The sequence below is a fragment of the Pelophylax lessonae genome (genome assembly GCF_965119305.1).
Source record: "Pelophylax lessonae genome assembly, chromosome: 4".
In the NCBI taxonomy this organism is placed as follows: domain Eukaryota; kingdom Metazoa; phylum Chordata; class Amphibia; order Anura; family Ranidae; genus Pelophylax; species Pelophylax lessonae.
This window is the reverse complement of record NC_138771.1, coordinates 516,988,850-518,142,282: the sequence shown is the minus strand read 5'-3', so window position 1 is coordinate 518,142,282 and position 1,153,433 is coordinate 516,988,850. Positions and strand designations below refer to the sequence as shown.

General features: G+C 43.1%; 7 protein-coding genes across 11 annotated transcripts in view; 3 read left to right on the top strand and 4 right to left on the bottom strand.

Moving 5' to 3' along the window:
* Positions 1 to 107,324, bottom strand: part of BRAF (B-Raf proto-oncogene, serine/threonine kinase) — a 172,100-nt gene extending 64,776 nt beyond the window's left edge. For all 4 annotated transcript variants that reach the window (XM_082254636.1, XM_082254638.1, XM_082254635.1 and 1 more), the window contains exons 1-6: positions 107,132 to 107,324; positions 28,519 to 28,620; positions 18,661 to 18,918; positions 16,090 to 16,193; positions 7,677 to 7,779; positions 6,982 to 7,130 (exon numbers count right to left, since the gene is read on the bottom strand). In XM_082254636.1, coding sequence (XP_082110762.1) covers positions 6,982 to 7,130; positions 7,677 to 7,779; positions 16,090 to 16,193; positions 18,661 to 18,918; positions 28,519 to 28,620; positions 107,132 to 107,254 — 839 coding nt within the window. In that variant the 5' untranslated portion in view covers positions 107,255 to 107,324. The remainder of the gene's footprint in view (positions 1 to 6,981; positions 7,131 to 7,676; positions 7,780 to 16,089; positions 16,194 to 18,660; positions 18,919 to 28,518; positions 28,621 to 107,131) is intronic.
* A 12,695-nt stretch (positions 107,325 to 120,019) lies between these two features.
* Positions 120,020 to 144,728, bottom strand: MRPS33 (mitochondrial ribosomal protein S33). Its single transcript, XM_082254641.1, has 3 exons — positions 144,629 to 144,728; positions 123,004 to 123,241; positions 120,020 to 120,135 (listed from the first exon to the last, which is right to left on the bottom strand). Exons 2-3 carry the CDS (start codon positions 123,216 to 123,218, stop codon positions 120,030 to 120,032), a joined length of 321 nt encoding a protein of 106 aa, XP_082110767.1. The 5' UTR covers positions 123,219 to 123,241; positions 144,629 to 144,728; the 3' UTR covers positions 120,020 to 120,029.
* A 96,368-nt stretch (positions 144,729 to 241,096) lies between these two features.
* TMEM178B (transmembrane protein 178B) lies at positions 241,097 to 720,340 on the bottom strand. The gene is made up of 5 exons (XM_082254639.1): positions 720,251 to 720,340; positions 718,474 to 719,640; positions 518,399 to 518,512; positions 253,037 to 253,174; positions 241,097 to 243,010 (listed from the first exon to the last, which is right to left on the bottom strand). Exons 2-5 carry the CDS (start codon positions 718,853 to 718,855, stop codon positions 242,760 to 242,762), a joined length of 885 nt encoding a protein of 294 aa, XP_082110765.1. The 5' UTR covers positions 718,856 to 719,640; positions 720,251 to 720,340; the 3' UTR covers positions 241,097 to 242,759.
* A 126,888-nt stretch (positions 720,341 to 847,228) lies between these two features.
* Positions 847,229 to 1,007,432, top strand: AGK (acylglycerol kinase). Its single transcript, XM_082256998.1, has 16 exons — positions 847,229 to 847,369; positions 861,588 to 861,710; positions 867,016 to 867,055; positions 872,415 to 872,494; positions 886,213 to 886,288; positions 909,161 to 909,253; positions 929,028 to 929,060; positions 937,799 to 937,893; positions 964,585 to 964,654; positions 972,796 to 972,875; positions 974,884 to 974,941; positions 992,969 to 993,116; positions 998,706 to 998,803; positions 1,002,612 to 1,002,682; positions 1,002,767 to 1,002,851; positions 1,007,280 to 1,007,432. Exons 2-16 carry the CDS (start codon positions 861,601 to 861,603, stop codon positions 1,007,418 to 1,007,420), a joined length of 1,278 nt encoding a protein of 425 aa, XP_082113124.1. The 5' UTR covers positions 847,229 to 847,369; positions 861,588 to 861,600; the 3' UTR covers positions 1,007,421 to 1,007,432.
* An 11,557-nt stretch (positions 1,007,433 to 1,018,989) lies between these two features.
* DENND11 (DENN domain containing 11) lies at positions 1,018,990 to 1,068,427 on the bottom strand. The gene is made up of 9 exons (XM_082252814.1): positions 1,068,143 to 1,068,427; positions 1,040,590 to 1,040,689; positions 1,040,275 to 1,040,433; positions 1,039,346 to 1,039,499; positions 1,037,167 to 1,037,305; positions 1,036,347 to 1,036,478; positions 1,027,493 to 1,027,643; positions 1,024,701 to 1,024,769; positions 1,018,990 to 1,019,510 (listed from the first exon to the last, which is right to left on the bottom strand). The coding sequence occupies exons 1-9, from the start codon at positions 1,068,351 to 1,068,353 to the stop codon at positions 1,019,315 to 1,019,317; spliced, it is 1,311 nt and encodes a 436-aa protein (XP_082108940.1). The 5' UTR covers positions 1,068,354 to 1,068,427; the 3' UTR covers positions 1,018,990 to 1,019,314.
* Positions 1,068,428 to 1,078,046: 9,619 nt separating this feature from the next.
* Positions 1,078,047 to 1,103,747, top strand: WEE2 (WEE2 oocyte meiosis inhibiting kinase; the record flags this gene model as incomplete). The annotated part of the gene is made up of 11 exons (XM_082252784.1): positions 1,078,047 to 1,078,385; positions 1,080,748 to 1,080,938; positions 1,085,346 to 1,085,403; positions 1,085,501 to 1,085,673; positions 1,089,276 to 1,089,397; positions 1,091,468 to 1,091,614; positions 1,092,023 to 1,092,118; positions 1,092,416 to 1,092,501; positions 1,101,371 to 1,101,541; positions 1,102,822 to 1,102,964; positions 1,103,462 to 1,103,747. The coding sequence occupies 11 exons, from the start codon at positions 1,078,047 to 1,078,049 to the stop codon at positions 1,103,610 to 1,103,612; spliced, it is 1,677 nt and encodes a 558-aa protein (XP_082108910.1). The 3' UTR covers positions 1,103,613 to 1,103,747.
* Positions 1,103,748 to 1,120,090: 16,343 nt separating this feature from the next.
* On the top strand, positions 1,120,091 to 1,152,392 carry SSBP1 (single stranded DNA binding protein 1). 2 transcript variants are annotated; one of them, XM_082256999.1, is made up of 7 exons: positions 1,120,091 to 1,120,178; positions 1,124,287 to 1,124,355; positions 1,125,196 to 1,125,250; positions 1,127,488 to 1,127,628; positions 1,130,010 to 1,130,100; positions 1,130,547 to 1,130,635; positions 1,152,233 to 1,152,392. In XM_082256999.1, the coding sequence occupies exons 2-7, from the start codon at positions 1,124,332 to 1,124,334 to the stop codon at positions 1,152,271 to 1,152,273; spliced, it is 441 nt and encodes a 146-aa protein (XP_082113125.1). In that variant the 5' UTR covers positions 1,120,091 to 1,120,178; positions 1,124,287 to 1,124,331; the 3' UTR covers positions 1,152,274 to 1,152,392. The 2 variants fall into 2 exon arrangements, with proteins under 2 accessions (XP_082113125.1, XP_082113126.1); XM_082257000.1 differs by having other exon boundaries at positions 1,120,108 to 1,120,188.
* Positions 1,152,393 to 1,153,433: the final 1,041 nt, after the last annotated feature.

Genomic DNA, 1,153,433 nt, shown 5'->3' with positions numbered 1-1,153,433 from the left:
GCCAGGTGCCGCACCCCCTGGATGAAATTACGCACCAAGGATTTGGTAGCTAAAGGCTTCTGAAAGAAGATTGCTAATGCTGAAACTTGACCCTTGATGGTGCTCAAGGCTAGCTTCTGCTCAACCCCTTGTTGCAAAAAGGCCAATATTCGAGTCACCGAATAGGTACGTGGAGGAAATCCTAAAGATTCGCACCACGCAATATAAGTCTTCCATGTGTGATAATAGACTTTGCTGGAAGTCGCTTTCCTTGCTTTAATAAGGGTAGGAATGACTGAAGTAGACAAACCTCTGTCCTTCAGTACTTGGGTCTCAATGGCCAGGCCATTAAACCCAGCGACTGTAAAGCACAATGGTAAATTGGTCCTTGAGACCACAGACACTCCCTGAGACGAAGTTCCCACAGAACGTCTGCGACTAGCATGTCCAAGTCGGCCAGGCCGGCTTGAGGAGGCCAGCCTAGAATTTCTAGGACCACTGGCGCTGATAGAATCTGAACCAGGCGTCCCTAGAGGTATCTGGCCCCGACCATCCGAGAAAGTCTGGTCGTTTTCTGTTCCCACACATTTATCAGATACCTGATAGTTATCAGGAAAGGTGATCTTTTCTGGTTGAACCTCAGGGACCGAAGTCACCCGACTAGAGGCTACTTGGCCTATCTGGTCAACCAGATCCGATTCCTGTGAGGTATCGGGACTAATCTTAGGAAAAGGTAAAGGAAAAGATCTATTCAGGGAACAGTAACTACCGCTTCCTGTAGTACTTAAATGTTGGAAGGGAAGAATCGCACCGGTAGTAGTGGTTGATGCTCGATCTAATGTCCTGAATACCGGTGAAAACGTCCCCCCACCCTGAAACCGGGTGGGGGCGCACCTTCAGGCTGTGTACTCCTTTGCTTCGGGTTTGGCTGGGTTGGTCCTTTGCTTGTCCGACCAGCCCTTCTTGAACCCTCCTGGAGGAGTCTTGCCTTTCCCGCTAGTACCAGCCGGGCGCCCTTTATGGGCGGTAAAGAAAGGTCCTCGCTTGTTGCGAGGTCCCTTAGCTTTAGCAGCCTGTGGCAAAAAGTGCTCTTGCCCCCAGTGGCATCCTTAATGATTTCATCTAGGTTGGCCCCAAATAGACGATTCCCCTGAAAGGGGAGATTTGTCAAGGTCTTTTTGGAACCTAGGTCAGCTGACCAGCATTTTAACCACAGCACACGTCTGAGGATCACCGCTGACTTAGATGCATGCCCTAATAAGGGAGTAGTGTCCAAGGCTGCGTCACAGATAAACTGTAGCCCTTGTATAATCTGTTCCATCAAATCAGATGTCTCCTGGGGAATATCTTTTCCCCTAAGGTCTTGGCGTACCATTTTCGCCCATTCCGTAAGTGTCTGGGAAACTAGACCAATAACAATTACTGGTCTAAATGCTGACCCTATCAGAGAGAAGATGGTGCGGGACTCTGCTTCCATCTTTCGATCCACCGGATCCTTAAAGGACGAAGTGTCCTCCACTGGAATAACCGTGGCTTTATTCAGCCTGGAAATAGGTGGATCCACCACTGGTGGTACCGTCCATTTCTTAATGATGGATTCCTCAAACGGATAGCGTCTAGCAATACGCTTGGAAATAGTAAAGGTACGTTTAGAATGCTCCCATTCTCCTTTAATCTGATTACCGAAACATTTAGGTACAGGAAAAACCTTCACCGTTTTGATGGGCTTATTAGTACCAAAAGGAATCTCTGTTTCAGTTGCCTCTGCCGGTAAAGCCTCAAGTTTTAAGGTTTCCTGGACTGCCACAACTAGTGCGTCCACCAATGCTTCTTCCTGAATTATAGCAGGAGAAGAAGCGTCCTCCTCACTGTCTGAGGGGGCTTTACCTGGGATAACCGCCCTTGCAGAGGAACCTGCAACTGCAGTGACCATCTCTGAATCAGAGTCAGAGGTGTCAGATAGTATAGGGGTAGGCGGGGGTCGCTTCCTTGACCCCCGTCCCTGACAGGCCGCCTCCACCTGAGCCACCATAGACTCCAAAATTGCTGTAAATGACTCTATACTCTGTGCACCGGCGGGTCCCGTGGCCCCCTCAAGGGAAACAGGTGGGGGAATATGTGTGGCAGGGTCCATGATAAATTCCAGTCACTTCCTGGATAATATAATTCAAAAATAAAAAACTTTTTTTTTTTTTTTTTTTCAGACCCCCAGCGCCACAAAAGCCCCTTAGTGTTACCTGCTAGGGATCCCTATCGATCGAGAGAGAGAGAGAGATAGACCCCCAGGCTCACCACTTGATGCTCAGAGTTTAACTGCAACAGGTTACAGCGCTGTCTTGACAAACAGGAAGTCTTTTGGCTGGCTGCCCAGGAAGAAAGGAGGCGGCTCCGCCCCTCTGCACGCCTTCCGGCGCCTCCCCCAAGCTCCACGAGGTGTTTGGATCACCTCAAACATGGCCGCCCCCATGCTGGAGACACGAGGCTACGCCAAAATGGCGGCTCGTGCGATCCAGCAAAAAAAATGGCGGCGGCCTGTACTGAATAGCGGTGTGCTGCAGGGCACACAACACTCTCTCTGCATGGGGATATGGCGTGGTTGGCGGTACCGGCCCTGGCGGACCGCATGGCCATTCGGGAGGCCTGCTAATAGCTGGAGATCTGATTAGGAAGGCAGTCTACATGTCCGTGGCTTCTGACTGGTAGGTAGCTTATTCTTAACACCGTAAGATTCCCAGAATGCCACAGATTACATCTTTTTAACATGTATACAATTAGATTGTTAGCTCCCAAACCAAGCCTCCTGGCTTTTTGCACATAAAATCACACTCAAAGTAGGAGGATCTGTGTCATGTTATAGGATAGAGGGGGACTCTATCTTACCATACAGAGAGGGGCCCGCGTTCACCACAAGACCCGTCAGGGGAAAAGGGGGAACATACTACTCACCATACCGGAACCAGGCGGGCACCAACTCCTGACAGTACCCCTCTCCACCGTGGCGGGAGGGCTGTCGACCGATACGGACGCCGTGACTCATGGTCTTTGGCGTTTCAGCGAGACGTTTAACTCGCGTGGACAGTCCTTTAATGGGACTTTGTCGCGGCCGACCCAGCGCGGAGCTATGGCCTGCACGCGCTCGTAGGCTGAACTGGGGTGACCACCGGATCTCAACATCCAGCCCGTCGCCCAGTTCAGCTTTCTTGCTTGAAGATCTCACAGGAACACTGGAGAAAAAAAGCTGTCTAAAAAATCCTTTAAGAAAAAATTCTTGCCAGGACCTAAGATCCCAGCAAGGTATCTAGGTCCTTACTCCTAACTAGACAGAAAATAACTGATTTGCTGAGGCAGAGAGAGAGAGGATATACCCTCTGGGACTGCCCCTAGGGTGTGGTCAGAGCTTTTTAATTTCCTGTCTAGTCCTGCTCCTGTGGAGGCAACATAACCCGAAGGTGGTGTATCACCGAGGACTACGTCTGTCAATGAGCGCTAGAGAAAATAATATTTTTAACATTTTGTTATATGAAATCCCCCCCCCCAAAAAAATGTAAAAATCTCATTTTTTAAAATTTTTTGGCCAATTTGTTTTCTGCTACCTATGTTTGGTAAAAAAAATCACGATAAGCGTATTTTGATTGGTTTGCGCAAAAGTTATTGCGTTTACTAACTACGGGAAAGATTTCTGTCATTTTTGGTGTTTTTTTTTTAACGCGTAATGGCGGCGATCTGCGATTTTTTTTTTGCGGGACTGCGACATTGCGGCGGACAGATCGGACCCTTGACTGACATTTTTGGGGGTACCAGTGACATTACTGCAGTAATCAGTGCTATAAATATGCAATGTTACTGTAAATGACACTGGCAGTGAAGGGGTTAATTTTATTGGAGAGGGAGGGGTTAATGTATGCCTGGTGCTTACTGACGTGTGGTGGGGGGGGGGGGGGGGGGTGACTATGTGACAGAAGGACAGATCGGATGTTCAGCTATGCTAAACACTCCGATCTGTCACTCCCTGTCACTTAGGAGATCCGCCCGCTCTGTTTACACAGGCGGGCGGATCTCCTCACTCGATTCCCCGACGATCGGGGAAGAGCGGCGGCGATCGCCGCTGCTCCTCCCCTGGCCCGACTCCCGCTGTGACTGAAAACAGCGGGAGCGAGCCTCCGGCGGCGCGCGAGCGCCGCCTACAGGGGGAGGAGTCCAGTCCTGGACGGGAACGAGCCACATTGCTGCAGTAGCAGCAATGTGAGCAGAGGTAAAGTGGTTAAGCTTCTTCATGTTCAGATACTGTCTAACATATCCCACTCACTTTCAGATGCCATTGTAACAAGATAATCAGTTATTCTCTTCACCTGTCAGGGGTGATAATATTGGGGCTGATCAGTGTATATTAGACAGATATCCCAGGGCCCAGGCAAATTTGGCTGCAAGCCAAAAAGGGAGCACTATATACAGGTCACATTGGACACTTCTGTTTTGCTTGTTGAACAAGCCAAGTAAGATTGTTTACACAGCTTATTGCTGCCCTGCTCAAATGGGCCTCCATAAAATTTAATATTTTGATTTTAACACTTGATAGAAATGTCTATGCAAAGGTCACCTGTCTTGCTGGGAAAATACATAAATTGTAATAGAACAGCTAACATATCTGCCTTTGTTGAAAATGTACCTTCTGTATTTATCGCAAGAATAGCTCAGCACCTAGATACAAGTTTTTTTTCCTGCCATTTAAAGTGAATGTGGAGTCAAAACTTTTTATAGTTTAGGATAGAGAGAGGAAGGGTAAGGACTTCCGACAGGTTTTTATTGGTATCAGAGTCCTCACTGAGATTATTCATCTCCACTACTGGTCCTGGTGACCACTGGTAGAGATAGTGATGGAAGTAAAAACATTTTTTAAAGTGATACTAAAGTCTCTCTTTTTTTGTTAAAAATAACAAACATGTTCTACTTCCCTGCCCTGTGCAGTGGTTTTTGCACAGAGCAGCCCCGGATCCTTCCCTTCTCGAGTCCCTCTTCGGCTGTCCTGGCCCCTTCCTCCTGTTGATTGCCCGCAAGACAAACAGCTTACTATGGGGGCACCTAACCTGGGCCACACCTCCCTGTGTCCATTCAGACATGGAGTTATGGCCTTGACCCGCCCCCTTGGTCTCCCCATTGGCTGACTGACAACAGCAGGAGCCAATGGGGCCGTGCTGCTGTCTCAGCCAATAAGTAGGGGAGTCCCCAAGCAGCTGAGACACTCCTGCAACATCGCTGGATCTAGATAAACCACAGGTAAGTATTAGGGGGGCTGAGGGGAGCTGTTGCACACAGAAGGTTTTTTTTATCTTAATGCATAGAATGCCATAAGAAAAAACCTTCTGCCTTTACAACCACTTTAAGCTGTCAATAAGCCGGAGAAGAGGGTAAATCTTCCAATGGGGGCACCTGTTCTAGTGACAACTGTTTTAGGATGGGATTTCCCCTCACTCTTTAGAAATTACCTCTCACTTCTTCCTGTTTGTCTGAGAAATTAGGTGAAAGTAATCCCCAACAGGATACAGACCGCAAAATATGTATTGACCGGAGATTTACCCTTCCCTACTATATTCAAAATTAAACAAAATTAGAAGTACAGTGCTCACTATACATAAAATATCAAACACTCACCCCTCCTGCCAGTTGGACACTATCAATCTTTGCTTCAGTGAAGAGAAACAGACAGCTGAAGATCCCCCTGCACTCAGTGGTTTAGTCTGTCAGCCCCTATGTCACTATGATGTTCTGTAGTAACATAAGGGCTGGCAGGAGGAACCTGAATCCACAGTAGAAGACCAGGCAACTGATACTCCATAAAGCATTGGATTCTGCAGAACATTTGGGCTGTATTTACTCGTCACTACGGCAGTCAGCATCCGCAGCAGGAGAGGGGTGTAAACCAAGAAAGATTTGATGAGGTCAGTGTTTTTCGAACATTAGTTTCTAGTGAATCCGTTCAAATGTTGGTGGTGAAGCCGACAAGACCAAACTGAATGCACACAAACCCAGAAGTATAAGGCCTGTTTCACATGGACTGCAGCTTGTATAAGAGCAGTGTGAACAGCAAGCTTTTATGTAACTTTCAGCAAGCTTTAGGTAGCTTTCTCTGAGCCTTTAAAGTGCCCTTCAGCTTCTGTTTGGAAATGTTATACACAGATCTCAATGGGAGTGCTGATTGCCAATCTAACTTATTGGCGCCTTGGCATGCAAGTATGTGGCCTCTCTGCAGGTGGGCCTTGGCACCAAATGGCCGCATATTTGCATGCAACATTGCAAAACCAGCTGTGCTCAAAGTGCGCCCTGCGCGCTCTCGGTACAGTTACCAGCAGCTAAACGGACAGCCAATCACAGCAGTCACATTATCATAAACCCTGCTCCGCCTCTGAAGCCCCTTAAAGGGCCAAGAAGCTCCAGTGCCAAGGGGTTAACTACTTCCAGTCCGGGCCTTCTCTGCCACTTTTTGTTCACATGTAACAAACCAGAAGTGATGTCATGTCATCGCTCTGGGTTACTATTACAAACAGCCGATCAAAGCTGATCTTGGCTTTGCTTGGCTGTTTGGCCACCTGGCAGACATGCCGGCTGGCCGCTTGGGTCTCACGGTGGGGCGGGAGAGCCCGAGAGAGCCGTGGAGGTGGCGACATATCCCCTCCCATTACTTGTAATAGCAACCGAGAGGCTGGGTAGTCGCTCTGATTGCTATTACAAGAGAGATGACCGCCCGCTCTTAAAAAAAAAAAAAGTTACCGGGGCATCATCCCAGTATAACCACCGAAAGTCCAGTGACGTACTAGTACGCCGCTGGAAGGGAAGTGGTTAAACAAGCTTCTGGCAGGCTTTCAACAAGCTTTGATTAGTGCTGAAGCCTGTTAACAGCTTGTTTAAAGTAGCAATGTGAAACAGACCTAAAAGTTGGTTTTGGATAGCAATGACATTTAAAACGAGTTACTGACAGAACACAATCATATGCAAATGGGTGCTTACTCAAGTCTGTCGTAGTTGACGCACATAAGGGGCACCTCTGTGCTGCACCGCTGGTGGAATTTATAGCCACAAGTTTGGCAGCGAAAACCCTGGAATAGCAGCTTCCGGCAAAAGTCACAGAACGCCAAAGTAAAGAACGTTTTCCGTACCTGGAAAGGAAAAAAAAAAATTAAAAAATAATCAGGAGCACACAAGTCAGATTTCCCTCACATTAAAAAGGACTACTTTACAGGACAGGCATCAAGACAAAAAGATGCCTTGCTGATGTATAGCATGCCTGTATCCCCCCCCATAGTCCATTTAACCAAAAGGACCCCTTTGACCAACCAGGTTGCTCCTGCTGGGAGCTACTGTGTGCGACATTGATATACTACCCACCTACTTACTATACATTCACTCTGTTATGAGGAAGAAGGATGTTAAGAGAGGCTGTGCGATCACGTGACCGACAAATCCACAGTTAAAAAAAAAAAAAAATGTACTAAAAAAAAAATACTATTTTCTGCATTACAGGCAGCTTTTATAGTAGCGTGTTCAATTATACTTTTAAGCTACACTTATTGATAATGTGCAGCAGTATTTTAAAACATGTTCACTAAGGTTTTTATTTCTACAGTAAGCAAATAAACTAATGCACAGTATGAAATTAAAAAGGTAGAAGAATTCCCACTTCTGCAGTTTACTGTAATACATACAAAATTATGTGTTGTGAGGGGCACGTTTTCCAGAACCTCTACGTGTAGCTCTTCCCCCGTAAGCCAGCTGATATCTGTGTCCCAGCCTATTGGCTTCTTCTCCCTGTCAAAGAACAATCCTTGAATTACAAAACACTGAATAACAAGAAAAGTAAAAAAAGAAATAAATACATATTGTAAAAAATTGGATTTTTGTCTTACCGTAAAATTATTTTTTCTGATGTTCATTGACCGACACTGCTCCAGATCTTCTTGACCATTGAGTTATGCTGCCCCCTACAGGAGTAGAACACTAGGCAGGGGGAAAAAAAAAAAAAAAAAAAAAACTTTACCACTCCTATGGGGCAGTCCCAGGGGGTATACTCCTATTCCTGCTATAGGCAATCAGTTTTGTTGCAAGCAGTGTCAGAAGAATATGTAACCCAACTCAATAGAGGGGTGGGTGCTGTGTCCGTCAATGAACATCAAAGAAAAGGATTTTACGGTAAGACAAAAACCCAATATTCACTTTAGTGCATTGAAGGACACAGCTCCAGATCTTCTTGACCATTGGGACGTCCCAAAGCGGTGTCAAATATGAGGGGTAAACATGAGGGGTGGGAAAAACACAGCAGAAAAAAAATTCCCAAAAGGCTAACCTAGCCAACCAGGAAACAAGAGCTCAACCAAGAACTAGAGCTCACCTGAAAATTACACCTTCAAAGAGGACTAGTCCTCTCAAAAAGCAGCCTGCAAATCCTTGCTGCCAAATGTAGCATTCGCAGATGCCAACACATCTACCTTAAAAAATGTTGTGAAAGTGTGCACAGACGACCAGGTGGCCGCATTGCAAACCTGCACCACGGACGTCTGAAGATGAGAGGACCAAGAGGACCTTGTAGAATGTGCCTTACAGGGAAAGGAGGATCCTGACCCTTAATAGAATAGGCCTGATCCATCTGGAAATGGTCACAGCAGACGCAGCCAGCGCTTTACGAGGTCCAACCGTAAGGACAAATAGTGAGTCTGATTTCCTAAACCACTCAGTTACCGCCAGATACACCCTGATTGCCCGAACCACAACCAGGGAATCTGACACAATCTCTTTAGGGTGTTTAGGCTTGGGACACAAGGAAGGCAATACAATGTCTTAATTTAAATGGAAACCAGAAAGACCTTAGGAAGGAACGACTGACAGGGACGAAGTACTACTTTGTCTCTATGGACTACCATATAAGGGGAATGGCAAGACAACACAGCCAACTCCGACACCCTGCGTGCAGAAGTAATAGCCACCAAGAACTACCTTTCTGTGTCAAAGTGAGCTGAGGAAACTCACAAATATTTTCAAAAGGCGGTTTCTGAAGAACCGACAGCACCAAACTGAGGTCCCGCGGGGGGCAACATAGACCTCACCAGGGGAGCCAAGTGGCGGACCCCCTGAATAAAAGTATGAATCAAGGAGTGGGTAGCCAACGGGCGTTGAAAGAAAAATCGCCAAGGCTGAAACTTGGCCCTTGGTGGTTCCCAAGGCCAAGTGTTGATCTACCCCTTTTTGGAGAAACTCCAAAATTCTAGCCACCAAAAAGGAATGGGGGGAACCCCCGGAGTCTCAGTCTCACATTACACAATATACGCCTTCCAGACGCGATGATAAATCTTCCTAGAAGTACATTTTCTAGCTTTTAACAGCGTGGGAATCACTGATTCCAACACCCCCCTATCCTTCAGCATCTGGCTTTAAAAACCCATGCCGTTAAAACCAGCGACTGTAAAGCAGGATGGAAGATCGGCCCCTTGAGAGGGAGTCTCCAAGGGACGTTGGTGACCAGCTGTACCAGATCTGAGTACAAAGACTGGCAAGGCCAGTTTGAGGCCACTAGGATGACCGGAATCCCTTCTGCCTCTATTCTTTGTAGAAGTCTTGGCAGAGGTTTCAGAAGAGAAAAAAAGAGTGTATGCCCCAAGGGGCAACCAGAGTCTGTGGCGTCAGCACACACCTCCGAATGAGGAGACCATTCTCCCTGGTCCAAGCCTGCCGACTGAGGTAGCCCCCCTGCCAATTTTCCACCCCTGGATAATGTACAGCAGAGAGGGCTGGTACAAAGCGTTCTGCCCACTGTAGAATGCTGGCAACTTCCCGGGCCGCTAGGACACTTTTTGTGTCCCCCTGGTGATGGACATATGATAGGCCGTGACTTTGTCCGGGTGCCCCTGCAGACAATGCAGACAATGGGTCAGGCAAAGCCTGATCGCCCGAAGTTCCAGGATATTGATCGGCAGTCTGGACTCCTCCAGGTTCCAAACCCCCTAAGCACAATCCGTGCCCCATGACGCCTCCCCACCTGGACAGGATGGCATGCGTGGTGACCATTGTTCAGTACAGGGGGAAGAAAGGATTTTCCCTGTCAGAGAGAAGCCACCAAATCAGGGACCCTCTCGTACCCCACTCAACAGAATCACATTGTCTAGAAACTGTGGATTCTTGTCCCACTTGGCAAGAACCTCCCTTTGCAGAGGTCTCATATGGAACTTTGCAAACAGAACTGTTTAGAAGATGGAAAACATCAGGCCCAGCGCTTGTATACAAGTCCCGAGAGATGAACTCCTGTTGGACAACAGGAGCTGAATCACATCCTGCTTCTTCTAGAGTTTTTCCCCTGGAAAAAACACCAGGGCTGAGGCCGAGTCCAAGGTCAGGCCCAGGTAGTCTAGCTTGGTGGATGGAACCAGAGCAGATTTTTGGAAGTTCAGTTTCCATCCAAACTCTCACAGGGTTCTCACAGTGATGTCCAGGTTGTCCTTCAAAGCAGTAGATCGTCCAGGTACCCCAGTACCGCAATCCCCCGCTGACGTAACAATGCTAACACCGGGGCCAACACTTTTGTGAACACCTGAGGAGTTGAGGCTAGACCAAAGGGTAATGCCACAAAATGATAATGCTCCTTGCCCACGGAAAAGCGAAGAAAACGTTGATGCCCGGACATAGGGATAGGAAGGTAAGCGTCCCTGATATCTATGGAGGCCCGAAAATCCCCTTGATGAAGGGATGCCACTACCGTGCTAATGGACTCCATCTGGAATTTTTATACCTGCGGTTCAAGGCCTTGAGTTCCAAGATCGGACAAACCTTTCCCTCCTTCCTGGGAACAGTAAACATATTTGAGTAAAACCCCTGAAAATGTTCCGAATCGGGAACTGGTACAATGACCTCTTGTAGAAGTAAATCTTGCGCCACCCTGAGGACACCGTGCAGGTGATCTAAGCACAAACGCAGGTTGGAAGGGAAGAACCTTGCCGGAGGAGACGACCGAAACTCGATTTTGTAACTGGACCGAATCAGCTTGTGAACCCACCTGTCATGAATCAAGGAGGTCCACGGGTCCGGAAAAAAACGTCGATGGGCCTCCCCCCCCCCCCCAAATAAGATACGGGTGAGGGCACCCCTTCAGGTAGAATAGGGCTTGTCTGCGGTTCCGAAGGGACCCGCTCTCAGCTTACCAGACCAGGGCCTCTTGGAACCTCCAGAGGGGGTTCGAGGGGATTTCGATCCCTTGTCCTGAGGAACGAAAGGGAAGACTGTGAGCTGAGAAGAAAGGGCCACGTTTGCGACGAGCCTCCTTGCTCCTGGTAGCCTGTGGGAGAAGAGTCATCCCCCCCCCCCTGTAAGACCCTTAATGATCTCATCCATGGAAGCTTCAAACAGACGATCTCCTACAAAGGGGAGATCAGACAGGACGTTCTTGGAAGCCTGGTCCACAGACCAATGTTGGAGCCATATCATGCGCTTCAGGGTCACTGCTGTTACAGATACCCTGCAGACTATAAGGAACCGCATCCAGAGAGGCATCACAGATGAATTGCAACCCCTGGACCAACTGGCCTGCCGGCTCTGAGGTTAGGGGAAATCTGTTCCCCTTCCAAATCCTGGCGCAAAAGTTTTGCCCATTCTGTTAAGGTCTGGGAGACCAAAGTTATGGTAAACACCGGTTTAAGGATGGAACCCAGACGTCGGATCTGAGACTCAGCTCTCTTGTCAAAAGGGTCTTTAAAAGACGTAAAGTCCTCCATGGGAGAAGGGTGCCTTCCGGTCTGTTATTTTTGTCAAATCATGACATCTCCCCGGGACTCCCAGGGGATGCTGGCAATTTACCTGTAATCAGGCTTTCCTCCCCAACTTCTGGGGGGGGGGGGGAAGATTTATGCACCTCTATTTTTTTTTTGGGGGGGGGGGGCAACTTTCCTGTCACCCTTATTGACAACATATTTTAATGGAATGACCGTTGGGATACTGCAGACCCTCGTTGGGTCATTTGCAAAAATCCATATTGCTGTAATATTTATATACATCTGTGCTTCTCCTAATGGAGCACATTTAACATTATGCGAAACGTGTTGAGATGCACGCAGCACAGACTGTTGCTTCTATATGAAATTGTGTACAACAGGATCTGTACAATACAAATTGATATCCATATATGAAATTGTATAGGTTATGAATTTGTATTTCATTATTTATGTTTTTTTCTATTGATGAATTCACCATGTAATTATTGATTTAAATGTACATTATGATGTGCAATAAACTTGTATATTTTTAATATTTGGTATGTGTCTCTTTAAAAGTCCCACGGGCCACTCCTTGTGTTTTCATGTTCAAATTTGGGACAGAGTCACCTACACATTCCACACATATCAGCGTCTTTTTACTGAATCATGGTAAAAGGATGTCGGACCAGAGACTCAGCTCTCTTGTCAAAAGGGTCTTTAAAAGACGAAGAGTCCTCCACCGGGAGAAGGGTGGCTTTATTTAACAAGGAAACCTGAGAGTCCACTACAGGTGGGACTGTCAGCTTTTTTAACAGGGACTCTTCAAAAGGGTACTGATAATGGGGTACTTTGACGCAGTAGTGGGCTTGAGCACGATATGGCCATATGGTGGGACCAAACCCCCATTTTTATTTATGGACTCTCTTCAGATTTGGTAGTAATTTCTTTTGCATTTGCGCGCTATTCTTTTTTAATATACATGTCTTTTGGTTCATAGCTGCAGCAGCTTTGGAAATACATGGGTATGCTCCCCCAAATTTTTTGCCTGTTTCTTATGTATTCGGTCTGACCAGACTATCGAGGTTGAGCAGCCCTCCCCACCCCCCACACACACCTGTACTCAATCAGTGTCCACCATCAAGTGGATATAGGAGGAGTCCCCTGTAGTGCATTTGCACATCTTCCCCAGCAAGGAGTGTTATCTCCAAGGGTTAGAATGGCTGGATTCATCTCTTTTTCATGGATAGTGTAGGACCCACTGATAATGGGGTACTTTGACGCAGTAGTGGGCTTGAGCACGATATGGCCATATGGTGGGACCAAACCCCCATTTTTATTTATGGACTCTCTTCAGATTTGGTAGTAATTTCTTTTGCATTTGCGCGCTATTCTTTTTTAATATACTCTTCAAAAGGGTACCTTCTAGCAAACCCTTTGGCACCCCAACGTTGTCTTTAGGTGAACCCCACTTACTCATAAGAATTTTGTCAAAAATAGGCAGGAAAGGGAAACACCCTTGTCACCTTAGAGGATCTGCAGGTACCGAAACGTACCGACTCCTCCAACGCCGCCGCAGCAGCAGCGTCCTCCAGTTTTAAAGTTTACCGCACTGCTACAATTAGTGCACCCACTAGCGCCTTTTCCTGTGTGGCTGTATTGGAAGAGAAATCATCCTCCCTATCAGTGCACTCAGGGTGCGTGGACGCAGACCCAGTAGGGAGACTCGCATCCGCGGCAGCCAAATCAACCTAAGAAACTGAGGGGACAGGATGCAGGCGAAGGCGGGGGGCGCCTTTTGCCCATCCTGTTTTGCAGGAACATATCCACCTCGGACACTAGTGACTCCAGGACAGCCGTCATAGCAGACAAAGCGGACAGGGCCCCGCAGCTTCAGAGAGGGTCAGGTGGTGAAACATGCTCAAGGGGCTCCATGGTAAACCCAGGGACTACCTTAGCAGATAGCGAAAAAAAAACGCTGATAAAAAATTCCCCATCGCTGCACAAGCGGCACCACAGGTCCCAGCCCACCAAGGTGCTGCTATAGCAAAGAAGAGCGAGAGCCGTCTATCCCCACAGGGACTCACCACATGACCTAGGTACAGAGCAAAGCATTAAGCTGCACGCCGTGAAGTGATCAGAGAGAAGGAGGAGGCTCTGGAGTTAACACTAGAGGTCCACCGTCGAATCACCGCACCGTAGGCTCAAAAAACAAGGCCGCCGCTTTATTCAATGGAAAACTTCAAGAAATTGGCTGTCGATAGATACACCAGCCATCCACGGCAAAATATCGGCTCCACTCAGCACCAACGTGCCTCCCCTACCAGGACCCCCCCCCCCCCCCACAAAACCGAGTTTATAGCAGCCTGCGGCACTCTGTGGGAAGGAGGGGAACTCGGGGGGGGGGGGGGGGACAAACCATCCTAGGGAGGGGCCCACGTCCATCCCAACAGGCCACCAGCGAAAAGGGGGACACTACTTACCACACCATGGAAACCAGGTGGGCACCACTTCAGGCAGACCACCGCACCACCATCTTGAAATGAGGGTGCTGTGGGCCAGAGGTACCCTGCGACTCAGGCTGTAACCATGCCTGAGCGTCCTCGTGAGACGTTTAACTTGCCGGCCAGCCCCTGTCCAGTGGGACTAGGTCGTGGCTGACATAGCGCAGAGCTGAGATCGGATTGCATTTTCTGGCTGGACTAGGGAGATCGTAAGGATCTAGGGTATCCAGTGCGTCGCCCAGTCTGGCAGTTGCTTGTAGTTCTCACTGGAACAGAAAATAAAAAAAAAGGAGGAAAAAAAAAAGATGCTAGGACCAGAGATCCCAGCAAGGAAATTGGTCCTTACTCCTGACTAGGCAGAAAAAAATGAGTAATTATAGCAGGAAGTGGGAGTATAGCCCCTGGGACTGCGCGATAGGCGTGGTGAAAAAAATTCCTGCCTAGTGTCCTACTCCTGTAGGGGGCAGCATAACCTAATGGTCAAGAAGATCTGGAGCTGTGTCTGTCAATGAACGAAAGAGAAAAATGAATTTAAATCCATGAACAGCACAAATATTGGGAGACCACTTCATTGACCCCCCCCTCCCCCCTTTGTGGTTAATCTGGTTTGCTGAAGGAAAGAATGGGATTGGCCACCCAGCTGGGAGGAATGTCTGCCTGGGCTAGGGAGCTGGTGACAATGTCCCATGCATTAGTGTCCCCAAGTACTTGCAGGGTAATCCTGCGCTGCTGTTGTCATTGTGCCTGTGTCACTACGGGGTGGAGTAGAGAGCTCCCAGCCAAGTACTCTGGGCGCTAAAGGATCAAAAAAAAAAAGTGGCCACGCATGCGCAGATGTGTAAAATGACACTGTTGCGCACACACAGAGAAGCCGGACCCGCCCCTACTAAACACCGCCACTGTCCAAGTGAAAGCTACATCATCCACCAAAGCACACTAAAGGCACAGCGAAGGAAACACTAAAAAGGGAAGGTTTCCAGGTATCTTGGAAAGTGCTGCGTGCAGGATCCAGTCCCGCCTAGTAACATTAAAGCCTGCCCCCAGTCTTCCAAGACAAGGGCAGGTACGGTTCCTCTGGGCCATAGGAGGTCGATCCAGATAAAGCCATTTCCTACCCCTTCAGGGGTGTAAAAAATAAGCAGAAAAAACCATAGGCAAACTGATAGTCTTTAAAGAAATTCAACAGACGCATCCATCACCTAAGGACACTAGCACAAAACTGGGGCTTTGCAGTGCTGGGAGGGGTTTTCCCTGAGTGGGGAAGCCTGGGCCTTTCACCTGAAAATAATAATAGAAACTGGAGCGCCACACCACTGCTAAGTGCTCCATATACAACTTTATTCGCAGTGGGCTACTCTTTGGATTGTCCCCCTGACTTTTATTGGAATAAGGTTGTATCTAGGCCACTTAGGGGTGTGGTGCTTCAATTTGCATCTTTGTTACGTTGCACTACAAAACAAGGAGATCCTCTGGGGTGAAGAAATCCTAAAAGGAAGGTCCTTATTATATGCTGCGTAGGCCTTTATTACTACCAGCACTGAAGCCCAAATTCTTCAGCATTCAAGCATTCAATTCTCCCCCTGGGAGTGATGGATCCCTGCATCCCCTGCTGCACTCTGTGGTTCTTTACTCTCATCCCCTAAGTCACTACAGGACTCCGCGGGGGGAGGGGTCGCTGGCGACGACACTGGTACACAACACTAAAAGAATGGTTGAAGCCTGAAGAGTCTAAATGAATTTGCAGTGCTGTAAGGAAGATAGAAGACACTGGCTAGCCAGAGAGGCGTGTACAATACCTCTTTTGCTGCAAGATCCTTCCTTTATGATTTTCGTTTAGTTTGACAGATAAGACTTTGGAAAAATACTAGCAATAATATTCTTACCCATCCTGGACCCTGTAGACTGCACAGCATTCTGGGATCAAACCTCGCATCATTAGTGCTTTCTTTAAGCTATCCCGCACTGTCACACCACACCTAGCTGGTACCTGGGGGGACAAAGATACAACTGGTGTTTTTGTAGAGGACCATTATACAGAATATTTATTGAGAAGTTTATATGGCAATGGTTGTTAACCTTTTTTTAAAAGCGTTTGTAAAAGGTAGGGGGCATATGTCCTGCATACAATGACTTGATAATATTAATATGAATATTGCAAAACGCTTATGCTTTTTCCTGGTAACAAAAATTAAGCAAGCATTTTTGGTCTGACAGGAAGGACGATAGAGAAGGAGACAGAAACAACTTTTATTTCTCCAGACTACCTGCTTAGAGCCATAAATGTCTTTCAAAGCCATACTTCAGGCAGGTGTAAAAAGGAATGATTATTTTTTACTACAATCAGTACAATATTTTTAAATTTGACTGGATTTTAGCCTATTGTAATCCCAAATACAGCAGCACTTGGAAAGGGAGAAGGAGGAGCAGCCAAACAGGCATGCTGCCTTCATATGTGCCAAAATGAGAAGAGAGCAGAGAGAAAACATAATTGTGTTGCAGCTTCTTCCCTGTCCAATCTCTGGTCAGGGATCAGGTGGTGACCTTACTGCAGTTAGGCAACACAGTTAAGAAAACTCAAGTCTTCAGGCTGGTTGTGCCACATGGTAGGGTAGTAAATCTCAGGACTAGAATGACAAAAAAAAAGAAACCACACACCTTTTGTGGTTAAGCCAGTTGCCATAAATGGTTTCTTGGAAAATATCATCACATGCTTAGAGGGAGCAGAAGACAACACAGGGTAAATTAAAGGCTAAGTTCACTTTTGAAACAGGTTACATGTAGCAGGTTCCAGCATCTGCAACTCTCCTCCCCTTCCACCCCCATGACAGCGGCCCGCCAGGGATCTCCTCCCCGCACCCGCTGTCACAATTTGAAAACATCACAGCTGTGTGGAAAAAAAGTTTCCTGTGAATGAATGAATACAAGTACAGCCATTGTGGCTGACGGCTTGTTATTTTCAATGAGCTGCGACAGCGCTGGTGAGCAACCTTGTAGTTCACTGATACTCCTACTCTCAGGTAACGTTTGCCTTGTAAGAGTTACAGGCAGACAGCTATGCTAAAAGTCTGCAGGAGCTGGACACTGCAACCTTGATCTGCTGGTGATAGGTGCAATGCACTGCAGGCTCCTTAAAGAAAAATAGATGTACATTTTTGTACCTGCAGAAAGTGCCATTTATATATATATATATATATATATATATATAATTTTTTTTTAAAAAGGTGAACTTAATCTTTAGGTCACACTACAGGGAACTTGTAAAAATGATGGTCCTATAGATCAGTGGACCTCAACTCCGGTCCTCAGGGCCCACTAACAGGCCAGATTTTAAGTATTACCTTGGGGAGATGCAGACTAGATGCAATCACTGAGCAGCAAATTATATCACCTGGGATGAATTGCAGTTATCTTGCAAACCTGGCCTGTTGGTGGGCCCTGAGGACCAGGGTTGAGGACCACTGCTATAGATGGTCCCAACTAAACTACGCTTCTAAAATACAGCTTCTCCTATGAAAAGTATGGGTGGATCAAAATACCTCACTCATGGAAGTGGAGACAGCCTAAAGTTTACAACTTAATAGTTCTGAGGCGTCATGGGAAGTGGACTATTGACCAAATTATTACCCATATCAAATATATTTAGAGATAGACTGCCATTCACGCTGCCTGGTGGTTCTTGCTTGTTCAAGGAATCAAGTATTAAAACAAGAAACTAAATTAAAACGAGAACTCCAGCATGTGTTAGTCAGGTCAGTAACTCAAAGTACTGAAGACACTGGATCAGTACAATAGGCTGTCATGACTTATACTCCTGTTGAAAGTGTTAGTTGACTGCCTATGTATTTTTTCAGCAGAGAACCCCCATAAGGTAGAATTCCAGTCAAATATTAACCATACCTAAACCTGCTCCCAATCCCATTTTAAACGGGAAAAAAAGAGGTCTATACTTCCCTATTCTGAAGGAGCTCCAGTCTGGCCACATGATCGTTACAGTGGCCGAGGAGAGAAGAGATCGCTGACAACGGTTGCAGGTCCTGGGTGATGATGTCACCTATAAGTTCACTATGGGGAAATCAGCTGTCAGCAGTCCTTCCTTCTACACTGAAGCCACCACTGGAAGCCAATCGTGACTAGACCAGAGCGCCCTCAGAATAGGTAAATATAGCAATCTTTCCTTTACAGGATAATTAGAATAGGCTTAGAATGGTGGTGGGAGCAGGTTTAAGTATAGTTATTATTTCACTGGAACTCGATTTAAGAGCCAACTTCTCTTCTTGACTATAAATGTGAAAAGCGGTCAGAAAATGTAAAATCCGGTTTATGAACTGGGCATATTTGCCTGAAAACACCACAGTAATAAATTTTAGCACCTCCCAAACAAAGTGAAATGTCAGTTGCGGGTTAATTTTTTTTCCCTCTCATCTAGCAACCTCTGACAAACTGGACATACTCACCACAGTGCGCTGTTTGTTAGGAAGGAAGACTCTTACAATAGGTTTCTGTGGAGATTTGGGGTTAATACGGGAGAGGTCAGAGGGGTTCTGCAGGACGGACAAGGATGAGGGTACTAAAGACAGGGAGGAGGGTACAGAAGATAGTGTCATTTCTGAGGACAGGGATGAAGACGAGTCTGTTCCATTCCCCATTGACTCCAGTAACTGCTGTTCCCTCTGCTGGAGGGCATCAAGTTTACTTGTGTATTCCTCGTAGGCCTGTGGGAAGAATACCACAAACAAATCAATAATGCCACTGTACATTTGTAAGGAAGTAAAAGGGCGACATAGAGAGACAGACACACCGAACAGAGAGGCTTGCATATAATAAAACAGCACACAATGTTTTTTTTTTTTTAATTTAATATATTTTATTATTTAATTGTTTTTAAACCTAAACCTGTTTATTTATTTTTACATTATTGCTATCACAAGGGGGTAATAAACCTCTATGTGATAGAATTGGGCAGGTGACAGGTACTCTTTATGGAGACATTAGGGGGCCTTTCACACCATCTTACCAAGCACAGATTGGCTTGGTTAGATCTGTGCCCTGGTTGTACTGGCCAGGAAAGGCTGCATCTGAAACAGGAAGTGACATCACTTCGTGTTTCATTGTTTGCATGGTAGATCTAGGCATGGATTTGCCTTGGCCTCACTGCAATCTCTCCCCCCTGTCGGTTATGTTCCCGGGCACCGGTAATAGCGGGAGAACCCGGGAACCACGGGAGGAGGGGAGGCACCATGCTGCTGGCTCTGTGAAAATGATCAGCAGCAATGGAGCTGCTACATCCCACTTTGAAGCAGGTCACATGCTGAACAAAACACACAAAAGCTGATGGTTGCTGCTACATAGTATGTCCAAAGAGCTGAACTGTTTAAAGCATCAGGTGTGTGTAGCACAGTTTGCGCAGCACTTTACAAAATAAAGGGAGGCCGCACAATTCAATACAAGAGGTAAGAGATTACAATCGGAAAAAAGGAGGGGCGAAGAATACAAAAAGGTAATAACTGAGATGATGAGGAGCTGCCCAGGGCCATTACACTGAAAGGGCATACATTCCAGCACATTGCACTTTCCATCAAGGAGAGGATTTGCCACGTTGTGTGTTCTAACTAACAAGGGAGACAGTTTGGAGGAACTCTTTGACCACAAGCGTTTCTGACCCCTGATAAGGGTCCATCCATTCTGGTGAGTGGGGTCTCTGAAGGGGATCAAGTCACCTGGCACCAGTGATTATCTTTGGAGCACTTCAGCACTTACACAGGAGCACCATTATTATTATATTTTGCACAATAATCCAGCACTATCAGCACCTTATTTTAAAGTTGCACTTAAGGCTATACCTTGCATGTTTTGCACATGAAATTTGGACTTTCTTAATTCCTTGGACTTTTATTATGAATTTGGATATTATAGACACCTTATAATATATTTTCAAGTTCTGTGTTTTTTCTGTTTTACTAACTGAGGTGATGACTTGAGTTGATGGAGAAAGTAACATTTCAGCCGTTAGGTAAAAGGTGAGAAAGACTTCCTGAAAGAGGCATTTTTAAGGATCGACTAGAGGTGGACAAAGTAGGAAAGAGTCAGGGAGATTGAGGTAGGGAGTTTCAGAGGATGGGAGAGGCTCTGGAGAAAAGTGTTGTAGATGGCTGTGTATGTTGCTAGTATTCTGAATTGTATTTGTTGGGTAAGAGGAAGCCAGTGGATGGATTGGCAGAGAGGGGCAGTGGATACTAAATGGTTTGTAAGATTGAGGAGTCTGGAAGACAAATTCATGAAAGATTGAAGGGGATAGATTAATAAAAGGGGAGGGGGGAGAGTTGAAGTAGTCAGGCAGGAGATAACAGGGGAGTGAATTAGTAATTCAGTCAATGGTTAAAAAGGAGTAAAGTTTGGAGATGTTGCAGAGGTCAAGCAACATAACTAGGACAGTGATTGGATGTGGGGTCAAAATCCAGGATTACACCGACCCCCCTGGCATGAGGGGAGGGGCTGAGGATTGTGTTATGGACCTCAATGGAAAAATCGGGGGGGGGGGGGCTGTAGGGGGAGAAAACATTGAGTGCTTATTTTGGAAAGATTACATTTGAGGAATTGGTGTGACATCTATATGGATAGGTCAGTTAGTAAGTTAGTGATATGTGAGAAGTCTATAGGGGTGAGGGGTAAGAGGGTAGAACCTCAAGGCCAAGGGAGTGGAATTATTTTAAGCAGGAGTGGGTGGCCAATGGTGTCAAAAGCAGAAGAAAAGTCAAAAAGTCTTAAACACATGGGTGGAATGTCAGCCAGTTCAATAAAACCGGCCAATATATGGCCCATGTGTATGGCAGCCGGTTGAAGGCGCAAAACCGGAAAAGGTCTGCTTCTACTCAGCGCTCTCAGCCAATGGTTGAGAGCGAGTGAGTGTTTTGACGGGGGGGGGGGGGGGGGTGAATGGGGGAATACCTGCCACCACCAGCTGGGACATTGTATTCTGACAGCGGCACCAAGTAGCTCAAATAAAATTTTACAACAGGTCACCTTGAGAGAACCCGAACAATCAACTTCTGTTGAGCAGAATGGCCACACACTGATCGAAATGTATCTGGTCCCAGCTAAACTGGCCATTAGTAGTGGCCATTAGTTTTAGCAATTATAAAGTCATTCGTAGGTCTGAGGAGAGCAGTTCATGTGGATTGTTGCTGGCAAAAGCCAGGCTGAAAGGGCGTCAAGAAGAATGTTTTTGGGGTAAGGTAGCGGTTCAGATGGCGGTCGTTCATTTGAAAAGTCTGGAAGAAAGCAGGAGCAAAAAAAAAATAGGTCTTTGGTTTTTCAGACTGGTGGGGGTTTAGTAAGGGATTTAAGTACAGGGGTGACCAGTGCATAGTTTAGAGGGGTGTATAATCTGTAAACAGGGCATAAAGGAAACTGCCTGCATTCATTTTTTCTTTTTATTATTAAACAATTTAAATTATGGAAAAAAAATATTACAATTATTGCAACTACAATTATTAGTAAAAAAAAAAAAAAAGAAAATTATATAAAAAACAAGAGAAAGATAACACTATTCAAAAGCAATTTTAGTTTTGCATTAAAGGGGAAATTCCACTATTGCTAAAGAATTAAGCACAGAAATTTTCTACAGAATCCATTTTGGAATTTAAGGTTATTAACTGTAATTTATTTTTCACAAAAATGTATGAAAATCAGTATTTCTGGCTATAAAATTACTTAAAACCCCAAGAATATAATTTTCTGAAAGCAGAGGCCCTTTATAATAAAAGGATGATAGTTGCATAATATTTGCACAACAGTTAAGGAGATTAATTTTTTGGCACAAAATTTAATCCCCAAATATTTTGTACAAAATAAAAAAACTTGAGGTAGCATCAATTAGACACCAAACTATGTCATGCCTCAAAACTGCGTGCACCTGCAAAAATGACAAAACATTGGACTACTCAGAATTATCAATAGATGGGGCTTTAAATGCTTTTACAGCTCATCAGTTTAAAAGTAAACTGTAAATCAGGAACCTGGAACTATCTATTGCTCCCACATTTGCAGCAATATATAAAACATTAGGCGCAATTGCCCTTTACATACTAATGCGTGGACATGGTGCCATCTACATACAAGTGAGTGGACATACAAGTGAAAGGATGTTGTGAAACAAACAGCTATTTCTTTATAAAAGAAAAAATAGAATAAAAAAAAATTAATAAATTAAGAAAAAAAAAAAAAAAAAAGTAGAAATTTGCTACAAAGTTTGTTAAAATACTTGCAATGTACACAATAATTGTACTAATGTCATTAGAAGATGCTCTCTTTTTAGGTCAGCTAGACTGAAGACCCCATTGGTTGTGTGAACTGGCACCCAGGAATTACCTACCAAATCTGTAGTACAACATATTTGTGTAAAATGAGCCCACAATCTCTTGTGCTGGACATTCAAAGGGCAATGCTTATGATGAAGAGAACCCACAGCAATGCCAACGTGTCCATTGTTCTGACATGTCAAGGTCTTGTCCTGCACTCTGCAATTACTAAAGGCCCAAAGTAGCATTTGTGGTTTGTGGTTCCAGGCCAACAGTCAAAATGGGGCAATCACTCATTTCCTGGTGTGTAACAACGTAAAGAGACTGCTCTCCAAACAAGGCTAAAAAGGCAGTGCAACTACAGCAAGTCATTCACGTACATTTAAAAATGGGTGATCCTCCATATTATTTAAAGCCTAAATGAAAAAAAAAAACTCACTTCTTTGCATTCCAAGACCATCAAAACAAAAAAGACATGCAAACTCTTGTATTGTTTTAGAAAGCAGCCATAGCTCAGTCCCTTTTTCATTTAACCAGCAGGTTAAACAAAAAAAAAACAAAAAAAAAAAAAACTGACCCAAATCCCCCATCCACACATTCGAGGTGGATAGAGGAATCTTCCCCACTGTGTCATTGTATTCTGACAGCAGGAACTTACCCGCCGTCACAATACACAGATAAGCGCTGCAGTCCATTGCCTGCAGTGTTCATTGAGTGGAATTTTCCAACAGGGCGGCTGAACAGAAGAAGTCAATTGGTAGATTGATTTCTCTTTAACCACAGTGGCCATACATGGATCAAAATTTGGCCAGTTCAGCAGGAACCAGTCAAATTTCGATCCATGTATGGCCAGCTTTAGTAGAAAAGCCTGTTCCTTGCCAGCATGCTCTACAGAAGGACTCTTGTTCTCTGCAAGCAGTGGTCTTTATGCAGGAGGTCCAACACACCCCCATCCTGGTTTAAAGTAGAGGGCAAGTACTGATAAAGTCCAAAGCACACAATGTCTGGCCACCCTAACTGTACAAATTGCCTAAAATGATATGACTAAGGGGACCATTCTGATGGTGGAAAGATATTGATTCTTGCTTGAACATTGGGAAAATGTGCCTACAACCTGGCAATACTTAGACCAAATAATTGCTATAATTATAATTGTATCCTTTTGATACCTGTTCTCTGCCTATCTCATAAAAGAGCTTTTTCTCAAACAGGATCCTGCGTTATATTTATAAGGGCTCATTCATGTGCATCCACCCTGGAGCTGCGTGCAAGCAGCCCATAGAAGTGGATGAACACTCTGCATTTGGATCCGAGCACCCATCCCTGCCCGCATGTCAAACTTTGACATGCCAGTCAGTGCCGACCCTACATGTGCATCCATTTTTATGGACTGCCCGCATGCAACTCCGTGGTGGATACGCATGCATCTGCCAACAGCACCGCACAGAGGACGGCACTAATCTGCCGTCTGAATGAGAGCCCTTAGCTGGACTGGAATTTATTCCACAAATGGTGGTGCTCTGTAAACTATGTGACTACATCTGTGCGTCCCATTTCGCTTCCTACAATTGCATTTATTACCTCTGCATGAGCATTCATAAACCAGACAATTACAACAATGTAAAGCTAAACAATGGCTTGTAATGCAAAAACACAGACCGGAGTGAAAACCCTCCATTACTATATCCAGAATTAAAAAAAGTTTTGCCTATAGTTCTACTTTAATTTCAAATTACACCTCGAATAGGGAGATGATTACGGTCACACACACCTACACAGGTTGAACTGGATGGACTATTGTCTTTATTCAACCTCAACTACTATGTAACTATGGAAGAGATTGGGTAGAGTAAACATGTAGACAAATGAGGTGCCCAAGAGGGGACACACACATTAAAGATCAAGCCGCAAGGGGTTGCCCTAGGAAATTTGAGAAGGTCTGACACTTGTGCACAGATTCGGATTGTACAACAGTTGATCTGGAGTCCACAGACTGAAATCATTCCCCCCTGATGAGGTTTAGTTTATGATATGAACAAATGTATTCCTCTGCAGGGACTCACATTACATTTGTTCAGGTAGGATTCTAAACACGAGTTGATATTCTTCCGATACATTATCCTGATGGTTGAGAGGGAACAGGAATCTTCTTATAATTCATCAACCCTTGAAGTGATTTTATAAGAGAATGACAGAGCGAGGTGTATGGATGGTGTGTTTCTCCCCCCCCCCCTTTTTTTTTGGGGTTCTATAATAGGAGGTGTTATTAGTAGTTTAGTAGTTCTAGGTTTTATGTATTAGCTGGGGAATGCCCAAAGGCTATGTTTTGTACCTATACATCTCAATTTTTCACAAGAAAAAAAAAAAAAAGATCAAGCCGCAAGTTCAGAAGCACATTATGTTTATGAAAAGGGTCTGATTCAGTTTACACAACACAGGGCGGTAGGACGTATTCATTCTGGACTGGTGCCAACTTTTAAGACTGGTTATGAGTAAACACATCTGGAGGCAAGGAAACGAGGGAAAACAAGTTTACAAATCTAAGTCTTAGTAGAAAGGAACTCTTATTTTCAGTCTGAGTTTCATGCTAGATACAAGCAAGTCTTTAACCACTTAAGCACCGGAAGATTTTACCCCCTTCCTGTCCAGGGTTTTTTTTTTTGCGATTCGGCACTGCGTGACTTTAACGGACAATTGCGCGGTCGTGCAACGCTGTACCTAAATGAATTTGACGTCCTTTTTTTCCCACAAACAGAGCTTTCTTTTGGTGGTATTTGATCACCTGTGCAATTTTTTGATCATGCGCTATAATCAAAAAAAGAGCGACGATTTTGCAAAAATAACAATATTTTTCACATTTTTTTTATATGAAATTCCCCCCCCCCAAAAAAAAAGAAAAAATCTAAATTTAACATTTTTGGCCAATTTGTTTTCAGATACATATGCTTGGTAAAAAAAAAAAAAATCACAATAAGCGTATTTTGATTGGATTGCGCAAAAGTTATTGCGTTTACTAAGGGAAAGATTTTTGTCATTTTTTTTTTTTTTTTTTTTTTAACGAGTAATGGCGGCGATCTGCGTTTTTTTTGCAGGACTGCGACATTACGGCGGACAGATCGGACCCTTGACGGACATTTTTGACACTTTTGGGGGTACCAAAGACATTACTACAGTAATCCGTGCTATAAATATGCACTGTTACTGTAAAAATAACACTGGCAGGGAAGGGGTTAACTTTATTGGCGAAGGAGGGGTTAAGTATGTCCCTAGGGGCGTGTTTCTAACTGTGATTGGACATGGCTACTGGTGTAAGAACAGAGATCAACGGTCCTACATAGTAGAACCGTGTGATCTCCATTTTTACACAGGGGAGAATGACAGGCGGCTTTGTTTACATTAGCCGCCTGCCTTTCTCCCTTCACGGCGAACGAACGCGAGTGACCGGCGGACATCGGGTTCGCCGGTCACACGCACCGACTTGTTAGGGAACGAGCCGGGGTGGGCGCACGCTCGCCCGCTATTGGCTCACAAGCAAGTGACAGGCTAGTGACGTACTCATACGTCACTTTGCCTGGCCGGGGCTGACCGCCGCAGTATATGTACTTGCGGCGGTCGGTAACCGGTTAAGTAAAAAATACCTAATATTTTTACTTATTTTAACTCCCTTGCGTATTGTTCTTCCTGTTTAAAGGACCCCTGCCTGCTGGTAAGTACCAGACAGTCCATATTGTACTAGCATTTACTGTTATCGACTTACACTGTGGGCTGCAGAGGCCGAGCTCTGATGCCACACCCAAATACACCTAGACTTTCTCCTCTCGATGAAGAGGGATGACTAGCTCAGCTTCTCTGAGCGAAATCAAGGCTACGGATTTTACTTCAGCTCGCAATTTGCTTCCTTTGTTATGAACCTCAGGTGGCTTAATTAGTTCTAAGAGCACATTGGATTAATGGTTTCACCATAGTCCTGAAGTTATAGTGTGGGAAATGAGCAAATAACCTCCCCTTCATTCCGTTATACTTCCACTGGCTGCCTGCAGAGAAAAGATATACGTTATATAACCAAAAGTATTGGGACGCCTGCCTTTACACGCACATGAACTTTAATAACATCCCAGTCTTAGTCTGTAGGGTTCAATATTGAGTTTGCACACCCTTTGCAGCTATAACAGCTTCAACTCTTCTGGGAAGGCTGTCCACAAGATACAGGAGTGAGTCTATGGGAATGTTTGACCTGCCTCGCAGTTTCCGCTCTAATTCATCCCTAAGGTTTTCTATTGTTTTGGAGGTCAGGACTGTGCAGGCCAGTCAAGTTCCTCCACCCCAAAACTCGCTCATCTATGTCTTTATGGACCTTGCTTTGTGAACTGGTGCGCAGTCATGGAAGAGTTGGGAGCATGAAATTGTCCAAAATGTCTTGGTAAGCTGACGCCTTAAAAGTTCCCTTCATTGGAACTAAGGGGCCAAGCCCAACCCCTGAAAAACAACTCCCCCACCATAATCCCCCCTCCACCAAATAATTTCGACAAGTGCACAAAGCAAGGTCCATAAATACATGAATGAGTGAGTTTGGGGTGGAGGAACTTGACTGGACTGCACAGAGTCCTGACCTCAACCCGATAGAACACCTTTGGGGTGAATTTAAGCAGAGACTGTGAGCCAGGGCTTCTCGCCAACATCAGTGCCTAACCTCACAAATGCGCTTCTCAAAGAATGGTCAAACATTCCCATAGACACACTCCTAAACCTTGTGGACAGCCTTCCCAGAAGAGTTGAAGTGGTTATAACTGCAAAGTGTGGGCCAACGCAATGTTGAACCCTACAGACTAAGACTGGGATGCTATTAAAGTTAATGTGTATGTAAAGGCACGCGTCCCAATAGTTTTGGAAGTATAGTGTATCCGGCACTGCCAGGTATGAGGAGCATGTGATTTTCTTCCCTTACTCCACACATGTGTCAAAACACACGAAAAGTGGTTCGAACCCAGCCCTATAGGGAATTTCATGTGGCTCCGAAGAAGAGGCTAAGCCTTGAAATGCTTTAGCCATCATCCATCGAGGACTTTGCTTCTGTCAACACGATAAAGATTGTTCCAGCTCTTTGGATTTGATGTGCCGTTTTTAAACAAGTGTTTGTGAGTACAACTATTTTTATTCAATAAAGCCTACTATTGAGGATAATACGCTAGACCGATGTACCCTCTGTTTTTTGATTTTAGTGCTTACAGACACCCTCGGTCTTAAAGGGCAGCAAGGCCATGGCCATCCGGGAAGCCAAGTGTGAGTTCTGTAGAACAACACCTTTTGAATAGGCTGATTGGGGGGCCCCACCTCTGGGCGCAGGAGAGAGGTGCGTAGCATCTATGTTTGTTTTGGAGTAATTTCATGTGGCCCTCGCACCTCTCCTGCAGCTGTGAACCCCCCCTCATCTCCGCCACCACCATGCAGCCAGAAACGCAGAACTCCTCTGCCAGATCCTGCACCACTATGTGCAGCTGAGGCACCCCCCTCGACTCCACCTCCCCTGGTCTCAGCATTCAAAAGACTCCGAAAGCTCTACCTGCCCTCCTCTGGCCCTTCTCCTGACCCTGAACTTTCTGCTTCCCAGATCCGCCCCCAGCTTCTTACTGCCAGTGGCACATGGTAAGGGGGGTGCGCTGTAATGTAAGGGAGGGTGGGGGCTCCACATTTGATGTGGGGGGGCTCATCTAGCCTTGCCCCGGCCTTACTCCTACAATGCTGGGCTTAGAGCTAATCATCACATGGCGGCAGGGAAAGTCAAACCAATGCTTAGACTGACCTCCCTGCACTGGAAAGAACTATGGGATTATGGGAGTTTCCATTAACAAAGAAGGCTGGCATTAGTGATATTAGTCACATAAATAACATTGTCACTTAAACTGGTTCTAAAGTCAGATTTTTTTTTTTCGGGGGGGGGGTTGTACACAGCGAGATTCCATGAATTTTGTTAATCGAACAAATGTTGACCACAAAAAGAAATTCACAAGAACCTACCTCCACATATATTGAGGGGGGATTGTGCTCGCCTCCGAATTTATCTAAGAGGGCTTCAATGTGCTCTTGCGTTAACTTTATCATCTGCTTGATGTTCCAGATCTGGAAGAATGAAAGAAAAAGAATACAAGCATGGTAAAGATCAAATGCTAATACAAATACTAGTGTGCTCATAAATAGGAACAGTAACCCCACAGCAAAACTTATTTCATGACTGCACGAATAAGGCCTCTTGCACACGATAATCCTGCTTGAACATCTCCTTTTGGCCTCTTGCACGCAATACTCTTATTTTAGCATCTACTCTTTCCAGACGTTTTTTTTTTTGTATGTATTCGCGTGCATTGAGGCTTAAATTACTGACCAAAAATGCAGATTTTTCTATTTTGTTCTTACTGAAGAATGCACAGCTCTTGTTTACGCGCCTGTGTGCATAGGCACATTGCAATTAATGGGCTGTATTTTAGCTCAGAAAAAAATAAAATAAAAGCTGTACTGAGCCTTTTCAAGCTGCGAGATGCTCAAACAGGAGTATCGTGTGCAAGAGGCCTAAAAGGACATAAAAAGAAAAGATGTACAAACGGTTTGTAGAAATAACACTATAATCATCTGCTTTCAAAGCTTGCTCTCTGGTTGGCTCCTGAATGCCAGGTGCCAGGGTTGAAACTGAGCCCTCCACAATCCAAACACTGAAAACAAAGGACAGTGGCACAATGACGACATCACAATTGTCGCTGATTCCACAGTTCACCTCCTCTAGCGCGTTTTACCCAAATAGGGCTTAGTTATAGAGACTAAGCCCTGTTGGGTGAAATGCATGAGAGATGGCGATTTCTCAGTCAGGACTACGGTTGTAGTTGTCTGTAGAGTAAACTAGCAAAAATTGTGATGTCATCTATTTGCTACCGTCCTTTATTTCTTCACATCAAAAGGAACAGAAAATTTATGAATTTATTAAAAAAATAAAAATAAAAAAATAGTCAGGATTTGTTAACCCTAGGGAACATCTAGAAATGTTAAATGCGTGTAATTGTGTCTAAAAAAAACAAAAAAATAAATAAATAAATAAAAATACCTATTTTTTTAAAATAGCAGTGCATATCGTGTGCCTTGAGCCTCACAGGTGTATATCTGTAGTGTAGGAACATCTAAAGCAGTCCATAGATGGATCGAAGTTCGGCTGAGATTCGATCGAGTTTCGATCCATGTATGGGCAGGCTGATTGGATCGTCTTTAGTACATCGATCGATTGCAGTACAACCATTGTCAGATTTTTGGCATGGAATTACCGTCAGTGGCTATAGCCGCCAACAGTAATCATTTTGTTCTGCCAGTAGGGAAGGCACCCCACCGCCAGAACACAATAGTGCCGCGGGTGGCATTCCCACATCAACACAATGTGATGGGGGGAATCGAGCGATTCTTACCTTCCCCCTGTGGTTGCAGGAAAAAAAAAAATCATATCTATGGCCTGGCTTAGGCACTGCTGCCTCTGACTGCTCTTCTGGGGAGGAATATGTAGCTATGAACTTGCAGTGCAAGGATCTCACTGTTTCTGTTTTATCCATTTTTAGATGCGCGCTTCCACCTCCTCTTCCGCTGCTGCTTAATTTTTTCACCATAAATCATTTTAATACTATTAGCGGATCCGCTCTACCTGAGAAAGTCAAAACTTCACCTACCAAGACGAGTGCCCATACACAAAGAAATGGTGCAAAACAAGGTAAAAAAAAAAAAAGTTGCCACTTTTAGTCCGCAGATAAAGATAAAATGAGCACTAGTCCTCTGGATTCCTCCCGGTTTAAATCAATCAGAGCAGGGACACACCTCTCCTCTCCCATGCAGGCTTATCTTAAAGGAGACGTTCACTTTTATAAAAAAAATACACACTTTTTTTGCAGGTAAAAAATATGCATTTACTATATTTTGTAGTGGACCTGTAAAGCATTGCACCCACAGTCGGCAGATCGTGGGTGTAATGCCACGGTCCTACAGACTTATCTGTGTATGGCCAGGCAGTTACACTGACAGGAAGACTCAATGAACAACAACAGCGCTCAGGCTGTCGGACCTTGTAGGTTTTCCCATTCACAGAAAAATGTGATGATGCAGATTGTGACGGGGGAGAGAATCCCCCACTAGCTGTCAGAACGGGGGGAGTGGGGTCTGGTGCATCTGTAACATGTTACACCATAAATATGAATGTAACATCTTACTAAAGATGAACTTATCTTTTAAGTCAATTGTACATAGGCTGCCAACAAGCATGCACCATTGGGCTTTCTCCAAACCAAGATTTACGGATGAATTCTGGGGAAAAAAAATAAAAAAATTGTATCCTGTAAAATAAAGGTTATAAAAAAATTGGATAGATAGATACACATACAGTGGCTCACAAAAGTGAGTACACCCCTCACATTTGTGTAAAAATGTTATATCTTTTCAATGTGACAACACTGAAGAAATGACACTTTGCTATAATGTAAAGTAGTGAGTGTACAGCTTGTATAACAGTGTAAATTTGCTGTCCCCTCAAAATAACTCAACACACAGCCTTAATGTCTAAACCGCCGGCAACAAAAGTGAGTACACCCCTATGTTAAAATGTTTTTTTAACCTAATTGCATTCCCTACATTAGGGAAACAAATTCCCCACTACTTGTTCTACCCACCCCTTTCCCTAAAAATGTACCTAACTTCTGTCGGCACCCCAGTGTTTGCTCAGCTGCATAACCACTACTCTAACTTCCTGATCTCACAGGACACATTATGAGCAGTGGGACCCATAGATTGCTGCTCTCACAGGACACACTATGAGCAGTGGGACCCATAGGTTGCTGCTCTCACAGGACACACTATGAGCAGTGGGACCCATAGGTTGCTGCTCTCACAGGACACACTATGAGCAGTGGGACCCATAGATTGCTGCTCTCACAAGACACTATGAGCAGTGAGACCCATAGATTGCTGCTCTCACAGGACGCACTATGAGCAGTGGGACCCATAGATTGCCGCTCTCACAGGACGCACTATGAGCAGTGGGACCCATAGATTGCTGCTCTCACAGGACACACTATGAGCAGTGGGACCCATAGATTGCTGCTCTCACAGGACACACTATGATCAGTGGGACCCATAGATTGCTGCTCTCACAGGACACACTATGAGCAGTGGGACCCATAGATTGCTGCTCTCACAGGACACACTATGAGCAGTGGGACCCATAGATTGCCGCTCTCACAGGACACACTATGAGCATTGGGACCCATAGATTGCTGCTCTCACAGGACACACTATGATCAGTGGGACCCATAGATTGCTGCTCTCACAGGACACACTATGAGCAGTGGGACCCATAGATTGCTGCTCTCACAGGACACACTATGAGCAGTGGGACCCATAGATTGCCGCTCTCACAGGACACACTATGGGCAGTGGGACCCATAGATTGCCGCTCTCACAGGACTCACTATGAGCAGTGGGACCCATAGATTGCTGCTCTCACAGGACACACTATGAGCAGTGGGACCCATAGATTGCTGCTCTCACAGGACACACTATGAGCAGTGGGACCCATAGATTGCTGCTCTCACAGGACACACTATGAGCAGTGGGACCCATAGATTGCCGCTCTCACAGGACACACTATGAGCATTGGGACCCATAGATTGCTGCTCTCACAGGACACACTATGATCAGTGGGACCCATAGATTGCTGCTCTCACAGGACACACTATGAGCAGTGGGACCCATAGATTGCTGCTCTCACAGGACTCACTATGAGCAGTGGGACCCATAGATTGCTGCTCTCACAGGACTCACTATGAGCAGTGGGACCCATAGATTGCTGCTCTCACAGGACACACTATTAGCAGTGGGACCCATAGATTGCTGCTCTCACAGGACACACTATGAGCAGTGGGACCCATAGATTGCTGCTCTCACAGGACACACTATGATCAGTGGGACCCATAGGTTGCTGCTCTCACAGGACACACTATGAGCAGTGGGACCCATAGATTGCTGCTCTCACAAGACACTATGAGCAGTGGGACCCATAGATTGCTGCTCTCACAGGACACACTATGAGCAGTGGGACCCATAGATTGCTGCTCTCACAAGACACTATGAGCAGTGGGACCCATAGGTTGCTGCTCTCACAGGACTCACTATGAGCAGTGGGACCCATAGATTGCTGCTCTCACAGGACACACTATGAGCAGTGGGACCCATAGGTTGCTGCTCTCACAGGACACACTATGAGCAGTGGGACCCATAGATTGCTGCTCTCACAGGACGCACTATGAGCAGTGGGACCCATAGATTGCTGCTCTCACAGGACACACTATGAGCAGTGGGACCCATAGGTTGCTGCTCTCACAGGACACACTATGAGCAGTGGGACCCATAGATTGCTGCTCTCACAGGACACACTATGGAGCAGTGGGACCCATAGATTGCTGCTCTCACAGGACACACTATGGAGCAGTGGGACCCATAGATTGCTGCTCTCACAGGACACACTATGAGCAGTGGGACCCATAGGTTGCTGCTCTCACAGGACACACTATGAGCAGTGGGACCCATAGATTGCTGCTCTCACAAGACACTATGAGCAGTGGGACCCATAGATTGCTGCTCTCACAGGACACACTATGAGCAGTGGGACCCATAGGTTGCTGCTCTCACAGGACACACTATGAGCAGTGGGACCCATAGATTGCTGCTCTCACAAGACACTATGAGCAGTGGGACCCATAGATTGCTGCTCTCACAGGACACACTATGAGCAGTGGGACCCATAGGTTGCTGCTCTCACAGGACACACTATGAGCAGTGGGACCCATAGATTGCTGCTCTCACAAGACACTATGAGCAGTGGGACCCATAGATTGCTGCTCTCACAGGACACACTATTAGCAGTGGGACCCATAGATTGCCGCTCTCACAGGACACACTATGAGCAGTGGGACCCATAGATTGCTGCTCTCACAGGACACACTATGATCAGTGGGACCCATAGATTGCTGCTCTCACAGGACACACTATGAGCAGTGGGACCCATAGATTGCTGCTCTCACAGGACACCATGAGCATTGGGACCCATAGATTGCTGCTCTCACAGGACACACTATGAGCATTGGGACCCAAAGATTGCTGCTCTCACAGGACACACTATGAGCAGTGGGACCCATAGATTGCTGCTCTCACAGGACACACTATGAGCAGTGGGACCCATAGATTGCCGCTCTCACAGGACACACTATGGGCAGTGGGACCCATAGGTTTCTGCTCTCACAGGACACACTATGAGCAGTGGGACCCATAGATTGCTGCTCTCACAGGACACACTATGAGCAGTGGGACCCATAGGTTGCTGCTCTCACAGGACACACTATGATCAGTGGGACCCATAGGTTGCCGCTCTCATAGGACACACTATGATCAGTGGGACCCATAGATTGCTGCTCTCACAAGACACTATGAGCAGTGGGACCCATAGGTTGCTGCTCTCACAGGACACACTATGATCAGTGGGACCCATAGATTGCCGCTCTCATAGGACACACTATGATCAGTGGGACCCATAGATTGCTGCTCTCACAAGACACTATGAGCAGTGGGACCCATAGATTGCTGCTCTCACAGGACACACTATGGAGCAGTGGGACCCATAGATTCCTGCTCTCACAGGACACACTATGAGCATTGGGACCCATAGATTGCTGCTCTCACAAGACACTATGAGCAGTGGGACCCATAGGTTGCTGCTCTCACAGCACACACTATGGAGCAGTGGGACCCATAGATTGCTGCTCTCACAGGACACACTATGAGCAGTGGGACCCATAGATTGCTGCTCTCACAGGACACACTATGAGCAGTGGGACCCATAGGTTGCTGCTCTCAAAGGACGCACTATGAGCAGTGGGACCCATAGATTGCTGCTCTCACAGGGCACACTATGAGCAGTGGGACCCATAGATTGCTGCTCTCACAGGACGCACTATGAGCAGTGGGACCCATAGATTGCTGCTCTCACAGGACGCACTATGAGCAGTGGGACCCATAGATTGCTGCTCTCACAGGACGCACTATGAGCAGTGGGACCCATAGGTTGCTGCTCTCACAGGACACACTATGAGCAGTGGGACCCATAGATTGCTGCTCTCAAAGGACGCACTATGAGCAGTGGGACCCATAGATGGCTGCGAGTCAAGAGCACAGACTGCAATAAATGCTTCTCACCTTCACCCTCGCATGCACAGTTATGTGTATACTCATCACATCTCAGTGCTAGGAGGCAATGCATGGCAATGATGTCAGCCCAGCCAATTCAACGTAGATGAAGCATGGAAGGAGCCAGATAGAAGATGGTGCTGGCAAGGGAGTTTGTGGCCCTTGCATTGCTGAAGTGGAGGGGAGTGCTAAAGGGTTACATTCCGCTTCAATTCGAAGCGCACCATAAGCACTTCTTCTCAAAGCAACCCCTTAAACAAACTAAAGGCAAGTTAAAGCAACTGAAAAAGTTAAAGCAACCAAGAAGCACCTAGAAGCAAAACTGCATTTTTAAAAAAATGTTTTACTGAGGCGTGCAACTGATAACAATACAACAAACGGAATTTGACTTGCTTCTGAGTGACCCAGAGATGCATTTAATGAACGTTTTACCCAGACATTATCAGAAGAAAATTTATTTTCTGGTGCCAGGGCACAGCACACTTTTGTGGCCTTGATGATAAAGTCGTCCTTTTAAAATATTCAAAGCTTCGGATGTTCAAATTATTAAGAAAAACAGTCAGTCAACGAAGTGATGTCAGTAGAATATTATTTGTACAGATGTTAGTGGACACACACAGAAATACCCTTGATCTTTGTTTTGCATGACAGGAATCGCTTAACGTTTAAAGGTCGGTATAAATAAAACTGGAGCCAAAAGAACAGCTTTGTCATGTTTAGATCTGCAAAGCAAGGGTAACGCGAAATGAAAAACACAGCCGCTCTACAGAAGGAAAGTCAAAAACAAAATAGTCATATAGAAAGGTCATTACATCCCAAAGATATATTTCAGTTAAAGGTGGAATATTGTGGTAGAAGTCTTGGATCCTTACATTTTGGCAAACTAGTGAAATTTCTGAATTTGTTACAAGTTTTTGGCTCGGTTTCTGCTAAACAAAAAAAAAAAAAAAAAAAAAAAGGAAGATCACTTCTGATATAAAATGGATATTTCCAAATACAGGCAGTCCCCGGGTTACAAATGTGATAGCGTCTGTAGGTTTGTTCTTAAGTTGAATTTATACCCAAGTTGGAACAGGTAAATTTTTTAAGTGTAGCTCCAGCCAAAAGACTGGATTTTTGACTTACCGCAAAATCCTTTTCTCTTAGGTTCATTGACAGACGCAGTCCTCTGATGCATATCTGTAGGGTAATACCGCCCCCTACAGGAGTAGGACACTAGGCAGAAAGAATTTCTGTCTATGCCCATGGGCAGTCCCTGGGGGTATACCCTCTCCTCCTGCAGAGGATGTCAGTTTTGTATCAAAGCAGTGTCAGAGAAAAAGTACACCAACCCATTCAAAAAAGTTAGAGGGGCGGGTACTGCGTCCGTCAATGAACCTAAGAGAAAATTTTTATGATAAGTCAAAAATCCAGTTTTCTCGATCGTTCATTGACGGACGCAGTCCTCTGATGCATATCAGTAGGGACGTCCCAAAGCAGTACCCAAATGAGGGGTGGGAACAGCAGAAGAAAGAAAACAAACAGTCCCCAAGGCCAACATGGCCAACCAGGCAACACAGGACTCATCAGAACAGCCAGGAGAGGTCCACCTGAAAAAAAAAAAAAAAACAGAAAAAATATCCTCAAGGAAGCCAAAGGGTCCCCTAAACCGCAGCCTGCAAAACCTTGTGGCCAAAAGAGGCATCCGCAGATGCCATAACATCCACCTTATAACATTTGGTAGAGGTGTGAACGGGCGACCAGGTTTCCGCCTTGCACACCTGAAGCACAGACGCCTGATGGTGAAAGGCCCAGGAAGCACTAATCGCCCGAGTAGAGTGTGCCTCGACAGGGAAAGGTGGAACCTGACCCTTAATGGAATAAGCCAGCACCACTGTCTGCCTGATCCATCTGGAAATAGTCGCAGCAGACGCAGGCAGCCCTTTCTTCGGGCCATCCGTGAGCACAAAGAGCGAGCCAGACTTGGGAAAAAACTCAGTAGACGCCAAATACACCCTTAAAACGCCCAAACAACATCCAGGGTATGCAGAGTAAATTCCTTAGGATGTTTAGGCTTAGAGCACAAGGAAGGTAACTATGTCCTTATGCAAGTGAAAACTGGAAACCACCTTCGGCAGGAAGGAGAGATCCGGCGGAAGTACTTTTCCTTGTGAATCACCAGATAGGGAGAACAACAGGACAGCGCCGCCAGCTCCAACACCCTGCACGCAGAAGTAATAGCCGCCAAGAAAGCCACCTTCTGAGACAAGGTAAGCAGGGGAACCTCCCGATTATTCTCAAAGGGAGGCCTCTGGAGCACCGACAGCACAAAATTAAGGTCCCATGGCGGTAGCGGAGGTCGCACCGGAGGTACCAAGTGTCACACCCCCTGGATAAAGCTATGCACCAGGGAATGGGCGGCCAATTGCGTCTGGAAGAAAATAGCCAGGGCCGAGACCTGACCCTTGATAGTACTCAAGGCCAACTTTTGATCAACTCCCCATTGAAGGAAAGCCAAGATCCGAGCCACCAAATAGGAGCGAGGGTAGGTCCCAAGGGACTCACACCACACAATGTACGACTTCCACGTACAATGATAAATCTTCCTGGAAGTCGCCTTCCTTGCTTTTAGTAGGAATCACTGAAGCAGACCAAACCCCTGTCCTTAAGCACCTGGCTTTCAACAGCCAAGCCATCAAAGCCAGCGACTGTAAAGCAGGATGGAAGAGAGGCCTCTGAGAGAGCAGATCCTCCCTGAGAGGAAGTCTTCATGACTAGGCCAGTCCAGAGCCACAAGAATGACCGGAATCCCTTCCGCCCCTACCCTGCGAAGAAGTTTTGGCAGATTAAAACGGACATCCTATGCAGGAAGAGAGGGTATAACCCCAGGGACTGCCCATAGGCGTAACCAGAAATTCTTTCTGCCTAGTGTCCTACTCCTGTAGGGAGCGGTATTACCCTACGGATATGCATCAGAGGACTGCGTCCATCAAAGAACGATAGAGAAATGTTATTACGTTTTTTTGGATAGCATAGGGAAGGGTTAACACCCCTGTACCATAGGTTTTGCGGTCTGTGCCCATGTTCAGAAGATGTCACCTCACTTTTAGTCCCTGTGACAATTCGATTTTGAAAATTTTTTGGAGACACCTTTTTCCCATGATAACTCTTCCAGGAGTGAATTTCCCTTTCTAGGGGTAGATTTCCACACACTTCCTGTTGTCTTCCTCGGTTTGTAAGTAGGAGTTGTTTGTTAAGCCCCGTACACACGTACCGATCGTCGGCCGAACGATTGGCCGTCTTTTGTCCGAGGGCTGTCTTGTCTGTTGAAAAGTGCAAAAGACTGCACACGAATTTTGTCGGCCAACAACAGCCGACTGCAGAAGTGATGTCATGTGATGGTTAACTTTCCTTGTCTTTTTTCTTTTCTGAGCATGCCCAGTCTTGCAAATCTGCTGTCTGTCGGCCAAAATCTGTACTGACTGGCGAACAAACGGCCGTTCTGGTGTTGGCCAACAAAAATTTTAATGCTTGCACGACAGATTCTGTTCGGCCGAAAGTGCGCTGTCGGCTGTCGGAAGCATCATACTACCAAGCCGAAAATCAGCCGATCGTTCGGCGGCCAAACATTTTCGGCCGACAATCTGTACGTGTGTACGGGCCTTAAGTCGGGGGTTTGTAACCCGGGGACTGCCTGTATGTTGCATTCCCAAAATATAAGTAAAAAACTGAGAGGGTTTACGAGAGCAACAGGAAACAGATGATCTAGAACTAAGCTCGAGGCAAACCGCTAAATGCATGTACTGTATATAGGAACTGTGTTTTACATTCACTTCAACCAGTCCTGCAATCTGGCCAGCGCTACAGGGTTGTGACCATACTTTTATCTACTGCAATTAAGCAACATAGTTTAGTCACAGACCTACCCACAATCTGCTGAATAGTGTCAATGGAGGAACATTTTTGATTTAAATACAATTTTTAGACCCGATTATTAGTGAAAACCCCCCAAAAACAATATATACTTCCCTGAATACCTACTTCCAAAAAAAACAGGGACCCTGCAGAATAAAATTGTGGTAGCTGAATTTTTTGGTGTCACATGATATTCGCACATACCGTATACAAAAGATGGGGTCGTGTTCGGTAAATAGATACCTAAACATATCTCGTCTTTATACAGCAAAAAAACTTTGGAACCCGCAATTTTCCATAGGTGACGATTTAAAAGCCTTTACATGCTGTCAGTTTAGAGTAAACCACAAATGCTAGAATTATTAATTTCACTCTGACGTGCTCAGGGATACGCAATAAGTGTAAGGCCCCTTTCACACAGGGAGCTCGTTCAGATCCACCTGTCAGTTTTTTTGGCGGACACCCCATGCATCTCTATGGGGCATCGGATGTCAGCAGAGACATGTCCGCTGACATCCGATCCAATCCGTCAAAACCGGACGGATGGAAAACCTATTTTACATCTGTATGGCGGATAGGATCGGATGAGAACGGACAGGCGGTCCGTTCCCATCCGATTCCCCCGTAGCGATGCATGGGGACCTGACAGCTGTGTCTCCGCACACAGCGCGGAGACACAGCTGTCATCCGCCTGCTCATCGGGGGATCAGCGAATTGATCACCCGCTGAGAAAAATGGAGTCCGCCTGACGGACTCTGTGTGTGAAAGGGGCCTAATTCAATTGCCATTTTCAAATGTGGGTGCACCCCGACAAATGCATTTACATTATGTGATTTTTTATTTTTATTTTAAAGTGCCATAAACACACATTAAAAATGTATCATGTTCCATGTCTGGTGGCAATGTCCCAAGGTACGTCGCTTTTGGATAAGGGTATACAATTTTATTTATACCCTCACACAAATTAACCTGACCAAGTTCCCTCGACAGGCCTTGCTAGGCCAACAGGTGGAGATGGCCACGAGAGCCCAGAGACGGCTTATTACTTTTACATTTACGGCAGCCGAAATAACGATTGCGAGGTCTTGGAGGTCTCCTGTTTTGCCATTTGAGCAACTTTGGCACAAACTTCCCTGGATAATGCTACATGAACGCATGTCAGCCATGCTGGACCATAAAATGCATAAGTTTGACAAAGTGTGGGAACCATGGCTTCGTTTTCTTACGGGCAACTCTGGAGGAGGCTTCTAGCCATCTGGGGTCTGGGGGTGGGGAGGGGCGCGGGGTCGGGTCCACTTTTTCTTATTTTTTTTCTTCCTTCTTCTCTACTACTCCTCTTTTCTTCCTTCGTTCTTCTATCTACCCTTGAGGTAGTTAGCAGCACGTAGTGCTCCTGATTGTCACAATCCTGTGCGCAAGTTTTTGTTTAGGCGCAGGACGCCCATGAGAGGCGGTTTGGCGGTTCTTCTGACATCTACTACAGTGCCTTACTCAACCCTGTCTACTTTTTATCTCCTCCTCCCATGCTCGTCTCCAGGATTTCTCCAGGGCCTCTCCCATCCTCTGGAACGCTCTACCCCAACCTGTACGGCCATCTCCTACTCTAGCTGCTTTTAGGCGATCCCTGAAAAACTCATCATTTCAGGGAAGCCTATCACTAATCTTCCATCAGCTCATTCACCACTGTTACAACCGCTTAGAACACCTGCCCCACCCCATTAGAGTGTAAGCTCTTCTGAGCAGGGCCCTCTTAATCCCCTTGTATTTTATGGTATTGTAACTGTACTGTCTCCCTTTTATATTGTAAAGCGCTGTGTAAACTGCTGGCGCTATATAAATCCTGAATAATAATAATTGCTTTAACACACTATGCTTTGTTTTTTTTTTTATTTAGAATACTGGACTTCATTTGTTGCTACGGGCTTACCCGTTCTCACATTATCTCACAGCATATATCCCCAGCAATTTTTGGATGATTTTCACTGTACCTGTCTAGTGATTTTTTTGCATTCTGTAATCATTGACAGTTGGGACTGTCGTGCCACACTTTGTTGTATTTTGTATGCTTCTTTGCTCTTTGAAAAACCTCAAACATTATTGAAAGTAAAAACTGATCATAAACACCTATCAATAAATGGAGTATTACATGCTTTTCATACTCCGTTACTATGGGATTACTTTTCCACATTTTGCAGAAAACATGGTTGATCCTGCATTTCTCTCTGTCTCCCCCTTCTGTCCGTGTCCCCACTGCAGTTGGGCATTTTGCAAAGCAGTGTTGGCAGCTCTGCACATGCTCAGTTTTCAGCATATTCCTACCCGGAGCAGCCCTACAAGACTATAAAGTCTCACACATGTGGGCATATACAAAGTGGTAAATCACAGCCCTCTCCCTCCTCTTTGCCCAATAACCAGCTAAACACAATGGGGGTGGGATATTACATCTTGATTGATGGACACAGGCTGGAGGGGTGTGACAGCTGGTTATTGGAAGAAATCTGCCCACACTGGGTTATTGCCAAAAATTAAGATTGGATTTCAAATATATATTAGTATGATGATATAAAACAGTTTATAGATATCATTTATTTTTACTCTGTATCCCAAAGGCTTTTTTTTTTTTTAACATGTGACCAGCAGCTCCTCCTGACCCCGTTTCCCTGCAGACAGTCTGGAAAAGAGCTGGGTCATGTCACAGCTGTATATCAAATAGGAAAGAAGGTATTTGTTTTTTAAAATAATTATAGTGCCATCATCCACATAAAGAGGGGGGGAGAATGTAAATTAAATAGTGTGCTTAGGATCACTCCCCCCCCCCCCCCCACATAACTTGATTGCCATTACTTAGCAGACTGGTAATCTGTGTGATAGCATAGCAGAAAATGACAGGTCTTTTTCAAAGCGGAGCTCCACCCAAAAGGAGGAGCACCGCTTGTCTGCCTTCTTCCCCTCCCCCCCTCCAACCCATCTGGCACCTTTTGGAGGGAGGGTAATTGGTTTTGACAGGTCCCCCCCGCATTCAGGCCATTTACAGAGCAATTAGCGCATGTGCACTAAGAGGAGATGGCAGCGCCAATGCCAGAATGTCAATTCAAGAATCAGCTTGGGTGAAGACACCGCTGGATGCCTGGACAGGCAAGCTCACCAAGTGTAAGAGTCAGCAGCTACAGTATTTGTAGCTGTGGACCTAATTTTTGGAGGACGGGGAGGGGGGGGGGGGTCAAACTCCTCTTTAAAAAGGGAGACATCAGGTGTCTCTCAGACCCCTAAAGTCACCTATGGATCTCATTAAAGCTGCTCAGCCTCTGCTATTTGTAGCTGCTGACCTATTTTTTGGAGGGGGGGGGGGGTGGGATTGAACTCCTCTTTAAAAGGGACACATTAGGTGTCCCCTAAAGTCCCCTATGGATCTCAGTGAAGCTGCTCAGCTTCTGCCCCAGCAGCTGGGAACTGACTGCCCTGAATCCAAAAAAAATGAAATGCAATTTGTTTTCAGGATCATTGTCCACTGTTCCATCCACTTAGTGGGGGGGGGGGGGAGGGTGGGGGTAGGGTTTAGGAGAACTCCTGCTCGGATCTACTGTCAAAAACTAGGTACCTGCACATTCTGCCCCCCCCAAATATAGCAGAGGAGAGGGAAGAGTGGAATGTCCCTTTTTTGGGTGAAGATCCACTTTAACAGTAGTAAACAGTCCAGGTTGCTATCCCTTGCTACTTGTCGCCATTTCCAAACGTCGCTGGTATATATGAGGTCAGAGCCAAGTTTCAGGATAAGAAAAAAAAAAAAAAACCCTATTTCTCCATCCTTTTCCACAGTAAACAGTTGCATAGTTTTGTTTTTTTTTTTATAAATCACCTTTTAAATTCCCATGAAGTTATCACCAGATTCAGGGAAAAGCACCATGAAGAGGGATCAAGAAGTTGCAATGTAACTTTCTTTTGCTGTTCATTGTGGCTAGATAGAAGTACAATTCCCATCATTCAATGGGAAAGTATCTATGATTGGGCGGGGGCAGGATAGACTACGAGTCTGGGGAGATTTAGGAGTCTGACTCCCAGGTCCCCTCACTAAAGTCACAGAAAATGGCGGTACATGACCCAGTAAAAAGGGCAGGGGGGGGGGGGGGAGGGGAGGTCAGTGTTGAATGAAGTTCCTCTTTAAGAAATGATTGAAAAAAACCTAAACATAATGCTCATCTCTGCATTCCTCATGTGGACAAGATCAAAAAAAAAAAGATGGTTCTTGCACAGAACTGCAGTCTTCATCACAGACAGATCCAAATAAAAAGCCTACCTCCCTTCTACTTTTACAAAATGAATTGCTAAATTATAGGTGCACATTTGAATTACTCCTTTATTACAAGGACAATATGAATCTTTAAAATTTAAGGGTGGCTACGCACACACCAAACCGGTCAGGTCTTGCATTGCTGGGATAGCATTGATCATATGCAAGGGTGATGACACTAACCAGCTATACTAGTTGTGAACTGTAAGGATAAGGAGTAGCCCAATGCCTTGGGCCCTTCCACACTATAGGAGTAACACAAAATTATCTATACAAAAAGACAGCATTAAAAAAAATAAAAATAAAAAGAAGAAGATGGAGCCTTGTGCTTAGTACAATGTTTGTGCTAGCAGGTTTGTTCAAAAAGAAACCTATAATGCAAAAAAATATAATGGCTACAAATCCCAACTGCCTTCTAAAAATACTACTCTCCTGGCCATCATGCAGATCCATTAGTTTCAATACTTCCGAGTCACTGACCAAAAAACATTCAGCAGGAATTAGAGCCATAGCTTCTTATCTGCATATTGGAGTGAATCAAAGTCCAGAGGAATAATATGTCAGGAAAATAGTATTTTCAGAAGTTAATCATTCTCCATGGCCAATACGGATGCATAGGCAGCAGCGCACACACCACCAGCTACAAAGGCGCAAACACTGCTCGCCTCTGCTCAGACCAGGGTACTGAAACTGAAAATGGAGAGGAGATCTAGAGATTTCTACAGGCATAAAAATGATGAAGACCCGACATTAAATTCTGAAAACCTATTTGTGCATAACAGCTGTGAGTCACAATCATTACAACTCATCATAACTAGAACCGAGATGAATCACAAATTTTGGTATGTTTTATGAACTCGTAAACACACAACTCCGCAACCTTTAAAAGTGTCCACCCAAAAATCGACATTTATGTTTTTGGCAGATGCTGCATGGGTAAAGTGACCCTGTGGTCACCAAAAAATGAACATGTGCTTTTGCGTTTCCTAGAGCTAATGTCATAATGTGCCAGTATGCATTGTATACTAAATAATAACCAAAAAGAGTGTTGCGCCAGAAAAAAAAAAAAAAATTCTCACAGTATAAAAATGAATGTGCTAAAAACTATTATATATATATATATATATATATATATATATATATATATATATATATATATATATATATATATATATATATATCTCAACTTCAACATATATAAAAGGTTCCACATATATAAAACAATCCCATAAAAGGTGCTAAAGATAATCAAAGTCCAAGTGAAAAAGTGATGCTGGAATCCAAATCAAATCGATAACCACCACCTCCGTGAAAGTGCTGCAATCCACCACCACCACAAAATCAAAGCTTCTCACCTTAATTTCTGACCTAGAGTGCAGGTTCAAATGCAGCAGTCCCCCTCAGGGGTTAAAGGATGGTCAGCAAACAATAACCAAGGGGACATCCAGGATCCAATAACATTCACCCATGCATAGTATATCCAGGTAGAGAGAGAAGAATAAAGAATCTAATGCTCTCCGTTTACATAAATGTATTAAAGCCGATTGACCGATCAATTCAATGCCGCAAATCCAAAATATGACCCTTGCCAGAGATTTTGCATGGAAACGGATCACTGTATCTGAATTTAAAACCTTTATGGGCTGATCCTTCCTCATGGGCATTACTAAAAAAAAAAAAAAAAGTGTGAGTTGCGGTCATATTGGTCCACTGATGGTTCCTGCACTTCAGTGACAATGAACTGTCGTCCCCAGGGTGACCCTGGATATGACCATCTCCACAAAACTCAGCCCCTCGTAAACCAGTTCAACCAAAAGTTTGCAGCCTTGTATACGCCCCAACATGCTATCTGCGTTGGAGTCCCTGATTAAACTTTCTGGCTGCCTTGCTTTTAAACATTTTCTCCCCAGCAAGCGTGCCAGATATGGGGGTCAAGATGTATAAGCTCTGTGACAGAGCAACAGGCTATACATGTAGTTTCCGGATTAACGAGGGAAAAGATAGCAACGTGGAGCCCCAACTGCCCAGACTACATGGGGAGCAGTGGAAAGATGCTTTGGGACTTGGTGTCACCCTTAGTCGGAAAGCGGTACCATTTATATGTAGACATTATTTTTTAGTCACCTTTTTGATTTTGGAATTGGCGCATGTGGCACCGTGCAACCTAATCGCCGGGGTTCCCCCAACAGCGTAGATTTCCAACTTAGACAGGGGGAAAGAGCCTGCTTGAATTGTAATGAATTGCTTGCAGTGAAGTGGAGAGACACAGAATGTTTGCATTCTGTCCTCCATTCACGCAGATACGACAGTCCAAATTGCAAAGGCGACTGGTGTTGTGGAGAACCCCTTCTGTGTCCACGAATACAACTTTAACCGGTTGCTGACTGCGCACAGTATATTTACTGCGGCAGTCAGCCCCGGCCAGGCAGAGTGACGTAGATCTACGTCGCTAGCCTGTCACCGGGTTTTGAGCCAATAGCGGGCGAGCGCGCGCCTGCTTAGGCTCGTTCACAGAGGAGTCCGGGCGTGTGACCGGCGGACCAGATGTCCGCCGGTCACACTACGATCGTCGGTAGAGCGGGAGAAAGGCGGATGGCTTATGTAAACAAGCCGCCTGTCATTCTCCCCTGTGTAAAAATGGAGAACCGTTGATCTCTGTTTTTACAATAGGAGACATGTCCCATCACAGTTAGAATCACGCCCCTAGGACACACTTAACCCCTCCCTCTCCAATACAGTTAACCCCTTCCCTGCCAGTGTCATTTTTACAGTAACAGTGCATATGTATAGCGCTGATTACTGCAGTAATGTCACTGGTACCCCCAAAAGTGTCAAAAATGTCAGTCAAGGGTCCGATCTGTCCGCCGCAATGTCGCAGTACCGCACAAAAAAAAAAAAAAAAAAAACACCAAAAATGACAAAAATCTTTCCCTTTATTAGTAAACGCGATAACTTTTGCGCAAACCAATCAAAATACGCTTTTTGCAATTTTTTTTACCAAACATAAGTAGCATAAAACAAATTGGCCGAAAATGTTAAAAAATTTCGATTTTTACATTTTTTTTGGGGGGGGGGGGGGAATTTCATATAAAAAAAAAAGTGAAAAATATTGTTATTTTTGCAAAATTTATGCTCTTTTTTTGTTTATAGCGCATGATCACAAAAATCGCACAGGTGATCAAATACCACCAAAAGAAAGTTCTGTTTGTGGCAAAAAAAGGACGTGAAATTCGTTTAGGTACAGCGTCGCACGACCGCGCAATTGTCCGTTAAAAGTCACGCAGTAAAAAAAAAAAAAAATCGGAAGGGGGTAAAATCTTCCGGGGCTTAAGTGGTTAACATGGTAGGTAGGAGTGGACTTCAACGACCAGATGATGGCACCGTACTTAATTGCCCGTAAGGCCAGACGCTGATACAAAAGTGTCTGTATACTTATCCCAATTGGCTCTGCTAAAGGCTTATGCGCTATAAAAAGCGTCAGGAAGAAGTGGATCCTTCCTAAAATTCCAGGAAGAGATCGTCACAGCCCTTCTGTATCCAAAAGGTGTTGTGGCCAAAATTCACAATCCAGATGCAGTGAGGCGGCTGCATGAGAGGCATTTTCCGGATGTCCTACCTGGTACCCAAAGAACACCCCAAAGAAGATGTCGTGTCTGTAGAAAACGCGTGGAAGGTATTCATGGAAGGTATTATGCACATTTAGGTTACCTGTGTATAGGAGACTGCCCGTCTCCATGTTGATGGCTCTCTCTATAACCACACGCCTACCCATTGAGCCTATGTACTGTTATATTTCCCTATTTGTTCTCCATTATGTTTCTTGCTTATATGTTCAATTTTCATTGTATTCATTCGTATGGACTTGTTGTACACTTATGTTTGCTATACAATAAAAACTTTTGTAAAAGAAAAAAAAAAAAAAAAAAAAAAAAATCGATTGAGTTTTTTTATAGCAGAATGTAAAAAAAAAATAAAATAAATGATAATAATAAAATATAATGTATATATTTTTTTCCCCCAAAAATTAGGGGTTGTTTATAGCGCAAGAAATTAAAACTGCAAAAGGTGATCAAATACCACCAAAAGAAAGCTCTATTTGTGGGGGAAAAAGAAATGCATCAGTTTTATTTGGTTACAGCATCGTACGACTGTGCAATTGTCAGTTAAAGCAATGGCAGAGCCGTATCGCAAAAAATGGCCTGGTCATTAAGGGGGTAAAATCTTCTAGAGCTTAAGTGGTTGTTAACCTCAGACATGAAATATGAGCAAAGCATGTCTCTCTATAGTGTGTACTTGTCTCAATTAAGAGTACTAAGTGTAATTTCTGACTGCTGCTTAGTTCATCTGCTATAAGCATGAGTCACTGCTGACAAGTTTTCCTGACACCAAGAGAAAAAAGGTGACAGGGACAAACTCCTAAATCTTGTGGACAGACTTCCCAGAAGAGTTGAAGCCGTTATAGCTGCAAAGGGTGGGCCAACTCAATATTGAACCCTACGGACTAAGACTGGGATGACATTAAAGTTCATGTGCGTGTAAAGGCAGGTGTCCCAATAATTTTGGTAATATAGTGTATGTTTCACTTATGCATTTAGTTATTTAGGTTTTCTAGGAGCTTGAGTTTAGGTTGGTTTCATGCTTAATCTCTGCATCAATGTATTCATTTAGCAAAGCTGTAAAGTTTCATGGGCACATTCTGCAGCTCCCGGATGGATTTCATTTCCCGTCTGAAGTGGTCCTTTAAGACGCTCACAAAAAAATATACAATCTGCAAAAGCCTACACAGTAAATATTTACTCTTCCAAATTCTACCTGTAAATAAATTCTGGGATGTAATTCAGCATAAATTATCTGGAACTGGCTGCTCCCCTGAGGTGGAAGAGTCTGATGGCAGACGATGCTGCATTAAGCATCTTCTCGTTTGCATCCATCCATGCTCTCACACGATCGGTGGCAGATGTGCCGCCTCTCAAGGCCCGTTTACTGTTTGTTTTCAATCTTCACTTCACAACATGTAATGCTAAACAAATTAATCTTCGATTGCTGAACTGCTGTCAACTTCAAGAAAGACCTGTTAGTGGCTGAATGTGTATTTGTTAAAAAAAAAAAAGGGGGGGGGGGGTTAAGAAGAAGAAATAGTGGACTCAGCCAGTGGGCTGCAGATAATCTCCCCAATTTCAGACGGAGCTATCTTTGTCCAGGAATGATCATCTAATCCAAGGGTCTTAAAAACTACGGCCCTCCAGTTGTTCAGGAACTATAATTCCCATCATGCCTAGTCATGTCTGTAAATGTCAGAGTTTTACAATGCCTCATGGGACGTGTAGTTCCGCAGCAGGCGGAGGGCCATAGTTTGAGGATCCCTGATCTAAAGTCTACATCTACTTTCTGGACAAATTTCAGTTCAGTGATGACACAACCATGTAAACCCTGTTACCTGTGCAGTTTCTGGCTGTGTTCACAAATGTCTGACACAGATCAGTTGCAGCCTCCCACCTTGTGACTTGTTACAAAGTTAAAAGGATACATTTTGATTCCTGGGGATGAGGAAACCCCAAACAAACTTGTAGTAAATCTCTAATCATCTAAGGTGAATGAAATTTCTTTTAAGGCCCCCCCCCCCCCCCCATCACACGGGCCAGACTCGTTTTTTTTCAGTAGGGGTCAGTCCGCTGATTTCCTGCTGAGCTGAGTGGGTGGATGACAGGTCTGTGTCCACTCCGCTTATGCAGCGTTGACACGGACACAGCCTCCTCCGCTCTATGGGCAGCTGGATGTAAAAAGGTAAGGCTGTCCATTTACACCCTGGTGCCCTCTTAATGGGGCTTTTCCACTGCATGAAAAAGAACGGTTAGGCTCGCTTTTGTGCTTTTCCACTGCTGGTACCGCATGGTACGGTGTAGGAACGGTTCGGTACGGTGGCGCTTTTCCACTGCATGGAACCGAACGGTACGGCTCGCTTTTGTGCTTTTCCACTGCTGGTACCGCATGGTAAGGTGTAGGAACGGTTCGGTAGCGCTTTTCCACTGCATGGAACCGAACGGTTCAGCTCGCTTTTGTGCTTTTCCACTGCTGGTACCGCATGGTACGGTGTAGGAACGGTTCGGTACGGTGGCGCTTTTCCACTGCATGGAACCGAACGGTTCGGCTCGCTTTTGTGCTTTTCCACTGCTGGTACCGCATGGTACGGTGTAGGAACGGTTCGGTACGGTACGGCGGCGCTTTTCCACTGCATAGAACCGAACGGTACGGCTCTCAAAAAACAGTACCACCTCGATTGTGGTTCCAAGAGGTACCATACCCGGTACCATATCCCCCAATCCTTTGCATCATATCCCCCAATCCTTTGCATGCAGTAACTACTAGCCACTGATTGGTCAGAGAATCGTTGTTATCCCACCCACTTAACTTTAGTACTACTTTAGTGGAAAAGCAAACCATACCGTACCGATCCAACACCGTACCATGCGGTACCAGCAGTGGAAAAGCAAATCGGGCCAAGTAGAGCTGAGCCGGTACTTGCAGTGGAAAAGTGCCATAAGCTGGCCAGCCAGAGGGGAACGGTCAGATCAGACCCAGAGGTAGCCAGGAGTAAACAAACAAGTTTGTTTACATCTGGTGCTCCATATAGGAGAATAGAGAGTCCAATTGGCCCTAGCTAAGAAAAACAAACAGCCCGACCCAACCTGATCTCTTGTGTGAAAGGGACCGAAGGCCAAAAAAAAGAAAAGAAAATGGCTAGTTTAGATCTGTGTGGCAGCTCTGTAGATCGACATGTGTACAAACTCCCTGCCCATACATGGATCCAAACTCAGCTGAAGCAGGTGAATTTCAATCCATGCATAGTCGTTTTAAAATGTACAGACAAGTTCCAGCATCGGTAGCTGTAGTTTGATCAAACCCATGTGCACAAGACTTTGTCTTTAAGAAAAAAAAACGAAAAAACAAAGTGCAGACACTTTAGATGAGTGGATCTTTCAGGCTGGTTTATGACCAGGAAGGGATAAGCAGAAAGGATCATGCACATCTAAAAGAAATGCTGGAGGATATTCTTTCACATACTAGAACACAAACTTCTTTCTGCACATGATCGTAGACATAAAGAGAATTTTCAGTTTCTCAGACTAACAAAAGATGAAAATCCACCTCTAAATAAAAAAGACCAACAATAAGTTAAACCCTCGCAGAATCGTCTCAATAACCTGCACCCTCTTCAAGAGTTACCCCATGTGTGAACAAGTCCACATTAGCTTTTGCTAGTATGCATATAGAACCTAAATTTAGCAAAATAATAAGACACAGCTAAGGTTTAAAAATAACCATTTGCTTTCCCCTAAGGACAGTGATAAAGAAGTTTATTCAAGCAGACGAAAAGGACCAGTTTAACAACAATCACGTTCCTGAACTGGGGCAATAACCTAAAGATAGCGAGAACTGCTGACTATATCACCCTGACTTACTGGTTGTCTGTCAGTTTCTAAATTATTGGTTGGACTTACTTATTGACTAAAATATAGACATGGTCGAATCCTTGTGATCAAGCAGCCATGAATAAAAAAAAAAAAAAAAAAAAAACACACACCACAGAATCTTGCCAGTTCCATTTAAAAACACAGAATCTTGCCAGTGGCTATGCTGCTTTCTCAGTGAGAGAAACCAGAAAGAACCACACAAGCCACCAGGACCCAAAAACCACAGACAGCTACAATACCCCATCATATGGTGGGATCCGAGACTTTATTTGTTGTCATAAAAGGCGCATGGTCGCTTTGCTTATTCAAGCCAACCAGACAGGTTCTCTTTTAGCCAGCTCACATACTGAGGGGGAGAAAATTTGAAGCCGTAAGTTGTACAGGTTAAATTCACCTGAACCCTTTTGCTGCGGAAGCCTTTATTCCTTTCTTTTTTTGTTCACATTATAATGCAGATTTTAGGCATGATAATTACATATCTATTTTATGAAATCAGAGGCCCTGTAGAATAAAATGCTGGCAGTGGCAATTTTTGTCAGGCAATATTACTGCTACTCTTTTATTGCAGCCATGATAACCCTATATTGATGTATCTCATTTTGGCATGCAAGCCAATAGCAAACACGCATAGGGGTGGAGGGGGTGGAGCTATGGGCTTTCATTTTCTTTATTCCTTCTAAACTTTTTTTTTGGCTGTGATAGCATTTGGAGTTGTAGGTACTACTCTGCACTCTGACAACTCTGATCAAGGAACAGCATCCTCGATCTACTGCTGAACTGACTGCTTTTCACACTTTACAGAAGAGATAGGAGGTATGAATGCTACTCGTCTCTCCCAGCTCACCAACCTGATGTGTCTTCTTTCGATCCTGGGCTCCCAGGAAATATAGGGGGCCGAGGTGAGGACCACAAAAAAAAAAAATACTGTAGAAGCTAAAAATCAAGTGGCTGTATAGCTGTCAGATTGTAGTCTGGGGAAAAAAAAAAGGAAGGGGAGGTAAAAAAAAACATACGAATGGCATCCAGATGGCCGGATGCCGCGATCCCGGGAAGACGGGCGACTGAACATGTCGCCCGTCAAAGAGGTAAGCGGGCAGCACGGCGGGGGTTCGTTCTAAGGTAAGTATTTCATAATGAGCTAGTATGTGATGCATACTAGCTCATTATGTGTTTCTCTTTCAGGTTAAAAAAAAAAAAAGTTTGAGTTTACAATCTCTTAAAGCTGTCATTACCAACAAAGGATTTTGTACGAAGTATTAAATACAATTTAGTTAGCTTGTTCAATACTTTCTCCTTGTGACATGCCATTTTTTTTTTTTTTTTATATAACACATAACCGACTTTCTGAACTTATTTGCTTTGTTTCTTTGTATGTATGTATGTATGTATGTATGTATGTATGTATGTATGTATGTATGTATGTATGTGTGTATGTATGTATGTATGTATGTATGTATGAATGAATGAATGAATGAATTGCATGGGTTGTTACTGACATATGGTGAAAATTTCATGTCAATAGCGCCGTTAGAAATATATTTACCGAGAAAAAAGGCGACGTGTTCAATACTTATTTAACCCTCTGTATATTAAAAATACCACCCCCTCCCTCCAAAAGTTATAAAGAAAAGTTAACAGCTACATAGCTGTTATTTCTGATAAAGGATACGTAAATACTAACAATTTATAATTAGTTCCCTTTCCTCTTTTGGTCTGATGAAAATACTATTAAAAAAGTGTTTTATTTGATCGGTTTGATAAACGCAAAAAAAAACTTGTTGATGCTGACAGAAATCTTGTGGATTGGTAATTTCCTGTGCTGATTGTTATCAGTTACATTGGTCTGAAATAACTGAGAACATCAGAACGATGTTTCCCTATACTATGGAGGAGGAGGAGGAGACGGGGAGAATTCTGTAGTCCTATCCTTTTTTGGTTGTCTCAATACAGAAGGGGAAGTGCGCACTGTCACCTTAAAGCAAGAAGTGTTTTCTTGGTAGAATTGGCAGGTAAAAATAAGGAAAAAAGAATTAAAAAACAAGAAAAAAAAAACAAAGACACCAAATCTAAAAGGCTGGTAAACCGAAATGTATTACATTTTTTGGTTTTGGTTTTAGATAGGCTTTAAAGGCCGATTAGAAGCACTCAAACTACCGCTAAATTGCCTCCTTCATATTACAGAACATAGTTAGTTATGTGCATGTTGCACATTTTTCGCCACTGTTACTTTGATTTACACAGAAAGTAGGTGTGACCAGGGTGGTAGGCGCAGGACTACCATATCCTGGAAAATGGGGATTTAATTGTGCCTATATATATATATATATATATATTAATCAATCAGCCATAAATTGACAAAGAAATAGCATTTATTAAAATACAGACAAAATAATATATACAAAGTTTTTTTCAAGGAATATAATAGTATATCTGAAATCCACAAATAAAATCTGCTGATGGGCTGTCGCGTTTCGCTGCATTAGCTTCCTCAGGGTCCACGCAGTATATATATATGACAGATTTGCAAAACATAAAATCTAGAACAAACATCAATATAAATCAATATACAATACAAATTGTATTTCAAATAAGCATAAGAGCCCATTCACACTAGCACAACTTGTGAGGCGACTTGTGTTGCCCCAGGTCGCTTGACATAACAAAAGCAATGTTAATCAATCAGTGCCGTCTTAATTGGCACTACTGAAGTCGCCCTGACTTCAGAAAAGGGTCCTGTACTACTTTGATCCGACCTGTCCCATATACTTCAATGGGAGTCGCCTCCTTATCTTAATTGAAGCGGCTTGTTATCAGATTTTCCAGGAAGAAAGAAAGATTAGCCAGGCATTCCCCACAGACAAAGTCTCCTGTCTCTTCAAAGTAGTGCACAAGTCTCTTCCAAATCTCTAAACAAGTCTCTTCAAAGTCACGGGGCCACTTTCTGGTCGTGGTAGTGTGAACCGGCTCAAAGTGTTAGCAAGTATAAATATATCAGTACATCATAAAAGACAGGAGAAGGGAAAAACCGATAAAATAAAAAGAATAAAGAAATAATAATGAAAAATATATAGAGAGAAAAAAAAAAAAAAAAAAAAAAAAAAAAAGGGGGGGGGGGGGAGGAAAGAGAAAACAATAAAAAAAAAAAAAAAAAAAAAAAAAAAAAAAGGGAGGGGGGGGATTTGTGGGGCATCAACCAAAGGGGGGGGGGAGGACTTCAAACAAGTTGAAGGACGGGGAAGGGAAGGAGAAGGACCAGCAAATAATAGACAGAGAAGGTGTTGTGAAAAATGGTGGTGATCCGGGTGAACAGTCATAAAATCAGGTGTGCAATCATGCCAAAGAAGTGAAGCATACCAAAAGAGATGGGGAGAGCAAAATTACCATTTGTCAGCAGGAAAGTCCATAAATAAGTAGACGGGCTCAAAAAATGGGGATAGAGTATATCGCATGCAAGACCCAGATGTAAACAACATAAAATAGAGAATCTCCATTCGATCAGTGAATCAGAGATGTCCTGAATTATCCTCGAAGCAAAACACTTGTCTTTCATAGGCTGCCAGAAATCAGAAAAATACGCAGGGAAGACTATTAAATATACGCGTACTCAGAAGCAGAAACCAAGTAAAACTTCCTAATAAATAAGCTATATAGTGGAACTCACCATAGCCCCAAACTAGTGACTTATTTAATCTCATCCAACGCCATTGAGAATCAAATGCTGCCATAAATGCCAAATTCAGACAAATACTAGGGTTTATATAAAGGCAGGAAACTCCTCCCCTGCCACTCGTCTCCCGCCCCCGCATCCTCCCGCCAAGTAACGCGGCGTGCATACATGTGGGAGGATGTTCCTATTCTCTCCCACGCCACTTCCGGTCATAGCATAGCCGGAAATGACGTGTCTGGCGGGCCGTAGTAGGAACCGGATGAGAAACATCCGGCACCCACGGCAGATGTAAACAAAAGAGGAAACCGAAGGGAGGAGAGGGGGGGGGGGGAGCAGAGCACTTACTCATTGTGAATGCAGTAAATTATATTTCTTGTCTGGCTGAACCCTGCCCTCCTTCACTTCTACAAATTGCCTGAGCCATATGCCTAGACCAAGTACCTATATCATCAAAACCACGTTTGCCCTTGCTCACTTCTACTTTCAGTCTACCTAGATCCCATTACTTTCGTTATGTGCAGCTTAAAGCGGAGTTCCGGGCACAAAAAAGATTTTTTTTTTTTGTGCCCCTCCGCTAGGTATGCCGCACCTGAAAAGGAATTGGATAGTTATTTTTTTTTTTTTTGTTTACTCACCTTTTTATTGACGATCGTAAATACTCACCTATGACAGCTTCCTCCTCCAGCGCCGCGGCTCACCCCGTCACTTCCTGCCTCGCGATGATTCCTGGGAGCTAAACGTCATAGCTCCCAGGAATCAATGCGCCGCACCGGCCCCACTCGTCATTTCCGGGCGACGCCGCATTCCCCTGCTAAACAGCTTCTGGGCATGCCCAGAAGCTGTTTAGGAATGCGGCGCCGCGCCGGAAGTGACGAGAGGGGCCGGTGCAGTGCATTCTGGGACACGAAGACGCGGAAGAAGAAAGAGAAGAGGACCGCGCCGGCTTCAGCTGCCCACAACCGAGATGGAAACGCTGTGGAAGAAAATTTCTAAGTAAGTATTTCTTCTAAAAGGTAAGTGCGAACCGGGACAGATCAGAGGCTAGCCATTGTGGAATGTGCTAGCCCTGACTGTCCCGGGGGTATGTTCAACAAAAAAACGTTTCTCTGCCCGGAACTCCGCTTTAACAGTTAATCCCTCTGATCGATCAGATTCTGGAAACAGTACTCCGGTCTGAATGCGCTGAAAAGCCCACCTCTTGTTTATACTCCCATCTTATTTTTGTTTCTCTGCTAGTGCAAGAGGGGCTGAAAGACAGATGGCTGCAAAATAAACCGGATCTTTATAGCGATGACTGAGACGATTTGTGGGACTTCCCCTTTAGATCTCTGGTCTCACTAAGGGATCACCTAATTCAATTGAAACTGGTACATAGAACCTATTTTACTCCATCCAAGTTACATAAGATGAACTCTACTAGCCCCCCCAACACCACCCCCAAATGGTGGCGGTGTGGAGTGATCCCAGGGGACTTCCCACACATGTTCTGGACCTGTCTGCTTATTGTCACATTCTGGGAGGAAGCAGTTACTCTACTAAACTCTCATCTCTACCCCTCTGGCACCTTTGATGTCCATCTGTCTACTTGGACTTGTGGAATATCTCTTATTCACAGTAGCAGAACGGAACTTAGTTAAGGTAGCGCTCTTTTATGCTAGAAAAGCCACTGCCCTACACTGGAAAAAACCCGAAACCCCTACACTTTCATTCTGGAAGAAACGAGTAAATAATAGCCTGCCACTTTATAAGGATACCTACACCAACAGAGGTCGCCCTCATAAATATGATAAAGTTTGGTCCAAATGGGTGGCAGAGCCCTCCACGGCTTCAGACATGTCCATAGGTTCTTTAGGCCCTGTTTTATAGTGCCAAGTTTCACTTTTTTCCCCCTTTCCTTTTACCTTGTTTTGTGTATGATACCATGTTGCTATATTTCTGCTCTTTAATGGCTTAATATATTCACGGCAATGCTGGTTGGTGTAAGGAGATGTACCATTTGTTAAGTTGATGTCACCCTCACTTGCTCCTGTTGAATTGCTTAGGTAATGACCTTAAAGCGGAGTTCCGGGCACAAAAACGATTTTTTTTTTTTTTGTGCCCCTCCGCTAGGTAGAGCTCACCTGAAAAGGAATTGGATAATTATTTTTATTTTTTTTGTTTACTCACCTTTTTATTGAAGATCGTAAATACTCACCTCTGACTGCTTCCTCCCTCGGAGCCGCGGCTCACCCCGTCACTTCCTGCCTCGCGATGATTCCTGGGAGCTAAATGTCATAGCTCCCAGGAATCAATGCGACGGCACCGGCCCCGCTCGTCATTTCCGGGCGACGCCGCATTCCCCTGCTAAACAGCTTCTGGGCATGCCCAGAAGCTGTTTAGGAATGCGGCGCCACACCGGAAGTGACGAGAGGGGCCGGTGCAGTGCATTCTGGGACACGAAGACGCGGAAGAAGACAGAGAAGAGGACCGCGCCGGCTTCAGCTGCCCACAACAGAGATGGAAACGCTGTGGAAGAAATTTTCTAAGTAAGTATTTCTTCTAAAAGGTAAGTGCGAACCGGGACAGATCAGAGGCTAGCCATTGTGGAATGTGCTAGCCCTGACTGTCCCGGGGGTATGTTCAGCAAAAAATCATTTCTGTGCCCGGAACTCCGCTTTAAGAATATGGCCCCTGGCCCCTGGAGGGATGCAGAGACCTCTACAGGCTAGAAAATGTCACCCTGACTGCCATTCGGTATTAAATCCTTGGACCCATTGTCAGACCCTACACTGGTGCAGTGGGTCCTAGGTTCCTCCTGGTGCATGAGGATGCCCGGCCTCATGCAGGGAGAGTATGCAGCCAGTTCTGGAGCATGACCGAATTGATACCATTGAATGACCCCCACGCTCGCCTGACCTAAAACCAATAGAACGCCTCTCTGCACCTCAGTCTGTTCAGCTCAGTGATGCCATGGTACATCTGGGAGGAAATACCTTAGGACACCATCCATAATCTCATTAGGAGCATGCCCCAACGTTGTCAGGCATGCACACAAGCATGTGGGTGCCATACAAACCACTGAGTACCATTTTGAAATGCTCCAATAAAATTTCAAGAAAATAGACTAGCCTGCTGCACAATTTTTTCACTTTGATTTTCAGGGTGTCTTTGAATTCTGCCCTCTGTAGGTTGATAATTTTCATCAAACGATGTGGCATCCTTTCGTTTCTAACACATTACCCAGTCCATATCAGTATAGACATCCAGCATATTTTTCCCCATCAGGATCTGATGGGTTTTCAAAGTGTTCCATTAATTTTCTTTTGAGCAGTGTGTGTGTGTGTGTGTGTGTGTGTGTGTGTGTGTGTGTGTGTGTGTGTGTGTGTGTGTGTGTGTGTGTGTATGTGTATGTAAAAATAATTTTTATTTTTTTTTAAGTGCCGGTTCACACATATGCGATGTCAGACATCGCATGTGATCCCCAGTGCACTGCTCTGCAAATCACATGTGGTGTGTGTGCGATGCGAATTCAGCCATACAGATTGTATGGCTAAATTTGCATCGCATTCAGACCAAAGTCTCGCAGGACACTTTTTTGGTCTACACCAGAATCGGATCGCATGAGTGTTCACAATTATGCGATCCGATTCATGTCCGAACTGACAATTCGCACTGCAATATTCAAACTGATCTGGGGGTGTCGTTAACTTTGAATTGACACCCCCAGCGATTCACATGGTAGTGTGAACTGCCTGTGAGTCGAGTGTGATGCAGGAACCCGCAGTGGATTTGCAGGGTTCCCGCATTGCATAGGTGTGAACCAATACTAATTCTCAACTGTATCTATGGAGGCAGCCATGGTTGTCACACAAGCTAGACTTCAAACGTTACCTTTGCCTATTTACATGGTGGATTGATAGGATTAGTAGTTTACACAAGAAAGAAAAAAAAAAACAAACACACACACAGTACAGCAATATTAACACAATGCTTCTATATAGTCTTAATGGGAAAAAGTTCCAGCAGTGTGCGTATAGAAGCTATGGCCAATTCCCCAGTGGATGTATCCGTGGAAGCTACATGGATACAAAAGGAGTACAGACTCATTATAGTACAACACAAGCTACCTGCAGAACACCACTGCTCGCTGGTTTGGCTTTTGCAATTAAGCAGCTATAATGGACAAGCAAAGTATGGTAAACCACAGTGTGACATTGCTTTACCGACTAGGCTGGCTAGCAGAGATCCTGAAAACTATTGCAGCCTCTGTAAATACACATGGAAATTTAAATGCTGCCAACAGGCCTGCCCCAATTGGTCCATCTAGTTTATCCAGTTCTTTTATTAATAGTTTATTCTCACGACAGGTCTGCACTTGTATACAGCAGGTTTAAATTCCTTAAAGGTTTTTAATATGTACTGTACATAGGATTAGAGGATGATGGTGGTGCTTTTTCTCATGCCTCCTAGATGTATCCCTGTCTTCATTCAAATGACAGTCAGAGACCACCTTAGGAAGGAATGACAGACAAGAAGGCAGGATAATGTCGCCTGTTCCAACACCCTGCGCGCAGAGGTGATAGCCACCAAAAAAACTGAATTTTTGTAAAATCTTACCTGTAAAATTCCTTTCTCTGAGACCTCCGACAGTCGCCGCCTCCTCTAAGTCATCACTGTTGGGTATTGACTTCCACTCCGCAGGAGTAGCTAGGCACAAAGACTTAGTCAAAAGAACAAAGGCATTTGCATATACACACCCATGGGGGCTGTCCCATCTGGTCAATACCCCCCTGCAGTGACCACTCCCAACTCAGTTTGGTAGCATAGCAGTAGGTAATAAGAACCCCAAAAGAGGGGCGGGGGCGGCGACTGTCAGAGGACTCAGAGAAAGGAATTTTACAAAAATTCAGTTTTCTCTTACGTCCGACAGTCGCCGCCTCCTCTAAGTCATCACTGTTGGGATGTCCCAAAGCAGTATATACATGAGGGGTGGGAGACGCAACCGTAGAAAAGGCAACGCAGTACCCACATCAGAGAAAGGAACCTTACATGCACAGTAAGAGAACCTCTGGGCAACAGAAAAACAATGCTCAACAGGAGCAACAGCCCAGGAAAGCAAATACCAACAGCCAGGGACCCAGAAAACAAGGGTCCTTCATGGCACTGCCGCACTAAGAACCTTGCGACCAAAGGAGGCATCAGCTGATGCCAGAACATCTACCTTGTAGAATTTGGAAAAAGTGTGCACCGACGACCAAGTCGCAGCCTTGCACACCTGGGCCACCGAGGCCCGATGCCAATAGGCCCGGGACGCACTCACCGATCTGGTAGAGTGCGCCTTAACAGGGAAGGGTGGAACCCGTTCCTTCAAAAGCAGAAGCCTGTTCAATGGTCTGTCTGATCCATTTGGCAATAGTCGCTGCGGATGCAGCCATGCCCTTCCGAGGTCCCTCGGGAAGGACAAAGAGGGAATCCGTTTTTCGAAAAGATTCCGTAGACGACAGGTAAACCCTGATCGCCCTGACATCCAAGGAATGCAGAGCAACCTCCTTAGGATGCTTAGGCTTCGTACAAAGCGAAGGCAGTACAATGTCCTCATTAATGTGGAACTCAGAGACCACCTTAGGAAGAAAGGAGGGATGTGGACGTAAAACCACCTTATCCCGGTGAATCACCAAGTACGGAGAACGGCAAGATAACACTGCCAGTTCTGACACCCTGCGAGCCGAAGTGATCGCCACCAAAAAGGCAACCTTCTTAGACAGCAGAGGCAACGATATTTCCCGAATGTTTTCAAAGGGAGCACGCTATAACACGGACAGAACCAAGTTCAAGTCCCATGGAGGTAAGGGCTCCTTCCTGGGAGGAGCCAAATGTCGCACACCTTGAATGAAGGTGCGAACCAGGGAATGAGACGCCACAGGGCATTGGGAAAAAATAGCCAGTGCAGACACCTGGCCCTTGGTCGTGGCAAGCGCCAGGCGCTGGTCCACACCAGACTGGAGGAAGGCCAACACTCGACACAGAGTATGAGCGAGGGGAGAACCCCTTGGACTCACACCAGGCGAAATAAGCCTTCCAGGTACGGTAATAGATTTTACCAGAGGAGGTTTTCCTAGCCTTGACAAGGGTAGGGATGACCTCAGAGGAGAGACCCCTGTCCTTCAGGACCTGGGTCTCAACAGCCAGGCCGTTAAAGCCAGAGACTGTAAAGCAGGATGGAAGATAGGACCCTGAGACAGGAGATCTTCCCGCAGAGGCAGATGCCACTGCCAGGTGAACAACGTTGGCGTACCAGGACCGGCGCGGCCAGTTCGGAGCCACCAGAATCACCAGGTGAGGTTCCGAGGTTAACCTGCGGAGGAACCTGGATAGCAACTGAATCGGGGGAAAGGCATACATCAGACGATACTGATGCCAAGGGGCTACCAACGCATCCGAGGTGTCCGCCAGCGGACCACGCGTTCTTGCCACGGAACTTTCCACCTTTCGATTTAGCCGGGATGCGAACAGATCCACGTCCGGGGATCCCCACCTCGCACACAGCATTTGGAAGACCTCCGGGTGCAGGGACCATTCCCCCTGGTCCAGGGTCTGGTGGCTCAGATAGTCGGCCTGCCAATTCTCCACACCCGGAATGTGAACTGCCGAGATCGCCGGGACAGGAGTCTCGGCCCAAGACAGAATGTCGGTCACCTCCCGAGCACTCCTGGTGCCCCCTTGGTGGTTGATGTAAGCCACCGCGGTAGCATTGTCCATCTGTACCCGGACAGGGCGGCCCCGAAGACGGTCCGACCACCGGAAGAGACAGTTTTATCGCTCGCAATTCCAGCACATTTATCGGGAGGGAGGACTCCTCCTCCGACCAAGTGCCCTGGGCAGACAGGTTGCCCAGGACTCCACCCCAGCCCAACAGGCTGGCATCCGTGGTAATCACCGTCCACACCAACGGACGGATGGACTTGCCTTCCGCCACCGACGGGGACTGGAGTCACCACAGAAGAGCAAATCTGGTCTGACGACTCAAGGAGACACACAGATCAAGGGACTGAGGCAGTCTGTCCCACCTGTCCAGGATCTCCGCTTGGAGAGCCCGCGTGTGAAACTGAGCAAAAGATATCACCTCGAAGGCCGAAACCATCAGCCCCAGGCCCCGCATACAGGCCCTGAGTGACGAGGACGGGCTGTCCCTGAGGGACCTGATCTCGTCCCGCAAAGTCTAGAGCTTGTCATCCGGCAAGAACACCTTTGCCTGAGCAGAGTCCAGAATCATTCCTAGGTAGGGAAGACGAAGCGATGGAGACAACGTAGATTTCTGAACGTTGATGGTCCATCCGAACTCCTGGAGCGTCTGTACCGTGGTGGACAGATCGCACACTAGGTCCTGGTTGGCACGCGATCTCAGAAGTAGATCGTCCAGGTAACCCAAGACCGCAATGCCCTGAGCCCTCAGCAGGCCCAGAACCGGCGCCAACACCTTGGTAAACACCCTTGGTGCCGAAGCGAGACCGAAAGGTAATGCCACAAACTGGTAGTGGTCCTCTGCGATAGCAAAACGAAGGTACCGCTGATGAGCCTCGAAAATGGGGATGTGCAGGTACGCATCTTTCAGATCTATCGAGGCCAGGAATTCTCCTGGACTCAAGGAGGCCACCACCTAACGGAGAGACTCCATATGGAACTTCCGAACACGCACAAAGCGATTCAGTGATTTCAGGTCCAGAATAGGACGCACTTTGCCCTCCTTTCTGGGCACAGTGAACAGATTTGAATAAAACCCCGAAACCTGTCCCGATGAGGCACCGGGACAATCACCCCCTGGGCAAGAAGGTCCTGCACCGCTTGATGCAGGTCCAGCAGACTCCCCGGAGGCAAATGAAGCATACAAAAGTGGCCGTGTGATTTCGGCCTTTACCCCTATGAGGAGACTAACAAACAAATAGAAAGAAAAAGATGGGGCTTTACAGGCCAGTGGGAGTAGAAGGATCAGACGCAAAACCAGTTTATAAAACCAAATAACATTTTATTGGTATATAGGATAAAAAGCATGGACCACCATGCATATTGGGTGCAATTAGATTAACATATAAATAATAAAATCAAGCAGGATGAGTCATTTACAACATAGAAATACGTCCCATAAGGGAAACAAAACCAAAGAGCCTGTGTAGGATGGAGAGTAGGTCTCACGATGGAATCGGTCAATGTAGGTCCCCAGCAAGCCGACGCGTTTCGCTCAAGGCTTCCTCAGGGCCTGAGAGACCAAAACAGGCCGGTATTTCCGGATTGATAATGACTCAGAGTAGATGACATGGTTGTGACGACACAGATACTGACTGGGAATTACTGCTTCCGTATTCAAAACATAAGCTTCATGTTGGCGTATATATGCATTCTACTTGTGCTGGATTCAAAATTTTGGACCCTTACAGTCACCACAGGTGATAATCTCCTGGCAGTTTTGACTACCCGCACCCTCTCCCTGATATATTCGGATTTATGGGTACTCAACATTTAGGTGTGAGAAATCTATCGTGGCATGGGGATAGCCTCAAGCGAACAAAAACAGGCACATTCTAAATAGTCATAGGAGGCATCATAATCCAGAACCAAAGATCCCGGGGGTTAGCGGTGAAAACCTATTTTTGGTACAGGAGTGGCTCCAGGCAGGAAAGGATATGTATATACGTGTCAATATTTTTGATAGGAGGGACAATAGGTCCCGAGCTCCATAGGCCCTTAGTGACTATAGTGTGTCAGCAACCAGCAGCTGACACACTATAGTTGCTGACACACTATTTTATCATGTTTTGTTAATGTCTGTATACAATTATTATGCATGTCCATGCTGTTATTTCATACATTTTTACCTTATATGTATTGGATGTATTTGATGCCACTGAGCAGTCCATCATGCCCCTTTTGAATGTACTTATCATTCCTATGTATATCTAATAAAACATTTTTATATGGTACAATATATTGATTCTTTATGAGTGCGTAGCCTCATCTAAAGTCCCCTGGTCAAATCTCTCTCCTTTTTGTTTGAGGTCAAGAATTAGACGTACCTTGCCTTCCTGGGAACTGTAAAGAGGTTTGTGTAAAAACCCTGAAAACATTCTGAAAATCGGAACAAATCACCCCTTGAAGGAACAAGTTTTGCACTACCCCAAAGAGACCCGTTAGTGATCAGGGGACAAGTGCAGGTTGGAAGGGAAGAACCTTTCCAAAGGATAAGACCGAACTCGATCTCGTAGCCTGACCGAATAACTTTGTGGACCCCCATTGTCCTAAACAACGGAGGTCCATGGATCCAAAAACCAGCGAAGACATCCCCCCACCCCTTTATTCAGAGGCAGCCTTGTCTGCAGGTCTGGAAAAGCCCGCTCATGGCTTGCCAGACCAGGTCTTCTTGGAGCCTCCGGCGGAGGCCCTGACTTTTGATCCCTTGTCATGAGACCCTGAGGGACGAAAAACCTCTTCTGCACAGAGGAGAATGGCTCATGTCCACTCCTTGCCCTTGATAGCCTGTGGAATAAGAGGTAATCCCCTACAAAGGGGGGGGGGGGGGTAAAATCAGCTAAGGCCTTCTTAGAAGTCTGGTCCGCAGACCAGTATTCGGCCAGATAATACACCGAAGGACCACTGCTGATACAGACAGTGCTGTATCTTGGCCTAGGCCGACAAGGCCCAGGCCTAGGGCGGCACTGCAGGGGGGGGGGCAGCAAAAAATCTGCACCCCGCACGAAGCTCCTCCTGGCTCCTGTATGAAAAGGGCCCCCGTCAGCTTGAGCTACACATTTAGTATAGTGCCAGTTTTATGGGGAGAATTAGGCCGGAGGGCAGGGTCCAGGAGGCAAATCAGTCTGACACCCTCATAAAGCGGTCACACTGCTACCTGCCAGTATTAGAATACTGGCGGGTGAGGAAATTTGGACAGACCGCAGGCTGCCAACCACACCTAATACAACTGGCTCGATGGCCCCCAATGCTAATAAGTGTGGCACTGCAGCCTAATGCTCCGCCTACTCTCCTCCGCCCCCCCCCCCCCCCGGGTATGGCAGGCATCAATATAATTTCATTTCTTTAAACATTCTTGTCCTTGAGCGAGCATATCGATTCATATAAAATCATATAATCATTGAATCATATAAAATTAAGACTTTTAATTGTATATGATGGCAATAATATTTTGGACCTGCTCACCTCATATGAGCTATCGCAATATGTCACTGGGTTAGTAAGATTACTCCAATCTTATAAGATATTTGGACTTTGCTGCCACTGATTATTTCACTTATTTGTATAATGACTCTGGACTTCCTAATCATTATGCAAATAAGTGAAATATTTCTATAATTACAATCAGTGGCATAAGTCCAAATATCTTAGGCTGCACTAGTGGGCACTGTTAGGCTGCACCGATGGCCACTGATGGGGCTGGACTGATGGCCACTGATGAGGCTACACTGATATGCTGCACTGATAGGCAGTAATGAGACAGCAATGATAAGGCTGCACTAATAAGGCTGAACTTATGGAAACTGATGACGCTACGCTGATGGGCACTGATAGTCTGTGGTTTTGGTCTTTGGTTTTACAGATGACAGGGCGGGTCATAAACAGGAAGGGGTGTGGCCTTTACAGGAAGGGGTGGTTCATATTTAAAATTAGGGGGTGCACAAGTTTAGTCAGGGCAGCACAAACCCTAAATACACCACTGGATACAGACAGCTTAGAAATCAAAGGAGCCGCATCCGAGAGGCATCACAGATGAACTGTAGCCCCTGGACCAACTGATCCGCCAGCTCCGCAAGACAGGAGGAAGCAGTTTCCATTCTAGGTCCTGGCGTAAAAGTTTAGCACACTCGATCAGAGCTTGCGACACCAGGGCAATAGAATGAATACCAGCCTAAGTGCCGAACCAGCCACAGCGAACATATGGCAGGCTAGAGCCTCAGCTGGATATTTAAAGGCTGGGGACTCCTCAACCTGAATAAAGGTAGCTTATTTAACCTGGAAACTGGCGAGTCCACTACAGGTGAGGCCGTCCACCTTTAAAAAACGCAGTTAATCCTCATAAGGACACCGCAAGCAAAAAGCGCTTTAGGAACCACTGCGTTTGGGATAACCCCAATGTTGACAAAGTGGAAGAAGGGAACATGCTCGCTGTTTTGGAGGGCCTATGGGTGTCGGTATCTTCGATGCAGCATCAGCCGCAACCTCCTTTTTTAAAGTGTCACGCACTGACACAAAGCGTGCATCCACCAGCACCTTTTTATGTGTGGATAGAGGATCAGAGGAATCATTCTCACTATCTGAGCACTCAGGGTGCGTGGACCCAGACCCAGTAAGATGGCTATATACTAAAGCTCACTCGGAAAAACATAATCAGGGGAGGTCACCAACTGCGATCCCACAAAGTGGACGCCGACCAAGGGCCCACTAATGGACCACCAACAGGACCCCACAAAAACCCCCCCAAAAAAAAAAACACAATGGGGGGGGTCCACACAATGGCGGCAAGGCTGTCATTGGAAACGCCAAGCTGACCACATGGCCTAGCAGGTCGTAAGCAGCGGCCTAAATTTTTGTGGGGGGCCCAGCAACAAGTGCACGGATCCCAGCCTGGCAGATGCCCAAATGAAGAGTGGGGGCTTCAGCTAAACCCACTGGGGCTGCCTGACTCAGCCACATTGCCTAGTAGGCCACTGCCTAAATTTCTGTGGGCGTCAAGCTGCTTTGACACGAGCCTCTGTGAAGCAGACCACCCAGGGGCAGCAGAGGGGAGGGCAGATGCCCAAAAAGGAAAAAAGTGGCTTCAGCTTTCACATCAGAGTTCAATGGAGAAATATATCATGATGGGTATCTACAGTGCCTTGCAAAAGTATTCAGCTCCCTTGAACTTTGCGACCTTTTGCCACATTTCAGGCTTCAAACATAAAGATATAAAACTAATTTTTTGTGAAGAATCAACAACAAGTGGGACACAATCATGAAGTGGAATGAAATTTATTGGATATTTCAAACTTTAACAAATAAACTGAAAAATTGGGCGTGCAAAATTATTCAGCCCCCTTAAGTTAATATTTTGTAGCGCCACCTTTTGCTGCGATTACAGCTGTAAGCCGCTTGGGGTAGGTCTCTTATCAGTTTTGCACATCGAGAGACTGAAATTTTTGCCCATTCCTCCTTGCAAAACAGCTCGAGCTCAGTGAGGTTGGATGGAGAGCGTTTGTGAACAGCAGTTTTCAGTTCTTTCCACAGATTCTCGATTGGATTAAGGTCTGGACTTTAACTTGGCCATTCTAACACCTGGATATGTTTATTTGTGAACCATTCCATTGTAGATTTTGCTTTATGTTTGGGATCATTGTCTTGTTGGAAGACAAAGCTCCGTCCCAGTCTCAGGTCTTTTGCAGACTCCTCAGGTTTTCTTCCAGAATGGTCCTGTATTTGGCTCCATCCATCTTCCCATCAATTTTAACCATCTTCCCTGTCCCTGCTGAAGAAAAGCAGGCCCAAACCATGATGCCCCCACCACCATGTTTGACAGTCGGGATGGTGTGTTCAGGGTGATGAGCTGTGTTGCTTTTACGCCAAAACAGAACGTTCTGCATTGTTGTCAAAAAGTTTGATTTTGGTTTCATCTGACCAGAGCACCTTCTTCCACATGTTTGGTGTGTCTCCCAGGTGGCTTGGGGCAAACTTTAAACAACACTTTTTATGGCCATCTTTAAGAAATGGCTTTCTTCTTGCCACTCTTCCATAAAGGCCAGATTTGTGCAGTATTCGACTGATTGTTGTCATATGGACAGAGTCTCCCACCTCAGCTGTAGATCTCTGCAGTTCTTCCAGAGTGATCATGGGCCTCTTGGCTGCATCTCTGATCAGTCTTCTCCTTGTATGAGCTGAAAGTTTAGAGGGACGGCCAGGTCTTCGTAGGTTTGCAGTGGTCTGATACTCCTTCCATTTCAATATTATTCCATTTCAATATTATCTCTTGCACAGTGCTCCTTGGGATGTTTAAAGCTTGGGAAATCTTTTTGTATCCAAATCCGGCTTTAAACTTTTCCACAACAGTATCTCGGACCTGCCTGGTGTGTTCCTTGTTCTTCATGATGCTCTCTGCGCTTTAAAACGGACCTCTGAGACTAACACAGTGCAGGTGCATTTATACGGAGACTTGATTACACACAGGTGGATTCTATTTATCATCATTAGTCATTTAGGTCAACATTGGATCATTCAGAGATCCTCAATGAACTTTTGAGGAGAGAGTTTGCTGCACTGAATGTAAAGGGGCTGAATAATTTTGGACGCCAAATTTTTTTAGTTTTTTTATGTTAAAAAGTTTGAAATATCCAATAAATTTCGTTACACTTCATGATTGTGTCCCACTTGTTGTTGATTCTTCACAAAAAATTACAGTTTTATATCTTTATGTTTGAAGCCTGAAATGTGGCAAAAGGTCACAAAGTTCAAGGGGGTCGAATACTTTCGCAAGGCACTGTATACTGATATGGACTGGGTAATGTGTTTGGAACAAAAGGATGCCACATCGTTTGATGGAAATGAAAATCATCAACCTACAGAGGGCTGAATTCAAAGACACTACCAAAATTTAAGTGAAAAAATAATGCAGCACGCTAGTCCATTTTACTGAAATTTTATTACAGCAACTCAAAAATGGTACTCCGTAGTTTGTATGGTCCCCCACGTGCTTGTATGCATGCCTGACAACGTTGGGGCATTAACTCCCAGATCTGGATGAGGGCATCACTGAGCTCCTGAACCTTCTGAGTGTAATGTTCTGGTACCTTTGGGTACCCTAATTACTCTTTCATAAGTGTATGCACCCCACCATTCTCTTTTGGTAAGGTGCGCATACACCTTTAAGACTGATGCTGTCATCACTGAGCGCCGGACTGGATGGCTATTTAGATCGCCGGCTCTCACTCACATGTGTTCGTTCAAACTGCTTTGTGCCTTGAAGCTCTCATGCTTGCAAGCATACCTCGCTGTCGGAACCACGCTGCGCTGATCCCTGTATCCCGCTACCGGATCATCCGCTCTTGCCGAACCTCTCCTCTGCTACATTGCTATTAGTGATAATTACCCCACAGGGGAAACCTCTATAACCTTTATACTAAAGCTTACACTATCTAGCTCTGCATACTAAGGACTATTACTACATCTGCATTATCTAAGATTGCTAGCTCTTGAGCCTACTACCACCTGTTCTTGCACTGGGTTGATCTATCTTGTATGTCCACCTGCTACTCTGTCATCTACTACCATACATGATTGCTAAACCTATCTGCATCCCATCTGCTACTATCTTACTTTCAAGAACATTTCCTTTCAAGTGTCTGTCATCTACCATCTCTACCCAACCTGTCTCTTCAGCCTATCATCACTGTGTTACTATATACATAAGTCACTCTAGGAAACATCTTATTGAGTGTGTGTATTTACTTGCTGAATTGAGATCATCCACACATGATGAGTCATTGAGAGTTGGGATTGGTGTCTCAGCGTTTCTCTACATGACTACTGAAGTGGAATATTTCTGCAGCTGAAAATCCACATCATACGTAAAACGCAGGAGCGTTACACTGAGGTGCAACCTGGTAGCGCCTGATAAGCCAAACCATAATTCCTTCATAGTCCAGGAATGCTGATGGGTTAAAGACCTTCTATGGCCCTTTCCAGCTCTCCTAGAGTAACTGCCTGTCGCCTGGAATCTCCATGCTCTTGAGACTGCTGAGAGACACAGCAAACCTTCTGGCAATGGCACGTATTGATGTGCCATCCTGGAGGATTTGGACTGCCTGTGTAAACTCTATAGGGTCCAGGTATCACCTCATGCTACCAGTAGTGACACTGACCCTAGCCAAATTCAAAACTTCTGAGAAACAGTCAGAAAAGGGGAGTGGGAAAACAAATGTCAGTTCACCTGTAAAACCATTCCTGTTTTGTAGGTTCTCATGGTTGCCCATCTACTGCACCTGTTAAATTCATTAACACCAAAAGCAGCTGAAACGGATTAACCCCCCACTGCTACTTAACTGACCAGATCAATATTACAGGAGTTTATTGGAAATGCCTTAATTCTTCCTGGCATAGATTCAACAAGGTGTTGGGAACATTCCTCAGAGATTTTGGTCCATTTTGACATGATAGCATCACAAAGTTGCTGCAGATTGTCGGCTTCACAACCATGATGCGAATCTCCCGTTCCACCACATTCCAAAGGTGCTCTATTGGATTGAGATCTGGCGACTGCAGAGGCCACTGGAGTACAGTTACCTCATTGTCCTGCTCCAGAAAACAGTGGCGAGATGATCTGAGCTTTGTGACATGGAGCATTATCTTGCTCGAGATAGCAATCTGAAGATGGGTACACTGTAGTCATAAAGGGATGGACATGGTCAGAAACAATACTCAGGTAGGCCGTGCTGTTTAAACGATGCTCAATTGGTACTAATGGCCCCAAAGTGTGGCAAGAAAATATCCAACACACCATTACACCACCACCATCAACCTGAACTGTTGATACAAGGGAGAATGGATCCATACTTTCATGTTGTTCACGCCAAATTCTGACCCTATCATCTAAAAGCAGCTGAAAAGCGAGACACAGACTGTTGTCCAATTTTGGTGAATCTGTGCAAATTGTAGCTTCAGTTTCATGTTCTTAGCTGACAGGAGTGGCACCCGATGTGGTCTTCTGCTGCTGTACCCATCTGCTTCAAGGTTGGATCTGTTGCACATTCAGAGAAAGGATTCTGCATGCTTTGGCTGTAATAAGTGGTTATTTGAGTTACTGCTGCCTTTCTATAATCTCAAACCAGTCTGCCCATTCTCCTCTTTCTTCCCCATTTGGATGCTTGATTTTAACTTCAGCAAGTCGTCTTCACCACGTCCAGATGCCTACACGCAGCGAGTTGCTGCCATGTGATTGGCTGATTATCAAATTTGTGTTACTAAGCAATTGAACAGATGTACCTAATAAAAGTGGCCAGGGAATGTGTGTGTACACACCCATTTACAAACATTATATATATAGCAGTGATTCTCAACTCCGGTCCTAACAACACTAACAGGCCAGATTTTAAGTACTACCTTGGGGAGATGCAGACTAGAATACTGCAATCACTGAGCAGCAAATGAGATCACCTGTGATGGAATTTAGTTATCTTGCAAACCTGGCCTGTTAGTGGGTCCCGAGGACCGGAGTTGAGAACCACTGATATATAGGGATAATGCATCCTAGGATATCTCCGAGGCCATCACTCATATGTAGAAAACAGAGAAGGATCCAAATAGTGTAATACGTTCTTTTATTGATATGTATAAAAAAATTGCACGTACAACGTAGCAGATACAGTGGGTACGGAAAGTATTCAGACCCCGTTAAATTTTTCACTCTTTGTTATATTGCAGCCATTTGCTAAAATCATTTAAGTTCATTCTTCTTCCTCATGAATGTACACATAGCACCCCATACTGACAGAAAAACACAGAATTGTTGACATTGTTGCAGATTTATTAAAAAAGAAAAACTGAAATATCACATGGTCCTAAGTATTCAGACCCTTTGCTGTGACACTCATATATTTAACTCAGGTGCTTTCCATTTCTTCTGATCATCCTTGAGATGGTTCTACACCTTCATTTGAGTCCAGCTGTGTTTGATTATACTGATTGGACTTGATTAGGAAAGCCACACACCTGTCTATATAAGACCTTCCAGATCACAATGCATGTCAGAGACATACTGACAGAAAAACACAGAATTGTTGACATTGTTGCAGATTAAAAAAGAAAATCTGAAATATCACATGGTCCTAAGTATTCAGACCCTTTACTCGGTATTTAGTAGAAGCCCCCTTTTGATCTAATACAGCCAGGAGTCTTTTTGGGAAAGATGCAACAAGTCTTTCACACCTGGATTTGGGGATCCTCTGCCATTCCTCCTTGCAGATCCTCTCCAGTTCTGTCAGGTTGGATGGTAAACATTGGTGGACAGCCATTTTTAGGTCTCTCCAGAGATGCTCAATTGGGTTTAAGTCAGGGCTCTGGCTGGGCCATTCAAGAACAGTCACGGAGTTGTTGTGAAGCCACTCCTTCGTTATTTTAGCTGCATGCTTAGGGTCATTGTCTTGTTGGAAGGTAAACCTTCGGCCCAGTCTGAGGTCCAGAGCACTCTGGAAAAGGTTTTTGTCCAGGATATCCCTGTACTTGGCCGCATTCATCTTTCCCTCGATTGCAACCAGTCGTCCTGTCCCTGCAGCTGAAAAACACCCCCACAGCATGATGCTGCCACCACCATGCTTCACTGTTGGGACTGTATTGGACAGGTGATGAGCAGTGCCTGGTTTTCTCCACACTTACCGCTTAGAATTAAGGCCAAAAAGTTCTATTTTGGTCTCATCAGACCAGAGAATCTTATTTCTCACCATCTTTGAGTCCTTCAGGTGTTTTTTAGCAAACTCCATGCGGGCTTTCATGTGTCTTACACTGAGGAGAGGCTTCCGTCGGGCCACTCTGCCATAAAGCCCCGACTGGTGGAGGGCTGCAGTGATGGTTGACTTTCTACAACTTTCTCCCATCTCCTGACTGCATCTCTGGAGCTCAGCCACAGTGATCTTTGGGTTCTTCTTTACCTCTCTCACCAAGGCTCTTCTCCCCCGATAGCTCAGTTTGGCCGGACGGCCAGCTCTAGGAAGGGTTCTGGTCGTCCCAAACGTCTTCCATTTGAGGATTATGGAGGCCACTGTGCTCTTTAGGAACCTTAAGTGCAGCAGAAATCTTTTTGTAACCTTGGCCAGATCTGTGCCTTGCCACAATTCTGTCTCTGAGCTCTTCAGGCAGTTCCTTTGACCTCATGATTCTCATTTGCTCTGACATGCATTGTGATCTGGAAGGTCTTATATAGACAGGTGTGTGGCTTTCCTAATCAAGTCCAATCAGTATAATCAAACACAGCTGGACTCAAATGAAGGTGTAGAACCATCTCAAGGATGATCAGAAGAAATGGAAAGCACCTGAGTTAAATATATGAGTGTCACAGCAAAGGGTCTGAATACTTAGGACCATGTGATATTTCAGTTTTTCTTTTTTAATAAATCTGCAACAATGTCAACAATTCTGTGTTTTTCTGTCAGTATGGGGTGCTATGTGTACATTCATGAGGAAGAAGAATGAACTTAAATGATTTTAGTAAATGGCTGCAATATAACAAAGAGTGAAAAATTTAAGGGGGTCTGAATACTTTCCGTACCCACTGTATGTATGTATGTATGTATGTATGTATGTATGTATGTACGGAGCTGACCAAGGAGATGTCACTTCTACAATCCTACTGCCTGTTTCTGTAAGTGTGATTTTATTCATAAAGTACTGATGCTTATTATTTTATATATATATATATATATATATATATATATATATATATATATATATATATATATATATATATATATATATATATATATATATATATATATATATATATATATAGGTGTGTGTATATTTATTTTAATGGTTCAAATGTCAGGCAAAATGGTCAGCCCTCACGCATGTTCACTTCATCAAATCTGGCCCTCTTTGAAAAAAAAGTTTGGACACCACTGAGATATGATCGCATTTCATGGCAAACACTAGGGATAGAGTCACCCCTGAGATGTTCAGTCTCCTATAAGTGGATAGCACCACAGAGTGCACACCTCCGTGTGCGTTCCACTGAAACCAGAATAGGACGTCACTGAAAGGCCAGAATCTGCGTCAACACCTTTCTCCCCTCCCAGTGGGCGTTATCAAAGACGTCTTTGATAATGCCCACTGTTTTCTACATATGAGAGATGGCCATTGAGATACCCCAGGAAGCATTTTTCCCTACACTTGCCAGATAAAGTCTGACAGACCCATATGCAGTATTGCTAAGGGGTCCACGTCTTCTGGTAAGTTTACTCAAATTGGGGTGTGGAGCACAGTTTTACTGCATGCGAGTCACAGATTGGCATGGATTTTCAGGTTAAGAAGCAAATCCAATTTCCCGGACTTTCACTGGACACATGATTTTTTTTTTTTTTTTTTACTTTTACTTTGATTCATGGACTTATGTGCTAACACTTTATTATAATTTTGTCTTTGTATTGAAAATCTTTTTGGCGTTGATGTCTTTGGGGTGCACATATTCATTACACCAGAAACATAATTTCAATTTATTTCCATGTATTTTTAAATTGATATTTGTTCACAATTTGAGCACTATTTAATTTACTCACTATTGGTGCAGTTAGGTGTATTTTATTGTGTTTGCGCTGTGGTATATGGTTTGCTTGAACATTGAAGAAATTACACTTTGCTACAATGTAAAGTAGTGAGTGTACAGCTTGTGTAACTGTATAAATGTGCTGTCCCCTGAAAATAACTCAACACACAGCCATTAATGTCTAAACTGCTGGCAACAAAAGTGAGTACACCCTTAAGTGAAAACGTTCAAGTTGGGCCCAAAAAGTGTCAATATTGTGTGTGGCCACCATTATTTTCCAGCACTGCCTTAACCCTCTTGGGCATGGAGTTCACCAGAGCTTCACAGGTTGCCATTGGAGTCAAGCATGGTGGTGGGAGTGTCATGGTCTGGGGCTGTATGAGTGCTGCCGGCACTGGGGAGCTACAGTTCATTGAGGGAACCATGAATGCCAACATGTACTGTGACATACTGAAGCAGAGCATCATCCCCTCCCTTGGAGACTGGGCCGCAGGGCAGTATTCCAACATGATAACGACCCCAAACACACCTCTAAGACGACCACTACCTTGCTAAAGATGACGACATCAGGTACCTGGTGGATGTTAGAGACCTTGCGCTCAACCACCTTCCGTTTGAGGATGCCCCAGAGATGCCAAATAGGGTTTAGGTCTGGAGACATGCTTGGCCAGTCCATCACCTTTACCCTCAGCTTCTTTAGCAAGGCAGTGGTCGTCTTAGAGGTGTGTTTGGGGTCGGTATCATGTTGGGATACTGCCCTGCGGCCCAGTCTCCAAGGGAGGGGATGATGCTCTGCTTCAGTATGTCACAGTACATGTTGGCATTCATGGTTCCCTCAATGAACTGTAGCTCCCCAGTGCCGGCAGCACTCATACAGCCCCAGACCATGACACTCCCACCACCATGCTTGACTGTAGGTAAGACACACTTGTCTTTGTACTCCTCACCTGGTGGCCGCCACACACACTTGACACCATCTGAACCAAATAAGTTTATCTTGGTCTCATCAGACCACAGGACATGGTTCCAGTAATCCGTGTGCTTAGTCTGCTTGTCTTCAGCAATCTGTTTGCGGCTTTTCCTGTGCATTATCTTTAGAAGAGGCTTCCTTCTGGGATGACAGCCATGCAGACCAATTTGATGCAGTGTACGTATGGTCTGAGCACTGACAGACTGACCCCCCCCCCCCCCCATCCCTTCAATCTCTGCAGCAATGCTGGCAGCACTTGTATGTCTATTTCCCAAAGACAACCTATGGATATGACGCTGGGCACATGCACTCAACTTCTTTGGTTGGCCATGGCGAGGCCTGTTCTGAATGGAACCTGACCTGTTAAACCGCTGTATGGTCTTCTCCACCCTGCTGCAGCTCAGTTTCAGGGTCTTGGCAATCTTCCTGTAGCCTAGGCTATCTTTCTGTAGAGCAACCATTTTTTTTTTTTTTTTTTTTTTAGATCCTCCGAAAGTTCTTTGCCATGAGGTGCCATGTTGAACTTCCAGTGACCAGTATGAGAGAGTGAGAGCGATACCAAATTTAACACACCTGCTCCCCATTCACACCTGAGACCTTGTAAAAACTAACCAGTCACATGACACCAGGGAGTGAAAACGGCTAAATGGGCCCAATTTGAAAATTTTCACTTAGGGGTGTACTCACTTTTGTTGCTAGCCGTTTAGACATTAATAGGCGTGTTGAGTTATTTTGAGGGGACAGCAAATTTACACTGTTATACAAGCTGTACACTCACTACTTTACATTGTAGCAAAGTGTCATTTATTCACTGTTGTCACATGAAAAGATGTAATAAAATATTTACAAAAATGGGAGGGTGTGTACTCACTTTTGTGAGATAGTGTGTGTGTGTATATATATATATATATATATACATACATACTTATTTTTTTGAGAGAGGGTTTTTTGTTTTTTAATGTTACACACATACATATGGATGAATGAGCAACAGGCACCTTTGGACAGAAGCATTGTCAGTCTGGGGGGAGAGGAATGTTGAATGAACTAGCAGAGTCAACATTGACTATTTTTAAAGGGTTACTAAACCCACAACAGTAAAATCAGTCTGTGTATGCAGTAAAGCATGCTTGTTATACTTACTGTGGAACCTAAGGGGTTAATGCTCTGCATTGTGTAAAAGGCTGTTTGATCCTGTCTTCTCTGATCATTTCCTTATTCCACTGTCCCCAATATATCTCCTGATGTTTACAGAGCAAGGGGACAGGCTGCACATTCTCAATTTGATGTGTATTACTAGAGAGTGTATTTGTTTTTTTTCTTTCTTGGGAGCGTGCAGGCGATCAGCACGGGGCCAATCAGAACTGTCCTGTCAGAAGGTCAGGGGTCCTGCATTCTCATAAGACGATAGTAGGAGAACGTAACCTCCTCCTACAAGCTTTAACCAGTGCTCTGCTGGACACTGGAAGTCACAGACTGCTCTTACTGCTGGAAAAAAAAACACACATTTAAGCAGTTTATAATTTACTAAAATATTTGTATTTCCATGTTCTGTGTACTGTGGTAGACCAGATATAGTGAATTCAGGGTCCTGGGTTTATTAACACTATTTTTTCTGCTGCTAAGATAGGAAAGTATATTCCATTTACTTTTTTTTTCCTTCCACATTTCTTCAGTTACTTCCTGGTTTCCAGGCCTAGGCAAATGCGGTCATACATCTCAGGAGTCTTCAGGAGAGACTCTCAGCTAAGCACACCCTACTTGCCTGTATGCCTGAGCTAGGGGGCGATGGCTTCCAGAAGTAAAATTCATCTGCCCTTACTTAAAGCAGAGTTCCGGCCTCGGAAAGTACAGTCAGGGCTAGTACATTCCATAATGGATAGCCTCTGAACTGTCCCAGGTCGCACTTACCTTTTAGAAGAAATACTTACCTTGAAAATTTCGTCCAGCGCTGCCATCACAGGTGTGGGCAGCTGAAGCCATGGTGTCCTCTTCCGTGTCTTCTTCATCTCAGAATGCCCTGCACCGGCCCCGCTCATCACTTCTGGGGCAGGCGGGTCACCCCTGCACAGCCGGGAATGACGCGCCTGCACTGTAACTGATGAGCAGGGCCGGTGCAGGCTCATTGACTCCTGGGAGCGATGACGTTCAGCTCCCAGGAGTCATCGCAAGCAGGAAGTGACGGCGCGGGCCGCGACCACAGAGGGAGGAAGTAGAAGGAAGGTAAGTATACTTTCTTCAAAAACAAGGTATGTAAACAAAAAAAAAAATCTGACTTTCCATTTATTTTTCAGGTTACTGTCAGCAAGTGGATGGCCCAGTCATTTTTGAGGCCGGAACTCCGCTTTAAGATAGCTGCGGCCAAGAATGCTAGAGAGGTGTTTTTGAAAGTGATAAAAAGCATGGAGACATGGATGGATAGCTGAGTTTGAATTGAATATTTAAATATTGTTTTTGGTTTGTGCCGCTCAGTTGTACCATAGTTCCGCTTTAAGCTAACACTTTATAAGCAATTACAGCAACCAGTTATGTTCCTTCTGGGATAAAGAATTTATAAAAACAAATGCTGATCATGCTGTCCGTATTAACCACTTCCCGACCACCCGCTGCCTTTTTACTGCGGCAGAGGTGGCTCTCCTTCGCAAACCGACGTAGGCCTACGTCGGTCGTGCGCGGGAAGCTAGGGGGCGAGCGCGCGCCGCTGGCGGCGTGCTTCCGCCCCCACTCGGCAGCAGGGAAGCCGATGCACAGGTCAGGCGGCTTCGATTGCTGCCTGACACCCGCGATTGCTCCCTGCAGAGAGAGGAGGGCGGTCAGCTGTTGTAAACACAGCTGACCGTTCTTCTCCCATGCAATTTATAGGGCAAAAAATAAATCGCACAGGTGATTAAATACCACCAAAAGAAAGCTCTATTTGTGGGGGGGAAAAAAAAAAAAAAAAAGGATGTCAATTTTATTTATTTAGGTACAGCGTCGCATGACCGCACAATCGTCCATTAACCACTTAAGCCCCGGAGGATTTGGCTGCTGAAAGACCAGGGGGTATTTTGCAATTCGGCACTGCGTGACTTTAATGGACAATTGCGCGGTCGTGCGACGCTGTACCTAAACAAATTTAACGTCCTTTTTTCCCCACAAACAGAGCTTTCTTTTGGTGGTATTTGATCACCTGTGCGCTTTTTTGATCATGCGCTATAAACAAAAAAAAGAGCATCAATTTTGCAAAAATAACAATATTTTTCACATTTTTTTATATGAAATTCCCCAAAAAAAAAAAAAAAAAAAATGTAAAAAAATCAAAATTTTTTAACATTTTCGGCCAATTTGTTTTATGCTACATATGTTTGGTAAAAAAAAAAAATTGCAAAAAGCGTTTCGCACAAAAGTTATCACGTTTACTAACAAAAGGGAAAGATTGTCATTTTTGTTGTTTTTGTTTTTTAATGCGTAATGGCGGCGATCTGCAATTTTTTTTGCGGTACTGCGACATTGGGGCAGAGAGATCGGACCCTTGACTGACATTTTTGACACTTTTGGGGTTACCAGTGCTATATATATGCACTGTTACTGTAAAATTACACTGGCAGTTTAGGGGTTAACTTTATTTGAGAGGGAGGGGCTGTGTGTGTCCCTAGGGGCGTGATTCTAACTGTGATTGGCTGTGGCTTGAGCTGTAGGAACAATGATCAACGGTCCTACATAGTAGAACCGTATCATCATTGTTTCTACACAGGGGAGAATGACAGGCGGCTTGTTTACACAAGCCGCCTGCCTTTCTCCCTCTCCCCCGACGATCGCTGAGTGACCGGTGGACATCGGGTCCGCCGGTCCCACGCGCGGGGGGGGGGGGGGGGTCCGTGACCGCGCGCTCGCTCCCCAGAGCCTCACAGGCTAGTTACGTACCGATACGTCACTCTGCCTGTGAGGGGCTGACCCGCCGCAGCATATGTACTTGCGGCAGTCGGCAAGTGGTTAAATTAACGCAGTGCTGAATCGCAAAATAGGGTCTGATCATTAAGGGGGCAAATCCTTCTGGTCTTAAGTGGTTAAATGGCTTGTCTCATCCCTCTAATTGGTTTATCAGTAGCACAGCTTGTTCTATTGAAAAAACAATGGGTCACTATGAAAAAATGAAAGTAAGAAAGAAAGCCTTAAAAAAAAAAAAAAAAAAAAAAAGAAAATCCATCACATCTAAAAAAAAAAACTGCAATATGACAACGGTTTGCTTTTGGGTTAAATACGGCTTTATCATCTCTATAAACTATATATGGTTTTCATTATATCCCTTAACCATCGGATTAATATTTATACTTTTCCATTTTGTACATTTCCGAGTGCTAGATAGTAGATAACATTTGTATTATTTATATCAAGTTGTACTTGAATAATAATTTTAGCAGCTACTGTACATTTGTTAGGGAGGATTAGGAGAGCGGAGCTTGTATTGCTCCATTTCTGACATACTAGTTGTCTAGCTGCCTGATCAGCATTTTTTCCATATTCAGGTCAGTGACTAAAGTTGGTGTAACAACCAGGAAAGCAGCATTTTCCAATTTAGTGATCAGAAATGACAATCTTAATACTGAGTCTAGATTTCTTTTAAACTGAACATAATAAAAATGCTTAACACTCTCTTTCAGTGAAAAGCTGAACTCTAGCTGGTCACTAAGTGTCGGTTCACACTATGGCGATCCGACTTCGGGGGCGACTAGTGAAGTCGCCGTGCACCGTGACTTCGGCGCGACTTGCATGGACTTCACATAATGGAAGTCAATGCAAGTCGCTCCGACTTCGGTCAAACGTAGTGCAGGAACTATTATCCAAGTCGGAGTGACTTGAGTCGCTCCTATTAGAACGGTTCCCATAGCACTGAATGGACCGCGACTTGTCAGGCGGCCAAGTCGCCTGACAAGTCGCAGTAGTGTGAGCCGGGACTTAGAGTTACAACAACTTCACCATGAAAACAAAGGATATAATTTATAAAAAGTTACAAAAACATTTAGGTCACCACAATCCTGAATCAACAGTAAGCCTCCGTTCACATTAGGTCGCTCCGACTTATGGGGGCGACCTGTGAAGTCGCGTGCAGCGCAACTTGCATGGACTTCACATAATGGAAGTCAATGCAAGTCGGCTCCAGGTCGCCCCAAAGTAGTACAGGACCCTTTTTCTAAGTCGGAGCGACTTGTGTCGCTCCTATTAGAATGGCTCCTGTACTATACAATGGGAGCGTGAGGACCGCGACTTATCAAGTCGCGGTCCAAGTCGTACCAGTGTGAATGCGGTCTAAATAACCGATAAATACACAGACTTGGGAGCATATGGGCAGGAAAACTAAAATTAACCAATCAGAAATTTTTAATTTATCAGACTACCCTAAAATTAAACATCTGAATTGGCTGCTAGAGGTCACTGGACACTTCAGTTCACAGAATAAGCTCCACTACCACTTACTGCTGATTCTGGTTTACCCAAAAAATGCTAAAACCCTCTCCCAGCGAAAGGGTGAAGAATACACCACTTACAGCGGAGGCATACAGCCATGTCCAAGAGTTTTGAGAATGACACAGATATTGATTTTCACAAAGTCTGCTGCCTCAGTTTTTATGATGGCAATTTGCATATACTCCAGAATATTATAAAGAGTGATCAAATTAATTGCTAATAATTGCAAAGTCCCTCTTTGCCATGAAAATGAACTTAATCTCATTAAAAAAAAAAACAAAAAACATTTCCACTGCATTTGTGAAGAAGGCTTCAGGGCACCCAATATAGTCCAGCAAGCACCAGGATCGTCTCCTACAGTGGATTCAGCTGTGGGATCGGGACACCACCACTGGAGAGCTTGCTCAGGAATGGCAGCAGGCAGGTGTGAGTGCATTTGCACACACAGTGAGGCAAAGACTTTTGGAGGATGGTCTGGTGTCAAGAAGAGCAGCAAAGAAGCCACTTCTCTCCAGGAAAAACATCAGGGACAGACTGATATTCTGCAAATGGTACAGGGATTGGACTGCTGGGGACTGGGGTAAAGTCATTTTCTCTGATGAATCCCCTTTCCGATTGTTTCGGGCATCCAGAAAAAAACCTTGTTTGGAGAAGAAAAAGTGAGCGCTTCCGCCACACGCAGATTTCCCACTTTCTCCACTCAATTTGGCTTACTAAGCCTGACCCTCCCCAGGTCACCTCCTACGAGCGGTGGTGTTCGGAGGCTGGTGACCCTAAAGGGGGTATGTCCCTGATTTATAGTGCCCTCTCTGACACTACTGATAAACCGAAATACATGTTGGATTGGGAGAGGGACCTTGGTGTGGAGCTGGACGACTGGAGTACCCGATTCCGATGCGCCTTTAAATGTATTGTTAATGTTTCCTTGATTGAAGCCAATGTAAAGTTGCTCTCCCGCTGGTATTTGGTTCCTGCACGTTTATCTTGTATGTACCCCAATTCCTCTGCTCTATGTTTTCGGGGATGTGATATGTCAGGAGATTTCCTTCATACTTGGTGGTCGTGTCCGAGGCTCCGCACCTTCTGGTCATCCATTTTTCGTATGGCCCGGAAGGTTCTGGATCATCCGATAGTCCAGTCTCCCCTCATAGCCCTACTTAATGGTAGAGTTTCGGGCATCCCTAAATTTTCCCAAAAACTCCTTCACTTTATCCTGTTGGGGGCTAAACTTACCATAGCCAGGGCGTGGAAGAAACCACACGTATCGGTTAGAGAGGCCAAACTGAAGATATCCTGGATCATGTCCCAAGAGAAACTCTCTGGTATTCTCTCTGACCGAGTGGCCCAGTTTGAATCCACTTGGGAGTCCTGGGCTAAATATGTTCATATTGATCTCTGATGCTAGATATTTCGTGTCTGACCTAGGACCCTCTAGCTATCTTCCTTACTCCTCTTCCTTCCTTCTTTCTCTCCTTCTCCTCTCTACTTTGATATGGTATCAACCCTATACTCTGGGCAGGGGCTCCACCTCTGGCTTCCCGCTCAGGGGGCGAATGTGTCGCCACCTCATAGGGGCTTGTCCTCTGGTGCGGGGGGTTGGCTGGGGGGGGGGGGTTCTGTCTAGATGGGTCAACTTCCCCTTCACTTGGCTTGTACACTCTTTTTGCGACGAATTGCCGCCTCTAGAGCTCACCTTCCCCTTTACTCCCTTTTTGACGTATGCTGGTACTCGCAAGGACAGATCTTGTTGATTTTCGCTCGTGATTTTCACGGCAGTCTATATGGTTTAAATGTGTTCTGCTCCTGTTTTACAAGACTGTACTTTTGCACTGTTTTGGATGTCTTTTTGTTACTGTATTTCTTTATTTCAGAAAATTCAATAAAAACTATTGAAAGTAAGAAAAAGTGAGCGCTACCATCAGTCCTGTGTCATGCCAACAGTAAAGCATCCTGAGATCATTCATGTGTGGGGTTGCGCCACAGCCAAGGGAATGGGCTCACAATTTTGCCTAACACAGCCATGAATAAAGAATGGTAAAAAACATCCTTCGAGAGCAACTTCTCCCAACCATTCAAGAACAGTTGGATAATGAACAATGCCTTTTCCAGCATGATGGAGCACCTTAGCATAAGACAAAAGTGATAACCAAGTAGCTTGGGGAACAAAAATCTTGAAATTTTGGGTCCATGGCCAGGAAACTCCCCAAATCTTAATCCCATTGAGCACTTGTGGTCAATCCTCAAGAGGTGGGTGGAACCCCCCCCCCCCAAATTCTAATAAACTTCCAGCATTGATTATGCAAGAATGGGCTGCCATTAGTCAGGATGTGGCCCAGAAGTTGATTGAAAGCATGCCAGGGTGAATTGCAGAGGTCTTGAAAAAGAAGGGTCAACCACTGCAAATATTAGGCACAATGCACTAAGCGATCAGAGTATGCAGTAAAACAACGTACAATGTTTTGAAAAAAAATAAATAAAAAGATTGTGTAATTCACAAAGAAACTCTCCTTAAAAATTTGCATGCGTTATCTTTTCAAAGTATGCCTTCCATACCACATGAAACCATGCGGTAAGTTATCCCAAGCTTCTGTGTGTTGAGGGCTCAATGTACCCTTTGAGTTGGGAACAGAGCTCCATGATAAGTAGCTTGAATAACCGGACCTTCTATAGGGTATCAGCATCCGAGAACTGATCCTGCAGTGCGCACTCCTTAAACGTTCTTTCCTTTAAAAAGACGAATTGAGATCTCCTACCCCTCCTTCTGCATTGCTTTAATTTCCAGAAGACTGGATATGAAGGGCTCCCTCCTCTGCTATGCCGTCTGCCAGCCTCCACAACCACAAACAACTCGCACAGCTTGCACTTTCCCGCTAATTTTTGAACCAATCATGGAGGGAGTCTGACCATTGCCTTAGTTACCGCAAGCTTTGACCAGTACTTAATTACCGCATGCATTTATTTCCTTTTGTGAAATTACTTTTATTGTCTCTTAATGCGGTATTTAACAAACTTTTTGGGTGTTTGCGCTAAAGACCGCATATGAGCAATAGTGTATTTACATTTTCATTATCGCACGCGTTAAGTGGTCACGCGACCGTCATAAAGCATGCGATAACCTTTAGTGAATTGTGCCCACTGACTCTTTGCACTAATGTTTTGTCAATAAAAGCCTTTGACACTTATGAAATACTTGTAATTATACTTCAGTATACCATAGTAACATCTGACAAAAAGGATCTAAAAACCCTGAAGCAGCAGACTTTGTGAAAATGTAGATTTGTGTGAAAACTTTTGGCCATGGCTGTACTAGCGTTCAGTATAGACGTGTCCCCAGATTACTCGACATTAAACATTTCCACCCCGCTTATGTGTGACAGCTCTGAGTCACCTATCACGACCATAGCTGAAACTAATAACAATTTTGTTGCGTTTTATGGACATACGAGTCAGCAAGGATTAAAGCAGGACAGGATTTTATTATTTTAACCTATTTTGTACACAAGGAAGTTACCACTAATAAAGGTTTATCCTAGATTTGGACTAAAATTTGGTTTATCCAAATACCATAATTTGTTCATCCTAGACTTGGACCAGAAAGTAGGTTATACTTTCAGCGTGCTTGGTTAAGAATCCATCTCCAGCATGCCAATTAGGGAGCAGCAGCATCATGAGATCATATCTGGGCTACCCTCACCTGAAGGAATGTCCACACTGTTAGACTGACAGCACTGTGCCAAGTGATCGATCCCCTTCGGGTCCTGTCACACGAGCTTTCCGCCTGGCAGACTCAGTTTTGCTCAGCGGGGATCGACCTGCCGATCCCCACTGAGCAGGCGGATGACAGGTCTATCTCCACTCACTGTGCTGAGACAGACATGTCAGAGCCCCGCTCTCCTCCATGGGAGATCGAATGAAAAAAAAGGATCGCCTGTCCGATTTCATCCAATCTGATCCTCCAGACCGATGGTTTCCATTCGTCTGGATTTCACAGACAGGATCGAATCGGGTGTCTGCGGTCACAACTGACATCCACTGCCCCATAAAGGTGCATAGAGCATCCAATCAGGTCCACCTGAAAAAACTGACAGGCGGACCTGATCGGAAAGCCCGTGTGAAAGGGGCCTTAGAATTTTAAAAATCGAACAAAACCTTTCTTAAAATGGGCGTCAAGCATACAGCCTTAAAATGTTAGAACGTAGTGTAGACCAGCCTGTTTAGTAGTGTATTCCTTGTGCCAGGTTGCATTTTCCTAGACACAGCCTGCCCTACTCAGTTTTACTGCATTCTCTTTATTTCTTCTATTGTTGTCAATGGTAATGCTCCACAAAAGAATGGCACACATGAAATATACTGTAAATTTACCATTTTAAATGTGTTTTCAGTTGAAAGTGTATGTCTTGGCAAAATAATTCAGCACATCTCTACAATATATGCAGATTTCTCTCTGTATTGCATTTTTTTAAAAAAAACTACAGAACAGCTCCCCCTCATGCGATGGTGTTTTATATCAGGGCAGTGCTGAAAACAATGCTTGGGATTTTATTGCCACAAAAAGGCAGGATTGTCAGCTCACTACAAGACAAAAAAGTGAACTGGATTTCTGAGTGGATCAATGGGTATTTCCCCCCACCCCCAGTACAGTGCAAACATTTTAGACAGGTGTGAAAAAAAATGCAGTAAATGAAGAATGCTTACAGAAATAGTAGTGTTAATAGTTTATTTTTTTTTATCAATGAACAACATGGAAAGTAAATAAACAGAAGCTATTTCCAAATCAAATCAATACTGGGTATGACCAACATTTGCCTTCAAAACAGCATAATTTCTTCTAGGTACACTTGCACACGGTTTTTGAAGGAATTCGGCAGGTAGGTTGTTCCAAACATCTTTGAGAACTAAACACAGATCAAATCCTTCTGTCTTTTAATGTAATCCCAGAAAGACTCAATGTTGAGATCAGGGCTCTGTGGGGGCCAAACCATCACTTCCAGGACACCTTGTTCTTTACACTAAAGATAATTCTTAAAGGACATTGGTTGTATGTTTGGGGTCGTTGTCCTGCTGGAGAATACATCTGGGGCCAATCACATGCCTCCCTGATGATATGGCATGATGGATAAGTATCTGCCTGAATTTCTGAGCATTGAGGACACCACTGATCCTGACCAAATCTACAACTCCATTCGCAGAAATGCAGCCCCCCCTGATGACGCAGTTGCCTGCGAAACATGTAGGCGGAGCTTCAGCACGGATCGATGTCACAAGCTGGAAGTGCTTTACTGCTACAGTGGTTTTATTGATTCAAGGCTGTTTTATGAGGATGTATCTGGTGAGTGCATTTTATTTTCAATAAACATACACCTGTGAAAACGTACTTCACCATGGTCTTCCCCCTGTTTTTTAACTTTTGGGAGTGACTGTGCCTGGCTACTTCTACTTTGGGATCCGACATTTGAATTGGGAGCACCTATTGGAAGGCTTTCAGGGTCGATTATCAAGCTTTATAACAACAAGCGTTGTGTGACCATTGTGAGAGCGGTAAGATCTGGTAAGAGGCCAGCAGGCTACTTTGTGTGTGGTGGTCTTCACTGTCCCTGTGATTTCATAGACGGATTGTCACACGTTAAGGGTGTTGTCGGTGGACTATACAACTCATTTCGACAGCTTAAAGTGGACTTTCATATATTCATTTACACCATATGTTATTCTATGAGCGCTGCATTTTTTGTCTATAGCCCCCCCCTCCCCCTGACTTACAAGGAACCTCCACTATGCTTCCATGTTGCCTGTAGCCACTCATTGTACCTCTCTTCAGCCCTTCGGCAACAAATTGCCTCTTGCTACAGCCAAATATTTCACATTTTGACTCATCAGCCCAGAGCACCTGCTGCCATTTTTCTGCACCCCAAGTCCTAGGTTTTCATGCACAGGACATGGAAAAAAGGCCAAGAGACTCAACTATGCACAAAAACATACAAACTCGGGTGCAGAAAAATGGCAGCAGGTGCTAGGCACTGTCCCTGCACGAGTATAAGAAGCGGCGACACAGGGTTCACATTTTGTGTCAGAGCGGAGAAGAATGGGTTTTAGTTTTTGCCCTTTGTAATTGGGGCACAAGGTCCAGAGTCTTTGTCCTCCATCAAAACACGTCCGATTTTCGTGCAGTCAGTACAGATTTCGACAGGGAAAAATCTTATGAGCAAGACTAGGCATGCTCAGAGAAGAAAGAACATAAAGAAAGTAGGGATGCACCGAAATGAAATTCTTGGCCGAAGCCGAATAATAATGAAATGCTTGGCCGAAGGCCGAAGGCCGAATACCGAACGCGGTGTTTCGCATTTTTTCCATTTATTTTGCCAATTTTTAGGGGGCACGCTGATGGGCACATTTTATGTTAGGGGGCACTCTGATGGGCAAAACAAAACATTTAAATCAGCGTTGCTCTTAACATAAAATATGCCCATTAGCGTGCCCGTTAAAATAAAATATGCCCATCAGAGTGACCCTTAACATAAAATATGCTCATCAGCATGTCCCTTAGCATAAAATAAGGGGCACGCTGATGGCCACATTTTATGTCAAGGGAGCACTCTGTTGGGCACATTTTTTTTCTTTTTTTTTTTTTTTTAAGGGGCACTCTAATGTAATGAGCATGGCAATTGGCAACAAAATATGGCAGTCTGCACACTAATGCTTGTGCAGCTGCCAGCTACCGTATTCTCCCCCAAATGTGCTCAGCTCCACATCACATACCTGAACTGCAGCCAGAGCCAAAAAGCCGCGAACAGGGGGGCGGGGCGTGGACCTAGTGTGAAGGAGCCGCAGTCAGGAGGAGGGGGCGGGACGCGCGCGTGACGTCACACCCCCTACTCGCGGCCGGACAGGACACCGTCGGCGTGTGAGAAGGGAGCCGCGAGCCGCAATGAGGAAGGTGAGCGGTCAGGGCAGAAGCTGACATTGTTCGGCTCAAAATTATTCGGCCTTTTGACTTATTCGGCCGAACGCCGAAAGTGCTATTTTTTCTATTTTCGGCCGAATAATGTTCGGCCGCCGAATATTCGGTGCATCCCTAAAAGAAAGCAAACCAACACATGACATCACTTCTGAAGTAGAATTTTGTCTTGCGGGAAAATTCGTGTGCAGTCTAGGCACATTCCAACCAACAAAACACCACTCTGGACAAAAGACGGACGACCAGTCGGCGGAAATTCGTTGCGTTTGTACTAGGCTTGAGTTAGGCTGGCCATACATGGGTCGAATTTCAAAAGAATATGCTTTTGAAAATCAGAAATTTCATGCGTTTTGTGATTCCATGGTGCCACCATTGATTTAGAAAGTCGACCAAGCCTTCAATTTCACCCCATATTGCCAACGAAGAGAATTTATGGCTGGGAATCTTCTTTTCTTTCCGGGATATTTCTTTTCCTGCACTAATTTACGTTTTCTTTTCAATTATATTTCTCACATGATTCTCCCATCATTGATTAGAAAATAGTTTGTTTTCCAAAGAATTTTCAACATGTCAGATCACTCAAATTTGATGACTGCATGAAAATCGTCTGGTGCTGCGGCCCACTAACAGTATGAAATTTGAACGAAAATTTTTAGACGAGATTTTCAAAAGAAAATGCTTTTGTAATATGACCCATGTATTGCCAGTCTTAGCCAGGAAGAGCCAAGTGAGACAGTCAGAGGGACCAGTGATAAGAGCAGTGGTGTTGCTGGAGACACAGGTGGCTTGGTATTTTCATTATCTGCTTTGTTGGAGAAAATCCCCTGCCTGGGCAACTAGTCTGTGTGGAACTTCGTGTACTGGCAAGCCTTAAAACCACAGCAGTTTGGACTACCATTGAGCTGAATTCCACACAATATATACACTATATTGTCAAAAGTATTGGGACGCCTGCCTTTACACACACACACACACACACACACACACACACACACACACACACACACACACACACACACACACACACACACACACACACGAACTTTAATGGCATCCCAGTCTTAGTACGTAGGGTTCAATATTGAGTTGGCCCACCCTTTGCAGCTATAACAGCTTCAACTCTTCTGGGAAGGCTGTGCACAAGGTTTAGGAGTGTCTATGGGAATGTTTGACAATTCTTCCAGAAGCGCATTTGGGAAGTCAGGCACTGATGTGGACGAGAAGGCCTGGCTCGCAGTTACCGCTCCAATTCATCCCAAAAGGTGTTTTATCGGGTTGTGCAGGCCAGTCAAGTTCCTCAACCTCAAAATCGCTTATCCATGTCTTTATGGACCTTGCTTTGTGCACTGGTCCAAAATCATTTGGTGGAGGGGGGATTATGGCGCGGGGTTGTTTTTCAGGGGTTGGACTTGGCCCCTTCATTCCAGTGAAGGGAACTCTTAAGGCATCAGCAAACCAAGACATATTTTACACTTTCTTGCTCCCAACTTTGTGGGAACAGTTTGGGGATAGCCCTTCCTATCCCAACACGACTGCCCACCAATGCGCAAAGCAAGGTCCATAAAGACATAAATGAGTATTGGTATAAGTCAGGGTTTGACAATCCCCGGCGCCAGGTCGCATTTGCGACTGAATTAGCGACCTGGAGCCTGGGATGCACTGCTGGAGATGTCCTGTCGCTTTGCTCCCCCCCCCCCCCCCCCCGAGCGCTTGAACTACCAAATCATCCAAAAATTGAGGCCCCGGCTTTTGCTCCTTCTTCACCGAGATGCTGGCTGCCAATGGGGAACTTGTGGTGGCCGGGAGTATGACAACAAGCAGTAACTAGGAATGCAAGGAATTTCCACTGCTTGTTCTCAATGCCCGCCCTTCTCCTTCCCAAGAGTTTTTGCAGTCTTCATCTGGCGCCCTTTGCTTAAAGGTAAGTGTGCAGGGAGTGTGGTTATTATTTGATTTTATTTTTATTTTTAAATCCCATTTTACACCGCTCTCTCCTGACTTAAACATCTCTGGAGAGATCTGAAAAAGGCTGTCCATCCATGGTCCCATCCAACCTGACTGAGAAAATCCCCCAATCCAGGTGAGCATACTTGTTGTATCATACCCAAAAAGACTCGAGGCTGTAATTGTTGCCAAAGGTACTTCAACAAAATACTGAGTAGAGGTCTACATGTGATATTTCAGTTTTTTTATTTTTAATAAAATCAGACATTTCTGAACTGAGGGTAGATTAAGAAAAAAAATGTAAATAATTTAAAACCACTGTAGTATCAGGCTGCAAAATAACAAAAATTTAAAAAAGTAAAGGGGGGGGGGGGACTAAATACTTTAGGAATGAGATTATACATATACCACACACATATCTATACATATACACATACATACACACAGTATCTCACAAATGTGAGCACACCCCTAAGTCAAAATGTCCAAAATTGGGACCAATCAGCCATTCTCCCTCCCCGGTGTCATGTGACTTGTTGAGTATTACAAGGTGTGAATGGGGAGCAGGTGTGTTAAATTTGGTGTTATCGCTCTCATTCTCTCATACTGGTAACTGGAAGTTCAACATGGCACCTCATGGCAAAGAACTCGGAGGATATGAAAAAAAAAAAAAAAAAAAAAAAGAATTGTTCCTCTACATAAAGATGGCCTAGGCCAGTGATGGCGAACCTTGGCACCCCAGATGGGTTTGAACTACATGTCCCATGATGCTTAAATACACTGCAGAGTGCATGAGCATCATGGGAAATGTAGTTCCAAAACATCTGGGGTGTCAAGGTTTGCCATCACTGGCCTAGGCTATAAGAAGATTGCCAAGACACTGAAATTTAGCTGCAGCATGGTGGCCAAGACCATACAGCGGTTTAACAGGACAGGTTCCACTCAGAACAGGTCTCGACATGGTCGACCAAAGAAGTTGAGTGCACGTGCTCAGCGTCCTATCCAGAGGTTGTCTTTGGGAAATAGATGTATGAGTGCTGTCAGCATTACTGCAGAGGTTGAAGGGGTGGGGGGTCAGCTTGCTGAGGATAAGGAGACTAAGGACATGGATTACTGGAACCATGTCCTGTTGTCTGCTGAGACCAAGATAAACTTATTTGGCTCAGATGGCCTAAAATGCCTATATTTTTTGTGGCCACCATTATTTTCCAGCACTGCCTTAACTTTCTTGGGCATGGAGTTCACCAGAGGTTCACAGGTTGCCACTGGAGTCCTCTTCCACTCCTCCATGATGACATCACGGAGCTGGTGGATGTTAGAGACCTTGTTCTTCTCCACCTTCTGATGCTCAATAGGGTTTAGGTCTGGAGACATGCTTGGCCAGTCCATCACCTTTAGCTTCTTTAGTAAGGCAGTGGTCATCTTGGAGGGGTGTTTGGGGTCATTATGTTGGAATACTGTATATTAAAAAATTTAATATGTTGGAATACTGCCCTGCGGCCCAGACTCTGAAGGGTGGGGATAATGCTCTGCTTCAGTATGTCACAGTACATGTTGGCATTCATGGTTCCCTCAATGAGCTGTAGCTCCTCATTGACGGCAGCACTCATGCAGCCCCAGACCAGGGCTTGACAAATTTGCCTGAAATCTAGGAGCAAGCTTTTTTTTTTTTAAACAACCAAGCTATATTTAATAAAACGGATACTAAATTTACACATAAATACGACTAGAACCCCACTCTCCTCTATAGCGCAATTGGATGAAAACAGACTGTCTGTCTCTTTCCATCCGATGCCATCTGATCCGATCCACCATCTTTCTGTTTTTGGCGGAACAGGATCAGATGGGGCAGATTACTGCTCGATAGAGGAGAATGAAGACTCCGATCAGGTCTGCCTGAAAAACTGACAGGCGGACCTGATCAGACAGCCCGTGTGAAAGGGGCCTTCGGCTGTGGCACGGCGATGAGAAAAAAAAAAAAATATATATATATATATATATATATATATATATATTTTTTTTTTTTTTCTCATCTATCTATCTATCTATCTATCTATCTATCTATCTATCTATCTATCTATATATATATATATATATATATATCTCTCTATCATATATATTTTTTTTTTTTTTTATATATAAAATTTTTTAATAAAAAAATATTTTTTTTAATAATTAAAAAAAAAAAAAATTTTTAAATGCAAAAAATAAATTAATAATAACCACACTCCCTGTCCACTCTCCTTTAAGCAAAGTTAAGTGGACAGGGAGATAAAGCCTACAAAAACTTCCCTCTCATTTCCTCTTGGGAAGGAGATGAGAATGCATTGAGAACAGGCAGTGGAAAGTCATTACTCCCGGCCACCACAAGAGGGCGCCAGTTCCCCATTGGAAGCCTCTCTCATCTCACAGAAGGCGGCCGAAAAGCCGGGGCCTCAATTTTCGGAGGGCGCGGAAGTCTGTGCACTCGGGGAGGAGGTGGGGGCGCAAAAGGGACAGGACACCTCCTGCAGGGCACCCCAGGCGCCAGGTCGCTAATTCTAGACGCAAATGCGACCTGGCGCCCTGGGTTTTATCGAGCCCTGCCCCAGACCATGACACTCCCACCACCATGCTTGACAAATTTGCTTTGAATCTAGGAGCCAGCTATTTTTTTTTTTTTTTTTAAACAAAGCTTTATTTTCAATGACAAAAATTACCGATCCTAAATTTACACATAAAGACGACTAGAACCAATCATCATAGGCATTTACCTTGTGTAGATAATAAATATATTCTGATGTGACACACTTGGTGTTTAATGCAATGTCATTTTTTTTTTTCGCTTTTTGTGGCCATGAATATGCCTTGTACTTTTGCGTGTGATGGGCAGCGGCTCACTAGGGAAGGACAGTGCAGCAAGGTGGGGGTGATAGGAGATCAAATGACGAAGAGTAACATATGCCACCGTAGGACCCTTTAACACAGCCACCTCCGCTCAGCAGAATCCGCTCAGCAGATCTCTCTGCTGATCCCTGCTGAGCAGGCGGATCCGGTCAACTCTCTGTAGACACAGCCCATTCTCCTCTATGGGGCAATCGGATGGAAACGGACCGTCTGACCGTTTCCATCCGATGCCATCCAATCCGATTCACCGGACAGATGGAAAATAGAACCACTATCCGTCTGTTTTTAGCGAACAGGATCGGATGGCGGCGGGTTTCCACTCCATAGAGGAGACTGAAGGGTCTGATCAGGTACGCCTGAAAAACTGACAGACAGACCTGAGCAGACAGCCTGTATGAAAGGGGCCTTCGCCTGTGTGACTGTGGCATGGCAGGGCAGGGCGATGATGAGAAATAATGAATTTTTTTTTTTTTTTTTAAATAATGTTAAAAAAAAAAAAAACACTCCCTTTCCACTTGCCTTTTAAGCAAAGGAAAGGGCGGCAGATGAAGCCTGCAAAAACTTCCGTCTCTTCTCCTCTTGGAAAGGAGATGGGCGGGCATTGAAAACAGGCAGGGAAAACAGTCTTGTTAGTGACTGCTTGTCATACTCCCGGCCACCACAAGAGGGTGCTAGTTCCCCATTGGAAGCGTCTCACTCAAGAAGGCCAAAAACCCGCGGCCTAAATTATCGGACGGCACGGTAGTCCGCGCAATCACGGGGGGGGGGGGCGCAAAGGGACAGAACACCTCCTGTACTGCACTCCAGGCGCCAGGTAGCTAATTCTAGTCGCCAATGCGACCTGGCGGTTTGTCGAGCCCTGGGCAAGACACACTTGTCTTTATACTCCTCACCTGGGTGCCATCACACAAGCTTGACACCATCTGAACCAAATAAGTTTATCTTGGTCTCAGCAGACCACAGGACATGGTTCCAGTAATCCATTAGTCTGCTTGTCTTCAGCAAACTGTTTGCCGGCTTTCTTGTGCATCATCTTTAGAAGAGGCTTCCTTCTGGGACAACAGCCATGCCAATTTGATGCAGTGTGTGGTACATGGTCTGAGCACTGACCTTTCACCCCTTCAACCTCTGCAGCAATGCTGGCAGCACTCATACATCTATTTCCCAAAGACAACCTCTGGATATGACGTTGAGAACGTGCATTGAAGCATTGGACGACCATGGCGAGGTCTGTTCCGAGTTGAACCTGTCCTGTTAAACCGATGTATGGTCTTGGCCACCGTGCTGCACTTCAGTTTCAGGGTCTTGGCAATCTTCTTATAGCATAGGATTTCTTTACGTAGAGCAACAATTCTTTTTTTCAGATCCTCAGAGAGTTCTTTGCCATGAGGTGCCATGTTGAACTTCCAGTGACCAGTATGAGAGAGAGCAATAGCACCAAATTTACCCCTGCTCCCCATTCACACCTGAGACCTTGCAACACTAACGAGTCACATGGCACCAGGGAGGGAAAATGGCTAATTGGGCCCAACATGGACATTTTCACACTGTTATACAAGCTGTACACACTACTTTACATTGTAGCAAAGTGTCATGTCTTCAGAAAATATTTACAAAAATGTGAGGAGGGGGTGTACTGTATACATTATACACACACACACTTTATATAAATACATACATATACACACACGTAGTCTGCAGTACATCACAAGAATACACCTATATTTAGAAAGCTACTTCCCCCCAGACAATAAGAGCATGTCCTTCACACTTTAAAAAGATATTTGGCCCTGTTACATGGCCCAGAAATTAAACTGTCAGACAGAACAGAGAGATCATCAACTCTGCATAAGACAGTACACCTTAAAAAAGGAACTGCAGTCCGCTCACATAATTTGTAATAAAAACATCTTTGCCGTTCTGAAGCTTCCCTCCAACCACTTTGCATATTATTTTATATGTGCTATGATTTTATACTTGCCGAATATACTGCAGAAATCACCCTCCATCAAGTCTGGCTGCAGACATTTTAACTGTGGGCAGCTGAAGCTGCTGCCTGTTCACTTCCTGGATTTACACAGACACACACAAAACTGCTTGCCTGCACATTTATCCTCTCTGGATGATTACTCATGGATCTCTACAGTCTATGGTTATCTCCGCCCTCATCCAGCCCCTTCAAGCTCACCTATGACTCACCCCCTCCTCCCTTGCTGACAAACTCTCACAAGAGAGTGAGAGAGAGAGAGAGCTGTGCATGAGGTCATTAGCCTAGGGCCTAGGCTAATGACTGGACAAGAAAGAGTAAGTGGGCTGTGTAAGGTATTTACTGGCAGAAAAAAAAAAAAGTTTTACTCTATAAAGTTAAAACAAGGGCAGAGGATTTATTAGATGGAAAGATGTAAAAAATAACTGAAGAGCTCCTTTAATGTGGTCCTCGTGAAGAATTCTGCACCCGTCTGAAGGGCTGGGGTACCTCCTGGTAAAGTTACGTTCAATGCTTTTGTTGGGTTTCCCATATTTTGTTGTGTGGCTTTTGCATAAGGTTGCTAGCCTAAGAAAAAAAAAAAGACCCCTTGATGTTTTAGAAGATGGTTATTAATTATGTTCCTTTGCCTTAAAGCACTATTAAACCCAAAACCAAAAATATAATATATTGGAACTTACCAATCACTAGCTGTACGGGCTAGACTGCTTCTGATTGATCAGCACCGCCCGCCCATGTGACAGTGCTGACCAATCTGAAGAAGTCTAGCCTGTACTGTCAGAGCTGGAAGGAGAGAAAACAAGGGATTTTAAATCCCCCCAACTGTGAAGCATCTTTTAGTTGTTTGACAGCGGGGGGATCTGCAATCTGATACAGCGGGACCAGGGGGGATGGGAAGGGGGTCTATTGGATGGCTGGAACCACTAGAGGCTGGGAGAAGAGAGCAGTTGGAGAGGCAGGAGGGGCCCAAGCTGCAGCTACTGATGTCCACAGTGGTACTGGGAGCCAGAGATCGCGGAACACGTCACGCAGGGAGGTTTCCCAAACTTATACTGTGTGAACTCAAAGTTACTATGACAAGCCTGGGTTCACACAGGCGCTGTACGGGAAACCGCATGCCATTCGGAAAGGAATCATACTGCATTCCTGTTCAAATCGCATGCAATTCTTTGCAGTGTGATTTGAGCCCATTCATTGTATGGGCCCATATTGCACTGCAAAAGCATCGGTGAGTACTTAACCGAAATCTGTTATAAATTAAATAAATATCGGTGCATTCCTAGGGATAAGCCTGTAGAAGAATTTAGCACATTTGGAGTGGTGTTTTGCCTATTTCCACCCTTAGCACACTAACACTGATAGAGAGAACAAAATTGACACCCACAGACTCCCAATACCAACAAAGTAAATCTAAAAATCACATCTATTCTTTACTGTACTTAATAGGATTAAAAACAATGACCTGGCCAACCCTGGCTTTACTGTACTTACCTACCTTCCAAAGCCAGTATTAAACCCAAACTGCCAGGCATGGGTCAATGGAGCACAGTCTCAACCCCATCCGCCATTCTTGTATTAAAAATAGCATGGACCACCAGGAGGGAGAAATATTGCTTTGCCCATGTACAAACAATTATAGAGACCTCATCTGGAATATGCAGTTCAGTTTTGGGCACCAGTTCATAAAAAGAATATGGGGAACTGGAGAAAGTGCAGAGAAGAGCAACCAAACAGATAAGAGGCATGGAGGAGCTCCGCTAGAAGGAACTGAATGTATTCTCTTTTTAGAAGAGGAGATTAAAGGGGGAGGGAGGATATGAACAACATGTATTAATACATAAGGTGTCCATAAAGTGAACTTGGTGTTTGAGCCTAGAATACATGGACCAAATTTTGGGCGACAGCAGCCAGTTCAATAAAAAATGGGCCGACGTTTAGGCAATAGCTGAGAGCACTGACCAGAGTGTCTTGGCAGGGGGCCGTCCCCCTGTCAGAACACAACAGCTTAGCAGGGGGGGGGGGATTGCTGTACGAACATCAGATTGTTAGTACAGCAGCTCTGACCGGAGCGGTCAGACCATGGTGTGTACGAGGCTTAATTCACTTGACAAGTGCCCTCTTTACATCTAGGAAGAAAAGAGAGACTTATGTTCCAAATAAGGAAAGGCTTCTTCACAGTAAGAGCTGTGAAAACTCCCTCAAGAGCTGGTTCTGTCCAGCTCAGTGGATGGTTTAAAAAAAAAAAAAAAAAAAGGCCTGGATTCTTTCCTAAATGCTATGTGCTATATAACTGGATACTGAAATGTATAGGTAAAGTTCATCCAGTGAATATCAGATTGCTTTTTTTTTTTTTTGGGGGGGGGGGGGGGATCAGGAAGGATTGTTTTCCCCTGCTTGAGCAAATTGGATCAATGCACCAGGAGAGCAAATTGTGTGCATGGCCCTATGCAAATACCGACTTTTAGAAAGCCTCCGACTATGCAGTGGCATGGCGGTGTGCCTGGTGAACTGCTACAGCATTACCTTGCTTTGTTGTTCACAGGTACACTTCGTACAATGCAGTAGACTGGCATATAGTCCAGAGTTTGTGTCAGATAAACATACAACAATAATGTAATAGATATGACATATGCATAACATGAAATAAGATGCTGCCACACAGGTTCTAGCTGATGGACAGCATTGATAGATAAAAAAGTTTATATAAATATGTAATTTTACGCTACTACCCTTCCAAAGAAGAAAACTAAATGCAGCCTTGAGTAAATGTGCACAAAACACGCTCTAAATCTAGAAAAGGCACCTAAAGTACAAACAGTGTATATTGAAAATATGCATTTAATAACACAAAATAACCCTTGTAAAAAAAAGTACAATTATAAAGTTACAGAGTAACTATAACAGATACAGAGGTGCAACTTTTCATAAGGGCCTTTTTACATTGGCTTAAAGCGGAGTTCCGGGCAGAGAATCGTTTTTTTTTTTGAACATACCCCCGGGACAGTCAGGGCTAGCACATTCCACAATGGCTAGCCTCTGATCTGTCCCGGTTCGCACTTACCTTTTAGAAGAAATACTTACTTAGAAGTTTTCTTCCACAGCGTTTCCATCTCGGTTGTGGGCAGCTGAAGCCGGCGCGGTCCTCTTCTCCGTCTTCTTCCGCGTCTTCGTGTCCCAGAATGCGCTGCACCGGCCCCTCTCGTCACTTCCGGTGCGTCGCCCGGAAATGACGAGCGGGGCCGGTGCAGCGCATTGATTCCTGGGAGCTATGACGTTCAGCTCCCAGGAATCATAGCGAGACAGGAAGTGACGGGGTGAGCCGCGGCTCCGAGGGAGGAAGCTGTCATAGGTGAGTATTTACGATCGTCAATTACAAGGTGAGTTTTTAAAAAAAAAAAATCTAACTATCCAATTCCTTTTCAGGTTAGGCTGAACTAGCGGACGGGCACAAAAAAAAAATATCGTTTTTGTGCCCGGAACTCCGCTTTAAGGCCCCTTTCACACATGCGGTCCGCTCAGTTCATCAGTTCAGTCACATCAAAATGTAGCAGTTTTTTTTTTTTTTTTTTACATCCACTACCAATGCAAAAACGGATGAAAAAGGGACCGTTTGTCCATTTTTCGTCTGATCCGTTTTTTTGATGGATGAAAAATAGGGAATTCATCCGTTCCAAAAAACAGACATTGATGGAAGCGGATGATGTTAACGGATGATCATCCGTTGTCATCCGTTTTTACATAGAAATGCATTGAAGTCCGTTTTTCATCCATCAATAGATGGATGGAAACCGGACAAACGGACCGTATGTGTGAAAGGGGCCTTACCATCAGGTCCACCTCAGCTTTTCATGGGAACCGGATCGAAAAAAAAAAACATTGCAGCTCTATGGGCAGGCTGATGTAAACGAACTTCTGTCTGGATTCCTCCCAACGCATTTCATGCACTGGATGGTCTAGTTCCACTTTATTATGCTCAACTCTTTCCCTCCACAAAAAATACAAAATTCAACAACATAGCAGGGCACCTCAGCCCCGATGCAAGAAGAGGGATGGCACTTAGAAGGAATTCTGCAAATATCAGTCTGGGACAGGCCGTATTTGCATGCAGACCACCCTAGTTAAGCATACATGTGATGCTGAATCTCTACATTTGAAAGAATGTAAACCCAATGAATGAAAGAGGTGGGTCAAGGGGAAACACTAGATCAGCGAAATGCAAACTGTGGCCCTCCAGCTGTTGCAAAACTACAAGTCCCATCATGCCTCTTGACTTTGGGTGTCATGCTTGTAGCTGTCAGAGTCTTGTTATACTTCATGGGACTTCTAGTTCTGAAACATCTGGAGGGCCACAGTTTGCACATCCCTGCACTAGATGAGGCGGCGGTCAGCCCCTCCAAGGCAAAGTGACGTACCGGTATGTCACTAGCCTGGGAGCCAATAGGGGTGAGCGCGCGCTACCGGAGGCGCGCTCCCGCCCCCCGCTCGTTCCCTAAGCAGCCCGCGCGTGTGACCGGCGGACCCGATGTCCGCCGGTCACTCGTGATCATCGGGTGGAGAGGGAGAAAGGCAGGCGGCTAATGTAAACACAGCCACCTGTCATTCTCCCCTGTGTAAAAGCACAGATCACTCGGTCCTGCTATGTAGGACCGTTGATCTCTGCTGTTACACACACAGCCACATCCAATCACAGTTAGAAGCACGCCCCTAGGGACACACAACCCCTCCCTCTCCAATAAAGTTAACCCCCTTCCCTCCCAGTGTCATTTTTACAGTAACAGTGCATATGTATAGCACTGATTACTGTAGTAATGTCACTGGTACCCCCAAAAGTGTCAAAAATGTCCGTCAAGGGTCCAATCTGTCCGCCGCAATGTCGCAGTCCCGCAAAAAAAAAAAAAAAAAAACAAATAAAAAATGACAAAAATCTTTCCCAGTAAACGCAATAACTTTTGTGCAAACCAATCAAAATACGCTTTTTGCGATTTTTTTTTACCAAACATATGTAGCGGAAAACAAAAATTGGCCTAAAAGGTTAAAAAAATTTGATTTTTTTACTTTTTTTTTTTTTTTTTGGGGATTTCATATATAAAAAAAAAATGTGAAAAATATTGTTATTTTTGCAAAATTTACACTCTTTTTTTGTTTATAGCGCATGATAAAAGAAAAAAAAAAAAAACGCACAGGTGATCAAATCCCACCATAAGAAAGCTCTGTTTGTGGGAAAAAAAAGGATGTCAAATTCGTTTAGGTACAGCGTCGCACGACCGCGCAATTACACGTTAAAGTCACGCAGTGCCGAATTGCAAAATAGGCCCTGGTCAGGACGGGGGTAAAATCTTTTGGGGCTTAAGTGGTTAAGGGTGCTGAATGATAAGTTAAAAAACAGTTTTTTTTTTTTCAAAAAGTATTAACAGGAATAAAGTTACAAAACACAAACAATATTTTTTTTACCAAAGTGGCTTGACCATTTGTACATTCTGGCTTTGTCCGGGACATCCCTGTGTACTGAAATGCCGTACTTCCACCTTTATCTTCCCCTGGTTCCAGTTATAAAAGTTAGCAGTTAGTGACATTCTGCACCCCCCCCCCCCCCCCAATCCCAGCACATTTATGGAAGCGTTCTCCAAAAACCAAATGCTGCTTCTTCTTAGGTGACACCTGCTCAGGAATGAAGCCAGTCCACCCAATGTGACACACAATGTCTGGTCATCATCATACTGCAGACATCAGCACAACATAGGACCCGGATTATGGACATGTCTCTGTAGGTGAAGGTATGGTGACCTATCATACTGCATGATGGCCTGTCATGGCAGGTCACAAAGAGAACTGGTCATTAGAATGCAAACAAACAATGAAAAGCCTCTCATGCCTCAATTCTCCGATGGCATAATGAGGACCTGTCATGACACTCAAGGTTATTAAAATCACTTATATACAGACCCAGATCAGTAACATTTTAGGCTAAGTTCACATCTATGCAGGTTGTGGTTGATCTATTTACTGGCGCGTTTTGCATTTTTGAACATGCATTTTTTTATGCTTTTTTGGGGGGTTAATAGGAAAGTATGACTTTGATGCTACTTGAGTGCCAGATAGTGTAAAGACACATCAGAATCGCAGACTGTCAGAGCCCGTTGACACTGGGGCGACCTGTCAGGCGACCTGGTCGCCTGCCATAGAGAAGCTGCGGACCCGTTCTAATAGGAGCGACACAAATCGCTCCGACTTAGAAAAAGGGTCCGGAGCTTCTTTGGGGCGACCCGGAGCGACCTGCATTGACTTCAATGTTATAAAGTCCATGCCGGGCGCTCCGAGGTCGCTGTGCGAGCTGCGCACCGCGACCTGTGAGGTCGCCCTGGCAAGTAGCGTCGCCCCAGTGTGAACGGGGTATCATACTTTCCTATTAGCCAAAAAACACCCGGCAAACCAGAGATGTATAGTAACTAAGTAGAACTACTTCACTACTGTACTTAAGTACCGAAAGGCAGTATCTGTACTTTCCTGGAGTATCATTTTTTTCTTCTACTTCCACTTTTACTTCACTACATTTTTTTCAATAATTTCAATACTTCTACTCCAATATTTTTTTTTTTGTGCTGCATAGTTACTCGTTACTATTATAAAAATTACCACTGCCAGAACAGTAGATGGCAGGTTTCATGAAGCTCAAAACATGTGTATTATCAGCGCATACGAAAATAAATGCTACTGTATGTATAAATAAAAGCTGCATTTGAAATAATAAAAAACAATATGATGTTCAAACTTTTGACTTCTTTCTTTAATAACTACACAACACAGTACTTGTACTTTTACTTTCAGTACTTGAGTAGCAAAATTAAAAAAAAAAAAAAACTACTTGCAAAGTACAAAGAATGTTGAATACTTTAGTACTTCTACTCAAGTCACTTTTTGATCGAGCACTTGTACTTTTACTCAAGTATGGGTTTCGAGTACTTTACACAACTCTGCGGCAAACACATCAAAAACGCAACACTTGCATTTTTGGTGCAGGTCCATTGAAGTCTTTTACACACAAAACGCAATCTGCTGCAAGAAAAAAAAAAAAAGTCCCTGAACCTTTCCAAAAAAAACGTACCCGCTCAAAACACACAGATGTGAACTAGATCCATAGGAAACCAAGTTAAATGGACTGTAGTGCATTTCTGCAAAACACAAAAATGCACTAAGAAAAATATTAGTGTGAACCAAGGGTTAAAGTGGAGGTACAAAGGCTTGGTTACATAAAAAGGTCCTTTCATATACAATATTGGATACAATGAGCAGACTTATTCATATTCAATAACCTATAGCAACCAGAGTTCATCTTTTCGCTCATTGGTCACCGTGGTTTTCCTAATTCAAAAAAGACCCAAGAGAGTGACTAAGAACGTTGGCATATCAGGGCCTAATAATGAGGACCTGTCATGTCCTGAAATAACTTGCTGTGCAACATACGGGTATGATGCCACAAAGGGGAAACACCCGTAGCAAACATCCGAAAAACGAAAAGGTCTGTAACACATTAGGAGAGACAATACAACATCACCCTCAGGCTCCTTTTACACCAACGGACCGATCAGGGTCCATCTATCAGTATTTCAGATGGACCCGATCCAACCCCCTTTGTCCTCTCTGGGGCAGCGAATGTCCGCAGGCATTCGATTTGACAAAATTAGCTGAAAACAGACGTATGGCGATACATTTGCCATCTGTCTGCCCCATAGAGTAGAGAGAGGGCTGTGTCTGTGTCCGCTCTGGTATTGGGCTACTGCCTGCTATCAGCTAAAAGAGCGGAACCGCTCCAGGTTCAAAAAATATCCTACAATATTGACGAGATGCACCCCACTGGAGAGGACCAAGCCGCTGGGCAGCCAATAGGAAAGGCCCACGTCATGCAGGCACTGACACCCCAAGAAGGACCTGGCAGAAAGTAAACAATAAGGGGGAAAAAGGCTTGGGCATTTACACAGGTTTCCCTTCACTACAGAAATCACATGGAGGGTGGAAGGTCAGCAATCAGAGGACCAAATAAAAAGGGAGGAAAAGAAACAAAAGATCAGACGATGCAACAAACAATGGAAGGCTTAGCCATCAGCCTCTGAAATGGTTGTCAAATAGGATTATACAAAGAGGACCTGTCATAACACAAAAAAAGGCTTGCCACAAACATAGGGATCTCTTATGACACACAGATGACTGCTCAAAAAAAAAAATGAAAGGAACACTTTGAAAACACATCAGATCTCAATGGGGAAAAATATCATGCTGGATATCTATACTGATATGGACTGGGTAATGTGTAAGGAAGGAAAGAATGCTACATTGTTTGATGGAAAGTAAAATGGAAATGATCAACCTACAGAGGGCTGAATTCAAAGACACCCCGAAAATCAAAGTGAAAAAATGATGCAGAAGGCTAGCACATTTTGCTGAAATTTCATTGCAGCAACTCAGAATGGTACTCAGTAGTTTGTATGGCCCCACGTTCTTGTATACATGCCTGACAATGTTGGTGCATTCTCCTAATGAGACGATGGATGGTGTCCTGGGGTATTTCCTCTCAGATCTGGACCAGGGCATCACTGAGCTCCGGAACAGACTGAGGTGAAATCTGGCAGCGTCGGATGGACTAAGACATAAATTCCCAGAGGTGTTCTGTTGGATTTAGGTCAGGCGAGCATGGGGGGTCATTCAATGGTGTCAATTCCTTCATTCTCCAGGAACTGGTTGCATACTCTCCCCACATAAGAATGGGCATTGTCATGCACCAGGAGGAACCCAGGGGCCACTGCACCAGCGTAGGCTCCGACAATGGGTCCAAGGATTTTATCCCGATACCTAATGGCAGTCAGGGTGCCATTGTCTAGCCTGTAGAGGTCTGTGCCACCTCCATGGATATGCCTCCCCAGACCATCACTGATCCACCACTAAACTGGTCATGCTGAACGATGTTACAGGCAGCATAACGTTCTCCATGCTTTCTCCAGACCCTTTGAATTCTGCCACATGTGCTCAGAGTGAACCTGCTCTCATCTGTGAAAAGCACAGGGTGCCAGTGGCAGACCTGCCAATCCTGGTGATTAATGGCAAATGCCAATCGAGCTCCACAGTGCTGGGCAGTGAGCACAGGGCCCACTATAGGACGTTGGACCCTTAGACCACCCTCAAAGTCTATTTCTGATTATTTGGTCAGCGAAATTCACACCAGTGGCCTGCTGGAGGTCATTTTGTAGGGCCCTGGCAGTGCTCATCTTGTTCCTCCTTGCACAAAGGAACAGATACCGGTCCTGCTGATGGGTTAAGGACTTAAGGCCCTGTCCAGCTCTCCCAGAGTAACTGCCTGTCTCCTGCAATCTCCTCCATGCTCTTGAGACTGTACTGGGAGACACAGCAAACCTTCTGGCAATAAAACTTATTGATGTGCCAGCTTGAAGGAGCTGGACTGACTGTGCAACTTCTATAGGGTCCAGGTATCGCCTCATGCTACCAGTAGTGACACTGACCCTCGCCAAATGCAAAACGAGTGAAAAACAGTCAGAAAAGATGAGAAGGGAAAAGAATTTCAGTGGCCTCCACCAATAAAATCATTCCTGTTTTGTAGGTCGTCTCATTGTTGCCCATCTAGTGCACCTGTTAATTTAATTAACACCAAAAGCAGCTGAAACTGATTACCAACCCCCTCTGCTACTTAACTTACCAGATCAATATCCCAGGAGTGTAACTGACTTGGTGCTATACTCCGAATAAAAAGTGTTCCTTTCATTTTTTTGAGCAGTATATTACACATTTATAACACTAACTAGTTACATTCAGCAGATACAAAGACAGGGTACTAACAGGACCTGCCGTGACACAAATGACGTGAGGCCACACCAACATCATGCATGTGTGCTCAGACAGATTTGGGATGCAACTGCGAGGACGATGCCTGGATGGACTCAACGTGGAAATCGTAGTCAACAAACTCTGTGGGCATTTCTCATCGATCCCCAATGCAGCACCTTGACACCAACATGACCACTTCATAACAAGGGATTGTGACAGCTACAGACATTTCCCCTGTAATGTCATCTGACTAGCAGAGCAGCGCCCACAACAATAACAACGTGCCCTGCCAAGACCGGGATCACTGAGATGGCATGGCAGGTGCACCCTTATAAAATGTACTTGTCATGACACCACCTCACTGATTACCCAACAGAAAAACACATCACAATAAGACCCAGAATAGGAGGATAGAAAGTGGCCCTAGTGGCCCTGTGATAGTACACATAAGACCCAGAATATGATGCTATAAAGTGGACCTGTCATAGTACACATCACAATAGGACCGAAAATAGATTAGAAGGTGGCCCTGTCATAGTACACATCAAATTAGATCCAGAAGATGATGCTATAAAGTGGACCTGTCCCGACTCATAAAAAGAAGACCCAGAGTAAAATGTGAGGAGGATCTATTCTAGAACACATCACTACAAGACCCAGAATAGAATGATATAAAGTGAACCTGTCAGAGCACATAAAACAATATGATCAAGAAAATAATAAAAACAAAATTGGACACATCATAATACTAATACAATAATAATAATAAAACATGATAAGAACACCAAGAATAGAATATAATAAAGAGGACCTGTCATAGCACACACCACAATAAGAACCAGAATAGAATATAATGCAGCCCTGTCATTGCACACATAACAAGACGACCCAGAATATGTTATAAATCCAACCTGTCATCAGACTCATAAAAAGAAGACCCAGATATAAGGAGGAACTATCACAGAATACATCACAATAAGTCCCAAAAGAGAATGATATAAAGTGAATCTGTCATAGCACATAAAACAATAAGACCAGGAAAATACGAATAATAAAGTAGACCTATCATAGTACACATAACACCAAGAATAGAATAATAGTGGACCTGTAGTAGTACACCCCACAGTAAGATCCAGTATATATTGATATAAGGTGTAACTGCCACAGTCCCCATCACATAAGACCCAGAATACAATGATATAAAGTGGACCAGTCATAGAGCAATGATGACACAGCAATGCACAGATCATTAGAACATAGGAAAAAGTGTCCATTATGGATAAAGGTCCTGACATGGCATGGCATGTCCGTCTTGTATTAGAACCTTAGTGCTACTGTCCTTGTGACATAACAGGCCCGCTTTAGATCATTATATTTTAGGTCTTATTAATACACTTTTATTTTAGGCAAGGTAGTGAAGGTGTCACTGTTTGTTATGCAAGGGGTACATTATATCACCCAAAATATGAAAGTACAAAGTGCACCTGTCATTACACACAATGACACCACTTTATTAGATATCCCATAACAACAACATGCTGCAAATACAGGTCATAGCACAAGGACAACACATTAGCACCCAGGATATGACAATGCCGACATGTCAAAAAGACCCGGATCAGTGATTTGGGACTTGGCATCTTTGTATGTTCTGTGCATTTCGGGGTGTCCAGGTGACATGACAAGTTTTTATTGTGCTGTGACAGGTTCTCTTTATATTCTGAGTCTCACTGTGATGTGTTCTTACTTTGAGTAACAAAGTGAAAAGGTCACAAATGCACTTTGTATCACTGAACAATAGGGCCCAAAATTAAATGATTTGTGCCTAATGCCCCGTACACACGTGCAGATTATCTGCAGACTTTTGTCTGCAGACTTACCTTTTCTATGTAGTGCAAGGGCCTGCCGGATTGCATACAAATTGAAAGTGTTTAGGTTTGACCTCATATTATATGGTTTTGGCAAGTCTGCAGACAAAAGTCTGCAGATAATCTGCACGTGTGTATGGGGCATTATTAGGCAATAACAGGTACACTTTGTGTTGTCATATTTTAGGTCTTATTGTGCAGTGATACAAAGTATACCTGCCATGATAAATTATGACACCTTCACTGAAAATAAGAAAACAATGGGACACAAAATATGAGAATATAAAGGGGACCTGTCATGCCACAAGGGTACCACAACAGTGCACACAATAATATGAGTACACCATACTGAGACTAGGGGACAGATATGTCATAGAAGGTTCTAAAGTGCATCTGTCATGAAGAATAAATGAGGACACATCATGGTATTAAACAGAATAACAGACTGTCATCAGAAGACTCAGAAACATGGCATGTCAGGCGAGCATGAGCCAAAGGAGACCCAATGTGCTGCAAAGGGGACCTGACCAGTCACAAGGAGGACCCAATGTGCTGCAAAGGGGACCACTTCTGATCTGTCATGAAAGGGACCTGTCCTGTCACAAGGGGGGGGGGGGGTGAAGGGGAACCCATCCTGACCTGTCACAGGGGGGGGGGGGACCCAATGTGCTGCAAAGGGGACCCCTTCTGATCTGTCACAAAAGGGACCTGACCTGTCACAAGGGGGGGGGGGGTGGAGGGGAACCCATCCTGACCTGTCACAAGGGGGGGACCCAATGTGCTGCAAAGGGGACCCCTTCTGATCTGTCACAAAAGGGACCTGACCTGTCACAAGGGGGGGGGGGGGGGGGAGGTAACCCATCCTGACCTGTCAGTAGGGGGGGGGGGGGACCCATCCTGACCCATCACAAGAGGGGGAACCTACCTGACCTATCACAAAGAAGACACAATGTGCTGCAAAGGGGACCCCTTCTGATCTGTCACAAAAGGGACCTGACCTGTCACGGGGGGGGGGGGGGGGGGATCCATCCTGATCCATCACAAGAGGGGGAACCTACCTGACCTATCACAAAGAAGACACAATGTGCTGCAAAGGGGACCCCTTCTGATCTGTCACAAAAGGGACCTGACACAAGGGGGGATCCATCTTGACCTGTCACAAGGGGGAGGGGTGGCGCCATCCTGACCTGTCACAAGGGGGAGGACCCAATATGCTGCAAAGGGGACCCTTTTGATCTGTCACAAAAGGGACCTGACATGTCACAACTGGGGGACCCATCCTGACCCATCACAAGGGGGGGGGAGGACCCAATGTGCTGCAAAGGGGATCTCACCTGTCACAAAAGGGATCCAATGCTTTACAAAGGGGAATCCGACTCAGCACAAAGGAGACCCAGTATGTCACCTAGTTACAGATCACTGCTGTATTACAAAGAACAATGATCTGTCATCCCAAGAACCAAAACAATAGCAGACTGTCATAATAGGACTCAGAAACATGGCATGCCAGGCAAGCATGAGCCAAAGGGGACCTGACCTGTCACAAAGAAGACACAACATGTAACATAGTTACAGATCACCATTGTATTACAAAGATGACAAGCAGTCATCCCAAGACCCAAAACAAGAACAGGTGAGGGCATAGTATGACAAAGAGGACCAGTGATGGCACACAGTGACAGCTCATCATTGTATTACAGAGTGACAAGCTGTCATTAGAAGCACCCACACTGTGACATGTCAGTGGAGGCACACACAGCCATGGCGACACAAAGAGGACCTGTCCTGTCCCCAGGAGGACCTGTCATGTCACATACACAGCAGCCCCAGGGATGTCAGGCCAGGCAGGGTGACAATGGCAGCTGGCAGTCTGCAGTCCTCAGTCCATTGTGTGTGGGCTCCTCTCACCTCCTCCTGGTAGCCCCCAGCCGCTGACATCTCCCCGGCTCCGCTCAGGCCCCCGGCCTCGGACTCCAGGTCCCCGTTGAGCAGTGAGGGCCCCTCGGCCGATCCCCCGCTTAGCGCCGCCATCTTGAAGTGATCCGGAGGCGCGGGAGCGAGCACGAGAGACAGGCGCGCTCGCCCCCGTGAAACCGACCCAGCGGCTTGTCCAGAGGGTCACGTGACGAGAGGCGGAGCTGAGGAGGGGAAAAATAGAGAGGAGGGGTGCGTGCGCGCTCCGGGAGACGCGGTCAGGCCAATCAGAGCGCGGAGGGAGCGGGGGCGGGGCTGACCCGCCTGGCAGGCGTTGACGTCAGAGAGGGGAACCCTCGCTCGCCGTGCCCGCCCCCTCTTGCTCAGGTGCAGTGAGCGCGTGCCCGCCGTGGCCCCTGACGTCATTGGAGTCTGCGGCCGTGACGTCACAGTTTTTCTCCCTTTTACACTCCTGAGATGGTCAGGAGGCAGGTGGCCTGGCTGTAGGAATCCTGAGCCTTCTGTAGGATTTTCCTTTGGGGAAGCCCCAGTTGGCTGAAGAAAGTCTCTCCTTCTGTAGTTATGAGCTTCTGATTCTTTCCCAATATTGGGACCTACTGTAGACCTTTCAACTGCTAGTCTGCAACAGTTGGAATAATCAGGAAAGCAAGGCATGGAACTGGTCATGTGACAGCCAATCAGAATGGATCACATGATCTGTCAGCAGGAGGCATTATGAAGTGGTCACATGATTTCAAGTGAACTGCCACTTAGAATAAAAAAATGTATGAACTTGTAGGAAGGGAAGAGGCTGTGATAGCAACACACATTCACACCAACCTTCATTTAGTGAAAGCGAAGTCCCCCCACTACCTTGGTGAGCGATGAGGGTGACATTGTTTATCTCTTAGGGCCCCCAACAGGGACAACGAGGGGCCACACTGCCCTGCTTCCCTCCACATGTTGCACCACACTCCTGCATTGGATTCTCAGCACCACAAAGGTCCATTTATTATAGAGAAAATCCTTCACAGGAGCCTGGAGGGAGGAAAAATCTTCTCATCGGAGAGACGCCTAAAGTGAGTTATTGTGCCACAAGCATAGGACAGCCCATTCAATTGTAAGGAGTTCAATAAACGTGACAAACGCAGAAAAATAATTTCATGTACCTTTTTGATCTTTGAGCGACTGTTGTGCTGTGTTTAAGGTGCATTGCACGAGAAATTCACACTTTTCATAAATGCACATAAAATCACGTGTTCACAAAATGCTATAGTATGACTGCAGCCCCAAACTGTCATCGTCTGGGGAATAAGGGCCCTCCGATTGGAGATTTGCAGCTAAGGATTGGTGAATTTTTCCCCCAGTTTGGTTTGCAAATTGTGCTCAGACTTTGCAAATCCCATTAAAGTCTATGGGGGGGGGGGGGGTCTTCTTATTCAAATCTGGCCCTTTGTAGGGATAATAAGCAAACTATTGTCAAATTATCAGCTCTTCGAAACAGTTCCAATACACACCAAAAATATGGAGTTGATTTACTAAAACTGGAGAGTTCGAAATCTGGTGCAGCTATGTATAAAAACCAGATTCATTTTTTTCTGTCAAACCTAAGGCGGTTGTATACTCAAAAAGAAAAAAAACCCTGCAGGAGGGTGTGATGCATACTAGCTCATTATGAAATACTTACTGTGATGAACGCCCATTTGCTGGTTACTGGAGGAGTGTGGAGGCCAGCCTCCTGCCCACAGACTACGGCCCTGGCTTGTAGGGGAGCGCGGCTCTGGCTGGGGGTGTATGGTGGGGGACCCTTGGAGTACTGTTACTTTGAATTCAAGTCCCTGTCACCCCAAGCGACACAGACTTTGGGCCTAAGCTGCATATTACAGCAGATGACTTCTCCACACATTGAGAGACTAAAGAGATGCTAATGACATCTACTGTTGGGATGTGTATTGACAGTTATAATGAGGTGTGTAGGAAATGGAGAGGTGCAGTCTGAGAGCCTATGTCTTCTGCTTTCATCTGTTTAGAGGTGGAGTGTGTTCACACTTCTAGGAATGTGTATTCGGCTATGTTTGGGTGTGTTGTTTGTTGAATTAATTATGATAATGTTGCAGTCTCGTTCACCTATTGTCTCTTTCCAGATGGCCAGGTATGTTAATTATGTTCTGTATACCATACATTTGCATGATGTAATCAAGCTCCTAAAACTATATATTGCAAGTGAGTTGGTGAATAAAGTGTCATTTGTTTTACCCTTCATCAAGCTTCGGTTGATGTTTGGGGGGGGGGGAATTGAGGGGCCAGGTCCCTGCATCACATGAGATTCTGGAGACCCAAGACAGAAATACTTGGTCCAAGTATTGGGGATCTGTTACACTTACCTTAGGGCTCTTTCACACAGGCGCACTGTTCAGAGGCACCTGTCAGTTTTTTTTGGCAGATCTGAACAGTCCCCCCATGCATCCCTATGGGGCATCGGATGTCAGCGGAGACATGTCCGCTGACATCCAATCCCATCCGTCAAATCTGGACGGATGGAAACTCTATTTTCCATCCATCCAGCGGATGGGATCGGATAAGAACGGACCGACGGTCCGTTCCCATCTGATTTCCCCCATAGAGATATATGGGGAACTGACAGCTGTGTCCCCGCATCCGCACCTGCTCAGCAGGGGATCGGCAGATCAATCTCCCGCTGAGAAAAACAGACTCCATCCGACGGTCGGAGTGTGTGAAAGGGGCTTTAGAACAAAGCCCCGGTGTTCCGTGAAAAAACCATACCCGTGAGAAAACCATACCCTCGTCACTTCCGGAGGGTATGGATTTCTCACGGCAGTGCGTTTAACGTTATACTTGCCGCCGTTACATTAAAACAGCTCCTCTGCACTATGAGTGATCTCCGCTCCTCTCCCTGTCACTTCCCTGATCTGGGGTAATAAATATAAAAGCGGATCACGGAGCCGACATTTACATCTCATACACCCGCCGCCGCTTTCATATTTATTAGCCCACATCAGGAAAGTTACAAGGATAGGAGCGGAGATGTCTCATAGTGCAGCCGCGCTGTTTTATGTAACCGCCGCAAGTTTAACATTACTTTCACTACCGTAATTATTTCATACCTTCTGAGCATGCGCACTTGTCATCTTCTCTGCTCTTCCATGATGTTTCCGGCTCTCTGAGCATGCGCACTCCTTCGCTGCTCAGCTGTTTCTCACAGGAAGTGACGAGGGTATGGTTTCTTCACGGGGTATGGTTTTTTAACGTTACACCGGCATGGTCGTCTGGAAAACGCTGAGGGAGCTGACATGCTCCCTCAGCGTCTCTTCCTGGTTCGGCGGCTCCGGCGCTGTGAGTGGCCAAAGCGGCGATGACGCAGGAGTTTCACTTTTCGGCAAGATTCTGCCGGACCTTCAGAGCGCATGCACCGCAGACGCCAGCGGCTGCATACAGGTTGAATATCTCCTAAACCATGCAGGTTTAGGAGATGTTAATTGTACCTACAGGTAAGCCTTATTATAGGCTTACCTGTAAGGTAAAAGTCATATAGCAGAGTATACTACAGCTTTAAACCTCAGACATGAAATATGAACAAAGAATATCCCTCCATAGTGTGTACTTGTTTCAATTAAGAGCACTAAAGCCCCGTACACACGTAGCTATTGTCGGCCGAACGATCGGCCATCTTTTGTCCGGTGCTGTCCTGTCTGTTGAAAAGTGCTAAAGACTGCACACGAATTTTGTCGGCCAACAACAGCCAACTGCAGAAGTGATGTCATGTGATGGTTAACTTTCCGTGTGTTTTTTCTTCTCTGAGCATGCCCAGTCTTGCTCATCTGCTGTTAGTCGGCCAAATTCTGTACTGACTGGCGGACAATCGGCCGTTCTGGTGACGGCCAACAAAAATTTTCTAGCCTGCACACCCGATTCTGTTCGGCTGAAAAGTCGATGTCGGTTGTCGGAAGCATCATACTAACAAGCCGACAATCGGCCGATCGGTCGGTGGCCAAATATTTACGGCCTACAATCGCTACGTGTGTACGGATTCGTATGCATTCCTCTGCTATCGTCATGAATCACTTCTAACAAGTTTTCCTGACACCAAAAGAAAACTGGTGACAGTAGAGGGACCTCCACCTGATTGACAGTCTCAGTTCTGTTCCTATGCGCTATGCAGGGGTGTGTCCCTTTCCTCCAATCAGCTCTCAGAACTCTCCTTGTTGAGCACAGCAAAGTAACTTTAGCTCTCCACCCCCTTTTTTTCGGAACTTTTAGAGAAGCTTTAAAATTGTGCACTTTTAATGGCTGTAGAGAAGAGAAGACTACCAGATTTTGCACTCTCCAGCTTTAGTAAATCAACCCATATAGCTGCTGTGAGCCCACCCAATTATAAAGGGGGAAGGGTTATACATTCCATAAGCAGCTGACTACATCTATGCGTTGCAGCAACACGTACATAAAAGCAAGTATGTTACCTGTTGTGATGCAAATCTTGACATGTCTGATTTCTGGGCCGTTTTGGTGTGTCAGAAGTCCTTGGATTTTAATGGACTGCCATAACACAATGCATGTTTGTTAGTGATTAAATTGAAAGCCTGCCACACTACAGCACCATTGCATGCATTAGACACAGTTGCAGCACAGACCCATTCAGTTGAATGGATGGTGCTTAGTGACAGGAGTCCCCGTTGAATAAAATGCAAGATTAATTTTTTTGAGGAGCGTAAAGCTCAACCTCCTACTGTTACCACTATCGCGCCACGAGCGTAAACAAGGCCAAAGTATTGCACTCACATATTCTAACCCTATGCACTAAGCATATAGGCAGCAAAAGCTGACTGTGAATGTCACGGCTTGTGGCCACTGGCATTAGAATCAAGCTGGGTTGGACTATCAGACCAAGCACCTGCGTGCCTCTTACCGAGGTAGTGTCCATCAGATAGCTCCACCCATTTCAAAGGCAGCCAATTTTACAGCGTCACATGACCACGCAATTGTCAGTTAAAGTAACACAGTGCCGAATTGCAAAAAATGGCCTGGTCATTAAGGGGGAAAACCTTCCAGTCCAGAAATGGGTAAACTACATTGCGTCATTCTGACTAATTCCAGGTCGCTTCTTCTGCCATGTGTTCTGGGCAGGACACCATACCCACTAGGTCCAACATGCAGGCCCAATTTTATGGACACCCCCAAGTGGCACTCTGTATAGCATGTTTTTTTTCCTTTAAACTTCCATTTCACCTGACCTGTGAGGGTGTTGGCTCCCTCACGGGGAGGGGGGGGGCCCTTGTTTAGACCATCTATTCTGACTCCCTATGGGATTGGGGGCCAGGTTGTTTCTAGGCATGGGACTCTTGCAGGACCGCACAGCAGGGACACTTTGCACATAAGTTGCTACATAAATACACTTTCGCCTCATAACCCTTGAGAAAGGTTATATACAACTGAAACTGGTTGAAACAAGGAAATCAGTGATTGAATTATCATGTATCCAGCAATCAATGTGCATTTATATGATGTTCTCCCCCGGTGTTGGAGGGTGGGAGATTGGTAATTTTATCACTATAGAGACAGTTGCAGACGTGCATCTTTTTGCTTTGTTTTACAATGTACAGCAAGGCAACACAAAATGATGTGCAATTTTAGCAACTGTAGATTTTAACATGGGTGAAGGTTTTCTCATTTTTGCATAATTAGTCCCACAGGAGAGATTTGTTTCTGTTTCTTCTATTAAAGCCAATAATGGGGCACTATCCCTCAAACTGACACCGATATAATACCAAAGATGAATTGTTTACTCCCACTGACACCAGGACCGTTTCTATTCTCACAGTCCAGCACCCCTAAAGTCTGGAGGACAGTAAACTGGCCCTTTCTTTGGAGAACGTTTGGAGACCTCTGTAATAGAGGTATTACTTACATTGTGAGAAATGTAAGAAAGATATAGTGTGGACTGAGGTGCCATATCATGTTCTTATTGTCATCAATTGTGTGGATTTGGTTTATTCTCTGTGAGATTGAAACTACATTGTATCATTCTAGCTAATTTCAGGTCTCTATGTAAATTGTTACAAATGTTGCCAATACTGTGCATATCAGGTCCAGCTGATATTCTGTTTCAGGTTTTAACTAGAATAAAAAGGCACCATTCACATTAGTCGTTTTGGAAATGTAGGCAGAATTGTCGTGCTTCTGCACACGATTAATCGCGGCAAAATGCGCCATGTACTCTTGGGTGTCATTATTTCTATTAGCACCTCAAACACGTTGCGGTTTTGCAAGGACTAGCTGGCATTCTGCCTGCAATTCTAAATCGCAGAGAAATGCACTATGCACATTAGGGTGCCATTATTCTTTATGGTACCCAAAACTTGGTGCAATTTTGATTGTTGCAAAGCATGTCATCCAAAAAGGAGCAGGGGGGGGGGATTTGGGTCTTACAAGCTTACAAATGCATGAAAAAACACAAAAATGCTCAATACATATTCAGGAGAGCTACAAAATGCTCAGGTGTGAATGGTGCCTAACTCCAAATTCAACAATCATGCAAAGTATGTATTTACGCAAATTTTCATTGGAATGGACAACCAAATGAACATAAATCACGCAAAGTGCATGCCCCCAACACCCCCCTTCCTCCTTTTTTTTCTTTTTTACACATTGCACCAACATTCTGGTCCAGAAGGAAAAAAGAACCAAAATCTATCTTTGAAGGGTAGACAAAATAATTACTTAACCACACATGACCAATTCCCAGACTGCAATATTTTTGTACTATCCTTGAATTCCCTCCTTCACCCTCAAAACAAAAAAAAATCTGTAGGAATTCTCCTGCAATAGAGGAAATCAAATACCTCTCAAGCAGGTGGTAAGCCTAAATTCCACATTCTTCAAGCACTACAGCCTTTTGCAGTGTTCAGAATTGACACTTCCAGGAGCGTAATACACCTGGGTCCCCCACGGTGTGCTGTGGTTCCTCCTCCTATATCCTACATACAGGACACAGTAGTGACAGAGGCCAATGAGTGGAACCATGAAACTCAATGGAAGATTGGCCTCAATTACACCCTGTGTGGCAGTGAATGAGGGGAATTTAGCAAAACTGGAGCAAACAGAATCTGGAGCATTTGTGCATGGCATCCAAGCAGATTCTGTCTTTAGCTTGTTCAGGTAAGCTTTGAAAAATGAAAAATAGAAGCGGATTGGTTGCCATGCACAACTACTCCAGATTCTTGCTTCTCCAGTTTTGATAAATTCCCTTCAATGCTGTCAGATTCTTTAGCAATTGAAGACAGCAGATTTTGGGCTCCCCACCTGCTAACGAGGGACGCATTTAGTGCCTATATTTATATTACCCTGTTGCCAAATGCATAAAACATATGGGGTTTCAAAAGGTTGGACTTTAATGCCCACGTCATACTTGTGTGTCACTGGATGGCCAATGTTTCTGTGCTGAGGGCATGCTCACTGCACACTCCCAGTATACAGAGGGAGCTGTTAAAGCCAGTTGTTGATCCCCACTAAGGATCGGTAGCTGGCGGGACTGACTCCTAATTGCTTGACCATCATGACAGCTAATCACAGTGGTCACATGCTCACTGATCTTTCCCGCCCTCAGGCATTAGGAATCATTCAGTGGGAAGGGTTTAACCACTTCTGGACCGGATGGTTTTACCTCTTTAATGACCAGACCATTTTTTGCGATACAGCACTGCATTACTTTAACAAAAAATGACGCGGTCGTGCAAAGCTGTACTTAAATAAAATTGAAATCCTTTTTTCCCACAACTAGAGCCTTCTTTTGGTGGTATTTGATCACCTCTGCCATTTTTATTTTTTGCGCTATAAACAAAAAAAAAAGAGCGACAATTTTGAAAGAAAAAAAATAAATATTTTTTAACTTTCTGCTTTAAAAACACATCAAATAAAATTTTATTAAAAAAAAACAATCAATTTAGACCAATATGTATTCTGTTACATAGGTTTGGTAAAAAAAATCCCAATAAGTGTATATTGATTGGTTTGTGCAAAAGTTATAGCGCCTACAATCGATGCAATATCTTTATGGAATTTTTATTTATTTTTTTACTAGTAATGGCAGCGATCAGCAATTTTTAGCGGGACTGCGACATTACGGTGGACAAAGTGGACATCTAACTGACCTTTTTGGGGACTAGTGACACTAATACGGTAATCAGTGCTTAAAAAAAATTCACTGTTACTGTACTAATGACACTGGCAGGGAAGGTGTTACCATCAGGGGCGATCAAAGGGTTAAGTGTGTCCCTAGGGGGTGTTTGCTATCTGTGGGGAAGTTGCACTGATTGGTTGAAGACATAGATCCAGGTTCCTGCTTAGCAGGAACACAAGATCTCCATCTTGTCCCCTTGCAGTACAGAGATCTGCCTTGTTTACATAGGCAGATCGTCGTTCTGTCTCTCCCTTGGATGATCGCAGGTGACCCGTTGATTGACATCCCCCACTAGCAAATCACGGCACAATTACGCCATCTAGTGGCTACTGAACAGGAAAATCTATGATTTTACGCTATAGCGCCACTTTGCCACAGTAAATACATGGTGGCTGGTGGGCAAGGGGTTAAAGTATGGTGAAGGGAAAGGAATTCTTTACACAACTAGTTTTTATGTGCAAAACAATATTGGGAAATGTTTCAGAAAACATAACATAATTTTCCTTATTTCCTCACATAAGTAGTTGAGCCTTATGAAACCCTTGACAAGTTTGTTGTCCTGATACCGCACAGTGAGGGTGCAATGTCCCCCTAAGAAATAAAGTGGGTTACTGGCAGCATCACTAGATACGATAAAGAAAAAAAATTCTGTGCATCTATAGACATACAATACGGCTCAGGCTATGTGCATCCATAGACACAGTGTGGCTCGGCCCCACTCTCTGTTCACAGGATTTGATTGGCAGCAGCAGTGCTAAATGAAGTAAGGACTCCGGTAAGTATTTAGGAAGGGGGGGGGGGGGGATACAAATACTGTACAGGGAAGGCATTAAAGTGGTTGTAAGCCTCAGACATCGATTGTGGGCAGGCGACAGGTAGATCACGTCCCCTGGTTGCCCACCCCAGAACCTGGAGAGGAGGGCAGTGAGGGAGGCGTTTAGTGGAAACAATAGGCTGTATTTATCTCCCTGCAGCAGCTGAATGCCCACTTCTCTTCCTCTCCCTCCTGCTGGCATCCAGCTGTTGCAGGGAGAAAAATACAGCCACTAAATCGCGTCCCTGCTGCCTGTCCTCTCCAGGTTCCTTTTTCTTCTCCCCCCTCACCCCCCTGGAAAGCTTCCCACCTCTCCTGCCAACTGCTGTGGGGGATCTTTTCCAGGATTGGGAGCGGGGGGGGAGGGGCTATTCAGTATATCATTTCCTGACCCCTACCTTTTCTGAATTAACAGAGCCAGTGATCAGTACCAATCATTCATTGTATTAATAATTAAACCGTGTTTACTATGCTTCAGTTTGTAAATGAACAGGAAGCCGCTAAGCGCAGGACACTTCCCATTCATTCACTCACTCACTGTCCAGTGCAGCTGAGGCTGCAGAGAAAGGGACTGGGGAATCTGTCCTCAGTCTCTCCCTCTGTCCCAAATGTTTAGACCCATTATATAGTGCCCAGAGGCTCCTAATAATTTGAAAAGATTATAATATTGTAAAAAAATTATAAAAAAAAAAATATATATATACTGACACCGTCCACTGCTCTACTGACTGACACAATCCACTTTTAAAATAGGCTAAGATTATAGGAAGGAGCACATGGAAGGGAAACTCATGCAAAACAGAACCAAAGAAAATTCCCAGCTCAAATCACCAGCAAGCCTGTTACTGATGTAATATTTCTGAGGGGACACACTGGACACCTATGCTGCCATTGGCTGTGCAGTGTGCCCCATGCCCTTAAGGAGGGGTGGGCTCACCTGCTCTCTATCAATCCATTAGAATGCATGTGCTTCTACTATGGAGGCTCTGATAAATTTACAAGCCTTACAACTGCAAGTAATAATAGGATGCCTTGGAGTGGCTCTGCAGCTTAAGCATGTGTGTGCAAACTAAACCCCAATTTTTAAAGGCAAACTGTTAGACAGGTAATTCCATTGGTTGCAGACTGGCTGGGGAGTCGAGCTCGGAATGTTGTTCGGTTTTATTTTTTTAAGTCTAAGATTATATTTTATACGATTTTACGTTATAAGTTTGACTTAGACCTTGCTAGTTAATTTCTTAAAAAAAAAAAAAGGGGGGCACTAAACCCTAGTGATCTTTGAACTCTCATATTGTTCATGTAGATTTCCACCTCTGAAAGGTTGCCTACCCCTGCCTATAGTGTGTACTTGTCTTAATCCAGAGCACAATGTCATTTCTGTCTGCTGTCTCATTCCTCTGCTATCTGCATGAGTCACTTCTAACAAGTCTTTTTGACACCAAGAGGTAAAAAAGGTGATGGGGAGTGAGCTCAAGCACACAGCTTGTGATTGACAGCCTTAGTTCTGTTCATGTGTAGTGTGTAGAGAGGTGTGTCCCTTCCCTCTAATAAGCGCTTCTCACTGAGCTCTGTATAGTGTAAGTTCAGCTACTTAGCTCCTGCTTTCTGAAAGTCCAGACAAGCTGTATAAATTCTAGGCTTTGAGCCTGTAGAGAGAAAGCTACATATAAAGGGTACACCTGTATTTTTCTGTAAATGTATTACCATTACAACCACTTTAACAACTGTTACAGCATGAAGCAATATCTAGGATGTCCAATTCTTGGGCACTGACACTTTTTGTATATGAATGAACTTATCACCCATTTTAAATGTTACTAGAAAGATACTATAGCACACTTTAATTTAATCTTTTTATGTATACTGAGGCATTATACATAAAAAGATTATTTGTGAGTGCTGCTCTCCAGTTTGTTTTTTTGATTTATTGATTTTTTTTTTTTTTTAAGAAATCTGTTCAGTTTTCATGAAATATGTAGCACCTAGCGCAGTTTTTTCATATAATTATTATCTAGGATGTGGCGTCAAATGATTAGGCTACTTACTGTTTATTTTAAAGGCTGTAATAGCTTTATAACTTTCTGTATGTCGGTCTTAAACTGTTTTCATCTGTGTCTAACAGTATTTAAAAAACAAAAATGAGGTGGATTGAGTTGGTAAGTGCAAGATCTTTTCCTCTTCTTCAATTTCCGAATCTTTAGTTGCTAGTTGAACCCAGGACCTGATGAAGACATGTGGTCCCTTGTGTCGTCACGCGTAGGGGAGGGGCAAGGACGGACAGAGCGCTTCACTGAGCTACTGGCGAGACTGTCGGACTGTTCAAGCATAGAAGGAAGTACACAGCTGCGGCGTCTCACACTACACCACCATGGTATTTCTATGGTTGTCAGCTATATTTACATGGCGTTTTAAAAGGTACATGGATGCACCGTCAGATGCGAGTGCAACATTCTACTTTTTTACATAAATAAAAGTTTTTAAAAGTTATAAGCACTATTGCAAGCCTTTTTTATCTACATGTTACGTGGGCTACTGGGCTGAGACGTACTGACCTGATCTGAGGTATTGGAGTGGAACCACCCAGATGAGTCATCTATGAGATCCCCTGCATTTGTGCATGATTGAGTCTGTTTTAAAGGGAGCACCCACTCACAAGGGGGTGCACGGCTATTATTGATCTGTGACACTCTGGTCCCTCACTCCTCTTGGGAAGCACCAGCCACATCCAGGTGGCTTGAGCACCTATAGAAGATCGTTTGCCACTTTGCACTTTTCACCACTAAAGACTTTATATTGATTTGGATGATTGATTACCAGTCTATTTGCACTTATATTTTGCATTTATGATCACTGGGACTATTATTATTTTATATTTGAATATGTTTTGCACTTTCTTGCTTTTATGGACTGATTTCCACGGATAGTTTGTGTCATATATTTTTGCACATAATTTTTATTCGTCTATTGATATATTTTTACACCAATATACACTTTTTATTAATATATTTACAATTGTTCTTATCTCTATTTTCATATATTTATTCACAGAGTACTATTTGCGCAGCACCATTATATTATCAATTTATTATTTACACTTGTATGGGAAGTGAGGTGTTTGCAGCAAATAATATCTGATATAGGGAGGTTGCTCGTGGGAATTGTTGTTTGGTCTCCGCAGATAATAATGAAGAGTTTTTTAATAATAATAATGTAGAGTTTGCTACTATATATATATATATATATATATATATATATATATATATATATATATACACACACACACACACACACACACCTTACATTTCAGAATGTATCACAAATTTTATTTAAACTATTACCATTCTTTCCTTACCCTGTAGAGCAGTGCGAAAAATAATAAGGATGTGCAAAGCGCATCAGCCAGTCAGTATCCATTCCTCACCAATCCAACTAGCATAACCTGAAAAAGGATTGGCTACTATGTTTTAATGCACTCTACCCATCATCACTGGTCTTTGGCACTGCCTCAATGAATAGGCTTGTTAATGTTCATACAGCAATGATATGGCAGCCTTTGGAGAAAAAAATAAGTGACAAGTCCCAGTCCTCTGTGTAACTACCCAGGCATTGGTGGGATGAGACGTCTGCAGGAGGCTTGCAGTGCCATTCTTTCCTGGCTGGGGATATCCATCAAACTTTAGATGTAAGAGCTAGACCACCAAACCTGATAATATAGGTCCAAAAAGCTGAGCCAAATCACAAACCTCACGTCTTTCAGAATCCAATAATGAGATTTCTATAATTTCATCCCACCCCACTATATCCCAAGAAGGTGGGGATTTAACCCATGGGTATCTAACAAATACTGACCAATCATTTTTGGATGGATAATTTTTAAAAGGAAGCTATTTCTTCTTCATTGCTCTCTTGCCTTCACCCTTTTTGGGTGTTCCTTTACCACGTAGTTGGCGGAGTCGTTTCATTTCTTCCTTGAAATCCTCATGTTCATCTCTACAAGAAGATAAAAGTTAGATGAGCTAGTCAATACATTTTTACCAAGGGGTCTCTAGGATGTACATCAATTCATAGAACTTTCAACAATCTCCACATGAAAATTAGGTGTAAGAACACACACTGAGTGATCTACATTCTTAGCCAGATGAATGTGTACTTATCACTTGGCCTCAGGAAGAGTTAGGATCCTTTTGTACCTGCAGCCTTGATACTGTTCCCAAGCATTGAATACCCAAATAGCTTCCCACATGGACCTACTGTAGATCGCTTCCCATATGGGTGAATCTTGTGATTAAGAGGTCAGTCTATGAGCTGTAGACAAATCATCATATTTATACATCTGAGCATCCATATCTAAAAAGAGCAATCAGATTAAAACTTATTTAATCACAACAATAAAAGGTTACTGCCTGGTCATGAAGGATCACTGCAGTTAAGGGTTATATAAACTATGGCTAAATATATGTAAATACCCATCAAAAATATGGAGTTCAGGTGTTAGTGAAGGGCAAGGGTAATGCTACAACACCGGGTTTTGTTCCAGTAGGACTATTTCAGTAACCCTGTGCACAAAGCCAGCTCCATAAAGGCATGGTTTAACCACTTTGGTGTAAATGAACTTGAATGGCTGGCGCAGAGACCTTACGCCAACCCTTCTGATTCACCTTAGATTAACTGATTGTGAGCCAAGTCTCCTGATCAAACATCAGTTATCTGTCCCCACACATTCTATTTGGCTAAATGGGAACAATATCTCCCAGACATACACCAAAATCTTATGAAACACCTTCCCAGAAAAGTGGAGGCTGTAATAGTCACACAAATGGGAGGGCAAATCCAAATTAATATCTATGCTTTTGGAGTGGGATGTCAACAAGTTCATAGAGCCATTATAATGTGATGTCCACAAGTTTTGGCCATTTGTTTATGACTATAGAAGTCATGGCAAGTGCAGTTTGAAGTAGCTCATAAGGGAGTGAGAAGCAACTCAAACGTATCACAAAGCCAAGCCTGAAAGAGTGATACACAAGCCCTTTACAATCTTCAGATGTAGCAATACTATGAAAAAAAAGCTCCAGCAACCAGAGAGTTTATGGTGCACTTCGGAAAAACATATATCACCAGAAGATACATCACAAGTACGAAAATCACTTATCTTTGCCAACATTAGAAAGCAAGCCACACAATGATTTACAGCGCGTGGTCTGACATCAAGTTATGCATAATATAAACACTCCAGGTAGCCAAATGTTTTATTTATTCATATACCAGACTTTTTAATCTAGATCTGAAGAAGCAGCTAGTAGTTTTACAAGCAGTGGCATATTTTAAACAGGCAAACATTTGATTTGCCACTTTTGCTGCTGTCAAAAACAGCCAAGGATTGTTCAGTATGAAATTTAAGTCTCTAACATTCAATGTTACATTTACGGTTTTGAAAAAGTGAATCACTGAACCTGCCTCATCATCTAAGGCCACTGAACTAGAAATAAGGAATTTATATGACCATATAGAACTTTATTCAATATATATATATATATATATATATATATATATATATATATATATATATATATATATATATATATATATATATATATATATATATATATATATATATATATATATATATATATATATATATATATATATACACACCCACACACACCCACGTGTGTGTGAATTCAAGAGAGGGTCAGTTGGAAGCTATGCATGTATACCAAGGCCAATCAGCCATAACATTCTGATCACTGACAGGAAGTGTGAACAACATTATGTTGTTACAATGGCATCTGAAAGTGGGTAGGATATAAAATGGTGCATCTCATAAAATTAGATCATCAAAAAGTGAATTCATTTCCGTAATTCAATTCAAAAAGCTTCTTTTGCATGAAGAACTACTGCATCAATACATCATGGCATGGAGGCGATCAGCCTGCGGTATGGCTGAGGTGTTATGGAAGCACAGGTTGCTTTTATAGCAGCCTTTAGCTCGTCTGCATTGTTGGGTCTGGTGTCTCATCTTCCTCTTAAATACCCCACAGGGGTTTAGGTCAGGCGAGTTTGCTGACCAATCAAGCACAGTAATACCATGATCATGGTGCCAAGTCCTTCTGGAAACTGAAGTCAGCATCTCCATAAAGCTGGTCAGCAAAGGGAAGCATGAAATGCTCTAGAATTTCCTGGTAGAGGGCTGCCCTGACTTTGGACTTGATAAAAACCCAGTGGACCAACACCAGCAGATGACATAGCTCCCTAAACCACTGCGTAGAGCAGGCAAGTATAACTTTATTTTTTATTTTTTATAACAAACATGACTTTAGGATCATTTTAAAGTGTTCCTAACCTGACGAATGGGGAGACTACAGTGTCTGAGCATTATATACCATACTTCTATATGTTGGAGGTGAGAGTTCTCAGAGCTTGAAAGCAGCATGTAGTTTTACTATTATGGACATCATTATTCATTACGTATTGGTGAGGGGAACATACTATCATGGGAATTTGGAACACTATATGAAGTCTTTTCAACTTAATGAATTTTTTTTTAAAGGACTATACAGTAGATTTATGGACAATCTTTAGGATTGAAGTACAGTATTATATTCAAGCAGGGGGGACTGTTAAGTGTTTTTTTTTTTTTTTTTTTTTTTTACTCATCACTGTAGTTCACAGCATAGGTTTCATATTTTGATATGATTGAGTAGTTCAGGACACCATCAATCATTTATTCAGTATGTTGCCTCTTATTTTACAAGCTGCTTGTGCTTTGAAGTGAAACAATGGTGACTGGGTGTTTTTAAAATGGAAACCAAATTAATAAAAAATAAAAATAAAAAACAGACATGATGTATAGTAAATTACCTAAAGAGACCCAGAAGTCTCAAATTGCGCATCAGCGGGTTATAGATATGGTGTGGTGGGTACCAGTCGTAGACCTCTTTCCTTTTGGCCAATGGCTGCACGCTGAAGAGCTTCACTACTTTCATAGACTTGCTATCCGTTGGCCGCACAACCTCTCCGAATATCCTGGCACTCAGACAAGTCATGCGAAAAGCATAGTTCGACAAGTTGGACATGGCTGGACTGCTGTGATCTCTCCCTACAGGAAACATAAGACATGAAGAATAGATACTGTATGACTATTTATATAAAGTTACAATCCACATAGATTGAAATAGGCTCAGGGGACACAAACTGCCAGATGTACATCTAGAATTTTAATTCCAGGATTTATCAAGTGCAGCAGACTGCATGCTAATGTAATTCCTGTGGTTGCCAGTACCCTTATCTTCTAAACTGCCCGGAATTGGAGCATGGGAAGATATAAAGCTAAACTCTGGGCACAAAATATATATTTGAATATATTCCTAAATAGACATAAAGCATAGAAATGTGCACTAAAAGCCTTTTGCGAACTCATATCGTAACATCGCCACTAGGCGGTATACGAGAGAGCAGATTTGTGAGAGGGGCCCAGCAGGTCTCACCCACTACAACAGGGGTGGGGAACCTTTTTTCTGCCAAGGGCCGTATAAAATAATCAACTTAAAAATTAGCCTGTTATATTTGACCACAGCGTGCCCCCTTTCAATGCAGAGAGACCACAGCGTGCCCCCTTTCAATGCAGAGAGACCACAGCGTGCCCCCTTTCAATGCAGAGGGACCACATCGTGCCCCCTTACAATGCAGAGAGACCAGCGTGCCCCCTTACAATGCAGAGTGAACAGCGTGCCCCCTTACAATGCAGAGTGAACAGCGTGCCCCCTTACAATGCAGAGTGAACAGCGTGCCCCCTTACAATGCAGAGTGAACAGCGTGCCCCTTTACAATGCAGAGTGAACAGCGTGCCAAGCCCCCCAGACCAGTGCACTTGATTTACCTGTTGTAGCGGCGGCTTCCTCTCTTCAGTCCCTGCGTCTCTTCGAGTCTCCCGCGTCCTGCCTCCTCCTCGGCCAATGGCATTGGCCGAGGAGGAGGATCCATGAGACAATAGCGAATTTTAATTCGCTATTGTCACACAAATGGGCAGCCTCGGGTGCCCCCTTTTCGGAGACTCAGTGTCAGGACGGAGCCATCGGCTCCTTCCGACAGCGGCACGGGGAGGGGGGGCGGACGTCATGATCGTGCGGGCCGGACGTCACGATCGTGGGGGCCGCATGCGGCCCGCAGGTTCCCCACCCCTGCACTACAAGCTGCCTGCAGGAAACTACAGAAAGGATACAAGACCAGTCACCCTACACAAGGAGAGAAAACAGCAGTGACTGGTCTTTATTAGAGGAAGCCCGTGCACAGAGGTAAAGTTTCACACTGGATTACTGCACAGATCAGGAAGAAATACACAAAGCACACCAAGATTCAAGTAAGAATGCCTACGTATTCCTCTATGTAGACATGTTCAGCCTTATGCTACAGTGGGATAGAAAAGAATCATCCCCTTTAAAATAATCAAATTTTATTGCTTTTTCAGTCTGAAATTAAGATACACAGTTTTTGTTTTATCCAGCTGTATTTTACTAGTGCAACTTATAACATCCAAGTGAAAGCATATGACACCAACATATCAGAAAAAAAATAAAATTAAAAAACAGAATCACTGAATGGTAAAAAGGATAACCCTCTTGTGACAATATTATGTTGAACCACCTTTTGCTTTAATTACTGCCTTTAGTCTGTTAGGATATGGCTCTACTAACTTTGCAATATTTGCCCGCTGTTCTTTGCAGAAATGCTCAAGTTCAGTTCAATTTGATGGTGACTGTTTTTGGACTGCAGTCTTCAAGTCATTCCACAGATTTTCTCCTTCAACCACTGTACGGACATTTTTGCTGTGCGCTTTGGGTCACTGTCAAGTCAGAAGGTACAGTTGTGCTCATAAGTTTACATACCCTGGCAGAGCTTATGATTTCTTGGCCATTTTTCGGAGAATAAAGTGAAGGTTCTGGAGTGGCCATCTCAGTCTCCTGACCTCAATATCATTGATCCACTCTGGGGAGATCTCAAACCTGCAGTTCATGCAAGACAGCCCAAGAATTTACAGGAACTGGAGGCTTTTTGCCAGGAAGAATGGGTAGCTTTACCATCTGAGAAGATAAAGAGCCTCATCCACAAATACCACAAAAGACTTCAAGCTGTCATTGATGTTAACGTATTAAGAACTGGGGTATGTGAACTTTTTTGATCAGGGTCATTTGGGTAGTTTCTGTTGTCATTATGATTTAAAAAGAGTAAACACAGTTGATTGATAATAAATGGCTTCAGCCAAACACTAACCATGAGTGAAAGAAAAGTTTTTTTTTGGTGTTCTCATTCATATTCTGCTGTAGCCAATGACAGGTCGACTTGGCCTTGTGTTTAGGATCATTGTCATCTTGGAATGTCCAAGTACGTCCCATGCGCAGCTTCCGGGCTGATGAATGCAAATTTCCTCCAGTATTTTTAACATACTGCATTCATCTTGCCATCAGTTCTGACCAAATTTCCTGTGCCTTTGTAGCTCACACATCCCCAAAACATCAGCGTTCCCCCTCGTGTTTCACATCACTCCTCTCTAGATGTAGTGTTTATGGTTGTTGCCAAAAAGCTCAGTTTTGGTCTTATCACTCCAAATGACTTTGTGGCAGAAGGTTTGAGGCTTGTCTCTGTGCTGTTTGACGTACTGTAAGCGGGATACTTTGTGGCATTTGCATAGTAATGGCTTTCTTCTGGCGACTCGACCATGAGGCCCATCTTTCTTTAAGTGTCTCCTTATTGTGCATCTTGAAACAGTCACACCACATGTTTTCAGAGAGTCCTGTATTTCACCTGAAGTTATTTGTGGGTTTTTCTTTGCATCCCCAACAATTTTTTCCTGGCAGTTGTGGCTGAAATTTTAGTTGGTCTACCTGACCGTAGTTTGGTTTCAACAGAACCCCTCATTTTCCACTTCTTGATTAGTTTGAACACAGCTGATTGGCATTCTCAATTCCTTGGATATCTTTTTATATCCCTTTCCTGTTTTATACAGTTCAACTTTTTTCCTGCAGATCCTTTGACAATTCTTTTGCTTTCCCCATGACTCAGAACCCAGAGATGTCAGTGCAGCACTGGATGAAAGATGCAAGGGTCTGTCAGGAGTCCAAAAACTCATTGACCTTTTATACACACACTCTAATTACAAACAAACAGGTCATAGATGAGGATGGTTACCTTTAATAGCCATTCAAGCCACTTGTGTCAACTTGTGCGCATGTTATCAGGCCAAAATCACCAGGGTATGTAAACTTTTGTTCAGGGTCATGTGGGTAGTTTCTGTTGTCATTATGATTTAAAAAAAGAGTAAACACAGTTAATTGATAATAAATGGCTTCAGCCAAACACTAACCATGAGTGAAAGAAACGTTTTTGTGTTATTCATATTCTCAGAAAAATGGCCAAGAAATCAAATTTTGCCAGGGTATGTAAACTTATGAGCACAACTGTAAACCTTCTTCCCCTTGACAACTTTTTGGCAGTGGGCTGCAGATTTTCCTCAAGAATTTGATGGAATGTTACCACATCTATTTTTCCTTCTATCCTGACAAGTGCTTCAGTCCCTGCTGCAGAGAAACACCCCCATAACAGGATATTACCACCTCCATGCTTTACTGTAGGAATGGTGTATTTGGATGGTGACCTGTATTGGATTTTGGCCAGACATATAGTTTAGTACTGAGGCTCATCTGATCATAACACCTTTTTCCATGTGGCCTTAGCCCCCGTTCACACTGGAGCGACCTGTCAGGCGACCTGGTCGCCTGACAGGTCACCTGGCATAGAGAAGCTGTGGACCCGTTCTAATAGGAGCGACACAAGTCGCTCCGACTTAGAAAAAAGGTCCGGAGCTTCTTTGGGGTGACCTGGAGCGACCTGCATTGACTTCAATGTTATGAAGTCTGTGTCGGCCGCTCCGAGCTCAGTCGTGACTGCATATGGCCTTTCTAGAGGAGTGGCTTTGTTCTAGCAACCCTCCCATACAAGCCATATTCGTGGAGAATTTGTGATATTTTTGTCACATGCACACAATGACCAATCTGTCATAAATTCCTGCAAATGCTTCAAAGTTGCTGTAGACTTCTTGGTAGCCTCTATGACCAGTTTCCTCTTGGCTGTTTCATCCAGTATGTAGTAATGTCCTGATTAAAGGAGGGTCTGTGTTTTACCAAATACCAAACCCATGTATTTTCCTTTTTTATCCCATGAAAATTATGCTTAGATATAATAGAGGGGCTGGCAGGGAATTACATCACTTAAAATTACAGTAATTGGAATTGTAGCCGACTCAACGTAATATAGGTGGGGTTTCCAAAGCCAAACAAATAGTGTACAAAAAGTAAATGACCCAGGAGCAAGCCTAGTGTCAAGGTAGAGGCTCCATACAGAAACACACAGGGGCTGTGTGAATGAAATCAATACAAAACCATCATCAAACCATGGATAAAACTATTCATGACAACGTGGTCAAGAAAAACAACATTAAAAACAACCCAGGCTCTCAGGCATCCATCAATTCACACCAGGGAGCAAAAAGAAAAATAATGTGTCAGCACCAAGATGAAAAATGGTGTAAGTAGGCTTGTAAATATATGGGACAATGTCCACTATCAACTGATGGGCCAACACCAAATATATCCAGTCCACAGAAGCACAAGCACCTTGGATGCAAAAAAGTGGTAGTTGCTGTGAAAGGAGAATCAACTAGCGCACATCAAAGCATGGATAGATGCAAGCTCTAAGCATGGGAGGCAAGCCAGTGCAGACAGTCATGCAACAGGAACAGGCAGGGGGAGAGGGAGCAATTACTCAGGATGTCAACTTTCAATGCGCTGCACTGGCTTGCCCCCCCACCGTTGGTCACATCTCAGAGTGCGCATGCGCCGTGTATGTGCTCCATCTCCCTCCGCCCCGTCCTCTTCCTCCTGTGCTGGGGAAGTGTGGCTCTGTTCTCCGCCTCAGGCTGTGTCAGGAGAGGGAGGGGGGGAGCTCCTCTCACCGGTGCCGGGTATATCGGGATTGGACGTGCCAGGAGAAACCTCCCATCATTCCAGTTCAGGAAGACAAGGGTCATTTTGATATGCTCTTCAACTCTTTACATCTGGTGAGGAGCTGTCTGAAATTTTGGTGAAGGGATATTGATTCACCCTAAGTTGTTTGGGAGGTGTTATCAGAAGTTTCTAGGTAGCGATCACTTATATATGCCCTTTATTATCTTCATCTGGTAAGAAGCACATCTAGAAGGTGGTGGGAAACTGTCACCAATTCGGTACATCACTTCATCACCAGTTTAATTTTCGTTTTCCCATCACCACTTGTTGGAGACTGAGTTTGTTCAGCAGAAACAGTGAACAGTCGGTGTCATCGGGCTGTAGACTCAGCACATTTATTTTCATTGTATATGTGGCATTGCACTTGGTGGACAATATATTTGAGTTTTGGACTATTTTTTTGGATTTTTGTATATCGAATATAATTTCCACCTTCACTCATCATTGTTATCACGTGGTGTATACACATTGCATTTGTTTATGTTTATATGAACTCCTAACACATTGTAGACACCAATTTTTCACAAACATTTATTTCCACACTTTGGATCTTGGTAGCAGCACAATTCTACTATCAGCGCACTTTTTTTCATTTACATTTTGCTTTTTGCCCCCTGGTGTGAATGGATGGATGACTAAGAGCACGAGTGGTTTTCAATGGTATTTTCTTGCCAGCGTTGTCACGAATAGTTCAGTCCTTGGTTTGGTGAAGGTTTTGTACGGATTTAAAGTTTTGCCAATGAAACACTTGCATTTTCTATAAGCCGCTGTGTGTTTCTATATGAAGCCTCTACTTTGACACTAGGTTTCATCTTGCACCTGGGGCCTTTTTTTTGTACACTATATCTAGGCATAACACAGGACAGGGTTAGTGTTTTAATAAAATAAAGCTTGTAAATACCTTTAGGCCGTTCACATAACACCTGGCTGGTCTCCTACTCTGATCCAGGGCTACAGCAGGAGAGGCTAAGCAGGCCACGTGACCTCATCAGCAGATAGAGGGAGATCTCGGCCCCTCCCGCTGCAGCTTTGGATCAGAGTAAGGGCTCTTTCACACGGGCGCTCCGTGTGTCCGCAAATCATCCTATTTTTTTGCGGATGATTTGCGGACATAGTGTAAGTGAATGGCACTGCGGATGTCAGCGGAATACCATCCGCTGACATCCGATTTTCTTCCTTTCAGTTCGGTTCCGTTTTTTGGAACAGAACAGAACCCTATTTTTTCATCCGTTCAAAAAACGTAAAGGAAGGAAAATAGGATGTCAGCGGGGGCATCCGCTGACATCCGCAATGCCATAGACTTACATTATGTCCGCATATCATCCACAAACGGATGGGATGATATGCGGACATACGGAGCGGATGACACAAATGTCATCCGCTCCGTGAAAAAAAAAAAAAAGTGCCGCAGCGGACAAAAGCAGCGGAGCGGCCGTCTGAAAGAGCCCTAAGAAAACCGGCCCGGGAATCACATGATCGGCCTGAAGATAGCTCTAAAAATGTTTTCACAAAGCTTATTAATAAAAAAAACTAACCATGTGTGTAATGCCTAGATATAATAGAGGGGCTTGCAGGGAAAATTTCTAACATATTATTTCATCTAATAGCGACAGGAGGAGGGGGGGGGGGGCGCGTGGTGGCGGAGACAGATTATCGTGGTCAGGACACAGAGGGGGGGGGGCGGAGGAGACAGGAAGTGGCAGGATCAGCCTTTTTTTTTACAGTTTAGAGAGGGGCAGATTGGACAGCACAAGCGCTGTGCTGTTTAATCTGCTATAGGAATAGGATCTCTTTTTCTTTTTAAGGTTAAAAACACTTAATAGACCTCACTGTGCTTTCAGGCATTGAAAAAGCCTTTGTTTTTTTTTCCCCGATCCATCTTCTGACTTGTGCCTGTCCACAACTTTATCCTAGAGATGATTTGACAATACCTTGCCACCCATAGTTGATTGTTTGCTTTAGTTGCACTACCAGGGACTGAAATGGTGCAGGAAAGCTCTTTTTCATGCTGAGCTAATCAAAATGACCACAGCTGATCACAGATGAAAGTCAAATGGTTTTGTGTGCCATTGAGAAGTTGATACGCTGCAACTGACTGAGTTTACAAGTCATTCATCACTTCAACTCAAAGATTCCGTTCTTGATTCTTCTTTTTTTTTTTTTAAATAATGACATGTTGGTGTTATATATTTCACTTGAATGTTATAAGTTGCATTGAATAAATACAGCTGGACAAAACAATAACCGTGTGTCTTCATTTCAGGGTGCAAAGCAAGAAAATGTGATTATTTTAAAGGGAAGCAATTCTTTTCTATACCCACTGTAAGTGTGTGCTCCCAGGTTCTAGGACCATCCCCTTTCTGTAGCTTAGCACTCATGGAAAGGATAAGACTAATGTGGGGGACGAAACACAATATTCCGTTTCAATATTTTTATTGAAACTTCAAGAAATCATGGTTTGCCAACGCAGGAGCAACATTGAACAGGCATGTAAAGAAAGAGCATGTGTACGCATAATCAGTAACATAACAGTTACCAGGACCCTAGAGGACCAGGTTAAAAAAAATAGGTAAATATCACAGGCTATACTATGTTGTTCCCTTAGGGCAGTGGTCCTCAACTCCGGTCCTCAGGGCCCACTAACAGGCCAGATTTTAGGTATTACCTTGGGGAGATGCAGACTAGAGTACTGCAATTTTCTGAGCAGCAAATGAGATCACCTGTGATGTATTTCAGTTATCTTGCAAACCTGACCTGTTAGTGGGCCCTGAGGACCAGGGTTGAGGACCACTGCCCTAGGGGACAGTAATCTTAATAGCCTTCAAATCATGAATGAATAGGAAAGGGATGAAAAAGAGAAATAAAACGGAGAGACAGAGGAAAGAAGGGTAGGGGGGCCCCAAGAGGGAACGAGTACCATGGATGCGGGACCTGTACAAAAGAGATTTAAAGTCAACCATAGCTAATCGAGGCCAGGAACGGTAAGGAGTAACTTAATCCACGGTTCCCAGACTTTCAAAAATATTGCATGCGAATCCCTCAATATACTGGGCATCTGCTCTTTACCCATCAGAACAGTCATCCTGCTTTTCACCCCCTGGAAGGCAACAGAGAATCTTCCAAGCATGGGCATAGGTTCGCTTGGCAGAAATAAAAAAAAAGATATGAGGCCATTTTCTGCAGGGGTGCAACATAAGACAGTCAGCTAGGCATCCTTTCGTACCTTCACATGAAATAATTTATTGACCGAAAGCCGATCAAAGGTAGGCAAGACCATCATATATGTAGTACATCCCCAAGCTGACCACAATTCCGAAAACATCTGTCACTGCTGCCAGGGTAAGTGTGGGCAAGCCTAGCCAGGACACAGTACCAACACAGAAGCACTTTGTAAACGGCCTCGATGGTGGTACTGTTGAATGAGCATTGCACTATCATTGCCCAGGCCTTACTCTAGTCCTCCCCAATAATAGATTCAAGATTTCTCTCCCATTGTGTCACATGGGGAAGGGTCAATAAATATAGCCTACCATTAAGAGAGACGTAAAGCGACTTGAATAAGACCAGGGGACCCCAGGGAGTGTAGACAAGTATGCTTAAAAGGCATCATGCAAAATTGAAAGGTGGAAGTATGATTTAAAAAAAAAGCAAAAACCAATTTCAAATAATGGAAATGTTCCTTCCTGTGGATCTCGTGCTTCTCCTGGAGGGCCTCCCATGACAGAGCGCAAGGTTAAAAAAAGTGATAAAAAGCCATGAGAGATCTACCAGGAGAAGGAACGAAGCTGTTCCAACTCCGGGATGCTAAAACACATTTTTTTAAAGGCAGTAGATCCACTAAAGAAATGAGCAACCTAGTTATTTTAAACCTCCAGTGACAGTTCCTCCAGAATCCTCCTGATGGCTCATACAGAAAAATAGATGTGCAACATAAATCCTAATTAAATGCAGTCACCTCTCACATGATGTCCTGTACAAACTGCCTTTAATTTAATGCATGAGCACTTAAGTTCCAGGACCTGCCATCAAGCTTGCAGACTATTAATCGAGTCACTTCCAAATAATGCTGACCAGTGTTTTCTTCATCAGTCTGTCACTAATCTGTCAACTTTTGAGCAGAGCAGCAGCCCCGACTGAAAAATGATGAGAACGCAGGTGGGGCCTCTAAAAGGCATTTAGGGAGATTCCGGTCACGTCAAAAAAATGCAGAAAACTGACAAGCATTAAACTAAATTTTCTTTCAGTATGCACTCACGGCATATTTTAATCCCTTGCGTCAGACAGGCAGGGCAGGATAGAGAGCTAAATGAACATTCCATATAAAACTGAAGGATTATCCCAAAACAGCCCAAATCAGGAACCAAAAACACACCTTTCTTGCATCATACTGTGCCAAAATTAAAAGGGACCTTCGCCAATAAAAAAGTGCATGTGAGTTATATTGAATGAGGCATTGGGGTTGCTTTACTGAAGGCAAACAGACTGTGCACTTTGCAAGTGCCATTGCACTAAATTGAATTTGGTGAAGCTTCATTATATAAAGAAAACCCAATCAGGTGCAAGGGAAAAAAAACATAATAAAATTTTATATTATATTATACACACACACACACACACACACACACACACACACACACACTTATTTAATTTGTTTGCTTACACATTATGGAAACCAGAAGAGCTCTGCCACACTCCCTATGCTTTGGGGAAAAGGAGTGCAACTGCACTTGCAAAGTGTACAGTCTATATATAGCTTTAATGAATAAGGCTCATTTCAGAAGGGCGATTTATCCTTTTTTGGTATAGTTTTTTTTTTTCTATGGAATCGCTAACTGGCTAATTTCTCAGCAATTTGTGGATCAGTTACTCAGAGATTGAGATACAGCAGAGTTTCATGTTTGAAACAATCACTCTAATGCCTCGTACACACGCAACGATTATCTGCCGACCGATCGTCCGACTTTTGTCCAGAGTGGTGTTTTGTTGGTTGGAATGTGCCTAGACTGCGCACGATTTTTCTCGACAGAATTCTACTTCAGAAGTGATGTCATGTGATGGTTTACTTTCCGTGTGTTTTTTCTTCTCTGAGCATGCCCAGTCTTGCTCATCAGAATTTTGTCTGCCGAAATCTGTACTGACTGACGGAAAATCGGCCGTTGTGTTGACGGCCAACAAAAATTTTATAGCCTGCACACCAGATTTTTTTTAGCCGAAAAGTCGGAGTCGGTTGTTGAAAGCATCATACTAACAAGCCGAAAATCGGCCGATCGGACATTGGCCAAAAATTCCCGGCCAATAATCGATGCGTGTGTACAAGGCATTAGTCTCCATTCACACTAGTACGACTTGTCAGTCGACTTGGTCAGCCTGACAAGTCACGCACCATTGCGGTCCATTGACTGCTACAGGAACCGTTCTAATAGGAGCGACACAAGTCGCTCCGACTTAGAAAAAGGGTCCTGTACTACTTCGGGGCGACCTGGAGCGACTTGCATAGACATTCATTTTATGAAGTCCGTGCAAGTCATGCCGAAGTCGCGGTGCACGCGACTTCACGGGTCGCCCCCGAAGTCGTGCCGCTTCAGTGTGAACCTGACTTAATTCACCTCCATGGACTTCGCTACAAATCGCCGAACGAGAACAGATTGTAGTAGAGCACACCAAGCCAATGCTGAAGCATTAGTTTGGCTTGAAGCAGCAACCAGGGCTGCCATTAGAAATCATCGGGCTTACCTGACAGGGAGGAGACATGCAGGCTGAAGTCTATCTTGATACTTTGGCGGCTAGTTGGGAGTGCGGCATCTTCTTCATTTGATGTATCGTTCTGGATAGGCATTTTGGCCTGCACTCCTCTTCCGGTGGATCTTGAAAATGTAATTCACGGCTTGGAATGTCATTCAAAGTTTAGTACCCTGTTCGGGAACTCTGATAAAATATCAGGGGTCTTAACAGACCCCCCAATGTCTCACATTTATGACAGAGAAAGGGACTGAGGACACAGATTCATCACCCCCTTTTTCTGGAGATTTAGCTGCACAGATGAATGAATAGGAAGCTCTCTATGGCTTCATGTTCATTCACAAACTTAAGCATAATAAACACAGTTTACTATGCTTTAGTGATGAATAGACACAGAAGCAATCAGTAAAGATCGCTCACTGTGTTCATTCAGGAAAGGAAGAGCTGGTAAATATGACACATATTTACCAGTCCCTTTCCCCGCTCCCCATCCTGAAACATCCCCCCCATGTACCCGCAGCAGGAGAGAAGAGAAGGGAAGCCGAAAGCGCTGCGGGGGAGGGAGGCACACAGGGAGGAGTGAACAGCAGGTGGAAGGGGGTGCAGATACTAAAACTGATCCCCCTGCAGCACAGCCTAAGGGAGAAAGCCAGCAGGTGCTGCAGGTTGAGGCACAAGAGTCGCAAAGCAGTACAGCCGGCCCCTCCTCCTTGGGCCCCCCTTTTGAATTGATGGGGCCCGGGCCCAGTACACAAGGGCCAGTTGTACTGCCTTATCAGCAGCCCTGGCAGCAACAAATCGCTTCTAATGGACAAGTTGCCAACTACAAAATCAATTAAATCACTAGATTTACCTAACTACAGTTAGCGTTTTGCAGTAGCGAATAATCTCTTCTACAAAACTGTCTGTCATCAGTCAGACAGCTGGACAGAGTTATAATCATGATTAAAATGCAAGCATACAAATTCAAGCCATCTTCTGATTGTCACACCCATGCCACACTGCAGAGCAAGTGATCTTACTTTTTCTGTTACAGGTAAGCAATACGGCCTGGCCACTGATCCTTCCTCAGCTTGCTGACTAAATTATGACAGTGCAGGAGCATTATAATGAGGTCTGAAGGCGGGTCACATTACCGACGCTGTGCAATGCAACCCAGCAGCACTGGTTCACAATGGTGTGCAAAAGATTATGGTAGGATAAAAAGTCCTTAAATTTCCCTTTAAATAGAAGAACATTTTTTCTACATTGCTGTGGGCAGATGTTGTATCTGGTACAGAGTGTTCTGAGTAAAATAATTTAGATAATCAGAAAAATGTTGTAATGAGTAAGGTCATATAAAGGCCTTCAGGATCCAGGAATCAAGCCTGCTGCCAGCACTCTATGCTTCTCCAAAGGCCTTGAGAAAAATCTGTTAGCTTAAAAGTGGACTTCTAAAAGTCACACTTCATGTGAATCAGCAAAAAATGTGTCCGCATTACCCCAATCATTTTACTTTGGGTTAAAAAAAAAAAAAAAAAAAAAAAAGAACCTTCTTGCTGTTCACTATGACAAAAGAACCGCATTTCCAAGCTCCCTCGTGTCTCATGGTTTCTCAATATCAGTTGCATTGTGGGTTTTCACATCATTAGAGGCTGAAGAACAGTAATTTATGATCACAGACACCTATCCTGATAGACTTGATGTGAGAAAAAAGGAACAGCAAGACCTAGCTTTGTGCTGGCAGCAGCAGGGAAGCTTTCTGGGATATTCCATTTTCTATGTACCAGGTAATCAATACCTCTGGGTCAGAATCTGATAAGCCAATCAGAACTTCTACCTGCACCTAGCTCTCACCACCTCTCTGGAAGTGGAGATCATTTAACAAGAAGAAGAAAGTAAAAGTTCCTGAAAGGGAAGTACACTCTATGCCCAAAAGTATTTGGACAGTTCTCCAATCAAGTAGCTTGACCTCAGCCCTATAGAACAGTGGTCCTCAACTCCGTTCCTCGGGGCACACTAACAGTCCAGGTTTGCAAGATAACTAAATTACATCACAGGTGATCTCATTTGCTGCTCAGTGATTGCAGTATTCTAGTCTGCATCTCCCCAAGGTAATATTTAAAATCAGGCCTGTTAGTGGGCCCCGAGGACCGGAGTTGAGGACCACTGCTATAGAACAACTTTGGCAGTAACTGGAACATGAACAAGTCTTCTCATCAAACATCACAAACAGACTTCCCTGTCTTCTGGCTGAATGGGCACAAATAATCTTATCAAAAGCCTTCTCAGAAGAGGGGAGGCTGTTATAGCCACAAAAGAGGGAAGGGGAAGCCTGTGCCCAGTTTCCTAACCCTCCGAGTCTTACTATGGACCCCATTGAGGAACTCCTTGCTCAGAAATCTTTGCCTAAACCCTTGTCAGCTCTTTACCTGGATTTACTTAGGGTAGACTCCCCTAAGATGGAACGGCTGTGGGAAATGTGGAAGGCAGACCTTCAGAAACTTGACAAGTTAAACTGGGAGGACTGTTTTGAGGATAGTACCAAATTGCTGATTTCCTCACCGGACAAACTGAGTCAGACAAAATTCTTGCACAGGGTTGAGTATAACCCCCAGAGTGCACAGAATCTACCCTCATAGGTCACAGGAATGCCCTTGTTATAGCGATGGTATAGGTACATATTTACATATGTTCTGGAGCTGTCCGGGGGTGACCCGGTTTTGGATAGTGGTGGTTGAACTCATTAACTTTCGCCTCCGGCTGGCCCTCCTGGTCTCCCACAAACTGGCACTGCCTGGTACTTAGGATGATCAACAAAGGCCTAGATTGTACTAAAATATTGATCTCATATTTTTTATTATGCTAAAAGAGAAATTGTACTTAAGTAGAATGCATATTCCCCCTCCCTCTGTGGGTTCCTGGGAAAAATCTATTAATGCTGCCCTTCCTATGTACAAAATAACATAGATTAGAAGAAATTGCCCCAGAATTTGACAGGGTGTGGTAGCCATGGACAGCTTAGGCGGGGTGCTTGCCCCTTCTGTTCATTTCAGTTGGATGCTGGGGTGGCTGTGATACCCCCCTTTTGGTATTATTGTTTGATCTGCAGGTAGGGCTTTAATACAACTGTAGGTGTTTATGGGTAGCTGTATGAATCTTTGTTTTCTCTCATGAGGACATTGTATTATTGCCAATGTCAGTGTGAGATATTTATGCTTTGATTATTACTATACCACATGTTGAACCATGCCTTTGTTTACAATAAAGGAACATTCTGTTTGTTAAGGTGGGAATGGGAGGCCCATCTTCATGTAAGTGTCTAAAGCAGGCATGTCCAACCTGCGGCCCAGAACCACAGGCAATGCGGCCCACTGCCCCCTGACAATTATTTTTTTTTGCTGAGGAAGAAGGAATTTGAGTCAGGGCACGGCCACAGCGGCTTCCAACTAACTGTAGGCAGAGGCTGCCTCAGAGCCTCTGTCAATGATAGACAGCACATTGGTGATGTATATCATAGGAGCCGGTCCAAGAGGCAGGACTTTGTATGACAACGGTCGCCAGGTAAGTGGGAGATCCCTGCTCTGTGTAATCCAGCGGCTCTCCTCTCTCTTCATTGCAGACTGCATTGGATGGGCACTCACTGGTGAGGCTACATTGGATGGGCACTGATCAGACTGCATTGGATGGGCATGCACTTGTGAGGCTGCATTGGATGGGCACGCACTGGTGAGGCTGCATTGGATGGGCATGCACTGGTGAGGCTGCATTGGATGGGCACTGATCAGGCTGCATTGGATGGGCATGCACTGGTAAAGCTGCATCGGATGGGCATGCACTGGTAAAGCTGCATCGGATGGGCACTGTGTAGGCTGCATTGGATGGGCATGCACTAGGCTGCAAGTGCTGTGCGATCTCCCATCTGCCGCGGGAGACTTAAAGCGGAGTTCCACCCAAAAGTGGAACTTCCGCTTTAGGGAGTCCTGACCCCCCGACATGCCACATTTGGCATGTCATTTTTTGGGGGGGGAGCGGGTACCTAGTTTTGACAGGTACCCGCTCCCACTTCCGCTCGGAGCGCCGCGGCGCCCTGAGCGGAAGTTCTCCTCTCCCCCTCCCTCCCTGCAATCTTCTGGGACACGTCAGAGGTCCCAGAAGATTGCCGGCCAATCACGGCGCGCAGCGCGACTCGCGCATGCGCAGTGGGTACCCGGCTGTGAAGCCGCAAACTGTAACAGCCGGGTGCCCACAGCAGTGATGCCGGCGCCGAGGGAGAGGATCGAGGCTTCCGGCGGCCGCATCGCTGGACCATTGGACAGGTGAGTAAATGGCTGGAACTCCGCTTTAAGGTGTCTGCAGTCAGTGACAGAGCCGCTGCTTCCTGTATAGTTCCAGCTCTGTCACAGGCGGAGTGATATGAAATGCACTCCTCCTGTGCATTAGCGTGTGTAAATTGTTGCAATATGTTTTTTAATAAGTAGTTGTGTTTTGTCATAATAGGTAATGTCCTTGTTCATATATGTATGAATAAGGACATGACAATTCCTGGCTGCCTAAGTCATATGTGCTAGGGGTGCAACCAGCCCCCAGCACATAACTGTAAATATCCCAGCATGTGCAGTGTGACTCCTATCACCACGACCACTTCAAATCACTGAAGTGGTCATGGTGGTTAGAGTGTTCCTTTAATATCTCTAAGAAGTAAACCTCTGTATACTGATTCAATTTCATTTGATCATCCTCTAGTTGTGTTAAATTAGTGGGTAGGGGGGCGGCGCGGGAAGGGAACGGCGGCATTTTATTATTTATATACCTAAACTATAGTATATATTTTATATGCGGCCCGAGAAAATTTCTCTACACAAAATGTGGCCCAGAGAAGCCAAAAGGTTGGACACCCATGGTCTAAAGGTTTTGGAATAGGATGTCCAACAATCTCAGAAGTCCAATGGTCAGGTGTCCATTAACTTCCTAAGTATTTCTGCAGGTTATGGTGGTGCTTGGCTTGACAAATTTGCTTTAAACCTAGGAGCCAGCTAAAGTTAGTTTTTTAAACTAACAAATCTTAAGAGTGGAAAATGTAACATGTTCCCGAAGGTGAACTTATCCTTTAACCCTTTCACAGACAGAGCTGTTTTTGCATTTTTTGCACACGATTAAAAAATAATTTTAGACCTGAAGATTACATAAAACCCCCAAACATTTTATATTTTCTGAAAGCAGACACCCTAGAGAATAATATAGTGATAGTTTCAATTTTTTATGTCAGACGATATTACTGCAAAGGTAAACTATAACGCGATTGTAAAGTCTTCCTTTTAAAAAGAAAAACAAACATGTTATACTGACCTGCTCTGTGCAGTGGTTTTGCAGAGCAGCACAGATCCTCCTCTTCTAGGGTCCCCTGTTGGCACTCCTGACTCCTCCCTCCTGCCTGCACTCGCTATGCCGGTTCCGGGCCTGCAGATGGGCAAGCAGAGCCCAGGATACAAAGCGGGGGGGGGGGGGGGTGTGCACAAGGTGTGGGGAGCATTTGGAGAGCAGCCCAGGCACCACGACAAACTTCTTGTCACCATAGCGACCTTGCACCTGGGATTTGTCGAGTCCTGTCTTAGTGCAAGCTAGTGCCATTTCATTGAATGAAGTCTACATCCATACGGTTGTTGTACATTTGTCATAAAATAAAAAAAAAGATGTTCTACTTATCTGTTCTGTGCAACGATTTTGCACCTCGTTTTTGACAATCCCACCCTATCAGCTCCGCCTTCCTCTGGGTTTGTCCTTAGCAAACCGGGCACCAAGTACACATCCATGAGCGTGCGCTCCTCGAACCAGGCTGTGTGCGTCCATAGACACACAGAGCCTGTAAAGCCCCGTACACACACGCAGATCGTCGTCATACAAATGTTTGTCTTTTCTCCCCGGGATGTCGGTGTCTGTTGAAAAGTGCAAAGACAGCACAAGGACAGCACAAGAATTTTGTCCGCAGACTTCAGCTGACTGCAGAAGTGACGTCATGTAATGGTTAACTTTCCCTGTGTTTTTTATTTTCTGAGCATGCCCAGTCTTGCAAATCTGCGGTCTGTCGGCTGATTTCTGTACTGACAGGCGAACAATCGTCCGTTCTGGTGTCTGCAGACAAAAATTTTCATGTTTGCAAGAAAGACTCTTGTCCGCGGATTGTGTGCAGACATCTGTCGGAGGCACCATACTAACACGCATACAATCGGCAGATCTTTCGTCCGCCGACGTTTGTATGACGACGATCTGCGTGTGTGTACGGGGCTTAAGCCATATCCCTACATCCTCCACACATGAGTTTGATCTGAAGTTTAATCTATTTATATTTTGCCTTCCCTGGTTTCTGTCTTCCCCCCTCATCTACATGCTAATGAATTTATTAAATAGAACCTTTCCATTTTCATTACATATTGTGTTTTACACACAGTGACATAACTGGGTCTCTGTGCTTCTCTATGTAATGCAAGCAAATCATGACTGGTGGGTCGAGCCAGCAGGGAGCTGTACACAGTTTCCTGAAAACAGGATACTATGGCAACACCCATGTATGATGTGGAACTGCCATGACTGAAAGAACTGATATCCAAATAATGAAATGGGCAGGCCAGCGAAAGAGAGGAACAGGTTAAAAGATACTGAACAGTGGGCTCTATATGACTTGCTGCAGCTTCTAATGCACATTGTGAGACCCTTGCAGTGTGCAGTGAAATCAGAGCAAGCAATTTCCATACCAGAGAGGAACCTGTACAACTGTGCAAGACTGAAGGGAAGGCTGGAGTTTCACTTTATCACATACTTCTGAGATTATTTAAAGCGGTAGTAAACTCAGCAATCCAACTTGTTAAAAGCAATATAGGTATTACAATATAGCTTTAAATATCATTCCGCCTTATTAATAACTACCCTTCGTGTTTTCATGCTTTTTTGGCAGCTTATTTTTGTTCCTCCGCCTCCCATCCAAATCCATCTTCTGCATCTAGGCTGTATTTTACTTCCCCCTTCCTGCCTGTGCTGGGCGAAATCTCACACATGTGCACTGAGTATTAGCCAAGCCTCATTTTCGTTCCCATGATTGGCACCGATGTTTAACACCTCCTTGTGACTTGCTATGTCACATGGGGTTGTATAAGGAAGGTGTAAATGGGAATGTACTCTCGTGGGAATGCTGCTAAGAGTGGATGACACGGGCACAGCACCCTACAGAAAGGACTAACGGCACACAGAGCATGCCGTGAATCGTGGTAACGATGAGCATGCGCCTAATGAAGTAATTGAATGTAAGAGCACGCGATTTCAGCGGAATCCAACAGGTTAGCCAGAAACCAGCACCACGTACAATGTTTAATATTGATTTCAATGGAGGAAAGTATACAAATAGAGTTTGCTACCTCTTAAACATATCTACATTTTTTAAAAAAACTACTGCTCTCTGTGAAACACTTGGCTAATATAAACATCTATTTTGTATCTCCGTCATGCATCATGAGAAGTCTATTGCTCTTTACACATTTCTAGTTGCTAAGGTATTCCCATAGCCAGAATGACCCCCAACCTCCCCCACCATTCCCACAGAAGAATGTAGGTGCTCAGGAAAGGTATTAGGCCTCTTTCACACGGGCGCACCACCCGACGGAGTCCGCTCTGCTCAGTGGGGGAATCGAACCACCGATCCCCGCTGAGCAGGCGGATGACAGCTCCATATCCGCTCTGTGTGCGGAGACGAAGCTGTCAGATCCCCACTGTCCACTATGGGGATAGCGGATGAGAACAGACCGCTGCTGCCTCTTTTGAGAGCAGGAAAAGAGGAAAGCGCCAAGACAGACAGCGCCGACTCATTGCAAACGGACTCAGCTTTAAACATTTATATAGAATTTCAGAGCAGCCAGGACTCTTAACTAACACTGGAGAAGACAGAATCTGGAGTTAGAGGAACTCCAGGCTCCCCCCAAAAAATTAAGTCAGCAGCTACAAATACTGTAGCTGCTGACTTAGTATAAGGACACTTACCTGTCCAGGGATTCCGTGATGTCCTCATCCAGGCCAATTGTTCAATCAGCTGGCATCTGAAGTAAGGGAAACAGGAAGTGAAACCTTGCGGCTTCACAGACCGTTTCATGTTGCATCATGCGAGTCACCCTGCGCCTTGTGAATTGTGTCCCAGAAGACTGCGGGGGGAAGGAGGGGGGTGAACTGCTGCAATCTGAGCCAGAAGTAGGAGCAGGTACATGTCAAAACCAGGTTCCCGCTCCCCCACAAAAAGTACGAGGATTTATTTCATCTCTGTGTATCAGCTGATGCTAGACACTTCACTGGGTACATTTTAGGGTTTACAACCACTTTAAGAGCCGGTTCACATTTGTGCGGCTGCGGCGTTCGCATGTCGGAGCGCACTGCTCCTTCATTACATGCGATCGGCTGTGCGGTGCGAGTTTAGCCATACACTTTGTATGGCTAAATTCGCACCGCACCCGCAGCAAACACGCACAGGACCCTTTTTGGCAGCCGCATCAGGATCGGATCGCACAGCGGTTCACACTTGTGCGATCCGATCCTGTGCGAACTGCAAGATCGCACTGCGATATGCGATCAAACTGGGGGTGTCGTTAAGATTACATTGACACCCCCAGCGCATCGCATATGGCAGTGTGAACTGCCGGGGGTGCGTGTGCGATGCGGGAACAGGCTGCGGATTCGCAGCCTTCCCGCATCGCATAAGTGTGAACCGGGGCTAAAGCTTCCATGCAGAAAATAAAATATAGCATCACATCTCAATCTTTTTTTTAAGTCCCATTTTTCTACACACTATAATAAGCATTTACAATTGCAGTTCAAGTCATAGTCCTGGTTCACATCTATGCAGGTCGAGGTTGATGCATTATCTAGGTGCAGTTTGTGTTTTTATCACAAACGCTTTTAATGTGTTTTTAATGCATTTTCGGGAAGTGTGCTGTCTGATCAAAACTGCAGCAAGATTTTTAACACCACAACGGAAGCGCAACGGACCAGTGTGAAGACATACATAGCATTTAAAGGGATGACTTTTTCTGGAGCGTTTTGTCACGCTAAAGGTGCGGATAATGGCCGACAATAAATTCATAGTCATTTCAATTCATAATATTATTAAAAAGTTGAAAATACAACTATATATAAAATTATATATATATATTTATTTTTAAAACAGCCATTTTCGGTTATAGCCTAGTGCATCCTGAATTTTCGGTTTCATTTAACGGTTTAACTAAAAAAATTGCATTTTTTGTGTTATGTGTACTGTGAGAGACTAGATATAGTGCATACAGGGTCCTGGGTTTAGTAATACTTTAAGAATTAATAGCACCACAAGCGTGACCATTGTAGCGTCTTCCCAGAACACACAGGCGTGGTTGGGGCCCAAAGGCTGGTGCACATCTATGTGGTGCATTTTTGACGTGTTGCATTTTACATGTGCCTTAGGCATGCTACTTTTTGAACACATCTTACCTAAATGCACAGGTGTGCTCGCTCCCTGGCTGCAATTTAGGGTGCAGCAGAGAGGATCTGTTCAGCACGGCGGTGTGGTACATACAGTGGTGCGATCCGCTGTCAATCCGAATATCATACCAACACACCTTCCTAGTGCACTTGTTTTGTAGTACAGTAAACCCCCATTATACCGCGGTTCCGTTTTCACGGTCCCGGTATTTTGCGTTTTTTTTCTGTAAGACCTATTAACATTATTTTATTGATTAAATCATTGTTAATTAAATATTTTTGTGTTTTCCATTGCTCTGTCTCTCAGTATCTTTTATGTGTTTAAATGAGTTTCTATTGTTTTAAAAGTCTGTTTAAAGACCTTAAAATGCTTTAAAAAAGTACAGTGAAAGTTATAAAAACATGCCTAGAGTGTATTTAAATAGGGTATTTCTATTTCGCGGATTTTCACTTATTGCGGGTGGGTCTGGAACGTAACCCCCGCGATGGAGGGGGGGGTCTGGAACATAACCCCCGCGATGGAGGGGGGGGGTCTGGAACGTAACCCCCGCGATGGAGGGGGGGGTCTGGAACGTAACCCCCGCGATGGGGGGGGGGGGTCTGGAATGTAACCCCCGCGATGGGGGGGGGTCTGGAACGTAACCCCAGCGATGGAGGGGGGGGGGTCTGGAACGTAACCCCCGCGATGGAGGGGGGGGGGTCTGGAACGTAACCCCCGCGATGGAGGGGGGGGGTCTGGAACGTAACCCCCGCGATGGAGGGGGGGGGTCTGGAACGTAACCCCCGCGATGGAGGGGGGGGTCTGGAACGTAACCCCCGCGATGGAGGGGGGGGTCTGGAACGTAACCCCCGCGATGGAGGGGGGGTCTGGAACGTAACCCCCGCGATGGAGGGGGGTTTACTGTATACATTTTAAGAATTTCTGCCCGCACACTTCACTCTGTAGCGGCGCATTTGGTTAATGCAACATGCCTCCATTGAACACCTCATCTGTGCTGATGTGAAGGGAACTTTTATCTCTCCTTGCAGAGCAAGCTAAGACTTTCTCTTCCACAGCAGATAAAGATCCATGATTAATAAATATGGATCATTTAATGACATAAACCCTTTCTACAAACTCAAAAACAAGGTAGGTGTCACGCCTGCCCTTGTAAAGGTGAATACATCCCCAGGGGCGACAACAGGAGATACAGAACAGGAAAGAGTCGCTTTCTTACCTGTGTGACCTCTCTACAGCTCCATGCAGCCTGTCCAACCCGGAAGCAGTCGCTGGATGTCCGGGGTCATGGCAGTGCACGTGGCGCATGCGCAGTGAGCTCCGGCTGTCAATCAGTGGCCCGCCCACTGCAAAGCGTGCCTGCAGAGCGGCGGAGGTTGCCAGGCGATGGAGTTCCCGCCCACACTGCGTTTCGTGACGTCAGGGTGCGAGAAAAACCATTGGAGATGGAGGGTTGTGCTGTGAAATTGTGTGTATAATGGGTAGAGGGAGAATCTGGACGTCTGTATCATATAGCGATGTGGGATATATATGTGGAATACATTGCTCCTTCATAAAACATTCTGTATGTAGCAATCTAATAAACAGATACATGTTTGACACATGACTCTGATTTGTAATATGATCTCTGACCTGCAACAAGTTGGGTATACACCATACAATCTAATTGTACAATCTCTGTACAGTCTTCTTTAGCATTACCAAAACTATATTCTATGAGGACAAGCATAATGAAGCTATTCAATTTGTATGAAGGCAGGCCAATCCCTGGTGCTACATAGTTTATGGTAGATCTACAGGAGATCGTTTAGAGAGGGGTTCGGCAAACTGTCCATCCCAGTCTATGGATGCCTGTCGATCGCAGGCCGGTGACAGGTAGACTATAAACAGGTCCCTGCACCGTCAATCCCCGCCTTCTAGTTGGCAATCCTTCTTTCTCCCCCCCAGTCTCCTCCGCTGTGCTGTCCAAGTGCTAGTTCTCTCTCCCTTCCCCACCAGCCTCCTCTGTCACTGTCATCAACGAACAGCAGAGAGCGGGAGGTGGCAGAGCTCAGGAAGGAGGGCAGGAGATGGAGCTGACTAAATTAACTTTTCAAGTTAACCACCCGGAAATTAATTGCTAGGTCACAGGGCGAGGGCGGTCCCAAGCAACCAATCTCCAGCTTGTTAATATGAAAAGTTATCTTCCAGCTCCTGCTCCCAGCCTCCATCCAGAACTGTGCTGTGTACACAGGTAGGGCACTGCATTCTAAGCCCAACGCATTCCTGAACCCTGAATTCTTAGCACAACGCACTCCTGAACCCTGAATTCTTAGCACAACGCACTCCTGAACCCTGGATTCTTAGCACAACGCACTCCTGAACCTTGCATTCTGAGCGTAACTCACTCCTGAACCCTGCATTCTGAGCGTATCAGACTCCTGAACTCTGCAATCTGAGCGTAACATAACAGACACCTGAACCCTGCATTCTGCGCATAACAGACTCCTGAACCCTGCATTCTGAGCGTAATGGACTATTGAACCCTGCATTCTGAGAGCAATGTACTCCTGAATCCTGCATTCTGAGTGAGACACAATCCTGAACCCTGCATTCTGAGCATAACTCACTCCTGAACCCTGCATTGTGAGCGAAACGTACTCCTGAAGCCTGTATTCTGAGAGCAACACACTCCTGAACCCTGCATTCTGAGCGTAACTCACTCCCGACCCTGCATTCTGAGCATAACTCATTCCTGGACCCTGCAATCTGAGCGTAACACATTCCTGGACCCTGCATTCTGAGCGCATCATACTCCTGAACCCTGCATTTTGAGCATAACTTCCATCTGAACCCTGCATTCTGAGCGAAATTGACTCCTGAACTCTGCATTCTGAGCGTAACTCACTCCTGAACCCTGTATTCTAAGCGTAACTCACTCCTTAACCCTGCATTCTGAGCATAACTCACTCCTGAACCCTGCATTATCTGGGCACATTAGGCATGCTCCCTGGTGGGGGATCACAACAGAGGACAGCAGGGCCAGTCAAGAGAAATCCACCGTGCTCCAACAATACGGCCCGATCTGGGCGCCCATTGCCAGCAGCACACTGGACCTCCTCTCCCAAGATGGCGTCGGGTCACAAAGGGTAAAGACACGTGGCTCAGCCATCTCACAGCCCAGCCTCCCCTCACTCTGCTGAAGCCTCCCCGAGAGCCTCAGCCACTCAAAAGGTGAGTCCATTTCCTGACCTATTCTCCGACCAGTCTCAGGATGAGATGACTCTGCTGCATAGAGGTGAGCTCCATCAGTTTTCTCCTGCCTCTGCTTATCAAGGTGAGGGTCCAGACTTTGCAGGATCCCCTGCCTCATCCATGGACAGACAAAGGGCAGACTTAGCAGGACTAGCTTTGAGCCAGTCCAGTTCAGTGCAGGAACAACTGCAACCCCCTCCATCTGCTCCTTATCCTGGAGATGCAGCAATATTGGCTCGTTTCTCAGCATTACTCCAGCAAGAGTTATCCAAAGCTTGCACATTCATAACAGCAGAGATGAAGGGTAATTTTCACATTATTGAGGCAAGACTAGACATCATTGAATCCAAGATGGATGGAACGGTGAAAAGGGTTAACCAGAATTCCACAATTATTACTTCCTTACAAGAGTACTTGACCAAGCTAATGCAAAAATAGAAGTTTTGGAGAACAGATCCAGATGTCACCATTTTAGGACATGTGAACTGCCAGAATCAGTTACTAATCTGGAGGACACAGTTCATGCCCTGATGCAGGACTTGATTCCAGAAATCTCCCCTCATCACTTAGAAATCGGCAGAGTACATTTCGCCTTAACAGCACCTAGACCGCATGGCCTCCCTAGAGATGTGATTGTAAAAATGCACTTTTATAGGATCAAGGAAAAAATCATGTATGAGGTCAGGATCAAAGGAGATATCACCTTACTGGGCCACACTATCCAAATATTTGCATATATCTCTCAACTGACCATCCAAAAGAGACAATCACTGAAACCACTTTTGGCGCAGCTAAACAATCGGTATATAAAATAATTTTGGTCTTTTCCCTTTTGCTTATCCTTCACCCACAAGGGCAAGGCACACTCCTTCACCAACTTCTGCGATTGAGAAGAACTCCTGCTTAACCTGGGACTGATCTCCAGAGATGCTTCATCCCCCCCCCTCCTTTCAACAAGCTGGGGATTGGTTGATCTCTCCTATATGGTCTCAACAAGGTTGTTCTTCATCCAAAAGGCCCTGTCCAGTCACAGGAGCATACAGATGATCCTGCTTCGGTCCCGTGATTTTTTTTTTTTAACCAAAGTTAGCGTCCAGCTAGACGCAAGCCAGACTTGATGGTCAGCTACAATACTTCCTTACTGTTGTTAAGGGCTTGGGCTCTTTTTCTCTCTTTTTTTTTCTTTTTTACTATGATGCATAAAGTTCGTGAAATTGACACCTTTATCCTCTCCTTGAGTGGGGGGCGTGTCTTTTCTATACACTTTTACTGTGTTATGAGTGAGAGTCACTTTGGTTGGGTTGTTGATATCTGATCTATCCCCTAAGCCCCCGTTCACATGCAAGCGACGCTACTTCGCACCGCGACCTCCGAGGTCGCGGTGCGAGCAGCGCGCCGCGACCTCAGAGCGGCCGCCACAGACTTCATAACATTGAAGTCTATGGCGGTCGCCTCCTGGTCGCCCCAAAGAAGCTCCGGACCCTTTTTCTAAGTCGGAGCGACTTGTGTCGCTCCTATTAGAACGGGTCCGCAGCTTCCCTATGGGAGGCGACCTACGGCGACCAGGTCGCCTCACAGGTCGCCTTAGTGTGAACGGGGGCTAAGTCAACAGGGATGTACAACCTGTTTATTTTGAATACAGGTTACTCCTCTCCTTTTCCTGCTATATAGTAGGAAAGGTACCGGGGGCGTAAATGCATGCCCCTTTTCCGTGAGCTTGTCCCTTCTCGTCAGAGGGCGACAACCCCACGATGTACTATGGGAACGTTGATTTCCTCCTTGACCTATATTATGTTATGTGAAATTCTACTCTTTACTTGTTATATGTTCATCGACACACGATTGCTCAGTGTGTTGAACTACAAATCTAATTATCTTCTCTCTCTTTTTATCTTTCTGTCTTTTAACTTAAGTGCAATCTTCCCCTTAGATCCAAAGGTTTCCCCTTGGTGTGCCAGAATCTTAAATGAATGGATGAAATACGACAACCGGCGAGTACAGTCTATTGAATCGTTATGCTCATTAAGTACCCAGTCAGCCAAATTTACAGTTTTAACACATAATGTACAGGGCTTTAATCCCCCAATGAAACGGGTAATGGCTTTCCAACAATATCATAAATGGGGAGCGAATATTGTACTGGTACAGGAAACACGCTTTTCCCACACCTCGGCACCTAAATATTTGCATGCCCTCTTCTCCACCTGCTATTTATCCAATGGTCCATAGATAAAAGGGGGAGTGTCGATTTGTATTGCCAAATGCGTCCCCTTCACCCCAAACATGGTAATTAAAGGTAAAGAAGGGAGTTTCATCATGGTGGTCGGGAAAACTAATGAACAACCCATCACTTTAGTCTCCTATTACATCCCTAATGTGGGGCAAGTTAAAATGTATGAGTCTTTGCTAGCGACATTGATCCCACATGTAAAGGGTCAGGTTATAATCAGTGGAGACAGTAATGTACCCTTGGTTCAGACCCTAGACAGGTCTAACCCAAATAAACCGGTATTGAAACATATCCCTAAACAGGGCTGTAAATTGGCCTGGTTATTACACTCCTATGACCTTATTGACATCTGGAGATTCCCATCCAGCTACTAGAGACTACACATATTATTCTCAGATACATAAAACCTATTCTCGAATAGACCATGTGTTTACTCTGTCATCACAGCTACCTTCAATCAAATTGACCGCTTTGTGGTCTGACCACTCACCGTGCAAATTTTTTTATCAGATTTAGGGACCAAACTGAAACCCACCACGTGGCGTCTCAATGCCTCCTTGCTCAACAACCCTACTATTTATACCAAGGTAGAAATGGCCAAATGCCAATATTTTACAGATAATCGAGCTGCAGACACTTCTCTAAGCATCAATTGGTCAGCGTACAAAGCCATAATTCATATCAAGTTGATTCAACTTGCTTCTAGGACCAAACATATACACACACAAGCAATCCAACAACAAGAACATGACCTGCAGACAATACTGCAAGAACAAAAGAATAACCCCCAGAGAGACCTAAGACATAAAATCGACCCAGCACACACAGCACTGAACCTTAGCCTCACCACCAGTACCTTCACTGGTCTAGACACTGATTCTACACAATGGGAGACAAACAAACCACCTTGTTAGCTAGAAAACGTACCCCTTGCCTTACAACCCAGCTTTCCCAAAGCTACGCCTACGGGATGACAAAATGACCCAAAACCCACACTTGATAGTCCAATAATTTTGTGACTTCTTTTCTAAATTATATGCATCACCGAAGGCTATCCTTACAGCTTTAGCTGATAAATTCTTTAAGGATACCCCACTGCCTAAGGTAGCACAGAATCCCATAGAGCTCATGGAAGGAGACGTCAGAGCAGTTATAAAGGGTACACATCCTTCAAAGGCACCTGGTCCTGATGGATTTTTGGGTCATTATTATAGAAATTATGCTGAATTGCTAGTGCCTCATCTGTGCTCCTTTTTTAATGATTTAAAAAAAGACTCCGCTTTGGCTGCACATGAAAATGAGGCCTTTATCCACGTCATCCCTAAACCTGGGAAGGACCGTGGGCACTGCGTTAATTACCATCCGATCTCACGTTAATTACCATCCGATCTTAGCGAACAGTATAAATACGTTTCTATCCGGATATATACATCCATACCAAAAAGTAGTGCATTCACTACTTTCAAAAGTGCACTGTGCCAAATTGCATTATTCTGCAATACCATGTGATCTTGTGTCCACTAGCACACTGCGTTTGCAATCTATGTTTGGGGTTAACGATGTATTATCATCCACAGTAGATCACAAAGGCAGTTCATTTTGAACACGATGCAGGAAACACACATGGAACATGTCTTCTGCCACAACGTTCTTGTCATGTACCTGGTCATTGAGCCTGACATGTAGAGGAAGGCCTCTCGTACAGCTCTGGCTCAGGGGCCACTGGTAGTGAGACAGCAGCCACAGGAGTACAGGGAGGTATGAGCGCCTATGATCATTCCAGTAGTCTGCTTGGCAGCAGTCAGCAGGTGGATGTGGCAGCAGGCAGGCTGGTAGTAGATGAGCTGGCACAGAACTTGGCAGACTGTAGTAAGCAGCTGGAAGCAGGAGCCAAATAAGAGCTTGCTGGACTGAAGAGCTGTAGCAGTATGAATGAGCAAGATGCAGGGTCAGACGAGCCGAGTCGGTAATGGTCAGGCAGATCAGGCATAGACAGCAGATAGTCAGATCACAAGCCAAGTTGGCAATGGGAGATCAATAAAGCAGAAATAGGAGGCAGAAGCAGAATCCAAGACAAGCCAAGATTGGGGTAGGTAGCAAACAAACGCAGGTCAGAAGTAAGCCGGCTCAGGATCAGAAGTCAACACAGGAATCTAGAACGCACACAGAAGCTGCAGACCAAACAGCAATGAGTCCATACATAAGCCTGCTTAAATAGCCCGCTTGGCACCAGCATTGGTGACAGGTGTGCGCATTGATGCGTGAGTGCTCATGCACAAAAGTGGGAGTGCTCGTGCGCATGTGCCTTTGCACGCTCCTAAGCCCACTACTATGCACATCTGCTCAGCCAGTTGCTGGTCTGTGCATACATATATGTGTGTGCTGTGAAACTTCTTTTGTACCATAGATATGTGTTCGCTGACAGTTCTGGTGTGAACAGGCCCTAAGAACAGGACACTGTACACTGTGATCTTTGACTTTATCAGTGTTGTTCAAGTAGATCTTCATCTCTCCAAGGTTGCCATTAGAGAGATTTCCCTCCCTTCCTGCTCCTGTGACACCTGGACACAGAATGAGGAGTCTCTGGGACAGGGCTCATGCCCAGAATGAGCTTTTTGCATGCTCTGAAGCGCGTTGTGTTTCCAGCATCCCGGTGACATCACACATCATCCTTGGCACTGCACTACATGCTGCTTTCTATTCCATTGGGACACTTACCTCCATAGATGAGCCTTATTTTCACCTCCATCTTGTGAGTTTTTAATAGTCTTTGCTGCTACCCCTTGCTTAATACTGTAAATATTACACTTAGAGCCGGTTCACACTACTCCGACTTGTCAGGCGCTCCGACTTAGAAAAAGGTTCCTGCACTACTTTTGGGCAAAGTTGGACCGACTTGCATTGACTTTCTTTTATGAGAAGTCGTTTGCAAGCCGCGATGAAGTCGTGCTGCACGGGTGACTTCAAAGTCGGGGCGACTTTGAGTCGCCACGGTGTGAACCGACTCTTAGAGGCACTTTTCTGTCTTCCTATTTAAAAACATAACACAGGTGCATTATTGATGCATTGTTGCTGTGTTTTCAATGCATTTCAATGGGGAGATGCATTTTGGTGCAGTTTTTTAAACTGACCAAAAATGCAGAAAGTACGATTTTCAACACCACAATGGAAGCGCAATGAAGCAGTGTGAAGACATACATACATAGAATTTAAAGGAAAGCATTTTTCTTGCGCTTTCTTGTGCTAAAGGTGCCGATAATGGTCCCCAATAATTTCATATTTATTTAAATTCATGATAATAATGAAAAAGTTGAATATAATACAATTATATATAAAAATATATATTTTTTAAAAGACTGTCTTTTTCGGTTTCGGTTTCCGGCAAAATTCATCCTGCATTTTCGGTTTGCGCACCAACATTTCTATTCGTTGCCCCTCTAATAGAAAAAAATATATATTTTTTAAATCTGTCATTTTCGGCTTTGGGTTTCAGTAAATCCTGCATTTTCGGTTTCAGCACTAAAATTTCCATTTGGTGCACTTCTAGTAAGCTGAAATATATTACATTTTTGATTTTGGGTTTGTTAACATTTTAAGTCCCCCCGAGAGCCAGCTCACTGCTTGCATCAGGGCTCTTGAGAGGAGTACCGAGGCAGGGTGCTGTAATGTTTTTGGGAAGCTATGTACAGCACCCTGCCAGCCCCTTCCAGCAGCCATGATCTGCCTGCATTGTATAGAAAAGCACAGACACCCAGTGAAGATGTCACTAGATTTTAAGTAAAGTATGTAATTAAAACGGAAGGGTTTTATTTAAAAATGTTGGTGAAGCAGGGGAGGGGGAACAATCAGGTAAAGGAAAATATAAGCAGATTAAACTTCAGCTTTAACATTCTGATTATGATTAAATCTCACTTGTTTAACCTTGTTGCAATACCTCCTCCTATCATGTTCAGTTGTCCTTGGGCCAAAAGGTGGTAATCATTGGGGCTGGTTGAAAGTCATTATTTCTATACCCTGCAAACGCCCGGGCCACTGTACCTGCAAATGTGTAAGCTCCGCTCCCTCTCAGCTTGATGGAGGCATCTTTGCCGTAGGTGTCAGAGGTCTTTGTCCTGGCACTGAGCATACCTGTCTGGCCCAGGGCAGTTATAGTTAAGAAGACTTAAAAAGGGTGACAAACCTAGAACATGCTCCACCAACTATTCCATTTTTCTTGCTCTGACAAGTTCCATTCAAAGCCTCCTTTAAAAGCTTGCTTGTTCTTCAAACCTTTTCATGTCTTTATGTGAAAGACCCGAGTGTCAGTTATCAACCCCTGTGGCAGGAATTCCTTTTATTCCCGTTAATTGAACAGCTTTGATCCTAATTTATATTGGTATCTACGTAAATAAGAACATTTTCTTTCTTTAAAAAAAATAAATAAAATGGAATCGAAGTTAATTGAAATCTCTTGTTTTGTACGTCTTTTGTTATGTTAATGCACAGTCTTGAATCATGACAGTGGAATTAACATCTTTTAATAAAAGAAAAAGACAAAAAAAAAAAAAAAGGATGAAACGCCAGGGGTGGGCCCCCTGGCGTTTCATCCTTTTTTTTTTTTTTTGTCTTTTTCTTTTATTAAAAGATGTTGGAATTTGACCGGTTTGGGCAACAAAAGCTTAGTTTATTTAATTTAAAAATCCATATAAGGCTCTAAAAAAAGCATATTGATAGACTGGGCGTCTATCAATATGCTTTTTTTAGAGCCTTATATGGATTTTTAAATTAAATAAACTAAGCTTTTGTTGCCCAAACCGGTCAAATTCCAACTTTCATTTTATCTTATGACCGAATTGACTTTAAAAGCTGCAACAGTCAGATCCCAAAGCACTAATATTTCAGTTACAGTTGCATGTTCTCAGGTGTCAAACCACCAATGGAAATCTATAGTGCAGTTGGTTATTGCTATCTCTGCAGCACAGGGGTATGAGATGCCATTTGTGGTCCATGTCGCTCCATCACTGCAATGTTCAGAGGGTGTATTATGGTCATAGCAGAGAAACAGTCCTTCTTCACTCTCTGACATTTGGCCAGATAAGTGCAATTAAGCAGCACCTGGTTATCACTATCTTACGATCACAGTAGCATAGGATGTTATTTGTGGTCCATGCTAGTGATCGACTGATATCTGTTTTTCGTTGCCGATACCGATATTTTGGCCAATGCATATGGGTATCGGCCGATATTGGCCGATATTTTTGTACATTTAAAACATTTTTTTTTTGGAGGTACTTTTGTGGAGGGATCTGGGTGTCTAAAAGACCCCAAACCACTCCTCTGCACTTAAAAGCATTCAAAACGCCAAGTTTGGCTGTTTTGAATGCTGTCATTTTTTTAATCTGGTGCCAGACAGTACCCGGAAGTGATGTAACTCATGACATCATTTCCAGGTTTTTACATGGAGAGCCGAATGCGGCTTTGATCGGGTCTTCGGCGGCTGTGCAGGCTGGTTGCCCTGGTCTCCCAGTGGGACAGGAGACCCCCCCCCGCCACAGAAGGTGGCGGGGGGGGCATCCCTTCCCGCTCCTTGTAATGACAGCAGAGCGACTTCTCAGCTGCATCGGTTGTCATTACAGACAGCCGACCGTCGGCTATGGACGCTGGTACCGAGGTGATGCCTCTAGCTGCAGGCATCACTACGGTACAAGCACTTTCCAAAATATTGGCAATATCGGTAACCTCCGAGGCCGATTCCGATATATCGGGAAAAGTGCATATCGGCCCCCGATATATCAGCTTTGCCGTTAATCGGTCGACCCCTACTATTTATGGTCTCATTTGCCCATGTAGCCTCCTATATGTGGGGCGCCCGACACACCCACTTAGGGAACATGAATGTAGCATTATTAGTAAGTGTGTCAAAAAATAGCCTTAAGAGTATAGACTATCTACAGCGCTTGCTAAAAAAAATAGGTGCTGTGCACAGTATTAGTACATTGGTAAATTAATGTGAAAACAAAACATACATATCACAGCTGAGTGAGTTAATACATATGTAATTCATATTCCAACAAGAAAATTCCTTAAAACGTGCCGCAACTGGTGAATACTCCAATATGAACCGAAAAATAGTGCAAATAGACGATATAATATTTCAAATATAAATAGTGAATAATTAAATCATTAATAAATCAATAGAGTGCAGTAAATTAATAGTCCATAATGAATAAATAGTAAGGTGACTGTAGTTAGCAAAGTCCAAACAGTTTCCTTGTGCAAAAATAAATCTTGGAGTCTTTAATCAAAGTGCAGGTGCTCAGTTTTAAATTTTATCCGATGCAGCTTTGTGACTATAGTTGGCATAGGTTCCTTTTTCCACAGTAATATTATAAGGATGGGTGACTTACCAGATGTAATGGGTCTTATGTACCTTACAGCACTAAGACCAATCACGCTTGTAGGCCCTCAGGGCCAAGGTAGGTTCCCTCATGCCTGCTCCTGTGATGAGGTAGGGGGTGGGTTCCTCCTCACCTTTTCCTTACATCCAGTATGAATTAATTTATTTCCCATCCGTGGGTAAAATTGGGTTAAAAGCAGAGTTTACAGTAACCGTGACAAAAGCTCAGCTATGCTGCAGAGTGGCGAGTGGAGTGTTCCGGCTTGCGCTCCAAGGCAGCGTGCTGGCGTCACGCCGTGTGTTCCAGACCTAAAAGACCCCATACCCCTCCTCTGCACTTAAAAGCATTCAAAATGGCAAGTTTGGCTGTTTTGAATGCTGTAATTTTTTTGAATCTGGTGCCAGACATCACTTCCGGGTTTTTGCATGGAGACCCGATCAGAGCCGAATGCGTTTTTGATCAGGTCTTCGGCGGCCGTGCCGGCTGGTTGCCCAAGTCTCCCGGTGGGATGGGAGACCCGGGCGAGCCACGGAAGGCAATCAGAGCCTAATGCGGCTTTAATCAGGTCTTCGGCGGCCGTGCAGGCTGGTTGCCTGGGTCACCCGGTGGGACGGGCGAGCCACGGAAGGGGGTGGGAGGGGGGGGGGCATCCCTTCCCGCTCCTTGTAATGACAGCCGAGAGGCTTCTCAGCCGCATTGGTTGTCATTACAAGACAGCCGACCGTCAGCTATGGACGTCGGTACCGGGGTGATGCCTCTAGCTGCAGGCATCACTCTGGTACAAGCACTTTCCCGAAATATCAGCAATATCGGTAACCTCCTGGGCCAATTCCAGAATATCAGGAAAAGTGCATATCGGCCCCCGATATATCAGCTTTGACGATAATCAGTCGATTCCTATTAGATATGGTCTCATTTACCATGTAGCCTCCTATATGTGGGGCGCACAACACACCCACTGAGGAAACATGAATGTAGCATTTTGAGTAAGAATGATAAAGAAAAAGCTAAGAAGAGAAATAAATATTCTGTTCCCTGGCATTTCAGGCAACATCATAATGGGGACCCGTTGTGTATAAGGGTTTTTGAAATTGAGGCTATAGATGGAGACCAAGACAACGGTAGAAGATTCCAAAGGCTGTATGAGAGGGAGACCTCCTGGATCTTCATGTAGGCATCTTTGACTCCCGGGGGGACTCAACGAGAACCTCCAGATTCATGGGGTCATCCAGTACAAACCCTCGTACTGGGGTTCCCTTTTCCAGCATTTCAGCGCCCATTTTCTACTCCTGAGTATAGGGCCTATCAGATCTGTGTCTAGTTTGTGTGTATATGCACATATACAGTATCTCACAAAAATGAGTACACCCCTCACAAGACAGCTACTGCGTTTTAGTGTAATATCAGGTCTTGAGCGGAGCCAGACATAATGGGGTTCACACCAGAGGATATCTCCTCTAATACTCAGGCACAGCAGGTGTAAATCAACACACATAGGAGAGAACAAATCTTCCCATAGTGTAGTATTTATTTAAAACAAAGGCATTAAAAGCAACTTTAAAAACTTGGTAAAAACATCTGATAATGACCCAAATAGAGGAAACATCTGAAGAACACTTAGAGTACATGAAAAACCACCAGACTCACAATAGAACTGGTGGCTATGGACCTCTGTCATGGAGCACTGCTCTACGGCCGAGGAAGCGTTCTAAAGCGAAACAGCCGTAGAGCAGTGCTACATGACAGAGGTCCATAGCCACCAGTTCTATTTTGAGTCTGGTAGCAAAGTGTAATTTCTTTAGTGTTGTCACATGAAAAGATATAATAAAATATCTACAAAAATGTGAGGGGTATACTCACTTTTGTGAGATAATTTATACACATGTGCGCATGTTTATGTGGACACCCCCAATTTTCATCTAGGTTTCAACATATACCTTAGTAATTAGGTCCATCTGAACCCCCTTTTTCTGTTTTCTGTCCTTTCTTGCTAAACAGTCACTGTGACTTTTCATCCATCCTTCTCTACAACACTCCCTATGGAACCCATGGGACCAACAGCATCTACTCGCAGATGGGGTAGGTTAAAAACACTGGGTTTCACATGTGGGGGCACACACACATGCAAGGGCTCTATGGTCATCAATTTTGTATAATTTTGGTTTGGTATTTTAAAGTTATTGTATCGGATCCACATACTCTTGTACTTCTTATAAGCATAAGCCCAATAAAATTGGCAGGCTAGGGCCTACTACGTTAGGACTGAGTAACCATGGTACCATATTCATTTTCCCTACAGACAAATTAATGAGCTAGTAGTGGGTATACAAACAGCATTTACCTACTGAGGGTAGGAATGATACAGCAATTTTGAGGGGTATACCGATAGACTGTAGACTGTACCTTTTAGGATGGACCATACATTGCACGCAATATACGCTTATTTGTAAATCTTTTTTTATGTGTGGATGTTGAGGGATCCATCGTGGATGCACGGTTTTTGTAGGATGCATCCACCACAGTTATCTGTATTTTTATTTATATTTTTATCTTTATTTGTGTTTGCACTTACATTTTGTGCATTTTAACCTATATATAGATGTATATTGTTTATATTTAGCGTGGTTCCAATTTTACGGGCAACTGTGGCCCATAAGTTTATGAATGCAATTCTGCGTTCAAGGTTCTTTTTCCACTCATATATCTTGTTTATATACATATATATATATTTTTTTTTTACATATATACTGTATATTTTATATATTAAAATGTATGTGGACGTCTATGCACCCTTTTCATGGTTGGTCAGGTTGGAATGACCCCTTCAGATCAACATTGACCTCTCGCAATAAAAAAAAAAAAACAAACACCATTAATCGGATTGAACTGGCCGCGGCCTTTTATTATTGGCAATAAAATATTAACCAGAAGGTAGGTAACATACACCGATAATATGTAATAAAAAACTTAAAGTAGATACCATCTTATGCCAAAATAACAAATTAACTCAGCCATTACAGCTCAAGTTAAGAAAGACCATCCCCTTTCCATAGAAAGGGACATTAATGCCACATAAAAGGACCATGACACGGGTGGGAGGGCGGGACTATCTTCTTTCCTTGCTTTCCCCCCTGTCTGTCAGGCTGATGACGCAGATTACAGCCTTTTATACCCTGTAACTCATGCTAAAAAAGCATTAAGACTTGCATATATATAATTAACCAATTGCAACACATATGAAAACTAGCTCATTTAATATTTAAAACATCTCCCCCAGGTCTGTCACAGTCCCATAGGTGTGGGTAGTGCAAATGCTTGCCCCCCCCCCCCCCCCACCTTATATTTGGCCAGTAACACACCTCCTGTATTAGTGAGACATAACTCTGGATTAAGGAGCGCAGGACCCACAGCAGATGACAGCATTGTCAGTCTGGAGGGGGGGAGGAACCTTAAACGTATTAGCAGATTTAAATACAGTAACAAATTGAAGCCAAACTCCAGCTTTTTACTTAGTACTTTATAATTAGTTACAGCAAACTGTTTTTTTTTCCTTTTGGGATAAAGGTTTTGCAGGAATAACTAAAAGCTGATGAGTTTATTCCCCTTGCCAGCGTTAAATGGTTTGTCTCATCCATGTAAACTGATACATTCTGGTGAAGAGTTTGTGCTGTGAAAAACAACAGATTTGCTGGCTGAACCACCAGATTAAAATAGAAGAAAGAAACCCTAAAAAAATAAAAATAAATAATGAATGCAGCCATCGCTTTAAAGAATTGTTAAGCTGCAATATAATAAATGTTTGCTTTTGGGTACTGCTTTAAGTATCCAGGGGTACCCCAGGTCTTTCTCAATACTAGTAACGCTCTTGGTGGTGACAGGGTCTCCTTAAATCTGCTGAGCAGGAAAAATGCCCAAAGTGACACAGATCAAAATTCAGGGTGTGAAGACTTGACCGTGACAACAGTGGTTGCACCGCATAATAAAATTGTGAATAATGAAGCAGAGAGAACCACATTTAATGCAATCATGATGACACTTAAAACACAATCACAGGCTGATTCTGCCTCTCTGCAAGATGCATAAGTCATTTAGGGGCTGGTAACATTTCACAGAGAGGTTCTGCTGCTCTTTTGAATACTAAATATTTTACAGAGATTTGTTTAAAGGATGGACATAGTGCAGCTAAATCAATGCATGTGTTGTGTTGTGAGATCAGTAATGAAAACTTATTTAAAGGATAAGTTCACCTTTTGGGAAAAATAATAAATGCACATATTTTTGCAGGAAAACAAATGGTCATTTATTATTCCTTTACCTAAGGAGCCTGGAAAGCATTGCACCCATGAACAGTGCAATGGCAGACTCCTGCAAACAAGCCCTGCAGCTTTCAGCCCATACCTGCATACAGGCTGACTGTTTACAAGCTAGCAGCGGCGGCCGGTCCATGAGGGGTGCAGGGGTGTCACCCCCCTAATTTCTATGCATCAGCCCCTAATCTCCATGTGTGGTGCCGCATTTTTTTTTTTGAAGCACATGATTAGAGCCGGAGGCTCTAATTGGCTTAAAAAATGTTGGGCTCAGGGCACAGAGCACTGAACCCCAAGCAGTGATGGGAATAACGGCATTAATAGTAAACGGCTTTACTAACGCTGTTACTTTTGCGGGTAACTAGAAACCAAATTGATTACTTTTCCCCTGCGGTTACGTAAGCGGCGTTACCGCAATTACATCTACCGCCACTAGATGGCAGTAGTGTAACTCCCCTCTCCTCACTCCTCTATGACCCTGCCGCTGTCCACTCTCACCGTACTGGCCTGTGGAGAGATGGAGAGAGACTAGAGTCTGGAGTCTCAGCGTGCCAGCCAGCGCCCAGCAGGTACCCCGGCAATATATAAATATATATATATATAAATACCACCACCACCACCATCCAGTCGTCCACAGCACAGCCAGATATTGCGATCCTGTATAGCAGGATCACATAGCCTCTGTGATCATCCAAGGGAGAAGAGTCTTTGCTAAAAAATATATATATATATAATGTTTGGGGGTTCTACGTAATTTTCTAGCTAAAAATATTAATTTAAACGTATAAACAACAAGTGTCAGAAATGGGCTTGGTCTGGAAGTGGTTAAAAGAGAATATTTGCTATATTTACCTATAGGGGCCTGTCAGGGTAAGCTGTATGGGGTACAAAGATTAATAAAAGCAGCCTGCATGCTAAACTCAGTTCAAACATGCAATCAGATAAATACCATGCAGTGACATTTCTAAACACACGCAGAATGATTGCTAAACTTACTTTTGTCATCTTTCACATTTGCATCAAAAGCATTCCAGTTGGTGAAAACCTGCTGGCCAATATTGTCCCAGGCCCTCCTCTTCTTGGCCCTGCTTTTGTAATTTGAGTCCTTCTTGTTGTATACACAAGGGTGCTCCTTGACCATGCGTATGAATGACTCCGGATCAAACAGGGTTAAATCCTCCATTTTTCCAGGTGTGATATGGCTGCTTTGGGACTTCCTGCTAAAAATGTTGTCATTTCCTTTTGGGAGGTAACTTTGCATTTTTGCAAAAAAAAGCACCAAGTCGTGCGACAAAACACGCAAATACACGTGAATCACGTGTTTCAATGTTCTTCTATGGAAGTAAAAATGCTCCAAATGTGCCCAAATCTGCCCGATTTGAGCTACAAGAAAAGCTCCAGAACTTTTTTGAGCTTCATGCTTCAGGCTTCAAGCGACCTGGAGTGGAGATGTGATTTATCTCCATAGAGAATCATTAAATATTTCTCCTCCAGCGTTTTGTAGCTTCGAGCTTTACCACTTAGGCCCCGGAAGATTTTACCCCCTTCCTGACCAGGGCCTATTTTGCGGTTCGGCACTGCGTAACTTTAACGGACAATTGCGCGGTCATGCGACGCTGTACCTAAACAATTTTTTTTCCCCACAAACAGAGCTTTCTTTTGGTGGTATTTGATCACCAATGATTTTTACTTTTTGCGCTATAAACAAAAAAAGAGCGTCAATTTTGCAAAAATAACAATATTTTTCACATTTTTTTATATGAAATTCCCCCCCCCCCCCCCCCCAAAAAATGAAAAAATCTAAATTTGTTAACATTTTAGGCCAATTTGTTTTCTGCTACATATGTTTGGTAAAAAAAAAATCACAAAAGCGTATTTTGATTGGTTTGCGCAAAGTTATTGCGTTTACTAACTAGGGGAAAGATTTTTGTTGTTTTTAACGCATAATGGCGGCGATCTGCGATTTTTTTTGCGGTACTACGACATTGCGGCAGACAGATCGGACCCTTGACTGACATTTTTGACACTTTTAGGGGTACCAGTGACATTACTGCAGTAATCAGTGCTATACATATGCACTGTTACTGTAAAATGACACTGGTAGTGAAGGGGTTAACTTTTTTTGAGAGGGAGGGGATATGTGTGTCCCTAGGGGCGTGATTCTAACTGTGATTGGCTGTGGCTTGAGGTGTATGAACAGTGATCAACGGTCCTACATAGTAGAACCGTATGATCACCATTCATACACAGGGGAGAATGACAGGCGGCTTGTTTACATCAGCCGCCTGCCTTTCTCCCTCTCCACCCTCGACGATCGCGAGTGACCGGCGGACATCGGGTCCGCCGGTCACACGCGGGGGGGGTCCGTGACCGCTCGGGAGCGGGAGAGCGCCTCCGGCGGTGCGCGCTCGCTCCCTAGACCCTCACAGGCTAGCAACGTAGACCTACGTCACTCTGCCTGTGAGGGGCTGACTGCTGACGTAAATAGTCGTGCGGCAGTCGGCAAGTGGTTAAGCTACAAAACGCTCAGGTGTGAATGGGGCCTTATGTGGCATAAGTGGAGTTAAAGGGGTTGTAGTGCTCACAATCACTGCCAGCCTCTCTGCTAGGATAAAATGTACTATACAGTGTATGTTGTTTCTTAAAATTCTTCTAAATACCTTATTTCTCCTCGCCGATCAACAGTCACATGATCGCCTGCCGGTCTCTTTCTCCGATGTATGCACTACAGAGGGAGGAGCCTAGGTCTCCCTCTGATGTCTGCCGGGTTGGCACGTGACTACTGATCGGCGAGGCGAAATAAGGTATTTAGAAGAAGGATTTTAAAAAACGACATACTCTGTATAGTACATTTTATCCTAGTAGAGGGGCTGGCCGGGATTGTGAGCAGTAATTTTACTACTGTTCGGAATGGTGCTAGAAGGGAGGGGTGGCTCACACACAGGAGCGGACAGGGAGAGAGAAAGGGCGAGAGGGGGAGAGAGCAGAGATGTGGGAGGCACAAAACCAGGGTGTCAGGGCTCAGCAGCCTTGATTACCGTGGTCAGGACACACGGGGGGACACAGGAACTGGCAGAATCAGCCAGGTTTTTTAACCACTTGCCGACCAGTCACGTTGACTGTACTGCGGCAAAGTGGTTCGTTATCGCCTGGCGACGTAGACCTATGTTACCAGACATTCCACTCTCTCGGCGGTGCGCGCGCGCCGCTGGAGGCTCGCTCCCGCTGTATTCAGTTACAGCGGGAGTCGGGCCAGGGGAGGAGCGGCGGTGATCACCGCTGCTCTTCCCCGATCATCGGGGATCTAGTGTGGAAATCCACCAGCTTGTGTAAACAAAGCGGGCCGATCTCCTAAGTGACAGACAGGGTCAGATTGCAGGGTTCAGCATAGCTGAACCTGCGATCTGTCCCTGTGTCATTCAGTTACCTCTGCCCACACACGTTAGTAAGCACCAGGCATACATTAACCCCTTGATCACCAATAAAAATTAACCCCTTCCCTGTCAGTGTCATTTTTACAGTAACAGTGCATATGTATAGCACTGATTGCTGTGGTAATGTCACTGGTACCCCCAAAAGTGTCAAAAATGTCAGTCAAGGGTCCGATCTGTCTGCCGCAATGTCGCAGTCCCGCAAAAAAAAATCGCAGATCGCTGCCATTAATTGTTAAAAAAAAACACCAAAAATGACAGAAATCTTTCCCTTAGTTAGTAAACGCAATAACTTTTGCGCAAACCAATCAAAATACGCTTATTGCGATTTTTTTACCAAAAATATGTAGCAGAAAACAAATTGGCCTAAAAGGATAAAACATTTTGATTTTTACATTTTTTGGGGGGGGGGGGGGGGATTTCATATAAAAAATTGAGAAAATATTGTTATTTTTTCAAAATTGTCGCTCTTTTTTTGTTTATAGCGCAAAAAGTAAAAATCACACAGGTGATCAAATACCACCAAAAGAAAGCTCTATTTGTGGGGAAAATTTTAATTTGGGTACAGCGTTGCATGACTGCGCAATTGTCCGTTAAAGTAACGCAGTGCCGAGTCGCAAAATATGGCCTGGTCAGGAATGGGGTAAAACCTTCCGGTCATAAAGCGGTTAAAAATACGCTCATTGAGAATTTTGTTTCAAAGACATGTAGCTAAATACATTTTGGCCTAAATATATGACAAAAATTGAATATATTGGATATTTTTTAACTGTCAAAGTAGAAAAATATTGTTATTTTTTCAAAATTGTCGCTTTTTTAAATTAATATTGCAAAAAATGAAAATCGCACAGGTGATCAAATACCACCAAAAGAAAGCTCTGTTTGTGGGAAAAAAAGGACGTGAATTTCGTTTGGGTACGGCGTTGCATGACCGCGCAATTGTCAGTTAAATTCGCACAGTGCCGAATCGCAAAAAGTGGCCTGGACGTAAGACAGCAAAATCTTCCGGTGGTAAAGTGGTTAACAGTTTAGAAAAGGAAAAAATAACACCGCACAAGCACTATTTCGTTTACCATGCTTTAAAAGAATAGGACCTTTTTTTTTTTTTTTTAGGGTAAAATACACTTTAATTGTCAGGTTCAATAGTCAGGGGCAGTATGTTTTAGGTAAGATTAAAAAAAGTAAAAATGTATTTAGTGTCTACAGGGGGAAACTACTAAAACTGGTGTACAGAGAATCTGGTAAAGCTGTGCATATAACCAACATCTTCTAGGTTTCTTTGTCAAAGCCTAAAGCCCCGTACATACGTACCGATTGTCGGCCGTAAATATTCGGCCGACGACCGATCGGCCGATTGTAGGCTTGTTAGTATGATGCTTCCGACAGCCGACATCGCATTTTCGGCCGAAAAGAATCTGTCGTGCAAGCATTAAAATTTTTGTTGGCCAACACCAGAACGGCCGATTGTTCGCCAGTCAGTATAGAATTCGGCCGACAATCAGCAGATTTGCAAGACTGGGCATGCTCAGAGAAGAAAAAACACAGGGAAAGTTAACCATCACATGACATCACTTCTGCAGTCGGCGGACAAAATTCGTGTGCAGTCTTTTGCACTTTTCAGCGGACAGGACAGCCCTGGACAAAAGACGGCCGATCGGTCGGCCGACAATCGGTACATGTGTACGGGGCATTATTGAACAAGCTGAAGTTAGAAGCTGATTGGTTACTATGCACAGCTGCATCATATTCTGTGTGCTTCAGTTTTAGTAATCCCCCCATTTTAAGAAGGATAAAAAAGGCCCAAAACACGCGCCATTGGCCCTACTAGGAGTACAAACAAATTATTTACACATACAGGTATATAATACTTATGTGAATGTCAGTTTGAGGATTATGAAAATACAGCTAAAATTAAAAAAAAACATCTTTTACCTATTTTGGGCCAATTTTTCTTTGATAATGGGAAAAAATAATACAGGGGTAGATATTACCATTAACAAGCTAATGAAGACCCAATTTATCATGAAAAAAAAAAATAATATATATTTCATCTGGATAGACTTAGAAGTTGTGTATAGATTTACTAACTTGCAAAACTGAATTTAGGCATTATGATTTTTTTTTTTGCTTTCTGGCATTATGGCATTAACCCACTTAAGGAGCAGGCCTATTTCTGGCACTTGTTGTTTACAAGTTGAAATCAGTATTTTTTGCTAGAAAATTACTTAGAACCCCCAAACATTTTATATATATATATATATATTTTTTTTTTTCCAGCAGAGACCCTAAAGAATAAAAGAGATTGTTACAATACTTTATGTTACATCATATTTGCGCAGCGGTCTTACAACTGTAATTCTTTAGGAGAAAATACACTTTTTTCAATTCAAAAATAAGGAAACAGTAAAGTTAGCCCAATTTGTTTCTATAATGTGAAAGATAATGTTACGCCGAGTAAATCAATACCTAACATGTCATGCTTCAAATTTGCGCACACTTGTGGAATGGCGACAAACTCTGGTACTTATAAATGTACATAGGTGACACTTTATACATTTCCACAGGTTTAGTGTTACAGAGGAGGGCTAGAATTATTTCTCTCGCTCTAACAATCATTGCGATACCTCACAATGTGGTTTGAACACCCTTTACATTTGTGGGCGCAACTTGCATTCACTTCTGCGCGCGAGCTCGGAGGTACGGGGCACTTTTTTCTTATTTATTTTATTTTTTATTTTTTTCACTGTCCCTTTAAAATATATATATTTTTTTGATCATTTTTATTACTATTTCAAGGAATGTAAACATCCCTTGTAATTGAAATAAGCAGGACAGATTCTCTTTAATGTGAGATCTGGGGTCAAAAAGACCTCAGATCTCACAACGACACTTAAAAGTAATAAAAAACAAAACAAAAAAAGTCTTAAAAAAAAACAATTTGTCCATTTAAAGCCGTTGGGCGGAAGTGACGTTTGACGTCGCTCCGGTCCTCCAAGGGCATGGAGTCGAGTGGGGGCCATCTTGCCCTCACTCGACTTCCTGCCCAGCAACACAGGGAATTGGATAGTTTTCCCCGCTACCAACGGTTCCGGTAAACGGGGGCAAACGACTGGGAAGCGGCGGGAGGGGGGGCACCTCTCCCGCATAAAAGTGATCCTGTGACGAATCCGCCGCTGGGACCACTTTTATGCTTAACGTCCACCGTGTAAGAAAATAGATAGCTGCCATAACCCCGGTACTTACCGTCAAAGTAGCGACGTAAATACACAGTGGGCAGTCCGGAACTGCATTGAACCAACCTGTGCTAGGTGCTTAAGTGCACTTTAGAAGTTTTAAGAAATATGTTTAAAGATCATGAAATACTTTGTAAATGCTTGCTGAAGCTTAATCTGCTTAGCCTGGCATTTACAAGCAAAGATCAAACGATGCAGACGTGTTAGGGACCCATCCGCTAGGTGAAAGGACCCCATGGTTCTGACACTGTATGGTCCCAACAGAAAGTCCTGATATAATAATTGGACCTGTATTCGCTGTTGCATGCTGCATATCATTTCTCTTTGTATGTTATTGACCTTTTCACCATGTCATTAGATAAGTCCACATGTGTTTTTTCCCCTTTTCTATAGGAATTTATAATTGTGTCTAAATGACAAGCTTCAGTGTCGCCAAGTCACGGATGGGTCACGTTTCGCTGAGACACATAATATATTTGAGACGCATTAAGCTGCAGGCACAGCACTTAATAAATAGGTCAGAAATGAAATGTCAATATTAAAGCCGTTTTATTACAGCATTTACATCTCATTACCACTGACATCCATTAAAATTAGCTGCGTGATCCTTCAGGACGTGGATTTTAAGGCACATGCCTTCAGTAATAGTTTGTGAAGTTTAGATCAATCAACAAATTGCTGGAGCTGTGCAGGAAACCCTGCAGCTGTGCTAAAGTCATATTTCATCTGAAATCCAAATTACAGCTTCCTCTAGGACCACAATCTATTATATTCCCGTTTCCGGTTGGCCAAGCCTTCTACCACCCCTCTGCTTTCGATCTGCTGCCTACATCATTGTGTTCAGCATTTAACACTTTTGGAGGTATTGGATGCCCCCACCATGCTGTTTTTCTTCTGACCCCTACATCACTAAAGGACTCAGCACTGATGTAGAGGTCAGAAAATGGAGCCACAGAGTGCATCTTGTGTAAATATCCTTATTCTCCAAATATAATTCATACACATCCACTACTTAATGAGTCTGTAATCTATTTTTCATTAAAGTGTTACTAAACTCAGGAGCCTGCATTCACTATATCTGGTCTCCCACATTACACAGAACATGGAAATTCAATTATTTTAGCAAATATAAACTGACAAATACCTCTCATCAGCAGTTAGAACAGTCTTGTGACTTCTATTAGGGTTCAGCCAAGCAATGGTTTAATCTTGTAGGATGAGCTTTCTGACTGTCCTATGAGGCTGCATGACCCCTGACCCTCTGTCTGGACAGTGCTGATTGGCCCTGTGCTGATCACATGCACTCTCCCAAGAAAAAAAGGACCTCCCTAGCAATACACACCAAACTGAGCATGTGCAGCCTGACTCCATAGACCAGGGATCCTCAAACTATGGCCCTCCAGCTGTTGCAGAACTCTACATCCCATGAGGCATTGTAAAACTCTGACAATCACAGACATGACTAGGCATGATGGGAATTGTAGTTCCTGAACAAATGGAGGGCCATAGTTTGAAAACCCCTGCCATAGACTTTATGTTATCAAGAAATTGTCAGGGAACAGTGGAAGAAGGGGAGGATCAGAAAAACCAGGATCAAACAGCCTTTTTACACAATGCGGAGGATTAACACCTTAGGTTCCACAGTGGGTAAAACAAGCATGCTTTACTGGATATACAGACTGATTTTACTGATGTGGGTTTATAAACACTCTAAATTGTTACTGTGTTTTTCTGCCTCCTTGCAATGTCTTGCAAACTTCTCCTTTTCCCCTCACTTTTATTCATATAGAATAAGCAGTGCATGTTATTGTGCACTGGTCTCCATACACTACAAATACCATAGTTCATAGTCCATTTCAGGAGCAAGCAAGAGATGGGTGGAGAACGAAGTAGCCCCCCTCTAACAGCAAATTGGACAACAGTTGCAAAAAAATGAAAAGAATTTGGAGATGTGGAGGAGGCTAAGGACGTATTTGAGTTAAGAATACATACATGTAGCACTGCCCCCATAAGGACCGCTTGATATCCACTCTGTGAGTTCCCCCTGGTTATGAGCACACGGCCATAAGCAAAGACAATTCCTTAATTCTCCTTGGCTCACACTCCAATAATCAGTCCAGGGGTATTTGGTTGTTTTTGGTTGTTTTTTTTTTGTAGAATGGGGATAGGAGAAGGAAATAGTGGGATACTCCAATTTTAACTATTCACAGTGTTTGAGGATTCCTATCTTCTCTACTTTGCAATAGGTAGGGAACAGCCAGACTGTAGAATCATCCTGCCACTTTGGAGGAATATGGATTACGTCTTTTATTTTTAAGACGACTTGATGAACAATTAGTTATCTTAAGGACACTCTACTAAGTATCCTCTCTCTTCCTCTGCTGACACCCATCAACTGACTGTCCTACGAGCCAGGGTGGCCCCCCCCTTAGGTCAGGCCCCTTGACACTAGTCTCTGTACTCACAATACTGCAGTCCCAGGGTCTCCAGTGTCTCCCCTCTTAGTCAACTTCCCTGGACCTCGGGGTTCAACTCCTCTCAATCTCTCCTTTGGCTCTCAGGATGATCTCCGGCACCTCTACAGAGGAGGAGGCAGCCACCCTCTCCCTCTGGAACTCCGGACTCCAGCCAAAGACCCCGCAGCACATGTGCTCCTGGCTTTTATACAGTATCCCAGAATGCACAGAGGCGACCTTCCCTCTCCCAACCAAGCCTATGCACCTACTCGTCAGGTTTCCGCCCACTGTTCAACATGCCTCCATATTGGACCAGTGTGAAACACTCTCCAGACTGAATGAATTGCATGCTAAGCACAATAAGCAGACTTCACTAACAGATCCTGCTCTCTGGTAGGCAGAGAACAATATAGATTTACCTGCAGGTAAAGCCAAGACATTTTACCTTAATACATTCCCTACATTAAGGTAAAAAATGTCCCATGTCCTACTACTTGTATTGCCCCCTCACCTCCTTAAATACTTGCCTGAGTACCATCTAAATCCAGCTCTGTGCCCATCTACAGCAGCGCTACTCTTTCTTCCCCTCCTCACAGGACACAGAGGCAGCAGTGGGAGTCATTGGCTCCTGCTGCTGTCAATCAAATCCTGTGAGGAGAGAGCAGAGCCGTACTATGTGTGTCTTTGAAAGCACACAGCCGAGCTTGGGAGCATGCCTGAACGTGTGCCCCCCCCCCCCCATAGCAAGCTGCTTGCTATGGGGGGCACACACAGAAGATGAGGAACGAAGAGTGCCAGCAGAGAACTTCAGAAAAGGAGGTTCGGGGCCACTCTGTGCAATACCATTGCGCGGAGTAGGTACGTTTAACATGTTTTTTATTTTAATTCTTTTTAAATTAACCTTTACAACCGCTCTAAGCTGTGTATGTCCAACTCTAGCCAACTTTTTTTTTTGGGGGGGGGGGGGGTAGGGAAGAGTTAAATACTTTCCCAGCATTTTTAATTCTAAACAAATAATAATTCTAAACTGCTCTGTTCTTATACAATAATAAAATGTGAATCATTCCATCTCATGATAAAGGCATTAAAAGTGCATTAAATGCATAATCAGCTCATATCCTATTAAAAAAATGTATAAAGTATAACCACTTCGGCTCCAGAAGATTTGCCCCCCCTTCATGACCAGGCCATTTTTTGCGATACGTCACTGTGTTATTTTAACTGACGATTGCGCGGTAATGTTTTTGCGATTCGACACTGTGTTACTCTGACATTTGCCCGTCGTGCGACGCTGTACCCAAATAAAATGTATATCCTTTTTTCCCCCACAAATAGTGCTTTCTTTTAGTGGTATTTCATCACCTCTGCATTTTTTTTTTTTTGCGCTATAAACAAAAAAAAGATCGACAATTAAAAAAAAAGAAAAACAAATTTTTTTTTTACTTTCTGCTATAAAACATATCCAATAAAAAAATTTAAAACATCTTATTTCTGCAACAATTTAGGTCAATATGTATTATGCTACATATTTTTGGTACAAAAAAAAATCCCAATAAGGGTACATTGATTGGTTTGCGCAAAAGTTATGGGCGTCTACAGACTATGGAAAATATTTATAGAATTTTTATTTATTAATTTTTTTTAACTAGTAATGGTGGCGATCAGCGACTTATAACGGGGCTGCGATATTGCAGAGGACAAATTGGACACCTAACTGACACTTTTGACATCTTTTTGGGAACCAGTGACACTAATACAGTGATTGCACTGTCTCTGTACTAATGACACTGGCTGGGAAAGAGGTTAAACATCAGGGGTGATTAAAGGATCTGCCTAGCCAGTGTTTTCTAACTGTGTGGGACGTGCTTTTACTAGGGGCAGGCATTGATCCATGTTCCTGCTTTTCAGGAACACAGGATCAATGCCTTTCATACTGACAGAACGGCGATCTGCCCTGTTTACATAGGCGAGCGCCATTCTGCCTGTGTACCGAAGGATCAGCAGGTGCCAGCGGACATTGGGTAGAATCACAGCGGGAGCGGGAGCGAGCCGCCGGCGGTGTGCACTCACACTCGCACCCCATACCTGGAAGTGCAGGATCATGTATATACACATGATGCTGCAAAGCGCAGCAATGTATGTGGTAGTAAAACTGCTATAGGGCGGTCGGCAAGTGGTTATACAATTATTAAAAAGTGAATCAATATATCTCATGATAAACAAAATAAAAGTGGATTAAACGGACAATCAGCTCAATTCATGATCAAAAAATGTATACAGTATAAAGTCCATATGTAATGTGCAAAAAAAAAATGTGCAAAAGATACTGTGCAAAGAATCATTAATAAATAGCAAAAAGTGCTCAGTTCTAGAACATTAACATTTCTTCTCTCTTGCAGCGAAAGATAATAATGTGCACCACCATGAAAAGTGCTCCCCAAAGGATATCACCACAAACGGTTAAATGAGCTCCTTACCAGATGCTCTGATCCCACAAGGAGATCACTAAACGCCTTGCTGCACAGCAGCCACATATACCACGATCCGGAGTACAAAAGCTCCCCGAACTCCTAAGCCAAAATAGACTCCAAGGAAGGAATTCAAGTACAAAGAGAGGTCCCCACAGTGTAGTATTTCACCAAATAAATGTAATAAACAATGCAAATACACTTATAATCTGCATGGTATTATCCAGTGTGTGATACAAATGGCCAGCAGGTCTGAGCATTCAATCCAACTTGCAGAATGACGTCACGTGTGAGGCCCCTCCCAACGATTTTCTCCATAACAAGCATTGTCTTGGGATCAGGAGCCTCAGTCTCTTATGTTCAATCATTTTCTTTATTTTTAAGTATAATTGAGTTTGTCACTTAGCTTATTCACTAAGTGGATAAGATGATTTATACATTTTTTTTCAGCAAGCGCACAAATATATTTTGGTTATAAGTATTTTAGTTTTGTATATGTGACGGAATGGAGAAATTATCAGTGCAGGTATCACCAGGACGGGAAGCACAGACAGCAATAGAAACATTGTAAAACGTTTTCATTCTTCTAAAAATGGGTTTTTGTCTGTGTCCCCATTGGAGAGATTTTCCATCACTTCCTGACAGGTAATGAGATGAAACTTCCTAAGCTGAAATAGACTCAAAGGAAGAAATTAAAGTACAAAGAGAGGTCCACACAGTGTAGTATTTCACCGAATAAATGTAATGTCAAATATTTTCATTCTTATAAAAATGGGTTTTTGTTTGTGTCCCCATTGGAGAGATTTTCCATTACTTCCTGACAGGTAATGAGACAAAATCTCCCCTAAAAAGACACTGAGGGCAATTAAAATCTGACAGAGGTCCCAACTCTTCCCTCCCAACTAAATAAACAGTTTTGTCTGGAGTCCAGGTGCTAAAATACTCTTGTGAATGTCTAATAATCCACATTTCAGCACCTTGGTCAGCACCATAGGAACGGCTGGAGCAACTACTGAGGAAATGGTAACTGAGCATTCATTATCACATTTTCAAATGTATTTCCACTTTTGCTGAGAAGAAAACAATTGTCTTTATGCTGGTTTCAAAACAAACAAAATAATTGGAGCAAAAAGAGTTCACAATAGTCACTTCGTATAAGGTTATGTTTCCAATCTAGGCTTCTCTGCCTCCTAATTTCTTCTTTTTTAGAATAGATGGAGGACGAACAAATACTCCCTTGATGGGATCAAGTAGAGAGGAATGCCATATATTTTCTTAAAGCCGTTCTTCCTGATTGTGGATACTAGGATACTAGGTGAGCCTTTAAATCCACATAGCCCTGCTCTGTCCCTCCCCCTTCCCCAGATAATTTTGTTCTGCTCCATGTTCCCTTTCTCCCTCCCTTTCCTCCATATTCAGGAGGAGGGCTTGAAGGGGATCACACTTGTATAAAGTACTCGAAACCCATACTTGAGTAAAAGTACAAGTGCTCGATCAAAAAGTGACTTGAGTAGAAGTGGAAGTGCTCTATCAAAAAGTGACTTGAGTAGAAGTACTAAAGTATTCAACATTTTTTGTACTTAAGTATTGCAAGTAGTTTTTTTTAAATGTCGCTACTCAAGTACCGAAAGTAAAAGTACAAGTACTGTGTTATGTAGTTATTAAAGAAAGAAGTCAAAAGTTTGAACATCATATTGTTTTTTATTATTTCAAATGATTAACCTAAAGGACAATCACAATTCCTTTGGCTGTAACTTTTTGTAAACAAAAACCGATAAAGTATGTCCCTCCCTTCCCCCTTTAAAGCATCCCTCCTTCTCTTCCCTGCATGTTTTTTTTATCATATATAAACCTATGTGATATTCAATAATATATTTCAATAATGAAATAAAGGAAGAGTGTATGAAATCAAAGTCAATAAAAAGTCCATATATATAATGCCATAATACCATATATATGTGACAAAACAAGATGAATATATTTTCAAAGGTGCAGAAATCAAACAGGTGCTATTCCAAATAATAGGTGCAGACTCCCCCCACCTTGTGGATTTCCCCCTTACCCGGCGGATGAAGGTAAGTGCAAAATAATATCCAAATAGACTCTTCCAGTGAAACAAAACTGCAAAACCTGTGCTCTCAACTTCCAGTGAAAAAAGCAAAATCAGCCTCTTACCAGAAATAAGGTCTATGTACGCTTGTGACTCTCCTTGGTTGGGGGAGGTTCTCTTTCCCCTTAACAGCAGATATGAAGACCATTTTATTTATACATACAGTAGCATTTATTTTCATATGCGCTGATTTACACATGACATTATACACATTTTTTTTTTTTTTTTTTGGTGGAGGATGCGGGCATTGACATTATACACATTTTTTGAGCTTCATGAAACCTGCCATCTACTGTTCTGGCAGTGGTAATTTTTATAATTGTAACGAGTAACTATGCAGCACAAAAGAAAAAAATATTGGAGTAGAAGTATTGAAATCATCGAAAAAAATGTAGTGAAGTAAAAGTGGAAGTAGGAGAAAAAAATTTGACTCCAGGAAAGTACAGATACCGCCTTTCGGTACTTAAGTACAGTAGTGAAGTAGTTCTACTTAGTTATTATACATCTCTGAAGGGGATCAATACCATTGGAGCTCAATTCATTGATATGTTTATTGTCCTAGGAATAGGAAGCAGGAATCATTTATACTTGGCTCTAGCTTCAATCTGAGAACACAGGATGCACATTGAAGGAGGAACATAGCGGGGTGCTAGGGCGCCAGGTATGTTGTGGGACTTGTGGGTTGGAGCTGTGGGGTTGGGGGGTGATTGGTGGGTGTGTGGTAGATTGTGGGGGGAATTTTGGAACAATAGCGGGCGCATAATGATATCTGTTTGAATTTTTTTCCAAGTTGTATAAAATTCACTCTATGTTGTACTTTTTCAGGAGTGGAATCAAAATCCCTGATGAAGATCTGTATATCATTAATTGTACATTTATCGAAACGCGTTGGATTGTCAACCACTCCTATAAGTAGCACTATATATGTTTTTATATTTATGTAATGTATTTCATGAGCCAGTATGTTTCTGGCCATATGTATTGTATTCAAATGTTCAATATTGAGGAATTGACATTGGTTGAGAGCTATTGCAATCAACTTTTCAATAAAGCATTTTAGAACATTATATCATACTACTTGCTATATGGTTAATAAGTTTGTTACCTTTAAAGTCCCATTCACACAAAGGGGGTTTTTCTTCTAACACAATAGTCACTTCAACAGGCTGTGGATAAAGAGGGACAACTGAATAGGAGAATACAGCATGGAAAAGTCAGGGTAGATGCTGCTCACTGTAGTGGCTGCTAGTGTCTGGAGGTAGAAGTGATTCTGGAAGAACAAGGAGAGGGAGAACACAGCACCATCTAAGTGCAGCAAATTAGTAATTTATTGGAGGTATATTAAAAAACGTACTCACAAAGGTAAGCTTAATAAAAGCATGTATTAAAATTAGGGTCATCACACATCGCAATCCTGGGGTCCAAGGTGGCGGTGTCCCCACTGGCTCTCACGGTGGAGGATTCCTCGGTTACTGCCGTAGATTCCCCGGTCCGTGGAACGCACAGGGAGTCAGCTCCAGGAGACCGTGACGTCACTTCCTGGTCACGATGTGAAGGCGACGGGCTGAAGAAGGAGCACATGCTCCGCAACGCGTCGCTGTTACGTCTCCACATCGCGACCAGGAAGTGACGTCACGGTCTCCTGGAGCTGACTCCCTGTGTGTTCCACGGACCAAGGAATCTACGGCAGTAACCAAGGAATCCTCCACCAAGGGGAGGGGACAGCGCCACCTTGGACCCCCCAGGTGTGATGACCCCAATTTTACTACATGCTTTTATTAAGCTTACCCTTGTGAGTACGTTTTTTTATATGCTGGTTTCATACATTGCAAGGACTTAAGCAAACTTTTTTTCAGATTCTTGCATACTTACGTCCTGTAGATAAAGGCAGACCATTTAAGTGACTTCCTCTTTTCTATGAGAAAACTGGCAAAGCAGACTAAATTGCACTTCATGTGGATCATATCGCTAACTGAACAGGTAAAATGATTCCTAGACCTGCATTATCACAGGTTGAAGTGGAGATGTCCTGAACTTACCGGTTTCCTGGCAGCCAGAAGATTTTACATAGCAGGGTGACCTAATGGACCCAAACTGTGGCTACCTTGATATTCAACAGTGCTGGGATGGAGTAGACTGTCCACTGTATGTATTTCTATTCCTAAAGTTTTATTTGGTGATAAACTTTTAATTAGATCTGAACCAGATCACTAAAACCTCATATAAACTTTAACATATAAAAAATTTTCAATCTTTCTACATCTGCAGCTACCAGTAAAGTAATACCTGGAGATCCAGCCATGAAGGTCTTTGTGAGACTTCCTGTTATGGGGTGGTAACTGTCTCTGAATTGTGCTTCTGCGGTATCACCCTGACACATACCTTTGGTGGAAACTACAAGTATCTGTGCAGATACACGCTGGGCAGGCATGGTCCACCATTGTCATGATCAGGAAACTGGTCCAGAGCAATGATGTGCATTTTGCTGCTGGAGTGCATGTGGATAGAAAATGGCCGGAGGAAACCAGCAGCACCAAAAAGTCAAAAATGATGAAAAAAGGTAAAAACAGTAATCTATAAGGAAAAACGCAACTGTTTATGACACACGGTGCCTTAAAGATTTGTCATCTCATTTATGTTTGGATCTACCTGAGCCTTTACCCTGTTCCACCCAAATTCCTAATTGCATAACAAGCTACATACTGTTTGTAAGTTCTGATCTTGGGGTCCAATTATTACAGCTCTTTAACCAAAGCAGGTTGGTCATGCTGTCTCTCACTTTGTCTAATACAGTCATTCTCAACCAGGGCTCCTTCAGAGGATGCTAGGGGTTCCGTGAGCTATGGCTAGTTTACCTCCCATCTGACAGTGCTTTCATAGACCCAGGTCCATCACCACTTGGCAAAGCCAGTAGCACTAATGACCTTTAAAGCTGTCTGTAAGGGTGGCATTCTTTCTAACCACTGCTGTAAGGCAGGGCATTACTCCCGCTGACCACCACCAATGTAATGGGCATTTTCCCAATGACCCTCACAATGGACTAATCTTAGCAGGGGTTCCCTGTGAAAATGTGAAAATTATTTTAAGGGTTCCTCTAGGGTAGAAAGGTTGAGAAAGGCTGGTCTAATACATGTGTATTTTACTGTATGAAAGGCTGCAACACTACAGTGTGTACAGTATATACATAAGAGGGGTATCTTCTAACGAAAGAAGAAATAAACAAATATATAAATCCATCATTCACTCCTATGGCGGAGATTACTATACTGTTTGGTCTACAGCAAGAGGGAGATCTGCTACAGTTGGTGATCCCAGTGTGACCACAAGAGGTCAGTAAGTAAATGCACAGAATACAATTCACACCTAATTGAGCTTTCAGTACAAGAAAAAAAAAATACTCATGCTGATATATGCAACAGTTTTTTGTACTATCTGTATAGAATTGTATTTCATGAATTTCTATCCCTAACATTATCATAAATTAAAGAGAAAACTCTGCCACCCTACTGATACTTACCTTCACTGTGCTTTCCTTTTACTACATTTGTCTGTTCGAACCCTGAGAATATAGTATAGGATTGTATTAGTCCTTCACCCCTTCTTCCCTTGATGCAAGACTTGGGCTTCAGCGACCAAAACTGTCACATGGGGGAGGGTAGCGGGTAATTAACCTTGTTTAAAGAGTAACTCTACTTTTGTTGAGAAAAAAGCATTCCCCTCTGGGGGATCTCTGTACATTGCAAGGATTATTACAAATTTTGTTGCAGATTCCTATCTTTTGTTATTCTGAGGAAATTCCAGTGTGTTTGTCTGTATCCATATTCTGAGTGAGTCTAATGGGAGTGGTTTCATAATTATCAATCAGCTGTGCACCTGCACATGTGGAAAATTGTAGGGCCTGCATCTGTTTAGATGGAATTTCCTATTGGGAGTATCTTACCAAAAAAAATGACATTTTTGTTGCAGGGGATGCCGAAATCTGATTTGTATTTTAGTGTAGACTTCCAATCAGTGAGCCAACCACATAAAGCGGAGTTCCGGGCACAGATGTCATTTTTTAATAAACATACCCCCGGGACAGTCAGGGCTAGCACATTCCACAATGGCTAGCCTCTGATCTGTCCCGGTTCACACTTACCTTTTAGAAGAAATACTTACTTATAAAATTTCTTCCACAGCGTTTCCATCTCTCTTGTGGGCAGCTGAAGCCGGCGCGGTCCTCTTCTGTGTCTTCTCCCGCGTCTTCTTGTCCCAGAATGCGCCTGCACCGGCCCCTTTCGTCACTTCCGGTGCGGCACCGCATTCCTCCACAGCTTCTGGGCATGTTTAGCAGCGTCGCCCGGAAGTGACGAGCGGGGCCGGTGCCGTCGCAATGATTCCTGGTAGCGATGACGTTCAGCTCCCAGGAATCATCGCGAGACAGGAAGTGACGGGGTGAGCCGCGGCTCTGAGGGAGGAAGTACTCTGAGGTGAGTATTTACGATCTTCAATTACAAGGTAAGTAAACAAAAAAAATAAAATATATAATAAAAAATAATAACTATCCAATTCCTTTTCAGGTAATGTCTAACTAGCGGAGGGGCACAAAAAAAAAATATCGTTTTTGTGCCCGGAACTCCGCTTAAGCAGGAAATTATGTTTCTGGGGGGCGCTCTGTTCATAATCTGTACACATTCTGTCTACAGAACACCTCCAGGTAGCTATAATGCATCACATTTTACAGAAAATTACAGAACTGCAGATTGAAAAGGAAAGGCCATTTTTAAAAACATTCAATTAGAATATGACTTGTGTCACAATTGTATATGCTATATTATTATTTTTTTATTTGCTATTTTTTCCCCCATGAAAGTGGAGTTACCCTTTAAGCTTTGACAACGCAGACTGAAGCACAGCTTACATAGGCTGCCCCCTCTCCCTTCCCCCACTGATACCCCCTGCACATAAACCCTATCAGTTCAACAGGTAACTTTCCCCTAAATGTGTAAAGTGATTCATTCTCTTTAAGGTTCATGTGACAAAGTGTTGTACCTGTTCAGTTCCTAGCTAGGCTCTAAAGCACACTCCAATATGGAAATTCTGCCAGGTCTGCAAATTGGCCGTTGAGGCTGCTGTCCCATTAATGGACCAATCATGAACCATAGAGTTCAGGAGGAAGTATAGACAAGCACCAGCTTCCTAGTGGAATAGGTACCTAGCGTACTGATAGCACCCACCCAATTGATAGCACCGGAGCTGGGGATTGGCCACTGGTGGAAGAGTGATGATAAAGATAATAGCAGGACTGAAAATTCTGAACTGACCCATTGCACACTGCAATACACTCATTATTTCTAGAAAAGTTTTGCATAAAAAAAGGGATTCTTAGCTCACATATTTTGCAATAAATGTTGCTGGCCAACATGATACCCATTTAGCCAGTCCCTACTCTACTGTGCAAAATGCCAAACCCTTACTTGCTTACAGAATACTTTAATAAACATATAGGGGTTGATTTACTAAAACTTAAAGGGGTAGTATACTCTGATTTTTAACTTTTACCTACAGGTAAGTGTATAATAAGGCTTACCTGTAGGTAAAATTAATATCTCCTAAACCTGCACGGTTTAGGAGATATTCGCCCTGCATGCAGCCGCTGAAAACAGCGGCGCATGCGCTCTGAAGGTCCGGCTCCTTGCCGGAAAGTGAACTCCCACGCATGATGTCATCGCGGCTCCGTCCACTCACAGCGCCCGGAGCCGCCGAACACGGGAAGAGACGCCGAGGGAAGATGTCAGCTGCTTCAGCGGTGTCCGGGCAACCGTGTCTGGGCTTCGTTCTAAGGTAAGTATTTCATAATGAGCTAGTATGCGATGCATTCTAGCTCATTATGCCTTTGTCCTGCAGGGTTTTTTTTTTCTGTTTTTTTCTTTTTGAGGATACAACCGCTTTAAGAGTGCAAACTCTGGTGCAGCTCTGCATAGAACCTTCCAGTTTTTTTTTTTTGTCAAAGCTTGACTGAAAAGGCTGTAGAAGCTGATTGGCTACCATGCACAGCTGCACCAGATTTTGCACGCTCCAGTTTTAGTAAATCAACACTATAGTGCCAGACAAACACAGTTGAAGGAGAGCTACAGGCCCAGGTCTGGTCACTGATCTACACTGTGTAATAGAAATGGAGAGATCTCTAGATACCGTAAGTATAGGACCCTGTGAAGGCCTAGGACATGGCGAGGGAGTAGGTTGAGTTTTTGTTTTATTTTGACCGGGTTGCTTTAACCGGTTGCCGACTGCTCACAGTATATTTACTGCGGCAGTCAGCCCCGGCCAGGCAGAGTGACGTAGGTCTACGTTGCTCGCCTGTCACTCCTTTTAGAGCCAATAGCGGGCGAGCGCGCGCCCGCTGAGGCGCGCGCCCGCTGAGGCTCGTTCACAGAGGAGTGCGGGCGTGTGACTACGATCGCCGGTACAGCGGGAGAAAGACAGAGCGGCTTATGTAAACAAGCCGCCTGTCATTCTCCCCTGTGTAAAAATGAAGATCAGACGGTTCTACTATGTAGAACCGTTGATCTTTGTTTTTACACTAGGAGACCTGTCCCCCTACAGTTAGAATCACGCCCCTAGGACACACTTAACCCCTCCCTGTCCAATACAGTTAACCCCTTGTTAGCCCCTGAGTCCTGCCCTGGGACTCAGACAACAATACAGAGAGATACAAACTGGATTTGGTGAGAAAGGGTTGCATTCATTTGTTTTGTGAGGTGGTTGGGAGAAGCCCACCACCTGTTAGATAGGAAAATCTGCGTGTGTAGTTAGAGCCAGACGGCAAGGGTTTTTATTTTCATTGTGTTTTGTATTTTTTATTGCAACCTTTTACAAATAAAGAGCTAAACAGCCTAAAATAACTTTTTCCTGCCAGACTTACCTTTTTCTCAGGACAGGTGACCCCCCTCATTTGAATGAAGTCTTTCACTGCAGAACAACGCTGAGCAGTTCCCTATGCTAGCTGAGCCTTACCTATAAGGACATCCTAAGGATAGCTTGGAGGCATTTGTGGATCATTTATGCTGTTTGAGACCCCCTATAATCAAGGGGTCCACCAGTTCCGGTAAGGAGTATTTACCCTGAGCACTGGGTGGAGAGAGTTTTTTTATGGGGGAGGTCCCTCACATGAAGATAAAGTGTATTCAGTCTTTGCTGAGAGATCCGTGTTGCACTGGGCACTTTAAGGACTTTTATCACTATATTTATTCACCTAAGGACTATTTATTTGTATTTATCTTTTATATTTACTGTATTTATGCACACAAGCACCTTCTTGTGTTTTGAGTAGGGTTGAGCGGACACCTAGATGTCCGTGTTCGACGGGTTCGGCCGAACTTTAAAAAAAAGTCCGGGTCCGTGTCCCGGACTTTTACCGAACTTTTCCCGGACACCGAACCCCATTGAAGTCAATGGGGACCCGAACTTTAAGGCACTAAAATGGCTCTAAAACACCAAAGGAAAGGGCTAGAGTGCTGCAAATGGCAGCAAAACGTAATTAAGAGCATGGCAAGTGCTCTGCAAACAAATGTGGATAGGGAAATAACTTAAAACAACAAAAAAAAACAGAAACATAAAACAATGTTCTTCTTCATCTCTGAAGGACGAGGCCCATATGGAGTAGGAGGGAGGTTGAGGTGGTGGTGGATGTGGCGGTGACATAGGCGTGCGCACAGGGTGTGCTGGGTGTGCCTGGGCACACCCTAATCACCTAGGGCACATAGCATTGCCAGTGAGGAGATGGGAAAGATCTCCCTGGGACCTGCTCTGCTCTATTTCTCCTTGCCTACAGGTACATGGCCCCGATACATTACTCTCCCTGCTGGCAAACACATGCATGTGTATTTCAACTTTGGGGTGCACACCTTAATGCAATAGGCTGCGCACACCTATGGGCGGTGTAGGTGGAAGCGGCGGTGGAGGAGGACCAGGGCCGGATTAACAGCATCATGGGCTTGGTGCTGAGGATTTTGAAGGGCCTTAAGGGCCGTGCCTTGCCATGCACCCAGAGGAGGAAGGGTGCAGCCATGCATGCCTAATTCAACATGGGATGCTGTCTCTGAAGCCCATAAACACATCCATGCATCGCCAACTGTCCCTCCTTGTCCGGCCTTCACGCTGTGTGGGGAGGTTCTGAGGGTGCTGCCTGGGGAAGCGAGCATAGAAGCCAGACTTCTGTGTTTACAAGTGACAGAAGAGCGGTAACAGTGAATATGGCCAACCCGGGGCCTATATAAAAGGTAGGGGCCTGGAGCTGCAGCTCCAATAGCCCCTACATTAATCTGGCCCTGAGGAGGAGGACGAGGTAGCCAACACTGCTTCTTTTCAAAAATTTTAAATGAGGGTACACCCCAAAAGAGTGAGAAAGAGCAAAAATGGAACAATGGGTGGGTAAGGTCGGTATCCATTGCTATTCTGCATAAGGTACGGAAAAGTCCCGTGGGATCCATGCCTGGTTCATTTTAATGAACGTGAGCTTGTCCACATTGTCTCTGGACAGGCGGCTGCGCTTGTCTGTTATAACGCCCCCAGCCGTGCTAAATACCCGTTCAGATAATACACTGGCTGCAGGGCACGCCAGCACCTCCAAGGCGTAAAGGGCAAGCTCAGGCCATGTGCCCAATTTGGAGACCCAGAAGTTGAAGGGGGCAGACCCGTCATTCACTACATGTAGGCGTGTGCACACATACTGCTCCACCATGTTGGTAAAATGCTGCCTCCTGCTAAGACGTTCCATCTGAGCTGCTGGTGCTGCTGTTTGTTGTGGCGTGCTGACAAAGCTTTTCCACATTTCGGCCATGCTAACCCTGCCTTCTGAGGTGCTGGCGGTGCCCTGGTTGCGTTGGCGACCTCCTCCTCTGCCTTGTGCTTCCACTGTGGCCCCGCTGTCAGATGGGAATGCCAGCAGCATGGCGTCTACCAGCGTGCGCTTGTACTCGCGCATCTTGCGATCGCGCTCCAGTGAGTGAATTAAGGACGGTACGTTGTCCTTGTAACGGGGATCCAGCAGCGTGGCCACCCAGTAATCAGCACAAGTTAGAATGTGGGCAACTCGGCGGTCGTTGTGGAGACACTGCAGCATGTAATCGCTCATGTGTGCCAGGCTGCCCAGAGGCAACGAAAGGCTGTCCTCTGTGGGAGGTGTATCGTCCGTGTCCTCTGTATCCCCCCAGCCACGCACCAGTGATGGCCATGAGCTGGCCTGGGTGCCACCCTGCTGTGAACATGGTTCCATCTCCTCCTCCAGCTCCTCCTCCTCCTCATCCTCCTCATCCTCCAGAACTGTGCCCCTGCTGGACAATTGCGTCCCTGGCGTTTGCGTGTGCAGGAACCCACCCTCGGAGCCCCTTGCGCATGACTGCCCTGAAAGCCTTGGAAATGTTACCTCTTCATCCTCCTCCTCCTCCTCATCCTGTGCCACATCCTCTTCCATCATCGCCCGAATTGTTTTTTCAAGGAGGCATAGAAGTGGGATAGTTAAGCTGAGAACGGCGTCATTGCCACTGGCCATGTTGGTGGAGTACTCAAAACAGCGCAACAAGGCACACAGGTCTCGCATGGAGGCCCAGTTAAATTAAATAGCGGAATAGAAAATATGATCCAAAAAAAGTGTATGTATATCACACGTACACAACCACACTGGGCCCCAATTACTATTGTTTGTACCCCTAAAAGGCTAGATGAGGAGTAGGGGGAGTATGGAACAGGCAGCACCCTCAAACCTTCAGAAGTATGAGATGAACCCCAACAACTTGGAAAGGTGGATCTCTCTCACACGTACCAACACAGACTATCCCCCAATTTAACTGATCCCCAAAGGTTTTTGATTAAATAGCGGAATAGAAAATATGATCCAAAAAAAGTGTATGTATATCACACGTACACAACCACACTAGGCCCCAATTACTATTGTTTGTACCCCTAAAAGGCTAGGAGTAGGGGGAGTATGGAACAGGCAGCACCCTCAAACCTTCAGAAGTATGAGATGAACCCCAACAACTTGGAAAGGTGGATCTCTCTCACACGTACCAACACAGACTATCCCCCAATTTAACTGATCCCCAAAGGTTTTTGATTAAATAGCGGAATAGAAAATATGATCCAAAAAAAGTGTATGTATATCACACGTACACAACCACACTAGGCCCCAATTACTATTGTTTGTACCCCTAAAAGGCTAGATGAGGAGTAGGGGGAGTATGGAACAGGCAGCACCCTCAAACCTTCAGAAGTATGAGATGAACCCCAACAACTTGGAAAGGTGGATCTCTCTCACACGTACCAACACAGACTATCCCCCAATTTAACTGATCCCCAAAGGTTTTTGATTAAATAGCGGAATAGAAAATATGATCCAAAAAAAGTGTATGTATATCACACGTACACAACCACACTAGGCCCCAATTACTATTGTTTGTACCCCTAAAAGGCTAGATGAGGAGTAGGGGGGGTATGGAACAGGCAGCACCCTCAAATCTTCAGAAGTATGAGATGAACCCCAAAAACTTGGAAAGGTGGATCTCTCTCACACGTACCAACACAGACTATCCCCCAATTTAACTGATCCCCAAAGGTTTTTGATTAAATAGCGGAATAGAAAATATGATCCAAAAAAAGTGTATGTATATCACACGTACACAACCACACTAGGCCCCAATTACTATTGTTTGTACCCCTAAAAGGCTAGGAGTAGGGGGAGTATGGAACAGGCAGCACCCTCAAACCTTCAGAAGTATGAGATGAACCCCAACAACTTGGAAAGGTGGATCTCTCTCACACGTACCAACACAGACTATCCCCCAATTTAACTGATCCCCAAAGGTTTTTGATTAAATAGCGGAATAGAAAATATGATCCAAAAAAAGTGTATGTATATCACACGTACACAACCACACTAGGCCCCAATTACTATTGTTTGTACCCCTAAAAGGCTAGGAGTAGGGGGAGTATGGAACAGGCAGCACCCTCAAACCTTCAGAAGTATGAGATGAACCCCAACAACTTGGAAAGGTGGATCTCTCTCACACGTACCAACACAGACTATCCCCCAATTTAACTGATCCCCAAAGGTTTTTGATTAAATAGCGGAATAGAAAATATGATCCAAAAAAAGTGTATGTATATCACACGTACACAACCACACTAGGCCCCAATTACTATTGTTTGTACCCCTAAAAGGCTAGGAGTAGGGGGAGTATGGAACAGGCAGCACCCTCAAACCTTCAGAAGTATGAGATGAACCCCAACAACTTGGAAAGGTGGATCTCTCTCACACGTACCAACACAGACTATCCCCCAATTTAACTGATCCCCAAAGGTTTTTGATTAAATAGCGGAATAGAAAATATGATCCAAAAAAAGTGTATGTATATCACACGTACACAACCACACTAGGCCCCAATTACTATTGTTTGTACCCCTAAAAGGCTAGATGAGGAGTAGGGGGGGTATGGAACAGGCAGCACCCTCAAATCTTCAGAAGTATGAGATGAACCCCAAAAACTTGGAAAGGTGGATCTCTCTCACACGTACCAACACAGACTATCCCCCAATTTAACTGATCCCCAAAGGTTTTTGATTAAATAGCGGAATAGAAAATATGATCCAAAAAAAGTGTATGTATATCACACGTACACAACCACACTAGGCCCCAATTACTATTGTTTGTACCCCTAAAAGGCTAGGAGTAGGGGGAGTATGGAACAGGCAGCACCCTCAAACCTTCAGAAGTATGAGATGAACCCCAACAACTTGGAAAGGTGGATCTCTCTCACACGTACCAACACAGACTATCCCCCAATTTAACTGATCCCCAAAGGTTTTTGATTAAATAGCGGAATAGAAAATATGATCCAAAAAAAGTGTATGTATATCACACGTACACAACCACACTAGGCCCCAATTACTATTGTTTGTACCCCTAAAAGGCTAGGAGTAGGGGGAGTATGGAACAGGCAGCACCCTCAAACCTTCAGAAGTATGAGATGAACCCCAACAACTTGGAAAGGTGGATCTCTCTCACACGTACCAACACAGACTATCCCCCAATTTAACTGATCCCCAAAGGTTTTTGATTAAATAGCGGAATAGAAAATATGATCCAAAAAAAGTGTATGTATATCACACGTACACAACCACACTAGGCCCCAATTACTATTGTTTGTACCCCTAAAAGGCTAGGAGTAGGGGGAGTATGGAACAGGCAGCACCCTCAAACCTTCAGAAGTATGAGATGAACCCCAACAACTTGGAAAGGTGGATCTCTCTCACACGTACCAACACAGACTATCCCCCAATTTAACTGATCCCCAAAGGTTTTTGATTAAATAGTGGAATAGAAAATATGATCCAAAAAAAGTGTATGTATATCACACGTACACAACCACACTAGGCCCCAATTACTATTGTTTGTACCCCTAAAAGGCTAGATGAGGAGTAGGGGGGGTATGGAACAGGCAGCACCCTCAAATCTTCAGAAGTATGAGATGAACCCCAAAAACTTGGAAAGGTGGATCTCTCTCACACGTACCAACACAGACTATCCCCCAATTTAACTGATCCCCAAAGGTTTTTGATTAAATAGCGGAATAGAAAATATGATCCAAAAAAAGTGTATGTATATCACACGTACACAACCACACTAGGCCCCAATTACTATTGTTTGTACCCCTAAAAGGCTAGATGAGGAGTAGGGGGGGTATGGAACAGGCAGCACCCTCAAACCTTCAGAAGTATGAGATGAACCCCAACAACTTGGAAAGGTGGATCTCTCTCACACGTACCAACACAGACTATCCCCCAATTTAACTGATCCCCAAAGGTTTTTGATTAAATAGCGGAATAGAAAATATGATCCAAAAAAAGTGTATGTATATCACACGTACACAACCACACTAGGCCCCAATTACTATTGTTTGTACCCCTAAAAGGCTAGATGAGGAGTAGGGGGGGTATGGAACAGGCAGCACCCTCAAACCTTCAGAAGTATGAGATAAACCCCAACAACTTGGAAAGGTGGATCTCTCTCACACGTACCAACACAGACTATCCCCCAATTTAACTGATCCCCAAAGGTTTTTGATTAAATAGCGGAATAGAAAATATGATCCAAAAAAAGTGTATGTATATCACACGTACACAACCACACTAGGCCCCAATTACTATTGTTTGTACCCCTAAAAGGCTAGATGAGGAGTAGGGGGGGTATGGAACAGGCAGCACCCTCAAACCTTCAGAAGTATGAGATGAACCCCAACAACTTGGAAAGGTGGATCTCTCTCACACGTACCAACACAGACTATCCCCCAATTTAACTGATCCCCAAAGGTTTTTGATTAAATAGCGGAATAGAAAATATGATCCAAAAAAAGTGTATGTATATCACACGTACACAACCACACTAGGCCCCAATTACTATTGTTTGTACCCCTAAAAGGCTAGATGAGGAGTAGGGGGGGTATGGAACAGGCAGCACCCTCAAACCTTCAGAAGTATGAGATGAACCCCAACAACTTGGAAAGGTGGATCTCTCTCACACGTACCAACACAGACTATCCCCCAATTTAACTGATCCCCAAAGGTTTTTGATTAAATAGCGGAATAGAAAATATGATCCAAAAAAAGTGTATGTATATCACACGTACACAACCACACTAGGCCCCAATTACTATTGTTTGTACCCCTAAAAGGCTAGATGAGGAGTAGGGGGAGTATGGAACAGGCAGCACCCTCAAATCTTCAGAAGTATGAGATTGTGTTCACTGTACCCCACAAAGATTGAGTTCACTGCACCCCACAATGATTGTGTTCACTGCACCCCACAAAGATTGTGTTCACTGCACCTCACAAAGATTGTGTTCACTGTACCCCCCAAAGATTGTGTTCACTGCACCCCACAAAGATTCTGTTCACTGTACCCCACAAAGATTGTGTTCACTGCACCCTAAAAGGATGTTGTTCACTGCACCCCACAAAGATTGTGTTCACTGCACCCTAAAAGGATGTTGTTCACTGCACCCCAAAAAGATTGTGTTCACTGTACCCCCCCAAAGATTGTGTTCACTGCACCCCACAAAGATTGTGTTCACTGCACCCCAAAAAGATTGTGTTCACTGTACCCCCCAAAGATTGTGTTCACTGCACCCCAAAAAGATTGTGTTCACTGTACCCCCCAAAGATTGTGTTCACTGCACCCCACAAAGATTCTGTTCACTGTACCCCACAAAGATTGTGTTCACTGCACCCCAAAAAGATTGTGTTCACTGTACCCCCCCAAAGATTGTGTTCACTGCACCCCACAAAGATTCTGTTCACTGCACCCCACAAAGGATTTTGTTCACTGCACCCCAAAAAGATTGTGTTCACTGCACCCCAAAAAGGATTTTGATCACTGCACCCCAAAAAGGATGTTGTTCACTGCACCCCAAAAATGATTTTGTTCACTCCACCCCAAAAAGATTGTGTTCACTGCACCCCACAAAGATTGTGTTCACTGCACCCCAAAAAGATTGTGTTCACTGTACCCCCCAAAGATTGTGTTCACTGCACCCCACAAAGATTCTGTTCACTGTACCCCACAAAGATTGTGTTCACTGCACCCCAAAAAGATTGTGTTCACTGCACCCCAAAAAGGATGTTGTTCACTGCACCCCAAAAAGGATGTTGTTCACTCCACCCCAAAAAGATTGTGTTCACTGCACCCCACAAAGATTGTGTTCACTGCACCCCAAAAAGATTGTGTTCACTGCACCCCAAAAATGATTTTGTTCACTGCACCCCAAAAAGGATTTTGTTCACTGCACCCCAAAAAGGATGTTGTTCACTCCACCCCAAAAAGATTGTGTTCACTGCACCCCAAAAAGATTGTGTTCACTGCACCCCACAAAGGATTTTGTTCACTGCACCCCAAAAAGATTGTGTTCACTGCACCCCAAAAAGGATGTTGTTCACTGCACCCCAAAAAGGATTTTGTTCACTGCACCCCAAAAAGATTGTGTTCACTGCACCCCACAAAGGATTTTGTTCACTGCACCCCACAAAGATTGTGTTCACTGCACACCAAAAAGGATTGTGTTCACTGCACCCCAAAAAGATTTTGTTCACTGCACCCCAAAAAGATTGTGTTCACTGCAGCCCAAAAAGATTGTGTTCACTGCAGCCCAAAAAGATTGTGTTCACTGCAGCCCAAAAAGATTGTGTTCACTGCAGCCCAAAAAGATTGTGTTCACTGCAGCCCAAAAAGATTGTGTTCACTGCAGCTCACACACAGAAAAATGGATGTGGATCACTGACACCTGCCTATCTCCAATCCCACACCACACAGCAATATCGATTGTAGTTTGTAGAACACAGTTTCCCTAAAATTCAGCAGACTCTGTCCCTAACAGGATTGAGAAGAGATCGTAGATCAGGATTGAGTGCAGATTCACCCCACCCCCCACACAGCAATATCGATTGTAGTTTGTAGAAGACACTGACCCTATAATTCAGCAGACTCTATCCCTAAAATGCCTACAACTCGCCCTGCCTAAACACTCCGACCTGTCCCTCAATTCTATCCGGACACAAATGGTTTTTTCCTGCCTATCTTTCCCTAATCAGCAGCCAGCACATTGATGTGTGCTCTGTCCCTTAGCTAAGCAGCAGAATGACGCTGCTGCGGCGGCTGCCTCGAACTTATAAAGACTTGGTCACATGCTTCAGACGGCCAATCACAGCTACTAAGACATTTGCAGGCATGGCTGGGATGGCTTAAGGCACACCAGTTAAACGATTGTTGATTGGCTGTTGAAAGCCCGCCATGAAAAGAGCGCCAAAGCATGCAAAACCCGGAAATAAAACGACCGAACACGGATTTTTACCCGAACATACAGTAAAGTGTCCGTGTCCGTGTTCGGGTACAAAAAATCCAATTATTCGGTACGAACACGAATAATACAGTCCGTGTTCGCTCAACACTAGTTTTGAGTGTTGAGCGCAATTTAACCAATTTATTTCACAGTGCATATGTATAGCACTGATTACTGCAGTAATGTCACTGGTACCCCCAAAAGTCAAAAATGTCAGTCAAGGGTCCGATCTGTCCGCCGCAATGTCGCAATACCGCAAAAAAATGCAGATCGCCGCCATTACTCGTTAAAAAAAAAAAAAACACCAAAAATGACAAAAATCTTTCCCTTTATTAGTAAACGCGATAACTTTTGCGCAAACCAATCAAAATACGCTTTTTGCGATTTTTTTACCAAACATATGTAGCGTAAAACAATTTGGGCGAAAATGTTAAAAAACTTTAGATTTTTACATTTTTTGGGGGGGGAATTTCATATAAAAAAAAGTGAAAAATATTGTTATTTTTGCAAAAATTACGCTAATTTTTTGTTTATAGCGCATGATCAAAAAATCACACGGGTGATCAAATACCACCAAAAGAAAGCTCTGTTTGTGGGAAAAAAAGGACGTGAAATTCGTTTAGGTACAGCGTCGCACGACCGTGCAATTGTCCGTCAAATTCACGCAGTAAAAAATCGCAAAAAAACCCCTGGTCAGGAAGGGGGTAAAATCTTCCGGGGCTTAAGTGGTTAAGGAAGAGTGAACAATTTTCTGAATTTAGCTCTCTTTGAACATTTCCTAGATAATTGATTACAGTTGAAGACTCCAAAAATTGCTATGATCCTTTATATTGCCTCCACGGCTGGCATTACCTTTGTGTTTGCGTTGAGAGCGCACAGCGGTATACGGCAGATGCTGTCCTGGGCAGTCACCCAGACACAACAGCGTTCTAAAAATAGCTGCATCTGAGACTTGGTTGTGTAACTCCTTCCTGCATTCTGCAGACCTGCCCGACGCAGTCCTCACACATGCAGGAATGCGAGGTCTAAGGGCTATTAGGAAAAGAGAGGATAGATTAAAAGAATGGACATCTACACCTGATGTATACATCAGTCAGGTACATATATACTGTATAAATATATATATATATACTGTATGTGTGTGTATTCATTGTACTCATCCAGAACCAGGATTCTTCTAGCAGGCTCAAAGGTTCTTCAGCAGATGAAAGCAAAATGCAGTCTCCCCACATACTTAATGTCTTTGCTTCCCCGCCAATCTGTTTGGATTTGGAAACAAAGAGAAGTAGCCAGGGCTTCCAGGTATAGAGAGCATGTGCCTCACCATCTCTACTCCCATGTAACAGTGCTGGTGCTTAGCAATTGGCTGCTCTGGTGATCAGACCTGTCCCATAGGACAAGGAGAGAGTCAATAGAAATGTAGGAGATATGTCTGCACTCAAACCCAAATAGCTTACCTACATATAATACATCAGGTGCTAAGGGCGGTGTGACCACATGGTAATACTGAAAATGAACCTTTTGCATACTGCTATACTCTCTTACATATTAGTAGCAAATGTTTGCATACAAACAGATGTAGCACCCTCCTAGGTAGGTGGTAGGTAAAAGCATCTTATGCTCCTTCTGCCTATCAGGGGAGCCTGATCTATTAGGTTGCCTGTTGCATGTTCCCAGGTGTGATTCACTGGGTCTAAGGGAGTGTCCCCGCTGCATCCAATAGGGGAGCCTGTTGGACAGTGGAGGAAACCTGGTCAGTGACACATTGGCTTTGTGAGAGTCCCAATGGGAGGGCATTCTTGCAGTGCATCCTGGGAATGCTCATAAAGGGCGGGGGGGACATGTGACAGGGCTTCTTTGGCAGGAAGCAGAGTCCCAGGAGGAGGCTGACAGCTGGTCTCTCCTCCTGCTGTATGACGAAAGTGGTCTTAGGTAGTCGACCTAGTGAATAGGGATGATCGAACGGTTCGGGTCCACCATCGGTTCGGCCCGAACATTGGGTGTTCGAGGTTCGGCCGAATTTAGAACTTTTTGCCCAAAAAGTTCGGAATTCGGCAACCAGAACCGCCCAAAATGCAATGCTTCAGGAAATGGGCTTTAAAAGCCCGTGATTGGACCAGAACCATTAGCAAAAGCCAATTGAGGGGGCAGAAGAATGCTAGGAATGTGATTGGAGTGACTAGGGGGTCCCTAGACCAATCATTAGTGAATACGCCCCCCAGTATATAAGATCGCCCCCGCCATATTCCCAGCATTGTTATACTGGACATGGAAGAGAGTGGAAGCAGTTCTGTTAATTTTACTTTAAAAGTGTCATTTAGCTATTTTTAGTGTGAGGAAAGGGATATCTAGTGTAGTTAGAGTGCTCCTTTACACTTAAGTTAGCTTCAAAAATTTAGTTTCTGTAGGGAAAGTGTTAAGTGTCAGGGGACCGTAGTGTAGTGTAGGGTTAACTGACAGTGACTGCTATGGCAGGGTGACAAAACCCTTCCATAGCAGGGTGACCGCTATAGAGAAATGATCATTTCTCTGCTTCGGGACAGGAATGTGGCTTCTCACCAGCAAGCATTTTTTAATGCTGCAGGGGCTGCCACTGCCAGTGCTTTTTTGAGGACATGTTTGATGTCAGACATGACATCTGAACATGTGTATAGGGGGTATATATAGACATATATGTCTGAATATATACCCCTAGACATATATAGGTGTGATAGTAGCAGAAATATATGCTTGCGCTAATGAAATCATTTACAGTAATATATTTCTGCTACTATCACACCTATATATGTCTAGGGGTATATATTCAGACATATATGCCTATATATACCCCCTATACACATGTTCAGATGTTTTGCCTGCCTCAAAAGAACCCCAAAAAATGCCAAAAAAACGCTAGTGTCAAAAAAAAAATGCCCAGGTGTGTTTTTGCTGGCATTTTTTGGGGGGTTTTGGAGGCAGGCAAAACATCAGAACTTGTGCACAGTACCACTATACACAAGTTCAGATGTTTTTCCTGACTGCAAAGAACCCAAAAAAATGCCTGCTATTAAACCGGCAAGGTGTTACAGCAGAGAAGCCATATTCCTGTGCTTAAAGTTTTCTAATACAAACGATCTTTTTTTTTTATGGTTCTGGACATGCTACAGAGCTGAAACTTCACAGGTACACCTTTTAGACCCCCCAGACACAAAATCACACAAAAAAAAGTTCTTAAAAATTGTCATTTTTGATAAAAAAGCCAATTATTGAAAAATTTAAAAATTTAAAAAAAAAAAAAAAAAAAAAAAAAAAAAAGAGATTTTTTGATTTTTACTTTGGATTTAGTATCTGGGGGGTCTAAAAAGTGTACATGTGAAGTTTCAGCTCTGTAGCATGTCCAGAACCAGAAAAAAAGATCATATAGGTGTTAAAGTTAAAGGAGGCTCCCGAACCACATCCCTGTTCTACTGAAAAATTATCTTTTTTTTTTTCATGGTTCTGGACATGCTACAGAGCTGAAACTTCACATGCACACCTTTTAGACCCCCCAGATACTAAATCCAAAGTAAAAATCAAAAAAATCTCTTTTTTTTTTTTTTTTAATTTTTCAATAATTGGCTTTTTTATCAAAAATGACAATTTTTAAGAACTTTTTTTTGTGTGATTTTGTGTCTGGGGGTCTAAAAGGTGTACCTGTGAAGTTTCAGCTCTGTAGCATGTCCAGAACCAGAAAAAAAGATCATATAGGTGTTAAAGTTAAAGGAGGCTCCCGAACCACATCCCTGTTCTACTGAAAAATTATCTTTTATTTTTTCATGGTTCTGGACATGCTACAGAGCTGAAACTTCACATGCACACCTTTTAGACCCCCCAGATACTAAATCCAAAGTAAAAATCAAAAAAAATCTCTTTTTTTTTTTTTTTTAATTTTTCAATAATTGGCTTTTTTATCAAAAATGACAATTTTTAAGAACTTTTTTTGTGTGATTTTGTGTCTGGGGGGTCTAAAAGGTGTACCTGTGAAGTTTCAGCTCTGTAGCATGTCCAGAACCAGAAAAAAAGATCATATAGGTGTTAAAGTTAAAGGAGGCTCCCGAACCACATCCCTGTTCTACTGAAAAATTATCTTTTTTTTTTTCATGGTTCTGGACATGCTACAGAGCTGAAACTTCACATGCACACCTTTTAGACCCCCCAGATACTAAATCCAAAGTAAAAATCAAAAAAATCTCTTTTTTTTTTTTTAATTTTTCAATAATTGGCTTTTTTATCAAAAATGACAATTTTTAAGAACTTTTTTTTGTGTGATTAATAGTTAATGGGGCATGACCCAGAACCCTAGGCACTTTTTAGGGGCATTTATTGGGTTTTAGGGCTTAAAAATTGTGTTTTTTGATTACAGAAGTTCGGGTCCCATTGATTTCAATGGGGTTCTGAAATCCGGGCCGAACTTTCGTGAAGTTCGGGTGTTCTGGTCGAACCGAACTTTTCAAAAGTTCGATCATCCCTACTAGTGAACCAGGTGTGGAGCTGAGCTACAGAGGATCCAGTAGAGCTGAAGGTGGAGCTGCTGGCAGAGTCTTCCAGGAAAAACAGTATCTGTGAGTACCAGGGGATTTGCCAAAGGGTTTGCCCAGGAAGAGGGACCACTCCAGGGAAGTCAGAGGATCAAGGGGTCAGCTCACACAGTGTGTCAGAGTAAAAGGGGGTGCAGTTTATAAACCTGAAGAGTGGGGACAAAGGGGGTGCCGAGTAGGACCCTGAAGAGTGATTCACAGTGCAGTACAGTTCAGTTAATTTTTCTTCACTAAAGTGGCAAGGTAAAGCAGTGGCCTTGCCACACTCAGCATTACATAGAAGTCCCAGCAATTGTGCATAGTTTATTCAGCTGGAGTATCCCACTTATCCCATCTCCTATCCCAGTTCTCAAATAAATTAACAAAAACCAAAACCCCTGGACTGTTTTCTGACTGAGCCGAGCACTTAGAATATGCTATTTTGTCAAGTTGTTGCTATGGGTAACCCAGGGGAATCCATAACCAGCAGCTCCCAGGGGAGTGGTGCTACACAGGAAATCTTTGTTTGCGTATAATGCAATACATGTCCAAGCAGACCAACTGCGCTAAAGTGATCCAGCTTTGGCCAGTCCCAACTCTACTGTGCAATATACTTACTTGTCACAGTATTTTTGAATAGACATATAGGTGTTGATTTACTAAAGGCAAATAGACTGTGCAATTGCCCTCTGCAAGTGCAGTTGCTCCAGAGCTTAGTAAACAAGGTAAGGCTTCACTTTGCAAAGAGTACCTAATCATGTGCAGCCAGAGAAAATAAAGAAAACAACATTTTTGCTTGCACATGATTGGATGATGGAAGTCAGCAAATCTTCTGCTCATTTATTAAGCTCTGGAACAACAGGCTCTGGCAAAGTGCACAGTCAATTTGCCTTTAGTTAATTCACCCCATAGTGCCAATATGGGGCAAATGGACAAAGTTGGAGGACAGCTATCAACTCAGGTCTGGTCACTGCCTCGCATTATTCAAAAGAAATGGAAGAGATATAGTAGGGTTGATTTACTAAAACTGGAGAGTGCAAAATCTGGTGCAGTTGTGCATAGTAGCCAATCAGCTTCTAATTGTAACTTGTTCAATTAGGCTTTGGCAAAAAAAAAAAAAAGCTTATCGGATACCAGATTTTGCACTCACCAGTTTTAGTAAATCAACCCCTGTATGTGTGTGCTCAAATCCAAATATTGGACATGGAGATCAGTGACCAGACACCAGACCTGAGTCTGTAACTCTTCCCAAAAGGTGTCTCCATAGACATTCAATTCTCCATAGAATCACAGAACAGCCTTTGATTATTTCTCCTCCCTTCGTGCCAACATAGTGTGTTTGCAGACTGGGGGAATGCCCCAAAAGTGTTTGACATTTGCCACAGTAGAGTATGGACTGGCCAGACAGGGATCACTTTGAGAGAAGCAACATACTGATGTGCACTTCAATCTGTCATTCTGCTTGCTCCTCCTATGAGCATGCTCCTTGCACTGCAGCACAACAGATTGGACCGTAGTGCTGCTTTTCCCTCCCCCTCTTTGAGGTCTGCTATACAGGGCTGCAAGACACTGAAACCAATTCAAATTCAGATAATTGCATTGTTTGCATGTTAAAACATACATTTATTAAATTATAACTAAAGGTAAAACTTTCTTTTTTTTTTTTTTAGTTTTAGATAGAGTGGAGATGGATTAGAACACCTGTCAGTTATTATTGCTGTCAGGGAGATTCATCCTCTCTATTTGTCCTGTTTACTATTATTATTGAAAGTGAAAGTAAAAGAACATTCAAAATGTTGGGTTGTCCCCAGAAAAGTAATAGAGGGGAAATCTTCCATAGGAAACACTAGTTCTGGTGACCTGGGGGTCCCCAAAAAGTGTCTGATAGGGATTAACTTGAAAGGGATTATAACCCTCCCTTTCTCTATCCAAAAAGAAAAAAAATGTCTATAGTTCTACTTTAACCTCCCTGGCAGTATGATTCTTTTGGATTTTAGGTGCTGAAAGCGGTACCATTATTTTGCATGTAATTCTTGTGAATGAGCAGCCCAAAACCATCTGTATACATTTATGATATATATATATATATATATGTATACATATATATATATATATATATAATATATGTATACACACACACATATATATATATATATATATATATATATATATATATATATATATATTATGGGGATTTAGCTCGGTGGCGGGTATGGATGACCCCTTGGGGAGGTTCGTTACACAGGGAGATAGCCGAGAGGTGGTTGCAAACAACAGTTTGGTTTATTCTTGCAATTTACTTCACACAAGTGCAAGCCTCAAAAACATCCAAAATAAAATAAAACACAAAATAAATCCTTGCCACTGTGGGCGGCTACCTTCTCACATACAGGAACCTACCTACTGGGTCTGTCTCCAACCTACTGTTGGACAAACTTTGCTGATCCTACAGCAGACACTCAATAGTCCATTTATTTTCTCTTCACATAACAAATGTCCATTGAACATGTCCCTTTTCCTCTTCACATTGAACATGTCCCTTTGTTTGTCTCTTCACATAGCAACCATTCCTTTGCTTGTCTCTTCGCATAGCAAACAGTTCATTTATTTCTTCCACATAGAAACAATCCCAGACCTCACCTTGAGTAGTCTTCACACTTTTACCCTCCTCAGCGCACATTGCTTCAGGAGGTCTTCTCCATGCTCACACAGCTTCAGGGGGCATTCCTTCTCCCATGCCCACACAGCGTCGGGAGGCACACATCTGACTGTCCTCCTCTCCCCAGCTTCACACAGCGTCAGGAGGCAGCAATCAATAGACTTCCTTTGGACAAATTATAGAGGCCTTAACTTCCTCATTCCGAACAGCTGAAGGCCTTTCAACTTCCTTAAGCCGTCCTGGCTACCTTTTCTGCTGCCTTTGCAGCCGACACCCTAAAGTAATTGGTGAATTTTCTAAACCAGGTGGAAATGTATCTCCTGTCTGTGACTACATCCACAGATTTACCTGACTTCCTGTCACATACCCGCCCACTTGTTTCAACCCTAGGGTTGGGACACAGATTTCCAGGCATGCATGTGTCAGGCACTGCTCTTGACTCTCACTGATAAGCCTCCTAGTATATTCCCTCCCCAGTTCATTAACAACTGCTACCCTTTGTTGAAATGCTTGTAGGGGTGGCTCTTTCTTTAAGTCCGTTAGCTTGTCTATATACACTTGTTTTGGCTGATCCTCTCCATCTTCATATAGCCAATTCTCTGTATCTTCAAGCTTCAGGATGAAACTGTTTCTGTCATCTTCATTGACAGATTTCTCATATACACATTCTTCAACTGCATTTTTGGCATCATTTCGCTCCTTCTCAAGTTTGTCCTGCATAACCGTCTGTTCTATCCGCCATGGAGGACTGTGATCCATAGGCAACTCAATTGTGCTAGTCTTAATGTCTTCAACATTCTTAAGACGCCTCTCTCTGCAATCAACAAATTACTTCCACAACACTTTGAGAACCTCTGCTTCACTTGGCTTTGTTCCAAGAAATGTCTGTACTTTATCAACTTTCCTTCCACCATCATATGGGTCAAAGGCAGTAGCTTCATTAATTAGCCGTAGACAGTTGAACCCAGCGATCTGGGTGGTATCCATTACAGACCTCCTCTCTGCATCAATGAAGGAGCATGGAACTGCAACACAGTCTATTACAGGTTTCTTCAATGCACTCTCTGCTATTGCATTACTTTTCCCTTGTAGCTCCTTTTCATTATCTGAACTCCACATGGAATGTATCTCAAGATCACGCTCAAACTTCTGCCACCTGTCTTTCACCAGTTCCATTTTGGAAATATTCCTTGAAAGGCACTTATTAATTTGCTTCACGTTTTCACCAACAGCCTTAGTTTTCTCCACTAGGTGGCGTTTTTGAAGGAAATGTTTATTCCAGAGGGGTGATTCAAGCAACATGTCATCAAATTTCTGATGCTCACTCAGGACAGACCCCAAAACACTGATCCTTTTATAAACTGCATCAGGCACACTATCCCCTCTTTGGGACAGATCCTCTGTTGCCTGTAATTTCTCTTCAAGTTCCTGCAACGGAATCTTCATCTCTTCTACTTGCTGTTCTAAGGCTCGCTTAGACTTTTCTAGCTCCTGAACGCTTTTCACAACATCATCCTTGGAGCTGACCAAATCTTCCATTTCTGTACACAGCTGTTTGTTAACTCTTTCTAGTTCAACCTTACACTCTAGAGCTTCCTCCAAGGAGCGAGCCAAGAACAGGGCTTTGCTCTCTTTATCGCGCGCCTCCGTTTCTGCATGGTCGCGTTCTTCTGCATATTTTGCAGACACAGACTTCTCCTCACCAAGCATCTGATCAAACTTCTTTTTCACATTTTCAACATTTTCTAATGAACCAACACTTTCTTCCATGCGTTTTTTCATATCCGCTATCTGAGCTTGCAATGTTGCGACTTGCTCTGATAGGTTTTTCTTTGCTTCCTCCTCCTCTTTTAATTGTTCCAGGACACCATTTTTCTCATCTTCCATTTGTTTGAGCTTTGTGCTAAAACTCAGCCTTTGACACCTCTCTTCCTGTAAGAGTTCCTGCGTGTCTTGCAGCTGTGATTCCAAGATAGAGAAATCTTTGGCAATTTCTCTAGATTTGCTGTCTGCTTGAGAAAGCTGATTTGTGACTTTGTCCAACTCAACCTGCAGTCGGTTCGCCTTCTCTGATAGCTTAGCACACAATCGGTCACCTTCTGATACCTTGACTTGCGATTCCTGCAGCTGTGCCTCTACTTTTTTTCTCTTGTGTTCAGAATCTTCTTTTCCCTGCATAAGAGCCTTCACCTCATTGGCTAGTTTCTGGGAATGAGAATGTAATTCTGCCACACAGGCTTCTTTCGTCTTTAGCTGCTGCTGGACACTTTGGACTTCATCTTTCCAACTTTCACAGTCCGTACGCAATTCATCTACCACATTGCTCAAAGTGGTGAGCTCATACACAGTACTCAGTAATTTAGCCTCTCTCTCACTTTTCTCCTTGTCGCTGAGAGACAATGTCGTTTTCAGAGCGACATTCTGTTCCTGCGCCTCCTGCAGGTCTATTTTTGTAGCTTCCAAAGACTGAAGACTTTTTTCCAGCTGATTACGCAACTCCAACATATCACACATACTTTGCTTCTGCAAAGTCTGAATTTCAATTTCCTTTTCCATGAGGATGGTATCTTTCTCCATTATAGTCTCTCCACGTTTTTGTAACTCAGAAAAAAGAAGAGCAGTGGATTCTTCCCACTGTAACACCTGAGCCTGCAAGTTTCTATGCTCCATCCTAAGCAACTCCAGGGCGTGTTCCTTTTCTTCCATTTTCCGTTGCAAGGCATTAAACTCAGCCCTGCACACATACTCGGTTTCCTCAAAACCGATTGCCTCCATTGGCTGCTGGCGTCTCTCTTTCCAGCCTGCCATGCTCTCTTGGTGAGCCTTTTGTTGAGCTGCAAAGCTCCGCTGATAATCCACATTTGCCCCAGTGTTGCTAGGGACAACAACCTCTCTTTTTAGCAGAATCCAGTTCAGACATGGATGGGGCTCGTTCAGACGGTAACATCCCCTCTATCCAAAGAATCCGGTCTCTCATTTCAGCTATCTTTGCATCTTTCAGGCGTTTTGATTGCCCCATCTTCAATAACTCCACAAACAAATTTTTCACAGTCCAGCAAAAAATTTTGAGACCACTGTCTCTTTAAAGCCAGTAGCTTTTCTCTCTCTTGCAGGATCTCCTTTCCTGCAGACACAGTTTGTTCAGTCTCATGCACCAGACAAAGTTCATCAAAAAATTTGAGACCACTGTCTCTTTAAAACAAGTATTTTTTCCTCTCTTTCAGGATCTTCTCTCCTGCACACACAGAGTGTGCAATCTCATGCACCAGACAAAGTTCATTGAACATATGCACTTCTTTGCAGGGATCTCTGCTTCTGCCCAATGCATACCTCCACCATATGTGGGGATTTAGCTCGGTGGCGGGTATGGATAACCCCTTGGGGAGGTTCGTTACACAGGGAGATAGCCGAGAAGTGGTTGCAAACAACAGTTTGGTTTATTCTTGCAATTTACTTCACACAAGTGCAAGCCTCAAAAACATCCAAAATAAAATAAAACACAAAATAAATCCTTGCCACTGTGGGCGGCTACCTTCTCACAATCAGGAACCTACCTACGGAGTCTGTCTCCAACCTACTGTTGGACAAACTTTGCTGATCCTACAGCAGACACTCAATAGTCCATTTATTTTCTCTTCACATAACAAATGTCCATTGAACATGTCCCTTTTCCTCTTCACATTGAACATGTCCCTTTGTTTGTCTCTTCACATAGCAACCATTCCTTTGCTTGTCTCTTCACATAGCAAACAGTTCATTTATTTCTTCCACATAGAAACAATCCCAGAACTCACCTTGAGTAGTCTTCACACTTTTTACCCTCCTCAGCGAACATCGCTTCAGGAGGTCTTCTCCATGCTCACACAGCCTCAGGGGGCATTCCTTCTCCCATGCCCACACAGCGTCGGGAGGCACACATCTGACTGTCCTCCTCTCCCCAGCTTCACACAGCATCAGGAGGCAGCAATCAATAGACTTCCTTTGGACAAATTATAGAGGCCTTAACTTCTTCATTCCGAACACCTGAAGGCCTTTCAACTTCCTTAAGCCGTCCTGGCTAACTTTTCTGCTGCCTTTGCAGCCGACACCCTATAGTAATTGGTGAATTTTCTAAACCAGGTGGAAATGTATCTCCTGTCTGTGACTACATCCACAGATTTACCTGACTTCCTGTCACAATATATATATATATATATATATATATATATATATATATATATATATATATATATATATATATATATATATATACATATATACGTATATATATATATATATATATATATATATATATATATATATATATATACGAATATATATATATATATATATATATATATATATATACAGTATGTATGCGTGTGTGTATATATATACTGCAGAAAAGGGCACTGGGGGGGGCAAACTAATGTGATTTTTTTTTATTTTGAATTGTATCAGTGTGTTTAGTGTGTTTTACATTTGAATTTGCCACCGGTTCCACCCCCCTGCGAACGTCACGTCGCAGGAGATGGAAGTCGGGGCACTGAGAGGATCGGGAGGAAGATCGGCCGCGAGACACCGCCGGGACACATCGCTGGATCCCGGTGACAAGGTAAGTAACCCTGCGCACAGGATCCAGCGATGCTTCTGGCAGGACCCCGAGTGTGGCTCGGGGTTACCGCTTTTGGCTCTGAAATTTAACCCCGAGCCACGCTCGGGAATACCGCTAAGAAGGTTAATGTATTAATCTCCCTGGCGGTATGATTCTTTCCGATTTTAGGTGCTGAAAGCGGTACAATTGTTTTGCGTGTAATTCTTAAGAATGAGCAGCCCAAACCAACTATTTACATAAACAATTTTTTTTTACTGTGCGTTCTTCTTTATAACATCTCGGGTATGATAAAGTTTGAAACACAAAATCAAAAAATTATAATATAATAAATAACTATAAATAAGTTAAAGTATGTATGTATGTATATACTGTATATATATTTATATACATATATATATATATATATATATACACGTATACATATATATATATATCTATATATATGCATACATATATTATATATAGATATATATATAAGTGTGTGTATACATATATATATATATATAGATATACCTGTATATATATATATATATATATATACAGTGGGTACGGAAAGTATTCCGACCCCCTTAAATTTTTCACTCTTTGTTATATTGCAGCCATTTGCTAAAATCATTTAAGTTCATTCTTCTTCCTCATGAATGTACACATAGCACCCCATACTGACAGAAAAACACAGAATTGTTGACATTGTTGCAGATTTATTAAAAAAGAAAAACTGAAATATCACATGGTCCTAAGTATTCAGACCCTTTGCTCAGTATTTAGTAGAAGCCCCCTTTTGATCTAATACAGCCAGGAGTCTTTTTGGGAAAGATGCAACAAGTCTTTCACACCTGGATTTGGGGATCCTCTGCCATTCCTCCTTGCAGATCCTCTCCAGTTCTATCAGGTTGGATGGTAAACGTTGGTGGACAGCCATTTTTAGGTCTCTCCAGAGATGCTCAATTGGGTTTAAGTCAGGGCTCTGGCTGGGCCATTCAAGAACAGTCACGGAGTTGTTGTGAAGCCACTCCTTCGTTATTTTAGCTGTGTGCTTAGGGTCATTGTCTTGTTGGAAGGTAAACCTTCGGCCCAGTCTGAGGTCCAGAGCACTCTGGAGAAGGTTTTTGTCCAGGATATCCCTGTACTTGGCCGCATTCATCTTTCCCTCGATTGCAACCAGTCGTCCTGTCCCTGCAGCTGAAAAACACCCCCACCACCATGCTTCACTGTTGGGACTGTATTGGACAGGTGATGAGCAGTGCCTGGTTTTCTCCACACATACCGCTTAGAATTAAGGCCAAAAAGTTCTATTTTGGTCTCATCAGGTCTTATTTCTCACCATCTTGGAGTCCTTCAGGTGTTTTTTAGCAAACTCCATGCGGGCTTTCATGTGTCTTACACTGAGGAGAGGCTTCCGTCAGGCCACTCTGCCATAAAGCCCCGACTGGTGGAGGGCTGCAGTGATGGTTGACTTTCTACAACTTTCTCCCATCTCCTGACTGCATCTCTGGAGCTCAGCCACAGTGATCTTTGGGTTCTTCTTTACCTCTCTTACCAAGGCTCTTCTCCCCGATAGCTCAGTTTGACCGGACGGCCAGCTCTAGGAAGAGTTCTGGTCGTCCCAAACGTCTTCCATTTGAGGATTATGGAGGCCACTGTGCTCTTAGGAACCTTAAGTGCAGCAGAAATCTTTTTGTAACCTTGGCCAGATCTGTGCCTTGCCACAATTCTGTCTCTGAGCTCTTCAGGCAGTTCCTTTGACCTCATGATTATCATTTGCTCTGACATGCATTGTGATCTGGATGTTCTTATATAGACAGGTGTATGGCTTTCCTAATCAAGTCCAATCAGTATAATCAAACACAGCTGGACTCAAATGAAGGTGTAGAACCATCTCAAGGATGATCAGAAGAAATGGAAAGCACCTGAGTTAAATATATGAGTGTCACAGCAAAGGGTCTGAATACTTAGGACCATGTGATATTTCAGTTTTTCTTTTTTAATAAATCTGCAACAATGTCAACAATTCTGTGTTTTTCTGTCAGTATGGGGTGCTATGTGTACATTCATGAGGAAGAAGAATGAACTTAAATGATTTTAGCAAATGGCTGCAATATAACAAAGAGTGAAAAATTTAAGGGGGTCTGAATACTTTCCGTACCCACTGTATATATATATATATATATATATATATACATGAAAAGTATAGTAAAATTGCAGGAAAGGGCACTGGGGGGCAAACTAATGTGAATTTATTTTATTTTGCAATGTATCAGTGTGTTTGGTGTGTTTTACTATTTGAATTTGCCGCCGGTTCCACCCCCCCTGCGAGCGACACGTCGCAGGAGACAGAAGCCGGGGCACAGAGCATCGGGAGGAAGATCCGCCGCCGCACACCGCCGGGATACATTGCTGCATCCCGGGGACAAGGTGAGTACCTTCTCTTCCAGGATCCAGCGATCTTCCTAGCGGTACCCTGAGTGTTCTGGCTCGGGGTTACCGATTTTGGCACTGAAATTTAACCCCCGAGCCACACTTGGGAATACCGCTAGGAAGGTTAAAGTGGTTCTAAAAGCTCAAGGTTTTTTTTCCCATTTTACCTTCTCTGTGCAGCAGCCCTCCTAATACTTACCTGAGCCCCATTGAGATCCAGCATTGTGCAAGAGAGCCTCCACTTTCCGGGGACTCTTACTCCTCGTTGGCTGACGCAGCAGTGGGAGCCATTGGCTCCCGCTGCTGTCAGTCACAGCCAGTGAGCCAATGAGGAGAAAGAAGGGGCCGGGTCAAGCTGTGGCTCTGTGTGTGAATGGACACGCAGAGCAGCGGCTTGGGAGCGAGCTTGATTGGGTGCCCGCATAGCAAGCTGATTGCTCTAGGGGCACTTAGCAGGAGGGAGGGGCCAAGAGAGCTAGCGGGGGACCAGAGAATCTGAGGATCCGGCTGCTCTGTGCAAAACTACTGCACAGAGCAAGTGAGTATGACATGTTTGTTATTTAAAAAAAAAAAAAAACAAGCCTTTAATATCACTTTATTGAATAAGATTCTGCACTCATTTGTATCATTTATATCTGCTTATTAGAGCTTACTTACATGCAGCTCCCTGCACTCCTAGCAGCTGAGCAAAGTAAGCCTAGGCAAGACCAGCTACTTGCGCCCCCCCCCCCCCCAAAAAAAGGGAAGGGGTTAAAAACTCCTCCATGTCATACCCAGTGACCCTGATCCGATGGTTTCTCCATGTTATGCTTTCATACCCAGTGACCCCCCCATATTCCTCCATGTCACATCCGGGGACCCTAATGTCTCTCCGTGTCCCACCCAGGGACTTTGATGTTTTTCCATGTCACACCCTTGGACCCCAATATTCCTCCATGTCATGCTGTCATACCCACTAACCCTGATGTTCCTCCATGTCACACCCAGGGACCCCCGTGTTCCTCCTTGTCATGCTGTCATACTCAGTGACCCCAATGTTCCTCAATGTCAGACCCTGATGTTTTTCCATGTCACAGTTGGGGACCCTGATGTTCCTCCATGTCACACTTGGGGACCCCAATCCCCCATGGCACACCCAGGGACCCCAATTCCTCATGGCACACCTGGTGACCCCGAACTCCTGTTACACCCGGTGACCCCTATCCTCCATGTCACACCTGGTGACTCTGATTCCCCATGGCACACCTGGTGACCCCGATTCCCTTTCATACCAGGGATGCTCCATGTAACACCCAGGGACCCCGATCCCCTGTTCTGGGGACACTAGCTGGGCGGTATGAAGACAGGGGACCCCACTCTGCCCTCCTTCACAATGATCCTGCTTATTCCTTCTCCCAGGACGCTCCTCTCCTGGATCACAGTGCTCACCACAGCTCCAACTGGCTCCTGGTGGAGGGAAAAGCAGCAGTCAGAGAGCTCCGCATGTCCTTCATCACCAACCTCCTCAGACCATTTCGGTGCCTCGTCGCTTCTGCCCCAGTAAAGGTTCCGCCCTCCAGTGCCGAGCTCCGGCTCAGGTTCAGCTCTCCTCTTCTTCCTGCTTAATACCAACCCAGGGAAATGAACGGCTGCCTACCAGCTCAGTGCAGAGAGTCACTTCCTGCCTGGGGTTAAGGCCGTTCAGCTCCAGCTGAAGAGGATCATCATGCAGGCAGCACTCTGGTGGGCTCCATTCCTGCCTCTTGGGGCCCCTCCAACAGTGTTGGAAAGCCAGGGCCTGATAGTTCCGCCATTGCCCAAGACACCTGGCATCTTTCTCTGTCCCTTCTTCCTCCCCTACCGCCACCTCTCCCCTCAGCTCACAATAATCATTCATGATGGAGAGAGAGTGCTGAGCCCCTAGGTGGCAATACGCCCTAGGCGGCTGCCTAGTTTGCCTAGTGGAAGCACCGGCCCTGTCCACCATGGATTCACTGCAGGTGCAGCAGGGATCCTCTGTTCCCTGTAAACCATTCAACAAAATATTCAGACCACACCACCGCTGAAACCTTTTTTTCTTTTCCAGTACAGCAAACTTTATTGTTCATTGTTCATAGAGTGTCCCATTAGGATATACCCTTCCTCTGTTGTGTTTCTCCCCATCCAGGACCTAAAGGCCAAGTGTAGTAGCGAGAGAGCATTAAAAAAGTGATAAGCGTGTGTAAAGGCCAGGTCCACCTTATGGATAAAGTTAGTGTAAGTTTAACAAGCAGATTAGTTGTATCAGAATTGGGTTAAGCTTAATTTTTTTACTTTTTTTGAAAATGCTGGTTGCCTGGCAGTTATACTGATCCTCTGTCTATATTACTTTCTCAGTCACTGAGGTCTTGTACAGGTCAGTGACTCAAAGTACTGAAGTGAGAAGGGCAGCATTTTCAGAGTAAAGCCCCGTACACACGCATCGAAAATTGGCAGGGAATTTTCGGCCAACGTCCGATCTGCCGATTTTCGGCTTGTTAGTATGATGCTTCCGACAACCAACTCCGACTTTTCGGCCGAAAAAAATCTGGTGTGCAGACTATAAAATTTTTGTTGGCCGTCAACACAATGGCCGATTTTCGTGCAGTCAGTACAGATTTCGACAGGGAAAAATCTAATGAGCAAGTCTGGGCATGCTCAGAGAAGAAAAAACACAAAGAAAACAAACCAGCACATGACATCACTTCTGAAGTAGATTTTTGTTGGCCGAGAAAATTTGTGTGCAGTATAGGCACATTCCAACCAACACAACACAACTTGGACAAAAGTCGGGCGATCGGTCGGCCGATAATCGTTGCGTGTGTACGAGGCTTTAAGATCAGCAATGACAACCTCCACACTTCTTTCATGACGGGTTTACTCTACCTTTTAGGTCAGTGTCAGAGTGGCAATTTTGATGCTCTGATAAATGTATATGTAATTCATCCTATGGAGTCTGTTCCATGCTGGCCAAACCAGCAATATAACGGTAAGTTTCTGCTTCCTCCATTGATTGATTCAACAGCATCTCAGGATCCACTAGTAATAATGGAAGGTAGCTTTCAGTGATCCTCTGACAAAACATGTAGAAAGTGGCGTAAGCACTAGTGTGCGTTTTGGGGCTAATACAATCCGTGATAAAGTCCTTGGAGAAAATGGCTCAGTTCTATGATGAGGTGTGCACAGTGTTGGAACTCAGGGCCAACCTGGAGAGGAGCAGAAGCAAACTCCAAACATGCAAAAGACAGAAGAGAGACAGGCGCCTCTGAGTGCAGACTGCTATGCTTTAATGATAAAACAATGGGATAAAACTCACATGGTATATGAGATTGGTGAGCAAATAAGTAAAGTCTGTGATCCAGAGCTGTGCCATCCGTCCTGGGAACAAATTCCACAATGTGCAGGGCTGTCCTGGCCAGGAGGAAGTAGTAGCAATGATGGTGTGTAGGAACGAGGGCTGGACAACAGGCTGGACCGCCAGTGACATCACCACAGACAAAACTACTGTCCAGCCCGCATTCCAGCTTGTGGTCCAGCCCTCGTTCCTACACACCACCATTGCTGCTACTTGCTGCTGGAAGCGATGTGCAGCAGTGCCTCGACTCTCCAGGGACTCTCCCTCCTCATTGGCTAAGCCATTGGCCATTGAGCCAATGAGGAGAGAGAGGGGGTGGGGTTGAGGTGCAGCTCTCTGTGTGAATGCACAGGCAGAGCTGTGACTCAGGAGCGAGCCTTTTCAGGTGCCCCCATTGCAAGCTGCTTGCTCTGAGGGCACTCGGCAGGAGGGAGGAACCAGGAGCATCAGTGGGGCACCCGAGAAGAGGAGGATCTGGGCTGCTCTGTGCAAAACTGCTACACAGAGCAGGTAAGTATAACATGCTTGCAGGTAAGAATAACATGCTTGCTATTTTTAAAATACAAATAAAAAAGCTTTTAATATCACTTTAATATTGGAGCAGACAGAATCCCGAGTAGCTGTACATAGTAACCAATCAGCCTATACTTCATTTTTAAAGCTTAAAGTGTTACTAAAGTCATATTTATTTAAATAAAATAAAAAACATGTTATACTTACCTGCTCTGTGCAGTGGTATTGCACAGAGTGGTCCCAAGCCTCCTCTTCTGGGGCCCTTGGCAGTGAACTTGGCTCCTCCTCTTCTTCTTAAGTCCACCATAGCCAGTCGCTTGCTATGTGGAGAAGCGTGGTCTGTGTGCGCCCCACCTGTGTGTCTATGGAGCCGCGCGCGCCCTATCTTACACAGCAGGACTTAGGCCTGCTCCCCCACTTCCTCTTTACTGCATTTGATTGACAGCAGCAAGAGCCAATGACTCCTGCTGCTTCTTGAATGCTGTGTACCAAGGAAGAGAGGGGAGAAAAGATACAGCCGTGCACAGTGCTAATTTCTCCCCTCTCATAGGCTTCTTTCACACGGGCGGTGCGCCCGGTGGACTCCGTTTTGCTCAGCGGGGATCGATCTGCCGATCCCCGCTGAGCAGGTGGATGACAACTCCGTCTCCGCTCTGTGCTGAGACAGACCTGTCAGGTCAGAGCCCCGCTCTCCTCTATGGGAGATCGGATGAAAATGGACCGCCTGTCTGTTTTCATCCGATCTTATTCGATCCGATCCGATCCTCCAGACGGATGGAAAGTAGGTTTTCCATCCGTCCAGATTTCACGGACAGGATCAGATAGCAGTGGGGGTCAACGGACATGTCACCGCTGACATACGCTCCTCCATAGGGCTGCATGGAGCGTCCGATCATGTCCACCTGAAAAACTGACAGGCGGACCGGATCGGAAAGCCCGTGTGAAAGGGGCCTTACTCTTCACACGGGGGAAGAGGGGCACAGGGAAACTGAAAATGTTTTTTACCTTAATGCAAACAATGCATTAAGGTAAAAAAAAAAACGCTTTTGGGTTTAGTAACACTTTAACCACTTCTGAACTGGAAGGTTTTACCCATTTCCTGACCAGGCCAATTTTTGCTCTAACTGACAATTGCGCAGTCATGCGACGCTGTACCAAAATAAAATTGATATCCTTTTTTTCCCACAAATAGAGTTTTCTGTTGTTGGTATTTGATAACCTCTGCGGTTTTTATTTTTGCACTATAACAAAAAAAGACCGACAATTTAAAAAAACAAACAATATTTTTTACTTTCTGCGTTAAAACATTTCCTCATCAATTTAGGCCAATTTATATTCTGCTATATATTTTTGGTAAAAAAAAATTCCAAAAAGCGTATATTGATTGGTTTGCGCAAAAATTATAGCGTCTACAAACTGTGGGGTAGATTTATGGACTTTTTTATTTTTTGTATTGTTTTTCCTAGTAATGGCAGCGATCAGCGATTTTTTGCAGGACTGTGACATTGCAGCGGACAAATCTGATACTAAGTGACGCTTTTTGGGGACCAATGACACCAATACAGTGATCAGAGCTAAAAAAAAAAAATGCAATTTCACTGTATAAATGACACTGGCAGGGAAGGGTTAATATCAGGGGCGATCAAAGGGTTAAATGTGTTCCCTGGGTGTGCTTACTTACTGTGTGGGGAATGAACTGACTGGAGGAAGAGAGACATCTGTGTTCCTGATCAGCAGAAACACAAGATCACTCTCTCCATCAGTGACATAACAGAGGTCTGCCTTGTTAACATAGGCAAACCGCCGTTCCGTCTTTCCTATGAGCAATCAGCAAGTCCTGGTGGCCATAGCGGCCACCTGACCCGCTGATTGGCTCCTGCTGTGTCCAATCACTGTTGCATGCCCTAGAGCTGACAACAAGAATCAAGTTCGCCCTGCTGCAGTATATGTACGTGGGGCGTTCCTTAAAGCGGAGTTCCACCCAAAAGTGGAACTTCCGCTCTTTTGTTCCCCCCCCCTTCCGGTGCCACATTTGGCACCTTTCAGGGGGGAGGGGGGAACAGGTACCTGTTTTTGACAGGTACCCTTCCCCACTTCCAGGATACGGCGCCACGGCACTGTCCATCGGAAATATTGGCCCCCTCCTCCTTCCCCCGCCTCCGAGCCAATAGGAATGCACAGCGCGCTTCGCGCATGCACAGTAGGGACCCACCTGTGAAGCCACAAGGCTTCACTGCCGGGTTCCCTTACCGGCAATGGTGGCGGCAGCACCCGATAGCCGATGGTAACATCGGCTACGGTACCGACATCGCTGGTCGCCAGGAAGGTAAGTGTCCTAATATTAAAAGTCAGCAGCTACAGTATGTTAACTGCTGACTTTTAATTTTTGGAGGGGGTGGAGGGGAAGGTGGAACTCCGCTTTAAGTGGTTAACTGAACAAACTAAAGATAGAAGCTGATTGGTTGCCTTGCACAGTTGCTCCAGATTCTGTCTGCTTCAGTTTTGATCAATTCTCCCCAATTATATGTCCTAGCTGTGACCTTCCTCCTCCAAAATGTGCACCATGAGAAGGATGCAAGCCATTACGATGTCATCACTTTGAAGTTTCAAAGCTCATCCTTGCAAAAGTTGACTGGGAAGTCTGTGTGTCCTTATTCACCCCTTTGTTTCATATAATACCTTTTTTCCCCTCAAAATGAAATTGAACCATGAACAGAAACAGTTTCTGGGAAGAATAAACTGATAATTTCAACCGAAAAAGCTCCCGGTCCCCAATATAGGCGTAAAGATTGCTGAGAATATTTTATTGTTATTATTTTTTGCCCATTATGGAGCACGAGGTAATTATTTGGGGCTGGTTTGTCAGGCTTCACAAAGTCAGGCAATGACAGAGGGAGCAATGGTGTGTTTTATGGGCCTCTTGCATGAATTAGTTCTGATTTATAGCGCGTTGGTTCCCGCTCCATATTCCTGCAAATAATAACATTAAATGTTGCCATAGGAACACAGCCAGGTGTATATTGCATTACCGATTACCTGCAACAAAAGGGAAATTGCCATCAAAGCGGCATGAAACAGAATGCGGAATTCAAAGACAGTTTTGTTAGCTGCTTCAATAAAATAATTACATTGTATGACAAGCCAAAAACTTTTTCTTGCATTGAGTGGAGAAGAATTAATACACATAATGTGTTTTTTTCCTGCGATTCAGGGCATACAAAGATTTCCTTTCACTTCCTGTTCTAGTGGCAACAGATCTACCAGACAGGAAGTAAGGAAAGAATATTTCCTGGTGCCTCCATGGCAGCATACAGGTGATAGAGCTCCGCCTCGACTCCTCCCTCAGGACCAGTGAATAGCATAAAAGAAGACCTGGCCCCCTATCCCATCATTCTCCTTTTTTTCCTCATACCTTCTTGACTGGTGAAAAGTAGCAGCATGTCCATACCTCTGCCGTTGGCAGCTTCCGCTGGGTTGAGCCTCTCCCGTGCGCAGTCCCTGTTCTCGGGTCGCTCAAAGCACTAAATAGACTGGGAGCCCCCTTCTGTGGACCTTTGGGGCATTATTTGCAGGGTTTCCTCATAGGAACACCATCCTGCCTTTCCTTTTTGATGTCTGGCAGCGTGGGATCGCTGGAGGATCAGCTTTATCATTGTCCTTCCCTTTCCTTTCTTACAGGGGGTTTCGGTCCTCCCTCCCACCTCCCTCCTTTCTGGATCATTTCCTAGGCTTTACATGAGTTAAAGTTATTGAATTCATGTATGTATACCTCTATAATGCCGCAGCAGCACGTATAGATGCCCCCTCTGCCGGCTCGCAGCTCCACTCTCCAACACTTCCTGATCCGAGGCACCGCCTCCTCCTTGCTCAGTCCTGGGAGGCTCCGGCGGCCATCTTGGATGAGGGAAAAAGGGCGATTTTTGCCCTTTTTCCTTTTTAAAAGCTACTAATTAAAATTAAGTGGTTCCTGGACCTCCTCCCCCACCCCTAATTAGTATCCTTAGTATATTTAAGCAACCTCAGGGAGCAGTTCAGGGCCTCTTCTATTTAGGTGGCGCCTTGCTTCTCCTAAATCTGAAAGCCCTGCTGGTAAATATATGAATATATATGGGGAAATGGAAGGGAGGAAATAGTTCTTCCTTTCAACCAGTAATATCAGGACAAATTCTTACTTGTTCCTTCTCGCTCTCTTTTCTTATCCTTTAAGCTGACCCTCCGGCTGTCCTACCATGAGCCATTCATCCCGCAATCAAGATCCTCCCTACAATAGGTATGTGACCAACTATCGGTAAGTAAAAAAAAAAAAAAGAGAGCACGGCTGATGGAGATATTCGTTCTGTTCTTTCTCCAGTCCTGCACACTCCAAGAGATCTGGGAAATCCTCCAGACAGCGTGAGGACTACAGCCCGGATCAAAGGTCCCGATCATCTCGGCACAGATCCCATGACAGGTCAAGGTCATGGCACCGATACCGTTCTCCTTCACCTCCTTCCCGCTCCTCAGGGAAGAAGTGCTGGGCCTGCGGAGGTACCCCGCTTCCGGACAAACTAGTCTGCAGGAGTTGCCTTAGGGAATACGCGGCTGACCGAGAGTCAGAGAGCCAACAAGTTGCTGACCTTCTGAAACAGACAATGAGGGACTCCCTCTCGGAGCTGGCCCCCTTGTTTCCCGCTCAGACACTCACGCCGGGCACCCAGACTCAGCAGGCAGTTTCCGAAGCACCAGGCCTGTCATCAGCCAGCCCTCTCCTACCTCCTCAACCCCGTCAAGCCAGAGAGACCTCCCCAGAGGAACACTCAGAGGAGTCGGAAGAAGAATCTGAACCTTCAGGGTTCAGCTATACGATGATTCCTTCCTTCATTCAAGCGGTTAAAACGGCAATTGATCGGGAAGACGCAGAGGAACCTCCTCAAACATCTAAGAGATATTTTCCTTTTCTCAAAAGGAAACAAATTTCTTATCGTTGATGGGAGAAATCAGGGAGGTAATCCAGGAGACACTACCATATCGATCCAGGTGCTCTCACAATGGTGGAGTTTTGAAAGAGAGCAATCCAAGCGACAATGTCTATAACCAATTAAAATACTTTAAGTTCAGCATTATCCCACCCGTCTGAGCTAGTTATTTATCACCTGTATGCTGCCATGGAGGCACCAGGAAAACGGAAAATTGTATCATATTTACCGTAATTTTCCTTTCCTGGTGCCTATCCATGGCAGCATACGCTCCCACCCTGGTATTCTATATTACTGAGAATGATGGGATAGGGGGCCAGGTCTTCTTTTATGCTATTCATTGATCCTGAGGGAGGAGTCGAGGCGGAGCTCTATCACCTGTATGCTGCCATGGATAGGCACCAGGAAAGGAAAATTACGGTAAATATGATACAATTTTCTGTTTTTACAAGGACAAAAATAAATAAATGTACGGTTCGTTTAGTTCCGCATAAATATTCGGATACATTTTTCATTATTCGGAGAGATATCTGAATACCAGAATTACAATATAAACAAAATGTACCCTTTCCCCCCTTAATAACGAAACCAAATTCATGCGAATTTCGGAAATTCTTATTGAAATTCGAATCAAATTTTACATCGAACTCCAGTCTGTAAACATGTTTCTGATATTAAAGACTGTGTGTGTTTATTAGCGTACCATTTCAAAATAATGCTATTTTTGTTAAGCCAAAGGTGATTTAACCACTTAAGGACCAGGCCTATTTCAGACACTTGTTGTTTACAAGTTGAAATCAGTATTTTTTGGTAGGAAATGACTTAGAACCCCCAAACATTATATATATTTTTTTAGCAAAGATTAAAATGGCAGTCATTGCAATATTTTTTGTCACGTGGTATTTGCGCACTGGTCTTTCAAACACAATTTTTTGGGAAAAAATAAACTTCACTGCATTTAATGAAAACTAAACAGAAAAGTTAGCCCAATTTTTTTCTATAATGTGATCAGGATGGTCAGTAAACACAGCCGACCGTCCTTCTCCCTGAAATGATCACAGAGCTCCTGTGATCTTTCTATATAGGATCACATGTCTCTATGGTCATCTCAGAAGCCACGCCCCCCCACAGTTAAAATCACTCCCCTAGGGTCACATTTAACCCCTTGATCACCCATACTGTTAACCCCTTCCCTGCCAGTGTCATCATTACAGTAACAGTGCATATTTTTAGGTACCCCCAAAAGTGCCAAAAATGCCAGTTAGGGGTCCGATCTGTCCTCCGCAATGTCGCAGTCCCGCGAAAAATCGCAGATCGCCGCCATTACTGGTAAAAAAAAAAAACCAATAAAAATGACTTAAATCTTTCTCGTAGTTAGTAGACGCGATAACTTTTGCGCAAACCAATCAAAATACGCTTATTGCGATTTTTTTTTACCAAAAATATGTAGCAGAAAACAAATTGGCCTAAAATGTTAAAACATTTTGATTTTTACATTTTTTTTTGAGAATGTCTTATATGGTAGCAGAAAGTGAAAAATATTGTTTTTTTATTTTTTCAAATTTTTTGCTATTTTTGTTTATAGCGCATAAAATAAAAATCGCACTAGATTAACGAATCTAAACGAAACAAAACACTTTTTTTTGTCATACACAGGAGTTCTATCATTCCCCTGCTCTGCTAAAGAAAAACATTTTTATTGTTCAGTTTGTTGCTGTTGGAGAGTTCCAATCTCATCTCTCCATCACTCTCTCCTCCTATCAGCAAACGTCTTGTCACCAAATGAACTGATTTGCTCTTTGTGCTGTTTCTTTTTCTGAGACTTCAGCCCTGTTGTACAGGGGCCCCAAGAGATTGATACCAGGTCAAATATAAGAGCTTACACTTAAAGTGTAACTCCACTTTTGTTGAGAAAAAAACATTCCCCTCTGGGTGATCTCTGTACATTACAAGGATTTTACCAAACTTTATTGCGGATTCCTACCTTTTGTTATTCTGAAGAAATCATTGTTTGTTCCTCTGTGCTTCTTTGCTGAGTGGGTCCAATCGGAGTGGTTTCATAATTATCTATCAGCTGTGGCAGCTGCAGTGCTCTAATGAGGAAATCTGCTGGGTCTGCATCCCTTTAGACGTGTTCCTATTGGGAATATCTCACCAAAAATGTAATTTGTGTTGCAGGGGATGCCAGAAATCTGACTTGTATGTTAGCCAGACTTCTGGGAGATTGGTGAGCCAATCACACAAGCAAGAAATGATGTTTCTGGGGTGTGGTAGGTACACATTCTGTGTACAGAACAGCTCCAGGTAGCCATATTGTATTGCATTTTCAGAAAATTATAACAGCTGCAGATTGAAAAGGAAAGGTCATTTTTAACCACTTTACAATCAGAGGATTTTCCTGCTTTACGTCCAGGCCATTTTTTGCGATTCGGCACTGTGCGAATTTAACTGACAATTGCGCGGTCATGCAACGCCATACCCAAATGAAATTTACGTCCTTTTTTTCCCACAAACAGAGCTTTCTTTTGGTGGTATTTGATCAACTGTGCGATTTTCATTTTTTGCGATATTAATAAAAAAAAGCGATAATTTTGAAAAAATAACAATATTTTTCTACTTTAACAGTTAAAAAATATCCAATATATTCAATTTTTGTCATATATTTATTTATATTTATATTTATATTTATATTTGTCATATATACATTCAAAATGTATTTAGCTACATGTCTTTGACAAAAAAATTCTCAATGAGCGTATTTTTAACTGCTTTAAGACCGGAAGATTTTACCCCATTCCTGACCAGGTCATATTTTGCGATTCGGCACTGCGTTATTTTAACGGACAATTGCGATGTGCGATGCTGTACCCAAATTAAATTTATGTTCTTTTTTCCCCACAAATAGAGCTTTCTTTTGGTGGTATTTGATCACCTGTGCAATTTTAACTTTTTGCGCTATAAACAAAAAAAGAGCGACAATTTTGAAAAATAACAATATTTTTCACATTTTTTTATATGAAATTCCCCAAAAAAATGTAAAAATCAAAATGTTTTAACATTTTAGGCCAATTTGTTTTCTGCTACATATTTTTGGTAAAAAAAATCGCAATAAGCGTATTTTGATTGGTTTGCGCAAAAGTTATCGCAGCTACTAACTAAGGGAAATTTATGTCATTTTTATTGTTTTTTTTTTTTAACTAGTAATGGCGGTGATCTGGCGGCGATCTGCGATTTTTTTTGCGGGACTGCGACATTGCGGCGGACAGATCGGACCCTTGACTGACATTTTTGACACTTTTGGGGGTACCAGTGACATTACTACAGTAATCAGTGCTATAAATATGCACTGTTACTGTAAAAATGACACTAGCAGGGAAGGGGTTAACTTTTATTGGTGATCAAGGGGTTAATCAGGGATCCTCAAACTGCGGCCCTCCAGCTGTTGCAGAACTACACATCCCATAAGGCATTGTAAAACTCTGACATTTACAGACATGACTAGGCATGATGGGAATTGTAGTTGTTAAACAACTGGAGGGCCATAGTTTGAAGACCCTTGGGTTAATGTATGCCTGGTGCTTACTAACCTGTGTGGGGGGAGGGGACTGTGGGACACAGGCACAGATCGCAGGTTCAGCTATGCTGAGTCCCGCAATCTGTCCCTGCCTGTCACTTAGGAGATCCGCCCGCTTTGTTTACACAAGCGGGCGGATCTCCACACTCGATCTCCGACGATCGGGGGAGAGCGGCGATGATCCCCGCCTCTCTTCCCCTGGCCCGACTCCCGCTGTGACTGAATACAGCGGGAGCGAGCCTCCGGCGGCACGCGCGCCGCCCACAAGGGGAGGAGTCCAGCGACGTAGACCTAACAAAGCACTTTGCCGCAGTAGGGTCAACGTGAGCGGTCAGCAAGTGGTTAATAACATTAAATTACAATATGACTTGTTTCGCAATAGTTTTTTTCTTTATTTGTTTTTTTTTCCCCACAAAAGTGGAGTTACCCTTTAAAATACGTTTAATGATGTAGTAAAAGAATGAAAAGCTGCATTAGTTTGTGTCTTTATATATGCCTGGAGTTCAGATTTATATAATCTCAACCATGTTGCTGAGGTACTCCTGGGCTTTCATCTTTCTATAAGCCCAAATAAAGTAATTTCTCTCTTGCATCCGGTGCTAGCAGCAGTGCTACTACTTTTCTAATACTTGCTTAGAGTTCTTACTTAAGTACTTCTGGACCAGAAGGTTTTAACCCCTTAATGACCAGGCCATTTTTTGCGATTCAGCACTGCGTTACTTTGAGAACTGCGCGGTCGTGCGACGCTGTACCCATATAAAATTGATGTCCTTTTTCCCCCACAAATAGAGCTTTCTTTTGGTGGAATTTGATCACCTCTGCAGTTTATTATTTTTTTATGCTAGAAACAAAAAAAGACAAACAGTTTTGAAAAAACAAACAATATTTTTTACTTTCTGCTTTAAAACATATCCAATAAAAAAATGTAAAAAATCGAATTGCTTGATCAATTTAGGCCAATTTGTATTCTGCTACATATTTTTGGTAAAAAAGATCCCGATAAGTGCATATTGATTGGTTTGTACAAAAGTTATTGCGTCTACAGACTAGGGGATAGAGTTATGGCATTTTTATTTTTTCCTAGTAATGGCGGGAATAAGCAATTTTTAGCAGGACTACATTGGGCCCCTAACTGACACTTTAGACACTTTTGAGGGGACCAGTGACATTACTACAGTAGACCAGTGGTAAAAATATGCACTGTTACTGTACTAATGACACTGGCAGGAAAGAGGTTAACACCAGGGGCAATTAAAGGGTTAAGTGTGTCTCTAGGGGATGCTTTCTAACTGTGTGGGGGATGGGCTCAGTAGATGAACATAGAGATCTGTGTTCCTAAAAGCAGGAATACAAGATTACTGTGTTCATCTCTGACAGAACGGCGGTCTGCCTTGTATACATCGGCAGACCGCCGTTCTGCCTTTCTGGGGAGAAATCGCAGGTGGCTGGCGGACATTGCATCAGCTGGACCCACTGATTGGCGCCCCTCCCGCTGGCTATTGCACGAAATGACATACAGGTGCACCATTTTGCGCAATAGAGCCGACCTGCCGCATTATATGTACTGCTGGCAGTCGCCAAGTGCTTAAAGCCCAACCCCAACCATTTTGTTCAGTTTTGGATAGAGTGGAGAAGAATTTAAAAATTTTGGTCAGGTTTTTATTTCTGCATATTGACCCCATTGTGTAAAATTTCCCTCACTTCCTGTCCCTGTGACACCAGTACGAGAAATGGGAGGAGTGTCTTTCAATAGAAAGGAAGAAACAGAAAGCAATACCTACATTAAACTAAATTATCAGATGTTTGAACCATTCCCTGATTTACTAAAAAGTGTATTTTTTTGTTTGTGTTGGATAAATATCCTTCAGCTTTCTGGCCTGACTTCCTGTCAGCTTGTTGCCTGTCAGTTCATGTGCTCATGGAAAGGCTCTAAGGCTCCATTCACACCTGAGTGTAGCGATTTACTAGGGTTTTTTGAGCATTTTTTTAAGTGTTTTTTCAGCTTTATATGAGCATTTTTAAAGCATTTTAGTAATGTATTACAAGCGTTTTTACAGCTTCAGGTATTTTTGTTTAGCCAATAGAAAGCACTGGGGGCAGGGGCGTAACTACAGGGGTTGCAGGGGTTGCAATTGCTACCGGGCCCCATGCTCCAGGGGGCCCGGTAGCAAACCAGTGGGTGAACTTCTAGGATCTCAAAGGTCACACTTGCGACCGGGCCCTTGCATTGCTCCACTGTGGGGAGGCCCCAAGATTGCAGGAAGGGGGCCCACTGCAGAACTTGTGAAAGGATCCTGCTGCGGGACCAAAATAAAAGGCCATGCAACGAGTGTAAAGAGCCCCAGGATCAGTGGGAAGAGCCCCGAGCTTGAAGGGAAGGGCCCCGGCCAGGGGTCTGGGGGGCCCTTCATGGTTTCTTGCATCGGGGCCCTGAAGGTTCTAGTTACGCCTCTGACTGGGGGGAAGAGAGGGAGAGGAAATTAGGGGTGGAGAGCTGCTATTTGAGCAAAAAACGCTCATAAAATGTTCAAGTCAGGCATTTCTATTAAAGTCTATGGGGCCAAAAATGCTTGTTATGCTCCATTCACACCTGAGCGTATCGATTTACTGGCATTTTTTCAGGCATTTTTTTCTGCTTTTTTGCTGTTTTTACAAACGTTTTAGAAGGATATTATAAGTGTTTTACCGCTTCGGGCGTTTTTGTTTAGCCAATAGAATGCACTAGGGGGAGGAGAGGGAGAGGAAATTAGGGGTGGAGAGCTGCTGTTTGAGCAGAAAACTAGTGACAAAATGCTCAAGTCAGGCATTTCTATTGAAGTCTATGAGGCCAGAAACACTTGTAATCTGCCAAAACTAAGCTTGTGTGCTTTTTTGAGCTTCAGGCATTTTGCTTCAGGTGACAGAACACTCAGATGTGAACAGGGGCCATTGATATGAATGGAGTTTGGCTTGTTGAGCATTTTAGAGCTGCAAGCAGAAAATCACTCGGTTGTGAACGTGGCCTAACTGCACTCTATGTAAAAATATATTTTTTTGGCTTTGAAAGCTGAATTTCAGGGAAATACAAGAGTCATGTGTATTCTTCTTGAATCTTGGTGTGCTTTGTATTTCTTCCGGTTCTGTGCAGTAATCCAGTGTGAGACTGTGCCTCTGTGCAGGAGCTTCCTGTTACAAGGACTAGTCAGTGCCGCTATCTCTTCATGTGCAGGGTGATTGGTCATGTCTCCTCCCCCTCCTTTAGTTTTCCACAGGCAGCCTATAGTGAGTGGAGCCTGATGGGGCCCTCCAACAGCTCTGCTCTCTACAGTCTTAGTCTGTGGGGTTCCATATTGAGTTGGCCCACCCTTTCCAGCTATAACAGTTTCAACTCTTCTGGGAAGGCTGTCCACAAGGTTTAGGAGAGTGTCTATGGGAATGTTTGACCATTCATCGAGGAGTGCATTTGTGAGGTCAGGCATTTGGAGGAGAAGGCCTGGCTTGCAGTCTTCGCTCGAATTCATCCCAAAACTGTTCTATCAGATTGAGGTCAGGACAGTCCTCCACCCCAAACTCGCTCATTCATGTCTTTATGGACCTTGCTTTTTGCACTGGTCCGCAGTCATGTTGGAACAGGAAGGAGCCATCCCCAAACTTTTCCCACAAAGTTGGGAGCATGAAATTGTCTAAAATAACTTGGTATCCTGACGCCTTAAGAGTTCCCTTCACTGGAACTAAGGGGCCAATCCCTGAAAAACAACCCCACACAATGCAGGCCAGTCAAGTTCCTCCACCCCAAACTCGCTCATCCATGTCTTTATGGACCTTGCTTTGTGCAATGGTCCAAATCATTTGGTGGAGGGGGGATTATGGATAAATGATTGGAGCAGTGCACAAAGCAAGGTCCATAAAGACATGAGTGAGTTTGGGGTGGAGGAACTTGACTGGCCTGCATGGTGTAGGGTTGTTTTTCAGGGGTTGGGCTTGGCTCCTTAGTTCCAGTGAAGGAACTCTTAAGGCATCAGAATACCAAGACATTTTGGACAATTTCATGCTCCCAAACTCTTAAGGCATCAGAATACCAAGACATTTTGGACAATCTGATGCTCCCAACTTTGTGGGAACAGTTTGGGAATGGCCCTTCCTGTTCCAACATGACTGCGCACCAGTGCCCAAACAAGGTCTATAAAGACGTAGATGAGCGAGTTTGTGGTGGAGGAACTTGACTGGCCTGCACAGAGTCCTGACCTCAACCCGATGAACAACTTTGGGATGAATTAGAGCGGAGACTGTGAGCCAGGCCTTTTCTCCAACATCAGTGCCTGACCTCACATATGCGCTTCTGGAAGAATGGTCAAACATTCCCATAGACACACTCCTAAACCTTGTGGACAGCCTTCCCAGAAGGGTTGAAGCTGTTATAGCTGCAAAGGGTGGGCCAACTCAATATTGAACCCTACGGACTAAGACTTGGATGCCATTAAAGCTCATGAGGGTGTAAAGGCAGGCGTCCCAATACCTTTGACAATATAGTGTATATTCCTCAGTTTAGGAGTTTGGCTTTAAATAAAATGGCAATCAAATATAATAAATGTATTGAAAGTAATAAAATAGACTCCACCTTTCTACACCAAAAAAAGAGAACAAGAGACACACAACATCGTTTATTGAGATTTTTTTTTTTCTTGTTTAATCAGTTTACATTCCACAACTGACATTTTAATAATTTGTATTTGTCATGAACAAATTGTTTAATTATCTATCAGACAGATTTCCAGCTGGGAGTGATGCAGTCCAGCCTCCACTTCTATAAAGATGCAGCCATGTCATCCCTTCCCCACATCACTCTGTCCCAGTAATTGTACCTAAATGGGGGGAAAAAAGTAGGCTCTAAATAGTTTCTTTATCCTTTTTCCCTGTTATAGCTAGTTATACCTCATCTGCTTTAATCTTTCAATATAAAATTCCAAATCCCACTCAAAGTGAATTCTGCTGACTCTCTGCTCCTTTCTGGCTATAAAGTATTTGTAGAAATTCAACGACCTTAGCATAGAGTCAGCAAGAATTCAGCTATGTGGGACCATAGAAGGTCAGAGGAAAAGATAGTTTTCGAAATTGTGTTGCTAATTTTGTTTCAACCAAAAAGCAAATTTAAACTTGATAAAAGTTTCATACAAGCTTTAACATGTTAATGTAAATTCAAAAGTTACGTTTAATTGTAATTTTTTTAAATCTGCATTAAAATAATTTCTGGAGATCTTGCCATGAGGGTCCATGTTCAGGCATTTCCTATTTTGGAGGGACAACTCTCACCCAATTGTGCTCCTACGTTGCCACCCTGTCCCACGCACTGCTGGTGGAGAGTACAATGGGTTGTGCCGATATACATTGCGCAAGCATTTTCACCATTATGACTATCAATAGGGTGATCCAGAGCGATGATATGCAGCCAATGCTGAAGTGCTTGCATGTAGACAAAAAGTGGCTGAAAGAAGCTGCAGGAGATCAGCAGCTCTAAGATGAAAAAAAGGTGAAAGCAGTAATTTACAAACAGGGGGAGATTGTTTTTGGTGCAGAGTGCTTTATTAAACTAAATGTTGTTAAGGTCCCTTTCACACTTGTGCGACATGTCCTGCGACTTGGGACATGATAAGTCGTACCCCATGATTTCCAATGAGTACCATTCATATTTGTACAACTTCAAAGTAGTCCCTGCACTACTTTGGTCCGACCTCAAGATTACAAAGGCATTGCTTCAAGTCGCGTCAAAGTCGTGTCAGATTTGCATGGCAAAGTTACGTCAAAGTCAAGTTAGGCCTCAGTTAGGGGTTTACAGTTACGGTACTTTAATATTGAGTGGTGTAAATTAAAATTAAATTAAAGGAGTCCTAAGTTTAAAGCATTTTTTTTTTTTTACTTTAAAGTGTTACTAAATCCAGGACCCCGCATTCACTATATCTGGTCTCCCATAATACACAGAACATGGAAATGCAATCTTTTAGTAAATATAAACTGCTCAATACCTTTTCTTATCAGCAGTATATAGCAGTCTTGTGGCTTCTATCAGTGTCTAGTTAAATCTTGTAGGAGGAGTTTTCATTCTCCCCTCTTTCTAGACAGTGCTGATTGGCCCTGTGCTGATCACATGCACCCTCCCAAGAGAAAAAAACTATTTAGTAATACACACCAAACTGAGCATGTGCAGCCTGACTCCTAATGCTCTGTTCTATCAAGAGATGGGTTGGAGTCAGTTAAAGAAGAGGGGGATCAGAGAGACAGGATCAAACAGCCTTTATACACAATGCAGAAGATTAACCCATTAGTATCCACAGTGAGTATAACCAGCATGCTTTACTGCATATACACACTGATTTTACTGTTATGAGTTTAGTAACACTTTAATGCATTCCCTGCATTAAGGTAAAAAAAATGCCCCTCTACCTGTTCTATCCTGTGACGAGAGAGCGGTGGCGAGGCTTACTGGCACAGTGTGTGTCTATAGATGCGCACAGCCCAGCTTGGAAGCACACACACACACAGGTGCCCCTTAGCACAGGGCATGCTAAGGAGCGCCTAGAGGAGGGAGGACCGGACAGCACTGGCGGAGGACTACCAGAAAATTAGGCAAGAGACCACTCTATGCAACATCATTGCACAGAACAGGTATGTATAACATGTTTTAATGGAAACACTGTCCTCTATGCTTCTGATATCACTGCCAGTCAGCCCATTGAGGTCTTATATCTTACATATATTACAACCACATGTCATTTCAGGAGCACCTTGTCAGTCTTATGTTCCCATGTATAACAGATCTTAGCAAGGTCTCAGCAGGGTTCATTCGCTCTCCATAAACCATCTGCCAATACATTCAGACCCCACAACTTGATTTTGTTTCTTTCCAAGTCAATCAAGCTTTATTGTTCATTGAGCATCGCACATACTGCCAGACTATTCTCCTCCTTTGCTATGTTTCTCCCTATCTAGGGCTTAGTTAGATAAAAAATCATTATATGTTATACTAATGGTTAAATGAAAATATTAAGTGCTTATATGCTAATGTTGGGTCCTTTATATAACAGGTTCACCTGCTAGAATGATTTTACAGAATTATTATCAGAATAGTCCTTTAAATGTGTTTTTATAATATCTTGTTATGCAGTCTATGGAGAGGCAGTCTCCTAACACACTGCTCACAGTCAAGTTGGTAAGGTGTTCCAAAAAAACAGCTATATGTGTTATGTTATATGTGTTACTTATGCAAACTCTTAATGCTGAACACTGGGCAAATGTTTTTTTCCAATGCAGTGGGCTGTGCCCGCACTGTATAGGGTAACTGCTCATTTTTGTCTGGCAGTTTGGAGAGCTGTCCATAGCAGTCTAGCAGTCTTGTGCAGTGGACTGTTCCTGATGTCATGACGCCCCTAGAGTGGCTCTGGATGTAAAGACGTCAGGAACAGTCCTCTGCTGGACATGGAGGAGTGCCATTTTTGAAGTTTTGGGTGAGTATATGCTCTTAGGCTCTGTGTTTATCCCTAGACAAAACGAGCAGATAACCCATGCAGTGTGGGCACAGCCCCACTTCATGGGAAAAAACATGTGGGCTTAAAGTGATAGTGTTAAAGTGAATTATTTATTTTGATGGTCCTACATGGCAGCTGTCCAGGACTGGAGTTTAAAAATCTGCATTTCTGTGAACATACTAGGTTTTGGCACAACCGCCAAGGCCATGTTATTCTCTCTACTTTGCAGTCTTTACTTTTGATTTGTAATTCTTCTTTTCTAAATAAACTTTTAAATCATAGTGAGCAAAGGTTTTTAATCTTAGTTTTTTAGGTTATAGAGGCCAGGTTTTCCACTGTCCACTCCACATAACCCTACTCCATTGCTGACAAATGGCCCCTTGAAGTCTGCTGAGAAACCAACATTTCTGGGAGTGTCGATCTCCTGGATCTCCCACAACTCTCTTTGGTACCTCTCTTTATTTTCTACATTTTCCATCATTCAGTAATGGTGTGGATGTCAGCTGAAGGAACCAGTGAGAACTGTGGGGTACCCAGGAGTGTTGGTGTATCTGTGGATTGCAGAGAAGGATCTCTACTGAATGGAGCTGTGTTTGGTGGTGAGCATAGTGGGAAAGGTGAAATATCCTCTCTTCTTTTTAATTAGTTATATTTTGTAACAGGTTTACTTTAAAGGGATATACAAATACAAATATGTGAAAATTCATGTAGTAACTTGTATTATACACTTAACAGCATGTACCTTGGTGCTAGAGAGTCCTCAGGGTTTCTTTCAGTCAATTCACATGGAAAATGAAAGTCTATAAGTCTAAACGTAGCGTATAGATTGGATGTACTCAAAAAGCTTACCGTACCTTTTTTAATACTTTTTGATTAAAGGGAAAAAAAATAAATTTAATTTATATTCAACACCTGCTTTACTTATGATAACAGATGGGAAATGGGGTCAGGCTTCTAAGTCTGGAAGCACTTTGAAGTTCTCTCATAAAATGTTTTTACTTTTAGTGGGACAGAAGCAAAGTGTGGCCAATGTGGTACAGTCAAAACACTGCAATGAAAGCTGCATTTATTTTCCCTATTGAAGACATGATATATATTGTAATATATATATATATATATATATATATATCTATATATATATATATATATATATATATATATATCTATATATATATATATAGATATCTATATATCTATCGATAGCTATATAGATATCTATATATATATATCTCTCTCTCTCTCTCTCTCTATATATATATATATATATATATATATATATACACCGCTTCAAATAGTGAAATCGGTGCAAATCCTTTCAATTTAAGATCATTTCAAATGCCAAGGGGGCAGTCTTTTTACCTGGAGGAAAAGAAGTTTGGCCTCTGCATACGGAAAGGCTTATTTGTAGTAAGAGCTTTGATGTGGGATAGACTTTCACAAGGTGCTAGTTCTATCTAATAAGGTAGATTGCTTTAAAAAATTTCTGGATGTTTACCTAAATCAGTCTTTCTCAACCCTCTTACCCTGAAAGAACCCTTGAAACAATTTTAGGTCCCAGGAACACCTGCTAAAAATGGATATATCTACAGCTTGTGATCCTTGAGCTATGAGCATGATCAGTAAGTTGTAGAAAGAAATTAAGAGACTGGGTCATTATACAACAGTCACCTGGTATATTAAAATATAATGACCATTAAAGAAATATAATATACAGAAAGGAGCACCAGAACAAAATCAGATAAAAAAGTCCAAGATAATTGTAATCATTGAAAAAAGTAATAAAAAAAAACATCCAACATGTTATGGGGGCAACATGTTGGATGTTTCTATATGACTTTTTTTTTTATCAAAAACTAAAATGATCCTGGATTCTTTTATCTGATTTGGACTGGTGCTCCTTACTGTATTTCTCCGGTTTGAGCTACTGCTGGGTGACCATCGATGGAAGCCTTGCTGTGTGGGAGCCGCCTCACTAGAGCAAAGTTCCTAGTGCCCATTTAAGTATGTTGTTCTGGTATAAAAGAAAATTGTAGTTACCATTTACATGGTGGTTAGTTTAGAAATGTCCTCTTACACTGACAGACAGCAAAGAAGTGACCCCTTACATTTTCGGTTAATTAAGAAATGACCCATACCTTGTATGGCATTGAAAGATCACCCTCTTCAATTAGTGGTGATTGTAGCTGGGAGACAAATCTGCAACTGCCCAAGGAACCCCTAGCAACCTCTCCACAGTACCCTGGTTGAGGGTTGAGAAAGACTGGTCTACATTCACAAAATATAATCGGCTATTAAATAACACTGTAAGTGGTAGATTGGGGGGGGGGGGGACAATTGCCTTTGGGGAAGAGAGGATTTTTTTCCCTGTTAGAGCAAATTAGATAACACTTTCTAAATGTTTTGGTCTGTTCTGGATCCTTTTTGATGTCCCCCCTTGATTCTAGGGATGCAAAGTTTTTATTATTTTGTTTTGCTTTTTGGTTGAATTTAATAGAGATGTGCCTTATTTTTTCAACCTGACTATGTAACTGTGTAACTATAATATTTTATACACACAAAAGGCCAAACAAAACTTAAGAGATGAAAAATTAGCTGGGTCTGTTTATCAATGTTTTCAACCAAGATTTCAAGTTTCAGCCACAATTCTAATATTTGTAATTGAATTTTGGGTGAAAAATATGTGGATCTTGGCTGAAAGCTGGGTGAATCTTGGGTGAAAACATACATAAATAGATCCCATTGTGTAAATACAAATATTTTTATTCAATAGATAACAATGGCTGCATCTTCATATTCCGATGACCCCATAACATCCCCTACCTTAATAATTAATCAGCACCGCCAAAGAACCCAAAAAAAAAAAAAAATACACATTCAGGCACCTTAGGAGTTGGGTCTTCAGTCCATACATAAGGCGCCAGACTGCTGCAGGGATAAGATTCCCACTTAATTCTCTATCCCTCCCCCCCCCCCCTTGCCTTATATTAAGTTTATATATTTTATTTTTTTACATTTGTACAGACATTTGTATACAAAAAAACACACTCACAGCAGGACCCACGTGGAAATAATGGTGAAAAGATGGTAAACAGATTAAGGTTACAGAGTTTCATAATAAGGTGGAAAATAGTGATATAGATATATATGTAACAAATTTTTCTCTCCGAGGGGGTCAGATTAAATGATTTAATTCCTCCACCACAAATTCATCTTTGATTAGCTGCCAGTGAAATTGTGTATCTTTAATATTACATATGCTATATTGAAATAAAAAGGTATTCCAGTAGATACCAACTAGAGGCAAGAAACATTTTGAAAATTTGTAATTAAGCTCCTGATTCCTTAGGATCCAGTTGGACCCCCTCCTTTCTACCTACTAGCTAAAACAGGGCAAACTACTGAATTTCTCCACCTACCAAATTTTAATCATGGGACGGTCCCTAAACTTGATTCAGTCTCAAATGTTAGCAGTTGATAAAAGCATAGCTCACCCAGTTGTAATTATTTTTCTTCTTTCAGGCTAAGTTGACCCTTGAAACATAAGTCTCAATTGATAGTATCCCATGATGCAAATGACAAACCTCATCTACTATCTTGATTTATTACAAGGTTTACTGTAAAACTGTAAAATAATTAAATAAATAAATAAAAACAGGCATCTGGCTAACTGCATTCTAGGTATAGTTATAAAGACATAACTTGGACCATTTTTTTAAGATAAGACTTAAAATACATGGAAAAACATTTTTACTGATCACGCTACCAAATAAGCGACAAACTCCCATTGACTCTTTGTTAAGTTTCCATTCCCTTTGTCTCAAAGCATTTTGGAACCTTAGATCTCATTTTACAATCAGTTTGGTACATGTAGCACCTGACTATATTAGAGGCACTGTTTTGACCCAGGGTTGACAAGGTTTAACCGTCTGCAGCTGTTCTCTGCAGCTATGCCGAATAAGCAAGAAAAATAAAAAAATAAAAAACAGGCTACGAAGCCCTGTCTAAAGCTTATTTTATTTAGTGATCATTTCTTTCCGTTGTGCCTGGTGGTTGCCAGAAAGGTAGCGGATAAGTGGATACACCAAGGTGACTAGGGTGCTTAATTAAAACCATGTGGTCGAGCAGATAAAATGCTTGCCCGCAGCTTTGTGCCACTTCTCACCAGGCTTAAAAAAATGCAGATGAAGTAAAAACTTGGGAAAGGATGGTTCCGTAGGAAGCAATAAATTACTAAGGACCACTGAAGGACATCATTATTTTATACCACATTTTTATTACTGCTACAAGCGAACAAAATTTCTTGTTAATTTGATATATACTGTGTATATATATATATATATATATATATATAGTTATATATATATTTATATATATATATATATATATATCTCAAATTTGGCCTACCCAAATTTTGTACAAATGTACTTGTCATTTATTTAGGAATAGTTGCCAGCATGTTGACCTAAATTATTTTCATGTAAAAAATGGTTGCTTTAATGGCTAGCATGAAAAAACAATTACATCATTGAATTTGGTCAATAAGGTCTTCTTTAATGGATAAAAATATGTTAGCACCATAATCAAATCTGAATTGTCTTTGTTCAGTTGGGCTAATTGTTGCATGATAATATTGATAATCAATTTAACAGTTTTCTTTTCTTGTGAAGCAACTGACTCATTTATTAAAGTAGAACCCTATCCAAAACTCTTATCTCAACAGTATGCCCTGCATATATGTCCTTCCCTTTGTTTGCAACAGCAAGCATCCTCTGATCACTCTTGCCGCTGCACTCCTACACGGTCTGCTGATTGAACATAGATAGAGCAGCAGCAGACTGATGAGGCTATCCCTGTGCTCTCCCCTCCTGTACTCATGTTCACAGTAGTTAACAGCACTGCACAAATCACTATTTTATTGGACTTGCCTCCCCTAGTCGGAGTGCTGCTGCACAAGCAGATACTACAAAGCCAGATCAGGAATTTATATGTTCTGTATTTAAAACTGCAGTTTTACGGCCCTGTGTCAGTGGGCTTTTGCTGGTCTTAGAATGGCTTCTTTCTCCGTACAAGTCAAATAGGATGCAATAGAAGCTTGATGCAGGTTGATACAGCTTGAATCAGGTCAAATGCAGGTCGGAAGAAGGTTGGCAGCTGGTCGAATGCACCTGAATTACCACTAAATGATCTCAGAAGCCCTTCAAACTGATAACAAATGCACCTTAAATGAAGCTGCATTTGCCCAGGCGCAGGCTCTCATGAGCGTATTCAAGTAGTAAAGCAAATCTCCTGCGCTCAAGTAGAATCTGACGGAGTAGAGAGAGGTGCACTTCAAACTCAAGTGTTAAAAAAGCTACTGGTCTTGCTGCCCCCTCAGGATCAAGGGTATCCAAAGCCAACCGGGAGAAAAGACAAAAAAAAAGAAAAGAGGGCGCACCGACCTAGTGCATCACCACTAAAACCATTTATTTAAAATATTAAAAGGTGTACAGAATACTCACAAGACTAGTGTGATAATACACACATCAACATTGCATGTACAATCTCCAAGGTAGCCAAGGTCCCAAATGTAGCAAATAAGCATGCAGATGGTCGCATGGGGCTGCTGTGGCTGGGCTGACGCGTTTCAGGGGCGAACCCCCTTCCTCAGAGCCAGAGAAATTGCTGCCCTTTCTCTTTCTATTTTAAATAAATGGTTTTAGTGGTGATGCACTAGGTCGGTGCGCCTTCTTTTCTTTTTTTGTCTCCTCTCATGAGCGTTTAACTGGTTTAAAGTGGTTGTAAACCCTCACATATACCCACTGTAGTAACCAGCCTCAGGCAATACACAGGGATTAAACAAATCCTCATACATAGGTTGTTCCTGTTTATCTGCATCCCTCTCTTCTTTACAGGCTTTTAAAACACACATTTTACACAACATTTCTGAGCTCCAGAAGGCAGGGGGCAGGCATCTGACATCACATACTCATAACATATTGCAGGGAGCTGAGGATAATCTGAGACCTGAGTGGAGGAAAAGGACACACCCTCTCTACACAGTCTCACTGGAAAACAGGCACAGATGAGGCTTTCAATCACATAGTATGTGAGGTTGAAAAAAGACATCAGTCCATGCAGTCTAATCACGTGCTGTGTGCTGGAGGGAGGTCCGTCCCCCCAGATTGTCTGGTGTTGGCATATACTGTCCGAAGTGGCTACTATGCAGATTGCATTGGAATAGGGGGGTAGACAGAAATCACACTAAATGCTTTGGATTGGTCAAATGACACCCTATAAAAGGATATGCTTTGTTGATTTTTCATTTAAGAGGCTTACAACCACTTAAAAGGGCATTTTTTTTTTTTTTTTTATATTTACCCACAGTTCCTCTTTGTATATACAAAAGAAGTACAAAAAAGGAATAGGCCCAAAAATCTTTGACATCTGTGTCCTCTTCCTGAAACACTAAACTGCGGGATGTGCACAGAAACCCTTAATTTAAATTGCAATGCTCCCCAAACTATAATGCTGTACATGATTTTATGGGCTTGAGGCCTAGGTTTGGCAACGCGAGTTTGGGAAGTTTAAAGGGCTTATATATGTCAGTGAGAGTCTCCTGGACATAATACTATGATAAAAATAATAGGTCCCCCAGGGTCTGTTCTCAGTATGTTCTTTAAGCTTCATTCTCCTCCTCCAGGAAGATTTAGTATGTATGGTTTATCTTCCCAGCAGGATTCGATGGCAGCCAAGTAGACCTGTGTGCCTCATTCTGAAGGTGCTTGAAATGTTACTCGGTTTATTAGTCAACTTTATTACATTTAGAGATAATTAGTCAAGCATCCATTTAGGCTATTGACATCTTGGTAAAAGTACATTCAAAGAATGCCTGACAAACACACATACTCTTCATTTAAGCCTTTTTTTTCCAAGGTCTGCCAACTTGCAAAGTCTATCTTATGAGAGAGGATTTTCAGAATCGCTGTTTGAATGGAAATGAATCGCCATGTATACACAGTAGTTTTTCTGTGTTGTTCTGTGTCAAATCTCTCGATTTCTGAAGAGCAGTATTAAAAAATGTTTGTTGCCAAATTAATTTGCCTGTGGATTCACAAAAGACATCCTCAGCCTCTGTTTCTGCTACATGGAGGAGTTTGGCTCCATTCACACTTGTGCGACTCCAAAGTTGCGCCGACTTTGGAGTGCAACTTTGGTGCAACTTTGATCCAACTTTGATGCAATTTTGGATGGGTGTGACTTGGATACAAATTTGGCTTTGACCAGTGATTATGGACAACTGTTGCACTGTATAACATTCAGGTACGACTTTCATGCAACTTTTGAGGGTTAACATTGAAGTCATTGGCCCTCAGGTTGCATGAAAGTCAGACCAAACTAGTGCATGAACTACTTTGAAGTTGCTGCAACTTTAAGTCATGCATATATGAATGGGTAACATCGAAAAACATGAAGAACCACTTGTCATGAAACTTTGATGTCCAAAGTTGCATGGCAAGTCGCACAAGTGTGAATGAAGCCTAAAGAGGCAGATAAAAGGCAGGTGAGTGGTCTGCTAATCTCATTGACAAACCTAGCACTGCAAGATGTAAGAACGGAGTGAGAAAAAAGCTGTTGGTGACTATTAAAACTCATCCCATTCCCTAATAAAACTCGAATTTGGCTTTCATTTTAAAAAAATGACAGCAGCCTGTATTATAAACTTTTTTTTCAAAATATTCAGAACAAATACAGGGGAAACCCATGAACATTTTTTGTCATTTAGTTTACTTTCCATATATTTTGCGATGAAAGTCAGGATTTCACTTAAAATACAGTGGGTACGGAAAGTATTCAGACCCCCTTACATTTTTCACTCTTTGTTATATTGCAGCCATTTGCTAAAATCATTTAGGTTCATTCTTCTTCCTCATGAATATACACATAGCACCCCATACTGACAGAAAAACACAGAATTGTTGACATTGTTGCAGATTTATTAAAAAAGAAAAACTGAAATATCACATGATCCTAAGTATTCAGACCCTTTGCTCAGTATTTAGTAGAAGCCCCCTTTTGATCTAATACAGCCAGGAGTCTTTTTGGGAAAGATGCAACAAGTCTTTCACACCTGGATTTGGGGATCCTCTGCCATTCCTCCTTGCAGATCCTCTCCAGTTCTGTCAGGTTGGATGGTAAACATTGGTGGACAGCCACTTTTAGGTCTCTCCAGAGATGCTCAATTGCGTTTAAGTCAGGGCTCTGGCTGGGCCATTCAAGAACAGTCACGGAGTTGTTGTGAAGCCACTCCTTCGTTATTTTAGCTGTGTGCTTAGGGTCATTGTCTTGTTGGAAGGTAAACCTTCAGCCCAGTCTGAGGTCCAGAGCACTCTGGAGAAAGTTTTTGTCCAGGATATCCCTGTACTTGGCCGCATTCATCTTTCCCTCGATTGCAACCAGTCGTCCTGTCCCTGCAGCTGAAAAACACCCCCACAGCATGATGCTGCCACCACCATGCTTCACTGTTGGGACTGTATTGGACAGGTGATGAGCAGTGCCTGGTTTTCTCCACACATACCGCTTAGAATTAAGGCCAAAAAGTTCTATTTTGGTCTCATCAGACCAGAGAATCTTATTTCTCACCATCTTGGAGTCCTTCAGGTGTTTTTTAGCAAACTCCATGCGGGCTTTCATGTGTCTTACACTGAGGAGAGGCTTCCGTCGGGCCACTCTGCCATAAAGCCCCGACTGGTGGAGGGCTGCAGTGATGGTTGACTTTCTACAACTTTCTCCCATCTCCTGACTGCATCTCTGGAGCTCAGCCACGGTGATCTTTGGGTTCTTCTTTACCTCTCTCACCAAGGCTCTTCTCCCCCGATAGCTCAGTTTGGCCGGACGGCCAGCTCTAGGAAGGGTTCTGGTCGTCCCAAACGTCTTCCATTTGAGGATTATGGAGGCCACTGTGCTCTTAGGAACCTTAAGTGCAGCAGAAATCTTTTTGTAACCTTGGCCAGATCTGTGCCTTGCCACAATTCTGTCTCTGAGCTCTTCAGGCAGTTCCTTTGACCTCATGATTCTCATTTGCTCTGACATGCATTGTGATCTGGAAGGTCTTATATAGACAGGTGTGTGGCTTTCCTAATCAAGTCCAATCAGTATAATCAAACACAGCTGGACTCAAATGAAGGTGTAGAACCATCTCAAGGATGATCAGAAGAAATGGAAAGCATCTGGGTTAAATATATGAGTGTCACAGCAAAGGGTCTGAATACTTAGGACCATGTGATATTTCAGTTTTTCTTTTTTAATAAATCTGCAACAATGTCAACAATTCTGTGTTTTTCTGTCAGTATGGGGTGCTATGAGTACATTCATGAGGAAGAAGAATGAACTTAAATGATTTTAGCAAATGGCTGCAATATAACAAAGAGTGAAAACTTTAAGGGGGTCTGAATACTTTCCGTACCCACTGTATATCTTAACTAAAGAATAAAAATGCAATATGAGACTTAAGAAAGAAAGTGGTATAAGGGAATTGATATCTCTTTTGTTCTTTAGCTTTTTATTGCAGTTTCAGGTTTGGGAATTTATTACTAGACTACTGAATATTAATAAATAAATCATTTTCATTGGAGTGAAGTGTGGGAATTTTATTTTGTTTTTGCTAAAAATGTAATATATTGCAGCTTAGTCCTTAGGTGAAAACATTAATTTTCTTTTTTTCAGGCTAAATACATTTTCTGCAAGTACAGAAAAATACCAGTTGATTCTGCAAAAAAATCCAGCATCCTTGGAGCTTCCTGAGGACTGAACAGAAATCTCAAACAATATTAGACCTGGTTTACACATATGGGATGCGGGAACCCTGCGAATCCACTGCGTCGCACTCAACTTGCAGGCAGTTCACCCTTCCATATGCGAATCGCTGGGGGGTGTCAAAGTTAACGACACCCCCAGATCAGTTTTCATATCACAGTGCGAACTGTCATTTCGGACGTGAATCGGAACACCCATGCAATCTAATTCCGGTGCGGACCCAAAAAAGGGTTCTGTGCGAGTTTGGTTTGAATGCGATGTGAATTCAGTCATACAATCTGTATGGCTGAATTTGCATCGCACAGACATCGCATGTGATTTGCAGAGCAGTGCGCTGCGAATCAAATGTGATGTCTGTCACCGCATATGTGTTAACCGGCTCTTATGGGCCATACACACTATAAGATTTTCTTTCCTTTGGACTTACCAAAACCAGATAATATGAGGTCAAACCTAAATACTTTCAATTTGTATGCAATCTGGCAGGCCCTTGCACTACATAGAAAAGGTAAATCTGAAGGAAAAAGTCTTCGGAAAATCTTATAGTGTGTATGGCCCTTAAGCTTTCTCTTTTATGTAATTGAGAAAAAAACAGGGGAAGATGTTTGTAGTCCAAATCAGGAAAACAGCCTAGGGTGACATCACTGCTCACCCTTACATACAATATGGGGTGAGCCTTGTCTCCCTAGGTAGGAAAGTCTTAAGCTGGATACACACTATACAACTTTTGTTGGTAGATTTCCTTTAGATTTACCTTTCACTTTGTAGTGCAAGGGCCTGCCTGATTGCATACAAATTGAAAATGTTTCAGGTCTGATATTATATGGTTTTAGTAAATCTAAAGGAAAAAATCGAAGGGGAATTGTAGAGTTTGTATCCAGCTTTAGGCTGGGTTCACACAGGTCAGGCTGCGGTTTGCAGTCTGGAGTACTGTGCGTTTGTGTTCACAGGTGCAAATTTTGAAATCACACCTGAACTGGACCCAAAAACGCACGGGACCCTTTTCAAATTTGCACCGCAGCAACCCCGGACATGTGTGAACGGGCTCCATTGAAAGCCGGTCACACTCACATGTTATGCGAATTGGATGTGGTTTAAAACACATATATGTGAACCCGGCCTCAGAATAATGAGATGAAAATAAAGGAGAAAACAGAAAATTAATGAATTCAGCACATCTAATGACTACAAGCTGCAATATTTTACATCTTTTGCTTTTGGGATTAGACACAGCTAAATATTTTTAGCTTTAAACAAAGTCCTTCTCCTCATCATTCTAAATGACAAAAGTTACAAAGTCTGCCTCAACCTTAAAGTGTTACTAAACCCAGGACCCTGCATTCACTATATCTGGTCTCCCACAGTACACAGAATATGGTAATGCAATCATTTTAGTAAATATAAACTGATAAATACCTTTTCTCATCAGCAGTATATAGCAGTCTTGTGACTTCCTGTGTCTGGTTAAAGCTTGTAGAAGGAATTTTCATTCTACTCTGACTGTCTTATGAGGCTGCAGGACCCCTGACCCTCTGTCTGGTCAGTGCTGATTGGCCCTGTGCTGATCACATGCACTCTCCTAAGAAAAAAAAACTCTCTAGCAATACACACCAAACATAGCATGTGTAGAGTGACTCAAAATGCTCTGTGTTATCAGGAGATGATTTTGGGACTCTGGACGAAGGGGAGGATTAGAGAAGACAACATCAAACAGCTTCTATACAATGCAGAGAATTAACCCCTTAGGTTCCACAGTGAGTATAACAAGCATGCTTTACTGCATATAAAGACTGATTTTACTGTTGTAAGTTTAGTAACACTTTAAGTGCCTGTTCACAAATAGTCCAGTTATTGGCGTTTTCCGCACCGGAAAAAACCCTAGTCACTGCAGGGACAAACAGAAAATTATTTTTTCCAATTATTTTCTATATGCCCTGTTCGCATAGTGAGCTGTGATAAAACGCAGACATGCTGCATTTTATCGCTGCGCACAGGAAGGCGCTGTGTGTCATTGTACAGCAGCGCAACGCACAAAGCTGCTGTACGGTGACATGAATGAAATGTGGTGTCACTTTGTGAACTTCACATAAAGTTCACACAAAAAAAATAGAGAGCAATGTAAGACGATAAAATACACATCACACCGACCCCTACCACAAGCTCACTGCAGCTGGAATGGAGAGCTGCCTGCCTGCTAGCGCAGCGGTGTAGTGTGTGGGCAGTGTGAACTGGGCCCTAAAGCCCCGTACACACGTACCGATTGTCGGCCGTAAATATTCGGCCGCCGACCGATCGGCCGATTGTAGGCTTGTTAGTATGATGCTTCCGACAGCCGACAGCGCATTTTAGGCCGAGCAGAATCTGTCGTGCAGACTTTAAAATATTTGTTGGCCGTCACCAGAAAGGCCGATTGTTCCTCAGTCAGTACAGATTTCGGCCGACAGACAGCAGATTAGCAAGACTGGGCATGCTCAGAGAAGAAAAAACACACGGAAAGTTAACCATCACATGACATCACTTCTGCAGTCGGCTGTTGTTGGCCGACAAAATTCGTGTGCAGTCTTTTGCAGTTTTCAACAGACAGGACAGCCCTGGAAAAAAGATGGCCGATCCTTCAGCCGATGATCAGTACGTGTGTACGGGGCTTAAGAATGGATGATCCTCCGGCTATAAAAATGTGCAGAAAAAATAGCAAAAAAAAAAATGAATTTTGATATCTGGGTTGCTGAGAACTGAGAATGGTCGTTACTGCAGCCTTGTTCACAAAAAAGTTCAGTTTTTCCTGCAGTCTACAGGGCATTGTTTCGTTCAGTTACTTAAAAATAAATGCATTCCAATTGCCATTAAATTTAATGTGATTAACGTTAAGCTTTTACATTATTAAAAGAACACCCCACAAACATATGGCACGCTGTATTGTTTTATGCACTTAGCAGCCAATGCAGGGAGGGCTTGTTACCTTCGTATCGCACAGAGACTGATAGAACATTCAACTTCAGCTGCTGAAAGTAAAATAGGTTTTAAAAAGTGATTAATATACACATATAATTTTAACGGCCGTGTCATTTTTTTCTTTTTTTCTTTTCTGCAATGAACAGCCTCATCTGAAATCTGCAGTCACAAAAAAACATTACTCCTTGTAACTGTGTTTAATTACCTTTCCAATAAACTTAAGATGCCAATTAAGTGCTGGTTATATGGTGACAATAATGAGTCTATAAGTAAAATGACTTCATTTCTAGGCATACGTCAGCAGAAGGCTATGAAATTTCAGTGTTTACTTTAATCAGAGATATAGAAGGCAGAAACCATTAGTAGCCAAGATCAGGTTATTGTAAATTTCTCCAGACTTGCTAAAAATGGAGATTGAGGGTCAGTTTACACCATAGAAACGCAGTCCGGATGCGTTCCGTATCCTTTTTTGCATACGCGTTTTCAATGCGCTCCAGTGCGTTTTGATGCATTTATGATGCATTCCAGTGCATTTTCTCTCCTCTTTTTTCTTTACCGTAAAGTGTAAGTCCACCCTAACACTAAAATCCCTGTATTTATAGACATCTACGATCTAAGACTAACCTATCTAACCCTGAAAAGAAGAAACCGGTATTCTCCAGTGGCGGAAGCTCTGCAGAGGACACACCCGACAACGGCTGTGAAATGAATGTGAAGCGACATCATCCATAGACTTACTATGGGGCTTCCGTTGTCAGCTGCGAAGCCGCGGCTAACAGCTCGGCATGGGAACGGGGCAGATCGGCTTCAAAAAAGATAAGTATACTGATTTCTTCTATACAGGGCTAGATAGGTTAGTGTTAGATCGTGGATCTCTGCAGATGCTGGGATTTAGTGTTAGGGTGTACTTCTACTTTAAATTAGGACTTAATGTGTTCCAGTGCGTTTTTGGTGCATTTAGGTGTGTTTTTGTTGTGTTTTACCGCATTCCAGTACAGTTCAGTGCGGAAAAAATGCAGCATGTTCCAGTTTTTTTTTTCTTGAACTGGAAAGCCCTGGTCCTAACTGCACTGGTGTGAATTATGCCTAACTATGAAAAACATATAACCTACTATCCATCAGAGATGTATAGTAACTAAGTAGAACTACTTCACTACTGTACTTAAGTACCGAAAGGCGGTATCTGTACTTTCCTAGAGTATCATTTTTTTCTCCTACTTCCACTTTTACTTCACTACATTTTTTCAATGATTTCAATACTTCTACTCCGATATTTTTTTTTTGTGCTGCATAGTTACTCTTACAATTATAGAAATTACCACTGCCAGAACAGTAGATGGCAGGTTTCATGAAGCTCAAAACATGTGTATTATCAGCGCATATGAAAATAAATGCTACTGTATGTATAAATAAAAGCTGCATTTGAAATAATAAAAAACAATATGATGTTCAAACTTTTGACTTCTTTCTTTAATAACTACATAACACAGTACTTTTACTTTCAGTACTTGAGTAGCAATTTGTTTTTTTCAAAACTACTGGTACTTTTACTTTCAGTAACTGAGTAGCAAATTTAAAAAAAGAACTACTTGCAATACTTAAGTACAAAAAATGTTGAATACTTTAGTACTTCTACTCAAGTCACTTTTGGATCAAGCACTTCCACTTCTACTCAAGTCACTTTTTGATCGAGCACTTGCACTTTTACTCAAATATGGGTTTCGAGTACTTTATACAACTCTGCTATCCATGCATTTCCATGCAGAACAAAAATGCACTGGACTGCATGTGGTGTGAACTGGCCCTGTATATGTATGATTGCCAACCAAGACACTTTTTAAACTTTTTTTTTGTTGGATAGAGCAGGGAAGGGTAACGGCCCTATCAGGTTTTATTGTGGTCTGTTTCCCTTCTAGAGTGATTTCCCCTCACTTCCTGTCTTGAAATGTGAAATCTCTTCAATTAGAAGACAGACAAATACGAAAACACACTTTTTAGTAGAGCGAGGAAGGTCTAGAACTTATGACAACGTTTTATTCCGTTCTGTTCCAGGAAACTCTCACCTTTGTAAGGAAGTCACAAGTGACAGGAAAGAGAAAATCTCCCCAGTGAGGTCACAGACAAGAATAGATGACTTTCAGAAATTGTAACTACTGCCAAGGCTATGCAAAACGTACAACAATATATTTTGCTATTAGGCTTTTAATGTATTACAATTATTAATTTTGCTTTTAATCTGTAGTGGACCTCCTGGTTGTAGGTCAAGCATGATTCTCATTGGTCAAAATTCACCTATTTACCACTAAAGGAAAAGAACAGGCAGCAATAATTTGTCCCTTAATCCATATGTATACATAAGGAAACAATGCAGATACACAGGGCAGGAACACGGGTCTTTAATCAGTAGCTACCTTACATTTTCTGCAACTGCCAAATTCACATTTAAATGTCTCCTTATTGGGCCTTGACAGCAGAGCACACGTTATAGTGAGTATTTTCCAGGATCATTATCCCCCTGCTCTCACAGCACTAGCTGAAAAGCCTGAGATTCAATTCTATTTAATTATGGCTTCCCTGTCCCTTTTCTACAGAACCTGTTATGGTTGAAATATAGGAGCTCCCACAGTTTTTTATTTACCAGTGCAGTGTCTTGGGCTGTCATAGCAATCCAAGCTTCACTACCTAACTAGGTAGGGCCCAGAAATATGTAAGAAGAATAGTGGATCAGACTACTTAAAGTGTTATTAAACCCAGGACCCTGCATTCACTATATCTGGCTTCCCACGGTAAACAGAACATGGAAATGCAATTGTTTTAGTAAATATAAACTAAATTCCTTTTCTTATCAGCAGTTAGAGCAGGCTTGTGACGTCTATCAGTATGACAACAAATGAAAGGGAAGATTAGTGCTCCCCAAACAAGGACAACTGAGCAGAGAAATTAAAGATAAAATATCTCAGTTTATGGAAAAGTTTTGGCAGAAAACTCCGGTCATTAGTTGGCAAGGTAACTCACACAGATGGATAAGATGTGTTGCAGTACCTGAGGTGGGAGCCAAAGCTGCGGGGAGAAGATGTCCCCTTGGTCTCAGATGGTGAGAAGGGCTGGGTGGGATGAAGATCACCCAAGGGAAGTCCTCACAAGGTGGGAGGGGAAGAGAGTATCCGCAGCTTGGGAGGTGTGGGGAGGTGGAATAACCGCTGTTCGGGTGGCTGCAGTGTCTCAGCACACCGGCGTCTCCTCCACTCGTCGGTCTCGCTCCGCGCCGAAGGATGACGTCACAGGAAGTCAGCAGCAAGCCCAGAGAGAGCCACGCCAAATGGCCGGACAAAATGAGAAGCAACACCACTCACACACAGGGATCCTAGAGTGTTGAGCCAAGTGGGGGAAGAAGCTAAACGCCAGGATAAGATGTGAGATTGTGACGTCTATCAGTGCCTGGTTAAAGCTTATAGGAGGGGTTTTCATCCTCCTCTCACTGTCCTTTGAGGCTGCAGGATCCTTGACCCTCTGTCTGGACAGTGTTGATTGGCCCTGTGCTGATCACATGCACTCTCCAAGAAAAAAAAAAAACTCTCTAGCAATAAACACCACACTGAGCATGTGCAGCTTACCCTCAAGGCTTTGTTCTATCAGGAGATGGATTGGGGACAGTGGAACAAGGGGAGGATCAGGGGAGGATCAGGGGAGGATCAGAGAAGACAGGATCAAACACAATTTTTACACAATGCTGAGGATACTCACCGTTATACACAGTGAGTATAACAAGCATGCTTTACTGCATATACAGACTGATTTTACTGTTGTGGGTTTAGTAACACTTCAGATATAGGTGCCTGCCTATTTTTTCAGGTGATTGACTTAGACAGGGTTTGTTCTGTAGAATCTGCACACAAAAAGGCAAATGGACAGCAAAGTACTAGTCACCAGTTTTGCGCCTGCAGCAAATCTTTTGCCCATTAATGATTTATGCCTTGTTTTTCATTGTGTCTCTGTCCATCCTGATAGAGACACAGGGATTTGCTTTTCAAGTCATAGTTACTCCTCTGATGGATGGTGATTTGATAACTAGTGGGCAATATTCAAGTAGCAGCAGTAGAGGGGGATGAAGTAGGGAGATTCTTGCACTGCGAGTTCTCAGCAACAGCTTCCTCTGCAGTATGGAAAACAGTGAGCAGCACAGTAGTGACATCACCAAATTTCCAGGTGAACAAGAACCGAGCTGGCAATTAAGGCAGGGAGATCTTGTTGGAATAGCTAAACCATTTAAGAAGCCAGATCAGCTCAAAATGCTCTACCTATAACTAAAATTAAATTTTTGCTTGGATAAACCCTTTAACCACTTTACGAAGGCTGAGTTCACTAGAAAGGCTGGTTGCTTCGGGAATTTTATGTTTAAACTGTAAAGAGACACTTGTACGGAACTAAGACTTAAAACTCGCAGCCAACGTTCACTGACCCACTGTATACTACAGATTTGTGAACTTCTAAGATCCTGCTCCTCTCCTGGTTCACAGCATACAAATTGGAATGACCCACATTGAACCATGGCTTGCAAATTGCTTCCAATTATACCATATAGGTTTGGACAAGTGAGCATACAAATTTAGCTGCAACTTCAAGCGGGAGGGATCCGTTTCAAGGTGCTCTGAGCTGAATTTTGGTCTCTAAAAAATCAGCTAGAGTAGGTCTGGTTTAGGAAAAAGTGATAAACCCGAAGCTGAAAATCTTGCGTGGCGTACGGCTAGTTAAAGAATAACTCCAGTAAAATTTTCAGTGAACTACCATGTGGGAAATCCAACAACTGAGAAGTCAGAAAGTCTGCCTTAAAGGTTTTTCAAACATGTTTTCTTTCTGATGTAGCCAGGGACAGCAAGCCAACCTCTGTTTCTTTTTCTGTGCTTTCTTTCACCAGAGCCCCAGGCCAGTACAAACATTACTTTGTTTGTATTTAGCCAGTCTGCACTCTACAGTGTAGATAGCAGGACATTTCAGACCAGGACTGGAAACAAGAATTGGTTTCCATAATTGGTTCACTAGAACCATATGGTTTTAGGCAATGTAGGCAAGACTTAGCTAGACTTGTGCAAGCCTCTATTTTTGAAGTTTTTTATTTATTCTTCAATGCAGTTCCGCCATGTAAATTATTGTTCCCTTGATGCTGCAAGACTCATGCCGCTGGGTAATTTCACCTTCTCATCACATCTGCAATATCCTTTCTCTCTCTCTTTCTATCTATGAGATAAATCAAGTCGTGTGCAGTGGGTGGTAAGAACACCTAGCCTACGTATTATAGCTGAGCAGCTGTCGTTTCCAGAACATATTACTGGAAAGCAATTTCAAGTATTGGGGCAGCTTTGCATGCCTTTGGAGCATATAATTAAATGAAATAACGTGAGAATCCACATTTTTATTTAAGCACCTTCTTTTTAAAGCATGATTATGAGTACAGTGACATCTACATATTTGATGTAAACAACTATGCTCCACCCCGCAATATATTTTTAGGTTTAGTGGATTTATTTTTGATGAAAAATGTTTTCATTTTGCCTTTGGAATTTTAACCTGCCCTGCTTCTAGACTGTTTTTCTATAGAAATACTGTAAATTTGCATCAGAGTAAACATTTTATGAGTGAATTATTTCAAGTAGCGAATTCTAAACAGGAAAAGTTTGGGACAAACAACTTAGTTTTGTGATCCCCATAAGAAGCCGTTAACATTATGATACTACATAAATCATCAAAGTCAGCTTTCCGTTAGATGAATTTTACATACAGATCATTAATTTAATGTTGATATTTTGACAAATTTGGGTACCATTTGACACTATCAGACATATTAATACAACCCTCCCTTGACATCCACCATTGTTAAATCCCATGAATGTAACCTTGTATTTCATTTATAAAAATCTATCACCTTTCCAGTGAGTCCAAGTAGCTTGTACATTTCGTGTATTAACAAACCAACATTATGAAGAAGCTGGAGGTTTTTTTTTTTTTTTTTGCAATTCCTAAAAACCAGAGTTCCAGTAATGTGAACAGAACTGGCACACACACAGACAGCAGTCAATTTTGTTAGGCCTTGTGCTTTTGCCATTGGTTTTTTGTCCGGCCTAGACACTAAGCAGCAGCTAAGGCAGCTGAGGTTCGAGTGAAAATTGGCTTCTGGTTTCTCACCTTGTTCACAGACGTCTCTGTCAGCTTTAATGGAGCACACAAAATTTTAATGTCGTTTGTCAATTTTACTTGTTGACAATATTTGGGATAAAACAGTGGGGCAAAATTTGGGTTTGTCAAATTCAAAAATATATGAAATATATATCCTTCCTTTTCCTTCTCAAATCTCTTCCACCAAGTGACTAAGGTAACTTCTTTTGAAATTATTTCCACGTTAGATCTCCAAAGTGGTGTACATGTTAGGTCTTCCGCTTCTAGGTAAGGTTGGTTAGAACATAGAGGTTTAAAATTAACAATTGTGACAGATGGGAATGTAATGATAGAGGTTCATGGTCAAAGGACACCGGCGCAGGAACCATCTGGCATCCTGATCAAGAAAAAAAAAAGCAATTAATTAATGATGGATTATTTACACAGTCCATGATGTGGTCTTTGATCTACCATCACTATGAGTTGAAGTCATTGACTCTCCTATGCCGACATCACTCCTTCTGTGGCCTCCAAACAAGGCATGAACAGGAATGGTGACAAGGAAATATCTGTAGTCCACACGTGAGTTTAAAGGTTAGAGTGGCCTGCCTTTCTCTTTTTGTGCTCTAGAGAGATATGTTTTTAGCACACTGTTCCATTCTCAGGGCGGGATTTAGGGCAGTTGGTCCTCAGGACAGGCTGTACTGAGGGCGCTAAGGTGCAGAAGAAACCCGAGATTAAAGTTAGGCCCAAGCCCCCCCAGGCACAGAACATGGACCATCCATAGCCATGGCTGATGTCATCAGGTAGACCATACAGGAACCGAGGGTAGCGGGACAGCTCAAAGTTGATACCTGCTACGCAGGTGCACAGTGAAATGATACAGAAGGTGCCTGTGGGTGGAGAGAGCAAAGTATTAGGAGGTCAGTGTTAGTATTTACTTTTAAAACTCACACGCTATAGGACAAATAGAGAACACATATTAGTCATTGAACGATCAGGCCAACAAAACAGAGTATTATGAGGAATCTCTCAAGAATTCCAGTGGTGAGATCTTAACCATTACACAGGATGCAGCAATAAAATTATATTTTGACTGTGACCGGTAAAGTAAGATTCCACAGTGGAGATGACTTATTCAGGAATCCTGGCTAAGTCACCTTCAAGAGATTTAAAAATTAGCTGAACAATTAAATACATATGCATGCTTATTAGGGCCAGTTTTAGGAGGAAGCCAAATAATATACCAGTAAGTTTTTAAAATATGTGAGTAAACTCATACAATCAGAAAATTTACAAATTCAGTGCAGATAATGTCCTTAGTATGAACCCAGTGTTCTGTGGTAAGTTGTGGAAATGACAATACATATTACAATCTGACTGTAAAATCTCCTTTACAATCTCATTTAGCTTTACCAACAGCTATAAAATGTGATGACCTGCCTAGACAATCCATTCGATTTTTATCTGGTTGAACTTGCCCTCTCCGTGGAAATGTTGGTCTAAAGATCTTAAGCAGTGGTCTACAAACTGTAGCCAGTGGGCCAAATCCAGTTTGTAGCAAGATTTTACATGGCTCTCTAAAGTAATAGGGGGGCTCTGATGCGCACATTGATGTAAGAAGGTGCTAATTTATTTGCTTTGTTTTACTGACATTTTTTTTCTGTTGTTCTAAATAATATGCTGATTACAGAAAAAAGGGAATTTATTCATTTAAAGCTGAACTCCAGGCAGAAACATAGTTGAAAGGTGATTCCTTACCTTTAAACATTTTTTATGCCTTCTAATGAAGACTTCCACTAACTGAGTAATCACATTTTTACTCCTGCATAGTAAATGGTCATTCCCCTTTACTTCTTATTTTTTATAAGACGGGTGGCGGCTACCCCCATTTGTCCCCTGGCCACCGCTCTTTATAACAACCCTGTGTAGCTCATTTGTGGTTCAGTTGGAGGACCAGGGTCCAGTCTTACCTGCTAACTTTCCAGTTAATTTATAGTGTAGTAGGTGGAACCCATGTCCCTGTCTGACCCACCCACTGTGGAGTTTATGCAATGTAGTGAGAGCACCAAGGTGTTAGGCGCCTAACTGTTCCCTCTTCCCAACATCTATGCAGAGCGTCAGGACTAGAAGAGACCACGACATCATCCATTTAAAACTAACACTGATTTCTCAGAATGGAAGTAAGTAGCAGAGAAACAATCTGCTTTTTTTTTACTTTGCATAAGGAAGGGAAGCTCGGGAGAAAAAAATGAGTGCATCAGGGAAAAAATGAGAAGATATAAATTTGATTAGTTAATTTATAAAAACTAATTTTTTTCAGCTCGCAAATATTTGTAAAACATACAATGTTTGGAATATTACATACAAATTTGGAGACCCCTGATGTAAAGGACTTAATAGAACTGGATTTTAATATGTATGGCTGTATGTAGTCCTGTTCCATGCCCTGCCACTGTTTCACAATTAGTGTCTGCTTGACAGCCTGCCATGTGTGCTCCTTCTATTAGATCAGTGGACTCCAAATTTTTCAAACAAAGGGCCAGTTTACTGTCCTTCAGAGCTTAGGGGGGCTGGACTGTGGGTATTGGGAGTAGATCCCAACATCCATGAGAAAAAATATTGCCCCATCGTTTGTTTCAGTGGGAATAATTGTGCCCCATCATTGGTGTAATTGGGATAAAATGTGCCCCATCGTTGGTGTCATTTGGAGGATTTGTGCCTCATCATTGGTGTTTTTGGGAAGAATTGTGCCCCATCGTTGGTGTCCTTTAGAGGAATTGTCCTAACATCTGTGGGAAAAAGTAATGCCCCATCGTTTGTTTTAGTGGAAGTAATTGTGCCCTATCATTGGTGTAATTGGCATAAAATGTGCCCCATCGTTGGTGTCATTTGGAGGAATTGTGCCCCATCGTTGGTGTCATTTGGAGGAATTGTGCCCCATCGTTGGTGTCATTTGGAGGAATTGTGCCCCATTGTTGGTGACATTGGGATGAAATTGTGCCCCATTGTTGGTATCAGTGGATGTGTCGGGCCTGTTGGGGGTTATTAAAATAATAATAGGTAAAAAGAAAAATGATTTTAAAAGCCATGTATATTTCGTATTATGCATAAGAGATTCTGAACAGGCTGGCGTCCATCTTGTTTTCAGGGTGAAACAAAGTTCATATATACTTGTTAAACAAAATGTCTCTCACAGGCTTACAAAGGGTCTATGGTTTCAAAAGAGATCTTTGTATTTCTATGTAATCGTAAATAAGATTTCTTTTGACATCTCGATCAGATAAAACTTAGTCAGTCTGACGCTATGTTAAGGGGGGATATCTCAGTCTGTCTATAAGTATATAACAATAGACAATGGCTCAGTGTTTTTCAGCATACATTTAAAGATGAACCATATAAGTTTTTATAGATACATTATCATATGTGAGAAGATATTAGCCATAATTATGTCATTATATTATGTAAGGCATATACATATATATTTAGGAATGTTATATCACATTTTGGGTTTATATTCTCAGTAATAATCTTACTTAGAATTCTTTTTCTAATAAGTGTAAGGACATATGTATCTCGTCACTAGTTACCTCATTTCAGAGAAGTTTCTGTGTAGGTCTGGTGTAAGTTTTTATGACACTATAGATCTTCCTATCCTAGTCTGGATGTCTGACAGTTGTGTCACAAGTCAAATAAGTAATTGCTTTTCACTAGCCGACAGGTCAATAGGTCATCAGATAACAAATTGTTTTAATTATATTAAATACAAAATCTAATGAACGGTACAATACTGCCCTCTGGAGACGAAATACCAGGTGCAGTCTTGAGATAATTTGAGATATTCCAATATAAAAATATTATATTGTGTTAAATAATATAATTATTGAAATGGCATTACTTGCCAAGATGAATAATGGAAATACAGGTGGACATTTATGTATGTACTGGGAGTCTGGAGAAAGTTTTATGTTGTGTTATATGATTAATCTCACATATAGAGAAATCATCCTTAATTTTATTAGACCAAATATGGGGTTAATTATAAAAAGGGGTGTGTCTCTGACCTCATCAGTTTAGGTATAGAATATCCCGACCAATAGGGATAATGTTTCATCCCTCTGGGTTTTACTTATGGTAATTTTTATAGCTCTTTGTTCTTACCATATAAAAGACCAACCCAGATATGAGATAGGGAGACATTACACTACTGACAACACACCTCACACTTACACCACACACGCTATTACATTTTTCGAAAGACTCATCCAGACATACTCCCTGGTCCAATCATTCATCTGAAACTTGAAGGGAAGCCACCATCTTAAGAAAGGCATCCATCTTAGGACTCTGGTAACGATTTGAAGCTAGCAGCCATAAGTGTGGTAAATATGCCTTGCTATGTTATTTGATTTTATTCAACAATTGTTTATTCCTTCCTTATATGTTTTATATTGCATATTTAAGGGTAATGAGATTACAATCCCAGCCGTATAAGCCATGGTATATTTTTCTCTAAAAAGCTGATTTTTGTTTTTATACATTTTTATTAATATCAGATTAAGTGCATTATTTGCAATTTTAAGTCTTCCGTTTTGCATGGCTTATTCTCATTCCTTCTGCAGTGGAATGACTTTGGGCCCTGTGATTCGCAGACCATTGTAGTCTGTTTATATAGAACATTAATTTATGGCTTATACTATACCTGGGAAGAAATGGTAATCTTGCTTTTACTTTGGTTTCACTTTCACTTTGTTTTAGTTTCACTTTGTTTTACTTTCACTTTCATTATTGAGCTAAACATCACATTGCATTGATTGTTTGAAGTTAGTATTTTTTCTGTAGAGTTATCTTTTTGTGTCACTTCCTGTTTGATCATATATTGTGTTTACATGTCTGGCGAATAAATATTTTTATATATATTCCACACTGTAGACTGTACTCACTAAGATTGGTATATGCTTTTAAAAAGAAATTAATCAATTAAAAAGAATTCTCGACATTGATTTATGGCAATAGGTGAAGACTCTCCTTTTTCATAGATCTTTGCTTATTAACCATAAATACACTGCTATATTCAGAGCAGTATAAATATTCTGACATAAGTACGAGCGCAAGATATTTATTATTAAATATTCTTACATATAATGGAGGCCCCAGCGAGATAATTATTGATTTCTTACATATGCCAATCATAAATATTGATCAGGTGACATAATCAATAACTTAAAAAAAAAAAAAAAATTTTTTGGAAATTTTTTTTTTATTAATTGTGAATGTTGATAGAAATGCCTTAAAAATGTCTACAGCAGGTAATGTTCATGCTGCCAACTCTGGCAAGGTGTGAATCCCTAGTGGTAATGCCACAACTCCAGTAGATTTGGCACAGATCATAAATGTGTGGAAACACCTCTCTGAGTCTGAAATGGTGGAATATGTAAATGCTGGTTAGAGTCATATATCAAAATCCTCAGACGTCAGGCCAATAAAGGGCATCTGACATGGGTAGAGGACAACCTGTATGTATGAACTCACCAATAAGCTTATCTAACACCAAAAGACATCGGGAAGTGTGATCACATACTTTTTGGTCATGGCCAATCTTACTGTATCTTTATGAGGAACTGCACCAGAAGGCTCAGCAAAAAGGAGTTTAGTAAAGTTTCAATCTCAACTCCAAATAAATGAGAGAATGAGATTAGGAACCTCCTTGAGCAGGTGAAAGTAACCTCTATTGGGACACATAAGTTAAGAGAATGTAGCGTGAAACTGCAAAATAAAGTAGAATTGTGGCAAAAGTCTTATCAAGTAACTGTAATGAAAGTAATCATGTGAAAGTGAAATGTAAATGATTAATGCAATAATTAGGAAGTTTTGAGCAAGGAAAAATGTTTTTCTAGCAAAAAGTTGCCAAGTAACCAGCAGTGGAAAAGTTTGAAAAAAAAAAATAATAATAAAAATGTAACTGTTCAAGTCATGACAGGAACTCATCAGTAAATACATAGGAGAGTTCCAAAGGTCGTGGTGTCCATGTAAAAGGGTAAATGCTTAATTAGTCTTGCATTATAAAAATATGAAATAATTATTCATAGACCCAGATATGATTCCCAGTCTGTTGGTTAAGACCCAGACAAGGGGGGGGACCAGGCAAAGAGTCCCTGTCCCACCCCAGCCATATTCCTAAAATAGGAGGGCAGAAATTGGGCAGCCATGCATAAATAGGTATGAGTCGTATCAGGTCATTGCAAAAAGACTAGCACCCCTAAAAAGACACCATGCACCTCCAGTTTTTTTTTTAACAAAGTTTTAAAAAGAGTACTGTCCTGATTTTGTTATGAAAGTGGTCCTTAAACATTATTGATCATCTTGAGGCCTATGAAAACAACTGTCTGTGTTGTGCCTGCAGGATGTCAATTAAAATGCAGCCCACATAAAAACCTTACTACTGCTAGAGCTGTTATCTACAATTTAAAATGTACACAGCACCAAGGCCCCACTGAATTCATTTTTTTTTTTTTTTGCTGTACTCAAAAGTGCTTAACACCCTTCAATGAAGGAGCTGAGTACAACCATCAGGAATTTAAATCCCTGTGCTTTGAGGCATTGCCCATGTACATAAAAGTAATAAGTTTGGCAAAGGAGCAAGATATGCCACCTAGGCCCCAAGGGGACACCGGATACCTTAAGGAGGACACCGGACATCCCATTAACAGGGGGGGGGGGGCACCCACAAATAAATAGGGATTTGCCCCATCCTAGGGCTCCCCAAAATCCTCGGGAAGATCGAGTGACATTAAGGCCCAGACCTCACGCCAGAACTGAGTAAATGGTTCTGATGGGGATCTGTCCCCTCTGTCTGAACCCGAGAGATATAGGCACCGCAGGAGGCGGAGCCAATCATTTAACTCTGTAGAAGTTTTCAGCTGAGTAGATGCCAAATTGATCAGCTGATCACTTGGTTCATTCTGGGCACTGCCGCCCAGAACTAAAACAAGCCCTCTTTAGGAACAAATCCTGTGGCCAGCCAAAGGCCACAAAATCCTTAAATGCCCAAGTGGTAAGGAATCAGAAGGGATACACTGAATAGAGGTATAGGATGCAGAGGTTCTAACACCCTTTTATCCCAGGTCACAGCATTGAGGATCCTGAAATCCCTGTCAGGGGGGGATCTTGGTTGTGAGATACTAACTACCCTCCTATTTTTCAGTGGTCACTTCATCCCTCTGACTCAAACAGGTCGCTCAAAGCGGGCACATTTTGAAAAATCGCCAATGACGGTGATACCAAGGAGGATCAAACCCTAATGACATAATGAAGTCAAGAGGTTAAAGGTTGTATACGGTAACCAAGAAGGAATCCTCAATGCAAGGTAGTTTGTTGCCTACAATAAATTGCATTGATGCCCCATAGGGGGAGATATATATATATTTTTTTTTTCCTAAGTAGTAGGTAAATTTTAACAAAATATTGTATCAATGTACAATTGTCCAATGTGTAGTATCCATGGCGATGAATACATCACCAGGTTAATAAGCCCCAGAAGTCAGTCGCCCTAGGAAAGGTCGCATATATAGTCTCACCTTCCCTGGTGGTCATATAAAGACTGATCACACGGTGGTCTAAAGGAGAACTCTGAGTAAGCTTAGGGTACCAACATCGCATTGAAATATCAATTGAGGGGAATATATATATTCATACTGTATGTTTCATTCAATAGGAAGAGATTAACCTTCCATGCCAGGTCGTTGATTGGTACAGACGATGATGTTTGCCAAAGACACAGCGATCGGATGGGTCATCTCTCCCTAGAGCACAGCTCAGGACGGAACCCCTCATTGAATCGGATCCCTCTTCAGGAATCAAGCTGCGAGACGCCCCGGATTCTTGTTGACGGAGAGGAAGATTTGTTTCGACAGATCTTTGTGCATTTGATCCGAGGAAATCCATTGAGAGGAATCGCACTACCTCCTGTTTTCAATTGAAGGAGATGTGAGAATGGTGCATTGCACATATGAGCAAACCTCAGTCTGGGTGTATGACACTCTAGACCATGCTGAAACCATTCATTATCCAACCAACATCCAAGGTTGAATGTCCAAACAGATTTCTCGGATTCCTGATTGCCAACATTGTTTTACTGCGCTTTGAATGGTAGTTGCCAATGCCATTGCAGCAGTTAATTTCTGTCTCCATTAACACTTTGCAAGCTGGAGATGCAGATTTCAAGGAACATTTGAGTTTCTTTACTAGGAGATCAGAATTTAAAGAGACTAACAAGGAACAGTTTGTGACATAGCTAACACCAGCAAAGTCGCTACGAACTGACATTTTGAACTGATTTTTTTTTTTTCTCAATTTCATTTTTACCGCTTTACTTAAAAGTTATGAACAATTCCCAATATGAACTATTCTCTTACAAAAAGAGAACAAGACATTTTTTTTTCCACTACTCCTTAAAAAGCTTTCTTTCCAGATAGGCCTAAGTTGCTCACTTGTCTACTGGGAAGAAAGGGGGGGGATATGTCGGGCCTGTTGGGGGTTATTAAAATAATAATAGGTAAAAAGAAAAATGATTTTAAAAGCCATGTATATTTCGTATTATGCATAAGAGATTCTGAACAGGCTGGCGTCCATCTTGTTTTCAGGGTGAAACAAAGTTCATATATACTTGTTAAACAAAATGTCTCTCACAGGCTTACAAAGGGTCTATGGTTTCAAAAGAGATCTTTGTATTTCTATGTAATCGTAAATAAGATTTCTTTTGACATCTCGATCAGATAAAACTTAGTCAGTCTGACGCTATGTTAAGGGGGGATATCTCAGTCTGTCTATAAGTATATAACAATAGACAATGGCTCAGTGTTTTTCAGCATACATTTAAAGATGAACCATATAAGTTTTTATAGATACATTATCATATGTGAGAAGATATTAGCCATAATTATGTCATTATATTATGTAAGGCATATACATATATATTTAGGAATGTTATATCACATTTTGGGTTTATATTCTCAGTAATAATCTTACTTAGAATTCTTTTTCTAATAAGTGTAAGGACATATGTATCTCGTCACTAGTTACCTCATTTCAGAGAAGTTTCTGTGTAGGTCTGGTGTAAGTTTTTATGACACTATAGATCTTCCTATCCTAGTCTGGATGTCTGACAGTTGTGTCACAAGTCAAATAAGTAATTGCTTTTCACTAGCCGACAGGTCAATAGGTCATCAGATAACAAATTGTTTTAATTATATTAAATACAAAATCTAATGAACGGTACAATACTGCCCTCTGGAGACGAAATACCAGGTGCAGTCTTGAGATAATTTGAGATATTCCAATATAAAAATATTATATTGTGTTAAATAATATAATTATTGAAATGGCATTACTTGCCAAGATGAATAATGGAAATACAGGTGGACATTTATGTATGTACTGGGAGTCTGGAGAAAGTTTTATGTTGTGTTATATGATTAATCTCACATATAGAGAAATCATCCTTAATTTTATTAGACCAAATATGGGGTTAATTATAAAAAGGGGTGTGTCTCTGACCTCATCAGTTTAGGTATAGAATATCCCGACCAATAGGGATAATGTTTCATCCCTCTGGGTTTTACTTATGGTAATTTTTATAGCTCTTTGTTCTTACCATATAAAAGACCAACCCAGATATGAGATAGGGAGACATTACACTACTGACAACACACCTCACACTTACACCACACACGCTATTACATTTTTCGAAAGACTCATCCAGACATACTCCCTGGTCCAATCATTCATCTGAAACTTGAAGGGAAGCCACCATCTTAAGAAAGGCATCCATCTTAGGACTCTGGTAACGATTTGAAGCTAGCAGCCATAAGTGTGGTAAATATGCCTTGCTATGTTATTTGATTTTATTCAACAATTGTTTATTCCTTCCTTATATGTTTTATATTGCATATTTAAGGGTAATGAGATTACAATCCCAGCCGTAAAAGCCATGGTATATTTTTCTCTAAAAAGCTGATTTTTGTTTTTATACATTTTTATTAATATCAGATTAAGTGCATTATTTGCAATTTTAAGTCTTCCGTTTTGCATGGCTTATTCTCATTCCTTCTGCAGTGGAATGACTTTGGGCCCTGTGATTCGCAGACCATTGTAGTCTGTTTATATAGAACATTAATTTATGGCTTATACTATACCTGGGAAGAAATGGTAATCTTGCTTTTACTTTGGTTTCACTTTCACTTTGTTTTAGTTTCACTTTGTTTTACTTTCACTTTCATTATTGAGCTAAACATCACATTGCATTGATTGTTTGAAGTTAGTATTTTTTCTGTAGAGTTATCTTTTTGTGTCACTTCCTGTTTGATCATATATTGTGTTTACATGTCTGGCGAATAAATATTTTTATATATATTCCACACTGTAGACTGTACTCACTAAGATTGGTATATGCTTTTAAAAAGAAATTAATCAATTAAAAAGAATTCTCGACATTGATTTATGGCAATAGGTGAAGACTCTCCTTTTTCATAGATCTTTGCTTATTAACCATAAATACACTGCTATATTCAGAGCAGTATAAATATTCTGACATAAGTACGAGCGCAAGATATTTATTATTAAATATTCTTACAGATGAAATAGTGCCCCAAGGCCTGGATAAAAGCAAGCAAAAGGCAGCATCTGACCCCTCCCCCCCATCGCAGTTTGGACCACAGGAAATGCTGTTACTGGCAGGATCCCCAGGTAAGAAATGAAACAGATTCACTAAAAAGTATTTGATTAAGAAAACTGTACACAGTAAGACATGTTTCTAAACATAATTTAAAAATTAATTCTGGATCTACATAAACTTCAAGAGCTCTTTTAAATTATGCGTACAGTGCAGTTTTTTGTCTTGGATAAAAGCCATTGTGTCTTACCTCCCATGAGGAAGAGTAGACCTGCAACATACTGCATGAGCCCTCTGTCCCAGCAGCACCCCAGCACGCCAATGATCCATCCAAACAGGATGATGGCTACCGCCATGCCCATAAAGCCAGCTGTCATTCTGCGTAAATCTGTGGAAACAATAATGAGAACATTTAAAATGTGTAGCTCAATCTTTTTGGCAAAAAAACATACTTAGAATCAACTGACTCGCAAACACCCATCACATGTATTTATTTATCCTTTGTGAAGTGCTTTTGTGCTTCTCTATGTCAACCTGTGGCTGAATAGCAGCGGTAAAAAGCAAAATGCATTGGGAAGTGTTTGCTATAACAACTCCTGGAAATTCATTAAAGACTTTGCTTCTCCCAACCCATGCTAAAATGGCTGTCAGCTTGGCAACCTGTATTCTCTCTAATCTTTAGCTTATGTCTTTTTCTCTGTAGTATACCTATATAACCACACAAGCCCTTGAAACCTGTTGGCTATATCTTCAGGCCCGTTGTCAAGATAAGTAAACTTTTGCTGGACCTGATACAAACCTGCGGTGCTCTCATACTTTCATATACTCTTCTGACCTTTTCTGTTTTAGACTGATGAGGTGTAGGTGTAGTTTGATACATTAATTGACAAATTCTTCATGGCCTCTTTGACCTTCTTTTTAAAAATATCTTAAAGCTCATAGAAAATCAAAGTTTACATTATGTAGTAAAGCTACAAAGCTGGTATTTTACTTCCACAGCAATTAGATATTAAATTGTCCCTAGCATCATATATATTTTTTTCATAGTAAGTGCATTGGGGCTAACTAATTTGAAACGCTGCTCCACTATGCTTTAGCTAATGCAACATTTTTTGTGCGGGTTAGCTGCGCTTTCCCATAGATTTCAATTATGTCCCGGGTTTTGGTACGCTTTCTGAAAGTGCACCAAAACCGCAGGACATAATGGAATTCTATGGGAAAGTGCAGCTAACATGGCCAAAAACCGGGGGCATAACAGTGGGGCAGTGTGAAGCTGCCCTAAATGTAACGCTCTCAAATATTTACAGTAATCCCTTGTAAGAGATCACATTCCACCACCCCTGACAATTTCCTAATTTGCTTTTCTTTTCAGAAGGGTAAAGCCATCTTTTATGTTCAGGCATCATCCAGGGACACTATCTACTTTCTGCATTAAGATTCTGATCACTGGGGAAGAGAAGACTGGGGAAATGCTTCCTCCTGCCTGCAGCAGACTAAAGACATCATCTCATCCAAAGCAGTGGAAGAAGTACTTTTCAAATAAAAAAGGTAAAGCCTTATGGAAATGTAGACACCTCAACACCATGGCTACCACAATACCAAATTCAAGGCAGGTAATGTCTGTGTATGTGCACCATTTCCCAGTAAATGTAGCCGTGGGAAGGACCTTTCCATGTTCTTAAAATAAAACCTATGCTTTGTCTGTGTAATGCAGGTAAACAGGTTCTCCTCAAGTAGAGCTATGGGTAAAACTTTTTTTTTTTCATTTTGGATAGAGTAAGGGAGGGTTATAACCCCTGTCAGATTTCGTTTTTCACCGTCTGTGTCCCATTGCAGTGATTTTCATCCACTTCCTGCCCCATAGCCAAACAGGAAATGAGAGGAAATCCCTGCAAATTAAGGGAATTTCTTGGGGACCCCCAGGTCACCAGAACTAGTGTCCCCATTAAAAGAGTTCCCTTCTATTACTTTTCTGGGGACAACCCAACATTTGGGATTTTCTTTTACTTTGACTTTCAATGATAATAGTAAACAGAACAAATAGAGAAGGTAAATCTCCTTAACGGGGGTACAGACAGCAATAAAAACTGACAGGGGTTCCTGTCCATCTCTTCTCCACTCTATCCAAAACCGAACAATATTTTTGCCTTTAGTTATACTTTAATTGTTTCCATTTCATCCAAACTCAGGCATCCAATTCTGCATTGTGCTAGGAAATGGAGAGAGTCACAGGCTCCCCTTACCCGCATTTACTGAGTGAATGGAGTAAATGTGTGTAAGCAGGCAGGGTTAAGGTGACCGGGTAGACAACCCTGTTGGAGGGCAAAGCATAAATTTAGTTGAAAGTGGTCCTCTCCTTTATCCATGCAGGGGTCACTTAGCTCCCTTCATTCCCAGCAGCAAATGCTTACCTGTTCTTACTCATGCACCTGTAGCATCTTCTAACATTGCTAAAGTGCTAGTATAGGTAAATTGTCAGGCTCGGCTGGCAGCCAGGCCTGTGTGTTTTTCTGGGTAAGGGTGTGAGTGACTCAGGTAGGCTGGATGACTCAGCAGAAGCTTCTCTGGTGACTCCCCCTGCTAGCTAGAAACTTGGAGAAGATTCCAGAAGCAGTCTGGGAGGGGACTAGGAGGAGCTAGCTGGAGTGTCTTGAGGGCCCTGACCAATCCCCAACAGATGGGTTGGCAGGGGGCTGGCCTCCTCAAATATTAAGGGTCAGCCCAGCTGGGGCAGTGTGAGTTTGGGTGGAAGATGGAGATGGAGTGTTAGGCTGTTGGAGGCCTTTCAGGGTAGTCCCCTAGTCTGGGAAGTGGGGTGACTCAGGCATAGGCTCGGGTGTGGAAGGGATCCCTTTTTATGACACACAGAGGGATCCTGATCAGGAGACACAGGAGGAAGGAGAGGACAGCAGGAGAAAACTGCTGGGCAAATCTTCAGCCAGGAGGGCTGGTGAGTGTTGCAGTCAGAGGACTGAGAGGCATGCCTGAAGGGACTGGCTGCAAGCAGTCTGGGATGGATGCAGAGTCAGTCTGGGAGGACTGTGAAGAATTAGCCAGGAGGGCTAGTGAAATCGGCAGCTGCAGCCAGGTAGGCTGGTAGTGCCTGAAGAGGTGGTACTGGGGGCAGTAGCCACAGGAAAGGACAGCTAGCATCAAAGACTTCTATTTTTGCTGCACCACTAAAGGGACCTGTGGTCCTTGCCTGCAAAGGGCATTCACCTGGATCTAACCAGAGAGTGTGTTGGGTCAAACAGCCAGTGCTAGTTGGTCCTGGGAGTTGTAGTTCTACAAGCAAGTCTGTGCTGGAGGTAGAAGAGGAGAAGTGTGTAAATACCAGATGCATATAGTTTGTATTCCTGAAGAGTTTCTTACTGATCGAGTGGGCATCCCATAAGAACCCCTACCCCATCCAAGTTTAATCTCCTAAATAAAAACAAAAGACAAAACAAAGCTGCCTCACTGTTTGTCTACAGAGTGAATGGAAAATTCATGTTCCTGGCTGTGCCAAGTGGGAGATACCCATATTCACCAGCAGTTTCTACGGGGGTTAGCGCTACACACTATTAGGCTGCTGTGACCCAGGTAAGAAAACCCTGTATAAGCTCCAAACCGACTTGTCAGAGCTTACACAGAGACATCAACTCCTCCTCTTGTCCCATATGACAGTTGTGGACCAGTCATAAGGCACCTAAGCTTTGTGACATGGAAATAGGTGAGTGTGTCACATGCTTACAGGTAATCAAAAGTATTTTACTTTGCTTCCAAACATAGTGGCGTGTGAGTGAGGAAAAGATAAGTACATGTTGCAGGGGAGGGGAGGAGGTAAATACCCCATTTTCCTTTGCCCATGAGGGTCACTTTATACCAGAAATCTCAGTCATTTTGGTGGTATTGTCTTTTCATAAGCATCAATTTTTTATTTTTTATCCTCTTTTTTTTTTTGAAAATTCTGTTTATTGAAGTTTTATAAACAACATACAAAACAGAGCCATGTGGGCATACCCAGGCTCAACAACAGAGAACCACAGACAACAACCAAAAAGGACAAAAAGAAAAATAAAACAAACCCCACTAACCCCCGAAACGGTGGCTGCAGCTCAAAGGTGGCCAAGAACATCACAGGTCACATTACCGAAACATCTAGTCACTGACATTCCAGGGACCTCGGTCCGGTGCGGTTAGTAGGACAGAAAAATAACACACCATCAGACATAAACAGGAGCAACCTACGAAGCATGCAAAGACCCATCAACGGCCGGAGCCGAAGGATCGTCCGCAGTATCCGTAGCTTCCAACCACAGGTCCCAGACCTTGTGGAATTTGTTGGGGCACCCCTGTACGTGTACACTGCTTTATATAAAGGTATCATGGAATTCACCAGAGTCTTCCATTGTGATAACGTCGGAGCCCCGGGATCCCTCCAGCGCATCACCACCAGCTTCCTGGCATAAAAGAGCAAAAGCCCCAAAAGGGTACGGGTAGCAACAGTATGGGCCAACGCATTCACAAGCCCCAGGATACAGGTCTCAATCCCAGCCGGGACAGTAATGGTAGTTAAGCTAGCAATGAAGCCCAAGACCCCAGACCAAAAGCTTTGCAAGGACGGACAGTGCCAGATCATATGAGCATAGGACGGGGCGCCAGAGCCACAGCGCCCGCAGGCATCCGGGATGTCAGAAGACACCCTGTGCAATCTGGAGGGCGTAAGGTGGAACTTGTGAATGATCTTGAATTGGACTAACCGGTCCCTCGAGGAGACCAAATACTTGAACGGATAGTCCCAGACATCCTCCCAGTCCTCCGAGTCCAGCTCCCACACCTCCGCCTTTTTTATCCTCTTTAAATCCATTTTGTACAATACCTGCCACTTGTCTCTTGCTCATTATGCTATATTGCAATACAATCAATTAACATTCAGCTGTCTATACCATTCCTCCGGAAGACTGTAAAAAAAAAGCAGCAAACAGATGTGCCCTGAGCGCTGCAGGAATTGGGGGGTGGAATTTTGTGTTTAGAAAAACTCAGCAGAATCTCCGGCATTTTTCCGAGTGTGCACCTGACCTGATCAACCACCTCTTCAAATTAAAAACAGCGGGGAGCTGACGTTTCCTGACACACATCTGCATATTTCAGAGGGAAGAAGCGGGGAGGGGTCAAGTGTGTACGTAGAGCGCAGCACGACAAGGCAGATCAGCAATTGCAGACAGGAAGGTGCTCTCCCCTGGTGCCGTTCATGAAGGCCTGACAGCAAATGGGCCATCCTCATCCCATGGCACATAGACTATTTATAGACTTTTTGCATTAACCAGAGTAAAGGACAATGAGAATGTGTGAATCAACTCAAAGCAGCCAATCAAAATTCATTTAACTTGAGTCACTCTAATTCAAGGGGAGCTATAGCTTCTTTTGATGATTTTTTGTTTTATATGAAAAAAAGATCATCTTTTAGGCTCGATTCACACTGGGGCGACCTGTCAGGTGACTTAGTCCCCTGACAAGTCACGCCCCAATTAGTGCAATGTAAACCGTTCTAATCTGAGCGACTCAAATCGCTCCAACTTAGTAAAAGGGTTTTGCACTACCTGGGAGCAAATTCAGAGCGACTTGCATTGACTTCTGTTAAAGAAGTAATTTGAAAGTCACAATGAAGTTGCGCTGTGCGGCGCAGCGTCAAAGTACGGCGACTAGTGTGAACCAGAGACTAGGGCTGGCCATACATGTTTTCTATTACAATTTTCTGTTAGATTTACCACAAACCACATAATATGAGGTCAAAGCTAATCAACACTTTCACAGGTAGGCCTTTGTACTACATAGTTGAAGGTAAATTTCAAGAAAATTGTACAGAAAATTGTAAGACAATTGTATAATGTATGGCTAGCCTTAGAGACCCTGTAGCCAGACCATTATTGTCAACAAAAATCTTACAAAAGCATTTATGTGCATTTAATGTATTTTATGTACAATATTTACCTATAAAAGCCTCCCTTATGTACAGTAGATACCCAAAAGCCTTGAGACTGCTGCTGGGCTCCACCATCTTGGATGTGATGTCAGCAGATCCAGCAGACTCAGAACCGTCACTCAAATGACACTTTATAGTTTCTACATCATATTACTTTAATCCTTTCCTCGCAGCTACATAAAATATTATGTAAGGGCAGGAGCAGAGGAGGAGGACCAGGAAAGACAGTAATTAGAGACTCCCAGAAGAGGAGAGGGCAAGGTGGGACGGGGCTGGGTTAGTGATTTGACTCCCCTGGATTAGCCAAATTTTCTAACATGCCAAGTTAAAAGGTACATTGTAAGTTAAAGAAATAATTGTATTTGTAATTGTTTATAGTTGGTGACAGGGTAACTTTAATGCCCAATTAAACTTTCCGTTTAAATAAGCTGCACACAAAAGGGTGTACAATGTCTTACACTTCATTGCCTTTAAAAAGCAGCCACAGCCCTAGTTGAAATGTCTCCAAACTTTCTAAACAAGGGGCCAGTTTACTGCGTTTCAGGCATTAGGGGGCCAGGCTGTGGCCAGTAGGAGTAGAAAATGTTCTGGTGTCAGAGGGAGTAGACAATGCCCCATCATTGGTGGGAGGAATTGTGGCTCATTGTTGGTATGAGTGGGAGGAATAATGCCCCTTTAATGGTGTCAGTAGGAGGAATAGTGCCCCATCATTGGTGTCAGGTGGAGGAAAAGTGTCCCAAGGGCCAAATAAAGGCAAGTAAAGGGCTGCATCTGGCCCCCAGGCCAGAGTTTGAAGACCAGTGGTCTATACCCTGCTGGCATGCTTCAAAGAAGGACAGTTGTTCTTTTTTTGTAGAAGCAGTGGTCTCTCTGCAGAGGTTCAACATGTTCCCTGATTCAGAGCTAGAGCAGAAGCTTTACTGATTGCGATGCTATAGGTCTGACTCGATGGGACGTGCCTTCAGGCTGATCACATGAAGCACAGGATACTCCTCCTCTTCACCTATTCTTTTAAGCTCTAAATGATGCAGACAGCAGTTCTTACCCGATGATATCAGCACCGTGTGGTAATGCCTCTACAGGTCCATGAAGCCTTGGAATCACATGATTTCCCATGTTTTCTGAGTTGAATGACACTGGGTACCTAGAGTATATCTAGGTGTGGAAAGGAATTACTGTGGGGGACGACACTAGAAAAGAGGGGAATATTGAAGCCAGAATTGTTGTTTTTTTTTTTTGGTTTGTTTTTTAGAGCCCTATTATTTATTTATTTATTTAAGATTTTAAAGTAAATGCATCATAAAATGATATAGAGCCTGCCATTGCTGACCTCCTTCTGAAAATGCAGTTACAGTATGGTGACCCTGTTTAATACTTTTTGAGTCATTAACCTAGAACAAGCATGAACATTAGTAGTCCTATTCTGCATACTTATTATGTGTTTATGTTGCACAGTAAGAGGGTCAACCTAATAGCCAGGCACATAGCATTTGCAGAATGAGAATCCACCAGGGACAAACTCCATGTTCTTTTTTTTTTATCAAAGGTTTCCTTTAAAATATAGCTGGCAATGAACCAGATTTGGAGACCGAAAAATCCATCAAACATTTTGTTCTAATTAAACAAAGCAAACTGATGTTCTCTAATTCTTTATGTTATCACGTACTTTGGTGCTTTCCACACTTACAGTAGCTGCCAGGCCTTCAATAAATCAATGTTCACATGCATAATATCACAGAGATGAACTGATGTTCAAGTGAGCTGCTGGCTGACTTTGGCTGTCTTTTCCTGTACGCGTGAAACTCCCTCTCGGGCTCGGTGTCGCAGCTAATTATGCTCCCTGCGCATCACCTGACCACACAGGACTTCCCGCTGCTTCTGTGCCTGGCACTGCTCGGCTTCTCACAGGTAGAGAACAGAAGTTTGCAGACCCCCCACTGCAGACAGACAGACGCGCAAGGTCATGACACGCCATCGGGCTCTCAATGGACAGATGGATGTTTCCTGCTCAATGCACAAGGAAGGCCAAAGCACGAACAGAACGTAGGGTTAAACTTTGTATTAGAGAGTAATATGCACATTTGGCATTAGATTTTACCCTCATACCTCCCAACTTTCCGAGATGGAAAGCTGACACCTTCTAGCACCAATTTTTTTGTTAAGCAAAGGACATCTTTCACCAGTCAAACTTCCAGTATTTCGTGTAGGAAAATTCCAGAAAGATTTTTATCTGCAAAAGCCATGCTTCATGCATATCCAGCAATTCCCAGAGTGTGGCCCAACCTTTCAGTAAGCCAAAGGGGTCTGCCAGCTGGTGAGTAAGGAAATACCTCATAGCTAGCAGCAGGTAGCATTGGCCAGTATAGGTTTTAGCCGATCCTGCCAGGAGACATGCTGTTATATGGCATTGTATAATATGGTATATAGGGCGCATACCAAGTAATACAATAATACCCAGCTAATCAGCATCTACTGAATTAAAATCGAATATCTTAACAAAAAGTGGACCTCTACCAAAGTGCAAACAAAGTTCATACAAAAATAGTTCTTTTATTCAAACTTCTGGAAGAACCGTCTTAAAAAAACAGCAGTGATCCAAAAAATTGCAATATTTTGAGCAAAACACTGGTAGGCAGGTACAGTCTACTTTCTCCACTGCAGATGGCGCTCAACCCTAGGGGCAATGCAGGGGGAGAGGAAGTCAAGAACATGGTTCTTCTGTGGTTTCTGGCGTCGTTGGGGAAGCTATCTGGTTGAATGCTGCTGCCCCATGTGACTCTGGAGTAGAGATCGACCGATTATCGGCAAAGCCGATATATCGAGGGCCGATATGGACTTTCCCCGATATATCTTAATCAGATTATTTTTTACCGATCTTGCCGATATTTTCGTGACGTCATTCCATATGTTGCGCACATATGTTCTGCCTTCTAACACCGCCTCCCACGCCTGCGCGGCCCATACGTGACGCCATTTCACCGGGCGCACTGCACTTTAGACCGTCTCCCACAGCCTCGTGTTACAGCCAGCTGCAGTCTGGTCCGGTCATGCTGCCAGCCATCCATCCACCCACAGGCCCTGGCCTCAGCCACCCACCACATCAGGATGCCAGCCCAGCGAGCACGCAACAAGCCACCCAGATGACACCAAGCCAGCCACCCGCAGCCACCCGCCACCGTGACCAGTGTTCCAGCAAGCCAGCAGCAGCTACCCGCCACAACAGGCCAGGGGGTGAGTGAGTGAGTAAGTGAGTGAGTGAGTGACACCAAGCCAGCCACCCACACAACAACAGGGTTACCCCAAGCCAGCCCACCAGCACAGTGTTCCTGAAAGCCAGCCACCCACCCACCACAGTGTTCCTGCAAGCCAGCCACCCACCACAGTGTTCCTGCAAGCCAGCCGCCCACCCACCCACCCACCACAGTGTTCCTGCAAGCCAGCCACCACAGTGTTCATGCAAGCCAGCCACCCATAACAGGCTGACACCAAGCAAGCCAGCCACCACATTGTTCCTGCAAGCCACCCACCCATAACAGGCTGACACCAAGCAAGCCAGCCAGGCACCACAGAGACTGTTATCGCAAGCCAGCCACCCACCACAGTGTTCCTGCAAGCCAGCCACCCATAAGAGGGTGACACCAATCCAGCCAGCCACCACAGTGTTCCTGCAAGCCAGCCACCCATAACAGGCTGACATCAATCCAGCCAGCCACCACAGTGTTCCTGCAAGCCAGCCACCCATAACAGGCTGACACCAAGCAAGCCACCCATAAGAGGGTGACACCAATCCAGCCAGCCACCACAGTGTTCCTGCAAGCCAGCCACCCATAAGAGGGTGACATCAATCCAGCCAGCCACCCATATCAGGCTGACACCAATCCAGTCAGCCACCACAGTGTTCCTGCAAGCCAGCCACCAAAAACAGGCTGACACCAAGCAAGCCAACCAGGCAAAGGCACCACAGAGACTGTTCCTGCAAGCCAGGCAGCCACCCATAACAGGCTGACACCAGGCAAGCCAACCAGGCACCACAGAGACTGTTCCTGCAAGCCAGCCAGCCACCACAGTGTTCCTGCAAGCCAGCCACCCATAACAGGCTGACACCAAGCAAGCCACCCATAAGAGGGTGACACCAATCCAGCCAGCCACCACAGTGTTCCTGCAAGCCATCCACCCATAAGAGGGTGACACCAATCCAGCCAGCCACCACAGTGTTCCTGCAAGCCAGCCACCCATAACAGGCTGACACCAATCCAGTCAGCCTCCACAGTGTTCCTGCAAGCCGGCCACCCATAACAGGCTGACACCAAGCAAGCCAACCAGGCACAGGCACCACAGAGACTTTTCCTGCAAGCCAGGCAGCCACCCATAACAGGCTGGCACCAAGCAAGCCAACCAGGCACCACAGAGACTGTTCCTGCAAGCCAGCCAGCCACCACAGTGTTCCTGCAAGCCAGCCACCCATAACAGGCTGACACCAAGCAAGCCACCCATAAGAGGGTGACACCAATCCAGCCAGCCACCACAGTGTTCCTGCAAGCCAGCCACCCATAAGAGGGTGACACCAATCCAGCCAGCCACCACAGTGTTCCAGCAAGCCAGCCACCCATAACAGGCTGACACCAATCCAGTCAGCCACCACAGTGTTCCTGCAAGCCAGCCACCAAAAACAGGCTGACACCAAGCAAGCCAACCAGGCACCACAGAGACTGTTCCTGCAAGCCAGGCAGCCACCCATAACAGGCTGACACCAAGCAAGCCAACCAGGCACCACAGAGACTGTTCCTGCAAGCCAGCCAGCCACCACAGTGTTCCTGCAAGCCAGCCACCCATAACAGGCTGACACCAAGCAAGCCATCCATAAGAGGGTGACACCAATCCAGCCAGCCACCACAGAACGGTAAAGCTGGGTCCATGGATGGATCAACATTTTGCTGGTTTACCTTGCTTCTGGTGCTACCCCCCACAGAAACTCTGCTCACTGCTGGCCCACTTATAGGCTGAATGATTGTTATTCAACCCACCTCATGTGTGCCCAACCGAGCTTCATAGACACACCTCGCAAGGGTGCCGTGCCACATCAGCCCAGGCTGACAGAAAAATATTGCACAGAGGGGCTCTGAAGTCATAACATCAGCCCTTCTCTGACCGCAAAACCAGAAGAGGAGGGTGTGATATGTGGGAGATGACATGGGTTATTTTTAATTTATTATTTGATTAAGTAATTCTGTGTGTGTGTTTTTTTTTATAGTTTTTTTGTATTATGTAAGCTTAATAGTTTAAAAAAATGATTAGATGGGCACCTTGAAGACCACAACCTAAGGGGGTATACAATGTACGGTTAACAGCAAACACACACACACATCAGAGGTTGAACTGGATGGACTGATGTCTTTTTTCAACCTCACGAACTATGTAATCAGGCCTGAAATCAGCGCACACTAAGCTCAAATAATCATGACTCAAAATAAGGAGTCAGGACACACCAACAGCAGCTACTGTAGACCAGTAATGCCAATTGGTTTACTATAAAGCCCCGTACACACGTGCCGATGGTCGGCTTACAAATGTTCCTCTTTTCTCCCCGGGATGTCGGTGTCTGCTGAAAAGTGCAAAGATAGCACAAGGACAGCACAAGAATTTTGTCCGCCGACTGCAGAAGTGATGTCATGTAATGGTTAACTTTCCCTGTGTTTTCTATTTTCTGAGCATGCCCAGTCTTGCAAATCTGCGGTCTGTCGGCCGAATTGTGTACTGACAGGCGAACAATCGTCCGTTCTGGTGTCGGCATACAAATATTTTCATGTTTGCACGAAAGACTTTTGTCCGCGGATTGTGCGCAGACATCTGTCGGAGGCACCATACTAACACGCGTACAATCGGCAGATCCTTCGTCCACCGACGTTTGTATGCCGACGATCGGTACGTGTGTACGGGCCTTAAGTAGAGATGTTTAAATGTCATAGTTGATATTGGTGGCTACATGTTAATAAACATCAGCACAGACTGAGAACTTCTTTATTCCCACGGGTTCAGATAAAGTTTACTTTTTGATCTAGGAATGCATATCAAGTAAAATTACAAATATGACTTTTATTTTCTGTCTCCTGCTGAGCTGCAACTTCAGCCAGTTCAAATTCCCCGTCTGATATCTTCAAAGAGACCTACAGAGATGTTCAAACACAGGAAGAGCTATATCAAAGAACACATCCCCAGCATCCCATGTATGTTTCCAGCACCCAGCCTCCCGCAGGGATAAGCAATGAACAGGCACATATAGAGAATTTCTGGGGTTGCCTCCCTTCATATCATCACACAATGATTTGCTACCTTTTCCACCCCTTCCGCATCTCATTGCCGTTTCTAGGTGAAAACAAAACAAAAGAAGAAGTCGTTTTGGGCCTGCTAGCTGCAGAGAATGGCTAGATCAGATATGAGGAGCAGCAGAACAGTTAATTTTTATTATATCACAATGCTGCCCTTATCCTTTAACTGTAACCTATACAAATCAATGTAATGGTTCCCATAAAACATAGCCGTGTGCTACAGCATAGCAGCTACTCTGTAATCTTATCACAGGCGTACACATGTACAGCTGTTGGGGTGTCCATTAAACCATCTTTGTGTCTTTTGTTACCTTGTACAGCGCCCACGTCGGAAAAAAAAACATCTGCAAAACAAATGACTGAAGATAAGCTGACATTACATCTGATACATGGGCCGCTACCGGTTAAATGTTTTCACTTTACTGCAAGTTCAATATTTGTGGCATGTTCAGCTAATGACTGTTGTCTGATGTTACTTACAATGCTGATCCTGCAGCTGGGTTAAGGCGGACAACTACTAACCCTTTAAAGCTGAAGTGTAGGTATGGCTTTTTTTTTTGGATCAATGTAAGTATACATGTGCCATACCTGGTCAATTCTTGTAGCAGCAGAGAATCACTGTAGTAGACACCACCGATGGCGACCCTAGTATATCCAGCACCTAGGGACAATTATTTTTCAACACCCCCCACAAAACACATATACAGGTCCCTCTCAAAAAATTAGCATATTGTGATAAAGTTCATTATTTTCTGTAATGTACTGATAAACATTAGACTTTCATATATTTTAGATTCATTGCACACAACTGAAGTAGTGCAAGCCTTTTATTGTTTTAAAATTGATGATTTTGGCATACAGCTCATGAAAAACCAAAATTCCTATCTCAAAAAATTAGCATATTTCATCCGACCAATAAAAAAAAAGTGTTTTTAATACAAAAAAAGTCAACCTTCAAATAATTATGTTCAGTTATGCACTCAATACTTGGTCAGGAATCCTTTTGCAGAAATGACTGCTTCAATGCGGCGTGGCATGGAGGCAATCAGCCTGTGGCACTGCTGAGGTGTTATGGAGGCCCAGGATGCTTCGATAGCGGCCTTGAGCTCATCCAGAGTGTTGGGTCTTGCGTCTCTTAACTTTCTCTTCACAACATGCCACAGATTCTCTATGGGGTTCAGGTCAGGAGAGTTGGCAGGCCAATTGAGCACAGTAATACCATGGTCAGTAAACCATTTACCAGTGTTTTTTTTTTTGGCACTGTGAGCAGGTGCCAGGTCGTGCTGAAAAATGAAATCTTCATCTCCATAAAGCTTTTCAGCAGATGGAAGCATGAAGTGCTCCAAAATCTCCTGATAGCTAGCTGCATTGACCCTGCCCTTGATAAAACACAGTGGACCAACACCAGCAGCTGACATGGCACCCCAGACCATCACTGACTGTGGGTACTTGACACTGGAATTCAGGCATTTTGGCATTTCCCTCTCCCCAGTCTTCCTCCAGACTCTGGCACCTTGATTTCCGAATGACATGCAAAATTTGCTTTCATCCGAAAAAAGTACTTTGGACCACTGAGCAACAGTCCAGTGCTGCTTCTCTGTAGCCTCGGTCAGGCGCTTCTGCCGCTGTTTCTGGTTCAAAAGTGGCTTGACCTGGGGAATGCGGCACCTGTAGCCCATTTCCTGCACACGCCTGTACACGGTGGCTCTAGATGTTTCTACTCCAGACTCAGTCCACTGCTTCCGCAGGTCCCCCAAGGTCTGGAATCGGTCCTTCTCCACAATCTTCCTCAGGGTCCAGTCACCTCTTCTCGTTGTGCAGCGTTTTCTGCAACACTTTTTCCTTCCCACAGACTTCCCACTGAGGTGCCTTGATACAGCACTCTGGGAACAGCCTATTCGTTCAGGAATGTCTTTCTGTGTCTTACCCTCTTGCTTGAGGGTGTCAATGATGGCCTTCTGGACAGCAGTCAGGTCGGCAATCTTACCCATGATTGCGGTTTTGAGTAATGAACCAGGCTGGGAGTTTTTAAAAGCCTCAGGAATCTTTTGCAGGTGTTTATAGAGTTAATTAGTTGATTCAGATGATTAGGTTAATAGCTTGTTTAGAGAACCTTTTCATGATATGCTAATTTTTTGAGATAGGAATTTTGGTTTTTCATGAGCTGTATGCCAAAATCATCAATATTAAAACAATAAAAGGCTTGCACTACTTCAGTTGTGTGTAATGAATCTAAAATATATGAAAGTCTAATGTTTATCAGTACATTACAGAAAATAATGAACTTTATCACAATATGCTAATTTTTTGAGAGGGACCTGTATATGCACGCACAATAAAAAATAATCAAATTAATAAAGTGGGATGCAGCTCCAAGTTGTGGGTGTGGTCAATTCGCGCTAACATTAGGAGGAGCTTAAAGGTCCACAGTTAAATAAAAGCTGAGCCTAATCACTGTATACACAGCACACATATCCCGCAGTATTTGTACCTACACACTCAGGAGTGGTAACACACAGGCCACTGCACAGAATACAACCAAAAAAAACCATCTGCCAGCACATAAACACTATAAGCCCATATCCCACATCATAAAGATTTCAACCAACAGCCCCAATCTCACCCCCAGTAGAGACCTTCCCCCCACAGCCCCGAATTCCCCCTCCCAGCCCATCAGATCAGTAAAGATCCCCTTTTCAGTCTAATGTATTAGTACAAACACCCCTCATCAGTATAGACACCCCTCAGTACAGATCCCCTTTATCAGTATAGACCCCCTCATCAGTACAGACTTCCCTCATCACCTTAAACCCCTTCAGTACAGACTCCCCCCACCATTTAACTTAAACCCCCCCCCCCATTATCAGTACAGATCCCCCCTCATCAGTACAGACACCCCAGATACAGAAACTCCACAGAACAGACCCCCTCCAGTACAGACCTTTCCCACAATACATTTCTCTCAGTATAGACCTACCCAGTACAGACTTCCTCAGTACAGACATCCTTTAGCATAGGCTCCCACAGTACAGACCTTTCCCATAGTACATTTCCCTCAGTACAGACCTACCCAGTATGGACTCCCTGAGTACAGACACCCCAGATACAAAAACTCCACAGAACAGATCCCCTCCAGTACAGACCTTCCCCACAGTACATTTCCCTCAGTACAGACTTACCCAGTATGGACTCCTTGAGTACAGACACCCCAGATACAGAAACTCCACAGAACAGACCCCCCCCCCTCCAGTACAGACCTTTCCCACAAACATTTCTCTCAGTACAGACCTACCCAGTACGGACTTCCTCAGTACAGACACCCCTTAGCATAGGCCCCCACAGTACAGACTCCTATCAGTAGGGATACCTCTAATAACAGAACCCCGTTAAGTACAGATCCCACCCCCCCCCGGTACAAACACCCCTCAGTCCAGGCCTCCTCAGTATAAACACCCCTCAATACAGACCCACTTAGTTCAGACCCACACATCAGTACATGCCCTCCAGGACAGACCCCTCTCAGTACAGCCCCCCCCCCCAGTAAAGAGCCCCTCCCATACAATCCCTCTCCCTTCCTCAGTATAGACACTTCTTCCGTGCATACTTACCAGATGCCAGCAGTTCAGGGTGAGTTAAGTATCCCCCCCAAGTGTCATGTGACTATAGTCAAGGATGAAGAGCCTCTGCTAGCTCTGAACTGCTGATGGGAGGTTGGCAGAAACATGGCCTCAGTGCAATGCTGTGCTATTAGTATCATAAGTAGTGCACTAACTTAGATTCAACACAGGGGAAGGGGGTGCAGTCGTAGGTAAGGCCTCCAATGGCCTACAACTGAGAGACCAATGCTTCTGCAGCATGCTGGAAGGGTTAAGGCTTTACTACTCAGGCTGTGGCTGCTTTCTAAAAAAAAATAATCTGTAAGACTTTTCACACCTCTTGTTTTGATGCACTTGAAATGTATTTAGCGGATTTAAACTGTAAGTTCAATTGGGCTTTAAGGGCTCATATTGATTTTATGTGGTGCGACACGCATAAACATGCATTGTGTTAAAGCAGCCCAATCAATTGGATGGGTTGCCAAAGCACCCAAACATGCCAAAAATCAGACATGACCCCATTTCTTGTTGGCATATGATGCGGGGCACTGTAACACTGGTGGATTGCCTTAGTGCATTGGGTTTCCTTTCAAAATGAAGGGCACTGCAGAACAGTATCACATGTTCCAAAATGTTAGCATGCATATCACAATACATCAGCTATGACACATTCGTGTATATGGACCCTAAATAATGTAACAACAAATGTCAGTTAAATCAGTTAGTTACAAAACCAAGGCTTTTGAAATGAATAAAATAAATAAAAAAAATAAAAAATACGAAAAATGAATGATACAATGATAAAATGCAGGAATATTACTATGTTGACCTTTAAAAACATTTTAAAAAATTCAAGAGGTTTTCAGTCAGAATTAATTAAACTAAAAAAAAAAAACCCGCGCTAGATTAAACTCCTAACACATAACCACCATTGCTGCTGTTCAAGGGTAACAAGTAATCAATCAAAAATCACAGCGCAAAACAGTGTAAACATACTACAAATACTATAGGTGACAAATAATGTAAATAATAATTGCAAGTCCAAAGTAAAAAAATCCAACATTGATCCAGATACAATGTGAAGCACTTCAGCACTGTATCTGGATCAATGCAGTATTTTTTTACTTTGGATTTTCACTGAGCAATTGCTTGCAATTTTTATTTGCATTATTTGTCACATATGGTATTTGTAGTATATTTACACTGTTTTGCGTTGTGATTTATGTTTGATTTTTCATTCAGAATTGAGGGTTTTGATAGCAAAATTCCATTTTCTCTTTGTAATGTTATGGAACATAGTTATTACACATTGCGATGTAAAGATCTCCTGGATTACAGTGTCATCTAATTTTCTCGGGTCTGTCCTTCCTCCCTGCATCAGACCCATGTCTAGGTGTGTTTGGACAGTTCTGTCAAAGCCACTACAGAATGGTTTTGCATATCTGCTGCGTCCATTGATTCCACATAAAAGCAGTCTATCTCCAGTCGTTTGCAGCGGCCTTATATAAAACCTTGGATTGTCAGCAAGGTGTGCTTTGATTACTCAAAGTGCTGTTTAATAGAAGGTAAAGGGAATTAAAAAAAAAAGATATTAAACAGTGGCAGTCCGGCTTTCCCTGCAACCCTTGCCAAAGGCTCCATTTTGAAGTTTTGTCCCGTATTAACATTTAAATTGAAGTTGTCTTTTCCAGTGGCCTGTGCAGGAGAAGGAGAGAAAGAAAAAGAGGCAGGCCATCTGCATATAAATGGAATTGAGTTAAAAAGAAAAGGGAAACAAAGCATCCACATAGGGAGAACCTTTTTATTAACTCCTTAACCACTTGCCGACCGCCGCACGACTATTTACTGCGGCAGTCTGGCTCTCCTGGGCAAACCGACGTAGGGCTACGTCGCTCACCCAGGAGCCTCTAGGGGGCGAGCGCGCGCAGCGGGAGGTGCGCTCCCACCCCCGCTCGTTCCCTGGCATCCCCGCACGAGTGACTGGCAGCTCCGATGTCTGCTGGCCACTTTCGATCTCCCGCTGGAGAGGGAGAAAGGCAGACGGCTGATGTAAACACAGCCGCCTGTCATTCTCCCTGATGTAACTTCAGAGACTACACGATCCTGCTATGTAGGATCGTATGTCTCTGTGGTTACATCACAAGCCACGCCCCCCCACAGTTAGAATTACGCCCCTAGGGATACATTTAACCCACTGATCACCAATAAAGTTAACCCCTTCCCTGCCAGTGTCATTTTTACAGTAACAGTGCATATGTATAGCACTGATTACTGTAGTAATGTCACTGGTACCCCCAAAAGTGTAAAAAATGTCAGTCAAGGGTCTGATCTGTCCACCGCAATGTCGCAGTCCCGCAAAAAAAAAAAAAATCGCAGATCACCGCCATTACTAGTTAAAAAAAAACAATAAAAATTACATAAATCTTTTCCTTAGTTATTAAACACAATAACTTTTGCGCAAAATACGCTTATTGCGATTTTTTTTTACCAAAAATATGTAGCAGAAAACAAATCAGCCTAAAATGTTAAAAAATTTTGATTTTTACATTTTGTTTTTGGGGAATTTCATATAAAAAAATGTGAAAAATATTGTTATTTTTTCAAAATTGTAGCTCTTTTTTTGTTTATAGCGCAAAAAGTAAAAATCACACAGGTGATCAAATACCACCAAAAGAAAGCTCTGTTTGTGGGGAAAAAAAGACGTCAATTTCATTTTGGTACAGCGTTGCATGACCGCGCAATTGTCAGTTAAAATCACGCAGTGCCGAATCGCAAAATAGGCCCTGGTCTTTGAGCAGCCATATCCTCCGGGGCTTAAGTGGTTAAAGGACAACTCTACATGAACAGTTGTAGCCTATGTACAGGAACGGCTTCATCTGAAAGAAGGTCTGTAAAATAGCATGTGGGCTCTTCCGATCCTCTTGTGTCTGATTTTCTGTATGCCTGTGTAGCACCCTCCTAGTTAGGTGCTAGATGTAAAAGCATTGTTATGCTCCATCTGCATATCAGAGGAGCCTGATCGGTTAGTTTTGCCTATTGCATGTTCCCAGGTGGGATTCACTGGGTCTGAGGGAGTGTCCTCACTGTATCCACTGGGGGGCATGTTGGGAAGTGGAGGAAACCTAGCCAGTGACACATTGGCTTTTGTGAGCGTCCCAGTGGGAGGGCACTCTTGCAATGCATCCTGGGATGGCTCATAAGGGCCAAGGGGACATGTGACAGGGCGTCTTTGGCGGAAAGCAGAGTCCCAGGAGGAGGCTGACAGCTGGTCTCTCCTCCTGTTATATGGGGAAAGTGGTCATAGGCAGTCGGCCTAGTGAACCAGGTGTGGAGCTGAGCTACAGAGAATCCAGTAGAGCTGACAGTGGAGCTGCTGGCAGAGTCTTCCTTGAGTACCAGGGGACTTGCCAAAGGGTCTGACCAGGAAGGGAGACCACAACAATAAAGTCAGAGGATAAAGGGTCAACTCACACAGTATGTTACAGTAAAGGGGGTGCCAAGTATAGCCCTGAAGACTAGGGGTAAAGGGGGTGCCGTGTAGGGGCCTGAAGAGAGATTCACTGAATAGTTCACTTACTACCTACTTCACTACAGTGGCAAGTTGAAGCAGCGGCCTTGCCGCATTCAATGCAGTTAGAAGTCCTGACATTGTGCATAGTTCATACGGTTGGAGTATCCCATTCATCCCTTCTCCCATCCCAAGTTCTAATAAAATACAAAAACCAAATCCCCTGGACTGATTTCTGAATGAGCCATCCACTTGAAATATTCTGCATTATCAAGTTGTTGCTATGGGTAACCCAGGGGAATCCAAAACCAGCAGCTCCCACGGGAGTAGTGCTACACCTGCGTAGTATAAGAATTGGGACACCACTTTCTACACTCTGTGCGTGTGCCTGTTATGTGTCACTGCTCCACCTCCTATCTACAATTCCCATCCCAGGATGCCCACCCAGGGATCTCTCCACCTTGTAATTCCTTCTAAGCAAGCTCCATCCCACTAAAACACATAATTTTATCCTGTTTCCTACCCTCAATCTATAGATTAAAGCCTATTGTAATCCAAGAACAAAATGTAACATGCTGCAGATTACCAGTGCTTAAAGTGGAGCTAAACTCTCTCAATCAACATTACATGGATTATAAACTCCATAGGCATGCACAGGGGGTGTGCTGGGTGTGCCTGGGCATACCCTAATCACTATGAGCAGTGCCGATACCCAAACTTCCCCTGTGTTGTCCCCCCCCCCCCCACACACACACACACAGTATGGCTGGATTCCTTCCTCTCCCCCCAGCTGCTGTGGGGAATGTTTAAGGATGGAGAGTGGGGAAGGAGCTAGTCAATATGTTATTTGCCAGCACCTTCCTTTTCTAAATGTACACAGAGAACACACTCACTATGTTCATTATTAATGAAAACAAAGTAAATTGTGTTTACTATGCTTCACTTTGTTAATGAACAGGAAGCCGCTCAGCACAGAGCACTTCTCATTCATTCACTGTCCTATGCAGCTAAGGCTGCAGAGAAAGGCATGTGTTTAAGGCTGCATTCACATGTCAGCTTATAATCGCAGGCAGAACCGCCGCGGTTCCGCCCGCGATTCGGAGATTTATTGCAAATCGCGGGACGCCTAGCGTTGCCCGTTGATTTGCAATAGCCCCCCAAACGCCGAGCGATGTTGCCGCGATTTACGCCCGCCGAATCGCAGCAACATCGCGCAAACAAAATCGCAAACAAAATCGCGGGACGCAATACGCTCCAAAAAAGAGCTTCTTTGGAGCGTATTGCGTCCCGCGATTTTGTTTGCGCGATGTTGCCGCGATTCGGCGGGCGTAAATCGCGGCAACATCGCTCGGCGTTTGGGGGGCTATTGCAAATCAACGGGCAACGCTAGGCGTCCCGCGATTTGCAATAAATCTCCGAATCGCGGGCGGAACCGCGGCGGTTCTGCCCGCGATTATAAGCTGACATGTGAATGCAGCCTAAGCTTTGGGGTGCACACCGTAATGCAATAGGCTGCACACACCTATGATAAACACCGTATTTTATTTTAAATAACAAACAGGTTTATACTTACCTGCTCTGTGTAAAAGAATTACACAGGGCGGTTCCGCACCTTCGCCGCTAGGGTCCCCCGCCGGAGCACCTGGCTCCTCCTCTTCTAGGTGTGCCATCATAGAAAGCCACCTCTTATTGTAGCACACCTGCGGGCTTGCGCTTATGTGTCTATAGACACAGAGAGTGTGGCTCGGCCCTGCCCCCTGCCCCCTGCCCCCTCGTTACAGTATTTGACTGTCAGCAGCAGAAGCCAATGGCTCCTGCTGCTCTCAGCAAAGCCTGTGAGAGTAGGAAGAAGCTAGAAAAAGAAGAGTAGGAAGAAGGGAGAAAACCACTACACTTAAAGAGATTGTAGGTAAAAAAACATGTTTTTTAATTGTAGATTGTACGTAAAAAGTATTTTTAAAATAAAAATAACAAACATCTCTATATTTGCCTGCTCTGTGCAATGGAATTGCACATAGCGCCCTTGAACCTCCTCTTCCCAGGTCCCCCGGCAGGGCTCCTGGCCCCTCCTCTCTGTCCAGTGCCCCCACAGGAAGCCAACCCCTATGGAGGCACCCATGCTGGCTCACTCCATTGGCACAGACAGCGGGACTCTGCCCTGCCCCCCATTTTTTTTTACCAAGAATATGTAGCAGAATACACATTGGCCTAAATTGATGAAGAAATCAGATTTTTTTTATTATTGGATATGTTTTATAGCAGAAATATATTTTTCTTTTTCAAAATACCACCAAAAGAAAGCTCTATTTGTAGGAAAAAAAAGGACATAGATTTTATTTGGGTACAGCGTTGCACGACTGCGCAATTCTCAGTAACGCAGTGCCGTATTGCAAAAGAATGGCCTGGTCAGGAAGGGGAGGTAAATCTTCCAGAGGTCAAGTGGTTAAGGAAGGGAGGGTGAGGGGGCATACTGCTACCTATACATTTTTTTACCTTAATGCATTCCTTGCAAAAAAATGTTTTAAAGTTTCGGCTTTGAAATCACTTTAACTATTTTTAATACATTTTTATGCTGCTAGCATTAGTAAATAAATCAGAAGGTATATTATATTTACTTTTTTAAAGTTCTTTCTTTTTTTTACATTCCTTTAGTTGCTTCCTGGTTTCTGGCCTAGGCCAAAATAAGGTCTTTCATCCCAGGAGTCTTTATGGGAATTTTTCTTCTTTTATCTGGGGAAGGGATTGAAGGGTTTCTCTGCTAAGCATGCCCTCCTGCCTGAAAGCCTAAGGGCAGATGGATTCCAGGAAGTAATTGCTACATGAATCATCTCCATTACTCAATATGGCTATGATGAGAAACGCTAACGGGTGTGTTTCAAACTATTTTCTCAAAAAAATAAAGCATGGAGACATCAGTGAATGGGGATGTTTGTTTTGAATATTAAAAATTAATGAAATAGCGTTTTACGTTTGTGGTGCACAGATATAGTTACCTTCTGCTTTAATGTGGTTACCAGGTGATCCTGCCAATAACAAACTTCCTGTCCTAGGGTGACACTGCTCACTCACTGTCCTGTATCTATATAACCGCAGAGCTGTTACCCAAGGATGGGACTGCAGAACACCTCCCCCTCTCCTCTTCGTCATAACACAGACAAGAGGCGGTTTGCAGTACGCATAGATAGTTGGTACGGGCAGAGAGGACTGCAGGTTATAAGCTCAGTGGATTTCTTGCAGGATCGGCAGGTATTTTTTTAACACCTATTGAACTCATATAACACTTTCAATGATGTATTTAACCGAGCAAAAAAGGAGCAGAAAAAAAAAAAGGATGTTTATTGGTAGGGCTTGCATACACTTTAATAACACTTGTAGTCTACTGCAAGATCCATTTTCACTGCTACGAATTGATGATTTAATTAGGCTTATCACTCTACAAATTAGCTACCCATGAAGAAGGTTTACTTGTCATTTGTCACTTCCAGGTATTTGTTGAGTTTTTCAAGTGTGATTATTGTTTTTTTTTCTTACAGCAGTAACCGTTCACAGTTCCTTGATTAGGTAATGTTCCTTTTTCTGTCCATCAAGGCCCAGGATCCAATGAAATCAAGCAATGATTTAAGGAGGGAATCCACATTCTATTCTGAGTAAGTATACATTTTGCCCTATTATTGTAACATTTAGCGGAAAGGATTTTTTTAAATGTAACTTTTATTTGTTTTTCAATATTATTTTTATATAGAGATTTTTAAATCCTTATAGTGGTCATCTGAATGTCAAGGAATGTGATTAGCATCCCTACTTAATGCCTACTGAGATATTCTCAGTTCCTTTTTTAGAAAGGGTGCAATGTTTGCTAAGGTCAGACTTGACCCATAGGCTTGCACTGAAGTCTTTTCCCAAAAAAGCTAGGGAAGGTAGGTACCAAAGATGCGGCTACATTTTTTGTGGACCCCTGGCCATCTAACCTATATGATCTTTTTGGACATCCCTTTCCAAAACCATGGACATTTACGTAGACTTGGACCACCCTTTGCACTTATAACAGCCTCCACTATTCTGGGAAGGCTTTCCAAAGGAAATTGTATTGTGTCCGTGGGAATTTGAGTACATTTTGCCAAATAAACATTTATTGGATGCCTGGCTCACAATTGGTGTTCAAAATCATCCCAATAGTGTTTAAGTTTTCAAAGTAAAAATTCTAGCCCCTTCTATAACTATTATTCATCCATTCTGTATGCCTGTTAACATTACGGCAGGGAGTACAGCAGGTCTGTCCCCCCTTACATCCTCCTCTGCTGTACTAAGGGGCACGCCGAAGGATGAAAGGGGGAACTCTGGAGGAAGTAAAGGGCCACTCTGGAGGCACTAAAGGGGCACCCTGGAGGATGTAAGGGGGCACTCTAGAGGATGTAGGGGGCACTCGGAAAGGTGGAAGGGGGAACTCTGGAGGAAGTAAAGGGCCACTCTGGAGGCAATAAGGGGCACCCTGGAGGATGTAAGGGGGCACTCTAGAGGATGTAGGGGGCACTCGGAAAGGTGGAAGGGGGAACTCTGGAGGATGTAAGGGGGCACTCTGGTGGTACTAACTTAGTACCTCCAGAGTGTCCTCTTACATCCATCAGAGTGCCCCTTACAACCTCCTTCAGAGTGCCCCCTTCACATCTTCCGGAGTGCCCTTTACATTCTCTTCCAGAGTGCCTTTTTAGTACCTTCATAGTGCCCCTTTACTTCCTCCAGCGTGCCCCCTTACATCCTCCGGAGTGCAACTTAGGTACCCCCCCCATCCTGCCGGCAGTGGCCCCCATGGGTCTCGGGCTCTCTTGCCATTATCAGGAGCCCAAGACCGTAACCGCCAGCCTCAGGATGGAAAGCGGTGTATCCATGCCTCCATCTCACATGTAAACAAAGAACTCGGAAGTGACAATGATTTTGTCACTTCTGGTTTTACATCAACCATTTCCTGGCTAGTACAGCCAGGGGACACATCTAACATCTAAAAAATATGGTAACCCCTGTATCCCGGAACACATGCACAAATGCAAATGCATGCCCAGGATGCGTACGTGTACGTAAACCGTGGCTGCACCACATGTGACATGTCACTGCGAACGTCAGAATGAGAGCAATAATTCTAGCTCAAGAGCTCCTGGTAAAATCCAAACTAATGAGCTGTAAAGGCTTTTGAAGTGTCATAGATGGATATTTTTGGGGTATCGTCGTTTTTTGCTATATCATGTGCGCATGCAATTTTAGGACTTGTCATGTTTGGTATCTATTTACTCAACATAACCTCATCTTTTATGTTTTACCAAAAATGGGTATTATATTGTGTGTGTTTACACTAAAATTCATTTGATTATATATTTTCCTGAAAATTTTCGTAAATATCATGTGAAATAAAAACTTGCAACTATCATCTTTTTATTCTACAGGGACTTTGCTTTTAGAAAATATATACTGTTTAGGAGGGTTAGGTAATTTTATTGCCAAAAGTGAAGATTATTACATGTGTGCAAAGTTAAAAAATTTGCTGTAGAGCCGAACTGGTTGATATGGATTTGGCCACCCCTTTACGGCTTTAACAGCCTCGACTCTTCTGGGAAGATTTTTCACAATATAGTGGTGGGTCTCTGTGGGAATATGTGACAAATTAGTCAGAAAAGTATTTGTGAGGTCAGGTACTGGTGTTAGATGAGAAGACTTGGCTCCTAATTGGTATTTCAATTCATCCCAATGGTATTCAATGGGGTTGAGGTCAGGGCTCTGTGCAGGACACTTGGGTTCCTCCACACAAAACTCATCAATCCCTATCTTTATGGTGCCAGCTTTGTACACAGGGGCACAATCCTCATGGAACAGAGAAGGGTCTTCCCCAAACCACACGGTTGGAAGCACACAACTGTCTTGAATGTATTTGTATGCTGTAGTATTAACAGTACCCTTCACTGAAAACACCTGAACTCAGTCATTTGGAGGGGTGACCACATTGCTTTGGCCATATAATGTGATCATTAAACTATTATTCGTTCAGCATGCCGGGCAGCCAGACCACTGCTCAGCACTGAGCAGAGCCATCAGGGTTTCCAGTGGCCTAACAATCTCCCTGCAATGTGCTTCAATCAACAGAGCTGCTCAGAGAGCAAAATAACTGATGACTGGAGCACTATGCGAGGGGCATGTCAGACCGATACAAACCCAGACCACTGTGTATTGTAATTGCTCAAAAAATGATGTGGGGGCCAAGTGTAGTGTGAGTAAATCTGCCAACATCCAATTCTCAATGGATAAAGGTATGCACAACGTGCAGTACAAGAAACCCCTCATGGACTTTAAAGGCAGAACGGCATATAGAGTATATTTGAAAGGCAAAAGCCAATCTTATTGTTAGAAACATCCAGTAAAAGGACATAAAGTCCTAATAAAATAACATTACAGCAAGTAAACATTTTCTGCATTACAAAACAATCTGTAACAGTACCCTGGTGACCCCCTTTGCAGGTGCTGTTCGTTCTTTGGGAGGCTACCTCAGTCAGAGAAGACTACAGGGAGCAGTGTACAGGACTTTTGAGCTGGGAGGAAGCATCAGAAGTCAAGTTTCAGTTCACAGACAGCAAGTCAGGTTTACAAGTGCCAGTAAGCATTGGTCGGCATTCAGCCAGCGCCAAGACAGCGCTAAGCGGCATTTTTTTCTCAAGTGTCCCAAATCTGTAACTAGTTGAGCCAGAGGAATATCCCACTCATTCCCTTCTCCCATCCAAGTTCCTACAATAAAACTGAAAACCAAAGATGCCGGACTGTTCATTGTCTCAGATCTCACACTTGGGCAACAAGCTTAAATGTGCTGTTGGTGGTAACGGTAACCATGGCAGACCCACATCAGGCCCAATGCCTGGCAAAATTGCTACACTGTATTTTAGGGATGGGCAAAAGGTTCGGCCCAAGCATGAGTTCGGGCCGAACATTTGTTTGTTTAGCCGTTCGCGGAACACCCGAATTTGCAGGGTGTTTGCCCCGACGAACACCCTGCAATCCACTGAGCGCTGCACAGTGCATTCTGCCCCCTGATTGGGCATAGCTTTGCCCAATCAGGGCGCAGCGTATGCTGGTTCTTAGGGCTGGGTCTTTAGCTGTGATTGGACAGCTAAAAAAAAAAAAAAAAAGAAAAAAATGGCATGGGGTCCCCCCTCAGTCAATACTAGGCCCTTTGGGGAATCCTACGCCAAATTAAAAAGAAAAACGGTGTGGGGTCCCCCTCTAAATCCATAGCAGACCATTATCCGAACATGCATCCCAGCAGGTCAGGAAAGGGGAGGGGACAAGCGAGTGCTTTGGATCCCCAAATCCAGGTGTGAAAGACTTGTTGCATCTTTCCCAAAAAGACTCCTGGCTGTATTAGATCAAAAGGGGGCTTCTACTAAATACTGAGCAAAGGGTCTGAATACTTAGAACCATGTGATATTTCAGTTTTTCTTTTTTAATAAATCTGCAACAATGTCAACAATTCTGTGTTTTTCTGTCAGTATGGGGTGCTATGTGTACATTCATGAGGAGGAAGAATGAACTTAAATGATTTTAGCAAATGGCTGCAATATAACAAAGAGTGAAAAATTTAAGGGGGTCTGAATACTTTCCGTACCGACTGTACACCTTCAAAATGGTCACTTTTGATTTTTCCTGTTCGACTCCCATAGCCTTCAATGGGGTTCGCCTTTCGGGTTAGAACATTTCTCCTGTTCGGGAGCTCTGCTGTGAACCCAACAGGGGGGTGTTCGGACCATCCGTAATGTCTTTATGAACATACATATATGAACAATGATTATTGATGTAGTGAATTGCACTGATTGTTATATATTTACATTTTAGAAATACAAATAACCATTGTCTCCTCTGAGGTAGGAATACATTTTCGAAACATATCGGGATCCATTAAAGGAACTCAATTGGGCTGACCAGACCACTACCCCTGACAATCCTTTGGATGCAATTGATGGCACCAGGGTATTTATAGTATTGTTCCAGATTGTTTTGCTAATGCAGAAATGTTTACTTGTTGTAATGTTATTTTCTTTAAGGACTTTATGTCCTTTTTACTGGATGTTTCTAACAATAAAATTGGCTTTCGCTTTTTTAATATGCTTTATATGCGGTTCTGTCTTTAAATTCCATGAGGGGTTTCTGGTTCTGCACGTTGTGCATACCTTTATCCATTGCTCAAAAATTGCTAGCTGGAATTGATCCATGTTTGTGGCTCACTTAAAGTCTACCTAAAACGATATGTCAATTTTAGACAACTCAAATACATACATACAGGGTGACAACACCGTTCTTACTGCAGTAAAAAGCTGCAGCATTGTCACCCTGTGGACACCCTATCACAGGAAGTTGAAACTCAATGTATATACTGGGAGGATCAATAAGTAATAAAATTATGTTACTGAGGAAATTTAGAAAAACAAAATCTGCTGTTTTAATGGTATTGAAAGACTGCATTATATGTAATTTCTGCTTTTGTCCATAGTTCCATTTTAAAATAAAAGTGACAAAGCCGCTGATTATCCCACATTTTTTTTTTTTTTTATTTCCTAACAGCCGCTCATGTCTAAAACTTTAAAGCAATCTTAATATTGCTTCCTAGTGTTCTACATTACTGTGATTTTACATGTAACAGAACAGCTTGAAAGCATCAGCCATGTATAGTGATTCCGGCCCAATTGCAGCCAATCAGTGTGATCTCCGCACCCCAGTTAGAGGTCAGAATAAAAGCAGAATTTCAGGGTACAAATTGCACAGAACTTCCCAGCAATTTTTCTTCTTTTTTCTGGTGCAGATTTGGCTAACAGGGGTCTAGAGCAGTGAAATGAATAGGACTCAGCTTGATTCTATTTAGTGATAAACAGACACGCTGTGTTAATTAAGAGAATTGCATTTTGCCAGCAAAAAGGAGCCCAGCAGGACGCTTGTCCCGCTGATCAAAGACCAAACTTCCTGATGGAATCTTAAAATGCATTAGGCATGAAATTGCATTTTTTTTTTTCCTTTTGTGAGAAGGGGAATGAGGCCAATGGCAAGAAAGTATGAAGGGGAGAGATAGGGAACAGGCAGAGGTGGAAAAAGACAAGGACAACTAGAGTTACCGGAAAGACCGATAACCCAGTGAAGGATAAATGTAGAGTTTATGCTGAGAATAAAACGAAATCTGGGAAACAGAAAAATGCCACCACTATGTGCTAATACTAACCTCTGCCTGACTTCCACTAATCACTTAAAGTAGAACTATAGGAAAAACATTTTTTTATTTTTTACTTTGGATAGAGTAAGGGAGGGTTATAACCCCTGTAAGGTTTATTTTTGCCATCTTTGTTCCATTACTTCACTTACTGTCCCATAGCCAAAACAGGGAGTGAGAGGTAATCCCTGCAAATTAAGGGAATCTTGAGGCCAGGGCCGTCTTTTCCAATAGGCATGCCCGGCGGTTGCCCGGGGGCCCCACTTACCAAGGGGCCCCACACACAGGGTGGCAATTACACTGTCCCCCCAGGCCAGATTAGTTTACCTGGTTGTCTAGGGCCCCCCTTGTCCGCCGGGCCCCCCCCCCCCCCGTTGTCCGCCGCTGGCTCTGTCTCCACTGCACACTGGTTGCTAGGAAGGCCAGCCAATTGGCATCTAGCAACCAGTGACGTTCTGAGAGCAGACCCATCATGCACAGCGGAGGAGGATCCTCCTCGTCGGCTCGTCCTCCTCTCCGCGCCTAGAAGAATGGCTCCACCCACGGACCCACCTCCTCCCTTCATGTGCTGTGCAGACGGAGTCCCTGGGACGGAGATGATGGGGAGCAGCGCTGCATGTGAGTCCGGGGACTGGGGGTGACACTGGCTGGTGGGAGGGGGAGCACAGCGATCACTGTTCTATATTTAGAAAGGAGCGGAAACGTCTTTGTATTGTGACAGCTGAGAGGATACAATGTGTCCGATCAGAGTAAAAACACAGATCTCCATACATCACCTGTGCCTGGGCTAATTATAGTACATGGAGAGGGTTTTGCAGTTGGAACTGAAAGCAAAAAAAAAAAAAAAAAAATACATGTGTATATATATATATATATATATATATATATATATATATATATATATATATATATATAATATATATATATATGTTTTTTTTTTTTTTTATATATCGCCTTATCCATAATTTGCATTTTTATTCTCGTGGGTGATTGTGTAGGCGGGGCCCCAGTGCACTGCATTGCCCGGGGGCCTATAATGCTCTTAAGATGGCACTGCTTGAGGCTCCCCCAGGTCACCAGAACTGGGCTGGGGGGCAATTGACCCGTAAAAAGGTCGCCCCGCTTTAGCTGCAGACATGCCTAAAGGCTTCCTGGTGAAGATGAGTAAAAAGTCTCTGCTGGTGTCCTAACAAGTGCGGGATGAGGACGAGGACAGAGTGCAGGCAGCCCCCCCCGGGCATGGATGGTGCATGCCGTGTTCGAGCAGACACAACTCCGTGCCCCGCCGGGAGCTCTTCTCCCTGACCAACCCCGTCCAAAGCACCCGGCTCCCCCCTGCCGCCTCCAGCTGGCCAGTTTGGCGACCTGGATTTGGTGTAGCAGGCACTGTCCAGCCCAACCCGCCCAGTGAGCAGAGAGTATCTGGACCGGAGCTTCAGTCTGGGATGGGGTCAGGAGGAGGAGGGATTTACAAAAACTGGAGCATGTACAATCTGGTGCAGCTCTGCATAGAAACCAATCAGCTTCCAGGTTTTATTGTCAAAGCTTAATTGAACAAGCTGAAGTTAGAAGTTGATTAGCTATCATGCACAGCTGCACCAGATCCTGAGTGCTGCGGTTTTAGTAAATCTCCCCCATGTGGTAATAATAACTTCTGCTTGACCTCCACAATATTCAGTTAATGCAAAATTCCAGCCAAAGTAAAAAATAAAAATGAATAGCCCATTGCATAATAAAACAACAAAACCAGAGATTTCGCCTGCAGTACTTTTTGCTGACATTAAATGTCCTCAGTCTTGGTTCTCAGTATGGCCAGCTTCATTTAATGACTTCCTCTGAGCCCAGGTCATACTGGACCCACCATCAGCCTGTGACTGGGCAATGAAAGAAGAAGGAGCACAGTGATGAGCACATCTCTCTGTCTCTCAGCTCTCTCCTCCTATTACCATGCACCTTTAACTGACTGACTCCTTGTGCTGATTTTCCCACTGCCCGTGCCAATCTGAAATCTGCTATACAGGGTCTAAAATAGGTTGATACATGGTCATATTTAGGTGCCTATACTACTTGCAATTAAAAAATACAAAGCTGCATTAATTTGTTTCTTTCAAGCTTATAAGAGATTTAAGTGATTGGGTTTTCATATAATGTATATTTCTAGATGAGTTTAGGGAGGATTGGTGGAAAATAGGAAAGCTGGACAGGAGAATGTGATCCAACTAATGAACAGTCCCTCAAAAAAGAGGGTTAGAAGCTATGCAATTTATTTTTTGAAAAATAATTGTTTTTTTTTTTAACAAGTGTAACACTAGGCATTATTACTGAGAATGCAGAATTGTATTCATCCACAAGATGGCAGCATTCAGCACATATACTTGTCATACCGTGATACAAGTATTCAGAGACTTCTGTGAATTGTAGGCTGAAAGCAGAACTTTCTTTGCAGTTAAGCTGAAATTAAACTACAGAGCCCATAAGCAATCACCAAGGGGCACGAGGATATAAAAGAAAAAGCCTGGGAAGCCAGAAAGCACAGAGTAGCTGGAGAAGCTTAGGAAAAGACTGTTAAGCCGAACACAGTATGTTTAGAGCTGCTCCGGGGAGACCTTTTAGCTGCAGGATTGCGTGAGTCACATGCATCACTGTTACATCTTCAGTTAAAGGGGGCCCCCCCATTGCAGAACAGCCATCACTCCTCTAGATTTTAGAAATACTGGTGAGATGCTATCATGTCAATATGGACCAAAATCTCGGAGAAATTTTTCCAACACCTTGTTGAATCTATGCCACGAAGAATGAAGGCAGTTCTGAAGGCAAAAGGGGGTCCCCCCCGGTACTAGCAAGGTGTACCTAATAAAGTGGCCGGTGAATGCATATGATTTCTCAGATAATAAAAGTGTATCATCTGCAGTCTGTAAGTTCCTGCTGCTTTAACTAGATACAGAGTGGAGCGCCAGAGAGACCAGAGGCCACCGCTGCACAAACTGTGAAGTCGCTTGTGAATATTTTACATCCATCTATATTGCATGAAGCGCAGGGGGAAGAACAGTTACCTAATGTACTGAACATAGGCTGGGCTTTCAAAGAAAGCTTCTTCTGTACACCGATGTGTGGTGAGCCTGCAAGTGTTATCACGCCTCACCAACCTTAAAGCCAAACTGTCAGCTCTTATGCATATTCTTTCAAAAACCCTGCCTAGGAGCATACGCCACAAGGTGCCCTCTGTTACATTTTTCTACCAGAAAATTCCTTGTGTTTTTCCCTACCTTCTGGTTTCATTTCCTTACTACAGGATCAACTTTTTAAACTTCAGGCCTACTCCTGAGAAGAGGAACGGTCACACAGGTCCTAGTTACCTAAAATTCTTCCATATTTATTTGATGGTTAGAAGCATGAAACCTAATAACCAGAAGTGTTTTAATAGCCATGAAACCTAACAGAACTTTGCATAATATGTCACACATATAAACCTTCAGTTATTTAAAAATCCATCCTTGAGTTCCAGTCCAGTAAGGCCCCTTTCACATTTGTTAAGACCTGACAGTCACGCGACTTTGATGCACCTGAAGCAATGCCTGTGAAATATTGAGGCAATGCCTGTGAAATATTGAAACTTTGTAGCAATTGAAAGGATGGGGAGGCTACAGCAGGAGTGATCTGTGTCAGACATTTGTGAAAACACCCAAGAACTGCACAGGCACCTGGACCTACACCACTGTCTTATGAGCCCCCATCCTGGTCCAAGACGTAGATGGTGACTCTGGATGATGCCTGAACAAAGGTGGCTCCCTCCTTCTAGAGAGGTGTGCCTTGTACTGATTCCTCTTTCCGCAGAGTTGCTCCATTCATAAAATCAGTAGTACAGCTTCTCCGAGTAAAAAACAGGATCTAAGAATGAAGGATAATAGATCCTCCCCCTCCGTTCATAGATACTTTTTCATTCATGTAAGCTGTAGTACGGCCTCTATGAATGAAGCAGCTGGGAAGCATAGTTCTCTTGATGAGAGCCTGTGACAGCCAATTAGTTGTATTACCCCCCCCCCCCCTCCTCGAAGATTTCTACTAAGAGAAGAGGAATTATTTTAGCCACACTTAGGCTTTAACATGCATGCATTTAACATGAATAAATATTTCTGATGATAGGTCGAGGTTGAATTCCACTTGCATCCAGCAGGTGATGTTTTCCAAAAAACACTTGTTTTATGTATCCAAAAAAAAAAAAAAAAATGCTATCCTGTGAAAGAGCAGAAGGGACCAGATTATAAAAACAGCTGAATGAGTCAGGGGGGTCATATTCAACTACCTTTCCCCTACTACAGAACAGGCTATTTTTTTATTTTTATAAAATAAAGATAGTATTATTATAATCTAAATGATTTAAAAGCTTAAAAATTGAAAAAAGAAAAATAAGTTGACTAAATCCCATTATACTTCCTCAACAAAATGAATATATTAAATAATATGTACATAGCATGTCTCGCTATGAAATTTCCATTATGGAAAGAAATACAATAGCCTCGGAAATATAATGACTAGGCTTTAAATGGCCATTTATGTCTGAAAATGTATTATAGGAATCTTGTAGAAACTCTGCGGGAGAAAGCAATCAATGGTTCCAAACATGAATGCTATATTGATATTAAATATTACAGGACATGCATTGAAAGTGCTGCGTGATCGTAAAATTTAGCACTGCCAATTTGGAATATGTAGAGATCTCGACTGACCATCTTTGCATAACTATAGTACTAGACTGATATATAATAGACCAATAAGACACACAGCAGATTTTAACAAACTCAGTGAATATCATTCTAATTCCTCATGGACAAATATTGCCATAGTGTGCACTGTCAGTGCTTTGCATCCAGATCTTAATCTCAGTGAATATCATTCTAATTCCTCGTGGACAAATATTGCCATAGTGTGCAGTGTCAGTGCTTTGCATCCAGATCTTAATCTCAGTGAATATCATTCTATTTCCTCATGGACAAATACTGCCATGGTTTGCACTGTCAGTCCTTTGCATCCACATTTATCAAAAGATTTCTATAGGTATGACCCAAATTGTAACCTAAAACCTCCATGTCTCCCTCTAGATCAGTGGTCAGCAACCCTTCAATTACAATCTACCGGTCAACCATAGGCAACTGAAGTGCTCCTCCACCAAATGCAGAGAGCGCTAGAAAGCAACATAACTTTGAGTCCTATGCCGATCTAGGTTGGTCCCCCTCTCTGTACATTCCAGGCACTTGTTTGTGATATCACATGCGATGAATGAGAGAAAAAGGCTGTCCGGCAGCATGCCAGAAAACTGCTGGTTCCCTGTGCCACTCTGCATATGTGGGGACATTGAAAAGTACTGACCCCTATACCCTGCCAACTACTCACTACTGAGTACACTGCCCAGCAAACTACTGTCCCCTATTCTCTGCTCTGCAAACTACTGAACACTGCACACTGCCTAGCAAACTACTGCCCCATATACTCTGCCCTGCAAACTACTGACCCCTGTACACTGCCCTGCAAACTACTGTCCCCCATTCTCTGTTCTGCAAACTACTGAACACTGCACACTGCCTAGCGAACTACTGCCCCATATACTCTGCCCTGCAAACTACTGTCCCCCATTCTCTGCTCTGCAAACTACTGACCACTGCACACTGCCTAGCAAACTACTGCCCCATATACTCTGCTCTGCAAACTACTGACTACTGAACACTGCCCTGCAAACTACTGCCCCCCCCCATTCTCTGTTCTGCAAACTACTGACCACTGTACTCCAACTACTGACCACTGTACTCTGCCCTGGAAACTACTGACCACTGCACACTGCCTAGCAAACTACTGCCCCATAAACTCTGTTCTGCAAACTACTGACCACTACACACTGCCTAGCAAACTACTGCCTCCTATACTCTTCCCTGCAAAATACTGACCACTGCACACTGCCTAGCAAACTATTGCCCCATATACTCTGCATACTACTGACTACTGTACACTACCCTGCAAACGATTGCCCCCCACCCTTCTCTGTTCTGCAAACTACTGACCACTGTACCCCAACTACTGACCACTGTACTCTGCCCTGCAAACTACTGACCACTGCACACTGCCTAGCAAACTACTGCCCCATATATTCTGATCTGCAAACTACTGACCACTGTACACTGCCCTGCAAACTACTGTCCCCCATTCTCTGCTCTGCAAACTACTGACCATTGTACTCTCCAAACTACTGACCACTGCACACTACCTAGCAAACCACTGCCCCATATACTCTGTTCTGCAAACTACTGACCACTGCGTACTGCCTAGCAAACTACTGCCTCCTATACTCTTCCCTGCAAACAACTGAGTACTGCACACTGGTTAGCAAACTACTGCCCCCCTATACTTTGTTCTGCAAAATACTGACCACTGCACACTGCCTAGCAAACTACTGCCCCATATACTCTGCAAACTACTGACTACTGTACACTGCCCTGCAAACTACTGCCCCCTCCCCATTCTCTGTTCTGCAAACTACTGACCACTGTACTCCAACTACTGACCACTGTACTCTGCCCTGCAATCTACTGACCACTGCACCCTGCGTAGCAAACTACTGCCCCATATACTCTGTTCTGCAAACTACTGACCCCTGCATACTGCCTAGCAAACTACTGCCTCCTATACTCTTCCCTGCAAACTACTGAGTACTGCACACTGCCTGGCAAGCTACTGCCCCCTATACTCTGTTCTGCAAAATACTGAACACCGCACACTGCCTAGCAAACTACTGCCCCCTATACTCTGCCCTGCAAACTACTGACCACTGCACACTGCCCAGCAAACTACTGATCCTAATAGTTTGCTCTAGAAACTATTGATCTTTGTGCTACTGTTTGACGTAATTTCTTTGCTAGTGTGACCACATTTTTGCAAGAAAATCTGATGTACTACCACTGCTTACCGTGCTCTTCCTGTACGATGGCTTTTTAATTAACTATTATGATGGTTCTATCATTATTTTCTTTCTGTTTTATTACTCTTTGTAATGCAAAAAGTTTAGTAAAAATTGTTATTCATAAAAAAAAAGAAAACATTTTGACCCTTGTAATCTGCCCTAAAATATACCTACCCTTGTACACTGCCCTACATATTACTAATCTCAGAACTCAGTCCAGCCAGGAAGGATTCAGCCCAGTCAGCCAGGAAGAATCTCAGCCTAGTCAGGAAGGGCAGAACTCATCCCATTCAGACAGTCAAGAAGACAAACCAGTCAACCAGGCCAGATCTTAGACCAGTCAGCCAGGCCAAATCTCAGACCAGTCAGCCAGGCCAGATTTCAGACCAGTCAGCCAGACCAGGTCTCAGACCAGTCAGCCAGGCCAGGTCTCAGACCAGTCAGCCAGGCCAGGTCTCAGACCAGTCAGCCGGGCCAAATCTCAGACCAGTCAGCCAGGCCAGATTTCAGACCAGTCAGCCAGACCAGGTCTCAGACCAGTCAGCCAGGCCAGGTCTCAGACCAGTCAGCCAGGCTAGCTCACAGCTAGGCCAGGTCTCAGACTAGTCAGCCAGGCCAAATCTCTAACCAGTCAGCCAGACCAGAACTCAAACCAGTCAACCAGGCCAGATCACAGACCAGTCAACCAGGCCAGATCTCAGACCAGTCAGCCAGGCCAGATTTCAGACCAGTCAACCAGGCCAGATCTCAGACCAGTCAACCAGACCAGATCTCAGACCAGTCAACCAGGCCAGATCACAGACCAGTCAGCCAGGCCAGATCTCAGACCAGTCAGCCAGGCCAGATCTCAGACCAGTCAACCAGACCAGATCTCAGACCAGTCAACCAGGCCAGATCTCAGACCAGTCAGTCAAGCCAGCCCAGATTTCAGACCGGTCAGCCAGGCAAGAACTCAAAGCAGTCAGCCAGACCCGAACTCAAACCAGTCAGTCAGCCCAGAACTCACACCAAAACCAAATAGGAAATTCTGCGCTCAGTTTCAAGACAGAAAAAGCTGCACACTAATCATCCAAATAGGGTGCCAGATAAGTTCAAAGAAAAATAGGTGCTCTCTTCCTTTAAATTTTAAGTGACCCAAATAATGCTTCAATAATAAAGGCCTAATAGTGAGAAAAAGAAATTAAGTAATTAAACCATATAATTAATCAAACACAAAAGTTGCAAAAAATACAAGTGTCCATATTTTAGTAACACAATACTGGTCCAAGTCCCCATTAAACCAGTGCTTGAGTGCTTGAGAGAAAGACAATGCACAAGTGTCCACTACAAGGTGCCCCCCTCCTCCGTGAGAAAGCCTCCTTACCAGATGAACAGGATTGCTAGGTTTTAAGAGATCTCTAGCATCTGGCTGCCACACAGCCTTCATACAAGTAGATTGTCCAGCAGTACACTAACTTTGTTCATAATCTTATAAACATGAAAGGAAAAAAACAACAACCCATAGTGTAGAATGTAAGAGAACACAGGGTTTATTGCAAGTAATAGACTCACATAAGACAGCAGAAAGACCAGCTTATAGGTGAGTACAGCACTGCCACAAGTTTGCAGGTTGGCATGATAATGTCACAAACTATACCCTGTCCTATGTGTTTTCACTTCATGGACATTGTCAGGGGAAGAGGGCTTATCTCAGACCCATCTGCCAGGCCACAACTTAGACCAGTGAGCCAGGCCACAACTCATTCAACAGGGTGGGTACACCAAAATTGAAGCAAGCCTAGACAGAACTCAGACCAGCCAGGCCTGAACTAGCTGACCAAGCCGGTCAGTTCTGCTTTCATGAATAACTCCTGTATCAGACTTTGGGTAACCAATCACTCTCCAGAGATTGTGAATTAATGAATGTGAATGCCAAGTTTCTCAATGAAGCTAATTTTTAAGGTTATATTTTTACAGTAAAATATGTTTTATTATATTTCTCTATGTTTTCTTCATACATCCTTACTTTTTACTGGCGCCTTGCTTTTCTTAGAAAATGAAATGGTTGTGATCTTTGATCTCTTCAATGTTGCTCAGGTTGATCTCTACCTCTCAAAGATTGCCTACTCCTGCTCTAGATCACATTCCAGCATTATTTTTCTGTTACCTTGCTCCTGTAGTGAGAAACAGCTTTTATTGGTCCCTTTAATGTCATTAGAAGGCTTGTAAAATTCTTGCAAAGGCAGCTGCTGGGAGCACAGTTCCTAATGATATAGGCACTCCCACATAACTACATCTCCCAAGTGCATTTTCCCTACACACAGTGTGCTGGCAGGCTTTGGGGTCAAGAGAGCAGCACTGTTTTTCTAAGAAGAGAATCAATGTATCATACATACCAACTGTCCTGGATTTCCTGGGACAGTCCAGCATCTTGGACCTCAATCCTAATGATGCTATGTCTCAGGATTAGAGATGTGCAATAACTCAATAAGGCATTAATTCCAATAAACAAGAGCCGCAAGTGAGTGGTTCCTGCATAAAGGCAAGGTTTGGGTGGGACTGCCTGATCACTGGGTGGACTTAAGGTATGTTGTGGACGAGCTGTTTCTCAGGGACCAGGACTGAAACGTTATTAAGTATATGAGTGCAATGATTTGTGCATGTGGAGAGGAGTAAGAATAGGTAGAGTTTTGTAGTCCACCAGGCAGGCTGACAACATTGTTTGGGATTCAGATTCAAAATTCTTTATTAATCACAATGGGGAAATTATTAAAATACAATTATATTCAACGAAGACTACACAAAATCCCAAAATGAACGGAAACAAGACACCATATCAATAAAAAAATTACCAACAGCAGCAATTAAGACCAAAGAAAACTAAATGAATACTATACTGTAATAAACCATACCATCCTATTAAAATGTTACATATAATAAATAACACATACTGAAAAATAACAGGAAAACAAACTACTGAAATGCAAATATGACACCACTTTCTCTAACATTACCTAAAAGTCATTACACATAGTTAACCTAACACCTATGTAGCACCCTTGTCCTAAACAGGGCTGCTAATAAATTTAGCTGTGCTAGGCGGTAGCTAGCCTGGCTAATTTGTAGTCTTTGTGATCACTGGATTTCCTCCTAAGCCTGATTTAGCTGTGGCTTAACCCTATTGTCAATAGGTGGCACTGTTACCCTTGGCATTAGTGTGATGAATCACAATGAGTCTAGGATGAATATGTATATATCTCCCAGCCGATCATACTGGTCGCTGAGCATGCTAGGAGAAGGTATTTATTTGGGGGAAGTCAGATCATCTTGTCCTTTTTTTGCACCCAGAATGGGTGTGTGAGGAACAGCTGCTGCTGGGTAGGCCTGAAGCCTGATGCCTAGCCATGTGCTCAGGGCTCTGTAAGGGAGAGCCTGAGATGAAGCACCAGAAGTTACTCTGCCATGAACCGGGGATCCATGGAGAGCCTGGGAAAGCCTCAAGATGGAATCATCCAGAGAGTTCTTGCACCTTGTGTGAGTTGAATATTGTTGCTACAGGAGACAGCTTATGCTACAAAAAACAGATTGCTGGTTCCAGCTTAAAGGCTCTTTTCCTGTACTGCTGTCTACCTTTTCTATATGTTTGTCCAAGGAGTCTGCCAATCTGCTTTTTTTTTTTTTACTAAGGATGTCCTGTGCCCTACCCCTCTCTCCCACATTTTTCCTGTTGTGAGAAGTAAACTTCTCTTTGTTCAAGCATAAAAGTGATTGGTGCCCATCTTTCTACCTTGTACACCACCCACCATGCCTAGTAATCTACACCCTGAGGAGGAATGTCGGCCCTCCCTATCTCTGGGGGTCACCACCAGGCCTCTGGAGGTTGGGGGGGGGGGCTACACCAATATAATATAAAAACTACATTACAATCTGGATTGTAAACCAATATAAATCCTCCTATCCAGCACTCACAGAAAATAATTATATCGTTTGATGGCCACAGGCAAAAATAATTTCCTGTGTGGCTCTGTGGTGCAACGTGGTTATAAAAAGGTGCTCCTCAGAATGACCAGTGTATTTCATTGGTATTTTTCTGTGCTTGCAGCATGTTTAAAGGTACAGTATAAAACATAGGAAAGGGTACATGTAATACAGAGATGATAAATGTTTTTATTCATCTTTTTGCAATTTTGTCATACATACACTTTAACGGATTAATTCACCTTCACATTTGCCCAAAAAAATCCTATACATTGCAGTTTTTTCCAGTACATGAATATGCAGTCCTCACTTTTGTAAAAGAATGCTTACTTTTCAAGATGCTTATTCCATTGCCCTTCCCTCTCTGTCCTACTAATGGCAGGACATACCGAGCTTTGGATGCGTGGCCCAGGAAACTCACAATGAGTCCCGGCAACTCACTTTGCTTTGTTTCCTATCCATCCATGCACATCTTGCCTTCTCCTACAGTTTAGCATTCTGTAAGAATGGAAGAGAGCGGACTGCATCTGCATGGGTAGAAAACAAAGCTGTATTAAACCCAAAAGCAAATTTATTATATTTTGCAGCTTACCAATTCTTAGATGTGATGGCTGCATTGGTCTTCTTTTTTAAGGCTTTCTTTCTTTTATATTCATCTTGTAATCCAGCCAGCAAGCCTGTTGTTTTTAACAAGACAAACTCTCTAGCAGAGTGTATCAGTTTACATGGATGAGACAAATCACTTAATACAGGCAGAGTTGCCTAAAATGATTAACTTTTATTTATTCATTATTTATTTATTCATTTATTTTATTTATTTATTATTATTTATTCATCCCATAGGGGAAAAAACTGTTTTAACTGTTTATAGAGTATTACTTTAAGAACAGCTTCAGTTTGTTACTGTATTTAAATCTGCTAGTACTTCTAACTCCCCCCCCCCCCCCAGACTTATAATGCTGCTGTCCAAACCTGCCCTCTGTGCTCATACATCCAGGGTGGTGTCTGTATAATACAGAAGGTGTGTTACTGGCCTGATCACCAGGAGAAAACAGAGGATTAAAAAACCTAAAAAAAGAAAACTAATATATTTAATGATTAGTAGGCTGGAATACATTACATTTTCGGTTTTGGGTTTAATAATGATTTAAAGTGAATAGAAATTCACATTAGGAAATGTATAGCATTCTGCACACACACACGTATATATATATATATATATATATATATATACAGTGGGTACGGAAAGTATTCAGATCCCCTTACATTTTTCATTCTTTGTTATATTGCAGCCATTTGCTAAAATCATTTAGGTTCATTCTTCTTCCTCATGAATGTACACATAGCACCCCATACTGACAGAAAAACACAGAATTGTTGACATTGTTGCAGATTTATTAAAAAAGAAAAACTGAAATATCACATGGTCCTAAGTATTCAGACCCTTTGCTCAGTATTTAGTAGAAGCCCCCTTTTGATCTAATACAGCCAGGAGTCTTTTTGGGAAAGATGCAACAAGTCTTTCACACCTGGATTTGGGGATCCTCTGCCATTCCTCCTTGCAGATCCTCTCCAGTTCTGTCAGGTTGGATGGTAAACGTTGGTGGACAGCCATTTTGAGGTCTCTCCAGAGATGCTCAATTGGGTTTAAGTCAGGGCTCTGGCTGGGCCATTCAAGAACAGTCACGGAGTTGTTGTGAAGCCACTACTTCGTTATTTTAGCTGTGTGCTTAGGGTCATTGTCTTGTTGGAAGGTAAACCTTCGGCCCAGTCTGAGGTCCAGAGCACTCTGGAGAAGGTTTTTGTCCAGGATATCCCTGTGTTTGGCCGCATTCATCTTTCCCTCGATTGCAACCAGTCGTCCTGTCCCTGCAGCTGAAAAACACCCCCACAGCATGATGCTGCCACCACCATGCTTCACTGTTGGGACTGTATTGGACAGGTGATGAGCAGTGCCTGGTTTTCTCCACACATACACACATACCGCTTAGAATTAAGGCCAAAAAGTTATATTTTGGTCTCATCAGACCAGAGAATCTTATTTCTCACCATCTAGGAGTCCTTCAGGTGTTTTTTAGCAAACTCCATGCGGGCTTTCATGTGTCTTACACTGAGGAGAGGCTTCCGTCGGGCCACTCTGCCATAAAGCCCCGACTGGTGGAGGGCTGCAGTGATGGTTGACTTTCTACAACTTTCTCCCATCTCCTGACTGCATCTCTGGAGCTCAGCCACAGTGAACTTTGGGTTCTTCTTTACCTCTCTCACCAAGGCTCTTCTCCCCCGATAGCTCAGTTTGGCCGGACGGCCAGCTCTAGGAAGGGTTCTGGTCATCCCAAACGTCTTCCATTTGAGAATTATGGAGGCCACTGTGCTCTTAGGAACCTTAAGTGCAGCAGAAATCTTTTTGTAACCTTGGCCAGATCTGTGCCTTGCCACAATTCTGTCACAATGCACCTGAGTTAAATATATGAGTGTCACAGCAAAGGGTCTGAATACTTAGGACCATGTGATATTTCAATTTTTCTTTTTTAATAAATCTGCAACAATGTCAACAATTCTGTGTTTTTCTGTCAGTATAGGGTGCTATGTGTACATTCATGAGGAAGAAGAATGAACCTAAATGATTTTAGCAAATGGCTGCAATATAACAAAGAGTGAAAAAATTAAGGGGGTCTGAATACTTTCCGTACCCACTGTATATATATATTTACAGTATATATAATTTTTTTTATTATGATCAGCAATAAATAATAAAATTATAAAAAATATATTTTTATGGGGGCGGGGGGGGGGGGGGGGCTTGGTAAATATAATATATGAAATATTGTAGATTAATATATTGCATTCCTATTTCCACCATCATCTGGTGCTTTAGGTTCCTGTTCAAATTGTCCTGTTTCTCTTTACTCAATGTTTTAAAAAGGTTTTTTTTTTTTTTTAACTGAGTACAGTAGTTCAAGGTGAAATTTACACACATACTCCATACAACTCCGCCCGAGATTTAAATTCAAGACAGCCTTCCTAAAAAGAGATAACTTGTGCATAGCCCTCGCTTTGGAAAAATTTACAATTTTTTTTTCTGTAAAACAATGTTTTTTTACATGGTTCTTAAAAAGTGGGTTTTGTATTTACTGGGTGGATGCACTTACTATGGAAGAAATAGTTAAAAGTGCTATTTGAGGATTGTACAGGAGAGACACATATTTCATTTTACGGATACTGTCTTTTACTGCCTTCCTATGATGTAGGCTCGGGATCTGCATAAATAATATAATTAAATAAAAATAAAGGTTTGTAAAACATTATTATTCCATAAACAGCACTAAACTCTGATTAGCATATGTTTATGGGACACAAAGGGGTACTTTTTGACACTGCAGTCAAAAAAGAAAGATTTAGTGGCCCCATTTTGCAAGCTGATGTAAGCTTAACAGTTGCAGCACAAAGAAAGGACACCTAACATCTTTTTATAAAAATGTTTTTGTTTTTAACTTTATTACTTCTTATTAGCAGTAATTTAAATCAATGTAGCAAAATAATAAAGTATCCAAAATATAGTAGATACAGTAAGAGCCAGTTCACACTGAGGCGATCCGACTTGCCGGGGCGACCTGTGCACCACGACCTCGGAGCGACATGCACGGACTTCATATCATTGAAGTCAATGCAGGTCGCTCCAGGTCGCCCCAAAGTAGTACAGGACTCTTTTTCCAAGTCGGAGCGACTTGTGTCGCTCCTATTAGAACGGGTCCTGTGCTTATCTATGGCAGGCGACTTGTCAGGCGACCAAGTCGCCTGACAAGTCGCCCCAGTGTGAACCGGCTCTTAACCTAACATCTTTTGAATGAACTGCAGTCAGTACCCATATGTTTTACCCTTTACATGCTATTTTGCAAGTTAGAAATAATAACCTACAACAGTATATGGTCCAAAGTTTTTTAGACACCTTTTTAGCACTCTGAAAAGTGCACCCTTTGGCTTCTTTCACACGGGTGCTCCGTATGTCCGTATATCATCCCATCCGTTTGCGGATGATATACGGACATAATGCATGTCAATGGGATTGCGGATGTCAGCGGATGACCATCCGCTGACATCCGATTTGTGTCCTTTCTGTTCTGTTCCGTTTTTTGGAACAGAACCCTATGTTTTCTTCCGTTTAAAAAACGGAAAGGACGCAAAATCGGATGTCAGTGTCATCCGCTAACATCCGCAATCCCCATAGACATACATTATGTCCGTATATCATCCGCAAACGGATGGGATGATATGCGGACATACGGACCGGATGACACAAGTGTCATCCGTGTCTGTAAAATTGTCTCCTGTGATTGATTGATGTCACTCTGGGTTGTCTGCTGGTTCCCCAGACTTCACACAGAACAGCTCCTCTCCTCCCCATCCATCCTCCTCTCACACAGCACAAAGCTCATATCGATTCTCTTACAGACAGCCTCTATCTGCACACTGTGTAGCTGGATTCTATGCGACACAGCCATTTTTGTCTGGTAACTTCAGAGATCAGAACTGCAGCTTAGAAGGCAGCTACACAGTGTGCAGACAGAGGCTGTCTGTAAGGGCTTATTCACATAGGAAAACCCCACACATGCAGAGCAGACACAGACACAGCCTGCTTTCCTCTATGGGCGGTCGAATGTAAACGGGCCGCCTGTCTGTTTACATCTGACTGTCATCCGTTCTGCCAGATGGATGGGAAATGTATCCCCATCCATCTGTTTTTAGGGGATATGATCAGATATCAGTGGGTGTAAACTGGCACATGTCTGTTTACATCCACTGCTCCATACAATGCAATGGACGATCCGATTGGATCTGCCAAACTAACTGACAGGTGGACCAGATCGGTCCGCCTGTGTGAAAGGGGCCTAAGAGAAAAATCTGAACTGTGTGCCCAGTGAAGCAGAGGGAGGGGAAGCGGAGGAGGAGAGCTGTTTTTCCTGTGCCCAGACTGTGTGCACTGTGGGTATGTGAGAAGGAGCTCAATGGGCACAGCATCCATGGAGGACTGGAGGCACAACTGAAATTTCGGGAGCCGGGGGGGGGGGGGTGGATTGCACAGCCCTCCCCAACACCTCCCCTACATCCAGCCATGCCACTTATATATTTTCCACTTTTATGCACATGAATTACACAGTGCCTGAAATTGTTTACTACTGAGGTGTGTGCCTGTTCAGTAAATGAGGCCACCTCTCCCAGTGGAAGAGGGACAGAATGGGGGGTGAATTGCTGAAGTTGTAACTGCCGCCCTCTAAACTGGACCGTTATTGGGACCTACAGTGGGTACGGAAAGTATTCAGACCCCCTTAAATTTTTCACTCTTTGTTATATTGCAGCCATTTGCTAAAATCATTTAGGTTCATTCTTCTTCCTCATGAATGTACACATAGCACCCCATACTGACAGAAAAACACAGAATTGTTGACATTGTTGCAGATTTATTAAAAAAGAAAAACTGAAATATCACATGGTCCTAAGTATTCAGACCCTTTGCTGTGACACTCATATATTTAACTCAGGTGCTTTTCATTTCTTCTGATCATCCTTGAGATGGTTCTACACCTTCATTTGAGTCCAGCTGTGTTTGATTATACTGATTGGACTTGATTAGGAAAGCCACACACCTGTCTATATAAGACCTTCCAGATCACAATGCATGTCAGAGCAAATGAGAATCATGAGGTCAAAGGAACTGCCTGAAGAGCTCAGAGACAGAATTGTGGCAAGGCACAGATCTGGCCAAGGTTACAAAAAGATTTCTGCTGCACTTAAGGTTCCTAAGAGCACAGTGGCCTCCATAATCCTCAAATGGAAGACGTTTGGGACAACCAGAACCCTTCCTAGAGCTGGCCGTCCGGCCAAACTGAGCTATCGGGGGAGAAGAGCCTTGGTGAGAGAGGTAAAGAAGAACCAAAAGATCACTGTGGCTGAGCTCCAGAGATGCAGTCAGGAAATGGGAGAAAGTTGTAGAAAGTCAACCATCACTGCAGCCCTCCACCAGTCGGGGCTTTATGGCAGAGTGGCCCGACGGAAGCCTCTCCTCAGTGTAAGACACATGAAAGCCCGCATGGAGTTTGCTAAAAAAACACCTGAAGGACTCCAAGATGGTGAGAAATAAGATTCTCTGGTCTGATGAGACCAAAATAGAACTTTTTGGCCTTAATTCTAAGCGGTATGTGTGGAGAAAACCAGGCACTGCTCATCACCTGTCCAATACAGTCCCAACAGTGAAGCATGGAGGTGGCAGCATCATGCCGTGGGGGTGTTTTTCAGCTGCAGGGACAGGACGACTGGTTGCAATCGAGGGAAAGATGAATGCGGCCAAGTACAGGGATATCCTGGACAAAAACCTTCTCCAGAGTGCTCTGGACCTCAGACTGGGCCGAAGGTTTACCTTCCAACAAGACAATGACCCTAAGCACACAGCTAAAATAACGAAGGAGTGGCTTCACAACAACTCCGTGACTGTTCTTGAATGGCCCAGCCAGAGCCCTGACTTAAACCCAATTGAGCATCTCTGGAGAGACCTAAAAATGGCTGTCCACCAACGTTTACCATCCAACCTGACAGAACTGGAGAGGATCTGCAAGGAGGAATGGCAGAGGATCCCCAAATCCAGGTGTGAAAGACTTGTTGCATCTTTCCCAAAAAGACTCCTGGCTGTATTAGATCAAAAGGGGGCTTCTACTAAATACTGAGCAAAGGGTCTGAATACTTAGGACCATGTGATATTTTAGTTTTTCTTTTTTAATAAATCTGCAACAATGTAAAAAATTCTGTGTTTTTCTGTCAGTATGGGGTGCTATGTGTACATTCATGAGGAAGAAGAATGAACCTAAATGATTTTAGCAAATGGCTGCAATATAACAAAGAGTAAAAAATGTAAGGGGGTCTGAATACTTTCCGTACCCACTGTACATAACAGATGAAGTGTCCCTGCTGGAAAAAGAAAAGGGGGAGAGAAAAGAAATGGGAGGAAAGAAGTAGCAGCTGATTCATGATTATAGTAAAATGTGTTAATTCTTTACTCTATCCTATTCTTCTTTAATTATACCATTTACAAAAACACCTTACACAACCTAGTGGTAATGTTTTGGGGAAGACCCTTTTCCGTTCCAGCAAGACTGTGCTCCTGTGAAGACAGCCAGTTCCAGAAAGACATGGGATGATCAGTTTGTTGTGGAGGAACAAGTGTCCTGCACAGAGCACTAAACTCCATTGGTAGGAGTTGAAATGCTGATTGCGAGCCAGGTCTTCTCATCCAACATCTGTAACTGACCTCACAAATGATCTTTGGCTGAATGGGCACAAATCCCCACAGACACATTCTAAAATCTTGTGTAAGAGTGGAGGCTGTTATAAACACTAAAGCAAGAGACAACTTCATAACAATGGCCAGAGTTTTGGAATGGGATATCCACAAGCTCATATATAGGTGTCCACAAGCATTTGTCGACAAAGATCATACATGTTTGATATACATATACATTCCTGCCACTTCTACTAGCTCTGACATCAATACATCAGACTCAGAAAAAGTCATTAAAGTGGATGTAAACCCTTACATATACTCAGTGAAGTGAACAGCCTCAGATGATACATAGAGATAGGACAAATCTCCCTACATAAGTTTTACAAGGATATCTGCTGTCTTCAGCTTTCTAGACTATAGAAAGTGCACATCGTGTAAGAAACGTTTCCTCCTGTTTCAGAAGTGGGAGCGGAGTCTAGGCATACACTGTGTGTGAGCTGATTGGAGGAAAGATACACCCCCCTCCACATAGGGAGGGGGGGGTGAAGAACCTCATGAAGCTGTGCTGTGAATAGATAAGCTTTCTGCTTATCTGTCTCTAAGTCTTTTATCTCGTGTGTAGGAGAGCTTTTTAGGGGTTATCATAACAGAGGAACAGAGCAGCAGAAAGACACGGGACTTAGGGCTTTGGAGAGAGATAGGTAAACATTACAAATATATGTGCATAGGTCAGATTTCATGAATGGGGTTTACATCCATTTTAATTAAAGGCAGAGTAAAATCATATTTTCTTTTCTTCTTACTTGTTCTGGCTCAATGACAGCAGATGATCAACATAGCAGCCAGGCAACTTGCATTTGGATAATTAGGTCAGCACAGTGCAGATTGCAAAAAAAAAAAAAAAAACAAGAGCTGTATCCAACTTTCCTACTGTATCCAAAATGTAAAAGTTTGGGCTTTAGATATACTTTAATAATATATGGAAAAAAAACCCTATAAAAAAGTCAGACAGCCGACTTTCATCAGTTTATCTCTAATTTCTGATTGGCTGCTGAAATGCTGTTTGTTGACTGACTGTAGCTTTACCTCTAGCGGTAATTTGATGTGACAAGTGTGCTATATCTGTAGCATACAAGTGCCCTCGGTCTGTGGGGCTAATGACAATATTACAGCTGAGCTTTACTGACACAACAGGCTTTACCAACAGCAGAATTAACAGGTGTTGTTAGGCGCCTGCGTATGAATCTATAGAACGAGTCCTTCTATCACAAGCTTGCTGGGGAAGATGAATACAACAGTGAGCACACAGTAAATGAGACACATAATTAAACGGGAGACGCTTGGGGAAATATCGTCTAAAAAAAGAAAAGACCGAGGCAGCAATGAGAGGACCGGAAGCGACATGCAGCTATTTGGAAGAGGTTTGAGTGGCAGCATAATCGCTTACCCTAGAGGATGAGAAATCCAACGCAATTTCCTCCTATTTATAGAGAGAGAGGCTTGCGGTGGTGGCTCAATAATACAATTAGGGAGGAGACGCGAGTTTTCTTGCCGCAATGAAGACTCAAGCCACACCAAGCAGTTTATTAAAGCACAACTCCGGGCCAAGTAGAAAGTTACATTGGTGTGTTGCTGCTGCACCCATCAACTGAGTTTTTTTTTTTCTACTTCTCTGGTTCTGTTTTGGGTGACAGCAGGAAAACATTGGTTTATTTTCTGTGTCATTGCCCCACCCCCTCGGTTCCCCAGATACTCCTACAGTGGACCTCTCTATTCTCCATAGAGCTACTATCATAATCTGCTCCATGAGCTGTTTCCAACACCTCCCTTCTACCTCCAAAGCTAATGGCTTACACAGACTGAACACTGCTGTCACTGATTTGCAAATGTTTACTTTTTAACAGCTAACGTTTGGACAGTGAAGTAACAGGAAAAGATATTTAAGGTCATCTCTTTGCTCTCTCCTCCTGTCAGCATGTTCCTTGTCAGCACCTAGTGCTGCTGTATGGTAAAATATAAAGGAGTTATATCACACATTCAGGTACATTTAGAAATGCATTATAAAAAGTAAATCTGCATTTTTTTTTTTTTTATATCTGCCTCCAGCATCCGCCGAACAATGAAGGGCCTGCTGACCCTTTCAATTAAGGTCCAATAGAATTTTTAGTTTAAATTTTTTTCTTTGCGGGTACATCAAAACAAAATTGTTCAAAGTCTTGACTTGCCCCCTTCTGAGTCAGAGCTGGAGCTCCCAAATTAATAGGGAGTACAAGTTTTGTTGATTTGATAGCTAGTAAGCCACGCCCCCTGCTCCCTCCTCATAAAAGTTTGACTGACAGCAGCAGTAGCCTATGTGCGGACCCACTCAGCACGGGGGCACAGGGGATCAGGCAGTGATTTCTTCAGAATAACAAAAGCTATGAGAGGAGGAGTGCTTGCAGTGGCCGACATTACCGGGAGGAAGTTGGTTTATCTATGCTCTCTCTGCCTATTCCATGAGAGTGGTTAGGCATGGCTTTCCGGTGAGTGCTTTTTTGGCCATATTCCCAGCACTGGTGGTGATATCTTGTGGTGGTCCTTATATCAGCACAAACAAGACTCTCTTCAGATTTTGGTGTACAAAAGACTTATGAAATATTATATTCTACTACCAATCAATGGACATTTTAACACTCCATGCACTTTATAATAGGAAGGTTCCACCATCCTTGCGCTACTGAAGTTCTATAGAAATTACTTTTGGATGAATTTCTGTGTTGAATTTTGCCTGCCTATGGCTCCTGCTGCTTTTAGTGTCTCCTGAGAAATCAGGAAACGTGGAAGCGGAGCTGCAGTCAAGACAGCTCGGAAGCGGTAACAGGAGTCAGGTAAGTGTTTAGGGATGTGAGATGGGGGGCTAGGAAAGATAGTGGAGCGTTTTTTTTACCCTAATGCAGAGAATGCAGTAGTGAAAAATACTTTTAGATTTTAGAACCACTTTAAAGCTGTACTACAGGTTAAGCAGATATTGTTTAAATACAAGTCATGTGTATTTTTACTTGGTGTGCTCTGTGTGTGTTCTTATCTTGGTGTGCTTTGTGTATTTCCTCCAGATCTGTGCAGTAATCCAGTGTGTATTTACTGTATATCCTTTGTGGTTATTGAGGAGTTTGATCAAATCAAAGTTTTTCATGTCTGGAATTCAGCTTTAAAGTGGTTGTAAAGCCACTGTATGATATTGTTACAATAAATGATGTGCCCTGTGTATGAGTTTTTTAAAAAATATATGCCGCTGTATAGCTTTTTTCATAGTGCTGCTCAGCGCTCACGTGACTGCTCACAGCTCTCCTCTCCCAATCTGATAACCACAGTGGGGGAGGCTGAGAATCCCCAGCTGACATCAGCCAAAAGGAGGGGAGGGGAAGATAGCGGCGGGCTGGCTGTCACGTGAGCGCCGAGAGGTGCTATGAAAGGTATACAGCGGCATATGTTTTAAAAAAAAAACACATACACTGGGCACATAATTTAATGTAACACATGGTATTATAGCAATAACACACAGTTATGATAGCAGCAGGAGGGGAGGGGCGGGGAGAAAATCTGCACTGTCCCTACCTGACAGGCAGGGAGGGAGAGGGAGAGAAGGAGTAAGGTGAAACAGTGGGATGGAGGAGGCACGTAAACTGACCACAGTATCATGGATCAACAGCCCTGATAAACATGGTCAGTTTACAGAGGGGAGGGCAGCACCAGGCAGGATCAACCAGGTATTTTAGATGATACAAAGGGCCAAATTATACAGAACACGCACTGTGCTGATCAGGCTTTAAAAGAACAGTATCATTTTTTTTTTTTTTTTTAGGGTTTCAACCACTTTAAGCTTTGGGAACAAAAAGATAGAAGCTAATTTGTTGCAAATAAAAGCTGTTCCAGGTTTTCTCACACCAGTTTTGATAAACTGCCCTCCATTTGTTTTTATGCACCTGGAATATATTAAACCAATACAAATTTAAAGTCCGGATTAACATTTTGTTTTTTAAGGCAAACAAAAAGTTTGTTTAACTTATTTCGCCTATTTATAATTTTTGAATCCCAGAAATACAGCTCCGACAGCAACAGCTATTATGTATTTTTTGGCACAGGGACACTGAGGATTCTGAATTTCAGAAAACCCACCAGGCTTCCCTGCTACCAATCAGGCTTCCTAGAGCTGCCACCAAACATTTGGACACATGGACAGAGCAGAACTGATGCTAAATCCGACATGGTGTCAGGAGCCACAGAACTGATTATTTGCATATTATCAGCTCTTCCAGAGCCAGGAAACCAAAAAGAATTGACACTTAATTATATTTAGATTTATCTGCTTCTTCATGGCAGCCTGTTTACAGATCATCCCTCAGACAGAAGATCTTCTTCCAGCTATATATAACTCTTACTTCTAATCTTATTTGTGATTTGAATGTCATTTTGATAGGAATATTTATTTTCCCTCTCAGACAGAAATGTCACCCTGGAAATGGCTGTCACACTCTGTTAGCCATGACCTGCCATCGTACAGTCTGGAACTCGGGGCTGAGATCCATCTCGATTCACGATTTACCTTACAGACATGAGTCTGGAGAAGTGACAGATTAATAGAAACTAACCAATTTTGTGATTAGAGATTGAGGCGCATTTATGAAAAACAGTTCCATCCGCATTGCCACGCCTGGATTGATCAGCCATATGGCCGTATTCACGCTAGGTGTAGGTGTTCACGCTCTATGTGCGGTGTGATCCATTGTAAATGGCACTCCAATACACTGTGACCCCATCCCCCTGATTGAGGTGCCATTTACAATGGATCACACCGCACATAGAGCAGGTTTTGGCAATGCACAGTAACAGCTTTTTCATCACTTTATGTCACTATATTGTCCATACAGAAAAAATAAAAAGGCACTGGGAAGAATGAACAGAAATAAAAAACCTTGTCAGATGCTATAACACTTTCCTATTCTGCTACTGTGTTTTGCTGTCATCTGCGTCTCCATTGGAGAAATTTCCCCTCAATCCCTGCCTGAGAAATGTTGGTCGTTATGTTCCCTATTTCGCATTACATCTTTACAAGCCATTTCCAGGGTGACTGAAAAATAAAGAAATACCCCTATCAAAATGATATTTAGATTTCAAACAAGGTTAAAAAAAAGAGTTTTATAGGGCTGGAGGAAGATGATCTTCATTTAGGGTGATCTGTAAACCAGCAGCTATGAAGGAGTGAATAACTTCGTTCCTTTTTTTGAGCCCGTGATGCAGCCCGCGAACTAAACACCAAAAGGGAACAAAAAAGTGCATGTGAACACACAAAAAGTGCACTTATGATGTGTCTATTAGTCCTATCCCATAGAGAAAAGACCCTTCCCTGACCCCCTACCCCAGAGCGCAAGACTCCTGACAGGAAGGTCCGGTGGGTCCCACTCTTCATAGTTACATAGTAGGTGAGGTTGAATAAAGACAATAGTCCATCTAGTTCAACTTGTATAGGTGTGTGTGGCCGTAATTATCTCTCATACCCCAGAATGTTCTGATCCTTGAGATGTACGTCGTAGAGTCTTTTGAAAGCCACCATACATTTATTGCCCTGCCCAATTTTGTGTCACCTGCAAAAACTGATATAGAACTAGTGATCCCGTCCTCAATGCTGTTTATGAATAAATTGAACAAGGTTGGTCACAGGACTGAGCCTTGGGGGACCCCACTTACCCCCTCAGACCAGTCTGTGTATGCGCTATTTATTACCACCCTTTGGACACGCCCTTTTAGCCAGTTCCGTATCCAAGAGCAAACCTTGCGGTCGATGCATGCAGACCTTATTTTATTAAGCGCTTGTGGAGAACTGTATCAAACGCCTTAGCGAAATCCAGGTACACCACATCCACTGGTCTCCCCCTATCTAGCTCACAGCTCACCTCCTCGTAGAATGTTAAGAGATTGGTTTGACAAGAACGCCCATTTGTAAACCTGTGCTGATTACTGCTGATGATGTTGTTGTCTTTAGCAAACTCTACGATATAGTCCCTTATCATCCCCTCCAGAAGTTTACATACTATTGATGTCAGACGGACAGGCCTATAATTTCCCGGGACATACCTCTGCCCTTTTTTGAATATCGGTATCACGTTAGCTTTCCTCCAATCCCCTGGTACATTTCCTGTTATAATACTGTCAGCAAAGATAAGGAACAGTGGTCTAGATATAGTCTTACTAAGTTCTTTGAGTACTCTCGGATGTACGCCACCTGGGCCTGGTGATTTATTTGTGTTAATGTTATCCAGCCTTTCCCCGATTTCACCCTCTGTTAGCCATAGTGGCAAGTCCTGTGTATTACTACTAACCATATAGTCGTGGTCAGTGTACCTCTCCTTTTCCTGTGTAAAGACTGACGAGAAAAAAGCATTCAGCATGGTTGCTTTTTCAGTGTCCTCTGTAACCATCCTCCAATCATCGTTAATTATGTGTGCAATATTCTCTGCCCTAGTTTTTTTGCTGTTGATATAGTTGATTTTAGCCATTTTGATTTTGTATTTACTTTTCTTATTTGCCTCCTTGCATTGCTTGAAAGCCGATACTGTGCCCTCTGATTTATATTTCTTGAAGGCCATTTTTTTTCCCCTAATAAGTTTTTTAACATTACAGTTTAGCGAGCCAGGTTTGGCTTTGTCTCTTCTAAATTTGTTGGTCAACTGAAACCAACCAATAAGTCCCAAAGAAAGACTACCCCCCAAGGCATTGGGAGGAAGGAACCAGATGGCTACACATCCTCCCCCTAGACTTCAGGATAGGCCCGAACACCCACACCTTTCATCCTGGAGCAGATAACAATAACTCTAAATATAATTATGCATCAAGTTAGCCTTACTAATCAACACAAAGGCAAGCATTTCGAGAGGGAGTCAATTCAACAACTTCAGAGCTGGAAGCTGATATTTGAATAGTGAGATGCATGTTTATCCATGCAGCAGCTTTGCTATAAGTAGTGAACAGACATGAACTATAGGTGCAGAAGCGGTTCCAGCACTCAATCATCTGCTGTCAACTCTTTGTAATGCACTGCCAGCTCTCCCGAGTGGTATTTGCACACCTAGTAAATCTACCAGACTTATGTTAAGCTACAAAGGCGTTATATGCCTAAGCGCTTCTTACTTTATCACAAATCCAATAGCCATGTCTTAGCAGGGCAGGTAGATTGGAAACAGTTTAAATGGTCTGACCTTTAAGAGTAATAAATGGAAGGCAAACACGGGTGCAGGGGGAGAGTCGAAACCCACTCCTCACGGGCTTATTAGGCTTTGGGACGGTTCTGCGGATAGCTGAGCAATCAGGCGTAGAGAGATAAGCCGTTCCTTGTGGGAAATCAATCTCTCTGCATTTTGATAGCTGCACCCTCTGCAATAATTATAGCACTCATCAATAATCCTTCCTGAGGCTTCCTGCATTCCTCTGCAGCTGGAGATTAGGGAACGTCAAACATAGGCCTCTCTGATTTTTTACATATTGGTGGCGTGGCAAAGAAAGTAATGGTGTATCAACTACCACGGGCCCGTTGAGAGGTGGAGAAAGATTATTCTTATTCAAGAATGTACCTCTTTTCTCCCATTGCACTAAAAAGAACATCTTCACACCATCCAAATCAAGCCACAAATGTAATGTCATTTCAGAGTTTTTAAAAATGTTTTTAATCTGCAGCTTTACCTGATCTTGATCCTGTGATGAAGGACAGCTGTCTCCCAATTGTGCTACTGTGATGTCACCCTGTCACATGTTCCATGGTGGAGACTACAAGTGGCTGTGTTGATGCTTATTGGCCTGGAATGGTCCATCGCCACTTTTAGAAAGCTGCTAATGAGCACTGATATTCAGTCAATGCTGGAGCAAGGGCATCTCTATATGCCCGTCCAACCGTATATGCCCATCTCTATATGCCCGTCCAGGCAGGATAACGGTTGGACGGGCATATAGAAATGGTCCCTTAGAAGGAAACCTATAATCAGGATCTGGAGTATCCTGTGAGTCCTCTCCTCTCCCCACTATAATTAAGAGGCTTGTTGCCTACTTGGGAGCACTACTTACATATTTGCCTGCCTGCACACCATACAATCCCCATGATAAGGGTCAAATATATTGTGTATTAATAGCAGTAGATGGCTTAATCTAAGTTTATGCTAATAACAATATATTGGGGCATGATATATATTAAAGCGTGTGCATTATATGTAGACGCACTGGTACCCCAGTCTCTTATGCATATATAGATCTTATTAAGATATGCACACATCATTATACCATCACTCCTAATTGATACACTCCCCGTACCTGCTATACTACTTGAGCCTATAGAGGGAATTCTGCCCGCTCTATGGTCCTGCACTTAGTGGAACACTTGCTGGTTCTTTGGTCTCTTAAGCCCTGAAGCAGCAAAACCAAGCGAAACGCGTTGGCTGCACAGGGACCAACTCCATCTTTTCTTGTTGAGACCCACCACTTGGTTATCCAATTTGTGTTCTTAATTTTATGTGATGTTGTTTGTTATGTGTATGTATGTCTTTGGAGCATGTTGGTACATGCTTTTTTATGTGAACAAATAAATATGCATTTTAACTAAATTACTGTGTTGCATCATATTTTGATCATCTCATCAAGGCCCTAAAAACCCCATCTTTTTCTTCCTCCATTTTTTTGTATAGTAAAAAAATGTTTTTAAAAAAATGCGGATCTCCCTACAATCCATATCTTGTCCTCCGAGTCTGGTATGGATTTTATTGGTGACTCCACGCCAAGATAAAAAAAACAAAAAAATGCCCCCAAAATCCATACCAGACTCTTATCCAAGCATGTAGCAAGGCAGACCAGGAAAAGTGGGGGGTGAATATGTGCTCTGCGCCCTTCCGCAACCATACCATGCCACATGCCCTTAAAATTGGGGTGGTACTTTACTAGAGGGGCATTTCCCCCAGGGAAAGCACCTTATCCCCATGTTGATGAGGAGAAGGGCCTCTTGTCCACAACTCTGGCCCGGTGTCTGGGGGCTTATCGGTATCAAAACGCCCCCTTTAACAATAACGGGGACCCCAGATACTGGCTCCCCATGTGACTGAGTAAGTGGCACAAGGGTAGAGGCCCTTATCCTCAACAAACAAGGTGCTTTGCCGGGGGAAAGTTGGGCAAGCTTTTTGCTTGCTTTTGCTTTAGCAAATAAATGTCATTCAGATAGGGTTTAAATGTACCTTAAAATATATCTAAACCCAAAAACAAAAAAGCCATATACAGTATACTGCAGCCGTTCAGTCCTTGGATTTGGTGGCTGCATTGTTTTCCTTTTTTCAGATTTTTTCCCCTTTATTTTCATCTGGTGGCTAAACCAATAACACATTTCTGGTCTTTCCTGTGTTGTCATCCTAGGTTTCTCTTCTAATTTGAACTACAAACAGAATCGCTTTAACCCAGGGGTCTTCAAACTATGGCCCTCCAGTTGTTCAGTAACTACAATTCCCATCATGCCTAGTCATGTCTGTGAATGTCAGAGTTTTACAATGCCTCATGGGAGGTGTAGTTCTGCTAACAGCTGGAGGGCCGTAGTTTGAGGATCCCTGCTTTAACCTTTCGATGAGAGAATTGTCATGTGAAAACAGCTTAGTGAATTGGCCCTAGAGCACTGGTGACCAACCTGAGGCCTTGGGGCTGCATACAGCCTGTTGATACTTTCTGTGTGGCCCTTGCAGAAACAAATCTGTGTTTTCCTATTGCTTTGTTATATCAGTGATTTCTAGTAGTCTCATGCAATATGTCTCCAGTCTATGACTGTCTTCTGTTGCAACCCTGCAGTCGCTGACCATCTCTTGTATCATGTCTGCAGTCTCTAAACCATCTCTTGTATCGTGTCTGCAGTCTCTGACCATCTCTTGTATCATGTCTACAGTCTCTGACCATCTCTTGTATCAAGTTCGCAGTCTCTGACCATCTCTTGTATCATGTCTGCAGTCTCTGACCATCTCTTGTATCATGTCTGCAGTCTCTGACAATCTCTTGTATCATGTCTGCAGTCTCTGACAATCTCTTGCATCATGTCTGCAGTCTCTGACCATCACTTGTATCAGGTCTGCAGTCTCTGACCATCTCCTGTATCACGTCTGCAGTCTCTGACAATCTCTTGTATCATGTCTGCAGTCTCTGACCATCTCTTGTATTGTTCTGTCTCAGCATCGATTGTACCTGTGACCTTCTTGTAGATACCCAGTCTCTAAGTGTGTGCAGCAGGTTGAATGATGGCTTTAACAGATAGTTTACTCAATGAATAAAGACTCCAGAGGTGTTCTCCAATGCTTCTTTATGCTTCAAGTTAGCAAAGACATAAACATAGAGGCTTTTCCATAGGTAAATTTACAATGAAGTTACACAGCTTCCACACTCTGCAGTCTCCTCAAAACAACTAAACAAAATGGCAGTTACAGCAGGAAAATGGAGATGGGAGAAACCATCTAGCCAGAAACAGCAGGGGTGCTAGGAAGATACCAATAACATAGCATAACATAACATGTAATAACAACTGCTAGACAGTAAAAGCTGCGTGGCAGCACACTCCCCGCCTGGTATCGTGAGATACCACTACACAATTATTTTCCATAAACATACAATTAACATTGCATACAGTAGAATGCTATGTAGCCCTCTCCTCTAAGCTAACTATGCTAGAGATCTAAGTGACTCCTTCACATAACACTGAATCAGAATTTTTGGAAGCAGGCATAATTAGGACTGTCTCAGTGACTGGTCTCAGGAAGGTTTTTGGGCTCCTGTCCTTTACAATCCTGACTTCCACACTTCGGACCTTTCCATCATCACTAGCAATGGCCTTTGAAATAACTCCAACTGGCCACTGGATCCGACTGGTTTGCTTTTCTTTTAGAAGAACCAGGTCCCCTTCCTTTAAGTTAGGCTTCTGGGTTTGCCACTTTTTACGTGGTTGAAGAAGTGTGAGGTATTCCCTCCTCCATCTGTCCCAGAAACAATCTGCAAGGTATTGAGCGTATCTCCATTGACGTTTGTATATGTCCTTTTCATCAAAAATGCTCTTTAGCGCTGGGATCTGTCCAATTTTCCGACTCAATAATGCAGCTGGAGTTAAAACAGTTGGACATTCTGGGTCTGTGGATACAGCTGTCAGCGGTCTTGAGTTGATTATTGCTGCGACCTCAGCAAGGAATGTAGTAAGTACTTCATGGGTAAGACGTGAAGAACTCACATCAAGCAACATAGAATCCAGTATGCGCCTTGCCATCCCAATCATACGTTCCCATGCTCCGCCCATGTGTGAAGCGTGTGGTGGGTTGAATTTCCACAGGTTTGCAGTGGCGGAGAAGGTGGCCCTTGGAGGTGGCTCTGTCTGAGAAGCTCGCTCCCGCAGGGGTTTGTTAATGCTCTGGGACGCTCTCTCGCTATAATTGAACTGGTTGGTCAGTTTTCTCTCCTTGTTCCTGGATGATATTTCCTCACCTTCTGTCCATTCTTCACTAGCCTGAGCGTCAGACTTCCCATCTGTATCTTTGTCTCTTGGCTCTGTGGAGTCGTTTGTCTGAGTCTCTTCAATGACTCCCAACTTCGCCATCTGTCGCCGCGCTTCATCAGAGTCTTCGCGTGGCATGTTTCCTTCCAGGGAGAAGTGTACGGCCAGCTGGTCCACAATGCTAATGGGTTTGTAGGCCCGTTCCTTAAAACTGTACCTCACAATGTTCTGGGGGGCATGAGGGTTGTTTGCAGTCAGGATAAGAGTGAATTCCTCCTTAAGTTCAGCGTCGCTGAGTTCCAGCTGGTCCGGAGGCTTAACCAGAGTCTTGGCCTGCATCCATTCATCAGCTCCATTCCCCATATCTGTGGAGTCATCTTCATCCTCCAAATTTCTTCTTGAGCAGATGTTGGAATTCAATGCTACAACTTCAGGCCGGATTTCCAGATCAGTATCTGGATCCTCCAGGTGGAAATCGATATCTTCTTCTGAGTTTGTAGAAGACTGGTCCATTAAAAACTTGGGTCCTGAAAACCAAAAGGTTTGTGTGAGGACAACTGCTGGCACTAAAATCTTCTGCATAAATGCTAGAAAGTGCTCTCGCTTCTCAGGTTTGTTACGGAGAGTTTTCTTCAGTGCAGCAAATCTGGTTAAAGCTTGTTCTCGATTGTTAGGGAGAGTAAGCCTTGGTACTCGGAAGGGTACTGGAGCTACCCAACTGTTGGAATTGTCCTTGAAGAACTCTTCATCCATAATCTTGATGAACTCCTTGTCTTCGACTGAAGGAGCAATCTTGTTGTCATCACAAGTAGTCTGGTACACTGAATCACCAAAGTCCTTTTGAGAAGTGAGCTTACAGTTAATACTTTGAAGTGCTTGATATGGAACTTCGTTTTTGAAATCAAGTCTTTCCTTCACATAATAATGCGATGGACATTTCATCAATTGACAGGTAACATTCGTTTTGTAGGAAGCTACATCCAAGAGCTTGTGAGATTGGTCTAAACAGACTTCTCCTATTATCACCCATCCAAGATCGAGTTTCTGGGCTTGAGGAGCATCATCTGGACCGTTACATAACTCTCTTATTTTATGAACTCTAGGAATGTCTCTCCCTAGTAGAATCAAAATCTTAACATCCTTGTTAAGTGGTGGAATGTAGTTCGCAATGTGGCTCAAATGAGGGTGATGACGTGCAACCTCTGGTGTGGGGATTTCTTCTCTGTTGTTCGGTAGCTGATCACATTCGATTAGCGTTGGAAGAGAAAACTCTGTGTCCTCATATTCTGATGCGACTATGAAGCCATGGGCTCTTCTTCCAGAAGTATTGACCTTTCCTGCACATGTCTGCAAGGTATAGGACCAGGCCTCTCCTTGAATGTTGAATAGGTCAAAGAATTCTGTACTGGCCAATGAGCGATTGCTCTGATCATCGAGTATGGCGTACATTTTTATGGATTTTTGTGGACATCCTTCAGGAAACACTCTTACAAGACATATCTTGCTACAAGACTTGCTATGAAGCCCTTCTCCACATACCTCTGTACACCTTGTGGTTACGGGGTCGGCATATTGCTCAGTTCTCTCCCCGCCATCATCTGATGTAGTCTTGGGGTTGCTGCCGGGTGAAGGTTTCCTTTTGAACAGGTCTGAATGAAGAGCGTCCACATGTTTGGCACTGTTGCAGAGAGAACATCTGATGGCGATCTTACAGTCTCTAGCTAAATGATCGGAGGATGCACAACACTTAAAACAGATATTATGCTCTTTGAGAAATGACTTGCGTTCTTCAATAGGCTTGTCCTTAAATGCACGACATTTGGAGAGAGAGTGTGGCGCATTATGAATAGGACACTGTTGATTAAGATTGCTTGCTTTGATGTCTGTAGCCAAGACGTTGGATGCTATTGCAGTCTTCCTCAAGGCAATAGGATGCCTTAAATCCTTGAATTTACTGTTGGTGGCAATACCCCTTGAAGTACTTAAAGGAATGGTGGTAGTATCTGGATAGAAGAAGCTTGGGTCATTCTTGGATCTTGCAACCTTCCGCACGAACTCTGAAAAATAAGAAAAGGGAGGGAAGGAAACACGATGCTCATACTTATACTTTGATCCTACACTAGTCCACTTTCCCTGAAGATAACTAGGCAACTTTGCTACAATAGGATTTACACCCTGAGCAGTGTCTAAATAGCTAAGACCTGGTAAACTAGGATCTAACTTAGCAATTTCAAGTTCTTGAAGGAGGTCACCTAACTCTCTAAGCTTATGATTGTCCTTAACAGAGATTTTAGGAAAGTCGTTTAGTCTCTGGAATAAGGCAGATTCAATGACTTCGGGGCTCCCATAGTCTTGTTCTAGACGTTCCCAGGCAGCATCAAGGCCTGCTTTAAAGTTATAAATGTAGACAGATTTAAGTCTCTTTACTTGTTCTGAAGATTGACGCCCCAACCACTTTATTAGTAAGTCAAGTTCTGCTTGAGGATCAATGTCCAAGTTCTTGGTTACCGCCTTAAATGTAGATCTCCAACTCCTGTAGTTCCCTGGGCGGTCATCAAATCTAGACAGTCCAGTTGTAATCAACTCTCGTCGAATCATATATTTGCTGAACTCTGCAATGTCAGTGCTTTCAGTTTTTATAGCCACAGGGTCTACTGATGGTGCGCCGTCTTGGACCATGGTTGGTATCTGATGTTGGCTGGTAGGTAGAGAGAAAGGTGTTGCAGATGGGTTTAATTTAGGTAAGGGTCTGTCGTCTGAAGGTCTCTGAGCATTTGAAGTCAAAGAGAGCTGTATCAAAGGGGGTATAGAGTTCATTCTGTAGTCTTCTGCTGTGCCCTTGTAATCTCTATGCACATAGGGTTGTGGTGGCACATGAGCTGCGTAGGTTGATTCACTTGATTTTGTGACGTGCGGTAGTTGTGGAGGGTCTCTGTTAGTAGGTGTGTCTAGTTGACCAGCTTGCTTTGGCGACACATTGCCTTCTGATCCACTTGCTTGATGATTATGAGAAGAATCTCCAACTGTAGGTGGGACTGTATTGTCGTGGTTCTGAGTTAAGACAAACTGTAGGGTCCTTTCCACAGGGTCTTGAAAAGCAGCCAAGCTGGTACAAGCTGCTCCTTCTTCTTCCAATAGGGCTTGTTCCAAGACAGATAACTCTGCTAAAGCTACTTCCTTTTCTCTATTCTTCTGAAGAATTTCTAGCTGAGCCTCTGTTTCTGCTTGTATTCTTTCCTGAATGCGTTTAGCTTCTGCTTCCTTGCATTTAGCTTCTGCTTCCTTGCATTTAGCTTCTTCTTCCTTGCATTTAGCTTCTGCCTTGATGGCTGCTTCTTTTTCAGAGCAGGCGGCTTGAACCTGGGCTACTGCAACCTTTTGGCGAGCTTTGAGTATTTGGTCGCTCAGTATTGACCTTATAGAGCAGGACCGCAATGACTTAGAAGAAGATTTATGATATGAGCGGGCAGACCTAGAAGATTTTCCTGAGTGTCTTGAAGAAGCAGAGTTACAGGATATAGTCTCATATAGCTGTGCCAATCTCCCTTCTATCTGTGCCTTTGCTTCAAGATATGTGCTATGCCTCTGCTGGTCATTAGAAGTAAAGTCCTTTAATTCCAATGCAGCTTCCTCTATGTTGGAATGTGACAATAGGGAATAGTACTTCTCAGAAAGTCTTTTATAATTCTCAAATGCCTTCTTAACCCTTGAGAGAGCAGTGTTCAATTGCTCAGAGTTGTTGCTAGTTACATTAGTGGCTGTTATACAACTTAAAGTCTTTTCCCATAATGCAGTCAGGTTACTAGAGGTTTCTTCCTTACTTGCTTCATAAACCTCCCTTGCCTTCAAGGATGGGTGAGGGGCTCTGACAGGACGAGCAGAATGAAGTAAGGAGTCTGCTTTATCTTGACTAAATGCAGGTAACTCTGTGAGATCTCTGTCAGACATAATAAGTACTGTATTTCTGGTGTCTTGTTAGAAATCTGCCAGAGCTCAGCTCTGTAAGTAGTGACTTCTGTTAGTAAGCAGGCTGGCTGAGGTATTTTTTGTTACAATAGTGGCTAGTGCTGGAACTAGTTCAAACTGGATCACCTCAGAAGGCTGTAACAGTAGTGAAGCAGTAATAGGTGGCTGGTTTCATATGCAGAGTAATGCTTCTGGTGACTCACAGACAAGTTTGGTACTTACAGTTCTGAAGCTGTATATTACCATGGACATTTACTTCAAGTACTTTTTGGAACTGTACTCTCTGAAGCTGTGTATTCCTGGAAATTTACTCTCTGAAGCTGTGTACTCCTGTAAATTTACTGTTCTGTCTCAGCATCGATTGTACCTGTGACCTTCTTGTAGATACCCAGTCTCTAAGTGTGTGCAGCAGGTTGAATGATGGCTTTAACAGATAGTTTACTCAATGAATAAAGACTCCAGAGGTGTTCTCCAATGCTTCTTTATGCTTCAAGTTAGCAAAGGCATAAACATAGAGGCTTTTCCATAGGTAAATTTACAATGAAGTTACACAGCTTCCACACTCTGCAGTCTCCTCAAAACAACTAAACAAAATGGCAGTTACAGCAGGAAAATGGAGATGGGAGAAACCATCTAGCCAGAAACAGCAGGGGTGCTAGGAAGATACCAATAACATAGCATAACATAACATGTAATAACAACTGCTAGACAGTAAAAGCTGCGTGGCAGCACATGTATCATGAATGCAGCAGGGACGTGCGGTGAGTTCAGTGGCTGGTGAGGCACTGGCTAGTGGAGCCAGATACAACCCCCACATTATTTAGTGAATAAACCCCACATCACCATTTAGTGAACAAACCCCCACAGTGTAGCCGAGCACTGTGAGATGAAAAATGTCATCTTCAGGCAATTGGCTTATGCTTAAAAACCTGCGCGTCGGGATGCAGGCAGTCAATCAGATTCCCCCAGACAAGTAAGCGCCTGGTGATAGGAATCTATTGGACAGGAGATTTTTATTTTTTATTTCTGCATTCTGTAACAGACCTGTAAATGCTGAAATTTCACTGGTCAAGTACAAGGCTGTTACAGAATGGAGAAATAAAAAAGAAAAAGTATACTGTGCTCTATATAGCTACCAAAAGTCCTGATTTTATTAAAACAAATTCTTATGTTGGTTAAATTAGTAAACTGTGAGAACTAATGAAAGTGACATATATAATCTATATAATAAATAGAACCTGAACCATTCTCTGATTATATAGATTATATATGGCACCTTTATTAGTCCTCATAGTTTACTAATTTAACCAGCATAAGGACTTGTTTTAGCATATGTAAACAGTGTTCAAACCACACATGTGAGGTATCACCGCGAACGTAGAGCGAGAGCAATAATTCTAGCACTGGACCTCCTCTGTAACTCTAAAAATTTTTTAAAACAGTTTTTAAAAAATGCATTTGAAAAATTGCTGCACAAATACCGTGACATAAAAAGTTGCAACAACCACCATTTTATTCCCTAGGGTATATGCTAAAAAACATATATAATGTTTGGGGGTTCTGAGTAATTTTCTTGCAAATAAATGATGATTTTTACATGTAGGAAAGAAGTGTCAGAATTGGCCTGGGTGGCAAGTGATTAAATACCATAAGTAAGTAATATACAAATAATTATTATATATAGTTTTTAAGGTAATTTACTATATTTTCAAAAACTGTACTCAAACAGGTGGCTTAACGGACAAATTACTGAAGTTTGAAGTTATAACTTCAAACCAGTAACTTCACAGTAAATAGATAAATAATAAATTATCATATAACATTCAGCTTAATAATATATTATTTTGCGTGATTAAAAAAGTACCTTTTCAGCAGCAGCAGATTCTCCCTCTTCACTATGTGAGAAAAACATGGGATTATGTGTAAACCTTATTCCCATAAACCCATGTTTTTTCCTTGTAGTTAAGAGGGCTGGAATGGAGTATTTGTCTTTTAGACACATGCAGTGAGAGGAGAGCCTCCACTGCAGCATTTGTATTGGACAGCTTGGACCAATTGTGCTTTACCATTGGTCCAAGGCTCCAGGTTGTCCATTGAGTTCAGTGCCTCTGAAAAAAAGTCAGAGACACTCTGAGCTTATCCTTTCAGTCTGCTGCAAAAAGCTTCTGACAGGCTGCGCAAGGAGCCCCGTATCTCCAGAACCATAGGTGTTAGGAGCCCCCCATGACCAGTCGTGGGGTAGGACTTCAGGTACCTAACCCCCAAATATGGGGTCTCTGTGACCCCAGGTTGCCAACCTATGACCCTCAAACCTCAATCATTTTTTTTAATGTTTATGGCAGATGAGGCTCTGCCTCCCCTGCCTGCACGTTCCTGGTCTGCAGTCTCTGACCATCTTCTGTACCATGTCTGCAGTCTCTTACCATCACTTGTATCATGTCTGAAGTCTCTCAACATCTCCTGTACCATGTCTGCCATTTCTGACCATCTCTTGTATCATGTTCTCAGCCTCTAAACATCACCTGTACCATGGAAGCAGTCTCTGACCATCTCTTGTATCATGTTCTCAGTCTCTAAACATCACCTGTACCATGGAAGCAGTCTCTGACCATCTCTTGTATCATGTTCTCAGCCTCTAAACATCACCTGTACCATGGAAGCAGTCTCTGACCATCTCTTGTATCATGTTCTCAGTCTCTAAACATCACCTGTACCATGGAAGCAGTCTCTGACCATCTCTTGTATCATGTTCTCAGCCTCTAAACATCACCTGTACCATGGAAGCAGTCTCTGACCATCTCTTGTATCATGTTCTCAGTCTCTAAACATCACCTGTACCATGGAAGCAGTCTCTGACCATCTCTTGTATCATGTTCTCAGTCTCTAAACATCACCTGTACCATGGAAGCAGTCTCTGACTGTATCCTATTGTTTTTCTGCTGTCTCTGACACTGAATATTCACTGAATTTTATGTGTGGCTCTCTGGTGAAGTCGAGGGCCCAACTTGAGCCCCCCCCCCATATTAAGAAAGTTGTCTGGTGAAGTGGAGGGCCTAACCTAAGCCCCCCCCCCCATATCAAGAAAGTTGACCACCACTGCCCTAAAGACTGCAATTTTTAAATGTTGTTGTGGGCGGTCACAATTGTTCATTCCATTTTCTGATGAGGTGCAGCATGGGGACTGTGCTTTACTGTCCTTTTATAGCAAAACTTTGACATCAGGCTCTGACTCAAAACAATAGTGACGCATATTTTCTCACAGCACATCACAATAAATTACAATAAAAAAATATTCTCTCAATTCAGAGCTGAATCGATCCTCTCTGCTTCTGGGACTGTTTTTAATTTTCTTTTCTTTTTTTTTTTTTTTGTTGCTTCTGTTCAATATCATTGTGAGGAGGTTTAGAAGGCATTTCTAGGTTAAATCAATAAATATTGGTCTGAGATGTAATGTGGGGGGGTTCGTAGGCTACCCAGACAGCTTGGCATGGCCTACTTTAATGTCTGGCTTCCTGATCTCTCTGGAGACCTCACGCTATAGCTCAGGCTTGCAGCAGTAAGACGGTTTAAATAAAACATGAGACATAATATAGCACACAGAGGAGGCTGCTGTAATTGGCGGAGTCAACAAAGAGATGCGCGACTCAATCACAGAAAAAAAAGACGTATATGCAGTGCTATAAGCACAGGGCTAGGCACCAAGATATGAAAGTTTTATGTGACACCTGTGGGGAAAACAAGTCACAGCACGGTAGCAGAATTTCAACAGCAATTTTGTAAACAAGTGAAGAATAAAAGAAAGATTGGTTCACTGTCCATCACAAGAAGCCAAGGATGCATTGCAAAATGTTAACATGAAATAATGTACACATAAGACAATATTCATTACCCTTAAGAGTGCACAATCTTTAGCTTATATTTTATCTCTGACATAGTGATGATGTCAGCCCTGGTCTCTGCATTATTACATTGTGTGAGCAGTGCACCGTGGTGTCACCTCCTTAGGAGATGGGTTCATGATGCCCTGCACTCACAGTATGTCCTCAGTTGTAAAACTTCAGTTATGTTGGGAATCATTCAACCTAGAAGACTGAGGACATCTAGTGGCAAAAAAAATTACTGCGGTGGACAGTGATGGAGAGGAAGGGAGTAATAGGCCTGGTTCCCACCTATGCATTTTTTAGTGCGTTTTCAGTTTTGCAGAAACATACAGTACTACAGTCCATTTAGCATAGTTTCCTATGGGCACCCTTTAGTGTGTGCTACTAGAAGTGAGAGTAGGCAAATATAGTCTGTCACTAAATCTGGGTCAGGGTCAGCTCTCTGGTGCCTCCCCCTGTTTCTAGAATGTTGGAGAATGTTCTGGAAGATAGTAAGAGGAGGTTAGGAGGAGCTGCTCTGCATATTTGGAGGCCTTTAGCTGAACCCCCAGGAGTGGGCCTGGTAGGGGACTAAATGGGGCATTAAACATTGAATGAGCATGCCAGCAGGAGATTCGGTGTAAGATGGAGAGAGAAGCAATGCAGAGGGAGGCTGTCAGTGGCCCTTGAGAGACTCCTTACCGGGGGGGGTTACTTTGGGCTGGAACTCGGGTGGCTGGCCTGGAAGGGTCCTACAAAAAGAAGGCAGTTGAGTGGCAGCAGAGTGAGCAATGAGGGACATTGGGGTTTATTTACTAAAGGCAAATCCACTGTGCACTGCAAGTGCACTTAGAAGTGCAGTCACTGTAGATCTGAGGGGGACATGCAAGTAAAATTAAAAAAAACAGCATTTTTGCTTGCACATGATGATTGGATGATAGAAATCAGCAGAGCTTCCCCTCATTTTAGATCTTCCCCTCAGATCTACAGTGACTGCACTTCAAAATGCACTTGTAATGTACTTGTAGTGCACAGTGGATTTTCCTTTAGTAAATCCTTTAGTAAATAAACCCCACTGGGTAGAACAGCTTGGTGCAGGGACAGACAAGGGAAGAGACTGCCAGCTGTTAAGACCCGTACACACGATCAGATTATCGAACGATCTGTCGTCCGTTTTTTGTGGCATGCTAGTCTGATGTGGAAAGTGAAGAGGTTATTTTCATACAAATGTTTCCGTACGACAGAATTCTACTTCAGAAGTGATGTCATGTGTTGGATTGCTTTGTATGTGTTCTTTCGTCTCTGAGCATGCCTAGTTTTGCTCTTAAGATTTTTTCCGTCGAAATCTGTACTAATGAGACGAAAATCGGACGTTGTGTTGACGGACGATAAAAAATTTATAGCCTGCACATCAGGATTTTTTTCGGCCGAAAAGTCGGAGTCGGCTGTTGAAAGCACCATACTAACAATCCGAAAATCGGCAGATCAGTCGTCGGATGAAATTTCCCTTCATATTTTCTTATCTGTGTACAGGCCTTAACAGGTCTCTCGTTAAGATAGCGGTGTGCCGCAGGAAGCAGCCAAGTGGGCTGGCATTTTCTGAAAGCAGTAGGACTGGTATCAGTGTCTACAGGAATGCAGGTGATACAAGATGCTGCTCACCCATATGTGCTGCTTCTCTAAGGGACTGAGAGTTCCTACCCTGTAACGGGCTGTTGCTGAGCTAACAGAAATACTGTTAGTTCCCCAGGTGTGAGCCAGCAGAAGCTGTACAAAGGGAACCAGGTTTGTGCAGAAGAGATGAAGAAGAGGAATCTGTGAATATGGACTTTTTCAAGTTGGGCATCCCATAATCTCTTACCCCATCCAAGTTATCATCCCCTAATAAAACGACAAAAACAAGCCAAAGGACTGATTTCTATGTCTGATGCAGGAAGGAAATGCTGCGTGACTGGCTGTGCAGCAATGGGGAACCCTGTATTCAGCAACTCCTAGGGGGGTTAGTGCTACAATAAAATAACAAATTTGGCTTTTGCTGTAATATTCACCTTCAGGTAAGAGATTTCCCCTGTAGCGCTTTTTTTTCTGCCACTAGATGTCCTAAGTCTGATGGCCAGCATCTTTTAACCCATTTCCTCTGAGCCCAGTTCATCCTGGAGCCATACCAACTTGTGACTGGTTAGTGAAAGGAGAAGCAGCACAGTGATGAACTCATCTCTTTGATCCTCTGCTCTCTCCTATTATCAGCATACTTCTTGCCAGAACATGATCTGATTGGCTCTTAGTGCTGTTTCTTCCTATTGCACTCCAGCCCTGCTGTACAGGAATTGTAAGAGGCTGAGGCCAGCACAGAGTCCGATACGTACACTGCTTACATTAAAAAAAAAAACAAATACATAAAGAATGATTCCAGGCATGGCATATTTTTTACATGGTTACATTGCTCCAGTGATCTCCACTTGGTTCTGGGGTCCAGTGCTGAGCGGCTAACCTGATGCCTCGTGAACACAGGAGGTTGGCGGCTCTGCATGGGTGCTATTCAGAAAATGCTTTGCATTTTTTTCAATGAATGCAAAGCATTCTCTGATTGGATGAGGTGGAGAGTGTGATGTTGGGACACACCTCTCTATGGTATCTAATTAGAGAATGCTCTGAATGGCGCCCGTGCTGAGTGGCCAACCTCCCATGTACAGAATGCATCAGGCAGGCCGCTCAGCTAGGGGCCCAAAAGAGATCACAAGAGTAGTGGTGTCAACTTCAGTGATTTCCAGCTTCCAGGAGCATTGGCTAGATATGGTACATAGTTACATTGGTTCAAGCTGGAACAATGTAACTAGGTATAAAATATCCATACTGGAATTATTATTTAATGATATATTAAAAAAACAGGAAAAGAAGAGGGGTTTCGGGACTTTAAATGAGGTGCAGGTACCCTGCACCTCCATCCCTGTACTCAAAAACAATGAGAGAAGGGTTTGGGACTTTATATGAGGCAACTGAGAAGATTCTGACTCGGGAGTATGTATCAAAGGTTTAATGTCATAAAAGAGCACAATTGCAATATATACATGTTAATGGTCAAACATAACATGTGACATTGGATAAATAATTCAAATTCCTATATATACACACAAATAAAATAGCAGCATGAAACATCAAACAATAAGTAAACCAACACTGGTAGTACTCCATATGTAGAGAAGTTGTATTATATGATGGTAAAATCATTTAGACGTAGATAGATAGGTAGATAGATACTAAGGCTGGCCATACACTATACAATTTTCTTGTGCAACTTTCCTTTAGATTTACCAAAACCATGTAATATAGGGTCAAACCTACAAACTTTCAATTTGTATGCAATCAGGCAGGCCCTTGCACTACATAGTTTAAGGTAAATCTAAAGGAAATTGAATAAGAAAATTGTATAGTGTATGGCCAGCCTTAGATAGATAAGATGAATGTATGTGACTGCGTCTAAATAGGATATGGCTGCATCGTGTATAGCTCAACGCGTTTCGTGATCAAAGTCACTTTCTCAAGAGCTGATGCTGCTCTATATCTAAAGAAAGATGAACATATCAATGAATCTAATAATGAAATCAGGTATCAAAAAAGTATAAAGTAAATGGAAAAGGAGAAAAAAATAATCCATTAACTAGCTTACATGGAGCTACTGTGCCACCAATAAACGGTCATACTGAAACAGGGTAGCTGTTTCAGTACTGCGTTTATTTGTGTCTTTTATATCTGCCCAGAGTTCAGCTTTAAACATTATCATATATAGCTAAAATATTGCTCGGGTGAGTTCACAAAGTCATCAGAGATAGCAACCCTCCCTCCCCCTGGACTAGCGCAGGATGAACACACGGAGGATATCAAAGCATAGAAGGTAATGCAGCATGTCTTGTTCTCGCTCACTTGGAACGAATCTTGCCTGTCTTTAGCTTCTGAAGCTCCACAGATCAACATAAAACTGCCAATTTATCACATCTTCAGAACAAAGATGAAAATATGTGAGTATCAGAGAAGGGCTTCGGAATACCATCTAGAAATGTGCCTTGTGTATGTCTCCTGCAATTACTTGAAAGTTCTGGAGTCACAATTTTGAAACAATAAAGCCAATAAAGTGGTATTCATTTCTATTTTTTTTATTATTAAATGTTCTCCCTTCAGATTTATGCCCTAATGTGCTAGTATGCACCACATAGCACATTATGGCAAATGAACGTGGCATAATGTACGTTTCGGAATGGTTTGGTACATCAGCGCTTTTCCACTACATGGTACGGCTCGCTTAAACAGCACCACCTTGGTTGTGGTTCCAAGCGCTCCGTACCTATACCATATCCCACAATCCTTTGCATGCAGCCTTGATTGTTTGTCACTACTAGCCACTGATTGGTCAGAGAATCGTTGTAATCCCACCCACTTACTTTAGTGGAAAAGCAAACCGAGCCGAGTAGAGCGTATACAGTGCCGAAAGGTGCCGACTCGTACCATGCAGTGGAAAAGCAAACTAAGCTGAGCTGGGCCAAGCAGTGCCGATACTTGCAGTGGAAAAGTGCCATTAATGGATGATTGATACTTGGTGTCTCCAAAGATCGGTATCTCAGGTTTCTTGTTACTGTGTTATTATTTTGTTTCCCTATTTTAAGGAATGTTTTTTTATATATTTTGTTTGGTTTTAATAAATGGCCATTACAGCCAAAATTTTACTCCAACAAATGTGTTTGGCATTTTTGATATAGATAGCTGGGGTAAAAAGGGGTTGGGTTGGTTGTAAGTCACAGAAGTTTAAGATTACATCTGAAGTGCCTTAGTCATGCGCATGAGTACGGGAGTTACATCACCACAGTACAGATGACTGTCATAAATTATGCTGAGCTGCGCATGCACAGCTCGGTGTACATGACAGCTGACATTTATGGAGAAGCATTGCTGACAGACAAGGCTGATATTGTCTCTTCTGTTACAAAGACCCTGCCTGTTAGCAGATTTTAAATATAAGAGATGAACACCATTTTTATTACTAAAGCAGGGCTATTCAAGAAGACTAGAGCTAAAGGCAGTAAATAAATTGCAGCCAATCAGCAGCCGTCTTTCAGTTAGGTAAAAATTGCTCGCTGTGAGTTTAGGGCCGATTTTGACTGTTGTGTTACCACAAATACAATAAAATAAGGGGTATATGTACAGTATGTATGTTTACACTATATTGTCAAAAGTATTGGGACACCTGCCTGTACACACACATGAACTTTAATGGCATCCCAGTCTTAGTCCGTAGGGTTCAATATTGAGTTGGCCCACCCTTTGCAGATATAACAGCTTCAACTCTTCTGGGAAGGCTGTCCACAAGGTATAGTGGACGTGGAAACCTTACAAGCGGACCTGAACAAAATAATGGGGTGGGCAACTACATGGCAGATGAGGTTTAATGTTGAAAAATGTAAAGTAATGCACTTGGGGGCCAGAAACCAGAAAGCAAGCTACTCACTAGGGGGGGGGGGGCAGGGCCGGACTGAGCATCGGGCACAGCGGGCATATGCCCGGTGGGCCGCCGAGGGTATTGTAATTTCTAATGGAAGAGACAAGAGACAGTGACACTAGAGTCCGGCCGTTGCTTGCCTCTCCGCGGCCGATTCCGCGGAGTCTGATTGCCGCGGCCGCCGCATTACCGCAATCTGGCCGCCCGCCACTGCCCCCGACCCCGCATTATGGCAATCTGGCCGCCCGCTATCCCCGACTCCAGTCCCCACTCCTTGCTCAGCTCAGCTGGCCTGGCAGCCGGCTCCACAGCGGCATCCAGGCTCCAGCGTAGCTCAGGAGGAGGTGGAGTCGGTGGGTGGACCGTGTGACGGTGTGACCGACCGTCATGTGACTAAGGCCGGGGGTGGAGCTAGAGGCCGGCGGGGACCCCATGCTGCCTTTTCACAGGAAGAAGCGGGAAGTGACCGGCGCCGCACAGACAGACACTGACAGTGTGTCTGAGTGAGTGAGTCTGTCTCAGTCTGAGAGTGAGAGACAGTGAGTCAGAGACGAGTGTGGAGTCCTGTGGAGGAGTCGTCAAATTTCAAGTCTAGTGCCTGCCTGCCCTGGAGGAGCTGCATTAACACCACCAGCACTGCACCACCCACGACCAGGACAGGAGCCAAGGCCTCAACAGGTAAGGAAAGAATGGCAGCAGGCCAGCAGCACAATTTACAACACCACAGACCACACACCACTGTCACACTCACCGCTGGGATTTGTGGTTCTGGGTGGCCTCCGGCAGAGCAGGGTTCTGGTCTGGAACTTCTGGCTTAGCAGCAGGCAGGCCACAGGTGTAAAAAACAGATCACTGCACTGCTAGAAAACATGTGCCATGCCAGTTTGCTTGTTACATGTGATGTGACAGCCAGGTGCACATTTTCAAGTTGAAAATGTGCACCTGGCTGTCACATCACATGTAACAAGCAAACTGGCATGGCACATGTTTTCTAGCAGTCACAGTGTTGTAGCTGACTGTTATCTGTTTTTTACACTTGCGGCCTGCCTGCTGCTAAGCCAGAAGTGAACCATGCTCTGCCGGATGCTAGAACCACAAATCCCAGCGGTGTTGTCGTGTTTGTTTTTGTGCCCTTTCCTTACATGGCACATGTTCTAGCAGTGACCGTGTGTAGCGGTTTTCAAAACCGCTACACACACACTGTCACTGGCTGCTGCTAGAAAACATGTGCCATGCCAGTTTGCTTGTTACATGTGATGTGACAGCCAGGTGCATATTTTCAACTTGAAAATGTGCACCTGGCTGTCACATCACATGTAACAAGCAAACTGGCATGCCGCATGGCACATGTTTTCTAGCAGCAGCCAGTGACAGTGTGTGTTTAGCTGTTTTCAAAACCGCTACACACGGTCACTGCTAGAACATGTGCCATGTAAGTAGAGATGCACCGAAATTTTGGCAACCAATATTTTCGGCCAAAAATGAGCCTATCCCATTTCTGCCGATAAGAAGTTAAAGATGCCAAAAATGTATGACCGCTACTATGTGTAAAAACTGAGCCCTTCACTTCCCTGTCATCTCCAGGTATCTTTGCTGACCGATCTGATCTGATCCTCTGCCGGTGTAACGTTAAAAAACCATACCCCGTGAAGAAACCATACCCTCGTCACTTCCTGTATGAAACATCTGAGCAGCGCAGCGGTGCGCATGCTCAGAGCCCCGGATACCTAATTGAACATCAAAGAATTTGACAAGTGCGCATGCTCGGAGGGCATGAAATAATCATGGCACGGTGTGAAATGTTATACTTGCGGCGGGTACATTAAAACAGGTGTGAAGGTGCAGGAATTGGGGTGATCTGAGGTGTGAAGGTGCAGGAATTGGGGTGATCTGAGGTGTGATAGTGCAGGAATTGGGGTGATCTGAGGTGTGAAGGTGCAGGAATTGGGGTGATCTGAGGTGTGATAGTGCAGGAATTGGGGTGATCTGAGGTGTGATAGTGCAGGAATTGGGGTGATCTGAGGTGGAAGGTGCAGGAATTGGGGTGATCTGAGGTGTGAAGGTGCAGGAATTGGGGTGATCTGAGGTGGAAGGTGCAGGAATTGGGGTGATCTGAGGTGTGATAGTGCAGGAATTGGGGTGATCTGAGGTGGAAGGTGCAGGAATTGGGGTGATCTGAGGTGTGAAGGTGCAGGAATTGGGGCTGATCTGAGGTGTGAAGGTGCAGGAATTGGGGTGATCTGAGGTGTGAAGGTGCAGGAATTGGGGTGATCTGAGGTGTGATAGTGCAGGAATTGGGGTGATCTGAGGTGGAAGGTGCAGGAATTGGGGTGATCTGAGGTGTGAAGGTGCAGGAATTGGGGTGATCTGAGGTGGAAGGTGCAGGAATTGGGGTGATCTGATTTGTGAAGGTGCAGGAATTGGGGTGATCTGAGGTGTGAAGGTGCAGGAATTGGGGTGATCTGAGGTGTGAAGGTGCAGGAATTGGGGTGATCTGAGGTGTGAAGTTTCAGGAATTGGGGTGATCTGATGTGTGAAGGTGCAGGAATTGGGGTGATCTGAGGTGTGAAGGTGCAAAGCTCACTTGATTTCTTACTATTATTCAAGCGGTTTACAGCAGTTACTTTATATGACGTTGACAGTTGTTTTTTATGTATCTGGCACTCCTAATTTCTTTGATAACATTTTTCGGCACACTGTGCCCAAAAAGGTTGTCTACCCCTTGATTAGAGTAACCCTCATCTTGCGCTGCTTCATAATATTTTTAGGACTCAACCATCAAAACAGGATTTAAAGTAAGACAAAAAAAACAGCATCATATGGCAGCTCTGATCTAAATTGGACCCAATCTATCAGATTAGACTAAAAAAAAGGTACCGTAATCGAATCCACACATCCTGGAACATTAAATCCTGTCATCAACCATCCCGACGAACGTCACGCCCCCAGCCACGCCCCCGTCACGCCCCCGCCACGCCCCCTCCTGGGCTGCTCAGTCCAAAATGCCCGGGCCTATTTTTTGTCCCAGTCCGGGCCTGGGGGGGGGGACCTCTGGGTGAGTCTAGGATGGAAAAAGACTTGGGGGTACTGGTAGACAACAGGCTTGGCAGTGGCATGCAAAGCCAACAGAATACTGGGATGTATAAAAAAGGGGATTCACTCCAGAAATAAAGAGATTATTCTCCCTCTCTACAAGACTCTGGTCCGGCCACATCTGGAGTATGCTGTCCAGTTCTGGGCACCGGTCCTCAGGAAGGATGTGCTGGAATTGGAAAGAGTCCAGAGAAGGGCAACAAAAATAATTAGGGGAATGGAGGACATCGGCTATGAGGAAAGACTACAAGCATTGAACTTATTCTCTCTGGAGAAGAGACGATTGAGGGGGGATATGATATCAATGTACAAATACTGTACTGGCGACCCTAGCATAAGGAACAAACTATTCAGAGTAAGGGAATACAATAAGACACGTGGCAACTCACTAAAACTTGAGGAAAGGCGGTTTAACCTTAAAATGCGTAAGGGGTTCTTCACTGTAAGAGCGGTAAGGATGTGGAATTCTCTTCCACAAGCAGTCGTATCAGCAGGAAGCATTGATCGTTTCAAAAAACTATTAGATGGGCACCTTAGAGACCACAACATACAGGGGTATACAATGTACGGTTAACAGCAAACACACGCACACATCATAGGTTGAACTAGATGGACTGATGTCTTTTTTCAACCTCACAAACTATGTAACTATGTATAGGAGGAGTGTGTCTATGGGAATGTCTGACTATTCTTCTAGAAGCACATTTGTGAGGTCAGGCACTGATGTTGGATGAGAAGGCCTGGCTCGTAGTCTATGCTCTAATCCATCCCAAAGGTGTTCTATCAGGTTGAGGTCAGGACTCTGTGTAGACTAGTCAAGTTCCTCCACCCCAAACTTGCTCATCCACTGTAGACCAGTGAGGTAAACAGTTACATAAGTAGGTTGAAAAAAAAAAAGAAACAAATCTATCTAGTTCAATCTATTGAAAAAAAAGAAAAAAAAATCATTTACAGAACCATTTACCCACAGCTGTTCCAGAGGAAGGCAAAATTCCTTAAAGTGTTATTAAAGGCAGATTTTTAAAAAAATAACAAATATGTTGGTTTTGCAGCGAGCAGCCCCGAGCTTCCTCTTGTTGGGTCCCCCGCTAGTGCTCCTGGCCCCTCTCTCCTCCAGAGTGTCCCATAGCAAGCAGCTGCTGCTCTGTGTGCCCATTCACACAAGGAGTATGGCTCAGCCCCACCCCTGCTCTCTCCTCATTGGCTCGGTGGCTGTGATTGACAGTAGCAGGAGCCAATGGCTGCTGTCTCAGCCAATAAGGAGTAGGGACCCAGGAGAGCTAAATCGAGATGGGGCTCAGGTAAGTATTGGGGGGCTGCTGCACACACTGGGTTTTTACCTTTATGAATAGAATGCATGAAGTCTTTACAACCACTTTAATGCATGGTCAGTTTGCTGTAATAGTGAGGTCAATCCATTTAAGGGTCTATGTAGAAAATGTTTGTTGTGCAAATGTGACAAAAATTACCGTCCTTCCTCTATTATGTGTGGGTCCACATTGTCAGCACCATTTAAAGGCCACCATATGTTTTTTTTTTTCCCTGGCAGAGGTACTTTTGGAAAAAAATGCATTATGGCCACTAGGTGGCACTGACAGTAAAGGAATTACACATATTAGAGAAAATACTTAAATTTTTGTTCTAATCTTGCCAATTATTTGTCATATCTGCACAGTGAACACCTTATACATTGACTCCATAGTATCAATGTACAACATTGATAAAGTAGGGGGAGGAGGAAATTGAGCAGGCCAGGGGGGTTAATGGATGGGGGGGGGGGAATATCAGCTGTATAGGGTGGGTGAAGGGGGGGGTTAGGGGCAGGAAGAGGAAGAGAAGGAAAAAAGGGGGTGGAGGAAGTGAAAGGTGGGGAGGTTTGGAAGGGAAGTATAGAGAAGGGTGTTAGGAATATGGGGGGGTGGGGAGGAGAGGGGTGGGTGAGGGAGGGAGGGAGGGAGGGAGGGAGGGAGGGAGAATAAAAAAGGAGGAAAAACATTGGGCTAATCAAGTAATTTCAAGCATAAATGAGATTTCTCCAGGAGATTGTGGTCCATTGGTTGACATGTTAGGTATTACTAATGTAATCTGCAGATTTAAAAAATATATTGCAGGCAACTTATGAACTGACATCTACACGTCAAAGCTTTCATGAGATTTTACTGGTTGGGTTTACACATCCTTTAATGAGCGCATGCTGTTTGTGTGGAGATATTTAATAGGATATGCGCAGTTCTCAGGCTCCTTTGATTCATCTCTGTCTCTGCGGTTGCTCTCTTCTGCTCTGCGGCGCACAGCGCGGGGAGCTTGTGAGAGAGAGAGGGCCGCGCACTTGAAAAAGCTGTGAAGTTTTGGTGCGGCACTCAAGGGACAACTATTGGGGAGGTGGCATTAATCTGTGTATTACGTTCGCCTGACAGTCTGTCAAGTTAAATGAGCAATTTCCCTTATCATTCTATACCTCCTGGACAAAATTAATTCAGTGTGTTTACCCGTCTGTCTCTATCTGTATCTTCTATCCGCTTTCCCAGGGCCCGTCTGCCTCGCCGTTTTGTATTGGTGGCGTTTGGATATTGCAGGAAGCATGTGTACTCTTGATCTTGTCTTTGTAATTGAGCTTGTATACACTCAGATATTACTGCATTAAATGGTCAATGAAAAGATTGCCTCCTCGCCGTCTGCAAGGCCTTCCATGGCTGGTGAGAATGGCGTATCGATCCTCTAGGATTTTAGTGGTGGGGATAGTCTGTGTTACAGTTCAATTAGGATGTGCGGTTGGTGGCTGGACTTGCCAGAGTGGTTTATTAATTCCACTAAGTTTCCATCTAAAATTATTATATACTATAAAAACATCCTTTCTAACCATAACACTTACTGCCAAAATTCACTTATTTTAAAGTGGAACTCCAGTCAAAACCTTTTTTTTTTTTTTACACAAAGTGTGGAAGGATTAGATAGAACCTCTGAGTCATTCGGTGGTTTGTTTTTTTGCAACTTCTGTTTTCTGGTGCTGAGAGCTGGAAGTTAAAAGTATTTCCGATTTCTGGGTATATAAAGCGTGTTTGCCGTCACTAAACCATTCCCCTGACAACGTCTTATGACGACGAAACGCGTAGGATGGAACTTTGCCATTTGATGTCATCATGTACCAGAACGAAGCAGAGTGCAGCCATCTTTTCAGTTGGAAACTTTTGTATTCCTGTTACAATGCTATTTTATACCTGGATCCATTTAAGTATATTTTAATCTTTAATACAACTTAAATTACGAGCTACTACACTATGGGAGGGCTCTATTTCTTCCCCTGAGATTAACCCATTGGGCGTTCACTGCTGTGTGCCATTTAACCACCCCAGAGGTGGGGTTATAAGCTTAATAGCTGGTGGATCAAATCCTTTTTGTGAACCATTGCTGGAGCATAACTGCCTGTTAAACTACCTGTAATAGGTGGTCAACTCCATTTGGTAAGAGGCTGTTTGTGGTTCAGTTGGAGGTGGTGGATTTCTTTCTGGGTCACACATGTACTTTTTATCAAATGTTGATATGAACTTCACAAAGTCACATTGGTGTAATTTTATCAAGGAAGGCTATACTGCTCTGTTAATCCTTAGTGATAAAAACCCAACTTAAAGCAGAGTTCCACCCACATATTGCACTCTTCCCCATGCAGCACTACTATGCATCCTTAAAACAAATTGGCATTTTTTTTGGTTCACTTACCTTATTCAGGCATGTATCTAATTACACTTCCTCCTTTAGTGGCCGTGGCGCCATACGTCATTTCCAGCTTTGCATTGGCTCCTGGGAGATGTCATCAATCCAAGGAAGCAATGGGCATTGCCGACTCATAGCATCGCGTTATTTCCAAACCAGAAATTATGTTATGGAAGGTGGCGCTCGGCGCAATTTTTGAATAGGGTAACCAGGCTGTTGTGAGTGCAGAGTGATTGGCGGTGGCTGGAGCTGAGCAGAGCAGCATTACCTTTTACAAATTGTGGGCGGTAAGCATCTCAGCTCTGTTTACAGAGCATGGGGGACAGCACATCATGCACAAATGATTGTTCTGTACATTCAATTCCTATTATTGGCACTGCTTTTTTGGCACTGCTTTTTTGGCACTGTGATGGGGGCAATGTGATGAGCACAGTGTGATTGGGGCACTGTGATGGGCACAATGTGATGGGGGGACTGTGATGGGGACATTGTGATGGGAGCACTGTGATGGGCGCAATGTGATTGGGGCACTGTGATGGGCACTGTGGTAGACAGGTGCAGTTTGGCCTCCCTGCACAGGTGGTGCTGTTTGACAGCCGCCATGCAGAGAATGGAGAAAAAGGGGAACTTGTGTTCCTCTGAAGCCTCCAGGGGTGACATCAGATTGGACACTGCCGCCCTGGATGACCTCAGCAGCCATATTTAGAGTGGGCAGTGCCAATAAATAGCACTGTCCCCCTCCGGTTGGAGCATACATGCGAAGAGGCTAGGTCAGGGACAGGAATCCACTGGACAGGGACAGTGTGGTAACACAGGGAAAGGTTCCTGGGGGACAGAGTAGGGACTCCTCACCTTTGTCGCAGATAGGAGCCGTTCCACATTCAGGTGACTCGTTGCCAGACTGCCTTCCAGCCACCTCCTCTGTCACATGTTGTTGGCCATGGGTGTGCGCAGCCTATTGCAATAGGGTGTGCACCCCGAAGCTCAAACATGTTTTTCCACTGACATTTCCGGACAGGAGAAAAGGACCACATTTTTCCAAACCACCTGTAAATTTATGGATGGTTGGCTGCAGCTGTGATAAATTGTTACGTGACCGTGAATTCAGGAATTATAACCTCTGTTGTAACCAGACCTGCTCAAGTGATTGTGGCTGCTCTGCAAGCACCCCCACAACAGTGTGCAATGCAGGTGGTTGTGGTATGCTAGTGCAGGGTTCTAGGCCAAAGCAAATGTGAACAAGTCTCTAAAGGGATGTTGGTGCTGGGCAGGAAGGGGTTATAACAGAAGCAGTAAAAACCCCATCAGTTTATCCTACTAGCAGATTGTCAGCCATACCCCAATTGTACTAAGTGGGTGATTAAGATGTGCCCAGGCGCACACCTATGTTGTCAGTGTAGCACTGCCCCCTAGAGGACTGCTGAGAATTGCACTTTCTGGATTCCCCTGGGTTACCCGTAGCAACAGTCTGTGTAAACGTATCACTTTAAATGCTTGGCTCAGACAATGAACAGTCCAGGGGATTTGTTTTTTGTGTTTTATTTAGAACTGGGATAGGCGAAGGGACAAATGGGATACTCCAACTATGAACTATGCACAATTCAGAGGACAACTGACTGCAGTGTGTGCGGCAAGGCCGCTGCTTCACCTTGCCACTGAAATTAAGATAGAAAGTATGATCCATTTTAAGTTACTCTTCAGGGTCTAACTTGGCACACCCTTTCTCACTTGCTGTGTGTGCTGAACTCCTGTCCACTGACCCTTCACTGGAGCAGTCCACTTTCCTGGGCAGACCCCTGGCAAGCTTCCCGGTACTCACGGACACTGTTTTTCCCAAGGTTGCTCTACCTCCAACTCCACTTGTCAGCTTTCCTGGACCTCCTGGCTCAACTCCACACTCCTGGTTCACTAGGCTGACCGCCTGTGACCACCTTCCACAGCAAAAAGGAGGAGAGACAGCAATCACCCTCCTGCTGAGACCTGGCTTCCCGCCCAAAGACACCCTGTCACATGTGCCCTTGGCTTTTATAACATATCCCAGGATGCACCACTGTTTGTGCCAACCCACTGGGATAGTTACAAAGCCTGTGTGTCACTGTCTGGGTTTCCTCCAACTGTCCCTCAGCCCAGATGAATCACACATGGACACATGCAACTACCGATTAGGCTCCCCTGATAAGCAGATGGAGCAGGCTATGTTTTACCTGCTACTCCCCTGTTAAGCAGGAAGAGCAAACTACTCTCTCTTCCTAGCACCTATCTAGGAGGGTGCTACATCAGGATCATAAGTTGTTTCTGGATATCCTCTGCAAGCTCCCTGTAAGCGCTACTGGGACAGCTGGGCCGTGTTACATGAACTCTGTTACCACCTTGTCGGAACTTTGATACTAACCTGTGGTCTCAGAGTTCTTTCCTTTCTGGATACCAAACACTTGGCTCCGCTCACACACTTTTCAGCTGTCATTCTCATAGATTACCTATTGTTCCATAACACCATTTTTTTTTTATTCGGGAACCAGCTAAGCCCCCCAATGACGCAACTTGACATCTCAGAAATGTGCGGTCTCTTCTCTCTCATTCTCAGCTGTATGATAGAGATACGATAGAGATATTACCTGAGTTTGTGAATCTGTTCCTTCCTGGGATATGCAACATGGGTATCCCAAGAGGCTGCAGGAGGAATCACAAACGTCATTATCGCCTAGGCAAGAAATGAAGAAGGGGGCAGGTACAAACAAAAGAAAATGAAAAATTCTAAACACAAGCATAGAAAGAAAAATACATTTTGATATTGTGCGGGGAGAAAGATTTGAAAGGATCATAATGTGTGTTTAGGGCGAAGGTCTGCTTTAAGGATATATCCTCTAAACAGGCAGCTAAACCAGCTAGTGCATGCAAAGCTGGCCGCTAGCCAGGAAGGGGAACGGAGATGATTTTACCAGTTGCACGGCTGAGGATAATAACCTGGCAGAAGGCAGCATAGATGAAATCACCGGACCCCCTTCCCGCGCCAATTACAGCCCGCAAGAAATGTATTCTGCACAGAGAACAGGTCCAGGAAAAATGCGAAGACAAATAGACAGCGAATTAATGACGGGAGTCGAGGAAGGATTGCTTGGAAGGAGAGGGAAGAGAGAGGCTTAGCAGTAGAAGGAAGAAAAAAAAAAAAAAAAAAAAGACTGATCCGGATATATGTGGAAGCAGAGCATGTCTTTTAAACTGTTTTACTGTGTATTCCTGGGTGATTAGCGGATTAATGCAGAAAGGAGGCAGCCAATGTGACACTTCCTAATTCTCTGTTCACTTAGTAAACCCATCATGTGTCGAAAGTATTCAAGCTGACATAAGAGATTAAAAGCAAGCACTTGGGAACCCCCCAGACCCAGGAGTTGAAAATTAGAAAGGCGGAGCTCTGAACCTCACTCTGCATTGTGGTTATTTTTTAGGGCTTAAACATCACTAAAATCTGCCTATTGGGTTCCCAGAATTAAGAAAAGCCAAGAGTGCAAGAATCCCTGAACTTTGTTAGACTGTGATTAGTCCAGTTTATTGACCCCCCCCCCCGACCCCTCATCCCCCCCCCCCCCCCACCACCACCACCACCACCACCCTTATTCCTGCCTGAGCTCTAATACCTACACTCTGTGGAAGGTTTCCAGTTTTTCTGAGAAAGAATACCCTAGCCTTTTGATTTCTTTAACAATAATAAAGAGAACAATAGGCTCCATGGCCTGGTGGAAAACCTAGCCCTGGGCCATAACTAATCCCTGAAACATGTCACTGTCTGATCCCTCTCACTTGTAGGAAGATCATTGGTTGGAATCTATGCAACCGGGCATAGATGGGGATCACAGCTTACCATGTGATGCTCCATCCCACAGTGCACCTGCCATCTTGTACGTTTTCTGCTAGTGTTTGCTGTGTTCTTCACCTTCCATCCCTGGACCCAAGGAGAGAGAGAGACTATCGCAGCTGTATCAAAATCTCATTGAATACGCATTAGAATCGCATCCAAACCTCATCAACTCGCACTGGATCTGCTCCTTCAAATCGCACTTGAAAACAGCTTCAAATTGCACTGGAGCAGTGTGAACCTGGGCTTACAGGGTAATAACATATTTGTTATAAGACATTTGGCGCACACATATATATTTCGATTAAAATTTGCCTGGAGTTCAGCCTTATGAGACTGCAGAACTGTGAAAGTTGACATGTACTAATAAGGAAAGAACCACAAGGGCTGGCGTGAGTGAGACTTTGGAGTTCCCCTATAGAGGCGCACCACAGGAGCAGGAGCAGGGATTGAGCGCCTTCAAGCTGCAGTGCAGGGCCGGGACAAGGGGTGGGCAGGAGGGACGGTTGCCCTGGGCGCCCTGGTTTATTGCAGGGATAGGGGGCCGCTTTAACCCTAACTCTAAGGGAAGGGGGGGTTGCAGTTTGGCAATTGGCATCCTTGCCCTGGGCGCTGGATGGCCTTGTCCTGCCACTGCTGCAGTGTACCTGAGCCGGTAAATCAGTGTTCTCCTGAATGTACCAGGTTTCCTCCTCCTACCACAGAAGAACCGTAAAACTGTAGTTAGATCAGATATAATTGCATAGTCAGAAACTTTTATGAAAAGCAGAATCTGCCTTTGAATAATCATATCCCCAATAGGGGCCCTGCAGTTTCAGTTTGTGGGCACCAAGCAGCCAAGCTGTCATAGCTAAACTTTGCTAACTTGCCAAGTGTATGTAAACTGCACAGCTTCCCTCACTCTGTTAGCCTGAGGGCGATCAATGCAATACATCTTTTGCTACTGTCAAGTCTTATTTTTTTTTGGCTGTGTAGTTCCTGGTAAACATGGCATTAATAGTTCCAGTCAGTTTGTGGGGGACATTAATGTAGAATTGAGTCCTAGCCAACACACCTATATGATCTTTGTGGACATCCTATTCCAAAACTATGGACATTAACCACTTCAGCTCCGGAAGGTTTTACCCCCTTAATGACCAGACCATTATTTGCGATTCGGCACTGCGTTACTTTATCGAAAAATTGCACGGTCGTGCGACACTGTACTCAAATACCATGGATGTCCTTTTTTTCTCACAAATAGAGCTTTCTTTTGGTGGTATTTGATCACCTCTGCGGTTTTTAGATTTTGCACTATAAACAAAAAAAGAGTGACAATTTTGAAAAAAAACACAATGTTTTTTACTTTCTGCTATAAAACATTCCCAATATAAAAATTTTAAAAAATCAAATGATTTTAAATCAGTTTAGGCCAATTTGTTTTCTGCTACATATTTTTGGTAAAAAAAAAATCACAAAAAGCGTATTTTAATTGGTTTGCGCAAAAGTTACTGCGTTTACAAACTACAGAATAGATTTTTAGACTTTTTATTTATTTATTTATTTTATTAGTAATGGCGGCGATCAGCGATTTTTAGCGGGACTGAGACATTGTGGCAGACAGATCGGACCCCTTTCTGACATTTTTGACACTTTTTGGGGACCAGTGACATTAATACAGTAATCAGTGCTAAATAATATGCACTGTTACTGTATAAATGACACTGGCAGGGAAGAGGTTAACACGGGGTGATCAAAGGGTTAAATGTATGCTTTTTTGTGCTTACTGGCTGTGGGGAGGGGGGGGGGGGGGGGCTCTGTGACAGGCACAGAGAGATCGGGGTTTCTGCTTAGCTGAAACTCATAATCTCTCTCTGCCTGTGTGACAGAAGACTCGCCTGCTTTGTTTACGTAAGCAGGTGGGTCTTATGCCAGTTTCTGTGAAGATTGTGGGAGGCCAGCGGCCTGTGTCTAATCACAGCAGGAGCGCGGCTCCAGTGGCACACGTGCCACCAAGACAACGTGCACATAATCACGCAGAACTACGTGATTATGCGCAGCCGAGCCGCACTGCCACAATAAATCTGCGTGGGGCGGTCGGCAAGTGGTTAACCACTTAAGCCCCGGAGGATTTGGCTGCTAAAGGACCAGGGGTTTTTTTGCGATTTTTTACTGCGTGACTTTAACGGACAATTGCGCGGTCGTGCGACGCTGTACCTAAACGAATTTGACGTCCTTTTTTTCCCACAAACAGAGCTTTCTTTTGGTGGTATTTGATCACCTGTGCGATTTTTTGATCACGCGCTATAAACAAAAAAAGAGCGTAAATTTTGCAAAAATAACAATATTTTTCAAATTTTTTTATATGAAATTCCCCAAAAAAAAAAGTAAAAATCAAAATTTTGTAACATTTTTCGGCCAATTTGTTTTATGCTACATATGTTTGGTAAAAAAAATCGCAAAAAGCGTATTTTGATTGGTTTGCGCAAAAGTTATCGCGTTTACTAACAAAGGGAAAGATTTTTGTCATTTTTGGTGTTTTTTTTTTTAACGCGTAATGGCGGTGATCTGCGATTTTTTTTTCGGTACTGCGACATTGCGGCGGACAGATCGGACCCTTGACTGACATTTTTGACACTTTTGGGGGTACCAGTGACATTACTGCAGTAATCAGTGCTATACATATGCACTGTTACTGCAAAAATGACACTGGCAGGGAAGGGGTTAACTTTATTGGACAGGGAGGGGTTAAGTGTGTCCTAGGGGCGTGCTTTCTACTGTGTAGGGACATTCCTATTGGTGTAAAAGCAAAGATCAACCGTTCTACATAGTAGAACGGACAGATCTTCACTTTTACACAGGGAGAACTGACAGGCAGCTTGTTTACACAAGCTGCTCTGTCTTTCTCCCTTCACAGGAGCGATCGCAGTGTGACTGGCGGACATCGAGTCCGCCGGTCACACGCACTGACTTGCCTGTGAACGAGCCGCGGCGGGCGCGCGCCCGCCCGCGATAGGCTCGCAAGTCAGTGACAGGCGAGTGACGTACCGATACGTCACTCTGCCTGGCCGGGGCTGACCGCCGCAGTATATAGTCGTGCGGCGGTCGGCAACCGGTTAATATGGCCATCATACCTATGTCATTTTATTGGACATCCCATTCCAAAACCATGCGCATTAAAATAAGGCTAATTCCTAAGCTGCACACTACTACTGCCACCCCTTTCCCCTTCTTTTGAGGCTGGCATAGCCTCATCCGTTCTGGGAAGAGTTTCCATAAGATGTGGTTGTGGGAACGAGTGCTCATTTAGCCTAAAAAGCATTTGTGAGATCAGGTACTGATGTTGGACAAGAAGACTGCATTCCAGTTCATCAAAATGTGTTTAGTAGGGTTAGGGCTCTATGCAGGCCACTCAAGCACTTTTACACCAAACTCAACAAACCACGTCCTTATGGAGCTGACTTTGTGTGCCCCTAAACTCAATCATTTGGAACACTCTACACAACTTCTATAAACTATTCAAATAAAGAGACATCCTTTTAGGGTTTTGGTACAACAAAGTAGACACACAATCTCCCAATCAATTATTAGAAAGTTGCTCTCAGCTTCAGCCAATTGTTTTATAACCCTCAGAGTGCAGAGAACATTAATGTCCTGGACTAAATTCTATTTATTGGCAAATATCTGTCAATTCTATTACAGTGGGGCTTCTGGTGCTGCTTTAAGTCCAAAATTTGTGCAGAAAGCTGAGCAGAACATTATGAAAATGCTTGCAGATCCATAAATATAAGCTTCCACATAATGTTACTTCCTTTCCTGGGCTGTCTGGAGTTCTCTTTTATTATAACAAAATGGAAAAGTAATAGGCATTCAATATCGTAACCCGATGGAAATTTACTAGCAACTTTTTTTCTTAAATTCTTCTTTAGAGTTTTGATGACATAACTGTCCAATGCTGAGCTGTGTGAACAGGGGGATCCGCTGATTTCATGAATTCATTTTCATAATCTCCACCCAGGGTGAACACACGTGGCTGACAAGGCAGCTCCCCTGCTGCGGCTTCAGTGAGCCGAGATTTACTGGCTGGGTATTCTCTGCACACTGGCTGTGCCTACTGATTATCAATTCTGCAAATTACAAATACTTCCTTGCTATTAAGGGGAGCCTTCAGTTTAAGATGCTTAAAGAGACCCTGCCATCAACCTAAAACTTTGCAGGTAAGGCTACATTCACACCTAAGCGTAGCGTTTTCGCGCATTTTTTACTGTGATTTTATTGCGATTTTTACCTCGATTTACTGGCGTTTTTACAGGCGTTTTTTGTGCAGGCGTTTTTAGATTGAATAGAGACCAATGGAAAACGCCTGTAATCTGCCCAAAAAGAAGCTCATGTACTTTTTTGAGCGTTGGGCGTTTTGCTCACAGCGTCAAATGTGAACAGGGGCCATTGAAATGAATAGGATTTGTCTTGTTGGGCGTTTTGAGAGCTGATCCTAGAGCAGAAAAACTCCCCAAAAACGCCCCAAAACACCTACATGTGAACGGAGCCTTAAAGAACAGAAATATAAAATGTAAATGTAATGTGCCTCTAAACTTGATAGCAAATGCAGCTGCTTTAGAGGAGTCAATTCCCTAGCACAGGGATCCTCAAACTACGGCCCTCCAGCTGTTGCGGGAACTGCACATCCCATGAGGCACTGTAAAACTCTGACATTCACAGACATGACTAGGCATGATGGGAATTGTAGTTCCTAAGCAACTGGCAGGCCATAGTTTGAAGACCCCTGCCCTAGCACAACTCTCCCCCTCCTTGTATATCATAGCCCTTTCCTCTTCTGGGTGTTTCTAATTTATGTTTTTGCTGGCCCAGCTGCTTTACCCCTGCCTAAATAAGTTTTTATGTAACATCCAGAGGAGGGGTGAAGTTGAATACTATAGAGCAGGGTTTCTCAACCAGGGTTCCATGGATCCATAGGGTTCCTCCGAAGGTTGCTAGGGGTTTCTTTAGCAATAAGCAATTTTTGCCTCTCAGATTAGCCATGGTCAAGAATTATATTTTTAGCTATTTATAAGGGGAAAATGCTTCTGATGACCACAGCAGTAAGGAGCATACTGCCCAGTGACAATCACACTAATGTATGGGAGCTGTGGATATAGTACCTTGAGACCAGAAAGTTATTTCAAGGGTTCCTTCACCTTAAAAAGGTTGAGAAAGGCTTCTATAGAATATCGCTTGAGTGACAGTTCTAAATCTACTGGGGTTGCAGAAATCACATCTAAGATGGCAGCACTGAAGAGCAGTCTGGGCTTTTGGATGTCTACACAAGGGAGGATTTTACAGGTAAATGATACGTCTAAAATTAATTAAATGTACATATAATCTTATGGGTAGATTTTTGTTGAAATGAATGGTCTGGTGCCAGGATCTTACAAAGGAATCCTGGAAGTAGGACGCTAACTGGAACATCCAATATTCAGCAGCATAGCTACTCAAATAAAGTCCTCCCTTGAGGGGTGCCATCCATCGCACTTTTTGGTCACTTGTTGCGCAGCCTCCCACCTTACGGATCCCCAGAAACAGTTTTTTATGCATTCACTGTGCTTAGCTATGTCATCTGTGACATGCATTATGTTAGGTTTGGGGGAATAAAGGCAGCTCAGGAACTAGTTTGTATCCTCCAAGAGCAGGACCCCAGTCACAACTGCCACCATGGTTCAAAATCAGTTCACAACAGGAATATTTAGATCTGCAGTCAGCTACATCTTGAAATGTAGGATGGGCCAGGACTGGATTGAACTGCATTCTGTTGAGTGGTTCATTGTACCCACAACAGCCTTAAAAAAGATGGTGCGGACTGGATGGACCATTTGGTCTTTTTATCCCATTACTCTTCTAAGTTATTTAAGGTGTCACAAAGAGACTTTTTTTTACTGGCCCTAATATTTTTGACCATTATTTCACTTTTGCATTTTACAAACCACTACTATTCACATGAAATAGAACTACATTTTCTCTTCTGTCTGTCATAAGACAATAATGAACCCATCAGGATACAAAATATGAGAGGTGCCATTTGTGATCCAATTATCAGACTAGGTGTAACTTTAATTGTGTGCAGATATAAAATACTACCATTTATCTCAGCTATATTGTCAAAACTGTTTCAAATCTATTCTTAAATAGTAGCTCATTCTGTTGTTATATTAACCTCCTGAATTTTATACACAGCAAGATTCAGGAGAGGAATAAGCAGTACTGTAAGCCAATAGGGCTTTACTATACTGCACAGTGCAAGGGAAACGGCTGATAGGATGGGGGAGCACAAGATTGACCCCAATAGTATGTTGCTGCTCCACACTATCCAATCACATGCCAGGAGGGTCCTTGTCCAAGCTATCTTGCTTTAATTGTAGTAGAGAAAAACGTGATCAGAGCCTGGCAGTGGTGTCTGGTTTAGGAAATCGTACACAAATCCATCCAGCACCTGACCCTAAATGTCATTGTATCGGGGTGCCTAGCTAACGGCAATACAGTATTATAACTCATGAAACAGAAAAGGCCAGCACACCATTGTGGAACCCAAAAATTTATTGAGGTCAAAGAAAAATGCATAACAAAAAATATTGGAAAATTCATCCTCCACCAACATTTCAGCACCTTGTTGGACCCCTTCCTCAAGGTGACAGGCATACACGTCTGCCATCCTAACAAATGGATCCAGCCAGCCTTCGAAATGTCAGTGAAAGTAGTTTTTTGCATTATTTTTGTCATGCATTTTGATATAACCTTAATAATTCCTGGAGGTCATTGATTGTGTACTGGCCTTTTTTCTTCCATGGTTTGGAAATAAAGTTTGAACAAAGTTACAGAATAAGACTGTTCCCACTTATATATTTCAGCTTTGAATTTAGCTGTCCGCCTTCACATCTACTTTAAGGTGATTGTTGGAAGTTACTGTATTGTTATTCAATGTTTGCTTTTTGAATGACGCCCAACATATTATCCTGCAAAGCCAAGGTGAACCCTTATAACAAATGTGATACTTTTGTCTCCTATTAATGAACGCAATCTCCCAGATTGCATCAAGGTAAACTATGCGCTTATTATCCTAATATGCTGACATTATGCTAGGAATTGAAATAAAATCTTTATGGTCATTTTAATTGCAAAATCATTGTGTTCAATTATGCTGTGTGTTACCCAAACAGCTTAGTGAATCATTATCACCCTTTTTTTTAAATCCAGCTCCATATTCGTATCATCATCTTTACAGGTTTCTTAATGAAGTCATTCCAATAAAATTATTGTATTACCGGCTGGTAGACAGAAAAACTCTGGGGCAATATATGCTGAGATGAAGACATAAGGGATTTTGTGCCCCCAAGGCACAAAAGGTTCAGCTTCACAAAGAAATATAAAGAGATGAAAGCATTAGAAAATATGAGAGGAAAAAATTAAAAATGATATTTTGGAATGAATGGTGCACCTGGGATACCAAATTATACCTCTTAAAGGACCAATAAACTTAAAATATGTGATGATAACTTATACAGCCAAGCATTGAAAAACATTTAGTGGTGTTCAAAAAAGTTTCCAGAGTTTTACAGAGCTGGTGACATTTAGAGCCCTGTGTTTGACTTCTACTTTAAGTTTATTTTCAACCAATGTCCTATTTGGTGAAATCATTGTTACCAAAACAGGTGGGAGGAAATCCCTCCAATGGAGTTCCAAATAGCAGTAAAACCTGGCAGGGGTTCCATTCTTTCCCCAATCTATCCAATACTAAATAATAGTTTTGGCTTGAGATACACCTTAAGCCTTCATTAACAATGTTGCTGGGTGATGCCCTGAAGGAGGCGGCACTACGTCATCCTGCAATCACAGCATAACGATGCAGACTGCAGTGGTACGTAGCAGAGAAAATTCTCAAATTGAAGGGGAGACTGGTTACATGATTGGACAAGTCATGTGCCCAGGAAAGAAAATTGGAAAGATGGTGTACCTAATGATTAGCCTTATGGTATAGGGATTATAGTTGCATTTGACTAGGATGTCTGGATTCTTAGGGTGGGCAGCTTCTCCATGCCAAAGGACTTCCACAGTCTCCTTGGTTTGTAACTAAGCGTATCTGAGAATGAATCACCACACCGAAAGTTAATTTTCCAGACACAAATTCATTTCAAAGTAAGATGAGATAAACCTTGTCACAAAGCCAATGCATTCCAGGGGTTCAACAATCTCCCTTCATCGGGGCTTAAAGCGATACTAAACATATACTGTTTAATTCACATTATCCCTGCTACTTGTGCATATAGATGATGGCACTGTAATTTTTTTAATTAAAAAAAACAAAACATCTAAGTACCTTTTTTTCCTAATCGATATACAGCTGTTGCATGACTCAGCTCCTTCCCAGCCTGTCTGCAAGGAAACATAAGTGGGGGGAGCTTCTAGTCCTTTGCTACTGGTCATGTGGTCAAAATAAAAAAAAAACGAAATTTTTATAGAGTAAAAATTAATTAATATCAATAAACTGTTTTAAATCATCATACACATATATATTTGAAATCAAATATTTTATTATTTTTGACAATAACATGGTTTTCTGACAGTCACAGGCTGTCACACCCCTCCAGCCTGTGTTTTAGAAAAGCAGGGAGCAGAAGCCTCCATCAATCAAGATGTAATATCCCACACCAGTTGTGTTTAGCTGGTTAGTGAGCATAGAGGGGGAGGGAGGGAGTGGGCTGTCATTTACTAATGTGTAAACGCCCACACTGTATAGTCACATGGGCTGCTCAGATGTGATAGGAAGGAAATGCTCAGCATAAAACTCACTGAAAACTGAGCATGTGCAGAGTTGCCACCACAGCTGCAAAATCCCTAGCTGCATAGGGGACATGAACAGAAGGTGGAGATAGAGAATAGCCGGATCAACCAGGTTTTTTGCAGAATACAAAAAACTAATCCCATAGTGACTGAGTAAGTATAAACAGCATTTATTGATATGGTTATTATATATGATGTGGGATTAGTGACACTAATCCAATGCAACAAGGATTTTAAACCAACGTGTTAATAATAGGGTGTCTGTCAGCAGCTGGTTCAAGCAGCTTTTTTTTTTTTTTTTTTAAGCCCTGATGATGGAGGAGGGTTAAGCCCTTGAAACCTGTTGGTTTTGTGACAAAGACTATCCCATGTTACCTTTTACTAAATTTGTGTCTGAACAATTAAAGTTTCTTGTGGCACTTCAATCTCAGATTCCCTGCAGGTCATCTGACCAGACATTCCTCCCAGCTCTTTTTTTTTCTCATATACCTTAAAAATGCTCCACTAGGTTTAAAGTCTTAAAGCCAGTGCTATATAAATGTGGCCATACTGCTTATTTTTAAATGGACCCTTTAGCCTTAGCAGGAATAGAAAAGGCCACAGGAAGGAATGTTGTACTTCACCAGTCCACAAAGCAAAAGGACAATGCCCTGTACAGAGGATAATGATCAAGGTCCTCCTGGAACCTGCGTGCAGACCACTGGTTGGTCAAAATAATCCAAATTTGATCCAGGGGAGACTTTCCCTACAATACATTTTTTTTTTCTAAAACACTTGTTGTCAAAGCCTGCCTTATTAATAGTAGGCCATCACCGCTCTGTTCAGTCTTCAGCTGCATTCACCCCAGAGATCTGGCGGAGTGCTGGAATTAGGGTCTATCTCTGCCAGCCGCGGGACATGCTAATCACAATTACCGTTGATGTCAGCAAACTACAATTTTCATTAGTCTCTGGCACAGACGGTCATCCCGTCACACTCCCAGATGTTCTCTCACTGCTCTGTTTATCTCCATTTCTGCATATTTCATTTCCCCACTGGCTTCCCACTCTGTGATCTAATACATCCACAGGAAATGTGCCACCACACTGACACTGGGGGACTGTGCCGACCACTGTCACAGCTGGCAAGGCAGATACAACATGAGATATCAGTGCCCTGTGCACTACTTACTCTGCTCATTTTGCAGTCGTTTAACAAAGATAGTCAATGTATTGCAACAGTCGGTTAATTAACTCAGAAAGGGATAAAAGAGTGAGAAAAAACAAATCATCCAACAGGAAAAAAAGATTTAAAAAAACTGGTTAGTAGGGTTCCTGTTGTACTAATACAAACATGGAAAACACCACATGGGGATGTCATCGCCATGTACTCCACTCCTCTACTCCTTCCAAGGGCCATGGAATACAGCACAGTCTTTTTGGCTGAACGTGCTGCCCCTCCCCAACCCTTTAAAGCAGGAGGTTACATAAAGCTAATATAAATACATATTCAGGTTCCTTCTCAAGCTGTAATAAAATGTATTTAAAATATAAATATGGTATTAAATGGAAAAGATATGTGCTTCAAAGTCCCACAAATACTTGTTGATCCTGCCAGTAAAGTCCACCTAATGCATCTTCTTGTAATGGCATGGTAATGATGCTTCACTGCTCCTGAATTCAGAGCAGAGTTGCCACCCTCATGTAGGCTGTGCCTGCTTGCACTACAGTGGGATGAGAAGATGTTGCAGGGCAGGTGTGGCCAGGGATGTATTTACCATGAGGCAAACAAGGCGTTTGCCTTGGGCGGTAAATATGAGGGGGTGGCGCCGTCCTCAGGCTCCCTCTTTCTGCCCTTCACCCCCCCTTTACAAACCTGATGCCCTAAAGCTGTTGGTTTCCCTCCTCTGCCGTCCCTCAGACTAAGGGAGCTGCAGGACAGTCACAGAGGGATCTGTTTGGCCAAATAGATCCCCCTTCCACTTCTCCGACTCCCCTTTAGTGCCCCCCATCTCCCTGATTGCCGGGTGACCCCCCCCCCCCATTCAGCTGCTGGCTCTCCCACTTCCCCCTCCTACCGGCTGCAGTGCTGCTAGTGTGAGAGATCACTGGATGGATGGAGAGCGGGGCAGGGGGGGCTGCTCCATGCTCCATCAGGATCAGATCAGATGACAGTGGGTGTAAATGGACAGTAAGGGGTGGGACAAATTTGAATGGGGGCGCACAATTTTAGTCTTCCCTAGGGCAGCACAAAATCAAAATAGACCCACTGGGTGGGTCTATTACAATTGTCATTAGAATTCATACTAAGTATATTTATAAATTTAAATACTATACGGTGGATTTAATTTTTTTTTAAAATAACATTGTTATTTGCCAGAACTTCTGCTTTTAAACAACTGGTCTCCTGGATAATTAGAGCATTACGGACTGAGATACGAACTTCTACATGGCCCTTCATCCAGACTTTATATCCAGTCTCATGGTGGGTCCCTGTTCTGGTCAGCCTGGTGGGTCCCTGTCCTGGTTGGTCTGGGGCAGATGCCCTTTATTAAAATTGCTGTTACCAAGCAGAGCATTTTTCTCTACAGTGGATCTGTCAATCTTAAGACTAGGTTCACACTTTTCCACTGGGGTATATTGTGGTAATGCAAGCACTACTACAACATCACCCACTGTAATAAGGCAACGCAGCTCCCAACGCATGAGGGTTGCAGCGCACCACAACACAAACGTTAAGGCACTAACATGCATTGTGCTGCGCTGTGTTGTCAATAATGCTGCATGTCTGTTTTCTTAATGTTTTGGCACGTTGCATGAGCTACCCTAATGGAACACACATTAACATGGAAAAAAAAAAGTGCAAAGCACTCCAGTGGAAAAGTGTAAACCCAGACTTTTTTTGTGGTTCTCACTGCAGTGTGGAGTGCCTGTGGAGAAATCTGTTAGAGAATGATGTTTTCCTTTACAGGCATTATCATGGTGCTTGCAATTGTTATTTTAAGAAGATATAGTTGGCAATGGCATAATTCCTGGGTGCTTGCTGACAGAGGAAGCACCCCGATAAAAAAAGGGACAGTACCCCCTGAGGACTTTACACACTTTACACACTTCATTATAGCACTCTACCATAGCAACAGAAAATTCAACAACTAGTTGCAGCAAGGTCCTACGGATCACCATAGAGTCCAAAAATAATTTGCATTAATACGCATTGTGTTCGTGTGCGTTGGGTTGTGCTAAAAAAAGTACTGCATTCGCTACTTTTTTTTTCTTTCAGTGCACAAAATCCCAGCCTAATGCAGAGCACATCACTCTGCTCTAACTACTGTAGGGAGAGGTTCCTGATGCTGCTGAGGGAGAGATAGGAGATTATTGTAGGGGCAGGCTGGAGATTGCTTTCAGGGAAAGAATAGGAAGAATCTTCTTTAATCAGACAGCGATCTACATCGATTTTATTGTGTGGGGCTGCAGTGCACAATATTTTTGCCCTGACCTGAGCCCAGTGAGGAGGAGGGAGAAAAAAAATAACTTTTATCAGTTTGTTAGGTGGGCGGCGTGCGGTGTGTAGCAGCCATGTAATGCAAACTCAGTGCATATGTGTCTGCTTAATATGGATTTAAAAAAAAATAACTTTTTTCCTTCATATTTTACAGTGACATACAGTGTTTAGACACTGCTGTTCTAATCTGCTATTCAAAAATCAACAATTTAAGCGAAAAATAAAAATGTTTCATTCATACGTTACTGTGAGATACACCCTTTGGATACTGTTGTTCTATTCCGCTATTCAATAAACACCCATTTAGGGGAAAAAATTTAATTGCGGCCTAGTCTGCATATTTTACTGTGACATACACCCATTGCATACTGTTCTATTCCGCTTTTCAATAAAAACCTATTTAGGGAAAAAAAAAAATTGCGGCCTAGTCTGCATATTTTACTGTGAGATACACCCGTTGGATACTGTTCTATTCCGCTTTTCAATAAAAATCCATTTAGGGAAAAAAAAATTTGCGGTCTAGTCTGCATATTTTACTGTGAGATACACCCGTTGGATACTGTTGTTCTATTCCGCTATTCAATAAAAACCCATTTAGGGGAAAAAAAATTGCGGCCTAGTCTGTATATTTTACTGTGAGATACACCCATTGGATACTGTTGTTCTATTCTGCTTTTCAATAAAAACCCATTTTGGAAAAAATATTAAATTGCAGCCTAGTCTGTATCTGTACGTGTGAGATACACACTTTGGATACTGTTGTTCTATTCTGCTATTCAATAAACACCCATTTAGGGGAAAGAAAGATATTAAATTGCGGCCTAGTCTGTATCTGTACGTGTGAGATACACCCTTTGGATACTGTTGTTCTATTCTGCTATTCAATAAACACCCATTTAGGCGAAAGAAAGATATTAAATTGCGGCCTAGTCTGTGTCTGTACGTGTGAGATACACCCTTTGGATACTGTTGTTCTATTCTGCTATTCAATAAACACCCATTTAGGGGAAAGAAAGATATTAAATTGCGGCCTAGACTGTATCTGTACATGTGAGATACACCCTTTGGATACTGTTGTTCTATTATGCTAGTCAATAAACACCCATTTAGGGGAAAATTAACAATTTTGCAGCGTTTGCTGATTATGTTACAGTTAGATACATCCTTTAAATTTGTTTGGCGCATCTCCTTCCACCACCGAGGATTGCAGGGCGCTTCAGTTTGACTCCTGTTGCTAACTCCTCCTACTCCGCTTCCACATCCTCATCCACTACCGCCTACGCATCCAGAGCAGTGATCATTTCCAAGGCTTTCAGGGTAGTCATTCACAAGTGGCTCTGAGGGTGGGTTCCTGAACCCACAAACTCCAGGTACACAAATGTCCAGCAAGGGCACAGTTCTGGAGGATGACGAGGTGGAGGATGATGAGGAGGAACCATGTTCACAGCAGGGTGGCACCCAGATAACTGATAACAACAGATACTACACTTGATCTTAGCCAAAAGGTCGAGAAGCGATGCTGGTGGCATTCCCACCTGACAGCGGGGGCACCGTGGAAGCACAAGGCGAAGGCAGAGGAGGAGGAGGTCGCCAACACAGCCAGGGCACCGCCAGCACCTCAGAAGGCAGGGTTAGCATGTATGAAATGTGGAAAAGCTTTGTCGGCACGCCACAACAACCAGGACCACCAGCTGTTTTTTTTTTTTAAGCCCGTGGTGTGTGAACACATTCAGACTATCACCCGGTGGGTGCATTAAAAAGTGCACACAAAAAAAGTGAAACACAAAAAGTGCACAGGGTGTACACATGATTACTGACCCTGATTCCCCGGGGCGCAAGGCTCCTGACAGGGCCTGGGGTACTTACACTGGTTAACCTGGCTGAAACCAGGCAGCCCCGTTCTTTAGGAGGTCTGCTGAAACAGACCACCCCAAGTACTAGGTGGGGCTCTCCCGAAGAGAGACCCCATGAGAGAGGGCGAACCAAGCCAGAAGGCCATATCCACTCCCTCCTAAGACTTTCAGGGACAGGCCCATGGACCTACATCCTACTAATCACGCTGTGCAAAATCGCAAAATAAAGTGTACCGCCACAGTAAAAAACACAAAACGTGAGACACACAACACATAAAATTGGGGAAAGGGATAGTGAAGAAGAAGTGCAAGGTTAGTGCCACGTTGCAATACTATGGCAGGCCCTTCGGCCAAGAATAAAAAATTCCTCTGGTCCTGACTCCTGACCAAAAGGCCCGGCCCTAGAGGCAGGTGTGAAAAACGTGTGTAGGAAGTGCAGTGTCCTTGGTGCCATACTCATAGTGTTGCCATCCACCGTGAATTATTGCACCCCTGGACTGCCACTCCAGGGGCACATACACCACAGGCTTTTCAGAATCCCGGTCCCTGGCAAGACCAGTGCAGCCCCGTCCCTACCAGAAGGCCTCAGAACTTAGACAGCTTTGGGAGAGCCCGGCCCACAACCAGGGACACATACCTTTTCCAAGGCCAGACTCAACCCAGAAGGGGGAAAAAAGCCCCCCCCGCCATCACCGTTCCTTACCATATACCATATACAGTTCCTTACCGTTCCTTACGTACTATACATGTGATGAATGACGGGTCTGCCCCCTTCAACTTCTGGGTCTCCAAATTGGGCACATGGACTGAGCTTGCCCTTTACGCCTTGGAGGTGCTGGCCTGCAGCCAGTGTATTACCTGAACGTGTATTTAGCACGGCTGGGGGCGTTATCACAGACAAGCGCAGCCGCCTGTCCAGAGCAAATGTGGACAAGCTCACGTTCATTAAAATGAACCAGGCATGGATCCCACAGGACTTGTCCGTACCTTGTGCAGAATAGACATGTATTCCGGCCTTACCCAGTCATTGCTGTATTTTTGATCTTTCTCACTCTTTTAGGGTGTACCCTAATTTAAAAAGAAATTTAAAATTAAAAACAAAAACCAGTGTTGACTACCTCGTCCTCCTCCACCGCCGCTTCCACCTACACCACCACATCCACCGCCACCTCAACCTCCTACTCCATATGGGCCTCGTCCTCCTAGATCAAGATGATTATTTTTTATTTTTATGTTTTTTTATGTTATTGTAAGTTATTTCCCTATCCAAATTTGTTTGCAGAGCACTTGCCATGCTCTTACGAATATTTTGCTGCCATTTGCAGCCCTCTAGCCTTTTCCATGTTTTTTTTAGAGCAATTTTAGTGCTCAAAAGTTTGGGTCCCCATTGACTTCAATGGGGTTCGGGATCGGGGTAAAGTTTGGGTTAAGTTTGGGTCACGAACCCAGACTTTTTTTTTTAAGTTTGGCCGAACCCGCCAAACCCTGACATCCAAGTGTTCGCTCAACTCTAATTATCATGTTTCTGCTTTAGATATACTTTAAGGTGCCCCCACAGGTTATAATCCAACTATTCAGTTGTTTTTAAATGTTGTATATTTTTAAATATTTTAGGAAAATTGCAGCATGCACAGATCCTTTTTTGGACAGGCTGTAAAGTTTTTAATTTTTAATAGTTTCCCATAAGGTCATAGCAATGTATAACTTCACATATTTTCTGATTTGAGTTTTATTAGAAGAAAAAAAAATAGCGAATGAAAGGTCAAAATAGAATTTTGTGATCACTGATTGAATCTGAGAGGGTTTTTAAACTGAAATTTAAAGCAAAACAAGGGAGCCAAAAATAATATTTAAATAAATAGACCATTAAAGTGGTAAAAACTAGCATTGCACACTAGCACATTGTAAATATAGAATATATCTCTATATTTTAATCTCTTAAGGCGTTTCTGGACGATTAGCATTGATAGCCAGACTGACTTTAAAAACAAAGTGTGAGTTTATTCAAACACACTTGGCATCAACAATACAATGTAAAAGGTATAACAGTTCAGTTCAGTGTAGGTCAAAATATGAAGAATAAAAACAATATTTCATGGAAAAAATGTGTTCAGCATGAATTCATGGCAATATAGCCATGTGTGTTCCTTTGTGTGAGTCCTTCTTCCGTGTTAATCTTTTCTTGTCTGGCAAGAAGCAGGAAATGACGTTTGCTAGGTTTCAGAGAGCAAAACACCTGCTTGGGTTGTAAAAAAGGACTATCAATAGATTTGTGTAGAGCAGAAGTAATGTGTGTGATCTTCCTTGGTCTGAGTGTCTGTGTGCTCTAGTCTTGTGTCTTGAGTGTCCGCCTCGCATGGCAATTTATCTTACATGTATACGTCATGAACTTCCAATACTCCAAGCCTTGTATGGCATCATAACTTCTGCTAACGTCAGGTATCCTATACAAGAGGAGGTACTAAGCCCATAAAGTCATAATTCCTAATATGTATATGACCAAAAAACTGATTAGTCTTGAACTACTTTGATTGACAAGCCCACATGTAACACTCTATTCTTGTAACGTCTAGTGTGGCTGATGTCATGTTAAATAACCTTCATTTATCTTACACAATAAGTAACATATATAACCAACTTATATGACTTGTATAACTTTAAGTAAATACATACTAATATGATTAATTATGACTGGGATAACTTTAGTCCTTAACTAACATTATTTAAACTAATATATGTCATTCCTAGTGTAACACATGAATCCTATTCTTACTTCCATGACATACTATCCCGGCAGATACCTTATATGTCATCTTCCAACTAGCTACATACTCCAGAATTATCTGACATTTTACTGTCTCAGCTCAGATGAAGAACTCCATTGTTAATCACTGGATCAAGGTCATTCACACATAATTAATACTATGATTAATCATAAAATCACATATATTTTGCAAGCTTGCTGTGAATATAATATAATTCCAATGAGTGCCGAATTATGAATTTGGGATAAATATTTAACAATTCCCCCTGAATTATGATTAATCATACTAAAATAATAAATCCACACAAAACATTCGTATCTCATTTACACAACCTTGTATCAAATGATCAAACACAATATTCTTCAGAACTGAACCAGCCAGAAATAACTCTCCTTCTAAACTCTTCTTCTTCCTCTTGGATCTAACTATTCAAATTTCTAAAATAATTATATAGATTTTTAAATATGTATAACATAATAATTGATATCAATAATGAATAATAATGGTAATAATAATAATTAAATTATGTAATAATATATTTCCATATTTGTGCTTAAATAATATTTTAGCTCTTTGGAAATATACTTGTCATAACTTCCTAATTTTCTTCTTTCTTTTTTTTTTAAGAGTGATATATTTTCTTAACTTATTAACAAAGGATGTTCTATTTACTAGAATGATAGTGAAGTTTTAACCTAAAAATATTCAATATATGAATAAGGAAAAATAAAATAAAAATAATAATAATGATACTCTTAACTTAATATGAACATTAGTTTCAAAATAATTGGATAATCAAAAAATGTATATGTGAAAAAAAATAATGTTTCAGTCCTTATTTTTATCTGTAATAGATAAAGTTTCTTCTGATGAATCCTTTCTTCATGTAATGTTTATGAAATATGTTCTTCTTTAAGTTCTGTTAGGAAAACCTTGTGTTTAAGATAAAACAGTCATAAATATGAAGTATAAATCGTTCGTCCAATCTTCTTCTCGAAAAGATCTCATCTTCAACTTTGGATTTTTTGATATTATCTTTGCGCTTCTCAGGAGCTTATTATCCTCCATATTTATTTGGTTTTAAACACCATTCTGTAAAAGAAATGCAGTATCATTGCTTTGGCATAAACAATTTACATTATTCTTTTACCCTTTTTTTTCTTTTTTTCAACAAATGTTAAAACAGTATGGGACAAAAGTTTCATGAATTTGTAAAACTATATGTGAAAAAAAATACTTTATATGTTTCTTCAAGAAAAACTTCTGTATGTAATGTACTGTACTCATTCTGTCTAAGATTTCCTAAACTATAATACAAATATACTATGAAGTTTTCAGGTGTGACAGAACGCAACATCTCCTTTTGGTCATGACACAAAATCTTGTTTTCACAAACAAAGAAAGGTTTTGTATCACCCCAGAGATGACAATGGACTATGCCTTTGTTCTCATCTCTATAAATTTAGAAATATGCGTAACTGTTTTCTGTGTTGAAGCACTTATGCTAGTGTTAGACTGTTCTGCAGTAACAAGTACTGGCTCAATACCTTTCTCAGCTCTCATGCTGGAAACACGAGGTACAGACTTCTCAGATACAGCTGTGTAAACATGTGCTTGTGTGCTTACCTTAAAATGTCTTGTTACACCTATCTGAATGTTTTTAGATGAAAACGTTCTAATCCACTGAGGATATATTTTTCGATATACTCCATCTTTCTCAAAAATATCTTTTAGTGAGCAATCAGATGTCTCTAAAATTATCTTGTTTGATTTCACTATGCTCTCTGTAGCTTTAATTGCATAGTAAACACTTAGCAGTTGCTTTACATCTGACTCAAAAGTTTTTTCCAAAAATGATAAAACTCTGGAGAAATAGGCAATTATTTTCTCCTTACCATCTTTTAGTTGAGACAACTTTACTGAAATTGCATTCTCAGATACATGAGTTTTCAAAACAAAAGGTACTTCAGAACAAACCTCAATTGTACTTAACATTGGAGCATTTTGCAAATATTTTTTCAACACGTCAAAAGCGTATTTCTCATTTGGACCCCATTGGTCAACTACATTACCTTTATTCCTCAAAAGATTATATAGTGGATTAGCTTTCTCTGCGAAACTGTTTACAAATTCTCTACAATTATTTATTTTATTCAAAAACTGATGCAATGCCTTTTGAGTTGTTGGAGTTGAGATAGAAGTAATATCTCTAATTGTTTCTTGCAACAACTGTCTCTTTCCTTGACTAATTTGCATGTGAAGGTATTTCACCTGACTTTTCATGAGCTGTACTTTTGCCGTGTCTAATTTTAGACCTGCAAGTTGTAACAACGTAAACAACTCAGACAAAAGAGCAATATGTTCATCAATTTTTTCAGTACTCAGCAGAATCGTATCCACATGCTGAAAAATACATTCTGGCCTTGAAAATTTTGACAATATTTTTGCTATAGTTTCGTGAACTACACCATCACCAATACCTAGGCCAGGTATTAATCGAGTGAACGTATAACTCTCTTTGTTGAATGTGAACGCAAGTTTGTATTGACAACTTTTAGTTAAAGGGATTGAAAAATGACTGTTAGAGATTTCTAATACCGAAAACACTTTAGCGTTGGTATCCAAATTTAACTTTATGTTAGATTTATCAGGAATGACCGTGTTATTTGTGACATGTTTGTTCAATGTCGTTAGGTCAACTGATAAAGAATATGAATTATCAGCTTTTTTGATAGGCCAAATACTATTATTTACCACTGATTGTGCTTTCTTTACAATTCCTAGTTGTTCAAACTCTTGAATAATGGCAGAAAGTGGACCAATAGATTCTAGTGGTAACTCATACTGATTATGAGGCTCTGGATCTTTTCCTTCTATATTAAGTTCAGTATTTTTCAAAGTTCCTATGTCATTTTTGAACTTTGACCACAAACATGGAAAACTTTGTACCACTTCCGTTAAAGCACAATTGCCATCAGTATTAGGCCATTTTTGTTCTGTGGACATATTAGTAATGGAACCAACATTACTGTACACAGAAGGATCAATTAGCACTGATTTGGGCCTAGATGGATCTTTCCAAATACTTTTATTAGCCAAATCAATCACCCACTTTTGTTTGTTGATTACATCACTGCCAAGTATATTCTCTGCACCGTGACAAAACCAAATGTCAATGTTAGTTTTAACTTGTCCGGGCACTTCAAATGTTACATTAGACATTTGTCTAGCAGTGGAATTACTTGTATTTTTAAAACCCATAATATGACATATAGGGGTATTTGGTTTCACAGGTATGTTTTCTCTTGTTAGGCTAATTTCAGCTCCGCTATCAATGAGAAAATTCATTTTTTTACCATTCAGAAAAGCTTGTATATGTGGTCTACCATTCTCATCCAATATAATTGGTGCAACATATTCTAATGGTAGAGAAATTGAAGGTCGATGTGATTCTAATTTTGGCAATGGCAATAAACCATTTTTGTCAGTGACAGCTCCTTTTGCCATGTTGTCTGAACTGCTGTGAACAGTTAAATTACTGATCTGTTTGACTTCGGTGGCATAAGGCAATTCAGTCAAAAATATATCTTGACATAATAAAGCAGGCTGTTCAAAAGCTGCTTTTTCATTCTCCGTGTCTTGTGAGTCTCTCTTAAGTTTACAACAATGTTTTTTCATATGGCCAACTTTATGACAATAAAAACATGTGATAGACTCTCCTTGTCTCACTTGCCTACAGCTGTCGTCGTCATTCTCGCTGAGATCTGTAGTATCTGACATGTCTCCAGTCAGACTATTGTCGTCACATTGAATCATAGCTACCTCATTTGTGTGATTGCTCTGTTTCAATTGTCTCCTAACTTTATCAATGAAGCTTACTATATCGTTCAAATTTTGTCGTTCCTGTGCTATGGCTAATGAAGTTGGGTCAAGGTAATTGAACTTTTTCACAAATGAATGTATCAATCCAGTGTCACTCTCATCGTCTACACCCAAAATCATTTTATATGCTTTGCAAAATTTAATCTTAAATTCAAACGGGTCTTCGTCTACAGTAGTTTGTAATAATTCTAACATTTCTATGGACGGTACTTCTTCACCAGTCGTGCATAGTAACAATTGTTGCAATCTGTCCATTGCGTCACTATGTCTCTCCTGACCTTGGTCATCAGTAACAGGAGACTTTGTTAATCGTATACATTCTATTTGTTTTTCAAGATCCTCTATGCAATTACAAAGAATTTCACAGTTTGGACAGTTAAAAGAGTCTTGGGACAAATTGTCATGTATTCCTGTGTTCTGTACATTGTGAGTCTCTGTCTGATTTAATGTGCAAACATTTTTGGCAGGTATAGTAATAACCATCTTATTAAATACTCTTACTAACTGTAACACATTATTTATCTTTTTTCGTAATTTGTGCATAATAAACCTGGATTTGTCAATCTTTGCATTGGCCTGTAAACATTCATTGTACATATATTCCCATAAGTGACTGTCATTTGGATAAAAAGACACATCTTTAAATGCTAGCTTGCTTTCTCTAGCTAAGTCATCAATAAATTCCATAATTTTTTACTCACCGTGATCAGAAGATTTCCTTGTCTTCAGTCGGCTCAATCACTGGACATCATCTGATGAATCAAACGCCTCAAATCTAGGTCCTTTGATCGTTGTTGTTTTTTTTTTCTCGACTTGATGAATCATGAAATTGCGTCAATCTCCCCTCTTAGCAAGTGAGAAAAAAAAAAATGGACGACTATGGCTGGCGCTCGCCAAATGTAAATATAGAATATATCTCTATATTTTAATCTCTTAAGGCGTTTCTGGACGATTAGCATTGATAGCCAGACTGACTTTAAAAACAAAGTGTGAGTTTATTCAAACACACTTGGCATCAACAATACAATGTAAAAGGTATAACAGTTCAGTTCAGTGTAGGTCAAAATATGAAGAATAAAAACAATATTTCATGGAAAAAATGTGTTCAGCATGAATTCATGGCAATATAGCCATGTGTGTTCCTTTGTGTGAGTCCTTCTTCCGTGTTAATCTTTTCTTGTCTGGCAAGAAGCAGGAAATGACGTTTGCTAGGTTTCAGAGAGCAAAACACCTGCTTGGGTTGTAAAAAAGGACTATCAATAGATTTGTGTAGAGCAGAAGTAATGTGTGTGATCTTCCTTGGTCTGAGTGTCTGTGTGCTCTAGTCTTGTGTCTTGAGTGTCCGCCTCGCATGGCAATTTATCTTACATGTATACGTCATGAACTTCCAATACTCCAAGCCTTGTATGGCATCATAACTTCTGCTAACGTCAGGTATCCTATACAAGAGGAGGTACTAAGCCCATAAAGTCATAATTCCTAATATGTATATGACCAAAAAACTGATTAGTCTTGAACTACTTTGATTGACAAGCCCACATGTAACACTCTATTCTTGTAACGTCTAGTGTGGCTGATGTCATGTTAAATAACCTTCATTTATCTTACACAATAAGTAACATATATAACCAACTTATATGACTTGTATAACTTTAAGTAAATACATACTAATACGATTAATTATGACTGGGATAACTTTAGTCCTTAACTAACATTATTTAAACTAATATATGTCATTCCTAGTGTAACACATGAATCCTATTCTTACTTCCATGACATACTATCCCGGCAGATACCTTATATGTCATCTTCCAACTAGCTACATACTCCAGAATTATCTGACATTTTACTGTCTCAGCTCAGATGAAGAACTCCATTGTTAATCACTGGATCAAGGTCATTCACACATAATTAATACTATGATTAATCATAAAATCACATATATTTTGCAAGCTTGCTGTGAATATAATATAATTCCAATGAGTGCCGAATTATGAATTTGGGATAAATATTTAACACACATTATGAAAGACTTACCTTGAAATAATGCCCTCCGGCAGCGCACTGTCAAGCTGCAGATGCTTCCATCTTCTCCTGGTCTTCCTTCCAGGTTTGGGGGCAGCGGTCGATTGAATAACCAAAATAACCAAGATGCAATGACGTCACTCTCACGCATGGGTAAGCCGTTCCTTCAAAGTACATGCGGCGGTGACGTCACCAGCTGCTGCCCGCTAGAATATCTCCCAAACAGTGCAGGTTTAGGCGATATTAATTTAACCTACAGGTAAGCTTTATTATAAGCTTACCTGAAGGTAAAAAGAAAAAAAAAAACAGTAGATGTCTTCAATCTCATGTCCAGCATAATTTAATCCACTTCCTTTGAGCCTAGGTTGTCTTGGACCCACCCCCAGCCTTTAACTGGACAGTGAAAGAAGAAACAGCACAGTGGTGAGCTCATCGCTTTGTCACTCTGGGCAGCTCTTCAGCCACGTTTCTTCAAAAGACCCAGAATTCCCTGGGGAAGGTATTCTTAACTGAGCTCAGGCCCAACCCCATATCCAAGACTGCGTCCATTCTTCTTTTCCCATATAGCCTCCTGTTTGATCCAAGCTCCTAGCCATGCTCCCATCAGTCAAGGCTCTCTTTCCATAAAGGGATCAAAAAGCATTCATTAAGGAGGCTGTGCGATACTCCAGAACATTGAACAGGAATGTGAGGTCACTCTTCCCTTTGCAGCTACTTCCTAGAAGAGTCCCTTTTGCAGTAGAACTTGAAGTGGACAGCACAGTTACACCATAAGCAATGTTTCAGGCCAGCCAAAGGCTTAATATTAGTGCACCAGGGGTTAACAGTAAAAACAGTCACTAGGACAGTTTTTGAGTTATACTTCAGTCACTTTTCTGTAATGTTTTGATCAATCTTTTTAAATTGACCTGTAGGTGTCGCTGTTGCGTTGTCCATTGGATGTTAATCATAATAATAATAACAACAATATAAAAACAATATATATATATATATATATATATATATATATATACACACAGTCACAATGTCTTTCAGGCTCTACTATACTTATATACTGTATAGATATCTATATCTATATATATATATATATATATATATATATATATATATATATATATGCAGTGCCTTACGAAAGTATTCGGCCCCCTTGAACTTTTCAACCTTTTACCACATTTCAGGCTTCAAACATAAAGATATAAAACTGTAATTTTTTTGAAGAATCAACAACAAGTGGGACACATTAATGAAGTGGAAAGAAATTTATTGGATATTTCAAACTTTGTTAACAAATAAAAAACTGAAAAATTGGGCGTGCAAAATTATTCAGCCCCTTTACTGTCAGTGCAGCAAACTCTCTCCAGAAGTTCAGTGAGGATCTCTGAATGATCCAATGTTGACCTAAATGACTAATGATGATAAATAGAGTCCACCTGTGTGTTATCAAGTCTCCATATCAATGCACCTGCACTGTGATAGTCTCAGAGGTCCGTTTAAAGCGCAGAGAGCATCATGAAGAACAAGGAACACACCAGGCAGGTCCGAGATACTGTTGTGGAGAAGTTTAAAGCCGGATTTGGATACAAAAAGATTTCCCAAGCTTTAAACATCCCAAGGAGCACTGTGCAAGCAATAATATTGAAATGGAAGGAGTATCAGACCACTGCAAATCTACGAAGACCTGGCCGTCCCTCTAAACTTTCAGCTCATACAAGGAGAAGACTGATCAGAGATGCAAAAGGTCGCAAAGTTCAAAGGGGCCAAATACTTTCGCAGGGCACTGTATATATACAGTGGGTTCGGAAAGTATTCAGACCCCCTTAAAATTTTCACTCTTTGTTATATTGCAGCCATTTGCTAAAATCATTTAGGTTCATTCTTCTTCCTCATGAATGTACACATAGCACCCCATACTGACAGAAAAACACAGAATTGTTGACATTGTTGCAGATTTATTAAAAAAGAAAAACTGAAATATCACATGGTCCTAAGTATTCAGACCCTTTGCTGTGACACTCATATATTTAACTCAGGTGCTTTCCATTTCTTCTGATCATCCTTGAGATGGTTCTACACCTTCATTTGAGTCCAGCTGTGTTTGATTATACTGATTGGACTTGATTAGGAAAGCCACACACCTGTCTATATAAGACCTTCCAGATCACAATGCATGTCAGAGCAAATGAGAATCATGAGGTCAAAGGAACTGCCTGAAGAGCTCAGAGACAGAATTGTGGCAAGGCACAGATCTGGCCAAGGTTACAAAAAGATTTCTGCTGCACTTAAGGTTCCTAAGAGCACAGTGGCCTCCCTAATCCTCAAATGGAAGACGTTTGGGACGACCAGAACCCTTCCTAGAGCTGGCCGTCCGGCCAAACTGAGCTATCGGGGGAGAAGAGCCTTGGTGAGAGAGGTAAAGAAGAACCCAAAGATCACTGTGGCTGAGCTCCAGAGATGCAGTCAGGAGATGGGAGAAAGTTGTAGAAAGTCAACCATCACTGCAGCCCTCCACCTGTCGGGGCTTTATGGCAGAGTGGCCCGACGGAAGCCTCTCCTCAGTGTAAGACACATGAAAGCCCGCATGGAGTTTGCTAAAAAAACACCTGAAGGACTCCAAGATGGTGAGAAATAAGATTCTCTGGTCTGATGAGACCAAAATAGAACTTTTTGGCCTTAATTCTAAGCGGTATGTGTGGAGAAAACCAGGCACTGCTCATCACCTGTCCAATACAGTCCCAACAGTGAAGCATGGTGGTGGCAGCATCATGCTGTGGGAGTGTTTTTCAGCTGCAGGGACAGGACGACTGGTTGCAATCGAGGGAAAGATGAATGCGACCAAGTACAGGGATATCCTGGACAAAAACCTTCTCCAGAGTGCTCTGGACCTCAGACTGGGCCGAAGGTTTACCTTCCAACAAGACAATGACCCTAAGCACAAAGCTAAAATAACGAAGGAGTGGCTTCACAACAACTCCGTGACTGTTCTTGAATGGCCCAGCCAGAGCCCTGACTTAAACCCAATTGAGCATCTCTGGAGAGACCTAAAAATGCCTGTCCACCAACGTTTACCATCCAACCTGACAGAACTGGAGAGGATCTGCAAGGAGGAATGGCAGAGGATCCCCAAATCCAGGTGTGAAAGACTTGTTGCATCTTTCCCAAAAAGACTCCTGGCTGTATTAGATCAAAAGGGGGTTTCTACTAAATACTGAGCAAAGGGTCTGAATACTTAGGACCATGTGATATTTCAGTTTTTCTTTTTTAATAAATCTGCAACAATGTCAACAATTCTGTGTTTTTCTGTCAGTATGGGGTGCTATGTGTACATTCATGAGGAAGAAGAATGAACCTAAATGATTTTAGCAAATGGCTGCAATATAACAAAGAGTGAAAAATTTAAGGGGGTCTGAATACTTTCCGTACCCACTGTATATATATATATATATATATATATATATATATATATATATATAGTCACAACGTCTTTCAGGCTCTAATGACAAATTTAATAAATGTACATTTTTTTTCAACATGGGTGCATTTATTAATGTTTACAAATGGTTGAATATGTCTTTAAAATCTAGTGTAGAATTTCTCACCTAGTGGTAAAAAGGACTCAATATGCAAGTTTGGAAGTTCTATCAATACAACATACTATACATAAGAGATTGGTTTTACATAGTTTAAAACAATAAGACCTCCAATTACCAATTACATTGGTGGCCAAGGGGTTGTAGAAACAGATGGTGGACCTGCGGTTTTACTGCCCCAACCTCTGAGCCGCAAGTTTAACACAACCAGCAGCCATGTTATTACACATTGCCACAACTGTGGTGCAGTAAAATTATTATACAAACTGAGACATTTGGCAGGGATAATTGCCACCAATAATGACCTATTCAGCTGCACAGGGCTGTGCAGCAACCTCTCTGCAACAGCATGCAATGCACACAGTTGTGGTGCAGTGCTGCAGGCTCTCACTACTTAAAATAGGCAATCAGGAGGTGATATATCGCTTCTGAGCCACCTGTCAAATGCCTCTGAAAAACGATCCACCACAGATTGCTTTTTAGAGTGATGGTAAACACCACCACACATGAGAACTAGGCCTAAGGGCAATGTATCCTCTCATTTTTGTTGCTAGGAAAAACAAAATTGCATTTGACGAAACATTGCAGGAATTCCAAGCTCTGTTGCTGAGCAATTGATTTTTTGAGGCATTCAGAGTTACAGAGTTGCCAGCTTTAGTTAGTTACTCATTGCATTCAGTGCAGCTGCTGATGACCATGGTGCACTTGCAATTTATAGCTGCATAGATACACCTTGTAGTCAGCAACAGTAACTTTGTATTCGGCTACAAATCATCAGGGGAAAGAAGCAGAGAGATCTGAAGCTGCTACAAATCTCTGTTACAATGTTGCTAGTGTGACATGGCCCTTAGGGATTGATTGGAAAAAACAATAATGGTATTGGCAATAAATGTACAAACTTTAGATGGTACTGGAAACCACCGAAAACACTCCAGAGGGTCAAAGTATTATTTGTTGTAATAAAAGGGTACATAAAGGTTGAGAAATAAGGCTCTAGAGGAGAGTTTTATGGCACTTTTCCACTGCAAGTACCGGCTAGTACCGGCTCGGCTCTACTCGGCCCTGCTTGGCCCGGTTTGCTTTTCCACTGCGGTACCGCATGGTATAGTGTCGGAATGGTTCGGTACGGTACGGTATAGGTTTGCTTTTCCACTAAAGTAGTACTAAAGTTAAGTGGGTGGGATAACAACGGGGTGGGTGTGATTCTCTGACCAATCAGTGGCTAGTAGTGACTGCATGCAAAGGATTGTGGGATATGGTACCAGTTTGGTACCTGTTGGAACCACAATCGAGTAGGTACTGTTTTTTCAGAGCCGTACCGTACCGTACCGTTCGGTTCCATGCAGTGGAAAAGCAAACCTATACCGTACCGTACCGAACCGTTCCGACCCTATACCATGCGGTACCGCAGTGGAAAAGCACAAAAGCGTGCCGAACCGGTACGGTTCCATGCAGTGGAAAAGCGCCATTAGATGCTTGAAGACATTTGCCGACGCCGACTGTACAATACTAAGGAAAGTTCACAAGCCTTGATGTAAGTACAGGTTTTCTTCAATAGGGGGCGCTCCGTATAAAAAAAATGGTCTTGCACACAGACATAATCATTACTGATGTTTATTTTCAGGATATTGCTGGCAGAAAGATCCTGAGTAAAATGTTCTGTAAAAACCTTGCATAAACATGCGGAATATTCTTCTTCTTCCTCTTCTAGTTGCCAGTGTTGCAATATAGACATGTATACAAGCGTACGTGCATTAACTACTGCACTCAAACGTAACATTTTCTATTTTTATTTTACAGCTTTGTACTCATCCCTGTGTTAGGCCTCGTTCACAAGGGGCAATTTGATCCATGCCCTGTGCAGGGCCGTGTTTTGCTGGTATTGGGATGCACAGGTGTTTGCATTCTCATGCTGGCAGTCCCACAGCTGTCCATCGGGACACAGCGGTTGCATGGACACAGACAATATGACATTCCTGTGGGTGTGTCCCCAAACTAACCCTGGGTGCTTTTGAGGCTGTGCCCCTGCACAGATGGGGAGTAGTGTGTCCATGCAGCCTCTGCATCCCAATAGACAGCTATAGGACTGCCAACAGAGGGATGCATGCAGCACCTGTGCATCCCTGTGTCTGTAAAACATGGCCCTGCCTGGGGCACAGATCAAGTTATTATTTTTAATCCCAAATAATGCCGCGCAATAATTATAAATATAAATATAGGCTATATTTCAACTGTGCAATAAAGTGCTTGAAATATACGTAAACCTCCAACGTATGAATATGTGCTAAATTACAAATGTAGGATCATACATCTATATTACATAAAAAAATGCTTAAACAACTATAATGAAAAAAGTCCATATAAAATAGTGTAGAAAAAAAAGTCCATATAAATATAAAGTGCTGTCACGAACAATCCTTTCTCCAAAAAGTGCCAGTAGTGCTATAGATGTGCCAATATCAAGCTCGAAAAGAAATACAAAGTGACAATGGGCTTCAAACAGTGTCCCAGTGAAAGTACACCTAGAACCGTGCACCTCGTGGCTGGGTCCTCACCTCAATATATATCCGACCTTGCGATTAAGTTTGTTCAGAAAACGCTTAGTGCCTTCCTAGTCTAGGAACAATCTTCCAATCCCCCCAAGTGGGGATCCTCCTTCAGGGATCACTCTTTGTAGCAAACAGTGATATCATACATAGGGGAAAAGAAACTCAATAGTGCTGAAACCCTTTTTTTTTTCATTAGGTAAAAGCAATAAATTTACTCACATACTGTTGGTGCTGTGAGTGCACCATTCTATCAATAGAAATCCAGTATCAGAAACTTTCGTAGTGGTGTAGTAGAATCACTGGTCAGCCTCTAGCCACCTGCATCCACCTGCTGCCTGTCGGTGTGTGCAGTGCTCAATCCGTGCCCCTCCCCTACGCGTGATGACACAGGGACCTCGCGTCTTCCTCCTCTTCCTTATTTTTACTCAGGATTTATATAGCGCTAACAGCACTTTACAATGTAAAGGGAGACAGTAGAGTTTCAATACAATAAAATACAAGAGTAACTCTCTTGTGTATTATTTTATTTTAATTGTACTGTCTCCTTTTACATTGTAAAGTGCTGTTAGCGCTATATAAATCCTGAATAGAGAGCACTGCTCATAGGAGCTTATAATCTAACAGGGTGGAGCAAGTGGCGCAGTTAATAACGGTGAGGGATGAGCTGATGGAAGAATTTAAAGTTTAGTTGGGTGGAGGTGGGATAGGCTTCTCTTTGAAGAGGTGACCTTTAGGGATAGCCTAAAGGTGACCAGAGTAGAAGGTAGCTGGACAGATTGATTAAATTGCCCCGGGTGAACAAGGCCTTAGACTTCTTGTACATGGGAGTAAAAAAACGCCACATTTCTTACTGAGCTGAGCACAGGTTCATTGTTGTCTATGGAACAATGTACAGAGCTGCGTAAAGATCAGTAATACAGCGATGAACTAAATTTACAGGTGCCGCTTAAGGCTCCACCGGGTCCTTTTATGTAGCAACCGCTTGGAGTGCAGACAAGGACAGAGTTCGTCCCAGTCTAAACATCTAATGGAAAAGAAAAAAAGTCCTGGAAGTTGCACATCTCTGCAAATCTTTGTAAGAAAGTGTATGACAGCTTCAGCCAGGGCTCCAACCAGGCCACGCCCCCAACGTGTTTCACTCCACCCACAACATGACCATGGATGATAAAGAAGAAGAGGATGATATATGTACGGTTATATATAACTATTAAAAAACAGTGTAGAAAAATCCTCCCTAGGTAAGTAAAACTCAAAAAGCAGCTTGCTAAAAAATTATGATACCAATTCTCGTAATATATGTGTCAAACAAGCACTATAGATCAAACAAATAATGTGAAAATAATTGCAATATCAAACAGCAAATAAAGTGCAAAAAGTGCAATATGGAAGAGCAAACTATAAGTGCAATATGAGACACCAAATATTTAAACATGCATGTTCCAATAAGAAACAGTGGATAAAGTGCCAGAGAGTGAAATATGGAGCAGCATTCAATAAATTGCAGATACACATATAACACTTAACTGTGCATAAAAGTAACAACAAATGTGCCAACAAACACGGTGCATATATAAATGTCCTTTTGTCATAATAAAAAAAGGAAATTGTGAAGTCCATAGTGAGAAAAAAACCATTAGCATGTTTTCTTCCAACTTCCAAGGTGTAAAGAGATCCACCTCCAGCTGGAAATAATCAACACGCCTCTTACCAGAAAAGATAGGCCAAAGGTTTTATTAGCCAAAAGCGCATAAGATGTTAACACAGGCTGGCGGTCAGCAAGGAAAACGATGGCCATCACTCCACAGTCAATCTCAATGGAATGCCAGGAAAGAAATACAAATCACCATTGTGAAGCCCATAATAAACATCAAAGTTTATGTTTATTATGGGCTTCATGCTGGAGATTTGTTTTTCTTTCCTGGCATTCCATTGGGATTGACTGTGGAGTGATGGGCATCATTTTCCTTGCTGACTGCCCAGCCTGTGTTAACATCTTATGCGCTTTTGGCCATTATAACCTTTGGCCCATCTTTTCTGGTAAGAGGTGTGATGATAATTCCTAGCCAGTAGTCTCTTTACACCTGATTTGGTACAGCACATACTAATGGTCTTTGTTCTCACTATGGACTTCACAATTTCCTTTTTATTATGACATAAGGACATTTATATATGCACCATATTTAACTCTTGACCAGCTCTCTGGGCAACATGTCTGATACACCCAATAGCCTTTCTCCATAGAAATTTGGTGGCAATTATTTTTTTGCAAGGTAGGTTGTCAGGTCTTTACATGGGGCTTGGGACCAGCATAGGGATTGTACTAGCACATGTGTATAGCCAATGTATGCAAACATGCAGAGGCCAATTTAGACAAGAGACTATTAACCTACCAGCATGTCTTGGGAGTGTGGAAGGAGACCCACACAAGCCCAGGGGACCATACAAACTCAAACCAAGGACAAGAGTACTGCAAGACAGAGGTGCTAACCACTAAACCACTGAGCTGCCCATAATGCCTACAGCTTGGTGAACTTAGCCTAACATCATAGAAATCCTTCATATGTCAACCCAAACAGTTGTAGTAATTGAAGTAGATATAAACTCCAATGGTGGCCATGCACGCTTCAATAAATGATCAATATATATTAAAATTAATCTCTTCTGATAGAAATAATCAATCTATAGTTGACGTCCCATGTGATCGATAGGCCACACACAAGGAAGTGAATTTCGATCAATAGTTAAGATACATGTGTAACTTGCCATTGTAAATTATTGATCGCATCTTTGTTTCCACCAAGTAATCTCATAATCTGATCAATCAAAATACGATCGTAATCATGAACTAAGCATTTAAAAATGGTTGATAATATTCCATCTTGGCCGATTGACTTAGTTTCAATGAATCTGAAGTTATGTCTGTTCAACTGTGTGCAGATTTGATTATCTTGATCTAAATGCACCATGATTGGAGAAAACAATCGAAGTGCATATGGCCACCATTACACTCCCTTCACACCTGTGTGTTTTAGATGTGATGCATAAAAAATAAATAAATAAATAAATAAATCCTGCTTGATGCATCTTTGATGCGCTTTCTTCAAAATGCACAGAGTATAGAGTTCAATAGTAATGCACCTAAAGCCAATGTAAAACGATTCTAAACTGTACCGCACAGGTGTTAACCAGCAGTGTTGGGGTAGTTACTCAAAAAATGTAACTAGTTACTTCTGTAAATTGTAATGAGATTACTTTACTAGTTACTGCATTTGAAAAGTAACTTCACTACTTATTACTTTACTCTCCTCTTTCTTAATTGACCGTGTAGAAGAAGATACATGACACTCTTTCTGCATAGAGTTTATTGTATAAACACAGGCTTTGGGAAACATGAGAACAAAACCTGAAAAAAACAGAATAAAACATAAAGTGCAACAAAAAGTCATAAACTTCATCCCTCTCTATTCTTCGAAATAACGATTGTATCGCACGGCTTGGGTAACGCAGGAAAGCGCGTTCCTATAGCCTAGTAAAGTAGTGTAGTTACTTCCTATAGCCTAGTAAAGTAGTGTAGTTACCAATATTAGTATTGTAACTAGTTACTTTACTTAGTTACCAAAAAAAGTAATGTAGTTACTGTAATCCGTTACTTTGTAACTAGTTACCCCCAACACTGTTAACCAGCCCTTACTGAATTACTTTTTTCACTAAAGTGTTGTGCATCATAAACATTTTTATAATAAAATATTTGTTTTGATCTTGTTTCACCATTTGTCGCATCTTAATACTGCTGATCTCTTGCAGCCTACATGCAGCCATTTAATGACTATATGCAATCCAGTGATGGCTGCACGGCATTTCTCAGGGCAGGTTACCTGATCATGACAACAGCAGAGAGACCATGCCAGCAAATTGTGTGTTGAAACAACCTTCATTGGATGCCTTTATAACAGGAGGACAACAAAGGAACACATTTGGGTGACAATGACAGGGACTGAGCGTTGTCACCCTAAACCAGGAAGTGCCTGAACCTTCATTGGGGGATCACCAGGTATTATTCTAATACAAACTGCAGATTTAAAAAGATTGAAAAATTTTTTTTGAAGGATATTACCATGTTAAAGCTTATATGAAACATTAGTAATTTGTTGCTGAATATTCTGATCTTCTAGATTGTAAGCTCTGCAGCAGGGCCCTCTAATTCCTCCTGTATTGAATTGTATTGTAACTGTATTGTCTTCCCTCATATTTTAAAGCACTGCGCAAACTGTTGGCGCTATATAAATCCTGTATAATAATAATAATAATCCCTATGTACCCTCAGTCCTGAGAGGTTCTCTTTTAAATGGATAAGCTGGCAACCCTGCAGAGAATGACAGCTTCCATCAGAGGTTTCTCTTACAGGCATCTTGTTTTGCGACTTGTTCCATTTAGCGCTACAGATGACTTAACATCCTCTCTACGTCTCACAGTGTTGCTGGCTGCCGAACAAGACCGCTGATTGGATCTTTTATAAATACAGCTCGGCAGAGTCAGAAATGTGAAAAAAAAAAGACAGTGAATGAAAAAAGGGGGGAAAAAAATCCTCCTCTGCGCTGTGTGGTGCGTTGTGTGTATTTAAAGCCCATAAATTATGCAGTTACCGACAGATAAAAATAACACAGAAGTGCATGATGGGTAACAGCAGGCAGACTGCGAGAGAGAGGGAGAGCTGTTAGAAATGTGCTCACTCAGTACTGTGTCGATGTATATGTATGATTCATCGAGCCAAGCGGCAGAACTGTCATAAAAACACAAAGCCCGTGCAAAATTCTCACAGTGATAGAAAGGTGCGTACGCCAATATTTAGGCAGATTTGCAGTGACCTGCCAAAAAATTTCTCATTACTGGCAACAAGTAAAATCAAGGGGAGAAAATGCTAATGCCCTTTGGGAAACATGACGGCAGTGTTAAGATCTCTCGTGTGCAGCAGAGCTCAGACTGTAAAAGGGAGAAGCGGCACAAGTAACTAATCAGTTGAGCTGCAGTACAAGGAGCATGCTAATAAAGGGAGAGATCAGAGTGGCAGAGAGATGAGTTCATCAGTGTGCTGCTTCTCCTTTCACTGTCCAGCAGTGGTGGCCGGTGCGTTGGGGGCGAAGGGGCGCTGCCCTCCCTATCAATGTGTCCAGCCCCCTAATCTGCATGCGGGGCGCCGGACTCATGGAGCTCAATGGGTTTTTTTCTCTGAGTCACCTGATTAGAGCCAGAGGCTCTAATAGGCTTCAGAAAAGGGTGGACCCGGGGTGCAGAGCAGTGCGCCCCGAGCCCACCCATTGTGTGAAAATTTGCTATTGTCACACGGATCCTCCTCCTGGCCAATCAGGAAGCGGGTCCGAGACCCACTTCCTGATTGACCGAAAGGCAAAACCATGCCATTGGCTGAGGAGGAGGCGGGAGGACTTGAGGAGACGCCGGAGGACTGAGGAGAAGCTGCAAGTAAGTGCACTGGTCTCGGGGGGGGGGGGGGGACACGGCACGCTACGCTGGCCACTCTGCATTGAATGGGGGCACATTGATCTCTCTGCATTGAATGGGGGCACGCTGATCTCTCTGCATTGAAAGGGGGCACGCTGATCTCTCTGCATTGAAAGGGGGCACACTGATCTCTCTGCATTGAAAGGGGGCACACTGATCTCTCTGCATTGAAGGGGGGCACAATGATCTCTCTGCATTGAAGGGGGCACACTGATCTCTCTGCATTGAAGGGAGCACACTGATCTCTCAGCACTGAAGGGGGCACACTGATCTCTCTGCATTGAAGGGGGGCACACTGATCTCTCTGCATTGAAAGGGGGCACACTGATCTCTCTGCATTGAAAGGGGGCACACTGATCTCTCTGCATTGAAAGGGGGCACACTGATCTCTCTGTATTGAAAGGGGGCACACTGATCTCTCTGCATTTAAAGGGGGCACATTAATCTCTCTGCATTGAAGGGGGGCACACTGATCTCTCTGCATTGTAAGGGGCCCACTGATCTCTCTGCATTGAAGGAGGCACACTGATCTCTCTGCATTGAAGGGGGCACACTGATTTCTCTGCATTGAATGGGGGCACACCGATCTCTGCATTGAATGGGGGTACACTGATCTCTCTGCATTTAAGGGGGCACACTGATCTCTCTGAATTGAAGGGGGCGCACTGATCTCTCTGCATTGAAGAGGGCATGATGATCTCTCTGCATTGAAAGGGGGCATGCTGGTCACTCTGCATTGAAAGGGGGCACGCTGGTCACTCTGCATTGAAAGGCGGCACGCTGGTCACTTTGCATTTAAAAGGGGCACACTGGTCATTCTGCATTGAAAGGGGGCACACTGGTCATTCTGCATTGAAAGGGGGCACGCTGGTCATTCTGCATTGAAAGGGGGCCCGCTGGTCATTCTGCATTGAAAGGGGGCACGCTGGTCATTCTGCATTGAATGGGGGCACACTGGTCTCTCTGCATTGAAAGGGGGCACTCTGGTCATTCTGCATTGAAGGGGGCACACTATACCTTGATTACGGAAGGCCCATTTCACACTTTTGTGACCTCAAAGTCACGCAATTTTTTACAGCGTTTTAGCCGCAAAGCAATGCATATTACATTTTTTTGTTTGCGCCCCCCCCAAAAAAAACTACCAATGCAAAAACAGATGAATAACAGACTGTTTATCAGTTTACATCCAGTTTTCATCCGATCCATTTTTTTAACAGAAGAAATATAGGGCTTTTATCTGTTCAAAACAAAACGGATATTGACGGAAGCGGATGTAAACGGATGATCATCCGTTTTTCCATAGGAATGCATTGATGTCCGTTTTTCATCTGTAAACGGATGGATGAAAAACGGACAAACGGTCCGTATGTGTGCAAGGGGCCTAAATAAAAAGAGGAACAAATCCTTGGGCAGGTTAAACTGCTCTCGTGTATGTATTGCATTTCTGCATTTACAGTAGCTGTTTGAATAGAGTTCAGTTTGCTAATGCACTATTTATCATAACCTTTAAATAGGTTATCCCCCTTAAGTCCATCATGAATGCTGCTGCCAGACTCATCCACTTTACAAACCGCTCAGTGTCTGCCACCCCTCTCTGCCAATCCCTCCATTGGCTGCCACTCGCCCAACAAATTCAATTAAAAATACTAAGAATAACTGACAAAGCAATCAACAACTCTGCCCCCAGCTACATCACTAACCTAGTCTCAAAATACCAACCTAATCATTCTCTTCGTTCCCCCCAATACCTCCTGTTCTCTAGATCCCTTGTCTTCTCCTCCCATATTCGCCTCCAGGACTTCTCCTGAGCTTCTCCCATCCTTTAGAATACCCTACCCCAATTTGTCCGACTATCTCCAACTCTATCTACTTTTAAGTGATCCCTGAAAACTTTTCTCTTCAGAGAAGCCTATCCTGCCTCCACCTAACAATCGTACTTTCATTTTCTTCATCAGCCCATCCTCCACAATATTCACCTTTTGTATCACTTAACCCTCCCTTTTAGATTGTAACGAGCAGGGCCCTGTGATTCCTCCCGTATTGAATCGTATGGTAACTGTACTGCTTAACTTAACGTTGTAAAGCGCTGCACAAACGGTTGGAGCTACATAAATCCTGTATAATATTAATATTAAAATCATTAATAACCAATTACCACTTTTTTTTTTTTTTTTTTTAGTAAAATACCTTTCACCTTTTTTTATCCTCTGCCGCTACGCAATGGCTGCGTGGTCTTTTTCAGGATGGGTTTCCTGATGGTGGGCCGTGCCTATGTAATATGTGTGAGTCTGGCCACTCATAGTCTTCATTGGAAGAGTGTATGACAGGGTGACAACACAGGAGACAATTTGAGGTCAACGAAAGAGCATTGTCACTGTATAACAAGAAGTACCCAAATAAGAACCTTCATAGCAGGATAACCAGGTATTACATGCTAAAGCCTAACTCTGGGCAGTAATAAATGTAAAAATAATTACATTTATTCCTTCCCTTCCTGATCTGACAAAGAATATAAAGCTCATTTTAATAGGAGAAGGGATAAAAAAAGCAATACTTACCCTAATCTCGATTGTCCTCCTCAGTTCTGGGTGTGGAAACTGGTTACCCGAAGCAATTCTTCTTGCTGGACTCCCACTGGTCTTCTCGCCCTCTCTCTTCACGCACAATCCATGACCAGCCATGAGATTTTTGTAATTTTGTATAGCAAATATTATACCAGCATACAGTTTTTTTTACCACAATATATTTCATCATAGTCACTCTACTAGTTCAGGCTGAGGGGGCAGATATCCCGAAGCTGCTCTTCTTGTTGGTCTCCCTTCTTGCTGGTCTCCCATTGGTCTTATTGCCTCTCCTCTAGCACAATGCACAGCACAGAGCAGGGAGCTGAGTGTAATCTGAGATCTGAGTGGAGGGAAAGGACACACCCCCTCTACACAATCTCATAGGGAAACATGCATAGCTGAGGCTGTCAATCACCTTCTGTGTGCTGGAGGGGGGCTGGGGTCGTTTTCTAAGAGTGTGTGGTGATGGGATAACCTGTCAGAAGTGTCTAATGCAGACAGCAGATGAATGAAGTAAGAGAGAAAAATCACACATAGTGCATTGATTGAGGCTAGCACACAAGATAGTGGGATACGCTTTGTTCATTTTTAATTTCAGAGGTTTAAGACCAGCATACAGTTTTCTGACTTTTATATTATTTATGATAATTGCTCTTTAAATTGATCGAGTATGACTACGGCTTATATTCAAATATGAGACAGCAAAGGTGCTGCGCTTGACACTGTCAGAAGTTCTTTTCCTGATTTTTTATTGTTAATGGTTATTTGTAAACATTAGAATGATCAAAGAAATGAACAATTGGGTCTATTAATGTTGTATAGACAAGTTTTCTAGCTTGAAAAATGCGTAAATGATACAGGGCAGGGTAATACTGTGGCAGCTGGTCATAAAAGGGTTATATCCTAGATGGCACATTCACATGTTCCTGCATTCATGGGTAGCGATGCCATCTGATTAATCAGCACCAACCCCTGAGAACAACCCAGTGGAAGCAGTGCCAACAAGTTGCAGATGGCGCCTCTGGCAGTCTGCCCCCCTGGCATCTCCAGAACGGCTGGGGGATGAGGCAGCAGCAGTGGAGACTTTGAAAGAGAGAATAGCATACCAGAAAAGAAATACTATAATTACACAGTTAGTCAGGTTGAAAAAAGACATGTCCATCAAATACAAACAAAAGACAAACAATCAGAGCCCTAAGCCGTTTATTTAGAGCAAAGCAAAGATCTTTTTAAACATGGTCCAATTTGCTGTAACAGGGAAAAATCCTTCCTGGTCCCTAAAGGCAATCGAATGCTTCCTGAATCAACAACCTGCAGTGTTACCTTTAAATATTTAATTCCAGCTATTTAGAAACACATTCACTTCTTTTTTGAAAAATCTGAGTCGTCTAGGACGAGATTCAGTAGAAGAGTATTCCACATTTTCACAGCACTTACTGTAAAGAAGCCTTTCCATATGTGGAAATTAAACCTCTTTTCCTCCAGGTGCAAAAAGTGCCCCTTGTCTTTTGCAATGACCTGGAAGTAAACCCACCTATTGTTTTCAGCCAAGGAAGCTGCCATCTTGGCCTCTGTTTAATCTACAACTGCCATGATGCTGCACATGTCATCAGTTATGACACCAGACATTAGATGGTTTGACAGTTTGGTTGAGAGCACATGCTGGAAATGTACCTGTTTCTTGAAACTGTTAAATGGATGGGTTTACTTCTGCTTTAAAGTTAACAACTTTGCATCAAATTTACTATATGAACTATTATTAGATTTATACATGGTGATCATATCCCCCCTTAGAATCACCTCTTATCAAGAAAAAATACATTTAGTTCAGTTATAGGTTATGTAAACCATGACAATCAACCTCTTCTTTTTGCTCCCTTTTGGTCTGTTAAAAATACAACTGAAAACATTTTGTCATGTCAATAAAAATAGTAGTAAAAAAATAATATTAATAATAATAATTATGTGGCACCCTCCTAGGTAGGTGCTGGAGAGAAAGTATAGTTTTGAGTCCTGTCTGCTTACCAGAAGGACTGCAGGTAAATCTATATTGTTCTCTGCTTACCAGAGAGCAGGATCTGCTAGTGAGGTCTGCTCATTGTGCTCAGGTGCCACTCACTCTGTCTGCAGAGTGTTTCACACTGGGCCAATAGGGAGGCATTATGGACAGTGGGAGGAAACCTGAAAAAGTAGTGCACAGGCGTTTGATACAGCCCCGGTGATTTGGCAGAGGAAAGGTGCCTCAGTGCATGCTGGGATACTGTATAAAAGCCAGGAGCACATGTGCTCAGTTTCTTTCAGCTGGATAGCGGAGTCCCAGAGGGAAGGAGCTGCTGCCTTCTCCTCCGTAGAGGTGCCATGTGGCCTCTGGTAGTCGATCTGAGGGCCTGGAGAGTGCTAGAGGACCCAGAGGTCCAGTGAAGCTGACTGAAAGGGGAGACTTTGGAGGATCTGATTCTGCAATATAGTGGGTACGGATCTGTGTCAAGGGGTCTGACCTAAGGGGGGCCACCCCTGCAGCTAGAAGAGTCAGTGAACGGGTGTCAGTAAAGGGGATGCTAGTGAGTGTCCCGAAGATAATGTAGATTCACCAAGTCTATTGCTGGAGAGAAAAGAGCAAGGAGACATAACCCTTTCCATTCATGTGGCAGTATGGATTAAGCAGTGAGAATGCTTCCACAAGCAATATGGTGAGGCCAAGTGAGAGTTGTCCTCATCCATTGTGAATAGTTCCATTTGGAGTATCCCACTATTCCCTTCTCCCAACCAAGTTCCAAAAAAAAACACTAACCCTGGACTGGAGCCATTGGGAGTAAGGAGGGATGTGTCAACTGTACCCTAAGTGACTGTGCAGGTAATCAGAGGAGGCCCAAAAAGTCATCATACAGCAAGCCCTATGGGGACAGTGCTACAAATAATAGTGATATTAGAAGATATTTAGGAATATTCTTGTTATACATATGCTCTTTCAGTTGGTCTGGCAACTGATGTCAGTCTGTTCGTTCATGTTTTATACTTGTTTCCCCATGCAAGTTTGTTTGACCTGCAAGCAGAATTGCCTGTACATGAGACCTTTCTTGAACTGTGCAAATAAATAAAGATATATATATATATATATATATATAATGATAATAGAATGAGGAGGTGTTCCGTACTTCTAAGGCTGGCCTTAGACGGATGCCGAATTGGCCAAATTTCAATCCATCTATTGGCAGGCTGGTTGTAATGAAGTCGATCTATCAGCAATCAATGTTAGTTACATAGTTAGTCAGGTTGAAAAGTCCATCTGGCTCAACCAATTAAAAAAAAAAAAAAAAAACAGTAAAGAAAACCCAACCATAGAATCCCATATACATAATCCTATACCAGCAGTTGATCCAGAGGAAGGCAAAAAAAACCCCAGCAAAGCATGATCCAATTTACTACAGCAGGGGGAAAAGTTCCTTCCTGATCCCCCGAGAGGCAATCGGATATTCCCTGGATCAACTTTACCTATAAATATTAGTACCCATTTATATTATGTACATCCAGGAAAGAATCCAGGCCTCTAGTACAGGAGAGTTGCCTTTTCAACTGTGCAAGACTGAAGATAAGACTTGAGCTCAGCTTTATTATTTATTAATCTTATTTATTTATAGTTTTTTCTATAGCGCCGTCATTTTACGCAGCGCTTTAAATATATAAATTACATATTCACATCAGTTCCTGCCCTCAAGGAGCTTACAATCTAAGGTCCCTAACTCACATTTATACATACGCATCCTAACATTTCTAAACATTCTCTATAACATAGCAAATCTTCACATTTTGAGTTCAGTTCCACTTAAAAAACCAATTACATTTTTCTTCCCTATTGACTCAAATGCATTCAGCGAAGCGAAAACTCTCAATTTCGCTCATCCCTAGTTGTCACATGGTCACACCATCTAGAAATCCTTTATGTTATAAATAGAGTGTGTAGTGTAGTTGTAGTAATACATTAGTTCCGCATTTGGTATTATATCTCCATTTAAAGTACAACTCCCGTCAAAATTATTATTATTTTTTTTCTTTTAATTGAACTCTTGCCAAACTTTTTTTGTGTAGAATGCAGAGGGTTTAGATCCTTTTTTGAGTTTTTAGTTCGTTCTGTCCCCTTGCTGGGAATGTCTCCAGAACATGTAGTCCCAATGATAGATTTTTCCTCCTGTTTCAGTGAAAACTGTAAAATTGAAAATATTCCTGTTTGTTTTGTCTGAACGTTTGGTGAAGCAAAAACTCTGTTTCACTTTACCATAGCATTGCAGGACTCTAATCCACTTTTTTGTCTTTTATCTGATGATCTGGGAACCCTTTTCGCTGACCTATTTGTAATGCAAGAAAGGTGTTCCCAAACACACTTACTGCACAACTTCTGCCTCTCACATACAGAGAGCTTTATGTCAATGTCAATATTACCAATAAACTAGATTCCCTGTCTGAGAACTACATCGGACTCTAAATAAAAAATATAATACCAATTAGAAATCAAAAATACACAGAGTATTGTCCCCTTGAAGAAATGTGAATGTGCAACAAATACCTTCTAAAAAAAATATTATGGTACATATTCCCCATTAAAAAAACCCCCTCCTATCACCCTACCAAGTACCTTGAATGTAAACTTAGGAATCCACGCAATTTATTGTAAACATTGTGAAATGGTCTTCTTGTCCTAAATAGGAATTTAAATTCATAAAAAAGCGTGCACTGGATAAAAAAAAAAATGGAGAGTTATCAAGATACACAATTTAGTTATCATAAAAGGGAGAAAGCAAAGTACACAATGAACATTAGTATGCAAACCATTTAGATAACAGAAGGTCTTGATACACAGCTGTGATAACAAAACTCCAAAAAGGAATAGCATGTTTTCTTAGCAACACGATAGAAGTAAATATTAGGCAAAGGGGTAAGAATAGAATAGAACAGAGTTAAGAAAAAAAAGGAAAGGTGAAAAGAAAAAGAGGAAGAGGAGTCCCAGGGGGGTTAACGATCCTTCTTAACTACATGAAAAACATGGAGTCATCAAAATGCAAATGTTGGGAATAAGATACCTAAGGTTGCCATGTAGGCAGGTTGTAGGCAGGCTATGAGCAGTTGCCTACAAAAGGAACGTACCATTAATAAACTAGCTAGTCTGTCCAGGTTAGGGGAGGGAAATGCTAGTTCTGCAGTTCCTGCTCTTTCTGGGCTCTTCCTCTTTCCATGTGCTCTTATAAAAGGGGAGAGGGCTCAGCTCACACAGAATCTGCATGTGAAGAAGAAGACAGAGACAAGCCATAAAGATGTAATTACCAGCTGCTTTATAGAGAGGGTTCTGCTCCAGCTCCAGCCACATTGCAACAGAAGCAAGAGGCTCAGGGAGGAAGATGAAACCCTTTAAAGCCAGCAGCCACTCAGGTGGGCTCTCAGCATGGACTTGTACCAAGTAATGGACTCTCACCTTTGCAAGGTATGCCTGAGCAGTCACACTCTATAGTAGTTAGTTAGATATGGATGCATTGAACTGTATGAACAGAAGTGAAAAGGGGAAAACAAATGTAAATCCCCAAAAGAAGGGTTGGGACTTTATAGGCATCCACTAATAGATCTCACAGAAAACGTACAATCTTTGGTGGTATAAATAAAAACAAAATATATTAATAAAAAAAGTTTTCCATAAAAACCATAATGGTAGATACGCACAAAAGTGCAGCAATATGCTCCTAAACCCAAAAGGGACCCAGATGGTCCGACAAATGACGAGGTCTGGATTAGGAGACTAAAAGTAATGGTCGACCTCCTGTGCCTGGACCAGCACGGGTTTGGGTAAGCAACGATGGCCAAGGAATCACTACGCATTTCACTATACAGCTTCTTCAGGTGATTCCATTGGGGTAGTAGCCAGGAACAAGAGGGCACCAAAAAGTATTCCTAAAAGTGGGGCGCTGCAAACTTGCATAGGCCGTAGAATTGTTCCAACCGGAACGGATAGTATATGTAACTCCTGTTGATCATAGAGTCATTACTCAAAAGGGTCCCAGTCCTGGTCACTGTGAATTGATGCATTGAACTGTGTTTGCACTTAACCTGTTATGCTGCTGAACTACCAGTTTTTTAAACATTTCCTGAGCCTGGTCTGAAGTCACTAAAGGGGTACATGAATGTCCTATGGCAGATATACTACACTACTTTGGGTCAGTAAAGCACTAAGTGGTGTGAAGTAAAATCATTCCAAAAAGGGTTAACCCAGCAAGGGAAGGAAGAGTAAAGCCATTGCTAAGAGTAACCGAGTAAAGGAACAAGCTACAAGCAACCAGTCATTAGTGGTGGTACCTGGTAAGCTGACAGGTCCTCCGGTAATGACGGGGTCGATGTTCTGGCTCCCTCCATAGTGGTCAGTATCCCATAGCAATTGGATTCGAACCCCCGTTATGGAGACTTATAGCCTGTTCACAAGGTACGTGAAGTAGAAGAGTGCATGCACGAGGCCCGCACTTTGTACATGGTAGGAACCCCATTGTATTACTGGGAGTGAGGTAACAGAGGTAGGCTGGAATAGTGGAGTGGGGCGCAGGCCCAACAAGTCCCTTCTAAAACAAATATACAAGTTACAGTGTGTAGTGACATGGGATAATTCCTTTTTTAGAGGTACTATGTACTTTATTTAAAGTTGGGGGGAGTACCGCGCTTTAAAAGTGCTTAAATAACATAAATAAAATATATAAATATATAAATAAGTGAAAAAGTGCCAAAGTGCTTCTTAAATAATATTAAAATTGATGTGTCTTAATGTATACAATAATACAATCCAATATAATTTATACAATAAATATAATAGGTGATGAAATATTCATTAAAATAAATCTTATTGAAACCAACTATATCAATCCATTATACAGTGAAAAATTTATATAAAATTAAAATCGGTGACTTATTTAAATATAAAAGGTGCTCTAAATAAGTGATAACCAATAAAGTGCTGAAGTGTCCTTTTAAAATTATTTTTATAAATATATAATGTGATGAACACAATCTTCTTAATCCAAATTCCACATGCAGGTGCTTCGTGCGGTGCCCACTAGGTGTCCTAAGCGCTCACCTCACTGCTCCTTTAAAAGAGCCTTAGGTTGTATTCCCCAGTATGCTGTTCCTTCCTCCTTATTGGCATATATGTACCATTATAAATCCTTGGTTATATCTCCCTTGTAAATGCAGCTATCTTCCAGGGGATATAAGCGGTTCTTTGTATCTCCAAAAAAATCAAATTGGGCCCAACATAGTGAAGTACGTCCCATAAATTTTATTTAAAAAAAGATAGAGTAACACTCACATTGCTTTTCGTCTTGTTACAAGCATAACATACGATCCTTTGCCGATACGTCACTTCCGGTATAGCTATCCTACGCGTTACGCTGCGTCATCGCGGTACTCCCCCCAACTTTATTTATCTTTATTGTGTAGGTTACCAATTTTAGTACCTGCAGCATTAAAGGTGCCTATTTTGTAGACAATAATTAGAGAAGACAGCGCGAGAATTTCACCAACCCTCTATATGTACTTTATTTGCTGCACACAGTGAAGGCTCATCTCAAGGAACCGCCTTAATGTTAGATTCTTTACATGACCGCAGTCTCCGCCTTGTCCATGGCCTTGATGAGTGTGCTACGCACATAAAGGTACCCCCATGTGCGGGTTGAGTGACCCCGCCCACACTGCCTGGCGTAGCCCAAGAACCCTGTGGACTTACAACTTGGAGAAGTTGGCAAAGATGCGCCCACTCCGCACCACCCAAGCTGTAAACTTTTCAATGAACATAGCATCTGTTAGGTTGTTTTCAACTGCCTAATAACCTAGGGTAGGGGTTTTCCAAGCCTTGGCTATTGTTAGCCTAGTAGCCACAAATATGTGAACAATTAGCGCTCATTCTGAGCGAAAAATATCAAGGATTGGTTTGTTCAATACATTTCTGTAGGGGTTCTTGCAAATGTGTATGTGAAGCAGGGATCGAATAAGATTGCAAACCCTTATCCAAAGTCTGTTCACCACTGGGAATGTCCACAAAATGTGAATCATAAGGCCTTCTTGATCACAGCCTTGAAAGCAAGTGGAGGGGTAGGCAGGGACAAGACAGGCTTTTTGGGCTGGAGTATAATAACATGTACAATATATAAACCCTTGTACGAATTTCCCAAAATTAACACATTTCTAGAGCTTTTAGCCACAGATTGCCATATAATTGGCCTGTCTTCTGGCTCCAGGGGCATATCCAAATAAGTTTCCTATTGGTTTGATATGATCTGGTGGACACCCACTTAGCTGAGTCTATAGAGGAACAGATCATTGAAATTAAGCCTTAAAAGAATGGGTCAGAGTGGCAGAGTGCAGAAAGTGTCGGAGCTTTATATATCAAAAGGGTTCTCTCAGTGGAATGTTATGATTGGTACAAAGCTGCTGAATGGATGAGATATCAGTTAGAGTGAGAAGAAAATATGTATAGTGGAAACCATGATCTGACCACCAACAAAATAGTGGGGAATTTTTCAGACCAAAGGGGAATAATGGACAATAAATGTATATCAGTAAAGGTAGAAATGGAGAAGTTAGCCTGGAGGGCTAGGAAAGGGGCAGCTGCAGACAGGTGGGTTGACAATGCCTGAAAAGGTGGTGCCGAGATCAGTAGCCACACAAGTATTGCAAGCTGGGCACTGAAATTCTGTGACTGTGGGATCTTAACACAGTAATCCAGCTGGGTTCTACAAGCGAGTGCTGGAGGAATAAGTGAAGCTGTATATAGAGACTGTATATAGAGACGATATATAGAAGAATGTCCCTAAAGTTTTGCCAAAATTAAGAGGGCATCCAATAACCTCCCATTCATGTCCAAGTTAATAACCCTAAAAAAAAAACAAAAAAAACAAAGTCATTGACTGTTCCCTGTTTCAAGAGTGCCTGTAAAAATTCAATGTGCCTGGCTGTGCAGAGTGGGGGATCCCAGTTCATCTGCATCTACTTAGGGGGTGCACTACAGATATATATAACTAATAAGACACTGTGTATATAAGAGACTGTCAAATCGCAGTGTCCCTTTGCAGTAGATGTACAGGTATAATCGGAAATTAAATATTTCACTGCACACATTGTACAGATATGAAAAATGACAAAACATATAATCAATATAACAAGTAAAGCCAAATTACTTTCAACAGGTACACTACTGTATATACAGCTCCACTAAGGATGGACAGATGTATATCCCCAATATTATAACATAGCATAGCAAAGTCCTTAATAATCCCAGAGGGGCACTATAGGAACTTACAAAGTTTATTTTCATGTAGTTCTACACAATCACAATATATGCATAATACACTGAAATCGAATGGAGAAGATCCATCCTACTGATCATTAGATATCACAATCCACTGTGTAAGAATCATAGAAGAGCCTCATACAGAGTAGCACAGGATATGTATCTACCTCTTATGGGGTAGTGCCAATGTCAATATTAACACATTTTTTGCAGCTTCCAATCACAGTCCAACATGCCTTAGATGTCTGAAGCTAATAGTTGATATACCAAGCAGCAAGTTACACAGGATCAGGAAGCTGGCCTACTCACTTAACATGTCAGGAGCACTGTAAAATCTGTCTGCAGTGGATCACATAGCATTCAGTTAGAGATAAACTGAGTGGTGCTTTAAAATTCCTTATTGAGTCAACTACTGTATACACCTCAGTGGCTGAAAATATGAACCCTCGCCTTTCTTCTACATGTTGATGATGCAGTCATCATGAGGAGAATTTCAACGCGTTATGGAGTGATCATCACTCCCTCTTCTGGGGTACTCTGGAAGAGGAAGCAATATGCATTCTAAAATGTGTCAAACTGGTTCAATAAAGTTGGAGTTTTTTAAAACATATTCACATTAGTCACTCTCCATATAGCCTTTACTTGTAAGCACTATCTGAGAAGCACTGTTACCACGCAGTTTGTTACCCATGGCCACTGGTTGACGTGAGCCTTTCCCTTGTGTGTTTAATACTATATTTTAATACAGTTACATTTGGATTCTATACAATCCTTCAACAGTATACTTCAGAAAAGATTTCTGGATAGGAGATCTCTACAGAGACAAACACATCAGCTGCATCAGATATGAAAAATGTAGGTATAATCCGCGCTATGGATAATCTAACAATCTGAAACAGTGTGAGCTGCTGCCCCCAATTTGATTGCTACCTAGGTAGTGCCTATTGAAGAAATTTATATGTAAGGGTTTGGTTGTGGCGCTGCTTTGTATGCACTATAAAGATCAATCTGCTAGTACAATGACATCAAAAAACCCCAATGTCCACTAATTATACCAGACGTGCTACATATGCAAAATTTGAGCAAAATCTGCTCCTGTTGTGTACACATAACGTATTGCAAATTATTGTGCAATCATAGCAAAGGGTTAATTCAAAAGGTTGTGCAAAAATACATTTACATGCAAAAACCCCCAAAAGTGCAAGTGCTACAATCAGTGAAGCCTCCTTGAAGTGAGCTTCTAATTACACTCAAATTATCAATAATTCCCACATATAACATAAAATGGTCTGTGGTAAATAAACCTTCTTACCTAATAGACACACAGAAAGCACAGTATTTTGTGCTTGATAAACAGTTAATAAGTAATGTGCAGTGTCCTTTAAATTATTTTACCAAATAAAAGTGCACTACTATTTTATCAATAAATATACCTATACGGTTTTACACTATAGGGGCTGTTTCTTCCATGTACCACTCAGAACGCCAGGGAATTCAAGGAGAAGCCATGGATGCGGTATAAAGCCAGATATACCAGTAATCGCTAAAGCGGGATACCCCTGTTGTAAGGGGAAAGACATCTGAACGCAGAGGCCGTGGATGCGGTATACAAGCCAGACATAATTGCTAAAGCAGGATACCCCTGTAGCAAGGGGAAAGGCATCTGGTGAGTGTGATATCAGGAGGGGGGCATGAGTGGAAGTAATGGGCACACTTCATGTCGTGGCACCACCCTGATTGTAACAGCACCACTTAACGTCCCTTTACTGATGGCACCATAAGGATCAGCAAGGTCACAGGAGAGTGAAATTTAAAGGACACTGCACATCACTAATGAACTGTTTATTAAGCACATAATACTGTGCTTTATGTATGTCTATTAGTTAAGAAGGTTTATTTACCACAGACCATTTTATGTTATATGTGGGAATTATTTATAATTTGAGTGTAATTGGAAGCTTACTTCAAGGAGGCTTCACTGATTGCAGCACTTGCACTTTTGTCGGTTTTTGCCCATAAATTTAATTTTGCACAACCCTTTGAATTAACCCTTTGCTATGATTGCACAATAATTTACAATACGTTATTTTTACACATCAGGAGCAGATCACAACAGGAGCAGATTTTGCACAAATTTTACATATGTTGCACATGCTTGATATACTGTAATTAGTGGATATTAGGATTTTTGATGTCATTGTACTAGCCCACTGATCTCTATAGTTCATACAGAGCAGCGCCACAACCCAACCGTTACATATCATTTCTGCATCAGATAGTTTCTAATCTGCCGTGGTTACTCATAAGTGTTTTCCCAGCTACACCTTAAGGTGGGAAACATCTATTTTGGCTGCTAGAAGCAACTGCTGTTCTTAGAGGTGCCCCTGTCTATCTTTGTGTGTTGCAGTGGTTTGGACTCAAGAGCATATATTATGGACCCATCGACTTCACCTCTGATATGGCCCCATGATGTGCCTCCTAGGGTTGATGGAAGACTTGGCTCCAATGAGCACAGAAAAATCCCTGGTGGGTCTCCTACTGCATTAAGCTAGAAAAGTCATTACTAGGTCCTGCAAAATCAGAACCCCCTACCATGTTGTTTTGGGAAATTAAAGCTAATTTATTTTGACTTCCCTCTTTACCAGGAAACAAAGCTAGAAGTTGGAGTTGGCCAGCCAAATTCTGAAATGTCTGATTGATTGATTGATTGATTGATTGATTGATTCAAGGTCACCTTTAATGGATACCTTGTCTTCTGCAACCACCTTACAGTGACTTTCTTTCTTGGATGTCTACTCAACATTGCAGGTGTCTTACCTTGTAGGGGATTCATACACCTGGATACCAAATATTTGCTTCATTATTTTGAACCTACATCGTTACTGTAATATTCTGGATAGTTCTCTCTAACACCTGATGCCTCTGGTGTCTCTTGTCATATCCTACTCCAATGTTCCCTTATAGTGTATCCATTGTTAATATATAAAATCATGTATTTTATTTCCACATATTTTGGTAATTTCTAGCCTCTGCATATTAATCTAAATTATCTTGAAGTCTGTAAATTTGACTTTGTGAGGAATCTCACACTTTCACTTTCTTGAATTCTGCTGGGGTCTGTTAAAGCGTATCTATGCGTATCTAAGCATATCTAGTCTGCAAGCTATTGGAGGAGATGATAAGAGACTATATACAAGATTTTAGTAATGAAAACGGTATCATTAATAGTAATCAGCATACATTTACGAAGAATCATTCTTGCCAGACCAATCTATTAGCCTTCTATGAAGAAGTGAGCTGCCATTTAGATAAAGGAAGGCCTGTGAATATGGTGTACAAAAGATATATGACTCCTGCACTTGAGGGGTTATCTTAAAACGGGTATCCTGAGAATGCGATTCAGGTTGAATGGACGTAGTCCCGACTGTGCTGCCACTCTCAACAGGTCGTGGTAACCCAAACAGACTCTAAAAAAGGAAAGGACATAGGGCGCACCAGCCTACCGCATTATCTTTAAAACAATTTATTAAAATAAAATAGCATACACATTGTACTCACAAAACAAGTTGGAACACGGCCAAACATGTGCAATCAAATACCACCAAGACTCTCCACTGGCCTTCCTTTGCTGATGCAGGCTTTGGTGGGATGTGGACCTCCAAAGAACCACTTACGCGTTTCAGGGTGTCCCCCCTTTGTCAGAGCTATCTGTGGATGTGGTGTATCTGAATTTTGCAAAGGCATTTGATACAGTTTCCCACAAACATTTACTGTACAAACTAAGATATGTAGGCATGGACCATAGGGTGAGTACCTGGATTGAAAACTGGCTACAGGGGTGGGTCCAAAGGGTGGTGATAAATGGCGAGTACTCAGAATGGTCTGGTGTGGAAAGTGGGATCTCCCAAGGATCTGTCCTGGGACCAATTCTGTTTAATTTATTCATAAACTATCTAGAGGATGGGATAAACAGCTCAATCTCAGTATTTGCGGACGATACAAAGCTAAGCAAGGCAATAACTTCCACACAGGATGAAGAAACCTTACAAGAAGACCTGAACAAAATAATGGGGTGGGCAACTACATGGCAAATGAGGTTTAATGTTGGAAAATGTAAAGTTAATGCATTTGGATGCCAAAAATACAAACACAAGTTATTCGCTAGGCGGCGATCCTCAGGGGGAATCTAGGATGGAAAAGGACCTAATAGATGACAAGCTCAGCAATGGCATGCCATGCCAGGCTTCTGAAAGCAAAACCAACAGAATATTAGCATGCATTAAAAAAGGGATTCACTCCAGATATAAAACAATAATTCTCTCACTCTACAAGACTATGATCTGGCCGCAGCTTGAGTATGCCGCCCATTTCTGGGCACCAGCCCTCAGGAGGGATGTACTGAAACTAGAGGGAGTCCAAAGAAGGGCAACAAGGCTAATAAAGGGACTAGAGGATCTCAGCTATGGGGAAAAACTACAAGCATTGAACTTATTCTCTCTAGAGAGTAGACGCTTGAGGGGGGATATGATAATAATGTACAAATACCGTACTGGTGACCCTAGCTTAGGGAAAAACCCTTTAGTGAAAGCAAGTTTAAAAAGACACACGGCCATTCACTAAAATTAAAAGAGAAGCGGTTTATCCTTAAAATGCGTAGAGAGTTCTTTACTATCAGAGCAGTAAGGATGTTGATATCTCTACCACAAGCAGTGGTGTCAGCAGGAAACATCGATAGTTTTAAAAAACGATTAGAAGGGCACCTTAACGACCACAACATACAGGGATATACAATATACTATTGACATAAAACACACACACATCATAGGTTGAACTGGATGGACTGCTGTCTTTTTTCAACCTTACCAACTATGTAATTATGGTCAAAATGTTAAATCATTATAATTATCATTTCCACAGTAAATTTTAATTATTTGCAGCCTACTCTTATTAATATAAAAAATCTTTGTAATTTTACTTTGTGAAGATCCCCACACATTTACTGCCTTGAATTATGTCATACATTTTCACTTTGACATGTGAGCTGGCACTGCTATGGCACACATTTCACAGAGCCTGCCTTCTAAGGTGCTGATAGGAGGAAATTCAGGAGGCAGAATCAGTACAGGAATCACAGTTTTCAGGCAGCCAGGTACAATAGAATATGTAGTACTATTTAGAAATCAAAAGTTAAAAAAATGCAATGAGCAGAGGAGAATCATGAAAGGCAATTTTTCAAGTAAGCATATATTGGATTATCAAATATAACTATTGTTTGTATTGTTATCACAATGCTGATGCTATAAAATAAAAGTGTATGCTATGACCATAGAACTCCTTTAATCTCTCTGCCTCTTTTCTCTTCTGAGACAAGACGTATTTTGAATCAGTTGTTATATCTGTCATCGTGCAATTTAGTACTTTTTATATTTTGTCTTAACTTGTTTGCTGTTTTTTCCCCAGGGGTCTTTCCTGCCAAGCTTGGTCCCCTAAGGCTTTTCCATGTTAACATTTACCTTAAATACAAAAAAAAAAAAAAAGATTTATGAAACGAAAAAAAGAAAAATGACCATTCTGCCAAAAACAGTTCAATGACCAATTTCACTTGTTGCCTGAAATTGCTCTTTAAGAATCTATTGAAGTTAGTGACACAAAACAGAGGAGAATATTCCATTATTAAACCATTTTTCCCCCATCAAACCCCGCCGTAGCCATTTCCAGATGCGTCAGGACGAAATTAGTCCGCAAGAATATTTCCTTATTACTTTGTTGTACTTAAGCAACGACAATCGAATGTGACAAACCTAAACTGTCTACTGGGGAATCAGAGTATAGCGTGGACCCGGAGATAATTGTAGTGTCAAATTTGATATCTCTGTTCAGATTCAGCTGGCGTCCGGCTTGTAAGGAGAATCCAAGGATACTGCAATCATTTTATATCCCTTTTAATTTCTTTATGGCTCCTTAGGTGTACCTACCCATCATGAAAAAAAGACGCTGTTTCCGACAGAGCGCCTCAGACCCGCCGCTAAAGAGGCCGAACAGATGGAGGTTTCTCGCTGGGGCCCTCCTGGGAATTGTACATAACTTCAGCTGAACACCAAATATGGAGGAATTCGTTTTACCTCCAGTTGTTTCTCTGAGGCTTACATAATATTCAGGCGGAGGATTTGTTAAACAGAAACTGCAAACAACAGGCAAATATCAGCCAGCGATCTGTTAAAGTTTATGTGAGGGTCAACCTTTTTTTTTGTTTTTTAATTTTAGTAAAAAAATGGTTAGGCCCCCATTAGGATTTTGTTTTCTTTGTTGTATGTGTCCAGTTGAGGAGATCTACCTTCACTTCCAGTACCAGAGACACAGCAGGAAGTAAGAGAAGATCTCCCTGTAGTCAGTGGATATCATTTTTTAGAGTTTTTATTTGAACAGGTTTCCATAGCTTCCAACTGTCCCTGATTTTGAGAGACTGTCCCTCATTTGGAACAAAGTCCCTCTGTCCCTCTTTCCTCCTCATTTGTCCCTCACTTTGGTCTGATCTATATAGTTGTATATAAAATGCACTTTTTATCTTTCAAAAAGTGTTTCCCAGTGCTAAACCTTTCATCCAATTTCATTCATTCTAAATTGCTTCATTTGTAAATTTCAATAGCTAATATAAAGGAATAGTAGTGGGGGAAAAAAAGCTACTTGTGGGTTTAACTAATAATTTTTTTTGTATAATTCTCATTTAAAGGGGTGCGGCAGTGGGTGTGCCCTATGCCTACATACTCTTGCTAATAGGTGTCCCTCGTTCCCATCTCAAAAATTGGGAGGTATGGGTTTCCCATTTATAAGATTTCCCCTTCCTTTCTGTTCATGTGAAAACTCAAAAATTTTGGATTTCTCATTACTTTCTCTACTGGAGATAATAGTCACTATGACCTATAAAGAGGGTGAATATCCCCAGCAGGGGCAGAGGCAAAAAAAAAAAACACAGCAAACTTTAATTCCAAGTCTCTAGTCAAAATAGCAAGATAAAAATGAATACCCCATGATATGATTTGATAAAAAAATAAATAAATATATATATATATATATATATATATATATATATATATATATATATATATATATATATATATAAAACCATCTATTGCATCAATATTCACCTTCAATCCAAAGATTTTCCCTGCAGTACTTTTGTTCAGCCACAAGATGTCCTCAATCTAATGGTCATTGGCCAACACCAGTCAACACACTTTCATATGTTACTGTTATTTACAGTCTTAACAACCAACCCTGTTTGAGTTTGATATGCACTTCCTCTCTGACCTCATGATGCATTCTGAAGCCAGAAGAGCCGGTCACAGCTTGCACATTGAATGATGACTGGTTTGCAAAAGATTGCAACAAAGCTGCATGGTTAGCAGCATTTCTCTGCTGTAACTGTCGATGCACCATCATGCAGATAAAATGCAAACAAAAAAGGCAAGGTTGTTTAGGGTAAATGGTATTGTCAAAGCCTCAATCCTGCAGGAATTTCATTTTTTTTATCTTTTAACCATTAAGAGAGATTTTGCATATTAAATCATTCATACACAGGTCTAATGGTCATCTAACTTCTATCGGTTGGTCAATGTGTGTAATCTGTTAAATAGTTGAATCTTGAATAGTATCTCATTCAAGGGGTGATAGGAGGACATCACACGGTAGATGGTGAAGGCATATTGTTGCTGATAAGACATCAGGCAATCAGGGAATAGAGCGTCTTCAGATGATTACGAAGATGCGGACACATCTCAGGGACACGGCGGTGGTCGCCATGGCAACCCCCGCAGTTCAAGTTGTTCATTAAGAAGAAGCTGTTGACGGTGATAAGGCAAAAGACAGGAAGCCGTCCAATATTAGAGGCTGGCAAAGGCTTTGAGTGGAATGATAAGTTGCTGCTAAACTTCATACATCCGCAACTTCTATTTTTAAGTCATTAAAGTAGAGCTAAACCAGGGGTCTCTAAACTTTTCAGTACATGGGCAACGTTGTATATTTTACATAAATTGGTGGAGCTAAAAAAAAAACAGGTTTAGAGATCCATAAACAGTAAATGAATAAATGAACGTTGATATGATTCAAAACAAAATAAAAAAAAACTTTGGGAAAACTAAGCAAAGTCCCTCTTATATCAAGGTCCTCATCAAATCCCTCCCTGCATTAGGATACCTATTAGAGCCACGCTCCCAACAGGGTCCCCTTTAGAGCCCCAATAACATCAGAGACAGCCTTAGGAGTCCCCCTTTACATAAAGGTCCTCATCAGAGTCCTCCTTACATCAGGGTCCCCATCAGAATCCCCCTTACATCAATGTTCCCTTTACATCAGAGTTTCTAACAAAGTGCCCCCTACATCAGACTTTAGCAGTCCCCCCTTTCATCAGAGTCCCCATCTGGGTGGCCTCTTACATCAGTGTCCCCATCAGAGTCTTTTTACATCAACGTTCTTATCAGAATCCCCCCTTACTTCAATGTCCCCCTTACATCAGAATCCCATCAGAATGCCCCCTTACATCAGGCTCCCCTTCAGAGTTCCCCTTACATCAGGCTCCCCATCAGAGTTCCCCTTACATCAGGCTCCCCATCAGAGTTCCCCTTACATCAGGGTCCCCATCAGTGCCCCCCCCCTTACATCATTGACCCCTTGAGAGTCCCTTCTTACATCAAGGTCCCTATAAGAGGTTCCCTTACATCAGGGTCCTCATTAGAGTCCCCCCTTACATCATGCCCCCCCCCCCCCCCGCCTTACAACAGAGTCCCTATCAGAGCATGTCTGGTGGCTTGAGCAACCAATGACAAAGTGCAGTGGGGGGAAGGAGGAGTGTAGTTGACCTGCACCAGAGACCAAATTATCTGAAACCTCAATCTGTGCAAAACAGCTGCAGGCCAGCTACAATTTGCAGTGGGCTTGATGTGGACCACAGACCATAGTTTGAAGACCCCTGATCTAAACACTAAGTTTATAATCTTTTGTTGAATAAAGCACAGAAAATAATAAGCAATTAGCATGCATTTTTCCTTCTTTGTACATCTCAGCAATTATGATCTACTCCAGCTTCTTCCAGCCACCTCCTGTCTCTATGTACTTTCTCCAGCATTGGATAAACCAGCCTTTTTCAACCAGGGTGCCCAGGGGGGCCTTGAGGCTGTACACAAGCCAGCGGGTCTATGAAGCCTGCCTTTTATTTACACAAAGCCATGGGTTTTCATTATGCACCATTACCACTTTCTAGACACTGGCATCCTAACAACCAATGATGTCATTAATTGATAAGGAGGATGTCTGTTACCTCCACAGCATCCTGGTTTGGCTCTCCTCGTCCTCTCCCTCAGTATTGGGGGCACATTAGCAGACTGATAGAGAAAAATGAAGGGAGAAGAGAAACATTGGAATACTAGTCAGTACCAGTGTGCAAAAGTCTATTTGCCTTGGAAGAAAAAAAAAATCACCTCTAACGTTGGGTGTCTTACATGTGTGGATGTTGCTGCAATATGTAAAACTATTAGTATATAATTTTATGTAGCACTACTCCCATGGGAGCTGCTGGTTATGGATTCCCCTGGGTTACCCATAGCAACAACTTGACAATAAGTGCTTGGCTCAGTCAGAAAACAGTCCAGGGGTTTGGGTTTTTGTTGTTTTATTGGGGAACTGGGATAGGAGAAGGGATGAGTGGGATACTCCAACTGAATAAACTATGCACAATTGCTGGGAATTCTGAATAAAGCTGAGTGCGGCAAGGCCGCTGCTTCGCCTTGCCACTAAGTGAAGAAGAATTTGATGAACTGTACTGCACTGTGAATCAGTCTTCAGGGTCCTACTCTGCACCCCCTTTTGTCCCTATTCTTCAGGGTTCTATACGGCACCCCCTTTAATCTGACACTGTGTGAGCTGACCCCTTGATCCTCTGACTTCACTGGAGTGGTCCCCCTTCCTGGGCAGACCCTTTGGCAAGTCCCTTGGTACTGTTTTTCCCGGAAGACTCTGCCAGCAGCTCCACTGGATCCTCTGCAGCTCAGCTCCACACCTGGTTCACTAGGCCAACTGCCTAAGACCACCTTCCTCATGCAACAGGAGGAGATACCAACCGTCAGCCTCCTCCTGGGACTCTGCTTCCCTCCAAAGATGCCCTGTCACATACCCCCCCCCCCCCGGTTTTTATGAGCAATTCCAGGATGCACAGCAAGAGTGCCCTCCCACTGGGACTCTCACAAAAGCCAATGTGTCACTGGCTAGGTTTCCTCCACTGTCCAACATGCTCCCCTAGTGGACACAGTGGGGACACTCCCTCAGACCCAGTGAATCACACCTAGGAACATGCAACAGGCAACCTAATAGATCAAGCTCCCCTGATAAGCAGAAGGAGCATAAGATGCTTTTACCTAGCACCTAACTAGGAGGGTGCTACATTTTCATTTTAGAATGGGGTGAATCGAGACTATCCATACCTTTAAATGGTGCCTTGACTGAAAAAAGTTTGAGAAACACTGGGCTAAACATCATGATGATCTGTACAGGCTTCCCGATAGTGGCAGCGGTTCAGCATGTCTGCACAATGCGTGTCAGCGCATCTACTTAAAGTCTCCACCAGAGGTAAATGTGACAGGGTGACAACCCTGGAGAAAGTTGTCACACAGTGATGATGTTTTCTGGTGTCACCCAGCAGGTGGAAAGAGACCTAAACCCTATTTTGCCCCTGGGCAATCTTAACCATTTATGTGGCCAGGGGAGGACTGGGCCAGGGGGCCAATTGCCCTCTGGGCCGCTCTGATGCCCCGTAAAAAGGTTGCACCCCTTTTGCCACAGACATGCCTTAAGGGATTCCTGATGAAGAGAAGTAAAAAGTCCCTGCCGCTGACCTACTAAGTGCAGGTTGAAGACAAGGACAGAGTGCAGCCCCCCCCCCCCCCCCCCAGCATGGCTGGTATAAACTGTGTCTCGGCAGAGGCCACTTCTATGCCCCACTGGAGACTCTTCTACCCCGACCAGCCCCAATTGAGCTGTCCCAGCTCCCCCCAACCGCCCCCTACTGGCCAGGTTGGGAACCCGGATTTAGCCAATGAGTAGAAAGTACCTGGAGTGGCGCTTCAGCCTGGAATGGGGGTCAGTAGGAGGCGGGAAGATGTAGAGTGGGAGGGGGGCCGAGTTTTCTGCACCATGGGCCTCTGGTTTGTATTTGCCCCCTAGGCCGAAAGTTGCCAGTCAGCCCCTGTATGTGGCCAAAATAATTCACTCACAAGACTCCCGATAGCAGCGTTGCTGTGTATATAATACACAGAACTTTGATCTAGAACGAAAGAATGTTTATCCAAAGAATATTATTCCAAGGGACATTTCTTTTCTAGTTTGATGGCACACGTGTGCTTTGTGATAATTCCTATCTGAATGCATTGCAAGGAAGGAAATATAAATGAATCATTTAAAAGTAGATTTTTAATGTCCCTCTGTGGTTATTAAGGAAGATGGAAAATATTTTACCAGCTCCAGTAACATTAAAGATATATGCAAAATGTTTAAGAAAGATGAAAAGAAGTTTTGGATAAACCTTTTTCTCACAATTCTTTTTGTTGGGTGTTTCATAGACTATAACGCATTTGTTTATGAAGCAGGAGTCTTCTAAAGGTCTATATCTGCTTTCCAACAAGTCATCTCTTACCAGACTAACAGAGTTCTGTTTTTTTAGTCCGCAGCAGTCTGGTTATCCTAATAAAATTCTGGAAATAAAGCCTAAAGGGGAACATTACAGTATAAAAGCACCAGTGTGACCACGCGTTTAAGTCCAATTGAACTTTTCGTTTAAATCAACTAAATGCATTGCGGGTGCATAAAAAACAAAAGATGTGCAAAGTCATACAGTTCAATTTTTTTGGAAAGCAGCCACAGCCTCCTTAGAAAAGCCTGTTCCCTGCCAGCATGCTGCAGAAAAGGACCCTTGCACTCTTTGAGGAAGCAGTGGTCTCTCTGCAGGGTTCTGACTCACCAAAGCTCATGGTTCCTGCTGATTGGAGAGCTTAATGAGTAGCTCCACTTTCGTGGGGGAAAAATTCAGCAAATAAAGAAAAACAATATAGCATACAGTAATCCCCCGCTACATCGCGGTTCAGTTTTTGCGGTCCCGGTAATTCGCGTTTTTTTTTGTAATGTTATTTTACTATATAAATCATTAAAAATGAAAGATTTTTGTGTTTTTCATAGCTCTTGCTCTGTCTCTAAGTATCTTTTATGTGTTTAAATGAGTTTCTATTGTTTTAAAAGTGTGTTTAAAGACCTTAAAATGCTTCTACACGTACAGTGACAGTAAAAAAAACACGCCTACAATGCATTTTAATAGGGTTTTTCTATTTCGCGGAATTTCACTTTTTGCGGCTGGGTCCGGAACGTAACCCCCGCAATGGAGGGGGGTTTACTGTATACAATTGCGACAGAAATCATATTGTAATTAAATGTTATTAAAAATTACTTTTCTTTTTCAATCTGCAGCTGTTGTAATGTTCTGAAAATGCAATACAATATGGCTACCTGGAGCTGTTCTGTACACAGAATGTGTACTGACCACACCCCAGAAACATCATTTCCTGCTTGTGTGATTGGCTCACCAATTTTCCCAGAAGTCTACCTAAGATACAAGTCAGATTTCTGGCATCCCATGCAACAAAGATGTCATTTTTGGTGAGACACTCCCAATAGGAACATGTCTAAAGGGATACAGGCCCAGCAGCTTCCCTCATTAAAGCCCTGCAGCTGCCACAGCTGATAGATAATTATGAAACCACTCCCATTTGACCCACTTAGCACAGAGGCACAGAGGAACAAACAATGATTTCTTCAGAATACCAAAGGGTCGGAATCTGCAACAAAGTTTGTTAAAATCCTTGTAAAGTACAGAGATCACCCAGAGGGGAATGTTTTTTCTCAACAAAATTAGAGTTACGCTTTAAGGAGGAGGGCGCAAAGTGACAGAGATGAGCTCAGCAGTCTGCTGCTTCTGTCCAGTAAAAGCCCTGCATTGGATGTGAGGACACCGAGGGACAGTCCACTGATGGTACATAGGGGGGTAGAGGAGAGCAATGGCTGCTGGGAAAGCAGAGGATCAGGTAGGTAAAACTGCTGTTCCTGGTCCTCTAGTCCTACAGTAAATGAGCATATAACCTTTACAGTGTGGGGGCAGTCGCATTACAAGGGAACATTTTTCTTTTCCCCAGAGATGGGATTTAAATATCATTTCAGTTGGATAAATCAAGACCTAAATGTATTATTGATCACAGCATCTTATTGGAATCTTCTTTTCTTCTGATTCAGATTGTAAAAATTGCAATCGGAACCTGATTGGCTCATATGAACAACCAGAAATGTTTTCTCACAAAACTCTTTATATGTATAAGCCCCAAACTGCCTTTTTGCTTTTACAGAAAGGATTATAGCTTTTCTAATACTGCATTGCAGATATGTTACACGGTAAGTTTAGATACAAATGGCGTTCTCCCTTAAACATTGTTGTTTCTCTTTTCCAAGCGGTTAAATGACATGTATTAACTTTTCCTTCTCTTGTATGAGCAGATGGTTGTCTGAGAAAGAGAAATAATAATGCAATAATGAGTAGACGGAATGCCCCTTTCACATTCTGTCCATCATTGCTCTAGACATGCGTCTGTCACCTACAGTGGAATGGAGATTTCAGATTCACCCTTCTACTTCCTTATCCTCCACCAATCACACCATGTAACCTACCAACTATATTATAGGGTATGTCTGCCGCTGACAGATCTGGGTAATAATGACCTTCCCTTAATGACAGCTCAGGTCAAAGGGAAAATTGGGTTTCTCCGCAAAAGGTCACTCGGTCGATACGTCAGGAGGTTCTATCAAAGGGTCACAAGTGGACAGTCCTAGGCTTAATTGCTTTACTAATGTGAAAAACTGGTAAAAGGAAGGTGAATAATATTTCCATGCTTGCTTTTCTCCTAGAATACTGTCACTCCATGTATAGTCTACATTGAATGTTTTTCAGTCCTTGTTACAACGTGATTTCTTTTCTGTTCCAAGTGGGTGACACAAGGCAAGAATTTGCTTTAGTCTTTTTTCCTTAAAGCGGCAAAGTAAACCCATCGATTTACCAGTTTCAAAAAACGGTTGCATTTCCAGCACATGCGGAGAATGTAACTGTCACATTGGTTGTGCTTTCAACCAAACTGTCAAACCATCCACTGGCTGGTGTGATAACTGATGACATGTGCAGTACAATGGTAGTTGAAGATTAACAGAGGCCAAGATGATAGCTGACTTGGCTGAAAATGATAGGAGGGTTTACTTCCACTGTAAAGTGTAAGTTACCCTAAATTTTTATTTTTTCTATGTGTGGGTTCACATATGTGCATTTTATAAATCATATTTTTGTATAATTTTTTTATGTACTTCCTTTAATTTGAAGTGCCCACCCATAAATGCCAACATGTACTGTGACATACTGAAGCAGAGCATGATCCCCTTCCTTCAGAGACTGGGCTGCAGGACAGTATTTCAACATAATAGCGACCCCAAACACACCTCCAAGGTGACCACTCCCTTGCTAAAGAAGCTGAGGGTAAAGGTGATGGACTGGCCAAGCATGTCACCAGACCTAAACCTATTGAGCATCAGTGGGGCATCCTCAAATGGTAGGTGGAGGAGCGCAAGGTTTCTAACATCCACCAGCTCCGTGATGTCGTCATGGAGGAGTGGAAGAGGACTCCAGTGGAAATCTGGTGAACTCCATACCCAAGAGGGTTAAGGCAGTGCTGGAAAATAATGGTGGCCACACAAAATATTGACAATTTGGGCCCAATGTGGACATTTTCCTTTAGGGGTGTACTCACTTTTGTTATCAGCAGTTTAAACATTATTGACTGTGTGTTGAGGTATTTTTGAGGGGACAGCAAATGTACACTGTTATTTAAGCTGTACACTCACTACTTTACATTGTAGTAAAGTGTAATTTCTTCAGTCGTGTCACGTGAAAAGATATAATAAAATATTTACAAAAATGTGAGGGGTGTACTCACTTTTGTGAGATACTGTACCTATGGAGTAAAACTTTAGTTCTAAATGTTGTCTCTAAAGCAGACTAAAAGTCAAAGAAATATTCATCTTCTTATTTCAGCCATGTGGCAGTTAAATCTTTCGCCAATCACTGTCATCTTCTGTCTGGCTACTTTTGGGTGCCAGATTTTCGGGCTTTTGATTCGCTAGTAGTGCAATCCTCACCCTGCACATGCATGGGAGTTCCTCATTCCGGTGTAGCCAGAATGTGCAGGGAATGCACACAGAATGTGCATGCGCAGCTCAATGTACTTTCGATAGAAGTCTGAGAGCAAGCACGTAAGTATTTGTAAATGCAGAAGAGACATATTTTGTCTCTTCTGCAATAAAGAGCTGGCTGTTTTTTTTATTAGTTTCCACTTTAAAGCAGAGTTCCACGCAAAAGTGGAACTCTGATTCCCCCCCCCCCCCTCCGGTGCCACCTTTGGCTACATTTGGCACCTTAGGGGGGGGGGGGGTACCTGTTTTTGACAGGTACCCTGTCCCCACTTCCGTCGGACCTTGCCGCGGCAAGGTACGTCACCAGATTAGCCCTCTCCTCCTCTCCTGCTTCCCCCGCTGCTGGGCCAGTAAGAGAATGTAGCACCCTTTGCGAATGTGCGTTGGGAACCGGCTGTGAAGCCCCAAGGTTTCACTGCCAGGTTCCTATACCAGCAATGGCAGTGGAAGCACCTGGCAGCCGATAGAAACATTGGCTTGGGTGCCGACGTCGCTGGATTCCAGGACAGGTAAGTGTCCTAATATTAAAAGTCAGCAGCTACAGTATGTGTAGCTGCTAAGTTTTAATTTTTTTTGGAGGGCGGTAGAACTCTACTTTAAGTTCCCCCTGCAGAAGCTGTCTTATCTGACGCAGGGCTTTAGTTTTAATTTTCTGCAATTCTGACAACACGTATCCTTTTTGACCATTTTATGAATGTTCTTGAGCACAAGCACTGTGAAAAACCTCCTGAAACTGGATTAGGCTCATAATAAAAAAAACGTCTTTTGAGTATTAAAAACGAACTTTAGCACAGCAGAAATGTTTCCTGGATAGCACTTGCTGATTGCTTTTAACTGCTGTGGTCTTTTCATTAATAACTGGACCATTAATATCCCACCATTTGGTGGACTTTTATACATTAGTTGTAGAAATGTTACTGTGCGCTAATAATGAAGCCGAGAATGTTTTGCACGTACACCAACCTGCAAAAGGAGGTTTTTGTATTTCCGTTCTTCGCTGAAGGCGACGGCCTGTCTCCCGCATTACAGAACAATAAAGAAAAAGAATTTAACATGTGCGGCTAAGAGCCGGGAAAATGAAGAAGTGGGAGACGGGGTGTAGCAGAATTTTTAATGTGGATGTTTAAGAATTGAATACAAGAGCAGAGAGAAGAAATTACCCAAGAAAGGGGTGCACGCGGGGTCACACTGATCTGGTGGGTGGAAGGAGAGCAGCATTGGAAAAACTTCAAGTGATACAAAGTCTGAGGTTGGTAAGAAAGTAGAAGAAAAGTTTGAGATAAAGTGCTTGAGTAGACAGAACTATCCGCTCGTAACGTTCCAATACAGAGATTTTGTAGCTCTTCCAATGTGACCTGACATTCCGTCTACCAGTTAGGTTAGTTGTAACACACACCTTACTATAAAACAAAAGCCCTTCACGTAATAGCATAAACAAATAAAAAAAAAATAGGATATATAAATGGCTTGTAAAGTTGCTATCCTCAGGGGTTTCAGAGAAACGTTTAATTAGTTTAATTTGAAGTTTTTGCCATGAGCCTTATTTCTACTGAAATTGAATTTCCTATTTATCTGCTGCTCCTCTTGCCCCATCCTAAGGCTCATTACGGCTCATTTTATCTACGTTCAAGCTATGAAGCTGTCTTTTTTTTTCTCAGCTGGTGCTCTGTTTCAAACTTTCTTTAGAACTTTTTAAGGTTTTATCAAGCAAAATGGTGTGATTGACATGGAAATGTTTTTCCCTAAAGCAACCAATCAGGTGTTAAAGTATAACTGAAGACAAAACTTTTTTTTTTTTTTCGTTTTTGAGGAGAGGGATTGGAAGACCTGCCATGTTTTATTGCTGTCTGTGTCCCTGGTAGGTAGATTGAACCTCTCCGTTTCTCCTGGTGACCATCATCACTGAAAGTGAAAGAAAACCCCAATTTTTAAGTTGACAACAAAACAGAATTAGAGCCCTGACAAAATCTGCGCAACGTAACGCGTAGGGTGGAGATAATTGTTGATGACATAGAAATTGGAAGTGATGCCCTGGTCCAGAACACCTGTTTTGCCTGGGAGAATAGATTCTGGTCAGTATAGCAGTGGTGACCGGTGAAGGTTGCTACATTGAGCAATATATTGGTACATGACTTTACTGTACCTTACTTGAAATTGAGATTTTTATTTTATTATGTTTTAATATGCATTTATATTTTAATAAATGCGATGGTTTTATGTTATGTGCTTCTCTGTCTCATTTTTTTTTTAGCCCTTGAGGAATGTGTCCTGGAGGCAGTGCCGGGACAAGGTCACCCAGAGCCTAGGGCGCACATGCCAAATTACGCCCCCCAAAGATGTATGCGCATTATGTGTCAGCAAAAATCCCCCTCCCCGCAACAAAATTGAATACTAATCTGCATGCTTACCCCCAAGCATAAATTCCCTCTCTTGCCAGTACAAATTCACCCCCTGCTGAAATCCCCTTCCCTGAATCTTTGCACCCCCAAGTCCCCCCCAACTCAAATCATTCCCCATATGCCCCCAGCACAAATCCACCCCCCACTGAAAAAAAATAGAATAATTCCCCTCCTAGTACATATCCTCTACCTCTAAAATTTCCCCTCTGAGCACAAATCCTCTCCCCCACTCCAAATCCCCCCCCCCTCCCAGCACACATTCTCCCCAATCTCCAATCTTAGTACAAATACCCTCCCCCCCCCCAAATTGTCCCTCCTAGCACAAATCCCATAAGTCTTCCCTGCTAGCACAACCCACCCCCCAAAAAAAAAAAAAATTCCGCTCCTAGCACAAATCCCCTCCCCCCATATTACCTTTTCTAGCACAAACTCACCACAATTTCCCCTTCTAGCACAAATCTTCTTGCCAGACCCCCTCTCAACACCACTCCTAGCATACCTCTCCAATTTTCCCCTCCCAAAGACACAAGTTCCATCCCCCCCAACCTCCTTGTGGTGCCCCCCCCCCCATTTCACATGATACCACAGTGCCCCGTGCAGTCGTCCCTCCTGTCCACCCCTTGTCACAGCCCTGCCTAGAGGGTTTAAGGCAGTAAAGATGTTGCAACAATCTCCCCTGTTTGATCTATTTAATATATATTAGTTTAGATCTTGCTGTACTGCTGGTCTTGTGGAGTGGAATTATACAAGGGTGTGCTGACAGTGTGATGGAGTTTGTGCATGGACAGCAGTGATTGTGAAGATTAAGGCCTCATTTACAAAAGCGTACTTATGCATACATCCATGCGAAGGGAGGGCAGTACCTGCATGGCTGTCAGATTTTGTCTGTCAGGGAATTTCTGTGAGATGTCTGGCATGCAGCCAAGCGTCTCAGACCTGCAGCACAAGTGGTGTGCCCCTTTAACTGAGCACAACTATTGTTCCTGTCCTGATGGTCCACCAGTCTCCTTGGGACCGTATCTCCTGCTGCAAGTTCTCCTATCAACATCTGTTGGCACTCATGTTCCTCCTGTCTCTTGGTACCCTTTATTTCACTCTCAGCCTGGGTTGGAGATACAAGAGAGGCTAACCTCGTCATTTCAGTCTTCCATAAGGTACATGACATTGTCTGTGCAGCTGGTGGGTCACAATAAAAAACCATCAATTGGACTGCCTGCACGTGGATGTACAAATCACCTGTGCATAGTATGTGGGCAAAGATGGCTTTGGAGGGATTTCCTCTGACTTTCTGTTGTGGCTATGGGACAGTAGACACATTCACTGTGCTTCACACTTTCTGTTTAGAAAGTACAGTTGCACCAAATATTCTAGCAAATTAACCTCCCCACATCTACCACTTCTAGAAGACCCACTAATTCCACCCTGTTTCGAATCTCCTGGAGCATTAAAATTGTGGATATGCAATAAATCCCACTATTTATATTCATTCAATAAAAACTCCATCTACATTTGGGAGGAAATCGGAAATAAATATCAAGTCTCCCACCCAGAAATTTTCAGATATACGCAAATTAAACATTGGGCTTCCTCAATAACAACAAACAAAGACCAAATTTCTCAATTATCACTTCTTGAGGACACCTGCCACCACACACCTCTCTTACATACGTGTAGCACCCTTCCACAGTATGTAGGTGCTAGAGAGAGAGTAAAGTTTTGGATCCTGTCTGCTTACCAGAGAGATTGCCAGAGCAGGATCTGCTAGTGAGGTCTGCTCATGGTGCTCAGGTGCAGCTCAGTTTTTTTGTCTGAAGTGTTTCACGCTGGTCCAATAGGGAGGCATTTTGGACAGTGGGGGGGGGGGGGGACATGACAAATGAGTGTATAGGCATTTAGTACAGGCCTGGTTATTGGCAGAGTAAAGTGCCTCGGTGCATGCTGTGATACTGTATAAATGTCAAGGGCACATGTGCTCTGGGACTTTCTGCTGGAAAGAAGAGTCCCGGAGGGAGTGGGCGTCTGCCCCTTCTCTGTTCAAGTTGCCATGCGGCCTCAGGTGGTTGACCTGAGGGCCTGAGAGTCAGAGAGGAGCTGAACCCAGATGTCCTGCAGAGCTGACTGGAAGGAAGACACTGGAAAGGATTTGATTCTGCATATAGTGAGTACAGATCTGTGTCATGGGGCCTGTCCTGAGAGGGCAATCCCTTCAGCTATAAGAGTTATTGGATGGGTATCAGTCAAGGGTATGCTGGAGAGTGTCCTGAAGATAATGTAGTTGCATCAGGTCTGCTGCTGGAGAGAGAAAGAAGACTTAACCCTTCCATAGAAGTGGCAGTATAGTTAAAGCAGTGTGACTGCTTCCACAAATAGCCTGGTGAGGCCAAGTGAGAGTTGTCCTTATCAACTGTAGATAGTTCCAGTTGAAGTATCCCACTATTCCCTTTTCCCATCCAAGTTCCCACAATAAATATAAAACCAAAACCTCTGAACTGTTTATTGAGTAACAAGCCATTGGGAGTATGGATGGATGTGTGAACTGTCCCTATGTGACTGTCTGCAGGTAATCAGAGGAGGCCCAACAAGTCATCACACAGCAAGCCCTACGGGGACAGTGCTACGTACGCAAATCACTGTTATCTACTCCCAATTCAATTGCCTACCCACACATACATCACACTCTTAGGTTTCTAAGTCAGAAAATGATCCTGGAGCTACCAGATCCAAAGAGGACCATAAACAATACTACCCCAAGATCACTACTTAATCCATTAATGTAACATCTATTCAATCTGATAATCTCACTCGATGGTACATGTTGCCAACTGGACTAACACACCTCTACCCCTCACACTCCCCTTTCTGGCTATAATAGCAGAATAGTAATTAAGATGTCATTCATGTTGTGTTGACCTGTCCTTTGCCAAATAGATTCTGGACCAAATTGTTCAACTCATTGACCTTTTCCCTTTCCAGGGTACCTTGGTTGGCACTGCTCCATTTAACATCCTCCCTCACTAAATCCCAATTTAAATATGCTACCTTTAGAATATTGGCAAAAAATAAACTACAGCCAAAGTCTGGATGAAACAGTTTGAACAATTCAAAGAGGTTAAACAGTGCATCAATTTTTACTTCTTCAATGAAAAACACGCTAGCATATTCAGTAACGCTCACAAAAAAAATTCCTCAATGTGTTGAAGCCATGGATCCAATTCGCCCACGTATTTCTTTTGCCAGACAGCCTAACTTCTTTATAGCAAACTTATCTGGAAGGGAACAACCAGGGGATTTCGAAGTCCTCCTTCCCCACTACTGCCTTTTTTCAACTCTACAGTCTCATTTTACTTTTTTTTTCCCACCCCAACTTAGTTGATAGTCTTTTCAAAGACTATCCACACCTTCACCTACTGGACAAACCTAAGACCAGGGCCATCTTTATTATTGATTGGACCCTGGGCAAACATTTTCTTTGACCCTCCCAAATGCACTTATCAACTATTTGCAGGCAGTGTGGGCTTAAGGGGCAGCTGCTTTGGGCCCCACAACAATAACTGGGCCCGGGGCAGCTGCCCCTTTTGCCCTGTGTTAAAGACAGCCCTGCCTAAGACAAGGCTTTGTTAATTGACAATGTAACAGCTAGGCTTCCTCATCCCAAAGGCCTCCCGTTCACAGACTAGCTATCTTCAGAACATGTGAGGAACAGCGCATGGTCTCAATTCAATCTTATGATATTGTAAAGAAGACATTGGTAACACAATTACATGTTTTTATTGTACTTATGTTGAAAGTCCAATAAAACATTTATTGGAAGTGAAAGTACAGTTAAGCTTTAATAGCCCAGACTTGTTTTAGTGTACACACACAGTTCACCAGAGTCAACATGCTAAGTTATTAAACTGTGCCTGTCTCCTGCCATAGATAAAGGGATGGAAACAAGCCATAGATGTAATCAATCTCTCCAGCATATTTTCATTCCTATGAAAACTTTATTTTTAGGTATAGATTCATCATATTTCTTGGAATCCCCCAGATTAATCTCTGTATGTGTCAGTGGAAAAATGACAGTATGACAGAACCATCAGCTGTTATCAGGCATCAAGCTGTTTCCAAATTCTACAGATATCGACTGCTAATTTCCTGTGTGTCTGTATGGTTTCCATTTTTATATATTTATTTATTTTGTAACAGTTGCCTGGATTTACAAATGCAATAATGTCTTTGTTCCCTTATTTCCTAGCGTTTTTCTGTCTTTGGCCCTGCTTCATCAAGCTGCAGCAGCACTTAACCTCCGGAAGATTCCCCCCCCCCCCCCCCCAGGGCCATTTTTTGCAATACGGCACTGCGTTACTTTAACTAAAAATCGTGCGGTCATGTGACACTGTACCCAAATACAATTCTTTGCCATTTGTTTACTACAAAAATTGGTGGTATTAGATCATTGTTGTTTTTTTTTTTTTTTTGAGCTATAAACAAATATTTTTTTACTTTCTGCTATATATATATATATATATATATACACATCCAATAAAAGATGTAAAAAATCTAATTTCTTCATACATTTAAACCGATATGTATTCTGATATATATTTTTGGCAAAAAATTCCCAATAGGCGTATATTGATTGGTTTATGTGAAAGTTATAGTGTCTACAACCTACGGTATATATTTATAGATTTTTTTATTTCTTTTTTTTTATACTAGTAGTGCATATTGCGGCGGGAAATTGGACACTAACCAACACTTCTGACACTTTGCGGGAACCAGTGATCAGTTAAAAAAATATACACTGTCACTATACTAATAACACTGTCTGGGAAGGGGTAAACATCTAGGGCAATCAAAGGGTTAACTGTTTTCCACGCCAGTGTTTTTGTGTACTGTGTACAGATATACTGCGGCAGGCTGGCTCAGCTGCTTAAACCTCTGTACCTGTACAGCGGTTCGCAGGAGTGCTCTTGGGGGTGCGCGCCCCCATTTGCCAGCGGGGAAGCTGATTCATGGGGCCGGCGGCCGTAATTGCCCCTGGGCACCCAGGATCACTCCCCATGGAGAGAGAACAGTGGTTTGCTGTTGTAAACACAGCAGACCGTTGTTCTCTCAGGAATCAGCACAGAGAGCCTGTGATTCTCTTATTTAGAAACACAGGTCTCTGTGTTGATTCCACAAGCCTATCTCCCTCACAGATAGAAAACAACCCCTAGGCATACAATTAACTCTTTGATAGCCCCTGAGTTAACCCCTTTCCTGCCAGTGCCATTAGTACAGTAACAGTGCATATTTTTTTGCACTGATTACTGTAGTAATGTCACTGGTACCCCCAAAAATGTCAAAAATGTCAGTTAGGGGTCCGATCTGTCGGCCGCAATGTCGCAGTCCCGCTAAAAATTGCCGCCATTACGAGAAATAAATAAATCTTTCCCCTAGTTTGTAGATGCAAACCAATCAATCATTTTACACAGAGTGCTGGACACAGGACTGCATAATACACAAAGCGCTGGGCACAGGAGTACATAATACACAAAGCTCTGGGCACAGAACTGCATAATACCCAGAGCACTGGGTACAAGACTACATAATACATAGAGGACTGGGCACAGGACTGTATAATACACAGAGCACTGGGCACAGGACTACATAACATACAGGAGGGCGTTAGGCATAGAGTACAGGGTTCAGAGGTTTGCTATGCACAGAGGACACTTCTACCCCCACATCCATAGCTCACCTCTGCACCCTTCTCTCACAGATTATCTCTGCAGTCACCTCTTTGCCCTTCCCCCACAACAGCTAAACTCTCTATCTCTCCATGCTCCCTGCTCCCCCACTGCCCTCACCTGTGTACAATCAGACCCCCCCCCCAATCTACACACCTCCTGTTCTCCGCCCTCCACACAGTCAATTTTTGGCTCTGCCTCTCCTCCAATGAACAGCAGCAGGAGATCGTCCAGCAGGGGGCATCTGCATCTGAGCCACAAGGCTGTTTCTCAGCCAGCATGGGATACCCTGTCTACATTAATCCGTCCCTGAATCCGGGGACCAAACCGAGGACAGACTTGGACCGGGGGCAGTGTCCTCAATTCAGGGACTGTCCCTAGAAACGGGGTCACCCTATCCTAAAGGTCCATTTATCAGCAGCATTATACATGAGGCCTTATGCAGCCACCACATCTAATGACTGGTAAGCTGCAATATATTACATTTTTGTTTTTTGGGTTTAATACCACTTTAAGCCCTCCAGCTTGACCCAAAAAAAACAATTTTACTTTAGCTGGCCTATTCTTTTATGTACCTGGAACGTGATCCCAGTTGCGCTAATATCAGGTTGGAAAAACTGAAATTGATTCAAGAGGTGCACATGCAATATGAAACTACTACACTGCAACTGTCATTTTCAACTAAAATAAAGATCTTACACTAGAAATGTGATTATTTCACTTCCAAAAGCTCCTGCGTACTCTGCAATCACACTTCTGCTTGATGTGAATAGATGACAGTGCCAGTCTTTGGCCAGAATTGCAGGGGATTGTGGGTAAGCGGTAGCAAGGCTTTTCATGTGAGCATAATATCACTCTGCAGCAGACCTCTTACCGTTCATTAACATGCACCTCACACAATTAGGGCAATTAAAATCCGTACACAGCACGCACTGATTAGGAGAACAGTCAGCAGATACAGACAGCCATTATAAGGTGCTTTACAATATATTATTCTTCATTATTTTGCCATGTGCCTGGATGGCTCTTAGCATGAAGAGAGATTATTTATACAGAATTTCCCAATTTTCTGCACAGAAATATTTCACTCAGCCATATAAAGTGCCAATTTCCATCTAACATACCCCAAAGGAAGGTTCTTGATGAATTTTATTTTATTGAAGCATATTTATTCCCAATAAAAAATGTACTATTACCATACTTGGCAGATATGGCGCCACTCAAAGCCTCCTGCATACAGTCCCACCGGCTCTCTCTCTCTTTGCTCTAGGTGCTTGTTTCTTAAAGCAGATTTTCAGTCTGTATTAAAAAAAAATAAATAAAAGTCAGCAGCTACAAATACTGTAACTGCTGACTTTAAGGCCTCATCCACACTTTACGTTATCAAAAGGCCAGTAGAAAGCTGTAGCCATAGAGGGGGTTTTTCAGCTTTTTTGCAGTAGCCTTTCTTTAGCATTTTTTCAGCTGTAACCTTTTTTTTAGCAAAACTATACTCTCAGAAAAGCTTATGGCTCAAAAACCTTGATAAACGACGAATAGTGGCGTTTTTCAACTTTTTTTTTTTGGCCTTTTTCAGCATGTTTAAGCTTTTATCAGAGTTAGAGAGTTTTTACAGCTGTAAAAATCCTCTCAAGACCCACTAGTTCTGGGGTTTTTTTCCAGCCAGAAAACGCCCCTGCCAAAAACTGCCCATAACAGACTATGTGTGCATGGACACATAGGATAACATGCTAGGGAGTTTACTGGCTGCAGAAAAAAAAACGTCTGACGCCATAAAACAGCAGCTGTAAAAATGTCCAGTGTGCATGAGGCTTTAATACTGACACTTACCTGTCCAGGGCTCCTGCGATGTCGGCACCTGAAGCCGACCCGTCCATTGACTCCGGGTGCAGGCACCGGTATCCTTACTAAGAGAAACAGGAAGTGAAGCCTTCACAGCCTGTTTCCTACTGCACATGCCTTCTGTCTTCTGGGACCTGTGTTTGTCTCCCAGAAGGCAGCGAGGGGAAGGAGGAGGGGCTGCAAATGAGGTAGGTTGCCCTTACACAAACATGGGAGTGGGTACCTGTTTTTGACAGATATCTGCTCTCCCCCCCCCCCCCAAAGGTGCCAAGTGTGGTACCGGAGAGGGGAAGGAAGCAGATAAGTGGAACTTCCACTTTTGGGTGGAACTCCGCTTTAAGGAGCACGTCCTGCTCCGTTTATCCACAGCAATAAAAAGCCCTGGGCCACTCTCCGTGTGTATCATCAACCACATCTTAAGGTGTAAGTAAAAGCTTCTGCTACTGTCTCTGCTTGTTGGACATGCTCCTCTGATGCATTGCACTCTGATTGGGCTTAATTGCAGAAGTAGACCTCTAAGATTTTGCCCAATCAGGGCAAAACGCATCAGAGGGGTGTGGTCAACCGGGGGGGACTGTAGCTAAAGCTTTTTCTTTCACTTTGAGATGTGGTTAATACACAAAGACTGCAGCCCAGTGCTTAGTAATGACCAAAAAAATTACTATATTACAATTTACCAATCCTTAGAAGTGGTGCCGACATTGTTTTTTTGCCATTGTGTCTTTGGAGGAAACCTTGGTTGTTACACGGGCTGTACTAAAAACATGATAATATGCAGGGTGACTCAATTAATGTAAAATATAACATATAAAATAGGAAAAAAAATTCATGTGCATATGTAAGTGAAAAAAAAGTCCAGATGAGGTCTTCCAAAACACTGCAGTGCTACTTTGCAGAAAGGGAATGTTCAATTCACTTTGACTATCACCACGTGAGCCTTCACTAACTACAAGCAATGGACTCTTCCCAGAACATGAGGACTCCACTACAGTGTCAAATCAGCATAAATATGACAATCCCATCAATCAGGAATCTGGTTCATATTGTTTGGCTGGAGTTCAGCAGTGTATCTCACAAATCCAATCAATGGCAACATCAAGGGCGATCATAAATGCACAAAATTCCACATAAAATCAAAATTGAAGAATCCACATAGTGTAAAACGGTCTCTTTTATTCCATTTCAGAGTATGAATACTACTCACATGGATAAAAACAATCCACAATGATGTCACATTTGACAAAACACATTGGGATTAGCTAACGCACGTGATGTCACCACGCCTATCTGGGGCGGTAATTTTTGTGAAGCATTGTTTGGAACCCCTATCATGCATTTGGGAACATTATGCATACAAAGAGCATATTGTTTTTATCCATGTGGGTAGCATTCATACTTTGAAGTGCAATAAAACCTTTTAGACAATTATACTATATGAAAAGTGAAAATGAATACAGCCACCACATGTAAGGACTGGTAAGATGCAACATATTACATTTTTGTTCTTGGGTTTTGTCAGGGGTAGGGAACTTCAGCAGTGATGAAACTACAAATTCCATATGGCATTACAGGATTCCCACATCCACCGACACGACTCACAGAAGCAGAATTATTTAATTTGTAGTTTCGCTGCAGCAAAGATGCCTATCATTGCTTTAGGCTTCTCCCTGGCAGCTGCTGTCACTTTTGAAATTGGCATAGCTATGTCGCCGGATCTTACCATAGCAAATGGACTTGTAGTTCTCAATGGAACACAAGTAAAGTGATTATTACACTTATAGTTCTTTAGCATTTCCTCCAGCTCTGTAGCTGAAAGTCTGTACCTCGGTACAGAGAAGAAGCTGGAGGAGAAAAGAGTCTGCAGGAGCCTGACATCGCACCCGTGATCCACTGATTGTGAGTGCAATGCATGCAGGCTTTTATGGAAAAAAATAATATATTAACATTTGTTTCCCGCAATTTTGGCCATAATAAGTAAATGATACATACAAAATTCTATACAATTCTTTAAAGGCAATCTGGCATAACATTTGAGATTTCTTTAATGTGCGATTGTTCAGTAACAGTATAAAATAACATTACCACCTCCAATATCACTGCCATGACACATTTTATAACTTGATAGTATATTAAGCATGGATCATTCAATTTGACTAATTGTCTGCAGCAACCAGGCACACAACAAAGATTTTCAGACCTCATGAATTGTTTTTCTATCGTAAACTAAAGATTAGTGATTAAACTCTCCAGCACCTACCATATACTTGTAGGCAGGTGCAATCTAGTTTCTCCACTAAAGGTGGCGCAATCCGCACGACACTGCAGTTGGATAGAAAATCAGGAGGAACATGGTTCCTCTATGGTTTCCTGGGTCACTGGGGAAGTGATCCGATTGGATGCTGCCACCCTATGTGACTTTGATAACTATCTTGGGTCATGAAAAGCCTTTTTAAGACCCTGGCTCCCAGGTTTGGCGAGTTGGTAGAGTAGGGAGAGGTTCCCTTGCCTGTGAGGAATAGTATTACTTCTAGGGAAAAGTTCCTGACAAGGAAGGAACGCATGGGGGCGTATCTCTTCTAGATACTTTCCTGAGGGCATGAGAGGGCCAGGCCACATTTTGCCCCCTCTCAACAGATTCTGACAGTCTGGCTAGAGTCTGCTCCTTCACGTTGTTGGAAACTATGAGTGCACCCAGCTGGGTAGCCTTCCCACCTGGTTAGTTGTGAACTGTTGCTACATTACTTCAATACAATTTTTACATTGCACCTGACTGTGGGAATTACTGCCACCACATATGCTGCATCTCACCTACTGTACATACTGAAATATCAATTTTGTGTAGACTAACCCTTAGTTACATAGTAGTTAATGTTGAATAAAGACAACAGTCCATCCAGTTCCACCTGTGTAGGTGTGTGTGTGTGTGAGTGTGTCAGCGTCTATAATCATTTCTCATATCCTAGTATATTGTGTTCTTTAAGATGCACATCCAAGAGTCTTTTAAGAATATCAATACTCCCTGCTGACACTACCAATTGTGGAAGAGAGTTCCACATTCTTAATGCCGTGACAGTGAAAACCCCCACTTCAATCTCATTGTGTGGCCACGTGTCCTCTTACACTCCCTGAGACTGAATAGCTTTTTTTATATGCTGGGATCACCATTGAGGTATTTGTAGATCGCAATCATGTCCCCTCTCAAGCGTCTCTTCTCCAGCGAAAATAAATTTAGTAGTCGCTCCTCGGAATTGAGGTCCTCCAATCCCCTTATTCGTTTCGTTGCCCTTCTTTGGACTCTCTCCAGCTCCAACACATCCCTTCTGGGGACTGGTGACCAGAACTGGATGGAATACTCCAGATGTGGCTGGACCAGAGCTTTAAATTTCTAAAGCCTAAATATAAATACTTAAATGTGTGCATTATGCCTGGTTCACACTGTAATATGACCTTAGGATGGTACAGCAGGCAGCTTTGAGTGCCCACATGCATGTACCAGCCTGCAGGTTTGCCAAATGGCTTTTGCAATGGGCATTTGGTTATTTTCTTCCCTATAAAAATCAATGTGAATAAAGGAGCAACTCAGAAACAAGGGAACTTAAAGGAACTCCAAAGCAACTCAGAGGAAAATTAGAGGGAGTTCAATAACAACACAGAAGGAACTCCAAAGCAATTTAAATGCGAATTCCATTTACGAAACCAATGCATCTTCCTTTTACAACCGATCCCTAATACTGCTTGCAAAAAAGCATTAAATCTATAATAGAATTATGTAGCAAAGCTTTTGAGGAACCGCAATGGCAAGGATGGGGTTTATTTGTTGTTTATGTATCCTTCTCTTTATGCCATGTGTTCTCACAGGCACTTGTACTGGTGGGATCCATTCTGTCCAGTCTTCTCCTCTCTGCCACTGAGCAGAGACGGGGCACAGAAAGTTGTATACCAATGACCATTCTGTACTGGAAAAGTAGTCAATAGCTTTACAGGTATTGGTTGCTCTCTGTAAAGCTCGTCAATAAACAGGATGTTTTTATACATACACCATTCATTAATATCCCCTATGCACATCTACGGCTATGAAGCCATCTCCCCTGTATTGGAGCTGATCAATTATTGGCAAATCTTGAATACATTTCTGCACTCTGACTACAACTGTCTGCTTTAGCTTTCCTCTCCTCCGTCCCTTCGAGCAAGATAATCATTCTCCCCCATATTGGCAGTCTGGCTCGTAAGGCAGCCAGCAGGCCTGGTCTCCATGGCAACAGATCCCTCGTCATGCTTCCTCAAAGCCTCCTTTGATTTCATATCCTGCAATTTGCTGCCGTCCTGCAAAACCCGTAAAAAAGGTGGGAAAAATAGAAAATAAAGCCACAGAGAATCAGCAATCAAGGAATGCGAAAACTAATTCTGCTGAAGATCAAACAAGGGATGATTAAGCGCTTAACTGTTTGGTGTCTAGAGAAGGCAGCAGCAACACTACGCTAATTGTGAACATGCCAAAAACAGTACACAAAGGATAATATTAGATAAGACCTATGAGTATGAATGTTTACACACTACATTGGGTTGATTTAAACCCAAATTCATGTTTGTTGCAATGGATAATCTTTGTTAGAGCTAGTTCACATGGACATTTGGTATCAGAGCTGGTATTAAAGCTTACCAAACAACCCATGTAAGTATATAAAGATGGTAGCCTAGCCTGTATAAGGGTTGATGGGAGAAGCATCACATCTCTGCAGAGGCTGTCATACCTAATATTAGCTAATAATTGCTGTGAGCACAGCTCTCTTTTTTTTCTAACCCTTTCTCTTTATTCCCTTCTTTATGAGATCGGCAATTTTCTGGACATATTTGCATTCACGGCACTCCTGTATGTACACATATACAGTGTATATACACTATAAGTATTGGGACGCCTGCCTTTACACACACATGAACTTTAATGGCATCCCAGTCTTAGTCCGTAGGGTTCAATAATAAGTTGGCCCACCCTTTTCAACTCTCCTGGGAAGGCTGTTCACAAGGTTTAGGAGTGTGTCTATGGGAATGTTTGACCATTCTTCCAGAAATGCATTTGTGAGGTCAGGCACTGATGTTGGACCCATCCCAAAGGTGTTCTGTTGGGTTGAGGTCAGATCCTCCTTCCTTCTTTAGTTTTAAAACAGTTTCTCTGTCCTATGAGGAAGGAACAAGAGTTTCACTTTTCTTTTTTCTCTCCTGGTGTTAAATATGGCATCTGTTGATCTGACAAATATTCTGTTTGGCTGTTCTGTCTGTCTGAATTCTGATTCTGCAATACTCAGATGCGGGCACAACTTTGGCTGCGTCTGTACTGGCTGTGGGTAAGGTACACAGGAAAGGTCTAAAGTTTACTGCTGTCCTGAATGTATAGCTGAGTTTCTGGACCATCCAGAAAAGCAAAGAAACGTATTTGAGAATTTGCAATTTACTCAGCATCCAGGAGAAGTGATAATTTTCTGCGCTTATTGCGTATACCTGCTGTTAAGCCCCGGTTCACACTTATGCGATGCGGGAAGGCTGCGAATCCGCAGCCTGTTCCCGCATCGCAAACGCACCCCCGGCAGTTCACACTGCCATATGCGATACGCTGGGGGTGTCAATGTAATCTTAACGACACCCCCAGTTTGATCGCATATCGCAGTGCGATCTTGCAGTTCGCACAGGATCGGATCGCACAAGTGTGAACCGCTGTGCGATCCGATCCTGATGCGGCTGCAAAAAAGGGTCCTGTGCGTGTTTGCTGCGGGTGCGGTGCGAATTTAGCCATACAAAGTGTATGGCTAAACTCGCACCGCACAGCCGATCGCATGTAATGAAGGAGCAGTGCGCTCCGACATTACATGCGAACGCCGCAGCAGCACAAATGTGAACCGGCTCTTAATCCTAATTGCTATGTGAAGTTTTTCTGTGTGATAAACTCCTGAGTGTCCACAGTAAGGAACCGGAAGAATAGGTCTTAACTGAACTCACCACCACCCTGGGGATCAGGAATTGTTCCATTCATAAGGAACTCCTAAGCATTCTTGCACTGTGGAAGTTGTGTATCTGTGTGTCCTACAGCTTGGATTAATGGCAACAGGGGAAACAGGTGGAGATGATGGATAAGCAGTGGCAAGACAAAAATCAGCCCCCCCCCCCATCTAAATATATGTCCCACCTCAGTCACATTAAAATTGCGCATGCCTGTTCAAAGGCGACTAATGATGTCAATTTTGCTTTCCATAGGTGATGCTTTAAAAGCCTTTACAGGTTACCACTTCAGATTTACACAGGAGGTCTGGTATTAGAATTACTGGCCATGATCTGATGTTCTCTGTGATACCTCACATGTCTGGGGCAATCGCTGTTTGCATGCATGCGGGACTGACACGCGAGTTCCCCTTTGTGTGCGAGCACGGGGGCACTTACATTTATTTTATTTTTTTTAATTATTAATTAATTAATTTATTTATTTATTTTTACACTGTTGCTTACATTTTTTTTTTTTTATAATTTTTATTGCTGTCACAAAGAATGTAAACATCATTGTGACACCAATAGGCATGTGACAGGTACTCTTTATGGAGAGATCTCGGGTCTCTAAGACCCAAATCCCTCCCGTGCACTGAAAAGCATTCAAAACACCAAGATCTGTGTTTTTGAAAGTTTTAGATTTTTTTAACCACTTAAGCCCCGGAGGATTTGGCTGCTAAAGGACCAGGGGTTTTTTTGCGATTTTTTACTGCGTGACTTTAACGGACAATTGCGCGGTCGTGCGACGCTGTACCTAAACGAATTTGACGTCCTTTTTTTCCCACAAACAGAGCTTTCTTTTGGTGGTATTTGATCACCTGTGCGATTTTTTGATCACGCGCTATAAACAAAAAAAGAGCGTAAATTTTGCAAAAATAACAATATTTTTCACATTTTTTTATATGAAATTCCCCAAAAAAAAAAGTAAAAATCAAAATTTTTTAACATTTTTCGGCCAATTTGTTTTATGCTACCTATGTTTGGTAAAAAAAATCGCAAAAAGCGTATTTTGATTGGTTTGCGCAAAAGTTATCGCGTTTACTAACAAAGAGAAAGATTTTTGTCATTTTTGGTGTTTTTTTTTTTAACGCATAATGGCGGCGATCTGCGATTTTTTTTTCGGTACTGCGACATTGCGGCGGACAGATCGGACCCTTGACTGACATTTTTGACACTTTTGGGGTTACCAGTGACATTACTGCAGTAATCAGTGCTATACATATGCACTGTTACTGCAAAAATGACACTGGCAGGGAAGGGGTTAACTTTATTGGACAGGGAGGGGTTAAGTGTGTCCTAGGGGCGTGCTTTCTACTGTGTAGGGACATGGCTATTGGTGTAAAAGCAAAGATCAACCGTTCTACATAGTAGAACGGTCAGATCTTCACTTTTACACAGGGAGAACTGACAGGCAGCTTGTTTACACAAGCTGCTCTGTCTTTCTCCCTTCACAGGAGCGATCGTAGTGTGGCCGGCGGACATCGAGTCCGCCGGTCACACGCACTGACTTGCCTGTGAACGAGCCGCGGCGGGCGCGCGCCTCGGCGGGCGCGCGCCCGCCCGCTATAGGCTCGCAAGTCAGTGACAGGCGAGTGACGTACCGATACGTCACTCTGCCTGGCCGGGGCTGACCGCCGCAGTATATAGTCGTGCGGCGGTCGGCAACCGGTTAAAAAGGCGCCAACAATTTCCAAGTAAACCGGTAGTGATATCACGTCATCGCTTCTGGTTTACGGTTACAAACAGTTGATCAAAGCCGATCCAGGCTTGTTTGGCTGTCTGGCCAGCCAGCGAACGCACCAGCTGGTCACTCGGGTCTCTTGGTGGGACAATAGAGCCTGAGAGATCAGCGGAAGGCAGTGGGAGGGGGGGGGGGGACATTCCCTCCCGCTGCTTGTAATAGCAATCGGGCAGGTAGTAAGCGAGAGCCAACCGCCAGCTCTAAAAAACGATACCTGGGGGTTGGCATCATCCCGGTACAGGCGCCGTCCCCCTAAAAAATGCTGCCCAAGACAAATGCCTTGTTTGCCTCACGGCAGATACTCCCCTGTGGATAAGGCCCATCAAAACAAAAAAAGAAGCTGAGAAGTGTTTGCAGGAAGCCAAGAAAGGGATTGGAGACTGAGAAGAAGAAAAGTAAAAGAATCAGCAGCTGGTAAAGTAGATAGAGTCAGCGTCCTGTTTGTAGACATAGAGAGACAACTGGAGGAACTGAAGGATGAGGATCCTGAATGAGATCTCCAGGCAGGAAGAGAATACTTTACTCTCCATCTCTGATCTAATTCAGCAGCTGGAAATAAAGAAGGATGGGCTGTCGAAAAAAGATTTGTTGCTGTGTAACATGACTGATCTGCTGACTGTCTTACAGGGATCTGATACAGGGTACTTGTGTGATACTGAGGCGGATAATGATGAGAAGAGAAAGAGACAAGAAAAACAGCTCCACGATTGAGGCAATCTGGATATGACTGTGATTTCATAGACATTACACATATTATAACATTATTTTAAAAGTTAAAATAGGGATATGTATACCATAAGCTGCAGACAAAGTATTGGATTTAAACACAGCTTGCAATAAGCTTTGCCTTTTAGAAGATATGAAAACTGCACCTTGGTCAGATATAAACCAGAATTGTCCAGAGAGATATTAGTACAGACAGATGTTAAAATGGAACTAAACTCTCTCACTCAATCAATCAACATGAACTATTTTAATCCTTATGCTGTTGGAATTATAAAATAGATAGGATTGTATATTATATGTACTTGTTTTAACCTATTTTTTTTTTTTATAACACTGCCAGCTCCCAATAGAAAACACACCACATTGTTTTATCAAATGATACAAATATATTGTACGTATCAGCGCTAGTTTATTACTACATGCAAGTACAAATGGTAAATCATTTTGAAATTCAGTGATAAATCAAAACATATACATGTGAATTAAATATAATCCGTGATAAATCAAAAGTCCATAGTAATAAACCGAAAGTCCATAAAAGTAAACTAAATATCTGTGCTGTACAATCCAATAAATTCCTCCACCACGTGCCCAGTACTTAACTCGAAAAGGCTTACCAGAATACATTGACCTCTTATGGAATGTAGATCATATGTTGCTTTCCCCAAAGAGGGGTCAATCTCATCAGATGTGTCACCTCTTTCAGGTTAGGAACTCCTACTACTTCACTCCTTCACCACTCTCCTTAGTCAGTGGCTCAGGAACAACATTTAAAAAGAAAGGAACATCTCCATTGTGTAGTATCTCTCAAAATATTTCACTTACATTTTATTATCAAAAAGGATCACCATATATTCAAAACGTTATACAATATTATAATCAAAGGCTCACCAGATATAAAATACTAATGGAGCCAGATGTGCATTTCCCAAAATATTAACCACCTACTGTACTCCCTGTTATTCAGTCAAGTTTCGTATTATGTACTGTATACCAGGACCTCCACATTCATCCAGTGCTCATCCATCTCCAAAGGTTCTCCACACCGGTATATAAAAAAAAAAATAAAATCTCCCATGGTGAAGTATTTTTTATACCTCAATATCAAACAACAAAATTTGCACTCATCCAATATACAATACACGACTCTTATGATATTACTGCAGCTCACCAGATATAAATGACCCACTTAACAATCTCATGAGTCACTAAAGTCATCCACATAAAGGTACCATCACCTCCAATATAAAGTGGATAAAAGAGAGGCTTAACAAAAAGAATTGACCCTTTTTCTCAAAGAGAGTCATATACAATCTCCAATATCCCTTCAGTTCTCCTCTGCTCAGTAACACGACAGGAACCAAGCTCTGAACAAGAACCCAACTCAGGACATGAACCCAGCTCACGACAGGAACCAAGCTCTGAACAAGAACCCAACTCAGGACATGAACCCAGCTCACGACAGGAACCCAGGTTGGCATATAGAAATCCAATACCCCCTCAGTTATCCTTTGCTTAAAACAAGAACCAACTCAGAACGGTACCCAGCTCAGCTAAAAAAAAAAAAATAATACATTTTCTTTTCATAGAATTAAGGGTCCTTTCACACTGATGCATTTTTGCTGTGTTTTTACCTTGCAATGGGACTCTTCACACCACTGCGCTGTGGTGCATTTTGAAAAGTCCTGCTTGCAGCATCTTTAGTGCAGTTTTCAAGAACGCACCAAAAATATAGATTCCTATTGAAATAAATAGAAAACATGCCACAATTGCATCAAAAACGTACATGTGTTGTGTTTTTGAGTCACACGTCCAAATTTCACAGGTGCACGCTGGTTAATAGGTAACCAAATATGTATTGGATACGTGGCAAAAAAGTATATGCATTTTTTTTTAGTAGAGCAGTGTGCAAGCAGCCTAAAACTAAAGCGCTTTATTGTATAAATAATACTCACACAATGTTAAAAACACTGCTCCTTGAAAACAATCAGAACTTCTGGGTGGGTTCAATAATGACATCACTTTCAAATAGAGCTGCACAATTAATCGTTAAAAAGATTGCGATCTCGATTAAACCCCCCTTACGATCCTAACCCAGCATTTTCACGATTGAGTACAGAGCTGTTGTCTGCTCACATCTGTAAAAAAAAAAAATAGCAGCCGGAAAATGTTTATCAACATTGCTCAGCACAGAGAGATAATTAGAAACATTGTATCATTTGGTTCTTTTAGATCAAAGGGATGAACTACAGTCTGTAAAGTAGGTCAGTTTAACCACTAAAAGACTAAGCCTTTTCCTGACACTTGTTGCCTACAAGTTAAAAACAGTATTTTTGCTAAAAAAAAAAAAATTACTTAGAGCCCCCAAACATTATACACTGCTCAAAAAAACTAAAGGAACACTTTGAAAACACATCAGATCTCAATGAGGAAAAATATAATGCTGGATATCTATACTGATATGGACTGGGTAATGTGTTAGGAATGAAAAGATGCCACATTGTTTGATAGAAAAGAAAATGATCAACCTACAGAGAGCTAAACGCCCCCAAAAATTAAAGTTAAAAAAATATGCACCAGACCAGTCTATTTTGCTAAAATTTCATTGTTACTCAGTAGTTTGTATGGCCCCCAAGTGCTTGTATGCATGCCTGACAACATCAGGGCATGCTCCTAATGATAAGACGGGTGGTGTGCTGGGGTATTTTCTCCCAGATCTGGAACAGGGCATCACTGAGCTCCTAAACAGACTGAGGTGCAACCTGGCAGCGTCAGATGGACCGAAACATAATGTCCCAGAGGTGTTCTATTGGATTTAGGTCAGGTGAGCATGGGGGCCATTCAATGGTAACAATTCCTCCATTCTCCAGGAACTGGCTGCATACTCTCACCATATGAGGCCGGGCATTGTCGTGCACCAAGAGGAACCCAGGACCCACTGCACCAGCGTAGGGTTTGACAATAGGTCCAAGGATTTCCTCCTAATGGCAGTCAGGGTGCCATTGTCTAGCCTGTAGAGGTCTGTTCATCCTTCTAACAGCTGGAGGGCCGCCAGTTTGACACCTGTGCTCTATAGGGTCTAGATATCACCTCATGCTACCATTAGTGACACTGACCCTAGCCAAATGCATAACTAGGGAATAACAGTCAGATAAATGAGTAGGGGAAAAGAATCTCAGTGGCCTCCACCTGTAAAACCATTCCTGTTTTGGAGCTCATCTCATTGTTGGCCATCTAGTACACCTGTTGTTAATTTCATGAACACCAATGAAGCTGAAACTGATTAACAACCTCCTCTGCTACTTAACTGACCAGATCAATATCCCAGGACTTTAATTGACTTGAAGTTGTACTCTGATTAAAAAGTGTTCCTTTATTTTTTTTTTGAGCATTGTATATATTTTTTTAACAGAGACCCTAGAGAATAAAATGGCGGCCATTGCAATATTTTTTGGCACACTGTAATTGCACAACAGTCTTTAAAATTTTTTGAGGGAAAAATACACTTCAATAGATTAAAAAAAACTAAACAGTAAAGTTAGCCCAATTTTTTTGTATAATATGAAAAATGATGTTACGCCAAGAATCGTGATGTTTATTCTAAGTTGAAAAATTGTGATTCTCATTTTATCCAGAATTGCGCAGCTCTACTGTCAGGGAAATAGCCAGAGAATAGTTGCTCATAGACCTGGCCCATTAACCAATTCTCAATATGGCCACGCCTGCATGAATACACGCGTATGTATTGCGAACGTACATTCGCCATGGCGAAGACGTGTGCATGCTGGCACAGGCAATGGACATTAGATTGAGGCACCCTCAGGTCTTAAAAAGGATGACTGTGGCTCATAGACATTGCTGACTGGTCTCCAGCTTCCTGCTTCCTGCTTCCTGTTCCTGTGTTTGCTGCTGCTTCTGATTACCTGTTGTCAACCCGGCTTGCTCTTGGATTTCTCTTGTCTCGCTCCCAGCTCTGACCTCGGATTGTTCATTGATCTTCTCTTGTCATCTGCCCTGTGTATGACCCCGGCTTGCCTAACCACGACTCTGCTATCCGATCTGCTGACCACTGGCTTACTGACCTCTGCTTCTGTCCCAGACTATGCCTTCTGCTGTGCCTTGTCTGCTGTGATCCGCCTTGGTGCCCATCTGCTATACCCAGCCCTCAGTATCCACCTTCAGTACTTACCTGTTGATCCTGCCTGCTGCACCCTCCATTACACCTTCCAGCCGTGTGCAGTCTGCACCATCCTCAGCACTCCTGGGTCCTAGCGCTCACCTCTCTGATGTACACCTGCACAGAGCGCTCCCTACCACTAACCCTCATCTGGGGCACAGCTGGCAATCCCTGCTACTTTGGGCTTCGTGCTTCCTGTTACCACCTTCAGGGCCCCCGAGCACTCAGCCGCAAGGAGAGCCCTCTCAGCATTTCGGCTTCAGGGCCAGGTACGTGACATCTACTTTCAATTGACGCGTTTCTTCATGTGACATATTTAGGATATTGACTGTTCGCATAGTTTATACCTTCCAAAAAATATTTCTTGGTTAAAATCTTGTTCGTTTAAGAAATAGTTTTCACCCTGCTCCTTCAATTGTTTTCATCACTACAAAAATGAATGTCAATTTGACACCATTGACCATTAGAAAAAGTTAGCAAATTTCCTGAAAATTCTAATTTTCATATAAAATTCTACTAGTGGTTGGTCAGCTAAATTGCTAACACTAAACAATCCCCTGAAAGTATGTACGTACACGATTGGACACAATCCCACCAATCTAACAATACCAATATCTTTCTCGCTGAAAGAAACTCATTATCTTTAAAGTGATATTTTTGACTGAATACATATCAAGATCCTACTGTTTACCTATTTGTATTTTAATTTCCCATTAGAATGAAAAGTCAATTTTATGTATTCTAATTCCATCATAAAATGAAAAATGCATTCTCTGTTTTTAAATTTCACTAGAAAAATTAGGAAATGTCACATTTATGAATTAAATAAAGGGGTTTGCTGTGGGCTATTGTACTTGGCTACACTGAGAGATAGCATATCATGAGTGTAAAATGCAACAGCCTTGATTGGGTCCAAGCTATGCAACAAAGGTGTTTCCGTGCAATGGAAATGCTGTCCTTGCTTTGTGCCAAGCCAAGCCCATATCAACCCCAGCCCGTGTTGTGTTTAACCTCCCTGGCGGTATGATTATGTCAGGAATTATGTACCAAAAGCGGTACCATTTTTTGCATGGAAATTTGGTGTTATGTATTATAGGCCTACAATTCTTAGTAATTACTGACTTAAACCTGACCAAAACAAGACTCTAGTAGACATCCCAGATGTGATAAATTTGAAACACAAACGCATGAATTATAATCTAATCAATAATATAATTCATGCATTATATATTTTATATATATATGTGTATATATATATATATATATATATATATGTATATGTATATATATATATATATATATATATATATATATATATATATGTGTGTGTGTATATATATATATATATATATGTGTATATGTGTATATATATATATATATATATATATATTATATATAATATAAATGTAAATGTATGTGTGTTTGTGTTTTGTGCAACGTTTGAATTTCCCTCCCAGTTCCGCTCCCATGCAGCATTGCTGCTGCAGGGAATGGAGCCAGGAAGTCATCAGACCGATGGACGAGCGGCGGGGATCTCGGCTGGCAATCACAGCAATGGGAGATCATCGCTGGATCGCCAGGAGAAGGTAAGGGACAGTGCTGCACGCTCTGCACATCTACCCCGAGCGTGACTCGGGGATACCGATCCTAGCATAGAAAATCACACTCAGGGATACCGCTAAGGGGGGTATCCCATACTAGTGGTAATATATTGACATAGCTCTCAACTGTCCCTGATTTCGAGGGACTGTCCCTGACTTGGAACACAGTCCTTCTGTCCCTCTTTCCTCCTCATTTGTCCCTCATTTTGGTCTGATCTATATAGTTGTATATAAAATGCACTTTTTATCTTTCAAAAAAGATGTTTCCCAGTGCTAAACCTTTCATCCAATTTCTAAATTGCTGCATTTGTAAATTTCAAAAGCCATTGTAAAGGAATTGTAGCGGTAAATAAAAAGAACTTGTTGGTTTACTTAATCATTTTTTATATAATCCTTCTTTAAGGGGACGTGGCAGGGGAGTGTGTCTTATGCTAACATACTTTTGCTAATAGGTTTCCCTGGTTCCATTCTCAAAAAGTTGGGAAGTATGTATTAGAGTTGTGATTTTTTGTTAAAGAGTGGACACTGTTATTTTGATTGTTGACTAAGCCAAGTTTGCTCCTCTTATTTGTCTGCTAAAGACATTAAGATACAGAACTTTTGCTACCCGCGTTGGTGTCTGTTTTTATACTGGTCTTATTTATCAGTATTTTTATATGGGTAAAGGACATGTTTCTATAGCTGGTGAACCCCTTCAATGGATCTCCTGTGCAGTTCATTCTGTCCAGGGGGGAGAATGATTTACTAAAACTGGAGAGTGTAAAATCTGGTGCAACGGTGCATGGTAGCCAATGAGCTTCTAACTTCAGCTTGTTCAATTAAGCTTTGACAAAAAAACCTGGAAGCTTTGTATGTAGTGCTGCACCAGGTTTTGCACTCTTCAGTTTTTGTAAAACTACCCCATATTGTCTTCTCCCAGGCAGGATGGAGCAATTTGTAAATCACGGGGTCACCCTTCATCTCCTTCATGTATGCTGCAGCTTGGGCACTGCTGATAATTTTATCAGGGCATGCAAGACTGTGGGGCTTGCTGACAAAGAACTGCCAAGGAAAGACTTTGCAAGATCAGAGTGTTATGGACAGGAGACATGAAGCTGCTTGCTTAATTTAAAGGGGACCACCCTAAGCAGAACAGAAAATACTACTACATTTTTGATTCAATCCTGGATAAGCAATCGAGTTGTCAGGAAAAATTGCAAGTAATTATAGGAAATAGATCCTAAGCCTATATTTTGCAGAAAAGTCAGTCATTGCTGATATTCGCAAAGTAGGCACACCAGCATTTTTTTTTTTACAAAATAAAATTACAAAATATACATTTTTAACATTACTGGTATGTTGTCATTATTCCTTAGGCCAACATGTAGGTTGCTTATGCATTTTAGAACCTTTTCAGGGTCATGTTAAGGGAGGATCTACTTTAATCTGTTTTGCAATGTTCACAATTGAAGTCTTCTTGCCCAAGCATATTCTATATTTTGTTTATTTTTTGGTAGGGAAGAGGTTAAAACCATTCTTAGATTTGTATTAGATTTGTATTGATGTCTGTCCATGTGGACAAGACCTTAGAGGGTATCTAAATCCAACATTTTTGGCCAGAGTATTGAGGAATTAGAATAACTATAAACTTCTTATTGTTGCCCAAATGCCCTTTAGGGAGATTCACCCTCTGGATTTGTCCTGGTGAAAATCTAACATTTTACATTACTTCTGAACTGAAACATAGGATACACCAATGGTACACTTTTTCTGGTGACAACTGTCTGAAGATTTCTCTTAGAGATAACTCCCCTCACTTCCTGTTCTGTTTCAATACAGGTAGTGAAGGAAATATCTCACCATTTATCCTGATGGCTGCTACCAATGGGACTGAAAGTGATGGAAAATCCAAAATGGTATGGTTGACACCCAAAAAGGAAGTGAGGGTAAGTCTTCCATATTGGTACCTGTTCTTGGTTAGACTTTAGAGAGCTTTTCTCTGATTTAATGTTGTGTTGTTGGAAAAATATATGAAAGCAAATATTCTCATTGGGACACATAAAATAACAAAATAGACAGGGGTTTCAATGAATCCTTATCAAACACTACCCAAAACAAAAAACTGGCTAACTGTACACTCTAAGCATATAAGCTTACATAGGCTACTTAATGAAATTTGCATGGACAGGGAACACCAAGCAGATAAAGATATCCAGTAAGAAGGCAGTAGAAGCTACTATTGTAGGAGCATGGTTTGTTCCTGTGCCATTGCTATCAGGACATACATTGGGTGCCTTGTGGTCCCCTTTTCCATCCGGTACTGAGCTGTACAATGTATTGTACGTCAATGTCCAGGAGAATGGATGGGTGAGCACCACTATAAGGCCTTTCTATACAGAAGAAACTCATAGAAATATATGTGCTGGGTCAGCTTTGATCTAAAATATTCCAAACGAGATAAGAGTACAGATTAACATGAAAAGGCTGATTTTGTCAAAATTAACCTATAATTGATCCCCAGCTGCTATAGGTTCTTTGCAAATTTTCCAGCACATGGAATTTTATCTTCCAGCTGGTGAATGCAATTGACACAGCAAAAAAAAAATAGGCTAAATTCACTAGCTGTAATAATCGTTATTTGTCATAACGACCGTTATTTTGAGCACTGAGGACCAAGGAGAGCTTAAAATAATAGTCACAGGGCTAAAAAAAAAAAAAACAATTGTAATGGCAAATAACACATGCATTATAACTTAGTGAATTGAGCGTAATATTAGCTATTCAGTTTTTGAAGTAATGATACAAGCAAAGAACAATGGTGATGTGCATGGAGCCCAATTCATCAATTAAATGTGGTTGTGTCTAACTTTTCAGTTAGATGGAAATTCTTCCGTTAACAGGGTTCTCTGATTTGCCAAATAAACATATTTATTCTCTTGCTGACCCTCTTGATATTCAGCATATCATAATAAATACTCAAGTCAAATGATCCCCCTTTTGTGTTTGCATTCTTCCTGCATGTGAGCTGATGGGCAGCTCCAGCAGAGCAGTGTCTCTTCTGCCTTAAATTAATTGTGTTACCTCAACATTTCATATTTCTGCTATGTGTCTGTGTTACCATGTACTTGTATTAAAAAGTATCCTGATTTCTTTGCATTACTTCCTTTGTGTTGTGTGAAATACCTGGTGATTCTGCCTGTCCCATTGCTTTTCTAATTCAAACTGACCATGTCAGGACATTGAAACACATCCATCCCAGTGTAGTCAGTTTTCTTCTTTGCATTCTACTTGAGAGTGCAGCCTGCCTGTACTCCAGTGGTCAGATGTGTTGACACGCCCCCTGCACAGATAATCACTGGGAAGATCAGTGTACTGCTGTTTTTCTGCCTCCCGCTGACACGCTCCCTACAGTCTCCCCCCAGGTCTCTAAGCCTCTTTTGCAGCTGAGAACAGAGGTCATGTAATCACTTATAAACTGATAAATATATACAAAAGTATATTCCTCGCGCCAATGGGGTTAAAAAGGTAATTAATATAGATTCAAATATTAATTAAATTTAAATTTTAAGAACTCTTACAGTGCTTGCTAAAATCAATGGATGCCAGTATCTATGTTGCTTTTTGAAATGAAGTGAAATAAGAGTGTAAAAAATGTTTCAACAAATAAACATAAAAAAAAACATCAAAAGAAACTCCATCTATTAATTTTTTTTTTTTTTTTTTTGTGCAAATTAGTGCAAAATAAGCATATAAATATAAAACCAGATCCAAATTGTGAGTGGAAAAATATAAAATCACTGCAAAATATATATATGCATATATAACCAAAAAAAAGTCCAAAATGTATAAGGTGACTTCAGTGCTTAAAATTGGTGATAATGTTCTTGGTAACAAATAAATCTTCAAATTCAAAAGTGCAAGTGCTCTGGCGTGGTTGGCCGTGACATCAAATCCCTTGTGAATAGGTAAAATGGATCACTTACCAAATCAGGTGGGCTCTATATGCCGTATGGCACTAGAACCAATCTCGCTTGAAAAGCCCCCTGGGCTCAATAGATTTCCCCTTTGTTTGATCCTCCGAACTGCTGAAAGTTCCTCTAAGCTCCGGGGTGCTCGGTCAATGGTGTTATATAAAAGAGATAAAAAGGCTCCAAATAGTGTAGTATGGCTAAGAAAGGCCTTTATTTCCCATTCGATCGGGTAAAACAAGTTTAAAAAGCTTAAAACATCACTGGTGGTCTAGCGGTGCGAGTTGCTCGTCCTCCTCACGGAGCGACGGGCTCACTTTCGGCTTGCGCTCCACCTCAACGTGACATAATGACGCTGTGCGGTCCAAACTGATGCGTTTCGTCACTTCCGGTGACGTCCTCAGAGTGACGAAGGAAGTGACGGCCAACCACGCCAGAGCACTTGCACTTTTGAATTTGAAGATTTATTTGTTACCAAGGACATTATCACCAATTTTGAGCACTGAAGTCACCTTATACATTTTGGACTTTTTTTGGTTATATATGCATATATATATATTTTGCAGTGATTTTATATTTTTCCACTCACAATTTGGATCTGGTTTTGTATTTATATGCTTATTTTGCACTAATTTGCACACAAAAAAAATAAATAAATACATTTTAATAGATGGAATCACTTATAAAAACTGAAAAAAAAGGTGTTTAGAATGTTTTAATATATATTTATATATATTAAATCCTGACAAAATCTTCAACTTCATTTGCAGACTTGCAAGGAACCTCCACAATGCTTCACTGTTTCCTGCAGACACTGGTTATTGTACCGCTCTCCAACCCTTTACGAACAGGCTTTTGATACAGCCAAATATTAGGGTTCGTATATACTTTAGCTCTGCAAGGTTAGCAAAACATACCTCATTAATCATGATGTTATGTCACCAATAAGTACACTATATGGACAAATGTTTGTGCACACCTGGCAATCTCACCATGAGCTTATTGGACTTCCCATTCCAAAACAATGGCCATTAATATGGAGTGGCCCCCTTCTTTTCCTTTTGTGGCTATAACGACCTCCACTGTTCTAGGTAGCCTTTCCAGAAGATTTTGGTGTGTGTCTGTGGGAATTTGTGCCCATTCAACCAAAGGAGCATTTATGCATTCAGGTACTGAAACTGGATAGCAATTGCATCCCAAAGGTGTTCAATGGGGTTGAGGTCAGATTTCTGTGCAAGACACTCAGGTCCTTTCAAATAATTAATAATTTGAGGGGGGGGGGAGACACTTTTGGGCAAATAATGTACAGTAAATGCGGTTTTACTACTAAAAGACTTCTATAGGTTCTCAATAAGGAATTAAATCAATGGCCTAAAGGCAGAAACAAGCTGGGTCCCTAGTGTGAAATTCATCTTCTGTCTCCTTACAGCTTTCTCTATCGAATATTATACATATTACATAGTTCTGTCATTTAAAAAAAGAACAATACGGTCTGGAATCCTACTTACAGCAGGGTAATAAATAAGAATATTTGGTAATTGTTGTCATTAGGGTGTGGTAAAAGATTTCCTCCTCTTTCCTTCCTCTTTTTTTTCTTCTTGTCCAGATTTGCAAATATTTAGCTTTGCTCCAGCTCAGCTAAGTCTCCAGGGGAGGGAGCTGGGATCCAGCTGCTCGGGGCTATCACAAGGCTTACAACAAATGTTCCTCGTGTTTTTGCTTCATTTCAAGCTAATGGGCTCCACTTAGCAGAAGCAGCTGGGGGGGAGGCGAGGAGGAGCAAGGGTACATGCGGGGAGCTTGAGGAAAAACGGAGGTGTCTTGCATGGAGACCAGAAGGCTGGGAAATTAATTGGGGAACGACGCAGAGCAGCAGGGGTATCACAGGGGTGAAAGCGAAGGGTGGGGAGCTAAATTCATCATGGGGAACCTCTGGCAACAAACCTCCTGAAGCTGTGAGCTATCAAATCCATTCTGCTATACTTGCTCTGTGACAGTATATGACCCATACACATTGGCTCTAAAAGCAAAACTGTCAAAATAACAAAAATTCAGAACTGTGTGGATGGGAGTCAAATGATATATGAAAATACAGATGCAATATTTTTATAGGATACATAGATTGTCATAGGCTGTTGCCATCAAACCTCTGTGTGTACCATGATACACAGTATCTCACAACAGTGAGTACACCCTTCAAATTTTTGTAAATATTTTATTATATCTTTTCATGTGACAACACTGAAGAAATTACTCTTTGCTACAATGTAAAGTAGTGGGTGTACAGCTTGCATAACTGTATAAATTTGCTGCCCCTTCAAAATAACTCAACACACAGCCATTAATGAGAAAAACTGCTGGTAACAATAGTGAGTACAACCCTAAGTGAAAATGTCCAAATTGGGCCCAATTAGCCATTTTCCCTGAGAATAGGGAGCAGGTGTGTTAAATTTCAACATGGCACCTCATGGCAAAGAACTCTCTGAGGATCTGAAAAAAAAGAATTGTTGTTCTACATAAAGATGGGCTATGCTATAAGAAGATTGCCAAGATCCTGAAACTGAGCTGCAGCACGGTGGCCAAGACCATACAGTAGTTTAACAGGACAGGTTCCACTCAGAACAGGCCTCGCCATGGTCGACCAAAGAAGTTGAGTGCACATGCTCAGCGTCAAATCCAGAGGTTGTCTTTGGGAAATTGACGTATGAGTGCTGCCAGCATTGCTGCAGAATTTGAAGAGATGGGGGGTCAGCCTGTCAGTGCTTAGACCATACACCGCACACTCCATCAAATTGGTCTGCATGGCTGTCATCCCAGAAGGAAGCCTCTTCTTAAGATGATGCACAAGAAAGGCCGCAAACAGTTTGCCGAAGACAAGCAGACTATGGACATGGATTACTGGAACCATGTCCTGTGGTCTGATGAGACCAAGATAAACTTATTTGGTTTAGATGGTGTCAAGCGTGTGTGGCAGCAACCAGGTGAGGAGTACAAAGACAAGTGTGTATACAGTCAAGCATGGTGGTGGGAGTGTCATGGTCTGGAGCTGCATGATTGCTGCCGGCACTGGGGAGCTACAGTTTATTGAGGGAACCATGAATGCCAACATCTACTGTGACATACTGAAACAAAGCATGAGCCCCTCCCTTCTGAGATTGGGCTGCAGGGCAGTATTCCAAAACGATAATGACCCCAAACACACCTCCAAGACGACCACTGCCTTGCTAAAGAAGTTGAGGGTAAAGGTGATGAACTGGCCAAGCATGTCTCCAGACCTTATTGAGCATCTGTGGGGTATCTTCAAACGGAAGGTGGAGGAGCGCAAGGTCTCTAACATCCACCAGCTCTGTGATGTCGTTATGGAGGAGTGGAAGAGGACTCCAGTGGCAACCTGTGAAGCTCTGGTGAACTCCATGCCCAAGAGGGTTAAGGCAGTGCTGGAAAATAATGGTGGCCACACAAAATATTGACCCTTTGGGCCCAATTTAGACATTATCACTTAGGGGGTGCACTCACCTTTGTTTGTGTGTTGAGTTATTTTGAGGGGACAGCAAATGTACACTGTTATACAAGCTGTACACTCACTACTTGTAGTACAGTGTAATTTCTTCAAAAATTTGAGGAGTGTGCTCATTTTTGTTAGATACTGTAAATTGATTGGCAGCTGCAGGAGAGAAACAATGAATGGTACAGTGCAGCCTTTCTCAACCAGGGTTCCTTCAGAGGTTACTAGGGGTTCCTTGAGCAATGAGATATATCTGCGTCTCAGACAAATTCCCACTGATTCCATTGATCTTTTTAGTTATCTGTAAGGGGGTAATTCTTCCCAATGACCACAAGTGTAAGGGACATTCTTTCTACTGACTATCCCACTATTGTATCACGCGTTGTAGATGTAGTAATTTATAGCAGGGTTTCCCTAAGATCAGAAAGTTATTTCAAGGGTTCCTCCAATGAAAAGGAAGACTGGTATAGTGTATGTATATGTAAGGTCTCATCAGCTACTACTTGGAATAGATCATGCAAGACCTGAAAAAGTCTGGCATACCTCTGTAGAACCATGGTCATAGTAATGACACTGAGGCCACCTTAGCACTTGTGGATTCCGCAAACCTGGGCACTGTGGGGGAGATTTATGAAAACTGGAGAATGCAAAATCTGGGAAGCTCTGCATAGAAACCATCCCACCTATATGAGCTTGTTAGATATTCTTTCCCATACTCTTTAAAGCATTATGGATCTAGGGGCACAGTCCTGCTGGAACATGCTGGAACATGCTGGAACAGAAAAAGGGTCTACCCCCAAACTGTTACCACAAGGTTACTAGAGCATACATTTCTAAAATGTATGTCTTTGTATGGTTTAGCATTAAAGCATCATCAAATCCAAAACCAAAAAAGTAATATATTGCATCTTACCAATCATTAGATGTGGTGGCTGCATTTGTTTTCTTTTTTTTTTTTTTTTTTGGTGTTTTCCCTGTTTTCACCTGGTAATCTGGTCAGTATTGCACCTCCTGTAGTGCCTTTATTGTGGAGGAATGAGCAGAGGGGCACTTTTGGACAGCAGCATTGTTAATCTGGGTGGAAGGGAGTGTTAGATGTACAAGCAGATTTAGATACACTAATAAATTTAAGTTGAACCCCAGATAACACTTTGTAAGCAGTTACAGCAAACATTTTTTTCCCTTTGGGATTAAAGTTTTACATAAGTTTTTATTAGGTAAAAGATGATCATTGTAAGCACCCCTGTCAATGGTAAATGGTTTGCCTCAAACATCTAACTGGTATATTTGCAGGGCAGCTTGTTCTGTTGAAAAACAGGCTTACTTGCCAGATCACAAGGTGAAAAAACAAGAGAGAAAGAAAGACCAAAAAAAGAGAACGAATGCATTCATCACATCCAAGAATTAGTAAGCTGCAATACAATAAATATTTGCTTTAGGGCTTAATACTGCCTTAACAATACCCTTCACTGGAAACACTGAACCAGGGATAGGCAACTTCAGCACTCCAGCTGTAGTTAAATACAAATCCACTGAGACATTGCAAGACTCTGACTGCCACAGGTGTGACTGCCAGAGGCCAAGGCATGATGGGATTTGTAGTTATACAATAGCTGGAGTAGCAAGGTTGCCTACCCCTGACCTATACTCAATAATTTGGAGGGGTGTCTACATAGTTTTGGCCATATAGTGCAGTATTGATGGACAGGTGTCCCCAACTTTTGTCAGTATGATATGGGTTAAGTTCACACGGATGTTAGGGCCCCATATGTCTGACAGTAAAGGGTGTATACACTACATTTTTCATGTCTTGCATTGCACTTTACCAGTCTGAATGCTGTATGCAGCATTTGAGCCAAGCCCTGGTCAACCTAACTCAAGATCTTGACGCTCTTCGGACTTATCAGAGTGAATGTCTAGAGTTCTACTTCAACATTTTTTGTCTGATCAAAAGGGCAGCGGAAAGCCTACACAAGGGTAGCATGATAGCCAATGCATAAATTAGCCAAATGTACTATTTTTCATAGATTGTTATGCTTCCCTGTGGTGAAATATCAAATTTAGTGGAATTTCAATTTTTGCCCTCGTGTAGAATGTGACTTTTAATACTAGTTAAAGTAGGAAAATAACATTATGTTCTCTGCAACTTGAATGAGCAATGGCGGCAAAGTTTTTCCTTCAATTAAACATCTTTTCAGAAGGAATTAAATTTCAGGCCTTTGGAATATCAAATTACTTTGGTAAAATTAGGAAAAAAAAAAATCAGAAGCCTTAGGAGATATATCAGATGATATCTTTATAACGATTAATTTCCCAGCTGTGGGAACTTTAATCAGTAAGACATGCTCCTTTACATATTAATATTTATTATTAATGTCTTTGGAGTTTATTGTGAAACAAGAAAGTCTGCGTGTATAGGCTCTCACGCAGCAGGGGTGCTCTAACCATGCTGTCCACGTTTTCTTCACCATAACTTCAAGAAACTTCAGAGATTGATATTTATAAAATTCATCTCTTGCTCAAGATACAGTAAAGCTTCCAAGACCTAAGAAACACAAAGGCTGGGTTGACATATATGCGAGTTGGATGCATATTCAATCGTATCCAATTCGCATAACATGTGAATGTGACCGGCTCTCAAGGGAGCTGGTTCACACGCATCCGGGGCGGTCGCAATGCGGTTTTGAAAAGGGTCCCATGCTTTTTTTGGGTCTGGTTCAGGTGCGAATTCAGGAAAAAATTTGCACCTGAACCAGGGAACAGAAACGCACCAGACTCCGCACTGCAAACTGCAGCCGGACATGTGTGAACTGGAACCCAGCCTTGCAGTGCCTTCTGTTTTCATGCAGTAAGCCACTTTCATTGCTGCTGCCTGGCGGTGACGATCTTGGTAAGCCTGGTTACTGCAAGGTCATGTTTTCGGGAAATCTGTGGCCCCACCATGTAGTACCTGTAGTGCAGAAGGGGACTCATCTCAAGATTACCTTTTTCTCTAGCCAGGACTTCAGCTTTAAAATGCCTACACCAATCTTTACACCTCCCAAACTTGCCCATACCCCAGTATTTTTTAAACATATTTTTTATATTTTCTTTAGAATTCTTCAGGCTGGTCATGTGACACTCAGGGTCATCTTCCTCCTCACTTCTATAGCACTCACTGGGTGTTCCTCAATGATACAGAAAGGGTCACTGACATAATAATGTCATACCTGTTTTCTGGATCACAGTACTGTAAGTATAGGGCAATGTGGTGATGCCCCTAGGGAGTGGTCCCATGACACCCTGCGCTCACAAGAATTTGGTTGAATTAGGAAGGGGAATCCTTCAACCCAGAAAAAAATAGAAAGAGAGAAAGCAGAGGGGAAATGGAGAACGTTGATGCAATAGGGTCAATGTCCTGAAACTGGAGAGTGCAAAGTTTGGTGCAGCTCTGCATAAAACACAAGCTACTATTTTTTTTACCCCTGAAGAAGCGGTCTGTATAACCGCGAAACATGTCGGGTCAATTTCAGGTTTAATATCGCAAGTTCTTTGGAATATGTAACTCCTATGATACTCTGTATAATTCTGTGATATTATGTCATGTTTTTTCTATGCTGGTTTTAATTAATTTTTTGTTGTATTAATAAATTTTGATAGATATTTTTACTTATGTCTATGTGTTGATCTACTATTTATGGTACGGTACCAATTCAAAAATCCCAACTAGCCCTCAATCTAAGTCTTATTCTAATCTTTTCTTTCTCTTCTCTGTCTGAGATATCTCTCTTGCCCTCTCTTTCTCATTTCCTCCTTTAGGCTATGGGCCCTGACACCTAGAGCCCATACCCCCCCTTTAGTTATTCTGGGTATTTCCCAATTTAAACTAATCAACAGGGATGTCAGTATCATTCAAGTTACTATTTATACCACGAACACTGTATACTTTTGCTTAATTGAACAAGCTGAAGTTAGAAGCTTAATGGCTACCATGCACAGCTGCCCCTGATTTTGCACTTTTAGTAAATCAATCCCTATTTCTTTCTGACTGCATATCTATTTCTGTGACTTCATTTGGGCTGTTAAGCCCAATTCTGGTTCTAATGTTGAGTCTTTGGGAAATATCATAAGAAGGGAGGTAAGTATTACAGCAATAGCTATTTTTAATTATCTTCCTTGCTCGGCTCCTTATTTTAAAAAAAAAAAATATATAATTAGAATTGGGCTTTATAGTCTAAAGGAAAAATAGATAAGCAGTCAGAAAGACATTGTACTAACATTCTACATTCCCATAGTCTCCTTACTCTCCTTTCTCTCTCTACTTTCCCCTTGCAGCAATTGTGCAGGGTCTTTAACTACAGTATGAGTGCAAAGTCTAATATGCAACAGCGGTAGGCTCGGTGCTCTCAGCAATCAGCACTTAGTAACAGAACTGATCAGACACACCCCTCCCCTTCTCTCTAACACTGGGTTTCTCAACCAGGGTTCAATGGAACCCTAGGGTTTCTCCAAAGGTTGCTAGGTGTTCCTTGATCAATGAGCAATTTCTGCCCCTCAGATAGGTCTCCACTGACACCACTGATCTTTTTGGCCATCTGTAGGGGGTAATTCTTCCCAATGACCACAAGTGTAAGTAACATTCTTCCCACAGACCATCACACTAATGTTTAATAAGTTGTAGATACGGTCATTTTTAGCAGGGGTTCTCTCAGACCGTAAAGTTTTCTCAAGCGTTCCTCTGTGCTGAAAAGGTTGACAAAGGCTGCTCTAACACAAGTTTGTTCTGAGATCACTTCTGCTGAAGGGAGTGGCTGTTACTCAGCTATGCAAGCATAGAGCACTGGAGAGAAGGTATTGAATAAAGTAGGAAACTGGCTCTAACCTCTGTCAGAATTCAATGGGGAGATTTCCTCTCACCACACATCCAGGTGACCATTATCATTGCATCAGGGGAACACAACCAACCCAGAGGAAAGAAAGGACAGAAAAAAAAATGCATTGATTCTCACAGTTTAGTAATTGGTTTTAGATTCACTTTCATTTTTTGTTGCAGGAAATCATAATCTGAATTTCTCATCTACAATGCAATATTTTGGGGGCAGGGTTCTGCTCTAATTAATGCATACACTTTCAGTTCACTTCTGCCTGACTGGGGTTTAAAAGTTTACAGTCAAAATGTAAGTTAGAACAGAAATTCAACATGCAGCCAATTTCCTGTGAAAAGCAGCGTGACGCAAATTCTGTGTTAAAAGAATATCGCTTCCCCGTCCATGTATCAAATGAACAATCACACCGCAGAAATATCACCGTGGAAAACAAGCTCCAATTGTCCCAATCCCACACACAGCGTTTAATAGCTGAATGTTACAATATAGATCAGTAGCACCGAACACACAAAAGGGGGGGAAAAAAAAGTCTTTGGTGCTGAAATCTATTTGCAGGTGACTGCTGGGCAAAATTATACATGTCAAAGAACAGCAAGTATAGAGGAAAGATCCTTCAATATTGCTATTTAGCTTGTTCTAGAAATCACACTTCGATTATTATTAAGACGACATTCTTTCCTTTAGTTATCTTTCAGGGTTGCTTAGGAGGTTGAAGATATGAAACTGAAAAAATATGAAAATAGATTTCATTTTTGATTGCAGTAGTAAAGTCTTGTACCATGTTAGCCATTGATTAATGTACGGAGTTTGGAGCAGAAGTAAACCCTAAATGAATTCTATTTATTTTGCTAAAGCACTGTGTATCATAAGTGCAATTTAAAAAAAAAAAATAATAATAATACTGTTTTCTCCTTTTTAATCCTTTGTTGCCTCTCAGTACTGCTGATCTCTCGTGGGCTCAAATAGCCTCTTCCTGACTACAGGCACTCCAGTGAAGGCTGCCTGGCATTTTTCAGGGCGGGTTTCTTGATTGTGACAACAGTGGACAATGCCTGTGTTGAAACAGCCACTTGTAATCTCCATCAGAGGCTAATGGGACAGGCTGATAATACAAGAAACAATTGGGAGAGAGGGATAGAGCATTGTCATGGACAAACCAGGCACCCAACCAGCTGGCGTCTGGTCAACATGATGTCAACGTGTTTCGCTTAGAAAACAGCTTCTTCAGGATTGCTTGGATCATGTATGGAGTGTTAAACCTAATGTATATCACTATGCCATGTACCTGAACCCATTGACCTGCATGGTCACCCTGCAGACTCTTCCACTCCATACCTACCATTGCTGAACCTTGTTGCATCTATTCATTTGCCGACATTACTATATGCTTGATTTCTAAATACCGCTTGCCTGCTACTTCTGCTACCGCTGCTCCGAGAGGCTAACACTGTCTGCCTGCTACCCCTGCTGCTATTACTTGTGATGAACATTTACTGTCTTCTTCATGGCTAGCGCTGTTCTCCACAACTAACATCACATTACCTCATGCTGTACAACTCACTGCCGCTTACCTGCTATTTCATGTGATTACTGCTGTGACCATTTGCAAATGCTCCACACATAGAAGTCATTTGTTGCATCTACAGCTCAGAACCTTTTTAGTTATTTTTCACCCCTGGACATATCTGTTGATTCCTTTACTGGTTACAATTTAGCATATTTCAGGGCAATATCAACTCTATTCATGTGTTGCACTCCTAGTGATTCAGTAATTTGCTGCAGCATTTTAGGGTTACTATTTGCCTAATTTAGCTTTGAGTCCATTATCACAGGCTGATTTACCCTTTATTTGCTGCAGCGTTTGACGAGTCTCAAGAGGTGAAGAGGTGTATCTAAATGCTCTGTAGCAAAATTACATAATTTATTTTGAGTGTTTTGTATGTGGACTTTTGGTGTCCAGTAATGTGTATGGTGTTTCTTTTTTTATTTAAATTTTTAAGAAAACAATGTCTTTTTTACGGGAGATAGTGGGAAGGTTTGTTTTGTGATTTACTGTGTAAATTGACTATTTTGCAGCTTTAAGAAATTACTTTGTTATATATTTGTGGTTCTTTATCACATTCTTTACTTTGTAACCATTCCCCGGTGGCTCATTCAGTATGGCCCTTTAGGCTACTCTATCTGGTAGCCTGGTTTGTCCATATATATGCTTTTTTGCTGCCATAGAGCCCCACCCTTTATTTGAGGTTTCTCTAACGGTGAGTGGGTAGGTTACCATTGGGTATCCATTACATCCTCATACATTGTTATTTCTATGTTTTCCTACTGTTTTCAATGAGCAGTGTCACCCTATAACAGGGGAAGTGACTAAACAAGGACCTTCATGGCAAGATCATTATTATTAGTCTTATTATAAAGAAAACTGCAGATTTAGAAATACTGAAAATTGCTTTTGAAATTACTGTACATTACCTTAAGAAAGCCTATACGAGATTTTAGGACCTTGGTCTGCTTCTAATTTAGGTGATAACTTAAGTTATTAATGATGCATATTAATGATGCAAATTTTCAGGGACTTCCTTAGGTTCTTTCCCTAGGCATTATACAAATCAGAGAAACAAAGTTAACCAATAAAGGGTATCATTTTAACTGTCTGGTAAAAACCTGAGCGTTACAAACAGGTATACAGTCTTAGCTTGTGTACCTTAGCTACAGTACCAAACTTTGTTCCCCCCCCCCCCACGCAGCCCCATAACCCCCCCCCCCCTCCCATCCACCCACATTCCTTGTACCATCTTGGGATTTTAGAGGAGCGCCATGACACCCCCCACTTTCATGTCTTAGCTTGTGGACTTGAGTGCTGCTCTGCATATGAAATAGCAGGATGGCAGATAAAGGGCATATGCACAGTAAGCAACAAACTGTGCAACATAGTCCAGTATCCTTGCTGACTAATAATTAAATTGTGAGAACGAGCAGAATTCTTCTCCAATTTTCTCCCTTTTGGTCTGGTAAATACTGTATATAATTTAAAATGCTTTGCTATATCTGTTTGATAAGTGCTGGTTGATTAGTGATGGGCCAAACACCCCCCAGTTCGGTTCGCACCAGAAACCCTGAACATGGAAAAAGTTTGGGGTATGCGGGCCCGGTTACTGCCCGGGGGGACATGTATCAATGTAAAAAAAATATATATATATATATATATATATTGTTACAGGAGCAGTGATTTAATGATGCTTAAAGTGAAACAAATAAAATTCCTTTAAAATTAGTGTCTGGGGGGGGGGGTCCCCTTAGTCTGCCTATAAAGTGGCACATTAGTGCCGTGTATAGTACCTGCTGCAGAAAAACGGACATATATAAAGCAAAAAAAATTAAATTTAAATTGATTTTTCTGGCTGCAACCCATTACCGGGAATACAAAAATGTAAAAAAAAAAAAAAACAGCGTGGGCCCCCCCCCGAAATCCATACCAGACCCCTATCTGAGCATGCAGCCTGGCAGACCAGGAAAGGGGGGACAAGCGAGCGCCCCAACTCCTGAACTATACCAGGCCACATGCCCTCAACATGGGGGGTTGCTTTGGGGTGGGGGGCTCTGACAGGTCAGAAATAAAGTTGTGAAGAAGTTTAAAGCAGGGGTAGGTTATAAAAAAATATCCCAAGCTTTGAACATCTCACAGAGCAATTGTTCAATTCATCATCTGAAAATGGAAAAGGCACAACAGCAAACCTACCAAGACATGGCCGTCCACCTAAACTGATAGGCCTGTGAAGGAGAGCATTACTCAGAGAAGCAGCCAAAAAGCCCACGGTAACTCTGGAGGAGCTGCAGAGATCCACAGCTCAGATGAGAGAATCTGTCCACAGGACAACTGTTAGTCATGCGCTCCACAAATCTTGCCTTTATGGACGAGTGGCAAGAAGAAAGCCATTGTTGAAAAAAATAGAGTTTGCGGTTTGCGAGAAGCCATGTGGGGGACACAGCGAACATGTGGCCTAAAAGCAAAATGCTATGTGTGGCTGAAAACTAACACTGCACATCACCATGAACACATTATCCCCACCGTGAAACATGGTGTTGGGAGCATCATGCTGTGGGGATGCTTTTCTTCAGCAGGGACAGGGAAGCTGGTCAGAGTTGATGGGACGATGGATGGAGCCAAATACAGAGAAATCTTAGAAGAAAATCTGTTAGAGTCTGCAAAAGACTTGCGACTGGGGCAGAGGTTCACTTTCCAGCAGGACAACGACCCTAAACATACAGTCAGAGCTACAATGGAATGGTTTAGATCAAAGCATATTAATATGTTAGAATGGCCCAGTCAAAGTCCAGACCTAAATACAATTAAGAATGTGTGGCAAGAGTTAAATATTACTGTTCACAGACGCTCTCCCTCTAATCTGACAGAGCTTGAGCTATTTTGCAAAGAAGAATGGGCAATAATGTCATCTCTAGATGTTGCATAGCTGGTAGAGACATCCCCAAAAAGACTTGCAGCTGTAATTGCAGCGAAAGGTGGTTCTACAAAGAATTGACGCGGGGGCTGAATACAAATGCATGCCACACCTTTCAGATATATATATTTGTAAAAAAATTTCAAAACAATTTATCATTTTTCTTAACTTCACAATTATGTGCCATTTTGTGTTGGTCTATCACATAAAATCCCAATAAGATACATTTACATATTTGGTTGTAACATGACAAAATTTGGAAAATTTAAAGGGGTATGAATACTTTTTCAAGGCACTGTACGAAACAAAATTAAACAAATGAAAAAAAAAAACTAATTTCTAATTATTTTAGAGATTCAAAAGTATGGTATGTATTGTAACCATAAATTCATCCGAATTTATATTCAAACCGGAACGAACTGCACATGTCTAAAGCCGTGGCCAAAAGTTTTGAGAATGACACAAATATTAATTTTCACAAAATCTGCTAATTCAGTGTTTTTAGATCTTTTTTTTTTCAGATGTTACTATGGAATACTGAAGTACAATTACAAGCATTTCATAAGTGTCAAAGACTTTTAATGACAATTACATTAAGTTTATGCGGAGTCAATATTTGCTATGTTGACCCTTCTTTATCAAGACCTTTGCAATTCGCCCTGGCATGCTGTCAATCAACTTCTAGGCCATATCCTGACTGATGGCAGCCCATTTGTGCATAATCAATGCTTGGAGTTTGTTAGAATTTGTGGGGCTTTTTTTGTTCACCTGCCTCTTGAGGATTGGCCACAAGTTCCTAATGGAATTAAGGTATGGGGAGTTTCCTGGCCATGGACCCAAAATTTAGATGTTTTGTTCCTCAAGCCTCTTAATTATCACTTTTGCCTTATGGCATGCTGGAAAAGGCCTTGTTCATCACCAAACTGTTCTTGGATGGTTTCTGAGAAGGCACTCCTTATGGATCAGCCACCACTGGAGCATGACCTAGTGTCAAGAAAGGGTAGCAAAGAAACAACTTCTCTCCAGGAACTGATATTCTGCAAATGGTACAGGGATTGGACTGGTGAGGACTGGGGTAAAGTAATTTTCTCTGATGAATCCCCTTTCCAATTGTTTGGGGCATCCGGAAAAAACCTTGTCCAGAGAAGAAAAGGTGAGCGCTACCATCAGTCCTGTGTTATGCCAACAGTAAAGCATCCTGAGATCATTCATGTGTGGGGTTGCTTCTCAGCCAAGGGAGTGGACTCACTCACAATTATGCCTAAGAACACAGCTATAAATAAAGAATGTTTGCAGGTAAGTTTGCGCCCCCCAAAAAATTAATTTCACCAGCCGCCACTGCCATCCTCCAAAAGTCTTCGCCTCACTGTGCGTGCAGATGCCCGCACACCTGCCTGCTGCTATTCCTGAGCAAGCTCTGCACTGGTGGTTCCCTGATCCCGCAGCTGAAAAAAAATGTAGGAGATGGTCCTGGCTGGACTTTCTTGGGCACCCTGAAGCCTTCTTCACAAATGCAGTGGAAATGCTTTTTCTGGGATTAAGTTCATATTCATGGCAAAGAGGGACTTTGCGATTAATTGCAATTCATCTGATCACTCTTCATAACATTCTGGAGTATATGCAAATTGCCATCATAAAAACTGGAGCTGCAGACTTTCTGAAAATAATATATGTGTCATTCTCAAAACTTTTGGGCATGGCTGTACTTGTGAGCTGATAACTTCCTGTGCTCTCTACCTGTGCTGATTATTATCAGTTAGCATTGCTCCCATTTATCTCTGATGACTTCAGAACAACTCCCCCCATGTTATGGAGATGAGGAGAGTGGACAGAGTAACCTAGTCCTAACAAACTTCCTTTCCTAGGGTGCTCCTTCTTAGATACAGTACAGTAGGTGAGCGTTTGCCACCCCCCCGGATAGGAAGTGTGTTACTGGCAGGATCACAGGTGAAGATAAAGGGAAAACAAGCCTGAAAAATACAAAATAATGAACCTATCACCTCTGAGCATTAGTTAGCTGCAATTTTTACATTTTTTGTTTTTGGATTTACATAGACTTTAAGCCCTCTCACATGCTTCTCCCATTTTCTGGGGCTTCTTCCACATGCCATTATTTCAACCATTACTAAACTGCTATATACAGCACAATTGTTCCTATAAAGCTCCCTTCCCTTTTTTCATTTTACATTTTACTCTGCAAACTTTAACAACCTTCTGGCAGTGTTGTCATACCTTACATTCTATGTACAGTATTTGTGCTTGTTTTAATGTTACTGATATACCCGCTGTACATCTTAGAGTGCACCGGTGACTGGACCGTGTTTGCATTGTGCTTGCCTTGCATTTTGTGTGGATGCACTTGCTATGGGTCACCTTAGAGATAATTCATCTCCATTATGAAGTACTCTAAAACCTAACTCCGAGCAGCAGTAAAAATTACCCTTGCAGGAAAAAAGAAAGAATAAGCTAAGTATTGATGCATATTTTTCTACCCCTTGAATAAACAAGCATTTAACACTTGCAGTGTGGGGGCAGATTTTTACATTGGCTACATTCTACTTTAACTTTAAAGAGTTATCCCACCCAATACATATATTTCTGTGTTTGGTAGATGCAGTTTGATGATGTTTCTCTCTTTGCTCAAGGACTCTATTGGTGAGATCGCTGTGGTGATTTGCTGGATCCGCTCACCTGCTGTGCCCATTATGAAGCGTTCCAACCATCTTCATGATGAGTTCACAGATCTGCACATCTGCTGTACTCATTATGAGAGGTTTCCACCATCACTGCTGAATTGCTGTGAATACAGCAAGGGAAACTGGGATGCGTTTTAGTTATGTACACCATCTAAGTATGGAACACCTCCATATTGTCATATTGCACCTACTGAAAATTACAGTGCTGCAGATTGAGAAGGAGAGCTCATTTTTAATAACATTCAGTTACAATATGGCTTGTGTAGCAATTGTATATGATATATTATTTTTTTTAGTTGCTCTTATTTCCCACAAAAATGGAGCTACCCTTTTAATTAAAACAAAGTAATTAATATCTATTGAAGTCATAATAGGACTGGTGATGATGATAATTTCGACAGTCTGCTGAAGAGGGTATGGGCACATAATGGGCAATTTAATAGGGTCTGAAAATGGGTTAAGAACTCATGCTTTTCGCTCATTAAAAAACATCAATTCATGTGTATAAATATAACAGAACAGTGGCAGATGCTGATGCATGCCTGAGTATTTATAGGGGATGGTTAAGATACATTCACTCCAATACGATGAGCATTTTCAGCCAGTACTTACAGCAGTTCTTGCCAACCCTCCAAAACTGCCTACTAGAGGAATAGTAGATTACCCTCTGGAAAACCTAGGATGTTTGACACTAAACGCCTTCATCCCCATTGATACTCTTGTCCCTTTGAGCTTGTTGGACATTCTGTTAGAAAACCATAGGCATTAATACAGTATAGATTTTTTTTCTCTTTTACAGCTATAACAGATTCTGATCCTCTAAGAAGGCTTTCCACGAGATATAGGAGCATATTTGAGGGAAAGTGTGCCCATACAGATCAAAGAGCATTTGTGAGGATAGGTACTGATGAGAGAACCTGGCCCACAATTGGTGTTGACATTCATCCCATAGGGTTGAGGTCAAGAGTCTGATTTCCAAACTCATGAAATTATGTTTTTACGGAGTTGGTGTTGTACACAGGGGCACAGTCAACCTGGAACAGAGAAGAGCCCTCCCCAAACTGGTACTACAAGGTGGGAAGTGCACAAGTATCTAAAATGTATTTGGTAGTGTCGTTTTATAGTACCCTTTGCTGGAAACACCTGAACTCAATCATTTAGAGTAGGAGTCTCCAAATGTTTTTTTTAAAAAAGGGCCAGTTTACTTTCCTTCAGACTTTAGGGGGGCTGGACTGTGTCTAGTGTGAGTAGAAATTGTCCCGGCATCAGTGCTAATAAACCCTGCCCCATCATTGTTTGTAACAAGAGGAATAGTGCCCCATTGTTGGTTTTACCAAGAGGAATAGTGCCCCATTGTTGGTTTTAACAGGAGGAATAGTGCCTCATGGCTGGTATCAGTGGGAGGAATAGTGCCTCATGGTTGGTATCAGTGGAAGGAATAGTGCCTCATGGTTGGTATCAGCAGAAGGAATAGTGCCTTGTGGTTGGTATTAGTGGGAGGAATAGTGCCTCATGGCTGGTATCAGTTGGAGGAATAGTGACTCATGGCTGGTATCAGTGGGAGGAATAGTGCCTCATGGTTGGTATCAGTGGGAGGAATAGTGCCTCATGGCTGGTATCAGTGGGAGTAATAGTGCCTCAAGGTTGGTATCAGTGGGAGGAATAGGGCCTCATGGCTGGTATCAGTGGGAGGAATAGTGCCTCATGGCTGGTATCAGTGGGAGGAATAGTGCCTCATGGCTGGTATCAGTGGGAGGAATAGTGCCTCATGGTTGGTATCAGTGGGAGTAATAGTGCCTCATGGTTGGTATCAGTGGGAGTAATAGTGCCTCATGGTTGGTATCAGTGGGAGTAATAGTGCCTCATGGTTGGTATCAGTGGGAGTAATAGTGCCTCATGGTTGGTATCAGTGGGAGTAATAGTGCCTCATGGTTGGTATCAGTGGGAGTAATAGTGCCTCATGGCTGGTATCAGTGGAAGGAATAGTGCCTCATGGCTGGTATCAGTGGGAGTAATAGTGCCTCATGGTTGGTATCAGTGGGAGTAATAGTGCTTCATGGTTGGTATCAGTAGGAGGAATAGTGCCGCATTGGCAGTGTCAGATGGAGGAATAGTGCCCCATCATTAGTCTTAGCAGGAGGAATAGTACTACATTGATGGTGTCAGTGGGAGGAATGATGCCTCATAATTGGTGTCAGTTGGAGGAATAGTGTCCCTATTCCCTATAGGCAAGCAGAGGGCCACACCTTGCCCTTGGGCTACAGTTTGGAGGCCAGTGAGTATAGTTTAGATATGATGGTCAGGTGTCCACCATAGTTTAGCTGTGTATGCTACAACTGCTTTCCAAACAAAGGTGACTTATCTCTAAACTGTCCAAATCTAAAAACAAGGGAAACCTAAACAGTGTAAAGACAATGCAAATGTTGTCCAGTTGCCAATACACATGCTCCTCCTTTGCGCAGCTATGTGAATAATGACTTTGCCATATGAATCAATAATAATAATTGCAACAAACACTGTCAAGCATTTAAGGTGCCTTATGTGCAATTAGATTTTTTTTTCTTTTAAAAACAACCCTCGCCCTGCTTCTGACAGGTCTCTCAGTCTGGGAAATTACTCTTGTAAATGTATGTGTTTGTGCACTGTCAAGAGGCAGGAATCTTCACAGCCTGTTCAGAGTATCAGGTCATTAATGGCGAGGAGGAGAGATTAGGTGCTCCCCTTGCTGGAAATTTCACATCTACGCTTTCCTAATTACACAGGAGGGGAATGGGCAGTGGCGACCGAGGGAGTCAACATGAGAAATAGCTAATAACTTCCCACGTCTTGTGGCTGGAGAACAATAATCAAATCATAACACACAGAAGAAAAGACATAATAGAGAAATCACACTCTGCTGTGGTTAACAATGGGGAATATTTTATGAGGACTAGAGAAAAAGGAAGTGTAGGTGTCACATATAATAAAACTATCAGATTGCAGCAATAATTTCTGGGTATGTTTTACAAAAAAATTATACATATATATATATATATATATATATATATATATATATATATAATATCTATATATATATATATATATTGCAGAAGATATGCAGAATTGATTCAGACCAGGTTGGAAAAAAAACAGCAGTAGAGCTATTATCCATCCCCACATCTTTTTCAGTTGACATACTTGACAAATATTGTATATACTATTATTAATGTTAATATTATTATATATTATTGTATAAAAATATTGTATATATATATTGTTATAGCATAGAACAAGGATATCATATTTTTTAATTGACTCTTGGAGGTTTACAGAAAAAAAGCTGCTTAGATTGCAATGCCCATCTTCATCTGAAGTTGTCCCCCCACAGTACCTCTTCTTTGCCACAAGATGTCCTCAGTCCTCCAGGTTAAATGACACCCAGTGTCACCCAACCTGGAAGATTTAGTAAATACTGTGGGTGCAGGATGTCATGCATCTGCCTCCTAAGCAGACAGCAGCACTGATGTCATCATTAAGGCTGGGCATACATTATACAATTTTATTGTACAATTTTACTTAAGATCTACCAAAGCCATATAATGTGAGGTCAAACCGAAACACTTTCAATTTTTATGCAATCAGGCAGGCCCTTGCACTACATAGTTGAAGGTAAATGTAAAGGAAATTTAACATGAAAATTGTATAATGTATCGCCAGCTTAAGGGCTGTCAACCATGAAGACCTTCTGACTCACGATTATCATCTATGCCATTAACCACCTAACCACCGCCAACCGCAGATTTACTGGGGCAGGCAGCCGCTCCTGGGCAAACTGACGTAGTACTATGTCGCTCGCTCAGGAGACTCTAGGGGGCGCACGCGCGCTCCCACCCCCGCTCGTCAGCCGGGGAACCAGTGCGTGTGACCGGCGGCTCCGATGGCTGCCGGCCACTCGCGATCTCCCGCATGCTGAGAGAGAAGGACAGACGGCTGATGTAAACACAGCCGCCTGTCATTCTCCCTGAAGTGATCACAGAGGCTATGTGATCCTGCTATATAGGATCGCATGTCTCTGTGATGACTTCACAAGCCACGCCCCCTGACAGTTAGAAAAACGCCCCTAGGGACACATTTAACCCCTTCATCACCCATTCTGTTAACCCCTTCCCTGCTAGTGTAATTTTTACAGTAACAGTGCATATTTTTAGCACTGATTACTGTAGTAATGACACTGGTACCCCCAAAAGTGTCAAAAATGTCAGTCAGGGGTCCGATCTGTCGGCTGCAATGTCGCAATCCCGCATAAAATCTCAGATCACCGCCATTACTAGTAAAAAAAAAAAAAACAATAAAAATTACATAAATCTTTTCCGTAGTTAGTAAACGCAATAACTTTTGTGCAAACCAATCAAAATACGCTTATTGCAATTTTAACAAAAATATGTAGCAGAAAACAAATTGCCCTAAAATGTTAAAAAATTTTGATTTTTACATTTTTTTTTTATTGAGAATTTCATATAAAAGAATGTGAAAAATATTATTTTTTCAAAATTGTCGCTCTTTTTTTGTTTATAGCGCAAACAATAAAAATTGCACAGGTAATCAAATACCACCAAAAGAAAGCTCTATTTGTGGGAAAAAAAGGACGTAAATTTTGTTTGGGTACAGTGTCGCACGACTGCGCAATGGTCCGTTAAAGTCACGCAGTGCCGAATTGCAAAATAGGGCCTGGTCATTGAGCAGCCAAATCCTCCGGGGCTAAAGTGGTTAAACAGTCCTTCTCTTTAGGTGCTTCGTCCAACAAGAGGCGAGTCCAGGGGAGAATGTAATCTGTGCCTTGCCATAGCATTAAATTCAAACATAAGTAAAGCTGGTCATACAGTGAATTCTCAGCATAGTGAATGAGGTGAAGTACTGCCAACTTTTCATCCAATCATGTGCAAGCAAAAATCTTGTTTTTAATTTTGCTTGCACACGATTGGGTATTATTAAAGATGTGACTTCTGGTAAGTGGAGGAGCCCACAAACTGATGAAATTTGCCAGCTGACTGAAAATAAAAAAAAACTATGTAAGTCCAGCTTAAAAAAAAAAGCTGCTGACATTCCACCAAATACCAACCAATCAACAGGGGATTAGAATGCTATGGCCCTGATTTATTAAACTGTATTCCATGAATTTTCACTTATCCAAGTAAACTAGATGAAACAAAGCAAAGATTCACTTTGCAAAGACTACCCAATCATGTACAAGGGAAAAAAATAGGATTTTTGGTTATACACTAAATCAGGCATGTCCAACCTGTGGCCCGGGGGCCGCATGCGGCCCAGAACCGCAGGCAATGCGGCCTACTGCCCCCTGACAATTTATTTATTTTTTGCTGGGGAGGAAGGAAGTCGGGTCGGGGGCAGGGCCACAGCGGCTTCGAAAAAACTGTAGGCAGAGGCTGCCTCAGAAGGGATCATCCTCTAGTTGTGTTAAATTAGTGCTGGGGGGGCAGCGGCATTTTATTACTTATATACTTTAACTATAGTATATATTTTATATGCGGCCCGAGAAAATTTCTCTACACTCAATGTGGCCCAGAGAAGCCAAAAGGTTGGACACCCATGCACTAAACAGTACCTCATTCACTAATCTCAGAATTCACTTTTCAAAGGGAAAATTCACTTAGCTTAGTTTATTAACGGTGTAAGCAAAAATCTTGTTTTTTACATTTTGCACATGATTCCTAATTCTTTGCAAAGTGAATTTTCACCTTGTTTCACCTCATTCACTAAGATAAGTGAAAATTGACTTTGAAAGTGAAAAAGGGTCCCAATCCTTTAGTAAAACAAGCTCACTGAACTGTCTAGTGATGAATAGAATAGAAACGGAGTTGTTTCTTAGGCAATGCCGTGTTCATGGGCAGAAGTGACTACACTGAAATTTGAAATAATCAAGCTGACCATTACATATCCGGCCCCAAATATGTCATATTATTCATATGAAGCACTTCCAGCATTTCAGACATTTATTTATTCAGGATTTATTTTATGTGAGAATGCCCATAGTTCCTTTTTCCAAAGATTTTGCATGTGTATTTACGTCTCTTGACAATGATAAGTGATGCCTTCAATTTGCTCTGAGTTTAATAACTTATTAATACATATCGGAGAGTTTCCCTTTCAAACACAGATGGCAGTCAGACAATGGTGCAGCCAACTCCTGAAAGCTTGGATGCCGCTAGCTAAACATATGTTTATGATGTCTTGAAATGCCGGCCAACCCCACTAATTGTCAGTGTATTGTGACTGGCAGCTGGACTGGCATGTCTTCTTCACAGATTACAGCATGAAATGTGGCATCCAAATAAGGGAAAGTGTAAATGTGTGTAGCGCCCACCTAGTTAGGTGCAGCAGGGGCAGACTGGCAACTTTTGGCCCAGGGGGCGAGTACAAACCAGACGCCCATGGTGCAGCGACTCGGCCCCCCTCCCATTCTCCCTGTTCCCGGCCTCCTCCTGACCCCCATTCCTGCGCTCTGTTCTTGTCTTCATCCCGCACTCAGTAGGTCAGCAGTGGGGACTTTTTACTTCTCTCCACCAGGAATCCTTTAGGCATGTCTGTGGCAGAAGCTGTGCAGCCTTTTTATGGGGCATCAGAGTAGCCTGGGGGGCTATTGCCCCCCTGCCCCCTGGCCAAGTCCTCCCCTGGGTGCTAGTAAGAGATAAATGTAGTCGTTGGGCTCTGCTGTAGCCCCCATTTGCTTCTCTGCTGCTCTCTTTGCTCCCAGGATTGAAGATAAGTACCCAGTACTTCCGGGTATGGAGCAACATGTGACTGACTCCCCGTCCTTTCATGTGATAGTGCTGGAGATTGGTGAGTGGCTGCTGAGGCACCCAATGTCATCACATAGGGGCGGGGAGTCTACCGTACTGTGTAGGATCAATATAGAGTACATAAAGCTTACATGGAGCTCGGTGATGGAACAAAGCAAAGGTAGGCATGTGCTGTTGTGGGGCCTGTTGCTTTATTTGAATTAGTATTTGTATAAAATTTTTGTTATGCCTGTACTCACTGTACAATTGATAGCTATACCAATATTGTATAGACATATTTACCATCAACAAGATGTATGTTTTCTTGATACTTTAATTAATTAAAAAAAATGTTATTGTTAAAAAAAAAAAAAAAACATTCATACATGACATTGTGTTTGCAAAGCACGCTAGAGGTTTTAGTAACAACTTTACATAAGCCTAACACAGGTTCACTTTAAATGTACTTGTAATCTAAAAATTAAAGATGAACTCTAGTCGGTTTGTATAAAATTGCCCTTTGGTAGCTCTCCCCTTCTCTAGTAAAGACCTGGAAAGTTACATAGTTACATAGTTAGTGAGGTTGAAAAAAGACATCAGTCCATCCAGTTCAACCTATGATGTGTGTGTGTGTTTGCTGTTAACCTCAGGTGACCAGATTTTTTAAATTAAGTCCGGGGAACATTTTTTTATTGGCAAATGGAACAGGACTGCATAATACACAGAGCTCTGGGCACAGGACTACATAATACACAGAGCTCTGGGCACATGACTACATAATACACAGAGCTCTGGGCACAGGACTACATAATACACAGAGCTCTGGGCACAGGACTACATAATACACAGAGCTCTGGGCACATGATTACATAATACACAGAGCTCTGGGCACAGGGCTACATAATACACAGAGCTCTGGGCACAGGACTACATAATACACAGAGCTCTGGGCACAGGGCTACATAATACACAGAGTGCTGGGCACAGGGCTACATAATACACAGAGCTCTGGGCACAGGACTACATAATACACAGAGCTCTGGGCACAGGGCTACATAATACACAGAGCTCTGGGCACAGGACTACATAATACACAGAGCTCTGGGCACAGGGCTACATAATACACAGAGCTCTGGGCACAGGGCTACATAATACACAGAGTGCTGGGCACAGGACTACATAATACACAGAACGCTGGTCACAGGACTACATAATACACAGAGCGCTGGGCACATGACTATATAATATACAGGAGGGTGTTAGGCATAGAGTACAGGGTTCAGAGGTTTGCTATGCACAGAGGACACTTCTACCCCCACATCCATAGCTCACCTCTGCACCCTTCTCTGACACATTATTTCTGCAGCCACCTCTTAGCCCTTCCCCCACACCAGCTAAACTCTCCATCTTTCCATGCAGCTGCATCAGCTATGACCCCTGCTCCCCCACTGCCCTCACCTGTGTACAAACAGACCCCCCCCCCATCTACTCATCTCCCGTTCTCAGCCCTCCACACAATTTTTGGCTCTGCCTCTCCTCCACTGAACAGCAGCAGGAGATCGTCCAGCAGGGGGCGTCTGCATCTGAGCCAACAGGCTGTTTCTCAGCCAGCATGGGATACCCTGTCTACATTAATCCAGCCCTGAATCCGGTGACCAAACCGGGGACAGACTTGGACCGGGGACAGTGTTCTCAATTCGAGGACTGTCCCCAGAAACCAGGGACGTCTGGTCACCCTACCTTTGAGTGGAGCTTTACAACATTGATTATTTCTAAACCTCATACTGCTAGCATTAGTAAACAAATAGGAAGGTCTTTTATATTTACATGTTTTAAACTTTGTTTTTTTATTTCTCAGTTACTTCCTGGGTTCTTGCCTAGGCAAATGATATTATACACCCCAGGAGTCTGGCGAGGATAAGGGATTTTCTCAGCTAAGCACACTCTCCTGCATGCATGCTTGAGCTAAGGGCAGATGGACTACAGGAAGTAAATGCTACATGACTCCTTTTACACCTAATGCACTCAGTCAAGAGCTCTCAGTAACAGACCTGCTCAGACACACCTCCTTCCCTTGGCAATACAAGTTTGTATAAGAACACTTGTACCGTGGGGCAGAGATGTATAAAGTACTAGAGACCCAGACTTGAGTAAAAGTACAAGTGCTCTATCAAAAAAGCGACTTGAGTAGAAGTTGAAGTGCTCTTTGAGCACCACACTTAAGTAGAAGTACTAAAGTATTCAAAATTTTTTGTACTTAAGTATTGCAAGTAGTTTATTTTAAAATGTACTACTCAAGTACTGAAAGTAAAAGTACAAGTATTGTTTTATGTAGTTATGAAAGAAAGTAGTCAAAAGGTCAGGGCCCCCCATTTTAGATCTCCCTTAGAGCTGGCCAGGGTCCCCCTCCTATTGTAGATCCCCTTAGAGCAGGCCAGGGTCCCCCTCCAATTACAGATTCCCCTTAGAGTAGGCCAGGGTCCCCCTCCCATTATAGACCCCCCTTAGAGCAGGCCAGGGTCCCTCTCCCATTATAGATCCCCCTTAGAGCAGGCCAGGGCCCCCCTCCCATTATAGATCCCACTTAGAGCAGGTCAGGGTCCCCCTCCTATTATAGATCCCACTTAGAGCAGGCCAGAGTCCCCCTCCCATTATAGATCCCCCTTAGAGTAGGGCAGGCCAGGGCAGGTCCCTCCCCCCATTGAATAGATCCGATCCCCTTAGTGAGTGACTTGACTTCAAGACAGTTCTTACTTCTCCTGCCTTAGGCTGTCTCGAGTCCTCCAGCCTCTCTCTCCACAGTCCCCAGTCCAGTCCCCCCCCTGCTGAAAAAAAGAATATATTCCTACCTTCATCCAGTTCTCCCGTGCTGGGCGGCCACGCTGCACAGTGCCCAGAGACAGTCTAGTAGTCTAGACTCTAGTAACTCACAGTCCCTCCCCCAGCCAGGGCCCAGAGAGATCACTCCGCAGGCAGGGAGGCAGGACTCGGGCCGAGCCGAGGGAGGGCAGAGGCGGCGAGGCTCTGCTCCTCAGCCATCGCATCAGGTCGGGGATTGGTCGTGACTTGTGAGTCTCAGAGACAGTGAGACTCGAGTAAAAAAAGTCAGTGGCGGTGCGGGTTTGGAATGGAATGATTCGTAACATTTTTATAATTGTAACGAGTAACGATGCAGCACATAAAAAAATATCGGAGTAAAAGTATTAAACTCATCGAAAATATGTACTGAAGTAAAAGTGAAAGTAGGAGAAAGAAATTATACTCTAGTATAGTACAGATACTGCCTTTTAGTACTTAAGTACAGTAGTGAAGTAGTTCTACTTCGTTACTATACATCTCTGGCGAGGGGTGTGGCTGTTACTCAGCTCTGAACATACAGAGTACTGCAGTCTGATGGCTGTGAGTAGCATTTGCACTGGGAGAAAAAGGTACTTTAAGAAATTTCGAAGTAAAAATATATGTCAAATTACAACATGCAGGGGGTACAGGACTATAAAGAAATAAAAAAGGTGTGAAACTTTAATTGAGCTTTAAGTAAAGCAAAGCATTTTTCTAGTACATGCAAATTTCAGATTCACTTTAACTGTATGTTACTTATTTACCCAAATCTGGTTGCCATATACTAAAGCAATTGCTGCCTAGATAAATCATTATGCAGCCATAAAGTACTTGACCTTCCCGCCTTTACCCACACTGCCCTCAAAGCGATGACGTGGTCAGCCATAGTGTTGCCCTTGATCAGAGTTGTCCAGTGCGAAATGTGACATTGAAATAAATTAGAGACAGGACAAAACTGGCAGGTCACGCTGTGAGATCTCAGGAAAAGACATTTAGGAAGGTGACAGGGGACAGGCACAGTGCACATAGTGGCTATTATCGCATCAGCCTCAATCACAGGCTATTTCATAGTGGACATTGACAGTTATAATTTTCTCTAGACGCCTGTAGATGATTTTTTTTTTTGCAGAGCGGAGCGCATGAATATTCATAGGTCTAAATTATTCTTTCATCAGAAATTCTGCTTTGTTTACCCTTTGCTTCAATCGCGCTATAATTGGGTGTCTAGTCAAATGGAAAATGCAAACATTTGCTGTGGCACATCATCTGAAAGCCCCACAGTTCCGTTATATAACTCTCTTTGCAGGAGTGAGCACTTGGAAGTTAAGCCAATGGATTAGTGAGGCGTGGGGGCAGAGCCAGTCGAATTGCACAGGTGAAATGTGTTTTGCATACCTTCCGGAAGAATCTTTTTGGGCCCTTAGAAGCTCAATGGAAGGTTTAGGGGTCTAGTTATCAATGTTTTTCAGCAGCATTTCTTGGCTCTGAGGAAGGGGGCTAGCCCTTGAAACGCGTCAGCTTAGCCACAACAGTTTCATGTGGTACATTGCATACCATTCAGCATCGCACAGAACCCTGGCTACCTTGGAGATCATATGTCTATCATGTTGATGTGTGTACATTCACACCTGTTTTGTGAGTATAATATATACTTTTTAATATTTTAATAAATGTTTTTCGTGGTAATGCACTAGGTCGGTGCGTCCCCTTTCTTTTTGTTCTTGTTTCCCAGTTGGTTTCGGATACCCTTGATCCTGAGGGGGCAGCAAGACCACAAGTCATACCCATTCAAGTCTGAAGTATCCCTCTTCCCTCCATTACATTTCACTCGAGCGCAGGAGAATTGTTCTACACTATCAATGTTTTTACCCAGGAGTCACACAACCATTTAACTAAGGCCCCTTTCACACTTATGTGACCTAAATGTCGCAAGATTTTACCGCAATTTTATTGCCGTGATTTTACTGCAATTTTGCTGCAATTTTGACTGGACTTGAAGCAATGTCTATGTCTATGGAACTCAAAATGCATTAAAATCGACCCAAAGTAGTGCAGGGACTACTTTTAAGTCGATATAATAAATTGGCGTTAGTCGCCAATAATACCTGCGCAAATGGTAAAAAGTGTGAATGATAATCAAATATATGTGTTAAACGAATCCATATAGTGCAATATAAAGGTGTATATGTGGCACAAATTTATATGTTTAAATGTATAAACCAAAGAAAGGGGGCTGCAACAGAATCGTGAAAACGTAAGAGTGGTAAAAAATACACCTAAAGTGTACAGAGCTGCGCTCACCTAAAGTGCACTAAATGATTAGTACAATATAATATAAATCCATAAAATCTTAAATACAAAGTGCATTAACAAATATAAAGTGCATCAACAATTAATAAATGAGTGAATCATAGGTAAAGTCCGATACACCAACAGGAAATTAAAATGGTGCAGTCTCTAAAGGATGATTCTTCAGCATGAAAAAAATCTTCACTCCCTTCACCACATGGACACCCAGTGTGTGGGAATGCTTACCAGAAGGCACCGACCCCTTGGTTATAGGGGGTCAATGCAAGCAGAATTGTAACACAATAATCAGAATCCAGAGTGTGTCTGAGCCCTCCTGAAGGATCCACCTTACAATCGCCTGTTTAGCAGGTATACTCTGCACTCCTCTGCCAACCTCACGCTCCTCAGCGGTGAATAAATAAAGGAATGGCCAAAATGGTGAAGTACGTTCAAGCTGTTTAAAAAAATAAGGTAGATACACTTACATTTAAAACAATATAGCGGGCATTCAGTCAGACAGGGTTCCGGAGATGACATAAGCAAGTGCCGCTTAGGTGTATTTTTTACCACTACTTTTAAGTCGTTGCGACTTGAAGTCGCACAGATACTAAACGGCACTCATTGGAAATCATGGAAATACGACTTGTCATGCAACTTTGCAGTCCCATGTCGCAGGATAAGTCGCACAAGTGTGAAAGAGTCCTAAATAAGGTTTGTATAGCTATGCAGTGACTGTACATTTAATTGAGGTACTCAGACAGCGGGAGAGTGGTACCGGCAGGGGTGATGGGTCTCATGTATAGTGTTGGGAGCGGTTCATAGCCTAACTCTCCAGCAGTCTGTGCCCTAGTAACCGGGACCAGACCTGCGTGACAGAGACCCTAGGGACCTAGTTGTATGGTATGGAGGAGTTATTTATGCGCGTGCATGAGGTCTTCGCTGGTTCCTGGGGGAATCCGCTCTGTCACTAGGAGGCGGAGTTTAGCTGGACTGGTGGAGCGGAACATTACAATGTGGTGTCTCCTTCAAATTGTCGCATCCTGAGCAGGTGTAAATAACATGGGACTGTGAGGCAACTGTGCACAACAGCGAAAGGCCCAAGAGAGCGAAAGGCCCCGTGTACACTGGGCGAGTCGGCCCCACCCACAGGCGCTACAAATGCAATGCCTCTTCTGTAATAAAAATACATTTACCTGCCTGTTTGCAGAATCCACGAGCATGTAAACTGAACTGCTCATGTAAAACTCAGCTAACAACGGCCAGCCCAATCACTGCTTACTGTAATGATAGTCTCCTGCACATGGGCAGGAGTGACATCATCCTACACCAGCCACTGAAGATGGACAAAAACCAGCACAAAGGCGAAAATGCCGGTACCAGTGAGGAACAGAAACGTTGGAGGAAAGGTGAGTATAAACTCACCTATATTTGCGTTTTAAATAATCTAATAATGAATAATGTAGAACTGCAGTCATTGGAGTGTCTTACAATATCTCCCAAAAGTGAGTACACCCCTCACATGTTTGTAAACAATTTATTATACCTTTTCATGTGACAACACTGAATAAATGACACTTTGCTACAATGTAAAGTAGTGAGTGTACAGCTTGTATAACAGTGTACATTTGCTGCCCCCTCAAAATAACTCAACACACAGCCAATAATGTCTAAACCGCTGGCAACAAAAGTGAGTGCACCCCTAAGTGAAAATGTTTAAATTGGGCCCAAAGTTTTAATATTTTGTGTGGCCACCATTATTTTCCAGCACTGCCTTAACCCTCTTGGGCATGGAGTTCACCAGAGCTTCACAGGTTTCCACTGGAGTCCTCTTCCACTCCTCCATGATGACATCACGGAGCTGGTGGATGTTAGAGACCTTGCGCTCCTCCACCTTCCATTTGAGGATGCCCCACAGATGTTTAATGGGGTTTAGGTCTGGAGACATGCTTGGCCAGTCCATCACCTTCACCCTCAGCTTCTTTAGCAAGGCATGTTGGAAAACTGCCCTGCGGCCCAGTCTCCATAAAAAGATATAATAAAATATTTACAAAAATGTGACGGGTGTCCTCACTTTTGTGAGATACTGTGTATCTGCCTGGAGTTTAGCTTCAAGGCAGCTAACAGTAATTGGGGTTTACTGAAGAGCTACCACAGTTCCCCTCTGAAAACGATTTAATCTGATACAAAAGACTCCAGTTTGCGATGTTTGCATTTACAACACTGATAAAAAGAGAGTTGGCTTTAAAAATGATATTTGCAGTGTCTTGCATGAATGACAAGGTCTGTTCTTGTCAACAACTATCCTTCTGTAATTAGGACTTTTCATCTAGGCAGCTGCTATTTAAATATCAATTCCATTTCTCCTGCAAGGAAATTTTGCGGTAATATGGGGCTATAGCACTTCACACCGACATAGAGAAGGGCAAGCTAGAAATGATTTGGAGGTCGTTGAAGCTCAAAAGCAAAAGTGGCTCTAATCCTCGTCCTCACCCCCACCCCTAACACATTTGAGTGTTTTTTTCCCAGATGAGAATGTTGTTGCTTATCCTACTCCTCGCCCACAGCTTCCTTGGACACGTCACACATTCCATGAGGCTATAGAATTAGTCTCACTACACCACGCAATCTTGCGCATGTGCAGTGGGGAGTCATGTGTGACTCATAGCCGGCTCCCAAATCCATGGTGGCAGTGCCGCTAACAGCAGTAAGAAGAATTGGCTATGGGAAAACAGAAAATACAGGCGCCTCTGAGTGTAGACCAGTGGTTCTCAACCAGGGTTCCTCCAGAGGTTCCTAGGGGTTCCTTGAGCAATGGGCAATTTATTCCTCTCAGATAAATCCCCCCTGACTCCATTGATCTTTTTAGCTATCTGGAAGAAGGGAATTCTTCCCAGTGTCCACACGTGTAAGGAGCATTCATCCCACTGACCATCACACTAATGTATCATGAGTTGCAAATATAGTAATTTTTAGCAGGGGTTTCCTGAAACCTGAAAATTATTTCAAGGGTTCCTCTGTGCTGAAAAGGTTGAGAAAGGTTGGTGTAGACTGTTAAACATTTATTCCAAGTGTAAAGAGTAAGTGCCGATTCACACATATACAATGTCAGACATCGCAGTGCAACTTACATGCGATGTCTGCGCGTTGAGAATTCAGCCATACAGATTGTATGACAGAATTTGCATCGCATTCGGACCAAAGTTGCACAGGACTCTTTTTTTGCTCTGCACCAGAATTAGATTGCATGGGTGTTCACACCTATGCGATCCGATTCCTGTCCGAATTGACAGTTCGCACTGGGGGGTCGTTAACTTTGTTTTGACACCTCCAGCAATTCGCATATGGCAGTGTGAACTGCCTGCGAGTCGAGTGCAATGCGGGAACCTGCAGTGGGTTCGCAGGGTTCCCGCATCGCATATGTGTGAACCGGCACTAAAACTCACATAGTACAGGATTTTGAGTTTTCATGTGTTACTAAAACTAAAAACATTTTTTAACTTAATGCATTGTTTACATTAAGGAAAAAAACATTTTAAATTTCCCTGTGCCCCTCTTCCCCTGTGTGAAGAGTAAGAGAGGGAAGAGATTAGCACTCCATCTATTCTCCCCTTACTTCCTCTCCACACAGCATTCAAGTCATTGGCTCTTGTTGCTGTCAATCAAATCCAGTAACAGGAAGTGGGGGGCAGGCCTAAAAGGAAGTGGGGGGCCCATTGGCTCTTGCTGCTGTCAATCAAATAAAGTGAAGAGGAAGTGGGGGGTCCCGCTGTGTAAGTCTATGGAGTGCGCACAAGTCGGATGCGCAGACCATGCTTCTCCTCATAGCAAGTGCCTGGCTATGGTGGATGTAAGAAGAAGAGAAGAAGAGGAGGAGCCAGGATTGTCACCGGGGACACCAGAAGAGGAGGATCGGGGCCACTTAAAATAACAAACATGTTACACTTACCTGCTCTGTGCAATACCACTGCACAGAGCAGGTAGCTATAACAGGTTTGTTATTTTAATAAAAGAAAAAAAATATGACTTTAGTAACACTTTAGGCCTCACACACACGATCAGATTATCAGACGAATTTTCGTAAGATTTTTGTTGCATGCTAGTCTCATATGGAAAGTGAAAAGGTTACTTTTATATGAAAATTCTCGTACAACAGAATTTAACTTCAGAAGGGATGTAATGTGTTGAATTGTATGTATTTTTTCGTTTCTAAGCATGCTTAGTCTTGCTCTTACCATTTTTTTTCGGACGAAAACTATACTAGTTAAACGAAAATCGGACGTTGTGTTCACGTGTGATAGATTTTTTGTATAGCTTGCACATTCAATTTTTGTCTATCAAAAATTTGTAATCAGCTGTCGAAAGCACCATACTAATAATCCGAAAATCGGCAGATCGTTTATCGGACAAAATTTTACTTCCCATTTTCTTTTTGTGTGTACGGGCCTTAAGTGCGGGTTCACATTGGTGCGAATCCTGCAAATTCCTGCATTGCACCCGACTCGCAGGCAGTTCACACTGCCATATGCGAACTGCTGGGAGTGTCAATACAAAGTTAACAACACCCCCCAGATTAGTTCGCATATCGCAGTGCGAACTGTCAGTTCGGACAGGAATCGGATGGCATAGGCGTGAACACCCATGTGATCCGATTCTGGTGTGGACCAAAAAAAGGATCCTGTGCGACTTTGGTCTGAATGCGATGCAGTCTGTATGGCTGAATTTGCATGGCACAGACATTGCATGTGATTTGCAGAGCAGTGCAATGTCTCACGTCGCATTTGTGTGAACCGGTGTTCCGTGAGAATAACCTACCCCGTGAGAAATGCCTACCCTCGTCACTTCCTGTGAGGAACAGCTGAGCAGCGTAGCAGTGCGCATGCTCACAGCCCCGGATACGTAATGAAACAGCTGAGGAGCTGACTAGTGCGCATGCACGGAGGGTATGAAATGATCACGGCAGTGTGTGTAACGCGGCGGTTACATTAAAACAGCTGTGCTGCAATATGAGTCATCTCTGCTCCTGTCCCTGTCACTACCCTGATCTTGGCTAGTAAATATAAAAGTGTCTCTCGGCTCCGTGATTTATCTTTTCATACACCCGCCGCCGCTTTTATATTTACTAGCCCAGATCAGGGAAGTGACAGGGATAGGAGTGGAGATGACTCATATTTCAGCCGAGCTGTTTTAATGTAACCGCCGCGTTACACACACTGCCGTGCACCGGAAGTGACGAGGGTAGGCATTTCTCACGGGTAGGTTTTTTTCACGGAACACCGGCACTAACTCTTTACACTTGGAATAAATGGCTAACAGTCTACACTCAGAGGCGCCTGTATTTTCTGTTTTCTCTCTGCATGTTTGGAGATTGCTTCCACTCCCACACAAGGCTGGTCCTGTCTTAGTGGACTTTTCTTCCTGAATTCCTTGTATTAGAGCTTGGAGCTTTCAAACAACTGATTGATGGACATTGCGTTATTTCAGTAACATTTCTGCTTGCGCCACTCTCCATATGATTGGCTACAGGAAGAAGTGCTGGGCGCCATGTACTAGTGAGTACTTGATTTTACAGTTTACAGCAATTGTAGCTGCTGACTTTACATTTTTTTTTTAAAAAGGGTGAAGTTCCTTTTTTAAAGAGCTAATTCACCTTTACCAAAAACTGCCTTTGTAGATAAGGGGCATATGTAGATAAAAACAAGCTGTGCCGCTTTGACCAAAGTGCAATAATGCTTTTGCTATACTGTAGGTGTGGGGCCTGTGGGCTAATTACATATACAGTATACAGTGCCTTGCGAAAGTATTAATTCGAGAAGCACATTTCAGGCTTCAAACATAAAGATATAAAACTGTAATTTTTTGTGAAGAATCAACAACAAGTGGGACACCATAATGAAGTGGAATGAAATTTATTGGATATTTCAAACTTTGTTAACAAACAAAAAATTGAAAAATTGGGCGTGCAAAATTATTCAGCCCCTTTACTTTCAGTGCAGCGAACTCTCTCCAGAAGTTCAGTGAGGATCTCTGAATGATCCAATGTTGACCTAAATGACTAATTATGATAAATAGAATCCACCTGGGTGTAATCAAGTCTCTGTATAAATGCACCTGCACTGTGATAGTCTCAGAGGTCCGTTTAAAGCGCAGAGAGCATCATGAAGAACAAGGAACACACCAGGCAGGTCCGAGATACTGTTGTAGAGAAGTTTAAAGCCGGATTTGGATACAAAAAGATTTCCCAAGCTTTAAACATCCCAAGGAGCACTGTGCAAGCGATAATATTGAAATGGAAGGAGTATCAGACCACTGCAAATCTACGAAGACCTGGCCATCCCTCTAAACTTTCAGCTCATACAAGGAGAAGACTGATCAGAGATGCAGCCAAGAGGCCCATGATCACTCTGGATGAACTGCAGAGATCTACAGCTGAGGTGGGAGACTCTGTCCATAGGACAACAATCAGTCGTATACTGCACAAATTTGGCCTTTATGGAAGAGTGGCAAGAAGAAAGACATTTCTTAAAGATATCCATAAAAAGTGTCATTTAAAGTTTGCCACAAGCCACCTGGGAGACACACCAAACATGTGGCAGAAGGTGCTCTGGTCAGATGAAACCAAAATCAAACTTTTTGGCAACAATGCAAAACATTATGTTTGGCGTAAAAGCAACACAGCTCATCACCCTGAACACACCATCCCCATTGTCAAACATGGTGGTGGCAGCATCATGGTTTGGGCCTGCTTTTCTTCAGCAGGGACAGGGAAGATGGTTAAAATTGATGGGAAGATGGATGGAGCTAAATACAGGACCATTCTGGAAGAAAACCTGATGGAATCTGCAAAAGACCTGAGACTGGGAGGGAGATTTGTCTTCCAACAAGACAATGATCCAAAACATAAAGCAAAATCTACAATGGAATGGTTCACAAATAAACATATCCAGGTGTTAGAATGGCCAAGTCAAAGTCCAGACCTGAATCCAATTGAGAATCTGTGGAAAGAACTGAAAACTGCTGTTTACAAACGCTCTCCATCCAACCTCACTGAGCTCGAGCTGTTTTGCAAGGAAGAATGGGCAAAAATTTCAGTCTCTCGATGTGCAAAACCGATAGAGACATACCCCAAGCAACTTACAGCTGTAATCACAGCAAAAGGTGGCGCTACAAAGTATTAACTTAAGGGGGCTGAATAACTTTTCACGCCTAATTTTTCAGTTTTTTGTTTGTTAAAAAAGTTTGAAATATCCAATACATTTCGTTCCACTTCATGATTGTGTCCCACTTGTTGTTGATTCTTCACAAAAAATTACAGTTTTATATCTTTATGTTTGAAGCCTGAAATGTGGCAAAAGGTCGTAAAGTTCAAGGGGGCCAAATACTTCCGCAAGGCACTGTATATATATATATATATATATATATATACACATCATGAAGCCTGACTAGAAAACCTCTAGGACGTCGCTAAGGATGTTGCTAAGAGAAGCCTACTGTTCACCTTCCCCATCACAGAAGAGAGCTCTTAAACAGTGAGCTCAGAGATACTGCCTCAGAGGAGAGAAAGAGCCTGTGAGGAGGTTTGAATCAGAGAAAGAGCTCTGAGATTGAGCAGCAGATTGTCAATTCTCTATTCTCCTATATTCTTCTATTGGTCTTCAGCACTGTCAAACATGGGCGGTACTGTTGCCATGGATATTGTCTTTTCATCTGAATCCTTGTAGGCACGCTGGGCATCAGCACAGCACCCTGTAAAGAGTCCAACGGTCGCAGGTTCACAAGGGTGACGATAGCATCCCTGCATTTAAAGGCAGTGTATGAGTATTGTCACCCTGGATAAGGAAGAGGCTATCAAATAGGTAAGGAATAGGTACGACTTTTAAGGTAGCCACTAATAATCCCATAAGGAAACATGAGTACTGAAAAAGTAAAAATAAAAATTTTTGATTGTAACAACATGATAAAAGATACTAAAACTATATCAAAAAGATTGTTGTGTATAGAAAACTATACCAACATCTCCTCATACAAGGTAGGTGTGTATATGTAAAAGAACCTGTTACATGTCCATATATAGCCAAGATTGGGTATGTGTTTAATGCAGAATCTGCGGTGATCTGTAATGTCCGGGCCAAACAGGGATCTTAAGCTTGGTAAACCAACGGATCTCTGCACATTTTGATTACAGCTTCCTTAGGGAATCCTATTGGTACTGGGGGGATACAGTATATATACAGTAAAAGAAGGGGAGGATCAGAGAAGACATGATCAATCAGCCTTTTTACACAATGCAGAGGATTAACCCCTTAGGTTCCACAGTCAGTGTAACTAGCATGCTTTACTGCATATACTGACTGATTTTACTATTGTAACACTTTAAGCTCCATCCCAGTTATTCTGTCTACTGCAATTCTGGCATTTGTCAGCTGAATAACAGGAGATTAACCCCAGGAGGGGGCGGCAATTTTCACCACTTTGAGAGAAGTCAAGGCCCTGTGAAGGGTCTGGTCTAAGATTCAAAGGGGCCTCCACAGACATCTGAAGGCTTAAATGTTGTAACCGTATGCACTGCTCAGACCCTGGCAGGTTGACTTTAAGGAAAGTACATCCCGCTATAAGAGAAAAAGAGAGAATGGATTCTTACGTTACACTAAAGAAATGGCGGGAGAAAAAGAAATACAGCGGTAGTGTGATTGGAGACAACGCTGAACGAGATCATTTTTGCACGGCCATTTACTTTAATGGGAGTTATTTTGGGATGAGGGTGAGATGATCTGCATTGGACCACAGCAAATCCCCTCCTGCGATACATAACTAGCTGGCTGAGAAGCGAGGCTTTTTCCCTTACGCCTGCAGTGCAACAGCTGCTCTCCGCTTTGACCTTAATTATACCTTGTCAGAGTAACGAGTACTAATGTATATGTATGAGGGGCCTGCTTCATGCTTTTGACAACATTTTAGAAACACAGGAAGCTGCTGTCCATGAGAAATTACCCTAGAAGAATGAAGAGAAGGAGACAGGCTTGTGTATTATTCCTCGTAATTGTTCTGTGACATAAAAGACCATACATAAAGTTATATGACATCAACATGTGTCCTACAATTCTATTTCTGCAAGACAGACAAGGTGCCATCCAACTGAACATACATTATAAATATACCTGCTTGGCCTGTACAGGGTTGGTAGATCCTCATATCATCACTAGGTAGAGGGCAGCATACACCCAGAAGACGGTGACAATGGGGATTATGTCATGGTGGCTCACAGTGAATAACCCAATGCAGAACTTGCTTCCTCATCTTCTTTTAGATACATCTCCACAACGTGACCCCCCCAAGTGACAATATCAGGATGGCAAAGTAGAATCTGCTATTACAGACATCCCAACCTGCAAAAACTCATTTCAGGGAGGTGGCAAAGTCATTTCAGGGAGGTGAGCCCCCCCCCCCCACATGCCGCCCCCCCCCCCACGCACGCCTGCGCCGCACCCCCCTTTCCAACTAGGGAATGGGGGGAGGGTACAGATGTAGAATTAGACAGTGGAAAGCAAGTTTCAGAGGGCAGAAATGGGGGCATTAGCGGTAGGGTGTTCGGAGCTCCTATACCCAGGGTGGGTATGGGGAAAAATCAAGAAAGCAGCCTAAAAACATCAAATGAGGATAAATGTAACCGATCAAAATTAAGAGGTTTGTATACCAATGCCAGAAGCCTGGCCAACAAGATGGGAGAACTGGAGCTGCTGATGTTTGAGGAAGACTTAGATTTTGTGGGGATAACTGAGACTTGGTTTGACAGCTCTCATGATTGGATGGCGACCATTCAGGGGTATTCCCTTTATCGCAGAGATAGAGAAGGTAAAAAAGGGGGAGGGGTATGTCTGTATATTAAGAACAGCATACAGGTAAATATGAGGGATGATATTAATAATGGAGCTATGGATGAGGCAGAATCCCTATGGGTAGAGCTTCAAAGGGATGGCACAGCCGGGAAGGTAATATTGGGCGTATGCTATAGGCCCCCCAACCAGAGGGAGGAGGGTGAGGCGGACCTCCTTTTACAGATAGGATTGGCAGCAAGGATGGGAAATGTCATTATAATGGGGGACTTTAATTATCCAGATATAGACTGGGCAGAAGGAACCGCGCACTCAGCCAAGGCTAGGCAGTTCCTAAATGTTTTGCAGGACAATTTTATGGGTCAGATGGTGAATGCACCGACAAGAAACAATGCGGTACTTGACCTACTGATTACCAACGATACAGACCTGATCGCGGATTTAGAAATACGGGACAACTTAGGAAACAGTGACCATAGGTCAATAAGTTTCAGTATTAATTACAGTAATAGGAAGCAGAGGGGTAATATAAGAACACTGAATTTCAAAAGAGCCAATTTCCCTAAACTGCGCTTGCTGCTAGAAAATATCAATTGGGATAGAACCCTGGGAACAAAGAACACGGAGGAAAAATGGGAGCGCTTCAAGAGCATACTAAACAGGGGGATTGGCCAGTGCATTCCAAAGGGAAATAAATTTAAAAGAGCAAAAATAAACCCTGGATGGCTAAACTCCAACATAAAAATGTATATTAGTGCTAAAGAAAAGGCCTTCAAAAAATACAAGACTGAGGGGTCATTGGCAGCATTTAAGCATTACAAAGAGTGTAATAAGAAATGTAAAGATGAAATCAGGGCGGCTAAAATAGAACACGAGAGACATATAGCGGAGGAGAGTAAAAAGAACCCCAAGAAGTTCTTTAAGTATATAAACAGTAAGAAAGCGAGGCCAGAACACATTGGCCCCATAAAAGATGATAAAGGAAATATGGCCACTGAGGACAAAGAAAAGGCGGAAGTGTTAAATAATTTCTTCTCTTCAGTCTTCACAAAAGAATCGGGGGGCTACACGAACCCAGCTTGTAAGGCCGAACTAAATGATACACCTCAGGAAGTGCCGCCATGGCTAACAGAGGATAGACTTAGAGCTAAACTAGAGAAACTTAACATAAATAAATCCCCGGGACCGGATGGCTTGCACCCGAGGGTTCTTAATGAGCTCAGCCAGGTGATTGCCAGACCATTATTCTTGATCTTTAAGGATAGTTTACAGACGGGTATGGTGCCAGCTGATTGGAAAAAAGCCAACGTGGTACCAATATTTAAGAAGGGGCCGAGATATATCGCGGGTAACTATAGGCCGGTCAGCCTAACATCTGTAGTCTGCAAAATTTTGGAGGGCATGTTAAGGGACCACATACAAGACTTTAGTAATGAAAACGGTATTATAAGTAGTAATCAGCATGGATTTATGAAAAATCGTTCTTGCCAAACCAATCTATTAACCTTCTACGATGAAGTGAGCAGCCACCTAGATAAAGGTAAGCCTGTGGTGTATCTGGACTTTGCAAAGGCCTTTGACACCGTTCCCCACAAACGATTACTGTACAAACTAAGGAAGGTAGGTATGGATCATAAGGTGAGTACCTGGATAGAGAACTGGCTCCAGGGGAGAGTACAGAGGGTGGTGATTAATGGGGAGTACTCGGATTGGGCGGGTGTGGAAAGTGGGGTCCCCCAGGGTTCTGTCCTGGGACCAATCCTGTTTAATTTGTTCATAAATGATCTAGAGGAGGGGATATCTAGTACAATCTCAGTATTTGCAGATGATACTAAACTAGGCATGCCAATATCTTCTATGCAGGATGTGGAAACCTTGCAAGCAGACCTGAACAAAATAACGGGGTGGGCAACTACATGGCAGATGAGGTTTAATGTTGATAAATGTAAAGTAATGCACTTGGGGGCCAGAAACCAGAAAGCAAGCTACTCACTAGGGGGGGAACCTCTGGGCGAGTCTAGGATGGAAAAGGACTTGGGGGTACTGGTAGACAACAAGCTTGGCAGTGGCATGCAATGCCAAGCCGCTGCAAGCAAAGCCAACAGAATACTGGGATGTATAAAAAAGGGGATTCACTCCAGAAATAAAGAGATTATTCTCCCACTCTACAAGACTCTGGTCCGGCCACATCTGGAGTATGCTGTCCAGTTCTGGGCACCGGTCCTCAGGAAGGATGTGCTGGAATTGGAGAAAGTCCAGAGAAGGGCAACAAAAATAATTAGGGGAATGGAGGACATCAGCTATGAGGAAAGACTACAGGCACTGAACCTTTTCTCTCTGGAGAAAAGACGATTGAGGGGGGATATGATATCAATGTACAAATACTGTACTGGTGACCCGAGCATAAGGAACAAACTATTCAGAGAAAGGAGATACAATAAGACACGTGGCCACTCACTAAAACTAGAGGAAAGGCGGTTTAACCTTAAAGTGCGTAAGGGGTTCTTCACTGTAAGAACGGTAAGGATGTGGAATTCTCTTCCACAAGCAGTCGTATCAGCAGGGAGCATTGATAGTTTCAAAAAACTATTAGATGGACACCTTAAAGACCACAACATACAGGGGTATACAATGTACGGTTAAAAGCAAACACACACACACGCATCATAGGTTGAACTGGATGGACTGATGTCTTTTTTCAACCTCACTAACTATGTAACTATGTAATTTAACACTACCAGAGAATAATGAAATGAAATGTAATCAGTATACCTGGTCACTGGTGCTGGTCACTGATGCTGGTACTGGTCACTGATGCTGGTACTGTTCACTGGTGCTGGTACTGTACTGGTCTGGTAACTGGTGCGGGTACTGGTCACTGGTGCTCGTACTGGTCCACTGGTGCTGGTACCGGTCACTGGTGCTGGTACTGGCCTGGTCACTGGTGTTCGTACTGGTCTCTGGTACTGGCCTGGTCACTGGTGCTGGTATTGGCCTGGTTACTGGTGCTGGTACTGGCCTGGTCACTGGTGCTGGTCACTGGTGCTGGTACTGACCTGGTCACTGGTGCTGGTCACTGGTGCTGGTACTGGCCTGGTCACTGGTGCTGGTCACTGGTGCTGGTCACTGGTGCTGGTGCTGGCCTGGTCACTGGTGCTGGTGCTGGTACTGGCCTGGTCACTGGTGCTGGTACTGGTCACTGGTGCTGGTACTGGTCACTGGTGCTGGTACCTGTACTGGTCACTGGTGCTGGTACTGGCCTGGTCACTGGTGCTGGTACTGGCCTGGTCACTGGTGCTGGTACTGGCCTGGTCACTGGTGCTGGTCACTGGTGCTGGTACTGCCTGGTCACTGGTGCTGGTACTGGTGCTGGTCACTGGTGCTGGTACTGGCCTGGTCACTGGTGCTGGTACTGGCCTGGTCACTGGTGCTGGTACTGGTGCTGGTCACTGGTGCTGGTACTGGCCTGGTCACTGGCGCTAGTCACTGGTGCTGGTACTGGTGCTGGTCACTGGCCTGATCACTGGTGCTGGTACTGGTGCTGGTCACTGGTGCTGGTACTGGCCTGGTCACTGGTGCTGGTACTGGCCTGGTCACTGGTGCTGGTACTGGCCTGGTCACTGGTGCTGGTACTGGTGCTGGTCACTGGTGCTGGTACTGGTGCTGGTGCTGGTCACTGGTGCTGGTACTGGCCTGGTCACTGGTGCTGGTACTGGCCTGGTCACTGGTGCTGGTCACTGGTGCTGGTACTGGCCTGGTCACTGGTGCTGGTACTGGCCTGGTCACTGGTGCTGGTACTGGTGCTGGTCACTGGTGCTGGTACTGGCCTGGTCACTGGTGCTGGTCACTTGCTGGTAATGGCCTGGTCACTGGTGCTGGTACTGGCCTGGTCACTGGTGCTGGTACTGGCCTGGTCACTGGTGCTGGTACTGGTGCTGGTACTGGCCTGGTCACTGGTGCTGGTACTGGCCTGGTCACTGGTGCTGGCCTGGTCACTGGTGCTGGTCACTGGTGCTGGTACTGGTGCTGGTCACTGGTGCTGGTACTGGCCTGGTCACTGGTGCTGGTACTGGCCTGGTCACTGGTGCTGGTACTGGCCTGGTCACTGGTGCTGGTCACTGGTGCTGGTACTGGTGCTGGTCACTGGTGCTGGTACTGGTGCTGGTCACTGGTGCTGGTCACTGGTGCTGGTACTGGTGCTGGTCACTGGTGCTGGTACTGGCCTGGTCACTGGTGCTGGTACTGGCCTGGTCACTGGTGCTGGCCTGGTCACTGGTGCTGGTACTGGCCTGGTCACTGGTGCTGGTACTGGTGCTGGTCACTGGTGCTGGTACTGGCCTGGTCACTGGTGCTGGTCACTGGTGCTGGTACTGGCCTGGTCACTGGTGCTGGTACTGGCCTGGTCACTGGTGCTGGTACTGGTGCTGGTCACTGGTGCTGGTACTGGCCTGGTCACTTGCTGGTACTGGCCTGGTCACTGGTGCTGGTACTGGCCTGGTCACTGGTGCTGGTACTGGCCTGGTCACTGGTGCTGGTACTGGCCTGGTCACTGGTGCTGGTACTGGCCTGGTCACTGGTGCTGGTCACTGGTGCTGGTACTGGCCTGGTCACTGGTGCTGGTACTGGTGCTGGTCACTGGTGCTGGCCTGGTCACTGGTGCTGGTCACTTGCTGGTACTGGCCTGGTCACTGGTGCTGGTCACTTGCTGGTACTGGCCTGGTCACTTGCTGGTACTGTCACAGAGTGGGGTGTCACAGTGTCACGGTCCCGCGCGCGCCAAAATGCCTCCTGGAGTAGAATGTGGCTGTAGTAGAGAGCAAAGCCGCTTCTTGCTCTTTGCAGCTCCTCCCACAGGCGGAGTGCATGACTCATATCACTCTGCCTGTGAGCCGGATCTACTTCGGCTCCAACGTGATGTCTGTGCAGGCTCAGCTTGCTGACAGCTGTCACACTCCTGCCTGCATCGATCGATGAGTCATCTCATCTGACTCACTCACTCAGACTGACTCACACACAGAGCCGGGATATTGCCCTGAGCTCGTGGGTGTCCGTGAGCTCAGGGCGGATAGCGGGAGTCTCCCGCGACTTGCGGGAGACTTGAGATGTCTGCTATTATGGTGCTGGTATCATTTGGTGTGGCAAGTGGCTTTCGGCACTGAGGAACTCAGCAAAGTAGGGGGAGTAAGCAAACAGGGGGTTAGGTTTACTGTAGGGAGCATTAGGGTTGAGTTAGAAGGAAGGTTAGTGTAAATGGGGTCACAGGGTTTTTTTTTTTTTTTTAAAGGTATTTTTATTGAACAAACAAAACACAATACACCACACGAAAAAAAAGGCAGTACAGTATAAAAGAGAGGAGACTCATGAACACATAGGGCCCCCTCTCAAATCAAATGGCATAACAGAAGCAGTACATACAACATACAGTAGTCATGTCAAAAGGAACATAATAAAGATCCCCCGGAGGGGAACACAGTAGTATAGGTAGCATATCACCGTAATTACAACAAAAGAAGATGCAGCAGACATCACCTAGGTAGGGTCAGATATTGAGGAGGCAGTAAGGTCAGAGTCTACCCAAAAAGACCAGATCTTCCGGAACTTCTTCGGACAGCCTCTAGCCTCATACGTCAGTTTATACAAAGGCAGAGCCTGGTTAACAATAGAGATCCAAAATGGAACGTCAGGGGGTGTGGAGGATTTCCAACGGAGAGCAATAGCTTTCCTAGCATAAAAGAAGGTCAAGCGTAAAAATAGTTTTGTGCGAGCGGGGGCATCCTCATCATCCACATACCCCAGCAAACAACGAAGGGGGTTACAAACATTAGATAACTGAGAGATATTAGTTATAAAAGCCGTCACCCCCGACCAAAAGGCACGGATAGGGGGACAATCCCAAAACATATGAAAAAAGGATCCCTCATCGACAGAACACTTGGAGCAGAAGAGGGGGGAGGATAATTTACCGATTTTATGAAGGAACTGGGGAGTGTAGTATGCTCTATAGAGGAATTTCAACTGTATAACCCTATCCCTGGAGGAAATCACAACCGGGATTTGTTCAGGAAGGACGTCATGCCACACCTCCTCCGTCAAGTCCGGGACGTTCTCCCTCCGGGGTCACAGAGTTTTAAATGTGTTAAGAGCAGTTTAAAAAATAAATACAATTCTATTCAAGTATGTATTCTTAACTCAGAAAAGTATCTTCTGTTGCTCTCAGCCTCCTCCAAATTCAATTAGAGGGTGGCTACGTTCATTTCCCATGGTCCCACTGTATATAGGAATGTAGCCACTATCCCTTGTTTGCTCCTAAGATGGACTAGGGCCTATGGACTATGGGATTTACAGTGTGCATATAGTGGTGCTCATGACCACAACTAACATGCACTGCTTGTTCCAAACATACAGAAGTGAGATGTTTAGGAGCTCATGGAGGATGTTACAAGGAAGCAGACATATAACTTTCATGAACTACGTAACACAGAGCCATTAATAAGTGGATGCATATAGAATATTTTTGGAAAATAAGAATATAGTTTAGTCTTACTTTAAGGCTGGGATTAAAGAGACAGTTAGTGTCAGGGGAAATTAGTGTTGGAGCTGGGGTTACAGGAATGGCTAGCATGAGGGTTGAGGTCATCCAGAGGGTTACTGTTAGCCTTACTGTTATGGTGAGCACTAGTTTTAGGGTTTAGGCTATAGGGATGGTTAGTGTTAGGGCTGAATTATAGTAGAATGTTCATGTTAAGGCTGGTGTTAAAGTGGCAGTTAGTGTTAAGGCTTGTTAACGCCATTTGCATCGAGCTACACTGGACAGCCTTGCCTAGCACAGTCCCATCATAAAGAAAATGTAACGTTGCAGTGTTGTGTGCTGAAAAAAAAGTACTGCATGCAGTACTTTTTCACAGCAGCAGGTTGTTATGCAAAAAAAAGAAAAAAACATAACCAGTGTGATGCGCTGGGAATGGTGCATCAGCACTGTTTTCTCCCAGCACACAAGCCCTTATAATTGGCAAGGGCTCTTTGGGTTAGTAATACAGGGAGGGCTGGTGTTAGGCTGGTGTTAGGCTTGGAGCTACAGGAAAGGTTAAGCTAACCATAGATGGATTGCATTTCGGCAGATTCAGCAGAGTTTGATCCATGAGTGGCCACTCCTGCTCAACAAAAGCCAATCTAACCATTGACTTCCATTGAATGGGCTTATTGGAAAACTTTTCATAATCAGCGGCTGCAGCAACTGACCAGTGTATTCTGACAGCGGAGAGTCCTTGCTGTCAAAATACAATGTCTCAGTGGAGAGAATTCCTCAATCCTCATGTTGCATGTGTGGGTGGAGAAATCCATTATTTTTTTTTTTTTCCATTCAGCCAGCGGTCTGAACAAACAAAAATGATCCCTTTAAGGCTAGTCTTGGTGTCAGGGTTGGTGATATAAGAGGGTTTGTTTTGGGGATGTGATTACAGGGAGAGTTAATGTTAATGTTGGGGTTATAGAGAACGTAAGTGTTGCCTTTTCAGGGATGGTTAGTGTTAGGGTAAGGTTTACAGGGAGGGTTGGTCGGAGGGAACACTTTGGTCAGGGTATTACTCTCTGTGCCAGGATCGCTGCACTAAAAACTGGCAATAGCAATCTTCCAGTGCTGAAAACGAATGTATTAGTATCAGCAGCAACAAAAGTGTTCACGGTGTGCAGTGAAATCAGAGTAAGCAATGTTAATACAGAAGAAAAGCCTGTACAACTGTCCAACATTAAAAGGATGGCTGGAATTCAGCTTTTAAGCAGTTGTAAACCTCAGAAGTGTAAAATGAACAAAGGATATCCTTCTGTAGCATGGGGTATTGAATTAACATTCATGGATATCCAGCCAGTAAAATACTCTTCCAGCAGAGGTCCGAATCGTTTGTAAAAAGACTTAGATACTTCACATCACCGCCCTCTTCTTAGGCTAGGTTCACATCTCTGTGGATGGGGAACATGTGCAAACTTGCATATGTTCCCGTCCACCAGAGAAACGTGCTGCACTTTAGCAGATATGCGGGGGTGCCAGTATTTCTTAATGATACCTTCATACATCGGCACCTATGACACACTTTCAAGCGTGCCAAACCACATGGTGCTGGAGCACCATGCGGCTTGGTGTGGTACAAAAAAAAAAAAGTTGGGACTTCTTTCCTTGGGTAGGGAAGCCCAATAAAATTAATGGTTTCATTACACGCGATGTGCGCATGCAAACACGCATGAACAGATCTGAACCAAGCCTCATATCACTGTCCTGTTCTTACATCAGCATCCTCAGTCCCTCCTTCATATCACAGTCACTCCCCTTCCCATGAAAGTTATCTCTTCACATTACTGTCAAAAGCCCCCCACCCCCTCACATTACTGTTCTCAGCTCCCACCCAATACTGTCCTCAGCCCCCCATTACTTTCCTCAGCCTCCCCTTTACTGTCCTCACTTACCCCACCATTACTGTCCTCAGCCTCCCCCCATTACTGTCCTAAGCCCCTCCATTACTGTTCTCAGCTCCTCCCATTACTGTCCTCAGCTCCCCCATTACTGTCCTCAGCTCCCCCATTACTGTCCTCAGCTCCCCCCATTACTGTCCTTAGCTCCCCCATTACTGTCCTTACTGTTCCAGCAGAGGCGGTAATGGCTGCGGGGCAGAACGTCTCCTAAATGGTGGAACCTCGGCAGTCCGGATAAGACATTAACTCAGTCCTGATTCGAACTGTGGTCCTCCATTTAGTGATGCCTGTTCTATAGTGTGTATTTGCCTCAAATCAAAGCACTTAGTGTGTTTTCTGTCTGTTGGCTATATCCTATGGTATCTGCCTGAGTCACTTGACACTGTCACTGACAGATTATGCAGACTCCAAGTGATCCAGAGGAAAGCAGAGGGGAGCTCCAGCACAGCAGCCTGTGACGGGAAGTCTCAGCTGTGTATGTTTTCCTATGAGACTGTGTGGGTGTGTGTCCTTTCCTTCCACTCGGGTCTCAGATTACACTCAGCTCCCTGATCTATGCTGTACAGTGTGTGAAATCAGATCCTTGCCCCCTGTCTCCTGACAATTAGAGATGCTGTGTAAACTGTTCACTTCGAACAGCTGTAGAGAGGATATGGCTGCAGACATACAGGTGCAACTAATGTAGAAGGATTTGTTTAATCTCTGTGTATCACCTGAGTCTAGTCACTTCACTGGGTATATTTAAGGGTTTTCAACCACTTTAAACAATAAATATGTAGCATGGAAAGTTATTCAGTACACACCTATGACAGGCCATTAAAAAAGATCCTGCGTATACCTTGCTGAAAATGGACCTGCACACCTACAAAAAACCTTTCTTTTGCCCTCAAATACAAAGCAGATAAGATATACTTTTGTGTAATTTACAGATCTGTATCCTGTAAAGGTGTTAACTTGACAGATCAGTAGCTCACAAGTGCCACCGCTGCAGGTGCTGTCCCGCCACGTAAATAATTTCATTTGGAAAGTGCCAACCGAGTAAGCAATTTACAGCAAGATTTGTGCTATTTCAATAAATGGAAAATAAAGTATGGCAGCGGATAATAGCTGAGCAAATCTGATACATAATAGATTGCGGTAAAAAAAAAAGATACCAGCATATACTGTTGACACATTGAATTCCACCATGGTGACTGCAGTATATGGGCTCTATATGGAAGAACGTTCACACAAAGAAGTGATATCATCACCCCCACAATCCTCACTGTACGAAAGCTGTGTAACAGAGTCTGTTTAAAGGGAAATTATATTTTTATTCTGTACATCAGGAATGTCAACCTAAAGCTGAACTCCAGGTCAACACCTAAATACACAGATGAAATGCATATATAGGAGCTGGTCAGGGCCGTCTTTTCCATTGGGCACACCCGGCGGTTACCCGGGGGCCCCACTTGCCAAGGGGCCCCACACACAGGGTGGCAATTACACTGTTCCCCCCAGGCCAGTCTCCAGATTAGTTTACCTGGTGGTCTAGGCCCCCCCCCCCCTGTTGTCCGCCGGGCCCCCCGCTGTCTGCCGGTGGCTCTGAGTCTCCCTGCACACTGGTTGCTAGGAAGGCCAGCCGATTGGCATCTAGCAACCAGTGACGTTCTGAGAGGACCCATCATGCACAGCGGAGGAGACCCCTCCTCGTTGGCTCGTCCTCCTCTCTCCGCGCCTAGAAGATGGGCTCCACCCACCTCCTCCCTTCATGTGCTGTGCAGCCGTTGTGGAAGGTAAGCAGACTGCTGCAGCTGCTTGATTTCTTTTTTCTCACTCTCTCTCTATCGACTGTCTGTGCCATCCTTTTCCTGCTCTATATATCCTCTGTGTGTGCCATCCTATTCTCTCTCTCTCTCCCCCTCTCTCCCCCCTCCCTCTCTCTCTCTCTCTCCCTCTCCCTCTCTCTCTCTTTCCCTCTCTCTCTCCCTCTCTTTCTCTCTCCCTCTCTATCTCCCTCTCTCTCTCTCTCTTTTTCCCCCCCTCTCTCTCTCCCTCTCTCTCTCTCTCTCTCTCTCTCGGGGCCCCAGTGCACTGCATAGCCCGGGGGCCTATAAGGCTCTTAAGATGGCACTGGAGCTGGTTTATCTGCCGATATATTTGTATCTCTGAGATTTACATACTTCCTGCAAACAGCTCAGTCCTGTCTGGCAGGGAAGGAGACCTAACTTTTTTTTGCTGCAGTTATGTACTTCTTACAGGTTTTGTCTCTCCCCCAGCCTGTGACTGGACAGTGAAGAAGCAGCAGGCTGATGACTGAGTTCATCTGCTCTCCCCTCCTATCAGCAGGCTCTTCAGTAGCACATGAGTACTGTAGCGCAACGCAAAGAGCGTGACATCACCACCCCGCCTCTCCATTTTGTCCAATGAGGGAACATTTTCTGAATGGTGCCTGTACCAAGCAGCTGACTTCCTGTGTTGCTCTGCAGTGTGGCAACAAATAGGATTTAAAACGTATTGCGTTAAGGCCGCCACTGAAAATCAACCCACCCCAATGTACAAAAAATTGGACATGGTCAATTTTGTGTAAGGCACAACAGCACGTTCGGGAAAACCATCAGAGCATAGTTTTGCATGTTTCTATTGGCTTGTACTGGTCAAATAATATTGAGCAACATAGGAGAACCGGCCTGGGAGATCTTGCCTTGAGACTGGTCAGTGAGTAAGCATCTTCATAAGAAGAACAGAGCCCTATAGACGTGCAATTGTCTCCTTTATTTACTAAAATGGGACAGCCCATGGAATAGTCATCGTATAATTCTGGGCACCTTTAAATGGAAAATGTTGTTCCAGAGGTGCACAAATCTATTTCTCATTTTTGTATTTTTTATTTAACAGATGTATGTCCAGTGCGATGTACAGATAAATTACATGGGTTTCAGGCGCTTAATAGGAAATCTTCTCACGTTGCCTTGGTAGCAAAAGCTGAAAAACATTTTCAAGGTCTCCAAGCTAAAATGTTAAATACAAGTGGTTGTGTAATGATGGCCACTCATTGGCAAAACAGCCATCGCTGGCCAAATCTCCTGCAAAGCTTTCTGACACTGTATGACTTCATTGTCACAGCTGCAACACACAAGGCCTAATCTTCTCCTGTAGGAGAGAACAAGTCCTACGTGGTCCCAACCTACGCACACTTCCTCAGAGTGCCTGGAGAGGGCTCTGGGGGGTAAATATAGGCCAGGGTAGTGTAAAAAAACACAAACCCAATACAGTACTCACAATATTTTTTGCTTCCCTCCTCCTCACCCTTTTCCTTCCTTCCATCATTTCTTGCTTCCTTTTTTCCTGTCCCTGTCTTTTACTTACTCCCATCATCCCTTTATTTCTTAATTTCCTTCCTTCAAATTTCTTCCTTCCTTTTCTCCCTTCCTTACCTCTTTACTTACTTCCCTTTATTGCTTACTTCCTCTTTTCCTTACTTCCTTTTATTGTTCCTTCCTCCTTTCCTCCCTTCATCACCTCTTTGTATCCTTCCATCATCAATTTACTCCTTCCTTTCTTCCTCTGTCCTTTTGTTCTTCCATTCTCCCTTTAATTGTTTCATTCTTCCTTCCTTCCTCCCTTCCCTCCTTCCTTTGTTTCTTTCCCTCTCCTTCTTTCCATTTACTTGTTCCTTACTCCTTTTCTCCCTGCCTTTTTTCCCCTTTCCTCCCTTCCTTCCTGCCACCCTTTTTCTTTTTTCCCTTTTCTACCTCTATTCTGACTTCAATCATCCCTGTATTTCTTAGTTCTTCTTTTCCTTCCCTCCTTCCTTGCTTTCTTCCTTCTTTTCTTCCTCCTTTCCTTCCTTCCTTACCTCTTTCCTTCTTTGCATCACCCCTTTACTCATTCTTTCCTTTACTTCTTCCGTCTTCTTTTCATGTCTACTAGTTGCAGCAGGAATCCGCTTAGCAGGGTTCCTAACCTACACAAAGTGATCATTAGTGGTCATGATGTCATTGAACTACGAGGTGAATAGAGGTGAAGCTACAATGTACAGAGCCTCTCAGCAGTGCAGAAGTCAGAACACCAAGCAGAGCCATGACTGTCTTCCTTCCTTTTCTTCCCTCCCTACTCCTTTACTTACTTCCATAACACCTTTATTTCTTACTTCCTACTTCCTCTTTACCTTTCATCCTTCCTTCCTTCCTTCCTTCCTTCCTTCCTTCCTTCCTTCCTTCCTTCCTTCCTTTCAACCTTCCTTTCTCCTTTCCTCTCTTCCTTTCATCATCCCTTTTTTTTTTCTTTTCTTTTGTAGGGATCTGCTGCCTTCTACTGTTAGCTGCTAATATCACAGTGTTATGTATATTCATGTATTAACACTTCCTGTCTTTGAGAGGGGCTTTGAAAAACCAAAAAAAGAAGGAAGTGGAGAGAGAGAACTGACACACAGGGGCTGCTACTGCTGCTGAATTTTCACCCAGATCAGAAGCAGAGACTATTGTGCAAGTTTTCCTATGGTATAATAATTTAACTGCATTTGCCCATAACTTCTTAATCTGAATCCTAGTGACAGACAAGTATCTGTTATTATCTCAAATGCACAGTGCCAAATAGCTAGGTCTGTGCTACTGTATGTATGTAGTAGTCACCTTCCAGTATATTAGTAGGTGAACCTGTTTATTGCAAAAACAGCTCCTGTTATTTTAGTTATATGCGCCTCCTGTTATTTTACTTAACCCTGTCCCTTCTGGTCTGGAATACTATAGCTAGTTTTATTGTATACAACTAACTGCATGCTAGGCTCACAAAAATTGACAGCAGCATACACTAGTTTTCATAGACTGTGTATATACACTAATTATGCCCTCACATGATAAAGGATTAACATATGAGTTCCTCTGGCAGCAGCAAACACCAATACCCATAAATTAGTATACTTCACTGTGTTCCATGGTTTATCTAATGTACCCTTCTCCTGACTGATACCTTTTAACAACGAGATCCCTCTGATGCTTTGGAAGCTCTCTGCAGACCATGGCTTTTGCTGTAGGATGTGACTAAGAAAATGTCAGGAAAGACCTACTAGAACAGCTGAACTTTATTTGGGGTTAATCAGAGGCACTTTGAATGATGGCAGGTGTGTACTGACTCCTATTTAACGAGTTTGAATGTGATTGCTTCATTCTGAACATAGCTACAGTATTTGATTTGTGATTCACTATCACATTATATCCAATGATTAATTTTATGGTTTATATGATTTATTGAGACAGTATTTGTTACTTTTTTAAATTCAGTATATGTTTTACAAGATTTAAAGGGCTCATGCAACACTATTGATTTTACTTTGATATAGCTAGTTTTAACTTAGGGCTCGATAACTAGCACAGGCTAGAGCCAGGTTAGGCGTCTGACAGCCACTTCTAGTAGTTAGAGGTCTGGCTGCATGTCAGATTAGAAAGTACTACGAAGTGACTAAAGCACAGGCTGATTCTGAGTTTTAGAGTAACACCCTCGGTCTCTGCATGTGAGAAGCTGCGTTCCAGCCTTGTTGGACAACATTTGGAAGATCTCCCCATGACAGCAGATCTTGTCTTCAGGTCTCTGACACCAAGACCAACACCACAACACATTAAAACTATATATAGCCAGGTATATGTGCACAATTCCACTAGTACTCCTATTAGCTCCTTTTCTTAAAATACCTGTTTGCACATTTGTATGTATTATTAAGAATCTTTTCTTACATGAAGCTTGTATTATTTCCATACTTGCGTGCATCTGCATGCTTATGGTTAATGTTAAAAGCTGGTTGCAGTAATTCCTCTACTCCCAATTACTTTGATTAGTTTACAGGTTAATTTCCCAGGAAGGGAATCCCCTCTGTTTACAGAGGCCCTGTCCTGGTTGTGGTTGGAGGCACTGCCAACTTTACTATCAAACCCACTCTTCCACTTAGTAAAGGTTTCCGGTTTCCTTATTAACCTACAGGTTTAGCGCAATATACTGTTTGGGTAGGGTCATTTCTCATAACCCACCCCCTCCCCCGAAAAAAAGGAGCTACACTAGGAAGACTGTCATCCTTTTACTTGTTCCTTGCTTCCTTCCTTCCTTCCCCCTTTTATTCTTCCATCCTCCCTTTACATGTTCCATTCTTCCTTCCTCCTATCCATCATTGTTTTTTTTTCTTCCCCCTTCCATCATTCCATCCTTCCTTTACTTGTTCCTTACTCCTTTCCTTTCCTCCTTCTTCCCCTTTTACCTTCCTTCCTTCCTTCCTTCCTTCTCTACCCCTTTAAATACTTCTGTCATCCCCTAATTTCTTACTTCTACTTTTTCTTCCTTCATCCCATCCTCCCTTTACTTGTTACCTCCTCCTTTCCTTTTCTCCTTCTTTACCTTCCCTCTTTCCTTCTATCATCCCTTTATTTTTTACTTTTCCTTCTTCCTTTCTTCTTTCTTTCCTTTTCTCCTCCTTTCCCTTCCCTCCTCCTTTTCTTTCCTCCACCTTTCCCTCCCCTCCTACCTTCTATAATCCCTTTAATTTCTACTTTTCCTTTTTTTTTCTTCTTCCTTTCTTCCTCCTTTCCTTTCCTCCTCCTTTCCTCCACCTTTCCCTCCCCTCCTTCCTTCTATCATCCCTTTTTTTCTTACTTTTCCTTTTTTTTCTTCTTCCTTCCTTCCCTATCCCTTTACATACTTCGGTCATCCCTTTATTTCTTACTTTTCCTTCTTATTTTCTTCCTTCCTTACCCCTTTCCTTTTTTGCATCATTCTTTATTCCTTCCTTTACTTCTTCCATCCTTGCATCCCTTCCTTCATTCTTCCTTCCATGTTTACTCGTTGTGGCAGGATTTCACACAGCAGGGTTCCTAACCTACATCAGATGACACATGCGGTCATTGAACCATAAAGTGAACAGAGCTGAAGCTACAATGTACAGAGTCTTTCAGCAGCGCAGTGGTCAGAACACCAAGCAGAATCCTGATTTATGTGGAACGCAGTTTCAGAATTTTAATCACAATGTACGGAGTCATAGAGTATACATTTGCGTTGATGGCTGTTTTGCTATATATCATGTTGCTTTGCTTTTATTCCCCCATTGTGAAGGGATCTTATAAACATCATAAACTGATCTCATAATTGAGAATTCCTGACTTTAGCATAGTTGCAGTACTTCCTGAACAGTTGAACAGTTCACTAGTTGAACATGCTTGTTGACTGGACTTTTCTTGCAAACTGTTTCCATATCTCTGATGTAAAATGTCGTCTTTTGTGCAAGGCTAAAACTTAAGTCATTATTGTGAGCACAAAACAGTGCCGTGCAGTCAGTCCGCAGCTGCAATCAAGCGGACAGATGGCAAATTCTTAAAAGTTCCCGAGATCATAGCAGGAAATGGCTGCAGAGCCGTCTCCACTTTTCTGCTAACTCAGGCTGTAAGAGGAGGTCAGTGGTGGCTCATACATACATTCATACGGTTACCCAAACAAAACACACAGATGCAGTGACAGTTAATCTGCTCCGAGGCATCCGGAGAGCAGAGCTCTGCCAGCCGACCAGCACATAACATAATGGGCTTTCTTCAGCTGTCACTCAGAGGAAATTATTCCGCAGAAAGTGTTGGAATGTGTCAGAATTTTTATGCAAATATTCTATGCAGAGATTTACATATTTAAAGGGAAACTCCAGCCAGATCATATTAAAGTACATGTAAACCAAACGAAATAACTTTAGCATTGTATATGATAGACAATCGCCTTTAAAAAAATAAACTATTTCATATTTTCACATTTTTTAAAATTATTTTTTGCATCTCAGTGCTGCTGATCGATGCCATTTCTTTGCAGCAACTTCCTGTCTACAAGCACTCCAGCGAAAGCTGCAGGGAATTTCTCAGGATTGGTGTGTGATATTGGTAGACCATGTCTGTGCAATGTGAGTTCAAAACAGCCACCTGTAGTCTCCAGGAAAGGAGGCTACCCGCAGTTACAGTCACCCCCAATTGCCAATTTTCAGTAAATTTACAAACAGTTTGTAAAATCCATAATTTTTGGATCTGTCGGTGAATGGGCATTCAACTGCTTGTAAATTTACTGAAAGTTGGCAACCCTGGTCACTCCTTTGGCTAAATGAACAGTTTAGGGGTTTGCTTTTCTGAAGCTTTATTGCAGAACTTGAACTTAGATGGGAGTTGGGTAACTGTGGGATACTCTAATAAATCTAGTAGCTTGAGGACACCAATCTTCCTCCTATTATTGTGAGCAGAGTCCTTGCACAAGCAGTTATGGCACTTTTCCACTGAAAGTACCGGCTCGGCTCCACTCGGCCCTGCTTGGCTCGGTTTGGTTTTCTACTGCATGGTACTGCATGGTACGGTGTTGGAACGGTTGGGTACGGTTTGGTACGGTTTGCTTTTCCACTAAAGTAGTAAGTGGGTGGGATAGCAACGATTCTCTGACCAATCAGTGGCTAGTAGTGACAAACAGTCAAGGCTGCATGCAAAGAATTGTGGGATATGGCATTGGTACGGCCCTCTTGGAACCACAAACGAGGTGGTACTGTTTAACCACTCTGCAACCGCTCACAGTAATACTACTGCGGCAGAGTGGTTCGTTATCGTCCAGCCACGTAGTATTAACGTGACTGGACACTCCCCCTTCTGGGCGGCGCTTGCGCGCCGCCGGAGGCTCGCTCCCGCTGTTTTCATTCACAGCGGGAGTCGGGCCAGGGGAGGAGCAGCGGCGATCGCCGCTGCTCTTACCCGATCGTCAGGGATCGAGTCTGGAGATCCGCCCGCTGTGTGTAAACACAGCGGGCGGATCTCCATAGTGACAGGGAGTGACAGATCGGACTGTTCAGCATAGCTGGACATCCGATCTGTCCATGAATCACACAGTCACCTCCCCCCCTACACGTCAGTAAGCACCAGGCATACATTAACCCCTCCCTCTCCAATAAAATTAACCCCTTCCCTGCCAGTGTCATTTTTACAGTAACAGTGCATATTTATAGCACTGATTACTGCAGTAATGTCACTGGTACCCCCAAAAGTGTCAAAAATGTCAGTCAGGGGTCCGGTCTGTCCGCCGCAATGTCGTAGTCCCGCAAAAAAAATCGCAGATCGCCGCCATTACGCGTTAAAAAAAAAACACCAAAAATGACAGAAATCTTTCCCTTTGTTAGTAAACGCAATAACTTTTGCGCAAACCAATCAAAATACGCTTATTGCGATTTTTTTTACCAAACATATGTAGCATAAAACAAATTGGCCAAAAATTTTTAAAAAAATTGGTTTTTACATCTTTTTTGGGGGGAATTTCATATAAAAAAATGTTAAAAATATTGTTATTTTTTCAAAATAAACGCTCTTTTTTTGTTTATAGCGCAAAAAGTAAAAATCGCACAGGTGATCAAATACCACCAAAAGAAAGCTCTGTTTGTGGGAAAAAAAGGACGTAAATTTCGTTTGGGTACGGCGTCGCACGACCGCGCAATTGTCAGTTGAAGTCGCACAGCGCCGAATCGCAAAAAGTGGCCTGGACGGAAGACAGCAAAATCCTCCGGTAGTAAAGTGGTTAAGCGAGCCGTACCGTTCGGTTCCATGTAGTGGAAAAGCGCCGCCATACCGTACCGTACCGAACCGTTCCAACACCGTACCATGTGGTACAATGCAGTGGAAAAGTGAAAAAGCGAGCCAAACCATTCAGTTCCATGCAGTACTAAGCTATACCAGGACACCAGGCACAATTTCCCCTTTTGAGAAATGTTGACCATAGCCCTATGAGGGATAGCAGCAGCATACAGTCTCAGGGATCTCTCTCACAAGTCTGTGCTCACTAATGTTCTTAGATAGTTGAATGCCAATATCTTCAGGACACCTTTTCCAGTGATACCAGACCAGAACCCCAGATGAAAGTCCCTCAGTCAGCTCCAGCAACTTTCTGCAGAAAAGGCCCCACAGCTAACCTAGCTGAAACCCCATTTAACAGCAGACACGTGTCAGCCTGCCTTGGAAGTTAGTAGCCCTCCAGGCTGGGACCTGGGACCCCTCTGCTCCAGGTCTCAGATTATTTTTGCTCCTTCCCAGCCACCATCTGGGCACTTCTCCCTAGGGATTGGCCAGGGCTACAAAAAATACTCAGCTGCATGATTTGACACTCCCAGCCCACTTTCTTTAAGAACCTTTCAAGACAGACAGGGGGAAGCAGTAAACCTTGCATCCAGTGAAACACAGAACAGACCAAAAAAATCGCATGCATCTTAAAGTGTTACTAAACCCACAACAGTAAAATCAGTGTGTATATGCAGTAAAGAATGCTTTTTATACTCACTGTGGAACCTAAGGGGTTAAACATCAGCAGGCTGTTTGATCCTGTCTTCTCTGATCCTCCCCTTCTTCCACTGTCCCCAATCCATCTCCTGATAAGACAGAGCCTTTGCACATGCTCAGTTCCGTGTGTATTGCTAGAGAGTTTTTTTCTTTTTTCTTTTGACGGTGCATGTGATCAGCACAGGGCCAATCAGCACTGTCCAGACAGAGGGTCAGGGGTTATGCACCCTCATCGGACAGTCAGAGCAGAATGAAAACTCCTCTATTCAGCTTTAACCAGATACTGATAAGAGTCACAAGACTGCTATATTCTACTGATGAGAAAAGGTATTTAGCAGTTTATATTTACTAAAACAATTGCATTTCCATTTTTCCGAGAGAGAAAGAAAGAAAGAAAGAAAGAAAGAAAGAAAGAAAGAAAGAAGATAAAAGGGAAGAATAAGATAAGATAAAAGGGAAAGGGGAGAGAGGAAGGAAGGAATGAAGGTAAAAGGAAGGAAAGGAGGGATTGAGGTAGGGAATAGGAGAAAAAAAAAGGAAGGAAGGAAGGAAGAATAAAAAAAAAGAGGAACTAAATAAGGTAAGAGGGAAAGGAAAGAAGGAAGAAGGAAAGGAATGAAGAGAGAAAGGAAAGAAGGAAGAAGGAAAGGAATGAAGAGAGAGAATAAAGAAGGAAGAAGGAAAGGAATGAAGAGAGAAAGGAAAGGAGGAAGGAAAGGAATGAAGAGAGAAAAGAAAAAAGAAAGAAGGAAAGAAAGAAATGAAGAAAGAAAGAAAGAAAGGAAAGAAAGAAAGAAAGAAAAAAAGAAAGAAAGAAAGAAAGAAAGAAAGAAAGAAAGAAAAAAAGAAAGAAAGAAAGAAAGAAACAGAGATTGTTGTCACTCTATAACGGGAAGTGATTAATTATGGATCTTCATGGAAAGATGTCAGCTGTTGCTGCATGTATGGAGGTTTGGGGTATCTTGCAGCTGCAACATGCGTGTTGCTTGTAGGATGATGAGCCTTGGAACAACAGTGCTTTTTCTGTATTGTCTGTATTGAGGGGCTCAATCACACCACAACGTCATAAAAACGCTGAGAAAATGCATGCCTGTTAATGTGCATTCATGTGTGTTATTTTATACATTGACGTGAGCTTTTTTTCTGTAAGGACACATCAAGGGTCAATATTATGCACATGAAAGGAGTGAACAGGACATACACTGTTTTCTATGTGTCCTTAGGCTTAATCTGCGTTGACCAGTGCAGCTCACCAGACACAGTGTGAATGAGCCCTTCTTGCTTTTGTCTCCTACAAAGATATTGCTGCGCTGATCCTTCATGCTGGTAAATTCTTGTGCTTTGTTTCAAACTATTGCAAAATTTTACTTGCCCTTTAAGTAACCTTTAACTGTCTCCAGTGACTGTGACTACAGTGAAACCCTTGTTAAAGTATGCGCTGTCCCAAGGACTTACGGCTTGTTAACTGCTATTAAAAGCACAAAATTAACATTCTTGCCGATTACCTATATGTTCCAGCAAGGAGGTTGTTCTTTCAGCACGCTGGAGCACAGCTGACTCCAGGTTACGAGCTAAATACCCGGGAGGGAGCTCACTGTTAAGGTCCCCTGTAAAACATTAATGACCTCAAGCTTGCACCATGGATTACAATTACTGGACCCGTCCTGAATTATTCACAGGCTGGGCTCAGCATGCGCAGCGTGCGGTGCAGCATCTGTCAGTATGTGATATCTTACTATTGATTTGCCTTTCTCAGACCCCTCTAGCCATGAACAGCTAGACCACGGGGAATGCAGGAAAGGACAGCAGGCGGGGGGGTTAGAAATAAGTTTTGGAGGAGCTCATGACATGTGAAATTTAATGATCTGGCTCAGTGAAAAGCAATGAGACTCTTTTTTACATTAGAGACAGATATTGAGACTCTTTTTTACCTTAGAGACAGATATTGAGACTCTTTTTTACCTTAGAGACAGATATTGTACTAACAGTCTCTGTTTTCATAGTCTTGCCTCCACTACTCTGTTCCAGCAGTTGCATGGGGTGTCTAACCATGACTGTGTAGTCCATAAGGATGCAGAGTCTGACCACACTGGTCAGTGCTCCAAATTATGAAACAGAACTGGTCAGATAGGCCCCCTAAATAGTTCTTAGTATTGGCCGGGGTGAAGGGTGTGACTATTATGCAGATATTCCAGCACAGAGCACTGGAATGGGAGAACAAGGAATATCAAAAATTGTACAGCTAAACTCCAGGTACAAATAAAAGACACACAATAACACAGCTCTGTAATTATTACTACATCATTCAATGTAGCTTTAAAAAACAAGCAGTGTAAGTACCTGCATGTGGCCAGGTATCAGCCTCCTGCAGTCCCTGTACAGCAGGGTTGGAGTTTGAGAGGAAGAAGCAGTACAAGAAGCCTATCAGTTCATGTGCTGACAAGAAGCAGTGACTCAGAGATGAGCCAATTGCTGCATTGGTTCTCATTTCACAGTCCAGTCACAAGATGGGGCTGGTCCAGGATGACCTGGGCTCAGAGGGAGTGGGTTGAATGATACCGATTATCAGAATGAGGACATCTAGAGGCAGGAAAAAAAAATGCGGGGGATATCTTTCACTTAAGGATGAAAATTGCAGCAAAAGCTGGTTTTGTTATTTTATCTTTTAATGAGCTATTCATTTTTATCTTTTTCGGGTTGAGTTTTGCTTCTGGACATTTTAAAGCAAATTGTCATAAATCATAAAATGTGGTCATCATAAAGAATTAAAAGGTGTGGTCTTTGGCTTATTAGTGTTTTAAAAGGAAGGTTGCATGGTGTCCCCTTCAATTTAATTTAAAAAAAGCACATAGAGCACAGCATTAATGTACAGTGCAGAAGCCAATCACAAATGACTGAACTGGACCAGTACAATATGGCAGTGTCATCTTAAGAGCATTAAAGGGCCCCAGGCAATGCAATGCACTGGGGCTCAGCCTACACAATCACACATGAGAATAAAAATACAAATTGTCGTTAGGGCGATATTTATTGGTACAGCAGTGCCAGGCTAATGACAGCTTCCAAGTTGGGTGGCTGGGTCCGGTGAACACACACAGACGGGAGTCAGACTCAAATCAGACTGTGCCTGTTCCCGTGGAGGCGGACAGGCATTCCTGCAGTTGTGGGCTCCCCCTCCACGGCCCAAGTGGCCTGACAGCAGTGCAGAGCTGACAGATGCTTGCCACCTGCTAAGTTCGGCTGCGGGATGCACATGGGAATCGGGACTAATGCTTGGCTGGGGCTGGGTCACTGAGCAGGTGGGGCCACCCCGGGCAACTGCCCAGCATGCTCATTGAGTAAGATGGCCCTGCAATATGGGTTCTAATTGGATTGTCTTGCTGTTGTGCTTTTCACTTGGGGTTTTACTCACAGCAGCATTTTATTGGCTGGCTACATGTGTTTGGAAGACACTGAGCACTAAAAAGTGACTGGGTGCTACATTTGGCACAATTCAGCACCTTATTGTTACACTGACTGATGGGGGTCTACAACTTTCAAAGATCAGCAGGTCTTTAAAGTAGAACTATAGGCAAAACTTTTTTATTTTTTTTTATTTTGGATAGAACAAGGGAGGGTTAAAACCCTTGTAAGATTTTTTTTTTTCGCTATCTGCGTCCTATTGCGGAGATTTCCCTTCACTTGAGGGAAGGGAATTCCTTGAGGGACCACAGGTTACCAGAACCAGTGTCCCCATTGGAAGATTTCCCATCTATTACTTTTCTGGGTAAAACCCAAAATTTGGGATTTTCTTCTTTCACTTTCAATGATAATGGTAAACAGGACAAACAGAGAGGGCGAATCCCCCTAATGGGAGCACAGGCAGCAATAAAAACTGACAGGGGTTCTAATCCATCTCCACTATATCCAAAACTATTCAACAAAAAAAAAATAAATATTGGCTTTAGTTATACTTTAACCTCAATGTAATGCATAATGCTAAACCTAAATGCTCACTATAGCAAAAGATATTGTATTCCAGTAACTGTATGGAGTTAATACCCATAATGATATTATTCAGTATATGAATTCCTTTTCAATTTCGCAAGGCTTTATTGATAGCTTTCTCCACATTTCCATGCAGATCAATCTGTCCAGACAAAGTGGCAGTTACAGGTGCTGGCACATGTAATATTGTTGGCGTGCTTACACAATAAACTTATATTTATACGGTTTGAACCTTTTTTCCCCAAAAAATCCCAACAACAGGTATTGTAACTGCCTAAGAATGTTAAGGAGCCAGACTTTAATTTGTTTCTTACTTACTTAAAGTGATTCTAAAGGTAAAACATGTTTTACCTTAATACATTCCCTGCATTATACCCATCTGCTGGTCTTCTCCCCTCTTTTCTGATCTCACAAGCTTGGCTAAGAGCACGGGGTACCATTGGCTCCTGCTGCTCTCAGTCAAGTCCTGTGAGCTGAGCCGCGCTGTGTGTTAATGGATGCACACAGCCCGGCTCAGGATTGAGTACGTATTTCTGCTCCCATAGCAAGCGCTTTCTATGGGGGAGACACAAAAGAGGAGGAGTCAACTTCACCTGCAAGAGGACCCCAGGTAAGGAGGAGGTTCGGGGCTGCTTTGCACAAAGCAGATAAGTATAACATAACATGTTTATTACTTTAATGAAAAAAAAAAATGCCTTTAAAACCACTTTAAAGTGTAGCTAAAACTATGGGTACACCCAAGACTACCCTCATTTAATGGGACTTTAATGGTACCAAAGCAATCACACTGAACCTGTTAAAAATATATATTTACCTGTTACTTTAAAGGCCATAAAACACAATTGCTTGAAACTTCTTTTTGGTGAACCTCACAAAAAAAAAAGACAGAACAAATTGTCTCCCATACAATAGTTAACATCACACTATACAGATATTTTGATATATCAGCAACAGTTTATTTTGGTACATAGATGGTGGGAGGAGCACAGTCTCTCAATGCGTTGCGTAGACCTTGTGTCCACTTCCTTTAGAAGAGATGAAGTATTGGTACTCTATATATACAAAAAACAAAATGCTAAAGCCTTTACTGCCCAAAGTTGCATACAATAAGCCAGAAACAGTTCCTAGACATCAAAGTCCAAGTAGTTGCTGTGTCTTAGCTTCAGGGCAAGCACCTCTAGTTGTTCATGGTAATCCCATGAATAAGTCAGGACCAACCTTCTCATATGCAGAGAGCCAAAAAGTTTCCCCTTTCCCCCCTCCCCAGCCTAAAAGCGCGAAATCCCATGAGAATGCATACTTGCACTGGGCTGGAGTGCATTCTCGTGGGATTTCAAGCTCCCAGAGAAGAAAACAGGCAGGTGACATAGGAGGTTAGATAGCTGTAGCAATGATTAGTTATGTCATGCGGTATGGCAGAGGTTTCTGAGCCCATTCTAGCACATGGAACAGTTTGAATTTACACTACCGGTATATTATTTAATGGAATCCCAGTCTTAGTCCGTAGGGTTCAATATTGAGTCGGCCCACCCTTTGCAGCAATAACAGCTTCAACTCTTCTTGGAAAGACTCTCCATATGGTTTAGGAGTGTGACTATGGGCCCTGACTTGCAGTCTTCACTCTAATTTATCCCAAAGGTGTTCTATCGCGTTGAGGTCAGGCTCCTCCACCCCAAACTCATTCATCCATGTCTTTATGGACCTTGTATGTGCACTGGTGCACACTGCACAGTCATGTTGGAACAGAAAGGAGCCATCCCCAAACTGTTCCCACAAGGTTGGGAGCATGAAATTGTCCCAAATGTCTTGGTACCCTGAAGCCTTAAAATTTCCCTTCACTGGAACTAAGGGGCCAACCCCAACCCCTAAAAAAACAACCCCACACCATAATCCCCCCTCCACCAAATGATTTGAACCAGTGCACAAAGCAAGGTCCATTATGACATTGATGAGCGAGTTTGAGGTGGAGAAACTTGACTGGCCTGAACAGAGTTCAGACCTCCACCCAATAGAACACCTTTGGGATGAAGTAGAGCGGAGACTGTGAGCCAGGCCTTCTCATACAACATCAGTGCCTGACCTCACAAATGCACTTCTGGAAAAATGGTCAAACATTCCCATAGACACACTCCTAAAACATGTGGACAGCCTTCCCAGAAGAGTTGAAGCTGTTATACTCGCAAAGGGTGGGCCAACTCAATATTGAACCCTACGGACTAAGACTGGGATGCCATTAAAGCTCATGTACGTGTAAAGGCAGGCGTCTCAATACTTTTGGTAATTTAGTGTTTGTATCTCTGGTGTGTAATTGGCTTTTTGGTTGTTGTTCTGCTTTATTAATGTGAAGATGCACAAAAGAGAGAAGAAAATGTAACTAGATAAAAAAGCTAAAAAGGAATAAAGCTCAGAAAGCAACTTACAGGTGGAAAAAATAGAAAAAGGTGAAACTGGGCTTTGGAATTAGCTGAGCACAAACTTTACAAATTATTCCACTTTGCGTTATCTGGGTGCACAAGGAGCCACGTTCTAATAGGATAAATTCTGCTATCTTTGTAGTGCATTCATTCGGCAAAGGCAACTTTTCGGAATAGTCAGAAGGACAAAACTTTCTGCATTCTTCATCGTTTCCCTTCGGACTCTCTTCCCTTATCGCTCAGCTTACAAACATTAAAAGCATAACTGAGTTTGCCCTGTCCAGCCGGTTTGCCGCTACCAAGAGGGGCTACAGTCAGCAGCTTAGGGAAATCTTCACAAGCTTTTTTAATTATAATTTTTGTCTGGATAAAAGAGATGGTAACAGGAGGCCCAGTAAATGGATTAAAGGCTTAGGAACAAGTAAAGACACTTCTCACAATTTTTTTTCTGAATAACTATGTAGCCTGTGGCAGAGGCGTAACTAGAACCTTCAGGGCCCCGATGCAAGAAACCCTGAAGGGCCCCCCAGACCCCTGGCCGGGGCCCTTCCCTTCAAGCCCGGGGCTCTTCCCACTAATCCTGGGGCTCTTTAATCTCATTGCATGGCCTTTTATTATGGTCCCGCATCAGGATCCTTTCACAAGTTCTGCAGTGGGCCCCCTTCCTGCAATCTTGGGGCCTCCCCACAGTGGTGAAATGCCAGGGCCCGGTCGCAAGTGTGACCTTTGAGATCCTAGAAGTTCACCCACTGGTTTGCTACCGGGCCCCCTGGAGCATGGGGCCCGGTAGCGATTGCAACCCCTGCAACCCCTGTAGTTACGCCCCTGGCCTGTGGTGTAAATCTGTGCCTAGCTAAATTAGTCTTCCGAAGTCAGGCATTAATTGTCTATTTGGTGTCAAGAGGGCCAAATTACTGACATGGCAACTCACTTGACCAATTGATATGGACCTGCGAAGCAGTTAAGGCAAATGTATAGCATTGTTAATATATTTTTATTTATTTTTTGCTTGTATGTGGACATCTTACAAATGCGTTAATGTTACAAAAAATAAAAAACGTTTTTTCTGTTTAAAGTGTTTGTTACCCCAGGATTTCATATTCCTCATATGTGCCTGCTGCACAATGTACTTTTTTGAAAAAGTATCCTGTTCCCTTTGTTTTGCTTCTTTTATGTGAAATCCGTGATGTTCCTGTCAGCCCCTCTGCTTTCCTATTAAAAACTGAACACACTAAGCAGGAGAGCACACCATGGTCAGTTATCTAGCTGTGCTATGAACTCAGTGTACCCTCCTCCAATCATCAGACTTGTCCTGAAAGCCCCCCTCCTTGCACAGCCATTTACTGGAAAGCTCAGTGTGCTGCAGCTCCCCCCCCCCATCTCTTCTGCAGCTGATAGCAGAGGGGGACAGAGGAAATGTGATCACTTATAAAAAAAAAAAAAAAGGGGGAAAATGTATTTTTAATGGGTTTTTTTCATATCTATACACAAATGTTTTGCCTTTCATTTCAATTTTAAACTGAATAAGTTGTTTTACAAGCTGATTGTTTACAATCACTTCTGTTAAACATTTTGAAAAATAAATAATCTTTCTTCATAAATTCACGCCAAAATCTATTCTGCTACATTTCTTTGGTAAAAATGACCCAAATCAGTGTATATTATGTAGCCTGTAGTAAAGTTATAGAGTCTACAAACTGTGGTATATATTCTAAAATTCATCAGTCCTGATGTACTGACTGCCTATCTCATTTCTTGAGGCCCTAAATGCCAGAACAGTACAAATATCCCCAAAATAACCCCTTTTTAGAAAATAGACACCCCTAGGTATTTAGTAGGAGTCATGGTGAGTTTTTTCAAGTTTTAATTTTTTGTCACAATTTTTTGGAAAATCAAGAAATAAAATAAATCTTGTTTTATTTTTTTATTTTACCAGAGAAGTACAGTGTCTTATATGACTAGTGTGGCAGTGATCAGGGAAACTCACGGGTGACAGTATGTGAAAAAAATAAAAATAATAATATTTCTATTTGTTTTACTTTTTTCTTTTTTACATACTGTGACCAGAGCAGTACAGTGATCATTTTTTCACTATGATTGCTTATTACAGTGATGATATGATCACTATTATAAGCATTTTATATATGTATGGTCTTGACCACCGTGCTGCAGCTCAGTTTCAGGGTCTTGGCAATCTTCTTATAGTCCAGGCCATCTTTATGTAGAGCAACAAAGATCCTCAGAGAGTTCTTTTCCATGAGGTGCCACGTTGAACTTCCAGTGACCAGTATAAGAGAGTGAGAGCAATAACACCAAATTTAACACACCTGCTCCCCATTCACACCTGAGACCTTGTAACACTAACGAGTCACATGACACCAGGTAGGGAAAATGGCTAAATGGGCCCAATTTGGACATTTTCACTTAGGGGTGTACTCACTTTTGTTGCCAGCGGTTTAGACATTAATGGCTGTGTGTTGAGTTATTTTGAGGGGACAGCAAATTTACACTGTTATACAAGCTGTACACTCACTATTTTACATTGTAGCAAAGTGTCATTTCTTCAGTGTTGTCACATGAAAAGATATAATAAAATATTTACAAAAATGTGAGGAGTGTACTCACTTTTGTGAGATAGTGTATTTCCGGCTGGGTTCACATATATGGGGATTTATTGCAGAGTCCGGTGCGGTTTCTATTTTCAGCGGTTCAGATGCAATTCAGGTGCAAATTTGACACTAAAATTGCACCTGAACTGGACTGAAAAACACACAGGAGCCTTTTTTTAATTTGCACTCCAACTGGCCCGCATTTATACTATATTATCAAAAGTATTGGGACACCGGCCTTTACACGCACATGAACTTTAAAGGCACCCCAGTCTTAGTCCTTAGGGTTCAATATCCACTTGAGCTCTGGAAGGTTTACCCCCTTCATGACCAGGCCATTTTTTGCGATACGGCACTGCGTCATTTTAACTGACAATTGCTTGGCCATGCAAGGCTGTACCCAAATAAAATTGTTGTCCTTTTTTTCCCCCACAAATAGAGCTTTCTTTTGGTGGTATTTGATCGCCTTTGCAGTTTTTTTTTTCTTTTGTGCTATAAACAAATAATGACCAACAATTTTGAGAAATAAAACAATGTTTTTTCCTTTCTGCTATAAAACATACCCAATAAAAAAAATTAAAAAAACGTAATTTCATCAATTTACACAAATATGTATTCTGCTACATGTTTTTGGTAAAAAAAATCCCAATAAGCGAATATTGATTGGCTTGCATAAAAGTTATAGCGTCTACAAACTATGGGATAAATTTATGGAATTATTATTATTTTTTTACTAGTAATGGCGGCAATCTGAGATTTTAAACAGGACTGCAACATTTTGGTGAACAAATCTGACACGAAAGTGACACTTTTTAGGGACCAGTGACACCAATACTGTGATCAGTGCTAATAAAATGCACTGTCAATATACTAATGACACTGGCAGGGAATGGGTTAACATCAGGGGCGCTCAAAGGGTTAAACGTGTTTCTTGAGAGTACTTTCTAACTGTGTGGGGGATGATTTAAATGTGGGAAGACAGAGATCCGTGTTCCTGCTTAGCAGAAATACAGGATCTCTATCTTCCTTTCTGACAGAACGGCAATCTGCCTTATTTTCTTAGGCAGACCTCTGTTCTGCCTCTCTTAGGAATGATTGCCGGGGGCTGGCAGACATCAGGTCCGCCGTACCTACTGATTGGCTTCCACTGTTTCCGATCACAGCGGGAGCGGGTCTCCGGCGGCGTGCTTGCAAGCGCCCCTAGACCTGGAAACAAAAAAGACGTACAGGTACGTGATTTTGCGCTGAAGGGCCGCCCTGCCACAGTATACGTTCGTGGGGCGGTCCAGAAGCAGATATTGAGTTGGCCCCCCCTTTGCAGCTATAACAGCTTCAACTCTGCTGGGAAGGCTGTCCACAAGGTTTAAGAGTGTGTCTATGGGAATGTTTGACCATTCTTCCAGAAGCGCATTTGTGAGGTCAGGCACTGATGTGGACGAGAAGCCCTGGCTCACAGTCTCTGTTCTAATTCATCCCAAAGGTGCTCTATCGGGTTGAGGTCAGGACTCTGTGCAGGCCACTCAAGTTCTTCCACCCCCAAACTTGCTCATCTATGTCTTTACGGATCTTGCTTTGTGCACTGGTCCAAATCATTTGGTGGAGGGTGGTTTATGGTGTGGGGTTGTTTTTCAGGGGTTGGGCTTGGCCCCTTACTTCCAGTGAAGGGAACTCTTAAGGCGTCAGCATACCAAGACATTTTGGACAATTTCATGCTCCCAACTTTGTGGGAACAGTGTGGGGATGGCCCCCTTCCTGTTCCAACATGAATGTGCATCAGTGCACAAAGCAAGGTCCATAAAGACATGGATGAGCGAGTTTAGGGTGGAGGAACTTGACTCAACCCCGCAGAACACCTTTGGGATGAATTTGAGCAGAGACTGTAAGCCAGGCCTTCTTGTCCAACATCAGTGTCTGACCTCACAAATACACTCCTAAACCTTGTGGACAGCCTTCCCAGAAGAGTTAGAGCTGCAAAGGGTGGGCCAACTCAATATTGAACCCTACGGACTAAGACTGAGATGTCATTAATGTTCCAATGTGTGTGTAAAGGCAGGCGTCCCAATACTTTTGATAATATAGTGTATGTGAACCGACTCCATTGAAAGCCGATCTGGTTCACATGTAATGCAAAACGGATGTGGTTCAAAACGCATCCAATTTGCATATATGTGAACCAATCAATTGGGCTCTATATTTATTTTTTTATTTATAATAGATTTGTTTATTATTAATTGAAAGCTGATCTATGTTCTGATAATAGCATCCTGTCTCATATTTCATAATGCTCTTAATTTTTTTTTTTTTTGTAAAATTCATATTCTTATGGCAGGAAAACACCTGAACAATACAAGGACATTGCTCAGATGGTCTCTGCTGAAAGGGAGGAAAATGTTTAGGCAGAGCCGCTGATTGCAAGAACATCAACACGTGCAATCTTCCTCAGCGTGATGACATCTTCCATCTAGAGGCCCATTATAAAAGAAGGTATGTTGTCAAGTTCAAATATTAGTTCATTAGAAATATCCACAGTGTTGTTTTTATTTTCTGAGGTGGACAGAATATAACATTCAGTAAGGTACTTCTGAATGGCAGCCACAAAGTACAAAATGTTCATAACCATGTGTCATTAGATTGTAACTCCGTATTGTATTGTCTCCCTTTATATTGTAAAGTGCTGCACAGGCGGTTGGTGCTATATAAACCCTGTATAATAATAATAATGTAAACTTCCTGTGGACATTTGTTTTGACTGCAGCACTCTGTAAAGCATTACATGTCGTACACTGTGCATAATTTCTGCAAACACAAATAGAAAAAACTTTTGAACAAATGTATTAAGCCAGTGCGATAGATGAGCTCCGCATCTCCCGCGTTCTGCTACCGTTTCTCTAAAATAATAACGACAAACGCCGACAGTTCCAGTACACAGACACCTGGAAGATTGCCCATAAAAACATTTTACAAGACTCCAGTTTGCATACAAAGGAAAGTAGCTTAAGGCTTAACCACAAAACAAACATGCCAAAGCAGATTGCCGACTGGAATCCGTATATATACTTTGCAGTTTTACGTGGTTTACCAGGGTTCTGGCTGAAGCTATCAGCCATAACCTCGATATTTTTTTTCCAGCCAGCATCTGGCTTTCTCATGAAAATGATCCAAGCGGCTTGGAAGCTGTTGGATTGCTTTCAGAAGATTACCGTTTTCACCAGCGCACCTAAGACATGATCCAAAGGTGTAGCCGGCTGGTCACAGAGGCGGACAGAGACCAGATAGTCTTTGATCGCCTCAATGGCCTTGGAGGTAACGAATTCAAAATCGGATAAGTCAAAATATGATCGACCAATCCGAATTCTGTGTGAAGAATAGCTGGTTGTTAAGGAGCGGATCGGGAAGGCGGCCGCCACATCCTTAACAACCGAAAAAAGGAAACTTACCGAATTTGAAGAAAATTTGTTACTATTGTCATCTGGAGATTCGGATACATCGAATCTCTGATTAATCAAAAATTTGTACCAAACGAATTGCACGTCTATTTTACAGTGCTAAACATTTCATCCAATTTCTAAATAGATGCATTTGTAAATTCCAAGAGCCAGTATAAAGTAATAGTAGTGGTACAAAAGCACTTGTGGGTTTAACCAATCATTTATTTTGCACAATTCTACTTTAACCACTTAAGGACCAAGCCTATTTCTGACACATGTTTAAAATCAGTATTTTTTGCTAGAAGAACACCCAAACATTATATATATATATATATATATATATATATATATATTTTAGCGAGGACTATGGAGAATAAAATGGTGGTCGTTGCAATGTAAGGGGAATCTCACCACCGACCAGTGACCACCAATGTAGGGTGCACTTCACAGCTGACCACCAATAAAAGGGGAATCTCTCCTTTGACACAGTTTGACACAGTCCCCACACATGGCTAATGTGGAAGGTAAAGTCTACAGGCTTGGAAAGATCAGTTTGTAAATGGATAGAAAATTGGCTAAAAGACAGAATTCAGAGAGTAGTGGTTAATTATTCTTACTCTAAATGGTCTAAGGTTATCAGTGGTGTACCCCAAGGTTCAGTGTTGGGACCCTTACTTATTAATATATTTATAAATAATATATGGTCTGGAATTAAAAGTACTATTTCAGTCTTTGCAAATGGCAACAATCTATGCAGTGGAATAACTTCCTTACAGGATGTCTCCAATTTACAAGCCGACCTCAATGCACTGTTTCATTGGGCAAATGAGGTTTAATGATGATAAATGTAAAGTCATGCACTTGGGGGCTAAGAATATGCATGCATCATACATACTAGGGGGAGTACAACTGGGGGAATCAATGGTGGAGAATGATCTGGGTGTTCTGGTAGAGCAAAGGCTTACTAATTGCATGCAATGCCAAGCTGCATTTTCCAAAGCAAGCAAAGTCCTTTCTTGTAAGAGAGGCATGGACTCCAGAGAGAGAGAGATAATTTTGCACCTGTACAAATCATTAGTAAGACCTCATCTGAAATATGCAGTTCAGTTTTGGGCACCAGTTCTCAAAAAGGATATTGAGGAACTTGAGTGCGTGCAGAAAGAGCAACCAAACTGATAAGAGGCATGGAGGAGCTCAGCTATGAGGAAAGATTGGAGGAACTGAATTTATTCTCTCTTGAGAAGAGGAGATTAAGGGGGGATATGATCAACATGTACAAATACATAAGGGGTCCATATAGTCAACTTGGTGTTGAGTTATTCACATTAAAGTGAAAGTCTCGTTTTTTTTTTAGGTAAAAATAACAAATATGTCATACTTACCTGCCCTGTGCAGTGGATTTGCACAGCGCAGCCCAGATCCTCCTTTTCTCAGGTCCCTCTTCTGCGGTCCTGGTCCCTGCCCCTTGCTCCCTATTTTTTGCCCCCACAGCAAGCAGCTGGCTATGGGGGCACCCGAGCCGAGCCACAGCTCCCTGTGTCCAGGCAGACATGGAGCTGCAGCTCAGCCCCACCCCCTTTCTCTTCTCATTGGCTGACTGACTTTGACCGGCGCAGGAGCCATTTGCAGCCGAGACATTCCTTCAACATCGCTGGATCTAGAGGGGGCTCATGTAAGTATTAGGGGGCTGAAGGGGGGCTCCTGCACATAAAGGCTTTTTATCTTAATGCATAAAATGCATTAAGATGAAAAACCTTCTGCCTTTACAACTCAAAGAGAACAAGGGGACACTCTTTATATCTAGAGGAAAAGATATTTAATCTCCAAATATTGAAAGGTTTCTTCACTTTAAGAGCTGTGAAAATGTGGAATAGATTCACTCCAGAGGCGGTTCTGGCCAGATCAGTGGATTGCTTTAAAAAAGGCCTGAATTCTTTCCTAAATAAACATAATATAACTGGGTACTCACATTTATAGATAAAATTGATCCACGGAATATCTGATTGCCTCTCAGGGGATCAGGAAGGATTTTTTTCCTCTGCTGGAGCAAACTGCATCATTTTGGCATCATATTTTACTGGGGTTTTTCGCCTTCCTCTTGTGGTTTTTTTTTTTGTTTTATTGGTTGAACTAGATGGACTTGTGTCTTTTTTCAACCTGACTAACTATGTAACTATGAATCTCACTACTGATCACTATTGTAAGGAGATCCTACACTGGCCAGTGGCCACACGTGTAAGAAGAACCTTACCACAGATTACCAATACAAGGAGACTTTACACTGACTCCAAATGTAAAAGGAAAGAATACCACTGACTGACCACAAATGTAAGGGGACATTTCTCCACTTTCTACCATTATAGAGGAACTTCTTCACTGACCTCCAATGTGAGGGGACCCTTTTTAACTGTCCAACAATATAAGGGAAATTTCTTTTGCTGACAAGCGGTGCAAGAGACACTTCAATTTCCAATGTCTTTTCTTTCCAATGTTATAGCTAGTTCCATTTTATGATTACTAATTATAATGTTTTTTAGAGTGGATCCAGTTTTCAAATATTCTCTTCTTTTATTTCGACTTCTTATACTTTTACGATTTTGCTTATATACCATGAGCAGTAGATATAATACAGTTTAGCAGGTTATTGAGCCCTGAAAGTTATGTCATGGGTTCCTCAGGGGCAAAAGGTTGGGAAAGACTACTCTAGACATATAGCAGCTAAATATTTTGAGTCATTCGAGGACAAAGCCCTAAAGCAGCCTTTCTCAACCTTTTCAACACAGAGGAACCCTTAAAATAACTTTCAGGTTTCAGGGAACCCCTGATAAAAATCATTATACCTACAACTCATGATACATTAGTGTGATGATCAGTGGAAAAATGCTACTTACACTGGTGGTCACTGTGAAGAATTACTTCCTTCCAGATAGCTAAAAAGATCAATGGTGTCAGTGGGAACTTATCTGAGAGGCAGAAATTACTCATTGCCAAAGGAACCGGTGGCAACGTCTGGAGGAACCCTGGTTGAGAAACCCTGCCCTAAAGGATGAACACTTTTTCCACAAAGAAATGATCACATATAGATAATCAAAATGACAAAATAACCCGACAAGTTACCTATTTTTTTTCTTTTTTTTGGTGTGATTTTATTTCTGAAAACATGAAAAAGGTGCCAACCTTTTATTTAAGGTAAGACCTGTTTTCTATGTCTGCCAGGTGCATTACAGGATCAGCATGAACAGTTGTGCGGCATCTTTGACTATCACCCCAGGCAAAGTACATCACAGCGTAGGAAGCCCCAAAAGACTCAATAAATCACATACGCAAAACGGTAAACAAGTGTCTAGACAGGAATTCACTTTTGCAGACTTAAAGAGCCTCAGAAACATTCAGGCTTCGTACACCAGCACAGCTATTCTGAATGCATCTGCACAAGCGCTGCGTAGGTACCCAGCTGCCAATCAGTCTCCGCTCCTTCAGGAAAAACAGTTTTGCGATTTTTCAGGATCAGCGGCGCAGTCTGCAGGGTCGGGGAGGTCGTTTAATACATTCCGCAGGCAGCTGCAGTTTAGCACTGGCAAACTCATCTTTGAAGGCTTTCTGCTTGAAAGATGAAGTAAAGCCAAGCAAATATTTATGTAAGTTACAGCGCGAGGGGAAATGCGTTTTATTTTTTCTGACTCTCAGAGCAGCTGTTTGCTCCGGTAATCGCACACTGATTTACAAAAGGAGTCATTTTCAGCCAGGCTGTGTTAACTTCAAACACTTGGGTTGGCATATATAAAAAGCACAGAATTTTCCCACGTACCTGATTATGTATTCAAAGCAGCGGCAAAACAGTTAAAGTTAAAACATAAAAATATGAACTATTCTAATACCAAAAGATTTGTGGTTTTGTTCAGACAGTTTTGAGATTGCTGAACCTCACAAACAAGTCCCTGCCTTTTCTCCACTGCAGTTAAGGTGGTTGTAAATCCTTACATATACCCAGTGAAGTGACTGGCCTCAGGTGATACACAGAGATGAAACAAATCCTCCTACATAAGTTGTACCTGTTTATTTACAGCTGTCTTTCCCTACATCCATTCAAAGTGCAGAATTTACACAGGGTCTCTCAGCTCTGAAAAGAAGGGGGCGGAGAGCTAAAGTTACATCACTGAGGGCTCTGAGAGCTGATTGGAGGGAAGGGACATACCCCTTCCACACAGCACTCAGGAACAGAGCTGAGGCTGTCAATCAGCTGGAGATCCCTCCCAGTCACCACTTTTCTCTTGGTGTCAGGAGAATTCATCAGAAGTGACTCGTGCTTATAGTAGAGGAACAAGACAGTGGACAAAATTGACATTTAGTGCTCTGGATAGAGAGAAGTACACACTTTAGAGGGTTATGCTTTGTTTAAATTTCATATCTGAGGTTTACAACCACTTTAAAGCAAAATAGCTTGGTCAAAGTCATGTTGTATAATTAGATAGTAAAGGAGCCATAGCTCATTCCTGGGGTCACCACTCTGCTCTCTTTCCCAATCAGTAATCTTTTTGCTCATATCGACTTGTTGAGATTCTATTTAAAAATAGGTCATATGGGGGGTCTTTTTTTTATAAACAAATTAAATGAATCACCCAACGCATACACGCTATTGTATGCTCCCACATATTAAAGTGAAATTGTCCTTTTTTACCCCCCTTTTTTCTTTTCTTTTAACCTGGAAATCCTGCCATTAATTCACTTCACTGTCCTAGAGTGATAACTGTACTGAGCAACATTGTCACCCTAGAACAGGGAGTGTATTAAGACTACATATCACTGCTTTAGGACTACATAACACCTACCCCTCATCTCCTTTTGCAGTCCATGAAGATAGCATGGAACAATGCTAACAGTCCAGGATCAGAAAATACAGGAAGTTATCAGCTCATAAGATTTCTTCTGGATGAACAGCTATTTTTTTTGCACTTGTCACACAGATATAATTAAACACTTTTATTGATATGTAGCACCCTCAGTGTAAAGAGTAGGTATATTTAGCTTGGCTCCTCTGTAGGCAGAGGAGCTGGGGTTCATTTGTTTGTGTTTAGCTATGCAGAGCTTCAATGGCTGGGACTTTTTTTTACCTCCCCCTGGCTTCTAGAACTTGCTGGGTAGCTCTGAAACTTAGAGGGTGGAGGAACAGAGGCTTGAATAGTTATAGAGTCTCCACCAATCCCTGGGTAGGCAAGGTCCAGAAGGTAGGGTGATAGGCTCTAAAGGTTAAGGAGCCTGGCAGTGAGGAGAGGAGAGTCCAGGGTCCAGTTGCCTGCATGGGGCTCCTGTGCTGAACGGCAGAAGGAAGAACAGGAGAAGATGAGAATGGGTGGAAGAGAGAAGGAGCAGCTGAAGTCTCAGACCCTTTCTAGTCTCAGCTAGGCCTAGGTAGAGCTATCCTCAAGGTCAAGATCCCTCTACTCCAGGGATCCTCAAACTACCGCCCTCCAGCTGTTGCGGAACTACACATCCCATGAGGCATTGTAAAACTCTGACATTCACAGACATGACTAGGCATGATGGGAATTGCAGTTCCCGAACAACTGGAGGGCCGTAGTTTGAAGACCCCTGCTCTACTCCATCCCCTCCTTTTCCCTGTGTTTTTACTTTTCCCATCCTTTTTCCTTGGATTTTTTGATGTAGGTATAAATTCAATTTTGTGTGCATATCATTATTTTTGTTTTCTGTTTCTTTTTCAGCTTGGTTGTCTATTTATTTTTAAATGTTGGCCTCATTTATTTCAGATGATTCTGGAATTTGTATTTGTATACTATGTATATTGTTTTCCTGCATGGGTTGGGCTGTTGTGTGCCATTCCCCTTGTGTGGTGGATGAGGCACCTGTGTTGCGGTCATTTTGTGCATCACCCGACATGCAGGATCCTCCCGGTTCACCTGGACCAGGTTGGGATCCAATTCTTGGTCGGGGGGGAGTAGGCAGCTGGCGTATCCTTACATCTATTGGTGCTTGTGCTGCACTTCCACCTAGCTTGGGTTGGGCCATGAGCACGTTGGGTGCCTTAGTTTTATTATTCACTTTTTTAGGTACATGAGATATTTTTTGAATACTTGGAGATTAAATCTTCATGCACCATATGTGTTCTAATTATATATAAAAAAAACCCTAGCCCCATGGAGCCTCTGATCTTCGGACTAATATATCCCTAATATTATCATTATTTTTTATCCACAGAAAATTGCTTTTGGGCTGGAATTACGGGGGCTACACTGCCCCTTTGGGGTCCTTGTGAATGCATGCCTAGCCGCATGTGGAGTTCCCTCTACCCATTGGGGTGGCACCATGCAGCTTGCCTATTGAGCTGGAATATATGTGGTTTCTTGACCTTTTGTGTATATATGGTTTACAGTATCAGTACAGTACAGTATAAGTATCATATAAATGTATATATACTGTATATTTACATGCACATGAAATATGTTATTCTATGCATTAATTTTTGTTATATGTCTATGTTTTAGAAATGCGAATTACCCACTATCTCCTCTGAGGAAAGACTAATGGTCCGAAACATGTCGGGTGTCATCAATATTATTCATTTGGACTGACCTTGCATTCCTCTATTGGCAGCCCTCTGGATGTAGCTGATGTCTGCAGGGTATTTTTGAGTACTAAATTATGATGTAATGTCAACATATGCATGGTCACTTTGCTGTAATGTTGTTTTCTTAGAACAAAATGTCCTCTTTTCATTTAATATTTTATAAATAAAATTCATTATATTTTTAATACATGTTGATATGTGATTCTGCCTTTAAGGGGTTCTGGTGCTTGATAGTTAAAATCTGGGTCTGTATAGCAGGAAGCCTGTACTTCAGCCTCTTAGACTTCAGGGTTCACCAAAAAGAGACTGTGAGAGTAACTTCCCTTCATCATACCCCAAGCCTGGATAGGGGGAACAGCAAGGTGCAATACTTTGCTTGTCCATAACCAAGTGACGGCCTAGTGCTAGTACAAAGCTATAAGTAGCCATCCTACACCTTTAGCTTGGGTCAGAAGCAGCCCGGTGCGATATTTTTTCTCTAAGGAGGAGCACTTGCATTCTTCATTTGGAATTTTTTGTTGTCAGTTTGGCTGGACCATCAATCCTACGGGAGGACAGCATGTTTGACATTAATACCTAGCAGCCAGAGAGATTAGCAGGTTCTCAAGAATTCATTCAAGTTCTACAGTTCTGGCTGGGCATCCCATTATGTTCCCTTTTCCCGATCCCCTAAATTAACAAAAACAAAAATCTCCTGGACTGATTCTTGAGTCTGTAGGAACATTCCTGTTGCCTGGCTGTATATAAAGCGAAGGCCCAAAAATCCAGTGGCTCCTATGGGCGTAAGCGCTACAGATATATTTAACAGACCAAAGGGAAGCAAAAACGATGATATTGTTTGAGTTAACACTGAACAAGCATGCAGCTGAATATGTAGCTGATATGTTTTTAATGTGAACTATCTTACCTACTCAAAAGTTTGTAATTTAGTTTAGTCAGTTTTTTGATCCAATTACCCCTTTCAGACAGCTCAAACAGTTTCTGGATCTCTACCGCCGTAGCAGCAAAAAATCTTGATTTAGAACACACACGAAACCAAACTGATTGGACAGTAAAGAAGGAAGCATGAGCCTTCATGCTGCTCAGTCTACTCTCAACTCTGTCTGCATGTTTTGCATTTTTTGGCGGCCAAAATTTAAATAGCCATTGCGCAGATCTCTGGACAGGCATTGCTCGTTCCCCTTCTTTTCCTTTTCTTCTTTTTGCTCTTTTTAACTTTCTTTCAAAATTTTTTTTGATAATAATGCTAAGTCTTGTACACCAACTTCTGGTCCTATCAGAGGTTTATTACAGTATGGAACCTGTTATATTTTCTAATTTATATTGTTGAAATTTTTGATTGCTTCAATTTGGATTTCTACCCTTGGGCTAGTCCGTTGAGTTTTGTAGCCTAACGGTTGTGAATACTACCAGACTGAGACATAGGACTATTCCGGTATTCCTTGATTTCGATATTACAGTATGCCCCCTACTGTTCTTGATAGCCTCAGCATTGTAAAAATGTCTACTACATTGTATTGAAATTAAAAAAACAGTGCAGCGTAATAAATAATGGGTCTGCCACACATCAAATTCAAATAGCAGTGAGGCCCAAAAGTCTCTTGGTAAACAGGTATAGTCCAGTATTAAGTGATAGAGAGGGTGTGCAAGAAATTCGACCAGTTCAGGTCACAATCTCTTCACCCATAAGCAATACAATGCGCTCACCTCACTGTAAAACCCCTATCTTACCAGCAGGTCATACACACTTTATTTCCCCAGAGAGAAAGTAGAAGATTATCCGCTGCATTTCACCAGCATACAGCCTTGTGAATGGTAATTCCCTGAGTGTGAGGACTAATCGTGCCTCCCGTTTCTCCAGCGGAATGGTGTATCAACCAACCATCTAAAAACTTTCCCAATATTCCTGCAACTTGCACATGTTGCCGCAACGCACTCGTGTGTAGCCAAGCTGGAACTCATGGAGGACGGATCGGCCTGAGAGGTGCCAGAGGGCACAGTTGGTGATGGAGGCCTGAGTGTGTGGCCTGGAGAGAACGGAGCCTATCCTTAGCGGTGCGGATGCTGGTAGTCATAGGGAGGCGACAGATCCAGTTGAGCTGAGTACAGAGCAGGTGAAACTGAACTGATTGACCGGAACAGTAGAGCCGAACATCCCCAGTGACACAACATCGTGAGGAGATATTCTGCCTGGGTGACCGGATAGTCACATGTGGACACTGCTGTATGAAAGAGTGCATGGTGACATCTGAAATCGCAAGTATAAACCTGCATCCACCATACACTGACTGCAGATTAGGATTTCATATACATCACTACATTGGGATTACAAATATCACACTGAAGAGTGAAAAAAGAGCTCCAACTGCCGGCGAAGATTCTGCAAGGCCTTACTAGAGCAGGAACTTCATTGCTCACAATTCTTATAGGGAACCCATTGAAATAGTGCTAGATTCTTTTTAGGAACACATGAGGTAGTGTCAGTTCTGATTTTAGAAGAAGTTAAGCAGTGTTTATGGTTAATACATTTAGCAATAGCCTTGACAGTTAAAGCTGGTAGTTCTTTCAGTCACTCTAATTCATTCAATATAACGCTTTGTTGATTAAGCATTTATTCCTGCAGTGTCTGTCTTTTTGAGCTCCTTTGTAATAGGTGGGGTTTTAATGGAATGACACTGCCATATCTGATATTACAGACTCCTTTCTGTTTTATTAAGTTGTTAGATTTACCTTTTATCTCAGTAAACAGTCAGACTTGTATCTCTATTGTGTCAGTGTATTTTTGGAGATCACCTCTAAAATGTCTGAACCCAAGTAGAGGGTTGGGTACTTCTCAGGGTCAGGTGAGTACAGAGGAACTTCCACTAACCAGCAGCCCTCAAGGTAGTCGTGCTACACGTGCAATTGTGTGAACCCAGCCTTATTGCAGTTATTTTTAAATGCAAACATCTGAATTTGATTTGGTATCAGCCTCTTGCAGTCCCTGTAGAGCAGATCAGACTAGGAAAGGAAGAAGCTGCACAAGGAGCCAATCAGCTGTGCACAAGAATCCCCAGCTATTCTGTTTACATTACTGCAGCAGCAGGGAACTGTCATTTAGTGACAGGGTAGCCTCATCATGTTGGCGAGTCAACGGCAGTGTTAGGAGCATGTAGAGAGAGCAGAGAGTGACAGAGAGCTAAGTATGTAAATACTAGGATTGGATAGACAGAAATACTAATCCTGTGAAATACCTCTTTGCCTGGAGTTCAGCTTTAAGTAAATATGAAACAGTTGCTGTTTTTTTCAGGTTCTGTATCTTATAGGTACAACAAGAGGCACAGTGCTAAAAGAGTCTGGTGGATGCTAATTAAAGGGAATGTGCTTTGAGGGTGAAAATACACTTTAATATAAGAATATTTTTAGTTCTGAGTACTAGGGGTGTTTTAAGTCCATCTTTAAAAAAAAAACAAAAAACAAACCCCCGCTCCAACTCCCACGTCACACATCGTTGTGTGTTATTTGGAATGCTTCCTTTGATCTATTTTAAGTTGGAACCATTCAATGGCTTATTATTAAATTCAGTAATTAAACTTACAGTGAACTAAGAAATCTGCAAAGCTTAAATGATATTAAATATCACAGACTCCTGGTGGAATACAACGTAGGGAGGACATTGTTCCCCACGTCTCAGATGCCAGATTTAAAATGCGTATTAAGCGTGAGAAGGTCGGAGACCCGGGGGGACATGAGAGCGTGTTTATTTGTAGGAGCTGTGCTCATTAAACAGGTGGATTATAACAGTACAAATTTGCCAGAGGAAAACAGATCTAAATTGAGACAGTAGAGAAGGGGGGAAGAGACCAAGAAAGAGGGGGTAAGCCATAGGAACAAACATCAATTTATATACAAATCCCTAACAGTATACAGTATACACTGGTATAGTAAAAGCATAAGTAACTTATACTAAATAGAAAGCAACACGTGTTGCCTTGTTCCCGAAATGACTTGATAACACAACGTATGTAACTAGTAGATATCTCTGCAGTGCGGAATGTAGCAAGACCCAATATCAATAAAAATATATGTACCCATTTCTTAAAAATAAATATAGACTAGACCAGTAATTGCAAACCTTTTTGAGCCTGAGTGCCCAAACTGCAACAGGTGTACAGAGCAGTGTGTCAGAGGTCATGTGACCTGTGACTGTGTTCAGAGGGGGGAGACAGAACTCCGCTCCCCCCACTATATGTCCGATCACTAGGAGGAGATCACATATGGTCCACTACATTAATTGCCTCTCTAGGAGCCCCCCTCTTCTCTCACCTGTACACCTCGCCCTGAGCTCCCAGTAATCCCCATCCTCCAGGGGCAGCAGTGAGCACTCTGTACTGCACTCTCCAATCTCTGAGCACTTTGTACTGCACTCTCTTGTAGGACTGTAAATAAGCACTTTATACTGCACTCTCCAGTCTCTGAGCACTCTCTTGCTATATTGCACTCTTCAATAGAACTCTATTCTGCTCTCCCCAGCAGGGAATAACTCAGTCCTTTCTCATCTCTCCTAGCACTCTGTCCATCTCTAGTGCAGCTCTGACAGTACATATTTCAGTTGTCATGGTCTGACTCCCCAGGCACATGTCTCCCTGTCCCCCTCTTGGTAAAGAACTTCCTATTGGTCCCTGTGCTCACCCCTGACAGTTCATCTTTCAACACCTGTCATGTCCAGTCAGTGTCTCCCTCACTCCCTTCCTACCGCTCTCTTTCCCTTCTCCGTTAGTTTCCAGTCCCCCCCCCGCGGCCCCTTCTTGGCTCTCTTTCCCCCGCAGAGGATCAGCCATTCCTCCCCAGTGCCCTCAGCACTCTCAACGGCTGCCCCGGGCAATGAAGGGTTCCATGCTACAGTCTGTGCTCCGCTCTCCGGTGCTCCTCTCCACGCTGTACATACTTGGAATATTTCTGACTCGGCGCATGCGCACTCCACGGCCATGGACTTGGCGCATGCGCACTCCCCCCTCCTCTACTCCGCGAGGCGGGCTCTGGCTTACCAACCTTATGTGACCCGGGTAGCGGTTTGGCGACTTAGCTCGCGTGCCCACAAAGAGGGCTCTGCGTGCCAGCTGTGGCAGGCGTGCCATAGGTCCGACATTGCTGTACTATACTATACTTAGAAGAGAACTCCTGGCAGAGCACAAAGGCATGCTCCTAGTTCCACAATAGAAAATAGATTAAAGTGCATCTCTCAGTAACTTTACAATATAAAAAGAAAATTATTGGTTGTGTTTGGTGTAAAAAAAAATGCCAGAAAATCTATTGACATCAATTAAGATAGTGACAGCAGCACTTACTGAGCTTCCACAAACAGATAAAGTAAATGAACAAAAAAGATATTCCTACACCCTTGGATGACGTCTTATCGGATGAAACGTGTTGGGTGAAACTACAGCGGTGAAGGAATTACGACCGTCAGGGTGATGACTGTGCTGATTTGTTCATACTGTATGCCTGATTTTACCTGCCTTGTGTGTGTAGTATTCTTTTTTTTTTTTAAATGAATGACATTTTACAATACTACACTAAGAATTTCTCCTTTATCTCTACATCCCCTTGAGCGTTTTCTGCTGAGTCTTTCAGGAGCTCTGAATCTGTGTCCTGCAGTGTGCCATCCATCACAACAGGGATTTCTCCCCAAAAGTGCAGCCAGGCCTCCAGATCTGAAGTCCTACTTACTGGTAAGCAGTTTGTGAGTTGGGTGTGCACCTGGGTGTGGAGTGATACACATCTACACATGAAGATTGGGGCGATATATACATCTACCTCAAGAACTGTCTTGCACTGGTCACTATTTACTTTGGACTGACTTTGCACTGTGCACTTTATCAAAAAATATTTTTGGATTCGCTTTTGATGAATTGATTGTTTTAGATGATGTGTTGATACACATTATTTTTGAGTTGTATCATTTATACATTTACACTTTGGTCTGAGCATATTGCACTTTATTATTACTAGCAAATTATCCTGCATGAGATGTTTTTTATGTACTAAATGTATGCAACTATATTGGATTATTGCTGTATTTGCTCCTTATTTTGCTAGCACAACATTACAATATAATTTTAAACGATAACATTATAATTTTTCAGAGAAAATCTTTTCAATCCTTGAGTTTCATTCCAATGACTGTGCATTTTTACTCATGTTCTCATGTTAGTAATGTGAGTGTAAAAATTAATATACAATCTGCCATTTGGTCTCAGCTCTGAAAGCAGGGGGCATAAAGTTAAAGTTATATCGGTGAGGAGAGCTCTAAAAAGATTGGAGGGAAGGGACACACCACCTTTACACAGCACACAGGAACAGAGCTGAGGCTATCAATCAGCTGGTCCCTCCCCTGTCGCCATTTTTCTCTTGGCGTCAAGAAAAATTGTCAGAAGTAATTGCTGCTGATAGTAGAGGACGGGGCATGAAACAGAAATGACACTTAGGGCTCTGAATGGAGACAAGTACACAATATAGCAGGATACGCTTTGTTCATATTTCATGTCTGAGGTTTACAAGAACTTTAAGTTAGTGCTACTTTAGCAGACCATATCCCATGTAGATATTTGGATACTTCTCATGTGAGTTATATACCTTTTATTTATTCCACGGATGCCTGTAATTTTTTTTTTTTTTTAAACTATGTGATCCCCCTGATTGACAGTGGCCTTTGTTTGCCAGGATACTATACCTAGCTGACAGGTGGGACCAACAGAACTAGATTGAGACACTATTATAACCGTTTTCCCATATAATATTGCAGAAATCTCCTTCTTTCTCTCTCCTTATTTCCCCCCCCCCCCAGTTTGATGGTCCAGTGAATATATATGGATGTACATATCGATGACTGACTCAATTGGATTGTTGCAGTGATAAACACTGACCAGCCATAACTTTATGACCACTGACAGATTAAGTGAATAACATTGGTTATCTATTACAATGGCATCTGAGAGATGGTGGGATATAGTAGGCAGTAAATAAACATGTTATCCATGAAGTTATGTTGAAAGCTGAAAAAAGGAGCATCACAATTTGTTCTGTATGGGGCTGCGTAGCCGCAGACCGGTCAGGGTCAGGAATAGGCACGGGCCAAGGGTGTGGCGGACATTTTCCAAAGTACAGACCTTAGTGAAGGACACCAAGGTACATTTCAAATGAAAACCATTAAAAAAAACTCTGTCTACTCTCTGGCCTAGTTCCACAAGTACAAATACGTTTAAAATAACATTTATATAAAGACTGCTTGTGGTATACTGTTATAAAATGTTTAAAAGGTTTCAGATCCCCTTTAGAGCAGTGTCCCAGTAGATCGCCCTTTAGAGCAGGGTCCCCCGTAGATCCCCCTTTAAAGCAGGCCAGGGTCTTTATAGATCCCACTTTAGAGAAGGGTGCCCTTAGATCCCCCTTTAGAGCAGGGTCCCCCACATACTTGCCAACTGTCCCATTTTTCCTGGGACAGTCCCTGGAAATAGAAGCCTGTCCCAGGTCATTTATATTGTCCCTGGAAGTGCTTGTTAATCAGGCTGCCCATAAATGTTACGCAGAAGTAGTGCAGCTGAATGGGAGACTTACTCCAACTCTGCTACTGTGGCCTTAAGTTTGAAATTCCCTTTTTAATTTCCTATAATTCTCTCTATATTGAGTAGACCCTATAATCTGATAAGTAGGCGAGATTAATTATGCATAGTGGGCGGAGCTTCAGGGAAGTGGGTGTGGTAATTGATAGCTGTGCTGCAAAGTGTCCCTGGAAATTTGTTTTAAATGTTGGGAACTATGCCCCCATAGATCCCCTTTTAGAGCAGGCCAGAGTTCCCATAGAACCCTGCTCTAAAGGGTTATTCCTATGGTTGTCGGAAGTACAACAGCATGTACTGTGACATATATATACATATATATATATATATATATATATATATATATATATATATATATATATATAAGCATTCTACATATCTATACCAGCAGGTGGCACTGCAGTGTTATAGTGTAATGTACATGTGTATTCTATGATATGATGTAATCAGAGGATGTACCTTCTCTGTGTTTAGTGTACTTGTTTGTGTTCTCTTCCTGTTTCCTGTAAGACATGTAAATTGTGTTCTGTTTATCCTCCATGAAAATAATTGTATTCTCTGCATGCAAGAAGCTTCAAGCGCATCATTTTAATACTCTCCCACTGATGGGGACCCTGCTCTAAAGAGGGATCTATGAAGACCCTGTTCTAAAGCAGGATCTTTAGTGAAGATCTCCCTTTAGAGCTGGGTCCCCATAGATCCACCTTTAAAGCAGTTCCCCCCAAAGATCCCCCTTTAGAGCAGGTAAGGGTCCCCCATAGATCTCTGTTATGATCAGATTTCTGAAGCTTATGAATAATTATACAGATGAGTCGACTCACATCACGACATGGAAGCTGGGGCCTGGGCACACACACTGAGACCGTTGGGCATTGGCAGGTTGGAGGGGGAAGTTTGTTTCATTCTCCTCCTCTGCCTGAAGGTTAGAGCCTGGAGGGGGGGGGGTGAGCAGTGAGCAGTGCCAGTGCCCTGTTTGTTTAGTTTAGGTGGTCCTACCAATCACTGGACAGAGGCGGGGAGGTGGATGCTGCCTGTGACTGCACCACTACTGACCCTGCAAGGCCACTCACGGACACCTTGCCAACCCCTGGTCAGGGTGCCCATGCTGACCCGTGTCCACAACCAGAAGTGCCCACAATGGGCATATGAGCATTAGAATTGGATCACGTAGCAATGGAAGGTGGCCTGATCTAAAGAATCACATTTTCTTTTACATCATGTAAATGGATGGGTGGGTGTTGCTTACCTGGGGAAGAGATGGCACCAGGATGCAGTATAGTAAGAAGACAAGCAGGGACAGTGAGATGCTTTGGGCAATGTTCTGCTGGGAAAACTTGGTCCTGCCATTCATGTAGGTGTTACTTTGACACGTACTACCTACCTAACTATTGTTGCTAACCAAGTACACCCCAAGTAAACCAGAATGGTTTGAGGGACACAACAACAAGTTTGAGGTGTTAATTTGGCCTCTAAATTATCCAGATCTCAATCCAATCGAGCATCTGTGGGATGTGCTGGAAAAAAAAGTTTGATCCATGGAAGCCCCCACCTCCCACCTTACAGGACTTAAAGGATCTGCTACTGAAAGCTTTGTGCCAGATACCACAGCACACCTTCAGAGGTATAGGGGCATTTATGCCTTGATAGGTTGGGGCTGTTTTGGTGACAAATGGGAGTGTTTTAGCAGCAAAAAGGGGACCTACTTAGTATTAGGTGGGTGGTCATAGAGTCTTCTCTTCTCCTGAAGAAGTGAACTTAGTTCACAAAACGCATTCATTCGTCAAGGTCTCCCCACCTGTAAGTTGATTTTTTTGTGAAATGTTATGTTATATATTTGCAAATGTGTATAGGCAGGTGCAGTCTACTTTCTCCGCTGAAGGTGGCACTCGACCACAGCGGCATTGCAGTTGGATGGAGATTGAAGAGGAACATGATTCCTTGGGTCACTGGGGAAGCTATCTCTGACCGGATGCTTTGTTGGACTTTAACTTCAATACAGTTCTGTCTCTGCAACTGAACTCTGTATGTTCACTGCCACACCATGCAGCACCTCCCCACACTGTGATGTAAAAAACAAAAGTGGGCTGTAATTGTCATTGTAAGATGTTGAGAGTATCACATATCCAGAAAATATACAATTTTAGTGTTGTCCTTTTGATCAGTATTAGTGAATAAAGTGAAAAATGATTTTAAAAATGGTGATTGATTTAATGACTTCTGTACTTTAAATCTCCAGGAGGGTAAACCTCTGTTTGTATATACTGTATGTAATTCAAGTTATCAGGGATGTGGTACAAATAACAGTCTGGGCACTCTACTTTTCACATATTTCATTAACATAAAAAATACATTTAAAGCCAAAAGCATTTTTTTTATTTTGAATAGAGTGTTGGGAGGTTAAAACCTCATCAGTTTTATTTCTGTGTGTCTCATTAGAGAAACTTTCCTACACTAAATGAATATTGTAAAAGTAATCACCCAAATCCAGAACAGAGAGCTCAAATTTGACCTAGCTGTACTAAGCAACATTTACCAAAATCAAAGGAAGGAAAAGAAAAAATATACAGGTAAAATGGGGTAGTCTGTCTGTTAGTCTGTTAGTTAGTTAGACTGCTATTTGACCTCTTTCTGTTCATGGCCTGAATTACTCCTATAATTGTTTGGACTATGCTTCTACTCATTTTGTCTGTTCCTATCCTGATCAACGGCCTGGCACCTCCACTATTGTCAGTCATTTATCCACCTGTTTGGAACCTGTACTGTTTAAAATGATTGTAAAATCTCCTTTTTTTTTTAAATAACAAACATGTAATACTTACCTCCCCTGTGCAGTTGGTTTTGCACAGAGCAGCCCAGATCCTCCTCTTTTGGGGTCCCTCGTTCCTGCTCCTGTCTCTTCCCTCCTATCGAGTGCCCCCACAGCAAGAAGCTTGCTTAGGGGCACCCAAGCCGAGCTGCATCTCCGTGTGTCCAATCAGATTCACTCTCCTGATTGGCTCACTGACTTTGACTGACAGCCGCAGGTGCCAATGACGCCGTGGCTGTATCTCAGCCAATCAGGAAGGAGAGTCCCAGGATGGCCAAGGGACTCGTGGACATCGCTGGACAGAGAGGGGGATAAGGTAAGGTTAGGGGGTGCTGGGAGGGCTACTAGACACAGAAGGCTTTTTAGCTTATTGCATAGAATGACTTCCTGACTTTACAACTCATTGAAGATTGGTTTATGTGATGCAGAACTGACTGTCAGTTTCCTGACTTTGCTACTGTCAGCTTTTTGCTCTGACTATCTTTCTGAGGACTTACTCCACTCTAGCATCTGTCCTGCATATTAGTCAGCTGTCAACCTTGGTGACATAGTGGTCCACAAATCAGGGGTGTGCAGTCAAGGGAGGCAGAAGAGGCAGAGCCATTAACATAAAAAATAAAAAAAAATCAAGTTTCGAGGGTTATAGCGCCGCGACCTGGGGTCACAGAGAACCCAAATTTGGGGGGTGTGTAGCTAAAGTCCTACCCCACCACTGGTCAAAATTTATGGCTCCTATGGTTCTGGAGATACAGGGCTTCTTGTGCAGTCTGTCAGAAGCTACATACAGTGCAGCCAGTTTAAATACAAGCTGGCACATGCTGTCTGCAGAAGACGAAGAGGATGAGCTCACAGAGGCACTGAGCTCAATGGACAGCTTGGAGCCTTGGACCAATGGTAGAGCACCATTGGTCCAAGTTGTCCAATAAAAATGCTGCAGTGGAGGCTCTCCTCTCACTGCAGTGTTATAGAAGGGGGCATGTGTCTAAAAGACAAATACTCTATTCCAGCCCAGCCCTCAAAAAACTTCCGCTGACATCCGCAATGCCATTGACATACATTATGTCCGTATATCATCTGCAAAAAAATAGGATGATATACGGACATACGGAACCCCCGTGTGAAAGAGCCCTAAAGGGACAGCGTTTGCAAGTATTTTTGTTAAATGAGTAGAACTAGTAGAACTGCAATGGCCTACATAATGAGAATCGAATACATACAGTACCTTGTGTATATGTAAGCCTATGTATCTGGCTCTGATACCAGCCAGTGCCTCACCAGCCACTGATCTCACCGCACGTCCCTGCCACAAATCCTGTGACATGGCCACTTTGGCACAGGGCTTTACCAAGGTGCAGTTGGCAGCATGGAATAGGTTTGGCTGAGCGCCCCAGAATGTAACACAGGTAATGTTTTTGCATCTAATTTAGATTTATCACGGTGAGTGATAAAGATTATTCTGTTCAAAATATCGTATTCTAACTTAGAGATGTGTGCTTTTTTACAAAGGGATCAGCAGTGTACAAATCAATGAAATATGTACTGTACAAATCAAGCAGATTTGTAGTAAAGCATTCATGTTACTGTGAACGAATTTTAATTGAAACTTCCTCAATAGCGAGTCAGCAAGTGACGGGGAAAATTGGATGTGTCTTGTACAGGGATGAATGTGATGTTATGTACTGATTAAAATATTGTTCTGAGAAATTGTCTTCTCTCTGTTGGTATTTTACAATCAAATCTCAATGACATCATGATTCGGTGAACCATGCCTTCCAGCTAGAAATGAGTTATTAGCACAGTGTATCACCAGTTTGGCAAATTTGCTACAAGGGTTACTGATTTCATCAATACGCCAGTTATCAGATGACTGAATATGCATAGAGTTCAGGCAGATACTGAGTGCCAGACATTCGGATTCACTGCTCTACCCACAAGTGGGAAAGCTACATATCATATGTCTATCACTAATCAAAACTATTTATTTTTTCTATTATTGGTTACAAGCAGTAGAACTTAGGGTCCTTCCACATGGGCTTTCCACCCGATGGACTCTGAGCAGGCGGGTGACAGGTCCGTCTTCGCTTACTTTGCCGAGACAGACCTGTCAGATCCCCCCTCTCCTCTATGAAAGATCGGATCCTATCTGATCCGATCCCCCAGACGGATGGAAAATAGGATTTCCATCTGTCTGGATTTCACGGACAGGTTCGGATCGGATAGCAGCGGGTGTCAGTGGACATGTCACCGCTGACATCCTCTGCTCCATAGGGGTGCATGGAGCATCCGATCAGGTCCACCTGAAACACTGACAGGCGGACCTGATTGGAAAGACCGTGTGAAAGGGGACTTTAAAGGCAAAACTTTTTTTTCTTTTTAACTCTAGATAGAGGGGAGATAGACTAGAACACCTGTCAGTTTTTATCGCTGTCTCACAATAGGGAGATTCACCCTCACTATTTGTCATGTTCACCATTATCATTAGAAGTGAAAGTAGAAGAAAATCACAATATTTGGGTTGTCCCTAGAAAAGTAATAGAGAGGAAATCGCCCAATGGGGATACTAGTTCTGCTGCCCTGGGGTTCCCCAAGAGATTGCCTTAATTTTCAGGAATTTCCTTTCATTTCCTGTATTGGTTTTGGGACAGGAAGTGAAGTAAAATCTTCCAAATGGAACAAAGATGGCAAAAATAAACCTTACAATGGGTTATAACCCTCCATTACTCTATCCAAAAAAAAAAGAAAGAAAATAAAAGCTTTGCCTATAGTTCTTTAATTTTAATGCCTATGCCTTAAAAATTATTGAAATTATATGTTATAGTTTATTTCAACATGGGTTTCCAGATCCTTACCTAGGATACCAGGTCATTGTCTAGGATGACTCAATTTAATTTTGCGTCCCGAATCACCACAATTCTTCCGGCGATTATGAGTCACGGCAAATCGCGGGATGCTTATGCGATCCCTGTTACTTCCAATGGTGATTTTGCCACGATTGTCACCCGACAATCGTGGGATGCCTGTCTCCCAAAAGAAGTTCTTTTACTTTTTTTAGGTGACAGGCTCCCCCGATTCAGGGGTGCAATGCGCTGCATTTGGGGTGGCGTTGGAAGTGACTGGGATTGCACGGCATCCCTCGATTTGCCGTGATTCAGGATTGCGGGCAGAATCGGGGCGATTCTGCCTGCGATCTGAGATGCCAAGATGTGAATGGAGCCTCATCGAATTGTCCCATTTGGCACCAAAATTGGCTAAGCAAAAACTCCCAACTTCATTCTTCCCTAAATGCCACCATTATTCAAGCTGCTTGTGGCTGACCCGTGCATGTTGCCCTATATACAGTATGAGTGGAGCAAAAACAATTAGATCCAAATTCTAACTAGATATCCAGGAACTCAATGCAGGACACTGGATATACAACCAAATAATATCATTCTATCATTCTATGTATACTGGTTGATAGCCAAAACTGCTTGAGCTAACTTATATCAAAACAGCTTCAGGCTCTTCCTGTTGCGAAGATTCCTTTAGGCTACAGAAGGCAAGGAAGAACAACAACAAGCTTGCTTAAAGATTCATATTTATATAGAATGAAGGTTAGAAATCACATTGTGCAGTCAATAGACTTTCTGTATGTACTGTACCTCTCATGTCTAAGAACCAGGATCACAATTTACTGACAGTTATCTCGGAAAGGGAATCAAACATATCTTTAAATAGGGTGACATTGTTACAATGAGAAATCAAGTTAAAACATATTTCAACTTAGCAAACACAGTGTGACCATGGAAATCAGAAACCTGTAAATGATATTTACAAGCTAACTTGTTCATTTATGACTTTAAAGATGTTTGATGTATCCATTGTGCCTAGATGCTCCAATGTGTTCGATGCCAAGGGCAAACTATAGACACAGCTATTTACACTTTTCTAGAGTTTTTAACAGTATGCTTTCATAAACACAGAATATTATTGTTGTTGTTGTTGTTTACACTGGTTCAGTTACCCGCCAGTAAAGATGAATGATGACTTCGGAGAAAATTATTTTGCTCCAAAATTAATGATTTAGCCTTTGGGGAAATCTAGCTGATTTAGAAACTTTAAATGTTGTTAATCCCTCTGCTAAGGCAAAAATTATATATATATATATATATATATATATATATATATATATATATATATACATATATATACAGTATCTCAAAAAAGTGAGTACACCCCTCACATTTTTGTAAATATTTTATTACATCTTTTCATGTGACTACGCTGAAGAAATGACACTTTGCTACAATGTAAAGTAGTGAATGTACAGTTTGTATAACAGTGTAAATTTGCTGTCCCCTCAAAATAACTCAACACACAGCCATTAATGTCTAAACTGCTGCCAACAAAAGTGAATACACCCTTAAGTGAAAATGTCCAAATTGGGCCCAATTAGCCATTTTCTTTCCCCAGTGTTATGTGACTCATTAGTGTTACAAGGTCTCAGATGTGAATGGGGAGCAGGTGTGTTAAATTTGGTGTTATCGCTCTCAATCTCTCATACTGGTCACTGGAAGTCCAAGATGGTATCTCATGGCAAAGAACTCTCTGAGGATCTGAAAAAAAGAATCATTGCTCTACATAAAGATGGCCTAGGCTATAAGAAGATTGCCAAGACCCTGAAACTGAGCTACAGTACAGTTGCCAAGATTATACAGCGGTTTAATAGGACTGGTTCCACTCACAACAGGCCTTGCCATGGTCGACCAAAGGAGTTAATTGTACGTGCTCGGCATCATATCCAGAGGTCGTCTTTGGGAAATAGACATATGAGTGCTGCCAGCATTGCTGCAGAGGTTGAAGGGATGGGGGGGGGGTCAGCCTGTCAGTGCTCAGACCATACACCGCACATTGCATCAAATTGGTCTACATGGCTGTCGTCCCAGAAGGAAGCCTCTGCTAAAGATGATGCACAAGAAAGCTCACAAACAGTTTGCTGAAGACAAGCAGACTCTTCAGCCAGCTCTGTGATGTTGTCATGGAGGAGTGGAAGAGGACTCCAGTGGCAACCTGTGAAGCACTGGTGAACTCCATGCCCAAGAAGGTTAAGGCAGTGCTGGAAAAAAATGGTGGCCACACAAAATATTGACACTTTGAGGCCAATTAGGACATTTCCACTTAGGGGTGTACTCACTTTTGTTGCCAGCGGTTTAGACATCAATGGCTGTGTATTGAGTTATTTTGAGTGGACAGCAAATTTACACTGTTATACAAGCTGTACACTCACTACTTTACAATGTGGCAAAGTGTGATTTCTTCAGTGCTGTCATATGAAAAGATATAATCAAATATTTAAATATTTACATAAATGTGAGGGGTGTACTCATTTTTGTGAGATACTGTGTGTGTGTGTGTATATATATATATATATATAAAACAAAATAATAAAGTGAATGAGGGCCACTTTTTTTTAGCAAAAGAACAGGTCTATAAAAACCATCGAAGCCACATTTTTTTTAATTAGCAAAATGTTGCAAAACTCTCTCAATTTTTTACTTACATTTTAGGAAAATAAAAACTCCCTTTATCTCTTAAGAACTTGAACAGCAATATCATTCACACCTTAATTCCCAGCTCTGCCCACCACCTAAAGTAAACCCATTAAAATAGGTAAAATGAACCTGTCCTTGTTGACCACCTTCTAAAAGAGCTGGTCCTTGTGCTGACCCTATGGATTTAATGCTTTCTCAGACACTGACCTGTAACAAGTACACAGATCAATAAAGTCATATAATGTTCAGATGTTCTGCTGTTCTGGGCCAGTGAGTCAAGGTTATAAAGCCAGAGACGATCAGCTAAGAGCCAAGTAACTAGCATTTGCAGAATGAGAGATCAGTAAGGGCAGCCTGACAGTTATACTTTAAAGCAGGACTACACTGCATCTAAGCCCTAGAAAACAAAAACACTATTTAATTCATTTTGAACTACTTGAGGTCCAGAAGGTTTTACCCCCTGGGGGGGAACTGACTAACTGCCACTGATATCACCAGTGACTCTAATACAGTAATCAGTGCTAATACTATACACTGTCACTGTACTAATGACACTGGTGGGAAGAGGTTAAAGAGGTTAACATCTAGGGTGATCAAAGGGTTAAATGTATGCCTAACAATGTGTAATGTGTGCTGCTTTTACTAACAGATCACTTTGTTTCTTATCTCCACTTTGCAGGGATAAGAAACAGAGAGATCAGTACCTCTGTACAGAGCCCTGTGTTGATTGTCAGCATAGGGCTCTGGGCTGTAATTGGACACAGCCGATCAGCAGGTCCCAGCCTTGAATCATTGCCCAGGACTTGCTAAAAAGACTCCCGCTGTGTGCGCAACCTACACCCAGAGGCAGCCAGTGACATACAAGTACGCCACTTTTATTGCACGAGCCACCCTTCTGCAGTACATTGCAAGTAGGCAGTCGGCAAGTGGTTAATATTCAAAGAAAACTCATCCATTCATCCATATTTTCATGCTTTATTTTGCAGAGAAATAATATTCAAAAACACCCCATAGCATGTCTGGCCACCTTGAACAAATGTAACATTTACTTTCTGGAATCCATCTGCCCTTAGCTCAGGTATGTCGATGCGATATATGACATCATATGCCTAGGCCTGGAAACCAGGATGTTACTGAAGAAATGTAAAAAAAAAAAAGTTTAAAACAAGTAAATATGAGCATAAGGATTAACAATGGTCAGTGTTGATTGAGAGTGAAGTTCTGCTTTAAGGTTCTTTCACTCCTCTGTTAGGATTGTTCACTGCCTTTCATTATGATAAAACAACAGGTGCAAGGATTCATTATGGGGAGGAGAGTGCCAGGAACTCACAGGATGAGTCTTGCTTTATTGCCTAAGACAGGGGTCTCCAAACATTATAAGCAAAAGGCCGGAATATAATTCTGTTGGCTGTTTTAATTCTGTTGGCTGTTTTTTTTATTATGTAACTGCTGTCCAACTTATTGAATGTGTCTTTCCAAATATTTCAATAAAGGAACCGTTTGAATTGTAAAAAAGGCCGGAATATTGTCCTTCAGACTTTAGGAGGCCAGACTTTGGCCAGCGGGAGTGGAAATTTTCCTGGCATCAGTAGGAGGGAAAACATCTGCTATTGGGGGGGAGGAACAGTGCCCCATCGTTGGTATCATAGGGAGAAAAGGTGCCCCATTAGTAATGTCAGTGGGAGAAATGATGCTCGGTGTCACATGGCAGAACAGTGTCTCGTATCAGTGGGAGGGGATAGTCTCCCAAGGGCCAGAAAAGGTTCGGAGACCACTGGCCTAAGACATATAAGATGTTGGTGATGATCAAGCCCAAAGGGCTCCTTCGCAAGCTAGGATGAAATATAAAAAAAACGAAGCACCTGCCATGGCTGGTCCTACTGATAGGTAGCAAGGCTCCTGCATCAGCAGGAAGGAGATGGTAAAGCAAGCTTTCACCTACCTGTGCTTTTAAACTATACACTGTAGGATACTCCACATTCCTAATTATCCTGGGAACTACTTATTCAAAGATCAGATCTATAACATATAGTGCCGCTGCCTATCCTTGCAGTAGTTCTGACCCCAGCTGTCCTGTCCTGCCTGTTGAAAGTATACACATGTGTCTTGCATTGCCAAAAGAATACGTACAGAATTTGGTTTTCTTGTGTGAAGATACCTAATAATGTAATATAGGTTCAGAGTAATCAGCAGAGTGGGGGAGTACCCAGGGGAATTTTAGCATAAAGTATATTTATCCTTTCATCTATGCCATCCTCATGCCAGGACAGGCAGAGGAGTACCACTTTTCTCCCTGCCTCCATAAAATAATTGCACAGAATCCAGAGGACCTTGTCCAGGATTTAAATTCAGACAGAACTATTCAACAAGAGAAAGTATAGTAAACCAAAGCAACCAATCACATTACTTCTTTCCCTGAAAAAAACTTCTCCAAACTGAAATCTGAATGGAAAATTCAACAAGTGGTGTAAGTATAAAGTTTCAGGGTAAAGTCCCAGGTACTTACGGAGGGCATGCCATTCATCTTGCCGGATGGTCTTGGTGATGTTATATGTGAGGTTCTTGGGTATAGTGGCCGAGGAATAGTGATACTTAATAAACGAGCATCGCTCAATCTCCCCTGGAAGTGCAAAATAAAATATACATTATTTTCTCAAATTATTTCTAAGACATCAATAAATACATCCCAAAAAGCAAATGTGCTAATATAAAGAGGCCCATGGCCATATACAGTGATCACAATTTTATTTCAATAAATCTAAAATACGTGACCAACAATCCCACACATTCTCCACAACATAAAAAAGAAAAATGCATATATCTCCCAAAGTAAGACATGCTTTTTGGCTACACGACCTGGTAGATGTGAGGGTCTTAAAGGGATCCTGTTGTTTTACAAATCTCCACTCTTCTGAGAAAGCTTTCTAATAGGTTTTGGAGTGTGTATAAAAAAGAAAAAAAACCTAAGGCAGATTCTAACCATCCTCTACTTTATCCAACACTTAAAGTGGTAGTATACTCATTTTTTTTACTTTTACCTACAGGTAAGCCTATAATAAGGCTTACCTGTAGGTACAATTATTATCTCCTTAACCTGCACGGTTTAGGAGATATTTGCCCTGCATGCAGCCGCTGACGCTAGGTCCGGCGGACCTTCAGAGTTTCTTGCCAGGCGCTTGCCGGAAAGGGACTCCCGCGCACATGTGCGCGGGAGTGGCGTCATCGCGGCTCCAGCCACTCACAGCGCCGGAGCCGCCGAACCCGGAAGAGACGCCTAGGGAGCATGTCAGCTCCCTCAGCGGTGTCCGAGGGTCCGTGTCGGGGCTTCGTTTTGAGGTCAGTATTTCATAATGAGCTAGTATGCGATGCATACAAGCTCATTATGCCTTTGTCTTGCAGGGTTTGTTTTTTTTTTTTTCCGGCAGTATACAACCGCTTTAAAAAGGAAAACTAGTTGTGGCTAGAAATGTACTTTACTCTGTTGCTTCTCCAAAAACATCTACCTAATTGTTCCCTGCAATAGACAACACTGAATACTTACCTTTCTATCTGGTGGGGAAACCAAAATTCACTGTCTTTTAGGCCCCATTCACACCTTAGCATTGTGTAGCTTGAAGCTCCAAAATGTTGGAGGAGAAAAAAAAAAAGCAATTAGGCAATTTGGAGTGGAGATGTGAACCAACTCCACAGAGAATAAGGCCAATTGCCTGATGCTCAAAAATGTTCTGGAGCTTTTTTTTTAGCTCACATTGTGCAGATTTGTGAGTTTTTGGCATGTTTGTATACCCAAAGAAATGAATGGAAACACTCCACTTGTACAATGTTCTGCTTAAATTAAATAATGTAAAAAAAAACAAAAAAAAAGTAATTATATATATATATATATATATATATATATATATATATATATATATATATATATATATATATAAATACATAAATAACTAAAAAATAATTATAAATAAATAAATACCTAAAATAAATAATATGTAAACAGAAATAAATAATAATTACACCCTAACTTAAAAAAATCAATACATTATTATTAATTTTAATAATAATGATAATAATAATAATAATAACAACAGTAAATAAACACATAAACCTGAAAAAAAAATATTATTATTATTAAATAATAATTATTATTACTAATAAAAAAAATAATAATAATATTTAATATATATTTTAAAGCTCTGTATTTTCTAAGTATTGTTAATAATATTATTCATAATAAAAATAATAATGATGAGAATGATATAGTAATAATAATAATAATGTATTTTATTTTGTGTTAGGGTGTTTAGTTGTTTATTAATATTTTATTTTTTTATTATGTTTATTATTGTGATTTATTTATTCTAAGGGTTAGAGGTTAATGTTAGGGGTTAATTATTTAATTATTTATTTATTTGTGTATTTGTTTTACATTTATTTAATATTTTTTATTATTATTATAATTATTATTACTATTAACAGTAGTAGTAGTAGTATGAACACCCTAACAAAAAAAATAAGAAATGAATAATAAATAACCCTAACCCTGATGGCAAAGCTGAAAAACCTAGCAACAAATAATTCAACAAAGCTCAAAAACACTGTATAAAACCGTGCAAATCGTGCATAAAAATTTGCCAAAGTAGCGCATAAAAACAGGGAAAAAAACGCTCAAAGACGCTACAATCAGGTGTGAATGTAGCCTAAGCACTAAAGCATCTGGCAAAGTCTTTAGCATTTGACACTTCTGGAAGTGTTGAATGTTTGCATCCTCTGGCACACAGTTTGTTTCCTCCCACCATCACCTACATCCCTACAAGATACAGTAGTGACGTGGAGGTTAATAGAAGAAACAATTGAGCACAGGAGGGATTTAAGGCATTCCCAGAAATATACTTCCCCAGACGATTTAGCACTTTAAAGCCTGCCATAAATGGTTCAAATTTCTTTCTTGCAATCACGGATTGCAGGAAAGAATATCGCTTGATTCCCCCATCAATACAGCCAGTGTTGGTAGGGGGAATACCTCTCGTGGAGCTATTGTGTTCTTCTGGTAGGGGGGTGCATTAATCACATGAAATCTGACTTTGAAATCTGATTTTACGCATATATATAAATCAACAAAATACCCCAAAAAATTACACCTGATGAGCAAAATCTTGCACACAGTAAATTCAGTCATTTTTTGCTGAAATCAATAATTCTGCTCATCCCTAATCAGCATGAGCAGTCAACAAATGGTGTGGTATAGAAGCACAATGTATGACGTAACATGGTCCTATTAGATGCATTTCTTGTCACTTCCTGTCTTGTTTACAATTTTTTCGTAGACAGGAAGTGAGAGAAAATCCCGAACACAACACAAACAGAAATAAAAATAAAATTTGTATTTTTGTCTATGTCCCTGTTGCAGATTTTCTCCAAATTGCTGTCTGATAAAACTCTTGTAAGCAGGACAGGAAATGAGGATAAAACGTCATTTCCTACTCTATCCAAAACAAAAAATGTGTGATTTGATGTGCACTTTACCACAAGCAGGGTTCCTATTCCTACCTTTGTGCTTTTTTTCTGCTCCAGTTTTTTTTATTTAGCAAATCTGCCTTACTGTATTTTTATTGCTGATGTTTAGGACCATCATCACGATTTCCCAGCTATCTCTTGCACTCTGGTAATAAATGAATCATTGGCAGTTGAATTATTTACACCCTTGGGTTTTGTGTATTTATTGATTATACGTAGGGTTATGAGTTCACAATTATCTATTATTGAATGCATTTTATATTTATTTAAATGATAGATTAATAATTTGTTGTGTTATACTCATAAGGGATGGTTTGTACTGATTATAAATTTCCAGGGTTCTGTTTTTTATGGTGTCTTGCAGCTCAGCTGATTATTGTTTATTAAATATTATTAAATATTATGATTTTATTAATTATCAAAAAGCATTCACTGTGTCTAGGTTGGTAGATAAGAGCACCTAATAAATCCCATAAAAGCAGATGTGATTTTTAGTTGTATCTCCCTAAACTAACATTAAAGTAGAACTATAGACCTATTTTTTTTTCATTTTGGATAGAGTAAGAATGGCAAGTGGACACAGTTAAGGGCTCACTACATGGGATTGTGGCGGCCACGTTCTGCTTAAATTATAAAAATAAAAATAAAAAAATATGTCTTTGGGTTACTGTGGCTTTAAGCCTTTACGGGCTTGTCACATGAATTGAGGTGGAAAAAACGTGTATCTAAGTCAGGCGGGAAACACGTGCCTTTTCTAGAAGGTTCTCGTCACTTGGAAGAAGGGCTATATAAAGCGTTGTGTGAAGGCCCCCGTCGCAGTTGACCTGACTGAAGCTGCTTGGCGAGCTCCCCTTCCCCCCACCCTATCACAGCACCTGTTATGTGGTTATGTCACCCTTGAATCAAGGGGGGGCTCTTATGAATTTATTTTTTTGAGGATATTCGCTTGAGTTCTATGACTGAGCGAGAGATATGTATATTTGAATTTTAAGTTTTAATATCTGTTTATTTAATGAATTTTAATAAAGATTTTATTGATGAATTATTTATATACCAATAAAGGTGGCGAGGCCATTTTATTACAATTTCTTGTGTTGATATTTTCTTTTTTTTCTTCATGGTTTATATTAAAAGGGGTTAAGTGTGCAGCCTACATTTCCAAGGGCTATAACCTCTGTCAGATTTTGTTTCGCCATCTGTGTCCCTTTGCTGAGGTTTCCCATAACCAAACAGGAAGTGAGAGGAAATACCTCAAAATTAAGGAAATTCCTTGGGGAACCTCAGGTCACCAGAACTAGTGTCCCCATTGGAAGAGTTGCCTTCTATTACTTTTCTGGGGAAAACCTAAAATTTGGGATTTTCTTATGCTTTCACTTTCAATGATAATAGCAAACAGAACAAATAGAGAGGATGAATCTCCGTAACAGGGGCACAGACAGCAATAAAAACTGACAAGTATTCTAATCCCTCTGCACTCTATCCAAAACAAAAAAAAAAAGAAAAGTTGTGCCTTTAGTTATACTTTAACCACTTGCCGACCAGCCACCGTACATATACTGCGGCAAGTTACCGTGAAACCACGTACCCGTACGCCACTTTGCGGGAGCGCTCGTGGGGGCGCACACCCATTCACCAGAGGGCTTTGATCTGAAAAAAAACTGTCAGCTCCAGTCTGAGCCGCTGTACTTACTATGCAAAGTTAGGTCATCAATCTCCCCCACTGAGCTATTGTGTTCTGACAGTGGGTCGCGCCCCCCCCCCAAAACAATTGAATCCGCGCTTTCTGCTATTGGCTGAGAGTGCTGATCGGGAGTTGGTCCGATGCTGGTTTGGCTGGCCTCTGTCGGACAGACCGACCTACATGCGGGCCGAATGTCATATGTTTTTTTTTTTTAACCAGCTGTTGTCCCCCGACCTTCAGCACGTGTGTACCTGGCTTTATGGTGTGTATTAGGAGAGGCGGAGGACATGTCTCTTCCTTTGGGTCATGCAGCTGTGCATGTAACCTGACATTCAAGTATTCACAACATGCTAGTAAACATGAAGCACTAGAAATCTTGACTGATACCTGCCACCTACTGGCTGAAAATGGTAAAAAATACATATATATATATATATATATATATATATATATATATATATATATATATATATATATATATATATATATATATATATATATATATATATATATATATATATATATATATATATATATTTATATATATATATACATATGTAATAGTTTATGTTTACCCAAACTATAAATTAATTAATAAAATAATACATTCTTGATTCCTGAACATACAAAAGTAAAAATAATTATGGACAGACAATATACACGCTTTAAGAGTAATCTGATCACTTTGATATTTATATCTAAAATATTGTAGGGAATCTGACACAAACGCCATCAGTTTATCTAACCAGCACTTACAGTATAAATGGAAGAAGAATTTGGTTATCAAATAAAAAAGACTGTTGTATTTTTCAGACGTATCCCTATATCAACTGAGCAACGTAAACAAGCTTCTTGTCCTGTAAGGCACGATTCCACAGCCAAAATATAGGAAATGGCTGCCTTCCGACCAATCGGGGGAATTATGGGACATTTTACAACGATGAAATATAAGACAGCAATCCATGGAGAATCCAATTCACAGAGTAAGCAACTACTGCAATCTCTATAAACATTTATTATTTACAAGCCAGTCTGGTGACATATGCTATTGACTTTGATGCATCATGAAAACACACAAGTTATGGATTATCTATATTTTGCTGGTTATTTTTTTTCCTAATACCAAGCAGTTTTAGTATATTACCATTGATCACCTGTGTCTAGAGAGGCTGCAGGGTGTCATGAAGAGCTGAATAAGTTAAATAATGTCTTCAGGCATTACAGGATGCATGGAAACATAAATACATAGAGAATTTGTTCTGCAGTTGTGACTTCTGTTAGACAATTCTTCAGCTTAACAATGTTAAGGATCTGTATCTATAGATATTAGATAATTGTCACACAGTATGGCTCAGGTTGGACTGTGTCAGCTGGCCAATGTCTTCTCAGATACTTCCTACTGCTACAAATCACCTTTCACCTAAATTTATCTATACAAGTGTACCACCCTCTAGAAGTGTCCTAAAGTTAATTTAGGTTTGTTAGTGTAGGTCTGTTAGGGCAGGCAAAACATAGTTAGCTCAGGGCTAAGCCTGAGCTGTGTAATCTAGGTCAGGGTTAGTTCAGTTTAGGGCTGGGTGACTCATCCTACCAGCTTCTCTGGTACTTCCCCTGTTAACTGGGACATTGGAGAATGTTCTAGACATAGTGGGTGGAGGTTAGGAGAGGCTGCTCAGAATATTTATGAGGGCCTCAGCCAATCCCCAGTAAAGGGCTGGCAGGGAGCAGGCCACCACATAAATAGGCATAAGTCATGCCAGGGTGGGGCAGTCGGGTGGAAGTTGGAGATGGAGTGCTAAGCAGGCTGTAGGTGGCCTTTGAGGGAGCCCCCTATTCTGGGGGGTGGCCTAGGGACTGAGGCTCGTGTGCTAGCAGATTCCTTCCAAAACACACGGAAGAAACCCTTCCAGGAGGCACGAGAGCAAGAAGAGAGGACAGCAGGAGCAGGTCAGCATGTTTGGGAGATCTCCTGTGAGTCAGCAGGGTGGGTTGGTGAGTGTCAGTCTGGAGGAATGCGGGAAGAAGTTAGCCGGGAGGGCTAGTGAAAGGGGCAGCTACAGCCAGGTGGGTTGGCAGTGCCTGAAGATACGGTGCTGGAATCAGTAGCCACAGGAGAGCTGGACACTGACACTCTGCTACACAACTAAGGGGCCTTAGGTTCCTGCCTGTAATGGGCCATTGCTTCCTTTGACTGCGTAACTGTCAGGTATTCACATAGTTCCAGCTAGGTTCCTCAAGCAAGTGTGTGCTGGAGTGAAGAAGAGGAGCTGTATATAGAGACTGTATCTAGGAAAAGTTGTCCCTGAAGTTGTTGTTGAAATCAAATGGGCATCCCATAACCTTCCATCTCTATCCAAGTTATTACCCTCAATAAAACAAAAAACAAAGTCACAGACTGTTCTCTGACTCAAGAGTGCCTGTGAAAATTTGGTGTGCCTGGCTGTGCAGAGTGGGGAATCCCAGTTTACCTGCGAGTAAGTGGGGTGTGCTACACAACTAAGGTGCCCCTATAGGAAAAAAATCGTTCAACTTTTAAAAATATTGATTAATGTAAATTTGTATCTCTGTAGGTCATTTTTAGCACCCCAAAGCCTGTCTGAAAACCCCAATATTATTTACATTCCCTATCCTGCTTCATTGCTAGGATTCAACATATGTTGGTTGCTTACCCCCAGGGCCTGGTGATTTCTAACAGTAGCCCTGACTCTACCTCTTTCAAAAGTCGAACTTTACTCCTTTATAGCAGTCATGCTGAGCTCATCTTGATATAGGGAGCCTCAAGTGTGGCACCTGACAACCCTAAAGAAGGGCACATAATATTCAATAAATGTAATGCTACAGAAAGCTGTCAAAGATGGCAAATTTGGAACAGGAAATGGTCAGAGGCTAAGGAATGGCAACAAAAGACGGTCATAGATTACAAACGTTCTACAGGACTTTCTGGAGAATGGGGACATGCTTCAGGAGACAAAGACTGTAGACACATTACATCAGACTGCTAGAGATTACTATTATTATTACAGGGCAACGGGAAAAAACACAGAAAACTGTGGGCAGCAAAAAAAGTGCCATAGGTTCACATACAGCCCCTGGGCCAAGGGTTGGGAACTTTGGATAAATGTAAAATGTACATTAGTTTTTGCCTTCTGGTATGCTTCACACAAGTGACATATAGTTATTTTCCCTGTCTATTTTCTGCTTATACAATTTGTACACTGTTTAAAACACTTTGTTGCTGCAGATTATAATTGCCTATTTGCCTACACGTCTCTCATAAAATGTGCATATTAAAATCATGTTTAATGATTCCAGAAATGGGTCTCTGGGTTCCCATTAAAACGATGGCAAAATATCCCGAACAGTGTTAGTGTGGGTGTCTGCAGCCTTTTGATACAGACAAGCACTTTCTGCAACCTACACAGCAAAAAAGGCTCTCGTTTCAAAAGCTCCAACACAAAGTTTTGTCCAAAGCAATCTATTGTTGCAAATAACAGTATGAAATTAATTTGGCATATAAGCACAGGCAATACCCACCCTAAATATTTATGCCATAACTGTATCCCTAAATGTCAGGGCATAGGCACACCCATTAATCCATGGGTAAAAATGATATACTGCACTCAATTCAATGGAGGTCAACAAGATAAACTAATGCTCAGACGACTGCCCCTGTAGGCATGGTTCAAACAGTGAAAGTCCAGCGAGTCAACACAACCAGGATCAAAATAAAAGCATGAAGGCTTTTTTAGAACATGTACGCAGGTCTGAGTCTTTGGATTTTACCCTATGTTCTTATTCTTTTATTTTTTCTGCCTTTCACTTTAGGCATGCTTTGTACTTGCATTGTATTTATTACTGATTTATAAGAAAGGTTGCTTGGCTTTGACTAGTTTACATGATGACTGCATTACAACATAATAACTTTCAATTCTGCTTTGATGGAACAGCTTCTGAATACACACTTACATGGGCTCGCGTTTCTCTGAATTTCTTGTGCTCTTCAAAGTCATGTACACATACAGTATAAATATGATTGGAAAGTCCCTGGAGTAGGGTTTCTTAACCACTTAAGCCCCGGAAGATTTTACCCCTTTCCTGACCAGGGCCTATTTTGCGATTCGGCACTGCGTGACTTTAACGGACAATTGCGTGGTCGTGCGACGCTGTACCTAAACTAATTTGACGTCCTTTTTTCCCCACAAACAGAGCTTTCTTTTGGTGGTATTTGATCACCTGTGCGATTTTTTGATCATGCGCTATAAACAAAAAAGAGCGTCAATTTTGCAAAAATAACAATATTTTTCACATTTATTTATATGAAATTCCCCCCAAAAAAATGTAAAAATCAAAATTTTTTAAAATTTTCGGCCAATTTGTTTTATGCTACGTATGTTTGGTAAAAAAAATCTCAAAAAGCGTATTTTGATTGGTTTGCGCAAAAGTTATCCCGTTTACTAACAAAGGGAAAGATTTTTGTCATTTTTGTTGTTTTTTTTTTAACGCGTAATGGTGCGATCTGCGATTTTTTTTGCGGTACTGCGACATTGCGGCGGACAGATCGGATCCTTGACTGACATTTTTGACACTTTTGGGGTTACCAGTGACATTACTACAGTAATCAGTGCTATAAATATGCACTGTTACTGCAAAAATTACACTGGCAGTGAAGGGGTTAACTTTTTTTGAGAGGGAGGGGTTATGTGTGTCCCTAGGGGCGTGATTCTAACTGTGATTGGCTGTGGCTTGGGGTGTAGGAACAGTGATCAACGGTCCTACATAGTAGAACCGTATGATCACTATTCCTACACAGGGGAGAATGACAGGCGGCTTGTTTACATCAGCCGCCTGCCTTTCTCCCTCTCCACCGACGATCGCTCCCGAGACCCTCACAGGCTAGCGACGTAGTACTACGTCGCTTTGCCTGTGAGGGGCTGACCGCCGCAGTAAAAAGTTGTGCGGCGGTCGGCAAGTGGTTAAAATGCTTCTTCACCCCCGAAACAAAAAAATGAAAAGTCAGCAAATACTGTAGCTCCTGACTTTTAATACTAGGACACTTAGAGAATAGTAAATATTGCAGCGCTAGTATTAGTGAAATAGTGATAGATGATATAAATATGTGCAAAATTTGACACAAATAGTATGAACTCTATATGCAAAATCAAGCAAAAATGATTGCAAACATATAATAAAGTGCATCAGTGATATGACACGGGTAAGTAATCATAAAAATGCATTTATACTATAAATAAATAAATATTGGAAGTTCATAGTCCATCAAGTTCATAAATATATATAATGTCTGTGTGATATCCACCAAAAATGCAACGTTCAAATGGATCTCCTCATATATATAACAACGGTGATGCCAAGGGAGTAACCGCCACCGGTGAACAAAGTAGGTAGGAGGCTTACCAGATGGATTGGACACAATAGAGTATATACTCTTTAGGTCTGTCTCACATGAAAAGAATGGTGGTTGTCACTGTATTGCTGATATCAAAATGCCTTCAGTACAGGTGACCACAGCAAGGATGTCCACCACAGGAGCTCAATGGAATAAAAAGATCACATAGTGTGTACCAGTATAAAAACATTTATTGTAAAAAGGTAAGGACACTCACAGAAATGGTGATAAAAAGCGCTTGTAATTGGTAGAGATAGTCGCAACACTTGTAGCTGGCCCTTGGACATCCTGGCTGTGGTCACCTGAGGTTATTTATTGATTATACCATACGGATGACGTGCTGTGTGTGAAGTCGTTTTTTTTTTTTGTGTACTGAAGGCATTTTGACATCAGCAATACAGTGACAACCACCATTCTTTTTCATGTGAGACAGACCAAAAAGTATACAGTGGGGATCGAAAGTTTGGGCACCCCAGGTAAAAATTCATGAGCAAAGGTACGTTTGGAGAAGGGGCACAGAATTTAATGAAAAGAACCTCTGTACAACTGTTAAGCATGGGGGTGGATCAATCATGCTTTGGGGTTGTATTTCAGCCAGTGGCACAGGGAACATCTTACGAGTAGAAGGAAAAATGGATTCAATAAAATTTCAGCAAATTTTGGATGGTAACTTGATGCCATCTATGAAAAAGCTGAAGTTAAGAGAGGATGGCTTCTACAAATGGATAAGGATCCTAAACACACCTCGAAATCCACGGGGGATTACATCAAGAGGCGTAAACTGAAGGTTTTGCCATGGCCTTCACAATCTCCTGACCTCAACATAATTGAAAATCTATGGATAGACCTTAAAAGAGCAGTGCGTGACAGACAGCCCAGAAATCTCAAAGAACTGGAAGACTTTTGTAAGGAAGAATGGGCAAAGATACCTCAAACAAGAATTGAAAGACTCTTGGCTGGCTACAAAAAGCATTTACAAGCTGTGATACTTGCCAAAGAGGGCAGTACATGATATTAACTCTGCAGGGTGCACAAACTTTTGCAGACGCCATTTTTTTGTTTTCTGTCATTTTGAAAGTGTCAATGATGGAAATAAAATCTAACTTTTGTTGACATACTATAAGAATGTCTAATCTGTAATTTGATGCCTTTTGGAGATTTTTCCATCTTTCCTTGGCTTCTTTATGCACATTAATACAAATTTTTACCTGGGGTGCCCAAACTTTCGATATTGGGTCCAATCCATCTGGTAAGCCTCCTACCTACTTTGTTCACCAGTAGTGGTTACTCGCTTGGCATCACCGTTGTTATATATATGAGGAGATCCAGAGGCGTAACTAGAACCTTCAGGGCCCTGATGCAAGAAACCATGAAGGGCCCCCCAGACCCCTGGCCGGGGCCCTTACCTTCAAGCCCAGGGCTCTTCCCACTAATCCTGGGGCTCTTTACACTCGTTGCATGGCCTTTTATTTCAGTCCCGCAGCAGGATTCTTTCACAAGTTCTGCAGTGGGCCCCCTTCCTACAATCTTGGGGCCTCCCCACAGTGGTGCAATGCCAGGGTCCGGTCGCAAGTGTGACCTTTGCGATCCTGAAAGTTCACCCACTGGTTTGCTACCGGGCCCCCTGGAGCATGGGGCCCGGTAGCGATTGCAACCCCTGCAACCCCTGTAGTTACGCCCCTGAGGAGATCCATTTGCACATTGCACTTTTGGGTGGATACCACACAGACAACTTTATATATATTTATGAACTTGATGGACTATGAATTTCCAATTTTTATTTATTTATAGCATATATGCACCTTTATGATTACTTACCCGTGTCATATCACTGATGCACTTTATTATATGTTTGCAATCATTTTTGCTTGATTTTGCATATACTGTAGATGTTTATGAGTTCACACTATTTGTGTCAAATTTTGCACATATTTACCTAGATCAAGCCCTGATATAACTATTTTTCTTTTTTTATTTATTAATAGAGTTTTAAAACTAGCGATCACTATGACTGTCTATCACTGTGATTATGTGATCAGGAGCCAGTCCTCCTGGTTCCCAATCACTTGTCTGAGACCAAGAGCTGTCAATGGCTGCTTGGTCTCAGTGTCGGGGGGGCTATGATCAAGTATGATCCCACCTCAAAAATGTGGATCATATATGTAGCACCACAGAAAGAAGACAAATTCTGTGAAACCCCATATATGTGTTGCCTTGGCGAAAGGGATTAAGATTGTCATGGAAATATAAACTAAAATGAGACACAGGGTTTCTGACAGAATGAGCAGCATGCATCTAATGCTCTGCTCTTCTGATATTGCCTAGTCCAGATTTCAGACCTTTTTTTGCCCTGCTCTAGTAATCCCCAAAGTTACAATTTTTATTATGTCATATTAATTTCTCCTAAATTCTACCTTTGTTCCTCCAGCTGCTTTCAGAAGTTGCTGGGGAAATTTCCAGCCATCAGAGGATTTCAATTTTTTAGCTATAACTCATGTACTATTCAATGAAACATGTCTAAAAATAGATCTTTTCTACATTCCTCATCCTACTTCTTATCAAACTACCTGCAAGTGATTTAAAGTCTTTGTCAATAATAGGAGAAAGTCCTACTTAAGTTGGGTCCCTCATTGATCGGTTCTGCTGAACTGAAAGGGTGACACTGCAATTATGTACAACATCATTTGTTATCGATCAGGTAACACCAATGTCAATTCACATTGAAAACACTGCACAGTGATTGATAGCCTGGAAACTAAAGGGCAATTAAATGTCAATAAGATAATGAATAATGATTATAATAAGTATTTTTTATGAAGAAAATTTTGTTAATGGGGACCTTTAGTCAGAAAGGGACTCTCCAGGCAATATCAACCTAGTCCTATAAAAGCGAGAGAGGTATTTTACAAAATTGCCATATAATTCAGCTACATGCCTGTTATTGTAATTTTCAGATCCTAGTGGGCCAGAAAACCCTTAAAGATACTCCAAGCAGTGAGAGAGATCCAGAGCTGACTCCTGGAGGTTCAGGATCCAATCGAAGCTTTGCAGATTCTGCACATTCCACTGGACATTGGCTGACAAGGGGAGTCACCTGTGTACAAAGCAGAGCCAGAACCTGGGACAGCACTTTGGTGAAAACTTGGGATGCCTTACACAGGCCAAAGAGTAGGGCTTGCCATTTGCCCACCACAAACTACAGATAGCACTGGTGAGACTGAAGTATAGAAATGGGCAGATAGTTGCCTATGGTGTCCACCAAGGTCAGAAAATCCCCCGGACAAAGACAGGCAGTCTCTGACCTGACAGACATTATATGGAACTGCACTGGAAGGAACTTGTTGACAACTTTCAGGTACAAAATGGCTTGGGCAGGGTGAACACGTTAGAGTAAAAGCCTTTCTCCTTCTGGAACAGAGTAATGACCCCCCTGACAGAAAAGCTGTTCCAGGGCAGCCTGAGGATCTGCTTTCCTGTGAGGAGTAGAGTTGAGCGGACACCTGGATGTCCGTGTTCGGTGGGTTCGGCCGAACTTTAAAAAAAAGTCCGGGTCCGTGTCCCGGACATTTGCCGAACTTTTCCCGGACACTGAACCCCATTGAAGTCAATGGGGACCCGAACTTTCAGGCACTAAAATGGCTCTAAAACACCAAAGGAAAGGGCTAGAGTGCTGCAAATGGCAGCAAAATGTATTTAAGAGCATGGCAAGTGCTCTGCAAACAAATGTGGATAGGGAAATAACTTAAAACAACAAAAAAAAACAGAAAAATAAAACAATGTTCTTCATCTCTGAAGGACGAGGCCCATATGGAGTAGGAGGGAGGTTGAGGTGGTGGTGGATGTGGCGGTGTCATAGGCGTGCGCACAGGGTGTGCCGGGTGTGCCTGGGCACACCCTAATCACCTAGGGCACATTAGCATTATCGCTCTGTTTGCCAGTGAGGAGATGGGAAAGATCTCTCTCGGACCTGCTCTGCTCTATTTCACTTTGCCAGCAGGGAGAGTAATGTATCGGGGCCATGTACATGTAGGCAAACACATGCATGTGTATTTAAACTTTGGGGTGCACACCCTAATGCAATAGGCTGCACACACCTATGGGCGGTGTAGGTGGAAGCGGCGGTGGAGGAGGACCAGGGCCGGATTAAGAGCATCATGGGCTTGGTGCTGAGGATTTTGAAGGGCCTTAAGGGCCGTGCCTTGGCATGCACCCAGAGGAGGAAGGGTGCAGCCATGCATGCCTAATTCAACATGGGATGCTGTCTCTGAAGCCCATAAACACATCCATGCATCGGCAACTGTCCCTCCTTGTCCGGCCTTCGTGCTGTGTGGGGAGGTTCTGAGGGAGCTGCCTGGGGAAGCGAGCATAGAAGCCAGACTTCTGTGTTTACAAGTGACAGAAGAGCGGTAACAGTGAATATGGCCAACCCGGGGCCTATATAAAAGGTAGGGGCCTGGAGCTGCAGCTCCAATAGCCCCTACGTTAATCTGGCCCTGAGGAGGACGAGGTAGCCAACACTGCTTCTTTTCACAAATTTTAAATGAGGGTACACCCCAAAAGAGTGAGAAAGAGCAAAAATGGAACAATGGGTGGGTAAGGTCGGTATCCATCGCTATTCTGCACAAGGTATGGAAAAGTCCCGTGGGATCCATGCCTGGTTCATTTTAATGAACGTGAGCTTGTGTAACGCTCCTGTGTTTTTATTATAGGCTGGATTTGCAGCTGCAAAATCTCCACTCAGTAGTCATGTAGAGATGTGTTGAATACCAGATCCAACTCTCCAGGACTCATCACCGTGGGCCTGTCAGCTTCAACATACAGATATATACACACTCAATGAGATGTTCCTGGAGTGATAGGATGTATATGATAGTATGAAGGTGATGTGCTGAAGGGACAGGTGTGAACAGTGACAAGAATGGTAATCACTTGATAGGTTTTGTATAGTAGAGTTCAAGATGGTATTTAGGAATGCAGATAGGTTAGTATCGAGTATGCTAACAGGTGGTGAGGACAGCAGATGACAAATACAGGATAGACTAACCCAGTGCAAGGATAGATAGTAGTAGACAGGAGAGCTAGCAATCTATGCAGCAGTGCAGATGATAGATGGTAGTAGGCTCAAGAGCTAGCAATCTATGTAACAGTGCAGATGATAGGATAGTATGGATAGGTAGTAACAGTCCTTAATGTGCATAGGTAGATAGTGCAATAAGGTTATGGAGGGTTCCCCTGCGGGGTACTTATCACTTGTAATGTTAGTAGTTTAGAGAGGTCCAGTAGATAAGGAATGATTCGGTAGCGAGATACAGGGATCAGTAGCGAGGTTCCGGTCTGCTCCAGGTAAAGGGAATAGCTGGAGGTTTCCGATCGAGAGACAGGCTTGAAAGCATGTGGATAACAAGGCAGGTTGAACGAACAATGTGAGTGAGACCGCCGGCGGTTGAAATAGCCGCTCTGCGGCGCTCAGCAGTGACATCATCGTTCTTAAAGATATATGCGTACCACCTGAAGAGAAAGGTGGGACGCATTACAGAGAAAGTGGTGATTAAGGGTACCGGAGGTACCAGAATCTTACAGCTTGTCCACATTGTCTCTGGACAGGCGGCTGCGCTTGTCTGTTATAACGCCCCCAGCCGTGCTAAATACCCGTTCAGATAATACACTGGCTGCAGGGCACGCCAGCACCTCCAAGGCGTAAAGGGCAAGCTCAGGCCATGTGCCCAATTTGGAGACCCAGAAGTTAAAGGGGGCTGACCCGTCATTCACTACATGTAGGCGAGTGCACACATACTGCTCCACCATGTTGGTAAAATGCTGCCTCCTGCTAAGATGTTCCATATGAGCTGCTGGTGCTGCTGTTTGTTGTGGCGTGCTGACAAAGCTTTTCCACATTTCGGCCATGCTAACCCTGCCTTCTGAGGTGCTGGCGGTGCCCTGGTTGCATTGGCGACCTCTTCCTCCTCCTCCTCCTCCTCTGCCTTGTGCTTCCACTGTGGCCCCGCTGTCAGGTGGGAATGCCAGCAGCATCGCGTCTACCAGCGTGCGCTTGTACTCGCGCATCTTGCGATCGCGCTCCAGTGAGTGAATTAAGGACGGTACGTTGTCCTTGTAACGGGGATCCAGCAGCGTGGCCACCCAGTAATCAGCACAAGTTAGAATGTGGGCAACTCGGCGGTCGTTGTGGAGACACTGCAGCATGTAATCGCTCATGTGTGCCAGGCTGCCCAGAGGCAATGAAAGGCTGTCCTCTGTGGGAGATGTATCGTCCGTGTCCTCTGTATCCCCCCAGCCATGCACCAGTGATGGCCATGAGCTGGCCTGGGTGCCACCCTGCTGTGAACATGGTTCCATCTCCTCCTCCAGCTCCTCCTCCTCATCCTCCTCATCATCCAGAACTGTGCCCCTGCTGGACAATTGTGTCCCTGGCGTTTGTGTGTGCAGGAACCCACCCTCGGAGCCCCTTGCGAATGACTGCTCTGAAAGCCTTGGAAATGTTACCTCTTCATCCTCCTCCTCCTCCTCATCCTGTGCCACATCCTCTTCCATCATCGCCCGAACTGTTTTTTCAAGGAGGCATAGAAGTGGGATAGTTAAGCTGAGAACGGCGTCATCGGCACTGGCCATGTTGGTGGAGTACTCAAAACAGCGCAACAAGGCACACAGGTCTCGCATGGAGGCCCAGTTATTGGTGGTGAAGTGGTGCTGTTCCGCAGAGCGACTCACGCGTGCGTGCTGCAGCTGAAACTCCACTATGGCCTGCTGCTGCTCGCACAGTCTTTGCAGCATGTGCAAGGTGGAGTTCCACCTTGTGGGCACATCACATATGAGGTGGTGAGCGGGAAGACCGAAGTTACGCTGCAGCGCTGACAGGCGAGCAGCAGCAGGGTGAGAATGCCGAAAGTGCGCACAGACGGCCCGCACTTTCTGCAGCAGCTCTGACATATCGGGGTAGTTTTTAAGGAACCTCTGCACCACCAAATTCAGCACATGCGCCAGGCAAGGGATGTGCGTCAAACCGGCTAGGCCCAGAGCTGCTATGAGATTTCGCCCGTTATCGCACACCACCAGGCCGGGCTTGAGGCTCGCTGGCAGCAACCACTCATTTGTCTGCTGTTCCATGCTCCTCCACAACTCCTGCGCAGTGTGTGGTTTGTCCCCCAAACAGGCAAGTTGTAAAACTGCCTGCTGTCGTTTACCCCTGGCCGTGCTGAAGTTGGTGGTGAAGGTGTTACGCTGTCCGGATGAGGAGGCGGTAGAGGATGAGGAAGCGGAGTAGGAGGAGTTAGGAACAGGAGGCAAACTGAAGCGCCCTGCAATCCTCGGTGGTGGAAGGACATGCGCCAAATTGCTATCCGCCTCAGGCCCATCCGCCACTGCATTTACCCAGTGTGCCGTTAGGGAGATATAACGCCCCTGACCGTGCTTACTGGTCCACGTATCAGTAGTTAGGTGGACCTTGGCACAGATGGCGTTGCGCAGTGCACACCTGATTTTTTCCCCCACTTGGTTGTGCAGGGAAGGGATGGCTTGCCTGGAAAAGTAGTGGCGGCTGGGCACGACGTACTTCGGGACAGCCACCGACATAAGGTTTTTAAAACTGTGCGTCTCCACCAGACGGAATGACAGCATTTCAAAGGCCAAGAATTTTGAAATGTTGGCATTCAGGGCCAGGGATCGCGGGTGGGTAGGGGGGTACTTCCTCTTCCTCTCAAGTGTTTGGGAGATGGAAAGCTGAACGCTTCCAGGGGACATTGTGGAGATGGTTGGTGACCCAGGTGGTGGTGTTGCTGACAGATCCTCTGTTTGCGGGGTGGCAGGTGCCGGTATCACTACAGATGTGGCTGGAGCGGCCGAGACTGCAGCAGAAGAGGAAGCAGGATGAGCCAGAGACGTTTCTTGGTTTTGAAGGTGTCTACTCCACTGCAGCTCATGCTTTGCACTTAGATGCCTGATCATGCAGGTTGTGCTCAGGTTGAGAAGGTTTATGCCTCGCTTCAGGTTTATGCCTCGTCATCAGCACATTTTCTAATGAACTTCCACGCTAGAGAACTCCTTTGAGCTGACTTTGGTGCGCTCGTTCCCTTGCTGCATTGGGCAGTAGCAGGCGTAGTGTCTAGGGCACGGCCGCTCCGCTTCTGCACCCTCTTCTGCTGTGCTGGTGGCTCTGTGCGAACACCGCCTCTTCCTCCAAACTACTCAGGTCACCTGCATGACGTTCATTCCATGTGGGGTCGAGGACCTCATCGTCCTCCACATCATCTTCCACCTAGTCTTCACCCCTGCCCTCCTTGTTGGTCTCCACAATGCTGAACGCCGCAGCAGTTGGCACCTGCGTTTCGTCATCATCGGAGACGTGCTGCGATGGTCCTTGCATGTACTCATCTTGAGAAATAAGTGGTTGGGCATCGCTGCACTCAATCTCTTCCACTTCTGGGGCAGGGCTAGGTGGATGGCCCTGGGAAACCCTGCTGACAGAGTCATCAAAAAGAAGAAGAGACTGCTGTATGGCTTGGGGCTCAGACTGCTTGCCTGATTTGCAAGGGGGTGAGGTGAAAGACGGTTGGACATCGGCTGCAGGTGCCAACTCTGACCTTTCTGCAGTAGACTGGGTGGGAGACAATGTGAAGGAACTGGAGGCACTGTCAGCAGCAAACCAATCTACTATCGCCTCCACTTGTTCTGGCCTCATCACTTCTAGAGGCGTATGATGCCCTACCAAATACTGATGCAGGTTCTGTCGCCTACTCACACTTGAGGAAGGTGTTTCACTTGTGTGTGTAGCTGGCACAGATCGACCACGTCCTCTCCTTGCAACAGGAGCTCTACCAGCAGCACCACGACCCAGGCCACGGCCCCTATTTGACGGTCTCCTCATATTTCTGTAATTTAAGATCTTACCCTAGAAAGGTGTTTATTGAATAGCGGAACAAAACAACAACAGTATCGCACGGGTGTATCTCACAGTCAAATATGCAAACTATGCCGCAATTTAATGTTTTTTACCCCAAGAGGGTGTATATTGAATAGCGGAATAGGATAAAAAACGGTGTATCTCACACGTACAAACACAGACTAGGCCCGATTAAATTTTTTTGTACCCTAAAGGGAGGATGAGGAAGAGGAGTAGGAGGAGTTGGGAACAGGAGGCAAACTGAAGCGCCCTGCAATCCTTGGCAGGGGAAAGAGATGCGCCAAACTAATTTAAAAGGTGTATCTCACACGTACCGATACAGACTATGCCGTAATTTAATTTTTTACACTCCAAAAGGGTGTATATTGAATAGCGGAATAGGAAAACTTTTATAATACGGTGTATCTCACACGTACAAACACAGACTAGGCCCCGATTACAATTTTTTGTACCCTAAAGGCAGGATGAGGAAGAGGATTAGGAGGAGTTGGGAACAGGAGGCAAACTGAAGCGCCCTGCAATCCTTGGCGGGGGAAGGAGATGTGCCAAACCAATTTAAAAGGTGTATCTCACACGTACCGATACAGACTATGCCGTAATTTATTTTTTTACACTCCAAAAGGGTGTATATTGAATAGCGGAATAGGAAAAAATTTATAATACGGTGTATCTCACACGTACAAACACAGACTAGGCCCCGCCGATTACAATTTTTTGTACCCTAAAGGCAGGATGAGGAAGAGGAGTAGGAGGAGTTGGGAACAGGAGGCAAACTGAAGCGCCCTGCAATCCTCGGCGGTAGAAGGAGATGCGCCAAACAAATTTAAAAAGGTGTATCTCACATGTACCGATACAGACTATCCCGCAATTTAATTTTTTACACTCAAAGAGGGTGTATATTGAATAGCGGAATAGGACAAATTTTACAAAACGTATCTCACACGTACAAACACAAACTAGGCCCCGATTACAATTTTTTCTACCCTAAAGGCAGGATGAGGAGTAGGAGGAGTTCGGAACAGGCAGGAGGCAGACTGAAGCACCCTCAAATCCTCGGCAGTATGAGATGCGCCCAAAAAATTGGAAAGGTGTATCTCGCACGTACCGACACAGACTATCCCGCAATTTAACTGATCCCCAAAGGTAATTAAATTAAATAGCAGAATAGAAAATATGATCAAAAAAAGTGTATGTATATCACACGTACACAACCACACTAGGCCCCAATTACTATTGTTTGTACCCCTAAAAGGCTGGATGAGGAGTAGGAGTATGGAACAGGCAGCACCCTCAAATCTTCAGAAGTATGAGATGAACCCCAAAAACTTGGAAAGGTGGATCTCACACGTACTGACACAGACTATCCCCCAATTTAACTGATCCCCAAAGGCTTTTGATTAAATAGCGGAATAGAAAATATGATCAAAAAAAGTGTATGTATTTCACACGTACACAACCACACTAGGCCCCAATTACTATTGTTTGTACCCCTAAAAGGCTGGATGAGGAGTAGGAGGAGTATGGAACAGGCAGCACCCTCAAATCTTCAGAAGTATGAGATGAACCCCAAAAACTTGGAAAGGTGGATCTCACACGTACCGACACAGACTATTCCCCAATTTAACTGATCCCCAAAGGTTTTTGATTAAATAGCGGAATAGAAAATATGATCAAAAAAGTGTATGTATATCACACGTACACAACCACACTAGGCCCCAATTACTATTGTTTGTACCCCTAAAAGGCTGGATGAGGAGTAGGAGGAGTATGGAACAGGCAGCACCCTCAAATCTTCAGAAGTATGAGATGAACCCCAAAAACCCCAAATATCATTCAGCTCTGCTGCAGGCCACAATTTAATTTTTTTTAACCCAAGGCTGTATATTGAATAGTGGAATAGAAAAAAAGTGTATGATTTTGGAAACCACTCAATATTAGCACATGTGAACTGAACACAGCAGTGTATGATCAGTCACTCAGCACAGCACAGCTGAAGGAAAAAGGCTGCACACGGTGCCTGATAGAAAAATACTTTTCTCCCTCCTCCTCAGTGGGCAAAAAAGATTGTGTTCACTGCACCCCAAAAAGATTGTGTTCACTGTACCCCAAAAAGATTGTGTTCACTGCACCCCAAAAAGATTGTGTTCACTGTACCCCAAAAAGATTGTGTTCACTGCACCCCAAAAAGATTGTGTTCACTGTACCCCAAAAAGATTGCGTTCACTGCACCCCAAAAAGATTGTGTTCACTGCACCCCAAAAAGATTGTGTTCACTGCAGCCCACACACAGCAAAATGGATGTGGACCACTGACACCTGCCTATCTCCTATCCCACACCACACAGCAATATCGATTGTAGTTTGTAGAACACACTGTCCCTAAAAATCAGCAGACTCTGTCCCTAACAGGATTGATAAGATCGTAGATCGGGACTGCAAAACCCACCCCACACAGCAATATCGATTGTAGTTTGTAGAACACACTTTCCCTAAAAATCAGCAGACTCTCTCCCTAACAGGATTGATAAGATCGTAGATCAGGACTGCAAACCCCACCCCACACAGCAATATCGATTGTAGTTTGTAGAACACACTTTCCCTAAAAATCAGCAGACTCTCTCCCTAACAGGATTGATAAGATCGTAGATCGGGTGACTGCAAACCCCACCCCACACAGCAATATCGATTGTAGTTTGTAGAACACACTTTCCCTAAAAATCAGCAGACTCTCTCCCTAACAGGATTGATAAGATCGTAGATCGGGTGACTGCAAACCCCACCCCACACAGCAATGTCGATTGTAGTTTGTAGAACGCACTGTCCCTAAAAAATCAGCAGACTCTCTCCCTAAAATGCCTACAACTCGCCCTGCCTAACACACTCCGACCTGTCCCTCAATTCTATCCGGACACAAATGTTTTTTTTTTCCTGTCTGTCCCTAATCAGCAGCCAGCACGTTGATGTGTGCTCTCTCCCTGATCTAAACAGCAGAATGACGCCGCAGCGGCGCTGCCTCGAACTTATAAAGACTTGGTCACATGCTTCAGACGGCCAATCACAGCTACTGATACATTTGTAGGCATGGCTGGGATGGCTTAGGCACACCGGTTAAACGCTTGTTGATTGGCTGTTGAAAGCCCGCCATGAAAAGCACGCCAAAGCATGCAAAACCCGGAAATAAAACGACCGAACACGGATTTTTACCCGAATATACAGTAAAGTGTTCGTGTCCGTGTTCGGGTAACAAAAATCCAATTATTCGGTACGAACACGAATAATAAAGTCCGTGTTCGCTCAACCCTAGTGAGGAGCAAACAACACATTGCAGGGTATAAAATGAGTTTGAGGCATGGAAACCCTAGCTTGTAGACCCCGGTCATGAAGTACCTAAATCAATTGATCTGTAATGTTCTGGGTCTAGATGGCCATAAGGATGAAAAATATGCCCCTACATAAATAACTGAGGGCGCCATTTCACTGGGATGAAGACTTGTATTCTGCTTTTGAAGATTTGTGAGTCTAATTCTTCTTCTGGAACTGGGGGGGGGGGGGAGGGGAAGGGACGAAAGGAACTTTTTTTAGCCCCTAATGAAAAAGATTTTGATCTGCCATAATTGTTTTAATTCAGAGGCAATGGGGTAATCTTGCCCCGAGTAATTTTGTGGATAAAAGTATCTAAAGCATTATTGAACAAACTTTCACCCTCAAAGGGCAACCATCCTCGTTGTTTCTTGCAGGGGACTGCCACAAACCAACACTTACACTCTAGAACACATCTTATATGCACTGACATGAAGTCCAGCCATAAAAGCCGCCTGAGAGATCCTCTCAGTTCATCCGGGCAAAAGTGAAGGGCATTTGGAAAGTTCTCTAGGTCCTAAAGAGGGGGGATCCAGTCCTAAGGACCCTAGGCCTCTTAGTTATGCACCTGTCCCAGACCAACAGGTCTTTCAAAACCCCACCACTGCAAAAAAAGGCTACATGGCTGCACCCACCAAGGAAAAAGGTGCCTTAAAGATGGCTTCAAAGCTCTTGTCTTTAAACCCCGGAACCTCATTAACAGGGCGCAGCCAGGGTCTTATTCTGATATGAAACAGTTTATCTACAGCTGGAAACACCCATTTTTTTGTAGAAGTTCTTCTCCATAGGATACTGCTGGAAAAATCATATCAGAGGAGCACAAACCTTCTCTAGATGTATCCAACCTCCGTAAAGACCACCTACATATCAGAATGAGGCCAAAACAGCTTAGGAGGTTTGAGATCTTTCCAAAATCCAAAACCAGAGACCTTAGGCAATGTTGACTCAGGATGCTGCATCTTTTCGTTCTTTTTATCAATTTTTGTTAATGAGTGCCTCAATATAGATTTGAGGGAAAAATGCAAGGTAGAATATTGGGCATCCTCTTGTGAGGATTTGTACGAAGAGGACAAAGCCATCTCACCCATTCCTCTTCTTCTTCTGAGGCCTGCAAGGCAGATAGAAGAAATGAAAAATCTGTCAGAGAGGGTGATTGGTATTGCTTGCGGTTGTTGAGTAGGTGGAGTTGCAGTGCTGGATTTTGAGCTTTGTTTTTTCCAGTGTCCAATTATCAAGAAAATGTAAAAGGAAAAAAAAAAACAAACAAATGCAGCCACCACTTCTAAGGCTTCATGTACACATAGCCTACTTTGACCGCGTTTTTCAGCCGGTGGTCAAAACGTTCCTATCCTGACGTGATTTTTCCACGCTCAGGAGAGGGAGGTTGAAGTTCCCCTAACCCAACAGCTCATAAACTCTGGTAAAAGCCTATGTGTACATTGACATTTTATGAAGTTGAGTTTAGGAGCCTTCGTAAAAAATAGGCCAAAAGCTCCTAAACTCAAGTTTAGGAGCTGGAGTATACTTAAAGCCTTAGGGCTGTTAAACTGCTTTAGTTCCTACTAAACTAATAACTTGATACAAGAGATGAACCCTTTACAAAAGGACATTTTAATTACTAATTTCTGCCCTGGCAGCCAGTGTAGACATTCCACCACAGACCAGGTACCAAAGAGGGTCTCCTTGTGTTTTGGGTGAATGAAGTCCAACAATTTTTGGAAACAAGTTTTTAGCATTTTTTCAACCCTCACATCTGACCAGACAAATGTTCTCTATTATGGAATCATTCCAAAAGTTTAGGAATCTCTCATGGGTTGGTCCCAGTAAAGCTAAACAAACAACCGTTTTTACATTACTATTGCCATTTTTACAGGTAGTGAAAATTAATTTGTTATAAACCAATAACAAAGGAATGGACTCTGGCATACAAAATTGTGGTATCACTGCTATAAAAAAAGTTTTGTTTGGCCAACTGTACTAGAACAGTAATTCACAGGTGCCGGTTCACACTGAAGCGGCACGACTTTCGGGGCAACCTGTGAAGTCGCGTGCACCGCGACTTCGGCACGACTTGCACGGACTTCATAAAATGAATGTCTATGCAAGTCGCTCCAGGTCGCCCCAAAGTAGTACAGGACCCTTTTTCTAAGTCGGAGCGACTTGTGTCGCTCCTATTAGAACCGTTCCTGCACTACACTATGGGACGCGATGATGCGGGACTTGTCAGGCTGACCAAGTCGTCTGACAACTCGTACTAGTGTGAATGGACACTTAGTTTTGTTTTTTGTTTTTTTTTGCAACACTTTGGATTTAACATACAATAAAAAATAAACACTTTTTTCGGTCTTTTTCTTTATTAAACGATAAAGGGCGTAATATTTAGGTATTTAATTTCAATGGAAGGTTACTATCAACATGTTTCATTAACAGTGTTTGCTTTATCAGGACAAATAGGTGTTTTGTATAAATTGTGGACATTGTCCCTGTCCCCCTACACCCCACCATTTAAAAGACTCTCCATTATCCTGGGACAATTCAGGGGATGGTATCTGAGGGTTTCCCAAAATAATTTTGCCAATTATATGGGCAGCAGGAGAAAATAGCTGCCAGACCACTGCTATAAAAAAAAAAAAGAAAAAGATTTTATTTGGAACAGCTATGTGACAACATTTAAGCTTGCTGGACAAAAAAAAAACAAACGCAGCATATAAATCAAGTTTCTCTTTTGTGTGAGACTATCTGCTCCTCCTTGTCAGTATGTGACAGTGTAAACCCTTTGCTTTGTTTGAAGGACCTGATGATAAATTATTGCTAATTGCAATGAAGACATCATTAATTTCACCAGCTTGAAATGAGGAAACAGAGAATGTGCAGAGCATACTAAGGCTCTGCAAATTACAGGAAGAGATTAGACCGTGCATGCATTTAAATCGCTTATTATGGCGATAAGTTAACAATTTTAAAAAATATGCAAAAAAAAATGAATCCAAATATTGAGAAAAGGGGGAAACCACGCGACGTAGACTTTATTTGGTTTTATGTGTTGATATTGATTTTTTGGAGGAATAAATTATCTTACTTATTGATCATCATTCGTATTTTGAATAATGCCTTTAGTTTATGATTATCTTTATTGCTTGTTGTTTTGCAGTAAGCTTTAATATCAACAAACATTGTGTGGGTATAATTAATTTCATATGAAAATTAAATTTGCACATTTTAATATATAACTCCAAAGGCCAATAATAGCTTTACGCATTCCTTTTTATTAAAGCAAAATTCCAGGCAAGAAAACACCCTTAAGTTCAATTACTTATTTAAGAAGATGAAATGTATTATAAAATGCTGCTAATAAAGCTGCCAGAGTTTGTTGCCTATTTTTTTTCTTCCCACAATCCCTTGCATAGCAGAATTCAGACTGAAAGTGGGAGGTGATGTACTGTGAGCCAATCAGGGTCTAATGCACTGTAAAATACTGCCAGGCTTTTTTAAGGTTTTTAGGCACAGGGAGCTGTAGGAGTTATAGGCAGGTAGGAGAAGCAGCACACACAGCTCAGATCATCTGTCCAAAAAGCTGTTTTGTAAGCCAATGAGTCAGCAGGTAATAAAAGAAACTCAAAAACTGAACCAGTACTTGGACTTATCTCCTGCATTGCAATGCTGTCTGGCAGGGATAAATTAATTTTAGGACTCTCTGAACATTATTGCAAATATTTTGTCATATTATAGCCCAATTCTACTTTTTCTTTTTTTAAATAAAATATAAATTGCCCAGCAGCAACAAAGTATGGCCCCTTTGGGCTCTTTCACAGGGTCCGCCTCCGTAGGTGGATCCGTGCTGCTCAGCAGGGGATCGTAAACGTAAACACAGATCCCTGCTGAGCAGGAAGGTGACAGCTCCCTCTCTGCCCCATGCATCTCTATGGGGGAATCGGATGAGAGTGGACCGCCTCTCCGTTCTCATCCGATCCCATCCGATTCCGATCCCCGGGACGGATGGAAAATAGGGTTTCCATCCGTCTGGATTTCACGGACAGGATCAGATGCGGATGGCAGCGGGTGTCAGCGGGCATGTCACCGCTGACACCCGCTGCCCCATAGGGATGCATGGAGTATTCGATCAGACTGACAGGCGGATCTGATCGGATCCCTCGTGTGAAAGGAGCCTTTCACACATACGGTCCGTTCAGTTCATCAGTTCAGTCACGTCAAAATGTATCCGTGTGTCATCCATTTTTCATCCATTTTTCATCAATTTTTCATCCGTTTTTCATCCGTTTTCATCCATTTTTCATCCGTTTTTTACCAATGCAAAAATGAATAAAAAAGGAACCGTTTGTCCATTTACATCCGTTTTTCGTCCGATCTGTTTTTTTGACGGATGAAAAATAGGGCATTCATCCGTTCCAAAAAACGGACATTGACGGAAGCAGATGAAAACGGATGTTAACTGATGATCATCTGATGTTATCTGTTTTTACATAGAGATGCATTGATGTCCGTTTTTCATCTGTCAACAGATGGATGAAAAACGGACCGTATGTGGGGCCTAAAAGAGACCAGAGGTGAGAGAAAATCTTACAACAGTGATACCTGTTCTGGTGACACCTGTCTAATGGTTTGATTTTGGAGATTTTCTCTTACTTAATATTGTCTGTATGAAAAGGGAAATCACCCCAATGAGATAAAGAAAAAAAGAAACAACAGAACTGACAAAACAATTGATGAATCATTCCAAATAGCTTTAGGCTGAGTTCACACGCCCCTCAAACGCCTATGTACAAGATACAATAGACAGCACATTGTGCTGTTTACATCAAAACATGAAGCGTTAGCGTTGCTTCGCTTCAAAATTAAAGCCTCATGTCAAGTTAGGAGGCGTTTGAAGCCTTTCAACGCCTCCCATTCAAGTCTATGGTAACGCTTCGCAAACACTCTGGCAGTCATTCACGGCACGGTTTCAGTGCAGTTGCAGCATATTAAATTAGTTTATTTCTGTCACTTTCCATTGTGCAGCAGTTTTAACGCTCATCAGACGCGCCAAAACCGCGCATAGGGCTTTTATGGAGCATTTTTAACGCTTGTAAAATGCCCCATACTAAAGCTCACTGACGCATGTCTGACACCCATACTAACGCCATACAAATGCTATAGAAGCGTTTGTTAAGCATTAGAGATTAAGTCAAGTGTGAACAAGCACTTAATGGTTCTAACCGGAAAAACAGAATCACATAAAACATCCAATGCATTTCAGTGACCGAACCTCTCCCAATAGTGGAAAATTGCAGTGCACATCTGTATTAGATCTAGCATGTTTGTGAAAACAAAGTCAAGTGATAAGCCAATGTTTGCAGCAACTACATGATGTGCATTTGATTTCTGACATGTTTTTTTTTCATAATTTTTATTGTTTTCTGGATAATTTGTATAAGCAAAACGTTATACAGAATAAAGAATTTAATGTAATATTTAAACCAATAAAGTCCTGCGGCCAATTCTTATGCCAATAAAAAGCTGGTGTCGTGTTTTATTTATTTAGATTGATCCTTTACTAAAAAATACAAATGCATCCTCCTGTCCCATGTGTTAAACAGCCCTTATATTGGAAGAATGGTAAATACAGTCTGTGCGGTTCATCTGATATTAATTTGTATTAAGAGTTATTGATAAGCATGGATGAACAATTGGACCATTTTACAGTTTAACATTTTAATAATTCTATATTCCTTGTCAAAAACCCAAAAACCCATGGGATTGTAGGCTGCATTTCCCATAAAAAGTATAATAACCCTTGTTTATCTATACTTACAAAATAACAAACACAACAACTTTTGGTATTAAAATGGCCGCGGCACCTTTATTGGTATAATCCATTTAATGAATAATTATTTACGGACAATTGCGCGGTCATGCGAAGCTGTACCTAAACGAATTTGACGTCCTTTTTTCCCCACAAACAGAGCTTTATTTTGGTGGTATTTGATCACCTGTGCGATTTTTTGATCATGCGCTATAAACAAAAAAAGAGCGTCAATTTTGCAAAAATAACAATATTTTTCACATTTTTTTATATGAAATTCCCAAAAAAATGTAAAAATCAAAATTTTTTAACATTTTCGGCCAATTTGTTTTATGCTACATATGTTTGGTAAAAAAAAATCGCAAAAAGCGTATTTTGATTGGTTTGCTCAAAAGTCATCGCGTTTGCTAACAAAGGGAAAGATTTTTGGTGTTTTTTTTTAACAAGTAACGGCGGCGATCTGCGATTTTTTTTGCGGGACTGCGACATTGCGGTGGACAGATCGGACTCTTGACTGACATTTTTGACACTTTTGGGGTTACCAGTGACATTACTGCAGTAATCAGTGCTATACATATGCACTGTTACTGTAAAAATGACACTGGCAGGGAAAGGGTTAACTGTATTGGAGAGGGAGGGGTTAAGTGTGTCCTAGGGGCGTGTTTCTAACTGTGATTGGACATGGCTACTAGTGTAAAAACAGAGATCAACGGTCATACATAGTAGAACCCTCTGATCTACATTTTTACACAGGGGAGAATGACAGGCGGCTTGTTTACATTAGCCACCTGCCTTTCTCCCTTCCCGGCGAGCGATCGCGAGTGACCGGCGGACATTGGGTCCGCCGGTCACACGCACTGACTTGTTAGGGAACGAGCCGGGGCGGGCGCGCGCTCGCACGCTATTGGCTCACAAGCCAGTGACAGGCTAGTGACGTACCGGTACGTCACTTTGCCTGGCCGGGGCTGACCGCTGCATTATATGTACTTGCGGCGGTCTGCAAGTGGTTAAAGGCAGGGGACTGATGTGAGTGCACAATATGTGTAAAGTGCTGCATAAATTGATGGTGCTGTAATAGTAGCAATAATATATATATATATATATATATATATATATATTTTTTTTTTTAAAAGCTAACAAGACAAAGGACATGAATAAAAGAGTAAGTAGAGGCAAGAACAATAAGAATATACTGTATATATATATATATATATATATATATATATATATACATACGTATATATACATACATATATATATATATATATATATACACATTTATATATATATATATATATACATATATATATATATATATATATATATATATATATATATATATATATATATATATATATATATATATATATATATATGAATGTATATACAGTGGGTACGGAAAGTATTCAGACCCCCTTAAATTTTTCACTCTTTGTTATATTGCAGCCATTTGCTAAAATCATTTAGGTTCATTCTTCTTCCTCATGAATGTACACATGGCACCCCATACTGACAGAAAAACACAGAATTGTTGACATTGTTGCAGATTTATTAAAAAAGAAAAACTGAAATATCACATGGTCCTAAGTATTCAGACCCTTTGCTCAGTATTTAGTAGAAGCCCCCTTTTGATCTAATACAGCCAGGAGTCTTTTTGGGAAAGATGCAACAAGTCTTTCACACCTGGATTTGGGGATCCTCTGCCATTCCTCCTTGCAGATCCTCTCCAGTTCTGTCAGGTTGGATGGTAAACGTTGGTGGACAGCCATTTTTAGGTCTCTCCAGAGATGCTCAATTGGGTTTAAGTCAGGGCTCTGGCTGGGCCATTCAAGAACAGTCACGGAGTTGTTGTGAAGCCACTCCTTCGTTATTTTAGCTGTGTGCTTAGGGTCATTGTCTTGTTGGAAGGTAAACCTTCGGCCCAGTCTGAGGTCCAGAGCACTCTGAGAAGGTTTTTGTCCAGGATATCCCTGTACTTGGCCGCATTCATCTTTCCCTCAATTGCAACCAGTCGTCCTGTCCCTGCAGCTAAAAAACACCCCCACAGCATGATGCTGCCACCACCATGCTTCACTGTTGGGACTGTATTGGACAGGTGATGAGCAGTGCCTGGTTTTCTCCACACATACCGCTTAGAATTAAGGCCAAAAAGTTCTATTTTGGTCTCATCAGACCAGAGAATCGTATTTCTCACCATCTAGGAGTCCTTCAGGTGTTTTTTAGCAAACTCCATGCGGGCTTTCATGTGTCTTACACTGAGGAGAGGCTTCCGTCGGGCCACTCTGCCATAAAGCCCCGACTGGCGAAGGGCTGCAGTGATGGTTGACTTTCTACAACTTTCTCCCATCTCCTGACTGCATCTCTGAAGCTCAGCCACAGTGATCTTTGGGTTCTTCTTTACCTCTCTCACCAAGGCTCTTCTCCCCCGATAGCTCAGTTTGGCCGGACGGCCAGCTCTAGGAAGGGTTCTGGTCGTCCCAAACGTCTTCCATTTGAGGATTATGGAGGCCACTGTGCTCTTAAGAACCTTAAGTGCAGCAGAAATCTTTTTGTAACCTTGGCCAGATCTGTGCCTTGCCACAATTCTGTCTCTGAGCTCTTCAGGCAGTTCCTTTGACCTCATGATTCTCATTTGCTCTGACATGCATTGTGATCTGGAAGGTCTTATATAGACAGGTGTGTGGCTTTCCTAATCAAGTCCAATCAGTATAATCAAACACAGCTGGACTCAAATGAAGGTGTAGAACCATCTCAAGGATGATCAGAAGAAATGGAAAGCACCTGAAGGGTCTGAATACTTAGGACCATGTGATATTTCAGTTTTTCTTTTTTAATAAATCTGCAACAATGTCAACAATTCTGTGTTTTTCTGTCAGTATGGGGTGCTATGTGTACATTCATGAGGAAGAAGAATGAACTTAAATGATTTTAGCAAATGGCTGCAATATAACAAAGAAAAATTTAAGGGGGTCTGAATACTTTCCGTACCCACTGTATGTATGTATATATACATATGCATGTATATATATATATATATATATATATATATATAGGTATCTTACAAGGCGAAGGACAGGAGCAAAAATAACATAGCCAAAAAAAGCATAATTAGATCAAAAACAAAAAGTAGTGGGTCAAACACCTAAACAAAACAACAAAAGTAATAGGAGCTTATGTAAGTGCTACTTCTTTCCAATAAAATAGTATCCAACCTGTAAAGTATAACCTGGTTGAAGGGACACCAGAATACATCTTGTCCTACTGTGACTTTAGCAGAGTGAAGAATACAACTCTTTATTGGATAAGGTCTTTTTACAACAAAAGGTGTTCACATGTCTCGTTTCGTCACATATTCCAAAAATAGGAAGAGGGTCATTCCCAGCGCTTCACTTTTTCCACACTTTATGTTACAGCCTTATTCCAAAATTGATTAAATTCATTATTTTCCTCAAAATTCTACAAACAATACCCCATAATGACAACATTAAATAAGTTTGTTTGAAATCTTTGCAAATTCTTTCAAAAATAAAAATAAAAAAAATCACATATACATAAGTATTCACAGCCTTTGCATGACACACAAAATTCAGCTCAGGTGCATCCTGTTTCCACCAATCATCCTTGAGATGTTTCTACAACTTGGAGTCCACCTGTGGTAAATTCAATTGATTGGACATGGAAAGGCACACACCTGTCTATATAAGGTTCCACAGTTACAAGTGCATTTCAGAGCACAAACCAAGCCATGAAGTCCTAGGAATTGTCTGTAGACCTCAGAGACAGGATTGTATCGAGGCACAGATCTGGGGAAGGGTACAGAAACATTTCTGCAGCATTGAAGGTCCTGATGAGCACAGTGGCCTCCATTGTCTGTGAATGTAAGAAGTTTGGATCCAGCAGGACTCCTCCTAGAGCGGCCTGCCCGGCCAAACTGGGCAATCGGGGGAGAAGGCCCTTAGTGAGGTGACCAAGAACCCAATGGTTACTTTGTCAGAGCTCCAGAATTTCTCAGTGGAGAGAGGAGAACCTTCCAGAAGAACAACCATGTCTGCAGCACTCCACCAATCAGGCCTGTATGTTAGAGCAGTCAGATGGAAGCCACTCCTCAGTAAAAGGCACATGACAGCCCATCTGAGGTTTTCCAAAAGGCACCTGAAGGACTCTCAGACCATGAAAAACAAAATTCTCTGGTCTGATGAAACAAAGATTGAAATCTTTGGGCTGAATGGCAATTATCATGTCTGGAGGAAACCAGGCACCTGGCCAATACCATGCCTACAGTGAAGCATGGTGGTGGCAGCATCATGCTGTGGGAATGTTTTTCCAGGTCAGGGACTGGGAGACTAGTCAGGATTGAGGGAAAGATGAATGCATCAATGTACAGAGACATCCTTGATGAAAACCTGCTCCAGAGTGCTCTGGACCTCAGACTGGGGTGAAGGTTCATCTTCCAACAGGATAATTACCCTAAGCACACAGCCAAGATAACAAAGGAGTGGCTATGGGACAACTTTGTGAATTTCCTTGAGTGGCCCAGCCAGAGCCCAGACTTGAACCCGATTGAACATTTCTGGAGCGATCTGAAAATGGCTGTGCACCATTTTGGAATAAGGCTGTAACATACCAAAATGTGGAAAAAGTGAAGCGCTGTGAATACTTTCCAGATGCACTGTACATGGTTACATTGTCTTGTAGGATAAGGCTCAAACTCGTTTTATACTAGTCTTGTTAGAGAACATATTACCCTTTAGATGTAAATTAACATTGTAAAGGAGACAATATAGATCCACTACAATTCCATCTGCACTCTAAAAGGAAAAATCTCAGACTGCTGTGCAGACTGTGGAAATCTCTATGCTCATTCCTCAGAAAGCAGAGTGCAGCTCTCCTGAGAAAGAATTTGGGAGCTGCTTCCCGGAATCACACTAAATGGCCAGGCTATTTGCGGTCTCCTCTCCCTACTGCAGAGTTATTAGGTGCTTCTCTTCTCTTTATGACTTTCAAATAGGCAGAAATTGTGAAGCAGGAATGTCCAGCTCACAACATCTTCCAAGCAAGTCTCAGACATAATTACTTGCAAAAGGCCTAGGAATCAATGTAAGCTGAAGGTTCCCTTCACTGGTATATCTGGCTGTCATTGAGGAAAGATCACCTTGGCAAGCTGCTTAATGATCTATTTGGGTAGGTATCAAAATGTGTGGCCATTGTTCTTCCTGACTACTACTGAATGGATAAGAAAGGCTGCATAATATAATGCTTAGTGTAAATGAGGGAGGAAGAAAAAGAGATTGAAAGGAACAATGGGGAGAGAAAATAAATGAATGGAGAGAGGGTTGGAATGGAGGTAAAAGGAAGGAAAGGAGGGATTGAGGTAGGGAATAGGAGAAAAAATGAAGGAAGGAAGGATCAGGCAAACAGAACAGAAAAAGAAAAGAGGAAGGAAATGAGGTAAGAGAGAAAGGAAAGAAGGAAGAAGGAAAGGAATGAAGAGAGAAGGGAAATAATGAGGAAAGGAATGAAGAGAGAAAGGAAAGAAAGAAAGAAAGAAAGAAAGAAAGAAAGAAAGAAAGAAAGAAAGAAAGAAAGAAAGAAAGAAAGAAAGAAAGAAAGAAAGAAAGAAAGAAAGAAAGAAAGAAAGAAAGAAGATAAAAGGGAGGAAGAAGATAAAAGGGAAGGGGAGAAATGAAGGAAGGAAGTAATGTAAGTAAAAAGGAAGGAAAGGAAAGATTGAGGTATGGAAGAGGAGAAAATAAATGAAGCAAGTAAGGAAGGAGCAGGAAGAAAGAAGAGGAAAAAAAAAGAGGAAGGAAATGAGGTAAGAGAGAAAGGAAAGAGAGAAAGAAAGAAAGAAAGAAAGAAAGAAAGAAAGAAAGAAAGAAAGAAAGAAAGAAAGAAAGAAAGAAAGAAAGAAAGAAAGAAAACAAAGGAAGGAAGGTAAAAGGAAGGAAAGGAGGGATTGAGGTAGGGAATAGGAGAAAAAAGGAAGGAAGGAAGGATCAGGCAGACAGGACAGAAAAAGAAAAGAGGAAGGAAATGAGAGAGAAAGGAAAGAAGGAAGAAGGAAAGGAATGAAGAGAGAAAGGAAAGATGGAAGGAAGGAGGAAAGAAAGGAAGGAGGAAAGAAAGGTAAGAAGGAAGGAAGGAAGGAGGAAAGAAAGAAAGAAGATAAAAGGGAGGAAGAAGATAAAAGGGAAGGGGAGAGATGAAGGAAGGAAGTAATGGAAGTAAAAAGGAAGGAAAGGAAAGATTGAGGTAGGGAAGGGTAAAGAAAAGAGGGAGAGAGAAAAAAGTGAGACAGGGATGGTGAGAAGGATACAGAAAGGGAAATACTAGGAGAGAGTGGAGAGAAAAAAGCAAAATAGAACAAGATGAGGATGTAAGATGATAAAATGTGGAATAGGAATAGACAGAAAGAAAAGAGAGAGAGAAAGAAAATATAAAAGAAGAGAGAGGGAATATACAGAAGAGGAGAGGAAGAAACAAAGGGAGGACAAGGAAGGGTTGAAGGAGTGAAAGAGAAAGGAGGGAGTGGAGAGAAATTGAAAGAGAGAGAGAGTGAGAGAAGAGGAGGGAAAGATCAACTGTGCAGATTGTGTCAGTCTTGCTGCATGGACCGTGTTGGGGATTTAAAGCACTGCGGCGTACTGGACTGCAATCTGACAAATTCTAAATAAACTGCTTGCAGGAATAAGTAATCACAAGCAGGGTCTTTTATATCACTAAGTCCTAAATAAACTGAACGCATTAAATGCTTATTGACGTACCAATAATGCATTCCAGACAGGGGCGCTGCAGTCTACTGAATGCAAAATGCAGACAAGCACAGTCAACCTACAGATTTATATCCGCTGATGAACTACAAGGCCCAGCATAACCTGTCAGCCTCTTCTTGTTCTCCAAATCACTCTTCAAACAGCAATAAACCAGCAGACTCCTGAGGTCTTCCACTAGGTTCCTTCATGTGATTTTCTGGGTGGTTACATTTTGATCTAAGCTGCTTTTTGAAACTATAAAATTATTTCACATGAAGAGGATAATGTCTATGATGGTCATTTTACACATTATTTTATTCCCGAATGACAACATTTCCACATGGTCGATGGATGAATGACACTCAAATCTTGGTTCCAGTTTTAACCACTAGAATAATATATAAAATATAACATAACATAAGGCTGATTGCAATCATTTACACCTACACAGCTCATTTCATGTGTAATAATCACATTTAAAGTGAGCTCATCGTAAAGGTCACACTTTACATGAATCAGCAGGGCACATCTCAGTGTTAACAAATCACATATTTTTTTAAAGAAAATAACCTCTTGTAGGGCCAATAAGAAAACAGATGTCTTTGAACCCTCTCGCGTGACCAAAAGCCTAGGCAAGCTAGATCACATGACCTTGGGGTTAAAGCACTCTGGGCATTTTAAACCATTCGGGACTGTGTAAAACTTTTTGCTACTTCTAAATGTTTTTTGGTTTCAACGTTGTCCTCTCTGCGAGCCCACTGCCATCTCATCCACAAAATTCAGAGCAGGGGAAGGCACAGCACAGAATCACTTGAGGATACACTATATTGCCAAAAGAATTGGGATGCCTGCCTTTACACGCACATGAACTTTAACCACTTGCCGACCGAGTACGGTAATAGTACTGCGGCAAAGTGGTTCGTTATCGTCTGACGACGTAGTATTAACATCGTCAGACACTCCCCCTTCTGGGCGGCGCTTGCGCGCCGCCGGAGGCTCGCTCCCGCTGTTTTCATTCACAGCGGGAGTCGGGCCAGGGGAGGAGCAGCGGCGATCGCCGCTGCTCTGCCCCGATCGCCGGGGATCTAGTGTGGAGATCCGCTCGCTGTGTGTAAACACAAGCGGGCGGATCTCCCAAGTGACAGGGAGTGACAGATCGGACTGTTCAGCATAGCTGGACACTCCGATCTGTCCATGACTCACTCAGTCACCTCCCCCCCTACACGTCAGTAAGCACCAGGCATACATTAAACCCTCCCTCTCCAATAAAATTAACCCCTTCCCTGCCAGTGTCATTTTTACAGTAACAGTGCATATATATAGCACTGATTACTGCAGTAATGTCACTGGTAACCCCAAAAGTGTCAAAAATGTCAGTCAAGGGTCCGATCTGTCGCAGTCCCACAAAAAAAATCGCAGATCGCCGCCATTACGCGTTAAAAAAAAAACACCAAAAATGACAGAAATCTTTCCCTTTGTTAGTAAACGCAATAACTTTTGCGCAAACCAATCAAAATACGCTTATTGTGATTTTTTTTTACCAAACATAGGTAGCAGAAAACAAATTGGCCAAAAATTTTTTAAAAAATTGTTTTTTACATCTTTTTTGGGGGGAATTTCATATAAAAAAATGTTAAAAATATTGTTATTTTTTCAAAATAAACGCTCTTTTTTTGTTTATAGCGCAAAAAGTAAAAATCGCACAGGTGATCAAATACCACCAAAAGAAAGCTCTGTTTGTGGGAAAAAAAGGACGTAAATTTCGTTTGGGTACGGCATCGCACGACCGCGCAATTGTCAGTTGAAGTCGCACAGCGCCGAATCGCAAAAAGTGGCCTGGACGGAAGACAGCAAAATCCTCCGGTGGTAAAGTGGTTAATAGCATCCCAGTGTTAAGCCTCGTACACACGCAAACAAATTTCCGCCGACCGGTCGTCCGTCTTTTGTCCAGAGTGGTGTCTGTTGGTTGGAATGTGCTCTAGACTGCACACGACCGCAAGACAGAATTTTACTTCAGAAGTGATGTCATGTGTTGGATTGCTTTCTATGTGTTCTTTCATCTCTGAGCATGCCTAGTCTTGCTCATAAGATTTTTTCCCCATCGAAATCTGTACTAATGAGACGTGTTTTGACGGTCTACAAAAATGATATAGCCTGCACACCAGGATTTTTTTGGGCGAAAAGTCGGAGTCGGTTGTCGGAAGCACCATACTAACAAGCCGAAAATCGGCAGATCGGTAGTCAGACGAAATTTCCCGGCCGAATTTCTATTCGTGTGTACGGGGCTTTAGTCTGTAGGGTTCAATATTGAGCTGGCCCGCTCTTTGCAGCTCTAACAGCTTTAGCTCTTGCTGTCCACAAGGTTTAGGTGTGTTTATGGAAATGTTTGACCATTCGTCCAACTTTGTGGGAACAGTTTGGGGATGGCTCCTTCCTGTTTCAACATGACTGCGCACCAGTGCTCAAATCAAGATCCATAAAGACAAGAATGAGCAAGTCTGGGGTGGAGGAACTTGACTGGCCTGCACAGAGCCCTGACATCAACCCGATAGAACATCTTTGGGATAAATTAGAGTGGAGACTGTGAGCCAGGCCTTCTTGTCCACATCAGTACCTGACCTCACAAATGCGCTTCTGGAAGAATAATCAAACCATCCTCATAGACACACTACTAAACCTTGTTGACAGCCTTGCCAGAATAACTGAAGCTGTTATAGCTGCAAAGGGTGGGCCAACTCAATTTTGAACCCTACAGACAAAGACTGGGAAGCCATTTAGGTTCATGTGCGTGTAAAGGCAGGTGTCTGAAAATGTTTAGTAATATAGTATACATTTCACCAAGCACTATGAATGTAAAAATCAGAGTAGATTGTTTTTTACTTAACCACAACTGCAGATTTTCCTGCATAGCATTAGGCCTTCACTGACTGCTGACCGACTCGCCTGCTTTTGCATATTACATTGCAAGTGAGAAGAAATCCATAATTTTAGTTTTTTTACTCAAAAAGAAGTAGAGGGGACATCTTCCAATGGGAAAACATTTTCTAGTGATAACTATCCGAGATGGGATTGCCCCTTATTTTAGGGAGATATCCACTTGTTAGTAGACTGCCCAGCTTTAACTGGCATGACAAATGCATGCAGTTAGGGTTCCACTTACAAACAGGGCTTCCAGGGCTACTTCCAAGCCAATGCAGACATACTTTTCTGCACCACATGCACAGATGCTGACCTGAGACCATCTTACCATATCCCTCTGATCAAAGTCCATACCACCCCAAATGCACAGAATACTTCTTCTTATGGAGGGCCCTGCGATATACTGTGGTCCAGATTAGCTCCTTGGGAGTCCAACCAAACACCTGAGGCACATGTTATGTGGGAGCTCTGATCACCTGCTGTATGTTCCACGAGGAGGTCACTCTCACGACCAGGAGGCCAGGAGTGTAGTTCCTTTCCCCAATCACCAGCTGCTCCTGAGCCAGTCTGGTTTGCTCAAGTAATCACATTTACTCTTCTTCCCACATAAGGCTAAAGCAACTGTATAACACTTATTATTCTCCCAGACTTAGGCATAGAAAAAGCATTAAGTAACTTTCTTTGAACTTTACTTAAATTGTAAAACAATTACAAATTTGTCAATACAGTGATGTTGAATTACATTACATATGGCAAAGACAGTGTCAAAACATTGGAATAGCAATGCATAGCACAGATTTGCCCACACTCTGGGTGTATTAATAAACAAACCTACTTACGACACAGGAAGGGGTGCTATGGTGAAGGTGCTACTCACTAAACAGAGTTTCCATAGTGTTCTTTCCAGGCCCAATGTCATGGACTTGCAATAGGGTTTGGCAAACTTACCTGTCCCTCCATGTCTGTATTAGAGGTCAGACTGCACTTCTGGTTCCTTTTTATCACCTCTACTTCCTGTTCCTGCCCCCCACAGGTCATCACAGGAAGTCTATATTAACCAGTGCACTGCAGGTCTGCTTTGCTGTTCATCAGTGTTTGTTCCTGTTTCCTGTTTGCCGTGTGCTTGATATACTTTTCTGTGTACCGACTTTGGCTTGTCTCTGTCTATTCCTGTCTGCCTGTTACCCTGACCTTTGGCCTGTCCCTTGGTTACCCTTGTCTGCCTGTTACCCCGACCTCGGCTTACCCATCACCATTCCGTGTGTCCTGAGTGGCTGCTTCCCTTCTCTCCCTACGGAGCGTGACCTGGGGGACCCCAGGGGCCGCGACCTGGGCCCAGCTGCAGCCAAGTCCATCCTCACCACTAGAGGCTCTGGTGAACACCTGCTGGGTCTTAGACTCCGTGCCCTGGGGAATCTTGGGCTCACGTTCCGGTCCATCCGCAGCAGTCTGCTATCGGGTTCACTACCTTGCGCTGCGCCCCTGCCTCCAACAGGGTGCAGTTGTCACCTGGCCACAGGTGACCTGACACCCAAGGCCTCATGGCTTTCCTCTCCCAGGCCCACAGAGGAAGTGCTTCCTCTTTTTGCTGCATCCTGTTATCCTGCTGCAGACCAAAGACTTCTATTAGCTCATTCTATCACTATATAATGGGACAGAGCTAGGCTAGTACATGCAACATACCTCCTAAGGAGAATGGCCACACTTTAGGGGACATACCTGCCTATACACCTACTTTCTGTCGTGTCTCTGGGCACAGGAAGTGCAGAGAAATCTCCCTGTTGGTAAGCATGTAAGACCATGCCACTTTGCGCAAAAACAACAAAAATAAGTTCTGGCTGGAGGTAGTCTAAAGTTGGCCTTCAGTCAGCTACAAAAAATCTCTCCTCCCCATATAAAAAGTTTATGTAGGGTGTACTCACACTAGGCACAGCTCAACTGAACCATGCCCAAGTTTTATTGTCCCTCCTCCCCACTCCCCTGCTGGTCTGAGAAAATGATTACAAAAATTCTCAGAACATTCGTTTTTTGTTCAAAACATTTCATTTGCTTTTAACATTTGATTTTGGAATGAATGGACTTCACCAAATGAAAACCACATACACTGTTAGAAATGCAGTTAATCAAGAAAAATGTTTCAACCTTTGAAATTCCTCATCACTGTGGTTGAAAACGAACGTTGATTTGACTCACTAGTGATTAGAAAAATGAACAAACTTTTGTAGCACTTTCTTTTCCTATGAATTTTCATTGGAAAGTCTACATACCTATGGCCAGCTTTGCATCATAATTTCTGCCAACCATATCACACTGAGTACTGATTTAGTCATCTATGGAAAGTTCTGTACTCAGTTATCTCTCTTCCAAGTGGTCCCGGGCATAGTAGACCTAATTGTTCCTGGGCATGGTTCAAAGCACTCATGCTACACAAATTAACCAGACCAAGGGGGTGAACCACCAGAATAAGTGATCCTAATTCTAGAGGACATGAAATAGAGGAAGTCACAAAAAGGTACTCATGCAGGCTTCCTCTCCACTGAAAAAACAGCCCCCCAAAGCCACTTCTCTTAGCCAATCATGTGGCTGCCTCTTCACCAACATCATCACCTACAATGCAGAACCAGCTGTTCTGCATTGTATGTGAACATGCAGAGGGCTTGACCTCAATGCAGGAGCGAAAGAGGGTGCTAGCTGCTGGGGGAGCAAGAAAGAAGGTATCTATCCTTGTTATATCCTCCTAGACAAAACCAGTATTAGCAGCTTACCCCTTGAGGATGATACCAAAGGGGGGGTTTAAAAATCTGACTGCAAATCAGAATAACTAAACACAAGACTTCTAATGTAACATATTGCAGTTTGCCAGTGCTTAGATGTAGTGGCCAAGAACATTTTCAGCCGATACAAAAAATACCTTTTGATCGTCTTAGGATCGTCTTAGGAACTGGATGCACAAAAAAAAATTGTGCTTCCTTCTATAAACTACTAAGCCCATCAACCCCTATCCAATGGGGATAAACAAAGACAGACATGTTTGAAGCTCAGCCAGAGTGGTAATGTTGGCTCCTCCATGGATACAGTGGAAGAGTGAGTGTAGCCATCCACAGACAGGAAGTGTGTCAAGCACAGGATTACTAGGTAAAAATTAATAGAATGAAGCCTTAAAAAAGAAAACCAATGCAGCGAACAAATCTAAGGCCTGCTAAACTGCAATATATTAAATTATTTATTTTTTGTATTTAAATATGGGCAGCCTTCTCCCATTCTCAGGGAGATATCTGCCAGTCCCCACGAATTGTGTGTTGGGTGTTTGCCCTTTAAATGTAAATGAAAGAAAAAATATTTTCTCTGTGATAAAACTGTACTAAAGTTTTTAAAGAAAGTAATTCCATTCTAACCAGGAGAAAAAAAGAAGCTTTCAGATACCATAAACTTTAGAAGTGCCATTTAGTCCATCCTTTAACGTTGTTATCATCTCGGGTTTGAAGTAAATGTCTCCCTCTGTAAATCTCTTTTACTAGGTGACTAAAACCTGAGCGGAGGCATTCCCAAGTCTGCACAGAAGCCAACCTGACATTTACGGTCTCGCGCAGGCTGTTGATGCCCATAAACCCAGTACTGCCAGGGGGTGTATACCGAACGACAGATGTTTATTACCAGAGAGAGAAGGTAGGCACCGTGGGCAGTGTTGTGACGTGACGTTCTTCCAAAACTCAGATGTGCTGTGGTCTCAGCTTGCATCCTGTATTCACTACAGCTGCACTCCAGGCAGATACAAAAACACCAATTAATTTAGTTATGTGTTCATTAAAAAATCATGCACCTATTATGTACCTGAATTTGTCCTTTTACCAGCTTCCTGCAATGCCCTGTACAGTAACACTGGGCTGGGAGAAGAAGGATTAGTACTCAGCCAATCAGGCTTATCAGTAGTGCACATGTGCTATCTGGAGGAGCAGAGTGATGACTCGTGAAGGTGTTGCTCTTCCCTTATTGTCCAGTCAGCAGGCTGGGATATTGTTTTTGACTAAGCCCACGACTACTGTAGTGGAGGTCAAGAACCTGGCATGTCTGGATCACAAAACTAGCGCCACAAATACTTAAATATATATATATATATATACAGTGGTGATCAAAAGTTTGGGCACCCCAGGTAAAAATTTGCATTAGTGTGCCTAAAGAAGCCAAGGAAAGATGGAAAAATCTCCAAAAGGCATCAAATTACAGATTAGACAATCTTATAATATGTCAACAAAAGTTAGATTTTATTTCCATCGTTTACACTTTCAAAATAACAGAAAACAAAAAAATGGCGTCTGCAAAAGTTTGGGCACCCTGCAGAGTTAATATCTTGTACTGCCCCCTTTGGCAAGTATCACTTGTAAACGCTTTTTGTAGCCAGCCAAGAGTCTTTCAATTCTTGTTTGAGGTATCTTTACCCATTCTTCCTTACAAAAGTCTTCCAGTTCTTTGAGATTTCTGGGCTGTCTGTCACGCACTGCTCTTTTAAGGTCTATCCATAGATTTTCAATTATGTTGAGGCCAGGAGATTGTGGAGGCCATGGCAAAACCTTCAGTTTACGCCTCTTGATGTAATCCCCTGTGGATTTTGAGGTGTGTTTAGGATCATTATCCATTTTTAGAAGCCATCCTCTCTTTAACTTCAGCTTTTTCACAGATGGCATCAAGTTACCATCCAAAATGTGCTGAAATTTTATTGAATCCATTTTGCCTTCTACTTGTGAGATGTTCCCTGTGCCACTGGCTGCAATACAACCCCAAAGCATGATTGATCCACCCCCATGCTTAACAGTTGGACAGAAGTTCTTTTCATTAAATTCTGTGCCCCTTCTTCTCCAAACGGACCATATTTGTACAAGTATCTCTTTATAGTGGAATAGTGTGCCATAACTCCAGTGTCTGCCATGTCTTTCTGGAGGGATCGTGCAGTCAAACGTGGGTTTTGAATTGTTTTTCTCAAAATCCTGCGAGCTGCTCTGTCTGATATTTTTCTTGGTCTTCCATATCTTGCTTTAACTTCCACTGTTCCTGATGACTGCCATTTCTTAATTACATTCCGAACAGAGGATATTGACATCTGAAAATGCTTTGCCATCTTCTTATAGCCTTCTCCATCTTTGTGAGCGTCAACTATTTTCAGTTTTCTAGACAACTGCTTAGAAGATCCCATGGTGCTGATTGTTGGGGCAAGGTCAGATGAGTCTGGGCATTTAAAACCTTTGAGATTGACATCACCTGGTCTTCCCAGACGATGATTGAGAACAATCCATGACACTGGCAGGTCTCAGCCTTGCAAAGGGGGCAGTGCATGCTATAAAATTCTGCAGGGTGCCCAAATTTTTGCAGACCCCATTTTTTTGTTTTCTGTAATTTTGAAAGTGTCAATGATGGAAATAAAATCTAACTTTTGTTGACATATTATAAGAATGTCTAATCTGTAATTTGATGCCTTTTGGAGATTTTTCCATCTTTCCTTGGCTTCTTAATGCATATTAATACAAAATTTTACCTGGGGTGCCCAAACTTTCAATCACCACTGTATATATATATATATATATATATATATATATATATACACACACACACATATATATATATATATATATATATATACTGCTCAAAAATACATAAAGGAACACTTTTTAATCAGAGTACAGCATCAAGTCAGGTAAACTCCTGGGATATTGATCTGGTCAGTTAAGTAGCGGAGGGGGTTGTTGCTAGCGCGATGATAGCTAGCTAGGGTGATAGCGTGAGGCGATACCTTGTCCCTATAGAGGTTGCCCAGGCGGTGCAACTCCTCCAGGATGGCACATCAATATGTGTCATTGCCAGAAGGATTGCTGTGTCTCCCAGCACAGTCTCAAGAGCATGGAGGAAATTACAGGAGACAGGCAGTTACTCAAGGAGAGCTGTATGGGGTCGTAGAAGGTCCTTAACCTACCAGCAGGACTGTATCTGCTGCTTTGTGCAAGGAGGAACAGGATGAGCACTGCCAGAGCCCTCCAAAATGACCTTCAGCAGACCACTGGTGTGAATGTCTCTGACCAAACAGAGTTAATGAGGGTGGCCTGAGGGCCCAACATTCTCTAGTGGGCCCTGTGCTCACTGCCCAGCATTGTGGAGCTTGATTAGCATTTGCCATTGAACACCAGAATTGGCAGGTGCGCTACTGCTGCCCCGTGCTTTTCACAGATGAGAGCAGGTTCACCCTGAGCACACGTGAAAGACATGATAATGCTCAAGGGAACATTATGCTGCCTGTAACATTGTTCAACACGACCGGTTTGGTGGTGGGTCAGTAATAATCTGGGGAGCCATATCCATGGAGAGATGCACAGACCTCTACAGGCTAGACAATGGCACCCTGACTACCATTAGGTATTAGGATGAGATCCTTGGACCCATTGTCAAACCCTACGCTGGTGCAGTGGGTCCTGGGTTCCTCCTGGTGCATGACAATACCCGGCCTTATGTGGCGAGTGTATGCAACCAGTTCCTGGAGAATGAAGGAATTGATGAAACCATAGAATAGCCCCAATCCTTGCCTGACCTAAATGCAATAGAACACCTCTGGGACATTATATCTTGGTCCATACAACACCGCCAGGTTGCACCTCAGTCTGTTTAGGTCTCAGTGATGCCCTGGTCCAGATCTGGGAGGAAATATCCCAGGACACCATCCATTTTCTCATTAGGAGCATGCTCCAATGTTGTCAAGCATGCATACAAGCACGTGGGGGCCATATAAACTACTGAGTACCATTTTGAGTTGAAAAAGGAAAACCCCAAGATAATTGGGATTTATTATAGCGCTTGCTAGTACTAGCCAGGGATGTACAATTGCTTGTCAATAACCTGGGTAGAGATGTTTGGGCAAAATAAAATGGTAAATAATAAATTAATGAACTCAATGTATGTGTGTAACATGTGGCTAGATAATAATAAATCACAATATATATCACAATAAAAATTAATAAATATGTCACAATAAAATTAGGTCACAGTAAAATCGCATATGTGCCATAAAGTGCAAATTAGTGTCAAATAAGTCCAAATAAAAAGTTCATAAGTGACTTTGGTGCATGAGAAAAAACTTCAGTGCCAGGTTAGGGAAAGTGCAGGTGCTTTGTGCTGGGTCCTCCAGTATTCCAACTGCTGGTACGTGTGGTATTGGCCTTGTGGAATAATGGGGGGTACGCACTCACCAGAAGTTGTGGGTCTTATTACCGTACAGTAGAAAGACCTTTAGAGCCTTGTGGCCTCCTGGGCGAGGAAGGTGACTGCTGGGCTTTGTAGTCCCCTACGGTCCGGGGTCCCTCTCCTGGATAATCTGGATCCTCAGGGTCCAGTTAGGGTAAAGAATAAAATGCTCCAGATAGTGCAGTACCGTTAAAAATATCCTTTAATAAGTATTTGCTGAATGCACAGTACAAAAAAATTTAAAACCTTGGGATCACGTCTGCTGAGAATGGTGCCTGTGAGTGGAGAGCGGTAACTACCGGCTTGCGCTCCACCAGGCTCCCAGAAAGTGCAGCGTGCGTTCCACCTGACGCGCTTTTCGTCAGAGCGTATGACGTCTTCAGAGGTGAAGCCACACGCTCGCTCGGGACCTTAAATATGGTAGTCGCCGCCCCTCACTCCTCCCGACTTACTTACCTTACTTCCTTCTTCCTCCGGCCCGTTGTCACTTCCTGGCTTTGCAATGATTCCTGGGAGCTGAACGTCATCGCTCCCAGGAATTATTGCGCCTGCACCGGCCCCGACGTCAGTTCCGGGGCACGCGCGTCATTCCCTTCTAAACAGCTTCTGGGCATGCCCAGAAGCTGTGGAGGGATGACGCGCGCGCACCGGAAGTGACGGCGGGGCCGGTGCAGTGCATCGTGGGACCAAAGAAGACGGAAGAGGACGCAGAAGAGGATCGCGCTGGCTTCAAGCTGCCCACACCTGAGATGGCAGCGCTGGATAATACTTTTTCAAGGTAAGTATTTGTCCTAAAAGGTAAGTGCAACCAGGGACAGATCAGAGGCTAGCCATTGTGGAATGTACTAGCCCTGACTGTCCCGGGGGTATTTTTATTAAAAAAAAATATTCCAGGGTGGAACTCCGCTTTAATTCAAAAGGGTAAGCGGTCTTGCAAGAGCCCTCTTCACCAAGTAGGAATCACCAGTGTGTATCGGGGTCACCAAACAACAAATCCTCCACCGTTGTGACATATAGGGGGGATGGCAACTCACCAGAAATTATGGCCCACCTATTCTCATAGGAAAGGCTCACAAGCATATGCACACACGTCTCCCTCCTGGATCAGCTGTAGGTCTAGGCAATCATCACTTGGCGATCCTTAAGCTGTATGATATGTCCCTTTTCCTCACGGCCATTCGCCAATCCAACAGGTTTAGGGAAACAAAAAGGAGTCGCACTAGTGTAATATTGCCTCCACAACTTCACAATTTATTAGCCATAAACCCAAATAAAATGCACTCACAAACGCAGTATAAAATCAAGCCATCAAAGCAATATGTAGTAATAGCACCACGGATGCACTTGCAGGCGATATCGGTCAAGCTCACCCTCTCCACGTTGGTGTCCAAGACCTCCAAAGCCTCCGTCTGTGTCACCCGGGTACTTCCGGTCGCCGTAAGGTTCACGCACTGACGCGTTTCATCATTTCTTCAAAGGGCGTTTTTACATATTGCAGCAACATTCACACATGTAGGACAACCAACATTAGAGGTGATTTATTCTTCCAAAGCAAAACACACCAACAGGTACTGACTAGTATGCCAATTTGTTTCTCTTCCTTGCTCAGCTAATGTGACCCCCAGTGCTGACAGAGAGGTGCAGGCGAAGAGCAAACAAGGATGCTGTGCAGGTGCCTGACATCCTCCTTATCATGACTATGTCTTTGGTTGTTAGGAGGCCAACGAATAGAACGTTGTAATGTTGCACAAACCTGTGGCTTTCTGCTACTAAAAGGCAGACTTGATCCACCCTCTGGTTTGTATACAATTTCTGGGCAATTTTTAGGAGTTTTGCCAAGGCACCCCTAAAGAAACCTTAAGGCACCCCAGGGTGCCTTGGAACCCCGATTGAAAAAGGCTGCCTTAGCCACTCTCCCTGATGACAACACACCTGCACTGTAATTAGTTTAGTACTCATGGCCAAGTCATCAGGACAATATATGGCCACTAGTTGGAGTGCCCACATTCCAGTACTAGTGGTGAGCAGAGTACTAAACTTCTGGCTGTCACTAGACCTTGGAGTAAGGTGAGTAATAATGAGAGCTAGCTCATCTGCTAGAAATAAGTAAGGATCTATCATTAATAGCAGAGTGGGCAGGTTAAAAAAACAAAACCAGTAGTGCTAAATTCCCCTTCAAACCAGAGATTTCCCCTGCAGCCTTCAGCCCAGGAGCAGCAGCATGATGAGGAGCTCATCTCTCGGTCACTCTGCTCTCTTTGTCTCTCAGCAAGCTTCTTGTCAGTACTAATGCCAATGAAATAATTGGCACCTTTTTCTGCTTCTTCCTGTAACACTCCAGCTCTACTGTACAGGGACTTCAAGAAGCTAATACTGTAGCAGTTTAGATTCAGGTATTCTGCTTGCATTGAAAAATACATTTAATGATGTATTAATTATATTAATGTTACAGAACTGCATTATTTGTCCTATCTGGAGTTTAACTTTAATTATAAGAAAAGCTAAAGTTTTGCTTTTATAAATAAAATCAAAAATGAAAACCATAGTGATTTTCCTTCTGCAGGTCAGGCATTAGAGAACAGCCCTTTGCAGATACTCATTAGAGAGACAGCGGCGTATGGTGAACAGGGCCCAAGCCTAGGCCCGGCTGTCACTAGCACAGAGGTGATGCTCCCTGATCTGGGATGACTCGTGGGAGCAGGACGCAGATTGCCGGCCGGCAGTAGCTGATGTTTCACTTCAGTCAGATGAGCATCTGGAGATGAAAGTGATGCTGTGATTGTGACAGTCCCTATAGCGCCTGCGGCAGCGCCGTCACTCGGCCATTTTTTGCTGACTGACAGCATGTGGCGGAGAATTTGACCAAATGCGAGGGGATCTCACAGAGAGGGGCTAATGTATGCAATTCTGCTCAGTTCCAACTCTGCCAGGGGGCGATTACAGACCATTACATACACAACGAAGGGGAAAGAAAGGACAGCTTTTAACCCCTACAGGGCCCAATCTTTATGTAACGGGAATTTTTTATTTGTGGTAGCAAATACAGTAATAAACATGCTTGTACAACGTAAAGTCCACTCCAATGGGAAAATTCTGTACATTGGGGCTGCACAATAGCTGAGTGGTTATCACTGCTGCTTTGCAGTACTGGGGTGCTGGGTTTAACACCCAACAAGAACATAATATACATGTTCTTTAGTGTTTGCTCTGGCTTACCCCCCTCTATGCTTATTATGAGAGGTTCGCAAGGACAGAGGTGAATGGTGGAACATTAAAATATATAAAGTGCATGTAAATTTAATTAATTTGACCTGACTCGGGATATAGCCTACTCGCACAGTGGCTACGTGTTATGGCATTCATGCTGTGTCCCTAGTTTATTTGCTGTAGTAGCCTGTGTTCTTATCTTCTGTGCAGCCCTGACTCAAGGCCTAGGGAAAAAAAGCAGGCATGCCAGTGCACTGATTCAGGCTCCACCCTCCCACCTGAGTCCACTGCAGCCTCGTGTATATATGCTGAAGGACGTGAGAGAGGGTACAAAATACAGAATCAAGTGACAAATTGCTGCAAACCAGCCCAGAAATGTTGGAACACCAATGGTGGCCACCAGTACAAAGATTCCAGTTTCCACTACTAGCCCATTGCACACATATATGCAGAAGTTGGCCTTAAAGTGTTACTAGACCCACAACAGTAAAATCAGTCTGTATGTGCAGTAAACCATGCTTGTTGTACTCATTGTGAATCCTAAGGGGTTGATCCTACACATTGTGTAAAATGGCTGTTTGATCCTGTCTTCTTTGAACCTCCTCTTCTTCCACAGTCCCCAATCTATCTCCTGATAGTACAGGGCCTTGGGGGCACTATGCACATGCTCAGTTTGGTGTGTATTGCAATCAGCATTTTCCAAACAAAGGGTCAGGGGTCATGCAGCCTCATAGGATAGTCAGAGGTGAATGAAAACTCCTCCTACAAACTTTAACCAGTGCTTGGCCGGACACTGAGAGAAGTCCCAAGGCTGCTATATGCTACTGATGAGAAAAGGTATTTAGCAGTTTATATTTACTAAAATAATTGCATTACCATGTACTGTGTGCATCACTACCCCCATAGGGGCTGCTGAGTATGGATTTATCTTGGGTCTCCCTCTGATTATCCTGTTGCTAGATACCGGGTATTCTCACACACTGCCAGGTGCACACACACTCTTTCGCTCGTTGTCTCCAATGACCAGTCTAGGGGATTTGTTTTTGGTGTTTTATTTGGAGAACTTGGATTGGAGAAGGGATTAGTGGGATACTCCAAATTCAACTTTGTACAGGTGAGAACAACTCTCACTTGGCCTCACTTAGTGGAACGGAATAGGAGATCTTCTGCTTAACCATACAGCAATTGCATGGAAGAATAAGTCTTTTGCTTGTGTTAGCAGCAGACTCAATGAACTCTGTATCTTCAGGACACTAGTCAGTATCCCCTTTAGCTCACACCAGCCGGCTGACTTTCTAGCACCAAGAGGGGGATTTTAACAGCAACAGTCCCTTCCCTGTCTTCCCTGTGGGACGTCTGTATTCACAAGGCCCTGTCCACAGGTTACCTTCTTCTGTGATACCAGATGAGATACTTAGACATCCTCCCTCAGTTAGCCCTCAAAAGAGTCCTTGGGTCTCAGCATCTCTGTTTCTGGCCCTCAGGTCGACCACCTGATGCCGCATGGCAGACTGTGCTGGGACGAGGCGACAGCCCCCTCCCCGCCCGGACCCTGACCTGGAACCACATGTGCACCTTAGATATAAGTACAGTCACCCAGCAAGCAACAGGGCACCTCCCATGCCTATTGGCCAGGGCTGTAGAGATATCCCCTTCTCTCATCTGCATGGTTTCCTCCCACTTTTATTTTTACTTTCTGCTATAAGACATATTCCATAAAAAAAAAAAAAAAAAATGTAAAGAATCTAATTTCTTCATCAGTTTAGGCTAATATGTATTCTGCTACATATTTTTAGTTACAAAATCCCAAAATAAGCGTATATTGATTGGTTGGCACAAAAGTTATAGCGTCTACAAAAATATGTAATATGTTTGTGGATATTTTATTTTTTTTTTATTTTTTTTTACTAGTGACGGCGAACAGTGACTTATAGTGGGACTGCGATATTGTGGCGGACAAATTGGACACCTAACTGACATTTTTGGCAACCAATGACACTAATACAGTGATCAGTGCTAAAAAAAATATGCTGGGAAAGGGTTAACATCAGGGGCAATCAAAGGGTTAACTGTATGCCTAGCCAGTGCTTGTGTACTGTGTGGGAGGTGCTTTTACTGGGCAAGGAATCGATTTATGTTCCTGCTTTGCAGGAACACAGAATCAATGCCTTCCCTACGAACAGAACACCGATCTGCCTTGTTTACATAGGCAGATAGATGTTTTGGCTCTCTGCCTAATGATTGAGGGTGCCTGTAGACATTGAGTCAATCAGCTCCCGCTGTGTATAATCACAGCGGGGGATGCAAGCACAGGACACGTCTGGATATGGCGGATGAAGATTTTGCAGCAAGTTTTGTAAAATACCTTGACACCAATTTAAAAAAAAATTGCTGCTAAACGCATAAAAAAAAGCAACTGTTTGATCTGCTTATTTGTAGTGTTTCAGACTTCAGGAAGAGTTGATCCCTAGCAAAGATCCTCTTTGCTTATTATAGCCCTCTCCTCTTCTGGAAGTGTTGACTTACACTTTGTGCTGGCCCAGCTTCTTTTCCCATCTCCTCACTACCCTACATAACCTTTTATGTAGCTGCGTGGAAGGGGTGAAGCTGGATGGAGTATAACTTTAGGGGCAGCCCTGAATCCACTGTGACTGTTGACATCACATCCAATATGGCAGCACCCACAGGCAGTCTTGGGACCACAAGGGATGTTTTTACATACACTGCTCAAAAAAATGAAAGGAACACTTTGCAAACACATCAGATTTCAATGGGGAAAAATATAATGTGGATATCTATACTGATATGGACTGGGTAATGTGTTAGGAAGGAAAGGATGCCACATTGTTTGATGGAAATGAAAATTATCAACCTACAGAGGGCTGAATTAAAAGACACCCGAAAATCAAAGTGAAAAAATGATGCAGCAAGCTAGTCCATTTTGCTGAAATTTCATTGCAGCAAGTCAAAATGAAACTCAGTAGTTTGTATGGCCCCCGCGTGCTTGTATGCATGCCTGACAATGTCGGGGGATGCTTCTAATGAGACGATGGATGGTGTCCTGGGGTATTTCCTCCCAGATCTGGACCAGGGCATCTCTGAGCTTCTAAACAGACTTAGGTGCAACCCAGTGGAGTTGGATGAACCGAAACATAATTTCCCAGAGATGTTCTATTGGATTTAGGTCAGGCGAGCGTGGGGGCCATTCAATGGTTTCAATTCCTTTCCTTTTCCATGAACTGGCTGCATAGTCTCGCCACATGAGGCTGGGCATTGTCATGCACCAGGAGGAACCCAGGACCCACTTCACCAGTGTAGGGATTGACAATGAGTCCAAGGATTTCATCCCAATTCCCAATGGCAGTCAGGGTGCCATTGTCTAGCCTGTAAAGGTCTCGGCGTCCCTCCATGGATATGCCTCCCCAGACCATCAGTGACCCACCATCAAACCGGTCATGCTGAACAATGTTACAGACAGGGTGAACCTGCTCTCATCTGCGAAAAGCACAGGGCGCAAAGGGCGGACCTGCCAATTCTGGCGTGCAATGGCAAATGCCAATCGAGCTCCACGGTGCGGTATAGTGAGCAAAGGGCCCACTAGAGTATGTCGGGCCCTCAGGCCACCCTCAAGAAGTCTGTTTCTGAATGTTTGGTCAGAGACATTCACACCAGTGGCCTGCTGGAGGTCATTTTGTAGGGCTCTGGCAGTGCTCATCCTGGTCCTCCTTGCACAAAGGAACAGATACCAGTCCTGCTGATGGGTTTAGGACCTTCTACGGCCCTGTCCAGCTCTCCTTGAGTAACTGCCTGTCTCATGGAATCCCCACCATGCTCTTGAGACTATGCTGCGAGACACAGCAAACCTTCTGGCAATTTCACGTATTGATGTGTCATCCTGGAGGAGTTGGACTGCCTGTGCAACCTCTAGAGCAGTGCTCCCCAACCTTTTTATTGCCGCGGAACGGTCAACGTTTGATCATTTTTCCATGGCCCGCTGAGGGGGGGGGGACGTCAATGCAGAGTGACCAGCGTGCCCCCATCAATGCAGAGTTCCACAGCATGCCCCCATCAATGCAGAGTGCCACAGCGTGCCTCCATCAATGCAGAGTGCCACAGAGTGCCTCCATCAATGCAGAGTGCCACAGCGTGCCCCCAATCAATGCAGAGTGCCACAGCATGCCCCCAATCAATGCAGAGTGCCACAGCATGCCCCCAATCAATGCAGAGTGCCAAAGCGTACCCCCAATCAATGCAGAGTGCCACAGTGTGCCCCCAATCAATGCAGAGTGACCAGTGCACTTACCTGATTTGCAGCGGCGGCTTCTCCTCAGTCCCCCGCGTCTCCCTGCATCTCCTCGAGTCCTCCCTCCTCCTCCTGCTCCTTGGCCAATGGCATGGGTTCGGACCTGCCTCCTGATAGGCCAGGAGGAGGATCCGTGTGACAATAGCGAATATTCATTCGCTATTGTCACACAAATGGGTGGGCTCAGGGCGCACTGCTCTGCGCCCCGGGTCCACCCTTTTCTGAAAAATGTTTTTTTTCTAAAATGGAAATGTAATGTTCTTTTGGGCGGACCGGTACCATTTGATCCACGGGCCGGTACCGGTCCGCGGCCCGGGGGTTGGGTTGGGGGTTACTGCTCTAGAGGGTCCAGGTATCGCCTCATGCTATCAGTAGTGACACTGACCCTAGCCAAATGCAAAACATTTATTGAAAAACAGTCAGAAAAAATTAGTAGGGAACAAAAGATTCAGTGGCCTCCACCTGTAAAACCATTCCTGTTTTGCATCCAGTGCACCTGTTGTCAATTTAATTAACACCAAAGCAGCTGAAACTGATTAACAACCCCCTCCCCTACTTAACTGACCAGATGAATATCCCCGGAGTCTAATTGACTTGACGCTGTACTCTGATTAAAAAATGTTCCTTTCATTTTTTTGAGCAGCGTATAAATAATGTGCAGCAGTAGTGAAGGACATGTATTCGAGCTTTTCTTTGTAGATTCGGCTTATGTTCATTTCAAATATTGCATCCAAATTTTTAAATAGTAACTTTTAATGAGTGCTCATTGAAAATGCAACATCGTCTTCCCCTGAAAGCGCCATTGTCAGGGATGACTCTCCAAAATGTTGCAGCTGTGCCTGGAAATGAGATCTTCCAGCGAGCAGCATGCAGCAATTACTGAGTCTGTCTTCAGCTTTGGAATAAATTTGTCCTGCGAGCCAGAGGAAAAGATGAAGATTAAGAAGGCGATGACAGAGGCGAGGCAGAACCCAATAAACGACATAAGTAAATGCTTCCAAGAGTAATCACGTGTTAGGTAAATTAATAAATTGTTTATTGAGTGGCAGGGCCATAATTTAATCTTCAGGGACATGAACAAAAGGCAGACTCCCCCATCCCTGCAGTGTACACATTGCTTATGAAATCTTCTGCTATGTAATTAACCTTTCTCTGGTTTTTTTTTTCCAGACTGAAGAATACGCAGCGAATGTCACAGGCGGTGCCTACAGGACTGCGCCGATAAAGGACAGGGTTTAACTTTAATTTTAGGAAGACTTACTCAAGACAATTGTTTTATTTGTTTTAAAAAGAGTAGAACATTTGTGATTTTCCTTCAGGAATTTATAATCTGTCACTGGTGACATTTTCCTTTACTTTTCAGCCCTTTGACACCTGTATAAAAAATGGGATGTAGGATTGTCAGCATGGCAGGTATCAGAAATTCAAAAATTCTATCATGCCGAAATTCAGGGGACTAAACCTTTTAGGGGACAAGATATGTTTACTGAGCGTTTACAAAAATAGTAACAATTGCCATTTAACATATTTAATCCTGATTAAATGGGCCAAAAAACATTTCATTACAAAATTATGCACGAAAATATAATTTATCAGCTGGAGAACACCTGGGGACTTATTTTTTTCCCAATCTTCAAATCATTAGGGGCTGCAGAAAGAAGTAAGGCCTCGTACACACGCAACGATTATCGGCCGACCGATCGGCCATCTTTTGTCCAGTGTTGTTGTGATGGTTAAAAGGTGCTCTAGACTACACACGAATTTTCTCGGCCAACAAAAACCAACTTCAGAAGTGATGTCATGTGCTGGTTTACTTTCCGTGTGTTTTTTCTTCTCTGAGCATGCCCAGTCTTGCTCATCAGATTTTTGTCTGCCGAAATCTGTACTGACTGACGGAAAATCGGCCGTTGTGTTGATGGCCAACAAAAATTTTATAGCCTGCACACCAGATTTTGTTCGGCCGAAAAGTCGGTGTCGGTTGTCGAAAGCATCATACTAACAAGCCGAAAATCGGCCGACTATCAATGCGTGTGTACGAGGCATAAGAGGGCCTCATGATTCCCAAAAACATTAGTCTGATGGGCCTGTTCTAACCATTTCCTATGCTACTATAAGGCTGGATACACACTTATGCGAATTGGATGTGGGTTTTCCCGCATCCAATTCGCATGACAGGAGAGTGTGACCGCCTCTCAATGGAGCCTGTTCCCACACCTCCGGGGCGGCCGCGGTTCGCACTGGAAGAGGGCCCTGTGTGTCTTCGGGTCCATTTCAGGTGCAAATTCATCCAGCGGCCACAGCTAGTGCGAACCCAGCCTAAGGGCTTGCACAAACCAGCCCAATGCATAAACAAGGCAATATGCGCTGAAAAAAAAGTTCTAATTCTGTGCAGTGAAACGTGTTCCAATGCATGTTGTAATGTGCTGCCAAACAAAGAGTGTAAAGTCAGTGTAAACTTTACAGTTTAAAAGGGGGAAAAGCAAGTATTGGATATGCTTTACCAATGCATCGCAGCACACACTAGTAAGTGCATTATGCACACCCTAATGCATGCCCACTGGTGTAAATGATCCCCAAATGTGGTTTTGTTTTTGCCTGTGCCCCCCTGACAGTAAGTGAAGGTAAATGTCCCCAATAGGGGCATAGAGAGTAATAAAGACCACACAGAGGCTGAATCCTTTCCCAGCCCTAAACAATACAAAAAAAGTTTGGATGGATTTGCTATTTAAAGTGTTTTTTACGCCAACATCACCTATTCCTAATGTGTGTCTGCTGTACCATGTATTGTATGAAAAACTATCCTGTTCCTATCCTGTATTCTTTCCTAATAAAAACTGGCCACATTAAGCAGACACCATGGTCAGTTCTCTAGCTGTGCTGGGAACTCAACCTGCTCTCCTCTAATGATGGGGACTCGCAGTCACGGCTGGTGTATATGGGGCACAGGGGCGCTGCCCCCCCTATCCATGCATCTGGCCCCCTTATCTACATGCGGGACGCCGGACGCATGGAGTTCAATGGGGATTTTTTTTTTTAATCATGTGATTAGAGCCAGAGGCTCTCACAGGCTAAAAAAAGGGTGAACTCGGGGGGCGCAGTTAGCCCACCCAGTTGTGTGACAATAGCTATTGTCACACGGATCCTCCTCCTGGTCAATCAGGAAGCGGGTCATGAGACCCGTTTCCCGATTGGCCAAAAGGAGAGGCCATGTTATTGGCCAAGGAGGAGGAGGAGGGAGTGGAAGCCAGGGAAGCTGCCGACGTCGCTGCCAGGGGAAGCAGCCGCCAGAGATGAAGCTGATGGGAGGCTTCTAATGGGGCCAGGCAGGAGTGTTCCAGGGCATCTTTAGTGCTTTAATGTAAGTGAGCCGGCGATGGGGGGGTGGTGTGCGACCTGGCGAGCTGGTGTGGTCCGGGGGGGTATGGTGTGGTCCGCCTGCCACCCCCCTGGCCCATGGAGCACCAGCCGCCACTGGGAACTCATCTTGACAGGCCCAACCCCCCCTCCCCCTCCCCCCACACACAGCCATTTACTAGGAAGTTCAGTGTACTGCTGTTTTGCCTCCCCCAGCTCTTATGCAGCTGAGAACAGAGGGAGCAGAGAGAATGTGATCACTTATAAAAGAAAAGGGGGGAGGTATATGTAATGTTTTTTTTTTTTTCTTTATATTGATACACAAATGTTTTGCCTTTTGTTTCACTTTTAAAAGGTGAAGGTTTGCAATAACTTTAACCCCTCCCTGCTCACAAGCTGTAAGTAAACATCCCATCTGCAGGAAGCCTGCCAGAACCAGGAATAAGGTATTACTCCACACTCCTGTACTTCGTAGACCTAACAAGCACTTAATCCTTGCATTGTGAGGGCCCCCATTGCAAAGGTATTTTTTTCCCAGCTAGGAGCTTAGTTTTAAGCAATGCCAGCATAAAATTATCAAATAAAAAAGTACCAAAGTATAAAAGTAATTTAAAGTAATAAACCCAATCCCTACAATCTCATATAAGAACTTCAAGCACTTCCTGTTATAGGGTGATCACGCTCTGTCCCAGTCTTCCAATTGTGCTCTTGCATTGTTACCCTGTCACACAGGCTTCTGATGGAGACTGAAATGGTCCACTATTGTCATCAGCAGGAAACTCGCAATGAGAAATGCCAGAAATGTCATGCGTTCATCACTAGAGTGCATATAGACAGGATGTGACTGTAAAAAGGCTTCAGAAGATGGGCAACACTGAGATGCAATAAAGGAAGAAAAAAAGATAAAGGATTTATTTAAATGGCAATCATTTTATGATAAAAGGTGTTTAAAACTAAAACGCCATTCATTAAAGCTGAAAAGAAAAAAAAAATGTTCCCGTGCACTGGGGCTGTGCCTACACTGCATGGTTTAACTGCTCATTTTATTTTAGGGAGAGGACAGTGGAGATATACTCACCTGATCTGCCAATTCTCCACACAAGACCGGTCTAGCACCCCCTCGCTCCAGCGGTCTTGAAAATGGACTGTTCCTGACGTCAGCCTGCTCCATAGGCAGAAAGGGTTCACCATTGGATCGCGGGGAGCACCATTTTCTGGAGGATCGGTGGATCGGGTAAGTATAAACTTCTTGCAGTTGACCCATGCCTTGCAGGCACAGCCCCCCTGCATGGTAAAAATGTTTTCCCAGAGTTGGGCTTTAAGGTTTTACATCTATTTAAAAAAAAAAAGGAAAAAAAATAGACATATTAAATAATAAACATGTCTAAATTAAATGAATTGGCTGGTCTGTATTTTTTTTTTCTCATTTTCTTGAAACAATCGTACACTTACTGTGAAGTACCTGTAAGTCATTATCAGGTCAGACAAGGGAGTCCTGATTTGTAGTCAAGTTACAACCAAGAACTCATAGTTTGCTCTGAAGTAGTCTGGGTAGTGAGACGCAGTCATTTATCCATGATGAAAACAAACCCCGTATTAAGTGTCCCGATGCCTCAATGTGACCCCTGCACAGAACTCTGAGTACAGGAAAGCAATGATACAAAACTGAACTATGTAATGATTTCTGACACTCTCCCAAGCTCATTTATCAACTTCTTGTTACAATGCAAGTTGTCCACAAAAAAAAATTGCTTTTCTGTCAGAGGAAAATACAGTCCTGTCTGTATTTTTACCACTTCCATAAACTCACGTTTAATTCCAAACGTTTCAAAATTAAAAGAGGAACAAATTTTAAAGCAGAGTTCCAGGCACAAATAGCACAGATACAATGTAAGTGAACTGTCACCTCTGTAAAAAGGATCTTTCATTCTACTCACTCGTTTTTACTCACTTTGCTGACTGCACTTTCTCCATCACAGTTATCCAATAAGATATGGTCACCGAGTAGCCAGACAGAAAATAAGTGTAGCACCCTCTACTGTGTGCTTGAAATGAGAGTAGGAAAATTATAGTTAAGCTCAGGGCTTACTAAAGGACAGGGCTGGGTGACTCATCCTGGCAGCTCTCTGATGCCTCCCCTTGGTCTAGAAGGTTGGAGAATCTTCTAGAATTAGTGGGTGGAGGTTAGGAGAAGCTGCCTTGAATATTTATGGAGCCTTAGCTAATCCCCAGCAGTGGGCCGGCAGGGGGCTGAGACCACTCCATAAATAGACATGGGCCATGCAAGCAGGGGCAGTCAGGTGGGAGATGGAGATACAGTTTGAGGAGGCTGTAAGTGACACTTGAGGTGAACCCCCTAGTCTGGGGGGGGGGGCTGTCTCGGAGGAGGCTTTCCTGCAGGCACAGGAGCAAGAAAGGAGATCAACACTGTGTTGGTGTGGAGAGTTAGCCTGTAGAGCTAGTGAAAGGGGCAGCTGCAGCCAGGTGGGTTGGTAGTGCCTGAAGAAGAAGAAGAAGCTGTTTCACTACAACTGTGCTACACAAAAATGGGCTGTGAGTTCCTGCCTGTGCCATTGCTAATCTGACTGGGAGCCTGTCAGATAAATCTGACATTGGGTGATTCAGCTGGAGCAAGCAAGTGAATGTGCTGGAGGAGAGTGAAGGAGACTGTACATAGACTGTGTATAGGAAAAAGTCCCTGAAGTTTGTGGAAGTCAAGTGGGCATCCCATAACCTCCCATCCCTATCCAAGTTATTAACCCTCTAATAAAAAACAAAACAAAGTCACGGACTGTTCTCTGACTCTGAGTGCTTGTGCAGATTCGGTGTGTGTGGCTGTGCAGGAGTGGGGGATCCAAGTTCATTAGCAGTCCCTACGGGGGTGTTCTATATCAGCATCAAGGTCATTACCCTGATCCCCCCCTTCAGCATGCTCCTAGTATTAGACTGACTGCAATGTGCAATGTATATATGCTACCATAGCAGCTTTCTTTAAAATTTGTTGGCGTAATTTGCAAGGCAAATTTGCATATTATGGTGTATGTACCCCTGGATGTGATCTCTTGAATTGATGTGAAGTCCTAGCTCCCCACAACCACCAGATCTCTGTTGGTGCCCTGTTTCCTACTCCTCTTCTGGGTCCACCATCTTCTTGCATCCACTGGACAGGCACTGATGATGTAACTTTCGCACATGTACACTGGAGTTTCATTATCTTGGCACCTGACTGAACACTGTAATATTCTGGGACTACGCTGTACACCACAGTACAGCGAACATATTTAAAAAAATTGTTAGCAGGTAAGTAAAAGAGTGTTCTTTTTTTTTTTAATATACATGTGTAATTTTAATTCATGGATCAATAAAATGTTTTTTTTTTTTTTTTTTTTTTTGTGCTTTATAAATAGACATCCCTTTCTTCCTTTTTTGGCCTGTTTGAAAGTCTTGCTTTCTCTCTTTCAATTTTTGTTTTGTACTTTTTTTTAGCAGTCTCTTCTATAAAGTCTATTTTAAGACTGTACCAGAAGAGTTACCAAAAAGTTGGGCTATACATTTTTTAGAGGATGGGGTTATATTATGGGGGGGGGGGGTTTATATTATTTCATTTGAAGTGTTACTATACTCAGTAATATAAAAAATGTTCCCCACCCCCCCCCCCCGCACTGCCCACAGCTTATAAATAATATTATTACATTAAAATACTGCAGCTATATACATCAGCTGATCTGTATACGGCGGTCACATGATACTCTGCAGGGTTCTCCCAAGTCCAGAGTGTCCATGTAGGAGGAGATTTCACTGCCTCTTGAAATCCTTTATGGCCTGTGTCCTCATGCTTTTATGGGAGGCTGATCATCCATCAATCAAGGTGTGACATCCCACCCACTGTGTTCTTTTTTAGTTACTGGACATGGAGGAGGGAGGGACTGGGCTGTCATTTAGGATCTTTATGAGTGTGTGTGGTTATACCATGTGACCTGAATAGCTCAGCTAAAACCAGGAAACTTTCTCTCCAGCAATAGAGACCAAACTGAGCATGTGCAGCTGAACTACACTAACTGTGTCTTATCTGAACTATCCCAGAGTGAACCTGCAGGAGGGGGAGGATCTGTGCATACATGATCACACAGCCTTTTTACACAATGTAGAGCAGGGGTCTTCAAACTACGGCCCTCCAGTTGTTCAGGAACTACAATTCCCATCATGCCTAGTCCTGTCTGTGAATGCCAGAGTTTTACAATGCCTCATGGGATGTGTAGTTCCGCAACCGCTGGAGGGCCGTAGTTTGAGGATCTCTGATGTAGAGGATTAATCACTTAACTTACACAGTGAGTATAACAAGCATCCTATTCTGCATCTATAGACAGATTTTACTGTTGTGGGTTTAGTAACACTTTAATGATAATTGTATTTGTATTTCATTATGTTTTACTCGGTGTGTATTTGTTTCTTATTTGTGTACTATCACTTTACATTTTTGATTTTACTTTTAATTTCTCTGTTAAAAAAAAACATACAATAATGAGGCTAATGAGGGGTCATTTTTGGCACAAGAACGGGCACAAGATAGTTACCTGTTGATTCCAATTAATTTTACAAAAATGGCAATATTTTGTGGAAATCTGCCAATTTTTATTTACAATTCAGGTAAAAGAAAACTCCTAAAATTTCACTCATTTCCATGTCAGATGTGTTGTCAGCAGCAGAAATGCAGAGGTGGCCTTCATTTATGCTAATGTTGATGCTTTGTCGCTAGCCTGGAGCACTGCCAGGGAGCGCCTCCATAGGTAAGTGGTCTGTGAGTGATCTGTTAGTGATCTTGATGCTAGCAACTGAATCACTTGGGTTAAAGAGGCCCAATTGTAAGCTGGATATCTAAACCCCTTAGTATTTACATAAATGACATTCTGCAGTTGTCAGTCCCACCTGCCTCCGGCGTGCTGGAAAACAGGGAGACAGCTCTGTGTTGATGTACCCGCACAGATACCACCTCCCCATCATAAAAAAATATGATGATAAAAGTACTACATTAAAAGACAGTAAAAAGTAAATTAAAAACACTATTAATAATTTCATGTTAAATCCAAATGTAGTATTAGTAGTCACTGAAAATACTGAAAATATTATTTTCCTTTAAGCTGTTGTCATTATTAATAATGTACAAGTCATTATATCGCAGTCATCTGATTTCTCCTGTTGGCAGGGGATTTACTGGGATCTGTAGACAATCTATTTTATTGTGTAATTAGTTTTGTGTTTCATTGAAATGCAGACTCGTCAAATAGGCGACAGCGTCACATCCCCCGGACACAAAAGGGAAAAAAAACAGACAGAAAATGGTTATCTGCGGTCTGCAAATGTGGCTGTCTATTGGAGCAGGGATATGCAATTTTCAAGACAACGCAAGGCAGGAAGGTGGAAGATGAGGATTTTGCTACAAACCCTGCATTAGTGCAAACACACTAAATTCCCAAAGCAGGCCTGTTAGTCAGATGATTATTAGATTAAGTCATTGTGTTTATACTCGAGCTCTCTGAATTAGACCGTTTTTCTTCAGACTCCGGGAGATGTTTGTAGCTCACAGTTTTATTTCCATTGAGATGGAGGCAGCAGTTGTCTGATATCAATTCTAACTTGTCAGGCATCTTGGCTTTTTCCCTCCCACTTGTAAGCTAGATCCAACCGATGTTAGCTATTGTGGATTAAAAGTGATATTAAAGGTTCACATTTTTAAAAAATAACAAACATCCTATACTTACCTGCTCTGTGCAATGGTTTTGAACAGAGTAGCCCCGATCCTCCTCTTCTCGGGTCTCCAGCGGGCGCTCCTGGTTATTCCTCTTCTCCAAGTGCCCCTAGAGAAAGCAACTTGTTATGGGGGCACTTGCATGCTCGCCGCCAAGCCCCACTCTGTGTGTCCATAAGACACAGAGAAAGGGGCTCGGCTCTGGCCGGCTCCCTCCTCACTAGTTGTGATTGACAGCAGCGGGAGCCAATAGTGGGAACCGGCCGAGATTCGAACCATGTATGGGCAGGCTGAATGTACCAAATTGGTTGATCGATCATCTTGGGTACAGCCAGCATCCTGGGTATTACTTTCAATTATGGCTAGCAGCTACTATAGCCACAAGCAATAATCACTGTCTTCTCCCGGCGGGGACTTCCCCCACCCTCCCTTCTGGCCCTGCAGGAGGGATTCCCGATTTGACATTGTAGCAAGATATGTATCAGTGCTGCTCTTCCTAAGTCACTAATTAAGAATAGCCTAATAGTCTTTACATAGGCTGCTGCTGATATAGGTAATGTGAACCTTGATTGAAAAATGGTGAAAAATGAATCGACATTGTCTGTGTTGATGGAGGAATCAAACTAATTTCTTTCCTGCAACCCATATTTGCAGGAAATACATTTGATCTGTGTATGGCCGCCCTTAATGATGGCAATCCAATAGCAATTTAATTTAGGGCAAACCCAAAGTAATATATGTGTAAAAAGTAACACACTGCTTTTTTGCATTTCCAGCACTGTGAACATGTATTTCCAAACATGGTCTGCAATATCTGTTAGGTATAATACCACCGCAACAGGATCTTTCAGTTGGATCCTCCACTTCTGTAATTGGAAGTTTCATCAGAGCTCAACCACTTATATACAGTATATTAAAAATAAACCTTTTTACCAGTTTATCTTTTGTACATAAATCTTCAAAAGGAGTAAGGGACAGAGTAGATTTAGCCTATTAGAAATACTTGCAATAAAGTTTTACATTGTGTATATTCTTGATTGTCTAAAACTATTGAAGGATTTCTATTTTGAAACTCAGACAGAGAAATGCAGTCTATGTGATCACAAGTAGACGTGCTTGTATATAATTTTATAATATAATATGTCTGCGCCACTTAGTATTTAATTAAACCCAGCAGCTGTATTTAAATATCCCCTGATATTCAGTGTAATATATACTGTATATTTTATATGCATACTAAATTAAATCCAAGTCTTATGTAACTAACTTCTATATATTATAGAGAGGTGCTTTTAAATTTCCCTCCATGTACCCCTGACTTAACACCCCTCAATGTCTATCTACGGGGAACACTGAAGGATGTTGTGTACCATAGGAAACCACCTACACTGACTGCACTACGGGAAGAAATTGAAACATCATGCAGAGCCATTCCTGTGGGCCATCTAGGCAATGTTGTTCTTGCAGTAGTTTGTCAAAATCAAAAGTGTCTGGATGCTAATGGTTACCACTTTGAGCACCTAATGTGATTGCCCTCTGTGCCTCATTAAGGAGATTTACCTTCACTTCCTGTCCCATAGCAAAAATGGGAAGTGAGAAAAAAACCCTGCAAATTAAGGGAACCCTTTAAGGCACCCCAGGTCACCAGAACTAGTGTCCCCATTGAAAGATTTTCCATTTATTACTTTTCTGGGGAAAACCCAAAATGTGGGGTTTTTTTTTACTTTCACTTTCAACTAATAGGTGTCCTAATCCATCTCCACTTTATACAAAAGTAAAAAAAAAAAAACTTAACATGTGCAAAGATAAAAATCTAAAAAGCATTGCAAAAAATAGCATACCAAAGTGCAATGGCAAAATGACCCACTTCCATGCCATATATCATCCAGCAACATGTGGTTTCTTATTGATAAATGATATAGTACAGTCCAATATTGTATTCACTCTCCTGCAAATTTCAATTCACTTGGCTACTCCTCCACTCGGTTGTTCAAAAGCCTCACCAGAAATTAGGACCCTTAATAAAAATGGGTTATATACATTCTGTTATATAACTCAAGAAAATACAGCCCCCAAACATCAGAGTTACATGCTGTGATTTAAACCTCTTCCAATATTTTAGTCCTACTGGGGAATAACCAGAAGGAAAGGTTGGAATTTCTAAAATTGGAAGAGGTGAAGGCCATGGAGATATACAATCCTTGGCATGAATTCTCGTCTAAAGACACAATGTTAACTCAAGGGTTGAGAACAAAGGATAAGTAGCACTGAGCTTACTAAGACCCTTAGCAATTTATGGAAGAATTTCTAATATTACAGAAGAGTTTTTCTGCTCCACCATAGCCCATTGCTTAGTATCTTTAAGACATGCCCAATCTATTGCCTCCTATAGAACAGCCTCTTCCTAATATATGTAAAGATCTGGTATCGCCTGCCCTCCTTCCTTTTTCGGTCCATACAATAATTTCTCACTGTTTCTAGGGGTTTTTCTCCACCTAATAAAGCTCTTTATCATTGATGACCATTCTTTTATCATAGGAGAAAGCTTTCTGAACATAAAATGGTAACATTTTAAACAAATTAAAAAAATCTAGGTAGCATAACCATTTTTATCCTGTTTAACCTCCCAAACCAAGAACACATGATTTTTTACACCTCCTTAGCTCCTCTTTAACCACAAGTCAACAGCCTATAATTGAAGACAAAAAATTGATTCTGTGTCTGCAGAGATTTTTATCCCCAGGTAAATGATTCCCCATGTGAGCATTTAAATGGGATTGAAGGGAACAACAAGAAAACCTTTGTACCTGGAAGATATACAGTGGGGGAAATAAGTATTTAATCACTTGCAGATTTTGTAAGTTTGCCCACTTATAAAGAATTGAAGGGTCTATCATTTGTATCATAGGTGTATTTTAAATGATAGAGATAGAATATCAACCAAAAATCCAGAAACAACACATGATACAAATATTAAAAAATGAAGTTGCAGTTCAGTGAGTGAAATAAGTATTTGATCCCCAAGCAAAACATGACTTAGTACTTGGTGGAGAAACCCTTGTTGGCAAGCACAGAGGTAAGATGTTTCTTGTAGTTAGTGACCAAGTTTGCACACATCTAAGGAGGGATTTTGGTCCACTCTTTTTTGCAAAAATCTTTGGTTCACTCTTTTTTCTCTAAATCCTTAAGGTTTCTTAGGTGTTGCTTGGCAACTCGAAGTTTCATCTCCCTCCATAAATGTTCAATAGAATTAAGGTCTGGAGACTGGCTAGGCCACTCTATGACCTTAATGTGCTTCTGCTTGAGCCATACTTTGTTGCCTGGGGGGTATTTTTTGGGTCATTATCATGCTGGAAGACCCATCCACTACCAATCTTCAGTGTTTTGGCTGAGGGAAGGTTTTCATTCAATATTTTACAATACATGGCCCATCCATTGGCCCCTCAATGTGGCAGGGTCAGTCTGTACCTTTAGCAGAGAAACAGCCCTAAAGCATAATGTTTCCACGACCCAAAATATACCGCAACAACAGGGGCGGACTGACAACTCATGGGGCCCCCGGGCAATAAGAGATCATGGGCCCCCTGTGTCCCCGCCCACAAGCAAGCCACACCCACACAAAGGAACATTACTTTCATTGACCGCCAATGTAAGAGTCAGAGTCATTCTTCCCCCTGACCCCCAATGTAAGAGACATTCTTCCCACTGATCACCAATGTAAGGAGCATTCTTCCCACTGACCACCAATGTAAGGAACATTCTTCCCACTGACCACCAATGGAAGGGACAGTCTTCCCACTGACCACCAATGTAAGGAACATTCTTCCCACTGACCACCAATGGAAGGGACAGTCTTCCCACTGACCACCAATGGAAGGGACATTCTTCCCACTGACCACTAATGTAAGGAGTATTCTTCCCACTGACCACCAATGTAAGGGATATTCTTCCCACTGACCACCAATGTAAGGAGCATTCTTCCCAATTTTGTTTATTAAAAGTCTTGCAATCAATAAGCATAAAATCAATATACATAAATAAATATATACATATTTACATGAAAAGGGGGGAAAAAAAAATACATAGCAAATTCTGCTCTCAAATAAAGACTGCCTTTACAGCAAAAACAAAACTCACATCATGAAACACATCATTACCGGAAAAAATTATCTTAAGACTCACACCACCACACCAGACATCAAACCTGCGAGGTCAAGAAACAAAACCACTCCCATTATGCATGCAGCCCTTCTTCAAAAATTAAGATATTAACTAACAAAAGCTAAGGGCGTGAAAGAAATAGCATAGGAAAAAAGCTTTTCACCCAGAGATGGACAGTTCACCAAAAGCAGGTCTGATATTCCTCCACGCCCTTATCCAGACCGCTCGAGGCTCCCTGCCCTTCTCAAGACCCCGAATCTTCCCAACCTCACCCAGAATATCGTACACCACCACCTCGACAGGGAGGACTTTCTTCCGCAGGGTAATCTGGCACCGTGCATTCCACGTGAAGTAACGGACAACTATACTAACTAGAAAAAGTGTATCCAAATCAAAATCCCAGCGAGTCGGGAATGCCCCGTACACCCACTCCGCATAACTCATGCGATAGAGAAAGGGGATGCCTAGAGCCCTCCCCACCCTTTTATACACCTCTATGTTAAAGGGACACTGGAGCAAAAAGTGGTCCATAGACTCCACTTTACCAACACACTCCGCTCTAGGACAATCCCGATCATCCACAGGGCGATGCTTCAGGTTCCCTCTCACATAGAGCCTTCCATGGAAAGCGAGCCAGGCTTGATCCCTAAACTTCAAAGGGATTCTTCCTAAGTTAATTAAACGCAACCCCTCCCTCATTACGGGGCCTGGGCAATCCCTTAAGGTCAGTGACACACTGAAAGCAGAGCCCAAAATCCTCTTCTCCAGAAGCTTTCTGGGGAGGGACTTGATATCCCCCACTGTCACCTGCCACTGCCTAAGTATTTTCAGACACGGGGCAACATAAGCCGGAAGCTTGCCATGTCGGACTCTCAGACTTTTCACTGGCCCGCCATCTTCCCAGCATCGCAGAAAAGGCCTAAACCAAGATTGAAAAATACCCACCCATCCCGGCGGGGTCTCTGCTAACATATTACCAAGATTATACTTTAAAAAAAGCAGAGAAAAGAAAACTATAGGGTTGACCATTCCTAGACCACCCTCCCGCCTGGACAGGTAAGTTACATTGCGTTTGATCAGGTTCAGCCTATTTCCCCATAACAGTTGGAAAAAGCAGCTGTACACCCTTGCATAGAGAGATTCTGGCAAGATACAGACAAAGCTGACATATAAAAAGATTGGGATCAGGTAAGTTTTAATCAAGTCAACCCTTTCCCTCAAGGAAAGTTTCCATTTCTTCCAGCTTGCCACCTTGGCATTGGCATTCAACAACCTGCTTTCCCAATTTCGATGACCATAGTCACCAGGACCAAATTTGATGCCCAACACTTTAATTTCCTGCTGGGGCTCTGGGAAGGCATCCGGAAGTTCGAAGCTTTCACCCTCCTCACCCATCCAGAAAACTTCACTCTTTTCATGATTGATTTTAGAGCCAGAAGCCTCAGTGTACTGCTCTATCACAGAGACCACCTCCTGCGCCTCCTCCATCCCAGAGATAATAACAGACACATCATCGGCATAGGCCACGACCTTCAAAGGTGGCACACCAGCAATGCCCAAAGGCACCCCACACAACGATCCACTCTCTAACCTTCTTATGAAGGGGTCGATTGCGAATACATATAGCAGGGGGCTCAAAGGACACCCCTGGCGCACACCAGAGCCAACCTCAAAAGGCCGTCCAACCCAACCATTAACAAGTGGGAAGCTCTCAGCCCCTTTATATAATGTTTTCAGCCAATCAATAAACCTCCCCTGCAGGCCGTATCTACCAAGTAGCAAATACAGGTACTCATGATTGACTCGATCAAAAGCCTTCGCCTGATCCAATGCCAGCAAGTACTTTCTCCATTCAGCAGCCCTGCATCGCTCCAAAGCCTCCCGGACAGCTAAAATTGCTGAAAAGGTACTTCTGCCCTGGACCGAGCAGTGCTGATGATTGGACAACAAATCGCCTGCTACTGACGACAAGCGCCAAAAAAGAATCTTCGCCAAGATCTTTCTATCAACATTGAGAAGACTGATGGGGCGCCAGTTCTCAATTATTGAGGGGTCTTTACCTTTTGACAGAAGAATCACAGCGGATTGCCTCATGGAGGGAGGGAGAGAACCCTCTTCTAAACAGCTGTTATAAACCTCCGCTAAAAAGGGAGCCAGAATGGACTTAAAACACTTGTAAAATTCAGCTGTCAACCCATCTGGCCCAGGCGACTTTTTGGTAGCCAGCTTCTCTATAGCACGAACTACCTCATCCGCTGAAATTGGTTCTGTCAAATCCATCAAAGGCAATGTATCATTTCCCAATCCTGGAGTAGAATCCAGAAAGCTTTCCATCCTGTCCCGACTAAGGTCCTTTCTTCCCAGAAGGTCTGCGTAATATGACCTGAAGATCTCCAGGATCCCTGATCTGGACTTCACCAGGGAACCCGTACTATCCCTCAGACCTATGACCGTCTTAACTGCTATGCCTTGCTTACAGTTCTGGTAAGGATCAGGCGAGTGATATTTCCCATAATCTCTCTCCAGAACCAAGGAGGCATGCCGGTCGTATTGACACTTCCTAAGAAGAAGCTTTACCTCCGAGATCTCCCCTGGATCTCCTCCATACGAGACAAGACGATCAAGCTTCCTCCGCAAATGCTGGTAGGCAATATACATACCAAGCTGCTTCTTCTTACTTATGGCCTTGAAAAGTCCAATCGCCCTTTGTTTCACAAGCTCCCACCACTCTGACTTACTGCTGCAAAAGTCCAGAATAGAAACCTGTGCCTGAAAAAAATCCTCAAAGGATTGTCTTACCTCTACATCTTCCAGGAGAGCCGAATTCAGTTTCCAGGTACCCCTTCCCCTGGGTGGAGTGTCCGAGGCATTCAGAGTCACAGACAGCATACAGTGGTCAGAGAACTCCACCGCCCTCAACTCAGGAGCCGAGAAAGCAGAGTTCTCCTTTAAAAAAAACCTATCTATCCTACTCTGACTATTCCCTCTCTGAAAAGTGAATCCCGTGCTGCCAGGGCAGTGCTTAATGTGCACATCTACCAGGCCTGCTTGTCTAACCATATCTCTAAGAAAAACGCTATCATAACCCAGCCTGTCTATGGAGACCCTCCTGTCTTCAGGCCTAATTATGGTGTTAAAGTCACCTCCAAAGACAACCTGCTGGGATGTAAAAAGGAAGGGCTTGATCTTTGTGAGGAGGCATTTCCTGTCCCATTTTGACTGCGGTCCATAGATATTGATCAGGCGCAGGTCCTGCCCCCTAACAGAGACGTCTAAGACCATGCATCTCCCCATTTCTACCTCAATTATCCGCCGGCACGTTACCATATCGGTTTTAAAAAGAACCGCAACTCCGCTGCAAGGCTCAGCCGCAAGAGACCAAAAGGAGGGACCGCATCTCCACTCCCTTTTTGCTAGATGGACATCGGCCAAAGTATTGAGCCAGGTCTCTTGCAAAAATAAAATCTCAGCATCAAACTCACTGAGCAAAAATAAGGCAATATCACGAGCTCTTGCAGATTTCACGCTGGCGACATTAATGGTCGCCACCTTTATCAGAGCGGGCACTGCCATCAGGATGATTGGGGTAGTCGTTTCTTAACCTCCACCACACTCTCATCACCCGAGACAGCTCTCTTTACACTATGTGACTCCCCCTCATCCATAGATGATAAACAAATAGATAAATCCGACACCAACTCCTCCCCTGATAAAACCGAAAATGTGTTGCCAAGAGGAACCCCTCCTGGCTCTAACTGTAAGGAAGAAACGACCACTTTACTAGTCTTCCTCTTCTTCTTTTTCTTCCTCTTTGTCCTCTCCCACCCCTCCTCATCCGAATCCTCCACAACAGAGGGTGAGACATGGGACATGGACACCCCTCCCTCAACCCCATCGACCCCACCACCATCCAGCACCCCTGCACCCTCTTGGCCGCGTTTGCGGTGTCGAGAGACAGGGACTGGAGGTGGAGTAGGCCGAGGGGGAAGATCCACTATACCCGCCCCCCCAGCAGCTTCCGCTAGTCTGGAGGATCTACGCACAGTAGATGTAGGAACAACCACAGGAGGGACAGACTCAGGGACCACATCACCAGGGGAAACAAAATCTGACACAACAGACACAGGAAGGACAGACTCAGGGACCACATCACCAGGGGAAACAGAATCTGACACAACAGACACAGGAGGGGCAGCAACAATTTCCTCTCTAACTTCAGCTGCTTCATCTTCTTTATCAAGCCTCTGCAGCTCAGTCTCCAATCCTGGCAAGTTATGCAGTGCCTCTGGGCACTGGCTATATGGATGACCCAGCTGCTGGCACAAATTGCACCGAATCTGGGTGCATTCTCTGGCCAAATGGCCTAAATCCTGGCACAGTGAGCACTTCTTGTGGGTGCAGGACGATGCAAAGTGGCCTTTATCACCACATTTATTGCACACCTTAGGCTGACCTTGGTAGAAAATGGTCAGCCTATCCCTACCCAGAAAGGCTGAGCAGGGAAGGTGCTGAACTACATCGCCCAGCACCCCCAATTTTAGTGACACTGTCCAGGCCCCTGTCCATATCCCATGCTCATCAAGGACCTTCCGCAGTGGAGTGAGGACCTCGCCATATCGGCGTAGCCATACTAATAAATCAGCCTCTGGTATGGATTCGTTACGCACCAAAATGGTCACTGATTTTATCAGAGGCTGTCTTGAAATCACTTTTGGCACCAAACCACTCCACTGCTGAAGGCCCTTGCACCTCCTAAATCTCTCCCAGAAGAGATCCAAACTTTCAGGTTTTACAAACGACAAATCAAATTCATAACTCCCCACCGGGCAAATTAAAGCAAAAATATCACAGACTTTAAACCCCATTTCCAAAATCAACTCAGCCACCCTCCCCCTTACTGGTGGAGTTCCATCCCCCACCCACCTCAACTGTACCACATTCCTCCTCCTATACCCACCAAACCTCCCTGAATTTTGACCAATAACAGAATTCCCACCACCCACCCTGGTGTGACTCCCCAAAGCTGAAGCATAGCTTCCAACATTCCTCCCAGCAGAAAATCCATCAGTTTTTTTTAAATTATCTGACACACACTTAGCAGATAACGATTGCACAGATTCGGGATTGATCTGTGCAATCGAATCTTTCCTCTGCTGAGCAGGAGGAGAAATGTCATTTTTATTTTTCCCAGCATTACTAACCCCTTCACCACCACCCACCACATTCATTGCTTTAACATTAATGTCATTTTTTATACTTGCTGGGATATTTATTATTGCTGTTGTCTTCACAGCAGAATCCATAGTTGCTGCTGCACTGGTAAAAACTCCAGCTGTCATCTTCTCTTCCACTAGGACAGGGTTTTCAGCTGTGGAAATAGCATTCTGTTTTAACACAGCAGCAGGTAAAGCATTGCAGGATACTTCCATTCCACTTCCAGAAACATGTTGATCCCCTCCCCCATCAGCACTCAGCTGGTCAATCAGCACTGGAAGACTGGGAGGCTCAGGTGAACATGAAGCAGGCTCTTTGGAGCTGGCAGCCATTTTTCTTGCCGTGGGACTACTGGTCTCAGCCAGACCAGCAAAATCCATGCCTGGGGTGTTTAATGCAGGTCCATCCACATTCATCTGATGGTCCGGGGATTCCACGGTCAGGGATATTCCTTGCATGTCTGTCGGTTTCTCCACAGCGGTAACTCCCATAGGTAGCTGTATGCAGAGCTCCTTCTCACCTGGGACACCATCCACTACAGCAGATGGGGCAGACATGTTGGATGGCAGCATGGTGTACTGGGATTTCTCCACCATTACTGGCTTTGCTGGCTTGTATCTCCTCTGCCCATCCTCAGGGATTTCTGATGGATCATCAGAAAAGACAAACTTGTCTGCTTTCAGGGGTGACTCCATCTGCTGGATGAATGTCAGGGATCCATGTCCACTCTCAACCCCCTGGCTGGTTGCCGCTGGTGATTCCCAGTTCTGGCATGGGGGGAGAGGTGCAGAGGCAGATGGAGCCTGGTCATCAATTAACTGAGCCTGCTGATCCACAGAACTTGCTGATGCTTGGCTGGTAAAACGCCTCTCATTGTCAAACTTTTCTTTAAATGCTCCACTTCTATCTTTCAGCCTTTCCAATAATAAAGATTGTTCCTTTACCTTTTCTTCCAATTCCTGTAACTCAGGCTTCATGGCTGTGCGATTTTTACTCCAGGCCTGGAAATACTTGGTTTTGAAGGATTTGTGTTCAGCCTTCAAAACTTTAAGTTTTTCTTCCGCTCTCCCAATCGCCCTAAAACGATTGATAACCTTCTGGCTAAAGACATCCGCATTCTCACCAGGGCCTGGACCCACAGACAGGTCCTCCACCTCCTCCTCACTAGGCCCTGTGTCATCAGGGGGATCCCTCCCAGGGCCTCCCCCAGGATCAGGCATTGTTCCTGGGCCAAGCTAGCAAGCAAGGCCCAGGCTTGAAAAAAAGGCTGGTTCTCAGAGAGCTCCTTGGGTGTGTCCTCCTCCTTCTTCCCACTGACCACCAATGTAAGGGACATTCTTCCCACGGACCGCCAATGTAAGGAACATTCTTCCCACTGACCACCAATGGAAGGGACATTCTTTCCACTGACCACAAATTGAACGGACATTCTTCCCACTGACCCCCAATGTAAGGAGCATTCTTCCCACTGACCACCAATGTAAGGGACATTCTTCCCACTGACCGCCAATGTAAGGGGCATTCTTCCCACTGACCACCAATGTAAGGGACATTCTTCCCACTGACCGCCAATGTAAGGGGCATTCTTCCCACTGACCACCAATGTAAGGGACATTCTTCCCACTGACCACCAATGTAAGGAGCATTCTTCCCACTGACCACCAATGTAAGGGACATTCTTCCCACTGACCACCAATGTAAGGAGCATTCTTCCCACTGACCACCAATGTAAGGGACATTCTTCCCACTGACCGCCAATGTAAGGGGCATTCTTCCCACTGACCACCAATGTAAGGGACATTCTTCCCACTGACCACCAATGTAAGGGACATTCTTCCCACTGACCACCAATGTACGGAACATTCTTCTCATTAATCACCAATGTAAGGAACATTCTTCCCACTGACCACCAATGTAAGGGACATTCTTCCCACTGACCACTAATGTAAGGAGTATTCTTCCCACCAAAGTGTACAGATGTCAGTATTATGGGAAAAACACTCAGTGTACAGATATAAGTGTTATATATAGGGAATAGAACTCACTAAGTGCTATTCCCTATGTATAACACTGATTTCTGTAAACTGAGTGCTAGTACCTATAACACTGATATATGTACTACAATGAGTACTATTCCTTATACACTGCTCAAAATATTTAAAGGAACACTGAAAACACAACAGATCTAAAAAATATCATGCTGGATATCTATACTGATATGGACTGGGTAATGTGTTAGGATCTATACTGGTATGGACTGGGTAATGCGTTAGGATCTATACTGGTATGGACTGGGTAATGTGTTAGGATCTATACTGATATGGACTGGGTAATGTGTTAGGATCTATACTGATATGGACTGGGTAATGTGTTAGGATCTAAACTGGTTTGGACTGGGTAATGTGTTAGGATCTATACTGATATGGACTGAGTAATGTGATAGGATCTATACTGGTATGGACTGGGTAATGCATTAGGATCTATATTGATATGGACTGGGTAATGTGTTAGGATATATACTGGTATGGACTGGGTAATGTGTTAGGATCTATACTGATATGGACTGGGTAATGTGTTAGGATTTTTACAGGTATGGACTGGGTAATGTGTTAGGATCTATACCGGTATGGACTGGGTAATGTGTTAGGATCTATACCGGTATGGACTGGGTAATGTGTTAGGATCTATACCGGTATGGACTGGGTAATGTGTTAGGACCTATACCGGTATGGACTGGATAATGTGTTAGGATCTATACTGGTCTGGACTGGGTAATGTGTTAGGATCTATACTGGTATGGACTGGGTAATGTGTTACCAGCGTGACCAGTGTGCCCCCTTCAATGCAGAGTAACCAGTGGGCCGTGCCCTCTTTCAATGCAGAAAGACCAGCGTGTCCCATTCAATGCAGAGTAACCAGTGTGCCGTGCCCTCTTTCAATGCAGAAAGACCAGTGTGCCCCCTTTCAATGCAGAGTAACCAGTGTGCCGTGCCCTCTTTCAATGCAGAAAGACCAGTGTGCCCCCTTTCAATGCAGAGTAACCAGTGTGCCGTGCCCTCTTTCAATGCAGAGAGACCAGCGTGCCCCCTTCAATGCAGAGTAACCAGTGTGCCGTGCCCTCTTTCAATGCAGAAAGACCAGTGTGCCCCCTTTCAATGCAGAGTAACCAGTGTGCCGTACCCTCTTTTAATGCAGAGAGACCAGCGCGTCCCCTTCAATGCAGAGTAACCAGTGTGCTGTGCCCTCTTTCAATGCAGAGTAACCAGTGGGCTGTGCCCTCTTTCAATGCAGAAAGACCAGCGCGTCGCCTTCAATGCAGAGTAACCAGTGTGCTGTGCCCTCTTTCAATGCAGAGTAACCAGTGGGCTGTGCCCTCTTTCAGTGCAGAAAGACCAGCGCGTCCCCTTCAATGCAGAGTAACCCGTGTGCCGTGCCCTCTTTCAATGCAGAAAGACCAGTGTGCCCCCTTTCAATGCAGAGTAACCAGTGTGCCGTGCCCTCTTTCAATGCAGAGAGACCAGCGTGCCCCCTTCAATGCAGAGTAACCAGTGTGCCGTGCCCTCTTTCAATGCAGAAAGACCAGTATGCCCCCTTTCAATGCAGAGTAACCAGTGTGCCGTGCCCTCTTTCAATGCAGAAAGACCAGTGTGCCCCCTTTCAATGCAGAGTAACCAGTGTGCCGTGCCCTCTTTCAATGCAGAGAGACCAGCGCGTCCCCTTCAATGCAGAGTAACCAGTGTGCCGTGCCCTCTTTCAATGCAAAAAGACCAATGTGTCCCCTTCATTGCAGAGAAACCAGCGCACTTACCTGCAGCAGCGCCTTCTCCTCAGTCCCCCGCGTCTCCTTAAGTCCTCCCACCTCCTCATTGGCCAATAGATACGGAATGGATAGAGGGGCAGTGTACTGCATCACCCAACGCCCCAGCCGCCACTGGTGGTGATGCTGTCCTATGCAAAAAAAAATTTCTGCCAGGCTTTTTATCCAAAAAAAGCAAGTGGGCTTTTATTCAGGAGGGTGGTATTATTAGGTTTTCATTTCTTTTGGGGGTTTATTGGTATTTATCTTATGTCAATAGGGTTTTCTTTATACTTTATGAAAGGGCAGAGAGAGAGAGGGGTGGGAGAGAGAGAGAGAGGGGAGAGAGAGAGAGGGGAGAGAGAGAGAGGGGAGAGAGAGAGGGGGGAGAGAGAGGGGGGGAGAGAGAGGGGGGAGAGGGGGAGAGGAGAGATGAAGGGGGGAGAGGAGAGAGGAAGGGGGGAGAGGAGAGAAGGGGAGAGGAGAGAGAGAGAGGGGGGAGAGAGAGAGGGGGGGAGAGAGAGGGGGGGAGAGAGAGGGGGGAGAGAGGGGAGGGGGGAGAGGAGAGAGAGAGGGGGAGAGAGAGGAAGGGGGGAGAGGAGGAGGGGGGAGAGGGAGGGGGGAGAGAGAGAGGAAGGGGGAGAGGAGAGAGGAGGGGGGGGGAGAGGAGGGGAGAGAGAGAGGGGGGGGAGAGAGAGGGGGGAGGAGGGGGGGAGGAAGGGGGGAGAGGGTGGAGAGAGAGGGAGGGAAGAGAGAGAGAGAATATCTGACCTGAAGCAGCAGTTTGTCTGTGCTTGGTCCTGCTGCCTCAGTCACTCCGCAGAGGCCACACAGTGAGGATGAATGGAGGAGCGGAGGTGGGTGGAGTCGGAGACTCTAATAGGCACGGAGGAGGACGATTTGCATGCTGGGTCCCTTACCTATCAACTCGTGGGTGGCTGGCTTGCTCCGAGGACCGAGTCAGAGATATGTCTCTGCAGTTTACCTCTGCAGCATGCGACGATCTCCTGACTGCCCCCCGCAGCGGGAACGTGTGGCCCCGCCCCTCAGCTGAATTCTGAGGTGGCCCGAGCGCCTGTTGCTTTATCATCCCCAAAGCTCCATTTAAATAATTCTGATCCCGGCCAGCTCTCCTATAGCCGCATGCCCGCATCCACCGCCAGCAAGGGATGCATCTTCACTGCCTCACTGGAGCCTCCATTCCTCAATTCTGCAGTACAAGAGTGTGTAGGCACCTCCCGGGACAGACTGCTGAGCCTCTCATGGGGCCCCCCCTCGACCACGGGCCCTCGGGCAGTGCCCGACTGCCCGAATGATCAGTCCGCCCCTGCGCAACAATATACAGCAACAAAAGATGGCTCAAGTAGAAGCATATTAAGATCATGGAGTGGCCTAGTCAGTCTCCAGACCTTAATTCTATTGAAAATTGATGGAGGGAGCTAAAACTTAGAATTGCCAAGCGACAGCCAAGAAACCTTAAGGATGTAGCAAAGATTTGTAAAAAAAAGAGTGGACTAAAATCCCTCCTGAGATGTGTGCAAACTTGGTCACTAACTACAAGAAACGTCTTACCTCTGTGCTTGCCAGCAAGGGTTTCTCCATCAAGTACTAAGTCATGTTTTGCTTGAGGATTAAATACTTATTTCACTCACTGAACTGCAACCTAATTTATATTACTTGTTTTATGTGTTTATTCTGGATTTTTGGTTGCTATTCTCTCTATCATTTAAAATATACCTTTGATAAAAATTACAGACCCTTCATTTCTTTAAAAGTGGGCAAACTTACAAAATCTGCAGGGGATCTAATACTTATTTCCACCACTGTATATAAAGTACTTCTAATTTGAAAAAAAATGTTTTCCTTTACTGAAATTTATTGAAGTTTTACTGAGACAGTACACAATCAATGCAGATGCAAAAGATTTGAATACATAGTGTACAGATTTTCCTCTCTAATTGTAGAGCAGGAAAGGCAATGGCAATATCATATGGTATAACATAAATAAAGCAAACTTTATGAAGTACCTAGTTGTAAGAACAGACAAAGTGTCTAAAGTATAGAGATTGTGCATTCTCAATTAACGCAAAAAGGATATCAATAAGTCAATTGAGTCAATATCATACTATTCATTCCATTGCCGCCCGAACAGCTCTGGAGCACAAATAAAAGATTTAAATGTGAAGCCTGGGGGGTTATGTAGGAGGGAAGGGGGATCAAAAAAGAAATAACTGGCCACAGCCTATATAGCCCGTAGAGAGCTTTAAAAGCCCAGAAAAAATGGGAGGGCAGAGAGGAAAAACAAGAGCAGAAAAGAAGAAGAGGGTAGGGAAAAAGAAAGAGAAAGAGCCAAGGGAGGGGAATAGGGTACTCCAGGGGTTCTCAGCGGTTCAATACAGAACCATCACAGTTCTAAAAAACAGGAAGTAATTTGAGAAGAAGGAAATCGGACGAGCCAGGGTTGTCAAATCCGTTGAAATTTGTCGTACATGTCCCCAAAGATCGCCATCAACCTCTCATTAATCAGCATGCCATGGACCCGATTTTTAACCTGTTCAAAACTGAGGAGGGGAGTTTTCCAAGACCGTGCTATGGTTTGCCTCGTTGCCATAAAAATGTGAGCGATTCGGTACGTACCCGATGGGTAACATCCACGATAGGTTTATGTAGGAGTACTTCCTTTGGATCTTTTCGTAAGTTTACATGGAGAACCATATCAACCAACATGTATACCCTAATACAGGGGTCTCCAAACTATGGCCCTCCAGTTGCTTGGGAACTTCAATTCCCATCATGCCTAGTCATGTCTGTAAATGTCAAATTTTACAATGTCTCGTGGGACATATAGTTCCACAACAGCTGGAGGGCCGTATTTTGGAGATCTCTGCCCTAATCTATAGCCTCCGCACCTTGGGACAGGTCCACCATGTGTGCTTGAAAACAGTTGGATGGGTACGAAGGTAGACATTTCACAATCATAACTGGTGTAAAATATGGAAAAATTATTTTTAAAATACGATAAGCTCCCAAACTTTTTAATTCCTTTATTAAATGAGAATAATTTACAGAATAACAAGAATATGAGGTTAAATTATTGACCTTGTCACTATGTATATTTGTAGTCGTAATATCTTGCCTTGTCCAATTATATATATGAAAATTATCTGACGGTATATTTGTCACTATTATTTAAGCATTTGAATTATAAAACAACACTGATTACAAATCTCAAGATTCAACCAATCCTAAAGAATTTATTTTATAAATATCCCCAGAACCTAATAAAGTGCTTTCTCTGCATCTGCGTCATCATCTGGCTCCATTTTGATTGGGCTTTATGGATGATATCAGCTGTTCTCCTGGTGCTGCCCCTTGCTTCCTCCATGAATGAAAAAACCCCACTTGACAAAAACCGCGCCGCTTGGCACCATTTTTAAATCAAAGGCACTCGTTCTTGCCAGCGCTGGCCACCACAGTCAGCTGCAGAGCAGAGAAGGACCGTCACCCGGGAGTGCTGCTGGACACTACTTGCCCCTTGCAGGGGATGAACATATTCTATGGAAGGTGAGAAAGCCTTTAATTTTGAATGGGTTTGGGGGCCAATCTCTGACAAGTAGAAGCATTCAAAGGAGATAGGCAGAGGCACTTCCTGGAATTAAACAACAGGGCTACAAGGACCATTGGAAAAGTATTCTGCACCTACTACCCTTCATCAAAAATAAACATAGGATTTATGAGTGCAAGGCTTCGCTTACAAAAATAATGGTATGCATTAAAACTTGGAAAAGCATATATTGAACCATTTTATATTACAATTTCAGCCTTACGGGAGGGCAAATGTAAGTGTTTTCAATGAGCATGTGTCACTTATGATATAATTCATTATATGTGCACCTCCCTTTTCAATTTCCTGTAATTCTCTCTTGAGTAGACCCTATAATCTGATGATAAGTAGACAGAGATTAATTATGTGGAGTGGGCGGAGCTTCAGGGAAGTTGGTGTGGTAAGTAATTAATAGCTGTGCTGCAAAGTGTCCCTGGAAATATTTTTCAAATGTTGGCAACTATGAAACTTCTGTGCTATGCAGTTGAGTTACCAAAACTGCAGAGTGCAAAATGTGGTGCAGTTGTGCATGGTAGCAAATCAGCTTCTAACTTCATATTCTGCCCGAGTCTGAAGTTTTGAATGCCTTACCATTCTGTTTTAAATGTGAGTATTTTTCCTTTTAACATTAAAGTGGATTTTATTGGTACACACTATGTGGCACTTTCTCTTTTGGCATATACATCTATGGTCCCATGATTGAGGGAACGCTGAGCTACTTCATATGACGAGTGACACCATCCCATTGCCTGGAGATTCCAGGCTTAAAAGACCAATCCAGCCCTTGGGGCAAATGCTCTGTCTGACTTAAGAAAGGCATGGCTATCTGGTAAGCCTCTCTGGATGCACTTGGAGGAGTTTTGCATTATTTTCTTCCTAGCGCTATCTTCAATTTATTCTCAGGGATGACTGTTCACTGTTTGGATCACTTTATTTTTTCTACAATTTTAACTGTATTTGTGGATTGAACTTATGAATTGTCTATCACGTTAAAACTATTTATGATGTTTGTCATTTATGGTGGGGTTAGCGCAACATGTGATTATTAGTCTTTATGGACTTAAACGATAAGTTCACTTTTTAGAAAAAAATAATAATAAATGCACATTTGTTTGCAGATAAAGCAGATACAATCTGACAGGAAGAGGGAATGAACTATCATGGCGCTCCACAGTGCCATGGTATTTCATTGAAAATTACAGGATGACAGCCGCAAAGGGTGCTGGACCCTGTAGTTTTCCATTCACAGCACACTGTGAATAAGTGATACAGCTGGGCAGGTGGAGCCCCGCTTAGCCAAATTTTTTTAAATTGTGACAGCCAGTGGGAGGGAGGGGGGAGAAGAGCCGTCAGATCGGATAATTGAGGAGGTGCGGGGGCCGGCCCGTTGGTAACATGTTACATGTTACTCCCTGAATATGGGTGTAACATGTTACGAGAGGTGAACTTTAAAGTTAAGGGTACATTCACACTTTTGCTTATGGTAACATAGTATACGCATTGTGGTGTGCAGTCATTCATTGTCATTTTTTTGGCCAAGTGTATGGCCATGGTAGGGTCATACTGTTGCTTTGTAAATTGGCATGTTATTTTGCTATAGCATAAGATAAAAATAACTGCCATTTAAAAAAAAAATTCTTGTTTTTACCTTCTTTTCAACCCTTGTTTAATATCAGCTCTGCTGACCAACTGCCACTATTTTGCAGTCACCCATCTTCTACATGCATTCCCATAATGGATGCATCGCATTTCTTGGATAGATCACATTCCTGACTATGGGGTCGTTTGTGGACCAAAACATTGCAATTTACTGCTGTGATGTGATCACTTAATACATTCGTATTTGTAATAGATTTTTGTACACTATTTTAAAGATCCATAGTGGGCTGGAAATATATGTTTTGACTTGTGTTGACCCTGATTCCCAGCCAAGTTACAGTACCCACTTGCTTCAAGCCATTTCCAGGAACGGGTGCAATGGGAATATTCTATTTAAGGTCAGACCTTTGTTACTCTAAAACAGGAAGCTCCTGAACAATGACCTTCACAGCAGGATCACCAAGTATTATTTTGCCAAAAGCTGCAGATTTTAGAAGACTGACTTTTTGACTCTTAGAAGAAATTACTTTTGAAATTACTTTAGCGTTATATGAGATTTTACTGATTGCGTTTTTAAATACTTTAAGTACAACATGCTTTAAACTAACAATTTAAACCCCACTTTATCTGTCCATATGTGGTCAATGCGATGACCCCATTTACTCACATAAAAAAGTGAATCTTTTCTGTAAAAATAGGGACAACTTGTCCATTTGATTTTTACCCTGCCTACTGTATTTTTCAGATGGCATTGCTGCCAGTCTAAAATCAAATAATATCTATATTTACTGTTTCCAAGTAAGCAGCAAGATCCCAAAGAAACTGTAAAAGCAAGAATTTGTCATGCACTCATCCATCTTGTTTCTGGCATCCATCTTGAATGCACAACCATTCAGTTAAGCAGCAAGCATTTAATCCCCATTTCCTAATTATTGTCAGTCTCCTCTTCGTCTTCACTGTCTACCTTCTACAACACCCATATCAAGACCATTATCTGCCCCTTTCAGCTTTTTGTTAGGCCTTATCTGTCCACCATCATTGAGGCCTGTTATCTTCTCCACCTCCTTATCCTCTCTGTCTTCTCAGTAATCGCTGCCATTTATCACTTTCTCCCTGTTCCCTGCAACTAATCTATCAGCTTGTGTTATCACCTTTTACTAAAGCAGGATGGAAACATACAGTATATTTCACTCATTGCTCAATTCAAGCCTTTGTGTGTCCTATGAGGAGGCTCTGGGAGAGGTCATGTGCCCATGGGCCTGACACAGGCCTTCAAAAGTGATTGTGTTCTTGTGAAAGTCTACTATTAAAGTGAATCTGTTCTTTTACCCTCCATGGGCACAACAAAGGATCATTTAAAGAGGAAGTTTGAGAACCCACTGTATAGGGCTGCATTCAATTAACACAGCTAAACATGCATGTGCTTGCCTGTTTTGAGCAGTGGGATGTGCTGTGCACTAAAAACAGACAATAGCTTAGCCTTAAAGTAGAACTTAAGCCAATTTTTTTATTTTTTGGTTAACACCGAGGCTGAGAGGATTAAAACCATTGTGAGGTTCCTATTTTTCTATCTCCACTGGAGTAATTCACCCTCATTTCCTATTGTGCCAACAGGAACAAAAATGAAAAAGTTCCACCCTTCCCCATTCTATCTAAATCTACCAGTAAAGGGGCTTTTGGATACATCAGTCCTCATCTTATAAAAGGGGGTGCACAGGGCACCCATAGTATCATTATATTAGAAGCGGCTGTAAGGAAAGAATAGAGAATCCGAAAAACTACATACAGAGGGATTCAGTTAATTGGGAAATTGTACTTAAATTCTGATTGCTAGGTCTTTGAGTAATCAACCCCTTTGCTGCTTTTTTTCTTCTATAATGAGGTATTTTGTCTTTCACTTTATTTTGTGGTCTATTTGAGGTTAGTGGTTACTTTAAGCACATGTTTCATCTAAAGAAAAGTTGTTTTTTTTTCTGCAAAGCTTACTTTTTAGGAGGGCTTTTCTTTCAGAGGGGTAATAGCTAGGCCTCATGCACACAGGACGTTAGAAAAAATAAGCTGCAAAGCCACTACCAATGCCAGGAAAAAGCAGCTGTAAAAACATGCTTTTAGTAGCTTTTTCCATTGACGTTAATGCGCATTTAGCCATGTTATCTTTTACCAGCGTTTCTCTGCCTCTATTCAAAATCAATGGTTGCCTATGAGAGCTGTCTTTGATCCGACTTTCAGCCCATTGATTTAAATAGAAGTCACATCCAAGTCTGATCATAATGATCCAACTTGTGGTGCGGCTTGTGCTCTGAGGATCTTGAAGAGGAACTCCACCCCAAAATGATAAAAAGAAAATGGCGTGGGGTTCCCCCCACCCCAAAAAAATCTATACCAGACCCTTATCTGAGCATGCAGCCCGGCAGGTCAGAAAAGGGAGGGTACGAGCGAACACCATCTCCCTCCTGGACCATACCAGGCTAGACGTCCTCAACATGGAGGGGTGGGTGCCTTGGGCAGGGGGGGGGCTCTGCCCCAAAGCACCAATCTTCTGCCTCAGGTCTTCTTCCTCTGATCTTCTCCCTCCGATCTTCTGTGCCTCTGGTCTTCTTTGCCTCCGGTCTTCTCCACTACCAACCCGATCCTCCTCAGACGCTGTCTCCTGTGATTATGCTAGCTCCGCTCTTTTCGGCTCCTTATATAGCCATGGGGTGTGGCCACCCGGTGATGTCACGAGGAGACTCTGCCCTTTGTGTCATTATGTGTCGTCATATGACAACACACGGGGTGGCGTCTCCGGGTGACATCACCAGGTGGCTGCACCCATGGCTATATAAGATGCGGCAAAGAGTAGAGCTGGCATAATCACAGGAGACAGTGTCGGATGAGGACCGGGTTGGCAGAGAAGACCGGAGGCACAGAAGACCAGCGGAAGATCATCGGAGGGAGAAGATCAGAGAAAGAAGACCCGAGGGAGAAGATCAGAGGGAAAAGACCTGAGGCAGAAGATCGGAGGGAGAAGACCTGAGGCAGAAGATCGGAGGAAGATTTTTTGAAAAAGGACTTCCCAAAACCGTCTCTTGTCATTATTTACACTACACTGCCTTTTTTTAAGTGAATGGGTAGGGGTACAATTTACGCCATACCCACTCACATGGGGGGGTTGGGATCTGGGGGCCTCCTTGTTAAAGGGAGCTTCCAGATTCCAATAAGCCCCCTGCCCGCAGACCACACAAACACTGCCCAGGGTTGTCGGGAAGAGGCCTTTGTCCCCATCAAAATCAATGGGCTCTCATAGGGAACCATTGATTTTGACGTAAAAAAAAAAACACATGACGTCTATTAATGCCGTATGCGGACTGCAGAGTTAAGCCGTGTTTATCAGCCTTTAGCAGCATTAGACGTTTTACAGCTCAGTCCTCAGAATGCCCTGTCCCTGGTTTTTTTTGCAGCTTGAAAACACCTACGCCACTTACAGTTTCAAAATGTCTGTGTGTACATTAGGCCATAGAATGACACGGAGGGGCGTTTTTAAGCTGCAAAAAAAAATGTCTGACGCTCCTAAAAGTAGCTGTAAAAACACCCTGTGTGCATGAGGCCTTCGATTTTTTTTTTTTTTTTTTTTCATTTATTAGGTTAAAGGTTTTTTTTTCCCAGTAAAGCTTCCCTTAAAAAATGGGCTTTTGTTTCAGAGGGGTGTTATTTTGTGGTTTTCATTTTTCTTGGGGGCATGTTGTTTATTATTGTATGTTGATAGAACCTTTTTTGTATAAAATCCTTGTTTTCTCTTTTCTTCTGTCTTTATTTATTTGTTCATTTAAAACAATGCTTTCCTTTAGAAAAGTGGACTTCTATTTTAGTGGTGGCATTTTTTTTATTTTTTTTTGTTGATAGGGACTTTTTGAGCTTGGGGCACACAAAGAGCAGGATTCACTTCTTACTGTCCATCTGTTTGTGGAACTGCCTTTTGTTCACAGCATACCCTTGCAATGTTTGCAATTAAAAAGATGAGTGCAAGAACTGTGTGCATCAAAACAACTCACATTTTATCACTCACATTTACTGCACCCCCATATTTCCATATATAAAATAAAAGCTGGCATACACTGATTAGGCCTATTATCCCTTAAACCAGTGGTCTCCAAACAGCAGCCCGGGGGCCGGATGCAGCCCTTTGCTTGTCTTTATCTGGCCCTTGGGGCACTATTCCTCCCACTGACACCAACAATGGGGCATAATTCCTGTTACTGACAATGGTGCACCATTTCTTCAATTGGTGCCAGTGATGGGGCACTATTCATCCCACTGATATCAACAGTCAGACCCTATTCCTCCCACTGACACCAATGATTGGGCTCCATTCCACTTCTTTCTTACTTCCACTGACACCAACAATGAGGCACTATTTCTTCCACTGACACTTACAATGGGGTACTATTGATCTTTTATTGAAAAGAATCAAGCAACAAATTTTATACAAAAGTAAAAAACAGAACTATAGTACAACATTCCAACAGAAAACAAAGGAATACACATCCATGTGCAGAATATATACAATATATACATAATCCACTTCCAACATTCTTAGAAAACTACTTACATAAAGCAGCAGAGAGGGCCTAAGAGGCACAACCCATCACCTATGTATGCAGCCATTTATCAAAAACTAAGCATTAAGAAAAAAACTAGGGTGATAAGAGACAGAAAGCCACACCCGGGAAAGAGACTCCTGGCAGTCAGGGAGGCTTGAAACCCCTCCACGCCTTCAGCCAAGCCCTCTGACCCCACTTGTCTCTCTCAAGCGCCCGAATCTTCCCCACCTCATGCAGAATGTCACACACCACCACCTGAACAGGAAGGATTTTACGCCGAAGGGTGACCTGACACCGTGCGTTCCATGTGTAATAACGGACTACTAAACTAACTAAAAAAAGTGTATCCAAACAAAAGCCCCCACCAGTATTGAATGCTCCATACACCCACTCAGCATAACCCAGCCTGGAGAGGAAAGGAACACCGAGGGCCCGCCCCACCTGTTTGTATACCTCTATGTTAAAAGGGCAACGAAGCAGAAAATGGTCCATAGTCTCCTCCTCACCTGCACATTCCTCCCGAGGACAACCACGATCCATCCCACTGCGGAATTTCAAATTGCCCCGAACATAGAGCCTCCCGTGGAAGCACAACCAGGCCAGATCCCGGAATTTAAGGGGAACTCTAGCCAAATTAATCAGTCTTAACACTTCCCTCAAAATTGGGCCTGGGCAATCCCTTAAGGCCAGTGGGTCATGAAAGACTTCGCTCAAGACTCGGCTCATAAGGACTTTCCTCGGAGCGGATCTGAGATCTTCAGCCGACAGTCGCCACTGCCGCAGCAACTTCAGACACGGAGCGACATAGGCTGGAAGCTGACCACGATGACCCCTGAGATTCTTCACTTGGCCACCTTCTTCCCAAAGTCGCAGAAAGGGCCTAAACCAAGATCTAAACATGCCTGCCCATCCAGGAGGTTCCACTGCAAGCATACTACCAATGTTAAACTTGAGAAATAGCAGTGAAAAGAAAAGAACGGGGTTAACCATACCTAAGCCACCCTCCCTCCTGGATAGATAGGTGACATTCCTCTTGATGGGGTTCAGTCTGTTCCCCCACAGCATCTGGAAGAACACACTATAGATCCTAGCATAGAGAGACACTGGCAAGATGCAGACAGGGCTGACATACAAGAAGATCGGTATCAGGTAAGTCTTAATCAGATCAACCCTTTCCCTCAGAGATAACTTCCATCTCTTCCAGCTGACCACCTTAGTATTGGCAACTTCCAGCCTGCCTTCCCAGTTTTTGAGGCCATAATCGCCAGGTCCAAATTCAATGCCTAATATCTTAATGTTTTCCTGGGGCACTGGAAAGGTGTCTGGGAGATCAAACCCCTCACCTTCCTTTCCCATCCAAAAAACTTCACTCTTTTCCTGATTGATCTTGGAGCCTGATGCTTCAGAGTACCGTGATGTCAGAGAGACCACCTCCTCCGCTTCATCTGTCCCAGTAACAATCACTGACACATCATCCGCATAGGCAACAACCCTCAAAGGCGGCTCATCTGGGATTCCCACTGGTACCCCACACAACATGCTGCTCTCTAGCCTCCTGATGAAGGGGTCGATTGCAAACACATAGAGCAGGGGACTCAGGGGACAACCCTGGCGCACCCCAGAGCCAACCTCAAAGGACTGTCCAACCCAACCATTAACAAGAGGGAAGCTTTCTGCCCCCTTATACAAGACTTTTAACCAATCAACAAAACCACCCGGCAGACCGTACTTACTAAAGAGCAACCACAGGTACTCATGGTTGACACGATCGAAAGCCTTTGCCTGATCCAATACCAGTAAATACTTTCCCCAGCCTGCAGCCCTGCACTGCTCCAAGGCCTCCCGGACAGCTAAAACCGCTGTGAAGGTGCTCCTACCCTGGATCGAACAGTGCTGATGGCGAGAAAGCAAAGACTCTGCTACTGCCGATAGGCGCCAGAAAAGTATCTTCGCCAGCACCTTTCTATCGACATTGAGAAGGCTGATGGGGCGCCAATTCTCAATCATCGAAGGATCTTTACCTTTTGAAAGAAGAATCACAGCTGAGTGTCTCATGGAAGGGGGAAGCACCCCCTCAGCAAGACAACTGTTAAAAATCTCTACCAAATGTGGGGCCAGAATAGACTTAAAGGCTTTGTAAAACTCAGCCGTCAGACCATCCGGTCCAGGTGACTTCTTGATGGCAAGCTGTTCAATTGCCCTCGTCACCTCTTCAACTGTGATCTCTTCTGTCAAATTCATCAAAGGGACATCTCCACCATTCAGACCTGGAATAGAGTCCAAAAAGCTTTCCATCTTGTCCCGGTCAAGCTCTTTCCTCCCAAGAAGTTCAGCATAAAAAGACCTCACGACCTCCAGGATCCCTGACCTGGACTTTGTCAAGGAACCTGTACTATCCTTAAGGCCAACGACCATCTTAACAGCTACACCCTGTTTGCAGTTCTGGTAAGGGTCAGGCGAGTGGTATTTCCCATAGTCCCGCTCCAGAACCAAAGAGGTATGTCGGTCATATTGACACTTCCTGAGGAGGATTTTCACTTCAGAGATTGCCCCAGGATCTCCTCCTCTCGAGACAAGAATATCCAGCTTCCTCCGCAAACGTTGGTAGGTCATGTATCTATTAAACTGTTTTTTATTGGCTAGGCCCCTGAAGAATCCAGCAATCCTCTTTTTGGTCAGCTCCCACCACTCAGCCTTGCTGCTACAAAATTCCAGGATGGTCACCTGTGCCTGAAAGAATTCCTCAAAGGATTGTCTAACATGTTCTTCCTCAAGGAGAGCCGAATTTAATCTCCAGATGCCTTTGCCCCTCTGAGGGAAATCTGAAGCATTCAAGACCACAGATAGCATACAGTGATCAGAGAACTCCACCGCCTGCACCACTGGGGGTGAGAAAGCAGAGGCCTCCTTCAAAAAAAACCTATCTATCCTACTCTGACTATTACCTCGATGAAATGTGAACCCTGTGTCATCCGGGAGGTGCTTAATGTGCACATCCACAAGACCAGCATCCCTAACCATACTATTTAAAAAAACGCTATCATATCCCAGCTGGTCATTGAAGTCCTTCCTGTCCTTGGGCCTAGTCACAGTATTAAAGTCACCTCCAAAAACCACTTGCCGGGATGTAAAAAGAAATGGCTTGATCCTTGTAAAAAGGCATTTCCTGTCCCACTTTGTGTGCGGCCCATAAATATTAATTAGGCGCAGGTCCTGCCCTCCCACAAGGACGTCTAAGACCATACATCTCCCAATCTCCACCTCAATAACCCGCCGGAGAGTTACCATGCCGGTTTTAAACAACACCGCCACCCCGCCGTAAGGCTCGGCCGCAAGAGACCAGTAAGATGGACCATACCTCCACTCTCTCTTGGCCATATGAATATCTGCCAAGGAGGTGAGCCTAGTCTCCTGCAAAAATAAAATTTCAGCATCTAATTGGCTGAACAAAAATAAGGCCATAGAACGAGCTCTTACTGACTTAATACTGGCGACATTTATTGTCACCACTTTTAACGGAGGGGGAACCGCCATTTGGGTTATTGGGTGGATTGCTTCTTAGCTCCCCTCTGCTGCTCATCACCAGAAGCCTCTCTCTTTCTTGAAGCCTCTTCCAACTCCATTTCAATATCTGAATTCTGCTCAGAAGAATCCCCAGATGAGGAGATATCCCAAGCAGAAGCCCTAGAACGGTTGGGGACAGTCACTGAGGCATCCTGTCCCTGTTCCGTCCTCACCGTCTGTCTCTTCCGCCTCACAACCTTCCTTCTCTCCTCCAGATACTGCAGGTCAGATTCAGAGATGCTTTCATCTCTTGTTTTCTTCTTCTTCTTTGAAGTCTTCACAGAAGACTTCTTTACAGAGGAAGCCGCAGCAGCACCCTTTTTGGTACCCTCTACCACTCCTGGTGGGTGGGGGGCTTCTTTAAGGTCACACTTAGGAAGGGAAGACTGATCGGGAATAACTGACTCAGGGGGCACAGACTTGGAAGGTTCTGACACAAGAGGAGCCGGTACAGTAGGCTGGGGGGACACAGGGACAGACACAGAAGGAAAACTTACAGATACAGGAGGGGTGGGCACAGGGACTAGGGAGGGATCCTGCACAAGACCAGGGGAGTCAGTCACCGCAAAGGAGGGTGGTACAACAGGGGCCTCATCCTCCATCCTGTCCAGCCTTAACAGATCATCTATCACCTCTCTATCCATATTATGCCAGGCTTCAGGACATCGGCTGTAGGGGTGACCAAGGCGCAGGCACAGGTTGCACCTTATCGCCTGGGTGCAGTCCCTGGCCACATGACCCTGTCCCCGACACACTGAACAGATCAGTGCTGAACAAGAGGAGCTAAAATGCCCCTTTTCTCCACAGCGGTGACACAGTTTTGGCTGACCGGGATAAAAAATAGTCATCCTATCCCTCCCTATAAAGGCAGAGGAGGGCAGGTGACGGACAACATTACCATCCCTAGCCAACCTGACCGTTACCGACCAACCCCCGGTCCAGATGCCACGCTCATCATGAATTTTATCCGGCCTGGTCAAAACATCCCCATAATTTCTCAACCAGACCTCTAAGTCCCGAGCAGGAACACTCTCATTTGTAAGGACAATAGTAATTTTCTTTACTGTTGACCTTTGGGAAACTGCCACTGGCACCAGACCTTCCCATTCGGGTCTTGACCTGCACCGAGCCATATATCGTTCCCAGAACAAGTCAAGACCCTCTGGTCTGGTGAAACTAACTGTGTATTCCCGGCTTCCAGCCACATGTATCAAGGCATATAGGTCATTAGCCCCAAAACCCATATCCAAGATCAGGTCCACCACCATACGCCTTGCTAGAGGGACTGCACCACCTTCCCATTTAAGGAGGACTACGTTCCGCCTTGGACCCCCAGCAGAAGCCATAGATCCAATACCAGATCCAATGGTGTTCATAGTGGCAGCCTGCGAGGGAAAACCCTGATTAGAAGCAGAGCTCCTCCTTGATTGTAACCCTGGCTTGGTGATATTGCCAGGAGCACAGCTTACCACCTGTGCAAATGTAGGCTTATTAGGGCCAAGACCCCACACTGATGTCACATTATCAGGTACACTACTATTATTATTTTTACCAGCTTGGCCTAAACAAGCAGCATTATCAGTTGCACATATAATGGTGGGATCCACCATGCCTGCAATGTTATTAGGTGTAACTGTTTCTGATGCAGTACCAGATGCTTCCTGCTGCTGCGCTGTAGAGTCCTGTTCAACAGTGACTGAAATAGTTTTAAGCTCAGCAGAAGGGGGGTTAATTGGCTCTTCTGGGTTTTGTGGTTCTTCAGCAGAAATGTCATTTTTTAAACACAACTTTTCCTGTTTAGAGACATCAGCAGCAGGCACAACATTGCTGAGCATAGGGGAATCACCCGGAGTGTCATTAGGAAACCCATCACTAGGCAAGGTGCTAAAAGGCACAAAAACTGTTTTATCTGTAACCTGGGGCTTTATATGCTTTATTTTATCAGGTATACTGTCAGGTAAGTCCTCCACACCACCAAACACCAGCTGATCTTCTTGCATTGGAGACTCCATTACCTGTATAACTTTCAACATGCCTCCTGAGCCCTGAGATGGCAATGGGCTGCTTACCTCACCATGAGGGGGAAGGGGTTCAGAACTAGGGGTCTCCTCCTCCACCTCCATCTTTGCAAACCTCCGTTCATTGCAAAACTTCTCCCTGAAGGGACCATCCCTGCCTTCCATCATGGCCACGATAGTTTCTTGATGTTCCACACGGACTTTCGCTAATTGGACTTCTGAATCCATGGATCCACGGTTCTTGCTGAACAAGCCTTCACGCTGCTTTCTCAGGCGCTTTAAATCCGCTCTAAGCTTGTAGAGCTTGTCTCTCTCCTTATTGAGGACTTTGATCCCGGCCACCACTCGCTCCCGAATGGATCCAACATCTTCATCCTCACCAGGTGCAGAGAGATCACCAACCACGTGCTGCACAGGAGCAGGGGTGCCATCCATCCGCCCAGGGGATGTCTGAGAGCCTCCAGCAGGAGAGGCCCTGCTGGCCTCCATGGCTTCTCCAGAAGGGGGCCAGGAGAGCTGGGAAGGATTTCACCTCACTCCCCTATTACACAGATCACCTGCAGCAGCAACAGACACACAGCCAGAGAATCTTCCAGCAGCCACACCCGAAGCTGAATGATGGGAAACTACTCCTCCCAGTGACACCAATGATGGAGCACTATTCCTCACACTGATACCAATGATGGGACACTATTCCCCCCACTGACACCAATGATGGGGCACTATTCCTCCCACTGATACCAACAATGGGGTACTATTCCTCCCACTGACACCAATGATGGGGCACTATTCCTTCAACTAACACAGACAATGAGATATTATTCCTCCCACAGACACCAATGATGGGGCACTATTCTTCCCACTGATACTAATGATGGGGTGCTATCCCTCCCACTGATACCAACGATGGGACCCTATTCCTCCCACTGACGCCAATGATTGGGCACCATTCCACTTCTTTATTACTTCCACTGACACCAAAAATGAGGCACCATTTCTTCCACTGACACTAACAATGGGGTACTATTCCTCCCACTGACACCAATAATAGGGTACTATTCTTCCCACTGACACCAACAATGGGGTACTATTCCTCCCACTGACACTAACAATAGGGTACTATCCCTCCCACTGACACCAATGATGGGGCACTATTCCTCCCACTGACACAGACAATGAGATATTATTCCTCCCACAGACACCAATGATGGGGCACTTTTCTTCCCATTGATACTAACGATGGGGTGCTATCCCTCCTACTGATACCAACGATGGGGCACTATTCCTCCCACTGACACCAATGATGGGGTACTATACCTCCCAGTGACACCAACAATGGAGTACTATTTCTCCACCCTAATATCAAAGATGACGTGTTTACACCCACTGACGCCAGGAAAATTTCTACTCCCACTGGCCACAATCTAGCCCCATTAAGGTCTGAAGGTCTTAAGAACAGTAAACTGGCCCTTTGTTTAGAAAGTTTGTAGACCCCTGCCTTAAACTATTCTGCTGCTGGCCAATTTTACACTTCTGTATGCTCTGCAGTATTTTAAAGCAGAATTAAGCCCAAAAAAAGAAAAGTGTGTATATTGTAGCTTACTAATCTTAGATGTACTGGCTGCATTCATTTTCTTTTTTTAGGCTTTTTGTTTCCATTATTTAACCTGGTGATCCAGCCAGTAATGCATTTCCTGTCTTATGGCATCTGCATTCTGGATGAAATAATAAAGCAGATGCCCTTGAACAGTAGCATTGTCATTTTGGGGAGAGGATAGTGTTAGACTAGCAGATTTAGATGAACTTGCCTAACAAATGGCAGCTGAACTCCAGCGAACACTTTATAAGAATTTACAGAAAACAGTTTTCTTTCCTTTTGGGATAAAGGTTTTAGATAAATGAATAAAATCTGACTATTGTAGCACCCCTGTCAAATGTTAAATGGGTTGTCTCACCCTTCCAACTGCTATTTTGTCTGGACAGTTTGATCTATTAAAGTATGTGCAATTGTGATACTCAGTTATGTCAATAATAAAGTTACTTAAAGCAGCAGTAAATTCTCCTAAAATAGGATAACAACTTCTTAAGCAAGAAGCAAGCTTAAAGTATGAAATGTGCAAAATTAAAGTACAACCACAAATCAATTCATAATAGTTCCGCCAAATACAGTAAATGGCGTATTAAAAGGAAACAGTTCATATGTTGACTCTATGTGAGTTTATACTCCTGTTTTCACCCACATGCACCACCATTAAAAGGAACCTCTTACCAGACCATATGGACCATTTGATTATAAATGGTTAAAAGCACTCAAGTTCGCTAGTCATCCAATGACTTCATAAGCTGTATCCCCGATAGAGACCACCTCTACCTCCAGACATCACCAACAAAGGCAAGAATAATACAGATCCATAGTGAAGTATGTAAAAACTGTGTCTTTATTTTTTAAAAGTTGCGTTTATATGGCGGAACTTTTATGAATTGATTTGTGGTTGCACATGCACTTTAATTTTTCATACTTTAAGCACTTTTTGCACTTTATTTCTATATTAATTGTGCTTGTATTTATCTATTATTTATTTATTGTTAAGAAGTTGCTATCATATTGTAGGAGACTTTAGCGCTGCTTTAAGCAACTTTATTATGCTCATAAATAACAGACTTACTGGACGGATCAGCAGGTGAAAATAAAGGGCCTAAAAAAAGAAAACGAATGCAGTCAGCAAATTCATTTAGCAGTTTCCCAAAACGCAAGCCGTAAATGATAACTGACAAAGGTGCTTTTACTGTCAACCAAAATATCAAGCCATCAAATGGCAAGTGTCATTACTAATCACATGTGCAGAACCATGGCAACTGCAGATCAAACAAAAGCTAAGATGGCAGCTTCCTAGGCTATAACAGATAGGGGGATTAGTTCAACTTTAACAATTACAATTTTGTGTTTGGGTTTAATTCTGCTTTAATTCCTGTAGTAAAGCCCCAGCCTGTGCTCTTTGTGTCCAGTAAATTTGGGCCTAGCCTTGCTATTAAAAATTGTCCTGCTGCTGGCCAAGTTTACACTTCCGTGACATCTGTGGTTGCTTAATCTATGTAGTAAAACACATGGCTGTACTCTTTTTTTCTGCAGTACATTTCGGCCAATTTTCCCACGCCAAAATGTCCTACTGCTGACTATCTTTACACTGCTGTATTATCTGCGGTCTCCTAATTTTTGATAGAAATTGGCCAGCCGCAGGACAATTTTGCATTAGCGAGGTCAGGAACAACCCTATTGAACTACTGAATCATTTCTATCTGATAGTCAAAGTAGGCATAATACTGTTTGATAAATAAGCATTTGTTGCTGCTAAAACTACCTGATGGGGTGCTGCTTCTCTATGTAAGCCAAACTAATTCTAAAAGAGAAAAATCTATTACACTGCCAAATATGTGCTGACATTGAGACAGTCTATGAAACTTGTTCTGTTCTATAACACGTAGAACTTCAAGGCTTTCCCAAGCATGTTATTTAAATAATTTGTATAATATGAATGTTGCTCTCAAAGCATCATGAAAAGACTCACTACCAGCTGTGCAGCTTTTTTAAAATTATTTTTGCATTGGTACATCATAGCACCTTCATAATAGTTCCCAGTTTCCAATATTTTTTCTCAACAGTAGTATTTTTTACTAGTCCTAAAAATGGACAGATTTATTAACAGGATTTACTCCAACCTTGCCCCCCTTCCAAATGAACTTTAAAGGGATTTGCTGCTAAGTTCTGATATACTGGATTTCAAGCAGAAAAGGCCAAGTCCTTGACTAATCAAAACTGGCCAGATTTGCCCATCCCTAATTTTATATATATATATATATATATATATATATATATATATATATATATATATATATATATATATATATATATATATATATATATATATATATATATATATATTTATATATATATTATATCTATATATATATTTTTTTTCTAGTATTCAAACACATTTTTTTCAAATAGGAGACATCTATTACATTATGTTTGCAGAGCACATGGTCTGTTCCTATTAGTAAGCCACGCCTCCTGGTCTTTTGCTTGTATTTCTAACAGAAAATCCATCTGTTATGAGCTGCAGCTTTGTGTAGACTGTTCTTTTGCTGTTCAGATCTACTCACTACTCACAACACAACGATAAATGAGAAGTAGGAAGGCGGGAGTGTCATTTATCTGTGTGTTTTGAGTAGATCTGTACAGAAAGAGATCATTTTACACCAAGCTATTCACAACATAGCAATAAAATTACTCTAGAGCATACCATGTGCTTGCTAAGTGGTAAATGTTAAATATTCATAGAAGACATTTAATATGTAGCTAACTAAAAAAAAAAAAAAAAAAAAAAAAAAAACAGCATTACACAAATGCCCAGATTTTTAGGAATAGGAGAAAATAATCAAAACACAAGGAAAATTGAGAAATTAGAATAGAGCAGTGTAGCGGAATGGACACTGAGAATACAGTTTGGAGTACTTCAAATGGGACAGTGATATTTGTCAACAATATATCTCAAGGATCCATGTTCAAGGCCTAGCTGCCTATTGCCAATAAGAGACTGCTTCACACAGTCAGGCTGATAGCAGAGGCTAATATCATCAGGTCAACCACCTATCTTCCATACATTGTTGATTTCACTGATTTACTCACCTATTATCTACTGTGGATTCTGTGTTTACACTTATAATAATGTGTATTGTACTTCAAGAGCTTGATGACAAAAGTCTGCTAGTTAATTGGCTCAGTTTGATTGAATCACTGTCATCTATTAGTTGCTGGTGGAATACTGTTAAGGTTGGTTGTGTTGTGTTGGTTGAGTCTGTGAAATGTTTACTTGTCCCTAGTTCCTTCTCAGGTCCAGTGAGGAATGCCCCTGGAAAATGATTTAAGAAACCCCTTGCATGGGGAATCATATAAAAGCCAGCTGTGGCTGAATAAAAGTTGTTGTTGACTCCCAGAACTGTGTGTCGTCCAGTTACGGGGGGATTTTGCCTTGGATATGTTGGTACTTCCTCAGCTTCAAGCATTATACAGAGGAGATACCTAGGCTGGGTATTGGAGCTCCGCTACAAACATTGTTCAATTTTTATATATTAAAAATAAATTCAAGTGAGTGGCAATCTCCTACAATGTAAAATGTAATGTTAAAGGAATAGAATAATGGAAAATAGAAACATATTTGCAAAAATAATACAGTTACTCTTTTGGGGGAAAAAAGTTCAAATCATAATCGTGTGTTAGCCTTGGCTTGCTCTTTGCAAGTCTTAACCTCTCTTGCTCTTTCTCCCTCCTTCTGCAACTGAATCAAGGCTTCCTTTTATGTTTCTTCCCGCTGACATCTTGTTCTGACTACAGTTGTGGTCAACCCCAGACATCATGTCTGAATTAAAGAATAAACAGATCAGTTTATTCAAGCTTTCAACCTTGAAATATTTTGGAGAGCAGATTGTTATAATAATGAGTCTCTAAATGTTGCAGTTCTTGAGACGAAAGATCACTAAATATTTTAAATGAGACCCACATACCCTACATACAATTACATAGTTACATAAGTCATTTAAAAGATAATTAGTGTTAGTCTGGCTTATTTTTATTTTTTTTAAAGAAAATGTATAATGGCTTTCACTCAATTTTATTCTACACTTTATATAATATTAATGTTATGTTTTCAAAGCAATTTTAATAAACATTTATTACAGGAGTTGTCCCTGACCACAACTTCACAAACCAGGCCAGGTTAGTAAGTAAGTCTGGCATGACATTTGGCCGCCTGTGTATAACTGACTAAGCCAAATGATCTCATCTCTGCTAGAAGGGTAGAAGGAGCCATTTCCTAAAGAGGCAATAACCTTAAATATTCTATAAAGGTCCGGGTCCCTCACCAGCATCTTCTCCTCAGATGCTGGCCTTCGGGCATCTCCATTGGCCAGCTTGAGATGATGTAATTCCTGCACAGCCATCAGTCATCCTGGCACACGGGGACCGTGCCAGCAATGTACACTAAGCTGCGCATGCGCAGCTCAGTTTTCATGACTGCAAGCAGACAGGTATGTGTATTTTATCTTAGAAGAGACATTGCATGTCTCTTCTTTGAGAATATCCTGCCTGCTCACAGTCTGTCCCTAAAAAGCTGTTAGTTCCACTTTAAGTTGCTGACTCACTCTTCAGTTTTTTTAATCTGATCTCTCTGCTTTACATGTCTAGTTAACACAACAGCCACTGCTTTTATTTAAAGTGGTTCTAAAGGCTGGGTATTTTCTACCTTAAAGCGGAACTCCACTTTTGTTGAGAAAAAAATATTCCCCTCTGGGTGATCTGTGTACATTGCAAGGATTATACCAAACTTTGTTGCAGATTCCTACCTTTTGTTATTCTGAAGAATCCCTGTGTGTTTCTTTGTTCCCCTGTGGCAAAATGAATCTAATGGAAGTGGTTTCATAATTATGAATCAGCTGTGGCACCTGCAGAGCACTAATGAGGAAATCTTCTGGGCCTGCATCCCTTTAGACATGTTCCTATTGGGAGTATCTCTCCAAAAATGACATTTGTGTTGCAGAGGATGCTAGAAATATGACTTGTATCTTAGTGCAAACTTCTGGGAGAATTGGTGAGCCAATCGGACAAGCAGGAAATTATGTTTCTGGGGTGTGGTCAGTACACATTCTGTGTACAGAACACCTCCAGGTAGCCATATTGCATTGCATTTTCAGAAAATTACAGAGGCTGCAGATTGAAAAGGAAAGGTAATTTTTAATAACATTCAATTACAGTATGACAGTTGTATGCGCTATACTATTTTTTTCTTTATTTGCTATTTTTTTTTTCAAATAATACGCTTATATTGTTTTTTCTTTTTTTGCTATTTTTTTCAACACGAAAGTAGGGTTACCCTTTAATGCATTCCCTGCATCACACTATCCCCCCCCCCTTCCTAAACACTTACCTGGGCCTGTCAGGGGTCCCAGCACTGTGCCTGGCAGCAGTCTTTTCTTCCTTTTTCTCTTCTCACAGGGACTCAGGCAGAAACAGGAGCCATTGGCTTCTGCTGCTGTCAATGAAATGTTGTGAGTAGGGACCGTGGGGCAGGGCCAAGCAGCCAACTGTGTGTGTGTCTATGGAGTGCGGTTCCAGCCAGGGAGCGAGCACACACAACGTTCAGGGCTACTCTGTGCAGAACCACTGCACAGAGCAGGTAGGTATAACATGTTTCTTATTTTAATTAAAAAAAATCTAGTCTTTACAATCACTTTAAAGTGGTTTTAAACTCCTGTATAATGTATGTACCTATAGATAAGCCTATAAAAAGGCTTACCTATAGGTACTGTAAATATCTCCTAAACTTGCACTGTTTAGGAGATATTTACTGTATACTGCACCAATCACGTCATCAGCGTATGCGTCTGAAGGAACGGCCGCCTGTGCCGTTTCTTCAGAGCCTTGTGCCGTGATCGGCAGGTCCCGCGCGCATGTGTGGGAGTGACGTCATGTGGCCCCGACCAGCAGCACAGCCCGAGTCCGCGGACCCGGAAGGAATGAGGCCTGCAGTGGGGACAATAAGGGCTTCATTTGTGGGTAAGTGTCACACATTGTGCTATTATGTGATGCATACTAGCACATTATGCATTTACTTTGCAGGCAAGAAAAAAAAAAGAAGCAGACTTTACTTCCTCATTAAAGCTCCCAACCTGCTGGCTGAAAGTGACGAACATGAAAATTTCCAATTAAATATTTAATGTTTAGCTGAACAAATTACATCAAAATATTTGTATTATTTAAAATTATTCATAAAGATATAAAAAAAATATTTTAATAGAAATAGGAATTTCCATTACATTCCATGTAATGTCTAAGTGCAATGCCATGTGATTGACTTCAAGTGATATCTCAGATATCCCCGATGAAGGAGAGTTTTTGCTCTCTGAAATGCGTCGGGCTGAGGAAGTTACAACTTCATCATAGCATCCTTCAAAGTTGGTGTATTCGCAGTTGATCTTACCATGAATACATTGTGTCATGTTAACATTGTCATGTATTTTTTGTATATGTAATAATTTCTTAATAAGTACTAATAAAATACATAATTTTTTATAAATACTTATTTATTTATTATGATCAAACACAAAAGTGCCTAAAAAGTCCCAACACTTAGGGGAAATAATTTTGTATGCTTATGAGGGATGTGGCACAGCAGAGTCTAACTACTAGTATTTTGATGTTCCATTCCAAAGAGTAGCATACCTCCAACCTACTAACACGGAAGATCCAACTGATTAAACACGCACTCAACGCAGCAGTGTTCAACTTCCGTCAGTTTCCTTCCTTTTGTGAATGGAAGTTTAGCTCAACGATTTCCCACTCAAACAGAAATTTTCCAACTGTCGCAGTGACTTTCTCAGATCTCGTCCCTTTTATTGGCTTAGAAGCATATTGTGAATTTTAGCAGTTGTTAAAATATCCTTCAAGTGAAGAAGGAAGAAGTGTTTGATGCTTCTCGCGGTCTGCCAGCTGTTTGGCTACAATCTTTTAAGTCCACACTATTCTTTCGCTGATAAACACATATGTCTGTTGTTGTACATGGAGCGAGAATTCACATCAGCACTTTGCAGCTGAGCTATTCAAATTATTTTATTATTTCCTGCAATTTTATGACCGCAAAATATTCCTCCAAGTTCTGCAGTCTTTGAAGCTACCCGCATCAGGCTGAGCCATAAAAATGTGTTTGCCCTGCTGTCATCATCGCTGTAGCATAGAAGAGGAAGGACCCACAACATCATATGACTGGCCAGAAGACTGCAGGATTTAAATCTGAACTCCAGACACATAAAAAAGACATTAATTAACCCCTTCCTGACCAGGCCCTATTTTGCGATTCGGCACTGCGTTACTTTAACGGACAATTGCGCAGTCGTGCGACGCTGTACCCAAATATAATTGATGTCCTTTTTTTCCCACACATAGAGCTTTCTTTTGGCGGTATTTGATCACCTGTGCATTTTTTTTTTTTGTGATATAAACAAAAAAAGAGCGACAATTTTGAAACAAAAAAAATCAATATTTTTCACATTCTGCTATATGACATTCTCAAAAAAAAATTTAAAAATCAAAATTTTTAACATTTTAGGCCAATTTGTATTCTGCTACATATTTTTGGTAAAAAAAAATCACAATGAGCGTATATTTCTTGGTTTGCGCAAAAGTTATTGCGTCTACTAACTACGGGAAAGATTTATGTCATTTTTATTGTTTTTTTATTTTACTAGTAATGGCGGCAATCTGCGATTTTTTGCGGGACTGCGACATTGCGGCGGACAGATTAGACCCCTAACTGACATTTTTTACACTTTTGGGGGGAACCAGTGACATTATTACAGTAATCAGTGCTAAAAATATGCACTGTTACTGTAATAATGCCATTGGCAGGGAAGGGGTTAACCCTGTGGGTGATCAAGGGGTTAAATGTGAGCCTAGTGGGGTGATTCTAACTGTGGGGGGGGGGGGCATGACTTCTGAAATGACCATAGAGACAAGTGTTCCTATATAGAAGGATCACATGGGCCCTATGATCATTTCCAGGAGAAGATCGGTCAGCTGTGTTTACAACAGCTGCCCGTTCTTCTCTCTCATCAGGGAGTGATCGCGGGTGTCAGGCGGCAATCGGAGCCACCTGACCCGTGCATCGGCTCCCCTGCTGCCGAGCTGGGGCGGGAGCGCGCCGCCGGCGGTGCGCGCATGCCCCCTAGCTTCCTGCATGCGACTGACGTAGGTCTACATCGGTTTGTGCAGGAGAGCCACCCTGCCACAGTAAAAAGGCGGCGGGTGGTCGGGAAGTGGTTAATATAGTTCTGTAATCATGAACATCATTAAATGTATATCTTTTTATTTAAGTAGGGTAAGTAAGCAGTTCAGGTGCTGACACGAAGCATGCTGATAGAAAGATGAACTCATCACTGTATTGGCACAGATGCAGCATCCAGCCTAGCTGCCGGAAGCTTGTCAAACTCTATGAGAGGCTGGCAGCTGAGCAGGGCTGAGCGGTGCACCTAGCAGTACTAATGTTTAGGGCAGGAGTCTCCAAACTATGGCCCTCCAATTGTTCAGGAACTACAATTCCCATCATGCCTAGCCATGTCTGTAAATGTAAGATTTTTTACAATGCCTCGTGGGACATGTAGTTCTCCAGCAGCTGGAGGGTCGTAGTTTGGAGATCCCTGTTTTAGGGCAATATGCGCCCAGGAAGGAATTCACAAAGTGTCTGCATTCCAAGCATCCGTCTCTGGGTGTATACTGTTTTGGGCAATTTTTTTTTTTTTTGGTTGGAGTTCTCTTTTATGGTATGTAGTCAGTGAATTTGAAGGATACATTTACATTTGTAAAATAAATTATAAATGTACATCTTTTTGCAGGTAAAAAAATGTACATTTATTATCTTTTTTTACTAGGAGCCTGCAAAGCATCGCAATCTCAGGCTCCTGCAGACTGTCAATGTAAGCTGTCTGCTATGGGCTGGCAGTTGCACAATGGCAGGAAGCATCAATGAACTACCTAGATCACTCATCAGCGCCCTAGTAGTCAATCGAGAATTACAAGCCATCAGCTGCAAAGGATATCGGTACTTGTAGTTCTCCCATTCACAGAACTCTGTGAATGAATGACTCGGCTGGGTGGGCGGAGCCCTGCACGGGGGGAACGGGAGGGTGTAGGGGCTGCTGCAACATTAACATGTTACACGTTACACCCTGAATACGGGTACACGAGGGGGTAGACTCCTGGATGGGGGGGGGGGGGTAATACCCTAGAATTGACATTTAGGTCATATGTATAGCTTTGGATAGAGTAGGGCTGGGATAAACTCTTGTCTGTATATGTCTCTGTTCTGTCCTGAGACACAACATGAAGCTAAAGGAAATCTCCACAAAGTGAGGTCAAATCGATTCTTAGACAGTTGTCACCTGGATGATTTCCCCTCACCTATGTGCCCTACAGTGATGTACGACCCACAGATGGAACCACTGTGCCGAGCGGGGGACAAATAATTCAACACACACCCCAGACATGTGTCAGAGGGAGAGCATTCTTTGGGCACTGTAGCTCTTAGGCCCCATTTACACTTGCAAATGGGGCCGTTGGCAATTACATTGGAGAGATATAGAAGGGGTTCCCAGCGATTAGCGATTTAGCAGGCCCATAGAAAGCAATGGCTGACTGACAGGTTCCACAGCTAATAATCGTACCTGGTCACAGATAATCACTCATGGAGCAATTACCTGCAAATAATCTCTCCTGGATGCAGTCTGCTTCCAGTGGGGCTGCATCTCTCAGATAATTGCTGGGAACTCCTACTTGGTATAGTGTAATCACTAAAGCCTGGTACGCACGATCAGTTTATCAAACGAATAGTCGTCCATTTTTTGTTGCATGCTAACTTCATATCGAAAGTGAAGAGGTTACTCAACATACGAAAATTTTCAGACGACAGAATACAACTTCGGAAGTGATGTCATGTGTTGATTTATTTTGTATGTATTCTTTAGTTTCTAAGCATGTGTAGTCTTGCTCTTATGATTTTTTTTTCGGACGAAAACTGTAATGATTACACGATAATTGGACGTTATGTTCACTTACGATAAACAAAAGCCTGCTTCTTCAGTTTTTGTTGTCTGAAAAGTCAGGATCAGCTGTCGAAAGCAACATACTAATGAACAGATAATTGGCCGATTTTCTAACCATGTGTACGGGCCTTATCAGTCCAGTTTGCAAGTTTGAATAGGACTTTAACCGCTTGCCGACTGCTCACAGTATATTTACTGTGGCAGTCAGCCCCTCACAGGCAGAGCGACGTAGGTCTATGTCGCTAGCCTGTGAGGCTCTGGGGAGCGAGCGCGCGCCCGCGGAGGTGCGCTCCCGCGCGGTCACGGACCCCCCCCCCCCGCGCGTGTGACCGGCGGACCCGATGTCCGCCGGTCACTCGCGATCGTCGGGGGAGAGGGAGAAAGTCAGGCGGCTTGTGTAAACAAGCCACCTGTCATTCTCCCCGGTGTAAAAACACTGATCACACGGTTCTACAATGTAGAACCGTTGATCAGTGTCCCTACAGCTAAAGCCACAGCCAATCACAGTAAGAATCACGCCCCTAAGGACACACACAGCCCCTCCCTCTCAAATAAAGTTAACCCCTTCACTACCAGTGTATTTTTACAGTAACAGTGCATATGTATAGCACTGATTACAGTAGAAATGTCACTGGTAACCCCAAAAGTGTCAAAAATGTCAGTCAAGGGTCCGATCTGTCCGCCGCAATGTCGCAGTACCGCAAAAAAAAATCGCAGAACGTCGCCATTACGCGTTAAAAAAAAAAAACAACAAAAATGACATAAATCTTTCCCTTTGTTAGTAAACGCGATAACTTTTGCGCCAACAAATAAAAATACGCTTATTGTGATTTTTTTACCAAACATATGTAGTATAAAACAAATTGGCCGAAAATGTTAAAAAATTTTGATTTTTACATTTTTTTGGGGGGAATTTCATATAAAAAAAATGTGAAAGATATTGTTATTTTTGCAAAATTGACGTTCTTTTTTTGTTTATAGCGCGTGATCAAAAAATTGCACAGGTGATCAAATACCACCACAAGAAAGCTCTGTTTGTGGGAAAAAAAGGACGTTAAATTCGTTTAGGTACAGTGTCGCACCACTGCGCAATTGTCCATTAAAGTCACGCAGTGCCGAATCGCAAAATACCCACTGGTCGTTTAGCAGCCAAATCCTCCGGGGCTTAAGTGGTTAAAGAAAGTATATATCGGTTGCACTTGTATATGTTCTTAACAGGGAAATCTTCTTTTCTACTTTTAACCACTTGCCGACCACCCATCGCAGATATACTGTGGCAGGCTGGCTTGGCTGCGTGACCCACCCTACCTGGACGGGGGTTTGCGGTAGCGCTCCTGAGGGCAAGTGTGCGCCGCTGGTGGGGTGCACCCCCCTCCACTAGGCAGCGGGGATGCCGATCCATGGGACTGGCAGCAGCAAGTGTCGCTGGGCACCCGCGATCGCTCCCCACTGAGAGAGAACGACAGTTTGCTATTGTAAACACAGCAGACCATTGTTCTCTCTGAAATTATCACAGATCGCTTGTGATCCTCCTATTTAGGATCACAGGTCTCTATGTTCTCTATGTTCATTTCACAGGTCACTGTGTTGATTTCCAAAGTCCCTCCCCCATACTGTTAGAAAACACTCCTCTAGGCTCACACCTAACCTTTGATTACCCCTGGTTTAACCCTTTCCCTGCTAGTGTCATTATTACAGTAACAGTGCATGTTTAGCACTGATTACTGTAGTAATGTCACTGGTCCCCCCAAAAGTGTCAAAAATGTCAGTTAGGGGTCCGATCTGTCCGCTGCAATGTCGCAGTCCCACTAAAAATCACAGATCGCTGCCATTACTGGTAAAAAAAAATAAAAAAATAAATTACATGAATCTTTCCCCTAGCTTGTAGACTCGATAACTTTTGCGCAATTTTTTTTTACCAAAAATATGTAGCAGAATACAAATTGGCCTAAAAAAGATGAAAAAAATTGATTTTTACATTTTTTTTTGGGGGGGGGGGGATATTATATAGCAGAAAGTGAAACTATATATATTTTATTTCAGAATTGGCGCTCTTTTTTGGTTTATAGCGCAATAAATAAAAATTGCACAGGTGATCAAATACCACCAAAAGAAAGCTCTATTTGTGGGAAAAAAAGGGCATTCATTTTATTTGGGTATAGCATCGCACGACCGCACAATTGTTCTTTCAAGTAACACAGCGCTGAATCGCAAAAAATGGCCTGGTCATTAACAGGGCAAATCCTTCTAGTCCAGAAGTGGTTAAACTTTGCTACGGGTTCTCTACAATATCATATAAATTATCCTTGCGGATACAGCCACATGCTACATGCTATTCCTATACACCGCCTCATTGCAAGTCTGCAGAGACCTACGCGACGCAGACTCCAGTACAGGCAGTACACCTCAGACAGATCGCAGCAAGGGGGGGGCTTTCAGGTTTTGGGTCCACAATGAAATATTAGATTCTAAAATCAGCCCACTTTGTCTGAAAGTTGACATTTACAGAGAGCGTGTTTCTTAACGGAATTTAGGTCAGACATGCCTCAGAGAATAAAGGGACAGTAAGTACTTTCTCTTTCCCTAACAAATTGTCTATCTTCATTCACATCAGCATTTACAAGGTAAATGGAGATTATAAGGACAGTTAGACTTAAATATGTGTTACTATATATATATATATATCAGGCATTAAAGTGAAATGTATATCTAAAATAACAAAAAGGACCTTTCTGCTGCAGTCGTTCACTAATAACAACATAGCAGTTTTGGTTTTATCCCCCTGGTAATCCCAGCAAGACATTTGCTGATTTTTCGTTTTCTTTAACAAGGTGGCAACGCGGTCCGGTGTACTGTGATATCACACAGCAGCACTGTCACCCTGCTCTTAGGGTAGTTTTAGGCAGACATGGGAGTAAGTCACACATGTGCAAGTCACAAGCAAGTCTCAAGTCTTAACCTTCAAGTCCCAAGTTACTGTGGGTAAAAGCAAGCAAGTCAAGTTGAGTCCCTGCTATAAGTCAAGCAAGTAAAGTCATTTATTTTGGTCAAGTCACAAATCAATCAAAATATGGCTTTAACCACTTAAAGAGGTTGTAAACTCGCAAAAAAAACTTTTGCTCATTGCAATCCTAATTTTTAAAGCTATTGATCGCTGCCTGTCATAATCTCCTTACTTGTTTAATCTTCTTGTAATCCGTCTTGCAATGTTTGATTGCGTCAGCGGCGCATGCGCTTTCCGTCCTTAGATTCACGGCACACTCTGTGTGATGTCTCCCACTTGACATCATGCCGTGTATGCGAGTTCCGCTCTCAGCGGCACAGCTTAGAACTCTCGCGATACTGGCAGTCATTACCCAATCCCTGCTGCTTCTCTAATGACCGTGTGATGAGATTTCGGCAGGGGAAACAAGGAAGGGCGGAAGGGGAGGCAGGCAACATTACTCAAGATGGCGCAGCCTAATCCCGGTGTAACGTTAAAAAACCATACCCCGTGGAGAAACCATACCCTCGTCACTTCCGGGCTGAAACAGCTGAGCAGCGCAGCAGTGCGCATGCTCAGAGCCCCGGATACGTGATTGAACATTAAAGAATTAGACAAGTGCGCATGCTCGGTGGGCATGAAATTCTCACGGCACTGTGTGTAATGTAAAACTTGCGGCGCTTACATTAAAACAGCTCATCTGAAACGTAAATCATCTCCGCTCTTCGCCCTGTCACTGCCCTCATCTGGTAATAAATATAAAAGCGGTGGCGGGTGTATGTGATGTAAATGTGACGGCGATCGTGGCTCCGTGATCCGCTTTTACATTTATTACCGGAGATGAGGGCAGTGACAGGGCGAAGAGCGGAGATGATTTACGTTTCAGATGAGCTGTTTTAATGTAAGCGCCGCAAGTTTAACTACCGTGAGAAATCCATACCCTCCGTAGCGGAACCGGAAGTGACGAGGGTATGGTTTTCTCACGGGTATGGATTTTTCACGGAACACCGGAAGACAAGTTTTTTCAAACTACTAAAAAATAGCAAGTAAGAGGCGTTTTTACATCCATTACACTGTGCAATGATTGAAAATATGTTTTATAAGGACTGTACATGAAAAACTGGAAACGGAATGCAGAGTTTACTTCCTCTTTAAGCCCTGGAAGATTTTACCCCCTTCCTGACCAGGGGGTATTTTGCGATTCGGCACTGCGTGACTTTAACGGACAATTGCGCCGTCGTGCGATGCAGTACCTAAACTAATTTGACGTCCTTTTTTTCCCACAAACAGAGCTTTCTTTTGGTGGTATTTGATCACCTGTGCGATTTTTTGATCATGCGCTATAAACAAAAAAAGAGCGTCAATTTAGCAAAAATAACAATATTTTTCACATTTTTTTATATGAAATTCCCCCAAAAAAATGTTAAAATCAAAATGTTTTAACATTTTAGGCCAATTTGTTTTATGCTACATATTTTTGGTAAAAAAAAAACCGCAAAAAGCGTATTTTGATTGGTTTGCACAAAAGTTATTGTGTTTACTAAGGGAAAGATTTTTGTTATTTTATTTTTAACGCGTAATGGCGGCGATCTGCGATTTCTTTTGCAGGACTGCGACATTGCAGCGGACAGATCGGACCCTTGACTGACATTTTTGACACTTTTGGGGTGACATTTCTACAGTAATCAGTGCTATACATATGCACTGTTACTGTAAAATGACACTGGTAGTGAAGGGGTTAACTTTTTTTGAGAGGGAGGGGTGGTGTGCGTCCCTAGGGGCATGATTCTTACTGTGATTGGCTGTGGCTTGAGGTGTAGGAACAGTGATCAACGGTCCTACATAGTAGAACCGTATAATCACTATTCTTACACAGGGGAGAATGACAGGCGGCTTGTTTACATCAGCCGCCTGCCTTTTTCCCGCTGTCAAGGACGATCGCGAGTGCCCGGCGGACATCGGGTCCGCCGGGCACACGCACGGGGGGGTCCGTGACCGAGCGGGAGCGCGCCTCCGGCTCCCCAGAGCCTCACAGGCTAGTGAAGTACCCATACATCACTTTGCCTGTGAGGGGCTGACCGCTGCAGTATATGTACTTGCGGCGGTCGGCAAGTGGTTAACACATCTTGAGAAAATGCAAATATTTAATAACTTCAAAAAGTAAAGTCATGTCGAGTCATATGTCTCAAGTCAAAGTCAAGTCTCAAGTCATGAATACCAAGTCAAAGTCAAGTCAAGTCTTTTATTAATTTTAGTCAAGCAAGTCTCAAGTCCTCAAACTGGTGACTTAAGTCTGACTTAAGTCAAGTCATGTGACTCAAGTCCCCCACCTCTGGTTTTGTTCATTTATTTTTAGGTGGACTTTAAAGGTACGAGACAAACAAATTGAAGCCTAACTCTGGCTAACACTTTTCAAGAAGTTACAGCAACATTTTTTTTCTATTTCAGAAAATGGCTTGAACCACATGAATAAAAGATTTTCATTGTAAAGAGCTCCCAGTGGTGTTATATGTTTTGTCACAACCCCTGTAACTGTCACTATGCTTGACAGCTTGCTCTGAGTGTAAATGTAGAGAGAAAATATATATAAGGGCACTGGAAATAAAACAAGAAATTCATACACTAAATACTACCAAAATAGGTATTAAAGTGGAACTTCCAGCAGCTTTACAAGCCTAAAGCTGGATACACACTATACAAATTTTGTTGTTAGATTTCCTTTAGATTTACTTTCAACTATGTAGTGCAAGGGCCCGCCTGATTGCATACAAATTGAAAGTGTTTAGATTTGACCTCATATTATATGGTTTTGGTAAATCTAAAGGAAGAAAATCTAAAGACAATTATAGTGCCTTGCGAAAGTATTCGCCCCCTTGAACTTTTCGACCTTTTGCCACATTTCAGGCTTCAAACATAAAGATATAAAACTGTAATTTTTTGTGAAGAATCAACAACAAGTGGGACACAATCATGAAGTGGCTGAATTCGCATCGCACAGACATCGCATGTGATTTTCAGAGCAGTGCGCGCCAAATCACATGTGATGTCTGTCATCGCTATTGTGAACCGGGGCTCAAGCGTAACTCCACATTTGTTAGGAAAAAAACATTCCCCTCTGGGTGATCTCTGTACATTGCAAGGATTTTAACAAACTTTGTAGCAGATTCCTACCTTTTGTTATTCTGAAGAAATCATTGTTTGTTCCTCTGTGCTGAGTGGGTAAAATGGGAGTGGTTTCATAATTATCTATCAGCTGTGGCAGCTGCAGGGCTCTAATGAGGAAAGCTGCTAGGTTTGCATCCCTTTAGACGTGTTCCTATTGGGAATATCCAACCAAAAATTACATTTTTGATGCAGGGGATGCCAGAAATCTGACTTGTATCTTAGGCAGACTACTGGGAAAATTGGTGAGCCAATCACACAAGCAGGAAATGCAGTTTCCGAGGTGTGGTCAGTATACATTCTGTGTACAAAACAGCTCCTGGTGGCCATATTGCAGTGCATTTCCAGAAAATTACAACAGCTGCAGATTGAAAAGGAAAAAACCCTCCAAGGGTGGGACTATTTGTAGGCATAGTCGGACACCTGAAAAATGCAATGGATGTTTGGATGTCTCTCCTTATGTAAGTTCTTTTTTGTATTTTTCTATCATGGCTATACACCCTAAGCCAGTATCTCCACCTAGTTGTGGATATTTTATACTGTGATTTTCAAATAAAGTAAAGAAAAGTTTTTTTACATATTTTGGTGTCCGATTATGCCTACAAATAGTCCCGCACATGGAGGGTTTTTTCCTTTTGGTCTATGATCGGGATGATGGCATTCTTGCAGCTCCTCACCACCTCATTTTCTTTTATTGAAAAGGAAAAGGTAATTTTTAATAACATTCAATTACAATATGATTTGTGTTGCAATTGTATACGCTATATTGTTTTTTCTTTATTTGGTGATTTTTTTTTCCCCAACGAAAGTGGAGTTACCTTTTAAAGTTTACTAATGAGAGCAGGTGTGTACATGAAAAGCTAAGCTGCAGTGCAAAGTAATAACCAGCAGATGGCAGAAGTTTCAGATTGGATGTTACAATTGGGAGCAAAGGAATAGCCTGGTAATTCTGAGCATGGAGAAGCAAGTGACTTGTTTCATGTGACAGCATTGGTGCTTGCTAATTGGCCCTGTGGCCCTAACTAGACTACAGCTTCCATGGGTCTATATTCTTTGTTTACAGCAGCTTAATGCTCAATCCAGCCTCATGATTATATTAATTAGGCATCTTCTAAGCCAATGTGAACTCCTCCAAACACCCCCAGCCTACTCTTGTAAACAGCACCACCCCTTCTCCCTGCTTGCCACAACCCAATGATTTTGGTGTGACAAATTATGTTAGCCACTGTTGGCATAGAAAGCAAGGCATCAGTGCCATATGCATCATTTGTTTATATAAAGAGACAATCGTAGATTTATAAAAAGAAACAGCACATCAAATACTGCTAACCTCTTACTGGAAAAGACTGGAAAAAAAAACAACCTCCTAACAATAAACTAATTGCTGTAGGTGTTTTAGAAATTTTACGGCAATCCAGATTTATCATGCACTTTGTATGGAAAGAAAGATTGGGATCTTAGAGCTACTGTCACATTTTTCATGCTTCACAGTCACCACCATAAATATCTAGTGACACAAATGCATCTGTGTTGTAAATTATGATTGCAATCTGCAGCCCACTTCCATGCACAATCCAATCACATTTAATTCCACTTATGTATTCTGACTACCTGAAATTGATCAGATCTAATTACAATTTCCCAAACTGTAAATATAGAGGCTTAAAGGTGGATTTAGGAATAGGAGATCAATATCTCGCTCCAAAAAGGTGTCATGATCATTGGACAAGAAAAGATTTTAAGGACTCTATAAACATCATTCGGTGGATTGGCCAGTTAACCACTGAAGGACCAGGCCTATTCCTGACACTTAAAATCAAACCATTATTTTTTGCTAGAAATTTACTTAGAGCCCCCAAAAATTATATTTCTTTTTTTTTTTTTTAGCAGAGACCCTAGAGAATAAAATGGAGATCGTTGTAATTCTTTATGTCACACCGTATTTGTGCAGCGGTCTTACAAACGCAATTGTTTTGGAAAAAATACACTTTTTTTAATTAAGATTAAGGAAACAGTAAAGTTATTATTATTAGTTTTATTTTTTTCTATAATGTTAAAGAGAGTAAATTGATACCCAACATGCCACCTAACATGCCATGCTTCAAAATTGCGCACACTCGTGCAATGGCAACACACATTAGTACTTATAAATCTCCATGGGCAACGCTTTAAAAATTTCTACATGTTACAAGTTTAGAGTTACAGAAAAGTTCCAGGGCTAGAATTATTGCTCTCACTCTAACTATCGTGGCGATACATCACATGTGTGGTTTGAACACCATTTACATATGTGGGCGCGACTTGCGTATGCATGAGCTCGGAGGGACAGGATGCTTTTACATTTTTTTTTTCTTGTTCATTTTACCTTTTATTTTTTATTTTTACACTGTCCCTTTAAAAAAAAATTTTTTTTGATCACTTTTATTTCTATTACAAGGAATTTAAACACCCCTTGTAATATAAATAATCAGGACAGATCCTCTTTAATGTGAGTTCTGGGGTCAAAAAGACCTCAGATCTCACATCTACACTTAAAAGCAAGAAAAAAAAGGGCACTTTAATGCTGTTGGGCAGAAGTGACGTATGTCGCTCTGGTCCTTCAAGGCCATAGAGTCAAGTGGGGGCCCCTCTTGCCCTCAATTGACTTCCTGCCTGGGACTGGAACGGACCGGATCATTTTCCCCGCTACCAACGGCTCTGGTAAATGGAGAAAACGAACGGAAAGCCTCTCCTGCTGCCCATAAAAGTGATCCCATGATGAATCCGCCACCGGGACCACTTTTATGTGAAAGAAGACCGCCAGCCGCGTATATAAATACTGGGGTTATGGCAGCTATCTGCTGCCATAACACCGGTATTTAACCCTAAAGTACCGACATAAATATGCGGTGGGCGGTCCGGAAGTGGTTAATAAATCAGTCCATCCAAATCCCATGCTTGCCTACAGGACTTTTCCTGAGCCTCTCCCATGCTCTGAAACTCACTACCCCAATCTGTCCAGCTATATCCTACTCTGTCCACCTTTAGGATATCCCAATTCCCGGAAGACAATTTTATTTATAAAACTAAAAAAAGGTAATTGAGAAGCGTTTTTACTAACATTACAATGTGCACTGAATGGTAATACTTTATTGTATGACAATATTTTAAAAAAAGAGAAGAAGAAAGCAGAGTTTACTTCCTCTTTAACAGAATTTTTACCACCAGCACATCCTCACACATTTGTTACCTTTTGAGTTACTTGCCCCTCCCTTTTAGACTGTAAGCTCATGTGTCTGAGCAGGGCTCTCTTAAATCTCATGTCTTAATTGTGTTATAACAGTACCATCTCCCTTTATTGTTTTTTTATCTTTATTTAATTTTTCTATGCAAATAATTTAATATAAAAAAACACGGATACCATGCTAATTCCACATAAATAATGTATCTTACCAGCGCAAAGGAAAAACAGAACAAAAAAAAGGAGGAAGAAAAAAAGGGAGACACAAGAGGATTTCCAAAATGAAAAAACGGGGGAATGAGACAACAAACTCGACATCACATCAGCAACTCACAACACCTGCTTTCTGTGGTTAATATTATCGCCAGTTTGTAAGCTAAACACAAATGATTGTAGAACTGAAACCAACTACAATTCTAAATAAACAAATGTTTAAGAGCCGGTTCACACTACCGCGACCAGAAAGTTGCCCCATGAAGGAGCGACTTTTTAGCGTGACTTTGAAGAGACTTGTTTAGAGACTTGTAAGAGACTTGGAAGAGACTTGTGCACTACTTTGAAGAGACTTAAATGATAGGCAACTTTGTCTGTGGGGAATGCCTGGCTAATCTTTTTCTTCTTCCTGGAAAGTCTGATAACAAGTAACTTGAAAATAGATAATTATCCGACTTAGAGGCGACTCCCATTGAAGTCTATGTGCACAAGTCGCACAAGTCAGATAGAGGTCGCCTTGAAGTAGTACAGGAACCTTTTCTGAAGTCGGAGCGACTTCAGTAGTGCATATTAAGATGGCTCTCATTCATTTACATTGAATTTGTGATGACAAGAGACTTGGGGCGACTTGAGGGCACACAAGTCGTGTCCCAAGTCGGAGTAGTGTGAACCGAGTCTAAAAGTGTCAGAGGATTTGAACTCAAACCATGGTACCCATTGATCATGGAACTTTTTTAATTCATCGTTGCATCTTCAGTATATCTCCAATTCTCTGCCTGTCTAATTTATTGTAATTTTACTATCCAATCCTTCACTGAAGCAGCCATAGGTGATTTCCAATTCACAGGTATGAACCTTATCCCTGCATTCACAAAATGAGGCAATAAAGATCTTTTATATTTTCCCATTGAGAAATGGGAAGCATGAAACAATATAATTAGAATGTTATCTGGTGTGGAATACTGTGTAATTTGACCAATTAAGGTGCGGATCTCCACCCAGAATGGTTTTATTAATGGCATGGGCAGTCTCACCATATAGACAAAAAGGTCACTTCCAAGCCATACCTGTTCCAGCAGTTCCCAGATACAGATGGGAAATTTTAGCCAATTTATTGGGAACTCTATATCATCTTGCTAGGAATTTAGAGAAAGATGAATGTGTTCGGGAACTGATGGAGGATGCATGAGCTAACTTTGTTATTTTCCCCACCACACTTTCTAGAAGGGTCTTAATCATTTCCCTCTCCCAATTCCTAATGTGATGAGGAACCGTTTTGTATGGCTAAACCCTGAAGCAATTTTTAGGATGTGGAGTGGCTGAATCTTTAGAGACACACAAGGTTTCGCAAGGAGTTAAGGACATCATCGGTATCAACTTTTTACTTAAGCTATTAAAAAAAGCTTTGTTGTGAAAAAAAAAAGCTTGAATTAGAGTGTGTTTCCAGTCAACCATAACATTCCTTCACCATTCCTTCTTGAAAAAAGAAAGAGATTTCTGGTCAGGGCCTGCTAGAAACTTGAAGCCCATCATTTATGTTTTACCTCCCCATTTATTAAAAATCACTAGCTCTTTCATAGGTACAAAACAGGGGAATCCTCCTATCGGTATAAGCAGGGATGGGAAGGGTGCTGGACTTCCCAGATGTCTAACGTTGCTTGTGTCAGGGGTGCAATTGAATTAGCCAGGCCCCTATGCTCCCTGGGGACCCACAGGACATGGGCAAGGTTTCTGTCTACCAATATATTTTCTAGAGGTACCCACAGTTTATCTTGAACATGCATAGTGAATCGGCAAGGTAGTACAAATAAACATCTGGAAGATCCAAGCCCCCTTTTTCTTTAATCCTACATAATAGGTTGTATAAAAGCCTAGGAGATTTTCCTTTCCAAAAAAACTTATAAATTCTCATTTTACATATTGGAAGTAGGACCTGGGCATTTTAACAGGGAATATTTAAATAAAGAATAAAAAGTAGTCTTCAGAATATTTATCCTACCCAACCACACAAAGCGTATTTTATCTATTTTATCCCCGTGTTTCAAGTCTTCTCTAAAGCCCTGTACACATGGGCTGAATGTCAGACAGCATTATCTGGTTCAATAGAAACTGGTTCATTTGGCCAGCTTCTGCCGATGGTGCATGACCAACAAAGATCTGCCGATGGTGCATGACCGGACGAAGGGGCTCTGCGTGGCTCCAAAACATTGTTGTGAATTATGTGACCACAGAATAAAGTTTTGGACCTTTTTGAGGAATCCTTGGTGTGCTGATGACATTGCTTCACTTTGAGTGTCCACGGTCTCCAACCTATGATCATTACAGCACCCAGCATCATTAAACAGCCGGTTATCCTGAATTTGGGGAATATTGCGTTTGGATCTAGAAGTCAACTTGATTCCCAGATAAGTAATGTGGGCGTCTTGTCACTTAAAAGGAAAGGACGCCTCCATAAACTCACATTCTAGTTTTATCACATTGATAGGGAGAATTACAGATTTGCCCATATTATTTTTAAAATTGTCAATGTCTTGGAAATTCACTAATTCTTTCTGGAGGTTAGGTAGAATCGCTTGGTAAAGAAAAAAAAAACATTGTCTGCAAATGTGGCAAGTTTGTGCTCTGTTGATCCCACTATGACTCCAGAGATGTCTGGGTAAAGCCCCGTAAACACGTACCGATCGTCGGCCGAACGATCGGCCGTCTTTTGTCCGAGGGCTGTCTTGTCTGTTGAAAAGTGCAAAAGACTGCACACGAATTTTGTCGGCCAACAACAGCCGACTGCAGAAGTGATGTCATGTGATGGTTAACTTTCCTTGTCTTTTTTCTTTTCTGAGCATGCCCAGTCTTGCAAATCTGCTGTCTGTCGGCCGAAATCTGTACTGACTGGCGAACAATCGGCCGTTCTGAAATTTTAATGCTTGCACGACAGATTCTGTTCGCCCGAAAATGCGGCTGTCGGAAGCATCATACTAACATGCCTACAATCGGCTGATCGGTCTTCGGCCGAATCTTTACGGCCGACAATCGGTACGTGTGTACGGGCCTTTAGTCCTAATTTTCATCAGCAATCATTCCATCATTAAAATTAACAGCAAATGGGATGGAGGGCATCCCTGGAGTGCCCTGTTCATAAAAAATAAAAACAAATCTGGTGAAAAGGTATTATTTACTTTCACTTGTAGCTGTAGGTGCAGTATAAAGTGCAGAGATTATGCTTTCGTTTTCTTTACTAAACCTAATCTATTAAGGATTGAGGATTTAAAAGTCCAATCAATCCTGTTTAAAGCTTTCTCTGCATCTGGGGACAGCATCAGGTAGGGGATTCGATGTACCCCTAACAAATTAAGAAGGGAGATAGCTTTTTGAGAATTATCTCTTTCGTCTCTGCCTGGGAAAAAAACGACTTGGTCTTTGTGTTTTATTGCTGATAATTATGATTCAATCAGCCAAAATCTTTGTAAAGATCCTAATATCTAGATTTAGCAAAGAGATTGGCCTATACATCTGGCGCAGTGTAGAGTTCTACCCTTCTTTGAGCAAAACTACCACATATAAGCCACTAAAGCATTCCTAGGGATATACCCCTTCCTTGCCACAAAGTTAAAATGCAAAGCCATGTAAGGTAAGAGGATATCAGAATATTTGAAAGAAATATACCTTAGTAAGACCAGGACTCTGTTCTTAAACGTTTTCATTTCAGTGGTTGAGATATCCTGTTCTGATTTTGGATAGCTAGTCATTTATCCAACAACATCTTTTTTGTTTTCTATTTCTGATTCAACTACTTTTAAATTATACAAAGAATGATCATACTCTTGAAGTTTTCAGCAGTTGTCAAATGCTTGTAGAGTTTTTTGCCACTTTGAGATATTTCTCCCACATGTATGCTTCAGGGCTCTGGCCAACAAACGACCATATTTATTCCACTAAATCAAATGGGGAAACCAGCGCCTAGGAATCTTATGTGTAAAAACAATTAATCACCAGAAATGCAGCCGCTGAACCATAGCAAAACTTGTGGCAAGTAAGGAAAATAAATTAGGCGCAATATCTGTGAAAAAATTGTATGACGAGAATTTATTTATTTTTTTTATATATAAATGGTGGTGGTGAATAAATATGGGATGGTAGTGAAATTAATGTAAAACAAAAAATGCTAAAGCAAATGTATGCTAATTATAAGTGCTAGTGCTTAAGTGCAAACATATATGCTAATAAGCACCTGAAACCAATTGCTTGGTATGTATGGGTGCAAACTTAAGGTGCTGGTGCTTCAGTCCAATGGTGTATACTTATAAACAATAATATTCCTAAACCCAAAAAATTATCAATCAGCGAAAAATTATTATATCACAAAAATATCTTTATTCCATTCGTAATCCATCGTAAAACCTATGGGCTCGGAATTTAAATCTATGCTGACCTCTAAATCAAGTATCTGCTTCAGATGCAACCTAAGATTCACCAAACTTTGCCTATCTTGGATTTTGCCCCATTTTTTGACAATGTTCTAAAATAGTAATTTGATGTAATAGACTATCCATATCAGCCCTAAATTTGTATTGTTTTAGTAGAAGCCTGTGCAATAAATGTGCCCTGACTACTGATTCATGGGCTTCCCATTACACACTTCCAGTTACCTCTCCATAACCAATTTCATTAAAGTAATGTTAAAGAGTGGAACTAATCTCCTCAGTGACAGCCAAGTGGTCCAAAAGATTTTCATTAGGACGCCATGTCCAGGACCGTCTTTCTTTATTAATAAGAGATAAGACAAGCTCTACTAAAACATGATCTAAAATAATGATAGAGCAGATCCTCACTGAAAATACTTTATCTGAGTATCCTTGATCAATTAAAAAAAATCTATTTGCGAATATGATTGGTGCACTGTTGAAAAATTATTTTAGTCTTTTCCCATAGCATGCAGGACCTGCCAACTGTACACCAATCTCCATTGTTGAAAAGATTTGCAAAGCTGTTTCCTTGCCACCCCCAATAGAATTGTCTTTCCAGTGGTATCCAGTAAGGGATCCAAACTCCTTTTTTTGTTTAATGCAATACACAAGCTGTTGGCGCTATCTAAATCCTGTATAATAATAATACGATACGAGGTGGATCCTTGTGGGCTGAGATAACCCCTGGCTTCTTAAATTCCAGCTAAGTTCCAAAAGTGAGTTCTCCCTTCCATGATTTCCAACTCTGGTCCTGCCCACCTGATATTTTTGATGTTCCCTCCCATTTTTGTGTGTTGTTGCTCCTCCTGTTAAATTCTCTGCAATGTGAAACTAAATTAAAATCAGGTAGGAATGGAGAGAGACCCAGGAACCCAGCAGAGATATCACAGATAAGAGTATCCAAGAGTCAAAAAGAAACTGTCAGACAGGTTAATTCTCCAGCAGCATCTATTAAACATTGAAATGGCAGTTTTGGGTGGGCCAATCCTTTAAATCATATGACATTAAACATCAAACACATGACAATGACATCAGAAAACACCGAAGTCCAAACCAAAAGCATGCTGATACTGATCATGCAAAAATTTAATTTCTGAATAAATACTTGAAGAAATAGTAAACAAATAGGACGTCCAACGTTGATAGTCCTAATAACAGCTGAACCTATCAAATACTGTATAATGTAACATTAAGGCCAGGCCATATTTTTTCGAAACACACTGAAAACCAAGTACAGGATCTACCTCTCCTAGCCTTGTTCTTCACAGTAATGTGTTCAAGACTACAAGATTTCTGTAGTCAAATAATCTTCCCTGTCATTCAACTACCCTATTTATATTGCCCATGGACGTGCCTATGAAGATAAAGCTGGCCATGCACCAGTAGAAGTCTGAAAATGTTCATAATTTGTCTTTAGAACATTTGTTTGATTATCTAACAGTTAGTAGGGTCAACCAGCAATACCTTTCTACTGCAGTGGCAAAAATTTGAAGGACCATGATAGAAAGCTTTCCTCAAAAAATGAAATTTTAATTGTGAATGTGATTTCTGTTCACAAAAAACATGCATATTGTAATGTGCATGTTCTAGGCACAAAAGAAACCTGTTTAGTGCATCTTGGATTTCATTCAAGTAGCAGGTATGGATAAACTTTTAAGGGCTTTTGAACAAAATGTGTTAACTCAATGATGGCAAGATCAAATGCTCTGACAAGTTTTTTTTTTTTTTTAGAAAAGTACATTCAAACAAAATTCTACTAGTCTATGGTCAGCTTTAGACATTCAGGATGATTCTCATCCAGCAACCTCCCTTCTTGCAGCTCTCTGGATATTAGCATAGGTAATGATAATCTCTTGATAAACTTTAAAATGTACAGTATAAGGGAGCGAACATCTGACATAATATTAAAAAACACTCTTTATTTGTATAAAAGTATCTTGTTACACTCACATTTATTAAAAAGAACAGTAGCTTGGTATACAGCCTCAGACATTAAGCAACCTTGTCTAGCGGCTCTCCGTTAAGGGGAGGATTTGATGGGCCATCAGCAGAACCACTGGCCAAAGTTTGCTGTCTTCTCCTGTAAGACTGTGTACCAAGCTACTGTTCTACCTAATAAATGTTAATATAACTTTTCCTCTCCCTTCCTTCTTCCTCCCCATCACATCCTGGACATATTGGTCCCCTTGGGACCTCACTATTCCTATTCCCACACCCTTTAGCATTTCTCTTCACACTCTATACATTTTACTAAAAAAATAGTAAAATGGGAAATGACAGTTGAAAAATCACAATCTTCATCATAGGTACTGACATATTACAAACAAACCTGCTTAATAAATCTACATTCAAATGGCTGATCTGGATGAACTTATATGGGTTACAAATGAAGGTAGTTTACTAAATGATGAAAAGAGTAAATGCACTTTTAAAATGATTTAAATGATACTAATGAAATTCTACTTTTCTGTGCCCAGCCCTAAGTAGAACTAAATCTGGTAAAAAAAATGAAAAAAATAATATATATATATATTTAAAAATGGCCCTTGGGAGCTTTATGCCATAATGTACTAATATGCACCGCAGACCTACCAAGCAATCCCCTCCAGTGCCACAGTATCAGCGCTCTCAACTATCACATGTGCTTCCATCTTCTTCTAGTCTGCCTTCTGGGTTTAGACTTTTTGGCTGCTTTGCTTGGCTGTGCCACAATGATATCACTCCCACCCTTGGACACGGGAGTAGCATTATCATGGCATAGAGTGGTGCTTTAAATATATGCTGAGCTGCTTATGCGTAGCACAGTATACATTAAAGGTGACAGGCAGGGAGAAACCGTTATGACTGAAGAGTTTTTTGCTTTTTTGGTTTTGGATATGGTGAGGAAAAGTTAGAACCTCTATCAGGTTTTTATTGATGCAAGTGTAGCACCCTCCTAGGTAGGTGCTAGAAGAGAGAGTATAGTTTTTGGGTCTTTCTGCTTACCATAGAGATCACCAGGTAAATTTATATTGCTCTCTGCTTACCAGAGAGCAGTATCCATTGGTAGGGTCTGCTCATGGTGCTCAGGTGCAGCTCAGCTTTTCTGAAATGTTTCACACTGGTCCAATAGGGAGGTATATTGGACAGTGGGAGGAATCCTGACAAGTGAGGGCACAGGCATTGTTACAGCCCTGGTGATTGGCAGAGGAAAGTGCCTCAGTGCATGCTGGGTGACTGTATAGATGCCAAAGGCACATATGCTCGGGGTCTTTGGCTTGAGAGTGGGGCCCCAGAGGGAGGGGTGGCTTCCCCCTCTCTGTAGAAGCTGCCATGCGGCCTCGGGTGGTCGACCTGAGGGCCTCAATGTTAGAGAGGAGCTAAACCCAGAGGTCCTACAGAGCTGACTGGAAGCGAGACACTGAAAAGGATTTGATTCTGCCTGCAGTGAATACAGATATGTGTCATGGGGCCTGTCATGTGAGGGGCATCTCTTCAGTGCAAGAGTCAGTGGACAGGTGTCAGTAAAGGTGATCCTAGAGAGCGTCCTGAAGATAAAGTAGTTGCTTCAAGTCTGATGCTAAGGAAAGTAAGAGGACTTAATCCTTCCATACAAGTGCCAGTATGGTTAAAGCAGTGTATCTGCTTCCACAAATAACCTGGTGAGGCCAAGTGAAAAGTTGTCCTTATCTACTGTGAATAGTTCAGTTGGAGTATCCCACTATTTCCTTCTCCCATCCAAGTTCCACAATAAATACCTGGACTGTTTATTGAGCAACTGGGAGTAAGGATGGATGTAAACAAAATCCTTTAGTGACTGGCTGCAAGTAATCAGAGGGAGACCCAAGAAGTCAACACACAGTAAGCTCTACGGGGACAGTGCTACACAAGTCTGTAGTTCCCCTCACTTCTGGTAAAAGGGGTTAAGAGGGATAGAAAGGTATGGGAAAATCTCTCTAATTAAAACAGAGACAAGTCTAGGAGAGTGGAGAAATGTTAGAACCTCTTCTGCAGCCTGGGTCTTCCTGTCCCAGTTATCCCCATCCTTTTACATTTTTTCTGGTGTCACAGGAACAAGAAGTGATGGGATATCTCTTACTGGATCACCAACACTATTTAAAAAAACAAGTTTATAACCTTTCCCCACTCTATTCTAACTTATAATAAAAAAGTTTGGAAGATGGGCTAAAGATAATGTATGAATTTTGCACACTTCAGAAAGAATAGATGGCTCCTAAAGTTGTCTGCTCTAATTGATTCAACAATTTATTTATAAAAGAGATAATGCAATTTTTATCTCACTCAGAGTTTAACCTCAGACATTAGCCATTCTCCTTCCTTGCTCGCTAAACTGTGACAATTAAGATTTCGTTTCTGCTACTAACGCAGATGTAGAGGGATCACCCACCCCAGACTGTAATGGATATCATGTATCTTCCATGAGCACTGCTTTTGATTCTTATAAAAATATTTCATCTAGTTACGTAATCATCTCTATTGATTAACTACCCCAGGTAGCAAGTGAAACCATTCGGTGAAACTAAAGATACCCAGGAACTACCAAGGTCAGAAATTCTATTCAATTTGCTTTTACGACCTGTTTACGCACAAAATATGGCTCTAGTCCACCCATTCAGTAGGTTTTTCTAAGCTTCTGGATTCTGCAAGAACTTTCTAGATTTTTCCACACATTGGAACTTCCAATTGTAATGGCTCACTTTCCACAGTAATATCCTTGGGGAGCACGTTGTGGTGCATCTTTCCTTAAGGGTTCTTTCTCTAAGTGATTCTTTCTACATGTGATATGCACTTCAAGCTCTGCTTCATCTAAACATCTCTTCTTTGTCCCTCCACAGGTATGTGTCTGCTGAACTACATCCACCTTTAACTGCAACTGGAACCTGTTTACTCTCTCTATGTATCTGTGCTTTCTGGTATGTGTTTGCTGAACTACATCCACCTTTAAAGTGGTTGTTAATCCACTTTGACAACTTCACATAATCATCTCTGTTCCCTGATGACAAGTAAAGAAGAAAAATGCCTTCTTTACCCTATTTCAGAGAGGCTACCAGGGATCATGTGACCTGCTGCATCTATCCTCACCCCATCTGACAGATGCAGTGGGCGGGGCCAAGATTCCCCTACTGACGTCAGGCGGGGTGAGAGGAGGAGAGGAGAGAGACGGCCAGTCACGTGATCTCCGGGAGCCGCTCTGAAATAGGGTAAAGAAGGCATTTTTTTTTATAAAACACAGAGACAGGAGCACTTGTCATCAGGGAACAGAGAGGATTATATAGTACAAGAAAAGTTATTTTAGCAGCAGGAGGGGAGGGGGCAGGCTCTGACACAGGAGCGAGTGAGCAGGCAGGCAGGGAGGGAGGGAGGGGGGAGAGAAGCACAGAGGAGGACAGGAGGGCTGCAGCTAATGGAGGTACGTATACTGACCACAGTGTCAGGGCTCAGCAGCCATGATATACCGTTGTTAGTTTACAGAGGGGAGGGTATAGCCAGGCAGGATCAGCCAGGTTTTTTAGGTGATAGAAGGGGCCAAATGACACAGCACAAGCACTGTGCTGTATAACATGCTTTAAGGTAACAGGATCTTTTTTTTTTTGGTTAACAAACATTTTAACTGCAAATTGAACCTGTTTACCTTCTCTATGTATCTGTGCTTTTTGGAATGTGTCTGCTGAACTACATTAATTGAAACTGGAACCTGTTTACTCTCTCTATATATCTGTGCTTTTTGGAATGTGTCTGCTGAACTACATTTAATTGCAACTGGAACCTGTTTACTCTCTCTATATATCTGTGCTTTTTGGAATGTGTCTGCTGAACTACATTTAATTGCAACTGGAACCTGTTTACTCTCTCTATATATCTGTGCTTTTTGGTATGTGGCCTTTTCCATCTGTTGCCCTGTGTGCAGTACCATGATGTATTTGTTGCCCGTAGTGTCTTACCAAGTTTTATGTGCTGATCTTATCTTTATAGCCTTTCTTGCCACTTGCTAGTCTGACTTTAGAAGTGAAAGGTCCACTTTGATTGTTAGGCATCCTTATATTCACTCATAATTAATTAATGAATTTCCACCCCACCCCTATAACAGTAAAAAATTTGGTGCACCCTTAACGGGGGAGTACATTCTGGGGCATCGTTCCTTAAGGGTTCTTTCTCTAAGTGATTCTTTCTACAAGTGATATGCACTTCAAGCTCTGCACTTCAGCGATTGCATGAAGCGAGCACACACAGCAAACTATACCACCAAGCACCAAACAGGCTGCAGGTGACCCTGTCTCTCTATTCAGCTCTTTTTTTACTCTGTAACATGCACTCTCTACCACTCCTGCTGGCAATGGTGTCTACTCTCCTACCTTCACCCCTATTCTCCACCCCACAGCTTATATATATCACCCTGCCTTCTTTCCTCTCTCTATTACTGCTCCTACCAACTCTTGCTAATTTTATATTACTATTAATAATATTTAATCATACAGGATTTATATAGTGCTTAACAAAATTAAGGCAGACAGTACAATAACAATACAATTTGGTACAAAAGGAATCAGAGGGCCCTGCTCATTAGAGCTTAAAATCTTAGGCCTCTTTCACACAGGCGGACCGTTCAGATCCGCCTGTGCGTTTATTTAGGCGGATCTGAGCGGTCCCCCCATGCATCCCTATGGGGCATCTGATGTCAGTGGAGACATGTCCCTATTTTCCATCCGTCCAACACAGTGCAGAGAACAGCTGTCATTCTCCTGCTCGGCGGATCGATCCCCCGCTGAGATAAACAAGTCCGTCCGATGGAAGGGAGAGTCAATTGATACAAAAGGTGATAGCTGATGGAGAAAGTGAAACAGTGTATTAGTTGGAAGCCGGATAGGCTTCTTTAACCACTTCTGGACAGAAAGGTTTTACCCCTTTAATGACTAGGACATTTTTGCGACAGGGCACTACGTTACTTTAACTGGAAATTGCGCGGACGTGCAATGCTGTACCCAAATAAAATCAATGTCCTTTTTTCCCACAAATAGAGCTTTCTTTGGTGGTGTTTGATCACCTCTGCAATTTTTTTTTTTTTAAACATTATAACAATTCTAAAAAAAAAAAAAAGAACTAACTCCAAATATTTGGCCACCCCTCCAGACCCTGCGGCACATGGTAGCCATGATGCCCTGTGCTGCCAGAATAGTGGTCAACGCACTGTATCATTCACATGTTTCTGTTGACCAATGATTGATTACCATTGCAAGCAATATGATGGCTACTCACTCTGGGGTTGTGTATTGCAGTGTATGATGCATTGATTACCCCCACAGCACGGAGCATCATGGCTGCTCTGTGCAGCAGGGTCCACAGGCCTATGCCACACTGGCAATTTTGCAGTTATATGTAGCATCTACAGAATAATTCCTAGTACTTTTGTTCCTAGGAATAAATACACTCCAGTCAAGTAGGAGGTGCCCCAAAAAGTACAAGCAATTTGTAACTCCGTCATAGTACATTTGACTTTTTACAACATTTGGCACTACAGAATTGTCAGCTTCAGTATCTACTCATTATGTTCAATGCAGCTGCTGATGATTATGGCACACTGGTGATGTGTAGCTGCTTACAAAAGGCGTGTAATCAGCTACATCAGTTACATTCAACCCTGCTACAAATCACAAGAAGAAACGAGAATTGTAGCTGTAACAAATATCTGCTAAAAAAGTTGCTATTATAACATTCACACTGTTAATGTGTGGTAAAGTCAACAAAGTATTACAACAAATGGTAGCATGTGTTATTCAAAATGAATGATATCCAATGCACAGTAGAGGCTAAGACACTGCAGTGTACTATATTACAAATGCCATGCAATATGGTGCAAACACGTTGTAGAAAAGGACATTTTTCTGTCAACTGCAGTGCATTATCAGCTCTTTCATAAATAATGAGCTCCTTTGGGGCTCATTCAGATGGGCACTGAGATCTACCCTCCATGTTGAGATGCTTTTTGCTGCATGTGCCTCCACCTCGGAGCTGCGTGCAGGCAACCTATAGAGGTGGATGCAGATGCTGTGGCATTTTAAAAATTTGACAGGTAGATGGGAGCCGGTGCACGGATCCGAACGCAAACACTGTGCTCGGTGGCAATGACATCAGTGCATAGGCTCCTCTTGCGCTCTGACGTCATTGTGGTTGCGTCCTCGTGGCAGGAGCGGCTGTCTTTTCTGCAAGGTTTTTATGGCCATTTTTATGTATATATGTACATGTATCTCTTTTACTCAATACACCATATTAGCACCATTCTGGCTCCACCTGGTGAGCTTCGTTTACACAGTGCACATCCCATTGGAGGTGATCGCAGAACTGATACAGCAGACCAAATTTCCATCAAACCGCTTAACAGCAGTACAAGGCCCATTTTATTTCATCCTCTGGTGGGTGCATAGATGGGTGAAGTGAAGAAGCATTTAACAACCCTTTGGTTGTACTGTACATTGTTTTCAATGCCATTTCTTGGTTGATGTCTGGTGAGTGTTTTGGCACGCTTATCACTGGAGGAGTCGCTTAGGTAAACTGGATAATCCAGCTGTTATATGACTGTTAATTTTTGTTTTAGCTCACCATTTGGACTTTATGTTGACAGCGATTCATGCTGCACTTCTGATCACATCCTGGTGGCTTAGTTCTACTTTTTGGACATTTATTTTGTCTAAGCTCTAAATGTATCACTTATTAGCGCTGTACATATCTAATGTCATAATTGTTTCTGAGGGTTGTATGTTCGTTCACCTTTTTTTGTGCCAGCTGCCATACACACCAGTTTATCTAGTGCTCACTTTACTTTGGGTTTACAGTAAACAATACCTGATCTTTGGTATTATAAGGAGAAATAGTAGGTGTCGGTGGAAGTAATAGTGCCCCATTGCTGTTGTCAGTGGCAGGAATTATGATGACCCATTGTTAGTGGCAGTGGTAGAAATAATGCCTAAAGGGCTGGACGAAAGCAAGCAAAGGGGCGCATCTGGCCCCAGGACAGCAGTTTGGAGACCACTGATCTATCAGATAGGCATTCGGAAGGCCAAGTGAAGAAGCTTGCATAGTAGCCTGACAACAATGATGCTGATTGCGAGGCAATGACTTGGTGTTGTCAAGCTGCCACAGGAAGTACAGGTATGGACAAGGATTAAGCTGGATACACAGTATACAACTTTTGTTGGTAGATTTCCTTTAGATTAAAGCCCCGTACACACGTACCGATTGTCGGCCAAACGATCGGCCGTCTTTTGTCCAGTGTTGTTTTGTTGGTTGAAATGTGCTCTAGACTGCACACAAATTTTGTCGGCCAACAACAACCAACTGCAGAAGTGATGTCATGTTCTGGTCTACTTTCCGTGTGTTTTTTCTTCTCTGAGCATGCCCAGTCTTGCTCATCTGGCTTTTGTCGGCCGAAATCTGTACTGACTGACGAACAATCGGCCGTTCCTTGTTGGCCAACAAAAATTTTATAGCCTGCACACCAGATTTTGTTCGGCCGAAAAGTCGCAGTCGGTTGTCGGAAGCATCATACTAACAAGCCGACAATCGGCCGATTGGACGTTGGCCGAATATTTACAGCCGACAATCGGTACGTGTGTACGGGGCTTTACCTTCAATTATGTAGTGCAAGGTCCTGCCTGATTACATACAAATAGAAAGTGTTTAGGTCTGACCTCATATTATACGGCTTTGGTAAGTCTTCGGCTCCGTTCACATGTAGGCGTTTTGGGGCGTTTTTCTGCTCTAGGATCAGCTCTCAAAACGCCCAACAAGATAAATCCTATTCATTTCAATGGCCCCTGTTCACATCTGAGCGTTTTGACGCTGTGAGCAAAACGCCCAACGCTCAAAAAAGTACATGAGCTTCTTTTTGGGCAGAGTACAGGCGTTTTCCATTGGTCTCTATTCAATCTAAAAACGCCTGCACAAAAAACGCCTGTAAAACCGCCTGTAAATCGCGGTAAAAATCGCTATAAAATCGCGGTAAAAAACACACGAAAACGATACGCTCAGGTGTGAATGTAGCCTAAGGCTCCATTCACCCCTGGGCGTTTTTGAGTGTTTTTCAGCTCCAAAAACGCTCAAAAAAAACGTTCCAAAACGCCCAACAAGTAAAACCCCATTCATTTAAATGGCCCCTGTTCACATCTGAGTGTTTTGCAAAACGCCTGTAGCTGAAAAAAGTACATGAGCTTCTTTTTGGGCTGATTACCAGCGTTTTTGATAGATGTCAATGCCTGCCTCCAAAAACGCCGTAAAATCGCGGTAAACATCGCGGTAAAAATCGCGGTAAAAAAACGAGGTAAACCGCTACGCTCAAGTGTGAATGCAGCCTAAAGGAAAACATCTAAAGAAAATTGTATAGCGTGTCCAGCTTTAGAAACCTACAAAAGTTTTAAAAAAAATGATTTGTTTACTAATACTGTATACAGTTTTACATACTAAAAAAATATACAATTTGTATATTTATGGGATACTAAAAAGCCACATTCATAACTTATTAAACTTTTATCTCTTTGATGACTCAGAGTCAGGATATGTTATTGCATATGATTATATCAATATATCACTTAGCATATTATATTACATATTTTTGCTTGATGATTTAGGCCCATGGACCAACATAATGTTACTTTCCTGGAAGGGTTTATCCTAATTTTCCTTTAAGGCTGGAGCAGGACTAGCTGTAGCAGGGTCAGGGAACATAGTAATAGCTTGTTATAAGGAAAGTACATGGCAGACCTCTCCAGCATTCCAACTTCACTTGAACGTAGTCAGCATATTTTTTCGTTGAGATGCTGCAAATTGCATTGCAGCTGGCACCATACAAACGCCAATACAGAATGGGCATTCAGAAGCAGCACAGCAGGGGAAATTAGAGAGTCTGAGCCCTTCTCTAATTTATCCTCGCTAATTCCTGTCTTATCACCATCAATGCTGATTGAGTTCATTCCCTATATCTCTATTTCACCTACAAGAACTGGCAGGAGGATTTTAATTCCCCCCAAAAAAGACGGCTTTCTTCACTGATTTTTTTCGTATGCCTTTTCTTCTTTTTTTAACGTGGTAGTAAAGCCCACTTTGTGATTTTTACCTACAGGTAAGCCTATAATAAGGGTTACCTGTAGGTAGAATAAATATCTCCTAAATATGCACCATTTAGGAGATATTTGCCCTGCATGCAGCCAGTGACACCACTGCCGCATGCGCTCTGTAGATCTGGCATACCTTGCCGGAACTTCAGAGCCTTGTGCCAGAACCGAGGGCTCCTGCGTGCATGCCCTCATCGCGGCTCCGGTCAATCACACAGCTAGAGCACGCAAAACCAGAAGAAAGACCGGAAGAAGAGGACAGCCCTCTCAGCTGTGACAGCACACCGCTGGAGGGCTTCACTCTAAGGTAAGTATTCCATAATGTGCTAGTATGCGATGCATGCTAGCACATTACAGTATACAATTGCCTTACAGGTTTTTTTTCTCACAACAGTCACAACGGCTTTAGGCTGGGTTCACACTGGTGCGAATTGGATGCGGTTTTCACCGCATCTAATTTGCATGTCAGGAGAGTGTGACTGCCTCTCAATGGACTCGGTTTACCCATGTCCAAAAGCTGCGGAGCGGTTTGCAGGAAATTCATGTGAGTCTTCTGGAACATTTCAGGTCTGAGCTTATCAAAAAATTCTGATCGATTTCGGACCTGAAACGGTGAACGTCGGGACGCACCTGCTGCGAGCTCCTGCTGCGAGCCGCTCCACAACCCAGTGTGCACCCAGCCTCAAAGTGACCTTTTCACCAACTGAAAAATTGCAGGTGAGAAACAGAAAAATCAAATATTTTATATGTAATCCTATTTTATTGGTTTTTCAAGAAAAGAGTCAACAATGTAACAGTAATACACAAGTGGAACATGAGTTTTGAATGCAGAATAAACACGGAGGAGATTTACTAAAACTAGTGCACACACAATCTGGTGCAGCTGTACAAAGTAACCATTTAGCTTCTAACTTCAGCTTGTTCAATTAAGCGTTGACAATAGGGCCCCTTTCAGATCCGCCTGTCAGTTTTTCAGGCGGATCTGAACGGATGCCCCATGCATCTCTATGGGGCAGCACATGTTAGCGGTGACATGTCCGCTGACACCCACTGCCATCCGATCCGATCCTGTCCGTCAAATCCGAAAGGATGGAAATCCTATTTTCCATCCGTCCAGCGGATCAGATGGGATCAGATGAGAATGGACAGACGGTCCGTTCTCATCCGATTCCCCCATAGAGGACAGCGGGAACCTGACAGCCAGTGTTAATTTTGGCAGCAAATTTCAATTTAGTTTTAATCTAAAGCTGGATACACACTATACAACTTTTGTTGTTAGATTTCCTTTAGATTTACCTTAAACTATGTAGTACAAGGGCGTGCCTGATTGCATACGAATTAAAAGTGTTTAGGTTTGACCTCCTATTATATGGTTTTGGTAAATCTAAAAGAAAAAGTCTAAAGACAATTGTATAGTGTGTATGAAAATATGTATATACAAAAGTATATTCCTTGCGCCAATGGAAGAGCACTATAAATAGGTAATAAATATAGATATGGATGGATGCTAAAAAAGGGGCCTAAAATCAATGTTTAGCAGCTGCTGTATAAAAGGTAGTAGGTTAAAATATCTATGGTCTTACTTAAGACCAAATACAGCGCTTGCTTGTGATTAAGAATACCTATTGAAGGTTTTCACCGATTGGTTGTTAATTTATTGATACCAGCACATGAACAAATATTAAATAATGGTGCAAAATATATATAGTGATGCGAAAAACCAATGGTGTATAATAAATAGTGTAAAATTAATAATTACTTGACTGATTATAATTCCATAGGTAAAACTGCATATAATATCATAAAAATATATATAAAGGTGACTCTGTGCTCAAGAACATAAACAACATATATAGTAGGTACCGTATCCTTAATAAATATAAAGTTCAAAAAATTGTGGATGTTTAAAAATTATATTATTAGTGTGTTCCAAAATTGATAAATAGTCCTTGATAACAAAAATAGTGAATATTCAATCAAAGGTGCACGTGCTTGATCAGAAGAAACTGTGACATCAAATTCTTGCTGAATAAAAAGGGGCTGGATCACTTACCAGACGTAGTGGGTTCTATATACCATATAGTATTAGAACCAATCAGGCTTGGGGAGCCCCCTGGGCTCAATGGGTAACCTCTTTAGGATGGTCTCCAGTAGCAGCAAATGCCGTCCGAGGTGTTTCAAATGAGAAGAAAAGAAGGCTCAAAATAGCGCAATTCAATAGAATAATGTTTTATTTCCCATATTGTGGGTAAAAGTGTTTAAAATAATCGTATCACATCCCCAGTGGTCTAGCGGTGCGGGCTGCTTGTCCTCCTCGCGGTAGACAGAGCTACTTCCAGCTTGCGCTCCACTCAGTACGACGTGATGACGTGTGTGCGGTCCAAGCTACACCAATCGGGTAAACCTTCAATAGGTATTCTTAATCACAAGCAAGCGCTGTATTTGGTCTTAAGTAAGACCATAGATATTTATAGTGTGTATGGCCCATTAGTCTTAGGACTAAAATGGCATTTTAGTTTTAGTCCTATTTTAGTCTTCTGCAAGTGTTTTAGTTTTAGTCGTATTTAGTCGACTAAAACTCCAGTACATTTTAGTCGACTAAAACGTCCTACATTTTAGTCGACTAAAACTCATTTTAGTCATCTAAATGGTCATGGTCAGGTCAGAGTGGAGGCCTGTAATGCTGCCTGCTGTCAGTGCAGTGAGCGCACACAGTGCTGCTCAGAGTGCTGGATGGGGGTCTCAGGTTTAAGGGTGGTCTCTGGTCTGACTCTGAACTGAAGTTGTTGAACAGAATGGGCTGGGCGGGCCTCAGCGGCCTATATGCACGCACACAATCCTGGATGGATGGTGGATTCGGATGCCAGTGGTGACTGGTGAGTGGTCTGAGGGGACTCAGGGAGGCAGAATTAGCAGGCCTGGCTGTTAATTCACAGTGGGTGCTCTGCTCTGGATGTGGTGGTGGCCGGCTGCCAGTGCCGTGTGATGAGTCAGGCCTGGCGCGTCTGGCTGTAGTGCTGCCTCTCGTTTTCGTCAGTTGAAAAATGCCGGTGACGAAAGCGGTGACGAAAAAGTTTTCGTTGACAAAATAACACTGCTGTAAACTCCATTGGCTGTAATGTCATTGCACATATTACCTGAATATATTACCAACATTAAATATTAGGGAAAAATATAAGAAAAGCCTTTTTCTTAATTGTTTCGTTTTCAGCAGCTTAGTAGATGCTCCTTACTTATGCGTATGCGGTGGTGGAATACATGTTTAAACTTTAATGTGCTATTATTACAGGTTCTGGATGGAATTGTGTTGCCGATATAGAAATGGCCAGCAGAGGAGTGTTAATTTTGATGATGTCAATTTTTTATTTAGTTTTAGTTATAGTCTTATGACTAAAATGCCATTTTAGTTTTAGTCGTATTTTAGTCTTAAGACTAAAATGCCATTTTAGTTTTAGTCATATTTTAGTCATCTGAATTGTTTTCGTTTTAGTAGTATTTTAGTCGACTAAAATTGTGCAAATTTAGTCGACGAAAATGTTTTAGTCGGTTTTAGTCGACAAAATTAACACTGCTGACAGCTCCGTCTCTGCACACAGAGCGGAGACAGAGCTGCCATCCACCTGCTCACTGGGGGATCGGCGGATCGATCCTCCGCTGAGAAAATGGAGTCTGCCAATGCCCAACAGAGCGGACAGTGTGAAAGGGGCCTTAAACCTAGAAGTTGATTGGTTACTATGGACAGCTGCACCAGATTCAGATTCTGTGTACACCAGCTTTAGTAAATTCCAAGCAAGAGAGCACAGCTTGACAGCCATTATACAACATTAGCAAATGATGCCAATGTAATAGCAGCATAAGCCTAGGTTCACACATATGCGATGTGGGAACCAGCACGATTCTAGTGCCCCGTATTGCATTTCCCCCGCAGTCAGTTCACACTGCCCTCTGTGAACCACTGCAGTTGCCAATACAAAGTTAATGACACTCACAGGATTGTTTCGCAGATCGCAATGCGAACTGTGAATTCGGACAGGAATTGGATCGCATGGGTGTGAACACCTATGCGATCTGATTCCAGTGCGGGGTAAAAAAAAAAGGTTCCTGCACCTTTTTCGTGCAAATCCAATGCTAGTTCAGCCGTACAAACTGTATGGCTGAATTTGCATTTGCCCAGACATTGCATGTGATCTGCACAGCAATGCTGTGCGAATCACATGCAATGTCTGACATCGCATATGTGTTAACCCAGGCTAAATAAAGTTATGACTAAGCTTGGGTTCACACGTATGCAATGTCAGACATCGCATGTGATTCGCACCGCATTGCTGTGCAGATCGCATGCAATGTCTGTGCAAATGCAAATTCAGCCATACAGTTGCAGGGCTGAACTCTCGAAAAAGGTGCAAGAACTTTTATTTTCCTTGTACTGCAATCGGATCACATGAATGTTCAAACCCATGTGATCCGATTCCTGTCTGAATTCACATTTCGCACTGTGCTCTGCAAACCGATCTGGGGGTGTCATTAACTTTGTATTGACACCCGCAACGGTTCGCAGAGGGCAGTGTGAACTGCCTGCAAGGGAGATGCGATGCAGAAACCCACACATGAATTTACTGTTTCCCGCATCGCATATGTGTGAAACCAGGCTCAAGTACCTCAAGTATCAACAGGTAATTGGATGTTACAATTATATCACATAATGTATCTGTGGGAATAGAGAAAAAGAGAATTACCCCACTCATTCTATTCCTTAATGAGTGTTGTAAGAGCATGAGGATATTGTATACGTTTTTGTGCAAGAAATAGAAATTAACCACTTCTGGACTGGTCCTTTTTCTGACACTTGTTGTTTACAAGGTAAAATCTGTTTTTTTTTTTTTGCTAGAAAATTACTTAGAACCCCCAAACATTATATATTTTTATTTAGCAGAGACCCTATAGAATAAAATGGAGATGATTGCAATATTATTTGTCACACAGTATTTGCGGAAAAAATATATTTTGGGAAAAAATACATTTTTTTTTAAATTAAAAAATAAGAAAACAGTAAAGTTAGCCAAATTTTTTTCTATAATGTGAAAGATAATGTTACACCAAGTAAAAAGATACCCAACATGTCATGCTTCAAAATTGCGTAAGCTCATGGAATGGCAACAAACATTGGTACTTAAAAATCCCCATAGGCGACACTTTAAGAATTTCTACAGGTTACCAGCTTAGAGTTACAGAGGTCTAGAGCTCAAATTATTGCTCTCGCTCTAACGATCGCGGTGATACCTCACATGTGTGGTTTGCACTTTGTTTACATATGTTGGCGCGACTTGCGTATGTGTTCGCTTCTGCGCAAAAGCTAACAGGGACGAAGCGCTTACATTTTTTTCCCTATTTATTTTATTTTTAAACTGTCCTTTTAAAAAATATATTTTGATCACTTTTATTTATATTACAAGGAATGTAAACATCCCTTGTAAGAGAAATAAGCACGACAGGACCTCTTTAATGTGGGTCCTCAGATCCCACATCTACACTAAATAAAAAAAAAAAGTAATTTATTTTCATGATGACACCTTCTTCAAAACTGTTACTAGGAAGCAACGTATGACATTGCTCCGGTCCTCCGAGGCCATAGAGTCAAGTGAGGGCCATCTTGCCCTCAGTTGACTTCCTGCCTGAGAGGAAAGCAGTCAGGATTGTTTTCCCCGCTACCGACAGCTCCGGTAAGCAGGGAAAATGTGCGGGAAGCGGCAGGAGGGGGAGGAGGACACCTCTCCTGCCGCCCATAAAGGTGATCCCGCAGCGAATCCGCCACTGGGACCACCCTCATGTTAAAGTGGCGGGCGGTCCGTAAGTGGTTAAAAAAGAAAAGGAAAAAAAAAGGGGGCGGGGAGTAGACAGAGCCAAGTACCACCCTAAAGCCCCGTACACACAGGTGGAATGTCGGGAAACATTTATGTCATGTGTTTGTATGTCAACCGGTCCAACCGCCTCCTGATCAGCGCTCTCAGCCAATGGCAGAAGGCTCTGACTGGAGTGCTCTGGCCCAGCGGGGGAGATCATTGTACTAACGGCAGTTTTTTTTTGTTCAACCCAGTGGTGTACCAGGCTTAGAGCACCCGAATGGTCAGAGGAAACGTGATTAATTAGTGTCAGCCATATCCCAATCATAATAAAAATGATGTAAAGTATGAAAAATATCCCAAATGGGTTAGCTGGGAGTATTTCAACCAGAAGGGTCATGACAGAAAAAATGGAATGTTTGAAATGCTTACTTGCAGTGTCTCCATTGTTATACTATTTCTTTACATCTCTAAACTATTTTTATTGACTTGCAGTGTGCCTCTTAAAGCAGTAGTAAACTGCTGAAAAAAAAAAAAAACATAAAAAAAAAAAAAAACCTGCCAATAGCATAATTATCATTATTATTTCAGGTACTTATATAGCGCTGTCAAATTACGCAGCGCTTTACATATACATTGTACATTCACATCAGTCTCTGCCCTCAAGGAGCTTACAATCTAAGGTCCCTAACTCACATACATACACAGTAGGGCCAATTTTTTTTTTTTTTTTTTTATACATGATCCAATTAACCTACCAGCATGTCTTTGGAGTGTGGGAGGAAACCGGAGTACCCGGAGGAAACCCACGCAGGCACAGGGAGAACATGCAAACTCCAGGCAGGTAGTGTCGTGGTTTGGATTCTAACCAGTGACCCTCTTGCTGCTAGGTGAAAGTGCTAACCACCACACCACTGTGCTGCCCATACTAGCACATTATGAAACACTTACCTTAGATGAGCCTTCTTCAACCAGGGCGGGGGTGCCTTGAGATTTCTTCAGGGGTGCCTTGGCAAAATGCCTAAAAATTGTCCCAAATTTGTATACAAGCCAGTGGGTAGATTAACCCGCCTGGCGCATTACCTTTGCAAAAATGGTTTTATTAGAAAATACATATGCACGTCATACTCACAAATTAAGATGAAAATTCAAGCAAATATATACGTGTGAATGAACCAAAATGACCACTTGGCATAGCCTGCTGGTCAGCGACAGTCGTGGAATGGATATCTCCAAAAGAGATGGAGATGGAGATGGAGATATCCATTCCAGGACTGTCGCTGACCAGCAGGCCATGCCAAGTGCAAATTTTGGTTCATTCACACGTATATATTTGCTTGAATTGTCGTCTTAATTTGTGAGTATGATGTGCATATATATTTTTGCAAAGGTAATGCGCCAGGCGGGTGCACCCTCTTTATTTTTTCTTTCTAAAGTGTTATTCGGGTTCCCCTGACCTGTTGAGAGTGGAAGCACAGCCCACATGGCCATGTGGTAGTGGACCTTCAGTTTCCATCAGTCACATTACCACCTCTCAAGCGCAGGAGCATTAACTTTCTTTTTCTCCAGTGGGTGGACGAAACCTGTCTTTTAGTTACACAAAGCCACAGGTTTTCATTGTACACCATTACAACCTTCTAGCTGCCAACCTCCTAACGACCAATGACATCATTAGTTGATAAGTAGGATGTCAGTTGCCTGCAAATCATCCTTGTTTGACCCTCTCTTTCCTTTCTCCATCAGCTTTGAGGTCTCATTAGCTGAGTGATGGAGAAAAAATGAGGGAGAAGAGAAACATTGGAATACTGGTCAGTACCAGTTTTCAAAAGTGTATTTACTTTGGAAGAATAAATCACCTATATTGCTGGGTGTCCTATGTGTATTGATGTTGAAGAATTATGTAAAACTATTAAATAGCTGTTATATTTTAGAATGGGCTGCCTCCAAACTGTCCAAAATTTTGAGAGGGGGCCTTGAGATTGTCTATAATATTTAAGGATGCATTGTCTAAAAAAAGGTGGAGAAACACTGCCTTGGACTGAAGCCCCCGCAGCGGCGCCCGGTCACCGCTAAGGGAGCGGACATGTTCCCTCTGCGTCTCTCCTGGGTTTGCGGGCTCCGGCGCTGTGAGTGACCAGAGCTGCGATGATACGCCAGAATTTCAGAGCGCATGAGCCACTGATGTCAGCGGCTGCATGCAGAGTAAATATCTCCTAAACCGTGTAGATATTCATTTTACCTACAGGTAAGCCTTATTATAGGCTTATCTGTAAGTAAAAATCACCAAGCTGGGTATACAACTGCTTTAACTTGTTAACTAATCTGACAACTCAAGGAAGAGTCAGTTTCCTAGATCAGCCCTCTGTCTTCTTACACATCATAGTTACTTGTCTGTGCTGGCCCAGCTCCCCCAACTGCTCTCTTCACCTCCTTACTGGTGCAGGGAGCCACGAACAGGCAGGATCATGTACATGTACGTGATCCTGCCTCTTCCAGGTTAGTTGTGCACAGCACAGCGGATTGCGGCTCCTGGTAACCAGCTGCTTTGAGCAGCTAGGAGATCATGTGATCATCGTTATACAATCACATGATCACAGTTTCAACAAAACTGTTATAAAGGAATTTCATTTATAACAGCTGTGTTTCTGATTGGCCCACAGCTATCACATGGTACATGGGCCAATCACAAAACCCTGTACCATGTGATAGCTGTGGGCCAATCACATCACACAATAGTAAATCACAGCTGTTATGAATGTAAGGCATTCATGACAGTTCAAGGCGTTGTTTGCTACAGTGATCATTGCTGTAACAGCAATTAAAGTTAAAAAATGTTTAAAAAGATTAGCAAAAAATCATTTACATTTTTCTTTTAACATACTGTCACCAGTCAGTATCCCTGATCACTGTCACACCAGTCATATGATGACTCTGGACTGCATTCGTGACAGTATGTAGAAAAAAAATTGTGAAAAAACACATTTTATTAAATTCTTTCTATTTCCAAAAAATTGTGACAAGAAACTGCAACTTTAAAAAACTTCTTTCCAAAAATGGGTAATTTGGGGGTATTCCTACTATCTTGGCATTTTAAGGGGAAAAAAAGAGATAGGTCGTAAGTACATCGGGATTGATCAGTTTTCAAATATAACAGGTGTGTTTCCTATAGTGATGCTGTGATTGGCCCAGAGCTATCACATGGTACCTGGGCCATGCACACAGCACCCTGTACCATGTGATAGCTGTGGGGCAATCTCAGCACACAATAGTAAATCACAGCTGGTATTAATGTAACCCATTCATGACAGTTCAAGACGTCGTCTGATACAGTGATCATCGCTGCAACACCTTTTAAAGTAAGAAAAAATGTAAAAAATGTTAAAAAAGATTTAGAAAAATTCATTAAAAATGTTTTACATACTTTTTTTAACATACCGTAACCAGTCAGTATCCCTGATCACCGCCACACCAGTTATATGATGATTCTGGACTGCACTGGTGACAGTATGTAGAAAAAAAAATTGTGAAAGAAACACATTTTATTACATTTTTTCATTTTCCAAAAAATTGTGACAAAAACATTGCAATTTAGAAAACTCGCCAGACTGATTTCTTTCCAAAAAGGGATAATTTGGGGGGTATTTGTACTGTCTTGGCATTTTAAGGACCTCAAAAAATTAGATAGGCCATAGTACATCTGGATTGATCAGTTTTCAAGTATATTCAGTTTAGCTCTTTGGGCCTACTAAGTCACTCGTTGATCACAAGCTGATGGCAGCCACCAGCCTGTGCGGGTTTGATAGAGCCAGCGACCAGATTGAAAATGATGCGGCAGCTCCATAACTGCTGACCATTTTTACACAGCCGACTACGCAGTTCGCCCCCTGCCGCTTGCCCTTCTGGTTTGGTTCCTGGGCTGTCCCGTGCTTACCGACACCCGGAGACACATCTCACATGTAAACAATCAACCTGGAAGTGATGTCACTTCCTGTTTCATATGCACACTTTCCAGGTCAGTACAGCCAGGGGACACTTCTAACCAAACTGATCTGTGCTTGGTTAGATGATGTGAAGGGCAGGGGTTACATTGAGGTCTATTAGACCCCTAATGTCTCCATAAAAAGTTATGGTCATGTTATACTTACCTCCTCTGTGCAGTTGGTTTTGCACAGAGCAGCCCAAATCCTCCTCTTCTCGGGTCCCTCATTGCTGCTCCTGGCCCCTCCCTCCTATTAAGTGCCCCCACAGCAAACAGCTTGCTATGGGGGCACCCGAGCTGAGCTGCAGCTCCGTGTGTCCATTCATACACGGAGCTGCTGTTCGGCCCCGCCCCCTCTCTCTTCTGATTGGCTAACTGACTTTGATTGACAGCCGTGGGCGCCAATGTCCCAGCCAATCAGGAGGGAGAGTTCCCAATGGCCGAGGGACTCGTGGACATTGCTGGACAAAGAAGGACCTCAGGTAAGTATTAGGTGGTGCTGGGGAGGCTGCTACACCCAGAAGGTTTTTTTATCTTGATGCAAAGAATGCATTAGGATAAAAAACCTTCTGACTTTACAACTTCTTTAAAGGGTAACTCCATTTTCATGGAAAAATATGGAAAAGAAAAAAAATAATATAGCATATCCATTTATTACTCAAGCCATAAGGATATATTAACGCTATGCCATATGGTAATGCAATGCTGTAAAAAATTACCTTTTCTTTTCAATTAGCAGTCACTGTAACTCTGTAAAATTCAATGCAATATGGCAACCTGGAGGCATTCCGAACACAGGCAATGACATTTCCTGCTTGTGTTCTGCAGAACACAGATTTGAGAACTTTGCTATAGAGCAGCGATCATAGGCAAACGCATGGGATGTGCTGAATGTGCCTGGGCACACCCTCATTACCTTGTACGGTGCAGATTCCTCCTGTGTTTACTATGCTTTATTTGTGAATGGAGCACAGAGCACTACCCATTCATTTACTATCCAGTGCAGCTGAGGCTGCAGAGAAAGGGACATGGGGGTTCCCTGTCCTCATTCTTTTTGTGTCTTAAAACTGAGACATCAGGGGTCTGTATAGAACCATAATATTTCACGAAAACCCCCAAACGGGCATCCTAAAAAAAAATTGTAAAAAAAATAATATTGTTAAAAATGATTTTACAAAAATAAAATTGTAAAAATACTTGTAAAAAAAAAAACTACTGACACCATCCACTGCCCTACTGTTACCATCCACTATCGCTGGGACCTCAAAACTGTCAAGGAAGTGGTTTTGGTAACCAGGGCAATGGACCCATGCACAGGTAAGTGTCCTTTTATTAAAACGCAGCAGGATTTGTGTGCTGTCATGTCTCCATGCCTGGTGTATTGATGGGACATCTTTGATCATCTGGGTGTGCTGTGCTGACCGCTCTGCTTTTATCTATTATCTTTGTAACAATTTATCCAATTGTGGATGGACATCTCTTTTATTTTGTTACCCATATCTGGGAGGAATATCTGACAGCAGTTTAAAGCGGTAGTATACCGCTTTTTGCCACTTTTTAACTACAGGTAAGCCTATAATAAGGCTTACCTGTAGGTACAATTAATATCTCCTAAACCGGCACGGTTTAGGAGATATTTGCACTGCATGCAGCCACTCATGCGAGCGGCGCATGCGCTCTGAAGGTCCGGCGGACTTCCTTGCCGGGAGCATGCGCGGGAGTGACGTCATCGCGGCTCCGGCCAATCACAGCACCGGAGCCACCGAACCCGGAAGAGACGCCGAGGGATCATGTCAGCTCCCGCAGCGGTGTCCAGGGGTCCGTGTCGGGGCTTCGTTCTAAGGTAAGTAATTCATAATGAGCTAGTATGCGGTGCATACTAGCTCATTATGCCTTTGTCTTGCAGGTTTTTTTTTTTTTTTTTTAAGTATACAACCGCTTTAAGCTACCCTGACTGGGTGTGCTCTCCCTACAATCTATTGTCATCGTTGGTGCTGGTCCTCCTTCCTGTATTCATTTTAGGACTCCTAGTGGTGTTTAACCACTTTAAGACCAGAAGGATTTGCCCCCTTCCTGACCAGGCCCTATTTTGCGATTCGCCACTTGGTTACTTTAATGGACAATTGCACAGTCGTGCGATGCTGTACCCAAATAAAATTGATGTCCTTTTTTCCCACAAATAGAGCTTTCTTTTGGTGGTATTTGATCACCTGTGCAATTTTTATTTGTCGCGCTATAAACAAAAAAAGAGCAACAATTTTGGAAAAAAAAAAAAGCAATATTTTTGCTATATGACATTCTCAAAAAAAAAGTAAAAAAATCTAAATTTTTTAACATTTTAGACCAATTTGTTTTCTGCTACATATTTTTGGTAAAAAAAATCGCAATAAGCAAAAGTTATTGTGTCTACTAACTACGGGAAAGATTTATGTAATTTTTGTTGTTTTTTTTAACTAGTAATGGCGGCGATCTGCGATTTTTTGCGACATTGCGGCGGGCAGATCGGACCCCCAACTGACATTTTTGACACTTTTGGGGGTACCAGTGACATTACTACAGTAATCAGTGCTAAAAATACGCACTGTTACTGTAATAATGCCATTGGCAGGGAAGGGGTTAACCCTGTGGGTGATCAGTGGGTTAAATGTGAGCCTAGGGGAGTGATTCTAACTGTGGGGGGGGCGTGGCTTCTGAAATGACCATAGAGACATGTAAACATATATTGAAGGATTACATGGGCTCTATGATCATTTCAGGGAGAAGAACGGTCAGATGTGTTTACAACAGCCGACCGTCGTCCTCTCTCAGCAGGGAGTGATCGCGGGTGTCAGGTGGAAATCGGAGCTGCCTGACCCGTGCATCAGCTGCCCCGCAGCCGAGTCGGGGCAGGAGTGGGCCGCCCGCGGAGCGCGCTCACCCCCTAGCTTCCCGCGCGCGACCGATGTAGTTCTACGCCGGTTTGCGCAGGAGAGCCACCCTGCCGCAGTAAAAAGGCGGCGGGTGGTCGGGAAGTGGTTAACAGAGTGGTTGCGATATATACTATGTTACGCATGCTTTACAGCTCCTGAAGAAGCAGAAAAGCGAAACATGACGAGCAGAATTGTGATTGACGTAGTATCTATATGTATGCATGTGTGTATAGGAAAAACCTTTTTATCAAATGTTTCATTGGGGAGTAACTGTATGCCCCATATCTTTTTAAAATTTTGATCTAAATACATTTTTTTTATAATTTTTCTGTGTCGTGGCACCATTAACCACTTTACGACTGCTCACAGTAATATTACTGCGGCAGAGTGGCTCGTTATCGTCTGACGACGTAGTACTACGTCGTCAGACACTCCCCCTTCTGGGCGGCGCTTGCGCGCCGCCGGAGGCTCGCTCCCGCTGTTTTCATTCACAGCGGGAGTCAGGCCAGGGGAGGAGCAGCGGCGAGCTGAACATCCGATCTGTCCATGACTCACTCAGTCACCTCCCCCCACACACGTCAGTAAGCACCAGGCATACATTAACCCCTCCCTCTCCAATAAAATTAACCCCTTCCCTGCCAGTGTCATTTTTAAAGTAACAGTGCATATATATAGCACTGATTACTGCAGTAATGTCACTGGTACCCCCAAAAGTGTCAAAAATGTCAGTCAAGGGTCCGATCTGTCCGCCGCAATGTCGCAGTCCCGCAAAAAAATCGCAGATCGCCGCCATTACGCGTTAAAAAAAAAACACCAAAAATGACAGAAATCTTTCCCTTTGTTAGTAAACGCAATAACTTTTGCGCAAACCAATCAAAATACGCTTATTGCGATTTTTTTTTTACCAAACATAGGTAGCAGAAAACAAATTGGGCAAAAATTTTTAAAAAAATTGGTTTTTACATCTTTTTTGGGGGGAATTTCATATAAAAAAATGTTAAAAATATTGTTATTTTTTCAAAATAAACGCTCTTTTTTTGTTTATAGCGCAAAAAGTAAAAATCGCACAGGTGATCAAATACCATCAAAAGAAAGCTCTGTTTGTGGGAAAAAAAGGACGTAAATTTCGTTTGGGTACGGCGTCGCACGACCGCGCAATTGTCAGTTGAAGTCGCACAGCGCCGAATCGCAAAAAGTGGCCTGGACGGAAGACAGCAAAATCCTCCGGTGGTAAAGTGGTTAAAATCCCCTTATTTATTATTCTTTCAAAAAAGTCTGCTTTGAGTAATAATAACCCCCCCCCACCCCCCCAGTGTAACATTCCCAGACCAGAGTGCTGCCCTGTATTGCACACGTGTCCCTGGAGCACAGCACAAGGCAGGATAGGAAAATCCAGTTCTGGGTTGTGCACGTCAGAGGGATCCTGCAAAAGAGCCACTCTATAGACAGAGACTACACAGGCTAGGCTTTTAAAGAAAAAATTCACTTTTAAAAAAATAAAAATAAATACGTTTTTTTTTTTTTTTTTTGCTGGTAAAAAAAAAAAAGGGCATTTATTATTTTTTGTATTGGGAGCCTATAAAACATTGCACCAGCCATCAGCAGATCGCTGATGTCATGCAGGTCTCCTGCAGATCTGTCAGTGTATCGGCTTATTTGTACCTCGTACGAGGAAACAGATACAATCTGACCGGAAGACTCAGTGAACCACTGCCGTGCTCACAACGCCGTGGTAGTTCATTGACAAATACAAGCCAACAAGGATGTCAGGACTTGAAGTTCATTCATACACAGAGCTCTATGTATGAATGATGAGGCCGTGTGACAGCTAGTATGGGGAACTTCTCCCTGTACTGATGCCACAGGGAGAACAAGCAGCAGACGGCGGCTGCAACAGTGGGAATATGTTACATGTTCACCCTTATCATTTAACCACTAGCTGTACAGCCTATAGCAAAGTGACGGCCGGGCGGTGGCTCTCCCATCCTGACTGGGCGTCCCCATATGGAAGAAAAATATATTTTCAATATATTTAGGGAAAAAATTATAAAAATATATTGAATATGGCCAAAATTGTAGCATTTCAAATATATTTCCAATATATTTGGGAAAAATAAATTAAAAATGTTTTTTAAAAATATATTTTAAATATATTTTTCTTCCATGTGGGTCATAATCGGCGCGATCTGTCACCGGTTGTGTCTCGTGTGACCGCCGTGATGTATCACAGCAGGTCACATGACAGTTGTACACAATGGATGGCTTCTATTCAAGCCATCCAATGTGTACAAATGTGTGGCTAGCTGTGATTGGTCAATTCAATCCCATGGTACAGACAGGGCCAATCACAGCCCATTTGTACTATGTGATTAGCTTTGACCAATCACAGCTAATCACAACAAAACAGACTGAATTAGATAGTTTCATTCACTAAAATGTTATTATAATAAAATTATATTGCTCTGGTAACAGGGTGTTAAAAAAAAAAAAAAAAAGTAGTAATAAATTTGAATTTCTTTTCTTTTTTTTTTAATTATAACATTTTTATTATTATTTTCGTACTTGCACCAGTAAATTTCCCTGATCACTGCCACACCAATTATATTATGACGCTGTACTGCACTGGTGTCAGTATGTAAAAAACTGAAACATTTTTTTTTTTTTTTATTTATAATTTTCCAAAAAATTATGACAAAACAGTTTCGAAAACCAATGTTTGGTTACAATCAGATTTTGAGTTACCCATGCCTTAGCTATGGTTTGTTTTGCGGCTGTCAAGAGCTGTAAAAGAAGAGGAAATTGATTCCATGTAATTCCGTCTGGTTTTAGATTCAAAAGAGCTGTAGCCGGATTAGGTTGTATGGAAGTTTCGAACGTTTTAGAAGCTAAATCAAAAACTGCCTTCCAAAATGTTTGGGCTATCGGACAATCCCACCATATATGGAGCTGGGTGCCAGGATCTGAACAGCCCTGAAAACAAGCTGCAGGGTAATCAGGAGCGTATTTGGCTATCCTAGCAAGAACTAAATACCAATGAGAAAGCACCTTATAATTTGTTTCCACAGCAACAACATTAGAGGAGGCAGATTTAGTGGCTAACCATATACTGGACCATTCCGTACCATTGAATGAACAGTTTAGATCTTGTTCCCATTTAGAAACATAGGGAGGGGGGCTGGAATCAAAACTAGCTAGAATTTGTTTATGAAGTATCGAAACAATTCCTCTGATATGTGGGACATTATTACATATACAGTAAAACCTTGGATTGCGAGCACAAATTGTTCCGGAAACATGCTTGTAATTCAAAGCACTCGTATATCAAAGCGAATTTCCCCATAAGAAGTAATGGAAACTCAGATGATTCGTTCCACAACCATTTATTCATAAATCCTTCAGTTTATAGTCCATATAAAAATATTAAAGCAATGTGATAAGTTGTGTAACCTATAAAAAATCCACCCACAAATGGCGCCTCCACAAGGGGATAAAAATCAAAATCCAGCAGGAGCTACAGAGTATAAAAGAGAAGAGAGGTGACTAAGTGTAGCAATATGGTTACATTTAATGAAGGTGCAACATTTGGCAACTCACATGGTTGATGATTAAGAGCCGGTGTTCTATCAGAAAACCCTACCCCATCAGATTTCCCTACCTACGTCATTTCCGGTACAGGTTCGTCATGCACCAGCTGTAGCCGCGTCACATGTCCTACTGCGCATGCGCGGAATAGGTAGGGAATTTTGATAACATCGTAAGGGGGTGAGGCAAAAGTCCTACTGCGCATGAGCGGGCGCATGCGCACCAGCGGATCGGGTAGCGGCATCTCTTATAACAAACATCTATTCAATATCCATGGCATACACTGCGCCGAGCCAACAATGGGACAATCCTATTCCCTACCCACACGTGCACGCCCACTGTTGGGTCGGCGCAGTATGGGGCTTGGAGATCGGATTGTCGGCTCGGCACAGTGTCGGGTCAGCGCAGTGTGGGCCATGGAGATCGGATTGTCGGCTCAGCACAGTGTCGGGTCAGTGCAGTGTGGGCCATGGAGATCGGAAGGATGTTTGTTATCAGAGACCCCGCTGCCCGACCCGTTAGTGCGCATGCGCTAGGACTTTTGCCTGACCCCTTACGATGTTATCAAAATGCCCTACCTATTCTGCGCATGCGCAGTAGGACTTGTGACGCAGCTACAGCTGATTCATGATGAAGCCACAGCTGATCCGCAACCGGAAATGACAGAGGTATGGAATTCTGATAGGGTATGGTATTCTGACAGAACACCGGTTCACACATATGCGATGTCAAAAATAAAAAGGGTCCTGTGCGACTTTGGTCCTAATGCAATGCGAATTCAGCCATGCAATCTGCATGGCTGAATTCGCATCGCACAGACATCGCATGTGAATTGCACAGCAGTGCGGTGTGAATCAGGTAAAGAGGAGGGTAGAAGCTGATGGGTTTCTATGCTTCACGCATTTTGCACTTTCCAGTTTTAGTAAATCACCCCCAATATGTGGCAAAGAGTGTACAAATAGGATCAGGAAGCAATAATGAAGGAAAGTATGCTGCTACATTTATTCTTTTCCCCCATGTAGTTTTTAATAACAAGTTGAAAAAAATGAAGTGTTTTAGTTTTTCATCAGTGAAGACAAGGTGTATCAGATGCCTTGGCATGTACGATGGCTGACAGTGAGTGGTTAAGTTAATCAATCCTGGGCTGCCTCTTCCCTGCCCAAAGTCAATATCATAATTCTATCTGGTAAGCTCAGTAAGTTCCAGTTCCCAGTGATATAGGAGAAAGCTGCAGCTCTGTCCAAGCTGGATGCCGCTGCGTAGGAAATGGATTTCCGAGTCATCTGAACCGTCTCCTTCCCTCTCCGCCCTCTCTGGATGTACCGACTGGACATCTCCCAAAGCAGCCTGGGAAGCGGGAGGAGAGAGAGTGTCGGCTATTGGCAGTGCCTCCCGATGCAATACCCACTCGATAACTTTCATTTCAGAATCAATGGAGCGAAATGTACACTTCTGCTAATGTACCCTGTGCTCCAGAGCGTGAGCTGACAGCACAGATGTACACAGGGCCTGTCAGATTGGAGGAGGTTTAAATTAATGGATTATCCAAGCCCTGTAGGTCAACAAAATAAGAAAAAAGGCCGAACATTCCAGTTTGTATAATAGCCATTTTGGGGGCTAAGCCATTGTATGTGCCAGTGTGTCAGTCCACTAGGATGCAATGACAGAGATCAGGCGTTCTGTGCCTCATACCTCCACCATGTCATCTGTTCCTGCTGCAATGACGGGCTACATTCCCAGAAATGCTAATTGAAGCCTAACTTTAACTATTTTGTTAGCTTTAGTTTTGGATGGAGTGTTAAGAGTTAAAGCAAAACTCTGGCCAACAATACTAGGATAAAATGAACAACCCATTAAAAGAAAAAATAACAAAACCAGCTTTTGGTGCTGAACATTGCGCCAGAGGACCAGCATTATTTAACCCACTTCCTATGAACCCATGTTGTCCTGGATACGCCCCCAGCCTTTCACTGTCCAGTCACAGACTGAGGGCGGATCCAAGGCTCAGAGGATGTGAATTGAATGATGTTGGCCATCAGACTGATGACATCTAGTGGCAGAAAAAGAGTACTGCAGGGGAAATCTCTGGAATAAAGCTTAAGATTGCAGAAAAAAAGCTGCCTATTTTACCTTTTGATTGACTTTTCATTTTTATTTTGTTATATTTGGCTGCCATTCTGTTTTAAATGTATTATTTAATTGCAAGCTTTGTAACTACTGGAAGTTGACTTGGTATTATCAGAGAAAGAAACAGCCCTAATGCCCCGTACACACGTACCGATTGTCGGCCGTAAATATTCGGCCGACGACCGATCCGCCGATTGTAGGCTTGTTAGTATGATGCTTCCGATAGCCGACAGCGCACTTTCGGCCGAAAAGAATCTGTCGTGTAGACATTAAAATTTTTGTTGGCCAACACCAGAACGGCCGATTGTTCGCCAGTCAGTACAGATTTCAGCCGACAGACAGCAGATTTGCAAGACTGGGCATGCTCAGAAAAGAAAAAAGACAAGGAAAGTTAACCATCACATGACATCACTTCTGCAGTCGGCTGTTATTGGCCGACAAAGTTTGTGTGCAGTCTTTTGCAGTTTTCAACAGACACAACAGCCCTGGACAAAAGACGGCCGATCGTTCGGCCGACAATCGGTACGTGTGTACGGGGCTTAAGAAATAAATCAGTTTTACTGCAGTGATCATGTGCTAACAAGGGACATGCTGATGGGAGGAGAGAGAAGTCTGTTTCTTCTCCTTTCACTGTCCAGTCACAGAGTGTGGGGGGGAACCATTGCTCAGAGGATATGGGTTGAATGATGTTGGTCATCAGACTGACAACATCTAGTGGCAGAAAAAGAGCACTGCGGGGAAATCTCTGGATTAAAGCTGAAGATTAAAGGGGAGGACTGGGAAGATTGAAGGGGATACATTCTCTTATACCTGGCCTCCTCCAGGGCTAGACTAATCCAATTCAAAATCCTGCATAGGGTTTATTTCACACCCATCCGTCTACATAAAATATTCCGCTCCCTACCAGACTCCTGCTGAAGAAGTGCTTCTCCGTTGGCAGATTTTATACATGTTTTTTGGACATGCCCAGATTAAAAAGTTCTGGTTTGACTCTGAAGTCACAACATTCATACTATCGGTCACAACGGTCCATATACCACTGACAATAGAAATGTGTCTGTTGGGGCTTGTGGACCCCTTAGCTCCCAGTCATGGCCCTGCTACTATATTATTCACGCAAGGCAATTGTCCTGCGTTGGAAAGCCCCCACGGCACCATGAATAAACTACTGGAAGAATTTAGTGAACTCGGCCCTGCCACTCTACAAAACCACTTACTGATCTCGAGGCTATGTCAAAAAATTCCATTAAGTATGGGACATATAGGTTGAGGCTTCTTCTACAAATGCAGACACTGTAGATCACAGGTGTCAAACACAAGGCCCGCGGGCCGAATGCGGCCCCACAGGCCATTTCATGTGGCCCTCACACCTGTCCTGCAGCTGCGGCACCTCCCTCGTCTCTGCCCCCCACTTTGTCTCAATAGTCGGCAAAAGAGGACAGAACACCTTTGCCAGATCCTGTGTTTCTCTGTGCTGTTGCAAAAAGGCTCATCTTTGCCAACCCTCCTTCTCAGCAGTTTGCAGCAGAGAGGAGGGCAGAACTCCTCCTACAGATCCTGCACCTCTCTGTGCAGCCACAACACCACCTTGTCTCTGCCTCCCCTGGTCCCAGCATAATGGTCCTCCTCCAGACCTTGCATTTTCTTCTTCCTAATTCCAACCACAATTTCTTCCTGGCAGTAGCACCAGGTAAGGGGCTGCATTGTGATGTAAGGAAAGGTGGGTGACTCTTGACTTCTGATGGTGGGGGGGGGGGCTCTTGACATCTCATGTAAGGGTGTAAGGGGGCGTGGGTTGCACTGGACATCTAATCCTACAGATATAACTGGCCCTTTGAAGGCAACCATAATGCTGATGCAGCCCGCAATGAGATTTAGTTTGACACCCCTGCTGTAGATGATTAACCAGTATATGCATCCTTAGTTGACTGTGGTGTACTAAGACCCCTCAGGTGTGATCTGAATGATGGCTGATCCCACAGGCACTCAGAACCTGAAAAGTTAGGTAGTTCATGAATTCCTATGCTATAGCCCTGAATGCTGAAATGTTCCCTGCAATATCCAATGTGCTGGCCTAAATATACGGTCTGAGCGTACCGACACATGGGGTTATTTTTTTACTTATTATTTTTTTTCTTTCTTTTTTTCTTTTTTTCTCGTTTCTTTTCCTTTTAGGTTTTGTTACTGTTTTATTTTCAAGCTTGGGTATGCCCGATAGGCTCTGTTTTGTACTATCCTATAAAAAACTCACAATAATAACAATTTTCAAAAAAAAAAAAAGCTGAAGATTGCAGAATAAAGCTGCCTATTATACCTTTTGATTGACTTTTCATTTTTTATTTTGTTATATTTTGCTGGCGTTCTGCTTTAAATGTATTCTTTAAATGCAAGCTTTGGAACTACTGGAAGTTGACTTAGTATTATCAGAGAAAGAAACAGCACAAAAAAAAATCAGTTTTGCTGCAGTGTTCATGTGCTAACAAGGCACATGCTGATTGGAGGAGAGAGCATAGAGATGATTCTGTTTCTTCTCCTTTCACTGTCCAGTCACAGACTGTGGGGGGGGGGGGGGGACCAAGGCTCAGAGGCTAATGATGTTGGCCATCAGACTGACAACATCTAGTGGCAGAAAAAGAGCACTGCGGGGACGTCTCTGGATTAAAGCTAAAGATTGAAGGGGAGGACTTGGGAAGGGACATGTCTTGCAAAAAAAAAAATCAGGTCTCCTGCCCTCTCAGCGAGGACTGTGCTTTCTGGCAGAGCTGTGTAAATATTAGGACTGGATGGACACAAAAACAAATCCTCCAGCAGGTAAAAAAAAAAAGCTTTCTTTTATGTATTTAGCTGCTTGTCTGTTTTTTTGGGAGGGGGGGTTAGCTTTAAGAAATACCAGTTAAAGGATTGACTATTATGCAGGTGCCTCTTCATGCACTTCTCATTGTTTTGTCATTAACCTGCTGTATCATATTCCTGGTGACAGCTGTGGTGGACGTGACTATTGTGCTGCACACTGGGGATTAGCTCACCTTGTTGTGTACATAGTCATTGTTAGTATACTCCTTGCTATAAGGAAAGTACAGTGAGAGTATATTTTATTATTGCAGTGTTTACCTTAATCCGTTTCTGTTATGGCTTTCTCATTTTTTCTGATTTATACAAGCTAGCTCTTTAAAGTAGATCTAAACCTTAAAGTAGATTTGAGCCCAATTGTTCAAATTTCATAGAAGCTTTAACATGCTCATCTCATGTCATTTCAAGAGGAATTTCCAAGTATTGTAAATCCGGAGCAATCATTAAAATAATCCCTGGTGATCCTGCCACTTCTTGTTACAAGGTGACAACACTCTCTCTGTGCTGCTTTTGTCTTTCAATCACACATGGCAACCAGAAAAGTTTGAAAAAGTGGCCAGAAGGACCTGTAAAAAAAGGAAGGAAAGGCAATTAAAGGAAATGTTTACCTAGTAACATCTGTGGAATGCCACTGCCAACCTCTTTCTGGAAATTGCTAATTGCCTGGCTCTCTCTGGGCTCAATACGTTCTAGATCACTGACCTGTATCCATCAGCAATGCTTCATAAGTGAAGTCAGAATTTGGCTGCTTGCTCGGGGTCAGTGACTCAGAAAGTACTAAAGCCATTGGATCGCGGTGGCAGCCAAAAAATTAACATTTTCAGAAACTTAGGTTAGCAATGATATATACAGCAGGGCTGCACCGTGTCACGGGGTATACATCACAAGGTTCTCACTCTCACTAATGCAGTTAGAGAGCTCCAGCATGTCTATTCTGAGAGGAGAAAACTGGTTTTACAGTTTTCTCCAGGATTGGATGATTCCTGGGGTGGGTTCTGGAGTCCAGAGACTTTGAAGAGCCTCTAACCCTGTCCGCATCTTACAAGAGGCCAGCTGCCTGATTTAATCTGTGGTTCAGGGCTCTTTCCCCCGGAGACAAGTTACTGCTCGAGCAGTGTGTGTGAACAGACAATGAAAGAGTGTGTTTCGGCCTAAAAGTAAAATGTAAACCCCCATATATAGTGAAGTGAACAGCCTCAGATGATACACAGAGATGAAACAAATCTCCTTACATACGTTTTGTTTGTAGTATATCTGCTGTCTTCAGCTTTCTACACAGTTTAGAAAGTGAACATTGTGTTAGAATTCTTTCTTCCTGTTCCAGCAGTGGGTGTGGAGTCTTGTCATACACTGCGTGACAGCTGATTGGAGGAAAGGCACACTACCCCCTCCACATAGGCAGAGGAAGGAAGAAACATGCAGAGCTGTGCTGTATATAGACTGTTCATCTATCTCTATGCACCCACCCCGACACAAATTTCTAGCTAATTTTATCTCCTGTGTCTGAGGACTTGTCAGAAGTTATCACGCTGATAACAGAGGAACAGAGCAGCAGAAACACATGGGACTTAGGGCTTTGGAGAGAGATAAGTAAACACTACAGATATATGTTCCCAGGTCAAATATGATGAATGGGGCTTATATCCACTTTAAGGAGAGGCCATCAGACCAGGCTGTTGTCTGAGAGGTATTAAGTGGCTGTGTGTCATTAGGCAGGAACCCGAACAGCCCCAGGTGGGCATTTCATTAGTCACAAAGCTGACTGAGACAATGTGCTTAATCTATGCGGAGACAGGCTGAGGGACTACAAAGTTTGGAAATCGAGGAGGCTGGAGAATGTATGGTTGGAAACCCTTGAATGGGTAACCTGGTGAGTTGTTTAGAACTTTACTTTTAAATAAAAGCAGGCCAAAAGCCCCGGAAATATAATTCCCTGGTGGGACTGGAGTTAAATTCCAAGAATTCAGCAACTTTGTAAAAACTGGAGGCATACCAAGAGTAAAGTCTAATGAGGTGCCTGCCACCTCCTAGACTTATCTTTATTATTCACATCTGACAGGTTTATTGAGCTCCAGGAAGATAACTTCCAGAGCTTCAACACTGCTGACTGTGGTCTCAGTTCCTTCAAGAGCAGAGTTGCTGGAACTGCTATGCCCACCCCTCCCTTCATTCTACCCATTCACAGAAGCCTTTGTATTATTTGAAATGCAAAGGCTTCTGTGAATGGGCATCAGAGGGATGAAGCAGGCATAGCTGCTCTGTGTGCTTTTCTCCTCCTACAGCCGGAGAGTGTCCTCCAGGAGTGCAATAAACCTGTCACATAAAAGTAATAGGGATAAGTCCCGAAGGTGACATGCACCTAATTGGACTTAACCCACAGTGTGTGTGCACCTGCAAAGTTGTTGAATTCCTGGAATTCAACTTTAACCCTGACTGAATAGGCTTACTAAAGCACTTTATTTTATAAAAATTAACTTTTTTTGTGTGTGCTGCTGATCTTGTACACCCACTTTCTATCTACATGCACCACAGCAATGACTGCATAGCATTGTCTAGGCCATGTTCATTGTTGGTAACAACAGTGGATCATTGTGATTCCCTAATATTCCTCATTTGGAGGGACTGTCCCTCTTTAGAAGCAAATACCTCTGTCCCTCATTCCACATCAAATTCCTCTTTTTGGTCTGATGTACAAAACATCTATTAAAAAATGTAATATTTAACTACCAATTCGTGTTTTACTGCAATAAATTTTTAAGCCAACACTTGAAGTATTTAATTTTGACTTTTACATTTTGAAAGGTGGCTATATTCACACAGCCACGAGTGCGGACAGTTTGCTGCAGTCAGAGGCAGCTAAACTTTGCCTCTGCATGCAGCAACACTCTGTGCTATGGCTGCATACAAACTGACTGATTAGCTGCAGACAGTTTATGTACAGCCAAATCTCTGCAGAAACATTAACTCTGGATCTACACTGGTTGCATAGAGGGTCAGTCGGAGGCGCTATTCACATGTAGTCACCAGTGACGGCCATTGATCTGTATGGAGTACAAATCTGACAGCCGCCACTGACAGCTGCAGCTGTTCGCACACATTCAGTGCATGCAGTGTTTAGGACCGCCAGCAAGTATCTGCTGACTCTTGCCGGCGGCCGCCCCTAGCCGCTGCTATGCAGGATGTGAAAGTAGCCTAAAGGAAAAGAAGTGGTGAAAAAAGCACCTGGCCTTTAACCAATTATTTTTTGTGAACTAACTCTTTCTGGTCCATGTAACAGAAAAAGAGGTCTGTCTTAGCCTAGGACTTGTTTACATAAGTTTCACACTCTGAATAGCAAGCTGCGACAGATCACTTTTCAGATGGCGTTTTGTTTTAACCTCTAAAAAGCCACAGTACCATGCCACAACTGCATGATTGCATGTGGCTGCGGGGTGGCCCCATTCAATTGAATGGGTCGTGTTTGGTGGGCTTAACCACTTCCTGTCCACCCGCCGCAGATTTACTGCGGCAGGGTGGCTCTCCTGCGCAAACCGACGTAGACCTACTCGGCATCAGGGAAGCTGAGGCATGGGTCAGGCGGCTCCGATTGCCGTCTGACACCCGGGATCACTCCCCGCTGAGAGAGAAGAACGGGCAGCTGTTGTAAACACAGCCGACCGTTCTTCTCCCTGAAATGATCACAGAGCTCATGTGATTCTTCTATATAGGAACACAAGTCTCTATGGTCATTTCAGAAGCCATGCCCCCCCCCCCCCCACATTAGAATCACTCCCCTAGTCTCACATTTAACTCATTGATCACCCATAGGGTTAACCCCTTCCCTGCCAGTGTCATTATTACAGTAACAGTGCATATTTTTATCACTGATTACTGTAGTAATGTCACTGGTACCACCAAAAGTGTCAAAAATGTTAGTTAGGGGTCCGATCTGTCCTCCACAATGTCGCAGTCCCGCAAAAAATTGCAGATTGCCGCCATTACTAAAAAAAAAAATGACATAAATCTTTCCCGTAGTTAGTAGACGCGATAACTTTTGCACAAACCAATCAAAATAGCCTTATTGCAATTTTTTTACCAAAAATATGTAGGGTTATTCCACTTTTGTGGGCAAAAAAAAGCAAATAAAAAAATATATATATAGTGTATACAATTGCGACACGTCATATTGTAATTGAATGTTATTAAAAATTACCTTTCCTTTTCAATCTGCAGCCGCAGTAATTTTCTGAAAATGTAATGCAATATGGCTACCTGGAGGTGTTGTGTACAGAGAATGTCTACTGAACACCCCCCAGAAACATCATTTCCTGCTTGTGTGATTGGCTCACCAATTTTCCCAGAAGTCTGCCTAACATAGTCAGATTTCTGGCATCCCCTGCAACAATAATGTCCTTTTTGGTGAGATACTCCCAATAGGAATACATCTAAAGGAATGCAGGCCCAGCAGCTTTCCTTATTAGAGCTCTGCAGATGCACAACTGACGGATAATTATAAAACCACTCCCATTAGACTCACTTTCCCACATATTTACAGACAATCACACAGGGATTTCTTCAGATTAACAAAAGGTAGGAATCTGCAACAAAGTTTGTTAAAATCCTTGCAATGTACATAAATCAGCCAGAGGGGAATGCTTTTTTTGTCAACAAAAGTGGAGTTAGGCTTTAAGGGTGGGGGGAGAGCATTTGCAGCTTAAAGAGGAGCTATTGAGGGCCAGTAAAAATGTGGATTAACTGCATTTTTTTACCTCCAACTTAAAGGGTAACTCCACTTTCGTGAGGAAAAAAATTATCAAATAAAGAAAAACAATATAGTGTATACAATTGCAACACAAATCATATTGTAATTGAATGTTATTAAAAATGACATTTCCTTTTCAATTTGCAGCTGTTGTAATTTTCTGAAAATGCAATGCAATATGGCTACCTGGAGCTGTTCTGTACACAGAATATGTACTGACCACACCCCAGAAACATCATTTCCTGCTTGTGTGATTGGCTCACCAATTTTCCCAGAAGTCTGCCTAAGATACAAGTCAGATTTCTGGCATCCCCTGCAACAGAAATTACATTTTTGGTGAGATACTCCCAATAGGAACACATCTAAAGGGATGCAGGCCCAGCAGATTTCCTCATTAGTGCTCTGCAGCTGCCAAAGCTGATAGATAATTATGAAACCACTCCCATTTGACCCACTCAGCACAGAGACACAGAGGAACAAACAATGATTTCTTCAGAATAACAAAAGGTAGGAATCTGCAACAAAGTTTGTTAAAATACTTGTAATGTACATAGATCACCCAGAGGGGAATGATTTTTTCTCAACAAAAGTGGAGTTACGCTTTTGAAGTGAAAACATAGCTTGGAAAGTTGGGAGGTATGGACCCTACTTGGGTGGAATGGCCATTTTCTAGTCTCCTTTGGAAGATGAGCCAGGGTGACAACACAAGAGCACAATTGTAAAATTAAATTGAAGGGAGCACGCACGCTGGTCTCTGCATTGATTGGGGGACAATGCTGTGGGCACTCGGCAATCATTGGGGTACAATGCTGTGAGCACTCTGCAATCATTGGGGTACAATGCTGTGGCACTCTGCAATAATTGGGGTACAATGCTGTGGCACTCTGCAATCATTGGGGTACAATGCTGTGGGCACTCTGCAATCATTGGGGTACAATGCTGTGGCACTCTGCAATCATTGGGGTACAATGCTGTGGGCACTCTGCAATCATTGGGGTACAATGCTGTGGGCACTCTGCAATCATTGGGGTACAATGCTGTGGCACTCTTCAATCATTGGGGTACAATGCTGTGGGCACTCTGCAATCATTGGGGTACAACGCTGTGGCACTCTGCAATCATTGGGGTACAATGCTGTGGGCACTCTGCAATCATTGGGGTACAACGCTGTGGCACTCTGCAATCATTGGGGTACAATGCTGTGGGCACTCTGCAATCATTGGGGTACAATGCTGTGGCACTCTGCAATCATTGGGGTACAATGCTGTGGCACTCTGCAATCATCGGGGGACAATGCTGTGGGCACTCTGCAATCATTGGGGTACAATGCTGTGGGCACTCTGCAATTGTTGGGGTACAATGCTGTGGCACTCTGCAATCATTGGGGTACAATGCTGTGGGCACTCTGCAATCATTGGGGTACAATGCTGTGGGCACTCTGCAATCATTGGGGGACAATGCTGTGGCACTCTGCAATCATTGGGGTACAATGCTGTGGGCACTCTGCAATCATTGGGGTACAATGCTGTGGGGCACTCTGCAATCATTGGGGTACAATGCTGTGGCACTCTGCAATCATTGGGGTACAATGCTGTGGCACTCTGCAATCATTGGGGACAATGCTGTGGCGCTCTGCAGTGATTGGGGACAATGCTGTGGGTGGCGCTCTGCAGTGATTGGGGACAATGCTGTGGCGCTCTGCAGTGATTGGGGACAATGCTGTGGCGCTCTGCATTGAAAGGGGCTTGCACGCTGAACTCTGCATTGATGAGGTCACGGAACAGTGTTCATTGCATTGAAGGGGGCACAGCACAGTTGCATTGAAGGGGGCACGCACGCTGAACTCTGCATTGTGGGGGCACAGCACAGTGTTCATTGCATTGAAGGGGTCACAGCACAGTGTTTATTGCATTGAAGGGGTCACAGCACAGTGTTTATTGCATTGAAGGGGGCACAGCACATTGTTCATTGCATTGAAGGGGGCACAGCACAGTTGCATTGAAGGGGGCATGCACGCTGAACTCTGCGTTGTGGGGGCACAGCACAGTGTTCATTGCATTGAAGGGGGCATAGCACAGTGTTTATTGCATTGAAGGGGGCACAGCACAGTGTTTATTGCATTTAAGGGGGCATAGCACAGTGTTCATTGCATTGAAGGGGGCACGCACGCTGATCTCTGCATTGAAGGGGGCACGCACGCTGATCTCTGCATTAAAGGGGGCACGCACGCTGGTCTCTACATTGAAAGGGGGCATGTACGCTGGTCTCTGCATTGAAAGGGGGCATATACCATCTCCTGTACCATGACCTGTGACATGCCTATACCATATCTGTGCCATGCCTATACCATCTCCTGTACTATCACCTATGCCATGCCTATACCATCACCTGTGCCATGCCTGTACCATGACTTCAAAGTCACGCAATTTTTTACTGCGTTTTTTGGCGCGAAGCAATACCTATTACATTTTTCTTTTTGCGCCCCCCCCCAAAAATTTTGAGCACCAGCCGCCACTGGTTTGCATCCTCTTAGATGTCCCTCTCAGTTCAGGTTTTCTTTAAATATAACACACAGCAAAAGTGTCCTGACCGTTCACTGGCGGCATGCCTGTTCCAGACTTTCCAGGAAACATCTGATAACCCTAAAGCTTGCAATGTCAAAAGAAGTCAGCAACAACAACTTCCATATTTCGGCCCTGGCAGGCTCCCTTTAAGGTTGCAATGGTATGCATTCATTGACATTCTGCTAAGGCCGAGCTCCCGTAGAACAAATAGATGTGCTCCGCTCTGCCATGATTTACAATCCTCCCACTTTCTAATTAACAAAACATCTCTTTGTAATGAGAGCGGATATTCATAATGCTCTGATAACAGATAATCAGAACTTTATGGGTCTCATTATTCTCCCATCCTCATGCTGCACAAGCAATACACATACACTCCATAAATAAGCATGGATACAATTTGTAGGTCTGCTTAACTCCATCCATTATTGGCTCTATTTATCAAGTAGTGCCAGTGTCAGGGACTTTCCGGAGTTTTCCCAATGGCTTCGCCTCCCGCTACCAACCTTCTCCTATATACTGTTGTCTCTTGAAACAGGTCCTAGTTTAAAGCTAAACTTCAGGTAGTCATGAAGGACAAAAAATACTGCAAAAAATACATCATTAAATGTATATTGTTTAAATGCAGCCAGTCGTGGTATCTAAATTTGTCCTGGTATCAGGATCTTACAGTCCCTGTGCAGCAGATCTCAGAGAGGGGGAGGGAGAAGCAGTATAAGGAGTCAGTTATGTGTGGTGATATGCAAGGAACACTCTGAAAGAGGGAGCGTGAAAAGGGAGGAGCTCATCAAGTCTGCTGCTTCTCCTTTCACTGTACAGTCACAGGATGAGGAGGAATCCAGTAAGTGCGAGTAAAACTGCAGCAGATAAAATTCAAATTTTCTTGCTTGCTAGACAGGGCTGTGCTGTGTGACATGTAAATCTCAGGACTGGATGGACAGAAATACAAATTCTTTGGCCGGCAGAACAGCTTCCTTATATGTATGTTTCATCTGTGTGTTCAGCTGTTGTCTGGATTTCAGCGTTAAAAAAAACCTGTTGTTTTCCTCTGTATGGGCACAGGTTTGTTTTACGTTAGAGGACGAACACGATTACCAGACCGCTAGCAAATTCAAAAGTAAGTCAGTATTACCATCTATTTCTCTAGGCACAGGTTTGCTTTAAGATCTAAACTATAGTCTCTCATTGAAAAATATGTGCTGCAGATTAATCCTGCCAGTGAAGTCCACATAATGTAGCTTACTGTGATGATGTGGCAACAATGCTATGTCGCGGTGGGTGTAGCTGTTCAGAACTGAATCAGAACTGTTGATTCATAAGCTTGTAGCTTGTCAGCCTTTACCTGGCCACACCTAGTCCTTCCCAGGGTCAGTGCTACCACTAGGCAAACTAGGCAGCCGCCTAGGGCACAGCCAGTTGTCCTGAGTTGCCCCCCCCCCCCCCGAGTGTCCTGCCCAAATACCCAGTCAGCGTATCTGCTGCCACAGCCATGCCACACCACTCCACGCCACTCAGCAATAGCACAGGTTGTGCAGCAATCAGAGCTGTCCCTGTACAGAGGCTGACAGCATCCACCACTGCTGCTGCCCACTGTTCTCAGCGCTAGAGTTTTGGTCCTAACAACCAACCATGTGCTTGCCCCTCCCTCAGGCCCTGGTATTCAGAGGAGGAGGAGGAGGAAGAAGAAGTTCCTCCTTCAAACCTACTGTATACGGTCCCAGTGCTGCAATGAGAAGGAACAGATCCTGATATAAGCTGAGGTTTTCACAATTCTCCCTCCTCCCCTTTCACTACCCCAACTATTCTATTAAACCTCTCCACACTCCTTACTCTGCTCTGCTCTTCCCTTCTAAATTTGGAGACCTATTTGAAAGGGAAAGAGCTCTAAGGACCATGATGTAAGGGGGGCTTTAGGGACCCTGATGAAAGAAGGCTTTAGGGACCCTGATGTACAGTCGCTTCAGGGACCCTAATGTAAGGGGGCTCTGGGAACGTTAAGGGGGTGACTTTGGTGATCCTAATGAAAGGGGGACTCTGATGTAAGGGGGAACTCTTGGGTCCCTTATTTGAGTAGTGGAGACTCTGGGGACCCTGGTGTAAGGGGGTACTCTGGGGACCCTGATTTAGCAGAGGCTATGTATACCCTGATGTAAGGGGGGACTTTGGGATCCTAATGTAAGGGGAGACTTTGGGGACCCTAATGAAAGTGGGTTTTATGGGCAAAATCTGGGGACCCTGATGTAAAGGAGTGAACTTTGGGGATCCTGATTTAAGGAGAGGGGATTCCTGGGCCCCTTATGTAAGGGGAAGGGATGACTCTGGGGACACTGATGAAAGAAGGGGGACTCTGGGGACCTTAATTAAAGGGGTAAACTTTGATGTAAGGGGGTCCGGCCTGGAGGGGCCTGGGCCTAAAGCTGTGTAAGGAGCCCCAAAATATCTGATGGCTGCCCTGTTCCCCACACACTGCACCGAAGTTCCACATACCGCTGTGGGATTAGATGATGTTGGCTGGAGACAAAGCCATCTCTTGCAAACTGCCAATCTGTGAAGAAGAGGTATCCAGCCATTGAGGTGCCACACAAGCCATGCTACACGCAACATCACTTTATTCCAACTTCCAAATCAGTCTCCACATAGAGCTAACATTGGCAAGGAAGTAAGAAAGCATTCCTGCGCAGGCTGCATTTGCAGACTTTATTTTGGGGGAAGTAGCTGGTCTTGCCTAGAGCGCAAATAGTCTAGCACCAGCCCTGCATATACAGTGATCAGCCACAACTTTATGCTTACCCACCTAATATTAAGTAGGCCCCCCCCCCCCCCTTTTGCCTAAACAACACTGACCCCTTGAGGCATAGACTCTACTAGATCTCTGAAGGTATGCTGTGGTATCTGACACCAAGCTCTCAGCATACGTTCCTTAAAGTCCTGTAAGTTGGGAAGTGGGGCCTCCATGGATCGGACGTTATTTTCCATGACATTCCACAGATGCTCGAATATATTCAGATCTGGAGAAATTTGAGGCCAAGTCAACACCTCAAACTAGTTGTTGTGTTCCTCAAACCATTCTTGAACCATTTATGCACTGTGGTAGGGGGCATTTTCCTGCTTATAGAGGCCACTGTCATCAGAGAACACCATGAAAGGGTGTACTTGGTCATCATCAATGTTTACGTAGATGGTACATATCAACGAACATCCACATGAATGGCAGGAGCCATGGTTTCCCAGTAGAACATTGCGCAAAACTCCTTCCTCCTCCACCAGCTTGCCTTCTTCCCATGCATCCTGGTGCCATCTCTTCTCCAGGTAAGTGATGCACAAGCACCAGGCCATCCACGTGATGTAAAAGAAAACATAATTTATTAGACCAAGGCCACCTTCTTCCATTGTTCTATGCTCCAGTTGTGATGCTCACGTGACCATTGAAGACGCTTTGGCTGTGGACACGGGTCAGCATGGGCCCGCTGACTAGTCTGCGGCTACACAGCCCCATACACAACAAACTGCTGCAAATGGTCCACAGTCAGGAGTGAGATGATACAATAGTACATGATACAATCTATCTAAGGTCTATAAGACCTCACGATGTGGTGGGAGCAATCATGGGCATAAACACATCTGCCCTCATACTGCATGAAAGGAGGAAGAAGAGATCGCCTTTGTTTTGTATTGTGAGAGTCGGTCATTATTAACCTGTTAAGGACTGCCCGCCACAGTTTTACTCCGGCAGGCAGCCCCTCCTGCGCGAATCGACGTAGGACTACGTCGATCGCGTGCCTGCTGCTAGGGGGCGAGCGCATGCCACTGCCAGCGCGCTCAAACCCCCACTCGTCAGCGGGAAACCGATGCACAGGGCTGGCGGCTCTGATTGCCGCTGGCCACCTGCGATCGCTCCCCGCTGAGAGATAAGAACGGGCAGCTGTTGTAAACACAGCTGACTGTTCTTCTCTCTGGAATGATCACAGAGAGCCTGTGATCCTTCTATATAGGATCACAGGTCTCTATGATCATTTCAAAAGCCCATCATCCCCACAGTTAGAAACACTCCCCTAGGCTTACATTTAATAAAAATTGCAGAGGTGATCAAATACCACCAAAAGAAAGCTTTATTTGTGGGGAAAAAGGACATCAGTTTTATTTGGGTACAGCATCGCACAACCTTGCAATTTTCCGTTAAAGTAACGCAGTGCCGAATTGCAAAAATGGCCTGGTCTTTAAGGTGGCAAATCCTTCCGGTTCAAAGAATTGGTTTAACAATAAGACCAGAGATCTATAAACACTGAATATGATGATTGTGTTTTCTTTTTACAGTCCATGGACATGGAAATGGACAGCAGACCTTCTCAATCAGCTATAAGGCCAAAATCACCAAATAATCCGGGAAAGGAGATACGTCTTCCTATTTTCACATACATCAGCAGTATGTGGGCATGCATGTGAATTTGCAGAGACAATGACATTGTCCTGCAAAGATTCAGAAACAAATATATTCTGCATTTTGTTAACATCCCAGATATAGAAATACAGAAACCAACAATAAGGGACTTTTTCAGTGCCCCCGCTTTTTTCAAGGTAACCTCAAATATACGTTTTGTGGTTTCTTTGTAAAAGGACAACACTTTAAATCTACCTATAGTTGGTTTATGTATATCTATAATGGGACCACCACTGTTTACACCACAGGTGGTTGCAGGGTCGGTGCAAGGATTTTTGACGCCCTAGGCGAAACCTCATTTTGCCGCCCCATTGGCACCGCTTCTTGGCTCCGCCCCCTTGGCTCCAGCTCCTTTGCCCTGCCCATGTATTCCCCTACCTTTTTAATCACTGCTACCAAGGGGGGTGGAGAAGGAGGAGAGGGGGGGGGGAGAAGGAGGGGGGGAGAAGGAGGAGAAGGAGGGGGGGGAGGAGAAGGAGGAGGGGGGAGAAGGAGAAAGAGGAGGGCGGGAGAAGGAGAAGGGGGGGAGAAGGAGGAGGGGGGAGAGGGAGAAGGGGGAGGACGGGGGAGAAGGAGGAGGAGGGGAAGGGGGGGAGAAGGAGGGGGGGAGAAGGAGGAGGAGGGGGGAGAAGGAGGAGTGAGAAGGAGGAGGGGCAGAGGGGGAGGGGGGAAGGAGAACGAGGAGGGGGAGGGGGAAGAAGGAGGAGGGGGGGGGGGTTTACTCACCACCAGGGCTCTGCTGCCAAGGATTCTCTCTCTGTCTCCACTCTCCAGGCACAAACCCTGCCTCAGAGGTGTCTCCAGTCCAGGCTCAAAGTCCTCCAGGCAGGCTCAAGCTGACACTGACACACACACGTCCTCCAGCCAGGTAATGACCCCGCACCACTGATCATGACTCTGATCTGCGGCTGGGGAGGGGAGAAGGGCAGAGCAGAGCTCATCATGGGAGTGATGGCACTGATGGGAGGGACCAGCCAGGGACGGACGAATCGGACGATCACTCCCAAAGCTGGACTGGAACCAGAGAGACTGAGAGAGAGACAGACAGGTCACAGACTGTGACATGTCTGTCACTGATCATAGAGGTGCAGACCACCTCTGTTCTGTCACTGTCCGGAGACCGTCAGGACTCGGGAGACCGGTGACATCAGGTCTGTTCCTCTGCCACGGCGCCTACACTTAGTGATGGTCCAGGGCGGCTGCACAGCACAGGCGGTGGCGTGGCTCGGGAGAGCGAGACTGAGTAGGGAGACCAGCAGCAGGGCGCCCCTAGGCGGCAGTGCGCCCTAGGCGGCTGCCTAATTTGCCTTACTGGTAGCGCCGGCCCTGGGTGGTTGATCCAGGGATTTATCTGATTGCCTTTGAGGGTCAGGAAGGATTTTATTTCCCTGTTGGAGCAAATTACACCATGCTGCACAAGGTTTTTTTTTGTCTTCCTCGGGATCAACGTGTGAGTTCCATAATGTACCATCACCTAATAAGTCCTAAGTCCTGTACATACAGGAATCCACCAAGAATTTGTGTCCTTCACCTACACGGTATATCTTTTGATAGAAACTGCCAAGCTTTGTGGCTGGTGTCAAAAGCCATAGTAAAACTGGCAAGAATTTTTTTTCTCTGTAGATGCAGATTTTTTATACTGTAACCACTAAACTTTGCTCTGTATGTATAGGAAATAAAAACAAGCTAACTTCGTACACCCTTGGCTGTACTTATCTCCATGGGTGCTGAGCTGTCAGCCCCCCCCCCCCCCCCATGGCCACGTGGTGGTCCGGGGATTTGGAATCCTCGCTCTTCTCCCTCTTTTCTCTGCAGCACCCCTGGGACAGTTCTGAGTGATGCTCTGTGCTGACCAGCCAGAATCACTCTGCTCTGTCCTGGAAGCACTGCAGGGAGTAGAGGGGGAACAGCGGGGATATCAAAGCCACTACACGGGTTGTGTGGCCACTGACAGCTCTGCACCCACTGAGGCAAGTACAGCTGGGAATGGGTGGGTAGGCAAGGTGTACGGTGTCAGTTCATCTTTCTAGTTATTCTGAAAAGGTGAACTAACACTTTAAGTAGAGAGCGCTATTGTTTACGCTACACCACAGATGGTTGATCAAGGGAGTAATCCTATTGCCTTTGGATTCCAGAATGGAATTTTTTTTCCCTGTTGGAGTAAATGACACCATGCTGCACAAAGGTTTTTTCCTTCCTCTGGATCAACTGTGCATTCCATAACATACCATCACCTACTAAGATCCGGGTCCTGTATGCTCTGTATGTAAAGGAAATAAAAATAACCTTATAGCTTTACTTCATTCTGTAAATGGTGAGGTGAGCTAATATTGTATACCCTCCACTGTACCTACCTCCATGGGTTCTAAGCTGTCAGCCCCCACATAGCCCATGTAGTGGTCCATGGATTGAAATCCTCCCTCTTATCTCTGCCGCACCTCCAGGACAGATCTGAGTGATGCTCTGTGCTGGTGCTGACCATTCAGAATTGCTCTGATATAGTGGGGACTTCAAAGTCGCTACACGGGTTGTGTTACAGATCAGCACTCACTGAGGTAGGTACAGCGGGAATTGGGTGGGAGTATGGCATCAGTTCACCTTTTCATATTTTTTTTTTTTTCCGGAAATGGTAACCTAAAACTTTAAGCAGAGCCATTTTTTACTCTACACTACATATGGTTGATCCAGGGAGTAATCTGATTGCCTTCAGGGGTCAGGAATTAATTTTGTTCCCCGTCTGAGTAAATGACACCATGCATTCCATAACATATCATCACCTACTAAGACTCAAGTCCTGTATATACTGCTAAGCTTTGCTTTGTGTGTATAGGAAATAAAAATAACCTTATTCCTGATTCCTGAGTAGCACCTGGCTCAACCTTCCAGCAAGTTGCTGGGAGACTGAGCCAGCTTCTCCCACTCCCTCCATAGCCCGGCGCTCCAGTGAGTCCTGGAAGGGCAAAGCAGAGATTGGTGACTGAGAGTCGCTCAGTTCTTGGTGTTAGTGGCAAATGTAGGATCAGACCAATGCTGCATCCACCTAGGTGAGAATTTTTTTATTTTTTTTTATTTCCATACTTCTCTTTTAACTGTGCGTTCCATAACATACCATCACCTACTAAGACCCAAGTCCTGTACATACAGAAGAAACCACCAAGAATTGTCCTGCACCTACAGTGTTTCCCTTTAAAAGAAACTGTCAAGCTTTGTGCTCGGTGTCAACCACCAAGACATTCTTCCCTATAGGTGCAGAGTTTTCATACTATAACCGCTAAGCTTTCCTCTGTATATATAGAGATATATAAAAATAAACTTATAACTCCACTTTATTCTGGAAATGTATTCATTGTAGTTGTTTTTTCATTGTTCCAGAAACCCTAACTATGTAGACGTGAAGCACACTTGAGCCAACACAAGGGGCAGAGGACACACTCTCCTAGCTCTGGCATGCTCTATGAGGGGTTATTAGTGAGCTGTTATATGAGCCTTGTGATATCTCCAACCAATTCAGTAATAAATGAAGGGAAATTAATTATTGCCTAATGGAGAAAGCGGTGAACTTCACTCAGCAGAATCAGCAGTGGAGTGAAATCTCATCTGTAGCATGTACTGTATATCAAGAAAACCCAGGCTCAGTTCACTAAGCTATAACACGTGTGATTTGTTATATTGATTTTTCATTCGTGTGCTTGTAATTTGTATTCTCATTGGCTCTGCTGCTAAAAACATTGACCATTATGCAAAATAATAATCAGTACTGCTTGAACTGAAAGTGAATTGAGCCTTGTGTGGTCTAGAAACGAATGCCATGGACTCACAGCATTTCCCTAACTAGATAACATATATTCATTGTGTTCAAAATCCCACTGGTGTTATGAGGATGAAAAAATTGCCTCAGCTTCAGTGTCTGGAATAAGACACTCCGATGTCATTGGTCAGAAAAAAGAATAGGCGTAGGAAATTCTGCGATTCACTTAGCGAAAAGGATTTCAAGAATCATTTCTAGGAGACAAACATGATCATAGAGATTGATAATGAATCAAGTAATTCCTGGTGGCTGGCTGACTTGGAAACATGTGTATGGCTCTGCACACAAAATCATAGCTAGGTGCAGGCCTGCACTCCAGATGGTCTATTTAAAGGAGGCTCTACCTTGGTGCTGACTTGTCTTCAGCCTGTGTTCTGACTTGTGTCCTATATCGGATTTCCCGTTACTGACCCAGCTGTCCTCTGTCCTGTGCTCTGATTCTGCTCTGTACTTTGCCAGTTCCTGACCTTGGCTTTATCCACAACTCTGATTTGGCTTATGATTCCGTAGTGCTCACTGCTGACCCCAGCCGCATCTGATTTGATTTGGCTTCACACTATTACCAAGTGCCAGCTCTGGTTGCATCTAGAATTAGCTCCAGTCATCTATGAGTGTTCCTGTCATCTGCATGCTGGGATTGCTTGGGAACTCTGCCCTCCAGAATCTGGAGTCCCCCTTTAATCTCTGCTGGTTACCCTCATAGCACTGCTTTTACAGCTCCTATACAAATTAATTCTTCTATATTTGTGCACGCCATCAAAATTATTTGTGCCACATTTAATCATTTTTTAATCATCTTTTTCTCCTTGACAGAGGGAAACATGTAAACAAAAACAAATATGTGTAAAAAATAATAATAATGCTGGATCAGCATTTGATCTAGGCCACTGTTAATGTGTTACTAAACCTAGTACCCTGCATTCACTATATCTGGTCTCCCACAGTACACAGAACATGGACATACAAATATTTTAGTAACTAAAAACTGCTAAATACCTTTTCTCACCAGCAGTATATAGCAGCCTTGTGACTTATATCAGTTCCTAGTAAAGCTTTTGGGAGGAGTTTTAATTCTCCTGATCCTCTGTCTGGACATATCTGGACAGTGCTGATTGGCCCTGTGCTGATCACATGAATCACAGAAATCTTTCCCTTAGTTATTAAACGCAATAACTTTTGCGCAAACCAATCAAAATACGCTTATTGTGATTTACCAAGGTAGCAGAAAACGAATTGGCCAAAAACGTAAAAAAATTTTAATTTTTACATTTTTTTTTGGGGGGGGGGGGGGAATTTCATATAAAAAAATGTGAAAAATATTGTTATTTTTTCAAAATTTACACTCTTTTTTTGTTTATAGCGCAAAAATTAAAAATCGCACAGGTGATCAAACACCACCAAAAGAAAGCTCTGTTTGTGGGAAAAAAAGGACGTCAATTTTGTTTTGGTACGGCGTCGCACGACCGCGCAATTGTCAGTTAAAGTCACACAGTGCCGAATCGCAAAAAGTGGCCCAGACGTAAGACAGTAAAATCCTCCGGTGGTAAAGTGGTTAAGGCAGTGCTGGAAAATAACGGTGTCCACACAAAATATTGACACTTTGGGCCCAGTTTGGACAGTTTCACTTAGGGGTGTACTCACTTTTGTTGCCAGCAGTTTAAACATTAATGGCTGTGTGTTGAGTTATTTTGAGGGGACAGCAAATTTACACTGTTATACAAGCTGTACACTCACTACTTTACATTGTAGCAAAGTGTCATTTCTTCAGTGTTGTCACATGAAAAGATATATTAATATATTTGAAAAAAAAATCTGAGGGGTGTACTCACTTTTGTTAGATACTGTATATATATATATATATATATATATATATATATATATATATATATATATTTTATTATTATTAATTTGGACCAGTTTTCCATTGATAATTAAAAAACATAAAAAAAAAAAAAAAAAGACGACCATTTGACAAAAAATGTAACCCCAACTTGTCCTGAAAAAAAAACAAAAAAAAACAGATATAATTCACCTGGATACACTACGTAGTTACAATGAAACGTACAGTTTTAGTAACACTTTAAAGTTGCAAAACTGTGTTCAGGCTTTAGGATTTGTTTTACCCTCCAGCATGAAGGAGGTAAGATATAAAACACACACATTCATGCAGCTTTGTTTGTATTAATACTAAATCTATTTTTAATGCAGTTTCTGTAGAGCAGGGCTGGAGTGTGAGTGGAAGAAGCAGCACAAGGAGCCATTCAGTTCCTGTGCTGATAAGAAGCATGCTAGTAGGAGGAGGAGAAAGCAGTGACAGAGAGATGAGCTCATCACTGTGCTGCTTCTACTTTCACTGTCCAGTCACATGCTGGGGGCAGGTCCAGGATGGCTTGGGCTCAGAGGAAGTGGATTCAATGATTCTGTCTATCAGACTGAGGACATTTAATGGCAGAAAATAAGGAATTTGAGGATTAAATAAAAACAACAGAGCAAAAAGCTGGTGTTGTCATTTTTATCATAAATGGGGCTATTCATTTTTATCCGGTTCATTTTTAAATGGAGTTTTGCTTTATACATTCAGCCACTAGTGTGTTTTTAAGGACGTGGGACTTTGACCTAATAAGTCACGGCAGCATAGTTTAATGTGCAGGATTCATCTGCCTGCTCTCACATTACATAAGGTCCTCAACACAAACCATTAAGAGTGTTGTCTGAGTGAGAAGAGCTGTGACGCATACTGGAAGAAAAGCTGCGTTTCTCCAAAGCGTGAAATAAAAAAAGATGTATGCATACCAATATATAATGATTCTGCTGGGGGCCAGCTTTAACTTGATCAAGGTAAAGGAAATAATTTTTTCACCAAAATATTTGTGAAAGGTTTTAGATGCTGTCTTCCATGTCTGTTCATGTAAGCCACTATACATTTTAAGCCATTTATTATTTTTAATAAGCTTTCAGGAACAAATACAGCAAACTCGCCCTGTAGAAATGGGAAAGAGATTTTTTTTTTGGTGTGTTATTTAATTGTTTACTTTTTGGGGGTTATATTTTATCCACTTTTGCATAATTCAGGGTCAATTAATTACTATATTTTCAATATTTTATCTCCCAATAATTTTCCAATTTGAAATGTTTGCTTTAAATTCCAGAAGTATAAAATCAGTAAAAAAAAGTATTGGAACTTTTAGTAACTTTACAAGTCTGCATAAAAACCTTCCTAATATTTCACATTATACACTAACAGTATCCTTTTCCAAAAAGCTTAATTAAAAACCATCCTTGGGCTCTGCATTAATAACCAACAGGAGAGCCAGACCAAAATCTTAAAGAGGAACTCCAGTCTCCCCCCAAAAAAGTCAGCTGCTACAAATACTCCAAGGGTCCAGCGATGTCCTTACCTGAGCCGATTCTTCAATCAGCTTTGGGTCCAGGCGCCAGCATCTTAAGTGAGGGAATCTCCCAGTAAAGCCTTCCACCTTCACAGCCAGTTTCCTACTGCACGACCCACACTGCACTTTGCAAATGGTCCTGCGGTCTTCTGGGACCTGCGATGTGTCTCATAAGGCTGCGGGGGAAAAGAGATCTGGCCGGAAGTGGGAGCGGGTAACTGTAAAAACCAGGTACCCACTTCCCCCTCCTCCCCCAAAAAGTGCCACATGTGGCAGTGGGGGGGATGCAAACAAGGGGAAACCTCCCTTTTGGGTGAAGTTCAGCTTCAAAGGAGTTTAAACAGCCTTAAAGTGGCAGTAAAGTGGCAGTATCTACAGCAGTCCTCAATATTTCTCTCCTGCTCGCATTAGACGAGTGGAAATAAGCTGTGGGTGAGTGTGAAGCCACATTGGAGGGGGACAAGCTCCTCCCAGCCTCCGCTCCCTGTCATTCTGTTAGCAGAGTCTCCTCTGGGCTCTTCCACCAGCAGTTGATGACACGTCCGGTTTTTGAGGATGTCACTTTTGGTCCACAGGCGTGTCACTTCCAGGACCCCGGCTCGTCTCCTCCTGTGTCACCTGGCCAGTGCCTTCACCATCCATCAAGTCTGGGTCCCGAGTCATCCATTCTTACTAGGGATGCACCGATCCGATATTAGGATCGAATATAGGCCTCGATACTGGCAAAATAGCTGGATCTGGGATCGGTAAAATTAACAGATCCACAGGCCGATCCGGTGCTGCTATGTTCAGTTGTATGTTGCATTTTAAATTCCTGTTTGCAGGATTTTGCACTTTATATTTTTTACAGGTTTACTGTTTGATTACTATTGTATGTTCAAGCAATAAACTGTTTTTTTTCTTGTGGCTACATTTTATTCTTTTTAATTTTGAGTTTGACTTTGATTACATAATATTTTAGATTTTGAATGCACAATTGTTATAACAAAACAATAGTATCGGTATCGACAGATACGCAAAGCCAGGCATCGGTATCGGGACTAGAAAAGTCGGATCGGTGCACCCCTAATTCTCACCTGAGATAATTTACCATCTGTGGGGATTTGTGAGTTATATGATCCACTCCATCTGCTTGTGCACTATGTTGACCTGGAATAAGTGGTTCACATGTCAGCTATTTTTATAAATTGCTTGGAATAAACTGTGACTTTTTATCATTTTTCCACATTTTGGGTTTGAGTTTGTTATTTATCACACGGTTCGGAAAAGCACTTTCAGTTTGGTGAATTTTATTACTGGTTCTCCTAATGTTCATATTAGTGTTGTGTAGCAGATTCCACTGTGATCCTCTCACTTGGAAATTTGTCAGCTTGGTCTCTTGTATTATTTGAAACCATAAAGCAGAACTAAACCCATCAATTGAACTGTTTCAATAAACAGATATCTTCCTGGAATGCCGGGATTGCTAACTATCACATTTGCTTGTGTCCTCAACCAAACTGTCAAACCATCAAATGGCTGGTGTCATAACTGATCACATGTGCAGCACCATGGCAGTTGCAGATCAAACAGAGGCAGCTTCCTTGGCTGTAAAGGATAGAAGGTTTCTTTTCCACTTTAAGGCTGTCAGCAGATCAGCCTCTACAAACTCGGCAGTGTCTAAAAATAGAGAGCAACTGAGCATGTGCAGAGTAGGGTGAGCCAGTGTATTACTGGATTTTAAACAGTACAGGCACTTATTTTTATTTTTTTAAATAGCTATACATGCAAAAGGGGGCTAGCCTGAAGTGAACTAACAGGACTTAATTTTCTGACTAAAGCTTCACTTTACTATATTTCAGGTTCAGGTCTGTTTGTCCATTCTTTTTGATCCAGCGGTGAAGTGCTCTGAAGGATAGAAGTGAAACTCAAGATGTGACAGTTATTTGAAAGTGTGCAGTCTGTTACAAATGAATGCCAGGCCTATTTCTGACATTTGTTGTTTACAAGTTAAAATCAGTATTATTTGCTAGAAAATTACTTAGAACCCCCAAACATTATATATGTATTTTTTAGCAGAGACCCTAGAGAATAAAATAGAAATCGTTGCAATATTTTGTCACATTTTATTTGCTCAGTGGTCTTACATAAGCATTTTTTGTGGAAAAAATAATAATTTTTGAATTAAAAAATAAGAAAACAGTTAAGTTAGCCTAATTTTAATATATAATGTGAAAGATTATGTTATGCAGAGTAAACTGATGCCTAACATGTCATGCTTTAAAATTGCGTAACAAATATTGGTACTTAAAAATCTCTGTAGGCGACGCTTAAAACATTTTTACAGGTTACCTGTTTAGAGTTACAGTCACATGTGTGGTTTGAACACCATTTACATATGTATATGCATATGCGTTCTCTGCTGTACGTGCGCTCAGAGGGAAGGGGTGCTTTAAATTTTATTTTTTTATTTTTTTTACTTTTTATTTTTACACTGTCCCTTTACATTTTCTTTTTACCACGTTTATTCCTATTACAAGGAATATAAATATCTATTGTAAATAAGCATGGCAGGTCCTCTTTATTGTGGGATCTGGGGTCAAAAAGATCTCAGATCTCACATTTACACTTAAAAGCAAAAAAAAAAAATTTAATTTTACATTTAAAAAAAATGGACCCTTTAAGGCCGTTAGGTGGAAGTGAGGTCTGACGTTGCTCTGGTCCTCCAAGGGCATAGAGTTGAGTGGGGGCCATCTTGCCCTCACTCGACTTCCTGTCCATCACTACAGCAGAACAGATAGTTTCCACTGCTACCGACAGCTCCGGTAAGTGGGGGAAAACGACCGGGAAGTGGTGGGAGGGCACTTATACCACTGCCCATAAAATGATGCCATGGCGAATCCGCTGTCGGGGCCACTTTTATCAAATTCCAAATCGCCAGCTGTGTAAAAAAAAATACTGGGGTTATAGCAGCTAGCTGCTGCCATATCACTGGTATTTACATCAAAGTGCCGACGTAAATACCGTATTTATCAGCGTATAACACGCACTTTTTCCTCCTAAAAATGGGGGAAAAAGCAGCAGTGCGTGTTATACGCCGATAAATATGGTACATGGTGGGGCTTCCGGAAGTGGTTAAGTACCAATGCACATCAAAGGGAGACATACAGAGTCACTGTGACAAAGTAATTCAGATGAAACATTTCAGGAAGTGATGTCAGCTAGAACTGGAAGTGCCTGTGATGCCATCTTGGTTACTGGAATAATATACAGCCTGGCATTCCACCACCGTGGGGAGACCCCAAGATGGCAGGAAGGGGGTCCACTGCAGAACTTGTGAAAGGGTCCACAATTAAGGGCCCCGCAACAAGAGTAAAGGGCCCCAGGATCAGTGGGAAGAGCCCCAGTCTTGAAGGGAAGGGGTCCGGGGGGCCCTTCGTGATTTCTTGCACCGGGGCCCTGAAGGTTCTAGTTACGCCTCTGTCTCCTCCCATAGCGAGTGTAAAGGACTAGTGTGAATACGCTGAACATCAATGGACCCCCACTCCTTCAGAGTATGTAAAACAAATAATTTTCAATATAAAATTGTTTATCTCTACACACTACAGCACACTTACACAACGATCAACATAAATCTTTCCAGTAAACACGTTATACGCTCTTCTTAATTTGTTAATCCATTACGACCACCCACTATCATTTTCTTTTTCTTGCCCATAAATCATGTCCTTTATGGAAAATCATAGCAAGGTGCCAGCTTTAGTCATGCCACCCCTCTCTCGATATTTCACATTGTCGGTGGGAAATGAATCGGTGCGTTGCCCAAGCGCCAGTATTTCCATGCACGCATTAGCTGCAGCAATGGACAGAATGTCTGTGTTAATGTATAACTTGTCAGCAATTGGCATAAAGGATGTGGCGATCTCTCACCAACATCCCAATTACTGTATGAGGCAGCGTGATCGATCTTCCACTGTGACACTCCTAAAATAAGCTTCCTTTCTCATGGTGCCTGTTAGAAGGATTTGCCTGTCTGCCGCACTGCCAAACATCAGGAGGACAAAAATACCTCAACGGCTTGGGATGGAGTGAAGCATTATTGCTTGATGCCGTTCAGACGCAAAAGATAAGATATTTTATCAAGAGTTCCTAGGCTACTAACTCTTGTGTGTTCATTAAAGTGGACCTTTCAGTAACTTAACAAGTCTACATGAAAACAAATCCTGATGTGCCACTATATACAGCAACATAATTTTTCGAAAAAAGCTCTACCTTTCAATAAAAAGTCAGTCTAGTACCTGTGCCTAGGCTGAGATGATGTCCTCATTCTGTTGCAGGCAGGAGGAAGAAGTATTTCCTCAGTCTTCTTCTCCCCCAGTGATCTGACTACGACATTGTAACTTTATAGCAAGTTCCAGGTATGAGAGGCTGATTCAGGGACCGATTTGTGTCAGACATTTGTGAACATAGCAAAGAATTGCACAGATACCAGGATTTACATGATTTTGTTATGTTGAAGTCAGCCTCTTAGTTCAGGATGTAGATGGTGACCCTGAATGATATCTTGATCTAGACATTTTTTTTATAAGCATCTGACCTTGAACAACTCTGTACTGTAGATCAGGAGTTCTGGCTTGACTCTTTTTGACTTTCTGATTGGCATTCTTGTTCCAGTTCAGTGACTCCAAAAGCACTGAAGCCAAAGACAGCTTGGCACCTGGCAGTGTTAGAAGTGGCAGAGCCCCTATTTCTCTCCAGACTTGTTTACTTTAACCATAGTTGCCGACCACCCCATGCAGATTTACTGCAACAGGGCGGCTCAGCTGCGCATAATCACGTAGTACTACGTGATTATGTGCACGCGGACTTGGCGGGAGTCAGGCAGTGGGAGGAGCGGCGGCGATTGCTGCCGGCCTCCCGCGATCATCAGAGAAACTGACAGAAGACCGTCCTGCTTATGTAAACAAAGCAGGTGAGTCTTCTGTCACACAGGCAAGGAGAGATTAGGAGTTTCAGCTAAGCTACAACCCCGATCTCTCTGTGCCTGTCACAGAGCCCTTCCCCCCCACAGTCAGTAAGCATTTTTAGGCATACATTAACCCCTTTGATCACCTCAGTATTAACCCCTTCCCTGCCAGTGCCATTTATACAGAACAGTGCATACAATTTAGCACTGATTACTGTATAAATGTCACTGGTCCCCAAAAAGTGTCAAAAATGTCAGTTAGGGGCCCGATCTGTCCGCCGCAATGTCGCTGTCCCGCTAAAAATCGCTGATTACTGCCATTACTAATAAAAACAAAAAAATAAATAAAAAGTCCAAAAATCTATCCCGTAGTTTGTAAACGCTATACCGTTCGGGCAAACCAATTAAAATACGCTTTCTGGGATTTTTTTTATCAAAAATATGTAGCAGAATACAAATTGGCCTAAACCGATTAAAAAAAAATAGATTTTTCAAATTTTTTTATTGGGAATGTTTTATAGCAGAAAGTAAAAAATATTGTGTTTTTTGTTGCTTTTTTTTTGTTTATAGCGCAAAATATAAAAACCGCAGAGGTGATCAAATACGACCAAAAGAAAGCTCTATTTGTGAGGAAATCCATTGTATTTGGGTACAGCAATTTTTTGTTAAAGTAACAGTGCCGAATCACAAAAAATGGCCTGGTCATTAAGGGGGTAAAACCTTCTGGAGCTGAAGTAATTAAGGAGCATATGCATAAAGCAATAAATGGGACATTCACTGCAGGTGTATCTGTCTAGGGAGTGATGCCCTCACCTGCAGTGAATGTCACTGCTTTATAAATATGTCATTTTTAGGGTGTATTCACACCTGCGAATGCACCCACACTCTGATTAGAAGCGAGAACCCCAGCGGGGGTCCCCACGATTATTTGTGGGAGGCAGCCATAGTGAAAGCAATGGGGGGGCTGCCAACTCCTGTAGCTAATCGCAGCCACTCGCATGTAATCGCTCAATGTGATCACATGAGAATGAGCAGCCCTGGAGACAGACTGCCTGCATCCAGATCCAGGGTCAATCCCTCTCATGCGTTCACTGCATGAAAGAACCCCCCCCCCGCTGGAGTTCTCACATCTGATTGGAGTATGGGGCACATTCTTAGGTGTGGGTGCACGTTTCATCTGCGTCTGAGGTTTGACACAGTGGAAATTTACAGTCATATTCAGAAGCCCATCAGAGAAGTGATCTATTTTTAAAGGTGTGACCTTTGTCAGGCTGGGGTTCCAGTAACTGCAATTTAAAAATATGAAAAAAAAATGTAAAATGTATGTAAACCCAAGCAATGAACTTCTTTTATTTACTACGTTAAATAAACTATTAAAAGTGTTTTGTTATATCTGTTCCAAAAGTCCAAAAAAAAAAAAAACAGTTGATCCCAACAAAAATCCAATGAGCTGAAAACTTTGTGTACTCTCTGCAGTGTTCCTCAAGTACAATTATTACACCTACCACAGTTTATTTGTAAACTACAGAACACCTCCCCTCTCTATGTTATGGAGATGATGAGGGAGGGGTGTTCTGTAGTCACAATGCACTTCCTGGCCTCGGGTGATGATACTGTCCTCTATTAGTGAGTGTTGTCATTCTTCAAAAAGAAGTGTGTTATGGCTACATAACACTTCCTCCTCTACTAAAGAATAACAAAAAGAATGCACTATATTTTTCCATTTAGTGCCTGTTCACATTTCTTTAATACGGGAACGCTGCGAATATACAGCGTGTTCCCGCATCGCATCCGCACCTCTGGCAGTTCACACTGCCATATGCTATACGCTGGGGGTGACAATTAGAAGTTAACGACACCCCCAGATCAGATCGTATATCGCAGTGCGATCTGTAAGTTTACACAGAATCGGATCGCGCTCGTGTGAACCACCATGCGATCCGATTCTGCTGCGGACCAAAAAAAGGGTCCTGTGCGAGTTGGGTGCGAATGCGGTGCCAATTCAGCCATACAAACTGTATGGCTGAATTTGCACCGCACAGAGATCGCATGTAATTTAGGAGCAGTGCGCTCCGAATAACATGCGATCTCTGTGATCGCACAAATGTGAACCGGCACTTAAAAAAATATCTTTTTTTTTTTTAAACCCAAGTAGTTTGGCTGAACTTATATGGGTACTCGAGATCCCAGCTTGATCTTTGCAAAAACAATTGCAAACGCTCTTTGCTGTTCTCACTAAGTTATCAGATCTCACCCATTAGGGGCTACAGGTTGGGAGACTACTTTCAAGTAAGGTAACAGCAACCAATATTGAGACACGGTTAATAAATGCAGTGTAAGATATACATTTAGGGTCTTATGCTTCTGCCTGGAATTCCACTTTGAAGGGTACAGTGGTGTAGTGGTTAGCACTTTCACCTAGCAGCAAGAGGGTCGCTGGTTTAAATCCCAACCACGACACTACCTGCCTGGAGTTTGCATGTTCTCCCTGTGCCTGCGTGGGTTTCCTCCGGGTACTCCAGTTTCCTCCCACACTCCAAAGACATGCTGGTAGGTTAATTGGATCCTGTATAAAAAAAAAAATTGGCCCTACTATGTATGTATGAATGTGAGTTAGGGACCTTAGATTGTAAGATCCTTGAGGGTAGGGACTGATGTGAATGTGTAATGTATATGTAAAGCGCTGCGTAAATTGACAGCGCTATATAAGTACCTGAAATATTAATAATAACAGTATAGGCCTGTACATACGATAAGAAAATTGGAAGTAAAATTTAATCTGACTAACAATCTGCCGATTTTCAGATTGTTAAGGCCCGTACACACGTACCGATTGTCGGCCGTAAAGATTCGGCCGACGACCGATTGGCCGATTGTAGGCTTGTTAGTATGATGCTTCCGACAGCCGACAGCGCACTTTTGGCCGAAAAGAATCTGTCGTGCAGGCATTAAAATTTTTGTTGGCCAACACCAGAACGGCCGATTGTTCGCCAGTCAGTACAGATTTCGGCCGACAGACCGCAGATTTGCAAGACTGGGCATGCTCAGAGAAGAAAAAAGACAAGGAAAGTTAACCATCACATGACATCACTTCTGCAGTCGGCTGTTGTTGGCCGACAAAATTCGTGTGCAGTCTTTTGCAGTTTTCAACAGACACAACAGCCCTGGACAAAAGACGGCCGATCGTTTGGCTGACGATCGGTACGTGTGTACGGGGCTTTAGTATAGTGCTTCTGAAAGCCAATTACGGACTTTCGTACGTCAAAAACTGGATGTGCAGGCTATAACATTTTTATCCTATGTGAACACAACATCTGATTTGTGTTTAATTAGTACAGTTTTTGTCCAAAAAATATCATAAGATCAAGACTAGGCATGCTCAGAAAGGAAAGAACACATACAAAACAATTCAACACCTGACATCACTTCTGAAGTAGAATTCTGTCGTATGGGAATTTTCGTATGAAAATAACCTCTTCACTTTCCACATCAGACTAGCATGCCACAAAAAACAAAAGAAAATTTGTCCAATAATCTGATCGTATGTACGAGGCTTAAGTGTATATAATAATGACAATGGATGGATACTAGTATCTTCAATTACCCATTGGGGTTGATTTACTAAAGGCAAATAGACTGTGCACTTTGCAAAGTGCAGTTTCTCCAGAGCTTAGTAAATGAGCAGAAGCTCTGCTGACCTCTATCATCCAATCATGTGCAGCCACAAATGCTGTTTTTTACATTTTCCTTGCATGTGATTGGCTTTTCTTTGCAAAGTGAAACTTTACTTTATTTACTAAGCTCTGGAGCAACTGAACTTGCAGAGTGCAACTGCACTTAGAAAAGTGCACAGTCTATTTGCCTTTAGTAAGTCAACCTCATTGTCTTTGAAAGTGTTCCAAGCTGTATACAGCATGGAGTCTCACTCCCACAGTTGTATTTATTACTGTATGAAATAAATTAACATTCTAACAGAGAGCACAGAATCATCATCATTATGAATGCAACAGGTGGGTGGAGCTGGGAACTCAGGGATCTAAGGCTGGCTATACAGGGGTTGAACAGTATTTCCAACCGTCAATATTTTTACTGGCAGCCAGCAAAAAACTGCACCTTTCTCCTGCTAGTAAATGCCAATGACAAGAAAAGGTTGGCAATAAAAAAATATGACTGGGATGTTAATCTCGGAACTGCGCAGGTCTGGAGCCAGCCAAGACCCTCCAAGTGCCTGCTACAGTGTGTTTGGGTGGCACCAGTGGGGGGGGGGGGGGGGGGTGAATCTGGCAGAGGCAGTGCCTGGTCGTGTTGTGTGATGTCACAGTGCAAGGGAGCCAAGCAGAGCGGCCGGAGCCTTGTCTGTGGGACTGGAGCACGGCAGGCCGGGAGCGGGACTGTCAGTGCTCTTTGGACTGGACTATAGGACCCACCTGGCATATAGAGAGACTGTCACTGTGACCCAGGAGGGGATGTGTCATGTCGGTGAGGTGTCATCATCATCTGTGCTGCTGCACTCGGCTGTCAGTGTACTGTGAGCCCCGGTTCACATTAGTGCGATTGCGGAGATCGCATGTAATTCAGGGCGCACTGCTCCTAAATTACATGCGATCTCATGTGCGGTGCAAATTTCAGCCATACACTTTGCGTGGCTTAATTCGCACCGCATCCGCACTAAACTCGCACATGAGGCTTTTTTTTTTTTATCCGCAGCAGAATCGGATCGCATAGTGGTTTACACTAGTGCAATCCGATTCTGTGCGAACTTGCAGATCGCACTACGATATGCGATTGCAACTGGGGGTGTCATTAACTTTTAATTGACACCCCCTGCGTATCGCATATGGCAGTGTGAACTGCCAGAGGTGCGGATGCGATGCGGGAACACACTGTATATTCGCAGTGTTCCCGCATCGCACAAATGTGAGCCGGCACTGAGAGTCAATTTCATGTGTGTGTGTGCCGCCCATTCTAATTTCTTTCTGTAGCTTTCCCTGAGCTACTTACTTACTATATCGCAAATAAAATTAGAAATATGTTTTTTGCCTCAATATCTACCCTAAATCACATTGTTAATTGCATATTGCACTTTTTGTAGCCTAAATACTGAAATTTGCACTTTAAATTATAATTTTGTAACTTTGAGAAATGCCAGTAAAAACTTGCCCATGCCAGTAAATTTTGGTTGTGGTGTCAGTAAATTTCAGTCTGGTAGGTTGGCAACATTGGGGTTGAAGAAAAGAAAATCGCTTGATTTCCCCATCAACACAGTCAATGTTGATGGAGGAATCCCTCCCACTGTCCTAATGTATTCTGACAGTGGGAGGTTTCCCCACCATGAGAATACAATGATCACTGTTGCAGGCTACAGTCGGCAGCCATGATCATACTAAAAAAACCCATCAGCCTGCCCATAGATGGATCAAAATTCAGTTGGTTCCTGCTGAACCAGCCGAATTTCAATAATAAAACCAGCTTTCGAAAGTAACAGTATAAACAAGCTGGATTGTGACCAGATCTATACATAATTTGGATGGAATGTTAAGCTGGATACACACTATACAACTTTTGTTGTCAGATTTCCTTCAGATTTACCTTTTCTACGTAGTGCAAGGGCCTGCCAGATTGCATACAAATTGAAAGTGTTTAGGTTTGACCTCATATTATATGGTTTTGGTAATGCTCCGTACACACATACCGATTGTCGGCCGTAAATATTCGGCCGACGTACGATCGGCCGATTGTAGGCTTGTTAGTATGATGCTTCCGACAGCCAACAGCGCACTTTCGGCCGAAAAGAATCTGTCGCGCAGGCATTAAAATTTTTGTTGGCCAACACCAGAGCGGCCGATTGTTCGCCAGTCAGTACAGAATTCGGCCGACAATCAGCAGATTTGCAAGACTGGGCATGCTCAGAAAAGAAAAAACACAGGGAAAGTTAACCATCACATGACATCACTTCTGCAGTCGGCGGACAAAATTCTTGTGCAGTCTTTTGCACTATTCAGCGGACAGGACAGCCCTGGACAAAAGACGGCCGATCGGTCGGCCGACGATCGGTACGTGTGTACGAGGCATTAGTCTAAAGGAAAAAGTCTTCAGAAAATTGTATAGTGTGTATGGCCCATTAGACATATGAATGCTCATAATACTTAAAGAGTGAACTTTTTAAACTTGCGTTGGCTAACATACAGTGTATAAAAACTGAACTTTATGTAGACATTTAAAAACTATAATAAAATGCATTCCATGTACATTAAACAGCCCCTTTTGCCATCAAAACAGCCTTGACTTGTTGAGGCACAGACGCCACTAGACCTCTGAATGTATGCAGTGGTATCTCCACCAAGCAGTCAGTAGAAGATCTTTTAACCGCTTAACGACCGCCCGCCGCAGTTATACTGCGGCAGGCAGCCGTTCCTGCGCAAACCGCCGTAGGTATATGTTGGTCGCGCGCCTGCAGCTAGGGGGAGAGCACGCACCACCAGCGGCATGCTCCTGCTCCTCAGCAGGGAAGCCGATGCATGGGGCAGGCGGCTCTGATTGCCACCTGACCCCCGCAATCGTTACCCACTGAGAGAGAAGAACGGTCAGCTGTTGTAAACACAGCTGACCATTCTTCTCCCTGGAATGATCATAGAGCCCCTGTGATCCTTCTATATATAATTTCACAAGCCACGCCCCCCCCCCACAGTTAGAAACACGCCCCTAGGTACACATTTAACCCCTTGGTCACCCACAGTGTTAACCCCTTCCCTGCCAGTGTCATTATTACAGTAACAGTGCATATTTTAAGCACTGATTACTGTAGTCACTGGTCCCCCCAAAAGTGTCAAAAATGTCAGTCAAGGGTACAATGTTTCCGCCGCAATGTCGCAGTCCCGCAAAAAAATGCAGATCGCCGCCATTACTTGTAAAAAAAAACAATATAAATGACATAAATCTTTCCCCTAGTTTGTAGACACGATAACTTTTGCGCAAACCAATCAAAATGCGCTTATTGCGATTTTTTTTTACCAAAAATATCTAGCAGAAAACAAATAAAATGTTAAAAAATAATTTGACTTTTAATTTTATTTTTTTTTTGGAATGTTATATAGCAGAATGTAAAAAATATTGTTTTATTTTTTCAGAATTGTTGCTCTTTTTTTTGTTGAGAGCAAAAAAATAAAAATCGCACAGGTGATCAAATACCACCAAATGAAAGCTCTATTTGTGGGAAAAAAGGACATCAGTTTTATTTAGGTACAGTGTCACACGACCGCGCACGTGTCCGTTAAAGTAACGCAATGCAGAATCGCAAAATATGGCCTGGTCATTAAGGGGCAAATCCTTCTGGTCCAGGAATGGTTAAAGAGATATTGAAGTCTCGTTTTTTTTTTGTTTAAAAATACCAAACATGGTATACTTACCTCCTCTGTGTGCAGTGGTTTTGCACAAAGCAGCCCTGAGCCTCCTCTTCTTGTCTCTCTCGCTGGCGCTTCTGGCCCCTCCCTCCTGCCAACTGCTGCTCTGTGTGTCTATTCAGACACTAAGCCGTGGCTCGGCCCGGCCCCTTCTCTCTCCTCATTGTCTTACTGACTTTGAATTGATTGACAGCAGTGGCGCCCGCTGCTGTCTCAGCCAATAAGAAGGGAGAGTCCACAGACAGCCGAGGGTCATGTGCAACATTGCTGGATTGAGATGAGGCTCAGGTAAGTATTAGGGGGGCTGAGGGGAGCTGCTGCACACAGAAGGTTTTTTATCTTAATGCATAGAATGCATTAAGATAGAAAACCTTCTGCCTTTAGAGCCACTTTAAGTCCTGTTAGTTGAAAGGTTGGGCCTCCATGTATCGGACGTATGGAAATATGAAATATTTGAATAAACTAATTGAATTTTAAAGAATGTTTTTCTGACCTAAAAAATCCCAGCTCTCTAGTAGAGCACTCCTAGTGTCCTGTTGTATAGGTTTTGGGATGCGGTGCCCTTGAGACCTCCTCAATTTTTCATGTGGGATGATCAGTAATAAGCAAAGCATCACATTGCCTCCACTTGCTTGCCTTCTTCCCATACTGCCTCCTGGTGCCATCTCTCCCCCCCCAGGTAAGTGACACACACGCACCCACCCATCCACGTGATGTAAAGAAAACATGACTCATCAGCAGGGGCGTTGCTAGGTGGGAAAAAGACCAGGGGCTTCAGCCCGAAGGTAAATTTGATAACCCCGCCCACATTTTAAAGAAAGTCCCACCAAGCTCCTCCCACATTTAAAAGTAACGCCCAAGCTCCACCCAATGCCCCCCTCAGTCAAGGTATGGTATGGAGAGGAGTACAGGGGGTCAGACATGGAGAGGAGAGGGGAGGGGAGGGGAGGAGAGGGGAGGGGAGGAGAGGGTCAGACATGGAGAGGAGAGGAGAGGGTCAGACATGGAGAGGAGAGGAGAAGGGAGGAGAGGGTCAGACATGGAGAGGAGAGGAGAGGGTCAGACATGGAGAGGAGAGGAGAGGAGAAGGGAGGAGAGGGTCAGACATGGAGAGGAGAGGGTCAGACATGGTGAGGAGAGGAGAAGGGAGGAGAGGGTCAGACATGGAGAGGAGAGGGTCAGACATGGAGAGGAGAGGAGAGGGTCAGACATGGAGAGGAGAGGAGAGGAGAAGGGAAGAGAGGGTCAGACATGGAGAGGAGAGGGTCAGACATGGAGAGGAGAGGAGAGGGTCAGACATGGAGAGGAGAAGAGAGGAGAAGGGAAGAGAGGGTCAGACATGGAGAGGAGAGGAGAAGGGAGGAGAGGGTCAGACATGGAGAGGAGAGGGTCAGACATGGAGAGGAGAGGAGAGGGTCAGACATGGAGAGGAAAGGAGAGGGTCAGACATGGAGAGGAGAGGAGAGGGTCAGACATGGAGAGGAGAGGAGAGGGTCAGCCATGGAGAGGAGACGAGAGGGTCAGCCATGGAGAGGAGACGAGAGGGTCAGACATGGAGAGGAGACGAGAGGGTCAGACATGGAGAGGAGACGAGAGGGTCAGACATGGAGAGGAGACGAGAGGGTCAGACATGGAGAGGAGACGAGAGGGTCAGACATGGAGAGGAGAGGAGAAGGGAGGAGAGGGTCAGACATGGAGAGGAGAGGGTCAGACATGGAGAGGAGAGGAGAAGGGAGGAGAGGGTCAGACATGGAGAGGAGAGGAGAAGGAAGGAGAGGGTCAGACATGGAGAGGAGAGGAGAAGGGAGGAGAGGGTCAGACATGGAAAGGAGAGGATTGACAACAAAGAGAGAGCCGCTCAGGTGTTAGTTCAAAGGGTGGTGCTGGTCAGATCCGCCGTCCAAGCTATGAAGAATCCAAAAAAGTAGACCGCACTCGGGAAAGTAAGATGAAAACAATCAAAACTCCTTTATTCTTCTTCGGTGTAGCAGACAGACAGTACAATGCACATAACAGACGTGCCCGGTTAACGCGTTTCACGAATTAAATCGCTTACTCATAACCATACACTGTGGAGCTGTGGAAGCCGACGTACATTTGTAGGTAAACCAAGGAAAAGGGGAGGTGACCGAAGAATGTAATTACTTGCACCTAGAATTAATTAATTGATGAGAAACAGATGTAAGTTCAGCAAGTCCACAGTCCCACGGTGAAAGGCAGATAGATACAAAACTCCTTCACCCAGTGGGGGAATGGAGGTATACATACAAACGATATAAAACCATATTGATGAAAAATACAAAAAAATACAATAAAATATACATATATGAAATATAAAACAATGGCTGAAAAATCAGGAACCAAAAAATGAATAAAAAACTATTTTTCTTTATCATCAAATGTTTTTGAATGCTTCAAACCCCGGTGGCGTAGACATGATAGAAAAAACACACAGTGTATGTGAAAAATGGTCGTTCAGTGTGTGGAGAGAATCTTTAAAATGTGGATCGTAACTATGTGAAAAAATCGTGCGTAAAAAAGATATAAATTGGAATAACATACCAAATATATTTACTGATATTGATCCCAAAAAAGGTTAAAATAAAAAATATAAAAATGTGTAAAAAAAGTAAAAATAAATGTAAAAAATGCTGGTGAAAAAAAAGGGAAAAGAAACCACAGTATTGACAATGGTTGAATGCACTAAAACCACATGAATGAAATGAAGTAGTGATGGTGAAAAGTGTGGAGAAAAAATATGAAGAAAAAATGAAGAAAAAATGAAAAAATGAAAAAATGAACTCATGAATTCATGAATATAGAAAATAATTGTAATGGTAAACAATCATGAGTGATAGGTACAATAGAAATGTGAATTGACATATTAATGAGGACGACTCGTATGAAAAATATATATAGGGTGTAAAACATAAATAGTCACGCTTACCGGGGGATGAATACCGAAAAAAAGTTTATAGGTTCCCAATTTTTGCAGATGTATCTAAACTGACACCAAAATCGCCATGTATAAACTCACTAATTAGAAGTAATTAATTGAAAATACATAATTCAGAGAATACACTCGAAAATAGAGAAACATATATGCAAAATATAGAAAAACCCTTTCATGAAAGTCATTCTATGAAAGTATAATCCGCTTGTTTGAGTGTATCAGTGAATAATGGAACATATAAATATGGTGAAGATCCAGTAAACATCGATATGGCATGGAGGATCACCATATATAGAAAATATAATAATGTATAAACTGGAATGGCGGCATGGTGTCAAAGAAAAGGAAGACCCCCTCTTCCAAAGGTGACTTTGTTATTCGAAAATTCATGAATGAATGTAGACATTATAACAAGTAACCATGATTGGCAATTTAGACAGCTTATTGGTCTTAAATGAATGCAAATTAATTGCAACAAAAAATTGACAATAGAAATAAAGATAAAGTGACTGGTGCATACAATGTGTCAAAAAAGGGAGGAGGAGCTCGGAGAAACTCGGAACGAACTCGAACGGAACCTCGAAACAGGGGAATAATCATGGCTTGGCATGGGACTTAAAAAGTCTGAAAAAGGAGACCATTTTGTTGAGAGAAAAAAGGAAGTAAAATAAAAATAAAAAGAAAAAAGAGAAAAAAGGGGGGGAACTCTCGAAGCCATATGGAGCTATGTGACCAAATCCTACAAACCATATTAGATGGCAATCAAAAAACAGAAGCAAATGACTCCTGACATATAGCCATGAATAGCTGCGGAATCCATGGCTAAAAGCCAAAAGGAATTTTTTGTTGGAAAATAAATAAAAATAAAAATAAAAATAAAAATAAAAAACCGAAAAAAAAACCGAAAAAAATTTTTCTTTTAATTAAAAATATTAAAAAATCAAAAAATCAGAAAAACCAGAAATAAATGTATATATATGAAAAAAGAAGAAAAGGGGAGAGGGAGACTTACTCATAAAAATGAGTGACGTCCCACTCGAAGTTTAATCCCTGTGGAATGCGAGTTTGAAGCCTAAAAATCCAAGAGACCTCCTTTTTACATAATATACGAAAAATGTCCCCGCCTCTAATAGGTTTAATGATGCGCTCTATGACCTGAACCTGTACTAGGGACAAGTCGCCTCCATGGTTATGATTAAAGTGGCGTGCCACATTGGTTGATTTAGATAGTCTGATGTCACTTAGATGTTCCCTGAACCTATCTTTAAGTCTGCGAGTGGTTCTACCCACATATTGTATCAAACAAGCCTTGCAGGTTATAAGATATATGACATATTCTGAATTACAGTTGAAAAACTTTTCTAGATGAAAAGTCCTTTCGCTCACCGAAGACTTAAAGATGTTTCCATGGAGAATATAAGGGCAAGTGACACAGTCGGTCATACCACATTTGTAGTTACCTCTACAGTGTAGCCAAGTAGGGGATTGTTTAGGTTTTTTAGAAAGATAAAGGCTGGGTGATAAGACATTGCCCAAAGTGACAGCTCTTTTGGCAACTATATTAACTCCCTCGTTTAGAATATTGGCACATATGTCATCAGTATTTAGAAGCGGTAAATGTTTCTGAATAATTGTTTTGACTTTGTAAAATTCTAAACTATATGGGAGAGACAACGTAATGGAGGGCATAGGTTTAGAATTTTTTGTGTGGGTAAATGAAGAGCGGTGCTGTTTATGTTTATTACTGGCTTTGGATTTCTGATTAGCAAGTTTGTTCGGAGTATTATTTATGTTGGAACATGGTTGTTTGTTTAGGAGATCAGTTCGATCTCTATTTAGAGCCATAACATATGCTCTGTTAATCATCCATTGCGGATATCCTCTAGCGAGGAATCTAGATCGTAAAGAAAGTGATTCTTTTTTAAAATCCGCAATGTTCTTGCATATTCGGCGCAATCTCAAGAACTGCCCAACCGGTATGCCTTTCAGTGTATGCATTGGGTGGCTAGATTTTGCATGTAACAGGCTGTTGCCTGACAATGGTTTCCTATACAGATTAGAAACAACTCTGTCACCCGAATGGCTCAAGGAAACATCTAAAAATTCGATTTTATCTGGGCTCCTGTGTCCCGTGAATTTTAGATTAACCGAATTGTCATTGAGGTACTTCAGAAATGCATTTAATTCAACATCATGATGGCAGACAAAGATCAGATCGTCAATGTATCTAAAGAACAGAGCGATCTGATCTCTGAAGGGATTTCCACCTCCAAAGATGTGGGGTCTCTCCCACCAACCAATGTACATGATCTGATCTTTGTCTGCCATCATGATGTTGAATTAAATGCATTTCTGAAGTACCTCAATGACAATTCGGTTAATCTAAAATTCACGGGACACAGGAGCCCAGATAAAATCGAATTTTTAGATGTTTCCTTGAGCCATTCGGGTGACAGAGTTGTTTCTAATCTGTATAGGAAACCATTGTCAGGCAACAGCCTGTTACATGCAAAATCTAGCCACCCAATGCATACACTGAAAGGCATACCGGTTGGGCAGTTCTTGAGATTGCGCCGAATATGCAAGAACATTGCGGATTTTAAAAAAGAATCACTTTCTTTACGATCTAGATTCCTCGCTAGAGGATATCCGCAATGGATGATTAACAGAGCATATGTTATGGCTCTAAATAGAGATCGAACTGATCTCCTAAACAAACAACCATGTTCCAACATAAATAATACTCCGAACAAACTTGCTAATCAGAAATCCAAAGCCAGTAATAAACATAAACAGCACCGCTCTTCATTTACCCACACAAAAAATTCTAAACCTATGCCCTCCATTACGTTGTCTCTCCCATATAGTTTAGAATTTTACAAAGTCAAAACAATTATTCAGAAACATTTACCGCTTCTAAATACTGATGACATATGTGCCAATATTCTAAACGAGGGAGTTAATATAGTTGCCAAAAGAGCTGTCACTTTGGGCAATGTCTTATCACCCAGCCTTTATCTTTCTAAAAAACCTAAACAATCCCCTACTTGGCTACACTGTAGAGGTAACTACAAATGTGGTATGACCGACTGTGTCACTTGCCCTTATATTCTCCATGGAAACATCTTTAAGTCTTCGGTGAGCGAAAGGACTTTTCATCTAGAAAAGTTTTTCAACTGTAATTCAGAATATGTCATATATCTTATAACCTGCAAGGCTTGTTTGATACAATATGTGGGTAGAACCACTCGCAGACTTAAAGATAGGTTCAGGGAACATCTAAGTGACATCAGACTATCTAAATCAACCAATGTGGCACGCCACTTTAATCATAACCATGGAGGCGACTTGTCCCTAGTACAGGTTCAGGTCATAGAGCGCATCATTAAACCTATTAGAGGCGGGGACATTTTTCGTATATTATGTAAAAAGGAGGTCTCTTGGATTTTTAGGCTTCAAACTCGCATTCCACAGGGATTAAACTTCGAGTGGGACGTCACTCATTTTTATGAGTAAGTCTCCCTCTCCCCTTTTCTTCTTTTTTCATATATATACATTTATTTCTGGTTTTTCTGATTTTTTGATTTTTTAATATTTTTAATTAAAAGAAAAATTTTTTTCGGTTTTTTATTTTTATTTTTATTTTTATTTTTATTTATTTTCCAACAAAAAATTCCTTTTGGCTTTTAGCCATGGATTCCGCAGCTATTCATGGCTATATGTCAGGAGTCATTTGCTTCTGTTTTTTGATTGCCATCTAATATGGTTTGTAGGATTTGGTCACATAGCTCCATATGGCTTCGAGAGTTCCCCCCCTTTTTTCTCTTTTTTCTTTTTATTTTTATTTTACTTCCTTTTTTCTCTCAACAAAATGGTCTCCTTTTTCAGACTTTTTAAGTCCCATGCCAAGCCATGATTATTCCCCTGTTTCGAGGTTCCGTTCGAGTTCGTTCCGAGTTTCTCCGAGCTCCTCCTCCCTTTTTTGACACATTGTATGCACCAGTCACTTTATCTTTATTTCTATTGTCAATTTTTTGTTGCAATTAATTTGCATTCATTTAAGACCAATAAGCTGTCTAAATTGCCAATCATGGTTACTTGTTATAATGTCTACATTCATTCATGAATTTTCGAATAACAAAGTCACCTTTGGAAGAGGGGGTCTTCCTTTTCTTTGACACCATGCCGCCATTCCAGTTTATACATTATTATATTTTCTATATATGGTGATCCTCCATGCCATATCGATGTTTACTGGATCTTCACCATATTTATATGTTCCATTATTCACTGATACACTCAAACAAGCGGATTATACTTTCATAGAATGACTTTCATGAAAGGGTTTTTCTATATTTTGCATATATGTTTCTCTATTTTCGAGTGTATTCTCTGAATTATGTATTTTCAATTAATTACTTCTAATTAGTGAGTTTATACATGGCGATTTTGGTGTCAGTTTAGATACATCTGCAAAAATTGGGAACCTATAAACTTTTTTTCGGTATTCATCCCCCGGTAAGCGTGACTATTTATGTTTTACACCCTATATATATTTTTCATACGAGTCGTCCTCATTAATATGTCAATTCACATTTCTATTGTACCTATCACTCATGATTGTTTACCATTACAATTATTTTCTATATTCATGAATTCATGAGTTCATTTTTTCATTTTTTCATTTTTTCTTCATTTTTTCTTCATATTTTTTCTCCACACTTTTCACCATCACTACTTCATTTCATTCATGTGGTTTTAGTGCATTCAACCATTGTCAATACTGTGGTTTCTTTTCCCTTTTTTTTCACCAGCATTTTTTACATTTATTTTTACTTTTTTTACACATTTTTATATTTTTTATTTTAACCTTTTTTGGGATCAATATCAGTAAATATATTTGGTATGTTATTCCAATTTATATCTTTTTTACGCACGATTTTTTCACATAGTTACGATCCACATTTTAAAGATTCTCTCCACACACTGAACGACCATTTTTCACATACACTGTGTGTTTTTTCTATCATGTCTACGCCACCGGGGTTTGAAGCATTCAAAAACATTTGATGATAAAGAAAAATAGTTTTTTATTCATTTTTTGGTTCCTGATTTTTCAGCCATTGTTTTATATTTCATATATGTATATTTTATTGTATTTTTTTGTATTTTTCATCAATATGGTTTTATATCGTTTGTATGTATACCTCCATTCCCCCACTGGGTGAAGGAGTTTTGTATCTATCTGCCTTTCACCGTGGGACTGTGGACTTGCTGAACTTACATCTGTTTCTCATCAATTAATTAATTCTAGGTGCAAGTAATTACATTCTTCGGTCACCTCCCCTTTTCCTTGGTTTACCTACAAATGTACGTCGGCTTCCACAGCTCCACAGTGTATGGTTATGAGTAAGCGATTTAATTCGTGAAACGCGTTAACCGGGCACGTCTGTTATGTGCATTGTACTGTCTGTCTGCTACACCGAAGAAGAATAAAGGAGTTTTGATTGTTTTCATCTTACTTTCCCGAGTGCGGTCTACTTTTTTGGATTCTTCATGGAAAGGAGAGGGTCAGACATGGAGAGGAGAGGAGAGGAGAGGGTCAGACATGGAGAGGAGAGGAGAAGGGAGGAGAGGGTCAGACATGGAGAGGAGAGGGTCAGACATGGAGAGGAGAGGAGAAGGGAGGAGAGGGTCAGACATGGAGAAGAGAGGGTCAGACATGGAGAAGAGAGGGTCAGACATGGAGAGGAGAGGAGAGGGTCAGACATGGAGAGGAGAGGGTCAGACATGGAGAGGAGAGGAGAAGGGAAGAGAGGGTCAGACATGGAGAGGAGAGGAGAAGGGAGGAGAGGGTCAGACATGGAGAGGAGAGGGTCAGACATGGAGAGGAGAGGAGAGGGTCAGACATGGAGAGGAGAGGAGAAGGGAGGAGAGGGTCAGACATGGAGAGGAGAGGGTCAGACATGGAGAGGAGAGGAGAAGGGAGGAGAGGGTCAGACATGGAGAGGAGAGGAGAGGGTCAGACATGGAGAGGAGAGGGTCAGACATGGAGAGGAGAGGAGAAGGGAAGAGAGGGTCAGACATGGAGAGGAGAGGAGAAGGGAGGAGAGGGTCAGACATGGAGAGGAGAGGAGAGGAGAGGAGAAGAGAAGGGAGGAGAGGGTCAGACATGGAGAGGAGAGGGTCAGACATGGAGAGGAGAAGAGAAGGGAGGAGAGGGTCAGACATGGAGAGGAGAGGGTCAGACATGGAGAGGAGAGGAGAAGGGAGGAGAGGGTCAGACATGGAGAGGAGAGGGTCAGACATGGAGAGGAGAGGAGAGGAGAGGAGAGGAGAAGGGAAGAGAGGGTCAGACATGGAGAGGAGAGGAGAAGGGAGGAGAGGGTCAGACATGGAGAGGAGAGGAGAAGAGAAGGGAGGAGAGGGTCAGACATGGAGAGGAGAGGAGAAGGGAGGAGAGGGTCAGACATGGAGAGGAGAGGGTCAGACATGGAGAGGAGAGGAGAAGGGAGGAGAGGGTCAGACATGGAGAGGAGTGCAGTTGGAAGTGAACCACGTCATTGCCTGGGGAGGTTAACATTTTGGAGGTTAAACCAGGCAGTGAGGAAAAGTGATATCCCCTCCTTACTGACTGTCAAATGCCTCTGAAAAGTGACCTGAGCATGGATCTTTTCAGTAGAGTGGCAGTGCCTGCTGCAAATGCATACAATCCTTTGAGTTCACATGGTGCGCTGTAGTTTGGCTGCAGTGCTGCTGTACTCACAGTTTTCCTTAGCTGCAGTCCCATAGATTTATTTTAGGTTGTGCGTTTTTCCTGCAGTTCTTTTTATAAAGTGCATCAAAGCTCTTTTTCTTCATTTTAACAACTTAAGGACAGTTTTACCCCCTTGAGGACCAGGTCATTTTTTGCGATATGGCACTGCGCTACTTTACCTGACAATTGTGTGGTTGTGTGGCGCTGTACCCAAATAAAATTGATGTCCTTTCTGTCCCCACAAATAGAGCTTTCTTTTGGTGGTATTTGATCACCTCTGATGAATTTTTTTTTTTTTTGCGTTATAAACACACAAAAAAGAACGACCATTCTGAAAAAAAACAATATTTTTACTTTCTGCTGTAAAACATTCCCAATAAAAAAAAAATAAAAAAATTGAATTTTTTCATCATTTTAGGCCAATATGTATTCTGCTACATATTTTTGTTAAAAACAATCCCAATAAGGGTATATTGATTGGTTTGTGCAACAGTTATCGCATCTACAAACTAGGGGATAGATTTGTCATTTTTATTTATTTATTTTTACTAGTAATGGCGGTGATCTGTGTTTTTTTTGCGGGACTACGACATTGCGGCAGACAGATCGGACCCCTAACTGACATTTTTGACACTTTTGGGGGGACCAGTGACATTACTACAGTAATCAGTGCTAAAAATATCCACTGTTACTGTAATAATGACACTGGCAGGGAAGGGGTTAACACCAGGGGCAATCAAAGGGTTAAGTGTGTCCCCAGGGAGTGCTCTCTAACTGTGTGGGGGATGGACTCACTAGATGAACACAGAAACCTGTGTTCCTAAATAGCAGGAACACAGGATCCTTGTGTTCATTACTGACAGAATGGCGTACTGCCTTGTTTACATAGGCAACCCGCAGTTCTGTCTCCATGGGGAACGATTGTGGGTTTCTGGCACACATCGTGTCCAAAGTACCTGCTGATTGGCTTCCCCTCTGGCCAATTGGCACATGTCCCTGCTGTCTATTACACGAAACGACATACAGGTACGCCGTTTTGTGTAATAGTGTAAGGGCTCTTTCACACGGGCGATCCGATCAGATCCGCCTGTCAGTTTTTTAGGCAGGTCTGATAGGATGCTCCATGCAGCTCTATGGGGCAGCGGATGTCAGTGGACACACCTCCGCTGACACCCGCTGCCATCCGTATCCGATCCTGTGCGTGAAATCTGGACGGATGGAAACCCTATTTTTCCATCCGTTCAGTAATCGGATCGGATCGGATGAGAGCGGACAGGCGGTCCGCTCTCATCCGATCCCCCATAGAGGGCAGCGGGGGCTGAGACACCTCCCTCTCCGCACTGCAAGCGGAGACGGAGCTGTCATCCGCCGGCTCAGCGGGGATTGGTGGATCGATCCCTGCTGAGCAACACGGATCCGCCTACGGAGGCGGACCGCGTGAAAGAGCCCTAAAACTGCGTGGCTGGTAAGCAAGCAGTTAAATGTACAGACTAATAGAATTCTATGGGACTGGGGGTAACATGCAGGAAGACTGTGGGGACATCAGCACTGCAGCCAAATCACACTACATAGGGGCAGATCACTGCACACAATGCTGAAATAGAACTCCTTAGCTTCAGATAAGGAAATAGGGGATGGAAGAGGAATTTGGGAGAGAGCAGGAAGGGGGGAGGAGGAGAGGCTGGTGAGTGGTGACAGTTCACTTACTTGAAAAGGCAATGCAGGCTTCAGGCTTAGGATGTGACTGTCAGTTCAAACTTTCCCTCCCACACAATCCTCTTCAAAGACCTCAGAGACACAGGCTTCCTGTGTGGGCGGGCACATTGAGAGAGGGGCGGGAGGAGGCAGAGCATTTCTGGAGGGGGCTGTGCAGTGTATGGAAGACAGAGACACTCAGCCCTGTGACTGGTGCAGCCGACCTCCCTGTCACAGGACACAAAGCAACTCGCAGCAGGAGTGTGTATGCTTTTCTAACATTACACAGCTCTATCTCGTCTCTTCAGGGGGCGGGGTCAAGGAGGCGGTGCCATGGTGGAGCTCTTTTGAGTCCCTGGCTCTCAGGCTGCCTGCAAAAGGGAAACTGAACAAGGGGGCGGAGCCCCACGTTTCGGCCCCGCCCACCCCGACATCAATTCTTCGTTTTGACAGCTCCAGCCTTTTGCAGCTGCCCCACCAATCACTGGATGGACATTATGCTGAGTATTTAGCCCCGACCAACCCCACGCCTTGGGAGTGATTCGGGGCTAATCATTTTAAAAAGGAATATGAGACTCGGGGCTTTTTGGGGGCCAACTCGGGGCTATAGCCCCTATCAGCCCCCCCCTGCCGACGCCACTGCTCATCAGATCAGGCCACCTTCTTCCATTGCTCCTTGGTACACTTCTGATGCTCACATGCCCATTGTGGGCATTTTTGGCTGTGGACACAAGTCAGAATGGGCACCCTGACTGGTCTATGGCTACGCAGCTGCATACACAGCAAACTGCGATGCTTACTTTTTCTGCTTTCAACACAACTTCAGGGACAACATGTTGCCTAATATATCCCATTAATTCTCAGATGCCATTGTAATGAGATAATCAGTTATTCACTTAACCAGTCAGTGGTCATAAAGTTATGGCTGATCAATGTCTTAATACAACCTTCTGCCATCCTTTGCACAGCACTCATTCAGACTGGGAGAGGAAAAGGCAGCACCAATATCCAATCAGGCTCTGCTGCAGTACATATGTGCTGACAGGGAACATGCTGACCGGAAGAGAGAATAGAATAAGCATAAATTATTTTTTCCCAATCAGCAGGCTGTGGTCATGCTCTTCACCCAGCTGTGATGATGCTGCTGCAGTGGCAGGTTAAAGGCCTGGCTGTGCTGCCCGGCAGGGGTACCTGGATCACAAGTAAGAATTAGCAGATCAGATTGATTTTGTCAAAGCTAATTTTAATAAAAATACCTGATGTGTCCTAAATTTTTCCATGTGGACTGCTTAGAAGAAACTCGCTTGAATAAAATAAAAAGAATCCTATGGCTTTATTTTCATGTGGCCACTATGTCAGCTCTGACATAATGATCAATGGTTTTGTGACTTTATCTGACTTAAGATTCCTCACTAGGTGCACTCAATGTGGAAAAAATACTTTTCGTAACCATTGTTATAAAAAATACACACAAATTATATATATATATATATATATACACACAGTATCTTACAAAAGTGAGTACACCCCTCACATATTTGTAAATATTTTATTGTATCTTTTCATGTGACAACACTGGAGAAATGACACTTTGCTACAATGTAAAGTAATTCGTGTACAGCTTGTATAACAGTGTAAATTTGCTGTCCACTCAAAATAACTCAACACACAGCCATTAATGTCTAAACTGCTGGCAACAAAAGTGAGTACACCCCTAAGTCAAAATGTCCAAATTGGGCCCAAAGTGTCAATATTTTTTGTGGCCACCATTATTTTCCAGCACTGCCATAACCCTCTTGGGCATGGAGTTCAACAGAGCTTCACAGGTTGCCACTGGAGTTCTCTTCCACTCCTCCATGATGACATCATGGAGCTGGTGGGTGTTAGACACCTTGCGCTCCTCCACCTTCTGTTTGAGGATGCCCCGCATATGCTCAATAGGGTTTAGGTCTGGAGACATGCTTGGCCAGTCCATCACCTTTACCCTCAGCTTCTTTAGCAAGACAGTGGTGATCTTGGAGGTGTGTTTGGGGTTGTTATCATGTTGGAATACTGCCCAGTCTCCAAATGGAGGGGATCATGCTCTGCTTCAGTATGTCACAGTACATGTTGGCATTCATGGTTCCCTCAATGAACTGTAGCTCCCCAGTGCCGGCAGCATTCATGCAGCCCCAGACCATGACAGTCCCACTACCATGCTTGACTTTAGGCAAGACACACTTGTCTTTGTACTCCTCACCTGGTTGCCACCACACACGCTTGACATCATCTAAACCGATTATGTTTATCTTGGTCTCATCAGACCACAGGGCATGGTTCCAGTAATCCATGTCCTTAGTCTGCTTGTCTTCAGCAAACTGTTTGCAGGCTTTCTTGTGCATCATCTTTAGAAGAGGCTTCCTTCTGGGACGCTAGTCATGCAGACCAATTTGATGCAGTGTGTGGCGTAGGGTCTGAGCACTGACAGACTGACCCCCCACCGCTTCAACCTCTGCAGCAATGCTGGCAGCACTCATACGTCTATTTCCCAAAGACAACCTCTGGATTTGACGCTGAGCACGTGCACTCAACTCCTTTGGTCGACCATGGCGAGGCCTGTACTGAGTGGAACCTCTCATGTTAAACTGCTGCATGGTATTGGCCACCGTCTTGGCAATCTTCTTATAGCCTAGGCCATCTTTATGTAGAGCAACAATTCTTTTTTCAGATTCTCAGAGAGCCATGAGGTGCCATGTTGAACTTCCAGTGCCCAGTATGAGAGAGTGAGAGCAATAACACCAAATTTAACACACCTGCTCCCCATTCACACCTGAGACCTTGTAACACTAACGAGTCACATGACACCGGGTAGGGAAAATGGCTAATTGGGCCAAATTTGGACATTTTTACTTAGGAGTGTTCACATTTTTGTTCCCAGAGGTTTAGACATTAATGGCTGTGTGTTGAGTTATTTTGAGGGGACAGCAAATTTACACTGTTATACAAGCTGTACACTCACTACATTACATTGTAACAAAATATCATTTCTTCAGTGTTGTCACATGAAAAGATATAATAAAATATTTTACAAAAATGTGAGGGGTGTAATCACTTTTGTGAGATATCGTATAGATAGATAGATAGATAGATAGATAGATAGATAGATAGATAGATAGATAGATAGATAGATAGATAGATAGATAGATAGATAGATAGATAGATAGATAGATAGATAGATAGATAGATAGATAGATAGATAGATAGATAGATAGATAGATAGATAGATAGAAAGTTAAAAAATGTTGAAACATAAAAAAAATGTAATTCAAAGGAGCACAATAGCCCCCAGGGGCAATTTAAAGTCTATTGCACCCTAAAAACCACTATAACCCAGCTTAATTGCACCCTCCCTAATGATTTCAATACATTTTGTTAGAATATCTGAATTTTGCTCATCCCTAATCAGAAAGAAGCCTGGCTGCAAAAAATTGCAGATCCTTTGGTGGATAAAGCTATTTACAGAAAAGGGCTTTCAGCTAGTTAGTCACTTGCCCAGAGTTTAGGGGGGGGAAAAAACACTGTGGATTGGGCACAAAGATGTGTATCTGTGCCAACCACATGTTGGGACTATCTTTCTATTTCAAAGACCCTACCAAAGCACAAAGCTGCTGTTGTAACAATAATAATATTAACTATTATTAATATTATTATCACCATCATCATTATTTACTGGCAGGGCTGCTGTTAGAAATTGCAGGGCCCCATACAGACTACCTGGCAGGGCCCCCTCAAGAAAATATTAAAGATATATTTAGCTAAAATTACAACAAATCACTATTATCAGACACAAATATAACATAACTCGCATAAAACCTGCTAAATCTAAAAAAAAAAAATATAGTAAATAAAAAATAAGATGAGATGAGAAAAATATACAGGCTGGGCAGTTGGAGCTCAGTGATCAGAGAGACAGAGAGAGAGAAACAAAGTTACAATTTACAAATAAACTCCTGAGCAGAGATAAGTGCTGGGAGGGGGGGGGCACACAGGGAGGGGGATTAGTGAGGGACAACTGTCTCTTTCTCAACAGATAAAAGCTGATAGCAGGGAGAGGGACAGATCAGATTCAGGTGCTGGAGGAAGATTTCTGTATTTGTTGTCCATCACTAATCCCCCTCTCTGTGTGGGCCCCCCTGTGTGCTAGGGCCCCCTACAAGGGGGCTGGTGGTCCCCCCCTATCAGCGGCCCTGTTTACTGGGGTGCATGTTTATTAAAGCCCCATTAAAATCTCACAATTTTCATTTTCTCATAGCCCTGTACCCTTGCTGGTTATGATTTATGACTGTTTTTTCCCCCAGAAATCATTAAAAAAACTTTTTTCTCTAAGTGAAAATAATGCTTTGTTCCCTGACACTGCAATGCTCTGTGCTGTCGTAGCTGAGTAACAGCCATACACCTCAACACAAGTGTTCCCCTACAGACTTGAATTGCCATAATAATAATAATATTTATTATTATTATTGTTGTTATTATTATTATTATTATAATTACTACTGCCATTATCATCATCAACATCATCAATATTAACTAGGATGCGTGCTTATTAAAGCCCAAATAAAATATATAATAGAAGACATTTCACTATTTTATTTTGGTTGAGGTTTTTTGGTAGACATACCATTGTATTGACCTGCTAGATACATACAGTATGAATACAAACCCATTCTTTTTAAATATCCAACTATATTCTAACCTGATATGTAATAAAATTATACTTTTTAATTCATGCTTTTTTGGAGTTTTCTTTTGTCTGATATACCCATAATAGTCCCCATTCTATTGGAGGGTATTCTTTGATACTTTGATTGGGATGATGTTATTCTCGCAGCCTTTTGCCTTTCACATTTGAGATTAAGTGTATGTCAAGCCAAAAACTTTTTGGGGGAATAATTAGAATTCCTGTTGGGTTTTTATCTTTATCTAGTACTCTGTTAGAAAGAGTTGCCTTCACTTCCTGTTCTGCTGACATCATTGTTTTCACCAGACAGGAAGTAGAGAAAAATATGCAACAAGGACATATACTGAAAAAAAAATCTGATAGGGTAAAGTATTTGTAAAACCAATTAGAAAATCTGACATAATCTATAACATGTTAGTGCAGCTAAATAGTAATTTTCAATCTGTTTATGTCCCACCATGAAGGTTATTTTTTGAGCACCAGTGTTAATTTTGTCGGCGAAAATATTTTCATCATAGTTTTCGTCAACTGCATATTTTCAGAGACCAAAATTAAATGAAAATAAATCTCAGTTTAAATTCAGATGACTAAAATACAATTAAAACTAAAATGGCATTTTAGTCAAAAGACTATGACTAAAACTGAATCAAAATTTGACGTCAAAATTAACAGTGGTCAAAAAGAAAAATTCTTGTTTGTTTATGAAACTTGATTTTATTTCTAAAGATGTTAATTGATACTTGCTTTCATTATTAACAGAGAACTGTAGAAACATTTTTATATTCAGGTAATATGCGCAATGGCATTACAGTTTACAATTTTTTGTTTTTTTATATATTTTAAAGTTGCACTTCTGTTTGTCAAAAAATCAATATTTTTGTTTGTTTATGATACTGGAGATTTTAGTAGATTAAAATATGACTAAAATTTAAACAATCCAGATGCCTAAAATACAAGTAAAACTAAAATGGCATTTTAGTCAATAGACTATGAGTAAAGCTAAATTGAAAATTCACGTTAAAATTACCACTGTCAGGCACTTCCTGTTATAATGGGACAACCCTTGGTCACTGGCTCCAAGTTGCTCACAACCAGGAAGCCACCATGACCAATGACATACAACTGGCTCAGGAGTGCATGTAGACAGAGAATGGTGGAAAAAAAAGCCATAGGAGATCAGCAACACTGAAACCAGTGATAGGATGAAAAAAATGAAAATAGTATATTCCAAAAAAAAAAAAAAAAGGTTAGTTATGATAAAAAAGAGCTTTAGCAAAGTAAATGAAATTGAATCGGGGTTATGTTTGATTTAAATGGGAGACTTCAAGTTTCTCTTAATAGTTTTTCCTTTTATAAATACAGGGCTCTGTTTTTGACACTGTCATGCACTCCGTCAGACTTCAACTAAGTACTTGTTATGTGACTATCACTGTTATGTGATTGTAACTCCTGACACTTTACAAAAGTAGCAAGCCCAGACAAAGCAAACACTTTTGAAGTACGCTTAAAATAATAATATTAGGATTTTGTCTTTGGCCCAGTTGTAATTGGTTCATTTTAAGTAATAGGCAAAGGCAAGTTTTGCCTTCAGTTGTGGAGCATCAACAAAACCCAGAAGGTCCGCTAGCGACAGTTGGCCAAATTATAGCCGAGAACATTTTTGTTTCAGAACAAACACTTTGTTGGGATAGTGACTAATGTAGACTCTCAGTCAATTCTAGCAAAACCATTTAATGATAATTTTATAACCACTCTAGAGTCTAAAACCATACAGAGTAGACCAACCAGTGATAGTAAAATCAAAAAACATTTTTTAGTATCAAACATTCTGTTGTGATAGTAGCTACGTTTGACTCTCAATGGGTCCTAGCTAAATCATTTAATGATAGTTGTACATCCACTTCACAGACTAAGACCATTTACAGTAGACCAACCAGTGACAGTAAAGAGCAAGGGAGACCAATAAACAATGCTGTACAATGTAAAGTGTTTAGCGATGCTTGGCCAAACTCACCCTAGGACATTTTTGTTTAAGTATTAAAAACACTGTTGTGATAGTGGCTAGGTTAGACTCTCAGTCAGTCATAGCTAAACCATTTAATGATAGCTGCGAATCTTCTCCAAAGACTAAAACCATTTACAGTAGACCAGCCAGCTATAGTAAAGGGAAAGAGAGAACAATAAATGTCTTTGTACAATATAAAGTAATTTAGGAGGGGTTGGAGGACTTGTCTATATGATTAGGCCTTAATAGTTATGCATATGTGATTAGTTATTTTTATGTAATAGGCAGGGGCAAATTCTTCCTTCAGTTGTGGAGCATCTACAAGGCTCAGAATGTCTCCTAGCTAAATCATTTAATGATTATTAATATTATTATTATTATACAGGATTTATATAGCGCCAACAGTTTGCGCAGCGCTTTACAATTTGAGGGAAGACAATACAGTTACAATACAGTTCAAAACAGGAGGAACTAGAGGGCCTTACATATGATAGTTGTATATTCACTCAACAGAATAAAACCATTTAAATAGGCCAACCAGTGATAGTAAAGAGGAAAAGAGACCAATAATGTCATACTTTGTAAAGTGTTTAGCGACGCTTGGCCAAACTTTGGCCTGGAACATTTTTGTTCAGGGAACAAACACTTTGTTGTGATAGTGACTAATTTGGACTCTCAATCAGCCCCAATTAAACCATTTAATGATAGCTGTGTAACCACTCCAAAGACTAAAATCACTTACAGTAGACCAATCATTAATAGTAAAGGCCAAAGAAGACCAATTAACAATGTCATACCATAAAGTGTTTAGCAAAGGTTGGCCAAGCTTTGGCCTAGAACATTTTTGTTTAATATCAAATACTCTGCTGTTATAATGGCTAAGTTAGACTCTTTATAAATCCCAGATAAAGCATTCAATAGCTGTGTATCCACTCCAAAGACTAAAACCATTTAGAGTAGACATACTAGTTACAGTAAATAGCAGGGGAGACCAATAAACAACATTGTACAATGCAAAGTGTTTTAGGATGGGTTGGAGGAGTCAGCTGCGTGATTAAGCCTTAACACTTACGCACATAAAAAAAACTGCAGACTGTACAATAGTAATATGATTCAGTTTAAAAATCAAAATGTGTTTTTTGAGAGTATCGTATGCAGAGTACTATAAGAGATACAAAATAGCTGGACCCTTTGTACACCTAAGATCAGTGACTGGATACTCAGAAGAACAGCAAGCATCATTTATGGACCCTGTTTAAAAGGAAACTATTCCAGTGTTCCCCATAGCAACCAAATCTGTAACCATAAAACAAGCCATATTTTATGTGAAAGAGCTTCCGTTAACATTCAGAGATATGCAGGATTCCCCATACCTGCACAGAAAATGATATACAGTATTTTTTATTTATGTAATTATGGTTTACCACTTATTGCATAGCTCCTAATCCCTCTTCTTAGCCCAAATTCTTCTGTCCTTTCCACAGCTGTTCCTCTTAAAACCTGTAGTATTGATATTTATAAGTAAATGGCTTGCTTTAGTCGTAAATTGTTTATAATTCTCTTGATCCTGAACCTTTTACATATTATTTATTAATGCAATTTAAATGTAATTGATATTACATACAGTAAAATTATTTTTTTTTTGTGATTTTTAACTTGAGATATGCAGTAATCTTTAGCAGGTCCTAGAATAATGGTATGTTGATAGCCTAAACGGTTCAAATTTTAACTATGATTTTTCCATTGCTGTCAAAAAAATAAAAGAAAGATGCTGAGTGAACCATTAGTTGCTTAGGTTCTAGCATTATTGCTATCATTGTTGGTCAAATCCAGGCCCTGGATCCTACAAGCACCAGCTACTGTAAGTATAGCTCAACCTACACAAAGATGTACAATGACTGCCATCCTTTCTGACATACTGGCATACTGGGCCCCAACTAAAATGAGTTTGAGGACCTCTGTGCTTTTTGGCCCTACCAAATGAAATGCAAGAATCAAAACGGTAGCTAAGTACATTATTTTGCCTTTTTTTCATCAGGCTCCATGCCTACAGAATGCTGCAAAGTATATTATAGTTTAATCCATCATATATGTAGGGCATTGCAATCTCCTCTATTAGTAGATGAAGGCCAGAACTAAAACACAAGACATTCATATGAAACTGAATAGGAGAGAAGTTATGAGAGTCCAAAGAGCAAATAATAGAAATGGCTTTGGGCACCAAAGGCAGATATATCCAAGAGAGACTGACTAGGTTTCAAATAATTGGAGCAGGGATTGGATAGTTGGAATATGATTGCAACATATTACAGTATTCCTATACAATATGAGTAAATCCAGTGATGCAATATCCCTACTACAACATCAAGCAAACATCATATCTTACCTTTGGCAATTATATCTTCAATATCTTGATCAAAGCCCAGTCGGTGGCATTTCCTCCACAGGCCCATGTTGGTGGAATTATATTGTCTATTGCACTCATCGGCAGCGCTCATTGCAAAAAGCTGCCTCCTGTTCCTGGCTAGAAGTAACTTTCCCTCCCAGCGGTCTAGTTTCGACCTACTAGCCCTCAGTGGAAGATTGTTGTTGGAGTTATAAATGAAACCTGGGTCGATTCTTCTATTTGTGAAGCCTTTGCACCTTTCCCGATGTCGTCTTGCATCTGTCTCGTACCAGTGGTCGGAGCAGATCGCTACAGCTAGCATGCCTAGGGCACACAGGGCTAGGGACAGTCCAGCATAGAGGAGTAATCTTCCAGCAGCCATCCTCCTTCTCACAGAGCCATCAACATTTTCTCGAAGGATGGTAGTCTTTGTGCTGGAGGCCAGACAGAACCCACAGGCTTTGCTGCGGGAGCCAGGAGAATTATGTTCAAACCTTGACGTTCATAAAATCCAATCCAAGCATTGCATTTATCAGTTCTGGTTGATGTAAGTAGCTGGTAAGTCATTAGCTTAAACCCAACTCCCCATAAAATAAATAAAAGCAAATAACAATGTCTTCACACTTCAGCCTACCAATTGACCTCCAAAATGAAGTACCTTGCTCAGAAAGTGAATCATGGTTGATTGAGCCTGCTCTTTTTTTTTCAGTCTGATAGCCTCGATGTTATGTTGACAGCAGGTTGCCTGTAAACAGTCTCCTTATGGGAATGGGAGATGGAACTTGAGCAAAACAGATGCGATATCCAAATGAAACCTGAACCCCCACTGTGTCCTCTTTGCAAAAAATATGGTCAGCAGCACTGTGCACTTACCTCTCAGCATTTGTCAAACCATGTGCGATGTTGGGTGTCTAGCTACATAGGGCTAGATCGCCCTCAGCAAAGCAATTTAGACTCCCTGTTGTGTCTCTGGAAGCAATCTCCCTGTGGGCAAGCAGACTGTTCCTTTGTTTCACAACATGTACATCAAACCTTGAGATTCCACCCTGCTCTTCCATTCACTGCTCTGGGTGTTGACTGTCAGCAAGCATATAATCATCAGCTGAAAGATTTCTTTACTCTTGTATTCCTGTGTCTCATCCTCTGAATCGCTCTTCTTGGTCTCCTCTGAAATGGAAGGTGAGGGAGAGGGGGGAGGAGAGAGAGAGAGAAAGAGAAAGAGAGGGAGAGAGAGGAGGGAAAGATTTCAGCACCATGGACAGCAATGTTCAATCTAAAAGCCCTATCAGTCCCTTTAAAGCAAATAGCTGTATCAACACCCTCCGCCAGCTACTAAAGGGTGCCTCAAAGCTTTATTTAAATAGGGTTTAGGATTGCAGCCTGGTTCATGCTGCCAAATAATCCTAAATCTTATTTTATCCTCCCCGTCTCAGCAACAATACATCCAAGATCAGATCAAGCAGCGGAGAAAGATAGGGTTTAGCAATCTTGATTTTTATCCTCGTTGCTTTAAACAAGGTGAACAGTACAGAGCTTGATCCAGGACTAAATACAGCTAAAACCAGCAAGCAGACATGCATTAAACATCAACAAATACAAAAAAAAAAAAAAAAAAAAAATGCATGCAGAACCAAGGAGGTACAAATCTGCATCTAATTCAAATCAACAGCACTGGAATGGCTATAATAAAGCTCAGCAGCTGTCTGAAATGCAATTACTGTGAGATCAGCATTGTGCAATTAATAGGAATAAAGAAAAAGGCAGTTGATCAGTTCACCTGGGAATCTGTGCCTTGTGCATACAGTCAACCCGCAGCCTTGGTTGGAAACCAGAGACAGAATACAGAAGGGCTTCAGCCAAGAACAGATGACGTCACTCATGCAACGTGAGGCTAATGTCTTATACAGTTCCTTAAAGCTGAACAACACCCATTCCTCTAACAGTAGCAGTATGAGTGTGTGTTATAGGGGAGAGTGGAAAAATGCTGCACTTGGTTCTGTATTGCAAGGAAAACAAAGGAAGCTGGAACATTTTCTAATATAGTAAAAAGCTCCAGGACTGAATTTTTTAAAAGGCTTGCTTCCTGACTCTCCCTCTTTTGGAACCCAATTTCTCCCTATTTTTGGATGCAGAGATTTGATTTAATCACTAAATGTCAACGATATATAGCATGCAATAAACATTATTATGATGGTCTAGACCTGCGGTGTCAAACTCATTTTAATTGCAAGCTGCATCAGCATTATGGTTGCCCCCAGAGGGCCAGTTGTATCTGTAAGACTATGTATGTAGAGTTCAGGAGTTTGTGGCGTGCAGAGTGTAGAATTCAGGGGTGCGCTACGTAAAGAGTGTAGGTCAGGGGTGCGCTGTATACAAAGTGCAGAGTTCAGGGGTGCACTGTATACACAGTGCAGAGTTCAGGAGTGCATTGTATATAGAGTGCAGTGTTTAGGGGTGCACTGTATTCAGAATGCAGAGTTCATTGGTGCGCTGTATACAGAGTGCAAAGTTCAGGGGTGCGCTACATACAAAATGCAAGGTTTAGGCATGTGCAATGCACAGTGTGCAGCACAGGTTGCCCAGATCTTACTTTTACCCTTCCCCCTTGGCTCTAACCTCTGCACCACTCTCTCTCATCTACCACCTTTGCACACATCTCCCCCCATAGCCCTCATCTCCCCCCAAAGCATCCTTGCATCCCACCTACCTGCAGGGCTGCTGATATAAATCACAGGGGAACCTTCCTGACAGGGCCCCCTGCTCTTAAAATATAAAATTATATTTTTGCTAAAAAGCAATGGACGTGATGCTATGCTTTGCAGCCATGGCAGAAATTATACAGCGGTCCTATTACAGGGACATGATCCATTCCACGTGTGGTGGACTCTCGTAATGCGATTTTACTCTTCTTGTTTGTGAGTATGTTTTTTGTATTTTAATACAACATTTTTAAGGTGACCAGGGGCGATGCACTAGTTGTTTGCGCCTCCTCCTTCTTTTTCATGTGCCATGGCAGAAATTATACCTCAAACAAGTTGAACAAGACCCATTTAAGTGAATAGCGGCACAGAGGCAATATCTGCACCCTCACAATGAGCGATCGGTAGCGATCGCTCACTGTGATCATTCAGGATGGCGTATTGGTTCAGCCCCCCCGCTCACCATCCTGAAATAGCCCCCCTGTGAGAAACCAGCAGGACTGCGGGGAAAGAGGCACACAGGGGTCCCAGACTGCAGGGAGCACAGATTATATATCTGATCCCCCTGCTGGAGGGAGAAAAGAAAAGTAGAACCCTGCAGCACCTCACAAGAGTCAGAAGTGTCAGCAATAGGGCAGTACTGCCCGTGCCCCCCTTTTCAACTGATGAGGCCTGGGCCCAGTACAGGAGGACTGGCTGTACTGCCTTATGAGTGGTCGCCGCCATGATTGTGTGCAGGGATCTGTGAGAGCCACTGAGAGCAAAGCTGTCCTTGTAAATACATAAAGCTTCAGTGTTTACAAGTGACAGTGGGGAGCGGTGAGGGCTAACAAAAAAAGCCCTGGGTGCGAGGGCCCGTGGGCCTTACGTTTGACATATGTGGTCTAGACCTTACAAAACGTATAAAAATCTGCCATAAATAAAAGATAGTGTTAAAAAAAAGCACCAGTGTGCTGTATTTCTTTTAGTATCCTTGTTTTCATTTTGCTGATGTTGACAATTGCAGGTAATTGAAAATTCAAGAAAAACATTTTTTTTTGCTCATGAATTCTTTATAATTTTGCATGCGAGGAGTAGCAAGGGCCTGTCATTTGTCTCCACATATTTGCATTAAAAGATGTCACACTTTCTGAGAAACTTGGGGGATAAGCTATCCTACTGCTTTTTTGAAGGTAGATGTGAGCATATAGGATTAACCTTTTCATTGCAAATTTTTTAGAGCCATAGAGCTTGTTTACACTTGCGTTATCTGTGAAAAGTAATCCACGTTGGGGGCAAGTGGGCTGCTGACATGCATTCAGTAGGTGACTGTTGCCACCAGAATGCCTGTTTTTTGTTTGTTTTTTTGACAGCCCAATAGGCTTTTTTTCCATTTGAATATCATGCCGCAACTGCAAGCCTAGCATTTGGCTTCACGGTTGCAGTGCATGCCCCTTCATTTGAATAGGTTGCATCAGAGAGCGGTACTGCCCATTGAACAGGACAAGAGAAATTAATTTTGCCACACCACGCGGTATCGCGGTCACAGCATGTGTAAACTGGCTGCCTTCTTAGGTTAAAGAGAGAGGTTAAAAATGCCCCTCCACTGCTTATTTTTACTGTTCCCCAACTACAAGTGTAAACTAGACCTTACTGCTGACCATAATATGTATTTTACTCATTTATATAGTGCAGTTCACAGTCTCTACCATCTGACAGAGCTGACAATCTAATGCCCCTACCACAGTCATACACACAGAAGGGACAGTTTTGGTAGAAGCCAATAAAAATAAATGTAAACCCAACCACTAAAATCTCATTGTGACCCAAAAAGATATACGTTAGGTCTCAGGTAGAGAGGTAAAGTCCAATTAGACCTCTGTGAGTGCAGACAAGGACAGGGAGCTTGTCTTAGCTCCAAGATGCAGCAATGTCAAGGGAAGAGGTCCATAAGCCGCACACCATGTCGATGAAGTGGGATGAATGGCAGAGTCAGCCCAGACTCCAGCCAGGCCATGTCTCCAACGCATTTCACTCAGCCACTTGGAGCTTAATCATGGGGTGGAGTAAAACACACTGGGGGCATGGCCTGTCTGGAGTCTGGGCTGAGGCTGCCATTTATTCCACTTCATGCACATGCATGTGCTTCATGATGTGCGGCTTATGGACCTCTTCCTTTGACACTAAAATCTCATATTATGTCAATATAATTTCAAAAGTCATGATCGAAATGTTTAAGCTGCAGCTTTCATTAAAATAATACCTAATGATCTTGCCATGAAGGTCTTTGTGCAAGCATTTCCTATAGGGTGGCAAGTGCCCAAATCAACACCTTACACAGACATGGTCCATAGTGTATGTAGACTGGAAGTGCAAAGAGACTTCACACTGAGATACAACAGCTGAAAAAATGGAAAACACAGTATTTTATTTTAAAAAAGACAATGATTTATGATGCAATATACTTCAGCTAACTGTATGTCATTTGAATAGGCTTTACATCAACTTTGACCTTCCGTTGTGTTTTTGGGAGGGGGTGTGCATGAGTCAATACACAAACTCCAGACAAACTGCAGATATTGTCATTGTGGAAATTAAACCAAGGCCCCAAGTGCTGTAGAGCATGGCACCAGATATGCACAGAAATGTATGGGAAAAAATGGGGTCCTGAGTTCCAGGTCATTGACTAACCAAGCAACAATCTAAAAGATAAAGATGATAATACCTCTAATCTGACAGTTTACTTTTTGGCCTCTTTTTTACTTGTGGTTGGGGGGCAGTAAAAACACTGAATGGGGCCACACTGCAACTGCAATGCACATGGTTGCAGCATGGTGGTACGTGTTTTTAGGGTTTAATCCACAGGTTTAAGCTACAGCAATTCACAGCGAATCTCTCTTCAGATGGCAACACAAGTGTAAACAAGCCCTTAAAGAAGGAAGGAAAGAAGCTATTCTGCTGCCCATAGGCACAAGCCTTTATCGCCAAATCTGGTGTCAAAATGCTCAGTGCAGCAGTGAGTCTGCATTCATTGTAGGCATTGAATATAATCACTTATGTGTAACAGCAAATCTGTTTGCTTACCATGTGATGCTCAGTATATGCCTTCAGCCACTTTACATACATATACCAACCAGCAATATGCATTTTTCATAAGCGCCCTTCTTGCTGTCTGGTTACCTTATAAATATTCTATAACGTACAACATTACAGGCATCATCCTCCAGTTTTACATCACAATATAAGAAGGATTATCCTGTGCATGTGTAGTAACGTCCAGCTGCTTTACTAACAAAGATGTTTTAGAAAACGGCTAAGAACAATAATAAGACGCCAGGTCTCTGACACGGCCAATCAGTCGCAGGTGCACTGCTTATGCTGGCTACAGGGATGAGACAGATCTGCTTATCGGCTGGAACATGGACTGATTTAGGCCCCTTTCACACTTGGAGTCTGTTGGCGGACTCTGTTTTTCTCAGCAGGGGATCGATCCGCCGATCCCCCACTGAGCAGGCAGATGGCAGCTCTGTCTCCACGCTGTGTGCAGAGACAGAGCTGTCAGGTCCCCACTGTTCTCTATGGGGGAATTGGATGAGAACGGACCACCTGTCTGATTCGCTGGACGGATGGGAAATAGGGTTTCCATCCGTCCAGATTTGACGGCAGGATCAGATCAGATGTCAGTGGACATGTCTCCGCTGACATCCGATGCCCCATAGAGATACATGGGGCATCCGTTCAGATCCACCTAAAAAACTGACAAGCGGATCTGAATGGTCCGCATGTATGAAAGGGGCCTAAGGGTCCTTTCACACGGGCTTTCCGCCCAGTGGACTCTGTTTTGCTCAGTGGGAATCGATCCGCCGATCCTCGCTGAGCAGGCGGATGACAGGTCCATCTCCGCTTACTTTGCAGAGACAGACCTGTCAGAGTCCCACTCTCCTCTATGGGAAAGCGGATGAAAATGGACCGCCTGTCTGTTTTCATCCGATCTGATCCGATCCTCCTGACAGATGGAAAATAGGGATTTCCATCCTTCTGAATTTCACGGACAGGATCGGATCGGATAGCAGCGGGTGTCAGCGGACATGTCACCGCTGACATCCGCTGCTCCATAGGGGTGCACGGAGCATATGATTTGGTCCACCTGAAAAAATGACAGGGACCGTATAGGAAAGCCTGTGCGAAAGGGCCCTTAGGGCTTGATTATACTTGCAGTTGATGGGGATAAGAATATGCAGTTGGGCCACATTTTACCATCCCCTTTAGGTTGCAAAGGCAGAGAAGAGGGGTGTTTACATGCCATATTTCATATTGCCTTGTTTCATGGCTGAAGCAAAAATTATCCGCCCTTTGAAGCAAATCGGCTATGCTGCAAGCGGCCCCCAACTGTGTGCAATGCGCCTGTTTGTGGTGTGGTGGTGCTACATTTACAAGGTTAATACAAGCAGGAGGAGACAACATATCACCTCCCAAACACTTCTGAAAAGTGATATGAACGGGTCTAAACGTAGTCTAATGCCTCGTACACATGCAACGATTATCGGCCGACCGATCGTCCGACTTTTGTCCAGAGTGGTGTTTTGTTGGTTGGAATGTGCCTAGACTGCACACAAATTTTCTCGGCCAACAAAAATCTACTTCAGAAGTGATGTCATGTGCTGGTTTACTTTCCGTGTGTTTTTTCTTCTCTGAGCATGCCCAGTCTTGCTCATCAGATATTTGTCTGCCGAAATCTGTACTGACCGACGGAAAATCGGCCGTTGTGTTGACGGCCAACAAAAATTTTATAGCCTGCACAGCAGATTTTTTTCGGCCGAAAAGTCGGAGTCGGTTGTCGGAAGCATCATACTAACAAGCCGAAAATCGGCCGATCAGACGTTGGCCGAAAATTCCCGGCCAATAATCGGTGCGTGTGTACGAGGCATTAGTCCTACCGGTAGTTCACACTGATGCAAATCAGATGTGTAGATTGGCATGTCATCTGAAATACAATTGTTTTTTTTGAAGGCTGTTCACATCTATGTGGTGCAATTCTGATGCAATTAAAAAAGGGTCCTGTGCGTGCTTAGTGGGTGTAGTGCGATTTTCAACTCCATAGATAAAGATTTACATTACAATTCCATCTGTCAAGCACAAATCATACGCAAATTCGCACTATACTCGCACTCAAAACCGCATATAAATCGTACCAATTTGCACCGCATCCAGTGTGAACCTAGGCTTAAAGTAGAACTTTACTCTATCAATCAACATTGACTTTTTTTTTAATGCTTATGCTGCTACATTAGCAAAAAGATAGTATGGAAAGCAGTGGCGGCTGGTGAAGTTTTAAGATGGGGGGGCGCAAGACCCCGTCCTTCCATTTTGACCCCTCCCATTTCTCAGAAGCCCCACACCTTATAGACTGCACCCATTTTGGCCCCTGTATTTTGCTTGCGTGAACAAATTCTCCCAATATTTTACATATTAAGGGGTCCATTAGTACTAGTATATCCCATAATAGGGAGCAGGGGCCCTATTATGGGATATACTGTGAGAGACACCATATTATGGGATACACTGACTACACTGAGAGTGGCGCAAACCCCACAGTACAGACCCCCTAGCACAAACCCCTCAAGCACAAACCCCACATAAACCCCTCAAGCACAAACCCCACACAAACCCCTCAAGCACAAACCCCCTAGCACCAACCCCACAGTACAGGCCCCCTAGCACAAACCCCACAGTACAGGCCCCCTAGCACTAATCCAACAGCACAGACCCCCTAGCACAAACCCCACAGTACAGGCCCCCTAGCACAAACCCCAAAGTACAGGCCCCCTAGCACAATCCCCACAGTACAGGCCCCCTAGAACAAACCCCACAGTACAGACCCCCTAGCACAAACTCCGCAGTACAGGTCCCCCAGCACAAACCCCACAGTACAGGCCCCCTAGCACAAACCCCACAGTACAGGCCCCCTAGCACTAATCCCACAGTACAGACCCCCTAGCACAAACCCCACAGTACAGGCCCCCTAGCACAAACCCCACAGTACAGACCCCCTAGCACTAAGCCCACAGTACAGGCCCCCTAGCACAAACCCCACAGTACAGACCCCCTAGCACAAACCCCACAGTACAGGCCCCCTAGCACTAATCCAACAGTACAGACCCCCTAGCACAAACCCCACAGTACAGGCCCCCTAGCACAAACCCCACAGTACAGGCCCCCTAGCACAAACCCTACAGTACAGATCCCCCTAGCACTAATCCAACAGCACAGACCCCCTAGCACAAACCCCACAGTACAGACCCCCTAGTACAAACCCCACAGTACAGACCCCCTAGCACAAACCCCACAGTACAGGCCCCCTAGCACTAATCCCACAGTACAGACCCCCTAGCACAAACCCCACAGTACAGACCCCCTTTCAATGCAGTGACCAGCGTACATGGGGCCCCCAATGCAGAGATCAGCGTGCGTGCCCCCAATGTAGTGACCAGCATACATGATGCCCCCAATGCAGAGATCAGCGTGCATGCCTCCAATGCAGTGATACATGTCCCCAATGCAGAGATCAGCGTGCGTGCCTCTAATGCGGTGATACATGTCCCCAATGCAGAGATCAGCGTGCATGCCTCCAATGCAGTGATACATGTCCCCAATGCAGAGATCCGCATGCGTGCCTCCAATGCAGTGATACATGTCCCCAATGCAGAGATCAGCGTGCATGCCTCCAATGCAGTGATACATGTCCCCAATGCAGAGCTCAGCGTGCGTGCCTCCAATGCAGTGATACATGTTTCCAATGCAGAGATCAGCGTGCGTGCCTCCAATGCAGAGATCAGCATGCATGCCTCCATTGCAGTGATACATGTCCCCAATGCAGAGATCAGCGTGCATGCCTCCAATGCAGTGATACATGTCCCCAATGCAGAGATCAGCATGCATGCCTCCAATGCAGTGATACATGTCCCCAATGCAGAGATCAGCGTGCGTGCCTCCAATGCGGTGATACATATCCCCAATGCAGAGATCAGCGTGCGTGCCTCCAATGCAGTGACCAGCAATGGATGGAGGATGGTGCTGGATTGATGGTAGAGTGCTGCGGGAGGTGCATGCATGGCTGCACTGTTTGCTGTGATAGGGAGAGCTAAGTTGGGCCTTGGGCCAAGGCCCAACTTAGCTCTCCCTATCACAGCACAGTGCAGCCATGCATGCACCTCCCGCAGCACTCTCCAGCACCATCCTCCATCCATTGCCACTTGGCAGCCCAGTGAGCCCACACTAGCCCAGTAAAGCCAAGGGCAGGCCCAACTTAAGTGCATGCACCTCCGAGTCCCGCTGCTCCCATACAGTCCTGGTGCCTTGAAGCCTTCTCCTACCGTTGGTCGGAAAGGAACGTTCCGGTCCTCCAGACGGTCACAGTGAGTCAGTGTCACTCCAGTGTCACTCCAGGACAGGACTCTTGCGGCCGGTGCGTGCAAGCGGCGGATCCGAATGCCAGTGCATTCCGACTCCTCTGTGAGATCCGACTCCAACGTGACGCGGCTCTCCTCTCTCTGCGGCTGCGCCGGTGGGTGGGGCAGGCGGGAAGGACGTGACGCCGGGGCGGTGCACCGCCCCCACGCGTCACGTGACCACAGGACCGTCCCGGGATGTCCTCCTGTGATTGGTCCAGGCTGGAGTCTGGACCAATCACAGCCAGGAATCCAGTAAAGTGGGGAGTGTCGGGGCGCATTGCTCTGCGCCCCGATGAGCCCCAGAAGGCTGCCAATCGGCGCCTCTGTTGGGCTCACGTGGGGTCAAAAACCCCACCCCCCCCCATACTCACCAATAGGGCCGGCGCCCCTAGTGGGCTGAAAATGGACACATTTTTTTTTTCAATCTTTCTTTCTTCTCTTCTTTTTTTTTGGAGGGGGGGGCCGCCACTGATGGAAAGTGTATCATATTTACCAGTACTTGTTTTATACTTTTTTTCTTTTACATTTCTTTAGTTACTTCCTGGTTTCCAGGCCTAGGCACATGATGTCATACATCCCAGGAGTCTTCAGGAGGGGAGGAGGGGTTTTCTCAGCTAAGCACACCATCCTGCCTGCATGCCTGAGCTAAGGGCATATGAATTCCAGGATGTCCATAAATATGGGGGGGGGGGGGGGATTAAGGAAGGTTTTTTTTTTTTTTCCAAAGTGATTTCTCAGCAAAATAAAGCATGGAGACATGGATGGAGGAGTTGTCTTTGGATATTAAAAATTAAATCAACAGCATTCTGGGTTTGTGGTGCTCAGATGCAGTAAAGTTAAAGCAGAGTTCCGGCCCTAAAATACCTTTTTTACAGTGGCGGCTGGTACTCAAAATTTTTGGGGGGGCGCAAACAGAAAAATGTAATAGGCATTGCTTTGCGGCAAAAAACGCTGTAAAAAATTGTGTGACTTTGAGGTCACAAAAGTGTGAAAGGGGCCTTCAGTAATTAAGGTATAGTGTGCCCCCTTTCAATGCAGACTGACCACAGCGTGCCCCCTTCAATGCAGAGTGACCAGCGTGCCCCCTTTCAATGCAGAGAGACCAGCGTGCCCCCTTTCAATGCAGAGAGACCAGTGTGCCCCCTTTCAATGCACCGTGACCAGCGTGACCCCTTTCAATGCACAGTAAACAGCGTGCCCCCATTCAATGCAGAGTGACCAGCGTGCCCCCTTTCAATGCACAGTGACCAGCGTGCCCCCTTTCAATGCACAGTGACCAGCGTGCCCCCTTTCAATGCAGAGGCCAGCGTGCCCCCTTTCAATGCAGAGACCAGTGTGCCCCCCTTCAATGCAGAGAACAGCGTGCCCCCTTTCAATGCAGAGACCAGCGTGCCCCCTTTCAATGCAGAGACCAGCGTGCCCCCCTTCAATGCAGAGATCAGCGTGCCCCCTTCAATGCAGAGACCAACGTGCCCCCTTTCAATGCAGTGACCAGCGTGCCCCCCTCCAATGCAGAGATCACCGTGCCCCCCTTCAATGCAGAGACCAGAGTGCCCCCCTTCAATGCAGAGACCAGCATGCCCCCTTTCAATGCAGTGACCAGCGTACCCCATTCAATGCAGAGATCATCGTGCCCCCATTCAATGCACAGTGACCAGCGTGCCAAGCTGCCCCCCCCCGCCCGAGACTAATGCACTTACCTGCAGTGGCGGCTTCTCTTCAGTCCCCCAGCTTTCCTTGAGTCCTCAGTCCTCCCGCCCCCTCCTCGGCCAATGGCATGGGGTTTGCCTTTTGGCCAATCAGGAAGCGGGTCTCGGACCCGCTTCCTGATTGGCCCGGAAGAGGATCCGTGTGACAATAGCAAATTTTCATATTGTCACACAATGGGTGGGCTCGGGGCGCACTGATCTGCGCCCCGGGTCCACCCTCTGCTGAAGCCTATTAGAGCCTCTGGCTCTAATCATGTGATTAAAAAAAAAACCCCATTGAGCTCCTTGCGTCCGGCGCCCCGCATGCAGATTAGGGGGCCAGACGCATGGATAGTGGGGCGGCGCCCCTGCGCCCCCAACACACTGGCCACCACTGCTTTTTTAACTAAAAATACCTCTATAATACTAATCCATTTACAGAACCGCTATTCTCATACTTACATACTTACAAGGTGTACAGTATTGGATTTTAGTCAAAATCTCACTTTTAAAAACGCTGTCTGAGCGCGGCCCTCTTGGATGTGAGCATCTGAAGCCGCAGTGTAATCTGCTGTGTCCTTCTTCCTGATTCCAGGGAGTGTTCTGGGAGTTCTTCCTGATTCCAGCCTCCTGGACAAACAGCTCCCAGGATGCAATGCAAAGGCGGAAGTGATGTCGGTGGCCGTGGCCACAGAGGGGGGAGAAGGAGGAAGTACAATCAAAATTGCCCTGAAAATAAGGAAAGGGACCCCCGAAAAAAATTGCAAATGCCCAATTGTTGATCAGCATAGCGAGCACTTCAGGAATCACAAAATAGGCCTGAACTCCGCTTTAAGATTTAATGTGGACCTTTCAGTAAATGTACAAGTCTGAACGGAATTCCTGACATGTCACAATATACAGCAGCAGTATCATTTTTCAAAAAAAAAAAAAAATCCACTATTAAAAAAACTGCCCTTGAGCTCCAATCCAGTGCCATCCATTGCCTAGCATGAGATGATCTCATTAGTTTTCTACAGGCAGACTGCAACATTTTAACTTTGTAGCAAGTCACAAAGTGAGAGGCTGCAGTCAGGGCTAATCTGCCCCAGGTATTTGTAGCTGCTAACTTTTAATAAACACGCACTCACCTGTCCAATGGTCCAGCAATGTGGGTGGTGGGAGCCTCGGTTCTTTCCCCACGGCATCTGCATCACTACTGTGGGCACCCGGCTGTGACAGCCCGCACTGACTGGACGGGCAATCTTCTGGGACCTCTGACGTGTCCCAGAAGTTTGCAGGTGGGGAGGGGGAGAGGAGAACTAAACTAGGTACCCGCTCCGCCCCCCCCCCCCCCCCCAAAAAAAATGCCATGGCATGTCGGGGGGGGGGGGGGAGAGGCCTTGTAGTGGAAGTTCCACTTTTGAGTGGAACTCCGCTTTAACCAGGATTTACATGATTGTAACATCCTTTAGCTGGCATCTCAGTCCAGGAAGTAAATGGTGAACCTGCATGATGCTTAAACAAAGCCATGCTTCTGGAGAGAAAAGAAGATATATGTATTGGAACTGTTACACATTACTTGCCATGCATACACTTAAACAGGAACTACACTGCATCTGAGCACCACAAACCAAAAATGCTGTTTTTTTTTTTCATTTTTTATACTCACTTCCATAGCATTTCTGACCGTGGCCATCTTAAAGTGGAGTTCCACCCATTTTTGGAACTTTAGATCTTTGTAATCCCCTTTAAAATGGCTTTTACCAATGGAAACTTTTTTTTTTTTTTTTTTGCTAGTAAATACCTTAATTTTGGCTTTATTCCCCCTCTCCTCACTTCCTGGTCCGATCGGCGATGACGTCATTCGGCGATCCGCAGTGTCTGCTGGGATGTATTCTACTTGCAGTAGCTGTATCTGTACTGAGCCGTGCCTGCCCCGCCTCCTCTCATTGAATTGCATTGTATGAATGTATTAAGGCTGTTCTCTGCCCAGCCTCCGCCCCGCCTCCTCTCATTGAGTTGTATTGAGAGGAGGCGGGGCGGAGGCTGGGCAGAGAACAGCCTTAATACATTCATACAATGCAATTCAATGAGAGGAGGCGGGGCGGAGGCGGGGCAGGCACGGCTCAGTACAGATACAGCTACTGCAAGTAGAATACATCCCAGCAGACACTGCGGATCGCCGAATGACGTCATCGCCGATCGGACCAGGAAGTGAGGAGAGGGGGAATAAAGCCAAAATTAAGGTATTTACAAGCAAAAAAAAAAAAAAAAAGTTTCCATTGGTAAAAGCCATTTTAAAGGGGATTACAAAGATCTATGTATTCCAACCTATTAAAAATGGGTGGAACTCCGCTTTAAGTAAGAGCAGATGATTCATGTATCATTGATGTCCTGGAATCCATCTGCCCATAGCTCAGTCATGCAGACAGAAGGGATTGCTTAACTGAGAAAACCCTTCCTCCCCTCCTGAAGACTCCTGGGATGTATGACATCATTTGCCTAGGCATGGAAACCAGGAACTGAAGAAATGAAAAACAAATAAATGGTATATAGTGAAAAAATATTCAATATTATGTGAAGTGTTCTAATGCACTGTTGAGGGAAAAAGTTAACAAAACAATAATCTATACACAGCCTATATACTATACAAATTGTAATCAATTTTTTTTTATTAAATTGTGCACCTTAATTGCAGTCATGTGCACACTACATAGTTCATAGTCCATCTCAGGAGGGAGAAAGAGAGCTTGGCTATGCTCCTAACATACAGTGAAGAACAAATGTATAAGGAATGTATGCAGGGCCTGTGCTCCCACTAGGCAAACTAGGCGACCGCCTAGGGCGCGCTGCCACCTAGGGGCGCACTGCCGGCACAGCCTCCCAAGACTCCGCTGGATCATTCAGCTTGGATAGACATCATGTGTGTTGTTTGCCGGCGGCCGCAGTCAGCACCGCACAATACTCCGCGGCTCTGCAAGCCCATATTGCTGCAGACAGTGTGCTGCTAAAGGTCACTGTGTGCGAATTGGAGTGTGACACGGATTGCTTGATATTTGCCGGGACTCACTCCACCAATCCGTATCGTGAATAGCCAGAGGCTGAAAGCAGTAACAGGAGTCCAGGGCAGGTGCCTGCCAGGCAGCGCTTCCAGCCAATGAGGTGCAGAGCACCTCATGTAATTTCCTCCTCCCAGTCCCACCCACACAACAGAGCGGGCTGGAGTGAGTCAGTCCCTGTCCTTTCCTACATGTAGAGAGAAGAAGGTAAGCACGAAAGAGGAGAGAAGAGATGGGTCAGGGACCATTGTGATCCCCAATAGTATATCAGTAGCAGACTAGTAATATAATATATAAATATATATATATATATATATATATACACAAAAGCAGCAGTTATCTTTATTATAATAACAAAAGCAGCAGTCTTTTAATATAATAATATGTATATAATATTATATTAAAAGACTGCTGCTTTTGTATATATTAAATTACTGGTGATATTGATAATATAATATTGGGGATCACAATGGTCCCCATGTGTACTTGGAGGCTAAGAGTGACATTGCTAGCAATTTTACTCCTGTCATTCAGCTGTAGGAGCCGATAGAAATGCGAATTGCGTTTCTATAATTTAAAAGACACGCGGTTGCTAAATGCAACAAATTGCAACAACTAATGGATAATGAAAATCATTAACAATCGTTGATATTTTTATCGATTAGTTTTTACATTTATACTAATAAAGAGTCCCTTTATTTATATTATTAAGAGGGGGGGGGTGCAAGTAGCTGGTTTTGCCTAGGGTGCAAAATAGTCTAGCACCGGCCCTGAATGTATGAACGAATGTAGTATGTAGAACCAATGTAGAAAGAATGTAGAATGTACATCAAATGATGAACATGAAGAATGATTGTAGCCATCCTCTGTCTGGAAATCAGATCAAAGCAGCAAAAAAAAAAAAAAAAAAAGGAATCTGAAGATTTGGCTGAGAGCAATGGAAGGTACTTTTTGAATTAAGAAGAATACATCCAGTACTCGAGTAGATTTTTTAAACCAAAATTACGTATCAAAGAAATAAAAAAAAACCCCTCTCTTAAATACTGCTTTTACGTAAACTTCTCACATAAAGTTACAACCATGGATATCAGCAGAGGGACAAATACATCTGGTGCCTCCTCATCCCTCTTCCAAATATCTGTGTAGTCAATAGTAATACATCATACAAAATGAGGCACTTATTGCTGATGCCTCATTTTCTAGCACTACAGCAACAAGTCAGTGACTCTACTCCAGTGGCGAGGTCATGTACACTGGACCCACATTGGCAACAACCAGTCCAAGTACCAATGTACGAATCATTGCTGTTGGGATGGAAAGAATAAAGCTGAACTCCAGGTAGCCAAGGAGCCTGGCAGCACATCATGAGTCCCGAAAATAATCCTCCTTTTTCTAGTATTATGCCACATCAAGTAAAAGCTGAAGTTTAGGTGTGGCAATTTTACATCCAGCTTCGATCAATGCAAGTATGTGCCATACCTGTGGGAACTCCGTGGAAGCTGGAAATCACTGTAGTAGGTACTGCTAATGCAGTCGGCTCCAATAGCTTCTATGTCTCTTGCCAAATGGCTGCACTGCCGCTTACTTGTAACCCTAAAAAAAAAAAAATAAATCCGGTTCCTTTAAAGCATGAAAAACAGAACAGTGCTTGTGCTGTGTAATTTGGCCACTCGTATCACCTGAAATACCTGGCTGATCCTGCCTGGTTCTGCCCTCCCCCCCCTGTAAATTGACCATGGTTGATCATGGCTGCTGTGCCCTGACACCGTGGTCAGTTTACGTGACTCTGGCTTCCGCAGCTCTCCTATGTCCTCCTTTGTCCTCACCCCCCTCCCCTCCCTTCCTGTCAGCTCCAACTGCTGCAATCATTTCTGAGTGTCATTTCTACAATCCCCTCTTGTTACATTAAAAAATGTGTCCCAGTGTATGTGGTTTTGTAAAAATAAGCCGCTGTATTCCTGTTTCATAGCACTGCTCACGTGACCGGCTCCCTCTCTCCTCCTCTCCTCTTCCTGGCTGACATCAGCAGGGTTTTCTCAGCCCCTCCCAGTGTAGCTATGAGACCTGGAGATGAGAGAGGCGGCAGGTCACGTAAGCGCCGAGCGGCGCTATAAAATAAGGTATAGAACAGCTTATTTTTACAAAAACACATTCATTGGGCACATCAGTAATGTAACAGAGGGGATTGTAGAAATGACACTCGGTGGCATAACAACCACTTTAACACAGGAAGTCATTCACTGCGCAGGGGATCCATTCAGGGAAAACTTTCCATTTTTTTAATGAATGCAAAGTATTCTTTGATTAGATGAGGTGGAGAGTCGGGGGTGGGGGTGGGGGATTTATGCCACAATCTCCATCTCACCCAACTGAGAAAATGCAAAGTGCTACTTTTGAGGGCCACCTCATCCTTGGACATTTGTATGATAATGTTTGTATTTTTGTATCTTAAAAATTCTTTGAATAAAAATGTATTGAAAAGAGAAAATGCAAAGTGCTCTCCTAATGGCACCAAAGCTGAGCGGTTGACCTCCTATGTTCGGTAGGCAGCATGGCAGCAGGACCAGGAAGCTAGTGGAGATCACTGTGGTAGCAGCGTTTTTCCAGCTTCCACAGGGATTCCACAGGTATAGCACATTCATACTTGCTGTACATTGTTGCAAACTGGACCACGGTAACTATGTAAAGACTGACATAACTAAACTTCAGCTTTAACTTTTTACTGTAAAATGCACTGCAAGAAAAAGGAGGATTCGTTTTGGGACTCATGATGTGGTGCCCTAATTTTGCATGACAGGGGAAGGGATCTCCTTTCCTAGTCTTGGACCAAACTTTAATGCCCACATTTTTAGCAGTAAGTTCACCTTTACATAAATTACAATGATCAGACTTGTCCTGACACATCCCCTCTGCACATCCATTCACTGGGAAGATCAGTGTGCTGCTGCTTCTCCTCCACCCAGCTCTTATGCAGCTGAGAGCAGAGGGAATGTGATCACCTATAAAAAAGAAAAAATTGTACTTTTAATGTTTTTTTTTTTGGTATATCTATACACAAATGTTTTGCCTTTTGCCTATTTTAAACGGAATGGGCTGTTTTACGAAGTGTTCGTTTGCAATCACTTTAACGTTTATATCATCCATTTCTGCCAGACTCCACAACTTTAACCATTATATGACCGCCCGCCGCAGATTTAATGCAGCGGGCAGTCGCTCCTGAGCAAACCGACATAGCTCTATGTCACTCGCTCTCAGGAGGCTAGGGGGCATCAGCGGGGAAGCCTGTGCGTGTGTCAGACAGCTCCGATTGCCGCCTGACACCGGCGATCGTTTCCCGCTGAGGCAGAAGGACAGTCGGCTTATGTAAACATGGCCGCCCGTCATTCTCGCTGCAATGATCACAGAGTGTCATGTGATCCTGCTATATAGGTTTGCATGTTTCTGTGATCATTTCAAAAGCCACACCCCCCACAGTTAGAATCACGCCCCTAGGCTTACATTTAACCCCTTGATCATCAACAGGGTTAACCCCTTCCCTGCCAATGGCATTATTACAGTAACAGGGCATATTTTTAGCACTGATTACTGTAGTAATGTCACTGGTACCCCCAAAAGTGTCAAAAATGTCAGTTAGGGGTCCGATTTGTCTGCCGCAATGTCGCAGTCCCACAAAAAATTGCAGATCGCCGCCATTATTAGTAAAAGAAAGAAAAAAAAAAACAAACAATAAAAATGACATAAATCTTTCCTGTAGTAAGTAGACACAATAACTTTTGCGCAAACCAATCAAAATACACTTATTGCAATTTTTTTTACCAAAAATATGTAGCAGAAAACAAATTGGCCTAAAATGTTAAAAAAAATTTGATTTTTAAATTTTTTTTTTTGGGAATGTCATATAGCAGAATGTGGAAAGTATTGTTTTTTTTTTTTCAAAATTGTCGCTCTTTTTTATTTTATAGCGCAACAAATAAAAATTGCACAGGTGATCAAATACCACCAAAAGAAAGCTCTATTTGTGGGAAAAAAGAATGTCAATTTTATTTGGGTACAGCGTCGCACGACCGCGCAATTGTCCGTTAAATTAACGCAGTGCCGAATTGCAAATAGGGCCTGGTCATTAAGCAGGAAAATCTTCCGGTCTTAAAGTGGTAGTGGTTAAGGCAGTGTTTTGGGCTGGTACCAGGGCTTCTAGTCACATGGCCCTGTGCCTTGCAACCTCCCTCTCATGATGCATTGTACTGTATGTTGGCTTCAGTGGGCTCAGAATAAAGGCAGTGTTCAAAACCAGTGAATACTTAAAGTATAACTAAAGTCAAAACATTTTTTTTTAGTTTTGGATAGAGTGCAGATGGATTAGAACGCCTGTGTCAGTTTTTATTGCTGTCTGTGCCCCCATTAGGGGAGTTACCCTCTCTATTTGTTCTGTTCACCATTATCACTGAAAGTAAAAGTAAAAGAAAATCCCAAATTTTGAGTTGTTCCCAGAAACATAAAAGAGGGGAAATCTTCCAATGGGGACACTAGTTCTGGTGGCTTGGGGGTCCCCAAGGGATTCCCTTAATTTTCAGGTATTTCCTATCACTTCCTGTTGGGCTATGGGTCAGGAAGGGAAGGGAAATCTCCTCTATGGGACAGAGATGGTCAAAATAAATCTGACAGGGGTTATAACCCTCCCTTGGTCTATCCTAATGGAAAAATAAAGTTCTACTTTAATCTAAAAATGTCAAGATTAGGCACGGGGCAATTCAGTGGATCAGGATAACATAACTATAGGAATTTAGTGAGCAAGGCAGTGAGTTGCACAAGGTGTATATCAGGGATAAAAAACTGAGCCAGGCAGTAGTTTCTATTTCCAGAGTGAGTTTAAATGAAAAATGTCCATATATATCACTGGAGCGTACGTTTAACCAACCTCAACTATTACGATATGATCATTCATTTTGCTCAATAAGTTCATCAGATCTAAACTCCCTTATAGAAATGATTCATTTAACTATCCGTAAATAAAGCACGCTATGAAAATCCAGGAGCGTTGGTAACAAATGCAGCTATCGTAAACCCAGATGTCTCTGGCATTGTCTGCATGGCAGATATATACAGGCATAGAGAAAAACCCGAGGCTGCAGCGGGGGACAGCCGTCCCAGTCGCAAATTGGAACATTTATTCTTGTTCAGTCCACCAACAAGAGCTCAGAGAGTCAGGGAAATGGGATTATGCCAGGGCGGCGAGAAATAAATTGTCACCCTTTGTTCCAGCTTACTGAGATATATATACGACAGGGCAGTTCACACTGACGAAAACTTCCCAACTTATTTGGAGCGCAGATGCCTTGCCAGGGTTTTGGCTCATCTGTTAGGTTTTTTAAACATTTACTCTCTGATGGAATTTTAATAGGCTGCGTCAGAGAGAGATGATAAGGTTAAAGTATATTTAAAGACAGAACATTTTTTTTCTTTTCGTTTTGAACAGAATAAGCAATGGTTACAACCTCTTTTTTTTTTTTTTCTTGCTGTGTCCAAAGTGAGAGTAAATCCCTTCCCAGACAGTTTGTCATTGGAACAGGTGTCCTCATTGGTCGATTTCCCGACTATTTCTATTCCAAGGACAACAGTAAAAGTTTGGATCGCCTTTTAACATTGATCACCAAGATAACCACCCCCCCCCCCTTTCTCTAAACACACCCAATACCCCCAAAAAATTGGCTCAAGATTTACTTTAACTTAACTGGGGGCATTTAGAGACCATTCATACTGTACTGATCCAATGCAGTCATAGGTGTGCGCAGTGTATTTCATTAGAGTGTGCACCCCAAAGCTCAAACACACATGCCTTTCTCTGCAGCCTCAGCTGCACGGGACAGTGAATGAATAGGAAGTGCTCTGTGCTGAGCGGCTTCCTCTTCATTCACAAACTGAAGCATAGTAAACACTTACTTAGTAAGTAAAACATTTTACTATGCTTCAGCTATGAATGAACACAGTAAGTGTGTTCACTCTGTTCATTTAGAAAAGGAAGGGGACAGTAAATTACATATTGACAACCGGGAGAGAGAAGAGGAGGGAAGCCAGTAGCACTGCAGGGGGCACAACACAGGGGGAAGCCTGGGCACTAGTGAAAATCGGCACGGTAAGTGATTAGGGAGTGCCCAGGCACACAAGGCACACACCCTGCGCAAGTCAATCAATGCAGTACATAAAAGCATGTGCATTTCATTTCGTTATGATTCATTTTTCAATTTTTCAGACAGAAATTTGATTTTCTGAGATTCGGATGTATCAAAATTTCTGAATTTAACGAATGTAAATTAATCCATAAGTTTTAATGAAATTAACAAATGCATATGTTACATTAGGATTCATTCGGAATAATTAAGAATAGCTGGTTGTTAAGGGGCCAGCGGCTGCTGCGTCCTCAACAATTATGACTCATCTTCTGGCAGCAGGATTCCCTAATAACAGCAGAAATTAAACAAACATGTGTCGGCATTAAAAAATAAATAAAGAAAACATTGTGCCCCCTCCAGGGTTTTACATTTTTTATACATTTTAAACTTCTTTTTAACTTTTCTTTTTTACTCAGAGTAGTTCAGTAACACCATAGTACCATTTTACTACTCTGGGGAGGGTGATCAGGGATTTTTTTTTTCAACTTTGATTACAATGATGATAACTGTAACAACAGTGTTTTGAACTGTCATTAATGGGTTACATTCATAACAGCTGTAATTACTAGTGATCTGTGATTACCACAAAAATAGAGCAAATATCAACCATTACTCTAGCAACGCTCTACCACTCTAAAAAAATAATTGCTACACCTTCCCCTCCCAGTGATAATGGTGTTCCATAAACCAAATATCATCAACTCGATGGAAAAAAGTCCATAATAAACTGCTTGTCGTCCACTTGAATGGCTGTAATCACCACCGTGCACCACCCGCTCCCCTCTTGCTACCACATTCACCACATATTTTTGCCTCTCCTTTTACAGATTGGCTAAATAAGCTGGTGTAACAAATGGTAATGTAGTTAACATCTCTGGTCAGTACTTTGATACTTTGACTGATAGTCTTCAATGGGACTGAAATTCAAACATAGAGGACACAGGATATATTCACTCCCATGGCACTTAACCCATTAATTTCCAAAATTCAAATTTATTTATGATAGTACAACTTCATTATTGCCAGGGTGACATACCAATGGGAAGGGGTTGGGGGAAGGGGGTGGGTGCAAAGGATATGCCTCTCTGCAGCACACCTGCAACCATCTACTCCACCTCATCTTGCATACATCATCATATCCATATTACAATTAATATTAATAAATAAATGTTAAGAATTAATTTAAACTAGAATACAGAGCTTTTAATACATACATCAATTCTTAAATATATAAACTAGCAGATACTGTACATAATCAGTAGGCTAAAAGTCACTACTAAAACAATTTCCTTCTATTTCGATATTGAATCCTTTCGGGGTAGGAGTACATGCCATCAAAAATCAAAATCCATTTGGTCTCCTTTTTGATAAATCTCTAACCCCTGGATCCCCACCATGATGGTAACACCCTATCTATTCCCCAAAATGTTAAACTTAAAGGATCTCACTTATGATACTGTCTAAAATGTAGAGACACGCTATGTTGTTTAAATCCTGTTGAGATATTATATATACAAACCCAATTCCAAAAAAGTTGGGACACTGTACAAACTGTGAAAAAAAACAGAATGCAATGATGTGGAAGTTTCAAATTTAAATATTTTATTCAGAATACAACATGGGTGAACATATCAAATGTTTAAACTGGGAAATGTATCATTTTAAGGGAAAGATAAGTAGATTTTAAATTTCATGGAATCAACACATCTCAAAAAAGTTGGGACAAGGCCATGTTTACCACTGTGTGGCATCCCCTCTTCTTTTTATAACAGTCTGCAAATGTCTGGGGACTGAGGAGACAAGTTGCTCAAGTTTAGGAATCGGAATGTTGTCCCATTCTTTTCTAATACAGGCTTCTAGTTGCTCAACTGTCTTACGTCTTCTTTGTCCCAGCTTCCTCTTTATGATGCGTCAAATGTTTTCTATGGGTGAAAGATCTGGACTGCAGGCTGGCCATTTCAGAACCTGGATCCTTCTTCTACGCAGCCATGATGTAATTGATGCAGTATGTGGTCTGGCATTGTCATGATGGAAAATGCAAGGGATTCCCTGAAAGAGACGACGTCTGGATGGGAGCATATGTTGTTCTAGAACTTGGATATACCTTTCAGCATTGATGGTGCATTTCCAGATGTGTAAGCTGCCCATGCCACACGCACTCATGCAACCACATATTATCAGAGATGCAGGCTTCTGAACTGAGCGCTGATAACAACTTGGGTTGTCCTTGTCCTCTTTAGTCCGGATGACATGGCGTCCCAGTTTTCCAAAAAAAACTTCAAATTTTGATTCGTCTGACCACAGAACAGTTTTTCACTTTGCCACAGTCCATTTTAAATCAGCCTTGGCCCAGAGAAAACGCCTGTGCTTCTGGATCATGTTTAGATATGGCTTTTTTTTTTTTTTTTGGCCTATAGAGTTTTAGCCGGCAACAGCGAATAGCACGGTGGATTGTGTTCACTGACAATGTTTTCTGGAAGTATTCCTGAGCCCATGTTGTGATTTCCATTACAATAGCATTCCTGTATGTGATGCAGTGCCGTCTAAGGGCCCGAAGATCACGGGCATCCAGTAAAGTTTTCTGGCCGTGACCCTTACGCACAGAGATTGTTCCAGATTCTCTGAATCTTTGGATGATATTATGCACTGTAGATGATGATAACTTCAAACTCTTTGTAATTTTCCTCTGAAAAACTCCTTTCTGATATTGCTCCACTATTTTTTGCTGCAGCATTGGGGGAAATGGTGATCCTCTGCCCATCTTGACTTCTGAGAGACACTGCCACTCTGAGAGGCTCTTTTTATACCCAATCATGTTGCCAATTGACCTAATAAGTTGCAAATTGGTTCTCCAGCTGTTCCTTATTTGTACATTTAACTTTTTACCTGTCCCAACTTTTTTGGAATGTGTAGCTCTCATGAAATCCAAAATGAGCCAATATTTGGCATGACATTTCAAAATGTCTCACTCTAGACTTTTTGTATATTTTCTATATTATATTGTGAATAAAATATAGGTTTATGAGATTTGTAAATTAGTTCATTCTTTTTTACAAAGAATTTGTACAGTGTCCCAACTGTTTTGGAATTGGGTTTGTATACAGTATATTCTCTTTTTAAGTGGTCTCATGGTTCTTCCTATATACATTAACCCACATACAGTACAGGGGCACTCCACTCCAGCACCATTTCCATTGGTATGTCAACCTGGTAATAACGCTGTACTATCATAAATAAACTGTAGGATTCTCCACTTCGGGGTGGTTACTTTTGAATGAAGGCCCTCTATAAATTTTGGATAAGAATGGGTTAAGCACCAGAGGTCGGAGTGAATAAAAACATCAGGGTGTGACTATACGGCAATAGAAAGTGACGTCAGAGCACCGGCAAGAAGTGGCGGTGATGCCGATCCCGATGTTGCGTTGAGATGTGGCTTGCGATGTAACAGCACGATCAGAGCCTGACTATTTCATTTAGGGATAGACCGATTATCGGCAAGGCTGATATATCGGGGGCCGATATGCGCTTTCCCCCGATATATCGGTATCGGCCCCGGAACTGGCTGATATTGCCAATATTTTTGTGACGTCATTCTGCCTTCTTAGGCTGCCTCCCTTGCCTTGGACAGCCTCGTCTGGAGTCGGGACTAGTCTCGCGGGAGTGTATAACAGCCATACACCCACCCACAGCAGCCCGGTGCCAGCCAGTCACCCACAACCACAGGCCCTGTACCAGCCAGCCACAGGCACTGTACCAGTGAGCCAGCCAGCCACCCACCCACAGGCCCTGTACCTGCCAGACACAGGCACTGTACCAGCCAGCCACCCACAGGCCCTGTGCCAGCCAGCCACCCACAGCCCCTGTGCCAGCTACCCACCCACCCACCACAGGGTGCCAGCCAGCCAGCCACCTACCACAGGGTGCCAGACAGCCAGCCATCCACAGGCCCTGTACCAGCCAGCAACAGGCACTGTACCAGCCAGCCGCTCACAGGCCCTGTGCCAGCCACCCACCTACCACAGGGTGCCAGCCAGCCAGCCACCCACCACAGGGTGCCAGCCAGCCAACACCCACCACAGGGTGCCTGCAGCCACCCACCCACCACAGGGTGCCAGCCAGCCACCCACCAGAGGGTGCCAGCCAGCCACCTACCAGAGGGTGCCAGCCAGCCAGCCACCCACCACAGGGTGCCCGCAAGCCAGCCACCCACCACAGGGTGCCAGCAAGCCAGCCATTAAGCATTAAACAAAAATTAACATGTTCAGTACCAGATTTGTGTCAAAAATTGTCTTTATTTTTCAAAACTTTAAATGTACACAATATCGGCCCATATCGGCCGATACCGATACGTGTGACCAAAATATCGGTATCAGTATTGGCCATGAAAAAACCATATTGTTTTATCCTCAATTTAAATTACATGCAATTGCTTTTAAGTATTGTGTTTGAAGTTTTGTAAAGTAACTACTACGTCAAAGTACCCCGTTGTCAGTGGGTCCTACACTATCCATACTTTGACGTAGTGGTGGGCTTGAGCACGATATGGCCATATGGTGGGACCAAGTCCCCATTTTTATTTATGGATTGTCTCCATATTTGATAGTCATTTATTTAGCATGTGTGCGCTATTCTTTTTTAATATACATGTCACTTGGTTCATAGCTGCACCGGCTTTAGATATACATGTTCAGGGTTTGCTCCCCCAATTTTTTGCTTGTTTATTATGTATTCGGTCTGACCAGACTTCTGAGGTTGAGCACCCCACCCTCCACACACACCTGTACTCTATTAGTGTCCACTATCAAGTAGATATAGGAGAAGTCCCTTGTAGTGCAGTTGCACATCTCTCCCAGCAAGGAGTGTTATCTCCAAGGGTTAGAGAGGCTGGATTCATCCTTTTTTATGGATAGTGTAGGACCCACTGATAATGGGGTACTTTGACGTAGTGGTGGGCTTGAGCACGATATGGCCATATGGTGGGACCAAATCCCCATTTTTATTTATGGATTGTCTCCATATTTGATAGTCATTTCTTTAGCATGTGTGCGCTATTCTTTTTTAATATATATGTAAGTATTGGAATTTATTATTTGATCAGTGATCTGTGATTGGCTACAACTGACATTCATTCATAACAGCTTTGTTAACATTGTGATCATGCGACCGCATAGCGACCACACGATTCCCAGGCCACTCAAAGTGGCCAGGTCCTGGGGGCAACAATCAGACAAAGCAGGAGCAGTGTGCTACATGCCCCAGGCTGCATTATGGTACATGTACGTGATGCAGCCTGCCCGTGACACCCAACCAGAGTGAATGTACTGTGGGCAGGTGAGCAACTGGTTAATAAAGGACTGGTTAAATATTGTATTTGTATTTTCTTTTTTTTTACTTTTGACATTTTTTGGGTGAATGAGTAGGGGTACTATGTACCCCATACTCATCTACATGGGCTGGGCCAAAACCTGGGGGCCCCCTTGTTAAAGGGGACTACAAGATTCTGAAAAGTAACCTGCCCAGGGTTGTGGGAAAGAGGCCTTTGTCCTCATCAACACAGAGACAAGGGGCTTCGTAAAGAGAAGAGGGCCATCTTGTGGTCTCCCAGTGCTCTCCAGAGCTCCTATTCATATCCATGGACCCTAGTGACAGCTGAACCTTTCTTGACTCTCCTACATCTGGATGAATAATAGACAATTGGAGCCATGTGAGGGGGGAGACCAACTTGTTGTAAGGCTCTTAACTCTTTACTTCTGTGAGTTGTTATTTACATAGCATGCTTTTTATTCACCTATTGCTACACTTAGTCTGCTGCCCCCGGTGGTGTCTTCTTTGCATTACAGCTACAGGTGCTGCAAGCCCTCCCACAGAAACTCATCCTGTTCTGTAAAGGTCCATCCATGGAAGCTGACCCTGAATGATGCTTCTACATGTATATGCCTGATATCACTACATTTTTTTATAAGTTGCCAATTGTAATAAATAAAAAAGTTTTTATACTGCTACACTCAGATGTGCCCTCTGCTGTCCTTATGTACAATCACATACAGTACGAGCCTAGGTCTAGGGTTTTGGTTGAGGGATAGTGCTATACAGTGTCAAGGATTAGAAGTTCAGCCTGGGTACGGGTCCACATTCACAGTGGCTGGGAACTAAGGGCTTTAACCACTTGCTGACCAGCCACCACAGATAAGTGTAAGGAGGGATTATATTTGGAGAATAACAATGTTGTTTAGGGATATATTTTACCTGGGAAATAGCAGTCAGGTTAATTTTGTGTTTTAGAGTTAGCAAATAAAATGATAGTAGTAAACCCTAAATCAAAATGTTACTAAACCCTGCTTTCACTATATCTGGTCTCCCACAGCACACAGAACATGGAAATGCAATTATTTTAGTAAAAATAAACTGCTAAATATCTTTTCTCATCAGCAGTATAAAGCTTGTAGGAAGAGTTTTCATTCTACTCTGCTTGTCCTATGAGGCTGCAGGACCCCTGACCCTCTGTCTGGACAGAGTGCTGATTGGCCCTGTGCCAATCACATGCACCCCCACAAGAAAAAAAACTCTCTAGCAATACACACCAAACAGCATGTGCAGAAGGACTCCAAAGAAATATGAATTGATATATTATCTATATTATATTGTGAATAAAATATATGTTTATGAGATTTGTAAATTAGAGAAAATACTAACAAAATACCCCCTAACATTTCTAGCTGCAGCCATCTTGAGTTAGGGCAGGTGATTCAATTAACATTTACTTCCTGAAATCCATTTGCCCCTAGTTTAGGCATAGAGGTAGGTGGGTGTGCTTAGCTGAGAAAGCCCCTCCTCCCTCTCCTCCAGAGGATATAGAAAAAGAAAATGGCCTTGCAGACTCCTGGGATGCATGACATCATTCTGGTTTAGGCCAAAAACCAGGAAGCAACTGAAGAAATGTAAAAAGCATAGGTGTGCACAGGGGGTGTGCCAGGCGTGCCTGGGCAAACCCTAATTACCCTGTGTGGTGCAGCTTCCCCCGCTGATAGTTCACCAAAGCCCCCCAATGGGGCCCCTAAAACAAATTGTAAAAAATAATAGAAAAATAAAAAAATTGTAAAAAGATAATAGAAAAATTAAATTTAAAAAATAATAGAAAAATAAAATTGTAAAAAATAATAGAAAAATAATATAATAAAAAACTGTTGACACCGCCCACTGCCCTACTGACACCAACTTCTGCTCTACTGACACCATCCACGTTTTAATACATTTTAAAAATATTTTACATTTATTTATAAGAGTGTGTTTGTGTATAATGTATATTTATATATACTGTACACACACACACACAGGCACATGTGTTTGGGCTTTGGGGTGCATACCCTAATGCAATAGGCTGCACACACTTATTGTAAAAAGAAAAAAAATGTAAAGTAAATAGAATATACCTTCTTATCTATTTACTAATGCTAGCAGCAAAAAGATTAAAGACAGTTAATGATGATTGAGAGAGTTTAGTTCCACTTTAACAAGTCCTAAATCTTATTAGAGATTGGGGAACTTAAAATAATTGCCGCACCGTGAGGACATCGCATGACGAAACTAGTCAGGCGGGGCTAGGACGCTGGATATATATCACACATGTCAAACTCACGCTCGCGGCTTCGGAGTCTACAGCCGGAGGCGAGAAGGATACTTTGTAACACAGGTTTAATCCTTAGTGTCAGGTGGACACATTTATAACGTGAGTTATATCCTTGTTTTTTAATACATTTATATGTTACATGCGGAATTACGCTATGTGGATGCTCCTCTTTTCCCTTGTAAAATCGTATACCTCATTACATCCTTATGAGAGAGCCTGACTGTGGAGACAGGATCACCAACTAAAAGCCGGACTGCTGGATATTTTATAAAAAGGGCGCATTAGCTGGTTTATTATTTTATCACCCACTCCATCTGGTGAGTCAGTTTGGGGTGATCGGTGGAAGATGATTTCACAGATTGCACAGGGTGATTGCACAGAATTGTTGAAGTTGTACACTGATATATGCACTTTTTTGCACTTTTTACCATTATTTGGAATTTATTTGGAACTTTGGGACATTTGTTGGGTTTTCTCAGTTAAAAAAAAAAAAAAACATTTTTTGGATTATTTTAATATGTTTTTTGGACTCACAGTATATATTGTTTATGCACAATATTAATTCATAATCACTGATTATTTGATCATTTTCGGTAGATTCACTTGGTTGCACTTATTGACCATATTTTTGTATGAGAATAGTTAATCCTTTTAGTTGCATGAAAACTTTTGGTTTAAACAAAAAAAGGAATATTTTTTACTAATTAAAGGAGTGGAGACCTGTGCAGATTTATATATCTTTTCAAAATTAAAATAATGTTCAATTGTTAAAAAAAAAGGAGCCTTGTGGCAGAGCTGACCTTCAGAACCTTGGAACATTACAGTATATTTGCATTATGGACTTGCATTAGGTGTAGTTTTATTAGTTGTAGTTTAGGTGTAGTTTTATTAAATGCCAAGCCTAAAGTGTGAAGATGCTGAAACGTGTGGTTCTCCAATTGCTGAGGAACTACAAGTTAGCTGTGCCCTATTCGTCATACAGGATGAAAGCTAGTACACTCTTAAGCTGGATACACACTATCCAACTTTTGTGGTTAGATTTCCTTCAGATTTACCTTTTCTATGTAGTGCAAGGGCCTGCCAGATTGCATACAAATTGAAAGTGTTTAGGTTTGACCTCATATTATATGGTTTTGGTAAGTCTAAAGGAAAAAGTCTTCAGAAAATCTTATAGTGTGTATGGCCCATTACTTTGCTTGAAGTCTACGTTGCCTGAAGTTTCCAATGACTAGCTTTGTGCTTGCCAAAAAGGTATAGATTCTATATAATGGAGATAAGAACATCAATCTCAAAGTGTCACAAGGTAAAAATTGACACTGACATTTACAAACTCTGCAGAGACTCAGGAAATGCTCAGATTGTTTTATAAAGGATGATCTGTATGACTTGAAGCATAGATGGAGAAGGCACATCCTTTTTTCTTTGCTTGATTAAGCTATCCAGTTATCATGAGAAAGGTTTAAATATGATACATCACCTGTGCTATGATGGGTAACCTATGGACAGTATAGATTAGATCTTATATATTATGATGTCTATTTTGATGTATCTACATGGGCTGCCTTAACATACAATATATACAGTCAGGTCCATAAATATTGGGACATCGACACAATTCTAATCTTTTTGGCTCTATACACCACCACAATGGATTTGAAATGAAACAAACAAGAAGTGCTTTAACTACAGACTTTCAGCTTTAATTTGAGGGTATTTACATCCAAATCAGGTGAAAGGTGTAGGAATTACAACAGTTTGTATATGTGCCTCCCACTTTTTAAGGGACCAAAAGTAATGAGACAATTGGCTTCTCAGCTGTTCCATGGCCAGGTTTGTGTTATTCCCTCATTATCCCATTTACAAGGAGCAGATAAAAGGTCCAGAGTTCATTTCAAGTGTGATATTTGCATTTGGAATCTGTTGCTGTCAACTCTCAATATGAGATCCAAAGAGCTGTCACTATCAGTGAAGCAAGCCATCATTAGGCTGAAAAAACAAAACAAACCCACCAGAGAGATGGCAACAACATTAGGTGTGGCCAAATCAACTGTTTGGAACATCCCTGAAAAGAGAGAACGCACTGATGAGCTCGGCAACACCAAAAGACCCGGAAGACCACGGAAAACAACTGTAGTGGATGACCGAAGAATTCTTTCCCTGGTGAAGAAAACACCCTTCACAACAGTTGGCCAGATGAAGAACACTCTCCAGGAGGTAGGTGTATGTGTGTCAAAGTCAACAATCAAGAGAAGACTTCACCAGAGTGAATACAGAGGGTTCACCACAAGATGTAAACCATTGGTTAGCCTCAAAAACAGGAAGGCCAGATTAGAGTTTGCCAAATAACATCTAAAAAAGCCTTCACAGTTCTGGAACAACATCCTATGGACAGATGAGACCATGATCAACTTGTACCAGAGTGATGGGAAGAAAAGAGTATGGAGAAGGAAAGGAACTGCTCATGATCCTAAGTATATCACCTCATCAGTGAAGCACGGTGGTGTTAGTGTCATGGCGTGGGCATGCATGGCTGCCAATGGAACTGGTTCTCTTGTATTTATTGATGATGTGACTGCTGACAAAAGCAGCAGGATGAATTCTGAAGTGTTTCGGGCAATATTATCTGCACATATTCAGCCAAATGCTTCAGAACTCATTGGACGGCACTTCACAGTGCAGATGGACAATGACCCAAAGCATACTGCAAAAGCAACCAAAGAGTTTTTTAAGGGAAAGAAGTGAAATGTTATGCAAGGGCCAAGTCAATCACCTGACTTGAATCCGATTGAGCATGCATTTTACTTGCTGAAGACAAAACTGAAGGGAAAATGCCCCAAGAACAACAGGAACTAAAGACAGTTGCAGTAGAGGCCTGGCAGAGCATCACCAGGGATGAAACCCAGCGTCTGGTGATGTCTGTGCGTTCCAGACTTCAGGCTGTAATTGACTGCAAAGGATTTGCAACCAAGTATTAAAAAGTGAAAGTTTGATTTATGATTGTTAATCTGTCCCATTACTTTTGGTCCCTTAAAAAGTGTGAGGCACATATACAAACTGTTGTAATTCCTACACCTTTAACCTGATTTGGATGTAAATACCCCCAAATTAAAGTTGAAAGTCTGCAGTTATAGCACATCTTGTTTGTTTCATTTCAAATCCATTGTGGTGGTGTATAGAGCCAAAAAGATTAGAATTGTGTCGATGTCCCAATATTTATGGACCTGACTGTATATTGCTCTGTCCCTGTAACTTCCTGTGCACAAAAATGAAATCACAAACAACTGTGTCAGTCTCACCAGATCTCTTCTGTGGACAACAGAATGCCTCCAGTTAGCCTATGTAATGGAAATTATGAGAGCAGGAGGTGTTTTTAGTCCCAATCAGGAGCTCTGCCTTGAGTGACAACTCTGCTACTCGATAGATATAATAGTGATTGCGCACTGTCACTCTAGCACAAGTTTGGTATTGGCAGGATTACCAGAGAATAATTAAAGAAAAGCTCCAGTCATTTTTGTGTTCATTAAAAATCAGCAGCTAAAAAACTGTAGCTGCTGACTTTTATTAACCCCTTTCCCACTGGGCACTTATACCCCCTTCCTAACCAGATCAATTTTCAGCTTTCAGTGCTCTCACATTTTGAATGACAATTACTCATTCATGCAACACTGTACCCATATGAAATTGTTATCATTATTTTCCCCACAAATAGAGCTTTTTCTTTTGGTGGTATTCAATCACCACTGGGTTTTTTATCTTTTGTGCTATAAATGAAAAAAAAAAAAAATTTGCAAATGAGTAAATTTTCTTCATAAATTTTGGCCAAAATTTATACTGCTACATATTTTTGGTAAAAATAACCCAAATTAGTGTATATTATTTGGTCTTTGTGAAAACCAAAACACATTCTGCTACTCCTGCTGAGTATGGTGATACCACGTGTGTGGCCACATACAGAGGCCCATCATGCAGGGAGCACCGTCAGGTGTTCTAGGGACATAAATTACACATTTAATTCCTCGACTACCATTTACACTTTTGAAGGCCCTGGAGCACCAGGACAATGGAAAGGCCCAAAAAATGACCCCATTTTGGAAAGCAAACACCCCAACACATAATCTAGGAGGCATAATGAGTTTTTTTCTACAAGTTTTTGGAAAATGTGGACACAAAATGCAGGGAGCACCGTCAGGTGTTCTAGGGACATACATTTGTATTAGACATACATGACTACCTATTACACTTTTATGTGGCACTGTAGGGCACTGAAGTGGCATGGATATGGCACTGATGAGCACTGATGTGGCATGGATGTGACACAGATGAGCACTGATGTGGCATGGATGAACACTGATGTGGCATTGAAGAGATATGGTGAGCACTGATGTCGCATGGATGAGGCACAGATGAGCACTGACGTGGCATGGATGAGGCACAGATGAACACTGATGTGGCATGGATGAGCACTTGATGTGGCACTGAAGAGCACTAATGTGGCATGGGTGAGGCACGGATGAGAACTGATGTGAAATGGATGGGCACAGATGAGCACAGATGTGGCATGGATGAGGCATGGATGGGCACAGATGAGCACTGATGTGGCATGAATGGGTATGGGTGAGCACTGATGTGGTATGGATGAGGCATGGATGGGCACAGATGAGCATGAATGAGGCATGGATGGGCATGGATGGGAAAGGGATGAGGCATAGATGGGCAAGGATGAGACATGGATGAGCCATTGATGAGCATGAATGAGGCATGAATGAGCCATGAATGAGGCATGGATGGACATGAATGAAGCGTGAATGAGGCATGGATGAGCATTGGTAGGCATAGATGAGCATGAATGGGCATGCATGAGGCATTAATTGGGCATGGATGGGCATGGATGGGCATGGATGGGGCATGGATGGGGCATGGATGGGCATGAATGAGGCTAGGATGAGCCATGGATGAGGCATGAATGAGGCATAGATGGGCATAGATCAGCATTGTGGGCATTTCAGATCCAGCCCACAAGCGCTGCTGCACCGACTCCTTCCTCTCCTCACACACTGTACCGATCGGTGTGAGGAGAGGGGAGGAGCTGAACCAGACATGCACCAGTTTGTTGACAAGTGATCACTCCACCATTGGATGGAGCGATCACGTGGTAAAGGGCCATTGTCATTGGCCCTTTACCCCGATCCGTGACGTTCCGGTTTAGGGGGGCGCACGGGAAGTGCGAGTTCGGAAGGACGTCATAGTACGCCCTCCCAGAATTATCCGATCCCGCAGTAGTCATCATTCGGGTATGGCCCAGTCGGCAAGTGGTTAAACAGATACTCACCTGTCCCAGGATCCAGTGATGTCCTCACCCAAGCCGTTTCTTCCTTCTATCCTCTTTCCCCGGCCCCAGCATCTCAACTGGAGGCACCTGGCTGTGAAAGCTTGCTGCTCCACTGCACATGCATAAGCTGTGCTGCACATTGTGAATGGTCTCCCAGTATTTTGGTAACCGTAATGTGTCCCAGAAGACTGAAGAGAGGGAGGGGGACAGAAGAACTTCCACCACTCAGATCGCCTAGGCAATTTGAGCAAAAGTGGGAGCAGGTACTTGTCAAAACCAGGTACCTGCCTCCCCCACCAAAAATGTGCCATTTGGTGAGGAGGGGGGGAGGCCTTAAAGAGGAGTTTCCCCTCTTGGGTGGAGCTCCACTTTAAGGAAAAAAGCCTTACAAAAAACAAACGCAATCGCCACATAGGGACTAGAACGCTGCATTATATTACAGTTTTGTTTCTGGCTTTACATATGGAAAATGCCACACATTAACATGTGTAAGGTAAAACACCACAAAAGACACCAAAATTATGTTTCAAATTCTGATATATGCAGTGACTTGCCTCCTATACCCAGTGTGTGAGTACAGTCACTTGCTAACTTGGCAGGATCCACAGGCAGCTCTTCAATTAGACATATAAATTGCATCCAATGTAATATTCAGATAAAAACAATACAAGGGAAGTTTGTTGTACCAACTAGCACCAAACAGGAGAGAGAACAGGGAAACATACCAAAGCCATAATTAGCCACAATAATAGAAGACTGCTGTGGCAGCGCACTGTTAGTGTGTAGGGGAAAATTCCCCTCATTTCTTGTTCAGAAACAATTACCTAGAGGAAATCTCACCAGCGGGGTCACATAAAGCATTGAAAACATGATAGGGCTTTTACACTTCTCCATTCTTTAAAAAAAAAAAAAAAAAGTTTACCTGAAATTTGTGTTTGATTTTTTGAAAAAAATATGTACACCTCAGTTTTCTTTATCTCACCTATGAATATGTTACCAACAAATTATCTACGTATGTAATGGAGCCCCCTGTCCAAAACATGGGCTACTATGTCAATTTAGTTTGTGGCTGGGCTGTAATAAGCTCAGACTGATTGTATAGTATTCATCTAGCTTTTCCCTACACCTAAAGCAGTTGCCCAGTTTCCTGTGAAAAGAATTAAAGTGAGCAGCTATAAACACTGTAGCTGCCTTTTAAAAAAAAGCCACTCACCTGTCCCAAGATCCAGCGGTGTGCTCATCCCAGCCAGCTTCACCGGCATCTTAACTGTGAGCACCTGGCTGTGACAGCTTGTGGCTTCACAGCCAGGTGCCCACTGTGCATGAGCGAGTAGTACTGCGTACTCTGAATGGCCCCACAGTCTTCTGGGACCTGTCATGTCATGGAGGGGGGAGGCTGGGGGGTGGGCTGAAGGAAGGAGAACTTCCTCCAATTGCCTAGATGGCCGGAGCAGAATTGAGAACGGGTACCTGTCAAGTCAGGTACCCCCCCCCCCAAAAAAAATTATTCGATTCCTTAAAGTGGAACTTCTCCTTTTGGGCGGAGCTCCGCTTTAAGTTGGCTTGGGGTTTCTCACTGTTGCCAGGAGATGTCACTGGTATCACTGGTCATAGTGTGAGATTTCACAAGCAAAACATTATGAGTAAGTTATGAATAAGCTATGAACATTTATATTTTCAGGCAATCCAGTAAGGTATTATGCCACTGGTGCATGCTGGGGGGATATAAATATTTGAGACAGGCCATGTGCTCGCTCTCTCCCCCTGGGCTGCGGCCTAGGGAGTGGCTGCTGAATGGATCTCTGCTGTTAAGCCCAATAGCCTGGTTTGGAGCCATGAAGAAGGCTGTTATTTTGGAAAGGCCTGGTGAATCACTTGGAGGACACACTGAAATTTGGGAACTTTGCTTACAGGTGTTGCCAGGCCAGCTTAAAGGTTTTGACACTTTAAAGGTAGAAATTGATCTGGATCTGGAAAGTCTGTAAGTGACCTGCTACAGTATCAGGGACCCCTCACCTCCTTAACTGTTCTGCAATAAGACTTGAAAAAAAGTGACTGACTCTCAATATCCTGTTTCAGTCCCCACATTTTAGCCATGAATTCAGCTCTGGGGTAAAATTCTAGTCCTACCCTGGCCTCTAGAGATGTTATCCTACATTTGGGGTGTCAGAGGGGTGCTACCATTAAATAAATACCTGTGTATCCTCATTGAAAACCTACTAATGAAACCCTACTTTTAATGAAAAATGGTCATCCAAACATCAAAATGTGAATGACTGTAAAAAGGAAACAGCAAAAAAAAAAAAAAAGAGAATGAAGCATTTTGATTTTAGATGTGCGCTCTTAGCTGAAAGAAATTGCAGGGTGTGAGCCGGCAGGACAATGAAGAGCTACTGAAGGACATTTGAGTGTGAGAAAGCAGGCATAATGCTGCAGGAAATATGTGGGAAGAAGCTATGAGGTCACAGAGGGGTTTAGTGATACCTGCTGTGCTAAGTGTTTCCCTGGAGAATAACAAAAAAGTAATTTTCTTGCCATTTTCTGCACGTGAATCTCAGCGTAACTGCTAGGTAATCTCCAGATGTGGCTTACTGTTTTGTGGAAGGAAAATGCGTATTTAAATGCAGCATTATGTGGTTTGAATGTTCTTGTAGTGCTGGTTGACTTCATACAGATTCTGAGTGTTTAATTAGGTTGCGGCGTACACGTCACCCTTCCTTCATCAGTACAAAGGGTGGATTTCTCCAGAACCCTTTTTTTTAAAGGCATTGTTATGTGTGTTATTTAAACATGTGTTTTTATTGCAAAGCTAAACATAATGAATGGATGGTAAGAGCCCATTTACACCAGATGCGTTGGGGCTATGCAAGCCGCTATTTCCAGTGCAGCCCTAGCACATCAAATTGGCAAAATGTTCCTTATGTTAGTGCACACCACATCACTGCATGCAGGACTTTTTTTCAGCGCAGCAGGTTGAAAAGCGAACCACTGCATCACATTGCTTGTCTGGTGAATAAAAAAAAGTAAACAGTGTGATACACTGGGATCCACCTAACAGCCTTGTGCCTCACAGCACAAACCAGTGGCCATCTGTAGGGTGGTTACCGAGCAGTTTTCATATGGCCCTCAAAGACAGCTGGGGGCCAGCCCTGACATGAAGGTTGCAGAACATCATTGTTTGGCCTACACTTCCCATTCTCCTAGCCCCTACTTAGTCAAACCCCTCTTCCCCAGAAGTGCTCACACACATGGTCCAAGCATACACTTCCAGGACCCAGATGGACAGGTTTGCACCAGTAAACACACCTCTTGCACCATTCCCCATGTATTGGCGGTATTAGGCACTTCTATGGATAATTACACAGAGGCTCATAGTTGTAAAATGAACTTCTTTTACTTAAGTCAGCAATGAAATGTAAAAGTACAAATATTGGCAAAGGTATAGTCCAAATATTGAATTAAATACCATTGCAGTAGTCAAAAGGCGTAAGGTGTCTTGTGCTCATAACGTGTACTGCTTAGTCTCCTCCTCCCACTCTCTGTATCTGAACCCTTCCTGAGGGTGGGCTATTCTCTCTCGAGGGAATGATAGAGAGAAACGCCAATAATTCTCCTATTCAGACTTTTCCCAAAGGTAGCTCAAAGCATGACACCCCCAAGTAGTCTCTCCTTTCCTAAAGTTTTCCTGGATAGAAGAGACCCAGAGTCCCAACTCCACCCAGCTAAACAGGGCTACCCATCAGCACTCCACCAGGAGAAGCATCCCTTAGGGGGACATCTGCCTAATGCTACCTGCCTACACATACAATTAGCGCAGCTTGCTGGTATGAACGAGCCATAAAAACATTTAGACCTCATTAACATCATACGCACATAAGAACTCAATAATAATTTTGCACACTTTTCCATTCACACTTTGGTCCCAACCCACTCCCCCCATATAACCCATCTACATTCAAGAGGTTGAACAACAGTGGTACGTTATAATTGAAAAGCCTCATACAGTTAGTGTCAGATCTATACCAGGATTGGTACTGCTGTTAACCAAAGTTTCCCATTTTTGCATTTGGGCATGCCTGAATAATATAGAGTTTTTTGTATTTAGATAGAGTGCCAGTAATAATATTAACAAAAGTCTTTACCCATCCTTCCACTTTGGTAAATACTTATCCGTTATATGGTTTTGTAGTATCACAAATAGGTAAAGTTTTGGGAGGTATGGTAAGTTGAGACTCAGAGTAATTGTTAACAAGTAGCATATTTGTTGCCAGTGGGGTAGGAGTGTAGAGCCTGACCAAAAGACATGAAAAACATCTGCTGGTGTTGTGGAGCAATGATGACATTGGGTTGAATGGCTAATCCCCAGTTTATACATTTGGAGGGAGTATAGTACAATCTGATTAAAGTAGAACTGTAAATGTAGATATTGAGTGCTAATGACTGAACAGAAAATATTGTCTTCCCCTTACTCTTTATTTAAAGCCTAACTCCACATGTATTGTCGCTTTAAATAGTTCATTTGCAACAAAATAGAGTTAAGCGTTGGTACTGCTCAGCCATTCACAGGGAGCTTTGTACTCTATGAATGAATATAAAGCTTCCTCTAATGGCTTGGTCGGAGATCTGGATGTCATCCACCCACCTCTCCACCTCAGCCAATCAGAGGAAAGTTTGTATTCATTCAAAGAATACAAAGCTTCTCATGGATGGCTGAGCAGCACTTAGCCCAACTTGATTTTGTTTCTGGAATGGGAAGGGAAGTTCCCCATTCCATTGATGGAACAAAGTGCTGTATTACTGTATGTAGCTGAGGCTACATACAGTTAATACAGCAAGCCTAGAAAGCGCACCTGTTAGTGTAGTTAAAGTGGTGTTGCACCCATTTTTTCATGTTCTTTGAAAGACAATGCCCACCCGCAGAACAGTCTGTAATGGCAATCATTTTTTTTTTTCATTTTTATTTCTGAATACCTTATATTTCTCCATGGAGTCCGCACTTCCTGTCCCAGGCGCCTAGGTGATTTAATCATTAAGTGATTCCCTAGGACTCCTGGGATATCGGCATCATCAATCCCAGAACTCCTAGGGAAACTTAATAATGAAATCTGGTATTTCGAGACAGTAAGTTCTGTGTTGATTTACAGGTTGCCATAACCACGGGGCGGGAAATCCCGGAAGCAAATAGGAACGGGCTTCAGAAGCCCACATCGTCAATGGTCGCTGCCTGTCTACCGGGATCCTGTGAGCAATGACAAGTTTATGATTATAGTGGATGTAAACCCCATTCATGAAATTTGACCTGGGCACATATATCTGTAGTGGTTACTTATCTCTCTCCAAAGCCCTAAGTCCAGTGTCTTTCTGCTGCTCTGTTTCTCTGTTATCAGCATGATAACTTTTGACAAGTTCTCCGACACAGGAGATTAGGCAGCTGGAAATTTGTGTTGGGTGGGTGCATAGAGATAGATTAGCAGAGAGCTTATCTATTCACAGCACGGTTCTGCATGTTTCTTCCTTCCTCTGCCTATATGGAGGGGGGGTGTGTGCCTTTCCTCCAATCACCTGTCACAGTGTATACCAAGACTCCACACCCACTGCTGGAGCAGGAAGAAAAAAATTTTAACACAATGTTCACTTTATAAACAGTGTAGAAAGCTGAAGACAGCAGATATACAAATAAAACTTATGGAGGGAGTTTTGTTTCATCTCTGTGTATCATGAAAGGCTGTTCACTTCACTGGGTACATGTGAAGGTTTACATTTACTTTAAGAAGGATTACGCTTACAACCGTAACCTCATTTTATTGTACAACTAACGAGAAACCGGGGTGCTTTTTGGAAAACATTTCCAAGCAGACTGGAGCTCCGCTTTAATAGTATGTTTGGGCCAACGTGGCCCAAATGGACTATTTAAAGGGACATTAAACATAAAGGTGGTCTTTAGGGCTAATTTACACCACATACAGTCAGGTGCGTCTTTAGAAGCAGCATAAACAGAATATGAACGTATGTGAATGTATGAAATGAATGTATTCCAATGTGCCTGTTTACACCAGTGCTTTCATGTAATTAAAAAAATTACAGCAGGCTGCATTTTTTTCACATCAGAACAGACCACAAACACATGTAAACAAGTGCAAACGCACATTGAACTTGTGCAAGTTAGTAAATCTAAATAAATTAATAAAAATTAAAAAAATGCACTGCAAACCCATGTAAATGCATTGCAAACGCACTGAAACTGCTGCGTAAATGCAGAGATTGTGGTGAATACGAACCGTTAAGGTTAGGATGTTTCTAGACCACTCTGAGCAGGCTTTGTCAAATAAAGTGGGTATCTGTTGGTGGAGAAAGTGATAAATATTTCCTACATGTTCCTACATCCTCTCCTGATATGGCTTGACAACCGGTAATCCAGAAGGAGGCTGTTCTGTAAAGACGGCAGGCCCACTCTGTGTAGGAATCACCGCTGTGCTTTTTGGACTCCCGGAACCGTCTCCTATACGCCTCGGGGGTGACTGAGTACCGGGCAAGCAAAGCCTCCTTGACTGCTGGGTAGAGGGGAATCTCCTCATCAGGTATAGCTCTAAAGGCTTCGGCAGCTCTACCTGTTAATTTCCCGGCCAGGATGGTGACCCATTCGTCTGTGGATACTTTGTGTAAGGCACATTGTCTTTCAAAGTCGGCTAAGTAGCCATCTATTTCCCCCTCCGATTCCTGGAAACTCTTAAAGGCTGCGAATGGTACCTTTTTCCGCTCTGTTGGGGCTGGAGCATTTTCCACAGCTAGGCTCACTGGTCTCTGGATCTCCGCCATGCGCAACTGGTATTGTCGCTTCTCCCGGTTGTCAGGGATAGTGGCGTTCATCACCTGGGAAATTATGTCTGCAGGAGGATTGGGTCCATACAATGCCAACCGCATACGCACAGTGCGCATCAACCCATCCTCCAGGTTCGGGGCTACTGCTCCAGTGTCGTTTCATTTCCATCAGCTCGGCCAGTAGTTCCTTTTTGGTACGGTTATTTGCTGGTCGGCCACGGTTCTCCAACAAATCTTTCAAGGTTGACCGCTTCAAGTTTCCGTAGCAATTCTCCGTCTGCTCATTCCATTCTTGGAACCAGTTGTAGCATCTCCTCTAGGGGAAAAGAACCATCCCACCGCTTGCCACCAGTTGTAGCGGACACCCCGATGGAAAGAGGGGTTTCGCCGCCAGAGATGTTCTCTTCTCCCTAGTGTGAGGGATGCTGTAGAGTAGAGCAGGAATCGCTCTCACCATAGCTAGGAATTGAGCGATCCAAGCAGAAGGGAGATAAAGCTGGTATAGCCTTCTCCCACAAACATGAGATGACACTCTATGCTGTGAGTCTAACCAAGAACTGTTTATTACATTCCCAGATATACAGTTTTACACACAGCTAAGGGGCACTCCCCTTAGCCTTGCAGGGGGGGGGGGGATGAGACAAGGACCCACCAATGAGAACTGAACATTTGTACATTGAACAGGCAGTCTTAATACACACCCCCTGCGGAGAGATGTCTCCAGCTCAGACCATTGTCTGTGTCATGAATCCACACACTTAGACACAGGAACAGGGGCTGTAACATTACATTACATTAACTCATTACCATGAATCATGCCATCTTCAGTTGTTCAGAGGATGAATAAAGGGAAAATAAAATGCAAAAAAAGTGCAATGTCCCAAACTCATAGGAAAATGACACGAAGGGGTTTACAATCCCGGGACAGGGTGATCCGTCACACATAGTGACGGTTAGTACCGTCACATGAGTATTCAAAGGTCACAAGCCCAGTTGAACCTGAACAGCATGTAGAAGGCAGGGATGTCTGTAAAATTAATGAATATTTAGCCAAAAGGTGTTTTTAAGTGTTCAAAAGTGACACGCATACTTTGATCATAGAATTGATAAACATACCTAATCCCTCTCATGTTGTATCATACATAATTTTAAAGTTCTGGTTAAACCAAAAGGAAGTTGTATCTGGGTACCACTGACTTTGTTATCCTCCACCCACCACCCCCTTCCTGATGGGATCTGTGTAAACTGTGCTGTGTGTGCAGCAACCGGCTCTTACCCCTCGCTTCCCTGCTGTGTGAGCAGAGCATGCACTGTCTGAAATGTTCTGTTCTTTCCTGTTCCCTCCCTCCCTCCTGGCAACAGCGACTTTGAGCCAATCAAGGGGAAGGAGGACTTGCTACGCATACTCCATGGACACTGGAATATGTAGTCCTTAAAGGAGAGCTGCACATTACAAGTGAATGGAGGCTATTGGGCTGTGGACTTCACTACCCAGAAATCCCTGCTGACATCCTGTGAAGACAGTTCCTTTAAAGCAGTGGTCCTCAACTCCTGTCCTCAGGGCCCACTAACAGGCCAGATTTTAAGTATTACCTTGGGGAGATGCAGACTAGAGTGCTGCAATCACTGAGCAGCAAATTATATCACCTGGGATGGATTTCAGTTATCTTGCAAACCTGGCCTGTTAGTGGGCCCTGAGGACCAGGGTTGAGGACCACTGCTTAAAAGGATAACTAAAGCCGTGTAGGGATCTGCTGCCCTCTACTGTTAACTGCTTTTAGCACAGTGTTATGTATAATTATGTATTGAGGGATGGTTCACACTAGGGATCCCACTTCTGTAAAATGCGAAACAGACTGTGTTTGTGACCTGTGTTTTGGATTAATTCAACATTGACACCTGCTGTAGGTCACAACTGCAGGGTGTTTAAAATGTGATGCAGGAAATGTGCACGGAATGTGGGTTGTCCACACCGCGTTCTGGTGTGAATGGGGCCAAATAACAACTTCCTGTCTCGGCAAGGGGCTTTGAAAACCCAGAAGGAAGAAGTTAGGAGAGAGACAGAGAACTGAGCCACGTGGTCTTATACACACAAAGGCTGCTACTGCTGCTTTATTTTCACCCAGATAAGCAAAGTCCAACATGCAAGTATTCCTACATTCTAATTCAATGTAAATACAATTGCCCATAACTTTTTAAATGTATGTCTAAATCCTTGAGACAGACTTATTTCTATCCTATTGTTATTATCTCACATGCACAGTGCCAGATAGCTAGGTCTCTACTACTGTGTGTGTAAGTGATCACCTAGCTGTATGTTAATAGTATAACCTGTTTATTGCAATAGAGTTTATATGCAGCTTCTGTTTTAGTTAGCCCTGTCCCTTCTGGTCTGGGATTCTATAGCTAGTTTTAGTTTAGGGCTCAATAACCAGCATAGGCTAGAGCCAATGTCAGGAAAGGACTCACCTGCTGGTGGCACTGCGGCTCCCAGATCCATAGGCTGCAGTTCCGGTGTCCACCAGCGGGTGATTCTCAGCAGCCAGAAGATCATCTCATGTACATAATCAGTCATTACCTGATGCTTGTTGCAGGATGTGTATTTAAAACCCTGTCCATGCTCTTCATTCCTGCCTTAAGGCCCGTACACACGTACCGATCGTCGGCATACAAACGTCGGTGGACGAAGGATCTGCCGATTGTACGCGTGTTAGTATGGTGCCTCCGACAGATGTCTGCGCACAATCCGCGGACAAAAGTCTTTCGTGCAAACATGAAAATATTTGTATGCCGACACCAGAACGGACGATTGTTCGCCTGTCAGTACACAATTCGGCCGACAGACCGCAGATTTGCAAGACTGGGCATGCTCAGAAAATAGAAAACACAGGGAAAGTTAACCATTACATGACATCACTTCTGCAGTCGGCGGACAAAATTCTTGTGCTGTCCTTGTGCTGTCTTTGCACTTTTCAGCAGACACCGACATCCCGGGGAGAAAAGAGGAACATTTGTAAGCCGACCATCGGTACGTGTGTACGGGGCTTTAGTGTTGTCACTATGTGCCCCTGACCTGCAATCCTGTATCCTTTTCCTGGACCCTGCAGCCTTAACGCTTCTCATCTGCTCTCTCCATCTCCTGTTACCCTCTCCCTGTCCTGTCTTGATCTCCTGTATATGACCTTGGCTCTGTTTCGATTAGACTTTGCATTCCCCATTTGCTGTATATATTTGGTTTAGGCAGTTGTTCATTGTGTGTCGATATTTGTTTGGTTTTCTGGTTTGTTTTACTAATTTTGGTATTTTGGAGGTGCGTTTTATGCAGGGCCGATCCTAGGGTAACAGACGCCTGGGTGCAGAAATATTTATGGCGCCCCCTGTGTGGGCGTGGTCATCTTACTAACCCCTCCCCTTTCCTAATGGGACCTGGAGGGGGTCTCTCCAAGGAACACAGAGAGGGCCTCTGTTAGAGAGTCTGTTAGAAAGAGCCTCCACCAGGCCCCATTAGAGACTACAATGGGGTTGTATCATGGGACCTGGAGGGGGGTCTTTCGAACAGAGGTCATCTTTGTGTGCATTTTAAAGTCTATGTTAGAAAGACCCCCCACCAGGCCCCATTAGAGACTACAACGGAGTCTAATGGGACCTGGAGGGGGGGTTTATCTTACAGAAGCCCTCTCTGTGACTATTGGAGAGTCTCTGATAGAAAGAGTCCCCTCCATCCCCGATGAGAGACTACATTAGAGTGTCACCGAACAATAGAAAAATAAACAATATTATATTAATAGCACTTTGATGCCCAGGCCCAAGACTAGAAGACTTCACTTATCTTAAATAATGGGTACTGGGGCTGGCTGCTGGTCCTGGGGCCTGGCTTCTGGGGCTTTGCTGCTGGTCCTAAGGTCTGGCTGCTGGGGCTGGCCTGCTGGTCCTGGGGTCTGGCTGCTGGTCCTCCTGATTCCTGGCTGCTGGTCCTGGTTTTTGGGGCTAGGCTGCTGGTCCTGTATTCCGGCTGCTGGTCCTGGGGTCTGGCTGCTGGGGCCTTGGGGCTGGCTTCTGGTCCTGATTCTTGGCTGCTGGTCCTGGGGTCTGGCTGCTGGTCCTGATTCTTGGCTGCCTGTCCTGATTCCTGGCTCCTCTGTGGTGTGCCGGGCTCTGTAGTGTAAAGCTCTTGTGTGTATCTCAGCGGGGCTGCGGATGTCACTGTGAGAACGGCGCCTCCATAGTCCTGGCTCACAGGCGGAGTGACATCAAATGCACTCCGCCTGTGAGAGGAGGAGCCGTACAGAGAAAGTAGGCGGCTGCAGTAGAGAGCAAAGCCATTGCTTCCTCTGTATGGCTCCTCCTCTCCAGGGCTGGTGCAAGGATTTTTGGCCCCTAGGCAAAATAAAAATTGCTGCCCCCCCATATGCTCGTGAATGTGCAGTACAATGCGCATTATTAGTACACATACACTTCCATAAGCCTAAAACGTTTTACTATGCATTAAACTTCAGTCTAAGTTACAGTCAGAGCATGTAATGTACACTACACATACACTTCCATAATGGTAATGTGACATCACCGTCATGTTATGGAAGTGTATGTGTAGTGTACATTACATGGTCTGACTGTAACTTATCAAACCCAGTGATCACACTGTGATCAGCCCATACACAGGCAGGCACTTTAATTCATCTGTCAGTGTGGGACTGAGATGTCCCCTGGTAAAGTCTGCCTCCCTCCCAGGCTCTGCTAATCAGTGTCACAAACTGCCAGCATACACTAAAACTTCAGCAGGCTCAGGCTGTGGGATGGCCGAGTCACACTCACACACATGCCATGAGACTTCTTCCTCCTCAGCTCCGCATGGGAAAAAGGGGCTGGACTGGAACTCTCTGAGCAGCCCCCAGCCTGCTTGCAGTAACAGAGAGGAAGATTGTAAGGAGAGGCAGCTGCTATACTACACTCAGCGATCCATCCCATCAATGTTTACACCTCACACCTCACCTGATCATCTGTCATTGTCATGTGCTTGCCTTTTTAAAGCTGGAACTCTCATCTGGCATCTCCCTCTGTCCTGTCTTCCTCCCCCACTGTCGCCCCTTCCCTCAGCTCACAACTACAAACATAGGCGTGCGCAGCCTATGGCATTAGGGTGTGCACCTCAAACCAAAGCTCAAACACACACAGTGTATACACACACCGTACACAAACACACAGTGTATACACACACACAGTATACACACATACACAGTATACACACATACACAGTATACACACATACACAGTATACACACAGTATACACACACACAGTGTATACACACACAGTACACAAACACACAGTATATACACGTATACACACACACAGTATACACACACACAGTATACACACACACACACACACAGTACATACACACACACAGTATATACACGTATACACACACACAGTATACACACACACAGTATATATACACACACACACACACACACACAGTATACACACGTATACACACACTCAGTATACACACGTATACACACACACAGTATATATACACACACACACACACACAGTATATACACGTATACACACACACAGTATACACACACACACACACACAGTATACACACGTATACACACACACAGTATACACACACACAGTATATACACACACAGTATATACACACACAGTATATACACACACATACACACAGTATACACACAGTATACACACAGTATACATACACACAGTATATACACACAGTATACACACAGTATATACACACACACACAGTATATACACACACAGTATACATATACACACACACAGTATATACACACACACTATACACAGTATACACACAGTATACACACAGTATACACACAGTATACACACAGTATATACACACACCAGCACTTTCCATCTAAATATCAGCCTGCCTGATTGAACACACTGCTGCTGCCTCCATTTCCTGGCATGCTGGTACTTGTAGTGCTCCAGCAGTTCACAGACATTGCATGTGGTAATGCAGAAGAGAGGGAGGTGGTCAGGTATGGAGTAGGGAGGTGCAGTAGAGATTGGAGAAGGTTAGAGCATATCCTCCCTCCAGAAGCAGTGCACTGCTACTCACGCAGAAAAAACAACAGACTCAGAGACAGGAAGAGAAAACACAGCCCTCCCCCCTCCTCAGCAGGGGAAGCACTGACAAGAATACATTTAGTTTATTTTCCCCAGCTCACCTTCTTCTATACAGGCTGCAGGCAGTGCACTCTCCTCTCCTCTCTTCTCCAGGTCGGCATCTCCTGCTGAGATATCAAACAAGGCGCGCTGGGGAAGGGGGCGTGTCCACTGTGTTCCCATTGGCTGAGGAGGCAGCAGAGAGGCGGAGCAGCTATAACCAATGTATTTTTTCAGTGAAAGGCGAGGCTGCAGTGAGAGACTTGCAGCCGGGAGAGGATAGTGCGCCCCCCACCTTGCGGCGCCTGGGCGCACTGCACCCTAAGCACCCGCCTCGGACCGGCCCTGGTTTTATGTTTATGTTGTTCACTTATCTTTTAAATGAATTATATTCTTTTACATTTTATTTGTGTCTGATATTCACTGTGGTGTCCACACATTTTTGGTCACACCAGCAGCTGACAGCCAAGTTGGGCATCTGATTGCATGTCAGATTAGAAAATACAAGGGAGGGACTAAAGCAGTAGATAGGCTGACTCTGACTTTTTAATCAGAGTATGGCATCAAGTCAATTAAACTCCTGGGATATTGATCTGGTCAGTTAGGTAGCAGAGGAGGTTGTTAATTAGTTTCAGCTGCTTTTATGTTAATGAAATTAACAACAGGTGCACTAGATGGGCAACAATGAGATGACCCCCCTAAACAGCGTGATTTTACATTATTTTTTTTACCCTACTCATATTTTCTGACTGCTTTTCACTAGTTTTGCATTTGACTAGGGTCAGTGTCACTACTGGTAGCATGAGGCGCACAGGCAGCCCAAATCCTCCAGGAGGGCACATTAATATGTACAGTGCATTGCGAAAGTATTCGGCCCCCTTGAACTTTTCGACCTTTTGCCACATTTCAGGCTTCAAACATAAAGATATAAAACTGTAATTTTTTGTGAAGAATCAACAAGTGGGACACAATCATGAAGTGGAACAAAATTTATTGGATATTTCAAACTTTTTTAACAAATAAAAAACTGAAAAATTGGGCATGCAAAATTATTCAGCCCCCTTAAGTTAATACTTTGTAGCGCCACCTTTTGCTGCGATTACAGCTGTAAGTCGCTTGGGGTATGTCTTTATCAGTTTTGCACATCGAGAGACTGAAATTTTTGCCCATTCCTCCTTGCAAAACAGCTCAAGCTCAGTGAGGTTGGATGGAGAGCGTTTGTGAACAGCAGTTTTCAGTTCTTTCCACAGATTCTTGATTGGATTCAGGTTTGGACTTTGACTTGGCCATTCTAACACCTGAATATGTTTATTTGTGAACCATTCCATTGTAGATTTTGCTTTAGGTTTTGGATCATTGTCTTGTTCGAAGACAAATCTCCGTCTCAGGTCTTTTGCAGACTCCATCAGGTTTTCTTCCAGAATGGTCCTGTATTTGGCTCCATCCATCTTCCCATCAATTTTAACCCTCTTCCCTGTCCCTGCTGAAGAAAATCAGGCCCAAACCATGATGCTGCCACCACCATGTTTGATAGTGGGGATGGTGTGTTCAGGGTGATGAGCTGTGTTGCTTTTACGCCAAACATAACGTTTTGCATTGCTGCCAAAAAGTTCGATTTTGGTTTCATCTGACCAGAGCACCTTCTTCCACATGTTTGGTGTGTCTCCCAGATGGCTTGTTTAAAACGACACTTCTTGCCACTCTTCCATAAAGCTGAAAGTTTAGAGGGACAGCCAGGTCTTCATAGATTTGCAGTGGTCTGATACTCCTTCCATTTCAATATTATTGCTTGCACAGTGCTCCTTGGGATGTTTAAAGCTTGGGAAATCTTTTTGTATCCAAATCCGGCTTTAAACTTCTCCACAACAGTATCTCGGACCTGCCTGGTGTGTTCCTTGTTCTTTATGATGCTCTCTGCGCTTTAAACGGACCTCTGAGACTATCACAGTGCAGGTGCATTTATAAGGAGACTAGATTACACACAGGTGGATTCTATTTATCATCATTAGTCATTTAGGTCAACATTGGATCATTCAGAGATCCTCACTGAACTTCTGGAGAGAGTTTGCTGCACTGAAAGTAAAGGGGCTGAATAATTTGGCAAGCCCAATTTTTCAGTTTTTTATTTGTTAAAAAAGTTTGAAATATCCAATAAATTTGGTTCCACTTCATTATTGTGTCCCACTTGTTGTTGATTCTTCAAAAAAAATTACAGTTTTATGTCTTTATGTTTGAAGCCTGAAATGTGGCAAAAGTTTGAAAAGTTCAAGGGGGCCGAATACTTTTGCAATGCACTGTACTGTTGCCAGAAAGTTTGCTGTGTCTCCCAGCACCGTCTCAAGATGGATGGATGGTGGAAGGATGCATGGAGGAGATTCTAGAAGACAGGCAATTACTCTAGGTGAGCTGGATAGGGCCAAAGAAGGTCCTTAACCTATTAGCAGGACCAGTATCTGCTCCTTTGTGCAAGGAGAAACAGGATGAGCACTGCCAAAACCCTACAAAATGACCTCCAGCAGGTCACTTGTGTGAATGTCTCTGACCAAACAATCAGAAACAGACATCATGAGGGTGGTATTAAGGGCCTGACGTCCACTAGTGGGCCCTGTGCTCACTGCCCAGCATAGTGGAGCTCAATTGGCATTTGCCATTGAACACCAGAATTGTCAGGTCCACCACTGGTGCCCTGTGCTTTTTACAGATAAAGGCAGTTTCACCCTGAGCACATGTGACAGACATGAAAGGGTCTGGAGAAGCCGTGGAGAACATTATGCTGCCTGTAACATTGTACAGCATGATCGGTTTGGAGGTGGGTCAGTGATGGTCTGGAGGGCCATATCCATGGAGGGATGCATAGACATCTACAGGCTAGACAATGGCACCCTCACTGCCATTAGGTATTGGGCTGAAATCCTTAGACCCATTGTCAGACCCTACGCTGGTGCAGTGGGTCCTGGGTTCCTCCTGGTGCACGACAATGACCAGCCTCATGTGGTGAGGTTCCTGGAGGATGAAGAAATTGATACCATTGAATGGCCCCCATGCTCTCCTGAACTAAATCCAATAGAACACCTCTGGGACATTATGTTTCGGTCCATCCGCAGCCACCAGGTTTCACCTCAGTCTGTTCAGGAACTCAGTGATGCCCTGGTCCAGATCTAGGAGGGAATACCCCAGCACACCATTCGTTGTCTCATTAGGAGCATACCCTTACATTGTCAATCATGCATACAAACATGTGGGGGCCATACAAAGTACTGAGTACCATTTTGAGTTGCTTCAGTTAAATTTCAGCAAAATTGGCTAGCCTGCTGCAAAATTTTTCACTTTGATTTTTGGGGTGTCTTTGAATTCAGCCCTCTGTAGGTTGATAACTTTCATTTCCATCAAACAATGTAGCATCCTTTCGATCCTAACACATTACCCAGTCCATATCAGTATAGATATCCAGCGTGATATTTTTCCCTATTGAGATCTGATGTGTTTTCAAAGTGTTCATTTAATTGCATTGAGCAGATATACAGTATCTCACAAAATTGAGTAAACCCCTCACATTTTGGTAAATATTTTATTATATCTTTTCATGTGACAACACTGAAGAAATGACACTTTGCTACAATGTAAAGTAGTGAGTGTACAGCTTGTATAACAGTGTAAATGTTCTGCCCCCTCAGAATAACTCAACACAGCAATTATTGTCTAAACCACTGGCAACAAAAGTGAGTACACCCCTAATTGAAAATGTCCAAATTGGGCCCAATTAGCCATGTTTCCCTCCCCGGTGTCATGTGACTCATTAGTGTTACAAGGTCTCAGGTGTGAATGGGGAGCAAGTGTGTTAAATTTGGTGTTATCGCTCTCACTCTCTCATACTGGTCACTGGAAGTTCAACATGGCACCTCATGGCAAAGAACTAACTCTATGAGGATCAAAAAAAAAAAAATGTTTCTCTACATAAAGATGTCCTAGGCCAGTGATGGCGAACCTTGGCACCCAAGATGTTTTGAAACTACCTTTGCCATGATGCTCAATCACACTACAGAGTGCATGAGCATCATGGAAAAGGTAGTTCCAAAACATCTGGGGTGCCAAGGTTCGCCATTAATGGCCTAGGCTATAAGAAGACTGCCAAGACACTGAAACTCAGCTGCAGCATGGTGGCTAAGACCATAGAGCGGTTTAACAGAACAGGTTCCACTCAGGACAGGCCCTGCCATGGCCGGCCAAAGGAGTTGAGTGTGCGTGCTCAGCGTCATATCCAGAGGTTGTCTTTGGGAAATAGACGTATGAGTGCTGCCAGCATTGCTGCAGAGGCTGAAGGGGTGGGGGGTCAGCCTGTGAGTGCTCAGACCATACGCCGCACACTGCATCAAATTGGTCTGCTTGTCTGTCGTCCTACAAGGAAGCCTCTTCTAAGAATGATGCACAAGAAAGCCCGTAAACAGTTTGCTGAAGACAAGCAGACTAAGGACATGGATTACTGGAACTATGTCCTGTGGTCTGATGTGACCAAGATAAACGTATTTGGTTCAGATGGTGTCAAGCGTGTGTGACAGCAACCAGGTGAGGAGTACAAAGACAAGTGTGTCTTGCTTACAGTCAAGCATGGTGGTGGGAGTGTCATGGTCTGGGGCTGCACGAGTGCTGCCGGCACTGGGGAGCTACAGTTCATTGAGGTAACCATGAATGCCAACATGTACTGTGACATACTGAAGCAGAGCATGATCCCCTCCCTTCAGAGACTGGGCAGCAGGGCAGTTTCCCAACATGATAACCACCCCAAACACACCTCCAAGATGACCACTGCCTTGCTAAAGAAGCTGAGGGTAAAGGTGATGGACTGGCCAAGCATGTCTCCAGACCTAAACCCAATTTAGCATCTGTGGGACATCCTTAAACTGAAGCTGGAGGAGAGCAAGGTGTCTAACATCCACCAGCTCTGTAAAGTTGTCGTGGAGGAGGACTCCAGTGGCAACCTGTGAAGTTCTGGTGAACTCCATGCCCAAGAGGGGGAAGGCAGTTCTGGAAAATAATGGTGGCCACACAAAATATTGACACTTTGGGCCCAATTTGGACATTTTCACTTAGGGGTGTACTCACTTGTGTTGCCAGCGGTTTAGACATTATTGGCTGTGCATTGAGCTATTTTGAGGCGACAGCTAATTTACACTGATATATTATTACAAGCTATACACTCACTACTTTACATTGTAACCAAGGGCCGGATTTAAAGAAACTGCAGCTTCAAACATCTATGACGTGTTTCAGTTTCGCCGCGTTCAAATCAATTAACTGGCGCTGCGGCGAATTGGCTAGTGAAACAGCAATAATGAATTCCGCCGTCAGCGGGATTCACTTACGATCGCGGCTTCGCCAATTCGCAAACTTATGTCTTCGTGCTTATAGCAGTTTCACATAGCGATGTGGGCTAGTGGATTAGTGCACACATCACACGTCTGTAATTCATCTCCCTCTGCTGTAGGTTCGAGGCTTACCATCTCCACCTACTTTTTTTATTTTCTTTGTTTGTTTATATTGCTAAAATGTAACGGATTACATCATATATATTGCTAAATAATGTTACACTCAGAAGCGCTTGCAAGCTTACACCATTTTAAGTGTTTTTTTGATCTTGTCTGTGTGTCGAATCGATCTTATGATTGAAAGTACCAAAGGCAAGTGACCAAACCCCTACCCTACTTCAGGGCAAGATGAAACCTCACAATTTTACCATGGTCTTCTTCCCACATTCCATACAATGTTTAGTTCTTTAGCTATATGTGCTTTTTAGCCTTAACACACTCCTTTTTTTCCACCATACAGCTTTATTCTGCCCAATAGCTAAGTGCTTTGCAACTTCACTGCAGTTAACAACGTCATGGGTTCAAATCACATCACTACACTTGGGATCTCTTTTCACTCTCATTTTTTTTTAACAGTTTTTTTTAACTATCTTGAATTTGGGGGGGGGGGGGTGTCCTACCCAAATTTCAAGCACATCAATGGAAACAACACAATTTTGATTTTATGAGTGTGGTCCTAGTTTTATCGAGATGCAATTCTTTTCATATTTACCATGGTTCTTACAATTTCTTGACCAATAAACATAGGTGTCTGATATTGGACTCTCTCCATATTTCAACAACACAGACCCTCATAGTCCAACACTACATTTGCCTCACACCTCAACACAACACTGTCACATCCCTACTCTACATTACAACCCCTCACATCACCAGTACAAGCAGCATGCAAAGTGCAAAACTCCGGCCTTGGCAGCTTAATGGGCCATACACTAACAATTTGTCTAGACTTTTTCCTGTAGACTTAACCAAACCATATAATATAAGCTCAAACCTCAACACTTTCAATTTGGATGCAATCAGGCAGGCCCTTGCACTACATAGAAAATGTCAATCTGAAGGATAAAGTTTTCTCTAAATCTTACAGTGTGGATGGCCCTTTTGTCTGTAGGCACCCACACAAAACAAAAAAACACATGTTCAATTCTAAAGTCTTTATTTATTTGAGAATGACAGCAGAAGGAGGGATGCAGCAAAATAATATTGTCACTCTCCAGTCTGTGTGCCTTTACAGCGCCAGACCACGATCTTTGCTCCATGGCTACGGGATTCTGATGTCTTCCACAACTTCAGGCAGAGTTCAGAATCCATTCTGCACCTCTACCAGCTCATAGGGGACAGGCATGGCAAGGTTGCTGGTCAGCTTCCAAGCCACTTTCGAAGTTCCAGGGTGTTCATGTTGGTCATTGGCCATGTGCCTTACCAAATATCCACTGACCACAAAAGAAGATGAGTGGAGTCCATCAAGGTGGGTTTCTACCACCTACACCCGCAAGCAGTACCACTCCTGGAAAAATAAAACAAAGGATAAGACATTTCATTATGAAAATCACATCTTAATGCCTGTTTGCTTCATTCTGAACTTCATTTAATTTCGACATCACGAGTGAAATAACACATTTTATGCCAACTTACACAAACCAGAAATCATTAATGTAAACATTTGAATACACACCTGTGACGCCAGACAGCCCATCACCACAGGCTTCCCATGGTACGTGCCATGATTCCAAGATGTTGATGTTCTGGAAAATTACAACACCATAAGATACCAAGCAGCCGTTCATGTTATCAATAACTACACAGGTGGCATAGACACAAATAAACACCTGCCAGCTCTTCTCAGCCCTTTACACTATTCACAATACCAACATGTTTATGGTTAGAGGTGCATGTTTTTGCTCAAGTAACACAATTTTACCAATGTTGACTACACTTTATCTACAATGGCAAGTGTCATTGGCAGATGATAATGACCCTCTGTCTCCCTGTGAGTGGCACCTCTGCTAACTAGCTAATTAATACACATGCCCTATCTTGACCGGTTACAGTACTTACATGTAAAGTGGCTAGCAACCAGGGTATTCCGGGTGGCCATACCGGCAGCGGTGCTCCGCCGCCTGGGGGCCGCCGGCTGACGGACCTCTGGCTCCCTCTCCTCCGTCAGCTCCCAAGATTCATCCCGGGCAACGCACATGTTGTGCAACACGCAGCACGCCAGGATGATCTTGGAAGCCTTTGTAGGAGAGTACAGGAGTTCACCCCCAGGCCGGGCCAAGCAGAGAAACCGGGATTTGAGAAGACCTATGGTCAACTCAATGATACTCCGGCTTCTCCGCAAGGCCCTGTTGTAATTCCTCTCTGCTGGGCCCTGGGGGTACCTGATTGGAGCCATCAGCCACGTCAGCTGCGGGTAACCAGCATCCCCTGAAAAATAAGAAAAATATACATTAGTTCTTCCTATCATGTGACTTTAGATGACTCCTCAAAATGGGAGACAATTAGGCATTTTACTAAACAACCTGCTCGTCTGTTTGCAAAAACTCATATGAAACATCTCAACTCTGTCTAACTGCCTAAATCACTAATACAAATGGGAAAAAGGACACACAAAGTGGTGGGTTTCTCTTGCAAGTTCCAACTTGGCCCCTATTTTGTTCCTATTACATTAGCCTAGGTCTTACTTCTGGAATATATCTGCAACTAGAGTGAGGAAACCAATATTGACTCACTTATGCAAAGTACTTTGGGGATATGGCAATACCATTGGAATCATTTGTAGGTTTTCTTTGGGTGGCTAGAGGACACCATTTACACATTGGTTAACCACCTTCATTGGACTCAAAGACAACTTTGCAAATCTTTCTTTTGTGAGCTGCTAAGCTGCTGATCTGGTTGTGTGTGAACAGCCTGACAACTCCTAACACATCCATTTTAGGTAGGCTTTGCTTAAATCAGGGTGTACACCGATGTAGCTTATTCCTATGTCTATGTAATCTTACAGTTTATGTTGTTAAGACAAAATACTTTACCAATAAGCCACCCTTCGGGCATTTGTCCACTTTCAAACACCTCGTACAGAGTACTGGTTCTTAACATACTGGAATCATGGCACGACCCTGGGTGACCAGTGTTGACACTCATGATGCGCTGTTTGGCGTCACACACTAATTGGACGTTCACGGAGTGGTACTGCTTGCGGTTCCGGTACTCACTTTCGTGGCTCCTTGGTGGCCTAATGGCTATGTGGGTGCCATCGATTGCCCCTAGGATTTGCGGCATGTGTGCCCGCAGGTAGAAACCCAACTTGACTTCATTCCACTCATTTTCATTCTGTGGCCAGTGGATAAAATTGGGCACTATATCGACTATGGCATTAATGACCAACATGAACACCCTTGAAACTGTGGGCTGGCTAATGCCCATGATACTTCCCGAAGTGGCTTGGAAGCTGCCACGCCCTAAAATATACAAAGTGGCCAGCAATCTGGCCATGCCGGGCACCGCATGGCCGCGCTGTGTGTCCGGGTCAATTTTCTCTGCTATGAGCTGGTAGAGGTGTAGAATAGTTCCTCGCTCGAGCCGGAACTTCCTCCTGACATCAGAATCCCGCAGCTTGTCCAAATAGATCCTTGGAGCAAAAATGCGTGGCTGGCGAGGTAAGGGCACACGGACTGGAGGTGCTGCTGCTGGAGGTGCTGCTGCTGCTGCTGCAGCTTCCCCACCTTCTGCTGCAGCTTCCCCACCTTCTGCTGCCTCCTGTGCTAGGGCCTCCTCAAACAAGGCACCGATAAATGCCAGCATTGCACCATCTAATGCGTCTGGGATATCGTCCTCCATTTTGAACGCGCAAATTCGCGAATGCGCAGATATATATAGAAACGGCCGCTAATTATCACACCTGTGAGCCAGCTATAAAAGGAGCACATGGCCAATATGGCTGCTGGATGTTATAGATCGATGTTTCTTATGTGCTAGCAAGACCCTGTGACCCACAACCTACATTATCTGGAGGTAAGACAATTGTATCTCTCTCTCCCAAAAAAAAGGAAGGAGAGAATTTGTACTTATCTTGGGTGTGCTTAAGTTGTCTATGGTGAATCCCCTCCAACCCACAATAGCTTGGGAACCCCTCAAGTGTCTTTTAATCATTGGCAGTTGGCCCCATGTGCATGTGGTTTGGACATGTGTTTTCTCATGTTTGTTAAAGGTGTGCAGTCTAGATTTGGCATCTAAACCTGCCCCCTTACCTTCCCAGCTTCCAAAGACACCATTTTTGCTTTCCTGATAACTGTAATTTATTATGTGCACGTATGTAGGTCATGCGATTTCTCATGTATGTTTAATGTTTGCAGCCTCCTTTTGCCTATAAAGGATTACACCACCCCCCCCTCCACCAAGTCTGTTTGTGCCATTAGGTAAGTGTTTGGAGGGCCTTGTGTGATTTGTACCCATATGCGTTTTCTTATGTGTATTTTTTCCATTTCTTTGCAGCCTCTTCTGCTCTTTGCCACCACCACCACCACCACTGTGTTTGTGCCATTAGGTAAGTGTTTGGAGGGCCTCGTGTGATTTGTACCCATATGCGTTTTCTTATGTGTTTTTTTTTTCTATTTCTTTGCAGCCTCTTCTGCTCTTTGCCACCACCACCACCACCACCGTGTTTGTGCCATTAGGTAAGTGTTTGGAGGGCCTCGTGTGATTTGTACCCATATGCGTTTTCTTATTTTTTGTTTTACATTTCTTTGCAACCTCTTCTGCTTTTTTTGCCACCACCACCACCACCGTGTTTGTGCCATTAGGTAAGTGTTTGGAGGGCCTCGTGTGATTTGTACCCATATGCGTTTTCTTATGTGTTTTTTTTTTCTATTTCTTTGCAGCCTCTTCTGCTCTTTGCCACCACCACCACCACCACCGTGTTGGTGCCATTAGGTAAGTGTTTGGAGGGCCTCGTGTGATTTGTACCCATATGCGTTTTCTTATGTGTTTTTTTTTTCTATTTCTTTGCAGCCTCTTCTGCTCTTTGCCACCACCACCACCACCACCGTGTTTGTGCCATTAGGTAAGTGTTTGGAGGGCCTCGTGTGATTTGTACCCATATGCGTTTTCTTATTTTTTGTTTTACATTTCTTTGCAACCTCTTCTGCTTTTTTTGCCACCACCACCACCACCGTGTTTGTGCCATTAGGTAAGTGTTTGGAGGGCCTCGTGTGATTTGTACCCATATGCGTTTTCTTATGTGTTTTTTTTTTCTATTTCTTTGCAGCCTCTTCTGCTCTTTGCCACCACCACCACCACCACCACCGTGTTGGTGCCATTAGGTAAGTGTTTGGAGGGCCTCGTGTGATTTGTACCCATATGCGTTTTCTTATTTTTTGTTTTACATTTCTTTGCAACCTCTTCTGCTTTTTTTGCCACCACCACCACCACCGTGTTTGTGCCATTAGGTAAGTGTTTGGAGGGCCTCGTGTGATTTGTACCCATATGCGTTTTCTTATGTTTTTTTTTTTTCTATTTCTTTGCAGCCTCTTCTGTTTTTTTTGCCACCACCACCACCACCACCACCACCACCACCACCGTGTTTGTGCCATTAGGTAAGTGTTTGGAGGGCCTCGTGTGATTTGTACCCATATGCGTTTTCTTATGTGTTTTTTTTTTCCATTTCTTTGCAGCCTCTTCTGCTCTTTGCCCACTACTACCACCACCACCACCACCACCACCAAGTCTGTTTGTGCCATTAGGTAAGTGTGTTCTGTAACTGTTCACTAATTATACTGTATATGAAGAGCAATCTGCAAATCCTGTTTTTTCTGTTTTCTCTTTTGTCATTTCAGATTTAGGAGTTTGGGGCTCTTTGCTGCTGCTGGACAGCCAGATTCTCTGCCCACCTCGTGCTCCCATGGCACCACCCACTGGAAGGATGAGAAGGGGCAGGGTGGCCAGGGTGGCCAGGGTGGCCAGGGGGGGCAGGGGGGGCAGGGTGGGCAGATCGTCTGGCTCTGGTGTGAGGGAGGCTCCAGCTGTATCCATGAGGGAGTCCACCATCCCCATCCCGGAGGAGGAAGCCGGGGGAGGTGGTAACACACCAAGTGGACAAGCTGGCTCTTCTGACAGTAGTCCTGGAGCGGGTCCGTCCACCAGAGTCAGCTTGTCCACATTATCCCGGCTTCCCAGTTTCACCCACAATCAGTGCTGTGCCCTGGTCCACGCCTATATGGCCAGATATCAGGCGATACATGGGACCAGGGCCGCGTCTTACTCAGTAACAGAGAAGAACAGATTGTGGGATGAAATCCGGGATGCTGTAAATGCACTGGGTGAAGCACCTCGCCACCGTGACAGTGTGCGGAAGAAGGTCAACGACATCTGTGGGTCCGTTCGGAAGAAGCTAATTGCATGGGCTGCGGAGGGTCTTTATGACCGACAAGGTCGGCTGGATGAACGTGCACGAAGTTCTCTCTGGGATTATCAATTACCTTTCTTGAACATCATAGGACCTGATACCATCTTTACCAGAGAGGACTTAGATTCGGATGCTTTGCACCGAGGTAGGATATTATCTTGGATGTCAATTGTGTGAGTTGTTTGGAAAAGATTAACTACTATCCTATGTGTGACATTAATAGAATGTGATACTTGCCCTTCCAATTGTCCTTTTTTTGTTTTCCCCAACCTGCAATTTGTTCATCTGTAGCACGGATCTCAGCCCCTCCACAGCCCATGCAGCTTGGCGAACCAGACGGACTCACAGGTGTTGACATCAGTGCTGACCCTCCTCCTGGTAGGTCCAATATCATACTGTGCCAAACAATGTAGATGTTTTTTTTTTTCCAAGATAGCTCATATTGCTATGTCCTTTACAGAAGATCCGCAGCAGGGAACACACCCAGTGCAGCTAGGCCTGGAGGAAGGTGTTGGTATGTCTAGCCAAATAATGTTTTTTGGAATCTTATTAACCCCATTAACACACATGTTTTTTATTATGAAAGAGTGTTGCCTTTTAGATGTTTACCCTGCAAAACACAGTTGACAGCATTAATGGGTGCCGTCATTAGTAGGCAGACCAAGCCTTCTTAACCTTTGGGAGGGTTTAGCAAGTGTCCTATGAGCCCAGGAAAGCACTTTTGAATGTTTGGCCTCAATGCTTCATTCATGAAGCTAGGAGGGCAATCTGGCCATAATCATTACTGACTAAGGTTATGTACTAAACATGTTTTTTTCTTTTGTTTTTAAAAGAACATCAGGCCCCTCTTGACGTTGCAGCTGGAGTTGGATCAGGAGCTGGCGACGATTCTGCATCCAGTGCTGTGGTATGTGATATAAGGGAACAAGGTGCACATGTAACATTTCAATGGTAGCATTGATTTTGGACTAGATGTGGCTTACATTGTGTGTGTTAAATTAGTGCTATGACATTCTGACGATGCACCAGCACAACAAGAGTTCTATCTTGAACATCAGGGAATTATGTTATAATTTGGTGTGCCACTAATGTTCCAAAAACATCCAGGATCTTTAAAGTCCGGCCCGTCTTTGATTTTCCAGGTCCAAATTCATGGGTATCGTTTGGTTGGGTTGTCCTCTAGCCGATTGATGGCAAGATTTTAGACAACATACGTAGATGTATAAAGTCATTGGTGTAGTAACAGATTTACCAAAAGCATAAACAACCTACCACACCAGGGTTAATTGGGAACACCTTCATGTTGAATCTTTTTTGCCTTTGTCATATTAGTCCTACCAATATAATATGTACCCATTATCAGAAGTGTTGCTAGCTTGGATAATCTTACAATGAACAAGTACTCATTAGAAGCACATCAAACTTTTCAACGTTCTGCTTGGGGTGTTAAGTTGTCAAACTAATCTGAAATATTTAGTCATGATGTTTGATAATGATTTGGTCTATTTCTTCTGCTTTCAGGTAGCCTTAGATGCAGAGGGATTGTCACCTACCCAACTTCGTCCATCTATGCTGGATGTAGCCGAGAGGCTGCTTGATGAGTATCAGGTCCAAAATGAGTTAAGGAGGTGTACTCAGCAATCTACTGAGGCAGTACGTCTGCTCGGGCTCATACAGGAATCTGTAGCAACAATGGTACAGGTTCACCAGGATATGTTACAGGTTCAACAGGATATGCGTAACAGCTTGGTAAGTTTAGCAGACCAGCATCAACGGGATCGGCAAAGTGTTGACACTCAGGTGCTGGCCACACGCCAATGCCTGTTTGGATCTGAAGATGCCCCATTGGCAGAGCCCTCCCAAACATCTCACTCACCTGCCACTGCAGGTTGTGGTAGTGGGAGGGTAATGCCAGTGTTGGCCACTTGTCAGGCAGCTGGGGATGGGACAATTCCTCCTGTAGCCACTCCTAGCACTTCACACTCCGTTCGGACTCCCACACCCCTCAATGAGCAATCCTCCTGCACAACCTCAATGCGCACTGGTTCCACAGTACCCCTTCCACCTGACTACATTCCCTCCACACCTTTATCACTTCACTCCTCCCCAGGCCGTTCTTCTTTTTTGTCACCAATGCGACATGTCGTTTGCCCCCGCACCGTGGACCACAACAACCAATCAACCACCACTCCCCACACATCTTCACAACCCTTGCACCACCAGCAGCATCAAATAGCCTTGGAGCAGCAACGATCCCATCTCATGTTAATGGCACACGTTGCCCAAATTCTTAGGCTGACCCCAGAGCAGATGAGACTATTGGCACAACATCTTCTGTCTGGGACATTTCCAAGGTTCAACACCCTGCATCATCAGCAGCCTCAGACACAAGATATGATCCTAATGGGCCACTTGACCACAACTCTACAGCTAACCCCAGACCAGATGGAACTATTGGCCCACCATTTGATGGCAGGAACCTTAACAGTGCTCACCACACTGCTTCAGGCACCACCACCAACTTAATTTTTTGTTTTTTTGTTTAATTTGGTTTAGTTTTGTTAATGATTGTTACATTGGCCAATTTGTTGGGCCATTTTTTTTTTAATTTGAGGGTGGCACAATATGATTTATTATAGTGCTTTTTTTGGGGATGAAATAAAATTTTATGCAAAATGATTAGTTTGTGTTTGCTCTTTGGTTTTTTAGGAGTGTTGGTGGCCAAGTAATGGCCCTGGTTAATGTAGGCATTTATACACACGTGCTTCTCGATCTCCAAACATATGATTTCATGTAAATTTAGATAACTCAATGTTCACATAACGACCCAAGAAAAGGTCTCCCTTCAAATGTAGCTTCAAAACAAGTCTCAAGGCTAACATAAACCAAAGCCAACATACTAACAATTACAGACCACACCACTCGACTAAACAAATACAACACAAAAGACATTCGATGTGTACACCAAAAAGAAAACTTGGGTAATAAAATAAATTTTTTAATAACACATGTGGGTGTCTACCAACTGTAGCGTACAAAAAATATATTACAATATATAATAGAATGAACTAAATTGCCAATGTAACATTTGTGTTGCAAAGAGCAACATACTTTAATTTTATTTAGATAAACATATTTTGTGTTCCAAAATTTTTTTTGAGGTTTTCACTAAAACAAGTCTTTTTTGTAAACATTTTTGTTTTTTTCCGTTGCCAAAAACAACAAGGCTTTTTTGTAAACATTTTTGGTTTAGTTTGTTACCAAAAACAACAAGGCTTTTTTGTAAACATTTTTGGTTTAGTTTGTTACCAAAAACAACAAGGCTTTTTTGTAAACATTTTTGGTTTAGTTTGTTACCAAAAACAACAAGGCTTTTTTGTAAACATTTTTGGTTTAGTTTGTTACCAAAAACAACAAGGCTTTTTTGTAAACATTTTTGGTTTAGTTTGTTACCAAAAACAACAAGGCTTTTTTGTAAACATTTTTTTTTTTTGGTTGCCAAAAACAAGGCTTTTTTTGTTTTTTTTTGTTTTTTTGGGTCCCAAAAAAAAGGGTTTTTTTAACTTTTTATATTTTTTTGGGTTGCCAAAAACAAGGCTTTTTTTGTTTTTTTTTTGTTTTTTTGGGTCGCAAAAAAAAGGGTTTTTTTAACTTTTTATATTTTTTTGGGTTGCCAAAAACAAGGCTTTTTTTGTTTTTTTTTTGTTTTTTTGGGTCCCAAAAAAAAAGGGTTTTTTTAACTTTTTATATTTTTTTGGGTTGCCAAAAACAAGGCTTTTTTTGTTTTTTTTTGTTTTTTTGGGTCCCAAAAAAAAGGGTTTTTAATTTTTTTCTTTTTTGGGTATATTTTTTTTTAGAATGTAGAAATGTGACATTTAAAAAACATTGGAAAATTAACACAACAAATTAAAAAATAAAAACTACAATCTTTTTAAGGGTGACACATTCCTCACAAATGGCTCCTGAGGGTCTGGATCCGCCCCATAAGTGTGTTCCAAAACTAAAATTCGTTCTATGCACCATGTAACATATTCCAAAAGGACCTCATAGGTGAGGTGGGTGTGTCCTGGGTAGAAAAAGACATGACAATTCGTTTTATGCAAAATGATCCAAACAACGATTGTAATTAATGTGCCTCAACAAATATGCTTAGGAGTCTATTGGTTGGCTTTTATCAACACTCTGAAGCAAATATGCTAAATTGCTGGTGTAAACCTTAAACTCAAACTTTCACAGCAAATTGTTCAAAAGGTTACATAAGATGGCTTGGAATGTTAGTAGCAGTTCCACCAAAGCTAAGTAAAAGGCTTTTCTTCATGTCAACACAAGCAATCATTTAGAAGAATGTAAGGTGTTTTGGGTTCAATTGGTCAACACGATACATGTGCACACATTTATCTCTATCACCATTGGAGTTTGTGTAGCGTTCTCTCTTCCTCTTACTGTCTATAGATTGAACCTGACACATAGTAGAGACTTACCCTTTGGAATTCGGAGGCCGGAGTACATGTGTCTGCTCCACCGTTTTATTTTCCGCCATCCCAGCTGTGTTAAGAGAGAAGAAAAAATTTATCTAAAAATCGAATCACGCTAACTGTAGGTTACACAGTCATGAAAACGCTCTAACACCCACTCATTACCCCTCCACATTTCCCTGAACGTTTTATTTAGACATTGATATGGTGGTGATGCAGATTTGTACAGTGCAAGCGTCATTCTTCTGGGTGAAGCTTGTAGCGTTAAGGATACGTACTCCCTGCTTTTGTGCTGATTGTGTTTTTCTGATGTTTTTGGTGCCTCAGCCCTGCCTGTTCTAAGTGTTGGAAACATATCATTTTTGGAGGGCTGCGGAAAACTAATCAGGTTAGACTTACACTCTCTAGGTTTTTGGGGACGAGAGAAATAACAATCCTCCTTTTTACATGGCCCCTGTACACACCTCTAGGCACCTCCCTCCTGTTGGTTGACCCCACAGCAGGCAGCTTGTTATGGAGGCACATGAGATGAAGCCAAGCACCCTGTGCCTGTTCAGGCACTAGGCTGTGAGCCAGCCTTGCGCCCCTCCCTTCCGATGGTCTCAATGATTAGGAGTGACAGCATCAGGAGGCAATATTGGCATGCTGTCACCTCAGTTAAGGAGGAGGGGGAGTCTGTTCCAGACAAGTATTTGTGCAAAGTTTTGGACAGTAAGAAAATGGTCCCAGTAAGTCTTAGGGGGAATATGCACACCTATCACTTGGAATACTAATGCATAGAATGCATTCACATAAAGAACCTGCTGCCTTTAGAACAACTTGAAGCCTGAGCGGGGACATACACAGTTACCATTTCTCCACTTACTAAGTAGACACATTACTGGAAAAGCACACAACTTACCATCATCAGTTTTTTTTTGGGCCCCCGAAGTGGATGGCGTTGCTGGCTCTGGAGAAACTGCACAAAAAGAACACAAATTGAGAGCTGGAATGTGGTACATTACCGAGGAAGAGTATTTATGAAAGATTGATAAACACACATTTTCAGTGTTGACTAAATCAGGACATGATTAAATTACAATGTCCCCAAAAAATTTACAAGTACAAAGCACACCATTTCCAATGTAGAGAAACTAACACCAATTTAGAATAGGGTGGCTTGAGATAACTTACAAAAGATAACATGTCCTGTAATGCTCCCCAAAACCACCTTTCAAACATGAAGGTTAAGCAAGAGTGTTTCATGACCAACCTTCCTGTCACATATAGCAAAACTACACTTGCTTTGACTCCAACTTAGATTATCCTAGATACACATCATCCTAGCACACACAATTCATGTGAGAATCTAATTTTAGGTACTTACAGACTAGTTCAGGGGAGCCTGGAGTGGTGGAGGATGGGGGAGACCCTACATGGGGGGATGGTGTCCCTTCATGGGGGGATGGCGTCGTATCTCCTAGAAACACAAAGACACAAATACAATCCTTGAACCAAAGCTATTTGATAAAGGCACACAGAAAGTCGTTGGGAAACATTGAAGGTAGTAGTTACATTGGACTGGGTAAGCAGCGGCCCCTCTTCCCCAGTCCTCCACAACAAACATCCTCAATGTCAGCTGCTACATAACCCCAATGGCAAAATATATATATTACAGCCCTTATATTTCCCAGGACACATTGAACACACAAACACATGTAGAATACTTACTTCCCATTTGAGGAGAGCCCAGGTCCTCATCACTGGGTGTCAAATGGGCCTCTTCTTGGGCACCAATGTCCTCCTGCCCCAGATCCTGGCTACTTGGCCCTGCCTGAGGCTCCTCTGTTGCTGAAGCGACATCAACCACAAAAGAAAACAAAACAAACAATCATTCCTCCAAGTTAGACCTAATACACAACACACCAGCACATCCACATTACTTACAGTGGGCCTGAGAAGGCTGAGCCTCCACATCCTGATCACTGGTTTCTAAAATAAAAGAAAAACATTATATATTATTTATGGACACAAATAGGCAGTAACCTCTCATCATGCTAGCACCATACTCAATGCCCCTACAATTCAGAACATAGAAGTGCACTTACACCAATGAGATGCATTGACCATGTTTTAAAACAGGAGGGCACCATGCAAATTAAGCGGGCGCCTAAGGCCTCGCACCTACAGGGGCCTTGCGGCCAGTGGCGGAGCACCAACATTTCGAAGGGCGCAGTCAGGGAAATCTCCCAAGTAAAAGATTGCTTTCAATCCTCGGATATAAAATTTGCTGCAGTCCCTTCACTGCGTCTGCCAGGTGTCTGTTGTCCGCTGACACTTACTCCTCCTTCTCTGACTGGGGATTGGCCGTCTGATCATGTTATCCTAAGATGTGGAGGAATCGGTAGGTGTGTACCTGCACCAGTAGGAAGTGACTGGCCAGTCAACTCACTCTGCTATCATCAGTTGTTGCTCTGGGAGGAGAGCTCCGCCCTGGACCCGGAACATACAGGTAACCAGGCCCAGACTTGATATTTTGCAGGCTGGTCATAGATTTGTGGTGTCCACTATGCAAAGGGATTGAGTAGCCCCAGGGAATTTGGAAGAGTCTGAAAATGGTTGGTGGAGGAGGAGGAGAAGAAGGCCCTGGGTGGCTGGGGGACAAGGAGAGGGCCCCTGGGTGTTTTCTAGAGGAGGAAAGATCCACAATGACGCCAGAGTCAATTGCCAGGGAAGAGAGTGGAGCTGAGCAAGTCCTGCCTATCTGACCTGAAAGCCAAACATGGTGTAGATGGAGCCCTTTGCCCTACACAATGACAGCACCGGAGGTGGAAGGTGAGTGGTAGCGGGTCTTTGACATTATAGAGCATATGGACTCTGTCCATTATTGGTAGTTTTTTGTTTGGAGTTGTCCTTTAGATGTTTAACTGTGTTGTTTTTGACCCGAGCTGTGAGGGACTGAGGTATGACAGCCCACTATGCTGAGACTTATAGTGCCCTAGAATGTTGAGGACTGAGGAATCCTTAGTCCCTAACAGAGGGCACTACAAGTCTTAGCATAGCAGGCAGTAGTTCCTCATTCCCCTACAGAGAGCATTACAAGTCCAAGCAGGTAGCCTTCTGCAGTGGGACTTGTTGTGCCCTTGACTGTGGTGGACTGAGGAAGGGAAGTGTAAGAGGGTCTCTGTAAGCTCAGATGTATGGGGGAGCTTTGGGGACCACAGAGTTCCCTTTTACACCAGAGTCCCCAGCTCCCCCCCTCAAATAATGGTTCCCAGAACTCTCCTTACATCAGAGTCTTCACACTTCCCTCTTACAGTGTAGTAAGTCTGGAGACTCCGATGTAAAGGGGGCTCTGTAAAATGTGATTAGAGATTTGAAATTTCTACCATTTTTATTTTCTACTTACGATCCACAATTTTCAGCTGCTCAAATGGCTCGCTGTCTCTGAAGGCATATTGGAGTGTGGCCGTCCTCCTCCTCCCCTTCTTCACCAAAAGCACAAGAGGGTGCCGGCCGTCCGCTTTGGCTAGAAGCAGAAGAAAAAAAAGAAACATAAAAAATACGAATGTACATAGTAGTATTAAAGGTTGTGAAGAGACACTTGATGGAGGTAGGAAAGGTAGGAGCGAGAGGGAGGGGGGGGGGGGGGTGTTGGTATTAGTGTTGTTGCATAGCTAAACACATGTCCACCTACCCAAAAAATTGTAACCTATCTGGTCACATGTAATGTATATTTTTACTTACCGGAGATTTGCTCCACACCCTTTAGCAGGAGCCTGGGTGAGCGCCTTTTGGCATCACTCCAGGCCCGCTGCAGATCCACCATATCAGCCTGGAACTGAAATCTCCGCTGCAGCCTCATCCGGACACGACACATCATCTTGTGCTTTTGGTGAAGATGCATGTTCACCTTATCATACCCCCAGAGGAGGAGGAGCTGTGGAAAGAGCAGTGTATGTTTGAGTCCAAGTATGTCCAAAATAGTACAGTCTTCAAATAACATGCTAGGTCGTCTTTGAGATATTGTAGAACAAAGAATTCCATTTCTGGTGATACATATACATCGATGTCCAAATCTACCTCCATGACATAGGTTGCCCCACACTGGTGATTTCCTCTACATGATATAGCCATTTTCTCAATTGGCCTTTCATGACACACCCAGGGCCGCCATCAGGGGGGGGCAGGCAGTCACTGTATTTACAACCTTATTGCTGTCCATTTAGCAGGGTGAAAGTAACTTTACACACATGTAGCATAGGTATCAACTTTTGTCACCATGTTAAAAGGACAGCAGTATGGGTAGCATTACAGTGACTGTTATTAGTCCAGGCTCACTAAACTAGCCAATGCTTGGAAAAGCAAGCCATGCAGATTGCTTTTCAGGTCCCTTTTAACATGAGCTGTCTGATTGGGTGTGGCTGTTAATTTTTGACGCAGACCTGATAAGCCCCTCAATTCTCCTTTATGGAGTGTTATATGTAAATGGGATTGCTTCATTTGAGATGCAGATTTAAACTATGTATGGCCAGGCTGAAGGTACCCAAGTGGATTGCTCGATCACCTGGAGGACAACGTACAACCAGTCTGTCAGATTTTACACACACTTATCGCTAGCATCTCTTGTAGCCACTAGCAATAATCACTGTGTTTTCCTGGCAGGGGCAGCACCGGGTGAACACAATGGCTCCGCAGGAGGGTTTCCCCTGTCTGTGTTGATGGTGGAATCAAGGCAAAATGTTTTTCCTGCAAGCCACGGGACAAACAAAGATAGTTTTGTAATTAATCCATGATTTTGCCAAAATGGAAAAAAAAAGAGGTTTGCTTTGTATATTCTTAAGTTTGCTACATAACTAGAACATGTAACAGTGTTATATCATTGCATGAGATTTCCCCTCACTTCCTGTCTTGGTGTCACCACGACAGGAAATGAGGGAATCTCCCGTGGGGATATAGCCAGCAATTCTTTCCTTTTATATATACTATGGACATTATAAGGCAACAATTGCAAGCTATTTCCCCACAGTGATATTCCCCTCACTTCCTGTCTTGGTGACACTAAGACAGGAAGTGAGGGGAAATCTCATGCAATGATATCACCCTATTAGAAATTGGAGTTCCGTCTAAAAAGTATACATAAAGTAAGCACTTGGTTTCCAAAGTGGCAAAATTATGGAGGAGTTAAAACCCCATAGTGTGATTGGGGAATCTGACGCTGTGCTCCTACACTCCTCAATGTGTCTGTTCATTATGCTGTGCTGAATTATCCTTGATTCGCAATTCCTGCAAGAGTTGCACATGGTATGTGGGAGATGCGAATTTAAGGTGGCATAATTATCCACACAATCACACATAATCCTTTTTAAAGGTCCCCAGCAGAATTTGATGGCATAGTGGTTCACAGCAGTGCCATCAAATTCCAGTTAGATCTGTAAATTAACAAAGCAATGTGATCTGGGGGTGTATTTAACTTGCAATGGACACCCCCATTCATTATCATATGGCAGTGTGAGATGGGTGTGTTGGGAATGTGATCCATTAAGAAAAGTGATTATACACTCATGTGTTTCTTTTAGAGGTGATTTGTTCAAGGCAATCCTTTGAAGACATGACCATTCCAGATTTTTGGGATCACTGATTCCATCTCAGGTGAACCAATTAGCTGCTGTGTGCAGATCCAGCTTATGATGGTAAGAGTGTCAGACAAGACAAATGGGGCCGAGCTTGCAGTGTGTATGGATGTATGTAAGGCAATAATTTTTGGCATTATGCATTTAGGGAATATAATGTTTCTAATCTTGCATATATGAAAAGGGTCAATACATTTGTCTTTATCTAGACAGATTCCAAAGCGTCAGAGCAATCTGTCACAGATAATTGTGTTTCATTTTGTGTAAACGTTGAAACTAATCAAATCTATCTATATACAGGCATAGCCCACTTTAAGTACACAATGGGACCAGGGCATGTATGTAAACTGAAAATGTACTTAAAGTGAAGCAATCCCTTTTTTCTTTTCTCAATGCATGAAAATACACCAGCTCCATTGTAAATTTTGGCCACATTGACATAGCCTTACTCCGAAACCATGTGGGAGCATGTTAAGGGGATCCAGGACTATGACATGATAGATTACCTAGGCAAGCTGCCCAGCCACAAAATGGATATGGTGTAGTCCTGGGTACCCTCTCGTTGCTCCCTAAGTTTGTTATCCCTGTCACTTATGGTTTGTGAGCAGTGTCATGGCAAGCTGAACAAGCTGTGTCCTTACTCACGATTGTATATAAAGTGAGTGTACTTAAAGCAGGGTATGCCTATCTATATCTATATAGAAAGATCAGAGATGTGAACCTGTTCCCTATTATATACACTAATATATGGTATATAACATATTCTATAATGTATATATTGTATATAATGTATATATTGTATATAATATATACATAGTATATATATTGTCTCGTATATATATATTTTCTATAATATATATTTTGTGTATATATATATATATATATATATATATATATATATATATATATATACACACACACATATATATATATATACATATATATATACATATACATATACATATACATATACATATACATATACATATATATATATATATATATATACATACACATACATTATATATATATATATATATATATATATATATATATATATATATATATATATATATATGGAACAGGTTCACATCTAGGAAGTTTCTATAACAGGAAGCTTCTAGATCACGTCTAATAGGCAGAAAGTGCATGCGCAGATCAGCAGACCAAAAGTTTCTTGCACACCCGCTAGATAAGCGACCCACCCACCCACCCACCATCCCCCATCCCGCACCCCGCACATTCACACCCCCTCCTTACCTTACACACAAATGCCACAATTTCGGACGTGTAGAGCGCAGGAGCCATGATTGCGATAAGGGCCGGGACAATTTCCGGAAACGTGTGCACGCACCAAAAGTTTCGTTTCCGGTTTCATGTATAAATGTGAGAATGTGGGTTTGTATATTCGCGAATTCGCGAATAGTCACCATACACAACCATTAAGCATATTTAACTTAGAAAAAGAAATACAAATACATACATTTGTGGACACCAGAAAACTTTATTTAGACACATGAAGACATTTGTAAAAAAGATTGTAAACATGCTGTTTAATACACAAATACACAGCTCAAACATTTCACATGACATATTTTTGGCACAGTCTCCACAGTATCCCATTGAAGCCACAGATTTGTATTTTTCAAACAAAAACAACCTTTGTACAACATTTAGACCATATACATCGACAAAGAGCCCATAATCAACAGATGCATGTGCAGATTGACAGAATTATGTTAACAGCAATAAATACTTACAGAGAGTCAACACACAACACAGCCAAATCTCACCTCCATAAATAACAAAGGGCCACAAATGTGAACCATAAAGCATGTGACACACAAATATTTTGGACCTCTTCATAGGTCAAATCTTTCCTGATGTCTGAGTGAGCTATATATAATCCAAGCAAACACACACCCAGAATGGTAACGCCCAGTCCAAAAATTAACTGTGTGTGTCCTGTGTGTTTTGGAGCATGCTCAGTTGCCAAAACAAGGGAAATAGAAATGAGGAGGAGGAGAGAGACCTAAACTGCCCAAATCCATGTATGTATGTATGTAGGTGTGTATAGTATATGTGAATTGATAAAATTCTCTCTTCAAGTTTGCTAGTCATTATTTAGAATGTTTAGATACAGGAATACATACATATATATACAATTACATGAGAGAGCGAGAGAGAGAGAGAAATATATATTTAGGGAAACAATTGAAACACACCTTTTGGGATTTGGGAAGTGAGATTGTGACGATTGAACAGATATGTAAGCCAACAATCTGACTCATCACTCATGAACATCCCTAAATTTGGCGTGGCAATTATATCAGGCGTTCTTATGTGCGTTTTGGCTGGCGTTTTCACAGGCGTTTTGACATGCATTTTTTGGGCAGGCATTGTTATATGAAATCACCTAAAAAAGCCCCAAAAACAGACCACAAACACCTACATGTGAACGTAGCCCGTTTGGGGGCGTTTGAGGGGGATTTGTCCAGCTCAAGGATCAACTCCCAAAACAGGCAAAAAATCCAATCCTATTCAGTTCAATGGCCCCTGTTCCCATGTGAGCATTTTGCCGGCATGAGGAAAACACCCAATGCTCACTGAGAAATAGCACAATGATTAGGGAGTCTGCCTTCCTGCTGTAGGTTTGTAAGTTCGAATCCGGGAGGAGCCCTCTGTATGGGCAACACTTGGATATCTCCAATTCTCCAAATGTTGACATCAATAATTTTGGTCATGTTTGAAAAAGGCATGTGTATCAGCAAACTTTTAATCTAAAGACATGAACAAAATACAAAAGATGCCAGTCAATATGTAGCAATATCGTGAGCTAAAGCTCTATTTGTTTGTTGGGCATACTTTGCTAATTAGCCAAGTATGAGATATATATATATATATATATACCTTCAGTTAAATGTGTATTAAAATGGTAACACTTGGCCATACCCATATGGAAGAAAATGTAGTATTTGCAATATATTTCTAAAAAAATTCTTTGGAAACACATAAAATATTGTCAAAATTGTGACATTTCCTTGATATGTGTGAAATGCTAATAATCTTTCTTTGAAATATGTTTTACATCTATTTTTTTTATATCTGACGACCAATTCCCCAATGTAATATTTTGTGGGTTTTTTCCGATAATGTGGAGGTTCTATATAAACACTGTAGATTTGACTGCTATGATTTCTGAGTTAGCAGGAAAGGTGTATGGAATGTGATGGTGTTTACTAAGGGATCCCTTGTTGGAAGTGTGCATGTTTTTCCAATTCCGCCGGTTTTTGCCATTTTCTATGGGCGAGACAGCGGATTTCCAAGTGGTATTCAAAAAAAATTTGACCCAAAATCGCGCTGGCGAAATTTTTGGAGCCTATTTGGCGTTGCGCATGCGCACATTCGCGCGTTCGCAGCTCGAGGCTGGAGGAGCTGTTTAACCTTTCTACACTTTCGCAGATATCTCTCTTTCTAAGTCAGTTTTTGACATTTTTTAAACGCAAGTCATCTCCAAATTGACTTCCACACCTTCCACAGTGATTTGGGATTTTTGGGGGTACAGGGGAAAATTTGGCTAAACTTTAGTCGAGCTTTTAGCTGGCGTGGTTTTAAGTCGCGCTCTGACCATATTGCATCTTAATGAATCTCACACTAGGCGCTATTTTCCGCCCGCCGTTCTTTGAATGCCAATTTCAGACTTAAATAATCGCCGGTTCGCAAAATCCCGCCGAAACGCCAATTCGCCGTACTATGAATTAGGCCCCAAGTGTCATTTCTTCAGTGTTGTCACATGTAAAGATATAATAAAATATGTACAAAAATGTGAGGGGTGTACTCACTTTTGTGAGATACTGTATTATATACTTCTATATATATGGGTATAAACTATGCGTACAATTCCATCATGACTCCTATTAGGCCCTTTGCTGATAATACTTGTTTATACTTTGAATGCATGTACTATTATTAATCACTTCTTTTATTAAGCTTGTATTATATCTATACTGGTGTGAATCTATATATTTATGGTTATTGCTATATTGCGGTTGCAGCAGTTCTACTGCTCCATTAATATCCAAGGAAAGGAGCCCGTCTGTTCACAGAGGCCTAGTAGTAGATGGCAGCACTGACAACTTTGTTCTCAAAGCAACTCTTTACCTTGGCGACGGTTCTGATTCTCTTATTTACCAAAAAGTTCAGCGCAATAACCTTTTCAGGGAGGGCCATTTCTGATACCCCCCCAAAAAAAAAATATATGGTAACAGCAGTAACAGAGGTAGGTCTCATTAGGCAATCTTTCCATAAACAAACACCCTTTAATAGCTAAACAAGCTTTCCCAGTGAATCCCTCACATCCTCAATGTTACCCCTAAACCCAACAGTTACCGCCCCTCTAACCCAATCCCTGGTATAACAATGCCCTTATTCTGATGCCAATATTACTTTCCCACTGAAAACTTTTTTACTCAAACAACATTGTCACAATCCACAATAAAATGCAGGTGCTGACATACAATACACCATGGAATAAGAAAAAAGTGTTAAAATGTGTGGATTGTCTTTCCCAATTACAATTGGTCCATGTTGGTAAGCCAGAAAGCACACACTAAGCATTAGATGGCTGAGTCCCCCAGCTGCACTGAGTATTTCAAGCCAGGGTTGTGCTGATTTAAAGTGAAGTTTGTGTTACAATATATATTAGAACAAAGATTGATGTGACAGGAGAAATGTTTGGTGAGGATACAGAATGCAAAGAATAAAAGTTATCTCATCAGTATATAAATAGGCACAGTACATGCTTGTACACATATTTATGCATCATGGAGCCAAAACTGGCACAGGTCAAAAAGTGTAACTTCAGCCACAATGTTTTTTTCAAGTTCACCAGATTGGGAGCATAATCAGAAACTCTGACAGGTTAAAGCTAAACTCCAGATTTCCCTTCGTTCTTCCCCAGTGAAACAGATTTCACTGCACACTGTGAGCTTTAGAAGTCTCAGAAAATCAGATAGAGTCCATCTTATTTTTCTGTTTAAGGCAAATTACCGTGATAGTGGCCCCTACCCCTATATACGCAATAACACAGGAAAGAAAAGATGGGGCTTTCTAGGCCGGATGGGAGGAGGAGGATCATGAATATCACATGATTTATAAAAAACACATCTTTATTAATCACATATTAAAAAGTGTACATCACAGGGGCATAAATCCCATACACATATAAAAGAATAAACAGGAAAACACATGTGCAGAAATAGATTCCCATAAGGGAATGCCGATACTTAATATCAGATGTTAAAGGGTCTCTGATGGAGCAGGGTCTAAAGGTTCCCAGCAATCCGACGCGTTTCGCACAAGGCTTCCTCAGGGCCAGAGAGACCAAAAAAGACCGGTATTTCCCACTGTGTATAGGACCATGGTGGGCAAAGCAGAGTGACGAACCACTGAATAAAGTTGATCACAGTAGAGAACTGCAACGGTGATGAACGCAGAATATGTTATCACACTGATCTGGGAGTCTTCAGGTATGGAGATGCACCTCTGAATGCTTGTACTTATGTTGAAAATTCCTCCCAATTATGCTACCAGGGATTAGGTAGTTACTTAGTCTGCAATATGGGCAGCATACAATCACATTGTATTGGGGTATTTAATTGAGGTTCTGCAAATCCACATAACAGTAGCTTAGATAGACCCAACTGTTCCAACTAAGTAAGGTCCAGTGTTAATGTGAGGCAGGTAAGTTCAATATAAGTTCCTCATGGTATCTTATAATGGTGGCCACCAGCTCCTGCACTATAAGGCATGTGAGCCTGGTGTATGTCGTCCGGTCAGTATGCCTGCCTCAAGGTATAAATTATCTGTTAAAGCTAAACTCCAGATTTCTCTTCAGTCTTCCCCAGTGAAACATATTTCACTGCACACTGTGAGCTTTAGAAGCCTCAGAAAACCAGATAGAGTCCATCTTATTTTTCTGTCTGGAGAACATCCAGTTCATCTAACTCTTTTCTCCCCAGTCTAACTGTCCCTGGCCTACTTCTTTCCCTCATTTTCAATCATAGAGGCTCAGATCTGCTGTTTTTAGGAAGCTATGTTAAGTCCCTTCAACCAGCCATGATCTGCCTGCATTGCATAAAGAAGCATAGAGACCAAGTGATAGTTTAACTGGGTCTAAAATAAGTTTTGTAATGAAACAGAAACATTTTAGTTACCCTGTTGATGAGGGGGGAAATAGATGAACCAAGGAAAACCAAATATAAGCAGATTTAATGGCAGCTTTAAACTGAGAGATATCCCCTGACTTCCAAAAGTGTCAATGGGTCAGTCAGTAAAATGAAATTGTCATTGCTGCAGTTTTTACCCTTTTAGTGAGATTTCTGCTCACTTCTTCTCCAAGTGTTAATTGTCATTGGGACATGGAGTTCAAGCAGAAGTGTCAGGTTTTTTCTGCCCTCTGTGTTCCATTGAGGAAATTTCCCTTGACTACTTGTTCCATACCTAAAACGGGAAGTGAGAGGAAATCATAATTGCTACAGTTTTTGTTCTGTTAGGTAGATCTCCTCTAACTTCTTGTCCAAGTGTTAGTTGTCATTGGGACAGAAAGTAAAAGTAAAATTGTCATTTTTTTGCCATCTGTGTTCCAAGGAGAAGATTTCTCTTGACATCCTGTTCCATAGCCAAAACAGGAAATGAGAGAAAATCCCTCCAAAGTGAAGGAGTCCTTAGTTGTCACCGGAACTAGAGTACCTATTGCACTGCCTGGACAAAGTCATCCAACGCCCAGGGCAAAGACGTCAAAATCACTGCCACTGTCATTACTCGTAAAAAGCCTTGTAACAAAAAGAAGGTGCCCCCCATTCCTAAAGTAAACTATTGCACCCCGGGCAGCCACCTCGCACTCCCTCCCACCACTTGTCCTTGCCCTGCCCTACTGAAAGATTTCCCCTCTATTCCTTTTCTAGTGACAATGCAAAATGTGGGATTTTCTTTAGAGTTCAATCTTGGTGATAATAGTAAACAAGACAAATAGGGAGGATGATCCCTCCTTATGGGGGCACAGACAGCAATAAAAATCTGACTGGTGTTCTTTACCATCTCCACTTTCTCTGTAAAACCTTAGTTAAACCTTTAAGTGAAACCTCCCCAATGTGAAAACAGAGAGAATTAAGCAAATTAGCAGAGGTTCTAATTCTGTCGCAAAACTTTTGATTGGAGATTCATTTTGATCAACAGAGAATATTAGCAAAAATGTGAGGGAATCCAAAAGGTAACATGATCGGTGAGCCAGGATGTGCCAGCCATGACCACAAGTGTCAATAGGCTTCACCTTGTGTGATTGACTGATAACTAATGATTGCCTCTATCTTTATTTCTGAAAAAATCTATTATTATTATATTAAAAAATAAATGTTGTATCTGGGTTCTAAGCCTCACTCTCTATAGTTCCTATAGAGAAAGAGTGCACACTGCACAGTACAGAATCATGTGAGAGGAGGCTGCAGTCTTACCAACAAGCACTGTGTAAAAACTGCTGAAAAAGATGACGGCAATGTATTGCATGAATCTTAGATTTAGGCTTAGTTCAGACTACTGTGACCTCAAATTTTTGGGACTTGCTTGCAACTTTTGTGATTTAACAATGCAGTCTATGACACTCAAGTTACACCAAACTCACAGAAAAGTGGTGCAGGAACCTTTTTTTTTTGTTGCTGTGACATTAGTCGCATGGATTAAGATAGCACCCATTGAGGACTTGTTTTAGTTTATAGCTTGTTAAGTATATGTAAACTTTAATGTCCAAAGTCTGGCCACAGGTTCACTTTAAAGGATAATTGTATTTTACAGGAACTACCAAATAATAAATCTGTACCTTTATTCATAATAGAATACTTTATTACCTGTCCACCCACACAAAGCTTTGTTGAAATGCCACTGTTCCTGAAGCCTTTGCTCACTCCTGCCCCTAGACTCCTGGTGGGAGATGAGTGAGCGGTTTGTTCATTATTCACTATGTGCCACAATGACACAGAGCCAACCTCCTGTCACCAAACGGGGGGACCAAGGGTGGGCATGAGTGACGGCTTCAGGACACATTAACAAAGAACCAAGACTGGTATATGTCGTCCAGCTGTAAAATGACTTATCACGTATACAAGGTATTGCACTTCAATTGGCTATTAATTTGGCTTAAGCAAGAATTTGAATATTCATTACACCTGCTACATAAGCGAGGTTTTACTTTAACGCCATTAAAAAAATTACTGTTCTATTTCAGTCTTCAGCTAATGCAGTTTTGTAAAAGTACCCCAAAAACTCTAACGTAGCCTCTTAACAACTATGCTAACCTGTTTGGGTGCAATATGTATAAAAAAAACAGAAAATTGTATCATCCATGGCAGCATACATGTGATATAGCTCTGCCCCTTTATCCACCCACAGGACCTGTTTAAATCTATAAAAGTAAAACTAGAGCAACCTCTCCCATTTTACGGTAAAAATAATAAGATCAAAAAGGCCATGTATTGGCGTCGGGAAAGGAAAATTACAGTAAGTATTTGATACAATTTTCCATTTTCCTTACGTCAACATGGCAGCATACATGTGATAAATAACAAGCTAAACAGGGAGGGACAAAATGTATAATCAAACTTTATTACAATGGACATGGAAGCCTGGACTGTCATTCCATTGAAATCCATTGATGCATGTTCCCCTGGATCTTCCCTGTAGCATCTGAGGCAGGTGCACTGCTGCTTTGCAGATGTATCCATAGGCATTTTGCATGTGCTGCCCATGTTTAGACATAAAATGGACCTAGCTGAATGAGCCTCTATCACTTTTGGAGGCTCTTGCCTGGCAGCACTGTAAGTTTTCTGGATGACTTTGACTCTCCAAGATGACAACATTTTGCTGTTGGTTCCTCCACCAAACTGACTGAAACACAAACAGCCTTCCGGAGGATTTTTACTAGGAAGCTGCTTGAAGGTAGGCATTTTAGATACTTGGTACATCCAGTGTAGGTGTCAGGACCTGGGCTCAAACCTGGGACCTCTTCTGTGTATGGCATTGATTCTCTCAGAGCCATCTGGGATGCTGGACAGCTCCCTGCCTGATCTATTGGACAACCCTGCCTTTTGTCTTGATTGCTATTGAACCTTGAACTCCTTGCGCCTCCCATGAACTTCCTATATAAGCCTTGCCTCTGCACTTTCTGTAGCCAGATTATTGTGGCCTAACCCTGCATACTACTTGAGCGTCTTCTATTGCTGTTTGGAAACGGACTTTGGCTTGTGAACCCAACTACAAAACTCTCCTCCTACATCGACCTTGGCCTATGACCCCGACTAAGAAACTCCATTGGTCTCCACTCATTACAGCTATTCTACTAACAGAATCATCTGGCCACAACATGGAGACCGTCGCAACTCAACAAACCCTGAGTAAACATGTTGTTTCTCTAATAGAGTTTGTTCAAGGCTTACAAACACAAGTGCAAGAGTTACAAGGAGAAGTAATTGAATTGCGAACCAACTTGCGCAGCAACGTTAACAAACAGCTACTAACTGATTCAAACCGCTTCCCTTTGCCTGATAAATTCAATGGGGATCCTAAACTCTATAGATGCTTCCTGAATCAATGTCGACTGCACTTTCAGCTGCAACCTTACCGATTCGTAACCTCACGCTCCAAGACAGGCTTTATTATTTGTTTGTTCATTGATGAGGCCATAGCATGGGTTTCCCCATACTTGGAACAAGACCAGGAGATTCTGAGGTGTTTGTGACCACCATGAATTTAATTTTCGATGATCCGAATTATAGCGCTACTACTGAAACTGTTTTACTAAACTTACGCCAAGGGAGACATCCTGTTGCTGAACATGCTGCCAAATTTCGTCGATGGGTAACTGATACCACTTGCAAAGCGCTTTAACTTTATAAAAGGAATTTCTGAAAATATAACAGATGAACTATCCAGAATAGAATAGAATATCTCTTTTACAGTCGGGCATGTACAGCATATTTTGGCAGATTTGATTTTCAGCAGGGCAATCAGCTGATGTGCTATAAAACAACTCTATCTATACAATCCCATACAATTCATTCTTTTTTTCCTCATCTGGCAGATTTCCCTTGTTTTTTGGATTTCAGTTGTCCCCAGTCAGCTTCACAGCTGATGGGCACACATAACTGGAGGATGTTCTTATAAATATCTCTATCTCTTAAATTATCTACTCTCCCCAAAGAAGCACTCAAATGCAGCGATGAGACCCACCCAGCCATCTGTTTTTAACTTCATTGGCAGGCATATATTCTAAACAGTTACACGGCAGATTCTGTAAGTGTTCTTTTGTCTTTGTATCTTTTTTGACATATGGACATTTCATTTGGATGACTTTAATCTGCATTAAATGTCTAATACAGTATTATATGATTTTCTGTACAAACCCTATATTTGTAAATATTTTCCATATATTAATTACCCATATGGTTGATCATTTACAGACCGCTGTTTTAAGGTTGCCCCTGAAGAAGGAGTTGTGACTTATATCTTTGAAACGCGTTGGGCACTTACCTCAATAAGAGCGGTATCCTTCTGTCCATTGACTGTATGAATTACACCAAGCTTGCCAATTGTTTTTAACCATTTACATTTGTATTTGTATATGTTATTATTATTTTTCAATAAAACTACTATTATTATATTTTTTTGTATCTATTTTCGTGCCTTAAAAGTCCCACCCCAAGGGGAATTTCCATTTTTGATATCCAGAATAGATACACCCAATGGTCTTGATGACTTTATTAATTTGAGCATTAAGATCGATAGACGATTTATGGAGAGACGATTTGAGAAACAAAGATCTGTTGACTTCAGTTTCTTGTTCAATCTTCAGCCAACGGCTAAATCGTTTGCCAGCTATGAACCTGAACCCGAACCTATACAGATTAGAGCTCTCAGCTTTGCTGAAAAGAGACGCAGACATCAACTGAATTTGCCTCTATTACAGTCAGTCAGATCACTACGTCCTCAGGTGTCCAAAAAAATCAAGACAAACAAGACAAACCATTGCAGTGGCTGGTCAAAGATAATTGTCCGCATCTAGGGAGCAAGTGGGATCCATTACACAACCCTTGTCTTCCATAACACCAGGAGAGAAGGAGATTATCTGCCATAATCCTCATTTTATTTTAAGCATCATGCTTAAAAACAAAGAACAGTTACTCTCCACCTCAGCAATGCTTGATTCCGAAGCCGGTGGTAACTTTATGAATTTGAAGTTTGCGGAATGAAATGGCATTGCCCAAATACCAAAACCATCTCCAGTACACTTCTGGAGTAATCACTCATGAGACCATTCCTCTGCAGTTAAGTATCGAGCCTGGACACCAAGAGTTAGTATTTTTCACTCTGATTTCTTCTCCTCAATTTCCTGTAATCTTAGGATCTCCATTATGGACCAACTACTCTTAGAGTGGGATTTTAGGGGCAATTATACAACAATATGTATATATATATAAAAAATATATAATTTATTCATCACTAACAATTAAAAAAATTATTTTGCATATACAAAAAGCTGTGAAGCTATACAGTGTTTCATAGGATCCATTATGTATAAAGTGTCAAGAAATATATAGCATAAAATGAACAGAAATAGTGGTATTTCCCAACTAATTAGGGCTTGGCTCCATCGATGAAGATAGCAGTCAAGATGACTCCAAGTAAGTGGGAATTGTCCAATGCTTTTCAAGTACATACGAAAAACCTTTTCTTCAGGGATATCATAACCACTGTCTGTAACATAAAACAAACTAACTTTAGAAACAAAACAAATAAAGATATACATTCACTTCAAATAATTTTGCAACATGTGCTAACTTCAGCTAAAGTGCTTCCAGAGCCTTATAGAGTTCCCATATTCCCAAAGCACAATGATGTTCCCGCCATGCAGGACCACTGGATATTACCCCAAAAAAGGTTTTGAGACCCCAACTATGAAAAAGAAAAGGAGAGTAACTAACTTGGAGGAAATATAAATAAATAAAAATATAAGAAGAATCTCAGACTTGAAAAAGGTGGTTGAACTTACGTAAAATACATACACATTGTCAACCAATTGGTAAAGGAAAGAAAACATCCATTCCTCAATGTGAAGTTCCCACCATATTGTAAAAAAAGGGGCTCTTCAGGAAAGTATGTCTGTCTTCTCTCGACATGTATATGGAGAAAATGGCGTCAATGTGTGGTCCCAGGCATCCCAACCATATGGCACACGCACGTCGTAATGACATCATGCATACCCACGATGAAGAGCAGCTGCGTCACATCCAGTCTCCCGAACAGGAATATCCAGAGACAGAGAGTGGAGACTGAATCACCGATGACACAAGAAGCCTCTAGTGTCTGAGTTATTGGATGGATACCCAATGTTCCCAGTGTGTAAACCAGAGTATTATAGGCCCCCTTGTATGCAATGAGAGGGCCTACCTGTGCCAGGCATAGTCGGGAATAAAATCATAGTATTGCCCGGGGATAATGGAGACTCACCTCAATCATAGCCCACATTAGGGATGATCAAACTTTTCAAAAGTTTGGTTTGGCCAGAACATGCGAACTTCCTGAAAGTTCGGCCCGGATTTCAGAACCCCATTGAAATCAATGGGACCCGAACTTCGGTAATCAAAAAACACCATTTTGAAGCCCTAAAACCCAATAAATGCCCCTAAAAAGTGCCTAGGGTTCTGGGTCATACCCCAGGGACTATTAATCACACAAAAAAAAGTTCTTAAAAATTGTAGTTTTTGATAGAGAGCCAATTATTGAAAAAAAAAAATAAAAAAAAAAAAAAATGTCTTTGGATTTAGTATCTGGGGGGTCTAAAAAGTGTACATGTGAAGTTTCAGCTCTGTAGCATGTCCAGAACCATAAAAAAAAAAGATTGTTTGTATTTTGTCACTTATAGAACAGGTTAGTGGCTTCTCTCTTTTCACACCTTGCCGGTTTAGTAGCAGGCGTTTTTTGGGGCATTTTTTGGGGTCTTTTCAGGCAGGCAAAGCATCTGAACATGTGTATAGGGGGTATATATACACACATACTTATATGTATATATACACCTAGACATATATAGGTGTGATAGTAGCAGAAATATATGCTTGCGCTAATTAAATCATTTACACTAATATGGCTCCGCTCCTATAACACCTATATATGTCTAAGTGTAAAATACATATAAGTGTGTGTGTATATATACCACTATACACAAGGTCAGATATTTTGCCTGCCTCCAAAGAACCCAAAAAAATGCCCAAAAAACGCTAGCGCCAAAAAAAAAACACCCAGGTGTGTTGTTGCAGGCATTTTTTGGGGGTTTTTGGAGGCAGGCAAAACATCTGAACTTGTGTATAGTGGTACATACTTATATGTATTTTACACTTAGACATATATAGGTGTTATAGGAGCGGAGCCATATTAGTGTAAATGATTTCATTAGCGCAAGCATATATTTCTGCTACTATCACACCTATATATCTCTAGGTGTATATATACATATAAGTATGTGTGTATATATACCTGTATATACAAGTTCAGATGTTTTGGCTGCCTCCAAAAACCCCAAAAAAATGCCTGCAACAACACACCTGGGCGTTTTTTTTTTTTTTTTTTTCTGACGCTAGCGTTTTTTTGGGCATTTTTTTGGGTTCTTTGGAGGCAGGCAAAACATCTGAACTTCTGTATACAGGTATATATACACACATACTTATATGTATATATACACCTAGACATATATAGGTGTGATAGTAGCAGAAATATATGCTTGCGCTAATGAAATCATTTACACTAATATGGCTCCGCTCCTATAACACCTATATATGTCTAAGTGTAAAATACATATAAGTATGTGTGTATATATACCACTATACACAAGTTCAGATGTTTTGCCTGCCTCCAAAAACCCCCAAAAAATGCCTGCCAAAACACACCTGGGCGTTTTTGTTTTTTTTTTGACGCTAGCATTTTTTTGGGTTCTTTGGAGGCAGGCAAAACATCTGAACTTGTGTATAGTGGTATATATACACACACACTTATATGTATTTTACACTTAGACATATATAGGTGTGATAGGTGCGTAACCATATTGGTGTTAATTATTTCATTAGCGCATAGATTTCTGCTCCTTTTACACCTATATATGTCTAGGTGTATATATACATACATGGGTGTGTATATATACCCCCTATACACATGTTCAGATGTCATGCCTGACTCCAAACATGTGCTCAAAAAATCCCTATAGACGCCTGCAGCCAAAAAGCAAGCTGACGGGTGAGAAGCCATATTAGTGATCTGAATGTGACTTAAGAGAAACAAAGTTTTCTCTATAGCGGTCACCCTGACATAGAAGGGTTTGGTCACCCTGCCATAGCAGTCAGTGTCAGTTCACCCTACACTACACTACGGTCACCCTGGCACTTAACACTTTCCCTACAGAAACTAAATTTTTGCATCTAACTAAAGTGTAAAGGAGCACTCTAACTACACTAGATATCCCTTTCCTCACACTAAATGCTAAATGACACTTTTGAAGCCAATTTAACAGAACTGCTTTCATTCTCTTCCATGTCCCTGTATTACAATGCTAGGAATTTGCCGGGGCTATCTTATATACTGGGGGGCGTATTCACTAATGATTGGTCTAGGGACCCCCTAGTCACTCCAATCACATTCCTAGCATTCTCCTGCCCCCTCAATTGGCTTTTGCTAATGGTTCTGGTCCAATCACGGGCTTTTAAAGTCCATTTTCTGACCCATTGCATTTTGGACGGTTCTGGTTGCCAAATTCCGAACTTTTTGGGTAAAAAGTTCTAAATTCGGCCGAACCTCGAACAGCCAATGTTCGGGTCGAACCGATGGTCAAGAAGATCAAGAATAATGATCTGGAAATCACCTGGCTGAGCTCATTAAGAACCCTTGGGTGCAAGCCAAGGAGGGAAAGATGAGATGTAGACTAGACAAAAAAGGAGGAAGATAGGACGATAGAAATATCCATTGTCCCGAACATGAACAAAAAACTACCCAATGTGTAAGTATGAGCCAAAGATATAGGAAATTTTAGGAATACAGGTTTCCATTGCCATATATGTCTATTTAAATTGATATACCAATTAGTCAGTTTTGCCTGAACTAAAGCCCTCGAGAAAGGGCCTAATGACTCCAGCCTCGTTTAAACCAGTATTCACTAATGATTGGTCTAGGGACCCCCTAGTCACTCCAATCACATTCCTAGCATTCTCCTGCCCCCTCAATTGGCTTTTGCTAATGGTTCTGGTCCAATCACGGGCTTTTAAAGTCCATTTTCTGACCCATTGCATTTTGGACGGTTCTGGTTGCCGAATTCCGAACTTTTTGGGTAAAAAGTTCTAAATTCGGCCGAACCTCGAACAGCCAATGTTCGGGTCGAACCGATGGTCAAGAAGATCAAGAATAATGATCTGGAAATCACCTGGCTGAGCTCATTAAGAACCCTTGGGTGCAAGCCATCCGGTCCCGGGGATTTATTTATGTTAAGTTTCTCTAGTTTAGCTCTAAGTCTATCCTCTGTTAGCCATGGCGGCACTTCCTGAGGTGTATTATTTAGTTCGGCCTTACAAGCGGGGTTCGTGTAGCCCCCCGATTCCTTTGTGAAGACTGAAGAAAAGAAATTATTTAGCACTTCCGCCTTTTCTCTGTCCTCTGTGGCCATTTTTCCTTTATCATCTTTTATGGGGCCAATGTGCTCTGGCCTCGCTTTCTTACTGTTTATATACTTAAAGAACTTCTTGGAGTTCTTTTTACTCTCCTCCGCTATATGTCTCTTGTGTTCTATTTTAGCCGCCCTGATTTCGTCTTTACATTTCTTATTACACTCTAGTAAGTGCTTAAATGCTGCTATTCTATTGATGAAAATAATAATAATGAGAAACCCAGCTTGTCAATCTTCCTTTGTATCCCCTCCCATCACTCTTCCACCATTCGGTAATTTCAAAAAGGAGGGAAAGATGAGATGTAGACTAGACAAAAAAGGAGGAAGATAGGACAATAGAAATATCCATTGTCCCGAACATGAACAAAAAACTACCCAATGTGTAAGTATGAGCCAAAGATATAGGAAATTTTAGGAATACAGGTTTCCATTGCCATATATGTCTATTTAAATTGATATACCAATTAGTCAGTTTTGCCTGAACTAAAGCCCTCGAGAAAGGGCCTAATGACTCCAGCCTCGTTTAAACCAGACGGGGGGGGGACGGGGACGGGGGGGACGGGGACGGGGGGGGGGGTTGTGGCATTAAGGTATGTGATCCAGCATGCTTCACGCTGGAGTAAGGTCTTATTCCAATCCCCTCCTCTTGACGGAATTAGAATACGGTCAAGTACTGTAAAATTACCTTTAGACATCCTATATCCATGGTTTTTAGCAACATGTCATCCCAGAGGCAAATAGAGATTGCTAATCCTCAGGCTGTGCATATGTTTGCTCACTCGCACCCCCAAGTTCGTTTTGCCTACATGGAAGGAGCCACATTGACATTGCATGAGATAAACTACTCCTTTTGTTTTCCAATTTGTAAAATGTTTTATGCCAAAGCAATTTCCATTAGGAAGGATGACATTACTTCTTTTTTGTATAACTGAACATAGAGAACATGTGCCACATGCGAAGGTTCCCCATGTTTTACATGGATCCCTCCTGGACTCACCTTTGTATTTATTTTTAACCAATTTTCCTCCTATAGAGTCCGCCTTTCTGTAGGTAATAGAAGGTTTCTTTGTCACCAAGTCTCCAAGAATTGGGTCCTCAGTGAGAATAGACCAATATTTGGAGAGAATTCCCGTTACTTTTTTGTGTTGATTAGAATACCGTAGGATTTTTCTCGTGGCATTGTCTTGTTTCTTATTTCCTTTGGATTTGAAAATCAGATCATGTCTTGTAGTAGTTCCATCATTCTAGCTGAACATGCTTTGAGATTGGACTCCCATTGTCTTTTGAAATCCGAACTAACCTCCCAAACATTGAGAAAGACCTGAACCCTGTGGGGGTTCAGGCCTTTCCCAATGTATCGTTCTAAATATCTCACATGCCAGAACAGACCAGCCTTACGTTCCAATGCTCGTTGTAATTTCTGGGTAACCAATTCCATCTACCCCCCCCCCCCCCCATTAACTCGTAGCAATCTTTTTGAATCCGAAGCATAAAGCCTTCCCATTCAGTGCCTACAAAATCCGACATAATGCCAGCAATGATACACACGTAATCTGACAGTAAAAGTGTTAATTGTTTACAAAAAAAAAACTTTGATAATATGTTATAATATATCCCTCCTAGTAAAAATGGTGTAATATCCACCTCTTGCGAATGAATAAAAAATGACTGTGACACAAAGAAGAAAAATAAATTGGACTTTGCATGCCAAGATGGAGGGATTTTTAAATATGGGTATAATATATGTTTTTTATAATATCAAAAAAGGTTTAGACCAATACATAATGATAAATCAATATACAATCACAATAGATAAAAAATAATTCCTCAATAGAATTGATAAATTATGCAGTGAGTACTGTATATTGCGCAGGTCTTTGGTGCCTACGCATTTCACCAAATGCTTCTTCAGGACTACAAAAGCATACATTATTCGTCTAGAAAAGGATAGAGTACATTTTTATATCAGAAATCACAAGTCACATATTTCATATTAGAATAATATATTCTAATATGAATATTAAACAGAATATATATGAGAACGAACCTGAAATACTGCACATGCAGAGAAAGTTCCCTGGGCAGGCACCGGGACCAAATTAGGGGACAACCATCCTATGGTAATTGGATTGCATTTGATATCACTTCGCCTGTGACAGGACAGAGCCGGAACTATACAGGAAGCATCGGCTCCGTTTTGACAGCTGACACAGACAGCCAGGATTTTGCGCGTCACTTGCGGGAGACTTGGGATGTCTTTTGCCATCTGCTAAGTTTGGCGGCAGGATGCACACGGGAGTCGGGAAAATGCTTGGCTCGGAACGGGTTCCTGGGCAGGTGGAGGTCCCCCGGGCAAGTTGGGCCCCTGGGCAACTGCCCAGCGTGCCCATGCGGTAAGACGGCTCTGATGAAATGACATATACTATTATAACCATTCTATGGCTTATTTATTTATTACATTTGAACCTCCCTCTCTCTCTGGGCATGGGGCGGGGATGTGTGGATGGAAAACATATTTCTCAGGTGGGGGTGCCGAACTGAGTCTTTGCCCGTGTGAAAGAATGTCTAGCTTTGCCAATGCTTACCTGCATCTAACAGCTGTGGACTTCAGTGCTTGTTTACATCCAGTCCTACAAGTTTTGCTGTTCTGGTCATGCTGGTGCATTACTGCCCCATAGACTTCTTTGTTGTTAATGCATTTTTGAATTTAGAATTTGTAGAGATTGGGGTTAACATCCATTGACCAAGGCTTGTTAAAACTTGTTAAAGCGGAGTTCCGGGCACAAAAACGATATTTTTTTTTTGTGCCCCTCCGCTAGGTATGCCTCACCTGAAAAGGAATTGGATAGTTATTTTTTTTTTTGTTTACTTACCTTGCAATTGAAGATCGAAGATACTCACCTCAGAGTACTTCCTCCCTCGGAGCCGCGGCTCACCCCGTCACTTCCTGCCTCGCTATGATTCCTGGGAGCGGAACGTCACAGCTCCCAGGAATCAATGCGACGGCACCGGCCCCGCTCGTCATTTCCGGGCGACGCCGCATTCCCCTGCTAAACAGCTTCTGGGCATGCCCAGAAGCTGTGGAGGAATGCAGCGCCGCGCCGGAAGTGACGAGAGGGGCCGGTGCGGCGCATTCTGGGACAAGAAGACGCGGAAGAAGACACAGAAGAGGACCGCGCCGGCTTCAGCTGCCCACAAGAGAGATGGAAACGCTGTGGAAGAAATTTTATAAGTATTTCTTCTAAAAGGTATTAGCGAACCGGGACGGATCAGAGGCTAGCCATTGTGGAATGTGCTAGCCCTGACTGTCCCGGGGGTATGATTATTAAAAAATGACATCTGTGCCCGGAACTCCGCTTTAACAATGTATCAAAAGGCATGTTATGTGTGTTTTGGTGCATTGCCATTGACTTTTACCCTGCTAAAAATGCAAATAAAAATTGCACAAGTCGTAATTTAAAAACCTGCTACACTGCAGCACTGAGCTGCGCAAAGACGCCATCTTTAATATAGGGAACCCCAGCACAGTGTGTTGGAATGCATGCGTTAAAAGAGAAGTATCAAGTATGGGGTTTCCTTTTTCCCCCTGTATACTTACCTAGGTGGATGCAGCATCTGTCCCCTGGCGCCTCTGCACTGAGGACCAAGTGATCGAACAATATTGATCGCTCGGTTCTGACAGCTCCCCGAGCAGAGAGCTGTTGCCAGTCAGCAGCTCTCTGTTTTGCCCTCTCTAGAGCCCTGGGTTGTGGAGGGACAGGAATCAGCCGGCTCAGGCTCTCATTGGCTCGCTGAGAGGCTGAGCTGGTAGTCGGCTCAGGCACCTGGCAGATCCCGACTTCCATTGTTGTGATGATGCGGTGCCTGGACTGACTTCTGTGACGTCAGCAGAGAGCAGACTTCAGCCCGCTCTTTACTGAAAACGGGTCACAGGAGTGCAGAACGAACTGCATTCCTCTGATCAAAAGGAGATGAACAGCCAAACCAGCCTTACATCTCTTATAAAATGAAACTGTGTAAGTGGGCCCTGAATGTTTACATTTTTTCTCTCCCTCTTTCTCCAGCCATCACCTTGATATCTGAATTTTAATGCCTCTAAGAGAGGAGCACTGCGCCCCCTGGTGGTAAACAAACACTGCAAATGTCATTAAAATACGTTAGTGGTGAATTTAGTGCTCATTAAAATCTAATCAATGGCGGCTAACATTTACAGAGGGGGATTGGCTTTGTGCTTGCGGCTTTGGAAGCCAGAATAGTGAATGACAGTTCTGCTTACTGAGAGGCTCTACATAATATGGTTTATTGTTAACTGTACATCATGTCCCAGATTGCTTTTCTGCCTGATTATCAGCCTGATTTTGTGGCTTTTCTTTTGTAAGGATGATAATGCACTTTAAAGACAAACTGTCATCTGCTCAGATGCATGCAAAAAGAAGAGCTCTGGCCCTTTATTATTTTTATTACTATACTATTAATGTTGTTGTTGTTGTTGTTGTTCATGTTTCAATGTGGTTTGAAGGGTGCCCTTAAAGCGGTAGTATACTCTGCTTTTTAACTTTTACCTACAGGTAAGCCTATAATAAGGCTTACCTGTAGGTAAAATAATATTCGCCCTGCATGCAGCTGCTGACACCAGTGGCGCATGCACTCTGAAGGTCCAGTGGACCTTCAGAGCTCATTGCTGGCTCCTTGCTGGAAAGTGAACTCCCGTGCTCATGCGCGGGAGCGACGTCATGGTGGCTCTGGACACCACAGCGCCGGAGCCACCGAACCCGGAAGAGACGGCGAGGGAAGATGTCAGCTGCCTCAGCGGTGTCCGGGCGACCGTGTCAGGGCTTTGTTCTAAGGTAAGTATTTCATAATGAGCTAGTATGTGAGGCATACTAGCTCATTATGCCTTTGTCCTGCAGGGTTTTTTTGGTTTTTTTTTTTTTGAGGAAACAACCGTTTAAAAGAAGAACTTCAACCAAAAAAAAATGAATAGCCAATTAAAGAATAAAATGACAAAATTACCTTTACTGCCAAAAGTACCTTGTTTCTGCCCCTAGATGTCCTCAGTTTAATGGCATGATTCAATTCACTTCATCTGAGCCAGGTTGTCCTGGACCCGTCCTAGCCTGTGACTGGCCAGTGAAAGCAGAAGCTACACAGTGATGCGCTCACCTCTTTGTCACTCTGCTCCCTCCTCCTAGCAGCATGTTTGTTGCCAGCATGTAAATGGATTGGCTTTTTTATACTAATTATTCCTCTTCCATTCCAGCCCTGCTGTGTGGGAACTGCAAGAGGTAGATACCAGGTCAAATATAGATACTTACACTGCTTGCATTTAAAAGTACAGCAGTAACCAGGGAAGGCAAAATTTAAGCAGATTACCCTTCAGTTTTACCCACTTGAGAAGGGAGCTTTCTTATTCTAGGTGACGTCCCCCGCTCATGCACAACCCCAGGGGGGGGGGGGATCCGGTGCATTGGCACGTTCTGTGACCACTGTGTCCATTGGACACAGTGGATTGCAGTAATTGGTACCACTGTGATGTGTAGCCCAGGTAGCATGTGATCTCTGTGACGAATCACAGCAAGCATGTGATCACAAGTCAACAATGGTCATGAATGGCATTCATTCATGATAGCATTGTTTACTATTGTGATCTCTGTGATTTGTCACAGTGATCACATGGTACAGGACCAATCACAGCAGCCCTGTACCATGTAATAGCTGTAGCCAATTACAGCAAACACAATAGTAAATAATGAATCATGAATGTAACCCTGCAATATTCTTGTGACAGTGTGTCACCAGAATATCAGTTACAGTGTCACATCAATTACAGTGTCTCTGATCAGCACCACAGCAGTTACAGTTTCCCTGATAACCGCCACACCAGTTACAGTGTCACTGATGACCGCCAGAGCAGTCACAGTGTCCCTGATCACTGCCACACCAGTCAGTGTCCCTGATCATTGTCACACCAGTCACAGTTTCCCTGATCACTTCCACATCAGTCACAGTGTCCCCAGTCACGTAAGGCTTACCTATAGGTACAGTAAATATCTCCTAAAATTTAACCTACATTACTGGCGCATGCGGTCTGAAGGAACGGCATACTGAACCGTTTCTTCAGAGCCCTGTGCCGTGAACAGAGGCTCCCACATGCATGCAAAAACTGGAGCCCACAAACCTGGAAGAAAGACTGGGTGAAGATGTAAGCCCTGTCAGCGGGGACAGCATGCTGCTGGAGGGCTTCGTTTTAAGGCAAGTTTTACATAATGTGCTAGTATGCAATGCATACTAGAGTAGCACTGTCCCCGTAGGGCTCACTGTGTGTTGCCTTCTTGGGTCTCCCTCTAATAACCTGTAGACAGTCACTAGGGGATTTTTCAGACATCCATCCTTACTCTCGTTTGCTCGTTACTCAATAAACAGTCCAGGGTATTTGGTTTTGTATTTATTGTGGAACTTGGGTGGGAGAAGGGAATAGTGGGATACTCCAACTAACAGTAGATAAGGACAACTCTCACTTGGCCTCACCAGATTACTTATGGAAACAGTCACACTGCTTTAACCATACTGCCACTTGTATGGATGAATTAAGTCTTCTTGCTTTTTCTATAACAACAGACCTGATGCAACTACTTTATCCTCAGGACTCTCTCTAGCATCCCCTTTACTGACACCTGTCCACTGACTCTTCCACTTAAGGGATAGCCCTCACATGACTGGCCCCATGACACAGATCTGTACCAACTGCAGGCAGAATCAGATCCTTTCCTGTGTCTCCCTTACAGTCAGCTCTGCAGGACATCTGTGTTCAGCTCCTATCTAACTTTCAGGCCCTCAGGTCGACTACCCAAGGCGGCTTGGCAGCTTCTACAGAGGAGGGTCATCAACCCCTCTGCCTCCAGGAACCGCTCCCCAGCCGAAGACCCCGAGCACCATGAGCAGACCCTACCAAAGGATCCTGCTCTTTGGTTGGCAGAGAGAAATCTAAATTTACCTGGCAAGCTCTCTGGTAAGCAAAAAGACCCAAACAACATACTCTTTTCTAGTTCCTACCTAGGAGAGTGCTACACTAGCACATTATAACTTTGCCTTGCAGGTTAAAAAAAAAAAAAAAAGCCGGCGGTTTAATACCGCTTTAAACCCCTTGGACCCCACACAAGCAACCCCATTCACTTGAATGGGTCCTGATTGATGGGAGTATAGGGGGTAAAATTCATGCCACAGCTGCGAAGCAAAGCATTTCAGCCATGTCAAGTGTACACCGATCAACCACAAGGTTTTACCACCCCCAACACTACATGTGAAAAAGTAATAATAACGTAGCCAGTCACAGTTCTCTGATCACCACTACATCAGCCACAGTATCATCAGACCAGTGTAGCTAAATTCAGTATTCCTGATTTGCCTGTTTATTGACCACTTTTCTGCCTGTTGCCTGGACCGATCCTTTGCCCGTAAACTGACAATGTCTCTGCCTGCGCCTGAACAGGCCCATCTGCACGCCGTACTGACTTTGTTCCTGCGAGACACCAGTTCCAGCCAACCCTGTGAACAACGCCACTTCTGGATTAACAGAAACTCTTTTCTTCTTCCTTTCTTTCAAATATAAAGAGACCTGTATCTATGCCACATCCCAAATAGCATTAGAACAAAAAGGTGCAGAATCCCATTTTGCCAAAGGTGGACTTTACTGGCATTAGCATGAGACCAACACACTTATATTAAAAGTATCAAATATTTTATTTTATCATGTAATAATAAAACAGGATGTTAGCATGACATCCAAAACACAACAACAAAGATACAATAAAATCATTGGGAAAACACTGACATGTAGGATGAGGCCCTAGTACAGCGCCTCCCTAACTAACACATCTTAGTGTTAGTTCCCATGTACTGTTTTATGTACTGGGTCACCTCCGCTGGTTGACAGTGGAGTGGGGAGGGGCCTCCTTAGTTGCCAAATGTCCTGATCTGCGGAGCAGCAGATCAAACGGCGCTCAGGTACACTTGCTCCTACTCCTGCAGAACATGCCCGAGGTGGAGCCTGCTGAGGCTTACATTTTGAATGGGCTTGGGCTGGGAGGGGGGTGTGGTCAGCCTAGAAGGTGAAGGTGCCCAGTCTGCGCTCTGGTGCAGGTGCAGGGTTCAAGCTGCATGGAGAGACCCTGTTAGAGACTGGAGCAGACGTTGGAGGATTCCAGGTTGGAAATGTGCAGCAGGTTGAGCTTCTCTTAAATCAATAGATCTGGTAAGCAGCAAAGTGTGACAATATGGAGGCACTGAGGTTCCCTGAATTTCAGTTAAGAGTAGAGGTGTGTGTGCACCTCCACCCTTAACTACAATCCAGGGAACCTCAGTGTCTCCACCAGCAGCCAGTGTAACACTTGTTCATTTTTTTCACTAGGACATTAGGCTGCCAATGGAGATGTTCCTAATATGTATGAAGATGTAAAAAAATTGCTAAAGTCATCATATATACTGTGACTGCTTTTTTTATTTATTGTTAATGTGAGCATGGATATTTATTTGGGTTGATTATTATAGTTTATAATAAGTTACAATAATAAATCCAAATAAATATCTGCATGTTCGCATTACCAAGTAAAACCAAGTACCAAGCACCAAGTTGAAAGTAACATAAAAGGACAGTCACAGTATATATAATATATCAGGGATGTCAAACTCAGTTTCATTGCGGGCCGCATCAGCATTATGGTTGGCCTCACAGAGCCGGTTATATCTGTAAGAATAATGTCCAGAGAACCCCACGCCCCCTTACACCCTTACATGAGATGTCGAGGCCCCCCCCCCCCCAACATCAGAAGTCAAGAGTCACCCACCCTTCCTTACATCACAATGAACCCACCTACCTTGTGCTACTGCCAGGGAGAAGATGCGGGTGGATCTGGGAAGAAGTGCAGCGTCTGGAAAAGAACCAGAGGAGGGCTGGAGTCAGCTTCCAGAGTCTGCTGAATGTGCTGAGAGCAGGGGAGGCAGAGGCAAGGTGGTGTTGTGGCTGCACAGAGAGGTGCAGGATCTGTAGGAGGAGTTCTGCCCTCCTCTCTGCTGCAGACTGCTGAGAAGGGGGGGGGAGACGAGCCTTTCTGCAGCTGCACAGAGGAGTGCAGGATCTGCCAAAGGAGTTTTGTCCTCTCTGCTGCAGACTACAGAGACAAGGTGGAGGCAGAAACAAGAAGGGTGCAGCAGCTGCAGGGGAGGCATTTGGCCCACGGGCTTTGTTTTTGACACCTGTGGTATATATGGTCACTTTAGCAATTTTTCACATCTTCATGCATATTATGATAATATCTCAAATAGCATCCTAATGTCCTAGTGACAATAATAATACATGCAGTACTATCGCTAGCCCTGGGCATTTAGAGAATGTACTCCAAATCTCTCATGAGGTGTCCTGGGTCCCAATTGATGTGATCACTAACACTACCGTAGCATCACTCCCCACCATTCACCACATGTCACTAAAGTAAACTTTAGAGACAAGGGGGTTGATTTACTAAAGGCAAATCTACTGTGCACTTCCAAGGAGGATGCTGGAAGGTGCAGAGGTGTTTTCGTAGGTGCAGCAGTGTTTGGGAAGTACAGAAATATGTAGAGGGTATAGAGGGGGTACGGAGGCATTCTGGAGGATGTAGAAATGTGAAAAGGGGTATGGCATTAGATGGTTCTTGTAGAACCACGCCCGTTTTAAATGGCCCACCCCTATTTAAGATACACTCTCCGCCCACAATGGCTGGCTGAACACACTGAAAAAAAGGTATCCCTGGAATTTTTTTGGAAAGGTTGGTAACTATGCAGGAAGGCGTCCTGCTACAGAACACGTGAAAGTGTCCTGCTATGGGACCACAATAAAGGGCCCCGCATTGGGAGCAAAGGGCCCTGGATCAATGGCAAGAGCTCTGGAACAGGGTCAGGGGGGCCCTTGATGGTTTCTTGCACCGGGACCCTGAAGGTTCTAGTTAGGCCTCTGTTATGAAGCCTGTTGCTTGGGTATTTCCACTCTTCCGGGTACACACACATCTGCTTGTTATCCAATGACCAGTCTAGGGGAGTTGTTTTTTTTTTTTATTTATTGGTAGAACTTGGATAGGAGAAGGGATTAGTGGGATACTCTAACTTTAGCTATGCACAGAGGAGGACAGCTCTCACTTGGCCTTACCTGGCTGAACTGAATAGCTGACCCTCTGCTAAACCATACTGCACTTGTATGGGAAAATAAGTCCTTTGCTTGCTCCAGCAGCAGACTCAATGAACACTGATTCTTCAGGACACTAACCAGTATCCTCTTTAGCTGGCACCCATCCACCGACTTCACTAGCTTGAAGGGGTGGCCCTCACTGAACAGGCCCCTAGACGGAGATCTGTACTCACAGTAACCAGAAAGAGATCCTTTCAGGTATATCCCCTCTCAGACAGCTCTGCAGGACATGTGGGTTGCAGCTTCTGTAACTCTGGCCCTCAGGTTGACCACCTTAGGCCTCATGGCAGCCTGTAAAGAGGAGCGGGGTCCCCCTTCCTCTGGGACCCCGCTTTCTGCCTAAGACCCCGTGCACACATGCTCTAGTGGTATAAATACAGTCATCCAGCATGCCTTGACGCATTTTCCTCTGCCAATGGCCAGGGCTGTATCTACACCCATGCTCCCATTTGTCAGGTTTCCTCCCACTGTCCAATATACCCTATCCTATTGGACCAGTTGGACCAGTGTGAAACAGGCAGACAACATGAGCAGCATCTGATCACACTGAGCAAACCCTATTAATGGATCACTGCTCCCTGTTAGGCAGAGAGTACTTAAAGTGGAGTTCCGGCCACAAAAAAACTTTTTCAATAAAAATACCCCCGGACAGTCAGGGCTTGTACATTCCACAATGGATAGCATCTGTACTGTCCCGGGTCGCACTTAACTGCAAGAAGAAATACTTACCTTTAAAATTTCTTCTCCAGCGCTGCCATCTCGGATGTGGGCAGCTGAAGCTAGCGCGATCCTTTCTGCGTCCTCTTCCATGTCCTCTTCTCCCAGAACCGGAAGTGACGAGCGGGCCCGGTGCCGGCGCATTGATTCCTGGGAGCGATGACGTTCAGCTCCCAGGAATAATTGCAAACCGAAAGTGACGGCGCGGACCGCGGCCGCCGAGGGAGGAAGTGGAAGAAAGGGGAGTATATTTTTCTACAATAACAAGGTAAGTAAAAAAAAAAAAAATCGTAACTATCCATTTCTTTTTCAGGTGACAAATAGGAAGCGGATGGCCACAAAATCGATTATGTCCATTTTGTGGCCGGAACTCCGCTTTAAATTTGCCTGACAGTTCCCCTGTTAAGCAGGGAAATCCAAAAACGATGCACTCTCTAGTACCTATCTAGGAGGGTGCCACAGGTATAACTACACAAAGCTATATTCACTGACTACTCCAATAGAGGTGACCATTACAGCACATTGTTTTTGATACGATTGTATTTTGTGTATCACACAAATCAACCAATGTCCAATGCATAATCAGTCTAGGCACTGGAATATTTTTTGAGGTTGTACTTCTAAGTATGCTCATGCTGTATATGAGAAATATATTATATAATTTACAACTTTGTATGAAAAACATTACATTTTCAGTCTTCATTTTCCAAAAACTTTTGGCAAAAAAAAATCAAGTCTTCAAAAGACTCACCATGTCTCTTAGAAAATACCTTTGGTGTGGTCATTTAATGGGTAGTCCTGCTGTCCTGGTGTTCAAGGGCCTCCAAAAATGTGATAAGTAGCCAGGAAATTACATGCATAAATGAAGGCCCTTAGAAAGCCTGAGGCTAAATTCACATTTATGCGAACTGGATGGGGGTTTCTCCGCATCTAATTCACATGACAGGAGATTGTGACCGGTTCTCAATGGAGCCACTTCATACATCTCTGTGGCTGCTGTGGAGTGGATTGCACAGGGGGATTGCACAGGGGCCCTGTGCATCTTTGGCTCCAATACAGGTCTTAATTCAGGCAAATATTGGGGCCTGATTTAGTCCCTGAAACGGTAACCCCTGCTAAGAGCAGCATCCGTATTAGGTGTGAACCCAGCCTGAAGGTGTTGTTTGGATTTTGGGTGCCTCTGTGTGGCTAGGCTGTGATATCCCCATACTCAGGAGGAGTAGCAGAATGAGTTTTGGGATGTAATTTTAAGTATGCTTATGAAGTGTGTTAGAAATATATTATTAATTGACAACTGTGAACGAAAATTTTTTATTATTTTCTTTGCTGCATTTTCCAAAAACTTGTGGCAAAAAAACGCATTATGCCACTTAGAAAATACCATGGAGCATTTGTTTTTCACAATAGGGTCATTTTATGGGTGTTTCTACTGTACTGATACTCCAGGGCCTCAAAATATGTGATAGGTAGTCAGGAAATTAGATGCATAATTTATGTGTAGTTTATTTCTCCTTGAAAGTCCAAAAGTACTCTTTGGATTTAGCGCACATATTTATCAAACCCATATTTTCAGTAAAAAATACACTAAAGGTTTTTTTTACTGCACACATGCAATATATTACCCAATTTTTGGCAAAATATAAAATGAGGTTACACCGAGTAAATAGACACCCATGTCAAGAACTAAAGTTGTATGCGCCAATAAAAAGGCGACAAACTTCAGTACCTATACCTGTCCATAGGTGATGCTTTACAAGCACTCACAGATGAATAGTTTAGACTTAACCATGAATAATGGCCCTAGATTTATTGTAGTTACTCTGGTGTCATATATAACATGTGTGGTGCAATCATCATTTTTGTACGTACATACATATGTGCATGTACATTGGGGTAGAGTTAAAAAAAGTGACAGAAGTGACAGTACATTGCAATGACAGGTTCTCTTTAATTACACATCAGAGGTCTAGTAGACTCTTAATGTCTCACCTTCTCCCCCACTGGAGATAATGGAGCACAGATAATGCTCCATTAGCTTCTTCCTTGGCCACAGCAGCTGGGGAAAGTGACAGCTCATGAACCCAGAAGTGATGTAATACATGCCATTTCCGGGTTCCCTCTACCCTACCCAGTGGGATGGAGGCAGTGTTTATTGAGTTTACCTGAAAACTGATGTCTATAAACAGTGATTGCACTCAAGGTTACTAGGATGTTCTGCCTTCATTTAGAATTCTGAACCAACTGTTTATAAAATAGTTTCATATTTTATATGATAAAGCAAAGGCCAAAGGCATCTATCACGTGAACATTCCTCTGTTCTGACCACAAGTGGGAATGTCTACTGGGAACGAACCGGTGGGTGGTGTGCTGCATTGGGATCTATTGCTCGGGTCCATCACAGGGTTTGGACTTTGCAGCCGCAGGGGTGCTGGTTTGGCCAGGCTGGGCGTTGAGCAGGGTGTCAATAAATAGACAACGTATGCTGGGAACCTCGCAAGTCCCATGCCAGAGTTTCTTGGAGGGCTGGTGATTGTACGTTGTATAAAGGTCAAAAGGGTAAAGCGCGGATTTGCTCCCTGCCTCTCAGCCTCAGGATAGGAAGGAAGGCATGCGGCCAAGCACATGGTCACATTACATAACACTCCAATTCCAACAGACTGACATCCACCCATCAAGGCATTTTGATATTTGCAGAACACCTCCCATGAGCCAGCGCCCTGCCCACATCTGAGGGCTCTTGAGAGAGGTACTGAGACAGGGTGCTGGGATATTTTTAGGAGGCTTCATACTGCACCCTGCCAGCTCCCGCCAGCATCCGTAAATGCTGATTTTACAGGTGCTTGGTGTAAATATTTTCAACCTGTAAATGCACCCGTATGTTAGCGTATGTGTCCATGCACATATACCCATTTACAGGCGTTTTGGAAGTGGAGCGTCATAAGACTTCATAAGAAAATTAAAATATCACTAGCACATTAATGGGACGGAGCATTGGGCAGAAAAAAACACACATAACTGTGCCTTAACGCTAGGCACGTTTGCACGTTAATGCACTCTAATGACCAGAATAAGTTAATAATCTGGGCAATTGAATAAATGTGTTTGCAAAACTAGGCATTTACTACATTTTTTAATCAGCTTTTCTCCTTCCAGGAGAAAAGGCATTTAGAGGAGCAGAGCAAACGCTAAGTGTGTAATAGGCCTAACCCTCAGCTTTAATTATTTATACTGAACTATCACCTTATTTACTAGAAAGCAAATTATAGAAAGAAAAGTAATATAGATAATAAAAATACATGAAATATTTCAACAGGAAACTATATACAATTCTATATACTTTGCATTATCGTCTCATAGTCTGTTGGCTATGTCCCTGGGAGTTTTCCTTCAACAACATTACCATTGGGAAAGGAAGCAATTCCCAATTGGTATAAAGTGAAGTGGAATCTAGCTGTGCTCTACTCTACTAAATAAAAAAAACAAAATTGTGGTAATAGGCCCAGTTGGAGATTTGACCCCGCTTTTTTGTCCTGGTGACAATGTTGTTATCAGTGAAAGTATTAGAGTGACACTAAACAATATCTTGATTCTCTAAAAATAATCCATACACATTCACTATTTTATTTGCCCTATAATCTATATTTCAGTGTGTAGCACCACCCCCAAAGGAGTTGCTTAGTAATTTTGTGTTCTCTGTTATGTGACTCGACTCCAAGAACAACCTCAGCCCCTCTGACATACTTGGTTGAATACAAAACACCGCAAGCATGTATAGAGCCTCAAGTATGCATCCTTTTTAGCTGGCTGTGGGTTGCTACCAGAAAATAGACACACCCATTTAGAGATAAATGCACTTCATCTATCGATAAGAGGTTTGGAATAAATGGCAAGGGAACATATATGAGCACAAAGGGTAAATTTGAACACAGTCTTCTAGACAGAGTAATAACTTTTCCAAAGTGACTAAGATCAGGTTCTATACCACTACTTTAAATCAATATGTGAATTATCAAATCAGCAGTAAACAAAGTAAATAATCATTAAATCCAGTATGAAGGATACACTGGTTTAGAGTGCACTGGGGTATGGTGCAGCATCTCCTAAGAGGTACTTCTATAACTAAGCAAAGGGACAAAAGGTCTCTGTGTAGCAACTGTTAGGGGCAGTCTTTAGTCTGGACTCTTTAGCTGGCCAATTGTTGGGGCCCAGTAACCATTGGTGCGCTTGAAGGCAGTCAACAAGGCCTGCTTGCAGTACTATAGCTAAAAGGTAACTGGTGAGGTAGTTCCTAATGGATCAGTCTCTAGTAGTGGTATTTAGCAAAGCAAAGGCACAAGGAGATTTTAGGAAGGCTGAGAGCAATAAAATGTAAAATTTTCGACTTAAGACTATATACTTAAAGAGGTTGTAAAGCTTTTTTTTTTTTAAATCAAAACATATTATACTTACCTGTTCTGTGCAATGGCTTTGCACAGAGTGGCCCCGAATCTCCTCTTCACTATTGACTTGTTTTTAAGGCTACAAGGATGGTTCCCTTTTTGTGGCTTTACTATCTACAAAAAAGCCTGTAAAGTTTTAAAGAAAAAGTTTAGCTAAAGTGTATGTCCAGACAATTATTTTTTTTTTATAATTTCAGAGTGAGGAAGTAGGGGTAGATCTACCTAACAGAGCTCCAGATAGCAGTAAACCACTGACAGGGGTTCCAATATACAAAACTATGTTGGCAGATGCAGTTAGCTTGCCTTACACTAGGTGGCTCTGTTACAATTATGGTATTGTTATTAGTATGAGAAATGCTTCCTCTAGTCATGTCTTGGTTGAAGTTAGTGCCCATATAAAAGCCATCTGTGGTTGGAGGCAGTTTAGAGTGTCTACGTGTAACAGATCACATGAGGAGTAGCTCTATCTCCCCTGACCTTCTTCTGTACTGTAAAGAGATATATAAGGCCTTGACAGAGTCCTCTTATGTGAGTATTGGTGGAAGCCTGGGAATTAGTATGTCACCTGGGAACGTGCCCACCTGGACAGAGCAAAGAAGGGACATTGGGAAGAGACTGGTATAATAATGGAAACTTGTTTCCTTTGACCCTCAGATGCAGGTCATGTGACTTGGTGATGGAAGCTTAATGCTGTTAATATACATAAGTTAATATACATAAGTGTAGTACTCTCCTAGTTATGTTGCTAGGGTAATTTAGTTTGTTTTTGCTCCTCTGTAGTCGGTGGAGCAGTTGTTGGTTGCTTTTGGCTGCTCTGGGTCTCACAGGCTGCAGGTTTGTTTGCTCTCCACTGTCTTCCAGAAACTTCTGGAACATAGAGGGTTGGGCAAGCCAAATCTCAGCCTGAATATTTATAGTGCTCCAGCCAATCCCTAGGAAGGTGTGCCCAGAAGGTCGCTGGAGAGGCATATAAATCATTTGAGATATGAGTCTACAGAATTCCTGCCTTGGTTAGCTTCCAAAGAGAGGATTTAGTAATGCTTCTAGTCACAGAGACTGAGCAAAGTGAAGTGTCCTCATACAAGCAAATAGGAAATTTGGGTTATACCATACGACCCCTTCCCATCCTAAGTTCTTAAAAAATCAAAATACAAAAAAACGACCAACCATAGACTGTCTGCCTTCACATTGATTCTAGGGAAGATCTGGTTGCATTACAGTGGCTCCTGTGGGGCTAGAGCTACATAGGGAAGTTGTCCCAATTTTGTGGTACTCCCATGGAGAGTAGAAGTTCAAACTCCTAACTCCTAGTATTTGTAGCTGCTGAATATTAATTGCTTTATCGGAACTCGCACCATATGGGATGACATGTGCCATGTATTGCAGTAGTTCATTGAGCTTAGTCTGTTTAATGTTAAAACCCCAGGAAGCAGGTCCATGAGAGCCTGGGCTCATGACTAAACCCAAGACCCTGCATTCATTATACCTTGTCTCCCACAGTACACAGAACATGGAAATGCAATCATCTTAGTAAATATAAACTGATAAACTACCTTTCTCATTAGCAGTATATAGCAAATTTGTGACTTCTATCAGTGTCCGGCCGAGCACCGGTTAAAGCTTGTAGGAGGAATTTGCATTCTCCTCCGAGTGTCCTATGAAGATGCATGACCCCTGACCCCCTCTGTCTGGACAGTGCTGATTGGCCCTGTGCTGATCACATTCCCCCCCCCCCCTTCCAAAAAAACAAAAAACAAAAAAGCAACTCTTTAAAATCTTTAGCAATCAACACCAAACTGAGCATGTGCAGAATGCCTCCAAGGGCTCTGTTCTATCAGCAGATGGACTGGGGACAGTAAAAGAATGGGAGGATCAGAGAAGACAGGATCAAACAACCTTTTAACACAATGCGGAACATTAACCCCTTAGATTCCACAGTGAGTACAACAAGCATGGTTTACTGCATATACAAACTGATTTTACTGTTGTGGGTTTTATAACACTTTAATGACCCTGGACATTATTAAACCCAGAAGCCTGAGGACATCTAGTGGCAGAAGAGAACTACTGATGTGACAGCTTTGGTGACAGTTTGAAGGTTATTTCACTTTAATTTTCTACAATTTTTTTTTCCTGGAGTTCACCTTTTAAAGTATAAACTCCCATCCAGTGCTTGGTATTGGTCAGGCCTCACTAGGTTTTGAAACAAGGATCAGAATGATAGTCGTGAAGCCTGTACCTTTAAAAATAAGTCTGCTCCCAATATTTCTATCCATCCTTGCAGCCTCTATTAAGGGACCCAGTCTGCCATTGTTGGACTATGAGCTGCGATAAACAAACCTATATTGGATGCTGCATACCTGCAGTAGCTCCTGACAGTTTTACAGTGAAGACTGAAGTCCCCATCCATTCCCTATAAAACAAGCAGCATAATATTGTGCATTGGCTTGGACACAAGGACAGAAAGGCTGCAGAAATGTGACATCTTGTGAAAGAGATGCTCTGAATGATGGAAGGATCTGCAATGCTGTTCCCCTCTACAATAAGAAGGGAATTATTCCCTCTCTGGCTGTCTTATCAGGCAAATGCAGATAGCCCAGTTCTGTGTCTCCCAGACACACTCTGTGTTACTTCGAACAAAATCTCCTCTTTTCCTATACTGGATTTATTGTATTTTCTGCCTGCGCTGCAGTTTTCTCCTCTCCTAATCCTGCAGCTACTGATTATTTTATACCAGGCTTCCAGCAGAGGAAAGTCTATTTCAGAATCAATTAAATGCAGCATAATTTTATTTTACTTTATTCTGGAAATATCCATAGAAGAAATTCTGCAGAAAAAAAAAAAAAAAAAAAGATGTACCGCTTGAATGAAAGCTCAAGGTCAACACCACTCAAAACTGGTGATTCAATTTGGGATGGGCATTGATGGGTAAAAGACAGCAAAAGATACCATTTGCCAGCAAGCATACAAAACAGAATCATCAGTCCAGGTGGGGTAGGCTTTGAAAAAGAGTAGCGCCAGTGATTTTTTTTTTTAATTATACCCCCCCCCCCCTTTTTTTTTTCCCAGTCCTGTGTTAGAGCTCATCTTTGAGCAAATATAACTCCCATTTCACCACCTCTAACCCATCCTGTGCTTTTTTTTTTTTTTTTTTACCTTACCTTGTTAGGAAAGATATATTCACCTGTTGGGATCCCTCACTTGCACCATTTCCAACTAATTTACTAGGATTGCTAATCCAGTGCTGCCTGCGTCCTCCCGTCCGCTAACGTTGGAGTCACCGCAGCAGACTCCTCTTCTGAATCCTGATAGGACTGGACAGCCAATAGGAAGTGTCCACGGACGTCACGCAGAAGACATTGGGACTAGAATGTAACCTGATGTAAAGAGAGTAAAAAGGGCATTTAGATTAAGCATTTAGCATAAGTATTTCAGCTTAAAAAAAAAAAATGTGGCCAAGCACTCCTCACCCTCTCTATGCCTTACCACTGTCTTCTGCTTCCAATCATGTACTGCTGGTCTCTTCCTAGTTATATGATGGCCAGCACTATTCAATTCACTTCCTGTGAGCCCAGGTTGCCATGGACCTGCCCATGGGGGTGTGTTATTGTGTATCCTGGGTTTATAGTACTCCTGGACTCAAAGTGAAACAATATTCAGAAAACAAAGTCCTGATAGATCATTTCAGTCTGGCCCCTTTGGCAGGTATAGCTATGAAAAAACATTAAAAATAGGTGTCTATACTGTTTAAAATGCAGTAATACAGCGTCTCACCCTGCTCTGCACATGCTCAGTTGCTCTTCATTTTAAGGAATTTTTAGGCACTGGTGAGTTTGTAGCGGCCAATTTGCTGACAGCCTTAAAGCAAAATATAACCCCCTATAATTTACAGACAATGAAGCTGCTTCTGTTTCATCTGTAACTGCCATGGTGCTGCACATGTGATCTGTTTTTGACAGTTAGGTTGAGGACACAAGCAAATGTGACAGTTAGCAATCCCAGCATTCCAGGAATGTAACTTTTTTTTAAACTGTTAAATCGTTAGGTCTAGTTCTTCTTTATGATTTACTGCTGTTCAGAGGCTCTGGGCTTCATCAGAATGAAAGCCTCCAGCAAGAAGTAACAGGAGCAATGCTGGAGGCAATTGAAACCACATACTGATTTTGACAGTATATTTATCAATGTGAAACGTATGTTCCTTGCTAAAGAACATTATTTTTTATAAAGTTGGTATGGGTAGAGTTCCACTTTAAGCTGGTCATCCATGTTTCTTTTTTTTTTTATCACGTAGCACATTCATTTCATTCAGTCTGCTGGCCACACAGCACACCAGCGAGCAGGCTGAAGGAAAAAAATGAACAGATTCCTCCATCCACACAAATGAGGTGGATTGAAGATTTCCCCCCATAGCAGGACTATCCATGGTCAGAAACCACTGATCAATGGCAGCAGCTGTTAATCGACAGACATTTTCCAGCTGTTCCATTCGACAGAAGTCAACAGAAGCACCAGAATTCTAGAGTCATTCTGGGTTATGTCTGTTCATTACTATATATAAACATAGGTATAAGGAATCATGGGCAGCCATGTAAATCTCCTATGACATCAATGACATTCCGACCATTTGTGTTTCATACGCTTAATAATTAAAGCACAATTGAAGTTTGCATCAGCAATCTTGAACCAATGTATGACCAGGACCATAGTTACCACTAGGCACAGTAGCCCTGTGTGTACATAGCCAAAGAGGCAGCTACACATATTTTTTTCTATCATCAATAAAAATACAGTTATCTTATAGAAGTACTGTATATTTATACACTGTCACAAAAATATTAGCCAGGACAAGACTAAAGAGAGAGGCCTGCAGATGGATGGGCAGTATTAGGCGGAAGGCTGGACATGACTGGGTTAGCAGGAGAGCATGGGAGCATCGCAGGGTTAATAAAATTTGGTATAAGTTCAGGCTGATTTGATTGGAGTTTGGAAGGGTGGGGCAAGGTGGAGTCACTGGGTTAGTTTAGTGGGTGGTACTAGGGTTCTAGAAGCCAGTCGGAGCCAGTACAACGTGGGGATAACTTCTCCTGCCCTCCCTCCCTAATTTATTGATGTTAATTGTGGTTCTGTTGGTCTAAATTTATTTGGGGTGAATGCTGCATTGCTGGTGTTTGTCGTAGCAGTTAGCAGGGGCCTCAGGGTCTTGGAAGGCTGTGACGGTTTAAAAAAGGTGAAAATGAAGGGGTGGGGCCCATCTCAGGTATGGGTGAACCTAACCTGGTAACAAGTGAAGGCAGTAATGGTAAAGAGTCATTTGGCTGTATCGAGGGTATCCTAATAGTAATAGTCCTCGAGCTGGTGTCGTTGCGTCTGAGGGCCTGGAAGTCTATTTTGATCGGAGATACAGCCAGTTGTAAGACAAGTTGCCTTCCAAGACCCTAGATGGTGACGAGGTTAGTTGAATTATGTATTGTTATAATAAAATGGTAATTTGTTTTAATTTGTTTAATTAAATGGCTGCTATGGTGTTTCAAAATCCAAAAAGTATTTGTGTCATTTGTTAAGGTTGGCAAGTCTTAGGTTGGGTTTTTGAAAAAGGTAAGGCAACGGTAATATCTGCAATACCTCAGTTATAAAAAAAAGGTTTGCATCTCCTGTCTATAGCTATCTCCTGAAGCAAGTCCCAGTCTTCAACTCTTGTATCATGTTTGCAGTCTATCTCTTTCAGCATATCTGCACTCTCTGACCATCTCTTTAGCATGTCTACAAACACTGACAATCTCCTGTTGCATCTCTGCAGGCTCTATCTCCTTAAAAGAGAAGTATGGCTTTTGGTGTTTTTCCACAATTATACTTACCTAGGTGAATGCAGCATTGGTCCGATGCTGCATCTGTCCCCCCGACGCCTCTACACCGAGAGCCGAGTGATCAAACACCACCAATCGCTCGGTTCTGACAGCTCCCCGAGCGGAGAGCTGCTGACTGTCAGTCACAGCTTTCTGCTCTGCCTCCTCCTCGCTCATTGAAGCACTGGACTGTGGAGGGGTGGGGAGCAGCCAGCTCAGGCACTCAGCAGCGCACTGAGAGTCTGAGCCGGGTGTCAGTCCAGGCACATGGCGGATCCCGACTTCCACTGTCACAATTACGCGGTGCCTGGACTTACTTCTGTGACATCAGCCCACTCTCTGCTGAAAACGGTTCACAGGAGTGCAATTAGAAAAAGTACAGCTAAACTAGCTTTGGCTATACTTCTCCTTTAAGGCTGGGTTCACATATATGCGAATTGGATGGATTTTACACCACATCTAATTCGCATACCATGTGAGTGTGATCAGCTTTCAATGGATTCCGTTTATACATGTCCAGGGTGGCTGTGGTGTGAACTTGAAAACGGTCCTGTGCGTTTTTTGGGTCCAGTTCAGGTGAGAATTCAGGGAAAAATTTACACCTACAATTTACATAGTACCTGAACAAGCGAACAGAAACTCACAGCACACCGGACTGTAAACCGCAGCCGGATCTGTGTGAACCAAACCTTACCAAAGCTGAAGTCTCTAATCATCTCTTGTAGCATGCCTGTAGTCTTTGGAAGTCTTCTCTTGAATCTCTGCAAAAAAAAATGGTCTTTCATCATCTCTTGGTGCAGGTGTGCAGTCTCTGACCATCTCTCTCTTGTTGCAGGTCAGCAGTCTTTTACCATCTCCTGCTACAGGTCTGCAGTCTAAACATCAGTTTCCTAAATAAATAAATCATTAAGCCCCCGTTCACACTGGGGCGACCTGTGAGGTGACCTGGTCGCCTCACAGGTCGCCGCAGGTCGCCTCCCATAGGGAAGCTGCGGACCCGTTCTGATAGGAGCGACACAAGTCGCTCCGACTCAGAAAAAGGGTCCGGAGCTTCTTTGGGGCGACCAGGAGACAACCGCCATAGACTTCAATGGTATGAAGTCAGTGGCGGCCGCTCCGAGGTAGCGGCGCCCCAGTGTGAACGGGGGCTTAGGATGCAAAGAAACAGGGGTCTATTTCTTTTTTTTTACAGGTACATTTTTTTTTATTGAACAAATAAAAACAAAAAACAAAAACAAACACTAACAAATAAGGCACAACACCCTACGCAGAGGGTACCATTAATACAAAAAGAGGGGTAAGTACCATAAAGAGCATGAACATTCATAATCAGATCACCAAGGAAAAACGTAACCCATCAGGGCATATAATTAATCAAACTCAAGTATAGCAGTCAGAAAATATGAAGCTCATGGAGACTAGGCAGGAAGAAAGGGGAGAAGGAAAAAAAAAAAGAAGGGGGAGGGGAACCAAAACAAGGAGAAACGAAAAGAAAAAAAAGAAAGAGCATAGTAGAAGACAAGTCCCTGTTGGATAACAATTCTAACTCACATCGTCAGCAACAGGAGGCATTGGCACACAGCATCAATCCAAGCAGACCAAATTTTGTCAAATTTCCTAGGACAGTTCCTACTCTCGTAAGTGGTCTATTTCTAAATGTTTTTATCCACGTTTCACCCAGGACAATAAAATAGAAAATGTGGGAATCATGGGTGAAAGCCTTGTGATTTTTTTTGTGAAAATATTTATAGATTGACCCCTTAGTGCATTAACCTCCCTGGCGGTATGATTCTTTCGGATTTTAGGTGCTGAAAGCGGTACCATTATTTTGCATGTAATTCTTAAGAATGAGCAGCGCAAACCAACTATTTACATATGATTTTTTTTTACTGTGCGTTCTTCTTTATAACATCTCGGGTATGATAAATTTTGAAACACAAAATCATAAATTATAATATAATAAAAATCTATAAATAAGTTAAAGTATGTATGTATGTATACATATATATATATATATATGTACTGTGTATATATATATATATATATATATATATATATATATATACGTATATGCATATATATATATATATATATATATATATATATATATACATAAAAAGTACAGTAAAACTGCAGGAAACTGGGGGCAAACTAATATGATTTTTTTTTATTTTGAATTGTATCAGTGTGTTTGGTGTGTTTTACATTTGAATTTTCCGCCGGTTCCACCCCCCTGCTAACGTCACGTTGCAGGAGACGGAAGCCGGGGCACAGAGAGGATTGGGAGGAAGATCCGCCGCCAGACACCGCCGAGATACATCGCTGGATCCCGGTGACAAGGTAAGTAACCCCCCTTTCAGGATCCAGCGATCTTCCTAGCGGTACCCCGAGTGTGGCTCGGGGGTTACTGCTTTTGGCTCTGAAATTTAACCCTGAGCCACGCTCGGGAATAACGCTAGGAAGGTTAACGCGTATTATGCCTTGCATTAACATGCGTTGGGCTAGGGGAGCAAATTAATTTGAATGTACTGTCTAATGCACTAAAAAAGAAGTATGTAGTATTTTTTAGTAGTGAGTTACTGTACTTTGTGGTGCCATCCATTGGCAAGGTGCATTGGTGTCCCAGTCAGAATGAATAGCACTACATCTCACTAATCCGTGTAACATGTGTTACTGTGTGTTGCATTAATGCAGCACAATAGTGTGAACAGGGCCTCAGTCTTCAAAGTCAAATGTGTAAAGTGAGGAAAAGTGACTTATTGACCAATAACATGCAGTTTCTGCAATCCAATTTAGATTTAGATAAGTGAAGAGACGTCCTATAGGTATTGCAGCCCCACAAGTGGAAGTGAACACAGAAGGAAAAGGAGAGAGGTACACAAAGATAAAAGGTATCCAAAGACCCATCTGTGACCCCGAAGATTGTTTGTATAACCCAGGTGCCTTTTTAAGCAGATGCAGGCATTTCCACGCAGTAGAGCTGCAGGGCCCTACCACTGGCCATGGTGAGTATGTTCTTCAATAGTACAGACAATCTTCAGCCCACAGATAAATGTAAGGTGCCTCACAAGCATCAGGAACAACCACCATAACTATGAACAAAGAGTGCCATTCAAGCAATACACTTGAATAGCACTTCAATGCACTTTGCCAATAAATGCGCATTGCAGTTTGCAATAAAAAAAACAGGGGATTTTAGTTGCAATGCATGTTTAAGCTGGCCAACTGTCCTCTGGCCATACAACCAGGTCTCTATGGCCAGTCCCTGACCTTCTCTAATTTTTACTGAAAAGCTGGAAACGGTATATAACACAGTGCGGAGGTTTCATCCAGAATTTCTAATGTTGGGTCTGAGCACAGGTGCGGTGAGGGAAAAAGGTATTTGATCCTCTGCTGATTTTGTACGTTTGCCCACTGACAAAGAAATGATCAGTCCATAATTTTATTGATAGATTTTTTTTAACATTAAGAGACAGAATAACAACAAAAAAATATAGAAAAACACATTTTTAAAAAGTTCTAATTAGATTAGCATTTTAATGAGTGAAATAAGTATTTGACCCCTTCACAAAACCCGACTTAGTATTTGGTGGCAAAACTCTTGTTGGTAATCACAGAGGTCAGACATTTCTTTTAGTCGGCCACCATGTTTGCACACATCTCAGGAGGGATTTTGTCCCAATCCTCTTTGCAGATACTTTCCAAGTCATTAAGGTTTCGAGGCTAACGTAACCTAGTTACCAGAGACCTTACCTAACTCTCATTGATTATTGAGAGGTCTGTCAGAAGCCAATTTCCTATATTATAAAACTGCAGTTCCAGTTGGATAAGGATCAACGCTTTTGTAGACATCAACAAGTATATTCCGGCTCAATTTTGCCAGTTTCTCCAATTTAATCCTGCTTAAAATCTGCTTTCCTTCCAACTCCGTGTACCTAACTCCGTGTACCTAACTTATACACACAGAGGCACTATGTTGACATCTGTCATATCTCTTTTCCTTGCCTGCCCAGGATCACATTGCTGTAATCCTTGGTCACTAAAACACGCCTTTTCAGGTGTTTTAAATTCAAAACAACCTGCTACATCCTTCTCCATTAGCTTCTTATCTCTTTCCCTAGGCCTTTGCATGTCACTGCCGTTGGAAGGGAAGTGCGTCTTTTCCACAATCTAAACATTTCAGTTTCTAATTCGGTCCACATTGTAGCTCTGACAGCTTCTGTGGCCAAAGTGTATGCGGTTGCCTGAGTACCTGCTGGTTGAAGTGTGCTAATAGACCTACCTTTGTTCAGTCAAAACCTGATCCTGACTCATATCCCAGTATAACATTCACAAGAAGCCTCATATCTTCATGTGACAGCTGTCTACCTTTTGTAGCCCTTTTAAAAAAGGCTATACAGGCTGTTGGATTTTTCTGAGGTTTAGAGGCCTCATCTAAATTAGGGCACACGGGACAGGTTAGTATGCTGGGTGGTAATTGAACAAAATGATTGTTATTTCCCCTGATGGATAAAGCACTGCTAGCTTTCTTTCCAGCAGCAATCCTCCTATCCATTGCACACCAATCCTGCTCCCCTTTACTGTCATTATTTACATTAGTTTTCCGTTTAGGTACAGCCTTTTTCTGTTTAGTTTTTCCCTTCTTAACATCACCAGGATCTACTGCTGGGTGCCAATGTGGAGCTACCTTTACCAATTCTCTCCTCCTCCCTTCATATATTCCATATCCCACGTGGAATCGGGGCCAAATGCATCATAGCCACTTGTGTCTCCCAGACAAAGTCCTCTAATCATACTCACATAAAAATTCATCATTAGCCCCATCCTTAGGAAGAGGATTACTAATTCCCATAGTCTCTTTCCAGACCACTAAATTTGAAACCAAAGGTTTAACATGGTAATAATTAGTTCATGACACTCTGCCTTCATAATCTTTACAATATTTTCCATAAATCTGAGGTGCATATTTGGTACTTTGGGGGCCCATTTTCAACCAAGCCTTAAACACTCTATAAGGATACGAGGAAGCCACCATACCAAACAGCCTCTCCTTTTTCTATCCCTATGTGACTGTGTGTCTCACAAAGACCTGCTTCTCGCTGAGATTGGCTGTACAAATCTCCTTTTATAGAGACATCCGACAATCCGGTCAACCACAAGAGTGAAGTGTCACACATTCACATATAATTCTTATACATACATATATATCTTATCATTTTAAGCATGTAGCATATAATACAGCTTATGTGCACATAGTGGGAGCCATTCACCCAAAACCATTCAGTCAAAACCTGCTGTGTTCCAACATAGCTTCTACCCAGCTCCTGCAAAACTTGTATGCAGAGCGCAACCGGATCGTTACCAACAGATTACCAACAGATCTTTCATATCTGTCCCATTAAAACAAATTTATGGCCCATGGTTCTTTTAATGCAAAAAAAAATAAAATAATCAGAGCTAAAGTGATAATGCGCCAAAAATAAGGTACAATTCACTCACCTTAGATGATCTTGCATTCCACGCACTGACACCAAAACTGTAAGGGACTTTTGAACCGGACAGCTAGATGGACTCCCTAAGAATTTTGGGGAACACACAGAGGCACACACAAGGGTAGAGTCAAAACATGTTCGTTTATTCCAGGAAATGTCCCAAACATACTGTATATACTATTAGAACAACAGAAAAATACATTTTGCAATAAGGGGCTTGGCTTCAGTATGACTCACGATCACATGATACTTTTTGGCATACTGCACAAGTTTAAACTGTTCCCATAACAAATTTACCAATCAACATGTTCTTATGTGCAACTATTTCTACAGAGTCAGACATAGCCGAACAAACAAGATATTATGACTATAAATCAGGCATAATTGCAGGAATAATATACAGCATGAAAACACCATTAACCCTTCAGTCTCTTGTTGAATGTCTGCAGTCTCTGGCCCAGGAGGCCACACTTGAGCATATCCAGGGGCTCACACTTAAGGCCCCCTGTATTGAAAAAGTTGACCACCACTGCTCTATATCAATACATTTTATAACAGGATATAAAAGCAAGCTGCAGTACAATCCTAACCTCTCAGGCAACAAACAGGATGAATATATTTTATTATGAAGCAAATTTCAGTACTCGGTGGCTCCAAAGAGTGTTAGTATCATGCTTCTCAAGCAAAAAAAAATTAGCATTGAGCCTTCACAAAAGAGTAACTGTGCATTCTGTCTTTGAAATACCTAATGAGATTAAAACACAATAAGTGGCAGACATGGAAGTGGTTCATTTAAATTAAATTTTTTACACAAATGCAAGATTTACTGGCCAGTGGACTCGTAATGATTTGCTGAACTGATAATGAATATCTTGCAGCTATTATCGCTCTGGTAATTGAGTATAATTTAGCCAGACACCAAAACAAACAGAGCACCAGATCCGTACAATTTATTTCATGCCCATACCCTACGGGCAAAGCGAGAGCAAGGATTTTTATGACATTTATGGAAGTGAAAATCGCTCCCAACGTCTCATATTAAAATTCAGTTATCACCTCTAGGTTAAGTGAATGTCAGAACGGGTCATCTTAAATGGGAAGGCCTGGGTTTCCAGATGGCTAAATGCTTCAACCTCCTGGCATAATAACTGTATGCTACTATCTGACCCTGCAATGCATGATCGAACACCTTCCGTTAATGTTTTCTCTTAGTAGAATAAAAGGCCCTCACTGAATATCCTAATGTTCTCTTTTTAAAGGGAAATGTGTCAAAGTTAACACATTGCAGGTCTGGAGAGCAGACTAAAATCATTTTATACAAATCGTTTAAACTGAAATGTATTCAGTGTTGAGGAATCAACAGTAAAAAAAAAAAAAAGCCCTGCAGTTTTTGTGCTTTTTATTAAATCCTGCCTCTGTAGAAAAGAGCAATATAGAGGCGGTGGTACTCAGTGCGGCAGATATTATTTATCATGACTGCACCCACATTGAATTTAGTATTAAAGTTCAGACACTGACAGACGTTGCTGAAACATGTTACTTTAATAGGAGAACAGCTGTCTGTTATTTTCTCATTCTTAGTGACATGTTGGCATTAATTTATGTTTAAGGCCCCATGCACACAGTACTTTTTTTTCCTCCCCTGGACGCCTAAGCTCTAGGGAAGAAAAAAGCAGCATTAAAAACACAATTAAAGCAGCACTTTGCAAAGGGTTAAGGCCTTTCAAGCGTTTGGCCATTCATTTACTCCATTGGCCAGAATATTAATTTATTCTGGCCACTGAAATAATTGAACACCCAAGTGCTTGACGCGCCTAACGCAAAAGCGTATTTACACACCTTCATATGTGGGTAGGTACATCTGGCTTTTTTCACAGCAAAATCCTCCTCTTCTGAACTGGCTGGCCCTGGGGTTTTTTTTTTTTTTTTTTTTTTTACCTTGTGCTATGTGTGATTGGATACATAAGCTAACATACAGGGGTGGTAAAAGGTGAAAAAAGCAAAAAACGCCTCTGAAAGTGGTGTTCTTAACATATTTTTGTGAATGAGGCCTAAGTTCTCATGCACACAAACGTTTGCAGACATTTCATATGCCTAGTATAAAATTCACAGGGATTTTCTGCAGCCGGTATGTACAACCTGCCATACAAGTTAAAGGCCGGATGTTGGCGAAACCACTGCGCTCAGGAAATACATTGTATGTGCATGAGTGGTTAAATTATAAACAACTAAGGCCACTTACAGCCATTCAATTGTATAGCCGGCTGTATGCACCAACCAAGGCTCCCCGGGTGTGGAAAAGTGCCATGAATTTAACACTAGGCATATCAAATGCCTGCAATGAGGGCTTGAACTCCACGAATTAGACTTTAAAGGTGAACTTGGGGAATAAGACAAGATTTACCCTTGCAGTGGGCTTGCGCTGGTCACGGATAAGGTGTGTTACTCACCCTAAACCTGTGTGGGTGGCCTACTTCAACACTATGGGCTGGGACAACAGCTTGAAACACCTTAGAGAGAATGCTGTGGTAGACTGGTTACATGGATTGAGTGAAGCCAGTAATAAGGTGAGTCAAACATGTACCCTTAGACTAAATGAGCACTTACCCCTTGCCCGGGGGAGGGGGGGCAGGTACTACAATGGTAGATCTTGTCTGAGTCCCCAAGTTCCACTCAGTGGAACTTTAGCCAGATCACTTCATGCTGACCCCCTTTGCAGGTATAGCTATGTAAAACATTAAAAATAAGTGCCTATACTGTTTAAAATCCAGTAATACACTGTCTCACCCTGCTCTGCACATGCTCAGTTGCTCACTGTTTTTTGGCACTGTGCTGTATTTGTAGAGGCCGATCCACTTACAGCCTAAAGATTTACTGCTGCTCAGGGGCTCTGCGTTTCAGCAAAATGGCAGCCTTATGTCACGGAACCATGAACCAGACGTACAACAACAGATAAGTGAAAATAAGACAGCTTTATTGAAAAACAAGCTATAAAGCAAAAGTCCAAACGGATGGCGAAACCGATGCAGAGTCTTTGCGAAGCCAGGGGTCAGGAACCAGCAGGGTAGTCAGACGAAGCCAGGATCAGGAACCAACAGGGTAGTCAGACGAAGCCAGGATCAGGAACCAACAGGGTAGTCAGACGAAGCCAGGAACAGGAACCAGAAGTAGCAGCAGTCTAGTAGCATGTGAACACAGGAGGACCAAGCAGGGAACTGAAGCCACAGACCTCCTATATATATGAGCTAGGCATCCAGCTCCTCCCAGTGGGAAGGAGGAGCCGCAGGGTGGGAGGCTACAAGAAACCCAGAAACCAAGATGGCCGCCAGCACATGTCAAACGAAGGAGAACAGCAAGAAGGTAAGACCATGACACCTTCAGCAAGAAGAAACAGGAGCAATGCTGGATCCAGTTACAGCACGCACAAATTATTATTGTGTCCTTTCTAAAGTACATTATTTTTTATCAGGTTGTAATGCGTAAAGTTCCGCTTTAAAGCAATTCTAAATGCACAATTTTTTTTTTCAAAAACACGTTATACTTAACTGCTGTGTGCAATGGTTTTGCACAGAGCAGCCCCAATCCTCCTCTTCTCAGGTCCTCTGCCAGCACTTCTAGCCCCTCCTCCCTGCCGAGTGCCCCCACAGCAAGCCGTTTGCTATAGGGGCATTCGTGCATGCTCACTACCAAGCTGGCTCTATGTGTCCATTGACATACATAGCACAGCTTGGCCCTATCCCCCCTCACTGGCTGTGACTGACAGCAGCAGGAGCCAATGGCTCCTGCTGCTGCCTTTCTGTCCAATGAGAGAGAGAGAGAGAGACGTTGTTCTTATGCATATCGCTGGATTGAGATCGGCTCAGGTAAGTATAAGAGGGGCTGGGAAGAGAGCTGCATGCAGAAAGTTAATTTACCTTAATGCTTAGAAATCACTGAAGTAGACACTGCTACTCCAGTGATCTCTACTTCAACTCCTGTGCTGAGCAACTGCCTGCTGCATTGTGAACATAGGAGGTTGGCAGCCCAACACGGGTGCCATTCAGAGAATGCTTTGACCTAAATGACTAATGATGATAAATAGAATCCACCTGTGTGTAATCAAGTCTCCGTATAAATGCACCTGCACTGTGATAGTCTCAGGTCCGTTAAAAGCGCAGAGAGCATCACGAAGAACAAGGAACACACCAGGCAGGTCCGAGATACTGTTGTGGAGAAGTTTAAATCTGGATTTGGATACAAAAAGATTTCCCAAGCTTTAAACATCCCAAGGAGCACTGTGCAAGCAATAATATTGAAATGGAAGGAGTATCAGACCACTGCAAATCTACGAAGACCTGGCCGTCCCTCTAAACTTTCAGCTCATACAAGGAGAAGACTGATCAGAGATGCAGCCAAGAGGAACATGATCACTCTGGATGAACTGCAGAGATCTACAGCTGAGGTGGGAGACTCTGTCCATAGGACAACAATCAGTCGAATACTGCACAAATCTGGCCTTTATGGAAGAGTGGCAAGAAGAAAGCCATTTCTTAAAGCGGAGTTCCGGGCACAGAAACTATATTTTTTTTTTGTGCCCCTCCGCTAGTTCGACAGTACCTCAAAAGGAATTGGATAGTTATTTTTTTTTTTTTTGTTTACTCACCTTGTAATTGAAGATCATAAATACTCACCTCAGAGTACTTCCTCCCTCAGCGCCGCGGCTCACCCCATCACTTCCTGTCTCGCGATGATTCCTGGGAGCTGAACGTCATCGCTCCCAGGAATCAATGCGACGGCACCGGCCCCGCTCGTCACTTCCGGTGCAACGCCGCATTCCTTGCTAAACAACTTCTGGGCATGCCCAGAAGCTGTGGAGGAATGCGGCGCCGCACCGGAAGTGACGAGAGGGGCCGGTGCAGGCGCATTCTGGGACAGGAAGACGCGGAAGAAGACACAGAAGAGGACCGCGCCGGCTTCACCTGCCCACAAGAGAGATGGAAACGCTGTGGAAGAAATTTTATAAGTAAGTATTTCTTCTAAAAGGTAAGTGCGAACCGGGACAGATCAGAGGCTAGCCATTGTGGAATGTGCTAGCCCTGACTGTCCCGGGGGTATGTCTATTAAAAAATGACTTCTGTGCCCGGAACTCTGCTTTAAAGATATCCATAAAAAGTGTCGTTTAAAGTTTGCCACAAGCCACCTAGGAGACACACCAAACATGTGGAAGAAGGTGCTCTGGTCAGATGAAACCAAAATCGAACTTTTTGGCAACAATGCAAAACGTTATGTTTGGCGTAAAAACACGTGTCAAACATGGTGGTGGCAGCATCATGGTTTGGGCCTGATTTTCTTCAGCAGGGACAGGGAAGATGGTTAAAATTGATGGGAAGATGGATGGAGCCAAATACAGGACCATTCTGGAAGAAAACCTGATGGAGTCTGCAAAAGACCTGAGACTGGGACAGAGATTGGAGATTTGTCTTCCAACAAGACAATAATCCAAAACATAAAGCAAAATCTACAATGGAAAGGTTCACAAATAAACATATCCAGGTGTTAGAATGGCCAAGTCAAAGTCCAGACCTGAGTCCAATCAAGAATCTGTGGAAAGAACTGAAAACTGCTGTTCACAAACGCTCTCCATCCAAACTCATTGAGCTCGAGCTGTTTTGCAAGGAGGAATGGGCAAACATTTCAGTCTCTCGATGTGCAAAACTGATAGAGACATACTCCAAGCGACTTACAGCTGTAATCGCAGCAAAAGGTGGCACTACAAAGTATTAACTTAAGGGGGCTGAATAATTTTGCACGCCCAATTTTTCAGTTTTTTATTTGTTAAAAAAGTTTGAAATATCCAATAAATTTCGTTCCACTTCATTATTGTGTCCCACTTGTTGTTGATTCTTCACAAAAAATTACAGTTTTATATCTTTATGTTTGAAGCCTGAAATGTAGCAAAAGGTCGAAAAGTTCAAGGGGGCCGAATACTTTCGCAAGGCACTGTAGCTCTGATCAGCGGAGATATTCACCTCAAATGTAACCCTCCATGGCACCGCTTCCCTATCTCTAGCCTCTCCAACTCTCGCCACTCGCATTTCTTTAAAAATGCTCCCCCCCCCCCGCACTTCTTTTCAATTTCCCTCATTCCCCTTCTCTCCCCAGCACCGATTTTATCCCTCATAATGATCCGACCACTCCTCCCTAGCAAACCCGATCCCTTGCAGCTACACTCGAGACCCCGGTTTCCCTCCTCTGCATCTCCCGCAGGTTTCAAGTGCTGCAGGGGCTTAGAGGGGATCAAAATATGTCCTCCCGCCACTCCGATCACCCCCCGCAGAGGCCTCACTGATCCTTAGCTGCTGGCTGCTTTCCATCTTTCCCCTCCAGCCACCTGCAGCTGCTGTCAGGATGCAGAACGGGGGTGGATGGGGTGAGGGTGGATGAGGTTGGGGCTGGGGCTGGGGAGAATTAGGTAATCTATGGCTTGAGGGGTCTTTTACAAATTCTGAAAGCTGTAAGGGAAAAATGGTAACCTCCAGCTTTTTAGAGTGAGCTTTTTTTTACTGTTTTGCACACCTTCAGTTTTCACTATTTCACAAAAATGTGACGATTAAAATGTACAAATATTTGTTATTTATTAATTGAATACAGTTTTAACTTTTATATTTAGTGGGAATTTAGCATTCATTTTGTAAATTTTGCCATGTATGAATCCGCTAATAATGATTTCAGTGTATTTTTTGCGAAAATATTGTTTGATAAACATTTGTGCAAATATCGCAGTGCCTTAAAAATCAGTAGCACCTTCTATTTATTCTACTGGCTATGCACTTTCAGAAAATATATGGTTTTAAGGGGTCTTTTACAAACTCTGTAAGCTGTAAGGGAAAAATTAAAACCTCCAGATTTTTAGAGAAATGTCTGCGTACATCTGATTTTCACCATTTTGCAAAAAGGTGCAATTTAGAATTTACAAATTTTTGTAATTTATTAACTCAATACAGGTTAAGCTTTTATATTTAGTAAGTATTTAGCAGAAATTTTGTAAAATTTGCTTTGTTTGTGCCTGCTAATAATGACTTTAGTGTATTTTAATATTGCTTTGGTAAACATTTGTGCAAATATTGTGGGGCCTTAAAAATCAGTAGTACCTTCCTTTTATTCTACTGGTCCTATTCTTATAGAAAATATATGGTTTGAGGGGTATTTTACAAACTCTGAAAGCTGTAAGGGAAAAATAGAAACCTTCAGATTTTTTGAGAAATTTGGATATTTACATTTTTGCATTTGTACAATTTTCACTATTTCGCAAAAAGGCAAAATTTAAAATTTACAAATATTTGTTATTTATTAACTCAATACAGGTTAGCTGTTATATTTAGTAGGAATTTTGTAAAATGTGCTAAAATATGCTGTGTTTTTATCTGCTAATAATTGCGAAAAATATTGTTTTAATGAACATTTGCACGAATATCATTGTGCCCTAAAAATCAGTAGTACCTTATTTTTATTGTACTGGTCACGTGCTCTCAGGAAATAGGAAATATATGGTTTGGGGGAGTCTTTTACAAATTTTGAAAGCTGTAAGGAAAAAATAAAAAAGCAATGGAAAAATAGCAAAAATGGTCTGACCAGCTGAGTTTAAAAGTGGAGCACAGGGCCTGACAGTGAAAGGGTTAATAATGTACAGGTCAAAATCATACAAATAAAACATTTACAAAAAAAAAGTATTACAAAGAAACAAAGAGACAATAAGCAACAGCAAGTCAAAGGGGTGAGAAATAAAAATACTTGGTTTCAGTAGAATCCAATCAGTCAAGCACGATGGTACATTGGCTCTCAGACAGCTTGACAGGTATCCCTTGGTTTGATGTTAAACAAGATCTGTCCACTGCCAAGGCAGCCCCTGTTGGTAAGATAGAAATTACTTGACCAATCATCCAGTCTAAGGTGTGGTTTTGGGATGTCATTAGGTTTACGACCAGGTCCCAGATACAGTTTTCTGGAGGTATTAATATATTTAAATACCTACATGTTAAAGTCTGCTAATGTGTGTATTATTGACCACCATGGAATTGGCTTAGAAACAAATGTAAATATGACAGGTTTCAGATTTCTACTTTACCTAGCAGGGTTATTGTGTCTTGCAGGCTCCCCATATTGTCCAATATAGGGGTGTTTGGACTAAAACACTACTAATTAACTGATGAAGGTAAATATGTCCTTGGTCTGGCTGTACTGTCATTATTCCAGAAGTTATGAAATATTCTGGGATTATAGAGAGGAAGAGACAGAAATGTGGATTACTAGAGTCTTAAGCCAAGGTTTTTATGATAGGGGGTGAACTGGCAGGTATCTGTTTGTTTTCCAGATTGCTCATTTTTGCAAATTTGATGGTTTATTAGGGTTTGTGGACTGAAATGTGGATTCAGGCTAATGGCGTGAGAGGGTCTGCACCTATCCCCTCAAGGATCTAATAAAGAGGTTCTGGCATCAGTTAACAGTTTGTGTATTGTATGAACTGAAGGAGGAAGGAGGGGAAAGGTCAGCTATGTCTCTTTATAAAAAAATGGCATGGGAGACTTGTGACCTGAACAAAATGGCTGCCACATACACAGCTTTTTGTGTGCCCAGTATGCACGACCAAAACACCTTGAATTCATCATTAAATAAAAAATAGGTAATACTCACCTGCTCTGTGCAACAATTTTGCACAGAATGTACGCTTTTCTCAGTGCCTCCTGCAGCAAGCCGGGTGCTAAAAAGGCAGCTGTGCATGCGTTCTCCCGAACCCAAGCTGGGCTGTGTGTGCCGCACACTAGTACACCACTATGCCTGCCAAGAGTGGCAGGAGGTATATTAACAACTGATCTGTTACCTGCTCTATGCTTATTGTTATTATTATATATCTATAAAGTTCTTTTTTTTCCCATTTTTTATGTAATATTCATTTGTCTGTTTTCCCTCCATTGGAGTGTGCATTTTTCCATTTTTATTATTTTATTACATTCCTAACAGTGTGATTTGGTTTTAAAGCAGAAGTAAACCCATCGATTTAATAGTTTCAAAAAATAGTTAAATACCCGGAATCCCATTGGTTGTGCTCTCAACCAAACTGTCAAACCTTCCAATGGCTGGTGTCATAACTCATCACATGTGCAGCACCATGGCAGTTGAAGATTACACAGACGCCAAGATGGCAGCTTCCTTGGCTGAAAAGATAGGAGGGTTTACTTCCACTTTCAGTCCCATTGCGACCTTATTGTGTGCTGCTGGAATCGTTCCTTTGCCGCTGTACTGACGTGTGTCCCTGCCTATCTGTGTTGCCGCTGCAATGACAAACTTTCCAGTGCGTCATTTCCTGCCGGGAACCAGAAGTTGACGTGATTGTGCACTGCTGGTTCTCCGTCTGTCCAAGGTTGCGTCCCAGAGGCCATGAGTTATGGCTGCAACTTACCTTGCGTCATTATGGTACAGCAAACATCATCCACAGGAGGTACGGTCTTGTTTATTCATTTATCTATAAATTCATTTAGGCGTGTACACAGTGGGATTTTTTACATATAAGGATTATTATTATATGTTTCTACATGCAGTATATCATTTTAAATTCATATGTACATTATCAATGTCTATTTTGCGTTTTTTGCATATTATTGAAGTGTACCTTTGACCTTTAACCCAGTCGTTGTCTTAGACTGCCCCTCTCCATGGGCAGTATTGAGGCCAGTAGAGAGAGTATATACAGTGCATCCGGAAAGTATTCACTGTGCTTCACTTTTTCCTCATTTGTTATGTTTCAGCCTTATTCCAAAACGGATTAAATTCATTATTTTCCTCAAAATTCTACAAACTATACCCCATAATGACAATGTGAAAGAAGTTTGTTTGAAATCTTTGCAAATTTATTAAAAATATAAAATTGAAAAATCATATGTACATAAATATTCACGGTCTTCCATGACACTCAAAATTGAGCTCAGCTGCATTCTGTTTCCACTGATCATCCTTGACATGATTCTACATTTTGATTGGAGTCCACCTGTTGTAAATTCAGTGGATTGGACATGATTTTAAAAGGAAAAACCCTGACTATATAAGGTCCCACAGTTAACAGTGCATGTCAGAGCACAAATCAAGCCATGACGTCCAAGGAATTGTCTGTAGACCTCCAAGACAGGATTGTATCGAGACACAGATCTGGGAAAGGGTACAGAACAATTTCTGCAGCATTGAAGGTCCCAATGAGCATAGTGGCCTCCATCATCTGTAAATGGAAGAAGTTTGGAACCACCAGGACTCTTTCTAGAGCTGGCCATCTGGCCAAACTGAGCGATCGGGGGAAAAGGGCCTTAGTCAGGGAGGTGACCAAGAAACCGATAGAGCTCCAGCCTTTTTATGTGGAGAGAGGAGAACCTTCCAGAAGAACAACCATCTCTGCAGCACTCCACCAATCAGGCCTGTATGGTAGAGTGGTCAGAAGGAAGTTGTTCCTCAGTAAAAGGCACATGGCAGCCTGCTTGGAGTTTGCCAAAAGGCACCTAAAGGACTCTCAGACCATGAGAAACAAAATTCTATTGTGTGATGAAACAAAGATTGAATTCTTTGGCCTCAATGGCAAGCCTCATGTCTTGGGGAAACCAGGCACCACTCATTCCCTGGCCAATACCATCTCTACAGTGAAGAATGGCTGTGGCAGCATTATGCTGTGGGGATGTTTTTCTGCAGCAGGAACTGGGAGACTAGTGAGAATTGAGGGAAAGATGAATGCAGCAATGTACAGAGACATCCTTGATTAAAACCTGCTCAAGAGTGCACTGAACCTCAGACTAGGACAAAGGTTTATCTTCCAACAGGACAACGACCCTAAGCACACAGCCAAGATAACAAAAGGAGTGGCTACGGGACAACTCTGTGAATGTCCTTAAGTGGCCCAGCCAGAGCCCAGACTTGAACCCGATTGAACATTTCTGGAGATATCTGAAAATGGCTGTGCACCGATTCTCCCCATGCAACCTGATGGAGCTTGAGAGGTCCTGCAAAGAAGAATGGGAGAAACTGCCCAAAAATAGGTGTGCCAAGCTTGTAGCATCATACTCAAAAAGACTTGAGGCTGTAATTGGTGCCAAAAGTGCTTCAACAAAGTATTGAGCAAAGGCTATGAATATGTATGTACATGGGATATTTTTATTTTTTATTTTTAATAAATTTGCAAAGATTCAAACAAATTTATTTTACGTTGTCATTATGGGGTATTGTTTGTCGAATTTTGGGGAAAATAATGAATTTAATCAATTTTGGAATAAGGCTGTAACAACAAAATTTGGAAAAAGTGAAGCGCTGTGAATACTTTCCGGAAACACTGTATATATTAATGCATGGTTGCGCTGGCCAGCCTAGCTCGGAAGTAGGGGGCACGCTCCTGAAATGTGTCAGCTTACCAGCATATGGGGGTGCCTGTTGGGTTATGTGATTCCTGCACTGCATGGTTTTAATGTTTTTGTTCCTTCCACCTTTGTGACTACCCATTTTGTTTTCTTCCACGTTTTTACACATTAAATCTCTGGTAATGCAGTAGGCGTTTGCACCCTCCTGTGTGTTTTTTTATTTAAAGCTGCTCTGTGCTGTGCCTGTGATAGACACAGCACAGAAAAGTACAGCTGCACACTCCAGATTCCTCTGCACTGCTCACTGTTCATTATTTCCTGTAAAGATCAGAAGTTCAGGGAAACAGTACTGAGAAAGCAAAAAAAATTTAATAAACACTGTAGCATCCCACAAAGTCCAGTATTAAACACACTCAGCAGCGCTGAATATGCTTCCACATATCTTATATCACATATTCATGTATCTGCTGCTGTCTTCCCGGCATTCGGCGGCGAGTTCCGGAAGTGTAGCGGTCGCGTCTAGAGTATCCACGGAGACAGCGTGCTTACAACTCTGACGCGTTTCGTCATAGAGACTTCAACCGAGGACCTAGATACTCTAGACGCGACCGCTACACTTCTGGAACTCGCCGCCGAATGCCGGGAAGACAGCAGCAGACGCGGTGAGATAGCGTAGCGTCAGAGACCCTTAATATCATACATGCTTTTGGATGTTTTACTTGATATAAGCAGATTTTGATTGGGGGGAACGCAATGTGTGTATTATATCTGAAATAAAAGTTTTAAACGTTATTACACTATCGGTGTCCCATATCTGCTTTCCATCCATTGGTGGCTTGATGTCATGTGATCCGGATGTCTGAGGAATACCTAGAGGCTTCCGATTAGATTGGGAGAGGCAGTACCATTCAAGGATGGCTATTAGAAGCTGAGGAGGTCTTGGAGTGAATATATAAATAGCCTGATTTCTACTGTATATCTGGTGAGTGCCCACTGCTATGGGGTGCACTGGAGGTGTGGTGAAGGATATAGTACATTTCTATCCATACAGGCACTGGGAGTACCACCATTTGTCAAGTCATATTGAATATATTGGACCTTTTTGGGGTCACACTTAATTGGTCATATAACAGTATACGGACAATTTTTCACTTCTGTCACTTATGTCTCTTTTCATGCAAATGTATCACGGACATTAAGCAATTAATACTTGATATGTGGAAGCATATTCAGCGCTGCTGAGTGTGATTAATACTGGACTTTGTGGGATGCTACAGTGTTTATTACATTTTTTTTTTTATTTTGATACTTTTACAGCAGCCGCTATCAGCGATATATAATTTTATGTACTTTAAGCACTATATTATTGGCCTTTAGCGCTGGGTGAGTGTTTGTCGGTCTTTGGTCAGCAACCACTTTTCTTATAGTACTGAGAAAGCAGGTGTAAGAATCTTAAGGTGGAGCTCCACCCAAAAGCAGACGCTCCGCTTGTTTGCACCCTCCCCCCTCCACTGCCACATTTGGCACTTTTGTGGGGGGACTGGGCAACTGTTTTATTTTTTTTTGGGTAACTGGTTTTGACAGGTACCCACTTCTACTTCTGGGTAAGATCACCTCGGCGATCTTCGAGCATTTCTGGGCCCTTCCTTCTCCACACCGCTGCCTTCTGGGACACACACAGGTCACAGAAGATGGCGGGACCATTCTAAAAGTGCAGCTGCTGAATTTTTTTTTTTTCAAGACTGGAGCTCCTCTTTAACAAATAGTTTACTGGGAAAAGTTTATTTTATTGTGCTCAATGTGTTAAACTAAAAAATGTTGAAAGTATAACTAAAGGCAAAACTTTTTTTAGTTTTGGATAGAGTGGAGAGGAAATTGACACCTAGTTTTTACTGTTGATCCCCTGTTAGGGAGATTCACTCTCTCTATTTGTCCTGTTTATCATTATCATTGAAAGGGAAACTAAAAGAAAATCCCACATTTTGGGTTGGGTCATAACAGTAATAGAGGGGAAATCTAACAATAGGGACACTGGTCCTGGTGACCTGGGAGGACCCAGGGGATTCCCATAATTTGCACAGATTTCCTATCACTTATTGTTTTGGCTATGGGACAGGAATGAAAGTAAATATCCCCCAGTGGGACACAGATGGCAAAAAGTGACAGGGATTATAGCTCTCCATTACTATATCCAAAATAAAGTATGATTTATCTTTAGTTCTGCTTGAAAGTTTATTACTGCATTAACCACTGGAATGTCCTTCGGTTTCAGTAGTTATACCGGGATGATGCCTGCACCTATAGGCATCATCCCAGTATCATTCTTTTCGGCTGGTGATTCTCTTTAATGCAGAAGTGATTTGAGTGGCTAATTAGCCACTCAATCACTTCTGCGGGTCCCACACCCCTCCTGCCACCACTGCCTCTGCCGGGCTCTCCGGTCCCATTGTGGAGGCTGGGAGCGATGCAGTCGGCAGCAATGGATGCCCTGTACAGAGAGAGAAGAACTGACATCGATCCCCTCTCTGTAACCCTGGAAACTGGGAGCAACGAGTAGTTTGTCACTTCTGGTCCCGCCTCCTTTCTAGTTTCGCCCACCAGTGGCCAGGAAAGCAGCCAATCAGACCAATCTGTGTCTGATCGGCTGCATGGGATGCCAAAGGAGAGATTTGGGGTCTAATAGTAAAAAAAAGTGTAAAAAATAAAGTTTTGTATGAAATAGATGATAATAAAAAAAATAAATAAAGTATCCTCGTCCCCCTGTACTTACTGGCTAATGCAAACACTTACATTACTCCCATGTGAGGTATTGTAGCGAATGTCAGATGAGAGCAATAATTCTAGCACCAGACCTCCTGTGTAACTCTAAGCTGGTAACCTGTAAAGGCATTTAAAGCGTCGCCTATGGAGAATTTTAAAGCGGAGTTCCACCCAAAAGTGGAACTTCTGCTTTGGGTAGTCCTAACCCCCTGACATGCCACATTTGGCATGACATTTTTTTTGGGGGGGGGAGCGGGTACCTAGTTTTGACAGGCACCCGCTCCCACTTCCGCTTGGAGCGCCGCCGCGGCCTGAGTGGAAGTTCTCCTCTCCCCCTCCCTCCCTGCAATCTTCTGGGACATGTCAGAGGTCCCAGAAGATTGCCGGCCATTCAAGACGCACAGTGCAACTCGCGCATGCGCAGTGCGTACCCGATTTTGAAGCCGCAAGCTGTCACAGCCTAGTGCCCACACCAGTGATGCCGGCGCCGCCAAGACCAGAGGGAGAGGATCGAGGCTTCGGGTGGCTGCATCGCTGGACCGTGGGACAGGTGAGTGTGTGTTTATTAAAGGTCAGCAGCTACACTTTTTGTAGCTGCTGACTTTTAACCACTTTAACCACTTGCCGACCGCGCACGACTATCTACGTCGGCGGTCAGCCCCTCACAGGCAAAGCGACGTAGGTCTACGTTGCTAGCCTGTGAGGGTCTAGGGAGCGAGCACGCACCGCCGGAGGCGCGCTCCCGCTCCCGCGTGGTCACGGACCCCCCCCGCGCGTGTGACCTGCGGACCCGATGTCCGCCGGTCACTCTGCGATCGTCAGGGGAGAGGGAGAAAGTCAGGCGGCTTGTGTAAACAAGCTGCCTGTCATTCTCCCCTGTGTATGAAGGATGATCATACGGTTCTACTATGTAGAACCGTTGATCACTGTTCATACATCTGAAGCCACAGCCAATCACAGTAGAAAGCACGCCCCTAGGGACACACACAGCCCCTCCCTCTCAAATAAAGTTAACCCCTTCATTGCCAGTGTATTTTTACAGTAACAGTGCATATGTATAGCACTGATTACTGTAGAAATGTCACTGGTAACCCCAAAAGTGTCAAAAATGTCAGTCAAGGGTCCGATCTGTCCGCTGCAATGTCGCAGTACCGCAAGAAAAATCGCAGATCGCCGCCATTACGCGTTGAAAAAAAAAACAACAAAAATGACAAAAATCTTTGTTAGTAAACGCGATAACTTTTGCGCAAACCAATCAAAATACGCTTTTTGCGATTTTTTTTACCAAACATAGGTAGCATAAAACAAATTGGCCGAAAATGTTAAAAAAATTTTGATTTTTACATTTTTTTTGGGGGGAATTTCATATAAAAAAAATGTGAAAAATATTGATATTTTTGCAAAATTTACACTCTTTTTTTTGTTTATAGCGCATGATCAAAAAATCGCACAGGTGATCAAATACCACCAAAAGAAAGCTCTATTTGTGGGAAAAAAAGGACGCCGAAGTCGTTTAGATACAGCGTCGCACGACCGCGCAATTGTCCGTTAAAGTCACGCAGTGCCGAATCGCAAAATACCCCCTGGTCAGGAAGGGGGTAAAATCTTCCGGGGCTTAAGTGGTTAATACAGGGCACTTTCCTCCCTTCCTGCCCAGGCCAATTTTCCCCTTTTAGCGCTGTTGCATTTTGAATGACAAATGTGCAACACTGTACCTACACCAAATTTATGTCATTTTCCCCCCACAAACAGAGCTTTCTTTTGGTGGTATTTGATCACCTCTGGGTTTTTTCCTTTTTGCTAAAAAAATAAAAAAAAACGAAAAGTTTGAAAAAAAAAAAAAAGTTTTTTTTGTTTATGTTATACAATTTTGTAAATAAATAAGTTTTTTCCTGCACTGATGAGACTGCACTGACAGGCACTGATGAGGAGGCACTGATGGGGTGGCACGGATGGGGTGGCACTGATGGGGTGGCACTGATAGGCGGCACTGATATGCGGCACTGATAGGTAGCACAGATATGCAGCATTGGTGGGCACTGATAGGCGGCATTGATGGGCACTGATAGGTGGCACTGACGGGCACTGATAGGTGGCACTGATGGGCACTGATAGGCGGCACTGGTGGGCACTGATGGGCGGCACTGATGCGCACTAATGGGCACTGATAGGCGGCACTGGTGGGCAATAATGGGCACTGGTGGGCGACACTGAAAGATGGCAATGATGGGCACTTGTGGGCAGCACTGATAGGGAGGGCACTGGCTGGCAGCACTGATGGGGAGGGCAATGGGGGCTCCCTGAGCCCTGATTGCCATCCCTGGTGGCCATAGTGGGCATCCCTGGGGTCATAGTGGGCATCCCTGGGGTCATAGTGGGCATCCCTGGTGGTTCTAGTGGCATCCCCCCCCGAGGGTCTGCACTGGTAATCAATGATCTGATTACCAGTGCCGACCCCCCCCCCCCCTGTCAGGGGAGCCGCCGATCGGCGCTCCTTTACTCGTGCCTGTCAGGCACGAACTAAGGAAAGCCGATCAAAGGCTGTTCCTGTTTACTATGTGACCAGTCGTGATTGGACACGGCTGATCACATGGTAAAGAGCTACGTCAGTAGTCTCTTTACCGAGATTGGAGATGCAGGGTGTCAGGCTGACACCTCGCACCACCGATCGCCGCTCTGCGGGGGGGCGCGCAGAGCTGTATTATCCTGCCGCCGTCATATGACGTCCGGTCGGGATAATACAACCACATTCCCCCCGTCAATCTAGGGCGGGCGGGCGGGAAGTGGTTAATAAACACAGAAAAGGCTGGAACTCCGCTTTAAGCTCTTTAGTTTGCCGCCATTCCACGGGCAGACGCAATTTTAAAGCGTGACATGTTAGGTGTCTATGTAACATCATCTTTCACATTTTACAAAAAATTGCACTAACTTTACTGTTTTTTTTTTTTTAATCTATGAAAGTGTTTTTTACCCCCTAAAAAAATTGCATCTGAAAAACCGCGAATACTGTGTGACATAACAAATTGCAACACCCACCATTTTATTTTATAGGGTCTTTGCTAAAACATATATATATATATAATGTTTTGGGGTTCTAAGTAATTTTCTAGCAAAAAAAAAAGTAGATTTTTACACGTAGGAGGGGAGAGTCAGAAGAGGTCTGGGAAGGAGGTGGTTAATGACAAAGTAAACAAACCCATAGCAGAAATGTAGAAACGTCCCTGGTTGATAGATGAGGTGTGAGAGCTGAACTGGTTAATGATATTTCTGTGTTCAATGCTCACATCTCTGAATTCCCTGCAAAGCCTGAGACGAGTGGCAGGCCTACAGGAAGAAGCCGGGACAGGAAGTGGATGCTGTGCTCTCTTGTCATGGCAACGCGAGAAGCTGCTGCTCTTCCTGTGCGCGGAACTGGAAGATGGGAGTCAGGTTTCCGGGGGAAGGGAAAGGTAGTGCACCCATAGAGGATACCAGGGGAAAACGTGACTGTCAGGACACAGGTGAGGGGCGAGAGTGAATGTTCGAGGACATACAGAAATAGGACGACTGCTGAGTGACAGAGAGGGAAATGGGACATTAGGTAACAGTGATAGAGACTGCTGGGAGAGGGAGAGACCTCTGAGGGAGACTCAGAAAGAGGTCTCCTATATGACAGCTGAATGGAAAGTGCAGAGAGACAACAAACTTTGCATCCTTTTACAGAAAGAGTTACCACTAATGATAACAGGTGTGTGATCTACATACAGTGCTCAGATGAGATCCACTTAGCCAGAAAACACAAGTTTACCATGACAACATTACCAGAAAAATGGGAACAGGTATGCAATTCTCCACAGTAGTCTGCCCCTTCCTTCCTTCCACACAGCAGTCACATTCTCTGCTGAGTCTTTCTATCACTCTGGAGTCTACCTCTCTTTCTAGCAGTCTGCGTGTGGTGGTTGTCACTCTCAAGCAGGGATCAGCAGCCCATCGATCACGGGTAGGTGACAAGTAGACCACAGTCCTTACTTGCTTACCCCGGGAACTTGTACAGGAGGGGCGGCATTTACTGGTACAGATTCCCTTTCCTTTCCTTCTGCAGCCACTGAAACCTGCCTCACTTCTCTGTCCCGCTGGCATCCAGCGGCTGCAGGATTTAGGGGGATCGGTACCAGTAAATGCCACCCTCCCCTCCTGTCCCTTTCCTTTCCTCCTGCAGCCGCTAAAACCTGCCTCCCTTCTCTGTCCCGCTGGCATCCAGCGGCTGCAGGATTTAGGGGGATCGGTACCAGTAAATGCCACCCTCCCACCTGTCCCTCTTCTTTCTCTTCATTCAGGTTCTCCACCCCCCCCCCCCCCCCGTGTGCTCCCATGGTTCTTTCCCTTCCCCTGGCTTCCTCTCGTATCCTAACCTGCAAGCTGCTGTGGGGGATATTTCAGGATGGAGAGCAGGGAGCAGGGGAAGGGGCCAGTAAATTAAGTTACCAGCCCCTTCCTTTTTCTGGGTGAACAGAGTGAATGATCGGTACTGATCACTCATTTGTGAATGAACAGGAATCCGCTCAGCACAGAGCACTTCCCATTCATTTGCTGTCCAACAAAGAATGGGATTGGTGAGACTCTGACCCCAGTCCCTTTCTCTGTCTCAAAACTGAGACATCAGGGGTCTGTTTAGACCCCTGATATTTAACCAAAGACCCCCAACTATGTAAAAAAAAAAATAATACAAAGATATAATAAAAAAAAAAAATTAAAAACTTAAGTAACACAAATAAAAAAAACTACTGACACTGTCCACTGACCTGCTGACACCAATGTCTGCCCTACCGACACACCTTTAACCACTTGCCGACCGCTCACTCGAGCTCTACTGCGGCAAAGTGGTTAGTTATCATCCAGCGACGTAGATCTACGTCGCTGGACTCCTCCCCTTGTGGGCCGGAGGCTCGCTCCCGCTGTATTCATTCACAGCGGGAGTCGGGCCAGGGGAGGAGCGGCAGCGATCGCCGCTGCTCTTCCCCGATCGTCGGGGAATCGAGTTTGGAGATCCGCCCGCTTGTGTGACAGACAGGGTCAGATTGCAGGGTTCAGCATAGCTAAACATGCGATCTGTCCCTGTGTCACTCAGTCACCTCCCCCCACACGTTAGTACCAGGCATACATTACCCCTCCCTCTCCAATAAAATTAACCCCTTCCCTGCCAGTGTCATTTTTACAGTAACAGTATATATGTATAGCACTGATTACTGTAGTAATGTCACTGGTACCCCCAAAAGTGTCAAAAATGTCAGTCAAGGGTCCGATCTGTCCGCCACAATGTCGCAGTCCCGCAAAAAAAATCGCAGATCGCCGCCATTACTCGTTAAAACACCAGAAATGACAGAAATCTTTCCCTTAGTTAGTAAACGCAATAACTTTTGCGCAAACCAATCAAAATATGCTTATTGTGATTTTTTTTTTTTTTTACCAAACATAGGTAGCAGAAAACAAATTGGCCAAAAATGTAAAAAAATTTAGATTTTTACATTTTTTTGGGGGGGAATTTCATATAAAAAAATGTGAAAAATATTATTTTTTCAAAATTTACGCTCTTTTGTTGTTTATAGCACAAAAAGTAAAAATCGCACAGGTGATCAAATACCACCAAAAAGAAAGCTCTGTTTGTGGGAAAAAAGGACGTAAATTTCGTTTGGGTACGGCGCTGCATGACCGTGCAATTGTCCGTTAAAGTCGCACAGCGCCGAATCGCAAAAAGTGGCCCAGACGTAAGACAGCAAAATCCTCCGCTGGTAAAGTGGTTAAAGTAGTGCAAGTTTATATTTTTACAGTGACATTTGCTTTATTATATTTTTCTTAGTATTAAGTTAGACCTTGCTAGTTAATTTCTTAAAATTAATGGCGCTAAACCCTGCAGATCTTCAATCTCTTTCATGTTGTCAGATCGCCGATAGATCTCTCTCAAAGGTTGCCTACCCCTGCTCTCAGTTGTCTCTCTCTATCTATCACTCTGGACTCTTTCTCCATATCATTCTGGAGTCCCCTCTAGCTTGTCACTAACAAGTCTTTCTCAGTGTCATTCCGAAGTATCTCTCTCTATATCCCTATGGAGTCTCTCCTGTCACTCCCAAGTCTCTGTATGTAGTTGTCACTCCCAAGTATCTCTCACCCCTCTCTGGTTTGTCTCTCTTTCTTGTTGTCTCTTCCAAGTCTCTGTCTTTAGTTGTCACTCTCAGGTCTTTCTAACTGTCACTCTGGATTCTTTGTATCATTTTGTATTCTCTCTCTAGTTTCGCTCCCAAATCTCTCTCTCTATCTCACCAGCTGTCACTCTCTCTATCACTCTAGGGTCTCTACCTGTCACTTCCAAGTCTTTCTAGGTGTCGCTTTGGAGTCTGTCTATCTAAAGGTGTCACTCCAAAATCTTTCTCTCATTCCCAAGTATCTCTCTAGCTGTCCCTATCACTCTGCCACCTCCCTCTAGCTGTCACTCCCAAGTCTATCTCTCTTTGTAACTCCAAAGTATCTGTCTCTAGTTTTCACTTCCTTTCTCTCTCTCTCTCTCTCTCTCTCTCTCTCTCTCTCTCTCTCTCTCTCTCTCTCTTTCTGTCTGTCGGGGAGAGAGAAACTCAGGCATTACATCTAAAGAGAGAGAAAAATACATTGCCTAAGAACAGAGACCTCTAAATAGAATGAGTAACAGGCTGCTAAGAGGCAGAGAAAATGACTGCTGCGTGGGGGGATGGGGATATGTCATATGTGTGCTTACTAATTGAAGTGGATCACCAAAGAAGACTGTATGTAAAACAGCCACATCATATAGTTCTGTTATGGTATAAACTTTTGCCGACTTTTGTGAAAAGATGTACTTTTAGCTGCTCTCCACAGAAGCATGGATTTCAATTTTGGCTTGTGTGTGTGGCTTCTTTTTCTCAGTTTTAACTAAGCAGGTCTACATGAGAAGATATTTCTATTTCTCCTATAATGCAGTTGGTTTAGTATTTTGTTTTGTCTGTGCTGCTGCATTGGGCAGGGCCACAAAATAACAAAGGTTATCAGGTATTGGCCTGCAGTTTTAGTTTCATGTTTAGAATATTAGAAGGTCCTTTCAGAAGCCTTATATCTAAGAACTTTAAGTGGATGTAAACCTGAATCATGCAATTTGACCTGGCTCTAAGTCCCATGGCTTTCTCCTGCTCTGTTCTTCTGTTATCAGCATGATAATAACTTTCCATATCAACTGAGATAAAACCAGGCTAAATTTTGTGTGGGGTGGGTGCTATAAATAGATTAGCAGAGAGCTGGTCTATACACAGCAAAGCTCCTCATGTTTCTGCCTATGTTGAGAGAGGGTGTGTGCCTTTCCTCCAATCAGCTCTCTCACAGTGTATGGCCAAACTTCCCTCCCACAGGTGAATCAGGAAGAGAAAATTCTAACAGGACATGCACTTAATAAACAGTATAGAAAGCTTAGGATAGCAGATATAAAATTAAAACCTACGTAGGGAGATTTGTTTAATCTCTGTGTATCATCTGAGGCTGTTCACTTCACTGGGTATATGTGAGGGTTTACATCCATTTTAGCATGCCTTTCAGGTAGCCAGTTTTGGCAGCCAACCTGTCACGTGTGGTGTACATTTATGTGTTTTCCAGCTTCATTTGAGATTTGATTGAGATTCTTCAGATCTCTTTTTTACTGGCTTTTAGCCTGCACCTGATATCCTAAACCTCTTCAAGCTTTTTTGAGCTGTTTGCATTCCCATTGAATTTCAGGCAGATAAAAGAAAGTTCTGGCACAAACCAGTGCCCATACAATGGGGAAGGGAAGGATTTGAACCCCTATCAATTTTTACTGTTGTCCATGTCTTTGCTAGGGAGATTCACCCTGTCCATTCATCCCACTGACCATTTCATCAAGACAGAGTACAGGCGGTCCCCGGGTTACAAACATCCGACTTACAAACGGAGAGAGACAGCAGGAAGTGAGAGAAAATCTACCCCTAGGAAGGGAAATTTACTCCTGTAAGACTTGGGAAAAAGGTGTCTCCAATGACGCTTTATCACTAATCCTTGTTTCCACAACAACCCAAAATTTTCAAAATCCAATTGTCATAGGGACAGAAAGTGAGGTGAAATTTTCTGAACAGGGGTACAGACAGCAAAACAAATCATACAGGGGTGTTAACCCTTTCCTAGGCTACCCAAAAAAATAACAAATTATTATTTTGGCTGGGGCTACACTTAAAAAATGTACCTGTTCCAACTTAGACTTAAGAACAAACCCACAGTCCCTATCTTGTTTGTAAACTGGGGACCGCCTGTAGTGGGAAATCCACAATTCTACACCAATCACTAGGACAGGAGATGAAGGTACAGTATAGGTAAAGGAGATATCTTCCTTTAGGGAAACCTGTTCTGATGACAACTAAGAGGGAAATTGCCTTACTTTTAAGACCTCTTGCACACGGTACTGATGTTTGCGCTTCTCCGTTTTTGGACATAATTTTAGGTGTTTGTTTTGAGCAAATTTGTGCGTATTTGCACATATATATATATACACAATTTATATTGTGCATTTGCACACACAATACCTTCCTGCTGAAAACTCAATCATGCCTATATGCACATATTTGCCCACATCGGTGCAAAATACTGACCAGGAACGCAGATTTTCCAAATTTTTTTTACTGAGGAATACTCGGCAGTTGTTCATGTGCCTGTCTGAACAGGCAAATTGTAAATAATGGGCTATCATTTAGCTCAGCAAAAAAAAAAAAAAAAACGCTTTACTGTGCTTTTTTCAAGCTGCATTGTGCAAGAGGCCTTAGAGATTTCCCTGTTTCTGTTGTGTCACCAAGAATCTCCACAATGAAAAACAGCAAAAAAGAAACTGACAAGTGTTTTAAAGTGGTTCTAAAGGCAGAAGTTTTTTTTCTACCTTAATGCATTCTTTAATTCTCTGTGTTAAAAACCTTCTGTTTGCAGCCATCAGCATTTGAGCCCAATCTCTATCCAGAGCTGTGCCCAAGAGCAGCGTCTCCCTCCCTCCTCACAGAACAGAGAGGCAACAGCTGAAACCATTGGCTTCTGCTGCTGTCACAAGGAGGCTTGGGGTGAGGTTGAGTCCCGCTGCCTGTGTCTATAGACACGGGCAGCGCTTCTCGGGATCAAGCCCGCAGGTTTGCCACAATAAGAAGCGGTTTCCTATGGTGAAACACCTAGAAGAGGAGGGGCCAGGAGTGCTGGCAGGGGGGGGGGACCCCAGAGGAGGAGGATTCGGGCTGCTCTGTGCAAAACCATTGCAGAGCAGGAAAGTATACCATGTTTATTATCTGGAAAAAAAAAAAAACCCTTTTCAATCACTTTATACTTTCACTACACTATCCAAAATTGATAAAAAAAAGTTTTGGGTACACATTAGGTTTCCACGTGCACTGTAGGGTAGTTGACCGCCGTGCAGACAAAAAAACCCTCCAGCACTTCAGGTAGGTGGCACTCTCGCTGACTTTTAGGTATTAGAAAAATAGAAAAATCCAGCTCTCCAAGCCTCAGTTGTTTATTGGGGAGTCAACAAAACAAGTGATAAAGAAAAAGTGCCAGATACATGTTTCTTCACCTTTTGGTACTTTTTTCTTTGTCGCTTGTTTTGTTGAGTCCTCAATAAACAGCAAAGGCTCATTACGAGGCTTTGGCTTTTTCTATTTTATGAGCTATAATACAGTATCCACAGCATGCCCTCCCTATTAGTGATGTTGAGGGTCAGGTGCTGGACGGATTTGTCTATATGTTTTTTTTTTGCTGTCTGTGCCCTCATTAGGGGCATTCAATCCAATCACCAGTGTCACCAGGAATGAAAGTGAGTGTAAATCCAAAATTTTGAGTTGCCACCAGAAAAGAAATAAAAAGAGACAATGGAGATACTTGTTCCCATGGCAACTAAAGCCAACCATATATGGTTAAAAACTCAGCCGGTTCAGCAGGGACCAACTGAGATGCGAACCATCTATGGGTTGGCTAATATGTACCCAAGTCAAATGACCAACATGTCGAATTTTTGGCATGCTATTATTGCCAGTGGCTAGAACCGCTGGAAATACACATTGTATTCTCCCGGCAGTGACCGCTTCACCCCCCGCCGAGAGAACACAATAGCTCTGTGGGAGGAATTCCCCTATCAACACTGACTGTTGATGGGGAAGCAAGTGCTTTTCTATCCTGCAACTCATGATATACTTTTGTACTCTACTTTGGTAAGTGCAGTGAGTTGGGGCAGGAGAAGATGCTGCGGTAGACCGTGCAATGAATCTGCATTTCTTTAAAATGGAGCTCCAGTTTTGTTTGGATAAAACAAAACAAAATATTCCTTGCAAATGAACTAAAATATTTTTAGCTATAGTTACCTTATTACTGTCAGGTGACAGGTCCACTTTAACTAGCATAGGTACCCCTGGATCTTTTAGGTACATTACAGGTAACTCGTAATGGTTAATTGCTAACAAAGCAGTCCTGATGGCGCTGACATTCTTCTTGCCATCACATCAGTCCCTAGGTTGATATGAAGCACCCAGGTGTATCAGCTGTTGACATTGATTTTATCTATCAGGCAGCACAGTGACATGGAATAATAGCAGAGACTGCATTACTGTCCTTTAGCATCCTTGGGGAGCCTGTGCTCCATCTTCGGTACAGATAACCAGCTTGTAGTGTATTTGCTGATAGCTGACTCCTGATAACACAACACAAAACCTACATTAAAACGGAACTGAAGACAGATATAAAATATTCATATTTAATCCAGTTATATGTTTATTAACAAATATTTTAGGTTTGTTTATACATTCTCTGTGCAGCAGCACAAACTGGGAGAGTAATAACCAGTCAGCCTATGTTTATTGCACATGTGCAGGGAAAAAAGCATACTCACCAGAGGTAGGGGCAGAAGGATGCCTCACCAATACATCCCTCTATTGCATCCCACAGTGCTGTTAATACAACCTTAAGAACTGCTGACAAGAGGAAAGAGAAGAGTGGTAACCATCAATGTTGCTACGTCTTTATTGCATTCCTATTGTTATCATTTCAAACTGAACTCCAGGCAAACATATAGAAAAAGTTCAGACATACAAATATATGACAAGGATTTGTTATTCTGTCCAGCCACTTTTCTTGATTCCTATTCTTCTGCCATAGGGCAGAGGCATGGCACCACACTCACTGTTTAGGAATGCAGTGGTGCCATCTCCATGTTCACAGCCTATTAATTGGATAATGCGGAAGCAGCAGCAAACTGATCAGTTACCTCTGCTAAAGCCGGCAATAGACTGCGCAATTTACTTTTGTGCAAACGTGGATTGCTGGAAAGAAAATCACTCATTCCACCATCAAAACAGACCGTGTTAATGGGGGAATCCCTCCGACGGGGAGCCGTTGGGGCTGGGAGAACACACAGTGATTATGGCTAGCAGCTATAGCTGCTGGCAATAATTGCATGAAAAATCTGACAGGCTGGTCCCTGCTGAACTGAACGAGATTCAAAGCATCTATGGGTGACTTAAGTCTACCGTGTCCCCCTGTCATCTTGTTCTTTTTTAGCACATGTGACTGCAAGAGAGCCTGACTGGCTCCTAGAGTTTTCCCTCCCTCTGTGAGTCTGAGAGACTCTGTGCAAGTGATGAAAGCAAGAAGGATTCTGGTACTTAAGCTGCCCACAGGCTAAACAAAGTAAAAAAGAAAATTGAACAGACGCTCCCATCCACACAGGCGTGTTCCATTGTATTCTATTGATCAACAAAAACTTTCCAAAGTTCCCATTCAGCAGAAGTGGGTCGTTAGATTGACATCTGACGGGCAGGAATTGTCGTAGATGGAATTAAATTCAGCTGGTTGCTTTTGAAATGACTGAATTTCAACCCATCTATGGCCAGCATTTCCCTGGTTGCGTATGAAAATGATGTAATTTTGTATATAAATTCATAACATTATTAAAATGTATAAAAAGCAAAAATGTGGCCGTTGGGGAACCCAACCTTTATTTCCTCTCTGAGAGACCCAGCAGGAAGTAAATCTCCACAAAGAGAGGGTAATCCCGTTAGACATTTGTAACAGTTACAGGTGTTCCCCATAAGATTTCCTCTCACCTCTTGTTCCTGTGACAACTGTAACATTTTGGATTTCCCATCATTTTGTGTACCAATGACAATATTCACAGGGCAAATGGGGAGGGTTAAAGTATAACTAAAGGTAAAACTTTTTTTTTTTGGGCTAGAGTGGAAAGAGATTAGAACCCCTGTCAGATCCTATAGCTGTCTGTGTCCCTGTTCAGGAGACTCGCTATCTATCTTTGTACTGTTTACCATTAACACAGAAAGTGAAAGTAAAAGAAAATCCCACATTTTGGGTTGTCCTCTGAAATGTAATAGAGGGGAAATCTTCCAATGGGGACACTAGTTCCGGTGATCTGGGGGGTCCCCAAGGAATTCCCATAATTTGCAGCGATTTTCTCTCACTGCCTTTTTGGCTATGGGCAGGACTGGCCGAAGACACTGTGCTCCCTGGGTCCAAGAATGAAATGCTACCCCCCCCCCCCTTCCCACCCCCTCAAAAAAAAAAAAAAAAAAAAACGCAAACTAAAAGGCCCACACATCCATCATTTTATATACATATAAAATTTAGAAAATATATATACTGTTATCTTCTTCTATAACCCACCGCCAGACCGGTCCACCAAACACTCATGGTCTGTCCTCCGTCCTCCTGTCACTCCTGTGTCTGCCAAGGCCACCGCCCTAGAAGATCAAGCCTGCCCTGCGTGAGATGGGAGTGCGTTGATGTCTGACGTCAATGTGCACACCACGATCACGCAAAGGGACATTACCCGGAGGAGACCTTCGCCTCCTCATTCTCCTCAGTTTGCACTATGGGCGGCAATATGAGATAAGAAAATGCTGCCCGGGAGTCAATTTGCTACCCCTCTTAAAGTGCTATAATAAAATAGTGCAGCACTAAAAAGTTTACCAAAGATCCATAAAAAACAGATAATTGAAAGTCCAAAATCAGAGAAAAGGAAAATAAAATATGTATTTCAGTCTATAATCCAAGAACCCATATGATAGGGGGTGTAGGAAAGAATAGCACTGAAAAAGGTGAATACGAATTCACACCCGTGATGAAAGCACAAACTGCTTACCGGACAAATTTGACCACTAAGTTTTATAGGTGGTCAAATACATCACAGGGAAAACTGACGGTATCCCCAAAACCATGCACTTGGTAACACCTCTTATGCTTGTCCCGAAAGATGGATATATGAGGAAAAGCAGACAAGAACTCATAGCGTATAATGTAAAATGCATTTATTGACTATAAAAGTATTGCACTTACAATCTTCCAAGTAAAGTTCAATAAGCGAATGGTGTGTGTATAACGGCGTCCCTCCGGATCTCTCTTCCGGACTCTCTCGGTAAACCAATCATTGAAACGTGTGGGATGAGGTCACTGTCCTAAGCCCCACCCTACGCGTTTCTTCAGATATAACCTCTTCTGGGCATAGGATAAGATGGCGCATCATCATGTAGGCCAGCTATATATAGAATTGAGGCTCCATTTTAAGTACTGGATAGCCCACACGCTAGAGAAACCAAATGCCGGCAATAGAATGTATGTCAATGAAGAGACTTACGAAGAGAGAAAACGGGATCCGCATAAAGATGTATAGCGACATCTAGTGGAAAAACATAAAAATGCCTCTAATAATAAAAAATGGAAAAATAAAATGAGCGAGTTAGGAGAAGCTAATCCGCAGGAGCGCCGCACAACACATAATATAAAAATTAAAACATTCTTAGCATTATTTATAAAATAATATCACAATCCACATTTAACCCATAAGGGACATAGGATTTCATATCAAATATCCAGCGTGTGTCAAGCCTGGACATTATCAAACCACTCCAATGAGGCAATGTTTTGTCTATAGCAAAAAAGGAAGTGCCACCTGGATTGTTTCCATGATATTTAGCATAATGTCTTGATAAATTATGTTTATCAAAACCTCGCTTAATATTACCAACATGTTCAGCTAATCGTACATGTAACTCACGTTTCATACGTCCAATATATTGCATGGAACATGGACACTGAATCATGTAAACAACATATTTAGAGGTACATGTGAGAAATTTGTCAATGTCATAAATATTTTGGCCTGCATAGATTGAAAAATTAAACATTTTCTGCCTTTAAAGTTGTTAATATGGCAGATATTACACCTCCCTGCATGGAAAAAATCTTTCATGGTATGAAAAAAGGAAATAGTTTTTGCAGGGTCTATAATATTGGAAGCAACTTTATGAAGTAAAGCTGGAGCACCCCTGAATATGACAGTCGGATGATCCAGAAGTTGGGATCCAAGCACTCTGTCATTCTTCAGGATGCTCCAGTGTTTCCTAATGATCTTTTTGATAGAAAAATGTTGGTTAGAAAAACCAGTGATCATTGACTAACCAAAATTATTATTGCTGGATCCTCTTATTTTCCTCTCTCCAAATACCATAGATTCCCTGTCCATATTACCTACTTTAAAAATTGTATCATCAATATTTGCTTCAGAATAGCCCTTCTCTAAAAACTCTCTAGACTTCAGGACAGCAGGCTGTTGATAAAAGTCTGTAATTTCTGTACAGTTACGCCTAATGCACTGAAATTGACCCCTAAGCACTGCATTAAGCCAGGACAGCTAAACAATGGGATATATGCATTACGGTCTGTGTCTTTAAATTAAGTTTTAGTAATCAATTAACCTGGATATTGAGATCTAAAAAATGTATCTGGTATTGTAAAAAAAATCCCTCTATCATTATGATTGAGATACGAAAAAAAACATCTCCAAAGAAGGTAGATCTCCTTTCCACAGGAGGAGGACATCATCGATGTACCTCCTTCAAAAAATGAGGCCCTCTGGTGGGTGGTCATTAATCCTCTCCATCTCCCACCGGGCCATAAACAAATTCGCTAGGCTCGGTGCAAATTTGGCAACCATTGCAACGCCTCCATTTTGTAGGTAAAATTGACATCCAAACCAAAAATAATTATGGCCTGTGGCAAAAGTAAGCCGTTTAAGGATAAAATCCCTCTGTAGAACAGGCAGTGTACCACCCCGTTCCAGATAGTATTGAACTGCCTCCAAGCCATGTTGGTTGAAGATAAAAGTATACATCTGCTGTGGCCAATATATACCTATACTTCCACTCAATATTTTTCAACAGGTTAATGACTTGTGTGGTATACCTAAGGTGAGAAGGTGTCATCACTACAAGTGCTTTTAAATATCCATCAACCTATTTGCCTATCCTAGCAGTTACCGAATCAATGCCACTAAATATAGGGCGACCTGGGGGTTTAGATAAACTTTTATGGATCTTCGGCAAATAATACATAACCGGTACCCTGGGGGCTGAGGGTACCAAATAAGCTCACTCCTTATTTAAAATACCCTGCCGGAAACACCCACAGTCTATCCTCCGTCCTCCTGTCACTCCTGTATCTGCCAAGGCCACCGCCCTAGAAGATCCAGCCTGCCCTGCGTGGGATGGAGTGCGTTGATGTCTGACGTCATTGTGCTCACCATGATCACACAAGGTACGTTCCCCAGAGGAGACGTTCCACCTCCTCGTACTCATCGATTTGCACAATGGTCGGCAGTATGAGATGGGAAAATGCTGCCTGTAGCGTGCCCCAAACTAATAACACACAAAACTGCTGGAAAAAAAAACATGGGCGTCAATTTGCTGCCCCTCTCAAAGTTCTGCCTGACCCAGCAGGACACATGGTAGGGCCGGCCCTGGCTATGAGACAGGAAGTGAAGGGAAATCTCCGCAATGGGGCACAGATGGCGAAAACAAAATTTGACAGGAGTTATTACCCTCCCTTGCTCTATCCAAAATGATGAAAAAAAAAGTTTTGCCTATAGTTCTACTTTAATCTCCCCAGCAGGAGCACAGCCAGCAATAAAAACCTGGCAGAGGTCCTATCCCTTTCATATGCTATCCAAAACTTAAATGTTTGGGCTGTACATATACTTAAAATTTGTTATTTATTTCCGCCTGGAGCTCCACATTAATCTTGGATCCCGACTGTGACATATTTTATAATGGCTTCTTTTTGTCTAATTACTGTGTTGCAACAAATGAAGATTACAGATGATTTGAGGAAAGGCAGTGAGCCAATCATACAAGCAGGGAATGGGATTTGTTGCCAGTATTAGATTGTTTTAGCTTGCTGGAAATGGCTTAGTTGTAGTTTTATATAGGTTATATTATGGAGTTATTTTTAGAGATAAATTAACTTTCTTTTTCGTGATAAGTTTTATTTTTTTTTTTTTTTTTTTTTTTTTTTTTTAAATCAGTCTACCCAAAAGTGATAGTTTAGTTAGAGGTGAAGATTATTGATTTGAGTCAGCTCCCGGCTGCTTTTCTGCTTGGAAAGGTGGATGGGGGTCCTGAAAAGATTTTAATGTGTTTATTTTATAAAAAAAAAAAGTAATTTCATGTTAAGGTGATATTATAAATGTTTAATGAGCCACTTGGGTATTGAAGTGCCATACCATAAGTCCAAATACAAGTTTATTCCAGTGATAAATTTTTTGTGAAGCCAACACGTTTCAGGGGCTGTACCCTTTATAAGACCTTGGGGGGAAAAATGCAACAGTGTGTATTGACTCTGTAATCAATCAAGCTCCTGGCTGCTTTTATGCTTGGAAAATGGATGTCCTGAAAAGATTTGTGTTGAATTTTAAAAAAGGTGGTCATTCCATGTTAGGCCCCTTTCACACAGGGGAGTCCATCGGCGGACTCCGTTTTTCTCAGCGGGGGATTGATCCGCCGATCCTCCGCTGAGCAGGCGGATGGCTGCTCTGTCTCTGTGCTGTGTGTGGAGACAGAGCTGTCAGGTCCCCGCTGTTCTCTATGGGGGAATCAGGTGGGAACGGACCGTCTGTCCGTTCTCATCCGATCCGCTGGATGGAAAATAGGGTTTCCATCCATCCAGATTTGACGGATCGGATGTCAGTGGACATGTCTCTGCTGACATCCGATGCCCCATAGAGATGCATGGGGCATCTGTTCAGATCCGCCTGAAAAATGGACAGGCGGATCTGAACTGGTCCGTCTGTGTGAAGGGGCTTTAAGGTGATATAAATGTTAAATGAGCAACTTAAATGTTAGATGATATTAAATTACCTTTGCACAACAGTCTTGCAGAAGATGGTTCAAGGCTGCTTGAATGAGCTGCTAACGGGATGCTGTGCCAACATAATTTATAACATCCAACTATAGATTGAGTCCATATACACTTTCATTTTTTCTAATCCCTGATGAAAGGGCCACAGGTACTGCCCCTGGAACGTGTTGGCTTTACAAACAGTTTATCGTTGGAAAAAAACCTGTATTCGTACTTGAATATTCCAGCATGGTGAGTCAATACCTAACTTGCTTATTCCTAGCTTTTTATGTCTTGATACTGCGGCAGTGAGATCTCTCTGACCTAATGGTAGGAACTGCTCATATTGGATACAGGTGTGTAGACTTGGGATCTCAGCACAGACATTTTACCTATAGAGTCACCAAGTGATGGAATAAGCTGTCGGCTGGTTAGAAGATTCTGAAGTGGAACTTTTGGGTGGACTGACTCTCTAAATGTAGTTATCATGTATTTAGTTGAGTTTGTATATGCTTTATCTTTGTACAGTCTCAACGCAGAAATGTCAAGAGTAGTTCGTATCTTTAAGACGCTGCGCAACCACTGGAAAAAAAGTACGGTGGGATTTTGTCTGCTGACGTACGGAGGCCACTGGTTGTACGGTAAACACTGGTATGATTTATTTTTTTAATATAATTATTTATATGGCTCTGACAATTTACACTTTACAAGCGCTTTACGTATTGTACATTTACACCAGCCCACACCCTGTAGGAGCTTCACTCATGGGCCCTATCTCCTATTCATACTAGGGCCAATTTGGACAGCAGCCAGTTAATCTATTAGTATGTGTTTGGAGTGTTGAGGGAAACTTGAGTGCCCTGAGGCAGCAGGGCTAACCACTAAGCCACTCTACTGCCCAATTTTTAACCCAGACTCGTGGATTCATGCCACACTGTATTTCAATTCACAAAGCCACTTAAGTTTTCATTATTTCATAATTTCACAACAAAATGTTCAGCTAATAAGAACATATACCACATTGGTGTGACATTGTTTTTTTTTCTGCAGGAAATGAACATTTAACCACTTAAGCCCCGGAAGATTTTACCCCCTTCCTGACCAGGGGGTATTTTGCGATTCGGCACTGCGTGATTTTAACGGACAATTACGCGGTCGTGCGACGCTGTACCCAAATGAATTTGACGTCCTTTTTTTCCCACAAACAGAGCTTTCTTTTGGTGGTATTTGATCACCTGTGCGATTTTTTTTTTTTTTTTTTTTTTTGATCATGCGCTATAAACCAAAAAAAGAGCGACAATTTTGCAAAAATAACAATATTTTTCACATTTTTTTATATGAAATTCCCCCCCAAAAAAATGTAAAAATCAAAATTTTTTTACATTTTTGGCCAATTTGTTTTCTGCTACCTATGTTTGGTAAAAAAAATCACAATTAGCGTATTTTGATTGGCTTGCGCAAAAGTTATTGCGTTTACTAACTAAGGGAAAGATTTTTGTCATTTCTGTTGTTTTTTTTTTTAACACGTAATGGCGGCGATCTGCGATTTTTTTTTTTTTTTTTTTTTTTTTTTTTGCGGTACTGCGACATTGCGGCGGACAGATCGGACCCTTGACTGACATTTTTGACACTTTTGGGGGTACCAGTGACATTACTACAGTAATCAGTGCTATACATATGCACTGTTACTGTAAAAATGACACTGGGAGGGAAGGGGTTAATTTTATTGGAGAGGGAGGGGTTAAGTGTGTCCCTAGGGGCGTGTTTCTAACTGTCATTGGATGTGGCTAGTGGTGTAATAGCACAGATCAACCTACATAACAGGACCGAGTGATCTGTGCTGTTACACAGGGGAGAGTGACAGACGGCTTTGTTTACACTAGCCGCCTGCCTTTCTCCCTCTCCACCCGACGATCGCGAGTGACCGGTGGACATCGGGTCCGCCGGTCACACGCGCTGGCTTCGTCGGGTACGAGCGGGGGCGGGAGCGCGCCTCCGGCGGCACGCGCTCGCCCCCTATTCGCTCCCAGGCTAGTGATGTACCGGTACGTCACTTTGCCTGGGAGGGGCTGACCGCCGCCGTATATAGTCGGGCGGCGGTTGGCAAGTGGTTAAATCTGAGCATAAATGAACTGTCCTAAAATTGAAGTCCAGCCTATTCCTAAGCTTAAATCTGCTCCCATTCACCTCTAAATCCCATTCTATCTACCCTGTAAAAGGTAGATGTGTGTACTTACCTATTCTGAGAGCAGTCCAGTCACGTGATCTCCAGTGGCTAGCTTCAGGGGAGAGGAGAAATCAGCGACAATGGCTACAGAGCCTGGATGGTGAAGTCACCCATAGGCTTACTATGGGGCATCCATTGCCGGCTGTCTCTCCTCTACACTGAAGCCGCTGCTGACAGCTGATTATGTGACCAGGCCTGAATGCTCTGAGAATAGGTAAGTATACATACCTTCCTTTCACAGGGTAGTTACAATAGGGTTTAGAAGGGAGATGGGACCAGATTTATACTTCGCTAGGAAAGGAAAAGGCTGGATTTCCACTGTAAAGCCTTTTGTATGGACTGTCAAGTACAAGTTGAGGTGATATAGCAGCAATGTAGAAGGGAAAGGGAAATAGCCAAAGATTGCTCAAGAGGGTCCCTTCAATATAAACTGTAAAAAAAAAAAAAAGAGCCAAATATCACAAAATATTTCCTTATAGTGGCTGCTGAGATTTACACTTCTGTCTATCATACCACCATGAAATAAAGATTGTCCAGTATAATTGTATGGGGCCAGCCAAGTACAATCTCAGATGGTATAGCAGCATCTCTGGGTGTTGGAAAGCACGAATGTGTGTCCAAACAAGACTCTGTATACATCCCAAAAAAGGCAGGAGGAACCCAAAGCCAAACAAAACTCCCTAAGCAATCAGTTGCAAGTATTTATTACTCCACGTCTCTGAGGGTGCCAAATCTTGCCTAATTAGGAGGGGAAAAATCTGTATTCCCCATCATTACTGGGTCGTGACGATGTTACATCTGACATGATGTACTTACGCTCCCAGTTACGTCATCATGTGCACCAGGTGACACTGGCAGCATACAGTCCCCTCCTTCTCTCTTCCCAAATCAGAGGAGGGACGCATTAAGGCCATGGTAAAAGCCGATAGTTCTGTGACTGCTAGTGCTGCCCAGTCCTCTCCCAGTCTGAGTACTTGTGTGCTTTGTCACATTAATCAGGAGACAGAAGAAGCTGAAGGCTAATTCAACCCCTCATCTGGAGTTGGGCTTTAATGTCCTGCATAATGTAATATTTTTTTTCCCAACTATCTGAAGATGGAGTTTACTTCCAGGCTTCCCTCCATCTGAGTTACTTGTATTTAGATTCCGTAGTGTTTTCTTTCAGTGAACAGGCTGTGTATGTGCATTGAAGGGTAGATCTATTCCAAATTAAATAACCCCCAGCACTCTTTGCAGCTGCTGTCACCGATTGTTGAGAAGAGAGGGGGACTCTGAGTTGCTTCCAGGCAGTAATAAGTGTGTAGCAGTTCCTTCCCGCTGGCTGGAGACAGCTGTGTAATTTCATCGAGAGGTACCTGCATAAACATGAACGCCACCAGTCAATTCATTCAGAATTGTGTGCTTTTTTTTTTCCAAAACCATAATTGTCCCATCTTGGCTTTCATTATTCCAAATCTCTGCAGTGCTATTTGTTGCAGGAGGTTGGGGGGGGGGGGGTGTTCTTTTGTGTCTGGTATATAATATGGCTGTTGTCACCTGGAGCTCGAAACTGTCAGCAGAACAACACAATCTGCTGGCCAACGTTGTAAACTCTTTTTAATTCTTTTAAACTCTTCAAAAGAGGGAGGTTGGACTGCGCTCAAATTACTGTGCAAACAAAACAGTGATCACTGCATCCAAAAAAAATAGTGAATCTCTCTTAATAATCAAAAAAGGTGCTCTGTGCTAATAGTTCAAATCCTGTGTGGATAGCTTTCCTTGTATCCTCAGTACTAAATCACCAGTGCGTGGAAAAATTGGAGTGTAGTCTCCACTGGGTGTCCTTCACCACACTCAAGCCACACTAGCTGCTTACCGGATCACAATGACCCCTATTACAGGCAGTCAGAATGGGCATCAAAAACCAGGCACAGCAATCCTTCTCAGAACCCTCCTCACCGGGTTTGTCACAAATGTGGAAGGCACCGGGCAGGGGATTCGATATATATCGGAGACAGAACAAGAAACTCCTCATAGTGTAGTATGAAAAAAATCCCTTTTATTAAAATAAGGTAGAAACTTACATTAAAGTAGTCTGCATTCAGCCGGTCTAGAATAACAAACTGGAGCAATGTAGAATCAGGAGGCGCGGTTCCGCGTTCCACCTGCGTTCCAGGGACCGGATGTGTCGTATGGCGTTTCGTCACTACGCAACTGACGTCATCAGTTAAGGAGCGTATTTGCATTTCTTTGGACGTGCAGCTCAATCATTTGTTTATATGCATGGATGGTTTATATATGCATTGATGTGATTTATTTATTTATTCACAATTATCTATCGTTCACGCAGTTAACATTTATGTGCAATAATTGTGAAGTCCCTTATTCAATTATCTATTTATTTAAAACCAATTAATTAAATTATTTGATGTGCAATTATTTAATCATGTATATAAAACGTATCCTATAGGTGGTTTTTTGTTTGGCACTATAATTTGAGCGTGATTGTTCATTCCCCTTACTTTTAAACTCTTGACTGGCCTTATACATAATTTTTTTTTTTTTTTTATACCAGTTGACTTTGCTATCCATGAAAATGGCTGTTGTCTTGTCATTCATTATACATTTTGGATTGGGGAAGGTTCAGAACCACTGTTGGGTTTTTACTGCTCATTTAGAAAGATTTCTCTTTACTTACTGTCATGGTGACAAAGTGTCCATGGTGTAGATTTTCCCTCATTTCTAGTCTTGTAAAATTATTGGAAGTGAGGGAAAATTTCTACGTTTTTCTTTCTATTTTACCTGGTTTCTTTTTCTATTTTACCCCGGCCTGCCCCCTGCCTCTATCTTGTCTAGTAGAGAATGACATGTACTCTCCACCTGAAGGTTCCCGGGATATGCATGTCATGTATTCCAGGAGGCATCCTCTTCCACACTTTGCCTGAAGGAGGAAGGTGGCACGTTATAAGGGGCCACTTGCAAGAGTCAGGAAGAGATTTCTGGTTCTCGATGTCATAAGTGTGGGAGATGGTGAAGCCGGACCCAGCATGTGGCAGCAGAGCTGTGAATTGCAGCTAAACAACTTTGCATTCACGGGGTAAGTGAGAATATTTATTATAGACAACATCAGCAAAAATAGTAAGTTGGTATATAAAAAAAAATAAAATAAAAAAAACACAAAGGGGGGTGAAATTTCTTATGAAGGAGCCCCAGATAACAGCAAAAACCTGACAGAGGTTCTAATGCTTTTTTACGTTATTCAAAACTTCAAAAAGAGGAGAAAGACAAACTTTTGGCTCAGTTAAATGTTAACTTAATAATCCACTATTTTATTAGACAGATATGACACTGTAAAGCCATTTGGTAAATATTTATCGGATGTCTTGTTCTGTTACGACTGTACAGCCTTATGAAATATGCCTTGTTCCCAATAGAAACATTTGAAATATTGCTGGGAACTGCGTTGTCGGAAGTGATCTATGGCTGGCAGTGAAATATTCACATAAAGGCAGACATTTGATTGGTTGCTAAAAGCAACGTTCTACTTTTGTTGCTGTTACTTTGAGTCGCCGGTTTCCTTCAGCAGGCATCTTTATTGGTCCCATAGACAGGCAATCTGCATCCATGTAGCCACAGGTTTTTTCTTTTTGAATCTCATTGAACTGCGGTCAGGCTGTTAATGAAAGCCATAAATCTGTATGTACTGCTAATTTCCTCTCTATCCCTCTCTCCTTTGGTTTCTTGTGACAGTGATAACTTGCTGAGGAGGGCAGCCTGCCAAGAAGCGCAGGTAAGTTCTGCAGCCGCTGACAATTTTGTTTAAGACGTTCCCTATCATATTTACAGTACGTTTACATTACAGGATAGTTTTAAAACAGCCTTTTTTTATCTCTTTGCATCTTTACACAAAAGAGTGATCATTTGAAAATGTGTAATTCAAACAATATTAGCACAATGGTTTATCAAGCACAAAATGTCGCAAAAAAATACACTTTAGTTAATGTGTTTACAGTCGTAAGTACATGGGGGTGGCGTGGCAGGTATTCTTTCATGAGACATTAGGTGTCTTTTAGACTCCTGATGTCTCAGTTGCCCTCCATTGAAGCTAATGAAGCACAGAGATCATAAGTGAAGATTTACATGTCACTTCCAGGTTCTTAGTGGGCAGGGGAGATCGCTGGTTTTCCTTCTGTCATTGGAGCCTGGGAAAAATGGCAGGGCATCAACAGCAAACTGATGAACTTATCTCTCTGTCACTGCTGTGTTCAATCAACCTGTTCCTTATTAGTACATGAACACTACAGTACAACCAGGGCTTTTTTTCTCAGAAAATAGGAACTCAACCACGATCCCCCAAAATCGTCCTCCCCTACACTCACGCACCCTCCAAACTGTATCAAATAGTGGGTGTGGCCAAATTTCACTAGCATTTAATACCAGGAGTGCATTATGTACAGAGTGAAGAGTTTGGGGGAGCTTATACGCAGAGTTTGGGGGTGTGTTGCATTCAGAGTGCAGAGTTCGCATGCACTACTCACAGAGTGCAGAGTTTAGCCTTCTTCTACAGCTGCTTACTTCTGCATTCCTCATCTCACTTTCACCCCTCTTCAGCTCTGACCTTTGCATGAAACCACCCCCCAACGACTGCCCCCATCTTCTCCTCCATATTCTACATGTCATATGTTTGTTGCTGTATTCAGCTGAAGCAGCTGGCTCCGCTTCTTTCACTTTTAGGGAGATCATCCAGTGGGGGTGCTGGAATCTGCACTGCACCCCAGGAACCTGCATCTCTCTTGTCCCCATCCTGCACTTAACTGTTTAGAGACAAGCTGTCATTTGTAAACATAGAAGCCGGACTTTTGTGATTACAAGTGATAGTGATGAGCAGGGAGCAGAGGGCCTGAGCCAAAGGTGGTGGAACCAAGTTCCACCAAGTTCCAGCTGAAAAAAAGCCCTGAGTACAACTGATGCTGGCTGATTGTGCTGCTGCTTCCCAGTGTGAGCACTGCTGTATATGGACTGCAAAAGGTTAATACCAAGTAGGGCTGGGCGATAAAGCGATACCGATATGTATCGCGATAGTCAGGGGATCGATAGCAATACAAGACTGTGAACGATAAAACTTAAAGTCCGCTCCGACGGGTTTAAGCTTTAAAAATGGCACCGCCCGTCGCATACACATCACTGCGCACGCGCCGCCGCCGCTCGGGAGAGGCCGGGAATAGCCGAAGTTACACGAGCGGTGGCGGCGCGTGCGCAATGACGTTGCGGCGCCATTTTTAAAATGAAGGCGCCTCTGGAACAGGTAAGTGAAACAGCTTCACTACCTGCCATTATGCAGGGCTGCGGGCACACTACAAGGGATGCAGTGCTGCGGGCATGGTCTACCTGTACCATGCCAACAGCACTGCATCTCCTGTAGTATGCCCACAACCCCAGATCCTCTTGTACCATGCCAGTACCCTGCATTCTCCTGTACCATGCCAGTACCCTGCATTCTCCTGCACCATGCCAGTACCCTGCATTCTCCTGCACCATGCCAGTACCCTGCATTCTCCTGTACCATGCCAGTACCCTGCATTCTCCTGCACCATGCCAGTACCCTGCATTCTCCTGCACCATGCCAGTACCCTGCATTCTCCTGCACCATGCCAGTGCCCTGCATTCTCCTGCACCATGCCAGTGCCCTGCATTCTCCTGCACCATGCCAGTGCCCTGCATTCTCCTGCACCATGCCAGTGCCCTGCATTCTCCTGCACCATGCCAGTGCCCTGCATTCTCCTGCACCATGCCAGTGCCCTGCATTCTCCTGCACCATGCCAGTGCCCTGCATTCTCCTGCACCATGCCAGTGCCCTGCATTCTCCTGCACCATGCCCGCCGCCCTGCATTCTCACCCTAGGGTCCTTATTTTAAATGGGTAATAAAAAATATAAATAATTATCGATATCGACCGATATGAAACACTGATATCGTGATACAGTTTTCAGCCATATCGCCCAGCCCTAATACCAAGTCACATTAAGGTACCTAAACTGCTTGCATTGAAAAAAAAATCTACATTTAAAGGGTTACTCCACTTTAAAAAAAATTGCCAATAATTAAAAAATATTTAGCATATACAATTGCGACTCAAGTCATATTGTAATTAAAGTATAACTAAAGGCAAACCTTTTTTTTTAGTTTTGGATAGAGTGGAGAGGTATTGGAACACTTGTCAGGGTTCTATTGCTGTATATTCCCCCATTAGGGAGATTCCCCCACTCTGTTTGTCCTGTTTACCATTATCATTGAAAGTGAAAGTAAAAGAAAATCCCATATTTTGAGTTGTCCCCAGAAAAGTAATCGAGGGGAAATCTTCCAATGGGGACACTAGTTCTGGTGGCCTGGGGGTCCCCAAGGGATTCCCTTAATTTGCAGGGATTTTATCTCCATTCCTGTTTGGCTATGGGACAGGAAGTGAAGGAAAAACTGCACAGTGGGATACACAGATGGCGAAAAAAAAATCTGACGGGTTAGAACTCCCTTACTCTATCCAGAATGACAAAAATGTTTTGCCTATAGTTCTGCTTTAAATGTTATTAGAAATTACTTTTCCTTTTCAATCTGCAGCACTGTAATTTTCTGTTAAATGCAAATCAATATGGCTACCTGGAGGTTTTCTCTACACAAACTGTGTACAGAACGCTGCCTGGAAATTTAATTTATTGCTTGTGTGATTGGCTCACTGATTTTCCCAGAAGTCTGCACTTCCTCCTGACACTCAGCTTGTCAGATTTACACATAGCTACAGTAGCTGAGGGTGTGTGTAAACCCCCTACTGCTGTCGATATATGCCATGTGTCGGTGGTAGCGAAAGTGTTAATGATATACTAATGAATGCAGAGCTGCAATATTTGGTGCATTTTATAGCTGCCTGTAGTTCAGCTTTAAAGTGTAACTCCACTTTTATTGGCTCACTGATTTTCCCAGAAGTCTACACTAAGATACAAGTCAGATTTTTTGGCACCCCCTGCAACAAAAAATTTGATTTTTGATGAGATACTCCCAAATGGAAGTAATGTCTAAAGGAATGTCGACCATGTCAATTTCCTTATTGGAGCCCTGCAGGTGCAGCAGCTGATTGATAATTATAAAATCACTCCCATACAGATAAGAAAACAGCTATTCCTCCTGAATAACAAAAGGTAGGAGTCTGCAACAAAATTTGTTAAAACCCCTGCAATGTACAGAAATCACCCAGAGGGGAGGGTGTTTTTCTCAACAAAAGTGGAGTTAATAATGTATTAAAGATCTGAAATAGTTTTGTCTTTTAAATTTGCCTAGAAGTTGTGTTCACTGGACAAGGTTTGTTATAACATACCTTTTCACTTCTATATGCTTGGAACAAGTATATATCTAGTGTCCAGACAGTTTAGTAGAAACATGCTTGTTCTAAGTTTGCAACACTCTAAATAGTAAAGCAAGGGGTCAGGATGACAGCCTTGTAGTTTTTACCATCATAAACAAATGTAGCTATCAGACAGGTTCCCATTAAAGGTGGGCACATTGAACTGCAACTTAAATAGTGAGTAAAATTGGTAGCAAAGTAACCTATGTGTTTGGGTCTCTCAGTAATGATGAGAGGTTTAGTGTACAGTAGGGATGCACCGAATATTCGGCGGCCGAACATTATTCGGCCAAAAATAGAGAAAATAGCACTTTCGGCCGAATAAGTCAAAAGGCCGAATAATTTTGAGCCGAACAATGTCAGCTTCCGCCCTGACCGCTCACCTTCCTCATTGCTGCTCGCGGCTCCCTTCTCACACGCCGCCGGTGTCCTGTCCGGCCGCGAGTAGGGGGTGTGACGTCACGCGCGCGTCCCGCCCCCTGCTCCTGACTGCGGCTCCTTCACACTAGGTCCACGCCCCGCCCCCCTGTTCGCGGCTTTTGGCTCTGGCTGCAGTTCAGGTATGTGATGTGGAGCTGAGCACATTTGGGGGAGAATACGGTAGCTGGCAGCTGCACAAGCATTAGTGTGCAGACTGCCATATTTTGTTGCCACTTGCCATGCTCATTACATTAGAGTGCCCTATAAAGTACCCCTTAAAAAAAAAAAAGAAAAAAAATGTGCCCAACAGAGTGCTCCCTTGACATAAAATGTGGCCATCAGCGTGCCCCTTATTTTATGCTAAGGGTCATGCTGATGAGCATATTTTATGTTAAGGGGCACTCTGATGGGCATATTTTATTTTAAGGGGCACGCTAATGGGCATATTTTATGTTAAGAGCAACGCTGATTTAAATGTTTTGTTTTGCCCATCAGAGTGCCCCCTAACATAAAATGTGCCCATCAGCGTGCCCCCTAACATAAAATGTGCCCATCAGCGTGCCCCCTAAAAATTGGCAAAATAAATGGAAAAAATGCAAAACACCGCGTTCGGTATTCGGCCTTCGTCCTTCGGCCAAGCATTTCATTATTATTCGGCTTCGGCCAAGAATTTCATTTCGGTGCATCCCTAGTGTACAGTATAATGCCCAGTACACACGATCCGAAAATTGGACGACTCTCCGTCCGTTTTTGTTTGGTTGCTAGGAACTCTCAAGTATATTCACAAATGGGAGAGGTTACTTACGATACAAATTTTCTCGGACGATGATTCAAAAGCTTCCGGTATGCGTAACCACGCTGTAGCGTGTGAGGGGAAAATGATGTCTACTGCTCATGCGCTGTCTACTGCTCACCATTTTTTTTGGACGAACAACATACTGATAATACGATTATCGTACGATGTGTTATAATACGATCAAAATTTTTATGCTTGCACGACCGGATAATATCGGGCGAACTGTCGTGATCGCCTCTCATAAGCTGTGTACTAACGATCAGATTATCCTCCGATCCTTTCACAAGCGTTATTTTTCGTCCGATTTTCGGATCGTGTGTACGGGCCTTAATAGAAGTACTCACATTATTTTTAAACGACCTGGAGCAAATATGCAGGCTGGGAGTTTGGGACTTCACTGGCTGCATGCTTTCTGTGCAACTCACTAGTGGTGCAACTTTTGTGTTCTAAGCCTGAACCCACATTGAGAACTATTAAAGGTGGCATATTGCAACAGGAGTGCAGGGGGTGTATATTTTAACCTTATCAATTTCCTCTCATCTAGGTTTTTGGAGACCAGGTGATATATCCTAACACAGCAGTGAAAAAAGCGACGGTGTTCCTAAACCCAGCAGCCTGCAAAGGGTAAGGGGACTTTTGCTCTTGTAGCCAATGTTCTGTAAGGATTAGAAATATGTTGTATGTAATTATGGATACCAGACAGTCCTCCATTTTAAGGGTGTACCACATACATAAAAAATACACCGAGAAACCAAACTGGATGAGATTTTTAAAGTACTATAGTACAGTATTTACAAAATTGAGTAAATATATTATTCATACTGTATATAGCTTAAGTGTAGTACAAGAGATGTGACCTCTCACTTCAATCTTTCTTTTAATGGCTTTTCTTGCTTACTTTTACAAAAAACAAAGTTTTTTTTGGCTCCGGGTTTTACCAGTTTTTGAAGGAACTGAACATCTAGTTTCCTCTGTGTGACACAAGCACATTGGAGTCCCTCAGCCTGCCTGGAAGGAAACCCTGGGTGACACAACCTCCTTTTTTACTGTGACTGGGCACTGCACTATCACAACAAATTGATATAATCAACACAAAAACCTCTGCCTCAGGCTCATAATAAGCAATGCCAAGCTCTTTATATGTTGCCAATAAATGCATATACTATTCTAAGTCCAGAACATGTAAAGCTATAAAGGACATTAAGCACCTTGTTATGTTCAATGGACAACCTATCCACTTCTTCTTCAGGAGGATTGTGTGGGGGACGGTCTCTTTAATGTACAATCACATGGTTATGTATACAAAATACACATCCCTTATAATGCTCCCAAGTTATTTAAAATAATAGTAGTACTTACTGTTAGACCCCGTTCACACTGGGGCGACCTGTGAGGCGACCTGGTCGCCTCACAGGTCGCCATAGGTCGCCTTCCATAGGAAAGCTGCGGACCCGTTCTAATAGGAGCAACACAAGTCGCTCCGACTTAGAAAAAGGGTCCGGAGCTTCTTTGGGGCGACCCGGAGCGACCGTCATAGACTTCAACGTTCTGAAGTCTGTGCCGGCCGCTCCGAGATCGCGGCGCGCTGCTCGCACCGCGACCTCGGAGGTCACTCTGGGAAGTAGCGTCGCTGCTATGTGAACGGGGCCTTATAGTAATCTGTATGCATAACATTATGAATGAATAAAAACTCTTATACCACCACCATTCTTTTGTTAAAGCGGAGCAAGCCCCAGGAGTTCTTGTAATTTTCATCATAAACAAAATTTTTCAGCACAGTTACCAGCCAGCCTGCAAAACAACCAAATTGACCCTGACTAACAGTTTACATTAAAAACAGAGGATTTTGTTTGCACACATTTGCAAATATATGCTTAAGATGCAGTGCGCACATCAAGGGATCTTTGTATGTACTGCGGTGCTAAAAAAAAGTGGCAAGCACTTCCATGTGCACCTTGCTGCAAAGGCCAGTTATGGGTTGGGGTAGTTGCCACTTTTTTTGTACAGTTGGTTGAATTGCATTGCGGATTATGCATATGTTTGCAAATGTGTGCAAACAAAACCCTCTGTTTTTAACGTAAACTGTTAGACACTGGTAATTTGGTTGTTTTGCAGGCTGGCTGGTAAAGTTGCTGGTAAATCTTTTGTTTGTTTGTGATGTGCTTTGACCTTTCATGTACACCTTGCTTCAAAGACAAGTTATTGGTTGGGGTGGTTCTAATTTTTGAACATGTAATTCCACCTGAAAATCCATAAGCTGCGACACACCGTTATAAGTTTTGTTAAGAAAAAAAGAGGGAAAAAGGTAACACACCAGATGACTTGTAATGTGCATCCCCCAGAAGCAAATCATGATCTAAACCAAATGTTAGGGCACCTATCTACATCAACACATAACATTACGCACTCTCTGAAATGTTTCTTGCATTTTTCGTAGGGATTAGTATTTGGTGTATGTAAAAGTGGAATGATTATTTTTTCTTGGAGTGCTTTAGTTTCTTCTCTTGTTTGTGTGTCAGCTGCTTGTTTATAATACTGCTACTTCCTGTATCCCCCCACATAGTACCCCAGAGTTTTTGCCACAAACTGACTGCAGTTTTGGATCCTATTTTCTTTCTCGTGTGATAGTATTGCTTCAGAAGCCAGTTAAGCATGTCTTAAATGCTTTAACCTTAGGCCATTTTGTCCCTCTAACATTTTTTTCATCCACAGAATGCTAATGCTTCTTCAAACCCTAAGCTATGTCCCAACAATGATATGTCAGTGCCTACTCTGGGCAAGTCAACAACTCTCATGTTTCTATAATCTGTCCCCTCAGTACTTTTCAGCTCCTATGATGTACCCACTCACTTTCTTTTAGCCCCTGTGCAGTTCTCATAATTGGCTATTTTGCCCCTAACTCCCTTCCCAAATACATCAGAGCCTATGTTTCTTACATAAAAACTAATGTGGAGCGCCAAAAAACTTAGAGTGAAAGCAAACAATATAGTGAAATACAAGTCCACAATTAGTAAATACAGTCCTCTGTGCCATAAATAGAAAGGCTTGTGTTGGAAGTCCAATGAAAGGATAAAAGCCTAGTAAAAGAACCCAGTGCAGCAAAACAGAGGAACCACCACTAGCACCTCTTTTAGTTAAAATAGGTGAGACAGCAACATGCTCCAAGGTCAGCCACCACACCCCAGTGAAATGGGGGTGGATGTCCCTTGGGCAGTTCTGGGCCCGCCAGACCTTCTGTCTCAGAGCCAAATATTGCATTCTGCTTTACAGTCGCTGGGTTTATTGGCTTTGCTATTGAAATCCAGGTGCTAAAGGATCAAGGAGTCTCTAGTACAATCATACCTACTTTATCATAGGACTTGGAGGTCTTATGTGCCCTGGTGTAAATACTTGATTGGTCCAATTTTGGCTGTCCTCTAGTCAAAAGAGGAGATGAAGTTGGCCTTAAGTACCATTTTAAGGGCCAGATATTGGCTCTGCCATTTTATTTTTCAACAGACTAATTGCCTCCCACTCAATCATACACGTTTGTTCAGGGGGTAACCCATATGGTTCTGCCTGTTAAATCTCTGTGTCCATGGGACTTGAATTTGGTTCCGGCTGTTTTGCAAAAGCTACCTTTTGCACCAATTTAGGAGTAACCTATTGACTCAGAAGGTGGTTTTTCTGATGGCAATTACTTCTGCAAGGAGAATGTTGGAGTTGGCATTACCACCCTATCCTGGTGGAGAACTAAAAATGGCTCCTTACAGGAAAGAGACATTTTCTGTTCTCCACCAGGACTTGGTGGTACTGTGTCCTCATCCGTCGTTCTTGCCGAAGGTAGGTTTGAGTTTTCATTTGAATCAAGACATTGCCTTACTGTCTTTTTTTCTAAATTTTGAGTTGCACGCATTAGATGTTCAGGCTGTTAAGACATATTTCAAAATGTCAGCAACAATCAGGCAGTCAGATTCATCCTTCTGAAAGACACTAGAAAGGGCCAGGCAGCTACTAAGTCAACCATTTCATGGTGGATCCGGCAGCTTATTGCCCAGGCCTATTGCCTTAAAGCTACAGGCGCCACCTTTGTAGATAAAGTTACACTCTACTAACAGTTTAGGGGCCTCTTAAGCTATCTATTATCAGGTGTCAATGGCTCAGGTTTGCAGGCTGCAACCTGGTCTTCGGTACCCACCTTTACGAGAATTTACCATGTGGGCATAGAGGTGACTGATGATACTGCCTTTGGCCAGATCATGTTGCGGGCTGGAAAATAGTTCCCTGGGTCTGACGAGGGCCACTGTGTCTCCCTGCCCTATTGGGCATTGCTTTAGAACATCCCAGGTTGCCATGATTTATATAAATTCGTTAATACCAGTGCTCTTTTGAGTACTAAATTAATCCAATAAAATACTAACACAACACCCTGTGGCATTCCTTTCTATTTAGTGCAAAGGAAATAACTGCACAAAAAATGTATATTCTTATACCAACTTACATACAAAAATGACTATTCATGTGGTATCAACACAAATCTGTGCAAAATATACTAGAAAAAAAAATGTGCAAAAAAAACATATTTGTGTAGAGATGCAAATTTACCATATACATTTCGTATGTGTAGTAAAAAATAAAGAAATTGCACTAATAAGTAAAACAGCAGTTGAATTTTTTTAATAGTGTAATCTCTCATATATAATAGATATATATCAACATCACAAATATATATCTTGCAAATTTCATATATGTGATTAGTATGAAAACAAATGAAGAAGTTCATCAAATAGATAAAGTAGAAGCTCAATATAGCAAAGAGGTTACCACCATCATTCCACCGTGTAGTCAAAAAAGTATAAATTCACAACAAAAGTTCTTTCTCTGGTGACCACCACCCCACTCCACTAGACACTTGACAGAATATTTAGGACCTTACAAATGTAAAATGGTTCATAAAATGCTTTTATTTTAGGCGTGCCACCGGTATCCGGATTTACTTGGCTTCTTTAATATCCTTCTTCTCCCTCCAGATTGCTACTCGTTCTCCAACCTTTTACAGCTTCCCAGATCTTAATTAACGTGTCCTTCACAGCCCAGACCCAAAAAGAATTATAGACCACACATGGGGATCCCATTGCATAAAACTATTTATTCAAAACGTGTTAAAAAAGTGAAAACGTGCAATGATTACTGCTAGTGGCTATAGCCGCAGGGAGTTATCGTATGTAAAAAAAAATCAGACAGGTCGGTTGTATCGAAGTAGATCGAGGGATCGACTTGGGTACAATCAGCCTGCCCATATATACATACATGTACATGGCAGGCACATATCAGAAATTGGTAGTTTTGGGGTAACAAACGTTTTAAAGCGGAGTTCCACTCAAAAGTGCAACTTCTGCTTATCTGTCTCCTCCCCTCCTCCGGTGCCACATTTTGCACCTTTGGGGGAGCGGGGGGGAGTGGGTACCTGTTTTTGACAGGTACCCTGTCCCCACTCCTGCCGGACCTCGTTGTGGCGAGGTACGTCCGCAGTCCGGCTCCCCTCCTCCTTCCTCCTCTTTCTGGCCAGTAACCAAGCGCAGTGCCCTTCACGCATGCGCAGTAGGGACCCGGCCGTGCTGGGTTCCCTTACCGGCAATGGCGACTGCAGCATCCCACAGCCGATGGAGACTTTGGCAGCGGTGCCAACATCGCTGGATTCCAGGACCGGTAAGTGTCATTATATTAAAAGTCAGCAACTACAGTATGTATTTTTGGAGGGGGAGGCCAGAACACTGCTTTAAGATAGGTGTGTTACTGGCCAGATCACCAAGTGAAAAAAAGCCTAATAAAGACGTTCCAACAATAGACAAAATACAGTATGCTTAAGCTAATAACACACAAACAATTCTAATTTCTTGTATCTTTATTGAACACACCCGTTTAACATGGACAGTGCTGGATGAAAAAGTAAGTGAACTGAATAAATCATTACTTTTTAAAAATGTAATTGGAATCCACAGTTTGTACACGTGGAGTCCAGTTATGAGTTTGGAGATGGGGTTTAGAGTTAGTTTAATTTATAAAATTCATGATGCTCTCTACGCTTTAAACAGACCTCTGAGACTATCGCAGTGCAGGTGCATTTATACTCATTAGTCATTTAGGTCAACATTGGATCATTCAGAGATCCTCACTGAACTTCTAGAGAGAGTTTGCTGCACTGAAAGTAAAGGGGCTGAATAATTTTGCACGCCCAATTTTTCAGTTTTTTATTTGTTAACAAAGTTTGAAATATCCAATAAATTTCGTTCCACTTCATGATTGTGTCCCACTTGTTGTTGATTCCTCACAAAAAATTACTGTTTTATATCTTTATGTTTGAAGCCTGAAATGTGGCAAAAGGTCGCAAAGTTCAAGGGGCCCGAATACTTTCGCAAGGGACTGTATGCATACGTATTCAATAAGTATAATTATATATATATATATATATATATATATATATATATATATATGTGTAACACATCAATCAAGTGCTTAGTGCTCTGTGCAACTTCAATTGATCACTCAAAAATCAGTGCAAAAAAAGTCCAATATTCTCCCAGTGAGGTATTCACGACCATGCAGGGGAACAGTGGTGTTGGGTATCTCCTATTCACTCGTGCAGAAATAGCCGGAGTGTGAGCTTAGCAGAGGGATATGATCCCTGTTACCTTATGGCAACCTGGATCCTAAACGCTTTTATGCTAATATTTAGCTGTTGGGTGGTCCTCTCGTCCACTTTTCCTCGGTGTGGGGTCACCTATATTTCTCAGAGTGGATATTAACCACTTTACCACCGGAGGATTTTGCTGTCTTCCGTCCAGGCCACTTTTTGCGATTCGGCGCTGTGCGACTTCAACTGACAATTGCGCGGTCGTGCGACGCCGTACCCAAACGAAATTTACGTCCTTTTTTTCCCCACAAACAGAGCTTTCTTTTGGTGGTATTTGATCACCTGTGCGATTTTTACTTTTTGCGCTATAAACAAAAAAAGAGCGTTTATTTTGAAAAAATAACAATATTTTTAACATTTTTTTATATGAAATTCCCCCCAAAAAAGATGTAAAAACCAATTTTTTTAAAAATTTTTGGCCAATTTGTTTTCTGCTACCTATGTTTGGTAAAAAAAATCGCAATAAGCGTATTTTGATTGGTTTGCGCAAAAGTTATTGCGTTTACTAACAAAGGGAAAGATTTTTGTCATTTTTGGTGGTTTTTTTTTTAACGCGTAATGGCGGCGATCTGCGATTTTTTTTTGCGGGACTGCGACATTGCGGCGGACAGATCGGACCCTTGACTGACATTTTTGACACTTTTGGGGGTACCAGTGACATTACTACAGTAATCCGTGCTATATATATGCACTGTTACTGTAAAAATGACACTGGCAGGGAAGGGGTTAATTTTATTGGAGAGGGAGGGGTTAATGTATGCCTGGTGCTTACTGACGTGTGGGGGGGGGGGTGACTGAGTGAGTCATGGACAGATCGGATGTCCAGCTATGCTGAACAGTCCGATCTGTCACTCCCTGTTACTATGGAGATCCGCCCGCTGTGTTTACACACAGCGGGCGGATCTCCAGACTCGATCCCCGACGATCGGGTAAGAGCAGCGGCGATCGCCGCTGCTCCTCCCCTGGCCCGACTCCCGCTGTGAATGAAAACAGCGGGAGCGAGCCTCCGGCGGCACGCAAGCGCCGCCCAGAAGGGGGAGTGTCTGACGACGTAGTACTACGTCGTCAGACGATAACGAGCCACTCTGCCGCAGTAATATTACTGTGAGCAGTCGTAAAGTGGTTAAGAGAGAAACAAAAGGACTCCTCATGGTGTAGTATTTTCAATAACCATTCCTTTTTATTACGGGTTCAATGAAAGCTCATACAAAACAGTAAAATCAATTAATGCCTAAATAGCATTACACTGAGTAGCTGTATGCACTAATTACCGGATCGTGGGAGATATCGAGTCGTCAGGATACAAATCACGTCGCTCCTTCCTGGCTGCTAGTCCTGCATCTGGCGTGCGTTCCAGCTAAACTCCACAGTGAGGTGGCGTGCGTGTCAGCTTGACATGTTTCGTCATCACGTGACGTCTTCGGAAGCTGACAGTTTACAGGTAGACAAATTGTCTATAAATGGAGACAGTTTAGTTCTTGACTACTTTTTCTAGAAGTGGGCACCCAGCTAAGATGACTCACACAGCGCAATGCAGATACCTCAATGAGGTAAAGAATAACCCACAAGTAACAGCTGAAGACTTGAAGACATCACTGGAACTGGCAAACATCCCTGTTCATGAGTCTACCAGGCTTTGAACAGGCAGTGTGTCCAAGGCAGAACACCATGGAGGAAACCGCTGCTCTAAAAAGAAAAAACACTGCAGCGCACCTGAAGTTTGCCAAAGAGCACCTTGGCAAACCACAACGATACTGAGAAACAGTTTTGTGGACTGATGAAACAAAAGTTGAGTTGTTGGGGAAGAATACGCTGCACCATGTATGGCGCAAAAAATGGACATAGCTTACCAACAACAAAACATTATGCCAGCAGTGAAGTATAGTGAAGGGAACATCCTGATTTGGCCTTACTTCTCTGCCATGGGGCCTGAATCACTTGCCATCATTGTGCGCAAAATTAATTCCCAGGTTTACCAAAATTTCCTAAAGGATAATGTAAGGGTGGCTGCCCACCAGCTGAAGGTTTGTAGAAGTTGGGTGATGCAGCAGCCTATAGAGATTCCATGGAATGACCTCATAAGAGCCATTCACACCAGACATCCTGCAAATGTGTGTGCGCTGAAACAGTTTTGTAAAGAGTAATGGTCAAAAATTCCTTAATGCGGTGCAGGTCTGATCCAGAGCTACCGCAAGAGCTTGCTTCCACTTCTGCCAAAGGCAGTTTGACCAGCTATTAACTCCAAGGGTGAACTTCCTTTTTCCACTAGCGCTGTGAATATTTAATGGTTATGTTCAATAAAGACTAAATAAATTAGAATTGTTTTGTGTGTTATCACCTTAAAGTGGATGTAAACCCCATTCATGAATTCTGACCTGAGTGCATATACCGTATCTGTATAGTGTATAGAAAGTATACTGCACCAACACTAATGACCAGCAGCCAGCAAAAAACGAACGACAATTCGTAAAAACTAAGACCAATATAGATATTGCAGCACTGGTAATAAAGGTTAAACACGTGTAGTGAAATATTATACATATGAATCAATATATGCAAAATCAAGTAAAGGAAGTGCAAACATATGAGTCAATGTGTACAAAATCAAGCAATAAAAGTGCAAACATATATAAATATAAAGTGCATCAGTGGAATGACCTAAATTAAGGTCACAAAAGTGCATGTACACCCTAGAAATATTAAAAATTATATAAAAAAATGATTGAAATTCATAGACCATCAATTTTGTAAATGTATGAATATAGTCCGTAATGAATCCACCAAAAGTGCAACGTGCAAGTAAATCCTCTTGTGGACAAAATGACTGTGATCTCTGGTGATTAACCACCACCGGTGAATCAAGAATATAAAAGGCTTACCAGATATTTAGGACCTAATAGAGTATATACTCTTTAGGTCACTCAAAGATAAGAAAGATATTGATGTCACTGTATTGCTGATGCCAGGACTCCTTTTAGAAAAAGGGAACCACTTCCGAACTAGGCACGTCATCCATATGATATAATTAAAGGGTAACTTCTGGTGACTACAGCTGGAAATTCTTCCACAATGAACTCAATGGAAAAGGAAACTCATAGTGTGTACCCATGTAAAATCATTTATTATTAAAAGGTAAGAAAAATTACAGAAAAGTTGATGAAAAAGCACTTGTATATGATAAAGATTATCGCAACACTTGTAGCAGAACCGACGCGTTTTGTCTAAAAATACATCAACTGGGGTGTCATGCTATCAGTGTTGCTGCTTTATATACATTTCGGGGGTGATCCCCACAATTAGATGCTTGTATCATGTCAGAGATCTTTTCTACCGTGTGTACGGCTATCCTTCCTTTTCTTCCAAAGATGTCGGCGAGGCGTGCGTTCCAAGCCTCGTTTTGGGTAACCTAGCAAGATAACGCTAGTTGCGGATGTGTAGTCCAAGCCTCGATGTGGATCCTGCCATGGGACCACAGGGAGAAAGCGGAAATGGAGCCTCATTACGAGGATGTTAAAACAGGAAGAGGCTGATATTACTACATCCATGCCTCATTCTGAAGAATGTCTTTACAGACTATAAGCCCAAGCTCCGCCTCTTTTGCCGATTAAAATAAAATCAGAAAGTGAGGGCACAGATAAACTGCTAATACAACAACTGGAGATGAAATATATAAAAACTATACTAAATGTGCAAAGGCTATTATATATCTATGGACAGGCTGCAGTGAATAAAAATAATAATTACTTATATATTATATATCCACATAAAATATGTAAGATATTTTATATATATATATATATATATAATGTGTACATTGTGAGGTCAACGCTCAAAAGGTACTCAATGCCACATACATATATAATCAAAAATGTATAAAAACCTGAACATGAAATGTATGTAAATCTAAATAATACATTAGAGCCCCAGAATTTTTTTTTTTTTTTTCAAAGCGTAAACACATAAATAATATGTTTAAGCATTATTAATAAAAGTGTTGATGTCCCATTCAATATTTAGCCCATATGGTGAGTGAGACCGTAGTTAAGACGTGAAACTCCTCTTATTTCTGAACCACGCCTCCATAGGGCCAGGTATCAATCGATGATCGTAAATTCTGTGCCGCGTGGATTCCTATTATGACATTCCCGGTAATGTCTGCAGATACTATGACTGATCTTGCCTTTTTTGATGTTCGCAATGTGTCCGTTCATCCTGACATTAAAAGAACGAATAGTTCTACCCACGTATTGTTTTTTACAGTGACAAGTTAAAAGATAAACGACACATTTGGTTATACAAGTATAGAACTATTTGACACTATATGTACGATTGGTAACCGTAGAACTGAAACTTTGTGTTTTAACCCTCCCCCCTGTATTATGTAAGCATGTGTTTCATTTTTTGCATGGGCAATAGCCAGTCATTTGGTGAAAAAAGGACGGCCTAACTGGAGGATTGATAACATTAGGAGAAATTTAATGTTTCAGTGGCGGTACGCCTTTTCTATAAATTATTTTCGCTCTATTAAGTAACAATGGGCCTAAAACACGATCATTTTTTAAAACATCCCAGTGTTTGTTGATAATTATATATGTAGTACATATATCTGTAGTGTTTCCTATCTCTTTCCAAAGTCTTAAGTCCCATGTCTTTTTGCTGCTCAGTTCCTCTGTTATCAGCATGATAACTTTTGACAAGTTCTCCAACACAAACAGAGATAAAAGCAGCTGAAAATTTGTGTCGGGGAAGGGACTTGAAGACAGATAAGCAGAGAGCTGGTCTATTCACAGCACAGCTCTGCAAGTTTCTTCATTCCTCTGCCTATGTGGAGGGGAGGTGTGTGCCTTTCCTCTAATCGGCTCACACACAGTGTATGCCTAGACTCTCCTCCCACTGCTGAATGAGGAAACAAAATTTGTAACATGATTTACACTTTCTAAAGAGTCTAGAAAGCTGAAGACGGCAGATATACATGTAAAACTTATGTAGGGAGATTTGTCTCATCGCTGTGTATCTGAGGCTGTTCACTTCACTAGGTTTATGTGAGGGTTTACATCCACTTTAAGTACATTTTATATGTTGGTGTGACTGAGCTGAGGATGAGATCACATTTTATGGCAAATTACTGCAGAAAACCAGTTAATTCCAGGGGTTAACATTTTTTTTTCTTGCCACTGTATGTTAGGTACCCTAAAAACATATATAAGAAGTGTGAGTATACATCCTAAGAGCAACGATGGTGGTAGCAGTTGCTAGCCTCCTGCCAGAGTATGTGGTTGGAGAATGACCTGAATGCCTTCCTATCCCCATATCCGGTATTGAATATACAGTGTCAGTAAATGCAGAGCATTACTCCACAGGGAGTACAGCAACTAGACTGGAATAAACACTTCCTTGCTGGTTTATGAGCGGGCAGCCCCACAAAGCAGGTCAAGCATCAGCCTGTGTAAGATTATCGATCTGTATAATTAGAAGACCCAATCACCTTTAAAGCATTAGTTCAATTGATTTGTGCCCTGCTGATCGCTCATTGCTGGCAGGCAGATTTGAAGAATATCCTACATTGATTAGGGATTGATCTATAATCACAGCAAAAGAACAAGTCAGCGTTTCCCCGTATCAAGACCTCTGTTCTCAGTTCCTAACATAAAGATGTACATTTTTGTCATTATTTCAAACACTTATTTTGGCGTAATGTAACTTAAAAGCTATTATTATGGACCAATACAGCTTCAGCAAAAGAAATAATTGCAGGGCTGAAACCCCTATATCTTATTCATACCGTACAGGACACTGGCAAAATGTTAATACATCATGGGTTCTAGGTGCAATTTCAGGTAATTGCACACTGACAAACTTTTAACCGCTTGCCGACCAGCCGCCGCAGTTTTATTGTGGCAGGTCAGGTTTGCCCTGCGAAACCTGTACGAAACTGCCGCCAGGCACCCGCAGTCGCTTCCCGTGGAGACAGAAGTGCGGTCTGCCTTTGTAAACATGGCAGACCGCTAATCTGTCAGTTATGAACACAGGAATCCTGTGTTCCTCTTATGTAGGAACACAGGTCTCCTTGTTCATGCAGCAAGCCCCCCCCCCCCCAGTTAGAAAGCACCCCCTATGGACACATTTAACCCTTTGATTGCCCCTGGTGTTAACCCCTTCCCTGTCAGTGTCATTAGTACAGTAACATATTTTTAGCACTGATTACTGTAGGAATGTCACTGGTCTCCCCAAAAGTTTAAAAAATGTCAGGTGTCTGATTTGTCCGTTGCCGCAATGTCGCAGTCCCGCTAAAAATCGCTGATCGCTGCTATTCCTAGCAAAAATAAATAAATACAAATGACATAAATCTTTCCCCTAGTTTGTAGACGCGATAACTTTTGCGCAAACCAATCAATATACATTTATTGGGATTTTTTTTTACCAAAAATATGTAGCAGAATACAAATTGGCCTAAAATGTGAAAAATGTGATTTTTAAATGGCAGCACAGACAGAGAGCACAGAAAGGTATAAGCTCACAAAATTTCTGGCAGGATCAACTGAAATTTTTTTGCAGTCATCAAACAGAAATAACAAAATATGTAGGTAAATTAAAAAAATCAAAAGTAAGCAAACACAAGAAGTTAATTATAGTTAGTGTTTACATATACTTTAGGTATAACATAATCTTTTAAGACCCACCAACGTCTGCTTTGATGCATAGTATAAGAGGAATGACAACACCTTTGAGAATCTGTATTAATGTGTATTCTGCATCACTGCAAGGCAGGCACAGACCACAAATCATTCAAGTTATTCGGTTAAAAGTAGAAATGTAAAGTGCACTACCGCTGCAAACCTTAGAAACATTTTTGTTTAGACCAGGATTTTTTTTTTTTTTATAAACTAAATTAACAAACATGTCATACTTAGCTGCCCTGTGCAATGGTTTTGCGCAGAGCAGCACTGATCCTCCTTTTCAGGGGTCCCCTGTCGGCACTCCGGGCCCCTCCTTTTAAGCCAATGCCCCCAGGGAAAGCCATTTTCCCTAGGGGCACCCGTGGTTGTCCGTTCCCGACCTGCTCAGTCTGTGTCTAGTCAGGTGACACAGCCCCACCCCCCACTCCCTCCTCACAGCATTTGATTGACAGCAGCGGGAGCCAATAGCTGCCACTGCTATCAGTCTGCCCAATGAGGAGGGAGTCTCCTCTCTCGTGCGCATTGCTGGATCAGATTGGAATCAGGGAAAAATAGGAGGAGGGCTCCTGCAGCACAGAAGGTTTTTTACTTCAATAAATAGAATGCATTAAGGTAAAACCCTTGCGTCTTTAGTTTAAAACCACTATTTAAATCGCTTCAAAGTGAGGAGAAACCTTTTTTTTTTTTTTTAGATATCCCCAGGACAGATGTCCCCATTGAAACATTTCCTCTCAACCTCCTGTTCTGGTGACGACCTTGAAATTTTTAATTTTTTATTGCCTTCTCTCACGGTAACAATCACCAGAACAGTTAGAAAAATTGATTGCTGTAGCAATACAAACAACAATAAAGCTTGACAGGGAATTCAACACTTCTCCAGTCTTATCTAAAACAGAAAATGTTTGACTTTAGATACACTTTAATATAGCCAGTCTGACCTCTGACTGTGGACCTGTATTTATGTGGCACTAACAGATCTGTTTCTTTATTAGGAAGGCCAGGACGCTTTTTGAGAAGAATGCAGCCCCAATCCTTCATCTGGCTGGAATAGATATCACCATAGTCAAGGTAAGTTTTAATTATTTGGATAATTTTTTTTTCTTGGGAGAATTACACTATTTGGCCAAAAGTATGTGTTGGTATTGCGTTGAGGTGTTTCCAGTGACGGTACTGGTAATATTGTAGCATCCAAGGAAATTTTAGGTAATTGTGTGCTTCCAGCCTTGTGGTAAAAGTTCGGGGAAAGCCCTTTTCTGTTCTGACATGACTGTGCTCCTGTGCACAAAGCCAGCTCCAAAAGGACAATTGTTGACCATTTTGGCATGGAGCCCTGACCTCATGCTGGATCAAAAAAGGGTCCTTCCCCAAAAAAGATACTACAAGGTTGGAAGCGCAAAATTGTCTATGATAACATTCTATGTTGTGACATTAACACTGTAAACACTTGAACTCAATAATTGGGATGGGTGCCCACATACATAAGCCAGATCATACAAAATGTTTTCAGCTGATGGAAGCCATAATGAGAAATAAATTAATTTTACAACCATGATCAATTTTTAATTGTTGTGCAGCATAGTGACTTAGTGATTAGCACTTTTACCTTGCAGCACTAGAGTCTTCAGTCCTAGTCTGGACACTGTCTGCATGGAGTTTGTATGTTCTCCCTGTGCTTGTGTGGGTTTCCTCCAGGTACACCAGTTTCCTCCCACATTTAGAAGACATGCCGATAAGTTAATTGGCTCATGTCTAATATTAGCCCTAGTATGGTATCCTAACTAAGAATGCCCAAGATGGCTGCTTCACCATCTGCCCCAACAGCAGATAAAGCTCTTTGAGTCCTGAATGGAGAAAAGCATTATAGAAATATGAATTAGAAAAAAAAATGAATTTGAATTGTGTAAGATGCCTCTGAATTAGTGCTCATTAGCATTTCTCTCTCTGGTTGTGTTTTGCATCTATAAGCCTGGGTTCACACATGTCTGGTGCGAATTGTATGTCAGTTTTCACTGCGAATAAAAAAAGCATTTGTTCAGTAGGCCAGGTATGTTTTTGATGCAGTTCTGATGCGAATTTGCAAGGCTTGGGACCGAATTTTCGTCACAGCTGTGATTTCAGTGCTGGCCAATACATATTAGATAAAGAGTGTCAGCTCCTGTAGTGGGAGAACAGTCCGTACTGAAACCTTAAACTGAATACTGAACGTGCTCTCAAAGAACCTGGAGTTTGCTCTTGAACTGCACCGCATATATGTGAACAGCTTCAATGGAAATCAATCTTATTTCACATGGCATGCAAATCAGATTCTGTTCAAAACACATCCAATTCGCATATATGTGAACTGAGCCTAAAAGTCACTTCCATTTGGATGAGCATTCTGTGAGCATTCACAGACCACGAACTAGCAAATTTAATTTTTTTGCTGAGCCACTCATGAGAAGGCTGCAGGGAACTATTTCCATAATTTGTATGTAGAGAAGGAAACTTATTTATGACTCCCACAGTCGTTCATTTCAACTTCTTGAATAGCATATAGCAAAGCAAATCTTAGGATGCTGAAAAAAAACATGAGCGGTGCGCTCAGCGAATTCCGTTTTTCAGGTGGATGACAGCGCTGTCTCCGCTCTATGTGCAGAGACGGAGCTGTCATATCCCCGCTCTCCTCTATGAGAGATCGGATGAAAACGGACCGCCTGTCCGTTTTCAAACGATTCTATCTGATCCTCCAGACGGATGCAAAATAGGGTTTCCATCCGTTCGGATTTCATGGACAGGATTGGATTGGATAGCAGCGGGTGTCAGCGGACATATCTCTGCTGAAATCCGCGGCCTCATGGACATGGGGGTATGGAGGTACATGGACCATCCAATCAGGTCCGCCTGAAAAACTGACAGGCAGACTGGATCGGAAAGCCCGTATGCAAGGGGCCTTAACGAAAAAAATCTTGTTTTTTCTGTAACCTACATATTTGCTGTACAAGCCTTTTTGTAGTTTACTATTATTTTGTGTTTTGTTTTTTTTTTTATTGTCATTTCAACCTGTGGCCAGCCAGGAGTGAGAAAACTTAAAATTCAGAATTCCTTTCCATGCAAACATAGAAATAATGTTCAAGTGGTAGCGAGGACGTCCCACAACTACTCATGTCTGTACCTGTACCTGTAGTCTTCCTCTCTAAGAGATCTCCATATGAAGTCTGCACATAGAACTTGGCATCCCTAGCTTTTTCCTTTTAGTTTTCCCAGTGCTAAGATATTTGCACATTGTATTGTAATTTTCTGTTATGCCTGGTACACAATACAAGTTTTTTTTTTTTTTCAACCCAGCGGGTTGAACTAAATAAAACTGTCAACTCCGGTCGGAGCCGCTGATCTAATGATCCGAAATTAGTACGGCAATCACCCCCACTGAGCTGTTGTGTTCTGACAGGTGGGAGGACACCCCGCCAGAACACTTTGGTCAGTGCCTTCTACCATTGGCTGAGAGCACTGATCGGGAGCCAGTTGGCTGCTGATTTTCCAGCATGCTTGTCCGACAGACCAACATACACATGGGTTGAATGTCTGCGTTTTTCCCATTTTTCACTTAGGGGGCCAAACTAATTTTACGATTCATGTGTACAGCCTTTAACTGCTTGCCGACCTCCCCCTGCAGTTGTACGGCGGCAGTCTGGCGCTCCCAGGCAAAGCGTCGTACATGTGTACGGTGCTCCTCTGGGAGGAGCTAGGGGGCAATCGCGTGCCGCCGGAGGCGCACTCCCGCCCCCGCTCGTTAGCTGGTGAGCCAGCGTGTGTGACCGGTGGCTCCGATGGCCGCCGGCCACTCACGATCTCCCGCAACAGAGGGAGAAAGACAGACGGCTGATGTAAACACAGCCGTCTGTCATTCTCACTGAAGTAATGACAGAGGCTATGGGATCCTGCTATAAAGGATTGCAGGTCTCTGTGATTACTTCACAAGCCACGCCCCCTGACAGTTAGAATCCCGCCCCTAGGGACACACTTAACCCCTTGATCACCAGTAAAGTTTACCCCTTCCCTGCCAGTGTCATTTTTACAGTAACAGTGCATATTTTTACCACTGATTACTGTAGTAATGTCACTGGTACCCCCAAAAGTGTCAAATTTCAGGGGCCTGGTACCCCCAAAAGTGTCAAATGTCAGTCAAGGGTCCGATCTGTTCACCGCAATGTCGCAGTCCCGCAAAAAAAATCGCAGATCGCCGCCATTGCTAGTTAAAAAATAAAAACAATAAAAATGACATAAATCATTCCCGTGGTTAGTAAACGCAATAACTTTTGCGCAAACCAATCAAAATACGCTTATTGCGATTTTGTTTTACCAAAAATATGTAGCAGAAAACAAATTGGCCTAAAATGTTAAAAAAATTTTATTTTTATATTTTTTTTGTTGAGAATTTCATATAAAAAATTTGAAAAATATTGTTATTTTTCAAAATTGACGCTCTTTTTTTGTTTATAGCGCAAAAAATAAAAATCACACAGGTGTTCAAATACCACCAAAAGAAAGCTCTGTTTATGGCAAAAAAAGGACATCAATTTCGTTTGGGTACAGCGTCACACGACCGCGTAATTGTCCATTAAAATCACGCAGTGCCGAATCGCAAAATAGGACCTGGTCTTTGAGCAGCCAAATCCTCCGGGGCTAAAGTGGTTAAAGTTGATAAAAGACCCCTCCCCCCCTCCTAAACAATACATTTTCTGAAAGCACAAGGCCTATAAAGTGGAATTTATTAAAACTGGAGCAGACAGAATCAGGAGCAGCTGTGCATGGCAACCAATCGGCTTCTATCTTCAGCTTGTACGGTTAAGTGTTGAAAAGTAAAGATAGCAGCTGATTGGTTTCCATGCATATATGCTCTAAGTTGTCTCTGCTCCAGTTTTGATACATTCCCCTCATAGAAATTGAAGCCTGTTTTTAATTTTGTACATGCAATGACAGTTGTGCATGTTAATCAAACAAACTTTTCAATAACAATACACGAATTACTACTACAATATACATAAGTGCCGGTTCACATTTGTGCGATGCGGGAACGCTGTGATTATGCAGCGTGTTCCCGCATCGCATCTGCACCTCTAGCAGTTCACACTGCCATATGCGATACGCAGGGGGTGTCAATTAAAAGTTAACGACACCCCCAGTTGCGATCGCATATCGCAGTGCGATCTGCAAGTTCGCACAGAATCGGATTGCACTAGTGTGAACCACTATGCGATCCGATTCTACTGCGGCTTAAAAAAAGTCTCATGTTTGAGTTTAGTGCGGATGCGGTGCAAATTCAGCCATACAAAGTGTATGGCTGAACTCGCACCGCACATGAGATTGCATGTAATTTAGGAGCAGTGCGCTCCGAATTACATGCGATCTCCGCAAGCATACAAGTGTGAACCAGGACTAAAGGCCATGTGATCATTTAATATAATATATACTCATATGAACGAGGAGATCGCATCTACCAGAAACTTATTGCGCCAAATGATTGTTCTGATGGCCAGCGTTAGATCCCACCAGCATGTGGGAGGGTACAGTAAAAAAAACATAAAATAAGTCTACTTGAAAACCACAGACGGTAGTAAAGCTAAACCTTAACCTTCCGTTTAGTCTTGCACAGTTGTATGGGCTCTTCTGCTGTACTGAAATAGCTTACTCTGATTTTGCTGCACATTGTGAGTTTCTCACATTGTGCATAAGAAGCTGCTGCAAGACAGATTGAACTGAACCAGCCTAAGACTTCCCCAGTTGTATTGTCCCTGGCCCACCCCTTTCATTCATTGGATATTAGTTATTTCAGTCAAGGAAGCTCAGCATCATATGGGGGTGTTACCTAGGGCATACCACATATTCAGTCAGTCTTGGAACGTGCATTCCTCCAGACTGAACCTCTACCTATCAATGCGTTTTGTTATTTGCATGACTTCTCCCAAGAACCAGCTTACTGCCTGCAGTAAGGCTTTGATGTTTTCAGGAACCAATGTTCAGAACCCTGCTGGCCCCTCCTACCAGCCATGATCTGCCTGCTCTGCATAGAGAAGCACAGAGACACAGTGCTAAAAATCACTGTTCTAAAATAGGGTATGTAACGAAAGCAAAGTTTTTTTATTTAAAAAATTCATTAGCATGTTGATGGGTGGGCCAACCAGGGAAGGCTAAATATAAGCAGATTAAACGTCAGCTTTAAGCACTTGATAATAAGCTCTGTGAATCCTTTCAAACAGCTGACTTTTTAAAAAGGATTAAGACTGCATCACCAAGTCTTTTGTGTTCAGTAGTGCCGACCCTCACCTGGGTAAGCTATTTTTTTTTTTTTTTTATTTTTTTTTATCGCTTAAGCCCCCTTGATTGCCAGCTGTTTTGTAGGTCACCGTAGTGTCTACGGACTTCGCTTTTCAAGTCACCAAAGAAAATTGCAAGATGAAGGCTGGGAGAGGAGGTGGAATTGAAAATGCAATCAAGTGTTGCGGATTAATTAGAGCAGTTTGGAGCAGCCTCCCTGCTCCAAAATTAGAAGATGCTTTCTGCGTGGCTGCTGTGAATGTTAAGCAGAGAAGACTGCGGAAGAAAAAGGGCAAGTTTAACTGTGTCTAGCCTGTTTCATAGTGTGCTGACCATAGACAGAGAGACCATGTGTCAGTACTTATACATGACCACCACTTAATTGCAGCAGCCACATAATCTTATTTTTGCCTTAAAGTGGTAGTAAACCCAAAAGCAAACGTGTGTTACTTTGCATTTTTTATAGGAGAATGGATAATGGGATTTTTAGGGTGCTCATCAACAACTAGACATTGTATCTAAAAGCAACTTTTTTTATTTTTAAATATCCAAAGTTAAAAAGGCATTAAAAAACCAACATGACAAATTCATATGGCCTTTGTACAGAGGTTTCTGCTCAACATGTTTCACCACAACTGTGGCTTCCTCAGGAGACTTATAGAGCCTTGTACATGATAGCACTAAGGATAAATAAAAGACGTTATCAGTTTATTAGGTAGGTACAAATCCTAAAGATCCACAAAAATCCATATGAAATACAGTTATACATAAATTACAAAAATAATAATACAAATAATTATAGCATTCTTATATCAAGACATTGAATTAATGGTTCTCACCCTGGGTGTCTGCAAGGTTTCAAAAGTTTGATGGTAAAATCATAAGTGAATATATCCACAGAGTATCAGTGTGCCATAGAGGGAACATACCCCCTAGTGGAGCCTGCAAAGATGTGAGATTAATCCTAATTAAAGTTTATTTTAGGTGGCTTACCGGCTCATGTAGAAGGACGTGTTTCTCCTCGGCTCCGATATCCTGCTACTGTATCATCCTGTTAGTGGACCCTCACCCACCGGAAACATCGCCCGAGTGCTCCGCAGTCGTGTCTGCCTTTCCGAGGCACCGTCCACAGCGTCCCGGACCGCATCGGTGGCCATGACGAGGCAGAAGGAGGGGAGCCTGCCGGCGCCCAAACAAATCCAACATGGCGGCGCCACGCTGCCACAGCGGGCGGGCAAGGACAAGGTGCCTGCGGCGCTCTCTAGACTGGAGCAGTTCGCTCATGTCCCGGCATCACAGAGAGCGCAGCATCAGCAGACCGCAGCTTCGACGAGCAAGCAACCCGGCCACTCTCCTGCACCGCAGCTGCCTTCTCCCGGGAGGGATGATGCAGCCATGGCTTCCACTGCCGGCACAGTGAGTACTCCTGCGGGGCTCCGGAGGGAGGATGATATCCCTGGGGACTCTGACCCACCTGCCCCCACTATTCAAGATGTGCTAACGGCTGTGCACACCTATGGTGCATCCCTTGCTGACCTGACTGTGGAGGTGAAAAGTATGAAAGAGGGACTGTTACACATGCGGCAGGATATGCAAAAAATCAGGGAGCGGGCCACGGCCTTGGAAGGCAGGGTTAGTGTGGTGGAGGATGAAATGCAACCCCTTATGCAAGATGTCAGAATGAACTCCTCTGGGGTCTCTGAGGCTATGGCCAGGCTGGAGGACATGGAAAACCGGCTGCGCCGCAGTAACCTTCGCTTGGTGGGCATACCAGAAAAGGCAGAGGGCAAAACGCCAGTGGAGTTCATAGAGCAATGGCTACTAACAACCTTTGGAAAGGATAGCCTTTCTCCTTTCTTTTCGGTGGAGAGGGCACATAGGGTGCCGTTCAGGGCTCCACCACCAGGGGCCCCTGACCGCCCATTTCTACTGAAACTTCTGCACTACAAGGACAGAGACACTATCCTGAGACTGGCCAGACAACAACCTCGTATGGAGATTCAAGGGTCGCGGATCTCTATATACCCTGATTTTTCTGCGGCACTCCAGAAACAACGCGCACGATTCACGGAAGTTAAAAAACGAATGCGTGCCATACCGTTGGTGTACTCCATGTTGTATCCTGCCAAATTGCGAGTAGTGGCTAACGGTGCTGTCCATTTCTTCGAAAATCCCACCATGGCGGTTAATTGGCTGGACCGCCACGAACGCCAGCTGCGGGAGGCTGCGGCCTGATGATGCACGACGGCGTGAGCTTCGATACCTTGCGTAGGGGTCCATACTCACCCTGTTGGGAGCTGAACGGTCTCCCCCTTGTTTGCAACAGTTTGCACTCTCAAGTTTGCCGTTCTGACTGCAGTTTTGTTTGGAATGGCCTTCTGTTCTGGACTGTGCGAGTCTGGGCCCTCTTCACTTCACCCCCCTGGGCCCTGTGGGCCAACGGACGTTTCCCTGCGGGGTCCGGATGGGAGTCGCCCTTCGGGCTCTCCGCCTAAAGTGTGCTCTCTCATCGTCTGTACTTTGTTTGCTTCTTCTTTTTTTTTGTTGTTCCTATCCTCATCATTTTTTTTCTGTTTTGGTGCAACTCCACGACCTATACTGTTAGGATATGCTGAGCACGACTCACCCGAGTCTCTGACGGACCTCCTTGAGACTTTGTCGCTGTCCCTCACCGGATTTCCTTATTGGCAAATCTCCCCCTGGCCTGCTGATGTAACGCAGGCAACTCCTCTAGTGCTAGATACCCATCATGGCTAGCCCACTTGGCACTTTGATATCCTGGAATGTCCGTGGCCTGGGGGACCCTCGCAAGCGTACTGCCATATGGACCTCTTTGTCACACCAGAGTCCTGCTATTGTCTGCCTGCAAGAAACCCATCTGACTACCGACTCTATGGGTTGTATTAGCACCTCTAAATACCCGGTGCAGTTTCATTCCTCTCATACCCAGTACTCTAGGGGGGTATCCATTCTAGTATCAGCTTCAACAAGATTTGAGACTCTTGCCTCTCTGGTTGATCCGCAGGGGAGATTTATTTTTCTTGTGGGGGTGTGGGATACTCTTAAGTGTATTATTGCTAACATTTATGTTCCTCCCCCATTCGCGTTCGAGGTGCTGGAGTGTCTGTCCCGGTTTCTTGGCGCACACCCCCAACTCCCGGTGTTGGCTGTGGGGGATTTCAATAATGTCCTTGACCCAACTCTTGACATACTTAAACGGTTCTGCCCGGATGGTTCCAGGACTCCCACTCCCTTTGCTAGGTTTCTGGGGGAGCTGGGACTTCTGGATATCTGGCGTAGCAAGCACCCCTTAGAGGCGGGCTTTTCCTGTCATTCCTTGTCACACTCTACATTGTCCCGTATTGACTTGGCCCTGGGATCTGACCTACTGTTCTCTTACGCACCCGTGGTGAGCTATCTGGCGCGTGGGCTCTCTGACCACTCCCCGATGTTGGTGAGTCTCAGGTTGCCTGGTCCCAGTCTGCCTAGGCAGTGGAAGCTGAACCCCTTTTGGCTTCCACTCTTCCCTGATCATGCTCAAATCGCCACTCATCTTACTAATTTCTTTGCCGATAACGGACACTCTGCAGCTCCGGGAATGGTGTGGGATACCATGAGGGCCTTCCTTAGAGGTATTTGTATCAAAGAAATTTCGTCGGTTAAGTCACGGAGCAGGCAATGGGCTCGGGATGCCAGTGAGGCGGTGCTCCGGGCGGAGGCTGCTTTCCTGGCGTCTCCCACAGCGGATAATCAGGGTTGTTGGCTGGAGGCGCAGAGATTCTTTCGCTCCATCCAGCAGCAACAAGCTGAACACAAACGTTTTTTCATGTCACAGGCATACTTTGAGGAAGGGGAAAAGACTGGGCATATGCTTGCAACCATTTCACGGGCGCAGAGACCTCCCCCGATATTTCACAGATTGACGCTCCCCTCTGGGGATGTGGTTTCTGATACTCCGTCTATCCTGCAGGGCTTCAGTACATTCTTTAGGGATCTCTACGCTTCCCAGGTGTCTTACGACCCGAGTGACTTATTGGCATTCCTACATGACCTCCAGTTGCCGCAACTTGCCGCAGCGGATAGGGCTCTCCTGGACTCCCCCATTAAGTTGGAGGAACTCCAGGAGGCGCTGGCGGGTTACCCTAACTCGAAGGCACCGGGTGCGGACGGGCTCCCTATTGAGTTGTACAAGGCCTTTAGTGGGGTGCTGCTGCCGGAACTCCTGCGCACTCTTGAGTTCTCATCGGAGTTGGGGTCGCTTCCCCCCTCTATGTATGAGGCGGTGGTGGTGGTTCTATTGAAGCCCGGGAAGGATCCGACGCGCCCTGATTCGTATAGACCCATTTCCCTCCTCACGTCGGATCTCAAACTTTTTGCTAAGGTACTGGCCAACCGCCTTTCTAAGGTGATCTCTAAAATTGTACATGGGGACCAATCTGGGTTCATCCCAGGGCGTTCCACGGCGACTAACATACGCAGGCTGTACTTGAATATGCAGATTCCTCCAGATAACTGTGGGAACAGGGCTATACTGTCACTCGACGCGGCTAAGGCCTTTGATAGTGTTGAGTGGCAGTATCTCTGGGTTGTTTTGGAAAGACTGGGGTTTGGGCCTCGGTTTATAGCATGGATCAAATTATTGTACAACGCCCCTACGGCGTGTGTGAGGGTCAACAATATGCTGTCTCCGGTGTTCCCGCTGCACAGGGGCACGCGGCAGGGCTGCCCATTGTCGCCCTTGCTGTTCGCCCTGGCGGTGGAGCCCCTGGCGGCAGCAGTTAGGGCCAACCCCGCCATCCATGGGTTCAGAAGGGGAGAGGGGGAAGAGAAAATCGCATTATATGCTGATGATGCTTTGTTGTTCCTTGGTGATACCTTGGGCTCTTTGGTAGAACTGATGACTATGATAGCTAAGTTTGGATCCTTCTCGGGCTTCCGAATCAATTGGGACAAGTCGGTGCTGCTACCGTTGGACCCGTTGGGGGCTGCTCTGCCGCCCCTGGCGTCTCAGGTCCAGGTGGTGTCCGAATTTCGGTATTTGGGTATTACTGTGCATCCTGATTTGAGAAAGTATGTCAAACTTAATGTAACCCCATTACTAGGAAGGTTCAAGGAGAAACTGTCCAGCTGGGTCCGACTACCGCTGTCAGTGGTTGGTAGGTGCAATCTTATCAAAATGATTTGGAATCCACAACTGTTGTATGCTCTACATAATGCCCCCGTATGGATACCGATCCACATTTTTAAACAGTTTGACACTATTTACCGGGCACTTATATGGAAAAAACAGTCCCCTAGGATCCGCCTGGAGACGCTACAGGAGGCTAAGGATAGTGGAGGCCTAGCGGTCCCCAACCCATTGTACTATTTTTTGGCTTCCCAACTACAGCATCTCACGGGCTGGTCCCGGGTTGACGACTGCGACCCGATCCGCAGGATACTTGTGGCTTATCTGGGGGGGGAGTCGCTGGTGGAATCGTTAGAGAGTGGGGAGCTGGGTACGTTTCCCCAGCACCCGACTCTGCTATTGATGGACAAGGTGTGGCGCAGGGCCCGAGATCACTTTACTTATAGGGGGTTCTCCAGGTTTTCCCGCATACTTCGTAATGCCAACTACCCAGAGCTGGATAGACTCCGGGATACCCTGAACTGGGCTAGCTATGGCATCCGATTCATTTTCCAACTGTATAGGGGAAATGCTCTCAAAGACTTCCAGGCACTTCGGGCTGAATTTGGGCTGCCTAACACATTATTCTACCAATACTTACAATTGCGACATGCCATCGCGGCACAAACCAGGGAGTCCCAGTGGGGTCTATGCCACCCAGTTATACTTATGAGCCTAGTAAACTCTACAGTGAAGAAGGGGCAAATTTCCTCCTTATACTCTTCCTTCATGGAACACGTGTCGAGGGCCATGACATATAGGTGCAGATCGGCCTGGGCGGACGAACTGGGATCACTAGCATCGGAAGAGTGGACAGGTATACTTGACAATGTGCTCAAGGTGTCCCTGTCGGCTTCACAGCGCCTTACGCAATTATTCATATTGCATCGTACATACCGGACTCCGCAGCGACTGCACAGCTGGGGCAGGAGGGATTCTCCGTTCTGTCCACGCTGCAAGACTCAGGAGGGAACACTAATCCACATGCTTTGGAGATGTCCAAAATTACACCGCTACTGGACTGAAGTACTTCGCTCCATTAACACTATATGGGGGCTGAAGCTCCCTCAGGACCCGAAGCTTTGTATTCTGGGCTGGTTAGACGAGGAATTGTATACCCCAGGGGTGTTTGAGGCGGTCCTCAGGACCCTATTTCTTGCCCGCAAATTGATAGCGAGGAAATGGATATCTCCATCTGCTCCCACACACGCGGAATGGACGGCTGAGGTTAAGTCTCTGTTATCCAGGGAACATTTGACTTTTTTACATAGGGGCAGCCACATGAAGTTTGAACGCATCTGGGGACCATGGTTGGACGTGCCAGGACTGGCCCCTCCGCACCTGGTCACTAATAGATTCCTGGGGGGGGTAGTTTCCTCAGCCCCTTGAACCTGTTGTGGATTTCATTACTTATTCTAGATTGGGCCTGGATAACTGTCTTGTGGGTGGGGGGGGACAGGGTCAGGCTACATACTCCCTTTTTACCTGGAGGGATGGTGGGGAAGTCGGTGGGGAGAGGGGAGGGAATTCTCTGTGATTTTCCCCCTTATGACTGGAGGTTGCACCACCAAACTACTATCTTTTTGTCCTTTTTCTGATTCTGTGTTTCTATCTTTCCTCTCTATCTTTTTCTTTCTCTCTATATGTCCGATTATGCTTTTCCAATATGGTGAGGCCGGTTTCAAAGATCCTTGATTGGCCATGAATCAGAGTGCCGACAATGTTATGTGCACTGGTACATTCTCCTTGAACCTAGGGGGGACCCCCAATTTAGGGATGATTCCTACTTCATTCATTTATGTTTTTTATGGAATGGAGAATTTATGCTTGTTATTATTCCAATGTCTCTTGCTGTCTGCTGTTACGTGCTATTGATACCTGGCCGGAGTTCATTGTAATGGATGTTTCTTTTTCTTTTTGTTTTTCTGTTGTTTGTAATGAAAAGTGTTTTCTAAATAAAAATTATCTGATTTAAAAAAAAAAAAAAAAGTTTATTTTAAATATGTATTAAATTCTAAATTTCCCAAATCCTCTTTCAAAAATTATAACCACTAATTGCCCACCGTATCCAGGGGTAGGAGCCAATTGGATCCTATAATCTGCTTTTTACTTCTTGATACTTCAGAGTTTTAGACAATAATTCTCCTTAGGAGTGGTAGCCGGTATAAGGAATACACATGCCAACAATCACCATGGGAATTTAGACCACCCACCAAGAATAGACAACATCAGTCCCTTTTAAGTGGTTTACATAAGCCTCTTACCTCAAAAGGGATAGCCCTCAATAACCAGAGGGAGAAAGAGTCATCAATCCACGTTTGTGATAACTTGTGTCATTGAAACAGGTAAAGCAGGCTCCAAGTGTCTGCAATGCTTTTAGGTAAAGCCAATCCCTAAGTGAAACGGATACCACAATATATTGGAATAAAGCTACGTTATATCCCCATCTGCAACCATGCTATCATATCAATGAATGTATAAAGGTAAATCTCCATTTGCAGCTAATGGGAGGAGGATTAAATAGATTACTTGTCCAGATCTCACATCTTTTTAGTGCAGGCTTCCACCAGGGCAAGTGTCTATAGCTAACAGACTATTGCCCTGAGAGTCTTTATATGCTCCCTCTATCCCGACAGCATCTGACGTCACTGCAGGGATGCGGGCGGCCATTCCCCGCTGTTCCCACTCCCACCGATTACAAACTGCAACTCAATTGGCGGCCGTGCGCACGTGACTCAATACGTCAATGATGACATTGCACGCATGTGCGAAACAGCCGCTGTCATTTTGGAAGTTCCTATTCAACACCAAACACAATAGAATGGCCATTTCTCCATTAGGAGATGACCTGGACATATCAGAGAATGATAAATAGGAGTTAACAGGGAAAGGACAACTACTATTCAAGAGAGCATGTTAGCTCTACAATACCAATATGTATTGTAACACAGTCAAACACGACAAAACCACAGTATCCTCATTATCTATAAAAAATGTTTATAAGTTGGAATGTGGTGCATTTAAAAAAAAAACCTCATCTCTCTAGCAAAATCATTAATTATTCATGTATTATTTTGCAGTTTACCCATTCTTAGATGTAGTGGCTGTATCTGTTTACTTTTTTAGGCTTCCTTTCCTTTATATACACCTGGTGACCCAGCCAGTAAGTTTGCACACGTTCTGCAGAAATATCAGTTACAGGGTTTAGACAAACCATTTGCCATTGACAGTTGTGCTTACAATTTTCATCTTTTATTTATTCTTGTAAAACCTTTATCCCAAAAGAAAAAAAAAACAGTTGCTGTAACTGCAGTGTGAGTTGGAGTTTGGCTTCATTTTGTTAGTATATCTAAATCTGCTAGTACATTTATTACTCCCCTCTTCCCAGACTGACAATGCTGCTGTCCAAAGGTGTGTTACTGACTAGATAACCAGGTGAAAACAGAGGGGTAAAAAGCCTGAAAATAGAAAACGATTGCAGCCACCACATCTAAAGATTGGTAAACTGCAGTATATAATGTTTTGGGTTTAATAACGCTTTAAAGCTGAGCTCTAGACAAATGGCTAAAAACAAAGATGTGTGTGGCCCATTCCCCCAGAAGATGCCACTGCTGACGAAACAGGTAGGGTCATGGCTACTCTCGGCGTCTGTCTGCATTAGCCATCGAGCATCATCTAGTGCTCTCTGCCATGCAGCCTGCTAATTCACCTTGCTGTGAAGGTTGCCAGTGAACCCTGTAAGCTTTCAATAAACTTTGATGTTTATTATGGACTTCACAGTGGAGATTTGTATTTCTTTTCTGGCATACCATTGGGTTTGACTGTGGAGTAATGACCATTGTTTTCCTTGCTGACCGCCCAGCCTGTGTTAACCGTTTATGTGCTTTTGGTCATTATAAAATTGGCCCTTCTGTTCTGGTAAGAAGCGTGATGATTATTCCTTGCCGGTGGTGGATCTCTTTACACCTGAATTGGAAGAACATATGCTAATGGTCTTTGTTTCCACTATCGACTTCACAATTTCCTTTTTATTATATAAGGACATTTATATATACATGTGTTTGTTCACACATTAATTGCTACTTTATATGCACGGCCAATGGTTCGATGTATATCCACAATTCCTTGAATGTTGTATCATACTTCACTTTTTGGCACTTTATTTGCTGTTTGATATTAAAACATGCATGTTTTTTTTTTTTTTTTGGAATCTTTTTTATTGAATTTTGTACATACAAGACAAGTACAACAAACACAACCTATAGAACCAAACAGTGAATACTTGTATGTTGCCCACACAGGGATCAGTCAGTGAGAGCACGTAATACCAAGACAGTTAGTGGGAGCAACGCCAAGAGGACGATGGTGTGACATAGTAACCATTAGATTGCAATAAAGAACATAGGACAAGAGAAGGATTGGCCCATTTCTCCATACTTAGCCCACAGCTGGCCTAGGTCCATCTGGGCGCCCCCCCCGCCCTTCGCTGTTCGAGAACTTTGAGAGAGTGGCGGGGTCTGCCAACCATATCGCCCACACTTTAATAAGGTCATGGAGTGGCCTAGCCAGTCTCCAGACCTTAATCCTATAGAAAATTTATGTAGGGAGCTGAAACTTCAGTTTGCCAAGCGACAGCCAAGAAACCTTAAGGCTACATTCACACCTGAGCGTAGCGTTTTCGCGCGTTTTTTACCGCGATTTACAGGCGTTTTTTGTGCAGGCGTTTTTAGATTGAATAGAAACCAATGGAAAACCCCTGTAATCCGCCCAAAAAGAAGCTCATGTACTTTTTTGAGCGTTGGGCGTTTTTGCTTAGAGCGTCAAAACGCTCAGATGTGAACAGGGGCCATTGAAATGAATAGGATTTGTCTTGTTGGGCGTTTTGAGAGCTGATCTTAGAGCAGAAAAACTCCCCAAAAACGCCCCAAAACGCCTAGATGTGAACGGAGCCTAAAGTGATTGTAAAGTCTTGTTTTTTTTTTTTATTTATTTATTTTTAAATAACAAACATGTTATGCTTACTTGCTCTATGCAGTTGGTTTTGCGCAGAGTGGCCCAGATCCTCCTCTTCTCGGGTCTCTCTTCTGCTCTCCTGGCCCCTACCTCCTGTTGATTGCCCCCACAGCAAGCAGCTTGCTATGGGGCACCCGAGCCGAGTCACTGCTCCCTGTGTCCATTCAGAAAGGGAGCCGCGACCCAGACTCACCCCCTCTCTCTTCTGATTGGCTGAATGATTTTGATTGACAGCAGCAGGAGCCAATTGCACCAAGCTGCTGTCTCAGCCAATGAAGAGGGGAGTCCCAGGCAGCTTAGACACTCCTGCAACATCGCTGAATAAAGACGGGCTGAGGGGGGCTGCTGCACACAGAAGGTTTTTTTTATCTTAATGCATATAATGCATTAGGATTAAAAACCTTCCTGCCTTTACAATCCCTTTAGGATTTAGAGAAGATCTGTAAAGAAGAGTGGACCAAAATCCCTCCTGAGATGTGTGCAAACCTGGGAACCAGCTACAAGAAATGTCTTACCTCTGTGCTTGCCAACAAGTGTTTCTCCACCAAGTACTAAGTCATGTTTTGCTTGGGGATCAAATACTTTTTTAACTCGCTGAACTACAATTTATAACATTTGTATCATGTGTTTTTTTTCTGGATTTTTGGTTGATATTCTCTATCATTTAAAATACACATATGGAAAAAATTGGAGACCCTTCATTTCTTTGTAAGTGAGCAAACTTATAAAATCTGCAGGGGATTAAATATTTTATTTTCCTCACTGTATATGTGAAACGAGCCTTACAGATCCCTGCCAAAAGAGTTTTTAAGGATGCTGTATTTTAAAAACAACAGGAATCCTAGAGCTGGTATTTTTTAAATTGTGTCAAACACAAAGAGCAGAAGAGGACTGCTGGGAAGCTTAGGCAATCCACACATGGTGCGAATTTCTTTCCTGCAACCACGGGTTGCAGGTAAGAAATTTGCTCAATTCCTCCATTAACACAGACAGTGTTGATGCGGGAATCCCTCTTGCCAAGCCATTGTCTTCTCCTGGCAGGGGAAGGGGGAAGCCATCCCCACTGAGAGAATACAGTGATTATTACTAGTGGCTATACCAACCACTAGCAATAGTCGCAAGCAAAATCTGGCAGCCTGGTTGTACGCAAGTTGATCGATCAACTGGGTACGTTCATCCTGCCCATACACAGTTCGAATCTCGGCCGGTTTCTGCTGAACCTGCCGAGATTCAAACCATCTAAGGGGGGCATTAGGCTAGGTTCACACGTTTTACAGTGCATTTGCAGTAACGCACTACAGTTCATTTTTAACTCTAGTTCCTATTGCTCACATTCACATCTGTGCAGTTTCCACCTGTGCGTTTTTTGGAAAAGTGCAGGGACTTTTTACATGCCGCAAAGGTAAGCTTTTGGCTCCACAGACTTCAATGGAATGGCATCAAAAACACATGAAAGACACGTGCATTTTTTTTTTTTGGTGCGTTTTCCTGCATGACACCCAACACCCAACACCCCCTCCTAAGCAACATCCCAAAAACGTGAAATGCATTAAAAAGCATCAAATACTCCAGCAGCCGGGACCACAGTCAAATACTTTGTATTACTGGATTTGGGTGAGCATTCGACTCGTGACAGTACTGGTGGCTTGGGATTGGTTTAGCTCTGTCACATGGTGGCAGAGATGGAGTGCTTACTCCTGTGTAATCTCCAACAATTTGGTTTGGATATGTCACTGGACTTTCTTTTCTGTATCCTGAATGAAGCATGGGGAGTGTGGAAAGGTGAGTACTGCTGCTGCTAAATGACCCTTTCACTTTTCTCTGCATCGAAAAAGAAAGAATCACTTTAGTCATTCTTTCCAGCTTTACTACACACCTATGGCATGCCACTGTCTTTCTCCTTGTTCAATGAATGGGTGAGTGTAAAACAACTCTTACTGAGAGTTATGGAGCTCTGGGAATACTTGTCAACAGGGCTGATTTTTCGATCTTTGCTGGTGAGCTAAGTTTGTGGAAGTTTGTTTCCAGCCTCTATCACATTGCAGCATACAGGTGTCCTTACGTGTCATCTTTGGATCGTCTTCCTGAAATGCTGTGACAGGTCAGAGCGAGGAGCAATGATTATCACTGCGCCAGCTAATTGCTGTCAAGCTATTTTCAGCTGGCAGATTCCTGATTATGATGTATAAATAGCGGTGACAGTGTTCAGAAAGACTCACTGAAGACACAGTGCAAGTGTGGAAACAATGGCTTTTGTCTGCTGCATATTTCTTTGACTTAGAATAGAAAAGAGGGACAAAGCCTGTCGGCTAGATTTAGATTTAATTTTTCAAATGGTGGCTTTCATGTACTAGAAATATCCCTTGCCAAGCGTTCTATACATTGACCATAGGATCATGAAGAGGCACTGTCACCTTGCACAATTACTCCCCCCACTAATTATTTTGCCCTCACTACCAGCAATAAAATCCCCAAGGTCAGATGCTAAGGGGAGCATTGTTGTCACTCCCTCGTTCACACAGCAGTGCTTAGGCCTATAAAATTGGCTGCCATACCCAATCACTTTCACACGCAAGGTGGTTACATGTTCCCAAAACAATAAGGTGATACCACCCTTCTCCTGCGATTAGAATCCAAGCTCCCCGACCACACTCCCCACGGGACTCACAACTGGCGTCTCAGATGGCTAAGGTCTTGCTGCCCAAAACGGACTGGGGTAGTCCAACGATACTGGAGGCAAAGAGAAACAAAGAAAGGGCGCACCGACTTAGCGCATTATCCTCATTAATAGGCTTTATTCATGCAACATATAAAATGGCTACTCACAAACATAGGCGAAAAACGTTCCTATCAAGCTCAGTTGCTCCAATGTCAGGAGTAGTCCATAAATTAGTCCATATCCGATGAGATGACAGCTGACGCGTTTCGATGCTCAGCCTCTTCCTCAGAGCCCTTTCTTTGTTTCTCTTTGCCTCCGGTTACATGTTCCCCCATACCTGGATATTTTCTTGGCTGGGAAGTAGTGGGTTTCTTTGCACAGGCACTGTTGCTTTATCCTGAATGGGCATGGTGACAGTGTCTCTTTAAAGTGGATCTGTCATGAAAATCCAAATCGGCAAGACACATGCAGCATTACCAAATTGCTTACTATGTAAAACTAGCTCTTTTTTGTGATAGATGACAAGTAAATAGTACCCTTATAAAACCTAAAGCTTATGGAGTCTAGGTGACATGATCTTTTGTGATACGTGAGCACTGTGTTTGTTTACTTACATTAGAGGTTGCAAAAAGTCTATTGTTTTCAGTCAGACAGACTCTTGTCTGGTAGACTTGAAATAGGAGGGTCAGCTAGGTACTGCCAGGGATCAGAATCTGTATGGATAACCCTCACTTATATAATGTTACGTAGATACTGTAGTTACAAATTATCTAAAGAAAACTTTTTTTTTTATTACATTATCTTTCATTAATAAAAATGCCTGGTGATCCTGACAAGAAGATCTATGTTCAGGCACTTCCTGTTGCAGTGTGACAACTATCTGTCCCTATCTTTCAGTTTCTCTCCCGCATTGTAACCCTGTCAAATGCGCTTTTAGAGGAGACTATGGAGTAGATTTACTAAATGCAAATAGACTACACTTTCCAAGTGCAGTTGCTCTCATCTTTCCCAGAGCTCAGTAAATGTGGTAAAGCTTTCCTTTGTAAAGAATGCTTAATCAAAACAAAAAAAAAAAAACAGCATTTTTGCTTCTGCATGATTGGATGATGGAAATCAGCAGAGCTTTACCACATTCACTAAACTCTGGGGAAAATGAGTGCACTTGCAGAGTGCAACAATACTTGCAAAGTACACAGTCTATTTGCCTTTAGTAAATCCACTCCAATAAGCTGCTATTCCAAACTGGACAGCACAGGTTTGTGCTACCATTGTCTAGGACCCCACCTTGAGAAATGGAGCTCCTGCTTGAGTGAGTTCATATAGACCGAAATCTGCTGAAACAGTCTTTGGGTGTTGCCAACTACAGAAGTATTGGACACTGCCAATAAACAAAATCATAGGTTCTGCCCAGGATAACCCATTGACTCCCCCCAAGTACTCATGAAACACAGACAGAGGTGGTTACTGGCAGAAGGAATGGATCAAAAATCAAAATTCCACATGGCTCTTTGCAAGCAGGAGAAGGTACCCAGGGACCCAAGTAATTGAGGTAGATGCCGTTGTTCAACCCAAAAGACCTAGTAACTGATTTTTCAGAAATCAGGCAAGCGCTGATGCAGTGTCAGTGGCTCTGGACCCTGAAAGCTCTCTGTGGCTAAATCTTAAAAGAACAGAGTTTGGAAAGTGCCCTGTGTGAAACAGTGCCCGAAGGTCACTTCCAGGCTATCCCCACAATGTCCAGTCCAACAGGGTCGGGACAAAACGTTCCATAAATCAGGCTAAAGATGACTGTGTCAGAGAACTGCTATTAGCATTTCAGTGTGTGTGTGTGTGTTATTCTTATATCCTTGTATATTTTGTTCACTGAGAGACACATGTAACAGTTTTTTGAAGTTATCTGCTCTCTCCGCTGATACCATTTACTGTGGAAGGGAGTTCCATACTGTCCATTACTCTAACCGTAAACCGCAAAGAACCCCTTACGCAGTTAAGGATTTCTTCCTGATACTACATTCACCACTGATGAAATTGATATTGCATTTAAAAAACATTTTGAAACAATATTGAACAAAAATGTAATATATTGCATTTTGCTCGGCCACAAACCCTGAGCAGTAATAACTGACCATTGCCTTTTCCGGCAAAGCGCTATACAGGTCCAGGAAAGTGGACCCCTGTAAAAGGGGATGAGTGTCTGGCTAGACATTACCACCATGATGGGTGAAGATTGCATCCTGCTTTCTATAACTAGATCCTGAGATGTATGTCCCAGGTAGCCTTGGTCTTAGGAAATTTGCTCTTGTTAATGCTGCCTGTTCTTTGTCTAACCACTAAATTGTGCTGGTTCCTGGCTCGTAAACTGTGAGGCCAGTCTGTTAAATTGATTGTAAATGATTACCTTGTAAAACAACCTATTCAGTTTACTGTAAAATAGAAATGAAAGGCAAAACATTTTTGTATAGATATAAAAAAAACATTATAAATATCGGTTTACTCTTTTTTTTTTTTTTATATTCCCTCTGTTTTCAGCTGCATAAGAGCTAGGGGGAGGAGAAGCAGTGGCACACTGAGCCTCCCAGTGAAGGGCTGTGCAACGGGACGTGTCAGGACAAGTCTGATCATTGGAGGAGAGTACACTGAGTTACCAGCATAGCTAGAGTACTGACCATGGTGTGCTCTCCTGCCTAGAGTGGTCATTTTTTAGGGGGAAAAATTAGGAAAACAAGTGGACTAGCAGTAACACTAGGAATGTCACACAAAGGAAGCAATACTTTCTCGTACACGTACATGGTACAGGTGGCACATATCAGGAATATGAAGTGTTGGGGTAACAAATGCTCTCAGCAGACTGCAACTGGCTGGTAGTGCCTCGGTTTTTACTTTGGTTCCCTCGAAAACCTTTGTGTTGCTGGAGCATGCCTTCCTCTGTCCTGGCTTCGGACAGGGGCAATTGCCCTTCCCAGTGACTTTTTGGATGTCTGGCCCTATGGATGCATGCACGGGCACACACACGCTTCCCAATGTGCGTGGGAGCTTGTGCATGTGGCGGGGGAAGGAAGGCTGGATGTGGAAGTGTGGTGAGTAGTCCTGTGGGCTATATTGTCTTGAAGTTGGCAGTTTGGACTGCTGCAGTTGAAGCAGGCTAGGAATCTTGCAGACACAGAGCAGTGTGTTTTTCAGCCTGCAGGTACATGTGTATAACACCTGTACAGGAAAGGATACTGGCAGCTGGGGTGCAGTTTTTCCTAGGATACTTTTTTTTTTTTTTTTCAAGGAGAGGGGGAGAAATTGGTGCAATCAGAATATCAGAACTGCTGCAGTAGTCTAAGCATTAGGCAAGTAAAAAATGTTGGTTCCAAGACACAAAGTCCAGTGGAGTTGCTATACACTTCGATGGCTGCTTCCAGTAAAGGGTGAAGTTACCCTGTGTAAATCCAAGAAAAGAGAAGAGAAGACCGGGCGCCAATCTAAGTGTAGCAATGCAAAATTTTAATAACAATTAAAAGAGTGTTACTAACAAGAGTACGATAAAAACAGGCATCTCAAAGTGATGGCAGATCTGGGCAGTGTTCATCCAGGGGGTCCTTCCGGAAATCCTGGCGGAGCTGGTGCTGTGGAGGATGAGCTGAAATCTCCCGTGGGATGGCAGGGGACGTGCTGATCACTCGGCGGTAGTAGAGCAGCGTGGGTCCGCAGGTAGAAGGGCCATGACGTCACTTCCGCGTCGCCGTTCGATTACACAGTGTCTCCAGGAAGTGACGTCATGGCCCTTTTTACCTGCGGACCCACGCTGCTCTAGAGGAGATATGATCGCAATTTCCAAAAATCCAAATAGTGATTCTAGGCTAGGGAAAAAAAAATATTTAGTCTCCGGTCGCTTAAAAAGACACGCAGACACACGTTCACTGAAGATGGACAATAAGTGGTTTAAATGTAAACTGTGTAAAGTGTTATTTACTGTTAAAGTAGGAAGGATGTAGAAATCCCTTCCATAGCTGGTGGTGTTAGGGAGGAGTGTTGATATTTTCAAAACCTTTTTTAGATGGGCATCTTCGCAAACACAATATACAGGGATATGGAAAATGGTAGGCACACACACACACACACACACACACACACACACACACACACACACACACACCAGTTGCTGTTATTGCAGTAACAGTCCTGGCCTGTCTCATGGCCTTGTGTAATTGTGTCTCTCTAGTAACATGAGCCCTGTCATCTCAGAGTAAAGTGAACCACATTCCCCTCAGTGTGATTCTCTCTGCTGATTCTGTGTCAGAAAGGCAGCCCATACATAAGTTGTTTTTTTTTTTTTTTTTTTTCTTTCAACCAGCGAGATGAATGAACAAAAAGAACCCAATTCCCCTATCCACACATTCGATGTTGAGCTGTTGTATTCTAACAGTAAGGAGATTTCCCTACCATCAGAATACACTGATCATGACTGTGGGCTATAGCCAGCAGCACTGATCGAGTGGAAAAAATCTGACAGGGCAGTTGTGCCGCTGGCTATAGCCCACAGTAGTGTACAACCTCCCTGCCCATACATGGATCAAAATTCAGCTGGTCCCTGCGATACCAGTCCAATTTCAATCCATGAATGCCCAGTTTAACACAGGCTGAACTGAATGGACTGATATTTTAATTTACCTTACAAACTATGTCAGCTGGGACCACAGGGTAAACGCCTGGGCATAGAGGTTCATAGCCATCCCTTTTCTATTAAAAACTAAAATAGTTTTGGCTAGAGTTTAAATTTAAGTAAGAAACCAGAATCAGTTGCATGGTTTTCATCTTTCAGACAGACTATGAAGGCCAAGCCAAGAAACTCCTGGAACTGGTGGAAAACACAGATCTGATAATTGTTGCTGGCGGAGATGGAACTCTGCAAGAAGTAAGTAAGATTTCATATGGCTGTATCCTACTGTTTGTTTGTTTTTTTTGTTTTTTTCATTAACCTTTTCAGCTCCAGGACAAACAAAACTTTTGTGACCAGACTATTTTTCTAAGTTTTGGAATGCATTGGTTTAGGCTGGCCAAACACACATGGATTGAACTAAAAAAGAATCCAACAGAGTCTTCCATCCACACTACACAGCGTAGATAGATGAATCTCTAGATGTGGCTAATTTATATTGACAACCCCGCTGGCTGTCAAAATATTTAAACAGCAGCTGCATCTGATTGGATGCACCCACTGTTGGGCAACAATCTCCTGCCCACCTACTTTGATTTTTCAATCAAGAGAGATCAGGCATGGCTCTCTTGGCCACCCACTGTTAGAATTTCGACCGGTTGATCAGGAAATGGGCGTAACTTGAGCAGTGTATGGTCAGCAAAAGCTTTTTACTGCTTTGCATGTCAAAATGTTTTACACAAATTTAAAAGTACGCATAGGGCCCTTCATTTTGTCATTTATTTTTAAAAAAATATCCTGTACATGTTTTTTAAAATGGAGAAATGGACAAAAATGGAAAAAAAAAAAAAAGTGCTTTAGTTTGTCTAATGCATAACATTTAGTGGTGTAAAAAGCTGGGATCCCAATTTTGTCAATCACTTTGTTTTTAAAAGAATTATTATTTGTAGTTAAAAGGGGTATAACATGCAAGGAGGAAGTGGCTGTGCTAGGATTGGGCATGTCTGAATAGTCAAATTTTCTATCAAGTTCAAAGGCACATTCCAAGTGAATAAAAAATGATTAATGGAAAGAAAAACACACTGTAAGTGAGCATTTAAAATACTTGATGTCTTGATTGTACAGTACAGGACACAGGCTAGATATTCATAGACCCTGCATTATAGGCTGCTACCTTTAGGTGATTGGACACAGGCAAAGCTTTTGGACACTCCCCTTGGGCGGGTTGCTTGGGAGAGTAATAGTTTTGTTGTGGCCATTGAAAGCGCTTGACCTGTCTAGACACGTTTTACACGTTGAGCGTTTTTTTCTGCCAAAACACTGCTGGCAGGAGGAAATGAGTTTAGGAGAGCTGGGCAAACACCCTGTGTGCATGGGGCCTTTCTCTGAAAATGTTTTAAATTGGTAAAGTTTTTTTTAAAGTTAAAATGTAACTGTACCTGAAAAAGTCTTAAAAGAGAAGTATGGGAATCATTTTTTTTTATTTAATCATACCTAGATGGATGCATGCAGCATCGGTCCCCCGCCGGCTCTAACACTGAGAACCGATCTATCAAATACCACCGATCGCTCGGTTCTCAGGGCTCCCTGAGCAGAGAGCCGCTGACTGTCAGTCAACCGCTCTCTACTCTGCCCCCCTGCGCTCACTGGAGTGCTGGGCTGTGGAGGGGGCAGTAGCGGCCGACTCAGGCTCTTAGCGGCTCACTGAGAGGCTGAGCCGTGTCAGTCCAGGGATGTGGGCGGATCCTGATCATATGGTCACGATCAGGATGGACTGACTATATATAGTAAAGTTTTGGGGTTATAGCACCATGGGACCATGTGCAAAGCTGTTTAATGTTAAACAAAGAGGTGTTTATTTTTCTTTAGGCAAACAAAAGAAACGCTTCCAGCAGCAAAACTGAATGCAACACAAAAAAAAGTCTGCTGGTGTTCATCACAACAGCATAAACAAAATATAAGGAAACCCACAGTTCATAGATGGGACTTTACCCCAGGGTTAGCAGAGTCCCAGTCTGGCTATCTGGCAGCTTCCAGCATAAGTGCAGGTGTCTCTCTCCAACTCCTACTCACACCACCACACCTAATACTTCTTCCTGTTTTTGTGCTGCTTCCTGGGGCCTTTTAATCCTTTGGGGACTCAAGTCAAGGAGTGGAGGCCCTTTTACCACCCGAATGTCACTTCAGGGCCACCAAAATTTGGGGTCCCATATACCTCTCTACTAATACAGAGAGGACTGCAAGTCAGTCCTCTCCTTAACATGGCAAATCCAGAATTCCTCACCCATGAAGGATGAGCCCCCTGAGTACCCACATACTTCCCTTAAAGGGACCATAACCCGAACACTGCTGCCACATAGCACCCGTCCAGGACCCATCCTTGTCGTCGTGTACTATATAGGTGCATAAAATTATAATATCAAAAAGTTAATTTATTTTAGTAATTCAATTCCAAAATTGAAACTCATATTTTATACAGATGCGTTACACACAGAATGATATATTTCAAGCATTTCTTTCTTTTAATTTTGATGATTTTGGCTTACAGCTAGTGAAAACCCAAACTTCAGTATCTCAGAAAATTATAATATAACATAACCAATAAAAAAAGGATTTTTAATACAGTAATGAGAAGGGTTGGCCTACAGAAAAGTATGTCCATGCACAGTATAGTATGCACTCAATACTTGGTCGGGGCTCCTTTTGCATTAATTACTGCATCAATGTGGCATGGCATGGAGGTGATAAGCCTGTGGCAATGCTGAGTTGTTATGGAAGCCCAGGTTGCTTTGATAGTGGCCTTCAGCTCATCTACATTATTAGATATGGGGTGTCTCATCTTTCTCTTGACAATACCCCACAGATTCTCTATGGGGTTTAGGTCAGGCGAGTTTGCTGGTCAATCAAGCACATTGATACCATGATCATTAAACAAGGTATTGGTACTTTTGTCAGTGTGGGCAGGTGCCCAGTCCTGCTGGAAAATTAAATTAGCATCTCCATAAAGTTGGTCACCAGAGGGAAGCATGAAGTGCTCTAGAATTTCCTGGTAGAGGCCTGCGCTGACTTTGGACTTGATGATAAAAACACAGTGGACCAACACCAGCAGATGATGTGGCTCCCCAAATCATCAGACTGTGGAAAATTTTGAAATTTCAGTTAGAAATCAAGGTTCCAGAGTCTGGAGGAAGAGTGAAGAGGAACAGAATCCAAGTTACATGAGGTTCTGTGTAAAGTTTCCACAGTCAGTAATGATTTGGGGGCAGCCATACCTGTCTGGTGCGTTTTGGGGGTTTCGAGTGGGGGGGGCACGAATGTGTGGTCTGTTGAGGAGGGGCGTCCTGGTGGGGGCTCCTGCCAAGGCCCCTCTTTACTGTACAGATATCCATTGATGTCCCCTGTGGGTCCCGGGAGCCGCGTGGAACCGCCATTTTGCCCGTGGATGACTAGCTGTGTATTCGGCGGCCATGTTTGTGTAGTTGTCGGCTTTTTCCTTTGGTTTTCCATTGAACAGAATGGCACTGTGCTGGCCGGAAATGGTGAGTTATTGTGGGTGCCCTAGGCGGATCTCCATCTCTCTGCTATAGCAGCGATTCAGCTGTGCTGAGACTTGTATTGCCACTAGCAGGGGGGAGGGGGGTCACTTAGCAGTGTTTTTTTTCTGGATTGCCTGTGTGGTTCCCTGGTTAGCATGGAGACCCTGGAGAAAATTTTCACCCCCTGATCTCATCTTATAGGCGGCGGGGCTCTTCTGGGTCCCAGTCCACACTGTCTGCGATGGCGGCGGCACTGGAGTCATTAGTGTCCAAGGTGAAAAAGCGCTATTTAAGGCACTGGTTGTATCTGTGTGGGAAACTTTAAAAATGGAGGATGCAGCTGCGGCGGAGGCACCAGTCACCTTCGGTACCCAAAAATCCTCAAATGCGGCAAAAGTTTTTCCTTTTCCTGCCTATTTTGGCAAAATTGGCGTGAATCTGTGGGGTTTTCCTAAACGCAATGTGGTGGTTCCTAAGCGTTTCGTTAAAAGGTACCCCTTTCCTTTGCAGAGTCCTTGATAAAAAAAAAGTGGACGGTCCCACCTGTGGTGGATTCCCCGGTTTCCTGGCTGAACAAATCCACCCTGATTCTGGTGGAGGAGTCTCCGGCTTTTAAAGACCATTTTGATAGGAAGGCGAAGATCTTGGTCCAGTACATGTTTACTATGGTCGGTTCAGTCCTTAGGCTGGTGTTCACCATTGCCTTGGTGTTCCAGACCTTGACGGAGTGGGCTAAGCTTTTGCGCCAGGATCTTGAGGGGGAACTGCTTCCCCTCTGCCTTTGCAGAGCTGGTAGACCAGTTGGTCCAGGGGTTGCAGTTTCTCTCCGATGCCTCTCTGGATGCGACTCTCTTCGTTTTTAGGCTGTCTGTGACAGCAGTGGTCCTTCGGCGCATGATACGGCTGAAATGCTGGTCTGCGGACCAAGCTTCCAAAAAGGACTTGGCAGATCTCCCCTTTATGGGGGATCGCCTGTTTGGGTCTTCCCTGGATGAAATCATTAAGGGAGTCACAGGAGGGAAGAGTACTCTCCTCCCACAGGGGCAAATCCATTTGAAACGTCTCCGAAGGTTCCAAGAGGCCCTGGCCTGGTAAGTCATGAGCAGGTTCTTCCAGACCTGCAGATAAGTCCTCTTCTGCCTGAAGGGGCTCCCTCACCTGTATCTGGGAAGGGGGGACGTCTTGGTTTTTTTCCGGACCCGTGGACCTCTTTGATTAAAGACAGGTGGGTCCACGAGCTGAATTGCGCCGGCTACAAGATTGAATTTTGGTCTTATCCTCCAGAGAGGTTTTGTCCCCAGATCGCTTGCGTGGTCTCTTCAGGGTGGTACAAGATTTGCTACTGCAAGGAGTGATTGTACCGGTCCCAAACTCAGAAAGTTTTCGGGGTTTTTATTCAAACCTGTTTACAGTTCCCTGAAAGGAAGGCAAAGTTTGTTCAATCCTGGATCTCAAATCCCTGAACCGCTTTGTGCAGGTACAGAAGTTCCGGATGAAGTCCATCCATTCGTTAGTGGCATCCTTTCATCAAACGGATCTTCTGGCCTCTATCGATATCAAGGACGCTTACCTCCATATCCTGATATATGTCGACATCAGCGCTTTCTTCACTTTGCCATTGGCAAGGAGCATTATCAATTTGTGGCGGTCTCGCCTCAGCTCCTCGGGTGTTCACAAAAGTGTTAGCCCCGGTGTTAGCATTACTGCGACAGCGGGGGATTGTGGTGTTGGGGTACCTGGATGATCTTCTACATGCAAAATGTTTGACTGCTCTACGGGACAACCTGGACATCACTGTGTGGACTCTGCAGGAGTTTGGCTGGACTTTGAATTTTCAGAAGTCTGCTCTGATTCTGACTATCTGGGTCTGACTCTGGACTTGGCCTCAGCCAGGGTGTTTCTCCCGCTGGACAAGTTCCAGAAGCTGCAGGAAGCCATTCGACTCCTGTTGTCCAGCAGTCGGTCATCTCTCAGGACTTGCATGCGGGTGCTGGGCCTGATGGTGTTTTACCTTGGAGGCGGTTCTATTTGCTCAGTTCCACATGAGACTTCGGCAGAGAGGGATTCTTGCAAAGTGGGAGAAGAATCCTCACTGTCTAGACAATTTGATCCTGTTGTGCTGGTGTATGAGCAGGTCCCTGATTTGGTGGCTTCGCTCTCTGGCTCTTCGACAGAGAAAATCCTTCCTTCCCCTGTACTGGACGGTGATCACCACCCTCTGGCCGACGCCACGGACGCACTGGTGGCTCCTTGGGGCCAGTACCGTCTGATATATGCCTTTCCTCCTCTCAAGCTTCTGCCAAGACTTCTGCTCAGGATCGAGGCCGAAGGAATTCCGGTCATCCTTGTGGCCCCAGACTGGCCTCGCCAGTCTTGGTATGCAAATTTAGTATGGCTGGTTGCCCATGTCCCTTGGAGACTCCCTCTCAGGGAAGAGCTGCTGGCCCAAAGGTCCAATCTTCCATCCTGCCTTACAGTTGCTGGCTTTAACGGCTTGGCTGTTGAAGGCCAGGTGCTAAAGGATAGAGGGTTGTCTGACTCAGTGATTCCCACGCTGTTGAAGGCCAGAAAATCTACCTCTAGAAAGAATTACCATCGCATCTGGAAATCGTATATTGCATGGTGTGAGTCTCTGGGGGTTTCTCCTCGTTCCTTTTCGTTAACTCAAATTTTGGTGTTCCTCCAAAGAGGAACTGCGCCTGGCCTTGGGTACCATCAAGGGCCAGGTTTTGGCCCTGGTGATTTTCTTTCAATGTCCTTTGGCTACGCATTCCTTGGTTCGCATCTTTGTTCAGGGGGTTCGCAACTGTGCGGTCTCCATTGCTTCCGTAGGACCTCAATTTGGTACTGTCGCTTCTTCACAAACTGCCTTTTGTAAATATTTGTGCCATTCCTCTGCTTACATTGTCCCAGAAGGTAGCCTTCTTGGTGGCAATTATTTCCGCATGCAGAGTGTCCAAGCTTGCAGCTTCGTCTTCTCGTTCACCTTATCTGGTGGTTCACAGAGATAAAGTGGCACTTCGCCCTGGTCAGTTGTTCCTTCCCAAGGTTGTCTCTGGTTTTCATTGGAATGAAGACATTGTGTTGCCTTCCCTGTGTCCTAAGCCTCCTAAGGTGATTGCCTTGCATTCTGTGGATGTGGTTCGGTCAAACAGGGTGTACCTGGCAGCAACCAAGTCGTTTAGGAAATCTGACTCACTTTTTGTCCTTATGGATGGACCTCGCAAGGGGTTGGCCGCGTCTGCCGTGACCATTTCCAGATTGATCAGACAGACGGTAGTGCAGGCCTATTCAACCAAGGGTCAGATTTCTCCTTTCCCTGCTTAAGGCCCATCTACGCGGGCGCTTAGTTCCTCCTGGGCCTTCTGCTATCAGGTGTCAGTGATGCAGGGTTGCAAGGCGGCCACCTGGTCGTTTGTGCACACTTTCACAAAATTCTGCAAAGTAGATTTTTGGCATCTGCGAATGCTGCTTTTGGCCGCAAGGTTTTGCAGGCTGCTGTTTGAGAGGATGTGGTCTTCTTTGAGGGTGTATTGTTTTCAGATGAGCTCCAGTTGTTCCTGATTGAGCTCCAGGTTACCTGGTTGGCTAGGTTTAGCCTTTGGGATTTTTTTTCTGCTGTGTTTTTCCACCCATCATGTTTGACACTGCTTTGGGACGTCCCAATGGTCAAGAAGATTCTGGAGCTGTGTCCGTCATGCAATAAACAGTGAAAAAATTACTTATACATTAAATAAACAGAACAGTATCTGTTAAAAATATCCATAGATAGTCGCTACTCATAGTATGGGGGCAACAGTCTGTGTGGATGATAAACACAAATTTAAGCAGCGCTAGCACTCAAAAATGGGAATATAAGTGACCCTATGTTTTACTTCAAAATGAATATATCACTCTAATGATATTAAAGGTCCTAATAAATAGTGTAAATAATTAGACCAACCGTGATAAATAACATTCTATAGTGATAGGAAATAAAGTGCTGAAATTTAGTGAATAAAATCCATAGATATATATAAAAATTAATTACTGAAAATTAGTGCAAAAAGTCCATAAATATAAAAAAAATCAAGTGAAATAAATATTATAGTCCTTATAGTGATCCAAAATATAAGGTGCTCCAGTGCTGGTAAACAATTTAGTGCTCCAAAAGTGAAGGGTGCCCCTCTCGGTTCCCTACTCACCACAACGCCAATATTTTGAAGCCTTAAATAAATTGCACATAAGCCTTGGCACCAGGATTCTTAGAAGGATTCCTCCATACGCTTTTCCTTAGATAATTATGGGTCCGCTTGCGCATCCACCATTGGAATAGAAGAAAAAGCCGTGCATAGTGAAGTATGTATGTATAAAGATTTAATCAAGCTTAGTAGCCAAATACATACTTACAATGTAACAAATCGTACAAGCATATACAAAAACACGCCTCGTGGTTACGCCGCTCGGCGTGCTTTCCACGGGCAGGAAGTAACCAACCGGAAGTGACGTGCCGCTCCGTGCGTGACAGGAAATACGTCAAAGCGTTTCGCCGTAAGTTCCGGCGTTTTCAAAGACCAGCACTGGAGCACCTTATATTTTGGATCACTATAAGGACTATAATATTTATTTCACTTGATTTTTTTATATTTATGGACTTTTTGCACTAATTTTCAGTAATTCATTTTTATATATATCTATGGATTTTATTCACTAAATTTCAGCACTTTATTTCCTATCACTATAGAATGTTATTTATCACGGTTGGTCGAATTATTTACACTATTTATTAGGACCTTTAATATCATTAGAGTGATATATTCATTTTGAAGTAAAACATAGGGTCACTTATATTCCCATTTTTGAGTGCTAGCGCTGCTTAAATTTGTGTTTATCATTCTCCCTAAGCTTTTCTTAGTGTTGCAGCAGCTGCACCTTAATACACGTTTTTTAATTTATACACTTATCACTTGGAGTTATATATATATATATATATATATATATATATATTTTGAGATCATTAGCGCGGGTTTTAAATTAGTTTCTCACTGTCTGTGTGGATGGTTTTCCTGTGGTAGGGCAGCACTCCAATAGGAACAGAAACCCAGGTTCCAGGTTAACTGAAGAGAAGACAGAAGGCGCCTCGAAGTGCAGTAGTAAAAAACATTTATTGAACACACATATTAACAACTCACATTTTAGTGGGTAAAATATGGGCATGTAAACAGTACATACTGGATACTGTTACATGCCCATATTTTACCCACTAAAGAGGAGAAGAGGTCTCCTCTTATCTACTCCTGTAGGGGGGTAGCATAACCCAATGGTCAAGGAGATTCTGGAGCGCCTTCAATGAACATCAGAGAAAAGGATTTTACAGTAAGACAAAAATTCTAATTTTTTTTATTGATCTCATGGAATATTTAAATTTTCTGAGATACTGAATTAAAAGAAAGAAATGCTTGAAATATATATTAATTACTCCATGTATAATGCATCTATATAAAATACGAGTTTCACATTTTTTATTACTGAAATAAATACATTTTTCAAAGATATTCACATTTTTTGAGATGCGCGTGTGTGTGTGTGTGTATATATATATGTGTATGTATGTATGTGTGTGTGTATATATATATATATATATATAGTATCTCACAAAAGTGAATGTAAAGTAGTGAGTGTACAGCTTGTATAATAGTGTAAATTTGCTGTCCCCTCAAAATACCTCAACACACAGCCATTAATGTCTAAACCGCTGGCAACAAAAGTGAGTCAAAATCTCCAAATTGGGCCCAAAGTGTCAATATTTTTTGTGGCCATCATATTTTTTTTTTTTTTCAGCACTGCCTTAACCCTCTTGGGCATGTTCACCAGAGTTTCACAGGTTTCCACTGGAGTCCTCTTCCACTCCTCCATGACGACATCACGAAGCTGGTGGAAGTTAAAGACCTCCTCCACCCTCCCTTTGAGGATGCCCCACAGATGTTTAATAGAGTTGTGTGATAAATCAACACAAAGTGGCACATAATTGTGAAGTGGAAGGAAAATAATAAATGGTTTTCAACATTTTTTAAAAATACATATTTGAAAAGTGTGGTGTGCATTTGTATTCAGCCCCCTTTACTCTGATACCCCTAACCAAAATCTAGTGGAACTAATTGCCTTCAGAAGTCACCTAATTTAGTAAATAGACTCCACCTGTATGTAATGTAATCCCAGTATAAATACAGCTGTTCTGTGAAGCCCTCAGAGGTTTTTTAGTGAACCTTGGTGAACAAACAGTATCATGAAGGCCAAGGAACACACCAGACAAGTCAGGGATAAAGTTGTGGAGAAGTTGAATGCAGGGTTAGGTTATAAAAAAAATATCCCAAGCTTTCAATATCTCACGGAGCACTGTTCAATCCATCACCCGAAAATGGAAAGAGTATGGCACAACTGCAAACCTACCAAGATTTAGTCGTCCACCTAAACTGACAGGCCAAACAAGGAGAGCATTAATCAGAGAAGCAGCCAAGAGGCCCATGACTCTGGAAGAGCTGCAGAGATCCACAGCTCAGGTGGGAGAATCTGTCCACAGGACAACTATTAGTCTTGCAATCCACAAATCTGGCCTTTATGGAAGAGGGACAAGAAAAAAGCAATTGTTGAAAGAAGGCCATAAGAAGTCCCGTTTGCAGTTTGTGAGAAGCCATGTGGGGGATACAACAGAAGAAGGTGCTCTGGTCAGAGGAGACCAAAATTTAACTTTTTGGCGTAAAAGAAAACGCTATGTGTGGCAAAAAACTAACCCTGCACATCACCCTGAACACACCATCCCCACCATGAAACGTGGTGGTGGCAGCATCATGTTGTGGGGGCACTTTTCTTTAGCAGTGGCAGGGAAGCTGGTCAGAGTTGATGGGAAGATGGATAGAGCCAAATACAGGGCAATCTTAGAAGAAAACCTGTTAGAGGCTGGAAAAGTCTTGAAACTGGGACATGGGGTCAACTTCCAGCAGGACGAAGACCCTAAACATACAGCCAAAGCTACAATGAAATGATTTAGATCAAAGCACATTCATGTGTTAGAATGGCCCACTCAAAATCCAGATCTAAATCCAATTGAGAATCTGTGGCAAGACTTGAAAATTGCTGTTCACAAAAGACTTGCAGCTGTAATTGCAGTGAAAGATGGTTCTACAAAGTATTGACTCAGAGGCTGAATACAAATGCACGCCACACTTTCATATATTTTATTTGTAAAACATTTTGAAAACCATTTATCATTTTCCCTTCACTTCACAATTGTGTGCCACTTTGTGTTGGTCTATCAAATAAAATCCCAATAAAATACATTTACGTTTTTGGTTGTAACATTTACAAAATGTGGAAAATTTCAAGGAGTATGAAAACCCTGTATATACAACCCTAGTTCCAAAAAAGTTGGGACACTGTGTAAAATCTACATAAAAACAAAATGCAATGATTTGCAAATCTCATAAACCCATATTTTATTAATTCATATGCCATAGAAAACATATTAAATGTTTAAACTGAGAAAACTGACCATTTTAAGAAAAAAAACAGGTAATTTTGAGATGGCAGCAACAAGTCTCAAAAAAGTTGAGACAGGGCCATGTTTACCGTGTTGTAGCATTCCATGTTCTTTTTAACAACATTGTGAATGTCTGGGAACTGAGGAGAGCAGTTGTTGGAGTTTTAGAAGAGGAATGTTGTCCCATTCTTGCCTGATATAGGATTCTAACTTCTCAACAGTTCTGGGTAGTTTTTGTTATATTTTTTGTTTCAAGATGCATCAGATATTTTCAGTTGGTGAAAGGTCTAGACTGCATACAGGCCAATTAGGTCATGCTATTGTCATAGATGCCGTCTGTGGTTTATTTAGCATTGTTCTGCTTAAATTTACAAGGCCTTCCCTTAAAAAGACATAATATAGATCGGAGCAGGTGCGCAATAAAAACCCGGATATATATTTCAGCATTGATAGTGTCTTTCCAGATGTCCAAGTTGATCATTCCATGCACATTAACCACTTCCATACCACTGGACATCATAGAACGTCCTGGGCTTTGGGTGGGGATATCGGAATGATGCCTTCAGCTGCAGGCATCATTCAGATATCATTTTTTTTTTTAGCCTGCGATTCTCTTCACCATAAGAACAATCATATCGGCTGTACCAAAGTTTGGCGCCATTCCATGAGTGTGCGCAATTTTAAAGCGTGACATATTAGGTATCTATTTACTTGGCGTAACATCATCTTTCACATTATACAGTATTTTTTTTTTTTAACTCATGAAACTTTTTTTCCTCAAAAAAAATGTTTAAAAAATCCCTGCGCAAATACCGTGTGACATAAAAAGTTGCAGTGACCGCCATTTTATTCCCTAGGGTCTGATATTTACAAGTAGGGGATGATTTTTACAAGTAGGAGGGGAGTACCAGAATTGGCCCAGTATGGAAATTGTTAATGAATCCCCATACCATCAGATGAAGGCTTTTGAAATGAGCTCTGATAAGAAGCCAACGGATTCCTCTCCTCTTTAGTCTGGAGGACACAGCACCCCCATGGTTGCCACAAAAAATGTCAAATTTCAATTCGTCAACAGACCATTTTAAATGAGCTTTGGTCCGGAAAAGATGGCGGCATTTCTGTATCCTGTTCAGATCAAGCTTTTTCTTTGCATGATAGAGCTTTACTTTAATTTTTGGGTGGCATGGCGAACTGTGTTCACAGACCATGATTTTTGAGCTCATGCAGTGATTTTTATCACAGAATTTAACACAGTGCCATCTAAGGGCCCAAAGATTACAGGCATCCATTATTGTCTTTTGGCCATGAGACTTGCATACAGAGATTTCTCCAGATTCTCTGAATCTTTTGATGATATTTGCAATTTTATGTTTAGGAACATTATTCTAAAAATGTTCACAGGTTCACAGATTGGTGAACCTCCATTTTTACTCCTGAGACACTCTGACTCTCTAAGATACCGTATTTTCCCGCGTATTAGACGACTTTTTAACCCAGGAAAATCTTCTCAAAAGTCGGGGGTCATCTTATACGCTGGATGTCGTCTTATAGGGCGGATGCTGAAACTTCGGAACCGACTGAACTATGCGGTGGGGGGTGGGGGGGGGGGGGACTCAAAAACGGCCACGGTATGCCTGCTTGGATTGGCTCTCCCTCCCTTCCCTAGCCCTCCCTGTCTCAGAGACTATGGTATGCCCGGGGTATGGAAAAAGAGAGCAGCCATGTGACAAGAAAAACATGCCTCTTTCACCCGTCTGGCCCGCCCTTGCTTCCTATTACCGTACCTCCTTCTCTGCGTCTCGCTCCTGAGGACTGCAGTAAAGCAGTGCAGGCGCGCATGTGCGAGATCTGAGAGGCAGAGAAGAAGGTATGGTAATAGGATACAATGGCGGGCATGACAGGTGAAAGAGGCATGTTTTTCAGGTCACATTGCCGCTTTCTCTCTCTATCCCTTTTTTCCATACCCCGGGCATACAGTATTTTTAATCATAGATAGCATCTAGGTGCTGGATCACACTAAATAAACGTGGAAGAGCATGTTGTGTACAGAAAGCAAAAATATCTTTGCGTTACAGACAGGATGCTGAATTGGTTATGAAAACTGAAAATTTAAGTGACACAGTATCGTCTATGTCAAACATGCATTCAAAAATTAAAAAACACTGTCACTGAGATCAGTGGCCATTTTTTATTTTGTTTCCTGAGTTAAAACTTGCCCATTATATTTTCTAAATATTGGGTCCTTGTTAGTACAATTTATTTTGCCAGCTTTTTGTTGCCCTGTAAACTTTTTTGAGACTTCCTGTTGCCATCAATTTCAACATTCCCTTTTTTTTTTTTTCCTTTACTTAAAAGGGTAGATTTTTTCAGTTGAAACATTTGATATGTTTTCTATGGTGAATAAAATATGGGTTTATGAGATTTGCAAGTCATTGTATTCTGTTTTTTTGTAGATTTTACTGTAGATGTACTGTGTGTGTGTGGCTATCTATCTATCTATCTATCTATCTATCTATCTATCTATCTATCTATCTATCTATCTATCTATCTATCTATCTATCTATCTATCTATCTATCTATCCATCCATATATAATCTCATAAAAGTGAGTACACCCCTCACATTTTTGTAAATATTTTATTATATCTTTTTATGTGACAACACTGAAGAAATGACACTTTGCTACAATGTAAAGTAGTGTAAATTTGTGGTCCCCTCAAAATAACTCAACACACAGCATTTAATGTCTAATCGATGGCAACAAAAGTAAGTAAACCCCTAAGTGAAAATGTCTAAATTGGGCACAATTAACCATTTTCCCTCCCCGGTGTCATGTGACTCGTTAGTGTTACAAGGTTTCCGGTTTGAATGGGGAGCAGGTGTGTTAAATTTGGTGTTATTGCTCTCACTCTTTCATACTGGTCACTAGAAGTTCAACATGCCACCTCATGGCAAAGAACTCTCTGAGGATCTGAAAAAAGAATTATTGCTCTACATAAAGATGGCCTAGGTTAAAAGAAGATTTCCAAGACCCTGAAACTCAGCTGCAGCATGGTTGCCAAGACCCTGAAACTCAGCTGCAGCACGGTGGCGAAGACCATACAGGGGTTTAACAGGACAGGTTTCGCTCAGAACAGGCCTCGCCATGGTCGACCGAAGAAGTTGAGTGCATGTGCTCAGCGTCATATCCAGAGGTTGTATTTTGGAAAGCTTGCAAACAGTTTGCTGAAGACAAGCAGACTAAGGAAATGGATTACCCCTATGGATTGTCCTATAGTCTGATGAGACCAAGATAAACTTATTTGGTTCAGATGGTGTCAAGCGTGTGGTGGCAACCAGGTGAGGAGTACAAAGACAAGTGTGTCTTGCCTACAGTCAAGCATGGTGGTGGAAGTGTCACGGTCTTGGGCTGCATGAGTACTGCCGACACTGGGGAGCTACAGTTCTCTGAGGGAACCATGAATGCCAACATGTACTGTGATATACTGAAGCAGAGCATTATCCCCTCCCTTCGGAGACTGGGCCGGAAGGGCAGTATTCCAACATAACGACCCAAAACAGACATCCAAGACGACCACTGCTTTGCTAAAGAAGCTGAGGGTAAAGGTGATGGACTGTCCAAGCATGTCTCCAGACCTAAACCCTATTGAGCATCTGTGGGGCATCCTCAAACAGAAGGTGGTGGAGTGCAAGGTCTCTAACTTCCACCAGCTCGGTGATATCGTCATGGAGGAGTGGAAGAGGACTCTAGTGGCAACCTGTGAAGCTCTGGTGAACTCCATGCCTAAGAGGGTTAAGGCAGTGCTGGAAAATAATGGTGGCCACACAAAATATTGACACTTTGGGCACAACTTGGACATTTTCACTTAGGGGTGTACTCACTTTTGTTGCTAGAGGTTTAGACATTAATGGATGTGTGTTGAGTTATTTTGAGGGGACAGCAAATTTACACTGTTATACAAGCTGTACACTCACTACTTTACATTGTAGCAAAGTGTAATTTCTTCAGTGTTGTCACATGAAAAGATATAATAAAAGATTTACAAAAATGTGAGGGGTGTACTCACTTTTTCAAGATACTATATATATATATATATATATATATAAGTTTAAGTCCAGTGTAATTGTCCCAATCACCGCTTCAGTGATTAGATTCTCTTAATCTTCACTATTAGTGCTCATATGGTCTATGTACACTTATCAGTAATGTTCGACCCCTTTTTACAGGTAGGTGTGTGTGTGTGTGTATATATATATATATATATATATATATATACACACACACACAGTACTGTGCAGACATTTTAGGCAGGTGTGAAAAAACAGAGGCTGCTTACAGAAACAGAAGTGTTAATAGTTTATGTTTAGCAATTTACAAAATGGAAAGTAAATGAACAGAAGAGAAATGCAAATCAAATCAATATTTGGTTGGTTTAACCACCCTTTGCCTTCAAAACAGCATTAATTCTTCTAGGTACACTTGCACACAGTTTTTGAACAAACTCGGCAAGCAGGTTGTTACAAACATCCTTGAGAACTGGCCACAGATCTTCTGCCTCAAATCCTTCTGTTTTTTCATGTAAACCCAGACAGACTCCATGATGTGGAGATCAGGGCTTTGTGGGGGCCAAACCATCACTTCCAGGACTTCTTTTCTTTTTTAGACTGAAGATAGTCCTTAATGACATTGGCTGTAGGTTTGGGGCCGATGTCCTGCTGCGGAATTGGGGCCAATTACACTTGTGGCAAAATATAAAATATTCCATGGACTCACCATGCCTCTCAGAAAATAGCTTGGGGTGTCTACTTTCCAAAATGGGGTCATTTGGGGGGGGTTTTGTGCTATCTTGAAATTTTAGGGCCTCCGAAATTGTGACAGGTAGTGCAGAGGGGAAATGCACAATTTACGCCATTAGAAAACCTGAGAGTGTTGATTTGGTTTTCGGGGTCCTGTACACAGCTAGGCAATTGATCCTGACCAAATCTCCAACTCCATTTGCTGAAATGCAGCCCTAAACTTGCAGAGAACCTCCACCATGCTTCACTGTTGCCTGCAGACACTCATTATTATACTGCTCTCCAACCCTTCATTTAAGATTCTGACTCATCAGTCCAGAGCACCTGCTGCCATTTTTCTGCACCCCAGTTTCTATGTTTTTGTACATAGTTGAGTCGCTTAACTATGTTTCCACGTAGGAAGTATGGCTTTTTGGAAGCAATTTTTCTATGAAGACCACTTCTGGCAAGACTTCTCCCAACAGTAGATGGGTGTACCTGGGTCCCACTAGTTTCTGTCAGTTCTGTGCTGATGGATATCTTCCAATGTTGAAGGGAAGTAAGCATGATGTGTCTTTCATCGCTGCATGAGGTCTCCTTGGCCGACCACTACGTCTACAGTCCTCAACGTTGCCCGATCATGGTGTTCTCAATTCTGAGAAATACAGGCAGATACTCATCCATCATGCCATACCATCAGGGAGGCATGTGATTGGCCCCAAATTGGTTCTGCAGTAGGACAACGACCTCAAACCTACAACCATTGTCATTAAGCACTATCTTCAGTGTAAAGAACAAGGCATCCGGTAAGTGATTTTTTTGATCACCACAGAGCCCTGATCTCAATTTCATAGAGTCTGTCTGGGATTACATGAAGAGACAGAAGGATATGAGGCAGCCTACATCTACAGAAGATCTGTGGTTAATTCTCCACAATGTTTGGAACAACCTATCTGTCAAGTTCCTTAAAAAACAGTGTGCAAGTGTACCTGGGAGAATTGATGCTGGTTTGAAGCCAAAGGGTAGTCGTCCCAAATTTTGATTTGATTTTGATTTTTTTTTCTGCTCTCTCACTTTGCTTTTTATAAATTGATTAAGATAAACAATCAAAATACATATTTTTGAAAGCATTCTTACTTTACAGTATTTCTTCACAGCTATCTAAAACTTTTGCCCAGCACTGTATATATAGTATATATGAACTGTTTGTGTTGGAGTCCAAAATGAATACCTTGTCTTTTGCTACCCCTTATTAAAGTGGTTATAAAGCCTTAAGGTTTTTTACCTTAACACATTCTATGCATTAGGGTGAAAAACCTTCTGTGCTGCAGCTGCCCACCAGACCCCTCCTTTTCCTTACCTGAGCCCATCCGATCCAGCGATGTGCACGAGTATAGCAGCTCCCGCTGCTGTCTTTCTCTTTACTGGACAGATTGATAGCAGCGAGAGTGATTGGCTCCCGCTGCTGTCAATCAAATCTTGCGACAAGGGGAGCAGGGTTGCGAGTCCCGCTGGTTTGTGTCAATGAAGTCTACAGTGGGACTCGGCAGAGACCATGCACGGGTGCCCCCAAGGAGATCGACTTTCCTTGGGGGCACCCGACGAAGAGGAAGGACCTGGAGCGCTGACGGGGGACCCTAGAAAAAGAGGTTCTGGGCTGCTCTGTTCAAAACCATTGCACAGAGCAGGTAAGTATAGGCATGTTTCTTCTGTTTATTTAAACAAGAAAAACAAAAACAAAGCTTTATAACCACTTTAAGTCCCGGTTCACACTGATGCGGCTGCGCCGATCGCATGTAATATCGGAGCGCACTGCTCCTTCATTACATGCGATCGGCTGTGCAGTGCGAGTTTAGCCATACACTTTGTATGGCTAAATTCGCACCGCACCCGCTGCAAACACGCACAGGACCCTTTTTTGCAGCCGCATCAGGATTGGATCGCACAGTGGTTCACACTTGTGCGATCCGATCCTGTGCGAACTGCAAGATCGCACTGCGATATGCGATCAAACTGGGGGTGTCGTTAAGATTACATTGACACCCCCAGTGTATCGCATATGGCAGTGTGAACTGCCGGGGGTGCGTTTGCGATGCGGGAACAGGCTGCGAATTCGCAGCCTTCCCGCATCGCATAAGTGTGAACCGAGCCTAATAGGGTGTCTCCATTTTTACTATTCCTTGTTGCTCCTGTTCCTGGTAGCTTCATTAGCCCTCAGTTTGTCATCCCTAAATCCCACTCATGCACTGTAACGTTTGGTGACGGCATTGACAACCAAGTTACAGAAATCCCTCCCTGCTCTGTGTGTGTGCTCTATGCTCGGCCCTGCTTTACATACTAAATGAACAGTGTTCAAAGAGCATAGAGGAAAGGCTATAAACCTGATCTTTGCAAATAAGTCACTTCAGTGCTTCTTTAGAATAACTTGCTACCAGCAGATGTAAGGTGACAACTCTGCTATATTGCCTGAGCATTGCTTGGCAGACTACTAGCAGAGCGGCACCCCCAGTTGTGATCGCTACTCGTTGTCTGTCACCTGCTATGACTGTGCCTTGCAGAGAAAGTCTGTGCCCTGCTCTGTATGTGATCTGTCAGATGCATGATTACATTGAGAGCAATGCAAAGAAAGTGCTCAGTAGCAGACTTTCTCTGTCTGGCATGGGTGATACATTAGGGAGCTTAGAGCAGCTTTCACAAACGCTGGTGTCACTCTGTAAACCTCTCCTCTCTCCTTCCAGCTCTCTTCAATGTACTCACAGTGACCCCCCCCTCTCAAAATTCCATTACCTCTTTACCTCTCAAAATTCCAATCTCCCCATGTTGTCAGGTCCATGCCTGGGTTATGTGCTGTACCTTGTCTGCTCTCTCCCCACAGAGACAGACACTTTCATTCTTCCTTAGAGAGGAATGTAGCAAGGAGAGGACCTTTGACTCAAATAAAGGCTCTACAGGTCAGAATGCAGGGTCTGACAGTTCATTATATAATGCCCAGAACTGTATTGGGAACTCCAAAGGAGGAAACTTACTGACACAGAATCAGCAGAGACCTTTGCACAGAGGGGAATGTGAGTTTATCTTAGCCTAGTTTCACACTGGAAACTACATGTAAATTGCACAGAAATCGCCCATTCATTTTTGATGGCTCAAACCACAGAAAGGTGCAGGCACTTTTTTTTTTTTTTTTTTTTTTGTGGAATCTTAATTTTTTTTTTTTTTTTTTTTTGGAATCTGATCGCATGGGTGTTTTTACCTATGCAATCTGGTTCGGGCAAACGCACTACGTTTACGATCTGCTTTTGGGGTGGTGTTAACTTTGACACCCTCCGAAGATCGCAGAACACAGTGTGATTACTATCTGATGTGGGAAATGCACAGGATTCGCTACATTTCCAGCACGGCACCAGTGTGAACCAGGGCTAACTGAGATGACAGGGCTCGAGTTACTAAACAGACAGTCACACAGGATAATGAGACAGGGAAGACCCTGTTATCACAATAACCTCTACTACTGTTTCCAGGGAGATCAACGTCTCCCCGACAGAGTGAGCACCATTGTCGACACATCTCTCACATGCCGAAAATGCTGCCCGGGCTCCAGATGGGTAGTGGAAATTTCAATACAAATAATTAAAATTGCACAGCTTGGGAAAGGATATAGGGGGCATAAAGAACATTTATTATCATGTGCTGAAAAGAGCTTTACTTTGCAGAACTTTTGAACATGTGTGTAAAGTTCCACTTTACGTAAGTACTCTCTGACATTTGTACAGTTGCAGTCTTGGCTGGATGGCATCAGCCATCAGTTGTTGTCTGAAATTGCCCTGAGAAATTTTCACTGCCAAAATCAGTGAGTTTTTTTTCATGTGAGCTAAGCTAGAGGACTCTCATATGAATAGTCTTCTCGCCGTCACAAACAGTGTGACACTCAAGTAAAATTACATTACAAAGCCAGCAATGCATTCTCAGTCGTTTTCCTCACTGCAATCTTTGTAATTAACCAGCAATTTTACAATTCGTGCCGTGAATGCAAAGTTATTATGACATCCCTCCTGCTTAGACATGAGGAGACACAGGTCTCAGGATACATTGTTTAAGCTGTAACATGGCTGCTGTTCCAGCGGTGTATTGCGCTGTGTGGGTTACCCATTGTTCTGCAATTCAATGTAGTGAGCAGGGCATAATGCACTCTGTATTGTGTGTTGCAGGTTATTACAGGACTCCTCCGCAGAGCTGATCAGGTAATCGTCGCAAGCAAGGCATTGTGGGAATGTACCGTGATGCTGTCGTCTGTGCTCCCCGCTGAGTCAGTAGAATCTTTTTACAACCATACGCAGCTTAAATGATCCTTTCCCCTAACTTTTTTTTTGCTGTTGACAGAGCTGAGTGCTCATTATTTAATCCATGCTCTTTCTGTTGATTCCTGTGGGGTTTGAAGGTATAAGCCAGACAAACATTCAGCTGAAACTCATTCAGGATGGCCTACATGCTGTGTGGTTCCTCTAATCACCTTGGAGTGCATCTTGCACAGCCGCCTGACGCACTCAATATAACCTTGTAGTTGCCAGCATGCTTAGTTTGTGAAAGCCTCAGAATCTCAGCCTATAAAAATTATCCAAAGAGCTTCTTGTTTTTAAAGGAATGTATAGTTTAATCAACATTTTATTTTAGATGTACATGTAAACATGTTATTTAAGCCAGATGTAAATGTTCTCATCAAATGGCCTGACCATCAATATCTGTATGAGCTTGCTGGACCTCATTCAAAAACCATGGCAATTATTATGGAGTTGCCGCCTTTGCATTTATAACAGCCTCCACTCTTCTTGGATTTTGGAGAGTGCTGAAAGAGCATTTGTGAGGTAAGGGACTGATGTTTGAATGAGATTACCTAGTTTACAATTTGTATTCTAATTCATCCAAAAGGTGTTCAGTAGGGTGTATATCAGGGTAATGTGCAGGCAATTCAAACTCATCCACAACAAACTCAACAAAACCATGTCTTTATGGAGCTGACTATGTACATGGGGACAAAGTCACGCTGGAACAGAGAAAGGCCTTCCCCAAACAGTTGCCAAAATGCTGGAAGTGCACAACTGTCTTAAATGCCTTTGTTGTTAATGTTGTAGCATTCAACCCATCACGCCGGCCGTACACAAATATGTGGCCTCTTGGCGGGTTGGCCTTAACGCTGAGCTACCGCATGTATGCATGCCAGAATGTAAACATAGCTGTGCCGAGAGTGCGCTACCGGCACAGTTACCGGCGGCCAACAGTCCCTGATCTCTACTTGCGATTGGGAGCTTTCCAGTCATGTGACTGCTGTGACGACCAATGACAGCGGTCACATGATCAGAAACCTCGCCCCGCCTTCCAGCTTTAGAAACCTCTTAAAGGGCCTTGGGGCGCTGGCGTTAAGATTAAAGAGGACCTTTGCCCCCCCCCCCAAAACTGAAAAATCTTGGTGCGTGCAGCTCTGCATGCTTATCCCAAAACAGCTGCCTAATATTTAAAGTAAAAGATTTATTCTAGTACTTACATGTTATTTAATTCAACTTCCTGTTATTTTAAGGTAGTATGTGTCTCACACCTGCTCACTGGGAATTCTACATCAATCACCAGTGCCTTCCAGGGAGATTTCATCTGTAAACTGTGAGATCAGCAAGAGATTTCATGAAATTTCACGAGATCTGGGGAGATCATTTTAATTTTAATTGCAATGGTTTCAGTAACGTTAGTATCTGGTAGCATAATGCTGCATAATAACCAACTGTACTAGATATTAGAGCTTACACGTGAGATTTGGCGCAGATGTCAAAAGTGTGGCATCAATTGTGTGAGAAATTGGGCAACCAGTATTATTTATATTGTATTTATTTGGAAATACTTAATTGCCACGAGTAATGATGGCAGTTTCAGATAAAGAAGGGGGAAAGGCCCAGTTTAACTGTACCATTCACTATAAACACCAAATCTCGATTTTCTTTTTTGTTCATCACCGGACACAGTTCTCCATAAATCATAACTACTGGGTTATATTGCCTGCTCCAGGAATAGGACTAGGCAGAACAAAAAACACCTGGCTACACCCATGGGCTATCCTCAGCTTGGTGACAACCCCCCTCTCTGCTCTAGGTAATCAGTTTTAATCTGTCTAGTCAGGAGTAGGGACCTAGGCTCCTGGCTGGGATCTCTGGTCCTAGCAATTTTTTCTCCTTCCTTACATCTTTTTTTTTTTTTCTCTTGGGAGATCTACTGTCAACTTCCGGGCTGGGCGACTGGCTGGATAATCTAGATCCAGTGGTCCCCCCAGCCCAGCCAGAGAGCACGTGCAGACCGCAGATACGCGCTAGATCGACCGCAACATAGCCTCACGGACAGAGGCTGGCCTGCAAGTTAAACATCTCTCAGGGTCGCATAAGACTGGGCTTGGGTCTGAGTTGCAGCGGTCGCTTGGCTGACAGCTCCCCTACTTTGGTGGCGAGAATTCTGTCTGGAGCTTTACCCACACCATGGAAGGTAAGTACAGTCCCCTCTCTCCCATTTTGGTGTTTTTTTTTTTGGGTGGACATGGGTAACCTACAGGGACGGTCGGACCTGTCTGCAAGTTCCTTCCTCCCATCCTTAAATCCCTCAGTAAGCTGGGCTTCCCCCACTCCCTTTCCTCCCTGTCTGGACCTGGAGTCTGATAGGGGTCCCAGGGCAGAGGATGCAGCAGAGACCCCTGGGGTCTCCCCCGCTATCCCTGCTCTGTAAGGGTCCTGGAATAGTGTACGTCCTGCCCCCGGTAGTCTGGGGGGGTCCCAGTGAAGGAGACCCCTAGGTGCATGCCCTACGATTTGCAGTGTGGGTATAGTGCAAGGGGGTCCCAGTGCAGAGTGTGCAGGGGAGTCTCCCATAACGTGCGTCCTACCTTTCGGGGGGGGGGGTCCCGTGCAGTGTTGCAGAGGGCCCAGGAAAGATCATGTCAGCATCTGTAGCTGATGGCGACCATTTTTCCTTAGTCTGGCTGGTCTCCAGCTGGCGGCCATGTTTGTGTAGCCTGATGATGTTCTGGGGACCATTTTCCCTTAGTCCTGGAGACGACCGAAGCCTCGCAGGGATGCCGAAGCTCTTCCTCTTCCTGTGTCCGGGACATATGAACAGGGATGGCGTCCATGATGATGCTGGGTTCAAATTCTCAGCGCTCTTCCTGTCGGTAGGGTGAGACCTTGGGGGTCCCTGTTATCTCTCTCTCTCTGCTGATAGGTACCCTGAGCCTTGAGGGGATCCTTAGTGGTGCCAAAAGTTATTTTTTGTACTGCAAGATCTTCCATTCCTTATGGAGCCTCAGGGTCACATCTTCCCCACTGACCCCCTCATGGAAGTGGAAGGTCCCTCGGAACCCCAGCTTCCCATGGTTGCACTGATGGCGGTCCTGCAGTCCTTAGTTTACTGGGTGGAAGTGGCATGTGGGCAAAGGCTCAGGAGAAAGCGTTCCCCACTTTCCCCTGCTCAGTCTGTCTCATCTGATTCTGAGCCTGATGCTGCTGTGGACGCAGCCCATCCAGAGGGGCTTAATATCACACCCCCAGATCCATTCGATAGTGAGGATGATTCCTCCATGGTCACAGCAGTGAATTAAAAAAACGCTGGTAGACGCACTTATCACTGCAGTGCGTGAGACTTTAAAAATGGAGGATGTGGCTAATGTTGCCGCGAACGTGGCTGTGTCGTTTGGTACACATAAGTCACCTCGAACTCCAAAGGTGTTTCCTTATGTACCTTATTTTGACAGGTTTTCTTCTAAGGAATGGGAACAACCAAAATTACCCTTTGTGGTCCTCAAACGTTTTTGCTGTACATTACCCTTTTGAGGAGTCACTTTTAAAAAAGTGGACTTGTCCACCAGTGGTGGACCCTCCTGTTTCCAGGTTGAACAAAGCTACCATGATCCCAGTATAGGAATCCCAGTCCTTTAAGGACCCGGCTGACAGGAAAACGGAGGCTGTGGCATCAGGGCCGGTGCTAGACTATTTTGCGCCCTAGGCAAGACCAGCTACTTGCGCGCCCCCACCCCCCCCCCCCCCCAAAGAAAAAAAACGTTAAAACATTTTTAAAACACGGCACTGCACTATGGGTGAGCAGGGTAGAAATGCACCTGCATCTGTGGTGTCACTGGAAAAAAGGTTGTCCCTGCATCCTTGGTGTCACTGAAATAAAAAAAAAAGTTTTCACTGGAAGGAGAAATGTCCTTGTGTCCATGTTGTCATTGGAAAAACAAAATTCTCCCTGCATCCATCATATATGATGTGCACCAGTAAATTTAAGGGGCTTTGGTGGTAGGAAGCTGGCAGTGGGGTACAGGGGGGATGAAGATGACATGGGGTGGAATGGTAGGAAGATGACAGTGGGGTACAGGGGTGGTGAAGATGACATGGCATGGGGTGGTAGGAAGATTATATACATCCCCCATCTCCATACATCCCCCCCAGCTCCATACACCCCTCATCTCCATACATCCCCCCCATCTCCATACAATCCCCCCCGTCTCCATACATCCCCCCGTCTCCATACATCCCCCCGTCTCCATTCAATTCCCCCATCTCCATACATTCCCCCATCTCCATACATTCCCCCCATCTCCATGCATTCCCCCATCTCCATACATTCCCCCCATCTCCATGCATTCCCCCCATCTCCATGCATTCCCCCCATCTCCATGCATTCCCCCCATCTCCATGCATTCCCCCCATCTCCATACATCCCCCCCATCTCCATACATTCCCCCCATCTCCATACATTCCCCCCATCTCCATACATTCCCCCCATCTCCATACATCCCCCCGTCTCCATACATCCCCCCGTCTCCATACATCCCCCCCAGCTCCATACATTCCCCCCATCTCCATACATCCCCCCCATCTTCATACATCCCCCCCATCTCCATGCATTCCCCCATCTCCATACAAATCCCCCCAGCTCCACACACACCCCCAGCCCCATACAATCCCCCATCTCCATACATCCCCCCCAGCTCCATAGAGCCCCCCATACACCCCCCATCTCCATACAATCCCCCCATCTCCATACAATCCCCCCGACTCCATACATCCCCCTGTCTCCATACATCCCCCCGTCTCCATACATCCCCCCCGTCTCCATACATTGCCCCATACAATCCCCCCAGCCCCATACAATCCCCCCAGCTCCATACATTCCCCCATCTCTATACACCCCCCCAGCTCCATACACCCCCCAGCCCCATACAATCCCCCCATCTCCATACACCCCCCCCCATCTCCATACATCCCCCCCAGCTCTACACCCCCCCAGCTCCATGCACCCCCCAATCTCCATACACCCCCCATCTCCATACACCCCCCATCTCCATACACCCCCCATCTCCATACACCCCCCATCTCCATACACCCCCCATCTCCATACGGCCCCCCCAGGTCCATACATCCCCCCCAGCTCCATACATCCCCCCTGCTCCATACACCACCCCCAGCTCCATACATCCCCTCCAGCTCCATACACCCCCCTCTCCATACATCCCCCCAGCTCCACACATCCCCTCCAGCTCCACACACCCCCCCCAGCTCCATACATCCCCTCCAGCTCCATACATCCCCCCCCAGCTCCATACACCCCTCCTCTCCATACACCCCCCTCTCCATACACCCCCCCTCTCCATACATCCCCTCTCCATACATCCCTTCTCCATACATCCCCCCAATCTCCATATATCCCCCCCAGCTCCATACACCCCCTCTCTCCATATATCCTCCCCTCTCCATACATCCCCCATAGTTCAATCTCCATTTACCCTCCCAACAAGTTAGTATTAGATGTAAAAATCACAGTCACAGACCTCAGATCAGAGCGACGCTGTTGCAGAGAGTGGTGAGCTGCTCCCACCTCCTCTGTGTACAGGAAACACAGAAAGGGGGAGGGGCTGGTTCAGTTCTCTCCGCTCTCTGCAGTCTGCACTGACACAGGCAGGCTGCAGCCAGGGAGAGAGACCGGCTGCCATGTGTAACTCGCGGTGTGCGGGAACCAAGCCACCCGCACCGCCGCAAGCATTCCGGTACTCAGCCCTGATTCGCTGGGGACGATCCCGGCGACTCAGTGACACTTGAGAGGTTAGGCTGCACCCACCCCTCTATGAAGTTCTGATACTTCTAATACTGCTTGCTACTAAACTGATTACCTAGAGCAGAGAGGGGGATTATACCAAGCTAGGGACAGACTATGAGCGTAGCCAGGTGTTTTTTTGTTCTGCCTAGTTCTACTCCTGGAGGAGGCAATATAACCCAGTAGTTATGATTTATGGAGCGCTGTGTCTGTCGATGAACTCAGAGAAACACTTTTTACGGTAAGTACAAAAATTGTACATTGTTTGGAAGTATAAGTATTGAATAAAAATGAAACAAAATTGCAGCGCTCAAAAATAGTAATACAGTGCAGGCAAACTGAAGTGTATAACCATGTATAAAAAATAAATATCGTGTCCCAATAGTGGGTATGACAAAAATAAATAAATGTTCATATAAAGTTCATATTATCATGGTCACACGTGTAGATAAGTCCACCACCATACAAGTGAATTTCAAACTCACCAGAGCCAAATGCTGTCTAAATTATAGGACAGCAATAGGGTGAACAGTCAACTCCACGATCACTTGAAACTTGGATTAGCGGTGATATCCGGGCAAGAGGACATCCTCCATCAGATTATACAGCTCAGCACATCATCTAGGAGAGTTTGAAAAAATAATAAAAAGGCTCATGGTGTAGTACGAAATTAAAAATGATTTTCTCTATCGCTCATTGACAGACGTAGTCTTCTTGATTCTCAAGAGCTGGGTTATGTTGTCTCCGCAGGAGTAGGACTAGGCAGAAAGACAAAACGTTCTGGCTCCACCTTAGGGGCAGTCCCTGAGGGTATATCCTCCCTCTCTCTGCTACAGGGAATCAGTTTTTTTCTGTCTAGTCAGGAGTAAGGACCTAAGTTCCTTGCTGGGATCTTTTGGTCCTGGCAAGACTTTTTTCTTTAGAAAAAGACATTTTTTAGGTAGTTTTTCTCCAGTGTTTTTCCTGTGAGATCTTCAAGCAAAAACGCCGGACTGGGCGACACTTGTGGTCACCCCAGCCGGCCTACGAGCGCGCGCAGACCATTGCATTGTGCTTGGTCGGCCGCGACACATTCAAGTAAGTATGCGGGGCCGGGCGACGGGCTGGATGTTGAGATCCAGTGGTCACCCCGGTTTCTGCCTACGAGCGCGTGCAGACCAGAGCTCCGCGCTGGGTCAGCCGCGACGGAGTCCCAGTGGAGGGACTGACCTTGCGAGTTAAAAGTCTCGCTTGGACGCCAGGAACCAGAGAGTCGAGGCGTCCGGAGTGGCTTCAGAAACCTCCCTTTGAAGATATTAGGGAGATTCCTCTACCTACGTTGTCCCAGAAGGTGGCCTTCTTGGTGGCTATTACTTCTGCACGCAGGGTGTCAGAACTGGCCGCATTATCTTGTCGTTCACCATATCTGGTGGTTCATAGAGATAAGGTGGTTCTTCGTCCGAATCCATCCTTCCTACCAAAAGTGGTTTCAGAATTTCATCTGAATGAAGAAATTGTATTACCTTCCCTGTGTCCTAAGCCCAGTCATCCTCGGGAGTTTGCTTTACACTCCTTGGATGTGGTCCGGGCGATCAGGGTATACTTGAAAACGACAGACTCGTTTCGCAAGACGGATTCACTTTTTGTGATCCCGGATGGACCCAAAAAGGGGTTGCCTGCATCTGCCGCGACCATTTCCAGATGGATCAGACAGACGGTGGTACAGGCTTATTCTATTAAGGGTCGGGAGCCCCCGTTCCCTGTTAAGGCGCACTCCACTCGGGCGCTTAGTGCGTCATGGGCCTTTCGCCATCAGGCGTCCAGTGGTCCAGGTGTGCAAGGCGGCTACCTGGTCGTCGGTGCATACCTTTACAAAACATTATAAAGTTGATGTAATGGCATCATCTGATGCCGTGTTTGGCCGCAAGGTTTTGCAGGCCGCCATTTGAGGAGACCAGTGGTCTACCTCGAGGGGTTTTTTTTCCGTTGGAAATTTTTCATTTGAGTCTCATTCTTTGTTTATAATGAGCCTTTAAAACTTCTAGTTTGGCACCGGTTGGGCCTTCTAGATTGGATTTTGATTTTTGTCAATCCCACCCCTCATTTGTGGCACTGCTTCTGGATGTCCCAGCTCTTGAGAATCAAGAAGACTACGTCTGTCAATGAGCGATAGAGAAAAATGGATTTTTGTAAGATCTTACCGTAAAATCCTTTTCTCTTAAGCTCATTGACAGACGTAGTACCCGCCCCTCTATCATTGAGTTGGGTTGGGTTAAATTCTCTGTTACTGCTTTAGAACAGAACTGATTCCCTGTAGCAGAGAGAGGGAGGATATACCCTCAGGGACTGCCCCTAAGGTGGAGCCAGAACGTTTTGTCTTTCTGCCTAGTCCTACTCCTGCGGAGACAACATAACCCAGCTCTTGAGAATCAAGAAGACTACGTCTGTCAATGAGCTTAAGAGAAAAGGATTTTACGGTAAGATCTTACAAAAATCCATTTTTTAATAAATTATTGTAACACTGAAAAAAACGGTACAGTGTACAATAAGGTAAAACGACAGCATCAATAAAAAGACTCGCATCAAAAGCCAACCCTTCAGATTTCAAGCGATGGCTGGACCTTAAGTAAAGAGGTAATAGCTCCTTTGAGCCAGGATCCTGTAATGAACCAGGTATATTAAATGACCTATATTCACTATAGAGTTCCCTCAAAATATATAATTTATCAGTGGGGCTCTACCTACTGTCCGTCGCCTACCTTTTCATTTGTAAGAGTTTTGTCCCTGAATTGGGTCCTTTGTAACATCTTAAACACACCCACTAAAACATACACTGGTGATTTATTTATTTATTTATTTATTTTTTTTTTTTTTTTAACAGGCCTCCTTCAGTAAGATTCCCATTGGGTTCATCCCACTTGGCATGACCAACACATTGAGCCAAATCTTGTACCCCGAGACTGAAAACAAGGTTCAGTAAGTAGAATTACATGTACTGTTTTTCCATTATATGGAAACTGCAAGCATGTGAACCAGCAGTGTAACAGGGCCCCACAAACCAAAAATACCTTTTTCTGCAAAAAAGAGGAGATCCACGTGTTTTATATTTATTTGTGCTGTGAGCTGATATTTGGTATTAAAGCCTGGAATGAATTGATTTTTGCACATGGCATCTGTCTTTTGCAAAACATAATGCCACCAAATGCAGGGAGTTAGTGGGGCCTATGGACTATTACTTTCCTTGGTACAGACACTGTGTTCTCTTTTAATTTAATGTGTCCTTGTTTATTGTAGCGTGAGAGGGAGGTTGCAGTATACAAAAACATGGAGACGGCACAGCAGCTCTGAGGTACATAGACACCCCTTTAAATGACTTTAAATGAGTTCAGATGTTTCCAGTGAAAGAAGTGGCAGAACTACCAGTGTAACAAAGGTTTCACTTGGGACCGGGCCCTGGGGGTCCGCAACATTTATAGAGCGACATAGGCTTTCCTCTATAGCAGTGGTCTCCAAACTGCGGCTTGCCCCTGTCCACCCCTTTGGGCACTATTCCATTCACAAATGAAACTAATGATGGGACACTATTCCTCCTACAGATACCAATGATGAGGTACTATTTTTACTCCCAGTAAAACCAACGATGGGGCATTGTTTTCTCCCATTGGCGCTGGGGTATTTTTTTTTTTTTTTCTATCAAACAATAAATACATAAAAAAAATGCTTTTTTTAAAAAAAAGTGAACAGGTGACAGTGCAATTAGTAACAAGGAGAAAAAACATGTTTATACATAGTGTACAAATACACTCAATAGTATTAAATGGTGCCTATAATCATCAATAGAGGTAATACAGTAGTCGGTTGACAGACCTCAAATACACCAGCCTACAAAACATAATAATGCACGATGAAAGACACACTTTAGATTCGTAATGCCCACAGCCTGGTTGCTTATCAAGCAACGGATTTGTCATCAGTACATATAGAGGCATTTTCTAACCATCTGTTACAGAGCTTGTGGTATTTAGCAGGACACTCTCTGTGGAAGTACAGTATAAGATTTTTTTATAAGGTAGGGTCAAATTAACAGCAGCGACCCAATTCTAAAAAGTTGGTGGGGATTTTCTGAGCCATACTCTTGCAATCAACTGTCTGGTTGTAAAAAGGTTTCTCTGTCGCTCATTGACAGACGCAGTCCTCTTGATTAATAACACATTGGGTTATACTGCCCTCTACAGGAGTAGGACACTAGACGGAAGGAAAATGTTCTGGCCACACCTTAGGGGCAGTCCCAGAGGGTATATACTCTCACTTCCTGCTACAGGATGTCAGTTTTTTCTGTCTAGTTAGGAGTAAGGACCTAAGTTCCTTGCTGGGATCTTGGTCCTGGCAAGATTTTTTAGAAAACTTTTTTATTAGGCAGCTTTTTTTCTCCAGTGTTCCTGTGAGATCTTCAAGCAAGTACGCTGAAACTGGGCGATGGGCTGGATGTTGAGATCCAGTGATCACCCCAGTCAGCCTGCGAGCGCGTGCAGGCTCTAGCTCCGCGCTGGGTCGGCCGCGACATAGTCCCACTGGACGGGGACTGACCCTGCGAGTTAAACGTCTCGCCTGGACGCCAACGACCAGTTGGAAACTGAGTCACGGCGTCCGTATTGGTCGACAGCCCCCCCACCTCGGTGAAGAGGGGTTCTGTCAGGAGTTGGCGCCCGCCTGGTTCCGGTATGGTGAGTAGAATTTTCCCCCTTTCCCCCCTGTCGGGTTTGTTGGTGGACGCGGGCCCCTCCTTAGGATGGTCGGACGCTCAGGTTTCTGGGTCCCCTCTCTATCCTGTAACAGGTCACAGATCCCCCAATTGAGTGTGATTGTGTGAAAAAAAAAAAAACTAGGAGGCTTGGTTTGGGAGCTGACTATCTAAAGTCACTGTATAAGTGGGCACTGTTAAGGGACCATGACTGAAGTCAGTGGCATTACTGTGATGATGGCCATGTATAAGGGTGATAGCATCCTACCTGATAAGGTTGCAATACAGGCCGATGCCTGTGCCTGGACTACCGCCATCCGCAGGCCGCCATCCTCCCGCAGACCGCTATCCTCCCACAGGCCGCCATCCTCCCACAGCTCCCCGCAGGCCGCACAGGCCGATAGCGCTTCCGCAGGCCGCAGCAGGCTGCTGCCATCTTCCACAGGCCGCCGCCATTTCCCCGCAGGTCGCGCAGGGCCGCAATCTTGGCGTAGCCTCGTGTCTCCAGCATGGGGGCGGCCATTTTGGAAGTGACCAGTTACTTCGTGGAGAAGCATGGGAGGCGCCGAAAGGCGTGTAAAGGGGCGGAGCCACCTCCTTTACCCGGGAAAAGTGCCAAAAGACTTCCTGTCCGTAAGAAGACAGCGCTGAGGCAGGTTGATAGAAACTTCTGTGCATCAGGTGGTGAGCCTTGGGGTCTCTCTCTCTCTCTGTGGGGTCCAAAGCAGGTAACACTGAGGGGCGCTGTTGCGCTGGGGGATTACAAAAAAAATAAAAAGTTTTTTTCTTTGCAATTATTTTTTTGATCGCTGGCAAGTGTCTTGTATAATCATGGACCCTGCCACACATGTATCCCCACCTGATCCCCTCGAGGTGGCCGCAGGACCCTCCAGTACCCCACTGGTTATTGATGCATTATCAGCAGTTTTGGAGTCTTTGGTATCCCGGGTGGAGGTAGCCTGTCAGGGACGGGGGTCAAGAAAACGACCCCCGCCTACCCCTATTTCATCTGATACTTCAGATACGGATTCCGAGCGGGTCACTGCAGCTGCAGGTCCCTCTTCTGGGGCTGCTGTCTCAGGTACAGTCTCCTCAGACAGTGAGGAGGACGTTTTTGCCTCTGCCATAGCACAAGAAGAGCGTTGGTGGATGCACTAGTTGTGTCTGTCCGGGAAACCTTAAGTCTTGAGGTTACACCGGCAGAGGTAGCTGAGACTGAAATTCCTTTTTGGGTCAGCCTACCAAAATGGCGAAGGATTTTCCTTTGCCCAAATGGGGTCGTCTGAAACGTACCCCTGCTATTTCCAAACGCATGGCTAGGCGCTATCCGTTTGAGGAATCCCTCCTTAAAAGATGGACGGTACCACCAGTGGTGGACTCACCGATTTCCAGATAAAGCCACTGTTATTCCGTTGGTGGACGCTCCGTCCTTTAGGGATCCGGTGGATCGAAGAGTGAAAGCGGAATCCCGCTTCATTTTTTCCCTGATAGGGTCAACCTTTAGGCCAGTGGTTGCCATTGGTTTAGTTTCAAGTAAGGGCTAATCTCCCCTTTCAAGGGGATCGCCTGTTTGGGTGAGATTATAAAGGATCTCACTGGGGGGCAAGAGCACTCTCTTGCTAAGACAGCCTGATGCGCCCCCACCCATCTCTGGGGTGGGGGGACGTCTTCACCGGTTTCCAGATCCAGGGTTTTCCTGAATCCCGGTCAAAGGGGTTCAAAAGGTCATACGGTCGAGATACAAGATCGAGTATTCGATCACTTCTACCGGTGCGATTCTTCCCTCCCAACATTCGTATGCTACAGGGAGCGGTAGTTCCCGTTCCTTGGATAGAACGTTTTCAGGGGTTCTATTCGAACCTGCTCACAATGTCCAGGAAAGAGGGCAAGGTGCGTCCAAATTCTGGACTTGGGAAAGATGGAGTCCATCCGAACAGTGGTGGCCTCCCTGCATCAGGGGGATTTCCTGGCATCCATTGACCTTTAGGATGCCTATCTTCATATCCCCATCTTCGCAGGACATCAGCGTTTTCTTTGCTTTTCCCAAAGATCATTCCTGGTTCCCACCAGGAGACTGAACTATCTGGGCCTAATTTTGGATAGATCCTTGGCAAGGTGTTTCTCCTTGCGGAGAAACTCCAGAAGGTTCAGTCAACGATTCGGATGTGGCTGTCCGTCAACTGGCTGGGACTAATGGTGGCCTCCTTAGAGGCAGCATCGTTCGCCCAGTCTCATACCCGAATTCTCCAAGAGGAGATTCTTCTCAAATGGAATCGGAATCTCGATTCTCTGGACAATCGGATCCGGTTGAGCGAGCGGACCAGGGAGTCTCTGGTCTGGTGGCTTCGGTCTCCGATGCTCAACCAGGGGAAGTCATTCCTTCCGATAGTATCCAGGTTACCAATAAAGGTATCGGAACTGAGAGCGATCAGACTTTGTCTGATTTACTGGACCGAGCAGCTCTAGGGCAGCCCGGTTCGGATCCAATCAATGCAACGGTCGTGGCTTATGTCAATCACCAAAGGGGCACCTATAGTGTCCTGGTGGCCATCGAAATGACCAGCATCTTTTGTTGGACGGAACGGTTTGTTCCGGCTCTCTCCGCAGTATTCACTCCGGAGGTGGGAAATCGGCAGGCAGATTATCTCAGCCATCAGATTCTGGATCAAGGGGTATGGCCTCTTCATCCAGAGGTATTTCACTAGCTGTCCCTTCATTGGGGCATCCCGGATGTGGATCTGTTGGCGTCTCGGCTCAACAGGAAAGTGCAGAGGTTTGTAGCTCGCGCCCGCGATCCTCTAGCGGACGCAGCAGACACGCTGATCGCCCAGTGGGGGCAGTATCAGCTACGGTATGCCTTCCATCCTCTCAAGTTACTACAGGAACTTCTTCGCAGGATAGAGGTGGAGGGGATTCCAGTTATCCTGGTAATTCCGGACTAGCCTCGTCAAGCCGGACACGACGACTTGGGCAGACTGGTCGCAGACGCTCCTTGGAGACTTCCTCTCAGGGAGGATCTGCGGACTCAGGGACCGATCTTCCATCTTGCTTTACAATCGCTGGCTTGATGGCCTGGCCATTGAGACCCAGGTACTGAAGGACAAGGGATTGTCAGCTTCAGTTATTCCTACTCTAAATAAAGCAAGGAAAGCGACTTCCAGCACATGGAAGTCTTATATTGCATGGTGTGAATCTCTTGGATTTCCCCCACGTACTTATTCGGTAACCCGAATCTTGGCCTTTCTGCAACAGGGGGTTGAGCAGAAACTGTCCTTGAGCACTATCAAGGGTCAGGTTTCAGCGTTAGCAATCTTCTTTCAGAAACCTTTGGCTACTCATTCCTTGGTGCGTAATTTCATCCAGGGAGTGCGGCACCTGGCTCCGCCAGTGCGCGCGCCCTTACCGCCCTGGGATCTTAATCTGGTCAGGGATATTCCCTTGCTTACATTATCCCAGAGGGTGGCCTTCTTGGTGGTCATTACTTCTGCACGCAGGGTGTCAGAACTGGCCGCATTATCTTGTCGTTCCCCATATCTGGTGGTTCATAGGGATAAGGTGGTTCTTCGTCCGAATCCATCCTTCCTTCCTAAAGTGGTTTCAGAGTTTCATCTGAATAAGAATATTGTGTTACCTTCCCTGTGCCCTAAGCCTAGCCATCCTTGGGAGGTTGCATTACACTCCTTGGATGGGGTTCGGACAATCAGGGTACACTTGACTACTACGAACTCGTTTCGTAAAACGGATTCACTTTTTGTGATCACGGATGGCCCTAGAAAGGGGTTGCCTGTTTCTGCCGCGACCATCTCTAGATGGATCAGACAGACGGTGGTACAGGCTTATTCTTTTAAGGGGCGGGATCCCCCGTTCCCTGTTAAGGCGCACTCTACTCGGGCGCTTAATGTTTCCTGGGCCTTCTGCCATCAGGCGTCAGTGGTCCAGGTTTTCAAGGCGACTACTTGATCGTCGGTTCATACCTTTACAAAAAGTTGATGTGATGGCATTGTCGGATGCCTCTTTTGGCCGCAAGGTTCTGCAGGCCGCAATTTGAGGAGACCGTTGGTCTACCCCGAGGGTTTGTTGGGTTTTTCACTTAGGTCTCATCTTTTTGCTCGATGAGTCCTTGATGCTTCTGGTTGGCTCCGGTTGGGCCTTCTGGATTTTGATTTCTGTTATCCCACCCCTCATTTGTGGCACTGCTTTGGGACGTCTCAATGTGTTATTAATCAAGAGGACTGCGTCTGTCAATGAGCGACAGAGAAAAATGGATTTTTGTAAAATCTTACCGTAAAATCCTTTTCTCTTAAGCTCATTGACAGACGCAGTACCCGCCCCTCTACTTTTGAGTTGGGTTGGGTTAAATTCTCTGACACTGCTTTGTGACATAACTGACATCCTGTAGCAGGAAGTGAGAGTATATACCCTCTGGGACTGCCCCTAAGGTGTGGCCAGAACGTTTTCCTTCCGTCTAGTGTCCTACTCCTGTAGAGGGCAGTATAACCCAATGTGTTATTAATCAAGAGGACTGCGTCTGTCAATGAGCTTAAGAGAAAAGGATTTTACGGTAAGATTTTACAAAAATCCATTTTTTCTGGACAAAGGGTTAGTCCTCAACAAGGCCCCAAAAAAAGTGCCACATCCCGAATGCAAATGCAGGAAGAGAGGGTATCCCCTAAGGGGTTGCTACTTTGCAGGCACACACCAAATCAAAAAGTAGTAAAAAATATATACTTTATTTAACACAGAAAATTATTAGACAAAAACACACTGGATGAATAAACAAACAGTTCTAGCATAAAAAAACACAGCACAGATACGGAGATTAACAGGGAAGCAGCAACAGGGTACTTAACGCGTTTCGAAGCTGGGATGTGCTACTTCTTCTGGGGTAAATGACTGAATGCTGCAGATCTGACTCTACAACAGGGTGATACAAAATCACATTAGTACATGTATTTTACAATGCAACATGGTATAAACAGTATCATGGCAAGACAGAAAACTCAAATCATCTGTGATTGCGTTAGATTCCCTGTTTGCTGGATATAAAAACACTTGGTGGTGGGCTCGCTCCTCAAGCCTGTGTTCGCCTCTGTGCTGGTTTCTCAGACGGTTATGGAATGCATTAAGGTGCTTAAGAGCAACTTGCTGGCTAAATCGGCTCCTCCAACTCTCATTGAGCTCACGGATCAAATGGCCCATGGTGTATCTGTGTGACGCAGCCCTGGACGAGGCTCCTCTGGTTGAAAGACTATCTGCTGTGGGGATTGCTTTTCGCTGCATGGTATGGCTGCAGAGCTGGTCGGCGGACCAAGCTTCTAAGAAGGCCGTGTCTGATCTTCCCTTTTTGGGGACTCCTTGGATGAGTTGATCAAGGGTCTCACAGGGGGTAAGAGCATTCTTCTACCTCAATCCGCGAAGGGTAAGACACCCCGCGGTAGGCGGGGACCTTCGTTCAAGGCTCACCGGGGGCTTTTTGTGCCTCAGGGGCACATGAAAAAAAGAAACCGTTCAAAGCCTCCGGCGGAAACAAGAAGGCTTGGTCAGGTAAGTCCAAGGCCGGTCAGTCAGGTGCTAGGGCCAAGTCTTCCTCCGCATGAAGGGACGCCCTCACCCGGTTCAGGGGTGGGGGGGGCGTCTGCGTTTCTTTGGGAACCCTGGATGTCTCTGATTCAAGACAAATGGGTTCACAAACTGATTCATTCAGGGTAAAAGATCTAATTTTGGTCTCGCCCAGCAGACAGGTTCTTTCCATCAAATCTTCGTCTGTCTCCAGATCGTTAGATGGATCTCAAGGGGGCAGTGCAAGATGTTCTTGTGCAGAGCGTTATTGTCCCGGTTCCTCAGCGGGACAGGTTTCGCGGTTTCTATTCAAACCTGCAAAGATGAAATGTGACGATTGGTGTTGGCGCTACCTTAGAAAATAAATAAAATTATATATAGTGCCCCAAATGGCGTGAATGGGGGTATAAGGTCCAGTGACCCACAAATTGTGAAGTGTTACCAAATGGTGTGAGTGAAGGTCTTAAAATAAAAATATGAGAACAAGGTGTTTATTCACATATATCCAAACACAAATCAACAAACCATATAGTGATATGTGTAAACAAAATATATATAAAATAAACGGATACCGTGAAAATGTTAACCCACAACCACAATTGTGTAAACAGGTTACAAATACCTGATATATGTGCCACACAAACTGTGATTAAATGGTGAAAAAAATATAGATGCTAATAGGTAAAGTCCACGAGTGGCCACTGGGTGGCGTTTGTGATGATACAACCTGTATGATGGTATGTAGGGGGGTTCTTCTCCGTTACAGGGGAGCAATCATGAGCCGGTGGCGGATGCCCTAGATGCTCACATAGAAAGAAGAAGGCCCCATAGTGAATAGATAATCCATACAGTAATAAGCAAAGGCGTAGTAGACTCACTCGTTCAGATGATCAGGATCAGAAAATAGTGCGCGCCGGGATGCTTCCACGTTCCACGGCCGACAACCGGAAGTGACGTTTGACGTACAAGACTCCGCCCTATGCGTTTCATCAGAGGGACGTCAACTGGAGCAGCGTCAACTAAGCGTACTCCCGGAATTCTTATAGCCGCCCGTATCCAAGCAACGGAGGGGACTGAACAATGCCGCCATCTTGTTACTCCCTCTCCGGAAGCCATGTTGCTCCTCCACTGACTTCTTTTTTGGATGTGCAGGGGAACGGCCATATTTCATCATGTCTGATCAGTTTATTGTGACCGAGTGTACTACGATCCTTTAGCAATCTAAAAACATGTATTTATTAATATCATTAAAAAAGAAGGTCTCGTAATAGAAAATAGAGATTTGCTGATTAAAAAAATAAAAATAAACAAGAGGCCATATGAATTTATTGTAAAACCGGAATCCCAGGTAAAAAAAGGGGGAACCATATCCGGAGTTCTATTTGTAAAAAACACGGACAATGAGAGACATAAAAAATAATAAAAAATATATATAAAAATATATATGAAATATTTTAAACCATCCAAAGCAGGATTATTTATATATAAGTGCATGTTTATATTGAAGGGAAGTCTGGGCAAATACCGAAAACATGACGAGATAATTGTCCTCAGTGCACAACATTGGGGAGGGGATACGCCAATGCGGACGAAGGCAATATGACTTTGTAGTTAAAAAAATGTGCTGACTCGGACAATAAGTGTGTCCATAGGGTGACGGGTGAGAATAAAGTATTAAGGAGACAAAAAAACATGAATGAATGTGCATTGTGCCAGTGAGGAGGATGTTGGATGAGAAGGCTAAATGCAAAAAAATAAAAAAATATAAATAAACAAATAAATATCTGAAAGTAGGTAACAATATAGGGAAGAAGTGGTTGTGCAAATACTAAAACCAAATTGATGTTGGATGATAAGGATGAGTGCAAAACATGCTAAAAATTGCTAGGGAAATATATCATTTACATATTGAATGATGTTGGATAAAAAAATTAAAGTGCACAAGGTGAAATTGGTTGTATAAAACCAAGTAAAAATTATAAAAATAAAAATATGTATAAAAATTATAGATTTGGGGAGGATAAGACTATATGGATCTAATAGGTGATAAAAACCAGAGTAAATGTTCAATGAGGAGGATGAAAAGCAAAAATACACTTTGTTGATATGCCAATGATTCAGAAGACCATACTGATGCTGGATGAGAAGGATGGGAACAAATACGTATGTGTGAAATATAAAAAATAAAAAGGTTGGTTTAAAAAATACCAAAATATGCTAAAAAACACATAAGCTGGGAAAAAAGGACCAAACTACAAGAAAAACCATTCGGTTAAAATATGCTAAAAACTGCTAAAAAACACAGGAGCTGAAAAAATGGGGCCGAAGCTTGAGGGCAAAGGTCTAAAATCCCAATACCAAAAACCATTTTTTTATATATAAAATTGGATAAAAAATGGATAAAAATATATAGAAGTGGAAAAAACAAGTAAAATGGGCTGAATGCTTATGTATCTGTAATGAAACAGTTCTGGAACTGCAGTAATGCTCGGGATTATGATATACAGGCTGATCTCCTCGTAGAGAGATTCATAGAGAAGGGATATAACAAGAAGGAAATGGAAAACCTCAAGAAAATAGTAAGAAATATGAATAGGGAAGAACTCATTAAGGACAAAGATAAGAAAGAAAGGAAGAACAACTATGAATTTGCCTTCATCACTGGCTTTAATAGGCAACACAAAGAGGTCGAGAGAATAATAAAAAAGCATTGGCCCGTTCTCGCAGCAGATAAAATACTCAAGAAGATCTTACCAAAGAAGCCAACCTTCATATACAGGAGAGCCCCTACTTTAAGAGACAGATTGGTGAAAAATGTGATAAACCCCCCAAAACGGATCACCCTCCCGACCAACCTTAATGGTTTCTTTAGATGCAAGAAATGCCTACCATGCAGAACGAATAGAAACCAGCCCAGGAAAATCACAAATTTCAAATCAAATACCACAGGAGAAGAGTTTAGGATTAAGGACACCATTACATGTACTAGTTCCTACGTGACATATGTTATAGAGTGCCCGTGTCATCTACAGTACATTGGAAGAACTACCTGACAGCTGTACGTCAGAATACGTGAACATATCAAAAACATCAGAAAGGGTTTTGACAAACATACTCTTTCAAGACACTTTAAAGAGGCACATGCTCAGGACCCCTCTGGCCTTACTTTTTATGCAATAGATAAGATTAAAGAAGACTGGAGAGGCAGTAATAAACGTAGAATGGTTTCACGCAACGAAACAAAGTGGATTTACATGATGAGATGTCTCCGTCCCGAAGGGCTGAACGCTGATATAGACTTGAACTGTTTCATTACAGATACATAAGCATTCAGCCCATTTTACTTGTTTTTTCCACTTCTATATATATTTATCCATTTTTTATCCAATTTTATATATAAAAAATGTTTTTTGGTATTGGGATTTTAGACCTTTGCCCTCAAGCTTCGGCCCCATTTTTTCAGCTCCTGTGTTTTTTTAGCATTTTTTAGCATCTTTTAACTGAATGGTTTTTCTTGTAGTTTGGTCCTTTTTTCCCAGCTTATGTGTTTTTTAGCATATTTTGGTATTTTTTAAACCAACCTTTTTATTTTTTATTTTTTATATTTCACACATACGTATTTGTTTCCCATCCTTCTCATCCAGCATCAGTATGGTCTTCTGAATCATTGGCATATCAACAAAGTGTATTTTTGCTTTTCATCCTCCTCATTGAACATTTACTCTGGTTTTTATCACCTATTAGATCCATATAGTCTTATCCTCCCCAAATCTATAATTTTTATACATATTTTTATTTTTATAATTTTTACTTGGTTTTATACAACCAATTTCACCTTGTGCACTTTAATTTTTTTATCCAACATCATTCAATATGTAAATGATATATTTCCCTAGCAATTTTTAGCATGTTTTGCACTCATCCTTATCATCCAACATCAATTTGGTTTTAGTATTTGCACAACCACTTCTTCCCTATATTGTTACCTACTTTCAGATATTTATTTGTTTATTTATATTTTTTTTTTTGCATTTAGCCTTCTCATCCAACATCCTCCTCACTGGCACAATGCACATTCATTCATGTTTTTTTGTCTCCTTAATACTTTATTCTCACCCGTCACCCTATGGACACACTTATTGTCCGAGTCAGCACATTTTTTTAACTACAAAGTCATATTGCCTTTGTCCGCATTGGCGTATCCCCTCCCCAATGTTGTGCACTGAGGGCAATTATCTCGTCATGTTTTCGGTATTTGCCCAGACTTCCCTTCAATATAAACATGCACTTATATATAAATAATCCTGCTTTGGATGGTTTAAAATATTTCATATATATTTTTATATATATTTTTTATTATTTTTTATGTCTCTCATTGTCCGTGTTTTTTACAAATAGAACTCCGGATATGGTTCCCCCTTTTTTTACCTGGGATTCCGGTTTTACAATAAATTCATATGGCCTCTTGTTTGTTTTTATTTTTTTAATCAACAAATCTCTATTTTCTTTTACGAGACCTTCTTTTTTAATGATATTAATAAATACATGTTTTTAGATTGCTAAAGGATCGTAGTACACTCGGTCACAATAAACTGATCAGACATGATGAAATATGGCCGTTCCCCTGCACATCCAAAAAAGAAGTCAGTGGAGGAGCAACATGGCTTCCGGAGAGGGAGTAACAAGATGGCGGCATTGTTCCGTCCCCTCCGTTGCTTGGATACGGGCGGCTATAAGAAGTCCGGGAGTACGCTTAGTTGACGCCGCTCCAGTTGACGTCCCTCTGATGAAACGCGTAGGGCGGAGTCTTGTACGTCAAACGTCACTTCCGGTTGTCGGAACACCTGAGTGTTGAGATCTGAAGAAGGAGGCTACGCCTCCGAAACGTTGTCCTTAGCAACCCCATGCAAGTCATGCTCTGGGTCCCGATCGTGGAGTCTCCCTCTGCTTAACCGCATTGTCAGTTTCTCTGAGCGGCTATAGCATCCGGCTCTTGGAGGGTGTGCGGCAGCGGCTGGACCGTGCGCAGGCTCACCACATCGAGTCTCCTTGAGTAATCCGAGGCGGTTGGCTTAGCCGTACGATACTCACTGACTAGTGCAGGACGAACAGCTGAGCCGCCGAGGCTAGGAGGAGAGAGCCCTGTAAACATCATCGGGGGATATTTATTTCCATGCATGACTTCCTATCTGTTTGTGAGTACCTGTTTTTATGGCTTCTATTAACTTCAAATAAATGGTGTTACACTAGGGCGGTGTGCGCTCTGTTCCTTTTATTTTTTGTATCAGGTATTTGTAACCTGTTTACACACTTGTGGTTGTGGGTTAACATTTTCACGGTATCCGTTTATTTATTTTATATATATTTTGTTTACACATATCACTATATGGTTTGTTGATTTGTGTTTGGATATATGTGAATAAACACCTTGTTCTCATATTTTTATTTTAAGACCTTCACTCACACCATTTGGTAACACTTCACAATTTGTGGGTCACTGGACCTTATACCTCCATTCACGCCATTTGGGGCACTATATATGATTTTATTTATTTTCTAAGGTAGCGCCAACACCAATCGTCACATTTCATCTTTGCACTTTTCACCTTTACACTTAAGGTTTGATTGGGGCAGCTTACACCTTTTTTCGTTCACATCCTCCCACCATATATTATAGTCTGTAGCGCTGGTCACCTTTCCTTATCATTCTATTCAAACCTGTTCAGGGTGCCCAGAAAAGAGGGCAAGGTGCGTTCAATTCTGGACCTCAAATCTATGAACCACTTTGTGTGGGTACAGAAGTTTTGGATGGAATCCATTTGGTCGAGGGTGGCGTCTTTAAATCAAGGCGATTTTCTGGCCTCCATCGATTTAAAGGATGTGTATCTGCACATCCCTATCTACGAGGGTCATCAGCGGTATCTCCGCTTTGCAGTAGCGGAGGATCATTTTCAATTTGTGGCAGTACCCTTTGGTCTAGCTTCCGCTCCCAGGGTCTTCACCTAGGTTTTGGCCCCGGTGCTGGCTCTGCTGCGCAGGAGGGGGGATTGCGGTCCTCGGTTATCTGGACGATCTCCTGTTAAGGGCAAGGTCGTGTGCCACTCTGTCGGGCGATCTAACAGTCACGGTTCGGACGCTCCAGGAGTTCAGGTGGACCATCAACTTCCAGAAGTCGGCACTGATACTCGTCAGTACGTCTGAATTATCTGGTCTTGGACTCCGCTCAAGTGATTGCGGGTGTCGGGCGGCAATCGGAGCCGCCTGCCCCGTGCATCGGCTTCCCCGCTGCTTAGTGGGGGCAGGAGCGCGCCGCTAGCTGCCTGCACGCGACCGACTTAGGTCTACGTCAGTTCGCGCAGGAGGCCATCTGCAAAAACAGATTGAGCTAATGATCCCGTCCTCAATGCTGTTTAGGAATAGAACAAAATTGGTCCCAGGACTGAGCCTTGGGGGACCCCACTTACCACCCCAGACCAGTCTGAGTACGCGTTCTTTATTATCAGCCTTTGGACACGCCCTTTTAACCAGTTTTGTATCCAAGAGCAAACCTTGTGGTCGATGCCTGCAGACCTTATTTTATAAATTAAGCGTTTGTGGGGAACTGTATCAAACGCCTTAGCAAAATCCAGGTACACCACATCCACTGGTCTCCCACTATCTAGCTCACGGCTCACCTCCTCGTAGAATGTTAACTAATTGGTTTGATTGTGTGTGTGTGTGTGTGTGTGTGTGTGTGTGTGTATATATATATATAATATATATATATATATATATATATATACACACACACACCAACTACTTTTGCGGATTGCATTTGATGTTTAAAAACCTTTTTTGATTTATGTTGTTCTTCCAAGATACGCCACAGGGGCCATATGCTTGATTATAATTGTGCCCGCACATCATATTCTTCAGCATTAGAATTTTTCCACCACCGATGCAAATTTAAAAAAATAAAAAGGCCAATCACTTCCAAATGAAATAAACTGGCTTATTCTGTTCACAACATCTAGCCCCTCTTCTCCACTTTTTTGGCTAGTTTATGCTATACCCTTACAATAAGAAATTACAATAAGAAATCTCTATAACCAATTACTGGCAAAGAGAAAGAGAGGAATTAATTTCTTGAATTTTATTACTCATAAATATGTCTTAAAGGTACATTGCCTGTACGCGCCAGCAATAATAGCTACAAGCTTGGACGACATAGCCTTTAAAGATTTGTCATATCACGTAGTGCTTGTAAAGTTTTAATTGGGCCCTGTCTGCTTCTCCTTGTTTGACCTATAGAGACGCAAAGCCCCATCTTGTTCCACCATCCAAATAATTGTCTGGGACATTTCCCTGTTATAAAGGGAACCTTTACCGCTGGCCTTAATTGACATTTGTCTTTTCCCAGAATTAAAGGTGTTGATGCTGGAGAAGACAGTTATTATCCAGAAAGACATAGCAGCAGGCTTGAATGATGTTTGGAAGATCTTGTTTGTGTTGTTCCTGAAAATTACATGGTTCTGTGTCATTAAAAGCAAGGCCGAGGAGTAAACATCTAAACTGTATCACAGAGCTCTGAGGATATTGCTTGTTATTTTGTTATTTGTGTGGGTACCCTGCTGCTAGCAGTTTCTCGCTCGAGGGAGTTATACACAAACTTTTCGCTAATCAGCAATAATTGTGTATATGCAGTGGAGCATAATGGATAATGTGGACGGTGGATAATGTTGAAGTGGGAAACATAGATTCTCAGGGACAATTAGGATTTCCTAAATGGCAGCATAAACATAAATTACAAGTTGGAAAAGAGTTTCTAATCACATTCATGGACAATGTAGAAGTTTTAGGACATTAGATTAATTCAAAATTAGATGAATTCAAAATCAAACGATTCAAAAGGAAAACAATATTTTCCAGCACTCAGACAGCTTCCTGTCTTCTATCTCTATTTAGGAAGTCTGATATTTTGGTTCCCTTCTTTAGTTTAAAGGATAAGTTCACCTTTTTGAACATTTAACATCAGGGGCTGACTCGCAACTTATAGCCCAGGGGGCAGGTACAAACCAGAGGCCCATGGTGCAGCGACTCGGCCCCTCTTCCCGGCCTCTTCCTGACCCCCATTCCCAGCTGATGCTCCGCTCAAGGTACTCCCTACTCACAGGCTGAATCCGGGTTCCCGACCTGGCCAGCAGGGGGTGGTTGGGGAGAGCCTAGGACAGCTTAGTTGGGGCTGGCCAGGGGAGGAGAGTCTTCAGTGGGGCATGTAACTGGCCTCTGCTCAGACACAGTTTACACCATCCATGCTGGGGGGGGGGGGGGTAGGGAGGCCTGCGCTTTGTCCTTGTCTTCAACCCACGCTCAGTAGGTCAGCGATGGGGACTTTTTACTTCTTTTCAGTAGGAATTCTTAAGGTATGTCTGTGGCAGAAGCGGTGCAGCCTTTTTATAGGCCATCAGAGCGGCCCAGGGGGAAATTTCCCCCTCTGTGCCCTGGCCCAGTCCTCCCATGTGTAACATGCTCCTTCACCTGTATTTAGGATGGCACATGTAATATGGTCCAACAGCTGCAGCTTCCCCCCCCCCCCCCTCCCCAGTGACTGAGGGCGGGTATCTTCTCCAGGCGCCCACTGTCAGTGTTTGGAAAAATAAATAAAAAATTGTGGTTGTGCGGGGTTCGACTCTCCTGGCTACGTCCTTCGTTCCCAGACCTCTGTGAATAGGGAACTACAAGTCCCGACAGCCTTTGCAACTGTCAGCTTGTAGTTTCAATGAACTACCATGGTGCTGTTGAGTGCTCTGGTAGTCCATTTATTTTTCTTGTCAGTGTGTATCTGCCTGGCTGTACGAGGTATGAGCAAACAAATACACTGAGTCTGCAGGAGTCCTGCATGGTACCCGTGATCTGCTGATCGCAAGTGCAGTGCTTTCCAGGCTCCAAGTAAAAAATATTAAAAATGCAAAATTTTTTACCTGAAAAAAGATGTGCATTTATTTATTTATTCTTAAAGGTGAACCTATTCTTTTAAGAGAAACCTGTCAGCCATGTTATTGCTTTGATGTTGCATTATAGACAGGTATAATAGACACAGGTTAATGCAGCTCTGTGTTCAATAAAGTGGTTGTAAACCTTTAAACTGCAAAATAAGCAAACCTATCCTCGTATATAGTGCACTTGATTTAATCAATCAGTAGAACCTAGTGTGTTTCCTGGCTGCCCTCTTTCCTCAGCAATCTGCATGTGTCACTTCAAGCAGTTCTCTCCAACTCTAGACATTTCACAGTGATGCCCCCCCCCCCCCCATCACACAGAAGGACAGCCTCACTGAGATGACAATGGCATGTTTCCTAGTGACGCTGTGTAGAGGGGGTGTGTCCATTTCCTCCACCACTTAGGTATCAGATTACACTCAGCTGTTGGCTCTGTGCTGTGGAGTGTGTGAAGTCACACACAAATACCATCTGCTGCACGTACTTTAGACGACTCGGGAGTTGAGCGGTCTGCAGTTAAGGCCTCACCCACACTGGCACTGTCAAACCCGCATTTATAAGCATTTAGAGGATATTTCTAAATCCATATAATTGTTTGCGATGGATCTTCCATGGTGCCATTGTGTTTAGGTGCTGCATTTAGAGAAAATAGAATTCTGTATATCTAGGAATTTATTAAACGTATATAAACATGGCTATGCGGTTAAGCCTAAACATTTTTTACCTTAGTGCATTCCCTGTATGAAGGTAAAACATGTTTTGGTAGCAATATCGTTCCCTCACTTCCTCTTATACTTACCTGAGTCTTCACTTGATCTAGCACTGTGCCTGACTGTAGCGGCTCTGTCCTCTCTCTCTGCTCTTACAGGACACAGGGGTAATTAATTGCTGTTAGTCGAATCCTGTGAGGAGGGAACGGGGGGCGGGGCCGAGCCACATTGTGTGTCAGTGGACCCACAGAGTCCGGCTCGGGAGCGAGCCCGCAGGACTGCCCCCATAGGATGCAGTGTTTTATTGGGGCACTCACAGAACAGGATGAGCCAGGAGGGTTGATGGGGGCTCCAGAAGAGAAGGTTCAAGGCTGCTCTGTGGAATTCTATTGCACCGAGCATGTAAGTATAACATGTTTGTTATTTAAAAAAAAAAACTTTCTTGCAATCACTTTAAGATTACATTCAGACCAGCGATTTAGGCTAGTGAAAATTGCAACGGCAGGAATCTTCTGGTTCTTGCTGTTGTGAGTGGCTAGGTGCAAATGTCTGCACATCCAGCAAATACCTGTAGTGATTGTTGCTGGACTCATGCAAAGTGCATGCAGCAGCAATCACCACAGGTAATCGCTGGCTTTGTGGAGAGCCGCAATTAGCCGCAGCCACCGCAACCTGTCTTTATGGTGATTGGGGCCGGCAGCTGAACTTGGCCACTCATAGCCGCAGCACGAATTGAAAGATTTCCGCTACTTTTTTTCAAACCAGCCTAAATCACTGGTATGAATGTAGCTTAAAGCAGAACCATCTAAACACAGGAAAAAGTGATCTAGCAGGCATAAAAGTTGTTCATATTTCCCAGATGTAAATGAGTCCTAAACAGGTACAGCAATGTGGGAGGAATTACTTTATAGTTTATCACCCGAAGCTTGTCATTTCAGTGGGCTAATGTAAAGGTTTATTGCCATCATTAAGGGGCTAATGGTATGGATGCACTACAGTCCTTTCACTTCTTAGAAATAAAAAAAAAAAAAGAAGCTTCGCCCATTTATCAAAAGTGCAGCGCTTCAATGCAAAATAAAATAAATCAATACATAAATACAATAATAAGTAGAAATATTATAGTAGCATAGATTATTAATTAATTAAAGTGCATCAATCAATATGGTGTACCAATATATGCAAAGACCATTTGGTGTGCAAACATGGCGGTCTTAAAGTGCTAGTGCTTAATAAATTTCCAATGTACATTAGAGGATCACTGCATTTCTGGTGACGGAGTGGAGTTGTTTAATATAAAGTACCTCATCATTCAAAATCCATGATGTTAGGTGGCTATCGTCCCAATATAAACACAATGTACAAAAGGAACCCCCTAATTGTTTGGGATACCAAACATCGACAATGGTGAATTGGTATAAAAAAACAGTTTTTATTTGAATCGTATAAAAATGAGAATGACATATCTTAATGTGATCAACACTGATAGCAATACAATACAAAAACGGAAATAATAAAATAATTTTCACGGCCTATGATGGATGGTCATCAAAAATGTATGGAACATCGGTTGAACAATATCTCCAAACACCCGACACGTTTCAGGTATGAACCTTTCTTTAGGGGTCTATAGTATGGAGTTGTACATATTCCTGCATCATATTAATAAGGAAACATTGTTTAACCACTTGCCGACCGCCGCAAGTACATATACTGCGGCGGTCAGCCCCTCACAGGCAAAGTGACGTAGGGGTACGTCACTAGCCTGTGAGGCTCTGGGGAGCGAGGTTGCGCGCTCCCGCTCATTCATGGACCCCCCCGCGCGTGTGCCCGGCGGACCCGATCGTCCGTTACACCGGGAGAAAGGCAGGCGGCTAATGTAAACAAAGCCGCCTGTCATTCTCCCCTGTGTAAAAATAGTGATCATACGGTTCTACTATGTAGGACCGTTGATCACTGTTCTTACAGCTCAAGCCACAGCCAATCACAGTTAGAAACACGCTCCTAGGGACACACTTAACCCCTCCCTCTCAAAAAAAAGTTAACCCCTTCACTGCCAGTGTCATTTTTACAGTAACAGTGCATATGTATAGCACTGATTACTGTAGTAATGTCACTGGTAACCCCAAAAGTGTCAAAAATGTCAGTCAAGGGTCCGATCTGCCACCGCAATGTCGCAATCCCGCAAAAAAAATCACAGATCGCCGCCATTACGCGCTAAAAAAAAAACAACAAAAATGACAAAAATCTTTCCCTTAGTTAGTAAACGCAATAACTTTTGCGCAAACCAATCAAAATACGCTTATTGTGATTTTTTTTTTACCAAACATAGGTAGCAGAAAACAAATTGGCCAAAAATGTAAAAAAATTTTGATTTTTACTTTTTTTGGGGGGGAATTTCATCTAAAAAAAATGTGAAAAATATTGTTATTTTTGCAAAATTGTCGCTCTTTTTTTGATTATAGGGCATGATCAAAAAATCGCACAGGTGATCAAATACCACCAAAAGAAAATGTGGGAAAATAAGGACGTCAAATTCGTTTAGGTACAGCGTTGCACGACCGTGCAATTGTCCGTTTAAAGTCACGCAGTGCCGAATCGCAAAATAGGCCCTGGTCAGGAAAGGGGTAAAATTTTCCGGGGCTTAAGTGGTTAAATCACAACTCTTTTCACATTAACATATGTTGCAAATAATACATCTTCAAGTTACACCGATAGGTTACATACCAATTAGAATATTCTTGGTGACCCAAGAGCCGTGCAAGTTAAAACCAAAGAAGAAAATAGAAAAGGAAAGCCGGGAGACGGATGTAACTCAACTGTACCACACGTGTCAAAATGGGGACATCACTGCCAACGGATGTCAACCAAGAACTCCCGAAGGTCCTCACTAGTAAGTGGGCCAAAAATATTCCTGCAGTCAGAAAGGGCCTTCTAGAAAAAATATTCATATATGCAGTGTATCAGAGCTAGGTTCAAAGACTCAACTGACATAGACTTACTAAATGCTCAAAGTTTTTAAGGGGGATATAATAAGTGGAGTTGTTTTTGCACTTGGGAACACTATTGTAGTGTACCTCACGAAGATTATTTGATGTTGATTTGGGGACTTTATGCATTATTGGACATTTATTAAAGCGGAGTTCAAGCCTGTAAAAAAAAATGTATTATTTATAATATAGATATAAGGTAAACAGATAATGAAGCCTCGTGGCTTCACAGCCTGTTTCCTACTGTGCATGCGCGAGTCACGCTGCGCTTTCTGAATAGATTGCCACGATCGTTGTTCGGCGATCTTATCCAGAAGTTGGAGTGGGTACCTGGTTTTGACTGGTATCCACCCGTTCCCCCCCCCCCCCCCCCAAAAAAAAAAATTGCCAAATGTAGAAGTGGAGGGAGGGAGGGTGCGAAAAAGCACAGCTTCCCCTTTTGCGTGGAGCTCTGCTTTAAGCACTAGCACTCTAAGATTGCTATGTTTGCACACCAAATGGTCTTTACACCATATTGATTGATGCATTTTAATGATTTAAAAATGTATGCTACTTTAATATTTCTATTAATTGTATTTGTGTATTGATTTATTTACTTTGCACTGAAGCGCGCTGCACTTGTTTTGATATATTTTTATGTAAGGTTGGTGCTAGCTGCTGATTCTTCAGCACACACTTTATATATATTTTTACACCACTAGCACCCCCGGACCTCTGGCCATATACAGAACTGTATACTGTACACCAGTGGCTTTACTATACAGTACATATACACCAGTGTCTTTGGAATTACACTAGACTCCTTAACATTGTGAGTGCACTGTCTTGTTTCACAAAACCAAAAATCATCTGAGTTTCCATTATTTCTTATGGGGAAATTCACTTTGATATACTGTATGAGTGCTTTGGATTACAAGCATGCTTCTGGAAACTTAACACTGGACCTCATGCAACTTTGGATTCTGTGCCTCTCCACTCTTTCTCCAGATTCTGGGACCTTGATTTCCAAATGAAATGCAACATTTTCCACAGTATGTGAAGATTTGGGGAGCCATGTCATTCGCTGGTGTTGGTCTGCAGTGTTTTATCAATCCTTTTTTTTTTATTGGTCTTATGTAATATTCTAATTTTCTGAGATACTGACTTTTGGGTTTTTACTAGCTGTAAACTATAATCATCAAAATTAAAAGAAAGAAATGCTTTACATACAGTGCCTTGCGAAAGTATTCGGCCCCCTTGAACTTTGCGACCTTTTGCCACATTTCAGGCTTCAAACATAAAGATATAACATTTTTTGTGAAGAATCAACAACAAGTGGGACACAATCATGAAGTGGAACGAAATTTATTGGATATTTCAAACTTTTTTAACAAATAAGAAACTGAAAAATTGGGCGTGCAAAATTATTCAGCCCCCTTAACCACTTATCGCAAAGTGACGTAGGGGTACGTCGGGTAACTTTGCGGGGTTATACCGGGATGATGCCTCTAGCTAGAGGCATCATCCCGGTACCATGGTTTAGTGCCAATGGTCGGCTTTCCGTCGGTAACGACCTATGCGGCTCAGGAGCCGCTCGATCGTTACCTCCCGGGCGCCTTCCGTGACTTTTAACGGGCCTCCCGTCCCACCAGGAGACCCGAGCACCCAGCCGGCACGTCCGCCGGCTGGATGGAGTCCCGATCAAAGCCGGAAACGGCTTCGATCGGGTCTCCGATGACGTAACCCGGAGGCGGCGTCCATGACGTCACTTCCGGGTTACTGTGCTGCAAAAGGTGGCAAATTTAAAAGACGGCTGTATGCAAAAACGTTGTTTTCTGCGTTTTGCTTACATGGAAGTGTAGTGGAGAAAAAAGAGCTACACTCTAACTCTAAACTGGTAACCGTTAAAAAAATTTAAAAACGTCTCCTATTGAGATTTCTATTGACCGTAGTTTGTCGCCATTCCACGGGTGCGCACAATTTTAAACCGTAACATGTTGGGTATCTATTTACTCGGCATGACATCATCTTTCACAATATACAAAAAAATGGGCTAACTTTACTGCTTAGTATTTTTTAAATGCAGCGAAATTCGATTTTTCCAAAATTTTCCAAAAAATGGCGTTTTAAAGACCGCTGCGCAAATACCGCGTGACAAAAAATATTGCAATGACCGCCATTTGATTCTCCAGAGTCTTTGCTAAAATAATATATATATATAATGTTTGGGGGTTCTAAGTAGTTTTCTAGGAAAAAATACTGATTTTAACTTGTAAACAAAAAGTGTCCGAAATAGGGCTGGGGCTTAAGTGGTTAAGTTAATACTTTGTAGCGCCACCTTTTGCTGCGATTACAGCTGTAAGTCGCTTGGGGTATGTCTCTATCAGTTTTGCACATCGAGAGACTGAAATGTTTGCCCATTCCTCCTTGCAAAACAGCTCGAGCTCAGTGAGGTTGGATGGACAGCGTTTGTGAACAGCAGTTTTCAGTTCTTTCCACAGATTCTCGATTGGATTCAGGTCTGGACTTTGACTTGGCCATTCTAACACCTGGATATGTTTATTTGTGAACCATTCCATTGTAGATTTTGCTTTATGTTTTGGATCATTGTCTTGTTGGAAGACAAATCTCCGTCCCAGTCTCAGGTCTTTTGCAGACTCCATCTGGTTTTCTTCCAGAATGTATTTGGCTCCATCCATCTTCCCATCAATTTTAACCACCTTCCCTGTCCCTGCTGAAGAAAAGCAGGCCCAAACCATGATGCTGCCACCACCATGTTTGACAGTAGGGATGGTGTGTTCAGGGTGATGAGCTGTGTTGCTTTTACGCCAAACATAACGTTTTGCATTGTTGCCAAAAAGTTCGATTTTGGTTTCATTTGACCAGAGCACCTTCTTCCACATGTTTGGTGTGTCTCCCAGGTGGCTTGTGGCAAACTTTAAACGACACTTTTTATGGATATCTTTAAGAAATGTCTTTATTCTTGCCACTCTTCCATAAAGGCCTGATTTGTGCAGTATACGACTGATTGTTGTCCTATGGACAATCTCCCACCTCAGCTGTAGATCTCTGCAGTTCATCCAGAGTGATCATGGGCCTCTTGGCTGCATCTCTGATCAGTCTTCTCCTTGTATGAGCTGAAAGTTTAGAGGGACGGCCAGGTCTTCCTAGATTTGCAGTCGTCTGATACTCCTTCCATTTCAATATTATCGCTTGCACAGTGCTCCTTCGGATGTTTAAAGATTGGTAAATCTTTTTTTATCCAAATCCGGCTTTAAACTTCTCCACAACAGTATCTCGGACCTGCCTGGTGTGTTCCTTGTTCTTCATGATGCTCTCTGCGCTTTAAACGGACCTCTGAGACTATCGCAGTGCAGGTGCATTTATATGGAGACTTGATTACACACAGGTGGATTCTATTTATCATCATTAGTCATTTAGGTCAACATTGGATCGTTCAGAGATCCTCACTGAACTTCTGGAGAGAGTTTGCTGCACTGAAAGTAAAGGGGCTGAATAATTTTGTACGCCCAATTTTTCAGTTTTTTATTTGTTAACAAAGTTTGAAATATCCAATAAATTTCGTTCCACTTCATGATTGTGTCCCACTTGTTGTTGATTCTTTGCAAAAAATTACAGTTTTATATCTTTATGTTTGAAGCCTGAAATGTGGCAAAAGGTCGCAAAGTTCAAGGGGGCCGAATACTTTCGCAAGGCACTGTATATCACTCTTGTGTAACGCATCTATATAAAATAGGAGTTTCCGTTTTTAATATGATTAACTGAAATAAATTAACTTTTGATGATCTAATTTTATGAGATGCACCTGTATGCAGGTCTATATACTCTATATTTTTATTTACACTGTCCACCAAGTAACTGCCGTCTATTTATTATAGGAAAAAAAAGCAGTGTGGAAGCACTCTTCCTCAGCTTATAATAGTTGACAGCGGTGAGAATAGGCACAAACACAGTACACTTTGAAAACCTTGTGCCTAACCTGCAGACCTTTGGCCCTTTTAGTGCATCCCTTGGAACCCCTGAACACAGCAAACAGTATTTCACTGTTGTCATCTGTAGCCCTGGTCCGCTGCGCTGTCTGCTCAGTGCTGCATGAACCGTGCTGTCATTTGGAGGGCCGTAGTCAGCCACACTGTAGCTCTCATTTTCCCTCTCCCTGGCCACCAGTGAGGGGTGCCTCAGCTTAGTTGGGGAGAGAGGGAACATGGCACAGGTATTGAAGAGCTGCACTTGCTGCTAAGGCTTAATGGAGCCCTACCTGCCGCCTGGGACAGCAGTGATTGGCTGTAGTGCAGCTTGGGAAAGGACTGCTGGGAGCCACCTGGAGATATGAGAGATGTATTCCACAGAAGACAGCCTCTATCAAGCTAAGTACTAGATTGGATAACAAGATAGGGTCCCAAGAGGAAAGGAAACAGGAGGAAAAGGAAAGAGAAGCCTGTATTTTTTCATGTGGGAAGTGAATACTGGAGAGGGCTGCTGAGTTGGTGACGTGAGTGTTTGCCATGGTGTCAGAGAGAGACTGGGCTGCCACATCTGTGTAGGGGGCATAGCTGTCTGAGAGATCCAGAAAGCTGGAGAAAAGGGGTTTTGCTGATTCCTCGAGTGTTTGTCACTACAGGGCCCTGAGCTGCCGCCGCCGCCAAGACCGCTGGTTCCTGATGTCAGAGAGCTGGAGGAGTTTTAGTTACATACTGCAAATGAATGAGAGGCCGCAGGCCACAACTTTGTTATCCATTTCAGACTACATAGTGGTTAGAGGCTGCTGGCCACAACTTCTTTATTCACTTCGTAAAGGGACAGTGTCACCTTGCCTTGGGATCCAAGGTATGGGATCCACATAAACCTGAACACTCCAATGCAGGAACTTTTGGCCCCAAGGATTATTAGTACACAGACCAGTGAGAGTGGATTTGGAGAAACTGAAGGAACTGTTAGCTTCTAGTACTGCTTCTTAGTTAGGACCTCCCTAGATTCAGGTTTCAAATGCAGAGACACTTGATCCTACCATTATTGTGTTATATTGTGCAAATCTGTTTTATCTTGTAACTGTTGCCTTTGCCATTTTTATTGTTGCTTTAAAGGGTATGAATCCCAAAAAAATCCTTTCCTTCCACCTTGGTGTGTCAGAGGGTGTGGCATTGCCAAGGGGTGGTGGTGTCTGAATTCAGGGGCCGCATACATCAGCGGCTCCTAGCGGTGTATGCACCACACCTGTAATTGCAGTGATCTCCTATAGCAAGGATATGCAAACTGTGGCCCTCCCAGATGTTGCAGAACTTCAAGTCCCATGAGGCATAGCAAGACTCTGACAGCCACAAGCATGACACCCAGAGGAGGTAGAGGCATGATGGAACTTGTAGTTTTGTAACAGTTAGAGGCCCACAGTTTGCAAATCCCTGTCCTATAGCATATTTGCAGTCTCTGGTAGCAAGCCCTTAGTCCCTGGCCATATCCTGTTGTATGTCTGTAATCCCTGACCGCTTTCTGCGCCATTACATTTACTGAATATAATGTGTCCTTTTGGTGATGTCGGGCCACTTTTACGACCCACCCTTGCTTTAGACTGTTTCTCAGTGATTTTGAGGCTTGGCAGTCACAGACACTAAATAATGCTGTGTTTCTGCTTTAGACAAACAGACAATCAGCTTACTGGCTGACCTTATAGCTTTAGAAATGGAAACTGAGATTATAGGTTTTAGTTAGTAATAGTCTGTCACATTTAACTGGACTTGTTCTATAATGTTAAAGAGGTTTTGGAATTATCTAGGTGGCTTCCTTAATTCTAATGGTCATTTTGTATTTTTATCAGGAGCCACGTAAATGTGGCAACATCTGACTATCACACCTATAGGGGCTTGTCAGACTTCCTCTTTAAATACCATGGGCATTAATAGAGTTATGGCCGGAATACACGATTAGAATATCGGCCAATCATTCGACCACCGACTAATAAAAAAGTGTTCGTTGGTCGAAAACATTGCAAACATACACTGGCCGAATATCGCCCGACCGTTGTCCGCCGACCATCGAAACAGTGTTCAGCGTGATGATGTTCTACAGATTTCAAATGAACGACCTTAACACCAATGTATTGAATATCGTTCATTCGCAAACGAGACGACCAAATTTTTCGTCTTTTTCAAACTGTATTTTTCGTTCACAATATCGATATTGGTCATTGATGACTGGGCATTAATGAGTAGAATATCGGCCGATCGTTCGCTGAACGGAAATTTTCGGCCGATTTTCTTATTGTGTATTCCGGCCATTAGTCTTCCTTATGCAGGGGTATTGGCTGTGCAGGCAATTCAAGTTCCTTAAAACCAAACTGGTCAAACAATGTCTTTATGGAGCTAGATTTGTGCACAGGGGCACAGTAATGCTGGAACAGAAAAGGGACTTCCCTAAACGGTCATCACAAGGTTGAAAGTGCACATTTATCTAAAAAGTCTTTGTATGCTGTAGCAATAACAGAACCCTTTACTGGAAGCAACTGAACTGATTATGGAGAGGTGTCCATATACCTTTCACCATCATTTTGTAAGAGGAATTTTACTATTAATGTCAGTATATTGGGATTTATCACTGGAGAACTCGCCTTTCTTCTAAATGTTAGCACTTTATACAGGCTCAATCTCCACTTTGCCATTTTGCTGGCTTTCCTGCTCTTAATACCTTTTTTCTTTCAGAAACATCTCGGAAGCCACACTTGCCATTCTGAAGGGGGAGACCGTTCCTCTTGATGTGCTACAAATAAAAGTAAGTGAGCAGAAAAACTGGAAAAATGCAAATATAATCACATTATTTTAAGAAAAGCTGCTGACGGGTATAAAGTGAAGGCACCTAGAAATGCTTCCTGAGAGGGCAGGCAAGCTTTCACACTACCTGGAAATGCTGAAGGTTTCTCAGATCTCTGTTTGCTTATTCACGTGACTGACACCTTCATCTTTTATTAAGTTTTTTTTTTAATATAAAATACATAAAAAAGAGATCATAGAAAATCCCTTCCTAACAACCCTCCCTTCCTCCCTCAAAAACCTAGAAAACCATTAGAAAAATAAAATATTTAACTGCAAAATAAACAGTTGCTGGTATACACAATAGAGTCACAACAACCAACTTTTACCATATAGCACGATCTCACAAAAATAGTAAATTTTTGTTGTAAGCTATTATTGTTCAAATATTATAGTGGTTTTAGTTGTCTCATTATTCAACTCACAAGGAAGACATATCCAGATTAAACATGCATAACATCCCTCAATCCAAAATATAGATATGTAATGCACCATAATCCTCTGTAAAGAGAGTACTTGAAATACTGACCACTACTGGGTTTTGTGTAGTTTGGTGATAAAAAAAGTTAGTAAGGTCCACAGAATTAGGCAAGGAGCCAATCAAAAATTCGAAAGCTAGGTGCCATTCCCTGCGCTGAGAAGTGTATCAGTTCCTGTATTTAGGACATTTAACGAATATTTGTGTAGAATGGGACATCTGTAAAGCATGTGGATAACAGTGCCAGGTGAATCCCTGCACCTCTGACAGCAGGCATCCAGGCATCGCCCAAACTGGAATAGTTTCTGAAATGTGTGATATGATGTATGACGCAACAAAGGCTGCGCTAGCTTTTGTGATAGGGAGATTAGGACTGACTTTAAAATGTATTTCCACTGCTCATCCGTTAAATCTCCCAGATCCCCTCTGTCCAACGTGCACTACATGGAGAGGTCTACATCACCATCCAGTGCTTCTAGGTGTATACTAGTGCATAATTCTGTGATTAGTCCCTTAGTAGAGATGGCACTTGCTGAGGTTTTGTTCTAAACTGGGTAGGTAAAGCGTGTCTCAGTTGCAAATATTGATAAAAGCCTGGATTCAGCAGGGAGTATTCATTTTTTTAAGTTCTGAAAGGATTTCAATATAGAAGTACAGTGCCTTGAAAAAGTGTTTATACTCTTGAAATTTTCCACATTTTGTCATGTTTCAACCAAAAACGTAAATGTATTTTATTGGGATTTTATGTGATAGACCAACACAAAGTGGCACATAATTATGAAGTGAAAGGAAAATGATAAATGTTTTTCAAAATTGAGTGACATTTTTGCCTATTCTTCTTTGCAAAATAGCTCAAGCTCTGTCAGATTGGATGAAGAGCATCTGTGAACAGCAATTTTCAGTCTTGCCACAGATTCTCAATTGGATTTAGGTCTGGAATTTGACTGAGCCATTCTAACACATGAATGTGCTTTGATCTAAACCATTCCATTGTAGCTCTGGCTGTATGTTTAGGGCCATTGTCTTGCTGGAAGGTGAACCGCCGCCCCAGTCTCAAATCTTTTAAAGACTCTAACAGGTTTTCTTCTAAGATTGCCCTGTATTTGGCTCCATCCATCTTCCCATCAACTCTGACCAGGTTCCCTGTCCCTGCTGAAGAAAGGCATCCCCACAACATGATGCTGCCACCACGTTTCACGGTTGAGATGGTGTATTCAGGGTGATGTGCAGGGTTAGTTTTCCGCCACACATAACGTTTTTCTTTTAGGCCAAAAAGTTAAATTTAGGTCTCATCTGACCAGAGCACCTTCTTCCACATGTTAGCTGTATCCCCCACATAGCTTCTCGCAAATTGCAAATGGGACTTCTTATGGCTTTCTTTTAATCCGACATCCACTTGAAGTATAAGGATCGCGCCCAATATCCACTTTCAAAGACACTCCTCAACAGGATCAGGCTAGGGTAAATGAAGCTCCCCAAGAGCCAACATAATACTCATAATGTAGTATATTTAATATGAATGCATGTACATAAAAAAACACGATGTAAAACTTCTTACATAGAAAGCCGCTGCCAACCCGGGATCGTACAGCAGCGTCACGTCAGCACAAGTAGCTCCTCCCCGGCGCATTCCGTCCAATAGGACATTATTGAGGGGTCCTCTAGTGTCGACGTCCGCCATCCTTTTGTACCTTCTCAAGAAGCATGCCCTCGCAAGGCAATTATAGAGCAAATCTGAAAAACTGAAGTTATCTTTTCGCAATCTTGCCGCAGATGGGGAACCAGAAGTAGTACTTCCGCCATTTTGTTTTAGGTCAGGAAACCGGCAATGGTAATTCCTCCATTTTGCTGAGGGCTTCATGGGGAAAACTTGTATAAACTGAAAGGCGCTAGCACCATCGTCCTGTGATTGGGGGGGGGGGGGGGTTGCACAACAGTGTTTCCTACTAGGAATTCAGATTACATCCGCCCAATTAAAAATTATATAATGAATGCATTTATCCTCATGCAAAGGCATTAATTAAACATATATTTTTGCAATGTATTCTGACTATGAGAGGGCGATGTCGATCCACTACTTACAAATATATACACTATATTGTTAAAAGTATTGGGACGCCTGCCTTTACTTGCACAAAAACTTTAATTGCATCCCAGTCCATAGGGTTCAATATTGAGTTGGCCCACCCTTTGCAGCTGTAACAGCTTCAACTCTTCTGGGAAGATTTAGGAGTGTGTCTATGGGAATGTTTGACCATTCTTCCAGAAGCGTATTTGTGAGGTCAGGCACTGATGTGGGCGAGAAGGCCTGGCTCGCAGTCTCTGCTTTAATTCATCCCAAAGGTGTTCTATCAGGTTGAGGTCAGAACTGCAGGCCAGTCAAGTTCCTCCAAACTCTCTCATCCACGTCTTTATGGACCTTGCTTTGTGCACTAGTGCGCAGTCATGTTGGAACAGGAAGGGGCCATCCCCAAACTGTTCCCACAAAGTTGAGAGCATGAAATTGTCCAATGTGTCTTGGTATGATGACGCCTTAAGGGTTCCCTTCACTGGAACTTAAGGGGCCAAGCCCTACCGCTGAAAAACAACCCCACACCATAATCCCCCCTCCACCAAATGATTTGGACCAGTGCGCAAAGCAAGGTCCATAAAGACATACAGTGGGTACGGAAAGTATTCAGACCCCCTTAAATTTTTCACTCTTTGTTATATTGCAGCCATTTGCTAAAATCATTTAAGTTCATTCTTCTTCCTCATGAATGTACACATAGCACCCCATACTGACAGAAAAACACAGAATTGTTGACATTGTTGCAGATTTATTAAAAAAGAAAAACTGAAATATCACATGGTCCTAAGTATTCAGACCCTTTGCTCAGTATTTAGTAGAAGCCCCCTTTTGATCTAATACAGCCAGGAGTCTTTTTGGGAAAGATGCAACAAGTCTTTCACACCTGGATTTGGGGATCCTCTGCCATTCCCCCTTGCAGATCCTCTCCAGTTCTGTCAGGTTGGATGGTAAACGTTGGCGGACAGCCATTTTTAGGTCTCTCCAGAGATGCTCAATTGGGTTTAAGTCAGGGCTCTGGCTGGGCCATTCAAGAACAGTCACGGAGTTGTTGTGAAGCCACTCCTTCGTTATTTTAGCTGTGTGCTTAGGGTCATTGTCTTGTTGGAAGGTAAACCTTCGGCCCAGTCTGAGGTCCAGAGCACTCTGGAGAAGGTTTTTGTCCAGGATATCCCTGTACTTGGCCGCATTCATCTTTCCCTCGATTGCAACCAGTCATCCTGTCCCTGCAGCTGAAAAACACCCCCACACACATGATGCTGCCACCACCATGCTTCACTGTTGGGACTGTATTGGACAGGTGATGAGCAGTGCCTGGTTTTCTCCACACATGCCGCTTAGAATTAAGGCCAAAAAGTTATATTTTGGTCTCATCAGACCAGAGAATCTTATTTCTCACCATCTTGGAGTCCTTCAGATGTTTTTTAGCAAACTCCATGCGGGCTTTCATGTGTCTTACACGGAGGAGAGGCTTCCATCGGGCCACTCTGCCATAAAGCCCCGACTGGTGGAGGGCTGCAGTGATGGTTGACTTTCTACAACTTTCTCCCATCTCCTGACTGCATCTCTGGAGCTCAGCCACAGTGATCTTTGGGTTCTTCTTTACCTCTCTCACCAAGGCTCTTCTCCCCCGATAGCTCAGTTTGGCCGGACGCCCAGCTCTAGGAAGGGTTCTGGTCGTCCCAAACGTCTTCCATTTGAGGATTATGGAGGCCACTGTGCTCTTAGGAACCTTAAGTGCAGCAGAAATCTTTGTAACCTTGGCCAGATCTGTGCCTTGCCACAATTCTGTCTCTGAGCTCTTCAGGCAGTTCCTTTGACCTCATGATTCTCATTTGCTCTGACATGCATTGTGATCTGGAAGGTCTTATATAGACAGGTGTGTGGCTTTCCTAATCAAGTCCAATCAGTATAATCAAACACAGCTGGACTCAAATGAAGGTGTAGAACCATCTCAAGGATGATCAGAAGAAATGGAAAGCACCTGAGTTAAATATATGAGTGTCACAGCAAAGGGTCTGAATACTTAGGACCATGTGATATTTCAGTTTTTCTTTTTTAATAAATCTGCAACAATGTCAACAATTCTGTGTTTTTCTGTCAGTATGGGGTGCTATGTGTACATTCATGAGGAAGAAGAATGAACTTAAATGATTTTAGCAAATGGCTGCAATATAACAAAGAGTGAAAAATTTAAGGGGGTCTGAATACTTTCCGTACCCACTGTATATAGAACACCTTTGAGATGAATTAGAGGGGAGACTGCAAGCCAGGTCTTCTCCTCCAACATCAGTGCCTGACCTCACAAATGGGCTTCTGGAAGAATGGTCAAATATTCCCATTGACACACTCCTAAACCTTGTATAGCCTTCCCAGAAGAGTTGAAGCTGTTATAGCTACAAAGGGTGGACCAATTCAATATTGAACCCTACGGACTAAGACTGGGATGCCATTAAAGTTCTTGTAAAGGCAGGTGTCCCAATTCTTTTGACAATATAGGGTATAAACCCATAAAAGCACATACTGAAAGACAACCAGTAATCTAAGTAGTAAATCTAATACCAAACGTCTATATATAGCCATCAGAACAGAATCTAGATGTCATATAACATTCAAAGACATCCAGAGAAAATAAAAAATATAAACTATATATTAAAAAAAAAAAGCTATTTTCTGTCAATAAAATAGTTGATGCCCCAATCTGTGTTATGGCCATAAGGAGAGTATATTTTAAGCTCATATATCCAACACATTTCAAGCTTAGAAACATCTCAATTCTTATTACAGCCCTTCCAATGTGGTTTTAACTTATCAATATCTATAAATTTGATGTCCTTGGGGTTTATTCCATGGACTCTCCTGAAATTGGCTGGGCTGAATCATAGCCTTTCCCACTTTAAGTGACAATTACTTAGTCATGCAACACTATCCAAATTAAGTTTTTATAATTTTTTTATGACAGAGCTTTCTTTTGGTGGTATTTATCACCAATGTTTTTTTGTTTGTTTTTTTTTTTTTTGCTACATAAACAAAAAGACCAACATTTTTTTTTTTTTTAAAGGTTTTTCTTCATTTCTGTTATAAAAAGTTGCAAATCTATAATTGTACTTTTGTAAAGTTTATTCTGCTACATTTCTTTTGTTAAAATAACCCAAATCAGTGTATATTGTTTAGCCTGTGTTAAAGTCATAGACACTACAAACGATGGTATATACCTTTGAAAATTGATCAATCCTGATACACTGACAGCCTCAAATCTTGAGGTCCTAAAACACGAGGACAGTACAAATACCCCCCAAATTACTCTTTTTTGGAAAGTACACAGTCCAAGATATTTTAATATTTTTTTGAAGTTTTATTTTTTTTTCTCACAATTTTGGGAAAATGAAGAAACTAAACAAAATGCATTGTCATTTAACAAATTATCTTTCATACACAGCATAGGTATACTTGCAATTACACCCCAAACATATTATGCTGTGCCTGGGTATGGGGCTACCACATGTGTGAAACTTTTTCACAGCCTAGATCAGTGGTTCTCAACCAGGGCGCCAGGATTCTCCAGCTTTAGAGATGAGCCAGATCGACACCCCCATCACCAGCTTTTCTGCCATCTGCCCCAGATTCTGAGTTAATAGACAGAATTAATTGTCTGCCCAAAACGGCCTTCCTTGCTGAGAATGTCCCGAGAGATGTTTTTAATGCAGGTGCATTTTTACCATACCAAAGATCAGTTCATAATGGCATTCCGTAAGAACACACAACCACCTGCCAAATATACTGCAACCCAAATCTTCGCAGACCTATTTCAATACACCATGCAAAAAATGTAAAGCTCTGGTGCCTATCACTAAGGCTCTGCAAAACACAGCATAGTGTATCGCTGGGGATACCCCACCAGGCTGACTATTATACAAATGAGGTTGGAGGGTGGTAAAACCTTATGGTTGAGCCACGATTTTTCAGAGGCAGCAGTCAGAGTATACAAATGCTGCAACTGTGATGCTTTCCTTCGCATCTGTGGCAGGATCTATACCCCCTGTTTCCCACCAGTTGCAACCCATTAAATTTAGTGAGGGTGCTTGTGCACGATCCAAGGGGTTAAAGCAGGTGGTGAGGAGGCTATACAATGCCTTCTCACTGCCTGTCAGATGCTTTCCGAAGAGTGACAGATGGCTCTTCAGAGACCATCACACATGTGAACAAGTCCTTATAGTGACAGTATGACTGGCATGGCAGTGATCAGGGACAATGGGACGGGTATGCAGTAAGCAGGGACTCTGTAACTGGTGTGGTGGTGACAGTGATTAGGGACACTGGCAACACTTGGTGACATTTGTACTGCTGTGGCGTTGGTCATAGACAATGGTTGGTGGCACTGACATACAGTGATATGAGAGTAGCCAGCCATTTCCATGATTACCACATGAGCAGTACAATGCCACCCATGTGACAATGCTTTGGTGAAAGTAAGTTAAAAAAAAAAATGTAATTTTTTTAACAAATTATTATTATTTCTTTGGCTGCATACTGTCACCAGAGCAGTGCAGTGTCATCATAGTTACACTTTACTGCCCTGGGGGGAGGAGGAGGTTATTGGGATTATTTTTTTTTTTTTTGCACTGTGATTGGTTATACAGCCATGACTGCTGTATAAGCAATAATTTTGAACACTGTTCGGCTCTTGAGTACTACTGTGATAGCTGTGAATTGGCCATGGGTATCACAAGGTACAGGGCCACAGATTGGCCCTGTACCATGTGATTGCTGTGACCAATCACAGTGATAACAGTAATAAACAAGGACGTCATAAAAGACGGCCTTGTTTACTACTAGCATTGTGAGCACCCCAATCACATGGTACCAGAGCCAATCACAGCAGCCCTGTACACCTCTGTCTCGCTCCCTCACTGTGCTATTGCTTCATTAAAGCATTTTGGGAAATACCAGTTCTTTTTGGTATGGGGCAACATGTGACATTTAGGATGCAGTGCTGGAACCTGACACCCAATGAAAGAACGCACCTGGGGAAAGGTGGGTAAAGGTAGGTCAAGGGGGGCTTTTAGAAGAGACTCTCAGTTGACACTGAATATGGGCAGATTTTTTAAAATCTACCATAACTGATGGTCATGCAACAATACCAGACTTTACCAGCAGGAGGCATACTAGGTGTAATCTGAGATTGCAGCTTCTCATCCTTGCATTACTGAGAAGCATAAGCAAGCTTGTAAGGAGATGTTTGAGGCCACTTAGCTTCTCTGTAGCAGTAAATTAAGTTAAATAATTGTGTTTATCCATCCAGCTCAGCCTTTTACCCACTTCTAATTTTAATTCAATATATATAATAGTAGTTGTATTGATCTGAAGGAAGGTGAGTAAGAAAAGTCCAGAGAAAACAATCACGTCTCATTAGGTAAAATAAATGTGTGGTGACTGAATACACTAATCACTGCGGTGCCTGGATTCATGGACCATCACTCACCGCAAGGAGTGGAAAGTGTTCTTGTCCTGGCTAGTAGCTCTCGCTGTCAGTTCTGACATGACTCTCTTTCTACAGGGAGAACAGGATCAGCCTGTATTTGCACTGACCGGCCTGCGATGGGGAAGCTATCGAGATGCAGCATGGACATCTACAAAGTAAGTTCACTAAATGCACCTGCATACACAGACATAAATTCTCACATGACTAAAATGATTGTACTAAAGTTGTTCAAGAACCAGATTAAGGGCCAGTTTACACCAGAACATGGTGCTGCGCGAAACCTGCGTTTGGTGCAAGTTTCTGCCACCGCATCCAGAATGCACTGTAGATGTGATCTGTAGCAGGTGTCAATAGTAAGCTAATGACACCCCAAACTCAGGTTGTAAATGCAGTGCATTTGCCTGCACCGGATTGCATTGTACAAAAGTACCATGTGATCCGATTGCAGTGCATTTCTAAAAGTAGTGTATGTACTACTCTTAGTGCGGTGTGTTGTTACCCTATTCAAAATAAATGGGCTAAAATCACAGCACCCAGAACTGCATGTAAATCGCAAAGAAATGCGCAAGCGAGTTCCTGTTAGATTCCTGACGGTGTGAACCGGTCCCAAAGGATCTAAATCTCAAAAGTAAAAGTATGTGAAGGTTATACATTTAAAGTACAAGCTCACTTTTGTTTTAAAAATCCCCCAGCCCCCCTCCCCCTCCCAAGACCCTTTAGGTCCATACTAATCTCCTCTGATATATACTGCCTTCAGCCCTGTCTGCAGCTTGGCCTGTAAAAACCTGATGCCTATAATAGGACATGCTCATATTGCAAGTGCAACATCCTCTTTAAAGCGGAGTTCCAGCCAGTTCCAGCATTTTTTTTTTTTTAAATCACCCCCGTGATGGTCGCCAAATATGTATTTGAAATCGGCATATGCTGCATGTGCTAAAGTTTTCCGTGTCATTAAAAGTGTTAGTACTCACTGTAGCCTTCTGATCCAGCAAGTGTCCATCCTGAGTGTGGGCATCTGAAGCCCACTAGGAGTTTCTTCCGGGATAAGGTGCTGCTGGCTACCCAGCAAGCACCTCCCGATCTCGCGCATGTGCAGTGGGACATTATCACGGCCGTAGCCTAGCCAAGCATCGCGTCATTTATGCTTTAGAAGTAATGCAATGCTAGTCGCGGAGGATGCCCATTGGCTCCTGGTATTGCTTACACTGGTATCCCAGGAGCCATTGGGAAAGAGGATATGACGTACTGCGCCGCGGCCGGGTTTGGACGGAAGTGGATGTTTTTTAGAAGAAAAGTTACTATATATATATAAAAATAAAAAAAAGACACTATCCAAAAGGGAATGGCGGAGTGATCAGCAGCACATGCATATTTAGATGCAAATTAGGGTGGAACTCCGCTTTAAGTGTTATAGGACGTTAGTAATCATAGTGTACAGTAAGTTTGTAGCAAGTCACAATGTAAGAGGCTGACGCAAGGGATGATCTTTGTCATACATAAGTGAGCACAGCTAGGAACTCCACGGACACCATCTTTAAAGCAGCCCATAGATGATTCAGTTTTCTTTTGTTCAACCAGTGGGTTGACTTGTTCCCCCATCCACACATTCAAAAAGGTTGTGAGAATCCTCCTCACTGAGCTATTGTATTCTGACAGCGAGGAGACTTCCCTACCTTCAGAATACACTGAGCTACATTGCAGGCTGTAGCCTGCACTGCTAATTGAGAAGGGAAAATCCATCTGTAGATCGACTTCTGTACAACTTCCCTACCCATACATTGATCAAAATTCGGCCGGTCCCTGCCAAACTGTTTAAATTTCTGTCCATGTATGGTTGGCTTAAGTCGGTATCTCTTTCTGTGGACCATACTCGAACAAAGATGGTGTCAGCTTTATGGAGGGAAAAAAGATGTGCATAGCTCCATTTATAAATAATGTAAACTCTTTAAAAAGTAAAAGCATTTTTTAAATACTTTGTTTGAAAACTGGCAATATATTTAATGTATTAGAAAGGTTGAAAGAAACAGCAGTGGAGTTAAGCATGAAATAGTCCATTTGACTTGAATAACCTATTTTCTGTTCTTTGCTGTTAACATACAGTGTGGGGGTGTCTGTAATTGTTCCCTCTTTGTTAATCACGGTCTGCTCTCATTCCTTTTACAGATATTGGTATTTGGGGCCATTGAAGACCAGGGCAGCTCATCTCTTCAGCACACTGAAGGTATCTAGGACAACATGGTCTCAGGTGGCCATTAAAACTATATAGCCATAGAGAACGTGGCCAGTGGGCCAAACTTCCATTAGTGTTCGAAGTCTGACAGCGTAAATGCTTTTCTGGTGTGTTTGCTAAAACAACTGCAGAAGACACAATCAGTAGGATTCCATTTGTCACATGTTTGCCTCTCCAGTATACTAAAATCTGATTGTTTGTGATGGGCTTACTTTGCACATTCTCGTTGCCCTGTTTTCCTCCCTGGTAAAACTGAACTCCAGGCAAACAGCTGGATACAAAGCTAAATACATAGAAGGAATACATACTTGGGAGCTCTTTTGGATTAGCATTTCTTTTCATCCGGTCCAGAAATTTGCACACTTTGTCACACAGCACGGCGCTGTCTAGCAAGGAAGGTGACCTGAACTTTCTCTGCTTCAGTTTCGTATTTATTTGCAAGTCTCCTCTCACCCCCACCCCCCCTCCCCGGATCTGGACAATGAAAGAGAAGAAGTAGGGTGATGAGCTCATTTCTGTGTGACTCTACTCTCCCCATCTTTGGGCTTGCACTGTTGCACACCTGGATGGCTCATAGTGCTTCTGTCAACTTCTCCTCTCTCAGCTCTACTTTGAAGGGAACTTAAAGAAGCTGATACTGGGGCCAAATTCAGATACATACATTACTTGTTATTAAAAATGCGTTTAACCGATTTGCTGCCAGGGCCATTTTTGTATTTTTTGCACGTTTAAAAAAAATATATTTTAAGCCTGAAGATATAACCCCCAAAAAAGTTATATTTTTCTGAAAGCAGAGACTCTAGAATAAAATGGTGGTACTTCCAATTTTTATCTCCCATATTAGCACAATGGTTTATCAAGCACAAAATGTCAGTAAAAAATACATACATTTGCAGAAGGAGATCAGGCAGTATGTCCAGGGAGGATGCGCAGAGATTTACAAATTGGAATATTTGCAAGAGAAGAGTACAGAGGGTGTTATGGAGGTCCAGTAAATGGACCTGCTAAAATTGAAGCCGTCTGGCAGTTGAATTGGGGACAATGGAGGTTAAAAAGTAGGCAACACAAGTTAATTAGGTTCTTAGCAAGGACTCTGTCATGGAGTACAGAGACTAGTGAAGGCTGTGCTGTGGACATGGGAAATGGGACAAGGCTCAGTTGTTTGGGATTGCTTAAGCAGGAAATAGGGCAGTGGAGCTGGGATTGCCACTGGACTAGAATCAGTGGAGACTGGGCACAGGGGGGTTAATGCATATGCACTGGGCATGAAGTAAAGATTACACATATGCTTAGAAGAATTGGAGATAAGTGGTGAATGCACCTGAGCTGGAACTGGGTGCTAAGGGTTTAATACTTATATTCTGTGGATAGGTTACTGAGGGGTTAATGTAAACAGACACACTAAATGTCCATCTCTGAGGAGTTATTGTGCCTGCTCATGAAGCACATGTCATACATTCTAGATGGGTCACTGAGGGATTAACCCCTCTTCTGATGTGATCAATTGCTGAGAGGTTAATGCACATGCACTGCAGACTGGTAACTGATGGCTTAATGCACATACAGTATACTGCAGTCTGGCCACTGATGGGTCACTGCAGACTGGTAACTGATGGCTTAATGCACATACAGTATACTGCAGTCTGGCCACTGATGGGTCACTGCAGACTGGTAACTAATGGCTTAATGCACATACAGTATTCTACAGTTTGGACTTTGTGTACTGAAAGGACATCTCACTACAGATATGGACAGTGATGTGCATTTGCAGGGAGCAGGATACAATGAAAAAAAATGTGTATCCAAACATGCACATACACAATTCTGTTATGAGAGGGAAGGGGAACGGAGACTGTGGCTCAACTGAGCTTCTCTCTGTGTTATCAATCTCCAGACAGTGTTTGAGCTCAGTGTGCAATGTCTGTAGGATGACAAGGACAGTGTTCAATATCTAGTTTGTGTGGTGGGAGTGTGTGACTACAGACCGAGGAGTCTCTCCAGGACAAACTGGAGGGTTTCTGCTGGAGAAGGGATACAGAGGAAAGACCAATGTGCAGTGGGTATAGAAAGGAACCCCCCCCCCCCCTGGAAAATAAACACATTGTTGCTTTGCAGCCTGAAATAAAGACACAGTTACTGTTTTATCCAGTTGGAATATGTCTCTACTAACTTTGCACATCTAGATTTTGCAATATTTTCCCACTCTTTGCAGAACTGCTCAAGTTCAGTTAAACTGCAGTCTTCAAGTCATTCTTCAGATTTTCAACAGGGTTTAAGTCTGGGCTCTGACTAGGCCATGCAAGGACATTCACCTTTTTCTCCTTCGACCACTGTGGTCATTTTTGCTGTGTGCTTTGGGTCATTGTCATGTTGGAAGGTAAACCTTCTTTCCATTGACCACTTTCTGGCAGAGGGCAGCAGGGATTTGATGATATTTCGCCCTGTTTATTTATCCTTCTATCCTGACAAGTGCTGCAGAGAAACACCAGGATAACAGGATAATACCACCTCCATGCTTTACTGTACATATTGTGTTATTAGGTGGTGAGCTGTATTGGATTTATGCCAGACCTATCATTTGGTGTTGAGGCCAAATATAATTAAATTTTAGTCTCATCTGACTATAACACCTTTTTCTATGTGACCTCAGAATCGTCAAGGTATGTTTTGGCAAAGATCAGTCATGACTGCTTGTGGCCTTTCTTGAGGAGTGGCTTTTTTCTTGCAACCTTCCCATACAAGCCAGAATTTGTGATATTGTTGTCACATGCACACAAAGAACACTAGTTATCATAAATTACTGCAACTGCTTCAGAGTTGCTGTAGGCCTCTTGGTAGCCTCTTTGACCAGTTTCCTCCTGGCTCTTTCATCCAGTTTGGAGCGACATCTTGGTCCAGGGAGGGTCTGTGTTGTACCAAATACCTTCCACTTCTTAATAATTGACTTCACTGTGCTTCTAGGCATTTTTAGCTTATATGGCTTATATGTACAATTTACCTCTATTCTCTACCAATTTCCCACCAATAACCTTTTGATTGCAGGGGATTTTAATATGCTTCCTAACCCTTCTCTCGATAAGTTGTCCTCAGATACTGCTAAGGAATCAGCCCTTTCCGGATGGGCGACTCTCTTTGGGCTGACGGATGTATGGAGGTGGAAGCACCCTACAGACCAGGTCTTTACCTGCCATTCTGTTTCCTGTAACACAATGTCTCGTATTGACCTAATTTACGCTAGTGGCAGTGTACTCGCTAAGATCCAAGAGGTTTCTGTGTTTCCCGGCGGCATATACGATCATTCATCAATTATGTGCCGCTTGCAACTATAACCCCCCTAAACCCAATCAGAAAGACTTTGGCGCTTGTCTAGGTTCTGCGTATCGGATGTCCCTATCGAATTTACAATGGCCAAATTGATCAGGGAGTACTGGTTGGTGAATGATAATTCTACCTCCCCGGACAATGTCTGGGATATATTAGAGGGTACTATCAATCCTCTATCTCTAAAGCCCATAGAGATGCTGCCATTACCCTGGCGGAGGCTGAGCCCAAGGCACAAATGCTTGAGTCCCAATACGTTCTCACATCCAATCCTATTCCTTACCAGATATGCAAGCGGCTTATCGTGAGGTGATGCTTCTTAGTGTTGCAAAGGCAAAAAAAACATCAACTGGCTCAAACACAGTGCATCTTTGAACAGGGGGAAAAGATGGGTAGATTTCTTGCATAGATATCTATGGAACAGTCGCCTTTAGCCACTATAGCATGCCCTAAAGATGGTCGTGGCATTCCGGTGGTAGACCCGGTTGGTATAAACACCTACTTTGTCTCATGTTATACTGAATTGTGCTTCTCTAGAGCACAATACTTGAATGAGGAGTTAAATTTCTTTTTGGATCAAGTGACTTTTCCTGTTCTTGCCCCCTCAGCAAGAGAACGATTGGATGGCCAGATTACTCTAAAGAAGGTTCAGCAGGCGTTGAGGTCTTTACAGTCCACAGAAAACTCCTGGAGTGGATGACTTTCCTCCGGAGTTTTATAAGCAATATGTAGAGGATGTGCACCTAGGCTACATAAGATGTTGGTTTGAACCTTGAAGGAGGGTAGTCTCCCACCTTCCATGGCTCAGGCAATCATTGTGATGGTTCCTAAGTCCGGGAAGGATCCGGAGCTGTGTACGTCTTACCAACCCATCTCTTAACACAGTCACAAAAATCCTAAGGTCCTGGCCAAGAGACTTAATGAGGTTACACTCCCCTTAATCCATTAAGATCAAACCGATTATATACCAGGTAAGGGAACGGATATTAACCTTCGGAGATTGTATACGGTCCTGGCCTCTACCGATGGTGTTGCCCGATCCGGCGTTGTGTCCTCCCTGGATGCTGAAAAAGCTTTTGATTCCGTGGGAGGTCCTGTGACGGTTTGGATTTGAGCCTACACTTATTTCTTGGATACGGCTGTGTACAGATACCCGCTGGCCAGGGTACATACAGGGACTACTCTTTCCCCTCACTTTCTTCTCCATAGAGGGACTAGACAAGGGTCCCCACTGTTCCCTGGGCTTTTTGCCTTGGCAATAGAACTTATGGCTGTTTTATTACGGTCCTCATCTGAGGTACCGGGCATAACCATAGGTCCCTTCCAAGAAAGGGTCTCGTTGTACGCTGATGATGCCCTATTGTACCTCAGGGATGAGAATGCTTCTTTGGGGGCGGCTTTGTCAGTTATTGATAACTTTGGGCATTATTCAGGCGTGTGTATTAGCTAGGGGAAATCTGTTCTATTTCCTCTTCACCCCTTAGCTGATCCCTCACAGGCAAATACACAGCTGCAGAGAGTGTTCCAATTCCAATATCTGGGAGTTGAGAGTGATCTTGGGCAATTTATTCCCCTCAATTTAAACCCTGTGGCCTCCCTTCTGAATCAGAGATGCGCTGTCTGGAAGTCTCTACCCCTCATCCCAGAAGAACGTGTTAACCTATACTGAATGCAATTTTTAGGAGACTTGATAGTAGGGATCGAACAATATCGTTTTATTCGTTACCGATATTTTGGCCATTGCATATCAGTATCGGCCGATATTTTGAACATTTAAAGTTTTGCAAAATAAACACAATTTTCGACACATCTGTTACTGAACATGTTAATGTTTGTATATTAACATTTTTAACATTAGGGGCTCGTTCTTCACACCTTAACTGCATGAAAACTGATAGGAACTGCAGGGACATCAGTTTCACATCATCTGATTGTAAATAAACTGCTCCAGTAGTGCACTCACTCGCTGCAATAATTTTAAATCACTACTGCAGTGCAGTCAGTGCAAAACTGCTAGAAAAAAAGCTAGACAAACAGCTACACATTGGATTGGAGTCAGTGGACTACCACTGCAGTAGTGCACTCACTGCAATGATTTTAAATCACTACTGCAGTCAGTGCAAATTAAACTGCTAGAAAAAAAGCTACACAATAACAAACAGCTAGAAAGTGGATTGGATGAGTCAGTGGACTACTGCTGCAGTAGTGCACTCACTGCAATGATTGTAAATCACTAACTGCAGTCAGTGCAAAACTGCTAGAAAAACAGCTACACAGTGGGGAGTCCGTGGACTACTGCTGCTGCAGTAGTACTCACTCACTGCAATAATTTTAAATCACTACTGCAGTGACTGCACTGCAGTAGTGTTTTAAAATTATTGCAGCAGTGAGTGGCGCACTACTGCAGCAGTAGTCCACTGACTCCAATCCACTGTCTAGCTTTTTTTCTAGCAGTTTTGCACTGACTGCAGTCAGTGCAGAACTGCTAGAAAAAAAAGCTAGACAGTGGAATGGATTGGAGTGGAGTGGACACTAGTACTATACTACTACACTTTCAATGCTCCCAGTTAAGTAGAACAATATTATAGTGCAGAAAGCATAACATTTCAGCGTGTTCGCCAGTTAAACGGCTTCTGTTTTTTTTTTTTCATAAATTGCTATCACTTTACTAAAAACACACTCACTTGTTACCGAGGAAGGAGGAGCAGAAAGGTGTCTTTTGTAGCGTGCCTCATTTTATTTCCACCACTGTAGAGGATCACCACTTCTTTTGTCAATTACTTGTTCCTTCAAATAGAGATGAAGTTCATCCAGGCTCATTATTGCAGATTCAGAAGAATCCTCCGCACAAGGCTCCAATAAAACACTGAACATGGCATCTATTTGACCACGATGAAGTTTCTCTTCTGTCCGTTGTCTTTTTGGACATTTTTCTCTTTTTGGAGCATCCTGATCTTCCACATTTGACATTTATTTTCGGCAGGAACTTCCTGCACTTCTGTTGAATATCTTCTGTCAGCCATTGTTTTGCCCTGGCCAATACATCATCAGAAGAGAAAGGATGGTTCTTGTATCGAGGATCCAAAAGACATGCAAGCACAACATTTTTATTCTCTTCATGCGTCTCAAAACTTTTGGCGAGGCTTTCCATCATGGCCTGCCTACATGTTTTATTGCCACATGTGTTGGGTCCTTCTTTTTCTTGAAGAAGCATCTTCAGCGCACTCACACATGGGATGACAGATGACACAGATGAGTCGTAATGACTCCCCTCTAGTGTCACTTCCTCTGTGGGGAGGAGGGTCTCAATGACATTGGCTACAATGTCCCACTGATCAGCAGAAGGACAAGAATGTCCTCTATATTCACCTGAATATATGGTAAGAGCTCGCTTCTGCTCCAGCTGGCGCCCCGCATGTAGATTAGGGAGCAGGACGCATGGATAGGGTGGGCGGTGCCCCTGCGCCCCCAACGCACCAGCCGCCACTGGGATTGGTTCGCTGTGCCGCTGCTCACGGCGCGCTGCTCACCGCTCAGTCAGGAGAACTAGATGCAGGGCAGACTTCTACTCACTGTGAGTCCCGACTTCTCTGCCTTTGACACTGTCTTCCATCGAATGTTCCGGCGATGTGACTATCGCCCAGGCTCACCGCACGATGTCGATGTGAACATCGAATATCGTTCAGCCCTACTTCCAAGGTTTCTCAGTTGTTCTCGCTCTGGCAGGATGATATACCTGCACTTGCGGATGATGACTGGGAGGATGGCCTCCAACAATATCTTCCTCTGATGGTCTCAGCGCGTGATAGATTTACCCAGCTTGAGTTCTTACACCGGTCTACTATTCCCACTGGACCAGAAAAAGACTAAATAGCACATTTGCAAAGGAAAAATAGAACTTAGAAATATTATGATAGATAAGATGTAAGTCTCTGTATGTAGATAAACATATACAAGGAATCCTCTCCAAGAAAATAAAGGTACCAAGTGTGTTAAAGTTTATTTTAAAAACATAATTTCGGTGTTTAATTTAGAATTATGTATGTATATGGTGTCAGACCTATTTGCTTTTTACTAGTTCATGCTCTGCTTCCTGCTCTGCAGTGCTAAACAACAGTTGTACTTTACCACTCCTTCTCACAATGCAAGTCTAGAAGCAGTCTCGCTCACACTGAAAACAAAACGCTTCCTGTGTGACTGATATTTTATCTCAACAGCAGTTGAGCTGGAGATTAAATGAAGCCACGTCAACTACACAGATCCCGCTTGTAATTAACCTATAAATATCTATAAGACCTCATGCACACTGGACGTATTTAATGTTGCAATTCGGGGCGCAACCAGGAGGAAAGGCCTTTAGGAGAGATGGCAAAACTTCCAGTGTGCATTGAGGCCCAAATGTCATTCTTTTACCACAAATGAATGAAACGCTAAATACAATGTAACCATATTCTTGTTATATTGTATTTATCTATGTCACTTACAGAATGTGCATGTACAGACTCTGCCTGTAAGTATAATTTCTCTATCGTTCATCAACAGTTGCAGCTCCTTATCTTCATGACTCATAGGGTTATGCTCCTCCTTCTAGGAATAGGCACTAGGCAGGAAAAAAAACTTAACGCCTATGAGGGCTGTCCCTGCAGGCATAAACCCTCAGACTCTGCTATCCTCAAACAGTTTAGATCTGCCTAGTGTTATGAATAAGACCTAACTTACTCCTGGGACTACGGTCTTAGCTGTAACAGGGAAAGTTTGTGATTTTTTTATTTTTTTTAACTAGTTAGTTTCTGAGGACCAAGATCCAGAGGAACTACAAGCAACAATCTAGATAATCTAGATCCTTAAGGTCTCCCAGCCTGGCCAGCGAGCGTGAGCAGGTTATGGTCCAGAACTAGGCCTCGCCATGACCGTGCCCCGATGGATGGGGACGAGCCTGCGAGTGGACATTCTCGCTGGGACGCATCGACCTGGAACACCTTGAGTCGCAGCTTCCCCTTGGCTGACAGCACCCCCATCCTGGGTGGGAGGTGATCTGTTTCGCAGTGGCGCCCACCTGGTACCATGGTATGGTGAGTAAAATTGTCCCCCCAAACACCCTTGGCAGTCGCGGGTCGGGTGTGGGCCCCTCCCTGGAATGGTTGGACCTTAGGGGCTCCTTCGGTTCCCTGGCATAATCTGGTGTACCCCTTGGCATTCCCCTACCCCTAGCAGGTTTAACCTTGGGGGGGGGGGATAGTAATTCAGTTGTTATGACGCTTATTTGATAGGGGTGGGTCCCTGGCTAGGGACCTTTAGATGCCTATTGTTCTGGGACCCCTTTGGGGGGTCCTGGAGACCGCATGGCGTGCCGTGGGGGCTGCCATTTTGCTGTGGTTTATGATCTCATTAATTTGCATGGACAGCCATTTTCTATACTTCCCCATTGAGAACGTATGAGCGGCCATTTTCTTGAGGTTTGTGGGATGGACAGGCATGCGGCATGGCTTGTAATGATAAAGGCTTCTTCCTCTTCCTGTGCAGATAGTGTTAGTTTCGTTTTTACACTGATCAGGCTGGAACTTCTCTGTGGTGTGGTAACGTTCCTGGGTTTCCCTGTGGGTTTTTTCCTCTCCTGCTCTGCTATTATTACATAATAATCAGGGATTGTGAATCCGCAGCAATAGCGGTAGGACCGCGTTTTTCTCGGTCTTAAAGGGACCATATTGAGCAATGGAGTCACAGGATAAAAATTCACCTGCAGAAAATGCTGGTCGGCTGACCAGGCTTCTAAGAAGGCTGTGATTGATCTTCCTTTTACAGGGGAGAGACTGTTTGAATCCTCCCTGGACGAGTTGATCAAAGGTATCAGGGGGGGTAAGAGCACTAATCTGCCCCAATCCTCTAAGGGCAAGGTGCCCCGTACAAGGCGGGGGCCCTCCTTTACTGCACACAAAGGTCTTTTTTGTGTCTCCGGGTCGCAAGAAAAAGGTAAAGCGTTTGGGTCTTCTGGGGGTTCCAAGAAGTCATGGTCAGGAAAATCTAAGTCCGGCCAATCTAGACCTGCAGACAAGACCTTGACTGCATCAAGGGGTGCCCTCACCCGATTCTGGGGTGGGGGGACGTCTTTGATTCTTTCAGGAACCCTGGACCTCCTTGATTCAGGACAAATGGGTTCACAAACTGATCGGATTAGGATACAAGATCGAATTCCAGTCTCGTCCGTCGGACAGGTTCTTCTCGTCTCATCTTCAGTTATCCCCAGTCCGGTTAAGGGACTTGCGAGGGGCGGTACACGACTTGCTGTTTCAAGGAGTGTTTGTGGCGGTTCCCGCTCAGGAACGTTTTCAGGGGTTTTATTCAAACCTATTCACCGTGCCCAGAGAAGAAGGCAAGGTGCGTCCCATCCTGGATCTCAAGGCCGTGAACCGCTTTGTGCTGGTACAGAGGTTTTTAAATGGAGTCCATCCACACCGTAGTAGCGTCTCTGCATCAAGGAGATTTCTTAGCCTCCATAGATAACAAGGACGCATATCTGCACATCCCAATCTACGCTGGACACCAGCAGTTTCTTCACTTTGCGTAGCAGAGGCGCAATATCAATTTGTGGCATTACCCTTTGGTCTCGCCTCTGCTCCCAGAGTGTTTACCAAGGTACTAGCACCAGTATTAGCACTGCTGCCCCGGCGGGGGATTGCAGTACTGGGGTATCTGGACCATCTCCTATTGAGAGCGGACTCTCATTCAGCCTTGTTGGGGGATCTGAGAATCACGGTCAGAACTATGCAAGAGTTCGGTTGGATATCAATTTCAAGAAATCCACGCTGACTCCGGTTCTGAGACTGGATTATCTGGGCTTCACTCTGGATTCAGCCTTGGCGAGGGTTTTTCTTCCCCTGGACAAGCTGCAAAAGTTGTGTGGGGCGATTCAGCTGTTGTTGGACAACAATCTGTCCTCTCTACGAGTTTGCATGCGAGCCTTGGGTCTGATGGTATCTTCCCTTCGAGGCAGTTCCATTTGCTCAGTCCCATATGAGGCTTTTGCAAAGGGAGATTCTTCTAAAATGGAACAAGGATCCAAAGTCCTTGGATTCTGTGATATGGCTGAGCCACAACACAAAATCTGCTCTGTTGTGGTGAATTCAGTCTCCAGCACTGTGCCAGGGCAAGTCCTTCCTCCCGTTGTTTTGGGCGGTGGTAACCATGGATGCCAGCTTGTCGGGCTAGGGCGGGGTGCTGGGGAAGCTCTGTGCCCAGGGTACTTCTGATAAATGTTTTGGAGCTCAGAGTAATAAAGCTTTGTCTGAGTCACTGGACAACTTGCCTGCAAGGTTGTCCGGTTTGGATTCAATCAGACAGCGCCACGGCTGTGGCTTACATCAATTACCAGGGGGGGCACCAAGAGTGTCTCGGTGGCCGAGGATCTGGCCTGGGCAGAAAGTTTTGTTCCAGCCCTCTCTGCTGTACACATTCCAGGTATGGATAACTGGCAGGCGGATTTCCTGAGTCGTCAGGTGTTGGATCAAGGGGATAGGTCCCTACACTACGAGGTGTTCCGTCTCCTGTGTGTTCGGTGGGGGACTCCCGAGGTTTTTGCAGAAAGGGGTTGAACAGCGGTTGGCTTTGGGTACTATCAAAGGCCAGGTTTCGGCTTTGTCTATATATTTTCAACGCCCGTTAGCCACGCATGTCCTAATCCAGACTTTTATTCAGGGAGTGCGCCATATGGCTCCTCCGAGGCGATCCCCCTTGCCGTTACCTCTGTGGGATCTAAATCTGGTGTTATCTGTTCTTCAAAAGCCTTTTTAAAAAATTTGGGAGATTTCGTTGCTTTCTTTGTCTCAGAAGGTTGACTTCTTGGTGGCGATCACTTCTGCCTGCAGGGTATCTGAGTTGGTGGCGTTGTCTTGCCGCTCACCTTATCTGTTGGTACACAGGGATAAGGTGATACTTCCACCTTATCAGTCGTTCCTTCCTAAGGTGGTTTCTGATTTTCATCTGAATGAAGACATTGTGTGGCCTTCACTTTGCCCTAAACTTCAGCATCCTAAGGAGTATGCCTTGCATTCTTTGGATGTGGTTCGGGCGATCAGGGTTTATTTAGAGACCACTGAGTCCTTTAGAAAATCAGACGCTTTTTTTGTCCTTACTGATGGACCTTGTAAGGGATTGGCTGCATCTCCTGCGTCCATTTCCAGATGGATTAGGCAGATTGTGGTACAGGCCTATTAACTGAGGGGTCAGGTTCCTCCTTTCCCAGTGAAGGCTCATTCTACAAGAGCGATGAGTTCCTCTTGGACTTTTTCGCCATTAGGCATTGGTGCTACAAGTTTGCAAGGTGGCAACTTGGTCGTCTGTGCATATGTTCACAAAATTCTACAAGGCACTGTAGATGTGTTGGCATCTCTGGATGCTTCTGTTGGCCACAAGGTTTTGCAGGCTGCAGTTTAAAATAGAATTCTGTTTAGTTTCTCTTTAAGGGGTTCATTTTTTCCGGGTGAGCTCCAGTTGTTCCTGGTTGAGCTCCATGTTACCCGATTGGCTAAATTTAGCCATTGGGGACTTATGTTTCGTTTCTGCGTTGTTTCCCACCCCTCATGATTATACTTCTTTCGGACATCCCTATGAGTCATGAAGATAAGGCGCTGCGTCTGTTAATGAACGATAGAGAAAACTTGATTTTTGTAAAAAACTTACCCTAAAATCCTTTTCTCTGAAGTTCATCGACAGACGCAGCACCCGCCCCTCTACTTCTGAGTTATGGGGGTTTTTTTGTCTTCTAAACACTGCTTGCAAGTAAACTGTTTGAGGATAGCAGAGTCTGAGGGGTTATGCCTGCAGGGACAGCCCCCGTAGGCGTGGTTAAATTTTTTCTTGCCTAGTGCCTATTCCTAGAAGGAGGAGCATATAACCCTATGAGTCATGAAGATAAGGAGCTGCGTCTGTCGATTAACTTCAAAGAAAAGGATTTTATGGTAAGTTCTTACAAAAATCCAGTTTTTACACAGGAGTTGCTAAAATTGCTGCGGCAATAGTGCTTGGAGAGCTGTAGCCAGGCAAGAAGAGTAACGAGTTGAAGGTACATTCTAGAAAGGTTGTTAAATTTTTTTTTACGGCTCATTTCTTACACCCAAATACATTTTTTTTTTTTAAATGCAGCTAATGTAAGTACTTGAACTGTACTTGGCTTTAAACTCTTGCAGTCCCATGTATATCAGAGCTCAGACTGGTAGCAGGAGGGGGCAAGACTGGGAACCAATCAGTTGTAGTGCATGCAAATGTGTTGTCAAGGAACATGTTGATACGAATAAGAGAGAAGAGTAAGCTTGCGTATGACCTCATCAGTTCAGGCTGCTTCTGCTCTTTTACAATGCAGTTAGCAGACAGGGTGAAAATAAGACACTGTTGTATTCCTTAACTGTAAGTGGTGTCATCCACCTGTTATGGAAGAAATGGATTGGATGGCAGCACTCCAAAAAATGAGTCCTTGAAGAAAACAAAAATGCAGAAATGCAGAAAATGCATAGCAAACTAAGTGTAGAGTGTAGGAATCACAGAGTCTATGATTAAGCACCAGCTTGGGTGCGAAACGCATTAGCTGCCAGTGTCATCATCTCCGCTGTGGTATGATCATCCTTCATGTATTTCTGCATTTTTGTTTTCTGTAATAAAGGACTCATTTTTTGGAGTGCTGCCATCCAGTCCATTTCTTCCATATGCTTCTGTTGCAACCAAGGCGTGCACCTGAATTTCCTCTCTGAGGCTGAACTTTGATCGGACACTTCTTGTCCTGGAGCAACACAGTGTCTTGCTGGTGTCATCCACCTGGCTGTGCTGAGTGAAGAGGCTGAACAAAAAAAAAAAGTCAACAGATTCCTTCATCCACGCAAGAGAGGTAGATAGAGGAATCCTCCTTAATGAGACACTGTATTCCGATGTCAAAATACAGTGATCAGCATATACAGCCGGCTGATCAAGAAAAATTTCCCAACAAGTCCTTTGGATAAAAGTCAATCTAGTGATAGACTTCTGTCAAACAGACTCTTGGTCACACATGGATTGAAACTCCGCCAGCCCCTGCTGAACCAGTTGAATTTCAATCTATCTATCTATGACCAGCTTTAGCCTTTAACAGCATCTGGCATCCAACGCTTGGAGAAGGACAAACATCATTCTCCATACTGCTCCTGGAAACTTTGATCGGGGTGGATTCCATATAATAAAGTTAATATTAAAAGTAAGCTTACTCTTTAAAAGTTCATCAGTGCGCCTGTCGACCAAATTATTGAGTATAGCAAGAGATAATTATCTGCTAACGATCAGAAGTACAATGCTTTTTTTTGTTCTTTCCATATGGTGTGAAGATTTGCCTCTCTAGAGTTACAATTACCAGACCTGAGTCACAGCTACAATTTAGAACCTAAGTGCACATAATGATATTTATAACGACGAACTTTGACGGAAAGAGACAGGACTGAAGCAGGTTCACAAAGCTCTGACTGATGAGGGCTCGGAAGTGGAAACAGAACATGCAATTAGGGCAGACGGAGGTGATATTTTGGGCTCAATGGACCTGTTTTAGCAGCATTTATGTGCACTGCTAAGATTAACAGTGAGTGACAAATCACTTAAACTCTTTTTGCGCAACAGCGAAAAAAAGATGGTTATTGAGCTAATATCTTTACTGATCTGAGCTGTGTTTGATATAATCTTACCAGGTGGATCTATTTTTAGGGCAGTCTATTTTTCAACTAGTAGGCAATTTAGTTTTACTCTATTGTCAGGTATGTTACGCGCAGTACCACCTCTGGGGAAACCTTAGGGTGAAAATTCAGTATCCTAATATAATTAATTACTTTCCCTTTTTTTTTTTTTTTTTTTTAATTGCCTCCCCTGCAAAAGAAAAAAAAAAGCCCATAATCAGTGTGGTGGATGTGATGTCAGACCACTGCCACCATCACCAACTTGTGACAAATGGCTGATCAGCCTTACACCACGCGATTACTGATAAATGATAATGCCACCCTCCAGGTTCCAGCTCGCAGGACCACAAGTGCCAACAGACTGAGAGAGATTTTAACTGGGTTTGATTAACCCTTTACTCTCCCACCAGAGTTTTTCATCCAAAAATATCAAATGTTCACAATATTAGCAATAGCATTTATGACCTAAAAATGTCTGTAACACCCACTGTCACTACAGACAGCTATATCTAAAGATTTACCATATAGCAGCGTTCTTCATAGAGACTATGATTCTTTAAGTTCCACATTAGTGCATTAGAGACAATATTAAAGTAGAAGTTCAGCTTAAAACTAACTAACACTAAATTTACTCACAGCAACATTCTAAGACTAACCTATCTAGCCCTGTAAATAAGAAATCGCTATACATACCTTTTCTGCAGCCATTCCGGTCCCAGGCTGAGCTATGGGAGTTTGTAGAAGAGGCAGCCGACAACAGAAGCCCTATAGTAACTCTATGTAAGAAGTAATTTCCCAGCCGTTGTCTGCTGTCTCCTACACAGAGCATATCGCCGCTGGAGACTGGATCGGATCAGCTTCAGAAAAGGTATGTATAGCGATTTTTGCTTTATAGAGTTAGATAGGTCAGTCTTAAAATATGGCAGCATGTAGATTTAGAGAGAGTTGTAGGCTGAACTGCTATTTTAAAAGAGAAGTATGGGAATACATTTTTTTTTTTTTTTAAATCATTCATACTTTGCTGCATCGGTCCCCTGCCTGCTCTAACACTGAGAACCGAGCGATCAAACACCGTCCATCGCTCAATTCTAAGGGGTCCCTGAGCAGAGAGCTGGTGACTGTCAGTCTGTTGTCTGCTCTACCTGCCCCCCACTCACTGGAGCACTGGGCTGTGGAGGGGCCAGGAGCGGCAGGCTCAGGCTCTCAGCGGCTTGCTGGTTCAGGCACAGGGGCGGATCCTGACATATGGTCACAATCTTGCCCAAACCTGGACCGGGTCTGTGACGTCAGCAGACCTCAGCATGCTGTCTGCTGAAAACGGCTCACGGGAGTACATGGCTGTACTTCTCCTTTAACGATTTTTAAATATTGTTTAATAAAAAAAGACTGGTAAGAAAAAATGGTGCAGAAAAAAGGTATTACCAAGTTCTTGTTAAAAAGGCTTGCCTAACCTGATTTGACAGGGAGTTCACCCCCAAGACCAAGCCCATCTATTCAGATTTGGAAGCTGGTATTTCGGGCCGCTCCTGGACTTCAGGCTGTCCCCAGTCCTCCTTGGCTTGTAGTGTTTTTTTTTTTTTGCTGTGTTGCTCACCTCTTATTTGTGGACTGTGTACTTTTGGACCTGGCCGCTGGTAGGGGGGTACAGGCAGTCCTTTCATACCAAACTTGGGCTCCAACAGATCAGTAGTGGGACCCAGCGAAGACTGCCTTTGGCTTTCTCTCGGGTTGCAGTATGTTTTCTGTAGATCTACTCTTTAGTATTCTGCGCAACAGCAGGTGGGTACGCTCTCACACCTCAGTGGTTTCTCCCTGGGCAGATGAAGGTGGTGAGCAGGACAGGGCTGTGGCTGACCTCTGTCCTCAGGCCCAGGTGACCACTTTGACTAATCCAGCTGCTGAAAATGGGAGAGGAGGAGGAGGAGAAGCAGAAATGACCAGCAGATCTTCCATCTCCAGCCATGTAGTAAGAGGCTGATGGGGAGAGGATTTTCCCTGCAGGAATTTCCCCTATCTGTGCTGCTTGGGACCCCTACTCTGGCTGACACACTGCACACAAGCAGCTGGGGAACTACTCCCTGCTCTGCCAATACATATTGTTCACTGATTGCCCTATCACTTTATACTGCTTACTGATTGCCCTATCACTTCATACTGCTTACTGATTGCCCTATCACTTCATACTGCTTACTGATTTCTCCGCCACTACATACTGCTCACTTACTTCCTCACTACTACATGCTGTTCACTAACTGCTCTGTCACAACATAATGCTCACTGACTGTCCTATCCATACATACTGCTCACTGACTGCCCTGCCACCACATACTGCTCTCTGAATACCCCACCAGTTCATACTGCCCTGCCATTATACAATGTTCACTTATTGCCCTGCAACTGTCAGTAGCTCCCAGCCTGCTCTGCACTGCCACTAGGTATTATGCATGACCCCATACTTTGTACTACAGCATAATGCTTATTGCCCTGTAACTTCATGCTGGTCTGCACTTTCCTACTGCTACATACCACACACTCGTACTGCTCACAGCACTTTCTCTATGTACTGCTCTGCACTGAATGACTGAACCTACATACTGTGGCTACACATTGCACTCATTAGTACAGACAATTAAACTGAGCAGGGGAGCGAAGGGAGCCCTTTCAGGTGGGAGTGTATGGGGCCCCATGATTTCTGTTAGCGGTCTTGCTTGTGGACATCCGGACTGTATTTAAATTTCTGTGTCCCTCAACAGATTTTTTTTTTTACTGGGGCAAAGGTCTCGCCGTCTGTTTTTTTTTCTTTTTTTTCATGCCTGTAATACTGCTTTGCTACAAAACTGAGGGATAATTGGTAAAGGATGTATACAATATTTCCCACCAGTTATTTATTTCTGTGATCTGTAAACTGTATGAAAATGTCTCCACTTTCCCTTAGCTATTATTGCATAGTTAGTGTGTCACTGGGTGTGCGCAACCCTTACTGTTACTGAAAAGTATGCATTACAGAATAAGCAAGCTTATTGTAAAGCTGAACTATAAAATCAACTACTAATGAAGCTATATATTCATTAAAAATCATTAAATGTATTAATAAATACAGCTAGTGTAGATGAAAAAATATCAGATCTTCTATAAATGACTGTATCGTATCAGCCCCCTAAAATTAGCTATAAAACCAAATTCAGAGTGGGAAAGGAAGGTTTAGCCAATGAGGCTCTACTGCATGCATACATGCTGACAGGGAACATACTTATAGCACAGTGGAGTAGAACGATCTGGAGGGATGACCCATCAGAAGAGTTGATTTACTAAAACTGGAAAGTGCAAAATCTTGTGCAGCTCTGCATAGAAACCAATCCGCTTCCAGGTTTTATTGTCAAAGCTTAATTAAATAAGCTGAAGGTAAAACTTGATTGGCTACCGTGCAGAGCTGCAACAGATTTTGCACTCTTTACTTTTAGTAAATGAACCCCAGTGTGTTGCTACTACTTCATTATTCAATTAGCAGACTGGAGGTTTGGTCCTCACTAAGCTTTTCTGCTGCAATTAAATATCTGGCTGTGCTGTCTTGTAGGGGTTTCTAGATCAATAAACCGTCTGAACAAAATTGTACATTTTTTGGCAGGGAAACCCTTTTCCATAGACGTCTTTCAGCTGTGCATTTGTTAGGGGCAACTTCATAAGACAAAATGAACTAACCCATACCAACCAATCAGAATTATTAAGCTACCTTTTCTAGTTAGGAGGCTCGCTGAGGTCTGTCACTGTCCTGTCATCCTCCTGTTCTGGTAACATGCTACCCAAATGTCAAAAAACAGACCCCCAATGTATTTTTAAATTCCTCTCTGTTTTGGGGCTCCATTATAAACCATTTATAGGTCTTCCTGTACAATTTTTATTCTTTTGGAAGCTCAACTGTCACTGGCTTTCAAGCAGTCTGGTAAAGATGGTGGTATGGAGTTCTTCCAGACTCATACATAAATAAAGGGTGCCGGTCTTGTTGTCATTGTTTCAGGAATGGCCCCAGAGACATCAGGCCTCTATCTTGTTCTTGGGACCCACTGAGCGCCCTCCAGAGGAATCCGAGGAAAAACCAATACGCCCATCTCTTCTTGTTAGAATATACCGAAGGCTTGCCAACTACTGGTCACCCCCAAAAATTGGTAAGCTTGCTCTTTGTTTGGCTTTTTTTTTTCTGATATGCTGACATGTGGTTAAGCGCTGTGCAAGCTAATAGCGCTGTATAAATCCTGTATAGTATGCTTCTCCTAAAACATTGTTCATTTGTGTACAAAGCTGTGTGAAAATGTTTATTTACTGGGTTTCAGCATAAATGGCTCCTAAAAGTGTTCTGAGCTACATCGAAGTCTTAACAATAAATAAATAAACAATCTTACACCCTGTTCACACTGAATGCGGCTTTGAAATCACGCTACTTCAGTGCGATTTCAAAGCCGCCAGTCAGTGCAATTTCATGTGCAGCTTACCAACATCTGTGCGACTTCATGCACAGATGTCTATGCAAGCCGCACATGAAATTGCCAAAAATAGTGCTAGAACCCACACCAATTTGAACAGTTCCAAAGGGTGCGACTTGTCATGCATTTTTACAGGGTCAAATTGAATTACAAGTCGCAGCGGTGTGAACGGGGGCTAATTTAGGTAACTACACATATGATTTTACTTTGCTGTATCTGTACTGAACTAGTATTATAAACTATCAAGGTCACTGATGGCAAAGGGACACAAAATTGAAGACCAGTCATTTTTAAACTTGTGCATTATAATCTTGTATATTGCTAATCAATAAATGTCCCACGCCAAAAACAAAGTCCAGTCATGGACCTCGGCCTCCCTCTAAATGCCTCAGCTACTTAACTAAGTTTGTAGACCCCGGTAAATGCCAGGTCCCAAGTAATGGCATAGTGAGATATGGCAACGAGACCAGTGGGCGACTGGCTCTAACACCAAAAGGTGTTGTCGACACTTGCTGCCACCTCCTGATCCTCACACATACCTACTGTCCGTCACTATGGTGGCCTGCCTCCCTGGTCTGTAGTAATGTGTAAGGCAGGAAGGGGCTAGCACTGTGCTGAAGGTTTTCCTGTTGGATTGATCTGGGATTCGCCAGTAACGGTAGTAACAATACAGTTGTGGAGGCTGCTACAAGTATGTACAGGCACTCCTAGGTACAGTGCCTTGAAAAGTATTCATACCCCTTGAAATTGTCCACATTTTGTTATGTTACAACCAAAAACGTAAATGTATTTTATTGGGATGTTATGTGATAGACCAACACAAAGTGGCACATAAGTGAAGTGAAAGGAAAATGATTAATGGTTTTCAAAATTGTTTACAAATATCTGAAAAGTGTGGTGAGCATTTTGTATTCAGCTCCCTTTACCCTGAATACCCCTAATCTAGTGGAACCAATTGCCTCCAGAAGTCACCTAAGTAGTAAATAGAGTCCACCTGTGTGTAATTTAATATCAGTATAAATACAGCTGTTCTGTAAAGCCTTGCTAGGTTTATTAAAGAACCTTAGTGAAGAAACAGCATCATGAAGGTCAGGGATAAAGTTGCAAAAAGGTTTAAAGCTGGGTTAGGTTACCGAGACAGGTAGGCAAACATACTAAGACATGGCCGTCCACCTAAACGGACAGGTCAGACAAGGAAAGCATTTAATCAGGGAAACAGCCAAGAGGCCCATGGTAACTTTGGAGGAGATGTGCAGAGATCCACAGCTCAGGTGGGAGAATCTGTCCACAGGACAACCATTAGTCGTGCACTCCACAAATCTGGCCTTTTATAAAAGACTTGTAAGAAGAAAGCCATAATAAGTCCTGTTTGCAGTTTGCAAGAAGCCATGTGCGGGACACAACAAACCTGTGGAAGAAGGTGCTCTGGTCAGAGGAGATCAAAATTCTCTTTCGTTCATTGATGGACACATCTCCTTCTCTTCATGACCATTGGGTTATACTGCCCCCTACAGGAGTAGGACACTAAGCAGAAAGAATCTGGCTACGCCTATGGGCAGTCCCACGTGGTATACTCCCTCTCTCTGCTATAGTTACTCTTTTTTTTTTTTTCTGCCTAGTCAGGAGTAAGGACCTAGTTCCTTGCTGGGATCTCTGGTCCTGGCATTTTTTTCTTTTTAATTAGAAATGTTTCTCCTGGTTTTTTCCTGTGAGATCTGCAATCAACTGCCTGACTGGGCGATGGGCTGGATAATCTAGATCCAGTGGTCACCCCAGTCTGGCCAGTGAGCGTGCGCAGACCTCAGCTCCGCGCTAGGTCGGCCGTGACATAGCCCTACCTGACAGGGGCTAGCCTGCAAGTTAAACGCCTCGCGAGATCACATACGACCAGGTCTCGGCCCAAGTCGCAGCGTTCCTCCTGGCTGGCAGCCCCCCATTTCTATGGAGAGGAGGTTCTGTCTGGAGCGGTGCCCACCTGGTTCCTGGTATGGGGAATAGCTGTCCCCCCCCTCTCCCCCTGGAGGGTTTTGGGGTGGATGTGGGCCCCTCCTTGGGACAATCAGGCCCCCGGGTTCCCCTCCTTGCCCTCAGGCACTCCCCTTCATCTGGCCCCCCATACTACCCCCCCCCTTCCACTTATGCTGGGGCTGTGTGGGTAGTCTGGTACACCTCCTGGGGTGGGGGCAGGGCGCTATGCTCTCTGGTGGGGGCTCCTGCCAGGGCCCCCCGTCCTGCCCGAGCCTGTCCTTGAGGCCTAGGGATCCCTCCTGGGTCCCTGGGAGCCTTGTAGTGCCGCCATTTTGCTGTAGCCTGTGTGTTTCTATGCACAGCGGCCATGTTTGTGTAGTCCGGCGGTGGTTTGCCATTGAGGCGTTAACCTTATAAGCAGTCCCTTATTAAGAAGTGGACTGTTCCACTGGTGGTGGATCCTCCAGTTTACAAAGAGGAAGAGGTACATTGGCTGTTGCGAGCCTCTTGGGGTTCATCCTCACTCCTTCCCAGTGGCTCAGATCTTGACCTTCCCTCAACGGGGGGTTGAGCAGAAATTGGCCTTAAGTACCATCAAGGACCAAGTGTCGGCATTGGCGGTCTTCTTCAAACGACCCTTGGCCACACACTCCCTGGTGCGTACCTTTCTACAGGGGGTCCGACATTTGATTCCTCCAGTACGGTCTCCGTTGCCAGCTTGGGACCTCAATTTGGTGCTTTCGATCCTCCAGAAGCCTCCCTTTGAGAATCTACGGGAGATTTCTTTGCTTACGCTGTCTCAGAAGGTGGCTTTTTTGGTGGCTATCACTTCTGCACGCCAGGTGTCTGAACTGGCGGCATTATCCTGTCGTTCACCTTACTTAGTGATTTACAGAGATAAGGTGATTCTTCGCCACTGTCCGTCGTTCCTCCCAAAGGTTGTCTCTGATTTTCATTTGAATGAAGACATTGTGTTGCCTTCCCTGTGTCCCAGGCCAAAACATCCAAAGGAAATTGCCTTGCATGCCTTGGATGTGGTCCGGACAATTAGGGTGTGGCAGCTACAGAGTCTTTTAAGAAGTCATATGTGAAGTGCAGAGGAAGGTTGTAAACGGCGCTACCTTGTGCAAATAAATAATTAAATAGTAATAAAGTGCAATCTCTTATAGTCAATGATAAATGAGAGGGTGTGTCCCAAAAAACCCTAAGGGTTAAAAAATTATATATACTGTTTATTACGTGGGTACAAATAAAAAGGTAAATTCTCCAGGTTATTTGTACCCACGTGATACACAGTATATATAATTTTTTAACCCTTAGGGTTTTTTGGGACACACCCTCTCATTTATCATTGACTATAAGAGATTGCACTTTATTACTATTTAATTATTTATTTGCACAAGGTAGCGCCGTTTACAACCTTCCTCTGCACTTCACATATATCTTAACCCCTTTTGGGGTTTGGTTGTTGGCTGCTTACACCTGTAAGTCCTTCACGCCTCATCGCACACTCCATAGCGCTGGTCAAATTCTGCTTTTACACATTTTAGGAAGTCAGACTCACTATTTGTGCTTATGGATGATGGAAAGGGTTGTCCTCTTCCTCTTCTAGATGAATCAGACAGATTTGTTTTTCAGGCCTATTTGGATCAGGGGTCAGATTCCTCCTTTCCCTGTCAAGGCGCACTCTACTCGGGCACTTAGTGCCTCCTGGGCCTTCCATCATCAGGCATCAGTGATGCAGGTTTGCAAGGTGACCACCTGGTCGTTGGTTCACACTTTCACAAAGTTCTATAAAGTGGATGTGTTGGCATCTGCGGATCCTTCTTTTGGCTGCAAGGTTTTGCAGGCTGCTTTTTAGAGGACCTGATCCTCTTTGAGGTGTATTGTTTTTTTCAGGTGGGTTCCAGTTGTTTTTGGTTGAGCTCCTGTTGTCTGGTTGGCTACTGTTTAGCCTTTGGAATTTTTTTGCTGTTCCCACCCCTCATGTTTAACACTGCTTTGGGACGTCCCAATGATCATGAAGATCAGGAGCTGTGTCTGTCAATGAACGAAAGAGAAAATGGGATTTTTGACTTAACATAAAATCCATTTCTCTGATGTCATTGACAGACACAGAACCCAACTCTGTGGAGTTGTAATTCTTCTGACACTGCTTGTAACAAAACTGAGTAACTATAGCAGAGAGAGGGAGTATACCCCTTGGGACTGCCCATGGGTGTAGCCAGATTCTTTTTTTGCCTAGTGTCCTACTCCTGTAGGGGGCAGTATAACTCAATGGTCATGAAGATCATGAGCTGTCTCTATCAATTAACATCAGATAAATGGATTTTACAGTAAGTCAAAAATCCAATTTTTTGGCCTAAAAGCAAAACGCTATGTGTGGCGGAAAACTAACACTGCATACTACACTAAGTACACCATCCCCAATGTGAAACCTGTTGATGGCAGCATTATGTTGTGGGGATGTTTTTCTTCAGCAGGGACATGGAAGCTGGTCAGAGTTAATGGAAAGATGAATGGAGCCAAATGCAGGGCAATCTTAGAAGAAAACCTGTTCAAGTCTGCAAAAGACTTGTCTTGCTGGAAGGTGAACCTCCACCCCAGTATCAACATACAGCCAGAGCCAAAAATGGAATGGCTTAGATAAAAGGATATTCATGTGTTAGAATGGCCCAGTCACAGTCCAGACCTAAATCCAATTGGGAGTCTGTGGCAAGACTGGAAAATTCCTGTTCACAGATGCTCGCCATCTAATCTGATAGAGCTTGAGAGCTATTTTGTAAAGAAGAATGGGCAAAAATGTCACTCTCTAGATGTGCAAAGCTGGTAGAGACATTCCCAAATGACTTGCAGCTGTAATTGCAGCGAAAGGTGGTTCTACAAAGTATTGATGCAGGGGGGCAGAATACAAATGTACTCCACGCTTTTTCAGATATTTATTTGTAAAAAGTTTTGAAAACCATTCATCGCTTTCCTTCCACTTCACAATTATGTGCCACTTTTTGTTAATCTATCACATAAAATTCCAATAAAATACATATATACGGATTTGGTTATAACATGACAAAATGGGGAAAATTTCTAGGGATATGAATACTATTTGAAAGCACTGTACCTGCAGGCAATTTTTGTTTTAGGGTATTGTTTTTTTTAAGTTAACATTAAAAGTCCTCTTTAAATGGATTCAATACCAGGTATTTTTGTTATCTTCCTCCGGTGACCCCAGTAATAGGCACTAAAACTAAAATTCTATATAGACTGGGATTACAATCATTGACAATATTTCCATCTTCCATGTTGCAGAGATTCCTGTGGAAGCGCCTCCTGAGCAGTGGGAAGAGGTTCAGCTATCAGCAGTTGAGCTGACCATCAGTACCCAGAACTATCCTCCGGACTTAACAGTGAGTCTGTGATACATACAGCCAACCTCTTGTATATGTGTCCTTCCTATACTTACACAACAAGCCTTTAAGTAAATGTAAACCCAAAAACTAAAACCCTATTGAAGCTTTAAAATGTTTCTGTAATTTCAAAAGTATTTTTTAATATTTTTAAAGCTACATTTTTCATTAAATAATACCCAGTGATGCAGGGTGACAATGCTTTGTCCCTCTCTCCTAATTGTTCTACTAATGAACAAAGTGGCAATTACAACACACATACCCAGGCATGGGGTACACTGTTGTCACCATTAGGAAACCCACCCTGAGAAATGTCACTCAGCCATTACTGGAGTGCATGTAGAAAGAACGTCAAGCACTTAAATGCAAAAAAAAAAAAAAAAAAAAAAGTGAAAACATTTATTTAAAAAAATTACAATAGCTTATGATGTACCGTTCTCTGGCAACCTTAAAGGGATAAGTTCACCTTTCGTAACATGTTACGAATTAACCGGCCCCCACGCCCTCCCCTATGCCCACTGTAACAGCTAGCGGGGTTCTTCGCCCTCCCCACTGTCACAATTTTAAAAAAATGTGGCCGAGCAGGGTGGCCACATCACTGACAGGGCTATGTGCATTGAAAACGAAAAGATCCGGCAGCCTTTGCAGCTTTTGGCTTGTAGTTTTCAATGAACCCATGGTAGTTCATTCATGCTTCCTGTCAAATTGTATTGGGATGTACGGGCAAGCAGATACCCTTGCAGATATGCTGTAAACCTGATGCAATGCTTTACAGGCTCCAATAAATAAATGTAGCAGGTTTTCCAGGCATTGGGCCTGATTTGTGTCTGCCATTGTTACCGGTTACCTCTCCAGCCCGTATGAGAACTGAGACATACATGGACAACTCCGGCATCTTTGTTTTGTTGTTTTATTGTAATTAAGGGGATGGGAGAAGGGAATGAGTGGGATACTCCTTTAGGCTCCTCTAAGTACAACTTGGGACTTTCTCAGAAAAATGTCTGTTAACGCTGTCTTGACGCCAGCCAACGCTCACTGACGCTCAGAACACACTGTAACTTGAAAGAAGTGCTGGATCCTCGACCTTGAGTCCAGCAGATCCAGGACTGTAGAACAATGAGCTACGAACACTGCTGTACTGCAAAGTCACTAACTTCTTCCTCCAGCCTTGCACTGGCTTGAGGTAGACTGTTGTTAAAACCTGTATGGCTGCAACTCTCAACTAGGACACTGCACACTGTCTCTTCAGGGCCCAAACTGCAGGTGCCCCCTTTAACTCCTCAGGTTCCCCTGACTAGGTACCCCCTCTGTCACTTCAGGGTCCTCTGACTACGTAACCCCTTTACAGCTAGCTGATATCTGGATCCTAGAACCTCTTCCGGAGTGGTCCCCTCTAACACTTCAGGCAGACCCCCAGGGGCAATCCTCAGTACTCACGACCTGTGTAGGCTTTCCTGGAACTGGACCCCTCTCGCTCTCCGCTGGTTCTCGGCACACCGGATCCCCTCAGCTCAACTCAGCACTCTCTGGATTCTCAGGCAGCACCTGAGACATCCTCTTCCTCAAAACAGGAGGAGAGACAGCCGTACTCTCCCCCCCTGAGACTCTGCTCCCGCCAAAGACACCCAGTCACGCACTTCCCACAAACTTATACCCACTCCCAGAATCCCTTGCGGCATAATCTGCCTTCTGGGATAGTTACAAGCCTGAATGTGTCCCCTGATTGGGTTTCCTCCACCGCCCTATGACAAGCCTCTCACAAGGACCAGTGGGGAGACTCCCCTCTCAGCAGGCAGAAAAGGCCAATTATACATTTGCCTAGCACCTACTTGTAGGGTGCTAATAAAAAATAATAATGCAAATTTTTTTTCAGGTAAAAAAAAATGTGTATTTATTTTTTTTTCCAAAGAGTAAACTTGTACTTTAAAAAAAAAAAAAAAAAAATCCCCCTATCCAAGGCAAACCTAAGCATCAACTATTTTTGTTTATTTTCAGTCTCTTACATTTTGTTTGTCATTCGCTCTTTATAGACCAATTTTGCTACAACAACCACTGTCGCAGTCACATTACTGGGTCCTTCATCCAGCCTCTAGCACTGTGCATGCTTCAGGTCTGCCCACGTCAGCATTACATTGAAACAGTGCATGCGTGCCATCTCACTAATTGATGCATCCGCACAATAAGGTCACACAAACACCCGCATACCTAGTGTCACAGTAAGGCTGGTTCACATACTGTATGTGAAGTTGGTGCGTCATTCTTTTGAATGGGCTGCTGTACCTGCGGGACATGCAGAAAAAAGGGCCCTGTGTATTTTTAAAATTTCAGCCACACACAAATTCCATGATGCTTTTACTCTATGCATTTTCCGCAGCTGAAAAATGTGTTGGATTTCAGATGTAAAGGGGTGCCGTTGTTAAGCTAGGTTCACATATGAGCGTGTGCGATTTATATGCATTCCTGCACCCGCCTATATTTGAACCTAGCCTAACAAGGCGCATGCATGCAATGTCAGCAGCTGAAACACACACATAAGTGTGTCTCCATGGTACATTACATGTTACAGAAGACACCCAAGGTGAGGCAATGATCATTCGACAGGCAGGAACAGATAAAATGGCAAGTTTGAAAAAAATGAGAGGGTAGTAATCAAGATAGATAAAGGGAACATCTGAAATGTTAAAAACATAAACAAACTTGGCTTTAATATCACTGGAATGTCATTCAGTTAGGATTTACTTCCAATGTTGCCTATTGATAGCTTTAAAACCCAGTTTTCAGGTAAATATTAACCCTCTTCCCACCCCAAGATTTCGGGCAAGATCAAGAGGTATTTTTGGTGACTATAGAACAGATTTAACAAGTCTCTTTCAATAATATATTTAACAGACCAAATTGGAGCAAATAGATTTACATACACTTTAAGTGAATTGTGTGTTTGCCCTGCAGTATTTTCGAGACCATGGTCAATAAAGGTATATAAAATGTAAAAAAAAAATAAATAAAAATCTGGCATTTTTTATTTTTGCACAATAGGCTCAATTCACAAAGCTTACACACCAGGATATGTGTACTTATTTTCAAAAAAGTAGTTACTTTCTGTGGAGCCCCATGATATTTGAAAGTCACATGGCTAATTAGAGAGCATTATCCTGGTGTTACAGATTTGTAGATTCATAGATTTCCACTCTGCAACATGCTAATGTAATTATTAAATAAAGCTTTCAGTTTCTTATTACATACCTTTTTTTTTTTTTTTTTTTGACGCTTTCACTGGGTCTCTGTGCTGCTCTATGTAGTGCAGGCATGGTTAGTGGCAGGGTCTAGTAGGGTACTGTATATAGTTTTCTGAAAACATCACAGCACCCTTCCTCAGTACACATAAACACAAAAAAAGAGGGCGCACCAGCCTAGCGCATTATCCTCAGTAGGCTTTTATTAATAGATTATTCTGAGCGCAGGAGCAGGGTGCCAAGCATCGCAATTTTCCCTTCCTTAGTACACCTTAAAGTTCACTCGGTCCAAATGCAAGCAGTGGGCTGGCTTTTGGGAAAAATTATGCAAATATCAAAATGCCTTGATGAATGAATGTCAGTCTGGAGTGGGAGTTTCTAGGCAAACTGTATTTGCATATAGACAGCCCTAGGTAACACCTGTGATGCTGAGCCTCCATGATTGAAAGAACTGAAATACAATAAAGGAAAGAAACAAAGTAAGCAATTTCAGTACAGGAGAAGACCCAACAACTGTGTAAGACTGAAGGGAAGGCTGGAGTTCAGCTTTAATGTCTGTTCCTGTCTATATGCAGCGTTCTTTGGATTCTATGAGTGTTTGCATCGAACCTGACACCATTAGCAAGTCTGAATTCATTCGTACTGGGTGAGTCCTAAAATTGCCATGGTTATCTAGCCACTTTGTTGTTTTTGTTCTTTGTCTAGCCATAATAAATCTTTTTTCTTATAGCATTGAGAAGATTAAAGATCCCCTGCAGTGCCCTAAAGATTCCCAGAAGCTCAATGCCAGCCGCTGCAGCATTCAGCTGCCACAGGTAAAAACAGTCCCTAGAAAACAACGTTCACAGGGATATCCGAGGACAGCCAACATACATTGAACATACATTGTTCTATTGCTTTATCCTCGTCATTTATTTACAGGATGCTGCAAAGAAAAGTAGAGCATCCATGGCCATTTATAGAGGAAAGTGTAATGGGTTTGAGTCGGTTTTATAAACTCCGGGCAGATAAAGAGGACATTAATGATGTATTAATGAATATAGAGCTGAATTAATTCACAGGAGAAATATGGCTATAAAAGCTTTGGTCTTACTTCTCTAAGGATCACAGGATTGCACTTAGTTCTGTACTGGTACAGATGTATTCAGTAGAGCCTGCTATTGGATGACATTGCAGAGCCGTTCCAGTCTCTACAGGGATACTGACAACAATGTTGGGATCTTCCCAAATGCCTGACCTGCAGCTGGCTCTGCCTCTCACTGTGCTACTGTGAGCCAGCCACTCCCGGCGCCTCCCCAGCTCAGTACTTCAGTTAGTGCTGGATTGGCAGAGAGTCAGTGACTTAAAGCGGAGTTCCACCCTGGAATTTTGTTTTTTTTTTTTTTTTTTAAATACCCCCGGGACAGTCAGGGCTAGTGCATTCCACAATGGCTAGCCTCTGATCTGTCCTGGGTTGCACTTACCTGTTAGGACAAATACTTACCTTGAAAACGTCTTGTCCAGCGCTGCCATCTCAGATGTGGGCAGCTTGAAGCCAGCGAGATCCTCTTCGGCGTCCTCTTCCGCCTTCTTCGGTCCCACGATGCCCTGCGCCGGCCCCGCCGTCACTTCCGGGTCGCGCGCGTCATCCCTCCACAGCTTCTGGGCGTGCCCAGAAGCTGTTTAGAAGGGGATGACGCGCGCGCCCCAGAACTGACGTCGGGGCCGGTGCAGGCGCAATGATTCCTGGGAGCGATGACATTCAGCTCCCAGAAATCATTGCAGAGCCAGGAAGTGACGACGGGCCGCGGCCGAGGAAGAAGGAAGTAAGGTAAGTATATTTTCTTCGCTACGAGGTAAGTAAGAAAAAAAAAATGCAATTATCCATTTCTTTTTCAGGTGACCCGGAGCGAGAAGATGGAGGGAAGTATAAAATTAGGGTGGAACTCCACTTTAAGGGCCATACACACTATAAGATTTTCTGAAGACTTTTGTCTTCAGATTTACCTTTTCTATGTAGTGCAAGGGCCTGCCAGATTGCATACAAATTGAAAGTGTTTAGGTTTGACCTCATATTATATGGTTTTGGTAAATCTAAAGGAAAAAGTCTTCAGAAAATCTTATAGTGTGTATGGCCCATTAGTCACCAGCTCACTGAAGACAGAACTGAGCAATCAGCGGCCTTTGTTTACTCAACTCTGGATGTAGAGCCGGCAGGGGACAGTTGTAGAATCGAATCAATGCAGCCATGTAGGTGAGTATGTATGTTTTTTGAGAACCCATACTTCGCCTTTAATATGACAATGCCAAAAAAAAAAAAAAAACAGTGTAAATGAAGAGATACTACACTTTACGGTGGCCTGCGTCCAGAAACACTACTGCTTCAGTGCTCCCTGACACTACAGTTATTCCACACTCCCAGGGATGTAAATACCTACTGCTACATGTTGTGGTTTCTCTTACCAGCTTGCATGTCACTTAAAGACTACAAGCTGGCAGGAGGAATCATTGCATTCAATGGGGGTGGCAGTTATTTGACCCATCCAACCACTGGAATGGCACTGCAGTGGCTAAAGAGCAGTGAAGCAGTAATTTTTAAAGACACGGGCTGCTGAAAAGTATAGTGTCTCTTATACAGGGCAGGTGTTTTTTATGTTAGTGACTTTGTGGTGACAGAGACACTGGCCTCTTGCAGTTCCTGTACAACATTGCTCAGACTGGGGGTGGGAGACGCAGCACAAGGACCAATCCTAGCACAGTACTTTGTGTTAACGAGGAACATGCTAATAGGAGGAGAGAGTAGAATGATGGAGGGATGAACTCATCCGTCTGCTGCTTCTCCATTCACTGTTCTGTCACAGGACGGGTGAGGGGGCAAGACCTGTGTTACTGAGATGAAGCACTTTCTCTAGGCAAAGGAATGTGTTCTTCCTGTACTAATGCAAGCACAATTTCTCTTTCGTTCATCGACTGACACAGCGCTCCTTAAATCATAACTAGTGGGTTATATTTCCTTCTCCAGGAGTAGGACTAGGAAGAACAAAAAACACCTGGCTACGCCCATGGGCCATACTCAGCTGGTGTATAACCCCTCCTCTCTGCTCTAGGTAATCAGTTTTAATCTGTCTAGTCAGGAGTAAGGACCTAGGCTCCCAGCTGGGATGTCTGGTACTAGCAACTTTCTCCTTCCTTACATCTTTTTTTGTTTTTTTTTCTCTTGGGAGATCTACAATCAACTGCCGGGCTGGGCAATCTAGATTCAGTGGTCCCCCCCCCCCCCCCAATGCGCAGCAGGGACAGAGGCTGACCCATGAGCTAAACGTCTCGCAGAGTCGCTTACGACCGTGCTTAAGTCTGAGTCACAGCGGTCCCTTGGCCGTCATCTCCCCTACTTCGGTGCCGAGGAGTTCTGTCTAGAGAGTTACCCACGCCATGGAAGGATAAGTACAATCCCCCCTATCCACTTTTTTTCATGGGGGGGGGGGGACGCGGGTAACCTCCAGGGATGGTCGGCCTGCCTGCAGGTTCCCTCCTCCCATTCCTAAAGCCCTCACTGAGCTAAGCTCCCCCCCCCCCACCGTCTGGTGGGTGTCCATGGCAGAGAATGCAGCAGAGACCCCTGGGGTCTCGCCTGCTATCCCCACTCTGTAAGGGTCCTGGGATAGTGTGTGTCCTGCCCTGGTAGTCAGGAGGGATCTCTGTGTAGGAGACCCCTAGGTGCATGCTCTGCTGTTTGCAGTGTGGGTATAGTGAAGGAGGGTCCCAGTGCAGAGTGCACAGCAGGTAAGATCATTCCTCTTGAATATAACGGTCTGTAGGTGTTGATCTTTTGAGGACAAAAAGGAGAATGGGAGATTGTTCTCAGTCATGCTTTTATAGATTTAAACAGGTCCTGTGGGTGGATATGGGGGCGGAGCTATATCATGTGTATGCTGCCATGTTGGCATCAGGAAATTGTGTTGCCTTCCCTGTGTCTCAGGCCAAAACATCCAAAGGAAATTGCTTTGCATGCCTTGGATGTGGTTTGGGCAATTAGGGTGTACCTGGCAGCTAGGAAGTCGGGACTCACTATTTGTGCTCACGGATGGACCTCGGAAAGGGTTGTTCGCTTCCTCTGCGACCATTTCCAGATGGCGATTCAGGCCTATTCCCTCAGGGGTCAGGTTCATCCTTTCCCTGTAAAGGCGCATTCTACTTGGGCACTCAGTGTCTTCTGTCATCAGGCATCAGTGACGCAGGTTTGCAAGGCAGGCACCTGGTCGTCGGTACACACTTTTACAAAGTTTTATAAAGTGGATGTGTTGGCATCTGCGGATGCTTCCTTTGGCCGCAAGAGGACCTGGTCCTCTTTGAGGGTGTTTTGTTTTTTTCAGGTGAGCTCCAGTTGTTTTGGTTGAGCTTTAGTTACCTATAGTTAGCCTTGGGAGTTTCTTTTTCACTAGTCCCACTCTTCATGTTTAACACTGCTTTGGGGCGTCCCAAAAGTTAAGAAGAATTAGGAGCTGTGTCTGTCAATGAACGAAAGAGAAAATGGTACTTTTGACTTACCGTAAAATCAATTTTTTCTGATGTTCATTGATGGACACAGCACCCACCCCTCTGTGGAGTTGTAATTCTTCTGACACTGCTTGTAACAAAACTGAGTAACTATAGCAGAGAGAGGGAGTATACCCCCTGGGACTGCTTATAGGCTTAGCCAGACTTTTTTTTTTTTTTTCTCTCTGCCTAGTGTCCTACTCTTGTACAGGGCAGTATAACCCAATGGTTAAGAAGATCAGGAGCTGTGTTTGTTAATGAACATCAGAGAAATGGATTGTACGGTAAGTCAAAAATTCCATTGTTTGGTGAGATACTCCTATTAGGAACACGTCTAAAGGGGATGCAGGCCCAGCAGATTTCCTAAATGGTGCGCTGAGGCTGTACAGTTAAATGATAATTATGAAACCACTTAGAACAGAGGAACAAACAATGATTTCTTCAGTATAACAAAAAGGTAGGAATCTGCAACAAAGTTGTTATAATTTTTGCAATGTACAGAGATCCCCCAGAGGGGAATGTTTTTTTTTCCCCCTCAACAGAAGTGGAGTTACACTTTAAAGAACTGGTGTGGCTGTTTGCAGTATTTGTTCCAGCTACTTTATAGGCATCACTGCCAGCAGGACAGATCATATTGGCGGTACAGAGATTACCCATGGCATATATTTGGAAGGGGGACATTCATCTGACCCAGAGGAAAATACTTGTTTTCTTTTTTTTAAATGCAGGGAACAGATGGCCATTTCAGTATAGACTCTGAAGAGTATGAAGCCATGTCTGTAGAGGTTACACTTCTGCCAAGAAAGTTGCGTTTCCTATGCCATCCATCCCGAAAAGAACAGTTCACCCAGACTGCAGCACCAGCCTAATTATTTAAATATGTTTGTCTGTACATCCGCCATGACTAAGCTGAGATCTCCAGTTCCTTTGGACCGGGAGCATGTTAATTATTGTGATGAAGGATACCTGAAATGTAATGTATTTGTTTCCATCCGAGCTTACTCTGTCTGCTGTGACTTGTAGCTTACTGCTGGTATACTTCATGCACTTTATAATGTTGGTCATTCTCAGTGGTGGCCTCTGAACTTTCTCTGTAAATGCAATTTGTGTACAAGACCAGAGCTAATGTAAAACTTATCCATGTAACAAGTTTTCTTAAGGGAGGGAAACTCTATTAAATGCATTTACCTAAAAACATTCTACATGAGGGTTTTAGCAGCATATGTGACAAGTCAGCTATGCTCTTTAGCATTTACTGTCAGCTAGATTTTAAAGCTATCCTCCCCCACTGTCTTTATTTTTTAAAAACTACCGCTATACATACTTTTTTTTTTTTCCCCATGCTGCCTTGTAGCTGGTGTGGTGACAAGACTGCAGATTCTTCTCCTTACCAGGGGGTAGTAGGGAAGACAGTCAGTCTTCTCAGTTCTGGATTACTATGAACCTTAGTACTGATGTACCAGGAAAGGCAGTGTAAAAACCAGGCTGGATGGCATGGCTTAAGCCCTTAAGAGAACTTCAGCACTGGACCGAGATGGAAGTCAGTGGGAGCAGAGAGTAAGTGAAAATAAGCAGTTGCACTTTTGGTGCTTCTTCCCTGCTAAGTAACTTTCCCTTTACTGCCTGTGAGACCCTAACCACCCTGTAAGTAAAAGGAAGCATTCTATCTTAAAATGCATTTAAACTAGTTATTAAATTTTAATGCATCTTTCAGAGTCTAGCTCATTGCTTCCTACTTACCTGGCAAAGTATGATCTTCAGCACCTGATGTATGTTGGCAAAACGGTAATACTGCAGCCCTTGGGGCACTATTTCTTCCAAATACGAATGGCAGGCCCTTGTTTACTCCCATTAATGCTAGGGCATTCTGGAGACCTCTGCTCTAAATTATGCACAGATAGCCATACTGAAGACCCGGTGAGCTGCTCAATCTTCAGCTACCTAATATAAATATATATATATATTTTTTAACACGGATATGTTTAGAGAAGCTTTTAGTGTTTGCAGTTCTAAGATGGGAAATGTAAGCTTGCACCAAATAGCATGTGTGCATTCTTCTGATCCCTACCCCAGCTGTATGTCCCAATATATGGGAAAAGCACTGTGCCTGATCTGTGTGCCTGGCTGGAAAAAAAAAAAAATAAATCAGGTGAACATACCTTGTCTAAAGCCTCGTACACACACACAACAATTGTTGGCCGACTGATCAGCCATCTTTTGTCCAGTGTTGTTATGTTGGTTGAAATGTGCTCTAGACTGCACACAAATTTTCTCGGCCAACAACAAACTTCAGAAATTATGTCATGTTCTGGTTAACTTTCCGTGTGTTTTTTCTTCTCTGAGCATGCCCAGTCTTGCTCATCTGATGTTTGTCTGCTGAAATCTGTACTGACTGACAAAAATTCGGCCGTTGTGGTGACGGCCAACAAAAATTTTATAGCCTGCACATCAGATTTTGTTCGGCCGAAAAGTCGCAGTCGGTTGTCAGAATCATCATACTAATAAGCCGACAATCGGCTGTTGGCCGAAAATTTACGGCCAACAATCATTGCCTGTGTACAAAGCTTTAATGGTGTTAACATAAGGCTAGATATAGTCATATCTTCAAATTAAGAGACTGGATCACAGTTTTTGAGTCAACATGATTTTAATGTTCAAACACAGTGTAATCCTTCCTGTATTGCTAAGTGGTTGCTGGTTTCTTTCTGACAATTATCACCTGCACCCAATACACCATACCTGCACAGACAGAAGGCAAACAGTCCTAAATATGAATCTGTACTGCAATCTAGTGCCTGAATTAAAAAAAAAAAAAAAAATCACCAGCACCTATGATCTTTGGCCACAGGGGGGAGCTCTTTCACCAAATCTTACCCCACCCCTTTATCTGTGTAGTATTACAACAATCTACAGTTATGTCTCCATCTCTAGAGAACTTCATTTTTATAAGCAGGGCTACTTTGCCACACCTTTTGCAAAATAAAAAATGCATTTGTGGTAGCTTTCAAATTAGTGAAGGAAGAGTACCATGTCAGAGAATATACTTATATTTCAAGACAAAATCATATTAAACCATTTTTGTCTGGAAAAAATATCTGTAATATTAGCTACAGCTGTTCCCCTGTTAGTAAAAGGACATTTTGTAACAAATGTGATTAAATAACAGTGTGTATACAAATTAGGCCCCTTTCACACAGGGAGTCCGTTCAGGTCCGCCTGTCAGTTTTTTTGGCGGATTTGAACGGACGCCCCTGCATCTCTATGGGGCCTCAGATCTGTCAAAACCAGATGGATGGAAACCCTGACAGACTTTGTGTGAAAGGGGCCTTACAGATGAAAAAAAGTTAAGAGGTTGTAGAAATAGGGAATCCGGCCATTAAAACTCAAAACCAAATATGTCATTTATTGCAGCTTACCCATTAGATGTGGCGGCTTTTCCTAAATGGTCAGTGGTGGTTGAAAATGTGCCAGGCCCAGCATCAGTGAGAATAAAAGGGTTGGTGGTCAGTAGGAGTAGTGCCCTATTAGTATCAGTGGAAGAAATTGTGCTCCATCATTGGCATAGGTGGCAGGAATCATGCCCAACTCTTGGTGTAAGTGGGAGAAAAAGTGCTCCAGAAGGAAAAAAAAAAAAGGCTAGCAAATGGCTGCAGTTTGAGAGACCGCTGCATAAGGTGAAGCCAAACTCCAGCTTACAGTAAGTTTATCCTTTCAGGAAAAGTTTTACACAAAAGCGGATCATTTTAAGCACACCCATCAGTAATAAAATGGTTTATCTCTCTCAAACTGCTACATCTCCGAGAGCACTTGTATGTTTGAAAAACACTGGCCAGATCACCAAGTGAAAAGAAATAAAAAGGAAACGAATGCAGCCATCACTTCTAAGAAGTGGTAAGCTGCACAATAAAAAAAAATGTTTGCTTTAGGTAAAATGTTTAATAACATTTTACCTAAAGCCCCTCCCTTCCATATAATTCGAAGCCAGCAGTAGACGCTAGGATTAAAGGGGACACCTTATTTGACATAATTCTGTCTCCATTGAGGCCAATACCTTTCTGTTGATGACTTAAAGTGGTTGTAAAGTTAGGTTTATCTTAACGCATTAAGATAAAAAGCATTCTGTGATCAGCAACTCCCTTAATGCTTACCTGAACCCCTTCTCGATCCAGCAATGACCACGACTGCTTTAGCCTTCCGTGACTCCCCCTCCTCATTGGCTAAGATTCAGGAGTGTCACCATTGGCTTCCACTGTTGTCAAAGTCCGTTAGCCAATGAGGGGAGCGAGGGGCAAGGCCAAACCGCAGCTCTAGGTCTGAATGGATACACAGAGCTGTGACTCAGGTCGGAGGGAGGGGCAAGGAGCCAAAAAATGGACCAGAGGAAAGAAGGATCTGGGTTGCTCTGTGCAAAACCACTGCACCAGGAAGGTAAGTAGGACCTGTGTTATTTCAACAAACAAGACTTTACAATCATTTTAAGTAAACCAAGAAGGAGTAACATTTTAAACCTTTGATTTGAGAAAGTTAAAAGGTTATATTTGCAAAAGGTTGTATTTGGCTGAATTTTAAAGAGAGGAGTTTTAAAACAATTTTTGATCATGTTCAGATACATCAGCCCTTCTCACACCCTCTATTTCATAGAACTATTTACAGGGTTTGCTTGTTAGGTAACCAAAGGTCAAAGGGTTTGTCACCTTCCTCAGAGCCTGGCGGCAAAGGCCCTACAGCACCTGGTATTCCAGGCAGTCTCCCATCCAAGTACTAACCAGGGCTCATCCTGCTTAGATTCCAAGATCGGGTGCATTCAGGAGGATATGGCCGCAGGCACGCAAATAGGCTCTGAGGAAGGTTGACCCAAACGAGTCAGCCAGCAGGGGCCCCCTACCTGGTCCCCCAAGGTCTGGAGACTCGATTCCAGGGCTTTCAAGCTGCAGAAAATGGGCTGATCTAACCACACTTATCTCAGGCTTGTAAAATTTTATGATTATTTTCAATAACATTTATGTAGAGCAATGCACTAGGCTGTTGCGCCCTCTTTTTTTCCTCACTTTTCCAGTAAAGCAGCAGTGATGTATGGTAGGAGAAAAACTAACAGATCCTCCCTTAGGCATGGTGCTTAACCCTGTGGATAACCCCACCATTCTATGTGACTGCATTTGAGAAAGGCAATTAGCCACTTAGGTCTATCTCATACTTCAAATCCCAGCCCTAGTAATGCAAGGGCAGGATAGCTCCAGAGTGAAGAGGTGGCCAGTCAAATATCCCTCTTTCAGATAGAAGGAAAAAAAGGAGCACAGGTGGGCCATCCAGAAGTACTACCTAAATGGGCAAAATGATAATTTTCCCTTAAATTTGGGTGAATACCCTGGATTCCAGCCACTTCTTGAAGACAAGGGTGGTAGCACTGAGCCTTCTCCTGGGTCTTGGAAAAGCTGACTACTCTAAATCCAGGAATGAGACACTCCTGTACTGTGCATGAGTACTTTCTCTCAGGCTTTAGAATCCTCCACTTTCTCAGGATACCAAAAGAAAGCCAAGTAACACCCTTGGCTTTTGAGAGCACCAGAAGTCACAACCTAAGGCTTTTTTTTTTTATGCATGCAAGGTCTTTAATCCTCTGAACAGCATTTCATTTATATTGGACTAGCCATTACATTTAGGATCATATGAGAGCATTTACAGATTGTGTAGCAATCTCCATCCACAGACCGGTAACACCCCATGCTAAATACAGGCACTACTTTCTCAACATCCCTCTGTAGGCAGCATTACCCTGTGCAACCTGGTATACTTCCCTGTACAGCTTCAGACTAGGCACATTATATAATTCCATATATATTATCTATACATACAACAGTCAATGCTTTCTCACACCAAATAAGACCCAGTCTCCCTTGAGCTTGGCCAGAGTATAGAAAAATACCACCTTAAATACTTTATAGCATATAGAACATTTCTGATATTATTCCATCTTGCATTAGGATGTAATGGAGAAAAATCTGTACTCTATATATTCATATATCTTTCACCATAAGGCCCCCCGAGAACTCTATGTATAAACTGGAGGGGAAAAAGAGGGGTAGGGTTTTTTGCTCAGTACATCCAATAAGATCAAAGCATTGATCTTCAGTGCAAATTAGATTAAACCAAGCATTTCACTGGACAAGCACAACCGGCTGTAATTTAATTTTTTTTTTTTTTTTTTTTCTTGCAATCACACTCAAAGGCCCTTTGATACGGTTTCAAAGAATATATACCAATTTAGAATAAAACCACAAATGGGGTCACTTTTGTCCAGCTGCTTATGTTTACATGAGATTGCATTCAATGCATGCGACTGTTCCCGTGAGCGGTCCCAGAAAAAAAATTTAAACTCCCCTGTAAATTTCGTACAGGATGCCAGCTGGATATCTACAGACCCCAGGTTATAGGCCACTACCGTCACCTGACTAGACACAGGCAAAGCTTCTGGAAGCGCAGCTCTGCATTTTGAGGGGGTAAAAGTCCCTGAAGGGGGGGGGGGGGGGAAGAGATTATTCCTCCTGTGATTTATTTTATGAATGTGTCCAGTGCCTCAAAGAAACCTCTTTCAAAGGGCATACGAGTGTGTCTTTAACAGGCAGGCTTTTAGACATAGGATTCTGTGCATATAGGCACAAATGAGAGCCATTCTGGACATTTGTGTCATGACTTGTTTTATCCCTTCAACACCAAAAAGTAAACCCGAAGGCAATGTTTATATGTTCCTGCCAGAGCATGGTGCAAGAAAGTGTTCATTGCATTATTTCAATTAGCTGCAGTTTGACAAACCAAAATTGCAGCAATAGTTAGTTGCACAGCCTGCTAATTATTATTCACTTTTTAGTGAATTCTTTTTCACTGGATATAGCGCAAAATGTTTCTTTTGGAGGGGTGAAAACCAAATCATTCTAAATTGCCCATTATATTGGTTCATAAATAGGATATTGCTTTTTTTTTTAAGATTTTGCAGGGCTCTTAGTACCTACAGGGAACTGGCAAGACTGAGGAGAACTTAAGTGCAACTCTACTGAGGCTTTTGAGCACAGCAGAAGAGGGTGAAAAATCTTCTGTGGCCTCATCTAACACCACCCCTGGGTCTTCTTTAAAATTTTCCATGTCTATCTCTAAGGGAAGTAGAGAAGCAGTCTAGCACTTTTGGGCTTGGGACAGGGACAGCTGAATTAAGGTAGCTAGTTGTCTAAGAAATTCTGACAGAGTTGCAAAGCAATCTGCCTAAAGCCTCGTACACACTCACACACACCGATTGTTGGCCGTGAGTTTTCGGCCAATGTCCGATCGGCCGATTGTTTGATGCTTTCGACAACCGACTGACTTTTCGGCCAAACAAAATCTGGTGTGCAGGCTATAAAATTTTTGTTGCCCGTCAACAGAACGGCCGATTTTCCGTCAGTCAGTACAGATTTCGGCAGACAAAAATCTGATGCGCAAGACTGGGCATGCTCAGAGAAGAAAAAACACACAGAAAGTAAACCAGCACATGACATCACTTCTGAAGTTGGTTTTTGTTGGCCGAGAAAAATTAATGTGCAGTCTAGAGCACATTTCAAACAACACTGGACAAAAAGATGGCCGATCGGTCGGCCAATAATCGTTGCGTGTGTGGCTTTAGTCAGATATGCTGATTGTTGCATGCCTGAGTTGGGGGGGGTTGAATAAAAAGGAAGATCTCTCAGGTGGTGTACACTAGGCAGTGTACCTACATGAAAGTGTTTCTCTCTCTCTCTCTCTCTCTCTCTCTCTCTCCCCCCCCCCCTTAGATAAATAATCAGGCCACATTCCCATTTTGAAAGCCACTGAGCATGGATCTAACCAATCCAATCCCCAATTCAACAATCTAATGGATTAGGAGAGATTCAAAACATGGGTCTCCCAAGGGAATTTAAAATTTCAATCATTCACAAATGTCCCTTGATTAAAAAAAAAAACTGCATGACAGGGCCTCTTCTCCATAGAAGAACGTCAAACCCCATATACCGCACCCCTGCTTACCAGCCAAGTGTCACAGTACATTGCAGTCATTTACCCCCTAGGAACATTTTGCACTTTACCATAAACCTAAAAACTTAGGCTACAATCATAAAGGGGCCCTGAGGACACATTTGCTTACCCTGCCTGTGCTCAAAAATGTTCCTTAACAGAAGATGGTACATCGCCATCCTAATGCATAATCACATGTTTATATGCATTACTAGACCCTGCATTTATATCATTTTTAAAACAAAAATATATACATTCACAAGCACTTTGCAAGCATTTCAGTTTGCTTCTACATAGGTACAAACTGTTTGGACAATGCAGCATATTGTTGAAAGATCAGTTGATTTTTGTTTTTGCTTGCATTGTGAACCACAGCTAAATGCATCCTAAAGTAGATGTAAACCCAGTCCCTAAAATCTTACATTACATTAACATGCTAAAGATCCTAGATTAGAAAAGTGGTTTTCAATCTCTGTACAGCTTTCCTTAATCACTTCACCTCTGGAGCGGTTTTTCCACACATTAAAATATGCATCATTGGCAATATTCTAGCCAAACAATCATAATAAACAATTCTATATTTTCAGAATTTCTGAAGCCTTTCTTAAAAAAAATAAATAAAAAGATGAAAGTTGCAATTTTTATGTCACACAATATCTGCAGTAATCAGATCCAGGGGAACATAACAATTGTTTGATACACAGTGCCTCAGAAAACAAAATGTCATCCAGGTAGGGTTTACATCTACTTTAATGCAGGCAGTGTAAAGGAGTGACACAGCCAGAGTGGACTTTGTAGAGAATGACATGACTTAGAAAAATGTATTTGACCCAACGAGGACTATGGAATGGTCTCTCTAAAAGTGCAGCGTGTGATAAGATTCCCTTCATCACATAAACATATCATCTTCATTAAATTAGCAGAACCGTTCATTTCAACAAACATTTTCATTTCCTCTTCTTTACAAATTAAGTTACACGTATTATTTACATGAAGGTCATTCTTCAGTGGTTTGCGGCTGGACTCCACAGAGACGCAGCACAAAGTAAAAGTCTTTAACAGTGTTTTTAAAGTAGCTTGGTCCTTGTGGTCCCACCTGTGTTCCATCCTGGGCAGTGTCCACAGTTCCAATGGAACTCACAGATCGTTAAAACCAATGAATTATATTATACCACAAACTGGCTTCTCCACTTACTCCAGCCTCTGGTATTTGCTAAAATTAGCTCTAAATAAAAAAATAAAAAGGTTGATGTATGGAAAAGAGCTGTTCAAGCTCCTGGTAAATTTACCAGGCAAATTTATTTTTCTTTTTTTTTTAAAAAAGGTCACCCAGTAGGCTGCAATGCTTCGCTTCTGGGCTGAATGAAACCCAGCGTCATTCAACCCAAGAGGCTGAGAGCAGGGCATCATGGGGTTTCTACCATGGCAGCTAAATGTAATGATACAGAGAGGGGCATTGATATCACACTAGAACTGCTCTTTGCATCATCAAAGATCACCTATTATGGCTCCAACAGTCAATGATTTACAGCATAATGAAAAATAAGAAAATTAAAAAAGAAAGAGAAAATAAAGCATTCTTCTATAGCTTCCCCTTCCCCTCCACATGTCAGCAATTAATCATAAAGAAAAAGATATCATGCATTCTTTGCCAATGTAAACAAGCTGTGCTTCTCCCCTTCAATGAGTAAAAGTAAGCAGATCTTTAGCACCAACAGGAATGCTAGGGATGCCATATAATACAAAACTCTACCATTTACTATCTGGGGACAGCTATTATATGCATCAACATTAATGAATTGTGGCTGTAGGGTTTTCATTGTGGACTTGGGCAGATCACATTATGTAAACATTTGCTACAATATATTACTTTATATATTTTGCATCAGAACTGGACAAAATTCTGTCTGTCTCTTATCACATACTCATTAGAATAATGGGGCAATGCTCCAGATTATGGACAAGTCCTTGGAATCTTCACAATGCAGACCTGCTTGTCCTGCATTGTACGTGAATAAAGCCCCAAACACAAGGAGGCAAATGCCAGGCGGCCTCAGCCTATTCAATAGAAACCGTCCGACATTTGGCCCGTGTGTACTGCAGCTGGCTTCTATCAAAGTGGCATGACTTAAAAAGGTCTGCCGACCAGCTCCCGATCATTGGTCAGCACCCTCAGCCATTGGTTGAGAGCAGAGTGTTCTGGCCCCCTGTCAGAACACAATAAAGTAGGGGAGATTGCTGTACTAACATATAATACAGCTGCTTCGACCTCTAAGCGGTCACTTTTATTTTGTTTAGCCCACTGGGTTAGCAGTGTATACTAGGCTTAAGGATGACAGTTGCAGTTTCATCCCACCATTAAAAAAAGTCAATGAGGGTTTGCAGCTGCCAGCCAATCGGGATGCTGAAGGGTAATTTATGGAGCACGCACAGAGAATATACAATAGATAAAACTTTTGGGACAGTTGAGAGGTGCGGGCCAGTCCAACTGTGACAGTGTGGACCTTACCCCATAATACGATGATCTACCTGTGATGCAAATCTGAATACAAAAAGGCGACAACTCTACACTAAGCTGGCTTTGCTTAGTTTGCGAAAAATAGCCTGTTTATATACTGCAATTAAAATCTATGCACAATACACATGTGCAACAAAACCTTAAAAGCAGAACTTCACCCAGAAGGGGAAGTTCAGCTTGTTTGCATCCCCCTCTACAGCCATATTTGGCACTTATTTTTTTTTTTGGAGGAGGGGGATGAGTGATCACCTGGTTTTGACAGGTGCCCACTCCCACTTCCAGTCAGATGCACCGCTGCGATCTGAACCGGAAGTTCACCCCCCTCATTCCCTTACAGCCTTCTAGAACACATCACAGGTCCCAGAAGACTATGGGACCAATCACAAAGTGCAATGCGACTCGTGCATTCACAGCTGGAAACCGGCAATGAAGCTGCAAGGCTTCACAGCCGATTTCCCTTACTTAAGAGGCCGGCTCCCTCGGGTGAGGACATCACTGGATCCCTGGACAGGTAAGTGTTCTTATATTAAAAGTCAGCAGCTACAGAATTTGTTGCTGCTGACTTCATTATTATGAGGGGAGCCTGGAGTTCCTCTTAGAAAAATTTCCACAGTTTTGTTGACTCTGTGCCTCAAAGAACTGCAACCTGTTCTAAAAGCAAAAGAAGGTTTAACCAAAACCAGATGTGTGTGCCTAATAGTGGACCATTGAGGGTAGAGCAGGAAGTACACCAGCTATACAGGGGGACAATAGCAGCTCTTTTGCATAAAGCAACCTAATTGTTTTAGGTTTATATAAAGAAACACTCCACAGCATATTAACTGTAAAAAAGAAAAATGTAAACATTCGAATGCCAGCTGTCCTACAGTATCCTGAATTACAAAGTACAATGCTTCTTAATCCAACTGTCCTACTACCCTGACAGATAGTTGGGGGTCAGACCTACAGAAATTCTGACACCCAGTGTAGATGGAGATCTGAAAGAACTGCTAAAAGCAGATCTATAGACAAGTCTAACAGGACTGAGGACACAATTAGGCCTTCCACCAGCTGATGTGATTTGATGGAGATCTCCTTTAAGGCACAGGATGCAATTACACTATTGTGTTGCGGTAATGCATGCTTTACAGCAATGCACATTAAATACTTTGGTGCTGTTCATTTGAATAGCAGCCCAGTGCACTTTGCCGACAGACGTGATACCACACTGAGCAAGGAGCGACAACACGCTGATGTGCACATGCATGACCAAGGGATGCAAGCACCTTTTTGCAGCACCACAACACACTTTAGTGCACTGCCATTATTGTCCATCGGTAAGGTGCGTTACGGGGCCATTTAAACAAATGGCACCTTTTCACACCTAAGCATTTAACAAGCATTGATGTGCAGGGGTTACCGCAACACCACAGTACATTTTATATATACCCACAGGCTCTCCATTTTAAAAGACAAATGCCATTATGAATACTGTCAAGGGTTTAAACTGTTTAAGAACTTGCATAAGGGCAACAACATAACCCAACACCACATGAAGACTTGCTAACTGTTTAGAAAACGCTAGCCTGTGGCATCTAGAGTCCTTGGCATCCAGGTCCACCCCACCTAGGACACTGCCTCTCTGTATTCCAAGATCCCAGTAAGGGCAGGTGTGGAGGAAGAACACAACTGCTCAGGTGCTAAGAGCTCAGCATTCCACAGTCTGGCCAGTGTTAAACCATCATTTATGTTGCACCTGCTTATGATTACCCTTATACGTCAAATACTTGACAAGTTTAAACCCCCAAAAGTAGCCCTAGCTGCAGTTTGCCTTTTGGATTAAAAGTGTAGGGTGCAGCTTGTTCCTGTGAAAAAAGGTGGAAACATTTTCAAATCATCCTTAGTGCCAATAATGGAAAATAAAATTGTCACGACCCTGTCGCATCGCCCGTTCTTCATGAATCTTTAGGCTTCAATCTCGCAACCAAACCAATAACCTCATTACTCCAGTGCATGGAGGGAGCCCCAACCTGGTAACCAATATTCAGTTATCCTGAAAATCTTCACATTTTGCCCGCTGGATCTATGAGCCCCAGGACTTCCACATCATCATTACCAGTCTTCTAAGATGTTGCCAGTTCTGCTTCTGCCCCTGTTGGCTGAATTCTCTGTCCGGCCTGCCCAGCCTAATACATCCAGGTATTTACAGAAGAGGCACCAGACAGCTCACCAGAGTCCTGTGTGATGTTAGGGACAGCAGGGGTTGTCAATGACCAGCATGAGGTCAAAACCATAAACTTCCAAAAGGTCCAGGAGAAAGTTACGGTCACCCTGCGGGTCCAGGCCCATACTGCGGGCATGATCTGCTGTTAGAGTCTTATCCTGACTGGCCGCCACCTCCAGGAGGGTCTGGAATATTCGATTATTCTGTTCCATAAAGAAGCTGCAAAAAATTAAGGATGGAGAAGGATAAACGAGACTGGCAACAAACGTACTCATAAGTCAGCAGTGTGAATCTGGACCTCGTGACTGAAAAGGGGTTGATATACTAAAACTAAAGAGTGCAAAATCTGGTACAGCTGTGTATGGTAGCCAATCTGTTCTTAACTTCAGCTTGTTCAATTTGGCTTTGACAAAATAAAACCTGGAAGCCGATTGGTTTCTTTGCAGAACTGCACCACATTTTGTACTCTCCAGATTTACTAAATCAACCTCAAATTGTCCAAACAAAGAACTTTCTGTGAGGCCTATTACCAGCCGGTTATGTTCTTCTAGCCTCTTTGGCAGATCAGAAAATGAAATCTAATTTGTTGCCAACAGCAGTCTTCCAGTTCGAGTACGACAAAAACCTTTTTATTTTTCCTATTTAGGTCTGTTTTACTGCATCCCTACTAAGCACATCTCACATGAAAATTATAATTGGTTTAAAGCAGAACTCCAGGCAAACTGTTGAAATACATATATGGGAAGGATTTTCCCCTGCCCAAGAATTTGTATTGGTAGTTCGGCAAATAACACAGCTCAGCCAGACAGCCGAACCAACCTGGTGACCTGACTCGGTTACTGTTTTTGCTGCCTTTGGGCAGACCAGCTAGGTCATAACCCTGCCCCCAGACTGTGAATTGATAGTGAAAGAGGAGCAGCAGACAGGAGCTCACCCCTTTGCTCACTTTTCCTGTAAGCGTGTTCCCTCACTTTGTAGCACACCTAATAGGCCAAGTACTTCCCCCCTCCTACAGCTACACCCGTTGAGGTAATCTGCCTGCCAAGTCCCATCATTTCGGATATGCAGTGGAGAGAGCCAGAATGTGCTGTTCCACCCACCGCAACCATCTCCCCAAGATCTATGAGCATTGCGTGTCAGCAAAAATAACCTCTCCACCTAACAACAATTTGACCACTAATCTGCATGCTTACCCCCAAACAAATTCCCACATCTTCCCAGCAAAAAATTCTAATGCAATCCCCAACTCTTCATAAATCTTTGCCGCCCCCCCCCCCCCCCAGGTTAAATCCTCTCCTTCCTCAAATTCCCCCCTCCTAACACAAATCCTCTATGCCTCAAATTTCCCCTCTTAGCACAAATCCACCCCAATCACCTCTACTACCATAACTCTACCCCCCCCCCCATTCGCCTTTTCTAGCAAAATCTCCCCAAAATTAACCTTCCTAGCATACACACCTTAAATTACCCCTGTGAAAATTTCTTCTCCTGGACCAAATCTTACCTCTTACTCCCCACCATCCCCAGAATTTCCCCCCAATTCCCCCTACTAGTACATATCCCCCCCCACCCCTAAAAGCACAAATCCTCCCCCTCAAACCACCATAACAAATCAGCCCCCCTCAAAGTCCCCCCCCTCTCACAATTAACCCTAACACAACCCACCTCCCAGCACAAATCTCCCTTCCTTCCTAACCCTGCCCCCAATCTCCCTACGGCACAAAACCTCTAACCCCACCTCCATCACCACAATTTTCCCTTCTTAAACAAATCCCATCTCCCCCACCCAAATTCCTCCTCCCTGCATATATTTCCTCCTCTACACCCTCCTCCAGCACAAAACCCCCCACCACCACCAACTCCCTCCTCCTATCACTAATCCACTTCGTCCCCCCTCCTCCTAGCACAAATACGGTCATCTCCAGCACGAATATAAGCTACTCTGGCCCCCTCCAGTTGTGTGTTTAACTTCCCCTCCCTCACACACAGACCTGACATACGATGCTACAGATGTCTGTGGGAAGTTCTTCCTCCCAGGCTCGTCCTCATCTTGACACCTCACAGTTCAGGAGGAGCCTGGGGGAAGCTTTGAAAAAAACTTGACAGGCAGCTAGCAGGGAGAGATGCAGAGTGTATGGGATTGCGACGGCAAAGACTCACAATAGCGATTGTAGTAGCTGTCAGATTGGGACTAAGCAGCGTTTGTTTACCCGGGAGGAGATGGGGGCCTGGATGGGAGCAAACGTAGAGCAAACCTCCTCCCAGATTGGGATTTATCAATTCCCGCTAAATGATGATATAAACAGGGGTGCCCCAAGTAGAGTCCTCAATTTTAAGCCGCTCTCGCATTAAAGTAATCAGTGCAATCACCAGCACCTTCCCCTGTGCATTTTCAGAGGACTCAACCTCGCTGTCTGGGGGAATCAGGGGAAGCATTTTTAAGGCTGGCAGGAAATGCAGAGACTGCATCACAGTCCAACTCAGGTTTAGAAATGTCTAAATAAGCAGGTAACGGCCAGGGGTGCTTCCTGCTCACCTTACCCCGAATGCTGCCTCCACCAAGGAGACAAGGAGGGCAAACGACCCTGAGGAACCCACTGCCTCCAAAAGAGGGATCAGGAGGGTACATGTGCGCCTAAGAGTCCATACAGCCCACCCATTCAGGCAACGTACCGCCGATAATTAGGACATCTTGGGGGAGGGGGGACTAAAGGCGCCCCCTCACAGGCTGAAAGGGAAGTAGGAGGACTTACCAGCATCTGACTACCAGGGTGGCGACAACGATGTCACCTGTGGATGCTGCTATGCTGAGCGTGCCTCAAAGCATGCTCTCCTGTCCCAGGGACCGTCTCTGTATCCAGCCTGAGAGGGGATCACCGGCAATGCCAGCACTGCCATGCACTTGCCCAGCTAGCTCCCATACAGATGGCCACCGCCACATGGCTAGAAGAACAGGGTAGTCAATGGGAAAGCCCAATGTAAAATGGCTTACGACCTCCTGAACGGGATCCCTTCTAATGCAGAACCCGCGGGGACAACTGAGAAGGCCCCCCTCCCACCCAGGGATCCTGGGAGACGTTGAACCAAGCACCAGGGACTGGGAGGTAGGGGGAAGAAAGTCTAGCCAGGGAGAAAAAGGGGGTGGGGTTCAGGAAGAAATACCAGAGGCGGGGGAGGGGGACCCTGCAGGGCCAACCACCCCAGAGAGTACTCATGCCCCACACAGCATCCAGGGAGAAAGGGAGGGGGCATCTACCTAGCAATGCAGCATGAGATTAAGGCTCCCATGACAGATCCTCCTCTCCACCAAAGTGGGGTCTGTCAGCCAGGGTAACACTGACACAGACTCCAGCGAGAAGTTTAGCTCACTGACTGCCCCCAGTCCAGCAGAATGGGACTGTCGCATTCAAACCGGCATGTAGCTTAAAGTCTATGTGCAATCATTGGCCAGAGGTGACCACTAGATCTAAATTGCCCAGCCTGGCTTTTTATTGAAGATCTCTGGAAGGGGAAAAAAAATAAATAAAAAAGCTATGGACCACGGGTCCCAGCAGGGAAATAGGTCCTTACTCCTGAAACACTGGGCAAAGAACTGAGGCTCAGAGGTACTGGTCTCTTTTTTTTTTTTTTTTTATAATGGTGGAGAAGGCGTTTCCTGTTTTAAAGGTGGAAGGAACCTTCTCTCAATGCTGCCCTGGAAGAAGACTTGAGAAAATATGCTTAGAAGAAAATCAGCTTCTTACTTAATGTGACCATCACAAAAAAGCTGCAGCTGGGTTTTTAGTGCAGGCACCTCAAGCAGCCTATTCTGCTAGCTCTAAATGCCAGGTTGCTCTGAGTGGGCAAAGCTCTGGCACTTCCTAGTAGTATCAAAGCTGATCCATGCTCTTGTTACCCCTACATACATTGCTATCAGCCCATGACTGGCCAATAGAAGTTCATACAAACCAAAAAGTAACGGTCCTGGGAACCCCGCTACCCTAATGTACGGGTAGAGTGTAATTACAGAATATCAATAAACCAAAAAAAAAAAAAGCGTATAAACATCCAGTAGTTACCACCTCATAACTTTATAAATGTAAAATTATCAAAAATGTAATAGCATCACTCCCTGCAACACCGCATGGCTAACTTGCATACAGGATCACACAGATAATACTTGTCTGAGGCAAGGGAGACTTGGAGCTGCCACAGGGACCTCACATAGGCAGGAAGCCCTCTCATAGCTGTGGTCACATTCTGCATCTCTGCATATTACAGGAGAAGCAGTCTGGATGTCCACATGGATCAAAATAAATGCTGGACCCACAGACAAGGGACAGTGAGTACCAGTGATCATGGTGTCCCCGATAACTGGTCATATTGGCTGTGCATGTGGCGGTATCCATACAGCACGAGACCAGCTAAGTAGCACAGGCCGGACCAGGGCCATATGCAAGTCCCAGCAACAGGTACAGAACAACGGCATATTACAATTACACAAACAGCACTTGCCAGACGATCCTTCTTTGTACTGTATGTTGGCATTTACCAATACATCCATTTATGTGGTTACCACTTGGTGGCCTGCATGCCCCCCCTGTATGACTGACTGTTACATGGCATTATATGCCGATTACCTGGACATGGAAGGAGAAACCATATATGCCCACTTGGTTAAACAGTCTACTGCAGCTACTCATCCATCCACCCATCAATCCAAGCCTGGCATATACAGTACACTTAATCTCTCATATTCAAGGCTCATAATGTCAGAACCATTTTATCAATCTATTGCAGAGCTTTTTTCATATTGTGGAGTTCTAGTAGTTGGTTGCACAATATTTAGACTGATGTTATATTGGCTCCAGCACATCCTGGGTCAGCATACTATGATGTGCATCTTGGACCAGTTGGGATAGTTTGTGTATTCCATTCGCCCATTGTGGCTTTAAGGAGTGCCAGCTAGACCACGGTCCCTACAGGTCCTCTGATCCCACTAGCAAGCAGGTAATTTTAGCAGGATTATAGATGGGTTTTATAGGGGCAGCTTGCCCCAGCTCTGGGTGGGAGGACTGCATCATAGATTCAGAGGGAGGGGCTTGAGGTGGGTTGGCATAAGAGGGCATTGGGTCTTAGGGGACTGGATGTGGGGGGGGTGGAAGGGGGGGGGACTCTGGGTTTTATGATACTATTCGTTTTTGATAGGTTTACATTAATAAAGTTATGAGGAGGTTGCTCCTGGGTGTTCATATGCTTTTTTTTGGTTAGAAATTCACACAAGGCAGCGATTTCAAAAGATCAGCAACGGCAGCCATCCTACTAACCTTATTATAGACTTGCATTACTGTCGGGAGACGGGTGCAAGGGGCATTGTGGTAAAAAATACAGAGAATGAAGGGGTAATGAGTTCTGAGCTGGATTACTCACAGGATGAAGAGGTCCTCCTCACACGACGTGCAGTCTCCGTCCACTTCCTGTGTGTACATCAGAAGCTGCCTGAAACGAGGATAGACAAAAAAAAATTTAAAAATGACAAAATGTATTAACAAACCTAAAATGCCAAAACACACAGAACTCTAAAATAAGGTAGTGACAGACACGATGATCATCGCCCAATCTGTATGAGGTCAGCCAGACAATGTGATAATCCTTAAAGACGAGTTCCACCGAAAAGTAGAACTTCCGTTTTAAGTACTCCTGACCCCTGACATGCCACATTTTGCATGCAATTTTTGGGGGGGGTGGAAGTTCTCCTCTCCTTCGCTACAATCTTCTGGGACACACGAGAGGTCCCAGAAGATTGCCTGGCCATTCAGGATGCGAATGCGCAGTGTGCACCCGGCTGTGAAGCCACAAGCTGTCACAGCCAGGTGCCCACACTAGTGATGCCAGCGCCACCGAGAGGAGAGGGGAGAGGGAGAGGAGCGACTTTGTAGCTGCTGACTTGTAATAAACACAGAAACAAAAAGGGAATTCCGCTTTAAAGTAATTGTAAAAAAAAAAAAAAAACACGCACGCACTCACACGTTATACTTACATGCTCTGTGCAGTGGATTTTGCACAGAGCAGCCCAGATCCTCCTCTCCTCGGGTCTCTTCTGAGCTCCTGGTCCCTCCCTCCTTTTAAGTGCCCCTAAAGCAAGCAGCTTGCTTTTGGGGCACCCGAGCCAAGTCACAGCTCTCTGTGTCCATTTAGACATGGAGCTGCAACCCGACCCCGCCACTACTCTCTCTCTCTTGATTGGCTGACTAACCTTTGACAGCAGCAAGAGCCAATCATGCCGCACAGCTCTCTCAGTCAATGAAGAGGGGAGTCCCGGGCAGCTGAGAAACTCTTGCAAACTCACTGGATAAAGAAGAAGGATTTAGGGAAGTATTAGGGGGGCTGCTGCACACGTTTTTTTTTTTTATCTTAATGCATTCTATTCTAGTCTAGTTCGCAACGAAACTAATATGGTCCCATCACACGCTACACTGTTTTCAGCCTTATCCGTTAGGGTGCCGTGATAGGCTGAGCACACCTATGCCTCAACAACCAGTAATGGGCCATACATACTATAAGATTTTCTGAAGACTTTTTCCTTTAACCACTTAAGCCCCGGAGGATTTTCCTGCTAAAAGACCAGGGGGTATTTTGCGATTCGGCACTGCGTGACTTTAACGGACAATTGCGCCGTCGTGCGACGCTGTACCTAAACGAATTTGGCGTCCTTTTTTTCCCCACAAACAGAGCTTTCTTTTGGTGGTATTTGATCACCTGTGCGATTTTTTGATCACGCGCTATAAACAAAAAAAGAGCGACAATTTTGCAAAAATAGCAATATTTTTCACATTTTTTTATATGAAATTCCCCAAAAAAAAAAAATGTAAAAATCGAAATTTTTTAACATTTTCAGCCAATTTGTTTTATCCTACCTATGTTTGGTAAAAAAAAAAAAAAAAAAAAAAAAAAAATCGCAAAAAGCGTATTTTTATTGGTTTGCGCAAAAGTTATCGCGTTTACTAACAAAGGGAAAGATTTTTGTCATTTTTGTTGTTTTTTTTTTAACGCGTAATGGCGGCGATCTGCGATTTTTTTTGCGGTACTGCGACATTGTGGCGGACAGATCGGACCCTTGACTGACATTTTTGACACTTTTGGGGTTACCAGTGACATTTCTACAGTAATCAGTGCTATACATATGCACTGTTACTGTAAAAATACACTGGTAGTGAAGGGGTTAACTTTATTTGGGAGGGAGGGGCTGTGTGTGTCCCTAGGGGCGTGCCTTCTACTGTGATTGGCTGTGGCTTGAGCTGTAAGGACACTGATCAACGGATCTACATAGTAGATCCGTGTGATCAGTGTCTTTACAGCGAGGAGAATGACAGGTGGCTTGTTTACACAAGCTGCCTGACATTCTCCCTCTCCCCCGACGATCGCCGAGTGACCGGCGGACATCGGGTCCGCTGGTCACACGTGCGGGGGGGGGGGGGTTCCGTGACCGCGCGGGCGCGCGCTCGCTCCCCAGACCCTCCCAGGCTAGTGACGTTAATTAACGTCACTCTGCCTGGCAGGGGCTGACCGCAGCAGTAAATCTACTTGCAGCGGTCGGCAAGCGGTTAAACTTACCAAAACCATATAATATGAGGTCAAACCTAAACACTTTCAATTTGTATGCAATCTGGCAGGCCCTTGCACTACATAGAAAAGGTAAGTCTGAAGGAAAAAGTCTTCAGAAAATCTTATAGTATGTATGGCCCTTAAGTCCAACAAAGAAAAGAGCGAATGATAAAATTCAATACAGGTTTAACTTTATTGTTGTTTCGAACCAGCAAACAAAGTCCCCACCCAGTTTTTGTGAGCAGAGGATGTCCCAGGCCGGAACCGGATGTCCGCTTGCCCAGAGCAATAAAAGGTATACCGGCGTTGAATTTTAACTGTGACACTAGGTCTTTCTCCTTATCGATTTTCTGTAGCCACTGAAAATATTCTGAGCCGGAAATAAGAAAACGAATGCAGCCAACATATAAGGGAGTGGTAAGCTGCAACATATTCAATTTTTGATTTTGACTGTAGATACACTTTAACATCAGCCTCCTGCTACACTCTGTACAGCAGTACCATTACTTCATCCTAATTATAATAGAAATTAAATAACCCTGTCTGATCACTGTGGATGAACATCAGCAGCTCTCCCTGCCTGAAAGAGTTCTAATCCAAAATAAAGTATCAGTCACCGTTGGTCATTGAGCCGTCTGTATTTCTCTTTATCGGCGCTGTTGATCCTCAGCAGTGGCTGCAGACGTTCCAGGTGAGTCTTCACATTCTGGTTGTCAACATAGACATCATAGAGTTCCTGCTTCTGCTCAAAGATCTTCTCTGTAGTACCTGAAGACAATAGTCAGAAGTTGGAGTAACCTGAAAGGGTCACAAGTCACCACAGCCCTTGGCAACCAAACATAGAATGTAGAACACTAGCCCAACTGTATTCGATTTTCCATGTCTGCAATAATGAGAGCAAATATGCCAGACAAAGCTTTGCATAACCACCAAATCATTACTTCTTTTATCAACTTTATTAACATGGAAAGATACAAACACCATCAGCCAAACACAGCTCTTTCTCCTTTAAAGCATTTCACCCCAAGAGAAAGATAATCATGGGTAAGGCGCTCTCACAGCTAGACATTTATATACACACATATTAATCATAATTCCTATAGTTAAGGAGACACTGTATGTAAACTTGGATCCATAAATCCGTAATAATATAAACTGAACAAGGCACTTTCATTTTTCACACCATAAAATCTGCAAGATTTTTTTGATATAAAATTACATTAAACACCCCAAACAATTCTACAGCGCTGTGCAAAAGTTTTAGGCAGGTGTGAAAAAATGCTGTACATTACTTTTTTCTGAAATAGAAGTGTTAATATTTTATTTTTGAAAGAACCTTAAAGAATTTGTACGTTACCGGAACCAGCGAGGAACGACCACAGAATTTATACATTTTTTTTTTTTTTTGACAACTTTTTGTTTTACAAAATATGCAAAGAGAGACATGTCCTGTGCAATTGGCCTATTACTAAGCCACCATCATATTAGAAGTACACCAAAGTCATACTAATCAAACCATTGAACGTTGCAGAGGAATTGTAAGAGGCAAACAGGTTTCACCTATTAGCTTCATAATCTTGATCGCACAGATAGCCAAGTGGTGCATCGCTTCAGCAATATAGCTGTGAGATGATGAAAACGTATATTGTACAACATGGAATGCTTGACTACTTCCCGCCCGCAATAGACTGTTAGTAAAGCCGCTGGGCACCGGCGTATTTCTTCCGGCTTGTGATGTCGGTGTATGAGCAGAACTCCGCCTACATGTTTCGCAGGCAACTGCGTCATCAGGGGGGGAGTGGCCTATCGCAACAGATGTCACTTATATAGCGGCTAGACCCGGAAGCCAAAAGGAGGAAAAAAACGTCAGCAGACCATCCCCATTATGCAAAAATCGAGAACGGAAGCAGACTCCCTGGACCACACGCATTACAAGGTGGAACGCAAGCCGGAACATACATAGAACGGGGAGCAAAACCATCCAATATGGAATAGTGGGAACAACTACATATTATATATAAGGAACCGCATACCCATATTGGAGAACAAATAACATGCCCATATCCCTATAGAGACTGGATATAAAATAACATAAAAGGATAAAAAAATCAATCCATCTAAAAGGACAGTGTGAAGTGGATCTAGATAATGACCATATTAGATGACCAAAATATTACAGGTCAAACTGGTCAAATAACTCGACTGACCTAATCAGAAGGAACAAACAAAATGAACAGATTAATCTGCTCATATAAATATAGTGTCACAAATAAAAATAAGAGTGACTCAGAATATTAAATTATAAATAATAAAGAATTTATATAAGGTCATAAAATACTTCATTATTAATATTATAATAAAATATAATAGAAACATTTCATAAAAATATTTCCATTTTTATTTATATTTTGGCCCGGATAAATAAAATATTACTGGGTCCAAACTTGAACGTCAGTCACAAGCCGGAGGAAGGATATATATTACATAAAGGCAAATAAAAGGTTATAAAGTACAGACACTAAAATGAATATAAAGTATATAAATGTTAGCCATTATTGATGAAGGAATTTACATCAAGGTCCACATTCAAACCAAGTGGATTGAGACACCTCAACTGATAGATCCGCCTAGTTTCCAATTGCGAAATGCCTCTAAGTAGGTGGCTACCTCTCCAATGTGGTTTAAAATGATCGATAACCATGAAAGAGGTTCCAGATGGATCCCTCCCATGGCACCGATCGTAATGCTTAGAGAGATTATGTTTTGGAAAGCACTTGTGGATATTATTGATGTGTTCGTTCATCCTAATTCTGAACTCTCTAATAGTACGTCCAACATAATGTAACCCGCAGGGACAAGTAATCAGATACACTACATTTCTAGTGGAACACGTGGCAAAACACTTAATGTCATATAAATTGTTTGTCACATTGCATGAAAACTGAGTGTATTTTCTTTGTTTCAAACAATTAATGGAGCATATTCCGCACTTCCTACATGGATAGAATCCATCCCTATCAAAAGAGAAACATGGTCTAACAGGGGGCTCTATTACATTGGGCGCTACCCCCAATTTCAGTGGGGGGGACACCTCTATATATAAACCGATTGATAATCTGGTATGATTGGCCCCAAAACCCTATCACTTTTAAGGATGCCCCAATGTTTGGACAGGATCTTTTTAACCACAATGTCCGGATGAAAAGGGTAGTAAAGAATGAAAAGCGGGGCGAAAAAAATGTCCTCCCTACCACCTGATTGGTTAATAGATAAAACCCCACTCGAGGGGTTCAAGATGGTGCCCCTATCCATGTCTGCTACCATTTTGATGGTGGAGTCCAATTCGGACGGACTATAACCTCTATCTAAAAAAACGTCCCTTCAAAACTTCAGCCTCGTTGAGAAAGTCCTGCAACAAAGTGCAGTTCCTTCTTAACCTCTGAAACTGGCCCTTTTTAGCTAGCTGACACTTGGATCCCTGAACCTTCTCCGGAGTGGTCCCCTCTACACTAGGCAGACCCCCAGGGGCAATCCGCAGTACTCACGACCTTTGTAGGCTTTCCTGGGACTGGACCCCCCTCTCTCTCAGCTGGTTCTTGGCACACCGGATCCCCTTCAGCTCAACTCAGCGGCCTCTGGATTCTCAGACAGCACCCAGAGACATCCACTTCCTCTGACAGGAGGAGAGACAACCGTACTCTCCCTCCTGGGACTCTGCTTCCCACCAAAGACCATGAGTCATGCACTCCCCTCAAACTTATACCCACTCCCAGAATCCTCTGCGGCAGAATCTGCCTTCTGGGGTAGTTACAAGCCTAAATGTGTCCCTGATTGGGTTTCCTCCACTGCCCTATGAAAAGCCTCTTACAGAGCCAGTGGGGGGACTCCCCTCTTGCAGACACTCCTGGAAGCTATGACAACCTACCTGACAAAAATAAATCATGGCTCTGCTGTTAGGCAGACAAAGCCCACTATATTTTACCTAGCACCTACCTGTAGGGTGCTACATCCAATAATGGGATTTTTGACTTACCATAAAATCCATTTCTCTGAGTTCCGTGACCGACACAGCTTCTCCCTTATTCAGAACCATAGGTTATATTGCCCCCTACAGGAGTAGGACAATAGCAAGATGAGGTTCTACTGTAAGCTCCTGAAGCGTTTCGTCCACTTAGACATCAAAGGATATTGCTCCCAAGTGGCTTCCTTGCAAACCTGCACCACTGACGCCTAATGACGGAAGGCCCAAGAAGCATTAAGCGCCCAAGTAGAGTGCGCTGTTATAGGGAGAGGAGGAGGAACCTGACCCTTGATGGAATAGGCCAGAGTCACCGTCTGTCCGATCCATCAGGAAATGGTTGCAGCCCTTTTCTTGGCTCGTCAATCACAAAAAGTGAATCTGACCTCTGAAAAAGACTCTGTAGCTGCCAAAAACACCCGAAACGCCCAAACCACACACAAGGCATGCAAAGCAAATTAGGATGTTTAGGCCTGGGACACAGGGAAAGCAACACAATGTCTTCATTCAAATGAAAATCAAAAGCTACTTTAGGAACGACGGACATGGGTGAAGAACCACCTTATCTTTGTGGACCACCAAATAGGGGGACAACAAGATAACGCCGCCAGCTCCAACACTCAGCGAGTAGAAGTGAAAGCCAAAAAAAAAAAAGGCCACCTTCTGGGACAACGTAAGCAGGGGAATCTCCTGAATATTTCCAAAGGGATGCTTCTGGAGAACTTAAAGCACCAAATTCGGCAGAAAAGACCGCACTGGTGGAGACAGATGTCAAACTCCTTAAATAAAAAAGGTACGCACCAGGGAGTGCGTATCCAGGGATCGCTGAAGGAAGACTGACAAGGCAGACACCTGGCCCTTGATGGTACTCAATGCCAATTTCAGCTCAACACCTCATTGAAGGAAGGTCAAAATCCGAAACAACCGAAAAGGAATAAGGGTGAACTCCAATCTACTCACACAATGAAATGTACGCTTTGCTCTTCTTAGAGGTAGACTTCCTAGCCTACAGCGGTGTTGAAATCATCCACTTAGGCAAGCCTATCTATCCTTCAGCACCTGGCCTTCAACAGCCAGGCCGTCAAAGCTAGCAACTGTAAAGCAGAATGGAAGATCGGCCCTAGGGAAAGAGGAACCTCCCTGAGAGACAGTCCCCAAGGGACATCAGCCAGCCTGGAGCCACTAAAAATGACCGGAATCCCCTCGGCCTCACGTCATCGTAAAGGCCGCAGCAGAAGCAGGAGGAAAAATGTATATCAGACGATACTAGTTTACGGGCCATCAGAGTGTCTCTGTGGTGTCCGTCAGAGGATCCTGTGACCTTGCCACAAACCTTGGTACCTTTCTGTTGAGCCAGGACAACAACAGATCCACCCTCGAGGGTGCCCCACCGGAGACCTATCTGATGAAACATGTCCGGATGAAGGGACCACTCCCCTTGGTCCAACGCCTGCCGACTGGGATAGTCCATCTGCCAGTTTTCCACTCCTGGAATGTGTACGGCGGAGAGGACCGAAACAACACTCACCGGAGAATGCCGGCTACTCCCAGGGCTGCCAGTCTGATGAAAGAGCACAACTGCGCATGCTCCGGAACGTGCTACCACCCCCTGACGTCACTACGCCCTGTGCGGTCAACGGGCGAGGCGTGCATGCCACCGCGGCCTCGGACGGAAGTACTTTTCCTGGTTGGACTCTCCAAATCCATCACTCCCCCCTTGCTGCTGGACGGCCAAGGGAGACAGAGCATGCCTGTTTTACTCATCCATCCTATAAGTTTTATATCTTTGTGTGCCAATAAAGGTAGTCTATGCTCTCCCTTTCTTGTCCTATCAGTTGGAGTCGCTTCTACTTTCCAGAAGAGCTGCCCCAGTGTCAGCGTGGCACTCCCTGCATGACCACAGAGGCCATCCAAACCATAGCCCCTCCCCCCCTCCCTTCAATCATTGAGGATTGATCTCCCTAACAGAAGCGCCCTATGTTCCATGTTCTTGACTCCCAGGGCTGCTAACACACTCTTTGTTCCACCCTGATGATTGACATAAGCCCCCGCTGTTGCATTGTCCAACTGGATCCGCATCAGAAGCCCCCCAGGAGTCGATCCATCCAGTAATCCAGGCACAGCCTGATCACCCAAAGTTCCAAGACATTGATCGGCAGTCTGGACTCTTCCAGCATCCAACGATCTTGAGCGAAGCTCAGTCTCAGGACACCTCCCAACCCGGACAGACTGGCATCTGTAGTGACCGCTGTCCAAAACAAGGAGAGAAGGATTCGCCCTGCCAAAGAGCTGGAAAGGGAAGCCACCAGAACAGAGACCCCCTGGCGTCCTGGCTCAGCCGAATATGATTCTCCAGAGACCTCAGACACTTGTCCCATTTTAGCAGGATCCCTCAGGACCTCAGGAAGGGACCTCTTATGAAACTGTGCAAAGAGAACCGCCTCCAAGGTAGATTCCATCAGGCTCAGCACCCGCATGCAAGTCTGGAGGGAGGACCACCTCTTAATGATGTCATCCAGGGTAGCTCCAAACAGACGATTGCCTTAAAAGGGTAAATTAGAGCTTTTTTAGAAGTCAGATCAGATTCAGATCGCTTAAAAATCAGGGGAGCCGCATCCAAAGAGGCATCGCAGAGAAACCGGAGAGGAGGCGGCCCTGTACTTACCGATCCAGCGAAAGCCTGCAGGTAACACTCCCAAGACAGAACCTCGTCACCACCGAAATGGGGGGGCTGTCGGCAAAAGTTACACTGTGACGTACGTGGACTATCAGCGCCCGGTCATGTGTCCCCGCGTAGCTAAAGGTCTGGCCAGCCTGAGGGGACCACTGGATCTAGATTATGCAGCCCATCGCTCGGCCTGGCAGTTGATTGTAGATCTCACAGGAAAAAAAAGAAGAAAAAAAATGCCACTGAAAAAGAAAAAATGTGCCAGGACCAAATATCCCAGCAGGGAACTAGGCCCTTACTCCTGACTAGACAGAAAAAACAAACTGAAGACCTATAGCAGAGAGAGGGAGTATACCACCTAGGAATGCCCATAGGTGTAGCCAAGTTTTATTTTGCCTAGTATCCTACTCCTGTATGGGGCAATATAACCTATGGTTCTGAATAATGGAGGAGATGTGCCTGTCAATGAACGAAAGAGAAATTGATTTTTGAAAGCATTCTTACTTTACAGCATTTCCTCCTAAAAAAATATATATATTTTGCACAGTACTGAGTATTTTCTTAAAGCAGAGGCCATGTAGAATAAAATGGTGGCAGTTACAATTCTTTATGTCACACAAAACCAGCTGACTGGCAAAAAGCACACGTGGTACCAATATTCAAAAAAAAGGGCAAAGAGATATTCCTGGAATTTATAGGTCTGTCAGTCTAACATTGGTAGTTTGCAAACTTTTTAAGGGGATGATAAGGGTACATATCCAAGAATTTGCTGATGAAAGTATCATTAGCAGTAATCAGCATGGGTTTACGAAAGGTCACTCTTGCCAAAACGAACCTATTAACATTCTACGAGGAAGTGAGCTATCTGGACATGGGTAGGCCGGTGGATGTGGTGCATCTGGATTTTGCAAAAGCATTTGATACAGTCCCCCACAAACGCCTAATCTACAGAGGTTGGTGGGTATAGACCATAGGGTTGGTTCTTGAATAGAATACTGGCTGTGGGGACATGTCCAAGGGGTTGTGATAAATAACGAGAATGGTTTAGAGTGGTTAATGGGGTACCCCTAGGCTCTGTCCTGGGACCAATTCTGTCTATTTATAAATTATATAGAGCAGAGATATGCAAACTATGGCCCTCCAGATGTTGTAGAACTACAAGTCACATAAGGCATAGCAAATCTGACAGCCACAAGCATGACACCCAGAGGCATGACGGGACTTGTAGTTTTGCAACAGCTGAAGAGCCACAGTTTGCAAATCCCTGATATAAAGGATGGGATAAATAGCTCGATCTCAGTGTTTGCTAACGACAAAAAAAAAAAAACTTCACAAGAGGACCTGAATAAATGAATTGAGTGCGCTACTAGATGGCAAATGAAGTTTAACATTGGTAACTCACTAGGGGAAGAACCCCTAAAGGATTCCAGGATGGAGAAGGATCCAGGGGTCCTAGTAGAAGACAGATTGAGCAATAGCATGTAGTGTCAGGCTGCAGGAAGCAAAGCCAGCAGAATATTAATAAAACTCTAGTTCGGCTGCATCTTGGAGTATTCCAGTTCTGGTCACCAATCCTCAGGAACGATGTGCTGGAGCAAGTCCAGAGGGAGGACAACTAAATTAATATGGGGACTGGAGGACCTCAATTATGAGAAACGTCTACAAGCGCTAAATTTATTCTCCCTGAAAAGGAGACGCTCGAGGGGAGATATGATCACAATATACAAATATTGCAACGTGATCCCAGCATAAGTATGAAACTTTTTAGTCCCAGTGAAAGCAAGAAGACACTGGGCCGCACGATGAGACTGGAAGAGAAGCGGTTTAACCTTAAGCTGCATAGGGGGGGTTTTCACTGTCAGGTGCGGTAAAGATGTGGAACTCTTTTTCACAATCAGTGGTGTCAGCAGGAAGTATGGGTAGTCTTTAAAGACTCTTGGACGTGCATCTTAAAGCAAATATACAGGGATATGGGAAATTATTTTCTACATGCACACACAGGTTGAACTGGATGGACTGTTGTCTTTTTTCAACCTTACCCACAATGTAACAATATTTGCACAAAAAAGATTACATACACATTTTCTTTATACAGAGGCATAAACAATACAATACCCACATTTTTGGTAAAATATACAATGTCGGGTTGCATTGTGTAAAACTCAACTTTATTGTGGGCTGCATCAGCATTATGGTTGCGCTCAAAGGGACGGTTGTATCTGTAAGACTATATACATTTATCTAGGGGTTTTTTTTTCTCTCAGAGAATAGATGCAGGAATCCAGACACAAGGACACTACTGTAGGATCTGAACCCAGGACTGCTAGCCACATGGTTCACCACTATTTTAACTACAAGAAATACATGTTCTTTTACTAACCCCATTGTGGAATTTCACCACAATTTTCTTATTTTTACCAATACCATCACGTTGATGAAGAGCAACGGTCACAAGAGGGATTTTTCACATCCTACACTTTTGGAAGTGACAGGTGCCTGCATTCCCCCACTGTGTGTTGTGATTCTTCCCAGCAGCCATTACATTCTGTAGCAACCAATAGGAAAAACCACAATGCACCAGGCCCCCCGACACACTCAGAAAGCATTGAATGCTAAAGAGTTTTGCACAACCATAGCTTTTCATTAAAGAGACTATACAAGTCAACCCCTGGCAGAAAGGCAAGAAAAAAAATGTATAATGTATTATATATATATATATATTAGTATTTCTAGACAGTATTGGGAGCCTGGGTCATCTTTCCACAGGGTCACTGTAGATACTCACATGCCACGTAGGACACCTCATCATCGAGGGTCTCTATGTCTGCTACATTTACATAGAAGAAGGGCTTCGACTCTGGAGCTGTGGCTCCCACACCCGGTAAAGTAACATTGGCGAGACAGCAACAGCAATAAACTGTACAGAAGAGGATAGAATTATACATTTTAGTATTTTTTCATTGTCCATCAACACAGCATAATTGTTTTGTTCCAATTTTCTAAAAACTAAACAGGTTCAAAGAAACAGCAGTAAATGTGTCTAATGTACAAAATATAGCTATACAACTCTGTATTCTAAATCCACTTTTTTTTTGGCAATTGTCCTAATTAGTGGTTATGATAATATGCTTTTGGCTTACAGTGAGTCGATGCCTACTATGACAGAGAAGAGTAAGCATACCGTTTCCAGAGAAAATTTGGACCAAAATTTAAATCCATTCAAATAATAGCTTAGGAACATCTACCAACTATGGCAAACTGTGGACAAGATTTCCTGGAACCCTGGCACCCACCCCCACACAAACACCCCCTTCTCATGTAACAAACTCATTATCTGTCTCCACAGAAAATCACATCAAATTACAAGAAAACCTGTGGCATGTGTGCAGCCTCCCCAATAAACAATTTTGGGTTTAGGCTAAAGCTTAACCCTTGGTTAGTTTTTTGCAGGTCTAAAGGATGTAAAGGGTGGTGGGGGGGGGGGGGTGTCAAGATTTATGTTCTCCTAGTGAAACACTAGGACTGATCATATACAATTACCGTATGATAAAAAGAGAACCTTGCCTTTAGCATTTGACATGAAATGGTAGGTTATTGCAGGTTACCTCTGTAGCATACCACTCCCACAGGAGGCGGGGAGAAGATCAAGATTCGCTTCCTTAATAATGCAAACTTCCACAGGATGAAGATCTGCTCCCCAAAGAACTTAATGAACTGAGACATGCAGCCAGCAGGGTGGGTAATCTGCAATCAAAAGGCAGAAAATTATTATTATTTACCTTCCTGTGTCATGCCTACTGTGGAGTTTTGCAGAACAAATCTTAACTTAGTGTCATGTGACTACAACACTTTCACTCCTCCTAAAAAGCAAACAGGCTCATAAGACCTGACTTTTCAGAAGTTGATTTTTTAAATTTACAATTAAGCCCTATTTCAATTTACAACCTAAGCCCCCATCCAGGTTCCTAGCCACTGCCAGCTCACCGCAAATCCAGCAGTGTCAGTGGAACCTGAGATTCCCAGTCACCTACCACCCCCATTAAGTCTTTATCCTCTTCTGGAACCTGAGAGGATCCCATCCACTAGAAAAAGTCTACGTCATGCAGGAAGAAGGGCCAAAGCAGAAAGTAACAGATGTGGAGAAAACTAGAATTGGCAATTGGGCCCAGGTAGTACCAAGCAACAATTTTACCGTTTGACTGGAATTTTTAATGAAAAATAGATAATCCAGAATGCAAATGTGTTTAGGCACTACAGTTCCTAAAACCTCATAGCTGCAGTAGAAGATCTAATGTCCCTTGATGGAGAATCTGAGATGAGGAAGCAAATCCCTGCCTCCACCAATATGATGGTCTCCACACACAGTGCAGAACAAGTCATTGTGTGTTAATGAGGAAAATAGCTGCAGGGAGACCCCAGGTAACACTAGTGACAAGTGCTTGGCCACCTGCTTGCCTTTTTTCTTGCCACAGCTTCCACAGTACAGGTCCTCTAACTGGCAGATCAACACTGGATGCCAGAAAGTAACAGGGCCCATTCACACCTTTGCATATTGATGAGCTTTTTTTGAGGCGTGTTTTACTGAATCAATGCACATACATTGAAAATACATTGACATGCCTACCAGTCTTATGCATATAGTTCAAAAGAAGTCAAACCAGCGAATGCAACAGCTCTATGTCTTAATCTGTCAACCAGGATATAATTGTTTTATACTGTCCAGGACATGCAAATTTTTTCTTTACCAAGCTCTGACGAAGAGAGCCTCCATGGAACCCAGAGATGTGTTGGCTTTCCGTTTTATACAACTCCATAGAAAATTATTTTCTGGACTTGACACTCGTTTTGGAAATTTAATTCACACCTCTAGCATTAAAAATATTGTAGAGGGTATAACTTCTTGTTGCTTAAATACGACTAAGAAACACCTACACAATTACACATGTAGCATAACTGCCTACATTCCAGTTAGAACTCGAACACTCCCCCTTACCTCTTGCGCTCCCAAAATCCTCCCAGTACTGCACTAAAGCTGGCTATAAATGGTTTGAATCTTGTCCAGTTCAACTCGGACCATCCGAGATTCGATACATCTAAGGGCAGGCTGATCGACTTTGGTACAATCAACCCAGCATGTCAGATTTCTAGCATGCAATTATTGCCAGCGGATATAGCCGCTAGCAATAATAGTGTTCCGCAGGCAGGGATGGCTCCCTGCACTCCAAGACTGGGAGAACACAATTGCTCCGCGACGAGGAATTCATGCAGTTTTCCTCTCTGCAACCCCCCTGCCTTAGTCCACCAAGCAATTCAAGATTAATGCAAAGCCACACCCCTTTGTCACCAGGACTAACCCATCACTTGTGACAAAGGACTTTTACTGTATTGTTCATCTAAGCACCAGAGACTTAATTTTGCTTGCAATGTCCTTTTCTTGCACACAGACTGACATTTCCTAGAATGTTCCTCCACCCCCCAAGGTTTTAGTTCCCATTTTTTAGAGATAGATGCTGACATATGAAATGTGGCATTCTATTTGCTGGCTTTTAATAACATCTCACACCACCCCCTTTCTTATTTTGGATATAAAATAAAATCTAACAAACTTTATAACAGGTGCTATGACAGAATCTGGTGGCTGTTTAGTCTGATATCTGCAATTGCAAATCTGAAAATCTGCATTTAAAGGGTCTCAACTGGAAAAATCCATAACACCTGAAGTTCACAACTGTGAGCAAAAAAAAAAACAAACCACATACGTTAGCAGGATATTAAGTGCCTAACCTTCATCTCTGGGTACAGATGCTTGTGTACTGTGGACAACCAGTGTACAGTAGGCTGGCAGGCTTGAGCATTTACCCCTGGGGGAAGGATTCCCTTCTTGTCTTCATAGAAGGCCTCTAAAGGAGTGTAGTGACCAGGTATTTCCAGCTGGTGCCTAATGAGGGGAAAAGGGAATGTGCGTAAGAATTTCCAGGAATAAATACAGTAGTAACAGAATGGTTCTGGGGACCATAAAATAGTTCACGATTAGTAAACCTCAGATCCTAGACACCAATAACTGTAATCCATCACAAGGTCACTTGCCTGAGCCAATTAAATAGAAGATACCTAAAATGATATAAGATACCCGAAAATGATACCAGTTTCAAGATGATTAACGCTGTAAACTGAAGATTAAAGTAAAACCGTCTACACAAATATTTTTTCAGATTTAAATTGGGAAGGACAGAACCTTTGTTAGGCTGTATTTCTGTCTTGTGCCCCTGTTGGGAAGACTTCGCCTCATGTCCTGACCCAGTTAATGGTGCCATTTAAGATGGGAAGGGGGGTTAAGTTATCACTAGCAGGCAAACAGTGTGAAAAACCTGACAGATGTTCCAAACTTTCCACACTGTATACGAAACAGGAGCAAAAAAAGTTTAAAAAGCAAACTTTTACTTTTAGGGGCCTTCGATTTTCGAATTGGCTGTTCTGGTAAGAAGCAGGAAGCTTGAAAGACGAAGTGCTCAGCTTAAGGCAAAGCACAGTTCTGCTTTAATGTCCCCCTCCCTAGAAACATATGTTCACCTTTCCTTCGGTCCTGAACTATGAACTGCTGGAGAGGGGAGCATTAAAGTGAACCTATTGATCTGCCCTACATAATCTCCTCCTTTACATGTCCCTGTGAGTTTCTATCCCAAAATCCATCACCCCACTGAAGACCATCTTACCGGACTTGGTTCTCCAGAAAGTGCATGTAGCGATAAAGGAGTGTATAGGAAGGGGACAGTATGCCAACAGACTTCATTCGCGCTCCTCTCTCCAGCTCGCTCTCTACCGGCATGTTGGCAAAGCAAGCCAGGCCAAAAAAGCTGCCTTTCCGAAAGTAACTAAAAGGAGAAAATAAAATCCACAATGGACCAAGGAGAGCCAATACAAGGTCTACTATACAAGAAGGAAATACAGAAAACCAAAAAAAGTTCAAATATCCTTTACAATCTTAAGAATATGTTCTAAAAAAAGGTTATTTTTAAAAGCGGACTTACATGAAATCAGACTGTACCCTGTGGGATCCGCTGGCCATCGATTTAAATTCCACCCCTTCTAAGTCAATGTCTTGGGGCAGACACCATTCCACAATATTCCCTGTGGAAAGAACACAACAACCAGTCAGCTAGCTTTCATCTGATAAAGCTATGTAGCTTTAGGAATGAAAATTCTCATAACATTTAAAAATCCTAATTTCTGCTTCATCAGATTCTGGTGAAAACAAAAACAAGCATGCATGATGCCCACTTTCTAGTCATGGACAGAATATTAGGCCTCATGTACACTTGTGGTTGGGAGTCAGTAAAAACAATCAACATTTTTACTGCTAACAACCACCTCCTTTCCCCTTTGGGCAGCAGACAGGGGGTTAACATGCTACGGCCAAAATGTTTTGCATCACGGCGTAGCAAAAATCATCAGCAATCTGTAGCACCTGTCGAATGTGACCCATTCAACTCAATGTGGTCATGTCGCAGGAGTCCCGTAGGACGTAACGCGTACGGGAGGTGGAGTCGCCTGTCGATGACGTCAGCCGCTGCTGTTCCCAGCGTCCGTGCGGCTTGCTGCATCTGACCTGCTGGTAAGACAGGGGTCATTTAATTGAGGTGAGTGCATGTGTGTACCTTTGGTGAAGGGGATCAGCACTGGACATAACCTGCTTTTTAGCACCGCATGTGGCTTCTATTTACTTTGATGGTGTTTGGGACTTTACCTGATTATATGGACTTTTCTCTACCCATCTTTTAATTGCATTTTTAGTAGTTTGAGTTATGTGATTTGCGCTGCACCATTTTATTATATTTAAGTAGATAGGCAGGACAGGAATGTACAAAACAAAAAAACGGGTGACCAATGTACTCCAGGGAAGAGGCAGGTGGTGAGCAGCGGCCTGATGGTTGCAGGTTTTGGATTCTATGTACCCATATGGCACAGGGTAGGTAGGTTACCAGAGTATGCTTATAACTGTATCAATCAGCAAGTAAAACAATTATAGGTTTATAACTGTATACTTTAGTGCATAAATACACCAAGGTTCTGTCAACACGTATGTAATAAGTACAGAAGGCAGATACAATGTGTGGCAATACTACTTCATTGAAAGCCACTTTTCTCAGAAAGTCATCCTGGAGCTGTGAGTCACGGGCCGAGGAGGAAGCAGGAACCGGCTGCAATCAGGTCACCGTAACTCTGTGTAAACATTAATACTGACGACTTTAAAATGTCATCGCAGGACAGATCCGCAACGGCAATCAAGACCTATTCAGTCGGCGCAAAATACACAACTCTGAACAAACAGCTTTCAAATAACTGCAGCCAGTATAGAAGACAGCTGATTGGTTGCTTTTATAAAAAAGACAACCTATCAAGACAAAAAGGTGGGGGACTACCATTGCTGATTTTCTTTTTGAAATTTTTAGTTGCCTGGCTGTTAAAGGATAAGTTAAGTTCACCTTTTGAGAAAATATTAAAAACGCACAATTTTTTGCAAAAAAATAAATTATGGCATTTTCTCCCCGCAGGGACCTGGAAAGCATTTTACCCTTGATCAGTAGATCACAGGTACAATCCCAGGTTTCTGCAGAATCTCATTAAAGTGATCTGCTCATACCTCCCATATGGGCAGACAGTTACTGAAGAGCAAGAAAATCAATGAACTAGGAGTGCTCATCAGTTCTCTGGCAGTTCATTGAGAACTACAAGCCGTCTGCCGCAATAAAAGGTGGTGGTTGTAGTTCATTCACAGAACTCTGAATGAATGATGCGGCCATGGAGGCAGAGCCATGCTGTTTATAACCACCTCGTTCATACTCCTTCATAGACCTATTCTGACACTTCGCTCCTACATGCAAACATCTTTTTTTTGCTAGAAAATTACCTAGAACCCGCAAACATTTTTTTAGAGCAGAGACCCTATAGAATAAAATGGTGTGTGTTGCAATTTTTTATGCCACACAGTATCTGTGCAGTGGTTTTTCAAACGCAATTTTTTTTGGAAAAAAAAAACACTTTCATGAATTAAAGCGGTAGTATACTCCGCTTCTTAATTTTTACCTACAGGTAAGCCTATAATAAGGGTTACCTGTAGGTAAAATTAATATCTCCTAAACCTGCACAGTTTAGGAGATATTCACCCTGCATACAGCTGCGTGCTGACACCAGCGGCGCATGCGCTCCGAAGGTCCGGCGTATCTTGTCAGACCTTCAGAGCTCCTTGCCGGAAAGTGAACTACTGCACACAGACGCGGGAGTGACATCATCGCGACTCCGGCCACTCACAGTGCCGAAGCCGCTGAACCCGGAAGAGACGCAGAGGAAACATGTCAGCTCCCTCAGCGGTATTTCATAATGTGCTAGTATGCGATGCATACTAGCACATTATGCCATTGTCCTGCAGGGTTTTGTTGTTTTTTGGGGGGATACAAGCGCTTTAACAAAACAGTAAAGTTATCCCAATTTTTTTGTATAATATGAAAGATGTTACACCAAGTAAATAGATACCCAACATGTCACCCTTTAAAATTCCGTCTGTTCGTGGAACGGCGGCAAACTACGGTGATTAAAATTCTCCAAAGGCGGCACTTTAAACGCCTTTACAGGTTACCAGTTTAGAGTTGCACAGGAGGTCTGGTGCTAGACTTATTGCTCTCGCTCTGACATTCGCGACAATACCTCAAATGTGTGGTGCGATCACAGTTTACATATGCATGCGGGAGTAACGTATGCGTTCGCATTTGCGGGTAAGCGCAGTGAGACAGGTGCGCTTTAAAAAAAAAAAAAAAAAAATTATAAAAAAAAAAAACTTTTTTTTTTTTTTTTTTTAATAACTTTATTGCCATCACAAGGGATGAACAACATCCCTTATGACAGCCTAGTCCTCTTTATGAAGAGATGTGGCGTCTATTAGACCCCACATCTCTCCTCTGGCCCCCCATACAGCCGATCAAGATTGGGCCGATCAGCTGCTTCTCTGGCCGCTGAAGGCCAGGTAAACAAAGGGGTGGAACTGGAAGTGATGAATATTCGTTGCTCCCGGTTTTCAGAGTTATAGAGAGGGGAATGACGTCAGTTCCTCTCTCTCTCTCTCTTTAAAAGGGCAGCCATCGCCGCATTTCTCCTGGCCTCCGCAATGGGACCAGAGAGGCGGCGGCAGGTTGGACCCCGTTCGCCACCCACAGAAGTGATCAAGTAGCTAATTAGCCACTCCAAACACTTCTGCCAAAAAGAGAATCGCAAGCTGAACAAAATGATAACGGGATAATGCTTGAAGGTGCAGGCATCATCCCGATATTACCACTGAACCCCAAGGATGTACAGGTATGTCCATTTAAAAGAAGTGGTTAAAAGATAAGTTCGCCTTTGTAAAAGAAAATAAAAATAATAAAATGCACATGTTTTTGCAAATAAATAAGTGCATTTTTTTTTTTTTTTTTAACTAGGAGCCTGGAAAGCAAAGCAATGCAGGGCTCTTGCAGACTGTCAGTGCAAGCTGTCTGCTCATACTTAGTAGCATCAATAAACTAAATAGAGAGCTCAACAGCGCCCTCCTTGGTAGCTCATTAAGAACTACAAGCCGACAGACGCAAAGCCTGTCAGTACTTGAGTCCTCAAATTCACAGAAATCTGGGAATGAATGAATAAGCCCCGCAAAGCCGCGTTCTTTTTAAATTCTAACAGCGACTGCGAGGAGAAGATATCCCCCACAATGGGGGGCTGCTGCAACAGTAACACGTTACACCCTGAAAACAGAGAAGACGATCCCCGCCTGCTGTCACAGGGTGCAGATGGGGGTAGGGGGGGAAGGGGTGCAGGGATGACTGCTGGAGCATGTTACACCCTAAATATGGGTGTAACATCCTCCCAAAAAGTGAACCTTAAAGCAAAGCTAATCCTTTAACGGTCCCCGTTCAGCGCTGGCATATGTTGGGTATGGGTCTTCAGCTGTCTTCATTGCCCAACATAGGAGGACTTTAATCCTGCGCATGCGTCAGTCATTCTAGCACACAGGGACTGTGCCAATGATGTAGGCCAAAGAGAACAACAAGCAGGTAGGTGTATTTTATTGCAGAAGAGAGATTACATGTCTCTCCTGCACTAAGAAGCCTGCCTGCTTCGTTTCTGACAGCGGGAACTTTAGGCCCCTTTCACACTTATGCGACCTACAAGTCGTGCGATTTTGACTGGACTTGAAGCTATGTCTATGGACCTCAAAAAGCAATTAAAAATCTGCCAAAAGTAGTGGAGGGACTACTTTTGAAGGCATTTCGACTTAACGTTGTACAGATATGAACGGTACTCATTCGAAATCATGCAGTACATCATGCGACTTTGCAGTCCCAAATTGCAGGACAAGTTGCACAAGTGTGAAAGGGGCCTTAGTTCTGCTTTAATCAAGAAAAAAAAAAAAAAGACAAAAAACAGTTATTGTGAAGTCTTTGGTAGAAGAGACTTTGTGGGATTTATAAAAAAAAAAAAAACCTGCTACATTCTAAACTACTAAACTACATTTTTCTATGCCAATTAACTAGATGTTGTGAGAATGTTTTAAAGCTGGCCAGCAGGGACCGGCCTTATCTCGATCCATGTGTGGTCACTGTGGTTCAACAGAATTCGATCTACTTATTAGCTTCTGTTCAACTGTATCAACTGTTGATATATTCTCGCTCGATCAGTGCTGCAGGCTATAGACTGCAGAGCTGATCTATGTATTCTGATGGGGGAGCATCCCCGCAATCAGAATGCTATGAAACAGCGGAGAGGATTCCCCCATCCACTTTTGAATGTGTGGATGGGGCAAATCAAGTCAGTTTTCCTCGTTCATTATTTTTGGCACTGTTCAGAATGACATTTAGATATAGAGGAGCGTTAAACGCAGTATCTATTTTTTTTTGGTCATGGATTACACTCCCACCTCAAGTGAACCAAGCACCACAGAGACTAAAAAACACAATACAAGGAACTGGAAGGTTTTTTCAATCCCTGTATCTTTACTTACATGCCACAAAGGGCAAAATTAATGGAAGCATACACTGGCTTTGTATCTATTTTCCTCATTTAGGACTCATTCACACTGGCGTTTTTCCACACTGTAAAAGTGCTAGTCGCGGCTAAGGTACATAGAAGACAATTATTTTTTTTGCAACTTATTCACTGAGCATTTAGGCATGCAATGCCATGTGAATGTACCCATGTGGTCAGGACTAAACAAAAACGTTTTTAAATGTAATCATTTTTGTCATTACAAGATATTACACAAGAATATTTTCGCAATCATTTTCAGGAGTTGTTGGAAGGCCATCCTCATCTAGGTTCACACCCAATGCAGTCAAGTGTGGTTTAATCTGCATAAAAAAAAAAAAAAAAAAAAAAAACACATGCACTGTGTTTTCAATGCATTCCAAAGGCCCTAGTTCACACCAGTGCATTGGTTTCCAGTGCAGACTACAAAAGAAGAACATGTATTTCTTCTGTATGAAACACATTTGGCAAACAGCAAAAAGAATGTAAAATGTATCGGTACGCTTGAAAATGCAACAGAATGCACATGTCCTGAACTGAGAGGAGGAAAAGGGGGGGTGCACTGAATGCATTGAAAAAAAAAAAAAAAACCCACACCCCTTAAAAATGCGCATCCGGAACACAAACTATGGTGTGAACCGGCTTTAAATCAGAGCGCAACAGCTCAAGGTGAAGTTTACAAACACATCCAAAGGAGTCCAAGCAGTGACCCCCATTCATTCTGTACCGATGAATCATTAGAGACAGCGACTTAAAGGAAACTGCTTTCCCTTCAGAAAAATTCATAATGCAGGCCTTTATGTTTTACTATTGGCTTAAAGGAGAATTGAGACCAAACTACACCCATCATCCAGAACGCCGCCGATTTGTAGATTGTTGGAAATGACAGTACAATTCATAAACAGATGAACCTCTGCTTTTTCAAGCGGAGTTCCGGACTCTGAAACATTTTTTCAATAAAATACCCCCAGGACAGTCAGGGCTAGTACATTTCATAATGGATAGCCTCTGAACTGTCCCAAGTCGCACTTACCTTTTAGAAGAAATACTTCCCTTGAAAATTTATTTTCCAGCGCTGCCATCTCAGGTGTGGGCAGCTGAAGCCAGGGCTTCAGTCCCAGAATGCCCTGCACCGGCCCCGCTCGTCAGTTCCGGTGAAGTCGCGTCATCCCTGCACAGCTTTTGGGCATGCCCAGAAGCTGTTTAGCAGGGAATGACGCGCATCCACCGGAACTGACGAGCGATGCCGGTGCATTGACTCCTGGGAGCGATGACGCTCAGCTTCCAGGAGTCAACGCAAGAAGGAAGTGACGGCGCGGGCCACGGCCGCAGAGGGAGGAAGTAGAAGAAAGGCAAGTATATTTTCTTCAATATCAAGGTAAGTAATTGAAAAAAAAAACGGAACTATCCATTTCTTTTTTAGGTGACACTGAGCAAGTGGATTTTGAGGCTGGAACTCTGCTTAATGGTCAAAAAGCACAGCCAGAAATCTTGCCTGCTGAGATAAGATCCACAGGGTAAATTTACAACCAGTCTGGCAAGACTAATAAGCTTGCACTGAGAATGAATACTAGTGAAGTACAGTCACTGCACAGCATCTCCAATCCGCAAGCATATCCTGAATATAAGCAAATATGGTTGCTGTTCATGTACATCATAAATAAAAACGAGGCTGTTTAGCACGTTAGCAGGACAGCCCGATATGACAGTTGACAATTAGAAAATGTACAGTGGAGAAGATAATTTTTTGATCCCCTGCAGATTTTGCCCACTTGCAAAGAAATTAAGGGACTATAATTGTTATTATAGGTATAATTTTAATAATAGACAGAATATCAACCGAAAGTTGCAGTTTGGTAAGTAAAATTAGTATTTGATCCCTTACCAACCAACAATAATTCTGGCTCCCACTGACAGGCCACAGTATGTGCTCATGCGGTACACAGATTAGTCCTGTCAATTTAAGAAGGTGTTCCTAATAACTTATGTGTATAAAAGACACCGGTCCACAGAATCTCTTTCTTCCATTCAAACCCGCCATTATGGGCAACACCAAATAGCTGTCAAAAGGAAATCAGGGACAAGATTCTTAGCTGTCAAAGGAAATCAGGGACAAGATTTTAGACCTGCACAAGGCTGGAACAGGCTACAAGACCATCAGCAAGAAGCTTAGTGAGAAGGACACAACTGTTAGAGCAATTATTCGCTAATGGAAAACATACAAAATAGGTATCAATCACACTTGCCTTATGCCTTTTGCCTTATGGGATAAGGATGACCATGAAAAAAGTGAGTGAACAGCCCAGAACACGGGAGGAGTATGTAAATGATCTTGGGATCAGTGTCACCAAACTATTGATAACAATACGCCCCCATTGATTAAAATCCTGCAGTGCCTGCAAGGTCCTCCTCCAGAAGGCTCACGTACAGGCCCCTGAGCTTCCTGATGATGCATTATTTATGCGAAACCCATTGAGTCATAGAGCGACACCCACGTCATTCCCTGTCCCTTGAAACCTAGTATCCGGAAATTGGAACGCACACCAGCTTGGATACACACAGTGGCCTGACAGATGCTGACTGTTATGACGACTGTTATGGATTGCTGGAAAGACTGAGTGACCGTCGAAAAGGCAACTTTAAATGCAAGTAAGCACTTTGTCCATGGATGTACATTTTAGCATTGAATAAACATGTTGCGCAATGATGACCTTTTCTGATCGAATGAGAGGGGTAGATAACGCCACTGACCAAGCATCCCTAGTGAATTGGAGAGAACAGAAGAAATGTATAGCATTAACGCTCTAAATTTGTTGGTATCTGGTGAGTGAGACTTTTGGATGGTGGAGGATAACGCACTTGTGGTGATTAAAGCGGAGTTCCGGCCACAAAAATCGACATAATCGATTTTGGGCCATCCGCTTGCTCTTGGTCACCTGAAAAACAAATTGATATTTACGATTTTTTTTTTTTTTTTTGTTTACTTACCTTGTTATTGAAGAAAATATACTCACCTTTCTTCCACTTCCTCCCTCTGCGGCCGTGGCCTGCGCCGTCACTTCCTCTTTGCATTCATTCCTGGGAGCTGAACGTCATCGCTCCCAGGAATCAAAGCGCCCGCACCGGCCCCGCTCGTCACTTCCGGTGCGGGCGCCTCATTCCCTGCTAAACAGCTTCTGGGCATGCCCAGAAGCTGTGGGGGATGACGCGCGCGCACCGGAAGTGACGAGCGGGGCCTGTGCAGGCGCATTCTGGGAGAAGAGGACACGGAAGAGAACGCAGAAGAGGATCGCGCTGGCTTCAGCTGCCCACATCCGAGATGGCAGCACTGGAGAAGGAATTTTCAAGGTAAGTATTTCTTCTAAAAGGTAAGTCCGACCCGGGACAGTACAGAGGCTATCCATTGTTGAATGTACTAGCCCTGACTGTCCCGGGGGTATTTTTAGCTAAATTTCACCCCCGCGGCCGGAACTCCGCTTTAAGCATGCTGAGCATGAAACTGAAGAACAAAGTTTAGTGTTGCATGGACACACATAAGGAATCCCAATTTTGGATTGATAGACATTTTATGACATAACCACCAATACTTAACACAAATTGTTGTTTTTCCTTTGCACCATTTAGAGTAATGGTATAGTTAACATGGTTACAGTATTTAATAAGACTGGGGTTTAAATGAAGGGAGCGCAGCTTTTTTCATTTATTACACATTAAGAGAATCTCCAAATTTCCAGCTGCATGTTCCTCCACTGGTTGTGAACATGGGGGGACCATTTGCATTTTTACTTTGCACCGGTGACACTATTTATTTTGCATGTACAGGTCTGTCTGTATTTTGCCAACGAACATCTAAAAGATTCAGAGAAGGATTTGGAGAAAGTGCTGTGGTTAGAGAACAAAATTTAGCTCTGTGGCATTAACTTGTATTTGAAGGAAGAAAAATGCTGACTATGACCCTAAGTACACCATCCCAACAGTCAAGCACGGAAGTGGAAACATGCTTTGGGGCTGTTTCTTTGCTAAAGGTACAGGCCGACTTTGCCACATCAAGTATTGTAAAATCTTGGATGAGAACCTTCTTCCCACAGCCAGAACACTGAAGATGGAAGACGCCATCCACGACCCAGCATGACAATGACCCAAAACATACCGCCAAGGCAACAAGGAGTGGCCCAAGAAGAGTAAGCACATTAAAGTCTAGCCAGTCTACAGACCTGAATACTATAGAAAATTTTGGAGGGAGCTGAAACTTCGAGTTGCCAAGCGACAGCCAAGAAACCTGAAAGATTTTGAGTGGACCAAAATCCCTCCTGAGATGTGTACAAACCTGGTAACCAACCACAAGAAATGTCTTACCTCTGTGCTTGCCAACAAGGGGTTTCTCCACAAAGTACAAGTTATGTTTTGCTTGGGGATCAAATACTTATTTTACTCATTGAACTGCAACTCAATTTACAGCATTTGTATTAGGCGTCTTTTTCCTGTATTTTTGCTTTATATTCTGTCTCTATCATTTAAAATACATCTATAATAAAAATAATTTCTTTGTAAGTGGGCAAACATACAAAATCAGCAGGGGATCAAATAAATATTTTGCACAATGTACACATAACGAAGTACAAAAAGATTCTTTTTGGTTTGTCACTGTCAGGACAGGGCTGTCTGATCTCTGATCCAGGTATGGCCGCCTACTGCATTCATAGGAAACAGCTGCCAGATAAGGACAGGTAGAACGAGTCACAAGACAGGCAACGCGTGTACTATGACACGCCCTGACAGATGGGGAGGAACAGCATGCTCTCCACACCATGGGGGACAATTACAGGATTAATTCAGACATGTTAAATAAACAAGATAACACAGAAGGCTGTAAATTAACAGGTTTTACATTATCTGCCACTGCTCTTAACGCCAGGCAAGGAGATAAATGCAGAGTTCAAATACATAAAAGTGAACAGTTTGGGCTGCAATTCTGTTCAGCCAGGCCCCGATCTCCTTTTCTTTGCTACAGTTATGCACCTGTTCCAGCACAAGACTTATTAGTAAAGGAGCTGCAGGACACTTAAAGAGGAAGTAAACCCTCCTCTGCAACTTTTACCTATAGGTAAGCCTATGATAAGGCTTACCTATAGGTACTGTAAATATCTCCTAAACATGTACCGTTTAGGAGATATTTACCTTACATGCAGCCAGTGACGTCACTGGCGCATGCGCTCTGAAGGAACGGCCGCTGGTGCCGTTCCTTTAGAGCCCCGTGCCGTGACCATCTGCTCCCGAGCGCGGGAGAGACATCACCACGGCTCCGGCCAATGAGATGGCCAGATGCCGCAATCCCGGAAGACGGGCGACTGGACATGTCGCCCATCATACAGGTAAGCGGACGGCACGGCGGGGGCTCGTTCTAAGGTAAGTATTTCATAATGAGCTAGTATGTGATGCATACTAGCTCATTATGTCTCTCTTTCAGGTCGAAAAAAAAAAAAAATGTTTGTATGGGTTTACAACCTCTTTAAAACGCACACCTTTCTATCAGTAAAGCAGGCCATAGATGCGCCACTTTTCTACAACCTGAGGTTGTAGGAAAGAAAATCGCTTAATTCCGCTATCAACACGCCAGTGTTGACGGAGGAATCCTTTCCGCAGAGATATAGTTTTGTTTTCCCAGTGGAGGGGGGGGGGGGGGGGAACGGGACTGGTCCTTGCTGGGAGGGCACAGCCTGGCTCAGCCTGCCCATAAATGGCTCAAATCTTGGCCAGCCCCTGCTGAACCGACCCATATTCGATATGGCCAGCTTAAACTAGATCACCCAAAAGGGGGAAGTTCCGCTTGCATGCACTCCCCCCCCCCCCTTTCACTCCCACATTTGGCACTTTTTTTTGGCGAAGGGGGGGGGGGGGGGGAGCGAGTACCTGGTTTTGATAGGTATCCGGTTTCACTCCTAGTCCAGATGCACCACGTGATCTGAGCCGGAAGTCCCCTCCCCTGCAGTCTTCTGGGACACATCACAGGTCCCAGAAAACTGCAGGGCCATTCACAAAGAACCACATGGCTCATCTAGTAGGAAACCATCTGTGGAGCCCCAAGGTTTCACAGCCAATTTCCCTTACTTAAGATGCTAGTGCTTGCAACCGAAGGCGACTGAAGAATCAGCTCGGGTGAGGACAGTGCTGATCCCAGGACACGTAGGGGTCTTTATATTATAAAAGTCAGCAGCTACAGTATTCGTAGGTGCTTACGTAATTTTTTGGGGGAGCCTGGAGCTCCTCCAAGTTCTATACATTATATACAGCATTGTACAATGTAACAAATCCTGACTGGCAAACATGTCTGCATTTTCCTCTCCTTGCTGTATGCCTGTGCAGGTTTTGGTGACAGGCCATTCTTCACCCGATACTTACCTTCCACACACTTCCACGCTTTACCATGCATTTGTTGCAGCCTTGAGTCTAGGACCTTACACAGGGTTAATAGCTTTCGCTCTGTCCTGTGGCACTGAGGCCTTCAGCCTCACTGGAATAAGGCAAAAAGTTCACATGCTTCTCCAGGAATGGGATCAGTGAGTGGAGGGTTGGCCTGTCAAGAGAACCTGTCCCCCTATATTAGAAAAGCAACAGATCCTCCTTACTGAGGATACCCAACTTGATTAAAGTGGTATTAAAAAGTGTTACCCAACCGAAAACTGTAAAATCGGTCTGTATATGCAGTAAAGCATGGTTGTTATACTCACTGTGGAACCTAAGGGGTTAATCCTCTGCATTGTGTAAAAATACTGTTTGATCCTGTATGCTCAGATCCTCTTCTTGCATTGTCCCCATAACATGTCCAGATAAGACAGATACTGGAGTCAGGCTGCACAAGCTCGGTTTGGTGTGTATTTGTTCTTGGGAGAGTGAATGTGATCAGCACAGGGCCAAACAGCACTGTCCAGACAGAGGGCCAAGGGTCCTGCATCCTAATAGGACAGCCAGTGCAGTATGAACACTCCTCCTACGAGCTTTAACCAGGCACTGATAGAAGTCACAAGACTGCTATATAATGCTGATGAGAAAAGGTATTTAGCAGTTTAAATTTACTAAAACAATTGCATTTCCATGTTCTGTGTACTGTGGGAGACCAGATATAGTAAATGTAGGGTCCTGGGTTTAGTAACACTTTTTTTTTTTTTAAATAAACATGTCATACTTGCCTGCTCTGTGCTGCGATTTTCCTCCTGCCACCCCCATCCTGTCCTCATAGCAAGCAACTTGCTATGGGGGGCCCCCGAGCAGGCACGCTCCTGAGCCGCTGCCTTGTGTGTTTACACACAGAGCGCAGCATGGCCCCGTCCTTGTTCCCTTCTTATTGGCTCACTGGCTATGATTGACACTAGTGACAGTAGTGTGAGCCAATGGTTCCTGCTGCTGGCTCAGCCAATGAGATGGAAGAAAACTGGGAGAGTATTGGGGGGGCTGCTACATACAAAACCTTGAGCCTTTACAACCCCTTTAAGCCTTTTTTTACACATACTGCTGAGATTGCATTTTACTGTATGGGAAAAAAGCAGGCCACTGCAAGGACATATAGAAAACAATTGTTTTCTATGTGTCGTGTTTACACCACAACACTACTGTCATGTGCAGTGTATTGTGTTAGGCCAAATATATGCATTTTAACACAACGTAATGTACGCAAATACACATCAACACAATGCAAAGCTATTAAGAAAAAAAAAAAAAGAATTTTGTCCCTTACAAGGACCCATAGCAGTTTAACCACTTTAGCACTAGCCACTGTGCTGCTACTGCGGCACAGTGGCTCGTTATCATCTAGCGACGTAGACCTACGTCGCTAGACTCCTCCCCTGTAGGCGGCGCGCTCCCGCTGTTTTCATTCACAGCGGGAGTCGGGCCAGGGGAGGAGCGGCGGCGATCGCCGCTGCTCTGCCCCTGATCGTCGGGGAATCCAGTTTGGAGATCCGCCTGCCTGTGTAAACACAAGCGGGCGGATCTCCTAAGTCAGTGGTTCTCAATTCCGGTCCTCGGGACCCACTAACAGGCCAGATTTTAAGTATTACCTTGGGGGATGCAGACTAGAATACTGCAATCACTGAGCAGCAAATTAGATCACCTGTGATGTAATTTAGTTATCTTGCAAACCTGGACTGTTGGTGGGTCCCGAGGACCGGAGTTGAGAACCACTGTCCTAAGTGACAGGGAGTGACAGATCGGAGTGTTCAGCATAGCTGGACATCCGATCTGTCCCTGGCTCACTCAGTCACCTCCCCCCCCCACACGTTAGTAAGCACCAGGCATACATTAACCCCTCCCTCTCCAATAAAATTAACCCCTTCCCTGCCAGTGTCATTTTTACAGTAACAGTGCATATTTATAGCACTGATTACTGCAGTAATGTCACTGGTACCCCCAAAAGTGTAAAAAATGTCAGTCAAGGGTCCGATCTGTCCGCCGCAATGTCGCAGTCCCGCAAAAAAAAAAAAAAAAAAAAAAAAAAAAAAAAAAAAAAAAAAAAAAAAATCGCAGATCGCCGCCATTACGCGTTAAAAAAAAAAAACACCAAAAATGACAAAATCTTTCCCTTAGTTAGTAAACGCAATAACTTTTGCGCAAACCAATCAAAATACGCTTATTGCGATTTTTTTTACCAAACATAGGTAGCAGAAAACAAATTGGCCAAAAATTAAAAAAAAAAATTGGTTTTTACATCTTTTTTTAAGGGGAATTTCATATAAAAAAAATGTTAAAAAATATTGTTTTTTGGTTTATAGTGCAAAAAGTAAAAATCGCACAGGTGATCAAACACCACCAAAAGAAAGCTCTGTTTGTGGCAAAAAAAGGATCGCATGACCGCGCAATTGTCAGTTAAAGTCGCACAGCGCCGAATCGCAAAAAGTGGCCCTGACGTAAGACAGCAAAATGCTCTAGTGGTAAAGTGGTTAACGCGCATTAAAAAAAAAATAAAAAAAAACAAAAAAAAGAGCATCAACACATAAAAATGCACACCAATGGAAGGCAACGCAAATCCATTTTACAAGCATGTTCACGTTTCAACAGGTCCCATTGCATGCTACATTCGTTCTGCAAAAAATGAAACCTACCTGACTCTTCACAATTCACATTTGCACCAATAAGAAGCCAGGGCAAAGATGCCATTGCCCTCAAAGGAACTCGTCTTCATCAGACTGTTGAAAAGGGAGGCGAGTATTGTGGACCTTAGATCCAATTTAGGCTGAAGCAAAAGCCGAGATGAACTTTGCAAAAACTACCTTACAACAACTGAGAGCAGGAGAAAAGGACTGAGGGCCCACTCACACTTGTGTGTTGTGACATAAAAATGCACATTGCCACAATGCAGGGCAACACACCTGCTCTGTGTTTAATGCTTTGCTATGCCATTCGGTGTAAATAGAACCCCAACGCATTATACCGTGGAGCCAACACACCTCAGCGCACCACATAAAAGGTTATGGAGCGTTGTGATGCACAGCATTGGTAAAGGGTCAGGCTAAAGCTTGGAAATGGCCAACTCGGAATTTGATTTAGGTCAAGCTAGAGCTGCACGATTCTGGATAAAATGAGAATCACGATTTATTTGCTTACAATAAAGATCACACTTCTCTGCGAAACATTGGCTTTTACATTCTACAAAAAAATTGGGCTACCTTTACGGTTTAATGAATTAAAAAAAAGTGTATTTTTTTCCCCAAAAACTGCGTTTGAGAGACTACTGCGCAATTACAGTGTGGTATAAAATATTGCAACGACCGCAATTTTATCCTCTAGGGCAGGGACTTCCAAAAGTATGGCCCTCCAATTGTTCAGGAACTACAATTCCCATCATGCTTATTCATGTCTGTGAAAGTCAGAGTTTTACAATGCCTCATGGGACGTGTACATCCACAACAGCTGGAGGGCCATAGTTTGAAGATCCCTGCTCTAGGGTCTCAGCTAAAAAAAATATATATCTAGCTATAATGTTTGGGGGTTCCAAGTAATTTTCTAGCAAAAAAATACTGATTTTAACTTGTAAACAACAAGTGTTCGAAAAAGCTTAGTCTTTAAGTGGTTAAACTGCCTCATTTACAGACCAAAGTTCATCCCTTTGATCTAAAAGAGCGAAATTATACATTGTAAAACATGTTTATAGTTATCTCCCATCGCTTAGCAATGTTGATAAACATTTGGCTCTTTTTTTTTTGACAGCTGTGAGTTAGTAGAGAACAGCTCTGCACTGTATGAATCGTGGAAATGCCGAAGAGGAAGTAAACCCTCCTCTGCAACTTTTACCTATAGGTAAGCCTATGATAAGGCTTACCTAGAGGTTCAGTAAATATCTCCTAAACACGTACTGTTTAGGACAGGGGTCTTCAAACTATGGCCCTCCAGTTGTTCAGGAACTACAATTCCCATCATGCCTAGTCATGTCTGTAAATATCAAGAGTTTTACAATGCCTCATGGGATGTGTAGTTCTGCAGCAGCTGGAGGGCCGTAGTTTGAGGATCCCTGGTTTAGGAGATATTTACCTTACATGCAGCCAGTGACTTCACTGGCGCATGCGCTCTGAAGGAACGGCCGCTGGTGCCGTTTCTTCAGAGCCCTGTGCCATGAAGTCACCGCGGCTCCGGCCAATCAGATGGCTTGATGTTGCGATCCCGGAAGATGGGCGACTGGACATGTCGCCCATCATACAGGTAAGCGGACGGCACGGCGGGGGCTCGTTCTAAGGTAAGTATTTCATAATTAGCTAATATGCGATGCATACAAGCTCATTATGTGTTTCTCTTTCAGGTCGAAAAAAGAAATAAAAAAAATCTTCGTATGGGTTTACAACCTCTTTAAGATCGTGAGGAGGGGGGGATGAATTGAGATAATTTTTTTTAAATGATTAATCGTGCAGCTCTAGGTCAAGCAGATAACAATGGGCACTAATACACAAGAAGTCTAAAGCTATCACTAACAAAACTAATTTGCCATTGCATTGAAGTGGGGGGGGGGGGGGATTAGTAGTTCACAAAAGAATCAAAAGGTGTTTACACAGTTTTTTCAGCTCTTAGCAAGCTACAAGGACACTGCATTTATGGCAGGATCATCAGGTATTTTTTTGTATGTTCTCAGTCAAAGACAAGAAAAGTAATGCAGCATATATTTTAATGTATATCATATATAAATAGATGGTATAAATGTAAAACAAATTTTTTTTTTTTTTTTTTTTTAACCCTAACATTTTGTAATTATACAGCCAGCTTTGCTCCTTTCTGTTGATTCTCTTATGTAGCAGAAAAAGAATGCCTGAATGAAAAGTATTTTTACATGTCAAACACAATGTAATTTGCAGCCAGATATCATGTGATCTTTTTGCCTTGGCTGTAAAGATTATGATGGATTTTATTTTTGTTTTTATGGAAAGAAGAACTTTCTGTTCTCAAATATGACACAATTAGTAATGCCAACAATCGCGCTATTTGACTGAAGTTTGATTTTTAACAATTTTTCCATTTTAAGCAGCTCATCAGTGATGGAATGTTAGCGAGAAAAGAGGAGATCATTGACTTCTTTGTGCTGCAAAATTTCACAGCATGGACTGACCCATTTTCTCAGAATGGCCTCATATCAGTCACAGACAACACTGAGCCCTTGCTGAGCTGCAGCATAGATATGTACTTCCCAATCCTGGCTTCACTGCTTCAAGTAGATCTAAACCTAACCGCTAAAATTTCCTACAAGTTTTAAAATGTTAATGTAATAACAAAAAGTTTTCAATCCTTTTAAATTTTCAGCTTTCATTAATTATTTGCCATTGGTTCGCCCTTTATAAACATGGGGCTTCAAGCGGTTTTAAATGCAGTGTACTTTTTTTTTTTTTTTTTTTTAACCAGCGAACAGCTTTTCAGTAAAGTGATCCAGGCGGCTCAGAATGCGCTGCACCTCTGCCACCGCCAACAGTAGTCCCCAATCTTCTCTTGAATGAATTGGGCCAGAACAGAAGTGAGTTTCATTCCCTGGCTCCGCGTTTGATCAGCTGAAGCAGAGGACATTAGGAGTCCATGTGTCCATGAAGATTACATGCCACCTACATGTTATTACAATGGGACATATTTACCTGTACTGTGCATGTGCCCCACAGCACCAAGACAAGATTCACTTTCGACCAGGAGCTCACGTCCGGTTGGCTCCAAAGAGACCCTTTTAGACAGAAACTCCACACAGCAGACTTTTAAAAAGGCACATTATGCTGGAAAAGGCATTTGGTTACTTTGTTTTATACTTACATTGAGGGTTTAAAGCGTTTGTTACCCCAACAATTCACATTCCTGGTATGTGCCTGCTGTACCATGTACTTGTATGAGAAAGTATCCTGTTCTCTTTGTATTGCTTCCTTTGTGTGAAATCCCCAGTTTTCCTGCTAGTCCTTTGCTTTTCTATTAAAAAAATTGACCACACTAAGCAGGAGAGCACACCATAGTCCATTCTCTAGCTATGCTGGGAACTCCGTGCACTCCTCCAATGACCAGACTTATCCTGACACGCCCTCGCTCCACAGCCATTCACTGGAAAGGTCAGTGTGCTGCTGATTCTCCTCCTACCAGCTCTTATGAAGCTGAGAACAGAGGGAATGTGATATAAAATATAAATATAATATAAAATATGAATAAAAGGGGGGAAAAAAAAAAAAAGTATTTGTAATGCTTTTTTTAAATTCTTTACAAAAATGGTTTTACCTTTCATTTCTAATTTAAACTGAAGGGGTTGTTTTACAAGGTGATCGTTTTTACAATCACTAACAGTTTAATACGGATTGATTATCTGTAAGGTGGCGTTAAGCACAGATAAGTCCTGTGTTATGAATGGAAAACTGATAACTTCAAAACAGCTGGCAGATCAGCAGGAGATCTAGGGGATGGTCACCTCCTTTCCTAGAGACACAACAAAAGTGTGATCAAATCCCCTCTTTAGACAACTGTCACCGAAACAGGTGTCCCCACTGGAAGATTTCCCCTCACCTCCTGTTCTAGGGACAACTAGAAGGCCTCATGCACACTGGATGTTTTTAAAGCTGCTGTTTTTGGCATCCGAGGTCTTTTCCTGCAGTCAGTAAACTCCCCAGCATGTTATCCTATGTGTCCATGTACACATTGGCTGCTATTAGCAGTTCTTGGCAAATTGGTTTTCTGGCTGGAAAAAAAACCCCCACAGAACTAGCGAGTTTTAGGAGGAGTTTTTCAGCTGTAAAAACACTCTAACTCTGATAAAAGCTGAAAAACGCAGCTCTTCTGTGCTTATCAACGTTTTTGAGCCATAAGCTTTTGTATGAGTATAGTTTTGTTATTAAAAAAAAAAAAAAAAAAAAAAAAAGCTAAAAAGAACTCCTACAGCTTTCTAAAGACGTTTTGATAATGTCCAGTGTGCATGAGGCCTAAAAATGTTGGATTTCCCTTTGCAATGGTCACCAGAACAAATAGAGAAGGTGAATATCCCCAGTGGGTATGCAGAGAGCAATTAAAGAGGTTGTAAAGCCTTAAGGATTTTCACCTTAATGCATTCTATGCTTTAAAGGTGAAAAACCTGTGCTGCAGCTCCTCCACAGTTCCCCCGCCGCCCTTTTCTTATCCGAGTCTGATCCAATCCAGCGATGTGCACGAGCGAGCGCAGCGGCTCTAGCTGCTGTCTCTCTCCAAATTAGACAGAACAGCAGCAGTAGGAGCCAATGGCTCCCGCTGCTGTCAATCAAATCCTGTGACACGGGAGTGGGGCTGAGTCTCGCTGTCTGTATCAATGCAGCTTTCCGTGGGGGCACCCATTGAAGAGGGGTGTGGGGGCGCCGGTGGGGGACCCGAGAAGAGCTGCTCTGTGCAAAACCTTTGCACAGAGCAGGTAAGTGTATAGGCATGTTTAATAATTTTATACAAAAAAAAAAAAATTACAACCACTTTAAAAACCTGACCGAGGGTCTAACTGTTCCCACGCTCTATTTATATACATACATACATACACACAGTATCTCACAAAAGTGAGTACACCCCTAGCATTTTTGTAAATATTTATTTATAGCTTTCCATGTGACAACATTGAAGAAATGACACTTTGCTACAATGTAAAGTAGTGAGTGTACAGCTTGTATAACAGTGTAAATTTGCTGTCCCCTCAAAATAACTCAACACACAGCCATTAATGTCTAAACTGCTGGCAACAAAAGTGAGTACACCCCTAAGTGAAAATGTGCAAATTGGGCCCAATTAGCCCCAGCGTCATGTGACTCGTTAGTGTTACAGGATCTGAGGTGTGAATGGAGAGCAGGTGTGTTAAATTTGGTGTTATCGCTCTCACACTGGCCCAAGAGGGTTAAGGCAGTGCTGGAAAATAATGGTGGCCACACACAATATTGAAACTTTGGGCCCAATTTGGACAGGGGTGTACTCACTTTTGTTGCCAGCGGTTTAGACTTGAATGGCTGTGTGTTGAGTTATTTTGAGGGGACAGCAAATTTACACTGTTATACAAGCTGTACACTCACTACTTTACATTGTAGCAAAGTGTAATTTCTTCTGTGTTGTCACATGGAAAGGTATAATAAAATATTTACAAAAATGTGAGGGGTGTACTCACTTTTGTGAGATACTAGTGTGTGTGTGTGTGTATAAATGTCTTTAGGTACACTTTAACTTTACTAGTTGATAATAACCACAATTTCAACATGACTAGGTGAAGTGGGCCAAAATTAACTAAAATTCATAGATTACCTCCAGGCAAAACAACTAAATACACGAGGTGATAACTGAAATGATAATAAATAAAACTATGCAGAATTGTCATGGTGGAGAGTCCACTTATCAGGCAATAGTTCGGCCTTTTCTTCCGTAGTAAACTTCAAAATGTAACTAATGTTGGTTGATTGTTGTACCAGCTTCAATTAACTTTTAGTCAACTATCTCCTTGTGATAAGAAAAAAAAACAGCAACATGAGCGTGCGAGGGTCCATCCTCTATCCAACTTCCATCCGTCCTTTGCGTTTTTAGCTGACCACTTCTTCTGTAATTGAAGACATCTTCCTGCCCCTCGTTAAACCGCCTATGCCATTAAAAACATTTGATTTCATCATGGAATGTTCACTATAGCCTGTTACAGAGCTAAAGTTTCACTCGCACTTTTGCCAATTTTCACACACAATTGGATGTTAATCCACTGCTCCAGATATCGGTCACTCATTTTTCATACACGTGTTTTTTTCTTCTACTACTCTAAAAACCTTACTGCTAAAAACTCATAATTTGCTCAAAATTTGTTAATGAAAATAAACGGCATTTGCCGGTTGGCGTTCCCCTGTGAGGAAACATCTCTTGCGCCCGGACGTTTTGGTTATTTGTTCATTGTTTTTTGTTATGGTCTTTGTGGTCTCTGTTGTCTATGCCTTACATATTATTGTGAGTTCACACTCCATCCAGATCTACTTTGGATGAAATTGTTACAAGCATATGAATTGTTGTGAATTATTTGCTTCTTTGAAGAGATTTAATTAATAAATACATTTATAATTCACCTACCTGTTACCATTTTGCCAACATTACAGCCTTCTTTTCTTCCTGTTCTTTCACAGGAATACTTTTTGCTATTAGGTTTCCAGGCTATGTTAACAGACACCTTATTGGTGTAGCCAGGTTTAAGTTTATTGCATATTTTTCCTACTTTGATTATATTTACTGGGAGTGGATAAAGCCTGAGGTGGCCATTTTTTGAATGTGTCACACCTGCACTGTTAACAGGCTCTGCAATGCCTTAAAGGCTTGGCTGCTGTGCCTGCCTTTGTGACAGCCACAGTACCCGGGCTGGAAGCGCAGTATTTCCGAGTCCATGGATTACCAGGCTGAGCTGAACTGTGGACCGAGTGTCTGAAATGGACACTCCGCCCTCAGTGTTGCCCCTGCCTGAGGCAGCCACTCCAACTGCCCTCATTGGCGGCATAGCCCTGAGGCCATAAACTCATTTTAAAAAGGGTGGACCTGTAACTCTGACTAGGTTTAAAGTGGTTGTAAACCCATACCTATAGGTAAGCCTGTATTAAGCCTTACCTATAGGTGCTGTAAATATCTCCTAAATTTGCACCGTTTAGGAGATTTTTACTTTTATTGCAGCCAATGACATCATAGACGCATGCACTCTGAAGGAATGGCCACCTGTGCCATTCCTTTGGAGCCCTGTGCCGTGAACGGTGGCTCCTGCGCGCATGCGCAGGAGTGATGTAATTGCGCCTCTGGCCAAACAGATGGCTGGAGGACGCGAACCAGGAAGCAGGATGGCCGAACATGTCAGCTGTCCCGACGCTGAGTGGGCGGCACTGCGGGGGCTCTGTTTTAAAGTATGTCATAATGAGCTAGTATGCGATGCATACTAGCTCATTATGCCTTTGTCTTTACAGGGTTTTTTTTTTGCCGAGGGTTTACTTCCTCTTTAAGCAAACTGATTTGCGAAGTGGGAAAACCCAAACATTTGTTGCAAATCTTCTGAATATGTGTGTGCAAATATATCCTGTCCGCAGAGAATTTCGTAATTCCCGTGTCCAGGATATCAGGATTCCTGAACTGAATGACATTTAGTGGATAGCAGGAATAAGCATGTGCAAGCACAAAAGACTTGTGATTAGCCAAAGCAGCCCAGTTCAGACAGTTGCCGATCTCTGATCCAAAATAATGGTAGAAGGTTTAGCTGTGTTGTTGAGCTCATAACAATAAGCAGGAATGAAGAGAAGCCGTGGCTGCAGAGAGGATAGATAGATTCACCAGTTCCTTTTTGAGGTCAGTATACAGTTTCACTTACACTAGTTAACAGCTGAGAGGAAATAATGACTTACGTACTGGCGATTACTAAACATTCTGTCTGTGTACAAACTGCGCTATTTACACTACTCTGCATCCCGCTAATGGACAGATGAGGGGCATGTCTCTGAGACAAGGCACATTAGTAGGGTCACTGGACCTCGAGCCGTTCACGTATTTTTATAGACTGATGCTATTTCACCAGAGCTGTTGGTCAAACTCCTTTTTCTCTGAAAAATATCAGAAAGCAGAACACTTAAAGCCAATCTTCTGTTCTAAGGAAAAAGCTAAAGTTTTGGATTTTCCCTCATTTCCTTTCTTGGGACAATGGAGAAGATAAATCTCTCCAAAGAGGACACAATCAGTAAAGGGGCATTCTAACTGTACGCCACTTCATCCAAAACTTTAAAAAAAAAATTTTTGGATGCACTGTTAAGGAAACAATGCCAATGCATTATAAAATGACCAACCACTTTCGCTCTTTTCAACTTTAAAGCTGAACTCCTGCCAATTTGTTTACCCCACGCAATGGGGCTGTACCAGCACGTCCCAAGGTAAAAGCGGTTTTAAACCGCTGGCCTTTTTTTTTTTTTTTTGTGTGAACCTGCAAAGTAACGCAATAATGTGCTAGTATGCATTGCATTCCAGCACATTATGTTAAACTCACCTTAAAACGAAGCCCTCCAGCACCAAGTCAGAGCTGCAGGGGCTCCCATCTTCACCCGTCGTGATTCTGGGTTTGTGGACTCCGGCTCGGTGACTGGATGGAGCCGCGATGATGTCATTCCCACGCATGCGCACAGGAGCTGCCCTTAACAGCAGAGGGCTCTGAAGGAACGGCAGGGGCAGGGGAGTAACTACAGTGGTTGCAGTGGTTACAATTGCAACTGGGCCCCATGCAGCTCCCCTGTACACCTGGATAGGAGGGGCGGCTGGGGCAGCATGTAGAGAAATCATTGCACAACTTGTGAAAGGGTCCCGCTGCAGGACCATGATAAAGGGCCTCATTACAAGAGAAAAGGGCCCCAGGATCAGTGGGAAGAGTCCCAGGCTTGAAGAGAAGGGCCAGGGGTCCGGGGGGCCCTTCATGGTTTCTTGCACCGGGGCCCTGAAGGTTCTAGTTACGCCTCTGGGCAGGGGTGTCAATCCCTTTTGATGTCACTGGCTGCATGTACAGTAAATGTCCTCAAAATAGTACACATTCAAGAGATATTTACACTACCTATAGGTAAGCTTATAATGAGGGCTACCTATAGGTAAAAGCAAGAGATGGAAGCTCACCTCCACTTTAAACTGCTCGTTTCTGTCTAGGGGATTGGAGAGCGGAGATATACTTACCTAATCCTCCCATTTCCCAGCACAAGACCAGTCCCTGCTGCTCCTGACCAACCGTGGTTCAGCGATCTTGTGAGATGGACTGTTCCTGACATCACCATAAACCTGCTCTGAACATGAAGATGTCACGAACAGTCCACCGCTGGATCATGGGGGACCACTTTTTGCCCCTGGAGCGAAGGATCAGGTGAGTATATAGCTTTCTGGTCCCTCATTGACAAAACAAGCAGTTAACCCATGTGGTGGGGTACAGCCCCACTGCATGAAAAACAAAAATTGCCCGGAGTTCAGCAAGCTGAAATTTCATCCATCTTCATTCACAGCACCAGATTGTGATGCAGGTATACTGTGTCGCAACATGCTGCGTTGGGGAAAAAAATAGTGCATATCCTACTTTTTTCCAGCACGCACTAACGCAGTGCGAACGCATTAGGCAAGGCTGCCCAGCACATTACAATTCTTTTGATGTGAATGGATCCTAAAAACTTTAATTCAGGCTCCAGATGCTTGTGCCGTGAAGTTATTCATTCTCAGAGATCACAACAAGAACCTTAAGGCTCCTTTCACACTATCCGTCCGTCGGACGGATTCCGTTTTTCTCAGCTGGGGATCGAGCCGCCGATCCCCCGTTGAGCAGGAGGATGACAGCTGTGTCAGTTGTCTGTGTCAGCTGTCAGTTCCCCATGCATCTCTATGGGGGAAATCGGATGGGAACGGACCGTCGGTCCGTTCTCATCCGATCCGCTGGACGGATGGAAAATAGGGTTTCCATCCGTCCAGATTTGACGGATCGGATGTCAGCGGACATGTCTCCGCTGACATCCGATCCCCCATAGAGATGCATGGGGGGACCGTTCAGATCCGCCAACAAAAACGGACAGGCGGATCTGAACGGTCCGCCTGTGTGAAAGGGCCCTTAGATGAATTTGACACTTCTGTTAAACGGAAATGTTAACAGATAGTGCATGCATTAATGAACTGCAATGCCATTCATTTTGAAAGGCCCCAATGCATTAAAGGGTAACTCCACCTTTATATAGAAAATAAAACAATTCAGTATATACAACTGCTACACATGCCATATTACAATTTAAAGGCAGAGATCATGTTTAGAACATGTTGCATGATATACTTGTATTTAGTGTGTAACATGTTCCAGCATTACCACTGATAGGTAACATAATTGATTATCACATTACAAAAAGGTATCTAAAAGTGGATGGGACATATTAGGCAGCAAGTATACATGTTGTCCCTGAAGTCGATTTGTTTAAAACAGAAAGAAAATGGGCCAGTGTATGGATTTCAACAACTGACAAAGGCAAATTTTTAACAGCTAGATGACAGTCAGAGAAACTCCAAGACTGAAGCTCTCGTGGGATGTTTCTGGTCTGAAGCAGTCAGGACCGACCAAAATTGGGCCAAGGAAGGTAAACTGACCAGCCAAGTGACGGGGTCATGGGAAGGCAAGGCTCACTGATGCAGATAGACAGTGAAGGCTGGTCTGTGTAATCAGATTTAATAAAAGGGTTACTGTAGCTCAAATTGCTGAAAAGGGTAATGCTGAATCTGATAGGAAGGTGTCAGAACACACAGGGCACAGAAGTTTGTTGTGTATGGGGCTGTGTAGTCACAGACAGGTTCAGGGTGCCCATGCTGACCTGTGTCCACAGCCAAAAGTGCCTACAATGGGCATGTAAGCATCAGAACTGGATCATGGAAGAAGGTGACCTGGGCTAGTGAATCATAAGGATGGCCAGGTACATGTGTAACTTACCTGGGGAAGAGATGGCACCAGGATGCAGTATGGGAAGGCGGCAAGCTGCTGGAGGCAGTTTGATGCTTTGGGCAATGTTCTGCTGGGTCCTGCCATTTATATGAATGGTATTGTATAACATACCACCTACCTAAACATTGATGCTGACCAACTACATCCCTTCGTGGAAATGGTATTCCCTAATGGCAGTGGCATTTTGCAGTACCACAATGCACCCTGCCACACTAAAAATGGTTCAAGTATTTTTTATTTTTTCTCTACTCTAAAATTCAGATGTCATCATTACTGGGTCCTCCCAATTGTCCTGCTTGAACGTGGAAGTGATGATCCTTGGATGGAGTCATGACACAAGTTGATACAATTTTCTTGTTCAGTAACAAAAGTTTGTTGTGGCTTATATTTTATACGAACACAAAAATGTACACAGCATGGAAGATAGCCCACAAAGTTGGAATGTTCCGTACAGTTTGAGAAGATTGTCATCATCTCAAGAAGACTTCTTAGCATGAAATGATGGGCTTACAGTTCTCCATATGTGTTGGACACTTGTGGAAGACATGTACAGTACTCATTATATCATTGTATTTTCTTTGTTATTGTGAAATACTTTAATAAAAACATTGAAAAAGAAAAATGGTTCAAGTATTTTGGGGAATAGAAGTTTGAGGTGTTGACTTGGCCTCCAAACTCTCCAGATCTCAATCCAAACAAGCATTTGTGGGATGTGCTGGAAAAACAAGTCTGATCCATGGAGGCCCCACCTCACAATTTACAGGGCTTAAAGTGGTTGAACAGCCCAAACATTTTTTACTTTAATGCATTCCTTGCATTAAGGCAAGTTATATTTAGGTGCCAGATTCCCCACTCACCCTCCCTTTTACCTACATGAGCCCCTATTTGATCCAGCGCCGTGCACATCTGCAGCTCTTTTCTCCCCTCGCTTCCGGGTCTCGTTGGGGCACCAGGAGCCATTAGCTCCCAACGCTGTCAAACAAAACCAGTGATGAGGGAACAGGGCCAAGTCCAGCTGTGTCAATGGATGCAGCAGCGGGGCTCGAGTGCAAACACACATGAGTTTCACATGGGGACACTGGACAAAGGGGAGGGGCCAGGAATGCTAGCGGGGGGGGACCCAAAAAAAGGAGGAGGTTTGCAGCCGCTCTGTGCAATTATATTACACAGAGCAGGTAAATATAGACCTGTTTGTTATTGAAAGAAATAAAAAATGACCTTTACAATCACTTTAGCTACTTCTGGACCGGAAAGATTTCCCCCCTTAATGACCAGGCCATTTTTTGCGATTTGGCACTGCGTTACTTTAACAACTGCGCGATCGTGCAACGCTGTACCCAAATAAAATTGATGTCCTTCCCCCCACAAACAGCTTTCTCTTTATTTGCTCACCTGTGTGATATTTTTTTTTTCCCAGAATTGTCACTCAAGTTTGTTTATAGCGCAAAAAAAAAAAAAATGTATATATATATATATATATATATATATATATATATATATATATATATATATATATATATATATATATATATATATAGCCCTTTCTGCTATATAACATTCCCAAGAAAAAATATTAAAACGTTTTTTCATCATTTTAGGCCAATTAGGAATTCTGCTACATATTTTTGTTAAAAAAAAAATCAGAATAAGCATATTTTGATTCTTTTGCGCAAAAGCTTTGCATCTACAAACTAGGGGAAAGATTTGTCATTTTAATTTTTTTTACTAGTAATGGTTGTGATCTGCGATTTTTAGCGGGACTGCAACATTGCGGCGGACAGATCAGACCCCTAACTGACATTTTTGACACTTTTGGGGGGGGGGAACCAGTGACATTACTACAGTAATCAGTGCTAAAAAATATGCACTGTTACTGTAATGACACTGGCAGGGAAGGTGTCAACTCAGGGGTGATCAAAGAATTAAGCATGAGCCTAAGGGAGTGTTTTCTAACTGTATGGGGGAGGGACTTGTGGAATCAACACAGAGACCTGTGATGCTAAATAGGAGGATCCCATGTCCTCTATGTTCATTCCAGAGAAAACAACGGTCTGCTAGGTTTACAACAGCAAACCATCATTCTCTCTCAGCGGGAAGCGATCGTGGGTGCATGGCGGCAATCACGGTGGCTGGCCCCGTGGATCGGCTTCCCTGCTTCCTAGCGGTTTGCGAAGCCAGCCAGCGGCAGTATTGGCAAGTGGTTAAAGGATCTGCTACTGACAGCCTGGTGCCAGATACCACAGTATATCTTCAGAGGTGTAATGGGGCCCAGGCATTGGCCGGTCGGGGCTGTTTTGGCAGCAAAAAGAGACCTGCTCAATATTAGGTGGGCAGTCATAAAATTATAGCTGATTGGTGTATAGAATTTTATTTTATTCTTTGTGTATAGTATATTTTTTTCTATACAATATAAATGTAAGGCATGAGCACACATATTTATTTATTTATATATATATATATATATATATATATACACACACACATATATCAGAAAGTGATTATAGATGGATAGACACAAACATATCACATGATATAGGTCTCTCCTTTGCCTTCCATTGCAGGCCCAGGTAGATCCCCATCCCCCCTTCCCTGCCTCCACTCACCGCTCCTGGGATCGAATGTGACCACAAACACAGCCACGATACGGTCGTCCTCCAGCTGTGGAAGAGGGGAGAGCTCTCCGGGCGGCAGTCTCTTCCAGCTGGCCCCATACTTCTTAGGCCACTTGTCCCCCTGCTCGGGCTCTGGAGCAGGACTCACTCCGGGCCCCTCGGCCCAGTCAAGCAGCGGAGCCCGGTCCGTCCGCCCGGCCATTCCGCTGTGAGCCGTCAGCAGCAGCAGTGCTAGCAACCCGGGCGGCGGAAGTCAGGGGGCGGGGCCACTACCTGTAAAAGTGCTCCATCTCCAGCAATCCACTGGACGGGGATAGACCACTTTCACATTCGTACGTCACTTCCGGCCCAGATGCTGAATGTGTCACCCAGAGACACAAAGGGAGCTGTCTGCTGACTGATAATGGGCCCATTGTGCCCCCCTGTGTACCAACTGCAGACATCCACTGGGCCCCCAGGAGACCCTCATCTGTGGCCCCTGGGAGCTGGCCTGCCTTCTTCTTGCCAGACACAGGCTGTCTGATGAATTATTGATGAAAAGCCATTACAGGGTGAAAAAACACAAGACTGGCTCCCTGTGATCCTGGCACACAGAGCTGCAGGCATTAATATATTTATAAACAGCTATTTATAGGGCTGCTTGTAAATGTCTCTTCTCTGTAGGGCTGATTTCTATGTAAATCAAGTTATTTCTATGTAAAATAGGGGGCCATTTGTCATCGGTACATTACAGAGATAGAAATCCGGAATACCCCCATAAGTCCCAGTTGTAAGGCTCAATAAAACATGCTTCTATCCCTCGGTACACAAAACCAAGAGAAATTACAGAAAAATTATGTGTATATATATCTATATATATAGATATATATATATAAATTCACACTATATTGTCAAAAGTATAGGGACACCTGCCTTTACAACTTCATTGGCATCCCAGTCTTAAACTGTAGGGTTCAATATTGAGTTGACCCACCCTTTGCAGCTTTAACAGCTTCAACTCTTCTGGCACGCAGTCTCTGCGCTGATGTTGGACGAGAAGGCCTGGCTCGCAGTCTCCGCTCTAATTCATCCTAAAGGTGTTCTTTCAGATTGAGGTCAGGACTCTGTGCAGGCCAGTCAAGTTCCTCCACCCCAAACTCACTCATCCATGTCTTTAAGGACCTTGCTTTGTGCACTGGTGCAGTCATGATGGAACAGGAAGGGGCCATCCCCAAACTGTTCCCACAAAGTTGGGAGCATGAAATTGTCCGAAATGTCTTGGTATGCTGACGCCTTAAATGTTCCTTTCACTGGATGTAAGGGGCCAAGCCCAACTCCTAAAAAAACACCCCACACCATAACCCCCCCTCCACCAATTTATTTGGCTAGTGCACAAAGCAAGGCCCATAAAAAAATGTTTTTTTTTTAACAGGTAATAAAATAGTAAAAACCAAAAATAATAATTGAAAAGAGAAAGGAAAGGAAATCAAGGAGTTAATTAGGGCTGATTAGAGTAAACTAAGGGGGATAAACAGAGGAACTTTATATAAAATTAAAAAAACACATATTTTACTTGTCAGGTTGCTTTAACTGACATCTTTTGCAGATCTAAGTTCATCCCTTTGATCTGCAGATGAATGAACAGAAAGATACAAATGTAACAATATGTAACATTGTATCTTATAATTGCAGTCTGGAGCGGTGCTCTTTATAAACACTGATTCAAACTGTTTTTTGACAAGTAGAGCTTCTGACCTCTCTGTAATGCCTGCTAAGAATAGTTACAGCCAGCAATTACAGTATACTGGGAGGGGGGTCCTAGAAGTAGAGCAGAGAGATTGGACATTCTACACGTGTGTAGCATGCCCAAAGTCTGCAACTAGCTGAAGTCCAAATGCAGACAAAAATTTTAAATTTAAGAGGCATCTGGGCAAAGGCATAAATAGAACCTTCAGGGCCCCGGTGCAAGAAACCATGAAGGTCCTCCCTGGCCCCTGACCGGAGCCCTTCCCACTGATCCTGGGGCTCTTTATTCCCATTGTGGGACCCTTTATTAAGGTACCGGAGTGGGCCACCTTCCTACCCTCTTGGGGTCCCCCCACAGTGGTGGAATGCCAGAGCCCAGTCGCAAGTGTGACCTTTACGACCCTGGTTGTTACGCCACTGGTGTCAGTAGTTTTTTATTTTTGTTGTTTTTGTATGATTATTTTTTTTACCATTTTATTTATTTTGCGATTTAATTTTTTATTACTTTCTACATATTTTTTAGGACCTTTGTTAAAATATCAGGGGTCCAAACAGACCCCTGATGTTCCACTTTTTTGAGAGAAAAGGGACTGAGGACAGATTTTTCAGTCCTGTTCTCTGCAGCCTCAGTTTCACAGAATGAATGAACAAGAATAGCTCTGTACAGAGCTTTCCGTTCATTCATGAACTGAGACATAGTAAATATAGTTTATTGTGCCCCAGCTATGAATAATTAAAAAAAATCAGGGACCACAAAAAGCTGATACCAGGTCACATTTCAGAATTTACTTAACTTGCATGTAGGTAATACATATAAGGATGCAAATTCAGTAATGATTCAAGAGCTGCATTAATATGTGGCATTTATATCTGCCTGGATTTCAGTTTTTGTTGTCTGTGTTCCTTCACTTCCTGCCACGGAGACTCAACAGGAAGTGAAGTGTAATCTCTCAAAGCAAGGGAAAAGTGTGTTGTCAAGGGAACAGGTGTCCCCATTGCATGACTTCCTTCTGCTTCCTGTTCTGGTGACAACCATAATATTTTAAATTTCCCATTACTTTCTGTCTGTCTTAGTGAGTATGGCCACCTATGCAATTTAACCACTTGACGTCTGCTCACATTGCTGCTACTGCGGCAATGTGGCTCGTTATCGTCCAGCGATGTAGACCTACGTCGCTGGACTCCTCCCCCTGTAGACGGCGCTCCAGCTGTTTTCAGTCACAGCGGGAGTCGGGCCAGGGAAGGAGCGGCGGCGATCTTCCCCAATCGTCGGGGAATCGAGTGTGGAGATCCGCCCGCTTGTGTAAACAGAGCGGGCGGATCTCCTAAGTGACAGGCAGGGACAGATAGCAGGGTTCAGCATAGCTGAACATGCGATCTGTCCCTGACTCACTCAGTCACCTCCCCCCACACGTTAGTAAGCACCAGGCATACATTAACCCCTCCCTCTCCAATAAAATTAACCCGTTCCCTGCCAGTGTCATTTTTACAGTAACAGTGCATATATATAGCACTGATTACTGCAGTAATGTCACTGGTACCCCCAAAAGTGTCAAAAATGTCAGTCAAGGGTCCGATCTGTCCGCCTCAATGTCGCAGTCCCGCAAAAAAATCGCAGATCGCCGCCATTACTCGTTAAATAAAAAACACCAAAAATGACAGAAATCTTTCCCTTAGTTAGTAAACGCAATAACTTTTGCGCAAACCAATCAAAATACGCTTATTGTGATTTTTTTTACCAAACATAGGTAGCAGAAAACAAATTGGCCAAAAATTTTTAAAAAATTTGATTTTTACATTTTTTTTGGGGGGGGGGGGGAATTTCATATAAAAATTTTTTAAAAATATTGTTATTTTTTCTAAATAAACGCTCTTTTTTTGTTTAAAGCGCAAAAAGTAAAAAGCGCACAGGTGATCAAATACCACCAAAAGAAAGCTCTGTTTGTGGGAAAAAAAGGACGTAAATTTTCTTTAGGTACGGCGTTTCATGACCGCGCAATTGTCAGTTAAAGTCGCACAGCGCTGAATCGCAAAAAGTGGCCTGGACGTAAGACAGCAAAATCCTCCGGTGGTAAAGTGGTTAAAGGGGGCATACTTCTAGCAAGTTTTGCAGCACTGTAAGCTCCTGGTTTACAGAACGTCAGGACTCCACTGCCCATATGATATAATGCAGAATTTATTACCACCTAAATTTAAAGTGAAAGGCGGCTCAAATAAATGACAACTTTCCAAAAAGGAAGAATTTGCTTATAGGTTCAATGTCAGGGGGCTCCTGGGGGCCCAATCTATAATAATGTAAAAAACTGTAAACATGCCGTCACCTGCTGTCACAAACCCAGCTGAGCAGTATTATGTTTTGTACGTGACAAGTTTACTTTACAATACAAGTTTAGTTACAATACAGTTTTGTTACAATGTAAGATACGATTCAAGTTAATGTGTCATGTAATGGAATAAAGGGCCATAGACAGCAAAGAACAGGAATAGAGGGAGAGCAGTCAGATCTATAAATAAAGACTACATGCTGAGCTCTTCCCAGGAGCCGGAAAGTGGGACAACATAAATATTCAATGATAGGTATGGGGTAAGTGTGCCAATGCAGGAGGAAAAAAACTCCACTCATTTGTTACTTTGTCTTCAATAACCCCCCTGGGGGCGAGCAGAAACTGAGAGAACCAAAGAAACCAAAGCAATTCATTTTGAATTTCTGGGCCTTATTGCTATGGCCTCATTGTTTTAGATGCCCATGTGAATGAGCCTTACCCACTTGATGTCCAGAAGATTTACCTCCCCTTCATGACCAGGCCATTTTTTGCCATACGGCACTGCGTTATTTTATCTGACAATTGCGTTGTCATGTAACGCTGTACCCCAAAAAAAATGTTGTCCCTTTTTCCCCACAAATAGAGCTTTCTTTTGATGGTATTTGATCACCCCTGCAGTTTTTTTTTTTTTTTGCACTATAAACAAAAAATGACCGACAATTGTGGAAAAAAAAAAACAATATTTTTTAATTTCTGCTGTAAAACAAATCCAATAAAAAAAAAAAATGGAAAAAATTGAATTTCTTCATAAATTTAGGCCAATATATATTCTGCTACGTTTTTGGAAAAAAAAAATCCTAATAAGCGTATATTGATTGGTTTGCGCAAAAGTTATAGCGTCTAGAAACTAGGGGATATTTCTATTAATTTTTTTTTTTTACTAATAATGGCAGTGATCAGCGACTTATAGCTGGACTGCAATATTGCCGGGGACATTCTGACACTTACACTTTTGACACTTTTTGGGGACCAGTGACACTAATACAGTGATCAGTGGCTGTGAAGGGGTTAACAGGAGCGATTAAAGGGTTAACTGTGTACCTAGCCAGTGTTTATGTGAACTGCGGGAGGTGCTTTTACTAGAGGAAGATATGGAATTTGTTCCCGCCTTTTAGAAAGGTGATCTGCCTTGTTTACATAGGCAGTTCGCTGTTCTGCTTCTCTGCCAAACGATCGGCGGGTGCTGGCGGACATCGGGCACCGTGCACCTGCCAATCAGTTGATTATACAGAGTGAAAGCGATCGGCCATAGGCGGGCATGCACGCCCCCTGCAAAGAAGTGTCAGATCATGTACATATACGTGATCTGAGGCACACGTGCCACCCTGTAGCGGTGAAACTGGTATAGTGCAGACTTTAGGTGGTTAAAACAGATGTAAAACCAGTCGCTAAAATTTCATATAAGCTGTAATATGTAAATGCCATTTCCAAAATTGTTTTTGATTTTCATCAACCTGCACAGATGTCTCTCAGATCGCCCCTGAACTCACACTGAAATCCTGGTTTGAAATTGTGCATAGCTGAACTCGCACGATTTCAAACCTACCTTCAGTGTGAACCTAAACTAAAAAAAATCCAGAAATATCAGGTTTGGGCAAACTGACCCTTTAAGTCAATCAAGCCCTGCATGCTTGCACCTGTTCTCTAGGTCTTTCCAGAAGGCAATTTGGTTTAATTACAACCGCCCCTAGGCATTGCAGCCTGTCTCCAAGCGTTGATAGAGCAGGTAATGTCAGGTGCATGGGGAACACTATATATTGAGGGATCTAGAGGGGCTGGCCCTTTAGATTGTCAGCAATGGGTGTAGTTGCAAGTTAAAAGTTGTGTGCACTGTGTTGGGGATAGAACACTCTTTATACTGTTCAAGGATCAGGTAACTGGATTGTATAAAATATTAGTGTTTGGGGTACCTGTATATTGTTCTACAGCACTCACAAATTTGTAGTGATGTTTGTTGCCTTATCCATAAGCAAAAGCCTGAAGCTTCTTGTCAAAAAATGGGTTTTCCATACTTCTGTTTTTCACTTCTGCTCAACTGGTAACCTTTTTTGTATCAACTTTGTTTCTACATGTTAATCTTTTCAATTTTATCATCTGTCTGCTCTGTTTAGGCTTTTAATGTGTGGCTTATTTTTATATTTTTGTTTTAACAGGCTTTTAGGCCTTGTTTGCACTGGCATATTTAGGTGGACACATAAGCGAGGGCTGTGTGTGAGCGCCTTGATGGGGTTGCACAGTTCCATGCATCCCTGTATCGGCAGCCACATTTCTCAATTGGGATGCAGTGGCTGCATGCACAGAGCTGTTACTCCCCTTTTGACAGCTGTGCAAGCATGGGTGCGATCAAACTGGGGGCAGTGGCCATGTTTATGCTGCTGCATGCCATTGGCATGAATGGGAAATGTCCCTTGCACACAGCCTTAAGTGCACCAGTGTGAATGAGGCTTTCTAGAAGGACCTTCTGAAAACCATCAGGATGTATAATGGGACATAAGTGTGTGTGTGTTTGTTTTTTTTTTTTTTTTTTGTGGATATGCATAAAAATAGTTGTCCTTTCACAGTAAACATGATGGCAGAAAAAGACCGAATGGTCCTTTGAGTCAGCCCCCATTTTATTTATTTTAGATCAAGTTGTCCCAAGGCTGTTAAACCCATTTAATGTTGACAGACTCACTACTACCTCTGCTGGAGGAGGTGACCATTGGGCTCAATTCAAAAGCCAATGTACTAAGGATCCTTATTTAGAAAGTTGATTTTCTGAGCGGAAATAAAGCTTAAAATTTGCCATATGACGGTGTGAATGTGCTAGTATGTAATTGCTTTTGTAGTGGTTTTTATGTATATGTATATATGTGTATATGTATATATATATGTATGTATATGTATATATGTATGTATATGTATATGTATGTATGTATATATGTATGTATGTATATATATGTTGCCTGATTTGAAGACTCCAGATTTGCAAACTTCAGTAAGGATTTAAAGCTGAACCCTGGGGAAATTTAAAAACCACCCTTGCAGTGGAATTGGGGGCTATTAACACCAGCTGCTGGTGATGCGCTGATGCAGCGCATCACTTAACTTTTTTTTTTTAACGCACTGCTAGCACTGGTGTGAACTATGCCATTGGAAACCAAATAACCTACATTCTATGCGTTTGATGCAGAAAAAAATGCACCTGGCCTGCATGTGGTGTGAACTAGCCCTCAAACTGGTGATCTACTCTTCTCGTCGCTGCAGTGTTGCGGGTAGACCCATGGCCATAGCACTTATGGCACTTTTCCACTGCAAGTACCGGCTTGGCCCGGTTTGCTTTTCCACTGCGGTACCGCATGGTATAGTGTCGGAACGGTTTGGTACGGTATAGGTTTGCTTTTCCACTAAAGTAGTACTAAAGTTAAGTGGGTGGGATAACAACGGGGTAGGTGGGATTCTCTGACCAATCAGTGGCTAGTAGTGACTGCATGCAAAGGACTGTGGGATATGGTACCAGTTTGGTACCTGTTGGAACCACAATCGAGTAGGTACTGTTTTTTCAGAGCCGTACCGTTCGGTTCCATGCAGTGGAAAAGCAAACCTATACCGTACCGAACCGTTCCGACCCTATACCATGCGGTACCGCAGTGGAAAAGCACAAAAGCGTGCCGAACCGGTACGGTTCCATGCAGTGGAAAAGCACCAATAGATTGCTGATCCTGCATTGTATGTGGTGACGACGGGGTGCGGCCAACCAGCGAAATGCCAGAAAGAGTTTACAGGGGAGGAGCAAGGGAAGTAAAATCACTTTTTAACCACTTGTCGACCGCCGCAAGTAAATATACTGTGGTGGTCAGCCCCGGCCAGGCAAAGTGACGTATATAAACGTCACTAGCCTGTCACCGGCTTGTGAGCCAATAGCGGGCGCGCGCCCGCTGCGGCTCGTTCACTAAGCAGTCAGTGCGTGTGACCGGCGGACCCGATGTCCACCGGTCACTCGGCGATCGTCGGTAGAGAGGGAGAAAGGCAGGCGGCTAATGTAAACAAGCCGCCTGTCATTCTCCCCTGTGTAAAAATGGAGATCAGACGGTTCTACTATGTAGAACCGTTGATCTGTTTTTACAATAGTAGCCATGTCCCATCACAGTTAGAAGCACGCCCCCTAGGACACACTTAACCCCTTCCCTCTCCAATACAGTTAACCCCTTCCCTGCCAGTGTCATTTTTACAGTAACAGTGCATATGTATAGCACTGATTACTGCAGTAATGTCACTGGTAACCCCAAAAATGTCAGTCAAGGGTCCGATCTGTCCTCCGCAATGTTGCAGTCCAGCAAAAAAAATCGCAGATCGCCGCCATTACTTTTTTAAAAAAAAAAAAAACACCAAAAATGACAAATCTTTCCCTTTGTTAGTAAACGCGATAACTTTTGCGCAAACCAATCAAAATACGCTTTTTGCGATTTTGCGTTTTTTTTTTTTTTTTTTACCAACATATGTAGCATAAAACAAATTGGCCGAAAATGTTAAATTTAGATTTTTACATTTTTTTTCGGGAGTTTCATATAAAAAAATGTGAAAAATATTGTTAGTTTTGCAAAATTTGCGCTCTTTTTTTGTTTATAGCGCATGATCAAAAAATCGCACAGGTGATCAAATACCACCAAAAGAAAGCTCTGTTTGTGGGAAAAAAGGACGTCAAATTCGTTTAGGTACAGCGTCGCACGACCGCGCAATTGTCTGTTAGTCACGCAGTAAAAAGTCGCAAAAAACTCCCTGGTCAGGAAGGGGGTAAAATCTTCCGGAGCTTAAGTGGTTAATGGCACCCTAGGTAAAAACACACATTAAGTCCTTCTGTGGGTATAGAGGGATGATCATGCACAGGTTTTCAAGTTTCTGAAGTGTTCAGCTTTAAAGTGAGGGAAGCAAAAATGTTTCCTTGGCTTTAGATGGGAAAGTTGGAGCCCCTCTCAGGTTTGTACTGTTAGGCACACTGTTCGAGAGCTTTCTCACTTCTGACCTGAGTATTTTAACACAGTGAGAGGAACATTCCACAATTCCACTGCAACACAAATATTCTTTTCTTTAGCAAAGTAGAGTTTAGAGCATGGGTGTCCAACCTTTTGGCTTCTCTGGGCCACATTGAGTGTAGAGAAATTTTCTCGGGCTGCATATTAAATATATACTATAGTTAAGGTATACAAGTAATAAAATGCCGCCGCGCCCCTTACAGCACCCCCTGCACTAATTTAACACCACTAGAGGATGATGAAATGGAATCAGTATACAGAGGTTTACTTCTTCTGAGTGATAATAAAGGAACACTCAGTGATTTGAAGTGATCATGGTGGTAGGAGTCAGAAACACTGCACATGCTCCCCTCCCCCCTCTGAGGCAGTCTCTGCCTACCATTAGTTGGAAGCTGCTGTGGCCGTGCCCCAAACCTGACTTCCTTACTCCCCAGCAAAAATAAAATTGTCAGGGGGCAGTGGGCCGCATTGCCTGAGGTTCCGGGCCGCAGGTTGGACATACCTGGTTTAGAGGCTAGGCTAGAGTCCTTGTAAGAATGTGCCTGTGTTGCAGACTTTCCATCACTCTTGTAAATCTGTTGTCAGCAGGACAGGAAGTGAAGTGTAAATCTCTCTAATGGAGCCATAGATGTGAGCAAAACCTGATGAATTAAAAAACTATCTTTTCCATTTAAAATGAAGTGTTGGGGTGCACTTAACTTTTGCTTTCATATGACCCAAAGCTGGCTAATAGTGCTTTGTTTTTAAAGGAAGAATTTGGGCTATAAAAAACAAACCATAGAAAGTGTCTTTCTGCTGTAATTTTTTTTTTCTCTCTCCCCTCTCCCTGCAGAGATGATGTCCACCATGACATATGATCGTGGAATTATTCAGAAACTGGACTTTTCCAGCAGTGATGAAGAGGGTGATGGCAAAAACTGTGTTCAGGGTTCTCCTGGCATAGAGGACCCTAGAGATGCCATGGCATGGAGGACAGGGGGCAATCTGTTTCCGGTTACCCCCCAACGTAATGAGAGGGGAGTGTCTCCTTCGGGTGCCTATTTGGATGGAAGCCCTGGCAGTGATGTCTCTCCATTAGCCAAGATAGACTCTGATGGAGATTGTCCTGGCACCCCACTACATTACCACACATGGCAGAAGCTGAAGCTTTGTGACACTCCTTATACCCCAAAGGTAAAACCAACATCTTATGGGGGATTATGTATTAAGATGTTTTAGTAATATTTATGAATTCAATCATTTAAAATGTGGGTATTTTGTCAGGTTCATCTCACTACTTTTTTACTGACAAAACTGGGGCTCGGTGAGGTGCGACATTAAAATGGCTCAGATTATGACCTAATAGTATGACAAAATATTTGAAGTGCATGCTCCTGTGGATTCCAAAATGTGCTTCAGATAATGGTAAAGCCCTACTTACATTTTGCATGCATGTTGCAATTTATGCCATTATAATATGCAGTATATACAGTATAGTATTAGAACAAGGGCATTAGTGCACCAAGCAGTTGGTGGTGCAGGATTCTATAACCTATATGGGCAACGTAAGACATATTTATCACAAATTGTGACTGTTTTGCACATAATTCACCTTTTGGAATTTCTCACACAATGTTTTTGTAAGAGTTGAGGCAAATCCTACAGACAGCGGAAATAAACAGATCTGGATCCTGATTTTAACTATTGAAATCTTAGAGATCCTGTTCTACTGATAAGATCAAAGAAAAAAACAGGTTTTTAAGTCGGTGTAACTGCAGACTTTTTATTTTTTTATTTTTCTGTCTTGGATAGTGGGGAGGGATTATATAAGTTGTCTTTGTTTTTTGCTGCCTGTGCCCTGTTGGGGGATTTGTCCTTTTTATGATTATTGAAAGTGCAAGTAAAAGAATCCCAATTTTTTGTTGACAACAGAATAGAAAGAGGGGAAATCTTCCAAGAGGGGCACTAGTTCTAGTGGCTCTGGTGACATCCTGGATTCCTTTGGAGGGATTTCCTATCACTGATTTGTCTATGGGACAGGAAGTGAAATCTCCCAGTGGAACATAGATGGGAAAAAAACTGACAGGGATTGTAACTAGGGATCGGCCGATTATCGGCAAAGCCAATGTATCGGGGGGGCGATATGCACTTTCCATGATATATCGGAATCTGCCACCAAGGTGACAAGGTGCTTGTACCTGTGATGTGTGAGTGATGCCTGCAAGTAGAGTAATCACCCTGGTACCGGCATCCATAGCCGACGGTTGGGTCTCCTCCGTCCCACCAGGAGACCTGGGCAACCATCCTGCACGGCCCCTGAAGAGAAGACCCAATCAAAGCCTGCATTTGGCTCTGATCGGTTCTCCGTGTAAAAACCCGGAAGTGATTTCATGGCATCACTTCCGGGTACTCTGCGCCAAATTCAAAGAAATTGCAGCATTCAAAACTTGGGGTTTTTAATGCTTTTAAGTGCAGAGGAGGGGGTTTGGGGTCTTTCCCTCCACAACAGTACGGTCAGCCCCGGCCAGGCTGACCGTACTGTTGTGGAAAAAAGATTTCAGTCGATCACGAATTGTAACCCTCCCTTACACTATTCAAGATGAAGAAATCGCCTTTAGTTTTTCTTTTCTATAAACTTTTATTCACTTGCAATGTACTTTTAAACTTGCTAGCATATTGGGCTGCTTCAGGTAGGTTCAGTATTTTTACACCATCCACCCTCCTTCCATACATGTCATAGCCATCTTGTCTTCTGGGAGTGTTCACAGGCTTTGTTGGCCTAGCTCCTATACCGCTTCCCTCACCTCCCTACATAACCTTTTTTATGTAGCAGTCTGGGAGGCGTAAAAAGCAATATTGGTGTCACTTGGGTGAAAAATCTGCTGCCATCTTATACAAGATGGTGGCACCCAGCAGCAGTCTTGGGGCTTTTGGATATCTGAACAGGGGAGTCTTTACAAGTAATTAATATGCCTAAAAGTCAGAATGTTCATATCGATTCGGAAGGTTTTTAAAAAGATTGCCTGCCAGCAGGGGTGCTTTAAAAAGTTCTACGCTTCGGTACCCATTTCTTGCAAATCTTCTCCTTTTTTAGGATCTACAGTCACTTCAAGTCACCAGGCTATACATACACAGTATACAATATCCAATAGTTTCTTTGGAAAGAACCTTTTTGGCACCAGTAGTGGACAGCCTTTCCACACACTAAGGGATTAAAAAGCACTGCTATCCTTTTTGTTAATGTTTCTTTTAGTGTGTGTATACTCTTCTAAATGTTTTTAACATTGCATCTGCCAAGCATGCACAGTTATGCCCTTTGGAGATGCTCCGTTCCTATCCCTTGTACTTTGGAAAATGGTGATCAATGGAATTGCACAAGCATGCAGTTTCTATTTTGTTCCTAACCCAAGTATGGGACATAAACAGATGCTTAGTTTCCACTGTTAAACACCAATGCAGGTACTGTAATTAGGGAAGGCTAATGATTTTCTGTCTTCTCTAGTGTAGTACAGAAGATGCTAATAAGGTGATGATGTGTTTTTGTTTCTCTGTGCAGAGTTTGCTATACAATAACCTACCCTCACCCAGCTCCAAGGTGTCCTGCCGGGTGCAGAGGATGAGGGCCATGGCTGGAACAAGAGCAGAGCTGGATGACCCTGCCCTCGTGAATGTTAATCCATTTACCCCCGAAACATATCACCAAATGCAGCTCCACTCCAATGGCAAGAGGAAGGCCGAATCCAACAGGTGAAATCAACTGTGCTTGACAAAGTCCACCTTTTACTAAAACCAAAGACCTAAAATCAAACTTATTTTGAAGTAGAGCAGGGTAACCCCCCCCCTGCAAAAAAAATCTGTCTTACTAGGAAGATTTTCCTTTACTTCCTGTTCTGTAGACCACGCAAGAAGTGAGGATGTCCTTTCAAAATTAGGAATATGACCTCTTGGACAATTGTCACAGGAGCACATGTCCACATTGGAGGAATTCATTATTTCTCTTACGTCCTCCGACAGTCGCCACCTCCTCTAAGTCATCACTATTGGGTATTGGCTTCCACTCTGCAGGAGGAGCTAGGCATAAGACTTAGTCAAAAGAACAAAAGCATTTTGCATAGACACACCCATGAGCAGTTACAAAAAGTGAAAAAAAAAAGCAATTACAAAATGGACATTGAATAGAAATGTTTTATATACAGACTAATCATACAGATGGTACTATACAATAGGGCTGTGCATCTTCACTTACCTCACGATTCGATGCGATTACGATTATTAGGGTCGCGATTCGATATGATTCGATTCCGCGATGCATCACGATTACTGCCCAATGCCCATGCCCAGCCCACTGCCCAATGGTTTTCAAAACTTTATAAAAAAAAAACAATCAAGCAGTCACAAATAAAAGAATCCTTTTTATTTTCATTTGCTTCAAAGGACACTTTCCTGGACCCTGTCATGGCCTGCAAGCCCTGCATACTTTAGTGCACTTGCACTGCAAACATATAGGAAGGTCTGAAAATGCAAACAGCATAGCAGAGACAGACAACAACACTAGTATTTTACTAGAAGTAACAGTAAAATTAGTAAAAAACTGTAGTAGTGCAGTTTACTGCTTCATAAAAGAAAATATTAATATAAGCCAGGCCTACCACCATTTAAAGACACTGACAGAGACCCCCCCTCCCCCCACAGCTGAGCTGACTGCAGCCTGACACACTGACAGAGACCTGGGTGGATGTCCCACACCTTCCCCAATCCCCCACAGCACTGACAAACACTAAGTGAGTCCCCCCCCCCTTGCCCAGACCCCCATAGCTGACTGACACTGACAGAGACCCCCAGGCCCCCACTGACACTGACTGACCCCCCTGGCTGCCAGACTGCCACAGCAGAACAGTACCCCCGGGCCCCGACCGACCATCCCCTGTCCCAGGCCCCCCCCATCACAGACATCCCCCAGAGATAGACGAGAGACCCCCCATGAATGATTACACAATTATTTGTTCGGACATACCTGCTGTGTGGGTTGTTATTGTGCACTGCATTGCAGAGGAGGACAGGTGCTGTGCTGCTCTCTGGGCTCTGTGGCGGGCGGCTGGCGTCACTGGCAGTGGCGTGGCGGCTGGGCCTCCAGGGCCTGTCGGCTACGGTGAGGTGAGGCTGGCGGCGCTGGCTGGCTGCGATGGGGACGCACTTGGGGCTCCTCGCTCCTGTGTGTGGACTCACTGGACTGGCGGCTTCTGGCTTGGATGGCTGGCTGGCTTCTAGGCCGCAGGTGGGACGCCGATACATGCGGGGGATGTCTTGCTGCGCCTCGGCCCGGGTCAAAGAGGCGGAAGGGGAGGGGCGGAGCCTTTTTATTAAGCTCCCGCCACTAACCCACCAATCAGCTGCCGATCCTGCGATCTTGTGATTTTTTTTTTTTTTTCCCTTGCGCGATAGGGCGTGGCCGCGGCTGATGACGTCATTTCGTATAATCGATTATGCCGGCAGCCCGCATCGATGCAGAATCGCGAAGGGTCGAATCGCGATGCATCGATCTTTCGATTATATTCCCCAGCCCTACTATACAAACCTAGAGTGAGACAAACACTGGTGTTTATTTACTAAACCCAAATCCACTTGTGCACTTGGAAGTGCAGTCATGTAGAAATTAGGGCAAGCTCTGCTGGTTTCTATCATCTAATCGTATGCAATCAAAAATGCTGTTTGTTTTCATTTCCCCCCTCAGATCTACAGCGACTGCACTTCCAAGTGCACTTGTAGTGCACAGTGGATTTGCCTTTTGTAAATAAACCCCATACTTTTAAAACGTGCCTAGAGTAAATAAAATGTATAATGACTTAAGGACCACCCGCTGCAGTTTTACTGTGGCAGGCAGCCCCTCTTGCGCGAACCGACCTAGTACTAGGTCGGTTGCGTGCGCGCCTGGTGCTAGGGGGCGAGTGTGCGTCACCGGCAGCACGCTCCCGTCCCCACTCGGCAGCGGGGAAGCAGATGCACGGGGGCGGCAGCTGTGATTGGAAAAGATAGGAGGGTTTAATTACGCTTTAGGGTTGTCCGATCGGCCTCTACGAATTCATCAGTGCCTAAAATTGAAGAGCAGAGCAGGGTGAGACAGTGTTTTACTGGATTTTAAACAGTATAGACATTTTTTATTTGACATAGCTATACCTGCAAAGGGGGCTAGACTGAAGCGATCTTGGAAGGACCAGATTTTCGGACTTAAGTTCCACATTAAGTAAATCTGTCTTGAGAAAAATGTAGACGTTGCGTGATGCATCTGAAGTGTATGCATAGACAATTCCAATAGGGGAGGAATTAAATTGCGGGGTATTTTTATTTATTTTTTTGTTGATCCATTCACTCCCTTCTCTGGTGATGCAACAAAGGGAATTCCTATGTTGGGCATTGTCAGTGAAACAAGTTTTCCCTGCTGCACGTTGTATCCTAGCATTTGTTTTTTTTGTCACTTCAATGGTCACCAGGTCCCAGGGGGTTATTCTCCCAATGGGGACACAGATCGCAATACTAATGCAATACAAATTTTTGTCTATTCATACACTTTAAAGTACAATCTAAAGGTGTGTTTTTTTTTTTTTTTGTGCTTTGGATAGTGGACGCCTGTCAGTTTTACTGCTGTCTGTGCCCCCATTAGGGAGAGTCACTTTGTCCTGTTTACTGTTTTCTCCAAAAGGGAAAGTGAAAAAAATCCCATATTTTGGGTTGATATGAGAACAGTAAAGGGGGAGTCTTTCAATGGGGTCACTTGTTCTGGTGGTAACACCCCAGGATTTCCTCACTTCAGAGGGATTTCTTCTTGCTTCCTGTTTTGGATATGGGACAAAGTTAAGGGAAATCTCCCCTATGGGACAAAGATGGGGGGGGGGGGGGACTTACAGGGGGTTATAACCCACCCTTAAGCTATCCAAAATAGAAAAAAAAAATCTTTAGTTACATAGATTCACTGACTTTGGAAAAAGCACACAGCAAAGTCTGAAAAGCTGATGTTTATCCCTATGCTCTTTCTAAATATGTGATTGAAAGCAATGAGAGGCTACATTGCAGGTGTATCTGCTGCCCTCTCCTAGTCTCCATATACATAAGTGTTTGAGGACAATAGAATACTTTGCTGTTTCCTTTCTCAATTTAATTTTCTCCAATGACTTAAGAAAAAAAAAAAAAAATTGCATCTAGTTGCCAATATTTTTATAATCATGTATTCAATTGATGAATCACTGCACCCAAGACATAATGGGGAATTCATGATGTCTGACTCTAAAATTCTGTCATGGCTCCGCATGCAAATTATTGGTGCCTGCAACAATTCATGTACTTGTACATGAATTTATCGGAGGCATGGTGGGAGACGTTGTAGTAAAGCCAGCCCTCAATCAGGACTGCAGTACCTAATCATTATTGTAAGCATGGTAAAAATAAAATCTGAATTATAGCCCCCCCCCTGTTATGTTCAGCTGATCATGACTTTAATCGTATCCATGATTAAAGCTCATCTCCAGCTTTACTTTCATTTAGCCAAGTTGGCCCAATATATTCCCAATCCCTACACAAATGTGCACCCACTGGGCACGCTGTATAAACTGCTACATACAGTATACAGCAGTGAGTTCCAGGCGTGAGATGCAAACTTGCTGTCTCCCATAAGTGACAAAATGGCATTGGGCTGAGACGGTACTCAGCCATTCATTGGCAGCTTTGTATTCTGTGATTGAATAGTTTGCTTCGATTGGCTGACTCAGATCATGTTGTCATTGGTCCACCTCTGACTCGGTGTGTAGTTGAATAGTATTGCTTTGCATATAAATTGACATACTGCCTCCAGTTGCGTTTAGCTTTACCTTTAAAAGATGGCAACTAAAAGGACATGGCCTATCTGAAATGGTATCCATATTAATTTCTTCCTCTAGCTGCATGATTTACAAATGCAGCCCCAGTCTTGGACCTGGTATGGTTGCAATATTTCTGTTCGGTGTGTGACTAGGTGTTAAGCAGTTTCCTACAATAGAATATTCTACTGAATTACATGACCCTCAAACAGGCCTGTGATAGTCGCATTAGATGTTAAGCTCCATCAGAACCAGAACAGATGTGACTTTAGATTTGTTTTAATGCAAAGTATTGTTTTTTCCCTAGCAATGATCCACCATCAAAATACAGGGAGAGGGAGCATTCAGCACCTGTCCTATCTCAGGTGGGTACTTGGCACCAGTAGCTGCTGGATTTGATGATAGTGATGTATTTTCTGTAAACACTTATCACAAGTACAGTTAATGTATGTTTCATTTTAGAGGCTTGTTTTGCGTGAAACAAACATGGTGTCCAGGTACAAGAAAGAATTCTTGGAGATTGAGAGGATTGGATCGGGTGAGTTTGGAGCAGTCTACCAGTGCGTGAAGCGGTTGGATGGCTGTGTCTACGCCATAAAGCGCTCCAAAAAGCCATTAGCTGGCTCCACTAATGAGTAAGTATTGATAACCTTTTGAAGCAGCCTTTGCTTCCATATAGTGCTGAAATGTAGCAGTTTTCAGCCTTTTCTAACAGTTTAACTATGCCCAATGTGGTGGTAAATTACAGGTGGTTGCCAAGCAGGATTGCTTGGGTGTAGTTTAGTGAAAATTAGGTTGTAAGCAGGCCTTAAATGCCCCCACCCCTCCAGGAGGATAAGTGTTTTGTAGCACTGCCCCCTTGAGGACCGCTGGATATGACACTTTCGGGTCCCCCTGGGTTACTGTTAACACTGGCATTCACATTTTAACACTTTATTCTTGGCTCAGTCAATGAGGAGGAGTTTTTAGTTTTTGGTGATTATTTTAAATCCGGATTGGAGAAGGGAATAGTAAGATATTAGGTATTCACAATGCGGAGGACTCCTACATCTGACAATACAGCCAGGCTGCTGTTTCACCCTGCCACTAGGTGAATTTGGATTAAGTGTTTACCCAGATGACTTGATGGACTAGATAATCTTCACGATACTCTCCTAGTATCCCCTTTCACTTGACATTGACACCCATCCTCTGTCAATCCTACACCGGGGTGGACCCCCCCCCCCCCCCACAGGTCAGGCCCCCCCTAGAAGCGATCACCTGTACTCACTGTACGGAAGACTGTTTTTCCAGGGTCTCCAGTGTCGCTCTCCTGGACCTCTGGGCTAGGTTATGGTCCCCAGGTCGATCGCCTGAGACCCAGTGCCTTCACTAGAGAAGGAAGTCACCACCCTCCCTCCAGGACTCTGCTCACCTGCCAAAGACCTTGCAGCACATGTGCTCCTGGCTTTTATACAGTATCCCGGAATGCACCAAGACAGCCTGTCTCTACCAATCACCAGGACTGTATCAAAGCCTATGTATCCATTGGTCAGGTTTTCCCCCACTGTCCAACATGCCTCCCTATTGGACCAGTGTGAAACGCTCTCTAGACCCAATGAATCGCAGAATGAGCACACCTAACTCTCAGATCCTGCTCTCTGGTAGGCAGAAAGCAATATAGATTTGCCTGCTGCTCCTCTGATAGGCAAATAGAGCCAAAAACACCTACCCAAGAGGATCGTACAGTATGACAACATAACTTGGCATGGTTTGGCCTAATGGTTGTAGACACCTGACCACCATGCATTCAAAGTATGTGGACAATGCCCCAAATAGCTTTTCCAGTGAAGTGTGCTGTTGCTACAATATACAGAGATATTGTAGACCATTGCACTCTTTCACCCTTGTGGTAAGTTTGGGGAAAGCCCATTTTCTATTCCAGCATGACTGTGCCTCATAAATGAGGCTGATGGTCAAACTTTTTTTTGCAGGAAGAATTTTAATCCTAACTAGGCAAGGAACACACTTCCTCTGCAGCCTACAGCAAAGGTTGTGGCTGTAAAAGCAAATGTGCCTCATTAATTCAAAGTGTTTTCACCCCCTCTATCTAGCAATCAGGTTTGTGGATCCCTGTTAGCAAAGGGAATGGGAGGTAAAATGTGCACCACACAGCATACCTTGATTAAACCTTATATTGGCATACGTGATGGTGTATATCCGGCATCACTAAATGGCGGTCCGAGTCCGGCCCCCATCATCCTCTTCAGGACCGCAGCGATCGCGCCATTTAGGAGCCTGTTCTCGTTTCAGCTGTCACGCTTTCTTTGCAGAGCCAACAGGCGGGACCCCTCTGGAGGGAGGGTGGTAGCTGCCAGAGGTAAACAAGCCAGTGATTGGTTGCCAAGATGAAGGGCAGTCTAAGCAACCAATCGCCATCTTGCAGCTTCCGTCCTCCATTCAGGCCTGTTATGCCTAGAGTCCTCCTGCCTGTGTAAGGTGGGGGAGTGACTCTGAGTACTGCAAAGAGTACTCTAGTGTGTGGTACTCTAGTGTGTGTGGGGGCCGCCTGAGTACTGTGTGTGTGTGCGCGCGCGTGTGGCGTGCCTGAGTACTAGTGTATGTGTGTGTGTGGCCTGGGTACTCTAGTATGGGGGGGGGGTATAGACTGAGTACTGTAAAGAGGGGAAGTGAGTACTGTAATGTGGGGGAGCTGAGTACTGTGATGGGGGGCTGAGGATAGTAATGTAGGGGAGTTGGGTACTGTAATGGGGGGCATAGTACTGTAATGGAGGAGGCTGGGGACAGGAATGTGGGGGAGCTAAATATTTTAATTGGGGGGCTGAGGACAATGTGGGAGAGCTGGGGACTCTAATGGGGGGCTGGGGACCATGTGGGGGATAGGAGTACTGTAATGAGGGGGCTAAGAAGGGTGCTGATAAGGGGGTATGATAACACAAGGGGATCTTCATGTGAAGGAAACTGTGATGTGCAGTGGATACTGTTTAACTGATGTAGGGATGGGGCTCAGTTCAGATCTGTGCTTGCGCATGTCACAGGTCAGCCCATTCATTTTAATGGGCTGCACTACACATGAGAAATGCATGGAAACAAGTCCCTGGCCCTTTTTTTAAAATTGCGCAGCACCAAGCTGTACTGAAATGTGGCATGCTCCTCTGCGGGCCAGGAACATGTGCAATTTCACCTGCGTTCCCCAGCTGCAGAGATGGGAACGCCTAGGAGAGGGTGCTGTAATGTAAAGGATCTGAATCAAATCAAACATGTGATGCGGACCTCCATGAATTTTAATTCAGTACCCCTGGTGTATATGGACACCTTAACCCAAATGCTGTTCCAGACAAATTGCATACAGCTTGCATAGTCAATATGGTTCACAAGTGCTCATGGCTGAGTATCTGGCAGCTTTGTAGATTAGAATATACTGTACAATGAATGTCCATTGAAGAATTTATGCTCACCTTTCTTCTTCTTTTTTTTTTTTTTTTTCCCGGTGGCCCTTTGAGACTTGGTGACAATTGTCAAAAAGATGATTCATCTCCAAAGGGACACAGATGGCAACAAAGCTTGCCAAGACCTTCTCCACTCTACCAAGAGGACTTTTTTTTAACCTATGCTTTAAGTAGAATGTCCAAGATCTTTATGCAAACATTTAGGCCCCTTTCACACAGGCGGACCGTTCAGATCTGCCTGTCTGTTTTTTTGGCGGATCTGAACGGTCCCCCCATGCATTCCTATGGGGCATCGGATGGCAGCGGAGACATGTCCGCTGACATCCGATCCGTCAAATCTGGACGGGTTTCCACGGATGGAAACCCTATTTTCCATCCAACGCAGCGGATCGGATGAGAACAGACCGACGGTCCGTTCCCATCTGATTTCCCCCATAGAGATGCATGGGGAACTGACAGCTGTGTCTCTGCACACAGTGCGGAGACACAGCTGTCTACCTGCTGCTCAGCGGGGGATTGGCGGCTCAATCCCCCACTGAGAAAAACGGAATCCGTCCGGACGGATAGTGTGAAAGGGGCCCTAAGGAGAGTTCTTGGCTACTCATTGGCATCCTTGGAAATGCAAGGTTTGTGCAGAACTAGCCAGGACAAAAATTTCCAAAATGATTTAACGGTTATTTTTTTCATTTAACATGTATAGAATAAAACCCTTTCTATGGTATTAACAGAGAAAAAAAAGTAATTGTTGGGGTTTAAGTACACTTAACTAAATGATTCTGGCCCTACAGGCAGCTGGCAATGCGGGAGGTCTATGCCCATGCAGTGTTGGGTCACCACCCACATGTTGTTCGCTATTACTCCGCCTGGGCTGAGGATGACCACATGATCATCCAAAATGAGTACTGCAATGGTAAGTTACTATGTTTTTGTACACTGGTACTGGTGGTCTTCATTTAAGTTTTTAATGTAGTGTATCTTTGCTGCGTGTATGATGTAGGAAGGTGATAATACATCAGTCTTCATGACTGAAGCTGAGAAATTGCACCTACGTTTCTGCCTAAGTCTTAATGTGAGAGGAATCCAACCTGCTGAGCAGAATAGGATGCACTGGTTTCTTTACAGGTTGTGATCTCCCTGCTACGTCTCTTAGAAATAATGCCAAAAAGAGTTGCATTACTTTAGGCTTACCTGCCAAACAATTGGGGAGGGGGGTTTGTTGGAGGTGTGACAGATGGCACTTGCACCTCTGGGTCCTATTTCCAAGAAATGGGTTTCTGCCCAGTTGAAATTATAAGCTTACTTCCATTCCCTGTTCTCTCCACCAGTTAGATTGGAATGGAAGTTAAATCTTCCCAACAGGGGAGACAGATGGCAATAAAAATGCGATAAAGCCATACCTTTTTGGTATTGGAATGTTTTTTTTTTTTCCCCTGGCTCCTCTACTGTACTAAGACTTCCTGGCTCTAGGACAGCCTCACCTAGAGCTTTTCTCCCCAGCTTGACTGCCCCTGCCCCTTTCAACCATTGGATCGGTTTATCATGGTCAGAGGCTCCGCATCATGTGGGCATTATCTAGGGCAGTCTGCATTCAAATACAGCCTGCCTAGGAATGAGGAATGCCCATTCCCCCGGACTGCCATGCACCTGCCATAGATGGATCAAAATATGGCCAGTTGAGCAGAGACTAGCTGAATTTTGGTCCATCCATTAGCAGGTTGTACGAAAGTCTATCTCTGGATTGACTTCTGTACAGCCAGCCTGTTGTGTTCCCCCCCCCCCCCCCCCCCCAATCATTGGCACCAGCTCTAGCCAGGAAAACACTGATTATTGTATTCTGGCAATGGTTATCACTCCCTGCTGTCAGAATACAATAGCTCTTGCCATCAGCGTTGATGGGGAAATCAAATACATTTTTTTTTTTTTTATTTATTTAACCTACTGGTATGTCTGGGCTGCTGTACACCCTTCAAGACTTGTTGAACAGTTTGCCATCCCCTCCCAAGAAGGAGCTTTTTTTGCTTCAGGGCTACAGGCTCTTGAGAGGAGGTACTGAAGCAGAGTGTTGGGATGCTTCAGTAACCGATGTACAGCTGTTTTTTTGGTTAATCCTCAGGAAGGATCTGCTTCAATTGGAGAGAGTTCACAGAAGGGCAACAAAGCTAATAAGGGGTCTTGGAGTACCTCTGATTAAAAGGAATGACTAAAAACACTAAACTTCTCCCTGCAGAGGATGCTTACGTGGTGATAGGATTGCAATATACACATCTTTAAATGGTGACTCTAGCATTGGGAGGAAACTATTTAACCTAAGGTCACTAAAGATATGCAGCCACTCGATGTAGTAGGAGGATGAAAAGCAGTTTAATCCTAAACTGTGCAAGGGGTGCTTTACAGTTTTAGAAGGATGTGGCTCTCCCTTGAATCAGTAGAAATGCCTACTGAGGGTGGAGAGACATTGCCCCCCCCCCCTGTCCCGGGCTGATGGAATCCCTGATGCAGTAAGACCAAGCTGTACCTATAGGACTCTCCCTATTCCATGTTCTGGAACCATCCAGAAAGAGGGCAATTAAATCTGCAGCCTGTGTACTCTAGAACAGTGGTCCTCAACCCTGGCCTACAGGGTCCACTAACAGGCCAGATTTGCAAGAGAACTGAAATACATCCCAGGTGATATAATTTGCTGCTCAGTGATTGCAGTACTCTAGTCTGCATCTCCCCAAGGTAATACTTAAAATCTGGCCTGTTAGTGGGCCCTGAGGACCGGAGTTGAGAACCACTGCGTCTAGAACATCCCAAGTCAGTTGAAGTCTCGCAGTAATCAGTGAATTGGCCCAGAAAACAAAATTATTCTACCAGCCTACCTAGAAGGGCGCTTCATTTGCAACTACTTTAAATATGAAATTACTGTTTTATTTAGGTCAATGTTTGGTTATTTGCAATGATGCCATGCTAGCGGTTTTCATGAAGTGTTTGCTGTCAGGTGGAAGTCTGCAGGACCAAATCGTGGAGAACACAAAGTCTGGCCAGCTGGTGATAGAGCAGGAGCTGAAGGAGATTCTTCTACAAGTGTCCATGGGGTTGAAATACATCCACAGCTCTGGTCTGGTGCACATGGACATCAAGCCAAGTTGGTACCAAATACTGTAAATCCTGTAAAAGATTTCCTTTTCAAAGTTGGCGAAGAAAGCTGCCAGTGTTCAGCTACCCTTACAATATGCGCTGAAGGTTTAATGCTTATTAAGAATGGTCAGGTTGGCAATATGGCTTGTGTATAAGTGAATATTTGCCCTAATCCACAGTATAGCAAGCTACTTTTCTCTAGTAGTGTTGCCAATATGCTTTCATGGAAGAAATCTCTAACTAGGTAAGAGGCTTGGAAACTGAGCGTTTGAGTGGGGACTTACTGAAGTTGGGTATTTAAAAGTAACCCATAACATCAAATCTTTTCTGACCCCATTCCAAAAGAAGAGCTAGTCCTAGTTTGTTATAACGCCTTCAAAGGCACGCACCTACCCTTATCTATCCGTGTTTTCAGGCAATATCTTCATCTGTCGGAAGATGACAGAGGCAGGACAAGAAGACAGTGATGGAGAAGATGAGCATTCCTCTGCCAGTGTCCTCTATAAAATAGGTGAGACTTTGGTAGCATCCACAAGGCTCTTATAATATTAATGTGAAGTATTCCATCACAGAAGTTCCCACAAAACAGGGCAGCAATTTTAAATACTGTAATCTCTGGCCTACCAGCAGTGAAGTTTTGTTGAGGGATATCTCCAAACTGGGTCATCTGCATTAAAAAAATATATTTTATAGATTTATACAAATTGTAAAGTCCCTTTCCCATATACAAAGGGCTTATTCTAGTCCAGTCCATTTAGATGACTGGCCTACAGAAAAGTTTGTAAAAACTGAATTTCTGATTTCCCAGGTGACCTTGGTCATGTTACATCTACCACCAATCCACAAGTTGAAGAAGGTGACAGCAGATTCCTGGCAAATGAGATTCTACAAGAGGTAAATTTGAATGGCAAAAAGGGCATTCTGTGCATTGCAGAAAAGCAACACCTTAACCTTAAATGGTGCTAAAAGCACACTGCCACACACAGAGATGGGGGGAAGTATAACTGGGTTTTGTTGCATTGGCAGCCCGTACAAAATTGATGGGGTGGCTTAATGTAGTGAACACTGATGTGTGAAATACCACATTAATGTACATACAGTAACTCAAAAAAACACACTTTAGAATATTTTCCCACTTGCGTTCCACCCAGTGGACTCATTTTGCTCAGCGGGGGATAGATGTACTGATCCCTGCTGAGCAGGCAGATGGCCGGTCCATCTCTGCACACTGACCTGTGCAGAGACGGACCTGTCAGAGTCCTGCTTTCCTCTATGGGAGATTGGATAAAAAAGGAAAGCCAGTCTGTTTTCATCCGATCTGAAAGACTGATGAAACAAGGGTTGCCATCCGTCTGGATTTCACGGATCGGATAGCAGCGGGTGTCAGCCAAAATGTCACCACTGACATTTTCTGCCCCATAGGGTGAATGGTCCGCTTGAAAAATTGACAGCAGGCCTGAATGGAAAGCCCATGTGAAAGGGGCCATAGAGTGGTGAATGGACCTTAGCGGAAATCAGGACAACTGGTAGTGTACATGGCTGCCCATGCAGTGTTTGGCTGCATTAGCACAGAAGACTGTTCTGGAGTTGAACTCTCACCTGTCGAGCACAAATCCTCGTACCCTGCAGGAGCGCTGCTTGCAGGCCTGGATGAGATGTCTTTTCAACACCGACATCAGCTTCTCATACAGTCACAAGCTGGTGGGAATCCAGTAGTAGTTAAATAAAAATGCATCAAAGATGAAAGCCCAATCCTCAACATTTAACTGAAGCTGTTAATAAGAAATACAAAGCTTTTATTAATATTATACTGGATTGTTCAGGCAATTCTTGTTTTAGGTTGGTGAGGGTCTAACCATGCTCTTGCTTTGTCGCTTAGTTTAATGCTCCCCAGGTAGACCAGTGGCTGTGCCAAAGCACATGAGCAACCATGGTCCAATGTTGTCACAATCTGGAAACCAGCCCTGAGAAATGCTATGCAGTCATTGCTGGAGTCCATGTAGACAAGAAGTAGCTGAAATGCTAAATATCAGCAGCACTGAGATGCAAAAAAATGAACCATATTATGAAAAAAATACATGCCAATCGTTTGCCATGTTTAGAAAGCTAAATGTCGTCCGTTTATAAGTTATAACTAATTTTAACGGCTAATGGTAAAACAGGAAAACACAGCGCTTGCAAAATTGAGTGCCTAAAATAACCAAATGTATAATGAAGTTCACAAAATAAGTGTAAATTCCCAGTGCATAAAGTGAAAAGTGTAACCATAAATATATATTGAAATACTGATAATTAAAAAATATAAAGTGTCTGAAAAAAAACTGATGGCAAAGTCCACAAAATTAGGAAAGTTCAAATTACATGTGCACAAAGTGCAAAATCCTACAATAGAAATGCTGGTGAATAAATGCAAAATACAATAAAAAGTGCTTCTGTGCAGGTGTTGGGGTGCTCCTAAGATAATCACTGGTGCCAGGTAACACCCCTTCAGAAACCCCATTCACCAGAAAGGGTGGACCCTTATTGGGGTCAAAACCGCTTTTTTTTTTTTTTTTTTTTTTTTTTTTTTTTTTGAGGGATCCTCCAATCTGTTTTCCTAGCTGGTTGGAGATTATAGCATGTCAAATCCTCTCCTTGGTTACAGATATAATATGCTGGACAATATCCGTTCAATGTGGTGGCCCTGGGCAGCTCCAAAAACGATGAAGATTCTAAAATAGTGAAGCCAGTTTTTAATATTTTATTAAATAAACGCAAAAAGATATATACTCACAAAAGCTGATATTTGTAAAAGCAGAGAAAATGTATCGCAGATGGTTCCGGGAACGCCGTCTGCGTTCCACGGAGAACCAGGAAATTTGCATTTAATAAAATATTAAAAACGGGTTTCACTATTTTGAAATCCTCATTGTTTTTGGAGCTGCCCAGGGCCACCACATTGAAGGGATATTGTCTAGCATATTGTATCTCTAACCAAGGAGAGGATTTGACATGCTATAATCTCCAACCAGCTAGGAAAACAGATTGGAGGATCCCTCTAAAAAACAAAAAAGCGGTTTCGACCCCAATAAGGGTCCACCCTTTCTGGTGAGTGGGGTTTCTTAAGGGGATCAAGTCACCTGGCACCAGTGGTTATCCTAGGAGCACCCTAACACCTGCACAGGAGCACTTTATTGTATTTTGCATTTATTCACCAGCATTTCTATTTTATGGTTCTATTTTGCACTTTTTGTGCACATGTAATTTGAACTTTCCTAATTTTGTGGACTTTACCATCAGTCAGTTTTTTTCAGACACTTTATATTTTTTAATTATCAGTATTTCAATTTATATTTCTCTGACGCTCATGACAGACGTAGTCCTCGTTGATAAATAACTCGGGTTATGCTGCCCTCTACAGGAGTAGGACTAGACAGGAAAGAAAACGTTCTGGCCACACCCTAGGGGCAGTCCCAGAGGGTATATCCTCTCACTTCCTGCTACAGCAAATCAGTTTTTTCTGTCTAGTTAGGAGTAAGGACCTAGATACCTTGCTGGGATCTTCGGTCCTGGCAGGATTTTTTTCTTAGAAGATTTTTAGACCGCTTTTTTTCTCCAGTGTTCCTGTGAGATCTTCAAGCAAGAAAGCTGGAACTGGGCGACGGGCTGGATGTTGAGATCCAGTGGTCACCCCAGTTCAGCCTACGAGCGCGCGCAGGCCATAGCTCCACGCTGGGTCGGCCGCGACATAGTCCCACTGGACGGGGACTGACCCTGCGAGTTAAACGTCTCGCTGAAACGCCAATGAACATGAGTCACGGCGTCCGTATTGGTCGACAGCCCTCCCACCCCAGTGGAGAGGGGTACTGTCAGGAGTTGGCGCCCGCCTGGTTCCGGTATGGTGAGTAGTATGTTCCCCCTTTTCCCCCTGACGGGTTTTGTGGTGAACGCGGGCCCCTCTCTGAAATGGTAAGGATGGGTCTCCCCTCTATCCTATAACATGCCACAGATCCCCCTATTTGAGTGTGATTTTTGTGAACAAGTAACCAGGAGGCTTGGTTTGGGAGCTGACGATCTAATGTCATTTCAAAACTGTAAAGATGACTGAAGTCAGTGGCAGTACTAGAATATTACTGTGGTAGCATAAGGTATCCTACCGGTCAGAGGTGTTCACAGGGCGATGTCTATGCATGTATAACTGCAGTCCAGATCGCATTCCTCCAGCAAGGGCAGGCACGGACCGCATGCGGCCCACCAGAGTCCGGTACCGCCGGCCAGGCTGATCACCATCCAGGGTGAAGTTTGGGGGGCCGATGCACTCCCACAGGCCGCTAGGCCGTATACAGCATCCCGCAGGCCGCTGCTAAGCCGCCGCTATCCTAACAGGCCGCCACCATTTTCTTGCAGAGCACACGAGGCCGCCATATTGGCGTAGCCTCGTGTCTCCAACATGGGGGCGGCCATGTTTGAGGTGACCAAACACCTCATGGAGCCAGGGGGAGGTGCCGGTAGGCGTGTTAAGGGGCGGAGCCGCCTCCTTTACCCAGGAAATGGGGTCAAAGACTTCCTGTCTGTAACAGGACAGCACTGAGCAAGCTGATGAAAACTTCTGTGCATCAGGGATGAGCCTTGGGGTCTCTCTCTCTCTCTCTCTCTCTCTCTCTGTGGGGTCCAAACAGGTAACACTGAGGGGCGCTGTTGCGACTGGGGGACACAAAAAAAAAAAAATTTTTTACTTTGTCATTTTTTGTCGCTGGCAAGTGTCTTGTATAATCATTGACCCTGCCGCATAGGTATCCCCACCTGATCCCCTCAAGGTGGCCGCAGGACCCTCCAGTACCCCACTTGTTTTTAATGCATTATCGGCAGTTTTGGAGTCTTTGGTATCCCGGGTGGAGGTGGCCTGTCAGGGACGGGGGTCAAGAAGCGACCCCCGCCTACCCCTATTGTTTATCTGATACTTCAGATACGGATTCGGAGCTGGTCAATGCAGCTGCAGGTCCCTCTTATGGGGCTGTTGTCTCAGGTAATGTCTCCTCAGCAGTGAGGAGAACGTTTCTGCCTCCGCCATAGCACAAGAGTGGTGGATGCACTAGTTGTGTCCGTCCGGGAAACCTTTGGTCTTGAGGTTATACCGGCAGAGGTAGCTGAGACTGAAATTCCTTTTTGGTACTTAGCCTACCAAAAGGGCGAAGGATTTTCCTTTACCCAAATGGGGTAGTTTTGAAACGAACCCCTGTTATTTCCTAACGCATGGCTAGGCGCTATCCATTTGAGGAATCCCTCTTTAAAGGATAGACGGTACCACCTGCTGTCTTGCCACAGACTGTTAGGTTAAAGAGGACCTCGTAGCCAACGAGGACCTTCCCTTTCTGCTCATAAGGAGTTGTTCGTTCTGCGAGGGCGGGCGATAAGGCGCAACCCTCCAAAGCCCCTTTAGAGGGGTTTCAAAGGGCGCTGGTCGGCTAAACAAAAAGTCCGGCTCAGCCAAGCCTGAAAAATACAGCCTGATGCGCCCCTACCCATCTCTGGAGTGGGGGGACGTCTTCACCGGTTTCCGGATCCATGGCTTGCCGGAACCCCAGACTAAGGGGTTCGCGAGGTCATACGGTCAAGATACAGGATCGAGTTTCGATCACTTCCACCGGTGCGATTCTTCCCTGCTAACATTTAACGGTTTCAGGGGTTCTATTCGAACCTGTTCACAATGCCCAGGAAAGAGGGCAAGGTGCGTCCAATTTCTGGACTTGGGGAAAAATAGAGTCCATCCGAACAGTGGTGGCCTCCCTGCATCAGGGGGATTCCTGGCGTCCATAGACATTTAGGATGCCTATCTTTATATCCCCATCGCAGGACATCAGCGTTTTTCTTCGCTTTCCCACATCCCTGGTTCCCACCAGGAGACTGAACTATCTGGGCCTAAGGTTGGATACATCCTGGGCAAGAGGTTTTCTCCTTGCGGAGAAACTCCAGAAGGTTCAGTCAACGATTCGGATGTTGCTGTCCGTCAATTGGCTGGGACGGATGGTGGCCTTCTTAGAGGCAGTACCGTATACCCAGTCTCGTACCCGAATTCTCCTGAAAGAGATTCTTTTCTTATGGAATCAGAATTCCGATTTCCTGGACAATCGGATCCGGTTGGGCGAGCGGACCAGGGAGCCTCCGATGCTCAACCAGGGGAAGTCATTCCTTCCGATAGTATCCAGGTTACCAATAGGGTATCGGAACTGAGAGCGATCAGATTTTGTCTGATTTACTGGACCGAGCAGCTCTAGAGCAGCCCGATTCGGATCCAATCGCACTATGCCACGGTTGTGACTTATGTCAAGAAAGGGGCACTTAGAATGTCCTGGTGGCCATCGAAACGACTAGCATCTTTCGTTGGACGGAACGGTTTGTTCCGGATCTCCCCGCATTGTTCACTCCGGGGGTGGGAAATCGGCAGGCAGATTATTTCAGCCATCAGATTCTGGATCAAGGGGTATGGCCTCTTCATCCAGAGGTATCTCACTAGCTGTCCCTTCATTGGGGCACCCCGGATGTGGATCTGTTGGCACCTTGGCTCAACAGGAAGGTGCGGAGGTTTGTAGCTCGCACCCGCAATCTTCTAGCGGACGCAGCAGAAACGCTGATCGCCCCGTGGGGGCAGTATCAGCTACGGCATGCCTTCCATCCTCTCAAGTTACTGCGGGAACTTCTTCGCAGGATAGAGGTGGAGGGAATTCCAGTTATTCTGGAAATTCCAGACTGACCTCGTCGAGCCTGGTACGCCGACTTGGTGAGGCTAGTCGCTGACGCTCCTTGGAGACTTCCTCTCAGGGAGGGTTTGCGGTCTCAGGGACCGATCTTCCATCTTGCTTTACAATCGCTGGCTTAATGGCCTGGCCATTGAGACCCAGGTACTGAAGGACAAGGGAGTGTAAGCTTCAGTTATTCCTACCTCTAGTTAAAGCAAGGAAAGCGACTTCCAGCACATGGAAGTCTTATATTTGCGTGGTGTGAATCTCTTGGATTTCCCCCACATACCTATTCGGTGATCCGAATCTTGGTCTTTCTGCAACAAGGGGTTGAGCAGAAATTGTCCTTGAGCACTATCAAGGGTCAGGTTTCAGCGTTGGCAATCTTCTTTCAGAAACCTTTGGCTAATCATTCCTTGGTGCGGAATTTCATCCAAGGGGTGCGACATCTGGCTCCGCCAGTGCGTGCACCCTTACCGCCTGGGATCTTAATTTAGTGTTCAGTTCTTCAGAAACTTCTCTTTGAAGATATTAGGGAGATTCCCTTGCTTACATTATCCCAGAAGGTGGCCTTCTTGGTGGCCATTACTTCTGCACGCAGGGTGTCAGAACTGGCCGCATTATCTTGTCGTTCCCCATTTCTGGTGGTTCATAGGGATAAGGTGGTTCTTCTTCCGAATCCATCCTTCCTAAAGTGGTTTTCAGAGTTTTCATCTGAATAAAAATATTGTTACCTTCCCCGTGTCCTAAGACTAGCCATCCTTGGGAGTTGCATTACACTCCTTGGATGGGGTTCAGAAGGATACACTTGACTACTACGAACTTGTTTTCGTAAGATGGACTCACTTTTTGTGATCACGGATAGCCCTTGAAGGGGGTTGCCTGTGTCTGCCGCGACCATATCTAGATGGATCAGTCAGACGGTGGTACAGGCTTATTCTATTAAGGGTCGGAATCCTCCGTTCCCTGTTAAGGCGCACTCTACTCGGGCGCCTAGTGTCTCCTGGGTCTTCCGCCATCAGGCGTCAGCGATCCAGGTTTTCGAGGCGATGACTTGATCGTCGGTTCATACCTTTACAACATTTTATAAAGTTGATGTGATGGCATCGTCAGATGCCTCTTTTGGCCACAAGGTTCTGCAGGCCGCAATCTGAGGAGACTGTTGGTCTACCTCAAGGGTTTGGGTGTTTCACTTAGGTCTCATCTTTTTGCTCGATGAGTCCTTGATGCTTCTGGTTGGCTCCGGTTGGGCCTTCTGGATTTTGATTTCTGTCATCCCACCCCTCATTTGTGGTACTGCTTTGGGACGTCCCGAGTTGTTGTTAATCAACGAGGACTACGTCTGTCAATGAGCGACAGAGAAAAATGGATTTTTGTAAAATCTTACCGTAAAATCCTTTTCTCTTAAGCTCATTGACAGACGTAGTACCCGCCCCTCTGTTTTGTGTTGGGTTAAATTCTCTAAACACTGCTTTGTGACATAACTGATTTGCTGTAGCAGGAAGTGAGAGGATATACCCTCTGGGACTGCCCCTAGGGTGTGGCCAGAACGTTTTCTTTCCTGTCTAGTCCTACTCCTGTAGAGGGCAGCATAACCAGAGTTGTTAATCGAGGACTACGTCTGTCAATGAGCTTAAGAGAAAAGGATTTTACGGTAAGATTTTACAAAAATCCATTTTTATGGTTACACTTTGCACTTTATGCACTGGAAATTTGCGCTTATTTTGTGAACTTCATTATATATTTGGTTATTCTAGGCACTCAATTTTGCAAGCACTGTCTTTTCCTGTTTTACCATTTTTTTTTTTTTGTCCAAGTCTTTACTTGGTGAACAGCAGCTGCATTAAACCCAATTTTTTTTTTTTTATATTTTTATTTTTCACTTAATATCTATCATATCATACTTATTTAGCGTGGGTTTAAATCTACATATCACATAATTTTAACAGCTATTGCATACATATTTAGAACACCGGTATATACAGTCAAAAAAAGGCTACTCGTGAAATTAAAGTTCTGTGTAATGGATGTGGCCATGAACTAACTTTTACCCTTTCCAGTTGCACGTTGTGTTGAGAGGCTAGAACACAGGGTGTTACAAGTCTGCAGAATCTGACTGCAATCTACTATAGAAGATGAACAATAAAGCTAAACCAAGTGGATGTAATACACAGATTAATAGTATGATTGTAAACCCAATGTTTTGAATTCCTGATATGTGCCTGTTTTAGCAAGTTCTTGTATGAAAAAGTATTGTGATCTTTGTATTGCTTCCTTTGAGCAAAATCCTTGGTGTTCCAGTCAGTCCCTCTGCTTTCCTATTAAAAACTGACCACAAGCAGGGAAACACATGGTGGTCAGTTCTGTTGGGAACTCAGCCTGCTCTCCAATGATTAGACTTTGTCCTGACGCCCTCCCCCTGGCACAGCCTTTCACTGTGAAGTTCACTGTTCTGCAGTTTCTCCTCTCCCAGCTTTTATACAGCGAACAGAGGTGATCCCTTATAAAAGGGGGGAAAAATAGTGTAGAAGTGCTTTATTTTTCATATCCATACACGTTTTACCTTTTTTCTATTTTAAACTGAATGGATTGTTTCACAAGGTAAGTGTTTACATATTCATTTATTGCATCATTAAATATACATTTTACATTCAACATTCAAACAGTGTAAGTACCAAAACTTGACTTGGTATCAGCCTCTTTCAATTCTGGTTTAGCAGAACTCCGACTAAGGGGAGGGAAAAGCAGAACAAAGCAATATCTAGCTCTGCAGTGTAAGAATGCGGATGATGGAAAAAGTGGTGGAGATGGATTGAGTTGGTCTGATTCTTTCACTGTCAAGTCACAGGCTAGGGGCAGGGATGAGACCTTGGTGTTAATGGAACTGCAGCAGTGAAAGGGTCTACTTGTTTGCCAAAATATGTCTGTCAGTTTGCCTGTTCAGCTTTAAAATTTGAGGACTGTTTTGCATAGTCTGGATTTGGCTTTCATTCCTATATATGATTCAGATGGGATTAGTCAGTGCTAATAATCTTCCTTCCTTTTAGGATTACAGCCAACTTCCCAAGGCTGACCTTTTTGCTCTTGGACTCACCATCGCTGTAGCTGCTGGCGCAGGCCCTCTTCCATGCAATGACGACAATTGGCATTACATCAGAAAAGGCAACTTGCCAGATATTCCCCAGGCCCTCTCACCTGCCTTCCATGACCTGCTTAAGGTACAGAGCTTGAATAATGCTCACTTGCTAGGCATCTGTGGCTGCTTACTAATAAGTCTAAATTACTGATGGTCACCAAGCTGCAGGGAATGCCTTGTGTCTCTGAGGTTCACTGGTCATCCTAGAAGTAAATGGTCTGTAAAAAGAATCTTAAGGCCTGTACACACGATCTGAAAATCAGATGAAAAATACAGATTTTGAAGCGATCATACGATAATCTGTCCGTTAGTACAGAGCTTTCGAGAGCAGATCACGACAGTTCATCCAGTATCCAGTCGGACTAGCATGAAAAATTTTCTTAGATTTTTGTTTAAACAGTAGAGTTGTCCAAAAATACAATACAAATACACATCATATGACTTTTTTTCTGTTTACGAGAATTTTTGTAACTTTAGTAAACTCTTCTTGTTCAACATGTGACTAGCATGCAAAAAAGGACTGTCTGATTTTCTGATCGTGTATGGGGCTTTAGTATCCACTAGTGGCAACAATGTACTATCACAACAGAGATGAATTAGTGACTTCAAAACTATTGCCACAATGATTAGGATGCAAGTTTCATCTTTGTAAACCATTTTGATGAAAAATGTGACTTGCTCTTCCAGCAAGGCCATGTGAAAACATTAATGTTGACATGATCACATGACTTAACAATTAATGACCCCTACCACTGTTTATAACATGCATTTAAGAAATATATACTTTTTTTTTTTATGTAAAAATTTTGGAAACCCTTAGCCATTTTAAAGCCCACTAAACCCTAATTTTATATTTTGGCCCACCCAACTGGAGTCTGCAATTTACAAATGTCTCAATTTTTTTCTCCGCCTTTCAGTGGACTGAATCAGTCACAAGAACAGCAGTTTGTGAAGTTTGACAGCTTGGTTTATTAGTTTATTGCCTTTACCTTCCTGTTTGAGTCAAGTGATGAATCCAACTTTAGAACAGTCTGCTTTATAGGGAACTTTTCTGGATCGGAATATAGGAGATGATACTGCTGACTTTGACATTGCATGTCCAGGAGTCCTGGCCTCGCTGCCCAATGAGTTACTGATCTGGAATGAGCATTAGCCAGTGAGGCTACCAAATAGCCATACTTTAATGTTAGGGACTCTTTTCAGAAGTTGTAATCTTCAGGCTGTCATCCTTTACTACCTAATAGACACTAATCATTTTATGTTGAGATTCTTTTCGATTCTTTTTAAAATACAATTTTATTTATTTTTTTTGTAATGGTGAGTTTTAAAGTTCTAGCTTGAATATCTAATTCTACCTTACAGCAACTGATTCATCCAGATCCAGGGAGGAGACCATCTGCTGCTGCCTTGGTAAAGAACTCGGTCCTGAGACGATCTGTTGGGAAGGCAGCACAGCTCCAGAAACAGTTGAATGTAGAGAAATTTAAGACTGCCATGCTGGAGAGGTTGGTGGTTGTGGTTTAATTTTGGAGTAAAATTTGGCTTGAAAAACAAGTATCCAAATGTATTTTCAGTGAAAAACTTTCTCTGGTTCTTGGTCACCAATGTGTGGGAAAATGGTATTTAGAAAAATGACTTGGTGTATGTTGACCCTAAATCATCTCGCCTTGTACTTTTCTAAGCTTTTTTTTTTTTTTAAAACCATTGCAAATTTTCTTGAAGATGCTGCCGATAACCACTTTGATGCTTGCTCCTTCCATGCCATTGAACTGCCTATCTGATCTATCAGATAGGCAGCCCAACAGACAATGGAACTCGCACAGCAGGCTGACCACACTGCTGCTAATTGTGAGCCAGTGACTTCACTTCATCCTCACAGGAAATGGGATTACTGGCAGCATCTCCAGGTAAAGAAAATAAATTGCAACAGGTTTACGAACAATGCAAAAAAGTGTTTGCATACTTTTTTTTTTTTTGGTAACCTGTTGTTTTTCTTCTCCAGGGAACTGAAAGCTGCAAAACTTGCCCACAATTCTGGGATGGATGAATGCACAGATCTACCCACTCAATCAGATATCTTCTGCCGGGGTAGAAAACGCTTGGTGGGGGGTAAAAACACTCGCTCCCTAAGCTTTACCTGTGGTGGTTATTAGTAGCAATTCACACTAACTATCTTCCAGCAGCCAAAGAGCAAGTCCTCAATGCCTACATCTTGGAGCTTATTATTCATCAGTGACTGGAGGACCACTGCTGCAAAAAACTTTTGTATCCAAGAGCTAATGTAATAGCGCAGTGCAAATATTTAAAGATGGCTTCTGATAGCCCATACTTCTTACACACTTAAATATGGTTGCTAGCCTATTGCTATCTACCCTTTTCCTGTCAAATTTTTTTTCTAATCAGCTTATGTTTGTTGCTTGACCTGTATATACTGTACTGTATAAAAGTTGGTTTCTGGGCTACATTCACTTGAAGGATCTGACTTTATTTTTTATGTAATTTTACTTGAATGCACTTTTTTAAGTTATATTTTAAATAAAATTTTAAGTCTGAAGTATTAATGGTGTTTCTATTGAAGAGGTGTGTTTTTTTTTTTTTCTTTTTTCTTTATTTATTGAAAGCTGATCTCCATTTTATATGGAGCTGGTCCACACAATGATTTACTTACTAAAGTCCCGTTCACACTATGAGAAAATCAGATGAGAAATTCCATATGAGGCATGAGCGTTTGATTTTCGTAGTTTCGTAGATTTTACTGTGTGCACAACTTTTGATATCAGATTCTGACTTGGCAAACAAATTTCTGAAGGGACAAACTCCAAAAATGCGTACCATTTTTGTACGAAAGACTGTACGATCAGAAGCCACTAAAAAAGCCTTTGTCGTAGGAGGCTATTTTTTTGTAAATTTTTTTTTTTTTTCCTCTATCCTCAAATCAGATGGGCTATGAAACCTCAATTAAAATGATTTGTGGTTTTTGATTTTTTTTTTTTTTGTTTACCCCACCTACGGCTGTGTGCGCTGTATAAATTATGTAGCCCAAGCCAAATAAAGTATACAACACTGTTCTGGCAGCGGGACACAAACTTCATCCTGCTCCTGGATCAAAATCTACTTGGACTGAACACTGCACAGCCATTTAGAAGATGATTTGTATTCTATGAATAAATACCAAGTTTCCTATGATTGGATGAGGCAGGCTAATGACATCACAAATTCTGCCTCAGCGGTGATTAGCCCAACTCTGTTCTGTTCCATGAGCAAGTTGAAAGTTCTCACTTCGCTGCTGGACACAGCTTGCAGTATATTGTATATAGCTGAGGCTACTTGCAGTTCATACAACACTCCCAGGCACTGCAACTGCTTGTAGTAAATAGATTCGACCTGTTGGGGTCTAGTCCCTATCTGCAGCCAAAACATAGTACTGTATCCAGCTGATGCTACAGTATATAGTGCTTCCAATAAGCGTATGCTAAAGCGAATAGTTTTTGGACAAACTATTTTGGGGTCTATGCACACTGGGCTTGAAAACCCTTTCCACAGGAGTTTTGCGTTATCGTATGTCTCAAAGCACATTAGGCTGTTAAAGAGGCATATTTCAAGAGAAGAGTTGGAGGCTGAAAAAAAAAAAATGGATGTGCATTTTTTGAGGAGTTGGGAAGGCTAAACCCTCAAACGCACCTGAACACCGTGTTTGGAAGTGTTTTTTTTTTTTTTTTTTTTTTTACAAGTGTACATTTATTACTGTAGCACTACCCCCCTTAGGAGCTGCTGAGTATGTCTATCTCGTGTCTCCCTCTGGTTATCCTGTTGCCAGATAACAAGTATTTTCACACACTGGGGACAACGAGTGAAAGTACATGTGTACCTGGCAATTAACAGTCTAGGGGATTTGTTTTTGGTATTTTATTTGGAGAACTTGGATACGAGAAGGGATTAGTTGGATACTCCAAATTTAACTTTGTACAGGGAGGACAACTCTTACTTGGCCTCACTTGGTGGAACTGAATAGCAGATCTGCTGAACCATGTAGCATTTGCATCCGAAGAACAAGTCCTTTTCTTGAGTTTGCAGCAGACTCAATGAACATAGAGTTCAGGACACTCAAGTGTTCCCTTTAGCTTACAGTACACCCAGCCTGCTGACTTTTTAGCACCAAGAGGGGATTTTAACAGGAAGTGTCTCTAGGATCCCTGTGGTAAGTCTGTACTCGCAAGGCCCCGATCGCAGGTCACCTTCCTCGGATACCGGATTAGATCCATGGACATTCTCCCTCAGCCCTCAAGAGTCCCTGGGTTTCAGCATCTGTTTCTGGCCCTCAAGTCGACCACCTGAGGCTGCATGGCAGCCTGTGCTGGGGAGAGGCAGCAGCCCCCTCCACCTGGACTCTGCTCTACAGCCAAAGACCACAAGCCCCATGTGCACCTAAGATGTAAGTACAGACACCCAGATTGCACCAGGGCACCTCCCTGTGCCTATTGGCCTGTGATGTACAGATCCCCGGCTTTCATCTGCATGGTTTCCTCCAAATGCCAAACTGTATCACCAGTGGAGTAGCATGGGGGGTGCAGAGGGGGCCACTGACACCGGGCGCAACATTTAGGGGGGCGCATCCCACACCCGCCATCCGCGGGATCATAGTGTCCCTTTACAAACATTTCAAGTCTCCCACATTTCACCTTGCACTCACGGATACCCGTGAGCGCAGGGTGATGTCCCGGCAGGGCTGAGGATGGCAGTGTCAGAGGTGAGCTCAGCTGTCATGACTGAGAAGGGAGCCGCTATTTCCTCTGTAGGTCCGGCTCACAGGTGGAGTGATATCAAGTGCACTCCACCTGTGGAAGGAGGAGCCATACAGAGGAAGCACACAAGGTAAGTAATGTGCTGCCTGCCCCTGGGGGCCCAGGGAAGGGGACATGGGGGGGGGGGGGGTCAATGTAGCAGTCAGTGTATGGGGAAATGTGTGTGTGTGTGTGGGGGGGGGGGGTCAGTGTAAAAGGGAATGCAGAGGGGGTTATTGTAGGGGGTCAGTGTGTGGGATTAGTGTAGGTGTTGGTGTGTGGGGGGGGTCCATGGAGGTGTTGGTGTGTGTGTGGGGGGGGGGGGGGGGGTCAGTGTAGGAATCGGGTAGGTGTTAGTATAGTGGGCATTGTAGAGGTCAGTGTAGGTGTTTAGTAGGTAGGTCTGTGTAGTGGCATATAACAAGAACAGGAACAGCAAAGAAGGAATGTTGCCCCAAAGCGCCATATCTGAGTAATCAGGGTATAAATGTACTAAATTTCCACTCGTGTAGGTGTGATGTATAGACCACCTGGTCAAATTAAAGAACTAGATGATCTACTAGTTGAACAAATGGCTAAAATGACAATGAAAGGAGAAGTTATCATTATGGGAGATTTCAATCTTCCAGATATAAACTGGAAAACCAAAATAGCAAGTTCTACCAGGAGTACAGATATTCTAAATTCCCTACTGGGGTTGTCTCTGCAACAAGTGGTTGAGGAGCCAACCCGGAGGGAGGCCATTTTGGATTTGGTATTCACAAATGGGGATTCGGTATATGATGTCATTGTAGGCGAAACCTTGGGATCTAGTGATCACCAGTCAGTGTGGTTTAATATAAGAACTGTGAAAGAGTCTCACCACACAAAAAACAAAAGTTTTAGTTTTTTAGAAAAACAAACTTTTCAAAAAATGAAATTAGTCCTAAATGAGTCCTTATCAGACTGGAACGGATTACATGGAGTCCAGGAGAAATGGGACTAAAAAGGTGCATTATTGAAGGCAGCAGAAAATTGCATTAGACTTGTCAGTAAAAGCAAAAAAAGGTAGAGAGCACTGTGGTACTCAGCAGAAGTGGCCCAAATCATAAAAGCTAGCATTTTGTAATTATATAAAAAAACCCAGAGCAATGAAGATAAGGAAATCTACAAGATTAGGCAGAAAGAGGCCAAGCAAGTTATAAGAACTTCTAAAGCGCAGGCAGAAGAAAAACTAGCTCAGTCTATGAAAAAGGGGGATAAGACATTCTTCAGATATATAAATGAAAAAAGGAAATTAAAACAAGGAATAACTAAATTAAAAACAAAGGACGGAAGGTATGTAGAAGAGAATAAAGGGCTAGCCGACTGCCTTAATGAATACTTCTGTTCAGTTTTTACAGAAGAAAAAGAAAGACCTCCACTTGAAAGGATGCCTAATGAATCGTTTGATGCATGTGTCTTTACAGAGGAAGACGTTCTAAGATTGCTGTCTAAAGTAAAGACAAATAAGTCACAGGGTCCTGATGAGATACACCCAAAATTATTAAAAGAGCTTAGTGGTGAGCTGGCAAAACCATTAACAGATTTATTTAACCAATCATTAGTAACCGGAATCGTCCCGGAAGATTGGAAATTGGCAAATGTCGTGCCCATTCACAAGAAAGGTAGTAGGGAGGAATCAAGCAACTATAGACCAGTGAGTCTGACATCAATAGTAGGCAAATTAATGGAAACCCTATTAAAGGATAGGATTGTGGAACATCTTCAATCCCATGGATTGCAAGATGAAAAACAACATGGGTTTACTTCAGGGAGATCATGTCAAACAAATCTTATAGATTTTTTTGACTGGGTGACTAAAATAATAGACGGTGGAGGTGCAGTAGACATTGCATATCTAGATTTTAGTAAGGCTTTGACACTGTCCCACATAGAAGACTTATCAATAAACTGCAGTCATTGAGCATGGACTCCCATATTGTTGAGTGGATTAGGCAGTGGCTGAGTGACAGACAACAGAGGGTTGTAGTCAATGGAGAACATTCAGAACAAGGTCATGTTACCAGTGGGGTACCTCAGGGATCTGTACTGGGACCAATTTTGTTTAATATCTTCATAAGTGATATTGCAAAAGGCCTCGATGGTAAGGTTTGTCTTTTTGCTGATGACACAAAGATATGTAACAGGGTTGATGTTCCTGGAGGGAAATGCCAAATGGAAAAGGATTTAGGAAAACCAGAAGAATGGTCAGAACTCTGGCAACTGAAATTTAATGTGGATAAGTGCAAGATAATGCACCTGGGGCGTAAAAACCCAAGGGCAGAATATAGAATATTTGACACAGTCCTGACCTCAGTATCTGAGGAAAGGGATTTAGGAGTAATTATTTCAGAAGACTTAAAGGTGGGAAGACAATGTAATAGAGCAGCACGAAATGCCAGCAGAATGCTTGGATGTATAGGGAGAGGTATAAGCAGTAGAAAGAGAGAAGTGCTTATGCCGCTGTACAGAACACTGGTGAGACCTCACTTGGAGTATTGTGCGCAGTACTGGAGGCCATATCTCCAGAAGGATATAGATACTCTAGAGAGAGTTCAGAGAAGAGCTACTAAACTAGTACATGGATTGCAGGTAAAAACTTACCAGGAAAGGTTAAAGGACCTTAACATGTATAGCTTGGAAGAAAGAAGAGACAGAGGGGATATGATAGAAACTTTTAAATACATAAAGGGAATCCACTCGGTAAAGGAGGAGAGCATATTTAAAAGAAGAAAAACTACCACAAGAGGACACAGTTTTAAATTAGAGGGGCAAAGGTTTAAAAGTAATATGAGGAAGTATTACTTCACTGAGAGAGTAGTGGATGCATGGAATAACCTTCCTGCAGAAGTGGTAGCTGCAAATACAGTGAAGGAGTTTAAGCATGCATGGGATAGGCATAAGGCTATCCTTCATATAAGATAGGGCCAGGGACTATTCATAGGATTCAGATATATTGGGCAGACTAGATGGGCCAAATGGTTCTTATCTGCTGACACATTCTAGGTTTCTATAAAAAAAAAAAAAATTACTAACTCAGTAAAAAGTAAAATGAATGAGTTTATTAAGTAGTCAAAATACACAAGGTAATGAAAAACACAGAAACCTTCCGCCTTGTCACCACAGAGTGGATTACATAGTTATTAAAACCAATACATGCACAACACACATACCGCTGCAGATCACCAACAAAGGAGTAATAAAATAGATCAATACAAATAATATATCAACTGGTCACAATGCAAGTTGAAATATATCAGTGAAGACTGGTCATGGAGAAGCTTACCATTATTCATACCGCGACTAAGCGCATCCAGGCATCGGTGAACAATTGACGATTACACAGGAGAAGCTGTCTGGACTGAATAGAGAGCTGAGTGACTGTATCAAAAGAATCTTCATTTATGGACCAAAATTTCAAAACCCCATGGACATGTAGCAAATTAAGACCAGCATCTAAGCGCTTAATGAGATCGGAGGACAGAGAAGAGTTTTCGTATGATTTTTGTATAGTGTGTACATAACTTTCTACAGATGATTCAGAATTTTCGTACAAAAATTCTCGAAGGGACAAACTCCAAAACTTTTCTAGTACGGAAAAACCGACCGATTTTCGTTTAATGTATACTGTTTTTGTACAAGAAAAATCCAAAAAGAAAGACTGCGCATAATCAGAAACTAAAAACAAACAAAAAAAAAAGCCTGTCTTAACGTATTTTCCTACACCGGTTCCGATTTGCTATGAAATGAGGAAAATCAGACGATCGGTCACCTGATTGTCTTATAGTGTGTACCCCACTTTAGGCTTTAATGGTGGGGTGGTGGAACCAAGTGTACTTTCTTGATGGGTAAATGCAAACTGGGACCATTATTGTTGGCAAGTATGCTTCAATAGTTTTACACGGTCCTGGAACATTCTCAGGAATGTCGAGTGAAGTGAGAACTGGTAGAAAATTAAAGCATGAAGCTTGGTGATCTGGTACAAAATGTAACAAATAAGAGGCAAGCAGGACTGGACTGGGAATAAAATTCAGCCCTGGAAATAATTTCATACCAGCCTCATAGCATTATTATACCAGCCCAACAGAATAACATTATTTTCTTGTTCATAAAAGAGTGTATTGTATATAGATAAGACAGATATGAAAGCATATAGGGCTATATATATATATATATATATATATATATATGAGCGAATTCCAGGTAAAAATGTGAAGGTGGTCATAGGCTGTGTGAGCATGGTGCAGAAGGACATGTCAGAGGCTGCGGGCATGGTGCAGGGGCTGCGGACATGGTGCAGGAGATGCAAGGGCTGCGGGAATGGTGCAGGGGCTGTGGGCATGGTGCAGGAGATGCAGTGCTGCGGACAGGATGCAGGGGCTGTGGGCATGGTGCAGGAGATGCAGGGCCTGTGGGCATGGTGCAGGAGATGCAGGGGCTGCGGGCATGGTGCAGGAGATGCAGGGGCTGCGGGCATGGTGCAGGAGATGCAGGGGCTGCGAACATGGCGCGGTAGATGCAGGGGCTGCGGGCATGGTGCAGGAGATGCAGTGGCTGCGGACATGGTGCAGGAGATGCAGGGGCTGCGAACATGGCGCGGCAGATGCAGGGACTGCAGGCATGGTGTGGAAAATGCAGAGGTTGCGGACATGGTGCAGGAGATGCAGTGCGGCAGACATGATGCAGGGGCTGCAGACATGGTGCAAGAGATGCAGAGGCTGCGGGCATTGTGCAGGAGATGCAGTTCTGCGAACATTATGCAGGGGCTGTGGACATGGTGCAGGAAATGCAGAAGCTGTGGGCATAGTGCAGGAGATACAGTGCTGCGGACATGATGCAGGGGCTGTGGGCATGGTGCAGGAGATACAGTGCTGTGGACATGATGCAGGGTCTGTGGGCATGGTGCAGGGGATGCAGGGGCTGTGAACATGGTGCGGGAGATGCAGAGGCTGTGGGCTTGGTGCAGGGGCTGTGAAGGGGTCTTACTTACCCATTTGTGAGGCGCCTTACATTTAAAAATGGTGCCGTCCAGCACCATCACGTTACTGCGTATGCGCTGTCTGCACGAAAATGCAGCCATTTTTTTTTTACGGGTGCCGCTGCAGGCAGCCCCAGGGCAGGGGGACTTGCCTCCTACTGAGAAATTTCCCGGTATCCCCATAGGCCAGTCCTGCCCTGGGGGCAAGCATGACAAAGAGGGCAGACCAACAATGGTGATAAGGGTTGGAGAAAGGCGATAGGGAGATCAGGGATTGGAGTTAGGTGCCTGGACGTATGTTGTGAACCTGCAGTGTTTACTGGACGTAGTGCTGCACTACTACTTTTGGGGGGCGGCATGGAAATCTTCAGCAGCCATAGGTGTGTGCAGGGGTGTGCCTGGGCACACCCTAATTACTATGTGCGGTGCTGATTCCCTACTGCCCAGTCTCCCTTCCCCCTTGTTGCCCCCTACCCAGCAGTGCTGCTGGCATCCCTCCTCTCATCTCCCTCCGGCTGCTGCAGGGTATGTTTCAGGATGGAGAGCAGGGGAAGGTGCTAGTAAATATGTAATTTACTGGACCCTCCTTTTCCAAATGAACACAGTGAACACACTCGCTCACTGTGTCAGTTCCCATTCAGTGCGCCGTGCAGCTGAGGCTGCAGAGAGCTTGCGGCTGCACACCTTAATTCAATAGGCTGTGCACACCTATGTCAGCAGCTTTGGTCCCAGCACATATGCCAAGGTATTGGTTATGTCATTACTACAAAACCAAAGCATCCTGGGATAGATCCTCTCCTAGGCTCAGGTAACATCAATTAATTTATGGCACTGGGGATTTGCAACATTTTAAGCAGATACTGCACCATATTGAAGATATTGTGGTTACCTTTATAATTTTTATGGTGCAAGTGAGTACCAAACCCCAGCCAAAACTGATATTTAGCGTTCTAGTGGAAGGGTGGAAAGCTCTATGAGGTTCCAAATGATGTGCAGGAAATGACTGAAAGCCCTCTGTTGGGCACCGATAAACACTGAAGTTATAACCTGTCCCCACTCTGTACAAATAAACAGTTTCAGCTGGAGGTCAGGTTTTCTATTTTTTCTCCCCTGCTTAAAACCAGGATTATAAGTTATACAATTCCTTGATACTCTATATCGGGGTCTCCAAACTATGGCCCTCCAGTTGTCCAGGAACTACAATTCCCGCCATGTTTGTAAATGTCAGAGTTGTACAATGCCTCATGGGACGTGTAGTTCTGCAACAGCTGGAGGGCCATAGTTTTGAGATCCCTGCTCTATATAATACTTTATAACAGGTGTAGGGAACCAATGGCTCGCGAGCCAGACATGGCTCTTTTGATGGCTGCATTTGGCTCGCAGACAAATCTTTAATAAAGGAGGGCGTGTCCGGACGTGAGCCACGCTGGACGTGTAGTCCCAGAGCTCCGCCATGTCTACCACTCAATCCAGTGCCACCCGCGTAGCTGTGCCCGGTGCCAAGGAGATTTCTGCCCCCATCGACGGTACACTTTGTGGGCTACCCACCACTACCCTCCGTTCGTCTCTGGGTGACCGGATTGCCGCGCTACGGACCCCGTGGCCTGCTCGTGTGCTGTGCATCTGAGGGCCTTGGCAAACACCTTGCACCTGCAATCTGCTGCCTGTGCCCTGACAGACACCATCTCCTTCCCCTCTGACACCCGGGGACCCGCGGGAGCTGCCTCTCACATCCACTTCTGAAGCCTTCAGCGGGCGGCCGCCATTTTCTCAGGGCCTATACTCACCTCCATCACTCGCAGGCCTGCAGGCGCTTCACCACTCCGGCCTCATTGCATACCTGCCGGACTGCAGGCACTTTCACACAGCTCCATCTACTCACTGTATAACTGCGGCCCATGAATATGAATATTAAATAAAGGTTCCCGACCCCTGAAATATAGTGTATGGCTCTCACGGAATTACATTTGAAAATATGTGGTGTTCATGGCTCTCTCAGCCAAAAAGGGTCCCGACCCCTGCTTTATAAAATACAATACATATTTTCTCTAGTTTTGGGTGAAGTAGGGAATACTTAAAATGGTGGTAAACTCAAACCTAAAAATGTAATATATTGCAGCTTACCAATCATTGGCTGTGGTGGCTGCTTTCGTTTTTTTTCCAACCCCCCCCCCCCCCCCCTCTGTTTTCACCTATCGATCTGGCCAGTAACACATCTCCTGTATTAGTGCTTCCAATCTGGATGAAGGAGCAACTTTGGCAAACAGCATTGTAAATCTGGGAGGAGGAGAGTGTTAGATGGACTAGCAGATTTAGATACGCTAACACATTGAATTATAACAGCAGCTCACACTTTACAAGCAGTTATAGCAAAACAGTTTATTTTTCCTTTTGGGATAAAGGTTTTACATAAATAAAAGTTGATGATTATAAGCACCTTTGTCAGTAGTAGGTGGTTTGTCTCACAGACATCCCAACCTGCAAAAACTCATTTTAGGGAGGTTTCAAACTAATTTCAGGGAGGTGGCACTCCGCGCCGCCGCCAGATCCACCCAACTCCCCCCCCCCCCCAACCACAAGCCCCCGCGCCCCTGCACTAATTTAACACACCTAGAGGATGATGAAATGAAATTGAATCAGTATGAGGAGGTTTACTTCTTCTGAGAGATATTAAAGGAACACTTTAACCACCATGGTGGTAGGAGTCAGAAACGCTGCACATTCAGTTATATTTACAGTTATGTGCTGGGGGCTATGCATGAACAAGGACATGACATGACAGAACACAACTAGTTTTTAAAAAAACATATAGCAACAGTTTACACATGCTAATGCACATACCTTTTCTACTAATTTTGCAGACTTTTGGTGGTTACTGCTGGTGCGATTACTGCTGGTGGGTAATGCTGGTGCAGTTACTGCTGGCAGTTACTGCTGGTGGGTAATGCTGGCGGTTACTGCTGGCAGGTAATGCTGGCGGTCCTGCTGGTCATGACATTGGGTACTGCTGGAGGAAGCAGCGGCTGCAGTAGAGAGCAGAGCCACTGCTTCCTGTATGGCTCCTGTCGCAGGTGGAGTGCATTTCATATAATTTCGCCTGTGGCAGAGCCGGAACTATACAGGAAGCAGCGGCTCTGTCATTGTCATCCTGTGCCCTGCTCATCCCAGAGGTAGCATACCATACAATGATGATGAGGAGGAGGATGAAGGTGGTGCTGGCCCAGTGCACAAGGCATGCATGTGATGACAGTGTTGCCCTAATCACCCCCCCATAGAATCCCCTATTCCTTGAACAGTATTAGATAGGACACGTGTGTACAGTAATATCTCCCCAGACCTCCATTCAGCACACAATGGGATCAATGGAGAATTGTGCATCCACCCCCCCCCCCCCCTGCAGCCGCTCCCCTGGTCCCCGAATGGTGTCAGCCTAGACATGCGGTGTAATGTCCCCGGTGACAGAAGCCGACAACTGGTTCCCCGTACCTTCTCATCCGGTGCCTGCTGCCCGGGAGCCGGTGAGAAGAGCGGCAGCCTGGAAGGAGGAGCTCCAAGTCACTGACACACTGGGAAGAGCAGGAGTGCGGAGGGAAGAAGCCACCCACAGTCACTCCCCGCATTCAAATCAACGGCTGCAGAGCCTCTGCTTCCTGTATTGGCTCCTGTCACAGGCGGAGTGCATTTCAGATCACTCCGCCTGTGATAGAGCTGGACCTATACAGGAAGCAGCGACTCTGTGACTGACATCCTAAGTCTCCCGCGGCAGCCGGGAGATTGCACGGCACTTGCGGGTGTCCGTGAGCCGCCGGCCAAAGGCGGGAGACTTGGGATGTCTGGTCTCAGACCTATAACTGGTACATCTGCAGGACAGCTGATTCTGTTGAAAAACAGACTTACTGACCAGATCACCTGGTAAAAATAAAGGAAAGAGCCTAAAAAAAGTAATTCAGCAATCGCATCTAAGGATTGGTAAACTGCAATAGAAATAACATTTGCTTCTGGGTTTAATACAGCTTTAAACCCCTGTCGATATGTTTGCTATCTGTCTCCCCCTAGGGTCCTGTCCTGGTAACCCAACACAAAGTATGACGAAATGTTTTCAAGCAAGAGGTGGAATCTGGAACATGTGTTCCCATTGGAAGATTTCCCAATTAATCCCTTTACATTTTTTGGATTTCCCATTATTTTTTGTCCCAATGAGAGGAGTTGAATCTCTCCAGCTGTGACCCAGACAGCAAAAACAACCTAACCTAAGGGTCTCTAACCCTTCCAAACTCTATATCGAGAAAAAAAAAAAAAAAAGTTTAGATAAAGGGTAACACCACTTTTGTGGGAAAAATAGCAAAGAGAAAAATTATATAGCGTATACAATTGCTACACAAGCCGTATTGTAATTTAAAGCGGAGTTCCAGCCATTCACTCACCTGTCCAACGGTCCAGCGATGCGGCCGCCCGAAGCCTCGATCCTCTCCCTCGGCGCCGGCATCACTGCTGTGGGCACCCGGCTGTTACAGTTTGTGGCTTCACAGCCGGTTACCCACTGCGCATGCGCGAGTTGCGCAGCGCGCCGTGATTGGCTGGCAATCTTCTGGGACCTCTGACGTGTCCCAGAAGATTGCAGGGAGGGAGGGGGAGAGGAGAACTTCCGTTCAGGGCGCCGCGGCGCTCCGAGCGGAAGTGGGAGCGGGTACCTGTCAAAACTAGGTACCCGCTCCCCCCCCAAACAAATGACATGCCAAATGTGGCATGTCAGGGGGTCAGGACTCCCTAAAGCGGAAGTTCCACTTTTGGGTGGAACTCCGCTTTAATGTTATTAAAAATTACCTTTCCTTTTTAATCTGCTGCACTGTAATTTTCTGTAAAATGCAATGCAATATGGCTACTTGGAGGTGTACACAAATAGTGTACAAAACGTCCCCAAAAATGTCATTTTCTGCTTGTGTGATTGGCGCAAGTCAGCTTTTAGATATTATTTTTGGTAAGTTGCTCCCAAAGGGTTAATCCCTTATAAAGGTGTGCAGGCCTTGCAACTTTCCCCATAAGAACACTGCTAGTAGTTCAGCTGATCAATAATGAAAAAGTCACTCCCATTCAGAGTCAGGCTACATTCACACAGATGTCTACATTTCAGAGTTTAGCACAATTTAGTTAGAAGAGTTTTCTAAAAGCAGCTGGACTCCCAAGTAGTCATGTCAGCATCAAAAAGACAAGACAGCAGACAAGGTAGGATTCTACAACAATGTTTCTCAAAATCCCTGCAATGTACATTGATCACCAGAGGGGAATGTTTTTTTTTTCCTCAACAAAAGTCAAGGTCCTCTTCAACCACATCAGTATTGGACCCTTTGCCCCCTTTCTGCCCAGGCCAATTTTCAGCTTTCAGCACTCTCACACTTTGAATGACAATTGTGCCGTCATGCAACACTATACCCAAACTACATTTTTACCATTTGTTTTAGACAGATAGGGCTTTCTTTTTTGTGGTGTTATTCACCACTGGGTTTTTATTTTTTGCTAAACAAATGAAAAAAGACTGAAAATGTTGAAAGTAAATGTTCTCCTACAATGATGTGCACTGATGGGGAGACACTAATATGCAGCATTAATAGGGAGCACGGATGAGCACTAATAGGTGGCACTGATGGGCAGCCTTTATGGGCACTGATAGGTGGATCTGATGGGCAGCCTTTATGGGCACTGATAGTTGGCAATGATGGGCAGCCTTTATGGGCACTGATAGGTAGCATTGATGTGCACAGATAGATGGCACTGATGGGCACTAATAGGTGGCACTGATGAGGCACTGATTGGCATCACTGCAGTGATTATCAATGCAGATTCCCCCTGTCAGGGGAGCTGCTTATCAGCTCTCCTCTACTCACACTCTGTCCGCATACAAACAAGAGGTACGTACTGACATGGGGGGCCTAATTCACTAAGCTGTAAGACTAACTCTGCTCTGGTTATTTTTTTTCTTGCAGCGTTAAATCAATGAACATAACGCTGTGGCGAAATTGAGATTGTTAAAGCAATAGTGAATTCCAAGAACATTTCCTCAGGCGTCATAGTGAATTTTGATTTCACCTTATGTTCGCCAAGGCGCTAAACTTTAGTTGACCGCAAAATGGCGGTATAGTGAATTAGGCCCTAAGTATTTAATATTACACTGCTCAAAAAAGTTAAAGGAACACTTTGAAAACACATTCCCAATGGGGAAAAATTGCATGCTGGATATCTATACTGATATGGACTGGGTAATGTGTAAGGAAGGAAAGGATGCCACATTGTTTGATGGAAATGAAAATTATCAACCTACAGAGGGCTGAATTCAAAGACACCCTGAAAATCAAAGTGAAAAAATGATGCAGCAGGTCAGTCAATTTTGCTGAAATTTCATTGCAGCAACTCAAAATGGTACTCAGTAATTTGTATGGCCCCCACGTGCTTGTATGCATGCCTGACACCCAGGACTCACTGCACCAGTGTAGGAACTGACAATGGGTCCAAGGATTTCATCCCGATACCTAATGGCAGTCAGGGTGCCATTGTCTAGCCTGTAGAGGTCTCTGCGTCCCTCCATGGATATGCCTCCCCAGAACATCACTGACCTACCACCAAACTGGTCATGCTGAACAATGTTACAGGCAGCATAACGTTCTCCATGGCTTCTCCAGACCGTTTCATGTCTGTCATGTGTTTAGGGTGAACCTCCTCTTATCTGTGAAAAGCACAGGGTGCCAGTGCTGGACCTGCCACTTCTGGTGTTTAATGGTATATGCCAATCGAGCTCCATGGTGGCCACCCTCATGAAGTCTGTTTCTGATTGTTTGGTCAGAGACATTCACACCAGTGGCCTGCTGGATGTCATTTTGTAGAGCTCTGGCAGTGCTCATCCTGTTCCTCCTTGCACAAAGGAACAGATACCGGTCCTGCTGATGGGATAGGGACCTTCTATGGCCCTATCCAGCTCTCCCAGAGTAACTGCCTATCAGTGTTGGGGTAGTTACTCAAAAAATGTAACTAGTTACTAGTTACTAGTTACTTCTGTAAATTGTAATGAGATTACTTTACTAGTTACTACATTTGAAAAGTAACTTCACTACTTATTACTTTACTTTCCTCTTTCTTAATTGACCGTGTAGAAGAAGATACATGACACTCTTTCTGCATAGAGTTTATTGTATAAACACAGGCTTTGGGAAACATGAGAACAAAACCTGAAAAAACAGAATAAAACATAAAGTGCAACAAAAAGTCATAAACTTCATCCCTCTCTATTCTTCGAAATAACGATTGTATCGCACGGCTTGGGTAACGCAGGAAAACGCGTTCCTGTAGTCTAGTAAAGTAGTGTAGTTACTTCCTATAGCCTAGTAAAGTAGTGTAGTTACCAATATTAGTATTGTAACTAGTTACTTTACTTAGTTACCAAAAAAAGTAATTTAGTTACTGTAATTAGTTACTTTGTAACTAGTTACCCCCAACACTGCTGCCTATCTCCTGGAATCTCCTCCATTCTCTTCAGACTGTGGTGAGAGACACAGCAAACCTTCTGGCAATCTCACCTATTGATGTGCCATCCTGGAGGAGTTGGACTGCCTGTACAACCTTCATAGGGTCCAGGTATTACCTCACCTCAGTGAGGTGAGAAAAAGTCAGAAAAGTTGAGTAGGGGGGAAAAAAATGTCTGTGGCCTCCACCTGTAAAACCATTCCTGCTTTGGAGGTTGTCTCATTATTGTCCATTTAGTGCACCTGTTGTTTATTTAATTATCACCAAAGCAGCTGAAACTGATTAACAACCCTCTCTGCTACTTAAAGCGGAGTTCCGGGCACAGAAATCATTTTTCAACAAACATACCCCCGGGACAGTCAGGGCTAGTACATTCCACAATGGCTAGCCTCTGATCTGTCCCGGTTCGCACTTACCTTTTAGAAGAAATACTCACTTATAAATTTTCTTCCACAGCGTTTCCATCTCTCTTGTGGGCAGCTGAAGCCGGCGCGGTCCTCTTCGGCGTCTTCTTCCGCGTCTTCTTCTCCCAGAATGCGCCTGCACCGGCCCCTCTCGTCACTTCCGATGCGAGGCATGCCCAGAAGCTGTTTAGCAGGGGAATGCGGCGTCGCCCTGAAGTGACGAGCGGGGCCGGTGCCGTCGCATTGATTCCTGGGAGCGATGACGTTCAGCTCCCAGGAATCAGTGCAAGCCCGGAAGTGGCGACGGAGCCGCGGCACAGAGGGAGGAAGTGAAGACTAGGTGAGTATCTTCGATCTTCAATTACAAGGTGAGTAAATAAAAAATAAAAAAAACCTAACTATCCAATTCCTTTTCAGGTGAAGGTGTAGAAGCGGACAGGCACAAAAAAAAAAATATCGATTTTGTGCCCGGAACTCCGCTTTAACTGACCAGATCAATAATCCAGGAGTTTACTTGACTTGATGCTATACTCTGATTAAAAAGTGTTCCTTTCATTTTTTTTTGAGCAGCGTATAATAATAATCATAATAATAATAATAATAATAGGTTTGCATTCTCAGCATTAATCTCACAGCGCCATCTAGCGCCCATTCTTTAGATAGCAGACGATCAGATTAGAACGTCCCGCTGGCTTTCATAAGAAACAAAAGCGACTAGCTATTTTTGCCACCTAGCGGATGAATTTATCATGACAATAACACTGCAAGCTGTAAAGGAAACGATTGCTTTTCTCAGTCGGAAAGAACAGGCAACACAGGCAATATATAACTTCCTAAAATAATGAAGTCACAGGTAAAGAAGGTCAGTAGAGGCAGGTGGAGGTTCAGGAAGTGGGGCGGGTGAGAATCCAGGAAGTAGGACGGAAGTGGCCTTGTCCTGCCGGAAGTGAGGCAGCAAGTGTGACAGATTCACCAGTCCCCCTGCTGCTGATCACGTGTGTAGCAGAGATTGACCCTGAAGAGGTAAGAGAGGGTAGTCGGTGGCAGTTTTTTTTCTCTCATGGTATAATAGGTATATTTTATATAGATACAGGTGATATATAGGATTGGGGCTAACATGCAGCTATGAAGAAGGCATGCTGGGGCTTGTAGTTCTCAATACATTGTGATTTTGCCCCCAACTTCCTGAGATTGGAAACATAGAGAACTTTTAGATCAAATATATTTAGGCAAAAGACAAACCCTTCCTTCCTCTACATGCTTTCCATGATCCGTTCAGGAACACAGGGCCCCTTAAACATTTACAGGACCCTCACCTGGGAAAGGAACCCACCCAAATGCAGATTGCTAAAAGTGAGCCTATAAGGGATTAGAATGAGGCTCCTTGTGCTGCCAGGATAGGACATCCCACACAAAGACATGCTTTTAGTAGAGCAGGGGAGGGTTACATGTGCTGGAAATGTTTTTAGTTTTGGCTGTGACTTCTTTTTCCCAGTGACACCATCTCCCCAATTCTTATGATGGTGTCACAGGAGCAGGAAGTGAGGATAAACCTCTCCAGTGTGGATCACCTGACAAAATGTTTATTTTTTTTTTTCACTTTGTCAAAAGAAAAGCCATATTAAACCCAAAGGTCAGCATTTATTATAGTGCAGCTTACCAATTCGTAGTGGTGATGGCTGCATTTGTTTTCTTTTATTTTGATCCTGCCAGTAAGTCTGTTTTTCAACAGAACAAGCTCTCCAGCAGATGTAGCAGTTAAGGGGATGAGACAAACCATTCAACATTGACCCAATATCACCTAAAAACAAATGCCAGATCTCTGCAATAGAAGAGGTAATATACTCCCCTCTTCAGTGTGCCTTCTGCTTCCTCTTTGTTCCAACGCTGGAGCCAGAGTCTAAAGCATTGGACCCTTCCGGGATTCCTTTGTCCCTCACAGCATTCTCTGCTTCTATCCCCTGAACCCTACATAACTACAGGACTGAGCAGTGATGTTGGGGTTGTAGAATGGAGCCATGGCACAGGTCTTAAACACTCCCAGAGGTTTCCAATGCTGAAGAATTTCATGGCGGCTCCAGCTCTGGAGTGGAGAGGTTGTAGGAGACACCTAAGAAGTGAGTAAAATTCCTCTTTTTCTGCCATTTAGATTTTTATAGGTGACTGATAGGGTCGTTTTATAGAGACATTGTCATTTTGCCCATTTAGAGTGATGGAGCCATCTGATAGCCCACTCCTCCAGCAAGAAAGAACACCCCATCATGGAAAGAACACACCTTTAACCACTTCCCGCCCGCCCTATAGGCGATTGATGGCAGGAAAATGGTTGCATTACCCTGACCGGACATCATATGACGGCAGAGCAGCGATCGGTGATGCGGCGTGTCACATTGACACACCGCATCTGCGATCTTGGTAAAGAGCCTACGTAGGCTCTTTACCATGTGACCAGCCGTGTCCAATTACGGGTGGTCACATAGTACACAGGAAGAGCCGTTGATCGGGTTTCCTCAGTACGTGCCTGATAGGCACGTGTAAAGGAGAGCCAATCTGCGGCTCCCCTGACGGGGGGGTCTGCACTGGTTATCAGATCATTAATTACCAGTGCATACCCTCGGGGGGGGGGTTTGCCACTAGAACCACCAGGGATGCCCACCCATGACCCCAGGGATGCCCACCCATGACCCCAGGGATGCCCACTATGGCCACCAGGGATGGCAATCAGGGTTCAGTAAGCCCCCCAGTGTCCTCCCCATGAGTGCTGCCCGCCAGTGCTCTCCCCATCAATGCTGCCCACCAGTGCCCATCATTGCCATCTATCAGTGCCATGCACCAGTGCCCATTATTTCCCACCAGTGCTGCCTATCAGTGCCCACCAGTGCCACCTATCAGTGCCGCATATTAGTGCTACCCATCAGTGCCGCCCCATCAGTGCCTCCTCATCAGTGCCTGTCAGTGCAGCCTCATCAGTGCTCATAAGTGCAAGAAAAAACATATTTATTTACAAAATTGTATAGCATAAAAAAAACTTTTTTTTTCAAACTTTTCAGTCTTTTTTTTATTTGTTTAGCAAAAAAAAAAAAACCTTGTGGTGATCAAATGCCACCAAAAGAAAGCTCTATTTGTGGGGGGAAAATGACATAAATTTGGTTTAGGTACAGTGTTGCCTGACCGCGCAATTGTCATTCAAAATGCAACAGCTCTAAAAGCTGTAAATTTGCCTGGGCAGGAAGGGGGTGAAAGTGCCCAGTATTGAAGTGGTTAATCTCCGCACTTCATGCCCTGACTATGCGTGAAAATCTTCCTGTGCACACACGTTCTTCTGCTGCTATTCCAAAGTAGACCATACATGAGGTGTTGCACAAAAAAGGATAAAAAGAGAAAAAAACATGGAAGCGCACGATGTGGCACGTTTAAACATTGTATTAGAAATATACTGAAAATATAAATTCTCACAGGCCTTGAATTGTAAAGCAGCCGCTAACACGCCCAAATAATTAATGTACTTTTTAGACACATTTACCAGGCATTCAAGTTGTGCCATGTGCTGCTCCTTAAATGCCCTGTGACCTTCTTTTTTTTTTTTACAATGTTGAATGGAAAGTGATCACTTTTGATCATTTGCAACTGCACCTTAAACGTGCTGTGATCACTAAGGGCCGGTTTCCACTAGTGCGACTTGCTGTGCGACTTGACACATGTCAAGTCGCACAGCAAGTCAAAAGCCATTTGTTTCAATCTGGCCCGTTTTCACTGCCGCGACTTCAGTTGCGGCGACTTCAAAAGTAGTTCGTGCACTACTTTTGAGCTGACTTCAGTGCGACTTCCCTCTATAATGAGGGACAAGTCGCACTGAAAGCCGCAATTTACTTTCACTACGAAGTCGCGCTAGAAGTAGCACGACTTCGTAGCCGTGGTAGTGGAAACAAAGACTAAAGGCGTGTTTATTGCGGGTTTCAATAGAGGTGAATAGAGGCTTTTGCAAAGCCAAAATTTGTTATTTTGGCCTCGCTGTGACGTAAGGGAATTTGCTAACACTGCCGTGAAATATTTCTCCAGCTGCTCCCTGTTTTACCAATTTTGAGTAGAATTTGTAGACCACGAGGAAGCAAACAAAATTGGACCAAACCCCCTTATTTTTAATGCCTATTTAAATGAGGCCTTGAAGTCCTTCCGTTATTTCTAAAACAGGGCAGGTTGTCTGGGTTTGGGGGAGCATGTGACCACCCACATATGACATTGCTCTCTCCTGGCTGACCAATCACCAGGTTAACTGTCACACTGGGAAGTCACACTGTCCACCCAGGTAAGCGCTAACCCAACATACGTAGGGTGGGTAGGCAAGGTAGTGTTTATTTGCGAGTATACCTTGCTACTATGGAGCACTGTCACTTTGCCTTAACAAAGCTTGGTGATGGTGTTTCTTTTAAATGATATCCTGGCACAAAATCTTTCATTCAAATATATTTCTTAACCATAAAGCATATAAATCCATTTTGTGTATGCCAAATACCTTTGTGAACCCAGATATTTTTTTAAATGTAGTAGTGACATAACCAGTGTGCTGTATATGGCCTGACCAGAGCTGTGGGAGAGTCCCAGCTGGATCAACCTACTACAGGCTGCCTGCAGAAATGTACAGGAGGGGGCGGAGACCAGATCCGTCACCCTGCACAAGGAAAGGTCTTTATTACCGGAAGCTCCTGCACAGAGGCAAAGTTTCACACTTGAGTACTGTAGATACAGATCTGGAAGAAATACACAGAGCACACCAAGATTCCAGTAAGAATACACACAACTCTTGTATTTAGACAATATTTGCTATCCTGGAGTTAAATTTTAATCACACTTTTTTAATTTATACTGGCATTTGAATTCCATCCTATATTCACTTGCATTGAAAGCCTATCTTTACCCTGTCTGTTTGGTGATGGACTTTCCAATAAAGCATTTGAAGCCCCTATGGAGGCTGCACATTGAAGATCTTGCTGGAGCTTGGTTACAGGCAAATATAAACTATGGCCAAATAATAGTTAACTTTTTTTTTAAGATAAATGCACTAAAAGTTAAAGTACGCCTATCCACTTATCCTTTAATAACTAGTTCTGACAAAACCCCTCTTTATTTCTAGATCCTGGTATTTCTTTGGTGGTGTGGTTAGCGTCTGTCAGCACAGATGTTTCGCAGAGCAGCAGTGCAGGTAAGATCATCAAGATGCTTAACAGAAAATGATCATTGTGATAGCTGAATTGTTAAAGTGCACCTGTTAACCCAGACTAATAGATAAAAAAAGGATTTCCTGTCCCGTGACTCAAAGCTTAAAGGAGTTGTAAAAGCAGAAGGTTTTTAATGCCAATGCATTAAGATTAAAAGCCTTCTGTGTGTAGCAGCCCCCTCCCCCCTCCAGCACCCCCTAATACTTACCTGAGCCCCATCTCTATCCAGCGATGTCCACAAGTCCCTCGGCCGTCTGGGACTCTCCCTCCTGATTGGCATAAACACAGCAGCGGCTCCCGCTGTTGTCAATCTAAGTCAGTAAGCCAATCAAGAGAGAGAGGGTGCATAGCTGAACAGCAGCTCTGTGTCTGAATGGACACATGGAGCTGCAGCTCAGCTCGGGTGCCCCCCATAGCAAGCTGCTTGCTGTGGGGGCACTCAACACAAGGGAAGGGCCAGAAGCAGTAAAGAGGGACCAGAGAAGAGGAGGATCTGGGCTGCTCTGCAAAACCAACTGCACAGAGGAGGTAAGTCTAACATGTTAGTTATTTTCGAAAAAAACACCCACGAGACTTTACAATCACTCTTAGCATTTGGCCAAGTGATACTTGCCAGGGCGGAAGGCTCAGCCAATCTAAACTCCAGTCTTACTGTCCTACAGAGGTCCTATGATCAAATGCCTAAGCAGCAATGGAAATGTATTCTGTTCCCAGAATGCTATGCAAACTTTTGTGCTGTCAATTGGTTGCATGTATTTAGGAAGGTGGACACAGAATATTGAATTCTTCTTTCACGTTGCTTCTGTGTCTGTTTTTGTTGCCAGGTGTTACGGCAGTCTGCAAGATTTCAGTCCAGTGATGCAGGTGTCTTGGAGAGGTGTAAGTATTTTAAATCCAGGATTTTACTTATGAATTTGCAACTATTAACTCCTTACCAACTGTTGGACAATGTGGTCTTATGCAGTGCTGCCACTGCTGTCTTTTTCCTAATATAATGTTTGTGTTACAGATTGAAAAATAAATAAAATAATGATCACTTTATTAGTGTATGACATTAAACCTGTCCAACGCATTTCGGCAAATTTGTTCCTTCTCCTTCAGGGCTTTGATAGTGTTAGATCTGTTGGTCATGGACACTGCTGTCTTTTTTCCTAATACAATGTTGGTGTTCCAGAGTGTCTGCTGTGCCTCCTGTGGCCATTCAGATGATTCATCTTTTTCCCAATTCAGTTGCGTATCACCTCCCCTTCTCCAACCTGTTCACTGGACATTGAATCAGAATTGTCATCTCAGTCAAATGAGAAAGGGAATTTGGGAATATTAAAGTGAATTTCATCAGCAGATGCCGAAGGGACTATTGGGATCTAATTCATATGCTATGGTGCTGTCCTACGCTCCACAGGTATTAGACCAAGGTGGTTGACCCAATTAATAGAGCTTAGTTTATATACAGATGTAAAAATAGACATCTGTATGTATAAACTTTCCAGTTCATTTTTCCGGGTCTGCAAACTTATTTTAATTCCTTGGAAATCTGAGGCTCCTCCAACTCCCCTGGAATACATCATATAGCGTCATGTTGCACCTTGAGTGCCTTATCTATTCCCACCATGGTTGCCCAGCTAAGTTATGGGAGGGATAATTTTCCTGGTCTATCACTATTAGGCTCGATATTGCTTAGAATTCTAGTACTGTCTATCTCCTGTACAGTCCCTACACTGTTGTAAATTGCTTACCCTGGGTTTTTATATAAATAACACTCTGCTGCTGTGCAATTGTACTATGCAGAAACCAAATGTCACTGCCTGAGAAGTATGCTCACCGATACACAGAGTGAAGTATTCTATTGTTTCTTGTTATTGAATCAATACTTTGGACCTGTTTATTATTTAAAAAAAAAAAAATGTAATTAGTTAAAAATAGTGAATTCTGTGGCTATGCAGTGTGACAGGGATGTGCAAATCCCAGGACCATAATGCCTAATCTTTTGGCAGGTAAAACAGCATACATAACTTTTTGCCCGGCTTTCCATATTTATTCATGGGATTCAAATTCAGAGCACCTTCTGTTATCCCCCCCTTTTGCCATGTACAGTGACTGTCTGTTTGCAGCACACAATGATCAAGGCTGCAGCTAACTAGATTGTCCACTCTTAAAAAAGTGAGGACAGGAACGTTGTCGTGGGGGGAATAGAAGTAATTGTTAAAGCCCAACTCTGTGCTCACTCTCTGCCAGCTGATCAGTCCACCTTTCCCCCCCATGGATATGTTATGCTGTTTTTCCCATACCATCTTCCAGGACTGCATGTGCGAGTGTGGATCCATCTAAAATAGGAAACACAGGGCCCACAGACAGTAAAGGAGCAAACTCAGACTCGCTGCTTCTGTTCTTTTTCAAAATAAAAAAAAAAAAAAGATCCTGTTCCCTAAAGCATGTTATACAGCACAGTGCTTGCGCTGTGTAATTTGGCCCACTGTATCACCTAAAAAACCTGGCTAATCCTGCCTGTTTCTTCCCTCCCCTCTGTAAACTGTCCACGGTATATCATGGCTGCTGAGCCCTGAGACTGTAGTCAGTTTACGTGCCTCTGTCAGCCGCAGCCCTCCTGTGCTCCTCTCCCCCGTGCCTCTGTGCCTGTCTGTTCCTGTGTCAGTGCCCCCTCCCCTCCTACTGCTGTTATAGATTTTATTGCCTTATATAATCCTCTGTGTTTCCTAAAGGCAAGTGCTCCTGTCTCTGTGTTTTATAAAAAAAAAATGCAGTCTTTACCATATTTCAGAGCGGCTCCTGGCGATCACGTGACCGGCCGGCTACCTCTCTTTCCTCTCTTCCTCTCGCCCCGTCTGTCAGCGGGGGGGGGGGGGGGGGGATCTCGCCCCTGCATCTGTCAGATGGGGAGGGGAGAGAGCCGGCCAGACACGTGATCGCCGGGAATCGCTCTGAAATACGGTAAAGGCGGAATTTTTTTTTTATAAAACACAGACATGAGCACTTGTCATCAGGGAACAGGAAGAAATAGGTGAAGTAGTCAAAGTGGGTTAACAACCACTTTACTTTGTCTGGCAGTGTCCCAAGTGGTTGTCTTTTATTGGTTCTCTTTCATTATTATGTTTCAGCCCTGAACAAGGTGCAGATTCTGGGCCGTGTCGGCCAGGACCCTGTAATGAGACAGGCGGATAGCAAGAACCCCGTCACCATATTCTCTGTGGCTACTAATGAGATGTGGCGGACAGGTGAAAGCGAGTTGTACAATACAAGTAAGTACGCTCCTGTTTTAATAATGCAGATTGATTCTAAATGCTTTCTTTGCTTTACAGAGGACCAATCAGATCATAACCAGATTCTCAGTCTGGTTCTTCTGATGTCCTTCTGCCTACCAGGGGCTGTAAACTCCCAGCCTCATGTATACACATAAGGACAACAAAGGAACTGTATTTTTCATAGTTCACTGGGATGGTGACCTCCCTGGCAGTGCAGTGCTCCCTTTTTGTTTTTGCAGTCAGTTAACTTGTGTGCTGTGCAGGCTGTAACAACTGGAAACATAGAATTTCTTCACCCTTTTTCGGAATCTCTTCTAGGGTGCATCATCAAACAGGTTTAAGTAACATCTTATTACAGTTTTGAAGGTTAACTCCAGTCAAAAATGTAATTTTTCCTATTAATAGTATGGTAAATATCTTTATCTTTGATATTCATTTTCTGGCTAGCTGATTGTGTAGCTTAGAAGGTCTTATTTAAGCTAGACAAACAGCTTCTTCCTGTTCTTTTCTGACAACGCTATCTCCCTTTATCTGACTTTGCTAAGCTGTCTTTCACTTCCTGAAAAGGTTGTCTGTCTTAGACAGGCATGCCTAGATCTGTCCAGACCCACCCCCACCCCTCCTATCCTTCACAGAACATGATCTCCTCCTGTCTTCAAAGCCTTGTTTAGGCTAGCAGCCTTTCCTGATAGAGAGGGAGAGGGCAGGCTTTGGAAGTATGTTAGGCTCATTCTTCATGGTTCCAGCAAGCACATAACACACACACTCTTTGTTAGAAACTGTAAGATTATAATGTAACATGCTGAATATTTTGTACAGTGTAGAACCATGTGGTTGTTTCTGCCATGGCACTGTGATAAGCACTGATTGGCACTGTGTGCATGGTGTGGCACACACCCATCAGCTGTGGACTAAAGACACGCCCAGCTGCTGTGAAAGGTGGAGGGAGCTGAGGAAAAAATGTCACGTGAATGGCGCAAAATATGAAAGAAATAAGGTACATAGGAACATTTTTGAAAGTTTAGAAGGATAAATATTGGGATTTCTATTGCTCATTACATGTGAGTAATGAGTTCAAGGCTCTGTTTCCACTAGTGCTACTTGTCATGCGACTTTGGACACAAAATGGCATGACAAGTCACAGCCCATTAATTTCAGTAGCACCCATTCCCATCTATGTGACTTTGAAAATCAGTGACTTTGAAAAGGTAATGTTGGATCAAAGCTGCACTCATTCGCACTCTAAATCGCACACTTTGGAGTCGCATTAGTGTAAACGTAGCCTAGGCTAGAGTGCGACTTTGAGTGTAGATTTTATCCATCTTTACACACTCTGGATCAAAGTCACATCAAAGTATTGCCGGTACCTTTTCGAAGTTGTTGATTTTCAAAGTCGCATAGATGGATACAGGTGCCATTGAAATCAATGGGCTGTGACTTGTCATGGGACTTTTGTGTCCAAAGTTGCATGACAATTCACACTAGTGGAAACGGAGCCTTAATCTACGTTTCCACTATTGTGACCCCAAAGTCATGCAATTTAGAGTGTGACTTTGATGCTGCTTTGATCCAACGTTACACTCTGGATCAAAGTTGCATCAAAGTAGTGCAGGTACCTTTTTCAAAGTCGCATTGTTTGGAACAGGTGCTATTGAAATCAATGGGCCGTGACTTGACATGCGACTTTTTGTCCAAAGTTGCATGACAAGTCGCACTAGTGGAAACATAGAATCAGTGTGGTTGCCTTGACTATCCCTTTAATGTATAGTGATCATTGTAGACTGTGAGCTGAGACCTCAGAGCACTTCCAGCTACACTGAAATGTCCCCCCGTCCCATGTCCACCTTCTTTCTTCTAAAGTAGTCTTCTTCCAGCCCACTGGCCACAGAGGAACAGTGTCCCTCTCTGAAAGTGATGTCACTAGCTTTCAGTAACCACATCCACTTGCTGCTCTTGGACTCCGAAGGAAGAGGAATTGAAGTCATGTGACAGTACTGCAAAATAAAGGGAGAAAAACTGTGATTTTTTTCATTTTGAGACATAAGGCTGAACTCAGATCACATTAATGATTGCAGGGTAAAATTTAAGTTTTAGGCATTACTTCCACTTTAATGGTGCAGCTGGTGGTATGCCTCTTCTTGTTTTGTTTTTTTTTTTAGTCAGTAGGTTGCTGTGCAGCCAGTCACAAGCCAGAAAGTGTAGTTCTATATGTGAATTCGGGACCATGGTTGTCAAGGGGCAACTTGCAACTTTCTGCTTAGAACCAGAGAAGTTTTCTAGTGGCTTGAAGCTCTCTTTAATGCATATTTCATATGCTTAGGGCAGATTTACCACATATTTGTCGATAAGGGTGAAACTTACATCTTTCTTCTCTTCAGGTGGAGACATCAACCAGAAGACAACTTGGCACCGGATATCTGTCTTTCGGCCTGGCCTTCGGGATGTAGCCTATCAGTACATCAGGAAAGGGTAAGCTTGTGTGTTGGAATTGGGTATTTGACTTTGAACTATAAAATGGTTTATGCCAGGGCAAGTCAGTTTTTTTCCCTTTTGCCTCTCCAATTTCATTTTGGCTAATGCCTAAGCTACACTTTATAGCCAAAAATTTTTGGGCAACCAACCATCTGCACCTTGTCCATTCTAAGACAAGTGTGTTACTGGAAGGATTACCAGGTGAAACTAAAGTATGCAAAAAATAAACCTAGTGCAGCCACCACATCTAAGAACAGTTACGCTGCAATATATTACATTCTTCTTCTTTGTTTAGATATACTTTTTTTTTTTTCTGTGAGCAAAACTAGCAAAAATCAATAAAAGTTATTTACAAAAAAAACATATAATCACCCTGTCAGTGCTGGGATGGTAAAAAAAAAAGAGAAATCCTTTTGATTTAATTCTTTGTTCCCTACCATAAGGGCTCGGGTGTATGTGGAAGGCAAGATCGATTATGGAGAATACACAGACAAGAATAATGTGCGCAGACAGGCCACCACCATCATAGCAGGTAAGAAGTTCCTAGGAAATGACTAGGATTGAAACTTCTGGATTTCAGAACAAATCCTGTGTACAAGGTGATGAAAGTTCATGGACACAGTGACAGGCAGACAGTTGTACAGATCAGATACTGGATATTTAGAATTTTCGAGCAGCAGGTAAAAGGTAGAACAGGTTAGAGGAATCCTTGTGATGTACTAGTGCCATAAAGACATTGGGGTTGATGTGCAAAATCTGGTGCAGCTGTGCATGGTAACCAATCAGCTTCTAACTTCCGCTTGTTCAATTAAATATTTCAGCAAAAAAACCTGGAAGCTGATTGGTTCCTATGCAGATCTGCACCAGGTTATGCTCTCCACTTTTAGTAACTGAACCATTTTATTGGAGGAACATGAGTGGCTTGTACAGAGTCCTGACCTCAACCCTACCGAACACCTTTGTGGTGAAATGGGATTCCAGTTGTGAGCCAGATCTTCTTATTCAATATCAGTACCTAAACTCACTAATGCTCTTATGGCACAAATTCCTACAGACATGCTCCAAAATCCCATAAAAACATTCTTAGAGGAGGCTGTTATAACTTTGAAAGAGGGCTACCTGCATGGTTTTTCAATGGGATGTCCAACAAGCTAGATGTGGTGATCTGGTGTTTCTGTTTCCAAACCGTTGACCATATAGTGTATGTTGGATCAGGTTCAAATACAGTTAAAAATTAGTTGTGGCTTCAGTCTGAGTGTTGGTGTGAAGAAACAAACTGTTTGTGTCAGTGTGTCTATTGTTTGTTCACGTCTTCAGATATTGCACTGCCAGCAGGGGGCAACATAACACAATATGATTTTCATTATTCTCACCGATGATTTCAGTTATTGAGTGAATTTGCTGGGAAAATGATTATAGACTGCTAAAATAATATGGTGCTTTTAGAAGAACTCCAACATCAAAGAAATTACCTGACAGATTTTAACCCTTTGCTATGTTATTAAAAATGAAATAGAAACATTTTGACAATACATACACTTTAATGGAGCAAAGGAAATGCAAAAACAAAGTTGAATCCAGGTGATATTGCCTAAATAAATTGCAGGTAGCATTGCAGCTAGGTTAAAGTGGCAGTCAATTTGGTTTACGTTAAAGCCCAACTCCAGGCTGCTGTTAAACGAATTAAACTTACCCATGCAGTGCGCACTTGCGCACCCCCCACCTGCAAAATGCTCATTGGGCTAGGACGGGAAGAAGTAAGTACAGATACTTACCTTATTCCTTGCTCTCCTGGCATCCTGGCAGCCAGAACTGTCCAATGCTGTCCGTGGGTTTGATTGTGGGTGGGCTCTCAGCATCTTTCCATAGATTGTAGGACTTCTGGTCCTGCATAGTGTAATGATGCTGTGAAGTGGAGCAGCTTCGGGTGACCAGCCAAACAGAGAAGAGAGAGCCTGCAAGAGTGAAGAAAAATGGCAAGTATTTATACCCCCCCCCCAGCCAAACAAATGTTGTAGGCCTATGCAGTGTGGGAGGGAGAAAGGACCCCACTGTATGGGTAAGGTTATCAGCAGCCTTGGTTTTGGCTTTAAAGTGATTGTAAAGTCTTGTTTTTATTTTCTATTAAAATAACAAACATGTCATACTTACCTGCTTTGTGCAGTTGGTTTTGCCAAAGGGCAGTCCAGATCCTCCTCTGCCCCCGGATTGACAGCTGTGGGAGCCAATGGCACTGCTGCTGTGTCTCATTCAATCAGGAGAGAGATTCCTGGATGGCTGAGGCATTCGTGGACATTGCTGGATAGAGAGGGGGCTCAGGTAATTATTAACCACTTGCCGACCGCCGCAAGTAAATATACTGCGGCGGTCAGCCCCGGCCAGGCAGAGTGACGTATCGGTACGTCACTAGCCTGTCATCAGTTTGTGAGCCAATAGCGGGCGAGCGCGCGCCCGCTGCGGCTCGTTCACTGAGGAGTCACTCGGCGATCGTCGGGAGAAAGGCAGGCGGCTAATGTAAACAAGCCGCCTGTCATTCTCCCCTGTGTAAAAATGGAGATCAGACGGTTCTACTATGTAGAACCGTTGATCTCTGTTTTTACAATAGTAGACCTGTCCCATCACAGTTAGAAACACGCCCCTAGGACACACTTAACCCCTCCCTCTCCAATACAGTTAACCCCTTTCCTGCCAGTGTCATTTTTACAGTAACAGTGCATATGTATAGCACTGATTACTGCAGTAATGTCACTGGTAACCCCAAAAGTGTCAGAAATGTCAGTCAAGGGTCCGATCTGTCTGCCGCAATGTCGCAGTCCCGCAAAAAAAAAAATCGCAGATCGCCGCCATTACTCGTTAAAAAAAAAAAAACACCAAAAATGACAAATCTTTCCCTTTGTTAGTAAACGCAATAACTTTTGCACAAACCAATCAAAATACGCTTTTTGCGTTTTTTTTTTTTTTTTTTTTTTTTTACCAAACATATGTAGCATAAAACAAATTGGCCGAAAATGTTAAAAAATTTAGATTTTTACATTTTTTTTTTTTTTTTGGAATTTCATATAAAAAAATGTGAAAAATATTGTTATTTTTGCAAAATTTACGCTCTTTTTTTGTTTATAGCGCATGATCAAAAAATCGCACAGGTGATCAAATATCACCAAAAGAAAGCTCTGTTTGTGGGAAAAAAAGGAAGTCAAATTCGTTTAGGTACAGCGTCGCACGACCACGCAATTGTCCGTTAAAGTCACGCAGTAAAAAATCGCAAAAAACACCCTGGTCAGGAAGGGGGTAAAATCTTCCGGGGCTTAAGTGGTTAAGGAGGGGGGCTGCTGCACACAGAAGGCTTTTTATCTGAATGCATTAAGATAAAGAAAACCTTCAGACTTTACAACCACTTTAAAGAAAAGTGTTTGTTTCAGTTTAAAGAAAACCCTAGACAAAGTTTTTTGACAGTGTGGAAAAGGGTAACAACATCTGTTGGGTAAAGCCCCGTACACACGTACCGATCGTCGGCCGAACGATCGGCCGTCTTTTGTCCAGGGCTGTCGTGTCTGTTGAAAACTGCAAAAGACTGCACACGAATTTTGTCGGCCAACAACAGCCGACTGCAGAAGTGATGTCATGTGATGGTTAACTTTCCTTGTCTTTTTTCTTCTCTGAGCATGCCCAGTCTTGCTAATCTGCTGTCTGTCGGCCGAAATCTGTACTGACTGGCGAACAATCGGCCGTTCTGGTGTTGGCCAACAAAAATTTTAATGCCCGGTGAACAATCGGCCGATCGTTCGGCGGCCGAATATTTACGGCCGACAATCAGTACGTGTGTACGGGGCTTAAGACTTAGTAACTTAGTAACATGAGAAAAGAAAGTAAGGGGGAAATCCAAACGTTATCAGAACAGAAGAACATGAAATATCTCCTAATGTGGGACCCCTGTTCCTAGACTTTCCTGTGTTCCTCTAAATCAAGAAGTGAAAATTAAACTCTCCCATAGAAAACAATATAAACTTAGCAGAGATTCTAATTCTTTCCTTTTTTTTTTTTTTTATTTTTATTTTTTTTTTTTATCAGTACGACAGAATATAGACCTCTCTGTAGCAATCTTGTTAAAACCAGAGGCCATGAAAAAGTTAAATGTCTAGTGGCATTACATATTTTTTCTTTTTTCACATGTTTTCATCTGTCTCCTTACCTCCTTTGCTATAAAGAGCAAAACGCTGAAGCTGAGATTTACATACACATTTGAATGGGTCTGAGTAGTGACTTACCCCATTACCATTTACAAAACCATAGGCGTTATTATGGAGTTTGCCCCTGTGGTTATAACAGCCTGCACTTGTGGCTTTTCACAACATTTTGGAGTGTTTTTGTGTCAAATTCTGCCTATTTGTTCGAAAGAGCATTTTGGAGAGCAGGTAATGATGTTCCATAAGAAGACCTGACTCCCAATCAGCATTCTAATTCTCATCCTTAAGGTGTTCAGTAGAGTTTAGGTCAAGACTCTCTGCAGGACACTTGAGATCCTTCACACTTAACTCATCAAACCATGTATTTAAAGAGTTGGCTTTGTACACATGCTGGAACAGAAAAAAAACGCCCTCAACTGTTTTACCATAGCGTTGGATGTGTACAATATCCAAAATGGCTTTGCATGCTGTAGCATTAAAAAGGCCCTTCACTGGAAACCTCTAAACTTGACAGAGAGAGCTGTTGACTGCGTTTTGATTAACGTAGAAGGAAAGGCTTCACATGTTAAATGTTTTTTTCCCACAGCTTATACTCGCATACATTTTCTTATAAATCACTGTACAAATCTCTTTTTTTTTTTTTTGTTCTATGCGTTCACATGACCCAAAATCCCTTTTCTTTGTGACTGGTGGCCATTCTCCTCTGACCCACAGCTTCTTGGGGCTATGGATGCAGGTAGAATGAGGGCACTGCTCTATGGGATTCAGCAGCATTGTCCAGCATACAGGACACACAGACTAGCCAGTGCTAAGTATTTAGACAGAGAATGATTAGAAAATGTATAAAAGGAGTATCAGCAATGGGAAAGAAAAATTTTACGTGGTTCATTGTGTGGCTTTTCCTGCTGTGAATTTCTCTTGTAGACGCCAAATAACTGTGAGTGCCGGTTCACACTTGTGCGAGTTTACGGCGAACGCAATGCTTACAAAAAGTCTAGATTCGCATGTCTTTCCAAAATAAATTGTGTTTGTGACGGTCATTCACATCTATGCTTTGCGATTCAGATGCAAATGTAATGTGATAATGAAAAGGGTCATGTGCGAGTTTACAGCGCTGCGTTGCGAATTTAGTCTCCATAGACCTCAATGTAAATCGGTCTGGACTTGCATTATCAGTTCAGATATGTGCAAATTCTTATTTTTTTTTTATTTAGATTTTTCCCCTCAGCTCCACCCCTTCCTTCTTACTTCGGCTTCTCATCAGCCTCCTCCTCCTCCTCCTCCTCACTAAAACTCTGGTCCGACCGCATCTGGAGTATTCTGTCCAGTTCTGGTCGCCAGTCCTCAGGAGGGATGTGTTGGAGCTGGAGAGAGTCCAGAGAAGGGCAACTAAACTGATTAGGGGATTGGAGGACCTTAACTATGAAGAACGTCTGTAATCGCTCGTTTTATTCTCCCTGGAGAAGAGACGCCTGAGGGGGGACATGATAGCAATTTATAAATATCTCAATGGGGATCTCAGCTTAGAAAAAAGCTATTCAGTTGAAGGGATTGCCTGAGGACAAGAGGGCATACAATGCGATTAGAGGAGAAGCGTTTTAACCTCAGGCAACGTGGGGGGTTCTTTACGGTTAGGGCTACAAGATTGTGGAATTCTCTACCACAAGAGGTGGTTTCTGCGGGAAGTATGGTGGCTTTCAAAAGACTCTTAGACTTGCATCTCAAGGATCATGACATTAAGGGCTATGTGAGATGATTACAGGCACACACACCTACACAGGTTGAACTGGATGGACTATTGTCTTTATTCAACCTCACCTACTATGTAACTTTGTCCTTCTCGATCAGGACTGCAGCAGTAGCAACTTCTGCCATGACAAAGGGCATTTGCAACATCCTGCCAAAAAAAAAACACTGCGCTACACAACACAAACCACACTCCAAACTGACAGTACTCTCCCCAAAAAGACCAGGAAGTGCACAGGAAGTTTACACACATTTTTTGGATTGGCCTGAGCAGAAATCACATTTGAACTTAAAGCGGAGTTCCACCCAAAAGTGGAACTTCCGCTTTAAATAGTCCTAACCCCCTGACATGCCACATTTGGCATGTCATTTTTGGGGGGGGGGGAGCGGGTACCTAGTTTTGACAGGTACCCGCTCCCACTTCCGCTCGGAGCGCCGCGGCGCCCTGAGCGGAAGTTCTCCTCCCTCCCTCCCTGCAATCTTCTGGGACATGTCAGAGGTCCCAGAACATTGCCGGCCAATCACGACGCATAGCGCAACTCGCGCATGCGCAGTGCGTACCCGGCTGTGAAGCTGCAAACTGTCACAGCTGGGTGTCCACATCAGTGATGCCGGTGCCGCGGAGCAGAGAGGGAGAAGACGGCGCATCGCTGGACCGTGGGACAGGTGAGTGTGCGGTTAGGCTGGAACTCCGCTTTAATTAAAATGATCAACGCAATCAATTCGCATTACAATTGCGCTGGTAATATTGAAAAAGGCAAGGCAAACTCCCACTGAAAATTCGCATTGCAGTTGCACCTGTTTGCAATCGCACAAGTGTGAACAGGCACTGAATGTAAAAATGGTGAATCCTGTTTTTTGTTTTTATTCTTGTGTTTCTTGGACCTCCTTTTAAGAGTTCCCCAAAATCCTTTCACTCTTACTGCAGCAAAAAAATAAAATAATACTCTTTACATTAATGTGAATGAAGTTTAACTAAAATAAAGTTTAACTAAAAAGTAAAAATCATTTGTTAGTCAGGCTGTAGGGTCAATGGGAGAATTTTAAGTTTTATGTGATAGGTCCTCTTTAATTTCACTGAGTCTGTATTATTAAAAGTATTCAAATAAAAACTCTCTAGTGACAAAAGGAGAAAGAAAAGGGGTATTGAGTCATAAAGAGGCTTCGTATCTTAATCCCCTTTTTTGTAGAAGACCAATTATCTATTGTCTCCCTAAGATTCATAAAAGTACAGATAACCCCCCTGGCCGCCCAATCGTGAATGGAATAGACTCCATTTCTTCAAGATTGGGCCAGTATATTGATTACTATCTACAGCCAGTTGTGAGGGAAACAAGATCCTTTCTGAGAGACACTAAGCATATGATCCAACTCCTGAATGATTTGCCGTGTTCCAATGATAGTGTATTAATTACAGCAGACGTTGGGTCTTTATACACTATCATTGGACATGAGGACGCTTTAGCAGCAGTCAAATGGTCCCTAGCCACTTCAACTCTGACTAATAAACACAAAAGATTCCTATACAGAAGTTTGAACTTCTGTTTAAACAGGAATTATTTCTGGTACGACCATCGCTACTACCTCCAAACAAGGGGAGTAGCGATGGGGGCCAAGTTTGCTCCCAGTGTGGCCAATCTTTTCATGGCCCACTGGGAGGAAGAGGCTGTATTTGGCACCCTACCACAGGAACTTATTTGTTACAGACGTTATATTGATGATATTTTTATGGTATGGGAAGGAGACATGGCAGATCTGCAAACATTTATGGATAGGTTGAATAGTAACACCAAAAATATCACTTTAACATGGAATTTGGAGAAGGAAAAGATTGCCTTTCTCGATCTTGAGATTTATAAACACGAAGGTGCCTTGAGAACAAGGAATTTTTTCAAACCTACTGATAGGAATGCATTTATCCCCTTGGATAGTTGTCACCACCAGATGTGGCTTTGCAACATTCCAAGGGGACAATTCACTAGATTAAGACGCAATTGCGCTTCGGATAGTGACTATCAAGTACAATCAAAGGTTTTGGAAAAGCGTTTTCTTGAGAAAGGATACAAAAAGGACCCCATTAGAAAAGAATTGGAGGATGTGGGAAGGAGTAACCGCGATACTCTCCTGAATGGAGACAAAATTAATCCAGTGGATCCAGGTTACAGAATAATTTTTGATTACAATATACACTACAAAAAAGTAGAACGTATTGTTAAAAAGTATTGGCCTATCCTTAAAGAGGACAAAATTCTAGGACCCCATCTGACAGAATTCCCTAAGTTTATCTACCGGAAGGCCCCTTCACTGCGAGATAAAATCGCGCCTGGGGTTGTTGACCCACCTCGTATCAGGGAGAATCATATTTTTTCTTTTCTTTCTGGCACCTATACATGTGGGAAATGTGCTACCTGTAAGAGCTGCAAGAAGAACCTAAAGAAACGAAAAGAATTTGTAGCTACTGCTACTAATAAATCATATAACATCAAAAATCTGATCACCTGTAAAACGCAAGGGGTGGTGTACATGTTACAGTGTGAATGCCGCCTTCAGTACATAGGACGTACCTCTCGTGCTTTACACGTCAGGGTGGGCGAGCATATCACTAATATCCGTAAAGGTTTAGAAACGCATAGTGTCTCAAGACATTTTAAAAAATTCCATCAAAAAAATCCCAGTGGGTTGCAATTCTGGGGAATAGAGAGAGTCCACCCACACTGGAGAGGTGGGAATTTTATTAGACAGTTGAGTCAACGGGAGTCTTATTGGATTTTTGAATGTAAAGTTTTAACGCCATTAGGACTCAATGTTGAGTTTGATCTCAACTGTTTTATTTCTGACCGATGAGATATTTTTTGCCTTTTTAATGTTCCCATATTCTTATATTTTATATTTTATAGGGAATATATTTATTGTTTTGTTCTTTGTCTTTTATAGTATTCACATTGCGGTTTATATTTTGTAATTTTAATAATTTTATGTGCATTATTGTGTATATGTCACTTATTGTTCACATTTATGATTAGGCAATGCTCAGATACGCCATCCAGTGGAGAGTTGAGATTTAGCCGGAGTCACAATGACGATTACCACCCATTGAATCCTTTGGATTATGGGAAGATGTATTATTTTAAATTTGGGCATAGTATATTTATTAAATTGTATTTAATGTATTTCCACAAGCTGGTTCTTGTGGAAAGTTTTTAAATTGCCCGTACACACTGCATATAAGAATACAGGCTGGTCCTGGCTTAAGGGTCATGCAGTGTTTACTTCCTGCCCTTAGTTTACATCACTTCCTGTGTACATCACTTCCTGTGTACATCACTTCCTGTGTACATCACTTCCTGTGTACATCACTTCCGGTGTACATCACTTCCTGTTTCCTGTTTCCATTTGGAATCATACTGATTAGTTAATTGAAGACAGGAGGTGGGCAGATCATATTGTCATAAAAGACGGGTCCGCAGTATGGTACGTGACCCTTGCTGAAGAAGTCCCGCTTATTTTCACGGACGTAACGCGTACGAGGGATGTCACGTGACCCGCGGCCGCCTCTCACTCTTCCGGGTTGGTGGACCTGATGCACGCCTGCTTGCAAACTCTGCAGATATGCGCTGTTATTTTCTTCAAAAATGTGAGTTGTTTTCTTATATGGATTAAAGAGTGCTTGATTGCATACAGAGAGCATTAGATCGTTTTTTCTTGTCTCCTACACATATTGGTAACATTGTTTGAGGAGCTGACAGTGCATCGGAGGTGTAATCATTTACTACGCTTAAGGAAGAAAGTGTGAGGATGCTTTGATTTTGAGATGAAATGCTGGTTGACCCTGTAGGGTCTCTTTGTTAAGGTGAGCGGCAGTGTGAACAGGTGGTGGGATTGCATGAGCACTCGTGGAGACAAGCACCTTATGGAATTGCCCTAGGACCACTTTACACTGGAGACTTTTATCTGTTTATATGGACACCTATTAACACTGGGACTCTGCATGATTTTATAATTTTACCACTAGGATTGCGCTGCACTATTTTTCTATTATTAAAAGTATTAATGAATTCTAGCACTTGCCTAAAAGTACAAATGAGCGGATGTCCCGTAGCATAGCAGACCAGTGTGATCCTGTCTAGACAGTTGTGTGCCGCACGGACTTGTTTAGTTTGGCTGCAGAACATTTTAATTTAAAGTAACTCTTCATAGGAAAACATTTGTTATTTTGGAACGACAAGATTACTGTCTGATGTCATGTAGACATTTCATCTCGGCATGTTCTGCACAAATAAATATAAGATGTCCTGGAGTTCATTTAATTAAAATTTATTTTGTACTAGGAGGGAAAGTCAACAGCTAATCTGGTAAATTAAAAATACCTGCCATAGAGTTTGCCAGTGTAAATTGTTACTGCTGTTCATGTGTGAACAGAATGTTGCAGATGTGTCGCATATCATTACCAGGCATAAAAGTTGCAGTACTAAAAGTTGTATCAGTGCTTCCCATATATGTCATATTTCATAAATGACATACCCAGAGCAGGTTTCCACATTGGAAATTTCTTCCCCTATTCCTGTTCCATTGACAAATAAACATTTTGGATTTCCCATCGCTTTCGGTTTCTGTCTTGCTGACCATGATCACATGGACAAATAGGCCAAAATTATATTTGAAGCTGTTTTTTTTTTAGAGTTTGGATAAAGTATGGGATGGTTAAAGCCCTAGAACAGTGGTCTGGGTGCCAGATGTGGCCCTTTGCTTGCCCTTATCTGGCCCTTGAGGCACTATTCCCCCACTGATACCAGCAATGGGACAGTATTCCTCCCACTAATACCAATGATGGGGCACTCTTTACTCCCAGGGCATTTTCTACTCATACTGGCCACAGTCTGCCCCCCTCCCCAAAAAGTCTGGAGGGCAATAAACTGGTCCTTTGTTTGGAAAGTTCGGAGACACGCTCCTCTAGAGCAAGGGTCTTCAAACTACGGCCCTCCAGTTGTTCAGGAACTACAATTCCCATCATGCCTAGTCATGTCTGTGAATGTCAGTTGTACAATGCCTTATGGGCTGTGTAGTTCCGCAACAGCTGGAGGGCCGTAGTTTGAGAATCCCTGCTCTAGAGTATGGGATGGTAAACCCTAAAAACTAAAATGTGCCACCAGCAGGTAGGGACTTTTTGTAGAAAATAATTTAACATCCCCTTATTCCAAAAAAAACTCTTTTACTTACCTTTTTAGCATTTTTTTTAAAAATCTGTATGCTTACTGTAGAACTTGGGAAAGACAGTGTACAGCCCCGGCATATTAAGAATGTCAGAAATGGAGCCAGGTGCCGAGTAAAATGTGCTGGATTTACATCATCGGGGCAAAGCAAAAAGACTGTGGACTTGGCAGAAGAAGAAAAATAATATGACACCTGCAGAGATGCAGTGGGTACATTGAGCTTAAAGCTCACACCCCTGGAGGAGGGCACACCTGGAGGTACTATGCATCCGGAAAGTATTCACGCGTTTCTATGTTACAGCCTTATTCCAAAATGGATTAATTTCATTATTTTCCTCAAAATTCTACAAACAATATCCCATAATGACAATGTGAAAGAAGTTTGAAATCTTTGCAAATTTATTAAAAATAAACAAAAAAAAATCCTATGTACATAAGTATTCACAGCCATTGCCATTGAGCTCAGGCGCATCCTGTTTCCACTTATCATCCTTGAAATGTTTCTACAACTTGATTGGAGTCCATCTATGGTAAATTCAATAGATTGGACATGATTTGGAAAGGCACACACCTGTCTATATATGGTCCCACAGTTAACATTGCGTGTCAGAGCACAAACCAAGCCGTGAAGTCAAAGGAATTGTCTGTAGACCTCCGAGACAGGATTGTATCAAGGCACAGATCTTGGGAAGGGTGCTTTTGAAGGTCCAAATGAGCACAGTGGCCTCCATTATTCGTAAATAGAAGAAGTTTGGAACCACCAGGACTCTTCCTAGAACGGGCTGCCTGGCCAAACTGAGCGATTAGGGGAGAGGAGCCTTAGTCCTAGAGGTGACCAAGAACCTGATGGTCACTCTGACGTTTCCCTGGGGAGAGAGGAGAACCTTTCAGTAGAACATCCATCTCTGCAGCACTCCATCAATCAGGTTTTTATGGTAGAGTGACACATGACAGCCCACCTGGAGTTTGGCAAAAGGTATCAAAAGGACTCTGACCATGAAAAACAAAATTCTCTGGTCTCATGAAACAAAGATTGAACTCAAGCGTCATGTCTGGAGGAAACCAGGTACCGCTCATCACCTGGCCACTACCATCATTACAGTGAAGCATGGTGGTGGCAGCATCATGCTGTGGGGAGGGATGTTTTTCGGCAGCAGGAACTGGGAGACTAGTCAGGATGGAGAGAAAGATAAATGCAGAATTGTACAGAGACATCTTTGATGAAAACCTTCTGAGTGCCTTTGGACCTCAGACTGGGGTGAAGGTTCATCTTCCAACAGCACAACAACCCTAAGCACAGAGCCAAGATAACAAAGGAGTTGCTACAGGACAACTCTGTGAATGTCCTTGAGTGGCCCAGCCAGAGACCAGACTTAAACCCAATTGAACATCTCTGGAGGGATCTGAAAGTCGCTGTGCACTGACACTCCCCATCCAACCTGATGGAGCTTGAGAGGTCCTGCAAAGAAGAATGGGAGAAACTGCTCAAAAATAGGAGTGCCAAGCTTGTAGCATCATTCTCAAAAAGACTTGAAGCTGTAATTGGTGCCAAAGGTGCTTCAACAAAAAATTAAGCAAAGGCTGTGAATACTTATGTATATGGGATTTTTTTTGTCTTTTATTTTTAATAAATTTGCAAACAAACTTCTTTCACATTGTCATTATGGGGTATTGTTTGTAGAATTTTGAGTGAAAATAATGAATTTAATCCATTTTGGAAAGGCTGTAACATAACAATGGGGAAATGTGAAGCGCTGTGAATAGTTTCTGAATGCACTGTAAGAGTGTCATAATATGCAAATATGCTGTGCAGGCCCTTACAGTATATAGCAGTCAGTGGGTGTAAAAGAGATTGTTCAATCGCATTGTATACTGTATGGCCAGCTTTACACAGCTGTCACCAACACAACTGTCGCATCAGAAGATTTTTCCTTTCCTATTATTCTAGTGACAGCTGTCACTTCCAATGACAATGGTCCCCAAGACAAAAAGAGAGGGGGAATTTCTCAAGTGGAGCTGCAGACAGCAATGAAAACCTTACAGAGGGTCTAACCCTTTCACATTCAAGAAGCCTTGTTCTTCTCCAAATATGTGTTTATATTTAACAGAAGTGAATTAGTAACTTGCAGGTAACCCTGATTGTGTTACCAGTGGAAAGAATGTTCCTAAAAGCTTCCTGTGCTTCCCCTTAAACCCAACATTTTCCTACAACTTGTCCCTCTCTCTTTTATCATCCTCCCTGCTATGTACAATCTCATCCTTTCCTCTTTACCTATCCTCTGCCCTCTTTCCCCTGTCCTTCTACTTTCTATACCTTTCTCTTATATCACCGTTCTCAATTCACACAATCCTTCTAGATATAATCACACTGATCTCAACATTTATCAAACTCGGGCTCCTCCTTTCCTATAAATATCTTCTGAGAAATTGTTTCCACTACTTCTTACTATATACCTACCAGTATTCAGGCTAATTACTACACCCAGATTGAGTCACGATTTCTGCCAATGGGAGGAGGTCCTAATACATTTTTGAGACAAGCTGGGGTTCTATTGATTGTTTCTATCAGTGTTATAATATGCCAATATGATTTCTTGTTTACCCCTCTCCTTCCTTCTAATTTACACCCCTTGTTTTTCATTTTTGAAAACCAATAAAACTTTGATTGGAGAGAAAAAATTACAGGTGATATCGCTACTCTTCAGATAAATTAATTTTATAGGATTCTCGTCACCACCATTCACATATTGGTCATGTTTAACAGAAGTGAAATAAATAGAAGTAGTATGTACAGCAGGGCATAGCTTAAAGTTATTGTTAAAGTTATCCCTGCATTAAGGTAAAAGGTGTCCTAGTAGTTGTATTGCCCACTTATCTCCCTAATAGTCCTATTTCGATCCAGCAGTATGCCCGTCAACAGCGGCGCTCTTCTCTCTCTCTCTCTCTCTCTCTCTTTCTCATTCTCTCTTCTCATAGACATGGAGGCAGCAGTACTGTTTGGGTACCACGTTACAATCCCCAGTTAACGTAGCACAGTGCAAAACAGCAAAAAATTGACTCGTCGTGAAGGGGGTAAAATCTTCCAGAGCTGAAGTGGTTAAAGCTGAACTCAATTAGGGATAGACCGATATGGTTTTTCCAGGGCCGATACTGATACTTTGGTCACAAGGTATCGGTATCGGCCGATATGGGCCGATATTCTGCACATTCAATCACACATCCAATGCAGAGTGACCAGTGCCCCCATCCAATGCAGAGTGACCAGTGCCCCCATCCAATGCAGAGTGACCAGTGCCCCCATCCAATGCAGAGTGACCAGTGCCCCCATCCAATGCAGAGTGACCAGTGCATGGGGATTAGAGTGCCTACTGATTACGCAAAGGGCAGGGCTCTTCTGCTTACCCGGTGCGGGCGCTCTCATACGAAGTCCCGACTCCTAGACGTCATCAGTGTGCTGTCTATCATTGGTAGGAGCCGGTCCAGGAGGCCGGACTTCATATGAGAGTGCCCACGCTGGGTAAGCAGAAGAACCCTGCTCTTTGTGTAATCAGGCCGCGCTCTAATCCCCTTCCCCCCCTCCCCTCTGGAGGCAGCCCTACCATAAGAAAATATTGGTCATGTCGGCCAAGTTTGTGATAGATACCGATACTTTCAAAAAAGTGCATATCGGCCGCTGATTATCGGGCAACTGATAATCGGTCGATCCCTAAGCTCAATGCAAGCCGTTAAATACACAGATAAAATACAGCTGTTTTATCCGCTACAGGAATTATTTTTCTGTCCATCCAGTCCTGAGATTTTCTCAACGTTGTCATAAAGCCATGTCTGCCAGAGAAGGAGACCTGATTTTTCTGTGTTGCAGTTCTGTAACCCTTAAAGGTGTCCCTCCCCCAGCTTGTGTCTGAGGGTTGCATTGCTGCTCAGCAGCTGCTGTCAAGTTGTTGCTGCTTTTGGACAGTTCAATACTGCTTCTAATAAATATTTGGGAAGTCACTTATTTCTCATTATTATTATCATCCAAATTCAATCCTGTGTTGAGTCCGGATGAAGGGGGAGTGGTATTACCCTCGGAACGCGTTGAATGTTTTTATATGACTTAACCAACAATAAAAATGATCTGGTTTTTGTTTGACACTCCTTTCTGTACTTCTGTGGTTTGAGCTATTGTTGGGTGCCCCTTCGAATAAAGTTGTGGGTATATAAACACAGCGCTAAAATAGTGTCAATAATCCAATGATCTAAAAAATAAAACTTCTAATGAACCAGTGACTTTTGCATATACATGAATAAATATAAGTGTCCAAAAAATATATAAAAAATTGTAAAAAATGTAAAAATATAAATCTATAAATGCAGTGTCCAAAATAAAGTTCCGTGCTAAAAACACAAATGTCCACTGTGAAACTTCTTTAGTGCAAATAGTATACAGAAAGTGCTCCCAAGTGCTTTACGGATGAAATCCAAGACATGTCTTTGATGACGCCCACGAGGAGGGGCGAAACGCGTCGACATATGTCCGGTCTTTACAGCGAACGCGATACGTCACTTCCGGTGTAGTGGAACGCAAGCGGAAGTAGCGTTGGAACGCACGCCGCTTTTAACATCTAGGAGGATGGTAGGAACACTATCCACTAGACGCCGGGGATATTCTTATTGATATAAGGCTTGTTAATATCTTGGAAATGTGAGTGTATTTCCTGCATTTATTTGATCTATACTTTATTGGAACGTACTGCACCCTTGGTCTTTTGTATGCTTATTTGCATATCCATATGGGGAGACTATCTTGAAGGCACCCAAGCTCATCCACTTACCCTAAAGCCTGCTAGACCCCAAGACCATAAGGTCTTAAGGGGTCCACACCATCTGGTAAGCGGATTCACGTGTGGGGAAGAGGGAACGTGTGGATTTCATCCGTAACGCACTTGGGAGCACTTTCTGTATACTATTTGCACTAAAGAAGTTTCACAGTGGACATTTGTGTTTTTAGCACGGAACTTTATTTTTGACACTGCATTTATAGATTTATATTTTTTAATTTTTTTTGCAATTTTTTATATATTTTTTTGGACACATATTTATTCATGTATATGCAAAAAACACTGGTTCATTAGAAGTTTTATTGTTTTAGATTATTGACACTGTTTTAGCGCTGTGTTTTATATACCCACATATTTTTCACTTGTTGATGAGCAGCAGCTGCAGTATTTAAGGAATTGTTCAAGTTTTTTACATTATTAATTTATTTCACATACGCGCAGGGTGGACCTTTTGGTCTTTTATTTTACATCGAAGAAAGTTGCCTTGCCAGAGCTATTGAGCTAGTTTGAAGTTTTCCTTCATGTGACTACACATGCAAACCTAAAATTTCCCGGCGCCTCTTGAGTATGTTCTAGAGTCCAGCCTGTGCCTTTTACAGTGAAAGAAGCAGCAGCAGCAGATTGATGAGCATGCTGCTTGCATTTTAGCACAGCTGATTGGCTCCTTGTGCTGCATCTCCTTCTCCCAGACTGGGTTCTTCTGTACGGGGTCTGCAGAACCAGGTCCTATTCAGGTAGTTACACTGCTTACATTTAAAAATAAATTTGCGATAAATCAATGAATACAGAGCTGCATTAATTTCTGCACCTTTCTAGAGTTCAGCTTTAAGTTGGATTTTACAGGTGCAAAACTATTCCAGCCAGTTATAAGATAGGTAGGTAGATATATTGATTATTTATATATATATATATATATATATATATATATATATATATATATATATATATTTATACTGGGCTGACTTACCAAAGTATGTCACATTTTGCAAGTTGAATTTCAAATCTAGCTGATGCATTTTTTTTAATCTATAATTTGAGGCCACGTGAAGGTACAGCAGGTGCCCGGGGCTCTGTTCATATATGGTAGGTATTCTTTGGAGTTTCCTTAAATGACAGCTGTGCTTTTATTAAATAAAACTGTACAGCATGGCATGCCTAGAAATGTAAAATTAATACCGCCTTGCCAAGGGACATTTTCAGGAAAGGATAAAAGGTTGTTTTAAAATGAAGATTTTATTTAAAATGTTAGTTTTTATCTTTGGTATTTAATAGGAGACCTGTGGCTTCAATACTTTCCAAGTTACTGCACAGAGCTCATGGCTTGCATACTAGTTATAGGCCAATGACTTGGAAACATAACCTAGGCAGGTGGGAAGGTCAGTAATGACTGACTGGATATTCGGTCTTCGAAAGGGCTCCCAGGAAAGTGTTAAAAACAAACTTTAAAGTGGTTGTAAAAGCTTGTTTTTTTTTTCTTTTTGTAAAATAACAATTTTTATTTACCTGCTCTGTGCAATGGTATTGCACAAAACGGCCCAGAAACTCTCTTCCGGGGGTCCTCTGCCAGTGCTCTCCACTTCCCCTCTTCTGTGTCTGCCCCCATAGCAAGCTGCTTTCTTTAGGGACAAACGGGCAGGCTCATTCCAATTTCAGGCTGTGTGCGTCAATAGACACACACAGCGCAGCTTGGCCCTAATCCCAGCTCTCTCCTCACAGGATTTAATTGCCTGCTACTGCCACCGTGTCCTGTGAGAAGAGGAAAAGAGACCAGCTCTTCTGCAGATGGGCACAGCACTGGATCAAGATAAGACCCGGGTAAGTATATAGTGGGGGTGAGGGGGAAATACTACTACTGGGACATTTTTTACCTTAATGCAGGGTGTGCAACAGTGCTTCTAGGAGAAGATAGAGATAAACCTCCGCTGTCTGCTGCTTCTCCTTTTTATTGTTCAGTCTCAGGCTGGGGAGGGGGAGGACAAGACCTGTAAGTGTTACTTAAAGTAGAGCTATGGACAAAACTTTTTTTTTTTTTTTTTTTTTTTTTTTTCCTTTTCATTTTGTATAGTGTAAGGGAGGGTTATAAACCTCTGACAGATTTTTTTTTTTTTTTTTTTCACCATCTGTGTCCCTCTGCAGAGATTTCGCTTCCCTTCCTGTCCCATAGCCAAACAGGAAGAGGGAGAAAATCCCTGCAAATGGCAGGAATTCCTTTGGTCACCAGAACTAGTGTCCCCATTGGAAGATTTTCCCTCTATTACTTTTCTAGGGACAACCCAAAATTTGGGGATTTTCATTTTCAATGATATTAGTAAACAGGACAAATAGAGGGTGAATTTCTTTAAGGGGCACAGACAGCAATAAAAACCTGACAGGTGCTCTAATCTCTCTCCACTTTAGCCAAAGTGTAACCACTTGCCGACCGCCGCACGACTATTTACTGCGGCGGTCAGCCCCTCACAGGCAAAGCGACGTAGGACTACATTGCTAGCCTGTGAGACTCTAGGGAGCGAGCGCGTGTCGCCGGACCCCCTCGCGCGTGTGCCCGGCGGGCCCGATTGTCCGTTACAGCGGGAGAAAGGCAGGCGGCTAATGTAAACAAAACCGCCTGTCATTCTTCCCTGTGTAAGAATGGAGATCATACGGTTCTGCTATGTAGGACCGTTGATCTCTGTTCTTACACTAGTAGCCACATCCAATCACAGTTAGAAGCACGCCCCTGGGGACACACTTAACATCTCCCTCTCAAAAAAAGTTACCCCCTTCACTGGCAGTGTCATTTTTACAGTAACAGTGCATATGTATAGCACTGATTGCTGCAGTAATGTCACTGGTAACCCTAAAAGTGTCAAAAATGTCAGTCAGGGGTCCGATCTGTCCACCGCAATGTCGCAGTCCCGCAAAAAAAATCGCAGATCGCCGCCATTACTCGTTAAAAAAAAAAAAAAACAACAAAAATGACAAAAATCTTTCCCTTAGTTTGTAAACGCAATAACTTTTGCGCAAACCAATCAAAATACGCTTTTTGCGATTGATTTTTTTTTACCAAACATATGTAGCATAAAACAAATTGGCCTAAAATGTTAAAAAAATTTGATTTTTTTTTTTTTTTACTTTTTTTGGGAATTTCATATAAAAAAAAAATGTGAAAAATATTGTTATTTTTGCAAAATTGACGCTATTTTTTTGTTTATAGCACATGATCAAAAAATCGCACAGGTGATCAAATACCACCAAAAGAAAGCTCTGTTTGTGGGAAAAAAAGGATGTCAAATTCGTTTAGGTACAGCGTTGCACAATCGCGCAATTGTCCGTTAAAGTCACGCAGTGCCGAATCGCAAAATAGGCCCTGGTCAGGAAGGGGGTAAAATCTTCCGGGGCTTAAGTGGTTAAAAAAGCTTAAAAAGAAAAAGTTTTTAGTTATACTTTAACTGCAAGTGAAGAAAAAACTGGTCTCTTGCCTTTTCAGACAGGACTGCACTGTGCGGTAGAGGCAAGCAATCTCTTCTAATAACAAGACGCCCAAGACTGGCAGACAGCTTATATTGTACTTATTCATTGGAAGAGGAGCACGGTAGAAGCTGGCAATTAAAGGCCAATGAATTTAACATGCATGAAAATGCATGAAATCACTCTTAGGCTCCATTCACACTTGTGCGACTTGGGACTGCAGAGTCACATGACGAGTCGTACTCCATGATTTCCAATGAGTATCGTTCTTATTTGTGCGACTTTAAGTCGCAACGACTTCAGAGTAGTCCCTGCTCTACTTTGGTCCGACTTTGATGTGTTTTGAGGTACATTGACATTGTTTCAAGTCCAGTCAAAATGGCGGGGAAAAAAATCACGTGACTTTTTCGCATAAGTGTGAAAGGGGTCTTAGAGAAAGATCATTGATTACTAAAAAACAAACCACTTGCTGGACCCAAAGCAGCATGGCTTTACTGCTAGCAGATCATGTCAGACTAAGGGCCCTTTCACACGGGCGTTCCGCATGTCCGTATATCATCCTATTTTTTTTGCGGATGATATACGGACATAATGTAAGTCAATGGCATTGCGGATGTCAGCGGAATACCATCCGCTGACATCCAATTTTCGTCCTTTCAGTTCTGTTCCGTTTTTTGGAACGGAACAGAACCCTAGTTTTGTTCCATTTAAAAAAAACGGAACGGATGCAAAATCGGATGTCAGCGGTGTCATCCGCTGACATCGGCAATGCCCATAGACTTACATTATGTCCGTATATCATCCGCAAACGGATGGGATGATATGCGGACATACGGAGCGGATGACACAAGTGTCATCCGCTCCGTGAAAAAAAAAAAGTGCCGGAGCGGATCGCAATGCGGTCCGCTCCGTGTGAAAGAGCCCTAATTGAATGTTTTGACTATATTACAAATGTTTTGGACCAGGGTGGTGGTGTGGGCATGGCCTGTCTTGATTTCAGCAGATTAGTTGATATGGTTCCACATAATGATCTCATTTAAAAATCTCTACATTTTAAGTGAATATGCAGTTGGCTAAAGGATAGACACCAGAGTGTGGTTGTAAATGGGGTTCATTCGGAACAGAAAACAGTTTTTGTGTGTACCACAAAGCTCTGCACTAGGTCCTGTTTTATTTAATCTATATGTAAGTAATTTAACTAAAGGTTTGCTGGATACGGTATGTCTTTTTTCTGATGACACAAAGGTGTGCAATAGGGTTGATATTCCTGGAGTCTGTAACATGGACCATGATTAGGCATTGCAGGAAGTTTGGTCAATGCAGTGAAATGATTATTTCAGATGATTGCAAAACAAGCAACCAATTCTTGGAGGTATCACTTGAGGGATCTCCAGTAGCCTTGAGCAAAGAAGGAAAAGGGGAGACCATTGAAACCTTTAACACTTTGATGCGGACCCCTTGATGCCGACCCTCCACAAATATGCGGCCCCACTAGACTTGGCTTTTTTTCTTGGGGTTGCATATTTGCGTATCTGCCTTTGTGCTGGGAGCATGCCGCATGATGTCTCACCGAGAGCCCTGGGCCCCTTACTAACGATCGAGACCCGGAACACCCAATTCTGAGTCACCTGATCGCCGTGATAGCCTCTGATCGGCTACCAGAGTGATAAATCACTGTGAATCTCGCCCCCATGTTTTCTCTCTCTGTGAAAGGAGGAGAGAGATACATTGTATCTCTTTTTCCTTGCAGAGAGAAAAATGTGTGTGTCTGTGTGTAAAAAAATAAAAAAATACCTAGATCAAGGTTTGAACTAGATCAGTGCCAGGGTTAGTGTTTGGGTCAAAGGTCAGGGTCAGTAGTTTTTTTTTGGGACATGTTGGTTTTTTTTTTTTTTTTTTCAATTGATATCAGTGTCATTTAGTGTTAGCGTGTTTTTAGGTAGGGTTAAAAAAAAAAAAAAAAAGAAGTAAATTGCGCACTATTGTTTCTGGGCTGTACTATGGGAACAAACAACTAACATACACATATGTGATATTGATGCGATCATTAAGAGCAGGAGAAATTATTTGGGTTGTTCTGACGAAACATACACCTAAATTAATTTTTTTTTTACTATTTTGGACAAGTTTTCCTTTGATGATAATAATAATAATTAAAAAAAATCTGAAAATATCTATTACCATTTACCACCAAAAAGGCCCAATTTGTCCTGAAAAAAAAAGGTATAATCCACCTGGATGATTGTGATGATATGTAAAGTTTTACTGACAGATGTCAAAGTTGCACAATTGTGCTTAGGTATTAAGATTTGTTTTACCCTTCGGCTCAAAGGGTCTAAATACAATAAGGGGATAAGTTATTTTCAATACAAAGCTAAGATCAATAACATAGGAAAAGGACTTCAAACTAATAGGAAGAAAGTATTCTATTTTACTGAAAGAGTGGTTGATGCTTGGAGCAGACTTCCAGCAGAGGTAGTGAGTTAGTTAACAGTAAGTGGATTAAATCATGCTTGGAACAAATAAAGATCTATATTTAGACCAAAAAAATTAATATATACTGAATGTACGAAAAAATGGGGCAGACTTGATGGATCACAGTGTTTTTCTGCTATCACTCTTCTATGTTTCTAATTGCTCTCTATTGTGATTAGAGTGGTTTCTATTTTTTTTTTTATTCTGCACTCATTTTCTAATTACCTGTTTACGCTTCTTTTTACAGATAATATCATATTTCTGAGTGATACGCGGGAGAAGCCTTGATGTACCTTTGACCCTCTGTCTTTCCCTGTGTGTTGAGCTCCGGTCTTCACAAAGTGTGTTTCAATTTAACGTTATCTTTGTATTTTCTTCAGGAGAATAAAATCTTATTTTCTAAGAAATGCTGTGTCTGGGTTTGTAGAGTGGAACGTGTCTACATTTATGTCGGGGATAGATATAAGCAGTCTGTTGCTCACTGGGCAGTACCATAGCTGCATCTCCTGATGTCTTCTACCTGTCAGGGCAGGATTTTTTTATTTATACAATGTTAAGGTGTTATACAGTTCATTGTAAAATACCGTAAATGAAGACGATAGTTACATCAGAAGCATCAACCCATTGGGAGGAAATGAGTGATACAGGATCCAAAAGACACAGCAGAGTAAATAGCATCACCAGCATAACGAGATGAGGGACAGCTTTGATCTGTCGTTGCCAGAGGATGGTAAATACAGTTCTGTTTTAAAGTAGAACTCTGGCAAGCCTTTGGACACTCAAATATTTACATTTTTTTTCAAGCCGTAACCAAGCTTTAATCCTTTTGCTGCTGCTTCCTGGGTGCGTTCAGGGCTGTACACTCGCAAGGATGTTAGATTGGGAGCGGTATCTGTGTCCATGCAGCTGCTGCATTCCAATTGACAGCAATGGGACTGCTTGAACCGGGATGCACGGAACAGCTATACATCCCTATGTGCGTTAACGTGGCCCTTTATGGGCCTATGCTGATCTATGCTGTTTAAAGTGTTGCCCTAGGACAATTCTGGGCATCATGGTTTTTCAACGTTTTTATTTTTAAGGTTTGACACACGCTATATTACCAAAAGTATTGGGACGCCTGCCTTTACACGCACATGAACTTTAATGGCATCCCAGTCTTAGTCCGTACGGTTCAATATTGAGTTGGCCCACCCTTTGCAGCTATAACAGCTTCAACTCTTCTGGGAAGGCTGTCCACAAGGTTTAGGAGTGTGTCTATGGGAATGTTTGACCATTCTTCCAGAAGTGCATTTGTGCGGTCAGGCACTGATGTTTGACGAGAAGGCCTGGCTCGCAGTCTTCAATCTAATTCATCCTGAAGGTTTTTTATCGGATTGAGTTCAGGACTCTGTGCAGGTGAGTCAAGTTCCTCCACCCCAAACCTACTAAACCATGCCTTTAATGGA

Coding starts and splice junctions, on each gene's coding strand:
- AGK (XM_082256998.1), top strand. CDS start 861,601: ATGTCAAGAGTAGTTCGTATCTTTAAGACGCTGCGCAACCACTGGAAA. Junction 909,254..929,027: donor GAGATGGAACTCTGCAAGAA/GTAAGTAAGATT, acceptor TGTGTGTTGCAG/GTTATTACAGGACTCCTCCG. Junction 1,002,683..1,002,766: donor TCTGAATTCATTCGTACTGG/GTGAGTCCTAAA, acceptor TTTTTCTTATAG/CATTGAGAAGATTAAAGATC.
- DENND11 (XM_082252814.1), bottom strand. CDS start 1,068,353: ATGGCCGGGCGGACGGACCGGGCTCCGCTGCTTGACTGGGCCGAGGGG. Junction 1,040,690..1,068,142: donor CACATTCGATCCCAGGAGCG/GTGAGTGGAGGC, acceptor TTCTTTCCACAG/GGAATATTGTGGAATGGTGT. Junction 1,019,511..1,024,700: donor GAGGAGGACCTCTTCATCCT/GTGAGTAATCCA, acceptor AATTTTTTGCAG/CTTCTTTATGGAACAGAATA.
- SSBP1 (XM_082256999.1), top strand. CDS start 1,124,332: ATGTTTCGCAGAGCAGCAGTGCAG. Junction 1,125,251..1,127,487: donor TGCAGGTGTCTTGGAGAGGT/GTAAGTATTTTA, acceptor ATTATGTTTCAG/CCCTGAACAAGGTGCAGATT. Junction 1,130,636..1,152,232: donor GGCCACCACCATCATAGCAG/GTAAGAAGTTCC, acceptor TTCTTTTTACAG/ATAATATCATATTTCTGAGT.
- MRPS33 (XM_082254641.1), bottom strand. CDS start 123,218: ATGTCCAACTTGTCGAACTATGCTTTTCGCATGACTTGTCTGAGTGCC. Junction 120,136..123,003: donor AGACTTCTGGGTCTCTTTAG/GTAATTTACTAT, acceptor ATCTTCTTGTAG/AGATGAACATGAGGATTTCA.
- TMEM178B (XM_082254639.1), bottom strand. CDS start 718,855: ATGGCTGCTGGAAGATTACTCCTCTATGCTGGACTGTCCCTAGCCCTG. Junction 253,175..518,398: donor AGATGAATGGCATGCCCTCC/GTAAGTACCTGG, acceptor TTGTTTCCACAG/ATTTACGCAGAATGACAGCT. Junction 243,011..253,036: donor TCTACTCTTCCTCATGGGAG/GTAAGACACAAT, acceptor CTCCACCCACAG/GCACCTTCTGTATCATTTCA.